Source organism: Trichosurus vulpecula, chromosome 1 (genome assembly GCF_011100635.1).
Source record: "Trichosurus vulpecula isolate mTriVul1 chromosome 1, mTriVul1.pri, whole genome shotgun sequence".
In the NCBI taxonomy this organism is placed as follows: domain Eukaryota; kingdom Metazoa; phylum Chordata; class Mammalia; order Diprotodontia; family Phalangeridae; genus Trichosurus; species Trichosurus vulpecula.
This window is the reverse complement of record NC_050573.1, coordinates 390,846,983-391,892,578: the sequence shown is the minus strand read 5'-3', so window position 1 is coordinate 391,892,578 and position 1,045,596 is coordinate 390,846,983. Positions and strand designations below refer to the sequence as shown.

General features: G+C 37.9%; 2 protein-coding genes and 1 non-coding gene across 6 annotated transcripts; 1 reads left to right on the top strand and 2 right to left on the bottom strand.

Annotated features, from left to right (window-relative positions):
* Positions 1-71,646: 71,646 nt before the first annotated feature.
* Positions 71,647-561,480, bottom strand: WDR7 (WD repeat domain 7). Of its 2 annotated transcripts, XM_036757317.1 has the most exons (28): positions 561,099-561,480; positions 537,471-537,642; positions 522,809-522,915; positions 519,557-519,635; positions 517,855-518,029; positions 516,156-516,232; positions 515,212-515,331; positions 512,751-512,896; positions 512,172-512,274; positions 508,404-508,545; positions 508,045-508,293; positions 506,750-506,970; positions 467,067-467,262; positions 450,335-450,549; positions 427,495-428,264; positions 426,071-426,159; positions 415,740-415,838; positions 413,033-413,151; positions 409,612-409,735; positions 354,970-355,083; positions 296,623-296,847; positions 217,884-218,070; positions 178,251-178,368; positions 174,511-174,660; positions 172,504-172,586; positions 155,345-155,444; positions 80,974-81,078; positions 71,647-74,543 (listed from the first exon to the last, which is right to left on the bottom strand). In XM_036757317.1, exons 2-28 carry the CDS (start codon positions 537,627-537,629, stop codon positions 74,340-74,342), a joined length of 4,476 nt encoding a protein of 1,491 aa, XP_036613212.1. In that variant the 5' UTR covers positions 537,630-537,642; positions 561,099-561,480; the 3' UTR covers positions 71,647-74,339. The 2 variants fall into 2 exon arrangements, with proteins under 2 accessions (XP_036613212.1, XP_036613221.1); XM_036757326.1 differs by lacking the exon at positions 415,740-415,838 and having other exon boundaries at positions 561,099-561,308.
* Positions 561,481-591,326: 29,846 nt separating this feature from the next.
* Positions 591,327-639,772, top strand: TXNL1 (thioredoxin like 1). 3 transcript variants are annotated; one of them, XM_036759468.1, is made up of 9 exons: positions 591,340-591,802; positions 607,124-607,220; positions 611,850-612,023; positions 626,200-626,322; positions 627,345-627,414; positions 629,080-629,252; positions 631,565-631,669; positions 636,466-636,509; positions 637,963-639,772. In XM_036759468.1, exons 1-8 carry the CDS (start codon positions 591,705-591,707, stop codon positions 636,502-636,504), a joined length of 879 nt encoding a protein of 292 aa, XP_036615363.1. In that variant the 5' UTR covers positions 591,340-591,704; the 3' UTR covers positions 636,505-636,509; positions 637,963-639,772. The 3 variants fall into 3 exon arrangements, with proteins under 3 accessions (XP_036615372.1, XP_036615363.1, XP_036615380.1); XM_036759477.1 differs by lacking the exon at positions 636,466-636,509 and having other exon boundaries at positions 591,327-591,802; XM_036759485.1 differs by lacking the exon at positions 637,963-639,772 and having other exon boundaries at positions 591,541-591,802; positions 635,465-636,509.
* A 154,327-nt stretch (positions 639,773-794,099) lies between these two features.
* LOC118835148 lies at positions 794,100-794,206 on the bottom strand. The gene has a single exon (XR_005009482.1). It is a non-coding gene; the product is annotated as a U6 spliceosomal RNA (small nuclear RNA).
* Positions 794,207-1,045,596: the final 251,390 nt, after the last annotated feature.

Genomic DNA, 1,045,596 nt, shown 5'->3' with positions numbered 1-1,045,596 from the left:
TCCTCATCTGTAAAATGGATAATTATGATACCTAATTATTAGAGTTGTTGTAAGGATCAAGTGAGGTATTTGTAAAGTGCTTAGCTAACTCTGAAGTTGTCCACAAATTCTACATTGCACTCAGTGTCCAGTAAACTCTCCAAATCTCCATAAACACTGCTGCCTAGCAATGATGACTTCTTCCATCCTGTACCTGAAGTTGGCTTTTTGACTCAAATGTAGAACTTTGCATTTGTGCTCACGATCTGATCTTTTTGGGTTCCTGAGCCCACTTTGTAGAGAATGCTCTTCCAGGGTTTTGGAGCAATGCTTCTGAGAAAGAACTACAGAGGCTTTCCTGGCTACTTGCTGTCTCTCCTGCCTATTAGGAGCTGTGTGATATGCTTCTTGTTTTTTAGAGTTGCAGTGTGTGTGTGTGTGTGTGTGTGTGTGCGTGTGTGTGTGCGTGAGTGAGTGAGTGATACTCTAAGGTAATGCCAGAAACATTGGACTTAGAGTCAGCTGGCCTAGAATCCAGTTGCACTGCTGCCACCCATTACCTATAGACCTTTGGGCAAATCACTACCCTCTTCTAATCCCCAGTTTCCTCATCGGTAAGATGGGGACAGTAATCCTTGCATTATCTTCCTCATAAGAAGATATTGTAAGAATACCATATATGTAAAGTGCTCATTAATTCTAAAGAACTACGTAAATGTGAGATTATTATTTCATGCCTTTCGTCTTTATGTTCTTTAGAGATTAGATAAAATCTTCTTGGGACAATTCTCTAACCTTCTCCATTCTGTTATGTTTAGTGTTGGGTGAACTTTTTTTAAGTGAATAAAATGATTGATTTTTTGGAATTCAGTAAAAGTATCGGGATACAGTTTCACCCTCTGTGGGCTCACTGAAAAGCCCCAGTTTACACTCACAGGCCCCTGGAACATTTGATAAAGAGCCTTAAAGAGAAGAGAATGGTATCAGATAAGGAGCCTTCCTTCCCACTTAGGATGGGTACTGGCTAGATTTCTTTCTCAAAAACCAAGCCTTAAACCCAACTCATTCTGGAGCTCACAGATTGGACAATAGCTCCCTGCCCTCCTAGCACAGATGGAATGTAAATACTAGATAGTAACTGCTTCACTTTTTGGCCAGGAACCCTGAGGGTCTTCTCCCGATTTGATTTTTTTTAGTTTGATTAAGGTTGCCAAGCCTTGATTAACTTCTTAAAGAGACCTATTCACTGAATGGGGTTACCTCACTCAAAGTGAGAACTTGAAAAGACCTTAGCCTGAAAGGGCCAGGGTCTCCCATTGCATCCTGGGCCATTTCCAGTCATCCTGGTGAATATCAGACCACCAGACCCAGATGCCTCTGGAGGAGAAAGTGATGCTGGTGACCTTGCACAGCCGTCCCTCACTTAAATCAAAGCCAACTACAAGTCATGTCATCATTTTCCTGATGTCATGGTCCTCTTCCAGAATGAAAGACAAACACAGAAAGGTAGAGCAGTAAACAGAGATTCTTTACGTCGCATAGAGACCATAGAGGGTACAAATTAGGGGAATGATAAGACAAAAAGATAATGAAGGTCATGAATAAAAGAGAGTGTAATAGTGGAAAGAACAGTGGATTTGGGGTCAGATGACACTTCCCTTGGCAAAATTACTTCAATTATCTAGAATTCAGTTTCTTCATCCATAAGACAGTAAAAACACCAGCATTGCTGGATGGGAAATTAGACTAGCCATTTTCTCAGACACTTTCTAGCTCTGATGTTCCAAGATTCCATGAGTAAAATAGACAAAAAGCACAAGAATTCCAAGATGACAGAGATATTGACATGGTTTTATTCAAGTACAATGTTAAATGACAGATAATACTGAAGGAAACAAATGCTAACCTATGAACACAGCTGTCAAGGATTGAGAAGAAGGGAGCATTAGTGAAGAATGGCCTGGTGTTTAGGATGGTGTGAAGCTGGACGTGACTGAACCATGTAAGATAGAGCTGTTTGCTTGTCTGATGTGCTGCCTATCAGTGTCGCTGGGGTGAGGCACAGAAAGCATTATTGAGATCACCCTAGACTAATCAGAGAAGCCAAGTGTTTTGTTCCCACATTAATGGCACCTGACACAGCCCTTGATATAACTTTGTCAAGGCAGGCTTCCTAGTCGGACCGAAATGCAAGTGAGAATATAGTTGATGCATGACCTACAAATCTGACATTTGTGGTTTGAATCATCCATAATACAGGTATTTGGTTCATATTCTTCTAGGTCTTTCCAGAAAGGCCACAGTTTATAATTACACTTCAAGTGAATCACCCTGGAACCTTTGATAGAGTCCTAAGGAGAAGAGAACGGAATCAGTATAAGGAAAGCTTCCTTCCCACTTAGCTTGGTCAGGGCATTAAGCTCAATGTAGAAGTTCTTTATGTCCTACAGAAACCATAGAGGGAACAAATTAGGAGAATAATAAGACAAGAAGAAGAATGGAGGGCATGAATAAAAGAGAATCAACTGTGGTGTAATGGAAAGAGCAGTGGACTTGGGGTCAGAAGACCTGAGTAAAAAACCCAAATCTGCCAACACTTCTCTTGGAAATATCGCTTCAATTATCTGGAACTTAGTTTCTTCAACTGCAAAATGGTGATGACAACTGTATTACTGACCTCCCAGAGTTGTTTTGAAAGTCAAAAGACAGAACACATGTAAAAGGCCATATAAATCATAAAATATGATTTTTTAAAATTACCTATTATCATCAGCACCATCCAGAATTCTAAGACAGATATGGTTGAGAAAAACAGCCAAAATTGATGCTTTACTCATTGCCCTCATGTACCTGCTCATTCTTTTCTAGAGTCATAGAAGCTTACATTTGGGAGGGACCTCAGAGTTCCTATTCTTACGCCATTCATGCCCTATCCCACTCCATCCACAATTCTTTTGTCTAATTTCCTGTTTCACTGAGTGTTCTGATGGCTTATTTTCTTGTTTTTGTATCTGCAGCATTTAACACAGTGCCTGGCACAACATAGGCATGCAATAAAATTTTCTTCCTTGGTCAAATACATGTAGTATCTCCTGAGTTGAATATTTCAAGTTCTTTGAAAGTAAGGCATCTAGCTCTCTCCCTTATGCATAGTTGGAGCCTGAGGAATGTTTATCAAATGGAATTTAATTCATAGAACATGGCAGAAATGCTTATCTAAAACAAACCTCACCTAGATAGCTGGACCCCTGGCTGGCAATCCTCCCTACTTGAGCACAGGCCTAACTGGGCTTCAAACTTCAGATAAAACAGGTTTGCTGCTAAAGCAAATCTTTTTTTTCCCTTCGTGCCCCCCCACCCCCTCACCCACCACCTCCTTTGTTCTTTTTCCCCTTATCCAAACCTGTGCTGCCCGTATTAACCTATTTAATGAAAGCAATTACTGAAAAGCCCTTTTAGTGTAGTTAAGACAGGTTAATGATCATCCTGCCACAATATGAGAGTATTCCAGAAGAAAAGTGGAAAGGATAAAAATGTAAAATGATCAATTTTTCCATTTTCCCATTCATTCATTTGTTCATTCATTCATCCATTCTGCAGCTCAATCTTCTAGCTAAGCACTCAGTTTGCGTGTAAAAGACCTTTCATTTTCCCATCCCCTTGTTCAAAATGTATTAGTACAAGGAGGAGAAATTTGGGAAGAAAATGAGTCTAAGTGAACAATGGGAGCATAAGCCAGTGGAGGAGAATAGGGAAAGAAAAATGTTTTTAAAAATGCCAGGAAAACTGGTAGAAATGGAATGGAAGGGGAAAGCTAGGGTACATAAAATGAGAAACAGAAATGGATTATGGAATAAACAAGAGAATGAGAAAATAGGGAGAAAGAAATAGAGACTTAAAAGAATAGGAAATAAATAGTGATGGGAAATTGCAAATGAATTTGAGAATGATGAGGTGAAATACTAAGTCCCTGGTGGTCTACTTGAGATTGCTCCTTATATCAGAGCTGAGAATCCTTGACAAGCACCTCTTCAATTCTATTGTCTCAAACTGGTACCTAGAAATCTTGGGCCTTGTGTTGGGTCTAATGACTTAGCCATTTACAAAAGGAGTTCTGAAACCAGTGGTGTCTATCAACAGGCATTTATTATATATGCCTGACACTCTGCCAAGGTGAGAACAGTCTAAGAGTTCTCACCCTAATGGACAAGACAGCATGCAAAGAACTATCTACAAACAAGATATACACAGGATAATTCGGATATAATCTCAGAGGGAAGACAATAATATTAAGGGAGGCCAGAAAGAAAAAAAAACTTCTTGCAGAAGATAGGATTTTACTTGATTCATGAAGGAAGCCGGGGAAGCTAGGAGGTAGACATGAGGAAGGAGAGCATTCCAGGCATGGAGGGACAGACAAGGAAAATGTCCTGAGTTCCTAGTGTCTTACACTAGGAACAACAAGGAGTCAAGTGTCACTGGATCATAGCAGACGTGGAGGGAAATCAAGTATGAGAAGACTGAAAAGACAACAAGGGGCCAGAGCCTTATGAAAGTTATAAAGAGCTTAAAGGCCAAACAGAGGATTTCCTATTTGATCCTAGATGTAGAAGGAAACCACTGGATCTGAGTGAATAGGAAGGTGACATGGTCAGACCTGAGCTTAAGGAAAATCACTTTGATCGCTAAGTTGAGCATGGATGTGAATAGGAAAAGATGAGGCAGGGAGATCACCCAGCAGCCTATTATATTGCAATAGTCCAGGTGTGAGGGGATGAGGACCTGGTGCAAGGTGGTGGCAGTACCAGAGGACTTACAATGTGCCAGGTTCTGGGGATACAAAGACAAAATTGGGGGCAGGGATTGAAAATGACATATCTCTATATAAAACATGTATATACATATATAATACATATAATGTATAAAAATAGATGGGAGTGGGGCACAGACCCATTGCTGTGGGAAACTCCTAGTTTTCCTCATTTGTCAAATGAAGGAGTTATGGTGCAATTTTAACAATAAATATATTTAAAGATAATATTTATTAAGCAATTTTTAAAAGAAATAAATGCCTGGGGGCAATTTGATCCCTTTCTCATTTTAACTTTTCTGTTGTAGAGCACAGTTTAGTCTGATTCTAGGCATAAAACTGTAGAATCAGAAAATATTAGAGCCAAGGGGGAACCTTAGAGATCACCTACTGTATTCTAACACCCCCATTTTACAGGAGAGGAAACTGAGGCCCTGAGAAGTTAAGGACTTACCCCTGGTTACATAATAAGTGTTAATAAGGTTAATTAATAAGGGTTAATAAGTGTCAGTGATACCTTCTGATTTATATGTTCAGTATACTGTAGTACACTGCCTCTTTTATTTTTAGTCATTAATTTGATTGTTCTTTATCCTAAGGGCTTGTATTCTTCCTCAGAAGAAAAAAAAACTGGGTATTTGTAGAGAAGCAACTTTCTTTCCCATTAGACCTGCACTGTGTCAATAATTCACAGGCCTTCTAGAGGGCAAAGTCAAAATTTTTACTCCTCTATATTATGGTTTAGTCCCTTGCTGATCATTCAACTCCAGGCCACATGATTGATTCTCTTTTCTTCAAGAAGTTGGTACCATCGAGACACTCATTCTTTCTCTAGGAGGCTGGGTCCTAAAATTGCCCAGGAGCTTGGCATTGTCTAGGAAATCCTTCCTCCTCTATTCAGGATGCTGGGTCTTGTGGCTCCCTTCTTTCCTAGGACCACATTGTCGAGTAACTCTATCATGACACCTTGCTGGTACCTCTTGGCATGAACAGGAGAGCACGTGAATGCAATGTGCCTCTTTAAGGCTGCTATTAGGGTTGTGGAAGGATAGGGGAGAGGGAGGACTACTGTTCAGATTAACTGGCTTTCCCTCCCTCCCACCATTCCAATGTACTCAGTTTGCTCTTGGTTCTCTGTCTTAGCACAGGTGCCCAGCACATAACAAGGGCTTGTCAACTTAGTCTCTAATCTATTTCAGGACCTCTAAGACCCTATCCTGGTGGAATAAACTTTATTCTGACTGTTTTTAAAGACCCAATTCAAAGGGATGGTGCCAATGACAATGGCCTGATTCAATCAAATTATTCCCAGACCCCAGATTTATCACTCACATTCGGTAAGATGCAAATATGTCAAGAATCCAGGTTCAGGAGATGTGCCAAACTCTCTCAACAAGGGACCAGTGGGTAGGTCCATACCTCCATGAGGAGATACAATCAAAGTCAGCCAAAAATGGCTTCCCTACCTATAATCTTATCAAGTAAGATCAGGTTACTAACTGGTCACCTCCTCTACAATGGAGATCTGAGATGCTACCAACTTGTCGTTCCCCAGATTTGATAAGCATGGAAATCTATTCCTTCATCCAAGTAATTGATAAATAGGTCAGATAAAAAATGTTACAGAAATTTGCTTTACATCCAACTTTGTTGGAATTCACACCACCTGCAAACCTCCCAATCACGTAGGGAGTGAACATAAATGAGCTGTTCCCAGAGGCCAATAGGATCTTAATGAAGGGTTACAGGGAATAAGCAAAATGGGTAGGAGAATTTCTGAGCAGATGCAGACGTTTATCTTCAGACTTCACAAGAAGTTCTCTCTACGCACAAACTTTCATCAGTCAGCTTCCATCTATCACATCTAGTCAGCTGAATTTTGAAATGTTAAATGGTTCAAGGCCATCAGAAGCCTCCAGAGGGCACAGGGGCTCTACATCCCTAACGAGGTAGAAAAGGCATTGGTAAGAAGCGTTTGTCCTGATTATATTTCACATTCATCTTTATTCGTCTTCTATATTCTCACTTCATTCATTAAAAGGTTGACTTGAAAGAGATTTGACATCCACAAAGCCTTTTGAGTCCCTCAGTCTTTGCTCTTTTAACAAAGAAAATACAAATGCAAAGCCCCAAAGCTAAGTCAGAAACATAGAACCTATTCATTTTGTTTCAAAATGTCTCCAGTGATCTCCACTTCGATTAACCTTGGATACTGCCTCAGTAATGACCGAATATCTGTATTCTTCGTCAGCACTGGGAATATGTAGGAGGGTGGGGAAGGGGGATAGAGACCATATACCGTAATGCATGGGTTATAACAAACCTCCCCCTCCACAGCGTTACTCTGTGGCTGAGGGTGGGGGCCCATGGAGTGAAAGTAGTGGGTGCCATTGGTAAAGGTAGATTCTCCTGGGACATCCTTGCTCCAGCTCTGTTGCTGACTATCAGCACCTGGGAACTGCCAAGTGAGTAAGGAGGGAAAGGCAAGAAACTGGGACCATCCTACAGCAAGGGGAAGAGCCAGCAGGCATAGATCTGATTCGGAATTAGATTGGTATTCAGAACCATGATGCCAGGACATTTGATTCAATTCAACAAACACTTATGTAGTGTCTCCTCTACATCAGACATGGTGCTAAGTACTAAGGATGAAAACACAAACATTAAACATATAATCTCTATTACAGACAACATGGACTACTCACCCATTCTTGTCCTGACTCTTCCACATCTATGCCTTTGCTCATGTTGTCCCACTTATCTGGAATAAACTCATCCGCCCCACCCCCCATCTCGTTCTGTTGAGATATTTTCCTTCTAACAAGACATAGCTACATAATTGCCACCTTTTCTTTAAGATCTCCCCAAATTCTCCTATCTCCTTCTCCCTAAAAAATGAAAAAGAGCTCTTCTTCCTCACATTCCTCGTAGCTCTTTGTCCACATCTTTTTGCACCTGGCACATTCTCCATTATATATGTTTATTTGCATACATCCTTTATCTTTCAGTACCCTTCCTCTTGAGACCACTCCCCCAAATGAATGCTTATACTTCCAGGTAAGGTCCCTAGAGAGGTAATGACCTTTAATTCTTTTTTTGAGGTTCTGTAGTCTGGATTTCTAGTACTGTAGCTCCAGAAACCCAACTAGAATATTATGCATTAACAATTGGTTAACCAGACTTTGTTAGCTTTTGGAAAAGGGATTTACTATTCCCTTAGTACAGCAAGAAGAGTTGCTGTATCCCTAGGGTTTAGGCTCACTCTCCCACTAATACATACAGAATCCACAGGCATTCAGTTAGAGTACAATGGCAATGAGGCACGTGGGTAGAGAACCCACATGACAAGGTGATACCTTTCAACTCCTGGTCCCAGATGTCCTTTTTTCCCCTTTGTAGAGTCCTCATGAAGTTTGCAGTGATAAATGAGTCATTCTGTTGCTCAGGGATCTGGCTCCTAGTAGGGCTAGGCTAGGCTATGCTCAATGGGCTGATCCATTGTAGGCCCAAACAGATCTGCTGGACCAGGCTGCTGCTGGGCCAGGTTCCTGTCCTAGACTAGGACACATCCAAGCTTCTCTGCTGTTGCTTCTCCTCCCTACTCAGCACAAGTGCCAGGGAAGATAACAGGAAAGATATTGCCCTGCAATCTCTGCAGACCTTGCAATGCTCACAACCTAACCCTAAGGTTACTGCCTGGGTACATCCATATCAAAGTTGCTGCTCCTTCACTTAATCAGGAAAGCAAACACAAGAGCCAGAGATAGGAATAAGTTCACAGTCAAAGGCCAAGTGAGAAAAGCCCAGTTCCCCGAGAGACAACTAAAGTAGTCCTGCCTTATCATACCCTCAAAGGAAAGAGACTGACATAGAGGCAGGCCACCCCCTTTGACTCAGCAACCCCTAAATCATCAGTTCTTTCAGCTCTGTAGTTAATTAGAAGGCTAGGTTATCAAACAGTAGCAGCCCCTCAGTCACATATGGCCCAAAGCAGGTTCTAGCTGAGTCTCAATGTGGTGACTTGGACTAAAGCCAGGAGGGTTTAGGTGGTGTGTGGTTTTCCATCTATGCAAGAAGGTCCATTTGTAAACTTGTACCTGTCCGTTTTTAGCTACTATTTACTGCAGCTATCAGTGAATGGCTACAGCTACATAGTGTGCCTAAGTTCACTCCTGCCCTGCATCCTCCCACTTCCTCTATAATTTCTCCCAGTTTCCCAACAGCCCAAATCTCAAGCTGTGCTGAGAAAGGCCAAGCTGTGGCCTCTGACAAGTGGGCAAGTGTCCTTTTCCCCAGCTCAGCTTTTGTTTGGCAGTTTTCTCTAGTGATATGGGGAAGAAGGAAAGATTCAATTGGCCACCACTCCCTCAGGCAGAGTGCGAAGGCCAGGGAAGGATGGATGATCAGGCTGCCCATTTTCCATTAGTATCCCTGGATCCATTGTCTGGGTTTACATCCTCAATTCATAAAGGTTTAAAAACTATGGGTTTCTGTCTTGCTTGTTGCACCTGTAACCTCCCCAACTTGTCTCTAGGGCCCTTGCATGTCATCGGGCAGGCTAGCAGCATAGGTAATGTAGCACTGCTGTAAAAGAGATGGGCGCTCAGGGAGTGAGGACATTAACCAGATGAACAAGTGCAAATCAATCAGCCTTTTCCTTTCAGGGACTCCAAGCAGTCTCCGCACTATGCAAGGAGCTTCTCTCCAGGAGCAAGAGAGGAGAAGTGGTTGGGTTTTGGGCAAAGACAACTGGGGAACAAGTGTGACCAGGCCCTCCAAGTAGAAAACAATCAGGTCACTCTCTTTCTCCCAAACTCCAGTCACACAAATCTATTGGGCAAATTCTATACCTTCAATGGGCCACTGCCTGGGGCAAGTTAATTTCTCAGAGCCTTTCACAGGGTAGGAGATGGGATGAAAAGCATCACAAAATGTGTACTGATCTCCCAGCGGGCCACCCCCCCAGCTGATCCCACCCATACTCCCCATCTCTTCATTGTTATCCCAGACAGAATGCCTGCTTCAATTCAACAAAGCTTATCAAGCATCCATTATGTGTCTGGCACTGCTCGGTAAGAACCTAAGAAGAATACCTAGCTCAGGTCCAAGGGAACAAATGGAGAATTCAGTGTAGTTCTCCTACCTCTGCTTAAACACATAGCAATCAAGGCTAACCAGCCACTGGAAGAATGACTAAAAGCCACAATTACCCAGGAAGAAAAAGGCAAAATGGACAAATCAAAGCTATTGCAGTATTTCCCATTCTCTCTGTATCAGTGTGTGTCTCTCTCCCTCTCCCTAACCCCCTCTATCAGGCTGTTTCTCCACTTCTTTTGTCCTTCTCTTGTCCCTGTCCATTGTCTCTCTCTATCTTTCTCTCTCTGTGTCTCTCTGTCTTTGTCTGCTTCTCTCTCTCTCTCTCTCTCTCTCTCTCTCTCTCTCTCTCTCTCTCTTTCTCTCTCTCTCTCTCACTCACTTTATCTCTCAGTCTGTCTCTCACTGTCTCTGTCTCTCTCTGTTTCTTTTTCATTCTTTGTCTCTCTCAGTCTGTCTCTGTATCTCTGTCTCTCTCTATGACTGTCTTTGTTTCTGTCTTTCTCAATCTCTGTCTGTCTCTGCCTCTCAGTGGCTCTGGCTTTGTCTGTCTCTCTGCTTCTATTTTTATCTCTCTCAGTCTCTGTCTCTGTATCTTTGTCTCTATGTCTAGCTCTTTTTTTCTGTCTTTCTAGGTCTCTGTCTCTGCATCTCACTGACTCTGTCTCTGTCTTTTCTCTCTATCTATCTCTGTCTCTCTGTTTCTATCTTTGTCTCTCTCAGCCTCTGTCTCTCACTGTCTCTCTGTCTCTCTTTTTCTTTCCCTCCTCCTTCCATCCTTCCCATTTCCATTTTTTGCTTCCATGCCACTCCACGAGCTTTTTTCTCACACACATCTACATGTGTCAGTAAATAGCTGGACTTGGGGGACTGAAGGGTTTTTAACCATGATTTATAGAATATTTTTTAAAAAACCAAATTTTCAATGTCCTTTCCATAAGAATCTTACAAAGCCAGAGTTCTATGGAAGATTCATATTTTTCCCCAGAAAAGAAGTAAAAAAAATGTGATTGAAAGCTCTTTAAGCTATATTTCCAGGGCACTCAATGAAACTCCAGAACTGCTCCAAGCCCCCTGCTCCCACCAGTGATGGCCCATCTGGCTCCCTTACTCCTGCAGCCCTCTAGCAAACCCAACATGAAGACTTCTCCTTACCTAGACTATGAGACTAATCCATCCTTTAGGGCAGAGGGACTCTAAGAACCCCTCTGGCAGCTGCTTTACCAGTTCAACATCCAGTTAGTCTTGCTACTGGTCCTGTTTGGGACCTTTGTGTTAAAGTCCCTGGGGACTGGGCTCTCTGCCTTAGACTCCAGTGTCTCATGGTGGGATTTATACCACATAACTCATTATCTAAAAGATGGCTTTCCTTTCGCAGAATGGCCAGATTCCATTCCTGAAGCTTACTGCCAGACCTTCCTGTTACTGCTTCTTTGGACCTCCCTCTGACCTTTCTGCTATTTCGACCTCTACTATTTGCCTGCCTTCCCAATAGCCGACTCTGTTCGGACTTTGTCTAATACTCCTACCCTTTCGTCCCCTTCTCCCTTGGACTTAGTCTGTAATTCCAAAGCTTTTTCCTGGGTCAGGGTCAAAGTCACAGAATCAAAAAATCTCAAAGCTAAATGGGAACTCAGAGACCATCCAGTGCAACTCCTATGTGAGTAAGTATACCTCAGAAAACAAACCTGACAAGTTATAATACCTTCCTAAAGCAGCATTGTAAGTACCTGGCCCTTTCTTTGCTGTTTACATAGCAGCATATGCCCATGCTTCATGGGCACATCTACAGGGACTTTTGTCCCTGAAAGCTCACTGGGAGAGCCTTGCATCTCTGCCCCCCACCCCTATGTGAGAGCTAGACAACATCTTTCTCCTCTCTTAAACCTATTCCTTTGACTTCCTGGATACTTGTCTCCCACATACACTTGTTGATTTTTCATATTTGAATGTTTCCCTTGTTTTTTTCCTTCCATTATGGGCCTCTATAGAGATTCACACTCTCCCAAGGCAACCTATACTGGCTTGAGATAGCTCCCCTAGAGTATCTTTCCTTATGTCATTCAAATTTACCTCTTTGCATCTTCTACTAGAATTCCTCTGCACTCAAGAAAAATAAAACAAGGCAGCTAGGTGGTATAGTAGATAGAGCACCAGCCCTGGGGTCAGGAGGACCTGATTTCAATTCTGACCTCAGATACTTACTAGTTGCATGACCCTGGGCAGGTTACTTAACCCTGGTTGCCTCCAAAAAAAAAAAAGGAAAGAAAAAACAAATTTAATTCCTCCCTCAAATGACAGCCCTTTACATACTTGAAGATAACTCTCAAGTCATATGCATCCCATCCCTTTTTCTTCAACAGGCTAAGTATTCATGATTCCTTCCAACAATGTTCATATGGCAAGACCTTGGGTCCTTCACTGTCCCCTGGATTCTCAGTAGTTGATTAGCTTTTAAAATGTCAGAGATCATTGAAAGGTCATCTGGTCCAACCCATTTTCATGCTCATTCTAGTACTACAGATCCCTGGCCATGCTTTTCCAGATTATCGCCAGGTATTATGGTTCTATTCTGGTTTTGCCTTCCCTGGTCTGGCCCTTCCCCTTGAGGTGAATACCCTAGTTGTGACAGCTTTTCATTTTCCCTCTTCTCACCCTGAATCATAGGCTCACATATAGAGAACAGAAAGTGACCTTAGAAGGCATATAGTCCATTTCTCTCATTTTACAGATGATGAAACTGAGGCATAAGGACATTAAGTAATTTGTCCAAAGTCACACAGGTAGTAATCCTTGGATGTGGGATTTGAACTCAAGTCTTCTGATTCCAGAGCCCCTGGACCATGAAAATAATGATAGCCCCTGGGACCCTAGAGAAAACTGGAAAGTCAGTGAAATCTCAATCTAAGGCTCTTCTCCCTTCATTTTAGGGTTCCCTTCTCTCTCCTCCAGCTCCCTCTGCTCTATCCCATGTTCCCTTCCTACAGAGGTCTTCTCTTTCCACTAATTGTCACAATGGAAAGCAAGACTTGCTAAGGGCACAACTTGCTTAAGCTATCACCCTCCTGGGGCACTACCTAGAGAGCTAAAGAAAACAGAAAAAGGCCTTCAAAACCTAAAGGAAAGGTTAGCAAATAGTGAAATTTCAGGCATTGTGGTGGGAAGTGAGGGAGAGCCTTTCTTTTTTGATAAGGCCCTTTGTGGACACCTCTATCATCACAATATATAAGCGACTGGGGTGTTTTTGTCTTTGTTTGCCTACTCCTAGGCTAGTCCTGGATAGCTAGATGATACAGAGGCCTGGAATCAGGAAGACTTCTCTTTCTGAGTTCAAAGCTGGCCTCAGATACTTAGTAATTGTGTGACCATGAGCAAGTCACTTAACTCTGTTTGTCTCAGTTTCCTTATATGAAAAATGAACTGAAGAAGGAAATGGCAAACCATTCCAGTATCTTTGCCAAGGAAAGGCCAAACAGGGTCAAGAAGAGTTGGACACAATTGAAGAAGAACTGAACAATAAGCCAGTCTGATAACTGGGGCATGGGTGTACAATTTGGTATACAATTTGCTACACAGATAAAATATTTCATCACCCCAAATACAACCAGCCAGGTGTGTAGAAATCCCAGTCACATCTAGAATGTGTGAAAGAAGCAAACATTTAATGTTTTTGTTTTGGTTTGATTTTTTTTGCAGTGTTTTGCTGAGCTTCAAGTGGGCCAACATGTGACAACAAGACAACGGCTTTATCCCTCCTTGTGGATTTCAACCCAGGAGGTTTGGGTTCAAATCCTGGTCCTGACAGTTTCCAAATGTGATACCATGGGCTAGTGGCTTCATCTCTTGATCCTTCTGTTTATGGGGTTGTCCTCCCTAATTACTACCTGTGTGGTCTCAAATGAGTTGCTTAAACTTCCTGGAATTCAGTCTCCTTGTTTTTAAAAATAAAGAAGTGTTTATGTATTATAAACTATGGAATGTCTTAGTACCCTAAATCCACTAACATTTTTCAGAGGGCTAACATGTGGAAAGGGATCAGAGATTTCGAGCTGGAAGGGATTACAAAGGCCCTCTGATCTAACCCCCTCACTTAACAAATTAGGAAATTGAGGCCCATAAAAGTTAAGCGAGTTACCCAAAGGACATACAGATAATAGGAGGCAGAGTCAGTATTTGAATCCAGGTCTTATATCTACAGAGCTCTTTCAAAGGTTCTTAAAACATCATAGAAGTCTGAATAATTATTATGATTATCCTTTATTATTAGGAACAGCATCATACTGCTCGAGGTCCAGAAAGGCCATGGTAAAGGTGTGAATAGGCAGTTTGCTTCCAGGACCAAGGTCAGCTCTCTTTGTTTGCTGTGATTTTTCTGTACCTGCAAAAAGCTGGCTCTGGCAGGGTGATGTTTGTGATATCTCTGGGAGAGCCTAGATTTATGCAGAAAGGAATACATGAAAGAGTAATGAGGAGGAAAGAACAGAGTGGATCTACCTTGAGAACAATCATTTAAAGCTTTCATGTTTGGGGACCAATTAATTATCCAAACCTACCCATTTGAGAAGGAGGATATTTAATCTCTCTTTTTCCCCTGGGTCTCTGCCCTTTGACCCTGGCTTCTTGACCTCTGCCCTCATACCTAGGCTGGCTCCCTGAGGATGGGTCTAAATATAGCACCATTGTTTTGTAAACAACAGCTCCCACAAAGCTGGGAGTGGGGGTAGTTTTTGGGTGGGGAGTGAAGCTGGTGACAAGCAGCAGTTTAAGCTAATGAAGCCACACGCTTTTCACGGGTGACATAACCTGAAGTGAAACAAAACGGGGTCTAGGAGTGGTTGGAAGCCAGCCACATTCCATTGGGTTCGGCCTCGTGACCCAAAATGATTTTTTTTAATCCCCAAGGTCTGAGAAATCTGCGTTTCCCTAACACCCCTAATAGTGTGAGAATCTTCTTCTGCTCTCTTACAAAAAAACAAGTGATTAGCAGTCCTTCCTTTTGCACTGAAGGTTGGAAAATAGGAAACAGATTTACAGCAGAGCACTGGGGATTTGGGATAGATGCAAGGGAAAAAATCCCGACTGTTAGTACCAAGAATGCTGGATTTGGAGTCCAGAAGACCTGGGTTTTAATACTGGCTCTGCTATATACTATTGGTATGACCTTGGACAAGGCACTTAAGCAACCTTGGCCTCTGTTTCCTCATCTGTAAAATGAAGGGGATGGGTGTACTAGATGGTCTCTAAAGCACCTTGAGGATAAATCTGACATCCTTAGTCTGTGGTCCCAGATCTAACAGCCTCCAAATTCTGTTCCACACAGCCCCTCGGTCCTTATAGAAACAGCACCAGGGGCCTTTAGTGACAGGAACTTGTCTCGTCTCTCTAGGCTGGTGCAGGAGAAATGGTTAATAACTGAGGAGCAGACAAGGGGACCTCTAGGATTCCTGGGAGAGCTGTGTAATAGAATTACCTCACAGTATTACCAGGTGACCTCACCAATGCAAACTATATATACTGGCAATCCATAGGTTCCCAACCTATTACAAGACAGGCAACTCTCAAAGAAAGACTCAAAGTGGCAGAATTATTGCTGATCTGCATTGGCACGGGGAGTTACCTCACCCTACACTAATGAAATCACAGGAACAGACTACACACTACATACAGAATCTATATATGATGTAGCTTATATATATTGTATTTGGTAATATAGTAGTATATTGTGTAATTATATAAGTAATAAACATAATATTCTATAAATAAGAAATTATTATAGAAAATATAATCAATAATATAATTAATATATAATTATATAATATAATAATGTAGATAACTAATTTTTGTAAGTGATCTATAACTACAGCCACAAAGAAAATTCCCAGTATGGGAATCCCTTTCACCAGTGTAGATTGCAACCCATCCATAATTATTCAAGCAAGTCCTAGGAAGTAGTCTGAGACATGCAGAAGTTTAATGACTTACCAAGGATCATTCAGCTAAGAAAATATCAGGAGTGGAATTCTAAAAAGGTGTGATTAGCCATCCTTCCTTATCTTACAGTCCTGAGTCTTCCAGACTCAGAGCCCAACACTCCACCTTACCATATTGCCTCTCTATATAACATACATGTGTGTGTGTATATGTGTGTGTGTACACAGAGTTAAGTGATATGGCAGGTAGAATGCCAGGCCTGGAGTCATGAAGACACCTTGTCCTGAGTTCAAATCTAGCCCCAGACACTTACTAGCTATGTGACCCTGGACAAGTCACTTAACCCTGTTTGCCTCAGTTTCCTCATCTGCAAAATGAGCTGGAGAAGGAAATGGCAAATTTTTTCAGTATCTTTGCCAAGAAAACCCCAAAAGGGGTCACAAAGAGTCAAATATAACTGAAAAACAACTAAACAACAAAAGGTATATTATGTGTATATATGTCAATAACCAAAATTTTTAATTGCAGCTACTTCTGAGCACTGCTTTGCCAATGATAAAAGTACCTCAATGTTCTCAATAAAGTGAGGAAATCTATCCACCAGGCCTCAGTCTGGTTGAGTATCTGTGATGCTTTCTGTCAGTCAGCCCAAGCCCTCACTGGGCTTGGAACATGGAAGATTCTTTACCTCAGAGGGCCATGGTCTCTTCAGTAGGGTTTCAAGCTGGAAGAGATTACAAAGACCCTCTAATCTAACTTAACAAATTAGGAAACTGAGGCCCATAAAAGTGAGTTACCTAAAGGACATACAGATAATAGGAGGCAGAGTCAGTATTGGAATCCAGGTCTAACCCTTTGGGTCTAATCCTTTCTAGGTCCAAGGATTAGACTTGCCTTCTCACCCAAGAGACATGAATCTTGTCATTTGGTTATATCTAAGCAAGCCCCCTTCTGCAGTACATTCAGAGACAAACCAAGCCGAAGAACCCAAGGACACTTGCACTTCCTAAAATTTCCATAATCCTTTCTCCAAAATGAAGTGTCATTACAACTGTAAACTTGTCAAATGAATGAACAGTCTCTTCTGAACTCTGTTTTTAAATACTCAGCTAATTTAATTATTCCATATGTCGATAGCTGCAGTTTTATGACGTGATGCAACAGAATAACACTATGCTCTGAAAAGCCCCTCCATCTCCAAATCAAACCTTAATTTTATGCTTCTCCAAATACTGTAATTGGGGGAAGTGCTAAGTATTTATGTCCAAAACACTTCTTTTTGATATCTTTCCAACCGATTACCATGATATCTAAAAAGCTGACCATCCCTGACCATGAGCAGATTTCATCATCAGAGATGAAAGGGATTTGATCGTAGCCCTGAAATTGTGTGCAAGGCATATGACAGGCAATCAGACTTAATTCATTTTTTTTCTTTAAGGAAAAAAAAAGCAATTCTTTCAAAACCAATAGTCATTTGGGGTCACAAAAATAACAATGCACTTCTGTCTCAAGACCTCAAAAAGATATGGGTATTCTCCACACAAAATCATTGTTCCCTACCCCCATACTGGGACCTTGATATAACAGAGTTAGGCTGTCAGGATGGTATTGTTCTGATCCCTCAATGCTGACATTAGAATGCAGTTATAAGGAGGGGTACATGGGTATTTTCAGTATTCCTTCTACACACCTCCAAACCATTACTTCATAATGACACCACAACATTCTGCAAAACAATAGCTCCAACTGGAGGGGGAGGAAGGTGAATAAATCTAACCTCTCCTTGGATATATCATGTGGACCAAACTAAATGGAGTTATTTGAATTTTCTACATTTTGACCAGGTATTCTGGTAATAGGGAAATATCACTCTAGTATCAGCAAAGTACTTTTCCAGGATTCTTGCATACCGTTCTCAGCCCTCCAGGAAAATGGGAACATGGGCACCTCCATTTGATAAAATAAGAACCTGAGGCTTAAAAAAATTTTTATAAGCCTAATATTTCTTGGGTCAATTAGCAAACCAAGAATTGCCAATGTTCTGTACTTGGAAGATCAGGGAATAGACAAATACTCCAAAAGGGAAATGGCAATACGTTGCTTGGGTTTAGAAAGGGTCAGTCTCCGACTGAGAAGCCAGGCCAAGTGGATATCAGGGCTTCTATGGAGCTCCAACATCCAAGAGATTGGGGGGAAAAAAGGAAAACTCAATGCCAGAACAGAGATTCAGGCTGAGGCATTAATCCTTAATAAAGAAGAAAGATCTGGGGAGTACAGATACCTCACTGAATCTATTCCCCCAAAGTTTAGTGTTGACCACTCCTCTTGCTCCCTAACTCTCTGGTCAGCCACTGACAGCTCCCACAGAATGCCAAATCACCATGAGGAGGCTGGACTGCCCCAAGGCAAGCAACCATACCCCACCTGCAATCCCCTAAGTCATTATTGGTCTCCCCCCAGAGAAACTCCAGGCTCTGCTTGACCTGGCATATAGCACAAGGTATATAACAGGAGCCTGTAAGTCAGTCAATACTCCATTCCAAGATCAGGAACACTACCACCTCATCCCCCATGACTCCCCAACCTGTGAGTATTGCTAATAAATACTGTGCATCATTTACAACCTGGTCCTTCTCTGTGTGCCTTTCTTTCTCTTGAGCTTCTATATATCATCTGAATCTAAATTCTCAACACTGAGTTAGGAAATCTTGCCTTAAGCTATGAGCTCTTGTCCAGGACTTGGCAGAGTCTTCTCAGCAACTGTACCTACTACTGTTCAAGAATTGCCTTAGAGAAAGAGAGCAAGGTCTGAGAAGGTGATACTTGTGACCCAACCTCAGAGGCTCTTTGCCTCAACACCAGAGCTGAGATTAAGGGACCCACCCCTGAACCTTGTACTCTTTGGACTCCCCCTCCCCAGCCAATAATATAAAAAGCTAAGGAAGTGTAATGCCTTGTTGAAGGGCCAAGTTTATGCCATGCTCTCCCACTGGACTCCAAAAAGGGATTCATACAATGGCCTTCTTGACAATCTGTCATCAGCAAGTGTTAGAAGCCAGGAAACCTGGGTCCTAGTTATGCTAGCTATGCTGCCAATCGACTGACTTTAGGCAAGTTATTTTTATTTCTTGAGCCTAAGATGAGGATGTTGGACTAAATGTCTACAATTTCACAATCCTAATATGGAGATATAGCATCTCTGTACTAGGCAGAGGTAAAAAAAAATCATCAAGCTTTATTGTTGGCAGATATTCTCATACAGCACCCTAATCACAACATAGCCCCCACTGATTTTATTTTTTTTAGCAGAATACTCAAAATAGATTTTGGGAATGGAGATAGGGTTAAATAAGATTTACAAGGAAGATTTAACCTAAAGTCAGATAGTTATCTGGAACCAGGAGCTTCAATTAGCACTAAGAAGTTAAAAGAGTGGACTTATTTAAGCCTGGGGTATTCTGCTAGGTTTTGTCAACTGCCATCTGCCCAGGTGTAGTAACTCATAGCCCTCAACTATTCTATAAAACACCTAAAAGTCTGTCAGGAAGAGGATTTCTAGCTAGGAAGCCTCTAGCAGATGGTAGTAGAGGGAGAACCAGCTATCCCTGAAGAAGATAGATTGCCGAAGCTCAGCAGATGGTATCAGAGAACATCATCTCAGCCACCCTGTATCACTGAAGAGGCACAAAGGAGACTATGCTCCCAGTGGAGGGTACATGTGTGGCATCCAACAGAGAATAGCAGAGAGGAATTCAATGACAACACAGGCATCTGTATGGTTAACATCAAAGGTGTGAGTTGGCCTAGTTACATATATGCTTTCATTATGCATATTCTGTCTGTATGAGTTCTTACCCACTGGTGGTGTGGCAATCTGGAGGAGAGGGAACCCTATATGTTCATGGGAGGAGGGGGGTGAAACACTTCTTTTGTCACTTTACTTTCCTCACAGTTTGATTAAATGTCTTTTTTCCCCAAAAAACTAATCTATCTTCTGGCTGTCTGGTAAAAATAAGAAAGTATATTATGGGGGCTCATGAGCCATGTGTTTTTTTCTACAAGATTCATGTTCATAAGAGCGTAAATTTGGAAGAACATGTAGTCCAACCCTTTTACTTTACAAGTGAAGAAATTGAGGCCTGGACAGGTGATAGGTAGTATAAAGCAGAACTAGGACTCAAACCCAGATCCTCTGACCCCAAATTTATTACACTGGAGGGAAAACTCTAAATTTTAGTTAGACATTAGTCAAAATAAAGATACATATTTTTCCATCCAAGTGCACAGGCTCCTTGAAATATATCCAAGTTAAGAATCCCTAGTTTAAGTGATTTCCTCTTAGTCACCTACCTGGCAGATGACAAAGGGATTCAAACCCAGATCTTTTTGACTTAAGTCCAACTCTCACAGCACTGAAGGAATGCTAATGCTGGAAAGATGAGCCTTTTTTTTTTTTCAGAAAGAAGCATGCAGCCATCAAAAGTTTGACAAAATTTCCTAAATGCAACCTAACCCAGTCTTCCTCTAATTCAAGGCCTAATTCATTGCTTGTCTACAAAGCATATCGAAGGATTACAAGCTGCTGGACCAGCTCTCTATATTCCGCCTACCTAACTGCATGGCAAATCTAGAAAGCTGCCATTCTTGATCCATTTCATTTTTCTTTTGTGGATAGTTAAGCTGACCTCCGAGTGAGGTTGGAGTTCATTTGGGAGAGGGAGACTCCTCCTCAGTGTTCTAGAGATTGATGAAATCAGTACCATGTCATCTGCAAACTGGAGCATCTGTAGAAACTGACAATCTACAGGGAATCCCTCTTCCATTTGAATGCCTATGATAGCCTTCGTGACAGAAGCAAACACCTTTGGTGAGCATATGTCTCCCTTCTTTCATGCTCCACTTCATAGTAATAATCAGAGGGTTGTCAAACAAAGTTATCTCTGTTATTTCAAGGAATCATGTATGATTTTGACATATGAATGAGAGACACCTTGTTGGAGGAAAGCCTTTATGGCATCATTTTGCGCAATCGAATCAAGTTGTTTTATATATGTGTGTGTGTGTATATATACATATATATATACACACACACATATATGTATATATATGTATATGTATGTGTATACACACACACACACACACATATATATAGTTACCAAACATTAAACTCAGTGGAACCTTGCATTCATGCATCTTTTAGTCAATTGTATGTGTATTAAGGAGGAATTCTGCTATAGAACATCATTTGCAAAAGGCTTCCCTTCTCTTACTTTCCTCTAGCATGCCCTTTATACATCTGTAAATGCTTCTCAGAAAGATTTTATAGAAATAGGAAAATAGGTCAGTAGTTATTGATATTTTCCCAGGAAACAGCCCAGGCACAGCCTATTTGAATTCTTTTTATTTTCCTCCATGGCTTGGAGTAAAACTGAAGATCACTCTTACTCTCTCTCATCAAGAATATCAGAATAGGGCAGGGGTGCAGACAGTAAGATTTAAGTGTAGAATCATGGTGGGCAATAGACTTTGTGAGGGAGGAGCCAAGATTAATCTAACATCAGGGTGTACTTGCTTGTATTCCTATTTCTTTCTTGTAGCTGGTTTCTCTCTATTCTTGAGATTCAATCCCTTTATCCTCCAGATCTGATTCAACTCAAGACTGGGAGATGAGCAGGAGATGGAGAAGCCACCCCACTGGAGGTTTTTTAGATACTAGATGCTATCACTAGGACCAGTGATGGAGGCCAGAAATCAAAGCAGCCTGGCAGAATATGGGGCTTGGTCTGGCAGCAACCACCAGCTAACCAAATGGCGAAAAGGTCAGAACATCTAGATCCCTAAAATTTTTCCCTCCTTACCTCCCTTGTTTCCTGTCCTTCAGAAGTGACCCCAGGTGGGTCCCAGACATGCAGGTTCTTTTTTTGTCTTCCCCATGACCTTCAGGTGGGGGGAGTAAAAATGGGGGTATATCAAATAATTCAAAACTGTCCTTTCAACACTCTGAAAGGGAAAACTAGGAAAAGCTTTGGGAAGCTATGTACTGAGTGGTCCAAGACAAGAGAAATGAGTGATTTTTTTTTTTAGAATTTTGCCATGTTTGATAATGTGATCATTGTCTGTGTGATCACGTAAATATACAAGACTGTGATTGAGAAGGAGAGATCTCAGAAGTAAGGGTGGGGCCAATGAGTCACAGAGATTGTCTTATAATTTTTAATCATTTGTAGCAGAATTCCATTTCCAAATTTCTAGAGTTCAGGAACAGAGCCAGCAAGGGCTTATTTCCTACCCAATCTGAAGCTTGATGGGTTTTCATGACATATATGGGCAGAGAAGTCTCCCCCACTACACAGTTGATTAATTAAAGTGACAACCTGTTTCCTGGGAGTGTGCAGAAAGTAGGGCTTGAACTGGGTGCAGGCTATTGTTACTTCTGCAGTATCTAGGGTATTACCTGGGAGACCCAAAGTCCCATCTCAGTTACCATTTTTCATTTATGATAATTCCTGGAATTCTCCTCAAGCATTTAGTATTTTCCTCTCCTTCAGATATCTTGAGAATTGATCCTTCATTGCCCTCAGAGTTATTTTGCCTCTAGCATGGTTCTCTTCTGTGTTTGTTTGTTCCAGTCCAGCTACTGCTCCCTCTTTGTTCTCTTTAGTGTAATTCCACTTCTTCTGCAGCCTCATGACAACATCTGACTCTGTTGTCATCAACACAATACAACACACCTGTTCCTTCCATCCCATTCCCACCAATGGTTCATACTCTCCTCATTTTGTGCCTTCTTTGGAGCATGAGCTTCCTCATTATCCTCCTTGCCTCTAGTGAAGCCTATGGAGCCCTTTTCAAAATAATGTTTTTAGATGCATAAAATAAAACACATAGGATTACAAAGGAATCCAAAGACTAGTGATAATAAATTGTAATTTTTCCCCATCCAAATTTCTAGATCCCCTGAAGCCTATCTATGGACCTTAAGTTAAGAATCCCTGCTCTAGGGATTCCTACCCCTAATCCACCCTATGCCCCATGATCAGATTAATTTTTCTAAAGTACATCTTTTATCACATGATGAAGTCTTATGCTCAGAAACCTTCAAGATTATCCACTGTATACAAGATAAAATCCACACTCTATAGACTGGCATTGAAGCTGCTCCTCAATCTGAACACAACCTACGTTTTCAGCCTTTTCAACTATCATCATCATCACCATCATCATCATCATCAGAATGTCTGGCACTTATATATGTTACCTCAATCAAAAAGAGCCCCTTGTTCTTGTCAAACTGGTCTACTTGTGTCTCCAGTTCCACTCATCTATACACATTCATACTCATACAACTTCAAACCTCAAATTAAATCCCACACATTTTTGTGATCTGATTGTCCTTCACTGTACCAACCCACAGCACTCTTTCTTTCCTCTGAACCCTCAATGACTCTCTGAAACTCATTAGGCACTTAACTATTTATTGCTTTGCATACCTATTCTTTTCAAATGTGTATGTCTTTTCTCCCCAGCTAGATTGTGATCTTCTTATGGGAAGAGCCCTTCTTGCACATCTTTGTACATCCTGTGGTAACTATCATTGGTAGGTTGTTCTTCATTTTCTAAGAGGACCAAAATGACATCACTATGTTAGAGACAAGTTACAACGCATCCAACTGTGGCTGATTAGACCAACACAAGCTCAGAATCCTCTACTACAGGTTGGCCACCAATAGTCCATCTGAACATTTGGGCTGGTTTCTCCAAATTTGTGCATCTTGCATTTCTTTTGAGCTACTTCAATTCTGCTTGGCTCATAGAGCACAGTGCTTTCTTTAATGCAGGCATGCCATGCTGGGCAGTCCTGTCCAGTGTCTCCCATGGCCCACAATCAATTCCAAAGTTCTTCAGAGAGACCTTGAGGGGATCCTTGTATGGCTTCTTCTAACCACCATGTTAAGTGCTGGCTTTGTGTGAGTTCTCCACAAAACAGTTTTTTAGGCAACCATAAATTTGGTATTCCAACAACATGGCCAGCCTATCATAAGGCCTTATCTAAAGTAGTTTCTCAATCAACATTTGTTGATTGTCGTTGGTTAGAACTCCAGTCTCCCATCCTTTAGTTCTAAGCTCTTTCAATCAAAACATTTAATCAATGAATCAATATAGATTTCGACCACAGCACATCTACTACTACCCTAGCAGAAGCATGCTCAATATAAAATAAGTCAGTCTTAGTTAACTAAGTGGCACCCCTGCTTGTATCTGACAGCCAGATAGATAAGACAGGCAGAGACAGAAAAGAGTTAAGGAACATAGTTAGCTGTGGGCTCTCACTTCTTTGTGATTTCTATTTAAATATATCCCCTTAGATTGACTTTAAAAAAAAAAAGGAGTTATGCAGACACATGTTACTCAGGAATGAGGATTTGAAGAAAAATGTCAAAATCAGAAAACTCCTTTAGCATGACTGATCACACACACACACACACACACACACACTACACAATTTAGAGAAGCTGAATGCAAGTTTAGCTGTATTTGTAGTCATTGTTATGTGCTCCAGTGAACCTATGGAGCAAGGATTTTTTCTGTGTGATCAACCTGCCTCAGGCTTCCCTGGGTAATGTTGCCTTCATGGAAATTCCACATCTGCGGCCAGTATTCCAGCCCACTGATGAGCAGGTGAGGCCATTCAGGAAACTGAAAAATAGAGAAAATGACACTGAAATTAGTCATCAGGATGGGGACAACTGAAGCCCTCCCTGGTTTCCAGTTTTCCATAGTAAACATTCCCCAGAGAATCCATGCGCCTGACCCTAAAGTTTCCCCATTTTCCAAGTCAATGCACTTGATGGGAACTCATCTTCTTACCCTCTCTTTGATTACATACCCTGTAGATATTTAGCTGGAGAACTGTTGCCAATTTAGGATTGGTTGAATTCATTTCTTCATTTCCACTTATGAGCTTATCAAAGAGATCGTGAGGGGCCTGGGCTTTTTTTGTTGTCCCTATTCTCTCCCAGTACTCCCTTCCCCCGAAACTGAAACTAGTCCTCCCAGTCCGACCTCTGTGAGGTTAATGACTACACACATATTCCTGTTTTATGTCCCCAGCCACTCTGATATTTTAAATTTGTGTTCGACAAACTTGGGACCATGGAATCATCGTCTAGGAAACAAAGCTTACTGCGAGCTTTTAAGTTGTTTTTTTTTCTCCCAATTTTAGCCAGCTAGTAAAAAATCAATACAGCCATGTTACCATCTGTAGGCCACCTGACAGCTTATGAATGATCAATGGGGCCTGCACCCAGACTGCAAGAAAGTCAGACTCTACAGTGACCAGCAGGGCCTAGGAACTGAGAAAGAGCATTTCTCTTGTGTTCATTCAAAAGCTTCCTTTCTTGTGGGGTTTCAGGGGAAAGGGAGGGGCAGCATCTCTGCTTTGGGGAGAGTACACCCAGAGTAAGGAATGTCCAACCAAAGGGCCAAAAAACGGTTGGGAGAATTTGAGGCCAGAGACACACAAATCCTTTGTTTCCTCAACAATTCGTCAAATGGGACAATATGCTATGGGGTGATTTGAATCTAATTCAAAGTGCAGTTGAACAGGAGGCAGGAGCGAGGGAGCTGGGGGCTCTGTGGTTCCATTCTGTGCCCCTGAGCCCCTGCACCACTTTTTGTTCATAGTGAATATAGGATTGATCTTAAGAGTCAGGAACACCTGAGTTCTAATCCTGCCTCACACACTTCCTAGTAATGTCACTTTAAACTGGTTACTTAACTTCTTAACTTCTCACCTCAGTTTCCATATCTATAAATTGAAGATGATAATGACACCAACTTCACAGGGTCATGAAGAGCAAATGAGATGATACATGTAAACTGTTTTGCAAAACTTATATAGATAAGTTTATATTATATAATATATAATTATATTATACTACATAGATGCTAGATATGATTATTTTCATCACCCAAAATAGAAATAGCCCAAAATGAGCGCCAATAGCAAGCTAAGCACAACATTCAGCTTCAGAATGCAAAGCCTCTAAAAGACCCGGCTCTTCTAATTTCACCAAATAAGAATGGTAATAGTTGGCATTCATTTAAGAGCTCTGAGGTTTGCAAAGCATTTCAGGCACAATATTTCACTCGGTCTTCTTAACAGCATGGTAAGGTAGGTGCTATCATTCTTCTTCTCATTTTACAAATGAGGAAACTGAGGCTCAGAAAAATGAAATGACTTCTCCGGAGTGACAGAGCTATTAAGTATCTGAGGCAAAATTGGAACCCAGGTCTAGCCGACTCCCAAGCGCAGAGCCCTATCCATGACAGCAGACTGACTCACAGAACATATCTGCTGACCGTGGAGCCACCTCCAAGGCTGCGGAGGACAGTTTGGGGCAGTCATAATCATTCCGGACATTATAATCAGCATTCTCGATTCCTTCAAGTTCGACTTGGAAAGTCATTCACTGAGATTCAGAAGACAGTCTAGCAATAGTACATGCACTCCATGTGAAGGAACCAAAACAAGGAAGGAGGAAACACAAACCAGGCTCCCACCCCCTCTCCACCCCACCCTCCCTGGCCTTTTCAAAGCTGCAGTCTGAACCATATTGTCACTCCCAAGCCAAGTTTGACTTCTAAAGAAATCTTTTCAAGATGTACAAAGCAGCAGAGCCCAGTGGAGCCATAAGCACTACCATCTGCCACACCAGGCCCTATCCCATAATCCCTCGTTCTGGCAAAGTACCTTTTAACGGAGTTGCCTGCTGTGCCCAGTGAAGAATGAGCATTAGGTAATGTAATGACCTACAAAGAGTGTGGTGCTGCTGCAGAGTACGCACCCCCCCACCCCCACCCCCACCCTTACCCTAGCCCTGGTTCCAGGCCCTTTGGCAATTCTAGCAGGCCTTTAGGGAGCCTTGGCACCCAAATGTTAATGTGGGAGGTGTTACCTGTGGGATACATTATGTGCATTATGTATGTCTACAAAGAATTGAATAACTGTTTTAGAAGCAAGAAAAAAGATGTAGCAACCTCTTTGAATGGCTCCTGGTTAAGCTGTCCTGTAGCCTCAGTCCAATGAGAGAGCTGTGTCTTTTCTACAGAAGGGAACAAAGATAGAACCCTGAGGGATTTCCATGTCTGGCTTCAGACCACAGAAGACTCACAATGTCTTTGGCTGCAGGGCCATACTATGTCCTTGCCTAACAACAATTCATCAAATTCGACATGGAAATACACGTATTTTTCTCTCTTCATAGGGGGCAAACATCATCCTTAGAGAAGTGTGCATAGTAGATAGAGAACTGACCTAGGTGTCCAGAAGACCTGGGTTCAAGTCCTGCCTCTTGACATATTCCCTCCATCAATCTACCAACCAAGGTAGCCTTGAAATTAAACAACAGTGCATTTTAATAGGGTACTTAATGCTCCAATAAGCAAGAAACTTCCCACAGTTTCATGGGGAGACCAAACACCTGGACCAACAACCTATGGCAAAGCCATTAAAACAGAAACTTTGGGCCAAAGTTGAAAATCTCAGTGCATTGAGCACTTCTTAAACTGTCTCTATCATGTATGTACTAGCTTCATCTGCTCATCATTTTAAGACAGTTAAATATTTATCCATTAAAAAGGGACATTATTTCACTTTTAAAAAAATTTAAAACAACAACAAATTCAAGAAAAATAAGTTTAAATTTAATTGTGGAAAATTTCAAAAGATTATGGCTATTCTTGTTTCAATTGTTTAAAAATTGCAACTTTTAGAAATCAACTTACTATGTTGAACTTTACAAAATGAATTAAGTTGAGAACTATAACAGATATTAATGTTACTTTTAACTGCCACAAAAAGATGAACATTGAGTTGACACCCTACGTTCAGATGCAGAAAGCAGCATGATGGATGATTCTGCTGTATCGTGAGCCTACACTCACTTAACAGGGACAGTGGCAGATCACACCTATATCCAAATCTGATATGTAAATTTAATTTTATGTGTGTATATCATGTTAAATGAATGCTACATTGCATACAATGCTAGAGCAAATTTCCAAATTTTGCTGACTTTGATTTAAATCTTATTTTCACTTTCAAAGGTGGATACATTTATGTAGGAGTTAAATTTTGAAAGAGCCAATAATTTTAGCAATTGCTTTGATTCCTGCTGAGAGATTCTCATATCTTCCCCCAAGGGAGTGTGTTCCAGAGTTTGTAAAGTGCTGCCCTCGAAAAATAACTAGAATGTGTTGGCTAAATACCCAGGAGGACAAAGACAAGAATCTCATAGGCTGAGCATTCTCAGTGATGTTTTGGTTGGACTAGCTGGCATCTGGTGATCTTTCCAGATCTGAAATTCTGAGATTCTATGAAGGAATGTATGTATGCATGGCTATATTCACTGGTAGAAGATGTGCCTTTATCAGTGAGATAATGGACCCATTACCACGGAGTAATTCACTAGTGTGTGGGGCATTGAGGTGAGTGGAAACTAGCTACTCCCCTGTGGGTGGCCCCCACCTTCTTTTGGGTAGAGTCACTCTTTCCCAACTCCTCCAATGCCTGTCCATCTTCTTGGGAGACTATGGTATTCCATGACTCACAACCATAAATTTGCCAGACATCTTTAATGAGGGAATGAAAAGGAAACAGGCAGCTTTTCACAAAGGATATCCTAGAACATAACACATCTTTATAGATATACAATTGACTGAAATATATAGAGAATACCAGATCCCAATGGGCCCCTTTTTTATTGACTACAGAAAAGCAGATTTGATTCAGTAGAGCAAAATGTCATTTTGCACATAGTAGGTACTTAACAAATGTTTGCTGAATTAAATTTCGGGTGGCCTTCTGCAATGCTGTCTTTAAGGGACAGAATCAACCATATATATGTAGAGTCTCCTGTGACATCTTGTGAAGTCAGTTGTGACCTCTTCAAATGCCAAATCTGGCATAGATTTCTCTGGATTGTAAATTTAAAATTGAATTAAGTATTGAATAACAGTATAGTGGATTATGAAGATTGAAAGACTTCTGATAACTCCCATATGGGAAGAACAGAAGCAGGGCAGCTGGTGACTTGTGCATGTGCTAACTCCATAATTAGAACCATGACAGACAGGATGGCATAATGGAAAGAATGCTGGCCTTGAAGTCAGGAAAGCTTGGATACTAATCCCAATTCATTCGGATATTTCTAAGTTGGGAAACCCTTAGTATCCCTTAATTTCTTAAGCTTCAAATTCCTAGTCTATAAAATAGGTATTTCCCAATAGGAGATATAAGGTTTATTAAGCACTTACTGTATGCACCGTGCATTGGGAATACAAAGAGAAGCAAAAAAGATGGTCTCTACCCTCAAGGAGCTTATGGGGGTCAAAGCTGCCAGGGAGATGGAACAGTCTAGAAAATGTCAAGCTGAGAATGAAGAAAGGTATCATGGCTAACGTTCCTGAAGAAATGATGATTCCAGTCAGGGACTCACAAATCAGGAGAACAGGTCCAAGGATAGAATCATTGTGAGGTAAGGGAGGCTATTGAGGAGATGGAAAAGTCTAGAAAACCCAGCCGGGAATGAAGGACAATAAAATGGGGATAATAATAGACCTTGCCTCACAGAATTGGGAAAGGAAGGTTGGGGTGATTCAAATGAGAGTATATATAAAGCACTTTGGGAAGCCCTATAGAAATGTCAGCTATTATTATCTTCTTATAGGACTGGAAGCAAAACTCAAGGCTCTCCATTTACATTAGGCAGCTAGGTGGCTCAGGGGATAGAGTGCCAGACCTGGAGGGAGGAAGAACTGAGTCCAAATCTGGCCTCAGATACTTACTAGCTGTGTGACCTTGGGCAAGTCACTTAACCTTTGTTTGCCTTGATCCTCTGGAGAAGGAAAGAGCAAAAACCACTTCAGTATCTTTGCCAAGAAATCCTACAGACAGTATGGTTCATGGGGTCATGAAGAGTCAGACATGACTGAACAACACCTAGGCCATTTATAAGACCAAAGAACATTGGTAAGGCTTGGAATCCCAAGATACCCTCTAGAGTCTGGGTGCTTGAGCTGTGATTCTGTTCATTCAAAAAGGCAACTGTAAAAAAAAATCCCTTAAAGATTTGTTGTGATACTCCAAATGCTAAAACTGGCCTTTATTGTTGTTGTTCTTTGGTCATTTCAGTCATCCAACTTTTTGTGACCCCATTTGGAGTTCTCTTGGCTAAGATACTGGAGTGGTTTGCCATTTCCTTCTCCAGCTCATTTTGCAGATGAGGAAACTGAGGCAAACAGGGTTAAGTGACCTGCCCAGGGTCTCACAACTAGTAAGTATCTGAGGTCAGATTTGAACTCAGGAAGATGAGTCTTCCTGACTCCAGGCCAAGCATTCTATCTACTATACCACCTAGCTGCCCAAAAGTGGCCTACTTTCAAATTTGACTATGGCTTAGTGATTGGCACAAAACAATTTCCACATATGGACTGTAATATTGAAGACCTAATTCAGCAAGAAGCATACTACATGGAGCAGGCACTGTCTTGTAATGATCTGCTGGGCTCTGGCTCAGGCATTCTTCTAACCCCAAAAGATTGTGTCCAGACCTCACCAGCATGCACTTTTCTCCTAGGATTGGAATTCAGGAGTGAAAGTCAGGAAAACTACCTGGAGCAAAAGCCAAAGTAAAGCTTGCCAGGAAGAAGGATGATGATGAGAAGAAAAGTTCAAAATGAAAAGCTAAAGCAAATCAGTGTGTTCTTTATTGATGTTATGGATTTAGAAAATAGGCATATAGGTATGGAAAAGATGCAATTTTGGAAATCAAAACTGATGAGGAGTCTCTAGGAAACCTTCCAATTTCACCAGCTACCCATTGTATCATTATCATTTGACTGATAGTTCCAGGTTGGACCTGTCCAGGGCTCACATCTTCATGTAGTCCTCCCATCCTTCCACATGTTGGGTATGGGCTCAGCGGCAACCTGAGCAATGACTTCTGATCAACTCAGATCTTGGTAAAGAGCCTCACTCAAATAAGGAGCGAAATAAGAGCAGAAGGCCCAGGACCAAACACTAAGTGGAGGCTGCCCTGTGCTTTGACAAATCCTTCCTTTTACATTCTGTCCACTGACTCTCCCAGCATTCTCATAATGAAGCTAGGTCAATCCCAAATGCCTGGAGTCTCACCCTACTTCCAATCATCCGATTCCCCAAAGATCCCAGCAGAAGTGCTCATGCCATCAGTTACCACTCCCTTCAGCAAAAATGCTTTCCAGATTCCAAGGGCTTCTTCCAGCTACAGACTAAGGGTACTGCCTGTGCTATCATTTCTTTCTCTGCCTATGGGACCCTCTTGGGTCTACTGACAAGAGTCACTTAAATTCTATGAAAAGGTTGGAAATATAATTCCCAAGTGAAACAGCACTTATTGTGTTCATTGGATTCTTTTGATTTTAATCACTTTGGAAGAGGATCAGAAAGAGCTGGAAGGGACCGTAAAGATCATCTAGTTAAACACTCCCGTTTTACAGATGATGAAACTGAGGAATTAAGGGCTCAACATCTCATAGGTAACATCAGAGGCAGGATTCAAACTCAGTCATTTGATTGCACTCTTTCTGCCATACCATGCTTAGAGTGGAGTCAATCTAAGAATGTGATTTGGGGGTTCAACTTGTAGTCAATGTTGTTGGTTCTGACCTCGTATCTCAGTCCCATCAACAACCAAGCCCTTGGATATTTCTTTGTAAATGATTTCCCTTCCTTAGGCCCCAGTTCTAGTCTTTGGTTTGTCCCATACACTGAGTCCTTGACTGAGTTTGTATCTTGTAGTGATCCAGTGCCTTCAGGAATGGGGTTCTGACTGGCAAAAAAAAAAATCTGAATCTTTCCAAGAACTGGTCTTCCACCCCTGAACCCAAGACCCTTGGCTGAGTCCCTGATCTAACTGTCATACTGCTGTTGTATTTGACCAACCCATTAAGACTACCATTTGTTTCCTTCCTACTTGCCTGAATCTTCTCCTAATTCCTAGGCCTCTTCTGATCACGTGCTTTGGTATCTGAGTCCTGCCCTAGTCGATATGGAATTTTTGAACACATTTATTCCATCAGGCTTTTGTAGAAGCAAATCATCACATCACGGTATGGCAGAGTTTGAGTCTCACCTCTGTGACTTGCTACCTGTGTAACCCTGAGCACTCAATTCCTCTGGGCTTTAGTTTTGCCATCTGTAAAATGAAAGGGCTTGACTAGCTGACCTTTAAGGTCCCTTCCTGCTCTCCCTAATCCTACCCCAATGTGATTAAATTCAAAAGAATCTGATAAACATAATAAATAAATTACTTGGGAATATTTCTAAAATATTTTTGAATCATCCTTAAATTAGGGGAAGGGAAGCATAGGTATTTCCCACATACTGATGAGAAAACTTCACTGCAGAACTCCAGGGTCCTGCCATAGGTGATCACAATGAGAAACAGTTGAACTGTGGAGAAAAGAAAGCAGCAGCTGCTACCATGACTCCAGGGAGGGCGCCAGTCTCTGTTCAATGCTGGAACTGACTGTTGCCAGCAGATAAAAGCAGGAAGGGGCAGTATTTTTTAGTTAGTGTCATATGGTCCATTATCTTGCTGTTTACAATGCTGGTTGACCTGGAAGAAGGAAAAGGAAGGAAGGAGGGAAGGAAGGAAGGAAGGAGGGAAGGAAGGAAGGAGGGAGGGAGGGAGGGAGGAAGGAAAGAAGGAAGGAAGGAAGAAAGAAAGGAAGGGAAGGAAGGAGGGAAGGAAGGAAGGAGAGAGGGAGGGAGGGAGGGAGGAAGGAAGGAAGGGAGGGAGGGAAGGAAGGAAGGAATGAAGGAAAGAAGGGAGGGAAGGAGGGAAGGAAGGAAGGAAGGAAGGAAAGAAGGAAGGGAGGGAGGGGAGAGGAAGGAAGGGAGGAAGGAAGGAGGGGAGGGAGGGAGGGAGGGAGAGAGGGAGGAAGGAAGGAAGGAAGGAAAGAAGGAAGGAAGGGAGGAAGGGAGGGAGGAAGGAAGGAAGAAGGAAGGAAGGAAGGAAGGGAGGAAGGAGGAGGAAGGAAGGAAGGAAGGCGTGGAAGGGAGGAAGGAAGGAAGGAAGGAAGGGAGGGAGGAGGAAGAAGGAAGGGAGTAATGGAGGAAGGAAGGGAGGAGGAAGAGGAGGAGGAGAAGGAAGGAAGGAAGGAAGGAGGAGGGAGGGAGAGAAGGAGGAAGGGAGGAAGGAGGAAGGGAGGAAAGGAAGGAAGGAATGAAAGAAAGAAGGAAGGGAGGGAGGGAGAGAGAGAGGGAGGGAGGGAAGGAGAGAAAGAAGGAAGGAAAGAACGGAGGAAGGAAGGAAGGAAGGAAGGAAGGAAGGAAGGAAGGAAGGAAGGAGGAAAGAAACAAAGAATCAAAGAAAGATGGATGAAACCTCTTTGTAGCAGAGAGTAGTGTGACTGGAAGAGTTTGGTGTTCCTGGATGGCTTTCATGTGTCTGTATTCTCCTGTAGTTTGTGTGTCCTTGAGGATGTGATAGAACTTGTTACCAGGTCTTGCACATAGACAACACTGAAGGGTTTGGTGGTGATGAGTCTGAGTCACTTGAACAGAGATAGTCACATCCTCAATGACACCCTCTGAATCTTTGCCTTGTCTCTCAGCTGTGACTGTATCCAAAAGCTCCAGGGCAGCAGAGTTGGAAGGGGACTTGAGAGCTGCCAAGTAGCCCCTCCATCTCCCCCCTCCCCTCCACTCTGTTTCTGTAGCTCCCCAGTGCTACAAAGCAACAAGATTGTATACTTTTAATGCTTCATTAAGCCCAATTGAGAGAGTTGATGAGAAACAGTTAGAGAAGAAAGTGAATGTTCCTTAACATGAAGTATGCAACCTTGTTCAGGCTGATTATTTGCCTGAGAACTCTCTAATTGGACATTTTGCACATATAATGGGGAAGGTTCCCTGCTCTCTGGTAGTCATGAGGTTTGGGAAAAAGACATTTGTTGAGGAGGGTAGATTTGTCAATTAAGCACTCACCGCCTGCTGCTGAGGCAATCATTATTCCCCCGAGGAGCGGCCCTCCCTCCCAGTCACACTAGGGCTCCACCATTGTCAGGTCCAGCCGAAAAGCTGGAAGATTAGTCACCGAGTCAGTTACATGTTGAACGTGTCTGAAAATGAGGGGAAATCGCCCAGGATTTGTGAGAACTACTTTCAGTTTAAACCTTTGATCAGCACTGAGATGAGGCTCCAGAGGATCAACTCCTTTTAAAAAAAAATAGTTTTAAGTGAATTTAGTTAATGGGAAATGAAGCACATTGACAGCCCTAGACTGCATGCAGCCTTTTCACTGAGCAGGTGCCTTGTGGGAAATAGGAAAGGAGGCTGACTCACACCAGCTACTAAAAATGGGTTTTAGTCACCTTCAGACAGCTGCTCCTCCAGGTACGATGGGGAAGGTCATTTCTTGTCACCTTCCCCATCTAACTCTCCTCTACTTACCTTAAGAGTAATGTGTCAGTGTTTGAGTGTGAGGAGATGATAGCCCTAGGCAGTAGATAGAAGCCTGGATTCAGAGTCAGGAGATATAAGGTCCCATTCAAGCTTTCTCAATAACTGGCTGTATGATGTTGGTTGTGTGGGTCACAGCACTTGACAGTATAATAGGGTTTAGCACAGGAGCAGTCCCCATCAGTTTGTTTGGCTGGTGAAACCTCTTCGTGTGAAGGAGACAGTGACAACATGGGACAGAAGTGCCTTGAAGTGACTATGATTCGTGGGTGGACATTCTCTAATGGTTTCTAGTTAACCTTCTGAATCTCAAAATTTCCTTATAAAATGGAGGAAGAGGAACAAGATGATTACTAAAGTCCCTTCCCCACCTTTTCTAACTGTGAAATCTATTATGGACCCACCAGCACCAAGGAACAATAGTTGAAATGGATTGGGGCAGCTAGGTGGTGCCATGAGTAGCGCACCGGCCCTGGAGTCAAGAGGACCTGAGTTCAAATTTGACCTCAGATACTTGACACATTTACTAGCTGTGTGACCTTGGGCAAGTCACTTAACCCCGATTGCTCTGCCTTCCCCCCTCCAAAAAAAATGGATTTAGGAAAGTCATACCAACTCTTATGCTTTTGGTCCTTTTGTGACTAAAGGAATACATGTGTGAGAGCACTGGCTGAAGTTTGGAATATAGGCTCTGACCATGTGAGAAAGAAAAGATGACTGCTATACATCAGGATAGCGGCCATGACCACATCCTTACTACTTGTTGTTCAGTCATTTCAGTCATGTCCCATTCTTTGTGACCCCACTTGGGGTTCTCCTGGCTAAGATACTGGAGTGATTTGTCATTTCCTTCTACAGCTCATTTTGCAGATGAGGAACTGAGGCAAACAGGATTAAGTGACTTGTCCAGGGTCACACAGCTATTAAGTGTCTGGGACCAGATTTGAACTTAGGAAGATGAGTCTTCCTGACTCCAGCTCCAGCACTCTATCTATTGTGTCACCTAGCTATCCTTACTAGACCCATACTCTAACCAGATGAACAGGGTAAGCATAGACATCTTAGGGCACTGTGTAATTTGGGTAACCCCAAATTCTCTTCCCCCATCAAAACCTTCTATTTGTGCTCAGGGATGGGCAGGAGGCTAATCAAAAATTAATAGATAGGACATGGGAATACCAGAAAAGATCTGCTTTACATGGGATCAAGATGTTGAGTGTCCGAATTCTTATAATGGAGGACAGACTCTTTAGAGAAGAGGTTTGACGTGCAAATACACCAAGGAAAAAGAACGTAGTGAATCCAATTCATTTAGGTGAAGGTGCTATCTGGTCTGCTACGAACAGGGGAGGCTGGAGAGAGCAGGGGGGAAAGGATCTGATACGGTGTCACTGAGGGAAGAGGAAGGGGGTAGAGAAAGGGCAATTCTGGGGTGCCAAAGACTAAGCTTTCCTTTCTTTACAATTTTGCCTTGGGCCAGCCCTGCGTATGAGCTAACTGACTAAAAATTCCAAACCAAGGGGGTAAGGAGATGGATTATAATGTTTAGGATTCATTCATTCATCCCACAAATACTTATTAAGCATATACTATGTGAAAGGCACTGTGTTATGCTCAGAAGAAAATATAGAGATCAGATGTGACATAGTCCCTGACCTTGTGGCCCTTATAGCATAATCAGAAGATAAACCACATACACAGAAAACTTCGATACAAAATCATACACAATATGAACTCACCAAGGTATAAAATAACATGCCACATGAGGGGTGAAGAGAGAAATAGCATTCTAACCTGGGAAATCAGGGATGTCTCCTTGGAGGAGTAGCATTTGAAACTGACTAGAGGAATTTCAGGAATGGAGTAGTCTTCCTTAGCACAAGGCCACACACTTAGCTGCACCAGAATATTGATATAGTCTTTAAAAAGCTCCCACTTTCTCTGTTAGCAGCCCCCCTCCTCTTACTCCCAGCCAATACACACACTAATGGGGGCCCATGCTCCACTACATGGTGGAGGAGGGGGAGAAGAAAAGAAAGCTGAATACCAATCAATCTTGGTTCCATTATTTCCAGGGACTACTTTGCTGGAATCCTGCCACTAAGGGGTTCTGAGTCCCATTTGGGCCTGAGATGAAGAAAGGCAGTTTTAGTGACTTCCTAATTCAACTAGAATCTGATTCATGTCTGAAAGTAAAAGCCATTTTCCACTGACCCGCCATTAGAGCCCACTTTTGTCTTTTTGGGGGTTTGATACACTGTCTTAGGGTTGGAATTCTGAAATGTCAATTGGTAAAAACCTGCACAGTCCAGAGGAAAACTATGAACAAGAGAAAACTAGCCTGACATTTTCTAGAAAGCAGGTTATGCTGAGCAGATTCCAAATTACATCTTCCATCCCACCCCATCCCCCAAGAGGTCAACATGCTAGACTTTGGGGGAATCTTGTCCCATAGAAATAGTCTGTGCCACGCTGGCCATCTTCAACAGTTTAGACGAGAGATAATCATAGGCATTGTTATTTCCTCCCCAAATGGTCTATCAGATCTACTGTTTATCATGTTTCTTCAACCAATCAGTGAATCAAAAGGTATTTATTAAATGCCTACTATATACTGGACACCATTCTAGGTGCTGGAGATACAAAGCCCAAAGTGAACCTGTTCCTGCTTTGAAGAAATTTCCATTTTCACAAGGAAAAAGTATACACATATCTAGGTATATATCACACACACACACATATATATATAAAATAGATACCTGATCACCTTGGAGAGAAGGCAGCTGGGGAGATCCGGTAAGCCTTCCTGCAGATCAGTGCACTTGAGTAAAGTTTTAAAGGTGTCCAGGGATTCTGTCTATCTATCTATCTATCTATCTATCTATTTATCTATGGGGGGAGGGGAGAAGTGGGAAGGGACATATAAGTCTTTCTTGTGGACCCAGAATGACCATAAGAAATGCATATAAATTTGTATTCTCAGGTCATCTTGCCAAGGGTGGGGGAGGGACTGACAGGCAGTGTCCAGACACAATGATGAAATTGCTATACTTAAGACCAATGGATGATACACCCTATCAGGTTCTAATTAGTGAATAATGGATCCAGTGAGGTGGTCGCATTATTCAAATTTTCATTACATATTTCTGTTGGGTTGGAACCAATAATCATATTTTCACGTAATTATAACTTCAAATAGTGCAAATCAGAATAATGCATTTTAGGGATTTGGTATTTGTACTAACTGGGTCCTAGCTCTACTGCACATGAGGCTGACTTTTTAAGGGGAAGCATAGTGGTTTGCATTTTTGCTCTGCTCACAGAGAGGGTTTCAGAGCTATGTAATTACAGCATTCCTCTATATAAATATGGCTGCCTGCCTTTCTAGCTATGGTTTGTGCATTTTTATAGCCATTTGTCTCCTACTTCTGTGTCCCCCTACCCTTGGATTTAACACACCTTTGTAATTCTCAGCTGAATTCCTCCGGCTTTTACCTCAGATTCTAACAAGAAAATAAACACCGCACTGAAAAGAAATTGGGGTGAGGAGGAAAGGGGAGGAAGAATGAGGATGCGGGAAAGAAGCCCAAGATGGAAATTTCAGCGTACAAGGCAAGTTTCCTTTCCCACAAGCCAGATGCAGATTTTAATCAATTCAATCAATGGGCAATGTTTGCTGGCCATAAAAATGGCCCAGAGGTTGCCGGGGACCTGCCCTAAGATGGATGACCAATGGCACTGGTGGGTCCAAAGGTCAAAGATGACTATCCCCTGGAAATGTAATCTATGACCAGGCCCTCCTTCTCCCCTCCCCCATCCCCAAGAGGCTCCAAGAAGCAAGGAATCACTCCCACCCCCTGTCTGCACTGGGGCTGCCTGAGAGAGAGCTGCTTGGCTCCTGCCCCTTCTCTACATTCTAAACTGCCCTCCTCCACACAGGAGCAGCATGGACAATCCTTGTAAAACACTAGGCCCCATTTTTCCAATATGTCATGGCAAATGACATTGGTGCCACCTGGGGGGGCTCAACAATACTTATTGTGCCAGCTCACTCCAGGCCTTCTTCATTCTCCTCCTTCTAATGGATGTCTAGAAACCAAGGGCTTAGGTGTCAGAAGCTACCCTGCTCAGAAGCTCTTCCACAAACACTGGTTTCCCAACAGAAATATAACTAGAAAATATTTCACCTGAGACAAAAGTGATTGAAAGGACAAAATTTGTACTGTCAGGTCTTTCTGAAAATGGAAAGGCACTGGGCAGCATTGACTTGCCAGAATAAAGGACTTGTTATACTTAAGGCCAAATGGATGATATTGCAAATGAGGTTTTTTGTTTTGTTTTGTTTTAAGTAAGTCATAGTGGCTACTGTAGACTACTAGTAGTTTTGCTACTCTAAAAGAGAAAGGATTCAGAGCTATGTAGTTACATGTAGGGCATTGGTGGGAGCCTACAGCCTCCAGGCCACATGTGGCCCTCTAAGTCCTCAGGTGTGGCCCTTTGACTGAATCCAAACTTCACAGAGCAAATCCCCTTAATAAAAGGATTTGTTCTGTAAAACTTGAACTGAGTCAAAAGGCTACACCCAAGGGCCTACAGGGCCACATGTGGCTTAGAGGCCACAGGTTCCCTACCTCTGAGTGGGGGGGGTAGGGCACATAGTCCTAGTAAGGATACAGTTTAGGGGATGTCCATTCCCCAGAGATTCAGAGAGTTGGCCCCTTTGGGTTGGGGGGAAGGCAAGAGAAGTGTATAAGTACTCTGAGTGCATTAATGGTGGAAAATAGTTTTGCCTCACAATGTTGAAGGCCAGTGGAGGATCAAGAGTCAAGGCACAGACATGGTGGTCACTTGGGGATGAAGAGACTGGAACCATTCTTCCATGTTAATTATGGATCTGTTCCCTGGGACCTCATAATAACAAGGACAATGCAGCCAAGATCTGCCCAAACAGTCTAGATTTTTTACTGCAAAAGAAATAGGTATATTTCCATGTCTCCTGTTTTGAGATTTGTAGCAAATGTATCCTCAAATGGAGAGAGAGAAAGGCCTTCCATTCAGGCCCATCACTTTATTCTCATTATGTACACTCAGATCTCTTATGCTTTGGGGACCCATACTGCTTTTCCAGGTATGAGTAAGGCTTTGCACCCTATGGACCTTTTTTCAGGGTGCAAAAGAACGTCTTTTTTCAGACTTTGGCTTGTGTTTCCTTGACCAAGAATTGCCTCTGGGAAGTATCAAGATATAGCTCAAGTCTAGGTCCCCATAGATATAGGTAAAAGGATCCCCAGGGTGAGCACTAAACAAAAGCATATATTGACTGTAGGCTAGCCTTTGCTCCACCTCCCAGGAAATGAAAAGAAAAAAAAGTGAAGGATTCACAGAAGCTCATAAATAATCAATACAGTTCTTTGAAGCAGCGAAAAGACCACTGGCTTTGAGTCAGACGATGTGTGTTCATATCTCAGTTCCTCTATTTATTACCTATGTGACCTTCAGCAAGTCACATATCCTCCCTGGGGCTCAGTTTCCTCATCTGTAAAATCTGGGAGATGATGGCCTTTAATATCTCTTCCAGCTCTAAGTCCATGAGCCTATTTTCTTTCCACTCTGGAGAACTCACACCCTTGGTCCTTAAAGCCCTCCAGGCTTATTGCATCACCTTATGTTTCCTTGACTGCCCTCAGAAAGGAAACAAACTTGGAGTTACTATCAGTGCATTGTTCAAACATTCTGGTGAGTACCACTTCATCCTAGAAACCCATACAGTTATACAACCTGATGTTACAATCAACCTGAGGGCTTTACCTTATCCCAGAAGGTAAACTTACTCGGGACCTATTAGCCCAGTTGGGTCTTCATTGTTCAAATAACTTGTGGTAATACTGGGAAGCAAAGTCCAGATGTTTAGCTCCCTTATATTTTGGCTTAGACTCCCAAGTTACTCCTCGGGTTTTAGTGGTCATATATGTAATCCTTTCCTGGCTTCAGGAGTCTAGCACTTCTCAGAAACTTCTCCTTTCTTCTCTAAGAACTTCTCTGGTTCTTCACATTGGGATAGCTAGATGTCCCAAAGCCAGTGCTGTCCAGGTATTTTCCTTTTTCATTTAAAGACTGGGTTTAGAGATTGTTCAGCCTAGGAACTCCCCCCTCTCTGGTCAGTAGTGTGTGTTTCAGGAATTTCCTGACTTGGCCATGTAGTTTCCTTCTTTGTGGCAGCCATCCTTCTGGCTGAGAGGTTATGCCATTGATCCTTCAAGGCTAACATCAGGAATGTGGGGTTGGAACTGAGGGCGCATGCAACTCCCACGTGCCTCTGTCCCGAGGCAGTAATTGATAGCTCTTGGGGAGGGGCTCCCTTAGGACCCAGGTCTATTCTGTGCACTCAGATTTGACCTTTGTAAAGGATACAGAAAGATAAACCCATGATTTTGTGAGAATCTTGGTGTCATTTAAGGTAGCCACTCTTCCTTCTTTTCAACTCTGGGTCCAATTGTCGTTCATTTCTTTGTCTGTTCTAGATATGCAGACCAGTGGGCAAGCTCTATAGGTTTTCCCTCTAAATGAATTGGCATTCTTTATTCACTTTATCTTTCCTGCCCAGGCCAAAACTCTGAGTGGTTACAGATCTCTTCTAGGAGGATCTGAAATGCTTTGGGGCTTAATGCAACCAGCAGAGTATCCTATAAAAACAAAGGCACCTGAAACCTCTCACTGAGTATAAAGAAACCTTTGCCAAACTAGACTCTGTGCTGCATCTCCACCACAGTGGTGATCACCTTTGGCAAGCAGAAATCTCATTGTTTTGTCTGATGTTTATGGCAGCAGAGAGTCAATGTAAAGGGTTATTTGTGTTGTTATGTTGTTATGGTTCAGGAAATTGGGAAAGGTTTTGATGTACAGATGAGAGATACCATATTAGAAAAGGGCTTTAAGGAAGCATTTTACATTACTCAGTCAAATGCTTTTCCATAAATTCATAAACAATATGCATAATAGGGTCTTACAGTCTCTACATCTTTCAGTCAGTTGTGAAACAATAACACTATAGTCCATTGTTGAAGGTTTGAAGGCCTGCTTGTACCCTACTAATACTCTGTTCAAATATGGCCTTGACTTTTCTATAGATGACGCAAATAAAAATTTTCTGTAGACATAAGCATAGATAGGAATAAGTTGGTAGTTATGAATATATTTGCAGTGTTCTTTTTTTTCAATTTATTTTAAGGTTGGGGTTTTTCCCATGCCTTTGATATTTTCTTCTCCTTCAGACAGGTTGCACATTGATCAACTAGGATGATTGTATCTCCTCTAGTATATGTATATTATATATATATGTACATATAGAATACACACATTTTGTGTATGTATATAAGTGTGTGTGTGTGTGTGTGTGTGTGTGTGTATAACCACCATTTTGGCTTTTTTCCCATCTTTGTTCCCTTTGGTTCCTACTTCTATAAGCACAATTGGTGCTGTGATATTAGGGTCTAAGTGTATTGGTTACAATGTCCTTGAGGGTGTAAACAGTTTGTAATAGTAGCTTTTACCCAAAGTCCTATGCCAATGTTTGATTATAGTGTGAAGGTGACCTTATGTTCTCACAGCTTATACTCCGGGGTCTTCTCCCATGCTGGAAGGGCTTGAGCTTGACCTCAGCTAGAGCCTGAATCTGCTTTCCAAGGACCAGCCCCGCTAGGTATAGTGAGTCTCATCATCCATACATTGGCCATTTTGCAAGGAACATCTCAGCCGTGGCAACACATAGAACACAAAAAAGAAATACAAAGTGGCTCTTTGTCCTGTGTAACCCCCTTCTGCTTCTGCAGTGACAGCAGCAGAAAGGCAGGAGATGGGGCAGAGGGTGCTGAGTATCACACACTTTAACTTCACTATTGGTACAAAAATGTGAGATCTTTCTCCAATGACCAATGACTGAAGATATTGCTGGAAGAGGAAAATCATAATAGTTATGGCATTCTTTCTCTAAATGAAACCAGAAGAAGGAAGATGTAGCTAAAAAGAAAGATGTCTCTAGAATACTCATTAGAGAAGCAAAGAAGGGAATTGGCAGAGTTAGTTTTATCATATATCCAAAAACAACAGGAAAACATTTCATGAGATATCTGATCATTTAGTCTGTCAGTGCTGGTGATAAAAATTGCATAATATTTATATCATGGAAATATTGTAACATATGTGCTAGTGTCAGTTGCAGAGGAGGAAGAGGTAGGAAAATTCTTGGAAGAGTTTGATTGGACCTTCCATACCAAATACCATACATTCCGATATTTGGTAACTTCAATCCAAAAGTGGGAAAAAAGTGAGATTGGTGAGAAATATCTAGGAGAGCATATTTCAGGGGAAAGGGATTGAGAGAAGCCAAAGATTTCCTGGCTATACTGCTGATTTACGCTTTTACATCATGAACAGTTTTGAGAAAAAGAATGGGTAGGTACTAAACATGGGAAGCACCAGATAGAATCACACAAAAAAAAAATTGAAACGGATTATATTTTAATAGACAGGAAAAGACTTGTTATTGATGTGAGAGTTATCCCTGAATCAGCTGTCTTGGCACATAGACTTACCAGGACAAAAATGAGATTTCATAAGAAGTAAGAAGAATAATGAGAAAAAGATGTGTGGGCCATTGAAGCAGCTCAATCCTGAACTATTTAAACAAGGAGTAAGCAGTGAGTAATGGGAAGCAGACATCAGAAATGACAACAACACCGATTACAAGAATTTTATATAGAAGTTTAACCACTGTAATCTATTGCTATAGCAAGAAGAACAAAAGAGCCTGGAAATCACCTTAGTCAGCACACATTTGACTTTCTGGCCAAGCAGAGGGAGATAGTAACACTGGTTTGAAATATAAAGTCATTTGTAAAATCTCACAAAGAAAAACGATGTAAGATTATGATCAGTATCATCCAATAAAACAGAGAGAAACCATGCAAGGTAAAACCAGAACAAGGAAAAGTTTGACAAGAGATTCAACTAAACAAGGTCATTTTAAGGACACAAGAATAAAAATGGAAGAGACAACAAATGGAAGAAAAATAGAAAAGACCCATAAGGATTACTATAATTCTCTGCCTAGACAAAAGATAATTTGTGGACTACATAGTGATAAGAGAGAGGTGTTCTCTTGCAACCACTGAGACATCTGTGCAATATTATTCCCTTCTTTAAATGTGAAGAGAAAAGGGGAAGAAGGAAGGGTCCAAAGCAATGTCTCTCTTCTTTCCCAATGCTTTATCTCTTTTGTTGATATCCATTCATTTCTTTAGGTAACTTGCTCTTTCCCAAGCCCAGATTCACTTCCCAGCCCATCATTGAATCATCTCATTCTCAGCCCCCACGCCTTCTCTTGTCTGGTTTGAACCATCTGGCACTGACTCCTCTGTATCTCCAAGCCACATCAGCCCCTCACTTCTTCACTTAGCTCACCTTCAAGTAATTTTTTCTTTCCCCATCTCTCCCCCCCAACCCGTCATGATAGACACACAATTTATTCTTTGTGTTGCATCTTTGGAGTTTTCATTCCCTGTAATTTTTACCATCTGCTGGGTTGCATTTAGAAAGTGATTGGGGACAGGCTGAATAAGATAAATACCACAGACAATGAAGTTGCATTATGTTTTAGCAAGGGCTGTCTCCCATCTTTTCATTGTTGTTTGCTCATTACTTGCTTAGAAAACTTATAAGCTAAAATTTGAGTGCCACATATCAATCTCATTTCACAAATCATTTCCATTTGGCTATTTAATGGTAGATGTGTCACCCGAAGATGCAGTATTTCCCAAAAGTCAGGGAACAAATAAATTATTACAGTTTAAAAATGAATCTATTTATTGATCCCTTTCTTTTATGCTATTAATGCTAATTGTTTTTCATGGTGCATGCATTTGGGATTCATCAAAATGAATTCTTAACGAATTTCCAAATGCAAAAATTTTTAATAGGATAACAAATAGATCCAAATCATCCAGGCATCCCTCAAGTGGCGGCTCCAAAGAACAGCCTGCAGATATTCAGAAGGTGTCAGCAGGGTACTCTGTAGCTTATGAGCAAGATGTAGGGTCCAGTGACTTAGCACACACTGCTGGGATGCCTGTCCTCACAGGTAATTGTATCCCACAAGGCCTGATGCTGCCAGTAAGCAGCACATATGCGAGTGGACATAGCAATAGAGGGTTGCTGCTCGTAATGGAAACTATGCCCTGCCTTCATTTTGCTGCTGAGACAAGCTTGGAAGAGAAATGGTAGTATATTGAGAGATAGAAGCAGTTGTACTAACTTAAAAAGAGTTGGTTTCCCCAATCCTTATGTGAAGGTTTTCTTTGTGTTTGCCAATCTAGAGGATCCACCAACTCAGTCAGATTCCAAAGAAGTGAGGGATTGTATGACTCTGAGAATACAACAGCTGTCTGCACAGAAATCTGCATAGACACAAGATTGCCAAGAGGAATGTATCTTTGATGTAAGAGTACTCATAGACTCAGTTGTCTGACACTCTTGTGAATATTCCCTGGCATTCTCACCCTGAGTCATGGAGGTATGGGCGGGTATAAGTGGTGCTACTATCACCAATAGGGCTTTCCACATTGAGCCTACATAAAGGTTATAAGTTCTGTGAAGTCAGGGACCATTTCTTATTCAACAAATCCAATTCAACAAACATGTTTTAAGCACCTACTATGTGCAAAGCAGTGCTCAGGATGCTGGTAGGATCTCCAAATTTAGATATGATATCATTCTTGCTCTCAAGGAGCTTATAGTCTAGTAGAGGTGGGGAGCAGGACAGACTACACCACAGATAACTGTAACACGCAATATTATTTAGTGCATACTCTTTTATATTCCCTGCAGAACTATAGTGTTATGCATAGGGAAAATGCTGAATTTTCAGTAATTTTTTAAAAGAGAAACTAAACTAAATTTATATAATAATACAAACTGTATGTTACAGTGCAATGGGAAAATAATTAATGATTATGAGTGGGATAGGATAAATATAGTAGAAAGAGCCCTGGGTTTAAAAGCAGAGGACTTGAATTCTAATCCCAGGTCTACCATTTAATACCTATGTGACCTTAGGCAAGTCACTTAGTCTCTATAAGCACTGGTTTCCTCATTTAAAAAATGAGTAAGTTGGACTAGATCAGAGGTGCTGAACTTGGGGTCTTCAGGCTTCTAGCTTCCAGCAAAACTCCTGAGTGTAGGTAATTGGGGAAAAAGCACAATACAACATAGTTTCTGGTTTTTTAATTCATACGCTTTCATAAGAATCTGTTTCTATTGGACTAAGTAACCTCTTCCAGACTTGAACCTATGATCCTAAATCAGAGCAAGCAACTTGGAGAAGGTGAATCTTGATCATGGATGTAAAGGAAGTGATGAGTATAGATGAATGGAGTTTAAGGAGGAAGGCATTCCAATCAGAGGGAACAGAGAATTCAGATGATCAGAATTGGCAACAAATGAGACAAATGAGGACTAGTCTGGTTTGAGCAGAAGGCCACAATAGGTTATTAATAAAAGATGGAGTTACTTCCAGTAGTTCAAAGCTATGCTTTAAATTAGACTATAATGCTCAGGGAGTTTATAGATCATGATAAGGGTGGGGGCAGGTTGAGGAGGGTGAATAATTCATGTCTATATGATGCTTTTGGAGTTTAGAAAGTGTCTTCTTCACAGTATCCTTGTTACCCTTATTATACCTATTTTACATATGAGGAAACTGAGACCCCAGTGAGGGGAAAAGAATTAGCTGAGGTGATCTAACAAGTCAATGGCAGAGCCAGGGCTAGATCCTAGATCTTTCCATTGTACTCCACTGCCTCCATTCTTCAGCCAATCAAGGTCTCCACCTCCCAGCTAAAATACTTCACCAAGTATCAATGGTCTTCCACCATTGTTCACTTCTCCTCGGGAAGTCTCAGTCCCAGGAGCTACCCTGCTAGGGCAGCTGTCTCTTTATTTCTCACCAGGCTGAAAACTGGGCTTCTCCATCATGCCCTGAGTAAGAATACCTTCCTTTCCCCTCCCCTCTTTTCAGCTCTCCCCCATTAGAATGTAAACTCTTTGAGGGCAGGGACTATCTTTCTTCTTGCTTCTTTTCCTAGCACTTTGCACTGTGCTTGCAACATAGTAAGCACTCCATAAATGCTCGTTAACTGACTTTCTGATTGTTACAGGCTGCACTGCTAGGTCAGCTGAACTGGGGGATTCTGGTAGGCTCGTACGCCCTCTCTTTTATCCCATACATCTGTCCTCCTCATACAAAGCTCTTCTGTTGCTCTCCAATCATGTCAAATATTGAAACATACTGGTGGGTGGTGAGGAGCCAGTCGATAAGCAAGTGCTGCCATCCCTACATTAGAATCTGCAGACCTAATGCAAAGAAGAGCTAGCCACAAAGCCCCTCGTGGAGTTTACAATCTAGCATGGGGAAAACCAGACTGCATTCCATCACTATTTACCAGTTTACAGTAAGTCCTCACTCATTGCCCTCTTTGTCATGGCATTGATTAGGCCATCTGCTGGGACCAGAAGCCCCAAAAGGAAGAAATGACTAAAGTAGATAGGGGATCTGCTCTGTCTTCTTTCTACTACCTTTCTTGTAAAATCCTCATTACAACCCACCTGGAACTAGCACATATGAAACATACATATACATATACACATACACATTATCTATCTATCTATCTATCTATCTATCTATCCACACATGCACACATATACAACCCACCTGGAACTAGCACATGTGAAATATACATACATACATACATACATACATATGTGTGTATACACATACACGTACACATACACATACACATACACATACACATACACATATACATATACATATACATATACATATACATATACATATACATATACATATACATATACATATACATATATCTCACATGTGCTAGTTCCAGGTGGGTTGTAACAAGGATTTGTGTGTGTGTGCGTGTGTATGTGTGTGTGTTTTACTTAAGTAATCAACCAATCAACAAGTCTGGACTGGTGATAGCTAACATAGAGAGCTTGAAGGCTTTCAAAGCAAATGAAGTTCTGAATGCCGTGGATAAGTTCATTTACCTTGGCAGTATACTTTCTAGGGATGTACACATTGATAATGAGGTTGACACACGCATTGCCAGAGCTAGCACAGTGTTTGGGAGGCTCTGAAGGAAAGTGTGGGAGAGAAGAGGTATGAGACTGACTACCAAACTGAAGGTCTACAGAGCTGTGGGGCTGACATCGTTGTTGGTGCATGTGACACCTGGACAGTCTACCAGAGCCGTGTCAGGAAACTGAATCACTTCCATTTGAATTGTCTTAGGAAGATTCTGAAGATCACCTGGCAGGATAAGGTACCAGATACTGAGGTCCTTTCTAAAACTAAACTGCCAAACATTCAAACTCTGCTGCAGAGAGTACAATTACGATGGGCTGGCCACATTGTTTAAATGCCAAATGTATGCTTGCCTAAAAGACTATTTTATCCAGAACTCACACAGGGCAAGCACTCCCATGGTGATCAGAAGAAGGGACACTCTCAAGGTCTGTCTTATGAACTTTGGAATTGATTGTGTGACATGGGCACAGGACTGCCCAGTATAGTGTACCCTCATCAGGGAATGTGCTGTGCTCTATGAGCAAAGCAGAATTCAAGTAGCTGGAAAGAAACAAGAGATATACACATTTAGAGAATCCACCCCAAATGCTCACATGGACTATTTATGCCAGACCTGTGGTAGAGCATTCCAAGCTCATATTGGTCTAAGGAGCCACAGTCAGACACATTGTTAATTTGTCTCTAACATAGTGATGTCATTTTGGTCCTCTTCCAAAACAAAGCCAAAACCAACCAACCAAGTGTCTGGGTTGGGATTCCAACCCTGATCTTTCTGACAACTGGTATGTGAACTGAAACTAGGGGGAGGTAAGATGGGAAGCTACCTAGGGTGTAGGATATGTAAAGTGAGGAAATTCTCAGCATTATTCTTTGTAGATGCAAACATTTCAAATGAGAAAATACTATTTCCCATTGTTAATATTTATCTTGTATTAAATCAAATCATATTTATTATATATATAAAATCAAATTATATATAATCAAATTAAATTAATATATAAGTGTGTGTGTGTATGTGTGTGTGTGTGTGTGTGTGTGTATACATGTATAACTTACAGTAAAGGACCAAAATCTTGGCTTGCAGGAACAGAGGAGGCAAAAATTTCCAAAGTAGCAGCTTTGGGGGTGGAGGTGAAGAAGCAAGATTATTCAACTTTGTTGAGGACACATTGGTGCCCTATCTTCATGCCTAGGAATATGCTCAGAGGGAGTCCCATTGATGAGGGTACAGTCTCTGGGAACCCCCTTGAACTCTCCTTGAATCTTCTCACTAGATCCGGCCTAGCCTGAGGCCATAAGCCTTTCCTTGTCACTAGGCCCAGATCTCTACCTGGCCTAGCCCAGCTGCTTTCCCACCCTTAAGCCTATCAAAATCCCATTCTCTTGTTTCCTGGAGTCTTGACCTATGGTCACCCCATCAAGATCCTCCTTAGACTCCTCAAGACCCTCCCTAAGCTCCTCCTCTAGTCACCCCAGACTACTTGACCACACCTCAATCCCTCCCACAGTCGTTCTGTATATACCATATTTCCCCATGTATAAGACACTCCCATGTATAAGATGCACCTCAATTTTGGGGCCTGAAATTCGAAAAAAAAAATGTATTACATAAAGTTATTAAACTCAAGTTTTATTCATCTGCTCATAGCGTTCAGGCATCTTTTGGGCAAGTCTGGTGTGTGTACACATGCTTAGTCCATTCCGTTTCATGAACCTGAAACACCAATTGTGTCCTCCTTTGAAATTACTACCTTCTTTTTCATCAGCAATTCTTCTTGCCTCATGCTGAACCATCTTTGTGGACACAGAAATTCCAATTGCCCTTTGCTCTTCAATCCATATCTTTGATTCCCTCTCTAAATCACGCCATTTTGCTGACTTGCCTCTCATGGCTTTCTTCTGCCGTGGTGTTTTCAGTAGGGTTTCTTATTCCCGTAGCCAGTCTCGGATTGTTTTCTCAGTTGGAGGAGAACCAAACTTACATTCAGCAGCACGATTTCCATTCACTTTTGCAAACTGGATCACTTTTAACTTGAATTCAGCACTGTACCAAAATCTTTTCTGAGCCATTTCTGAGCAGAACGTGGCAAAACATAACCTAATATACGGGTAACAAATGCGAAACAATGAGCATAAAGACAACAAGCATGAAAAAGCAGGAAATGCAAGTAAAAAATCTACAACCACCGTATAAGACGCACCCAGTTTTTAGACCCCCAATTTTTTTTTAAAAAGGGTGCGTCTTGTGCATGGGGAAATATGGTAAGTCTCATCTTGCCTCCATGAAGGCCCTCAGACTCAATCTAGCTCAGTAGGTTGAATCTGGCCCTCTTGTGAAAACAAGAGTCACAAAGGGTGGGATTTCTTAAGACAACCCATCATGGCAAATCCTTAATAAACTTTGTCTTTTTCCTTGGCTGAGAAGGCTTGAGTCGAATTCACTCAGCAGGAATCTGTGTGTCAGTGTTTTGGGGTCTCAAGCACCCCTCAAAACTTATGCTTCCCAACCATAATCATTTTTCTTTAACCTCATCACCATCCCTTCTTCCCCCCCAAGCTTCCTGCCTAAGGATCTGAACTCTCCATTTTTCTTTTGCTGTTCCTTAAATTCCAGAACTTACAGAATGAATCTGCAAATGATGCAAGAACCCAGGTGCAGTAGTACACAGTGAATGAGAGCCATTGCTCTCAGTAGGTGGAATGGAGAAACTTGGCCCTCTCCTGGGGAAATATATGACCAGAAAAGATAAACTATAGTAGAATGTCTTCTGTGGACCAGTCAAAAGAAAGGGCATCAAGTCCCTTTCTTTTCTTATACTATTTATACTCTACCACATTCATTATCACAGAAAATCTCTCCCTTCCTGACTCTCATCAGGAATCATATTCCCATTAAAGATAATAGACATTCATTAAGTCTTTGTTAAGGAGCCTTACAGATTTTACAAATATGGAAACTGAGGCCCAGAGAGGAGAAATGACCAGTCCAAATTTACACAGCAAATTAGTGACTGAATGTAGCAACAATCTTGCTAGCAGCTGCTGTAGGGGTGTAAGACCCTACAAGACCAGCAACAAGAGCTGCCAGCACAGGTTCTTTGATCTGCTTTTCTAAGGAAAGCAACTTTAAGGGGTTAACAATCTCAGTTTAATTAAACATACATATATCATTTACTTAGTTCAGGGGAAAAAATCAGCCCCCTGAACTTCAGAGCAAGTACAAACAGAAATTACAAACATCAACAGACAGACCTTGTCTGATTCAAATCACAATTCATAGTTACCAGAGAAGCACCAATATCTATCTATCTGGGTTACAAAGCCAGGGTGGGGTGGTGGGGAGGGGCGGGAGGAGGAGGTGGTGGGTTCAACGGCTTGCCCGGAGTCTCACTATCTACATTCCTTCAGTGAGTGTACCCCCAAAAGTCAAATACCAACCTCAGATCTTATATACCTGTCTCAAGGCCCTGGGGCAATTGAGGCTCACCATTTGGAGTGTGAGAAATCAGTGTGGGAAAGCTCCTACCACCAGCACCACATCATATACAATTCAAAGCCTCTTGATTGCCTCAGTGCTGAGAAATACTCCAAAACAAAGACAGTAAAAGGTTTCCCACCCATTTAAACAAAGGGGAGATTTGATAGTCTTAGCATCCCAAAAGGGAAGAACAGGGAAAAGTCTGATTGCCTTTAACACTGAGATGGGGATACAATCTAGTGCTTCTAATTCCTAGGCCTGGGGATTTTTCTTTCTCAACCTATGAGAGTTTGAAGTTAATAACAATAAAAAGGAAAAGGCTAAACTAAAATCTACCTGCTAGCCTGTAGGGGACAGGGATAGTATTCCCTTTGTAGAACCTGGGCAGCTGCAGGTGTTTAATCATTAATTAATCCATGAGCTTCTTGTTTGCATCGTCTAATAGGGTAGTGATCAGGCTCAGGAATCAAAGAACTTTGAAGATAATCTACTCCAAATACTTTATTTTATTGCTGAGGAAAATGAGGGAGGAACAGACTTGCCCAAGGTCATAGAAAGTTGCCAGCAGAGCTACTGTTACAATGCAGAGCCTTAGAGCCTTTTAAACAGATCATCCTCCTATACTCCTTCCCTCAAAAGAGTTTCCCTATGGTACTTGAAGGCAAGATCATAGCCCTGAACTATGTATGAGCTATAGCCCCAAACATAGGAACTCTGACTTCATCTCCAGAATAAGTTTTTTTTTTTTATATTGTGTAAAAGAAATCAACTCTTATATGAATTGGTGCAGGCTAAAACAAATAGAACAAGAAGAAAATAAAAACAAGTCTGAGGTCCCATCTCATGCCCAACAAATTTGTAATGATGACAAAAGATGAGACTAGTAAATGTGGGAAGGCTTATGGGAAAAGAGACACACTGGTGCATTGTTGGTGGAGCTGCAAATCAGTACAATCATTTGGGAAAACAATTTGGAATTATGCAAATAAAGTTACTAAAATGTCTATACTCTTAGACCCAGAGATTCCCCTATTATTCATATATACCCCCAAAGAGATGAATGATAAAAACAAAGTCTCAATATACACCAAAATACTTACAGCAGGACTTCTGGTGGTAGCAAAGAATTGGAAACAAATTAAATGCCTGTCAGTTGGGGAATGGCTAAACAAATTGTACACGAATGGAATGGAATATAACTGTTCTATAAGAACAACGAATAGGATGAATACAGAGATGCATATGACTTATGTGAACTGATGCAGAATGAAGTAAGCCAGCCAAGAAAAGAATATACTATGAATATACAACTATGAATATACAGGAAAAAAAATCACCACAAAACAATTTTGAAAGTGAATGTTTCAAAATGACAAAGATTAAGCATGGCCCCCAAAGAAGATACCTCCTTCTGAAGAGGTTAAAGGTTGAGAGGTGCTCGACACCCCAAAATATTGATGCACCGGGTCCTGCCAAAAGAATTCGACTCAAGCCTTCTCAGCCAAGGGAAAGGACAAAGTTTATTAGGGATTCACCATAATGGACTGTCTTAAGAAATCCCCACACCCCCCCTCCTTGTGACGCCTGTTTCCACAAGCGGGCCAGATTCAACCTACTGAATTAGATTGAATCTGAGCACCTTCATGGAGGCAAGATGGAGATTATATACACAAAGACTGCAGGAGGGATTGAGGGGTGGTCTGGGGTGACTAGAGGAGGGGTTTAGGGAGGGTCTTGAGGGGAAGTCTAAGGAGGAGCAGGTGAGGTCAGAGTCCAGGAACCAAGAGAATGGAATTAAGGGCAGGAAGTTCCTGAAGGCATGGATACTGATAATATCAAGGTTGGGAAGTAACTGAAGGCATGCATATCTATAGTTAACAATAGAGGGCAAGGTTTAGGCCTAATGATAATGTGAGGCTATAGTCTCTGAGGAAGGCCAGATCTAGTTGGAAGATTCAAGGACAGTTCAAGGGGGCTCCCAGAGACTGTATTCCAGATTCAAGGGGGTTCCCAGAGACTGTGCCCTCATCATTTCCACAACTTTGAAGAATTGGGAGATCCACATGTGTGGAATATTACAAATATTTTCAGATTTTTTTTGATGTATTGATTGACTTCTAATTGTTTTTTTTTTCTTTTTTTGATTTAAAATATTCTTAACTAAAGGACTCTCTGGGAAGGAAGAGGAGAAGGGATATAGGGGGAACTTCAATGGCACAAAACCAAAAGATGTTAATAAAAATTATTTTTAAAAAAACCCAGGAAAACTATTAGACAATTTCCACAAATATGTACAGGAAAATAATTTTGAAAGACTTATGCAATGACTAATCATAATTTTAGAGGATAATTATGAAGCATGCTTTCTGCCTCCTGGCGAAAAGGTGATGGACTTGAAGTACAGAATAAGAGATTTCAGCTATGGACAATAGAACTTGTTTTTTCTGCGCTGTCTCTCTATGTCTCTGTCTTTCTCTGTGTCTCTCTGTGTCTCTGACTGTCTCTGTCTCTGTCTCTGTCTGACTCTGCATCTCTCTCTCTCTTTGTTTCTGTCTGTCTGTCTCTCTCTTTCTTTCTCTCTCCATAAACATTCATACACATAACCATGTATACATATATACACATATATATTGGGCTTCTATTAGAGAAGGGGGTAAATTGGTGTTGAAAAAGAATCAATGAAACAAAAAAACCACAGAAGAAAACAAAAAGCTCAGAAAAGGATGCAAATGGGACAATTTGGTTGCTACTTTGTTAAATTTAGTATATACATTTTAAAACAAATTGTACATAATATAAATTTACAATTTCATAGACAATTCTTTTCTGGGGTTCTTTGTATATGGGAATATATGTGTATTGTGTTTGATTAATTTCCTTACAAAAAGAAACATCATTTTTAAGTTCACATGAACATTTACTTCTTATTTCACCCCTATATCTCCCAAGTGTTACTTCCTTCTGAAGTCTGAATACTTCCTTTAAAATGGAATAAATATATAAAGTGAACAATGGCAGAAATGTTGGCCTTATTTATTTTTTATATCCAATTAATTTTTTAATGTTTGACATGACTGGTCAGGCCTGATGCTTGAAAGCCACAGGATGGATAACAAGTCGCCACATCTGATGGGTCATTCCTATTGTCTGGCCTTTCTAAAAGAGGCAACATGACCTTTCCCAATGTGACCCAAAGCATGGGTACTATAGTTTTCCTTAGTAACAGGAGAACCAGCATGTAACCAAAGGTAGGCTTGTATAGTCATTACTACTTATTTCAGCAAGTTGTAAGCTTATAGTTGGACTTTTATTACAAGTTATATGTTCACAGAATACTAAATACACACACACAAATACACACACATATGTATACACATACACACATATTTACATAATCCCACCTACACCCAACCTACCATGTGAAATAGAAGCATTGTACTAGGAATCCAGAGATCTGGGTTTCAGTACTGTCCTAGCACTAATCAGCTATACAACTTTGGTTAAGTCACTTAACTCTCTCTGAGGCTCAATTTCATTTGCAAAACAAGAGTGATCTCTCCCCCTTCCAACTTCAAAAAGTGGTTTTATGGATGAAATTAGATGTCTCCCTGAGAGGTATATTCTATACAAGTGCGAGGTGATGCTTTAACATTTTTACATCAAAACTGGTTGGGTTCCAACTGGGCCACAGCTCTCACTAGCTCTGCAAACTCTTAATTAATTCAGTTATCTCAGAAACAAATTGCCTACCTCAAGGCTGTCCCGGGGCAATTGTGAAGCCCTGGGGCAAAGTAGACTTTGTTAAAACTAAACACCTGTCTCTTGGCGCTGACCTCGCTTGATTCTTAGTTCCTGAGGCTATTTGGATCCCTAGGTTCTGAGATTTATCACTACCAACTCTAAATTACCTTTCCACTTTCTTCTGTCACTGCCTTAGGTGTAGGGGGGCTGGCCCCACTGACTTCCATCTGCCATAAAGTGACTTCTCCTTGAGGCAGTTAGATTCTTGCTGCATTGGTGTGCTATAGGGTTCTCTGCTCAGCACTCTTCCCCTCTCTAGTACTTCACTTGGTGATCTCATCGGCTCCCACAGATTTAATTATCACCTCTATGGTGATTCTCAAATCTATCTTTCTTGCCCCAACATCTCTGCTCACTTCTAATCTCGCATCTCCAAAGACTTTTCAGACACTTCAAACTGGATGTCCAGTAGACATCTTAAACTCAGCATGTCCAAAACTGTACTCATTATCTTTCTGTTAACCCTCCCCCCACCTCCTGGCCTTATCTTTTCTGTTACTATAGTAAGCAACAGCATCTTTCCATCCCCAGGCTTGAAAACCTAGATGCCATCTTTAGCTTCTTGCTCTCTCATCCTCTGTATTCAATCTGTTGCCAAGACCTGTCACTTTCACCTTTGCAACGTCTCTGGAATACACCCCCTCTTTTCATCTCTGACACTGCCACCACTCAAGTGCAGGACCTCATTGCCTCATATTTGGGATATTATAATAGCCTCCTGGTGGGTCTACCTACCTCAAGTCTCTCCCCACTCCAATCCATCCTCCATTCAGACACCAAAGTCATTTTCCTAAAGTGAAGGACCAACCATGTCATCCCCCATTCCCCATTTGAAAACTCCACTAGTTTCCTATTGTCTCCAAGATAAATATAAAATGCTCTGTTTGGCATTCAAAGCCCTTTATAACCTAATCTCCTCCTACCTTTCCAGTCTTCTTACACCTTACTCTCGACCATGTGTCATCCAGTGACACTGGCCCCCTTCAATCAATCAACATTATCAAGCACCTACTATGTACAGGAACTGCCCAAGGCAAAGTGATGGAGGCATAAACAGAAACTGGGAGAATGTGGCTGGGGGTAGGTCAGAGTAAAGGGATCCCATCTCACTGTTGGGCATCACTGTGTGACTCCAATGCTGGAAGAAGGAAATTACTGCTGCCTGCTTATCTGGGCTGCCCTGGCTTGCTACAGGGTCACAACTCCATCCCTCATTAATGGAATGAATTTTTAGAGATTATGAGTTGAACCTCTAGGAGAGGAAAATGGAGATTACTAATCTGCTTTTGCAGATCTGTGTTGTAAGCAAAATGGGCTCTTAGCACTTAGTTCAACCAAGTGCCCTTGAAGAGTTTGGCTTTTGTTTCCTTTGAGTAATTCAGTGTATTTCATTGAGTCTTACTAAGTGCTAAGCCCCAGGCTCTAACCCCTATTAGGTGTTAACCTAACCTATGTGGATGTGAACCTCCCAGGGTCCTAAGGTGAGGTGCTAACTCAAGAGCCAATCATAGGAGCCTAAGTTCTGGTCATTCAGATGACGTTTGATGACATCTGAAATGCTATAAGAAGAGAAGACAGAGCCATTTGCTCAGGGCTCTCACTAGCTGTGATGCTGATGCAGAGATTCCGGGCAGCTGTAGTTAAAAGCCCTCCAGCTTGTAACCTGGATGGTGAGACTTTGTTAAATTCTGGTAACTATGTATTGGGATTTGAATCAGACAAGTTCTGTCTGTCGATGTTTGTACTTTGTTTGTATTTTACTCTGAAGTTCAGGGTGCTGGTTTTTTCCCCTGAACTAAGTGAATGATACTTGTATGCTGAATTAAAGTAAGCTTGTCAACCCCTTAATGATACTTGTATGCTGAATTAAAGTAAGCTTGTCAACCCCTTAATGATACTTGTATGCTGAATTAAAGTAAGCTTGTCAACCCCTTAACGTTGCTTTCCTTACTAAAGCAGATTGAAAGAACCTGTGCTTTTGCAGAGTGCTGGTAGCATTCTTGTTGTTGGGCTTGTGTTGGTCTTTCACCCCTACAACAGCTGCTAGCTGGATTGTTAAAACAAGATCAAACAAGGATATTTCTCAGTTTTTATTGCCAGAAAGGCTAATTCACAAATAGAATAAATTCTAGAGAGTGAGCAAAGGAGATCAGAGGGCTCTCTAACCTAGCTGATAAATAACCTTCTAGTCAAAGGAGCTAGTCTTTGTTTCTACCTTAGATCCCAAGTCTAACCTTTCAGCTCAGAATGTAAAGTTTCACTGTTCCAAGGTACATTTTTTCAGGTTGTGATGATAGTCTAAGTGGTGATGTTTTCAGAAGAGCAGAGGATGATCTGACACACTAAACAAAGCTAGGTCTCCATCCCTCCATCCCAGTGAAAGTACATTTTCTACACTCTACCTGGGTGGGGGGGGGGGAGGGGCGGGATGGGAATCAAAGAGTGGAATGGGGAAAATATCCTCACTCATCTTCTACATAAAATGCTCTCTAACACAATTTGTAGAGGAACAATTAGAGCTGTAGCTGAAATGAGATTGACTAAGGTTTTTGTTAATATCCAGAGAGCACCCATCATGACCTTGGAGTTGCTACATTGGGGTACTACCAGGCTCTCACTCCTTTCCTCTCCCAGTCTGTATCCACAACTCCACTGAATTCCTTAACATGAATTCAGAAAGCATTCCGAGTAGGAGCTATCCAGTGGAAAACAAAGGGTTTTGTTACATTTTAGCTTTTTCTCCAGTTCAGTTCTGTTTTATCTCTCTTAAAAAGTTTAAATTCTTTGCTTTCCTGTCAGCAGCACTACATCCTTTGTAAAAAGGCAACTGCTTTAAGTAGGTTTACTCTATAGGAAATATAAACATAGTTTAATGTTAGATGAAAACAGGTGTGGGGAAGAAGGGGACAATGGTTGATCTCCCATCACTAAGTAGCAAAGGTGGGGTTGATTTGAGAAAGAGAAGAATGAAGTCTTGCCCAGTCTCTGACCAAGCAGTTTGTGAAAGCCTGCTCATGGGATATTTCCATCATGCTGATTTAGGAGGTAGAAGGGAGAGAACATTTTTTGTAATAAAATAGACCAACATTAGCACTCCTTGGAAACTTATTTTTGAGACTGGGGGAGACCTGAAAACAAAGTACCAGAGGCTTCCTCAGCCCAGGGTAAAGAAAGATTTATGTGTGAAGATATGATAATATCAATCAATGAACATTTATTAAACACTTGCCATGTGCCAGGCACTGAGCTAAGCAAAAGACAGCCCTTCCCCTCAAGAAGCTTACAAATTAATGGGGGAGTCCACATGCAAACAAACAAATACAAAGCAAGCTATATATTGGATAAATAGGAAATAATTAACTGAGGGAAGGCACTGGAATTAGGAAGGGTTGGGGAAGGTTTTTCATAAAAGGTAGGATTTTAGTTGGTACTTAAAAGAAGCAAGATGTATGAAGTACAGGAATTAGATTTTTTTAAAAAGATCTTTCCTTTTAGTGATGTGGTAGGATGCTGCAACTCCCTCCCTCACTATTGGTACTCAAGTTTTTCTCTTCTTCTTTCCTATGTTGCCTTTAAAACGACTCCCCACTTTCTGTTTTTGGAATAGAACAGATGAAGGCTCAACTAGTCATAAAGAGTACGTGGGGGATGCAATTTAGCACAGCCACTCCTTTCCCCAGATCCCAACCCATGATGGGTCTCAGGGACAAGGAAGGCAAAATACTAATTTTGAAGTTAAGATCTGAGGAGTTGTTTGAGTGGGACAATAGGAGAGGTTGAAAAAGAGAGGGAGTGAGAACTGAAGAGCCAGAGTGGTGTTGAAGAGGTAAAAGGTTGAGGGGCGCTCGACACCCCGAAATATTGACAACCAGGTCCTGCCGAAAGAATTCGACTCAAGCCTTCTCAGCCAAGGGAAAAGACAAAGTTTATTAGGGATTCACCACAATGGGCTGTCTTAAGAAATCCCCCCCACCTTGTGACGCCTGTTTCCACAAGCGGGCCAGATTCAACCTACTGAATTAGATTGAATCTGAGCACCTTCATGGAGGCAAGATGGAGATTATATACACAAAGATTGTAGGAGAGATTGAGGGGTGGTCTCGGGTGACTAGAGGAGGGGTTTAGGGAGGGTCTTGAGGGGAAGTCCAAGGAGGGCAAGGTGAGGTAATGGGATTAAGGGTGGGAAGTAGCTGAACAACAAAGGGCGAGGCTAGGTAGAGATTTGGGCCTAAAGATAATGTGAGGCTTGTGGCCTTAGAGGAAGGCCAGATCCAGTTGGAAGATTCAAGGACAGTTCAAGGGGGCTCCCAGAGACTGTATTCCGGGTTCAAGGGGGTTCCCAGAGACTGTGTCCTCATCAGTGTTTGGCAAAGCTCTGAAAATTAGCAACTCCTTCCCAGACAGTGAAACCAACGATGATGCTCCCAACCATTCCCTCCAGCTTAAGAGAGCCAGTGACTCATTGAGTATCATCATTCAGGTCAATATGGCCTCTCTGATCTCTCCAGTAACTGTCACCTGCTTCCGTAGCTATTATTCCATAAACTGCCTCGAAAATCTGCCCTGGCCTTATCACCCTTCTCTCACTCTTTCAAAAAAAAAAAAGATTCTGTATCTTCCCAGAGAAGAAAGAGAAGAAATATTCATTGATTAGTTGAAACACAATAAATTTTAAGAGTATTCCTATCTCAGTGGTAAGGAAAATGTTTTTCTTTTAGAAACAGACACAATGTACTGGATTCTTGGATAAATTTTCTAGTTGATATATTTAAAGCAATTCAACTTCCTCCTGATCTGTCATTGATTTGAAATGGCTTTGTATAAAGATAGAGAGATGGACAACCTTAGGGTTAGGATGGGACCTGTGATTTCATTTTTATGGAAAATTCCCACATGAGGAAACTTCACCAAATCAGGTCCTTCTTTGCAATTACAGTCTTAGAGAATTTCCTAGAGCTGAAGTAGGCAAACTATAGCCCAAGGGGGGCCCACTTCCTGTTTTTTATAAGGCCAGCAAGCTAAGAATGATTTTTACATTTTATTTTTTTTTTTACATTTTTATCTTGTTTTTAATTTATGGGATAAAACAAGCATTTCTACAACATAGTATAATTTAAAAAAGATTTTACATGAAACTGCAAATCTATTATGTGCAACTTGCTATTCCATTTAAATATATAAACAAGTTATCATGCAAATTTCTTTCTTTTTTTTTTCCTTCCCTCCTTCCTCCCCATTCTAGACATGGCTACTAGTAGACACAAATATGTAAAATCATTCTATATATGCTTCTATTTATCAGTTCTTTCTCTGAATGCAGATAACATCTTCCTTCATATGTCCTTTGTAGTTAATTTGGGTATTTATAAGAGTCAAAATGACTTATTCACTCAAAGTCATTCTTAAAATAATGTTTCCGTTACTGTATAGAGTGTTCTCTTGGTTCTGCTCATTTCAATCTTCATTATAGTAGTATTCCGTCACAGCCATATACAACTTGTTCAGCTATTTCCCAATTAATGGGCACTTCAGCAATATTAAGTTCTTTGCTACCACAAAGAGAGCTAAATAAAATTTTATAGAATAAAACTATTTTACAACATTTATTTTACATTTTTTGACTGGTTGGGCCATACAAAAACAAGTGGCAGGTTGGATCGGGCCTTTTGGTCATAGTTTGCTGACCTCTGGCCTAGAGCACTGAGATGCAAAACGACTCGCCATCTAATATGTATATGATTTAGAACTTGAATCCAGGACTTTCTGACTTCAAGACTCTCTCTCTTTTGAATATACAATAGCTGCCTTTCATAGACCACCATATATACAGTGAAAAAACATAAACCTAGAGAGAAAGAGAGAAGTTTGGGAATGATAGTGATGATGTGTGGAACTATAGGAAGCTAGTGAGCTCCTCAAGAGAGTGTAAAGAGAGGAGAGAAGAGGGGCCAGGGCAGAGCCTTAAAGGACAACTATGTTTCTGGGCTGGGAGATGGATGATGAGTCTGCAAAAGTGACTGAGGAATATTCAGACAAATAGGAGGAATGGGTGAATGAATAAAAACAATGAAAAAAACATTTATTAAGAATATGCTATGTGCTAAGCCAGGATAAAAATGCAAAGGCAAAGATATTCCCTGTCCTCAAGGAACTTACATTCTAATAGGGGAGACAAAAGGAAGTAGTGACTTGGGAGGGAGGCTTTGGACTGCAAAATAGATTGAAACACTCTATGCAGGTACAAAGGCAGAATTGATTTGATCAGGGTTCATGGTTCCAGAACCAAGGTGAAGTGGTTGTTTAGATGATTTTTGAAGAAGTGCAGAGGAAGGTGTGAAGTGAAATATGTCAGAACTTTCCTGGAAGTGTTCTAGGTGAGGCAGTAGTGGAACCCCAGGTAAGCACTCTTCCAGAGCATTGTCTCTGGAATGGGTCACAAAGGAGATGGTGAGGAGGTAAGGAAAGAGAGAGAGCAGGCGAACCAAGAGAAAGCAGTGGCATGGAAGTCAAAGGAGGAGAGTCCAGAAGGACCTGACTGATAACATCAAAAGCTGCAGAGAGGGTTAAGGATGATAGCAACTAAGAAAAGACCATTAAGGATTAGTAGTTAGGAGGAGAGCCTGGTAACCTTGGAGGAAGCATTTTCAGGTGAGTGATCAACTAGGAAGCTAGATTGCCAGAGTGAGAAGTAAACAGGAAATAAGGAAATGGATTTTGTTGTTGTTTGTCCTTCATTCAGGAAGAGACCAGTGACTTCAGGAGGGTGGTTTCTTGATTCGCAAGTGAATTGGATTTAAGTGAGGCAGACAGACCCTTGCAAAGTTATCCTTCAGAGAGTGAATGTTCATCAAGGTCATAATTGAAGTCAAGGGAGAGAATGAAATTGCCAAAGAAAAGAATATAGAACAGGGGTTCTGAAACTGTGGTCCCTGGACCCCCAACAGGTGTGTGGATACATTTCAGGGTGTGTGTGAAGTTAGTGTTTCAACAATCGGGCTAGCAGCTGTTGTGGGGGTGAAAGACCAACACAAGCCCAATAAGAATGCTACCAGCATGCTGCAAAAGCCCAGGTTCTTTTGAGCTGCTTTAGTAAGGAAAGCAATGTTAAGGGGTTGACAAGCTTACTTTAATTCAGCATACAAATACCATTTGCTTAGTTTAGGGGAAAATACCAGCACCTTGAATTTTGGAGCAAAAACAAATTACAAACATCGACAGACAGACCAAATACAGTTCATAGTTACCAGAGTTTAACAAAGTCCCAACATCCAGGTTACGAGCAGGAGGGCTCTTAGCTACAGCTGCCCAGAGTCTCCGCATCAGCGCACCACCAAGAGTGAGAGCCCTGAGAAAATGGCTCTGTCTTCCCTTCTTATACTGTTTCAGACGTCATCAAACATCATCTGAATGACTAGAACTTAGGCTGCTATGATTGGCTCTGGAGTTAGCACCTCCCCTTAGGATACTGGGAGCTTCACACCCACATAGGTTTAGCACCTAACTGGGGTTTGGGCCTGGGGCTTAGCACCTAGTAAGACTCAAAGACACTTAATCATTTTAAAACAGTAAGAAAGTCCCAACTTAATTGACATTACAGTTAGGTGTGGAAAATTACATCCTTATTTCAATATACTTGTTTCGTATGTAATCCTATGCATTTTATTCTATATGTTTAAAAATATTATTCTGAGAAATTTTCTAGGCTTCAACAGATTGCCAAAAGAGCCCAATGCTACAAAAATAAACCTGGTATGGAGGGACAAGAGGAGAAGGCTGAATACAGAACCCTTACAGAACAACATTTAAGGGGTGGGAAACGAAAACCAGGATAGTACAGTGCTTTAATAATCAAGAGAGAGAGATTTCAAAGAAGGTGTTCTGGGCTAGCCTAACTTGGGCCAATCCTCTGGTAGTTTATGTTCAATATTCTAACAAAATGAGGCACTTACAAGTTCTTCAACAGTTAACAAAAGGAGATTTATGTAGCTATGGTGGTAGAAGGATATATAAGGATAGGCATTGAGGATACCCATGACATTAAATCCAGGGGCCAAGCTACTGAGAGACCCCTCCAGTTCCTTGTGGCTGTTTTGACTCAACTGATGAGTGACATCAGCAGTAGGAGCCCCTAGTTCCCTAGGCCAACCAAGTTGCAATCAATGTCTTACTACCATTTAAAGAAAAACTAGCCTATCCTGAATGGGGAATGTTGTGTTGTTGTTCGATTGTTTCAGTTGTGTCCAACTCTCCATGACCCCATTAGGGGTTTTCTTGGCAGAGATACTGGAGTGATTTGCTATTTTCTTTTCCAACTCATTTTTCAGATGAGGAAACTAAGGTAAACAGGGTTAAGTGACTTGCTAGGGTCATATAGGTACTAAGAGTCTGAGGCCAGATATGAACTCAAGGAGATTAGCCTGGCTCTCTATCCTCCTAGCTGACCCTAGAATGGGAGGTGGCGTGTGACAGGGGGAGATTAAGATATTGCTCATTCCACTGAGGGAATGGGAAATTAGAGGAAATTAGTGCCTAATTCCAATGGACAGATCAAGGATGTTGAGAAATTATTTTTCAAACCACAAACTATCTTCTCCATGATTTTCAGTACATAAATAGCAGGTGATCCAAAGGGTTATGGAAAGTTATGCAACCAGGAGGCAGCAGGTTTAATACCAACTTGGTGTAGGTGTAAAAGGCAGTGATCGCAATCTCCAATAGAAAGAGTGGCATAGTGCATAGAAACCCATCAATATCTATGTTGTCTTGCATCTTAATTTATTTTGCTAAGCATTTCCCAATTACATTTTAATATAGTTCTTCAGCACTCAGCAGTTTTAAGGGTCTTGAGGGCTGTGAATTTGACACCCCTGGTGTAAGGGACAGTCATTTAAGTTAGTGTATGATCAGAAGAGGAAGTGGATCCATCAGAGCAAGAAGTAAAAGATGGACAGCCCAAGTGCTTCAGTGACAGCCAAATCTAGAGGTGCATCTCTAGAGTTCTAAATGGGTTCTCTGCAGAGGCTTTGTAGAACATGAATAAGAACTGCACCATATGAGAAGTCATGGATGGGTTGTAATCTTCACTAAAGGAGAAACTATCGACATTGATGAGACTATAGACCTATCGAAGTTGGTGTTGCAGGGGACGTGCAGTCATATGTGGAAAAAATTTTGGCCCCAGGATGTAAGAAAACCACACTTAGGAATGCAACAAGCCTTTTAAAACCATATGTTTAAAGGAAACTCAATACCTTTATGATAAAATATTGATAACACTTAAAAATTCAGAGAAGAGGAATGCAAAGCAGCAACAGCTGTTTTTAAATTTGGCACAATGGCTGTAAGGTTTGAAGAAACACAATAGCTTAAGATGACAGAACTAAGAAATAATTGGTTTTCTTTAGGGCATCATTATGTAGCATATTGAACATAGCTGATATGGATTGTAAAGTCACTCAATTTTTATCAAATTTCATCTCCCTTCTCAGCTAAATATTCTAAATCAGATACTCTTCAATATTTCAAAAGATTCATGATCTCATTTTCTTTCATCAGTGCCTTACTATAATCTGTTGATGCCTTCATGGTCTTCAGGAGTTTCTGTGCCCCCCCCCCCCCAAATGGTGGACAACTTTTTAGCAATGAGCCTCTTTGAACCCAGGGTGATCTTTGGAAAACAAATCAATAATATCACATGGCCTATAATCTAAGATTTTTATTCCTCTCAGAACTTGTACTTTACTAGTACTTTGGAGAATTCGAACTTATTTTCACACCCCAATGAGGCCTTGGAATAGGACTTTGATAAGGACAACTGGACAAAATGAAACAATTCTCTTTGGTTACTAAGACTATTTCTTTGAATTTTATGGAACACAACTAATAATAACTAACATTTATATAGCACCTACTGTGTGTCAGGCACTGTGCTAAGGTAGGTGCTTATCCTTATTTTACAGATGAGGAAACTGAGGCAAACAGAATTTGTAACTTCATCAGTGTCCCAAAGCTAGTAAATGTTTGAGACCAAATTTGAACTCAGATCTTCCTGACTCCAGGTATACTGTGCCACCTAGCTACTTAATACTATTATTATATGTGATATTAATTATTATGTTTAATAATTATTTATTATATTTAACATTATTGTTTTATTAGATTTCTTTTTATCACATTTAATTATTATATTTATATTAAATATACTTTTAATTTAATTATTATATTTAATATTAATTTAGATTTATTAACAAGCTTGTGAATTAATGATTTTATTTCTTAGTGAATGTATCATTATAATTGTTGTTATTGTTGTTGTAGTTTTCCAGGAAAGCCAGGAATAAAGGTTAGGAGGGATAGCATTGCTGTAATCTTCTTTTTAGGGCCTGTTTGAGTTTGGGTTTTAGTCCTAGATTCACTACTAACTAGCTGTATAACTTGACCTCTCTGGATGTCAGGTTCCTCATCTATAAAATGAGATCTAACTAGATGATTTCCAAGACTCCGTTCAGCTGAAAGTGTACATGTTTCTATGGTAGACACACGTTCAGACAACTGAAGTGGTAGATGGCCCCTGTAATCACATTAGCACAACAGTTAGTGGAGGGCAAAGGCAATACAATAATGAGCTCTCCACGTCTTCTATGATTCTGAACCAAACATCCTGATGACTTTATTCTTTTCCACTCAACAACTCATGTGCTCACTTCAGCAAAGGTAAGGCAGCATTTCCTTCTCATGCTTTAGTCCCATTTTGGTGCCATGTTCCACTAAACATTCTCCTGTGATGCTTTATTAAGGTGGTGACCCCAGGCTCTTGCAGATTATGCCTACAGCATGCATGCATGCTCTGGTGCATCCTACCAGGTGGAAAAGGCTTCAAATGTGGGTCTGGAGATGGGCTTTGTGTGCCTATCAACTGGGAATTAGTCTAGTTAAATTCCATGGATCACACAGTCAGAAATTTTGCCACCAAGAATCGAAGTTTTCTGACCATAGTAATTCATCGAGAGACTTTGTCATGAAGGAGGTACCCACCATGAAATCATTGATCCTTTAAAGCAGGGATATCCAAAATATGGCCCATGGGCCACATGCAGCCCACAGTGTGATTTTATGTGGCCCACCTGTGGGTTTTAATTTTCACAAGCAAAAAAATAAAATCATAATTTGCATGGAATGTGTATTAGCTTTTTTAATTCCATCACTAATAAATAATCTCATTGATGTTAATTTTCTTTGATGTTTTTAAGCAGCATTACGGATAGAACATATCACATGGAATTTTCAATCTATCTGCGTGATGCATTCCATCTGTACGATGCAGACTAGTCAGTATGCACCTTCCTTTATACTGTTGTGTTGTTGCTTTGTTGTTTTGTGTTTGCTTTCGCGCTTCATGCCTTCGTCTGTCATATTGATGACGCGCATTCCCTCACTTTCTATTAGTGTACTATATTTCTTATTCTGGCTGTGGCCCTTGAATAATTATTTTATTTTAATGTGGCTCTAAGATAACCTAAGGTTGGACAGCCCTGCTTTAAAGTATGAAAGATGTCGAATCATTTTTAAGGACATAGAATGAAGTTTGATGATAGCAACACAAATGAAAAAGGCAAAGGAGCCAGAACAACCATAGAGATGCTATCTTTTGGGAGAGGTACTGGATCTATAACTCCACCAACACACGTAGCATAGAAATTTTAATTACTAAGTTATCAATTATAATTATTAAAATTATAATAGCTTCCAAAGAGAAGACAATAAACCAGGTATGGTGTGTATTATGTCTTAATAACTGTTTAAATGTGTATAGTTTCCATGTTTCCCTATGCATTAATACTCCTAAACCTCTTCCTTATCATCCCTATGACCTCTAATATATCCCTCACTCAGAGCTATCCCTTGTAATTACCTCTGCTTTGTCTATACTCTTTCTTCCCAGTCTTGATTCCTTGGTGAATCAGTTCAACTTTACGTTATTCTTTCCTCTCTTGTTCCCTGATTCTACAGCTCATCATGCTTTGCTGAAGACCAATCCCGAATTATTCCCAACATCTGTTGCTAAATGAAACTAGAGGAAATCATGAAACCATATTGATTGGGTCCTTTCTGAATGAATGCTAGCTAATCTCACCTGGGCCCTCACCACAGCAAGGCAATCCTGCTGTCACCTTAATGATTCCCTATCTGACTCACCAGAGAAGCTGTTCCAAACCTTCTATTTTCTTCTCAAGCCTCCCACGATACCTCCTTTGCCCACTCTCTGAGCCAAGGACCTTGCTTCATACTTCATTGGGAAAAAATGAGGCCATTGGATGAGAACCTTCTTTTCTTCACCTCCTTATCTCTTATCCTCTGACATTTTCCTCCATTATCTCCTTCATTACATTCTCTGATGAAGATGTGACTCTTCTGTCTGGATACTTTCTCATGATTGTCCCACTTCCTCTCTGATTGATCCTTCTCAATCTCCTTCACTGGTTCTTCATTCAAGATCATGCCCACCAACTGTGAGTGTCCTCAAAGGTTCTGCTCTATTTTCTCTTCTCTTTTCTCTTCATAGTGTCTCACAGGGCAAACCAGTCGAGCTAATGTTACAGGGGACCCTGAAGGGGAGACAGGAAACAGTATGTGCCAGGCAAGTAGAACCATCCCCATTGCTACCTTGACTACCAACTCTCCTTGGACCCTGATGGAGATAGTCCAGTGAAGAAACAAGGGAATAAAGATTTTTAGAACACCTAATATGTGCCAGGTGCTGCACTAAGTGCTTTTTACAATTAGTATCTCATTTGAACCTCACAACACGGCCAGGTAGATACTAATCACTATCCTTATTTTATGTTTCAGGAAATGGAGGCAAACAAAGGGTAAGGGACTTGCCCCAGGTCACACAGCTAGTGTCTGAGGCTGTATTTGAACTCAGGTCTTCCTGACTTTTAGGTCCAGTCCTCTAGCTACTCTGCCAGCACCTGTCTTTGAATCCAAGAACCTGGGGAACACCAATGTCCTCCAAACCACCAGACCTGCTTCCAGCACAGTCACAGTTGATGGGAGGAATCATCATGCAGAAGGGGCCCACCATCTTCATCACCATCGGTAACAACTGGTGACCAACGCCACCAATAGCAGACGAGAACAAGAGCCCAAGCAAAGGCAGATTGCCTGAAATCATTGCTCTTGCTTCCAGCCCAGGTTTCATGGCTATCACCTGGGGAGGCAGCTCCGGTGGAGCAGTAATGACTTGTCTTGTTATTCTTGCTCTCGCTCAAAACCTTAGATCTTCAAACTCAAGTCCAAACTGAGTATTAAATGAAATGAATTTAATAATCTTTAATGATCCATCTCCACCATCTTCCAGCCAACACACAAGGCAGGTAAGTTAGCCTAGATGAAGCAGCAATTCACACTGAGGGAGAGACAAGGGGCAGTGAGCACCAGAGAAATCGAACCACCACTGCTATCTTTCTTGCCATCTTGCTTTAGACCCTGATGTAACCCTTAACCCAGAAGGCAAGAATCCTTGGAATATCAGTGCTTCTGGCTCAGTATCTGTAGTTATCATTCTAGGAAGCAACCCATGGGGGATGCAGCATTTATAAATCGATATGACTTCATCAGTGGAAATTACATTAAAGAAGAGACATTAACATCTGCTTTGGTGCCCACCCTAAGGACTATGGGACCTTTCCATCTGACTTACACCTGAAATCTTCTATGTGTGTTGTCTCTCCCAACAGCATTGAGAACAGGGACTTTTTTAAACAATTCTCTTTGCATCCTCAATGCTTAGCACAGTTCTTTGCGTATAGTAAACATCTAATAAATGCTTCATTCATTCATTTGCTCGGTGATCATCTCATCATCTCTCATTGGTTTCAAATCTCTGTGTCCAGTCCCACATCACTAATTGCCTATTAGACATTTTGAACTAAATATCCTATGGATACATGACATATCAAAAACAGAACTCTATCTTTTCCCACAAAATCATCCCTCTTCCCACCTCTCAATTATTACTCAGAGCACCACCATCCTCCTCACCCAGGTTCTCACTCTCAGAGTTATTCTCAACTCCTTCCTCTCATTCACCCCACATATCCCAATAATTGCCAAATCTTTTCATTTCTTTACATCTCACATAATTCCCTTCTATTCATTCACACAGCTACCACCTTAGCTCAAGCCCTCATCACCTCACCTAGTTGATTGCAATAGCCTTCTAAATGGACTCCCTGCCTCAAGTCTCTTTCTATTCTGGACCATACAAATGCTGAAGTGCTTTTCCTGAAGCATAGGATTACAGCTCTACTCAACAGAACTCCCAAAACTCCCTATTACTGGTAGAATCAAATATACATTCCTTTTATATTTGAAACTTCATACAACCTGGGCCTTTTCTATCTCTCTAGTCTTTTAATACATTAGACACCTTTATACTCTCTGTGCTACAGTCATACTGGCCTATTGGCTATTTTCTTTCACATAATGCTCCACCTTCTATCTCCATGCTCTTGCCTGGAATGCTCTCCCTCCTAAACTCACCTTCTCAGAATTTCTAGTTTCCTTTAAGACTCAAGTCAAGTGCCAGTTCCTTAAGAAGGCTTTTCCCTCTAATGATACCTTCTATGTATCCTCAGCTCTTTGCACAGTCACTGGTACATAAGTTCTTAATAAATGCTTGATTGATCAATTACAAAATATAAGTTCCTCTGTGTTAGAGGTATTCTTTCAATAAGATGACTTGTAAAGTGCTTTGAAAATAAATGAGTTAGTGTGTGGAGGAAAAAAAATGAATTTAGTTAATAATTGTTCATCTCAAAGAAAACAAGGCATCAAAGCCATTTTTTTCCATTCAAAAATTATGGAGTGGACAAAGGATATCCTATCCGTGGCAGCCAGATTCTAGTGCTGAATTTGCTGCTTCATTGTGTATCCTGGCAGGGTATTCTTTCTCATCTGAAAAAAACCCCAAACCCAATACTTATCTCCTCTGAACATTGTGAAGGTTGGTAAATAGCTGTAATAAGTCTGGGACTTTTAAAAAAAAGATAAAAAGACATATTTTCATATTATTATTTGAATAATGATATTATTAATGTATGTTCTAGAAGAGAAACAAAGATGGTGTTGATCATGAGAAATAATCAGGGTTCCGGCAGCCTTGAGAATATAGGAGTAAGGTGTTAGAGATGCCTTTTCACACACTACATGTAAACAAAAATGAAAAGGATCTCAAATCATTTGACATGTCTATAGAATGAACAGACCTGATGCTGAGAACAGAACAAATTGTTTACCTCTCTAAAGATACAATAATTTTTATTAAAAAGGTACTGTGTTACAGAACTTGGGGAGATCTTGGGTAGCTTGAAAGGGTTAACTATAAAAGCAAATTCAAAACTGAACAACAAATTGTAAAACTTGAGCCCAAAATATGTTAATCGTTTAATATAAAAAAATTTGCCACAGTAAACACATCACAAGCTACAGCATTTGGTCGGACTTTCAGCAGCCCCCATTCACAGGGATTTATTTACAAAATGAAATGCCTACCAAAAACTGGCATCTACTACATTTGAGATTTGATGGAGGGGGATGGAGGCGGGGAAGAGCTAAGATCTGAAAAGCATGTAAAATTGGGCGCTCAGTTCATTTTAAGGGCAATTCCAAGCCAAAGCCATTCCGGGGTCTTTTTAGTCTGTAAACAGCAAAAAAGAACTGAGCATCTAATTTTTGAAGTTCTTCTGGCTTTTCTTTTTGACCTTTGGTATTTGTATGTATTGACGCTCTCTAAACCATTGTACAAAAACACCTTGAAGTGTCAAGCTTTAAAAATGAGTCTTCTTTTCTCTTTCTCCTGTGCAGCTTGGATTATCTTGGCCTTGTCAAAATACATTCTCTAGTTAGAGCTTGGAAATATTTCCCTCCTGGCTCCCAAGTATTGATTTTTCAACACTCAGTTCTGTCCGTCAGCTGAAGAGGTGAAAGGTGAAAGTTCATCTAGCACTGCTTGGCTTTACCTTCCTATTAATGTCATGCCCTTTCCACATTTGATCAGATTATGTGATCACCAATCATACAGGGCCGTTACTGCGCCTACTTTACCCATACAAAAGCATTTAAATCATCATTGGATGCTAAAACAATTCATGGTCCGGACACTCTAGGCATTTGAAGAGTCAAAGCTGTTGTCATCAGCTCCTTTTATGCTTATCTAATTGTCACAGAAAATTATACTGTTCCATAATGATTGACCCAATTCAAAATGTGCTATCTTCTTATATGAAAATTTAAAGAAAAGGATTCCATTTACTGCTTGTGCTATAAACCTCTGGAAGCAATAATGACCTATTTTGTTATTCTTGCTCTTGCTCAAAACCAATTATGCTCCTTTACCTCAGGGATTCGAATTCAAGTCCAAACTGAGTATTAAATGAAATGAATTTAATGATCTTAGCTCGCTCCCACAGGAGAGCAGCCCATGTTACCAAATCTAACAATGTATAATTTTGGTGCAATTAACAGGATACTTAGGAGCCCATGAAGGCAGCTAGGATGACAATGAGCACTACTGAGCTATGAGCCCAGGCCGTAGAGGGTACTGGCTTTTTGCCAGGGCAGCCTCTCTTCACCTTGTCCTGTCACTCTTCTAACAGCATCCAGGGAGGGAATTTTTTGAACAAAGTCTTGCCTTTCTTGAACACGCTTTTCTAGATTCATTGGGAAGTAAATAACTATTTGAATAAAGTATAGGTTTTATTTCGGTGGTAGAAAGCAAAAAAAAAAAAAAAGGCAATAAAATCAGCATAAAATGTCACTTGAAAAGGTGTAAGAAGAGTGAATAAAATAGCCAACCTAAATAGACAGTACAGGAAAGATGTTTTTCAGTACAATTCAGTTTTATTTCACACACATATGTACACAGGGACATTTAGTACACAGAGCATCTATTAAGTGGAATCTGGCAGACATTTCAGCTCATTTGTGACCCACGGCAACTTCAATCATCACAACATTTTCATACAGGTGTCCCATCATGTCATCTTTTGCTTGTAAACTGCCAATGAAGCCACAGATGTCTCTACATTTACAAGGACAAGTCCAAATACAGTACTAACAAATCAATAAAACACTAAAAGCTTACACTGGAGTGACAATACGAAGTTTACCACGGTGCTGAGAGATCTAAGCTGGAATGAAGTTTGGGACTGCGGCTGACAAAGTGCTGAAAAGGTTTGTGTTTAACTAATAGGCCAATTTTAGTTTAGTAGTTGGATATGTCTAACAGCTAACATCACTCCACTCCAGGGCTTGGTAACGAAACCTGCTCCTGGCCCACAGCTCTGATGGTCTGCTTGGACAGAGATTGTGAGAGATGGAAAGATGTTGCATTTTGACTCATGTAGCTTTCCCAATTTATTTAAAATCTTCTCTATGCCACAACTATATTTGGAAGAGATGAAAGGAGGTTGTTATCTTGTCCTGTTCCTTCTTGTGAAGTATTTAAATGGTTTGTTTAAAAGAAACATAAGCAGCTTACTCTTTTTAAGGTACACTTTTACAATATCATCCCCCCAAATTTTTGTACATGAGAACAAATTAATTCTCTTTTAGATTCAGAAAATAAACATGACCTGCTCCTTCCAAGAAGGACTCAGTGTTCATAGCTCAGGTAGCCTACTGGAAAACAAATCAAGTGTACCTTTTAGTTTTTCTTCATAGTTCTCTATCATCTAAATTGAGCACTACAATATATTTATCAAACAAAGTTTATGCTGTATAGTTCTTTACTTCTTCCTTGGAAACTACATATATAGTCTTTATAAATACAATATTCATGCATGTGGCATAAATTCACTTTAAAAAACATCCATACTACAGAATTTGACCACCAGGGAATACTACAGCTTTGCCACAGTTAGAAATAGTACACTTTACAGCAAGATGAGAGAAACATTCCTAATGGTCTTAATTCCTTTTTCTGTTCTTTAAAAACTCCCTTCAGTAAAACAACAGATGTGTTGCTCCTAGACTGTGATCCTACTTTTTTCATATATTACATAAACTCTCTCTTTGAAAAATCAATGCTTTTTAAATTTAGAAACAATCATTTGCTTTCTTCCTTTATTACCACTTTCGGTTTCTCTGAGTTCCATATTTTCTTTTTCTCTAATCATTTACTCATAGAACATTTTCTTTTTGTGAGTTTTCAGACAAAATGGCCACTATCCCCCTACCCCACAAATCCTTAAACCAACAAAACCATACATCAATGTTTGTTAGGAATAATTTATACAAAATATTATTTTAAGGATTTCTTTCATTACTGTGAACATGAACTAGCATAATTGGACAAATTGATATGTAGCAGAAAAAAATGAACACCTAAAGTTTATGTTGAAGAAGAAAAAAATCCTTCTTTGGATAAACATTCAAGCAAATTTACAGAAATACAAATCATTCAGCTTTCATATGTTTTTCAGAATTTTATGCCGTATTTGCTGATTACCTAGGATATTTTCATTTTGGCAGAGCTTTTGCAAAAACAAACAAAACCTCCTTCCTTACTCAATCAATGGTTTTTGAAGGCTGAATTCCACATTAGAATTATCAGCATGATAACTGACATGCCACAAATATAGTTTCCTACATTTTGATTTATACATCTGAAATAATACTGGGGGGAATAAGTTCTTTTTCAGAAAAAAAAATTTTCTCCAGTATATATACAGATAAGAATGACTTTCTTAGATTTTGTTTTTTATTGTGCAAAATTGAAGGTATTGTTATGTGGACTGGATACTTCTTTTATTTAGATCACAAGAAGCAATGGATTTAAAAAAAAACCCCAAACTATTTAATGAATAAGCCATTACTTGAACATTACGGAAGGACATGTGCCTAAAAGAGGCTGTTTTGTGTTGAATTTTTCTTCATTTACTTCCTCACTTCTCTCAAACCAGTTAGGATCCTTAAAAAGGAAGGTAACTGATAAGGCATAGGACACTGGACTGAGTAATCACCCAGTGATCACCTGAAGAAAGTACATGTAAATGTAGAAACTTTTTGGTAAATAGTAGTATGTGTTAAGAAACCCAGAGGAAAATTGTGTTCATAATTAGGACTGCCGTATTACCTCAACATCCAATATCGAAGCTACTAGATTCTACTGTATGTCAGAGCTTGGGCTTAAATTCCTGAAAATGCTGATCCAGTCAGGGAGTGCAATCACAGTGTTTATTGATTTTCCAGCTTCTGCTGCACCAAGCAACAAGAACCTTCCCAATAACTGCCTTCTTTTCCCTCCCACCAATGGCAGGGAAAAACCATCTGGTGACCAAATAACCACATACTATTGAGTTGGTATGTATGTGCCTTTGAATCCATACTTGGTACAAAGGGGATTCTGCCCTATAGAAAGAACCATGCACAACAGTTGCTATCTGGCTGATCCCACTGGATGACTTCTATAGGCACTGATGTGGGTAAATCCAATATGAGTAAGGATGGAGAAATAAAAGGCTTACAGAGAAGTTTAAAAACAAAAATTATAATAATAGAGACATTAATTCTAGACCATAAATCGATGCTCCTTTCCATCATGGGCCATAAGAATAACATTGCGATTCGAAGTCCAGATCAGCCGGGCCAATCTGAGTGCATTATGTGATCCAGGGGATGCAGGCTGGACAGGGGGCACCTGGTAAGTTTTAATACAACGAAGCTGGGGTGCTGAGTTCAGCATGCCAATACTTCCCAATAGTGAAGTATTCATCTGGAACAAGAAAGAGAAAATGACTTCATTATGTACCTTTAAAAATATTTTTCTTTAATTATGTCAAAATCTGTATTAAGTAGTATTCATTCAACTACCCCTTTTCAAAATGGGTATTCATCATCTTCAAATAGTTTACTTTCTTAAATCCTGAAGAACTTCATATATGACATCTGAAATAGTACTGATCATGTTTCTGTAAATTTGGGCGGGGGGGGGAAGGAAAACTTCTTCTTTGACATGATATTTATGGATTGAATTCCCTAATTGTCTGTTAATCTTTGATTAGGAACTCACCTGAACTATAGGTGCTGATATTATATATAAGAAAGACTTGCATTTGAAAACAACATATGTGCTTGAAAATATTTATCTTCTTGCTTGATATCAAAGCTAATACAATCCTACTTTAACATCCCATGGATGGATGGGAGATACTTTGCTATAAAAGAATCCACAAGGCAGTATGTTTTTCTACTGATTCCAATGCCTTTAAATTTTTTTTTTATTTTGTAATCAACAAACAATAAATACAATGAGGTCTTATACTTCCTAAAAGAAAAAACAAAACAAAAACAAAACCAACCAAACAAAAAACCACTGTCCAATTTTGTGAATTACGCTCTATAGGAACAAGGAAATGGTAAGATTGAAGAACAGAGTGGTAAGACGCTGACTTAGATCCCACAACATAACCCTTTCTTCTCTATGTCTTACTCAGTCTTTGGCTCTTGTCTTCCTTCAAATTAAACTGAGAGATCTTAATCAGCATTTCAGCACTGTTATCTATAGCTCATCTATGATTTCCATGTCAGATAAAGAAAACACTGGGCTTGAAAGCTTATTATGATGCATTTTACTAAGCAGTAAATCAAATTTGGGCACAATATTTGTTTAAAAAAAACCTTTTAACTTCTCTTATCGATCCATGAAAATTATTAAGGAAATGTTAAATTATGAATTATACATTTAGGACACATTATGAACAATTTAAAAAATTAAATTCAAAAAGTATGCTAGAATATAGTTATCTAAGCAATTGTAATCTAGCTAACTGAAGCTTCGACACACTTCTCTGAAGAGCTTTACTTTGGAGGTTATTCAATGCACTGTTGATCCTACGAACACCCTGAAAGTCAGAAAGGAAATCTCAGAAACGTGTTTCCCCCCACCCTTGTAATAACTTTTATTTCCAGTACTTCTCTTCAGTAAAATTTCCATCTCAATATATTAGGTTCTTGGGATTTGTATGGCCCAACTGCATATGTAAAATTTGACACATAAAACCTTGGCAAATCTTAGAACATTTAAGATGTGTTATTGCTGATAACATGTTCTGAATTCTGATCAGTACAAAACATAAGCCATTACTTTTTCCTGGCCCTTCTCAGCAGCAGAATGGTGTCAGAGAGCGTAAATCACCGCATCTCTAGCAGGGAGCATGCAAGCAGCACTGACATTTTCACAATTTAAATCATCTTGAGTAATAACCCTTTTAAGATGACTAATGTTACTGATTTTCCTGCATTAATAATAGTGCCGAATACAACACAGAGGTGAACAAAATCACTAGTGTATGAGGTCACATTTTAAAACCAAATGTATGGTTATGGTTAACTCTTTCTGCTAAAGTTAGTCTGACATTTAGCATATTTCAAACCAAATAGTGCCAAAGTCTTGATCCTCTCAATGTTTTAAGATTATTTTCAAAGACTTAATGAAATTAAAATTAAAAAATCAATCCCTCAATGCTTTCTGAAGATCCCCAAATAGTTTGTACAAGGACAACATTTCAAAGACCTTACAGTTATAAGAAGTAACCACACTTAATAACTCAATCCTCATTATAGCATGGCTCTGACCAAATGACCTAGAAAATTAATGGTTAAAAATTAGCCGACATTAAAAAGTTTATTGTATTTTTAAATATATAATTTTTAGTTGATAAAGACAAATTGCCTTTTTTCATGGATTTTCTATGAAAACACAAATACATGAAACTCATACTATGCTCATGAGTCCCATCAGTAGCCAAATGCTCTGGTACTTCCTTCTTTTTTTCCCTCCTCACCTCCAGGGTTAATCATGTAAGAGAAGTCCATAAAGGCTAGGGTGATATTATGACTAATGGTAGAAGGAAGGTAGGAGAGGAATTCTCTTTAGGGATGCCACAGAAAGTAAAAGATTTAAGAAATGCTCAGTATGGTTAACTGACTGGGTGCCTCTCATCAACTCATGGCATGACTTTAGTTGTTCCTTCAATGACTACTCTTCAGTGCTGCAAGAGAAATTCTGTAAGTCACAACTAAAACAATACGCTCAAATAAGCCAAAACTATGGAAATTCACTGAATTCCAGAGCTGGAAGGTACCTTAGAGAACACTCATGTTATAGTAACTAAAACATTTCACTCCTTTCAAATGTGGGATCAATTCAATAAGGGATGTATTTGGATTGATAGAGTTTTGTCGAAGAACCCAAGGTTTCAACCATTTTATTATTAAATTTCAAGATCTTTCTTGACCAACGGACTATATACTATGCCAAAATGCATAACTTCTCTGAGTGAACCAGTAAAGCTACAGGCTTATTTAAAATGGTGAGCTGAAGAGAAATTTTAATGGAAAAGTTCTACACATAATATAAAAGATACACATAATGTAAAATAATGGCTAATCTGAATATCACCAGCATTCAGCTTTGGAAACACATAGATACTAACACAAACAAACTCATAAACAAAAAACTCTCACCCTCACTACTATTGTTCCTTACCCAACCCTGTGGTAAATGGCCTGAGGCTCTGCTCAGGGTAGGAGAAGAGAGTTGCTATATTTCTGAAGACCATTCAAAAAGCTGAGATTTACTATGTGGATGGCTAAAAGTTAGTAATTATTATTTTCAGATTATACTCTAGATATCTCAGAAAGCAATGAAAGGCCATATCTTAGTTCTTTAATGCCCAATACATTGGGTAAGTTAATGGAATGTAAATTACCTATACATTTTATTCTTACTAGAGTAAGAAATAAAATGCGTAAATGATGAAAAAAAATGCCATTTTTGCTAGATTTCAACTTTTTTTCTTTTTTAAATCCTAGCCAGAGCTATAACAGCAAGTAACCAAGTAGACAAATTTCAATTTCATTTCCTTTCATTACGCTTGTCTGCTGATTAGTGGAGACATTTCTGAGTAGCAAAATATACAAAATGCAAGAAATACAAAATAATATTTTCAATATTAGTGCACTTCTGTATCTGTCCCCATATTTCTCTCTTACCCACACGTCTACGTCATTAAAACTAAATCCCTATCTAAACAAATCAGTAGGCCCTATTTGGAAGGATTTCTAGGATCTCACACAGCAATACATATAACACAGTTTTGGGGAATCTCCTCAAATAAAAGATCTTCGAGGTACTTATTGGCAAGTAGTTTTAATACATTTTCTAGGTAAAATGGAAATTCCTCTTAGTAGTGTTATTTCCTTCCATTTCCTTTGAAGCAAATGCCTGAAACTTTTATTTGGCTCTAATCTAAACATACGAGAAACAGGCTGCATGCTCATTTGAAAAATAAATACAATGTAGTCCAGTGGAAGTAGAATTAAACTTAGAGGCAAGGGAATTTGATTGCTGGAAGAAATGACTTCTCTGAACATTTACTGAATGTCATGTATATTAAAGTGCCAGACAGGACATGCTTATAATCTACCTGTAGACACTGGGCCGATCACAACTCTTTAGGTTTCCTCAGCTGTTACAGAAATGGGGGTGGGGGTGGGGCTAGGCTGAACCAGACAATCTGTATAGTCACTTACAATCTTAAGTCTATGATACTATGATGAGAGGTGCACACCCTCAAACATCCTAAACATGCTGTACACACAGCTCTTGGTATGATAGATTAGAAAGAGCACTTAAAGCTAGGCAGCTTCAGAACCTTGGGAAAGTGAGCTGCTCTGACTCCTGGTTTCCTCACCTGTGAAACAGGAATACTAACACCTGCATTACTTACTTCAGAAGCTTGTTGGGAAGAAAGTGTTTTGTAAATTGCAAAGAGAATATACATAATTTTTTCTTAGTATCTTCAAGTAAAGATCAGAAAATGAAAGCTAGGCTTCGACTGAGTGGAAAGAGCATATAAAAGAAGCTTTGGTCAGGGTTCAGGCTTTGTGCACCTAAAAACTCCCTTTGTAGGCCTTGGTAAATTAATATTTTAAGAAGGGTTCATTATGGAAATGTGAACTGGCATAAAGAACAGCCTCTGTTTTCTTTTAATGCCTGATATCTAAGAGAGGAAAAAAGAGGCACCATAGGAAAATTTATGTTAGGTTGATGGGAAGGAGGAAAGGGGAAGCATTTAAATGCCAACTACGAGCCAGGCACTGTGCTAAGTAAGTGCTTTACAAATATCTCATTTGAGCCTCACAAAAACCCTGTGAGGTAGGTGATATTATTATCTCCGTTCTACAGTCGAGGAAACTGAGGCAGACAGAGGCTAAGTACTTCCCCAGGGTCACAAAGTTAGTAAATTGTACGATTTTGGATTTGAAGGTCTGGTGCTTGATCTACTGTAACTCTTAGCTGGGCCTTAAAACACAGTATTAGGAGGTTAGGTCTAACCCTAATTTCATCATCGATGTGCTGTTCAGAAACAGATGAAAAGGAGAATAAATTTAAAAGAACCAATACACACAGACGTAAAGAGCAAGAGAAGAAGCAAGTCCATGTCAACGAGACACCACATGATACAATGGCAACAGTCCACATTCATAGAAAGATGTAAGGTCTATAGAACCCTTTACACACATGGTCTCAAGTTGATCTTCGTGAGCCGGTCAAGGACATTCTATTATTATCCTTGTTTTATGGATAAGCAGGACGTGGAGTCAGGAGACTTTTAGGTCCCAGCTCTGACACTTAATAGCTTTGCGAAGGTTTCTCTGTCTGTTTTCTCATCTATAAAATGGGTATGGTAATGCTTTATTATATATCTTACAGAGTTGTGAGGAAAGTTGATACAAATCTTGAAATGCTATTCTAATATAGTTATTACAATTATATAAACGGGGGGAAAACCATGGTCATTTTTGTGAAGAAATGAAGGGAGGGCTCTATGTTAGATACAAATGTCATTATAGTCCTTTTCCTTGCACCTCTTCAAACCTCTTCAAATATTACAAGAGGAGAAGAATATAAGATGAGGAGGAACAAAGTACAAATTGATAAAGTAAATAAAAATTTCGTAAGCATTAAACAGGAATAACATCAGTTGGTAAACTCTAAAAGGCATACTTCTTGCAAGAGTCCAGTTTAGGGCCAGCTCATGACCTCACTGTGGGATTTAAGCAGCATAAAAGAAGAGTACTGTGGCTATACACTGGGAAAAAATGAAGACTAGGTAATATCTTTAGGGAAAAGAATTTAATATAAGCTAATTAAGATACTAGAGGTATATTCTGGAAGCCAGGATAATGAGAAAATAAACTGGAAAACTGAATTAGATGAATGAAGAAAAAGTCTGTGACAGATTTGGAAGTTGTCATGCTTTAATAGTATGTTGTTAATTAAGCAATTTATCGTATCCATTTTACATTTTATTAGCTATTGATTTTTTAAAGCCATCATCAAGTTGTGTTCAGACCTTGTCTAAACTCTTTCTTTTTAACCTTTTAAGGCAATAAATAGACTCTTATAAAGTACCCTTGGATAACAGAAAAAAAAGTAAATGTGGAGAAGAATGACAAAAGTCTTAACTCCCTATGGGAGGGGCAGCTAATGCTTAAAAGTTAATAATTATCAATAGCAAAGGAGAAAGGCAACAGTTCCATTATCATTACCTGTGAAGGAAGGGTAGGATTTACTAAGGAAAGTAAAAAGAAGTTAAGATGCATAGAGACAGATAACTAAAACTTGTAAAATACCTCAGAGGTCAAAACCAAAATGTTGCAAAAGTTCATCTTAATCAAATGATAGACTAGGTAATTAAATGGCAAGCAAAGACTGTGAGATTTATGATAAATAGTTTTCATGGAAACTTATAAAGTCTAATATAAATCAACCACATTAGATTTATATCTAGATTTTTATTTTATTTATATATTTATATAATTTATTATATATATATAGTTATATAAATAATTATAATAAACTGTCATTTATATGTTATTTAGATTTAGATACCATCTTAGATATAATATAAATCTACCATGCTAGAGTTAACTAAGATACTTTGTGTAAAATACAACAATTTTTTAGCTTTTCTCTCCAATAACTCTCCTTAGTATAATCTTGTTGCTGACTAGAGTCTTGATTATTTTCTAAGTGGTTTCAATATTAGCTGACTTACATGTACTACAGGCTCAAAATTCATAAGACTATATGCTACATCACAGGATCAATTTATAGCAGTGGCAAATGTACTTACCTGCCAGAAGGAAATGTGACTATCAGAATTTGAGTAGGTGGCAAGATATCGTCCATCAGGAGCAAATGCCACAGCAGTTATTGGCCCCTTGTGTCCATGAATTGTCTAAAATTAAATTTCAAAAGTGTTAATGGTATTAATTTCTCAGATACACTATAATATTAGGTTATCTCATTTACACATATACATACAGATAAATATACAGAATGTTCAAAAGGTTATTTTTATGAACAGTAAACTTTGTTTAGTTGTTTTTTTTCTCTTTACATATTAACTTTCATATTTGTAGCTCTGAGATTAGCAGGCAGTTTCTTCACTGGTCTGTCAAAATGCCTTAGACCTTTTCTGCCAAATCTACCTGTGTCTTGGCTTTCTGGACAGTGGTGGGCTGCTTAAGTCTGGAAGTGTTGTTTCTGACCCAAACGTAAAAGAATCAATGAACTAACCTAGTACCCTTCTTTTAGTATCCCCTGCCTCCACTTTCTTCAGTGTCTTTGGTTAAACCATAGGGTTTTCCATTTTGGATCATTTTCAAAGACTCTGAATAAGAAGCTATTTTCATAATAATTAACTAGGTCATCTAATTCCTTTGCAAAAATTCTTTTAGTTCTAGTGAAATAACCTGACACTTATAATATATCAATTAATGCTCATGAGTAAAACATTTTAAATGAGTTATAATTAATGATAGCTAGTATAGTTAATAATAGTAAAGATGCTTATGTAGGGATCTAGGTACCTCATTAATTCCCAACCAAAAACAGCATACCAATTTTCTGAGAGTTACATAGCAAAAAAGTTGATAATTTTAAATAAACGCTATATTTTCATCTATTAAGTATGCATATGTATATATAAGACATGTATATATATATATACTATATATATACACCAGTACATACAAGTGTGTGTACATGTAGTTATATATAAGCACATATATTTATAACCAGTTAGCACAGCATAATGATGCATAAAATATGAAAATATAACATACCACATTTGAAATATACTATATGCCATATTATATACTTGTACAGCATATATAGTTACATATAAATATATCTACTTTATATATGTGTACGTATATATATATTATGATGAATACACATTCATATTGTAGTATTATTATGGAGGCTAGTAACTATATAAATGAACATTAAGAACAAATTAATAACCACAAATAACCAGACAAATAACCATGAACAGTGAAAATGAATTTGAATAAAACTTTGATTAAATAACTTCACTGAAAATATGATCAATACTTTTAACCCTAGTGGTTTTAATAATTACAGAAAGCAGTAGAGCAGCAAAAAAGGTAAGTACCACATTGTTTTAATCAAAGACAAGACTACAAATAAAACTTCTTGAAAATTTAAAAACCAACAATTATAGAAAATGTTAATTATATGATTATATTGCCTCCTTAAGGTGGTCCCATGTAATCTATTGTGAATCTGGAGCTTTAACAGCAAAATTAGACTGAATCTGTCATCTACCTTTACATATAAGAAATTCAGGAGGACTTCATTAAAATGTTTAAAATGATAGATGGAAGAGGGAAAGAAAAAAGAGTTTAAGAACTTTCCTAAAGTATCTTTGAATATTATTTTATTATGTCACTTGTTTTCAAGGTACAGTGGAAACAAAATTATACAAGGTACACATTTATTCCAAACATAGGAAACAGTCATTAAGAGGACTGTTACAACGGAATCTGAGTTATTTAATAAGTTGAGCACATTATCCAGTGGAGAAACAGGGAAAAAATACTGTAATCACATATCAGATTACAAGTCTGCCTACACACACAGTTCTGAGGAATGCCAATTATTTAGATGACAGCCTAGTATAATACAACTTGGTAACTGTCCATGGTACTACCACAGACATGGCTCACAAGATAGTGCTCACATTAAATACAACCTAAATAAAAACTCATAAAACACTATATACTTCTGAAAGTCACACAGATCTACCTTGTAAGAATGCAAATGCTTCCAGTTTGGAAGTTCTTGCTACTTTAAACTATTTGGTACATCTGGTGAGTCTGTTAAAATTTCAACCTAAGAGGTGCTTCAGCTCCCAGTGTAATGGAAATGTTGCTATTGTCTTTTGTTCAGAATCTCTGAACTTCTGAGATCTGTAAAGGCAGCATCTGAACTGACTTTCACCTCTATCTATATTCCTATATCAGGGATGCAGCTGTGCAAGGATCACAGGAGGCATATAAGTACTTTGTGATAGGACAAAATCCAGTGGTTTGGATCTTACATACTAGCTAGACTGTTAAGACCAGTACATGCTATTCAGAAAGGCCAAAATAAAAAGGAAGTTTGTTTGTTTTAACATGCAAATGAATATCATGCCTCAATACTGTATTTGGACAAAGATATTTCTGCCTTGTGAAGAAAGAAATGGAACATAAAGAAATTCATATAATTCAGGAAGTGCTGTTAAAAATAAATCAAACACTTATTCCTAGCAGGAAACTAAGTGTTCTGTTGTTAAGTATCTCTCTCTCTTAGAAAAGAAACTGAGAGACAGGACTGGTAATAAGAAATGCTTGCACTTACATAACACTTTTCAACAGACACATCCGACGTACTATGCAAAGAAAGGTGATTAATCCCATTTTACACAGAAGGAAACAGAGGCATATATTTGTTAGATGGCTTGTCCAATGTCAACATAAACTGTAACTGTCTCTTACAGACAAGACCATTTTCTTCAAAACTCCAACTCACATGACCTATCACTCCCTAGGGTGCTTGCCATTCAGCTTCCAAATGTCAAGATGGAGGATTAAAACTAAGAAGTAAGACTTTATTATATCTGCTTTGGGGGTTAAATAGTGTAAAAAGGAAGACATTTTATATTATGATAATTGATATCATATATTATTTTAAGTAATTATTAAGGAAAAAAAAACAATCCCTAAAGACTGTTTTTTTATTCAACAGTTACTATTTTAAAATTCCATGTAGAACAAAAATCCTGCTGTAATGAGTACTATAATACAATAAAAAGCTTTGCAAAAGCCACAGCCCTCACTTCAAATAATTTTTTATACTAAGAAAAACTAAAACCAAAAGAATCAGGATAGTCCCTATAAATTAAATTACTACAATGCAGAGTTGTTAACCAATGCTGGAAAGAAGATTTAGAATCTATAGAAAAATTAGAATCTTCAGAATTAAAGATTTTGCAGTTTTACTTTACATTCTATCAGAGCTCTCTCACAGTCAGTTCTTGGATAAGATAAAATAGTATGATTTGAAGGATGCAAAATGACTATGAGACCCCAAATATCTACTTCCATTGGTTCTAGCTAGTGCATGAAATCCCCAAAATTAGAGTTACTTTTCGGGGTTTATTCATTAAGCACCTATTATTTGCAAGGCTGTGAGAACACAATAAATAAAAATAATATGCTCTTCCCCTTTCATGTATCTCTCCCACCACACACAATACACACACAAACATAGACACAGACACAGAGACACACACAGACACACACACACACACACACACTCTTTGAGAATGAATGTTAGCAGAATACATACCACCTGCACAAGTACAACTTCCACAATTGGTTGTCAAACTCTAAGACCAAGACCATGAAAATGTATAAGTATGCATGGAAAAAGTCTTGGATTTGGAGTCTGAGAACCTGGCCTTATATCAAGGCTCTGCCACTTAATGCTTGTTTGACCTTGGGCAAGTAACTTAACCTTCCTCTCTGGGTCTTAGTTTGCAAAATGAGAGGGATAGAATGAATGAATTCAAAAGTCTCTTCCAGGTCTAAACTGATGATACTCTGATATTCCCTTAAAGGGTCTATAATCTAGAAGTAGGAAAAAAACCTATACACACAAACTATAACAGTTTATTTGAATTAAGTGCCTAGGAGAGGTCTAAACACAGTACTAAAAAAGATTGAAGAGAATGATTCCTTCTGGTTTAGAGTGGGGTGGGGCAAAGAATCAAGAAAGACTCCTGATGGTTCCTGAATTGGGTCTTGTACACTAACAGATTTTAACAAGTAAAGGTGGAGAGAGCAGAAAGAGAGGGAATTAATTTTAGACACAGAGGCACAAAAGAAAGAGAAGACTAAAACATCCTGATAAAATATAAAGTCTCTGCTAAAATACAAGTATTCCATCTACCAAGAGTAACAGCTTAACATATCACCCCTCATTATCACATTAGCAAATGGCAAAACACTAAGGGAATGAGACATGGACTTGGACTGGATTCTACAGTTTCTGAGGTCCCTTTCAGCTCCAATTCTATCATCCTAGGAACATGAGTACATTTTGATGAGGTCACAAGTTTGCCAATTCAATGCAATAAACATTTATTAAGGGCTTATTATGTGCCAGGTGCTGTGCTAAGTGTTGGGGATATAAATAAGAAAAAGCAAGACAGCCCCTTGCTTTCAAGGAGTGTACAATATAATGGGGGATGACAATACATAAAAGGAAGCACAAAGGGGTGGGGGAACCAAGGAGCACCAGTCACTGGGGCACAATGTTTCATGGAGTTAAAATCAAGCGGAGCTGCTGATAGAAAATTGAGAGGCCTAGAACTAATAAATAATGCACAGAACTAGTCCTGTTCTAAACAAATTGGTAAAAAACATATTTGCTCGAGACAGCATGGTGGAATGGATAAAGAGCTGGCCTTGGAGCCAAGAAAACCTGGGTTCAAGTCTTGCCTCTGACACATACCAACTGTGTGAACCACAGTGAACTGATGAACAGAGTGAACTGTGTTCTAAGCAACCCTCTATTCAATTCAATAAATATGTATTCAGTGCCTTTTATATGCCAGGCATCCTCCAAGACTTTAAATTGCAAACCGAGTGCCATCCTGCACTGGGAGGGGTTCAGAACCTTCTCATCTGGGAGTTCCTTATGCTAATGAAATCACAGGTCGTAATAGTAACTTAGGGAGCATGCCTAGAGGCATGTTTCCTTTGGCATTAGAGTCACTGAACACAAAAGGAATATATATTTATTATGCCATATCACAAAAGAAGTCAAATAATGAAAGGTAACTAAGGCTGCATGTCTTCATGACACCTCAACACAAAAGGCAACTTATTTCATGGTTAACTGGCATTGAGGGAACCAATGAAGGCAGAAAGAAGACAAAGACATCTTCCTGACTGACAACTGTGCTTGTTAGTCAAGGAAAAGGAAAACAATACTTTAAAGAAAAGGCATCTCAGTATGGTGGAAAAGTGAAAAATTAATTCACTCCTTTTCTTCCAAGTATCTGATGTTTTCAAGATTTTATTAGGTATGTACATTCACCTGAGGGTTTTCCCTTATGGTGAAATAAAATCTGTGACATAGTAAGCAATTTATAAAGATAATAGCAACACAGATAGATACAAGTCATATAAAAATATGGGTGGCTCCTAACACATCTATAGAGAGCCCAGGAGTAATAAACTCATCTACTTGTTCGAATTTCCTCAGTCTTACTGAACTCAGGGCTATCTAATCAGAGTAAAGAAAGTGATCTTTATAATACTTAGCATTTATTTAGCATTCTAAGGTTTGTAAAGTCTTTATATTATCTCATCTTAGTCATCTTAGAATCACAACAACCCTGGTAGTGGGTGCTATAATTATTCCCATTTTACAGATGAGGAAATGAGGCAAATAGGGGTTAAGTGACTTGGACATGGTACACAGCTAGTAAATATCTGAGGATAGATTTGAACTGAGATCTAGAACTGAGACTCTAGGACCAGCACTTAAACCACTGCACCACCTAGCTTCCTTAAAAAGATTATCTTTTCCATTCTACCAAGCACATTGAGCAGACAAAAATCTATGCTGTTTTCAAACATCTGAGAAGATTCTGTGACCACCCTTGAGATTCCTTTTCAATGGTGAACAAAATGAACTGTCAGGAAATTCTTCCTTCTATCAAATCTAAATCCACAAATGCTACCGTTTAAGCTATTGTCCTCTTTGTTATATCCTTAGAAGAAACGGAAAATAGCCAGGCACCAGTCTTCCTGATGAAAGCCTTTTGTAGCCATGCAGACTATCATTAACAAACCTTTCAACCTTTTATTTTCTGGGCCGAAAAATCCTAGTGATGATAACATTTTTTTCAAATGTCTTTTCCAATTGTGATAGTCCAGAAAACTCTTCTTTCTTTCTTTTTTTTTTAGACTATCTTCTCTTGTAGAAGGCTGTCTCTCCTCCCTCCCCATTCTTGCTCTTTTCTGAGAACTTCTATGCCTCACACTTGTATGGCCATCTCTGGCATCTCCTTGAGAGTGACATCAAAGATAGGAATTCAGATGGATACAGCTGAGGAGTCCCTTGCCTCCTGCCAATCCAACCCATGGCCCCTGCTTCTATCATAGCCTGCTCTGCTGTGGAGATAGCAAAGGACTTACAGATTCTGCTTCTGGACTAGGAGGAGCAAGTGAGACACTGGTGGAATTTGGGTGTGCTGACTGAGTGTAGCTTTTCATAAGACCATGACTGAATTTAATTTCCACCTGCTGTGGCCTGAAGGAAAATTTAAGAGCCAAAAATGGAAATGTATAACGGACACTGGGGGAAAAATTTTTATTGTTGCTACTTTAAACGGTGTTTTGATTTTTGTTTAAATTTCTTTCCTGCAACTCTTGATATTAAAGACAGTCACTTCAATATCTATGGTGATTTGACTATATGATTTATTTATTTCTTCAGTGAAGAGGGAACCACATTAAGAATTATAATCTCGGGGCAGCTAAGTGGCACAGTGAGTAGAACACTGGCCCCAGAGTCAGGAGGACCTGAGTTCAAATCTGAACTCAGACACTTGACACGTTTACCAGCTGTGTGACCTTGGGCAAGTCACTTAACCCCAATTGCCGTGCCTTCCCCCCTCAAAAAAAAGAATTATCATAATCTCAAATTTTGTTGTAATATAAATCTCAGTGATTCACAAGATTTACAAACTAGATTCAATAAAAGACACACTGAATTTGTAACTGTAGCTGAAATGTGCAGGTTTATACAAGTTTATACAAATACACACCACAGTCAGGTAAAAAAGAATATACCTAATTTCAAAGCAAAGGCAATAAATGAAAGGTATTGTAGGGTCAAGAGATTGAACTTCTACTGGAATATTTACTTACTGTATATCACATAGGAGATTTGCTGGCTTAAAGAAACCATTGTGTCTTTAATGTAATCACTATTGCCTAATGATAAGGAAAACTAAAAGGCCAATTAATTATAGAATTCAATATTTAGACCATCAAACTCTTTAGTACTTAACAAGCAATTAATATTTGTCAATGAAAAATGTTTTGGTAATAGAAAGGTGAAAATCAATAGCACTAGCACACTTGTTGCAGTCTTTATACTGATAATTTATCCAAATAACTGCAATCCTTAAGGGAACAAAACTGCTTTGATGTTTTAATTTATGTGCTTGCTCACAAATGTGGATCCTTTAAAACAGACATTCACTCTTTTTTGCCTGTTACTCAGAATATACTATTAAATGATGTTGTATTTAATTTGTAATTATAATAATTTCTGTATTCTTCTAGCAAATATCTTATTTTTTAAAAAAAATTCATTTCCTTCTATTTATGGCATTCAACATGCACTTCTGTAATACATTTTTTATTTATTAGGAAAATAAGCATATAATAAAATTGATGTGACTCAATCAGTCAACAATTCTCTTTTTTAGGCCTGAGTAATTAAAGGAAATTTTGTCACTTTCCTGAAGGTCACTTATGAGTCACTTAACTTTAGTAAAAAAAAAAAGGAATTTAAATTGAAGTATAATTTTATGAAAATCATTCCTATCCATATACAATCTGAGTATGAGAATTTTTGCATTATGTGTCCTTTTGTTCTGCAGTAACTTAATTTTTTATTAAAGATGAGTTTTTATATTGACAGTGAAACTGAGATAAATTTTAATTTTTTAAAAAAATTGGGTCATAAGGTCAGGGTGTGTGTGTGTGTGTGTGTGTGTGTGTGTGTGTGTGTGTGTATGTATTTGATATGTGTATTTATATGTATAGATATCTTTGAGATAATTTTATTGCCAGAATATGAATAATGTTTACATTACAGAAATGAGTACAATATTCACACAAAGATGGCACATACTAATATTTATATCTTTCCTTATGTCATACTCCAGCCAAACCTATTCTTTGTCCTTGTCATCCCCTCCAATCCTTCCATCCCTCATCACTCTCACAGGCCATTAAGGCTGCTCTGGGTATACCCTTCTACCTTCCTAATCTTCATACATCAGTGAACCAGTTCATCTCTATATTTTCTCAAATCCCAAATCCCTTGTCTTATCACCCATCACACCTTGTCAAACCACAAGTCTAGATTATTCCCACCATTTACCTTCTTGAATCCTACTCACATGCTGTCAAAAAGAACTGGAAGAAATCAATAAATAGTGTTGATTTGGTTCATTACAAATTTATGCTAATTAATTTCACTGGGCCTTCACTGCAGCAAGGCAACCTACTAATCCTTCCTAATTGATTCCCTATCCCATTTACCACAGAAGATATTCTAAACATTATCTCTTCTTTTCATTCCCTCCCCGCCTACCATGTCACTCCTTCCTTTCAACTGAGTAACTCACTTCATACATTATGAAAGAAAACTGTCTTCTCCCTTTTTCCTCATCTAGTATTCCTTTGACATCACTTTCCACTATCTCCATCACTCCAGTTTGATGGAAGGGGTGGCCCTTTTATTTGCCAAGGTCAAGCCTTCTACATGTACCCTTTACCCGATACTATCCCATCTTCCTTTGCAGACTGAAACCTTTGGTTGGCTCAGGGGACTAAAGGCTCAGACTGTTGATATCACTTGGTTGTCAGCTGAGTACAAAGCAATGGCTAATGGATTGCAACGTGCAACTCAGGCAAAGGAGCTCTGCTCAGCTAAGTGAACACGAGGTGTCCTCAAGGCTTATGTGTATGGCATCTCTTCCTCCTGCTAGGGCTGGTAACTGGTTATCTGGTTCATTCCCTACTGTCAATACCTCCCCCCCCCCAACTAAAAACCCTGACTAGATCCTGCCATATGTGCTAGCTATCATTTTATCTCTCTCCTTGACTTCTTTGCTAGAGTCCTTGAGAAAACTTCATCTATAATTATATAATATATATTATATTATATAATTATTCCACTTCCTCTCACTTGCTTCTAATATTGCTGAAATCTGTCTTCCAATTTTATCATTCAATTGAAACTACCCTCTTCAAAATGACCAATCATGGCCAAATCTAATGGCTTTTTTTCAGTCCTCTCCTGGACCTCTTGCAGTTTCTCACTGTTGACCACTTTTTCTTGTTGGAGTCTCTGCTCTATCCTGACTCTCCTATTTATCTGTCTAGCAGATCCTTCTCAGGCTCTTTTGTTGGTTCTTCATCCATGCCATCCCCAGTAACTGTTGGTGTCCCCTAAGGTCTTGTCCCAGGCTTTCTTCTCTTTTCCTCCCTACTATCTTGCCTGGCAATTTTATCAGCCCATCAGCTACTGAATGGGTTCAATTGTCATTTCTACATGTAGATGACTGCCAGATTTGAATATCCAGTCCCCATCTCTCTCCTTAGCTCCAGTTCCACACCATTAGTACCTACGGTCATCTGGATCTGGATGTACCTTAGGAATGTCAAACCCAACACATCTAAAATGTAATTAATTATTTTTCCCCACAAACCTGCCCACCCCTCATCTGAATTTCCTTGTTACTGTTGAGAGTACCGCTATCCCTCCAGTCTTCCAGGTTCCCACTTTTAGAATCATTCTCAACTCCTCATTGTCACACAATATATCCAGTCAGCTGCCAAATCTTAAAATTTCTTCTTTTATAATATCGTTTCTCTACTCACATAGCCACCACCCTAGCACAGGTGCTTATCAACTCTCACTGAGGCTATTGGAATAGCTTTTTAATTAGGATTCACTGCCTCAAGTTTCTGCATGAAAGTTTTTCCACACAGCTGTCAGTGATTTTTCTAGAGTAGATCTGATCTTATTTCTCCCACTCCCTACTCAATAAATTCCAATGGTTCCCTATTATTTGTAGGATCAAATATGAACTATTCTGTTTCACATTTAAATCTCTTCTTCACCTGGCCACTTCCTACCTTTCCACTCTTTTACCAACTTACTCCCCTTCACACACTATGATCCATTAACACTGGACTACATGCTTTTCTGCACACAGAATGCTACATCTCCTGACTTTGGGCCTTCCTGTTCTTAAAAGTATAGGAAACAGTAAGATGTTTCTATTGTGATACTGGCTATGTCCCACGCCTGGAATGTTCTCCTTTCTAACCTCAGTCTTTTGGAATCCTTCATTTCCTTTAAGGCTCAACTCAAGGTCTACTTCCCAAAGAACTTTCACAGTATCCATAGCTACTAGTACCTTCTCCTCTAAGGTTATCTTCTAACTATTCTTCACATATCATAGATAGATAGATAGATAGACAGATAGATAGAAAGATAGATGGATGGATAGATATAGTTTACAAATAAGTGTATATATCTTATTACTGATTTATGCAAATGTGGTTCCCTCCACTAGAATGTAAGCTCTTTGAAGGAAAGATTGATTTTGCTTCTTTTTAGCATAATGCCTGTCAAGAAGTGTCTGGTAAAAATTGCTGATTAATAAATAAACATATATATGAAAAATGAAAATAAAAATGACCTTACATATCTATTTTACTGTTTTATATTGCTATGTATTAAAAACTATGTTTTTAGTTTCAATGGAGAATACATACTATTTAACTTCTCCCTAGTTCTCTATAACACATAAAAAGATGGAAGCTGTGTTCAAACCATATTCCTTACAACAAAGGGTAGTTCTACTGTAATGAGAAAATCTCTTTCAAAAAGAAATACTGAAGCTTTTTTTTTAGGGGGGAAGGCAGGGCAATTGGGGTTAAGTGACTTGCCCAAGGTCATATAGCTAGTAAGTGTGTCAAGGGTCTGAGGCTGGATTTGAACTCAGGTCCTCCTGACTCCAGGGCCAGTGCTCTACTCACTGTGCCACCTAGCTGCCCCAGAAATACTGAATCTTAAGGAATGTGGTTGTTGGGTTTTTTTTTTTTTTGGTATCATTATAGTAGCAATTTTATTGCAAGAGTTTTCATTTAACAGTTGAATGAGATTAGTATTTAGATAGAGAATTGTACATTATAATGCTTAACGGCAGTACTACAGGAGTACTTAGGCTCACTGATTTTTAATTTATGATTTCTCAGGAATAAGAGTCTATAAATGCCTTAACAAAGACTAAATATTTTTAAAAATCCCAAACAGTTAAGTGTTGTTCTTAAAAGCATAGCAAACTTAGGATTTTTAAACTGATATACGCCAATTTCACAGTTAGGCTTTGGAGTCCAAAACACGGATACACCAAGGGCTCCATAGATTCAATGATTTAAAAAAAAACCGCTAGGACTGCAACTCTGGAAAATCATGAACTCAAAGAATAAATGAAGGATACATTTCCTTATTCTGTTAGGACAGAGCCTAGCCTGATGAAATTGCAGAGCACATCTTAGGTCCAAATAGATTTGTGTATGCTTTTTTTCCTGTTTAGGAAGGTAGGAAACTGTTTGGGATGGCTATGAATGAATATGAAGTTCCTCTTTTCTTTTGGCATTTGAAAATGTCCCCTCTTTAAATATGGGTATTTGTGGTTTCCTTTGTACTCTGAGTGATTCACATCACATCATACTGCAATCAGCATGTACTCTATCTTTATGCTTTGTGTTTGTGACAGATTCAGTGCCCTACAGTACTGCAGCACAAGCAGTTCCCAAATATACTCCCAAAGTTTGTTTGAAATTGGTTGTTTGTGGGCCAGCTAGGTGGCGCAGTGAGTACAGCACCAGCCCTGAAGTTAGGAGGACCTGAGTTCAAATGTGACCTCAGATACTTGACACACTTACTAGCTAAGTGATCTTGGGCAAGATTCTTAGCCCCAGTTGCCCTGCCTTCCCCCCTCAAAAACAAACAAACAAAAAAAGAAATTGGTTCTTTGGAATTTAGAACATATTGGTCCATAAAAACAAAGTTGTTCATTGTGGTCAGAAATTTAACTCAAAACATATCTGAAAACAGCACTATTTCAGCTAGATTTAGCCATTTACATTTTTACCTATGTGAAAATATGGTCCAATTTCTAAGAACCCAAGGAACATATCTCCCACCTCACTGACAGTAGGGTAGCACTACTGGGCATCATTAATTTAATTCTTTATATCTCTACATGTGTATAAGAGAAGGCATCTCTCTAGGCCAAGGGAATAGAATCAAATTAGTCTGGAAAGCCAGATTGTTGCAAGGTTTGGAGATCAGGCTAAGGAGTTTGGATTTTACTTGGAAGACAATTATTTGACCAGATTTGTTCTTTTTTAGCCAGATTTGTTCTTAAGGAAGATTAGTCTTCATTAGTTTAGGCCAACATTAACCAGTGCCTTACCAGGATGTTAGCAGTGGGGAAAGGGAGGTGTTGGATGCTTTGGAGGTAAAATGGACATAATTAGAAGGCTGGATATTTGAAATGGAGAAGCAAGAGTCAAAGATAAAAACCAAGATTTCAAACATGGAAGATCTGGTGAAAGGTATTACCACTGACAGAAAAAATGAAATCAGAATGAGGAGTAGGTTTCTTGAGAAAGATAATAAGCTTGGTTAATTTTGAAGTAATTTTTTATTTATTTTTTTTCAAGAAAGGAATAACTATAAAGTAGATTTTGAGGTTGTGACTGACTTATTTCTGAGGTTATACATACGTAATTTAATTCAAATAAAAGGTTGGATAAATTAATACACATATTTATTTGATTGAACATATCGTTGCCATACTTCAAAAGATGAGTGATTTCATTAGTGTGTGTGCCAACATAAATGATAACTCTGCCCATCCCTTAGAAGGATATTTTATAAGTGGTGGTGGCCAAAATATTCATTCCCTGGTTTTCTGGTTATGCTGTCCAGATTTAGGCAGGATGGTCTGTGGATAAACAGTCTATCACTTGGCCTATACTCAAAACACCAGCTTGGTGGGGTCGGTCAGAATTTGTGTTCCATAGGCATAGCCTGTGAGGCAGTAAGGTGGGGCAGTGGATGGAGAAATGGACTTGGAGTCAGGAAGACCTTAGCCAGTTATTAGCTTTGTCACCCTGAGGCAAGTCATTGACCATCTGTTTGCCTCAATATCCTCATCTGTTAAATGGGGATAATAATAGTCTCTGCCCCTCAGGATTGCTGTGAGAATCAAACGACATCATAACTGTAAAGTGCTGAGCACGGGGTCTGGCACATAATAAGGGGCACATGAATGTTAAGTATTATTAGCTCTGAGGTATGTGTTATGTTTATATGATTTTGCCTGGAAATTGTACGTGAAAAGGTAGTAACAGTCAATGCATACTGTGAGAGTGATAGTCAACAGCTACAATGATAACCGTATAGAGCTACCTCTAAATGAAGCTTCAAAAATTATAGAATCATACATTTAGAGATGGAAGGGATCTCAGAGGACTCCAACTGGGCCTTTAGCACAATGCTCTTACTTTTACACACGATAAATGTATAAGGAAAACTGGCACCTGAGGCCCAGGAACTTCAAGAGTATTGCCCAGCGTTATACAAGTAACAAGCAAGAGAGGCTTAGAATGCAGGTCCCTTTACTTTAAAACCATAGTGTCTTCCTCTAGAGCATGAAATTCTATTATTAAAGATACATAATGTTCCATATAATTTGATATGTTAAATGACATTAAGTAATGCTCCACATGCAAATACTTAATTATGTGACATCTAAGTACTGAGTTAAATTACAGTTATTTTAAAACCAGCAAAATGTAGTAGGGCCTTGAGTATTAGGCTAAACATTAAGAATAATTCTTGTATTTTCTGTTGCTGCTGTGTAATGATTCTAAATTACTTTAAAAGCTAAACTATTTGAATGTTTCAAATAACTAAAAAATGTTTTCAAATTAAAACTATGAGACCACATAGAATAGTCATCATTAAAGTGGAAAAGTTCAAATTGTGCTCATATGCTCATTTAAAAGGGGAAAAATATTTGTCCAGAATCTTACAAATTTTAAGATTCTGCTAAATCTTTCAAATGTAGCATGAGATCATGGTTATAAAGTCATTTCATTTAACTAAAACTATATAACAATTAGTGATTAATTTCATAGTTCTACAAAGTTTTATCAGGTATTACAATCATTTAGAATTAAAATGTGACTTGCATGAATCCCGTTAGCTGCATACAATAAAAGCATCAAATGACCTTGAACAGCAGCAGTGTATAAAAATACATTTATCACTGAAATGGCATGCTGGCTGTCAGTCAATATATGCTTCTCATTTGTTAGGAGGTTCTCCTGCTGTGATTCCCTCATTACAATTTGCTTTTACTTCCTGGGCAAATGACAACTAGAAAATGAGGCAGCTTCTTTCTTGACCAAACTTAATCCAGAAAAAATTAGATGACAGCTGCAGCCACTCAAGTGTTACAGGACATTTTACACATGTTTGTAAAATGTATAATTATATATTATAAATATTATATCACCAAATATGACAGCTAACAAACTCATCTTGCTGAGTCCACTTCATCAGTAGTAGGAGATGCATTTGCAATAAAATGCCTTTTTCTCTTAAAAAAAAAGTCCTGCTATCCCTCCCAGATAATTTTCTAACTGATAAAGAATATTTACATGCAAGGTATTTATAAACTTTAAATTTAGGGAAGCATTTAGTAAATACTTTTAAAAAACAATGTTATATTATCCCTATCTTCTGTCCCTAGTTCTGACAATGGTATTTTACTCTTAATGTACATTTATAAGTATGTATTTTCAAGGATGCAAGCAGACATTTATAAATAGACCACATGTGAGAAATTATAGTCAAGTTTAACATATTTAATATTTTCATTTTTCATGTCCATTTTTTTTGCTCTAGTTATTTCCAACCCTGGTTAGGAAATACTTCTAATTTCTCAATTTCACAAGTGATATTGTGAAATTTTAAAAAATCCTCAAATTAAAATTGTTCTCTTTATAATTTAAAAAACAAACATAGGCTATGAGGTGAAGAAAAAAGGAAATGAAAAACTGAACCACCAATGTGTAGCAACTCTAAGAAGAAACACTTCTAATTAACAGCCCACTTTTTGGACCTCTAAGCTGGTTATGTAATTTCTGGTGTGAATATGTCAATACGTTAGGGTTCTTATTCCAAACATTTTATTCAATATTAGTCCAAGGAAACAGAATGGAAATAATATGTTGAAAATAGTGAGTTATTCAAAAATTGATGTGTTCTGCCCAACCCCTCACCCCCCCTCCCCATTGCCTGGAATCACAGAAAATGCAGATGCAAATGGATAAGTACTTAAAGAATCCTCCGATCAAGATGGAGCTTTTCCTTCAGATAAGTTTTCTGATTCTTCATTCAGTCTCGATAGAGAGTGCTCCTACAACTTCCCTTGGGAAAGTAAACCACAACCTAACATGTCTCAATCAGAATACCTTTCCTGTAAGTTGGCTAAAAATACTCTTTTCCTAGAATTCTTGTCAATCATTTAGTCCTTTATGTCCATCTATACCTTAAGTAATATATTTTCTCTTTTGATAAAAATAAGTTTTTTTTCTTGATTTAGAATTTTCTGTTTCAAATCAATCAAGAAGTTGTATTATTCTTAATTTTTGTGCTTTCAAGATTTGCACCTGAAATTGTTCCAAAAGCAACATTTAATTTCAATTCTTAGTGCATGATATTAAAAAATCCCAGAATTACATACTTGAGAGTTTCAGAATTTGTGAATTAAAAGCCATTTACTAAGTATTTTCTATATGCCAAGCACTACCTGAGTATACAAAAAGAAAAAATGAGACCATTCCTGTTTTCAAGGAGTTCACACTCTATGTGATATAAACAACATATAAAAGAAAGTTCAGAGGCAGAGCAGATGACAATTTCTATCTGATGGAAATAGAATCTGATAGAAATAGTCTGCATCTTTTCACTGATATTCTAGCTTTTTACATGAATAAGTCAGAGGCAGGATTCTAGCTCCTACTTTATCTTAGCGACTTTTAATAGTCAAAATTCAGTTCAATAACTACTTAGATGCCTACTAGGTGCGAGGCAAATCCCATTCCAAATATGTAACTGCATAACAAAGAAAAAAATCAAGAATTATTAGACAATATCGATCCATCCAAAGAATATGCTATAATATCCATTAAAGCAGTACACAGCAAAAGGGCAAAGAAAACAAAACAGCAGTCTTCAACGGAAACGGAGAAATATCAATATTTCTTGTAGTCTCCTTAATTTACTCCTATCTTAAGATAGTACAGGGAATGAAACAATACAAAATCACTGAGATTAGAAACTGAAAATAAATATAGCATCATTCATTCAAATTCAAGCATATCAATGGGAGTTACTGACTTCTTTCCATGGGGACATGCTTCTTTTCTGCCCAGGTACTGTATTTCACCCATCTAGTTGGAAAGAGGGAACCCTTTCCTTTGAAAGGTTTTCCTGAAGTGCAGAACACTGTTTTGACACCTAAATTGATAAAATATCTGATGCTTTCTATATACTGAAGAGGTTCATCTTTGTTAGTATCAATATTTTTTTTTTATCTGCATTGCTGGCACAGTACCCTGGTAGCAGTAGGTGTTTAATAAATATTTGGTAAAATGAATATTTAGACCTCATTGAACAATTGCCACAGGAATTATAAAATTTGTGTTAGAGTATGGTTGTGCCTATTTTTCCTGACACTGGATGAAAAAATAATTTGAACACAATGTAAAGTTTCATTTGAATAAAAAAAGATAAGATATTAATTCATTTACAAGTTCTCCCATCTTTCACTCCTGCCAATTGTTTAATTTGTCTAGATTCTTTTAATTTAGGCATTTCCTTTCATTTTCATCTTTCTGACATTTGCAAACCTAAACTAAATGAGTTCAATTTATCACATTCAGGCAGAGAGACTGTTTTACCCTTAATGGAACTATATGCTTTTGAGTAAACAGTTCAAAACAGTACAATACTGGTATATTTTCTCTCTCTAACTGAATCAAATGTGGATCCAATTTACCAGCAATTTTTAAAAACTAATTTTTAATCAGCAATTTTCCCTTAATTATGTTTCCATATATATGTACATATATATACATATGTATGTATAATTTAAGTTAGTGGATATGTTAGCTTCCACTTTTCTAAGATGCTCATATAACTAAATTTTCTATATCAGTATATTCACGTTTCTAAAAAAAAATCCAAACAAAACCTCAAGAAATCTTTGTCAAGTGCTTCTTGAAATATATGTGGCACAAATCAAAAAATATTTTAAAGTGTAAAAGATCCTGAACTATGTTATTATTTGTCAAAAAATTTTAATACACAAACAATACCAACAATAGCACAGGATAGTTTAATTTTTAATGTAAAAATATACACTGTGCAATAACTGGTTTTTGTAAAGTATAAAGAATTAATCAGAGCTGAACTTAGAATAATGTCATATGATTGTTAATGTGGACAATAATTCTCAATTTTTTAAAAAGTATTTGGAACTCAAAATGTTTTTTTAAATGTATGTTAAAATTTGTCTTTACATGTAATTAGAAAAAATAAAATACTATTAAAAAGTATTTTACATGTTTTTAGGGGAGAAAAACCATGTAGCTAGTTTTGTTCTTTCATTCAGTTTGTTCTCTTTTTAAAACAAAACAAAAAATTGAAACCTGACGTGTGCAAGAAATAATGATATTGGTTCTACATCATATGGGTAGGAAGGACATCACTGTAACTAATTATCAATGTATAAAGCAAATTTGACTTTTTATTGATCAACAAGAACTAATTTTTCTTTTTAACATCCCTGTGTAGGAGACAAGATCCTTCTCACTTTTCAACAAAGTGGAGTAAGGAAGAGTGGAAGTTAAAAACCATTCACAGGACACAAGAGGCACTGGTTTCACAGCTGCCAAAGTAACATATGTCTTTCGAACTCAGTTCTGATCCTACTGGACTAGGCTTCACCAAACAACCTCTCCAGCATAAGGGGATCCCCCTACTTTCATCTTTAGAAAGATTTTACCCCTTATTGTATTCATCAGGACCTATAAAGAAAGCATCTTAAACTGAGTAGGTGTGGTGTCAAATATGCACGTCAGAAGCTAGAAGCACTTGACCTTTGGCTTTAAGATGCCCAGTGGAAGAGAGTCATGCATCTGTGCAGAAATCCCAAATGGCCAGCATTTTAAACAAAATCACTCACAGGTCCATGGGGGGAAGGAAAACTCAGAAAACTCAGGCTTCACTGCTTACACATTGGGGGTTTTCTTTTTCAAAATGTTCTTTTAAGAAACGCCCTGGGACCTCAGCATTATGCTTGTAGTATTGGGGAGTCTTGAGATGCTCAGAGATAGAAATGCTTTGTCCTCTGCTCCTGTTCTTGTTTCAAAAGAGAGGAGAAGCAGGGAGCAACACAATGATTAGAAGGGTGGCTTCTCTCCCCTCCCCCTATCTCTCTGCAAAGACAACAACATGGCTTCTCTAATACAATAAAAGAGGACCGAAAGTAAGCTATTTTTCTCCTCTGTCTCTCTCTGTCTCTCTGTCTCTCTCTCTCTCCCTCCCTCCCTCTGTCTTTCTGTCTCTCTCTCTCATACACACACACACACACACACACACACAAACACAAACACACACAAACACACATTTAATTGGGGAGGCTAAGCTCAAAGAAAGGGAAGTAGACAGAGAAAAAGGAAGAATAATTACTTTCTCCAATAATTTTGGGTCTTTCCTATATATAATATTTCATACTTCCAATGTCAGCAGCTAGACCTATCTATGTATACTAACCTACATGTACTCCCACACAGAAATTATTGTTCCCTTATGAATAAATTGGAATCTGAGGAATAATTCCACTATCTTGTACGTAGCATGCACCTTTTAATGTTTATTGAGTTTACTGAAGGACTGCTGCCACCTCACCTCGCCAAAAAAGAAAAAATTAAGTCATGTTATGTCACATACTACATTTTCATGGACTGAGACATTTTAAATGATCATTTTGCTTCCCTTCAATAAAGTTCTAATTTTTCATTCTGTTGTGAAAATGACTATTTTTTTTTTTTGCAGTCAGGAGTGCAAATTCTGGCAAATCTCATCAAGTTAAAAAATGTTTTTTGAAAAAGATGTCTCAATGGCCTTCTTTTCTTCCTTTTTTTCTTTTCTTTTTCTGCTATCATATCCTTACCACTCCTCTTTCCTGTCCTCATTGAAACAAGAAAAGAAAAGCAAAAGTCATGTAATAAATATGCATAGTCAAGCAAAATAAATTCTCACATTATGTATGTCCAAAAATGTATGTTTCATTCAACATATTACTCTCTTTCAAAAGGTGGGTAGCATTTTTCATCATAAGTACTCTGGAACTGTGATTGGTCATAATACTGATTAAAATTCTCAACTCTTTCAAAGTTGTCTTTCTTTATAACGCTATTACTATTGTATTATAAATTGCTCTCCTAGTTCTGCTCATTTTACTTGGTATCAATTCATACAATTCTTCCCAAATTTCTCTGTGCTCTTTGCTATATTTTATAATAATAATAATAGTATCACACTTTAAAGTTTGCAATGTAGTTTATATATGTTAACTCATTTGATACTCATAATAACCCTTTAAGGTAGGTGCTGTTGTTATCCCCATTTACAGGTGAGAAAACTGAGGTAGATAGCAGCTAAGTGACTTGCTCAGGTTCACAAAGCTAGTAAGTTTCTGAGACTGAATTTGACCCTGATCAGTTCTTCCTGACTCCAAGTCCATCGCTCTACCACTGCGCAAAGTAGAATAGCAGATTAGAACATTGTCACTGATATAGTATAACCGAATTTCATAAGGCATCTGACGAGGAGAAAGAAAAAATATACTTTTCCTTGGTTTGCAGAATTTCTAATTATTCTGTATTATTTTTTTGTTTCTCACATAAGTGAAATAGCTTTTGAACACTTTAGTTCTAATATGCTAATGTATCTGTGATCTCATTTATGTGGATATTCCCTCTAATGATGCAGTTTGCATCTTATTCTTGCTTGGTCACCATGCGCATCATGTGTTCATCGTTGCTCCTATCTTCTTGCGAATTCACCAGGGCAAAGAAGGGATAGAATCTGCCTAACGTGATAGGGGCATGCCTCTCATTCACTTGACATCATGTGGATATCAATAGTGAATGTGGGCTATTCAATGCTTTATTCCTCACTTTGCTACATGATTGGCTCATCTCTCTTTTTTCTTCCCCTTCCTTGCCCCATAACAATATAACAACAGTGAAAGAGTATCAGTGCTATAAAGGTGGCTCTGTGTTTAAGGACAACAGGGAGGTTATTAAGATAAAAGTATAAATTCCCAAAGGCAATCCTCCTCAATGCACTCCATTACTTCCCTGGCCCTGGACTAGTAAGTTTAACTCTTGTAAGTTTAACTCTTTATTCTGGAGGATCCGTTGGAAGAATTTATCATAACAGTAAGTTCCTAGATTAGCTTCTCAATTCCACAGCTGATATCCACAGTTTCAAGTCTAAGGAGGAATAGGCTGCCCCAGGCCTCCAGACTTGGCCCACAGGGAAATTCAAGAATAGATATAGCCTGTTCCACAAACACCTAAGTTTTGCCTCAGATGTTTACGAGTGTGATAAACATTTATCCCCCTACCCCCCATCTGCCACTACTGTGAGGTTATTGATCATATCATACTTAAAAACACTCTATGAGAGACCATGAAGAAGAAGGGATATTTTGTTTTTGAAAAGTAATTGCTTCCTCTGTGGCATGGTTCATTTTTAATGAGTTTGCTTTAAATCTAAATTTTTACATTCTATAGTTTCTTTCTAAAACATCTAGCAGAGTAAAGATACAACCATCATAAATAACTTTTATCATAAATGTGATGCTGTTTTTGGTTTAAAAATCTGAGTCTTTCTGCAGTGTGTGGGACAGACAGTCTAAGGAACTAGGCCATTTGGGAATAATTCTTGTCAAAACATGAATACATTTTGTCATGTACTTTTTTCCTAATCTCAAATGAATTAGCAAATGGTGAAACAATAAAAAAGAAAATAACAGCTGATCTTTTAAAGTTTTATATAACCACTGATAGGTTTTGTTTTAACACTTAAACAAGATTTAAGGTGTAAGGTGCTTGCAACCCTTTTCCCCTTACTTTCTTGTAGGGCAAGATAAATTTCTATGCCCCATTGCCTGTGTATCTTATTTTCTAGTTGCATGCGAAAACTTTTTTTTTTGTTTTTGAACATCTGTTTTTAAAACTTTGAGTTCTAAATTCTCTCCCCTCTTCCCTTCCCACCCACCCTCCCTAAGAAGTCAAGCAATTCAACATAGGCCACATGTGTATCATTATGTATAACCCTTCCACAATACTCATGTTGTGAAAGACTAACTATATTTTGCTCCTTCCCAACCCATCCCCCTTTATTGAATTTTCTTCCTTGACCCTGTTCCCTTTCCAAAGTGTTTGTTTTTGATTACCTCCACCCCCATCTGCCCTCCCCTCCATCATCCCCCCTTTTTTTTATCTTCTTCCCTCTTCTTTCCTGTGGGGTAAGATACACAATTAAGTATGTATGGTATTCCCTCCTCAGGCCAAATTTGATGAGAGCAAGATTCACTCATTCCCCCCTCACCTGCCCTCTCCCCTCCTCCCACAGAACTGCTTCCTCTTGCCACCTTTATTCGAGATAATCCACCCCATTCTATCTCTCCCTATCTCCCTCTCTCAATATATTCCTCTCTCATCCCTTAATTTGATTTTATTTCTTTTAGATATCTTCCCTTCATCTTCAACTCACCCTGTGTCCACTCTCTCTCTTTATATATATATATACACACACACACATATACATACATGCACATTCACTTATACACACACACACATACATACATACATATACATATATATATACATATATACATATATATGCATATTCCCTTCAGCTACCCTAATACTGAGGTCTCATGAATCATACATGTCATCTTTCCATGTAGGAATGTAAACAAAACAGCTCAACTTTAGTAAGTTCCTTGCAATTTCTTTTTCTTGTTCTTTTTCTTGATTACCTTTTCATGCTTCTCTTGATTCTTGTGTTTGAGAAAGCTTGAAAGTCCTCTATTTTATTGAAAATCCATATTTTGCCTTGGAGCATGATACTCAGTTTTGCTGGGTAGGTGATTCTAGGTTTTAATCCTAACTCCATTGACCTCCGGAATATCATATTCCAAGCCCTTCGATCTCTTAATGTAGAAGCTGCCAGATCTTGGATTATTCTGATTATGTTTCCACAAGACTCAAATTGTTTCTTTCTGGCTGCTTGCAGTATTTTCTCCTTGATCTGGGAGCTCTGGAATTTGGCGACAACATTCCTAGGAGATTTCTTTTTGGGATCTATTTGAGGTGATCGATGGATTCTTTCAATTTCAATTTTGCCCTGTGGCTCTAGAATATCAGGGCAGTTCTCCTTGATAATTTCTTGAAAGATGATATCTAGGCTCTTTTTTTGATCATGGCTTTCAGGTAGTCCAATAATTTTTAAATTCTTAAATTTTAAATTATCTCTCCTGGATCTATTTTCCAGGTCAGTGGTTTTTCCAATGAGATATCTGACATTGTCTTCCACTTTTTCATTTGTTCAGTTCTGTTTTATAATATCTTGATTTCTCATAAAGTCACTAGCTTCCACTTGCTCCAATCTAATTTTTAAGGTAGTATTTTCTTCAGTGGTCTTTTGGACCTCCTTTCCATTTGGCTAATTCTGCCTTTCAAGGCATTCTTCTCCTCATTGGCTTTTTGGAGCTCTTTTGCCATTTGAGTTAGTCTATTTTTTAAGGTGTTGTTTTCTTCAGTGTATTTTTCAGTATTTTTTTTTGGGTCTCTTTTAGCAAGTCATTGACTTGTTTTTCATGGTTTTCTCACATCCTTCTCATTTCTCTTCCCAATTTTCCCTCTACTTCTCTAACTTGCTTTTCCAAATCCTTTTTGAGCTCTTCCATGGCCTGAGACCAGTTCATGTTTTTCTTGGAGGCTTTTGGTGTAGAATAACAAAAGCAACTACCATGACTTTCAAATTTGTTTTATCTTAAAAAAAAAAGTCATGGAAAACCATAGTTTGAAATGAAATAAGCTAAAAATTTTTATATTGATGATGCTTAAGTGTCAAGAGAAATCCTACTTTATCGCCTCATCTATCATGATGTGATGTGATCTGGTACCTGAAGGTTATGTCATTAGAGCACAAGGTTTTCTGGGTCCTCCCAAGCTAGAAAGGTTTCCTACCAAGGCCCAGCAATGAACTGTCTTCTGTTCAATGATGAGCCTTGCTAAGTTTGTAGAGATTCATCTGATTCAGAGCACTGCTGACTAACAGATTCTGACACTTTTTTAGCCAACAACGGACAGACTGACAGGAATTGTGATTTGTACTAGTGGAGGGAGTGCCCAGAACAATGAAACTGTGGCTCCTTGAATGATTAATACATGACAAGAGAAGGTGAGCAGAAGTGACAGTCACTATAAAGCCTCTTACCAGCATAATTCCCTTAAGCCTTCTTATTATTTTCACTTTTCTTTTAGCTTTAGGAAGGTACTAGGTAGAATTTGGTTGCATTTAAAGCTGTCAGTGATAGCTCTATCTAGAGAAACAACTAAATTTTACTCCAAAAGTTAAAAATCCTCCTTCGGTAGGATTAGATATAAAGATAGATATTAGAAATAAAGCAAAGAGCTATATCTATCTCATATGGATGAACCGAACAAAAAGTGAACTGTGTGTTTTGGAAATACATTGATCAGACAAGCTAAATGGACATCAAAAAGGCTTTGAGACAATGATATCATTTAAAAACTTACTTAAAACCTTGGAGTGCACCAAGACCAAAGGGAAATAGCTTTTATATATACACTTCAATCACTCAGCCTATGAACCAGGGCAATACTGTCTTGAAAACCTGCTTTTTAAAGCCTTTCCCTCTTCATAGATCTAGAGCAAGAAAGGCCCTCAGAGGCTATCTCCTACAACCTTCTCTCTTCAGAGATAAAGAAATTGAATCCTGGGGATATATAGAGCATGGTTGCAGTGGGCTGGTTTCCCTTCTTTGCCACCTGAAGTATAAAAGGTTGGTGTGGAAGAAAGGAAGCTATGAGTGATTGGATGGCCTGATACAGGATCCTGGAACTCTGTAACTGTGGAATTACGAGGAAAACATAGGAAGCTCCCACTGACCTCCTTTGGTTAGCTTGATGGATACTTAAGAAACTTGACAGGGAAAGTAGAAAGATAATAAAATTAAGTATTCTGTGGCTCTTTTAATGGTTTTAGAAAAGTTGGATCACCACTGTAAGGAAAACGAAGATAAATTACCTTTGGGCATTTGGTAATAGGATACAGAAGTGAATGGGCTTTTGATTTTTAAGGACCATGCCTTGAAAGCAGGAGAGTGGCTCATGGATCTAACAGCACCTGTGAAAAGGGTAATGCTAATGGAGATGGGAACCGATAGGCTCAAGATGGGAAGCCTAATCTCTGACACAGAGGTTTCTCTGGAGAATGTTTCTACGCTCTGCTGAGATTAGGGCTATAAGGGAAGAGAATGGGAGCAGAAGTAAAGATGAAGACTGGGAACTGGTGTTGGTGGAGAGTCTTGGATTTATATTATTACTACCCTACCCACCCCCAGGCTATACCACCTCTCAGGAGTGACTTTTCACCACAGGAAATCAGAGGGCACCAAGGAAGTGAAGGTGATGGGTTGTCACATAAGTTCAACTACCAAGTTAATGAATCATTAGAGCAATGGACAAGAATGTGGTCTAATAAGGGCAGTGCAGAGTTCTTATCAGTTGAGAAGATCTATTAGCTTGCATATTTTACAGAGGATTTCTCTTACAAAGTCACTTGAAAATGGTTACAGGCCCAAGATAGGAAATTGCTCTCTGTGTTCCTTTCAGGTGGCTTAAATGAGGAGTTGACAAAACTGGGTTCATTAAAAATGAACTTCTTCTACTGGAAGGGAACTATTCCCTGATGGGGGACAGCAAGGGAAAGAGTAAAATTCTGTAAAGAAATGGGTTTGACAGGCTGAACATATGCCTCTAAATCACACTTCCCTTCCATTGTGACCAGTCCATTTTGAGTGCAATTACATTTTGCCATTTGGGTGGTACCCATCTGAGTTGTATCAGGATTTAGCTATGGGTACCTTGCCACCAAAGAGTGGGATGTGGTAGGATTAGCACCTGCTTTAGGGGTACAGGGCTAGTTTCCTTTTAACACAGGAAGGATTTCTTAGAATCATCATTGGTTTGGTCTATGGGGAATTGATTTTGGAAGTTTTAGCACAATTCTTAACTTCTTTTTTTGATCAAGCATGGCCAGTTGCTGTGGTGAATGTAGAGGTAGAGGAGAACAGCATTTTATATGAATCAGTATCCTTTTTAACATTGGGAATTACGTCCTTTTAAATAATTTTAAATAAAATTATGGCCCATGAGTGTCTCATTGCATTTAAATCCCAGACCTGAATCACTGGTCTGGCCTGAATTAGTTCTGGCCCAGAATATGAAGTGACTTGATTGAAGTTACACAGGTAACATGTTATCAGTCAGGATTTGAAATTGGGATCTCTGGTTGCAGAGCTAGTGGTCTTTCTAAAGTGTCACCCTACTTTCTTTTGCTTTTAATTTTCAATTTGGAAATTAACTACAATAGCATTCATTTAATATTGCTTTGCCCCACAAAATGCTCACTTAAGAAAACAAATCATTTTATTCAACTTCAAAATTAAATATGGGCTTTGATTTAGGGGTCTATGATATTTCCCAACCTGACCTTTTTGCTAGCAGGTTATCATTATAATACACAGCAATATTTCTGGAAAATAGTGAATAAACAAGTATTTTTATCTATTATTTGTGTATGCAATAAAAATTCAATCCCCAAAATGCGGAGATTAAAATGCTTGGACAAATGGTAGTTGTCAATGTCTAGCAGCATATTATCAGGCTCTTTAGAAATCAAGCTTTTATAACATAAGATCTAGCAGCTTCTACCTTAAGGGATCGAAGGGCTTGGAATATGATATTCCGGAGGTCAAAGGAGCTAGGATTAAAACCAAGAATCAACTACCCAGCAAACCTGAGTATAATACTTCAGGGCAAAATATGGATTTTCAATGAAACAGAGGACTTTCAAGCATTCTTGATGAAAAAACCAGAGCTGAATAGAAAAATGTGACTTTCAAATACAAGAATCAAGAGAAGCATGAAAAGGTAAACCAGAAAGACAAATCATAAGGGACTTATTAAAGTTGAACTATATTGTTTACATTACTACATGGAAAGATGATATTTGTAACTCATGAGACTGTTCTCAGTATTAGGGTAGTTACAGGGAATATACATATATATGTATACACATACATATATATGTGTATATATATATATATATACATGTGTATATATACATATATATATATAAAGAGGGCACAGGGTGAGGTGAATATGAAGGAATGATATTTTAAAAAATAAAATTAAGGGGTGAGAGAGGAATATATTGGGGGAAGGAGAAAGGGAGAGATAGAATGAGGTGAATTATTTCATGTAAAATTGGCAAGAAAAAGCTGTTATACTGGAAGGGAAGAGGGGGTAGGTGAAAGGGAATTAGTGAATCTTGCTGTCATCAGATTTGGCTTAAAGAGGGAATAGCTTACACACTCAATTGGGTATCTTACCCTACAGGAAAGTAGGGGGGAAGGGGCTAAGAGGGGGGTGATGATAGAAGGGAGGGCAGATTGGGGGAGGAGGTAGTCAAAAGCAAACACTTTTGAAAAGGGATAGGGTCAAGGGAGAAAACTGAATAAAGGGGGACAGGATAGGATGGAGGGAAATATATTCTTTCACAACATGACTATTATGGAAGTGTTTTACATAACAATACATGTATAACCTATATTGAATTGCTTGCCTTCTCAAGGAGGGTGGGTGGGGAGGGAAGAAGGGAGAGAAATTGGAACTCAAAGTTCTAAAAACAAATGTTAAAAAAAATTGTTTTTACATGCAACTAGGAAATAAGATATACAGGCAATGGGTTATAGAAATCTATTTTGCCCTACAAGAAAGTAAGGGGAAAAGGGTTGGGGGGATGGAGTGGGGTGATAGAAGGGAGGGCAGGCTGGGGAAAGTGGCAATCAGGATACATGCCATCTTGGAGGGTAGAGATGGGGAGAAAATTTGTAACTCAAAATCTTGTGGAAATCAATGTTGAAAACCAAAAATAAATTTAAAAAATAAAAAAAGAAATCAAGCTTTTTACTCCTGTAACCTGGAATTCTGGAAGCTTTAAAATTCACAAAAGCTATACTCATGTGATGTTTAGGGAAGGTTCAGAGTAAACTAGCTCGGCATACATTCTGAGCTTCTTAATATAACGATCATGGATACTCCAGATATTTAACTTAAGTGATGAGAACTCTTCTATTATTTTAAAATTGGATTCTGTTGATTAAAACTCACAGATTTAAAAAGTACAGTGGGAGATGGAGAGAGGGACTTGGGGATAATTTACAGAGAAAAATCCCTAAGACACAACCCAACCATTGTCAGCTACACAGGTAGACTATAAGAAACTATACTTAATGGGAAGAAAATTAGTCTGGCAACTGGAAGAAAAGAAGTCCTCATCCCAGAGAAACAGACATGCCATGAGGATAAAACCTCTTAAGTTTTTGAAGCATCTCAGTTGCTTCACTGTAGTATATAGGAGGTACAGAATACAATGAATGGATCATTTTGAAGAGTAATGGCTCAGCAGTAATAATTGTCTGCTTCTAAATTGTTCAATTTTTATCAACAAAAATGTAAGATAAGTGACACCCCAAGAAAGAACAGCCTGTCTCACCAAGTTCTTGCCATACAACTGACTGACCACAATTTATCTGTCTGATTCCTGCCAAATCTGTATACAGTAATCTGCAGATTATCCTGGAAGCTGCCTGATCACTTTACAGGAAAATATCATTCCTGTGAAATTGTTTCCTATAAAGAAGGGTGAACAAGAAAGGGAAAAAAAAACAACAACAAAAGCACTGTTCTTCCCTGGATAGCAGCTCCCTTTGACAGCTTGAACAAAAGTGCTTTACTAACACACTTAAGATGGAAGCATTCACAGAGTTAAAAGCTGGAAAAGGCTGATCCAGGGAAATAGTAGGTAAATGAGATACATTTCTGCATTCCTTCTCATGTAAATTCAATTTCTGAAGAGCCCACAGTTTTTTCTTCCCTTTATTCTAGACACTACGTCACACTTTTTATGATAATAACAATTTAAAATCATTGCACTGGATGATATGGTTTGAGAGATTAGTAAGCATGATAACTATTTTTTCCAGGCAAGCTAGGTGCATTATAACAAATGGCATCATTTATTCCTCTCCACACACACTTCCAAAAAGGAAAAGAAAAATGTTAAAATTGATAGTTGTTTCAAATTATGGTTACTTATATGATAAATTAATTTTAGATAGAAACTAAATTTAGAAAGAATTTAGAATAAAGAGAATTTTCCTTTCTAACTCTATTTTTCCTCACTAATTTTGACCGAACTTACCCAATTCTTGGAACTGGATCTAATTTCTTCATCTAAGAAATATTAAGTATTGCAATTATCTATCACACCAAATTATCTATGGAACATTTTTCATGTCTCTTCTGGAGTCAATTTACTAACCTACTAAAGACGCCTGTTTTGTGAATTTAACCATTAAAAAATTCTAGACATCTCTACATACATGCGAATATAAGATATGTACTAACTATGTTTTTAGGCTTTGGGAATGTTACTGACATTTAGCTTTGAATAGGGGACAGACAGGAGGTATAGGGGATTGTGGTAAGTAATTTTAGGAAATATAAAACTGTTAAGAATCATTAACTCAGGCCTCAAGGGCTTGAAACTTACTGAAAGCAGTATCACAAGTGATTTGTTGATATAGCCAGTTCATACAGAGGACATATGGTGAGCTTACTGGGCAGAAGGCCACTAGGCTGTCTAAGGAAGGATGAACCATTCCAGGTTGGAAAAAAATGGAGTGAGTTAATGTTTCTGTGCCAATCAGTACTGGCATGAGAGCCATGAGTGGCCACTGTACTTACAGCTTGAGCAAGATAGGGAGACAGAGTAGATAGGCAGGCAGGCAGGCAGGAAGGATGAAAAGAAGAAAAGAAGGAAAGAAGGAAGGAAGGAAAGAAAGAAAGAAAGAAGAAAGGAAGGAAGGAAGGTCCTGATAATCTTGATAATGACTTCACTTTCATTGCATATCACTGATTCACTAAACTAATGCTTCCTTTAATTTCTTAAGACTGAGCATATTAAGAATGGGGCAGGTTATCCTGGAAAACCATGGGATGATGAAGAAGAAGGAAGAGCTCTCTGACCTTAGCTTTGTGTCTGCTTTATATCACATTGTTTCTCATAATAATCTGTCTTTATTTGGAATGATTCTAGAAAGTCTTAGCTTCAACTCAGGCCTGTCTATCTGCTCAATTATTACCTCTGAGATCAGATCAAAATTCAGTGTGACCACTCAGCATTTTTTCTTTTTAATTCCACGGATAGTTAGAGCTTAATTTTAAATGCAGGTATCTGTTAAAACATATTCAGACTTCATTAAGGTAGTCTATATCACTTGGTTACCACTTTAATTTTGAGGATGGCATATAGAAATAAAAGGAGCTGTAGGAAGATTTGCAGAATCTATACCTTTGGCAGGCTCTTCCCACAGACCTAAATCACAAATATCTAAGCTATAAAGCACTGCAGCTATTCCCATAAAAAAGGCAGCCCACCCCACTCTCCCAGCTATCTATCATTCACTGGGATGCATTTTGCTATTGACACATGTCTAGCTTGGAACGATTCCTAGGTTAAAGGAGTGATTACAGAGGACCAACTGCCTTAATAGAGATAGGTAAGGGAATAAAGGAAGCTGTTATTTGGTTAACTGAATTATTCTTTTTCATTATAAAGGCTTTATAAAATTAAATAGTAGGGGCTCTAGGCTACTTTACACTGAGCAGATCCCATATCTTCAATTTTAATTGATTAATATGATTCATCACTAGAAGAAATTCAGATTAAGAAAATTAGTAAGCAATATTTATAATTTAAGTAGAGAAAATTAATATATCCTGAAAGATATGAATCGTCTGAATCTGTATGTAAGGTTAATTCTGCCATTAAATTACACATAAGCTTATGGAGGGCAATGTCTAACATAGTTAAAGTAAGTGAACAGAAAAAGACAAGGGCATTTTACCAGTTATTAGTTCTTATTATACAGCTTTGTGATTAAAAAAAAAAACTCCTGTACAAACTCACTCATACACACAGATGCACACAATCAATACCTGTATTATTTCCAGAAAACCAAATTTTTATATTCGAATATAATGCAGTTCACAGATACATGTGTTTTCCTCCTATATTCTAGTAGCATCCAGATTCCTTGCTTACAAAAACAGTGATGTCTGTGATTCAGTAACTGTCTGGTCAGGTGAACATTCTTTCCCTCTGCTAGACCTCTCCCACATACTCATCTTAACCTACCTCAATCCTACCTATGCACTGTCTATATACTACATTCCCCTTTCCCTTTTCCCTTCTAATGTACCATCCGTAGCCCCTCTGTTTTTAAATATTATTTTGATTTCTTTTCTGTTTTGACATCGCCTTCCTTCCCTCCCTCCCTCCTTCTTTCCTTCCTTTCTTTTCCTTCCTCTTGTATCTTCCTATCTTGCCCAAGCTGGAAGTACAGTGTCTACTCATAGCTCTGATGCCAAAACTAAAGCTTTAACTTGCTTTGTCTTTCCAACCTGGGCTGATTTGCCCTTTCTGAGATAGCCTGGAGGCCCTTTGCTCAGCAAGCTCACCACTAGACTTAGTGAGGACATCCAATCTGCTCTAGTATCACTACAGCTCAGAACTCTCAAGCTCAACTGATCCATCAGACTTAGCTCCACCCAAGTAACAGAGATCACAGGCACCACATTTATTTATAAAATATGTCCATTCTCTCTCTTCTATCCAGAGAATCATCTCTTGTAATAAAGATTTAAAAAGAAAATTCAGCAAAACCCAAACATCAATGGCTTCTGATAGTTACGTGCAATATTTCATACTCATAGTCCTGTATCTCTACAAAGAAGAGAGGAGGCCCATTTTCTCAGCCCCTTCTGGAGACAAGCTTGGTATGACTACAATAATGTAAATGGAAAGGATTAGTTTCTTTTTTCGTTCTTTCCATTTACATTATTGTAGTCATTGTATATATTGCTTTTTCGATTCTGCCTCTACTGTATCAGTTCATGTGTCTTCCCATGCTTTTCTGAATTCTTCACATTTCTTACTGTGCAGTAATATTCCATTACTTGTACATACCACAATTTTTTGAGTCCTTCTCTGACTGACAGGCATCTACATTGTTTCCGATTCTTTGCTAACACAAAAAGTGTTGCTATGGGTATTCTTTGGTGTATGTGAGACCTTTCTTTTTGTCTTTGACTTCTTGTGATATATTCCAACCTACAACACCTCTAGGTCAAAGTTACTGACATTTTAATCACTTTTTCTTTAAGCATAATTACATATTGCTTTCACCAACTCACAGCTCCACAATGGTATATTTTTGTGCCAGTTATTCTGCAGCTCCTCCAAAAGTCACTATTTGCAAACATTTGAATCTTTTGTTATCTTTGACAATGCTGGTTGTGAAGTGGAACCTCAGTTCTTTTGCTTTGCACGTATCTTAAATATTAGTGTTTTAGAGCAATGTTTCATATTATTAATAATTTAAAATTCTTTTAAGAATTGTTTGTTCATATTCTTTGACCACACTTATCCACTGGGGAATGGCTCTTGGTTTTATGTATCTGTATTAATTCAGTATACATATATGTATGTATATACGATATTAGACTCTTGCCAGACATATTTGATGCAAAAATTCCTGTTCTCTCCCCCACCAGTCTTCCTTTACCTTAGCTGCATTCATTGGGTGGGTGAGGAGGAGCTTTTCAATTTCCTGTAAGCTCTCTATTGTTAACAACTCCCACTTCATCCACCCACTCCTTTTAACCTATGTCTCATCATCTCACACTTTTTCCATCTTCTAGCACCCGTGAAACTTGGCTCCATATGGAAGAAACCATATCCTCACTCCAATACTGGCTGATTTTTTTTCTCATGTCTTTGTCACACATGGCCAAAAAGAGAATGCATACACCTTTTACTGTCTCTTCCAGACAATACTATTGGCACCATTACTCAGCAAACTTCTCCTCCCTTGAGGTTTCTTGATTCAAATACTTCCTATATTATCTATTGGCCTCTAAGGGTTCATTACTTAGCCCACAGACTTCCTCTCCTCTCCACCCCAATCACTGCATTCATACTCAGGTTACTGTACAACATATACATTAAAGTCCCCTCAAACACGCTGGTCTCCAAATTTATCAATGACCTACATATCTTTGCTCTACCTCAGCCAATCATAGGGGTGGCATTTTAGTAATCAGTCAAAAAACACTGATGAACAGCATGCTATGAATTAGGGACTGGGTTGGGTGCTCAGGGCACCTATAAGTAAACTACAAAATATGTGTAAAACAAATGCAAGATAATTTCAAGGGTGGGGAAGCAATAGTAACTATGGAGATGAGAAAAAGCTCCATGTACAAGGCTACACTTGAGCTGAGATTTCAAAGAATGGATTTGAAGAGTTGGAGCTGAGGCGCGATTGCATTTCTGGCATATGGGCCAGCCTGTGCAAAGGAATGTAAGTAGGAGACAATGCTATATTTAAGGAACAGTGAAAGGGAGTAACGTGTAATTAGTCTAGAAGTGTAGAATGAAGCCAGGTTGTGAAGAGCCTAAATGTCAGAAGAGATTATTTTTCATTCTAAAGACAACAGGATGTCTCTGAAACTATTTGAACAGGGGAGTGGTACAGTCAGACTTGTGCTTTAGGAATATCACTCTGGCATCTGTGTGGAGGATGGATTAAAGAAGAGAGTACAATTAGGAGGCTTTTGGCCATAATCCAGGTGAGGGTTGAGAAGGGCCTGGACTAAGACTATGAACCTTTAAGTAGAAAGAGAAAGAGGCAAGAGATATTCTAGAGTTAAAAGAAAAAAGCCTTGGCAATTGGTGGGATGTATACAGGGATGAGGTGAGAGAGAATGAAAGATGATTCATAAATTTAGGAGTAAGTTGACTGGAAAAATAGTGGTGTCATTGACAAAAATAGAGAAGTAAAGAAAGGAGGTGGTGTATTTTTGAGGAAACAGAATGAGTTCTGTTTTGGACATGGTGAGTTTGAAATGCCTATAGGACATCCAGTGGGAAATATCCAATAGGCAGTTGATGATGTGGGACTGGAACTCAGAAGAGACACTAAATAGGGCAGGATACATAGCAGTTAACTGCATAAAAATAATAATTGAATATACAGGGGAGACAAGATCACTAAGAGAATAAAGAAAAAGCAGAATACGGTTCAGGACAGGGCCTTGGGGTATAGCCCCAGCTGGGGGGCAGGACATGTACATGTCCAGCAAACTGGACTGAGGAGTGGTCAGATAGGTAGGATGAAAACAATAAAGAACAGTGTCATGAAAACCCAGTAAAAAGAAAGCATCCAGGAAGAGAGGGTTGTCAAGTATTGCAGCTCCTGTGTCAAATAGTGTAGTGAGGTTAAAAAACAAAAGAAGACTACGAAAAGGCCACTGGATATGACAATTGAGAGATTGCCTTTGGAGACTATAGTTTCGGTTGAGTGGCGTGATCAGAACAGAGGAGAGGGAGGGGAATGGGAGGCAACTAATATAGACAGGTTTTTCTAGGAATTTGGCTATGAAAAAGAGAAAAGCAAATGCAGATGTTTACAAGAAAATATGCAGTAAAAGAAACCATAGACTTAGTTATCTATGCATAAATGAGCCTCCAAGTAACTCTCCATTTTCTATCAGCAGCTCTGCTAGGTTTCAATCCATGGAACATCTAGCTTCACATGAAACCTCATCATCACACAAATTGACTCAGTTTTTGATACTCAACACCTTCTCAACTCCATCGCTTGTCTCTCCCCTCTGCTTAGAAGGCTGGAGGGTAAAGCAGTTTGTTTCTGGAAGAGGACCAAAGACATCAAATGGGTTATGTCTTGATTTGCAAGTCAACTGGATTTAAGTGGGGCACAGCTGTGCAAAGTCATCAGCCTCACTCTCTCCTCCAGTCACTGGAGTCCAATGGTAGGACATAGGTCAAGAGGACTGGCAATAGCCCCAAAGGTAAAGCAGTAAACTCCTCCCAAAGTCTTCCTTTATAGAGGGCTTAGAACTTTTCAAGTAACACTCCATTTTCCATGAACATTTAAGCCTAGTTGCAACTCCATGCAACATCATGCCCCAGAGCTGGGCACCTCCAGTAGCACTCCTGCCACCCCTACCTTTTATTTGTTGTTTTCCCTCATTAAACTGTAAGCTCTTTGACAGTAGAGACTTTCTTTCTTTTTCTTACTTTTACCCCCACTGCTTAGCACAGTGCCCAGCACATAGCAAGCACTTCATATTTACTGATTTGAAAATGCACCAAGTATATGTGACAAGGAAGATGAAACTAAAGGTCCTCATATCAAAGAGGAAAATTTACCCATAGGTATTGAAGGTATTCAAGCAGAGCCTAGATATGCCCACTTGTATGGTGTGATGTGGAGGAGATTCCTTTTCAGGTTGAGTTGAGCTAGATGGCTTTTTAGTTCCCTTTCAGCTTGGATTCTGTGATCTTTCCAGTCACCCAAGTCCACCCTTGATTCTTCCCTGTCCTACTCGCTTCTCTTCTCTCTCCATATGCAATCATGCCAGGCCTAGTCACTACTACTAACAACATCTCTCACAGATGTTCTTTTATTTCCAGCCACACCATCAGTGCTCTAGTTTAAGCACTCATTACCTTTTGTTTGGAATATTGCGATGATGTTCTAACTGGTTTCCCTGCTTCCACCTATCAAAGTAATCTAATTTACAAGTCTAACTATGTCACTCTTCTGCTAGCACATTTTCACTGGCTTCCTACTGATTCTAAGATAAAATACAAATTTTTCATATTGACATTTAAAACCCTCTACAACTTGACTCCTGTCTATCTTTTCAAACATTTCATATTATTCCCCTTCACACATTCAGTGCCTTAGCCAAGATGACATACTAGCTATTCCCCAAATTAGGCATCTCCTTTATCTTTCAACTTCATGCCTTGGCATAAAATGATGGTCCTCTTATGCTTGGAATGCACTCTTTGAAGTCTGTCTTTTGGAATTCATGGCTTCCTTTCAAGGCTTAGTTCAGGTGCTAACTCTTCTGTAGAATCTTTCGTGATCTTCCCAAGTCTTTAGGGGCTGACTCATTCCTCAAAATATCTTGTATTTACTCATCTGGGCACATTGGGAATCTCCTGAATAAAATGTTATATTTCATTTTTGTATCTGAATTCCTAAAACCCACCACCCCCACAGTGCATTTACTCAATAGTAGGTGCTTAATAAATGTTTGATTTCAACTGACACAGTTTTATTTCAAACTAAATAAAGACCAACAATCAAAGTTAATCTCATTAGAACAAAGATCAGCTTTACTATTTGCTGACTAGAAAAGCAAAGCAGTTGGAGTTTTCTGCTTTGTTGTCTCCTAAAAGCATACTGAACTTGGAGTTGGGGGCCCTGGGTCCAAATACTGTTTCTGCTTCCTACTTGTGAAGCAGCTGGTGGTGCAGTGGATAGAGTGCTGGGTCTGGAGTCAGGAAGATCTGAGTTCAAATCTGGCCTCAGACACTTACTAGTTGTGTGACCCCAGGCAAGTCACTTAGTCTTTTTTTTTTTGCCTTAGTTTTCTCAACTATAAAATGGAAATAATAGTAACTCTTACCTTGAAAGGCACTGTGAGGATCAAATTTGTAACAGTACTTAGCATAGTGCCTGGCACATAGAAGGCACTGCAGAGATGCTCATTCCTTTCCCTTTGGCAAGTCATTTAACTTTTTTGAGCCTCAGTTTCCTCATCTCTAAAATTAGGAGGTTGGACTAGATGACTAAGGTCCCCTTCAATTATGAATCTGAGTCTCTCATTCTAGAATACCTACCACTACTTTCCTCTTGTATTAAAGTTAATTATTTATTTTTCACTGAAAACTTTTTGAGGAGTATGACCTTGATTTTGTTCATCTCTATTTCCAAACGAATTTATTGTACCCTGGAAACACTTAGCAAATTTTCAATGAATTAATAAAATGAATTAATGAATTAAACTTTCCCCCTTTGCCCTATTCTGCTTATTGAAACCCTATATTTTAGGGCTCAGTTAAAATGCCCCCTCCCTTCTTCCATGAAATCTTTCCTGATGTTCCCAACCAGAAATGGCTCTCCCTTCTATTAAATTTCAGAACACCTTACTCAAAAAACCTTTTATTTACTTTTATTCACTTGTATTAAAGTTAACTGAGTTTACATCTTGACTCCTCTATTGCTTCTCTTTGAGAAGCATGGGCCATATCTTATTTATTTTTTTTAAAATGTATGCTACATGAGTTAATGACACTTTAGCTTATTTTCTTTCATTCATTTAACTGGTCAAAACTCATAAAAGATATTTATAAATATTCCCTCTCTATAGCCTTTACTAATTATGATAATTATGTAGTATAATAAATATGATACATAGAATTACATATGATATAACTATTCCCCAAATATCTCTGCTACTCATGAACACATTAGACCTCTTCTCAAACTTTCAAGGACTATTTATTTTCCTTTTTATACATTAAGGAAAATTGATTTCTATTGATATTTTTACTTTTGTAACACCTGTTTCCCCCTGTATTCCTTTCCATCCTCTTCTCAGAGGGATATCTGATTCAGCCAAGATCCTTTTTTAAAGAGTAAGAGGGGAAAAAATACAATTTTTTTCTATGTATACATCTATTTATTTTTTTATTAAGATTTTTTATTTTTATAGTTTACAACACTCAGTTCTGCATGATCCTGAGTTCCAGATTTTCTCCCCCCTCCTCCCAAGATGGCATGAAATCTCATATATCTTCTACATATAACTTTACATTGAACTTATTTACACAATAGTCAAGTTGTAAAGAAGAATTATTACCAATGGAATGAATCGTGAGAAAGAAGAAATAAAACAAAAACAAAAGAGAGAAAAAAAATAAAAGAAAAAAAAACAGAGCAAACAGTTTGCCTCAATCTGCATTCAGACTCCACAGTTCTTTCTCTGGATGTAGATATCTCTCTCCCTCATGAGTCCTTTGGAGTTGTCTTTGAACCTTGTATTGCTGAGAGGAGGTAAGTCTATAAAGGTTAGTCATCACAGAATCCATGTATCTGTGATTCTGTGGTTGTGTAAAATGTTCTCCTAGTTCTGCTCCATTCACTCAGCATTAAAAAATAGTAAAATTGATAACATTAACAATCACAATATATATACAATGTTCTACACCCGTGCCCAACTCCATCTCTGCAAAGGCATCGAGGGGTCTTTTCATAGCTCTTTGGTGTAATGCTTGTTTTTTATAATTGTGTAACATTCACTTTTAATTGTTTGATGGTGGTTGCTCTTTCCATTCACATTGTTGCAGTCATTGTGTATATTGTTTCATTCTGTATAAAAAGTTCATGTATCTTTTCACATTTCACTGTAGTCATCAGGACTTACAGGACAAGAATAATCCACTACATTTATGTATCACAATTTTAGATATTCCCCAATCAGTGGGCATCTACTTTGTTTCCAATATTTTGCTACTACATAAAGTCCTGCTATAAATCTTTTGATGTCTGTGGAATTCTCTTTTTATCAATGACATCTCTGGGATCCACTACTATGCCTAGTAATAGAATCACTAGATCAAAGGGTATGGACATTTTAGCCACTTGATTTGCACAATTCCAAACTGCTTTACAAAATGGTTGTACTATACGGGAATTTGTTTTGCATGACTATGAATACTAACTACAAGGTTTTTATTTTATTTTCTTGGGGAGGGAGGAGAAAGGCATGAAAAAATGCTTATTATAAAATTTTAATTTCACTTAAAAATTGGTTGTATTGATTTACAGCTTCACTAACTAGTGTCTTTCATTAGTGTCTTTCTTTCCATAACACCTCTAACACTGACTATCTGTATTTTTTGTCATCTTGATGAGTTTACTAAATGGGGTGTGTGTGTGTGTGTGTGTGTGTGTGTGTGTGTGTGTGTGTGTAACTTATGGGTTGCTCTGGTGTGTGTTTTACTGATTATTATTCTTCTGGTGTACAGGGATAAATGTAAAAGTCAAAAAACTTGACTGTAGGTGATTCGGATTACAGTGTAACTGGGAAATATTTAACAAAATAAAATTACGATACAGCATAGATAATGCTAGTTTGTAGCTTTCTAAGTCAACATGCTGTCCAATTTGAGTTTGATACCACTGCTTTGAAGCATCCTTTCATGTGGCTGTTAATAGTTTGCAATTGTTTTAAGAAGTCTTTGTTGTCAGAAGTATACCTATACATGCGGCTTTTTGAAATGAAAATTGTAAAAGAAAAAAGAACAGGAAAAAATACAGACTTTCACGTTTGAAGGAAAAAGTTGAGGCAAGGTAATTCTTATTACAGATCTAAGAAAGCCAAAGGGATTCTCTACCTGTGCTTCTGGTCCATGGATGTCTACCTACAGATCACTTAGCTATACTTTGACGAAAAGGTAGCAATGGTATGATGGTATTTCTATCTAAAATCTGGTTCCCTGCGATCGGAAAGCCCTCTAATTCCACGTTGTCATCAGTGGAACTCTAAAGGGAATTTCCTATGTCTTTATGCATACGAGCCTTGCTATTTTACTGGTTTTAATTTCAATAACATAAGCCTCAATGCAGGAATGTGCTAATTTAACTAAATATAATCAAATTTCACAACACTGGATATTCTAGCTGTATTCAAGAAACAAACTGATACAAGTCTGATAATTAATCAACAGGTGGTTTAATAATACAATTTTCTTTTTTGAAAGAGAATACTTTTACTATTTCATAGTTTATGTTTTATAATACCATATTACAAAAGATATCAACAGAACACCTTTTCCTGGGAATCAGAGATCAAGTACTGAATGGGCCATAGCAACCGAACTATCTGCCTAATTAGTTAAGATCTGTGGCAAAATATGTTGACCTCAAGATGATTCATCAAAAGGATCAGTCATGAAGTGCCAAAGGGGTGGGGAAGAGACATGAAGGGTAAAGGAAGAAAGAAGACAAAAGAGTTTCACAAAGTTGCTAAAGCTTGGATAGTATCCAAGGTTTAAGTAAAACTTAATGCCTTTTTCTAAGCTGCCTAAGCAATTTCTTATACAAGCCCAGCAGGTTTTGGTTCTATCAAACTATCCAAACATTCAAATATAAAAGTTCTATTTCACTCTATGAAATATAAAAATGGGAGTAAGAAATATGACATTTGTTATGTCTAGTTATAGTGTGTGTCATAAGCAGTTCTGCCATTTTTCATTAATAAAAGATCTTTTAGAAAAGTAATTTTGTCTGGCAAAATTCTTAATGTTTTCATGGGACTACAATATATGTTGAACACAACTGACTAGAATTCCTATTACCTGAAGATGACAAAAATTTAAGTCAGGGGAAGAGTTCTACCACAAGATATTAAAAATTCTTATATGAATAAAAGATACTATATCTGCACTCTAACCTCTTTTTCATCTCTTTTGAACACTGAAAGCAATTAGATCATAAAATGGGCTAATTACTTGAAAAATATTATTTTTTTAAACCACAGTCATCCATTTCCTAGTAATTGTTCAAGAAGAAAAGATGTATTTCCTAGTTTTTTATTTTTAGAACAAAAGGGTTATCTTAAATTCATGCTTAAAATATCTAAAAATTTGCAGTCTTAGTCTACTTTTTCTTAATGGTAGGACCACAAAGCCTATGCATAATTTCATTTTTCCTTTTGAATGTTAAAGTACTATCAGTTGGGGGAGATAAATAAAAGATAATCTTTTATGAAATATTTTCAATTGTCAAAAATATTTTCATGTCCAAACTGAAAAAAGAATTTAAAAATCCATCTGATCTTAGTGAATCCAAATTTTAGAGCTAGAAGGGTCCCTGAGAGATTGAGGTTTCTTCTTAGGCCTATGCTCTTTCTACATCATATTACTTACACTAAAAGAAATGTAACCAAAGATGGATGAAAAGGTCTCATTTCATGTTGATCTCTAAAAATTGCACATATGAAACAATTAAGAAAATTTAAATATAAAATTTATCTTTTTAACTAAAAAGGGAGTTGAGGATGTTAATGAGGGAAAATAAAGACAGTGGTAGTAGCATAACTAAAAGGAAACTAAGAGAACAAACAGGAGATCCAAGTTTCACTGCCTCTCCATATACCTACTAGCAGAATAATGACTATCAAGTCATAACATCTTGGAGCCTCAGTTTCTCCTTGGACAAGATGCTCCATCTCTCTATTCCATGTATTTTCATTGGTTGTTCCTTCATGCCTGCCATGCTTTCATTTCTTGTCTCCACCTCATAGATTCTTTCAAGTATCAGCTGAAATTCTACTTTCTTGTAAGTAGGCTTTCCTGATCCCCTTAGTGCTAATGCCTCACCTACTAGGGACTACCTCCTAAATTATCTTGTGTGTATCTTACTTGTACATAGTTGCTTGTGTGTTGTCTGTTCCATCAGGAGAACTCCTTGTGGGCAAGGACTATGAATCCCCAGTACTTAGTATGTGTCACATAGGAAGTACCTGATAAATATTTGTTTACTGATCTGTAAAATGGGGATAATTGTTGTATTACCAAACTCAGAAGGTTCTGATAAGGAATGTGCTTTGCAAACCTTAGAGTGTTATATAACTCTGGCTCCAAGGTACCTTTTAAGTCTTGTTTCACGCGACTCAATTTCATGCTCTCTAAATTACAGCCAAACTGGACTATCAATTGTTCCTGGTCTCATCCTGCCTCTGTACAATTATTCAGACTGTTCCCTAAGACTGAAACACACCTCCCAGTGAACTATTTCTCTTCCTTCAAGGCCATCACATCACATGTTAGGCTGTTTCTATACTTGTCAGAATGCATGTCACATCTCACCCCACTCCTACCTTTCAATGTAAGCTCCTTGAGGGCAGGAATTGAAAAGACCATTCTGAATGGCAACTCACTGGGGAGAATGTCTAATAAGGAATGTATGAAGGGTTTTAATAGAAGTTGTTTGGAAAGGCAGCTTGGAACCTGACTGGACAAGGTTTCAGGTGCTAGTCTAAGGACTCTGTATTCTGTCCTTGAGATGACAGGAAGCCACTGAAGATTTTTGAACAAGGAAATGGCATGATCAAACTTTAGGAAAATTATTCTGGCAACTGTAGAGCAGAAGTGTCAAACATGGAGCAGGTGGCCGGAACCAGATTAAACATAACTGGGAAATATTTAACAAAATACTGCTTAAAAAATAAACATAGATAACATTTCATTTTAAAAACTAAGTCAATATGTGGCCTGCTTGCATCCTTATGTACATTTTAATGGCTACTGTTTTCTATTGGCTCCTATTTTCTATTTGGGTTTGACACCACTGATGTAGAGGATAGAGAAGAAAGAGTAGAGGCATGGAGAACAATTAGGAGGTTATTGCAATATTCCGAGAAAGAAGTAATGTAGCCCTGACAAGGACAGTGAGCAGGTAAGCAGAGAGAAAGGGACAAATATCAGAGTTGTCGAAGCAAACTTGACGAGACTTGAACACTACTGAATATGAGGCTGAGAGAGAGGTAAGAGTCAAGGATATAAATATAAATAAGAGATGTAAACTCAGGTTTGTGTTCATGTAGAATATTTGAAAAAAATTATTGATGCCATTTTGAAAACACCCTAGTCATTTTCCCAGTATCTCCATTCCCCAAACTTCCTTTCTAACAAGGATGTTTTTCATCTGAAGACCTTGACAAACAACCACACCTCCCAGCATATGTAACACTGTTCTCACAATATCTTATCTCTTTCTACACAGAGGAGGAAAGTGCTTCGTCATCTTTTATCTGGGACAAAAATTCCATACCATAATTAATATCATAGTAAGTCAGAAGTCTACATACATATATAAAGGTAAAGTACTATCATGTTCTCTGGGTCAGACAACTGACACCAATTGACACAAAATGAGTTACATGGCTTTTCCAAAAGTAAGAAATTAGTTTTTTGGTGTTTTTGGTTTTTTTTTTACAAAAGTCCCAACTGTCAACAAAAAAAAAACAACAATCTTTCTGTTAAACAGGAGATTATATATACATCAGTAATGTCAAATTCAATAGAGATATCTTTAGGCCACAGATTGACTTGGAAAACCACAAATTAACATTATATATGTTTCATTTTATTTTCCTTTATTTTGTAAAACATTTCCCAATTACATCTGAATCTGATTCCAGCCAGCTTATGGGTGAGTTTGACATCTCTGGTCTACGTGGTCTACTCCCTTGAGTTCAGTGGAATTCTTATTGTTCCAGGACTCAGGGAATGAAATTCCATTACATATTCCAAAATTATCACACTGGACAGTATTATTCTATTGTGACAGCCTGACTGAAGTAATCATTTTTTCAAAGTATATTTTAAATTTAAGTATGACAATGTAATTTAAGCAAAAATCTTATATAAGTTAAAATTTTTGGTTTGTAACTATCAGTCCCAATAATCATTTTATCCCCATAATTATTTTATAAAACTAACAAAAGTTGTTTTGCATGGAAATGGTAATTCTACCTAAACTACAGTGGTATGGACATGCTGCAATGATATCAATGAACTGCAGTGTGGTGTGTTTATCATGAGATAATCACACCCCTAGAGGATTAGAAGCACTCAGCTGAACCTTGTGCCTCATAACACACTTGGGGTGTCATTATCTCATGATAACCATACTCCCTGTCAAGCCTTATTGCTTAATTAGGGGTTACGAAGGTGATAACAAGACTAAAAGAAATCGGATGAAGAGCACCTAAGATGAATGATACCTTAATCAACTTAAACCTTGTTGCAGAAAGAAACATAGTCAACACATGCATGCAAGAGTTATGCATTTTTTTAAAGGAATGGGTTAATAATTGATAAAGAGAAATCAAGATCCACATATCTTTGACTTTCATTTGCCAGGTGTCATAATTTCTTGTGATCAATAATTTAAATTGTGTTTTCATACAGTGTGTAAAATGCTCAAGAAATTAATGGCAACATGAAATTTAACTTTGACCTTAGATACCTCGCTCATACACGACAGTGATTCATCATAATCCAAATGTGGGATTTAAGTATTAAATCTGCAATGGATCTAATCAATAAGACCTATGCTATGTAAGACTTTAACAAACTAACCAGAATCCAAAGATGAAGCACCTGATTATTTCACTTCCTTTAAAAAAAAATAGAACTGAAAACTGGCAAATTTTAAATAAAAAGTACACAGTGAATACTTTGCAAAAACCATGCCCAAATACCTAATTTCAGTTCTTTTGTTCTATTTTATAAACAACTGCCATATTTGTGGCTAGAATACAGCTCCAGTTATGGTACACTTGGAACTGCTTTCCAATTCACTGTGAAACATCAATTATCGTTATCAAATAACAGTATCTCATCTCAGTCCATTATCAAGATGGAGTCTTATTTTAGCTGGACTGCAGCCCTATCTGTATATCAAGGCTGGCCGCAGTGGCAGAGAGTGAGTGAAAGGCTGTGAAATAATCAATAATAATCATCAAATTGTGGTCGAAAGGTTGTGAGGATGGAAGTTTTTGATGAAACCTCAACCTTTTTTTGTGCACAGATGATAAGGCTTAACCTTTGCAATACCTGATAACTATGACTCAGTTAGAGGCAGCCCTATACACTTTAAAGTGGTTCTGAACGTCCAAAGACAGCCTGAAATACTATGGTTTAAGTGGAATACAAACCTCATGCCATCAAACACCATCAGGTGGGAGGACTCAAAACCATTGTGAGCCTGGTTTATTGTAAACTTGCAACTCTACTCACAGAATTCAAAACCTGACCTGCTGTAGGTGTTAAATCTATACAAGTAAAGGTCAGACCCAAAAGAACAATGTTTGCATAACAATGGGTAAAGTGTATCCTGCTATTTTTCCCAGAGGTTATTGAACTGCTGCCTAAGCCTGTGTCTCTGGGAGTTGAACAAAGCCTGCACGAAATCCCTCCCTCCCCTCACCCTTCCCTACTAATAAACAGACCCAAGTCAACCTGAAATTTGGGAAAGTGTTGTTATTAAGAAAAACTCAAAGCTACTTCTGGAAGATTTCTTATACCACCACGTCTTCCTGACATGACATGTCATATGGACATAAGGTGAACGCAAGCTGGCTGCAGCACTGCTAAAACCAGCTTGGAGGATTTTCACTTGGGTTTTATTTTTCAGGCTGATGATGGAAACAAAGGAAGTCACTTGAAAATACCCAAAGGATAACACAGTTTTCCCTAAAAGTTACTGGCTTGGTTTTTGTGGGTTTTTTTTGGCAATATCCTGTATTATTATTATACAATGTCCATCAAACTCAACAAAAACCCACTTCAACTCTTAAAAAAAAACAGGATAGATTTAAGTCAGAATTCACTAATTACCACAAATGAAATGTGTTTTTGATGTCTTCATAAAAGTGTTTTCATAAACTTGTTGATTAAAAAAAGATATTAAAAACAGTATCCTCTCTCTACCTTGGTATCTTAAGTGGTCAAATGTATCATGGAATACAAGCAGAGTTAGGTTTTACATTTACCATTATTGAGTTACTGTTCATTTTAATAGCAAGCAGACTGAAATCATACCCCGAACTATAGCTCCATTTTCATGGCTTCACAAAGCTAGACATTTGCTAACAAATGGAAAGGTATTTTGAAAAAGATTTCCCCAAATCTGGGTTGACTGAATAAAATTTGAGCGTTAAAGAAAATTTCAAGGGTCTTCTGACTATTAAAAATATTTTTAAAAATCAACATAGGAAAATGTTGAACAAATAATAATGATCATATGTGAAACCCATATGCAATTTCTTCTTTGACACAGTCTTTGATACAAAAATGGTGGACTAATAGTACTAGCAAGGAACAAAATAAAGCACCTTTTTTGGAGGTTTATTAACTTTTGGAAGTCTACTGATTACCTTTTAGATAATAGTAGTAAAGTAGTATTAAATACTCAAGGAACCATTAAGAATTATGAGCATCTAATCCTTTTTTACTAATATGATAAATATATATTCTTGAGGGTCTTTGAGTTTCCTCCTAAGTTTGTGAAATGCTACATACTAACCATATAATCAACAAGCAAGTTACAAAAGAATTTTGAGTGCATTATGGTAGTGCCTGGGAAAATGAAAGAAAATATATTCTTTTTAAATTTAGAAGAATCCAATATTAATAAGAGTACTGAACTCCAGAGATATAAAACTAAAAGCTACAGAGGGAGGTAAGCCCATTTTTCATTATTTACATCTGCTAAAGAAAAAAATTCACCAAGGTAACTAAAAACATAAAATGGAAGGTTTTACATGATTTTGTCAGTACAGATTAATACACTTCAGAAGAGATGTAAAATAAAAATACATTCAGAATGCATTGGTTATAATAGATTCAGAACACAAAGCTGGTCAAATATGCTTAGCAATTTCGCAATAGAGAATCACTGTAGTGGATTCAAAATTGAGTTTTGAAAATTCATGCCACTGTTACAGGAAAAAAACCTAATAATATTTATACAGAAAATACCTTTAACTGGATTGTTTTTTTTAAAAATGTTACAATAAGAGTATAAAATTTCAGATGCAAGGCTACCAGCAAGATCTTTTTTTACTTTAGGAAAATAAAATTTTATTGTGTGGTGTGGAATCTTGCTATGCAGGGATCTACTAAAACAGCACACGACACACTCTTAAAATTGCTACAACACTTTACCCCACATACAATAAATGTTCTCCAGAAATGCTGCCGTTGTTCTGAGGCTACATCAGTTGGCTCCCAGAGCTGAGTAGCAATAAGATAGTATGTTTTATTATGAGTGTCATGGAGACGGTGTGAAAATCCAAAAGCCACAGGCAGTAAGCGGCAATGGGTCAATACTGCTCACAGAGACATTGTGTAGATAATCAACAACGAGGCCCTGGGTTCTCCATGCACTGCAAACAGCTGAAGGGCAAATCAATACAGCCAGGGGAAGGACACTGCCCTGCTCCACTCCCCACAATACACTATTACCACTTTAGGAAAAACACTCTAAAAATGAAATGAAATCAAACTTTCAGTGCAACTAACAATCAGCTATATAATGTAATTAAGTTCATCCTTCAATTAAAGCTCTTCAAATAGCATTTGGGAAAAAAAAAAACACACTCCAAGATGAAAGATGCTTTATAACTTAAAGTCTTTCTAAAATTGAAGGGGAAAAAAGATTGGCAAGAAAAATTGTTTTTACTCAGAATTACAAAAATATGGACGAGGACATAATTACTTTAGTGTAAAATGGGTGAGGAAGCTTCTTATTCATTTGGTGACATACTGTTTATAACGATAAAAATTAAGTTTATAAATGCAATAATTACAAGTAAGCATTTTAACTAAAGGAAGCTTTTCTTGTTTTAACTTTGAGATGTAATATTGTTAATAACTCATTGATTAGGTCCATTCTAGACATCAGAAAAAAATGAACAGGAAATAATATTGTACTAAATTAACAGAACAGTAAATTATATTTGTATTTCTATAATCACTAGGTTTCCAGAAAAGAAAGATAACACTAATGTATATTACTGGTTCTACGGGCAACATTTTATAGGCAGTATTTGTATCTGACACCTTGTTAAATATATGATGCTAATATTTCAAGTTTTTCAGTAAAAATTTATGGGTAGAAAATGTTGATTTATTATTTCTTGAGAAAAAGGTGATTCATCACATCCATCATTCTGTTAATCATAAGATGTTATTTCTAAGCTACTATGTAAAGCCATCTTTCTTGAAACAAGAGAAAACTGCTGGATGGAAAATTAATAGGAAAATTAAAATATTTATTTCTGTTTATTCAAAGTTAAGGCTTCTTTATGTTTCTAACAGAGTGAAACTGTGCATACATAGAGACAGGTCTGGCCTGTACACCCCACTAACAAAATCTCTATAGAAAGAAATGCAGTATCTCCCTATTGTTTACTATATCAAAAGAGAATGCAGCAAAAGACATTGCTATTGTGGAAATGTAAAATTACACCTAAGCGAACTCAAGGAAGGAAATGTTACCTAAAATATTTAGTGTAGTAATAGAGTGGCATTTTCTAGCTTTTAAATCAATAATAAGTATTTCAAGGTGATTAGGAAATTTGCACTATATCCTTTAATGCCTCAATAAAATGCTAACATGAAGTACTACAGAAAATGAGACTATAATTGGTCTGGTGATGTCCATTAAAAAAAAAACTATAAAGGGTCTGGATTCATAAGCAAATGGGTGATTGTAGTACTGTTAGGAGACTCTACGACTGGGAGTCAGTGTGTTTACAGTACATGGGTTTTTTTCTTTAGCTTAATTACAGGATTCCCGCTGAGTGGTAGAACTTGAAGCTAGATTTATCTGTGGCAGTAACTGAATACAACCCTCCCATTCTGAGCTACACGTTTATGAACTGGTAGGTTATGCAAAATGGTTTAAAACAATTTTCCATTTTTTTGCAAAGTTATATTTACATTATCTAGTTACTATGGCAACCAAATTGTTGCACTGTTGCTAGTCTTAAGGAAAAAAAAAACCTTTACAAAAGAAATACTAGCTTTTATAATGGTTTTAAGTTCTCTGAATAGAATACTCCCCCCTCCAAACAACTCATCATAAAAAATAATTTAAGTGGTTACAGTGAACAGTTTGAACATATGAATATATGCCGGTGTCAATGAAAACAGTTCAGGCTGAAATGTTAAGGAAGGGAAATATGAAGAAGGAAAGAGCAATATCCCTAATTCTCAAAGCAGACTGCTTACCCAAGGGACTTCTTATTGTCCCTTCATATCCAACTATATAACAGTATAGATTCTGTGCTGACCAACTTAATTCTGGACTTTCCACCTCTTTGTCAGATGTGGCTAAAATCAGCTTGTTCAAGTTCTTCCCTTGTTATGTGACATGATGCCCGATTTATTTGCATATTGTTCTCCTATTGGCTAAAGAATCTACTTAGAATCTATATGTTGTGAGAAAGAAGAGCCCAAATTAAAGTTGCTTGTTAATTTAGAAAACCAAGCATATTGAAAAATCACATCACTATGAATTGGGTTTTTTTTTGTTTATATGAGAAGAGAAAAAGGATAAGAATATGTTTATTACAATACATGTTAGCACATTTTTAATCCCTAAATTCTAATTCTATTTAGAGGTGGTGCTGTTTGGTGGGATTTTTAAAAGTCTCATAACTACATGATCAATCCAGGTGATTTAAAATCAATCCCAAAGCCAGACAAAGCCTGTTATAAACAGCTCTCCATTTGCTTTATTGAGAAGGTGAAAGATCAGACAGAAGCTCTTGCTTCAATGAGATATCTCTTCTATAAAAAAAATTACTCATTTCAACAATGTCATTAGAATTCCCTACCACTTTCTTAGTGGATATTCACAGTAGGAGGGCAGACTTCGTAGGATATGCTAAGTAGACATATGCCCATATTATCTATTGAAAAATAAGCACAAAATAGCTAAAAAACTGGAGACATCAATATCATCAATAACTCTTTCTAATTCAAAGAGAGAGCTATTATTGCCATGAAGTACACCAACTTTCATCATTCACCGAAAACAGTATCATTTTTGATCCTAACACCAGGGTCAACTATAATATCCAAATCAAATATTTCTTTCTTTAGGATAGTCAGAACATCATTCTTGTCAACTCCAAAATAATCTTCTGTTCCATTTGTGTGAAATCTGATGTCCCTTATGTGCTGCTGACAGTGTGCTGAGCAGGTTTAGGGGCATCCATGTGGCCTTGTGGATGGATTTCTGGACTTGGAGTCAGAAAAATCTGAGTTTTAATTCTGCTTTGAATATTTCCTAGTTGTGTGACTCTGGGGAAGTCATTTAATCACTCAGTTTCCTTCTTTGTAAAATGGGGATAATAGTAGTAATACCTACATGACAGGGTTGTTGTGAGGATCAAATGAGATCATATATGTAGAGGGCTTTGTAAACCTTAAGGCATTATAAAAAATGTTAACTATTATTATTAAGCAAAGTATAGCCAAGTTGGTGTAATATCAATTAAGTTGGGTGTCTTTGATTGAGTCTTACTAGGTGCTAAACCCTAGGCCCAAACCTCTATCTAGTAGGTGCTAAACCTATGTGGGTGTGAAGCCCTCAGGGTCCTAAGGGGAGCTGCTAAGACCAGAGCCAACAGTAGGAGCCTGAGTTCTGGTTGCTCAGATGACGACGTACGATGAGAGAACAGAGCTATTTGCAGAGGGCTCTCACTCTTGGAGGTGTGCTGATGTAGAGACTCTGGGCAGCTGTAGTTGAGAGCCCTTCAGCTTGTAAACCCAGATGATTGGGACTTTGTTAAACCTTGTTAACTATGCATTGAGATTTGAATCAGACAAGGTCTGTCTGTTGATATTTGTAATCTGGGTTTGCTCTGAAGTTCAGGGTGCTGGCTTTTTCCCCTGAACTAAGTGAATGATATTTGTATGCTAGATTAAAGTAAGATTGTTAATCCCTTAATGTTGCTTTCCTTAGTAAAGCAGATCAAAAGATCCTATGTTGGCAGCTATCCGTGTGCTGGTTGTCGGGGGTCTTACACCCCTACAGCAGCTGCTAGCAGACTGCTGCAACAGCTGGAAGTCCAAACTCTCAGTATGTATGTACCCCAGTAGGCTCTTCTCAACCCAGAAACAATTCTGGAGCTTCTGGATGCTGCTCAGGAATATTATCACAAATGATACGTGTTATTGGGGGCTCCATTTTGACTGACAGTAAACATGAGAGGTACATTCCAAGCCGTCCTTGTGGATCAGATCCCAGGCAAGAGAAAGGGAAAGAAAAGTCTGAGAATCCTCTAACTGACCGACTTTCTGAATTGGGAGAACCCAGGCTTCAAAACAGAGGTTCATCTAGTCTATCTTGATTTTTGACATGTGTTTCTAAGATGATTATGGAGCCTCTGGCATTAATCATGGTCAAAAGGGTGGGAGTTGTTGAGTCCTTGGAAACCTCTGTAGGAGGCAGTGGCCCAGGGCAAAGACTCTTAGTTGTTGTCTGATGTGGAGAGGGCACTATTGATGGCCACTGTAAAATATATTCTTGGATGTTATCTGATTATGGAGATGCTGACAAAAATGATTAAGTACTCTGATTAGGCTTAGGGTTTTAAAAATAGTGCTTTCCTATAAATGCAGAGCATGTTTACCTCCTGGAATTTTCATGAGATTCGTTAGTAGCCCCAGGATAGTAATAATAATGATAATAATATGATATTTATACAGTGCTTACTATTTGCCAGGCACTGTGCTAAGTGCTTTATAATTACTATCTCATCTGATCCTCACAACAATCCTGGGAGGTAGGTGCTCTTGTTATCCTCATTTTACAGATGAGAAAACTGAGGTAAACAGGATAAGTGATTCTCCCAGAGCCACACAGCTAGTAGGTGTCTGAGGCCAGATTTGAACAAGGGTCTTCCTGACTCCAGGCCTCACACTCTTTCCAGGAGAGCTGCCTACTCTCCCTAAAATCCAGAGCAGACACAAACATTCTCTTTCAAATATACTTGATCATAAAAAAAAAATTGGTTTCCTTTCAAAAACAAAGTCTTTGTACTGCATCTTACTATATGGACACTATATGGACAATAACCAAAATTTCCATTCAGAAAGGATTTTTAGAGGGGAGACCTGGGAGAAAAGCCCTTGATTACTTAACAAAACTACAAGTGATAGTTAACAAGAGATATGACTCTACATTTTATAATCTAAGTCGCTACATTGTACCATAAGTGATCTCACAAGGTTATTTTGAGGATCAAATGAGATTTTGTATTTTGTAAATCTTCCAGTGCTACATAAATGTTAGTTACACAATTCTAGATTGAATTCAAAGTTCTTCCCTTTATTTCTAGAATGCTAAATGGATGACGTTGGAGGAGATAAAATTGAGTTAGATGAGAAATGTGAAGTGAGCATTTACATGTCATGTGCTCCTGATATGGTCCATCAGCTAAACCACAATGACTCCTGAATTTATATAAAATGCACACCTAGGTCCTTGAAACATTTATATTTGGGATCACAAGTATAATCAAACAAAATTAGAAAATCTTAGAAGCAGAAAGAGACCCAGAGGGCACCTAGTCCAACTCAATAAAGGAGACAATTTTATGGAAGCTTAAAATTTCTGAAGAGTTTTCACATGTTACTTAACTTGTAAAGTTAACAACAAAAATGAAGAAGGAAGAATAGGTATCAATTCCAGTTTACAGATGGAGAAAGTGGGAGATTGTTTTCATCTCACCCTTCTATAACATTTGCAGTTTATAAGTCATTTAACACTCAACTGCATTATTATCTTTATCTGATGCATGGAGAAAGTCAAGTTCAGTGGTGAGTATGTGCAATTTACAGCTGGGAAAGGAATCCATGTCTTTTGGCTCTAAGGTGACTTACAGTGCCACAGGCAGGAAGTGGGTGGATCCAGAGTTACCCATTGTTCTTTTGACTCTTTTTCCAGAACTCATTCCACTAAATCAGATTTTGGGGGAAATTCAACAATACAAATGTTTGATGACTGATAAAAATGAAGTTTTCCGATGTTTCCCATACATCCTTGTATTTGGTATTCATCCCAGTGAGTGACAAACTACTGTGTGTCTAATTGCATGTTCGCTGTGACCTTCTCTTCCCTCCGCCTGTAGAGGAGGCTGTAATTTTACATCTTGATGTAGATGGCCACCAGGATTATAAAGGCCTGAATTATAGCTGTACACTTGTAGCTTTGTAACATTCAGCCTTAATTCATTTGTGACAATGCATTTACATAAATTACAGTAATCCTAGTTTAGGATCACACTCTGGGAGGAAAATTCAAGATACTGATTAGTGCTTCCTGCACATGAGGAAGCATTTAATCTAAGCCAGTGGCCTTTACCTTTAGGGTTCTATAGAAGGCTATATTTTGCTGCTACTTTTCCTCTGGGAAAAAAGGGCTATTTCCTTTACAATTCTCCACATCAATGGATAATTTGATCAAAACAACTTTGAGAAGTGACAAGACTGCTAAACTGGCAAACATAAATGAAACAGGAATTTTCAAAGGAATACTTTCAGGGGCAGTGGACAGAGTGCTAGGATTAGAGTTTGGAGGACATGGGATAAAATCCCACATTTGACATTTACTAGTTATGTGACCCTGGACAAGTCATAAGACCATACGATAAGTGCTAGAAGGGACTTAGTTCCACTACTTCATTTTAGAGATGAGGAAATTGAGGGCCACAGAGGGTAAATGACTTGCCCAAGGTCACACAAGTCATAAACACTGGAGAGGCAGCATTGGACCTCTGAGTCCTGAGCCAGTGTTCTTTCCACTGTATCCTACTTCCTTCTATTGATGCACATAAACTCTGAACTAATTCCTTTAATGCATCTTAGGTGATTCCCTGGGACTTATCTATTGAAGCATAGGCAGGTTGGGCCAAGACTTGTATTTTAGCTGCTTGACATCACAATCACAAAAGGGAAGAAGACTGATGCTTTAAAATAATAATACTATTATTGAACTTAGTAAAAAATGCTTTATTAGTCAGAGTTTCTTTATCAGAGTAAAGTAAAATGCCTTTTCACATTTTGATAATCATTAGACAATGGAGATCATTTATGCTGCCTACTTACTTCCGTATGACTTCACCTAACCAATTCCTAGGAAATTGTTTACTCAATCTTAGAAAATTCTAAAAAACAAGTCATCAGAAACTCCCTTGGTAACATGCTCTACAAGCTTTATATTCCAAGAATTTCTCTCTAATGTTTGCCTAGCTCAAGTTCTCCCTGTTAGAATTAAATTAATTTCTTCCTGAATTCTCCACAGAATATATTTAATTTCCCCTTTTACTTCATTATAATATTATCATACCCTTCTCATTTGGCATGTACCTATATTTATTTTATAGCATATTTTACATTCAGATGAATAGCACTTAAATATATAAAATGCTTGTGTGTATTTTTAAAGATCATATTGAGAATTTTTAATAGACAAATATCAATTAAACATTTATTATTTGAGGCTGAAGAAACAGACTCATAGAGTTAATCAAAAGTTATAACCTAAGGTGTGAGAAATATGGTCACCTAACTATTAAGTTTAAAATAGCAGAATTTACTCTCTAGGCCTCATATATTTATTTTCATTTGGAGCCCTTGGTAAAGATTTAATGTGCTATCTTGGCATAAACATTTTGAATTCTAGCACAAGATAAGACAAATTCAAGAAAAGAGGAGGAGGGTGGGAGGGAGGGAAGAAGGAAGGAAAGAGGGAAGGAGGGAAGGAAGGAAGGAAGGAGGGAAGGAAGGAAGAAAGGAAGGAAGGGACGGAGGGAAGGAAAGACAAAAGGAAGGAAGAGAAAGAGGAAGAAAGGGAAGTAGGAAGGAATTAAGCATTTATTAAGCATCTACTATGTTCCAGGAACTATGCTAAGTGCTTTACAAGTATTACCTCATTTGATCCTTAAAACAGTCCTGTGAAGTAGGTGCTATTATCTTCATTTAACAGTTGAAGAAACCAAGGCAGATGGTTACATGACTTGCCCAGCATTGCAGAGCTGTAAGTGTCTGAGGTCAGATTTAACAGATCTTCCTTACTCTAGGCACCTAGTTGCCTCTGATGTCAATCCACCAACAAACAGTTTCTAGTATGTGCTAAATCCCCTTTTATGAAGGGGATTTATTCTGTGAAGTTTGGATTCAAAGGGCCACACTTGAGGACCTAGAGGGCCACATGTAGCCTTGAGGCCAAAGGTTCTTCATCCCTCTGCTAGACAGTGGAGCTACAAATACATAAATCCAAACAGTCCTGATTCCCAAGTGACTAATAATATTCTACCTAGGAAGGCAACAGGTCTATAAATGAGTATATGCATGGTAGAGAAAAGGAAGACTATGAAAAAGGACTCAAATTATAAAATTAGCCTTTTAATGCTCTTCTCACACTGAGGTAGTGATATTTTCTTTTAAATAAAATGAATTTCTTTAAAAATTTTAATAAATTAAGTTTCACTATAATTTTGGAACTACGATAATTACACATATTGCTCCATTTGTTTTTTGGACTGGGAATAATTATTCTCTAAACAGAACTTCATTATTAACATAGGATACTTGTTAGGGAATTCCTTAACACTGTGCCAGGAGGCCATCCATTATTTCTGCCAACCATTAATCTTCTTATCACCCATGATGCTCTATTTCTGTCTGTTGTGCTCTTAGGATGGCAGAAACAACCCCTGCCATAAAACCTAGCACTAAAAAGAGCAGAAGGAAAATGATTCGAATGTCACTGTCTGACCAAGTGCTGTGGTCAATTCTTACTGCAATTTTTTGCAATCACCAGATAAGTGCCCCTGATGTATAAGCATTATAGACTTTTGTACTGTGGAAAGTGGGCCTGAAGCTTCAGCACTCTGTCTTAAAGCAACATCAATCTAACTGTCCATCAGGTCCCTAAGGTTCATTGCTACTCCTAACTAGGAGTAAAAAAGTCTTTTTAAAAAGTTGTTTTTAGAAGATTATGTTTTATGAGTTTCTATCGATTTAGATATGCCTGCTGTGGTTTTTGCTTCATTCTAGATATGAACTTTCTTTCATAAGTATTATTATAATTTATATAGTTTTTGCTACTTAAATGTACTAAAAAACATTTCCCTCCTTATTCTACTTTTGCAAAAATGCTAGTGACCTCCATCAGCATATTTAAAATTCCATACCAAAGACATGTTTGACCTATTAACACAAATGCTACATATCTTAGCACATATTTTTGTCCAAAACATATTTTAGGCAACAGAAAATGTAAAAACTCCATTGGATCATAGGAACCAAGTCATACTAATATAAGTATACTTTTGTAAACAAAAATCTATGTTTCAGTTTTAGCTTTTAATAATTTATGGCATAAGAACCTTGTCTGTTTGTCTTCTGGAATTAAACACTGTTTTTCCACTGAATGTTTGGGCATTTCCCAGTAATGTTTACCTAAAATTTACTGTATCTTGACTCATTCAAAGATTTATAGGAGGACATATTTGTAGTTTCAGAAGCAGAAATATTTATAGAATGCCTACTGTGTATAAGGCAATGTCCTATGTGATTAGGAGAATATTAAGAATGACCTATCCTATGATATTTTCTTCAAATAACCTGTTTCTAGAAATTAACTATTACATTTAAATACAGGTCAAATTAACGTTGAAGGTTAAAAAAAAGACCAAACCCAAGGAATGACCTCAGGTCCAGGCAGAATACAGATAGGTGAGCATTTTTCATTTTTGCTTTCATTAGAAAGAACCTAAAAACTATAGTACATCTTTCCAGTAGGAGGTTTAAGAGTTTGCTAATGGGATTGGGATATCATCTCTGGGACCATGGGATGTAAGGTGACCTATAATCATAAGCAAAGGTTAAAAATATTTATTTTGGTAGCAAAAGAAATGAAACACTAGGAGCTTTAATCTAATGATTTCTTTTCTCTTGCTTTCAAACATGCCCAGATTGTCCCCATCTTAAAATGAAAACAAAAAACAAACAACAAAAACAACTTTCCACTTGACCGCACTAAACCCTAAATGTACCATCTTATATATCTCCTCCTTTTCAAGTTCTCTTCTATTTACTCCTCTGTCACATGCTGTATTTGTCAATGGGAAGTCAGCTTCCTGAGGGCAAGGGCTGTTTATCTTTTTTATCTTTGTGACCCCAAGGTCCAGAACAGTTCCTTGCAGTTAATAAATATTTATTAAATTAAATTTGTGATCTATGCTGAGGAAGAATAGTAACCCACTGAAAAATTGTGCCCCCATTATCATCCAGGTGAAGCAGTTTAAGGGCTCCTTCCTACCTCCTCCCATGCCCTCCACACTGACGCCAAGTTTGGAGAATCTCAGAGTTGGAAGGGACATACTCCCAAAATGGAGACCTTTTAGTCAAACTCATAGCTATGTGATCCTAAGCAAATGATTTAACTTATTAATGCTCTAAGCAACTCTCTAAGAAGGGCAAAGAAAGGTACACACTGGCATTAGTAGAGTGAGTTTCCTTATCAAGTAGCTATCTATACCAATGAAATCATAGGTCCCGTCCCTATCTATAACTAAACAAGGATCCCTTCCATAATAAACTCAACAAGGTTATACCCAGAGGTTGTCTAGACTTTGCTTGGAGTCCCCTAACTAGTAAGGAGAAATCTACTACCTCCCAATGCAGCCCTTTCCAATTCAGGACAGTTCCAATTGTTAGGAAGCTTTTCCTTACATCAAGCTTATATCTGCCTCTTTGCAATTTCCATCCATTCTGCTCTTTGGATCAAGCAGGACAAGTTTACTGTCCTTCAAATACTTGAAGACAGATACAATGTTTCCCCAAAGTTTTCCCTTCTATAGTCTAAATATCACCACTCGTTTCAAGTGATTTTCATGTAGCAGGATTTCAAAGGAGCTCACCATTGCAGCCATCCTTACATAGATACTTTTCAGCTTCTTAATGTTCATCCTAAAATACCTTTTCCAGAACTGAACACAATATGCCAGATGTCATCAGAACAGAGCAGAGTACAGTGAGACTGTCACCTTCCTAGTCTTTGACATTCTGTCTCCCTTAATGCATTCTAAGATCACATTAACTTTTGGCTGCTGAATCAAACTGTTAATTCTTATTAAGTATGCAGGTGACTAATCACTAAGATCTTTTTTTTTCTTTTCAGAAGAACTGCTATCTTGTCATGCCCACTGTATCAAATAGTAGTGTGAAGTTGATTTTTGTAACTTAAGTGTAAGACTATATTTATTCTGATTAAATTTCAATTTAGATAATTCTGTCCAATGGTAGTGTCATTGACTGGAATACTGTCCTCAGAACTAGGAAGACCTGGGATCAAGTCTTGCCTTGGACATAGACTGACTGTGTGACCTTGGATGAGACTTTAGTGACTGTTAAGACTGTAAGTTACAGAAAAAGGAGCTGACCTATGTGGGGTAGTAGAAGTTTCCTCACTTGGGAGTTCTTTATATTTAGGAAATCAGAGGCTCAGTCCTCAATCTTACCTCAGTGTCCTAACCTATCAAAGTTTTTTGGCTTTGGAACCTATCCATCCTAATTTTGTGTCATATGCAAATTTAAGCATGGTATCCATATTTTTGTTCAAGTCATTAATAAAGATATTAAATAGCAAATGGCCAAGGACAGATTCCTGAATCATTCAAAGTACCAATAAGTAACTGCTGGAGTCAGCCATTCAATTAGTCTTAAATCTATCTACCTGTATCATTTCCTAGCTGATATCTCTATGTTTGGTCCACAAGCAAAACATGTGAGACTTTATCAAATGCTTTACTGAAGGTCTCAGTAATTTATATACATAGCATTCACTTTATTTCCACCAGTCTAGTAAGCTTGTCATGAATGAAAACAAAATTGATCTGGCAGCCTGCTGTTGAAGCAGATAGAGTGAAGAACCTAGCATCAGGAAAACCAGGGCTTAAATCCTGTTGCAGACACTGGACAAGTCACTTAAACTCTCTCTACCTCAGTTTCCTCAACTCTAACAAGGAGGTAATAACAGTACTTACTTCACAGGGTGGTTGTGAGAATCAGGTAAGTGAACACAAGTAAAGTGCTTGCAAGCCTTAAGATAGTACAATAAATGGAAGTCATGAATCCAGGAGCTTTTTGTGACCACTGTACCACCTTTTCTAGGTGTTTACTAACCTTCCTTTGAATAATACATTCTAAAGTTTTGCAAGGAATTGAAGACAAGGTCAGTAGCCTATGCTATGCTATGCTATGCAAACCAGGAAAGTGTTTTCCCTTTTTCAGTTCAGAGACACCTCTCTCATTTTCTCTGATCTGCAGTTTATCTGCTGTGAAGGGAAGCCAGATGGCTAAAATATATTAAGAACTTAATAAATTTTTTTATTCATTCATTCATGTACATTCCGTCTCGCTGATAGAATGTAAGCTCTCTGTCTGTATCCCCAGAACCTATCACAATGCCTCATACAAAATAGGTGCTTAAGAAATCCTTAGTTACTTGATCACCACTGTATATTATGCAAACTCATTTTCTCTGATGCATGGGTTTCAACTTAATTTTTTCTTGGTCTGGATCTTTGATTTCACTGGTATAGGGAACTTTCAGTAAAGAAAATCCTGCTACCAGTGCAAATCAGCAATTGTTCCACAGGTTATAAACTTAAAGCAGTAAGTGGGGCACTGGAAGGTCAAGTGGTTTTCCCAGGGTAACACAGCCAGTATCTGCCTAACTCTGAGAAAGGCTCTTAATCTATTTACCACGCCACACTGTATCTTAACTTATTGCTTCACATACTAAGCTCAAACTTCTGTCCTATTTATTGTATCACTGAAATGACACAATGCTGCCATAAGTAACATGGAAGAGCAGGCTTCCTTTCCTTGTAGTCCAAAGAATTCTGCACATACCTGAGGTCTGTATTCAAAGAAAATGTTAGTCCTTCATATAACTGTTCTACATATTTGCTGTTTGGGACATTCCTGGGGATATTAGTGTAGAGCTGTTGTTGAGAGGGTCCCTGAAGTTTTGCTTTAAAGTAGGAGTGGCTTTTTGATTGCATTGAAGCAAATGCCTTGCATACATTGAAGTTACCTAGGAATATCTTGTTCTCTCCTCTAAAGTAGTTACTTTATTATCGCATCATTTATCAATGAGTGAACAAAAATATTCATAGTTCCCAAAGATTTTCTCTAGTTTCTCAAAATGAAAAAAAAATCCTTGGGAGAGCCAAAACAACTACAAAAATGTAAATTTATCAAAGATGATTAGGTAACTTTAGAGGATATGTAATTACCAGCACAACTTAAAAGATGATAACATAAGTTTATATTTCCAGTATGCTGAAGTTCTTTCTGACAGACTGTCAAGTATCCTGCTTCACTCCTATAATATAGTTCCAAAGGAACAGAACTGGCTATCCTTTGTCTCTTTTGGAAGTTAATATTTTATTACAAAGGAGAAAGAATGCCCCTCTCCCTTAAAAAAAAAAGGCACGCTTTAGAGTTCTACCTCCTCCTACCCAGGACAAATGCTTATCCAAAAGATGCTGCCCCATTCAAAAGGAAAAGGAAAGACACGTGGATCCTACCTCCCCAGACCACTTCACATGTTTCTCTTCCCTCATCTCTGAGTATTAACACTCAAGGCTAGGTCACTATACCTCAGCTTCTCATAAGTGAGTGAAGTTTATATGGAAAATCCAATCTTGACTGACAGGGACTCACTACTCTATCTTCATTCCCCACCCCCTCCCCTCTCTTTGAGTATGTGTGTTCATACATGTGCATGTGTGTGTTTTGGTAAGGAAACAAACTTCACAGGGAGTTTCATTTTAACAAAAAAGAAGAAATTGAATTGGGCATTGGCCATAGCCTGGCAGATGTGGAGGTGAAAAAGGGTGATGAGTTTTTAGACCAGTTCAAAATCTAATCAAAATCAGACAGAAATAAAACTTAAAAAATCCTAATTTTGGAGTTACTCTGATAACTTTAAAGCTCCCTAGCTCTTCATGTAGCATAAAATCTTTCTGATTTATACAGAACTTGATTTTATAATGCAAGAAAACAAAGAGCAGATAAAGAATTCTGTTCTAAGAAATATCAAATTTGAAAGGAACAATAAAGGGATAAAACAAAGTGCGACACCACAGATAAAAAGAAGAGAATGTAATGTAATTAGCTACTTGGGAACTTAATCATGAATACAGAACAAAATGAGATCAGCTATCAAATAAAAAAGTAGAAATGAGTGTTAAAGCAATTAATTTTATTTTTCAAAATTCATCTCTAACCAAATGAGGAAAATAAAATCAGAGAATTAGAAAGTAATAAAATCCTTGGAAACCCAATAAAGAGAAAAAGGTAAAGGAAGACTGAAACATATGCAAATGGGTGAGGTTAAATCAACAGATTTACTATTTAGAGTACTGATTAATGAACACAAGATCAACTTAAAACTACTCAGAAACATGGAAAGTAGTGCACTTACAAAAACAAAAAAACCATGGCCATTAATCACACACTCATTAGTTTTATAAAACTGAAAGTTAAAAATCTCCATATTTATAGAATAGTTTAGGATGATAGAAGTATCCACCGAAAAAAATTCAGACTAGATTTATTGAAAGTTATTTTTGGCATTGGAGTAGAGGAGTAAAATGGAAGGAAGAAAGGATATGTCATAAAGGAGAGAGATATAAAATAAAAATTATCGTCACAAGTATGGTGTTTTACAGCTTATAAAATATCTGCATTTTACTGGAATTTTGCAACAATCCTGCAAGGCAGAGTTTACAGGTATTATCCCTGTATTTACATCAAAACCTCTTAATCACCATCCCCCAATTTCTCTTCCTCAACTTCAGTCTCTATAAAAGAGGGAGCCCTTCTCCTTACTAAGGCCAACCCTTTCAATTTATGTCTCTGTCCTGTCACTCTCAGCAGATTGTCCCCATAATCATCCCTTCTCTGTCTCCCTCTAATTTTTATTTTCTCTCTTTTTACTGGCTCTTGCCCTCTAACTTCAAATTGTTTGCATGTTGCAGTCTCTACCACCCTGAAGAAAGACTCATGTGACCCTACTATCCCTTCCCCCTATAGTCCCATCCCTGTCAACACCTAGAAAAATTCATTTATCTATATTCATTGCTTCTTCTTCCTTTTCTCTCACTCACTTCTCAACAATCTCCAAACTGACTTCATCACTCAATTAAAACTGTTCTCTCTAAAGTTACCGATGATCTCTTAATTGCTACATTCAACAGCTTTCTCTCAGTTCTCACCCTTCTTGACTTCTCTGGAGTATTTGACACTTTAGAGCACTCTCCTCTTCAATCCTTTCTGGGTTTGATGACATGGTTCTCTCTTGACTCACCAACCTGTCTGATCACTTCTGAGTCTCCTTTCCTGGCTCTTCATCTACCTCGTGCTCTATCAGGGGATGTTCCCAAGGCTCTGTTCTGGACCCTCTTTTATTGTGTCTCTTCTACACTTTCTCACTCAATAATCTCATCAGTTCTTCAGCAGCATAAAAACTAATGAGCATGTGATTGATGGCTTTCTGTTTGCTTTTTTCAAGTCCTGACTTTGACACATAATGGTTATGTGATCCTGGGAAGGATGCTTAACCTATCAGTGCTAGGTCAATACTGCTGGGGCATTAAACTCAAAGAGGAACCTGATCTCTGTGGGCCATATATTGATTTAGAAAACCACAAATGAACATTAGCTGTGTTTTGTTTGTTTTTATTTATTTTGTTAAATATTTTACCAATTACATTTTAATCTTGTTCTGGCAGGTTAACATCTCTACTCTAGTTAATTCTTGAAAGCTCTAAGTTACAGAAGTACTAAAACTATATTATTAGAGGGAGTTTCCTAATAAAATCACAGGTCCCATTCTTACCCTTTCTCTGAACCTTTTCATTTTCAGTTTAAAGCCCTTTTGTTAAGATCTATAAGATTCCAGGCAAATGAATTCTGACTGTGTTTCCATGCTTATAGTTTAAGCCGCCTTCCAGAAACCCAAATCTCATTCTCAGAAGTCATCTTTTTAACTAATTATTCACTTTTCAAATCTGTTTCTTTCTTCCAAAGTCCTTGTCTTCAATGGGCAGCAATAGTAGAAATACCACTTGCGATTGTAAAGCCTTATTTCTCTTACTTGTGGATCCACATCACTATCCTTTGAGGAGAAGTGGCTGCTTTCTCCTCAGAGATTCTAGTGCTCTCCTTCTTGGTAACAGGCTCATTCCCAATGTTTGGTGATCTTTCTCTTTCTCTGTATCACATTCTACTACTATTAAAACTTCCCATATGGGTCATTATTCCTTTCCTTCAGAAGCTTTTTCTTCTTTGTTTTCATACTGAAACCCTCTTTCCATTTGTGCTAATATAAACATTTTTCTCTTTCATAATCTGGTGAGTGAAATCTTTTTAGGTAGGAGACTAGCTTTGACAAAACACAGATAATGGTCTATTAGCCATGGAAGAAATATTAATATCACATACTCCATGCAGATCACTACAAAATTCTCCCTGATCTGTATGCTGGTTGGAAATGAGGTGATCATCATTTTGTTTGTCAGGCAAGTAGCTGCCCTGGAGAAAGCGCAAATCCTCACCATTACAAGTGAAACTCCATGATTTGGGACTGACTCAACAGTTACTTCTTGGACCTTAACTAGCCATTACAATACATTCTCACTCATTTCTCATGTCAGAACAGTTGCTAGTTACAACCAATTTCACCTCCAAACTGTGTGTACCACTTATCCCTTCCTTTTTCTCTTCCCATTGAACAACAATTATAATAGTTTACTAAAAGGTCCTCCCAATTCTAATCTCTCCACTCTACGATCCATCCTTCATACAGGTGCCATATTAATCTTCCATAAATAGATTTTTATATCCCCTTTGTGCTCAAAAATGTTCAGTGACTCCCTACTGCTTTACTGATAAAATTTAAATTCTTTTTTTCTGGCAACGAGAGCCCTTCATGATTTGGTACCACCCCACCTCTCCAGCTTTACCTTCTATTACTTTTCTCCATATACTCTATGCTGTTACTAAAGTGGACTGCTCTCTGAAGTGGAACACACTCTACATCCTCCAACCCTCTATGTGTTTTACACACTGTCCCTATGCCTTTCTCCTTTGCCTTCAAACAAGACTTTTAGTATGCTCATAGAATATTGTGCACTATAATTATTTGTGTTTGTCTCATTGCCACCGCTCATTTTAAATAAGCTCCATGAGGGAAAGAACCTTGCCTTATTTAAACTTTATATCTCCCCTAGCGCCTAGCAAGTGTCCTACACAGAGTGGGTGCTCATTCATTAAGCGTTTGTTAAATTAATTATGAGATGCATTTGCAAATAGAATAATCGAGTCCCAAAGGATGATTTGTGGGGAAAGGGAGTAGGATCACAATATCACTATGGAAGAGGGATTAGATTTATTTGCTTTTAGAAGAGAGTTCTAAAACCAATTTGTAGCAGCTATAAGAAGGCAGATTTCGGCTCCACAAAAGGAAGAATTTCTTAACAATTACAGCTTTCCCATAATGGAATGCTTCGTCTAATCGAAGATAATGCATAGCCTCTTGACACTGCAGGCCTTTTCAAGAAGTCTGATCACCTATCCATAAATGTTATAAAACGGATTTATACTTCAAGTAAAGAGTTGTCCTGTGTTGTTCCTTTCAGCTTTGTGATTCAATGATTACATCTACCCCATCAACCTCCTTCAATTAAACTTGCTTTTAACTTAAGAATTTAGTAGCATTCAAGAAAAAATAAAGATTTAATTTCAGTTTTGAATTTCAACATTATTCAGTTACAAGTATTACAACATATTGTCAATTATTTTAGGTTGCAAAAATAATGGATTTCAGTTGCATTGTGGGTTAAAAATATTTTTATGGGCTCATTTGGGAAACTATAATTATTTCTACTGGAAAATATATTCCTTGTCCCAAACATCTGATTCATAAATGAACTTTTATACGTTAAGGGATGTCTGTCCCCAGTTTCAAGAACTGTGCATTTATTTGTAGGCAGCTGCTCTCAGCTTCTCCTGGATGTAACTGCATTCTATTTGGATGTTCTCTCTAGAAAATAAAAAAGGCTAATTCAAATGGTATTTTTTAATAATTTCTCACTTTTTTTTAAGATCCCGATGCGCTCATCATTTACTGTGTCCTACAAAGTCCTTTCCAAATAACTTATTTCTAATTCCCTTGCACCAGTTGTCTACAGTGCTCACTACACCTCAATGAAAACAAACATTTTTTACTGAGCATCTAACAGGTGCAAGGCACTATGGGGGATACAGGCACCATCATCATAACTTTCATGTAAATGGTGTTTTCCTCCACGGAAGTCTAACTGCAATACCTCATTTGTGACATAGAGGTGACCCTGGCTTCTTGAAAATTACCTCAATAAAGTTTTAAGTTCTGAGAAACTGAAATGTCTAGGCCCAGCAGGCAACTATTTCTATTATCTGAGGTTCATTCTAAATTCAGAGAGGCTCATCATGAGAATGACTGGCTATGACAAGACAGTTTGTTGGGTGACTCATGAAACCTGTCTACCAGGGTAAAAAGAGATTATTTGTATAGACAGTGCTTATACAAACATTGATAAAATACTGTTTCAAGGATCTGTGATTTTAACATTTATAAACCTGCTCCCTCCCAAACAAAACCCCAAAACAAAATCTGTGAGACAGAGAGGACAAGTATATTTACCCCCATTTTACGTATGAAGAAATTTTGGCTTAGAGTACCTTGCTTAAGTCAGATAGCTAATAAACGTTGGAGCTAAGACTTGAATTCAGATCTTCTGAATAAAAATCTAGTTATATTTCCCCTATTCTATGCTTTCTTAAATGAAGGTATAACCTGGTTGAGGGTATTTGATTGCCTAAAAAAGTAATACAAGGCATTATTTAATAAATAAGTGGCACAGGCAATAAAGGTTACAGTGAATCAACGGCAGATAAAGAAACTGTAGACTAAAGTGGTCACAGAAGAATTCAGATAGTTTTGAAGAATATACTGAATATGGCTAGATGGATGGATGGGCAATCTATGCTGGGGTAACAGCATGAGTAAATTTGAGGTGATAAAGTACAAAAAAGTTGTACTTCTAGGATGGTGGACAGACAGAGGATCAGAGAACCATAGGATCATAAATCTAGAACTGGAAGGGCCCTTGGAGGTCACGAAAGCCAAAGGCCTCATTTTATATATGAGAAAACTAAGCCCCAGACGTATTAATTAACTTACTTAAGGTGGCAATGACAGTAAGTAGCAAGGTCAGGATGCTTGTAGAAGAACTAGAAGAAATAAAGAAGTGCATTGTGAGTAAAGAGGGCCTTAAATATCAAGTTGAGAAATTTGGATTTTACTCCATAAAAAAAAATCAATCAACAAGTATTTATTAAGTGTCTCCTACATATAAGGCATTGTACTAGGTGCTGGGGATATAATTACCAAGAATAAAACAACCTCTACTTGAAGAACCTCATGCTCTAATAGAAAGTACAACAAATACATATAAAAATATAAACAGCATAAATATAGAATTAATAAATACAAATATATACAAGGTAGTTTGGGAGGGAAAGCATCAGTATTTGGGAGATTAGGAAAGGTTTCATGAAGAGGATGGTGCTTGAGCTGCATCTTAAAGAGAGGGCTCCTATGAAATGGAAGTAAAGAGGGCATCATACATTCTAGGCATCTGGGAAGGGCAAAGGCAGAGAATGTCAGATGGAGAGCTGTGTGGCTGGATCACAGAATGTGGGAGGGAGAATAATGTTCAATGAGGCTGGAAAGCCAGATTGGGAAAGATGATATAGAGCTTCTGTCCTTAAGGAAAAACTGGTTTGGTATCACTGTATAGGACAAAATGGAGTGGTAAAACCTGAGGCAGGGAGATCAGTCAGGAATCTACTGTCAAAATTTAGGTAAGAGGGGACGATGGGATGGACTAAGGTGATAGCTACATGAATTAAGGAGAAGAGTTCAGATGGGAGAGATGTTGTGAAGATAGAAATGGCAAGATTTGGCAACTGACTGGATATGTGGGGTTAGTGATAGTGAAGTATGGAGGATAATGACAAGTTTACAAACCCAGGGAAAATTTTGAAATGGTGGTCACTTTAACAGAAACAGGCGAGTTGGGAAGAGTCTCAGAGGAAAGATAATGCATTGGGGACATGCCAAGTTTAAGATGGAGAGCCACTTTAAGTGCTTATTTAAGAAGTGATATGATCAAGCATTTAGGAAAATCAGTTGTGGTTGTGGTTTGTCCTTCCTTCTCAAAGAGGACCATGACATCAGCGAGATGATAACATGACTCGCAATTGACTTTGATTTGAGTGAGAGAGGGCTGTGCAAAGTCACCAGCCTCACTTTCTCCTTCAGAGCCATCTGGGTCCAGTGGCCAGATACTGATCAAGACACATAGATGCAGTGTGAAACCTTGGACCTTTTAAGCTTAGGTCTTTTCAGGTTCTCACTTTGAGTGAGGCAACACCCATTCAGTAAATACACCTGTTTAAGAAGTGAGTCAAGGGATGGTCCCGTTAATAAAAAAAAAAAAATCAAACAGGGAGGGGAAGACCCTCAGGGTTGCTGTTTATGTTATGCTGGGCAAGTCACTTAATCTCTAATCCCCTGCTCGCCCCCCTCCCTCCAACTAAGACTCTAAATTGCAAAGCAGGCACGCATTTTTACTGGAAGAGAAAGTTTCTCACCAGGAGTTCTCTATACCACTATTCCAGCCTTCTTCCTCCCCACCCCACCTGCAAATCAGATGGCAGCACAGGGAGTAAGGACTAAGTGTGGAGAAAATGTGAGCAAAGAAACCAGTGAGAAGTTGATTACACCTACAAATGAAGCAGTAAGTCTATGCATGAAACAATAAGAGTCTGAACCAGGGTGTGAGCCATGGAAAGAAAGGCTTTTCAGGTATGACTAAAGAAGAATCAAAGGGCTGATGTTAGGATGGTGACAAAAGAGCAGGAAGAGTCTAAGACCATCCTGAAGTTGCAAATCTAGGAGACTAAAACTCTAATCTAGAGTATATAGGGATTTTGAACCAAAAGGAAGCCAGGGTCCTGATGACAAGAAGACTCTCAGTCTTATGGCAATATAGAACTAGAATTAGAGCTAGAAGTCACCTGTAAGAACTTGATTTCTCCTCATGGATTATGTTTTAGTTTAGGGGTAGGAACCTGTGGCCTCAAAGCCACATGTGGCCCTCTAGGTCCTCAAGTATGGCCATTTGAATCCAAACTTAATAAAATGATTTGTTCTGTAAAACTTGGACTCAGTCAAAGGGCTGCACTTGAGAACCTAGGGGGCCACATGTGGCCTCTAGGCCTTAGGTTCCCCACCTCTATTTTAGCTGATATAAGAATTACTCATCATTTTGGGATAAATTTGGGGGACTGAAGAAAAGCTCTGGCTGTAGGTTTCTAGTGGTTGGGAATATCATGTATCAGAAATAAAGGCTCCCAGGAGAAAGGAAAGGGGGACTTGCAGCCTAAAACTTGAAACCCAAAATAACTTATTCTAATATCTTGCTTAAGAAAATACACTAAAAATTAAAAATATGAGCTTTTCTCACATTGCTACTAACTTTAGATAGATGATTAGCTAGTAGCCTGAGAGAATCTATCAATGCAGCCAGTGGTTATAAAAGGGAACTCATTTTTAAAGTATTGGAAAACCTGTAAGATAAGCTATTTTGGCAAGCGTGCCAAACCAGAGGCAAATGTTAGCAGTGGGAAGATTTTTACTGTAGATTTCTTCCCCACCCTCGTCCCACCCCAGGCTCTAAATATTTAAGACCATTAACTAGGCTGTCCATCTATACCTCTGGTTTTCAATACATACTTAAGAATGACAAAGAAGAGAAGAAATTTCACAGATTTTGGAAGCCATGTGCTTTTCAGGGACAAAAATAAACTCTGCAAACATCCTAAAGTAATAGGAGAAAAATGAGGTGAGAGGAGTAGTAGCCAAAGCCAGAGGCTGGGAAGCATGATTTGGCTTTTCTTATTGTACCCTCCACCAACCAATCTAAAAGGAAGGAAGGAGAAAGGGTTGACAAGATCTTCCCCTTAAAACCTGTCAGCCATGAAGTTATCTGCTTCACCTGGTCCACTGGCCTCTTTTTTCACACATCCCAGACTTAGCACTTTAATCATCAATAGCTTGCTTTTTGTAAAGAGAGGCATCTTTCTCAATTAGTCCCTCTCTCCCCTTTAACCTTAATGCTCCACCACCTCACGGTCTCTACCCTTCTAGAGAAACCCAAGCATCTGCTATTCTTTGTGTCTCCTAGATCCTCAACCCCTTCCCTCGACGAACTTTCCCCTGCCAACTGATAACCAATCAAATTGTTTAGAGTTACTCCAAAAACTTACCTTTGTTCAACAAGTCTTCTCTGATTCATCCAGTTCTACTTTGCTCGTTCCTTTAGTAAACATTTTGCAATTACACAAGTTATTTATTTTAACTACTTCTGGCTGTACAGGGGACTTTGCACTGAACACAGGTGCAAAAAGAACATAGAAAATTAAAGCAAGGCCAAGCAAAAAATGATAAGTTGTAAAAAGTGACATCTCAAAAAAGATGGTTGAAAGGGCTCAAGTCCAGAATGAGTTATGGCAAGCAAAATAGAGACTGCGTGCCCCCTTAAAGCTATATTGGTGATGACATATGCACCTTGAAAGATAATACAGAGGTGTCAGTCAGGGAGGACAACTATTTATGTCTTCGACCTAAGAATAATATTGTTTTATCAAGTAAAGTTGTTCCGTCTCAGTATGTAGCTTCCAAAGTGATATTCATAGAGTGGTGAGGGTGGAAAGAATTGCTTGTCTAGTCAGCTAGACGACCAAAGTCAACAACAACAATATTAATAATAACCAGCATTTGGGGAGTGCTTTAAGGTTTGCAAAGTGCTTTATAACTATTATCTCATCCTTACAACAGTCCTGAGAAGGAGATGCTATTATTACCCACCTCCCTGCCTTTACAGATGAGAAAACCGAGGCAAGTGGTGACTTGTCCAGTTACTCAGCTAATACATTTCTGTGGTCAAATTTGTATTCCCTGGGCCAATTATTGGGAACACCAGACTTGGATTCACCTCGGTATTCAATGTTTCAGAAAAGGAGAGGCATTAGAAGAAAATCAAGTTGGGAGGAAGAGCTGGACCTAACTAAAACTATAAAGGAAATTCATGCTTGGACTGACATAGTTTTAAAGGCATTATTCAGGGATTAATTCACAAGATATAGCACATAATAGCAACTTACATTTCTAGAGTTTTTTTTATGTTTTCCCACAATAACCCTAGGAAGCTGGCTAAGAATATTATTTTATAGGTGAAAAAGGTGAGGTTTTGAGGAGAATGGAAGACTCCAGAAGTGTTGAAAAAAGGTGACTGAAAAGTCATCGGTTTCTCCTGATCCACAAGTGAACTTTGTCATTTTTAGAGAGCCTTTATGAGAACAGTTTATGCATTTAATCAGCATTTTCTTGGGGGAAAATGAGAACAAAATGGGCAGACTGACATAAATGATTCTTAACACCAGACCATACATATTTACAGTTACACGACTAAATGAAAGCTATAGAGAATGTAAGATCTCATTGTGTTTACTGCTTGATTTTAAAAAAAAGTGCTTGATTTGGTAGGATAAAATCAGCTTACTTAAAGGCTCTCCTCCAACAAGGTGCTTCCCTTACATATGTTAGAACCATTCAAGATTCCTTACTAGATGAAATCGGAGAAATTACTCAGTGATCTTCTTGTTACCACAGGAGAAGGATAAAAGAGGGAGATGCCCAAGTGTTATGGAAGATGTATGACACAGTCAAAATAGAAGTTCCAGATACTCACGTATGCTGCTATGGGCCAACCGACAGCGCAATGCTTCAAACAGGCCTTCAAGCCTGGCTCTCTGACCCATGGCAAATCTTTATCTGTAAAATGAGTGGGTCCCTCTCGAAGATACGCAAGTCCCTGCCACCTCTAAACCAGCGATCTTATGATCTATGGAATGCACCGAAACATGAAAATACTACAGGATCTCTTCAATCAAATCTACAGCCGCCTTGAAGACAAGAGATTATTAACACACATGGGAAAGGCAAAGTAGATGAAGGATTCATGTTGCCCACATTTTGAAATGTTAACTGTATGGGCCTTACATCGAATTAGTTCATCAATACATACATCTTGGATACGGTCTATCTGCAGATAGACTAAGACACGGGTGGGGAACCTGTGGCTTGGAGGCCACATGTGGCCCTCTAGGTCCTTGGGTGTGACCTTTCGACTGAGTCCAAGTGAAGTTTGGATTCAGTCAAAGGGCTGCACTTAGAGACCTAGAGGGCCACATGTGGCCTTGAGGCTGTAGGTTCCCAACCCTTGGACTAAGACATAGGTCTAGAATTGAATACAAGGAAATCATTTTCAAAAACCCAAGTTTGCCACCAAAGTCCATACTTTTAACATCAACATTCTCTTGAACATTCTACAAAGCCATATTTGGATGTCTCATCACAGCAGGGAAGTAATCCTGGGCTTTCAAAGGCAATGCCACCAGAGCACAAGCTCTGGCCAGTTTTACGATGCTGGAAGACTTTTAAGTATAGACCTGGAAATAGACTGTTTGCTTTCCAAGGACAAACCTGACTAACATCACAAAGAATGAAAGTATCTACATTTTATAAGACAGGAAAAGCCTGAAAATTAATGTCATCCCTAAATTCGATATCTTTGTCCAGTCATAACACTGACTTATTGGACCATCAGGATTAATACAAAGAATAATTATGAGAAAAACATTTGGCATTCAATTGAAACAATTTAATCTTGAACTATTTAAACAAGAAACTGATAAGGAAAAATGAGTAATGGCAGCAGAAATGACACTGTCATTGATTATAACGATTTCATTGAAAAGTCACACTGATGTAAGTTAAATGGAAGCCAAAAGAGTCTAAAAATCATCTTAATCAGTACAAACTGGACTCACTTGCCAAACACAAAGAGATAGTGACCAAAGGCAACACTGGTTTAGAATATAAATGAGTTTGTAAACTCTTATGAAAAAAGAAGATGGATGATTATGAACAGGATTGTTTCACAAAGCAGCGGGTAAAACTAGTTTAAAGAAAGCCTAGAAAGAAATCCAGCTAAGCACAGTCATCCCAAGGGCATTAAAGGATGAAAATTTAAGAAGGATAAGAAAACAGAAGAAAATGAACAAGATGTATAAAAATTTATACTTGTGCATTGTATGTAAACACATGTACACATACAAACACAATATATACAAAGCATTTAGTAGGCATTCACGCCATTGCGCCAGGCAATGTGCTAAGTATTTTACAAATGTTATTTCATTTAATCCTCACAACAACCCTGGGAAGTAGGTATTATTATTATCTTCATTTTACAAATGAAGAAACTGAGGTAGAGACAGGTTAAATATCTTTTTCAGGGTCACAAAGTTAATAAACATCTGAGGCCAAATGTGAACTCTAATCTTACTGAGTCCAGGCCCAGCCCTTCTATTCATGGCACCACTGGAGCCATTACAGTTTAGTAAGCAGAGGGATAATGTGGTCGGATCTCTTGGATAGCTGAGTGAAAGATGAACTGAATTGAGCAGAGACTTGTGAGAGGCACACCCACCAGCAGGCTATTGCAATAGTCCAGGCACCGAGCGATGAGGTAGTATACAAGGGTGGTGGTATGTCAGAGGAAAGAAGGAAGCATATACAAGGTAAAATGGACAGGTCTTCCAAACAAATTGGATATGGAGAGTGACAGATGGGAGCCAAGAATGGTAACTAGGCTGTGTGCCTCAGTGACTAGGAAGATAGTAATGCCCTCAACAGCAGTAGGGAAGAGGAGAAAGATATTAACTTCAGTTTTGGACATATTTAGTTGAATGGGACACTAATAAGTTTAGAGGCCTTAACCTTTTTCTATTTACAGAGCCAGCCACCACCTGAATTTAAGCCCTTGTTGTCTCTTATCTAGATTACTTTAATAAACTTCTAATTAGATTCTCCAACTTGTTTCTCCCTACTTTAGTATATCCTTCAAATAACTACTAAAATGATTTTCATTAGACATAGTTCTTAACATGTTCTCACTCAATAAACTCCAACAGCTCTCTATTATTTCTAAGATTAAAAATAAATTCCTTCATTTGGAACTTAAAGCTCTTTACAATCTGGCCCCTCACTACCTTTACAGTATTTAAATATATTACTCCCTTTTATGTGCATATTCTATGACCTAGGATCTATGATCCAGTCACACCAGCTTACTTCCTATTCCTCATAAATGATGCTCAATCTCCTTATTTCCATGGGCTTATAATGGCTGAACTCATGACTAGGATGTTCTTATTCGCCTCTACTTATTACAAGGCCTGGATTTCTTTAAGACTCAGCTCAAAGCAACAGTTCTTACAGAATGACTTTTCTGGTTCCTCTAGATCAGGGGTTCAATTAATCTTTTTTGAGTCACAGTAAAGCCTACTGACTTCTCAGAATAATGTTTTTAAATGACTAAAATAAAATACATAGGATTTCAAAGGAAGCCAATCATATTGGAATATAGTTATCAAAATATTAAAAAAATAAGTGCACACATCCTAAGATGAGATCTTCTGCCTTAGAGGCTAGAGACTTCTCCTCTAAGGCTTTTTCCACCAGTATGTGTATTGTACATATTGATTTATGTTTACGTTGTCTCCTCCCTTTAGAAGGTTAGCTCCTTGAAGGCAGGTGTTGTTTTAGCTTTTTTCTTTGTATTTCCAGGGCTTAGAACAGGGCTAGGCATATCACTTAACATCTGATTTAATTCAACTACCTTTCCTTCTCTAGATGTTTAACTAACATTAGAGGTTTAATATCTTTAAAAACTAAATTTTAGGATTCTGCCAAGAACAAAAGTTGTTTACTAGTCCATAATTAATGGATTCCACTCTCTTCCATTTTTTGAAAACTTTTGCTCTTCACCTTATTAACATTGAAAAAGAGTACATAAACAACTACGACTTATAAACCCAACAGGTTCAGGGACTTTTTCAAGTCACTATAGGTAGTACATAGCAGTGAAAGGATTTGGACCTGAGTTTTCTGACTCCAAATCCAGTTCTCTTTCTACTACTTAAAATTTCTCTCAGAAAGAGTCTGTATTTTTTACCCCTGGGCATTTAAGTATAATTTAAAGGAGGTTTTTGAATAGAGACTTAAGGTAGTTTCATCACGGCAATATATAGCTTACTACAAAGGAACACAATCAATAGTCAAGATTGATGAGTGTTTTCAAAATTCATTTCTCAAGATCAGAAAATTTATGTAAACAAATCCAATAATTCATGATAGCCTAAGCAAATAATTTTAAAAAGCTCAACCAATTCTCTATTAAATTCATCTTTTAATTACCCTGTGTTCAAGCTAAATTTAGCAAACAATTCAAAATCTCAACTAATTGGGTAACAGTTCTGAATTTCTTAAGAGAAAATATATTCTCTTAAAATTTTTGAAAGAGCAAACATATATGTAATACACCACCATAAGTAATAATGTAAAGTGAAATCTAGGAAAGTGTGAATCAAAATGAAAAACTCATCACTGACACAAGCACAGGTAAGGTTAATTTTCATTCAGGCACAATAATAGATATTAAGTTTTAATTTCAAAATTCAAAGCAGATCACAATATATCTGGCTGAAAAGTCTAGAACTAGGTAATAACTTAGTTCTGCTAAGATCATATCTTAGTTAGCATTTGAAAAGTTATTTTTGTGAAGTCATATTATTATCAAAATTAAGCATCATAAATTGTTTTTACAGAGAAACTTGGCAAAATAAGCAACACAACTGAATCCTGCATAATGCCAGACAATTTTTTTTAAAAGATAAGGCTATTGCAGGATAGTCTGTGAGTAGTAACACCTTACTTTGGGTTCCTATTATTAACCCATCTATGGCAGCCCTTCAGTTCCAGTGAATGAAGACAGTAGGGCTCTATACTCTTAGAGTCCTTCATTAAACTATTGATCCTTTTAGTATTATCCATAATGTTCCAGCAGCTCAGCATGTCAAATGGAGCAGTGCTAGGCTCTCTTTGCTTTCAATAACTTCCACACTTTATGGAGAGGAAGTCACAATGATTTATTTACCTGACATTTTCCAGTCCGGATGTCGTACAGGGCCACTGAACCATGGCGAGCTCCAACTGCTATTCTGTGATTCCGTTCATAATAGCTGACCATGTAGAACCTGAATTGAACATTATAACAAGAAACAGGTGAGACTTGTCTTGCATGTAGAGAGGAATATTAACACATTTCAGTGATCAGTTCTAATAATGGTTTAAAAAACAAATACATGAATCCACTGCAATTAAGAATTAAGATATTTTTAATAACTTTTAAAATCAACTGAAATCTAACAAAACATTTATAATGAAGTAAATTTAGACAATTATTTTAAAGATGTGGGGTTTCAAACAGGTTGTTTTGAAACAAATCTCACAATTATTAAAATATTTGAATAATGAAAAATAAAAACAGGTGAGATACCAGATTATTAAATAAGAGGATAAAATCTTTTTATAGTAAATAACAATATCCACATATCTGAATTTGATCATGAATGGAAAGAATATTAAATCTTGAATTTTAGTCTCTCATTCTTTTATGATTATTTATACAGCAAAAATATTTTTATTGGATAGAATAACTAGAATAAAGTTGATGCCATGGCCATCATTGTCACATCTTTGAAAAAAATCAAACTTTGTAATAAAATAATATTTCATGTGTAATTTGAGTGGAGGAATCATGTAACTATAGACACTAGGCAGGTATAATTTTTATCCTTTCAGATGTGTAGAAGACCCTGGCTAGGTCAGATACGGTGTGGAATACCACAGTCACTGGTATTCTTCCAGTGGCTTATGAGACATTCAACGGAAGACTTCAGAATAGAAGGAAGGCATAGTGCCTCCCTCTTGGCCTCCCTAACTGTTGAGTTAGGCTCAAATCCTGGTTGGTGTTCAGTATTAGGCTAGCTTAGAATAGAAAGCTTAATTCTGACTAGTTCTACTAGTCCCCTTAACTAGTCAGTTTAACTGTTGAGCACCTGAATAATGTACAGATTTTAACCCTGTACCTTGTAAGTAAATAATGTTTGCCTAAGTAATGACTGCACGTGGAATTGTGCAGAGAGTTATAAATGCTCAGAGACTGGGGGCTTTCTATGGTAGAAAGACAATAGATAGTGGGTAACAGCTTGGGCAATTAGTAAGGAGAGGTTCCCTGGTCTAGGCATGGGCGAAATTTGAGTTCTGGAAACGGAAGGTTTCTTTTTTTTTTTTTCATAGGCTTGAATCAGATAAATTGACTTTTAAAATCTATCAACCTAAGTAAAAGTTATAATTTACAAAATTTTCCCATTTTTCTCATATTTACCATGTCATAAAAACAAATAACACAGCTAATGCTTTTGACTATAAAATGAAGCAATGTGGTATTAGTGGTCTTCATCACTTTTAAATGTTATTATATTTGTTAGCTATTTAGCTTTATATACAAATAAGCATTTTTTATTGTTTTTAGGTAGTTTTAGTGTCAAGTCAGAATTATTTATTTCACCTTTTGTTTACTCCTCTGCTCTCCTTGGATCTTAGGCCCATGTAAATTTTTGCTAATTTCCAAGACTAGATTAAATATTTCTATTCCTTAAACATATGATGGTAGCTTGCTTTGCTTATTTATTGTTCAAATGACTGGAGTAGGCAAAGGTGAAAAGAAGGATGATGGTAAGATGTCTGACTAAGGTTCGCGTTCCCATGCCAAATGATTTGCCAATGAGCCATATCCATTCATTGTCTATGTCAGATTTGCTTGGCTGGACATGATAGTCCATATGGTATGTTCATGAGTGACTTACATCAATGATGTTGTCCTTTTTTTTTAAGTTCATTCGCCTTTCTTTTTTTATTCTTCCTCCATCAACTTTCAATCTATTACACTACTTTAAATCAGAAGGTATTTTTAATATTTTCAAACATAATTTAGAAAAGTTTGATAATTTTTGTTATATCTTGATGACATTTAGCTACATTTGTGACAAAGTATTCTTTACCACCATATAACTAGTTGTACTCTATTGTGGTAACTCCAAAAATAAAACTAGCTGTTCTTTTGAAACTTAACACATCCATTTTGTGCATTACACTGAGTCCCAGAAAACTAAAGTGACAAGATGCATTTTGAAAATTTTACACAGACTTTAAAACTAAATTGTTAAAGTCATTTTGCAAAACATGATGTCAGTTACCTTTAAGAAAACAAACTAGTTAACTGCATTAATGTTGACCCAAACAGAATCTAGAATTTTCTCACATTATTTTTTTTAATACACTCTGGAAAAAATCTTATTCTGTCACATTACCTACAAACACCATTATGTGTGGCAAAAAGATCAAATTTATTCTTGGAATAAAATCTTAATCTTTATGAAATTTTTCTTTTACAGATCTATTTTTTTCATGCTTTGCAATTGACTGCAAGAATAATACAAGTGTATTTTTGGACAAAATCCTTAAAGAATATTAGACACTAAAGACCTTAAGGCATGCATTTGTATTTAAATCTCTAGCAAAATTTTCTACCTCTCCATCTGTTCTGAATTACTTTGTGTATTGTATGGTTTGTTACTATAGTTTAGCCTATCAGAGAATATATTACTTTGATGTCTATTCATAATCATCTGGTTGATAATAACGTTATGCAGATCAGCTTGGTATCTGCCTCCAACTGAATGTGGAAAGAGGAACAGGAGAAATAAAAAGACTTGAAGTGAAGAAGGAATTGTAAAGCAAGTCAGAGACTGAATGGGGGAAGGGAAACTTGAGAGAACTTGGAAAAAGATTAAGGGTGAAGAAACAGATAGATTTAATAAAAAAGAGAAAGATTAAACTGCACTCTATCCGGAGTCCAAGACCTGAATCTAGCCCTGCTACTTACGACCTGTGTGATCATGTGGAAATCATCTCACCTCTCTGGGCCTCAGTTTCCTCATCTATAAGGGAAAAAAGGTTGGACTAAAAGGCCTTTGAGATTCCTTCCAGCTCTAAATCTATGATTCTATGATCTAAGAAGGAAAAAAAAACAGGAAAAATGAAAGGACCAAAGAAGAAGCAGGAAGAGGATCATTCATAAAGATCACATGGTATCATAAAGTAAGAAGTTAGTCAAAGGGAGTCAGTTGTGACTATAAAGACATGAAGAGATGCTCTTTAAAGAGCCTGTCAGAATATTAATGGGGAACTAAAAGAATTAGAGTAACAACTCAGTCAACAAGCATTTATTAAGCACTTACTATGTGCTATTCACCATGGCAATATGAAGGACCCAAAAACAGTTTCCCACTTTCAAGAAGCTTACATTTTAATAAGAGAGATGACATGAATGTAAATACGTACATATAAGCTATAAACAAGAGCAGACTAAAGGTAATCTGAGGAACTGGAAAAGCTCCTGAAAAGAATGGGATTTCAGCTGAGTGTTGAAGGAAGCCAGGGAAACTAAGAGGTGGTGGTGAGGGACAGGGCATCACAGATATAAGAGAGAACCACTGCAAAGGTAGGAGCTGAAGCGACATGTCTGAGGAACTTCAAGAAGGCCAGAGTAGCTATACTGTAAAGTGCATGGAGGAAAATAAGATACATGATGACTGGAAAGGTAGGAAAGTGCCAAGCTCCTAATGAGCCTGAAATACCAAAGAGTTTATATTTGATCCTGGAGGTAGTTTGGAGCCACTGGAGAAGAGCTACTTTTTCATGTGAGACAAGGAAGAAGGAGACAGCAGGGGGAAGCATCTGAGGGATGTGAGATGAAGATGAGGAGATAAGAGGAAGCTCTTCCTGAATGGCCTCTATTTTTAAGGTACGGTTCTTAGCTGAGAGGGTGGTGAGAGATTTGAGGAAAGACTATCAATTAGGGAAATGTAAAAGGATTGTCTTGCTACACTGAGGGCTCAGTTGAGATTACTTAACATAAACCTGTAATGGACTCAGCAGAGATTTGTGATGTTCTCCAGTTCCATTCAGCAGCATGTAAGAGAGAAAAGGCAGGAGATAGTGGGTGAAATCCAAGATTGAGGCTTGGAAGGGCAAGATCTTTGGCAGGATAAGATGGCAAAGGGCTTGAAAAAAAAGTATAATATAGAGTTGAACTGGTTCATTAAGGGGTAAAGTCAGGAAATGAAAGAGAATATAGCCAGTTTGATGATAACCTAGGAATGGTAGGATGATAACCTAGAAAAGAAGTGAAGGGTAGGGAGCTGAAAGTCATGATGAGGGTGAAGAATAGGGTTAGGGGATGAAAGGCAGAGGGAGAGGAGGAATGATAACAGATTATGATCAGATACAGGCATTTCAGAGTTCATAAATATGAAATTGGAATACTTGTGGCTGATGGCAAGATCAAGGGGAGGACCATCTGTTCCCTCTGTAGTGGAGGTGAGGTGGAAGAGTAGGCCATAGCAAATGAGTGAGCCAAGGAATTATGATAGTAGAGTGTTTAAAGGAGTATCAGTATGTATGCTGAAGTCCTTTTATTTTGAGCACAGGAGTTAGAGAGAAGAGGAAGACTGTGAATTAGGCACTAAACTCATTAAGAAAGGACACTATCCTGGAGGCTGACAGGAAACAGGCATCAGAATCTTGATTGGATAATAAATATGGATTGAATGAACCTCAAAGGAGGAGAGGCTAACTATTGACGGTGGTAGAGGGAAAGCCTTGAAGTGGAAAGGATATTCCACCTCCTTCACTATAACCAATGAGTTGGACTATGAGTCAAAGTACAATCTGTGCTGGAAAGTAAAAAAAGAAAAACTGCTGAGATCAGAAAGAAATGTCCCCAGTTCAAACATTTATTGAGTGCCAATTACATACAGTATTCTTTCTAAAGGGCCCACAAGCTGTACAGAGCCTGGGTTAAGGGCTCAGAATGGTCAAATGTCTTCCCCCAAGTTAGTTAGCTATTAAGTATCAGAGCAGAGATACTTGCTATAACATTGGTAATCTATGTCTCCTAACTACAAATTGAATGAGTTTTCTACTCTATGGTATAGACTTTTGGTAATATGAAAGCATGGACACATTATTTAGTGACTGGATATTAATTGTGCTAAAAGATTCACTGTTCTTGAAAAAAAGTATACTTCACAGTATGTGAAATAATAATTGAGAAAACAATTAAAGTGGGTAAGAACCACCAAAAAAGCAAGGCAGAGATTACCATATTGGGTATTTCCCTGTTACAAATGTATTTTATATTCAGTCAAACAACTGCACATTTACTAGAAGCTATTTATACTGGCCCCATGAGCCAGGCTACATTAGCATGAAACTGACAGTTTTATAATGGAAGATACTTGATCATATCTTTACAAAATAGGAAAATTTATCTCAGCTGAAATGCAAAAAGGCCAATACAATTAGAATGACTAAATGTGTGAAATGAAAAGATGATTATGTTGTATGTACTAAATGATATACTGGAAAAAGTAGTATAGGGTTGACACAAATACTCTCTACATGTTCACTTTACAAAAATTTTGCCAATCAAGATACTGTAACATCTAACATCATAACTAAAAAAACAACCTGGGACATTATAATTCATTATCAAGCACTAAAATGAATCACCAGAGGGAGGGTTTGGAATATCTCACTTTCAATAAAGTTTTATGAAATATGGCATGTCCCATTAAAAGACAGTATGGTGGGCGGGGGGGAGACGGAGGAAAGGGGAAAGGAGGAAGAGGAGGAGGAGGAAGAAGAAAGAGAAAGAGAGAGGAAAATTAGCATTTATTAAATGCTTACTATATGCCAGCCATTGTGCTAAGAGCTGAGGATACAAATATAAGCAAAGAAGACTCTGCCCTCTAGGAGTTTATATTCTAAATAAGAAAAAACAATAGGTAAAGCATAAAGGAAGGCTTGAAAGGGTAAGGAGGGGACAGCTACAGAGGCATGGTCTAGAGATGATGTATATATAGTGTGAAGGCCTGGTTTGGTAAAAGAGAAGGTGAAAATTCACTTTCAGAGCCCAGCTTCCTAAGACAGAGTCCAAGGATCCAATGAGGGTGGGAATAGGTAGAGGAAGGAGAAAAGAGAATGAAGATAAAGCCTGGCTAGGATGCAGGCAGCACAGTGTGAAGATGGCTTGGTAACCATGGGGAGGTCATCTGAACTCTCTTTAGTCTCAATTTCTCCACCTGAAAAGTGGCATTTTGCAAAATGCTGTTATTAGCCACCTCATATACAAGTAAAATATTTTGTAAACCTAAAAACTTTTGTAAGTTTCAACGAATGAGTTATTATTTTTGCTGCCATCTAAGGTGGTTAGGACTGTTTTTCTCTAAAAGTAGTATGACAAATTAAATCAGAATTGTGAGTTAGTTTTAGACTCAATAATGTTTAAAGTAAAGCTTGCCAGTTGTCATATGCAAAAATCAAGCACCAGTGCCTCTTTGCAGTGTGGCTGTGACCCTAAAAGCTATGCCAGGAGAATGGAGGTTCTAATAGATTCTATCTAAGTCTAGAAGACTGTTGGCCACTGGGTGGTTAATTCTAACCCATATCTCATTTAATTAATTAATTCACTTATGCCAGCAATGGATTGATGGGCAGGCAGCAAATCTTGGTATAAAAAGATCATTCTCATGGTCTGAGACAGGTGACACTGTAGAAAACCCACTGAAGGAGCACTTGCACCTAGAGCCAGTGTCATGCCCATAGTAGCTTTTCAATAAAAACTCATTAAAATAAATAAATATTACATAACATTTAATAGCTGTTGATTTTCTTTTGATAAAATTTCCTTTTAGCACATTGTAGTAGATGTTCTCACAAAGAACAAGAGTTACCACCAGCTTGTCATAATGTCCAACGGAAACAATTTCTTGTTTCTAGGTGGAAACCCAAGCCAGTAAAAGTGTGATGCGCCTAGATCACAACAAAGATTATAATGAGATGTCAGACGAATTCCTGAGTAGGTAAGCGTGTAGGAAGAGATATCACCAAGTTAAATTGGTTTTGATAGGTAACATATCATTAATACTATAAATGTCACAGCTGAACAGCACAAAAAAGGTCACTATATAGGACATATTTCTGAAATAATTAAGAATGTAAATATAATTTAAACATAATTTCTAATTATGTGAGTTTTAGAGGAAACTGGCAAAGAACAAATAGTGTCTATCCTTTGGTAAAACTACTACCTTTAGCAAAACTACTACCCTCTTTATTCCTTACAGGATAAAAGAAAATATTCTTCCTGTTAAACAGTGAAATGGATTACTGGAGGAAGCTGTAGATTTTTTTACCTGGAGGTCTTTAATAATGAATGATTGTAATTTGTTGAGGTAATTTTTAGGTGGAGGAGGATGGGCAATATCATTCTGGGGCTCTAGCTGGCATTGTGATTCCATGAGTAACATATACAATTATTTATTATCAAAATCATTCTCTCATAAATGTAACATTAATTTAAGATTTCACAAGTTGAGGTGGAAAACTGTTTTAAATCCCATTAGTGTTACCATTCTCTATTGAGTAAGAACAAACCACAGGTTTGGACAAGATTTTTTAAAAAATGAGATCACACAGTTATTCTAAAGTAGACAGCATTCATTTCCTTACTGGATTTTAAGTGCCCATTTAGGTGAACAGAGCTGATTCAGCTTTTTGCTTGAAAAGCAGAATCAATCAGTCTGTCTACTTAATAACAAAGTTATAGAAAACACAAAATGTCCCTGAAAATACCTACTTTTAACTACTGCATAGGTTGTTTATATGCTACTCTATTCTTTCACATTTTCAGTTCAAAAGCATAAATATTTCTTTAGTTTTGATTTTTTATACCATATCTTCATGTTGCATTTCCAAGAAACTTCCAATCATGTATTTTTCATTATTCCTTTCAGCTGAGTTACACTAATATTTTAATGGAAACATCTGCTAATGTGCATTAAACTTTCTTTAGCGAGCACATGTGAATAATGATGAGTGTTTTACTGTAAAGCATATACTATATATGTAAAAAATACAGTGAGTCATTTTTTAAGCCACCAATAGCAGAGGTCAGCTAAAAGACAATGTGCACAAAACAGCTAAACTGCATGAGGACATTTTAAATTCCAATGGCAGTATGACTTCTGAAAATCCAGGTGATTTATCCCTTCCAAATCTTGGCAGATTAGATAAATCTATACTCTAGGTGATGGCTTATTATTGTTCACAAAATAGACAGCAGTCAAAAAATAAATGCTTACACAGTAGCACACACTTCATTGTCATATTCTTTATTCAACTCACACATGAGGAATGCTAAGTGCTCTACGAATACGGGGCTTTGAAAGGATGAGATGAAGATGTAACATGGTTTACGTTCCCTTAGTTAGATAAATGTTTAGCTGTAGTTTAATTATTAACATTCAGTCACTGGTACTACTTTATATAATTTAAAGATATCTCTATCACACAAATATGGGATATTAGATATATTTTACATCAAGTGATGATTTAAAATTGGGCCACATTGAAGTATAGATTCCAGACCAGTGCCTACAATAACGCTCACTGTATATATTTATCTTCCTGATTTCTGAGAAAACATTTTTTATTCTGACATTGAAAGTCTGTATCTTTTAATTGCTATAAAACACAGCTAAGTGCTAGGGTTGCTTTCTCCAAGGGCTGTTACATGTTACTGTAATACATATCCAGGTAACGAGCTAGTGTATGATTGAATTCCCTAAACGTTGAAATGCTCTTGTAGCCATAAAATACATTAGAGTAAACTTAGGAGCCAAACAATGTATGATATGGTCAGTAAAAAGAATGTATTTGTTTTTTTCAAGTGTTTCACAAAGAACTGAAATCACGTATAACAGACAAAACAATGAAAAATAATTTACCGGAATAATAAGTTTACTTTTACTTAAAAAACCAAATTTAGCTCTAAACCTAGCTATAAGTTTGTCTTTGCGTAAAAAAGATTTCTTTACTATCTTTTGAACAAAGACCATAGTAATGCCATGAAAAAGATTATGAACTTTTATGAATGAGGAATGTTTCTCTTGTGCTTTCAATTTCATAAATTTATACAGCTGAAGGGAAACTCTGAGATCATTTAATCCAATCTTCTTAGTGAATAGATAATGAAATGCTAGGTTCAGGAAACTTTTAAAACCATCTAAAAATATTAACTAGTTACTATTATGAACGTTTTTTCTGAACAGATATTGCAGATGATAATGAACTGCTTCCAGAATTTAATAGGAAGAGAAAAGCAGGCTGGCTCACATTTGGCAAACTGTGGATTATATTTAATGACCTCAAAGTTCTCAAAAAAAAAAAGAGGCAGTGTGGGACAGTGGACAGAGCAAGAAATATAAAATCAAAGGGTTCAAAATATACCTGAGACACTTAACTCTATGTCCTGAGGCAAGTCATAACCCAGAGAGGTTTACAGTTTCCTCAGTGATGTGAATACAACCTAGAAGACTCCCAAATCCTTTTTAGCTCTAAAGCTGTGAAACACAGATTGCCATGTATCCAAAGAATTCAAAATTCAGGTCACCTGAAGGACACTGTAGAGATAGATGCATGCTGGGTAAGTAGGCTGCAGCATATCACCAATGAAGACTCATGCAGAAGAAGTAGCACAAAATATATTATTAGAGATGTATAACTGGAAGAGGAGGAAGCTTGGTCATTAACCAAGAGTGTAGATTACTGATGGATAGCCTACATGCTCCAATGATACCCACACAATGAAAGGAGACTGCAAGCATCCTAAATGGATCCTAGGGACGATTTTCAGGAGAACATGGAAGACAGGCATCATACAGTATAAAAGATACAGATCCAGCAAATGATCAAAGCAAATACTATTTAACAGAATACTTAAAAGGAATTGCTGTTAAGTCATGTAAGAACCACCTATTAACTAAAACTTTTCATATGATTAAATAATAATTGACTGGACTCTATTATAATCCAGGCAGTATTTTTTAAACTGGTACATGATACTATTATGAGATCTTTGTCAGATGCCTCGTGAAATTGGAATATACTATATCCATGACAGTGATAGGTGGCATGGTGGTAGAGAACCGGATCTGGAGTCAGGAAGACCAAAATTCAAATTCATTCTCAGGAGCTTACTAGCTGTATGACCCTGGGCAAGTCACTTATCCTCTATCTGTATCAGTTTTCTCCTCTGTGAAATGGTGATAACAATAACACCCAGCTCCCAAGGTTATTGTGAGGATCAAATGAGATAATATTTGTGAAACACTCCTGAAAACATTAAAGTGCTCTGTAAATACTAGTTATTAATAAGCAGCGGTAAACCTAATCCTTGTTCTTAGTGAGCCTGTATTTGATCCTAGTGTTACTTAAGTTAAGTACCTAGTGGTACTTAACAATGTCAAATATAGAGAGAGATACAGAAGTACTGGGGAAAAGGCCAACAGAGCTGCCATCTAGGTTCTTTGGGAAGAGTAATTTCAGTGCTCATAAGGTACGAAAGTATCAAGTGTAGACAACTTTTCCCAGAAGTCTGGCAGTAAAAGATAAGCAAATAAGATTACTTAGTAGCAGGGTCAAAAAACTTTTTGGGAAGTTTTTTTTTCTTTAGGATAAAGAGATGCTAATTTGTTTATAAGAAGAAGGAAAGACTCTGGTACAAAAGGAGAGACAGAATATTTTTATGGGAAGAAGAAGGGCAAAGGAATTAATCCTTGAAAGAAAATAACGTACTCTGAAATGGGAATATCTTTTCTGAAATAATAAAAGGAGGAGGAGGAGGAAGAGGAGAAGGAGGAGATGAGGAGGAGGAGGAGGAAGAGAGCAATGAAAAGGAGAAAACTGGACAAAATGAGGCTAGAAAAGTCATTTTTAAATAGAAAGACTGAACTTGTTTTATGTAATTACAGAGGAAGACCAATGAGCAGAAGTTATGTGAAGCCTGATTTGAACTTGGAAGGAAGAACTCCTTAACCACAAGTTATCTGGATATAAAATTAATTGCCATAATAAGCAGACAGCCCACTATCATTGGATGTATACAATCAGAACTTGGATGATCGAGGGGCAGAGCCAAGGTGGCAACAGAAAGCAGGGACTCGAGTGAGCTCCCCACCAGGTCCCTCCGAACACCTATAAAAATGTCTCTGAACAAATTCTAGAACTGCAGAACCCATGAAATACCAGAGGGAAGCAGGGCTCCAGCCCAGGATAGCCTGGATGGTCACTGGGTAAGTTCTATCTCACAGAGCTGGGAGCAGAGCGGAGCAGAGCCCAACGTGAGCCACACCTGGACCAACCACACTGGGAGCTAGGTAGAACAGGCCCTAGCGCCCTGAATCAGTGAGCTGTGGCAGTTGCCAGACTTCTCAATCCACAAACACCAAAAACAACAGAGAAGGTTAGCGGGAAAAGCTGCTGGAACAGAGTGAAAGGAGTTCATGGTTCGGCCACCACCCTGTGGACAGCACAGGTGATGCAGCTCTGAGGCTGCTTACACAGCTACAGTTGCAGTTGCTTCCGGCCCCAGGCCCACCTGCTGGGAGGAATTCACTGGCGGATCTGAGCAGGAGTGCAGAGCCTGCTTAAGATCTGAGTCAGGTCAAGGTTGGCGGTCCTTGAGGGAGGAGGAGGACTGGTGTGGCAGAGCTGGCTGTGTAGAAAAAGCTCTGAGAACAACAGCACAGCCCCTCAAGCTTGGGACAAAGTACTCTACACTCTACAAGCAGTCATACCCCAAAGAAAAACTCAAGGGTCAAGTAAGTTGGCTGGGAACGTGAACAGGCAGTGAAAACGCACTCAGATTCAGACTCAGACTTTGGCTTCTTTCTTTGGCGACAAAGACCAAAACCAAGAAGTCAACAAAGTCAAAGAGCCTACATCAAAAGTCTCCAGGAAAAACAAAAAAAAAAAAAGCTCAAAAAGGATTTGGAAAAGCAAGTTAGAGAAGTAGAGGAAAAATTGGGAAGAGAAATGAGAATGATGTGAGAAAACCATGAAAAACAAGTCAATGACTTGCTAAAGGAGACCCCAAAAAATACTGAAGAAAATAACACCTTAAAAATAGACTAACTCAAATGGCAAAAGAGCTCCAAAAAGCCAATGAGGCAAAGAATGCCTTTTTAAAGGCAGAATTAGCCAAATGGGAAAGGAGGTCCAAAAGACCACTGAAGAAAATGCTACCTTAAGAATTAGATTAGAGCAAGTGGAAGCTAGTGACTTTATGAGAAATCAAGATATTATAATACAGAACCAAAGGAATGAAAAAATGGAAGACAATGTGAAATATCTCACTGGAAAAACAGCTGACTTGGAGAATAGATCAGGAGAGGTAATTTAAAAATTATTGGACTACGTGAAAGCCATGATCAAAAAAAGAGCCTAGATATCATCTTTCAAGAAATTATCAAGGAGAACTGCCCTGATATTGTAGAGCCAGAGGGTAAAATAGAAATCGAAAGAATCCACTGATCGCCACCTGAAAAAGATCCCAAAAAGAAAACTCCTAGGAATATTGTTGCCAAATTCCAGATCTCCCAGATCAAGGAGAAAATACTGCAAGCAGCCAGAAAGAAACAATTTGAGTATGGTGGAAACACAATCAGGATGATACAAGATCTAGAAGCTTCTACATAAAGGGATCAAAGCGCTTGGAATATGATATTCCAGAGGTCAATGGAGCTAGGATTAAAACCAAGAATCACCTACCCAAAAAAACTGAGTTTCACACTCCAAGACAAAATATGCACTTTCAATAAAATAGAGGACTTTCAAGCTTTCTCAGTGAAAAGACCAGAGCTGAATAGAAAATTTGACTTTCAAACAGAAGAATCAAGAGAAGCATGAAAAGGTAAACAAGAAAGAGAAATCATAAGGGACTAAAGTTGAACTGTTTTGTTGACACTCCAACATGGAAACATGATGTGTATAATTCATGAGACTTCAGTATTAGGGTAGCTGAAGGGAATATGCATATACATATACATAGACAGAGGGCACATGGTGAGTTGAATATGAAGAGATGAGATCTAAAAAAAAATCAAATTAAGGGATGAGAGAGGAATATATGGAGAGAGGGAGAAAGGGAGAGACAGAATGGGGTAAATTATCTCACATAAAAGTGAAAAAGCAGTTCTGTAGGAAGGGAAGAGGGGGCAGGTGAGGGGGAATGAGTGAATCTTGCTCTCATCAGATTTGACCTAAGGAGGGAATAACATACACACTCATTTGGGTTCAGTGAATTCTGTCCACAAGGGCAGTAACCAAAATCAGGTCAGAAGAAGACTAATTTGCTCCACCAGGCTGCCTGAAGTGTATTATGGGTTTCCCAGAGAATGACTGTGACAGGCATAGGTGGATGCACCAAGCTAGGCAGTGTCCCTCTGTTCTTTCTTGTGCTCTTTTATCTCAGGAGAATTGTTACTCACAGATTCACAAAACATCAGAGTTAGAAAGCCTATAAAGATTACTTTCTCCAACATGTTCATTTTGTTGACATGGAAATAGGGTTCCTTTTTCTTCACTCAAGGAGGGAAGTGACTTGCCTAGGGTCATATAGCAGTGGAAAAGCTAAAAGACTCAAGCTGTATAACTCATAGCTCACTGTTCTTCCCTCTAAGTCATGGTTTCTCCCTGACTCAGTTGCTGAGAGTCTCAGCAGCACATCAAGGGGAACAGAATTACACTGATACTGGTGATTTGGCATGCAGCTCCTAAATCAGAATGGCACACAAGACTCATTACATCAGGCTAACAAAGTTTTGTTTTACTTTGGTCTGTTAACACCTAAAAACAGGTCTTTAGCTTCCTCTGTGAAATCAGAAGGATGAACTAAATGATATTCAATGTCCTTTATTTATAGCTCTAAGACTCCAGCACTTCTCTGGGTTTCTATAAAAATGATTCAGTGAGCAAGCTGCTTATGCTTGCTGTTGCATAAAATAAAAGAAATGGAGATGGAAGACACCTCATGGGTCATCTAGGCCAATTTCTTCATTTCACAGATGAAGAAACTGAGGGCTAAAGAGGTTATATTTGTTCGAGGATGATACTGAAAGAATAGGGAGGGAATAATAATAATATTAAGGAACCATATTCATTGGCACTATTTTGAGAGCTATGAAACCTATACAAGAAATTAGCAGATAAAGTCCCTGCCCTTCATCTATGTAGTTAGGGAGATGAAATACAAATACAAACACACACACACCCCTAAAGTGATTCAGGAATACATTCAAGCCACATTTAGAAAGTAGGGAGGTAGTTTATGGCATGGCCTTGCATGCACAGTACCCCACACAAGCTCTCAATAGGTAACACTGAAATCTGAGAATGCTACAATCATACTGATCCTCTCAAGTCTCCTGTTTATTTTATCTTACTTTACTGGGGCGGGGGCGAGAGTGATGAGGTTTATAGCTTTGACAGTATACCACCTAGGGCATTAACTATATTATTAATATCACAGGAGCTACAATAAAATTTACTTAGAAATGTCTGTCCTTCAGATTGAAATAAACTACAGTGCCTTTTAGAAGATCATTAAGGAGACAACATGCTAGCATACATTTCAATGAGATTCTAGAAAAAGGAAATGGTAGCGATACTAAATGGCAGACACATCAAAATTATTTCACTCATTATTCTAAAGTAGTTAACATCATAATGTTATACTGTTATATTACAGATGATAACTATGTATGCTACCAAATTAACTCAGAAGAGAAAGCAATGTTGTTGCTTTGTCTTTTAAGAACAATATTTAATTCCCACATAACAATGAACATCTATTTGTCAAACAGATGAAAAGTCCTTGACAGTAGAAGCATTTTGTACAACTGGGTTCTGAGTCAGAGTATGTGTGCTGTATTCAATCTCAAGGGCATAGAAATCTAAGCAATTTTCTTGTATTATTAATGGAAGTCACTGTATTATTAATAATATGCCTGGAACTAAAATGTAAATTATTAGGACACATTTAAATCTATGTCTACAATACTTGATGTGTTTCTGATATTGTTTTACTGAAAAACCATGGAAAATGTCTTCGGGTATAAAAACCAGTCCATGAGGACTTACAGATGACAATACAGAGGCACCTTATTAAATAAATTTTCACCATGCACCAAATTAAACTAGGCACTATCTACAGTGAAAAAAGTATAGTAATTTGAATACTAAACAAGGCTACTTTGGAAGGTTTTAAATAAGAAACAAATGGAGTGATGAAATAGAGTTAATAATTATACAGATGATGTTCCTCAATTTGGGGATTATTCAAGCTTTCTCTTCTTTCTTTTCTGAGCTGCTCACCTTTTGGATATATCTCTGTTCACAGAACCTTTACTATAGCATACATAAGAAGTACAAATAAGAAGTACTAAAACTCAAGCACGTCAGTTTTAATTTTTATCATGAGCCTCAGTTATAAGGTTTGATGGAGAAATGAAGTGACAGCTCCTGGCCAGTGTTGTTTTGGAGTTATCTACAGATTTCAATTATTCATGCTACTCCTATTTTGTGTTACCATAGAGAGTCAAAGGCTGTTTTTGGTAACAGGATTATGCTGATGTCCAATTGTGTGATTTTTTTTTTCCTAAGAGCTACTCTAAAACAGCGGTTCTCAAACTTTTCCACAATAGTAGGACCCTTCAATTTAAACCAAACTTTGGCAGAACCTTTACAAAATTCTCTAAAGTTATCATTGTTAAAGTTAATTAACACAACATAAGGTTCACTAAAACAAACAACGTTAGGTGTTTCAAGGTTCCCTGAAGAACAGTTTGAGAATTAATGCTCTAAAATCATACATTTTTAATGGTCTGGATCAGAATGGTTTTACCCAGAAAATAAAAGGTAAGGAAGTGACAATAATTTTGATTACACTGCAATTAAAATATAAGCATATGATTTGAGCTCAGTGGTAGAAACCCAACACATTCCATGTCCAAATAACTGTGTTTAGTATAAGACTAACACACTATTACTAAATAGCTCAAAGCCTAATTTAAAAATCTTGTATAACCATTTTCCTATTCTCACTTAAGCTTTAGTTTATTTGGAAAATAGCCAATTTGGAAAACAAAAACTAAAAGCTTCCTTAAAAATTCACTAGCAACAATATAGTCTCATGTTCTTTGTACAAGGAACAAAACTGCTCCATTGTAACATTAAAGGCAAACTCATATTCTTATATTCTAATATACCTATGTATCACCTGTTATGTAGAAAATATGGAAAAATATTTTTAGACAGTACAAAACTACAATGGAAAAGCTGCCATTTCTTTTTAAATATTTCTCTTTAACTTCTTTGCTGCCATAAGCTAGACAGAACAGCAAACTAGAGGGACTAGGATGTGTGGGCAGCCAGAAAAAAGAAAGTTTAGGAGACATTGTTACAAAGTTAAGGTGTGAAACCCAATGATAATAAATGTACCCATGTGGTTGACACATTTTAGGATGGCAATACAACAAAATGTGTCCAACTAAAATTAAATGCCAATTTTGGGAGGTTTTAAATTAACCTCAATCTTGTTTAGCTTGGTGCCATTTCTACTGAAAACCTCTAGGTGGACAGGCTGTTCTTTCATAAATGGATCTAAAGGCAGCTTTAAAAGCAAAAACAAAACAAAACAAAACGAAAACCCAAACTAATGTTGACAGGTTCCTTTTTTAAATTAGGAAATTTGCTTCAGGTGGCTGTTTATGGCCATAAATTAACTATATATACATAGTTATTATAGGTACAGTTAATATATTCAACATAAGTCTTCTTTCAATGCAAACAGAAATAGGTTTTCTGACACAAAATAAGACTAAATATGATGGAATTAAAATACAAATGGCCTTGGTGCTGATTACTGCTTGACAATTTATATGTAGAATTCACTGGTAAAAAAAAATAGGTAGCAATCAGAACACTGGCAGAAGAGAATTTTTCATTTTACTAGGAATGTATTTAAGAAGTAGTTTTAAAAGTAGCCTGACACTACTTCTCTTTCAGGAATGTTTCTTTCTAGCTCCTGAGGAACAGATATCGAAGTATGGACACAGTCAATAGATAACCCTATTTTTTTCTATTAAAATCAAAATTCTAATTTAAAATATGTTAAATGTCATAATGTTCTAATTTCTAATTGGATTAGACTAATAAAACACAAAGTGCAAAAAACGATTACATGGCACATAATTTGCTTCACTACTTTATTAAAAATTTCTTTACCTGCAGATGGCTGGGAAACATTCTTGAAGCCCCTTCTTTTTAACTAAAGATCCTTCAAGACAGTACATTATAATGTCCATAACCTTTGGGAGGAAAAGTCACAGATCTGACATTATTTTTAAATAATTAATTTTTTTTTGCTTAACACATTTAATTCCTAATTTTTCCACTTTTTAGTTTTAATATTTATGATTTTTAAAAGTCTTTGAAATAGTTTGTTTTTATGTTACATTTACAATCACCCTAACAGTAAGAGGTAACAAAGTAAAACAAGTAAAAGTAACAGCAGTATCACTGATCTCATCTAAAGTACATCCAACATTCCACATAAGTACCACTCAAGATAAATTTCCTCATTGGTTGTATACAAAAATCTAAATGTTTCATTCTGTACCTTAAATCACATCTTTGTCACGGAAAGCATCAAGGTGGTCTAGAATCATGGATGCTTGCCGTATTGATCATAATTATTACAACCTTCAAAACTATTTGCCTTTACCATATTGCTGTTATTGTGCAAATTGTTCTCTTGGTACTGCTTATTTCCTTCTTCATCAGTTTATAAAAAGTCTTCAAAATTATTTATTTTTATAATCTTGATATTATAGTGTAAATTGATCTTCTGGTTCTGTTTACTGCTCTCTGAATCAGTTCATTTAAGTCTTTCCATGTCTCTTTGAAATCATCTATTTTCACATTTCTTATAGGACAATTGCATCACATTCGTACACTACAACAACTTATTCAACCACTGTTCAATTGGTGAGCATCCCCTTAGTTTCCAGTTTTTGTTTTGGCCACCATAAAAAAATGCTGTAAATATTTTTTATACATATAGAACTTCTTCCTCTTTCTTTGGTCTCTTTTGGGTATAGGAGCTAAGTCAAAGGGCAAGTACTGTTTAGTAACCTTCTGTGTACAGTTTTAAATTACTTTCCAGAATAGTTGTATCCATTAACAGGCACACAATAGTTCATCAATCAATAAAGCTGTTTTCCTACAGAAAAGTAATAGTAACATTTATAATTTTCCCTTTTTTTGTCACCTGTGCCAATCTTATGAGTGTGAAGCAGAATCTCAGTATTGCTTTATTTTGCATTTCTCTAATTCGTAGTGATTTGGAGCATTTTTTCATATGGTTATAGATGGCCTGGGCTTCTTCCCTTGAGAATTATCTGTTCATACTGGACCATTTATCAACTGCAGAATGGCTCTCATCCTTATAAATGTGAATCAATTTCTTATATATCATATCATATATGCATATAAATTCAGAGAAACTTGCAGTAAATATTTTTTCCCAATTGTTTTCCTAGTTTACAAAAATAGCTTGAAAAACTGGACAGTAGTACGTAAGAAATTAGATCAACACTTCACAGCTTATACAAAGATAAGCTCTACATGGCTATATAAAAGAAGCATCATAAATTAGAGAAACAGAGAAAATATTAACTACTAGATTTATAGGTAGAAGAAAAGTCCATGACCAAACAAGGGATAAAGAGAATCACAGAAGATAAAATGGCTTATTTTGATTATATAAAATTTAAAAGTTTTTGCAGAAGCAAATCCAGTAAAGCTAAGATTAAAGAGGAACCCATGTTCACTTTTGAGGTCAGTTACTTACAGACTGGTAGAAACAGCAGAAAGAGTTGTAATTTATGAACAGGTACTGTATTTGTTTTGTTTTATTTACAAAGAAGGATATACATGAGAAAATTGCATTGAAAAATTACTTTAGTCTAACTGTAGCCCATAAATGGAACTATAAATGGAAATTGTCAGTTACTTTGTTTAAACTAGAAATTTAAACAATAAAAAATCTGGAAACAAAAGGAAATTCAAACGACCACAACCACTTCCAGAAGTTGATATGAACTCTAAATATTACATATGTACATAAACTCTTTTCGAGATCCTAGAAGGAGAATGCAGTTAGCCACGTTATGTTGCTGCACTGGAATATCTGTTATCTTTTTTATTTACTGGCGGGAGTCATGATAATACCTCTACAAGAAGATCAACAACATCTGTGGGCATTTTTTCAATAAGTATTTCAATGACTCTCAGGATCTCCCCTTTGGCTCGAGCAAGAGCTGTAGTGTGGATATTCTGCTGGGACTGGGTGTTCGCTGCTAGAGCAGTGTGTCTGTGTACCTACGAAAAGAATGAGATAATATTATATTGGTCACTCTATTAATATTTCATTCAGTCTTATATTTCTATATAGGCTTTTGCCTATATATTATTAAACCTTTTGACAAAAAATCAGCAAATACATAATAAAAACATCTAGCATATAGAGCACTTTAAAATTTGCAAGGCACTTTACAAATATTATCTCATTTTATTCTCATAACAACTCTTGGAGGTAGACACTATTATTATTCCCATTTTACAGATAAGTAAACCGAGGTAGGTAGAGGGTAAGTGATTTGTCCAGAGTCCCAAAGCTAGTAAGTGTACAAGGAACACTTGCTAGATTTGGACTTAGGTATTCCTGACTTGACATTTTCTGTGCCACCTTGCTGCCTCTTTGGGTGAGGTAAGAAAGTATTTTAAAATTTACCTGATAAATTGCTAACTTCCATGGGATTATATGATTTACTAAGCAATATTAATAAAAACATTTTTTATGCCTACCATTTATAGGGCTTAAAACAGAACCAAGCATACAAGAAAAAAAACATCCAAAAACAATACAGATCGTCAGACAATGCTGAATACCTTCATTTTACCGTCTGTGTACATTTCACCAGAAAACAAATTGGTAAAAAACCTTTCTATGAATTAGTGACTTTATGAAATGTTATACACTTATAACACATTAATTTACATTACACATACAGTACATATATAGAGATATGTCAGCACATACTACACTATTTACATAGAAGAGGATTGAGTATAAGGTAGATCTGTCTTGGATTTTAGCCAGAGGTGCGTGGTTTTTTAAGGGCATGCCAAATTTAATATGAACTATAAGGAGGTATCAATATATTACATGTGTTTATTAAGGTTAAATGTAAAATAGAAGGTAATGGTGATATTAATCAGAAGACATTTAAGTAAAAGCAACAGCTTACTTTTGTACAGTACATTAAGAAGTATAAAGTGTTTTATCAGCAACAACCCTCACAGGGCACAGGGTATTAGAACAATAGTACAAGTGCTAGGACTCCCATTGTACAGATAAGGAAAGTGAAGCTCATAAAGGTTAACTGGCTTGTTCATAGTTACATAGTTGCAAAGCCAAGATTTAGATTCCATTCTTCTGATTTCAAATCCAGTGATTTTTCTACTATATACTACAATGTTTTTTTAAAAGCTGAATCTACCTCCTTGATGCCTCTTCCTATATGGCATATAGCACAGAAACCAAGGGAGGTAGGACAGAAAGGTAAATGAGAGAGAAAGAAATGCCACCACCTTCTGCAGGGTTCAGGAAGACTATGAGGTTCAGCACCTTCTGTGTTTTACGCAAACTGCATAAATCCATGCCTTTTATCTGTGCTACTTCTTCAAAAATCAGGAAAGAAATTGTTGGTGAACTTGGGTCAGAATGGACCACAGTTTACTTTGGAGGGGAGAAGGGTGCATGGAAAATAAATGGAGACAATGCAGTATACTGGAAAGATGAAACTGCAAACTGGAAACCTGGGTTTGGGGTGTTGCTCGAGCAGGGGCTTGTAAGCCACAAAGTCTTTGACCCTCAGTTTCCTTTTCTGTAAAATGGGCATAATATGAGCAGGGACTGTCTTTTACATTACTTTGTATCCCCAGCCTGGCACACAATAGGACTTAAATGCTTGTTGATTTGATTTTACACGCCACCTAACTCATAGTGTGGTTATGAAGAAAGTACTTGGTGAACCCTAGGGCCTTAATTATTAGCAATTAAGTAATTAGTAATTAAGGGACTTAATTATTCAAATGTAGAAATAACATTATAAATTGTAAAAACAAAATTGTAGGGGGAAATATTTGCCTGTTAGTTACATTTACATGTAAACAAGTTCATAGCAACATTTTTTTAGCTTAGATTAAAATGACTGAATCTGTCGCCTAAAAAGGGCTCAGTTACTTCATCTGTAAAATGAGACGATTGAACTAGATAACCTTGGAGCACTCTTGAAGCTCTAATAGGGGTAGGGTCACACAACAGATAAAGAGTACTGGGCCTAGGAGTCAGGAAGATTCATCTTTCTCAGTTCAAATCTGGACTCACTTACTAGCTGGGTGCCCCTGGGCAAGTCACTTAACCCTGTTTGCCTCAGTTTCCTCATCTGTAAGAATGACCTGGAGAAGAAAATGGCAAACCACTCCAGTACCTTTGTCAAGAAAACCCCAAAGGGGGTCACAAAAATGAAATGAATGAACAACAAATGAAGCTCTAATATTCTGTGATATTCATGGAAATGCATTTCCATTGCTGGCTTTGAAGTATATAAGCAAAAAAGTTTTGTAGGGTAGTGGTCAGGGAGCCACCCTCAAAAACCGAGAAGACCTGGGTTCAAGTCCACTTCTGATACATATCACTATATGACTCAGAAGAAGTCCTTCTGTTTAATAATGAGTTGCTTCTCTAAGCTACAGAGAAGGGGCTGATCTAAATTGGTAGAGGGAGTTTCCTTATCTTAGAATTCCCCCATACCAATGAAATCACAAGTCTTATCCCAGTCCTATACTGTTTTCCTCATCAGATGTGAGCTCTTTGAAGGCAGGGACTATCTTCTGCCTCTTTAGTATTCTCAGTTTGGCACAGTTTTGGCAATCAGAAGTTGCTTAATGTTTCATGATCTCATCACTCAGTGAGTGTTTAGGCTCATTCAAAAAATATTTACTGAGTTTCCATATAGAGATGGCCTTGGGGGTAGACCTGAGATCAAGATCTATGAATTCACAAGTCCATACTCCTGAGGGTACTTACTTAGTACTTACAAATCTATCTCTACTGTCTGAAAAGCAACTAAAAGTACATCACTAAGTCAGTAACATCATCTTAGCATATAGACAGCATCCTACTTATGAGACAGAATAAGACTATTTTTAGTATTCTGAATCTTGCCTTCCTTTCCCTTCCTCCCACACTGCAAAGAACCTATCAGACCTTTACTGGCCAATGTTGAGATCAGCTGATAGTCAACTCTTTAGTTTCAACCTATAGCAAAGAAAAACAGCAACTTCAATTATATTTCTGTTTACACATCTATTGCCAAGGCAAACCAGTTGATTTTAAATAGGCAATTCCATCTTAATTATAAGCAAATATCTGGTAAATAAGTTGTTTGTATTTCAATTTAACATAATTACTGAGCACATAAGTATATAGTATAAGTTATCATACTAGATTCTCAGGGGATACAAAGATGAACAATGCATAATCCTTTTTCATAAGGAAATTATAATCTACATTATTTGAATTTAAGAAGTCTTGAGTTTCATGCTAGGAAACCAGAACCAATAAAAAATGTTTGTTTTTTTAATCACTAATTTTGAAAATAACAATGTACACGAAGCGAAATAAATTAATCAGCTAGTATTTTTTTTTTCTGCAGTGGACATTAATTACTAGTTAGCCTTTAGTGTAAATGAGCTTATTCATTCATCCATATTAATTTCTCTCCTTTAGCAGTAATAGTTATTATTCTATAGGGTTTAAATTTCAACATTTAAGGACTGAATGTTAAAATCAAAGTATTCTTTTGGAAAAAGAGGCTCAGGGATTGCTCAAAAGCTCCTCTTACCTCCTTGGCAATAGTTGTGATAAAAGCGGGTGGTCTGGCAGTGGCAATGAGCGAGAGGGCATGTCTTGCAGAGCGGGCGGAGTCAGCTGCTGGACTCAGGGGCAGCCCCATTGTGATGCTAAATGAGGATCAGACAAAAGGGAAAAAAAGAAAAGCATTAGAAATATAGACTGAAAAGATTAGACACAGCTTATAATGTCAGTTCAAGGTCAATGGGAGCACTCAAACAGTTAGAATATAATGGACTGCCAACAATGAGCAGTGATTAGGAGTCAGGGTGTTCTAGCATCAAATACAAAATCAAATAATTAACCGTGAAGATTGAAAACAGTGTGTGCATCTGTCCAAACTGTTAAAAAAGCCTTGTTAACAAATTATCAAGCCCTAGTACTGAATAAATATCACAAAGCCTAGAATAAGTCAAGAAAGAATGTCCTGAAAAGTTTTTTTCTTTTACATTTTCCTTTATAAAGTCAAAGGGAATATGCATTCAAAAGTCAGGATTTGAGACACTAAAACCAAAGTTCTCTAAGCAGCGTTAATACCCAGATAAACATCACCAAAGAAATGAAAAGGACAAAACTATTTCTGTCATTTGTGATGTTGTGAGATTTTCTAAGTAAGACTGTCTTACCTAAGTACAATGCTTAAGCAACCTGCATTGTCGTTCTTGATCAAAATATATGAAATATTTGTGGCAATATATATGGCATATTAACTGATACTGACATTCTATAAAACAGAAAAGATCAGGCATAAGACATTTTAGATTGTGGATAAGGAAGGATGCACATTAAAATCAACATCTCCCAATAATGAAAAAATAAATATCAATAAATATGAAATAATGATGTGCCGAGTTTCACTGCACCCCTATTTCTCCCAGTCAGTTCTACTGAAGTCAAAGTTAAACATTTTCTTCTCTCTCTGTAACCCTTGCCAATCACAGTGGTAAAGATGTAAATCCAAACATGACGACTTCTGGCTAAAGTGTTAGACATTAGTACACATTAATCATAAAAGGAATTTTCTTACGTAATGAGATAGAATTTGTTTTCTAGCCTGTAATGTAAATTCACGTTTAAAAAACTATTAGAGATTAAAGGAAGAGTAAAGAATACTGTTAAAATGAGGCTTCACTTCTCAAGCAAATGATGCTCACTTTAAATTCTCAGATTATCAAAATCTGTTTCTCCCCAATTTATCTAAGTTTCAACATTTTAAACTTTGGTTGGTACCAGAAGCATAGCCATTATAAAGGTGCTCTTGAAAAAGAACCGTAATTTTATAATCTTTATTGAAAATGTACTTTTAAAAAATACATAAAACCACATACATTGTTCATAAGTAGTTTGCTTAACCTAATTAGCCTTCCAGATAAAGATATTTACATAAAACACTTACCATTTTACCCTTCAAACATTTAATGTTCAATTATCATTTAAAGTGGAAGAGAAAGGAATGAGAGAAAAATTGTGGAGGGAGAGACAAGTGCAACTGAGAAATGAAATAGTGAAAAAAAGGTGGTTTTTTTTCCCCATACAAAAGTATGCTTTTGATTGATTGACAAACGTTAGCCCATCCCAAAAAAGTTCCAAAGTAAAATAAATATTGCTGGTGACTCTCTGATCAGCTTCAGTTTGCTCAACTTTAAAAGACTTTTATAACCTGACCTAAAATTAGGTCAGACCTTTGGACAGCTTTCCTGGGCTTCACCAATTTTAACCCCAATTCAACAAGTAATGAGTGACTAATATAGAACTAGTACTGTGATTTGAGTGTTTTATTTGAATTAGCTTAAGCTATAGACTAGGACAGATCCATGTGCAAATGTAAATTTTTTAAAAATCACATTTCAAAATTAATAAAAATGTTTCTGAAATTAGTCATGCTAGCATTTCTGTCCATGAATGTCAATAAACAGGTCTTGAAAGCATTAATAAAGACAAAACACAAAAGAATAATTTAGTATATGGAATTTATAATGTGCCCAAATATATTTTAAGCCATAATAAATTTTTCCTAGGCTTCATTTGATGTGTTATATCTAATCCAAGACTCTTAAAGTATTTTGTATTTGGTCAGTATTCAACAAATACTTTATTTAAAATCTTGAAAATTTGTTTGATTCTTAACATCACAGAAGCTGATAATTTCTAACAAACTAAACAATTCATTATAATAAAAAGCCCTTTAAAACAGAGGATCTAAGCAATGCCACTTTGACAGATTTGAAATCTTCTCAAATTGGATAGCTCTGCACTGTTGCAGATCACAACCTACTCATGAATTCCATGATGAACTAGTGTCTAAGATGGTCCATAAATTCCCCATAAAGGATCTACCCAACATGTCTAAGGCATTTTTCTGGGTCTTCTCATATGTGGTGGACACCAAGACAGTTCTTGGACTGCCCACTTGGAACCTCCTTGGTACATGACTTTTACACCATGTACCTGGATGGGAGAAAAATTCATATCTTTATTTCACCTAATTTCTAACTGAAATTTAGCATCTCCTTCAATCAGGAATGTAGGCAACAAAACAAAACAGTATTAGTAGTACCTGTAACTTTGCTACTAAGAGAAATCAGGTATTTTTACAGAATAATACAGTCAAGAATGACTGGATGTTCAAACTGACATGTGTGGTGCCTTGTCAAAGATCACTCCACAGCTTCAGGTTCTTATGCAAGTTAAGTGAAAATAATCTTCAAATTTTTACAACCAGTATCTCTGATAAAGGCCTCATCTCTAAAATATACAGGGAAGTGAGTCAAATTTATAGGAATACAAGTCATTCCCCAACTGATAAATGGTCAAAGGAGATGAACAGGCAGTTTTTAGAGGAAAAAATTAAAGATATCTATAGGCATGTGAAAAAATGCTCTAAATCACTATTGATTAGAGAAATGCAAATCAAAACAACTCTTAGGTATCACATCTCTCCTGTCAGATTGGCTAACATGACAAAATGGGAAAATGATAATTGCTGGAAATGTGGCAAAATAGGAACACTGTGACATTGTTGGTGGAGTTGTTAACTGATCCAGCCATTGTGGATAGCATTTTGGAACTATGCCCAAAGGGCTATAAAAATAGGCATGCCCTTTGACCCAACAATACCACTTCTAGGGCTGTATCCCAAAGAGATCACACAAGTGGGAAAAGGACCCGTGTGTACAAAAATATTTATAGCAGCTCTTTTTATGATAGCAAAGAATTAGAAATCAAGGAGATGCCCATCAACTGGGAATGGCTAAACAAGTTGTGGTATATGAATGTAATGGAATACTATTGTGCTATAAGAAATAAGGAGCAGATGAATTCATAATAACCTGGAAAGACTTAACGTGATCTGATGCTGAGTGAGGGGAACAAAACCAGGAGAACATTATACACAATTACAGACACACAGTATCTGTGATGAATAACTCTGATAGACTTAGGTATTCTCAACAATATAAGGTTCAAAGTCAGCTTCAAAAGACTCATAACGGAAAAAGCTATCCACATCCAGAGGCAGAACTATGGAGTCTGAATGCAGATTGAGGCAAACTATTTGCTCTCTTTTTTCCTTCTTTTTTGGTTTTGTTTCTTCTTTCTCATGATTCACTCCATTAGTTCCATTAGTTATAACTCTTCTTTACATCCTGACTATTGTGTGTGGAGTTAGATGGACAAAACTTGGTAACTGGTAACTTAGATATGCAAAGGGAGTGTGGAAGACGGAAGAAATAAAGCAAGAGAATGGGGAAGTTTGGAGGACAGATGAATTTTGGGAGAAACTTATTGAATTCCATTTTGTACATGCTGAGTTTGAGATAAAGTAGATTCAAGGAGAGATAACCAGGAAAGAGTTGGTAATAAGAAACGGCATCAAGAAGAGAGATTAGGGCTGGACACATAGATTCTGGAGTCATCTACATAAAGATGATAATTGAGCCCATGGGAATTGAGATCACGAGAAAGAAAAGAGAGTCCAGGATAAGAGACTTAGGGGTTGCTCACATTTAGTAAGTAGACAGAAGAAAAGTGATCTAGAAAAGAAGCCTGAGTGGTCAGACAGATAAATGTACTGATTGAATAGTTTAATGAATGGCTTGTTCAGATGCAAACCCCAATATGAACAATATGCATTCTTTATCCATTTGCTTGTTCCTAAATGAACTACTATGACAGTCTCTCGAGTGTCTATGGGTCTTCTTGAAGAGGCCTCATATTTATAGGACACTAAAATAACAATATTCAGTCAAGTAACTGGATTTTCCTCCCTACTTTCCTATCATCAGTAACATGATCTTTTCTTCAGTCATTCAGGCTCTATATCTCATGGTGATTTCTTATAGTCACAGTCAACAGACACTTATTAAGCACCTATGTGCAGAGTATTCCAACACCTAGGTACTGAAAAATGGCTGCAACTGGGTACCAAGGCAGGAAACTTTGGGACAGGAAGAGATGCCAGAGATCTTCAGAGATCCCTAAATTAATGCAAGGTACAAGAATGGTTGCCATCTGTAAGCTCTGTTGCCCACTACTCAGTTCTGGGTCACATATCTAGGGTAGACTGAGGAAGGAAGCTGCACCAAGTGGTGGCAGAGAGGAGTGGGCCCTAGCTGTGTACTGAGAAACAATTTCAGAAACAACAGTAGCTGCATGGCTTTGATCTCTGGAAGAGACATTAGAGGTCATCTAGACCAAACAATTATTTTACATATGAGGAAACAGACCCAGAGCAGTCATTCAGGTAGTAAGTGGCAGAGGTGGGATTTGAACTCAGGACCCCTAGCCTCCAAATCTAGCACTTTTTTTTCCACTGCAAATGAGTATTATGAATGGCTAATTCAGACTGTGAATGGCATTCTAGAATGCTAGCTAGTCATATAACCCTCAAGTGGTCAGCACTGTCCCATTCCAACAATTTATTCTTTATTTTCACCTCAAGCTAGGCAGAGGACATAGAATCTCATTTATTTCTCTTTCCTAATCCAAAACTTGCCTATCTAAGAGGCAGCATAGTATCATGGATAGCTTGCTGGACTTGGAATCGCCAAGTTCAAATTCTACCTTAGACACCAAAACCTCTCTGAGTCCATTTCCTCATCTGAAAAATAAAGGACTTTGCCCTCTAAGATCACTTCCTTCTCTAAATCTATGATCTCATAAGCCTATGGTCTTTCAGGGCCCTGATAAAATCCAATTTCTCCAAAAAATCTTCTTTGATTACTTGCTTTCTACATTGAACCCTTGTTCACATTCTGAAACCCCATTCAAGCTAGCCCTCACTCATATACTGCTTCAGATTGTTACTTAAAAATTTTCCTTAATAAACTCTGTATCACTCATGGCAACTGGGCATAACTGTTTACAAAGAGTACTGATAAACTGGAGAGGGTCCAGAGGAGAACAAATAGGTTGGTAAAGGGCTTTGAGTTCATGTCACATGAGGACAGGTTGAAGAAATTACACATGCTTTACTCAGAAAAAAAAAAAAGACAAGGAAGATGACAATGATGATTCGGGGGAACATAAAGGCTGTCTTGAAGTATTTAAAGGAATGTCACACAAAAGAGGGCTATATTTGGTCTGTTTGGCTCCAGAGAGCAGAACCAAGGGTAATAGGTAAAGCTGCAAAGAGGCCAATATGGCTTGATGTTAGGAAAGATTTCCTAACAATTACAACTGCCCAAAAGTGAACTGTATTGTCTCAAGATAGTTTAGTTAGTATAGATAGCTTCACCTCAGTGAAGGTGTTCAAACAGAGGCTGGACAATTATCTGTAAGATATGTTATAGTGAGGATTCCTTTTATGTAGGGGTTGAATTAGAAAACTGCTGAGGTCCTCCTAGTTCTCAAAATCTATGATTCTATTAAACATTTTCATGCTTTTCTGAATTCTTCAATTAGATCTTCTAATATTTCATTACACTTGCTTACCATTCCTCAATTAATGGGACTCTACTTTGTTTCCAGCTATTTGCTATCATTTAAAAAAATGCTGCTGTGTATATTTTCATGCATATGGGACCTTTTCTTTAACTTCCCTGGGGTAAATGTTTAGCAATGGAATTTCAAAGTCAAAAGATATAGACATTCTAGGCACTTTTTTCATAATTCCAAATTACTTTCCAGGATTAAATTAAATTCACCATTCTATAGACAATGGACACACATATGCCATCCCTCCATCTTAAAGATGAAAAAACTCAATGAAACTCAAAACGGTTAAGTGACTTATAAAAAAATCGCAGAGTTAATGAGCAGCAGAACAAAGATAAATTTTTAAGTCCTTCTGGTGATCTTTTCAATATAGACTGTTGCCTCTTGCTTGATAGCTATTAAAGCTATTCCACTGGCGATATTAGGATTTCAGCATCACTTTTTTTGGATAGCTCCTAAACTCAAGATGATTCATCTACAAAAATGTAAGATTCTATAAATCCTAGCCTTTAATACAATGCTCCTTTACAGAATAACTGGATGTAGGAAATCAAAGGAGACATGGGCTGCATGTTCTGATATCTAGAAAGTTATCGAAAAATCTCTACATGCAACATCCGTCTTACCATCTATGGAGGAGCCCAGTACTGGACTGGGAGCTAGTAGACCTAGGTTCAAAATCTAACCATTTCTGGTTGAACTTGGGCAAGTTACTGAACCTTTCTTTCTTAAGTTTTTTATCTTTAAAAAAAGCTGCATTAGGTGATTTCTGAGGTCCTTTTTGAGTTTAAATCTCACAAGCCTAGGACTAAAATCTTTTAAATTATAGGACTCTTTGAACTGCTTGATTTTTTTAATGTCAGAATAAAGCTTAGTCTTGAATGAGCAAAGTTATCAGGCTATGTTTTGTTTATAAAAACACAATATAAAGGATGCAACAGAATAAAATTAGATACGCTCTTAGTGAACTCAGTGTGAACATATGTTGAATGGGCAAGAAAGAAAAGAAAACTGCTTTCATAAATTAATCATAGATAGAGCTGTAATTTTCCTAAGATTTTCTTCCCTTTTGTATGAAGAAATCTTCAAAACTGGATCATGACCAATTTTACACTCAAAATGAAAAACATAATAAACACAATATACATTCCAAATAAGAAATCTGTATAGAAAAAAGTCTCTCATTCACAATATGACGGCTAATTCTGTTCTATCCCTTTATCCATCTGTTTGAAAGTACTTTAAATGTTACATTTAAGAAAATTTCAGTTAAATATCACTATGCAAAACTGTCAGACTTTACCATCTGTCAAAATGAAATATGAAGCAAAAGAACAGAGTAAACACACATGTACATGAGTGGGTGCACGTACAGATGCACACACATTTTAGAACTTTCTCTGAAGAGATAAAAACAACTTAACTGAACAACAAAAACAGCACATCGAAAGCCAAAAAAAGATCCAATGGCATTCAAATATTATTGGAAATACAGAGTCAATATCAAGAAGAAAAAGCTTTGGTAGTTCTACTGCATTTCCCCCTCAAAAAAAAAGTCATCCATCAATTCCCTTCAGTTCTGTTGGTTACCTTTAAAACATTCTCTTTCTTTCATGCATGGTCCTTAATTTTGTAGGTCAATCAGCTGTTAGAGAATAGAACCAAATTTTATAGATTTGTCTGCTGATGAATTTGTTTTTGTTTTTTTCTTTCAGATTTTTAGAAATGGAAGATACAGTAAGAACATGATTTTAAAATATAAAGCTTCTGTTATCAACTAATTTCAATTCTATTTCATACAGACCATTATATAAAACCAAACCCCTTTAAGAGGCTTATCACATAGGGGGTTTATACCTAATTTACGATAGATACATAGGTTTCTGTCAGTGGGCTGTTTTCTTTTTTCCTTAAGGTTTAGTAAGGTATGACTCTTCTAGAAAAGCAACAGGCTTCTTATTCATTCATTAACATCACACAGCAGTGGTCATATGTGGACAGAGATTAACCACCTCCTGCAGCTGGGCCAGCTGCTCTGTATGGCCTCTTTCAGAGCAAAAGCTCTGCATGATAGAACAGGCACACTGAAGGCAAGATCACACACCAAAACAAAGACAAATGCAGGTCAAGCATTTCCAAAGCATCAGTGGTCTCCTGGTTCATCTGAAAACATTATTATTCTATTGTTTTACAACAATTTCACTTTTTCATATTTCATCAAGATGAAAAACCCAATTAACAAATAAAGATTTTAAAACAGGCAACACACGCAGCTATTTTCCTCATTTTTTCAGAGCATGGTCCATTCTGCCATTTGGAAATAACATGCTCTCAATTTTTACTAAACAATGTATCATGATGCAGTATATAGAGGGCTAGTCTTGGAGTCAGGAACACTGGGGATTCAAATCCTGCTTCTAAACCCATTAGCTGTGTCATCCTAGGCAAGTCACTGAACTGTTCAACGAGCCAGAGGGCTTTCTAATATTGTGTTTTATATATAAGATGCTGATTGGCATCGGTAGGAGAGTTTCTCAACTCACAATTCCTGACACTAATGAAATAATAGGTCCAGATTCCCCTCTCTGCCCCCATAATAAGCAAAAACAAAGTCTTAAAAATGAATTTACCTTCCAAAAGCCTTATTTTATTAAAATATACTTCTTATGCACTTACTGAGTGTAAGACACTATACTAGGTTCGGTAGGGGTACTTGGTGCTTTGAAAATAAGTTATTTAATATCTTAATAGTTGTATATGGCATAATTCCTTCTTTCTATGGTATAGTTTATATTTAAATGAGGATTTAATAGCGGCGTAGTGTTTTTCACTACTCCAAGAAACTACAGCGACACCAAAAAAATCATTCCTTTTAATGCCAATAATCTCATTCTTCTACTGCTACTCTGATGCCTCATTGTGGAGTGGAGGTGTCCATGGTTCTCCAAAGCTCTGCCACAGAAGCATAAAAGCAGGAAGGTCATACCACACTGAAATAGTTTTGTATGTGGGTCAAATGATGAACTGCAGTGTTACATATTTGAGAACTAGCCCTGCTAAGTTTGGAGAAACTCATTCATGGCCAGGTTGGCCACAGGGTGATTCATTTTTCAGTGAAACCAATTCTCAGAAAACATCTAGTATATGAGCTGTATCAGTGAATAAAGTATACACATCAATGAAATTATGGGTAGAAAAGCATGGTGAGCGTAAAGAGGCTAAAATATATTACTAATGATTACTTCTGCACCAAAAGTGATACAAGAGATCTTATGTAGGAAATGTCTCCTTGAAAAAGGAGGCAGGCCAGAAGGGAAAAAGTGGCAATATGTAGGGGTAACAGATGAAAAGCCAACTGGTACAATGGTATTCACAAACTTCTTTGTAAAGACCAGAGGAAGGTTCCCAGTTTATTATGTAGATTATCTAGGGGAGGATTAATGGGAAGACAAGGACAAAAGCTACACAGGATGAGAAAAGCATGGATTAGTTGTGATTTGTACTGATGGAAGAAATCCCACATCTCTGAGATCCTGGATCTATTTAGTGAAATATTTCATTCCTACTAAACCCAAAACCGTTTACATAAACTATTTTACGCTTTCATTTACACTTTCCTTTTTCTTATGAGCTTAATTAAAAAAAAAAACAAACCTAATTTAACACACAGAGAAAAGGGGGAGGCATTGTACACAGTTGCAAAATTATGTAGGTTTCTAAAAAGTATATAAAATATATATAAATACATATAAACATTATATATATGTATATATATAAATATAACAAGGGAATAACAAACTTTATTTGTTGTTTATGTCCTTTTCTGCATTTTGAAAAGCACTTTAATGTTTTATTGGTACTTTTTTTATTTCTCACATCTCTATGCCTACTAACTTAGCTCCACTTTCCCCAACTCCTCAAATGGAAGCTTTCCTTTGGAAGAAATAAATATAGTCAAGCAAAAGGAACGAACACATTGGCTATGTCTGAAAAGGTATGCTTCCTATTCTGTGCCTGCATTCTATCATGTCTCTGCCAAAAGGTGGGCATTGTCTTTAACATTAAGATTGACAATCGCTCTAATGAGAGTCTGTAAAGTCTTTCAAAATTGTTACTTAATGTTGTCAGAACTATATAAATTTTTCTTCTAGTTCTGCCCATTTTATCAGTTCATACATGTCTTCTCACATTCTCTAAATCAGTATTTGTCATTTCTTATGGTGCAGTAATATTCGATTACATTCATATACCACATTTTTCAGCCATTCTTCTTTTGTTATCTTTGCCAATCTGATATGTGCTAAATGGAACTTCAACTGTTTTTAATTTCTATTTCTCCTATTATTAGTGATTTGGAGCATCTCTTCAGATATTTGATAACTGCCTTATTCATATTCCTTGCCTACTAAACAGACTTCCTGGATCTGAAAACATTATACAAGTTTCCCACCCATGTGTTCTGGAATGTGACCCTATTTAATTCAGTATTTTGTGATTTAGATTCTTGTATGGTTATGTAATTACTTTATATGAATCAATCTTGTTTCTGAACCACACTCGAAGCTTCTTTAAGAGCAGGAACCAGTCATATACTAGTCCATCACCTCCTCATAATGCTTAGCATAATTCCACACAGGTATAAAGCAGTCAATAAAAAGTCATTAAATTTAACTATAAAAACCGTAAATGCCCCCCCAAAATAACATGAAGTTACTTTAATTGCCAACTCTTGTAAATAACTATAGATATGCATGTATTTTTTTTAGTGGAATTTGTGATTTCTTTAGAATCCTATCAGTGGAGGTCAGTATCTGCCCAGAAACTTATAGATTAAGACCTGAGTTACTGAAAGGTTAAGTTTGTTTGCCTAGGGTCATATAGCCAGTAAATGTCAGAGGCAAAACTTGGACCCAGGTGTTCTTTATTCTGAGGCTGCTACTCTCCCCACTATATCACATATTGTTCTAACTAATACAGCATCAGCACAGGACTGGGGCAATAGAAACCTCAAACTTTCACTCTCAAATACCTCCTAATCTTGGAAATCCTCGACTACTTCTAGCCTCCATGCCTTTTCACAGGTGTAGTGGGGAAAGCACTGGATTTAGAGTCAGAGGCACTGGGTTCCAATTATGCAATATATACACACACAGAGTGATTAAATATTTGCCTAAAACACAGGTATATGCACAACAGTCTTTCAAATATGGAAATGGAATTGTTGGTGACAGAAGGTATTTTTCATTTCATGAGATACTTGCCTTTATTGAAAAGTGAACTTTGTTTTCCTTCACTAGTCGGTGGCCTATCACATCTTAAGCCTTTTCTCATATAATATAAATGAAACTAAGATTGTAACAAGTAGTTGTTTTAATTCTATTATACTGTAGCACACAGAGGGCACAGTAAACACTGACTACAATAATGCTTTTAAAAATACTATTAATTTTTAAAATTCTGTTCTTTTAATTTTGAGTTCCAATTCTCTCCCTACTTCCAACCCCTACCCCACTCATTGAGAAGGCAAGAAAAAATATCAATTATATACGTAAAATCAAACAAAACATTTCCATATTAGCCATATTTCAAAAAAGCAAGGAAAAGAAAATGTGAATATTATACTTCAATTTATACTTAAGAGTTCGTCATTTCTCTCTGGAGGTAGACAACATTTTTCATCATGAGTCCTTTGGAACTGTCTGGGATCATTGCATTGATCAGAGTAATCCAGTCTTTCACAGTTGATCATCATTACAACATTGCTGGTATAGTGTGCAATGATGTGGTTCTTCTTGCTCATCAGTTTGCATATAGATTTTGCCATGTTGTTCTGAAACTATCCCCCTCATCATTTCTTATAGCACAAAAGTACTCCATGATAATCATATACCACAACTTGTTCATTCATTCCCCAACTGATGAGTATTCCCTCGATTTCTAATTCTTTGTCACCACAAAAAGAGCCGCTATAAATATTTTTGCACATATAGGTCCTTTTCCCTTTATCTCTTTTGGATTTAGATCTACTAGTAGTATTGCTGGGTTAAAGGGTATTCATAGTTTTATAGCCCTTTGGGCCTAGTTCCAAACTGTTTTCCACACTGGCTAGACCACTTCACTACTCATCAACAGTTCATTAGTGCACCTATTTTTCCCTCATTCCCCCCAATATCTGCCATTTCTTAGATGTGATGTGGTACCTCAGAGTTCTTTTAATCTGCATCTTTCTAATCAATAGTGATTTAGAGCAATACAACTAGACACCTTTGCCTTCTTTCTTTGAAAACTGCCTGTTTATATCCTTTGATCATTTATCAAATGGGCAATGACTTATATTTTTATAAATTTGACTCGGTTCTATACCTAGTATATATTTGAGAAATGAGATCTTTATCAGAGAAACTCGCTGTAAAAACTTTTGATATTACTTTATCATCTAGGGAAACTTTTAGCAAAATGTAGTTTTCCTGATTATACTTTTAATTAGTTTTATTTTCGCTTTTGCTTGGTCTGAGATTATGATTGCTACCCCTGCCTTTTTTTTAAGTTTAGCTTAAAATAATCGATTTTGCTCCAGCCCTTTGATTCTATGTGAATCTTTTTCTTTCGAGTCTGTCTCTTGTAAACAACATATAGTCAGATTCTGGTTTTTAATCCATTCTTCTATCCATTTCTGTTTTATGGATGAGGTCATTCCATTCACATTCATGGTTATGATCTCTAACTGTGCAGAGGACTTGGAATTTGATATTTCAGAAGTCAAAGCAGCTAGGATTACAACAAAGAATAACCTACCCAGCCAAACTAAATATAATCCTTCAGGGTGAAAAATGGATTATTATGTTTTTGCCTCTGTCTCATTCTTCTGTTTCTTCTTCTTCTTTCTCTTTTTATCTTGTTCCTCTTGAAAAGTCCATTTTACCTCTTAATCATTACTGATTACAGAAATGCAAATTAAAACAACTCTGAGATATTTTACACCTATCTTATTTGCTAAAATGACTGAAGGAAAAAATACCAAATGTTGGAGGGGGTGTCAAAAATGGGACATTAATACACTGTTGGTGGAACTGAGAACTGATCTAACTATATTAGAGAGTAATCCAGAATTATAACCAAAGAGTTATAAAACTATGTATGCCCTTTGACCCAGCAATACCACTATTAGGTCAGTTTCCCAAGGTGATCAGGGAAAAAGAAAAAGAACCTATATGTTCTAAAATATTTACAGCAGCTCTCTTTGTGGTGACAGAGCACTAGAAATTAAGGTAATGTCCATCAATTAGGGAATGGCTAAACACTTTGTAATACATGATTTGTAATATATAATATATGTAATATATGATAACATATTATTTATAAAACATGATTATAATTTTTAATATATGCTACAATATGTACTCTATGAGGAGGTGGCAGACTGGTGAGAGACTAGTTCCTGCTCTTAAGAAGTTTAGAGCGTGGTTCAGAATCCTATTGTTCTATAAGAAATGATGAGCTGGCTGATTTTAGAAAACATGAAGAGAATTTCATGAAATAATGAAAAGTGAAATAAGCAAAACCAAGAGAATGTTATATACAGTAACAGCAATAATTGTTTGAAGAACAATTTGAACAATCAAGTTATTCTGAGGTTTATAACTACTCAAATGAATTACAAAAGACCTATGATGGAAGATGCTTTCCACCACCAGAGAAAGAACTGATAAAAAGAAGTATGCATAGTATGCCTTTATATATATTTATAAATCTGTGTCAAATGGTGGCCTTCTCTAGTGAAGGAAGGGGAAGGAGGAAGAGAAACAAACAGTTCAGAACTTAAACAAAAATGAACAAAATTTAAAAAAAAAAAGTCTACTTTGCATGTAACTACTGCCTCCCTTAATCTTCCCTCCTTTTTATCACCCTTTCCACCACCACCACCACCACCTTTCTGTTATGCCCTTCCCCTTCCTATTTCCCTATTAGGTAAGTTATATTTCTTTATATGATTGAGTATATACATAGTCTTCTCTCTTTGAACAAATTCCAATGAATGTGAAGTTCAAGCATTGCTTACTACCCTCACACACACCCCTCATTTCCTCCTTCACTATAAAAGCTCATCCTTGCATGTCTCTAATGAGAGAAAAATCCCCCCTTCTACTTCTCCCGGTGCATCTCTCTTTCTCATCCATTAATGGTTTTTGGAGATTGTTGCAACATAATTGACTCACATCCATACCCTCTGTTTATGTAAACTCCTTTTAACTGCTCCAATAATGGTTAAGTTCTTAGGAGTTACATGCATCATCTTTCCACATAAGAATGTAGAGTTTAATTTTATTGAGACCCTTATGATTGCTCTTTTCATGTTTACTCTTTTATGTTTCTCTTGAGTCTTCTTTTTTGAATATCAAATTTTCAGCTCTGGTCTTTTCATCAGAAATGCTTCAACGTCGTCTATTTTATTAAACATCCATTTTTCCTCCTAAAGGGTTGTACTCAGTTTTCTGGGTAGGTTATTTTTGGTGTGTAAGTCTGGCTCTTTTGCCTTCTAGAATATCATATTCCAAGCTCTCTGCTCCTTTAATGTGGAAGCTGCTAAATCTGTGTCTCCATGATATTTGAATTGTTTCTTTCAGGCTTACTGAAATATTTTCTCCTTGACCTGGGAGCTATGACATTTGGCTATAATATTCCTGGGAGTTTTCAGTTTGGGGACCTCTTTCAATAGATGATTGGTGGATTCTTTCAATTTATATTTTACCCTCTAGATCTAAGATACTAGGGCAGTTTTCCTTGATAATTTCTTGAAATATGATATCTAGGCTCTTCCTTTGCTCATGGTTTTCAGGTAGTCCAATAATTCTTAAATTTTCTCTCCTTGGTCTATTTTTCATGTCAGTTGTTTTTCTGATGTGACATTTCACATTATCTTCTATTTGTTCCCCATTCTCTTGACTTTGTTTTATTGCTTCTTGATGTCTCATGGATCCATTAGCTTTCGCTTGCCCAATTTTAATTTTTTATAGAATTCTTTTCTTCAGTGAGATTTTGTACTTCCTTTTCCATTTTTGCCTTTTCTGCTTTTTAAGGAGTTCTTTTCTTCAGTGAATTTTTATGCCTCTTTTGCCATAGGCCAATTTTGGTTTTTAAGGTGTTATTTTCTTCAATATTTTTTTGTGCCTCTTTTACCAACCTACTAATTCTCTTTTCATAATTCTTTTATATCACTCTCATTTCTTCCCTAATTTTTCCTCTACCACTCATCTCTTTTCTTTAACTCTTCCAGCAATTCTTGTTGGGCTTCAGTCCAATTATCATTTTTCTCTTGGTTTTCCCTGCCACTGTAGTAACTTTTTATGATCAAATTCCTTTTTTCATTTGTTTGCTCATTTTAAAAAACCTATTTCTTGACTATGAACTCTATGTTAAAGCTGGGCTCTGTTTATCTGTGGTTCAGGGAGCACTGTGTCAAACTGTAGGCTTTTTTGTGCTGTTTTCAGAGCTAGTTCCAGGGCATTGCAAGTTTTGGTGCTTCTAAGGCAGTGTGATGTGGGGAGAGGTATAGTCACTGCCCTTCTGGCCTATGCTCTGGTCTTTAGCCAGGAAGGACCCCTGAGCATAAAAAGTTACTACAGCGGCAGGGAAAACCAAGACATAAACTCAGAAGAAGATAACAGTGTTAAAACAGTTACAAACAAAGCTTTAGAGAAAAATGATAATTGGATCCAAGACAAGTTTCTACTACAGTATCACAAACTTCTATTGCTAACCTCCTAAGTTTTCTTAGGCCAGAAAAAGTTTCTCACATTGACCTTTTGTTGGCTCTGCCAAATTTGATTTGAGATGTTGTTCTGAAGTTATTTGGAGGGGAGTATTAAGAGACTTCAGCTGGATTGCCTATAATTGGCCACCTTGGAAGTGCTGTATTGCATTGGCCAAGAATAACTCTTAAAAGTCACCAATGAAAACACTGTCTTATATTTAATGCCCTGCATTTAACCTTTTCAATGTAGAATGCAATCCTGCTGGTGATATGTAGAAAGAGCACTGCATCCATAAACAGTGATGTAGTGCAGCAGGAGCCAAGATTTAATGAAAAAAGCAGAATATGAAATATAATTTGAGAGAATTTAAGAGATGACATAGAGTAGGGGATAAATCATTGGATTTAGAGTCAGAGGACTTATATTTCCTGAGCATATGAGAATCATTTATAGTTCACAAAATTTCATAATTTAATTTAAAATCTTGGCTTTGCCATTAATTAATGTGAGACCTTGCGTAAGTCATTTAACCTTCTAAGTCTCAGTTTTCTCATTTGCAAAATGAAGGGTTTGTACTAGATGACCTCTTCAGTTCCTTCCAATTCTCATCTATAATCCTGTGGTTTTATTGTAACATAGCTTCTACTCAAGCCTGGAAGATTTTTTTGTGCTGCTACATATATGGAAGGAGACTTGCCATTCTGATTAACACAGAGAATTCTAAACACAATATTTTGTACCTGTATTAATGGACCTTTTGAATTATTCAAGAGACTCTTGGGATAAAAAGATAGAACACCACCACCACGACAACCACCACCACCACCACCACCATCATCATCATCATCATTAATTAAACATATATTATTATCTTGGGAAGAGAAAGTAAGACAGAGGACAATCCAGGCAGAGAGTAGGGAGAAAGGCTTTGGAATAGCAGAAATGCATAGAAAACCAGACTTGTCCCTGGACTTGCTTGAAACTCTAGAAATATTTAAAGACGTGAAGTTCTTTTGATGGATTCCTATCAAGGACCTGTTCATTTTATGAAGCACAAGGACAAGTACCTTAAGCTTCATTTCATGAAACTGAGATATTAATATTTTGTCAAATACTGATTCAATGAAAATATCAACATTTTGTTTAAATGAAAATGTTGATAGGACCTTTAGCAGTTACAATAATATTGCCTCTAATATTAAGAAGTATGATAGACATTTCTATTTTTTATTTGAACTAGAAAATGATTACATGATTAATAACTGAAAATTTCACTTGGAATCTAGAAGCCACTTTCTCTTTTATTCAATCATTATTTTCTAATGGCCCAAAGTTTCTCTTACGAATTTATCCTCTTATTATGTATAGGAAAAAAGATCCAATAAAAGAAAACGAAGATAAAAAAATTTATATTCAACAAAATCTAGAATTTTGTTCCTAGAGTTGTCTAACTGTTCTTTGTTACAAAGTTAAACCACTGAATATTTTCATTAAAAATTATTTACCAAAAAGAGAATTAAATTAGCTAACAATTTTTTTTCATTATGTGCAAGAAGGTACTTCCTAATTATTAAGATCAAGTCTTCAAAAGTAACACAAGAGATTAAGCAAGATTAGATCTGAAAGGATTTGCAAAGTCATATAAATAATTTAGTATGGAGGACCTTAACACTGGAAATTACCTTATTTTTTATTTGTTTGTGATTATATCTTTATCAGTCTGTAACATTAATAAGCTATAACTAGATTTCCTCTATAATCATCTAGATTCAAATGAAATGAAGATTATACAAACATTTTAACAAAAATCACTAGCATCATTAAATTCCTAGTAAATGCTTTAATTAATGTGGTGAAATGTTTAAAAAAAAAAGTAACCTGAAACAGTATTTCTGATGCAAAGGTAAGTAGCCACATAATCACTTTCCTTAAAATCAAAGCTTAATTAATTCCAAGTAAAATACTCTGTTAATCTTCATGGGAAGGTGATTCAGTAAGATTTGTAATAATGTGACATGGTGGTCTAACAGAAGAAGTCTGGGGCAAGTGGCGTTCAAGCTGAAGGCACTCAGCTATGAGATGCTACAGACCAAGGTAGCAAATCTGAGCTAAGACTTTTTTTTTTGGAACGAAGAAGAATGAGGCTAAAGAAAGAAATACAGCTTGTGTGTTTCTCAATAAACGTGAACTGAAATCTTAAAAAGCAAAGCCTGGCATAAAAGCTCTTTCATAAAACATGCTTAACATCACAGACAGAAGCAAGGCAGCTGTGCACTGTTATTGTATACATGGTAAATCAGGCACAAAAAAGGGACAGCCCAGCAGGGCAACAGAAGGGTAAGATGCACACTTAAACCCCTGTATGACGTTGTTGTTCCATCTCTTTCTATCTTGGTCCTTCCTGCAGTCAGTGCTATAGCTGTCATGGATGTAACAGGCCATTTTCAATCTAAATCTTGTTATGGATTAATAAGCAAACACTTTCTTGCTTATTATGCAATTTATCATGATGAAAATTACATTGGGCTCCTCAAGGCTACATGCTGATACATTCATTTATTCAGTGCTGTGTACAGAGATTCATACTAATCTTCATGACAGAAAAGGATGTAATAGCAAGATTAAAATTACCTATTGAAAAACCATAGTGTTTGCAAACACACTAACATGTAAATACAACATAAAAGTATCTTTGTGTTTATCAGGACAAAAACAAGATGTAAGTTTATTTTAAACAAATAATCAGACTGAATACTGTAACAATAAAAATACAGTTTACCAATTTTCCTCAGTGGAAACAGAATAAATCACTATTTAAATTTAGCTTAGAAATTAGGAAAAAATAAGATTTTTTTAATACTAGAAAAACGCTACAGTGACTCAAGATAATTGAAGGAGCCTATCAAATTATGACACAATATTGGGCACCTTTTTGGCGACTATGATAAAAGTAAAGGCATTTGGAGGGCAACTAGGCATATATTATGTATCTGGCACTACCAATTTTTAGAATCTGACAGGCTCATATCCATAAATCCCTTGAAATGCCAAGAAAATTCAAGGATTGCTATGCATAAAAGTACTACTCTGATTTTTCTTGCTCAAGACTACTCATTTTGGGGTTTGGAAAAGCTCTTGGCCTAAGCTGATTATTTTAGGAGCAGTTAAATTTGGTAAGGACAGGCAGGGCACTGTCCTAGATTTATATATGATAGTTCTCCATTATAAAACAGATCAACCTGGCCTTACTCAAGAGTCATAAGTTTTAGGAATATAGGCTGAAAATGTTTTGCATTTGAACAGTGAATATTGTCTTACTGTTCCTAACCATGTGGCAATTAGTCATAGGCTAGAAAGTTCCACAATTCCTGCAGGGTGCTGAAATATTAGAGGCTTGGGAAGCTAAGACAAAATTCTTATTTTAAAAAACATCTAATACTGATAAACGATTTTTAAAAAACCCAAGGATACAAATAATTCAATTTTAATCAACAGAGACAGTATGGTAGTATAGTATCCTCTCTGGACTACTTGCTCAATTCCCATTGGTACTCCCAGTCTGAGTCCACAGAGGGTAGTTACTCCTCCTGCTTTAGGGTTTTCTAGTATTGTGGCTCATGAGCACCCTACTTCCCACTGATTATCAATTGGTCATCCAGAAAGTCTGAGTGAATTAGATTTTAGAAGGGTTATTTACTAAAAAGGTATAACAAGGATTTGTTGTTGTTGAGTCATTTCAGTTGTGTCTGACTCTGTCATCCCATTTGGGGTTTTCTTGGCAGAGATACTAGAGTGGTTTGCCATTTACTTCTCCAGTTCATTTTACAAATAAGGAACTAATACAAATTTGGTTAAATGACTTGCCCAGAGTCACACAGCTAATAAGTATTTGAGGCTGGATCAGAACTCATGAAGATGATTTTTCTGATTCTAAGCCCACTATATGTATAGAAACATCTCACTAAACCAAGGACACATTCTCCCCCACATAAGATTTCTGGAAGAATGGGAGCAAACCTAGAAAACAGAAACCAACTAAAAGCATGCTTTGGGTAATGGGAAGCCCTTTACTCCCTTCACGGAGTTCTCATGAAATTCTTCTTCGATATAGATCTCTGCTGGGCTCCAAGGATCAGTGATTTTGTAGAAACCATAGCTATACTTTCCTTCAACCCAAAGAGGTCAATTTTTGGAGCAAGAGGCCACCTGTCTTCAGTGTGTCTACTTTTTCTGGGTGTATCTCTCAGCTCCTCATGCCTACAGACATCAGTAACTACTGTGCTGGGGACACTGAGAGCAACTCTATAGTATACTGATCCTGAATCCTGAGGCTGATGGCAGCTCCAGATCTTCTGGCCTTTCAAAATTCACAAAGTTATCACATGTTTGAGAGGAGAGAGGGAGTGCAATATTCCCTCCAGTATCACCCCTTCCTCTTGCTGGTCTTTTGTACAGATGCAAGAGATTGCTACCTGTACATATGCCCAAGGAGATGTCAGCCAACCCCAACATATTTCCAATATAAGAAAATTTATTCAATAGTGTGAGGCACTTCACTTCTCCAAAAATTATTAAGGTGTTCACACTTTTGACTGATTGATTCTACAACTTAATTAATAAGGAATTCTCATTGGATAAAGTATCGGGGCATAAACTAATATTAATTACATTAATTGTCCTTGGGGGATGTGAGGCACCCCTCTCACATTAGAATGGAAGAAGCCCTGACTGAAAAAATCAGATCTGACTTTTATTCCTGAACCTGCCGCTAACTAGTTATATGGCATTAGGCAAATCACTTAAGTGTGGCTTCATTTTCTTCATCTGTAATGAGGCGGCTTGGACTCTAAGGTCTCTTCATGCTCTAAAGTTTTTATGATTTTTTAGATAATGAATGCAACAAAAATATGAGGACGATAATAATTAAAAATACATTTCTATTTGTTTCTTTAATAGAAAATGAGAGGCAGCATGGCTCAGAGGACAGAGAGCTAGTCTTGGAGTCTAGAGGATCTGGGTTCAAGTCTAGCTTCAGACACATACTAATTGTGTGGCTTAGGACAAGTCCCTTAGCAGTGACCCAGGTGACATTCTAAGATTATGAAATCAGAGGTCCATTTACTATCCTCTATCCTACAATAAACAAGGTAGTTGAGAAAAGACATCAGCAATCTTGAATTTAAAATGATCAGAATTTATGTCTTTTGAAGCTTTTACTATAGTGACACAGTGGAAAGAGTACAGGAGAGTCAGAAGACCAGGCCTGGAGCCCTGGCTTGGCCGCTTACCAGTTGCACATGTCACTCGTCCTTAGTTCTGTCATCTCTAAGATGAGGTTTATAATACCTTGGGTATCTACCTTGGATCAAATGAAATACTGTGAAAGTGCACTGTACCTCTAAGTTATTACATAAATATAAGCTATTGTTACTATATTCCATTTCTGGTCATCTAAGAAATTGTAAATTATAACACGGAAAAAATTAGGTGGATACTGTACCAACAGATAATCAGCCTCAAAAGTCATTCAATCTAGCATTAAATGCTTTACTATTTTAAACAGAAACAAAATTTGAAACGAATGATTTCATTTGAGTCTTTTGCCTTTTCTCTTCCACATTATTTCTAAAAAGATCAAGAGAGGGAAAAGGAAGATTTCTTCATTACCACCTCCAGAAACTGCCAATGTCTACCTTGAGGTAAAGGCACATGGGATATACCTACTCATGAAGCCCATTGGCTAACTCTGGCCTTCCTTTTTTTTCCCCTCTCTAAGCACAGTTCTGAGACTAGCAAGAATACTTTTCTGGGGCAAGACACAAAAGTAGGAGGAGTAGTGGTGAAGTATCATATAGAAACAGGAGACCTGCTGTGCTCACTCAAATGGCCTAAGGGCAATTCGATGGTTCACAGATCAATTTCATTTCTGAACCTCTGCCTCCTATATGGAGGACTGGGAATTTCTGAGCCTTTCAAACCCATAAGGGAAATATTTGGACAATGCTAAGCTAGGGAGTCGCGTCCCAAGTAACTCCAAATTTTATAACGTCCTCTAGTATAGAGTTCCTGTCTTCCATTCTGAGGAAAGGAATTTCCTGAGAAAAATGTCTTTGGAGAGCAAAGAGGATCGCTCACACGGATCCTGCAGCTGGAGACAATGAAGAACTCTCTCAGACAGCGAAGGCCCTGGGGAATGGGACTCTGCCAGCCCAACAGCACCACAACTGTTTTCCTTTCCAAGAGAATCCAAGCCGTCAGACATTTCTAAGGTGTGGATGTGGAAGGCTGAGTTAGCAGATAGAAGAGTAAAAAGGAAAATGACATGTGGAAGAGGCTGTGAGAAAAAAAGATATCTTGTGGAAAAGGCTTTAAGAGATGCGAAGCTAGATAAACCACAGATTCATGACATCGGCCTGGTGGGTGGTGCTACTCGAATCCCCCAAATCCAGAAGCTTCGGCAAGATTTCTTCAATAGCAAGGAACTCAACAAAAGAATCAATCCTAATGAGGCTGTTGTCTGGAGATAAATCTGAGAATGTGTAGGACTTGCTGCAGTTGGATGTCACTCTTCTTTCCCTTAGAATTGAAACGGTTGGTGGAGTTATGACCCTTCTGACCAAATGTAATGCCACCATCCCCACCGAGCAGCCACAGACCTTTACCACCTATTCAGACAACCAGCCCGGTGTGCTTATATAGGTTTATGAAGGCGAGAAAGTAATGACAAAGGACAACAACCTGCTTGGCAAATCTGAGCTCACAGGAATTCCCTCAGCACCTAGAGGTGTTCCTCAGATTGAAGTAACATTTGACATTGATGTAAATGGCATCCTCAATGTTTCTGCTGTGGATAAGAGCATAGAAAAGGAGAACAAGATCACCATCATCAATGACAAAGGATGTCTAAGCAAAGAAGGCACTGAACGTATGGTCCAGGAGGCTGAGAAAGAGAAGCAGAGAGACAAGGCATCTTCTAAGAATTCTCTTGAATCTTAAGCTTTCAACATGAAGGCCACTGTAGAGGATGAAAAACTGCAGGGCAAAATTGGTGATGAAGACAAAGAGAAGATCCTTGACAAATGTAATGAAATAATCTACTGGCTGGATAAGAACCAGACTGCTGAGAAGGAAGAATTTGAGCATCAGCAGAAAGAATTGGAGAAGGTCTGCAACCCCATTATTACTGAGCTGTACCAGAGTGCAGGGTGCATGCCAGGAGGTACACTAAAGTAAAATTATGAACTGGTCCAACCATTCTGGAAAGCAATTCAGAACCATGTCCAAAAGCTATTAAACTGTGTATACCCTTTGACCTAGCAATACATTACTAGGGCTATATCCCAAGGAAATCAAAGGAAGGGGAAAACGATTAATATGTACAAAAAATATTTATAGCAGTTCCTTTTGTAGTAGCAAAGGACTGGAAATTGAGAGTATGCCCATCAATTGGGGAACAGCTGAACAAATTACAGTGTATGAATGTGAAGGAATATTACTGTGTTTTAAAAAAATGGTAAAGGTGATGGTTTCAGAAAAATCTGGAAAGATGTTTATGAACTGATGCAAAATGAAATGAACAGAACCAGGAGAACACTTTATACCGTAACAGCAATATCAGAAAGATAATCAGATTTGAAAGACGTAGTTGCTTATGGTCTTTAAAGTTTCTCTTTATGTACTTCTTTACCTTCATTTTTGGCATCCATCACTCCTCTGTATTTTGTACATTTTCTATAACAGAGTCATATGCCCTCACAAAAGGATTTCACTTAAGGTGTATGTTGTCATGATCCCTATAATTCTACCTGTATTTCTTGAGCAGTGGGCATCTCCTTTCCAAGTTATCACAAATATTCTCTATTAAAAAGTTGCACTACTGACCCCACATCTCATTTGACAAAAGCCAAACCATCTCCTAGGTATTATCCTTAGCAATACTGTACAGTAAGCAGAATATAACATACTCTTTAAAAGACAAGAAGTAAATTAGACCAAGTACTAATTTATTGCTGAGGGTTTTGATAAAATCCTTGTGAAGTTATAAACTAAAATTATATAGGTTGTAGATACAAGAAAAATAATCTATAAGTAACATTTAAAAGCAAGTTTATTCAAGTTTAGGACTATACACAGGACATAGCATATTCCTATTTCAGATTCCATGGCAAAGAAAAAGTGGCTACTATAAAGATGAATCTATGTTCTCTGACCATTGGAAGTTAACTCTGAAAAAAATTACACCACTCATTACCAACCATTTCTTAAAAAGGTACAGCTTAAGATGGGTTTTTTAAAGTTTAAACACTGTAAGGATTTTATGAAGCCTCATTATGGTAATTTTCTAAATCCATCTTTAACATAATTCAATATAATTATTGCATTTGAAAAAGATGCTTTTGCTCATTTTTACACAAAGGTATTCACACACACACATACACACACACACACACAGAGTTGATAAAACAGATAATGACTAAGAAGTCTAAACCTGACTTCTTGATTTCATTTTCCACTCCTCCTTCTACTTCCAACATATTTAATATTCCCTCTTTCCTCTAATTTCAAGCAGGCACAGGGTATTCCTAACCTTCAAGATCATTGTTTGGCCCCATAACCATCAAATATCTTATGTGGTATACACCCATCACCTCCACTTATTGACTATTCCTTTGAAACTATACCCTCAAGGGTGAACAAAGTCTATGGCTATTTGTCACTCTTTCCTTCTTGCTAGTACCTACTGACTAGTACCTCACTCTTGAAGCTATCTCCTTCCTAGGAATGTATTATAATATACTTTCCTGACTGCCAGGGCTTTTTCTTTAAACCTCAAAGACCAATTATTCACCAATTTCTCTCGATTCTTTCTTTGCAAGGTTTCTTAAATTAGTTCTTCCTTTTCCATACACAGCCCCCACCTAATACTCCAGGACCCCTCACTGCTTTCTCTCCCTTAGATGTTTTAAAGACATATCACAAATCCAGGGACGTTATGGTTCTTTATGGTTTTTCTGATGATTTTCAAAGATTTGGGGTTGTTTGTAGATTTTCCAGACATAAGAGAAATTCCAACAGAATAGTGGAAGCCATAATAAATAAAAGTATTAAAGCAGAATTATCTTTTGCTCTGCAATAAGGATAAAGCCAACTTTAAAATTCACTTTCTTACAAAAAAAAACCCACAACAATTATGTATGATCCAATATAAACTTTTTTCTTTAAAATAAATGGCTCATCAAAACAATTTATGATTAAATATTTGTTAAAATAATGTACACATAATATTCAATCATTTGTTTTTAGTAGAAAGGCACAGAGTAGTTCAGTTCAATTCTACAAGCATTTATTGTTTCGTATGTGCACAACACTGTGATAAATGTTTAAGATACAAAGACAAAAAACAAAACAGTCCCTGTTCTCAAGAAACTTGCATCTTACTGGAACTCAAAATTTACTTATTGGCTTCACCTTATCTGTAGCTAGAGTTCTCTGTCCCAAGAGGGATGCTACATAATATTTTTAAGCAAACTTTCTTAAGAAAATAGATGAATACTGTTAAGATTGCCAATTCTGTTAAGTCTGATGACTTAGCTTCATATTTTAGCACAACATCCAATGAATGAGTTAAAACCAGATTTCTCAGTACTCTTATCAATATTCATCATGGTAAAGGGATTATGTGGTCCTATGGCATTTTTATTTCTGGAACAGGCAAAGGTCCACTAAAGTGTCACTAATGCCTCTAAGTAGTTATGGAAACTGAGGTAAGTAACTGATTAAAAGTCGACATTTGACAGCTGGCATTTAGGAGAGTGAAGACATCTCTAGAATAAGCTGGAGCCAACACCTGTCTCTACAGCTGTTCCTCCACAGGAAGTAGGAAGTTTGTTTTATTTCAATTTGATGATAATTTTCTATTTCTTGTCCATTCTTATGCAACCAATTCATTTCTCTTCATGGCCAACTGGTGTCTGACTGCTTTTAATTCTGCTAATATTTTTCATAATAGTTACTGTCATTGTATACAGTATATATTTCTATTTGTTTTGTTTTGCAAAATAAAACCTACTATAAACATGGTATACTTACAGGGCGTGTGGTATAGAGCAAAGGTATAAAAATGTGAGATACTTAGAAGACTTTACTTATGCTCAGAATTTTCAAAAAGAAGAATTTTGGTTTTTATTTCTACAATCTGAACCGACAATATTTAGATTAAAATCAAACAAAGCTAAACATCACAAATAGTTATCCCAAGTTTGGTAATAACAAAGATGAAAGAAATCTGCTGGCAAATCTAATTTTGGTTTATCGAGTATGTTGTTTCCATATTTCTTGTTGTGCTAAATGTGTTTTGTCTAGCAGAATTCATTTCCTAACATAAACTGAAAAGCTGCCCAACTCTTTAGCTAAACAATATTAGGTGAGGTCAACAGTTTGAAATGTTATGAAGCTACCTAAAATATATCAAGTCATTTAGAGCTTTATCCTCTTTCATACACACATACACACAGAGAGTTTTCCAGCATATGTACATACATATGCATACATGTACATATGTATATACATACATACACATATAGTGTTTCCTTGTATCACTTCTGACCAACATGTGACTGTCTTATGCGAGTTCTCTGTAAAATACTCTTTTAGGCAAACATACATTTGGCATCCGAACAAGATGGCTAGCCCATTGGAGTTGTGATCTCTGCAGCAGAGTTTAAATGCTTGGCAGTTCAACTTGAGAAAGGACTTCATTTTCTGGTACCTTAACTTACTAGAGGGTCAGAAGAAATGGTACAAGGACACACTTAAGGTCGCTCTAAAGAACTGTGGAATCGATTGTGAGACCTGGAAGACACTGGCACAGGACAGCCCCACATGGCATGCCAATATCAAAGAAGGTGCTGTACTCTATGAACAAAGCACTACTGAAGTAGTTCAAAAGAAATGTGAGATGTGCAAATTTAGAGACATCTCCACTCCAAATGTTCATATGGACTATTTGTACCCAACGTGTGGTAGAGCATTCTGAGCTCTTATTGGTTTGATCAACCACTATACTTTGACCCTCACATAGTGATGTCATTTTGGTCCTCTTAGAGCACGAAGGAGCACACAGTATTTATTTCTAATAAATGTCATTTTATATGACATACCCATAGATTACATAAATTTTGTTAAATTACAAAAACATTTTCTGATGAAATAATTACTAAAATAAAATAGGTACAATATTGAGAATTAGTCTAACTAGCAACTAAACTACATTGCAGAAAGATACATATATCTTCTTGCGCAAAGCATACTTTCCTCTAATATTCTGTTGTGACTTGGGGGGAATAACCCTTCCAAGCCAGATCACCCTGTAGGCATTTAAAGGCTAAAATGCAAGAAGGATGATGATCAAACAATGGAAAAGATCTCCAAAGATTACAGTAACAAATTCTTCTCCCTCAAAGACAGCTGAGCCACTGAAAGAAGTAAAAATGCTACTAATAAAAACAAGGGGAAGAAAAGCAGTGAGACTAGCCCAAGTATAGACACAGGTATCACAATTTTGAGAATACAGAAAAAAAATTGATTCTCAAAATATATGAAAAGAAGCTGGATACTAAACATTTGAGAGAAAAAAAATCTGTGACCTTATCACTCCTTAAAGTGACAATATCAGAACTATGGTTCCATATACCTATTTTCCATGTTGACGAAATCTTTATAAAAATGTCTATGCATGCATCAAGGTATGATGACAGTATGAGAAGGTAATAGGCAGGCTTCTGTAAGCAATATTTTGGAAAACAATTTGGAATTGTGTGAGAAAAATGAGTAAAAAATTGCTCATAACCTGCTACCCAGCAATCCTACTACTAGACATGAATCCCAAAAAAGTCAAAGAGAAAGGCCTTGTGTTTACCAAAATATTCACAAAAGCACTTTTGATTACAGGGGGAAAAAAGGAAATGAAGATGATGCCAACTGATTGGGGAATGACTAGGAAAATTGTGATATGTGAACACAGTGGAATATATTGCAATGTAAGAAACTACAAAAATGAGGAATTTGGTGAAACATGGGAAGACATGTATGAAATGATGCAGACTGAAGTAAGCAGAATCAGAAGAACAATATACACAATGACAACAATAAGGCAAACGAAATCAGGAAAAAATGCAATGACCAAAACTGAATCCTAATGTTAGATGACAACAGATCCATGCATCGCAGATAAAGGCATAAATTTGCTATATTAGACAGTTTTGCTTGACCTTTTTTGTTAAAAGGGCTGCTGGTGGGGTGGGGACAGGGAAAAGATTATATAGTAAAATGATTTTGATGTAAAACACAAAAAGACACTGATAAAAATGTTAAAACCTCCATCTTCATACCACAAATTCCTTGCAATTCAGTCTACTAGAGAACACTGTTTTCCCCATATTCCTAATTCACAGGACTAGGCAAAGGGTTGGGAATCTTAACTATCTCCATTGCCACCTCCAGACGCTTCTATATCATCAAGACTCAGAGAAGTCTCTTTTTTCAACGCTTATATGATACACTTTTACTTACTCCCCTCTTCCCTACCTTGTTACTCTTACCTGCTGATCTCCAGGTCAGCCTCCTAACTTTATCACGGATTTTAGTGCCTTGCTCCCAAGTCTTCTGTTCTACAACAACTCCTGGACTACAAGTCATGTTGACAGCCCCTCTCACCAAATAATACCTCAAATCCAAAGAACTTTTTCTCCACCTCATTCCAGAGCATACCACATTGTTCTCATTTTAGAACTCATCATCTCTCAGCATTGTGTGGTGACTTCTGATATCTAATATTGTGAAATTCTATTTTCCAACTACAATTTCCTACCCTTTCAATTCTTTGACTCGCATACACACTAACCCTACTCTTTGTCCTTATCAAGACTTTTGGTTCTTTGAGCCATCTCTATTCTCTAAGTCACTTGCCTCCATATCAAAGCTTGACCCTATGGCCTACCATGTTAATGTAGCATAAACTAATGGAGTCTCTTGGACTCTGTAATCTGTTATTCCAATGAGTCTTCAACATGGGAGGGAGCCAATTTTTCTGCTCCTCTTGCTGCCAAGTGTTTCATGAGAAAACCACAAAAATGAACTGATTCTACCTACTACAACTTCATGTTACATGAACTCATCTGAGTAATCCCTACTCTGGCACTTTCTTTAGCCTTATGGATGCCTTATCTTAATCCAAAGTTACTGTTTCAACTTTTTTCTTTTGGAGAAATCTGTCCTTGTGAACTACAACATTGGCTCCCCTACTCTATTCTCAAATCACAATATCTTCACTCTCCATTCATCTTCTTCTCACTGGTGACAGAAGTGGTGACCCTCCTATGGATGAAGGCTAATCTTTCTACCTGAAAGCTTGATCTCATCCCATTTCCTCCCACTTTCTCCAGGATCTTGAGGTCATTCATTCTCTCATACAAACTCATTTAAGGTTTATAAAGCATTTCTCTCAAAACTTCCTTGGAGAACTAAGCTTTATTATTCTCACTGTAAAGATGGAGGCAGCTTACAGAGGTAAAAGGGCTTGTCCAATGATCATATAGCTAGTAAAAGGGAGAGATCTGACTGGAAATTAGGGCCAATGACTGTCATGTCATCCACTGATCTTTCTCCTACACTATATTGTATTTTTGGGGTGAAGGGTGTGTTCAGGGAGGACTGGTACCTCTGGTGTGATGGCTGCCGAGCCCTTTTCAGGGCTGCTTTCCACCTTTGGTGTTCACCTGTTCCACTCAACTCTCATCTGTGGCTCCAAGAAGCTATAGTGTGCACTACAATTTGAATTGTCTCAGGAAGATTCTGAAGACCACCTGGCAGGATAAGGTACCAGACAATGAGGCCCTTACTCGAACTAAACTGTCAAGCATCCAAACTCTTCTTCAGAGAGCGCAACTCTGATAGGCTGGCCATGTTGTTCAAATGCAAAATATACACTTGCCAAAAAGACTTTTTTTATGGAGAACTCAAACAGGGCAAGCATTCACATGGTGGTCAGAAGAAGCAATACAAGGACATTCTCAAGGTGTCCCCCAAGAACTCTGGAATTGATTGTGTGACATGGGAAACACTGGCACAGAACCACAAAGCATGGTGTGCCCACATTAGAGAAGGTGCTATGCTCTATGAGCAAAGTAGAATTGAAACAGCTCAAAGGAAACAGAGGATGCTCAAATGTAGAGTATCCACCCCAAATGTTCACATGGATTATTTGTGCCCGCCCTGTGGTAGAGCATTCCAAGCTCAACCACAGTCAGACACACTGAAACTTGACTCTAGCATAGTGATGTCATTTTGGTCCTCTTTGAGAACCAAGGACAACAACCAACCAAGCAACCACTGTATTTTCAGTCTTTCCTTCCCATCTTGCCTTCAAAAATGCTCAGGTCTCTCTAACATTTCAAAGTTCTCCTCTGACCTTTATAGTCCATTCAAATCGACAGATCTTTATTAAGCACTTCCCACACATAAAGTACTATGCAACCTTTCTCCCACCTTTCTACTTCCCCTTTACTACTAAACTTATTTTTTAAAAAAACTTACCATTATGCCGTATGAAACAATGAATATTATGAATTCCAAGAGGCACAGAAATACTTACAGGAAGTGATACAAATTAAAGCAAGTACAGCCACCACAAAATAACCAAAAACAAATATCACAATGTTACAAAGAACAGTCTTGGTCCCAAGGAAGAGATACAAAAAGGCACCTCTCTCTACTCTTTTGCAGACATGAGTGGTCCATATTTTTGATATATTAATCATTTATGATGGTTTTTTTTTTCTGTCTCATATCTTAGTTATATGGAATGGCTCTCTGGAATGAGGTGGGCGGGGGATACTGGGGACAATTTAGGCAATGTAGAAACAAGATATCCATAAAAACATATTTTTAAAAGTTACCTATACCAGATAATACCATTTCCACACTACTCTGATTTGCTGCTAAATCTATCTTCACACCAGAAATAATGTACATGTGTACATAAATGCATATATGGGTATGAATACATAAGTATGTGTGGATAGACTTGTATATATGTGTGTGAATACACGTATTTACATATGCATCTACACATGTACATTCACACAGCCCTCATCACTTCCAGCCAGGGCTACTGCAATAGCCTTCTATTGGATACTCTTTCTGCAAGTCTTTCTCCAGTGGAATTCAACCTCCACTTAGATGCCAAGGTAATTTTCCTGAAGTAAAGGTGTGAACATATCAACTCCCCTACTCAATATACTGGTGGCTACCTATTACCTCCAGCGTTAAATAGAAACTCCTCTATTTGGCATTTAAAGTCCTTCAAAACCTGTAACCTTCCTACTTTCCCTCCATTTACTCCACTGGCCTACTTACAGCTTTCTTGAAAAAGACAATCTTTGTGCCTTTGCTATGGTTGCCCCCCACAATTGGAATGCTTTCCTTCCTCACCCATAACTTTTAAGTTTCCAGGGCTTCCTTCAAGACTCAGCTCAAATCTCCCCCATTGCTGGTACCTTTCCCTTTCAGATTTCATTTATCTATTCCATGTTTATTTGTATGCTGCTATTAAGTTATATGTTATCTCCCCTATTTGAATATTCTCCTTGAGGGCATAGACCTTTTTGTGTGCTTTGTATCTCCAAGGCCCAGCATAGTGTTTGGCCCATAAGTACTTAATAAACATTTGCTAACTGACTCACACTCTCCTTCAAACTCCTTGTACTCAGTTTTTGCCCCTCATAACTCTGCTGAAATTGCTCTCTCAAATGTCATTGAATTATCCCCCAACTGTTAAATCCAGTGACCTTTTTTCAGTCCTTTTCACCCATGAATCATTGTACCTTTTAGCATTATCAACCTACCCTTCTCAAAAGGATACGTTCTCTTTTCTCAGCTTCAGAAATATCATGCTTTTGATTCTCCTATCTCCACTAATTCCTATGTCTCCTTTGCTAGTTCCTCTTTTTCAGGTTGACCTCGTAGTATGAATGTCCCCCAAGTGTCTAGCCTTGGTCATTTCCCTGTAACCACTTTCCCTTAATTTCATTCACTCCCATAGCTTCAACTACTACCTTTATTTAGGAGATTTCCATATCTATCTCTTTAAGCCAGACTATTCTTCTGAGCTCCAGATATTCAACTGTCCACACATCTTTACCTGGATGTACCACTAGCTCTTAAAAGGCAACATATCTATCCACAGGCAAGCTTATCATTCACATTAAACCTGCTCTTTCTTCTGACTTCACTACTTCTAAGGCTCCATTTTGTTCATCATCTTGGGATTTTCTTTAACCTTTCTATCTCCCTCAAATCTTAGTCAATGACCAATTATGTTACAAATTTCAGTTATGAATTTCACCTCCAAAAGACTTCTTATATCTGTTATGTCTCAATTCACAATGTCAATACCTTACTCAGTGCAGGCCCTTATTACCATGGGTCTGAACAACTATCATGGTCTTCTAACAGGCTTCCTCATCTCTCTTCCTCCTTTAATCCACCTCATATACTAATAGAATAATCTATCTTCAACATTTATTTGGTCAATATACTTCTAGGCTCAAAAATCTTCAGTGGTTCCATATTTCTACTGAGCAAAGTTCAAAATCTTTTACTTACTATTCAAAGGTCTACCACAGTCTGCCATAAATCAACTTTTCAGTCTCAAGTCACATCACAGTCTTCATGCACTTGATACTACAGCCAAAACAGACTGCTCTGTTCTTCCAAATGCTCTCCTGTCTCCTAGCCTTTTCTCAAGCTGTTTCTGATGACTGGAATGAATATCTCTCCCTACCAAATTTCTACCAATCCTTTAAAGTCTAATTCAAAGTCTAATTCCTTCCACAATGGCCCCTCCCACTCCTCCTCCTTTGTCTAGAGCTGCCCAGAGCTGATCCTCAAGCTTCATAAGGTACTTTATTTTGCAGCTCCCTGCACTTTTCATGTATCTATCCCAGTGCCTAACACTGGGGTTATTCTGCATACATTAAGTACATAAGTAATGGTTATTACTGTGGATGAAATATAATTTGAGTGCCAATCCCACTAGATGAGAAATTTGCTCACACATACACATATTTATTTGTTGAGCATCTACTAGGTTTTCTATGGAGATTAGACATGCTAAGGAGTGTGAGAGTTAAGGGCAGCCGAGGGCCCCGGGTCCTCAAGGAGCTTACAATTTAATTAAAATTGACTATATTCTAACCAATTATTGATTGAACAACATACAACAATATATGATGAAGTGCTAAATCACACAATATAGGAACTCTGAGAAGCGAAAGGCCACTGAGAATTAGAACAGTGAAGTACAAGTTTAGAGATAAAGTGGAGTTTGTTCTGGGTCTTAAAAGACAGGGAGGATTTGAATCCATGGAGAAGAGAGTGGGGAGTATGCCTAGCAAAGGGGATAACAGGAGCCTCAAGGAGGGCATGGCGTACGTTTAGGACACTAAAGAAAGAATTCTGACACTGAGACTACATGTAAGGAGGCTAGCAGAGGAATCCTAATTCTTTATTGGGCATTTTTATTTGTATATTTGGTGATGAATAGGAGTCCTACTTTTTTTTATTTTTTATTTTTTTTATTTTTTTTTAATTTATTTATTTAACATATTTGGTTTTCAGCATTGATTTTCACAACAGTTTGAATTACAAATTTTCTCCCCATTTCTACCCTCCCCCCCACTCCAAGATGGCATATAATCTGGTTGCCCTGTTCCCCAGTCAGCCTCCCCTCTATCACCCCCCTCCCCTCTCATCCCCTTTTCCCTTCCTTTCTTGTACGGCAAGATAAATTTCTACGCCCCATTGCCTGTGTATCTTATTTTTTAGTTGCATGCAAAAACTTTTTTTTTTTGTTTTTGAACATCTGTTTTTAAAACTTTGAGTTCCAAATTCTCTCCCCTCTTCCCTTCCCACCCACCCTCCCTAAGAAGTCGAGCACTTCAACCTAGGCCACGCATGTATCTTTATGTATAACCCTTCCACAATACTCATGTTGTGAAAGGCTAACTACATTTTGCTCCTTCCCAACCCATCCTGCTTTATTGAATTTTCTCCCTTGACCCTGTCCCCTTTCCAAAGTATTTGTTTTGATTACCTCCACCCCCATCTGCCCTCCCCTCCATCATCCACCCCCCTTTTATTTTTTTTTATCTTCCTCCCTCTTTTTTCCTGTGGGGTAAGATACCCAACTGAGTATGTATGCTATTCCCTCCTCAGGCCGAATCTGATGAGAGCAAGGTTCACTCATTCCCCCCTCACCTGCCCTCTCCCCTCCTCCCACAGAACTGCTTCCTCTTGCCACCTTTATGTGAGATAATCCACCCCATTCTATCTCTCCCTATCTCCCTCTCTCAGTATGTTGCTCTCTCATCCCTTAATTTCATTTTATTTCTTTTAGATATCTTCCCTTCATCTTCAACTCACCCTGTGTCTGTTCTCTTTTACATATATATATATGTGTGTGTGTGTGTGTATATATATGTATATACATATATAAAAGCACACACACATATATATACCTACATACACATGCATACATATACACATAGATACATACATACATACACATTCACCTATATATGTACATAAACATATATATATATATATATATATATATATATATATATATATATATATATATATATATATATATGCATATTCCCTTCAACTACCCTAATACTGAGGTCTCATGGATCATACACATCATCTTTCCACGTAGGAATGTAAACAAAACAGTTCAACTTTAGTAAGTCCCTTGCAATTTCCGTTTCTTGATTACCTTTTCATGCTTCTCTTGATTCTTGTGTTTGAAAGTCAAATTTTCTATTCAGTTCTGGTCTTTTCACTGAGAAAGCTTGAAAGTCCTCTATTTTATTGAAACTCCATATTTTGCCTTGGAACATGATACTCAGTTTTGCTGGGTAGGTGATTCTAGGTTTTAATCCTAGCTCCATTGACCTCCGGAATATCGCATTCCAAGCCCTTCGATCTCTTAATGTAGAAGCTGCCAGATCTTGGATTATTCTGATTAGGGTTTCCACAATACTCAAATTGTTTCTTTCTGGCTGCTTGTAAGTATTTTCTCCTTGATCTGGGAGCTCTGGAATTTGGCAACAATATTCCTAGGAGATTTCTTTTTGGGATCTATTTGATGGATTCTTTCAATTTCTATTTTGCCCTGTGGTTCTAGAATATCAGGGCAGTTCTCCTTGATAATTTCTTGAAAGATGGTATCTAGGCTCTTTTTTTGATCATGGCTTTCAGGTAGTCCAATAATTTTTAAATTATCTCTCCTGGATCTATTTTCCAGGTCAGTGGTTTTTCCAAGGAGATATTTCACATTGTCTTCCATTTTCTTCATTCCTTTGGTTCTGTTTTATAATATCTTGATTTCTCATAAAGTCACTAGCTTCCACTTGCTCCAATCTAATTTTTAAAGTAGCATTTTCTTCAGTGGTCTTTTGGACCTCCTTTTCCATTTGGCTAATTCTGCCTTTCAAGGCATTCTTCTCCTCATTGGCTTTTTGGAGCTCTTTTGCCATTTGAGTTAGTCTGTTTTTTAAGGTGTTGTTTTCTTCAGTGTATTTTTCAGTATTTTTTGGGTCTCCTTTAGCAAGTCATTGACTTGTTTTTCATGGTTTTCTCACATCCTTCTCATTTCTCTTCCCAATTTTTCCTCTACTTCTCTAACTTGTTTTTCCAACTCCTTTTTGAGCTCTTCCATGGCCTGGGACCAGTTCCTGTTTTTCTTGGAGGTTTCTGTTGTAGGCTCTTTGACTTTATTAATTTCTCCTGTCTGTATGTTTTGGTCTTCTTTGTCACCAAAGAAAGCATGCAAAGTCTGAGACTGAATCTCGGTGCGTTTTCGCTGCCTGGCCATATTCCCAGCCAACTAACTTGACCCTTGAGTTTTTCAGTGGGGTACGACTGCTTGTAGATTACAGAGTTCTATGTTCCACGTTTGGGGGGGAGGTGCCAGCTCTGCCACACCAGCACTGCTCCTTCCCCAACCCCCAACCCGAACTGGGCTTAGATCTTCGGCAGGCTGTGCACCCCTGCTCTGATCCGCCACTTAATTCCTCCCACCAGGTGGGCCTGGAGCCGGAAGTAACAACAGCTGTAGCTGCCCCACCTCCGCTGCCCCCAGGGCTGGAAGCCGAACAGCGAACTCCTTCCACTCCTGCAGCTTTTCCCACTAACCTTCTCCGCAGTCTTTGGTGTTTGTGGGTTGAGAAGTCTCATAACTGCCGCAGCTCACATATTCAGGGCTCTAGGGCCCCCTCTGCCCGGCTTCTGGTCTGGATGGTCCACGTCGCTCAGGCTGGGCTCTGCTCCACTCCGTTCCCAGCTCCCAGCTCCGAGCTCCTTGTGGGATAGACCTCACCCAGAGACCATCCAGGCTGTCCTGGGCTGGAGCCCTACTTCCCTCTGCTGTTTTGTGGGCTCAGCCGTTCTATAATTGGTTCAGAGCCATTTTTTATAAGTTTTTGGAGGGTCTCCGTACGGAGCTCACATTATTCCCTGCTTACCAGCTGCCATCTTGGCTCCGCCCCCCAGGAGTCCTACTTTTAAAACTGAAAAAGGAGACTGGATAATTCATTCAATTATTTGGTGGATTATCAATTCATTTCTTGCTCTGTAAAGTTATAAGACTTGATTTGGTGGCATTTTTCTAGTTTTTAATCAATCTTCTCAAAATTAATTTACTGAAAAAAAAATTAATTTACTGAGTACACACTATGTACCCTATACTGTATTAGGCATAACAGGCAGAAGATCCCCTCCCTCAAGAAAGTAACAATGCAATTTGCAAGCCCCTTAAAATTAGGATTAATATCAGAGAATAAAACTAGAAGGTAAAACATAAGTCAGCCATTTCTGTTACCTGTAGACAGTGTTGATTGTAAATAGTATGACTGGCAAATATGTAAACTATAAGCTAAAATAAGATTATTTCTACTACCATCTATTTCTTCTTCACCCCAGAAAATCAAGAGTTAATTGTACTTTCTACCTACATATTAGTTTTCAGTTTTTCATAAATATAATTTGAAAATCAATACTACGCAACGTAAAGAAATAGAAGACTGAAATGTTATACTTGGTATTCAAATGTATTTCCACATATTCTTCTATAATAAAGGATTAATGCTGCAGTCTACTTCCAACTATCCAGAAGGCATGCGACAATGCCTTGTAGAAGGAAACAGGGATTTATTCTAAAGTACAGATCCTTATAAAATTTATTTTTTGCACATAAAACACAGTGAACCACATTTTGAAACAGTGATTACAGTGAATACATTAACATTGCATATTTAACAGCAGCTCATTTTTAAAAGCCAATAAAATAGGTTAGGAATTAGACTCTACTTGCTAAAGCAAGTAAGGCTAAACACTACATATACTTATCACACTCAATACTAATCTGTCACTGCAGGATTATATAAAAGAAAAGACATTTTTGTCAAGATTATATCACTTAGCAGTTATGACACTATAACTAGCCAGTATAATGTTTAATATAACAACAAAACAAAACAAAACAAAAACCAAATGACTACAGAAACAAAACCAACATTTTTAATTTGCCCCCAAAAGATGCCAATTTTTAAGCTCAATCAGTAGGGTAAGGTGTTTGGAGAGGTAGTAGAGGGAAAATCCAAGGGAAATAAATTTAGGTCCTCCACATCCAGCCAATATACAAATCTTTTAACAATATACCAATGCTAAATGTTGAATAGAAACTGTAGAGCAATCAAGGTTTCTGGTATAAATACTTTCATCAATGTTAATAGGTCAACATTGTTCTTGCTTAGGTATCAAAGAGATTAAATTTCCTAAAGAGAATCTGAATTTCACTTGAGGATGATTTTCTATTTTTATTTAATGCTCAGATAAGTACAGCTGAACTAGAGGCTTGTTCTGATCTGATCTCAGTCCCTTTATGATTCTCTTGCTAATCCCACAGATCCTCACTTTGCTCTCTGTTATTAAATCCTAATGAATATAGCTCTATACCCTGTGGCTGTAGACTGAAGTGAGGGCAAAGGCAGGGGGAATAAAACACACTGAAAAAACAACAACAAAAAAGCAAATAAATCTGCATTTAATTTTTACCAGTGCCTAGTCCCCATCCTAAAAAGCTCTCACTAAGTCATCACAGCTCTATTCCCCAGGCTACGAAGGCAATTTTTTCTCATACATTTCATGCTTCTTGTCCCTGAAGGGAAGTCTGGACTTCAACCTCAAGCCCCACCACACCACCAGGAATGCCTCCAAGGGAAGCACAGCATTGAGAACTAAAACCAGTTTAGAAGGATCTCATTTTATACTTTCCCTCAAAAGAAACACTAAAAGAAGCCTGGATTTGGGGCTGAAAAGGACCTTAGATCATCCAGTACAACATGTCCATTTTACAAATAAGGAAACTGAGGCTTAAGAATATTTTAAAACCACAAACACACATCCATGTTTGCCAGAGACAGTAACTGAATCAAGATTTAGATGCACAATACCACTTTAATTGCAGTGTTTTTATTACTGATCCAATGTATCTCAGTTCTAGTATATTTGCATATTTAAATCTGCAATGTGTATATACCTGTTTTTTTTTCTTTATGGAGGGCACCTGCTAACTGAATTCTTGTCCAGAGATTATCTTTAAATTTAGGTAAAATATCTAACCTTCAGGAGGCTCAATTACTATATGTGCAAAATGAAGATGTGGGACTAGACAAAATTTGGTTTCCACCTAATTATAAAATTGTATGATTCCAAGATTGTGTTGCTGTGTTATAATAATGCTGGATTATCATCTTTCTCCTGCCTCCTAAATGTGATTTATTCCACAAGGCTCTGTCCTGGAATTCACCTTTTCTTTATACTCTTCCTTTTGGTGATATCATTATTTTCCCTTAGGTTCAGTTATCATTTGTATGGAGATGGTTTCCAAATCTAAATATCCAGTTCTCTCTTTTTTCTTTTTTTTGCAGGGGGGAAAGCAGGGCAATTGGGGTTAAGTGACTTGCCCAAGGTCACGCAGCTAGTAAATATCCAGTTCTAATGTCTCTTCTGAACTTTAATCTTGCATTATGAGCTGCCTGGTGCAGGACATCACCCAAATGTCCATAAGCATCTCAACTTCAACCTATCCTCGAACTCACTGTCTTTTCCCCATAAATCCATCTCTTGTCCAAATTTCCATAGTTTTATTGGGAATATCTATCTATTTAACCAGGCATCGAGGTTCATATCTTCAAAATCACCCTTCACCATTCCCTCTCTCATCAACTCCTCCTCTCATATCAAATGAATTGCTAAGTCATTTTTCCACCAGAATATCTATGACATCTCACAGGACTACCAGTCTAGTTCAAGATACCATCTTTTGCCTGGTTTACTGCAACAACCTCCTAACTGGCTGCCAAAATAATCTTCCTTAATTAAGTATAGGTCTTATCATATTACTTCCAATTTGGCTTCTAGATACCAATTCCAGAACCCTCATAGACTTCCTTCTTCCAAAACTGGAATTTTGTTTGTGGGGATTTTTTCTCAATCATAGTCAGTTTATAAAAGTTCTTTAGAATTAGTGATAGCATGGTATAGTAGGGTAAAGGGCTGGCCTCGTAGTTGCCTTGTAGTCAGGAAGACCTACGTTCAGGTGCAGCCTCAGTCAAAAACTAAGTGATTATGAATAAACAAGTCATGGAATTTCAGTGTTCCAGGCAATTCTCACATAAGTTGAAGACAATCTCCCTATAATGGTGAAGGGAGTTTCCACAAGGAGTTCCCTACATAGATGACATTACAAATCAAGATCATAATTTTTTTAAATATAATAAACAAATGAATAAAAATAACTGAAAATGGACACATACTTAGCAAGTTGCTTCTCAGCATCGGCACAGAGCTCAAGAAGGCCCATCAGGACAGCAGACACATCCATATATGGCTCCCATACTGTAAAACCTCGTCCAATTAGATCAATAGCAGTTCTTCGGATTGTGCTGTGTGGAGGGAGCTTAGGACTAGGTGGTTGTAGGAGAAGGAATGTCAATGCCTTGCCTAAAGTACAAAACAAAATGCAAAGGAATATATTAATTTTGCTTCTTAAGATTTTTTTCTGGGACAAGTTTTCAAATTGTATTTCATATATTAGATTGAATTAGACACCAATTCAGACTATAAAGAAGTAGTGTACTGTGACAATAAGATATGCTTCCAATTCACAGATAAGTAAATCACAAACCTGAAGCATCTTAATAAAATGACCAAAGTGGAAATTAATTCTCTCTATATGGACTACAGAAAAGTCATTATGTTAACTTATGTTTAATACTCCAAAAATATTTTAAATTGGACAACTAAAAACATTTCTGCCAAAAGCATAGTTACTCCCCTTAACAGGAGGTGGCATGGTATAGTGGAAAAGGCATTGGATTTGGAGGCAGAAGATCCAAATTCAAATTCTAGTACCTATGAGCTCCATGTGAACTTGGAGAGAAAACACTGGATAAAGTGCTGGACCTAAAGTCAAGAAGACTTGGTTTCAAATTCTCACATACTTACTAACTGTATGATTCTGGGCAAGTCACTTAATGAGGGGTTTAGGTACCTTATAGCTGGCACTATCCTAACTCCCTCCATCTCCAGGTTTCAAAATCAGAGAAGAAAAGTTCCACTATATGCCTTTTGTCTCTGATAGCAAGGTATTGTGAAAAGAGCACTATATATAGAGGCACGGTGGATAGAGCTTTGGACCAGTGGTCAGGAAGATCTCACTATATTTATACTCTAGATTTTTTTTTAAGTTCAGAAGGTATTTTGAAATCTATTAAGGGTCACTGACATATTATTGGAATTTCAAAGGTGGCCATCACCCAACGAAGAATCATCAAATGGGCCTTTTCATATTAGTCAGGTTGGTTGTGAGAATGACTGGTGATTGTCCTCATTATTCATTACTCATTACTTCGCCTTCTTCTTTCCTCCCCAGGAAGAAATGGAAACTGAACTAAGCCTGAAGGAAGAAATAGATTCTAAAGGGCCAAGTAAGGAAGTGAGAGTACACTGTAAGAATGGATGCATAGAGGCAAGGGGTGGAAAGCTGTCCATCTGGCCTGGAATAAAAACTAATAAAGACAGTACATAAGGTTTGAAAGGTAGGTTGGAAGCAGATTGTCAATCAATATGCAATTATTAAGTGTTTGCTAAGCACTAGGGCTAAAAAGGCAAAAATATAGTCCTAGCCCTTGAGGAGCTCCTATCCAAATGGGGGAGAGCACATGTAAATAAATAGGTACATATAAGAGATATACAGTATAGATGGAAGCTAATCTCACTTAAAGCACTTAAAGCTATCTTTCTGGGAGGGTGGCCATTTACTAAAACTTTGAAGGTCATTCAAAAGATTGTGAAAGACCTTAAATGCTAGTCTAAAGCATTTAGCTTTTATTGCAAAAGCAATAAATAGGGCAACATTAATATTTTTGAATATGGAAGTGATATGGTTACACCTGTACTTTAGGAAAGGTGTTTTTGATTGGGAAGGGCAGCAGTGTAGAGAGTGGCTTAGAAAAGGGAAAGACTGAAGGCAGTGAGACTAACAAGGAGGAAATTATAATAGTCTAGAACAGAGATGATAGTCCTTGATTAAAAAGAAGAGGAGAGAAGAGTTAGACTCAATAGGATGTGGCAAATGATTGGCTATGTAGTCGAGAAAAAGAAAGAACTACAGATGATTAGATCATAAAAGTGTGCATCTAGGAGGATGATGGGGCTCCTAAATAGCTATGGTAAGAGAATTAACATGGCAATTATTCACATAAAGAGACTTGTTTTCTTATCCATTGTGTATTCTATATGTTCAATTTATAAAAATTAAGAGAAAAAAGGATTTAAGTTGTCTCATATTTGAAATCATCTATATACATCTACCCACATTTATACATGTTATAACAAATGTAAATATGTATAATTATGGATGGATTTCTTAGGACATGTATTATTTTTTATGTTTCCATTAATATTACATAGTTTTATTTAGATACTGGTTAAGAACCCAACTGGAGTGCTTTCTAGGAGAGCGTTTTTGGTTTGTTTTTGAAGAAATGAATTCTTTGTTGTGTTGTTTGCCTTTCTTGGAAGGTATAAAGAAGTATACCCAGTCGTAAACAAACTCTCAACAGAATAACTAGCAACGTTCAGAAGCAAAAAGAAACAAAAACAATAACAAAAAAACCCTGATCTCATTCAAACTCCTTTGTGCTCCCTATATTATCCTTATCCTGAACAACTCATTCCACCTCTGGGATGGGGACTAAACTAGAAAACAGCAAAAATAGTTTCTCTTCATCACAGGTTGTTTCATCTCTAAAAACCATAGTATTTATACCCCACATCTTCACTCCCTACTTAACAGCTGCACTTAGCATGATAACAGTGAATACTATACACTACTGATATTCCCCTCCTTTTCCTCTTGGTCTCCAATTTCACATAAAGAAATGGACATGACAATGTTTAGAAAACATCTTGTTGCTCCTCTTGCAAAGCTTTGGGTAGCCAGGGCTCTTTTCCTTCTAACATCTTATGATCAGGGGCTTCCCTTTGCATTGTTATATTGACTACTACCTTCTTCTTCCTCCCACGGCAGTTTATCTTGCAATTCTTTCTCTAGTTCTTGTAAAGTGACATTTTTGTTTCTGTTTCCTCCACTGGTTTAGACTCTATGTCCTTCTTTTCTTCTAGAAGTGGTCACTCTTTCTTTTTCTTCAGTTTCCTCCATCAGTTTACACTCTGTGTCCTCCACTAGTTTGGACTCTGTGTCCTCTCTTGGTTTAGATCCATGTCCTCCTTTTCTTTCAGAATAATCTTTCTTGCTTTTGATTCTTTCTTCCACAGGTGACCCACTGTTTCCTCTTCTTTCATTTTGATCATTACTTTTCTTCCTGCAACATTTCATTCTCTGTTTCTAACTCTACTTCCAACTTTTCACTCTCAATTTTACATCCTCCAACAGCTTAGACCCAATCTTTTCCATTTCTTCCAGCTTTAATTTTCTCTCTTTTCTTTCTCTTTTACTGGCTTACTTATCACATTTTCCTCTTTTTTTTGGTGTGGATATTTTTGTTTTATCTTCCATCTTATTCTCATTCATGTCATCATTTTTCTGCTTAATATCTTCGGGCATTATTTCATCTTCCATGTTGCTATTCTAGTCTTCTACCCTTCTTTGCTTGAGCTTTAGTAGTCTTTTACTTGATGCCATCCTCTCTGATCTTATTTTATGCATTAAATAAGAGCATAACATGTTTTCGTCCATTCCTCAGTACATATATTCTTAATAGGATATCAGAAAGGGTTTTTACTTATCTGATCAATAAACTTATTGTTAATATTCTAAAATATAGTCATACATTTAAACAAAAAGTCACCTATACTAAACAAAAAGTTTTCATATTTTAACACTACAACAGTGCCTGGAAAATAGTAGGTACTTAAAAAACATTTTGTTTTGTATACAGAGTTGAAATGTTGGCAGTATTATCACAGGCAATTAAGAGATGTAAAAAGTGAAAACCTAAACAAACAATTTATCATTATAATTTTCTAAATAGCTTTTTAAAATTACAGGGGAACAAAGAGTCCTAACACCATTAGCATAACTATCATCTCTGAGAGTAACTCTGCTATTATCCAAAACTCTTTGGCAATCAAAATGGAAAAAACGAAACCTTATTTCAAATCCCTCTCTACTTCTTAAGTAACCATACAGACTTTAACTAAAGAGTTTTGTGATTGGTTGAAGAAAGGGATCAGAATTTTCATTAATCATCCTTCTTACCTCATCAGTAATCTTATTATTCAATTAGCAAGACCAACAAGCTTTGGTCACCCAGTCACTACACCCATGCTGTAGTGTTGGGTCATTAATCATCACTCAAAAATTTTACAGTATAGAAAATATGAATAGAGATAGCACATAATGCATTTACAAAGACAAAAATCTGTGTGATTTTAATCTCATTTCCATTTGTCAGTGGTAATTATTTTTATAAAGTAAATATTAAGATTACAACACAAAGAACAAGAACAAAGATAATATAGTCTCTCTGTGCTTTACAAAAAATAAACCAAGTAAATATTGTATTTAAGTTGCTAAAGCTTATCTTTGACATCTCCATAACCCAAAATACTATATTAAATAACAACTTTCAATCTTGATAAATAATTTTAAATGTTTAAATCTTAAATTCCATAAGCAGAAAATATTTAAATATACTTTTTCAACAAGCAAAACAGAATATGAAATCTGCCCTCTTATACAAAAATTATAAGTGTTCAACCTCAGAGTTTCTCTCAATGATGTCAGCAATGTTTAGTGACATACTGCAAAAACCACAAGACATGGAGTCTGAAGATCTAGGGCCTTGGACCATCAAGCCATTAAGCTTTGTGACCTTAAGAAAGTGTGAATCTCTCTGAGTCTGAGTTTTCACTTCTATAAAATAAAGCAGCCAAATTAAATGATCTCTAAAGCCTATCTAGTTCTAAATGCTGCGATTCTGTTAGGTCATTACTACTTATGTATGCATTGAGTCAATTATTTTTCTTTTTCGTAACTTTAAAGTAACAATCAGTGCTGAAAATGCTAAATGTATAGCAACAGGCTCCTCTACCTTTTATACTACATTTGTCCATTATGTCCATTTGTCTGATCAATCAGACTTCTTTGTGTTAAGATAAAGTATGAACATGTGAAAAAGTAAAATTGGTTACAAAGGCTAAATGAGAAGAAAGTATCTTTACATATTCAAGTGAGAACAAAAGGAAAATTTCAAAAGGAAAGCAATCAGCTGCAAACTGGAAATTAGTCAAACCAAGAAGAATCTGAAGAGAATCTAGCAAGGGATTTCCAAGCCAATAATAAAACAATTTGGTTTTCTATAATTTGCATACAGATATATACTTTTCTTAGTTACACTGTATCCTCAGTCTCTTTCTAACTTTGCAATCACATGACACTTTCTACCCCTGCACACACCTGGCTAACAGGGGCTTCCTTGCTCCACCTCTCACATGACATGCCATCTTCTATCTCTGCACCTCTGTATTAGCCATCCCCCATGCCTGGAAGGCCCTCTCTCTCTTTAGTTCTGCTTCCTGGATTCCTTCAAGTCTAAGCTGAAACCCGCCTTCTACAAAAGACTTTTTTTGGTCTCCCTTAATGATAGTTTATTCCCTCTGAGATTAACTCCAACTTATCCTGTATACATGGTTTTTGTATGTAACTGTTTGAAAATTGTCTCCCCCAATTTGAATGGCAGCTCCTTGAAGGCAGGGATTATTTTTATGTTTCTTTAGATCGCCAATGCTCACTATAATGCCTAACTCATAGCAGGTGCTTAGTAAATGTTTCTTGACTGAACGGGAGCCCCATAATTCCTATATTTTAAATGGTGGTCTAGAATTCTGAATCTCACTCTTGGACACCATCTTAACCAGACGTCTACTTCTGAATTATTCATCTATCTTGCAAAACCTTTAAAAGTAGGGATGAAAACAACAACTGTGTTCTTAAGTTCTTCAGGTTTTCTTGATTATATTAAACACTGTTTCAATGTAAAAATGCATTACTTCAAGAGGTGGATCCAAGATGTCAGAGTAAAGCCTGGGCCTTGCCTGAGCTCACACAAATTTCCTTTGAAACAACTTTAAACAATGCCTCAAAACAAATTCTGGAGTGGCAAAACCCACAAAAGGACAGGGTGAAACAATTTTCTATCCCAAGACAGCTTAGAAGGTTGGCAGGAAAGGTCTGTCACATTGGGCTGAGAGTGCAGTGCAGTTCAGTGCAGGCTGCAAGAGCACAGGCCATGCCGTAAGAAACCAGAATCAGACCTTTGGGCTGACTGAATCAATTGCAACAGTGGCTGCTTCTGTAGCTCTCAGGCCACAGACAATAAGGGGGTCGGCAACTAATCAGGAGATAAAAGGGGTCCCTGTACTGCCAATGGGTGCAAGACTCTGTTGCATTACTCAATACTTGGATCTGGATCACAGTCCCAGGGTGACAAGTTGCACTAATACACGAGAGTTTATGACCACATGGGGAGCAGGAATCCTGGTCACAATTCCAGGGAGAAAAAGAGTGCTTGTGGTCACTCACAAACCAGAGCACAGGCTAGGAGAGTAGTAAACACACCTTTCCTCAGAACACTAAAGAACTGAAGCTCACAGACCTCCAGAAGTAGCTTTGGATATAGCTGTACCAAAAAAATTTGAAGCTTAGGACAGTGAACCCTTCACCCTGGGAGCACAGCCTGACTTTAATATTAAGATAAAAGTCAAGAAATAGGCTGGAAAAAATGGGCAAATGATAAAAAAAAATTATCCTGAACATAGAAAGTTACCATGATGTAAGGAAAAATCAAAAAACAAACTCAGAGAAAGATAACAAAGTCAAAACTGCTACATCAAAAGCCTCAAAGAAAAATGTGAACTGGTTTCAAGCCCAAAAAGAATTCCTGGAAAACTGGGAAAAGAAATGACAGTGATGCAAGGAAATTATGGGGGCGGGGGAATCAACAGCTTGGCAAAGAAGGCACAAAGGAATACTAAAGAAAATAGCACCTTAAAAAACAGAATAGGCCAAATGGTAAAAGTGGCCCAAAAATCCAATGAAGGAAAGAATGCTTTAAATAGCAGAATTGGCCAAATGGGAAAAGATGTACAAAAATTCACTAAAGAAAAGAACTCCTTAAAATGTAAAACTGTACAAATGGAAAAGGAGATAAAAAAGCTCAATGAAGAAAATAATTCCTTAAAAATTAGAATTGGACAAGTGGAAGCTAATGACTCAATGAGACATCAAGAAGCAATAAAACCAAATCAAAAGAATGAAGAAACAGAAGAAAATGTAAAACAGATCTAGGAAAGAAAATCTAAGATTTACTGAACTACTCAAATGCCATGCCCAAAATATGAGCCTAGACATCATCTTTCAAGAAATTTTCAAGGAAAACTGCCCTGATATTCTAGAAACAGAGAGTAAAATAGAAATGGAAAGAATCCATCAATCACCTCCTGAAAGAGAGCCCAAAATAGAAACTCCAGGAATGTTACAGCCAAATTCTAGAGCTCCCAGGTCAAGGAGAAAATATCTCAAATAGACAGAAACAATTCATATATCATAGAACCACAGTCAGTATGACACAAGATTTAGCAGCTTCTACATTAAAGGATCAGAGAGCTTAGAATACAATATTCTGGAGGGCAAAGGTGCTAGGATTATAACTATGGATCACCTAACCAGCAAAATTAAGCACAATCCTTCAGGGGAGAAAAACGGACATTCAACAAAACAGGGTGCTTTCAAAAGCATTCCTGATGAAAAAACCAGAGCTAAATAGAAAATCTGACTTTCAAATATAACACTCAAGAGAAGCATAAAAAGGTAAATAGGAAAGAGAAATCATAAGGAATTCAATGAGGTTAAACTATTTATATTCCTATATGGGAAGGGGATACTTGTAAATCCTAAGAATTTTCTCACTATTAGGGGAGTTAGAAGAAGTATACATAGACAGAGGGCACAGGTGTGAGTTGAACATAATGGGATATCTAAGAAATAAAATTCAGGTGTGAGAATGAAGAATGCACTGGGAGAAGGGGGAAGGGAGAGGTAAAATGGTGTAAATTATCTCACGTAAAAGAGGCACAAAAGAGTTTTTATAATGGAGGCGAATCTGAAGGTGGTGGGCAGATGTGCTTGAACCTTACTCTCACTGGAATTGGTTTAAAGAGTGAATAACATACACTCTTAGTTAGCATAGAAATCTCTCTTACCCTACAGGAAAGTAGGAGGGGAAAAGGATTAGAAAAGAGGGGAGGCTGACAGAAGGAAGGGCAGACTGGGGGAAGGTGGTAGTCAGAAACAAGACACTTTTGAAGATGGACAGGGTGAAAGAAGAGAGAGAGTAGTAGTAAAAACAGGGCAGGGGGAATAGGATGAAGGGATATAAGGTTAGTAATCAAAACTGTGGGAAAAAATGTAGAGCAAGTATCTCTGAAAAAGGTCTCATTTTTCAAATATAAAGAGACCTGAGTCAAACTTATAAATATAAGAACCACTTGATAAATGGACAAAGTGATATGAAGAGGCAGTTTTCAGACAATGTAATCAAAGTTATCTATAGTCATATGAAAAACTGCTCTAAATAGCTACTGATTAAGGGAAATGCAAATTAAAACAACTCTGGGATACCACCCCAACCATCAGACTGGCTAATATGGTCAAAAAAGGGAAAATAACAAGTGTTAGAGAAGATATAAGGAAATCAAAACACTAAGTACTCTTTACTCTTCAAGCAGTTATACCCCAACGAAAAACTCAAGGGTCAAGTAAGTTGGCTGGGAACATGGCCAGGCAGCAAAAACAGACTCAGATTCAGTCTCAGACTTTGGAATCTTTCTTTGGTGAAAACAAGACCAAAACATACAGACAGAAGAAGTCAACAAAGTCAAAGAGCCTACATCAAAAGCCTCCAAGAAAAACATGAACTGGTCTCAGGCCATGGAAGAGCTCAAAAAGGATTTGGAAAAGCAAATTAGAGAAGTAGAGGAAAAATGGGCAAGAGAAATGAGAATGATGTGAAAAAACCATGAAAAACAAATCAATGACTTGCTAAAGGAGACCCCAAAAAATACTGAAAAAAATATTGAAGAAAACAACACCTTAAAAAACAGACTAACTCAAATGGCAAAAGAACTCCAAAAAGCCAATGAGGAGAAGAATGCCTTGAAAGGCAGAATTAGCCAAATGGAAAAGGAGGTCCAAAAGACTACTGAAGAAAATACTACCTTAAAAATTAGACTGGAGCAAGTGGAAGCTAGTGACTTGATGAGAAATCAAGATATTATAAAACAGAATCAAAGGAATGAAAAAGTAGAAGACTATGCGAAATATCTCATTGGAAAAACTACTGACCTAGAAAATAGATCCAGGAGAGATAATTTAAAAATGATTGGACTACCTGAAAGCCATGATCAAAAAAAGAGCCTAGATATCATCTTTCAAGAAATTATCAAGGAAAACTGCCCTCATATTCTAGAGTCAGAGGGTAAAATAGAAATTGAAAGAATCCACAGATCACCTCCTCAAAAAGATCCCAAAAAGAAAACTCCTAGGAATATTGTCGCCAAATTCCAGAGGTCCCAGGTCAAGGAGAAAATACTGCAAGCAGCGAGAAAGAAACAATTTGAGTACTGTGGAAAAACAATCAGGATAACACAGGATCTAGCAGCTTCCACATTAAGGGATCGAAGGGCTTGGAATATGATATTCCGGAGGTCAATGGAGCTAGGATTAAAACCAAGAATCACCTACCCAGCAAAACTGAGTATCATGTTCCAAGGCAAAATATGGATTTTCAATAAAATAGAGGACTTTCAAGCTTTCTCAGTGAAAAGACCAGAGCTGAATAGAAAATTTGACTTTCAAACACAAGAATCAAGAGAAGCATGAAAAGGTAAACAAGAAAGAGAAATCAATAAGGGACTTACTAAAGTTGAACTGTTTTGTTCACATTCCTAGGTGGAAAGATGACGTGTATGACTCATGAGACCTCAGTATCAGAGTAGCTGAAAGGAATATGCATATATATATATCTATATATCTATATATATATATATATATATATATATAGACAGAGGGCACAGGCTGAGTTGAATATGAAGGGATGATATCTAAAAAAATAAAATCAAATTAAGGGATAAGAGAGGAATATATTGAGAGACAGAGAAAGGGAGAGATAGAATGGGGTAAATTATCTCGCATAAAAGTGGCAAGAAAAAGAGGTTTTGGAGGAAGGGAAGAGCGGGCAGGTGAGGAGGAATGAGTAAATGTTGCTCTCATCGGATTTGACCTCAGGAGGGAATACCATGCACACTCAGTTGGGTATCTTACCCCACAGGAAAAAAGGAGGAAGAAGATAAAAAAGGGGGGATGATAGAAGGGAGGGCAGATAGGGGGAGGAGGTAATCAAAAACAAACACTTTCGAAAAGGGACAGGGTTGGGGCAACTAGGAGGCGCAGTGAGTACAGCACTGGCCCTGGAGGCAGGAGGACCTGAGTTCAAGTCTGACCTCAGACGCTTGACACATGTACTAGCTGTGAGACCTTGGGCAAGTCACTTAACCCCAATTGCCCTTCCCCAAAAAAAATCAAACAAACAAACAACAACAACAAAAAGGGGGGGGGGGGGGCAGCTAGGCAGCTCAGTGAGTAGAGCACCTGCCCTGGAGTCAGGAGGACCTGAGTTCAAATGTGACCTCAGACACTTGCCACACTTACCAGCTGTGTGACCTTGGGCAAGTCACTTAACCCCAATTACCCTGCTTTCCCCCCTCCAAAAAAAAAACCATTCGAAAAGGGACAGGGTCAAGGGAGAAAATTCAATAAAGGGGGATAGGTTAGGAAGGAGCAAAACATAGTTAGTCCTTCATAACATGAGTATTGTGGAAGGGTTTTACATAATGATATGCATGTGGCCTATGCTGAATTGTTTGCCTTCTTAAGAAGGGTGGGCGGGGAGGGAAGAGGGGAGAGAATTTGGAACTCAAAGTTTTAAAAACAGACGTTCAAAAACAAACAAAAAAAAAGTTTTTGCATGCAACTAGGAAATAAGATACACAGGCAATGGGGCATAGAAATTTAGCTTGCCCTATAAGAGAACAAGGGAAAGGGGGATGGGAGGGGAGCGGGGTGACAGAAGGGAGGGCTGACTAGGGAATGGGGCAACCAGAATATATGCCATCTTGGAGTGGGCAGGACGGTAGAAACGGGGAGAAAATTCATAATTCAAACTCTTGTGAAAATCAATGCTGAAAACTAAATACATTAAATAAATTACATTAGAAATAAAAAAAAAAACACTAATGCACTGTTGGTGGAGTTGAGAACTGATCCAACCATCTTGGAGAGCATTTTGGAACTATGCACAAAGGGCTATAAAACTGTGCATACCCAATGACCCAGCAATATCACTACTAGGTCTGTATCTCAAAGAGATAAAAGGAAAAGGACCTAAATGTACAAAAACATTTATACCAGATCTTTTAGTGTGACAAAGAATTGGAAATTGAGGGGATGTCCATCAACTGGGGAATGGCTGACCAACTTAAGGTATATGATTGTGATGGAATACTATTGTACTCTGATGAAATGATGAACAGGATGCTGCTCTCAGAACTAGAAAGATTTACATGAACTGATACAAAGTGAAGTGAGCAGAACCAGGAGAACAGTGTCCACAGTAACAATACTATAAAATGATCAACTGTAAATGACTTAGCTATTCTTAGAAATACAATGATCTAAGACAATACCAAAGGACTTACAATGAAAAATGCTATCCACCTCCAGAGAAAGAACTGATGGAGTCTAAATGCAAATCAAAACATACTTTTTAAACTTTCTTTTTCTTGTTTTGTATGTGTTTTCTTTCGCAACATGACTAATACGGAAATGTTTTGCACGACTACACAAGTATAACCTAGATCAACCACATCAAATTGCTTCCCTTCTTGACGAGAGGGCAAGGGAGGAAGGGAGGAAGACAATTTGGAACTCAAAATTTTAAAAAACAAATGTTAAAAATTGTTTTACATGTAATTGGGTGAAAAAAAAAACCTAAATTTTTAAAAATGTATTTTTCTAGGTTTCTTCTGGCAGGTTTCTTCTTCTTCTTACATTTGTGTCCATGCGAATCATCAGAAATGAGCAGTAGTTACTTGTTTTAACAAGTTTTGGGAGGTTCTCTGTTACATATTGAATGCACATTCCAGGATGACAGCAGACATAGAACACATTGTCAGGTTGACAAATAGCTGCTTCAGAATCCCTCAGCAAGGTATTACCAATCACTATTGCTCATCCATCTCTACTTCCTCTGATCCTCTCTGAATGACCTCTTATATGATGGTACCTGTGGATCCACAATACCATTCCTCACTAGAAAAGCAGCTGCTTCCTAACTGGAGGCTTTTGGGCAGAGCCTCATATTGATTACTGACCTCTAAGTACTTAGTGGTTCTTCTTCCCTTTTGTTCCTTTCATATTCTTCCATCTTTGACCTCCTCACACATGTCAGGATTCTCTTCTACATCTTTAGATTTTTTCTCTTCTTTGTTTTACATTAAAATTACTTCTTCTTCTAGTCTTTTTTTTTTTTAAAGGCACACAATTCTTTCCGATAACCTGGAGGACACAGAGGCTCTTCACCTTCTCTTCAAGAAGGGAGGCCAGCCTGCACTTTGAGCATGGACAACAAGTACTATGGGAGAAAGACAAATACTGAGCACCCCATTCTGTCACTGCAAAATTTGTGGCTAGTACATAATTTCAAGCAGTATTTTACAAAGCAATAGCTCAACTCCAATGACTATTTCATAAAAATATATTAGAGTGTATGCAAATCTTCTACTTTCATATGCAGGAAAAGTACATAGCAAATAAGCTGGGAAATTATTTAAAGAAAGCTCAAGAAATACATCTGCCTTCATGGACACATACATTCCTTATGCTGCTCACCACACTCAATTGTTGGAATGATATTTCGAAATGTCAAGAAATCTCCCACTTCCCTGTTTATTCTTTACTTCTAGGAAGTCGTACGAGCTGCAGAGAAAATCCTGTTGCTACCCTCTAAGGACCTTCTCTAAGAAACCAGCAGCAGTGGCTTTCAATCTAAGCGAATAGGGTTGCCTAGGGACATATCTTTGGTAAGTAATATTGCAAAGGTGAAGTAAAGTTTCCTAAGTACAATGTTTTATAGTATTTCAATCATTATTTTCCCTAAATGTACCTCACCATTGCTGTGTTCATTACAGGAAGGAGCAGTCTGGCAAGAGTAGAGACACTGCTGAATTCTAACAGTCTCTGTGGTGGGAGCTCTACAGGCAACTTACTCACTACTCTGACAATTTTTTCCTAAGAGCAAAAATAAACAATGGGTAAGTGGGAGATTTCTTGATATTTTCAATCATTCTCCTGACAAAGTAAAATAGAAAGCGTGGGGAAGGTAACCACTAGTCTCTCATATGCTGGTAGTGTTTTAACAATATGACAGAATAGGGAAAACCAGCAATAACCCATAAAAGATCTTTTGCCCTAGAATAGACTACATGTGTGGCTGTTGCTGCTCTGAGAGTGATTGACGCTTCACACAAAGGCTGCATGGTTGTACAGAAAATGCAGCTATCCCAAGCATTTACTCTTCCAAATCACATCTCCTTTTAAAAAATGGCTCCCACATGTTAAATTTTCTCATTCTATTTTGTTCCCTTATATTTCACACTACTAATTGAATCTGAGTAATTGACCATTTGCTCTGGCATCAAATAAGCAAAGCTTAGATAATCTAGTAAATGAAACTATAGTAGTGAATTCACTATTTAATGCTGACACCTAACATTCAACAAAACTAAGAAGATAACAAAGGCTATACAGGCTTTCAACTTTCCAAATTCCCTTTTGTACCTTTTGATATTTCAGCTGAGAGACAGTTTGTTAATGTTATTGTCATATGCAACAATCCAGGGTTAATACTTGGCTGTCTAAGCTTCATGCCTTTTTCAACATAATTATTTTTGACTGGTGTTAAGCAACTACATTTAAAAATTTGCTATTCATGAACACAAAATACGAATACCAGAGTAAAAAAGTTTAACAGATTAATTTATCTTGAACATAGCTACTAAATTAATCTTCCTAAGACACAGCTTTAGTTTTATCACTCCCTTGGTGAAATTTTTAAATGTGTCCCTATTATGTACAGAATAAAATCTAAACTCATTCATGTGGCATTTAGAGTTCTCCATCACCTGATCGCAACAAAGCTCTCAAAACTTATCTTTCACTATTGCCATCCCCACATCCTACCAACCTACTGGTCCATTCAAACTGCTCAATGCTTTCCCATTTCTATACCTTCAAAAATGCCATTACATCTCCCTGTTACATCCCCACTAACTACCTTGTCCTCACTAACTACCTTTTCAACTTCTCTCAGCCTATATAATTCCTTCCCATTCTTAAGATTCAGCACAAATTCTCCCTCTTTTCTTATAAAGCCCTTGATGGTCACTTTAGACTAAACTCTTCCTTTTTAGAACTCCTAAAACAATTACTTGATACAAAATTAATTCATAATAAGACATGTACTTCCTTATGAAATCAAATAATTTAACTTTTATACTTTTAAGTCTTCTCTCCATCTAAATTATTAGCAATTTGATGGCAGGAACATGTCATACATTTGTGTATCCCCCAAAAGTACTTATCAGAGTATGCACTCAGGAAATATTCATTTACTTGAAGAACAGTGAAGTATCATGACATAAGCAATTAGATTTAGCTTTATTCAATAAATTCCTTATTCTAAGATATGTCTAAAAGAAGAATATCCTCAGCTGAAATCTTTTAACCAGTGCATTTAAAAATGAACACAGCTTTTATATCACTAACTCCCAGTAAGAATGCCAAGGATCATGCTATATGACACAATTTGCTAGAGCATAAAGTTTAGCAAAACATGGTTAATATGTGCAATTTTTTGTAATATGTTCCCACCCTATAGCCAACTGTGATCTCAATGACCAGTTTGCAAATGATGAATCAGGACACACACACACACAGGCACAGGCACAGGCACAGACACACACACACTCCAAGAATTTTTAAACCTGTAAGATCCAAATTGGCTATAACTTTGTGGCTAGTACAGAAAAAAGAATCATGTTATACTATCAATACAGTTCATATTTAACTGTTTTGCAGGTTTATTTTTTTAACTGCAATAAAACAACTACCCAGTAAAATACCCTTTCCTGCCTTTAAGTCACTGTTTGTGTATTTTTTAATGTTTTACTGTAACAAAGAACAGCACTAGAAGAATATATTTTAAAATGCTTGACTGTAATAGGAAAACTGTAACAAAGACTAAAACTGAAGAAAAAATGAAATAAGAGTTGTGATATGAATAGCAATATGATCCAGAACACTAAAATGAAGAAAGGGAAATTAGACATAAGAGATATTTAAAAAGGCACAAATGTTTGATGTTCTGGCCAGAAGAGCCCCAAGGTAATCTTCATCTCATCAATCTAAAATTAGCTATTATCTTTGTATTTTTATCATTCATGATTGTTAATTTGCACATAGTCATGTCAGAAGGAAGAAGAGCAAGAACTGAGGTTTTGTGGTAACATAAACATAAATTCACCTTATAAGTAAACATTCCCTAAAGAGAAATATTACTCATATACATGTGAGTAATATGTATGTATGAAGAATATGTATATGAGGAATACATATATGAGCAGTAATTCACATTGAATAACTCATATGAGATATACTCATGAGTATATCTATTATTTTTATCAATAATTCAGGATGACTACTATAGAATAATGGCATAGGCAACTAGGTAGTGAAGTAGAGAGAATGCTGGTCCTGGAGTCAGGAAGATCTATGTTCAAATCTAGGCTCAGACATTTACTAGCAATGTAACATTTAATTCTCTGTGTACCTCAGCTTTTTCATCTGTAAAATGGACATATTAATGGCATCCACTTCCCAGGGAAGTTGTGAGAACAAAATTTGGTACTACATGTAAGACTGTTCATCAACCTTAAAGCACTATATAAATGTTAGTTGTAGTAACAGTAGCAGTAGCAGTAGCAGCAGCAGCAGCAGCAGCAGCAGCAGTAGTTGTTATATTCTGGACCAAAACTTGAGTTGGAATATCCCCACCAAGTAGTCACCCATTCTCCAACTGAATACTTCTAATGATGATGAGTCACTATTTAGGAAGGCAGACATCCTATTTTTAGAAAGTGCTTATCAATATAATTTCTTACTTCTACTGAAAAATGATCTGCCTCTTCATAACTTCAACCAAGTAACAAATAATTCTGATTTCTTTAACTACAGAGATGAAGTTGCATTCAGGGCAAACAATCCATAGCTTCCTAGACCAGGGTTTCCATAATCTCAAAATCTCTATTTCTCAGGACATAGGAAGATTAGAGAAGGGGAGTCTTTCAATGTTTGAAAACACAGCTAAGTTGTGTAGCTGGGACATGAGTTTCTGAAAGTTCACTCTTTCTGGTGTTGGATAGGCTTTATTAAATTTAACACCTGGCTCAAAGTTTGTATATGGGATGGGAAAAAAATTCCAAAAGTCAACTAATTTAGCCTCACATTAAAATTTCATTAACATGAAACAATTTGGCAATTGTGTGGCTAAATGTGTAGATTGAGGCTGGGGACAAAACCAGTAGAATGACAGTGCACAGGCAGAATCCAGGGAACCTCATCCCTATGGCTGTGGGTGGGAATGTAGGTTATTAACTAAGATTCCCCTTCATGCTAGTGCTTTCCCTCTTAGATTATCTTCAAATTCATCCTGTATTTTCTTATTTGTACAAAGTTGTTTGCATGTTGTCTCCCCCATTAGATTATGAACTCCTTGAGGGATCATTTTTGGTTTTTCTTTGCATCCGCAGCACTTTGTATGGTGCTTGGAACACAGCAGACACTTAACCAATGAGTGTTAACTGTCCAGGGGTCCAAATCCTACTCTTGCACACCATATTAACCAGCTGTTCATTTCTAAATTATGCCTCTTTATTTTGAAAGTCTTCAAGTAATAGTAAGGATGAAAACACCACCTGTGCTCTTAAAGTCTTCAATTTTGAGCCCAAGCTTTGATTACATTGAACATTTTTTTATAAATGCTTATTGACTTGACTTGATCTAGGACCTTTGTGTTCTATTATGCATAATGACTATCATATGATATGTGTAAGGAAGATAATGACAGTGATGATGGCTAAAGTATATATAACAAGTACAACTGCTGATATCCAATCTGAGTAGAGATAATAAAGAATTTTTAAAAATGAAAAGAAATACTAAATACTTGAAGTTGGTTTGGCATATAAAACTACTAATAATTAAAGCCATTAAGTGAACTGCTTAATACATATGCCTAAGTGCTATCCAATTCAATAATAATTATGTCTCAGATTAACTTTCTTACAAGCTTCTCAGAGAGAAAACTGGACACATATGTTCAATCTTCATAATCTGTTGCTATGAGCATATGCTGTAAACGTCTGCTCAAAACTTACAAAAATTAAATATATTGTTTGCAATGTGCCTCCATCAAAACTTTAATTACTCTTGAAATAACTCTCCTTTAGAAAAAATACTAATGGGTCATGAATCTGGTAAAGATCAGTAATCAGAAGGGATCTTTCACAAGTCACTTGAACAAGGTCCACTCTCTCAGCTCAATTTTCTCACTTATAAAAAATAGAAGATAAACTGGAATCTGTCATTCCTTTTTCATATCTAAAACTTTTATTTTATGATTTTGATAATGTTATTACTGTTAGGTAGAACATATAATTTTCTCAGTTTAGATTTCAGTATGGCTAGCTATAAGCTCATAAGCCTCATGGTAGCAATAAGATTCCTAATGCCTGTAAAGAAAATACTGAATATATGAAGGAAGAAATAGTAACTATCTATTCATGTAGCTGAAGTGAAAATAGAAAAAAGACACATTAAAAATAATGATAAAATAATTAATAGCTCAATTACAAAGAAATTCCTGTGGGATAATATATTATATGCACTTTAAAGCCAAATGAGTTTTATGATGATTTATGTTATTACAATAATGCCAAATGAATTAATAATGATTGGTCACTTATTTCCTGGTGTTGCCAAGTGAAGGAAGTCTTTTCCCACTCACTAGCATGTGTGTCACAGAGCAGCAATGACAGAAATCCACTGCATCACAGGAACAGTCTATCTGATAGAAAATAATTGGAAGGCAGGGCCTATTACAAGGAAATGGAATTATTTAAATGCAATCACTCTATTAAGTTAGATGTTTTGCTATCTATTAATACAATTCTTAGATATAGTTTTTCAAAATTTTCTATGGAATGAGATCCTAAAATTTTAAAGTTGTAAGGAACCTACCTCCAAGAGACAGATCACTTAATCATTTAGTCACACATTATTTTATGGATAAGGATAGTGAGGTCCAGAAAAATTAGTAACTTGTCTTAGATCACAAGGATAGGAAATGACAGTCAGAAGGAAAACTTAGGCTTTCTGAGTTCTATTCCAGCTCTCTTAGGGGCAGGAAGAAAGGGGAAACAAATAATATGACCAGCGGTTTAAGAACTCAGTATAATACAACCTAGTTAAATTAAGAAATCAGTTTAACAAACAAGTTTTTTAAACCTCATTAATCTGATACTAATTTACTCAATATAGTGTCTAGTTAAAAGTAATTAGATGTTTTTTGTCCTTTCACAGAAATTCTCTAGTACAAACATCATTAACTCAAAATATATACTTTTTGGTATCCTAAGTTCCAAATTCATAAGATTTTATTTTCTAGTGCACTTACTGGTTTTGATACAGTGTAATTATAAGCACTTTATTTCTATGGTGCTTGATTTATTCCTTTTAAAAATATTTCAAATTAAATACTGAAGAAATATCTTGCCTCCTCTAAAAATTAAACTTATGAAGTCTAAAAGAGGAAGTCACCTAACAAGCATTTTTTTTTAAGTGGCTAAGTGCTGATCACCCTTTCCCGGTGTCTTCCCTCTGAGACTATCCTCAATTTATCCTGTCTATAGCTTATCTTCCTCATTAGACTGTGAGCTCCTTGGGAGCAGGGACTATTTTTTTTTTACTTTCTTTGTATCTCCAGCACAGTGCCTGGCCAACTGACTGACATGAGAAGTCTGAGATCATAAGCAGATGTATTTTTTAATAAGGTAATTTATTTATTTTTAGTTTTCAACATTCACTTCCATAAGTTTTAAGTTTTCTCCCCCTCCCTCCCTGCCTCCTCCCCAAGATGGCATGCAATCCAATATAGGCTTTCACATACATTCCTATTAAACATATTTTCATATTAGTCATGTTGTATAGAGGAATTAGAATGAATGGGAGTAACCATGAGAAAGAAAAACAAAACAAAACAGAAAAAGAAAACAGTCTGCTTCAATCTGCATTCAGATTCCAAATTTCTTTTTCTGGATGTGGATGGCATTTTCCATCATGAGTCTTTTGGAATTGTTTTAGGTCCTTGCACTGCTGAGAAGAGCTAAGTCTATCAAAGTCAGTCATCACACACTGGGGCTGTTACTGTGTACAATGTTCTGGTTCTGCTCACTTCACTCAGCGTCAGTTCATATAAGTCTTTCCAGGTTTTTCTGAAGTCTGCCTGCTCATCGTTTCTTATAGCACAATTCCATTACATTCATATACAACAACTTCTTCAGCCATTCCCCAATAGATGGGCATCCCCTCTATTTCCAGTTCTTGGCCACCACAAAAAGAGCTGCTATAAATATTTTTGTTCATGTGGGTCCTTTTCCCATTTTTATGATCTCTTTGGGATACAGCCCTAGAAGTAGTATTGCTGGGTCAAAGGGTATGCAATTTTATAGCCCTTTGGGCATAGTTCCAAATAAGCAAATGTAGTCACTGGGAGTACATGGCATGAGTACACAGAAGCAAGACATGGAAAGCAGTTCATCTTGCCTATGGACAGAAAGTCTATGAAAGAGAGTATATAAAGTTGGAAAAGTAGATTGGAAGCAAACTGCTAGTCAAAACCAATTTACTGTTTGCCAGTCACTATTCTAAACACCAGGTATAGAAAGAAAGACAAAAATAGCCCTTACCCTCAAGGAGTTGGAATCCTTATGGAGAGATAACATGTAAATAACTAGGTACATATACAACATATTAAGTAGATAGAAGGCAATCTGAAAGGAGAAGGTGTTAGCAGATGGTGGAGGAAAGGCCTCCTATAGAAAGGGGGATTTGAACTGATTCTTGAAGGAAGCCAGGGAAACTAAAATGCAAAGTTGAGGAAGGAGGGCATTCTAGGCACTGGGAACAGCCAATGTCGAGGAATGGAGATAAGAGATAGAGTGTCATGTTTGATCAACAAGGAGGCCAGTACAGCTGAATTATAGAGCAGGTGGAAAGGAGTAAAGTGTAAGAAGACTGGAAAGGTAGGAAGTGACTGGGCTGTGAAGAGCTTCAAATTCTAAACTGTCCAGGAAAAACAAATACTTAGTCAATCTTAACCCAGGAGGAAAAACCTAGACTTCATGTATACATAACTATACATAACAGTCATGCTGGAAGAGCAAGGAAAGAAGTGTAGAAGGGATGAAAGAATAGACAAAAAGGTGGCCCTTCTCCCTGCCAAGGCAAATTTCTCTTTACTCAATCACGTCCAACTCTTTGAGACTCCATATGGGGTTTTCTTGGCAAAGATACTACAGTGGTTTGACATTTTCTTCAGCTCAATTTTCCAGATGAAGAACTGAGGCAAACAGGGTTAACTGACTTGCCCAGGGGCACACACCTACTAAGTGTATGAGCTCACATTTGAACTCTGGAAGATGACTGTTCCTGACTCTAGGCCGAACTCTTTATCCACGATACCACCTAGCTGCCCCTTCCATGATAATACTCATCATTTTCCCCCTACCTGACAGATCAATATTTCTCAGTCACTTTTAAGGATCATCATCCATGTTATTTCCCATATATATGAGTGGCCTCAAAGCTCCGCCCAGAGGCCTCTCCTCTTCTCTCTTTACATTCTATGGATGATCTTATCAGTTTACATGGATTTGAATACTACTCTATGCAGATGATTCCTATATCTGTATGTAAATCCTTCATCTATCTCTTGACTTCACCTGAATGTCCCACAGGTACTGTAAACCCAACATGTACAAAATAGAACTCTCTACCTAAAACTATCCTTCCTCCAAGCCTCTGTATTTCTGCCAAGGAACCATTATCCCTCTAGTCACCAAGAATGGGGACCTGAGAATCCTGTTTGGCTCCTGAATGTCACCTCTGCCTCATCCCACCATATAAATATTAATTGATGAGTCTTATCAAGTCTACTTCATCAAATCTGTCCCTTCTCTCTACTGAAACTGTAACCACTCTACCCCAGCCCCTTAGCACTTCCAATGCAATTGCCTTTAACTAATCTAAATACATTTGTTGTTTCGTCTCTACAATCCATCCTCCATGTGGCTGCTAAATTGATATTCCTAAAGTGTAAGTCTGACCAAGATACTTTTCTACCCAATCTGCTGTATAGCATTCAAAACCCTCCGTAGTATGACTTTAACTTATTCTTCCAGTCTAATTACACATTTCTCCCCTTTACATAAGCTACTGATAGTCAAACTTGACCAATGCTGTTCACCGTACATGACAATCTACCTCCTGCTTCTATGGCTTTGTAAAGCTTAATTCCCATGATTATAATTCTCTCCCTCTGCCAGGAGGCACAGCTAGCTCAGGGACCACCTTCCTGATTATTCTAGTTGTTAGCATCACTCGCCCTAAAAGCACTATGGATTATTTTGGATTTTTTTTTCTGTATTTACTTAGATGTGAGCAGACTGTATTCCTTTAGTACAGGGGTTCTTCACCAGGGGCCCATGAATCCCCAAGGAGTTAATGAATAGAGTACAAGGAGTCCACTGAATTTGGAAGGGAAAAATTACACTTTTCACTAGCGTCTAATGGAAATTTTACTTTTCCTTCAATTGAGAATATAGGCAACATATGCACTGAAAAGCAGTCGATAAATTGCTAAAGGGGTCCATGATACAAAAGAAGTTGAGTTCTCCTTCCCCAGTAGAATGTAAACTCCTGAAGGGCACGAACTGTTTCACCTGTGTATTTGTGTCCCACTATCTAGGAAGTTTCCTGGCACATAGTGAGCCTTTAATAAACATTTGTTGAATGAAAGACTGGTTAAAATCAATATGGAACATATGAGTTGATGAGATAACAAATGTAAAAACTTTACAAATCCTAAAGTATAGAAAAATTCCAGTTATTATTATTATTTACATTTTTGGAATTACAAACATGAATAATTCAATTAAACAAAAATTCACTAAGTCCCTATTCTTGGCAAGGTACTGTGAGTAGAACAGATAATGGTCTGAGTTGAATTCCCTACAGGTGGGTTTTAAGATGGTGCCAGTTAAATAATGAAGACAAAATAAAATATATAAAAAAAAAGATGGTGCCAGTTTAGGGACTAGATGACAAGTCCTCCGACTCTAAAGGAAAAAGCTAACACAATTCTTACTTTTGCAGTTTCGACCACTTTTACAACTTCCTTCAACTGTTGCTTCCTGTTTATTAGGGTCATTACTATCTAATGCTTGAATACGGACTTAGGGTCAATGGGTTCTCTAATCACTCAAGTCATGGGGCTATGGACAAAGTAGCTAGGAGTCAAACTTAAGACAGCGGGAAAAATGTACTCTAGGTGAATATTTTAAGACCATATAACTAGAATTTTAAAATCTATTAATATCTTAATATAAACCTTCATAAAATTATTAACTAAGAATTGTTTCTTAAAAGAATTTCTGCTTATTATGTTATGTTTTCTGTGTCAGAACAACTATTCAGATATAAAGTATCATATGATACATATTTATAAAGTTATATAACAAGAATAGGTAGCATTTATATAGTGCCTTATGGTTAGCAAAGCACTTTACACATCTCATTTGATAATATGGCATTTTTAAACATATTAAAATTTATACAACCAAATGAATATTATACCCTGAAAATACTGTCATTATTCAAAATATTTCAGAGGATTATAAAATGCTGGAACAAAAATGGAATTTTACAGATAAAGTCTGAAAGATCATATTTTATAGATGAGAAAACAAAGGTCAATCAATCAATCATTAAACATTTATTAAGCACCTACTATGTGCCAGGCACTGTGCTATGCACTGGGAACATAAAAAGATGGGGCAAAAAAAGAATAAAAAGATGTAAAAGCCAGTCCATGCCCTCAAACAGCTTACAATCTAATTAATAGTTAAGTGAGTTAAAGTCTACTTTGCTGAGTCATCACATCTTCTTTCAACAAATTCTCACCCTTTGAGGGTAAATGTTCCTAAAGTGAAGACCAGAAGTATGTGATGCCCCATCAGGAAATGTGTAAGCTCTTCACTGCATTGCATTTAAGATAAACATAAACTCCTTTGTGTAGTATTCAAAGCTCTTCATAACCTTTCTACCTTTCAAACTGTATTGGAGATTATTCCCCTTCACATACTCCACTACCCAGCCAAATGGGTCTTCTTGCTTTTCCTCATGACACCTCACACCTAAAATATACTTCCTCCTCACCTTTCTTCTTGGAATCACTGGTTTTCTTCAAAACTCTGCTCAGGTGAAACCTTTTCATAAATACTTTCTTCATCTCCTAGCCACTAATAAACTCCTCCCATCAGATTATGTTAATGTGTGTATTTTGTATGTACTGAACATCTTATTTCCCCTATTAGAATGGAAGCTCCTTGAGGACAGGGGCTGTTTTACTTTTGTCTTCATATTTCCAATATTTAGTACACTGTGTGGCACACAGTAGGTGCTTAATAAGTGTTTGCTGATTAATTAAGTTAACAATCAAGCTGGTTAATCACTTTTTGATAAAATTTACTGTGTGACTAAAAAGCCACAAAATTTTTTGCATAGTTTATTAATTGACTATGCACATAAATCAAAAAGGAATTCTACAAATATTTTGAATAATGTCAGTATCGTTGGAGTAAAGTCTGTGAAAATGACAATTTTGTAGGACAACATTCATTTGCTAAATAAGTTCAGCCAGTCTTATTTGGGGAGGTGGAGGGGGGGAAGAGAGAGACAGAGAGACAGACAGAGAGAGACAGAGAGAGAGACAGAGACAGAAACAAAGTGAAGAGTGCTCACCTAATTCCATACTTCATTGAATCTTTCATCCCACCAATGAAGGCACTCCCTCCACTCAAAGAAACTGGAGCCCATTTAGGCCATCTTATCTTTATTCCACAAAGTAATGTAGTAATGTGTCTTTCTCGTCCCATCAATCCTCAGATTGTGATCCACACAACATACAGGGGGCCCTCTTTCTAGATCTTGTGATACCAATGAAGGAATGCTCTTTCCCCATTAGTAATCCCATTCTATGCTCTCGCTATAGGACTACTTCCTTTTCAGGTCTCTCTGCTAGCATACTATACACCTGTTACTTCTGCTGCAAAATTCTGTCATTACTATATTATGGCCTACTCAACACTACATTATCTAATGTTAAGATCCTAAATTTATTTATAAGGTTTTAAGAGTACCACTTCTGAGAAAGGAGTGAGTAGCTAGAGATTTTAACCTCTTAAGGAAATTTGTGTCCTATTAAAATACTATAAGAAATAATTTACAAAACAGTTCTTAGTAGTCTTAAGTTTAAAGTAAGGAACTTACTTCTCAATAGAAAGATGATATCCAATTAATTTTACCTTCATAAACGGCCACTTGCCTATAGTAATTTAATTATTCCTGAAAATTAAGTGAAATTAAAGCAATGATATTTCTTGACAAAGACCACTTGCATTAACCACGAATGTGACAAGAACCTAAAAGGAAGTAAAAAATTTCATTTATAAGTTCATAATTGCTTCTTACTTCCTTTTTAAAAAAATTCAAACTTGGCTAATTAAGTTATTAGCTGCCATCAGATAAATGTCAAGCAATTATAACAAATATTTCATTGGAAAAAATTAAAAGTAATAAGAAAAGCGATTTGATTTTTAAAATAATAGCCACAGTAAAATAAGAAAGTAGTAACTGCCTTAGAAAAGCACTAGTAATTAACCCTTTATACACCTATATTTAAGGTCAGCAGTAATTTGTTCCTGATTAAAAAAAAAATCAAGTTATATATGATAAGCAGACTTGTGCTGCTTTTGATCAAAAATGATTACTATTATTAAAAACATTAGAAGATGGACAGATGGTTTGCAAGACATGTATCCTAAATAATACTTTTTCATGTATTTACTTTATTGAAGTTGAGTAAAGTAAGAAGGAAAAAAAGATAAGCAAACAAAAGTCATTCTGCTTCCCGTTTCTCAGTCTGGACATCTTTGTTTAAGCTTTGACTTGGCTTAAATGAACGAATTAATATTGACAAAAACATCAACTAAGCTAATGAGTTGTTAGTTAAGGCAATAAACATGTCACATTAGAGTCAGCGCAGTAAAGAGGTAATTAGCCCTGGAAAAGCTCCGCTGATTTGAACTGTTGAGATCCTTTGCTCTTAACCTTTGAGTCCATTATCTAATGCAGGACAAGAAGTGGCTATGCTAATGTGACTTCGCCAATACATATCAAGCCTTGCAATAGTAGCCAAAGCCTAAATTAACAGTTTTGCAATGATGCTACTGTTTTTCAAACTTACAATCTAGCTATTTACACATGGATAGATAAGCTTAAACCACACCTCCTTTTTAAATGGATGAAAAATTCAAATCCACATAAGGATAAAATAAAAAGGTGCATATCTAAAAATTACATTACACTAAAGCTTGAATGAAATATACTTAATAAAACATGAAAAATCCTCCTAAGCACAAAACACTCTCCCTTTCACGAAAAAGGTTGCTACAGTACTCCAAAGATCACGGTTATAAAAAATAATGTTAATAACTGACACTTCTATCACATTTTAAAATTTACAAGTGCTTTTCAATATTTCAATTGATACTATGATCAGCTCTTTGAGGATGAAACATAGATATTAAAATCAAACATAGAACAATAAAATGACTTGTCCATGGGCACACAACTGGTAAGTGTCAGAGGTAGGATTCAAACTCAGGATTCAATTGATGGCAGTTCCATACTACAATCTACTGCACCATATTGTTTTGTGCTAATGGATGCAAGCCCTGATGTACATAATCCAAAAGAGCAGATAATGTTCTCACATATGAAATAAGTGCACAGATGCTACGATGCTTTTCAAGTGTGTGAGCTTTTATCTATAGATTCATTTCATTTTTTTCAAAAAAAATTATTCTCTGCTCTCACATATTCTTTTTGGATTCTATCATTTTTTTTTTATTTTATCTTGGAATAAAAAACTCAAACTACATTTAGTTTACACCCAGGAAAAATGAGAAAAGAACACTGTGTAGAAATTCAGAAATATTGGCCCAGAGGCCATAAACATATGAAAAGAAATATTCATCAAATACGACAGTATTTATGAGATTTGACAAGTAACTCCCACATAGCTGAAAATAATATATCCAAATATCAACTAATTTTAATTCAATATAAATATTTCATAATATAAGCAAATCAGGAAATCAATGACTAAATATGAAAGTTGAATTTCATATGAAAAATGTCTGAATGTATATATGTATATGTGTGTGTGTGTGTATATATATACATATATGCATACATACATATAAAATTATCACTGCATTGTCTTCACTGAGAAGCCACAAGCAGAAAAGAGAAAAAAAAATAACATTTCAGAAGGAAGGCACTAAATCCCACAACAAATCTGTTTGTTTTTCTGGTGTCGAAATTCATACAAGCATTACTTAAAATATACTAAATATTTCAGTGATTAAAATGTATACTGACCTTCCTTTTATGTGTTTAAAAACTGTATACAATTTTCTTCCATAGAGGATGACTGAGAATTAATCAAGGGCAGTGTCACGTCCCCACCCCCCACCCGCCCGAATTTAAGCAAGTTGGATCACAGGCAAGGATAGATATGCAACCAACTTGCCCATGCAAGTGTGTATGTGTGTGCATGTGTACATGCGCATGCGCATGTATGTGTTAGAGGAGGAGAGACAATGGGACATTTACTATACAGTAAATCAATAAGTACTATCTTTTTCAGTCTGAGTAATTTCGAAAGGGACAGGAAGTAATTAACTGCCTCATGCCTTATTGGCCAGAGCACAGTTGTGATATTTTTTATTTCTCTCCTCTCATGAGAACTCAAATATCGCTCTTTTTTACTAAACATTGCAAATCTGCATAAACATCTAAGTGGCATAATTTTCACTTCTTTTTGGATTTAGAGCATAATTTATATTAAATAAGTCAAAAGTTATGTTTTTCTGTCAAATCAAATGATAGAAATAATACTGTATAAATGAGTACATTATTATATACATACATATTTTTCTGTTGGTCATATATATTTCTTTCTTCATCATATGGAATTTTTTAAATGACAAAAATGTCCTAATGATAAAAATTGTTTGCTACCTATGTGTTAAGAAAAAATAAAAATGTTAAAGTACTTTTCATAATATAAATTTTATTTTTAATATCATTCTACACAAAACTTTCAAACTTGAAACAAAATAGTTCCACAACTATTTTCTTTAACTAATTTATTCATGTATTAGATAGACAGACAGATATAGATGATGTAGTGGTTCCTTTTATTTCTTTTCTAAAAAATCTGGGTAAAATGCCTGTACTTTTAAAAAATATATTAAATAAAATACATATGAAATGTATTCAAATTGTTGCTTCAAAAGTGGCACAAAATAAAAGGTGATAGAAAAATTATACAAGTTAAAGGTTATAGAACTAAGTATATTTTTTGAAATTTCAAATGAGAAGACTATCATTTGTCATACTTAAGATGTCCTTTCCAAAGTTATTTTTAAGGTGAATATTTCATATTAAATATATCTCCTTGAGTTTTATCTAGGTAATCCTATACATTATAAATTGCCATCCTTATGATAAAATAATGGTTGAATATTTTGCATATGTGAAAGATGATGACCCAAGCTAGTGGAACAAAAGAGCTGGACTAAATTTACTTTATTAAGAGGAGCTATAGTATTCTGAAATCCAATAATAAAGCAAAGAAAAAAGGAAAATAAACAGAAATGTAACAACTGGTTTGTTAGCCTTTTCTGTCTAACTCTGGCCTAGTTAAACTGACCTAACAATGCTATTTTTCTTCCTCTCAAAATCTGCAGTGGGTGAATCAAATGTGAAAGCAAGATCAATTCTGTTCCAAGACAGTAAATGAGCTTTAGATCAGACTTGTTTCAATTTATGGAGAGAGCCCAACTATGCCACCTCAAATGCATGCTACTTGAGAGCATAAAACTATATTACAGAATCATGAAAAGGGAGAACAATAATTTCCCCTTCCTTTACCCATGCAAAAATTTTCTCATAATCTAGTAAATTGGGGCGGCGGGGGGGTGGCCCTTAGAGAGTTCTGTGGAGTGGTGAATCAATGGGGCCTGTGATCACATTCAGCAACTGTACTTAAAGTTTGCTAAAATTAATTTTTACATTTTAGGAGATTTTCAGAGTTCATGAGTGTTTAAATTTTCACATCTGATACAGCTATCTTGGAAAAATATAGAACCAGCTAGTACCTCAAAGCAGAAATACAAAAGCTGTTATGCTAGCAAATTATTACAATATAGTAATATTATGGTAGAGTTTCAGAAAATTCCTTTCTCACAATAAAGTTATGTAACTTCTATCTTTAGTATAATATAGATACCATCTAATAATGATAATTGGCACTTTTTTTCTATATAATTTCAATTTTCATGCAAATCTGGTCCTCAGCAACTCTATAGTCAAGAAGACTATATCCAAAGATGGAAATATGTACTAAAGACACAACAAAGTATGCTAATCTATCCTTTCTATATGTAATTAAATACTCCTGATCATCATCTGGAGATACATCACCTGTATTCCTTTCATTTCAATAATAAAGCCCTGAGAAATTTGTTGTTGGTCTTTGAAGACCAGCAAACACTGATAATGATCTCAAATACATATTTACACATAAAAAGAGACAAACTAGTGATTAAAATATTTCCATAATGTTTCTCAAAAAATATATATTTCCCCCCTTGCTTTTTCATTTTCCGGTTCATGTAAGAAAGTATCATTGGTCATTACTTTTGTGACATTTCTAAAGTCATGAAGGAATAAAAACTTTAAGTCAATTAATCTATTACAGAAAAATGACCAAATTTATTTTTAAATAAAATCACCTAAACTTCATACACTACATTTTCTAGGAGTTAAACGAAACAAATAAGAGATTTGGGGTCCTTATTAAAATACCATATGTGACATATACGGGAAAAAATTAGAATATGAAAACAGTTGACTGTTAAAATGTATATTACTACTAACCCAAAGTCACAGAGTTAATACAGAAATGAAGTGATCAGAGGAGGACACTAGGATGATTAGTTCAATAGCTGTAGTGTGAAGGATACTTTAGAAGAGACTAGATGACTATTTTAAATTCAGATAGAGGTAGTGAGCACCTAAGCCATAGTGGCTGCAGTGAGGTGGGAAGGAAAGAGATGAAGGTTACCAAGGCAGACCTGAGTGACTGCCCTTCCAGGCTTCAAGGCCATCCTTGCTAAACACTACATCACAGTAACTCTTAATTATTGTGTTTATTCTTTTCAAATTGTTTTCTATACTCATTATAAGATGTTCTTTGCTTCATTTGTAGATTATATAAGCCTCTGAGCTTGGAATTCCCATCTTTGGTACTCCATATGCATCTACTACTGAGATACTTTCCCAGAAAATTAGGGAAGGGAATCAAGAATGAAGCCTTTCCTGTTCACCTTAAATGACAGTGTTAGGTACTGTAAGACAAATACTGAATTAGATGAAAAGAATGAAAGAACACTGTCAATCTTCCCTACATAAATTTTAGCTCATTAGAGGAAAGGCCTGTTTCTTTCATTGTTTTTCACATATAATTCATCTATAATGCCACATAGTTAATAAATAATTGTTAAATAAAGAATATGTTCATAAAATTTATAGGCTGGCTCATATCTAAAATATACAGGGAACTGAGCCAAATTTTTATGAAGTCATTCCCCAGTTGAGAAATGGTCAAAGGATATGAATAGGCAGTTTTCAGAGGAAGAAGTTAAAGATATCTATACGCATATGAAAAAATGCTCTAAATCACTATTGATTAGAGAAATACAAATCAAAACATTTCTTAGGTACCACATCTCTCCTGTCAGATTGGCTAAAATGACAAAACAGGAAAATGATAAATGCTGGAGAGGATGTGGGAAAATTAGAACATTAATACATTGCTGGTGGAGTTGTGAACAGATCCAGTCATTTTGAAGAGCAATTTGGAACTATATCCAAAGGGCTATAAAAACGTCCATACCCTTTGACCCGGAAGTACCACATCTAGGGTTGTATCCCAAAGAGAACACACAAGTGGGAAAGGGACCGTACATACAAAAATATTTATAGCAGCTCTTTTTGTGGTAGCAAAGAACTGGAAATCAGGGGGATGCCCATCAATTGGGGAATGGCTAAACAAGTTGTGGTATATGAATGTAATGGAATACTACTATTGTGCTATAAGAAATAAGGAGCAGATGGACTTAATAATCTGGAAAGACCTACATGATTTGATGCTGAGTGAGTGGAGCAGAACCAGGAGAACATTGTACACAACCACATTCATACTGCTTCTGTCATGACTAACTTTGATAGACTTGGCTCTTCTCAGAAATACAAGGCTCAAAGACAGCTCCAAAAGACTCAGGATGGAAAGAGCTATCTACATCCAGAGAAAGAACTGGAGTCTGAATGCAGATTGAGGCAAACTATTTGCTCTCCTTTTTTTCTCTTCTTTTTTGGTTTTGTTTCTTCTTTCTCATGATTCATTCCATTGGTCATAATTCTTCTTTACAACTTGACTATTGTGTAAATAAGTTTAATGTAAAGGCATACATAGAACATATACTGGATTCCATACCATTTGGGGGGGAGGGGGAGAGAGAAGGCGAGGGGAAGAAAATCTGGAACTCAAAAACTTGTGGAACTGAGTGTTGTAAACTAAAAATAAAAAATCTAATAAAAAAAATTTAGAGGCTGGTTCCAAGTGAAAATTATAGGAAAAGAAACATAGTTCAAAACAATAAAACTCCCACCTCTCTAAGAGTGTGGTTACTGGCTGGCAAGATGCTTAGTACACTGCTAATCCCTGGCTAAGCTCCCATTCTAATTCACTGGTAGATCCCTTACTATGAAACTTACATTGTCTCTTCACAGAAACAGTAACTATGTCTGTCCAAGGAATCTTTACTCAACCATAATCCCCATGTTAGCATGGAGAAGCATCTAAAAGCTGAAATGCTGAAGAACCATGAAAAACATCATGATTCTCTTTACGTTGACAGAACACTTAACCAAAATATGTAGAAACCTACTAATTAATGTAATCTTTACATATGTCCAGCACATACACACAAACCAGTGTGTAATGCCTCAGAAGTCCTATTACAAGGCTTTCTCTGACTTCAATTTTCTTCACTCCCAAACCCGACCCTTTAGTTAACACTTTAACTTTATACTATTTTCTTCCCTTATATCCCTTGTCCTCAGTCCTATCATCACTGCTTATGTCTTGACAAATGCCAAACTTGGATTATCCCACCCACCTGCTCCCTTCACTCCTACTCAGGTGTTTTTTAAAAGGGCTAATGACAGTCAAGCAATCATAGTAACTGAGTCAATTATAAATTTCTGTTGTCTAATCTCAACTGGAGGGGCATAAAGGCAGAACAGAAAGAGCTGGCAAGAGATTCAAAAGTTGGGTTCTAGTCTTGGACACATGGGTGGCTATACAACATTGAGTAAGTCGCAACCTCTCAATGCCTACAGGAAACTGTTAATACCACAGAGAAGGTACCTTACGAGAATTGGTAAAGGGAGTTCCTCATAAAGAGTTCCCAATGCAAATGAAGTCATAGGTTTAGTTAAAAAAATCTCAAGTGAGTCCTCACTGTATCCAAGAGTCAAGTTAATCCTTTTTTGCTTCCCATACTACACTTCACCTCTTCCCTCATTTCTCATTAGATACCCACATCTTATACTTTACTGGTAAAACGGAGGCTATTCTTCATTTGCTCCCTCTTTTCTCACTATTTATATCTCAAATAACATTTACCATTGCTCCCCCTTCTTTCCTCCTTTATTCCAATCTGATGAAGAGGTGGCCATTCTTGCAAAAACCAACCACTGTACTGATAATCTTTGATCTCATTCCCTCCCTAAAGGCAGCTAGGCGGTACAGTTTATAGAGTGCTAGGTCTGGAGTCAAAAAACCTGAGTTCATATCTGGCCTCAGACTTGCTGCCTGTGTGACCCTAGACAAATCACTTAATCCCTGTCTCAGGTTCCTTAACTATAAAATGGGAGTAATAATAGCACCTAAATCCCAGGGTTGTTATAAGATCAATGAGATAATATTTGTAAAGCACTTAATACAATGCTTAGCACACAGTGGGTGCTTAATAAATTCTTATTCTATCTATCTTCTCAAACTGTCCATACAGCCATCTTTTCTTTTTACTCTTCAATACCTCCATAGTTAATTGTTCCTTCCCTGCTGGCTACAAACATTTGTCTCGCCATCCTTAAAAAAAAAAAAACGTACCTATCCTCATTGCTTTCATTTCCTCACCTCTCACTCCTTGGCTCCTTGCAGTAAGGCTTTAGAACTCATTATTCAACTAATACTATTGTCTCCAAAGTCGCCAAACTTTGTTGCCAAAGTTAATCCTTCTCTGATTGTACAATCTAACGATCTTTTCTCAGTTCTCATCCTTCTTGACCTCTCTGCAGCATGTGAACTTGCTGCCCATTCTGTCCTGCCCTGTCTCTACTCTCTGAGTTTTGTGGCAACCTGTCTTGGTTCTCTCTCTACTTGTCTGGCTGCATCTTCTCAGTGGTCTTTGCAGATCATCATCTATATTTCACCCTCTAACTGTGGGTTTTGAAGGAAAACAGGAAGCCAAAAGGCACAGAGAAGAAAAGAGAGTATTGCAAGCAGAAGGGAAAACCAGTGAAAAGGCAGAGTCAAATACAAGGCAACAAGAGAGGAGTAAAATGTAAGACTGGCAAAGCAGGAAGGGGTCAGGTTGTGAAGTGTTAAAATCTGAACACAGGAACATGTACTTGGTTCTAGAGGTAATAGAGAGCAACTAAATTTTATTAAATAGGAGATTGATATAGTCTGTCCTAAAATTAAGAAAGATGATTCTGAAAGGTGTTTGGAGGATGGATTGGAATGGGGAGAGACTTGAGACCAAAACAGTACTGTTCCTAACTTCCCTATTTCTGCCCAGGGCACCACCATCCTTCTAGTCATCCAGGTTCACAACCTCAGTCTTCTTTTACGTCATTGCTCTGACCCTTTTTGCCAAGTTTTGTTGATGCTACTCCCACATCTCTCTTTTCCAATGCCTTCTACTCAAAAAGCTACTACCCCAATTCAGGTCCTCATCCCCTCTTATCTGAAGTACTGCAATATCCTTCTAATTGGTCTTCCTGCCACAAGATGCTACTCCTCTCCAATCTATCCTTCACACAGCTGACAAAATGGTATTTCAAAGGCACAATTACGTCAATGTCATTTGTCCGTTCAAAAATCTCCCTGTTGTATCTAACATAAAATACAGGCTTCTCTATTTGACATTTAAATCCCTTCGCAATCTGGTTCCAACCAAACTCTTCAGGTTTATTATGCACTACTCTATAGTTCAGCCAAACAGGCCTTCTAGGATACTGCTCCTTGTATGTGACATTCCATCTCCTTTGTTGTCACCTTTGTCCAGGAGGTGGCCCTATGTCTCCCTCTCCCCCCACCCATGCTTGGAATGTTCTCATTCTTCACCTCCTTCAAAATGCAGCTCGAGTGCCACCACCTGTGACATCTGACAATGCCCCTAAGCTGCTAGTGCCTCACAATGGGAAATTACTTTTTATCTGCTTTGTATATAATTTTCAAATTTACTTTTATGTGCACATGCTGTTTCCTCTGATAGAATTCCTTTAAAAAGGGGGGCAATTTTGTTTTGTAGTGGCTGGAACACAGTAGGTGTTTAACAAATGCCTGATGGATTGATCATAGAGTAAAAGAAGTCATAAGTTCTGGAAGCCTACGCAAGTATTGGCAGATCCTACTAAACTGGAGAGATACAACACAGCTTGAACAATAGATAGGATCTCCTGTTTAAGAACTAGTCTATATTAAACAAATAAGGACTCATTACCAGTTTTGTTTTGTTTTGTTTTGTTTTGTTTTTGGCCATGAAACAGATAAAAATACAGAATGGCCTCAAATGTGTACGACCCTATTCCGTTTCTGCAGAAATGGTTCTGTGGCGGTAACAAAGTAAGGGATTCCAAGAAGCACACTGTTTGGAGAGTTTCCCTTTTTTCACAGGAAACAAACATTAATTATAGGTACTCAAGTGAAAATATGTTTAATATGAATGCATAAATAGGCCCTATGTCAGATTGCACACTATCTTGGGGAGGGGAGAGGAAAGGGAGAAAATTTAAAACTCAAAATCTTAAGGAAGTGAATGCTGAAAACTAAAAATAAATTAATCCATTATAAAAAAATTATAGGTACTCAAAATGTTAGATCTTTGTTCAATGGACAAAAAGATTAAATATATTAAATGAACTGAACCAATTTATCCTTATATTTCTCTATAAATAAAACTAGAAGACTTAAAAGAATTGGAGGCAAAATGAAAGAATGGCTCTTCTCAGGGAGACAAATAAGGAAGTGTTCCTTAAAGAATACAGATATGTTCCCCAATAGCTGAGTGGTCAAATGATATAAACAAACAGCCTCAAAAGAGGAACTGCAAACTATTAACAACCATGGGAAAGAATGCTCCAAATTACTAATAAGAGAAAGGCAAAGCAGGTGTGCTGCCATGATTGGTATTACAGTATGTACTTGAATCTTTAAATGGCTAAAGGTCAAAGTTATCATCAAATAAAAATAAGAATAAAGATGAGAAAATGAAACTGAAACACAATTGTAACTTCTCCAATGTAAATGAGTTATTAACCTTGAAATATGGGAAATAGATAAAAGTAAAGACACTGAATCTGATTATTGCTGCTTTTTTTAGCAATTTTAAAATTTTTTTACCGCTTATATGCATATGCTTACACACACACACACACACACACACACACATATATATATATATATATATATATATATATATATATATATATATATATATATATATATATATATATATAAATTCATACTCGTTTTTAAGCTTCTGTATTTTGCTTCTTTTCTTCCTAATTTCCACAAGATTTTGAGTTACAAATTTTCTCCCCATTTCTACCCTCCCCCCCATTCCAAGATGGCACATATTCTGACGCATTCCCCAGTCACCCCATTCCTCCCCCTCCCCTTTCCCATTACTTTCTTGTAGGGCAGGATAGATTTCTATGCCCCATTCCCTATATATCTTGTTTCTTAGCTGCATACAAAAGACAAGTTTTTTTTGAGCATCTGCTTTTAAAACGTTGAGTTCCAAATTTTCTCCCCTCTTCCCTTCCCACCCACCCTCCCTAGGAAGGCAAACAACTCAACATAGATCACACGTGTATCATTGTGTAAAACACGTCCACAATGCTCATGTTGTGAAAATCTAACTATATTTCCTTCCATCCTATCCTGTCCCTCTTTATTCAATTTTCTCCCTTTACCCTGTCCGTTTTCAAAAGTGTTTGCTTTTGATTACCTCCTCCCGCTATCTGCCCTCCCTTCTATCATTCCCCCTTTTTATCCCCTTCCCCTTACTTTCCTGTGGAATAAGACACCCAATTGAGTGTGTATGTTATTCCCTCCTCAAGCTGAATCTGATGACAGTAAGATTCACTCATTCCCCCTCGCCTGCCCCTCTTCCCTTCCAACAGAACTGCTTTTTCTTGCCACTGTTATGTGAGATAATTTACCCCATTCTATATCTCCCTTTGTCCCTCTCAATATATTCCTTTCTCACCCTTTAAATTTATTTCATTTTTTTAGATATCATCCCTTCACATTCAACTCACCCTGTGCCCTCTGTGTGTGTGTGTATATGTATGTATATGTGTGTGTGTATATATATATATGTATGTATATGTATATGTATATGTATATGTATATGTATATGTATATGTATATTCCCTTCAATTACCCTAATACTGAGAAAGGTCTCATATATTACACACATCATCTTTCCATGTAGGAATGTAAACAAAACAGTTCAACTTTAGTGAGTTCCTTATGATTTCTCTTTCTTGTTTACCTTTTCATGCTTCTCTTGATTCTTGTATTTGAAAGTCAAATTTTCCATTCAGTTCTGGTCTTTTCATTGAGAAAGCTTGAAAGTCCTCTATTTTATTGAAGATCTATATTTTGCATTGGAGCATTATACTGAGTTTTGCTGGGTAGGTGATTCTTGGTTTTAATCCTAGCTCCTTTGACCTCCAGAATATCATATTCCAATCCCTTCCATCCCTTAATGTAAAGCTGCTATATCTTGTGTTATTCTAATTGTATTTCCACAATATTCACATTGTTTCTTTCTGGCCGCCTGCAGTATTTTCTCCTTGATCTGGGAGCTCTGGAATTTGGTGACAATATTCCTAGGAGTTTTCTTTTTGGGATCTTTTTGAGGAGGTGATCGGTGGATTCTTTCAATTTCTATTTTACCCTCTGGTTCTAGAATATCAGGGTGGTTTTCCTTGATAATTTCTTGAAAGATGATATCTAGGCTCTTTTTTTGATCATGGCCTTCAGGTAGTCCAATAATTTTTAAATTATTTCTCCTGGATATATTTCTCCAGGTCAGTGGTTTTTCCAATGAGATATTTCATACTGTCTTCCATTTTTTTTCATTCCGTTGGTTCTGTTTTATAATATCTCGATTTCTCATAAAGTCACTAGCTTAAATTTTCTCCAATCTAATTTTTAAGGTGGTATTTTCCTCAGCAGTCTTCTGGACCTCCTTTTCCATTTGGCTAATTCTGCCTTTCAAGGCATTCTCCTCCTCATTGGCTTTTTGGAGCTTTTTGACATTTGGGTTAGTCTATTCTTTAAGGTGTTATTTTCCTCAGTATTTTTTTGGGTCTTCTTTAGCAAGTCATTGACTTATTTTTCATGGATTTCTTGCATCACTCTCATTTCTCTTCCCAATTTTTCCTCTATTTCTCTTACTTGCTTTTCCAAATCCTTTTTAAGCTTTGCCATGACCTGAGACCAATTCATATTTTTCTTGGAGGTTTTTGATGTAGGTTCTTTGACTTTGTTGACTTCTTCTAGCTGTATGTTTTGATCTTCTTTGTCACCAAAAAAAGAATCTAGAGTTTGAGTTTGAGTTTGTTTTCACTGCCTTTTCATGTTCCCAGCCAACTACTTGACGCTTGAGCTTTTTGTCAGGTATGGCCTGCTTGTAGAGTAGAGAGTTCTTTGTCCCAAGCTTTGGGGTCTAAGCACTGCTGTTTTCAGAGCTACTTCTACTCCTCTGTCACCCCAGGCTCTGTCACAGCAGCGCTCCTCTTCTCCCAAGAACCGCCAACCATGATCGCAATCCAGATCCAAGCAGGGCAAAGCAAGAGAATCTGCCTTTGTGCCCACAAAGTGCTCCTTGCACTCCCACTCTGATCTGCTGCTAGATTCCTCCCACCGTGTGAGCCAGGGACTTGGGAAGCAGCTGACACTGGACCTCTGGAAGCAGCCTCAGGAGCTTCCTGCTGCTGCCAACGCCACCACTGCCCCACCTCCACCACCCCCAGGGCTGGTGGCTGGACTGCTCTGTACTCGATCCCGCAGTTTCCCTCTAACCTGCTCTTTGGTGTTTGTGGGTTGAGATGTCTGGTAACTGCCACAGCTCACTGATTCATGGGCCCAAGGCCTGTTCCGTCTGGCTGACTCCCGGTCTGGTCTGTCCTGGTGCGGCCCATGCTGGGCTGCTCTCTGCTCCCAGCACCGTGCGAAAGACCCTTTCTGGCAACCATCCAGGCTCTTCTAGTAGCTGTTTTCAGAGCTACTTCTACACAGAAAGCTCTGCCACAGCAGCACTCCTCCTCCCCCAAGAACCACCAACCCGGCCCAGGATCCTGATCCAAGCAGGCTCTGCACTCCCGCTCTAAAACATGCTTAATTCCTCCCACCAGGTGGGCCTGGAGCCGGAAGCTACCACAGCTGGAGCTCTGGAAGCAGCCCCAGAGCTGCACCACTTCTGCGCCCCTGGGGCTGGAGCTGACAGCGCACACCCACTGGCCTCAAGCCCTTGCTCATCACTTTCCAGGAAGCTGGTTCTTGGGTCAGTCCTGCTCTTAGTAGCACCTGTTGCTTCAGCTTCTTCTGCTTCAGCTTCTGCTGGTTCTGCTTCTGCAGCTCCTCCTTCTCCTGCTTCCACCACGTCTGCCTCTATTGCTACTTTTAACAATAAATTAAGCCTGCCTAAAATAACTGCCTCATAGAACACCCACCCTAGAGTCAAGAGGACCTGAGTTCAAATTCAGTCTCAGACACTTGACACTTACTAGCTGTGTGACCCTGGGCAAGTCACTTAACCCTCCAAAAACAAACAATCGCCTCAGTTAAGAAGCTAAACCATCCCATAAACCACCTCAGTCTATAATTCCTTTATCCTTTTACCAAATACAGAGAAAAGGCAGCCAAGATCAACCTTGGTTTAGAGTACTTAAGAGTATAGTTAATTAGCAAAATATTAAAGAAGAAGTTAAATAAGATTATGAAAAGTACTGTCTCCAGAACAGGGATGAGTAGTAGAGGGAAAAGGAGCCTGCAGAAAGCTTAACATGACAGCAAACTAAAACAGGAGAGTACCACGAACATTTATAAATCACACTGAAGGATAACAAATTGATACAAAATGCAAGAATGCTTCAGTAGAGATCTACTGTCTTCATTGTTAACAGTGAAAACACCATATCTGACTTCTATTATCTCAGTTTCCAACAGGCCAGATAGAGGAAGAAGTAGAAAGAGCAGTCAAGAACATTGAGTCTGGAACAGAAGCTACGCATAACCAAACACATGGAAAGAATACATATCAAAGGGGCATTATATTAAGGACATCCAGGCTTCAGCTTTCAAAATAATGCCAAGTAGAGTCACAGTATTGGTAAAAGGCAACTAGGAAGACGAGGATAACTACTGACTCACAGGCCAGCCCTTCCATCTCTACAAAATTGATCAGAAGAGTCTGCAAAAGTAATATGTGAGATTTGCGTGACGAAAATAAGAGAAAAGAACAGGAAAGCTTCGCTGGGGACTATCTTCTGTAGGACACATGTTGGATTCCATTAAGATCCCAGAAGTTGGGGCATCTTATAATATAATCAAAGTTGAGTATAGAAAAAAGATTCTTACCTCAAGTGTAGGTCTAGCCTTTACCATTTCAGCAATACATTCTGACACCATAGTAATCTTGATAATAATGCTATTATGCTGACATACTGAGCTTATGATCCACTCTGACTCTTTGGTCTTCTCTTGTTTTACAATGCTAGTCATTTCCTATTTTGTATCTGTGTGGTTTGGTGATTACTTTGGGCTTTTTCCCACTGAATTTTGTTTTGAATGGCCATTGTGGTAATGTGTCTAGGTCAATTTGAATTTAATTTTTGTTTTCAAATATTTAACAATGCCTTCAAACTTAATAAACATAGCTCAAATGACATCAACTACTATGTCACTGCCATAGCTGACAAACATGGTAAAACAGTCAGTCCTTTCTCTAAGTTAATTTAACATAATAAGTCACTGATGGTTTACACATCTAATTTTGCCTCAAATTAATTACACAGTCACATTGAGTATTTATGTTTAATGCTACTATGACTAAAATTAAAAATATTTAAATCAAATTATCCCCCCAGGAAAAATTAGGTGAAAGAAGAATATTGTCCAGACTATATTATAAAGTTGGATGGACAGTCAACAGAATTGGTCCATGAGCACATGCATCTTGAGCGCATAATTAACTAAGGCTCAAATTGAATATAAGGAAAAAAAACAGGCTGAATTACCTCAGAGAAATAATGCAATACTTTTTATTAATCCAAGCTTTTCCCTGAAACAAAGAATACCATTTAAAGTCATCTAACATGTGTCTACATTTTCATGTCCACAAAAATGATTATGAGGTTGGTCTACGTACATGATGAGTGAGGGTTTCCTTGATGAAAATAAGTGAAGGAAACTGGGAGGCTTTTACTGACACTTCTTTATAAATCACATGTTTAACATCACAAAACTGACTGAGATATGGAATCATTACAAGATGTTTTGTGTTTATTACATATTATTAAAAAGGGGGACTCCCCCCATATAAGTTCCTTGAAAGCAGGAACTGGGTTTTTTTTGTCTTTTTATCCACAACAGGTAGCCATCTAAATAATTAGCAATGCCTGACTGACTGACATAACAGATACTATATAGTAATATTAAATGGCAATGAAGTGAGCAGGTCACCAAAAGGGCAAAAGAGAGACAAATGGTAAGGATATGTAGACTGCAGCATATTACTAATAACAAAGTACAAGAGTTAAGAAATAAGATCTCAACTATTCATGTCACTCTGCTACCCACATTATAGAGCATTGAGTTTCCAAGTATTAATTTAAAGACACATCACATAGGTTCATAAGGTGCAGATGAGTTGCAATCTGCAGAAACTACACACAAAATGAGATTATAGATACAATGAAGCAAATAATTTTGACAAAATTTTTCTGTTAATTATTATTAAAGTCATAAAGATATAGAAGAATCTTTTAAAATGACATCTAACTGTGTAACCAACCAAAGGTGAGTATAGAAAAAGTAGTAGTACCTAATTCTTAAATATCATCTCTCCTTTCACAGTAAAGATACAACCTATGGGCACCTACCAAAAGGCGAATAAAACAGAAAAGAGCCAAAGATGTAAAAACTATATTGAACCAACTCTGATTAGCTCGTACCTCATGGGAAAGGAGAAGAGTTGTGACTGACTAGCTATGTCTAACCTCTGAAACTAGAGAAGCATGGGAAAAACAAGAAAGACAAAAGATAAAAAAGAAGAAAAACAGAAATATGAGGGAAAAGAAAAAAAGCCAGAATAGATGAACAGCAGAAGCATCAGTAAACAGATGCATCCAACAGAGCAAGAAATATTCTTTAAAGGAGAAAAGAGGAAGGATTCTGAGAAGATGGAGGAGTAGATCAGAAAATTGCAAGCTCTCCAGATATACCCCACAAACAAGACGAAATAGTGCCTGAGGGCAAAAATAGAGCATTAAGAATAAACAAGAGTTGGGACAAAACAATGGTTCTCCTGGATCAATTGCAAAAGATCTGAAGAAAAATCGCAGGATGGAGGTTTGGTCCCTGTTAAGAGTAAACACCTCCAGGCCAGTTCCCCTGAAACAACAAGCAGCAAGCCCCAGGGCTAGTAGGTTAGGTCACAGCCTCAGTCCCAGCCACAGAAAATTTTACCTTCTAGGCAACATGGAGAGCCAGGCTCTTGAGTTGGGGAATATTGAGGGAACCTCTGCTGATAAAAACACCAGTCCCAGCTAAGCTGCTGAGGCCAGCTCTGGGTGAGAAGAAACCAGGACACCCCTCGTGAGTGCAGAAGCAGTGGGGCAGGACACTCTGGGCACTTACAGACTGCAGAATTCCTGATTTTGGTTCCAAGCTACAGGAGACTACTGAAGGAGGATCTGAGGCTAGAGGCACCATCCCTCATACTCCAGGACTGGTGGTGATTACAAAAAATAAGCTGCTACAAATTTTTTAAAAATGAGCAGGCAAAGGAAAAAGAATACAACCAGAGAAAGTTACTATGGGAATAGAGAAGACAGCCCCAGCCCTTGAAGACAACACAATCTAATGAGGAGATAATACGCAAACTACGTCCGAACACACTATATACAGGATAAATACAAACTGATCAAAAGCAAGAATGCATTAGAATTAAAAGAGATTGGTAAAGGCTTCCTGCAGAAGATGAGATTTTAGTTAGGATTTGAAGGAAGCCAAGAGGCCAAGATGAAGAGGGAAAGCATTACAGATATAGGGGACACTCAGTGAAAACTCCTGCAACCAAGAGATGGGGAGTCTTTTTCAAGGAAAGTCACAGAGGTCAGTGTCAATAAATCAAAGATTACTGGGGGGCAATGGAAGGCAGTGCAAGTATGGTGGGTGTGTTAAGGTAGACTAGAACGGTTGGGGGTGAGGGGACTAGGTTTTGAAAGGCTTTGAAGCAAATCACTTAAACTCTATCTCAGTATCTTCTTTTATAGACTGAGATAATAATAGCACCTACTCCCAAGAGTGATCTGAGGATAGAATGAATTAATATTTGTGAAGTACTTTGTAAACCTTACAATACTATAAAATGCTACCTGCTATTATCGTCATCGTTGTTACCGATTCTAAAAGAAACAAATTAATTCAAGATAACGATCTTCTTTCTTATAAATGTTATCTCACCAATTCAAACCTGTAGATCAAGGTGATATTTAGGATGTCAGCAGAGACTCCATGAGAAAGCTGATCCATTATGCAGGGACTAGTCAGGTGTTCATACCTATCATTACTGAGTTCAACTAAATATATAATAGATAAAATGACATAATAGATGGAAACTAGCCCACAGAACAAGTCTTATAATGGATGATCAAATGAACATGTTACAGGATGATTTCATGTCTGTAGCTTGGGAGTTGATTATGATTTATTAGCAAATTATTACAAGATAATGTTGCTCAGAGCAACATTATACAGACTATGACTGTACATGATTTTCTTGTTAAAACTTTAAACATTCAATTTGTAATGTTGTCTATGCCAAGAATTCTTGTAAAAGTCTAAAATTAAGGAGAATCTAGAAATACATATAAAATAGCCATAAAGATTTCTAAAACGCTTTTTTCTCCATCAATAACAATGGACTGACCGCAGGCCTCAGTGGGCTGAATTAGGAAGTAGAAAATGGCACTGAAGAAAACAAAGCTGGGAAGAGCAGCTAAACTAGACAAAATACGGAAAGGAGATCGATTCTAGTGGTGACATAATTTTGAGGGGAGTGAAAGATTGCTTATCAACATATATGGAAAAAAAAAGAGAGTACAGCAAAGAGGCAGAAAATAATTTCAGACATTATGGTTATAAAAATGACTCAGGAAATATTAATAATTACCAACCTTTATGTCTACATGTCCATTTCTATAAAATTGCCATGAGGATAATCTACACACATATCAAAGGCATCTTTAATATAAGGATGAGAGAAGGGAAGGGAGGCTTTCACAAATGATATTCTATAACAGACCACATCCACTGCTCACAGGATCAAATCTAAGCTCATCAGTATAGCATTCAAAGGCTTCTACAGTCTGAGAACTACTTATCTACCCAACCTAATACCCCTATACAAAAACTCAGGTATAACCACAAGGCATTTCTCTCTGTCCCCTAAACATGCCATCCATGTCACCACTGCTTGTTGCGTCCCACTATTAGAATGACTACCCCCTTATTCTCCTATCTATGACTTCTTTGATTGAATCATCCTTAAGTAATCCTACTCTCCTATCACCTATTATACCACTCATACAATGTTAAATTTAGAAGTGACTTCATAAGTTACATTGTCCAAATGCTAACTCATTACAGTTACAAGGAAGAAGAAAAAAGAACATTGTTCTTGCATGTATTGACTTTCAGGTCACTCAACATTAAAAATTACAATTACATAAATCAGCAATGGCATACAGACTCAGAAATGGTATTGCTGTAGCTAATTAGGAAAATAAGATTCCCTGGTAAATATGTGAACATAATAACCATGCAAAATTCCAAAATAATAATATATAGCACCTACTATGGGCTGAGGACTATGTTACGTTTTAAAATCATTCTTACATGATCCTCACAACAATCCTGGGAGGTAGGTGCAATTATCATCCCCATTTTATGCAAGAGGAAACTGAGGCAAACACAGGTTAAGTGAGTTGCTCAGGGTCAAACAGATCTGAGCATAAGTACTTGAGCGTAATTCCAAGTCCAATGCTCTGTCCACTGTGTAACCATCATTCCTAGTCATCAAAATATTAAAAAATAAAAGTTGAGAAACCCCAGTTAAAAAATCCCTAATTTAATCCAATGCCCTCATTTTGCAGATGATGAAACTGACACCCAGAAAAGTGACAACTTGCCCAAAGTCAAACAGAAAGAAAGCAGCAGAGCTGGAATAGGAACACAGGTCCTTAGATGATAAACCCAGGGTTCTTTCCACTATAACAGTATGAATGAACTTCCAAGACTTATATTCCAATCATTACATGAAACTTAATTCCCTTTGCTTCATGCTCAATATTTCAACATCCCTGAGAAGACACCAGTTTCTCCTTAAAGACCTCCAGAGATGAGAAATTCACCACTCCTGAGACAGCCCATTACTTTTTACTTTAGTTCTAATTGTTAGGAATTTCTCTTTTATATGAACTTCAAAGTATCTCCCACCCTGTAACTTCTACCACACTAGTCCTGGCTATCTCCTTGGGGGCAAACAGAATAAATCTGATCTCTCTTCTACTTGACAGCACTTCAGATATCTGAAGCTGTCAATCTCATCCCTTGAAGTCATCACCATATTTCAAACTTGGTGACAAGAGGTCTGGAATGATTGAGTGGGGAAATTCACCACAGAAATTCAACTGGAGAAACATTTAGGTGGGAAGGGAGTGACAGAAAATGGAAAGGGAGACAAGAGAATGAGTAGTCAGAAATAAAAGACCATAAAGGAGAAAAAGGAATCATGAGGAAAATGAGATCCTTGAAAAAGGTAAGAGATCTCCCATTTTCTCAGTAAAGGGGTAAAGTAATCTGCTGAAATTAGGTGTGAGCATGATACAAATTACCACTAATATGTAATAAGAAATCTAAATAAAAATTAATAAAAGGATTAGCATGCAACAGTGAGGGCCATACTCAGAACAAATAGTTTAAATAATTAAGTATCAATCCACAACTTTCCCCAACAGTGAGCACTCCAGAAGTAGGAATAGAAAAATAGAGATGTTAGAGATTGCTGAGGTTTATAGATTAAAAGAGACAGAACGGCAGTAGATCAAGGGACTGAAGGGGGAAATGGTGGAGTCATGTGAGCACATTGTTAAAATGGCTGTCAGTTGAGTCAAGACCAGATAGACAGGCAAGTAAAGCTAGAAGAGAGACTAATGATCAAGGAGAAAATAAGAAAATAGGGTCTAGAGGTCATGAAGAATGAAAAACACAGATATAATAGTATAAGAAAAGAGTAGAAGAGCAAGAGATTATGATGACAGGAATTTCACAGTCCAGGACCTTACAAGTGAGTAATGGTAAGTTCTCAAGTGTGGGTTTCCTGGAGGGGGCTTGACATAAAGATGGAGATAAAGGAGTTGAGAAGACTGAAGAATTCTAAGACCAGAGGAACAGAAGGATCATCAAATGGATAGTTAAGTCACTGATGGAGGAAAAGGATGAAGAAAGTACAACTGTAGGACAGTGACTGAAGTCATTGAGAAAGGGTAAAGAGTATGAAGTGTGATAAGAGATCAATAGATGACAGAGACTAGGACAGGGAAAGGACACAGAAGTAGAAGCAGGAAATTCAAAAGAAGAAATGTTATTTAGCAACAGTGGCAGAACAAGTGCATGAAAGAAAATAGACAGCAAGAAACATGCTAACTTCCCTTCCTGGCCCTCCTGCATATTGAAAAGGAAGACCCACAACTAAATATGGTTTTGAAGGCAATATTTAAATTACAAAACCAATATGGAATCTTTGTCAAGATTCTTCTAAACTAAATAATAATAACAAGCAAATTAAAATAGTTTCCAGATATTTTCTGATAAGGAAGACTTCTAGATTTCATTCATAAAAATCCTAGCTTTTTTCCTCTTGTGTTCTATATGGAAAATTCCTTTTCTTCCTTATATAAACATTCAAATTTATATAATCCTATCTCTTCGCAATATGTCCACTTGATTATGCTTAGGGATAGAGAGAGAAACTAAACCAAAGATTTCATTAGTATAGGAAACTTCTAGAGAGGGAAACGTTCTCCTCAAATGCATGTAAGTACCTTCTCTGCAACTTAAAATCTGAGGCCCAACTTGAATTCAGGTCTTCCTGTCTGTAAGGTATTATGATCCATAATACCATACTGCCTCTCATAATTATTATACTTACTCCATTCAAATCTAGTCACTGTATCCTATCAACTTATTTTTTTAAGTTGATAAAAAGAATTGGTTTTTTTCTTAACTTTCTTTTTTTTTTAATTTAATTTTTACCTCCCTTAATGGTGCAGGTCACAATCTATCCATACCTGCCCATCCTATGTAACTCTCCTCCATGTCCTTCCCTTTTGTCCTCTGAGAGGTCCTGATATGTGCTCAGGACCTTTCTTGCAATCAACTGAAATTGTGTGGATACCAATGAAGCATGTAGACCATTATTATCCCTCATACAAAGGAGGTTACTTTAAGATTATGTGACCAGTCAGAAATTTCTCTTATTACTTCCTTTATGCTACTTCTTCTGCACAATAGCTCCTTCGTAATGTGTTACAGCCCACTCACATCCACCAAGCACTTGTTTTCAGGATTCTAGGTCCTTACTCCTCACTGGAGGATCCAGACAACTCAGGCCCAGGGACCACTGGGTGATCCTTAATTCCAATTCTTCAGAGAAAAGTGTTTCGGCAGTCACAGAACAACATCTGAAGAATATTGGTTCCTTTGTATCAAGGAGGGAGTTAAGGTCATCAAAAGAATTGTGCAATTTCACCCAAATTAATCCAACTTAAACTCTTATTCCATTCTGGGCGTAACTCATTGTCCACCAACGAATCAATCCACAAATATTTACTAAGTACCTACTATGTGCCACATACTGTGCTAAGTACTGACTGATAGAAAAACAAAAGTGAGATATTCCTTGCCCTCAAGAAGCTTAAATCCAAATGGAGGAGATACCATGTATACATGCTTGTAAATACAGAAAATATTCAAAATGAATACAAAGTAAATTGGGGAGAGAAGGCACTAATAGAGAGGATCAGGAAAAGCTTTGTGTAGAAAGCAGTGTTAAGCTAAGTTCTGAAAGAAACCAATGATTCCAAGAGGCTGAAGTAAGGAGGGAGAGCATTCCAGGCATGGGCGATAGCCAAAACAAAGACACAAATGTCAGGAGATGGAGTATTATGGGTTGAGAATAGCAAGTAGGCTGATATGGCTGGACTGTAAAGAACACGTAGGAAGGTGAGGAAGGCTGGATGGTGCCAGACTGTGAGGGTCTTTAAATGCCAACAGAGGAGATTATATTCATAGGGTAGTGACTTGGTCAAATTTTCTTAATTTTTCATATACAGACAGGCCCAATTCACTTGAATAATTATGGATCTCATTTAAAAGCCTCTGTAATGTTTTGAAGCTTAATGCCATTAGCACATTATCATTAAATAGAAATAAGTGGAAGACTTCACCATGTAGAGACACTGTTTTCCACTTGGCTTCTTTACCATCTGTGACAGATCTCCTTCCATGACAGTGGTGAACATCTTTGGTGAAGAAGTTTCCCAATGTTAAGCCTCACCTGGTATGACAGGCTCATCTGTCTTTACTATCTTTTTGATCAATCTTAGAGATTCTTGAGAGAGAGAGCATTCTGGAGGAGAACCTTAAAGGTTGCATTTTACTCTATTAAATCAGATGAAATTTTAATAGCCAACACCATGAGATATTAAATTCTCTACAATTTTTAGTCAATTCTATTTTTGTAAAATGTGTTCTACTGTGGAATAACACTTTTGAAGATTCCCTGATATTACCATCATAAATTATGCCTTTGATCTATGTACTAACCATAAAAACAGCCGGCAGAAATGCAAAAATAGGTACATAGAAATAAAGAGAACCTTCCATAATATGATAAACAGTATCTATTTAAAATCATGAGTTAACATTATTGGTAATGAAAAAAGTCTAGAGGCCTTTCTAGTGAGATCACGGGTAAAGCAAAGATGTGCACTGGTCACCACTCTTCATCTAACATAGTTCTAGCAATGTTAACTATAACACACACAAAAAAAAGAAATTTAAGGAATAAGTGTAAGCAAAGGAGTAGAATTATCACTTTTTAAAGGTGATATGATTTAGAGAATTCTAGAGAATCAATTAAACATTAACTAAATCAATTACTTCAATAAATTAGTTAGGCTAGAAATAAATCCACAAAATCATCAGCCTTTCTGTATGTTGAATACAAAACCATGCAGAAAGAGAGGGAAACAGGAATTTTATTTAAAATAACCACAAAGTATACAAAATATTTGAGAATCTACTCACCATGATATATATAGAAATGATTTCAATACAACTATTAAAAATACTCTACTGAAATAAATGAGGATGAATAATTAGAGTGATATTAATTGCTGATGTCCGGGTCATGAGAATATTAGAATAAAGGGATGTTCCATACTCCCACTTCAATAATTAGAGAGGATCCAGACGTTGTTTGATCAAATCAATTAAACAAAATGATGAACTAAATTGTAAGCAAGAACTAGCCATCTCTATTGAATCAGTCAATTAATCAAAGGCATAAATAAACTAAGTACAATCAATCAATCACAAGGAGTGAACTGCTTTGAAGGCATTGCATGAAAGCAAATGATCACACAATAGTTTGTTAAAGAAAATCACTGTAAATCTTAAGCAAAAACAGCAAGTTGGCTCAGGATCCAGAATTTCAATATCAGAGAGGCAATGTATACTAATAGAAAGTATACTGTTTTTCCAAGTCAGAGGACCTGAGTTCAAATCCAGCTTTTGTCACTTACTATACCAATGTGTGACCTCAGGAAAGTCACTTCAACCCTTGGGGCCTCAGTTTCTTCACATATAAAATGAGAGGAGTTATTCAGAGGACCTCTAACATCCTTTCCAACTCTATATCCATGACCTTAGAAATAGCAGGAAAAGCCTCTGAGAGGGAACTATTTTGAGGGTTGGAAAGGAATGGGAAGGACACAGTCTATGTCTAAACCCTCTTCCCACCTACCACCAAAGGATAATCTACTTAGAAAGGTCAAAAGGTTTAGATTTTTTTGTTTGCAGCCTAGCAGTATCTTTAGAATAGTTGTGGCTGCTAACAATACCCAAAGAGGGTACTAAGGACAAACTAGCAACATTTTGGTTTTAGTCCTAGCTACTTTGACCTCTGGAATATCATATTCCAAACCCTCCAATCAACTGATGTAGAAGCTGCTAAATCTTGTGTTATCCTGATTGTGTTTCCACAATATCTGAATTCTTTCTGGCTGTTTGCAATATTTTCTCCTTTACCTGGGAACTCTGGAATTTGGCGACAATATTCCTAGGAGTTTTCCTTTTGGGATCTCTTTCAGGAGGTGATCAGGGGATTCTTTCAATTTCTATTTTACCCTCTGGTTCTAAAATATCAGGGTAGTTTTCCTTGATAATTTCTTGAAAGATGATGTCTAGGCTCTTTTTTTAAATCATGGCTTTCAATTAGTCCAACAATTTTTAAGTTATCTCTCCTGCATCTGTTCTCCAGGTCAGCTGATTTCCCAGTGAGATATTTCACATTGTCTTCTATTTTTTTCATTCTTTTGCTTCTGTTTTATAATTTCTTGATTTCTCATAAAGCCATTAGCTTACATTTGCTGCATTTTAATTTTTAAGGCATTATTTTCTTCAGTGAGCTTTTGACCCTCCTTTTCCATTTGGCCAATTCTGCTTTTTAGGGCATTCTTCTCCTCATTGCCTTTTTGCAGCTCTTTTACCATTTGGGTTAGTCTACTTTTTAAAGTGTTATTTTCTTCACTATTTTTCTGGGTCTCCTTTAGCAAGCTGTTGACTTGTTTTTCATGATTTTCTTGCATCACTCTCATTTCTCTTCCCAATTTTTCCTCTACTTCTCTTACTTGATTTCCCAAATCCTTTTTGAGCTCTTCCATGGCCTGAGACCAATTCATATTTTTCTTGGAGGCTTTGGATGCAGAACTTTGACTTTGTTGTCTTCTTCTGGCTGTATGTTTTGATCCTCCTTTTCACCAAAGTAGGATTCTATAGTCTGATTTTTTTCCCACTGTTTGCTCATTTTCCTAGCCAATTACTTGACTTTTTAGCTCTTTATTGAGGTGAAACTTTGCTTCCAGTGTGGATGGCATACTGTCCCAAGCTTCAGGGACTGTGTGTAGCTATTGTCAGGGACATTTCTAGAGACCTCTAAATTTTCAGTTCTTCCAAGGAGGTATGATCAAAGGAGAGGTTCTTATTCCTCTCTTGGCCTGTGCTCTGGTCTGTGAGTGACCACAAGCACTCTTTTCTGCCTTAGAACTGTAAGGATTCCCTCTCCATTGCCACCACAAACTCCACCATGCCAGTTGCTCCTCCTCACCCCACAACCACAAACCAGGGGTGTGACCCAGATCCAAGCACGGGCAAAGCAACAGAATCCTGCCTCAGTGCCAGCAAAGAGATTTCTGCAATCTCCCTCTGATCAGCCATTTGATCTCCCCCCACTGTCTATGGACTGAGCTCTAGAAACAGCTGCTGCCACCACCACTGCCACTGCTGCCATCACCTCTGCTGTTGCTGCCTTGGGGCTGTGCTCCTCTCTCACCCAGGTCCAACAGGTCTTTCCTACTGACCTTCTAAGTTGTCTTTGGCATTTGTGGGTTGAGAAGTCTGGAAACCACCACAGTTGCCAGTGATTCAGTCCCCTGAGGCCTGCTCCAGCCCATCTGTGCCTGCACAGCCCACACTGTGGTCTTTTCTCAGACTGGTGCAACAGACCTTTTCTGTTGACCTTCCAGGTTGTCTTGGGCTGGAACTTGTTTCACTCTGTATTTTATAGGTTCTGCTGCCCTAGAATTTGTTTAAAATCATTTTTACAGGTATTTGGAAGGGTTTAGGAGAGAGATCAAGCAAGTCCCGAATTTTACTCTGCAAACACTTTGGAAACGAAAATTTGGAACTTTACAAGGAATTGAGCAAAAAAGCTATAAATAAGGAAGTGAAAGAGTGGTATGAGTGATGTTTTAAAAAATGTTAATAAAATATTTTTTAAATGACTGAAGAAAGCAGAAGGAAGGGGACACAAATAAGCAAGGCAGTGTTGGCAGTACAAAATTTAATGCATTTCTATTTGGAACTTCTGTGACTTCTTGATCATGACCTGAGGAGGAAACTGCATCAATCTTGCAAGTTTTCAATAGCCTTGAGATTCCACCTCTTCCACCACTCCTTGCTCCTCTGACAAGGAGGATAGGAACTCCATTTAAAGAGGGAGCTCAGCTCAAAACATCTCCTTATTTCTCATGTGGCTGCACTACTTTGAGATTTCTCTGATTTTTCCACCATGCTCCCCCACCCCATTCCCTCACTTTCCAGAATTCTTTTGAACACAATCATCCCCCATTAGACTATAAGCTCCTTGAGGGCAGGAACGATGTTTTCATTTTTGTTTTTTCCTTTTTGTCCTTTTTTTGTATTTGTATCCCTAGCATTTTGCATAGCACCTGGCATAGAGTAGGTGTTTAATAAATGTATAGCTGACTGATAATCAAAATTCACAGTCATATAGTTTTTTTCTGTTCTTTGTATAAGAAAATGCTTTTATGTTTATATGTTTGTCAAAGTCATCATAAAAAAGGAAAAAAACTTTTTAAAAAAGAAAAATGGGCCTATGGGTCAGAAGTCAATGATATTCTTAGTCATTTTATTTCTGACAACAGTGTCCAAATATTTCCCATTTCCTCTTTCAAATTCACCAAGGAACAACTTTTTTTTTTGAGATTATAGATTTTACAGCAAGGAACAGATTATTATCCTCTTTTACCCACATCAGGAGGAAGAGATGGTGGTGCCTTCTTTTTCTCCCCACAAGTTCAGGTAATTTAAATAACTCAACATTATTTATTTTTGGCACTCCCTTTCCATTTATGTTCTCCTTTATTGATTTTATTCAGCTTTCTTTAACTTAAGAAAATCACTTTGAGAGCTGAATAGATGGACTGGGATGAGAAGAGACTTGAGGCAGGCAGATAATCCAGTAGACTGTTGCAATAATCTAGTTGTGAGGTAATAAGAGCCTGCACTGTAGTGGTACCAGGGTCAGAGGAAAGAAGGTGGAATATTCAAGAGATGTCATAAAGGTGAAAGCTACAGGATATGGGAGGTAAGAGACAGTGAGGAATCCAGGATAACTCCTAAGTTGGGAGCCTGCAGGACTGCGGACATGGTGCTGCCCTCTACAGAGATAGGAAAGGTAGGTGGGGGGTAGATTTTAGGGGGAAAGATAACAAGTTCTGTTTTGGATATATTGAGTTTAACATGTCTACTGGACATCTTATCTGAGATGTCTAAAAGGCAATCAAAGATACGAGACAGCAAAAAGACTGGGGCAAGACAGGAAGATTGAAGAACCATCAACATCTTCAGTTTTCTCATCTGTAAACCAAGACTAATAATAGCATCTACCTCCCCAGGTTATTGTGAGGATCAAATGAAACAATATTTGCAAAGTGCTTAGTACAGTGCCAGGTGCACAGTTATTATTATTGTTGACTTTGTTGTTGTTGTGATTTTCATTAGTTGATCCCTTCTAGCTCTAAAACCTATGATACTACTTCATCTCAAAATTCCCAGCAGTAAACTTTTAAGTCCTGAAATAAATACAGAAAATCCATGATTCTCTGATGAAAATATGACATTGTAGTCTGCAGTCACACTTGCTATTACAGAACAGAACTGACTCATTTTACATTGTTCCACATTACTATTTACATAAACACAGTTACTACTTCTTTGGTATGGAGCTTGGAACTTCTAAATTTAACTTCCTGGGTAATACCTAACAACTTTATAGCCAAATAGGCTCACATTCATGGAACACATATGACTAACTATATAACTGAAAGTTCTACATTTTGAAATGCACTAACTTTTCTTTTAGCATTTAAACTGAAAAAATGGGGGGTTGGAGCCAAGATGGCAGCTGGAAAGCTGGGACTAGCGTGAGCTCCCCGGGGGGTCAGGTCCCTCCAAAAACCTATTAAAAAATGGCTCTGAACCAATTCTAGAACTGCAGATCCCACAAAATAGCAGAGGGAAGCAGGGCTCCAGCCCAATACAGCCTGGATGGTTGCTGGGTGAGGTCTTTGACATGCACGGAGCTGGCAGCGGAGCAGAGCCCAGGGTGGGCGGTGCGGACCAGCCAGACCAGGAGCCGGGCTGAGCGTGCCCTAGCGCCCTGAATCAGTGAGCTGCAGCAGTTACCAGACTTCTCAACCCACAAACACCAAAGACAACAGAGAAGGTTAGTGGAAAAGCTGCTGGGGAGAAAGTGAAAGAAGGAGTTTGCGGTTTGGCTACTGCCCCGGTGGCAGCGGAGGTGGGGCAGCTACAGAACTAGAGCTTCAGTTGCTTCTGGCCCCAGGCCCACCTGGTGAGAGGAATTAAGTGGCAGATCAGAGCAGGAGTGAAGAGCCTGCTGAAGATCTAAGTCCACTCCTGGTTGGGGGTTCTTGGAGAAGGAGGAGTGCTGGGGTGGCAGAGCTCGCGCATCCCCCCCAAGCTTGGGACATAGAACTCTTTACTCTACAAGCAGTCATACCCCACTGAAAAACTCAAGGGTCAAGTAAGTCGGCTGGGAACATGGCCAGGCAGAGAAAATGCACCCAGATTCAGTCTCAGACTTTGGAATCTTTCTTTGGTGACAAAGAAGACCAAAACATACAGACAGAAGAAGTCAACAAAGTCAAAGAGCCTACATCAAAAACCTCCAAGAAAAACATGAACTGGTCTCAGGCCATGGAAGAGCTCAAAAAGGATTTGGAAAAGCAAATTAGAGAAGTAGAGGAAAAATTGGGAAGAGAAATGAGAAGGACACAAGAAAACCATGAAAAACAAGTCAATGACTTGCTAAAGGAGACCCAAAAAAATACTGAAAAATATACTGAAGAAAACAACACCTTAAAAAATAGACTAACTCAAATGGCAAAAGAGCTCCAAAAAGCAAATGAGGAGAAGAATGCCTTGAAAGGCAGAATTAGCCAAATGGAAAAGGAGGTCCAAAAGACCACTGAAGAAAATACTACCTTTAAAAATTAGATTGGAGCAAGTGGAGCTACTGACTTGATGAGAAATCAAGATATTATAAAACAGAACCAAAGGAATGAAAAAATGGAAGGCAATGTGAAATATCTCATTGGAAAAACCATTGACCTAGAAAATAGATCCAGGAGAGATAATTTAAAAATTATTGGACTACCTGAAAGCCATGATCAAAAAAAAGAGCCTAGATATCATCTTTCAAGAAATTATCAAGGAGCACTCCCCTGATATTCTAGAGCCACAGGGCAAAATAGAAATTGAAAGAATCCACCGATCGCCTCTTCAAAGACATCCCAAAAAGAAATCTCCTAGGAATATTGTCGCCAAATTCCAGAGTTCCCAGATCAAGGAGAAAATGCTGCAAGCTGCCAGAAAGAAACAATTTGAGTATTGTGGAAAAACAATCAGAATAACCCAAGATCTAGCAGCTTCTACATTAAGAGATCGAAGGGCTTGGAATGCGATATTCCGGAGGTCAATGGAGCTAGGATTAAAACCAAGAATCACCTACCCAGCAAAACTGAGTATCATGCTCCAAGGCAAAATATGGACTTTCAATAAAACAGAGGACTTTCAAGCTTTCTCAATGAAAAGACCAGAATTGAACAGAAAATTTGACTTTCAAACACAAGAATCAAGAAGTATGAAAAGGTAATCAAGAAAAAGAACAAGAAAAAGAAATTGCAAGGGACTCACTAAAGTTGAACTGTTTTGTTTACATTCCTACACGGAAAGATGATGTGTATGATTCATGGAACCTCAGTATTAGGGTAGCTGAAGGGAATATGCATATATATATATACACACACACACACACACACACACACACACACACACACATATGTTTATGTATATATATATATGTATACGTGAGTGTGTATGTATGTATATATGTATGTGTGTGTATATATATATATAGAGAGAGAGAGAGAGAGCGCGCGCGCACAGGGTGAGTCGAAGATGAAGGGAAGATATCTGAAAGAAATAAAATCAAATTAAGGGATGAGAGAGGAATATATTGAGAGAGGGAGATAGGGAGAGATAGAATGGGGTAAATTATCTCGCAGAAAAGGGGCAAGAAAAAGCAGTTCTGTAGGAAGAGAAGAGAAAGCAGGTGAGGAGGAATGAGTGAATCTTGCTCTCATCGGATTTGACTTGAGGAGGGAATACCATACATACTCAAATGGGTATCTTACTCCACAGGAAAGAAGGAGGAAGAAGATTAAAAAAAAGGGGGGGATGATAGAAGGCAGAGCAGATGGGGGTGGAGGTAATCAAAAACAAACACTTTTGAAAAGGGACAGGGTCAAGGGAGAAAATTCAATAAAGGGGGATAGATTAGGAAGAAGCAAAATATAGTTAGCCTTTCACAACATGAGTATTGTGGAAGGGCTATACATAATGATACGCATGTGGCCCATGTTGAATTGCTTGACTTCTTAGGGAGGGTGGCTAGGAAGGGAAGAGGGGAGAGAATTTGGAAATCAAAGTTTTAAAAACAAATGTTCAAAAACAACAACCAAAAAAAAAAAAAGTTTTTTCATGCAACTAGGAAATAAGATACACAGGCAATGGGGCATAGAAATTTATCTTGCCCTACAAGAGAAGAAGGGAAAGGGGGATGGGAGAGGAGTGGGGTGACAGATGGGAGGGCTGACTGGGGAACAGGGCAACCAGAATATATGCCATCTTGGAGTGGGGGGAGGGTAGAAATAGGGAGAAAATTTGTAATTCGAACTTTTGTGAAAATCAATGCTGAAAACTAAATATAATTAATAAATTTTAAAAAAAAAGAAATTATACCATCTGAAAACAAAAAAAAAGTGTTATTGTTCAAGGGTCTCTAGGTTTCCTTTGCCTTGCTACTCCCTGCCATATATCCTACTTACTTGTGTAAATGTCATAATTCCCTCAATAGACTGGAAGTTTTTTTTAGTGTAGGGATTATATAGTTTTTCATCTTTGTATCCCAGGCGTCTAACATGGTGTCTAGCACATAGTAGGGATTTAGTAAATGTTTTTTGTATTTTTGGATTCTAAGCCATCATTTTTCACTAGGAAATTAGTTGGCAGCAGCATGGATTTAAAGCGCTGAAGAAGTATTGGATGATGATGGTTTCCCAGTTACCTAAGTAAAGGTCTAGGAAAGATGAGATTTTGGTGAGGCTAGAATCAGTTCCAAGGGATTGAAGACAGTTGAGAGCGGGTTTTGAACTGAGCAGGCTACTTTTCAAACCTGTTCCTGACTATACAGTGTCTGCTCATTAACAAACCTTAGCTATCATTTCACCACAGTACATTGTATCACTATTATTGTATTTGCAGATTATATTATTATTATATTACTATTATTTGTCCTTTATATCTTTTGTTTCTTATTAACTTGTAAGCTTTGTGTGACTCAGTACCACAACTTGTTTATTCTTGTAGCTGTCTTGTCATCTGACAGGGTACCTTGACTATGGTGGAAACTCCCTGAATGATTTTGATCTGTTGGGAATAGCAGCACGCTTAAAGCCTGAAAGAGATTAGACCTGGTCTCATAGGAAGTTGCACCCATCCCTCAAGTATTACTGTCACCATTATACTTATAGATATAGTAATATTTAATATTTCTGTTTTCAAAACTTGTATCCAGTTAGCATAATTCATTTGCCCCCTTCACAGAAACATATATACATGAAGGTATAATTACTTAATAACACTCTCAGAGCATGTATTATGAAGTAAAGCTTAAACCATTGATGTGGACACTATAGTGCTGTGGATAATACAAGGAACATGAAGCATGTTATCCAATCAGTGTTTTATTGTTCAAGAAACATAATGCTGAACCCATATGTTGTCAACCATACTAATTAATTTAAAAAATGAATGCAATGTCTACTTTGGCTGGGCTAGTTTTTACAGGTATTTTCTTATTTTAAAAATATGCTGGTAGTATTTTTAAATGATAACATTAGTATTTTACTTTGTATAATTCATTTTTTCACTATATTTTTTTATTTAATATATTTAGTTTTCACCATTGATCTTCACAAGAGTTTGAATTACAAATTTTCTCCCCATTTCTACCCTCCCCCCCACTCCAAGATGGCATATATTCTGGTTGCCCTGTTCCCCAGTCAGCCCTCCCTTCTGTCACCCCACTCCTTTCCCATCCCCTTTTCCCTTCCTTTTTTGTAGGGCAAGATAAATTTCTATGCCCCATTGCCTGTGTATCTAATTTTCTAGTTGCATGCAAAAACTTTTTTTTTCAGGGTGCTAGGGCCTGTCCTGCCCGGCTCCTGGTCTGGTTGGTCCTGCTGCCTCCCACGCTGAGCTCTGCTTCCCTCCACTCCGTGCACCATAGACCTTATCCAGCGACCATCCAGGCTGTCCTGGGCTGGATCCCTGCTTCCCTCTGCTGTTTTGTGGGTTCTGCAGTTCTAGAATTTGTTCAGAGCCATTTTTATAGGTTTTTGGAGGGATGTGGTAGGGAGCTCACGCAAGTTTCTGCTTTCCAGCCACCATCTTGGCTCCACCCCTGGAAGTAACAATAACACTTTCAATGGGGAGGGAAAGTAGTATCCAAGAAGGCAACATGGATTAAGAAAGTGGCATCTGAGCTGCTCCCTGAAAGAAGAGAAGGAGTCTAACAGGTGGAGATATAGAAAGAGTGCATTCCAGGCAATAGGGACAGGTTACATGACAAAATAGGGGCTAGAATTGGCAGTAACAAGATGAAAGGAAAGCTAGTTGTTCGAATGGCTCCAACACAGAGCATGTGAACAGGAACAATGTGAAATAGAGCCAGAAAGGCAGGAAGAATTACACTATGAAGGGCTTTAAATGGCAGATAAAGGAACTTGTATTTTATTTGATAAGCAATAAGAAGCCACAGAAGGTTTTTGGGAAGAAGAATAACAGGGTCAAAACTATACCTTAGGAAGATGATTTTTGGCACTTGTGTTAAAGATGGACTGGTGAGCATGATAGGCTAAACGCAGGAAGACCAATTAAGAAGCTACTATAGTAGTTACATGAGAAAAGAGGAAGGGAAGGGGAAGAAAAAGAATAAGCATTTACATATATAGCGCTTACCAAGCTCCAGGCATTGTGCTAAACAGTTTTAACAAAAATTATCTCATTTGAACTTCACAACAATCTGTGAGGTGGGTGTTATGCCCATTTTGAAGTTGAAGACACTGAGCTAAATAGAGTTTAAGTGACTTCCCAGAGACAGATAGCAATTAATAGTCTGAGGCTGTATTTGAACTCAGGTCTTTCTAATTCCAGCCCCAGTACTCATCCACTACACCACTAGCTTTCCTCAGTGGGAGGGGATGATATCTTGAATTAGAATGGTAGCAATGTAAATAGAGAAGAAGATGAAGAGGACCGACATTATAGAAGCAGAGTCCATAGGATAAAACAACTGATTGAAAATGAGGGGTCTGAGACAGGAAGAAGTTAAGGATGACTCAGATTTCAAGTATGGGGGTGGGAGGGAAGGGGAAAGAAAGAATAAGCATTTATATAGTGTCCACTATGTGCCAGGCACTGTATTAAGCACTTTACAAATATCTCATTTGATCATCACAATAACCACATGAGGTAGGTACTGTTATTATCCACATTTTACAGATGAAGAAACTGAGACAAATAGAGGTTAAGTGACTTACCCACGGTCACACAGCTAGTAAGTGTCTGAGGCCAGAGTTGAACTCACAAAGATGAGTCTTCCTGACTTAAGGCCTGCACTCCATCCATTGTGCCACCTAGCTGTCCAGATCTGTAAAGTACTGAAGTTGGATTTGAACTGAAGTCTTCCTAACTCCTGCCCCAGGGCCTCTTCCATTAAGCCACTTAGTTACATAGATGCTGAATAAGAGAACGGTGGCACCATCAACAAAAATAAGGACATTGGGGATATGAGTAGGATTAAACATGTTGAATTTGAGGTGCTGGTGGGACAACCAGGTTGATACACACAAGGGGTTATAGATGCAAGACTGGAAAAAGCTCCCATTTTGTTTCTTATTTATTAGTGTTCACCAAGATCCATTCTCTTGCTATCACAAACTAATTCTGTGGCGAAAGGTAATTCAGAAATCTCAACATCCCATACTTCCAACCAGCCAGCATAAGAAACCCCACAGAGCCATGACACAGACCTACACCTACAGAGTTCAATGGAAAGATAGCTCACTTGCTTGCAATGGGATGATTACATGTGCCATTTGAATTGAATATTAAGAATAAGGAGGCAATTCATTGGGGCGAGTTAGGGAAGAGAAGCCCAAGCATTCTGGGTAAAACTGAATAATCTGTCTAGATTACAGACTATATGAAGGCAACAATGTAAAATATAGTTGAATATATAAAATGATGTTAAATTATAGAAGTTTTTGAATGCCAGGCTAAAGAGTTTCAACTTTATTCATCAATCAAAGGAGACTCATTGAAGTTTTTCATCAGAGCAATGACACACTAGAGCTTTGCATTACGGAAATTAATCTGACAATATTTTATAGAGTAAACTAAATGGGGATGAGCCTGAAGGCAGGCAGACCACTCAAGAAACTACTGGGACAATCTGGACAAAATCTAATTGGAATGTAGAACAGGGAAAAGCAGGGAACAGATTCAAGATATATCATAGAAAAATCAGTAAGACTTGGCGACTAGATACGATGAAGCAAGAAAATCATCAAAGATAACCCTGAGGTTTCAAGTACAAGAAAGAAGGGAGGAGCTTTTGTGGAGATTCATTTCTGACATTCTGAGTTTGAAATATTGGTGGTATAGGTGGAAATGGTTAGCAGGCAACGGGAAATGTGGGTCAGCCCCAGAGATATAAATTTGGCAGTCAGCTATATGGCAATGGAAGCTAAAGCCAAGGCAGAGAATATAGAGGAGACCAGAAGCTCAGAGACAGAGTTTAGGCGAATGCTTACGTTAAGGAAGATGAAGGAAAGGGAACAAGCATTAAGTGCCTACTATGAGCCAGGCACTGTGCTAAGCATTTCTCAAATACCTCATTTGATCCTCACAATAACCTTAGAAGGTTGGTGCTGTTACTATCCCCATTTTACAGTTAAAGAAAATGAGGCAGAGATTAAGTGATTTTCCCAGGGTCACAGAGATGGTAAGAATCTGAGGTCAGATTTGAATTCAGGTGTTCCTGATTCCAGGCTGAATATCTCCTTCCATTCCTCCAACATTCTCATTTTAACTTCTTTCCATCCAATCTCTGAGGTGGAAGGATCTCTATTCCTTGCTACAATTAACCCCTCCGTGTCTTTGATTCTAACACCTCAGTTTTCCACCAGGAACTTGTTGTAGCAATTATTGTTCCTTTCATTTTAACTAAAAACAAAGACTTACAACTTCTGACAGTTTTCTTTTTAAAGCACAAATACTTCCAAGTATATCTCCTGTATCTCCTCTGCCAAGAGATTTGCTTATCTTTAATCTCTCCACTTCTACAAACCCCTTCCCATCTGCATATAAATATGCATAAATCTTTCTAGCCCTAAGAAGAGTCTTATTTGACCTAGTAAACCCATCTAACTACCGTCTCATCTCTTTCACTCCACTGCCTAACTCCCTTATGAAGTTTTCTATACCCAATCACTTCAGTATCTCACCACATACACTTTCCCCATCCCCTTGCAATCTGCTTTCTACCTCTATTGAAACTGATTTCTCAGAGGTCTACATTTCCAAGATTTTATTTCAGTCATTTTCCTTGACATTTCTGCATCATATAATGCTTCGGACTGTCCCCTCTTTCCAGATAACTTTCTTTTCCCTCAGATTTAAAAGCACCACACTCTTCTGGTTCTACTTCTCTTAACCACTCGTCTCTCTTCTTGTCTTCTTCATGGTATCTTAAGGTAGGTGGTTTTCCAGATTCTCACTTGATCCTGTTTTCAACTATGACATCAACAAAGCTGGTTTCCTATCTCTAGAATTGATCTCTAGCAGGTTCCAGATCCATATTTCTATCAGTCACCTTCATTTTTATGTCTCATCAGCACCTCAAACACATATCCATAAATGGCTTTATTTCTCAAACCAAATCCTCTTTCTAGCTTCACTGTTTATATAAGCAGCGTCATTATTGATTCAAGTTTTCATGTTTGGAATGTTGGTAGTATCTTTCACTTTTCTTTCCCTCAACCTCTTATATTCATTCATCATTCATGATGATTCTACCTCTATAATGTCTTACTTCTCTCTTTTTATTTTTGCTTTTTTCTTGCTATCTCTAGCACTTAATACAGTGCTTGGCATACAGTAAGCATATAATAAATGCTTGTAGATTATGTAGGAAAGAGGGATGTGACTACCCACCTCACCATCATTTATATAGGCAGAGAAGGCCTAGAATGTAACTATGAGGTCTTAACAAGGTATACCCTTTCTCTTTTCTCAGGTATGAACACATCTCTGGTTGAGCCAACTGAAATAGGAAAAAGCAATTCTACATGCAAAGCATTATACTAAGGAAACTGGGATACAAATAAAAAAAGAGGAACAGTCCCTGCTTGTCTAGGAATTCACATTCAAATGGGAGAACATAACACAAGAAGGGAATGATATGATTGGCTGAGAAAACAAATGGGCCAATCCTCTGAGGGTCTTCAAGAAGCAGACCCTGAGCCTGAGATAGTCCAGGCTTAAAGCAGTTCAAGTCTGAGAACTGGAAGTAGTAGAGGAGACTCTTGTGCCTGTCCAAAAGGGCCTGGGAGAAGAGGTGTCCTGCCCCTCCACAGGCCAGTGGAAGACCATGAATCCTCTGAGGAGCAGACACATGCACTCTAGATCTAAAAGAGTAGAGAGAGACCATAACTCATGAGAGGAAACAACTTCAAGGAGTATGAGTCCTGACAAGCAAAAAGTAGAACTCAGGCTGCGGAAAGAAGCAAACCCTGGGAACACAGAGTGAAGAATTTATCAACAGAAAAAGGACTTCCTGACCCTGAAGTAGCAAGAATTGTGAGTTGTCTTTGCCACACAAGAATTCTAAATATATGCCTAACTACTAAGTCTGAGCCCTCTTCATGGTCACTATGTATATCTGTAGGAGAGAGTATTCCAGGGAACACACTGAGGAGACATGGGAGAAACACTATTTTTATTAGACCATCTGTCTCTTTTCTACCAAGTGCTCTGGCTACACCATCCTAGCAAATGCCTCTACTGACTGACCATTAATGGAAAACACAGCAGAGGAAGTTTACAAGACATAGTAATAGAACTTGTTGCTCAATCGTTTTTCAGCCATGTTTGACCCTTTTTGACCCCATTTGGGATTTTCTTGGCAGAAATATTGGAGTGGTTTGCCATTTCTTTCCCTAGCTCATTTGACAGACAAGGAAATGAAGGCAAACAGGGCTAGGTGACTTGCCCAGGGTCACAGAGCTAGTAAGTATCTGAGGTCATATCTGAACTCAGGTCTGACTCCAGGTTCACCGCCTGGGGGCCTATACTGGGTATAAGAGTGCAAACTGGGGCAAACAGCCCAGAGGAAGTGTTAAAATTGATTAAATTTATTCCTACCACAACCACTGCCATAACCTCCAAATAATAGCTCTCCACTTTTTCACAACTCTAAATAATCCTTCCTACTTCACCTGACCTATATTACTGTTTTGGTCATGTTATCCATCTGTTCAAAATGGCTGCCTGTTAAATAGTACTCTGAAGGGGTTGTGAAAAGACACTAATGTACTAATGGTAAAACCGTGAGCTGACTCAACATGTCCACAAAACAATGTGGAATTGTGTTAAGAAAGTTACTTAAATATCTACTCACTCTGATACAGAGATTATACTTCCCTAAGGAGGTGAACACTAAAAATAAAGATCCTATGTACAATAAAACATTTACAGTAGTAAAAACTCATCTGTAGATGAGGAAGTTGGACTCAATGGCCTGAAGTTACTTCCAACTCTAAATCAATCAATTAGGGAACAACTAAGCAAGTTAGAGTACATGAATGTGATAGAATATTACAATTAATTTGAAAAACATTTGGCTATTGCTAAGCTTTAAGAAAACAAGTATATGATATATCAGGAAGGGAAGACAATGTAAGCATGAAGAATGAGTATGTGGTGAGAAGGCAGAACACCATTTTGGCATCTTAACTTAAAAATTAGAACATCTATTATGTCCCAAGCATAGCTCATCGCAAAAGATCATCATAAAAAAACAAACTTCCTGTGTACAACAGTGTCTAACAGAACTGGTGACCTAAAGGCCCTCACAAAGGATATTTTGTTTTATAGCCTATAATTCAATCTAAGTAGTTACACATAATCTCTTTTGCTTCTTTTCCAAGAGTGATCTCCGATCAATGCCACAACTTTCTAAGATCACTCAACAATTCAGGTTCAAGATTTTGATGATTATTTCAAAAAGGCCCAACTCTTCCTTCCTTTACAAAATCTAAAAAAGAATATCACATCTCACATTTTGTGAGATATTGCCAAATTCATCCAATCCAATTTAATTTTATGGAATAATAGTCTTTGACAGAATTATGACAATTATTTACTAAGAGAGCTAGAGGAAGTAGTAATATATTATAAAAAACCTTTTAGTATGTGTACTAAATCAATTTAATTCAGATTCTTTTTCTTTATTTGTTATTAATCATTATTTCTATTCTATATGCATGGAAAGGAAGTGTTTAGATCATGAGCAGAAAACAAGTAAAAAACAGGTATTCGCAAAGAAAAACATTTACATTTTTCTGAAAGAAGTAACATTTTGAGGGTTTGTTCCTCAAACTAGCCATTTATCAACATGTCAACCTTACTCTTTTAGTGGAAATAAAATACCCATTTACCTTTTGAGGTTATAGGATTATCAGAAATTTTGACCACAATGAGCATTTATTTATTACACATAGGACTAATAAAATAATACCTGGTCAAAGACAGTTTCAGGTCAGTTGAATTTAGAATAAATTTATATCAATAAGGCTTTAAACAAATGCTAATAAATGAGAAACATCATGACATGATTTAAAGATGTAGCTTTACTTCAAGAGGTGAAAAGAATACAGCAAATCATTTGTAGCAATACTGAGAAGATCTAAAACACTAAATCAGAATGCTCCTCTTTTAACAAAGACTAAAAAAATGCAATCAAGAAAGTTGAAGGTAACATTTTGTTGTTAATGCTTTTCTGTAAAATAAAGAATAGAAGCAATTTAAAGTATGTAAATCTTTTTTTGGGGGTGGGGGTGGGGAAGGGCAATTGGGGTTAAGTGACTTGCCCAAGGTCACACAGCTAGTACATGTGTCAAGTGTCTGAAGCCAGTTTGTACTCAGGTCCTCCAGGGCCGATGCTCTACTCACTGCGCCACCTAGCTGCCCTGTAAATCTTTATTCTGATAAACCTCACCTTTTTTTTTTAGCTAATGACTCAGGGCTAGGGAGGAACTATTTATCAAACTGAATTGTAGATGAGAAAGAGTATGGTCTCATGGACACTACACAATATTGCTTCTTTGGAAATGTGGTTTCTATTCCAAACCACATTCTAGTATTTATTCTGTTCACTAAATGACACTTACAAATCTTCTCTGTGCTTTTGTTTCCCAATCTATAAATAACATCTTTACTAGACTTACCTGTATAGACAATGTAAAGCTTCTTAAGAGCACAAGAGCTTTCATAGAAACACAAAGAACTGTTCATTTGCAGTTCTTCTCTACTTGGGCATTTCATGATGAAAAGAGGGCAGAGATCACATTTATTACCAAAGTGATGAACATTACAAAAATGATAGTCAAAGAAAATACAAAAAAACAGGAGCACTTCAGAATGGAGCAATTAGCCCACTAGTATTTATATTCATTCTTAAAACAGGTGACAGAGAAAAAGTATCAGAAAACCCATCAGACTCTCATTTACTAGCATCAAATTTATTTACTAAACTCTTTAGTAAAAGTATTATCACTTATAAACAGACTTCAGTCACTAAGAAAATGGCCTTTACCAAGTTTAGTAATCTGCTAAGGCTACTCCATGGAAAACGTTTACTCATTATGCCTAAAGAGTAAAAGATGCTTGTCTGGTATTATTTGCTAAAGATTACTTAGTGAATAATGTTTAAAGCCATTGTAGGGGACACCTAAAACTTGACTTGGTTCAGAAAATACTTCTATCAAGTTAGGAAACAGTTTTTACTACAAACTCTTTAAGAGGATCCAAAGAAATCTTATTTCCCAGTTAAAATTATTTAAATTTTTTTTAAATTCAATTTTATTGTCCTTCCAAATTCTTTCCTTTTCCTCTCTCCTTTTCCTGTCCATTGAGAAGAGCAACAAAAAGAAAAATCAATATGGATATATGTAGTCATATAAAACAAATTTTCTCATTATCCCTGTCCAGAAAAAAAAAAGAAAACATACTTCAATATAATCTCTGACTCCATTAGCTCTCTATCTGGTGGTGGATTTAAGTACTTTAGAATTATGATTAATGATTGTGTTGATTAGAGTTACTAAGTCTTTCAAAGTTGATTGTCTTTATAATATTGCTATTATTGTGGAAATTGTTCTTTTGGTTCTGCTCACTTCACTTGGTACCAGTTCACGGAAGCTTCCCCAGGTTTTTCTGAAACCATCCCCTGCAGTATTTCTTATATCATAATATTAATCCATCACATTAATATACCATAATTTGTTTAAACATTGCCCAACCGATAGGCATTCCCTCAGCTTCCAATTCTTTGCCACTACAAAAGAAGCTACTATCAATATTTTTGTATATATGGTCCTTTCCTTCTTTCTTTGACATCTCTTTAGGGTACAGACCTAGTAGCAGTATCACTGGGTCAAAGTGGATGCACAATTTAAGAGCTTTTGGGGCACAGTTCACAGTTCCACCAACGATACACTGGTGAACCTGTTTTCCCACATCCCCTTCACTATTTGTTATTCTCCTTTTATTTTTTTGTCATCTTAGCCAAACTGATGAATGTGTGGTAGTACCTCAGATTTGTTTTAATTTGCATTTCTCTAATAATTAGTGATTTATAGCATTTTTTCATATGGCTATTGAGGGATTAGATTTCTTCCTCTGAAAACTGCCTATTTATTTCCTTTGAGTATTTATCAATTGGAAAATGGCTCTTATTTTTATAAAATTTGACTCAGATTGCTCTATACATCTTCAAGGGTGGGGAACCTGAGGCCTTGAGGCCACATGTGGTCCTCTAGGTCCTCATTGAATCCAAACTTCATAGAACAAATTTTCTCAATAAAAATATTTGCTCTATAAAACTTGGATTCACATAAAAAGGCCACATCCAGAAACATAGATGCCCACATGTGGCCTTGAGGCCTTAGGTTCCCCACCGCTGTGACTTAAACCTTTACCAGAGAAACTTCACGGAAAAGTTTCCCTCCTGCCTCCATACTCCATTTTCCTGCTTTTCCTTCTAAATTTAGCTGCACTGATTTTGTTTCTACAAGAATTTTATTGAAATTCTACATTTCACCTTCTATGAACCTCTATGTCTCTTGTTCATTATGAACTCTTTCTCTGTCCATAGACCTGACAGGTAACTTCTACACTCCACTAATTTGCTTATGATGTCATAATTTATGTCTAAATCACATACTCATTATCTTGGTATGCAGTGTTAGGATATTGGTCTGTATCTAGTTTCTGCCAGACTACTTTCCAGCTTTCCCAACAGTTTTTTACTGAATAATGAGTTCTTGCCCCCAAAGCTGGAATCTTTGACTCTATCAAACACTAGGTTTCTATGCTCATTTGCTTTTGTATAATGTGGATACAATCTGTTTCTCTGATAAACCTCTCTAAATCTTACCCAGTACTCAACTGTTTTGAAGATTAAAGATTTGTAGTATAGTTTGAGATCTGGTATTGCTAGATTCTCTTCTTCAATTTTTTTTTCTCAACTGATTCCATTGATAGTCTTGACCTTTTGTTTCTCCAGATGAATTTTATTATTTTTTCCAGCTTTCTAAAGTAAAAGGTTGGTATTTTGATATGGCAGTGAAAAAGTAAATTAATTTAGGGAGTATTCTCATTTGCATGCTATTGGCTTGGTCTACCCATAAGCAAATAATATTTCTCCAAATATTTCAATTTGCATTCATCTGGATAAGGAATATTTTGTAATTGTGTTCATACAGTTCCTCTGTATTTCCTGGCAGGTATACTTTCAAGTATTTTATACTATCCATGGTTATTTTAAGTGAAATTTCCTTTTCTATCTCTTCCTGTTGGGTTTTGTTGGTCACATATAGAAATGTTGATGATTTGGGTAGCTTTCCTATCCTGCAACTTTATTAAAGGTGTTGTTTTTGTTAGTTTTTTAGTTGACTCCCCAGGGTTCTCTATGTAAACCATTACACCACTTGCAAAAAGTGATAATTTTATTTCCTCTTTGCCCGTGCTTACTCCTTTAGGTCTTTTTTTTTGTTTGTTTTTGTCTTACTGCAACAGTCAGCATTTCTAATAAAATACTGAATAGTAATAGTGATAATAGCTGTTCTGGTTTCACCCCTGATCTAACTGCAAAGGTTTTTAGCTTAACCACATTACAGATAATGTTTGCTCTAATTATACTAAGTATACTAATTATAATTGTAAGGAAAGCTCTGCTCATCCCTATGCTTTCTAGTGTTTGAGTGTGTTTTTTTCTTAACAAGAATGTGTGCTGTATTTTGTCTAAAGCTTTATCTTTATTAAAATAATCATACTTAAAATCTAGAGAAAATGATAAAAGTTTTCTAAAAGCACTTCTGAAGCACACAGGAACATAATTATTCACAAATATATGTAAATGAGCAAGAGCTATTGTTTAGCTGACAGAATCCTATGGACTGATGATTACCTCAAAGATGACAGAGATCATTCTACACTAGAAAATTCTACAAAATGAAGATTTTTATTGGCAATACAAAACTAAAAGCTATCTCATCATTCTGTAGGCAGCAGTGTCAAGGATAACAGGAACAATGAAAACTGAATAAAACTGGCTAACACAATCTTTGGAAAGCTAGCACAGAGCCTGCCACCAAAATAACATCAATTTCCATTGAAAAAAATTTCTATAAAGCCACAGTATCATTTGAGCTCTTGTATGTCTTGGAGGTCTAAACTACCTTGGCTATTACCATTAGCAGGGTTTTTAAAAGTCATTTTAACAATTTCGCATAAATGGTCTACAATACATAAGAATAAGAGAACACTAACAAGCTTCTGAAATATAATGGGTATACAAGAAAAAATATTCATCATGATAGAAATCCATTGAGTTGGACATGTATGGAGAATGAATTATAACAGGATGCAGAAACAGCTGTTCTATGACAAGCTTATGTAGGGGAAACACAAGGAAGGGGAGCAGAAAACATGCTTTAAAAATGCACTGAAGCACAGTATGTAACATATGGCATAGCTACAGATTGCTAGGAATGAGCGAAGCAGAATAACCAGACTGGCAAACATCAATGAAGGCATGGAGTAGGCAACTTGGAAAAGCCAAAATGAAAACAGCAGCCTGTTTTGTAAAAAAATAAAACCCAAAAAACCCCAACTTTGCAAAGCAAAGAATAACCAATAACCCACACTGAAATTAACAACGATAATTACATTAAACATGCTATCAATTGGAGGATGGCTAAAAAATAGTGGTTTTGCAAAGGAAAATATTTTTGTATTAGAAGAAACGACAAATATGCGGAATTCAGAAAATGAAAGGATTATTTGTATGAACTGATACAGAATGAAATAAAAAGAACCAGGAGAATAATATGCAAAATGGCTACAATAAATTAAATGAAAATAAGACTAAAATGTAACTGAACTTTACAAAAAAGTAACTGAATTTTACGAATTAATTAATGATCAATCTTGGTTTTGAAAACTGATGATAAACCACATCTCCCTCCTCTCAGTAGAGAGGTGGGGGACCAGAGATGTAGTATATACATGCTGTCAGATTGCTGGCTTAATTTAAATTTGCTTAAATTAAATGGTTTTGCTTTCAGTGTTTTTTTCTTTATTATAAGAGAAGACTGGAAAATAAGAAAGAATGACCGTGGTTTAAAACAAAAGGTAACAAACAATAAAACTTTTTAAAAAATAAAATAACAAGATTCCACAGTTTCCTTCATTCCCCTTCTCTAATATTTTATAAATCCCAGTGTCTGAAGTACATTCATTACCAACTTAAATCTCTCAATCTGAAGATTAAGCCTATATCCTCCTAGTCTACCTTCTGTGGAATTAGGGAATGGTTATTTGCCAACATCTTTACAATAACCCTTCAGATATCTGAATGCAGGTATTAATATTTCATCTTCAACACAAATATAATTCAATGCAACTCATTAAGAATTTACTATGTCAGATGCTGAAGGAGATATAAATTTTACAAAGGAGAGAATCCCTGCCTTCAAGTAGCTTAAAGTAGCGGGATGGTAGAAGAACATAGATACTTATAATACCTACCATCCCATGCCTAAGAGAATCAGGAAACAAAATGCTATGTGGAGTTTGAAGAAGAAACCCTTTCTTACTACAAGAATCTAGAAAGTCTTCGTGAAAGATGTGTCATTTGAGGAGGCTTTAAAGAACAGGCATTCATTAGGCAAAGACAAGAGCGGAGAGCATTCCAAAAGTGAGACATAAGCTGGGAAAAGATGTAGAAATATAAGAAAATACCAAGTTGACAGAAACCGTTCAGTCTTCTGGAACATAGAGTAGATGGAGGGGAATAACGTGAGATAAGATTGAAAAGAGAAAGTGGCATCTGTAAGGCTCTGAATGCCAGACAAGAGAATCTGTACTTAACTCGGTAGAACAACAGGGAGTCACTGAAAATTTCTGAGCATCAGAGTGACATGAACACATGCATATGTATGGAAGATTACGCTGGCAATATTATATCCGATTTCTTCATTTGCATGATATTAAGCATTTCTAATTTTACAATCATTTAATTATAGCAGGGCAGGCAAGTTGACACCAAATAAAACACATAGAACAATATCACATTATTACAAAACACAAAAATAACAGAAATATAGGTTTCATAGAAAATGACTGTAGAAACGTAATTTAAAGGAGACTACTGCACCAATGACAGTAACTACCTTTGTGACCTCAGGGAAGTCATTTATCCATCCTGGATCTCAGTTTCCTAAACATGTAAAATGAAGGAGTTGGACTAGATGGCCTATGAAATACCTTCTAGCTCTAAATTTATGATGCTATGGACTAACCAGTGCTTAGTTAACTTTCACAGCAGCTAAAAATATCACCTGTTTAATGTAAGTTTAATAATTTCAACTAATATGAATTTTCCACCTTCTCCATGTGACAAATAGATTAGAAATCACTTTTATCACAATCTCTCTCATGACTGTCTTCTCTTCCTCTGTCTGGTAATATGTGTGTCTTGCTGGCTGGAGGGAAGAGACGGCCAGATTGTTTTTCCCCCTCAGTGTAACTATCTGTCAAAACCACAGAACTGAAAGTATCAGTAGCAGGACTTGAACTCTAATCCTGAGTCCAATGCTCTTTGCGCTATATCATCCTGTCTCACAATAGCTAAGTCAGGTGAATTCTATGGCACTAGATTTCCATGTTTATCGATAATCAAAGTACTAAGTTGTGAACTCCAATTTATATTATTTGTTGATTCTTTCACCTCTGTGGCTCACCATCTCTTTTCACTATTACTGCTGGGTCTAGCTCTACACGATGCTTTTAGCCCAGCAAAAACCAGTAGGGAAGATTCGAGGGGTTGGCAAGGTATAAAGGAAAGACCACTGGATTTGGAATCTAATGCCCTGAGTACAATTTCTGCCCCAAGAAGCAAATTACTTATATGGTCATGGCAAAGTTATTCAGCCTCTCTGGGCCTCAGTTTTCTCATCTGGAATGGTTCTAAATCTCATGATGCAGGCACTGTAACTACAGTTCAGGAAATAGGAAAGTAAACACATCTCTAGTTTCTACATCTGCAGAGTGAAGCTAGACTTGAAGGTCCTTTTTTAGTCTGAAAGCTTTAACTGCCCTGTCTGACCTCCCCAGACAAAAGAGAACATGATTCACTGCTCTAGAAGGCAAAAGTATTCTGAGGGTCCATGCATTTCAAATGTAGGATAGACAGCAGGAAGGGATCACTGAATAAGGAAAAGAGAGATTTCTTGCCAGCTTCTCACTGCATTTTGAATTGTGCCAATTATGGTGTCATCATTTTATCTCAAGAGTGATTTTGCGTGTCAAGACTCTATGCAAATATAAACATGAAAGTTTAACCACATAGTCAGTTAAGGATAAGTATTTAATTATGCATAGGTATTAATGCTCCTCTCCATTGTTGGGAATAAATGAGTTGACTGTATTATTAGATTTCAGAGAACAGCTAAACTCATCCATAGCTCTAACTACATTAATAATTAAAATCTATCAAATCTTATATCATTATTAATTATGATAATACTTATCCTACTCATAACAGTGTTGTAAAAATTATATTTAAATATATTAAGTTATTGTGAAAATAAAAACATTTTTCAAACTTGAAAAATACCTATTCCACTGGGAGAATGCTGGGAAAATGTTATTAAACTGGGCATGTGTGCATGCGCACACACACATACACACAAACATAGCAAGACTATACTAAGCAGGGATACAAAGAAGAAAGGGAAAAAAATCAGTTCCTACCCTGGAGGTGTTCACATTCTAATGGGAGCAACAATATGCAAACAACTATGTCCATGAGAGAGAGAGAGAGAGAGAGAGAGAGAATAGAAAGCAGTCCTATTGTACTGTAAGAAATGAGGAAAAAGATAGCTTCAGAAAACCTTGGGAAGACTTGTATGAACTGATGCAAAGTGAAGTGATAACCAGGAGAACAATTTATACAGTAACAGCAATACTGTAAGGATAATAAATTTTGAAAGACTTAGTAACTCTGATCAACACAATGATCAACCACAATTCTAAAGGACTTATGATGAAACATTCCAAAGAGAGAACTAATGGGCTCAGATCGCAGATTGAAGCATAATTTTTTTGCTTTCTTTTTCTTATTTTTTTTAAATTTGGAACATGGTTAATGTGGAAACATATCTCCAATGGGTTGTTTTTCTTGCCTTCTCAATGGGCAGGTGGAAGGAATTGAAAATAATAATCTCAGAGGGGAGGCATTACAAGCAGGTAAGGGGTTGTAAGAAAAGAGGTGGCTCAGGTACCAGAAAAGGTCTCCTGAAAATGATGGGATTTGAGTTGACTTTTGAAGGAAGCCAGGGAAACTAATAGAAAGATGTGAGGACGTAGAACATTCAAGGTATGGAGGACAGGAGAAAAGGCATGGAGGAGGGAAATGTCTCATGTGAGGTAAAGTAAGGAGGCCAGTGTTACTGAATCAAAGAGTGTGTGGAAAGGATTAAGTTCACTGGTCACTGGAATGTGAGCAGAGAAATGATGTGATCAGACCAGAATTTTAACACTTTGGCACTTGAGGAGAAGATAGATCGGATTGGGGAGAAACTAGACACAGGAAGACTAACCAGGTTATTCCAATCATCCAGGCACGAGGTGAAAAGATAATCAATTAGGTTTGAGACATACTAAGTTTGAGATGGCTATGAGAAATCTATAGTTTCAGATGTCCAAAGGCAGTTAGTGATGCAAAAATAGAGATCAGGAGAAGGATTACGGCGAGATATGTAGATACGAGAATCATCTTCATACTGATGAAAATTAAACCAATGAGAGCTGATGAGGGAGAACAGAAGACAGCTAGCTCAAAGAAGAGTCTGGAGAAATCTCTCATCCACAGTTAGCAGACATCATCTGAATAAAGAAATAGCAAAAGAGACTGAGAAAGAGAAGTAGCTAAATTTAAATTTTTGTTTTATAGCAAATTTAAAATTTGAGAGCAAATTTAAAATTGTTCCACTGCAATATAGTACTATCATGATTAAATTATAATTGGCAATATTGGAATAGGATTTCATTGGCCACAAATCTCACTGGGGAGGCCCAATAGTATTCTGGGACTTGATCTCTTTCACACACCCTTTTCTCTCTATTCATGTAGCCTGTATCTTAGTTGACAACCTCATAACCTCTCACTTGGGTGAGTTGGTGTCTGTGCAACTAGTCACTCTCCCACTCTTCAGTCCATCCTCCACACATCTGACAGATTAATACTCCTAAAAGAAAGATCCAGTTGTCATTCCCTGAATCAAAAATCTTCAGTAGTTCCCTACTGCCTCTAGAACATAATATAAAATCCATAGTCCTCTACATTCTGGTTCTCATTTACTTTTACAGTTGTATTTAACATTATTTTCCTTACCACTCTCTCTTCTAGTCATAATGAACAGCTAGCTGTTCCCCATACATAATATTCAATCTCCCATCTCTATGTCTTTGAAGAGGCAGTCCTCCACTTCCATGGTGCACTCCTTCCATAAGTCCACCTTGAAGAACTCTTCCTTCAAAGTATAACTCATGTTCCAACCCTGACACAAGGCCTTTCCTGCTTCTTTTGGTTTTTGTAGCATTTTTCTCTCTTGAAATTACTACATTATCTACTGAAAAAAGGCCAAGGTCTCTCACTGCATCTGGGGTCATCCTAGGCATCCTGACCTATGTCTTGCCACTGCACTCAATGACTCTGGAGGAAGGAGTGAGGCTAGTGACTTTGCACAGCTCTCCCTCACTCAAAAAAAATTCACTTACAAGTCAAGACATCACCTTCCTGATGTCATTGATCCTCTTCGAGAATGAAGGACAAACAACAACAACAACAACAAATATCTACTGATGTGTGTATATGTTGTATCTTTATACTAGAGTATAAGTTCCATGCGAGTAAGGACCATTTTTATTTTGGTCTCTGTATCCACTAGGTTTAGCATATAGCGAGTGCTTAATAAATGTTTACTAAATTATTAAATTGATATAGTCAGTACAATGCCATCCATAATTAGGAGCATTTTGGGCAGCAAGGGGCCAGGGTCCTAGGAAATCACTTTTTCCTTTGTAGACAAAGGGGAAACCTTTGGTATGCATGTCTTCACATTTCATGTTTCAACTGATGCTGAGCATGAGCAATAATTTCAACTTTTTCCTCAAAAAAGGATCCACCTTTTTAACTCTAATATTTACAACAGCGATGCTATAAGGCTATGAATAATGGCATTCTTTAATCTCTGATGAATCAAAAATTCTAATAATCCAAAGGCAAAATATATGTGGCCAGTACAACTGGCTGTTGCATATTACCAATTAGGATTTGCATATCAAAGGTAGGTCAAGAGATATCATTTAGTAAGTATCAGTATGAAAAAGGAAATGAAATAAAATACAGTGAGAATGAGGGATTAAAAATGGTAGGTGCCCATGTATCTGCTGTTAAAAGATCTAGGACTTCAATGCACTAGGTAGATTGTCTAAGGAGGATTTACAGGAGAATATAGCCAAGAATTATATGATATGAAAAGCTGTGTAAGCCCTGTTAGAAGGAGAACCAATACTGATAAAAATACAAATTCACTGAAATATTAATTCAATAAACACTTTTTAGTGCCTACTATGTGCCAGGTACTGCATGAAGTGCTAGGGATACAAAAGAGGCAAAAAATGGTCCCTGCTCTTAAGGAGCTTACAATCTAAAGACTACTATAAGAAGAATATAAAGGGCAGAGCCAAGATGGCTGCGTGAAAACAGAACCTTGCCAGAGGTCTCTCACAAGTTCTGACAGATACCTCTAAAAAAGTGAATCTGAGCAGATTCGAGAGAGTAAGAAGCCACTAGCAGACTGAGTGGGGCAAATTTCCAAGCCAGGAGAGTCCACAAAGTCGACAGGACAGATCTGTAGGCTGGGAGAACGCCCAAGAGCTGCGCCAGACCACACCAAAGTGGAAGCAGCTGTGGAAAACCAGCCAGCAATCCAGGCTGAGAGAAAGCTGGGTGCTCAAAACCAGCGAAGATCTGCAGGCCTCCCAACACAGGACTGGAGTGTGCTGAAGCAACAGGAGGCTAGAGCAAAGTGTCTGCGGCCGCAAGATATCCACTCCTGAGGCTTGCAGCCCAAAGGTTTGAAACTCGCTTTCCTGAACTTCTGAGAGTCATAATGTCCACGTAAATGGCTCTCATCCCTCCCTCCCCAACCCAGAGAGAATACCTTGGGAAAAACTCTGGAATACAGGAGTCAGAAGTGGGGCTCCAGTAGCCAAATAGTGGGAATTCCTGAGTTGCCGAAGGGTGGAGCGAGCAAGGGTCAACACCAGGATCCCAGATGTGCCTTTGTACAGCCAGTGGAAGTGGCAGACACCAGCACAGACAATGGCTGAGACCACTGGCGCTGGAGACCAGCCCTGGAGGAACAGGAGACTTCCAGCAGCCAGAGGACCCCTCCCTTACACCTCAGGAAACCTCAGGCCACAACACATACACCCAATAACTAGGCTCACAATTCCCAGAACAAGAAACTTGGGACAGAGCTCCCTGAGCCCCAAAAGCAGAAATCCACTGTAAAGCCAGGAAAAAAAGCTAACCAACACGAAGAAGAACATGAAAAAACCAAGGACCATTGATTCTTTTTATGGAGACAGGGAAGATCAAAATGCCAATTCAGAAGAGGACAGCATTGACACTATACCCACATCTGATACCTCAAAAGGGAATGTGAACTGGTCTCAAGCCCAAAAAGCATTCCTGGAAGAGCTTAAGGAGAATTTTAAAAACTAAATTAGGGAGATAAAAGAAAAAATAGAAAAAAAAAACCACTGATGAAATCAAATCTTTAAAAAGTAAAATTGGCAAAAGGGCTAAGGAGATTCAGAATCTAAATAGAGAAAATGATGCCCTGAAAGGTAAAATCAAGCAATTGGAAAAGGAGACTCAAAAGCAAAATGAAGACAGCAATGCATTAAATAGTAGAATTGAGCGAGTAGAAGCTAATGACTCTATGAGGCATCAAGAAGTAGTCAAACAAAATGCCAAGAATGAAAAAACAGAAGAAAACGTGAAATATCTGATTGGAAAAACAACTAACCTGGAAAATAGATCAAGGAGAGACAATTTAAGAATTATTGTTCTACCAGAAAGCTACAATGAAAAAAAGAACCTGGACAACATCTTCCAAGAAATTATTAAAGATACCTGCCCAGAGATCCTAGAACCAGAGGATAAAATAGTCATTGAAAGAATCCACCGATCACCCCCTGAAAGAGATCCAAGAAATATTATAGCCTAATGTCAGAATTATCAAGTCAAGGAGAAAATACTGCAAGCAGCCAAAAAGAAACAACTCAAATATCGTGGAACTACAATCAGGATCACACAGGATCTTTCAGCTTCTGCATTAAATGACAGGAGAAATTGGAATATGATATTCTGAATGGCAAAGGAGCTTGGACTATAACCAAGGATCAACTACCCAGCAAAACTGAGCATAATTTTTCAGGCAGGGAGTTGGACATTCAACGAAATAAGGGAATTCTAGACCTTCTAGACATGTTGATTCTGTGATGACTAACTTTGATAGACTTGGCTCTCCTCAGCAAGACAAGGCTCAAAGACAGCTCCAAAGGACTCATGATGGAGAGAGCTGGCTACATCCAGAGAAAGAACTACGGAATCTGAATGCAGACTGAGGCAAACTATTTGCTCTCTTTTTTTTTTCTCTTCTTTTTTGGTTTTGTTTCTTCTCTCTCATAATTCATTCCATTGGTAATAATTCTTCTTTGCAACTTGACTATTGTGTAAATAAGTTTAATGCAAAGGTTTATGTAGAATCTAGATCAGACTGCATGACGCTTTGGGGGAGGAGGGGAGAGAAGGGAAGAAAATTTGAAACTCAAGACCATGTAGAACGAAGTGTTGTAAACTAAAAATAAAATATCTAAGTAAAAAAAAAAAGAAGCATACAAGAAAACAGTATATTTACTTTTCGCTTATAAAACTCTTCTTAGAAGAGTTTATTCCTTGACAAGGGAGACTGAACAAACCGATATCTACACCCACCAACCCCCCCTTCCTTCCTTCCCATCCTAACTCAAAAAACAAATGCATTTAAGCAATTCTGCAACGGAGAACAGAATGGAACAATCTCAAAAGTCCCTTCCTTTTCAAAAATTCTTTTATTTTAGTTAAAGTATAAATTAATATACAACAGCAAAGAATATACCTAAAAGGTATTGGCAGGCATGGCTAGAAAGGAGAACAGTAGCTGAAGATAGGGTGGAATTAAGCATAGAAAAATTTGTAAAGGTATATTTTGAGTAAGGCTTTTATGAGTAAGAGGTGCAGATTTTGGCAAGAATGAAAAAAAAACATTCCATGATAGTGAGATTGGCAACAGAATCAATGAATTTAAAAAGCATTTATGAAACACTAGCTGTGTGTCTAGTACTAAGTGCTGGGGATACAATTACAAGAGCAAGATAGTCCCTGACCTCAAGGAGCTTATATTTTAACAGAAACCATATATAGGGTAGTGGAGGCCAGAAAGCAGTGTTTTTGTCTGGGTAGTAGCAGAAATAGTGAGAATAGTCCATGAGATACATGACATATCTTTTCCAAGAAGACTGTGAGATTTAATTTGGTTACTCCTCCCAGAGCAAGAGACAGGAAATTCACTGGAGTTGGGGAAATAAAGTAAATATAAGCATAACACTAGTTCCAGATCAGAATTCAGTATAAGGCGGCTCCATTATAGGCCTTACATAAAGACGTTAAGTGTGGCTAAAAAGACCTTAACTACAATGTGGTCTTAATTATATAGTAGCCTCCGAGAGTCGTGTGTGTGTGTGTGTGTGCGTGTGTGTACTACATGTAACTACTACAAGGACAACGTTTTAGGAACTCTTCTGTGTACTTTGACTATACAGCGCAGATTAAATAAAATCAAATTTGTTGGAATCTTTTTCAGAAATAATTTTAGCCAAAAAGTTGTGGACTGCAATGTAGACTAGACTTTGATGAAGTCTCAGTCTGATAATGTGGACCAGGAATGTGAACAAAGTGCAGAATCCAGAGCTGTTGTAAGAGAACCTTTCTTCTCAAAGGATCATAGACATAGATAAGAAGAGACCTAAGAGGCCACCTAGTTGAAGCCCTACATTTTGCAAACAAGGAGCCAGAGGTTCATTGAGGTAAAATATTTTGCTAATGGTCACACAGCTAATGAATGTCAGAGGTGATATTTGAACTTAAGGCTTTTTGACTCCAGGTCCTAAAATTTGATCCACTACAACATAATAATATGCCCAAGAATTACAAATGACTTTCCATTGAACTGACATTTAAATTTAGAATATAGGATTTTTTTAAAAACAAAAACTCATGTGATTTAATCACTACAATTTGCAAACCTGACATATAATGCTTTGGATATTTTCTTGCTTTAATGTAAATATGGTGGACAAAAAGCATAAGTTTATTTTTGTTTTGTTCTGTGCAGAGTAACCAAATATGATTTTATTGCCAAATGATATGCACTGAAAAACAATGACTATATTTAGGAAAGAAAAAAATACTTACAAGTATGCCTGGCTAATGAATAGTTGGATCCACCACTGGTCAAACCAAACCCTTCAGGAATTTGGCTTGAACTTCGAGGTCTTGTCAACAATTTTGGAGGCTCAATTTCTGCACCAAATTCAGCTCCTATCACTCCTAATAAAACAATAGCTGTAGCTTGTTTACGTCTTTCTTCATATGATGTAGATATTTTTTTCATTTGTGGGAGACCTGATGATAGGCAACCTGAAATCAGAAAGACACTGATGAGCATCAAAATACACACACAGAACACACACACAGAGACAGTAAAATCCAAAGATTTCTCCAATTCAAAACATTAAAAATAATAAATTCTATTTGAACTTTTATTTTGAATTTTCATGATTAGTTTCTCAAAAGTTTAACATATGATATATTCACACATGTTTTTATTTGTGTATATGAGTATAGCTCAATGATTTCAGCCATACTAGATTATACAAAGTATTCCAAAAGTCTAAGTGTGGTTTCAAAGTATTGAAACTGCACTCAAGTTTCTGGTAAACTCTATATAATAGGATCTGAATTTTTTAACGCAAAGGGGCTTTAAAGACTATCCGCTCTTGTGTCTCCATTTTACTGATGAAGAAGCTGAAGCTTAGAAAAATGTTATATAAGAGAAAAAGCCTAGAGAAATGTTATATGGGTATGTTCCACAAGGGGAATATTTTTTTCAAACATGGGTTGGACTTGATGGCCGCTGAAGTCCCTTCCCATTCTCAAAGTCTAATTCTTTGATATGCCCAGAGGCTGGGAAAATGATGGTGCTTCCTGGCTACAAAACCAGTTCAGTGTCCACGCCCTCTGACAATGACAAATGCAATAATGGAAACAGACATCTCATAAATATTCAGGGTTAATGTATGTAAAATAACATTAATTAAGAAGATGTGTTTATGTAAGGAAATTAAGGAATCGGAGAAGGGAAGCATGGTAGAAAATATTTCTATGAAGGTGAATGGAGGCAGGAACTGAAGCAATGCTGTAATTGGTGTATATATAACAGAGACCACCAGCCAAATCTATTGACCTTTTCTCAATCCTCATCTGTTTTGACTGCATGCCTTTGACACTGTTGACCACACTCTTCTCTAGGTTTTCATGACACTGTTCTTCCCTGGTTCTCCTCCTACCTATCAGACCTCTTCTTCCTTGCTGGATCTTTATATATATCATATTCACCTCTTCTGTTCTCTTCTCTCTATATGCTGTTTCACTTGGTGAACTCCTCAGGTCCCGCAGATTAAACTATTATCTCTATGCAGATGATTCTCTGATTCTCTGTAAACTGGAGTGACTGAGAAGAATGGTGATAGAGACAGGGAAGTTAAGAGAATGGACAGATTTAGGGGGGAAAAGATAATGAGTTCTTCTTTAGTTATGTTAGGTTTGACATGCCAATGGGATATCAATATCAGAGAGTAGGTAAGATTAGGCAAATAGTGTCAAAGGAAGAGATCTGAACCCATGATCTTGGACTCTATTCCCATTCCTCTTTCCATGATGTCCCACATATTGTCTTACAGAGATGACAGCTGAACTATGGAACCTAATGAGATCACTACAACAGAGAATGAAGAAGACAAGGGAGTCAAAAACAGAATCTTTGGATGTATGCACATATATATGGAGGGTAAAATACAGATGATAATCTTGCAAAGAATACTCAGAAGGACTGGTCAGGAAGTTAGAAGGAAATTTTAGAGAGAGCAAGGTGAGGAAAATTTAAAGAGAAGAGAATATTAAGGGGATGAGGTAGTATATAGTGTCAAATACTAAAACACGGTTAAGAAGAATGAGGACTTTCAAAAAGCCTTCGGATTTAACAATACAGAGGTCATCATTTGCCATAGTGAAAGCAGTTGCAGTTGATCCTTGGGAACTGGACCCACATTGTAAGAGGCAGAGAAGTGAGAGAGGAGAGGCAATGAATGTAGTTTTGGGTGTGAATATGATATAGGAAGTTAGCTTAAGGGAGTTGTATAAGCAAATGATTTAAGAAAAAAAGATGAATGAACAACAAAAAAAGCATTTACTAAACATCTCTGATGTGTCAGTCATTAATACAGGGGATATGCTAGGGATACAAATACAAAAGTGAGACAGTCCCTATGGGCAATGCACTGTCATGGCCTTCCACAGCAAGAAGTGGAAAAGGAGGTGGGGTAGGGGGCAGAGGGAAATACAAGAGCAGGACATTCTAGGAGGATGGATATAAAGCGTGATCCTTGTCTGACTAGATATAGTGCATTGGCCATGTTGCTTCCTTAAAATGCAAATATCAATCCAAATCTTATGCTCATGAAAAGAACTTTAAGAGTATAGTCATTATTATACTCATTGACCAGGATCTGTTGACAGGAGTAGTTGAAGTTAGAGTGCCTCTTTTGATCAAAACTTATTGTTTTCTAACTTGGCTATTTGCTTAGCCAACTAAACAAATCTAAATTCCAATGGAAACAGTAGGTGTCTATCTTAGATGACTTGAAATTAGAATCAGATCCCTTGGCTCTATTTCACATGTCTTAGATTCAGTGAAGATAATGAATTCAAAAGCCATAATGAAAGGTAAGAAATAAATGAGAGAAGACTGCTTTAAATCTCTATGACTAGAGGAAGAGAAAAGGAGACAAGTTGTTCTGTACTGTGGAAAACTAGGTGGTCAACAATAAACTCCGGCAATTTTTTTACTTGCTTCTATGACATTTGTTGTGCATTGGTAATATGATTTTTAAAAAGTCTAAATGTTAAAAAAAAGTCTAAATGTTAATTTCAAAAGGTTTCATGTAATAAATTTGTAAAAAATTGATAGAAATTCTACCAGCTTTGGTTATTAACTCTACCACAGTACATACAGAGAAGAAAGGGAATAAATTTGCTTTGAAAAATATCCAAATTCCTTCAGGAAGGATATTAAACAAATATTAAACAGTTTAAAGCTTCCTAAAATGTGTATAAATTCATATGATAATATATAACTTATATAGTAATATCTATACACATCATAATAATAAGCAGGCTATTCTGCTTATTTTGCTACAATGCTAAAATATTTTGTCAATTTGTAAATTCTAATATCAAGATAAATTTTATTATATTAAATATAATTTCTGGTCAAAAGCCAAAAGGAAAATGCTTAAAACAAGCTCTTAAAATTACATTACAAAATAACGTTTATTTGCTAATACTGTAACATGCATGTCTACTTTTATTGAATAAGTTTCTATTTTTTGTAATTAATAAAAAGAAAATACGACTGAAAAAAAGTATTACCATGTGTGCTTGGGGAGGGATTCACATCTACACACATATATTCCCAATCCATATAGTACTATCTATGGTAGTTGTGATGGTCATATGGCAACTAAAGGGGGAAAAAAAAAAACCTAAAAGCTTAACCATGCTAAGAAAAAAAAAATCGATAATCACTGCCTCCCTGGGAAGAAGGATGAAAATGGACCTTAACATCAGACGAAGTGATATTTACCAGTTTGATCATCTATATCACAGTGCATATACCTAATAATAGTTTTATGTCTACACATGAACACACACAAGGAGTAAGAGCTCTATTTATCTACATCTACACACATAGTGAGAATATTTTACTCTTTCCATAGTATCCTTGAAACAGGAAGCAAGCCTGGCTCCCCTCCCCCAGTCCCAGCAAGAAGCATGCTCCATAACAATAGTTCAAAGGAAAGCTCTAGTCGGCAGTTGCACTGATTGTTCTGTCAGCTGACCTCTGCAGAAGGGAATTGCTAACCACGGCCATGCTCCTTAGCTGACAAATGAATGATCGCAGCTCCATCTATTTTCACTATGGCTGCCTCTAGCCCAGGTGCTCAGACAGAGAGCCCGGTGTGACATCTTAGATCAAGATGAATTGGCACAAACTCCTGATCCAAGATTGTTTTATACCATTTAATTTAGTTTCTTCCCCTGCTTGGATGAGCACAGCTCTGGTTATGGATTTCTATTCTAATGTACTGAAGCAGGCACTGAAAGAAGCCAATGAAGCAGATGCTGGAGCAAGGGACTGCAGGGATACTGATCAATAGGCAAGGCATTGACCCCAGCAGTTCAGCCTCTGCAATGGCCACTGCTTAAAGAAAACACACCACACAAACACACACACACACACACACCCCCTGCTTCCAGTAGGAAATCAAACAACATGGACAGTTGATGAACTTTTTTCTCCTTGTTGGGCTTCCTTTTGTTTGACTACTACAATCATGTGTTAACTCTCTATAGATCCAGAAATTAAGAATTATAAGAGGTTTTAGTGACACCCTTTAAAACACAATCGGTTTAGATTTTACCCCTAACTTAACAGGAAGAATGACTGGTACCTTCTGCTAAGTGTTGAGAAAAGGAAATTTAAAAATTCATTCAAAAATTTTGAAGTAATTTCATAGTTATAATAGCAAAGATATGTATATGTATGTACATATACATACACATAAATTATCTATTACATTTATATGGGAGATTGCCCTAATGATCATAGTATTAACTTCTTTATGCTCCAACTACATGATATGCAATTTTTAATCAGTATCCAGGTCTGAAAAGGTAAGGACTCCTTATTCAAAGAAAGGAATTTCATGGCCAAAAAAGGACAGGAAAAAAAAAAGAACTATTGACTGACTATTTGATTAGCAACTCTGTATATGCAGCAAACATGCCAAACCTTACTCTAACAATGGTCCAATTTCTCTGTTTCTCAAAATAAAAAAAAAAATGAAACTACTGAGCAACTATTTCTTCTTGGGTTCATCTCAATGAAAATATTGGAAATGATGCAATTAATTGTAATGACTTCCCATAAGTAAACTGACAGCCAAATGGGAGATTCTGAAATTTTAAAAATGAAATAACATCTATAAAAGTAGTCTTCACTACAGTTTCATTTGTCTCATGAAAATCTGGTATTTTCTCACAGCAACGAGCCTCCATTTAATCATGCTAAAGGGTGACACAGAGATTCATTTTCTTGACAGGACGGTTGATCACCCTATCACAGTAAGAAAATTAATATCCTCCAATAGCCCTATGTGGAAAACAGAAGCTACACTGCACTGCTCAAAAAAGTAAATGTGTATGTTTTAAGTTACAAACAGGAAGAAATTTCTGGATTAAATACAAATGAAAAGTCAGATTTCTTCATTCTTGAGATAGAGAGAACAAAATGTGAAGCACGGATGCTCTATTAAATTAACTGCTATACATATTCTCCTTTCTTCAAAAGTATACTAGCTGTAATTTAGTATAATTGTCTTGACAGCCACACTAACAGGAATAAACACTTTGCTTACTGCTTAAATAGAATGTAGGTAAAATATTTGAGAAGTTTAAGCTATTTAAGGAGCTGTGAGATATTGATTACTTCATTTAAAAAGCAGTCAGAGAGTGCAACCATGAGGTCAAGATAAATTTAACAGTTTGGAGCACTTTACTAAATAACTCTAAAGATCATGTTAATTGGCTTTGCACCATTCCAAGGTAAAATTAATTTTATCCTAGCTTAAAATAAAAGGATTAAAAGACATATTAAGTTCTTCAGGTTTAACTAGAACAGGAATCAATGGAGTTGAATTAAGGCTAAAGGCAGTTTTATGAGAGATGGACTACCAGCAGATACTTTATACTTGCTATTAGGCATATATTGATGGTACTCTGTTATTGTATTAGGTATTAAAATCTGGGAGAAGTAGACACCAAGCCAATTTACTACCACTGGAATAACCTGTAAGAACAGGCATTATTTCTAATTCCCAAAACTCAGCTATTTTTATTTTGCTTTCTACATTCAGATCTATCAAGATAATTTTCATATCTGCTTTATGTTTTAATTTTTTAAATGCTGGTCATTTTAAATGCTTTGGCTTAAACTTCCTTTTAATTATGACTTACTCCAAAAGTATAATTATTTAATTAATATATCTCAAAGGAGAAAAAAAATTCTGATATTTTAGTATATCATTTTTAAGTCTGACATTTCTAATACATGAAAGAGTCATAGTGACAATATGAACAATTTCTCAGTTGACTCAAAGCAAAATTACATGATATTTAGAAGATGCTAAAACACCTAGCTGAATCAAGAGAATATAGGGCATTTTAATTTTTATTTAATTTACAGTGTTAAATAAAATGTTTAAGAATGTCATGAATTAAGAAATCATAACTGGATTAACTAGTAAGAAATGCCATTGGAAAAAAATACAAAATAGAATGAATACAATGCACATAAAGAAATAAGTATTAAAACATATTAACAATTACTGAAATTTGTCATACTTTGAGTAGATAAAAAATAGGCAAAAAAATCAGGGATCATTTTGCAGAAATGCCAACTCCATTTTACAAAATGATAATATAAAATACTTGTTATCACTCTAGAAAATACCATTAAATACATAGAGATGGACAGAATTTTAATTTATAAAATGGAAGGAATATTATTAGAAGTTCTTAATAATAAAATAGTAAATGGGGAGTTTAATTTATTAGGTCTGCTGGGTAGAATTAGAAAAATTAAGTTTTATTAAGCATGACAAGCATAAAGAGAATATAAATAAAAATTATGTCAGAGAAATAATTCTAAAATTACTATTCTGTATGCTGTGCATGCAGTAAGAATAGTCTCGGCAACAAATGTGGCACAAAGCTCTTCCAATGTTAGTCAATAAAAGTACAAAAGAATTCTCCCTGTTACAGATTCTGTATCTGATCAGCATTATATTCTTCCCAATTTCTTCTTCTCTCTATTTTTCTGTCCTAAACTTCGAAGACCACATCAAACACAACGTGTGGAGGGGGGGGTGCAGCAGTTTGAGGGGGCTATAGAAAGTATAAAAAGAGAAAATCTTAAAGAGAATAAAAGAATGTTAAATACAATTTTAGAAAAATAAAGACTGAGAAAGAAACTTGGCTAAGATAACAACAACAACAAAAAAAAGCTTTTACTAAATTCCTGGGCAAAGAGATATAAAGAGAATGAAACTGATCTGTAGAAATAATATTTTCAAAATTAATGGCTCTTCTAATCAAACTTCAAATGAGTTGCAACTCTGCTATACTACAACATAACATAGTATACCCCAGCATCTAACGGATTATTAATAATTTATTTATAAAATACAATAAGTAATTATATTAAGCCAATTCAATTGAAATATTTCCTATCAAGATATAGAAAATATTAAAATATTTAACTTGCAAATTTCAAAATATCCTCTCCAAATCAGCTGTGGCCACATTTTTTCTTTTAAAAGTTGTAAACAAAAAATGTCACCAAGATTCCAATCTTTTTCATATAACTATTATTAGTAAATGAAATAAATGTTAAACAAAGGAGAAAGATAAAGAAAATTCTCATCACTCTCCTATTTTTCAAACCCCCTTGAAGAAGTAAAAAGATTACCATTTAAATTATAAAGGCAAGTTAACAAAAACCTCATAATGGTGAATATTTTGGCACCAAAGTACTACAAAATGCTAGTTAAACCTCTCTGTCTCCCAGCTAGCCTCATCCTGCTTCAGTTACAAACTAAATCCCAAATCCCTTTAAAATGTATTGGTTAAAAACAGGAACCAGAGAAAAATGTGGCTGGGTCATCCTAGGATGAGAGACAAGTCAAACCAGATACTATCCTAATATCTAAGTCACAGTTTCTAATGCATATAAGATAGCATAATAAATTTATTTGCTTTTCCATAAATCTTTAAGTATTTAATATGAATATTATCTACCATTCCACTTTATTGCCTAAATCCTTAGGCACTAACCAGTGAACTGTCAAAATGGACATTTTACATTGGGGAGCTGCAATTAAATTTTGGCAATTCAACTCAACCAATATTTATTAAGTGTTTACCATGTGGAGGTACACTGCCTTGCATTGGAATGTGCGGAGAGGTAGTAATTATTTGGTCTAAAGAACATCTTTATGAAGGATAAGTTAGCTTGCATACTTGGAAATCACCACTTCTATGCTTATCTAATGTGAGTTACAATTTATGATGGAGAAATTCCAAAAATTCTGATTTCCTGGGATTAACTTCCTCTACATGTTTTAGGAGAAAAATGAACTTTTTATAGGAAAAAAAAGTCTGTGGAAGCACATACATAAGTATTTATGTATTCATTTTGCAAACATTCATAATATTACCTAAAAAGTACATTTTCAAAATTCCCTTGGCCTCCTCTCATATGTTGTCTTCTTCTTTTGAGAAGCGGACAACATGGAGTTTATCCCATTACATTAAAAATATATGCATAGCTGCTTTAAGAGATATCTATCATACATAGTATTGGTTTCTTCCTACAAACGGATTGAACAAATTGAACTTAATCCTTAAGTTTATCAAGCTTTGCTTCTTTTTTTTTTCCCAACATCCCCTTAAGGGATATAAACATACCATTAATTTGTATGCATGCATGGCAGCCCCCTGCTGGAACATAGCAGTTCTGCAAACAATTTATTTCTACTTAGTAACCTGCTGCTGATTTAGTTTATCTAGTTGGACTCTTTTAAAATAATACTTATTACAATTCCAAGCATATGTGAGGAAAATTACTGAATTCAATTCATAGGATGATAAAAAATGAAATATGTTGAAATATGGAATTTTTCCTTCAAAAAATGGTCACTACTATAAGATATTTGATAATTAACAGCTATAAATTTTAAGCTTTGAATCATTTATGTTTTTCATGTAATCCATGTTAGGATTATTCCTTTATTTTTCATATGTAAACTATGCTATTCTATGAATTTAAAGAACATTTCCTCTGTATTTAGTTTATTGAACATTCAGTAAAAGTAAATTTATTCAAAATTTAATGTAAAAATGTTACTGTTAAAATAATGGTTTTATTATAAACATAAAGGTTTTATTATAAATGTCATAAATCTCTTATACAGCATGGCTTTTTTCAAAATAAAGATTCAATTCTAGCTACAACTGTTACATTGGATGGATAGTTCCAGTTTTTAAAACTGTAAAAATTATAACATTAATATGAACATAATTAGCTCTCCTCTAAGTAAACAGGAAAAAAATGCGTTAACCATAAAAATATTTTAAGCGATCTTTGAAACAATTACGTAAAGGTGAAAACATCAGAAATCACTGAATATCTCTCACCATCACTGAACTGGTAAACACCCTTTCACAAAGGGCTAATCGTCACAAGCTATAATGCTAGATATTTGCAAATTCTAGGCATACATTGACACATGTTCTGTGTACTTTTTAACCATTAAGCATAATATCTGATTGTTAGCATAGAAACCTCTCAGGATTCCACATCGGTGTATTAGCAGAACTTAAATAAGTTGGTCTACATGTGATGGTTTTTATTTATAAAATGACATAACATGTACTGGGGTTATCTAAGAAGGGTTTCCACCTAGGTAATTATTTCTGTCAACTCAGGGCTATAACAAGTTCAAAATGAGAGGAATAACTGCCTCAGTGGACCTCAGAGGAGTTAGTAAGTATACCTGATCATTTATAAAATAAGCTTATTTCAACCAAGAAATGTAATTTGGACATAACAACAGAACTAATAAAAGTCCACAAAACCACTTTTTAAGCAGTGTTTCAAGCTTTGCTAAGAATGATATTTAAAATTCTAGAGAGTTTTTAGGTTTCCTTTTCTCTAGCTGAAAATCTGTTAGCAAAGCATTGTTTACAACTGAAAAGGATTCAGTAAGTCTCTCTGCCCCTCTTCCCCCAGATTCCTTCTTCCTGCTCCCCTCACAAAAAAAGGATTGGAGAAATGAAGACATTGGTTTTCATTTAGCAATCTGTGATTGACCAGAAACAATCAGTTCAAGAAAAAGGAATGTTTGCGGGAGTGACATTCTTTAAGAACTAATGGCTGGTTTTATAGCAGTGTGTTTACCTAGTAAATACTTGATTATTCAGAACATAAGTAGCCAATGTACGGATTATCTAAACCCACTGTTTCTTCCCTGTCCATCCAACTACTCACCTGTTGAATGTTTCATTGTTAATTACCACTTGTACAAGAAGATGGATAGAAGGGATATGAAATGAAGCTATCAATTACTGTAGCAGCTCTGACAAAAGTTTTGGAGGATGGCAAAGTTAAAATAAATATCTTAAGAAAAAAATTTTTATTGAATTTCTGATGTCACATAAACAGGCTAATTCTAGTCATGATTAGTCTAGATAAATAAAGTCTGGTCCTTTTTAGGGAGACTTTATACATTATAAAGAAGGTGGGAGGGGATGGGAGTGTTACAGAAAGTACAATGCAGGAGAACTATGGAGTTGCTAACTGCTTACACAGACTTCTTTAAAAGTCTGAGCAGATATTTTAAAACAGTGTAGATGGCAAGAGTGAGAAGAGGATCAGGATCAAAGCTAATAGTATGACCAAAGATATTAATGAATGCTTAAAGACCTTGGAGAGTTCTTTTTCGTTGTCATTCATAAACTAAAATAACTTAAAGATAAAAAGTACCCTCAATGTGTTATCAATGTGTTAAATGGTCTCAGACTGCAGAAAACAATACTCACATGTGAAAAATTTCAGTCTCAGTAATGAGACAGGATCATGCTCTGGGTAGAAACATTGTTTTCCTGATAATGTCAGTTCTTGATGGAATATATTCTATGACTAATTTGGTAAAATTTTATCTTTACTCAAATTTAAAGATTATTTATAGATTGTACATTTTAATATTTTCTGACTGGCTTATAGAAAATTGCTTTGAAGTCATGAGATAAATTAGCTCATAAGGAGTTTCTGAAGTGGTTTCAAAGCACTTATGGAAAGAGTGCTTCTCTTGGACTTTAGGGGAGAAGACAGGAGAAGGAGAATCAAGATTCAATGTGTACATAGCAACATACTCAGTTTTACAAATACCAATGATAAGTGATAAAAAGTTGGATTCAGTGTTAATAAATACCTAATATTTGGGGTTGGGTACAAGTCAAATAACTAGTCTGGTTGACTTTTTCACATAATTGATTGTTTTCTTAAGATAGATCGATTTACAAGTTATGCACATGAAGTTTCAAAGTTATCTCTCATGATCACTTCACCATTTTCATGACACACATAATATTGCAGGATAACTCTTATAATACTTAATCTGAAGATAGTTTTATCTGAAGTTTCATCCAATAATTTTATGGAATAGAGTGCTGATTTATTAATGAAAAGGATAAGACTGTTTGCTGAAGAAATCCAAGGGAAATAGAAGATGTATGTCTTCATAAGAACTGAAAACAAAAACACTAAGGAAACATTCCTCAGTGCAAAATTACTGCATTAAAAAAGGTCACAATTTCATTATGTGCTGAAAATGCAAAAATTAGAATTATCAAGAGTCAACTCTAACACATACATTCAATGTTTCTAACATATCACTTATTCATATTAGAAAAAATACGGGTAAACTGGAGTTTTCAAGTACTGAAAAATATTTATACATGGTAAGAAAATAAATGACATCCTTAACTTGAGAAAATCCAAATATGTGCAAGGTTAAAGTTCCAGGTGTAAATACCTAACTGGTAAATTATTTTAAAGCCATCATTAATTCTATACAAATACATTGTCCCACTCATTGTGGGGTCTTATTTATGCTATGCCTTCTTCTTCCCCTACTTCTAGTCTCTGTTTGCTCATCATATCACCAGTATCTGCTGAGAGCAATCACTATTAAAATCCCCATAAAAGTAAAGATTACCACAAAAATAAATGAAAAGGAAAAAAGAAATTACAAAGAAAACATAACTATCTTGTAGTTATACAAGGTAGCCCAGTGAATAGAGCACTTGGCTAGGAATTAAGAAGACTCATCTGCATGAGTTCAAATCTGGCCTCAAACGCTTACTAGCTGTGTGACGCTCTGCAATTTGCCTGTTTGCCTCAGTTTCCTCATCTGTAAAACGAGTTGGAAAAGGAAATGGCAAACCACTCCAGTATCTCTGCCAAGAAAACACCCCCAAAAAGGGTCATAAAGAGTCAGACACGACTGAAATAATTAAACAAAATCTTGTAGTATAACTTCAAAGTACTGCATTAGGCCTGTAATTTTATTTCATTTATTTGAACATTGAAATTGAGAGTACTCTGACTGGAAGTCTACTAGAGGGGATATGGTCACTTGTCAGTGAGATTGTAGAAGGGTTTCTCATTCAGGCATAGTTTGGCCTAAATGTTTTCTGAGGTTCTTTCCAAATCTGAGATTCTATGATCATCTAGATTAGTCATTTCAGTTCATCACAGTTATGTTCAGTTCAGTCAAACATGAGGACATTGGAGCTCAGAAATATGATATTATGAATCTAAAACCAGATAACTACTTGGTATCCAAGATAGATCTAGAACCTGAGTCTCCTGATTCACAATTCTCTTCACTATCCAGAGGCTCTTAGGTTGGGATTCATGAATTTTAACAAAAACCCAAAACTTGATAACTATTTCAATATAATTAGTTTCCTTTATAATCATATGCATTCTACTTTAGGAATATAAAAGTTACTCCAAGAAGGGTTCCACAGGGTTCAATAGATTGCCAAAGGCTCCATGACACAAAAATGGTCAAGGATCCTTGCACTATACCACTTTACCTCAATGCCTCATTTTTTTAAATTGTTAAGCTTTAAAGAGACAAGACAGAACTTTTTATCACTACCATTTAGCATTTGCCAACTTTTTTGCCCTTTTCTTTAAGGAGTGTCTGATTTTTATTTACAAAGTCTTGCATCATTTCAAAGAAGCTAAAGCCAGCAAAGTATCTAACTGGGCCACAATATATAATAGTATGCTTTTTGTTATGATATCAAATAATGTGCATTTGTTTCCTCTAGGACATCAAATGAAAATTATGGTAAATGCATTCTATAATGAATATTGTTTTTCAAAATGCCTAGATGAAACTAGGTAGCAATTTTTTCCATATATTGTCCATAAATATATAAAACAATAAAACAATGATAGTATGGATACAGTACTGATCATAAAAATGTCAATCAGTTAGAAGGCATTAAGATTATGTATTATTCAACACATTCATAAAATGACTTCTCAAAATAGAGACAACCATACATAGATAAAAGAAACTTGGCTTTACCAATAATAGTGAAAATTTGCAAACATAAAAAAACCTATCCCCCTCAATTTAGAGATGAAAATATAGGATCAAAGTAACAGTCCAATTCTTATATTTAATTCTGTTAACCCATATTAAGTAACCTGTAAATTATTTTTGTTCATATATACAGCATAAGCATCAAAAATAGAAATATCCAAATTTATGTGAAAGCAAAAACATTCCAAATAACTTACGACAATATCAAAATTCATTATCATCATATTGGGTAGCAAAGAGTAACAACAAGGGTTAAGACAATCCTTTTCTGCTGTATGCTGGCGCTATTCTAAGCCGATAGTGTGTTTAAATCCACACCAATGAAATCAATACAGGCCTGTTCTATTCAAGGTGAGACCAAATAAACCTGTCTGAAGCTTTGAGAAATAGGCTTTGCAGTATACTTTGAGTGCTAAATGCCTTTCAGGCCAAAGATCTGTCATTAAATAATCATTAGCCATCATTCACTCTTCCTAAAAAGCTTAACATCTAAACTTGTTTGGCATTCACTAAAGTATCACTATAGACCAGTAGATACTCATTAACACTTAGGGATGTTCATATCACTCTATTTAATAAAACAATGCTTTGTTATAAAAGAGATTAGAAAAATCTACTACCAATATTACATTAGCATGTTAGTAAAAAGCAGTGTATTCACTATGACTTTAAGACTGATGTGAATTTTGAGTGATGGGCAGTGTTTGAATTCATCTATATTTAAGATGGGCTATTTTAAACTGAATCCTTTCTATTGAGAAACTATGCATTTCTAACTGCTATTTTTTTGTTCAGTGCCCCATATCAGTAGGTCTAATAAACACAGAACCTTGGATTTGTCCATAAAAGTATCTCTTTTTTCAAAATTGCAAACTCTTCAATTTAGAATCTCATTTAATTTCAAGTACATTCCTGATAATGATGGACCACAACTGAATATACACAATGAGGCTCAGAAAAAACAAACAAAAATGCATAGACTTCTAGTATGTGAAATATTAAAAAGAAAATTGTAGAAATTAATATGATTTCATAGATACAAAAGGGTATATTTAAAATATTTGATAAATTTAACACTGTCTAGCATTATCTGTAGGAAGGCTAATTCTTAAATGCTCCTAAAACTAACCTTCCTTTTCCCACTAATATTTACGAAGTCATTTCTGAAAGACCTAACTTCGTTCTATAATTTTAACTACTAAAATAAAAATATATTGTTCTGCATGTTTGTAATCACATCTGCATTAATACAAATAATCACAAAGAAAATTACTTTTATCTCTTTAGTATAGATTTTAATGACAATAGTTTCATACATACTTAGTTGGTTACAAAATTAGGAAACCATCAAAACAGACTGAATATTTTTGAAATTTTAAATGAAAATATTCTCCATAAACATAAACTGAGACTAAACACACACCAATTTCCACTTATTATTGAACCATATATTAGTAACACTGATTTTCATTTTCTTAGTCAACATTCCTACATAAAAGTTTTGAATTTTAAAAGTAAATTATTATTTTGAATAGTTTGGCAACCACAGTCAAACCATTCACTTTATTCTAGACAGAACAAATTTGCAGGTCCCAAATTTGAAGATAATATATAATATATGTGTATATGTATGTGTACACACACATGTATACACACATACACACACACACACACACACACACACATATATATAGATATATAGATATACACACATACATAATTAAAGATTTATGAACTGTTTTCCCTCTAACAGTTTTGCTTTTTAGGTACTATAGGGATCTAGAGTGAATCTGTAAGAGTTACTCATTTTGCACTTTTAAACTATTCTCAAATGATATATTATAAACAAGACAATGATAACTTAATCATTAGAAAAATACAACATCTTTTGTAAAAAAGAGAGGAAAATTTTTAAAAAATCATTCTAAAACATAAGAGTAGTTTATACGGGGTCCCACTAAAGAGAGAAGGATTACAATTCACTGAGAAGAAAAAGAAGCATTGACCTTCTACAAAACATCTTTAACAGTTATATAAATATTGCTTTGAGGAAATAATAAATTATTTAGAAACCTTAAAATTTATAAACTAATGTATAATATCATGTTCAAACTTGAAAAATTATTACTATCAAGCCTGATTTTATAACAGAGAAACTCCTCTACTGAAGAAAATTCATAATTATGAAAATATATTAACATTTTCAAGATTCCAGATGAATTTCCTTTTCAAGTCTACAAAAAGGTACTCTGGCAAAAATGTTTCATCCCCTCAAAGAATGACCCACAATATCATGTAGTTTTCATGTAGAATGCATATTATTACATCTTACTGCAAAATCAAGGTATATCTATTTATCCAACCTCTCCTAAACTGTCAATAATTACGGCCTTATTTTTCATTACAATTATTCATTAAACAAAAATGAAAGCCTTATCATTCTTGCGGCTGAATTTAGCTTATTTTCTTTAAAGTAAAATTAAGAAATAAAATTTGAGTGGTATTCTCTGGACATATGAATAATTTTGCATATACTAAGTAACTGTGATTAAAAAACTAAAATGTTATTTCCCAATAACTTTTACATTTAAATGTTAGATTGCTTGTTAATATAAAAATATGATCAATAAGAGCAATTCATTCACAAGTGTCAAATCTCACTGGGTATAGGTAAAATTTCAATAAAACCAGTCTTCTTCTGGATTTTATATTTTGAAGTATGATTACTATTTTATTGAAAAGGAATTTAAGAGTAGCACACTACTTGAAATTACAGCCATTTTGAAACTGAGTTGCAACTTATCCTGATTCTTTATGAATAGACTAGGCTCTTATTGGAAATCAATTGGAAGGCAGGTAAAATTAGATAGCCATGGTTTGCCAGAAAATCAATAAGAGATATAGCAATATCAAAATCTGAGCCTTATGCTTTTTAAAAACTAAAATTCAGTTTTCCTGTGAGCAAATGTTGAAGTTCACAATGCTCTGGATATTTTCAAATACTGTTACATAATTCGAGAGATGTGACGCTAATAAAAAGTATAGATAAAAATGCATATGATTTTTTTTTAAAATTGTTAAGTCAGAAAAAAACATATTAAACCCTGATAATAAATAAATGCTTCCAAATAAATAATTAAAATAATCAAATTTCCCCCTAGAATCACATAATATATACTACAGACCATATTTTCTAAGTGAAGGGAAAACATTTCGAGAACAGTTCTGAAAATCTACAGCTGAATTAAAAATCTGAATATTTAAAATTAAGGGAGAAATAATGGACTCATTTAAACTGTACTATAATAATCATAAACTTAAACCAGACAAAGGAGGCCAACAGTAAAATTCATTCTCCTTTATAGTAAATGCATCCAGAAAAAAATATGAATTCCATAATGCTTAACCAAAAATGGTATATTTATACATATACCTAAAATATTTACACTAGTCCTAGATCAAAACCATCCTTACTTAAAAATAAAGTATATCATGAAGTTTCTAAGGCCTGCAAATTATGCCTAATGGTCACCAATAACTGAGTACTTCTAAGGATGAAGTTCCCATCTTCCTGAATTTTCCTTTCTTGTTGTAAACATATAGACTATTTATAATTTTTTTTTCACATCACATTTGCCTTACAGCCTACTGCATGTTTAGGACTAGGCAGAGCTTTGTATTTTTAGACAACAAGAATGTAAATAAAAGTGTATCCATCCCATTTATTCATTTAACATCCCTCACCCAAAAGCAACCTATGCATCTACATATGGTGCAATATTCATTTACACACACACACACACACACACACACACACACACACACTCTCTCTATAATATTCCCAAATTCTAATTGTTAGCTTTCAACAATAATTATCCTTCACGGGGAAGGCTACTAAGCATTCTTCCCTTTTTCTCATTAAATTCACCAAATAACTAGGTTTCATTTTCATATGTGCACAATCAATAGGATAAAACTTATTTTCTTTAAAAGACATTTAACCAATCTAAACTTATTCCCAGAATTACAATAAAAAAACCAAGATGTTCTTGAAATATTCTACCAACAAACATGTTCAAAACTGAAAGCCAAATACCATATTAGAACAAAAAATGAAACCACAAATAAGTAACAGAATTGTAGCAGGCCACACAGCATTGTGGAAGCTCAATACTAGACTGCTTCTGCAGCTGGAGGAACTCCAGAGAGAGTTAACCTGGTGTGATAAAAGACTTGACAAAGCAATTCTGACTGTGCAGCAATGCTAAGTTGTGGTCTGATACAAGAACAGGGGGCCCAATCGCCTGTCTTTCAACATGCGCAATTTACACATGGCTTTATCAATAGCCTTAGTGCTGAATACAGAACACACTCTATTTGGCTTTCAGTCAATTAAGCTTTAAGCTGTCAGCAAACAAGACTTTTAAGTTAATTTTGAATCACCACGAATCAAGTTGAAGGTTGTGAAAGGGCGGCTCACATGCCGGCATGAAAAAAGGCAGTTTAATTGCCTCTGAATAGCTATTATATGCTGCAATTGGCCTATTGAATCTTAGATGATCTATTTATTTATCAAAGTGCAACCAAGAAAGATTGGTAAAAGAATGAATAATAAGAACTTCACTTTCACAATTTTGCATAATAAGTAACTGAAGCTATGTTGAGGAAATACCGGAACCTAAATTTTTTAAAAATGAAACACTTAAATAAAATAAATGAAATAAGCTTTGAGGAAGAGTAAGGAAGAATGGAAAATTATCCAAACACAAAAAATACATGTTACATTTATATCAATAAATACATATATTTTCTATGAAATACTTTTTAGTTTTTTACATAGTTGACATTGTCTTTGAAATACACAATCTAATATATACATATATTCAAATTAATTTAAGATATGTGTGAAAGCTTAAAAAGCCATAACTTGAAAAGAATTTTGAAAATGAGTAATACAAAGCCAAAGAGATTTATGCTCAGAAAATTACTAAAAATACCTTACTTGCTATTTAAAATACACATGTAATTCTAATAAAGATTAAGACATCTGAGTAGTGTCCTGAGATATATTACAACGACATTAAAGGAGCTTTAATTGTATATCCAAATCATCTTTAACATCAGCTTTCAAAACCCTTTGGTTGGATAAAACCCTAATATGTTTCCTTCCTGAAATTATTTTCTCTCCAATTGCATGTGCTCTGCTTTATTATTGTAGGGTTACTCACAAGTGCTAGCTGCTCATATTGATTTTTTTATTAGAAAAGAGCATTGAAGCATTAGGTTGAGGGGGGAAAATGCACAGATTTTGTAAACAGATGTAAACATAGATCAAATTTAGGGCCTGCAAAACTGAACAATCTCTCTCCAGTTAATATAACTAACTGGTTCTTCATTTGCAGGAATTGCATGTTTTACTGGTAAAGAGTTCAAAATCAAATGTATTTACACATGAATTTCTAACTCATTTACATAGGGAAATTCATATCAACATTGACACTTAAAAATACTTCTACAAGTGCTCAAATACACAGAGTGTCATTACAAAACTGAGTATGTTGACGGAAAAACAGCTATTTGTAGTTTTCCCACACAAACATTTAGGTATCCTTAGAGGTTTTGACCTATCATTCTCTATTTCCAGTCAGCAGCTGTGATCTGGTTGTGAATCAGAACTGACTAGCATCATTCCAGTAACTGCTACACACTTAGGGACTTAAATTCAATGAAAGATTGTGGAAATCCTCTCGACTTTCCACTTCCCCATCCATTATAATAAAGTACTTCTCCTGTACTTTGTATTTGCAAAATGTCTGATAATCATTTACTAGTTATTCCTCACAAAAATCAATGTTATTAAAACTATAAATATGAAGACACCCAGGCAGAGAATATTTATACATCTTTGAAAAGAAACTCAACAAAGATAAATAATCAGTATTAAAGCCAGATTTTATCATGATAAAACACAGAGTAAAAACAGTGGATTGAGTGGACTCTTCATTATTAAGAGGAAGGGTTTACTAAGTACTGTTTGGCACATAATGGTGTGTTTAAAAGTGTTAAGATCAAGACAAACCCTACATTCCCTCAAGTTGGGTTGCAATCTAAGACAACACTCAAGTACAAATATACATAGCATATATAAATATTATATACCGGGTTACACGAGTACTGTAGGGGTACATTTTCTCCTCTCACACCTTGAGAAGATCAAATACAGGGCAGGGAAAACCCAGCATGATTTCCTCTTTTAAAACTGTTAAGAATATAAGCTCCTTGATGGCAGAGCCTGTTTTGGGCCTCTTTTTGTATCCCCAGTGCTTAGCACAGTGCAAAGCACATAGAAAGCACTTAATAAATATTTATTGAATTAAGATTATTTTAAAAAAACTTGTATTGCCAAGAGAGTCTACTTTAAGCAAAATATATTACTTTCTTAAAAAGAAAAAAAAGAATAAAATAACTGTAACTCATTATGACCATCCCTCCACTAAAATGCTACTGGGATGCTTCCCCATATTATGGATGTAATCACAAATTCTTAAAGGCTATTTGAGAAAAGTCCAAGATCTAGAAGGCTGAACTGAGCTGGGTTTCACTATGGGTCTAGCACCAGATCATGTCTGCTATCCGTGGAAAAACCTGGTTGAGTCTGTTGAAGCCGATTACTAGAAAGTTAGTCATCAGACTTTTTTTTTTCAGCACCAGGAATGTATTCACAGAGATCAATCATTAAGGCCTAGGACAGTTTCAACATGTATCAGTAAAAAAAGAAATCATATTAAGGACAAATCTATCATCCATAAATTTATCTAAAAGTTTTCCTGAAGCTACTAATATTTTCAGCTTTTCCCACAAGAAGATAAGTAAATTTAGTTCTTTTTTATTTGTTCTAAAGCTACTTTCTTTAAATACTATAGTAGTCACCAAGAAAATTCAATGTTCAATTCAGTGAAATTCAATATGAATTTTTTGATCTGCTCCTACACAAGGTCCTGTCACCTCTCATTAAATGACATGAAGAATAACCAAAAATAATAAAATTAATTTTCTAGCCTAAGAGGCCTACAATCTAGACTGGGAGTGGGAAGGTTAGAGGGACATTGGACAGAAAAATTATACATGTGCTATTAGTAAATATAACAAAGAAGACTACATAAATAAATGATAAAAGAACCCTGGCATTCCAAGATTTAGCTACTTTGAGATAATCACAGTACAATTCAAAAGATGCTACATTTGGAGTCATAAGATTCTAAGACACTGGTACATATTTCAGCATTTTCACTTAATACTCGTGACTTTGGCCAAATCATTTAATGTCTTTGTGCCTCAGTTTCTGACTCTGTAAAATGAGAAGGGCTGAACCAGATGACATCTAAGGCCTCATCCTGCTCTAAATCTATACTATGACTCAGGTTTCACCCACTTCTCAAAATCTCCTACTCAAGGTCATCTATCCTATTACACTTCAGCCTCTTACAATTTTACTTGCCTTTTCTAGAGATGTCTTCTGGCTCCATGCCTTTCTTTAACTATAATAATAAAACTACATCACTATTACATTCAGGAAAACTATTAACTTATACAATGGTAACATAATGGTTTTTCATTGATGATGATGATATCCAAAATTCTGCTGGCTTAAGCAACAGAATGAAGTCAGTCAGTGTTTTCAGGGTACAATCTACAAAAATCCCAAGAACCCTCTCCAGATGTAACTGAAAAGCAGGGTCTATAAGCTTAAGTATAATTTGTGTAATTTTTATTTGACTGCATTAATGACATCCACTCTCATGAATTTGTAAATATTCCTGTAGTTTATTTTCATTCATCCACTATTTTTCAGAGCTTAGAGTCATCTGTGGTCTTCCCAATAAAAATGCAAATCTGCTTCATGTTATTTCTCTGCTCAAAAATCTTTCCTGGTTTGCTTATGGCAAAAGAAATACAAGCAAAAGTCCTTAGCCTGATATTTCAGATTCTAGATCCAACCTTTCTTTCCACTTGAATTGTATAATACTCCATTTCATACACTCTACAGTCTCCAACCTAGTTCGGACCTGTTTTGTCTTTCAGCACATTATACCCTATCCCTAAAATGATCATTTCTCATATCTCTAGCAGTTAAAATCACTGGCTATACATTATCCTGAGCACAGAGGACACAAATATAAAACTGTTCTTGCCCTCAAGATGCTTACCTTCAATTGGGGGAAATATCATGTAAATAGTATATTAAGTAGCTTTAAAATATTTTCCCAGATGAGGAAGGGGGAAGAACTAATAGCTATAAAATATTCATTGAGGACTTTGAACTGAGCTCTTAAGGAAACAGGATTCTCAAAGGCATACATGAGATGAAAGAGCACTATAGGCACCAAGCAGCCTGTACAGAGGTACAGAGACAAATGAACAGCACAACGACAAATCTGATTGGAATTAAGGGGCCTGAAGGGACCTTATGTGTAATAACTTTGGAAAGGCAGGCTTGCAGGTAGATGGTAAAAATTTTAGCTGTTTTTGATACTACAGGCGAATGGGAACCACTGAAGCTTTTTGAGCAGAGAAGTAAGAGACGACTTCTCCTTCTTACTGGTGATAATTTAACACTAAATATCAGCCAGCTGTGTGAAGAATAAATTGGAGAGGGGAGATACGTGAGGGAAAATATATTCTAGGCAGGAGCTGAGCACCTGAACTAGGGTAGTGATCCTGGGTGATGGTCCTATCAGTGGAGAGAAAAGGACAGATGTGAGCTATGCTGCAGAGGTAAAGTCAAAGACTTAGTAACTAATTTAATATAGTTGATTGAGGTGGGGAGGGTGAAAAAGAGTAAAAAGTACAACATCATTCCCAAGTTACAGACCTAGGCAACAATGGTGCCCTTGACAGAAATATGGAAATTCAGAAGAAGATGGGTAGTGTTTGGGGGAAAAATAATGAGCTATGTTTTGGACATGCTGAATTAGAAATGCCAGTGGGCCATCCAGTTCTAAATGTTCAACTGGTATTTGGTGATGGAGACATCAGGAGAGCAGGGCAAGAGAAAGGCTGGACATACAGATCTTATTTTTACTCCTGTTCACTTCCAAGTACGGTCTTGAATGTGATCAAAATCATGCTTGTGGTATCTTCGGAAAAACCTAGGATCAATGTTTGCCTCTGCCGCTAATGGCATGACTACAGGCAAAAAATATGTACCTTTTCTTTTCTAAGCCTAATTTTCTTCCTCTCAAAAGGTACCAAAGATATCTGATCACCAAATTTAATGACATTCTCTCAACCATCAATCCCCTTGATTTCTCTACAGATGTAGACACTGTTAGGATTTCATAACATCACTCTCTCATTGTTCTCCGACCTCTCTAGCCATTTCTTCTCAGTTTCCTTTGCTGGCTCTTAATCTAAGTCCTGTCTGTTAATTGTGTTATGTTTCCCAAGACTGTTAATTGTGTTATGTTTCCCCAGACTGTTGTGGTTCTTTTTCTCTTCTTGCTCTATCCTATCTCTCTTGGTGATCCCATGAGCTTCCATGGATTCAATTACAGTTCTCGTTCTCTCTCTCTCTCTCTCTCTCTCTCTCTCTCTCTCTCTCTCTCTCTCTCTCTCTCCAGATGATTCTCAGATCTATTAATCCAGCCCTACCTTCTCTCCTAACTGCAGTCTGGCATTTCCAACTGACAACTGGACATCTTAAAGTGGATGTCCAAGGACATCTTAAACTCAATGCATCCAAAACAGAACTAATTTCCTTTCCTTCCCAAATCCTCCCCTGTCTATTACTCTTCTTCGTCCTTCATTTTCAAAAAGGAACAGTGACACCATAGGATGATGTCTTGACTTAAACGTGAACTGGAGTTAAGTAAGGCAGAGATGCACAAAGTCACCAGTCTTACTCTCTCTTCTAGAGTCACCAAAGACCCCTGGTAAGACAAAAGTCGAAGCGACTGGCAATGGCCAGGGATGCAGTGATGTATTTGATGTCTGATCAAGCTCTAAGCAGTCCACATCACCTGCCTCCACCACCCTCAACCTGGTTTAGTCCAAGATGGTTTTACTAGGGTATGTTCACTGTACCTGCTATAGCTTCTTGGAGCCGCAGTTGAGAGTTGAGTGGTAGGTGAACACCAAAGGTGGATGGGCAGCCCTGAAAAGGACTTGGCAAGCCCTCACTAGCCCTTCCTGAACACCCTAAGGGAGAAAGACGGAATGGCACTAATGATATTGGAGAATTCTGAATTCAAAACAGAATGTATTCAAAGGAAGAAACAAAACCAAGGGTTATATAAAGAGCATGTCAATTTTACCTAAATAAAAACCTAATAATTCTGTAAGAAAATTCATAAAGGATGACTTCATTGTTTATGAAAAAAGAAATTCACAACTATGTGATTTTAATATCCCGTTACAAATATGATGAATCCCAAAAAAATAGGTAAATTAGAAAAATTACAAAGCTGGAAACAGAACTGAACAAACTAAATCTGATTGTTCTCTGCAGAGGTCTAACTGCTATAATGTAGAGACAGAGCCAAGAATATGATTTTTCAAAAGCTCAGAGAAGTTACACAAAAATTGATCATGTGATGAATCGTGGGAAACAATAAACAAATAAAGAAAAACAGGACTCTCTAATCTTTGATATCATTGATGTGGATACTCACTCGAAAAGTATAGACTGCTATCCATCCTTGACTTCTAACCGTAAGCACATTTTTTGTCCCTGCCTTTTATGAATCCTCTAGAGGAAACCCTCCCAATATGCTGGAACTTTCCTTTAGATTCGGGTAGAAACCAGTGGAGCCTGTGGAACATCCACTGATTATTCTATACCCAAACTACCCAACTGGCCCCATTCTCCTCCTTTGATTGTATATTTCTCTAATAAGAGAGCATATGGAAATACAGGTTAAACTCCAATAGTATAATGATGTTACCTCTGTGTAATCATGTGAAAATTATGCTACTTCTGTGTAATTCTGAATTGGCAATAAATATGCTGTTGCTTCATTCTCAAAGAGGACCAATGTCTCTCCACTCGCCTTTCAGTGACCAACAATATTAATTCTTCACAGATTTCTGTATTAAATTAACCACAGTCATAAAGCATCATTGGAAGAAATCAGATGATTAATAGATGGGCCCTGGCTCCAAAGAGAAGTTTGTGGTTATTAAAAGAACTTAAGCAAATTTTACCAAAGACAATTCAGCCTGCTCTGCACCTATTGTTTAATTCTGGGCCCAACTATAATTCATCTGCAGTATCTATCTACAGTATCTGTCTAAGATATACATATTGATGGGCTAACTGTAGTGATTGTCCATCTAAGTGCAAATCATATTCTGAACATCATCAGCCATTTAGTTTTTCTGGGATGGGGAGTGAGGGGTAGTTAGATCAAATTTTTCTGAAGTGATTGTTGATCTAATTGAGGAATCATGTTAAATATTAAAAGGTATAATTATTCACTACCGTATCTGTAAACATCATCAATAGGTAATACTCTTTTAACGTGGATTCTGAGTTTTTGTTGTTGTTGTTGTTGAGTTGTTTTCAGTTGTGTCTGACTCTTCAGGACCCCATTTGGGATTTTCTTGGCAAAGATACTGGAGTGGTTTGCCATTTCCTTCTACAACTCATTTTACAGATAAAGAAACTGAGGCAAACAGGGTTAAGTGACTTGCCCAGGGTCCCACAGCTAGTAAGTGTCTGAGGACAGATTTGAACTCACAAAGATGAGTCCTGACTCTATGCCTGGTACTCTATCCACTGTACTACCTAGCTGCCTGGATTCTGAGCTAGCTATATCCAAAAAAGTAACAAACACTTTTGGTGAACATATGTCTCCCTATTTTGTACCTCATTTGATATCAATAATTAGAAGACCACATAAATTATCTGTTGTTACATCTTTCAATATGCAACAGAAACATCCTATCAGAGAAGAGGCCATAATGTCGGGGTTTGTTCTAATGAATCAGTCACTCAATCAATCAACAAGCTCAAGGGCTTACTGTACCAGGCACTGTGCTGAGCACCTGGTAATGTAAAGAAAAAAAGCAGTAACACACCTTACCCTCAAGGAACCTATATTCTAAGGGGACAGACAACATAAACAGATATAGGAATGTACAAGGCGTGTGTGTGTGTGTGTGTGTGTGTGTGTGTGTGTGAAGTAAATACAAGGTAACCTTAGAGGGGAAGGTACAAGCACCCAGGGATCCAGGAAAGGCTTCCTATAAAAGGTGGTGTTTGAATAGAGTCTTGAAGAAAACCAGGGATTATAAGAGGCTGAGATTATTCAAGGCTTGGGGACAACCCAGACAAAGATGGGACATGGATAGTCAGGACAAACATACGTAGGGAAATTTGACTAAACTGCAAAATATAGCAAGGATAATAAAGTATGATGAGACTGAAAAGGTAATCTGGGGCCAGGATGTGGAGCTCTTTAAATGCTAACCACAGGAGTTTATATTTGATCCTTGAGCTAATAGGAAGCAAGTGAAGCTTACTGAGGTGACAACAGTCATACTTTACAAAATCACTTTGGCAGTGCTATGATTGATGCATTAGAGCAAGAAAAGACTTGAGGCAGAGAGATGAATTAGATTGTCATTGCAGTAATCAAGGTGAGAAGTAATGATCTAGAGCAGTGCCTATTTAAGTACAGTGGTGATGAATACAGGACCTGTTGTGGAAATAGAAGGCATAAGACCTGGAAACTGATTAAAATATGGGAGGGGCAATAACTGAGGAGTCAAAGAAGACACTAAGGGAGTGAAGTTGGGTGATAGAAGGATAGTGGTACCTCTATAGTAATAGAGACGTTAGGGTGAGGCACGAGTTGGGGGTACAGGTCAGGGAGGGGGGAAAGAAGGGTGCAAGGTAATGAGTTCCATTTTGGTCATGCCAAGTTTGAGGTGCCTACAGAACACAAAGTTCAAAATGGCCAACAGGAAGTTCAAAACGAAGGACAATAGTTCCAAGATGAAGAAAGTATGGCATTGAAATGATTAACTACAGCATCAAATTAGGAAAGAAGGAGATAGTTGCTGGATTGTTGTTGCTTATCCTCTATTCCCAGAGAGGACCATGACATTTGGAAGGTGATGCCATGACTTGCAAGTGAATTGAATTTAAATGAGGCAGAGCTTGCAAAGTCACCTGTCTCACTTTCTCCTCTGCAGTCATCTGGATCCAGTAGCCAGATACAGACTGGAGATGAGGTGATGGAAAGGACTGAGGGAATACAGGGATTAGAGTTCACAGTAAGGATAAAGAATAGGTCTAGGTATAAGGAGGTATGGAAATGTTGAAAGATTAAGATCAGAGACAGAGAGATTTTAGAGTTCTTGATTATAGAAGCAGAATACTCATGTGTGATGGCAAGATCAAGGATATAACCATCCCTGTAAATGGCGGAGGTGGAATAGATCACAGGAGTTGTACAGGTTGAAGAAGTCAGAAGTTACAGTATTTGAAGTAACACATATGTTGAAGTCCCCTGATGTGAGAGCAAGAGTGGTGATGAAGGACAAAGAACCAGGCACTGAACTCAATGTCCTGGATGTCAATAGGCCAGGATCTGCACTGTGACAAATTTGAACAAAATGCACTTAAAATGAGTAGTATTTGCTGAGTAATAACATTAGAGTCTGGAAGTGAAAATAAGGAGCAAAGAATATTATAACACCCTGACTAGGTCCAGTGAGTTCAGTATGTGAGAGAAGATAAAAAGCAGTTGCTTAAAAGGATAGCCAGGGACATACTGTCACACTGGAAGAACAAAATCTCAATGAGTGCTAGAAGATAGAAGAAACAAGAGAAGAAGAAGTCTAAAATGAAAAGCAATTGGTTAAGTACAGATTGGAAATTCCAGAGAGCACGATGGAAAAGACAAACAAATCTGGAGTGGTACCATAGGAGTATCAGTATGTAAGGTTGGTTGAGGAGCATAGTAATGATGAAATGGCCAACAAGAGTTAGGGAGAGAAGAGTTTTGTTACTGGCAGTTGAGGTTTCAGTATCACTGGAATGGAGAAAGTAAAACAATGTAGAATTATGCCAGGAAATATTCCATTGGGAATGAACAGAAGCAGAGTATCAGTGAACCAAAGGCCTTCTGATGTGCCCCACGTGTCATCTGTTCCATAACTTAAAATGAGATAATATCTGCAAAGCACTTAGCACAGTATCTGGCATAGAATAAGTACTTAATGAATGTTTGGTCCTTTTCTTTCCCCTTATAATCTTAGGGCATTGCCTCAGGCACTGAAAGGTTAAGTGAGTTGCCTGTGGTCACAATGCCAGGATCTGGGACACAGAACTTAAATCAAGATCTTCATGATTGCCAGCTCTCTATCCACTACACAACACTCCCTCTGACTTCACACCATAACTCACAACAAACTCTAACTGAGTCAGTGATCTAATTTTTTTTTTTAAACAGGATAAAATGTAAGACTATTTGTCTAAAGTACAGAAAGGAAAGTGGCAGCTAGGTGCTAGAGTGGATAGAGTTCCAGGCCTGGAATCAGAAAGACATGAGTTCAAATCCAGCCTCAGACACACTAAATAGCTGTATGACCTTGAGCAAATCACTCAACCCTGTCTGCCTCAGTTTCCTCATCTACAAAATGAGGTGAAGAAGGAAATGGCAAACCACTCCAGTATCTTTACCAAGAAAACCCCGAATGGGGTCACAAAGAGTCGGACAAGATCGAAATGACAGAACAACAAAATACACAATTAAAGAAATTTGTATAATAAAAATATTAAAATATAAGAAAAACAGGGCAAAAATACTTGCAGTCATGTCAGGTAAAAAGGATCACATACAGAACCTATAAGGAAATAGTGACTCTAATGTTAATACACATTTCTCCATGGAACGGTAGTTATAAGATCAGACCCAAAAAGGGAATGTTTAGGTCATATAGTGTACAACCCCCTCATTTTGCAGAACAGAAAACTTCTGAGGTAGGGAGCTTGAGCAACTTGATCTTGGTTACATAATAAGCATTAGAAATGAAATATGAACCCAGGTTGATTGAGTCTAGAGGCAATATTCATCTTAATGTGAAGGTACAATTCACAAAAGAAGGAAATACAAATTATTTTTAAACAACACAATAAGATGCCCAGTCTTCTTAACAGTGAATTACAAATATTAAAAAAAAATCTTAATATACATCTCACAAAGTGACAAAGAGGAAAAAACGAAAAATAAAATACAATGTTGGTGGAAGTAGAAGAAACAAGCAATAAGGTATTATTGAGATTGTAAGATGGTACAAATGTTTTGAAAAGCAATGGAGGAATATGTAATAAGAATTTTAAAAAAATTAACATATCTTTCAATTCAATGAGTCCTGCTAAGACTTTAACCTCAAAAACATGCTAATATGGAAAAAAGGAGCTATCTGAACAAAGATATTCACAGCTGCACTACCTGTACCAGCAAAAAAAAAAAAAACAAAACTGGAAACAATCTACATGCTCCCCAAAGAGGACTACTGATTGAATTATGGCATACTGATGCAAGAGAAAAAGATGGTGCTATAAAAATAAATCACAAAAGGAACTATGAAAAGACCTATATGAAGTGATGCAAAGTTAAATCAGCAGAACCAGAACTATATACAAATTAGCTACAATCATTAAAACAAATTTGAAGGGAAGAAAATAAATCCCAAGGTAGCAAAGCAATATAAATCTGGAAGAAAACAGAGTAAAATAATTTTTCCATTTTAGTTTTTTGTTAATTCATTTGGTAATACTTTCATTAAATACTAAGGGTTTTGTGTAAATTTTTTCTCCTTGTAAACTTATTGATTATTTGTGTTGTTGACTGTTAAGTTCATAATATAAGAATTTTACAGATAAATTACACTAAAAATAGAATTTACATTTATACACAAGTTTCAAGTATGTGCACCTACATACATATATACATACAGAATTCACTGAAATTAAGTTTTAACCTGTGATTTAAATCATGAGTTAAATCAAGTCTACTCTCAATAAGGGTGGTGTAAAGTAGACAGGATGCGACAAGAAATATACTTGACCTACCCATAAAATATTCAGCAGAGAAACATTCATGCCCAAAAAGATCATTTCATTATTTTTAAAAGAACTAAAATAAATTGACTAAAGAGATAAAAAGGACATTCTGATATAATTCCACATACCTGTTTTTCTTCTAAAGATTGCGTAATATTAAAATATAGGAAAAGCTCAATTCTTTGAAACACAAAGAAGATTCCTGCTTGTAAATATTGTGTAACCTAAAACTCATTAATGTATATGTGGTTTTCTGATTCTCCATATATATGTATACTTAAAGTAGACATTATCACAATAGAAACTCCATTGGTTGGCAAAAATCCCACTCTGCAGGAATCCAGTATAATTGCACACAATGGAACTCCTCAGATCAATTTATCCCACCTCTGAATCATTATGTCTCTAAAAGAGGAAAGCAAATATAACGGGAAAAATTGGGTCTTAAAAATCAACACTAACTGAAATGATGATTTTAAGTCCTGCTTCCCTTACATACACAGTACTGTTTTTGCTGATATGACATTCGTTTCCATGGAAACCCTAGTCTTCAGCTGAGTTGTCGGAACTCTTCTAAGTTTTGCCTGTGGCTGCAGGCAAAGCTGCAGTTGCTACTTCCCATACCTTGAACTTTTTAACTAAAAATTGTTAATTTAAAGGTTAAGGACCTAAATGATATTTTCTAAATTATATATGAAATTAATAAGTACTTCAGCTTGCTTTGTTGTCTTTTCTAATCCTCATTCTCCTTAACTTTCCTTTTGTTTTCAGGAAAACACTATTAAAAGAAAAGGAGCCATCATCTTCAAAATGAACAGCAGCAATAACAACAAAACTAACATCACAAGGAAAACAAGTATTCCTATGTTGCTCAGGGAAAAAAAAAATGTACTTTTGGGGGAAAGGATGAAGTCACTTCAAGCATATATGGCAAGCCTTCTGAAATACTATTACTGCCAAAGGAAAAGGCTGGTTAGGTGAAGGCTATGGAGTTCATCAGTTTCACTATTAAAGGAGCTAAAAGGAAAGGGAACTTCCTTCCTTGAAATTGATGAACTGCTCTTCCAGTCTCCACAGGCAATAGCACTGCTACTAAAAAGCAGAGCCTCCAGTTGTCCAAGCAGCAGGTCAGAAATTGACAACCTCATGGCGGGATCATCAATTTCAAAGGAGACAAGTAAAAGGAGGGTAGAAGAAGGTAATGTTACTCCCTGGTCTCAGAGGCCATAGTTTTCTAATGACACACACAGATATGTCATTGTCCTTGTGTGCAAAAGAGAGATCTGACCAAGGACAATGATCTCCAAGGCTTTTTCCTTAAAAACTAAACTCTGTGAGACTAGGTTTATTCACTAAGTGAAACAATGAAAGCTGTTTAATGTACATGACACAAAGGATTTAAATTATATCTAAAAATCTTCAAATGAGAGGTATAAGCACATTAAAACAGCTTACAGACAAGCACAAAAAATTGCTGACAAATTCCTTTAAAACATAAATCAAAGCTCACAACTACATGCTGTTTTCATGCAACACTACAAGGCATCATTTGCCATACTTTCATTTGTTCCATACTACATTATACATCATATAACTTCATATAAATCTGGAAGAAGGCACAGAACAAAAGTATTCTTTTGTATGTTAGGTAAACCAAGCAGCTGGTCTTCTGAAATGATTCACTCCCAAGGCATCATATGACAATAACTGCTCTAACTTGATTCATAAAAGAAATTTAGTATTTAACCTTAAGTTAATAACTTCAAGACAGAAAGAGACAAGAGTATAGAAAATCAGCAGGTCTAAGAAAGAGAGGAAAAACTGCATGTTAATAGGAGAGAGCATAACTAGATGTTTGGATTTAACTCCCCGCAACATTTATTATGTCACTTACTTGGGACTAAGTACATTTATGTTTTTATTTATACATCTTATGTTCCCAACTAGACTATTAAGTTCTTTGAAGGCAGTAATCTAACAATAATCTAACAAAAGCCAACAAGAAGTAGGTATACAGTAAAAGTCTGATGATGATGATGATGATGACCATGATCATTATGATAAATACAATAAGAAGAGCCTAGGAAGGATGGATTATATACATATATATGTATACACACACATACATATATGTATGTATGTATGTATATGTATGTATTTGGGGAGAAAACAAAAATCTTGTGAAGGGAGCAAGACAGTAGTCTTGATATGCCACAAGAAAAAGGAGACAACGAGGAATACCAACATATATTAGAGATAATGTTCATCAACACATTAACATCTTGAGAACTGGATAATCAATATTCAAATGGAAAGGTACAACAGATCAGACTTTAACAAAATAAATTATTTTTTAAGAACAGAGGAAATTTTATACTTCAATACTGTTCAGCAAAATAAAACATAACTCATAACATATTTACATATTATGTTCCCTGTGGTGGATTTATGGGAGAATAAGGACAAGCTGCCCAGTATGAGAGAAGTATGTATATATGTACACGCAGGTGAGTTGTAGTCTACATTGTTGGAAAGAGGAGTCACTTGATAATATCATACATTTCAGAAGATGAAATATATACATTTATATGTTATATGTATGTCAGATATATGTATTCTAGAAATACATAAACATATTTAAAACAGATAAAATGGATCTCATTTTGGAGGCTTAGAAAAGTTTCAGGGCTCAACACAATCAGTATATCTTTGGCAAAAATAATGATCTCTATGGCAAATTCCTCTTTCATTTGATCTTTGCACAAGACATTGTTCAAATTCAATACACATTTATTAATCACCTACTATGTGCCCAGCACCGTGCTAAATGCTGGGATACAAAAAGAAGTAGAAAAAAAACCTAGCCCCTGCCCTCAAGAACCTTATAACATACTGGAGGAGACAACATGCAAACAAATACATACAAAGCAAGCCAGATACAAAATAATTAAGAAAAATGAAGAGAGGGGAGGCATTGGAAATAAGGGAGGGTAGGGAAAACGTCCAGTAGAAGGTAGGATTTTAGTTGAAATTTAAAAGAAGCCAGTGAGATCAACAGGCATAGTGGAGGAAGGAGAGCATCTCAGGCATAGGGGACAGCCAGAGAAAATGCCCAGAGCTGAGAGATAGGAGTGTCTTGTTGATGGAACAGCCAAGATCCAGTGTCACTGGATCTAAGAATACATGTCAGGGAGTAAGGTGTAAGAAGATTGGAAAGGTTGGAGGGAGCTTGGTATTTTGAATGCCAAATAGAGAATTTTATATTTGCTCTTGGAAGCAACAGGAAGCCACTAGAGTGTCTATCCATGAAAAATGGATAGCAAAGACATTTGACAAGACTATATCTCTGTCCTGCTCAACATTTGTAATCAGAGAGTCAAAAAAGCTACCTCTGTGGAATGATTTTAATAAATACAAAGAAGATAGATGATTAGAAAAGAGACTTTGAGACAGCACTTGCTCTAAGTAAGACCCACAATCAACCTAAAGAATCTGGCATAAATTAGCACACAAGAAAAGAAAAATAAATTACATTCATTTTCCACTCTGTGATATGCAGATGGATGAACAATTCACAGATCTGGTCCATCAGTTCATATACCTAGAGACAGACACAACAGAGAAATAATGGACTGGGTCCAGAATTGAATGCGAAAAAAGGATAATGCGCGGGATTGTTTTTGAAAAAATGTACGACTACTTTAATGACTAAGGTTTCTCTCTGAAAGTAAGACCCATCTTGTTAAGGATATTCTTCTAAGCATGCTATATGGCTGCCAACTCTGACATACTAGTCTCCAAAAAATTAGTATCATAAGTCACCGGAAGGGCAATAGTAGTTACAGTATGGTGTCATGTGTAGGCTGCCATGTATTTCCAATTTAGAATGGCAAAAGCTAAGTAGTGTTAAACGTACTATCAAAGAAATATGTGACTGTACAAGGAAGTAGGTTGATCATTTAAAATGAACAAGGATAAGCAATGGATTACCCATATACTGCTTTGGCACCCACATACTATCAGGGTCTAGATCTAGGGGAAGGAACACTTCTTAGAATACTGGGTAGATTCCCTAGAGAAGATTCACAAGAGGACACGGGGTGAAAGTGAACAGATAAAATGCCATCTTCAATTACTGGAGGTAGTATCCACATCAATGAAATAAGAAATCCAAAGCACATAGAGAATAAAATGAAAGAAAATGTTTTAACTGGGTAATAAAATCAAGCAGCTTTCTTTTATAACAGAATCTAATTCTTTTAAAAGTCAGAAATAGAGATAATCAATTGAATATTTCAACTGAGCATAAAAACTATCTACATGTTTTAGTTAGTATTATCTAACCTTAAGTCAGAGCCCACAAGTGCCTTATTTTTTCAGATTTCATAAATATTAATCTGTTACATTCTCAATATCAATGTTTTAATCATAACTTTTGTTTTACATTAAATGTGAATAATTTTAGCTCTTATAAGGCTAGGCCATAATGATAGGCAGAAGATAAATTTACAGAGAAAAAAGAAACAAAACATTTAGGCATAAAAGTAGAGACAAATAGTAAAAATTGCTTACAAAGTTCCCAAAATTGAGAAAACCCCAGGCATAATCTCTTCATCCATTTTATTCATTCAAAGATGTTACACTCAAGTTGACAACAACTTTTTAGTTCTGCCAGGAGCAAAAATTCAAGTTTCTGAGATTTGTGAGTCAAACTTAGTGAACAAATCAGCCATACTCAGTTCCTCAAATGAGGAACTCCAACAGAAAGCATGGTTGGGTCCTTCATTCTAAAAAGAAAATAAGAAGTCAACACCGGAAAGACAGAAAGATTAATGGTCAGCCACACTGTACCCAAACTCTCAGGAGAGATTAAGAGCTGCACCAGCAAAATAAAATAATTTCATCATTCTTTGTATGCTACCAGTCAAAGAATATCAAAGAAAGAATATAAATTTAGATTCAGAATTTATTGTAGTATAGAGAGATGATTAGTTCCATGAAGATTATTTTATAAAAATAGTGACTTCATTGATGTTAAATTAGATTTATAATAATAAATGGTTAGCGTCATTTATTGAGCTAGTAATATGAAAGTTTATTCTGCCCTCTCACCCCCTTTATTTTGAGGCTGGAAGTGCAGTGACCACTCACAGTTGAATTCCACACTGGCTACCATGGGAGCTCTGATTTGCTCAATTTGTCCAACCTGGACTGGTTCACCCCTCCTTAGCAGACTAATAATTTTCTGTTTCAGGAGGCTCACCATATTGGTGCTGAAATTTCTGCAGACATCTCATCACCTTGAGCCCTACAGTGGCTCAGAACTCCTGGACTTGAAATCAACGGCCTAAATTTCCCCAGCAAAAGTAATTACAAGTGTACATCACCATACCCAGAACTACTTTTTACCAGTCAAATTCTAATTAACAGATGTGAAATTATAGATGAATGTCAGCTTTGATTGTAGCCATACGTTGTTTTTTGATGTTTGAGTCTAACAACTATGGTAATTATATGTTAGTTTTCTTTTTGTTCCATTCTACAGAAAACTTGAACTTATGTAGAGTCCCCAAATGAATTTTTTTCTTATTCACTTCCAATTTTCACTTACTAATAAATTTCAAGGTTTCCTTTCAGGATCAAATGGAATATACTACTTTAAAATAGCTGCAGTAAAATGACATTTTTGAATAAGCTAATCAAAATTAGAGGTTATAAAACTTGTTTAAAATTTTATAACACCAAATTGTTAAATAGATTCAGCTTGTGACATTTTTACCTAAATTTGCTAGTGATTACAAACTGATGAGAAGCATTAATAAATCCAATAACATTTTTCTACACAGCCATTTTGAAATGTCAGCTATTGCTAATCAATAAACATTTTTGACTGGTCACAGTGGCTCACAAAGTGGTCATAATGGTTATTTTTATTGCCTTTTGCAAGGCATACTCATGCAAAACTAAACACAGGAGTACGATCCTCAATATCACTTACAAAAACAAATTACATTAGTTTATGGACAGGTGGAATTTAAAGGTGAAACACATGTGACTTTTTTTTTAATATTGACTCCAAAACTGAATAGTATCCTAACTGCACTGACATCTGTCATTCAAACATATGTTAACTAATAAACTTCTGACAAAGGACAAAACTGTTTATGCAAATTTACTAGGCGACATCTGTTTGAATGACAGATGTCCATATCTAAATACAGCTCTGGGCACTCATATTTGACTGCAAAGCACTTTCAGAATTTTTTGTTAAATTGTAAGAATTCACATAAGTAAGAATTAATACACTAATAAAAATGTTATGATCCTATTAAAATGCTAATAAAACATAATAGCCTCATTTAAAAAGGTAACAAATTATTGGAAGTTTAAGTTACGAGGTGAAATAAAATTCCCCCTTGACAAATTGGGGGCAACATCTTTATGAAAGTTTTTACTTAGCGGATTTATTTCAAAGAAATAAAAATTAGAAAAGCATTCATTTCCTTAAGGGAAAAAACACAAACTTTTTTGTAGTTAACATTATCTTCTGTGAAGATAACAATTACAATAAAAATGAGATGAAAAATGCAAGAAACAATGTATGTTTTCTTACTTTGCATCAGAAAGAACTAAAATCAGCTTCAGATAAAAAAAAATTAGTCATTTATCTGGTGGTTTTCTACACAATAGCCATTCAGGGATATGGTGGATGGTTTTTCAAGAAGTGATTAAACACAAATTAAAAGGTTCTTTGATCTCTGTATGACAGGCTGAGTTAAGGGAATCACATACCAAAATGTATGTTGACAGGTCCTGTGTAAGGTTCTCAGGTTTAGTCTAACCTACTTAAATGAAACACAGCAGGAACTTTGTCCAGGGCCTGGCTCGCTTGGCACCCTTATTGTCCTGAACAGTGGGTCATTGGCTTGTTTGTTGGGGGTAGCAGATGGTTTCATTTGTTGTGTACTCCCACTCTTCACCAAATTTTAGGTGGTTAGTTTGGCCAGAGATGAGAGGAAAGTAATACATGGTTGCACCTGTTGCTTTTACTGCAAAGAACACTAAGTCCAAAAGGAAAGACAGAGCAAGAAAAACCTGCTACATTTTAATTTCGATGCTCAACAAAACATACAAATAAGATGCCTATTGTATGAGATTATAAATTGTTTTCAATTAGTTGTCCTTTTAATTCTGATGTTATCTTTTATAATTATAATGACATTCTTTAAGTTAATTGTTCTAGATGTATTTGAAAGAAAGACAGTTGGCATAAGTATTTTTCAAACATGTGAAGGAGCCTAATGGAGATTAAAGATAAGATTTATTCAGTTATAGAAGGCAGAATTACATTCCAGGGGTATATTTAAAGGAAAACAGATTTAAGCTCAATATAAGGAAGAACAATTTTAATCAGACTTCCCATAAAGGTAGTGAGTTCCCCATCACTGGGAGGAAGTGCTTAAGCTCAGATTGGATAACCATTTGTCAGAGTTGACAACTTTTTTTTCGAACTCCAAAATTCTATGTTTCTGCATCACCTAACAAAAACTAGTTGTCTTAATACACTAACAGCTATGTGTAATAGCATTTTTCTCCCTACCTTTTATCACTCTTAATTTAACTATGTTTTATTGAAATGTTTCCTTCCTTAATTTAATGTTTTGATCTATATATTTTGTTATATTCTACATCTATTAAGTTTTGATTAGAACATTTTATTTTTTTTCTACAAAAAAAGAGGCCTCCAAACAAATAGAAACCATCCTAGGAAAAAAAAAACTTAAGAATATCAAATATATGGACCTGAAACTTTAAATTATTAATAGTGATGATATGTCTTTAAGAAATCTAAAGAAAATTACATTTTCAGAGGAACTAAGATTACAAAATAGAAGGAAGTAGAAAACCTGACCTCTTGCCAACTATTCCACAAGGATCTATAAAATGTATAAGCCAAGATTCTGATAGGGAAATCTATGAAAAAAAATCACAGTAAGTCATATTTCTAACACAAGTCAGGATAGAGAGGACAGAGTGGTGAGTGATCACTAGAAAATGAATCTGGTAGGATTTTGCCTGACCAAGCTTTTAAACCTGGACTTGAATGAAGAAGCCCTGTCTGCAACAATGAACCAGGGTAAGAAGAAGCCCAAATGGAGATCAGAGGGGCCTGACCCTGTGCAAGGAAGAGTTACAAGTGCCAACTGGTAGCTCTATTGCTCTCTATCCAAAGTGGGGTAACATATCCATGGAACACTAAAGAGAAAAGCCATATCCAGAGGCAGTGGTTTAAGGGGAGAAGCAATCACAGATCTTAGGATATGTAGTGAGCAAGGAACAAGTGAAAGAGCCATCAGTAGTACATGGCTCTGACCTCAAAAGTAGAGTGAGGTCTCAGATCCAGCCCCTACTTTAAGCTAAAGTCTACAATGCAACAGCCAGGGCATGAAGCCTAGAACAAAAGAGATCTGGCGATTCTGTTGCTCTGAACCCTCAGACTTTTCAAAGCTGCTGAGTCCAGCAAGAAGCTACTGCATGTCCAAACAAGAGCAAGCCTCACAAGTCAGGAACTTAGAGAACTCAAACCAGAAGGGCAGGTCTCACTTTGGCCTGGACAAAACTGCTTTTGGTGCACTGAGAGAGTACAGGTACCCAGACAGAAATATCCTTAATATTCTGGAATATAACACTCAATAGCCTTAGAAAGAGGTTCAAAGATGGCGGCTGGAAAGCAGGGACTTGTCTGAGCTCCCCACCAGGTCCCTCCAAAAACCTATAAAAAATGGCTCTGAACAAATTCTAGAGCTGCAGAACCCATGGAATAGCAGAGGGATTCAGGGCTCCAGCCCAGGACAGCCTGGATGGTTGCTGGGTAAAGTCTATTGCACGGAGCTGCAAGCAGAGCAGAACCCAGAGTGGGCTGTGCATGGACCAACCAAACAAGGAGCTGGGTGGAACAGGCCCTAGCGCCCTGAATCAGTGAGCTGTAGCAGTTACCAGACTTCTCAACCCACAAACACCAAAGACAACAGAGAAGGTTAGTGGGAAAAGCTGCTGGGACAGAGTGAAAGGAGTTCATGGTTCGGCCACCGCCTGGGGTTGGAGGGGGAGCACAGGAGGTGGTGCAGCAACAGAACTACAGCTGCAGGTGCTTCCTTCCCCAAGCCCACCTGGTGGGAGGAATTAAGTGGTGGATCAGAGCAGGAGTGCAGAGCCTGCTTAAGATCTGAGTCACAGTATAGGTTGGTGGTTCTTGGGGTAGGAGGAACACTGGTGTGGCAGAGCTGGCTGTGTAGAAATAGCTCTGAAAACAACAGCACAACCCCTCAAGCTTGGAACAAAGTACTCTCTACTCTACAAGAAGTCATACCCCCACGAAAAACTAAAGGGTCAAGGAGTTGTTTAGGAACATGGCCAGGCAGCAAAAATGGACTCAGATTCAGACTCACACTTTGGAGTCTTTCTTTGGTGACAAAGAAGACCAAAACATACAGCAAGAAGAAGTCAACAAAATCAAAGAGCCTACATCAAAAGCCTCCAAGAAGAACATGAACTAGTCCCAGGCCATGAAAGAGCTCAAAAAGGATCTGGAAACATAAGTTAGAGAAGTAGAGTTAAAAATGGGAAGAGAAATGAGACTGATGTGAGAAAACCATGAAAAACAATCAATGACTTGCTAAAGGAGACCCAAAAACATAATGAAGAAAATAACAGCTTAAAAACAGACTAAATCAAATGGCAAAAGAACTCCAAAAAGCCAATGAGGACAAGAATACCTTGAAAGGCAGAATTAGACAAATGGAAAAGGAGGTCCAAAAGACCACTGAAAAAAATACTACCTTAAAAATTAGATTGGAGCAAGTGGAAGCTAGTGACTTGATGAGAAATGAAGATATTATCAAACAGAACCAAAGGAATGAAAAAGTGGAAGACTATGTGAAATATCTCATTGAAAAAACCACTGACTGGGAAAATAGATCCAGGAAAGATAATTTAAAAATTATTGGACTACATGAAAGCCATGATCAAAAAAAGAGCCTAGATATCATCTTTCAAGAAATTATCAAGGAGAACTGCCCGCATATTCTAGAGCCAGAGAGTAAAATAGAAATTGAAAGAATCCACAGATCACCTCCTCAAAAAGATCCCAAAAAGAAAACTCCTAGGAATATTGTTGCCAAATTCCAGAGCTCCCAGATTAAGGAAAAAATACTGCAAGAAGCCAGAAACAAACAATTTGAGTATTGTGGAAACACAATCAGAATAACACAGGATCTAGCAGCTTCTACATTAAGGGATTGAAGGGCTTGGAATATGATATTCCAGAGGTCAATGGAGCTAGGATTAAAACCAAGAATCACCTACCCTGCAAAACTGAGTATCATGCTCCAGGCAAAATATGGACTTTCAATAAAAAAGAGGACTTTCAAGCTTTCTCGAAGAAAAGACCATAGCTGAATAGAAAATCTGACTTTCAAACACAAGAATCAAGAGAAGCATGAAAAGGTAAACAAGAGAAATCATAAGAGACTTACTAAAGTTGAACTGTTTTGTTTACATTCCTACATGGAAAGATGATGTATGTATTTCATGAGACCTTTCTCAGTATTAGGGTAACTGAAGGGAATACACATACATGTATATAGATGGAGGGCACAGGGAGAGTTGAATACGAAGGGATGATATCTAAAAAAAAAAAAAATCAAATTAAGGGATGAGAGAGGAATATACTGAGAAAGGGAGAAAGGGAGAGATAGAATGGGGTAAATTATCTCACAGAAAAGGGGCAAGACAAAGCACTTCTGTTGGGAGGGAAGAGGGAGCAGGTGAGGGAGAATGAGTGCATCTTGCTCTCACTGGATTTGACCTGAGGAGGGAATACCATACACACTCAATTGGGTATTTTACCCCACAGGAAAGAAGGAGGAAGGAGATAAAAAAGGGGGGACGATAGAAGGGAGGGCAGATAGGGGGAGGAAGTAATCAAAAGCAAACACTTTTGAAAAGGGACAGGGTCAAGAGAGTGTGACCAGAATGGCCTTTGTTTTCTTTGAGTGACTCAGTTTATCTCATTGAGCCTTGCTGGGTGCTGGGCCCCTGTTAAGGCTAACTCCGGGGAGGGCCTAGTTTACATGTCTGGGACAGCAGAGGCTTTTGGACCATGTGGGTTTGGGTCCGCCTCTGTTGGGTGTTGACCTGGTCTGCGTGGATGTGCTGCTTCTCTTCCGGGGCAGGAAGCCCAGAGACCCATGCCTGGGAGCAGAGAACTTCCTGTGTGACGATTCATGGGGCTGGCTGAGGGGAGGTGCTGACTCCAGAGCCACGCCCTATCAGGTGTTAACCTAGGGGAAGGGGCCAACTCAAGAACCAATCTGCCCTGGTCATTCAGGCGGCGCTTGATGATGTCAAAAACTCTATAAGAGGGGAGAAGACGGCTTGAAGACCCCTTTTTCCTTTTCGGTTGGAACAGCAGGGGTGGCGAGTGTGACTCTGAGCCAGCCCAAGTTCTCGGGCTGAACCTAGATGTTGGTAACTATGAATTGTATTGGGTCTGTCTGTTGATATTTGTAATTTGTTTGTATTTATTCTGAAGTTTAGGATGCTGGCTCTTTCCCCTGAACTAAATGAATGTTCTGAACTTCAGGGTGCTGGCTTTTCCCCTGAAGTAAGTGAATGAATCTGTATTTGGTCTGTCTGTTGATGCTTGTAATTTGTTTGTATTTGTTCTGAACTTCAGGGTGTTGGCTTTTTCCCCTGAACTAAATGAATGTTGTCTGTAGGCTCCCCTGAACTAACTAAATGCTGGATTAAAGAAAGCTGGTCAACCCCTTCACCATACTTTCCTTGTTTAAGAAGATAAAAAGAACCTGTCCTTTCCTGGCATGCCAGCAGCCTCCTGGGTGCTTGCTGTGGGAGGATCTCACACCCCCACAGAAGCTGCTAGCCGAATTGTTAAAACAGGGAGAAAATTGGATAAAGAGGGATAGGATAGGAAGAAGCAAAATATAGTTAGTCTTTTACAACATGAGTATTGTGGAAGGGTTTTGCATAATGATACACATGTGGCCTATGGTGAATTGCTTGCCTTCTTAGGGAGGGTGGGTGGGGAGGGAAGAGGGGAGAGAATTTGGAACTCAAAGTTTTAAAAACAGATGTTCAAAAAAAGTTTTTGCATGCAACTAGGAAATAAGATATACAGGCAATGTGGCATAAAAATCTATCTCACCCTACAAGAAAGTAAGGGAAAAGGGGATGGGGGGGAGTGGGGTGACAGAAGGGAGGGTTGACTAGGAAAAGGGGCAATCAGAATATATGCCATCTTGGAATGGGGGGAGGGTAGAAATGGGGAGAAAATCTGTAATTCAAACTCTTGTGAAAATTAATGCTGAAAACTAATAATATTAAATAAATATATAATGGGGGAAAAAAGAAAGAGGATCTAAGAGGACACAAAACAGGACCAAGTACATCTCAGACTTTCCCTGAAGAACACAGAATTTGGTCCTAAATCAAAGTCAGGAAGAAAGGCTGGAAGAATGAGGAATTTAAAAAAAAAATCATATGAAAGAGTTATTACAGTTAGTTCACTGCTGTGCTTCATTCTCGAAGATGACCAACTGATATCACTATGTTGTGAAGGTACAGCACAACTGACTGTGGTTGATTGAACCAATAAGAGTTCAGAAAGCTCTACCGCAGATAAGTCACAAATAGTGTACATGAACATTTGAGGTAGAGATGTCTTTAAATTTGTGCATCTCACATTTCTTTTGAGCTACTGCAATTCTGTTTTGCTCACAGAGCACAGCACCCTATTTGGTGGGACTGGGCAATCCTGTGCTAGTGTCTCCGAAGTCACATAATTGATTTCAAAGTTCTGCAGTGAGACCTTGAGGATGTCCTTCTATTGCTTTTTCTGACCACTAGGTAAGTGCCTGCCATGTATGAGTTGTCTATAAAATAGTCTTTTAGGCAAACATATGTTTGGTATTTGAGCAATATGGCAAGCCCACTGGAGCTGTGCTCTCTGCAGTAGAGTTTGAATGCCTGGCAGTTCAGCTCCAGAAAAGACCTCACTATCTGGTACTAGATATATGTTTTTCTGGCTGCCGTGAAAAGGAAGGCCATGAAGCTGGCATAGGTTTTGCAATCAAAACTAATCTATTCAACAAGCTTGTATGCCTAACAAAAGGAGGGAACCACACACTCATGACAATGTGATTGCCACTTGCAGGAAAGTGACATATCACCATCACCAGTGTATATGCTCCTACCATGAGAAACCTGATGAGGCCTAAGAAAAATTTTATGAAGACCTCTAGACTGCTGTCATGAATGTGCTGAAAAAGGACAAGCTTATAATTCTAGATAGCTTTAATGCAAGAGTAGGCACAGACTACCAGACATAGCAGGGAGTTCTTGGGAGGAATGGAGTCAGAAACATTAACAGTAATAGTCATTTACTACTGAAGACTCATGACTTTCTCATCACCAACACTGCCTTCTGTTTCACTACAGAGGAAAACAGCAGAGAAAGAGGAAGAGAATAAGAGATAAAATTGTCCCTGGAGCAAAATAAACTCCAATCAAAAGGGTTTAAAAAGGGGAAAAAAAAAAGGATGAGAACATGCAGTATAGCTCTGAGCAGGGAAAGAGAAGAGGGGAAAGGGGTCACAAGTAAATTGCATCAAATTTAGAGTCTTGATCCTCGCATTTCTTCTCTCTCACCACCCTTTTTTTAAAGGGGACAAGGCGCGGTGGGAGAACTCTAATCAAAACAATTCCAGAGGACTTACGATGAAACATGCTACCCTACTCCTAACAGAGAGAGCAGTGAGCTCAACTTTGTTATTCTAAGCAATGTTATTAAAAACAAAAACCTTTTGGCTTTAGCATTTTTACTAACATCAATTCATTTTGGCCTCATACTGTTATTATCAGGTCATGCCAAGTTTTGTATCTGATATATAGTTATGCATCCCTTCCTTTTTGCATATATACTTTTAAAATATGAACTCACAAGAAAACTCAATATGGAGCTTTCTCCACACATCTTGAGCCTAGGACTTTAGAGTCTATTCACAGGACCAACTTTTCACTCAAGCTTTAACATAAATTTTTGTAAAGTCTAAGATTCATTTGTAATAATGTCCAAAATTCACTTTCTATACTATTATAGACATCAAGCTAAGGTGACAACTTTCTCTCAAGATTCCCTTCACCAAACAGTTCTTCCACCTCGGTCAAAATTAATTCAAAGACTCACTTCAAAAGGAATAAAAATGGGGATCATAGACCAATGCTGAAATGCTTAGAATTTCAATAAAATATCACTAACTGATAGTCTGAGAAGTTGCCATACATGATTATTTGAACCAGGGAGAAGCAGAAGTTCACCTTCACACTACTTAGAAGGAAAGGGTTTGCTAATCAAATTAATAACAAATATTTTAGGAAGTAATATTCCAGTCACTAGCGATAATGGCAAACAATTAACTCTAACTACATACGATGCTTGCCTGCCAAAGTGAAATAAATTCTTACAAAAAAAAAAAACAGGATTACCATTGAAAGTATCTATCATTTCACTTGCAGTTGAACTGCTATCAACAGAATAGATATGTGCTTTGATAGGAGGTACCAATATAGTCTTTTGTATTTGAATTTTAAGAGTTTGTCTTTTATATTTCTCTTTATTTAAATCCTTAACTTAATTCCTTGTTTTAGTATTGTTTTTAATTACATCCTTTTATTTACACCTTTAAAGTGGTCCTATTGGGGCAGCTAGGTGGCGCAGTGAGTAGAGCACCAGTCCTGGAGTCAGAAGGACCCGAGTTCAAATGTGACCTCAGACACTTAACACACACTAGCTGTTGTGGCCCTGGGCAAGTAACTTAACCCCAATGCCCTGCCTTCCCCCCTCCAAAAAAAAAATAATGGAGTGGCCCTATTGTTAGTACCCTTTCCCTCCCTTCAAAAAACCTCTATTTTTGTTGTTAAAAGAGGGCAGGAAATTTTAAAAAGACCCTATGGTTTTCTCTATTTCAAACTAAGCACACTACTGATCAAATCACTTACTTTAATAGGAGAAAGAGGAAAGATTTCTCATTGTATTATCATTTTATATTTCCTGTGTCCTTCTGATGTACAGAAAAGCAACTTAACAATTTGCTGCATCTGAAAATACATGCTAACTTTTAATTCGATTTCAAATTACACAATAAAAACAAATGTGATTAGCAATGAATTTTAGTCCAAAAATAAATTTTAGGGTGTTTAAGTTAGATGACTAATTTAGTGATATGTCTCTTTAAAGTGAATATTTATACCTTTCCTGGATCTTAGTTTCCTTATCCGTAAAATGAACTGGTGCAAGAGCAAACATTACATATAGTGGAGAAAAGGTAAAGGTCTTTCCAATAAAATCAGGCCTTAACATACCAATTATCATCAATACTATTTAACAGTCCTAGGAATGGGACATTTTATAACAATAACATAAGGATAAGAAATTAAGGGAATAAAGAAGCAAAGTGGAAAAACTGTCACATTTGCTGACAGCATGATGATATACTTGGGAAACCCTACAGCCAGCAAAAAAAAAAAAATTGAAATGATTAAGAAATATAGCAAAGTATCAGGATATAAAATAAATTTGCATACATCATTAGAATTCCTATATAGTAACAACAAAGCCCAGCATAAAGAATTAGAAAGAGAAATTTCATTCAAAATAGTGAAGATATGAAATATTTAGGATTGTATCTACAAAGATACATGCAAGAGGTATGCAAATCAAATTATAAAACACTGCAAAAATAGACCTAAACAAAGAAATACTAATTAATCATAAGGAAGTAGAGTCAATATAAGGAAAATGACAATGTTACTTAATTTATTCATTGATGAACCAGTCAAAACACCAAAAGATAATTTTATACAGCTAGAAAAAATAACAATGAAATTCATTTGGAAAAATAAAAGGTCAAAAATCCCAAGGGTAATAATGAAAAAAAAAAGTAGAAAGGAAGAGGATCTTTAATTATTAGATTTCAAAATATGCTACAAAGGAGTAATTATTAAAAATTATTTGGCACTGGTTAAAGAAATAGAGAGGTTGATCAATGGAACAGATTAGGTATTCAATCAAGGAAATAGAGTAGCACAGTATTAAGAACAAACAAACAAAAGACCTAAGTTATTGGAGTAAGGATTCACTATTTCACAAAAAGTACTGGACAAAATGGAAAACAGTTAAGCAGAAATTGGGTACAGATCAATATCTCATGCCATATTATAAGATAAACTCTAAACGGATACATGACTTGGAAATGAAAGTTGATAACATAAGCAAATTAGAGGAACAAGGAATTACCTGTCAGATCAATGGATAGAGAAAAAGTTCATGAATAAACAAGTGATATAGAAGATCACAGAAAGTGAAACGGATTATTTTATTATATGAAAGTGAAATTTTTTTTCCATAAACAAATCCTATGTGATTGGAGGAAAATCTTTGCAATAAGTTTCTCTGATAAAAGGTATGCTATCTAAGATATAAACTGATTCAAATTATAAGACATAGAGCTATTCCCCAATTGATAAATGGTGAAAGGATCTAGACAGGTAGTTTTCAAAGGAAGAAATCCAAGCTACAGAGAATCATATCTTTAAAAATCTCTATATCACTAGAAATTAGAGAAATGCAAATTAAAACAATCTGAGGTTCTACCTCATATGCATCAGATTGGCAAAGATGACAGAAGAAGGAAATTACAGGAGTTGAAGGGGCTGTGGAAAAACAAGCACAATAATTGTTAATGAAGCTGCGATTTGTCCAGCCACTCTGGAAAGCAATTCATTAATAGACTGTGACCAAAACATTATTTAACTATGATCCTTTGGCCTATAAACCAAAGAGATCAAAGAAAAAACAAAAAGGATCCCTGTGTACAAAAATTTCATAACAGTAATTTTTCATAATAGCCAAAAACAGAAATCAAGAGGGTATTTGCCTGTTGGGAAACAGATAAAAACATGTTGTAAATTAATGTAATAGAATATTATTATGTGACGGAGCCAAGAGGGGAGCTGGAAAGCAGGGACTTGCGTGAGCTCCCCAGCAGGTGCCTCCAAAACCTATAAAATGGCTCTGAACAAATTCTAGAACTGCGAACCCACAATATATTAGAGGGAAGCAGGGCTCCAGCCCAGGACAGCCTGGATGGTCGCTGGGTGAGGTCTATGGCACATGGGCTGGAAGCGGAGGGGAGCAGAGCCCAGCGTGGCCGGCAGCAGGACCAACCAGACAAGGAGCCAGGCAGAACAGGCCCTAGCGACCTGAAACAGTGAGCTGTGGCAGTTACCAGACTTCTCAACCCACAAACACCAAAGACAACAGAGAAGGTTAGTGGAAAAGCTGCTGGGACAGAGTGAAAGGAATTCATGGTTCAGCCACCGCTGGGGTTGGGGGTGAGGGGAGGAAGGGGGAGGTGCAGTGGAGGTGGTGCAGCTACAGAACTATAGCTGCAGTTGCTTCCTGCCCCAGGCCCACCTGGTGGGAGGAATTAAGTGGCAGATCTGAGTGGGAGTGCAGAACCTGCTTAAGATCTGAGTGGAAGTCTGGGTTGGCAGTCCTTGACAGAGGAGTAGCGCTGGTGTGGCAGAGCTCGCTGTAAATAAATAGCTCTGAAATCAACAGTGCATCCCCTCAAGCTTGGAACAAAGTATTCTTTGCTCTACAAGCAGTCATACCCTGACAAAAAACTCAAGGGTCAAGTAAGTTGGCTGGGAACATGGCCAGACAGCGAAAACACACTCAGATCCAGTCTCAGACTTTGGAATCTTTCTTTGGTGACAAAGAAGATCAAAACATACAGCAAGAAGAAGTCAACAAAGTCAAAAAGCCTACATCAAAAGCCTCCAAGAAAAACATGAACTGGTCTCAGGCCATGGAAGAGCTCAAAAAGGATTTGGAAAAGCAAGTTAGAGAAGTAGAGGAAAAATTGGGAAGAGAAATGAGAATGATGCAAGAAAACCATGAAAAACAAGTCAATGACTTGCTAAAGGAGACCCAAAAACATACTGAAGAAAATACAGAAGAAAACAACACCTTAAAAAATAGACTAACTCAAACAGCAAAAGAGCTCCAAAAAGCCAATGAGGAGAAGAACGCCTTGAAAGGCAGAATTAGCCAAATGGAAAAGGAGGTCCAAAAGACCACTGAAGAAAATACTACTTTAAAAATTAGATTGGAGCAAGTGGAAGCTAGTGACTTGATGAGAAATCAAGATATTACCAAACAGAACCAAAGGAATGAAAAAGTGGAAGACTACATGAAATATCTCATTGGAAAAACCACTGACCTGGAAAATAGATCCAGGAGAGATAATTTAAAAATGATTGGACTATGTGAAAGCCATGATCAAAAAAAGAGCCTAGATATCATCTTTCAAGAAATTATCAAGGAGAACTGCCCTCATATTCTAGAGCCAGAGAGTAAAATAGAAATTGAAAGAATCCACAGATCGCCTCCTCAAAAAGATGCCAAAAAGAAAACTCCTAGGAATATTGTCACCAAATTCCAAGCTCACAGATCAAGGAGAAAATACTGCAAGCAGCCAGAAAGAAACAATTTGAGTATTGTGGAAACGCAATCAGAATAACACAAGATCTAGCAGCTTCTACATTAAAGTATCGAAGGGCTTGGAATACGATATTCCAGAGGTCAATGGAGCTAGCATTAAAACCAAGAATCACCTACCCAGCAAAACTGAGTATCATGTTCCAAGGCAAAATATGAACTTTCAATAAAACAGAGGACTTTCAAGCTTTCTCAGTGAAAAGACAAGAGCTGAATAGAAAATTTGACTTTCAAACACAAGAATCAAGAGAAGCATGAAAAGGTAAACAAGAAAGAGAAATCATAAGGGACTCACTAAAGTTGAAGTCTTTTGTTTACATTCCTACATGGCAAGATGATGTGTATGATTCATGAGACCTCAGTATTAGGGTAGCTGTGCGTGTGCATGTGTGTATCTATGTATGTATGTATGTGTGTGTATATATGTATACACACACACATATATATACATATATATGTATGTATGTATGTATACATACACACACACATATATATATACACAGACATAGACAGAGGGCACAGGGTGAGTTGAATATGAAGGGATGATATCTAAAAAAATAAAATCAAATTAAGGGATGAGAGAGGAATATATTGAGAGAGGGAGAAAGGGAGAGATAGAATGGGGTAAATTATCTCACATAAAAGTGCCAAGAAAAAGCAGTTCTGTAGGAAGGGAAGAGGGGGAAAGTGAGGGGGAATGAGTGAATCTTGCTCTCATCGGATTTGACCTGAGGAAGGAATACCATACACACTCAACTGGGTATCTTACCCCACAGGAAAGAAGGAGAAAGCAGATAAAAAAGGGGGGAACGATAGAAAGGAGGGCAGATAGGGGGAGGAGGCAATCAAAAACAAACACTTTTGAAAAGGGACAGGGTCAAGGGAGAAAACTGAATAAAGGGGGATAGGATAGGAAGGAGTGAAATATAGTTAGTCTTTCACAACATGAGTATTGTGGAAGGGTTTTACATAATGATATGCATGTGGCCTATGTTGAATAGCTTGCCTTCTTAGGGAGGGCTGGTAGGGAGGGAAGAGGGGAGAGAATTTGGAACTCAAAGTTTTAAAAACAGATGTTCAAAGACAAAAACAAGATTTTTTTTGCACGCATCTAGAAAGTAAGATACACAGGCAATGGGGTGTAGAAATTTATCTTGCCCTACAAGAAAGGAAGGGAAAAGGGGATGGGAGGGGAGTGGGTGACAGAAGGGAGGGCTGACTGGGGAATGGGGCAACCAGAATATATGCCATCTTGGAGTGGGCAGGAGGGTAGAAATGGGGAGAAAATTTGTAATTCAAACTTTTGTGAAAATCAATGCTGAAAACTAAATATAATAAACAAATTAAATAAATTTTAAAAGATAATCTTTGCTCTACATTTTTAGCGAAAGTGAAGTTTAAATATATTTTATCTCTTTACTTCATCTATTTAAATGTCTATTTTCTGTATGTTTTATGTATGTTTTGTGTACAAAATATATATGTATATATTTAATAAATAAATGTTAATTTTTAAAAAAAGAATATTATTATGCCATAAAATTGATTAAATGAGTGGTTTCAGCATAAACTGGGAAGAACTCTATGATCTGTATCAGAGGGAGATGAATAGAACCAGAATAATTTACATAATGATAATAACATCACAGAGAAAAGCAACTTTGAAAAAGATTAGAACATTAATACAATGGAAAACCAGGAGTCCAGAGTACTAAAAATGAATCAGGCCACTCACCTCATGCCAGAGAGGTGGACTAAAAATCTAGAATAAGATGCATATATTTGGGTATAACAATTGTGTGAATTTTTTTTTTTGCTAGACTATGGTTATGTACTATGAAGGTTTTGTGTTTTTTTTTCTTGTTTCCTTTTGGTGGAAATTTGTTTTGCTGGACTATTTACGTTTATTGTGAGGGTCTTATCCTTTGTTTTTGAAAGACATTGTGGACAATGAGAGAGAAAAAAACACAAGCTTACAAAAAATGTTTAAAAAAGAAAAAAAAAAGAAGCCATTGGACTATCTGGCCTCTGAGGTTTCTTCCACCTCTAAATTTATGAAAAATATGCAAAGCATCACACTGGCAATAAGTGTGTTTTTCCTAAAAATCTGTTTTTTCCAACCTTTATAACAAAGCTTATATAGGCAAAATAATCACCTCTAGATATGTGACACCTGTGAATTATAGAACATTGTCAATTAATTTTTGTGAATTACAACTTTTCTTAGTATGAACTAGATATAGATATTAATTGTAACAATAATTGTATAATTAAAGGTAATTCATGTGTATATACGTAAGAATAATGGTAATTCATTCTAATATATGAAGTATTGTCACAAAGCTCACAAAGGACTTAACTGAGTTAATTCTGAAGATTATTCTCTCAAAAATCATAAAGTCTATCCATGTAACACTGACCAAATTTTCTTCTCACAGCTTTAAACAAACATAAATATGGATGTTTCTGATTCCAATTTAACCTAGTTTCAGTTAGCAAAATAAGAAATCTAAACAATCAGATGCCTTCTTGAGCCTAAAATTGAATATAAATATCAAGATAACAAGCCTTATTTTAAAAATAAAAGGGAAATACATTCATGCTCCAGAATAATTATTTTGTTCATCTGTCTTTTAGAAAGACACAATGGATAGATTTTCTTTCTATTCTCTAAACTAAAAAACAAAAGTCCCAGTCCAGCATTATGAGAGGGCATACAGCCTGGGCATAGCCAGCTCATTTAGGGATTGCAGGAGGCAGGCAAGGCCTGAGCAAGGCAGTATCCTAGTCCACAAGTACAGAAAATATCACAACCCTAGCTTGGTTACTCCATCTATGACTGTGAATGACAAGGAACTATTAACTGCAATCCCAAGCTGGGCCTTTCCATCCAGGACCACAATCTAAAGCATAAGTGTTCTAGAACAAGACTTTTGGAATGGAAAGCACTAAGATTTCATAGCTTTTTGTAGACCTCTACTTTCACTCTGGGTCCTATTCTACGGGAGAAGGGTGATAATAAATCCAGCAATTGCATGACCAAGAAAAGCTTAAAAGAAACAATAAGGTAGGGATAATTCATCTAATATTCCTAACAGAGATTTAAGCCTTGAGCAAACCAAAGAAAACTACTAATAAAATGAATAAATGCTATGAGTTAAGAGAAGTTCAAGATTAACTGCCAGAAGAAAATAATTCCACATTGATTTTAAATATATCCAAATGGGGGGAAAAGAATGAACTGGCTACAATGATTCTAAAAGTGAATATTAAAAGAAATTAAATAAAATATAAAGTAACAGGCTAAAATGAAAATAAACTTCTTAGGGAAATACATGGAAGAATAAAGAGTTTACAACAAAAACTTGGTCTTGGTAGAAGAGAAAGGTCATATGTTCACCAGAGACTGAGGAAGAGAAATTGGGATGATATAAAGACAACAGGAGATGTAAAGAAGGGGATCATTGGGAGCTCATGGAGAATGGTCTCTATTTTCAAAGTAGGATATATTTATCTAGACAAACATTAGTTATTATGCCAGAAGCAAAAGAATACTCTAAAATATCATCTATACTAACATTGGAGGATGAAGATAATAGTAGTATTATGGCACGTAAAGTCTAAGTCACCTATAAGCATACTCATGGAATAGCAAAACATATTTTTACTGTGCATGTGTGTATATATACATACATATATTACACATTTAGTATAATATGTAATGAAATGCTAGCTGACATGAACTCTTAGACGTAGATTAAATGTTAAAAGATTAAATATTCCCATCCACGGGAAAAAATGGAAACCAGAAAGATAAAAATTCATCATTTTGAAGAAATATTTAATATTCAGTTGCAAAGTTGGCTTCCAGAGAGACGGTAATTAGAAATTTATGTTTTCTTTTCCTTTACTAAAATAGATCTGTGATTTCATTGACTCCAATGCAGATCACAACCCAGTCATGTGACTTCATGTGAAATACATGTAGTAAGCACCAACATTCAGCATTAATAATCAACATTCAAGTATATTATGCTGTTAAAATCAGAATGGTATAAATAGAAAATGTTATTAAATTGATCTTTTCTTATGCAAAAGAAAAAATATATAGAAAGATGAACTATCTGGAATGGAATATTTTATTTGCAAAACAACAAAAGTCACATTAGTTTATTTCTCTTAATGTCTCTTCTCATAAAAACCATATGACAAGTATGTCTAAGCTTTGTTAATCCATAATAATCCAATAGTGCCAACATAGTACAATACGGCATTTTTTTCAATAGATAACACCCCCAAGTTAAACACAAGAATAAGGAATTTAGAGTTGTAGATTAAAAGGCATATGAATTCAGTACTAATTCTCCAATAGCTAGTTAAAACAAGGTAAAAAAAAATAAAAATACTTAGTCATTGTTCAGGAGTTGCAGATACATGTGAATGTATTTGTTCTTGAAAGTGAACATAGGTTCAACAGATATAGGAAGCTTTTTGTGAATGCTGCTGTTATAGAAGCAGTACTCCTTTCTGTGTACAGAAGATCCAAATTTTTTCCTTCAGATATGACTTGTACTTTAGTAAAGGGCAAAAATCCCGTATCTTTTAGTCAGAAGGAATATATAAACGTTTTATGAGTTGAGCCTTCAGAAAAATGTAATGCGCACAAATCAATAGTTAGTATCAGCCTAAAAGTCCTTCAGCTATATCATTATATGCCAGAGATGGTGACATTCAGCATATAAAAAATGTTTAAGTTCTATTCTGTCATCACTTATTTTTAAAATTTAGACAGTATTCAAAAATTTTAAACATGTATGAAACATAAACATGAAATATCTGTTAGGAGTGGAAAAATATTTATATTTGTAGATTTTTCTTTGGGTTACAGTCCTTTAAAATCATATATTACAGAGCAACCACAAATGTGACAAAGAAAAAAATTTGTTTTGCAGAAGTTATAGTATAAATTAAAATAATTAGTAAATAAAAATAGCTCTCAAGTATATTACACTTAGCAGATTAAACTTCACTTTTACAGATGAGGAAACTGAGCCAGGTCAAATAACTTACCAAGGACACACAACAAAGAAAGTAGCAGGCCTATGGTCCAAACCTAGACTTTCTGTTTCCTAGTCAAAGTGATCATGCCATATCACCCTTGCTTTTAATGAATTTAAGGGTATGTATGTACGTGTGTCTGTATACATATACATGTACATGTGTATGTGTCTATATATATAATAAAGATAATGCTTAATTCATTTTGCGATCAGTAAAATAAAACTCTCCAAAATTAGTTTTTTTAATCAAAGCTGCTGGGCATGGTAGCATATATCTGTATCCCAGAAAGGTGACATGGATAGATTGCCCTGAGCTCACAAGTTCTGGAATACAGGAAGGTCAGTGCTGATTGGAAGGCCATATAAAAGTCCAGCAGCACTATGTGGCTCCTGGGGTGAGGCCCTTGGGGCACAAAGCCACCAACCTGCCTAAAGAGGATTCAAATGACCCATGTCAGCAAAAGAGAGAAGGTCAAAACCCTTGAGCCAATCAGTACAGGGACTGAGCTGGGGGTGGTCACTGAATTTCCCACCTGACCAAGGGAGGACATGGCCCAAATTCCCAACCCCTTAAAAAATTATATCAAAGCTGAGTTAAATAAGACCAAGAATGTTTACAATATTGTTTTGTTTGTAAGATCAAATAATTATGTATGTGATTTAGGAAACATCATGTAACTCCTCTCAACTGCAGGTTCCTCATCTGTAAAAGGAGAGATTTGGTTAGACAGACCCTTAAATCCAACACTGCTGGGATTGTATTACATATACAGGCACTTTTAACAAATCAATTTGGAAAAAAAAAAACAAAACTAGAAACTCGAGGATGCTGAGGTACCAGAAAATATATCAGAGGTATTTGTTAGACTTATTTTTTTCCAAACACCACAATAAACAGTATACATTGTATATAATCATTTGTACCCAATTCCTCCCTCATCATGCGAATGTTTCTATTATTGCTACAAATGATTATTTACTAACTCCCAAAACAATCTACCAAGAACTTAATGCCAAATTCATGAAGCTACATAATATTCAATATTATTCCATGTGGATTTTTAATGAATTTTTAAATGACACTAAAAAGTAAATAAAAAGGATACATGCAAACCAAGTTAAAAGCTTACATAAACAAAAAGAGTAGCTGAATAGCAAAAACAATAAAATAGAATTCTATCATTACTGTTGCTGTTAAGGCCATTCACTATTAAAAAAAAACAAGTTCTTTAAGAAGATGACAATACCTGAGGTAATTCCATTAAGAGAGAAAGCATGTCAAGTATTGCTATATAGTATTAGAAAAAAATTTTTTTTAAAATAGAAATATTTTGTTTCTTTGTATTCTGTATGAACATTCAACATTTTGTATCTATACTAAGTAGAATATCTTAATTCCTAAAAGTACTGGTGTGAAAATAATCATTTTTTAAAAATGTAACTAAAGTGTTCGGCAAACCTTAAGTTAGAAGATATATCTGTTGACCAATGCACATTGGCATTACTTTGCTGAACCGATCAATAGATATCTGCTTTAAAAAGAGACATACAAAAAAAAAACTGTACCATATTTTTTAAATGACAAGGTGAGGATTTAAACTGCCTCAATCAAGACTCAATTTTTTCTTTCTCCAGTTTTCCAGCTGTTCTCTTCAGTTAAGACTATTCATTTTAAATACATTTAATTGGATCCAATTGATCTTAGACTACATTTACACAGCCTTATCCATGTTTCTCTACCTTCGTAAGGCAACCATTTAGTAAGTAAAGGCTTAAAGCTCAGATTCAAGTTGGGCTACATAATATTTCAGAAGGCAACATTTCATTTCAAATACTCATTTTTTTTTAAAAGGCATATGGGTTTTTTTCTTTTAAATAGCTGTTCGGCCTGTAATATAGTACAGAAAATAATTGCATTTAAAAATTAAATAACTTGACAAAACTAATACTACAATGACAAATTACAATGAAAAAACTAAAACAATATGGCAGAGTATCCTAAAAACCATTTCAGGTTAGGATTTCATAACCATATAACAAAATAGTCCAAACCACTGGGACAATGTTACTAATCGTATACTTTATAAAGAAAAATTCAGATTCATTCTTATGTCACAAATGAGACAATGGGATGTATTTTCCCCAAAATGGGAAGAACCATTTTCCCTGAAAGTTTCAGTGCAAAACAACACAGAAGATTATTATGTCTCATATCATTTCCTCACATTGTGCCCACTATATTTTTCATAATATAATTTATATAGGCTTCCAGTCAATAAAAAGAAATATGGTTTTCTTTCAAACCCTTACAAAAATCTATACACAGCTCAATCACATTACACAATCTAAAGGCAACTTGAACTATCTGTAGATTATAGCATGTGAGTTGCTTTGACAATATGTTAAGGAGTCTCTTTTAGTTGTTTAAATTCTTTGGATTTTGAACATTCTCAACTCTAGTACTCATCACGTAAACTGGCATGAAAAGAACAAATCAATTAAAGCAAGCCAAATGACATATTTTTAATAAATGTTTGATTTATTTTCTTAAGGACTTACATGATGTATATTTTAAGATGAAAGAGCTTTCCCAAAATAGATTCCTTTTTAGATTCTTGGTTTTGTTATTATAAAATTAAAAATGTGATGGTATAGGTTAATACTACCAAGTAGCTCTAATAAAGTATATCCCCAAACTTTTATGTGTTGATTTACTTATGTTTTGGTACTAATATTTTTAAAAATCTAAATCAAAATAAATTGCTCTAACCCAAACCAAACATCTTTTTAATTAACCCTGTTTTCATGAAGTGAAATAAGATTTTCATAAAACATTTATCTATTGGGTTAAGAAGCAAGGAAGAGGAGGAATTAAGATATGCAAAAATACTGATAGTACAATAGGGAAAGTCATATAAGTACTGTAAAGAAAACTGAAAAAAAAGATTAACTTTATTTAGTAGCCACTTAATCAAATTCCACAAATACAAATTGCTAATAGTTTTCATTAATTGTTAGAATTTCTGAACGTTTCCATTTACTTTGGAATTAAACCATTTTTCACCAAATGATTATAACTAACATTAACATTAGTAAGAAGCAAAAAATCTATAGTCATCACAACCCACAAACTACTCTCACTTTTATTTGCAAAATTTGTAAATATGGCTAAAAACAGAACCATCTCAAGTTAGGCAATTAACTCGACATTTGCTGTATGTGGCTCAAATATTAAAGCTCTGTAATGAATCAGGCTTTGGGTTTGCAATTGTCACTAGGTTCCTTCAACTCTATTTCCAATGGAAAAATTTTAAATCCACTCAGGTGATAAAGGCTGTTAGGAGGTCCTCAGTGGAACTAAGATAATAATAGATTATAATAAGATAAGAACAGGTGACTCAACAGGTTACACTTTGACATTAACTCCTGGTTATATTTATATGTGTATGTTATATATACACTTAGCTTATTACACAGTGAACAACTTAGGTCCCAATTTTACTTTAATATATAATTACAATTTTGCCAATTCACAAATGAGAGTGTTTCTAAATCTCAAGACAATAATCTCTATTTAGTTTGTAGCTACTTGAGGCAAGGGACCATTTTTTGCCTTTCATTGTGCCCCTAATGTCAGTACAATACCCAGCATGCAAGTAAGAACTTAATAAATGCTTGTTGACAGACTTAGATTTTACTATGTACATAATTCCAAGTCACATATTTCATTTTAAAATTACTTATTTCTACGAAACTAATAACTGTTTTATAAGACTGTTTAACATCATAGAATCTTGCTAATATATTTAGATATTTATTTTTTAAGTTTCCATCAAAATGTTCATAAATCTTTCCATACCAGATAGAATGTTTATGTCATGTAACTCTTGCTTTAAGCATTCAAAGATTCTGCTGGAGAATAGCATGATCAACACTGGCCATTAGTCATGTCTCTATTAGGTGATTGTAGATTGGACTTTGGTTTGCCAATAAAGCTGCTGTGCACAGAGCATATTGCTATTTGTGATGCAGTTATTTTGCCTGATGTTTCAAAATGATACCATCATTCCAAACACACAAACAAAACAAAACAAAAAAAAAAACTTCCTCAGCTGTATCATACCAGATAAGTTATCTGATGTAGTTTCCTAGCTTTATACAGTTAGACGGTCTTGTGAAAAGTGTCCTTAAAACATTTCTGCTACATTCTTTACCTGTAATCACATCTATTCAGTTCATCACACTACTGTTGTTCATACAAACACTACTGGATCACTTCCATATATGACCTGCCTTGAGCTGAATTAAGGCAAACCACTCCTCTCATGGTGGAAAAAAAATACTAAGTAATGTGAATACTATCTTGCTATGTGACATTAAGTAACAATGATGAAACTTTTCAAGGTACATAACATAATATCAGGGGCAGTCACAAAGAAAAATAAATACTACCATCCAAAAGGCTTTCTCAGTTAGACTTGAAGTTGGGCTACACATCAGCATCACAGTCAGTTTCAGAAAGTGGAATATAATTCCCCACTGGTTTTTCTCTTTACCCAGTCTTCTTTTTTTTTTGGCTACTCATACTTTAATCCCATAGGAGTTATATATCTTCACCCAAAGTAACCTTTTTACAATTAGAGTGAAGTGAGGTGAAAGGTATGCATCAAGTCCCACAATTTCTTTCTCTAGTACATATTATATATATGTTTGTATGGCTTTCCAATATACAGGGCAGATAGGTGGTACAGTGGATAGATTGCTGGGCCTGGAGTCAGGAAGACTCATCTTCCCGAGTTCAAATCCAGCCTCAGACACATATTAGCTGTGTGACCCTGTGTAAGAGTCACTTAACCCTCTTTGCCTAAGTTCTTCATCTGTAAAAAGAACTGGAGAAGGAAATGGCAAACCACTCCAGTAACTTTACCAAAAAAAAAAAAAAAAACAACCCAAATGGGGTGATGAAGAGTTGGACATGATTGAAATGACTGAACAATAACAACTTACACTATAACATCTTGTTGACCTCTCCACCTATAGTCTCATAGCACCAACATCATCTTCTATGTCACTATTTCAAACACATCTAACTCTCCCATTGGCCTTTAGAAAATTAAGACCTTAATGGCTCTCTATCAACTAATTACAACTTCACTATCTGTGCTATCTTCTACTAAGCCATAAACAATTCTATTACACTTGTTTAAGAATGAGTATTCTTCATTCTTCCTTACCCTAAGGAATCCCAAATTCAGACAATTCCATTATTGTTTGAAATCTTCCTATAGCCTTTACATATCTCACAGTTTTATAATTCCTCTCATTTTGAATTATAACCAGGTGATTTTTTAAAAAGAATCGTGCATATCTTGATAAAAATTGTATCGTTGTCACAAATACCTGCTGTGATGTCATCATCAGCAAGATCATGCTCTTCTTCTTGGACTTTAGTTTCAGTCCCCAAGGCATCTGGACTGGCAGTTGCAGTCTGAATGGATTCTGCTGTCACTCCAGCTAAAATAAATGAGATAATAAAAACTGAGTTTAATAAAATGGAAGAATTGGGGGATGGGGGATTCCAAATCACGTGAATTTGTTTACAGCAATCAAACCATCAGAAAGGAAGATTAATATCCATTCACAGATACACAAGCCAATAAAAAATCTGCATGTATGCATACATGCACATTTTAAGAAAACTAAACTAATTTCCGCTAGAGTTGAGCATCATAAAAGAATGGGAAGATAAAGTATTATTGCGCCAATTTTGCAAATGAGGAAACTGAGGCTAAGGTTAAATGACTAATTTAGCTCTACAATTAATAAATGTTAAAGCCTGGACAGAAATACACTGCTAGCTACATTGCTAATTCCTTTCTTTTGCTAAAACAAACAAATGCTAAGATAAACCAGTTAGAAATGCCATAAGATATAAAGTCACACATTCTTATTATGTAGCAATTAATTAGCTTTAATGTAGATTACCTAAAGGAAGTTTTCTACAAAGGGGCCAAAATACAATTGCTACCTTAATCAATCAAGGAATATTTTTAAGTATCTACAATACTCAGCCCCTTTAACTGGACCCTTTGACTGCCAGGCAGGCATGGGCTCCAGACCTGCTTTGTAAATAAAGAGGTGGTTCACTCAACAAGGCTGCTCTCCCCATTTCCCACCAGCTTACAGCTTTTGGACTTCTGGGGAACTCTCCATCATGCACCTTCACTGATTACCTCCTCCCTTCAACCCCAGCTTCTCAGCTTTCTTTTATGTGCTGTCTTCCCATATTAGATAGCAAGCTCCTTGAAGGCAGGAACTATCTCTGTTTTTATTTGTACCCCCAGGGCTTAGTTGCCCAGGCTTACAATAAGTGCTTAATAAATATTTATTGACTGTTAGACCTAACTAGCACTGTGGATACAAAGACAAAATTGAAAGTGCCCCAGTTCTCAAGGAGATGACAATCTATCAGGGAATAACTATATATACAAATAAGGAGCATACCAAAAACAGACCACCACAACCATCATCCGCCCCCCAAAAAGTCTGGGAAACAATCTTCTACATGTTTAGACAGAGACAAGGGAAAGGTGGGCACAGGGATATTTCTGGCCAAGATGGATGCATAAATGGAGACAGCCTGCTCAGCTCCTCCAAAGAAAAATCTGAAATAAATATCTGATTCAAATAATAATCAAGAAATCAGATGAAGAAATATTAATTTTTTCCCATGGGTACAAGCATTTAACTCCTTACAAATTAATTAAGGACTTTTTTTTCTAAAACTCAAAAAGACATTCTCACATTACAAAGATATTAGGGCATGAGTATCTTGTTAGTTACATTAATTGGGGTGGGGATGATTTGATTCAATTTCCTTCAGCATTTCTAAGTCCAGTGGGGTGAGATTAATCCCCATGCTTTCAAATGAATTTCAGGTTTGGAAAAAATTTTAGAAAGGATGTTCCCTTGTCTTACCATGCCTCTGTCCTTTATCCCTAAAAAGTCACAAATTGGCAAAGGAAATGGAGGTAAAAGGATAGGATACACACATTACTAGATAATAAGCTATGTCCACATCAAGGCACAGGATTTTTAAAATTAATGGTAATTCATTGAAATATAAGTTCAAAACTCAGATTCATAACTCAATTTAACTAGTAAAAGCATTAACAAGAACTTGAGTACAATTAAGTGACATTGATAAAAAAGCTCCCTTTTCTCTCCCCCTCATATCACAACGCTCAGCTATCTTCTGCTACTCTCTCACTCTTCACCAACGTCTCCAACAACGAGGTGGCCCTTCTCCTTGCTGAAGCAAAGGTCTTTACATACGTACAAGTGATCCCATTCCATTCCATTTTCTCTAGCAGAGTGGCCCCTTTATGATCCTTGTACAGAAAGCCTTTCTTAATCCCTGTTCATTACAATGTCTTCCCTCTGTTGATAGATTTTGGGACTTGAAGGAAGCCAGAAAAGCCAAGAAGTAAAAGGGAGAGCATTCCAGGTATGGAGGATAGCCAGAGTAAATGCCCAGATGCTGGATGGAGTGTTTTGTTCATGAGACAGTAAGAAGGCCACTGTCACTGATCACAGTGTACAGGTGGGGCAGAGTGTGGGCAAGATGTTGAGAAAATTGGAAAGGGAGGGAGGGTCAGTTTTTCCTGACACAACTGACCAATAAAAAAAATCACCCCCAAAAAGGGTCTTTAAACACCAAACAAGATTTTGTATTTGATCCTGGAGGTGATGGGGAGCTACTGAAATTTGAGTAGGAAAGTGTACTTTAGGATTACTGGGTTCTTAAAGTTTGATTTAATTTAACCTTTTTCTCAGCACTTATGGTTATAAAGTTACTAAAGTCACTGTGAGTTACTAAGGCTTACCATACTCTATCTTAAGTATTGGGTATGTCTCTGATTTCAAATTAGGTATGCTCCACTTTGAGTTTAAAGGAATCATAGAGAAGGATGTAAATCCCAAAAGGGCAGCTCCCTTTTTCTAAACTACCACCCAAAACTTCCTTAATTTGTCCACAAGCAGGGAAGAAATGCAAGGTACAAATAAGCCCAGAATCACAAAAATTTTTGGCTTAGAACTTGAAATTCTATGTCTCAAATGTAACTTTCTTGCTGGCCTACCTACAATTTAATATCTGTTTGGTTCTCAAAGGCTTTCACTTCATATATTAATTTAAAGATTTAGGTTGTTAGAGATGGAAGGAATAAATATATACCCAACATTCACATCATTATTGCAAAAATAACAATGAAGGGAGAAGGGAAGAGAAGGGATTAAGCATTTATAGAGCCCCTACTAAGTGTCAGGCGCTGTGTTAAGTGCTTTGACAAATATTAACTCATTTGATCTTCACAATAAGGAAACTGAGGCAAACAAGCTAAATGACTTGCTTGGGGTCACTCAGACAGTAAACATATCTGAGGCCACATTTGAACCCAAGTCCTCCTGACTCCAGTTCCAGAGCTCTATTCACTTTGCCACCAGCTGCAACAACAGCGACAACAATGAAAGGCATGAACTGTGGCCAGTGATCATTATAGGCAATTATTACAGTGACTATTCACACCACAACCACTCTTCCAGCCTTCTAGCTTCATAACCAGAGCACTATCCTCAACACCTCACTTTCCCTCACATAATACATCTCATCACTTGCCAAATCTTACCCTTTCTACCTCTCTAACATCTCTCATATCTGTCCTTCTCTCTTCATTTACACAGTTACCACCTTAGTTTAGGTCAAGGATGGGGAACCTGAAGCCTTGAGGCCACACATGGCCCTCTAGGTCCTCAAGTGCAGCCCTTTGACTGAATTCAAGTTTTACAGAACAAATCCCCTTAATAAAAGGATTTGTTCTGTAAAACTTGGACTCAGTCAGAAGGCTGCACCCAACGACCTAGAAGGCCACATGTGGCCTCAAGGCCACAGGTTCCCTACTCCTGCTTTAGGTTTTCCTTACTCTTCATTTGGACTATTGTAATGGTCTTCTAATTGGTCTCACTTCCTCAACTCTCTCCCTACTCCAATCTACTCTGAATTACACAACTGTTATAGTAATTTTCCTTAAGTATGAATCTGGCTGTGTCACCTACTCAGAGAAGGATAAGAGGGAGGGAGGGAGGGAGAAGAGGAGGAAGGGAGGAAAGAAGAAAGGGCACTACCTATACACCAGGAACTGTACTAAGTACTAGAGATACAAAGACAAGCTAAAAGAAAGACAAAGCTTACACCCTAATGAGGGAAGAAAACACAAAATGGACTGGGGGTGGGGAGGGAGGGAGGGATTTGTCTAAGGCACATGGTTTTAAAGCCTGGAAGTGAGGATCAGAGCCAAAAGGTTAATGAATGCTGGCTAGCTTAGGCCTCTCCACAGAATTTAAGTTCCACGAGGAACTCACCACAGCGAAAAGGGGCCTGGAAGAAGGATATTTCAGGGTAAGAAGGCTACAAAGATGGTTGGATAATCCAGGGTGAGGAGCCCCTCCCCAGGTCTTCAAGGAAATTTCAGGGAAGTTAAGGAATGATTTGGAAGTTGGGAAGTCAGGAACAGAGTCCATTTCTACACTCTATGACACAGGCAAACTGACTTACTTTCTGTTCCCAACCATGGCATTCCATCTCCCATAACCTTCATACCTAGAATGTGCCCTCTCCTTACCTCAGGCTCAGAGATTCCCCTACTTCCTTCAAATTTCAGCTTAAGCACCAACTTCTACATGAACTTTTTCTGATTCACCCAACTCATACTATCCTTTCTATCTTCTATTTAACTACAGGGCATTTATTTTGTTTATCTATATAGTCAGTATTTCCTGATATATGTAAATGTTGTCTCCCTCAATAAAATTTCTTGAGAATAGGAATTTTTTTTTGTTTTTTCGTATTTGTATATCTAATATCAAACATAGTGTTTGGCCCACAGTAGGCCCTTAATGCTTACTGTTTGATTAATTTTTCATTTGAAGCCATAGAAGCTTGTGACTATGAAGCAAAGTTACGAACAACTGTCTGAAAAGAATGACTGTAAGCCAAATGATACTCTGTATGTACTTAGTAAGCATGCAAGGAGAAACGATTAAATATAAATCTGTCATCACTTAAAAATTCTTTTCATCTCACATAAACTAGCATCATTGTCAAACGCAAAAAAACAACTATAAAAGTATCTTTCCCTCACATCCAAACAAAAGAAAATATAAGTTCAAAACCTTGTGATTTCAAATGAAATTTTCTAGAAAATGAAATTCAAACATCCGTTTCCTGTTTCATTTCAATTCTGCTTTACAACTTTGTCTCACAATGTGGTTGAAGAGTTACCAAGAATACAAAATTTTCTCAGAATATGTATATTTCCTGTAGTATATACAGTCATTGTATTTTTAAAAGGAAGAAGAATGCAAAGTTTCTGTCCACTATATACTCTACTATAATTAACTGAGAGCCATATTATCAGAGGTAAAAAAAAAAACAACAGATCTCCAAATCTAAATAATAAAGTATTTGTCACTCCTAAGGTTGTTGACCCAAATTGAGAGACTGAAAGGATAAAATGAAAGGTAATGAGAAGAAACTAGAGTAGGGCACAAAAGTGAACCAATAACAATTACTAGCACGATTTCACAAAATGGGTTAGTAAGAAAGTAGTGGTAATCTTCTAAATAAATACTTTACTATGCACATTTTTAAGGTTTATGTTTTTATAAGATAAACAAGCTATCAAAATAATTTCATACAGTATTCTTTGACCAAGACACATTTGCCAGAATGTTTACTAAATAATCTGCAGACATAACTAACCAATTTATCCTACAAATGTTCAAGTAATTACATAGATAATGTAAATGAGCAGGGCCAGTTCTCAAGCACTGACAGAGCAGTAGACTAATCTGTATGACCTGAAGGCCTGTTCTGAAATATTTGCTTCACTGACCAGAGGAAAATATTAATAAAATGAAAAATACTGTATAAGATGCAGAAAAATACTCATCTTATAAAACAATTGATGTAATAATAAATTTATTGATAGTACTTTAAATTTAATCTTTGAATTCACTGTTGCTCTACCTCTCCCCACTAGAACCTCCAGAATCTGTGCCCCTATTCCCAGAGAAAGTTAATCTACTCATTTTTTGGAACTGGGGTTGAGCTGTTTTGATTGGTGACTGAATGAATGCAAAATCACCTATTGCAGGGGGCAGAGCCAAGATGGCGGCTGGAAAGCAGGGACTTGCGTGAGCTCCCCACCACATCCCTCCAAAAACCTATAAAAAATGGCTCTGAACAAACTCTAGAACTGCAGAACCCACAAAATAGCAGAGGGAAGCAGGGATCCAGCCCAGGACAGCCTGGATGGTCACTGGATGAGGTCTATTGCGCATGGAGCAGAGGGGAGCAGAGCTCAGCGTGGGCGGTAGCAGGACCAACCAGACAGGGAGCCAGGCAGAACAGGCCCTAGCACCCTGAATCAGTGAGCTGTGGCAGTTACTAGACTTCTCAACCCACAAACACCAAAGACAACAGAGAAGGTTAGTGGGAAAAGCTGCGGGGAACAGAGTTCGTGGTTCGGCCACCGCCCCAGCGCCAGCAGGGAAGATGCAGCTACAGAACTACAGCTGCAGTTACTTCCGGCCCCAGGCCCACGTGGTGGGAGGAATTAAGTGGCGGATCAGAGCAGGAGTGCAGAGACTGCTTAGGAAGTCCATGGATCTGAATCCACTCAAAACCCTACCTCCTGAGTCCCTACCTATAACTTCAACCAGAGAACATAATTAGCTCAAAGCAAAGACATTTAATGAAACAGCAGAATGAGGAAAGTTACAATAAAACATTCCCTGGGGCGCACTCTCCCATAAATACACAGGTCGTTAATGGAGAGGGAGGGTACACATAGTGATCACAAATAAGGATTCACATATAGGGATCATATGTGGCATATCTACAGATAGGCAACTCAGCACCCAACTCTGAAGGACCATTTATTTATGTCAGGTCCAGGCTGGTGGTTCTTGAGAAAGGAGGAGTGCTGGGGTGAAATAGCTGGCTGTATAGAAATAACTCTGAAATCAACAGCAAATCCCCTCAAGCTTGGAACAAAGTACTCTTTGCTCTACAAACAGTCATACCCTGACAAAAAACTCAAGGGTCAAGTAAGTTGGCTGGGAACATGGCCAGGCAGCGAAAACACACTCAGATCCAGTCTCAGACTTTGGAATCTTTCTTTGGTGACAAAGAAGACTAAAACATACAGCCTAAAGAAGTCAACAAAGTCAAAGAGCCTACATCAAAAGCCTCCAAGAAAAACATGAACTGGTCTCAGGCCATGGAAGAGCTCAAAAAAGATTTGGAAAAGCAAGTTAGAGAAGTAGGGGAAAAATTGGGAAGAGAAATGAGAATGATGCAAGAAAACCATGAAAAATAAGTCAATGACTTGCTAAAGGAGACCCAAAAAGAATATTGAAGAAAACAACACTTTAAAAAATAGACCAACTCAAATGGCAAAAGAGCTGCCTTGAAAGGCAGAATTAGCCAAATGGAAAAGGAGGTCCAAAAGACCACTGAAGAAAATACTACCTTAAAAATTAGATTGGAGCAAGTGCAAACTACTGACTTGATGAGAAATCAAGATATTATAAAACAGAACCAAAGGAATGAAAAAGTGGAAGACAATGTGAAATATCTCATTGGAAAAACCACTGACCTGGAAAATAGATCCAGGAGAGATAATTTAAAAATGATTGGACTATGTGAAAGCCATGATCAAAAAAAGAGCCTAGATATCATCTTTCAAGAAATTATCAAGAACTGCCCTCATATTCTAGAGCCAGAGAGTAAAACAGAAATTGAAAGAATCCACAGATCGCCTCCTCAAATAGATCCCAAAAATCAAACTCCTAGGAACATTGTCACCAAATTCCAGAGCTCCCAGGTCAAGAACAAAATACTGCAAGCAGCCAGAAAGAAACAATTTGAGTATTGTGGAAAAACAATCAGGATAACACAGGATCTGGGAGCTTCCACATTAAGGGATCGAAGGGCTTGGAATACAATATTCCAGGTCAATGGAGCTAGGATTAAAACCAAGAATCACCTACCCAGCAAAACTGAGTATCATGCTCCAAGGCAAAATATGGACTTTCAATAAAATAGAGGACTTTCAAGCTTTCTCAGCAAAAAGACCAGAGCTGAACAGAAAATCTGACTTTCAAACACAAGAATCAAGAGAAGCATGAAAAGGTAAACAAGAAAGAGAAATCATAAGGGACTTACTAAAGTTGAACTGTTTTGGTTACATTCTTACATGGAAAGATGATGTGTATGATTCATGAGACCTCAATATCATAGTAGCTGAAAAGAATATGCATATATATATGTGTGTGTGTGTGTGTGTGTGTGTTTGTGTGTGTGTGTATATATATGTATACACATATACATATATACAGAGGGCACAGGGTGAGTTGAATATGAAGTGATGATATCTAAAAAAATGAAATTAAGGGATAAGAGAGGAATATATTGAGAGAGGGAGAAAGGGAGAGATAGAATGGAGTAAATTATCTCGCAGAAAAGGGGCAAGAAAAAGCGGTTTCTCTAGGAAGGGAAGAGGGGGCAGGTGAGGGGGAATGAGTAAATCTTGCTCTCATCAGATTTGACCTGAGGAAGGAATACCATACACACTCAATTGGGTATCTTACCCCACAGGAAAGAAGAAGAAAGAAGATAAAAAAGGGGGGATCATAGAAGGGAGGGCAGATAGGGGCAGGAAGTAATCAAAAGCAAATACTTTTGAAAAGGGACAGGGTCAAGGGAGAAAATTGGATAAAGAGGGACAGGATAGGAAGGAGCAAAATATAGTTAGTCTTTCACAACATGAGTATTGTGGAAGGGTTTTACATAATGATATGCATGTGGCCTATGTTGAATTGTTTGCCTTCTTAGGGAGGGTGGGTGGGGAGAGAAGAGGGGAGAGAATTTGGACCTCAAAGTTTTAAAAAAAGACATTCAAAAACAACAACAGCAAAAAAAGTTTTTGCATGCAACTAGGAAATAAGATACACAGGCAATAGGGCATAGAAATTTATCTTGCCCTACAAGAGAAGAAGGGAAAGGGGGATGGGAGGGGAGTGGGGTGACAGATGGGAGGGCTGACTGGGGAACGGGGCAACCAGAATATATGCCATCTTGGAGTGGGCGAGAGGGTAGAAATGGGGAGAAAATTTGTAATTCAAACTTGTGAAAATCAATGCTGAAAACTAAATATATTAAATAAATTAAATTAAAAAAAAAAAACAATTTAAGTGGAAAGAGGAAAAAAAAATCACCTATTGCACTATACGCCCTCTATCACATCCCATCCAGCCATCTACTTAGACAAAGTTAGTTCATCTTGCCATATGCTTTGTTGCCACACAACAATAACCCCTTCTCCCACTGCCACCTCTTCCTCTGGATACAGTAATAAATAGCTTCTGGGAAAGGATACACGTGAAAACAGCACATCAACTGGCAGTCCTTTGGATTAATTCACCAATCCTGTGAATCCCCAGACCAAAACTTATTTCACCGACCATCACTCCCCTATAAGAATGTAACCTTCACCACAAGAGGATCACTGATATCTCTTAACCATGGAGACCTGATAGGAACCAAGGAGAGGCAACTTTAGATGGAGTGGATATTCAACAATAAAGGACCTATTTCTGGAGGTAAAGGGGAAGGATTATTGGCAAGAAGCCAAATAAGAAAAGATAAAAATTAGGTTGAAAATTAAAAATTCTCAAGGAAGGATTCAATAAAACTAACAAGTAGGAAATTTAGATTAAACAAGTGCAACTCTAAAAGAATAGGTTCCCTAAAGAAGAGACTGAAAGACTTGGAATGCAATAATGCCACAGTGTAATTCAAATTATTTGAATAAAGTGGAAAAACAGTATGACTGGAAGAATACATGAGACTTCTACAAATCAAAGACATTGCATTTAAAGCTAGGCTATAAGGAGATAAATAAAGAATTCTAGGTATTACAGAAAAAGAATGGAAAAGTCAGAATGCCACACTTAAGGAAAATTTGCTTAAGAAACATTAAAAGGTAGCAAAGAATAAATCAGGAAAATCTATAGAACGGTGATGGACACTTTTATTTAAAAGTTGTTTTATAGTTGAGAAATGATGAAGGGTTAAACTAGTGTGCTATCCGTATTCATGGAGAGAAGAAGATAGACATGAGAGATGTTGAGTGGGTATAATTTTTTTGGCAATTGGATTTGCATGTTGATAATGAAAAGTCAAGGAAGAATCTAAGATTATAATCCTCAGTGACTGGGAACATAGCAGTGGAAAGAAGCAGGGGGAGGGAAAGGATTCATTTCTGTTTTGTGGCATCAAGGTTGAAATATCTACAGGAAATTCAGTTCAGAAGATTAAATTGATTCTGTATCATTTCTTATTGATCCTATTTACAATTTTTAAAAAAATAAAGTTGTGATAAAATGTGAGAATTATAATGTTAAAAATTAAATATTGTAAGGAATCAAGGAAAAATCCTTTCACATACAAAATAAATTAATCCGAATAAAGTAAGACTACTTCTCATTTGTGAGAATCAATTGAAAATTAGAACAATATACCAAAAAGCAAGGTGAAAGTTCAGTTCATACCTCAAAATGACATCTTGCAAAAGTGAAATGAACCACCAGTGAAAATAATTGTATTTTCACTAGTCACACATTTAAGCAGAGATGAGAGGATGGATGGATGGATGGATGGAAGGGAGGGAGGGAGGGAGGCTGGGAGGCAGGGAGTGAAGAAAGGGAAAGAAGGGAAGGAAGGGAAGGGACAGAGGGGGAAAAGAGGCTTCATTTGGCATTTTGGACATTTATTCCTAGGCTCCAAAGTCAAACCATGCCACTTCAACTCAGCCTTCATCTCAACCTCTACCCCACTGGAAATCTGGACACTACCCAAAGAACCACCCAGGGTTTTTACAGATGAACTTATTTTAATAAGAACCAAGCCTTGGCCTCATTTCTTAGCCAGGTGCTCAAATCTTTGCCACTTTAATCAGCCTTCATTCCAATTCCTCCATGTTGAAAACTTGAACTCTACCCTAAGAACCATTATGGCACTGAAAGGTGAGCTTTAGCCTTATCTTGTCCAGGAACAAGCCTTCAACTCACTTCCCAGTTACCACCTTCCCTGGCACATATTAAGTGCTATGCATATGTTAGCCATTATTAATAACACGCCTTACCTCTGCCTTCATTCTCGAAGAGGACCATGACATCAAGGACATGATGACATGACTTGCAGTTGACTTTGACTTGAGTGAGGCAGGGCTGTGCAAGGTCACCAGCCTCACTTTCTTCTCCAGAGCCATCTGGTTCCAGTGGCCAGATTTTGATCAAGAGCACTGGAAATGCCCCGAGATGTGGTGGGAGACCTTGGCGCTTTTGAGTTAAGGTCTTTTCAGGTTCCCACTTTGAGTGAGGCAACCTATGAGCAGTCTGAGCTGCCTGAATGGGGACCCAGCTGACCAGTTCCATTTGGTCAACCCAGCTCATCCCATCCTCTCTTCTCCTCTCCTTTCTTCTCCCCTCTTCTCCCACCTGAGGGTGTTCTGCCCAAAGGATGGTAAATCTTGATGGCCTAAAGCTACCTAGTTAACTTGGGGTTTACTGGCTAGATTTTCTTCTCAAAGACCAAAGACCCAATTCACTCTGGATCTCATGAATTGGACAATAAGTCCCTGCACAAGTACCACTTAATGGTTATTTTGGGGGCTCTCCTGGCTCAGAGTGAATGTAAATAGTAACTGTTTCTATTTTGCCAGAAACCTTGAGGGTCTTCAACTTCCAGTTTGATTTTTTCTTTTTTTATTAAAGGGGTCATCCCTTGACTCACTTCTTAAAGAGGCCTATTCACTGAATCAGCATTACCTAACTCTAAGGGAGTACATGAGAAGGCCTTAGCCTAAAAGAGCCAGGGTTTCGCATTGCATCCTGGATCATCTCCAGTCCTCCTGATCGATATCTGGCCACTAGACCCAGATGGCTCTGGAGAAGAAAGTGAGGCTGGTGACTTTGCACAGCCCTCCCTCCCTCAAATCAAATTCAATTGCAAGTCATGTCATCATCTCCCTGATGTCATGGTCCTCTCTTTGAGAATGAAGGACAAACCACAAATTCTGCCTGGCTCCCTCACTTTAAAATCCCACCCCCTTTCCAACTTTGCTTTATGTGTTGCCTTCCCCCACTAGAATATAAATTCCCTCAGGAAAGGGACTGTCTTATTTGCTGGATTTGTATTCTTAGCACTTAGTACAGTTCCTAGCACACAATAAGTACATATCTATTTCGGGAGGACATCATCTCTGGGCAAATGCCCTAATACTCTTCTCACTAAGCGGGAGGGTAAACATTGGCTAAACATTTCAGAAAAGGAGGACATGGGTCCACAAAGAACGTTACATATCAGATAATCCTAATACTTCATAATAAAGCAGGAAGAACAAGGTAATAAACTTTGAGGCTTAATGAGAAAGAATGGATATGGTCTAGAAAATCCACTGTAGAGAATGTCTTACAACAAGAGCTAAATTTAATAAAATACTGTCATGTCACAATCAAGGCCTGGTCTGTGTTGATACACTCAGTACAGCTATCTGACTGTAACTAGGATATGTGAAGTGCCAATCATTTGCCAAACCATTCTTATGATCTCCAATTGTCAATCTGAAAATGCACAGTACATACATAATTAAATACATTTATAATCAAATTCTAATAATAAGAGGACCACTTTAATTTTGAACTCATGATCTAGGATCCTATGGATAAAGATTTCTAAATTCATAATTTGCTACTCCTAAAAATGTTATCTCTGATTTGAGGAGCAGACATTCTGTTACAGAATAAAAATCATACAGTAGCCAATTTTTTGGAAACACCTTGGTGACTTTCTACTTTTATTTCCTGTTGTATTTTATATATGACTCTTTTGGCATAAGGATAAATGTAGCAGGCAAAGAATGTAGCACTGACAGCTCTATCACTAAGAACTGATAACGTTCTAGCTTCAATAACTTATAAAACCAAGTTAAATAAACAAGTAATTATTTTAATTATTGGGGAAAATATTCAAATCATGTGACCTTCACCTCTAAAATATAAGAAAAGGGTGAGGAAAAATGAAGTAGAAATATGCAAGACAAGATAAAAATAGAATTGGCATTATTAAGGAGAATAAAGGAACAGTCTACTGGAAGAGCTCTAAGTTAAAAGTGAAATCTAATTTTCTGCCAGCTCTTTAATGCAGATAAAACATTTTGCTTCTTTGACTGACAGATTTATCATCAAGATTTTAATAAAAGCCATTTTTGAAAAGTCTTTGCCCTCAAGGAACTTATAGGTCACTAAGGAGAAACAATGTGTACACATTGTAACACAAAAACAAAGCATACAAAATAAATAATAAGTAATTTTGATCAGGGTGGGAGGAAGAAGCAGCTAGAGGAAACCATAACACTTAAGTTATTCTTTGTAGGGAAGTCAGAATGCTAAGAGTCAGAAGAGAGAACACAGGGCATTATGAGCAGAAGGGAAAACTGGTCCAAAAATGGCATGCTTTGAACAAGGACTAACAAGAAAGTTAATGTGGACAACAGAGTTTGAAAAGGAATAATGGACGATAAACTTGAGGAGGAAGGTTGAAAAAAGATTATGAAAGATTTTAAATACCTTAGTGGTATGTATTCTATCTTAGGAGCAATAGCATGGAGATGATAATTGAATACATGGGAACCGATGAGATCACCAAACGAAACACGATAGAATGACAAGAAAAGAGAGCACAGGACAGGTCCCTGTAGGACAATCACATTCAGCAGATGTGACCTAAATGAAGATGCAGTAAAGGAGATTGAGAAGGGGAAGTCAGATAAGTAGGAGGAGAACAAGGAAAAAGTAGTGTCACAAAAACTTAGAAGAGAATATCAAGGAAAAACAGGTGATCAACAGAATCAAAGGCTACAGAAAAGTCAAGAGGGATGAGGACTGATAAAAGGCCATTATATTTGGCAATCAAGAAGCTGTTAACTTTGAAGTTAGGAGTTTCAGTTAAGTGATGAGGTTGGAAGCCACCTGTTAAAAGCTAGATTTGAAGCCAGGATCTTCTTGTTTTCTAGCACAGTCTTCTATCTATTATGCTACTCTCTGTCTCCTTATCCTATACAACACTTGACATTTCCAGATGGTCATCTGTCCAGTACTAACTAGGCCTGACTCTGCTTGGATTCCAATAAAAGATAACATAGAGTATGCTATATAGCACAGAGTATCTTGTAACTCCACTATTTTTTTCTGCATTATTTTTTTCTAGAATCAAAACAGATTTTGACTCACTGGAACCCCCTTCAGGTTTTAAGCTGCCACTATTTCTCCTTGCTTATAGGCGCTTACCAAAACCCAGATATCCTGCAGGAAAAAGGACACAGGGTTATCCTCACTCCATACCTTCTTCTTCTCTCTGATAACAAATCTGCCTAGTAAGCCTTTAATGGCGATTTGCTATGAAACAATGCTGGGAGGCAGAAGTGGGGGGGGGGGATTGTGGGGGGGAGAACAGTGGAGTGATGGAGAAATTCATATTCAAAATGAACAAATGTTAACTACATTAACTCCACAATATATAAAGGTTTCACCAGTCTGATCTGGCATTTATTTACCTTTTGAATTGAATGAACATTTGCTTTCATGGGACAAATTGGTTGCATTTATTAGACAACAGATATAAATACACTTTATACAAAGGGTACTACTACATAATAATACAAAAGCATTACTGAACAGAAGTGAAACTCAAATACCTGTAGAGTCCCATTGCCCCCAAAGAAATCGAAATGAGTTGGTCATTATGTCAATAAACAATAAGATTTCCCAAGTCAAGTTTTATAACTTGGGAAAGAAGCAAACAGAAAACAGAGATGGAATAGAGAAGGATTACAGTTACTAGAGCCATGGAAAAACACTGTTATCTAAGAATCCAAAGGAATCTCTTTGTTGTTGTCATTTTCAGTAGCATCCAACTCTTCATTACACCAATTTTGGTTTTCTTGGCAAAGATACTAGAGTGGTTTGCCATTTCCTTCTCCAGCTCATTTTATACAAGAGGAAACTGAGGCAAATAGAGTTAAGTGACTTGCCCAAGGTCACACAGCTAGCAAATGTTTGAGGCTGGATTTGAACTCACAAAGATGAGTCTTCCTGGTACTTCAGGTCAAGTACTGTACCCACTGCACCACCTGGATGCTCCAAAAGAACCTCAATGATCATCTAATCTAATATGGCAATAGGACAGCATGAGCCAGGATGGGGCTAGAAGCAGAGATGAGAGAAAAGTATGGAAAAGTGCAATGAAAGTGCTCAGGGCTCTCCAATTTAGACATATCCTCTATATAAAAGGTCACTTGTGATTTTAAGCAACCTGGAAATATGAGTCCTTGCATATATGTAACTGTCGATTTGAAACACATTAATCCTGATTAACAATATTTAAAATATTCCTTCTTTAAATGGTTTCGTAGAGTCAAAATTTAGGAAAAGAAATCTGAAAACTAATTCAATAAGATAAAGATATCTCTCTGTAAATATTCCAATATAGTTCTCTTAAACATATTGAGACTGCAGATTATTTTTGTAGATATTTAACTTTATAATGGTTGATAATCTGAGTAGTATTAAATGATGTTAATTACCCAACAATTCTATGTTCTGAAATGACTCCAATTATACCTAATATACTTATGATAAAAATGCTATAGTTTAGCACGGCACTGCAATATGGAACAACATTTACATTCGTTACATTTTTATATTTTATTTCAATACTAGATGAAAATCACAAAAAAACTGACTTGAATTTATTTATCCCACAAGGAATAACTTGACAGGACTTCATAAAGAGGAAAATGTGCTGGCAGAATATTTATAAACATGAACAAAGAAATTATGTTTCTCGTTCTCATAGTAATATAGATTTCCACTGATATTGAAAAAACAGATCCAAATTTAAAGAACAGAAGGTAATTTCTTTCATGTGTTTCGCAGGACTGTAGTTTTCGGTGGTCCAATTAAAGCACAATAGAGGCAACAATTTGATATGAACATTTACTTGAATAAATTGGAATTTAACAATATAGAAGCTAGAGTGTGTTGAGCATCTATAGTTTATTTTCAGACAGAAGGTTTAAATTTATTGGAAGCAGATCTCTGCAGTGACTGACCAACACTGCCCTACATTCCCTGCAATCCTTATGACAGACAGACTGCCTGCCTCACATTAATTCACTTCACACCACTTCTATCGATCCACAGCCGGTTCCCTAGTCTCTTTGCACACATTGCCTGTCTGGCTGCCTACATCCACATCAGCACATACACACAAAGGCCAGAGAAAGATAACCTTTTGCTTTCCATTAAAGACACAGTATCCATTTTTTCCATCTGTAGTAACATCAGAAGTATAAAATATACTAGTACAGATGTTGCCTGGTAGAAAAATCTTCCTCTAAGAAATTTAATAACAATCTATCATTCAATCTATAAAGATTCCTATTGCAATATATTTAAAAGCAAAGTTACTTTATCCAAGACAACAAAGAAATTAAGGAAATTAAAGGCATACATAAAAATATCAGCAAAATACACCATTAAAAATACAAGTACATTTGTAATACTTAAGTATTTCTGAGTCTTTTTTTTTGAAAAGCACAGAAATTCTTTTCCTGACTGCATTATTGATTTAAAAAAAAAACCTTCTCTTCTTATGCAAAACACATTTATACATATTGCTGAATGCAACACTAGTCCAGAAACTACTGAAAGGGCACATAAGGAACAGGAATAAGGTTGGGAAGTATACCAAAGCCATAAAAAATTAATGTGAGAGTATAGTATAGCTTTATTTTTCCTCCAAAACACCTTGAAAATGATCCATGGTAAAAAAAAAAATCATACTTTTAATTCATAGCATGCACTTTTACACACAGTTTTGTCTGATTTGCAGGCAATCAGCTGACTCAACACCAATTTTGGTTTCAGAAGGCACAAATAAACAAAGATTTATCGTTCAGTCGACAAAGTGTTGTGAAATGAAGGCAAATCTATCTTGACACCAGCTCTAATTCATTTACTGTACTCAAGTGTAAACTTAGAATTATAACCTCCAACTGAGTTAGAAATCCAAATTATAAATACAAAGGTTTGTATGACTTACAACAGTACAAAGGAGGTTCCCCTCTTGGATACAAATATACCTTGGAAATTCTTCATAGGATTTTATTATTGCTCAGATTGCATAGGCAGAGATTACACTGTCAAGAGCGTATAAATACAGTACCTCTGGTGCATGTGAAATAAAAATTTTATACTTGGAAAAATGCACAAAACGTCCGAATACTGGATGAAACAAAAAAATCTTCCTTACAACATAATTAATCCATCTTAAGTCTATACCTGAATTTTCTACTAAACATTTCATTATGAATTTTGAACAAGTTATTTTCATTGCTGATGTGCAATACTTTTCTTTGTTTTTTGTTTTTTTGTTTTTCTTTTGGCAGGGCAATTGGGGTTAAGTGACTTGCCCAAGGTCATACAGCTAGTACATGTGTCAAGTGTCTGAGGCTGGATTTGAATTCAGATCCTCCTGACTCCAGGGCCGCTGCTCTACTCACTGTGCTACCTAGCTGCCCCAATACTTTTCTTAATAGTGATTTATTATTATTGCTCACAATAGCCACCAGTTCAATTTACTCAATTTATTCCACAAATTCTCTCTCTCCACCTATATGCATAGAGTTGTGTGAGTGTATGCGTATATTCAGATATGACACATACACATACAGAGATATATATTTTTCCCTTAGAAGTATACCCTGACACTATTGCTAACCAGTTCTGCAAAAACTACAACTTGAGGCAAAACAACATTACAAGGGGCAGTGAATTGCAAAAGATCAAGGTTATAAATAGGACAGTAAGCTGATCTATTCTCAGAGTAGTGAAAATTGGTCTGATTCAAGCAGTATGTTAGATCATCATCAACTACACCATGGGCATCTTAGGTAATAAAACAAAGTTACAGCAAGATTTCTTGACATTAGAATAGGAGATTGGTTAAAGTGTATGCAAATACACTTAAAGTGTATTTGGTTAAAGTGTACTGCAAAATGATAGGAGTTGTGGCAATGTTTTATCAAGCATACACAGAGAATCTGGCTTATAGAGAATGTTCAGAGATATTTCTTCCCTGGATTCATTATCTCTTTACCCCCTCCCAAACCCTCCTCCTCATCCTCTTCTGTCTTTCCCACTTTTGTGAAGAATAGCATTATCTTCTTAGTTACCTAGGTTCTCAACCTAGGTATTATCCTTAATTCCTCACTCTTACCTCCCATATTCATTCTGTTACTAAATCCTGCAGGTTCTACCTTCATAAAATCTCTCAAATGTGTCTCCTTCTCTCCTCTGACACTGCCATCACCCTTCTACAGGCCGTCATCACCTCATGTCTATATTGTTGCAGTAGCCTGTTAGTTTGTCTTCCTGAATCAAGTCTTTCCCAACTTCTGTACATCCTCCATTCAGCTGCCAAAGAGCTTCCTAAAAAGCGGGTCTGACCATGTCATACCCTATTCATTGAACTCCTGTGGCTCCTTTTTTACCTCCAGGATCAAATATAAATTCCTCTGTTTGGTATTCAAAGTCCTACATAACTTGGCCCCATCCTACCTTTCCAATCTTCTTACACCTTACACTCCCCTCACATACTTGGCAATTCAGCGACACTGTTCTCCCTGCTGTTCCTTAGACAAGGCACACTATCTTCTGGCTCCAGGCATTTTCACTGGCTGTTCTCCATGACTGGAATGCTCTTACTTGTCATCTCTGTCTGGCTTCCTTCAAGTCCCACTTGGATAAATAAAGTTCCTTCTCTAAGGTAACACAGTAAGTAGCAGATCTAAAATCTGAACCCAGGTTCTGTGATTCCAAATTTAGCCCCATGGCACAATACTACTTCCTTGCATGATTCCAGTCCATTTATCCTCTCTTATCTTATCTGACTCTTGCCCACCTTACTCCCTAGTTTTTCTAAAAAGGATGTATTCAAAGTGTTAGAGGCCTCCCTCTAGATATATTTACATTTTGTGGGTACCATAATAGGACTTGGGCTGATCATGGCTCAAGAGGAAACTTTCCTCTCTACTATGCCTCCTTTACAAAATGTAAATGTCCTGGACAAAGGTACAGATGTCCCTAGTCCTGGGTACACATGACCTTACCAATGAGGACTTTGTTTTGACTTTAAGTTGAGTTTATGAAACAGCAAATTTTCTTGTGAAGAGATATTTCTGGTAATCTTTTTATTGCATAAAGGATGTGCTTAATATTGGTGGGGTTTTTTTACATTAAAATTTTTTTCTGTGTCCTATCACGACATCTACTTTTATAAAGGTACAATATTACATAGAGGAGTGTGAAAATATGGATATGAATATTCCTTAATATTACCATTCAGAAGATATCTTAAGTCTTTCAGATCTAACTTTTCAAAAACTCAGTTCAAGTCCATATTTTCCTTTGTGTTTATCTTTCCTCTGACAGGAAAACATTAAAGTTTCCTATAATTATAACAGTGTTATCAATGACTTCTTACAATTCAGAATTATTTTTAATTTAAATTTCCATTATGAATTTAGATGTTGTCCCACTTGTTACAAGTAAGTTAAATGTAGACAGTTTTGTTTTCTATGGTACCTTTAAGCATCATATAGTTTCCCTATTTATTTTTCTTGACATCATGATATTTTTTTCCTAATAGCATAACTGCAACTACATTTTACTACTTTTTTGGAATAACTTAACACATAGTACAGGCAGCTAGGTGGCACAACAGATGGAATGCCAGGACTGGAGTCAGGAAGACTCATCTTCTTGAGTTCAAATCTGGTTTCAGACACTTACTAGCTGTGTGAGCTTGGGCAAGCCATTTAACCCTGTTTGCTTCAATTTCTTCATCTGTAAATGAGCTGGAAAAGGAAATGGCAAACCACTCCAATATTTCTACCAAGAAACTCCAAAGGGAGTCATGAAGAGTCAGACACAACTGAAAAATGACTCAACAACAACAATGCACGATACATTTTTCAATCGCATATCTTTTATTTTTGGATAGGGAATAGGGATAGTTAGTGACTGGATCTTTGTTTTTATTTATATAGGGAGTTCTTGATTTAGGAAAGCCCTTATACAATGTAGGCAGGCACCATCTCCCCAAACTATAGTTTTAGAGAGTTGTCTGGAGTACAAAGAGGTTATGTAACTTGCCAGAGAATTTAAGCGACTTTTCCAGGATAACTGAGCCAGTATGTGTCAGTAGTAGGACTTGAACCCAGTTCTTCTTGGTTTTAAGGCTAGCACTCTATCTCTCATCTCAGTCCTTCTTCTCTACTGCTTTTATCCTATTCTGCTACAGCTCTGTCTTGTTGAGAGATTTAAACAATGACTATGTCTTCTTTGCTGACTATATGGAAATACACCTCCAGCTCCCTCTGTCTCTTAGCTTTCCTCTCCTTAGTCACACAACTTCCTTCTGTATATATGATGTTAAAAGATATGGAAGGTGGTTTCTAACACACTGGGCTAACTCTTAAAGGATTTATGGGAGTACATGGACAAAAGTTACATGGAATGAAAAGATAATAGGTATACCACCAGAAGAGATCAGTGATATCTACTGAAGGCTATGACACATTTGGTATCCTCCATAATACAAAAGTTTTATCATTAAAACTGAAAGTTCTTCAGTTTTTCAGTTTAAAATCCTTCTGATCAGGTTATCATCAAGTCACAGATAAACCAAGTCCTACTGAGATATATTCTAAGTCTACTGTTCATAATATCTTAATGTCACAATCTGGAAAACTAAAATCTTGTTCAAGATTATCTATGCAATCCACATCAATTTGGAAAAATCACTCTGGTTTCAGTCTCATCAACTCAAAAATGAGATTTTGGGATATACATGATCTTTACTAACCAAAGTTCCCTTTAAATATTTCACTTCCTCTTCCACTGTTCTAATCTTCCAATAGGAAAATATGTTAACACCTTCTGTACTCCTAAGTCCTTAAGTTTCCTTCAAAGAATTTCATAGATCTAAATATGTTTTTATAGCTTAAGATCCCTTAAAAGTTAAAAAAAAAGGCATGGCTGTCCCACCAGGAGGCAGATCACTCAGTTCCCACATACCTATCCCAGAAATCACCTGAAATTCCCACCAGACAAGATATCCAACGAGAAACTATAATAAGTCACCTCTGCCACCCCAGTGCTAAACAAAAGAAAGGAACCAGAAGCCCACATGCAACAGGAAGAGGGACTGACAGCAAAGCCAGGACCAAAGCAGGCAAATAAACCAAGCCATGTAACAGTGCCAGTAAAAGGCCAGACACACATGTACCTATCTAATAGAACCAATACCAGGTCACACTCACATGTAGCTTATAAGAAGACACTGTGTTTGAAATAGCAAGAACAGAGGGTCAAAAAATATCCATAGAGAACAGAAAGCACCAGGTAAAGAACTATGAAGCTCCTGTGGGGGGGGGGGGGGGAGACAAGGACAAATATGGTACACAGCACTACTCAGACCTGGATAGCCTGGGGTACCAGGTTCTCAGAGGTCTCTAATACTCTCTCTTGAGTTGCCATAAGAGAACATGAAGATCCAGAGAAGGTGGAAGTCAGCACTGGAACCCAGAAGACCCAAAGGAAGACAAAGCCGGGCTAACCATGCAGCAGACAACTGCAAAGAGGCTGTGCAGCACTTCGTTATTCTTGAAAGAGTCTAGTATCTAGCTCAAGTCAGTTTTTCTTTCCAGAAGTCACTTGAGGCAAAGACCAAGGCTAGTGAAATGCCCAGTATGGGGAAAGGTTAAGATAACTTTAAAATCAAGCCCTTAGGGAAACTGACATCCAAGGGGAATATGCCTGAAAGTGAGCAATGGGGGAAACAGAAGCAACAGGAGCAGAGGCTCATAAGCTATGGTTATTTTGGTACCAAAAAAAAAGCCTAAAAACTGGAAAGCCTATGGATAAGCACAATAGTAAGAAAAGCAAAATGGCACAGAAATATTCCAGTAAAAGTCTGTGTATAAGATTAATGCTGGAATAAACTAATGATGAGAAAGTAAAGGCACCAAGTTACAGCTTGAAATTATATATTTTAAAGTTTGCCCTAATGTATTATTTTAAAATAATAATCTTCAACTCGATTTTCAACAGAAGGAGCATGGGAAAATCCAGTTTTCTCTGAAGGACATCAAGCTTCTCCCTAAAATAAAATCCCATCTTGTCAATACCACCATTTTTCCATTTGGTACTATATGGCTCTGAATCATGGAATACTACAACCTATGACAAAATGAAGTTGAAGATCATCCTAAAGGAAACAGAGTGGTACATTCTAGGCTTATGCAGGCTAGAACATATTACAAATGAGGAATTACTACCCAGGAAGACATGTAAAGAAAATCATCAGAGAAATGTATGATCAGAAAAACAGAAGGGCAATTCATGTAGCTAGACAACATTCATGCTCAACTGACATCTACAAATTGTTAAGAAAACACAGGAAAAGCTAACAGAATGTTGGCTGCCTAGTGTCCATGTCACAGATGTATAAGAGAACATGGACAAGAGCTGTATGGGAGAAACCCCAGCCACGTCCATGCCAGCCCAAGCCTGAGTGGTTGCAGGGCTCACCACAGCTGCAGCTGCAGCCACAGCCACACTCCATTTCCCCTTGACTCTGTCCTACCCTCCTTTCCAGAACCATACTATGGCCTGTGACATAAAAGATCTTCAAGTTGGCAATTAAAAAAAAATTACCTCCAACAAATCTACATTGTAAAAGATGGGAAAGAAACAGAATGGTAGGAGTAAGAAGGTGTAGGAAGTGGAGCCCAAGGAGCTAGCGTGCACATAGCGCTCTCTCTCTCTCTCTCTCTCTCTCTCTCTCTCTCTCTGCACATATGTGTATGTATATAATATCGGTATATGTGAATATACATCTGTATATATGTGTGTATGTATGCGTATATACACATACACACACATTAAACCTGGATTTCAATTCCATTCTTTGATTTGTTATATGAGTTGGGTAGGTTTTAAGGCAGGTTTTTGCTTTTTTGGGCTGGTATTTATTTTGCATCAACAGCACTGATAACTCTCAACAGGTAAATAAAAGCTTTCTACATTTATTTAACATTTATCACAGAAGAGAGCATCTGATACTATGAAATTATTCATTTTCTCCACATTAAAGAAAAATTCTATAAAAACTCATTAATACCTTCTGTAATTACTACTCTGAATTCCCACAAACATTTAGCTCCCATGTATGCCTAAGAATTAGCTATCTAAGAAAATGTGTCTATAGGGAATTACATGAATAAAAGCTCATTTTGCACCTTTAAAAAATAGAGTTTCAAGGGATAGAAAAGCACAGACGGGTTATAATGTATTATATTGACGGGAGTACCACAATTTAATAAACACATATGAAGTACCTATAATAGGAAGAGCAGTGTGCTAGGAATTAGAGCTACAAAGATGAAATAATGTTCAAGAGGTTACAATCTAGCAGAAAGTAAATAAGGGTAAACACATAAATTCCAGTCGTTCCTTATTGCATCCAGGATCAAATATAAAATCTGTTTCGCACTCGAAGTCCTGCTTAACCCGTCCTCCTCCTACTTTTCCGGGTTTCTTACACCTTACACCTATGCACTCTGTGATACAGTGACACTGGCTGCATTTCTCACATTAGAGACTCTATGTCCCTATTCTATACATTTTCACTGGTTGTCTCCCATGCCTGAAATGCTCTCCCTCAACTCCATCTTCTGCCTTCCCTGGCTTCCTTCGAGGCCCAGCTAAGATTCTACTTTCTACAAAAGCCTTTCCCGTTACCCCTTAATCTTAATGTCTTCCTTTTGTTGATTATCTCCAATTTATCCTGCATAAATCTAGTTCATACATGGCTGTTTGCATGTTGCCTCCCCTATTATATCTTAGGTTCCTTAAGAGCAAGGGTTGCTTTTTGCCTTTGATTTCTCTGTGTTTAGCACAATGTCTAGAACATAGCAGGTACTTAATAAATGTTTATTGACTGGCTGGAGTTTCAAGCTTCAAACTCCAGTCCTGTGCCCCAGCTGGCCTAACCAGTGTTTGCCTAAGTCTCCCACTTCATCTATGCCTAATTCAACTCATGCTTCTCTTCATTCCCTAACCACCATGCCAATACCCATATGCCTTCTCCCTTTCCCCAATTTATTTTCCCCCCATTCTGGAACCATAATCAAATCAATTCTGACACTACTCCTGAAAAAAGTTTATTAACCTCATCTCCTGTGGTTCCACTCACTATCTCTGTAATTTTCCAAAGAAGAATATGCCTCCCTGGCCACCACTCTCCTATACATGTTGATCTTACTATTAGAATGTAAGCTCCTTGAGAGTAGCTGCTCTCTGCTTTTGTATTTATATTCCCAGAACTTGGCAGAGAGAAAGTTCATAAGAAATAAATTTTCGTTGATTTATTCATTCATTCATACATGCAGGAAAGGAGTAGTCAAATATATAGAAAACAAAACCAGAGGTAGCAGTATTTTGTGTCTACAATGTCAAACACAGTAGAAAGGTCAAAATGACTGAGGACAGAGAATAAGGAGAAAAAAAAATACATGGCCTAGAAGCACCTCCAGACAGCAGATAGGTTTAAAAAAGACCCCTTGACTCCTCAGCCCCCATAAAGCTCTTCTAAACAAGGAACACATCCAGACAGAAAAGCTATATCCAGATAAAAGACTGAGTGTATGCCTCTATTCCATAATTGTTTGTTCCCCCCACCCTTCTTCATTCCTAACATTGACTAACAGCCTAAAAAATGTTATTTATTGTGACCAGTAGTTAAACTCTCCTTCTAGTTTCAGCTCAATATTTCCAGTTCTCCAAAGGTCATCATTTCTGCAATCTTATTTCACCCCACAGAAAAGGATCAGAGAATCACGGGCTTCAAAAAGAAGAAATCTTAGACATCAATGCAGTCCAAATCCTTCATTGTATAGATGCACAAACTGAGTCACACAGAAGTAAAGTGACTTACACAAAAAGAATACAAGCAGAAGAACCAGAATTCAAACCCAGATCCAGTGCTCTTCTCATTACTCCTCAGTATGCTTCCCTCTTCACATGTGCTTCTTCGAATTATTAGTTTATATTAAGATTCACTTCAGGTACAACTCTCAGGAAGTCTTTTCTGATCCCCCCTCTTTTGCAGTCTTCTCACCCTCTTTATATTATCTTAAATTTACTTATCTGTTTGCCTGCTGTGTCTACCTGGTAAAATATAAGTTCCTCAAGGGCAGGAATGTTTTTCTTTCTTCTTTTTTTTTTTTAAGATTTACAATCTAGCACAGTGCCTGGCACATAGTAGTACTTAATAAATGCTTACTGACTGACTCTAATAAACATTTACTGAATTGAATTCATATCCATATTAGATAATTAGCAAATAGATTCAACAAAAATCAATCTCTCTCTCTCTCTCTCTCTCTCTCTCTCTCACACACACACACACACACACACACCCCCACTCAACATTGCCAACTGCCTATTGGACTTCTTCATCATGATGTCCCATAAACTTATCAAATTCAACGGAACAAAAAATGTCTTAATCTTTCCTTATAAAGCCTTATCTCTCCCTCCTACTTCTTCCTAATTTCTCTATTTCTGCTACCACTATCCTTCCAATCACCCAGGTTTCCAAGCTCAGTTCATCTTCACTTTCCCTCACTTTTCAGTTACAATCAATTGTCAAATCCTGTCCAATCTATCCACACAAAACTTCTCAAATTGTTCCCCTTCTCTCCACTCGCTTGGCCATGACTAGTTCAGGCCCTCATTATCTCCTCACCCCGGGACTAATACAATAATCTCCTAATTGCTTTCCCTGCTTCCATTTTCTCCTTTCTTCAATTTTTCTTCCCCCCAGACACCAAATTAATAGTTCTAAAACATAGGCTTGAGTATGTCACCATTCTGCTCAAAAAACTTCATAGACTTCCTAATATTGTAAGGGAAAAAAATAGAGCCTCCTTTTATCTATCATTTACACTCCTTTACAATCTGACAACAACCTCTCTTTCCAGACCTATTTCTAATTAATTTCCCTTCCCCAGCTCATCCGCCATAAGCTCTGTCTTCCAGCCAGGTGGGTTTACATGCTATTCCCCATAGACAACATTCCACCTTTGCAATGCTCAGCTCCACTGCTACCTTCTATAGTAGGCTGTTTCTTGATGGCTCCAGCTGTTAGAATTCCCCATTCTCACCTTAAATTTGAACTATAAATGTACTTTCCATATTTTTGTTCACATATCTAGGTATATCAGTTGGCATAAAATTATGTTGTTTAGTTCAATATTATTCAAAATTAAAGTGTATTTTTAATACTCAGTAAATTTATTATTAATTTGTGAGTTCTCACATTATGGCAAGGGAGAGACCAAGGATATGGCATCATATGCACAGTATTCATGTTACTTATACAACCTTTTTTTTTTGTAATGAAAGCATCAATATAATTAGCTTCCAATTACTTCCTTAAAATACAAACTAACATTCATGTTTTAAGACACTAAATGAATACTTAAATAATAAAGATTTCTGATCAAAACAAGGAGGTAGTCGTATAAAATATATTCACTTTCACCTAGAAAAAATGACTAACTGCCATTAAACTGCAGAAGAAATTCACTTTCATATACTGCAATGAGTGTAACGCATTCATAGAAGCATGTCGTTATTCCACTACATTACACTGATTAAATCTCACAATTCATTGCAAAGACTATTCATATCCAGCCAATGCTTTAAAGGGGAGTGGAGAGCTGAATTAACTTATGGAACACCAATCATTGCCTATAGCAGAGCTTTTAAAGAATTAACTTATAAACAAAGTTATAAAAGAAATGAAGAATGACCAAGACAAGCAATATAACAGAAATCTATATATAATCAGGCAAGCTACACTGGTCATAAGAAAAACAAATATAAACTTGCAATGCGTCCCATTCCCAACCAGCAAAAATAATAAATAAAATTTAAAAAGTGGGTGTAGCAGCAGTCTCTCAGCTATTATCTGTGGGTAGCCTACAAAAGATGTAAGAGGCTGTGTGAAATAATGCATGGAGTGTTGGACTCAGAGATGAAGACCTGAATTCAAATCCTGCCTCGGACACTTAAAAACTGGGTGGTAGTAAGACAGTAATTTAACCCCCTACAGCTTCAGAGAAGTCTCAATGACTTTTCTAATAAGTAAACACATGGAACGACTTAGGAAAAAACAGCAAGTACAAACATAGTATAAATTCATTGCTTTATAAGAGCTCCAAATTATGACATAGCATGGCCTTAATAAATGCTTGTTGATTTGACAGAGCAGTATTTATTCTTACAAACATGCCAAATAATAAGACAGTCTATAATTTTGCAATATCCTTTTGCCTTCATTTCTTTTATCAACGAAAGAAAAAATCTAAAAAAAATTATTTTAAATTAATTTCATTTTATTCCCCCTGCCCGCAAAATCTCTAAAATAATTAGGTTTGTAGCTTCAAAGCACCTTAAACAGTAATGCATACAATAATGAAACAGAACAGTTCTGTCAGGTGAATAGATGGAAACTCTAGCTTTTCTACAAAACTGGAAAGTAGGAAAGCCAAAGAAGATCTATAATTTTTGGTCCAAATACTTCATACTTTTTCAGACATCAATAGCAAGGAACCTCACCAGCTTCCTCTCAGACATGAGGCTCATTCTATCTTTTGTTTTTGGAGCCTCATTCCTTAGCACAGTGCTTGATGCAATCACTTGTATTAACACTTGCCAATGGACTGATTAGGTGCAGCTAGGTGGCACAGTGGATAAGAGGGCTGGGCCTAGGATCGGGAAGAAGTGAGCTCAAGTTCAACTTCAGACACTTACTAGCTATGTGACCCTGGGCAAGCCACTTACCCTTGCTTGCCTCAGTTTCCTCATCTGTAAAATGAGCTAGAGAAGGAAATGAGAAATCACTCCAGTATCTTTCCCAAGAAAACTTTAAATGAGGTCACAATGAGTCAAATATGACTGAAAACGACTCAATAACAAAAAAAGCAACTGACTGATCCAACAACAAAGAAAATACCTAGTTTCATGAACAGTTCACCAGGGATAGACAAACTACATCCTAGAGTACTGAGAAGAATTGGTGCATGTAATTATTGAAACACCATCAGTGATTTTTGAAAGACAATGCTAGGAATAGTTGCTACTGAATTGGAGGACAAATGTCCTCTTTTCCAAGGAAAAAGGAATAATATGAACAACATAAAACACAGGCCCAAGATTGAGTCTTCAATTCCTGGCAAAGTTCTTAAAGTTATAGTTAGTGAGCTTTTAGAGAATGGAAATGGTAATCACTTAATCAGTATGCTTTAATAAACAGTAGGCCATCCAAGAATAACTCCATTTCCTTTTTTTTGTTTTATAGGGTTGCTGGTAGACTGGTAAAAACCCAGGATAATGGAGATATAGTTTACCAAAATTTTAGCAATGTATTTAAGAAAGTCTCTCTTGATATTTTCCATGTTATTCTTATGAAAAAGATGAAAGACTATGGGCTAGACAATAATATAATTAGGAAGATCTGTAACTGGTTGAATGGCCATACCCAAAACTGTAAGTCCACTAGTATTAGTCAAGTGGCTCAGAATCAATATTTGTTCTTGAGCTATTTTAACAGTTTTTCAATGACTTATATAAATACACAGCTGAAATGTTTATCAAAGGTAAAGTATCTACAAAGGTGGATGGAATATATTAAAAGAGAGATGAAAGAATCAGGATCCAAGTTTCTCAACATGTTAGGATGAATCTAATAAGGATCTTAAAGCTGAAATAAAAATATCAATTTCCAATTACAAAATGGAGCAAGCATAGGAAGAGAATGTTGTTGTTGTTCAGTCCTTTCAGTAGTATCTGACTCTTCATGATCCCGTTTGGGGTTTACGTGGCAAGGATATTAGGGTGATTTGCCATTTTCATCTTCAGCTCATTTTATAGATGAGGCAAACAGGGTTAAGTGACCTGTCTAGGGTCACAAAGTTATTAAGTATCTCAGGACAGATTCGAACTCATGAAGTTGAGTCTTCTTGACTCCAGGTCTGGCACTCTAAGCACCATGGCACCTAGTTGGCCCCAGCTAGAGAGTAGGTCACATTAAAAAGATCTGAGGATTTTAAAAGATTACAAGCCCCTTATGAGTCAAAAGGGTAATATGGGGGGTAGGGGCCGGCAGGGGAAGAAATGTATGCTTCAGCTACAGTACAAGAGGCACAGTGTCTAACACCATGGAAGTTCGAATTCTGCCATACACTATTAAGATCATATCTTGTATACTATGTTCAATTCTGGATGTCACATTGGTACTGACAAACCAGAAAAGATCTAGAAGAGGGTAACAAGGATAGTGAAGGGCCTGAGGATATAGGAAAATGGATAAAGCATTTATTAAGTATTATCATTAATAATTGATATTCAACTTCATTATTAATGATAATTTACTATTATATAACAATTACTTACGATGATTAATGGTGATAATAAAATAATAATAATTAAATACTATTAGTAAATATTTATTAAGTATATTATATGCCATGCACTATACTAAGCAGTAGAGATATAAATGCAAAAAACAAAACAGTCCCCAACCTCAAGGGATTAAAATGTGGAAAGATAACATATAAAGACATTGCTGGAAAGGAGCGAGGGGGTAGTGAAGAGATGGACATTAAGTGGTTTTGAGCCTTTGCCCTGATGAGATATTACAAAAGCTCACCATAAAAGAGGCCCAGATTCTAGGAGAAAAGAAAGCAAGAAGAGGAGAGCCCAAGAACAGAAAGTATGGTGTAAAAACAGCAGGAAAGCTCATGTCATATTAAAATTGGTTGAAAGAAATGAGAATGTTTACCTTGAAGAAGGGAATATTTAAGGTAAACATGATAATTGTCTTCAAACACTAAACAAGATGTCACATGGAAAAAAGAAAGATTAGATTTGTCCACTGGACCTAGAGCATAGCTTTTAGTTAAGAGCAATAAGTTAAAGTTAGAGGGAAGCAAATTTGTGACTGATACCAGGAAAATCTTAACCAGGGCTATCCAAAAGCAGGATGAACTGGGATGGGGAGGTGCACTAGAGGTTTTCAAGCAAAGACTGAAAGACCACTGGTTCAGGTAAGGGTTTTAACAGACAGGATCCGGTCCAAAAAAAACCCAAAAACAAAAACAAAACAAGAGAGCATCTGAGAAACCTTCCAACTCTAAGATTTTGTAATTCTACTCTTGGATAAAACTCTGCTGCCTCTAACCAATGTACTATGCACATTTACATTTTATGCCTTATTCCTTCCTTATGGTGGTTACAACAAGATGTTTTAAAAAAAAAAAGACGTATGTCTAGGTCTGAAAGCAACATTTTATGATGTTTTAGCCAAAGACAGTTTCATGGTGAAGAAAACTAACCTCCCTATAGTGTGCTCCTTATATATTTCAACTATAAACTCCTGATGCATGTATTCTACTTATTTTTCAACATAATTCCATACACACTATAGTGTCATGGGCATGGACAGTAAATAATAAATGAAGAGAGAGATGGAAAGGGAAAGGAAGAAGGAGAGGGGTATGAGAATGGCAGGTGGGGAGAGAGTCTGGACTTGTGATTTCATTGGTATAAATACTACCAAAGAAGGTTGGCACAATGCTTTTTAATGTCTCTGCAACTTACAGTCGTCCAGAGCACCGAGAGGTTAAGTGAAACGCCCAGGGTCACCCAGCCAATGTGTCTGAGGCTAGGCTTGAACTCAGTCTTGCTGGCTGCAAGGCCAGCTCTACCTTCTGCACCATTCTGCATCTCCTAATAAATGATGATAACAGAAATCAAATGCATGATAGACTTGCTATATGTCTCAACAGCCCTTTAAAAACAAAGGCCACAAAAAGAAAATTTTAACCCCCTTTTTTCACAAGTCACAGAATTAAATTTTTGGGTTCTACCTAAAATATGATTTTAGAAACTTTATTTTATTTTCTAGGGCATTAAAAACAAAAATAGAACTATTGAATTTACATAGACAACCATATCCATGGATAATTAATTCACTAAATCTAATGTTCGAATACAAACTGTCACTGAAGTTGATCATTGTTGATTATGGTAAATCTATTATAAGGAGTTGATTCAAACATATACTAATCTATATTCATATATTATCCAATTATAGTTATAAAAAAAAATAGGTCCTCCAAATTGACATTTGCTAATCCATGCTGCAAAATGTTATAAAAATAATATTTAGAAGCCAAAATTCTATATACAAAAATTACTTAGGTGTGTATTTTTACATGCAACTGTCAAAGAAGTTAAATCTTCATACATACGGGGGGGCGGAGCCAAGATGGCGGCTGGAAAGCAGGGACCAGCCTGAGCTCCCTGACGAGCCCCTCCAAAAACCTATAAAAAATGGCTCTGAACCAATTCTAGAACGGCAGAACCCACAGAACAGCAGAGGGAAGCAGGGCTCCAGCCCAGGACAGCCTGGATGGTCTCTGGGTGAGGTCTATCCCCCACGGAGCTGGGAGCTGGGAGCTGGGAACGGAGTGGAGCAGAGCCCAGCCTGAGCGGCGTGGACCAACAAGACCAGCAACCGGGCAGAGCATGCCCTAGCGCCCTGATTCAGTGAGCTGCGGCAGTTACGAGACTTCTCAACCCACAAACACCAAAGACTGCGGAGAAGGTTAGTGGGAAAAGCTGCGGGAGTAGAAGGAGTTCGAGTTCGGCTTCCAGCCCCGGGGGCAGCGGAGGTGGGGCAGCTACGGCTGCTGCTGCTTCCGGCTCCAGGCCCACCTGGTGGGAGGAATTAAGTGGCGGATCAGAGCAGGGGTGCACAGCCTGCCGAAGATCTGAGCCCAGTTGGGGTTGGGGGTCCTTGGGGAAGGAGCAGTGCTGGTGCGGCAGAGCTGGCACCTCCCCCTCAAACGCGGAACATAGAACTCGTCAGTCTACAAGCAGTCATACCCCACTGAAAAACTCAAAGGTCAAGTTAGTTGGCTGGGAATATGGCCAGGCAGCGAAAACGCACCGAGATTCAGTCTCAGACTCTGCATTCTTTCTTTGCTGACAAAGAAGACCAAAATATACAGACAGAAGAAATTAATAAAGTCAAAGAGCCTACAACAGAAACCTCCAAGAAAAACATGAACTGGTCCCAGGCCATGGAAGAGCTCAAAAAGGATTTGGAAAAGCAAGTTAGAGAAGTAGAGGAAAAATTGGGAAGAGAAATGAGAAGGATGCGAGAAAACCATGAAAAACAAGTCAATGACTTGCTAAAGGAGACCCAAAAAAATACTGAAAAATACACTGAAGAAAACAACACCTTAAAAAATAGATTAACTCAAATGGCAAAAGAGCTCCAAAAAGCCAATGAGGAGAAGAATGCCTTGAAAGGCAGAATTAGCCAAATGGAAAAGGAGGTCCAAAAGACCACTGAAGAAAATACTACTTTAAAAATTAGATTGGAGCAAGTGGAAGCTAGTGACTTTATGAGAAACCAGGATATTATAAAACAGAACCAAAGGAATGAAAAAATGGAAGACAATGTGAAATATCTCCTTGGAAAAACCACTGACCTGGAAAATAGATCCAGGAGAGATAATTTAAAAATAATTGGACTACCTGAAAGCCATGATCAAAAAAAGAGCCTAGATATCATCTTTCAAGAAATTATCAAGGAGAACTGCCCTGATATTCTAGAGCCACGGGGCAAAATAGAAATTGAAAGAATCCATCGATCGCCTCCTCAAATAGATCCAAAAAAGAAATCTCCTAGGAATATTGTCGCCAAATTCCAGAGCTCCCAGATCAAGGAGAAAATACTGCAAGCAGCCAGAAAGAAACAATTTGAGTATTGTGGAAACCCAATCAGAATAGCCCAGGATCTGGCAGCTTCTACATTAAGAGATTGAAGGGCTTGGAATGCGATATTCCGGAGGTCAATGGAGCTAGGATTAAAACCTAGAATCACCTACCCAGCAAAACTGAGTATCATGCTCCAAGGCAAAATATGGATTTTCAATAAAATAGAGCACTTTCAAGCTTTCTCAGTGAAAAGACCAGAACTGAATAGAAAATTTGACTTTCAAACATAAGAACCAAGAGAAGCATGAAAAGGTAATCAAGAAACAGAAATTGCAAGGGACTTGCTAAAGTTGAACTGTTTTGTTTACATTCCTACATGGAAAGAGGACATGGATGATTCATGAGACCTCAGTATTAGGGTAGCTGAAGGGAATATGCATATATATATATATATATATATATATATATATATATATATATATATATATATATACATAAGTTTATGTATATATATAAGTGAATGTGTATGTATGTATATATCTATGTGTATATATATGTGTGACACAGGGTGAGTTGAAGATGAAGGGAAGATATCTAAAAGAAATAAAATGAAATTAAGGGATGAGAGAGCATCATACTGAGAGAGGGAGATAGGGAGAGACAGAATGGGGTGGATTATCTCACATAAAGGTGGCAAGAGGAAGCAGTTTTGTGGGAGGAGGGGAGAGGGCAGGTGAGGGGGGAATGAGTGAACCTTGCGCTCATCGCTCATCAGATTTGGCCTGACGAGGGAATACCATACATACTCAGTTGTGTATCTTACCCCACAGGAAAGAAGAGGGAGGAAGATAAAAAAAAAAAATAAAAGGGGGGGGATGATGGAGGGGAGGGCAGATGGGGGTGGAGGTAATCAAAAACAAACACTTTGGAAAGGGGACAGGGCCAAGGGAGAAAATTCAATAAAGCGGGATGGGTTGGGAAGGAGCAAAAGGTAGTTAGTCTTTCACAACATGAGTATTGTGGAAGGGTTATACATAATGATACACATGTGGCCTAGGTTGAATTGCTCGACTTCTTAGGGAGGGTGGGTGGGAAGGGAAGAGGGGAGAGAATTTCGAACTCAAAGGTTTAAAATTAGATGTTCAAAAACAAAAAAAAAAGTTTTTGCATGCAATTAAAAAGTAAGATACACAGGCAATGGGGTGTAGAAATTTATCTTGCCCTACAAGAAAGGAAGGGAAAAGGGGATGAGAGGGGAGGGGGGTGATAGAGGGGAGGGCTGACTGGGGAACAGGGCAACCAGAATATACGCCATCTTGGAGTGGGGGGGGGGGGGGAGGGTAGAAATGGGGAGAAAATTTGTAATTCAAACTATTGTGAAAATCAATGCTGAAAACTAAATATGTCAAATAAATAAATTTAAATTAAAAAAATAAAAAAAATCTTCATATATACACAATACAATTGTAGATGAAATTAGATAGTATGTCAAAATATGGTGCAAATACATTACATGAATGTTTCAATACACGATTTTTCTGAAATATTTAACAACTTTTTAAAAATTATTGTAAAAGTTGTTTATAATATTATTTGATTTTAGCACATTTGAAGGCAGTAAAAATTATGAAAAAATACAGATTATATTTATGTCACTGACTACAGTCATAACTCAACAATCCTTTCATACCAAAAAGCAGAGTAGCCTTTATTTTTCATGGAAGTTCTTCAACAAGGACAGAGAAAGAATCTTGGGAGGTTAAGGGACAGGAAGTACATAGAGATTTCTGCAGAGTAACAGTCACTATGATAGCTCCATTCTTCCCTCTCCTGGGCAATCAGCAAGGTGCAAGGCCTCCAAGCATGCACCCATGAAATGGGATTGGAAAGGCAGCTAGCAACACTCTAACCATCTATCTTCATTTTGAAAAGCTTGTAGTCACTGCAGCATTACATTCAATAGCACTTTAAGAAAAATAATTCGCTCTTCAAAACTAAATGCTCATTTTAGATCTCTGTTAAATATATATTCTTCACCAAAACTTTTTAGATAAAGAGGACAAACATGACAAAAATCTGCAATTAGTTCCATTTCATTTTTTTTGTCCCTAGCTGTCGTTTGTCTTCAATTACAATTTCATCACCCTACCCTGCTGTTCTTAGGACCACATAAATAAGACACGTCATTAATCCCTTGGCAGAAAGTTATTGTTTGTTCTTCATTTCCAAAGAAGGCCAATGACATCACGGGGTGATGTCTTGTCTCGTGCATGAATTGGATTTAAGTAAGGCAGAATTACACAAAATTGTCAGCCTCGTTCTCTCTTCTAGACTCACTGAAATCCAGCAGCAAGAAAAAAAAGTAAAGACTACTGGCAATGACCCAGGATGCAGCAAATGACCTTGGTGCCTTCAATTTCTGACCAAGCTCTAAGCTCTCCACAGCACCTGCTTCAGCTGCCTTGATGGCCATTGAAACAAATTGTTCTCATCTGACAATTCCACCAGGGTAGACATCCCCCAACTCACGGACAGGTTGGAGGCCCATCAATTACCCTCAACCTGGTTTAGTCCATCCATCGGGATAGCTTTACCAGGGTGTGGCCGCTGTGCATACTACAACTTCTTAGAGCCACAGATGAGAGCTGGGTGAAGATGGAAACTAAAGGTAGGTAGCAGCCCTGAAAAGAACTCAGCAAGCCCTCACACCAGAAGTGTTAGTCCTTCCTGAATACTGCCCCCCCAAACCCCAGAAAACAGAGAAGAAAGTTTTCCTTATTTGTATAAATGTGTAGGAATGTTAAGGTGTGGTCAGCTCTCTACTTACTATGTCCATTCTTTACTTTTGCTGAATGGCTTAATAATATGTTTTATAGCTTGGGTATTAGGGAATATTGGAAATCAAATAATTGACTACTCCATCTACATAATTTAAGCATATTTCATATAATGCTTTGATTTTACTTTACATAATACAATTAGATTCCTTAAAAACAGCATGTAAATTCATACAAACTATTCCACTTAACAGAAATTTCTTGGCTTCTTCAAAAAGTTGTTATTTTCTAGCCTATAAACATTCTACCTTTTTCTGTTACTTAACTTACAAGAGAAATACAAATTAAACCATGATTATAGCATTGATACAAACTATAGGTACAATGTTTTTAATCCACAAGTAACCTACAAACCTACAATTGTAAATTTCATGTCTAAGACAACCAAAGAATGTCTCTAATGAGACAGATAAGTTTTAGAACAAATACAGAAAGTATGTATATAATCAAAACCATCAAAAAATACCGAGTACTGTTATAGATAATGGATTGGCATTTAACAGGCCTAAGGAAAGTAAATCAATCTCAATTTGTCTGAGATCAAACTACATGCTTAAACCCAATAAAATAAAACGATTTTAACAAAATATTCTTTATATTTGCACATTTTAGCTGTAAAATATTTCACTGAATTTGAAAACAGCACAATGAAATATCATACAAATATTAAAATACACAATAGATTTACATCAAAATCCAGTCTGATTTTAAAATGAGTAGCCAATTCAACAAATAGCTATGATAATGGTTACTACAGAAAAAAATTTAGATGAAAAGTATTAGTGTTTTGACTCAAAAAAAAAAGTATATAAGATTAGGCTTATGGCTAGCTCATGTTTAGAGTCTAATTTGACATATTTATCTCACAACTAGCAAATACTGGAACAAAATGTCCAAATAGGCATTGAAACATTACTTTTAGTAAACAGTCTATATGATTTTAAAAATGACATTTCTAAGTTCTTTCTCCCCAAAGCAAAAACAGAATAGTCAAAAGATTTCTATGACAGGGCTTTGTACTAATAAAAGAACATAAACCCACATATTACTCAGGAACATAATGAGAATAAAATTAGTAACATGATAACAATGTATTAACTCATAGTTACAATCAAAATTAGTTTTGTAAATATTCACTAATTATAGTTAAAATTTCAAAAGGTTATCAGTCCCACATTATGCATTGGAAAAAACACAAACACAGAGAACAGGACTCTGACAAATTACTAGTATCTGTATTACAACAAAGTAAATATATTTTTAAAAGCTTAGTAGACACTTGTTTCACTGCAAGTATTCGTGTGCTGTGTTTTGTAAAGCACTTTATTCCCATTAGCATTATAAAACCCTGTTCTTCAGCAAATCAGCAAGAGACTAATGGCACAAATCAATATCATACTCTTCATAGCAACTAATATTAGGCCATTTATTATAGCAAGGGCCACCAAAAGACCTACAGTTAAAGGTATATCAGACATTTCCATTTTGAACCCCATTCTTAGAGCTGTATAAAGAAGGCACCATAGGTTGGATGAGTTTTATCTTCATAAAATATACTTCATAGGGCTTAAATGCTTGAACTTCTTAAACTAAAGAAAGATAACAAAACTGAGTCATACATGAAGAAAAGGCAAGGAAAACTGACCACAAGGAAAACTGATTATGCCATCCAGGAGAGGGGCGAGAGGGCAGAAGTGGTGCTAAAAGCTGGGAAAATATTTGCCAGTGGCTCCAAAAGATTGAACAATTCTCTTCTGTGGGAAAGGGGGTAGGAGAGAGAAGTGGAGGAAAGGGAAATGATAGGGAAGCTTTGTAACTACAGGGCTAATCCAAAGAACAAGAAGACCTCCTATATTCCCCGAGGTGGAGAGACAGGAGAGATACCAAGACCAAAGACTCTTTAGTCCTAAAGTCCCTGAAATGTTCACAACTCCTAGGAGACTAATAGCAAAATCCCTTCCACTTTTCCATTTCTAGAAACTACAACACAATGAAGAAAAACAATGTGTGCTCCCTTCTTTGTACAACTGGAGATCAGACTTGCTACATCAACTTCCATACAAGACAGTTGTCACAGAGAAAGGACTTACAGCATCAAGTTGAGGAGGGGGGCACAAGCAGAGGTACTAACTTCTTATGTACAGCATCACATGTGGTGGGTACAGTTAGGCCCACCTAACACATCTTGATGAAGTATAATATACTAAGTACCTCCAGTAATGTTCTAAAAGTGAATTTGTCATTGAAATACTCTAATAACCCAGGTTATGACAGATTTGCAACAAATGGAGAAACCTAAAAGGATGTTGGAAGATGACCTACTCAAATTCATACTGCATAGAACAAAAGGATTTTATTAAATAGCTGTGAATGATAGGAGAGAAGTCCCATTGTTACTCCATTAGGGAAGGTGCCAAACCCAAATCAATAGAAGAGCTTAAAAGTATAAAATACATGACCAGTCTGGACTACTTAAAATTAAGTTCAATAGCTCTGTCTCTGGGAGTAAAGAAAAAAGCAAATCTCTTTTATTCCACTGAATCACCAGCACTTCAGCATCATACCTTTAGACAATAAACAAAATGCCTCAGCACACAAGCTGTTTTTGTTCATCACTCCAATCTTAAATTACTACTTCTCCTTATTAATCATACTGCAAAAATCACTGAAAAATTGTTTTGAAAGACTATTTAGAAATTTCTAAACGGTCTAGGAAAAACTGTCTTTCATATATATATATATATATATATATATGTATACGTATACGTATACGTATGTATGTATGTATGTATGTATATGCTTCAGTGAGTTGTAAATGTAGACTGCAAGAATTAGACTAATTAAAAAAACTGCCCTCCATTAAAAAAAATTTCTTCCTTCAAAAAATTAAAAAAAAATCAGAATAACCTATATTAGAGAATTACATTAATGCACTGCCTACCTAGAACTCAAGCAATAAGCAGGAAGCAAACTTAAATGGCCTCCCTGTTCCCAAAAGAGATGTTGCAAAGTCCATGCACTAAAGCTTATGAACATTACTTACTGGAAACCCCCAAGGCCCTCATATAGAACCTTGTGACTCACACAATTCTAAGATTTTGGTTGCCTGGTTTCACTGTGCACATTAAATCAGAAGCAATGAATTACAGACTACAATAAAAGAAAGGATAAAGGAAATCATATTACAATCAGAAAAAAAATCAAATTTAACAGCTAGGGAAGAAACAGAATAACTATAAGCAACAGACATAAGAATTTTTAAAACCACAAGTTCCTGATCCAACCATTCTGGAGAGCAATTTGGAACTACGCCCAAAGGGCTATAAAAATGTTCATACCCTTTGATCCAGCAATGCCACTACTAGGGTTGTATCCCAAAGAGATCACACAAGTGGGAAAAGGACCCATATGTACAAAAATATTTATAACAGCTCTTTTTGTAGTAGCAAAGAATTGGAAATCAAGGGGATGCTCATCAATTGGGGAATGGCTGAACAAATTGTGGTGTATGAAGGTAATGGAATACTGTTGTGCTATAACAAATGGGGATGATACAGACTTCATAATAACCTGGAAAAACCCACATGACATAATGCTGAGCAAGTGGAGCAGAACCAGGAGAACATTATACACAACCACAGATATATGGATTCTGTGATGACTAACCCTGATAGACTTTGCTCTTCTCAGCAATACAAGGTGCAAAGACAACTCCAAAGGACTCACGATGGAGAACACTATCTACATCCAAAGAAAGAACTATGGAGTCTGAATGCAGATTGAGGCACACTTTATGCTTGCCTTTTTTTCCCTTTTTTTTCTCTTCTGTTTTTGGGTTTGTTTTTTTTTTTTTTGGTTCTGTTCCTTCTTTCTCATGATTCATTCCATTGGTCATAATTCTCCTTTACAACTTGACTATTGTGTAAATAAGTTCAATGCAAAGTTTTATGTAGAAAATATATCAGATTCCATGCTGTCTTGGGGAGGGATGGGGGGGAGAAAATCTGGAACTCAAAATTATGTAGAACTGAGTGCTATAAACTAAAAATAAAAAATCTCAAAAAATAATAAAATAAAAAAACCCACAAGTTCCTCATCTGTAAAATGCATTTGTATTATTAATAACACTTTTAAACATTCTATAATTCTGGTAAAAAAAAATCTAGAGCCTTTTCATGCAGAAGGGCAATACATACACACTTCGGTAGCCAATGAGGACTGAAAACAATAACATAACTGACACTTATAATAATGACCCAGAATCATTAATAAAAGGTTAAAATATGGTCAACATACTATATTTAAGACAATAAAATACATTTCCACAAGTTTTCCATTAAAAATCACTTCACCCTTACCCTACATACTGATTCTCCCTCAAACACTATAAACACTCAGTTCCTCAACCTACTCACCTACCATGACCTTCTCCTCCACTCCATGTCAGCCACACACAAAGCTATTAAAAGTGAAAGTAATTTTTAAACATTATCACCTGTAAAGGATTAAACCTAAATCATTGTAGTAAACTAGACTAGCTTAAACTCCTAAAGTAAATTATCCCTCCCCCACCCCACTTAAGTCTTGATCTCTCCTCAAATTCTCCATTTCTGTTGGTGATACAGTCATCTTCCTAGCCATCTAGGTTCATAATGTAAGTGATCCTTAATACTTTCCACTCTCTGACACTGCCTCCCTCCCCCAATCTAAGTAGTTACCGAAACTTGCTACTGTCTTCCTCATTGCTCCCCCATCCACTATCACAATTTCAGATCCACTGGAACCATTTGGCTTGAGGCTTTCATTTCTGCTTACCCAGGATATTATAATAGTTATTAAGTTAATATAACTATCAGCCTATTCCCCTTCTCAATCAATGCATCCAACAGCTGAACAAGTAGTTTTAATGTACTATTTTACTTAATAGTTTTACTATCTGTATTACTCTCTTACTCAAAAAATGTCAATGTTGCCTCACTCTCTGAGATTAAAACATAAACTCCTGATCCTGGCATTCAGGACCTTCCAACATATACTTTCAGCCTTAATTCATAATATTCCTTTTTTATACACTTTACAATAAAGAAGCAGCATGAGGTAAAGGATAGAGTAATTAACTTGTAGTTAGGAAGGCCTTGGTTCAAATCCTGCCTCTAAGGATTACTAGAGGATCACAACCACAAGCTAATTACTGAAACTCTCAGAACCTCTCTTATCTCATCTACAGAACAGGAACAACAATAATATCTGTACTACCAACTTCCCAGGATTGCTGTGAAGGTCACACAAGAGGACAAACATAAAATACTTTCCTAACTTTAAAACTGCCTTTATTACTATGATTATATTCCCAGCACACTGGACCAAATTAGGCTCCCCTTACTCTCCGTTCTCATTCTACACACAGTTCACCACACTTAGAATAAAAGTCTTCCCAAAGTCTTGGCCTTTTTTCCACAGAAACACAATTAAGGCAGATATCGCCCAACAGATAAATGACTAAAGATATAAGGGAGCATTTCCCAAAAGAGTTGGAGATACCAATATGAATGATCATGTAAGCCATGCTACAAATAAATGTAAATTAAAATAATTATAAGTGTTACCACACACATTACAACTTGGCAAAGTTGTCCAACACACAGAAATAATATGTAGTAGAGGGCCTTGGGGAACACAGGCACACTATTGGTAAAGCTGTAAATTGATCACTGTGCTGTAAAACAATTTGGAACAATGCAAAAGAAATGATTAAATTGTTTGAATCAATGATCTCACTACAAGAGTCACACTACAGAAGTCAAAAATAGGGAGGTCCCATATAAATGAAAATCTTCACAGCAGCGTCTTGTAATAGCAAAGAATTGGAAACCAAGAAGGTTTCTTCCAAGGTAGGAGGGTGCCAGGAAACCAAATGGGTAACTACCTCTTAAGAAATGGCTGAAAAAACTGTGGTAGGTGAATGTAATGGAATATTACTATGCAGTTAGAAATAACAAATAAGAGGAATACAGAGAAACACATGAAATTTTACATGAAATGATGAAGACTGAAAAAGGCAGAACCAAAAGAACAAAATATGCAATTACTTAAATGGAAATGAATAACTGGGGGAAAAAACCACCAAAAGGGTCTCAAGAAAGAGGTAATGAAATATAAACCTTCCATCTCATGGTAGCTAAGTGAGGGACTACTAGACCAGAAGGTTTTATACATTTTATACATCTTCAAATGTCACTATATGAGTGCTGTTTGCTTCAATGTTTTTTTTTTAATTACAAAGGAAAATTCAAACTGGGGTAGGGGAAGAGGTATGCCCAGAAATGACTGTGATGTGAAAACAAAAGGATTCAGTAATTTTTTTTTTTTAATTCCCTTTTCCCTACACCATGTTGCATGGTCACCATTTCCCAATCATCTCAATGAAATGCTATCTTATCATCAGTCAACTCCTCCTACAGGAACTCCACCTCCTATCTTTTAAGTCCAGGCCTTTACCTCATCTGGTTCTGCTCCCAGGCTTACCCCTCCCACTTCCTGGCCACCTCCATTTCATCCCTCCCTCGCACCCCTGTCCCCCTAACTTCAAGCTCTAGATCTTAGAATCATAATCAAAAATATCATTCAAAGAAAGAACAAGTCTATCACCTGCACTATAACTCCAATCACCATTCCCTTTGACTGTCCGGTCTAAAATACTTTTTCCTGGGCAGTGCTCTCCTCTAGGCATTATCTTACCCTATTAGTATGTAAGTACCATAGAAACAGGGACTTTCTTACTTGCTTGTATTCTTATCTCTAGTGGAAGATGAGAATCCCCAGTGCTTAGTAGTGTCTGGCACAGAGTAGGTATTTGATATATGCTTTATCACTCACTCTCCTCAAGAAATTTCTGATGGTACTTTGCCAAGATCTTGCCTTCTCATAGAACCAAAGAAGAGAATGATGAAGAAAAGTTTGCATTTATATAGAACTTTGTGTTTTACAAAACACTTTCCTGATGAGAGGCAAGATGGTACAGTGGAAAGAATTCTGAATTTGGAGTCAGATGAACTGAGTTTAAATCCCATCTCTTACAACCTGGGGAACCTTAAGCCACATAACCTCTCTAAGACCTCAGTTTCTTCATTAATAAGTGGACTGGAAAAAGTATCTCCAAAATCCCTCTGAGATAAATCTATAATCCTGTGAATGCTTTGAGGTATATAATGCAAGAATCATTAGCCTTATATTACAGAAAATCAATCAACATTTATTTAGTGCCTACTATATGCCAGGCACTGTGCTAAGTATAAGGACCAGAGATGCAGAAAGAGACAAAAGACAGTCCTTCCCCTCAAGGAGCTTACAACCTAATGGAGGACAACATGAAAACAAATTTATACAATGTAAACCATATACAGAATAAGTAGAAAATAATTCACAGAGGGAAGTCACTACAATTAAAAGGTGTTAAAGAAGACTTCCTGTAGGAGGTAGGATTTTAGTTGGGACTTAAAGTCAGGGGTGTCAGTAGGCAGAGCTGAGGGCAGAAAGCATTCTAGGAATGGGGGAACATACAAAGAAAATGACCAGAGCTGAGAGAATAGCCAGGAGGCCAGTGTCACTGGATCAAAAGAGTAGGAGTGTAAGCTATAAGCCTGGAAAGGTGGAAGGGGGTTGGTTATCAAGAGGTTTGAATGACAAATAGCGTATTTTGCATTTGATCCTGGAGGAAATAGGGAGCCACTGAATGACTGGAAGGGAAACAGGGGCCCATGATGAGACTAGGACTTCACAAAAATCACTTAGTTGCTGAATGCAGGATGGAATAGAATGGGGGCAGACCCACTAGCAAGTTATTGCAAGACATAAGGTGATGAGAGCTATTCTAGAGTAGAGGCAATGTCAGAGGAGAAAAGGAGGTGTGTATGAGAGATGTTGCAAATGTGAAATTGACACGCCTTGGCAAAAGATGAGATTGGTGGGGGGCAGAGATAGTGAAGTGGTCTAAGATGACTCAGATTGCAAGAGTGAGTATTAGGAAGGTAATATTGCCATACAGAGTAATAGGGAAGCTAGGAGGATAGGATGACTTGGTGGAAAGATAATGAGCTCCATTTGGGATAATTGGAATTTAAGGTGTCTATTGGACATCCAGTTTGAGATGTTTGAAAATCAGCTGGAGATTTAAGTTGGAAGATCAGCAGAGTTCCAGGCAAGATACGTAGGTCTGAGAATCATCAGTATAAGTAATTAAATTCATGAGAGCTGATGAGATGACCAAGTAAAGTAGTAGAGAAGGAAAAGAGGGACCAGGACAGAACCCTGAGGGACACCTATGGTTAGAGAGTGTGATCTGGAGGAGGGTCCAGCAAAGGAGACAGAGGAGTGGTCAGAGAGTTAAGACAAGAACCAGAAGAGAGTGGTGTCTCAAAAACCCAGAAAGAAGAGAATATCAAGGAAGAGAAAGAGGTCAGCAGTGTCAAAAGCTGCAGAGAGGTGAAGGACAATGAGGATTCAGAAAAAGTCATTAACAATTTAAGTGGAATGAAAAGATTTGAAGCTGGACTGTAGGGGGTTAAGAAAAGAGTGAAAGGAGAGAAAGCGGAGGCACCTATTGCAGATGATCTTTTTGAAGAGTTTAGCTACAAAGGCAGAAAAAATAAAGGATGATAGTTAGCAGATCTGGAAGGATCAAGTAAGGATTTTTTTTTCAGGATGGGGAAGACATAGGCATGTTTGTAGGCTGTATGGGAATAAGCCTGTAAAGAGATGCAGACTGAAAATAAGTGAAAGAGTAGGGACAATTTGTTGGAGGAGATGGGATGAAATGGGATTGCTTGAAAAAGAAGAAGAGAATGCAATCTAAATCAAAAGGAAAGTAGAAAACTGGGGGGGAGGGGAGGATTTTGCAACCAGTATCTCTGATAAAGGCCTCGTTTCTCAAATATATAGAGAACTGAGTAAAACTTTTTAAAATACAAATCATTCCACAATTGAGAAATGGTCAAAGGACATGCACAGGCAGTTTTCAGAGAAAGAAATCAAAGCTATCTATAGTCACATGAAAAAAATGCTCTAAATCACTATTGATTAGAGAAATGCAAATTAAAACAACTATGAGGTACCACTTCACACTTATCAGATTGGCTAATAAGACAAAAAAGGAAAATGATAAATGTTGGAGGGTATGTGGGAAAACTGGGACAGTAAGGCACTGTTGGTGGAGTTGTGAACTGATCCAATCATTCTGGAGAGCAATTTGGAACTATACACAAAGGTCTATAAAACTATGCATACCCTTTGACCCCAGGAATGACTACTAGGTTTCTATCCCAAAGACACCAAAAGGGGAAGGTGGTAGGAAGGACCTATTTGAACAAAAATATCTATAGCAACTCTTTTTGTGGTGGCTAAGAATTGCAAATCGAAGGGATGCCAATCAACTGCGAAATGGCTAAAGAAGCTGTGGTACATATGACTGTGATGGAATATTATTGCGCTATAAGAAATAATGAGCAGGATGATTTCCAAAAAAACTGGAAAAACTTACATGAGCTGATACAAAGTGAAATGAGCAGAACCGTGAGAACATTGTACACAGTAATAGCAATACTGTATGATGAAGAACTGTGAACATCTTAGCTATTCTCAGTAATACAATTTATCCAAAATCCTAAAAGACAAACGATGAAGCGTACTATCCACCTCCAGAGAAAGAACTGATATTGTGTGAATACGAACTAAAGCATGCTATGTTTCACTTTCTTTCATTCTTTTTTTATTTGAGTCTTCTTGTACAAAATGACTAATAGGGAAATGTTTTACATGATTGCACATGTACGAACTATATCTGACTGCTTACTGTCTCATGGAGGGGGTAGAGACAGGAGGGAGGGGCAGAATTTGGAACTCAAAACTTTAAAAAAATGTTAAAAATTATTTTAACATGTAATTGGAGGGAAACATATGCATAGGTATATGTATGTAAATTTTTTAAGTAGGAGTTAGCCTTGGTAAAGAGTAAGTTCACTTGATCATATGGGACAGGGATAAAGGAAGAGATATTGGCAGAAGGTATCTGAGTGATAGGAGATTAGGAAGAGGGGAGGAGAGAGAGATTACATCAATGGCCTCAATTTTTTTCCCTTAAAATGTGAAGCAAGATTTTCAACTGAGAGACTGGGGATGGTAGGAGCCATGGAAGGTTTGAGGAGGGATGAAAAAGTTTAAAGAGCAGGATAATGAGTTGATAGTAGAATTCGCTAACAGCAATGAGTTGTGTCAACATAAATTTGCAGTTGATCTGGTCAATGCGGTTACATAATTTTCTCCATCTTTTTTCAGCAACACATGTGTATGAACAAAGGTAGCAAATGGTGGGAGTGATCCAAGGCTAAGTGGTCTCAACTAAGGCTTAGCTGGGCATAATTAACAATCTGACAAGGAGGCTAGTGATTTAAGAGAGGAGGATACTATAGAGTTGAATTGGTTCACCAAGGGATCAAGATGGGGATTAGAGGATTGAATGACTAGTGCAGGGGAGACACCATGGGAGAGAATTGAGGAATCAAGGCTTTGGAGGTCATGGTACAGATGAAAAGAAGGATGTTGTAATGGAGGGAGGGAGGTGAAAGAGGAAGGGGTGAAAAGCCAATAGGTATAGTTGGATAAGAGGATTTTGGAATTCTTAAACAGAGAGATGGTACTCACATCACATTTGTCGGTGATGGCAAGATCAATAATATGACCATTTCTGTATGTAGCTGAGGTGGGATGGAGAAGAAGGTAACAGTACATGAGTCAGTTGAGGAACTGAGTGATTACAGTGTTTGAGGAAGAATCAGTATGTAGGCAAAGTGAAATAATTTTTCCAAAAGGCAGGATGCAAAGTCAGTGCCTTTCAATATACCACAATGCCACTCCTTCCAGTCAATCACATTCTGCCATAAAAATAAATTATCATAGATCTTGCCATGCCACCCACATCAAACTAAACTTGTTCCAGAGCTTTGTATCCCTATACCCCAACACAGTAATTTGCACAGAGTAGGCCTTAAATCACCATTTAGCAAATAGACACTGCATAACCAAATTTTATTCTTCTTAAAAACAGGTAAAAGAAAAAGATTTGCTGCAGCCCTGGGCCTTGAAGACGACAAAGCTAAATTCCTTTCAGTAGTTCTTTTCTCTGTAAACATCCTTGCAAATATCTACCATCTAACTAATGTTCTGAGGTTCAAATTATTTTTGTCAACTAAAATAGATTTTTCCACTGCCAATTCTTATCATCTGTAGCATGTGTATGTGTATATGTATTCTATCTTTATTTTTGTCCATCCATATTAGTGCTCAGAATGACCATTACCTAAGAATCATCAAAAAAAATCATTTCAATTCCAAGTTAAACAGTTAAACAAGTAAGTAATACAGTGTGGCTTACTGAAATTCAATCCTGAACATTTACTGGATTGGTTTTCATTGAACAAAGAAATCTTGCTCTGTATTCAAGGAAGGGAGAAAGAAAAAAATAATCCTAACCCTAGTAACCTTAACACAAAGGAAGTTAAAAAGATAGACAACAAGAACAAAGGGCTATGCTTTCTGACATCAATATGTATTAAACATTATGCTGTATAAATATCCCAGATAAAGTAAAACATTGTTAGCACTGCATTGCTCATTACTGCAAAAAATCACAAATGCATGTTTACTAAAAGAAATCTTGATTTATATGATTTATATAATAAAAATGGTTTACATATATTTAGAACCAAAGGAAAGGAAAAGATTGCCCACGATGAACAGGGAAAATACAAAATATCAGAAACAATTATGTTTGTGGCCTCACACCTTCGCCAAGCATGACTGAAGGAAGGAAGGCACATGAGAGTGAATCATTAGTACTTACCTTATAGTAGCTCCCACACAGAATGAAAGGCAAAGGAAGCAGCAAAGCATGAACTAAAAAGTGACTAACTTCATTTCCTAAGAGGCTTTCTGAAAAGTTCTAATATGGAAAGTGTAATAAATATTTGAAATACTCAAAACTATGTTTTAAAAGAAAGGTCATATAGCATTATTCGTCTTCTAGCATACAGCATTCAAAATCTTTGTGAAACTAATAATAGTGTACATCTCAGTAGTAAACACATACTACACACATTCATACACATATAGTTAACTAACATAACTACTTCAGTGACAGTACAATAAATCATAAGATAAAAAACAGCTCTTTTAATCCTTTAAAGGCAACTTTGGGCACCATGCTCAATAATCATGATTCCTAAAACATTCAGTACAAATAAATTGGTCAATATATGATTATAACAGATATGAATAACTTTACTAAAACTACCATAGGATAAAAATGAATGAATGAATGAATGAATGAAAAAGCATTTATTGTTTACTGTGTTCAAAAAACTATGCTGAGCCCTGGAGATACAAATATAAAAGCAAGAGAGTCCCTACTCTCACTGAACTCACATTCTAACAGAGGGAGACAACATCAATAGGAAATTTCAGTTGCAAGTTAGATGGAAAGGCCCGATAGATAATTAGTCATCTTTAGCATCATTTCAATGAATAGAAACTGTATCTGTTTCTGATGCTGAACCACTTGGTGTTAAGAACTTTCTTTTCTTTGACTTCAATAGCCATGCTAGCTGGAGGGCTGCGATACAGTTGCAAGGTTATATCTCCACTAGGGTTGCTTGCCTGCACTAATACAGCTTAAAACTTCCCTAAGGCTTTTGAGACAACCTGTACTTAAGACTGAGCGTCGTCCTCCTCCAAGAGTCCTCTCTTTCCTGGCTAAACACCCCCAATTCCTCCCATCACTCTCATCTAGCATGAGCTCACGGACCTTCACCATCCTGATAGTCCTCCCCTGGACATTACCCAGCTTCTCCATGTCTGTCTTAAACTGCAGCACTAAGAATGAAACAATATTCCACAAGTGGCTGACATAACAGAAAAGGACTATTACCTCCCTCCTCATTTGTGCTCACTATGATTGTCTTCACAGAGAGCCGGACTGGATTCTCTTCCAGGCTTCCATATCACACTGCTGGCTAACATCTGATTACACCTCACTGGGACCCTGAGTTCTTTTTCATACAAACTGCCCAAATCTAACTATGCCCATCTCATCCTACACTTGTAGAACTTGGGTTATTTTTTTTTTTAACTAAGCATAAAACTTTACATTTTTCCCTACAAAAATCCATCTTCTAGCCTGTTGAGACCTTTCTGGATCCTGTCAGCCATTATGTTAGCTATCTCTCCCAGTTTTGTGTCATCTGCAAATTTGATGAGCAAGCTATATAAACCTTTATCCAAGTCATTGGGAAAAAAAGGTTTAAAAGCAAGGATCCTAGGGACTCTCCACTGGAAACTTGCCAAGTTAATAGTGAACAATTAATTATGTCTACTTTCTTGAGTCTAGCCATTTAACCAGCTGTAAATCCATCTAATTATATTAACATGCAGTCCATATCTTTCCATCTTTTCTATAATAAAAGTATGAGATCATCATCAAATACTTTGCTACAAGCCAGTCAAACTATATAGCATTTTCCTTACCTGCTAGTTTAATAACTGTTTTTAAAAGTATTCAATGACCTGATTTGATGAAACTATTACTGGCTCTTGATCACTGCTTCCCTTCCTAGTTTAGTTTTCCTTTTACAATTCACAAAGCCCTTTCTATGTTATCTCATTTAATCCTCACAATCTGTGAAGTAGATGTAATTATTATTATTATTCCCATTTTATATTTGAGGAAACTGAGACACAAGTTATGTGATTTGCCCCAGGCTACATAGCTGGTAAGTATCTGAAGCAAGATTTGAACTCTGGTCTTCTTGACTCTAAAGTCCAATGTTCAATCCACTGCACCATCTAGCTACATAGAGAATTGAAGCTCACTGGCTTATAATTTGAAGATTCTGTTCTCTTCCCCTTTTTCTGTAAATCAGGACATCTGCCCCTTCCCAGTCCCGTGGAACTTCTCATTCTCCACAGTCTTTTGATTATCACTTACAGTTCCTCAGCAACGAATTTACAATATTTTTGTGAATTCAAGTCACCTTATCCAGATCAACTACACTTAACAGTTCTTTCAGTACTTCAAGATGTAGTACATCTAGGCAAGGTGACTTGAATTCATGAAGAGCAGGTAGGTGCTTTCTTACTATCTTGCTCATTTATCTCAGGTATATCTCCCTGTTAGTCATTTTTGTTCTCTCATTTCAAATGCAAAGGTCATTCTCTTTGGCAGAAAAAAAAAATAAGTATTGAGCAGCTCAGTCTTTTGTATGTTGTAAGTTTCCCTCATCCTATTCATCCCAAGGAGCAATCCTACCCCAATTTCTCTGAATGGACGTTTTATTAAATGTACCTTTTTGCTCTCCTTAGCTTCCCTTGGCCTCAGCTTATTTTTACAGTCTCTTGCCACACTCATTCCTTGCTTTCATTACATATTTATCTTTTAAAAATTTAAGTCCATCCATAACACACTCTTTTAGACAATGCCCATTTTTTCTCCTCCTTGGAATTATTTCCCTTTGTGTCTCCAAAATTTAATTCTTGACATTTTTCATCCCTCCTAGGATAACTTCCCCTATAACATTTTAGTCTATGGGATCATATCAATTCTTCTTTTGAATCCTTTGAAATCTGCTTGCACAAAATCTGGAATGCCTATCATTCCTTTCCTTGCCTATTCCATTACAAGCTCTAAGAAGGATTGGTTATTTCCACCGAAGGTAATATCATTGCCACCATAGCAACCAGTATTCTCTTACCTCCACGTTTGGGAGAATCAGATCCAGTAGAGAATTTCCCCCTGTTGGTTCCTCCTCCTTTCAAAGGATGTAAATATCACTAAGTCAAGCCAAAAGTCATTAGCAGCCCTGCTTTTGGCAGAAAGACAGCTCTGGCAGATGTGTAGATAACTGAAATATACTCTGATAATAAAACCTACTATTTCTCCATTCAGTGATATTTACCCTAATGTTCTCTACTACATTTCCCCGATTTGGTCCCATCTTACTATATTGCACTTCCATGTCCATATTTGCTCTATCTCGATCTCCTTTAAATAGTGTATACTCATCAAGAGCTACAGTGAAGTCACAAATTTCATCCCACCTTATGGATTTCTTTATACTGATATTTACAAGGTCAAATTTGTCTCCTTTCATTAGGACATCTTATTCCCACTGCTTGTTGCCTAAACTTTGGGCATTTCTCTACCAACAGCTGAGGCCACAGGTAGAATAAAAAGCAAAAACTATGATCACAAAGAAATATGGAAAGACTTACATGAAGTGAGGTTAAGTGTGAGACACAGAACCAGAGCTACATATGGAATAAGTACAGCATGTAAAAACACAAAACAAAACAAAAAACCAAAGGCACCTTAGAAAGGGACACAGAACACCAAGGAACTATTTATTTTCTGTCATTTATTTGGGACTATGCGGTTATAGGAAAGAGGTTTTACCTAAGATACTATTCCATATTTTGTAAGGTTTTTTGTCTTTGTTGAAGACTGTTTATAATAAAAATTTTAAAACCCATAAGGACTTGATGAAACACAAGATAGAGACAATCCTAGTTCTCCTCACTTAGTAGAGGAAATGAGAAGAGATGGCTAAAGACCTGTATTTGGCCACAAATTATATTTAAAGGAGTATCTAAGCAACTATATTTTCCTTTGATCCCTAGTGTCATCCTCGTTGTTCACACTTACACTCCTGAGAATGGTCTGGGTATTGCCAGGAAAAAGAGAAAACTATCACTTGGTTACAGATTTCTAAAGTCCAATATTCCAAAGTCTCACATATCTTCTCACTAGTTGAGATTCTATTCCATTCAAAAACATCCATTAAGCATCTATTACATGTAAGATATTGTGTTAGATACCGAAGGTATGAAAATGAAAAGGAGCACAGTTCCTGCCCTCGAGGAGCTTAACAATCCTAATAGGGATGACATTTCGTATACACAAATATGGCTGATACAAGCCAGAATATAGAGGCAAAAGAGAGGTACAAAGTAAGGATCAAGGAAGGATTCATGGAGAAACCAACAACTTGGATAAAACTTGAAGAAAAAACAAGATTTCAATATACAGAGGTGAGGAAGGAATATGTTCCAGCAACAACTCACAAGTGCATGGGGCTCTCAGCTTTACCAAATGCTTTTCCCACCATAACTCCATGCAAAACGATCATTTTCTCCATTTTACAGGAAAGGAAACTGAGACTCAGGGAATGAATAATTTCCAAATGGTCTCACACTTAATGGATTTCAAAGTTCGAATCTAGTTTCAAGCAGAGCCTATGTAACTATAAGAAGTCAGGAAAGTACTAGACAAGATCATGAGGAAATTAGCAATTAAAAGCTGCTCAAACATCAAGTTTATAAAGGGATCTAGCGTGAAACAGTACAGGGAAGATAATAAGAAGTGAGAGACGCCACTATGATGAGAGCACACTTTATTATAGGCAATAGGGCCCTAAAGGATTCTGAGGAGGAGAGTGACACAGTCAGGTCTTGGGTCATGTTCTGGTAATACTTCCTTTCAGGGAAACAGTAAAGTTAAAAATCAGGGTTGTATGACCTTGGGCAAGTAACTAAACCACTTTAGTTCCTTTATCTATATAATAAATAGAATGAATAAGTAATCTCTGAGGTTCTTTCTAGCTCTAAAATTCTATAATTCTAAAACTGAAGAATGACATACAATATCTTTTAAAATTTGATGTAAAAGTTAAAATGGATCACCTAACCCCAAGACAATCATTTTAAGTAAGTCTGTCTTTGTTTTTTAATCCTTCATTAAATCATAGATCTTGTTATTGCCTTACCCCAGGCTCTCCACTCTGCAGGAGACAAATTCATGGGAGGGTATAAATTAGAGTAAGAGGTTCAAAAAATCTTGGCCTGTTAATGGTACAGTAGTGTCACTCACTACTATTTCTCGCCAACCCTACCATTATTCTTTCTGTATTAAAAAAAAAAACTAGACCTATTATCTTCCCTCTCATGAACTACATGCTACATCCAAGACACATTCCAAACACCTCCTGATATGACCCCATTTCCTTCAATGGGACTATTATACAGGGCGTTCCTAAAGTCTGGACACATAGGCAAAAATGTGTATCTTCAAGAAATGAATGAATTTTCAATATATTTCATATATTTTATTCAGTTGGAATATTAACAAATAACATCTTCAATATGATTTCCATCATTTGTGATGCAAAAGTTGATGCAAGATTGCAAGATTCACATGAACTCGATGTAATAACTCCACATTGCCATCAATTTTAGCACATTCACTATGTGTTTAATCAAGTGTGTTGCATCTGTGATTTTCACTGAGTACATCTTCTCCTTAAGCACACCCCAGAAAAAGAAGTCAAGGGGGCTAAGGTCCATTAATATTCCAAATATTTCAAAATATGCATTTTTGCCTATGTGTCCAGACTTTAGGGACACCCTGTACACCTAGACACAACATGTTCGTCATCAGTGATTTTACCCTCTCCCTCATCTTCCACGCACTATCAACTGCCAAGTCCTCCCAAGTCCACCTTCATATAATTCAAATCTCATAAGGTCTAGAAGGAACCTAGAACTCAACTGTTCCTACCCCCTCATTTTAGAGATAAGGAAATAGAGGCCCTTAAATGTTAAGCCACTTGTCTCAGGTTACTTATATAAGCAGCAAAACCAAAATTCAAACTTCAGCCCTCTAACTCCAAAAAAAGCACCCTTTCTATTTCTCAACATTGCTTACTTATCTCTTAAACCTATCCTTATCTTTTCTATTCTTACTAGCACCAAACTAGGCAGGTCCTCTTTGCACCAATCTAACCCAAAAACTATTTGTTAAGTGTCTGACTGGAATTGTGGTTGCTTAGTTACTGTGCTGATAAGAATGAAGAAAACATTAGTAATCTTGGAAAGAGCAATTTCACTTCAGTGATGGATTGGAAACCAGATTGCAAGGGATTAGGAAATTACTACTCCAATAGATTACTAACAGGTATTCTGGAATCCAGTCTGTCTTCCCTCTAATCCATTTTTCACACCACAATTAAAATTAACCCTATAGTACTCCTCTATTAAGACCTTCTGATGACTCCCTAAAGCCTACCAAACAAGACTCAAGTAATTTTACATAGTATTCAAAGTCTTCTATAATCTGGGGCTACCCTACCTTTGCACTCTTTTCTCCCATAACTCTCCTCTACTCTATTCCCCAAATATTATAACTTGCCATGCCTTAAACTGTTTCAAATACAGATTCAGCATCCCATCCTCACCTTCAAAATAATTTTCTAGGAAAACTCCACTTTGCCTCAAACAATTTATTCCCACTACCTTCTTGAACATACAGCTTAAAAAGTCTTCCCCAAGCAGACTTTCTCTAACTATAGCCCATGGTAACTACTCACTACTTTACCTCTCCTTTTTTATAGCTTGAGCTACCTTGTCTTGATTTAGTACTCTACTCCAATCTCCCTTTAACAAGTCAATATCTCTCATATTAAAATATAAGAACTTTCATATGTTTCAACAAAGTATTTAAATTTTTAAAAATTTAAAAGTATTTATTAAACTCCTACTATGTACTACTGTCCTAGGCCCTGGGACCAAGGTACTAAGAATGAAACAATATCTGTTCACAAAAACCTTGTCTTTCATACAATCCACAAATAAACAAAATACCTTCTCAATCCTCTATGAACAGAAAGTTTGCAATAATCTTCAGACAAATTAATTCAACTAGTGCTGAAATCTCATTTAATTATCCTATTGGTTTAGAAATTTCTCATTTTCTAGAGTAGTGATAGTATCCAATCTCTCTTATAATATAAACATGCATCAGTAAATGCTTTTAAAGGCCAAGTCAAGCAACAAAAAATGGCTGAGCTTCCTCATGAAGGAAGATTCTCCCTGACTTGCAGTGATATTTGCAGTGAAAAGCCTATTTGGGGCTTTTGATATTTTTCTGCTTATTATAAGCTTGTAATTTTTAATCAACTGAAAATTTTAGTGATAAAAAAAAAGAAAGAGAAAAACTTACGTGATATAACACTATCCATATACTGAGGTAAATAAGGAGCCCACGCATCAATTGTTTCTTTTCGTCCTCCTTGTTCAATCCTTCTCAATTCAGCCAACAGTAAAGCTTGAGCTGCTTCTCTTACCTAAAGTCAAACACAAGCAGAAAATCAGGATATATAAGCATGGTGTTAGGGGAATAGGGGAAGTCAAACTATATTTGATTAAGTTTATCACTGTACAAAAACATTTTATATTAATATGGCAAACTTAAGAATATAGTAGGCCAAATTATTTATACAAGGAAAAAACTTCCTACGTGGAATAATCAATAATAATAATCAATAAATATTAAGTGCCTATTAAGTGCCAGGCACTGGGCTAAGCTCTAGAAACACAAAAACAGACAAAAAACAGTCCCTGCCCTCAAGGTACTATACACATATACGTATACGTATACATACATGCATATATATGTATGTATATGTGTATATGTATGTATATATATAAAATATGCTAGTAAATAATCAGAAACTTTTTAATAAGGATTTCATGGAAAACAAAATTTAAATAATGAAGAAATTAACAACTGACAGCATACTTAATCAAATTAACTGACTCAAAATTTAAATTACAACTCTCCAATAGTTTTAAAGCACATGTCCTCATATTTCTCTGTTTTTGTTAATAAATACTATTTATTTACTTTTAGTATTTTGTTTAAATTTTGAGTTCCAAAGTCTCTCCCCCTCTCCATTCCCTCTCCCACCCACTGAGAGGGCAAGAAATGTGATAATCAATTATACATGTGAAATCATGCAAAATATATTTCCATTTTAGCCATGTTATTTTTTTTTCTAAAAGAAGAAAAATAAAGAAAGTGAAAATATTATGCTTCAATCTGAATTTAGAGTTCACTAGTTCTCTCCCTGGAGGGTGATATGATTCGTCATCATGAGTTCTTTGGAATTATCTTGGATCATTATAATAATCTCAATAGCTAAGTCATTCACAGTTGATCATTATACAATATTGCTATTACTGTGTACAATGTTCTTCTGATTCTCCTCACTTCATTTTGCATCAGTTTACATAAATCTTTCCAGGTTCTTCTGAAATCTTCCTACTCATCATTTCTTATAGCACAATAATATTCCATTACCATCATATACCACAACTTGTTAAGCTATGCCTCAATTGACAGACATCCCTTCAATTTCCAATTCTTTGCCACCACAAAAAGAGCTGCTATAAATATATATATACATATATATACATACACACACACACACACACATATATATATATACACACACACACATATATATACACATACACACACACACACACATACACACACACATATAGGTCCTATTTCTTTTTGGTTTTTTTTAATCTCTTTGGGATATAGACCTTGCAGTGGTATTGCTGGGTCAAAGGTATGCAGTCTTATAGCTCTTTGTGCATAGTTCCAAAGTGCTCTCTACAACAGTTGGATCAGGCACAACTCTACCAGCAGCAAAAATATTACTATCGCAATTCTTCTATATCCCCTCCAATATTTATCATTTTCCTTTTCTGTCATATTATCCAATTAAGTGTGAGGTGGTACCTCGGAATTGTTTTAATTTGCATTTCTCTAATCAAAGATGATTTAGAGCATTTTTTCATACGACTATACAGAGTTTTGATTTCTTCTTTTGAAAATTGCCTATTCGTATCCCTTGACCATTTTATCAATTGGGGAATGTCTTATATTTTTACAAATTTGACTCAGTTCCCTATAAATCTGAGAAATGAGGACTTGTCAAAGTAACTTGCTACAAAAACTTTTTCCCATTTTCCTGCATTCATTCTATATCTTGGTTGCACTGGTTTCATTTTTGCAAAAAACTTTTTAATTTAATGTAATCAAAATTATCCTTTTTTACTTCCTGTGGTCCTCTCTATCTCATTTGGTAATAAACTCTTCCCTTATTCAAAGTTTTTTGGTAGTTTGACTGTTATGGCACTGAATAAGTAAATTAATTTAGTTAAAATTGTCATTTTTTATTATCTTGGCTTGGCATGCTCACGAACAACGAATACTTCTCAAATTGTTTAGACCTCTTTATTTTTGTGAAAATTGTTTTGTAATTGTGTATATAGTTCCTGAGTTTGTGTTGGCAGGTAGACAACCAAATATTCTGGATTTTCTGCAGTTATTTTAAATGGAATTTCTCTTTCTATCTCTTCCTGCTGGACTTCGTTGGTAATATGTAGAAATGCTGATGAGGTTATGTGGATTCATTTTGCATCTTCAAATGTCTTCACATTTCAAGGAAAGCTCAAATGTTCATAAAAGTCATAAAAGATATTTTTAATTTTTATTATTTTAGCCTTAAGACATTTAGAAACTAGTAAAAATGCAAGACTTGTATTTATCTATATGATTTGCATCATCTTTAAGTATAATTAAATCTTTCTTTCCATCATAATAAAGAGTATATAAATTGTTTTTGTTCTTAACAGAAAAAGCATTTCTACTTCTGTGCCATCATAAATTGTTTCAAGAGTATGGTAAGAAACAATTAGAAAGCTACGAAATTTTTATTCCAATTTTCAGCATCAATTCTCTTTTGCAAAGCTACACATTTAACCATTATTTCTTTTGTTGCTTTTTTAACAAAGCTGTATTAATCATGTCGGAACAACTAAGCCATTTTTCCAGGAATCAATTTACTGTCTGCAAATCAAAAGATATAACTCAGTAGTATCTAAATAACAATTAAGCTGAAAGAGATTTCTGTCTCAATGGAATTTTTAAATGAATTCAAATATTTGTAAATCTGACAATAAAACTAAATACCTTTATGGAAAGGGGGAAAAAAAGGCTAAAACACATTCAGGACACTCCTTGGAAGTGGCAAGAGTATAAACTGCAACCTATGGTTTCTTTTCTCCTCCTACAGTATTCCTTGTACTGTACTATACTCTACTTTTACAAAAATATTTCTAAGCTCTTGCTGTTGGACCTTTTCAAACAATCTCTGACAACACGACCTCATCGACACAAAACAACACAAATCTTTTCCTAGAGTGCTGCAATCTGATTTGATTGTTTCATTGTTTAATATAAAGGAACCTTAAAAATTCAATGAAACCTATGCAATTTATCATCTATAGATCACAGATCAAGAGCTAGAAGGTAGCTCAGAGTTCATCAGCAGGGTTTGAGGTCAGGTCCCCCAGTACTAGTTTTGCTATATCATACAGATAAGGAAATTGCTGTAATTGCCATTTCCTATATCCCTCCACAAAGTAATTAGAGATACACAGAAGAGTTTAGAGAAATTATAACTTCACTGCCTCTTTAAGATCCCAGGATTGCCTCCATGCCAAAAACAGGCTTCAGAATAGCATTTTAGTAGGGACATTTCCTAATTGCATAACTTTAATATTACCTCTAGGCATCGATCTTGCCATCTACGAGCCAGCATTTCCAGAAGTGGAGGTCTAAATTTATCCAATCCCAATAGGTCTGGAAGCATAACACAATGCATAGCAGCTAATTGACTCCATCCTGTTGAAATATATTAAAGTGATATTAAAAATCTTTTCACTTTGAGCACCAAAGACCAAAATAGGTGTATTTTTAAGAAAATAAAAAATATATACAGGGTCACTGAAATGTTCTGTAATATGCATATTTTTCTAACATTAGAGACATTGTAAAGACATTAGAAATTCTGTTCAAAAATATATAAAATGTTTGTACGATATTCAAAAATCCTACAAAGTAACATTTGTTTATGATGCCTGTAAAGACTAATAAAATCCTAAGAAAACCAGCTATTTAAATGCCCAGATAAAATAATATACAGAATATGAAAACAAAAATGTAATTGTAGGTCACCACCGAAATGTAAAATATAAGTGAAATACCAAGTTAGCATGGAAAAAAACAGCTTAAAACCCATGATATACATATCCATTTGAAGCTGATTTCAAAGCGTTTAAAGGGCCTCCATGTAGCAATCAAAAAATGGGTGTGCATCAGTTTACATATAGCCACCTGTGTGACTCATCTATGGCAAAATGTACTTCATTCCTGCTGTGTCAGGAGTTCTTATTTAAGGTGCCTGACGGTCAGTCCTCTTTCTTAGACTACCAGATTCACAAGCCTTCAATAGTATTCATATTAGGAATGAGTAAACAGAGCACCAACTCTGGGAGGGAAAATGAACTCAAACATTTCGAAAACAAGTGCAATTTGAAAAATTTAAAATCCTAGTAAAAATTCTATGACCTGCAGTCAGTTCAAATTGGAGGAGGGAGAGAGCTATTATTTTTCAACATTCTAAGTTCACAAAATAGAGTGTTGTTATTTGAAAAGATGTATATGATGATCTACTAAAACATCAGCATTTTATGTGACTAAAATATACATAAATTATTCAATTTCATTTACATATTCTGTCATTGTAAACATTGCTAACTTAACTGTTTTAGGTTTTATGATTTAAAATAAGAGCACTATTTAAAGTCAGTGTCTTGAAATATCTCTAAAAGGGAAATTTTCACATTCCCACAAGAAGTCTTAAAAATAATTACGGATGTTTTGAAGCATAAACAATTTTTCCATAACCTGGAATGTTTCTGAAAAAAGTTCATGTTTGTAAATAAGAAACAATTATAAGTAAATTAATTAGGGACATATTCTCCCTTCTACTGAAGTATCTGACAAGTTACTTTTTTCAGTCAGATACAATCATCATTTATTAGTAAGAAAAAAAAATGAGAGGTATCTTGGAATACCTTATAGAAAGCTGGCCTTGAAGTCAGAAAGATCTGGGTTTAAACCCCACCCCTGGTACCTCCTGGCTAAGTGACTTTGGGCAAATCAATTACTACCCAGTGCCCCAGGCAATCCTCTAAGACTCTACATGGTATCATAGTTGCAGATCTCATCAGAAATTTCTAACAGCAAGGAAGTCATAAGGCCAGACCCCCCCTGCCCCCCAAAAAAGTGAGGAAAAAAATATGCTTAAATGTCAGAAAAACCTGTGGCCAGATCATTTGGGGGGAGGGGAAATCACACAATATTTTAACATGAGCACAATTTTCCAATTTTTCATCCTTCAAAACTCCAATTAATTTATTAATTGCTAGACATTATCACCACATCCTTGACAGCAATACCAAACCAAAAACAGATTCACACCCTTAAGCCCTCATCCTTTTGTTTTTATATGAACCATCCATTCAAGTCTTACAGATTGGGTAGTATTCCTTTGTTTCCAATTGAGTTACCTTTTACTAAAGGGTCCAAAATTACAGATAACATACATTGTGCAATCTGGTAAAGTTCTAGAACCATAAAGGAATGGCTCAATCAAAGCCTCATTGGGATTCTGAGGGTAGAAGGGTACAAATGATGTTTACCTGGCTCTTGAAGAAATAGTGTAGTTAACATATACAAATTATAAGAAAAAATATTTTGTCCTCTTCCTGCAACTAACCTACCTACTTTAGATTAAACTACATAAAAATAATAAAACCTGTAAATGGCCCTTTTGAAGCTTTGTAATGTTTCAAGTACAATATAATTATGAGCTATTATATCAGCTCCAAAAGAGAAGTAGAAAAGGGAATGAGTGACAACTAATCAGCACAAAATGGTAAGGGATTACAACCACTGATCTGAAGAATTTGAAAGAATGAATACAAAATTAAGAGACTATCCATATATCTCTCATTAGAAACACCAACCTATAACAAAAGCAAAGAGTGTCTATTTAGCTGGGTGATGAGACCACAAGTAAACAAATTTACTAATTCTAAAACCAGAGAACATGTGGCAAAGAAAAACACAAAACCAACTGTATCCACTTTCTCATATTGTTTCACACATAAATATAACATCTTTGTACTTCCACAGTAGAAATTCTTACTATAATTTGGCTTAAATAAGCCTTCAAGTAAGATTAAATTCATGACAATAACAACTATTAATACATATTAGCAAACAATGTTACAAAAAAAAGTAATGTGGGGATCCCAGAAATAAAGAAGATGAATGTGTAAATTAGATAAAAGAACCATGTCATACTAAGATAAAGCATAAGTTGAAAGAATAGAATAAGTTGTTAGAAACTTAAGAGAAAATACCTTCATTTACTAAGAAACAGGCATGTAAAGCAGGAGTAGGAGCAGGGTCAGAACCAGAGTGATCAGTGTCAGACCGAGCGGAAACGACAGGTGCAGCAGCTTGCAGAGGAAATAGAAGAAATAAAGAGGAGAGAAATTGAGGCACAGCTGTTTCTGAAAAAGTAGCTCAGTATTAGTGAAGAATGAAAAAAAATTAAATAGGCAAAAACCATGGTGAATGTAGAACTGAAAATGATTTTTAATCAGAAATGTAAGATTAAGAAGAATCAAACGGAAATCACAATTGTAAGGTCAAACTCCAAAACTAACTTTTAATATTTAACAATATACACAGTCAAAAACACTAACATTCTAAGTACCTCTAACCTTAATCAAGAAAAAACAATAAAATTTTCAAATAGCAAAAATGATACTGTGGTAGGAAAACAAAATGAAAATTTCATCTTACTCTAAAATATTCTTATTTCTCAAACATTTGAATTAAGCTGGAGAGGAACAACAGGATCTAGTTGTTTAGTGTAGGTAATGTGCTTTTGTAACAGCTTATTTCTTAACAGTTCAAAGTATCTTTAAATATCTAAAACCTATTTACTACAATGAATATATACCAATTTGCAAATATGAAGTATAGTTATACTAAGAAAATATTTACATAGCACTGTCTTCATTATATTTTCTTTTTTAAAACGTTCCTATTATATACAAATCAAGGCTTTAGAAACTAACTATTGGAAACTGTGTAATTCTTAATGTAAATCACAGGACAAAACAAATAACACATTTTATTTTACCACTAACAAGCCTTGACTAAAATTATCATATGAAAAGGGAAAAAGACCTTATGGCACACACATTCTATGACAGGGGTCAATGTTTAGATTTAGAGGTCACCATTTGACACTTCCTTCCTATGGAGAAATTACCATATGTCATGCACAAGCATCTTCAAATGAATCCCTTTCCTTTATTCTGTGGTTGAACTGAAGCAATAGGTTCAAGCTCCTGACCAGATTATGCATTGTCTTCTGACTGGTATGTTTGCTTTGCATGCAGTGAACTGCTTTTTGTCACCATGGGACATCTGCATGAAAACTACTTTGTCATAATTTCCACATGGATGCATCATAATGTCAACTCGGCACACACGTGTAAGGGACACAGCCTAACCAACAAAAGTCTGTCCAACACGAGAAAATTAAACTTAAGTGAGAAAATCTAAGGTTCATCTTACATAAGTGAAATTTAAAAGAAACTCTACCAAACAAAAGGGTGAAAACTTTTTTCTTTGACTTGTGGAATTTAAAGTGGTTTTGTCCCTCCTACAGAAAAACAAGGGCTGCCTTTAATCATATAATTGATAAAATCTAACTCTTCTTTCAAAGTGACATATTTATTCTAAAGACCGTATTTGTTCTTCAGACTCCTTCCTCCACATATCATGACGTAGCCTAAATCCAGTTACAATGAGCATCTCAAAGATGTACTTTGCTATGCACACAGAGAGCCGGAGCCCTGGCAGTGGCGGCAGGGGACTTAGCTTCCATGCCTTGGCTCTCCTTCCTCCCATGCCTCTGCTGCAGGAGGGGGCCAGGCAAGGGGCCCTGCCCTGATGCTACTCTTGTTGGCTCCCATGCACTTGGGACATTACATTATTTCATTAAGCAAAAGGAAAACTACTCGCTTTAGAAGCTAAGTAATACTAATTCTTTCTCCCTATGCCCCTAATTCACAAAGCATAATAAGAATAGGAGAGGAAGGAGTCTGGGAGTTGTTTTATGAAGATTAATTAAAACCCACACTAGCAACTATGTAAAATAGCATACTCATATTGAGACGTCCCTTTTCTATTAGGCATTCTATGTCCCTCAGAAAGGAACTTGGGTCATACTCGAGCCAAATTTAATTGCAAAATGAATATATCGTAAAAGGGTAATGGGCATTATATGTATCTGTAGTTACAAAAGAAAAGTTCACAGGACATTCTACAAAATCCATATTTATCTCATTCATTTCACAGAAGGAGCTGCTTAGGCCTTTTTGACAAATTTTCAGGTCATTATAGATCAAGAAAAAAATGTTATTAAAACAAAAAAAAATTTAAACATGCACTGGAATGAATTATGCTGTTTCAAGATAAGAAAGTTCTACATCACCTTAAAAAAATCTTCAGGCTGACTAACCAAGGTCATTTATGCAGTTAAATAACAAGGACAGGACTCAAACCTAGAACTTATGATTTAGACTACACAACTTAGTAAACATTTTTTCCCTAGAACTGAAAGAACACCATATCACAGATAAATGTCCTTCCTGAAAAGGGTTAGAATCTTGAGAAGGATGAAAAGCTACTTTATACCTTTGTGCTGGCTGAGGATCCAAACAGTATGATTATCCACATTTTGTCAGAACTGTCCTTTAAATTCTACTGTTAACTAGCTTCCAGAATATTACAGTTAAAAGGGACTAAAAATCATCCTGAATCACGTACTCATTTTACAGATGAGAAAACCAAAGCCTAGAGGAAGTGAAATGACTCACCGAAGGCCACACAGCAAATTCCCAGAAAAGGTGGGAACAAGAATCCAATTATTACTCCTTTAAAAAAAAAATCCTTGCCTTCCTCAAATTTTACTTTTACACGAAAAATCTCAAGTCCATACTAGATGGAAATATTTATGTGGATCACCTGTAATTTATTATACAAAATGTTTCAATACCTATGATTCTTTTCCTTTCAAACCAATCCATTTCAGTCTTTTTGGAGTGGAGAGGTTTGGATTTATTATAAACTTCATTTTTTCTTACTGGCATTGTATTGCAAATAAGTATGACCTAAATAGTATTTTTTAAAATATACATCTCAGCAAAAATGTACTCTATATATTGGTTGAAACACATCAGCCTAATAATCTATGACCAGTGACATCCATAATGTAAGCAAAATAAAATGAATGCAGAAAAAAATGAGAAATGCAAATTGTATCAGAGAAGCCAAGAAGCACTATTAATGAAGAAAAAGGTACTCGTCCATTTCCAGAATAGAAAAAAAACTGAGTTGACAGGGAGGAAGTCATCAGAAAATAAAATTTTTTAAAGTGATCCTTCCCAGCTTGGCATTTCAAAAATTTATAATAATGATTAATAATTTAAACAAAATCTGAACATGGCAACCATCTTGTTACTTGGAAATTATGGAGAGGGGGAGGGGGAAGAAAGCTAACCAGAAGCTAGGGGATTCTGTAAGAATCCTACTTATATATTATTTTCAATTTTCTGCAGTGGGCACGTCATTAGCAATGCTAATATGAAGGCAATATTTAACTATTTATACATTTCATTTTGCATGGAATGCCACCAGATTTGGTAGACGGACTTTCCACTGACCTTTGAAAAGAACATTAAGAATTAAGAAAAGACTATCAATTCTACTTCCAATTATTTTTTTTACTAATGCCTATCTTTCTGAACCAATGCTTTGAGTAAATGGCCTCTTGACTTCAGCATTTCGTTTAAACAATCAAGAGCTTCTATGTATTTTGCACATAGTAGGAACTTAAAGAAATGTTGGATAAATTTAATTTTCTGGTTCTTGGTACTTGCTGTTACAAAAATCAACTACAGCTAACTAAGCCTTCTTTAAAGAGTTAAATAGTAAAACTCCTTCACAAATTTCCCATTAAAAAGGCACTTGTAAATCCTAAGAAATAAGGATACTCCCAAAGGTTTCACTAATTTCAGAAAAAAAACATCGTTTACCACAAAAGTATAAATGACACAAAAGGATTACCTTGCCAAAGACGTTTCACCTTTCCCACAATACCACACTAAGCCTGTTCCCTCCCTTCACAATGAAGTCCAGCACTCTTAAAGAAACACAATTTCCCTAACCCTTAAGGGCTTCATTTGCCTCTATCCCCAGCTTTGACCTCATGAGCCACAACTTTAATGATTCACCAGCCATGGCAGAATCTCTCCTTCCTCCAACCTTCCACTGCTCATTCTCATCCCTGGGTAACCCTTGGAATCTGATTTCCCCATTCCTGGGCCTGAACACAGCTGGAGAAAGTCAAGAAAGGAAAGTCATGTTGTCCATAACAAATTTATAGTATATAACTCCAGTAGTTCACCCAATTACTATTTGACAATCTTTTTATCTTCTACTCTTATTAACTTCTTGTCTTATTTCATAGTAACTATTCCAAACGTTTTCTGCTCAGGCCCCCAAGATTTGAGTAGATCCCCCCTCCCCTTACATACAGTAAATGGCTTAACCTTTTACTTCGATAAGGACATTAAGGCCAACAGATGAGAGTTCTCTTCTATCCCCTTTTCCATAGCTCAAAATTTCTTTTCTACTCCTTTCTCTCCTTATCACAGAGAATACTGTGGAGTTAAGGTTGGTCCCTTATTCTTGCTTCCTCCAGGATCTGGCTCCAACAATTATCTCTTCTTGAATCTTCAATCTTTCCCTCTCTATTGATTTCTTCAGACATATAAATGAACTCAATTTTCCCTAAATGTAACAACAACAAAAAAGCCTTCCCTTACTTCTTTTACCCCATGCTGATACCATTACATCTCTTTTTTACTCTTTCAAATTTCTAGGAAAAGTTATCTACAGTCAATGTCTCCATTTTCCACCTACTCTGTCCTCACCCTCATGCGTTCTGAACTTGATTCCCATAAGAGATCAGAAATGACCTCTTAACAATGGCCTTTCCTCAGTCCACATACTGTTTGATCTATCTGTAGCATATAATATTGTTGATCACGTCCTTCGGCTAGATACTCTCTCCATTCTTGGCTTCAGATAGGAGAGGCACCACTGTCTCCCGGTTCTCTTCCTTCTTCTCTAAACTACTAATCCTCTCCCAACCCCTTAATGTGGGTGTTCTATTATTGGTTAGCTTCTCTCTCTATAGGAGAGGTTCTTAATCTTTTTCATGTCATGGACCCCTTTGGCAGTCTGATGAAGTCCATGGAACTCTTGACAAACATGAGAAAGATATAAAAATCTTGATTATGCACATTCTAAAGAGACATTAATGAGTTTCCTAGAGACGTAGGACCATCAGAGACAACAGGTTCATCAGAGTGAAAAGGAAAGTCGTAACTTAAACACTAACTTGAATGATGCCTAAGTTGGGCCTTTGCTATCACTAAACATTGACATGCCCACAGAAAGAGGAAATAGGAAGCTTTGGTATTCTACATGCCTTAATCTGAGTTTCTAGTGATTTTATACCATGTAATAAGTAAGAAGACATTTCCCCACTTATCATCAGAGTAGTTGAAGTCAAACCTGATTTTGAAAAATAGGGTATAGACTTCTTACTTAAAACGTTTAGGTTTGTATAATGCAATGGTAATATCCTTGTGGTTAAAGAAGTAGCATCAATATTCAAACATACTAAATCTTCATTTACAGCCTAATATCAAGCTTAGTATCAACCATCAGGCTTCATCATTAATATTGCTTAGTCCCAAATTCTGGGGTAATGCTGTATTGAATGATCAATTCTTATTCAATACAATCTATTAAGTATTTTCAACAAGATAGAATGATTTTAGGAAAACGGCAAGTTAGCTTTGTAAAGCACCAATAAAAGTTCTCTTTACATTTTGCTGGTCTAGGCCTACAGGAGCATAGTAATTAATAAACATAAAATTACATAAACCTAGATTTTTTTGTATGACAGATACACTCAGGACTAACGATCTACCTCATTCAGTTGTTATAGGAATCATATATATAAGTGAAAGTACATAAAAGATCTCTGAAAAAAAATGGGAAGCACTTAAAAATTTTAAGAGATCACCATTATGACAACATGAATCTGATTACCTGACATTTTAACATTCAATATCCTTGCCTCTTCACTGATGTTTTGTTAAAAAGAAAACAAAAAACAAAAAACTTCCAAGTAAACAATTAGCTGGTAAAATCTAATTCACTGTTTCTCATGAATTTAAATCAGCTTCTTCCACTTCTGAATATTTAGTTTTTGAAAAAGAGTCTTTACAATATAGAAGCCTTGTAATTAACATCCTTTTGCCATAAAGCTTCCTAGATTTGTTTATAGTGCAGTGAAGACTTATCTATATTATCTCTCATCTCAAAATTAAATTTAAGGACTATTAGCTTAGAAAATGCAGGCATTTCTCTTGTGTAGACCTTAAGGCAGCTTCCGCAACTAACTCTAGACCAATATATGTGAATTCCTAATGAACATTGATTCTATACAACTACTGGAATAACTGCAGATATATGGCTTTATGTGCACTACACCAAGGTGAATATGAGGAAAAGGAAATCATAAATCACAATGAAAACAGAGAGATGAACTGGATAGAGTAGAAAAATAAAGTTAAAGTGGCCTAACTGCTAAAGTAGAATCAGAGGACACTTCAAAAGCTCAATTCCATTTGAAAGAGCCCACTGCATTCCATAATGTCTGACCCATGTCACTTGAGACTGTGGATATCTGTGGACTTTGCTGCCAGAGACAAGGATCTGAGAGGCTAGTGGGTGTTTTACTGCGCAATGCTATCCAAATGGAAATTGCTGACCTTATTGCCTAAAATGAGTGCTCTAAAGAGTCTCAATTCTCAATGTCCTTCTCAGTGCTCTCAACACTCAATTCCTTGCCAAGGAGAAGCTGCATTAATGCCTCAGTGCTGAGCCATTTGCACCAACAGAAAGTGGACTGACTTGACCAGGTCAACCAACTCAACACCAGTAAGTTGGTGGCATGATTGATACAAAGTGAACATGTCACATACTACTGCTGAAGCACTCTCCAAAAATCTCCTACTGGTGCAGGAATGAAAAATAAGTTGAAGAAAAAAATATCTACTAGAAGAATTTTTTTATACTCTTTAACAGCAGTAATTCTGAGATGAGACTTTAAGCTAATTAAATGAAAGGCATTACATCCTACTATTCTTTTCTTGTGTATATTTCTTTAAAAGTATTTCAGTAAGATTTTAAAATGTAATGGGAAGACTGCTTGCCTCTTAAGGTGTCACTCTCTATGAGGGCTTCCTCCTAGAGATTAGTGATTCAAGCTTAAACTAAAAACATATCCTTACTAAATACTCAGGCTTTTTTTTTAATAGTAAGTTTGTGGGGATTTGGGCCTCTTTTTTGTTTAAAATTGAATAAATAAATCTTGAAGCTTAATCATAAAGTTTATGTATAAACTGAACCACTCTAACTGAATATGAGATAAAATAGAAAATTTCTCTCAAAAGTAGTATTTTCAATTTGGAGAGCTTGAACAAAATTGTCTGAAACAATACATGAAGAATAATTTTGCCCACTAGCCAAAAAATATTTCTCATAGAAGATGAAGGAAAGAAATATGTGTGACTACTTCGGGCTTGATTTTTTTTAATCTAATAGCTACTTCCACAAGTAAAAAGAAACTAAAGGATAAAGACAAATGGCCAACTATACGCAAGAAAAGGGTAAAAATTTAATGGACAATCCAACAAAAGAGCTCCACCCATGAATTTATTGGTTAACTTTTTCTCTCTGGATTATAAGATAAAAAAATCTGAATAAAACATTTCTAGGAAAAAAAACCCAGCGTCTGGTGCAAGTATTTCAAAAACCTATTATTTCATCAGTGTGGGGAGTTCTTTCACCTTCCCAGATCTCAACTCTTCTAAAACACACTAGATGGTCTTTGAAGTTTTGTGGCTAAAAAATGTACAGCTCTAAGGCAAATTTGGTTATAAGTCTCCTCCTAAACTTTTAACTAGTCTGTTCTTCAGATAAGTAACATACAGATGCGCCACTAGGCCTTTACACAAAGTCTTTCCAGTTTGAAAGAAAGTGTAAGAGCCTGTCATGCTGGCACAGCCTTGAAAAAGGAGGACTATTTCCACATCATGGTGAGGCTTCAAAGAACAGCTTCAGTGAAATGTACTACATAAAGTGCTGGACTTGGAGTCAGGAAGATCTGAGTTCTAATCCTTCCTTGGAAACTTCTTAACTGTGTTACCCTAGACAAGTCACTTCATTTCATCTCAAATTTGCCATCTGTAAAATGTCCATTAAAAATAGTACCTGCCTCACTGGGTGGTTGAGGATCAAATGACCTAACACACATAAAGCTCTGTGCAAATCTTACAGGGCTATATAAATAGTAGCTGTCACTAATCATTACTATTAGTGAATATGAAATTTCAAATACCTAAGATGGTAGTAAAATATCTACAAATTATTACTCTAGATGGGCGTTAGCTATTTCCAAGAGGCTTGCAGGCTTAAATCTATGACATTTCATCCCCAATCTAGAAAGCCAAACAGGAGCAATTTAAAGCAGTTTAAATTTTTTTTTTGAAACATAAAAGTTTCTTTTAATATACCAAAGAAAATAAAAGCTACACCAATTGCAATTAATTCTCAGTTATCTTGACAAAGATATAAAAGACTATAGAATCAAAATCAGCAGATAAACTAAAAGTAATTGAGAATTTTAGAACATTAAAACTGAAAAGAATCTTAGAAACCAATTAGATCCTACATCTTACATATCACACAAGTAACATGAAGCCCAAAGAGATAATGACTTATCCTAGGTCATCAAGCTTAGGACTTAAACCCAAAATTTCTGATTCACACTCAGCATTTTTTCCACTGCACTACCACTGCTATTTCATTTTGGGAGACAGCTGATGTTCTAGGATTTCAGAGTATATGTCAAACGTAATATAACTTCAAATATAAAGACAATGAAATCAACACTTGGTAGTAACAATTCTCTCTACCCAGTCAAGAGTTGAGTAATAAAAAGCTCAACTATTTACTACTCCCTACTCCAAATTGTAAACAGACAACACCACCTCTCAGATCAATAGGAACAACAATTCTAAGTATAACTGTTCCTTTTCCCTGCCCCCTCCCTTCTCTATCTCTCTCTAGTAGCTCATTTTTCAGACTTAGTTATGCCCTAGAGACCAACAACTACTTCATGAGAAAAAAAAAAAAGCATTTCCTGGTGGCTGAGTGAGGTGGAAGAAACTCAACTTTCTTTCCCTTCCAATTCCTGTTAGACAACAGCTACAGGCAGAAAACAAATAAATGATCACATCAACAGTGATCTCAATAAAAAGGAATGATCATTTTGAAAATAATTTAAAAGTGAAAAGTCCAATCAATGTACAATCTTGTCACTTCTTTATCCACAACATCTCTCACAGAACTCTCCTTCTTTCTACTCCCACAGCCACCACCCTAGATTAGGCCCTCCTCATCTCTCATCTAGACAAAAAAATCTCTCATTAGAGTCAAAGTCTCATAACTGTTCTCTGGATCTCAAGTCTCTCTCCACTCCAAATCATCCTCCACGCAACTGCCAAAGCAACTTTACTAACATCTAAGTATGTCATGTCACATGCCCCATATACAATAAATTCTATTAGCTCTCTATCACTTACAGGGTCAAATGTAAATTTCTCTGTTTGGAAATTAAACCTTTTCACAATCCAGCCCCTTCCTACCTTTCTGATCAAATCAGCAATATAGGCCCACTTGTTATTTCACAAATAGAATGCTTCATCTTCTATCACCATGCTTTTGCACTGACTGCTTTAGGTGCCTGGTATGGTTTTTCTCCTTGGGTCTAGGGCTATAAGATCTCTGTCCTCCTTTCAAAATCAGTTCACTAATCACCTTCTACTGGAGATTTTTCCTGCTTCACTCAGCCGCTACTGCCTTCTTCTCTAAGGTTACCCTCTGTCTACTGTGTATGTATTTGTATGTACCAGTATACTTAATTGTTATCTCCTCTATTAGAATGCAAACTCCTTAAGGGAAGGCTCTGTTTTTTTCTTCTTTGTAACCTCAATGCTTAGCAGAAGACAGGCACATAGTAAGTGCCTAATGAATCCTTGGTGATTGTTAATTCATAACACAGATAATCTGCCTGATGATGACAAAAGATTACTATAAAGAATGGAACTATGGATTTTAACATTTTAAAACACTGATAAAAAATAAACACAACCTTTAGGTTCCAGGTACACTTCCAATTCAGCCCTTGATATCACAAAGTTAAGGTGTTTCTGTTGTATGCGTATCAAGTCACAGACCATAAAATGACAAGTCTGAATGAGTTAGCCACTTGTCAATTACTATGTAAATCATATTTTTTAACTGATATCTTAATTACCCAAATTTTTATCTGGAATATAAAAACTTTCCTCTCCTTTTAACAATCAGAAACAAACTAAATTTTTTCATTATACATTATATTACCTACACTTCTTCAGTTTCAAAAGCTGAAATGTCAAATCAATTACATAATAAAATTCAACTTTACCTTGTTTAATCTGTCCTTGCACAACATTACTGGAAGTCGGAGGGGAACCCTTCATTTTAGAAAAGTCTGGGGTGCTTGGCCTAGGTGGCCTTTAAAAAAAACATATATATAATATAGTTAAACTTAATGGTAGTAAACAAGTTACATTTTAAATACTTATGGCATTTAAAAGAATGAACATATAGAATGTTCTCTAATTTACAATAATAAAAATTTAAATATAGTAAGCCACACACCCCCTCAAAATGCACCAAATGCTAACAAACTGCAATGGCATACAGAATATCTGCTTTGTCTGTAACCCTAAAACCTAGTCAAGATAACCCAAAAAATTGTCACTGATTATATAATACCAATCACAGGGCATATATGGGGGAAATATTTAAATATTTAAAAGTTCTTAAATCCCTGCCATCCAAGAGCATGGCTCTATTAAGATAGTACACTGCCAACCACAGTTTAAAAAAAAGAGAGAGAAAGAAGGGGTGGGGGGAAGAGATAAAGAGAGAGAGAGAGAGACAGAGGCATTGTGGCACAGTAAAAAGAGAGTTGTTTTCAGAGCCTGTAAGACATGGGTTCAAGCCTTACCTATCACACATAAAGGCTGTGTGACTCTGGGGAAGTCACTCAACCACTCAGGGCTTGAAGCAACCCTCTAAGCTAAAAGTTGCCAGCCTGCAGTGGTATGAAGTTTCCTTATCCTAGAGTTCCCTATATTCATGAAATCACAGGAAGTCCTTCAGCCATCAAATTAATAAAATGAAAAACGTAGATCAGCTTGCAGAGAGCAAAAGAACAAAAGCAGGGTTTAAGAAGTTGGGTTTTTCTTCATAATTGCATGAAAATATGAAGCTACAATTTAGTCTTAGTGTTCTGGTGGCATTGAAAGAGAGCTCCATTGCATAGAAAAAGCTTTTTTTCCCCAAAAGAGCTTTTAGAAGTCCTAAATAAATTCCTAATTATTGCACTAAAGCATTACTACACTTTACACAAAAATCTAAACCAAATCACTGAATAGACAAGGATATACAATAAGAGCAATCATGCTAACTAGATTTAGCATCCTGAATTGCATTTTAGTGGAAACATTTAGTAGGCAGGAATTCTACGGATAGTATTTAATCAAGAGCTGACCTTGAAATGTCACTATAAATAAAATCCACACCTAAAATCTACTCTCTTCCATATCAATCTCTTCCGTATCCATATGGCTGACTATTTTAGTTGGTACAACTTTATTCTATTTGCTCTTACAATTGAGGAAACAATACTATACCAAGAACACACTAAAAGAATTCTTTATGTACACGTCTCTGCATAGCATAGAAAACAAGAAGTACTCATCAGAGACAAAGTGGACCTTTTAAAAAAAGCACAAAATAAATTGCAACGAATGAAATTAAATCAATCAATCATTGTCACACCTGACAGGGCCCTTCTTCATATGATCACCAATAAAAGTTGCATTGGTCATACTCATTAAAGTATTTGCCAAAGATATAATAGACAGAAGGTGCTGAGTAGTGACAGCCCGGGATACTCCATAGGTTCCTTTTCCTACTCCCTCAGTAGCTGAGAGTTTTCTTTCCCCTTCTGGTTTTCCACAGGATGGCTTACATACAGGCTGGTTATGCCCAGGAAGCATCAATGACATGTGGCCTCCTCTTGACAGAAGACCAAAGGAGACTGTGCAGTGGGGTTTAAGCATTCCAAGGCGGTCAAGACAAACTTCATCTAGAACTTCGTTCAGACCCCAGGCATGAAGACAGGACATAAACAACTTTGCAGTATCCATCGTCAGGTTATACTCTAATAAAGTCAATGGCTTAGATTTGCTAGATCGGTACTCCGGATCACTTTCTTCTCTCTTCTGCCTCAGTATCACCTCATCCTCATCTTCATCATCAAGGAGATGCTCCTTTATGTTCTCTTTGATTGTTTCTTTGACTTGTTGGAAGAGTACGGCTGCTCTTTTGCCAGTCAGGAAAGAGCCCCCTTTGTCAGCACTGCCAGATGCTTTATGCAAACTCTCTGGGGAAATGAGGGCAGTGTTCGGCCTAGAGGCTTCTTCAGTCAGCAGCTGAATAATCAAAGCTTCCACATCGAAGAAGAGCACATGTATGTCCGGATCTGTTAGGTTAGTCTTTATTGCTTGAACCATCAGAGAATTATGAGAATACTTAGGTAAGTTTCCCTGCAATAAATATTTTTAAAAGACAGTTATAATTAAAGCATCTTTTCATGTCATTAATACATCAAATCAAACAAATATTTAAAATAAGAAATTTGAAAATACATTAGCTTATTTAGAAAACTGTAAATATATACCAACTTGCCCAATATTTGGTTACTAAGATGTAACAGACTTAGGAGATACAGAAAACGCTATGCTCAAACATAAGCTGAACACAAAGAAATTCCCAATTCCTATGAAGAAGGTGGCCAAGAATCAAATTCTTCAGAAAGTCCTTTATTATGAGTTGGAAAAAAAAAGAAACTAAAGTAATATATATGTGTATATATTTATATAAATACACACACACACATACACACACACAATGTTACCTCAAAATTTCTCTTAGTACTCATATCACTACAAGAAGTAACTTATTTGTACCCTACATATTGAGAAAATAGAAAAAGTATACTATAACTGTGTTCACACAACAAATCAGTCAAGAAAGTAACCAAGATTTTATGAATTTCATTCTTCTAATAAGCTAAATCAGTATTGAAAAAGAAATGATTTCTAGAATCTTAATTAATTTACCAAGAAACAACCTAAACTTAGTCTTCATCAATAATTACTTTCAGAAGTCAAGAAGAGATAAACCATCTGGCAGAGCTATTAAAGACGCATGAGGCATTCAAATAATTGTTGAACTAACTATACACATATAATGTAGGCATATACACAACAGCATATATAGGTCACAACTAAAGATCTATATCCTCTTGTTAACAAGCTGATTTTAGGTCAAGCATAGTGGCACATGCCTATAATCCCTGTTACTAGGGAGACTAAGGCTGGTGGATGGCTTGAACTCAGAAGTTCTGAACTTCAGTAAGGCCAAAGCCAATCAGGAATCTATATACAAGCTGACTGATACCAATATGTAGTGAGCCTTTAAGGGTACGAGAGCCTAGGAGCCCACCAGGCTGCCTAAGGAGAGACAAACTAGCCCAGATTAGAAATGGAGCAACACAAAGCATCTGTGCCAAGGGCAGGGAACCTGTGGCCTGAAGGCCACAAGTAGCCCTCTAGGTTCTCAAGTGTAGCCCTTTGTCTGATTGATTCAATCAAAGGGCCATAACTGGGGACCCAGAGGGCCATATGTGGCCTCGAGGCCACAGGTTCCCTGCCCCTGGTCTGTGTTAGTCAGTAGTGGGATCCAGACCCTAAGCGAGTCTATACCTCCAGCCTAGGCAAGCTGAGGAGACTCACTGACTCATTAATTCATTCATTCATCCAGTCAATCAGTCAGTCAGTCATCTAATCAGAAATGAACAAAATGAATAGATAAATGAAAAAGCAAATAAATGAAGATAAATAAAACAAGATGATCCTGACATTAGATAGACTAAAACATTTATTGCCAACATGAAGTTGAAAAGAAAAAAATGTATCTGCAGGTTGCAAGGGGTACAGGTTTTTTTTTTTTCCCAAAATTCAAAATTCTTTTCAGGGTAAAAGAATGAAAAGTATCTATATTGCTAAAGACTATTCATTTATAATAAAGAATCAAGAAATTCTCCCTAAAAACTACTGACAAAGCAGGAATGGCTCAGAAGGTGGAGGTTTATGGACAAAACAGTTGAAAACATAGGTATATATCTTCGGAATTGTTTGTTCCATGGAGTTCGATATAATGGGATTTTACTTATATAAGGAAAGAATGGTCAATGAATAAATGTTAAAATATCATCCACAATGCCAAAGTACATGCTACAAATAACAAAAGCCATACATTATGTAAAGTGATAGTTTAGAGACAAAGTAGTCAGCAGGTCACATTCCGAACATATTAGAATGACAATACTCTGACTGACATTGGCAAAGATAGCCTTCATACTAGAAATTAATGAGGAGGGAAGTGAAAAATGTGTCAGACTATGAGAAGAGGTATTTGTACTTAGTCATATGTCCATCATACGTTTCTGAATCTTATGAATTCAGGGAAGTTATTTTGCATCTCCAAAAACTACCCAGACCTATCTATCCAATACAGGCATTGCCTAATTTTAATGAAGACATTAGAAGCTTGGTTTTACCCCCATCACAGTGCTTGTTTATGAACAATCAATTGATTAATCAGCAATTTCGTAAGTGTTTACTACCCATCAGAAATAAGGAATAGCAATACACAAAGACAAAGAGACCCAGAAGACAACACATTCATAGACATATGCATACATAACATATACAAGATGAATACAAGCTAATTTTGGTAGGGAGAGTAGGAGAGAGAGTGAAGGGACTCAGGAAAAGGTTCATCAAAAAGGAGACACACAAGCTGATTCCTGAAATAAACCAAGGATTCTGAGAGGTTTTAGGGAAGAGGCACTGCAGTACAGGTCAGAGAGTCAGCTAATACAAAGGCACGGAGATGGGCTTTGTGTGTGGAACATAGCAATATGATTGGATCAAAGAGTGGGGTAAAGAGAGGCCAAGTTGTGAGAAAGACTGGGAACAAAATTTTAAAATCTTTTTAAATACTTTGATAAGAAATGGGAAATTTAAAAATCTGTTGATTTTAACTACAGATGCACAAATACATACACACTCACACAAATACACACACATACATACACACACACACACATACACACACATACACATACATACACAGTATATATCCTAAAAAAGATTTCTGCTATCAAATGAAACAAAAAATATGGAATTACTAAATTGTTTACTATGTTCTAAGAGAAAAAGACAAAAGAGATTTGCCATACCTGTTGAAGGGAGTAAGTGAAAATTATATCTCAATTAAAAGCTATAAGAAAATATGAAAGGACTATAATCTTAAAATTATTATTCCTCAATCAAGTATCAACTTCTTCATCCATATCCAGAAGCAGGTGCATGAATGTAATGCAACAAAAAGACTATGCAGTAACTGCATAAGTCTACATGAGGGCAAAATGTTGGTTGGTTAAAAATGCAGTAGAGTCCCCTTTTTTTTAAGTGGCTCATTACTACATGAATTTAGAGATACCTATTCTCTGAAATATAATTACACACACACAAAAGCTAACAAAACTCATTTCCCCAAGAGCACAGTTATTAAGTCTGTCATTTCCCATTCCTTCCACCCCATCAAACACCAATGTTATAAAGGTGTTCCACTATAGTTTAAATTTACTAAATGGCTAGTAAACAAGATTGTGATAATGGTAACAATTTTACTGTTTTATTATTTATTTCAATGTTGCTGCTTTAAAGCTCTTAGGTGTAATTCATTTTTTGGCATCACAATTTTAATAACTAGAATTTAAACATTACAAAATGCTGGCTGGTATTTTGTTGTTGTTGTTCAAGAAATGGAGAACCTATCAACTAAAAAACTAATTTGTTCAGAGATCTAGCTTATAATATGGAGAGCCTCTGCCAATTAGCATTATAACAGCAGCAAATTTCTATGCTATGACTACACATATTTGTAATGGGCTTTGTTTTTCTTGTGTTCTCAATGGGTGGAAGAAGGAAGGGGGAAGGAGACAAGTTGTAAGTGAAAATAAATTTAAAATGATTTTTTAAAAAAAGAAAAATTTCTATGCTAGAGCACCAACAGATTCAATATAACAAATAAAAAGAAAAAAAAGCTTTATGAGTCAGCTTTGAAACTATAAAGACACTAAGAAATCAAGTAAGAAGCATAAGTACAGGTATGTAATATAGCTACATATGTTTATCAATATATATAATATTATGATTAGTATGTGAAGTAAGGAAAAATACATAGTAAAGTAAAATATTTTAATAGACACAGCCTTATTTGTAAAGCAATTACTGACATATATACACATATATAATATACATTAAGGATTTTTTAAAATTTTCTTAAGTAGACAGCATAGAATTGATTTTATCATACTTTTTAAATACAAGAAATAAAAATAAAAATATTTTAGCTAATAGCATATGGCAAATACTTGTCAAAAAGATCCTACTTTTGTTGACACAGATAGGCAATATTAAATTTGAAAAGTAGTCATTAAAATAAGTTGGCATCTTCATAAACTATTCTGAAGATATTATTAAATTGTAATTGTACACCTAAATGAAGTACACATTCTCTCACAATCCTAAGGAATTTCCAAAATGTTATATTTCAATATTAATGGCTTTAAGTCAAAAACAAACAGGACTATCAAGAAAATGTACAACAGTAAAATAGGGATGGATATTTGGTGCCCTCTGCTGTTCTACTGCTGTTATTAAGAGTCACTAAGAATACATTTTTAAATGAATTCTTTCTATAAATGAACTTCAATTGGAACTGGATGTAATCAATTAATTCTCAAAACAAAACAGAGGCAAGATTTAGGCAGAATGCTAAAAGTAGGTATGATCTAATCATTGGAAAGATCATTTCATTTACTCTTTGGTTTTCATTAAGGGAAGCGGTTTTCACAAAAAGTCACTTCATGGCAGGGCATGGAGGTTTGTGGGCCACTCAGAGTCAGACAGACTTAAAGTCTTGCCTGTTACACTAGCTCTGAGAACATCAGCAAGTCACTTGGCCCTTCAGGGCCCCAAATAACTCTCTAAGATGATAAGTTTCAGAGGTGACAGTTTGTCAACCTGTATCAGTGGAAGTTTTCATATCAGGAGTTCCCCAAACAGATTCAGACTATTTTCCTACCAGAGACAAATATTAAATCAGCTGATGAATCAAAGAGTATTGTAAAAGGGATGCCTCAAGAGAAAGGGAGAGATAAAATAGGGTAAATTATCTTACATAAAAGAGGCAAGAAAAACCTGTTACAACAGAGGGGAAGAGGGGGGAGGTGAAAGGGAATGAGTCAACTTTACTCTCATTGGATTTGGCTTAAGGAGGGAATAACATACACACTCAATTGGGTATCTTAACCTACAGGAAAGTAGTGGGGAAGGGGATAAGGAGGAGGAATGATAGAAGGGAGGGCAGATTGGGGGAGGGGGTAGTCAGAAGCAAATACTTTTGAAAAGGGACAGGGTCAAAGGAGAAAATAGAATAAATGGGGGGGGAAGGACAGGATAGAGGGAAATACAGTTAGTCTTTCACAATATGACTATTATGGAAATGTTTTTCATAACTACACACGTATAACCTATATTGAATTGCTTGCCTTCTCAATGAGGGTGGATGGGGAGAGAAGAAGGGAGAGAATCTGGAACTCAAAGTTCTAAAAACAAATGTTAAAAATTGTTTTTATATGCACCTGAGAAATAAGATATACAGGCAATGGGGTATAGAAATCTATCGTGCCCTACAAGAAAGTAAGAGGGAAAGGGATAAGGGGGGCAGGAGTGGGGTGACAGAAGGGAGGGTAAGTGTTGAAGGGCTAAAATAGGGTGATGGCCATGTGAGTGAAAAGAAGGTGACTGAGGGCAAAATTTATGGAGGTAGAACCCATAAAACTTAGCAACTGACTAGATAAGGGAAAGGCACAGAGAAGAGCCAGAGTGATGTTGAGATTGTGAACCAGAGTGAATGGAAGGATGTTATGGTACTCCATAAGGAAAAAGCAAGCAATCATCTGGGGAAGTGGGGTAGATCATCAGATGTGTTTGAACATGTTGAATCTAAAACAACTATGAGACATCAAGGGAAAGATGACTAGCAAGATTCAACTGCATTCTAAGCCAACCAACATTTTTTTCCTCCTGTAGCACATTGTTGCTGTCCTTTTCGTTGCAATGGACTGTTGCTAATCATTGGTCTACTGATGAAGACATTGATACTTGATAGCGAATAATAATTTTAAAATCATACCTCTTTCATTTCCTTATAGCTTCTACTTGAACTATAATTTTCCATTACTACCTTCAATATATATGGCAATACTTTTATGTCACCATCTATTGTAAAATGAACAAATTAATTGTGTGGGATTGGAATTCAAGGGAGAAATTAGGATTGGATATAAATAGATTGGGTTAGGATATAACTAACTTGGCATAGGGTAAGAGCACTGGATTTACAGTTAGAGACCTTGGATTCAAATCCAAGCTCTGCCACTTACTGGCTCTTAAACAAAATACTTGGGCTCTCCAGGACTTAGTTCTGTCATCTATGAAATGACTAGATGATGTCTGAGGTTCCTATGAACTTCTGTTTGTGCCATTAGGCAAATAAATACCTTAGTCATTAGACTCCTCTATCTACCTCAAACTGATATTCTGAAAATACTGTGAACTTCTAAGAAAAAAAGAATTATAAAATTTCTAGGTAACATATATACTTTACTCTAATAACTGGTATGCCCACCCCCGGCTATGAAACAATTTCGTACTAGTTCTAATCAATCCAAAGTAACAGAACTAGAAACAAATAAGGTGATTGTGTAACAGAAAAAGGCAAATCAAATGTCTAGGAATTCATAGGATCATAAATCTAGAACTGACAGGGGCCTCAGTGGCTATCTAGCTTAAACCTCTAATTTTACAGATGAGAAGTTGAAGCTCGAGGAGATTCAATGAATTGTCTCTGGTCCCAGGGATATTAAGCATCAAAAATGGGATAGGAAACCAGGCCTTCTCATCATAGAACCAGTCTAAGTTCTCTTTGTTGAAGCCCCCTTCCTGGTGACTTCCCACCCCATCCCACAAATCTCAACGCTGGGTTTCAGAAACACTGTTCTGAGCTTTTCCCCATGCAAACTGTTTCCCTACTAAAGGCACTGAACAATGACCAGGTTCTAAAGGCCCTCTCCAAATTAAGTGAGGGATGCCTTACAACACAAATGCATCATTTCACAGCAGCAGTCCAAGCCATGCTGTCAAATGTCAATCTCTTTCGCTCCTCCTCCCTACACTCCCAATCAAAACTCCTACTTAGTGAGAATGATGTTGATGTGATTACAGGCAGCATACAGGACTGATAGGTTCAACCTTAACATAGGATGTTTATGTCTATAAGAAGAACTTATCTCCACTGATGAATGAATAGCGATGGTATCTGTGAACAGTAAGCCTTCTGAGATTTCTAACTAATTCCAGATTTTTACCCTCTTTTTCCTTATCCACATCTCTGAATATCTATCCCTCTCTTTCACTAGGAGTACCCAATCCTTCCTAAACTTATCCATTTCTACTGAGAGCATCACCATTCTCCCAGTCACCAGGGTTCATATCCCTGCTTTTTCCCTCTGCTTCACCTTCTATATCAAATCAGTTATACAAAGCGTTATCTATTCTCGATCTACATGTCTTGAATCCACCCACTTCTTCAATTACATTATCTATACCCTCGCTTAATCCTTCATAATCTCTCCTATTCATAAAACACTGATTTAACCATATTATTCCCTTACTCAAAAAGCTTTGTTGGCTTCCTACTGTCTCTAAGATAAAATATTAACTTCACATTCTGTCATTTAAAGTCTTCTCTAATCTTGCTTAAAATCTTACCATCTTGGGGAAGCTGGGTGGCACAATGGATAGAGTGCCTAGCCTGGAATCAGGAAGACTCATCTTTCCGAGTTCAAATCTGGCCTCGGACACTTATGAGTTATGTGACCCTGGGCAAGTCACTCAGCCTCTCCTCTGCAAAATGAGGTGAAGAAGGAAATAGCAAACCACTCCAGTGTCTTTTCCAAGAAAACTCCAAACAGGGTCACAGAAAAATAACTGACCAAACAACAACACAATCTTGCCATTATTTACATTTCCAGCTTTATTTCATGCTGTGAACTAGATGTGCATGACATTCTATTTCAACGCCTCTGCCCAGGTGATTCCCATGTCTGAAATCCATCTTCATCTCCACCTCAGGCAAATCCTAGCTTCTTCCGAAGCATGGCTCAGGTGCTACCTGTAACAAAAGGCCTTTCCAAACTCTCTAGTTGTTAGTGTTCTTTCCTTTCTGAAGTTATTTTGTATGTTCTGCTTGTGTACACACCATATCCCCAGGGAGAATGTAAGGCCCATAAAGGCAAGGATTTTTCTTTTGTCTTTGTGTTCCCAGCATTGAGAATAATTGTGCCTTCCACAAGCTAGACGTTTAATAACATATAAACTGTCTAAATCATTTCTTGATTTTCCTTGCAAGTGGTTCTCTGAACCACAAAAGACTCAGTAACAACAATTACCACAGTTGTTACATGAACAAAAGTGAAGATTGATAGAGTTAGATGGAAATATAAAAGATATCCTGTATGACATTCTACGATTCCCTTTTTGCAATAATCATAAACTACTGCCAGATTACCAAAAAAGCAAACAAAGTAACTAACCACAAGACAGAACATGAACTGTCACGAATCAGTTAATTTTTTTCAATTCCAATTTTACTGATTATTAACATTAAAAGGAAGGCTCACATTTACACAGCACCTTAAATAATTTACAAAATATTTACCCCAACAATCCTGGGTAGAAGGTAGTTTGAATATTGCTATTCACATTTTACAAATGAGAAACAAGACTCAAAGACACTAACACATGTGCTCAAGGTCATACATCCCGTAAATATATGTTCAAGGCACTAAGGACAGAAAGATGAGATAAGACACAGACGTTGACCTCAAGGAGTCTGTGATCCAGGAGGGTTAAGATAAATAGATAAGTATAATCCAAATTATAAATGCACAAGGAAGGTCTAAACATTGAGAAGGGAGAGAGAACTTCCATCTTGGGGAATACGAGAGCATAGGGAAGGTTTCCCTCAAAAAGGGGGAGATATTTGAACTGGTTCTTGAAGTACAAGTACAAAGAAAGAGATGGAGGAAGGAAAGGTCGAGACACAATTGGCAAAGGATGAGTATTTAAGCTTAGCAATAACAGCATGAGGGTGAATATGCAACAAAACAATAAAGACAGACCAATAATGTAGAATACTATGAATGACAAAGTAAGGAATTTATAATTTATTATGAAAGCAATGAGAAGTCACTGAAGATGTTTATTTCTTTTCATGTAATGGGAAGATGTGGTCAGATCTATTCATTAGACAGAAAAGTCTGGCTGCAATATGTAGAAAGGATTGAAATCACAAAAGAACAAAGTCAGGAAGACCAGATAAGGGGGAATAAGGGCCCAAACCAGGTTGGTGGCAGAAAAAAAAGCAAAGAACAAATACATAAAATACTGTCATGATAAAACCATTAAGACATAGCAAATGATTAAATGTAGAATGACACAAAAAAGTAAAAAATAATTCAAAATCTTCAACATCGAAGACTGGGAGAACTATGATATTAATAAAAGAAATAGGGAAGTTGAGAGAAGGAACCGTTTTAGAGCTGGGAAGATGATGAGTTTTGTCCAGATCAATATGCCTGTAGGACACTTCACTAGAGATACTGATGGACAATTGAAATTTTAAGAGAGAAGCTTAGGAAAGAGAGAGGGTTACTATAAAGCATGAAGATCATCTACACCGATGTGAGCACTGAAATTATGGGAGTAAATAAAGTCACTTGCAAAAGAAAAAGGAAGAGGGCAAAGTATGAAGGCTTGAGGGACAACTGCATTTAGAAGTCAGGTGGAAGAAGTGGAATTGATAAAGGAAACACAAGAATAAAAGTGATTAAAGAGGTAAGAGGACCACAACAATAGAGTTCAATGGGGTTCAAAGGAAGAGGGAGTATTAAGAAGGAAGAAGTGGCCAATAGTTTCTACTGCTACCAAAAGGACAAAGGGAAAAAAGACAGAAAAACAAAATTCAACAATAAGAAGGTTCTTCTAGACTTAAGAAAGAACAATGTGAAGAGAAGAGTGAAGATGGGATTCTCACTGAAGGCTATTAATAAGTTAATAGTGGAAGGGAAGATGGCACTTCCTAGAAGTTCAGTAAGGAAGGAGAAGAAAACAAGATGATATTTTCAAAAGACAGCAATGTCAAAAGAAAACTAATTTTTAGGACAGCAAAGAGAGGGAAAGAAGAAAAGAATAAAGAAAAAACGGCAACACACGAATATAAAATTCTTGTTCTTAGATATTGCTTTAAAAACTTCTCTGATTGGTGTTGGGGAAGAGAGAATGTCTTTCATAGGCATAGCTAAATTATTTAAATTTAAAAGATGTTAAACCATAAAGACCTCAAGTCCCACCAAACTCAGCACTAAATCCAAACAGCACTAACTCATGCAGTAAGCTTTGGTAAAGCCTTAAACAGGGAATTACATTATTTTTTAAATTAATGTTTCATATCTTAAAATGAATATACTAAAAATAATTATCTAATTCTTTTTAACTTTTGAGCTTGGACAACAAACAGTTTAGGAGAAAAAGAAAGATGTCCCCTCCACACTATATAATAATGCTTTACTTTTTTAGTGATTTAGAAGATATAAATTGCTCTTTTAAAAAAGAGAGAAACTCAATATTTGGTCACATATCTTATCAGAATCATCAATACATTTACACCTCAACCGAACTGTTGAGAAATAATTTTAAGTTCCCACATAAGAATGTGAAATATTATGCACAAAGCCTGGTGAAACCTGGTACTTGAAGAGTTACAGCCTTAAACCCTGCTAGGACTCCTCTTTTCTCAGAAAACTACCAGTTGATTTATCTGAGACAGAAAAGGAACTTTCTCTTTGACAATCTGTCATACACATTCTGAAGCATTTTAAATTTTTACCTAGGCATAGTGTATGTCTGATACTGCATTTCCAGGGGGAAATAAAATTTTTTAAATTAACATCATAATGAAACAAAGTAACCATTTTGCTACGGTTCATCTATGCACCTTAAGTCTAAATGCTCTTAATAATTTCTAAAAATCAGTTATATACTATCCATTTACAGCATGGTTTGAGATCATAAACTTGACAGTCAAGGTTACTACATGATAGAAAATGAGAGAAAAATATGTCAAAAACTTCAAAAGAAAAAAAAATTTCTTTAAGAAGTTCATCACAACAGTAATTATCTCCTACTCTAGCTCAAGGAATTCTGTCTGGCTAATAGCAATCCTTACAGTTAAATAATTTGATAATAGATGTAAATGCATACAAACAAGTATAGTTCATAGCACAATGCAGTAATTACTTCTAAATAAGAGAATGAGGTTAGTTATCATGGAGGAAATAAAATTTGAAATGGTCTTTGAAAGATGGTTAGAAATCTGATAGGCATAGATAAAGAGGAAGAACATTCCAAAGAGAGGAAACAAATGATAAAGGTACAAAGCACAGCATAATATAGGACTTGGAGCTAGAGGGACCAAGAATTACATGGTCTAACTTTCTTATTTTACTGATGAAAACCAGTCCAAAAGAGGATTACTGGTAATATCAAAAACAAAATTCAAGGCAAGGTCTTCTAACTCCAAACATAGCTCTCTTCCCATTAACCTAGAGTTCAGGGGATAAACATAAATAACATTATAGTGGTAGAAATGGCATGTGGGAAAGCAGTGTTTGAAAAAGTTAAACATCATGCAAGATTTCAAACCTGAGAGGATGCTGGTATCAGTAAAGGAAACTGGGAATTAAGAAAAGGGAACATAAGAAGAAGATAATTTCTGTTTGGGGCATCTTGATTGTGAAATGATAATGAAATATCTACATGTAAATATCCAACAAAGGGTCTTACAAAAAGAATCCGGGAGTAGAGATAAAGATTTGGAATTATCCACAGGAGAAAATGCTGACACCAAAACAGGAAGGGTTTAGAGAGAAGAGAAGATAAAAAACAGAAAACCTGCCATTTAGTGGGCAGGAGGAAAAAAAAATCAAGACAGTGAAGGAACAGTCAGAGAAGTAGGAAGAAAACCTAAAGATTACAGTACAATGAAAGCCAAAAGAAAGAGAAGTAAAAATTTGGTAGAGAAGTAAAAGATAAGAAAGACAAAAATTGTCATCTGCACCTCTAGCTATACCTAAAACATCATGACTGGTGTTTATAACAATGATTAAATTGTAAAGAAAATATTCAATTAATATTCCATATAGTCCAACAATTCAGATAAGCACACAATCCATTTCAGAAAGGTCATTCCTTAAAGGTTACAAATAGCCAAGGCTTTGCTATCTGACAGAAGCTGAGATAAAGCCATGGAACTGAGGAAATGTCTAGAAAGGTTAAGTATTTCCCAACCTTTTTCTCAAACCGGGAACCCTTCTACATAATCAAAAATTTCATGGACATCAAATATACAGTAGTTATAGTATAAAAATTTGTTTTAAAAATAGATAATGGCAAAAAGTTCTTATGAAGTAATTCTTTTAAATAAAGTCCTATTTTATTAATCATAGTAATGCTTTCATTCATTTAAAAAATAGAAGTAGATATATGTGTGAGACATTATATAAGTCATATGCCATACTTTGTTAGTGCTAAAGAAAGTGGTGTGCATAACCTCACAGGGTCTGGGCTCCACAATCTGAGAGACATAGATATAGAACATGGTCTCAGTTTCCTGACAAATGTCAACATTTGGGATAGAATCACACAACTTTGCCCTAATTTCTCCTCTTACTGTAATTCATCCTAACATAAAAGGAATTAAGTTAATTTGATAGAATTGCTAGTTCTCATAGCCACTACAGTTATTTTGGGAGCAAGAAAACTGTGATCAATAACTATATAATAGTATAGCTTCAAGATCTCTCAAGGCTCCTCATTGTTTTCTGGTGGTAAAGTCAACAAAAACTATCTTCACATGACTCAGACGCCATAAGACTTCTTTTCCAATTTTAGCCTTCTTCTTATGGTATCTTACAAATGGATGTTGAAGCTACAAGCGATTTAGTAAACCACTAAGAAGTTTTATATGTCAAGACAATGGCAGCCTATGAGCCTTTACATGTTCAAAGATCTGTTCTAAGCTATTAAGCCTTCCTGGATCTCCTTTTCCCCAGATAAAAGGGTTCTCTCTTTCTCCTCAAATTTATCCAGAGTACTTTGTCTAGATTGCTACTTTACCCCCATTACACACAAACTTGGATTATACATAGTTGCATATATGTAATTTTCCCCCAAATGAAAAAGAATTTTAAGAGTTTACCGTGATCCAAGCATTCAGCTAAGTACTAGAACACAAAGGCAAAAAAAAAATCCGTAGCCCATGTCCTCAGGAATTTCATATTCTAATGGGTGAAGACATGTAAACAACTATACACACATAAGACATATAATGAGGAAATAGAAGGTAATCTGAGAAGGGATGCTATTAGGAACTTGGCAGGAGTGAAAAGGACTGGAAAAGGCTTTCTACAGAAGGTACAATTTGAACTGCGTTTTGAAGGAAGTCAGAGAAACTAAGAGATAGCGGTGAGGAAGTAAAGCATCCCAGGTAAGGAGGACAGACATACAAAAGTGCTGATATGGAGAAGAGCCTGCCATGTTTGAGAAACTTCTGTATTTAGAGTACATGGAAGAGAGTAAAATATGAGAATACTGGAAAGGCAGGAAGGGGCCATGCTGTGGAGAGATCTAAATGCCAGACAAAAGTGTTTATATTTGATCCTAAAGATAACAGGGAGCTATTGGAGCTCCTTGAGAAGGAGAATGACATAGTCACAACTACATCTTCGAAAAATCAACTTTTTTGCAGGTGAGTGGATGATAGATTGAAGTGGGAAGAAGCTTCAGGTAGGGAGACCAGTTGGAAGGCAACTACAACAGTCAAGAGACAAGAAGAGCCTGAAGTAATAGACTGCAAACTATCTAAGGGCATGGACTATATTTTCTAACCCCAACAAGTAGCACAACGAATTTCACAAAGCATCTGCATAATTAAAGTTTGTGATATTGAACTTAATGATTTGGAAAATGGTTCTAGAAAACTTAAATCTGTATTTAAACAGATTAATAACATACTGAACAATCTACTATGTGCATACTATTTTCACATATGCTTACCATAGTTCTGAAGTATAGTATCAAACAGTTATTCTCACCGAAAGACATAAGCAGTCAGGTCACTTGAAAAGTCCAGTTTACTATCCACAAAGTCATACCCTCTGTTTTTTAATTGCCCCCCTATAAAAAACTCCCCTTTCTCTGGGAAATTAGAATTCTCAATTAAAATAATTTGAAGTGCTTGTGCTGATTTAATTTTGCAAAGAGAAGGCAGACAGGATGTTCTTACTAGGTAGGACTTGACTCCTAAATTGCTTTTTCCACACTAATCATACAGAGGACAAACCTACTGACCTTTTAGAATATAGCCCCTTCATCTTCCTGGTCTCTTTCCTAATGAAGCAATAAAGTGAGATATATAAGACAATGATAAGACATCCTGATGATTTTCCAATTTTGTCATTGCTTTTTCTTTCTTGATCTGAGTAACAAGAAAGGATTCTCATACCATAACAACGCTCCCGACCTCATCAACCCCATGCTTACCAAACTCCAGACACTGTGTGACCCTCCTCATAAGACTTCAGCATCTGACCTGAAATTCTCCTATTTATCCTAGACCCTGCCATTACCCTTAGTGTCTTCAAAATCCTAATTAATTATCTTTCTAATATACTAGTACTATAAGGCACTGTGCTCTGCTGGGGATACAAAAATTAAAAGCAGATCCTCTCCCTAAGGAACTCACAGTCTAAAGGATGTTACAAAACATATACAAATACATGAATAAAAAATAATTTGAAAGAGACAAGAGCACTAAAAATTGAGATCAGGAAAAGCTTCTCTTCAGAGGTGGTATGGTGGTACCTGAGCTGAGACATGAAGGAAGTTAATTATAATAAGGGGTAGAGATGTGCAGCCTAAGGCAAAGATAAAGACAGAACATTTAGGATGACAAATTTGTAAAGCAGCAAGGTTAACTTGGTTACAACATAGAAAGTGTGAAAAGAAGTAATGAGAACTAAGTCTGGAAAAGTAGGCTGGAGCCAAACTGTAAAGAATTTTAAATTCCAAATGCTTCAATTTGTATTTTATTTCCTAAGAGTCAATAGGGAGCTAAGGATTTTTGAGCAAGGTAATGACTTACTCAGGTTTGTGCTTTAAGAAGAAAAATTTAGCACCTGTGTGATGAATGGAAAAGGAGAAACTGAAAGCAATGAGACCCACTGCAATAGTCCAGGAAATACTGGTAAGGGCTTAAAATAGGATAGTGGGCTTGCGAGTGGCTAGAAAGGGATGAATCCAAGATATACTGTGCAAGAAATATCTATAAAACTTGTCAACTGATTAGATATGTAGTGAGAGAAAAGAATGAGTCAAACATGACGGAGGTTGAAGACCTAGATGAATGGAAAGATGATAATGCCAACAGAAACAGGAGAGCTTGGAAAAGGGGTGGGGCTTAAGGGGGAAAGATGAGCTCCAATTTGGATATGTTGAGTTTGAAATGTCAACAATATATCCAGGTAGGGATATTAAACAGACAATTAGCAATGTAGGACTGGAGTGCATTTCTATTTCATTTAAGGGACTTAAAAGCACAGCCATGCACTGGATAGACCACATCTTTAATTCATTCATTTAATAGTATACAGAATTCTGTGGTAGGCAATAGGGTAGATATACAGATTATGATAATACTCTGGGATCATCATTAGAAACTTCTCCAAATCCAAGATCCTTGACACTGTCATTCCTTTCTCCCATTCTTCTATCTCACCTATTCCACAATTCAGCAGCACCTCTCTGATTTTCCTTCTTTATCCAGGAAGTAAAACCAACCTTAGTAAACCCACTTCAATGGGCTCCAAGACTCTGGAAACCTGTCCCTCCTTTTTTTCCTGAGGTAGTTTGCCTTGCACATTGCCAGCCCAGGATTAACCCCATTGCTAGCTAGCTTTCTCAATTACTTTTTCTGGGCAGACAAGTACAGCTGGAGTCTTGAAACTGAACCAACTAATTCTCTACAAATTTAGAATCTTTAAACCAAAATGGAACCAAAATACTGCTCAACGATTCTTTATTCACCTAAATTGACTCCCTACTGTATTCTCCAGAACATTCCCTCCAAATCGTTTAAACTCTCAAATTCCTAATCATAACTTGTCCCCGCCCCCCCTTTCTCTGCAGGTAGCATAGATTCTTACTTTACTTAAAAAAAAAAAAGGTAACCTTCAGATATCTCCCTACTCAATTGAAAAGATCAATAGTATCAGATATGGATTGCCATAGCTCCCAAAATGCCTGTGTTGTCATTAATCCCTATTCACTTGTATCCTTAATTTCATTCTCTCCTAGCACCTGCAGGACCAAATTACAACAATTAGGTCCTCTCTTTCCTTAATCTTTGAACCTATCTATTCTATCCTGCTTCCTTCTCTTCTACCTAGAAAAAAAATTCAAATCGGCTCCCCCAAAAGAAAAAAACTCCCTCAACTCAGCTATGCCTTCCAAATCAGCTTTTCTCCTTCCATTTACCTCCAAGATTTTCTAAATGACAGTTTTATTAATGCTCTTTTTTTGCCTCATTGTAACTTTCTAATGACCTATATCTTTATTTGGATCTCTCTTCACAACAAATAAGTACATTCAAGCAAAATATAAATACACTGGCCATATATATACTTTATTCCACACCTATGGGGTATCATCTCTCTGCTGAGAGGCAGGAGGCATAGTTCACCAAAGTCCTCTGATTTCACATAGCATTCATAAGAGTTCTGAAGTCTTTAAATATTGTTTTTCTTCCCATTAGTGTTGTAATCATGGAAACTGTTCTAGCCCTGCTTATTTCACTCTGCATCAATTCATACAAGTCTTCCCAAGTTTCTCTGAATTCTTGATATTTGTCATTTTTTTGTAGCACAATAACACTCTATTACATTCATGAAACACAATTTGTTCAGCCATTCTCCCAGTAACTAAGGATCCACTTTCCTTCTATTTATTAACTGACTTAATCACTCTATGCCTCAGTTTCCTCAGTAATAATAATAACAGCTAACATTTATATAGCACCTGCTGTATGCTAGGCATTTTGCTAAGCACTTTTTGCTAATATTGTCCCATTTGATCCTCATAACAATCCTGTGAAGTGAGTGTTATTATTATCCTGATTTTACAGTTGAGGAAATCGAGGCAGAGGTTACATGACTTGCCCAAAGCCACAGTCCTAATAAATGTCTAAGGGCTAGATCTGAACTCAGATCTTTCTGACTCCAGGTCCAGTGCCTTAATCACTGTGCCATCAAGCTACCTAAAAGAGTACATAACAATATAAAAAATGCTACAAAATGGGGATAATAGCACCAATCTCAAAGATTGTTGTGAGGCTAAAATGAAATGATCTATATAAATAGCTATGCAGACTTAAAGCACTATCTATATACAAATGTCAGCTATTCATTCTCTCTCTCTCTCTCTCTCTCTCTCTCTCTTTCTCTCTCTCCCTCCCTCCCTCTCTCCCTTTTTCCCTTCTTTAATGATCCCATTATATCCTATTCCAATCTATACCCCTGTTAAGACTGGAAAGAGAGTGGGAAAAAGGGATTTTCTTGACTTCAAGGCTCCATTGGTATGATTCTCCTCCCCTTAGAGACTATGAACTACTCTGTGAGAGACATATTTTTCCAAACATCACAGATTGGAACTTGAAACATATTTTCTCCTAAAAACAAATATTTTTAAGTGACAGCTTCTCAGACCAGTGTAAAAGGTCTACTTAGCCCACAATACTGATGAAGGATTCAACACGTGCAACAGTATTATTTTATACTACTATGTTCTTCACTGTAAATAGACAAGAGCTTATGTAAACCGAGAGCTAAACCCAGAGACCTACCAGCCTAATAACTTTGAACCCCCTCTACAACACACCTATCAAGTGGTTATCCAACCTTTGCTTAAAGACATCCAGTGGGAGCGAATTCAGTGCCTCCCAAGGTTATCCATCACCTCTAAATGAGATAGCTCTAAAGGTCAGGAAGTTTTTCTTTATCCAAAGTCAAAATCTGCCTTTAAGTAACTCCAGCCTAGTTGCTTCTAGTTCTGCATTAGGAGCCATGAAAGAAAAAGGCTAATTCCATTTCATGTAATGATCCATCAAATAATTGAAAATATTTATAACATCCCCCACAAATCTCTAAACATTCCCATTTCCTTCAAGCAATCTTCACATTATATGATCTTTAGACCTTAGCCAATCCTGATTGCTCTGCCTAGGACAATATCTTGCTTTTAAATGTCTTTCTTAAAATGTGCTACCCGGAACTGAACACAATAATCCAGATGCAGTTTGCCTAGAGAAGAGAACAGTGAGAGAATCACTTTCCTAGTTCAAGACATTGATCTAAATAGTCTAATGAATCAATGATCACTCCTACAGAACACAAAGCTCCATGAAAATGGAATTTTTCATTTTTCTTTGCATTTCCCACAGCCTAGCACATATTACATGCCTAACAACATACTTGCTGAATAAAAAAACCAATGTTGACACTCTCTCCAATAATGCAGCTAAGACCCTTCCATGCTGCCTCATACTGGGTGACTTTTGACTATGTTCTCCCATAAATACAGGGCAGTCTGCTGTAGATCTTCTGCTAGAACTTAGTGATACTTCACACTCTTAAAAATCACTGCAAACATTTACTTGCTCTCCACACTTTCTTGAAGTGAGATCTTCATTCAATATCCTTCACATGAAAAGCTTTTCCCAGAGAACTTCTCTGGCAAACTGGTCATCAGGTCATATTCCAAAATATTTTAGCAAATTCTTCAAAGACCTTAATCAGTGGAAATACTTTCTCCAGGGATTATTTTCATGCTTTACCTTAGATAAAATTGTGTTTCATGAATGCAATAGAATATTATTGTGATACAAAAAAATGACAAATATGAAGAATTCAGAGAAACTTGGGAAGACTTGTATGAATTGATGCAGAGTGAAATAAGCAGAGCTAGAGCATTTTCTATGATTACAACATTAATGGGAAGAAAAACAATCATCTCCTATGTACCAAGCCCTATGAGGATATAAATCTCAGAGATTTACTCAGTGTGTAATCAGACAGCAAACACACAGTCTTTTGTCAGACCTGTACTAGAAGCACTTCTTTATATGATAGGGAAGAGTCTTCACAAAGCCAGAGTTACTTCTATGCCAGAGAAAGTCAGTGAAGTAGGACTTCAATGAAATATTTCAGATATTTATGAATGAAGTGAGGTGTTTTTAGCTTGCCTAGGATTCATATCACAATGTATTTCTACAGGAAAATTAATTCTAGATATCAAAATATTATCTTAAAATGAACTTGGAAAGACACAGTTCTTTTGTATGCCAGAGATCATAGAATGACCTCCTAGCTCTGTTTCTAGCTCTCAGGACTTTGCCACCAAATTCCACAGCTGGCCCCTTATCCTAGAACTTTACCCAGGACAGGACCTTTTCACCTTGGAACCTACCTCCACCTCTTCAGCCCCCTTTTCTCATTGGTGAATTTCCTCACTGGTGAATTGGTGCTTCCATTTGGGAAGAAACCAGGCCAACTATCCTTCATTCTCCTCCTAGTTCTGCTTTTGACACAAGGACTTGACCACCATGACCACTCACATGTACATTTCCTACCCTACCCTTTCTGGCTCTGTTTTGTGTGACTCCTCCTGTTTAAAATGTGGGCCCCTTGAGGGCAGAGAGTCTCTTTGATTGTATTTTTGTATCCTTACTGCTTACCACAGTGACTTGCACACAATAATCATTTAATAAAAACAATTTCTTGCCTTATCATTAGAAAGACTCATTCAATAAGAAAAATGTAAGTTTACAGTGCTGTCGTTGCATTTCAGTCATGTCCAATTTTTCCTGACCCAATTCAGGGTTTTCTTAGCAAAGATACCAGAGTGCTTTGCTATTTCCTTCTCTAGCTCACCTTACAAATGAGGAAATTGAGGCAAACAGAGTTGTGACTTACCCAGGGTCACACAGCTAGTAAGTATCTCAGGCCAGATTTGAACTCACCCAAAGATGAGCTCCAGCACTCTATCCACTGTGCTGCCTAAACTTGCAGTAAACAATGGTAATTCCATTTTTTAATCTATTATCTTCTGGTTAAAAAAAAAACTGGTGGCCAGGACATTATTTATTTGTCTTTTGTGTATAAAGTAACTATCTATATCCAAAGAGATTAACAACATTACTTACATAAAATATTCATGACTAACAGCTGAGAATTCTATTGCAATGAGTAAAAATCAGGTTATTAATGATATACAAAATGGATATGGACCTCCAATGATATTCATAATTTTATATTAGAAAACGCTGCATTTTGAAAAGAAACCCACCACACTAGTAGACTTTTGGTCATTTTTTTCAGATTAGGAATTCTGCTCTTATTTTTTGTACATTTTTTCCCAGGATCAGAAAACTAATGTCATCCAAAGGATGGCTCATTTCTGCAATTTCTCTAAGAAAGACGCATAATCTGAACACGAGCAAACAGTGAACAAAATCCCTAATGGTCCCTTCAGCATACATTTTTCATAAAGTGATTATCCTTTTGCAGCCTCAGCTTCTTAAGCCTTTTTCCCTTCCTATAATTGTTTTCCTGGTAGGCTAGGCAACAATTACCACTGTTACACAGGACTGAGTATGTTCACAAGCAATATATTTTACAATACATAAGTGTAGTGTCTCTGATATCTGGTGCTTTTATCACTAATTGCACTATAAAGTGTGCTATTAAAACTGGGACAAACAAGACTGTAAAAATCACATAATGGACCATGACTACCTATAAAAGACTTTTGTAAATGTTACTGTATAATTTTTTTTAACTTTCTGGTTGTATAATGATTTTTCTATATTTTTGTTTCCAGAGGATAACCTGAAGAAAGTTATTTATATTTGAAAATAAACATTATATGCCTGTCTTTCAACAAAATATCTCAAAGTTAAATATCAGAGAAAACTTAAAACAATGTCATATGTCCAAATCGATTACTATTATTAATGGTTTACAAACCATGTCACATATAAATCAGGGTTCCAATAGGCATCTGTGTGGCTCTTTCAAAGAAAATGCGGTTATGAGAAACTAGTTTAAGTTAGGGCTTCTTCCATACCCCTTAAGGATTAGGGATAAAGGAAAGAAAAATGATGCAGAAAAGGTTCAGACTTCTAAAATCCAAAAATCATGACAAAACATAATTGTCAAGTGTTTTACTTCAGGGAAACAGAACCGGCAACAAGGCATTACTACCAACTACTCCTGGAAATCCAAAATTACCTATGCTTCATATGTAGTCAACTCAATTTTTCCTGGGCTAAATTTTCAATTTGTGTATTACAATCCTTCTACTCATTTCACTGTTCACATTTCTTGCTCCAGAGGATAAGTAGCATATGGGGGAAAAAGTTATAAATTCAAGTCAGTTATTTTTGCTGCTTACTAACAGCACTGGTAAAAGGTTAAGAGAGGTGGAGATTTTAACTATTGACTCAAATGAGGTCTGGGGATTATCTCTAGATTTCAATTATCCATGCTATCCTTGTCCTTCATTCCCAAAGAAACAGCTGCACAGCAACTCTTGATAGAAAACAGTAAAAGTGCCACACAGCATATCTTACATAGTGAATACTGACTAAAAGCTATAGAACAAAAATTATAAAATTAATGAAAGACAATGTGATTTATACTTTTTATCTTGATTACAGGTATTATGTTAAGAAAATATTGAGTTGGGTTCCTTATAATGGAATGTAAAAAGTAAAATTCAAACAGACTTGGGGAAATTCAAGCATTTTCTTATGTTCTTAGGATTAATGGTCTTAATGAAAGCAAAATGTCAGACTTAAAACAAATGATTGGTAATTTACGAATTTGCTAAATGACATTCTCTCCTGAGGATAAATTAATTTAGATTTAAGCATTAGCCAAAATATGTTAAAATGAGAAATGTCACCTATTCTAAAATGCTACTACTGATATTAAAAAGTCATGTGCATTAGAATATTGAGAACCTACTTTGTAAGTAAGTGAAATGTAAGATTTCACAATAGTGTCTGAAATACACCTAAAAGAAAATAAATGTAGGATATGTAACCTATGATGAAACATAGAAAATGAGTTACCTTCACAATAGTTTTCATTAAGAAGTCTAAGACAAATGCCAAAAATATACTATAAATATATTACTAATTTGAGAACTAAGTAATTCATATATTCATAGATAAAACTTACTTTGTCAGATGCTTCAGAAGCCAAGAGGTTAGTGGCAAGGGTTTGTAGCTTGTGATGGGCCATATTTTTTAGAGCAGCAAGACTACGTCTTGTCATAGCCTGTTTTAAATTAATAGCTGGATGACTAAGAGAATCGACTGCAGCAGGAACTGCTTCATCACAAGCATTCAAAATTTCGACTGCTGTAATCCCCATCACACAACGATCCAGTGCACCTTAAAAAAAGGAACATTTTTAAGTGTATTGCATTATATCAAAACCTCGATTAATTTACTTAAAATGACATATGCTATATAAAAAATTTTAGTCTGCAACATAATCAGTGATTATCTCAAATATTACTCTGGACTTCCTGCCTCCATCAACTCTCTACTCCCATGTTCAAAATGATGGCATCATTTTCCCTAGGCACTTTCATAAGCTACTATTACCTCCCTTAAAGCCCTTGTGTGGAATACTTCAGCTATAGACAAGAGAAAAATCTTTACCAGGCTGCCACCACATTTCCTGCACAATTACCAAGGAAATTTACTACAATAATTCTATGTGCAGAGGATGGTGCTTGGTGTTGAAGGGCCTTCTCCTTCCAACCAAACAAACAAAAAGCAGTCCTTGGCCTCAATGTACATTACAATCTAGTTGCTAGATGCTCTCTTAAACCAATTATTCTATTCCCAACCTTTAAGCTTTCATCAGAGTTGATGTGTGTGGTTGGAAAATCTCCCCCTACAAACTATTTTCCTTCCATTGACACAACTCACAAAATCTCATTTGCTCCATAAAACCATCTTGAACTAGAAGATGGGTGGACAAATGTCTTTCTGGAGCCATTCTCATAGCAAAATTAACCATTCTCAAGATTCTGGCTAAATCCAGTCTATTTCTAAATGTGCTTATTTAAAAAAAGAAGAATATCTCAAAATACATATTTGCTTTTTTCATGTATATGCCCTGCTTTTAGCTGTCCATTCAATGTAATTCGATAAACATTCATTCAGCACATTCAAAGCATTGTGTTCAGACAATAGGGATCTAAATACCAAAAAATGACAGTCCTTCCCCAAAAAGAACTTATGTTCTATTGGGAGAGATACAAAATGTACTCACGGAAAGAGGGGTATGATGGACACAAATGAAAAATGCAGACAAATGGCTTTAGGAACATTTGAGGAAGGAAAAAACATTTTCACTAGGAGAGATTAAGGAAAGTTTGCAGATTTGTCTCCATTAGGCTACCAAAGAGTACTCTCCCATCAGGCAGAGAAACATTTAGCCAAATGCTACCCACAGAGAGATCTTCAGGTATCACTTTAGATGATGACAATGTAGGCATTCTTTCAAGACCATCTCAAAGCAAAACTGAGTGTTTCTGGGGCAAGGGAGAGTTATGAAAGGCACTATACAACGCTTGACCATTAACACAAAAGCATGTCTTCCGGTTGTTGCTGTTGTTGTTGTTCATCGTTTGTTCTCAAAGAGGACCAATGATATCATGGGGTGATGTATAGAATTGTGCAAGAATTGGACCTAAAGTGAAGCAGATCTTTACAAAGTCGTCAGCCTCACTGTCTCCTCCAGAATCATCAAAGTTCAGTGGCAAGACAAACGTCAAGATGACTGGCAGCATAACAGAAAAGAACGCTGGACCAAGACCTGGGTTTAAATACCAACTAGTACCATTTACTGCATGTAAGAGACCTTAGTCAACCTCTATGAGGTTCAATTCCTTCATTTATAAACAGATAATGCTTACAAAGCCTTCAAGTGAGATAATGTGAAAATATTTTGTAACCATAAAGCACTACATACAAAATAGTAACAATAAAAATAGTTTCCATCTATGTAGCACTTTAAGGTTTGCAAAGTACTTTATATATGTCATCTCATTTGGTACTCACAGCAACTATGTGAGGTAGATGTTATTATTATCCTCACTTAATAGATAAGGAAACTAAGCTTGACAAAGGTTAAGTCATCTGCCTTGGGTAACACAGAGAAGTGTCTCACAAAAAATTTGGACCCAGGTCTTCCTGACTCCAACTCCAGAGCTCTAGCTACTATACAACCTCAATTCCTCTAAAAGCAGTTGCAGAGTGTTAGATAAGACCAAAGATCCCAGTTACTAAGAGAAATGCTCACTACTTAGTACAGTGGAAAAAAGTTTGGCAGAAATTAGATGCAAACCAACATCTCAAACCATACACCAAGATAAACTACATAATGACACATTACATAAGACATAAAAAGTGGCATTATAAGCAAATTAGGAGGAAGAAATTATCTGTTTTACAACTACGGATAAGGGAAGATGATCAAACAAGGAAGAAAAAAAGATGACGTAAAATTTTAAAGGTTTTCTATGAACAAAATCAATGCAGTTAAAATTAGAATGGAAATAGGCAACTAAAAAAACCTTACAGTAAGTCCCTAAGTTAATCCTTTCCAAGATACCTAAGAAATTGTTCAACTTTATAAGAATGTGAGTCATTCCTCCAAAAGGCAAATTATCAAATCATATTAACAGGCAGTTTTCAAAAGAAAAAAATACAAGCTATCAATACCCATATAAAAAAATGCTCCAAACCACTAATAACTAGAGAAAAGTAAATTAAAGCATCTCTGAGATATCTCATCTCCATCAAATTGGCAACAATGACAAATAACGAAAAATGTCAAATGTTGGGAAGGGCTACGGAAAACAGGCACACTAAAGCACTATTGGCTATGAAATGGTTTAGCCATTTAGGAAAGCAATCTAGAACTATGCCCAAAAAGTCATAAAAGTGCATGTTCTTGGGCTTATAGCTCAAAGACAGCAAAGAAATAGGAAACTGACTCATATGCACAAAAATATTCACATCAGCTCTTTCATGATGGCTATCAACCAGAATCTGAGGGTGTGCCAATCAACTGGGGAATGACTGAGCAAGTTAGAGTATATGAATGTAAAGGAATAAAACTGTGCCAAAAATTATGATGTAATGGACAGTTTCAGAGAAAACTTGGAAGATATGTTATACATCGATACAAAGTGAAGTGAAAAGAACCAGGAGAATAAACATTCCAAACGACTCAACCCAATAATTTGCTATTCTTTGTGACAAAAGGGAGTAACAGAGTCCCGAGTCCCAATATTAGACTCCTCTTGTCACTTTCTCACATCATCTACCTATTTATCTAGATGAGTGCAACCCATGCTATGAATCTGACTTAAGGATCAGTATGGGATGCAATACTGGGAAAGAACCCATATTTACAAAAACACAGTATCACCTTTTGTTGCAGCAAAGAACTAGAGAGCAAGAATATCAATAAAAGAATAAATTATGGTATATGAATGTCATGAAATATTATTGAACTGTAACAAATAATGAAAGGAAATTACTCAAAGAAACATGGCAAGTCTTGTATGAAATGATGTAGAATGAAATGAACATCACCAGGAGTCAATTCAACATTTATTAAGGACCTACTACGGGCCAGGCATAGTACTAAGCACTTTTATATACTAACAGGAACAGTATAAAGGAAAACAACTTTGAAAGACTTTAGAACTCTTATCGATGCAATGACAAACCACAATTTCAAAAGACCAAAGATAACTCAAACTACTCACCTTCTAACAGAGAAGTGATAGAGTCTATCGGACTCAAAATGCGAAATGAGATATGTCTTTTCGGAGATAGGCAATGAGAAAATTTGCTTCACTTCATACTGAACTCATTATCTTTTCCTCTAAATTCTCCCTGTCTCCTCAAGGGTAACACCAACCTCCCAGGCTTGCAACCTAGCAGTCATCCTGGATTCCTCACTATCTCTTAGCCCCCATACCCAAGCTGCTGCCAAGACCTGTCTATCTCATCTTATGCAACATCTCTCAAATGCAACCCCTTCTCTCCTCTGACATTGCCAATACTCTAGTGCTGGCCCTCATCATCTCATTCCTGGACTATAGCCTGTCAATGGGTCTGCCTGCCTCAAGTGTCTCCTCACTCCAATTCATTTGCCATTCAGCCACTATAGGGATATTTCTAAAGCACAGGTCCTATCATGTTGTCCTTCCACTCAATAAACTCCAGTGGCTTCCTATTGCCTCCAGAATAAAATACAAAATCATCTATTTGATGTACAAAAACTTTTATAACTTTGCTCTATCTCAACCTTTTCGGTCTTACAGTTTATTCCTCATCATCTACCCTTCAATCCAATGACATTGGTCTCCCGGATATTCGACAAACAAGACACTCCATCTCGTCTTCAGATACTTTCACTGTCTATCCTCCATCCCTGGAACACTCTCTCCTCATTGCTACCTCCCTACTTCCTTGGGTTCCTTCAAATACCAACTAAAATCTCATCTTCTTCAGGTAGCCTTTACCATTCAGTCTTAATTCTCTCCGCTAATTATTTCCTAAGTATCTTTTACATAGCTTCTTTGTATATATTTGTTTGCTTGTTTTCTATCCATTAGTTTATAAGCTCCTTGAGGACAGAAAGCAGCTTTTGCATCCCAGCACTTAGCACAATGGCTAGGATAAATGCACTTAAATGTTTACTGACTGACTAGACTATGCATACTTGTTGCAAAGATTTTGGTGCTTTTTTTTAAATGAAAGAGAGAGTGGGTAGATAAATGTTATAAAGCAAAAGGAATACTTAAAAAACAATATAAGATGTAAAGCTTTAAAAAACGTCTCCTTTTTCTCTCTATAATATCTTGAACAATTCTTCATACACAGTAAAAGGTTAATCAATGCTGGTTGAATGAATATTTTGGAACTACCAGAGTCCAGTCACATATTTTCTTCTTAGTGTCCAACAAACATACCCACATACTCAAATGCTATGATTAGTTGCCTACAGATTGTCCCGTGTGTATGTGGGAGGCTATTAAACTATTTGGTAAGAGCTGATATAAAGTATTTGATGGATACTTTATCCTAAGACAAAGTAAGGGTAAATTATCATTGTACTTTTTATTCTTTTGATAATTCTAATTCAAGTCACTAAATATTTACAGAAAATAGTGAAGTTAACTGCCAATCTTAGGAGAATAATTGTCTGACTACACTAGATAAATTTCACTGAAAAAGACTACTTATCAGAATTTGAATTCCATTTTAAAACTGATATTCATGGATATGTTTTCCCCAGTTTACTTTTGTGAAAGAATAAAATTCCTTAGTAGGCCAACACTAAAGCTATACCTAAACTAGAGCCAGTATCACAAGAACAAATGATCCTTTCTCATTGTTACAAGGTCTGATTCAAATAGTCATAAGGTATTGTTTCATTGGGTCTGGAAATTTATGTCAAACATTCATTCTTAACCTAATTATCCAAAATAAACCTTTAATAGATTCAGGGCAATTATTTCCTAATGTAATCATTACAATCTTCACACCAAAAAAAAAAAAAAAACTCAGTACACCAAAAAAATTCCAATTATCTCAAATACAACTACCTTAGTCACAATTCACCTCCAGTTTTTGGTAAATTCTCTTATCACTCTAAAAAAAATATGATAGCATTATATGATAAGTATAAATCAAGTATCTGAATATGCATTAGGCAAAAAGTATTAGCATTATTATTCCTACTACCATAAAAAGCATCCCCATAGCACTTCGAAGTTTGCAAAAAACACTTTCATGTGTTATGTCTTGATCTACCTATCCTGCCCCAATCTCCAATTTCATATCCCCAGTGGCTTTTCAGACATCTCGAACTGGATGCCCAGTAGGCATCTTAAACTCAGTATGTTCCAAACAGAACTCATTGTCTTTACCCCTAAACATCCTCACCTCCCCCCTACCTTCCCTGTTACTATGGAGGGCAAAACCATCCTCTCAGTCCATCAGGTTCACAAGATTCACAACCTAGGACTCATCCTGGATTCCTCCATTTCTCTCACCACCCATATGCAAACTATTGCCAAAGTCTATCAATTTCGCCTTTGCAACATCTTTCAAATATATTCCCTTCTCTCCTCTGACACTGCCACCATTCTGGTGTAGGCTCTCATCACCTCACACTGCTGGGCTCCACACTAGTGGACTACTGTCTACTGATGCTAGGTCTACAGCTTCAAGTCTCTCCCCACTACATCCATCCTCCATTGAGCCACAGAAATGATTTTTCTAAAATGCAGATCCGATCATATCACCCCTGCTCCCATTCAATAAACTCTAGGGGCTCCCTATTGCCTCCAGAATCAAATACAAAATGCTCTGTTTGACATTCAAAGCCTTTCTTAACCTAGACTCCTTCTACCTTTCCAGTCTTCTTACACCTTACATGTGCCCTAACATGCACACTACTAGCTTCCTGTCTTATTCCACAAACAAGACACTCTCTCAGGGCTGGGCACTCTCTTTGGCTGTCCCTCATGCCTGGATCACTCCTCCTATTCTGCTCCAACTACTGACCTCCCTGGCTTACTTTAATGCTCGGTTAAAATCCAACTTTCAACAAAGAAGCCTTTCCAAACCCCTCTTAATCCTAGTGCATTCCCCTGGTTAGTTCCTATTTATGCTGTACATAGCTTGCCTTGTTTATATTTGTTTGCATGTCCTTTCCCCCATTAGATTGTAAGCTCCTTGAGGGCAGCGACTGTCTTTTGTCTCTTTTTTTATTCCTAGCCTTTGGAACAGGGTCTGGAACATAGAAGGCACTTAATAAATGTTGATCAATTGATAGGCTAATGTTCACAATAAGCCTGTGTGGTAGGTGCCATTATTATCCCCATTTTACAGATTAAAAAAATGAGGCAGAAAAAGTTTTAGTGATTTGTCTAGGGTCACACATTTAGAACCCATCTAAGTTGTCTACTCAAGACTTTCCTGACCTCCAAGCACTGTACCACCTTGCTGCCTTTTTAACAGTATCACAGAAAAAAAGACTATGAGATCCTATATTGATAGGGCAAAAATGAATTAAATTATGCTTGACATCCTGACAATTTACTTCCCACTATATTTAAAGAAAGAAAAAAAGCCTAATTATGGACATCAAAGGCAATAAAACCCATGATCACAGTTTTTTATGATCATAGGCTCAGAACGTTAAGGTTTAGGGATGGTTTAGTCCAATTCCATTATGCAGATCAGGAAATAATCAAAGACAAAACTATACCAAGCATAACAATTAGGAAAGAAAAAATAGAATGCCTTTCTTGGCTGAGCAACTCTCATTTATTAAGGGATTACTAAATTCTGGGAATATAAATACAACTAGAAAGAAAGACAGTTTCTGCCTTTATATTCAAACAGAAGAACATAAAGGGAGCTGGGGAAAAGGGTAGGAATTGCATAGCAAAATAAAGCATTAAGATACAGTAAAATGATAGCTGATGCCCAAACATCCACAAGTACTAGGTAACTAGAATAGTTCCTCTTCTAACCATAGTGATGACTTCGAGCATAAAGTCATCCCTCATTCAAAAAGCCCATGTGGACAAAAGTTCTAGCAGATCATATACCAAGCTGGAAAAGAATTTGTCACCTCAGGAACAACCTCACTAAATTAAGAGAAGACCTATCAGAGAGAGACCTGGCCACCAGATAATGAATTTTTTGGCCACAATAATTCATGAAATCACTTAGAGTGGCATGGAGAGACTGTGGTCTGTGTCGGTGGTAGGAGTATCTACATCTTTAAAATCACACATCCTTTGAAATATTGGAATAATAAACTGTAATGTTTCTCACTTAAAAAGCACTGTGTTGGATTTATTCCTATTAGTAGCATTTGGACCACTTGTCTGACTGACCACTTATCTATACGTTCAGGGGAAGGTAGTACTACTCTTAGATACAAAGAAGTTGCATATGTCTCAAAGGGAGAAAAAAATCTTTCAGAATTACAGAAGTTTACCAATGTACCAAACAACTCAACCTAATAATCCACCACTCCTTTTGAAGAAAGGGAGTAACAGACTCCAGAGTCCCAATATTAAACTCCTCATGTCACTTGCCCCACACTATCTATTTATCTTGATGAGCATAACCCATGTTATGAATCTGAATTAAGAATCAGTATGGGATGCAATATTGGGAAAGAACACATATTTTAAAAAAATTTAGCATCACCATTTGTTGTTGCAAAGAACTAGAACAAGAGGAGCATCCATTAAAGAACAGCTGAACAAATTATGGTATATGAATAAAATGAAATACTATTGAACTGTAACAAATTATGAAAGAATATGATTCAGAGAAACATGGCAAGTCTTATATGAAATTATGTGGAGTGAAATGAACAGGAGAACAATTTTCACTGTGACTAGAATACCACAAAAGAATGTGTTGAAAGCAAGCTCCATGGCACAGGAAACCACTAATAAAAGGGTAAGTAAAAAAAGTGTGAGAAGCTGGTTTTAGACTTTTTGCTATGACTCCAAAAATGGCAGAATAAGACACCCCACCCCAGATGTTGAGAGTCCACATCACTTCCCAGAACATACTGAGATGTGCCTCAAAACAATGCAACAAAATTACCTTGCAGACCCTTTCCTAGGTCCTAATCCATTTGTTTTACATAGGTTAAGCAGAAAGAAACATGGCTAGATATAATTCTGTGTTTTATACAACATGTAGAAGGTTATTAATGTTCAATGCTTTTTCTTAAATTTTGAATAATATAAATTGCCACTAAAATTAATCAAAAGGAGAGAACTAACTTGGGAAACACAATATAGGAGCAACAACACTATTACTCTTTCAAATCTGAAAATCTCTTCCAATTTCTGAGAAAAAAATTAAAAGAAAAAGCAAGATTTCATTTAAAATCTTTGTGATTTAAATAAAGTAACCACTAACGCTATCTACAATTCGGGGCCAAACCACACAAGAATTATATTACAACATCTGACATTTAAATGACCTTTTGGTTTTCAAGCAGATCTTCTTTTTGCACTCCATTTCCCCTGTCACACAATCTAAACTATTTTAGATGTAAGATGCTGAATCAGGTATAACCTAAAAACACATACTAAATCCAACAAACATTTGTACCCACTACAAATAGCTAATGTAGCTTTTTAAAATATATTATCAGGCACCAAAAATAAATATTTCAGATAATTCTTATAACATCAATTTTTATTTTATTTTAAAATCTCATTGTACATGCTGAAGAAGAAGGATTCAGTTCAGATAATCGACATGAAAAAATATAGATAATTCAACATCATCAAAAAAAGTCCAAGATACAAAGTTTGGAAATGATTTTAAAAATACATTGAGATCAAGAATTATTTCCCAATACAAAAATGGACAAAAAGTTATCACAAAGAAAAATTGCAAACTACAAATAATCATATGAAAAATGCTCCGAGTCATTAATTTTTAAAATGCACATTAAAACTACTCACTGCTCATATTTATGCTTCAAATCCAAACAGGTCAACAGAAAGACGCTTTATATGCAAAAATGTCCATAATAGTATTATTAATAGCAATTAACTGGAACAACATGGTGATGACCAGCTAGAAAGTTGGAGACACACTATTGAGAATCTCAGTTCAGGCTAAATTAGTATGTGGAATTTAGTATATAAGCAACATGGGAGTCTTGAATATTTAAAAACGGTGGAGTGACAAGATTAAATCACTATTTGGGAGAAATAACTCAGCAGAGTAAAGGACAGAATATAAAATAGATAGACTAGAGGCAGTAAGACCACTTGGGGTACTACTATGATAGTCTAGGTGGAACATGGATATATGGACCTTAACTAGAATGCCAGCAAGAGAATTGGAAAGGATGAATATGAGAAAAAAAATACAAAGGAAGAATCAATGGGAACTAGTGACTGACTCAACATGAGGGATAAGAGACAGGGACAGGAAAACAGCTAAGACAGCTGTATCTTCCATGTGCATAAAACCAAGAAATTATTCATCACAATTTTAAGTTAGATTGAAGATTGTCCAGGCCCTAGGCCAAACTTCTTCCTTAGCACCCTTTACCCAAAATATTTCACATTCTTCTAGAACTTCCCTTAACTGTTATCCTTATCTTTAAAATTAAGGGTAAATGACAAAGAATACATGAAAATAATTCAACGTCTTTTTATTTAAAAAAAAATGCAATTACACTCAATGCATTTCTCAATAAACACCACCAGAAAAAAAGGATACAATATGTGATAATAAACACTCAGTATTTCAAATGTGCCATTAACAATGAAAGGACTGAACTATAGCACCACCTCCTGTTTCTAGTGGGTAATTTCAGTTTTGAGGGGAAGAGCAACAATCAAATCATACAAGGGAAAGTTAGATAAATATAATTCATACACTAAACTGGTCCTCAGAGTCTGATGCATATGGCTTATGTTCACTTCAAATGTTTCAAGTTACTGAATCTTTCCTGTGAATACAATTTTCCAACACATATACCTCATTTACTCATTTGTACTTTCCCTCCATTAAATTTTTAAGATGCACTTATTTTCAGTTAAACTAACCCCAGCTTCAAGTAGATATAACTTTGCAGTAAATCTCTGACAAAAAGAGAAGTCTTTCAGATTTAAATAAAAAATGAATACCCTTATGTTCCTAACTCAATTTTGGAAGGTCTACATTTTTTTAAAAGGCAGGGCTAAAATAAGATGTTCTCTTTCACCACTTTCTATTACTTTTTCAGCAGTTTTTCAAGGAAACCTGAATTAGTAGTAAGACAAAGTATGCTATTATGGCCATATGTATATAGAAGTCATTATGTTAACAATATAGGAAGGGGTATAAAAATAAGCCAGTGAAAATACAGTTAACAGTGACAATTTTCATGAGACTTTCTATAAAGTTGACTTGGACTTAACAAGTTAATTTGAGTTTAACAAGTTAAAATGCAATAATTCTGCATAACGTAACCCATACATATATGCATACATATATACATATATGCCTACATGCAGAAATATATACATAAAAAGCTATTAAAGTTTAAACTGCACTGAGACCTTTGAAACATCATGAATATATCACTTGGCAGATGCTTTCATTCCAATGAGTGACAAAATATTGATTTTAAATATTTAAATTTAACAAAGAGGAAATTATACAACTTAAACTTCAAAGACAATTCTATTAACACTTATGAAATTCAGGCAAATTTAAAATGAAAGAATATATACAATTCCCTGAGCTGGATTCTACAACTTCAACATCCTTCCTTTTTTTTTTAATTTATTTATTAATATATATTTAGTATTCAGCATTGATTTTCACAAGAGTTTGAATTACAAATTTTCTCCCCATTTCTACCCTCCCCCCCCCTCCAAGATGGCGTGTATTCTGGTTGCCCTGTTCCCCAGTCAGCCCTCCCTTCTGTCACCCCACTCCCCTCCCATCCCCTTTTCCCTTCCTTTCTTGCAGGGCAAGATAAATTTCTACACCCCATTGCCTGTGTATCTTACTTTCTAGTTGCATGCAAAAACTTTTGCTTTTGTTTTTGAACATCTGTTTTTAAAACCTTGAGTTCCAAATTCTCTCCACTCTTCCCTTCCCACCCACCCTCCCTAAGAAGTCAAGCAATTCAACATAGGCCACATGTGTATCATTATGTATAACCCTTCCACAATACTTATGTTGTGAAAGACTGACTATATTTTGCTCCTTCCCAACCCATCCCCCTTTATTGAATTTTCTCCCTTGACCCTGTCCCCTTTCCAAAGTGTTTGTTTTTGATTACCTCCATCCCCATTTGCCCTCCCCTCCATCATCCCCCCCCCTTTTTTAATCTTTTTCCCTCTTCTTTCCTGTGGGGTAAGATACACAATTGAGTATGTATGGTATTCCCTCCTCAGGCCAAATTTGATGAGAGCAAGATTCACTCATTCCTCCCTCACCTGCCCTCTCCCCTCCTCCCACAAAACTGCTTCCTCTTGCCCCCTTTATGTGAGATAATCCACCCCATTCTATCTCTCCCTATCTCCCTCTCTCAATATATTCCTCTCTCATCCCTTAATTTGATTTTATTTCTTTTAGATATCTTCCCTTCATCTTCAACTCACCCAGTGCCCGCTCTCTCTCTATATATACATACATATACACATACATATATACATACCTACACACTCACATATACATATATATATACACACATAAACATATATATATATATACACACATATATATATATATATACACATATATATATATATATGCATATTCCCTTCAGCTACCCTAATACTGAGGTCTCATGAATCATACACGTCATCTTTCCATACTTTAGTAAGCCCCTTGGAATTTCTTTTTCTTGTTCTTTTTCTTGATTACCTTTTCATGCTTCTCTTGATTCTTGTGTTTGAAAGTCAAATTTTCTATTCAGTTCTGGTCTTTTCACTGACAAAGCTTGAGAGTCCTCTATTTTACTGAAAGTCCATATTTTGCCTTGGAGCATGATACTTAGTTTTGCTGGGTAGGGGATTTTTGGTTTTAATCCTAGCTCCATTGACCTCTGGAATATCGCATTCCAAGCCCTTCGATCTCTTAACATAGAAGCTGCCAGATCTTGTATTATTCTGATTGTGTTTCCACAACACTAAAATTGTTTCTTTCTGGCTGCTTGCAGTATTTTCTCCTTGATCTGGGAGCTCTGAAATTTGGCGACAATATTCCTAAGAGATTTCTTTTGCGGATCTATTTGAGGAGGCGATCAATGGATTCTTTCAATTTCTATTTTGCCCTGTGGCTCTAGAATATCAGGGCAGTTCTCCTTGATAATTTCTTGAAAGATGGTATCTAGGCTCTTTTTTTGATCATGGCTTTCAGGTAGTCCAATAATTTTTAAATTATCTCTCCTGGATCTATTTTCCAGGTCAGTGGTTTTTCCAATGAGATATTTCACATTGTCTTCCATTTTTTCATTCCTTTGGTTCTGTTTTATAATATCTTGATTTCTCATCAAGTCACTAGCTTCCACTTGCTCCAATCTAATTTTTAAGGTAGTATTTTCTTAAAAAAAAAAAAAGGTAGTATTTTCTTCAGTGGTCTTTTGGACCTCCTTTTCCATTTGGCTAATTCTGCCTTTCAAGGCATTCTTCTCCTCATTGGCTTTTTGGAGCTCTTTTGCCATTTGAGTTAGTCTACTTTTAAGGTGTTGTTTTCTTCAGTGTATTTTTCAGTATTTTTTTGGGTCTCCTTTAGCAAGTCATTGACTTGTTTTTCATGGTTTTCTCGCATCCTTCTCATTTCTCTTCCCAATTTTTCCTCTACTTCTCTAACTTGCTTTTCCAAATCCTTTTTGAGCTCTTCCATGGCCTGAGACCAGTTCATGTTTTTCTTGGAGTTTTTTGTTGTAGGCTCTTTAACTTTGTTAACTTCTTCTGTCTGTATGTTTTGGTCTTCTTTGTCACCAAAGAAAGAATCCAAAGTCTGAGTCTGAATCTGGGTGCGTTTTCACTGCCTGGCCATATTCCCAGCCAACTAACTTGACCCTTGAGTTTTTCAGCAGGGTATAACTGCTTGTAGAGTTTAGAGAACTATGTTCCATGCCTGGGAGGATGTGCTAGCTCTACCATACTAGCACTCCTCCTTCCCCAAGAACCCCCAACCCGGACTGGACTTCGATCTTCAGCAGGCTCTTCACTCCTGTTATGATCCACCACTTAATTCCTCCCACCACGTGGGCCTGGGGCCGGAAGCAACTGCAGCTGAACTTCTGTAGCTGCCCCACCTCTGCTGCCCCAGAGGTGGTGGCCAAACCTGAACTCCTTCCACTCCCGCAGCTTTTCCCACTAACCTCCACTGTCTTTGGTGTTTGTGGGTTGAGAAGTCTGGTAACTGCTGCAGCTCACTGATTCAGGGCGCTAGGGTGCACTCTGCCCAGCTCCTGGTCTGGTTAGTCTGTGACACTCAATTGGGCTCTCCTCTGCTCCGCTCCGCTCCCAGCTCCCAGCTGGGATAGACCTCACCCAGAGACCATCCAGGCCATCCTGTGCTGGAGCCCTGCTTCCCTCTGCTGTTTTGTGGGTTCTGCAGTTCTAGAATTGGTTCAGAGCCATTTTTTATAGGTTTTTGGAGGGACTCGGCTGGGAGCTCATGCTAGTCCCTGCTTTCCAGCTGCCATTTTGGCTCCACCCCTCTCAACATCCTTCTAAAAACAGGGACTGTGCCAGACTGAAATGGGTAATTAGGCAGGAAAAGTGAATAGATGGAAGGATCAAAATTCCCAAAGCACCAAGTATCTTAAGAGTGAATAGAAAAGGCACTGCTCCAAAAATCTCCAAATTCATCTATTAAGGGATATAAATGGTTTAATGAAAGGCATACTGAAATAATCACTAAATAGCCTTACCTAATGTATGCTAATACTGTTCTCCACTCTAAGAGATCCAGATTTGACCCTAGATCTGCATAAGTCAGGATCACGATGCTGACCACATGCAGCTTTAGAAGCAGACATATAAGCTATCTGCTATCCAGGCCAAAAGCAAGAAGGCAGGAAGCTCATCCGGCCAAGTGTAGTCCGTTACCAGGTGACTGGGACAATTTTCTAGGTACTTGAAAACATGAGGAATTAACTATGTATGCCCCTGTATCCTAATTTAATGACATTAGAGGTAACAAAAGATGACATGAGAATGAAGAAAAAAAGTTTTTGTCTTCTATATTATCAACCATAGGTGCACTGTATATTTAGTAGCCTTTGATTACTGTCATAAAAAGTAAAGCACTGGGGGGAAGTAAAATATTTTACATAACTAGAAAATAAAGTGCTTTTTTCCAAATGGTTTAAGCTAAAAACATCAATGTATTTCAAATAGGTATATATTACAGAAGAATAAACAATTAATAGGAGTACTTTGGGGCTGAAAGAACTTCATTGCTGAGCATGGCTATCCCAAATCAATAACAACAAAGGTCTAATACCTATTCAGAGTTTATGGAGACTTCAGACATCAAGCTTTGACTCAGTCTGATTTATCTTGCTTCATTTTTTATTTATTTAATAAATAAATACATTTAATAAATAAATAATGTCACAACCTTCAGATACTTACTCCCTAGAGTCTCTTATATTTCTATCTGGAAACACTGAACATCAGGGGGCAAAAAAGATAACATGAATCTGTTATTAATGCTGAAACACAAAACATAATTTTGTTTTTCCATTTTTACTTTGATTTTTAAATTCCCTAGCATACTTGCATACTGACTCGAATCTACAGTGACAGTCAAAACACAGTTGCAGATTACAATATTATATGCATATAATACTATATAGCACAATATTATGTAGCATATAACCTAAAGTGTAGCTCATTGTATAATGCATAATCACTGTATAAGGATTGTAACAGTAGCATTATCTAGGCTCCATGAAGTTTTGGATTAGTTGTTTCTTCCACCTACAAATATGCTAGAAAATCAGCTTTCAGTGATATTCAAATTTAAGCTCTTATTTACACTATTTTACATAGCTTAATAGGTTAAAAAGTACTTAATACATGTGGGGGAATGGTATTTCTTCCATTTTTTCATTAACTGAAATTGAACAAATTCTATAGAGGCAATACTCCAATTTACTTTAGAATACGTCAGCCGTAAATTCAATATGCTCGTTCTTCTATCTAAAAGGTTCTTATGTCTGTCATTACTGTCGTAAAAGCACCCTTTGATAACAATACACGAATAAGACTCTTTCATAATTAACTCTGCAGTTTTCACCAAAAATATCATCCTAATTATGAATAAACAACTATAAACAACCTCGATTTATTTTACTAAGCTTCTATTATGTGCAAAGGCACTAGAGAAGATAGTTCAGTCTAGCAGGGGTGATAAAACATGTGGACAAAAACAAATTAGAATATAATATGCACATAAAAGAAATATAATAGAATATGAAATTGATGGGGTGGTGGGAGTTCTAGAGAGGTGATGAGAATGCAGGTATAGAAAACAGCAAGATGAACAAACATTCAGATCCAGGATCATATGGGCTTTCAAAGACTTAGTACATTGAACCAATCTAAAAACACATATTGCTTAGTTCAAAATAAACATACTTTTTTCATAACAACATGAAACATCCTCATAAAATTTTTGACTCAAAGCATTGAATCTTTAAAAGTTAAATATCTTGTTATTTTTAAATATGCTTTCAGTAACCTAAAAACTCTATCTTCCACATATTTCTCAACCGGTCTCAATAACAACAATAAAAAAAAATTGCTTCCTTCTGGTCCCGAGACTCCCATAGCTCCCTAATCTTGATATACATAATATCTTGAACATACTTTGTATATGTCTTTGTCAAATGGTTACTAGTCTATTGTCTATGTTCTCTTCAGTATGCTTTCATCAGTATGGAAACCCTTAAAAGGCAACGACTATCCATATTATTCTTTGAAGCATAGTAAAATAGATGTATGTACACTTAATAAATACTTAGGTATTTATTACTATTATAATATCCTAAATCCTTCAGGCTAGAAGAGGCCTTCAAGTCATTTCATCAAACCCCCTTCTTTAGAGATGAGGAAACTGAGGCCCAGAGAAGTAAAGCAAATGATCTAAGGTCACCCAGACAGTGCTCAGGAGAGAGAGCTGGGAGGAAAAACCAGGCCCCAGACTTTGAGTCAAGTGCTCTTCCCACTCTACTATTCAGGCTCTCTTCTATGCTGATAATGAAACCATTCAGAAGTACTAATAGCTACCTTTTTTTTGGTCAAGTACACATAAATAATTTTCTATTCCATTTTTTTTCTACTTAATCTTACCAGTATCCATTTGCCAGACATACACAGAGCCATCCGAACAGCCAACCACTAGGTAATCATCTGAAGGCCTCCACTTTATTACTTGGATGGGAAAAAGGTGACGAGATGCCAACATGATACATTTTTTCTCTCTCAAACTCAGAAGTCCTACAGAATGGTCACTGGCTACAGAACAGATGCAGTGCTGCACTCTTGTCTGAAAAGGAAAATAAATCTTGATTATGTTTTAAAATAATGAAGAAGAATAATTATAATTTATTACTTGAAAGAAGAATTAATGGTGTAGTCACCATTGCTAAGTCATAATATTGATGGCAATGAAAAATTATTGCCTATATATTATACAAGTGCAATTGAACACTATGACATACTGAGGAAATTACTTAATATTAGGATTAAAAAGACATCTAATATTGCTCTTTCACCAAATAAATATTACTCTACTATATATGTACAGTTGAAGATGAAGAGGAAAAAACTATGTGTAATTGTGAGTCCATTCCAGACACCATTTTCCTTTTGCAACTTAACCTTTTGAATCTGTGTAGGAAATACAATCCAAACCCCATGCTTACAAATAATAAACGACACCATTTTTAAAGATTACCACTCCTTTTTCTGTTGCTGCTATTCTAAATAAGCCCAGGACTATATCAGATCATTTAAATCTATACTTCATTTTTAAAGGATGAGATTATCATTATGGCGGCTAGGAAACTAATAGTCACTCTGATTTTGGCAGACAGAAAACCCCAGCACATGTTAATATAATTGAAGTACCCTATCACTACAACAGCCTTACAATATTTCCCAAACTCCTTTCTTCTTTCTAGTTCTGCAGTTTCAAGGAATATTATTCAATTATAGTAGCCTTCCAGACAGGTAAATGTCTTCACCGAAGTTGAGCGAAGCAGCCACTGAGCAATAGGAACAGGGACCACCAAACTTCTCATGAAGAGAAGCAACTTGTTATTACCATAAAGCCTTTACATCACAAGAAGGTCTGTAGATGCCTGTTGGTGGTAGTGGTTCTAAATCAAAAAGCCATGAAGAGATATGTCAGTGCCACCCCCAACGACCCCATCCCACATGAAATTCGATGTGAATTAGCAATGCAGAAGTGCAAACATCTTCTGGCCACATTTTTCTGACCATAGAAAATAACTTTGGGTGAAAGGGAGGCAAGTGTAGTAACAACTGTGATTCCTTTTCAGGAGAGCTTCTATCTAGGTAATATTTGTCATTATTTATATAAACATGGCAACAACTTCAAGCAACACTGCCTGTTCCAAAGAGCTAATCAAGATTCTCAGTTTACAAAGTAAGAGATTTTTATTAACAATAGAATGTAGAAAGTAGTCACTGAACTCTACAACACAGGAAATATAATTAGTGATTATCGTGCAAAATGAATTAATGGATATAACAGTGTATTTTCATTACAAACACATCTGCACTGGCACTGTAGTGTGAAGAAATCTTATTGAGTCACTCCCTCTGCCTTAGAACTTAGATTCTTAAAAAGTTACCTGCCCTCACTGAGAAGTAAAGTAGTTGGCCTAGGGGGTGAGAAAGCTAGTGTATGTTAGAGACTGGACTGGAATTCAGGGCTTCCCAAATCTGAAGCTGGGCCCCATCTACTCTGTCCCACTGCCTCTCTCATAGTAAAGTAAAAAATAGTTCTATAAGTTCAGAAAACTAATATTTTTTTCTTATTAAAAGATGCCTTTCAAAAAAGATCATACAGCGTTTCTATAAATGAGTATTATATCTATTGATTTCATTTTCATTAACAAGCAATTAGACAAAATATAAACTGAGGTTTCTTCCTGTAAAAAAAAAATCAATAAAATCAATGTCTTCTTCAATGAGCTAAAAGATTATGGCTCTTTTATATTTGTTTTTAGCTAGCATGGAAAACATGGCTACATAATTAATAAACCACAATGCAAAGACAAACCAAAAAATATTTAAATCCTAACAATATTGTAATAAGGTATTTGGGAACAATTTTCTGTCAGAGCTTCAATTTTAATCATTTCACAATATACGACATAAATATTTTATATATTTTGCCATATGTACATAGCAAATACAAAACAAATGAGGAGATATTAATATTATAAGTGCTTTGTTCATCTATGTAGCAATTTTCAGTAATCATAAAATTGGTAGAATATTTTAAAACAAAAAAAGACAATCACTATTTTCTATTACACAACTTTTTGTGGCAGATTAGTTAACACATTTGATAAGCATTTTTAAATATTTGTTTTATATTAGAAAGCAATACTACTAATGGTCATCATTATCTAAGGATAGTGGCTAAGATGACCATTTCATTTACCCATAGTAATATCCTCTGAAGGATGCCAAACTAAGTTTTTAACCATAAAGAGGTTCATAAAAATTTAGGCTACATTGCTACTGTTCTAACATGGCAGATATTTAAGCAGCTGAATTTAAACAAATAGTTTTCCACTCCATTGAGACTGTGCAACAACTAATGAGAATTAGCATGTAATTATCCCTTCTTTTAAAAAAAAAAGTATAATACTCACAAGAAAAGAAAAAGAGAAATTGTATACAACTACTGTAAGCAATAAAGGACAGCTGTTGAGTTAATTTTAGCTTTACTATAAAAAGTAATAGTCTAGAGAGAACTAAAATAATCAAGAATGAAAATAAAGGATCAATAGTACTAATCCCAAGAAAACATAGATGGTTAGAAGTATTTAATGCATGAGAAAAGATTTGGTTCTCAGGTTTCAAATGTGGATTAAATAAATCTAATTTTTCTTTTCTCTAGAAACTTATACTCTTACCTGCATTGGGGGATGGGGAAAGCAGCCAAGAGAGAAAATATGACAATACAGTGAAAGTTCATAAATTTAGACTCCACTAATTAATTCTGGCCTGAGGCTTGCTATTATACACATTCCACAAACAAATTAACACTATAAATAGCAAGTCTTAAGCCTACTTAAAACATAAAAGTATAATAAACTGTTTTCAAGCATCATTAAAGCATCAATTTGAATTCAAAATTTATTGCAATGTTTGTTACATTCAAACAATGAATATCAGAATAACAACTATTCATTCAATTGTAATCAATGATAATTATTGTTATCATCAAGAGGCAGCATGCTATACTGGATAAAGAGATGCCCTGAGAATCAAGATGACTAGGATTTAAGTCCCATCTATGACATCCAGCCTATGTGGCACTAGGCAAGTCACTTAACCCCTCAATGCCTAATGCCACTTCTCTAGGCTTCTAGGTTGCTAAACAGATGTGGATCTGCAGTAGAAATGTGCCTCACTGGGAACACCTCACACCTCAGAAATTGCAAACCCAGTATAAAAGCTATGTATGTTCTTATTAATAGTTCAGTCATAAGAATATGAGCTGGAAGGATGCTCAGAAGCCAGTCTAGTCTGATCCCACTTATTTTACAGATGAGAAAACTGAAGCCCAGAAAGGGAAAATGCGGCCCAAGGTCACAGAGTTAGTATTAGAACCCAGGATGTCTTGGTTCCAAATCCAGTGCTCTTTTCACTACATCATAATGCCTCTCAACATAAACTCATCCTAAAATATCCCTTAAGACATTTAACCTCTTATCACCAGACCATATGGAAATGAAAATAATAAAACTGAACTTCTTGGAAAAGGTTCTATTACTTCATTTTTTCATTAAGACAGACTTTCCCCTAAACTGGGATAAACAAGTATTTGTTGGGCAAGAATTCAAAAAGTGTTGGTTGCTAATCACACCTTCACTCAGTGATCAGTTCTCTAAGTTGGTATACATAGAATAACTTCGACTTCCCTTTTCTGCCATTTTTAATATGCACAAAATACATATACCTAACCACTCTTTAACTTCAAGAGAGTTATGATAAAGTATCTATACCACACTCTGAAGTTCTTAGCAATAATTAGAAGATAATGCAACTAAGTAATACTAACCTGACTTAATTCTTGTTCCTAAAAACTTAACTGGATTCATGCCATAAGCCATGCTTTTTGTTGTTGTTGTATAATAAGGCATTATGGTAAATTAAATTTTTTAAAATAGAGTCAGGCTTTGTATACTTTGGAGTCTCAATGCAATAAAGCAGTTTTGCCTTCTTTTTTAAAGAAATTATTCCTAATGTTGGTTACAGTTGATCTATGCAGTTAACATCTAGCATAGTCATGAGCAGTAAGCTAGAGTTCCAAACTAAGCTAGGGAATTTCACTGATAAGCATTTATATGCCATCAACTGTGCTGAATTCTGAGGATGCAAAGACAAAAGAGAGGCCATGCCCTCAGGAAGTTTACATATTACTGGGGAAAACAGATACACATCTAAGTATAAGTAGGTACAAACTAATTTCAAGGAAGAGGGTACTAACAGCAGGGGGATGAGGCTGTCAAAAAAAATAATAACTTGCTTATGTAAGGAACTTGCAGTTCCTTATACAAGATGTTCCATCTACTCCATCCCCTCTCTCTGCACCTTTCAACTGGCTGGCTGCTAGTGCGTCTTCATCAAGGTTACTTTCCATCTACATTGTATTTATCTCCCCCATTAAAATGTAAGCTTTTTGAGGGTGGGGGCAGTTTCTGCTTTTTCTTTGTAATCCCAGCATTTAACATAGTGACGGGCATACAGTAAGCACTAATAAATGTTGACCAATTGATAGGAGGTGCTATTTAAACTAGAGACAAGAGTGGTAAAGGAATGCATTCTAGACATGGAAGCACAGCCTAGGCAAATACTGGAGATAGAAAACTGTATGGGAGGAACAGCTAAAGGATCAGTTAATACTAGAATGAAGTGTGTCAAGGGGAGTTATGTATATAGGAACAGGACAGGAAAGGTTGGCTGTAGTCAAACTACCAAACAGAAGAGTCTGCATCTGATTCTATAAATAACAGAAGGCCAACGGAGCTTACTGGGTAAGGGCACAACAGAGTCAGATCTGTTCTTTAGGAATGACTTTAACAGCTGTGTAGACCAGTGGCATCAAACTCAAATGGAAATAGATCCCAATGGGCCACATAATGACTTTAAAAATCACAAATTAACATTATCTATGTTGTATATTATATCTTTATTTTGTTAAGCATTTCCCAATTACATTTCAATCTGTTTTTGTAAGCCAGGGATTTGACACCTCTGGGGTAGAGGAAGAACTGGACAGGTTAAAGATTTGATAGAAGGAAGTCAATTAAGAACTCCAGGCAAGATGTAATAAGAACTTGAACTAGGGGGAGGGCTACGTAAATAGACAGAAGGGGACTGATTTTTAAAAAATGTTTGAGAACTATAATTGAAAAGATATGGTACCTCAGTGGTCATATGGGGTGAGCATGCATCAACAATGTTGTGTAGTTGTGATTCTGGGTGACTGGAAGGACAGCAGTAATCTTAACAGAACAAGGTAAGTAAGGAAGAATGCTATTGGGGGGAAAGACAAACTATTGTGGGCCATCGTAACAAATGAGCCAAAAAGGACACTGAAACAAATTAATGATCCCAGTATCATATAACCAGACTACTTATTATTTATCAAAGAACTCTAATGCTAAATTTAAAAATAGCTTCTTGTTGGATATGCCAGTAAATAATCCTCAAAGTACATTAGTGCTAAATAGCAAAATGCTACAAGCTATCACCAAATTATAGAGTCAGAAAATACCACCTAGGTCATTCGGTCTGACCTTTTGCATTTTACAAGACATCACTGTAAATCATTCCCAGAAACCTCTTATGTAACCTGTTCCAAAGTATCTTCCATGAATTATAGAAATTAGAGACAGTCCATTTCCTCAACTAACTCCTCTGGGAGTTGGTTTGTTCCTATCATAAGCCAACTTACTATTTTCTACTTTTTAAGTTTTCTATATTGTCCTACCCTTGATTTCCTTTTAATGCAACTCATTTTTACCCAAAGTAAATCTCTTTTCCATTTCTCAACATTCCATAAACACTTAACAATACTGCAATATGTGTGCTGCCTATAGCAACATTATAGGCATACCTTCTCCTAAGCTATAGGCATCATTAGCTAAGTAATAAATTAGCTTATTTCTTTCTCTCTTATCAATCCCACTATTCTCTTCATTTTTTGTCTTATACTTTCCAGAGATCCCTCTACACAAAATAATTGTCCAGTTAAATCATTTATTGCTTTATAATTTTCCACTTTAAGAGAACCAATTGTCTCTGTATATTAATTTTACATTCCTATTACCATAATAAAAAATAAAAGAAAGACTGCCCTAGAAATATATGGTTAAATATCCTTATGCCATTTTCCTCAAAGTAAGAAAATGTATTGATTCTTTAACACTTATTTTATAGCTCAATTTGACAAATATTTTTATTAAGCATAATCTATAAGCATGGCATTGTGTTCCTGTCAGAACAAGCAATGATCAGTGTTAGGAGAAGATAAACATAGAGAATCAAAAATAGTATTTTAGCTACTAGTTTTATGATTGCTCTTCATTATTATCTTTCCAAATAGCAAATAAAGAAATAACCTGAAATTTCACTTCTCTGTCCATTTCCCAATTGCTTCTTTACTATAACTATTGCCATGGACATGGGCTAGAGCAGGGGGGAATGAAAGGAAAAGGATGAATACAAAAGATCCTAAAACTGGATAATCCAACAAAGAACAATCAAGCTTTTATACACTAAAAGATAAAACACTAGGAAAAAAAAGTCTAGAAACTGAATAGCGTTCCCAGCCCTGAAGAAATAAGGGTTAGACAAATTTGGAAGAAAGATGTCACTCTTCTGCTGAACCAAAGAGTGGGGGGAAGTTTTTTTTAATGATTCATAAAAATACATTTAAAGACAGATTAAATGAAATAAATGTGCAAAATAATTAAGACAAATGCATAAATAAAAATAAATCTGAGTGTGATAGAGTACCATTATTACAGAGGAAAAGTCAATTCCTCTCTGTAAATACAATATATTAGGCTTTATTAGGTCATCAAAACATATTACAAACTTTATCCTGCAAATTTAATTGTGTCTATTATTTGCTCTATGTCTCTGAGTACTGACAGACTTTGCCTTTCCACTGGGAAATATGGAAATGTTTGCTGGAAATGTAAGTATGTTAATTTCTACCTTTTCAAATTAAAATTCCCTCATACAAGTAACCTATGGGCTACACATGGAATAAATCATATCATCAAAGAAATGTAAGATCAGAGTCACATGCCAAGAGATAACAAAAAGACAACCAATGTGCAATGTTGACATCAATAAAATGTAAAAAGATATAGAAGCAGTTTTCTAGTACATAAGCTAGATCTCTTATGGAGGAATAAGAATCAAACAGGGTTAAAAGACAAAGATGAAATCTGTACATTCTGTACTGATGCAGAGTATGCTCATATCAATGAGATCTCAGAGTCAGTGATATGTATAGCCTACACCTCAGGAATCTTAGGAAGAAAGTACTTTGCAAGCCCTAAAGTATTATGTAAATAAGGCAAATGCCATTATTATGAAGAGCTGACCTCATAACCACTACACATTCAGCAAATTGACAAAACTGACAAAAAAGGAAAATAAATGGTAAAAAGGGTTGCAGGAAAACAAACAGGCACATTAAGGCTAGTAGAATCATGAACTGGTGCAACCATTCTGGAGAGAAATTTGGAACTATACCCCAACAGTTACCAAACTGGACAAAATTTTATCACAACAATACCACTACCAAGCCCATGGCCCAAAGAGATTAAAAAAAAGAGGAAAAGGCCTTATTGTACAAAAATAATAGTTCTAGCAGCTCTTTTTGTAGTAGTAAAGATTGGAAACTACGTGGGTGCTGATAAACTGGGGAATACCTAAACAAATAACAGTATATGGATGTGATGAAATACTATTGTGGGATACGAAATAACAAAAGTGATAGGGTTAGGAAATGTGGGAAAAATTATATGAAGAGATACAAAATGAAGTGAGAAGAACCAGGAGAAAAATTAAAGAACAATGTAAAGACAAACAAATTTAAAAGACTTAAGACCACTGACTGACACAATGACCAACTACAATTCCAGAGGACTAATGAAGATTTATGTCACCCACCCCTTAAAGGGGGTGATAGATTAAAGATGTAGATTGACACATATATATTTGGACATGGGCAAGGTGAGAATTCACTTTGCTTGACTGCACATGTGTTACAAAGGTTTTGTTTTTCTTTTTTGATTTCAAATTGGGGTGGAAAGAGGAAGAGAAAATAAATGGTTGTTAATTGAAAAATGAAATTAAACTTAAAAAAAACCCTGTAAGGTTGAAAATCAAACACAGAAAATAGGCAAAGATGACAAAAGATACCAAATAATCATTGTTGGAGGGACCGTAGAAAATTAAGCATGGTAATATATTGTTATAGAAACTGTGGGTTGGTTTAAGCATGCTGAAAAGCAGTTTGGAATGATGTAAAGAAAGTGATTAATATGTCAATAGCCTTTGACACAGAAATCCCTCTACTAGGTATATACCCCCAAAGAGATCAATAATTTAAGTAATAATAATAATTTTTCAAAAGGTCTATTATATAGCAAAATATTTAGAGAAGCACTTTTTGTAGTAGCAAATACTTAGAAACAAAGCAGATAGCTACGAAATAGGGAACAGCTAGACAAATTGTGTTACATGAATATAATGGAATACTACTACATTTCAATAAACTATGAATCAATCGGGAAATATCTATCAAGTGCCTACTAAGCTCTAGGGCTTCAAACACAAATGTGAAACAATCCCAGTCTTCAAGTTTACATTCTCTTGGTGAAGACAACATGTACAAATATAAGTCTATGCAGAATACAATACAAAAAGAATACAATGTAGTTTGAGGAGGGAAGAAACAGACAGTGGGGGTAAGGGTAGGGAGTGGAAATCAGTAAAGATTTCAAGAAGAAGGGGGTATTATCTGAACTGAGTCTACAATGAATCAAGAAACTGTGGTAGGTAAATGTGAAAATATAGACAGCACTCCAATTATGAAAGATAGCCAGTACAAAGTAACAGAGATGGGAGACCAAGCACTGAGTAACAGTAAGAAGGTCCACCTGGTTAAACTGTAGCAGATGTGGAAGAGAGTAATACATATGAAGAGAGGAAGGTAAGAAGAGCTTCAAATGACAAACAGAGGAGTTTATATTTGATCCTAGAAGTAACTGGGAGCAATTGGAGTTTTTTGAGAGTTGGGTGACATGGTCAGTCTTGTGCTTTAGGAAAGCACCTTTCACAACTGTGCAGGTTGTTTGTGGTTTGTCTTTCATTCTCAAAGAGGACCATGACATCAGGGAGATGATGCCATGACTTGCAATTGAATTGGATTTGAGGGAGGGAGGCTGTGCAAAGTCACCAGCCTCACTCTCTCCTCAGGAGCCATCTGGGTCCAGTGGCCAGATATAGATCAGGATGACTGGAGATGGCCAGGATGCAGTGGGAGACCTTGGCTTTTTTAAGGTAAGATTTTTCCAAGTTCTCGCTGACTGAGGCAATGCCCATTCGGTAATTAAGTCAGAGGCTGGATTAAAGTGGGGAAAGACTTAAAGTAGGGAGGTCAAAAAAGAAGCTGCTACGTACTACAGGGATGTCAGAGGTGAGGAAGTGGTTGATAGTGTGAGTCTAAAGAAGGAGACATATATTAGAGATATGAGGTCAACTGAAATAACAAAATTAGGCAATAGACTGGCTATATAGAGCACTTAAGAGTAAGGAATTTAAGAGGACACCAAGGTAGTGAACCTAGACGACTAGGAGGATGGTGGTGCCCTCAATGGTTAATATTTATTTCAGGGGGAATTTTAGAAGAATGCAAATTCTACTCTTTATCTTTCTCTATTTTTTAAGTTCCCCTCACACCCAGCAAACTTTCAATTAACAAAGTCTAAAGTCAGGAATTAGGTTGGAAGACTGAGCAAACAGAAAAAGAAAAGAGTCCTACCTTAAAAAAGTTATTATGAAACAAGGATGTTCAATACTTAAAGTGAATGAAAATTGGAACATTGTTGCATTGCTGGTGGAGTTGCAAGCTGATCCAGCCATTTTGGAGGGCGGTGTGGAACTATGCCCAAAGGGCTATAGAAATGTTCATACCCTTTGACCCAGTAATACCACTTCTAGGGTTGTATCCCAAAGAAATCACGCAAGCGGGAAAAGGACCCATATGTACAAGAATATTTATAGCAGTTCTCTTTGTGGTAGCCAAGAATTGGAAAGCAAAGGGATGCCCATCAATTGGGGAATGGCTGAACAAGCTGTGGTATATGAAGGTGATGCAATACTATTGTGCCATAAGAAATGGGGATGATGCAGACTTCATAACAACCTGGAAAAACCTACACGACATAATGCTGAGTGAGCGGAGCAGAGCCAGGAGAACGTTGTGCACAGCCACAGATATGTGGATTCCGTGAGGACCAACCCTGACATACTGCGCTTCTCTCAGCAACCTAAAGGGGCAAGGACAACTCCAGGGGACTCACGATGGAGAATGCTATCTTCATTCAGAGAAAGAACTGCGAAGTTTGAATACAGACTGAGGCACACTACATGCTCGCCTTTTCTGCTTCTCTTTTGTTTTTGGTTTTGGGGATTTTTTTTTGTTTTTTTTTTTTTTTTTTGGTTCTGTTTCTTCTTTCTCATGATTCATTCCACTGGTCAAAATTCTTCTCCACGACTTGACTAGAGCATAAATTAATTCAATGCGAAGTTATACATGACAGTTATATGAGACTTCATGCCGTCTTGGGGAGGGAGGGGGGAGGGAGGGGAGAAAAACTGGAACTCAAAACTATGTAGAACCGTGTGTGGTAAACTAAAAATAAATAAAGGAAAAAAAAATATGCATTACATGCAAAAAAAAAAAAAAAAAAAAGTGAATGACTCCAAAACATCTACAAGCAACACCACAAAGAAAAACCCCACTTGTTCAAAAGTTTCAACTAGAATTGCTACAGATGAAGAGCTCCTAAAAAACTTTTAACCTGTTATTATAAATAAAATGGAAGCACTAGTGGAAAGAAGTAGAAAATAAATGAAAGCTCTGTAAGAAATAATAGAAGGAAGATTAATAGTTGGCACAAGAGGCATCAAAGAAAAAAGGAAAATAAAGAAGAACCCACAACTCAGCAGACAACAAAGTCCCTGAAAATTAGAATGGACCACAGAGAAGATAAGATGACTCTATAAGACAACAAGAAGTATTAAAAACAACTGAATGAAAAGACTGAAGTAAAGAGGAAAATGTAAGGTATTGCATAATAAAAACAAAAGACCTGGAAAACCAAAACTAGCACCTAGATATCACATCTCAAGAAATTATTTGTTTTTAAAAAATAGCCTAGATCTTTCAGAACTAGGGGACAAAGTCAAAATAGAAAAAATACACCAGTCATCTCTCTCTCTCAAAGTGAAAATTTCCAGAAAATTAATCTGGTCTCAAGATCAAAGAAAAAAATACCATAAGTAGTCAGAAAGAAACAATTCAAGTATTGAGGAGACCTCACACAAGATCCCACAGGATTTCACAAGCACCACCCTAGAGGAGCAGACAGCTTGGATTATGATCCTGCATAATACTCCCCTTTCAAATATTCTGAAATCCAAAGGCAATGGCTTCCTTGTCAGTCCTCAGACACAACTTCTCCCAACTCTGAGCATTTTCACTGGCTGTCCCCCTTGCTAGAACTCTCTCTCTCCCTCCTCATCTCTGCCTCCTAGCTTTCCTAACTGCTTCAAGTCTCAACAAAAGCCCCATTTTCTATAAGAAGCTTTTTCTAGCCTTCCTTAATCTCAGTACAATCCTTCTGAAACTATCCTCAATTTATTCTGTAAATTTCTTGTTTGTACATAGTTGTTTGCATGTTATCTGCCCCTATTATACTTATGAGTTCCTTGAAAGCATAGACTGTTTTTGGTTTGGTTTTATTTGGTTGGTGTGTTTTTTCCTTTGCACCTTCAGAGCTTAGTACTGCGTCTGGCACAGAGAAAGTGCTCACTAAATGCTAGTTGGCTGAATGACAAGAAGTCAAAGGATATAAACTTACAATGAATAACTTACCCAGTAACATTGAGTATAATCCTACATGAGTAAAAATGAACCTTTAATAAAACAAAGGACTTCTAAGCATTCCTGATGAAATGTCCATAGCTGTGTAGAAATTCTGAGTTACAAAGACAGGTGTCAAGGGAAATGTAAAAAGGGAAATATGAGCAAACAATCATAAGGAACTAAACAAGGATAAACTGCTTATATTTTAATTTGAGGAGATAATATATATGTGTCTTCTCAAAATCCTGTCTTCATGAGGTATTGTAGAGAGATTCAACTTAAAGAGTGTGGGAGTGGTTCCATCACACTTTGATGACCTTAAAAGAAGAATGGGGGCGGGGCTGGGAATGAATACCCAGGAAGTGGTGACGGGGAGGGAGGAAGAGAAAGGATGAAGAAAATTACTTGATATAATTAAGGTGCACAAGTAGATGTTTCCACAAACAAGGAGGAAGAGATAGGAAAGCAGAAGACAATTAAACTTCATCCTTATCTGAATTGCTCAAAGAAGAGAATAATACAAATACATACACGTACAGAAACAAGTTTCACTCAACAGGAAAACAGCAGGTAAAGGGAAGAAAGGGAAGGAGAAAATAAGAAGGGTAGATTAAGAGAGGGATTAGTCATAAACAAAACAAGCCTGAGAGAAATACAAAAATAATCGAAGCAGCTCTTTTTGCAGCAACAAAGAGTTAGAAATTGAGAGAGTGCCCACCAATTGGGAAATGGTTGTATGACCTATGGTAAATGAAACTGATGGGATGCTATTTTGCTTAAAGAAATAGTAAAGAGAATGGTTTCAGAAAACCTAGAAAGACATACGAACTGGCAAAGTAAAAAGAGCAAAACTAAGCCAACAATTTACCTGACAAAAACAATACTGTAAATACAAACAACTCTGAAAGACTTGGGCGTTCTGATGAACATAATGACCCATCCTGACAGCACAGTAGTAAGATAATGAAGCAGGCGCTCTACCTCCTGATTAGTAAAGAACTAAGAGCGCAGAATGAAACTTTTTTTTAAACATGTTCAGTGCAGGAATTTGTTTTGCCTTATTTTGTCTGTGATTTTGTTTGTTTTTGTTTTCTTTCTTTCTCAAGTTGCAAGGCAGGTCGGATAGGGGGTGGTTTGAGGAAGATTTTCAATGACTGAAAAAAATATTCAAAAAGGAAATGTCTACCAGTATGAGGATAACTAGGGAGTCTAATTTTCTTTAATCTGTACATCAAGAAGTGTTCAGTGGCCACATAGGAACTCAGATCTTCCTGACTCCAGGCTTGGCATTCTGTCCACTGAGCCAACTATAAGTCCCAAATAAGCATTACCCTTCAAAGTAATCAGCTTATAAAATTACATCTTATTTCAATAATATTAGGCTTGCTAAAAAAATTATGTTTGCAATTCTCTTTCTGGAACTTGCTCAATGCCTATTTATAAGACAAGAAATCTGATTAAGACTAGGAATAGTCAGCTTGATCTCCTATTTTACTCACTACATTGGGGTCCAAATGACTTTTGACTATTTCAAAAAATCAAATCTACCCTCAAAGGGCAGATCTGTCACCATCACAAACAGCCAAAAGAATGACAAAGCTCTAAAAATAATTCTACAAGATCAAAAAATACTTGTAGCAACAACATTTCTGGAATAATTTTACCAAAGGTGAGAATATTATTTTTCCTTTAAAATATAGATAGATAAATAGATAGATAGACAGACAGAGAGACAGACAGATCTCAGTGCTACTCCTTTTAGTTACAGATTATACATACAGTGGAAAAATGACCTGTGTCTTAGTTCAACGGATTCTTTCAGCCTCACCCTCACATACAGAAAATATTACGATATATGCTGAGTACAGCCAAAAACCATAATGAAGAATAAATCTGTGCTTCTGTGTATATTACCAAAGTTATTATTTGGCTTGAGACAGTGAGAACTGAGTAAAAATTCAGAGAGTAAATGAATACTATTTGCATTTCACAAGTACAACTGAATTTTACAAATCCCCCTTAACTGGAGTTATTGTTTAGTCATTTTTTTTCAGTCATATCCAATGCTTCATGACCCTTTTTGAGATTTTCTTGGCAAAGATACTGGAGTGGTTTGCTATTTCCTTCTCCAGCTCATTTTACAGGTGGGGAAACTGAGGCAAACGAGGTTAAGTGACTTGCCCAGTGTCACACAGCGAGAAGTAACTGAGGCTGGATTTGAACTCTGAAAGAAGAATTTTCCTAACTCCAGGACTAGCACTCTTATCCACTGTGCCACTAAGCTGGAAGTTAGATGAAATTCCCTTCTAAGATGATGATTCTGGATGAATAGGAAAAGGCTTTAATTAAACAATAAAGCTTCTTAAAAAAAAAAAACTAAAGAAAATCACAGCTCATAGATTCATAAGTGGAAAGTGCCTTGGAATCAGATAATCCATCCCCCTTAGACAAAGAGCCTAAATGACTTACTTAGAGTCACAAGCAGGGATGAGATTTGAACTAAGATCCTGACTCCAAATCCAGCCCTCTCTCCACTGTATCTGCTCCATGTTCTTTCCTCCTGTGGTCCATGTTAACATACATTGATATATACATCTCATTGTTACTATTACATTTCTGTCTCTTGGAGCAACCAAGATCTTGAACCTCCTAACTCAATCTTTATCCTTTTTTGGAGGAGGGCAGATACACATATTCACACACATCCAGTTGTGACCTGACATACCTGCATTTTCATAAACCCATGGAACCCTCTTCTAGATGTATATGTAGGTACAGTTAGTGAGCTTTAGTCATAACAACTATGCCCCTTGCCCTTTCCCCTCATCCTCCCTGCCTCCCAAAAAAGCTTGGGGAGAATAAATGAAAAGAAAAACTATTTTAAAACCAAAGAAGTCCCACCATCCTCCCTCCAATAGTAAGTATAGTATCGGGATAAAATATCTACTGAAACCATTACATTTTTAAACCTTTAATTGAATAAAACTATTATAGCAGTAAAAAAAATTATTTTTAATAATCTTTCATGCTAAACAAAGACTAAGAATAGCGTGAATGATTTAAATCCATACATCATTCCAAAACCACATCTTCAACACTTTAACATTTTCCACTAAACTTCTCAAAAGCCTCGAAAAAAGTACTAATGTATCACGTTGGCTTAGTACCCTCTTGGCAAGGGTAAATTCAATGCACTGAAACAGCTAGGTGGCAGGTGGCAAGCAGGAAATAGGGGCTGCACGAGGCCTGCACATCCCTCCAAGCCCCCAACTGCCTTGTCCATTCCTACTCCTGAACAATGAAGCAATACTTAAGGAAAACTTGAAACTATGCTGACTAAATCACACAAAAAAATTCACGTTACCTAAATCTCTGCTGGTCCCTCATGAAGGCAGAGCAAATTTTCCAGTGATGTCCAATTTGGTTTCTATTATACCACATATTAGCCATTCCAAACCTTCTACTCTCTCTTCAAAGCTATCCAATGGAAGCTCAAATACCTAAGCCCCACAGTGGAAGGACTTTACTAAGAAAACTCCTGAATTAACTTTTCTAAGAAGAACAAGACATTCTGGAATAAGCTCCCTCATCTATTGCCCTCTACCATGCTTCACACCTACATCTATGTCAACACCCATACCCTTCTCCTAACCTCTAGCCTCAAGGTGATTCTTTTTATCAAGTAACCCTTAAAGCAGAACACTTGATCTTATGTTCTCAAATCTCTATGACCTTGTTCCACTGATCAGTATCTCCCCAGATAACTGCAAACAAGTTCTAATTGGGTCATGGCTCAATGCAGCCACTAAACATATCTAAGGCACAAGGTTACTCCCTGGGGAGGGGGGGTGGGTAGGGCAGGGAACAAAACTTGAACAGCTTCCTACTGAACCTAAGATAAAATACTAATGCAAACACAAAGACATCAAACATCTCCCAGAAACAAAGGCTCTTTTTTTCATATCAATAGTCTATTATGTTATCAGGCTACAAGCCAAAAAATACAATCCTCTCTAAAGCAGTGAAAATTAATGTCACAAAGAATGCCATGAAGAGATGTGTAGCAGGTGTGAGCAGACTACAACATACAATCAGTAAGAACTGAACAGATGTAAAAGATGTTGTGAGGGAAATGCATTATAGGAAAAGGTGGCCTAGTAACAGGAAGAGGGTGAGAGAAGACAGAGAGACAACCGGAGTCGTCCTCTGCTATTCTAGTGAAAGGATATGTATGTACATAGGCAAAATGCTTAGCAAACAAGGCACTATAGAAAAGCTAGGGGTGATGATGATGGTAGTGATGATGATGATGATGCAGCAAAAGCAATGAAAGTCTTCAGCTCTTTGGCTAGAGCCTCTCTGGCAAACTTTCATGGAGACACGGAGGGAAGAAGGGAAGGAAATAAGTATTTATATAGCATTTACTTTGTGTCAGGCACTGAGCTAAGCACTTTTTACTAATATCATCTCATTTGATCCTCCAGACAACCCTGTTAGATAGGTACTATCCCCATGGAAATTGAGGCAAACAGAAGTTTAAGTGGCTTGCCTGGGGTCACACAGCTAGTAAGTGTCTGAGGCTGCATGTGAACTTTCGTTTTCCTGACTCCAGACCCTATTCTCTGGGCTACCAGATGGCTCATAAGAAAGATTCCTGCAAAATGTGTAAACTTTGATGAATTGGGATCTGCATCACAAAGGAGGGAATTTCTAAACAAATGAGATCACAGATCCATTTAAGGATTTAACTATCTTTTCTGAAAAGGAGTATGTATCAACCAACCAATCTTACAAAAACAAGTTATTACCACAAAAAAAATGCACAGGCAAAAGAGAAAGAATCCAACCATGGAAACCAATTACAGGAATAGAGATGACAAGAGTTCATCTTCAGAGGAGGATATTGAAGTAAAAAAACTTCCAAAGAGTAATGTCAAAAGGTCACCTCCCTAAAAAGAATTTATAGAAGATCTTTAAAAAGACTTTAAAAATCAAATGACAGAGATGGAGGAAAAACTAAAAAAAAAAAATAATAATCCAAGACAAACAAGAAGGTTATGAAAGGAAAGTCAACCAATTAGAAAAGGAGATCCAGAATCTTAAGGAGGAAAATGACATCTTGAAAATTAGAACTGGGCAAAGTGAAGCCAGTGAAATTATAAAAGATCAAGAAATAATTAAACAAACCATGAATAATGAAAAAATAGAAGAGAAAGTGAAACATCTTATAAGAAAAACAACAGATCTGGAGAACAGATCAGGAAGAGAAAATATAAAAATAATTGGACTAACTGAAAGCTATAATCAAAAAGAGAATCTTGATACAATAATACAAGAAATAATTAAAGAAAATTGTCCTGAAGCATTAGAAGAAGACAAGGAAGTAGAAATAGAAAACTTGAAAGACATCCTATGAGGAAAGCTCATAGGAATATCATAGTCAAATTTCCAAACCCCCAACTCAAGGATAAGATATTAAAAGCATTAAGATTAAAACAATTCAAATATGATGGTGCCACAGTTAGAATTACACAAGACCTAGCTGCAGAAACATTAAAGGACTGTAAGTCTTGGAACCCAATATATCTAAGAGCAAAAGACCTGGGGCTCCAGCCAAAAATATCATACTCTGCAAATTTAAGTATTATCTTGAATGAAAAAAAAATGGACATTTGATAAACTCTCAGACTTTCAAGACTTTGTTAAAAAAATCCTCAACTTAATAGAAGATTCGACATATAAGAACCAAGAGAAACATAAGGTACATACCAAAAACTGGCTACAAGGGATTCATAAGGACAGACTGTTTACCGTTCATATAATGTAAAAGGTAAAATGAATGTCTAAGATTCTTATTAATAATTGGTGAGCTCATAAGAAAAAAGGAGCTAAACCTGACTATGATATGAATTTTAAAAGTAAAACTATTTAGAAACAGCTAAAAAGAGTAACACTTTATACAAAAGAGGTGCAAGAGGAAGAAAGGATACAGATGAATTAGATGGGGGAGGAGAGCTAGTAGTTCTGATAACCTACTTTCAATCGGGAATGGGTTTAAGAGAGAACAATACATATATATTTAGAAGAGTATAAAAGTCTTCTAAATTTAGAAGAAATAAAATGGTAGGAGTATAGAGCGGGGGAGAGGACAAGGGAGGGATTTTTAGAGGGAAGAATGAGGGAATAGGTAAAAGGGGGTATAGAAAGGTGTTTAGATTCATGGGAATGGGAAGACAGGGGAGGGATTCTTCAAGGGGGGTAGGCAAGTAATAGGAAGGCAAGGTAGTTAGTAGGAGTGAAGTAGAGGAATCAGGAGGGATAGGAAACGAGATTTGCACAAATATAAAAACAAAGATCAGGAGTAGAGTATGTTTGGGAGAGTATATGTCTCTCTCTCTCTATATATATATATATATGTATATATATATATATATATGTATATGTACATGTATATATCTATAGCTTTAGAGAAACATATCCAAACGTTATTGTAGCCTTCGGGGTGGAGTGGAGGCAGGGAAAATAAAAAGAACAAAGTAAAAAAGTGCACAGCAGAGAACAAAAGAAAATTCACAAGGAAGCAAAGAAAAGATGGACAATTCTCAACCCAACATGCATTATTTATCATATGGGCTCTCTTGAAATGAAAATCTATGGTTATATATTTTGAATCCTCTCTTACGTTCTGCTATGCACATGACAAGCTTTTTTTTTCTTTCTTACTTTGTATTTAAGTTTCAATATTCAAGTTTATGATATGTTTTGTTCCTTTTCTCTATTCTGTATTTGTGTTATTGCCCTTGAGTCTAAAATAAAATGTTTAAAAAGGAAAAAAAAAAAACAATCAACAAACATTTATTAAGCACCTACTCTGCACCAGGCACTGTCAGTCAACAATCATTTGGTAAGTGCCCACTATGTACTAGGCATGGTTCTTGGCACCGGAGATACAAAAGCAAAAACAGTTCCTGCCTCAAAGAATTCATATTCTAATGGGAGAGATAACATGCAAACAACAATATATATGAGATAGCCCATAAGTCAATAAGCAATTATTAAGTACCTATTATGTGCCATGCACTGTGCTAAGTACTAAGCATATAGAGAAAGGCAAAAGTCTCTGCCCTCAAGGAACTCACAATCTAATGAGCAAGACAACATGTAAGCAACTATGTACAAACAGGCTATATACAGAATAATTAGGAAATAACCAACAGAAGAAAGGCATTAGCCTTGAAAGGGATTGAGAAAGGCTTTCTGTAGAAGGTCGTATTTTAGCTGAGACTTGAAGGAAGCCAGGGAAACCAGGAGATTGAGATAAGGAGGGAGACAGGCAACACCGTGAATGGGGTTTAAATGTCAAAGCATTTTATATTTGATAATGGAGGTAAGAGAGCCACTGGACTTTTAACAGGTATGGGGTGACTAGTCGGAACTAAGGGAGTAGCCCCTCTGAGCAAAGGCCATGGGTTAAATGCAAAAGACAATGGGAGAAATGGCAAGATTTGGAAACTGACTGGATATATATGCAGGGAGGGAGAAGGAGGGGGTGAATATAACACTAACCAACAAACATTAAATATTCTTTTAAATTATGGGAGGAAAGAAAATAAAGTATCCACAATGGCTTTTTTCACTTCAGTCACCAAGAAATGCTCATATCAAGAGTATCATACAAAAAATTATTATTCAATAGGATATGATTTTTAAAGTTGGAAGGAGGCTTTAGGGAGCTTGTCCAACATCTTCATTTTAGAGATGAAAAAACTGAGTCTGAGAGAGGAGAAATTATTTACCCAAGGTATCACAGGTTGTAAGTGGAAAAGCTGGGATCTGAACTCATCTTAAAATGCCAACACAAAGTTTTTTCCACTAAGCCATGCTTGTTTCATTGCATCTAACTTGAACTACTAGAATAACCTCTTCCTCTCTGTCCAACATCACAAGCCCTGGCCAGAGTAGTTTTTTCTAATGCACGACTCTAAAAAAATTACTTCACCGATAGAAAACTGTCAAGTGTTCCCTAGTGTTTCTCAAATAAAATTCTGGGACTACAATATCCTCATGTGCCTTCTGAATCAAAGACTGAAAAACTATGTTTAGTACTATCTTAAAGAGCTTTTTGTTATATTTTAATTATTTGAATTAATCCATGCGGTAGACTGTGGTGTTGTTCAGTCATTTCAGTCATGTCTGACTCTTTATAACCTCATTTGAGGCAAAGATACTGGAGTGGTTTGCCATTTCCTTCTCCAGCTTATTTTGTAGATGAGGAGCTGGGGCAAACAAGGTTAAGTGACCTGCCCAGGGTCACATGGACAGTAAGTGTCTGGATTTGAACTCAGGAAAATGAGTCTTCCTGCCTTGAGGCCCAGCGCTCTATACATCATACCACCTAGCTACCAGTGAGGGGGACGTGAATTACTAATTAATCAGAATATTTAATTAGTCTAAAAAATCCAAATAATTTTTAAAAATTTAAAAAATGGTTTATATTTTTAATAAAGTAATTCAAACTCCCAAACTATTCCTTCAAAAGGAAAAAAGGACCTTTAAACAATAAAAGTCTCTACAAAATAATCTTTAAGCAATCTTCATGCGTGCAACAGTAGAGTGGAAGAGAACTATATTTGCAATCACCTAACTTCTCTAGACCTCAGTTTCTTCAACTACAAAATAAAGAAGTTATGCTATATTTTCTCTAATGTTCTAAGCTAAAACATATACTATAGTAAATTAAAACATTAGAAATAATTAGTTCCATAAATTCAAAATTTGCACATTATGTTAAGTGAAGGCTATGCCCAAGGTAATGCAGATAGTATGTATCAGAAATATGACTTGAACCCAGGTCTTCCTGGCTTCCAGACCACCTCTCTATCAACTATTTGACTCTGCCTCTCATACTCAAAAGAAAAATACTTGACAGCTTGGAACTGATGAGGTGTTTGTACCTGGACCCTAAATTCTAACAGCCTCTGCTTGGGTGCCTGTGCCTGAACCCCAATTCCAAAGCACATCCAGTTCTCATAAACACATCTTGTTCCCAAAACATTCTATCCCAGGCTGTCTCTCTCTAGCCAAAGGGCAGCCAGCCCCAACTTATCTCTGCTTCTTCCTTTGTAAGCAGCTATGTGCAACTATAGATTGAATTCCAGATGCTGATAATTGACTGTACACTGAGTCACAACCATATTTACTATTCACTGACCTTTCTAACATGTATCTTAGAGATAGTATTTTGTCTAACAAGACACTAGATGAGAAAATATTCCCTTTAGCCCCGATCAAGAGTGAACTTAGTGACACTTCACAGTAAAGGCCACACCCCCCAGTAACTCCCCTGTGGGCTATTTCCTAGAGAACTCTGGGTAATATGCCTGCGCAGCAGATACTAAATGTACATGTTCCTTTAACAACTAACCACTCCTTGAACACACCCTAAGCCACTCCCTAATCCCACCCCCAAACACCTAACTGACATGCCCCCCCTTAATCCCCTATTAGCTCCTATAAAGATTCCCCCTGCACCTCTGTATGGTTACAGATTCCCTAAGAATTCTTGCCCGTTGAAAAGGCGTAATAAATCTTTGCCTCCTTGACTTAAAGAATGCTTGTGTCATCGAATTCATTCCAGGCGGCCCCTTCCTGGGAACTTTGCTTTGGGATCCCTCCATCCCTGGGTTTCTTCTCCGCCCCCTACAGAATGACTGAAGACAGCAGGATTAAATAGAAATTTGTTAATAAGAGAGTAGACATAGGCAGAAGGAGATTGAAACTTAAAGAGCAGGGAGACGTCAACATTTCTTTTTGACTGCCTGGTCATGGATAGGTGCTGTATTTGCCAACTACCCGACAATGAAAGAGCCTATGACATTACAAGATCCTGCAATAAAGAAGAAGCAATTGGATTTCTTACAGATGATATGTTGTAACAACAATGGGATCTGCTGCTACTGTGGCTGTGTAAGGCCAATAACATCAGCACACAGGAGGGCTGCTAGCACAAGTTCTTTGATCTGCTTTTCTAAGGAAAGCAACAATATCACTTTAATTAAACATACATATATCATTGACTTAGTTTAGGGGAAAAAGCCAGCACCATGAATTTAACAGAAATTACAAGCAGACATTTATAGCACAGGCTTCTACCTGTCTGTCCAAGCAATACATAAACAATTACCAAAGAGAGAAGCACCAACATCTGGATTTTCAAAGCTGGGGGGCTCCACGACAGCTACCCAAAGTCTTGTCTGGTCAGATCACATGACACTCTTCCAGTGAATGAGAGCCCCAAAACAAAACACCAACCTCAAATATTATATACCCTTCTCAGGGTCAGAGGGCTTCACAATCATAAGACTCAAACTGATATGAACTCGGCTTTCTTGTTTCTTAAGCAGGTCATCAAAGACTCTTGATTCAATCAAAGAAACAAAGGCAAGACTCATCAAAGGCACTTGATTACCTCAGTGCTGAGAAGCACTCAAACAAAAAACAACAAAAAGTCCCACTTGGCTGGCCATTACATTTGAAAGGCAAGACTCAAAGGTACTTGATTGCCTCAGTATTCCAAAAGAAAAAACAGTAAAAAAGTCTCACCCTTCTTACCATTACATGTGTATACTCAAGCACAAATTTGCAGACATTTTAAAAAGTAAAACATTCTTCTCCCTTTATATGGCTTTGATTTAAGTGTCACAATGCAGAAAGTGCTATACATGGAGTCAGGAAGACCTGAGTTCAAAACTGGTCAAAGAGACTTATTAGCTATGTGACTCTAGGCAAGTCATTTAATAACTGTCTGCCTCAATTTCCTCATCTGTAAAAGGAGGATGACAATAATAATAACTATCTCCCAGAGTTGTTTTGAGGATCAAATGAGCTATTTTTAAAGTGCTTTGTAAATCTTAGCTTTTATTATTATTACAGTTATTATTTTTAAAAGAAGTGGAAAAATGTCAACAAACCAAAATACATGCTTGTTTTCAATTTAATTATGAAAATATTAAAATCTGCTGGTATTGAAAAATTAATGACAAATTCATCACTGATTAGTATCGTTAAATTGTACTTTTCTTGTAACTATAAAATTTCTAGTGGAAAAGAGTTACAAATGATTTTTATTTAGATGTTATCAATCTTGTGAAAATAAACAATACTGTGTACCACACTATACATTTATAAAATTTACAAGATTAATTTACCAATAAATTTATTTATAAAATAAAAAGGCTTTATTTTTTAAAGAATAAAAGAGAAAATTGTTTTTCATTTAATACAGAACTAGAAAGAGGCATAAGTGACAAAGTGGGTAGGGAGCTAGGCTTGGAGTCAGTAAGACGTGGGTTCAAATGCCACCACACGCTTTTAGTGATGAGACCCTAGACAAGTCATTTTACTTCTTCCTGCCTCATGTAACTCTCTTCCTACAAAGAAATCACAGATTTTTTCCATGTTGGCTATGAAATTAGGTTTTGCATTGGAATGTCTGAAATAAGGCTCTAAAATCAATTGTGAAATCATTCCACTACGTAAAATTTAAACAGTCACTTTTAGAAAAGTGAATAATTGCCAAAGAAAGAAGAAAAAGGCTTCTAAATTCAAAAATATTTAGACTTACTTTTTTGTGGTAGCAAAGAATTGGAAACTAAAGGAATGAACATAAATTAAAAGTAATGGAATACTACTGTGCCATAAGAAACAATGAAGGTAAAAAAGAGAGGTTGAACAGGTTAGATGCAAAACATACACAAGTGAATAAACATAGCAACACAGTATTTGACAAACCCAAAAACCTTAGTTACTGGAGGGAAGGACTCACTATTTGACAAAAACTGCTGAGAAAATTGGATTGCAGTCTGGAGAAAACCAGGTTTAGAACTATACCTCACACTGTATGTCAAAATAGGATCCAAATGGACACATGACTTAGACATAGAAAGTCACATCACAAACAAATTAGAGTGGCAAGGAAGAAACTAGCTCTTTCAGATGTATGAATAGAGAAAGTTCATGACTAAACAAGGGATAGAAAGGAGTACCTGCCGCATAGTAAGCACTACATAAATGTCATTTATTATTATCACATGCAATAAAATGAACAGTTTTAATTATGTAAAAGTTTTTGCACAAATAAATCTAATGTAATAAAAATTGGAGCAAAACAGATAATTGGGGAAAAAACCTTTGCAGTGAGATTCTCTGATAATGGTCTCATTTCTAAGCTATCTAAGGAACAGATTTGAATTTATAAGGCTAAGAGACACCTCAATACATAAATGGTCAAAACTTATGAACTGGCAATTTTGAAAGGAAGAAATCCAGGCCATCAACAATCATAAAATGTTCTAAATCACTAAACATTAAAAAAAGTAAAGCAACTCTGAGGTTCCACTTCAGTGCTATTACACTGACAAAGATGACAAATGAGGAAAATGACAACTGCTGGAAGGACTGTGGGAAAATGGATATATTAGTGAACTACTGATGGAACTATGAATCAGTCCTATATTATTCCTCCAAACAAATCAAAGAAAGAGGAAAATTATCAATATGCAAAAATATATGTTTATCAGCTCTTGTAGTGGTCAAAAATTAGAAACAGAGGGAGTATGGCATTAGGGAATTGCTAAACAAATTGCAGTTTATAATTGGAATATTATCATGCCACAAAATGATGAAATGGACATTTCAGAAGAACAGCAAAGTATGAAGAACTAGAACAACATATACAAGGATATCAACACTATAGAGAGAAGCACCTTTAAAAGGATTCAGAATTCTAATCAATGTAATGATATACCACAAGTCCAAAATGAATGAAAATGAAACATGCTACTTACATGAAACAGAGGTGATGAACTTCAGATGATGAGACAGACATTTTCAGACATAACTAATGTAGGAATTTGTTTTGCCAGATTATTTAGTTATGTACTGAGGAATCTATTATTTTTTTTTAATTTGCTTAATTAGGGGAGGAAGGGTGTAGCAGGAGAGACAGATTAATTACAAATGCCTGTTACTTGGGGGGGGGGGGGGAAGGGGAGGAAGCTATAATTTTTTTCCAAAGAAATGGTGAAAGGAACAGTTTCAGAGAAACCTGGTAAGACTTATATGAACTGATACTGAGTGAAATGAGCAGAATTAGGAAAACAATATAATAACAATAATAATGTAAAGGCAAACAATTTTGAAAGACGTGGCTCGGATCAACTCAACAACCAACCAAGACTCTACAGGAATAATAATCACCTATGCCGCCCATTTCCTGACAGAAAGATGACGGATTTGGGGTGCAAACTGAATTGCATTTCTTTGGGCATGAAATGTTCAAGAACTTGTTTAACTATGCATATTTGCTACAAAGATTCTCTTTTTACTTTTATCCATGGGAAAAAGAAGGGAGGTTTTGAGACTTCTGTTAGTTTTTTTTTTAATTTTAAACTTAAAGGCAAGATCCCCATTTTAGAGATTTCAATATCAACTTTCCTCCCAGTAAGAGAAATGTATACATTGTTTAATGAAACACATCTATACAGTCCTTGCTTACTGGGTACTGTTTCTGACATTTCAGAATAAGATCAGAAGTTTTGCAAAGGCCTTCATGAGCCTAGGCTACGTGACAAGGGGATATCACATAAGCCAACAGAAGTAGGGAAAAAAAAAACCTTTAAAGCAAAAATCGAAAAAGTCAAAAAACAATATAGTATCAACAACTAAAATCTCAAGAAATGAAAAAAAAAGACTGAAAAGCAGAAAACAGATTTCTCCTCTGAGGAAATTACAAAAAGAAAAATGTGGAATAGTCAAAAATAAGCTGTCTCCCTCCACAGACATTCCATTTTGGCATGTGACATCAAAAGTCCAGGATATGGGCTCTTTGGGGAACCTCAACAAGTACATTCTATCTCCTCATCAGAACTCAGCTGTTGTATCCTTGAGGGCAGAAATAAATACAGCTGAATAAAAAATATAACTAAGGAATTATGTGTCTATATCAGGATCTATACTTGGTTGTCCATGCTAAGGAGAGATTAGCATCTTGACTCAGTGCAGGTACCTTAGGTGGCAGTAAATATTAATTCCACTCACAGTGGTAGAAATGTACATGGCATCTAACCTCCTCCTGTCACCTCCAAAATTACACACCGACTAGTATCACTAAAAGCCTGATCAGGATGAATTTATTAAGGTAGTGTACACAGCATATGATTTAGTCAAAAGTATATAATGTGGTTAGCTTTGAAATTTACAACAGAAGAGACATTTAAATACTAAGCAAACACTCAAATTGTCTTCTTAGCCCTTTTTCTCCTATCACTTAGATGTTTTGATCTTTAAGCATCTGAACTGCTTTAAAACTATTAAATCATTAATTTGCTGAATGTTCTTCTACTTGTAAAATATCATGGGTCATAGAGGTGGTTATCTTTACTTTAATCAATATTCTGTAACACTAGTTAAAAACAAAGAAGAAAGGCACCTCAAAAAATGTTTTCTTTTTCTTTTTTTTTTTTGGAGGGGGGAAGGCAGGGCAATTGGGGTTAAGTGACTCGCCCAAGGCCAGTGTGTCAAGTGCCTGAGGCCACATTTGAACTCAGGTCCTACTGACTCTGGGGCCTGTGCTCTACTCACTGCGCCACCTAGCTGCCCCGATATTCAGTTTTCTAATGGTTATTTGGTATACCACGTTCTTCTACACTGTTACGCTCCAAGGACACTCTCAAGGTCTCTCTCGAGAACTTTGGAATTGATTGTGTGACATGGGAGACATTGGTGCAAGACCACTCAGCACAGCATGTCCACCTCAGAGAAGGTGCTGTGCTCTATGAGCAAAGCAGAATTGAAACAGTTCAAAGGAAATGCAGGATGAGCAAGTTTGGAGTATCTAACCCAAATAATCACATGGACCATTTGTGCCCAACTTGTGGTACAGCATTCCGAGCTCTTATTGGCCTGATCAGCCATAGTTGGACACACTGAATCTTGACTCAAGTATAGTGATGTCATTTGCTCCCCTTCGAGAACAAAGGACAACAATCAACCAACCAACGCTGATGCACTAAACTGAAGCAAAAAAAAAAAAATCTATTTTCTTTTACATATACATACAAAATGACTTGGGGGGTCAGTCCAAACTATTCATTCTGGACTGTCAGGGGGTGTGAGAGGAGTGTTCTAGGTTGGGCCTGACTCTGGGCAGTCCTCTGGCAGTTGACATTCAGTGTTGGAAAAAAAATTAGAAATCTGAAGAACATTCAACAATTAACAAAAGGAGATTTACTTAGCCACACCAAAAAGATTTGAATGAGAATATTTTTATTGAGAGTCACTGAGGACACCTCAAGCTGATTCAACTAACAGAAGCTCTCTTGCCTTAGTTGACCATCATGATCCACCAACTAAACCACCAAGGGATACTAGGGATGCTCATGGCTACTGTTCTCAGGCAACCAGAAAGTTGGTGTCAATAGCCTGAAACTTCAGTCTCCTAAGTCAACCAAGACTCAAGGATGGCCTCAATATTCATTAGGGAAAAAAGAGCCTAGGTGTCATGAAGGAAGGAAATATTGCTCCTACCACAAGGGCATAGGAAAATGAAACTCGTTTCTCTTCAGGACCTAGAACACACATCATCATGGTCAAATTAATATAATCAGTCTCTACAACATAAGCATACATATATAATCCCTTTACACTTCAGAGGATACCTTATTTTACTTATGAAAGTATCCTCCTTCCTCCACCCCACCCTCGATCCCCCCACATTGAAGCAGCTGAAAACCCTTCCACAAGACTGTCTTCATGAGTTGAGATGGGCAAAAAAATGTCCCCACATGACTGCTGACTTTCGAGTGATGACCCTCTGAAGCTGGCTACACTGGTGGACAGATAAGAGGCACACAAGCCACTGCTTAGTTTCTCAAGGTAGGATTTCTAGGAGCCCACACTCCTTTGGAAAAATCTTGGAAAATCCAGTCACCTTTAACAAGTAGGTATTAAAAGTAGCACTTTGTTATAAATCTTGTAATTTTTTAAATTTACTTTAATCACTAATTACGAAAGTTAGAAAAGGCTGGTATAATAGAAAGAATATTGGAAGACCTGAATTCTATGCGTTGCTGTATCATTACCTAAATGTGACTGGGCAAGTCACCCCACTGCTTGGAACTTCACTTCCATTTGCTAAAACAGGAGTCTAAACATGATAATAATGAATCACTTTCATATGCTACTATGCAGGTTACAATGAACTTTCCTCACAATGACCCTGAAGTAGGTAATGCTTAGAATCACCATCTTATAGATCAAGAAACTGAACTTGGAAACCTGTGAGTGGTATATGCCATACCATTTACTATTTGGTAAATATCTGAGCAAAGACTTGAAATCAGGTCTTAAAAAAAAACTTCACCATTATCTCTAACATCCTTTCTAGCTCTAGAATTCTCTGACCTTTGAAAAATAAAATTTTTAAGATTATCATTTCATAAACCTTTAAAAAGAACCTGGGAAAGATAGCAATTGTTCTTCTCTAGTCTAAAGCGAGCTAGGGAAATAACTTAAAGAAACAATTTAAAAATGAGAAAGAAATTTTAGAAACCTGGACTTCAGACTGCATGAACACTGATGTAATGTATCAATCATGATCCAACTTAACATACACTACATTAAAAATAAAGAGAGAGAGAACTGCAGAACCCATGAAATAGCAGAGGGAAGCAGTGCTCCAGCCCAGGAAAGCCTGGATGGTCGCTGGGTAAGGTCTATCACATGGAGCTGGAAGCGCAGGTGGTGGAACTACAGCTGCAGTTGCTTCTGGACCCAGGCCCACCTGGTGGGAGGAATTAAGTGGCGGATCAGAGCGGGAGTGCAGAGATCTGAGTCAGGTCCTGCTTGGCAATTCTTGGGGGAGGACAAGAGCTGGCATGGCAGAGATTACTGTGTAGAAATAGTTCTGAAAACAACAGCATAGCTCCTCAAGCTTGGGACAAAGTACTCTCTACTCTATAAGCAGTCATACCCCGATGAAAAACTCAAGGGTCAAGTAGTTGTTTGGGAACATGGCCAGGCAGCGAAAACACACTCAAATTCAAACTCAGACTTTGGAATCTTTCTTTGGCAACAAAGAAGACCAAAACATACAGTCAGAAGAAGTCAACAAAGTCAAAGAGCCTACATCAAAAGCCTCCAAGAAAAACATGAACTGGTCTCAGGACATGGAAGAGCTCAAAAAGGATTTGGAAAAGCAAGTGAAAGAAGTAGAGGAAAAATTGGGAAGAGAAATGAGAGTGATGTGAGAAAATCATGAAAAACAAGTCAATGACTTGCTAAAGGACACCCAAAAAAATACTGAAGAAAACAACACCTTAAAAAATAGACTAACTCAAATGGCAAAAGAGCTCCAAAAAGCCAATGGGGAGAATGCCTTGAAAGGCAGAATTAGCCAAATGGAAAAGGAGGTCCAAAAGACCACTGGAGAAAATACTACCTTAAAAATTAGACTGGAGGGAGCCAAGATGGCCGCATGAAGGCAGCATCTTACTGGAGCTCTCTCACAAGGTCTGTCAGATTCCTATAAAAAAGTGAATTTGAGCAGATTTGAGAGAGTTAGAAACCGCGAGCAGTCTGCGTGGGGCAAATCTCCGAGCCGGGAGAGTCTGAAAGGCCGAAGGCACGAATCTGTAGGCTCAGAGAGTGCTCCGTGCGGAGCTGCTCCAGACCAAAGCAGAAGCGGCCGGCCGGGAAATCCACGTGAAAGACAGGCTGGGAGAAAGCTGGGCGCCCGAAACCGGCAGAGATCCCTGGGCCTCCCAACACAGGACGGCAGTCTGTGGAAGCAACGAGAGGCAGTGCAACACCACCAGCCGGCAAACACCAACTCCTGATGCTGGCAGCCCAGAAACTTGGTTTCTTGAACTTCCAGGAGACATAATAGCCTGGTAAACAGCTCTAATCCCTCCCCTCCCCACCCAGAGAACTCCTCAGGGGAAAAAAAAAAAAAGAACGCTGGAACTGAGCAGAAAGAAGTGGGGTTTCAGTGGTGAAATAGTAGAAGCTCATCAGTCCCAGAGGGGTAGACTCAGCAGGGGTCAACGCCAGGAGCCCAGACATAATCTTGCTCCCCCAGGGGAAGTGCCAGACATCAGCTCAAACAACAAACAGCTGAGACCATTGCTGAAAAGCAACACTGCTGGAGAGCACCCATAGGGAGTGAGAAGCCAGGGAGCCAGACCCCTCCCCCACACCTCAGGAAACTGAAGGCTATAATTCTAGACTCACAACCCCCAGAATAAGAAAGCTGGGACAGAGAGCCCTGAGGCCCAAAGGCAGAAATTCGTTGTAAAGCCAGGAAAAGGCAAACCAACAAACATGAAGAAGAACACAAAAAAACTGAGGACAATAGATTCTTTTTATGGAGACAGGCAGGATCAAAATACCAATATGGAAGAGGGCAGCAATGACACTGTAGATACATCAGATACCTCAAAAGGTAATATGAACTGGTCTCCAGCCCAAAAAGCATTGCTAGAAGAGCTAAAGGAGGATTTTAAAAACCAAATTAGGGAGGTAAAAGAAAACATGGAAAAAATGGAAAAGTCCCTAAAGAATAAGATTGGCGAAATGGCTACAGAGATTTAGAATCTAGAGAGAGAAAATGACACCGAGAGGCAAAATCAACCAATTGGAAAAGGAGACTCAAAAGCAAAATGAAAACACTAACTCATTAAAAATTAGAGTTGAGCAAGTGGAAGCTAATGAATCTATGAGGCACCAAGAAGTAGTAAAACAAAACGTAAAGAATGAAAAAATAGAAAAAAATGTGAAATATCTGATTGGCAAAACAACTGATCTGGAAAATAGATCCAGGAGAGACAATTTAAGAGTTATTGGTCTACCGGAAATCCACGATGGAAAAAAAAGAGCCTTGACAGTATCTTCGAAGAAATTATCAAAGACAACTAGAACCAGAGGGCAAAATAGTCATTGAAAGAATTCACCAATCACCCCCTGAAAGAGATGACAAACTGAAAACACCAAGAAATATTATAGCCAAATTTCAGAACTATAAACTAAAGGAGAAAATACTGCAAGCAGCCAAAAAGAAGCAATTCAAATATCGTGGAACTACAGTAAGGATCACACAGGATCTCTCAGCTTCCACATTAAAAGACATGAGAAATTGGAATACAATATTCTGAAGGGCAAAAGAGCTGGGACTACAACCAAGGGTCAACTACCCAGGAAAACTAAGCATAATTTTTCAGGCAAGGCGATGGGCATTCAATGAAATAAGGGAATTCCAGACCTTCCTGATGAAAAGGCCAGAACTCAATGGAAAATTTGATTTCCAAATACAAAACTCAAGAGAGACATAAAAAGGTAACCAGGGGGAAAAACCCCCACAAACCTTATTAACCAATAAGGGCAGGTTGTCTGTATCTTTATGTGGGATTATATCATCATATGTATATTTTATATATATACATACATATGTCAGTCTTGAGAATGGTACAGCTATTATGACAATCAAAAGGGATACACATAGATTGTGAATGCCTGTATAAATTAACTGATGTAAAGATAAAAAACATAAGTAAGAGATGTAAAGGGAGGGCTATGAGAAAAGAGGTAAGGAGGTAGCAGAAAAGGGTAAATAACACCAAATGAAGAGGCACAAAAACATATTATAGTAGAGGGAAAGAAGGGAGGGAGAAGAGCAGCATTTGAGCGTCACTGTCATCTGATCTGGTTCAAGAAGGGAATAACATACCCTGATAAGTTTAGAAATCTAACTTGACCTATGGGAAGTAGGAGGGGAAGGGGGGAACAAAGGGAGGGGGGGGATCAGAAGGGAGGGGAGAAGTAGCAAGTGGGAAATGGTAAGATAAGGGAGGGGAATAAAGAGGGAGGGTAAACTGAGGAAGGCGGCAGTCAAAAGCAAAACTTTGTTGAGGAGGAGAAGGGGAAAGGGAGAAATAAAAGCATAAACAGGGGGAAATAGGATGGAGAAAAAGACACAAAAAGAAATCATAACTCTGAACGTGAATGGGATGAACACTCTCATAAAACAGAAGCAGATAGCAGAATGGAATAAAAACCATAATCCTACAATATGCTGTTTACAAGAAACACATTTGAAACAGGGGGATACACACAGGGTAAAGGTAAAAGGCTGGAGTAAAATATATTGTGCCTCAGCTAAAGTAAAAAAAGTAGGTGTAGCAATCCTAATCTCAGACAAAGCAAAAGTAAAGATAGATTTAATTAAAAGAGATAAGGAAGGACATTATATCCCGCTAAAAGGAACCATAAACAATGAAGCAACATCATTGTTTAAAATATATGCACCAAGTGGTAAGGCATACAAATTCTTAGAGGAGAGGTTAAGTGAGTTACAGGAAGAAATAGACAGCAAAACTATAATATTGGGAGACCTCAACCTCCCCGTTTCTGAACTTGATAAATCTAACCTCAAAATAAATAAGAAAAAAGTTAAGGAGGTAAACAGAATTTTAGAAAAGGCAGATATGATAGACCTCTGCAGAAAACTGAAAGGGGATAAAAAGGAATATATTTTCTTCTCAGCGGTACATGGGACATACTCAAAAATTGACCATGTACTAGGACATAAAAACCTCACAATCCAGTGCCGAAAGGCAGAAGTAGTTGAAGCATCCTTTTCAGATCATGATGCAATAAGAATCATTTTTAATAAAGAACCACGGAAAAATAAGTTAAAAACTAATTGGAAACTAAATAATCTAATTCTAAAGAATGAGAGGGCCAAAGAACAAATCAGAGAAACAATTAATAACTTCATTCAAGAGAATGACAATAATGAAACAACATACCAAAACTTATGGGATGCAGCAAAAGCAGTTCTTAGGGGAAGTTTTATATCCCTAAATGCTTACATGAATAAAATAGGGGAAAAGGAGATAAATGATCTGGGCATACAGCTGAAAAAGCTAGAAAAAGAGCAAATTGAAAATCCCCAATTAAATACCAAATTAGAAATTCTGAGAATCAAAGGAGAGATTAATAAAATTGAAACCAAGAAAACTATTGAATTAATAAATAAAACAAAGAGCAGGTTTTATGAAAAAAACAAATAAAATTGATAAACCTTTGGTCAATTTAATCAAAAAAAAGAAAGAAGAAAATCAAATTACCAGTATCAAAAATGAAAAGGGTGAGCTCACCTCTAATGAAGAGGAAATCAAAACAATAATTAGGAATTATTTTGCCCAACTGTATGCCCATAAATTTGACAACCTTAGAGATATGGATGAATATCTACAAAAACATAAACTGCCCAGGTTAACAGAAAAGGAAGTAAAATTTCTAAATAACCTCATCTCAGAAAAAGAAATTGAGCATGCCATCAATGAACTCCCTAGGAAAAAATCTCCAGGGCCAGATGGTTTTACATCTGAATTCTATCAAACATTTAAAAAACAACTAATTCCAATACTTTGTAGACTATTTGGGAAAATAGGTGAAGAAGGAGTCCTACCAAATTCTTTTTATGACACAAATATGGTACTAATACCCAAACCAGGTAGAGTCAAAACAGAGAAAGAAAATTATAGACCAATTTCCCTAATGAATATTGATGCTAAAATTTTAAATAAAATATTAGCAAAAAGACTGCAGCAACTCATCCGAGAATAATACACTATGACCAGGTAGGATTTATTCCAGGAATGCAAGGCTGGTTCAATATTAGGAAAACTATTAGTACAATTGACCATATCAACAACAAAACTGGCAGAAACCATATGATCATCTCAATAGACACAGAAAAAGCCTTTGACAAAGTACAACACCCATTCCTGTTAAAAACACTAGAAAGCATAGGAATAAATGGAACCTTCCTGAAAAGTATAAATAGCATCTACCTAAAACCATCAACAAGCATTATTTGTAATGGGGATAAGCTAGATGCATTCCCAATAAGATCCAAGGGTGAAACAAGGATGTCCATTATCACCCCTACTATTCAATTTGGTACTAGAAACATTAGCTGTAGCAATAAGAGAAAAAAAAAGAAATTGAAGGAATTACATTAGGAAAAGAAGAAACTAAATTATCACTTTTTGCAGATGATATGATGATTTATTTAGAGAATCCTAGAGAATCAAGTAAAAAACTACTTGAAATAATAAACAACTTTAGCAAAGTTGCAGGATATAAAATAAACGCACATAAATCCTCAGCATTCCTATACATTACTGACAAAGCCTAACAACAAGAGACAGAAAGAGAAATTCCATTCAAAGTTACTGTAGACACTATAAAATATTTGGGAGTCTATTTGCCAAGACAAACCCAGGACCTATATGAACATAACTATGAAACACTTTTCACGCGAATGAAGTCAGATCTGAATAAATGGAAAAATATCAGTTGCTCATGGTTAGGTCGAGCTAATATAATAAAAATGACAATTTTACCTAAATTAATCTATCTATTCAGTGCCATACCAATCAAACTACCAAAAAATTATTTTATTGAGCTGGACAAAATTATAACAAAATTCATCTGGAAAAACAAGAGGTCTAGAATATCTAGGGTATTAATGAAAAAACATGCTAGAGAAGGTGGCCTAGCCATATCAGATATTAAACTGTACTACAGAGCAGCAGTCATCAAAACTACCTGGTACTGGCTAAGAAACAGAGGTGTGGATCAGTGGAATAGGATAGGAATACAAGATGGAGAAGTCAACAACTATAGCAATCTACTCTTTGATAAACCCAAAGAGGCCAGCTTCTGGGCTAATAATTCACTATTTCACAAAAACTGTTGGGAAAATTGGAAAATGGTAGGACAGAAACTGGGCATAGACCAATATCTTACACCATATACCAATATAAAGTCAAAATGGGTTCATGATTTAGGAGTAAAGGCTGATACTATAAGTAAGTTGGGAGAGCAAGGAATAGTTTACTTGTCAGATTTATGGAAAAGAAAAGAATTCATGACCCAACAAGAGATAGAAAGCATTACAAAATGCAAAATGGATAATTTTGATTATGTTAAATTGAAATGTTTTTGTACAAAAAAAAGCCAATGCAACAAAAATTAGAAGGGAAGCAGAAAATTGGGAGAAAATCTTTACAACTAGTATCTCTGATAAAGGCCTCATTTCTAAAATATACAGGGAACTGAGCCAAATATATAGGAATACAAGTCATTCTCCAATTGAGAAATGGTCAAAGGATATGAACAGGCAGTTTTCAGAGGAAGAAATTAAAGCTATCTATAGGCATATGAAAAAATGTTCTAAATCACTACTGATTAGAGAAATGCAAATCAAAACAACTCTTAGATACCACATCTCTCCTGTCAGGTTGGCTAAAATAACAAAACAGGAAAATGATAAATGCTGGAAAGGATGTGGGAAAATTGGAACATTGTTACATTGCTGGTGGAGTTGTGAGCTGATCCAGCCATTTTGGAGAGCAATTTGGAACTATGCCCAAAGGGCTATAAAAATGTTCATACCCTTTGACCCAGCAATACCACTTCTAGGGTTGTATCCCAAAGAAATCACACAAGCGGAAAAAGGACCCATATGTACAAGGATATTTATAGCGGCGCTTTTTGTGGTAGCCAAGAATTGGAAATCAAAGGGATGCCCATCAATTGGGGAACGGCTGAACAAGCTGTGGTATATGAAGGTAATGGAATACTATTGTGCCATAAGAAATGGGGATGATACAGACTTCATAACAACCTGGAAAAACCTACACGACATAATGCTGAGTGAGAGGAGCAGAGCCAGAAGAACACTGTACACAACCACAGATATGTGGATTCCATGAGGACCAACCCTGACAGACTTCGCTCCTCTCAGTAACACAAGGTGCAGGCAGAACTCCAAAGGACTCACAATGGAGAATGCTATCTACATCCAGACAAAGAACTATGAAATTTGAATGCAAATTGAGGCACACGTCATCCTTGCCTTTTTCCCTTCTCTTTTGTTTTTGTTTTTGGGTTGTTTTTTTTTGGTTCTGTTTCTTCTTTCTCATTATTCATTTCATTGGTCGTAATTCTTCTCCGCAACTTGACTCGTGTATAAATTAATTCAATGCGAAGTCATTCGTGGTAGTTATATGAGATTCCATGCCGTCTTGAGGAGGGAGGGGGGAGGGAGGGGAGAAAATCTGGAACTCAAAATTATGTAGAACCATCTGTTATAAACTAAAAATAAATTAAAAAAAATAAAAAAAAATTAGACTGGAGCAAGTGGAAGCTAGTGACTTTAGGAGAAATTAAGATATTATAAAACAGAACCAAAGGAATGAAAAATTGGGAAGACAATGTGAAATATCTCGTTGGAAAAACTGCTGATCTGGAAAATAGATCCAGGAGAGATAATTTAAAAATTACTGGACTACCTGAAAGCCATGATCAAAAAAAGAGCCTAGATACCATCTTTCAAGAAATTATCAAGGAGAACTGCCCTGATATTCTAGAGCCAGAGGGTAAAATAGAAATTGAAAGAATCCACAGATCGCCTCCTCAAAAAGATCCCAAAAAGAAAATTCCTAGCAATACTGTAGTCAAATTCCAGAGCTCCCAGATCAAGGAGAAAATACTACAAGGAGCCAGAAAGAAACAATTTGAGTATTGTGGGAACACAGTCAGGATAATACAAGATCTAGCAGCTTCTACATTAAGGGACTGAAGGGCTTGGAAAATGATATTCCGGAGGTCAATGGAGCTAGGATTAAAACCAAGAATCACCTACCCAGAAAAGCTGAGTATCATGCTCCAAGGCAAAATATAGGCTTTCAATAAAATAGAGAACTTTCAAGCTTTCTCAGTGAAAAGACCAGAGCTGAATAGAAAATTTGACTTTCAAACACAAGAATCAAGAGAAGCATGAAAAGAGTGAAGTGAGAAGAATCAAGAGAACATTGTACATAAAAACAGCAATATTATGAGAATGATCGAGTATGAAGGATTAACTACTCTGATCAAGACAATGATCCAAGACAAGTCCAAAGGACCCATGATAAAGAATACTATCCACCTTCAGAGATAGAAATGATGAAATGATGAATTCTGAGTGCAGATTGAAGCATACTTTTTTCACTTTCTTTGTTTTCCTTGGTGTGTGTGTGTGTGCGCGTGTATGTTCTTTTGCAACATGGCTAATATGGAAATATATTTCATATGACTTCATATGTATAATCAATATCATGTTTGCCATATCAAGAGGTGGTGATGAGGTTTAGACTGTGAGAGCACCCTTGAACTCCCCTTGAATGTTCCCACTAGATGAGGCTTTAGCCTGAGGCCATAAGCCTTTCATTATTGCTAGGCCCAAATCTCTAAGCTAGATTAGGCTTAACCTAGCCTAGCTCTCCATGGCCTAGCTAGTTCCCACCCTTGATCCTATCAAAGTGTCTATGCCTAAATCTGTTACCCTTAAACTAGCCTAGCCCTACATTGTCTGTTATCTCCAGGTGGCCTTCAGCTACTTCCCACCCTTAATCCCATTTTCTTGGTTCCTGGAGTCTGACCTCACCCCAGTCCCATCAAGCTTCTCCTTAAGAACCTCTCTTAACCCCTCCTCCCATCACCCCTCTTGCCTCCATGAAGGGGCTCAGGCCCACTTGTGAAAACGAGTGGCAACAATGGTGAGATTTCTTAAGACAACCCATTAAGGTGAATCTGTAATAAGCTTTGTTTTCCTTTGGCAATGAGAAGGCTTGAGTCAAATTCATTTGAGCAGGATCCGGAGTGTTGGTATTTTGGGGTCTTGAGCACCCCTAAAGAAACATATGGTTCCCTGACCTCAACAGTGGGGGCAGGACAAAGAGAGAGGGAGAGAATTTGGAACTCAAAATTTTTTAAAATGAATATTAAAATTTTTTTAATGTAATTGGAAGATATTTAACAAAACGAATAAAAAATATGTGTTTAAAAAGCAAAAAAAAAAAAAAAAAGATAAAAACCGGCAGTGGCACTATTACTACTGTACAACCCACTCTTCCACCCAGGAGGCAAGACTTCAGTTTCATATATATATACACATATGTGTGTGTCAATGTCACAGGGTGAGTTGAATACAAAGGGATGATATCTAAAAAAATAAAATCAAATTAAGGGATAAGGGATAAGAGAGGAATATATTGAGAGAGGAAGAAAGAGAGAGATAGAATGGGGTAAATTATCTCGCATAAAAGTGGCAAGAAAAAGCGGTTCTGTAGGAAGGGAAGAGGAGGTAGGTGAGTAGGAATCAGTAAATCTTGCTCACATCGGATTTGACCTGAGGAGGGAATACCATACACACTCAAGTGGGTATCTTACCCCACAGGAAAGAAGGAGGAAGAAGATAAAAAGGAGGGGACGATAGAAGGGAGGGCAGACAGGGGGAGGAGGTAATCAAAAACAAACACTTTCGAAAAGGGACAGGGTCAAGGGAGAAAATTCAATAAAGGGGGATAGGTTAGGAAGGAGCAAAACATAGTTAATCTTTCACAACATGAGTACTGTGGAAGGGATTTACATAATGATACACATGTGGCCTATGTTGAATTGCTTGACTTCTTAGGGAGGGTGGGTGGGAAGGGAAGAGTGGAGAGAATTTGGAACTCAAAGTTTTAAAGACAGACCTTCAAAAACAAAAAAAAAAAGGTTTTTGCATGCTACTAGGAAATAAGATACACAGGCAATGGGGTGTAGAAATTTACCTTGCCCTACAAGAGAAGGGAAAGGGGGATGGGAGGGGAAGTAGGGTGACAGAAGGGAGGGCTGACTGGGGAATGGGGCAACCAGAATATACGCCATCTTGGAGTGGGCGGGAGGGTAGAAATGGGGAGAAAATTCGTAATTCAAACTATTGTGAAAATCAATGCTGAAAACTAAATATATTAAATAAATTAAATTAAAAAAAAAAGACTGCAGTTTCACCTGACTTGCAATTTAAGCAGAGGTCCTAGTTGTAGATGACGTATGTTAGTATTTTCTAAAACATCCTAGTTTTGTTAACAAGCACAATGAACTTCTACTTCATACAGACCAAAGTCAAGGAAATCATAAAAACAGTCCTCAAGAGTTGCCTCTACTAATGTATACCTTAACAATATATGGGGGAGGGGAGAGAGGAGTTGCATAAAGGTCTTAGAAGTTAATGTGAATCCATGCAAAAATAAAGGTAAAGATAATGTTTTTTAAATATAATATAGCCTCAACAGAAAGCTAGATAAAGAAACAGGGAAGAGAAACAAGAAAGAGGTAACAGAAAAAGATCTAAAGATGATATAGACATACTGGGCTGTAAGGTATATGCTAACAAAATACACATGGTACTTCAACATTGTTAAAACTAAAATTCTTCATCCTATAGACTGATATACACAGTGGTAAATAAAAACTTGACTACTTTAAAAAGGACAACTAGATAATGCTTTTACATTCTTTAAAAATAATTTTTTTATTTCATGAACTTTTTCCTTAAATTAATCTGCAAATGAAAATTCATTTACTTGCCTTTAACAATATGATTCAGCACTATCTGTAACTCAAAATGACTGCCATGCTCTTAAAATCAACTTACACTACAGTTTTCAGGTGGAACAAGGAGTTGAGTAATCTCTCCACCATGCACACAGAAAATATGTTTCATTTCTCCAGAAAATATGTCCCAGATTATGACAGAAAAATCCACTCCTCCAGAGATCAAGTATCTTTGGTCGTAACGAGCTGAGACCTGATGAGGATATAGTAAACATGTAATTTTGTTCCGATGACCCCGAAGAGTTCTGTGAGGTGGCCAACCTGTAAATGAGATTTTGTTTTTAACATGAGGGAGAAATTCAGGTCTTTAAGTTTTTCAACAAAAAATAACACAAATTTATTTATACACACACACACACACGCACACACACACACATACACAAAATCCTAGTTTAAACTTATAAAGGATTATCATACCATAAGTCTTACTTTCTAAATTTAAATGATTCCAAGAAATTAAATGGTAGATTGTACATACATTAAGCTAAAATTCTTCATCTATTGCCCTTTTGTTGCACTAATTCAAACACTGATCAAATTAACAGAAACAAAAACAGTAAGTCAAGTCCATGCAACAAGCATTTATTAAGCACCTATCATGTGCCAGGCACTAGGCTAACACAAAGGCAAAAACAGCCCCTCCTCAAGGAGCTCACAGTCTAAAGGGAGAGACAAAAGACAAATAATTATGTACAAACATAGAGAGGATAAATTAGAGATAATCTCAGGGAAAAGACACTAGTATTAAGGGAGATGGGAAAATGCTCCTTGTGGAAGGTAGGAGTTTAACTGAGACTTAAGGAAATTAAGAGGCAGAGACGAGGAGAGAGAGAATTCCAGACATGGGGGATATCCAGTGAAAAGGCAGAAATCAAAAAATGCAATACTTTCTGCAGGAAATAGTAGGGAGACCATTGTCGCTTCTGGCCCACAGAGAAAAGTAAGATATAAGAAGTCTGGAAAGCAGGAAGGAGGACAGGCTCTGAAGAGTTTTAAAAGCCAAACTAAGGATTTTATGTTTGATCCCAGAGGTAACAGGGAGCAAATGGAGTTTATTAAAGGAGAGTTCACACGGTCAGATCTGGGCTTTAAGAAGATCAATTTGACAGAGGAGTGGAAGGTAGACTGCATCAAGGAGAGAACTGAGACAGAGAGACCAACCAGAAGGCTATTACAATGCTCCAGGAATGAGACAACAAAGGCAAGTCAGACATTTAATATTTTATAAATATCAACAGGACACAAAGCTTTACATTATGTCAACATATGTTTTTTAAAGAGGTATCTCTAATAATTCTTCTCAAAATAGAAGACTGCAAAATTTTATTTCAGTACCTCTCCGGAGCATGTGTTCCCCCTGTAGTAGCTGGACTATAGCAGTTTGTGTTGCCGGCACAATAATTATGCTTCCATCTTCACGGCCACAAACTAGTCGTCCATGGGATGGAATGTACACACTTGCTGTAACTTTCAAAGGTTCGCTGCTATTAGGAACCAAACTTAGTTGATCTATAATTCCAGCAGGACAAGGAGTGAGTTTACCAAAAGCCTCTTGTAAACAAATTGAAGTTGTTATTTCCAGTCCTAAAGGTGTTTTGTTTAAAAATAATAAAAAGAAAAAAGACAGTATTTGAACACATAAAAATATATCAAAAATACTTATTTGTGTTTTTTATTAGTTGAACTGCCACTACCTTCTGCAGCTTCCTGTTTTTCAAGTGTGTCTGGTACATTCCAAATACATAATCTTCCTGAAGAGTCTCCCTGAATAAGTAGCTTATGGAAGCAATCCCTACGTCCATAAAAGAATCGAGTAACAGGAGGGCAGATAAACAACTGTGAAAAAAAATACATATTCATTCAGATTTTTCAGCTATATGTTTAATGTATAATAAGGACACTTAAAACATCAGCAACATATGCTTCAGATGCAGATATTAATTATTTTTCTTTAGAGCCAGGAATACAAAATACATTATAGACAACGTATTTGTATCACTCTAAATGTTTAAAATGACATTTACATATAGTTTTAAAGGTTTGAAAAGTAATTTCTTCACAAAAACCTTGTAAGACAGGTAGTGCAAAAATACCAAAAAGGTATTATTAAGACAACTCTGCCCTAATAATATCTAAAGTTATGAATAATATTCAAATTAAGCACAAAATTCACTTTCTATGAATCACAAAATTTCTGAGGCAAAGTGTTTTGCAAATATTGATTAAGGAATGATCCTGACAGTTATTAGTGATTTTTCACATGGGTTCTTGACTCAAGACTATATTAATAAAAACTCTCCATTTTTAGATAATTACTGTGATGTAATCACAAAATTTTAAGACGGGGCCCATGATTTCATTGATGTAAGGAATTCCCAGATAAGCAATTCCTTCTATCAAAGCAGCTTAACACTTTAACTACAACTTATAAGGGTTACCCGAGACGTTAAATTCTTTGCCCAGGAGCACAATCCCACCATGCACCAGAGGCAGGATTTGAACCAAGGTCTTCCAAGTTCCAAGCCCAGCTCTCTCTCCACTATACTATGCTTTCTCTGATAAGAGATTTGGTACACCCCTAACTATAGAGATAAGAAAACTGTGTACCAGAGGGCTAAACTCACTTGCTTAGTGACTAGTCACAATTTGAACACAAACAGCAATCCTAAATAGACATTACTTCCACACTCCTATGAAGGTATATCAATAATAGCGTCACAATTATCTTTTCATATAGACATATATTCTATGTCACTGTAAAAATTTTGTCATATTAAATATCATATATTATGTGCATATATACACATGAAATATTGAACTTAGGCTAACATTTGCTTGCAATGTCATCATGATGAACAATGGTTTTTTTTGTCTTATTAGAAAAAAATGAATAAGGTTAGGCTCCTGCTAGAAAATGAGACACTAGTTCACAAAATCTTTGAAAAGTCAAGCACATCACTTCTTAATTAAATTTGGTATTTGTTAAATACATACTATGTACAAATTTTTGTGATAAGCACTGAGGGAAATATGAAGACTGAATAAGTAAATTCCCTTTCCTCCTGGACTTTATAAGTCAGTAATCATAAACAAAAAAAAAAACTTTCAACAAAAAACTATTAAAACTCATATGAAAACATAATTAAGCAAAGTTGATGGTAGTTGTTGCCTAAATCTCAAGCAAAACCAACTGAACCAATTGGCTTTTTTTACTTGAAATCTAACAGTCCCTAATGCTCTACCATTTTACGGAAATGTAAATAAGACAGCCAAAACTTCTTGCACCAAAAAGTCATTCAACAAAGTCAAAAATATTATTTACTCCAATATAAAAGCAACTGATTTTATGCCATTAAGTGCCTTAAAAATTGGGCCTAAATGAAATTTAACATAACTGGTAGGATGGAGAAAAGCCGTTGGCCGTTTAAAAATACCCAGGGTAATCGTTTTGTCACATTTTGTGACAGACACATTTTGTCACAGATAATAGCATTCTAATTTAACTGGAGATGAGAATACAAGTTAGAGAAAGGTGGCAAATTAAGTTGGCTAAATATAATAAGACCAGTTTATTAAGGAGGATCTTGATTACTTATGGTAAAACAAATTCCTCTCCTAAAGTATTTATGACAAATATTTTCTGCCTCACCACCACAGTGAACAATACAGGATGGAATTTTCAGAAGGAAACTGGCAGAAGATTAGACAAATAGCATTCCTACACTTTTTTTTAATTGTATCATTTAGTTTAAAGAGTACAGTCTTAGAACTTAATATTAAACAAATTTTGGTTGTAACAAATGTTTTTCGATTAAGATAAATTATTTTTATTCATGTTTTTAAGGCATAGTCAGCGAAAGCTCTGAGAGGATTCTTTTAAATGATAAACTATTAAGTAGCATCATCCTTCTAAATCTTTTACTATTCCTAAAATTACATGCTAAATAAATGTAAATTAGCTTCAGTATTAATTTCATCCAAAATTAGTTTGAATGTATAAGCAACATCCATAATTCCCTAAAGGTCTTTAGAAAATGATGTGTACTATTGTATATATTACTGTGGATACAAAGAGACTATGCAACTTTAGGCCCTATCAGACATGGAGAAGCCTAAACAGGAATATTTAAGACTCTTGAATGGTGTGAAGCCCAGTAGATGTAGTTAGAAGGAAGTTGAACAAATGAGAATGAAATTTGATCCTTCCCACAGCAAATTTGCCAAGAAGGGAAAATGAGAGCAAAACTTTCAGGAAGAAAATCATATGGTAGCCAGGTAGGTACCCAGGAGAAAATTATTACCAGAGACAACATGATAAAGATGATGACTTTCAGGAGAATAAAGGAAGTGACAGACATGGAAACATCAACTAGTGATTCTGCTTCCCTTTGTCTGTGCTTCTTGGCCCTGCCTACTCAGCCTCTGTTTCCTTTATGTTAAAGCTCTATCCACATGATTGAACACTCAGTACAATATGTACCTACATGAATATCACTGTTTTATATTGCAATATTACCTGAATTAATGTTTCATTTGACAAATTATTTGACCAAGTTAAAATATATAGAGCAGTAACAGGTCACATGATCAGGCAGGACAATTGAATTGGCAGAAGAATGCCATGGTAACCAAGATAGAGAAAATTATCCATGGAGTGATGCCAATGGTTTAAAGGCAAAGGACACAAAGGATTTGTCTTCAAGTAAAATGGAGGTCACAGAGAACAAATTGCTCCAAAGAGCTAACCCAGTGGAGTCCTATTTTACAGCTTTAAAGGCACCCATACTTTGGTTAAAGAGTCCAACGACTGATAAACATATATAATATACTGAGTGTTTGTTTCATCAGTCAATAAACATTTACAATGTGCCAGGCACTGTACAAAGTGCTGGGGATATACTAAAAGACAAAAACAGGGTCCCAGTTCTCAAAAGAGTTATATTCTAATGGAAGGACATGTAAAAAATTATACATAATAGATATAAGTTGTGCAAATGGAAAGCAACCTGTGCAGGAGGGTACTGAGGGTTGGGAAGGTGGAGACAAACTCAGGAAAGCTTCCTGTAGAAAGTGAAATTTGAGCTAAGTCTTGAAGGAAGCCAGAAGGTGAAGGTGATGAAAGAGGCCATTCAAGGCATGGAAGACAGACATCCAGCAAAAAGGCACAGAATAAGAAATTGGAGTAACCTTCAAGGAATAGCAAGAAGGCCAATTAGTCAATCAGGAAAGCCAATAATGGGCACATTATGATGGATAGGAGATATTACGAATAAAGCTTTCCCAAAAGGTAGGTAAATATAATCATCAAGATTGGATTTTATAGAACTTTATACTATCTTATAATGAACAAATCATTATGCTGGGCTAATAAAGGAATATAAACTTTGTATATATAATAATTTGTTTAATACAACTGCTTCAATGAATTTGTGTATGGCCACAGTGCTCAGAATGCATCTCACCTCTTTATCTTCTCTATCCAAGAGACCATACTGTACAGGAGGAATTAAATTTTCAACAGCCTTTCCAACATCACTGCGGAATGAATCACTAGCAGGCAGGCAACTGAGAATCAGAGAAAACACTATTTTCAATGAAAATTCATACTTTAAAACTTGTTTCTATCACATAGTTCCACACTATAAGGCTTTTTTCCACTGCTAAAATTCATATTTTCCTAACTTAATTGTAAATGTGAAAGTATTATATTGCTTAATTATAATATAAAATATCAAATGTAATTTAATGTATCGTACTTCAACAAAAAAATTTTAATGTCCTACCTGATATTTCTAATTGTAAGTTAAACTGAAACTTCATATTTTAATCTGCATAATTATGCTTTAAACTTATTTCACATTTTTAACCATATACTACATATTTTACAATATTTCAACCATGTACTACTTTAATTTTTCATTGCAAAAGTCAGTAAATTTCTTGAAATTTGAAACTGAAAATATTTAGTCTTCATCAACATTTCATGGTGATTCTAATGCCTAAACTTTTTCTTATATTGTAATTTATTATTTATTGAGTACCTGGCAGGTAGTTTGTAAATATAACTTTGTCCATTTTCTGTCCATATAATAACTTTATCTGCTGATATGAAGTCACCTCCTGTCCATGTTTGACCATTTTCACTGGGACCAGAACATAACAGGGAATAATCTCCAGCATCAAATACCTACATAAAAGCAGAGACAAGCTCAAAATTCTAAATTCATGTTACAATCTAAGTAAAAACAGTGACATCTCAGTTAAATCCTCTAGGAGCAAAGCTCCTCAATCAAAGTCAACCAGAAGTAGATGAGATAAAGATCAGGTGGCCTCAGCAATAATTAGTGGCAACAACATCTGAGTAAGAAGAGGCAGAAACACTAATCAAGAGTGCTTCACAACACTATCCTACAGGCTTGTTGCAGACGAGCAACAATCAGGGTTCAGCAGAAGAAAACTAAAGCTCCTAGAGTAGCACAGAGTTTATTCATCTGGAAGCATAAGAGGTACTGCCCAAAGTGTGTGTGGTCTCTGAATCAACAAATAGATGAAACCATCCAGGGGAGAGGTAAGCTTTTCCTTAATGAAATCTGGAAAGGCTGGAAACATCCAACTTGCCTCATCCAATGATTTGTTTATATCACCCCTGCAGTTAATATGCAGTTGAATCTGAAAAAATGAAATTTAATAGGGATAGATGTAAAGTCTTAGATTTATATTCAAGAAATCAACTTCATAAGTACAAAATGGCAAAGCACAGCTAGGCAGCAGGTTATCTCAAAAAGAGCTGAGGCTATTAGTGGACTGACACTGGACACAAGTCAAAGATATGATATAGGAGCAAAAAAAAAAAACCACAACCACCCAAAGTAATCCTAAGATATCAAGCTGCATTAAGTATAGTGTCCAAATAAAAAGGTGCTGTATTCTGGAGTTTTTTGTCAGGTTCTGGTTAATGCATTTTAGAAAGAACACTGATATGCTAAAGAATGTCTAATGGTGAAGGATATCAAGTCCATGCCATACGAATATCAATGAAGGAATTAAGTGTGTTTACCCTAAAGAGAAGGGTCAGGAAGTACATGAGGACTGTCTTCAAGTGTTGGAAAGACGATCACTTTCAAGACAGATTGAATTTATTGTATTTGTCAAGAGATAAAATAACGAATAAGGCACGGAAGTTGCAAAGCAGCATTTTTAGTCTTGATTTTGGAGGGCAAAACCGCCTAAGATTTAGAGTTATACCAAGGTAGAATAAGCTGCTTCAATACGTAGTGGGTTCCCCATACTGAAGGTCTTTGTGCAGAGATTCAATAACCCCTTGCTGGGTACATTGTGGACGGGGATTCTCTTTTAGGTCTGAGAATGGCCATTGAGGCCTGTTCCTATTCAAATTCTGGAGGTCTAGAATTCATCTGAAGACAACTAATCAAAAAGTTCAAGCTACAAACTGGCTGCAACTCTTCTTTCCAAATTTATTTGATAAAGTTCTCCTTTATACTATTTTCCAGGCAAATTACACACATGTGAAAACAGACAAGGGCTCAGAAGATAGCCTTGCACCCAAAATTCCTTAGGAACAAATACAACTCAGGAGAATACAAAATATGCAAGGGAAAAGACAGCAAGAAACACAAGACCTGGAGATCCTGCATCTCTGCCACAAAAAGTATCATTTGGCTCTTTATTCCTCCTTCCTCCCAAAGATATTCAGCTCTACCATTCTTGTTCCCACTATACAATAAAAACAGAAGAGCGCACAGCATCAGCTAAGCAGCCCTAATTCTCCCTGTTTTGATCTGCTAGCCTGAGGAGATCAAGCATAGTGGATTCATTCAAGCAAAAGGCATCATATTTTGTCTTCCCATCCGACCTTAGTCCAATTTCCCTTCGTTAGAGAGTTAACAACTACACTCCATTCTGTGATCTCAACATGCTATTTTCCAACTCCATGAATATTTTCTTCCATGCCCAGAAATGACCCCATGCCACTCTACTCATTTCTACCTATGGAAATCCTCCCCTACCCTCATGGCCTAGTTCAAGTATCAGCTCCTCAATGAGGCCTTCTTCATTCCCATATCCAGAAGTGACCCCTCATCTACCTCAAATGACTCATGTCACTCTATCTGATATCTCCTATTCACTTGTACTCTAAGCAGGATTATAATTATTTGTATACCTTTTTTTAAAAATTCTGCCTCTCCCCATTATGATATGAGCTCCTTACACAGCAAACACTTATTCAATCTTGGTTGAATTTGCCCTAAAACGAATAGAGAGCTCCACAGAGCACGATTCCAAATACCTCCTCCAAAGAGGAAGATTTGCTACTAAAAAATACGGAACATAAATTCAGATATGAGTACTAAAAGTCTTTTTTTAAAGTACTTAAAATAGTCTTTCTTAGAGTTATTCCTTAAGTTCAGAACTAAATGCCTAACAATATCTACATCATAAAATAAGATAAACCAGCTTTGTTACTTAACTGGGTAACCTTACCCTCCAATATTTGGAACACACAACCAAAAGTGACCTTTGGGTGAATGCACAGAAAGAAATGCTTTGGCAATTCTGACAATAAATTGGTTTGGATTCTTCTTCAAATATTGGCTCAGTATCCTGAAAAATATAAAAATAACTTGGTTACCCATGAAAACAATCACACAACCAAATAAAGTGAAGTGAAAGTGCAATTTGCTCTGTTCAGCAACTCAGTAGCAAACTACATTCCAAAGAAGCACAGTCACAATTGTTAAAGATAATCCCAACTGAGAGTACTGAAACAATGGAACACAGTCATGCTAGCCATGAAGAGAGGTAGAATCAAATTTATTAACTGCCTACTACGCAACACACATAATAGATACTAAGGACACAGAAACAAAAAAAAGAGTGAATTCTAATTCTTACCAAGCTATTATGCAAGCTCAGAAATACCTGATAATTCATGAAGTTTAGTGTTGTCTTTATTTTCTTTTTAATTAAGTCAAATTCCTTGGCTAGAAAGACTAGCACGAGTGTTGACAGTGCACAGATTTCTCCTGTCCACTAACAGAATGCAAATACACTAAGGCAAATGACTAGAAATATCTGTTTAGTTTCTGTTATTTCCTTCCCTCAAGTACGTAACCATCTTAGAAGTTATACTTAGAAGTTAACCTAGACGTTTACTCAGAAGTAAAAACCAACTATTTCCTCCCACAATGTACTTCTCTATCTCATATTCCAAGAAAGTTGAGCATTCCTTTAAAGAAAATTTTAAAATTTACTTATATAATTATTAGGGCATCATTCATTCTAAAATATTCAAGAGATTATAGAAAAAAATAGGTAGACAATCATAGTAAACACCAAAAAGAGGCCCAAAATGTTACTACAAAGAATTGAGTACAGTAAAAAGAAGCAATAAGGAGAAAACTGGAGAGATTGATCACCAATCTTACCTGGGTATCACTAACTTCAGATGTAACAATCCAAACCTTCAAGATTCCTGTTACTGAAACTGCTACAACAGTATCCTCTAAATAGGAAACAAAAGGATACAAACATATTACATTTTCTCCAATATCAACATTTTTTAATCATAATACAGTTATGAAGCCTAAGGAACTGCTTTTTGTCTACTGGCCAATGAGCTTCCATACAACTAAGGGAAACGAACTGTTCCTGTATTGATATATTCAACCTAACAGATATGTGCTAACCTAAGGTCATTGCCAGTGTAATGAATAATATTCTACACAAAGTCCAAACAAAAGACCCTGTTCATGATGTTCTCCAAATGCTTCAATTCACACATGACAACGTACAAACTCTATCACATCCCAAGGAACTACAAATCTTCTCAGCTTGATGAATAACAATGCAAAAGAGATTATCTTTTGAGTGTGAAAGAGACTGGACCTACAACTTCACTGGTACAGTGAATCCCTGGATAAGCAAACTCCTTTTATAATTGGAGGTCACCATTCTCTCTACAACTTAAGAGTTTTGGAGAATTACTTAGAGCACTAAGAGGTAAAGTGATTTCAGGTCACCCAGCTAATATGATTCAAAGGTGGGATTTGAACGCCGGTCTTCCTGGCTTTGAGACCAACTCTATCCACTCTGCCATGGCTGTATGTTAAGCCAAAAGGAAAGGAAAACACATTATCAAAACCATATCATGGAGCTGTATGAGTTCAGCTCATCTAATGAGTTCACTTTAAACAGGTAAGCTGAGCCAAAGTCAGAAAACACAAAGGCAGAATCTTGGGAATTTTGGTCTTTACACAGCAGCTGTTCTCAGTACTCCAGGATCTGATTTGGCAATACAGATTCTCCCTCTAGAACACAATCCTTCAAAAAGTTAATTATGAGGATGAGTATAAGAAGAAGAAGAAGACTTGAGAGTGATAACGATCTTCAAGAATTGCTATGGCCAGAAGCTACAACCAGATTACCACGATAACCATGTTATCGTAGTGAGTCTCTATAAAGTCAGCCAGAAGAGCTCCAAGCCAACAGTGAAGCACTGGGGAGAGAACATTGAAAAAAAAAAAGCTTATGGGGAACACCCTCAGGAATGAATATTACTGCATTCACCAGACACATCTAATCACCGAGCATTCCCCCTAATAGATATTTCTAGGTATTTTTTCCTCTGTGAACAGCAATAATTGTTTGCTCTTAAAATTAAAGTTAAATTTTGCTATTAATTGTTGTCCCAGCTAAAACAATGAGAGCACAACTTTGCCTTATAACTTTGTTGGTAACAACTCGACACTATACTAAATCTACCCTAATTTAAAACCTCCAAACCACACTCCAATAATATACAAATGGACCAATTATAAATAGTCATTCCTCCCAGATTCCATTCCTCCCCTCACCTTGGAAAGCCAAGGAGGCCAGGATCAGTACATGGACAATATTTAACAATCATCTTCCATAGGACAGGATTCAATATGTGAGTTAATTGGTAAACTGAAAGGGATTATTTGGATTACTGGCAGTAATATTCAGTTTCTAAATGCAAGAAAATCATGGAAATGGTTGTAAATGTAAAAGTAAAAGAAAGTACCAATCTCTGCAATGAAACTTGCTGAAAGGAGTAATTATTTCGATTACCTTTTTTAAAAAAATTTTAAAAAGTACACTGACCTTGTGTTCGGTGGGATCGAATAATACTCATAGAACTAATCCAGTCAGGAGATATCTTTGACGCTAAGGAGTAAAGAACCTCAAGGCTGGTGGCATCCACAACCAGAATTTCAGGGTAATGTCCATGGCATAGCAGTCTCCCCTCACGTTGATTCCCAACAGAGAACTGGTAGAACTAGTTTTATATTAAAAAAAAAATTACCTGTGATAAATTTGCTGTTCACTTAATATTTAAACTTATCAGATGCTTAGCTATAATGGTCTCTCATCAAAAGTCCAACTGCTGCAACTAAAGTTTTTAAATATGAGTTATTATAGAGTCTGCTAGAAGGGAACTCAGAGGCTAATTCAATCCCTTCATTTAACAGATGAGAATACCAAATACTAGGGAGACTAAGTGACTTGCTCACTATTACAAGGGCAGTGTCAGAGGCAGAATTTGAACCCAGGTCCTCTGGCTCCAGAGTCAGTGCATCCACTATGCCATGTCTCTCTAAAAGAAAATTTTTATTTGTTCGGTGCTAAAGATTCGTAACTTGTGCCCACAAATAGTGTTGCATCAAGGTGTCTATTAAATATTAATCTTTTTTCAACATTCAAGCATCAAAATATTTAAATGACAAAAATACGGTACAACAAAGACAATGTTCTCAGATATATAAACATATTCTAGGTGTAATAATCCAAGAATCTATTATAATAAATAATAAAGAAATGTCCTAAGCCTTTACATACACACACACACACACACACACACACACACACTCTCTCTCTCGATGAACAAAGTTGAAACTAGGTAAAAATGTTCATCTCCCTCAAATGTTAGAAAAAATTAATATGGGGCAGTATTTGGATTAAGTAAAAGGAAATTATGGCCTATAGTCTTAAAAGCATATCTACTCTTACATAAAATATTGCTGGATCATGGAAGAAAAAAATTTTTTAAAGAACAGAGGCCTATTCTACGGGAAAGAGTTACATTACAGTCAAAAATCCTACACATGTAGACTCTGGTCCCTGCACTTCAAATTTTTCCTTTTCTTAGTATTTTTGGGAGGAAATCAGGTGGGAAAAGTTGCCTAGGGCACTGAAAGTTTAAATAACTTGCCAAAGCCCACACAGCCAGTATGTTTCACAGACAAGATGGGAGTCTTTCTGACTCCAAGATATGCCCTCTGAAAATTCTGTATTTTAAAAAATAACATTTTTCCGCATCTTAAAGCCCCTTAGAAGTTAGTATCCTAACTTTCTATAATCTTTGTAATTCGCCTGTATATTAGTACGGCATACACATAGTGTGAAAACTGAAGAACAGTTTGACTCAGTAAGAAACAATACAAGGGATATAACTTAGACTTTTTTCATTCATTCATCTATCCATCAAACAAATACTAATTAAGTGTGTATTATAGGCAAAGAATTGTATTAAATGCAGAAAGGAAAGATGTCATGATAAAATACCTCTGCCTTTAAGTAGTTTATAAAATAGGGAGCTATAATGTGAACAAAAATTATTTAAAGCAAAATAGATAACAGCTTAAAAGAGGTAAAAAGTACCCTGGAAGCTGAGGGAGAGAGGAATCAGTGATGACTTTTAAGTTTGGGCATTTTAGGGAAGTCTTTTATAGAGGAAGTAGTGCATGAAACCACTTTAGCACACCTGTGCTTGCAGCCTGACAAATTAAAGAATTAAAATACTAACCTGTATGCCAGTATGTGTGCAAGCTAATTTCGTAAACTCAATACATCTGCCATCACTTACATCCCAAAGGCACATTTCTCTGTAAAATATAAAATACAAAATAAAAAACAAAAAGATCCACTCTGGCCAACTATTTAACTAGTGAGCTCTACAAAATCATATGAATGAAAATGTTCCCTCTGCCATTTAGTCCATCTATCCCAAGATTTTGCATCCTGCCATAAATTTCTTTTTTTTCCCAGATTCATCCTTTATCAATGAGCTTCTTTCCAGATGACCCTAAATTGTTATTTCTAATTAAAATTAAAAACAAGAAAAATTATTATATGTTTAAAAGAACTGAGGGTTACTCAACTCTGTCCCAGTGGTATAAATGTTAATGCCCTTAAACCTAACAAATTCCATTAAAGAAACTGGCTATTTTTATATTTATGTTTATACTTTATATATTTGTTGCCTCAAATTTACAACAGAAATTTTAGAATTTAATTGAACCATAATAACTTTGTTATATAAAAGTAACAGGCAAGCCTCATACAATACTCATATATTGAACATATGTATATAGAATTTATGCATAAGCACAGCTTCAAACCTGTCAGCACTGAAAAAAAAGCCATGAAATAGTCAATTGAAATGCATTCTATAGGACTGTTACAAATTAAATACAGTATTTCACACCTACTTCTATTTGCAGTTCTATTTCTTTTGAATAAATACCTTCCAAAAAGATGGTATCTTAAATAAAAACAAGACAAAGTAGGAGCTGGAAAATGCATTATTCTGAAAATACTTATAGAAAGAAAATTCAAATTTACTGTGAGGAAAACTTACTAACACAAACCAATGCCTATTTGAGTGAAATATGCATTACTGATGTTAACACCTGGCAAGGAGTACATTAAAAATGAAAATTATAGACCAATTTCCCCAATGAATAGAGAAAAAATGCTAAAATATTTGGAATACTTTTTTAATATTCTTCATGATAAGGTAGGATTTACACCAGACACAAAATGCTGGCTCAATTTTTCAACTGAAAAAAGCTATTAGCATAATAAGACAACAAATAAACAAATTAACAAAACCTCAAACAAGGCATATACCAACAGATGTGGGGGGTAAAACCTTTGATAAAATCCCACTTTCATTGATGATTTTATAAAAAGAATACAAAGCAAACCGTCCTCAAATACCCCCCCTCAAAAAGAGCTCTTTATTCAAGTATTTCAAAACAATATTTTTAACTAAAAAATTAAGTGACCAATAATACGAGAATAGTTAAATAAAATTTTGGGCCATGAATTGAATGGCCATGTAGCCCATTACTAGAGTGAAATTAAAACTGACAGGTGTAAGCAATACAAAGAAAACTGCAAATGCTATCATGAATAATTAAATTTTTAAAAAAGCAGAAATAGAATAGAATCTACCCAATAACCACTTGAGATAAAAATTAAAATGAATAGACAAAGGACATTGAAGGAGATTGAAGTAGGAGTGACTAAAAAGTTGTCTGATGTGTTATAATGCATTTTAAAATATACACCTATTACATAAGTTAAATTAGATATACTGATGTTCACTAAGTTTCCAAAAAAAATTTAGATGACTTTAAAGTATCATTAAAGCATATTGTAATGCAGGGTTATTGTTGTTTTTAAAATGTTACATAGACAAAGCTTCAATCATCTTTCACCCCTCTACCTTGGGAGGTAGGAAGGGGAAGAAAAACTTTGATTCTTTTCCATTCCAAGTGGAAAAGGTTGAGCAAAATAGGCAAGTGATTGGCTGGCTTCTAAACAACATGAGTGCAGAGGGGAACCAGAATTGAGAACCCTGGGCCTCACTGTCATCATCTCAAAGCTGCCATAAACTCTTGCTCCAGGGTCCTACCTACAGAATACTATCAAGTCATCTTTCTCGTCCTAGAGGTCTCTTCTCTTTTCTCACTTTGTGAAAGCATTCTGCTGGAGGATCTATGCCTGGGCACCAGGGAAGTCCTCTGACACTCTCTTGGACACCACAAAGACCCCAATGCTATTCTCAGAGAGCCAGGTACTTACCCAATAGGGTCTGAACCTCTAGGTTTTCCCAGGCTATAGGGTAGGGATGAGGAACCTGCGGCCTCAAAGCCACACAGATTCAGCCAAAGGACCACATGTGAGGACCTAGAAGGCCACATGTGTCCTCAAGGCCACAGATTCCCCACCCCTGCATAGGGTCTAAGGTTAGTTCAGGGTCCCCAGTATCCAAGAGACATCATAGAGAGTGATCTGGCTTCACAACCAGACAGAACCAGGCTCAAGTCCCATCTCTGACAAATACTGGCTGTGTAACCCTAGGCAAGTCACTTAGGCTCTCAATGCTTTAGACTAGAGGCATCAAACACATATAAACATATATGGTTTTCTAAGTCAATCTGAGGACCACAGGGATACTTATATACCTTTTTGAGGCCCTGTTTTGATTTGAGTTTGAAACCACTGCTCTAGACAACGCTAAGACCTTAAACTGCAAGAAAGGTGCCAATTTACCAAGAAGTCCCTATACTGATGAAAATACAGATCCAATGCACATTCCTATGCTGTAATGCAGGTATGTGTTTAGGTTTAATTTTGTACAAAATGCCCAGTTTCTAAAACACCATGTTCTAATAGATACTGCCTTCAATTGACAGAAAAGTAATGTCTCATCTTTTTTTTTTCTTTCTGGATCAATAAGGTGCCACTATGTTCAAATTCAAAGCTGCCCAGATGTTTGCCACTAATATTCAAGGACTTGAGTCAATGCAATTTCATGAACTACAAAAAGTATTTAAGAAACTCTATGAATTACTAATGGAACTACTAGCCAGTCTCTGGCCTCTTTCTTGGGGTATAAGTTCCTACATTGGGTTGGCATAACAATATGGCCTGAGACATGAATGTAATTAGTCAATGCACTTAAGCCAGCTTAAGGATAATTAAGGCTGAATGATTTGAAGCTTGTCTACTAAGAAAAGTCTTATGAAAATTAATCATTTTATAGGCTTTAGTGCCCAAAGTTTCTCACAGGAGAAGCAAAATAGAAAAGTAATTATAGACATAACAATTACTAGTTAAAGTCATTTCCTTGTACCTTAGAGACTACAATTCATATCTTCCTTTGCATTTGGCCTGCTTGTATAAAATCAAAAAAAAATAAGCCTTACTAACATATTGGTACACTGTTCAATCATAGTTCTGAGAAACTGAGTAAAAGAATACTCACCCACTTTCAGATGCACTCACTACATACTGCCGGTCACTAGAAGCACAAGCTTTGGACAAACAAGTAATTGAGGCTGTATGGCCAAACAAGAGAGCCCGAGGGTTAATCTAGGATTTAAAAAAAAATTAAAACATTTGTATATGAAGAAATATAGAAGAGCTAATCCCTTAAAAATGTTTAAAATGTTTAAACTATGAACACATCAACACATTTGGTTAAAATTATGGTTAATGCTGAAAGCTCCTTATGAGACAGAAAAAGGCTGATTTATGTTTGTAAAATCTATGTGTGACTAAATAGAGGAATATCAAAGCCAAAGAGATGCTGACCAGGGATCTCTCAAGTCACCTTCATGGTCTTAAATCAGCTTCTCAGTTTCATACACTTCCAGAAAAAAAAAAGAGTAGAAAAGGAGGAATTTTATAGTATTACATTCAAAAGAGTATAAAGAAAAACGTCAAGACAACATTGCAGTCATTAACTTTTTAAAAACATATACCCATCCACAAATCTAAATTTGACAGTTAAGTAAGAAACGTTATGTGACATGAGAGGGTTCAAAATGGCCTATGCTTATTCCACAAAGGCTTGGCTGTTCATGACTGTTATGACAACAGCTCCCTGTCATTAAAAAAAAGAAAAAGTTTTATAATAAGTGTAATGTTATTCTATTACCTATAGTCATACTCAAGAAGGCCAAAGACTTGATTAGACTGCATTTCTAATGCACTGGCAAGTTCTTCCAGTTCAATATGTGGCAAAAATGGGGGGAAAAAAGTACTAGCAAAGAGTTTAAGGGATGTGGCTTGTAAGTACAACATGAGAGATCTTGCTAGATTGATTAGCAGAGGTAGCACAAAGTGAAGCTCACAAACCAGATGATACTGAAGCACATGCATCAGTATAAACAAGAGTAAACCTATGTCAAAGAGAAGCAGGGATTTTTACCAGCTTCTGCTACCTAGTATAGCATAATGTCCAATGACGTCAGCATCAGATACAGTGGGGAAAGCACTAGAATAGGAATCCAGACATCTAAGTCCTTTGTTCTAGATCCTCCATTAAATAGTTCAATCCAAATGGGAAAGCCACTACATCTCTCTGGGCTTTAGTCTCAGGCCACAATCATTTATCAAACACCTACTGTGTGCTAAGTAGTGGGTATACAAAGACAGGCAAAAGATAGTGTCTACTATCCAGGACCACCATCTCAATCCATCTCAATAATATTACTACTATCAGTAATAATAACAATAACAACAATAAAGGGGGTAAAGGGAAGAAAGGTTAAGCTATATGTAATGCAAAGCAGGGTGGGACTTTCTGCTGTTTTTTGAGTGCTTCTCAGCACTAAGGCCATCTAGTGCCTTTGATTGAGTCTTGCCTTTGTTTCAATCAAGAGTCTGTGAATTGGGAGTCTTTGATGACCTAAGTCATAAGAAAGCCTAAGTCACATGAGTTTGAGTCACATGGTAGTGATGCCCTCCGTGGGCTGACCCTGAAGAAGTGTATATACACTCTAAGGTCAGCATTTTGCTTGGGGCTCACTCACTGTTAGAGTGTTCTATGATTTGACCAGACTAGACTCTGGGTAGCTGTTAAGAAGCCTCTCCCTTGCCCCTGTTTTGAAAAACCCAGATGTTAGTGCTTCTCTCTCTCTGGTAACTGTGTATGTATTGCTATGGTCACACAGAGAGAAGAAGTCTGTCTGTTGATTTGTGTTATTCTGCTCTGTCTATATAATTTCTGCTTGTAATTTCTGTTTGTCTTTTCTCTGAAGTTCAGGGTGCTGACTTTTTCCCCTGAACTAAGTGAATGACATATGTATGTTTAATTAAAGTGAGGTTGTAAACCCCTTAAAGTTGCTTTCCTTAGAAAAGCAGATCAAAGAACCTGTGCTAGTAGCCCTTCTGTGTGCTGACGTTATTGGTCTTACACAGACACAGTAGCAGCAAGTAGCATTACTGTTACACTATATGATCTCCAAGGTGCCTTACCTCTAAAACTCAATGAATTCCAAAAGGTGAGTGTAATGGGAGGCTCTCCAATAAATGACAGCTCTCCACCAATAGCAAACTATCAGTAAAACTCAAGATTCCCACAATGGTGGTAGTGTATACTCTTTTTAGGCTGTAAAACTGTTACTTGTCCAAAATGTCAAATGTAAATGATAATTGTTGCCAACCCAGTCACCAAAATCTCCCATTTGTTTTTCATTTTATAGGCAGCATAGTAGAGTGGATAGACAGCCAATCCAGGAAGACCTGAATTCAAGTCCCACTTGCTAATTAGGTGCTATAAGACTAAGGTGTAGAGAAGGTGCTGGCCTGCACTGGCAGGAGTTTTCTCTCCCTCATTTACCACCTGCCTACACTGCTTTCAGAGCTCTCTAACTTCAGTACCACACCCCAAGGGCAGGTACAGTTCCCTTTCCCCCTTACACCTCCCTTTTGTATACAGTAAGCTCCCTCAGGACAGGGATTGTCTTTCTTTTTTTCATCTTCATATTCTCAGCACTTAGAACAGGGCCTGGCTCAAGTTCAGTGTTTAACATTTACTGACTGACTGATTCCCCAAGCTTCCTATATCAGTGAAATCCCAAGTTTGGGCCCTATCTCTATTTTTACTTTTACATTAAACATTTCATTCATTTTCTAAGAATGTCATTTCAACACTACATAAATTTCTACTTATATCTGTAGGGCCTGAGCACTATGATTTCATTGTTACAGGAAATGTCAAAGAGTGAACACCCTGGAGGACTATATAATAGCACCTTCATAGCAACTTACCTTCAGAGAAAGTTGCCTGGAGGTAAAGCAGTTAAGTGATTTGCCCTCAAGTCATGCAGCCATTATGTAATGAGGTAGCACTTGAACCTAGGTCATCTTGGCTCAAAGCTTTCATTCTATCTACTACATCAATCTGTCTCTCACTTCTACTGTACAGATAAAGGCTGTGTGTTATTCCTTACCACTGAAAGAGTTAATTCCACATTAAAATCTTGGAGAAAAGGATAAGAATATAGAATCAAGGAAAAGGTAGACAAAAAGATAATTATAAAGAAAGGTTTGGAGTTATGAACTGATCCAACCGTACTGGAGAGCAATTTTCAACTATGTCCAAAGGGCTATAAAACTGTGCATACCCTTTGATCCAGTGATACCACTGCTAGGTCTCCATCCCAAAGACATCCCCCCCCAAAAAAGGGAAAGGACCTATTTGTACAAAAATATTTATAGCAGCTCTTTTTGTGGTGTCTAAGAACTGGAAATTGAAGGGATGCCCATCAACTGGAGAATAGCTAAACAAGCTGTGGTATATAATTATGATGCAATATTATTGCGCTATGAGAAATGACAAGCAGGATGATTTCAGAAAAACCTGAAAATACTTAATGAACTGACGCAAAGTGAAATGAGCAGAACCAGTAGAACGTTGTACACAGTAACAGCAATATCATACAGCGAAGAATTGCAAATGACTTAGCTATTCTCAGCAAAACAGTGATCCAAGACAATCCTAAAGGATTCATGATGAAGCATGCTGTCCTCCTCCAGAGGGAGAAGTGATACTGTCTGAATACAGACTGAAACATGCTAGTTTTCACTCTTTCTTTGATTCTTTTTTTAATTCGAGACTTCTTGTACAAAAAGACTAATATGGAAAGGTTTTACATGACTGCACATGTGTAAACTATATTGGATTGCTTACTGTATGGCAGGAGGGTGAGGGGAAGCAGGAGGGAAGGATAAAATTTGAAACTCAAAAACTTGAAAAAAAAATGTTTAAAAATCAATCAGAGAAAAAATAAAATATTCTAAAAAAATGCCAATTCAAAAAAGGTACATGAAAGATTATAACCTAAACCCCCTCATTTTACACTTAAAAAAACTGAAATCTAAATTCAGAATTGACTTGTGCAATATTACACAGCTAGTTCACAATAATCAAGAACTAGGGGGTATAACAACTCACTTTCACACGTTAAAGGTTTACAAAGTTCTTTCAATATCTTTCTACCAGGTAGATAGTAGTATTATGTACAAATGAGGAAAAAGAGGCAAAGAAATGAAGTCACAATGGAAGTTTTAAAAAAATATATAATAGCGGAGCCAAGATGACGGCTGGAAAGCAGGCACTAGCATGAGCTCCCTGCTGAGTCCCTCCAAAAACCTATAAAAAAATGGCTCTGAACCAATTCTAGAACTGCAGAACCCACAAAACAGCAGAGGGAAGCAGGGCTCCAGCCCAGGACAGCCTGGATGGTCTCTGGGTGAGGTCTATTCCACATGGAGCTGGGAGCGGAGCAGAGCCCAGCGTGAGCGGCGAGGACCAACCAGACCAGGAGCCGGGTGGAACAGGCCCTAGCACCCTGAATCAGTGAGCTGCGGGAGTTACCAGACTTCTCAACCCACAAACACCAAAGACAATAGAGAAGGTTAGTGGGAAAAGCTGCGGGAGTTCGCAGTTCGGGGCAGGGGAGGTGGGGCAGCTACAGCTGCAGTTGCTTCCGGCCCCAGGCCCGCCTGGTGGGAGGAATTAAGTGGCAGATCAGAGCAGGAGTGCACAGCCTGCTGAAGATCTAAGCCCAGTCCAGGTTGGGGGTTCTTGGGGAAGGAGGAGGGCTGGTGTGGCAGAGCTGGCGCATCCCCCCCAAACGTGGAACATAGAACTCTTTAGTCTACAAGCAGTCATACCCTGCTGAAAAACTCAAGGGTCAAGCTAGTTGGTTGGGAATATGGCCAGGCAGCGAAAACCCACCCAGATTCAGTCTCAGACTTTGGATTCTTTCTTTGGTGACAAAGAAGACCAAAACATACAGCCTAAAGAAGACAACAAAGTCATAGAGCCTACAACAAAAGCCTCCAAGAAAAACATGAACTGGTCCCAGGCCATGGAAGAGCTCAAAAAGGAGTTGGAAAAGCAAGTTAGAGAAGTAGAGGAAAAATTGGGAAGAGAAATGAGAAGGATGTGAGAAAACCATGAAAAACAAGTCAATGACTTGCTAAAGGAGACCCCCAAAAATACTGAAAAATACACTGAAGAAAACAACACCTTAAAAAAGAGACTAACTCAAATGGCAAAAGAGCTCCAAAAAGCCAATGAGGAGAAGAATGCCTTGAAAGGCAGAATTAGCCAAATGGAAAAGGAGGTCCAACGGACCACTGAAGAAAATACTACCTTAAAAATTAGAATGGAGTAAGTGGAAGCTAGTGACTTTATAAGAAATCAAGATATTATAAAACAGAACCAAAGGAATGAAAAAATGGAAGACAATGTGAAATATCTCATTGGAAAAACCACTGACCTGTTAAACAGATCCAGGAGAGATAATTTAAAAATTATTGGACTACCTGAAAGCCATGATCAAAAAAAGAGCCTAGATATCATCTTTCAAGAAATTATCAAGGAGAACTGCTCTGATATTCTAGAGCCACAGGGCAAAATAGAAATTGAAAGAATCCACCGATCACCTCCTCAAATAGATCCCAAAAAGAAATCTCCTAGGAATATTGTCGCCAAATTCCAGAGCTCCCAGATCAAGGAGAAAATACTGCAAGCTGCCAGAAAGAAACAATTTGAGTGTTGTGGAAACACAATCAGAATAATACAAGATCTGGGAGCCTCTACATTAAGAGACTGAAGGGCTTGGAATACGATATTCCGGAGGTCAATGGAGCTAGGATTAAAACCTAGAATCATCTACCCAGCAAAACTGAGTATCATGCTCCAAGGCAAAATATGGACTTTCAATAAAACAGAGGACTTTCAAGCTTTCTCAGTGAAAAGACCAGAGCTGAATAGAAAATTTGACTTTCAAACACAAGAATCAAGAGAAGCATGAAAAGGTAATCAAGAAAAAGAACAAGAAAAAGAAATTGCAAGGGGCTTACTAAAGTTGAACTGTTTTGTTTACATTCCTACATGGAAAGATGACGTGTATCATTCATGAGACCTTAGTATTAGGGTAGCTGAAGGGAATATGCATATATATATATGTGTGTGTGTGTGTGTGTGTGTGTGTGTGTATATATATATATATATATATATACACACACATGTATATATATACATATATAAGTGAATGTGTATGTATGCATATATATGTGTGTATATAGAGAGAGAGGTGATGAAGATGAAGGGAAGATATCTAAAAGAAATAAAATCAAATTAAGGGATGGGAGAGGAATATATTGAGAGAGGGAGATAGGGAAAGATAGAATGGGGTGGATTATCTTGCATAACGGTGGCAAGAGGAAGCAGTTCTGTGGGAGGAGGGGAGAGGGCAGGTGAGGGGGGAATGAGTGAATCTTGCTCTCATCAAATTTGGCCTGAGGAGGGAATACCATACATACGCAATTGGGTATTTACCCCACAGGAAAGAAGAGGGAAGAAGATAAAAAAAAAAGGGGGGGATAATGGAGGGGAGGGCAGATAGGGGTGGAGGTAATCAAAAACAAACACTTTGGAAAGCGGACAGGGTCAAGGGAGAAAATTCAACAAAAGGGGATGGGTTAGGAAGGAGCAAAATATAGTTAGTCTTTCACAACATGAGTATTGTGGAAGGGTTATACATAATGATACACATGTGGCCTATGTTGAATTGCTTGACTTCTTAGGGAGGGTGGGTGGGAAGGGAAGAGGGGAGAGAATTTGGAACTCAAAGTTTTAAAAACAGATGTTCAAAAACAAAAAAAAAAAAGTTTTTGCATGCAACTGGAAAATAAGATACACAGGCAATGGAGCGTAGAAATGTATCTTGCCCTGCAAGAAAGGAAGGGAAAAGGGGATGGGAGGGGACCTGCCAAGATATTGGTGCCAAGAGTCTAACTCAAGTCAGAGCCATGATGTACTCAGGGGAGATGAAATTTGAGAAGAGGACATCATCTGCTCAGGTGGAAGGAGGTGTCCATGGACTCCATTTGTATGAGAAGCGGCTCTTCTGAGAAGTGGCCTTGTTTGCTTTTACTGCCTTTCACCTCTCCCTCTCTAGGTTTTTCAATAAAAAGCTGGATATAGTGGAAAAAAAATATATATATATATATATAATATAAAGCAGCCAGAACACTCAATATTCCCCAAAAGGAAAAAAGCCTGAAATATGGCCAACATCTTCCCTAATGAATGTTAACTCAATTCTAAGCATCATATACAAACACACAAAATAAAACCCCCTTTCTAGATAAATGTAGATGCTCTCTGTTCCATCAATCCTGGCTCCAAAGTCTCTTTTGAGCTACAGAGTTTACTTACTGCATGTGAGACAGCAGTATGTTACCAGGACCTTCTTGTGCCAACGCAGAGGAAGTAAGTAGTATTTGAAGCAGTGCAGTATCAAAGACTTGGTCATGACCCATTATTAGCTATGTGTGTCCCTGTGCCAGTCATCTCTCCTGAGATCAGTTTCTTAATAGTAAAATGAGGTTAAAAATATATGTAAAATTTGCCTTACTTGATTGTTAGGAGAAACCAATGAAATAATGTATATAAAGCACTTCAAAAACATTTGAACACCATATAAATGTCATTTTTTAAATTATGCTGATATAAATCAAATATCTTGAGGATCTGTCTACTACTACTTTTGAACTGCTTTACTGCTGTAACAAAAACTCTTAAATAAAGATTACTGATACTGATGTAGAGTGTCAACTCACTACAAACTCAAAATGAATCAACAGTATGGCATGAATGCTATAGATACCAACAAATACAATGTTACACTTCATTTTTTAAAAAAGTGCAGTACTGAAATTAGAGTTAAGAATCCCAATGTACATTGCATTAGGCAATTCATAAGGAATGGATAAAGGAACTAGGTATATTTAACCTCAGAAAGAGAAAATTTTATCAGGGGATAACTGTACTCAAATATCAGAAAAGTTGGGATTAATAATAGTTGAGATTTATATAGCACTTTAAAGTTCGTCATCTTTTCTTTTCCCTCTATATTACCTCACTTGGAAATCTCATCATCTCTATGCAGATGATACCTAGACCTAATATCTCTTGAGCTCCAATCGTGCAATACCAATTGACTTTTGGACATCTCAAATTGGATGTCTCATAGACAACTCAAATTCAACATATCCTAAACATAACTCTTTTTCTTTTCCCTCCCCCAAACACCCACCTCTACCCAATATTCATTCCTATCAAGGACACCACCATTCTCCAAGTCACCCTGGCTCACAATCTCAGTATCCCTAATACCTGTAACAATGTTACTTGCAGCTACTGTGGCTGTGAAAACATACATATGTCATTCACTTAGTTCAGGGGAAAAAGTCAGCACCCTGAACTTCAGAGAAAAGACAAACAGAAATTACAAGCAGAAATTACATAAACAGAGCAAATAACACAAATCAGCAGATAGAGCTTCTGTCTGTCCATAGCAATACATACATACATACTTACCTGAGAAAGACACACCAACACCTGGGTTTTCAAAGCCGGGGGGGGGGTTCCTTAATGGCTATCCAAAGTCTCCACACAACACTCTTCCAATGAGTGACCCCCCCCCCCCAGCAAAATACTAACCTTGCAGTATATATACACTTCTTCAGGGTCAGCCCACAGAGGGTGTCACAACCATGTAACTCAAACTCAATTGCAGGTCATCAAAGACTCTCGATTCAAACGAAGGCAAGTCTCTATCAAAGGCACTTCATTACCTTAGTGCTGAAAACAACTAGAACTCCAAAAGAAAAAAGGGCAAAACAAAAAGCCCCACTTTGCTTGCCATTACAATACCTCATTAGCACTAACCCCACACAGTCAATTCATGGCCAAATCTTGTCATTTCTACCTTGAGATCTCCCTTGTAAGTCTCCTTCTCCCCTCAGCTGTCAAAATGGTTTTTCCTAAAGTACAGGTTTCACCCCTGTACTCACATTCCATTGATTCCCTATTACCTTCAAGATAAAATATAAAATCTTCTACCTGGCATTTAAAGACCTTCACAACCAGACCCGTTCCTACTTTTCCATTCTTAACTTGACTCACCTTCAGGTACTCTATAACCCAGGTAAACCATGCTATTTGCTGTTCCTCACAACTCCCATCTCTGAGTCTTTCACTTAATATTTCCCATGCCTGGAATACTGTTCCTCCTCACCTCCCACCACTCATAATCTAGCTTCCTTCGAGAATCAGTTTGGCAGGCCTTTCCCAGGCCCACTCCTTCCCTCTAAGATTACTTTCCATTGGTTCTGCCTGAACTTTGTATGAAGATAGTTATTTGCAAGTTGTCTCCCTATTAGAATGCAAACCCTTCCAGGCAGGGATGATGCTTTTTGCCTTTTTTTGTTCTCCAGCATTTACCACAATGTCTGGCACATAGTAAGTGAATAATGAGTGTTTATTGACTGACTTTACATACTTGGCATCATTTGAGCCTCATTGTCATTGTGTATGGCCTTCATTCTCGAAGAGGACCATGACATCAGGGGGATGGTGACATGACTTGCAGTTGACTTTGATTTGAATGAGGGAGGTCTGTGCAAGGTCACCAGTCTCACTTTCTCCTCCAAAGCCATCTGGGTCCAGTGGTCAGATGTGGATCAGGAGGACTGGAGATGGCCCAGGATGCAATGGGAGACTCTGGCCCTTTTAGGCTAAGATCTTTTTAGGTTCTCACTTTGAGTCAGGTAACGGCCATTCAGTGAATAGGCCTCTTTAAGAGGTGAGTCAAGGGATGGCCCCTTTAATCAAAAAAAAAAAATCAAACTGGGAGGGGAAGACCCTCAGGGTTGCTGGCCAAAAGAGAAACAGGAGGGCCCAAAACATAGCCATAGGGTGATATAGACCTGTAAGAACCCTTAGAAGTCATCTATTCCAACAACTTTGTTTTACAGATGAGGAAATGAGGCTCAAAGTGACTTGCCCAAGGTCACGTAGGCAGTAAATCAACAGAGACAGAACACAGAATCTGTAGCTTCAAATCCAGAGATCTTTCCAATATAGCATCACTGACAATGAAATTTAAATTAAGTCAGAAAAAAACTAAAACTATACTTTAAAAATCATTCTAGCATTCATGATTAGATCATAAAAACTAAAGAATTCTACTTAAATTACATTTTTGGTAGAAAAAAAATCAACTTGAGCCTCACAACACCCTTGTGAGATAGATGCTATTATTATCCTCATTATATAGATGAGAAAATTGAGGTTCAGGGAGGATAAGTGACTTGCCTAAAGTCATACAGCAAATAAATGTCTAAGGCAGAAGTCAAACTCCAGGTCCATAGCTCTACTCATTATGCCTTGCTCAGACCTAGGAACAATGTATACAAACTAAAGAAAGACAAATTTAAATTCAATATAAAAAAGGCCATCTAATTAGAAACAACAATGTGATGGGCTGCCTCAAAAGAAAAAGGGAAGGAAATAAGCATTTATTAAGTATCTACTATGTGCCAGACACAGTACTAAGTACTTTACAAATATTTCCTCACTTGATCCTCACAACAATCCTAAGATAGGTGATATTATCATCCCCATTTTACAGCAGAGGAAACTTAGGTAGAAGAGAGGTTAAGTGACTGGCCCAGGGTTACACAGCTATTTAGTGTCTGAGGCTGAATTTGAACTCAGGTTTTCCTGACTCCAGGCCCAGTGTTCTATCTGTCATGCCACCTCATTACATAAACATCCTTTCAATGAAAATAGTAACCACCTGCTAAGAACAATTTAAATAAGACTCATATATTGGGTAAAGGCAGGACTAGCTCTTCATGTCCTTTTCAACTCTTAAATCATATGATTTCCAATCACACGAATAATGAAATTATTCTTTACAGTGATCAACTGGCAGTAACTGGAAACCATGAGTATACAGTAATAAATTTAGCAAACCAAATCTCAACCTCTCTGTTACCATGGAAACAAAAAGTCAGCTGACTCATATAAGAAAAGCTTTTAAAAAGTTAATATTTTAATGTTTTTCATAGTTTCCATATATGACTTCTAAAACCTGTAAATGGAAACTAAGCTGCACTTTAGTCAGATGAGCAATAAAAGGATCCAGAAAAGTTAAACTATATAACCACTAAATAGCAAATCAAGGAAGGATAATTGTAGTAAATTGAAAATCCCTAAATATGCACTAGATCACAGGGTCAACATAAACAACTGAAAAGTAAAAGTTTTAACATCTTCCATGAAGTAGGTGGAAATCGGCTCCTCTGTCTCCTTTCATAGAAATGGCTTATTCAGGGCTTAGAGATGGGGAGAAATTAAAAAGCTCAGAGGAAAAACAAATAAAAATAGTGTCTATGGTCATTAAATGGCATACATGAAATGTACACGAAAACTATCACAAATTACATGAAATATACACAAAAACTATCACAAAATGATCTCTTCACTTACACATAATGATTCCCACCAATATTATCTTTAAATGTCAAAAACCACAATTAAAAAATTACATCTATCTGGCCACCAATGTGACCAAGAATGAAAAGAAAATGGGAAAAACAGAAGAGTGGCAACAGAGGTGATGGCTAACACTGCACATATGACACTTCCTTTCTAAAGTGTTAACAGTACCACCCTAGGTGCTGACGAAACTGTGAGTACTGCTGCTACCTCTGTAATGACATTTTAAGCCACCAAAATGATGACTGTCATGAACTTAGACCCAGTTTTTGTAAGACCATAGGCCAAAGGAGTGCAATATATAAGAATTTAAATGTCATAGATCTATCTTTGAATTCTTGCAAACTAGTAACAGATGAGAATAGCAATAACAATATTAAGAATGTTGGGGAGGAGAAGTGTCTTGGTCTTTCATGGAGAGATCTATTTTTACCTCTTACCTAATTTTTATATGCAAAATACAATAAAAATACATACTTAATCTTCTCTAGAGTAAACAACTCCATTTGTGTTAACAGCTTCCCAAGGAACTGGTTTTCCATACATTTAAAACATTTTGGTTTTCCCTGGACTCTCCTTTTTCATCCAAAACTAAATACAATGTTCTAATTACAAAATCTGACTAATGGGCCATATAAACAAAGAGGACAGATGTAGGTCTTAAAAGTCATATGCCTTTCCCTCCATTTCAGTAAGTCATTAATCCCTCTCTTCAACAACACTGCATTGCTGATTCACAGGCAGCTCCTGACCTCATAGGATCATCTAACTATGCTTTCTTACCTTGGCACAATCTTTCCACATTTGATATCGGCATTTTGCTTCTTAATATCTTAATAGGAGCACCTTTTTGATCTATGGGATCATTTTTTCCAATCTGTCAAGATCTCTTGAAATTTTATTCATGTCTTCCTAATAGATAACCTCAACTCTGTTTCTTTATTATCATCAGAGATTTTGATAAGCATAACATTGATTTCTAGCTTATCATCTCATATACAACAGAACCGATTATATTATCATCTATTATCATCCTACACTGTCGGTGAAACCCTGATAACCAAAACTTCAGGTGTGACCTTTAAGATCATTTTCTGCCCACCTAATAATGGCATGAAGTGTGATGATATAACAATTATACAAATATTTATCCATATCATACATCTCACATATACATGATTATGTTGGGAAGAAAAGTTGCAGTTATTTTTAATGTAGCAGAATTTATCCAAACGAGACTTTTTCCCCTTCAAATCATGTCATTACGAGAAAATATATTAATACTAATGATACTGTCATTGAGCAAAAATTGTTTCAAAATTCTCTTTTGGAACTGCCTTCAGAGCTTGCATCACATTTTTCTGAATACCTTCATGGCAGCAAATCTTCTGAAAGTGGATTTGATTTTTGAAAATAGCCAAGAATCATTTGGAGCCAAGTCTAATGAATAAGATAAGTGATCAAGCTGAAAAATATGATTTTTGTTCAATTCCACTTCACAGAATGCATACTATGAGCTAGAGCATTATCATTGTGCAAGGCTATTCTTTTATCATCATACAGATTCTCTCAAGTACCTCACCATAGGTCCAAATGATGGCTTGACCTTGTGAATTCTATGTGAACTATGCCAGGCTGGTATGAAAAAGAAATCAACACTGACTTCACTTGTAATTTTGGCATGTAGATTTTCTATCTCACAGATGCTGCAATTTTCCACTGCAGACTTAGCAACTAGTTTTAAGGCCATATGGGAAATACCATGTTGCCTCACTAGTGACCATTTGTCAATTTCAATTTAACTCAAGCCATCATTCTTGAAATTTTCTTTTTGAATAAACCAAATCTTTAAAATCGTAGGCCTTAGAACTAAAAGAAACCTTAAAAATTGAGTTCAACATCCTCATTTTACAAATGAAGAAATAAAGGTCCAAAGAGGGATCCTTCTCAGTCTTAAATCATATGAAACAGGTAAAAAGGGCAAAGCCAGAATGTAAATTCAAATCCTCTAATTCTAAATCTAGTGCTCTTTCCTCTAAACCACAATGCTTCACTTCCAACATTTTCATCAGTCCTATGAATGCTTCATAAATTATGATGTACATCTTTTTTAATTCTTTAAAATTTTTGTTTTCTAATTTGTTAAAAATTCTTACTCAGGTCTTTACTTCATCTGTATGCAGTATCATTTGCAAATTGGTATGACTTCACATAAAACTGCACGTTGGTTTTTTTTTATTCTAAATAAGTTACTCATTTCTGTGTTTACACAACAAATATATTTCTGCAATTCCCCACAGCTGCTAGCACAAGACTCACCAACCTTAAAAATACAGCTGCAGCAAGTTGACATGTAGCATACCTGTACCATGACCACCTTCACAAGCCACAAAAAAGGGTCTCATCACTTTATCAGAGTCACACATCACATAATCAAATTCATGTTCACAATAAAGAAATTTTTAAAATAAAACCATATTTTCCTAACTTTCCAGTGAGGTCATGCAGACTCAAATAAATGTCCTCTTATTTGTGGCTAGTCATTTATCACTGAAGGAATTTGTTAACTCATTTCTTTTGCTTCTATAGAATACTGTTAATTGACTGCCTGATCATTCAGGCTAACTAGAAATTAAGGTGATTGGACTATAACCCTAATTATCCTTTTTATTTGTTTTTACAGAGACATCATTTCATTTTACTTTTTTTAAGTAGTAAAATTTCAATCATTTGTGGAGAAGGCAGAAATTCTGATTCTCAATTTAATCCATAATTTTCAAGTACTTTTTTAGTGAAAATTTAATAAAAGCAGCTAATGAATCTCAAAAGTTACTGTAAGTTCATCTCCACAATACAGTAAAAGGCTCATGATCATTGAAAAAGCCAAAAGGTAGGCAGCAGAATGGTTAAAGTGTCAGATCCACCGACTTGATAAAAAGATATTTTTGTACTATAATAGCTTAATATCCTTCATTCAGCTTTTTTCTATGATCTAATCTCACATTTGGCTGATAAATATGGAATCAGATGGTCTTCAATTAAGATCTAGCACAGAAAAAACAAAACAGAAATGTCAACTATATTTAAGCAACTTCCAGGTTATCCTTTATTCCAAAGCACTTTTGCATGGAGGGTGAAGAAATAATGATTTATGATACATTTTCTAAATTAGTAGTAGTACCAACTGTTATTGTTTTTTATAACGAAAAAAAATGCCATCTGAAAAGGAGATAGCTATGTCTAAAAGACACAAGTGGTTATTTTGTATACTTACTTCCAGTTCTAGGGAAAGATCCCAGAGGCATATTTGTCCATCATGACATCCTGTTACAATTGTAGCCCCATCATCCATTAAAAGCACAGCTGAGATGCAGTGTGTCGGTGCTTTACGACCCCAAAGAACAATTGGTAGAACAAGGCTGTTTCCTGCCATTTTGCTTTCACACCTGGAAATTTCATACAGATAATTTTAAGTATTTATTGCAAAAAAAGATTCCACTAGAAGATCCCCACATATTTACGTTTTAATGACAAAGCCCAGCACACAATCACACAGTTTGAAAATCACCACTTCACCCTACTAGCAAAATTTGGCCAAATGTTTACTCCTGTATAGACACAATTCTTCATATACAACTTTAGTCTCATTTGCTTTACTCAATGACTAAACAAGTAAATCAACTCTCTCTAGATAATGATTACTCTCAAGACAACTGATTATTATTTTATATACAGAGACTAGATAAAGAAACATATGAGTTCTCTTAATAGAAGGACACAATACTATATGTATATTGTCAAATGCATTTCTACATCTAAGTTTTGGCTTAAATGTTTTTCTTTGTTACAAGGGACAGTACAATGTGGGGGAGAGAAGGGAATGCTGGTATTTTTTTTCTGCCCCATCTTCATGCAAGAACAAAAGGAATCAAGAAACTATATTTTTAAAAATAAATTTTAAAAAGTATTTTGCTTAGTTTGTTTCATTGGTTTGTTGATGACATTGTGTTCCCTAATGGAAATGCAAAAGCATTCAGAAGAGTTTGGCCTAACTGCCTAAACATGAAAAACCAAGTAGCTAAAGAATATCTGTTGTGTGATTTGATATGTAGTTGGACAAGGTGGTTCATCATTGTATATACAGCCCCTGCAAATTGTCACCAAAATCAGCACTAAGGGTAGGATGGGTTGTTCTTGAAATTTGTTCATTGCTTTTAAGAACCTCAAGTTCCTAACTGAAACAAAGGTCAATAAGTATTCTTGTAAAGAATGGGGCTTTGCCACAAAAAGAGAACAGTACACTCAGTACCTAGTTCTTTCCTATTTAGTGAATGCCACTGGGATCAGAGCCTAAATGCAGCTGCTGCATCCAGAGAGCAGTTACACTTAGAGAGTTCCAGCCAGGAATCTCAGGAGGAGTCAGAGCCTGGGACCAAACATCTCATCCAGGGCTGTTACTGGGCAGAACCTTCAACTAGCAGAGTGTCAGTTCAAGAGAGAAGTGAGGGGATATAAATTGAAGACCACCAGCATCCCTGCTCAGCTATGGTACATAGCACTATAGAAGTGACAAGAAAACTTAGATCCTAGGCTCAGTAGCATTCTGCAAGATACCATTCCTTCCTCAATGTCCCAGACCAATAATGTGAAAGGGAACAGGGCCAAGAAACTATTCTCAATCAGGATTGCTGGCTACCTACTCCAGGCTGTGCACTGAGAGCACAGCATGGCTTCTTACAGGCCCTCCAGTCTTACCCTGGGTTCAGCATTGCATAGCCAAGATAAGTTTAAAACAAAGAATAAATGAAGACCTTTGCCCATCATCTGTAGCAGAAAGGCTTAAAACATAATTAAGAAAAAATTCCTAATACGATGAAAAAATACATTGCTTATTAACAGAATTTTAAGGTAAAATTCTATAAGGTATATCTGTTGGCAGCAAGAAAGGAATCAGTAGATAAGGAGAAACTGACAAAGAGGGAAAAGGATAACTATTAGGATAATCTCTTAAAAGAAGAAAAGGGTTTTTTATTAAATAAGTAAAATGAAAACATAGGCAAAACAAGTAGTAACTTCAATAAAATAGCAAGATGTAAAAGAAACACAAAAATTATTAAGTTTTCTGCATAATACTAACAAAACGTAGCAAGAGGAGATAAAAAAGGAAATTTCATTCAAAATACCTACAGACTGCATAAAGTTTAAGGATAAAAATAGAACAAGGCCACTAAATAGAAGAAAATGGAAAATACTGATTTAAAAAAATACACAACAATTTTCTCCAACAAGGACAGTGGTACTACCATATTTGGATCCTAACATCACAGTCCCAAATGTGTTTATATAAAGGAAGAAGAAATGGAACTTAAAAGAAGATAGGGAAAGCAACAAGACTAGACCGATGACATATAGAAGTGATTTGTGCCAGAAGAAATTATAATGGTACTGAGTGACCAATGTACAAGGTATGTGAAAAAGAAGGTACCAAAGATAGGAAAAAATGCTAGCACCTAATTAATACCCCGCTCTACACAAAGGCAACCCAAAGAATGTTAATAACTACTTAACCTATATGCATTTATTCACTCATCAATATATAGACAACTTTCTGAAAATTATCTAAAAGGTACTCATAGGGAATAAGCAGGCTTTCATAAATGATACTCAATAATGAACCACATTTTTACCACTGCATAATCAACTAATTCATAGATAACAGAGATTCCTTTGTTTATTACTTGTTAATTACGAAAATAAGCATTTGATTTGAAAGAACAATTGACCAATAGGCTATTTCACTACTTCAAAATGATTCAAGATTCCTTTAAGGATAGAAAAATAGAAATATATGTGCTCAATGACCCTCCAATCAAAAGTCAACAAAGCAAAAAACACAAAAATAGATGCCTGCCAGAGATGTTTCCCACTGTGAAGAAGGAGATCCAAATTGAAAAGGAATTCATTTTTCACAGAGAGGTCCTCTAGTTACTTGTCTGTCAATGACAATTTACTGATTACATCAAGCTCCAGAACACAGAGGAGCCTCCTGAAAGATAGGTGTAATCATTCAAAAGAGTTTGGCTTAACCATCCATACAGAAAGGACAAAATGGATGGAATGTCAATTGCCAAGAACATGCATTTTGCATGGACAACTTCTATAGCTGTTTTGTGAAATACATACACACACACACACACACACACACACACACACATATATATATATAGATGGGGTTGGGGAGGGAGAAGGAGTGGGAGAAGAAGGAGATGGAGTGGGGAGAGAGAGAGAGAGAACTGGGACATGTAGTACAGACAACAAGCTGGGCCAAGACTTGAAAAAGAGAAGGAATAGAGACTAGATGGCCTTTGGAAACTGCTAAGCTCCATAACTGTCCCCAAGCTTCTAAGGACCAACTTTTTAACAGAAACATTCTATCAATATTGCTAGGTGGCACAAGACATGTAAAACAACAGTCTCAAAAGAATTAAAAATGAATATCATATAGGCAGCAACAGAAGGTTGCACAGTTGTTATGAGTTGCCCATAACCTATAACCAATGAGGAACTCTGATGTGGAACAGACATAAAAAATGTCATCAATGAAACACATGAGAAGAAGAAAAGGGTTGGTCACATGACAAGTGATGACGAGTAGACAACCAGAGTGCTCCACTGGCATCTTCACATCTGGAGAAAAAGAGGAAAGCCTCCAGCATGCTATGGTGAAATTATGAGAGGCCATGGAAAAGAATGAGCAGGCAGAAAAGAACTGTGATCTGCAACAATGCAGGGAACTTCTGAATCAATGAGATAACAAATCCATTACAGTATCCACAAAAACATACTCAGGATTTATGTGAGCACAACTAAAACCACTCTTTACAGAAGAGTAAGATTTAAACAACTGAGGAGATATGAATTTTTCATGGCTGGACATGCCAATATAATAAAACTATATTACTACCTCAAATTATTTTACAGATTTAATGTCATACCAAACTACCAAGGGATTTCTTTATAGACCTAGTTCAAACAATACAATTTATCTGGAGGCACAAAAGGTCAAGAATCTCAAAGGATTGTTTTAAAACAGGAATAAAGGGGACCTTACATTGCTAGACCTTAAACAATACCATAAAGCAATAATTATCTAAACTATTTGGTACTTGTTTAAAAGGTTTTTTTTTTTTTTAATGAATCATGTTATATAAGTAAGATCTAGAATCAATCAAACATTGTGGTATAGTCTTTGACAAATCTTAGGATGTCAGTTCTTGAGGTAAGGGCTTCCAATTCAACAAAATCTTCTGGGCTAACTGAAAAGCAGAGACAGAGAGCCCTCATAGTTAAGAAAGGGTGGACTGAAGTCCCTCCTCCAATTTATACTGCCTGGTTAGAACCTTTGGTAGGAAATTTAACCTCCGAGTACCAGAATCAACTCTCTAAAATTATACATTTCAAAGCAGATATCTAGTCCAAAACAAAAAATGAAAACACCTCAAACCAGAAAGTAATATGACAGACATTAGGTTCAGAACAATTTCTTATACCGTACACCACAGTGCCATGAGGACACATTGTTTAAATATATAGGATTACATCATTTAAAAAATTACAGTATAAAGGAAGGTAGTACTTAATAAATTATTTTATTATTTATTTATTAAATGATTATTTAACTAAATTATATGTAAGAATGATGATTAAAAATAAAAGATAATTTCAATTACATAAAATTTAAAAGTTTTTGCATAGACAAAACAAATACAGATAGAATAAGACGCATTTAATTAGGAAAAATTCTGGCAAGAAATGTCTCTGATAAAATCATAATATCCAAAATATATCAGCTATAAGAATAAAAGCTGTTCCCAAATAAGTATTCAAATGATACAGAAAAGCAATCCACAAAAGAACAGAGTCAGTCAGTAAACATTTAAATGTTTACTACATTCCAGGTACTGTGTCCAGCAAAAACAGCCCCTGACCTAAAGGAGCTTACATTCTAGCCAAGAGACAACATATAAATAATTAGGATACATATGGGGTAGCATAAAAGTAAAACCAGAGGGGAAGGCTCTAGAAGCTGGGGAGAGAGGAGGAGAAAGGAGAAAGAAAAGCCTACTCTAGAAGGTAGGGTTTTAGCTATCTTGAAGGAAGCCAGGGACTCTTCAGATGCAAAGAATTCAAGGCAAAAAGGAATAGTCAGTACAAAGGCGCTCTACAGCCTGAGTAGGTGGAGTGGAATAAAGTATAAGAAGACTTTGAAAATAGAAAGAGGCCAAGCTGTGAAAGACCTTAAATGCAAAAAAAAAAAAAAAAAACAAACATTAGGGGGCCAGTACAGTTAAACGAATAGGGGCATTGATTTGGTGAGACCTATATGTGGGGAAAATCACTTTGACATCTGTGTGTTGGATGGATTAAAGTGGGTAAACACCAGAATTGAGAAGACAAATTAGATGGCTCTTTTAATAGTTCAAGTGAGAAGTGATGGACAATTGAACTAGGATAGTGGCTGTCCGAGTAAAAATCCAGCAGCATGTACAAGGGATGTTGTGAAGGCAGAGAAAACAAGATTTGGCAACTAATTAGATATGTGAAATAAGTTTGAATAAAGATATAAGTATAATACAGAAGTCGTGATAGAAGAATGGTGGAACCCTAAGCAATAGTAAAGAAGTTTTGAACAGGAGAAAATATTGAGGGGAGAAGTAATCAGTTGTCTTTTGGAAATGTTGAGCTTGAAATGGCTAGAGAACTTCCGATTCAAGATGTCCAAAAGGCATTTGGTGACTAGAGACTATATCTCAAGAGAGAAGTTAGGGCTAGACATACAGAGCTAGGAATCATCTGCAAAGATTAGATAACTGAACCCATAGGAGCTGATGAGATTACCAAGTGAGAAAGCATAATGGACTTGACAGGGATGAAAATCTGAGAAACGAAACTGAGAAGCGTGATCATAGTCAAAAAAAAACAAAGAAGAGAGAATCTCCAAAATGAGATGATCAACAGTGTCAAATATTGCAGGGGTCAAGAAGCATAAAGACTGGGAAAAAGTCACTAGTTTTGGCAATTAGGAAATCACTGGAAAGGAAATACAATGACCTAGACATAAAAAGTTTTATCATAAACAAAATAGAGCAGCAAGAGAAGAAATACCTTTCACAGCCATTAGAAGGGGTGAATCAAAAAGGAAAGAGACAGGTTTATAAAAGATAAAATGGACAATTTTGATTTTATAAAATTAAAAAGGTTATGTACAAACAAAGCTAATGGACTTAAAATTAGAAGGGAAACTATTAACTGGGGGAAGGAAGGGCCAAATCTCCAGAACAAGTTTCTGTGATAAAATTCTCATATTCAGGATATGTAAGAGATTGATTTAAGTTTATAAGAACAAGAACGATTCTCCATTAGATAAATGGTTGAAGTATACAATCAAGCAGGCAAAGGAAGAAATTCAAGCTATAAACAATCATAGAAAAAATACTCTAAATCATCAATAATTACAATGATATATCATACTGATCAGAGAGGCAAACATGACAAAAAAAGGAAAATAACAAACATCATTTTGCGTGGAAACAAGCACACTAATCATTGTTAGCAGAGACATTGGCTAGACTGATTCCAGACATTCAATAAAAGAAATCAGAACTATATTAAAAAATATCTAAACAGTGCACATATGTACTTTGACCAGAGATACCACTACTAGGCCTACACCCTCAGAGATTAAAAAAAAAATGAGAAAAGGATCTAATATGTACAAAAATATTTATAGCAATTTAAAATTTAGGGGCTTCCCATCAACTGGGGAATGGCTGCACAAATTATAGGATATAAAAGTAACAAAATATTGTTTTTCTTTAAGAAATGATTATCAATCAACAAGTATTTATTAAGCACTTACCATGTGTCAGACACTACACTAAGCAAGGGAGATACAAATACAATGAAAGAAACTCAAAGTCCTGACTCAAAATGCTTACATTCTAAGAGGGTAGACACTAAGGTCATATAAAAGTATATGCAGTAACTTCACATGTATAATTGATATCAAATTGTTTGCCTCCTCAAGGAGGGGAGAGGGGCATGAGGGAGGAAGAGAATTTGGAACTCAAAATTTTTTTTAATTATTGTTGAAAAAATTTTACAAGTAGTTGGGGAATATTCAACAAAATAAATAAAAATACGCTAAAAATAAAAAGTATATGTAGTAAAGAGAAAGTTAATATAAATATGTTTTATATATTATATATGTGCATTATACACACACACACACACACACACATGGAAATTAAATACATGTAGCTTGGGAGAAAAGTACTAGTAGCTGAGGGTGGGAGGAAAAGGGAAATTAGGAAAGGCTTGATGCAAAGATGGTGCGTAAGATGTATCTCAAATGAAGAGAGGAACTCTATGGAGGTAGAGGTAAGGAGGAAATGCATTCCATGGGGTGATCAGTGCAAAGACACTGAGATAAGAAATGGAGTATTATGAGTGAGGAATAGAAAGAAGGCCAATTTGTCTGCAAGGCAGAATGAAGAAAGAGGAATATAAAAGGGCCGGTTTTTGAGAAATCTTACTAGACTAGTATGAACTAATACAGAGTAGTATGAGAAGAACAAGGGGAACAATTTATAGAGTAACAACATTGTACAAATAAAAACAACTCTGAAAGACTCAAGATCAATACAATGACCAATGACAGTTCTAGAACACCAATGGTGAAACATGTTATTCAACTCCTGACTGGATACTTATGGGTTAAAAATGCAGAATAAGACATATATTTACAGAGGGGACCAATATAGGAATTTGTTTTACTTGACTATACATATTTGTTGCAAAAGATTTATTTTGCTAAGTTCCCTCCACCAACAGGAACAGGGAGAGAGGAAATGATGGAAAGAATGCCAGAGGCAAAAAAGGAAGAGGAAAAGAGGAAGGGAAGGAAGGAAAGGGAGGGAGGGAGGGCACAGGATCTTTTAAGCATTTTTTTAAATACACAGAGGAGAAGGACAGAAGGAAAAGACAAGAAAGACAACTTTGAAAGTTAAATGTTGAATTTATTATCTATTTGAAGGTAAGAGCAAGTTGTAAATACTAGATTCAGTTCCATGTAAAATGCTTTTTTTTTTGTTATACTTTGTATATGGAAATGTTAATTTTATATACCGTTATTTTCAAAATAAACTTTTTAATTAAAATGTCCTTTTAAAAAAAAGATTACTGTTAACTTTGAAAAAGGCAGTTTAAATGAATGATGAAGTTGAAGAGAGCGAAAGGAGAGGAAATGAAAACAAAATATAAACAGACTTTTCAAGGTTGGCAAAGAAGGGGATGAGAGATATAGGAAGATAGCAAGCAGGGAAGGTAGGACTAAGGGAGGGGTTTAAAGATAGAAGTCATAGTGGTATTTACAGATAGCAAGGAGAGACTAAAGATTCCAGAGACTGTATAGATGACAGTGAGGGCAATTTGTTGGGGGGTAAAAAAGGAAGTGATACAAACAAAGGTTCATGTAGAAGAGTAAGCCTTGGCAAGAAAAAAGGTCAACTCATTATCAAAGACTGGAACAGAAAAGGAGATAGTAAAAGATGATGTCAAATGGATATGAGAATCATATAGAGGGAAAGAGGGACCTCTCAATTTTTTTAATTAAATTATGAGGCAAGGTCCTGAGAGTGAGAGAGAGTGCTATGGGAGTCACAAGAAGAAATAAGACAGTTGGTAATAGTTACTTTAGCGATTAGAACAGAGAATCAATAAGGAAGGAGTACAAGCATTGACTTGTGGCAGTAGGAGACTAGTTGAGATTAGATAACACAAAACTGTAGTGAATCTAATCAAGGAAGATGTGTGAGTTCCTCCAGCTCTATTCAGTAGCACACTAATAGGAGTGAAGAAGGTGGACAGTGGAAATTACCTAAGGTTGGAGTTTGATAGAGTTTAACAGGTGACAGGATAAGGTGGGGGGGGGGAAGGAATTTCAGAGTAAATGGTGGTACAGAGTTGAACTGGTTCATTAAGGAGTTGAGATTGGAAAGGAAGGAGACTACAGCTAGTGTAGGGGCAATGGCCTGGGAAAATACTGAGGTATGAAGGGACTGGAGATCATGGTAAGGATGAAGAACAGTACTAGGAGTTGTAAGATATAGAGAAAGATGGAGTGATAAAGGATTATAATCACACAAAGGATTTTCGAGCTTGTTAACGTGAAAGTGGAACATCTGTGGGTCATGGCAAGCTAAGGATATGACCATTTCTCTATATAGCTGAATGTTCCAAATCTCTAATGAGAGAAATAAAAATTAAAATAACTGGTTTTAATTCACATTGGTCAGATTGCAAAAGACGACAGAAAATGTAAATGGTAAATGTTGAAAGCAGTATAGGAAGACAGACATACTAATAAATGTCAGTAGACCTTTTATTTGGTATCTCTCTATTCTGGAAAACAATTTGGAATAAAAACCCCAAAGTCATTCAACGATACATGCCTTCTGACTCAATGATAGCACTGCTAGGCATATACATCCAGTTCAAAGACAGAGGAGAGAGGTTTCACATTTACAAAAATATTTATAACAACATTTTTCAGAGAAGTAGAAACCAAGTGATGTCTGCGGAATGGCTGACAAGATTGTTCTATGTGGTACAATAGCATATTATTGTGCCAAAAAACGATGAAAAATTAAAAATTCCAAGAAATTTTGAGATGGCTTATATGAACTGAGAGAATGAAGTGGCAGCCACAATAGGACCATAATAATAAAAAGGAAAATGGCACTAAAAACCTTCAGAACTCTGATTAATGCATTATTCAATCAAAATTTCAAATGTAATGGTGAAGCATGCTTCCTACTTTCTGGCAGAAAGGTAGGTAAGTAGACATACAGAACTAAGCATATGTTTTTAGACAGAGCTAATGTGTTAAGTTATTTTGCTTGACTTACAAGGTAGTATTCTGTTGTGAGGCTAGGAAGAGTCACTGGAAAGTAATAGTGGTTTAAAAAAGCAAAACATTAAAACATATATCTCTCCAGTGATATTATAAGGCAGAAACTTCCAAAAATTTAAGTTGCAGGTCACTCAAAGGGCTAGGAAGAAGCACACAGAGGCATGAGTAGTAGCATATTATTAATGAAATGTTGTACAGGAAAAGTAGTTTAAAGGGTTTTATCAGAGAAGTATATGACCAGAAAAGGAAGCAAGAATACGATAGGGAGAACAGTTAGTGTTATTAAAGGCAATACAAAAATTCATTATAGAGGCAGCCTGGTGGCACAGTGGCTAGAGCACTGGGCCTGAAGTCAGGAAGATCTGAGTTCAAATATGGCCTCAGACACTTATTAGCTGTGTGACCCCATCATTTAACCTCTGTTTGCCTCAGTTTCCTCAACTACAAAATGCAGGCAATAACAACTTACCTCAAAAGGTTGTTACGAGAATTAAATAAGATAATAATTGTAAAGGTGCTTGGCACATAGTAGGTGTTAATATCAATGTTTATTCCCTTCTCTTTCAAGTGATCTAGAAGGTCCACAACAAAGATGGATTCTCTGTGAAAGACTTTTTTTTAGGCCATATTGCTGCCTATATGGCTACCAGTTACATGGAAGTACAGGAATACCTCATTCAACATCATTCACTGTCTCTGTGATTAATTATTAAAAAAAAAAGTAGCAATTAGTTCTAAAGAAACAATGTTAACAATTTGATTCCTGATATTACAATGGAGTTATTTGACATTGATCATAATGTATTGACAATATTATTAGAAAATGTCACTAGGTAGGACACTATTATGCAGGATTTCTCCATACAGCACCATTAATATTCACATAATATGTGAACTCTAGATAAACAAAGTTACTGGTGTCCATGCACTCCAGTTATATCTACACAATTTGAAGGGAATGAGAAATCCCTGAGTATACTAAGTTTATGTCCTATGATAAACATGGGAGAGTACGAATGGGCCAGGATATATACCACTAGAAGAAGAATTCATGACAAGAGCATCACAGAGGCATCAGAATATTGGAGTAAGGCAGGGCCCATTGCTCAAATGACTTGGAAAGTTTGGGCTGTTCTTTAGATATTCTAAAGTATATTAGTAAGGCAATTAAGACACTTTTTTCTATATCCAGGAAACTAGAAATCAAGCTGACACTGTGGATCTACTTTCAGTAACAACTAGTCTCAAAAAAAAAAAAAGATACTGGAATCCAAAACAAAGAAACTCAAATGTCTTTAATAAAACAATAATAAAAAAATTAAGCTTCTAAAAAATTATCAAATTTAAAAGTTTTTAAAAACATATATATTTTTCCATTTCAATTAATCATTAATGTCAATACTTACAATCTAAAAGAACTATTTCCTTGAGCTCCAGAACTAAGAAATACTATTTCGCAAAACTGGAGTTACTATCAGAAAAATGTATAATAGTAATACTTTTAAAGAGAAAAAGAAGACTGCACAATACTTGTAGTTAATGATGTAATATATTTCTGACTGTAGAATACCGTGAACATGCTTTTCCATCTCATTCAAGCATTAAGAGAGATCAAAAAGTTATCCCTGGCTACATTAATCAATCAAAAAATACTTCCTCTTGTCACAGACTCCAAAATATATTTCTCTGCCATGAATAAGTGAATTCTATTTTAACATGAGTAGTGATCATTGAAGAATTTTTTTAAGCTCTTTCATTTCCTATGATGATCTGGCATATGAAGCTAGATAAGGAAAAGGCTGCTATCAAGAGGAAACAAAGAAGTAATAAAGAAAAGTTGGTAGGATAGGTAGTGTGGAAGAAAGAATGAGAAATCAGATTTTAAAAAGCAGTCAGCTTCTACTTGAAGGAATGAAAGCATGATCACAAAGGATTCCTATGCCCCAGGAAATTGCAACTGGTCCTTAACCCAAGATGAAGGTAGTACCATTTTTATTCTGTACTAACAATCTCTAAATTCTACTAATTTGTTCACTCCTCACACGGCAAGAAACAATCAATATTTATGAACATGTGCATATTGTCACCATTAACAGGACTTAGAAAAGGATGTTTCAGGGAATGAAAGAGAGACGACCACACCCTAAAGTGGCACTTGACCTAATGGTTACTATTTCTTACAGGAGGCCAGGAAAGAGGTTAGGGCTGGATAAGTACATTTGAAAATTATCAGCATAGAGATGATAATTAAATCCATGAGAGCAAGTGCCATGGAATTAATTTTCCTTAAGCATAAATCTAACCATGTGACTCCCCTACTCAATCAACTTCAGTGGCTTCTTATAACCTCTAGGACAAAATATAAATTCCTCTGTTTAGCTTTTAAAATCCTACACAACAGATCTTTACAGCCTCATTGGACATTACTCTCCCTCCCACTCTCTGCAATCCAATCAAGATGGCCTTCTCTCTATTCTGCATTCATGAAACTCCATCTCTCTCTTTCTCAATGCCTTTTTACTGACTGTCTCACAAACCTGGCATACACTCCCTCCTTATTTCTGATTCAGAGTCCAACTCTCCATTAAGATGCAGCTTAGGACCCACCTTCTCACCTGATCCCCCTCAGATGCCAGTGCCCACCCTCCCAAACTACCTTGTTCTTAGCCTATATGCTGGCTTTATATTTACGGTGTATATATTTTATGTGTACTTGTTGTGTCCCCCAATATAAGTTTCATGCTAGCAGAGATCATTTCATTATTTGTACTTGTACCAAGAGAGTTTAGCACAGTGCCTGAAACATAGCAGGTGCTCAATAAATAATTGTTGACTGATCGACACATAAATTTGTTAAGAGCAATGCAAAGTGCAAGACAAAGGTGGTTAAGACTGTATTACCTAGGTCTTGAAATGTTATAATTTATGACAAACTAACCAGGAAATTTCATGATTAAACATCTTACTTTCAGAAATAAGAGACAGAATCAGCATATGAAAGGAATTTAGAGGTTACTGTAACCTTCCAAACTATACAATAATCTCCTTTATAATCTAGACAAAATGGTCATCCAGACTCAACCTGAATATTTCATCACTTCATAAGGCAATTCATTACACTGTTAGAAAGTCCTAGTTAATAAAAACGCCTTCCTTTAATTGAGCCATAATTCCAAGCAATGATTCCAGTAGTAATCTCTCAAAGTATATATAACAAATCTACTTCTTCCATATAACTTCAAATATCTGAAGATCAATATGTCATAGGGGCTAGAGGTGGAAGAGATGCTAGATGCTCAACTAGTTCAGCTCCCTTCCACACTTTAATAAGCAAACTGGGAATTACCCAGATTAATTGACTGGCTCAAGGTCACAGAGAGAATATCCAAGCTCTCTAACTCCAAACTGAGCACCCTGCCCACAACAGCAATGTTCTCTCTCAAGTCTTCTCTTCTCCAGGCTAAATAATACCCAGTCCTTTGAGTGTTCCTCAATGAAATGGTTCTCAATCCCCTTCAACATCCTGGTTGCCTTCCTCTTAATCTGAAATGAACCCAAAACTGAACCCACTATATTTTGTACTTCTCTTACCAGTGCAGCAGAAAGGGGAAACTATTTCTGTTAATGAAGCCTACAATTACAGTACCATTAACTTTTTAGCAGCCACATAAAACTGTTGACTACTGAGCTTCTTAAAAACAAACAATGAAAATATATCCTAGTAACCAGAATGGCCTTTGTTTTCTTTGAATGACTCAGCTTACCTCATTGAGCTTTCTTGGACACTGGGGCTTGCTCTTCTGGGGCAGGAAGCCCAGCGACCATGCCAGGAATCAGAGAACTTCCTGTGTGATGAGTCATGGGGCTGGCTGAGGGGAGGTGTGTTAACCTGGTCTACGCTAGGGGGAGGGGCCAAGTCAAGAACCAATCGGCCCTGGTCATTCAGGCGGCACTTGATGATGTCAAAAACTCTATAAGAGGGGAGAGGATAGCTTGAAGACCCCTTTTCCTTTTCCAGTTGGAGCCAGAGACGCCTACAGCCAAAGCTGAGCTGCAGGTAGCACAGCTGACCCACGTGGAGCGAGGAGTGCTGAGCCAGGACTGGAGGCCAGTGGGTAATCTTCTTACCGTAGAGGGGAAGCATGTATATGATTTTGCCTTATACTATCTCGCTTCTCTGTGGCCTCCTGGTTACCCTTGTGAGGCAGACTTATTGGGCCTGGAAGCTTTTGATGAAAATATCAAAATGGGAACACTGGTTTGTGGGCTTGTTACTGTAGAGTGTAAATACATGCTTTAGTTCTCCTGCCTTCTGCCTAGAGAATTCCTTATATCCTGCGGTTCCGAACCTTTCAGGCACATATGAGATTCCCTTTGAAATCATAAATTCTGCCTTCCTAATATAATCCTGAAAGGCTACAGAAAGAATAAAGACAAGCACACCAATGAACTGTTGGGAGTTATGAACTGAGTTAACCATCCAGAAAATGTGCAGAATTTTATTTGAAGTCACCAAATTAAGTTTTGGCCCAGTGATACCACTGACTATACACAAATTGAAGGTAGAGAAAAGGTCCCATATGTTAAAAACAACAAAAAAACCTCAAGGCAGGATTTTTCATGGTAGCAAGAAACAGAAATGAAATGAGTGTCCATAAAATGGGGAGTGGTTGAACAAATTGTGATATATGAACGTAATGAAATATTGAGCTATAAAAAACAACAAATAATTCAGAGAAACCTGACAAGTATTATATGAAGCAATGCAAAGTGAAATAAGCAGAAACAAGAAGAATTTACACAAATATCCCCAATTATGTAAAAGAAAACAATTCTGAAAACCCCCAGAACTCTAATTAAAGCAAAAACCAACTCTGACTCCAGAAGACTACAGTAAAATATTCTCCCCTTTACCTGTCAGAGAAGTGGCACACCAAAAGCAGGAAATAAGGTTGTTAAATATGGCCAATGTATGTGTTTCTTTTGCTTACTACTCTGCCACTAGGAGAAGAGTTTTATTGGGAAGAAACAACGAGGTTTTCCAGGTTTTTTTTAAATGCATCGATAAAACTATATCTATCTATCTATCTATCTATATATGTATATATATTAATATATGTGTGTATATATATATGTATATATAATACACACACACACACACACACACACACACACACATATACACACACAGTTGGGTTTCTACACCTGAGTTTGGAGCTTTACAATGATCTTTATTTGATTAATTTTATTTTTAATTATCCTCGTTACCCAGGTCTCCCCAATCCTTAAAATTACTTTACTGATCCTACCATAACCTCAACCTACTGTCTGCTCTCTACCCTTTTTCTGGCAAACCTCTGGAAAAAGTTAGTCTCTCTTCACTACCTCTACTTCCTTATCAATTGTACTTAATCCTCTGCAATTTGCTTTCCATTTCTACCCCTCTACTGAAACTATGCTTTCCAAGGTCTAAAATGAGTTCTCAACTGCAAAATCCAATGGTCATTTTTCACTGCGGCTACCTGCCCCTCTACAGATTTATCAAAAATCCCTCCCCCTCTTCAATCACCTTCCCTCACTTGGCTTCCCTAATAGCTCTCTCTTCTGGTTCTTCTCCTACCATTCTGACTGCTTCTTTTCAGAAGCCATGTCATAGACAGTGCCTGGAACATGCATATCCACAAAGCTCTTCTTGTCTTCTATTTCTATACCTTCTCACTTTGATGAGCTTAGCTCCCACTGTTTCATTTAACCCCTTTACACAGATGTATCCCAAATCTATGTATTCAGCCTCAATTTCTCTCCTGAACTACTGCTGACACAATTATCTGATATAGTTCTGAAAATGAGAATTATAGCAACAAGGCAAAAAAAATAACGGAATAAGGATAAGCAAAGAAGAAAGAAAATTGGTGTTGCTTGTAGACAAGAAGATGTTGTTTATTCTTTGTTCTCTAAGAGGACTATAACATCAAGGAAGTGATGTTATGACGTGCAAGTGAACTGGATTTAAGTGAGGGAGGGCTGTGCAAAGTCACCAGCCTCACCTTCTCCTCCGGAAGAACCCCAAAGATCCAACTAAAAGTAAATTAAAATAATGACTTCAGTAAATAACAAGATACAAAAGAAACCCACAAAAATCTTTCTACATATTACCAACAAAACCCAGCAGGAAGAGATAGAAAAAGAAATACTACTCAAAATAACTATTAAAAAAATCTGGGTGTCCAGCTCCAACACAAGAGTTATAATAACTACAAAACATTCTTTACAAAATTCAAAACAGATTAAAATAAGTGGAGTGATATTGATAGCTCATGGTTGGAAAATGTCAACATGATAGAAATGACAATACTACCTAAATTAATCTATGGATTCCATGTCATACCAAACTGCTAAAAGGTTACTTCATAGAACTAAATAGCAAAATTCATCTGGAAGAACAAAAGATCAAAAAGAAATATGTTTTTTAAAGAATAAAATGCAAATCCTTAGATTGGCCTTTAGGATCTTCCTACAAACTGGTTCCAGTCTACATATTCTGTCTTATTCCAGCCTTACTCCCCCTTCACCTTCACAAAGTTCCACCTACCAGCCGGTCTCCAAGCTTTTCTCAGTGCCCAGAATGTGCTCCCTCATCATCTCCACCAGCTGAAAAGACTGGAAAGGCAGGAAAGGGCCAGGCTGAAAAGGGTTTTTAAAATCAAGAGAGGTTTTGTATTGATTCCTGGAGGTAAAAAGGATACACTGGAATTTAGTGAATGGGGACAATGGGGGGGGGGAGCTCGAACTTGACTAGACCCGTGCTTTAAAAAGATCAATTTGACAGCAGAGTGGGCTAGAATGGTGATATACTAATGCAAGGAGACCAACCAGTAGGCAACTGCAACAGTCCAGGCAAGAGGTAATGAGGGCCTATATCAGGATGGTGGTAGTGTCAGAAGAAAAAAGGTGACATATATAAGAAGTACTGCAAACATAGAATCAATAGGACTTGGCAATTGATTAGATGGGGGAGGGGGAAGGTAATGGGGAGGATCAGAGAGAATGAGATGAAGATGATACCCTATGATGCAACCTAGACAACTAGGGGAAAGCAAAGGTAACATTTATTAAGCACCTACTATGTGGCAGGCCCTGTGTGCTAAATTCTTTAGAAATATAACCTCATTTAATATGAGAAGATGGTAGTGCCTGAAATAGAGAAGTTAGGAAAAAGGGAAGATTATGGGGTGGGGATGGGGGAATAATTAATTCAGTTTTGAACAGACTTTCCAATTGTCTACTTGACTGTAATTTATTCTCTACAAGAATGACAAATTAATGTTCCTGAAACATTGTTTTTCAGCATATCATAAACAAAGCATATCCAAAATCCCCAATTTTATCTATCTCAAAAAGTATGAGAGGTAGGATTGATATGTGTATGTATACAGAGACTTTGTAAAGATAAATTTGTGTTGAATAGCAAATCCTCCCCAGACAATACTGCAACAACAGAATCTACATAGGGTATCAGGGGAAGCAAGACAGGGAAAGTAATGGATAAAAAAGTGAGCAAGGCAGCGGTAACCACAGGATTGAGAATCTTTATCTACTAAAGGGTGTACACATGTAATTATCTGTTAATTACATTATGCTTCAATTACAATAACTAATTGATATGGTCCAGTGAGCATTCGGGAAAACAAACACTTTTAAGCACCTATGTCCGCGGCATTGTGGATACAATTGTGGAGTATACCTTGGAGAAAGGCGAGACAGGATACTAGGAAACCATTTAGACAGTTACTGAAACAGTCCAGGCAAGAGGTGATACAGGGTTGAATTAAGGTGTTGACTACAAAGGGCACACATACCCGGTGACATTGTAGGTAGCTGACATAACGTCAACTGAGAGTCTATGAGAGGAATGGAGGGGAAAATGAAGAGTTAAAAATGACCCTGAGATTAATCTGAGTTAACTGGAAAGAAAATTAGTATGAAACAGTATGAGAACTAAAAGACGCTGTTTGATTTGGGAATTTAGAGATTATTGATAACCTTGGAAAACACAGTTTCATTTAAACAGTGGAAGCAGAACCTAGACTACAAGGAGCTAAGAGTCAGTTGGGTGTAAGAAAATAAAGGCAAGGAGCATATTAGACAGCTTTTGTAGTTTAGCATAACACCAAGCAGCAGTCAGTTACAGAAAGGTAGTAATGAATAGGTGAGTGGGCCCTACTGGATTTTTGTTCATGTATGCTAGCTAATTTGGTACATTTTTTATTCAAAAACTTCAGGATGAACTTTATTAAAGTTAGGCATATTCGGCTTATGGTAGATGCCCAAGGTCTAAGGGAAAGAACCAAGAAAAGGTGAAAGAGAAAAGGAGGAAGGACTGAAATCAATTGTGGACAGGCAGAGGAAGGAAATTTAGGGAAGCTACCCTAGACAGGGTGCCAAAAAGGAGATGAATTCAAGAGACCACAGAGCCCAGGAATAAACTGCAAAGATGAAGAGACTGAGATTCAAAGGAATTAAATTTTTTTTGTCCAATATATTTAGATGAATGGCCCAGGGTTACACATCCAGAGCTAGAAGGTAACAGAGCCAAAATGAAATCCAGATTTCAAGTCCAGTGCTCATCCATTATACCAGGATGGATATCTGAGCCTCAGAACAGAAGACAGAATGTTTTAGAAAGAAACTCAGCATGAGTTGTTATGTGGCACTGCCTACTTAGAATTAATCAACCTGTATAGAGTGTGGAACCCTGGATTTCCGATAATATAGCATACCTTTTTTGTACTATAAAAATCTAAGCATATAATCACATAATGGCAAGAACTATGGAGAAGAGCCACAGGACAGTTTAATGAGAACACACTTTACCTTTCTGGATACTGGACGTAGCAACTGCCAATTTAGCAGTAGTTGACCAGACAACTCTTTATTGCTCACCAGCTGTGTCCCTTGGATGTATCCGTACCATCATCATCCTTTCCCCTTTTCTTTCCCCCCTTCCCACCAGGAAAAATTCATCAATCAGGAAACTCATCATCTCATCATGAAAACTGCACTAGCTTTGATACCCACACCTCATCAGCACCCTCTGACTGAAGGGCTGGAAGGCAGAGCAAAAAACTCTTCCCAAAGCCTTCATTTAAAGAGGGCTCAGAAGCCCAGCCAGCTCTTCATTTCCCAATAGCCGCCCTCCTTTGATTAGACTCCAGCATCATCACTCCCTCCCACCTGGGGTGGGGGGTACCCCACAATCTTTTCAGCTTCTTTGTATGCTGTCTTCCCCCCATTTGATTGTAAGCTCCTTGAGGGCAAGGACCATCTTCCTTTTTTCTCTTATTGGTACCCCTAGTACTTAGCACAGCACCTGGCACATACTAGATGCTTGATAAATATATATTGTATCATGTTATATTATATATAGATGGCTCCAGAAAGCCTCTTGTGCCTGGAGGGATCCTTGGCACTTTCATTACTTATCACACTGCTGCTAAAGAAAGCAACTGAATAAATTAATCTACAAGCAACTGAGCAACCCAGCCTCTCCCCACTACAAAAGCTCGCACAATCAGCTTACCTCTTCCCTGGCCTAGGCTGACCAACCCAATTCCCTCAGGAACCACAAATTCTACATTTTTTTCAAGTCCCTGTTCAAGTCATATTTCCTATATGTACTCGTCCCTAATTACTGCTGTCCATCCACAGTAAGCTTTTTTTCTGAATTCCTACAGAATTTCTCCTCTCTATAAATCTAGCACATCATTATAACAAAGACTAAAAGTAGGCAGTAGGAAAGAAGAAAATTCAGGCAGCTTGCGAACAGGTAAAATGTGTTCCAAAAGTTCATTTTTAAGTCAATTGTTTGGAACTTAAGAATGCCTTTTCCTATCTCAAGAAATGCACATCTAATCTAATATTTTGCTGACAACATCCTCCAGATACAAATGCTTTTCTCCTTAGTTAACAAAAAAATACAGAATTCATTAAAAGTACATATTCATTATCATCATTTTGGATTCTAAATCACTCCCTACAATGCAGGGGTGAGGAGTGGGGGGGAACGGCTGTATATTCTTTCAATACAATATTAATACATACATATGGTCACTTAAAGGGCCAAGATTTTCTTTGACCTTGGCCAATACTCTTCTCCCTACATATAGATATATGTGTGTACATAGACATATATATAATCCTTTTTTTAAAAAGTTAAAACATTAAAAAAAAGTTAGCCAATGGTCAATGTACATATGAAGGGAAAGCTCTGAATAAATGAGTTCCAATTACATTTCTAGTCCTAGGAAAAATAAAATAAAATGTCCTGCTTTGATTAAAACCACCAATAAATGAAAATTCACCTTGAATTCACAGGTCTTGAATTTCAACAGGGGTCAAAGTTTATTCAAAAATTTTCTATGCCTATAATTAGTACATAATGCTTATCAAAGGCACAAAAAAAACAAATTTTCTAGTTAGCATCCACTATAACTTCCTTTATCCAAACTGTGAGATTAATCTTTTAAAAAAAATGGCATTTTATATAGTGCATGAGAGTTTGCAGTGCAACTTGAATACCTTGTTATGTGAACCTTCCAACACCCCTGTAAAGGAGGTACCACAGATATTAGTATTCCATTTTACAGATGAGGAAACAAGCTGGGAGAAGTTTAAATGCCTTGCCCATGATCACCCAGTTCCTCAATCTTGGATCCAGGATTTAGAAGCAGGGCTTCCACACTCCAAAGTCAGGCTCTCCACTGAGCCACAGCTTGCTCAGGGCTAACATACTAATCAGCTGATGTCAATCACTGATCAGATAACCAGTAATGTTATAAGTAATGGCAGATGACCTGATTGAGGCCTCTTAACCTATCCAAATCATGTTGGTTCTACTTGGTTAAGTGATTTTGTGGTCAGAACTACTCTTTCATTTTCCCAACTCACAGGAGACTTTTCATGTCTCTATGTCTATGTGGTATGAATTCTAAACAAAACAGCGAAGGAAACAATTAAATGAAGAGCAAGAGTGCTTCCTACTAGCACAATCTACCAAGTTGCTGACCAGTCATAAGCACTAGTCATCCACAAACACATACAGATAACACAAACTATTAGCAAAGATAGAATTATTATAACAAGTTTGAAGACCACAAGAATTAGGATGCTTAAATTAAGATAAATTGGTAATCAGCAAGGAATTTAAGGTACTTTAGACAGTTTGTTACCTATAAGACCTCCACAAAGCAACCCTCAGCTTTTCACAATTCTTTTCTACATAGCCTTAATCAGTGTCCCATTACTTACTTACAGGCACCACTAACCCAAGCAAATACTCTTTACTGTATAATGTACGTGAAAATGTCACACTAGAAATAATTCATATTTACACAGTACTTTAAAGTTTCCAAGGCACTTTCTTAACAGCTATGTGGTAAATACTGCAAGTACGAGTTTCATTTCAAAAGTAAAAAAATGGATATCTCGGGGAGATTAGTGCCTTATCCAAGTTCATGAGGCTGGCTGAGATGTCCAAGTCCTCCGAGTCTAAAGTCAGTGTTCCTGAAATAACATGATAATGTCTCATAATAATATCTGTCCTACAAAGACCAAATAAGAGGCTGGATTCAAAAGAGCTTTAAAAAAGGAACTAACGAAAATCTTGGGCAACATTAACTCCATGCTCTAAACTGGCTAACCAACTTTAACAAAAATACAACATACAAGTCAAGTAATAAATATAATCATAAAGTAATTCTGAAGTTCTAGGTATAAACTGTACATGCAAAATAATTTTCCCACACTCTATATATATAGGCCTATCTTGCCTGTACTGAAAATTTAAAATGGTTTAAGATGACATAAAGTACTAACCTCCTTTTTTAAGAAGGGCCAATATCACCCCACAACCTTTTACAGCCACCTCTGTTAAATCTGTGTCCATGGCATACATATGAAGAATGGTTCATACACATAGCATGTTGGCATGAAGTGGGAATTCAATTTGGAAGGAGATCTAGGTTCAAATTTCCATTAAGCTAACTAACTTGGTGATCAAATGGAAATTACTTAACCCTTGTGGTATCAGTCTCCTTATACTTAAAACAAGGTGGTTTGTATCAGATGATCCTAAAGATCCCTTCTGGTTCTAAATCCTACACTTCCTAACCAAAATAAAGTTTTAAGAGGCAGCTAGGTAGTGCAGTGAGTAGAACACTGGCCCTGGAGTCAGGAGGACCTGAGTTCAAATGTGACCTCAGACACTTGACACACTTACTAGCTGTGTGACCTTGGGCAAGTCACTTAACCCCAATTGCCCTGCCTTCCCCCCTCCAAAATACCAAAAAAAAAAAAGTTTTAAAAGGAAATTGAAAGAAATTAGTCCCTCTCTATCCCTGGATACTAGGCAATATCAAACAAGTATAGTGGTAGTAAGCAAAGGATGTTTTCTTTCAATGTTCTCAACCCCAAAGCAAGCATACATGAAACTTAAGTAAGGTGTCAAAAAGCATCACTAATTTTGCTCCTAGTTCGTTTCAATGCATCTATGCATTACAGCAGTCTATAAATACATGAACAGACTTTAAAAATTGATTTAGAGAAGAATTATGTTGCAATAAATATCTCTAAATATCTATTTAGGTCAGTATTTTTTTCAATTTGCTGCAATTTGCTAAAAATTCCTTCACTTTAACAAATATTCAGCTTCTAATAATGAATGGATTTTCAATATATACTTCGATGGACTACTTAAAAATGTACTTCTATATTCACACTGTGACTGAGTAGCTTATGAAAACACTAAAAAAAACTATGTAAAAATTTTTTCAGATGTCTCACAATGGATTTTAGTGAGTGTAATCCTAAGTCCACAAATATAATTTAAGTAAGTAAACTCTGGATCCTCCTCACATAGAAGAGCACAGGCTGTCACTACCACTGACTAAACCCAAATTCAACAGTCACAGGATCACAGATTTACAGCTAGAAAGAAACTAAAAGACCATCTCAAATAACCCTTTCATTTTAAAAATGAGGAAATTGAGGCACAGAGAGGTAAAGTGACTCCAGATCCACTCTTTTCCCGCACTCTACCAAGTCGCGAAACTCTAGGTGTACAATTATCCTACCATACCCTCTATGATGGACCAGCAAGCTGCACCTTTGCCCTAGGAACTACTGCAAAGCAAGTGACAGAAATAAACTATAAGGTAAAAATCCAAAGTTAAAAAACCCAAGGTTATACAGCACTGGTCCTTGAATAAAAACTTCAGAAACCTAAGGTCTATCAGCAAGTGAAAGAGTGATGGCAGATGTAACCTCGGTTGGGCTATGAGGCCAAGACTGACAAACATCTCAAATATGAAACTCTGGAAAGCATCTTAATCTTGGCAGAGGAGATCTCAAAGATCCATCCTTAGGTGAGCCCAAACCAACAACAGGCAACTAAGACTTAATACCCCAGACAAGGCAGCACTGCCCCAAGGCACCATCCAGTTAGTTGCTATAGGAATGTCCTCCCCCTCCTCCCATCACAACCAGCAGCATCAACACCTGGAATCCGAAAACCACTGCAAGGTATCAAAGGACAACCGCGCACCGTCTAGTCCCCAGAGACAAACGTGGCACTCGCCAAGAAAGGAAGCCACGCGACCCCCTGACAAGACTCTTTCATGTTCTTTGAACTGAAGGGGCCCCGGGATGCCTGGCACAGTGCTTGGCTAGTGGCCTGAAACCACCTGGCAAAAGCTGCAATGGGGGGTTGGGGGAGGCGAGGAGGGGGGAAGGAGGGCACGCTGGGAGGTGGTGACAGCTGGCAGCTGCTCCCAGATGGAAAAGGACTTCTGACCTCTAACCTCTGACCCACCCAGGTCAGCAGAGCCATCCCATCCCGTGGCAGCTCCTGGAAATACCCCGAAGCTGCTTTACCTTCCTAAGCCTCAGCTCACGTCGCGTGGTCTGCCCGATCCCCGCCGCCGATCCCCTGGGAAATGAGAGAAGCGAGAGAACGCTGGAGCTAAAAGATGCGCGGGCGGGGCCGGAGGGCTCCGGCTCCTGCCCCGCCGAGGTCCTCGAGCGCCCGCCCGGCTGGAGGCGGCTGTGACCGTGGCTGCTGCTGCCGCTGCCACCGCCGCCGCCGCCGCAGTAAATCAGCTGACAGCGGCCCCAACTGCCTCACCGCGACTGTCGCAAAAAAAGGGGGTAAAAAAATACCCACAGCTTCCCCACGCCCAGAGACACAGTCCGGGTCTGATCGACGGCTGCGGGAGCCAGCAGGGTTGCCATAGAAATGGAGCGGAAGAGGACTTCCTTCCTCCCCTTAACCCCCGCCCCCTTCTCTTTCGGGTGTCTCTCTAGCTCCAGCGCCCCCTCCCTCCTTCGAGTCTCTCAAGCCGCGAGACTCTGGGCAGAAGAGACCGCTGCTGCCATCTTTGTTGTGGGAAGGTGAGCTCTAGGTCCTTAACTGGATTCCCGAGGATAGTGAAAGCGGAAGGGGCGGGCCTGGGGCTGAATGAGAGGCGGACCCTCAGGCGGGGCTTCCGCTGTCTTGGAGCGTGAGCATCGAGGCGTGGACCTCGGGGGTTCCCTAGGGCTTTTTCCCCCGTAGTTCGTTTTGCCTTGTTTGGTCTCTCGTTCGTCCGGGCCCAAGAAATTGTTCCCTCATAAATGCCCCCCAGCGGCATCAAGCTGCGGCCTGTCAGTCAAAGAGCATTTATAAGCTTAGAGCTTAATGCCGTGCTCAGCGCGGAGGATACTGAGAAAAATAAAAACTCGGTTCCTGCGCTCCAGGAGCTCACTGTCTAATTGGGGAGAAAATGTGCAAACAACTAGGTTTAAGTATTCGATGGAAGGTATTTTGAGAGGGAAGGCATTAGCAGCTGGGAGGGGCTGGAAAATGTGCCCGGAACAGTAGGAGACAGCGTTTCAGAGGTGGGAACAGCCAGGGCAAAGGCAAGATGTCAGAAGAGGGTAATGGAAGAGAATCAGTCATAGGTCTGGAGCTGGAAGGCACCTCGGAGGTCATCTAATGCAACTCTTTCATTTTTACAGATGAAACAACCTCAAGGTCAAGAATTCTGAACTTCTGACTATAGCCTCCTACCATTTTATCTCTACCTAAGGGTAGGCCTGTTCATCTTAATCTTATGAGACTTCCTTACCCTTCACCCCCCAGTGCTCTCTTAAGCTCTGGCTTCACCTTCCTCCCGTACCAAACTTACACCATTAAAACCATGCATTGCCCTCTTCTCACATTTCTCACCCTCTTGTGCATCTTATGGTTTGCCAACCCTCAAATCTGATATCCCCTTCTTATTCACTTGCTGCAGAACTTTGCTGGAAGTCCGACTTGTCTAATTGACAGAGACTGTTGGAAACCTCTTCTCAACCTGTCCCACTACCTCTCACCCCTACCTTACCCTCTCAGCAAATCACTTTTTATACTTTACTGAGAAAACAGATGGCATTCACTTTGAACTCCCTCTTCTCCTTTATTCTTTTTTCTTTATTCTCATTTATTCTTCTTTGTTCTTGACAACATCTTTCATTCTCTTCTGATAAAGAGATATCCAATGTCTCCAACAGCCACCCAGCTACTTGTACCCTAAATCCCATCCCCCGCCCCCAGCAGATTGCTTCCAAGGTCATCCTCTCTTCCCAGTTTTCAATCTCTCCCTCTCTTCTTACCTGCTATACCTACAAATAGCCAGTGTCTCCCTAATCCTTTAAAAAAATCCTCATTTGACCTTACTTTAAGCTCTCATCCTATATCTCTTTTTCACAGCCAAACTTTTTGAAAAGCTCATTGCTTCCGTTTTTTCCTTCTTCTTAACCTCATGTAATCTGAAGAGATTACTTAACTGAAACTGCTCTCTCCAGAATTAAGTGTGATTAACTGATCGCCACATCCAAAGACCTTTTCTCAGTCATCTTCCTTGCCTTCTCTATAGTATCTGACACATTCTTTGGGATTTTTCGACAGTTTTGTCTTCCTGTCAACCTGTTCCTTTTCAGTTTGTTTTGCCTCACCTTCTCTGATATCACTGTCTGCTCCCCATCCTCCTTTTCTCCCATTTAAGCTCTTTTCCCACCCCACCAATTTGCATATTAGATGTTTCCAAATTAACAGGTCCAAAATAAGACTCATCTTTTCCAGGAAACCTATTCCTAGTTGATTTTTGTCAATGAGGCCAATGATGCAGGTTCAAAGCCTTGGAGTCATCTTTAACTCTCTTCTCTTCCTTACCCCCGTATACCCAGTCAGCAGCCAAGTGAGTGCAAAAGCACTGCCTGTCTTCTGTACGTCCTTCTTCCTCATCTTCACCTCTTAGAATACCTAGCTTCATTCAAAGTTGAACAGAAGTATACACAAATTACCTTGAATTTACTATTTACTTATTACCCCACAGTAAGCTCCTTGAAGCAAGGACTTTTTCATTTTTATCTTTGTAACCACAGCTCCTGGTATAGTTCCTGGTTCTTAAAAAAAAAAAATCACACCCATGATTTCTTCAGTTCGGGGACTTCCAAGGGGAAGTTCCTCTGTTAATGAAGATCAGCACCCTCTCTGCAATTTATAGTCTTAAGAAAATTGCCTGGAGACACCAAAAGTCACCATACTTGCTCAAAGACATAGACAATAGGTGTTAGAGGACCCAGGTTCTGAGGCTACCTGCCTCATTATTCTACCCTGCCACTCCTATGGCACATAGTAGGCAATTATAAATTGATTGTTGATTGATTGAGTCACTGATTTGCCCAAGCTTACATAAGTAGTAGGCATTAGAAGGATTTAAAACTAGGTTCTCTTGACTTAGGAGCAGATGCTCTTTCAACTATACCTGACTATCTTTTGTTTGACATAAACAAAATATTTTAGCTACATCATGGATATGTTTTGAGTATACTTAATTGCCAAAGAATTTTGTATTACATTTATGCAATTTAATACTTGCTGCCCCAGACCATACTCTCACCCCATTGAGATTCAGCAAATTTTCTTCAGTATAGGTAGGGAGGCATCATAGAAAACAGTTGGCACCAAAGGACTGAGATGTGAATCTCAGCTCTGCTACTTAACTACCTGTGTGAGCTTGGACAAATCTCTTAATTGCTCTGGATCTCAGTTTCTTTATATATAAAATGAAAGAATTGGGGTGTCAGTGTTCCTGTGAGCACTACACCTGCTCTCCTGGGGAGTGTAATAAAATGCCTTGCTCTGCAAAAAAAAAAAAAAAAAAATGAAAGAATTGGACTAAATAATCTCTCAAGATCCTTCCAGCTCTAAATGCTCTGAATAGCTTTTATGGGACACTTGGTTTGTGTTGAATATGTGCTGGGGTCGAGGATACAAAGACAAAACAATACAGTACTTACCCTCAGGGAGCTAAAGTTCAAATAAAAATCCATGTGTGGTCTCTCTGTGTGGTCTTGGCCAAGTCACTTACCTCTATGGAACTCAATTTCTTCAAATGTAAAAAGAGAAGGTTGAACTAAATGATGTCTATGGGCCTTCTAGCTATATTACACACTTTTGGAGCTGTGATTGTGGAAATACATGTCATGTCCCTATTTGACTACAATCAATGAAATGGCCACAGTTAACACTGTTAAAATTTGTTGTTGCAGAAACACGTTCTCCTTCATTCTGTTCTGATCCACCCAAGTATAGGTTTGTATCTCACTCTAAGGTACAGGACTGTCCCAGACACCTATGGTTTACACTTAGAGTGAAGGAAACTTGTAGTCCTCATTACACAAATATCTATAATATATAAAACTATCTCTGCATTACAGAGGCTATGTGAGGTGACTATGTGATAGTAAATTTGTTCTATTTGGGGGTTTCATGGGGACTTTTGGATAAAAAGAGAAAGAAACTTTTCTGTCCATTTTCCCTGACATTTAGCAGCAAATGATCTCAAATGAGTTAATTTTGTGCTAAGCCAGTGGCCTCATCAAAAAAGAAAAAGTACAGCTCATCTATAAACCATATATCCTAATCTCTTTTACAACCAACAGAACTCGCAGGGACTGGAGACAGGGGATACTGTGGTTTTCCTACTCTGTTTCTTTGGTCAGATCTCCATCAGCTGTTAGGGACATGCATGATCTAGAGTAGCAAACAAACTAATGAGGGTGGAAGCAACAAAGGTGGTTTTTTTAACTTTCCCCCTATATAGAGAAAAGGTTTCATCTATGACATGTTAGTGATAGTTCATCAGTTTTATGCACTTCTTTGGTCTACTTCAATTTACTCAATAAATGTGGGGAAGTGACTGATGGATACTAAGTGTTATCTGTCACCTCAGCACCCAGATCTACATGCCTGGGGATCTTTAAGCATTATAACTGGCAAAAGAGGGAGGAAGGAAAGGAAGGAGAACAAATCTGACTTGTCCAATGACTAATTTTACAAATTTATTGCTCTGTCTATTGTCTGCTAGGGCCTACTTTCAAGGCCTTGTCTGGGGTTTGTGAAATATTTATGAAAATTTCCCAGTGCCCAGTGGCCAGGGGCTTCCTCCTCTCCACATATGGCCCACTAAAGCCCACTGGTAATTTGGATAAGGGGCTTCATGGCTTAGTGAATGCAAGTTAGCAAATGATGTTTTTAAAAGTGTCATTTAGTTTGTTCGTGCCCAGAATTTCTGACTTGATTCTTAATTTCCCCAAGCGAGTCTCCAGACTAGCTTTAAAGTATGCTACCTATATGGATGCTATAAGCAGAGGTTTCAGTATCTTACAAATTGAGGTATCTGGCATTAATGAACAAGTGAGACTGGAATAGGCCACTGGAACATAATTAGCATTACCATCATTCATGGAGAAGGTGTAATTGAAGTTGAACTTTAAAAGATGGGTAAGAGTTCAAAAGATAAAAATAAGTAAAGAGGATATTCTGGAGTTAAGAAGTAGGGAACAGAGTACAGAGACAAGGCATGTTTGGAGCACAGAATAATCTAGTTTGGCTAACAGACTAGATGAATAGGAGTTATATGAGTAAAGACTGAAAAGTTAGAGTGACATCAGTGTGTGGAAAGCCTGAATTTTGCTCAGGAATAACAAAAGCTTACATGTATACAGCTCCTTAAGGTTTATAAAGTGCTTTTTTTTTTTTAACAATGGCCCTGTGACATTGGTAGTTGAAATCTTATCCCAAGTTTTACGAATAATGAAACAGGCTTGTACAGTTTAAATTTATCTGCCTACCGTCACACATCTAGTAAATATGGGAGCCAGAACTTGAACCCAAGTCTTCTGACTTCAAGACCAGTAATCTAATTGTACATCATTCAGACAGTTAGGCAATAATAATGAGCTAGTGAAGTTTTTTAACAGAACGTTGACCAGAACTGTGCAATAAAGATTATTCTGACAGTAATTTGAAGTATGCGTTAGATGGAAAGATCATAGGCCAAAAGACCTAATAAGAGACTATTATAACAGTCTTGGGAGTAGTCATAAGGACCCATAGTGGGGTAGCAGTAGAAATATGAAGATATCATAAATGAGATGTTGAAGTTGAATTTGACTAACTTAGTAACTGATGAGATACTTGGTATGGAAGAAGAAAGAATGAAAAATAACGATATTGTTTCAAACTGAGTGAATTTCTGGTGTCACTAACAGAAATGGTCAAATCAAGAGGAAAAGCGGGATATGGAGAAAGATAGTAAGGTTTAGAACTGAAAGGACTTTTGATTAGTAGAGGCCATAGTTCAACCCCTTTATTTTAAAAACAAGGAAACTGAAGCTTTCGAGGGACTAGCAGGCCATCCACATGAAAATGCCCTGTAGGCAGTTGGAATATGCAGGTGTGGAACTAAAACTAGAAGACAGGGTAAGAGATATAGATTAATCTCCATAATAGCAGCAGTCGAAGTCATGGATGTACATGAAATTTCCAAGGGAGAGAATGTAGAGAGTGAAGAGGATAGGATCGAAAGAAAACCATGAGATTCCACCCATGTTAAGGAGTACAGAAAAGGGCAAAGAGCCAGCAAAGAAAATAAAGAAGAAACCCGTCAGAGAGTAGGAAGGAGAACCAGGAGCATGTCGTGTCCTTGAAGTCAAAATAAGAAAGAATATACTTTAGTAAGAAATTTCTTACTGTGTCAGAAGTTACAGGAATAAAAAAGGCCACTAAAACATGAATCAGGAATCATTGGTAACCTTTGAGAGTAATTTCAATAGAGTTGGAAGCCAGATTCCCAGGGTTAAGGGGAGAGTAGGTGGTGATGAAGTAAAGACATTTGTTACAGACAGCTTTTTCAAGAAGTCTAGCAGTGAAGGGAAGGAAAGGGATGGAATGGTAGACAGATGGTAAAGAAGAGTCAAAGGAAGGCTTTTTTTAAGGACTGGGGAGATTCAAACAGCCTTGCAGGCAGATGGAAAGCAACTGAGAGCAAGAGATTAAAAATGCCTGAAGGAAAGGAAATTGCTCTACTAAGGACCTAAAGAAGGTGAGCTTGCTATTTTTAAAAGCCCAGTTTATCCATTGGTAAAGAAAGCAAATACCCCCTCACTTATTTGCTCCAAAAGCTGAGTTGTTCAAATATCATATTTTATTTGGACATTCTTGTATTTGTTTTGAATATTTATACTGTACCGTATGATTCATTTATTTAAATTTTTCTTGCTAGTTATCTTTAAGTTGTAATAGTCTGAGTTTCTAGTTGTTGCCTGTATATTAAGAATGGAAATTTTATAGACAGGTCAGGAATTCACTTCTTCATGTGCTACCCGCACACACATAGTCTGAACTTCCCCCTTAGTCTTTTTGAGGCTAGGATAAATCCTTTTCATTGACCCATCCAACTCCCATCATGCCCCAGCAACAAGTACCTAGGCAAAGTAAAAGACCTTGAAGCTTTGATGAACCTCAGAGAGGTACTTAAAAACATTGAAGGAAAGAAACTAAGGTAAAGCTAGCCTTTACCATGCATTCTTGCTGGCATAGCAAAGATCCTTCTGAGGCTTATACTTTTAACAAAAAGAATACATGCGTGAATGAAAAAGGTATACTCCTATGAGGAATTCCTTTAACCCTGAGGAGCATGACCTAAATAATTTTGCAGTGTGTATTGTCAACCAGCTGAAGCCCACCCCTCAAAATGCAAAGGAGTCCAATCTGGGTTGAAAGAAGAAAATTTTTATTAGGAGGCAAATCAGACACAAGTGCTCAGACCCCCAGTACAAAGTACAAAGAAGCCCACAGCCCAGGAGAGGCAGGAGAGATTTATACTTAAAAACGACAAAGGAGAAGTTCAGGAAATAGTTGGGGAAAAGAATGCATAATCTTTCCTAAGAACAGGTGAAAATAGAAGCAGGATGTTTTACAGGAACAGTTGACTGCAAGGCTGGACCATTTTGGAGTGGCATAGCTCAGCAAGATCAGCCATCCAACACCAGCAAAGGCATCTGGGAGTGAGCAAGAATTTGGCTCACTTCAGGCTCCCGATTGGATCCTTTCAGCAAACAGGCTTACTCTGTGTCCAGTGCATCTACCTGGTAAGGTAACTAATAGAAAACAGATATATTAATCTCAGGGCTACTTCCATATTCCTCCCCTTTCAGTCAAGGTGGCCACCCATTCCACTGCTGACCAAGCAGGCATGATCTGTTGCTATCCTGTGTGGTTTCCCCTTGCACAGATCTAACAAGATGTGAGGTTGCCATTTTTCCTAGGGCTTGAAGTAGACTCTTGAGAGGGTTTTGGTTTCCTTCCCCTCCCTTAGCAATGGGAAAAGCAGAAAGGAAGAGGAAAAAAAAAATAAAAGGGAGCCATAACAAATTTGCAGAATCCACTAACAAAAGAAAATCCAAAGTGATTGTTTGGTGGTCAGGGGTACCATATTCTCAACCCATGTCCAGAGTCCTGGGGGGAGCAGTTTCTTTGAGATGTCATCTCACGGCATTTGAAGTGGACCTTGAGGCCCTCACCAGGTTTGGTAGTCCGCTTGGGGACTGGATCCTTCTTCAGATGATCCAGGAATCCATTCCCTCAAATTTGGCAGCTGTGGGAGTACTCAAAAGGACCTGGTAGGGGCCCTTAGATTAAAGGGGAGAGTGAACAGGTACAATTCCCTGAATTCAGAAAAGGAGGTATCCCCCTACCCAAATATCCGTAACATGGAAACCATAACCAATTGACCAGTATTAGGCAAGTTTTCTGATAAGACATATGGGTTGCTTGAGATCTACAAATGTGAGAAAACTCCTTGCATCAATCTTTGGATCTGACTTTCTTGTCAACATAGTATATAGGTCGTTGGTAAAGGGTCTCTAAAGAGCACATAGAGATGGCCCAGTTTCCCAGCCATGCAGGGCTAGGTTCAAACAATGTGATAATGTTTTCTCCCAATTCCCACAATTGAATAAAGTTTTCTCACAAAATAGAAGTTGGACTAGACCCACAAATGAATATATACTAAGCCAGTTCCAAGATCGACTCACAAGATGGAGTCACTGTGATTCACTCAATCTCATCATTAACTACTAGCTGTCCTAATCCCCTTAATTCACTCAATTCTACCTTTTTGCTTTCTGAGGAAGTGGGCAACCCACTACTTCCATGGATCATTTATGTATAAGTCAAATCTATAAGGTTTTTCATAAATTCATAATCATAATTATATTGTCAGGTTACAGATCAAACTAGTTAGAGCGCTCACAATGGGCTAGTTTCGAAAAGGGAGATTCACATGGCGTCAAGGTAACTAAGAAAACTTAAACATAAACATCATGAAATGTAAGACCGAAGCAACACAATAATTATCATCAATGTAATTATCATCAAGTCTTTTTGTATCCTACTAACCCATTCTCAGTGTCCATTTAATGAGCACATTTTGAGTCCCAGACATCTATGAAGTTATCTGGTCCCTAGTTATCTTCTCTTGGACCATAGGCTTTATTCTCAGGACAGCTCTGAAGGGGGCGCTGCTCCTTTGGTTCCAAATCTAGAAGTTAGGAGATAATTGTGCTAGTAACAGGACTTAATACAATTTAGTACAATCACTTAAATTTGGTTCTCCTATCTTGAAACTTCAGAGAATTTTGGTTTATATACCATTTGCTTTTTCTGTCCTTACCTAAATCCTATACCTGATGTAATAATCTTTTTAAAAAAGAATTTATGAGCTACATTTGTATTTCTTAGCCAGCACCAGATAGGTTTGATAATTATTGCATTATGATGTAGTTTAAGATCTAATACTGCTAAACCTTCTTTCATTACATTTTTATTAGTTCCTTTGATTCTCTTGACTTTTTGTTCTTCATTTTTATTATATTGGCCCTGCCTACCCATGAACAATTTAGATTTCTCCAATTATTTAAATTTGATACAGTTCTTGGGTTTGTTTTGGCAAGTATACTCCCAGGTGTTTTATACTGTCTAGAGTTATTTTAAGTGGGATATCTCTCACTATCTCTTCTTGCAGGGTTTCATTTGTGATATATAGGAATGCTGATGATTTATATGGATTTCCTTTCTATCCTGCAAAAATGATTGTTTCAACTAACTTTTTAGTTGAGTCTTTGGGATTTTCCAAATATCTCATCATATCATCTGCAAAAAGAGATAGTTTTATCTCTTTCCCTATTTTGATTCCTTCTAATTTCTTTTTCTTCTCTTATTGCTATTGCTAGGATTTCCAATACAATATTAAATAATATTGGTGACAGTGGGAATCCTTGTTTCACATCTGGTCTTGCTAGGAAGGCTTCTAACTTGTCCCCATTACAAATAATGTTTGCTGATGGTCTTAGATAAATACTTTTTTTAAAAATTTAAGGAAAAACCCATTTTTACCTATCATTTTCAAATAGAAATGAGTATTATTTTTTATCAAAAGCTTTTCTATATCTATTAATGTAATCATAATTTTTTCTTTTATTATTGTTATAAATTATGTTAATAGTTTTCCATATGCCAAACCATCCCTGCATTCCTGGTATGAATCCCACTTGGTCATAATGTATAATCATTGTATTATATTGTTGTAATCTTTTAGCAAGTATTTTATCTAGGATTTTTGCATCCATATTCGTTAATGAAATTGGTCTATAATTATCTTTTTTTGTTTTTACTCTTTCTGGTTTTAGGTATCAGTATTATATTTGTTTATAAAAAGAGTTTGGTAGGATCCCTTTTTTGCTTAGTATTCCAAATAATTTCTTTAATGTTGGAATTAGTTGATCTTTAAATGTTTGATATGAAATGGCTATTCTCTTTCATTCTGTATTGGTCCACCTAGTTACACATTTGTATACTGTCTAATGGCATAGGAAATGACCATACTATCTATAGTTGAAGTTTCTGGTTTGTCACAAGGGTGTACAGGATTAGGAGAGGAACACTGTAGAGCCATGCTGTGCTTCAGCATTACTGGTGCATTAGGCTGAGCTGTCTAAGAAGGTATTTAACATGAACCCTCCTTCCCCCCATTATTTCTGTTTTACCAATCAGTTCCTCCTTATTGGTCAAAATAAAGTTCAAAATCTCAGTGGCTCTTGACACTTCTCTTTGAAGAATGGCATAATCATTGGAGCAAGTCATATGTACTTTTAGCAGAGAAAGCACTCTACTAGATCTGTAGCTAGTTGAACTTCACTATTCTATTAAGTCTCTGTACCAGGTTTGTGACCTGTTTCTTGAACTAATTATCTATGTCTTCCTGACCAGGTGGTTTGTTGTATATACTGTGGAAGTACCCCTGAGATTAATATGTCTGTTTTCTATGCTTTCTTACCAGGCAGATGCATGGGACACAGAGTAAGCCTGTTTGCTGAAAGGATCCAATCAGGAGCCTGCAGTGAGCCAAATTCTTGCTCACTCCCAGATGCCTTTGCTGGTGTTGGATGGCTAACCTTGCTGAACTATGCCACCTCAAAATGGTCCAGTCTTGCAGTCAATTGTTCCTGTTAAACATCCTGCTTCTATGTCCACCTGTTCTTGGGAAAGATTGTGAATTCTTTTCCCCAACTCCTTCCTGAACTTCCCCTTTGTGGTTTTTCAAGTATAAATCTCTCCTGCCTCCCCTGGGCTGTGGGCTCCTTTGTACCTGGTACTGAGGCTCTCTGCTCTAGTGTCTGATTTTCCTCCTAATAAAACTTTTCTACTTTCAACCCAGCTTGGACGCTTCTGCATTTTGAAGGGTGTACTTCACCTGGTTGACATTTCTGGTGTCAGAAGTGAGATACTTCATGATAAGGGGTTTCTTCGAGACCACTGAGGGGAGTGATCCCTTTGATGTCCAGCCTGCCATCTTCCCCTCCGGAGTCCCAAGTGCCTCCCTGCTTGAATCCTGAAACTCCCATGTGTTTCAGTTGGATTCTTTTATTAGGAGGAAAAGGGATTTGGATACCCCAGTAGTGCCAGGGTGGGTAAAGGCCTGGCAGAGGTAATGTTAATTAATGACTGAGGCTACAAAGTCTCAGGGGTTTGTGGCCACAGGGTGGTGATTCCAGCATGGGCACCACAGGGAGGGCACCTCACTGTCGGGGAACCAGTGAAGACCCCATGGGTGGGGGCTAGTGAAAACCTGTAGGTCAAGACTGACATGTCCCAGGTTTTACAGTTTAGTCAGGAACTTAAAAGCTCCAGTTTTTGATTCAGGTAGTCTACATTACTTGGCAAAAAAAGCAGAAACTTCCAGAATAAAGTAAGATCTTGGCCAAGTTCTTGTGGGTAACCAAACTTCCCAAGATACTGAAGCTATTCCCCCTAAGGGCTGGTCATATGTCTCTACCTTACGGACTCAAAACCTGCAGGTATCTAACTAATGGGCAGAAATTGACCCAAGACAACCCCCATCACTGTTAGCCAACATGTGGTTCTTTTGAAGGGGATAAAAAAATTACCTTAAGAAATGTTTTCATGAAGCCAGAAAGAAAATTAAATAGCCTCAGTGGGATGCTTTTAGTAAATGGCTACTTGAAACCACCAAATAAGAAGACTTTTGTAACCTCGATTCCTTTAAGGAAACTTTAAATAGAATTTAGAAGAATAGGGATAAGGCAGAAGACAGGATTTGTACCCTTCAGAATGATAGTCGGAATTGTACTGCTCAATTAAAACAGTAAATCATGGATTTGCATTGGTGTAGGATCAAGTCACCTCTCCCAGAAAAGATTTAGCCACCTTTCCCTTGGAAAGATTCATCTTCTTCACTCTGAGGATAAGGAAGGACACGGAGAGGTCCTTCAAGCCACAGTCCCAATATATCAGTTCCCTTTTAAAATCAAGGAGCCTGGAGTCAATATTCTGACATTACTATAAGTTGAATTATCTGACTTATGAAATAAATTTGTAAGAAATTTAACTGGTAATTTGTGTTGGTTCTAATTTGACTCTTAACATTATTACAAATTAAAGAAATTAAAACGAGTCACTGAAAAATTTTATTCTGGTCAGATGAACTTTTGGTTTTGCTAGGCAACTTTAAGTGATGGCTTCTGCCCACCTTCCCCTAAAAGGAGTTTCTTTATATTCGCATGTGTTTGTGTTATAGTTTTGTCTGTACTTGTATTTTTGTAAAATGTAGGTAAATCTTTGTCTTGTGTTCTGTCTGTGTCGTTTGTAGATTCTGTTACCTTGAATGAAGGAAAAACACTAGCAGTAGAAGAAAAGTTTCAGTTTATTTAGAGTTCATTACTTCAAGAGTTAGAGACAGAAGTAGAGGAAAACCATCTTATGAAAGGAAATCCCTCAGGGCAGGAGGGGAGAAGGGGATTTTCTTTCCTTTCCCCCCTCCCCTTTCCATTGACTATGTTATCAAGACTTGACCAGGGGACACACGCATCAAGGATAGATACATACAGAGATAGGAAAAAGCTTCAAGGACTGTGGCCTTCATAACAGAGAAGAATGCTGGCTAAGTACCAGAAGTTATGGGTGACTTCTCATAGCACAAATGCCAGTGGCTTTCACAGTGGTTTTTTGTTACAGGATGACCATGGTACCCTTTGATCTGCTGGACTGGGGTTTATCTAAGGAACTGAATAGGTGCTTTGGTCTCTTCCTGTGGGAAATGTAATCTGGACCCTTGCTGCAGAATATCTATCTTGTTGAGATGATGCAGCAGCTCCTGCTTGGTCATCAGGGATGAAACTTGGATGGAAGACAATTGATCTCAGATTGAAGGGGAGATGGCCAGGTAGAATAGAAGAGGAACTGAGTGAGTAGAAACAGATTGATCTTTCTTTTATGACTCTTCTAGCACTTCTCCCTTGGACTTCCAGGAGAGGCAACTCCTCCCACCTCCAGCAGCAATGACAGCTATAAACTCAGTCCAGTGAGAATAAGTTTTTCCCTAGGTAAGCCTGAATCCTTGGCCACATTCTTTTGCTTTCTGTTGTTTTCCCTGGTCAGAGGTGAATGACAAGGAGTCATAAGAATTGGAGGTTTCCATTCTGAGTAGTAACTTTGTGAGTTCAAAAGATCAAGCAAGAGTTGCTGAGATGAGCACTGGCTGCTTAATAGAAGGTATTTCTTGAAATAGCAACACTTCCTAGGGAGTCACCTGAGCAGTATTGCAGCTGAAAGGTCTAAGAGAGGCTAAGCTATGCGCTGGTTGGTCAAGAGATTTACACCTTGTAAAGTTCAGAATACAGATCAGAAATTAAAGTGAAATATCTATTTCAGCAGTCCCACAAAGCTTTCTTTACCTTTCAGGAGAGTATAATGTATTAGTATAATAATGTGTTACTGTTTTATGTTTCCATATTGGTTAATATTTGCATATCAGGGTTTTTGGTATGTTTGAATAGTAGAAGAAATAAAGTATTGCCCAGTACATGATACCCATATTGTAGATTGAGTGTGTTTTCTAGAAGGGACACGATTACCTACTTTTGAGGGAGCCCTTAAACATGAATCTTACCTAAACTATATTTTAAAGATTTCCTTGGAGTTACTTCAGTACAGGGTCAGTGAGCTAGAGACAAAGAAGCCTGACCCACTTTGGGCCCCCATGGGACCTATAGAACCCCATGGACCTGAATCTGGTCCATGTGGGTTCAGAACCCATTTTGGGAAAGAGGACCCTAGGCCATGAGACTCATTTTGCCCTGAAAAAAGAACCTTAACGGGTTATCATTCTCCCTTTACCAACCTGTTCTCCTAATGTCTCTATTTTTATCAAGGGCACCATCATTCTTTTTGACACTCAGGTTTGCATACACAGAGTCAGCTTCAACTCTTCATTTTCAATTTCCCTCATAACTAATCAGTTGCCAAGTCATGTCATTTCTTCCTCATCAACACAGATATCATTTGTCTCCTAATGAGAATAAGGTCTCATTTAAAAGATTCTGTTCTTCATGTATTTCCCAGAATTATTCTTTCTCTTTAAAAATCATGTTTACAAATAGCCAAATCATTAAAAAAAATTATAAAAATCATTTTAAAAAAGAGAAAACAAAAATAGGTGCCTTTCACAACTTTTACCAGGGGGAAAATTCTTAAACAAGGCACAGATGGGACATAAAAGATAAAATAAGCAATTTTTAGTACATAATTTAAAAAAAATACATGGACAACTAGTAAAAGAGTGGGAAAATATTTGTGTCAAAATTACTAATAAAACGTCTGACATCCAAAGTACAGCGGGAATTGACATGAACAAACATTTATTAAGTTTCTACTACATTCCAGGTACTGTACCAAGTGCTAAGGCTATAAATACAAAATTTCAGACAGTGTCTGCCTTCCAGTAGCTTAATTCTACTAGATAGACATAATATGTTCACCTGTGAGCGAATCCAAGATATATGTAAAATAAATGCTGTGAAGTAGAGGAGGCCCTAACAAATAGGAGGATCAGGACAGGCATCTGAAGGTAGCAACTGAGCTAATCTTGAAGGAATCTAGGAATCCCAAGAGGTAGAGTTAAAAAGAATGAGCATTCAAGACATGACAGGATAGTCTGTATAAAAGCAAATAAGCAAGAGATGGAGTGTCATATAAGAGAAACAGTAAACACACAAATTTGGTTGAAATAAGAAAGAATAGTATTTAGTCAATCTAAAAAAGATGGATTATTAACAGATCTGTTGTTTAGGAACAGATGGGTGCTGCTGGATGACTTCTTGCAGAGGATGTTGGAAAAAAGCAGCTAAGGAGTTGGGCTAGACAACCTCTAAGGCACCTTCAATACTGGCAAATTTTGGAGTTTCAATTATTTTTCTATTCTCCCATGAAGATCATGGAATTTGTTTGCATAAGGGGGTAGAGGAGAGACTGGCCAATGATCCCAGTCCTTTTGCAAATATGCAGAATATTCTGCTGATGTGTTCCTCACATGGACTTCATGGGGAGGTATTTTTCCCAGCCTGCTTACCATGTGGAGAACAGCCTTTCAACTGGTTGCTAATCTCAACCTGCGAATGCTTGCAAAAGACATTAACTTAGTGATTCGGTTCTCTTTACTCCCTAGTTCTAATCCAGGAAGAAAAAACATGCTTTATGCCTCTGGGTGAGGAAAGAGGCCTCAAGCCTTAATCTTCTCACCTGGACCCACATGTGGGTTTGAATATGGGCCTCTGTTCTTTGCTTCTTTGTGTTTGTTCTTTCTTGCTGTTAGGTGGAGTACTGGACTAGAACCAGGAGTGGGGAACCTGCAGCTTCCAGTCCACATATGGCCTTCTAGGTCCTCAAATGTGGTCCTTTGACTGAATCCAAACTTCACAGAACAAATCCCCTTAATAAAAGAGTTTGTTGTGTAAAACTTGGACTCAGTCAAAAGGCCACACCCAAAGACCTAGAAGTCTACATGTGGCCATGAGGCTGCAGGTTTCCTACCCCTGGACTAGACAATGACCCTGTGAGCCTCAAAAGATCAAGAAGGTGAAAGTGAGTCATCAGTGGTTTTGGAGCTGATGTCCATGCTGCCAGATTTTGTGTACTGCTGAGCCTGGTAAGAAGCAAAGTCCTGAACAATCTGCTTGACCCAAACTTTCTTCCAGTTTCATGCCAACTGCAATTTTATAAACATGCCATCTATGCCCCTTATCCAAATCATTGAAAAAAATGTTAAACAGCATGGAGCCAAGCTTTTATCCTTGAGGGCATACTACTCATACATCAGACCAACCTTTTTATTTCTCTCTGATTGATTCTCTATCCACTCCCCTTAGTGGTTGTTCTAAACTTTCTTTTCTTTCCCATTGCTTCCCACACAACTTCCTCAACCCATCTTCTCAACTGAGGACCTCATCTCTTACCAACAATATTGAGATTATTCAATGTGAGCTTCCTCTTCTACTCTATTCCATATAATAATCCCCCCAAGATCATCTTCTTGTTGCCAATATCTGATAAAAAGGTGGCTCTTCTACTCACCAGAGCCAACCCTTTACACATATTCTTGATGTCACCTTTCCCATCTTCTGTAGCCAGTTGCCCCCCCAATCATCCTCCTCTACTCTTCAATCTCTATTTTTGCTGCCAACAAACATGACCAAGTCTCCCATATACTTTGGAAATCCTCACTAGAACTAATTTGTCTTCTCTTCTCAACCAAATTCCTAGAGAAAAAAGCCATCTATATTCATTAGTTCTTCACTTCTGACTTCATCACTCAACAGAATCTACTCTCTTCAAAGTTATCACTGATTTCATAATGGCTAAATATGATGACTTTTTCTCAGTCCTCATCCTTCATAACCCTACGTAGCATTTAACATTGTTGACCACATTCTCCTCTTGCATACACTCATCTTTCGGGTTTTCATGACACAGTTCTCTCTTGGTTTTCCTCTGACTTTCCTCTGACCCTGGAATTTCCATTAGCTCCTGAGGTCTCCTCCTTCTGGAACATTCTTCTCCCATGTCAGTCCTGTTGTCCCGTTGGTAAGTTCTTTCCAGGGCCTCCATTTTGGGGACAGGCCCAGGTCAACCATGCTTTATTCTATTCCTGCCTGGGCTTCTGACTCTCTGGGCTTCACCACCATGATCCCTTATGGATACCTTCTACTCCCCCCATCTTCCAGATTCCTTTTTATATATTGTCTTCCTCCATTCGAAAGCTGGTTCTGGGATTACTGCTTCCTTTTCTAATGTTTATTAGCCATCTCTAATATGTAGCCCACCTTTTAGAGACCATTCAAAGGGGCTTGCACATGAAGCAAGGGAAATAGGAGCAGGGTTACCTATGGGGGCAGACCTTTTCCAGTGCTTTTAAAACTCTGAGTAGTGTAGACTTTTAAACTGTCCCAAGTACTTTAGAAACAAGATTTGGCCATTGATTGGGCATGTGGGATGAGATTGGGGAGTTGAGGATAAGTGAGGTTGTAAAGTTAGATGATTAGAAGGATAGTGGTGGCCTGGTAATAGGGAAGTTAGAAGAGGAGTAGATTTGGTAAGAAATATTGTTTTGAACATTTTAATTTTGAAATAACTGTAAGGGCAAGCAAAGTGGGACTTTTTGTTTTCTTTTGTTTTGGAGTACTTCTCAGCACTAAAGCCTTTGATTGAGTCTTGCCTTTGTTTGCAGGAAGGCCCACAGCCTTTCGCTAGTTAGGTCATGAGAGGTGTGAAACCCTCAAGACGTGTTGAACCCTCAAGAGGTGTGAACAACTCTGACCCTGAAAAAGCATATATATACTCTGAGGTTAGCATTTTGCTTGGGGTTCACTCATTGGAAGAGTGTTGGTGTGGAGACTCTGGGTAGCTGTAAAGGAGCCCCCCAGCTTTGAAAATCCAGTTGTTGGTGTTTCTCACTCTGGTAACTATGTATATAAAGCTTTGATCAGATAGCAAGAGAAGCCTGTCTGTTGATTTGTGTTATTTGCTCTGTTTATATTTTCTCTGTTAGTAATTTCTGTTTGTATTTGCTCTGAAGTTCTGGGTGCTGACTTTTACCCCTAAACGAAGTGAATGATATATGCATGTTTAATTAAAGTAATATTGTTAACCCCTTAAAGTTGTTTTCCTTAGAAAATCAGATCAAAGAACCTGCATTAGTAGCCCTCCTGTGTGCTGGTGTTATTGACCTTACACCTCCACAGCAGCTGCAAGCAGCATTATTATTACAATAACCTTCTGCACATTCAATGTGGAAGGTCCAATGGGCAGCTGGTAATGTAGGACTGGCACTGAGGAGAGAGACAAGATGATAACTGAAACTCTGAGAGCTGTGAAGGTAACTAAGCAAGAGTACAGAAGGAAAAGCTAGATCCCAGGACAGAATACTGGTACATTTCCATAGTTAGTGGGTGTGGCATAGAAGATGAATCAGCAAAAGGAGACTGAAAAGGAGTGATCAGTACCACTAGGAGGCATATAGGCTGAAGAAATCAAAGCTGGGGAAAAGGATATGTGTGTAGACATACACACACACACACACACACACACACACACACACACATATACACATATATGGCTGGCAATATTGTCCATAAATGTGTGTGTGTGTACACACACACACACACACACACTCTCACACATATTTGTGTGTGTGTATATATACATATATATACACAAATATACATACATATATATTTTATATATATATATATATGTATATTTAGGATCATAGCTTTAGAGTTGAAAGCGACCTCAGAAATCATCTAATATAATTCGTACACTTTACAATTGAGGAAATTAAGGCCCAAAGAGGTTAAATAACTTGCCCAAGGTCACATAGGCAATAAGAATCAGAAGCAGGTTATGAATCTGTGTTCTCTGATTTCAGAACCAATTTTTTTTTCAACTGTACAAAACTACCTCCCTTATTTACATAGCAGTACTTTTGCTGTAGCAAAGAGCTGGAAATGGTAGATATCTATCAAAGAATAGCTGGACAAATTGTAGTATAGAAATATAATGGAATATTAAAGTGCTTTGTATATTGGAATGTTCACATTTGTTGATGTTTATTAAGTTCATAATAAATTAGAAAATGGAGGAAAAAAAAGGTGACCCAGGAGATACTTAATATCAGGTGAGGCTAAAAAAGGCTGCCCTCCTCCTGCCTGGGCTTTGTTGCCTCATGATTGGTTACCAAAGTAACTCTTGCTAAATGCCACTGTTGCTAGTGCCTATGTCTCTCACATGTCCTTATCACAGGTAACACACCTGGGGAGCAATAGAGTCGTAGAAAGAGGAAGAAACAGAGCATCCCTAAACCATGCCCACATTTGTTACTGTCTTCAACTGGCAGAACAAGAAAATACATTGAAGGCTTATGGGCTCTCCATAGCGCCACAGCTGTTCTTATATTCCCTTAAGATTTCTCTCTTCTCTCTTCTAATTATCAGTAAGGGTACAAAGGTCAGCTGAAAGAATTACTCTTTTTCTGGCAACCATGACCTTATGTTATCAGTTGCTTTGCTCTCCCTGGCATGTCAAGGTTTGCAAAGTGCTTTGTGTACGTTATCTCATTTGGTCCTCATAGCAACTCTGTGATCATTTGAATTGTGATCACTGTGTGTTTTGGCAGGCGTGAAAGGTGCTTGGAGCTGTGGCCCTAAAAAATACTTAATAATAATAGATGACATTTATAAAGTACTTTTAGATTTATAAAAGGCTTTACATATCTGACCTTACACCCCAGTTAGATGGATATTATACAGATATTGTCAGTCAGGGAGAAAGAGGTAGACCAGTAAACAATACTCCAACAAACACTAAGCAGAGTCAGGGCCCACTGTAGGTTCTTTCAGCAGGCTCTGTAGACAGCAAAAATGTGGGTCCTGGATGAAAGAAATAGAAAACACTCTCTCTGCTTCATCCCTCCTAAACTTCCTTCTTACCCCAAACTCTGGTCACTTGAATGCCCCTTGTGGCTGTCATTGGATCACAAGAGCACACATGGAGAGCTGGAAGGAAGCTTAGAGGTTACCTAGTCCAACCCTCTCGTTTCACAGATGAGCAAATGGAGGGTAAAGAAAGGTTCAGTAACTCACCCACCATTGTTTCTGCCTTCACTTTCTTCCCAGATTTGATACTGTAGTTAACAATTTCAGCTTTGTACTGGGATGCATATATTTCTACTGTCCTTAAGTCTCTTTGACTCCTTGCCCTATCCCAGCTCATGCAACAACGGGCCACAACCATCCTTCCAGTCGTCATTTGAAACCTCAGAATCATCCTCAACTCTTCATCTTCTTTCACCACCACCCACTTATCAATCAGATGCCAAGTCTCATCTGTTATGTAGTTTCACATCACTTATATTTCTCCCTTTCTTTGCACTTACATAGCCACTATTCTTGTTCAGACCTTCATTATTTCTTACCAAGAATATTGTAATAACATCTTCATTTTCCTTCCTGCTTCCTGTGTTTCCTACTCCAATTCAACCTCTCTGCGCAATGGCCCAAATCATCTTCCAAAAGCACAGGTCCAACCATGTCACTCTCCTGCTTAAGAAGTATTAATGTCTCCCTGATGCCATCAGAATAAAACACAATGTTCTCAGCTTGGAATTTAAAGTCCTTCACTACTTGGCTCCAGACTATCTTTCATATTTATGGTACATTATTCCCCTTCCCACACTCTACATTCCAGCTCCACTGGCCTATTTGCTGTTCTTTAAACTCAACATTTCATCTCCCATTTTGTGCTTCCATGCCTTTTGGAAATCTGTCTCCCATGTCTAGAATGTATTCCTTCGGGGGGCGGAGCCAAGATGGCTGCATGAAGGCAGCGTCTTACTGGAGCTCTCTCACAAGGTCTGTCAGATTCCTATAAAAAAGTGCATTTAAGCAGATTTGAGAGAGTCAGAAACCGTGAGCAGTCTGCGTGGGGCAAATTTCCGAGCCGGGAGAGTCTGAAAGGCCGGAGGAACCTGCAGGCTCGGAGAGTGCTCGGTGCGGAGCTGCTCCAGACCAAGGCGGAAGCGGCTGGCCGGGAAATCCACGTGGGAGACGGGCTGGGAGAAAGCTGGGCGCCCAAAACCGGCAGAGATCCCCAGGACTCCCAACACAGGACGGCAGTCTGGGGAAGCGACGAGAGGCAGCTCAACGCCACCAGCCGTGAAAACACCCAGTCCTGACGCTTGCAAAACCCAGGAACTCGGCTTCTTGAACTTCCGGAAGACTCAATGGCCAGGTAAACGGCTCTAATCCCTCCCCCCCTCACCCAGAGAATTCCTTGGGAAAAAAAAAAAGAGAATTGAAACAGAGGAGAGAGTAGAGGGGCCTCACAGGACAAATACTAGAAGCTTATTAGTCCCAGAGGGGTAGAGTGGCAGGGGTTAACACCGGGAGCCCAGACGTAATCTTGCTCCCCCAGGGGAAGTGCCAGACATCAGCTCAAACAACAAACAGCTGAGACCATTGCTGAAAAGCAAGTGCTGGAGAGCACCCACAGGGAGTGAGACGCCAGGGAGCCAGACCCCTTCCCCACACCTCAGGAAACTGAAGGTCATAATTCTAGACTCACAACCCCCAGAATAAGAAAGCTGGGACAGAGAGCCCAAAGATAGAAATTCGTTGTAACGCCAGGAAAAGGGAAAATAACAAACATGAAGAAGAATACAAAAAAACCGAGGACAATAGATTCTTTTTATGGAGACAGGCAGGATCAAAATATCGATATGAAGGACGGCAATGACACGGTAGATACATCAGATACCTCAAAAGCTAATATGAACTGGTCTCCAGCCCAAAAAGCACTGCTGGAAGAGCTAAAGGAGGATTTTAAAAACCAAATTAGGGAGCTAAAAGAAAATATGGAAAAAAGGGAGAAAAAATCCACTGATGAAATCAAGTCCCTAAAGAATAAGATTGGCGAAATGGCTACGGAGATTCAGAATCTAGAGAGAGAAAAGGACACCCTGAGAGGTGAAATCAACCAATTGAAAATGGAGGCTCAAAAGCAAAATGTAAACACTAACTCATTTAAAATTAGACTTGAGCAAGTGGAAGCTAATGAATCTATGAGGCATCAAGAAGTAATAAAACAAAACGTAAAGAATGAAAAAATAGAAAAAAATGTGAAATATCTGATTGGCAAAACAACTGACCTGGAAAATAGATCCAGGAGAGACAATTTGAGAGTTATTGGTCTACCGGAAATCCACGATGAAAAAAGGAGCCTTGACAGTATCTTCGAAGAAATTATCAAAGACAACTGCCCAGAGGTCCTAGAACCAGAGGGCAAAATAGTCATTGAAAGAATTCACCGATCACCCCCTGAAAGAGATCCCAAACTGAAAACACCAAGAAATATTATAGCCAAATTTCAGAGCTATAAACTCAAGGAGAAAATACTGCAAGCAGCGAAAAAGAAGCAATTCAAATATCGTGGAACTAGAATGTATTCCTTCTTTACCTCTGCCTCTTAGCATTATTAGCCTCCTTCAGGGATCAGCTAAGGTTCTGAGAGACAGACAGACAGGTGGATAGAAAGACAGAAACAGACAAAGACTGAAGGAGATTGAGAAAAACAACACTGCAAAAGCAATAAGCCTCTGCTTATTACTCACCCATTGTGAGTACTTTCAGCAAGTTCTAAAGAGATGACAAAAGAGACACACAAGCCTTTCCCAAATCTCATAGTTGTTAGTATTCTCTCCCTCCTCGAATAATTTTATATTTACTTATCTGGGTAAATGTTATATTCCCTAAGTAGGATATAAACTAATGGAGGGCAGACCCTATGTTTTAGGAGTCTTTGCTACTCTGATCTCTCATCATTTAGATCTCTGAAAGTATAATTCCTTTTGGTGACATAAGTACATAACTTTTTTTTTTTCCCGTTTTTAATCTGCACCTGTGACTTCATCATTTTCTAGTGTAGAAACTTCCTGTACTGGTGCAGATTAACAGCTCATTTGTAACTTAGAGTTTTAGAGAGTTGCTTGGCGATACTAGCAGGCTGACTAGCCCACGAACATATAGCCAAGTGTCAGAAGCAGGATTTAGAATCATAAGATCATAGATTTTGAGTTGAAAAAGACTTTAGAAATCATTTTGTTGACCTCTCTCATTTTTACAGATGAAGAAACTGAAGCTAGCAAGGTTAAATGATTTGCCAGAGGACGTACAGCTAGCAAGCCAAAGCCAGAACGCAACGCTGACTCTAAAACCAAGTCTCTCTATTTTACCATACTTCTTTCTATTCCAAGGCCAGCCTTCTACTATACCATAATATCCCTCAGCATTTCATTATAAATTCTGGTAACACCTTGGGACCTTCTCATCCATATGCTCCCCCCTCCTAGCTACCCCTAAAAAGCTATCCCAGTGTATCCACTTAAAACCATAGCCTGTGAGCTTTTATTCATGTGATTACTTTTACTAGCTCAACCAGAGGGCACATTAGTTAAAAGCAGCAAACATTTAATCAACAATGCAAAATAAGTGACATGAAAGTTCTAAACATGCACCCATGCACACCAGAGGAGAAAAGGTCACTTTTGGGGGGATATGAGTGACCAGTAAACAAATGTAATTGTGGCTTATTATTTATTAAGTGCTTACTATGTACCAGGAACTATGTTAAGGGCTGGCGATACAAAGAAAGGCAAAAAAATAGTCCTTATTCCCAAGGAGTTCACAGTTTAATGGAGGCAACAACATGCAAACAACTATGTACAAGCAAGATATATAGAGGATAAATTGATATTCAACAGAGAAAAGGCACTAACATTAAGGGGAATTGGGAAAGGCTTCTGTAGAAGGTAGGGTTTTAGCTGGGACTTGAAGGAAGCCAGAGAAGACAGGAGGGAAAGAGAAGAAAGGAGGGAATTCCAGGAATGGAGAATAGCTAGTGAAAATACACAGATGAAGTATCTTATGGGAAGAACAGCAGGGAGGTCAATGTCACTGGAATATGTGGAAAGGAGTAGGTATAAGAAGACCAAGAAGACCAAGTTATGAAGGACTTTAAAAACCAAACAGTGGATGTTATATTTGATCATGGCGGTAATTGAGAACCATTGGAATTTATTGAGTCAGATGAAGTGGTCAGACTTGTACTTAAGGAAGATCGCTTTGACAGCTGATGGCCTGGAACAGGGAGATACTTGAGGCAAGAAGACCAACCAGAAGGTCTATGGCAGTATTCCAGGAATGAGGTGATGAGGGCCTGTGCCAGGGTGGTGGTAGTGTCAGAGGAGAGAACAGGTATATATAAGAGGAAAATTGACAGGACTTGGCGACTCAATGATTGTATAGGGGGTATGAGCCTGAGAAGTTGAGGGTAATGCCTGGGTTGCAAGCCTGAGTGACCGGGAGGAAAGTGGTACCCTTGAAAGTCTCTGGGAAGTTAGGAATAGAGGAGGGTCTTGGGGGGAAAGATAATTAATTCAGTTTTGAATATGCCTAGAAGCCAAACTAGAAATCATCTAGTTTGAGACATTTAATAAGTAGTTGGAGTTGTAAGACTGGAGATCAGAAGATAGTTTATTTGTGTGGGGATAATAATCGGACCCATAGGAGCTGTTGAGATCACTAAGTTAAATAGTATAGAGAGAAGAAAGAAGAGGAGCCAGGACAGAGCTTGGGGGACAGCCTTGAAGGAAGACCTAGCAAAGGAGACTGAGAAAGAGTAATCAAACAATAGGAAAAACAGGAGAGACCAATGTGATGAAAACCTAGAGAGAAGAGAGTATCAAAAAGAGGGTGACTGATAGTGTCAAAAGCTGCAGAGCTGTTAAGAAGGGTGAAGGTTCAGCAAAGGCCATTAGACTCTGCAGTTAAGAGATCATTCTAATGATGTGATCACACTATCCTATGTGATGGTTGTATCTGCTGAGTTTCTCTCGCTTTTTAAAAACTGTTTCCTACCAAGAATCCCTACAGCTGCAGCTGCTCTCTGCTGCCATCTTCTGGTCTTTACTTGGAATGGGGCAACTGCTAAAGTCTTGGCTCTGAAAGGCTTCAGGATATGAGACGTTTTGAGATAAAGACCCCAGCAAATGTCATCTAAGCAGCTAGCTAGGAAAGCCCTGAGGTGTTTAAGACAATCTTTTGAACTCATTTTTTTCTGGATGTTGCTCCACCGTTTTTGGACTAAATTTTTATTTGACTTAGGGTGAGATTACTTTCCACCCTCATACTTTTTCTCAGTTCTTATCTTTTTTGGACCCCTCTGGAACAGGTGACACTGTTGGCCACCCTCTCCTTCTAGATATTCTTTTCATTCTCCTGCTGCCCACCTGGCTACTCCCTAGGCTCCTTTTTTGGATCATCATGCGTGTCCCTCCCTCTAACAATGGGTATATTTCCAAGGCCCAATCCTGTGTTCTTTTCTCTTTACAAGCTCTCTCTGTGACCTCATAACTCCCATGGGCGCAATTATTATCTCTGTGCAGAGAGGTCGCCATATCTAGCCCTAGTTTCTCTCTTGAGTTCCTAGTTTTGTATCACCAGTTGCCTATCGGACATTTCCAATTGTGTTTACCAAAAGCATCTCAAACTCAAAACATCCAAAACAGAACTCATTACCCTTTCTCCCACATCCAGCCCCCTTTCCCAACATCTTTATTTCTTTTGAGGGTCCTGCCAAGCTCCAGTCACAAAAGTTCATAACCTCAGAGTCATCCTCAACCTTTCACTGTAGCTTTGTCCTCCTTATCTCCATAGCCATTCAGTTGTGAAGTTTTGTCACTTCAGGCTCCATGACATCTCTCTCATCTGACCCTCTCTTTCCACTCACATAGTGCTTACCTTATTTCAAGCTCTCATCTGTTCTATTGCAACAGCAAGTAGCAACAAACAGGTAGCTAAGTGGTGCAGTGGGTAGAGCCCTGGCCCCAGTATCAGGAGGACCCGAGATCCAATCCAGCCTTAGACTTGTACTAGCTGTGTGACAAGTCACTTAACCTCAGCTTCCTCAATTATAAACTGGGGATAAAAACAGCCTTGTTGTGAAGACCAAAGGAGGTAATATTTATAAATGGCTTAGCCTAGTGCCTGGCATGAAGTAGGTCCTATATAAATGTTTATTCCCTTTCATTACTCAAGAAGGCAAGTTTGGCTGTATCGAAGAGTGCAGGAGGGGTGTGATGTATGATAAACTGCAACAGTAGGTTGGGACCCCATTGTGAAGAACTTTAAATGACAAACAGAGGAGTTTATGTTTGACCCTACAGACAATAAATAGGGAGTCACTGAAGTGTAATGAGTAGGAGAACGATGTGGTTTGGAGAGGTGAAAGACTTGAAGCAGGGTGACCAATTAGAAATCTATTTGAACGATCCCGAGAAGTTTATTGAGTGTGTGGGGTGGGGGAGGGGTGGCATGGTTATACTTACACTTAAGGAAAATCATTTTGGCACTATGTGGAGGATAGTTTGGATAAGGGAAAGGCTTGAGGTAGGGAGACCAAATAGAAGACTGATCACAACTGAACGGATGAGGTAATACTAGGGTGGTAGCTGTGTGTGAAATGAATGACAGATCTATTAGGTGCCAAGCCCTAGGGATACAAGAAGAAAAGTCCCTGCTTTCAAGGAGTTTGCTGCTGAAGGATGAAACTAGGGTAGAAGCTGTGGGAGTAGAGAGAAGGGGGGAGATTCAAGAGATGGTGTAGAAGGAGAAGGAAGACAGGGCTGCTGATTGCATAGGTGAATGAGTGAGCATGAAGAGTTGAGGATGATGCTGAAGTCACAAACCTGTGTAACTGGAGGGATGGTGATGTCCTCAGAAATAGCTATGTTTAAAAGAGGGATGGACTTGCAAATCATCGGTGACTGTTCATCCTGTGTGACTCACTCTGTTCCTTCAAAACAAAAGGCTGGGGTGGGGCTCTCACTCCCTGGCCACTGCTCCAGATCCCAGGGCCAGCACAGTACAACAAGTACAACCGGGGAGGGAAGAGATGTTATCCTGTCCGGGGTGTCCAGATTGGTTAACAGCCCCAGATACTGATGTTTGGCATAGAAGGGGGACAGTTTATATATTGTTTGGAGAGGGAGAGGTGAGAAGGAGCTGGATGATAATAAGCTACAAACAGTTCTTGCTTTACATAATTTGATATTATATGAATTCCACTCCCTGGAGGGCAGACCCTGATCCAGCTATGGCTCTGGGTCCAACTCCTGGTAGGGGCAGAACATTTCTGCCCTGTGCCAGAGGTCCTTTGCTTCAGGCACCTAAGTGGCTCAGACTTAAAGGAGGGAAAAAGCGCAGGCACTGAAGCTGCTATGGCTGTGGGGCACCAGGCCGCTGAGGGGGTGGGACCACAAAAAGCCCCTTGAGGGGAGAGTGAGGTCTGTGGAAGGGTCCATTTACATTAAGAGGGAACTGTCTGTAATAGGAACTTCCTCCTTTTCCCTTTGCAATATGCCTTTCCATCTTTCACACATTGTCAACCCTCCATCCTGATCCTGGGTTATTCCTGTCATCTCCCTTCTCTGCTCTTACTCTTACCCTGGGACAATAAATCCACTCATTTTTGGAACTGCCCTAAGCCCCAACCAAACCATGCTTCCTATTCCATACAGCTGTCCACCTTGGCCATTTTGTCCTGACCCTGACGCACTTCTCTCCACCTGGAGCTGCATTCTTCAGACTGGACTTCTAGAATGTCTCAGGGGAGCTAATTTACTCAGTTTTGAAACTCCTACCCTAGGGCTAAGTGAGTACTAACTCTACTGGTGAGTACAAACTCGCCTAGTCCATTATATTTACCTGGCCCCCAACCAGACCATGTCTCACATCCCATCCACCTGCAGCATTTCAACATCTGGCCTGCAGACTCACTGCCCCTCCCCCAATCAGCTGTCATTCCACTTTGACTGCAAGTCAAATGGAAAGGTCCCATGATCCTTAAAGTGTAGCAACAAAGCAGATGGTAATACTTCTTCATTAACGATGGGAGATGAAGAGAGAGAAACAAGATATAGCAATTGATTAGATATATGGGGTAAGGGTGGAGAGTTGATGATGCACTAAGGCTTTGAACCAGGATCATTGGAAGGATGGCGCTGCCCTAGGCAGCATTAGTTCAGAAGAGGGGTGGGCTTTTGGGAAAAGATGATGAGTTCTGTTTTAAGCCTTCTGAGAGTGAGATACTTATAAGATGTCTAATTCAAAGTGACTGATTTTATGGTAAACAGGAAAGATATTCTTTTAGTGGCTTTTACTCAATACAAGTGCTAGTATTAGTTATTAGTAGGCTGTTCAGGGGTAGAAGAGAATCTTTTGGAATAGCAAGAAATTTCAAAGTATATAGGAATTACTTGTATGATGTGGGAAAAGGATTTAGTCACTGGGCACAGAGTTCCCAGTTCTTTAAGGAACCTGACTTGCAGATGTCTTTAGTTTCAGTTACCTATGCCACCTTTCCCTGCCAGTAAAATTCTGCAGATCCAAAGGCATAAATAAGGATAAAGACTGATCCTGTGATTTCACTGACACAGGCAACTCCAGGGTGAAGAGACTCTTTCTACCAATGTAAGTGGATACATCCTCGGAAATGATAATCTTGCCTTGAGCAGGCTTCTTAAACTTTTTCCACTTGCCACCCCTTTCCACGTTTAGGCAGCGTTCGTTGACATTGTGTGGCATGACGGCACACGCCATGCTTTGTGTTCAGAACCAAGGCTGCAGTGAAGTTCCAGGATGCAACATGGGCAAGAGCTGCCAGATATGCCTCAGACTCATTATGCATTTGATTTTGAATTAATTTTTGAATCATTTCTTGTCCAGAAACCTTTTACTGTTGCCAAATTTTTCATGAGCCTATATGAGGTCTCAACCCACAGTTTAAGAAATGCTGGTCTAGAGCACAGGAAAGTCAGTGATTTGCCTTCTATATGTCTACCTGTCTATGTACCTGTCTGTGTGTCTGTCTGTCTATCTATCTATCTATCTATCTATCTATCTTATCTATCGTATCAGCTTAGAGCTCAAAGCCCAGCTCTCTGTCCATTATCTCAAGCTGCTCCTATGTTTTAAGACCCTTAATGCCAGCAATAAAGGCTCCTAGACTCAGTTTAGATTAGTATATGGAAAAGTGGCTTCCAGCAAGAAAAACAGGTATTCCCGCTATTTACAAAGTCTATCTATAAATCAACAATCATTTCCTGCTTGCCTACCATGTGTCAAGCACCATGCTGTAATAGCAATAGTAACTTGCATTTGTATTGAGTTTTAAGGTTTACAAACTGCTTTCCATATGTAACGCCTGATTGAGTGATCATCAGTCAAATTTTATTAAGCACCTAATAGGTGTCAGGTATTGTGCTAAGAAGTAGGAAACAAGTACAAAGTATGAAACAAACCCCTACTTGCAATTAACATTCATTCTAATGGGGAAAGCCAAGTACATGTAAAATGCATGTACAGTACTGTGTGTATATGTATATATATGCATATATGTACATAATCTCCATATACACAGTATAATACAAATGTATACAAAGTGGTTAAATAGAAGGTCTTTGTTTGAGAAAGTGTCCTGACATTGTGGGGTAGGGGGACGGACAAGAAAGATTTCAAGCAAAAGATAGTGTCTGAGCTACTTTTTAAAGGAAGATAGGTACTCTAAGAGGTGACGGTAAGGAGGGAGTACATAAATAATTAATAATGACAGCATTTAGATGGCATTTTGAGGTTAGCAAAACACTTCAGGTATACTGTGTATTCGGTCCTCTCAGCCACCTGGTTATTGTTCCAACTCTTCCTGACCCCATTTCGGGTTTTCTTGGCAAAGATATTGGAGTGGTTTGCCATTTCCTTCTCCTGCTCATTTTATAAATGAGGAAACTGAGGCAAACAAGGTCAAGTGACGTAACTGTCTGAGGCTGGATTTGAACTCAGGTTGAGACCCAGCGCTCTATCTACTGTGCTAACTGGCAGCCTTAACGTGGTGTGTGTTGTGGTTGTTATCTTCATTTCGCAGATGAGGCAAAATTAAGACTGAGAGGTTAAGTAACTCTTGTCCAAGTTCGCCAGCTAGTACGTGTCCAGGAAGCACTTCAATTTGTCTTCCTGCTGTACGGCGTATAAACACTGAGTCACTACCTGGGCATCGATCTCTAATTGGAGCCTTCAGTACAAGTCAAGGGCATGTGACTCGCCCACCTCCCAATCAGTACGAACTTTGAAGTGGAAAGAACACCTGACCAAACTACAGTACTCTGCGCTTGCGCAGCTCAACACCCGGTGGGCGGGGAGTTTGAGGGCAAGGACGTAAGTAGTGCAGGTAGAGAAAGGCTCTTCCCTTTCTGGAGAGGAATCAGAGGGCGTCGCGGAAATGACGCACAGAGAGCGGGCGCGTATTACCGCGACGGGCGGCCGGTCGCGCCTACCCGAGCGCGGGGAGGGGAGGGGACGAGGAGAGGTGGAGTGAAGTCTTCTGTCCCGCGCAGTGGCTGCTGGGTGCCCCCACGCCTTCTTTTCCTCGCTTCTCCCCGCCCCCCCCACCCCCCCTTTCCGCCTCCCCCGCCCCCCGCCCCGGCCGCCAGCCCCATTCTGTCCCTGGCGTGACTCGGCACGTCGGCCGCGGTGAGGAGAATCCGCCGCGGCGTCAGCGCGTCTTCGTCCCCGCTTCCCCGGGGCGTCCTCCCTCCTCGGTCCGGAAGCCGGTGGTGCTGCGGCCTCGGCTCCCTGCAGGCCCCTCCCGCGACCATGGTGGGAGTAAAGGTGGTCGGGACGGACCCGGATTTCCAGCCGGAGCTGAGCGGCGCGGGCTCCAGACTCGCCGTGGTCAAGTTCACCATGAGAGGGTGAGGCCCCGGCCCGGCTCCCGGGCCTTGGGCCTCCCGCTAGGCCTTAGCCCTCCCCCCCTCCCCGGGTCCTGAGCCCTCCTCCCGGAGCCGCGACTCTGCGACCACGCCGCGCCTGCCGGTGGCCCCGGCCCGGTCTCCGTGGTCCCCGGGTCCAGGAGGGCTGTCACCCGGGACTGTGCTGCGCCCAGGCCGCGCTCCCCTTCACCCGGCCTGGGGCTAGCCGCGTAATCGCCCACAGGCGGGGAAGTCCTCGGGTTCTTTCCCTCGAGGTTTAGGGCCGGCTTAGGTCCAGGGTTCTCTAAACTCGGTTTTTAAATATATATATATATATATATATATATTTTGATAGCTTAATTGTGCTATAATTGATCCCCTTTGCAATATTTGAAAACATCCCGGTAAGAGATTTATAGACTTAAATAAACTCAACAGGGTCCATGACCCACAAAAAAAAAAAAAGATTCGGGGTATTTGGGAGTTTGCTTGGTGATATATTTTATTTATGGACCTTTTTTGAAACATCCGGGAAAGGAGTTCACTAAACTCTTAACTCTCAAAAGAGTCTGAGGCACGAACAACACAAAAGATTCAGGGCAGTTAGGAGTTTTATAGATGGTGTATTTTATTTATTGACCTTACATGTGTGCATGATTTACTGTAAATTTAATCAAGTTGTGTGTTCGTATACTGTAAAATCGGCATAGTGTTAATCTTTTTTCTAGGCCCCAAATACCCCTAGTTTTCGAATATCTGCTCCAAAGGGATAGCTACCTAGGGAAATGTAAACTAATGGTTATTGTTTCACTAGTGTACCTTAGGATATTTAGATCTTGTTGCATAAGATTCAAATTCTAGCGTACGGTATCTATTTCTAAGAGGACCGTGTGGCTAAAACAGTAATAGGAATGGGGGATCTTTAGCAAAGAAATTCTTTAGGGAACAAGGATATTGTTTTAATCAAAGAATTTACCGATTATTTTTCACCCCTAAGTCAGTTAATTGTTGTCTGAATTGTTTAGTGTAGATTTGGTGACTTTTTACACACATACTAAATGGACTGACCAAATCTTTTAGGTCCCTTCTAGCTCTAAATCCATGATCCTTGGAAGAAAGCTTTCTGGCAAAATTGACTGAAGTAAAACTTTATATTAAACACCATTTCCCCATTCTATCCTGTTAAAACAGGAAATAGATTTCTAATAGTAATGGGTCTTGGAGTGTAGACTGCTTTTGGAGGAAGGTGGGGGATAAGTCAAGTTGAAGTAGAGACTTCTGCCCGCTACAGCTAGGTGGCAGAGCTGGCAAGCAAGCAATAAATTGAGTGTCAAGTTTGCTGAGGTGCAATTTTATCCTTAAAGCATTAATGAAACAAGAGTCGAATTTCATACACATTACTTCAAGGACAGTAACCACAACATGTGGTAACTGAGTTTTCCAGCAACATACTTTGTCAGGTTTCTTGCAATATTCCATAAAACTGAAATTTGAGCATGTAGTACCTGCATGTTTAAGAGATCCGATCTTCATAACATTTGGTTAAGACAGGAGTGAGATTGTTATTTTTTAAAAAGGAACTAATTTTTTGTTTCATCGATACCCTAAGTTCTTTCTCAGTTTGTGAGAAGAATACAGTGGAAAGTATACTGACTCTAGAGACAGAGGACCTAGGTTCAAATCCCATCTCTGTCCCTGTGAGACCTTGGGGGAAGTCATTTAATCTCCTGAATCACCAGTTTCCTAGTCTATAAAATGGGAGAGTTGGGCCCCATGGTCTCCAAGCAGAGGCTCTTCTCTGATGTTTTTGGACTTGTCTTATAAAAATATTTTGACAACTTTAAATATAATTGGTTTCATTTGTAATCATGCATTTTATTTTGTGCATTTGAAAACATTCTGAGAAGGGGTCCATAGGCTTCACCAGATTGCCCAAGGGGTCTATGACACACAAAAAAGGTTAAGAATTCCTGCTGTAAATCTGTGATTCTCCATTTTTGCCCAGTAAAGGAGAAAAGGAAATGATAGATGGCCAGTAAATCCTTTTTGATTACAGAGAAATTTTTTCTACTTAGGGAATATTTCTTCAATAGAAATCTTGTGCCATAAAGTTTTGAAATAAATCCAGTAGAATATAAGCACTTTGGGGGAAGAAACTTTTTTTTAAATATATCTGTAGCCTCAGCCTTGAACAATGCTTTTGCCCATAGGCAGTTAAATTGTTTAAATTGAATATTGCATATATTGACCAGTGAATTTAATAGCATTACATTATTCATTTACGTCCAATACATTATTTACTGTCTAGTTTAATTTGGTGCATGGAATTTAGATCTTTTCTGAAAACTCAGGTTAACGACAAATTTGATGAATTAATTTAGAGATGTTTTTAGTTCAGAAATCTACCTAGTAGGAAAGCCTTGATGATATTCATAAACATGATTAGAGTTAGTTGTTTGAATACTTTTAACGGAGAATCACAAAATCTCCAATTTGGAGGTTTTGTGATTCTGTTTTAAAAGCTTTCAAACTTTTAACAGCCATTTGTTCCAACCTATCACTTTGCAGGAGTAAAAATCCCTCTCCCACTTCTCCAACAAGGGGTTATTCATCCTTCACTTAAAATGAAGGGAAACTGATGTCCTCTTGCAACAACTCGTTTTACATTTAGGTAGTCCTAAATATTAGTTTTTCCTTATATAGAAACCTGCCTCTGCAACTCACCTATCAATCCTATTGCTGCCCTGTAGGACCAGGCAGAAAAATTTACCTCAGCAATTCAGTAATCATTTATTAAGGTTTACTGTGAGGCTACAAAGGTAAAAACAGTCTCTGCCGTCAAGGATCTTACATTCCATAGGTACACAAATAAAACCCAGTTTGGAGGTGGAAAGGAGACCACAAAATAACTGGGAGAATCAGGAAATATGGAGATGGCCTTTAAAACTGAAACTTGAAGAGATTCTAAAAGGTGGAGATGAGGGAGAGCATTCCAGGTTAGGGTAACAGCTGGGACAGGCTCAGAGGCAGCATATAAAATGTGTTTGAGGAGGTCATGAACACCAAAGAAGTCAAACTCAAGGTTGAGCGCTCAAACTGCAAAACTCCCAAGTATAGCCAGAACCTGATTCAACACAGGTAGTGTTAACTTATGGTCTTCCAAATCATCATGCAGCCCCAGGGATCCCTTTCTATTTGAGTTTGATAGTATAGACAATTCCCTTGTTGGTCCTTTCATTTCTTGCCTATTACTAAGGCAATATCAGAAAATATTAGCTATCCATCCTTTGGCTGAGGGTTCACTAGTCTATATTATTGAAGCTCTTCATCACTACATTCAAATAAAGGAGCAATTATTAAGCACCGGACAGTGCTAAGCTGCTGGGGATTATAAATTCAAAGAACCTCCTTTCTGAAAAAGCTTACATTCTGTCATAAACTCAAAGTAGGGAGTTGAGGACACTAGCAGTAGGGGGAATCAGGAGAGGTTTCATGTAAATGGTAGTCTTTGAGGTTCATTTAAGGAAGAGGGGAATTCTGTGAGGCCTAGGTCAGGGGGAGTGCACGTTAAGCGTATGAGATAGCTACGCTGCAGAATGTGGGGAGACAAGAATATAATGAAGCTGGAAGGATAGTTTGGGACCAAATTGTGAAGTACCTTAAAAGCCAAACGAGTTAAGATTTGATTCTAGAGGCAATAGGGAGCCTCTAGGATTTATTGAGTACAAGAGTAACATGGTCAGAGTTAAATTGAAGGAAAATCACTTTGGCAGAGACTTAATTAGGCTATTGCAAAAACCTAGATGGGAGGTAATGAGAACCAGAACTAAGGTGGTAGCTCTGAATAGAGAAGGTAACAGAATTGAGAGATGAAGTAGATATAGTTTAAGCACAGTTTGTCAACTGATTATATTAAGTTGTTGAGTCTTTTCAGTTGTGTCCAAGTCTTTGTGACCCCATTTGGGGTTTTCTTGGCAAAGATAGATTCGAGTGGTTTGCCATGTCCTTCTTCATCTTATTTTACCGATGAGGAACTGAAGCAAACAAGGTTAAGTGACTTGCCCAATGTCTGAGGTCACATTTGAACTCGGGTCTTCCTGACTCTGGCCCTGGCACTTTGCCACCCAGCTGCCTTGATTGGATAAGAGGGATGAGGAAAAATGAGGAATCAAAGATAGCAGAACTTGGAAGAATGATGACATCCTCTATAGAAATAGGGAGATGTAGAAGGGGGTGGGTTAGGGAGGATAGCAGTGATAAACCACCTGTTTATTCAGTTTCTTGCTTAAGTCTTCATGATCTTTAATCATCTAGAGTCTTTCTAGTGGTAACATTTGTGTCCATGTGTTGTGTCTGTGCGACTCTCTGGAAGTAGAGAGTAGTCATCAACTTTAACAAGTCTTTGGAGATCCTCTGCCACATTCTAGAAAAATACTCTAGGAAAATAGCAGGCCTTTTTATTTTCGGAGTGACAAAAAAATGCCTTGGTAACCTTCAGCAAGGTCTTACCATCCACCCATTATCTCTTCTGACTGGTAGATTTTTCACCTAGGAGTGCTTGTGTCTCTATGTCATCATTTCTTTGGAAGACAAGAATCTCCTTCCTCATCTCTGTATAGAATGTCATCTGTTGGTTAGCTCTAAATGTTCACTGGTCTATCCGTTTTTTGGCCTTAGTCACAGTCTTTAAATCTTCTGAAAGAGATTGATTCCCTACTTTGTCTTTAGATCCTTGTTTTTAAATTGAAGGACTCCTGACCCCCTCCCTTCCCTTTTCTCATACAAATGTTTATAATGTGTTATTTTTGTTTCTTTGTTTCTTTAAAAAAAGAACATCTAAGATTACCTTTCCTTCATAGTTCAGATTTGGGCCTTTAGTCTGGCAAAGGAAGATTAGATAAGATACTGTTACCTCCTATCCCAACTCCTCTTTACTCCTTTGCATAAGGAGCGCTTTGAATGGCCCTGTTTCTGCAGTCTAGAAAAGTTGAAAGGAGAGAAAATAAAGGCAGAAAGGACATGGAACATATGTTGACTTACCTTTTCCACTTAACCTTGTTAGGATACTTCCTGTTCATCCTTTAATTTAACTCCCTCTTATTGGGCAAAAATAAAGTGTGAGAGATTCTTGATTAGAGAAACTTCTAATGGTGGTGATATTGCCAGTTCAAAGCATGAAAAAGTTGGTTTATTTCTGAGAGTGCCTATATTTGAAAAATAGCTGCCACCAACGTTTTGTTAGGAATGAGTGAAATTTGATTTCATTTCTGGAGTAGGGTGTTTTGTACAAATGAAAATCCAGTTAAAATGTGGATTCTACTTGAATAAGAGTAGTAGTTATTAGAGCTTTCTAAAGTTATGATTTTTAAAAATTTTGAAGGGGCCTAGTTTAATATGGTAGTTAATTTTACTAAAAGATATTTTATGTAGTTTCTATTTATGTTTAAGTTTAAAATATTTTCTCTACCTGCTTCCATACTCCTTTACAAGAAAAGAGGGGAAAAAACTCCTCACAAATATATATATATCTCCCCCACGTTGTCCGTGTCCAAAAAATTCCTCAATCTCTACCCTCTGTCCATTACCTTTGTGTAAGGAAGTAGGTAGCATGCTTCACCATGGAGCTTTTGGAATCATGGTTGGTCATTACGTGATCAAAGTTCTTCAGTCTTTTTTAAAGTTGTTATAGTACAAACTGTTCTGGTTCTGCTCCTTAATTCTGTATCAGCTTGTACAGTTTCTCTGAAACTAACCTGTTCATCTTTTTTTAGAGCACAGTGGTGTTCCTTTACATTCATGTATTTGGATTTAAAAATTTTTTTAATTTAACCTAAATTAACAGAAAACCTTTGCTTTGAGGACTTTCAGTTAGAATAAGGATGAATTTTTTTTTTTAAGTATTCTGATTTATAAAAATCAGTGGACTAGAAGTTGGCTAGGTATTGTATAGGCCCCAGGGATAGATGAAAGATGAAAGAAGAAAGATGAGAGAGGCCTTGATCTTAAGGGTGTTTGAGTTTAAGTTCTGGCTCTGCCTCAGTTTGCTGTGGAACATTAGAAATCAACTTGACTTTAGTTTCCTGTTCAGTAAATGTGAGTAATCCTTGTTAGAGGATCACCAAGAATAAGAAAAAGTTTTAAAACCTCATCAACTTAAAGTCTGTGTAAATGTAAGCTATTGTTATTATCCCTATGGTTTTGGGATACTGATAAACTATTTCCTTTACTTTTATTTTTGTTCAGGATCTATGATTGCATTGATACTGAGAACTCTCAGTGAGGTATTGTCTTCTTCGAAGTTACAGTTTTAGCTGCCCCTAGAGATTGCCCTGGGTCAGAGGTGGGGATTGAGTTTAGTTGCTTATTCTTTGTTATCTTGGGCAAGCCATTGCCAGGGCCTTAGTCTCTTCATCAGGTCTTTCTGATTCAGGCCTAGCTTTACACACCAACCTCTTTCTACCTGGCTTTGTGACTCAGTGTCTCTCTGTCTTTGTCTCTTTCTCTCTGCATTTCTGGCTCTTTCTGTCTTTCTCCATTTCTCTCTCTCTCTCTCTCACACACACACACACACACACCCCCACATACCACACACACACCCCCAGACTAGTTGTGGTAATATTTTTTTTCTTATTGCTTTTCTCCATACCTGTTATTTTATTTGGTGTAGGGAGCAGCCTAGTTTTCCTCCTACTAATGTAGAATATTTGATATTCTCTTAAGTGATAGTGTTAAGGAGTTGTCTGGGATACTGAGAGGTTAAGTGATTTACTTAGGCTCACAGAGCCATTCACCGTCTCTAAGACTGTATAAGTTCTAGAGAAGGTGCTGACCTGTACTGAGGGGCAGGAGTTTCTTATGCTTAAAATCACAGCCCCTGTCTTTATCCCTGTTAAAATGTAAATTTTGATTCTTCTCAGATTGATATATTCCATGGTTTGTCCCAGCACCTGGAGTAAATTAGTATAAAAAAGATACACTTTATATATCTATATCAATCTATCTATCTATATCTATATGTGTATTTTAAATTTTCAATATTCACTTTTATAATATAGGATTTTGAGTTTTAAATTTTCTTCCTCCCCCCCACCCCTGTGTGCAATCTGATATAGGCCATACTTGTACAATCATATTACACATATTTCCACATTAGTCATGTTGTAAAGAGGAATTAAAACCAAAGGAAAAAAAGCATGAGAAAGACCCCCCCCCCCCAAAAAAAGGAAAAATAGTATGCTTTGATCTTCATTCAGACTCCATAGTTTTTTCTATAAATGTGGATAGTATTTTCCATCATGAGTCTTTTGGAATTGTCTTAGATCATTGCATTATCAAGAAGAGCTAAGACTGTCAGAGTTGGTCATCACAAAATGTTGCTGTGTACAATGCTGTCCTGGTTTTGGTCACTTCGGTTAGCATCAGTTCATGCAAGTCTTTCCAGGTTTTTCTGAGTCCAGCTGCTCATTGTTTCTTATAGTACAATAGTATTCCATTGCATTCATATACCACAGCTTGTTCAACCATCCCCCCAGTTGATGGGCATTCTCTCAATTTCCAGTTCTTGGCCACCACAAAGAGAGCTGTGATAAATATTTTTTTGTATATGTGGGTCTGTTTCCTGTTTTTATGAGCTTTTTGGGATACAGACCTAGAAGTGGTATTGTTGGATGCACAGTTTAATAGCCCTTTGGGCATAGTTCCAAATTACTCTCCAGAATGACTGGATCAGTTCACAACTCCAATAACAATCTATTAATATTCCAATTTTCCCACATCTTCTCCCACATTTATCATTTTCCTGTTTTTTCATGTTAGCCAATCTGATAAGTGTGATGTGATACTTCAGAGTTGTTTAATTTGCATTTATCTAATCAATAGTGATTTAGAGCATTTTTTCATATGCCTATATTTAGCTTTAATTTCTTCATCTGAAACTACCTGTTCATATCCTTTGACCATTTAAAAAATGGACTTTTTGAACAGAAAATCTTTGTGCTGCGTAATTTCCACCTACAATTGACCAATTGCTGTTTGTTATACAGAATGTCTCCTGACTCAGTGCATTTTCACTAGTGTCCCCTTCACTCTGCCTTTGGGATTCCCTAACCCTTAAGCCTTAGTTGAAACCCTACCGTATAAGGGAGACCTTTTCCCATTCCCTTTGCCCCCATCCTCTCCCCCAGTGCCTTCTCTCTGAGATTGCCTTCCATTTACACTGTATATACCTTATATATGCATAGTTATTTACACGTTGTCTGCCCCATTAAGAGTATGAACTTCTTAGGATCATGTTTTTTTTTCCCTATTGGGAATCACTTGATAAATGGTCTTAAGGAAATGAACGTACAATTTTCAAGGGAAGGTACTCAGACTATGTATAGTCAAATGAAGTAAGCTCCAAATAAATATTGTTTAGAAAATTGTAAATTAAAGCAGTTCTTATGTTTTACCTCACACTCATCAGAGGGGCAAAGGTGACATTTAAGGAAAGTGGTAAATATTGGAGCAGCTGTGAGAAAATAGGCACACCAGTGCACTGTTGTTGGACTTGTGTATGGGTACAACCATTCTAAAAAACAAGTTGGAATTGTACACAAAAGTTGCTAAACGGTGTGTGTCTTTTGACCCAGCTGTGTCACTGCTGTCTTTAAAACTGGAGGATGTACAGTCATTGAGGAATGGCTGATTGGTATATGAATGTGATGGAATACTATTGTTCCATAACAAATGAGGAAACAGATGATTTCAAGGAGATACATAAAGACTTAAAGGAAATGCTGCAGAGTGAAGTAAGCAGAACCAGAAGAACAATTTGTATTCTAACATCATATGTTATAAAAAAAAAATTAAGGACTTTTATTAACTGATAAATGAAATGGGCAGAACTAGAACAGTTAATATAAGTTTCTATAATGTAACAACTGTGAAGACAATTTTGAAAGCTGCAAGAATTATAGTACAATGACCATTTATGATTTCAGGGGACTAATGACAAAGCTTGCTTTCTATTCTAGAGACTTAGCTGATGGGTTTTGGCTGCAGAATGAGATATTTTTGTATACAGACAATAAGGGAGTTTGTTTTGCTTGACTATACATACTTGTTTACAAGAAATATATTTTTCTGTGTTCCCTCCCTTCCTCAATGGGATGAGAGATGAGAGGAGAGAGAGGGAGGGAAAAAGAGAGAAAGATCTCTGTTAATTTTTTTTTTTTAAATAGAGTTAGGGCAGGGGGTGCTTCAGATGTGAAATGTTGCCTGCGCTTTCTGATGAGGTCGCTATAATTAGTTGTATTACTTTGTTATAATAGACCTCAGTGAGAGTAATCTATAAACAAAACATCAATAAAACAGAAAGTAAATAGATTTGAAGAATTTATGTAATGTGTCCAAGGTTACATACATAGTAAGTTAAGGAGCTAAGGTTTGAACCTAGGTCTTCAGACGCTCCAGAGCACCTTTTAGTGTTTATAAAGGAATCCTTGTTGCTTTAGGACCAATAATTTAGTCTTACCTGCCATTAACAGTAAATTGCTGTTTCTAATTTTTTTAAAATTCGGTTTTCAGTCTCAAATTTTCTTTCCCTCCCCTCCCCATTTGAGAAAACAAGAAAACCAAAACTCATTATAAATATGTGTAGTCAAGCAAACATTCACACATTGGCCATGTAAAAAAAAAAATGCTTCAGTCTATACTGGATCCATCACCTCACTATCAGGAGGTAGGTAGCATGTTTCCTCATGAGTCCTCTGGAACTGTTGGGTTCCATTATATTGATCAGAGTTCCTTCAAAGTTTGTCCTTACTATATTGTCATTGTATAAATTGTTCTTCTGGTTCCTCTTATTTTATTTTGCATCACTTAAGTCTGCTCAGATTTTTCTAAATCATTGAGAGGAATGATTTATTGTACCCCTGTTTTACCCCAGTTAGTATTAGTTTAGTGTGATTCCATTAGGGGTAAGTGATTATAGTGATATGCTTATCCGTTAATATACATTTAGTCTAGTCAACTAATGCTAATATGGGAATTATACAAATTAATACGTATTTTACATATATAGAGAGATTAGGTAAGATAGATTCTTTCTTATAATAGACCCCTAACTTTGAACTACAGGCCATGAGTTCTCTGTTCAACAACCTGTTAAAAGTTCCAAGGTTCACTTGCCAAACCACAAGAATGCTCACTAGGAGACCTCCCCGCCTCTTTTGCTTAATCACCTTGACTATTTCTCATTGTGGGATGTTTTGAAGTGATATGGAAAGTCCCCTAACTTATTTTTGTGCCTCTCTTGCCCAACATGAAGAGGGTCCAGTCTTATGACCACTTAGTTGCTCATCCTCTGACCACTCATGCTGATGCATCATTTCTGGCCTTCCTGGTGTGTCAAAATCAAGGTCTATCTGGCACTATAAAATTATCACAAGGAAGAGGGGCCATGGACCCTTTAATAAATTGCTATTGTCTCGGAGCTCTGCCTCAGTTTCTTTTTTGTAAATTGGACAGTTTTGGACCCCATACCATTCTCGTCATAATTTCTTACATTATCGTTAAATATGTGACTTTGATGGCTCCATGATCTTGTTGATATTCCCTTTAATAAAACTGATTGCAACTCATCCAAAAATTTTGATCTATATCTTCTTATTCATGTCTCGTATATTTGTTTTATGGAGGGCCTTGTTATTAGGCTCTGGAGGCCTTCATCTAGGTGTTCTAACATTTCTTGAGTATTTCAAAGTATAGCTCTCTGTCTCTCTGTTACTCGTAGTTGAATATAACTACTCTACCTTGTTGTCCAAGCTTACATGTCCTTGTTATCTTTTACATTCTGTCTTATTTGCAAGTCATTGTTGGCAGTATGCTGTGGCCTACTTGCATCCAAGATCCATCTCTCCATTGCTCTCTTCAATTATAGTATATATATTACTGTCCAATTTATTTTTATTGCCAGATCACTATGGAAAGAAGATGAGTTGGTAAATAATTTTTGCTTATTTGTACACAGAATTAAAATATGTATATTAGAGCTTAAGATTAAATTAAAATAATGAAAAACAGTATGCAAACATGAGAATTAGAATTAACTTCATCCTACAATTGTTAGGGTAAATCATTTTGTTGGAAAAGAGCTAAATATGGTTTAGTACAAAACTGGACCATGAGAGAAAGGAGACAAAGGTTTTAGTCCTGACTACTACTTTTAACATGGTCAAATCATGTAAACTCTTTGGCCCTCCTGCTTTCTTTATTCTGAAATGAAGGGCTTAGACTTGTTTATAACTAAGGCTCTTCCCATCTAGGGATTTCTAACTTGTCAAGTAGAAGAAAATTGACTAAAGCAGTTGGGGTTAGAAAATGCAATATTGAAGTTCAAACATACTCACAATCACAATGTTTTAAATCCTGAAATGATTTTTATATTCACCCCCATCCCCTTCTTCTCCTCTTACTTTCCTGTATTTCTATACCAATTGAGTGTGTATATTATTTCCTGTTTGAGCTAATTCTAATGAAATTAAGGTTCGCTCACTCTCCCTCACCTCCTCCTACACTGTTAAAAGCTTTTTCTTGCCTCTTTTATATGAGATGATTTACCCCATTCTACCCCTCCCTTTCCTCCAGTGCATTCCTCTTTCTTACCTTTTAATTTTTTTTTTAGAATATCATCTCTTCATATTCAACTCATACCTGTGCCCTCTATTATATACTTTGCTAACTGCCCTAATAATAAGAAAGTTTTTATGAGTTACAAGTACCATCTTCCCATGTAGGAATGTAAGAGTTTAACCTTATTAAAGTCTCTTATGATTTCCCTTTGCTGTTTACCTTTTTATGCTTCTCTTAAGTCTTGTATTTGAAAGTCAGATTTTCTTTTCAACTCTGGTCTTTTCATCAAGAATGCTAGAAAGTCCTCTTTTATTGAATATCTATTTTTTCCCCCTGAAGGATTATATTCAGTTTTGCTGGGTAGGTGATTCTTGGTTGTAATCCTAACTCCTTTGCTCTCTGGCATATTATATTCCAAGCCTCTGATGCTTTAATGTAGAAGCTGCTAAATCTTGTGTTATCCTGACTGGCTCCTTGATACTTCAGTTTCTGGCTGCTTGCAGTATTCTCTCCTTGACCTGAAAGCTCTGGAATTTGGCTATGATATTTCTGAGAGTTCATTTTGGTATCTAAAGAGAACGGTGGATTCTTTCAATTTCTATTTTACCCTCTGGTTCTAGAATACCAGGACAGTTTTCCTTGATAATTTCTTTTTTTTTTCCCTTGATAATTTCATGAAAGATGATATCTAGGCTCTTTTTTTGATTGTGGCTTTCAGCTAGTCCAATGATTTTTAAATTATCTCTCCTGGATCCATTTTCCAGGTCAGTTGTTTTTCTAGTAAGATAGTTCATATTATCTTATATTTTTTCATTCTTTTGGGTTTTTTAATTGGTTCTTGAATTCTCATAAAGTCATTAGCTTCCATTTGCTCAATTCTAATTTTTAATAATTTTTTTTAAGTGAGCTTCTGTACCTCCCTTTCCATTTGTCCAATTCCGCTTTTTAAGGAGTTTTTTTTTCTTTCGGGAATTTTTGTGCCTTTTTTTCCATTTGGCCAGTTCTGCTTTTCAAAACGTTCTTCTCATTGGCTTTTTATACCTCTTTTATTTGGCTCAGTCTGTTTTTTAAGGTGTTATTTTCTTTAATAATTTTTTGTATCTCCTTTACCCAGCTGTTGACTCTTTTTTCATGATTTTCTTGCATCACTCTCATTTCTCTTCCCAGTTTTACTTGATTTAAAAAAAAAACAAAACTTTTTTGAGCTCTTCCATGGCCTGAGACCAATTCATATTTTTCTTGGAGGCTTTGGATATTGAAACTTTGACTTTATTGTATTCTTCTGAGTGTGTGTTTCGATCTTCCTTGTCACCATAGTAACTTCGAATGGTCAGAATTTTGTTGTTGTTTGTTCATTTTTCCAGTCTATTTCTTGACTTTTACCTTTGTTAAAGTGGGGCTCTGCTTCCAGGGTCTTTGAGGGCACCGTCTGAAGCTTGTAAGTTCTTAGTTCTTCCAGGGTGGAATGATCTAAAGAGAGGTGCATTTATTACTCTCCTGGCCTGTGCTTTGGTCTGTGAATGACCACATGCACTGTTTTCTGCCCTGGAACTGTGAGGAGGGTTCCTGCTGTACTGTGGCTGTAAGCTCTGATGTGCTAGTGCTTCTCCTCACCCTGACACTGCCACCCAGATCTGAGTATGGGCAGAACAACAGCCCTGCCCCCAGTGCCAGCAAAGCGACCTCTGTAATTTCCTTCTCATCAGTTCAGTCCCATTACCATCTGTGGGCTAAGAGCTCCACAAGTAGCTGCTGCTGATTCAGTAGCTCCCAAAGCCTTTTCTCCTGGTTTGCTGGGATGGCCTGTGCTGGACTGTGCTCCACTTTCACCCAGATGTGACAGACCTTTCCTGCTGACCTTCTAAGTTGTCTGTGGCTGGAAAATTATTGTATCCTGTCTTTTTGTAGATTCTGCTGCTTCAGGAATTGTTTTATGGCATTATTTAAAGGTGTTCAAAGGGATTTTGGGGAGAGCTCAGGTGAGTCGCTGCCTTTTCTCCACCACCTTGGCTCTGCCCTAAATACAAGCGATTTACGTGTTATTTAAGGCCTCCTACAGTTTGGCTCTAATCTACCTTTCCAGACTAACTTTATTCCTCTTAAAACAGTTTCAGCCAAATTAGACTACTGGCTAGCTATTCCCAATTTTGCCTTGATGTGTTCAGTTTCTCTATATTTGTGCAGACTGTTTTTTATGCCTAGAATGTATTCTTCCTTTATCTCCATTAGCTAAAGTATTTTTCTTCCTTTGAGGCTTAGCTTGGGTAATAGCTCTTCCTTTATGATAAAGTCTTGCTTTATGATTCCCTCCTTTTCTAAAACCCCCCTCCTCAGCTAAAAGGGTTCACTGCTTCCTCAACTTTTCCTAGAGTATTGGAATCTCCCATACTCCTATAGTATCTACTTGTATTATACTCATTTGTGCATGTGTTGTGTTCCTCTTAGTAGATTATAAGCTACTTGAGGTTGAATTTTGGCATTTTTTTTTCTTTCTTTCCTCAGTGTCTAGCATAGTGCCTTACAAATAGTAGATGCTTAATAGAAGTTTGTTAAATTGATGTATCTGGGGGAAATCAGGGAAAGCTTAATGGATATAATTGTGCTTTGAAGATTTGGAGAGGTGAAACTCTTAAATTTGAGGTAATAATACCATTACTTAGTTAATATACTTAAGTCAGATTTTTTTGTTGTTAAGTCATTTCAGTCATGTCCGACTCTTTGTGATGCCGTTTATTGTTTTCTTGGCAAAGATACTTTAGTGGTATGTCATTTCCTTCTCTAGCTCATTTTGTATGTGAGAAACTGAGACAAACAGGGTTAAGTGACTTGCCATGGATCACACAGCTACTAAGTGTTAGAGGCCAGATATGAATTCAGGAAGATGAGTCTTTCTGACTGTAGGCCTGGCACTGTATTTCTTTAGAAGGGACATGCTAATGTTAAAGTTTTAATAGGAAACAAATTTGTGAGGTACACTGAATTATTATCACCAAATGCCTTCCATATTTAGTATTTCATGTGTGGGATGGATTTAAGTTAATCAACAAGCATTCTGTTCTCCAAATTTAGTACACTATTAAAAAATTGAGTGTTGGCTAACATTGACATTAACCAGTCACATATAGCTATCAGCAGATTTTTTTGTTGTTGCATTTCAGGTCCTATCTAAGTCAGAAATTTAACATGCAAAAGTTGAAAATTTAGTTTAGATTTTGTTGGAATTTTGGATTAACAAGATCTAATGAAAATGTTATTTAAAATGAATGGAGAATAACTTAAAATTTTATGAACTTTAGAATTCACAAAATGTTTTCTTCACTGTACCCTTGTGCAAGTGTATGTATTACCTACATCTTGCAGATAACATCTGGCCCTAAGATAGCTATAAAGTTTGCAAAGTGCTTTGCATGCACTCTCTCATTTGAGCATCACAACACCCCTGTGAACTAAGTGATAAAAGTATTTTCCAGGTGAGGAAACAGGGTTAGAGAGCAATTTGCCCATAACCAGTTACCTGATAATTGTCAGAGCCAGCATATTACATGTCCTCTGACTTCAGCTGAAATACTTTGTCCACAGCACCATGTTGTCTCTTTTTACCTCTTACAGCTTGAGTAAAAATTAAAGGATTCATTTTAAGTTAGTTTTTATTTTAGTTTTTAGCTAAAATTCTAAGTTCTTGTCAGCTATATTTTCTTTATTTTTAAACAGTTGTGGACCATGTTTACGGATAGCACCTGCTTTCAATGCTCTGAGCAATAAGTATCCACAGGCAGTTTTTTTGGAAGTGGATGTACATCAGTGCCAGGTAAGTAGGAGTCTGTGGTTCTTTTTAGTTTCTCTGGGGAATCACTTTGATATCCAGCTGTATTCTCATTATCCTTCACACTTTACTTTTTCATGATATATATTTTTTTGAAGATGGATGGAACTGTTGGAACTAATATTACCTAGTCAAGTACAAAGCCTGTAAATATAGCCACGTTATTAAACAAAGTTAGTCTTCATAAGCTGTGTTCAGAAGTATCAAGTTTTGGTTCTTTTAATTTTGTAGCTTTTGCTCTAATAACTGTTTTTGAAACTTATTAGTGATTATTCTTAGGATAATTTGCAGAAGAGCAATGATATTTAAAAAAAAACCTGAGATATTATCTGCCAAAGCCTAAGGAACATATGTGGCTAGATCAGCAGAAATATTAGAGGAGTCTCCCGTTAGGATTGTTTTTTATTGAACCGATAACTTTCCTATGTATCTGTGAAGCAAAGAGATTGGTTAAAAGATTGGTTAACTAAGAGATTGGTTGTTCATTGAGTCACTATATATTTGTAGCTGATTAGCTAAACTGAACATGATAGACCTAAATGCTTACATGACTTATGCATTTGTATTTATAAGAAACAATACTGAGGGGAAATCCTCTTTGAAAATACTAAAATGAGGACCCCTTACTCCTAAAAATAAATTTCAGTTTTTAAATTGAAGTATAGATCTATAGCTTCTGGTGGTACAAAAAGCTAGTATTGTCTTATGCTTTGTGTACATTCCTATATAGGAAAATTTGATTTGTTTTTAGGGTGAATGAAAAGAAAAACAATACTGTATTTGTTCAGTACTCTTTCTAGGTCTACTTTTTGTTATCACTATAGGTTTTTGACCCTTAACATTTCATGTCTTAGAAATGACATTTTTAGAGGGGTGGAGCCAAGATGGCGGCAGGAAAGCAGGGACTTGCTTAAGCTCCCCCCCAAATCCCTCTGAACACTTGTGAAAAATGGCTCTGAACAAATTCTAGAGCTGAGGAACCCACAAAATAGCAGAGGGAAACAGATCTCCAGGCCAGGAGAGCCTGCATGGCCTCCAGGAAGGGTCTGTCACATTGTGCTGAGAGGGGAGGGCAGCCCAGCGTGGGCCATGCTGGGACAGACCAGACCTGGAGTCAGCCAGCTGGCACAGGCCTTGGGGCCATGAAACAGTGAGCTGTGGCAGTTACCAGACTTGTCAACCCACAAACACCAAAGAGCAGGTTAGGGGGAAACTGCGGGATCTAGTTCAGAGGGGTCCGGCTGCCAGCTCTGGGGGTGGAGGAGGTCATGCAGCGGTGGCTGTAGCAGCAGCAGGAAGCTCTTGAGGCTGCCTCCAGAGCGCCAGTGGCTTCCCAAGTCCCTGACTCACATGGTGGGAGGAATCTAGCAGCAGATCAGAGTGGAAATGCAAGGAGCGCTTTGTGGGTATAAAGGCAGATTCTCTTTCTGTGCCCTGCTTGAATCTGAATTGTGGTCCTGGTTGGCAATTCTTGGGAGAGGAGGAGCACTGCTGTGACAGAGCCTGGGGTGACGGTGGGGTAGAAGTAGCTCTGAAAACAGCAATGCTTGTACCCTAAAGCTTGGGACAAAGTACTCTCTACTCTATAAGCAGTCATACCCTGACAAAAAGCTCAAAGAGCAAGTAGTTGGCTGGGAACGTGAACAGGCAGCTAAATCCTTTTTTTGGTGACAAAAGATCAAATCATACAGCCAGAAGAAGTCAACAAAGTCAAAGAGCCTACATCAAAAGCCTCCAAGAAAGATATGAATTGGGTTCAGGCCATGGAAGAGCTCAAAAAGCATTTGGAAAAGCAAGTAAGAGAAGTGGAGGAAAAACTGGAAAGAGATACGAGAGTGATACAAGAAAACCATGAAAAACAAGTCAATGACTTGCTAAAAGAGACCCAAAAAAAACACTGAAGAAAATAACACCTTAAAGAATAGACTAACCCAAATATCAAAAGAGCTCCAAAAAGCCAATGAGGAGGAGAATGCCTTGAAAGGCAGAATTAGTCAAATGGAAAAGGAGGTCCAAAAGACCGTTGAAGAAAATACCACCTTAAAAATTAGATTGGAGCAAGTGGAAGCTAGTAGCTTTATGAAAAACCAAGATATTATAAAACAGAGAACCAAAGGAATGAAAAAGTGGAAGACAATGTGAAATATCTGATTGGAAAAATGACCTGGAGAATCAATCCAGGAGAGATAATTTTAAAATTATTGGACTATCTGAAAGTCATGATCAAAAAAAGAGCCTAGACATCATCTCTCAAGAAATTATCAAGGAAAACTGCCCTGATATTCTAGAGCCAGAGGGTAAAATAGACATTGAAAGAATCCACCAATCGCATCTTGAAAAAGATCCCCCCCCCCAAAAAAAAACCACCTAGGAATATTGTTGCCAAATTCCAGAGTTTCCAGGTCAAGGAGAAAATACTGCAAGCTGCCAGAAAGAAACAATTTGAATATTGTGGAAAAACAATCAGAATAGCACAATATCTAGCAGCTTCTACATTAAGGGATTGAAGGGCTTGGAATATGATATTCTGGAGGTCAAAGGAGCTAGGATTAAAACCAAGAATCGTCTACCCAGCAAAGCTGAGTATAATGCTCCAAGGCAAAATATGGATTTTCAGTGAAATAGAGGACTTTCAAGCTTTCTCAATGAAAAGACCACAGCTGAATAGAAAATTTGACTTTCAAATACAAGAATCAAGAGGAAGCATGAAAAGGAAAACAAGAAAGAGAATTCATAAGGGACTTAGTAAAGTTGAACTGTTTACGTTCTTACATGGAAAGTTAATGTGTGTAATTCAGGAGACCTTTCTCAGTATTAGGGGAGTTGAAAGGAATATATAGACAGAGGACACAGGATGAGTTGAATATGAAGGGATGATATCTAAAAAAATGAAATAAATTGAAAGGGTGAGAGATGAGTATATTGAGAGAGGGAGAAAAGGAGAGATAGAATGGGGTAAATTATCTCACATAAAAGTGGCAAGAAAAAGCAGTTCTGTTGGAAGGGAAGAGGGGGCAGGTGAAGGGGAATGAGTGAATCTTACTGTCATCGGATTCAACTTAAGAGGGAATAACACACACACTCAATTGGGTATCTTATCCCACAGGAAAGTAAGGGGAAGGGGATTTAAAAAAAAGGGATGATAGAAGGGAGGGCAGATGGGGGAGGAGGTAATCAAAAGCAAAACATATTTGAAAAGAGACAGGGGCAAGGGAGAAAATTGAATAAAGGGGGGACAGGATAGGATGGAAGGAAATACAGTTAGCTTTTCACAACATGAGCATTGTGGAAGTGTTTTGCATTATGACACATGTGTGATCTATGTTGAATTGCTTGCCTTCCTAGGGAGGGTGGGAGAGAATTTGGAATTCAAAGTTTTAAAAGCAAATCCTTTAAACAAATTAAAAAAAATTTTTTTTTTGCATGCAGCTGGGAAACAAGATATATAGGGAATGGGACATAGAAATCTATCCTGCCCTACAAGAAAGTAAAGGGAAAAGGGGATGGTGCGGCTGGGGTGAAAGAGGGAATGACTGACTGGGGAATGAGGCAATCAGAATATATGCCATCTTGGAATGGGGAGGAGGGTAGAAATGGGGAGAAAATTTGTAACTCAAAATCTTGTGGAAATCAATGTTGAAAACTAAAATATTAAATAAAATATATACAGAAAATAAAAGAAATAACATTTTTAATAAGCTTAATTCTCAGATAAAACTTTTAAAAGTATTTTTAGTCGATCCTTTCATTTCTATTTTACAAATGATACATTATAATGACTCATGTTCATCTTACTTAAATATGCTATCAGATATCATGAAATCTCAAGATGATTATCTTTTTCTAGCTTCATTTGCTGATAATGGTTTTCTTGCTATAAACGGTCCATCCATGCCAACTGGTGTTATACATTTTGTTAGTTACTATTAGCCCTTTTCCTTCTAATCTACGTAGATTGCTAAGTTTTATCTGATTATTTTCCAGTGTTGCTTTTTGACCAAAGTGTGCTACATAAGGTAACTGGCTAGCATCTTTTGCTGTAAAATAAAAGATTCTCCTTACAGAGTTAACTTAGTAGAGTCAGACTAGTCAGTTAGTTAAAAGAGCATGTTTCAATATTTATAGATGTGGATGTTCTCACTAACAATGTGGATCACAACAAATTTATATTCTTCAGTGATATCAACTTTGTTTGAGATATGTCTCATGTTCTTGTGTAAATCATTCTTCATGCTCAGGGATTTTCTCTCGTTTTCTAGCTGTCATTTGGGAACTAATGTGCCATGTGATCTTAACACCTGCCATGTAGTCATTCCCAGTGCCTAAAATACGGATATGCCTTTAACCTTGTTTGAAGAGATAGCAGCAATGATGTATGGGGCTGTGGGAAACTCTTTACTTTGGCCTTTCTTAAGAACAAGCCTCATCTCAGGCAACATTTAGTTTTAAATTGTCTATTGGGATAAGGACATTTAATGAAGTCTAATCTTTTGTATACATGTTTTTAGTTCTTGCTAATTAAGCTTTTTGCACTTATAAAGAAGGTAATATGAATACTGAGTATTTTTTAGGATTTCTTTTAATTCATAACACTGTCTAACTTGTGAATTCTAGGGAACAGCTGCCACCAACAATATATCAGCAACACCCACATTTCTCTTTTTTCGAAACAAAGTGCGAATCGACCAGTATCAAGGAGCAGATGCTGTGGGATTAGAAGAAAAAATTAAGCAACACTTAGAAAACGACCCTGGAAACAACGAAGACACGGATATCCCCAAAGGCTATGTATGTAGTTATGAAAAAAATCATACTATTATAATAGTTCAAGGTAGAAATGCGTAGTTTGTTTAAAATTAACTTTTTAAAATTAAATTCATTTTCTTTCAGTGAAGCATTTTGAAAGTAAATTCATTTTTGGTGAGGTAACCATTTTTCTTGCTGAGTTGTTGGATTTTATGTCATTTGTTTTATTGCTGCTTTAAAGTATTGTTTTAATACCCATTTTTCTTTAACACTTGTTTTATGCATATTTTTTCATGATAAGTGAAGAAATATGCCTTGGAAAATAAATGTTCCCACTTCTTGACAGTTGTGTAAAATAACATGTAAATTTTAATGTGCAACCATTACATACTGAACTACTTGGACTGCTATTTTCCTCCTGAAATTTTTCTCTCTTTTTAAATGTTTTCCCTTTTCTTTTTCTCATATCATTTTAAACAGAGGAAATCTAGCTATTCTTTAGTTCTAGACCTAATTGGAAGGGCAAAGCAGTTGATCAGCACCTAATAGTCACAATACCCTTTAAGTATTAGATATAAAATTTGATACTTAATCAGTCGGTCAGTACATGTGCCAGGCAGATAAAGGTTTCTCAAAGTCTGACAAAATTAAAAAATGAAAATAACAAATTATAGCATGTAACTTAGAATGCTTCGTCTTTACCTAATTTCACTCATCTGGCACGGAAGTGAGTACTAATTTTCTTTTAATACATTTCTTAATAGTGTTCTTATGGATTCTGAACTACATTAACTTTAATGCTTTGAATTGCTATATTTACTATTAATTTTTCATTGCTTTTGTTACAAATTTTGCATTATTGCTACATCAGAATTAAAATATTAATTTAAAATAAAAATATCAATTTAGAACTGATGATTACAGTTAAGGCTAATAACTGTAGGTAAATGCTTAATAAGCAAAAACTGTGTTTATGTTAAAGATTTTTTGTTGTTGTTTTAAAATACCCTAAGTAATGAATGTGTGCTTTCTCCCATATTACAATTCATATTTGTTTAAAACAAAACATGTACTATTATTGTAAATTTGTATAGTGTCTGGTTTGGAATGCATGGTATAAATCAGGGTTGTGACACCTTTTGGAAAATTTTGGAAAGCATTTTAATTGTAAACTGTTGTTTACATCTGTTATTTCTCTTCCTTTATTACTAAGGGTGTTTGCATGAAAAAGTCTTATGAGCTCCACAGTCCTGCTGCTTAGCCACAGGGATACTTCCTTACACATCAGCTAATTGTGATATCAGTGTTTTGACTTCAGGTAGGAAATAAGCAGGAAAAAATGAAGTTTTAAGAATTAGAGATTTTATTTTCATGCAAATGTTATGGATAAAATGTGAAAAGCCTTTAAAAATGTTTTCATTTTTTTCCATGAGGTGTCATTCTCATATATATATATACTTGAATAATTTGGGCCAGTAGGGTAATCTTGCAACCAAGAGCTACATTTACTCTGCCAACACAAATGTAACAGACCTAATGAGATAACAGTTACTAAGAAAAATATGTATGTTAAAAAAAATTAAGCACATATGTAACAAATGCTGAAGATTAATGAAATATCTATTTAAGAGGCTCTAGATTCCTAGGAGCAATGATTTTCTTTTTTTTTGGCGGGAGGAGGCAGGGCAATTGGGGTTAAATGACTTGCCCAAGGTCACACAGCTACTAAGTGTGTTAAGCGTCTGAGGCTGGATTTGAACTCAGGTCCTCCTTATTCCAGGGCCAGTACTCTACTCACTGCACCACCTAGCTGCCCCATTAGCAATGATTTTCATCTCAAATCTTAACAGTTCTTAAAGCTTTCCCAACTTTATGGTATGTTAGGAAATTTCCCACAACTTCTCAAACAAAATAATTTGAATTAACTTTTAAAAATCCCATATGATAGTTTTAGAGGAATTGGAGTATTTTAAGTCTAACAAAAGATGAAAAAGAAAAACACACTATAAAAGATAAAAAAAATTTACCTAGAAGAATTTAGTGTATCGGTGTCCCTCCCTACCCTTTCCCCAAAAAAGGTGATTCATTCATTGGCAGTATTTAAGACTGCCCTTTCCTTTGCCTGATGCCTCTGTGTTTTGGAGACTGAGTGGTTGTTGTTCAGTCTGAGTGGTTATTGTTGTTCAGTCATTTTTTTAGTCATATCTGACTCGTGACCCCAATTTGGGATTTTCTTAGCAAAGACACTTGAGTGGTTTGCCATTTCCTTCTCCAGCTCATTTTACAGATGAGGAAACTAAGGCAACCAGGGTGAAGTGACTTTCCCAGGGTCACACAGCTAATAAGCATCCGAGACTAGATTTGAATGCAGGAAGATGAGTGTTCCTGACTCCAGGCCCAGTGCTCTGTACACTGCTTTATAGTTAACAAAGTACTTTCTACAGTATATCCTTATTTTTACAGATGGAGAGATTGAGTTTAAGTTGTTCAAGGTCATATAGATAATAACACAGGATTTGAACTTGAGTCTTCTGTTAAGTGGAGTACTCTTGCTTCTATTCTATACTAGTGGTGTCAAACTCAAATAGAAACTGATTCCTGTGGTAATATATTGACTTAGAAAACCACTAATTAACATTGTCTATGTTGTATTGTATTTTTATTTATTTTGTTAAACATTTCCCAATTATATTTTAATCTGGTTCAGACAGCAGGAATTTTGTAGCCACTTACAACTCAGCTGGGAGTTTGACACTTTTGTTTTATGTCATATTGCCTTTCTGACATCACAACGAATTGGGACATCGTAGTTCTCCTTAATGATTTCTGGCATCCCTGGCTTCTGAGGGATTTTATGGTTTGATAGGATGATTTAAATTCAGTATGCCTTTGAATATGTCCCAGCCTTTGAGGAACTTGAGTCTGGGTGTTATATTTCCTCCTAAAATAGAAGTTCAGATCCGTAACATTGACTTAAATGTATCACTGCAGTAGAGAGATTGACTGCTCTAACGCTATTCAAAAGCCCAATCCATTTATCAGGTATATAGTATAGCTAGTTGAGTTTAAGTACATAGGATGCCTGCTGTTTGGGCATTTGGCAAAACTTACTTTAGCACATAGGAAAAATATTGTCTGGCTATTAACCTGTGAAAAATGTCAGACTTCTTTTTGGAACACATAGAGACCATTTAAAAATAGGAGTAAAGTTGATTTCTTAAATATCACATCACCTAATTCAGGTAGCATTATGTTAATAACTAAGTCAGCCAATCTACTATTGTAGATTGTGGATGCCATTAGGAAAGGAAGCATAATGTACTTTAGAAAGTCCTGGAAACACAAAATTAATAAGAGCAAGATTCTTTTTCCATGTCCATGTTCTAGTTCTGGCTCTGACTTATATTGGTCATGTAATAAGTCAAACATTTGAGTCTCAGATTCCTCATATATAAAATGGGAAGGATAATACCTAATCTCCTTGCCTCAAAGATTATTGTTAATGTTCAAAGGAGATATCTTTGAAAATGCTAAAGATTTATAATATTGCTGGTTTTGTTGTGCTTCCACACATAAAGTGCTATGTCAGAAACAAAAATTATAATAAATAAATGCCAAATGATAAATACAAAGTGTTCCAGAAGTTTTAAGCTTCAGAAGCTTAAAAGCTGCACTAAGACTTCTGGGTCACCTTGTATACTTGACAGCTGTAATAATAACTAAACACATATAAGTGGGAAATTGCTTTAACACCCTCAGAAATGTCATTGTAAGTGATATTCCCTAGGACAGCTTTTCAGAAAAGAGATTTTATCTTTCTCTGTTATAAGTATTTTTAAAATCCATCCTTAAGTTTTAAGACTTAAAATGACAAAACCCCCTAAAATATAATTAGCAATAAGACATGTACTTATGGCATGAATGTTTGCTTTTGTACTATGACATATTAGACTAAGTTGTGAGTTTCACAAATATTCTTAAGTGCAGTAACATCTTTTGTGTAAATATCACTTTGTCAAAGCTTAAAATTCACAGCTAAATATGGGGTGTATCTATTATTGAAGTGCTGATGAATTTACATGAAGTTTGGCTAATATTTTCGTTGGTATCTTTACTCAGTGTGACTTTATGTATGTATGTAAGTGATGAATTAAAAAAAAAAAACCCAGCATCCTAGAGTGTGAGCTTGTGGTCTGTGATGAATTTTTGGCTCTCTTATTAACTAATGGTGTAACTTTGGACAAGTTACATGAATTTTTGATATGTCTCCTATGATGTAAATCTTTTCCCCTACTTATAAAGATATTTTAGAACAAAATAGGATAGCTGGTCTAAAATTATTTGGGGGAGTTGAACACATTTTTCATATATATATTTATTTATTTATTAGTGTTCATATAATGTAATAGGAATCACTTTCTGTAAATTGGAGGAAATTGATCATTTCTTTACATGTAGTAGCTGCAGATTTCTACTTGCTTTGCAGATGTTTTCTGGATTTCATTAGCCATCCCTCATAATATTTTAAATAGTGTATCTTGATTTTGAATCATATAGCAGCTTGTATAAAATAGTCTTAATCTTAAATGGACAACTTTGTCATATACCTTATTTAAAAAGTAGTGCTATTTGATGGCTTTAAAGCTCTAGGGTTTTTCTTCCTGTCTCCTTTTCCTTCAGTTTTGGCGTCAAGAATGTGATTAAGGAGAGTTCTTTTGGACCGGTAATAATGGCTGTAAGATCTGAACCAGGAAGAACTGTACCATGTACCTTGTTTTGTTGCAGAGAACATTGGTCTTCTTACCAATTGGTGGTTCAAAAAAAAACTCCTAAAACCTTTTTTCTACCTGTTCTTTTGAGTAAACATAAATGAAGACTTTTATTTAGAATGCTTGCTGCAAATTAAGTACTATTAATAACCCCTGTTTTTTTTTTAATAACTGAGATACTGATGTACTGGGAAAATGGTTTCTAAATGTTGAGGATGCAGAACTTAATTTTGTTGTTATTCATTCCTAGAGACCTAACCTTTAATAAATGATTTTAGTGGAATGTAGAACTTGTTAGAAGATGCTTAATATAAAATCTTTCTCCTGACAGTATTTTGAAGTAGATACTTCTTTGGAACTCTGAGATTTCATTGACTATAGCTTAATGCACCTATACAAGAATATTGTTAGGAAACTTATAGTAATATAAATGACTATAAACATTATGAGGAAAAACTTTTTTTTTTTTTTTACTGTTCCCTCAAATAGTGTAACTCCTCAAATCTACTCAGTTCCCATGAGTTACTGTTTCTGAAAAAGAAATGAACTTAGCTTATTACTTCTAATGAAAATTTGGTTTTTAATTCATTTTATCAAAAAGTGGTTTTTTTGCAGTATTAGAGAGAATGTTATTACTTTGCCATGTTTTTGACATATGAGTAAATATTTATAAATATAGAAAAACTTTATTCTTAGCTCTTTATGATTATGGAATCTTATGTTAGAAAGAACTAAAGAGACCCAGTCCAACTCACAACTGAATTTCCCTTTAGGACAAATGATCTGATGGGGAATTAACCAGTCTCTGAGGTGCTCTGTGTCACTTTTGGATAGCTCTAATTTGTTTGAAAGTTTTTCCTTCTGAGCTGAGATTGACCTTTATCCACTACTCCTAGTTCTATATTCTACAACCATGCAAAGCAAGTATGATCCCTTTTTCTTCCATGAGTCAGGTCTTCAGATGCTTAAAGAGGTACCATGTCCATACACAAGTGTTTCCTAAGTCTTTTCCAAGCTTGACATCTCCAGTTTTTTAAACTATGTTTAGTGTGGCATAGTTCCCTTTTCGCATCCTAGTTGTCCTCCTTTGGATGTACTCCATTCCTTCCTAAAATGTGGCACACAGAACTGAATATTGCTTCTCTTAATGGAGCTCAATAACATGCTACTATTTTGGGAGTCATATCACAGAGTCAACTTGACCATTAGATTTTAGGTCTTTTATGGTGTTTTTTGTTTTTACAGGGTATCCCCAAAGTCTGGACACATGGGCAGAAATGCATATTTTCAAGAAATGAAATGTTTGAAATTTTCAACCACATTTTTTTAATTGGAATATTAACAAATAACATGTTCAGCTTCAAATAACATCATGATTTCATATTCATATTCCAAGAGTGGATGTGCTAAAATTGATGGCAGTGTGGAGTTACTGAGTTATTGCATCGAGTTCACGTGAATCTTGGAAAGCACATCAACCTTTGCATCACAAATGATGGAAATCATATTGGAGATGTTAATATTCCAATTAAATAAAATGTTGAAAATTTCAGTCATTTCATTTCTTGAAAATATGCTTTTTTGCCTGTGTCCAGACTTTAGGAATACCCTGTACACCATTTTTGCATTTTATCTTTCCTTCCACCCCTCCCAGAGAGCCATCCCTTATAAAATGAATAAAAGAGGAAAAAAGGAAAACAAACAATTTAAAAAATTAACCAGCATATCAGTGTAACATTAAGTGTAGTGTTCTATACCCACAGTCCCCCCTACCTTTCCAAAGAAAGCAGAGGGAGGATCTGTTTACTTCTCGTATCTTCTTTGGGGTAAGACTTGGTTGCTATAACTTTGCAGCATTGTTCTTACTGTTTTGTTGTACTGTTCATGTAAATTGTTGTGGGTGTTATGTATATTTTTTTCTTGTCTGTGCTTAACTTCACTCTGAATTAATTTTTGTAAATCCATCTTTTTTTTAAATTCATAATATGCATCATTTCTTATGACATAGTAATATTCCATCACATATTCCTATGCCATAATTTATTTATCCAATTTCCATTTGGTAGCCATTTTCTTTATTTCCTGTCTTGCTGCAACAGAAAGTGCTTCTATAAATAGGTTGGTGCATATGGTGCTTTTCCTTTTTGATAATCCTCCTGGGGCCTTACTTCTAAGGAAGGCAGTGGAATCTCAGGGGCTAAGGCTATGGAGATTTTAGTAATTTTTTTTTTTTATTTGCTTAATTCCATATTTTTTTCCAGAGTGGTTGGATCACTTCACAGTATGTCTTCCTCCCTCAGTGAGCTCAATCTAACTTGATTTTTCTTTCTACTCTTACCCCTATCTTTATACCAGGGAATTTCAACATATATATTGCTGCTCCCTCAAATAGCCTAATTCTGTTCAGTTCCCATGATCTGTTCTTCACTTCCACCCCACACAGAGATGGTCATTCTCTTGTTCTTGTCATTGTTCAAAATGTTCTATGTCTGTGTCTATTAATGCTGAAATCCCTTATAGGATCATTATCTTTTATCATTACACTTTTTCATATGCCTTAGAGCCCCAGTGCTGTTATTTATCCTCTCTCCATTCCCCTCCATTCCTCAGTGGTTTTGTTGTTGTTTTTTGCAGGCCATCACCCTTTTATTTAATTTACTTTTTCTTTTTTAAATTTTGTTTTATTTTTTGTTACATTTTGAGTCCTGAGCCGTCTCCCTCCCTCCCAGCCCTGAACTAGAGAAGGCCAACATTTGTCACAGATATGTGAAACCATACAATACATACTTCCATATATCATTTCTTTCTCTAGAAGTGAATAACATCTCCCTTAATAGGGCCTTTGTAGTTGATTTGAATATTTATATTACTCAGAATAGCTCAGCAATTCACAAATACTCTTTGAACAGTATTGTTGTTACTGTGTATAATGTTCTCTTGGTTCTACTCCTTTCACTCTTCATTATTTCATTTTAAGTCTTTCCATGTTTTCCTGGAATCAATCTGCCCATCTTTTCTTATAGCACTGTCTTACAGATAGTAGTATCCTTTCACAATCATATACCGTAATTTATTCAGCCATTCCTTAATTGATGGGCATCCCCTCAATTTCTAGTTCTTTGCCACCCCAAAGAATGCCGCTATAAACATTTTAAAACATAGATTCTTCTCCTTTTTCCCTGATCACCTTGAGAAACAGACCTAATAGTGGTATTACTGTATCAAAGGTATACATAGTTTTACATCTCTTTTGGTATAATTCCAGATTGCTCTTGAGAGTGGTTGGATCAGTTCACAGTTCCATCAGTAGTGTATTAGCATCCTAATTTTTCCATATTCCCTTCCAACATTTGTCATTTTGCCCTTCTGTCATTTTAGCCAATCTCATTGGTGTGAGATGGTAACTCTCAAAGTTGTTTTAATTTGTATTTCTTTAATCAGTAATGGTGTAGAGCATTTTTTCACCTGACTGTAGATTTGATTTCTTCTTCTAAAAACTGCCTGTTCATATCTTTTGACCATTTATCAATTGAGGAATGATGCATATTCTTACAAATTTGACAAAATTCTGTAGATATTTGAGATGAGATCTTTAAGAAACTGTCTATAAATTTTATCCCCCCAGTTTTCTGTTTTCCTTCTAATCTTGGCTACATTGATTTTATTTCAATAAAACCTTTTTAATTTAATGTAATTCACTTTGAGGCATTATTTTAAGTTAGTTGGAGGAACCTAGTAATTTCCTGTCTTAGTCTACCATCTTCCCACAATTCCCTCTGCCATCACCCTTTTCTGACTATTCTCTCCTCTTTTTCTTATCTCTACCCTTTGGTGAATCAAATCAGTATATATTAATGTTGAATCCCCTGACCTCTTTGAAATTACCAGTTATGCTTTGTCAAAACCTAACCTTGGATCACTCCCACCATTCACCTTATTTGCTTCTATTCACTAGCTGCTGAATGGAACTAGAGAAAAATCACAGAACTTTTGATTAGGTCCACCGCAGATTTATTACATCGTGTCATCTGGGTACTCACTGCAATAAGGCAGTGGCAGTCTTTTGACACATCCCTAATTGATTCTTTTTTCTACTTGCCAGAGAAACTGTTTCAAACCTTTTTTCAACTTCCCCACCCTCTAAACTGAGGAATTCTCATATTTCATCAAAAAATTTATGCCACTCATTTTTTCTATTTTCCTTCACTTATGCCATGTCGCCATCTTCTGCCACCATCTCCTCCATCTCTTCTGTCTGAAGAGGTGGTCTTTCCAATCTCACTCACTCCCTTATAAAGGTTAGTGCCCCCTTTACCATTTCTACTCTAATCTTTAGTCTTTTTCTTTCTCAAATCCTTTCCCTACTGCCGGTAAGCACAACCATATCTCCCTCATCCTTAAAAACAATGACAAAAACCCTTAATCCAGTCATCCCCATAGCTCATAGTTCAGTATCTCTATTCACCTTTTTGGCTAAACTCCTTGAGAAAGCCACCTTCACCAGGAGCCTCTGCTTCTCCTGTCAACACTGTATTTTGGTTGGTGAACCAGTTCATTCCATTGGAACTGCCCTTTCTAAAATTATTCTTGACCAGATTGTCAAATCTTTTTAAAAAGCTTTTTTTCCCACTTAACAGTATTTTATTTTTCCCAATTACATATAAAGATAGTTTTCAACATTTACTTTTATAAGATTTTGAGTTCCAAATTTTTTTCTCTCCCTTCCCGAAGATGGCAAGCAGTCTGATATAGTCTGTACATGTACAATCATATAAAGCATATTTCCACATTAGTCATGTGTGAAAGAAGAATCAGAACAAAAGTGGAAAACCATGAAAAAGAAAAAACAAACAAAATAAGGAGAAAATAATATGCTTTGATCTTCATTCAGACTCTACAATTCTTTTTCTGGATGCAGTTTGCATTTTCCATCACGGTGTTTCAGAATTGTCTTAGATCATTGTATGACTGAGAAAAGCAGTCTAACAAAGTTGATCATCGAAAATTGTTGCTGTTACTGTTTGCAATGTTCTCCTGGTTCTGTTCACTTCACTCAGCATCAGTTCATGTAATTCTTTCCAGGTTTTTTCTGAAATCTGCCTGTTCATCATTTCTTATAGCACAATAGTATTCCATTACATTCGTATACCACAACTTGTTCAGCCACTCCCCATTTGATGGGTATTCCCTCAATTTCTAATTCTTGGCCACCACAAAAATAGCTGCCATAAATATTTTTGTAAATGTGGGTCTTTTCCCCCTTTTTATGATTTCTTTGGCCTATAGACCTAGTGGTTGTATTGCTGGATCAGAGAGTATGTACAGTTTTATAGCCCTTTGGGTATAGTTCCAAATTACTCTCCAGAATAGTTGGATCAGTTCACAGCTCCACCAACCATGCATTAGTGTTCCAGTTTTCCCACATCTTCCCCAGCATTTATCATTTTCCTTTTTTGTTATAATATCCAATCAGATACGTATGTAGTGATATATCAGTTGTTTTAATTTGCATTTCTCTAATCAATACTTATTTAGAGCCATATTGACAAATCTTAAGGCCTTTTCTCAATCTTCTTCCTTTTTGACCTCTCTGCAGCCTTTTACACTTTACACTTTTGATAACTGTCTTTGTCCTGTAGATTTAGGATATTAGGAAGCCATGAGTAGATACTGTGTAGGTCCTGGAGTCAGGAAGACTTGAGTGTGCATCCTGCCTCAGAGACTTTTTGCTGTGTGACCTTGGGCAAGTCATTTAGCCTCTCTTAGTTTGTTTCATTCTCTGTGAAATGAGGATAATGATAGTACCTCCCTCACAGAGTTGTTCTGAGTATGTAAACACTTTGATTATTCTTTCTCAGTCTCCTTTAGTAGATGTTCACATGTTTCACCCCTGTTAATAGTGGGGTTCCATCCTAAACCCTCTTTTCACTCTGTACTATCTTGTTTGGTATTCACATCAGCTTCCTTAAATTATTGTCTATTTGTAGAGGATTCCCTGAACTATATTTCCAGCTCTTGTTTCTCCCCAGAGCCCCAATCATCAGCTGCCTTTCAGATATCTCAAAAATAATACCATTACCCACCGTGTTCTGTGTCTATATCTATGAAAACTGAAATCCTTAAACTCAACACATCCAAAAAAACTCATTGTCTTTACTCCCAAACCCACCCTTATTCCCAGCTTAACTATTCCCATTTTTCTAGTCACCCAGGCTCACAACTCTGTGTACACACCACCTAATCAATTTACCTTTACATAGGTCCTCTTCTCTTCGTACAGGTGCCACCCTAGTTCAGGCTCATATCCCCTTTTGCCTAAACTTGGTAGTCTACTAATTTTTCTCCCTGTCTCATGTCTCTACTTTGATTTATATTCCCCTCATCTGCTTTTCTCAAGGTGCAGGTCTGGCCATATTGGCATACTACTTGTCAACTCTAGGGCCCTCCGTTACTTTTAGAAGCAAAAGTCTTCTGCCATTAAACCCCTTTACAACCTTTCCAGTCTTCCTGCTCTCTACCTTTCTACACACACTCTATAATTTGGGTCTACTTGTTCTTTGAACCAGTATACTCCATCCTTATCTCTGCCTCTTGGCTTCTTTCAAGACTCTGCTGAAATTCCGCTTTCTGCAAGGGGCTTTACCTGGGTCCTCCCATTCCTCAGTGCCTTCATTCTGAAATTACTTTCCAGTTACTCTGTACGTATCTGGTATATATGTAGTTGTTTACATTTTGTCTCTCCCATCAGAAAATAAGAGATCCTTTCATGTAAAGACAGTGTTTTTGCCTTTCTTTGTATTCCTAATGTATTTAACTTTTTTGTGTTCCTAATATTTAACACAGTGCCTAGAATGTAATAAATGCTTGATACTTGTTCACTGCTTGCTGAACCCTCCCAACATTGATCGTTCCATTTTTTTGGTCATTTTTGTAAATTCCTGGGTGTAAGATAAAACCTCGGGTTTGTTTCGATTAGCATATTTCTTAGTAATAGAGGTTGGATGTTTTCTTTCACATGATGATTAATAGTTTCCAGTTCTTGGGAGATTTTTAAAGCTCTTTTGACTATTTATTGGGAAATAAATATGCTTTTGGTAGTATATATTTTTATTAGTGTCCTGTATATCAAGTTATCAGAAATAACTTGATACAAAGTCCCTTCCCCCTTTACTTTCCTTATACTTGCTGTGTTAAATTTCTCTATACAAAAGCTTTTCAGTTTCAAGTAATCATAATTATTTTTTTAATTGCCTCTGTTCCTTGTCGATTAAGAGTTCAACCCTAAGTCATAGCTGTAAGAAATATTCAGTCTGCTTTTAATTTTTTAATATCATCTTTCATATTTGTGTCATGTATTCATTTTGAATTTTGTTATGAAATGTGATATAAGATGTCTTAAATCTCATTTTTGCCAGACTGCTTACCAGTTTTCTGAGCATTTCTAGCAAAATAAGGAGTACTTTCCTAAAGAATTTGGGAGTTTACTGAACACTAGGATTATTGAATTCTGTTATTTCTTTTTTTTCCTTATCTAGTCTATTTTCTTTACCAATACCAAATATTTTTGATGATTACTGTTTTATGGAAGTGCTATTTTCCCCTTTATTTCTACTTTCTTTCATTAGCTTTTTTGTTCCTCTAAATTTTGTTATTATTCTGACTAACTTTCAAGTATCTCTTTGACAGTTTGATATGGCACTAATTCAGCGAATTAATTTTGGTAGTATTGTCATTTTTATTGTATTGACCCGGCTCAGCTACGAGCATCAAATAGAAGTTGTTTATTTAAAATGTGTTTTGTATTTGTAGCTCAATAGATAGGATAAGTATTGAATGTACTTTGGTAGATTGTCTTAGATATTTTTTGCATTCTGTAGCTATTTTCAGTGGAACTTTCCTTTCTATTTTTGCCTCCTGGATTTTGTAATTACTGTCTAGAAATAGTGTTGATTTTTGTGGGTTTATTTTGTGCCCTGCAACTTTACTAATGCTATACTGTCTTAATTTCTTTATAGATTCCTTAGGATTTTTTCAGTAAACTATTATGACATCAGCAAGCATAGTTTTGCCTTTGCTAATCTTTATGCCTTTTGACTTCTTTCTCTTATTGCTATTGCTAGCATTTTAAAAAAATAATTTATTTGTAGTTTTCAACATTCACTTTTTAAAAATTTTTAAAATTTTCCCCCCTTCCCTGTCCTCCCCACTCCCCAAGATAACGAGCAATCTGATATAGGCTCTACTTATACATGCATATTAAACATACTTTCACATTAGTCATGATGTAAAGAAGAATTAGAACCAATGGGAGAAACCATGAGAAAGAAGGAAAAAAAAGAAAAGGAGAGCAAATAGTATCCTTCCATCTGCATTCAGACTCCAGAGTTTTGTATCTGGATGTGGATTATTGCTAGCATTTCTAAAACTGTTTCAAATAATAGCAGAGAAAGGACCATTTTTGGTTTATTCCTATATTTATTGGGAAAGCCTCTAGTGTTTACCACTTTAGGTCTTTTTCACGGGAAATTTTGTTTCATCATTTCCTCAAACTACACTTGTGAAGTTGATCTTTTTGAATGACATTATAATACACTTATCTGTATTATACTTGATCCTGTTAAATTCGACTCATTCTATTCTGTTGTGATTCCATGGCTATAAAAAAAGAAGGGAAAAAAGAAATAGGATTTTTAAAGATCCTATGTAGCTCTTAAATTTTCATTGCCACTCTAGTCTACTAGAACTGAGTTTGAGAAATGTGGTTAAATCATTAACAATCTGTCGACTAGTGAGTTGTTTTCAAATAAATTTATTATTGAGTGGGCTAAGCCTTTAGACCAGGGGTGGGGAGCCTGTGGCCTCAAGGCCACATGTGGCTTTCTAGGTCCTTGGGTGCCTGCCTTTAGGCTGAGTCTAAGTTGTATAGAACAGATCCTTTTATTAAGGAGATTTGTTCTGTGAAGTTTGGATTTAGAGGACCACACTTGAGGACGTAGATGGCCATATGTGACCTCGAGGTTGCAGGTTCCCCACCCTGCTTTCGACTTTAATTCTTACTGCTCTGTGGTCAAGGTAAATAAATAGTACTCAGTATAAGTAGGAAATGTTTCTTTTTTTTTTTTCCTATAGTTGAAGATGGTTTTGTTTTGCAGATTTAAGTGATGTACTTGTCACTTTTTAAAGTATCAAGTTATTTTAATATCGTAGTAGTACTTAGCCATTTTGGTTTTGATATATGGTTGGGGTACTTGAGTGGTATCTGGTGATGAATAGTAGGTTTCAATCGATAATTAAGATGGGGGAAGAGTGTAAGGATTATTACAAATGATATATACATTTCTTTTAGAAACTAATAAATGAGAAGAATTGCAATAATTATTTTTTCCAAATTTTTAAGGTATTGGTATTAGATCTTTTCCCTAAAATTTTAATTTAATTTTTTTCCCCAGATGGATTTAATGCCCTTTATTAACAAAGCTGGATGTGAATGTCTTAATGAAAGTGATGAGCATGGATTTGATAACTGTTTACGCAAAGACCCTTCCTTCTTGGAATCTGACTGTGATGAACAGGTATTTAATGTTTCACTCAAAATTTGGAAGCAATATTAAGTGTTGAGGAGTCTGTGAGTAGAAATTTGATGAGCATTTTAGAGCTAAGAAAAGGATACATGCTCTTAGCAATCCAGGCTCAAATACCTCTTCCCTTACATCATAAAACAGTCAGACAATTAGCTTTCCATTCATTTTGCTCCTGGAAAACTTATCAGGAGTAGCATTTTACCTTCTGAGATTCTGGTCAAAGAAAGCACTTTTTAAAAAAAATGTTTATTCACATCTTTTATTTTTGTATCATCTAAAGTTCCTCTTTCTTTCCCTTGCTGGAGTTAATCCCTCATAACAAGGAATAAAAAGAGAAAAAAAAATTCAGGATAACTAACAGTTTGAAAAAATGTGACACGATTTGTATGAGTTCATAAAAGACTTCTCATATTTCTGAGTTACGTTCATGTTTTCTTATGGTGAGATATATTTCATTACATTCATATGCCATAATTTATTCAGCTGTTCCCCCTAATTGATTGGGCACATATCTCATTTTCAGATTTTTTGCAACCACAAGAAAGTGTTTCTCTAAATATTTTAGTATGTAGAGGACCTGTCTCTGACTTTGACCTTCTTGGTTTACATGCTTAGTATTGGGATGGTCAAATGATTTATGAACAGTTGAGACATTTTTTTTGTATAATATAAAAATATTTTTCAAAATAATTAATTTGCAATTCCACCAATAATATGTAAGTGTTCCTGTCTTCCCACATTGCTTGCATTGTGAATTATATACATATTTTCCTGCCTTTATTTTACTTTGAGGGGTATTAGGTGAAAAATGAAATGTTTTATTCTACATTTCTCTTATTTCCAACCTACTTTGGGAATTGAGAGATTTTTAATGTGAAAGTATGCACACCTATAATAGTAATTTCTTTTGGCCAGTCTTTGATGATATTTAATGTGAATTGAAGTGCTGGGCTTTTTTTTTCCTGTCACTGCTTAAACTTTTCATGATGATGAAACTTATATTTTCTTCACAGCTGCTTATTACTGTGGCTTTCAATCAGCCTGTTAAGCTTTATTCCATGAAATTTCAAGGGCCAGATAATGGTGAGTAAATATAGCCCTTCTTTTGACTGTTAGCTTTAAAATTTTTGCAGTTATTCATTTTTTTTTTTATTTTTTGGCCAAGAAGAATTACATGGGTGTGAAGAGTGTTTGACATCTTTAATGATATGAACTGAAGAGATCGATTTACTACTCACTACAGAAGCTTTATTTTGCATTCAGAATTCTAGTATTGATTTTAAATCCTGAGGTGGCACATCTACCATAGTGGAATTGGATAAAAAATTGGTTCAGTCTAAAAATAAACTTTAAACACATTTTTCATGATTTAATGTTATAAAGTTTTGATAGGTCATTAAGTGTTGAAATCAGGTTTCATTGTTTTAACAATACCCTGTTTTCTTGAGCTAATCTTTTCTTGTGCTCCCCAGTGCCTACCACAATGCTCTGCAATAGTATACATTTTAAATGGATGTTTGTTGAATGAATTCTACTTCTTGAAATGAAGAGGTAGTTAATTTGAGTATAAATTTTTAGCATGGGAGTTTATGGTAGGTGCAGATTAATCTATTTATAGGGAGATGGTATTTTCTTTAAAGAAATGGGAATATTTTAAAATTGGGGGTTACAAAAGGGAAATATATTTAAAGTTAAATATCATTATTTTAAAGACTGTATCCAACACATGAAGATGCTAGGTTTTTTTTTTTTTAACTTTACTTGTCTTTTGGAGCCTTTGATGGTAGGTTCTCTTCCTTCTCAATGATTTGAAAGACCAAGTTGGAAGTGAAGTCTGTGGACTCCTTAGGATTCCAGATAGGCCTAATTTTAGCTTTGGAAACCCAGGTTATTAGAGGTAACATTTTCTTAATCAGCATGGCAACATATTTTGAAACCTTATTATAGATTAGCTGAATAGCACATATTTAAGACTTTGCAATAACAAGAAATAATTACTTGTTTTGAGATTATTAGATATTAAAGTTATGAGGGGAAAAAAGGAAATTTTGACTATCATATAATTCCAGAATTTGAAGGGTTCAACCTTTTTGAGCAAATAAATAATTTCTCAATTCTGAGTAGAAAGCTAAGTGATGTTTTAAAAAAAAGTTGATTGAGTTTCAAGTTATTCTCCAAATGCCAACTTATATTTTCCCCTCTTTTTACATATTTTGTCTAGTTACCAAACTACCATGTGAAATTGGTTTATAAATTTAAAGCACTTATTTTAAAAATGCCGTAGAAAATTTTTTTCAAGACAGACATTGCTTTCCTGCTTTTGGGACCTTGATTACTTCATTTTATTTTCCTAGGCATTAGTTTCCTTATCTATAAAATGGTGTTGGATTAGATCTCCAAAGTCCTTTTTTAGTTCTAAAGTTTATGACCCTTAAGAATCACTTATCAGTCAAGTTCCTGATTCTTCCCCTCCCTCCAAATTTGATTTAGAAATAGGGATTTTAGTATGCCCTGAAAGTTAGGGCAAATTATTAATGTTAATATTCCATGGAAAATATCCGCAAAACTAAATTTGGTAACTTTTTACTCATCTCAATGTGATTTCAAGGCTTTCTTGCTCATATAGCCCCACTTATATCACTTTTTAAATCTTAAGATCTGAATAATTATTGGATATTAGCAGACTAGATTTCCCTAAAAAGGTCCTCTCTGGAGGTTTTAAAAATTCGTTTTTTTTTTTTTTTGTAGGTCAGGGTCCTAAGTATATAAAAATCTTTATCAATCTACCCCGGTCTATGGATTTTGAAGAGGCAGAAAGAAGTGAACCAACTCAAGCCCTGGAACTAACACAAGATGATATTAAAGAAGATGGTATTGTCCAACTTCGTTATGTTAAATTCCAAAATGTTAACAGTGTAACTGTAAGTAATATTTCATGAAAGCATCAAAAAGATTTGTTAATGACAGTTCATTTTTAAATATAGTAATTGATTCTAAAATCACTTATGTAACTAGCCATTCACATTTAGTGGCTTCCATTCTTATATATGCTAGGCTAATTTAATTTTTCTCTTCTAAACTTGTGAATTCCTCCCCCACCCTCAAGATTGAGGCAGTACTGGTTGGGGGAAAAATTATGGACTAACCAGTTTTTCATGTTTTGAAGTCTCATAAAATACATGTGAAAAATGTTGGTTTAACTTGAATCAACCTTTTTAAAATGTAAATTATTTTTTAAAGATAAGTTCTTTTAAATTTCTGTGTAGCTATAGAAGGCAGAAGTAGGGCTAGTGGGTATAAATTACAGCGAGCCTGATATAAAACTTTAACAATTAGAGCTCTCTATTTAGAGATGTGCTACCTTATTAAGTAGTGAGCTTTCCATGATTGGAGATTCCCTCTAGAGATTGATCTCTTATCAACAATGTTGCAGAGGCAGGCTTGATACCAATAGACTTTGAAAAGAGTGCAAATAATCCTGGACTTAATACATATAAAATAGGTAGCTAGGTGGTGCAATGGATAGAGCCCCTGGGCCTGGAGTCAGGAAGAGTTGAATTAAAATCCTGCCTTAGGCACTTAACTAGCTATGTGACCCTTTGGCAAGTCACATAACCTTGTTTGCTTGTTTCTTCAACTGTCAAATGGGAAGAATAGTCATAACACCTACCTCTTAGGGTTGTTGTGAGGATCATATGTGAAGTACTTATTAGCACTTAGGAAGTGTTTGGCACATAGTAGGCCCTGTATAAATGCTAGCTGCTGCTACTACTACTACTACCACCACCACCACCACCACCACCACCGCTACTACCACTACTATCATTTTCTAGCCACCTGGGCAAGTCACCTAAAGAAATCTGCTTGATTTTCAGTTTTGTTATCTATAGTACTTTATGGTTATATATAAGAAAAATTGGATAACTAGATAAGAGAAAGAAACAAATGGAAGTAAATATAAACCTAACATAATTTTAAATGTGAATGAATTAAATAATTCCATATAGTGAAAGAGAGTGCCAGATTGGATAAGAAAAAAGACCTCACAATCTGTTGCTTATCAGAAACACACGTAAAAAACAAAGACATACATAAAAATAAAGGGCTATGACAAAATTTACTGTGGATCAAGTGAATCGTCCAGAAAAGCAGGCGTTGGAATCATCAAAGCAAAAACAAAAAATTCACAACAGTTAAATGTAAGCCTTTCAGGAGAAGGGAGGTCCTTTGTTGGACTGGAGTTGGACCTCCCTCCAAGGTCTTATTAACCTCTAAATTCTATGATATATTCTTGCCCACAATAGAGACAGTTGTTATCATCAGTACCTGCGTGTGGCAGAGGATATGTGAGGAGACTATCATTGCCCAAGATGCTTTAGGATGAGATTTCTGATTTCTTACCTCTTTTTATTTAATACAGTGTATAGTTGTTAGACGAAATTTTGTGGAGGAAGTAGAGAGTGTATGGAAGAGGTCTTCAGTGACTTCCACATGTGAGTGATATGGCTTCTATAGTTTTCTGGCTGTTTTTGCCCTTTGGGACATAAGCTTCCTGGTATAAAGTGAGAAAGGAATCTAAAGTAACAAAATAAGACTGGTTTTGTCCTATCAGTTAATATACTATTTTTCAAGTAATGATTTTTTTCTAAATGTCTTAAAGAGTTTAAACATGAGGTAGCCTAGGATTTAGAATAAGAAGACCTGGGATCCTTTCTGAGGCATTGGAAGAGTTATATTTTTAATCAGTTAAATTCAACAAGCATTTAAGCACCTACTATATGCCAGGCCTCACTGAAATTCCTGAACAGCACAGATATGCCAGGCACTGTGTTAGGTGCTGTAGATACAAAGACAAAGATGAAAATGGCCCCTGCCTTCAAAGGGAGATTGCATTCTACATGAACCTTTCAACAATGTGTTCTGAAGACATCAAAAATTCTGCCATTCCATCAATAGTTATGTTTCCTTATTAAGTCATAAGACTTGGGTAAGAAGAACTAAGTGAATGAAAGCCATGGTATAGAGAGGCCCTTGAAAGGTACAGTCATAGGAACACATTCTTTAAATTTCATTTCTGTTCTTTAATTCCATTTACTTTTACACGTAATGCAATTTAGATGTAACTTCAAGGAAATTATTTAGTAAATATAAAAAAAATCTAACTTGTTGCATGTTCATCAAAAATTCATTGGTAAATGTAGATATCAAAAACTCTTTTTCTTCTTTATTTTAGTTATTTGTTCAGTCCAATCAAGGTGAAGAAGAAACAACAAGAATTTCGTATTTTACATTTATTGGTACTCCAGTTCAAGCCACAAATATGAATGACTTCAAACGAGTAAGTTTGCTCTAAATAACAATTTCCTAGAGGAAATGTAAAGCCTAAAGATTATTCTTTAAAGAAAATGTATACACATTTATTTTGTTACTGTTAAGTGATAAAATCAGATCTTCCATGCTGGAACAATGTGAAATTTGAGTTTCCACATAGGGATTCAAGTTATATTATCAAATAAGATGTTTCCTCTCATCAGCTAAAAGGCACCTTACTAGATTTAGTAGCTGTATCTTTAACATCTCATTTTTTTTGATACACTGGATGTTAGCTAATGGCACTTTAGACCAGTTACAGGGGAAATGATAGAAAGGTGACGGGCATTAAAATTGCTAGCATTTGGAGCTTAAAGGAGTTGGAATAAATGAAATATTTGACTGCCAAGTAAGATTTTGATTATTGTTTTATTTGAAGATATATTTTAAAAACAAAGCAGTTTGAAGTATTTGCTGTACAGAAATATTGCATTTCCAAAAGAAAGGTGAACTGACTGTATTTCATAAGATGGAACTTTATAATCTGATTTTCAAATATTATAGTATTTATTCTTAATATAAAAAGACAACTTCTGTTTTAATATCAACTGATCTTTATTGAGAATTCAATATATGTGGTAGCTTTGGGGACCTAGGGTTTGATACTTAAATAGAAGTTTTTTCTAGGAGTGACATCTTCCCAAACTGGAGCACACACACATCACTCTATCATAAAAAACCTGTTCATTATTAATACCAGTAGGCCAGTAACTAGTTTAAATTTAGGATTCGAGAAGCATGGAAACTGGTCATCACCAGAAGTATCATAAAATTGAAATTCATCTATTCAATCAAAAACATTTATTAAGTACCTATCATGTGCCAGGCCCTGGCACTACAAATACAAACATGAGACATTCTTTGGCATTAAGGAGCATATCTGTTCATAGATTTAAATATTTAGGGCATATACAAAATAAATACATGTAACTTGGGTGGGTGCTAGAAAGGGGGGGTGCTAGCAACCAGGAATCAATCAAGCTGTCTGGAAGGGAGGAGGTGAGCTGAGCTTTGAAGGGACTGGTTCCAAAGAATCAGGTGGTTAGGAAGCCAGTCAGTTCAGGAGTGGGGGGTGCTCATATCCTGTACTGTAAATGGTTTTATTGAATCACATGTTCTTCATAAAACTGAAAATATTGATAAATATCTCAGCTGGGTTTGGGTGGAAAGCCATGGGATACTAGAAAGAGTGCCAAACTTGAGTTCAGAGGGCTCGGATTCAAATCTGAGCTCTCTCTTGAGGCAAGTCATTTACCTGCCTGGACCTGATTTTTATCTGAAAAATGAGGTTTGCATTAGATGAATCTATAAGTCTATGATAAATCAAATTCCCAAGTATTGTCATAGCTCAAAGTGTGATTAACTTTCTGGAACTATTTTATCATCTCAAACAGAAATAAATGTATGCCTAGATATGTTGAATAAAATGAAGGGTCAAAAAATAACTGTACCCAGTGGGGGAAATTTTGGTGTGAGCAAAGAAACCCAAACAAACCAGTTCTCAGTTGACTGCTTTTAAGTTAAATGGCACTTTGTTTAAATATGTTTTAGCTGTGCTATGCCTCATCTAGAGTACTCCAATGCACCCTGTTCTCCTAAAGTCCTTGCTTATAATCTCTTTGCCAGTTATTAATAACCTTGTAAAAGACTTATGTTTGTGTTTGTTTTTCTAATTTTCTGACTCTCACCCCATGTAATTGTTTCTCATCCTTCACCACAATTTATACTAACAATTGACTTCAAAAAAATATTTTTATATATTCACACATAAATTTCATATATACCTTTTACCTTTCTTCTCCCATCTGTCCATACTCATTTTCCTTACTTGTATTTATTACATTCATATTTTCCTGGTCTTTATCCATTTACTTTCATTGTCTCTCATATCTAGTCTAGTCACCTTTATTTTCACTTGACAAATCAATATTGTTCTCTTTTTTTAAAACAAATTCAGGACCTGCCTCCTTCAGGATGGCCAAAAAGTGTTACAAGTATACTATCCTTGACTTGTGTGTCTGTTTATTTTAGTACTCTGCTATAATTTATCTCATTAATTTGTTTAATGTTCTTGTTATTTAAATTGTTTTATACTCTTCACACTTTTTTCTTACATTTTACCTCTCCATTCCTGTTCTTTTAGTATAGCATGTTGAGCTAGTAAGAATTGACTATGTATTTGAACTTAGTAAATATTACGTGTACTTTTTTTTCCTTTTGGAGGCCTATATTAATTTCTTTCTTATTGTAGTCACTTTGTTTTTTTTAGCAAAGATTTTTCAGTGGTATATATAATATCAGTTCAGTTGGTTGAAAGCAAAAAATCAGTCAAAAAGTAGGGATTTTATGACACTTGTTTTGATTTTTTTCTTTAGAATTGATAATTGCCATTCTGTATGAAACTCAACACCTACTCTTTACGTAACTATTTAACTAGTGGACATAAAAATGAAATCTAAAACACATTTCCTGTTAGCTAAAAGAATTTCTGGTCTAATTAGGGATGCAGAGGTATAAATACGTAGAAAGTTAAATAAGACATTTGGAAAGTTACCCAACCAATGGTAATGAAAGAAATGTCACAAAGGTACCATAAGATTGATATGGAGACCAGTCAGTAGTAGCAAGGCAAACAGTGCTGTAAGTTCAGAAGAGAAAGATTCTTTGGGAAGCCTTCATGGCAAGGTAATGGGACTTCAGCTAAGTCATTTAGTTGTGATTGGAGGGAGGCCATATCATTCATTCAACAAATAGTTGTGTGCTTGCAAAGCATTGGAGGTGATACCCAAGCAGCAGCCCCTGCCCCATGGGCTTTTATAAATTGGAATAAATGGCATGAGCAAAGGCATTGGATCAGGAAAGCATGAGGCTTGCTGACAAGGCCAGAAGTATAACATTCTTTTCCTTTTCTTGTTTACTCAGTCCAAATTTAAATGGGCTTATTAATAAAACTTTTTTTCAGGTCAAGTTAAAATTAACCTAAGCAGTTCTGTTCAGTATAGTGAAGAAATATTTGATGTGTGTAGTGAAGCAAATAGCAGTGAATATTTTGTTTTAACACTTTTGAAGAGCAGAAAATAGAATCTTTTAGCTTTATTATCTTTGGGGTGGGGGAGAGAGTTGGCTCATTGTATTGCTAACATATCTTTAAGGTGACTGAAGTTCTGGTAATTCTAAAGGATGCATATTTGAAAGTGAATAGAATTTTTTACTTTAGAACTCTTCTTCCCCCCCCCCCATGCCATCACGCGATTTCTTAGGCTACATAAGAGTTGATTAAAGTAAGTGGGTAAAATTACCATTATTGATTACAAATTGGATTGTTGCAATAGTCATTACAATTAGTTTTTAGTGTGTCTCCAGAGAGGCGGGATCATTTTATGAATTTTAACTTGAGGGAAAAATAAAATATAAAATCTCCAGTGTAATATAGTATGACAAGCTTGGGGTTTAAAATCTGGGGAAGCAGAGTGGGGGTTTTTTGGTACTAAAATATGCTATTTATATAGATTGCTTTGTTTTGCTACTTTTTATTAAAACCAAAAATTGTAATTGTCTTTAAATGAGCAAAAAATAGGTATTTCAAAATGAGCAAAGATGTAGGTGCTTCTTCTATCTCTATTTCTATGTGGGAATGACACTCATATAAAAAGCCAAGCAGGTTTTTATTACTGTAATGAAGCTATACTTCCCCTTATTCTCTAAATTGGCCACTCACATTTGCCAGCTATTTTTGTAACACTTTTGTCTGTTTATTTTTCAGCTGATTAATCCAACTCAAATGAACTAAAAACACAGAAGATTTTTTTAAATGAAGTAATATAAAGATTGATCTTGTCCCACTCTACTCCCCTCCTTGCTTCTCTGCTCATCTAGCACCTGTCTGCTCTCACCCTTTCCACAGTATCACCATTGCTGGTGCAAGAGCCTTCTCTACAGCTCCTATCATCTGGATCAGCCTTCTTGTATCCATATTTCATCAACCATCTCTCTTCAATTCCCACCTTAGTCATTTTTCTCACTTGGGCTATTAATTTTGTTTTCTTTACAACTAAGTGCTTTTATTTATTCACCATACCGTATGTCTTATACTGCTTTCTGTTAATTTTTAATTTTCTGCTGTTTTGTACTTAATTTCATAAAGCATTTTTAAGAAGTTGTACTTTGAATAGCAATTTGAAGTACAATTCTACTTAATTTTTACATTCACTAAATTAATGTGATATGAAATAATCAGTCCTGAAGGCTGCTTAAGTTTTTTATCATGTATTCTTTTGTTGGTTCCATTTAGCAAATTAAATATTGCTTAACCCATGATAGCATTTTCAGGTTCTTTTGTATTCACAAGATGTTTTGGGTAGGCTTTGAGGGTTGGAGAAGGGTCTGGGGTAGAGGGTGCAAGCTGCCTCATTTCTGATTTATTTTGTATCCTGATAGAGTAGAAGGCTTTTAAGAGGTAGTTATTTCTTTTTTGTTTTTGATATAATATATGTTTGTTTTAAACTTAAAGAATTTATATTAAAGATGTCCTGTATGTCAGCATAACAGGAACAGGGTCAGATGGTAGGATAAGGGTAGATATTAAAATAAAAGGCAATCTGAATTTTTTCCAAAAAACTAAATATTTAGCACCCAGTATTGATGTATCCTAGATGCTGTTAGTCAGTGGAGTGGTATATGGGCTCAGAGAAGAAGAAAAAACTCTTAGGACTTGGGGGTGGGAAATCCAAATGTACTGGTATGCTTAATTTCTTTTTTTTACAGAGAATACACATTGGCAAGTTGAGAGGTATCAACCTGTGAAACCAGTATGCAGATTTGTATCTTCACTGTTACACATCTGCTAACATTTTAATATTTAATGTATCAATGAAGTTTTTTTTGTTTTGTTTGCGTAATCCAAGAGCTCACTGTTGTGCTTGTTGCCACAATAATACAAGTAAAGAATAAGTGCTTTAATCATTTGTTTAAATCATCTCTTGATCAAATTTAATCTCTTTCATTGCCCCTGATAGTTCTTAAACACTCTTTACTTCTTTCCCCATTCCCTATTCTTAAAACTCTGTATGCTACTATTAGTTTTTAAAGTTTCTTGATGTAGTTCTTTCTGGAATTAAAAGTCCAGTTTTGTTAGTCATTAGAATAATTTCCCCTTTATTGGAGAAAAACCTGCACTGAGAGTCTTAGAATGCTAGAACTAAGAAGAGATCTTAGAGATCATCTGGTCTGTCCCCTAAACCTATAAATGACCTTTGAAACAGTAGATGGCATTCTGAACTTAGTTCCTCATTATGTTAGGCTGAGCCATATTCTTTACCTTTTAGGTTTGTCATATATGGGGTATCTCAAAAGTCTTAATGCAGCTTTAAGCTTTTAAAGCTTAATGTGATAAGAAATAAAGTTAAAGTTTAATAGCTTAAAACTGCCCTAAGATTTTTGTGACAGCCTGTATATTGGTGACTTGGCATGAATGTTGCATGATATCGTCAGGAGACAGTTTGTAAGTGGTGAATTTTAGTGCATTTTATATTTACCTATTTCTGCTGTTAAAATGCAGTTTCTTTGATTGTAGACTTTTAGGATTAAGTGCCATTAGGATGTAAATGTTATATTTTAATTCAAAAATGGACTTCTAGATCTTTTGTAGAAACAAGGTTTTACTTACATTTTTAGAACTTTATATTTTTATTGAAGCCAGTATGCCAGATCCAACTGAAAACAACTAAATCTAGTAGAAAACAGTAAATTAAGGAAAATAGCATCTCTCCCTGTTGCAGAAATTAGTTGTTTTTGATTGTCTTTTTATTGCATGTTTGTACATTAAAGAAGAAATTTAGAACCCTGTAAACAGCATGAAGAGATGGATTTAGCGTACTGTTCACTTCAAATTTTTTTCAATGGGCATTTAATTAAAATTTTTTTCATAGTGTGGAAACTACGTTCTGCTTCACTTATATAGGAGCTTTTTGTTTTGTTAACTTTTCTAAATTGTCAACTTTGCTTGGAAAACTGTGTGGAAAAGCCAGAAAAAGTCCGCATGTGTTCCATTTATTCCTTGGCAGTCTTGGGAACTTAGTGACTGGGGGGGCAGGTCACAGTTTGCTCCATCACTGAAAACAGATTGCATGCCAAAAAGATGCAGTGATAAAAATTAATACTTTTTTTGGGGGGTGGGGAGGAAGGTTTGTTTTATTTGTATTTTTAAAATAGCACATTTCCAAATCAAAATATGCATTCAGAGTTACTTTTCTTTCTTTCTAGGTAGTTGGTAAGAAAGGAGAAAGCCATTAAGATGCAGAAGACACTGGAAAGACCTTATTGCAATCAAAATGGATCTTCACTTTATCTACGGCTCCTGGATAATTGCTTGACCCTAGCCAGAGACTGTCAATGTTTCCTTTAATGCCATTACCAATAAATCATTGCTTTTGTTCAGATGGTTTCACTAGTGTTTCTATTGTAATCTTGATACATGTATTTGTAAATAAAAGTCATTACTTTTGCCAAATTTAATTTTTGTCATTTTAAGTATGTAAGAATTTTTACTTTCCATTAGTTTTGAAATTTTCTGGCTTCTGATTTTAGGAGACTTAATATATCCAGTGTTATACTGGCAGACAGTTGACTTTCTAAAGTGGAGAAACTGTCATAATTAAGGGTTATCTGTTTTTGAGAAAGTACCGGTTTAATACAATAAAAATTTGAAATGCAAGGGACTGGTAAGAATGGATTTTGAAGTGCCCATGTTTGTATTATGTAATATTTTTATTAAAGAACAGTTGGTTATCTAGGGAAATAGGAATTTTACATGATCTTTTGAATAGACTTAAGATTCAACTATCTACAAATGTTACCTGCAAACTATTAGATAACAGGACTGAAAATTCCTGGGTCTAATCATTTACCACACCAAGATTTTTATGCCTTCTGAATCATTTGTGAGTCACCATTTCATTTGTTGTGGCTATATGGACGTTAATCATTAGGTAAAAATATAGTACTTGAAATTAAAAGTCTTTTAGTGTCATTAAATAAAGTTATTTCTATTATTTCCTTCATTTAACAAATATTCGTTGTGTTCACTGCCTAAATACACAATACGGATATAGAAATGATGGTTCAGGGGTAAAATACCAAAGGAAGGAAGAGTATGCCTGGAATAGTGAAATATGTATATCCACTTAAAGGATGCTTCAAAAACAATTTGGAGAACTTGGGCAGGTTATCTCTGAGGAACCAAAGTTTGATGTCATCTTGAGCTGTAATCTTAAAGCATTGGTAAATTTACTTTAAAAATATCCCTGAGTATTTTTAAAATTGAATGACTATATAAGAATACACATGACACATGTAGTTGTATAGTTAAAATAATTGAGTAATATCAATCTGGTTTTTGGGGATATGTGTCTAGGAACAGAGTAGAGATTCTGTTTTGTATAGAAATAGGTTTAACTTTGGCTTTGGGAGATTAATATGTTTAAATATATAGCTTTCTGGGTGTAAGTCGTGCAGAAAGCCTAACATTTATTTCATGAAACACATGTACCAGTAGAAATTTCTCATTTTTATGTACTGTTGCACATTAAATGGACTATAGTGATGCCTTTATTTCTTATGTACTTCTTAGCTATGTTGCCTTGGGTGAAGTAGAGGCAGAGAGCCAAGAGATAAAAGGCATATAAGATTATATGTAGAGAATCTCCAATGAATCACTTCTGAAGTTTAGGACAAGGTGAATATTAAGAGCTACTTCTGTTACAGTTCTGTACACAACTACCTTTTTGGGCGATTGTTAAAGTGCCTCATCTTACATATTGCTGACCTCATACTATTTATACTTGACTATTTGATAACCCAGTGATAGTGATTTTTCATATTTGTAAAGGATTGGACATCAGACCTATATTGTTTATGTAACTTTTCTATAACTTAATTGGTTACAATATACAAATCTTCCATAATACAAATTGTAAATAGTTTTAAATGAATGTTTATAGGTAACTGTAAAATGTTTCACTTAATGAGGAGTTTTAATACTACGAATAAACATGTCTTCTTGACATAACTTAAAGTATCAAGCTGAAATCCTGATGTTTTCTCATACTAAGAGAGTAAAATCTAAAGGACATTTGGAACTGCCTATAGAAATAAAAACTGCCTTGGGAAAATACAGCTATAATCATTTTAACTAAAGCTCATTTGAACAACTTGCCCATTAAATGGAAAATTCAAAGTTAGGCGTAGAACTAAATTTTTAGTTAGGAATAGTGAAACCTCTAGCATTTGGGAAAACTTGATATTCTTTCATTAGGTTTTGATGTTATGGCTCAATAAATTGGTTTTTTACATTTGATTCATCTTTTCTAATTTAAAATAAATTCTGTCTGGGTTCTGACTGACAACCTACACTTCTCCCAGGTGACATATGTCTTGTCTTGGGTCCTTAGTCTGAAGAGTATATCACTTCTCAGTAAGAGTATGCTGTGTAACGTACACAGTCACAATGTAAGTAACTGTGCCTACCAAGTGCACTGATTAGTTCCTGCCTTTGTGGAACTTAAGACTGCACTTTCATTACTGCTACCATAAACCTGATACTAGAACTTGAACGTTGATAACATGTGGACAGGAATGTTATATAGTTGTCACTTGTCCATTGATAATATGAGCTAAACATTGAAAATGAGTTATTTAAAACTTGAATATTCCTGTGTTATCTTTAAAGTGGAAAAAAATGCATTTCTACATGCTGTTTGGTGTTGAGAACAGGGAGCTGGGCTAGGTTTCTGATGTAATCCTCTGATCCCTAATGATCACATTTGAAGAATATTTAAAGAGGTTTTATTGCTGTCTAAGTTGCAGTCAATGGATAATTAAAATTTATATGACATCTGCCTTGGCAGTTCCTTTTGGAGAGAACATTTTACCTATTAGAACTATCCATTTATTAAATTATATAGTAGAAACAGCAAAATTTGTTAGGAAATCTCACTCACTGGTACCGAGGAAAAACCTTGAAGGAATAAGAAATTTTTTTTAACTGAAGTTTACAATTATGAGATGAAAAGTTAATATTGCATGTAGAATTATTTGTCATCAGAGATTGAAGAGCAGTTTCCCCAAACTTTTTCTGTCTGCTGTGTGTGTAGGAACCACTTATAATGTAATAGCTGAGTTATACCATAAGTATTCAATACCTACTTCCCCGGACTACAGAGGTGCTGGGAAAATTGTGTTGAGGACAAGATGATTTCTAATTGAAATTCCATGATTCAAAGTCATTTGTATTTGTAAATCAAATGGAAATCCCCACCACTTTGAAGGGACTGTGAGGATGGGACAAGCAAGGGAACCAGGATAAACGTGTGTGCCCTTCAGAAGGGTGGCTTCAGAAGGGTATACATAGAATGAGACACTTCCTTCTCTGAGGGGCGAAAATAGTAATTGACACTAACATAACATTTTCAGGTTTGCAATATTTTACCTATATTATCTCACTTGAGATAAGACATCACAAATATCTAATACAATATGAAAATACATTAAGGGAAGTACAATTCTGTTAATTCAGAAAAGGGAAAGAAAGCCTAGTTTCTAATCCCAGCTTTGTTAGTGATTAGTTGTGTGAGCTCGGCCTATCTACAATAGGTGCTTCCACTTTTTCTCTTCTCACTTTGTTCTTAACCTCTAATAATCCAGCTTCTGACCTAATTATTCCACTGAAACTGCTCTTTCCAAAGTTATCAATGATTTCTTAAATGCCAAATCCAATGTCCTTTTTTCTATCCTCATCCTCTTTGACCGCTCTGCAACTTTTAACACAGTTGATCACCATCTTCTCCTTGATACCCTCTTTCTTGTTTGTTGGGACACCACTCTCTCCTAGTTCTCCTTCTTCCTGTTAGATCCTCCTCCATCTACTTTGCTGGATCTCATCCATATCAAACCATCTAACTGAAAGTATCTAACAGGTTTCTCTTCTGAGCCCTTGTTACTTCTCCCTTTATACTCCTTTTATATCACTTGGCCAACCCTTCAGCTCCCATGGATTTAATGAACATCTCTATGCTAATGATTCTCAAATCTACCTCTCCTTTCCCAACCTCTCTGCTGACCTCCAATCTCACATCTCCAATTGCCTTTCAGACATCATAAACTCAACACATCCTAAAATGAACTCATTATCATTTAAACTCTCCCTCTTTTCCTAACTTCCCTATTACTGTCCAGGGCAACACCAACCTCTTAGTCCCCCAGGCTCACATTTTAGGTGTCATCCTTGATTCCTTAGTATCCCTCTGAATGATAAATCATCATATATACATATATATTCCTCCAGGCCCTGCACATCCTCTGCATGAACCTTTGGGCTCTCCTGCTTGGAGATTTGATAAGTCTTGAGCAAAGAATGACAAACCTCTGGATGCTCCTACTTGGAGATGTGATAAGCCTTGATAAAGGATAATAGACATTCTTGAGGTTGAACATTTGGAGAAACTGCCATTCTGGGGGCCTAGCCAGCTCCTACAAATAACATCTCACAAGACCCCATTGTGAGGGTTGGCTCCCCTCCCAACGGGAACATCCGGGGTAGTTGACAGCGAGCTTTCTTCAAGGCCCTATTTAAGTCTCCACGTGGGTGAGTCACATTGGAATCTCACCCATGGAGAGGACGCTCTGCCTGGGACCCTCCCATTTGCGACCCTGATAAGCTGTACCCTGAGATTCCCCAGCTTGAAAACTCAGGTGTCAGAGTTCCCCCTAATGGTGATGTATTCTGTTGTCTATCTGTGTCTTTGTTGCTTTTTCTGTGTTAGTTGTATTATTAGGAATTGTTAGTAATTGTTGTTGTAAATCCAATATAATATATCCTCTGTCTTTTAATAAAAAGCATTATTCCGTTGGAAGTATGTCTTATTGCAGGTGCGAATGTGAACCTAACTAAGCTTAATTGCACACCCTCACCCCCCTATCAAATTTGTTGCCAAAGCTTGTTGATGTCATCTGTACTTGAGCAAAATTAAGTAAGGCCAAGATTTGTACCACCCTAAGTGGAAACAATCCTTTGCCAACTCACCCACTCCATCAATCAGTCAGCCAATAAACATTTATTAAGCACTTAAAATGTGCTACACACTGTGCTAAGTGCTGGGGATACAAAAGCTCCTCAAGGAACTTACAGTTTTTTTTTCTGTTTTTTTCCCTTTTTTTTTTTTTGGCAAGGCAATTGGGGTTGAGTGACTTGCCCAAGGTCACACAGCTAGTACGTGTGTCAAGTGTCTGAGACTGGATTTGAACTCAGGTCCTACTAGGAACTTACAGTTTTAAGGTGGCAGAAGACAACACACAAAAGAAAGCTGAAAAACTGAAAGGTGGGGTGATGTGAGGAAGAGGGGAGGTAATGTACCTGACCAAGGGACATTGATGGAAACATCAGAGAATTCTCAAAGTAGTGCAATCGGGTGAGAAATGAGATATTCTGAGCTGAGCTCCTTCCTTAAGTGGAGGTTTTAGAATTCATGGCTTCACCTTCCAATAAGAGAGACAGATGGGAGTGATGAGGTGGAATACCAAGGCTGTTGGGATCAAATGCATAAAAAAGTCCTAGAAGAAAACTGAATTATTTGTTTCTGACTCACATGGACTGAGATTTTGAGATCTCATTTTTGGAGACCATATGTTAATCACTGATGAAAATTAGTTAATTAATGAAAATTTCATGCATGCTCACAAACACAATACACATAAAAAGCAGTCTATTCAATGTATGGCACAATGGCAATAAGTGTTATTATTTTTTAAAAGCTGAATTTGGATGTTCCTTTCAATACCACTATATTATCAGTTATCTTAGCTTTTCAGTTTTATGAAATTATAGGACAGAAGATATAGCACAGAACTTATTCTGCTGGACTTTTCTCCTTCCCAAGTGTTACTATCCACAGTTCCCTGTTGGAGATATCTCAGTTGCTTTTTGGTGAAGATCTTTATTCATACTATTGGGTTTCACAACTCTGCTGCAACTTGTCTTTAATTTTCCAGCTATCTTCAGGCTCGCTTAACATCACATCCACCATCTACTGGGGATGTTGTATTTAGTAAACTTTTCCCTCACTACTCTTTTAGACTCTCCTGGGATTTTTAGCTGAGCTGCTATCTTCAGGGCCATCTGCTACTCTGTTCTCCAACTATTCCTGGAAGTAACATGATTATCTACAAAAGAGAAAATGTTTCACTATAGAGAAGGCTGCATCTGTGGTTGGTCAGCCCTCTCAACCAGTGGCTAAGAAACTTTTCCCCTTGGCTGTGCTGCATGAAAAGAAAACCAAGGCTGAGGCTAAGATCAAGTCAGCTATTTGAATTGTTTTTAGAACTATTATGTTTAATTCTTTTCTGAACTCTTCTGTTAACTACCATTTTCCCCCCTATTGACTCCCTTGAGTCTCTTAGCTTAATGGTCACCTAGTATGATCGAAAACCCATTTTAATACTTGGATTTTATCATTATCTCCCTGGATAGGCCAATCTGCTCTGGACTTTGCTTTCTTAAATGGAAAAAGAACTGAAAGATTACTGCTTTAGCTTCCCCCTATCATTCTCCTCTGTTATATGCAAGAAGCATATGTGCTAGCTTGAGAAGGCTGAAAATGCTGGTGACATCTGTCTAAACATCTCCCACTCCACATAATATAAGGCAGAGAGTGATAGGACAAAGGAGGTATCCAGACAAAATCCTCCCACAATATTTGAGGTAGGAAAATCAGTCAACTATCATTCATTAAGCATCTAATATATGCCTGACACTCTGCTAAGTGCTTGGGATGCAAATAAAGGCAAAAAACCCAAATAAACCCCCAAACCAAAAAACAGTCCCTGCTTTCAAGGAGCTCAAAGTCTAATGGGGAAGACAATGGGCAAACAATTATGTACAAATGAGATATGTATGTATGTATGTATGTATGTATATGTATATATGTAATAGATGCATATATTATTGTGTTGTTGTTGTGTTTGTCTTTTGTTCTCGAAGAGGTCCATGCCCTCAGGGAAATGATGACATGGCTTGCAGTTGACTTTGATTTGACTGAGGGAGGGCTGTTCAAGGTCACCAGCCTCACTTTCTCCTCCAGAGCCATCTGGGTCCAGTGGCCTGATATTCACCAGGACAACTGGGGATGGCCCAGGATGCATTGGGAGACCCTGGCCCTTTCAGGCTGAGGTCTTTACAGGTTCTCACTTTGAGTCAGGTAATGCACATTCAGTGAATAGCCCTCTTTAAGAAGTTAATCAAGATTGGCTCTTTTAATCAAAACTCAAAAAAAAAAAATCAAACTGGGAGGGGAAGACCCTAGGGTTCCTGGCCAAAAGAGAAACAGTTACATCTAGGAAGGTAGACTGGAGCCAAATTGTGGAGGGCACTAAATGTCAAACAGAGGAGTTTATATTTAATTTTAAAAGTGGGGTTAGAGCCTCTAGAGCTTCTTGAGCATGGATTAGAGTTAAAGTGGTGAGAACATGTCATTTCTATTTTCATAAAAACATGTATGTCCCCTCCTTTTCACTGACACAGGGTGTTACCTCACTCTAAGTGAGTACCTGAAAAGGCCTTAGCCTAAAAGGGCCAGAGTCTTCCATTGCATCCTGGGTCATCTCCAGTTATCCTGATGAATATCTGGTCATTAGATCCAGATGGCTCTGGAGGATAAAGTGAGGCTGGTGACCCTTCCTCACTCAAATCAAAGTCAACTACAAGTCACACCATCATTTCTCTGATGCCATGGTCCTCTTTGAAAACAAAGGACAAATACAACAACAACAATTTACATCACTCTGTACTAGGAGAGCCGGGACCCATTGTCCAATCTATGAGCTCCAGAGTAAATTGGGCATTTATTATACACATAGGATAAATGGAGGGTGGGGGAGATAATCTCAAAGAGACTGCATTAAGATTAAGGAGAACTCAGAAAGGCGTCTTGCAGAAGATAGAACATTATCTGAGACTTGAAGGAAGACAGAGAAGCTAGGAGGCAAAAATGAGGAGGGAGAGAATTCCAGATGGGTGAAAACCACTCAATCCAAAGACTGACCATTGTATTCCAGGAACAACAAGTGGGCCAATGTTACTGGATCTCAGAGTGCACAGAGGAGAGTAAGACGTGAGAAGACTGAAAAGATAGGAAGGGACCAGTTTATGGAAATAATAGGGAGCCATTGGAGTTTACTGAACAGAAGGTGTGACGTAGAGCTACACTTTAAGAAGATCAATTTGACAGCTGAGCGTAAAATGGATTGGAGTGGAGAGAGAACTGTATATAAGGAGAGCCCAGAGTGTCAGAGCAGCAGAATTGAGAAGCATAATTGAGGAACAGACACCAAGAAGACATTGAAGCAGCAAACATCAAGAGGGCATTGAGAGAGCCAGTGTGGAGAGAGACAGCAGAGCAGAGAGTACAGATAACAGAGTTGTGGAGATCAAAGAGCTGAGAATGTACAGCATCGAGAGAACTGAGAATCCAGAGAATCCAGGAGACTACAAGGACTCTGAGAACTGCAAGGGCTTTCAGAACTGTGGGAGAGGACACAGGCAAGCAGACAGTTAGGATTCATGAGTGACTGTTTGTGGGAAGGCCCTAGCAGGGGGGGGAAGGTTACAGAATGACTTGGTTCCTATAATACTGTGTTATAATTTCCTTGTTGCTATACTGAGGTGGGCTTACTGGTTTTGGAATATAAATTACTGATATATTGAATTGGGGTTATTGGTCTTAGGATTGGATCCTCTGGAGTCTAAATAAATGTTATACTTCCTCTGCCTTCTACCTAGAGAGTTTTTCATACTCCGTGATTCCGATCCACACATGTTCATGGTCACCCTTGAGGTCATGAATCTTGCCCTACTGATACGTTGTGGTTGTCTGGAACCAAACTCAAAATATCTTCAAGGTATGTCTTGAGGTAATAAGGGCACCAAGGTGGTTATAGTATCATTGGATTGAGGAGCCATATATGAGAGGTGTGAGAATGGTAGGAAAAAAACAATGATTGGATATGGTGGGGGGGGGGCGGGAGGAGAGATAAAGTAAGGAGTCAAGGATAACATTTAGGTTGTGAGCCTAGGTGACTGGGAAGATTTGTTGTTTGTTGTTGTTTTATTGTTTTTCCTTCATTTTCAAAGAGGACCAATGACATCACAGGGTCATATCTTGACCTGTGTGTGAGTTGGATTTAAGTGAGACTGGGAAGATAGTAGCACTCTCAATAGTAATCGGGAAGTTAAGAGGAAGAGAGGGTTTTGGGGAAAAGATGATGAGTTGACTTTTGGACATGTTGAGTTTCAGATGTCTATGTGACATCCAGTTTGAGGAGGCTAAAAAGCAATGGAGATATGAGACTGGATATTGGGAGAGATTAGGAGTGGACAAGCAGATGTGAGAGTCATCTGCACGAGGATGATAACTGACATTGTCGGAACTGGTAAACTCTTCAAGTTAAATAGTATACAGGGAGAAGAGAAGAGGGCACAGGATAGAGCCCTGGGGGACCCCCATTGTTAGCAGGTGTGACATAGATGAAGATCCAGCAAAATATTGGAGAAGGAGAGGTCAGATAGTTAGGAGGATAACCAGAAAAGAGTGGTGTCCTGAAAACCAGACAAATTGGCAAAAATGAAACGAGATATTGGAAGCCATATGAGAAAAAGATACACTGATGCATTGTTGATGGAGCTGTGTGAATTTCCAAATGTTCTGAATTTCAATTTGGTATTCTGTAATAAAAATAAACTAAATTATCCATACTCTTTGGTCCTCAACTTACACTACTTGGGCATATACCCTGATGAAGTCAAAAGTAGAAACAAAAGTCCAATATATACCAAAATATTCTCAACAGCGTCCTTAGTGGTAAATAAAGAACTGGAAACTAGGCAGGAGCCAATCTATCAGGGAATGCCTAAAAACATATAATGTATGAATATAACAGAACAGTATTGTCTAATAAGAAATGATGAGTTTGAAGAATTCTGAGAAACGTGGGAAGATTTGCATAAGAGATGCAGAATGAAATAAACAAAGAGAAAAATATACATAATGACTGAAATAATGTAAATGAAAAGATCATTAAAAGAATTCTGAACTTTAAGTAACGGAAGAACTAATTGAAATCCAAGTGAAGAAAAAATGGTCCATATCTTTTCCCTTATACCAGAGAGGTGGGGGATTACTAGTACAGAATACTGTATACATTTTCATGTGTATCATGCGGTTTTGTTTATTTTTCTTTGTCTCCAAGGAGGATTCAATCTGGAGGGTGGGATGAGAGTAGGAAATGACTGTAAGGTAAAGACAAAAGACATTCATCAATTTTGTGTGTGTGCGTGTGTGTGTGTGTGTGTGTGTGTGTGTGTGTGTGTGTGTATTTAACTATGAAGGAGACCTGACTGTCTTCTTGAGCAGTGGAAAAGGAGCCACTAGACAGGGAAAGATTGCAGACGGGAGATGGAGGGGATGACTGATGGGAGCTTTTGAAGGAGATCATAGGATCATAGATTTAGAGCTCGGAAGAGACCTCAGAGAGAGGTCTAGATCAACTAGATCATCTAGATCAACTTCCTCCTTTTTTTTTTCAAACACATGAAAAAACTAAAGCCAAGAGTGGTTAGCGACTTTCCCAGGGTCCCATAAAGGGCAGAGCCAGGATTTAAATGTAGGCGTTTTGACTTTTAAGACAGAACTATTTCACCACAGGATCAACGCATAAGTAAAGGCACAGGAGGAAAACATGAGTAAAGAGGCAGGGAAGAAGGAAAGGAAAGGAACAAGCATTTTAAAAGTACCCACTATGTGCCAGGCACCTTGCTAAGTGCTTTACAAGTATTACCCCATTTGACCCTGACAACAACCTTGGGAGGTGCCTTTATTATCTCCATTTTACATTTGAGTAAACTGAGTTAAGGCAGCTAGAAGTTAGGTGACTTGCCCAGGGTCACACAGCTTGTAAGTGAGGCAGGATTTAAACTCAGATCTTACTGACTTCAGGCCCAGAATCCTACCCACTGGGCCACCTAACTGCCCCTAAAGTTTGAAGTATGCCCACATTCCTCTAGTGTAGGGTCCCGTAGTCCTTACCTGCTCCTCCGGTATGCTCTTGGTCAGGGACCAGTCTGGCCCAGGCTCCCTGGGGTCACAAATCAGGGCCTCAGTGTTAAGCCAGCCTTGCTGTTGGTCTCACTCTGACTTATCACTTTTTTTTAAAGTAACTGGACTCATTCCATTCTAAGTTACCACTTTGAAATTGAAGTTCCTTTACCTAAGACCCTTTACATTAGTTCCCTGTTCCATAACAATTCCTCCAGGCCGAGTCCTGCCTTGATGGCCCTTGTCTTTCTGTCTTTCCTCTGAATCATGTGAATGGGTCCTAGCAATATGTTGCCACATCTCCCTTATTCAACCACCTGCCTCCCTAGACCTGTGCTCGAGGCCCGCTGCCGGGATCCCTTTTCTTGGTTCTGGCCGCCTTAGATACCCACTTGTGGCCCTTGCTGGGCTTCCTTTATGTTGTCCCCTTGCTTGTGTGTCTGCTTCATATTGCCTATTGTTAATTTCTGGCCCTGTTCTGATAGCTCTGTCAGAAATCTCTAACCCATCCCCCTGAGCCATCTCTTGTGCCACCTGCCATGGCCTGGGTCTTGGTGCTGATAGACAAAGGGCTCAAACCTATCAAAATTCTTAGCTGTCCTACCACACAAACTCTTCAACTACTACTACCACTGAATCCACTAATATCCTCCCATTATATAAAGGCATATGTTCACACCTCCCACTCTCATTCAGGTAAGACTTTTAAAAATATCTTTTTAAAGATTTGTTTTTGTTCTTCCTCCACATTCATCTTGTCCTTAGGTCTGCAGACAGATTCTCTTTGGTTCCAGCAAAATACAACCAACTGTTGGGTCTGGGCTAGTATCCATTAATGCTAATTTTCACGACTATATTTTTGCTTACCAAGGTATCAATTCGTACTGTAGGTCAACCCTTTTAAAAATGAACTTTTACTTCTTGGGTGTTCCTATCCTTATGAAGCAAGACAAAAACCGAGGTGACTTTCTCCATCCTTCCAAGGAGTCCCTTAGATAACCACTGTCACAGTTCTGATTTTAACGATGCCTTTCAGTGAGAATTGGAGTCTGCCAACTCAAGCCAGAAATGGCCTCAAAGGCCTCAAAGTCCCTGCTGATTCACTGCTGACTCGGGTAAGAAAGCTATCATCTGATTCACCAGGGCTACTTCCTGTTACCCCTTGGAGCCCTGACAAGAAATGACCTTGTTCAGCCCTGCTTAGCTTTTGAGATTTAATGGGCTTACAGCAACACATGGGAAGGAGATTAAGTCTATTTTTAAAACATATAAAAATGCAACCCTTCCCAAGGCCCCTGCAGTGACTACGTGGAACAATACAAATATACATACAAATGCAATGTATATGTAATTGTGTCTAATTAACTTCATCTATAACTGTAGAGCTATGTGTGAAGTCTTTAAGACTTGTCAGTTTCTCTGCCTGTGAAATTTATCTGTTTCTAATTGTGAATAGCAATACATTCAAGGTTGTCCATAAATGGTGCAAGTTTCTCAGAGACCTCAGTCAGAACTTAAAATAATCATAGGATCTTGGAATCTCAGAGTTGGAAGGAGACCTCAGAAGTTGTCTTTTTTAACATGACTCTCAACAGAAAGATACCTCAGATGGAAGAGCTTCAGAGAGGAGCCCCCAGGACCTACTGAGGCACCTCATTTCCCTTTCTCACATCCCTAATTGTGGGGAAGTTTTTCTTCCTGTCCAACTCAAATCTGCCTTTGTGAAGCTCCCCTTGTTCTTATTTTTAGCCTCTGGAGCCAAGTTAGACTAGTTTTAGCCCCTCTTCTGCATGATAGTCTTTTATATATGTGAGAGCAGTTCTTCTCCCTCCCTCCCTCCTCGAGTCTTCTCCAGGGTAAACCCACCCTGGCCCTTCAATTAAATTCTCGTATCAGGGAGTTCCATCCCCTCACTATCCTAAGTGTCTTCTTCTAGATTTTACTCCATTTATGGATTATAAAGGACATTTAAAAAATGTGGCACCCAGAACTGAACATGGTGCTACAGATTAAGTTGGATCAGGTCAGAGAACAGTAAACTATTACCTTCCCATCTTTTGGATACCATGCTTCTCTTAATACAGCCTAACCTTTTATTGCCTTCCTTTGTTGCCACATCATGCCGTTGATTCATATTGATCTTTCAGCCCAATAAAACTTCCAGGTCCATTGTCCACAAAGCTATATGGGATTGTTTAGCCACGTCATACTTGTGCTGTTGACTGTTTGACCTTTATAACAGTGCAAGTGTCTAGTTTTCCCTTTTAAAATTCTATGCAAGATTTTTGCTGTTCAATATTTTCAGAAAGAATGGTTAGCCATTACTGCTTGTCTTAAGTGGCCAGGGGGGAAGGGAGGGCTTTATTTTTTGGCATATAGGGAGAAATTTAGTCTGATTTGTTTAAACATAAAGAGAGATGCAGCAAAAGCCAATAAAACAGATCTCAATCACATCATAACTTAATTTTTAAAAAATGCACTATTTAAAATAGGAATCATTAAATAGAAATGAATTTTCTTCAGGGGTAGACAGATAACTTTAACTTTTCCAAACTTCACCACTAGATGTCATGAGGCACCCAGTTAAATAAATTTGTAGTCCTACTGAGTACTATACTTTGGAGAATTCTTTCCAAATTCTTCATAGATTTGGAGATTAAGTTGGAAGGGGCCAGGAGAAGAGAGAAAGGAGAGAGAGTTTGACTTTGGCTTTGTCACATTTCGTCAGAATATTTATTATGTATTAATTTTAAGTAAACTTTAAAAATACTACTAGGCAATATGACAAGCTATGCTTGTATGATTGAAGAACACCAAAATATCATAATATTTGATATAAATCTATACAAGGAATTTCAGCATGACAATTATAGTCAAGATGAACCCTCCCCCCACCCATATTTATGGCAGCATGCCATTAAATCTGAAAAGTTTACTATTGGGAAAAATTAAGATCTCACTTGAGTTAGGGATTTAATTTGGACTTAAAGTTACCCTGACATCAGAGAGTTTTTGTCCATATGACAGGGTCAATAAGAGGAACAGAATGAGTAAGGAGTCAGTGGAATATCTTGAAGACCAGATGGTGAGAATTTGGATTTCAATTTTGAGATCCATGAATAAAAAGAAGGCAGATTTCAACTAAAAAAAAAAGAACTTTCTAATATTTTGGGTTGCCTCAAAAGTAGGTAGTCTCAGTTGGTAGTGAACTCCCTATCACTGAAAGTATTCAAATAGAATAATAATTGTAGCTTACATTTACATAATGCTTAAGGTTTGCAAAGCCCTTTACATTTATTATCTCATTTGATTCTTACAACATCATGAAATAGGCACTACTGGAGCAGTGCATAGAGCCCCAGGGCCTGGAGTCAAGAGGACTTATCTTCCTGAGTTCATATCTGGCCTCAGAAACTTACTAGCTGTGTGTCACTGACTTCTGTTTGCCTCAGCTTTCTCAGTCTGTAAAATGAGCTGGAGAAGGAAATAGAAACCAGTATCTTTGCCAAGAAAGAAAACCTCAAATGGAGTCATGAAGAGTCAACATGACTGAACAACAAAAATTTTACAGACAAGGACACTGAGACTCAGTGTCCTACAGCTGTTAAGTGTCTGAGGCAAAATTTGAAATCATGTCTTCCTGAGTCAAAGTTAAGGACTCTATCCACTGTTTTGCCTCCTAGGCCACTAATAGAAGTTAGATACCATTGGTCAAGTGGGTCATTGCAGAGATTTAGGCAGTATGTGACAATTGCTGTGATCTCTGAAGTTCCATGGTAAGTTTTTATTAGTCCACTTGTGATTGTTAATGTCATTCAATATCCAGGAAAGGTTCAAAAGCAGAATTATGATAATTTCTCTGGATAAACACACATTAAGCCAAATGCCATACTTAACCAAGGAGGAGCGACATTCATGTAATCACTACAGGAAAGCGGTGGGAGTGGTGATTGACATGTACACACACTAGGCAAAATTACGAAGTAGTCATAGCTAGTGGCTGATGTTCCTAATCTCCCTTTCCACCCTTCCCACTGCCTTCTCTTCCTTCATCCCACTACCATGCTGCCAGAGCCCTCTTTCACATTTAGATATAAATGACTGTTCCTGGTACTATATATGAAAGCCATAATTAAACTAAAGGGATAAAGCTCTGACCAAAATTTCAGGCACTGGGAAGTGAGAAAGAATTAGACTGTCAGATTTTCCTTAGTGACCCCGACAACTGCCCGCTCTGGCCATGAGCATGACTGACCCTGTATGCATAGCATTTCTGCTTGAATGATTATGAAAAGGGGATATATTCCCAATCTCTTAATAACTTAAAGAGGAATTATCTGTAAGGAACTATTAGATATTACTAAATTTACACTCCTCGAGTAAGATAGGACTTTATTGTAGCACATCATTATTATGTAGATTTGGATGTATTGTGTATCAAATAATGTCTGTGGAACATTATCACATATAGTAAAAAACTGAGATAATATGACTAGTTTTTAAGTCTGTTCATTCACAGGAATATAAAAGAACAGCACTATAAATAGAAATTTTTCAACCTGGGGCCAGTGAGTCAGGATTCACTTGGGACATAACCTGACCGGAAGTCCCATCATGGGACACTAAAATATCCTTAGGCTGCTAGAGAACTAGCCACTTCTGGAAGGCAGCATAGCTAAGAGAAGGGCTGAAACCAGGGGTGTAGCCACTAGGGGGAAGAAGCGTACCTTGGGACACCTTGAGGTTCCTGGGCTGACAAACAGGAGAAAATCGGCTATAGTATAAAGTTGCCCTGTTGCCCGTAGAGTCTGGGTGGGTAGGAGGAAAGCTGTTAGAACTCTAAATTTTCTGCCTTGGGACAGTGGTCTGATGACCCCACCCAACCCAGTTATCACTGTAAAGGGATATTGAATTGTCACAGATTTTGCATATTTCCATACTCAGGCTATTCTTTGATGTTTAGGACAAGAAATAAAATACTTTGTGTTTCATTATCCCACAGGCAAAGCGCCTACCTCACCAGGGCAGGTGCTTGAAATTTTTATTTATTCAGATCTAAATCTTCCTTGGGACCCGCGAAATGCATTTGGGTGATACCCTGTGAAGGGTAGGGGTAAGAGTCTGTGGCCATCAGCTAACTGGTTCCTAATGGGATCAGACTCTTGATCTTGACCTCATGAGGTCATTGGGACAGTGGTTAAAACATTGCGTTTAAGTGCTTTAGATACGAATAATTCCACTAAGTAATTGTGGAAGAGTTAATATTTAAGTGATAAAGAATGTTGTTGTCTGGATGAGAGAAGCTACCTGGCTATTTTATTTCAAAGATGTTACCATGCCAATGGAGACTTGTCAGCCTAACCGGTGCACCGTGTCCAGCACCCACCTAGCTTTGAGGTAATAGTGGTGTAATTTCACAATGTGTTGGAACAGCTGCCCTGCCTTTACATCCTGAAGAACCCTTGATGCTGTCATGTGGCCTACTTTTATAACTCTTGGGCCTTGCCATCTGTACTACTGCTGAATACTCAGGACCTCCAGGCCTTGCTAACTACCCTGCTGCTGAAATTTCTTTCATGTGTCATCTCTCCTAATTCAGCTGCGAGCTCCTTAAGAGCAAGGATTATCTTGCTTTTACTCTTTTAAAAATTGACCCAATACTTAGCACAGTGCTTGGTGCATAGTAAGCACTTAATAAATGATTTTTCATTCATTCCTTCATACAAACACAGATGCAACAATGTACAGCAGATATTGTACATTTGATCTAAGAATCAGATTCTAAAAATGGGTTCTCTTTTGACTCTGTGACTAATTTATTGTGTGACTTCACACAAGTCACCTAATTTTTCCTTCCATTCACTGGATATCCTGACTGACCTAACTCATAGGGGTATTTCTAGGATACAATTACCTGAGATGTCAAAATATTTGAAAAACTGTGTTAAGGGGACTATGCACATTCAATTTGCTTCAATTAAACATTTATTGCACACCTAACACAAACAAGGTATTATTAAGGATGGAGATGATATTCCATTGGTCTAAGATTCATGCCAAGCTCAGTTATTCTCTAACATTTTAGTCTTGTACTGTTAAAAAAAGGGAACCATCCCACCCAACCAAGAGCTTTGGTTTATGTGGATTATATCTATTAATATTTACCATATTAGAAATTAAAACACCTTAGTATTATTATGAAAGTACTTTTGACCTTCTGGACCCCCTGAAAGGAACCCCCAGGTATCCTCAGATCACCCTGTAAGAACTGTTGCTCTAGCTGAAGAAATCTAGGATAGAAAAAAAGTTTTGGAGGCTTAAGAGAAAGCTCAGATAAAAAGGGAACTGAAAGGGAGGGAAGAGCTTGTTTATCTCAATGCACTAAACTGCAGAGAAGCAACAGGTAAAACCAAAATAATAAGAGAATTCTTCCCAGAAAAAAGGGGAAAATGAGGTGCAGGGTTGCCTGGACCACTATAGGTAAGTGCAACAGAAATGGTAGATAGAGAATATCCTTTCTCCAAAGCTTCAAATGCCAAATAATTGAGAAGAGTCTTTTCGGTCATCTGGTATCAAACAAACCCAAGACAAAAGCGAATTCTAGGTTATAAGATGATGAGATCTATCTTCTCTTTCTTTTACTTATTGATTTCATTTTCAGTCTGTATTATACCACTTTATACTCTGTGAGAAGGGAGTATGAGCTAGTAATAGAATCAACTGATCTGGGTTCAAATGCCAGTTCCAATACTTCCTACATGTGTGACATTGGACAGATCCTGTGCTTCTGGGCTTCAGTTTCTTGGTCTGTAAAATGAGAATAATATCAGTCATGCTACTTTACCCTCCTCTATTTTTATGAGGATAAGTGATTTGTAAACTGTAAAACATAGTACAAAGATACTATGTGATACAGGGAGATTTTTCTGTTTCTCTCTTTCATCTTCTCAACTAAATTCTAAGTACCTGCAGAGTAAGGATCATATTTTACTTTTATAGTCAATCCTCAACATTCCTGTTTTTAACTTTCAGGACTTCAAGCATTCATGTGATCTTATTAGCAACTTCCTTTTCACTTTTGAGTTGGCAGCTGGGGACATTCATGGCTCTGTGCAGTAGAGGAAAAAAGAGAGGTGCGATGCATGCAAGTTTGTGGAGCGGCCGTTATCCTACTAGGCATGTCAGCGGTCTTGTTCACCCTACCATTGTAGAGTACAGAGATCTTCATGCATTTAGTCCTAGTAACCTCTCCCTTGGTTTTCAGAGGGCAGCCAAAAGTATTGTCTGAAATAATGTTTTTTAAATTGAGATGTTAGCACAAAAGGTCACAGAATTCTAGGGAATTACTGGCAAGAAAAAATATTTTACATGTTACCAATTTTATTTTGTGTACAGTATTCTATGGATTATTTTATAGTTACTGAGTTAGGAAAAGTGCTTATTATCAGAATTAATGCTTTCTTGTAAAGAATTGTGTGCAGAAAAGTGCATTTTCAGCAATAACTAGTGAAAAGTTATAGTTTTTGGTGGTTGCGGGAACCCAATCATCTGTTTCCATAGGTTCAGTGTATCATCATTCATGTTTTTGACATTTGTGTTGTTTTCTAGGAACCTTATCCCCTTGAAAGTTGAGGACTGACTGTATTTTTAATCTCTCAGTTTCTACTACATTACCAGGTGTACAGTAGGTATTCAGTATGTATTTATTTAGTTGGTTAAAGAGCAGTTTCAATTGTAGAAGTCACTAGAAACTAGACTGAAAACAAAACCAGGTGAACTTTCTAGAAGACTAGAAGTCTTAAAGTTTGTCTTTTAAGGAGAGAGGAGCATTGGTTGAACTCTTAGGCCCCTTCCAGCTCTAAATCATACGATCTCATGATCCTTTGATTGGAAGCATAGCTGGTGAAGGACAAAGGGAGGCCAGCAAAGACTTACAAAAGGGGGAGCTAATGGTGGTGATCTTGAGTATCTGGGAAGCTGTTGCTTGGCTCTTATTTGTACATCTAAGTAGATTAAGGAAACATTTCTACATTTAAACACAAACCACATGTTAGCATGTTAATTCTGCTTAGCAAAGTCCCACATGTTTGAAAAAGGGAAGCTATTTATTTTCTAAAATTGGAACCTGGTGAAAAAGACTTGATAACTTCCCTCCCCCACCCCCAACTTGTAAGATGCTACTACAGGTATGGTGAAACCACTGCATTTGGGAGGGCCCCCCCCGCAAATGCTTGAGGCTTGATGAAAAGAAGAGCAACTTTTCAGAAAACTAAGATGTTTCCTTCCCCTCTGTGGCAGGATCATAGTTACTTGGAAAACTTTCACAAAGCCTTAAGTGCTGTTTCATTGTCTTAGAAAATGCATTTGCCATAAGGTGTAGCTGGGAAGCTTGAATTCACAGCAGGCAATCACCAAAATAAAATAGGAAAGCAGATCAGGGAGTTTGGAAGAGGATTCTTATTCAGACTTAGCAATCCATGGATAAAAAGGAAGGCAGATTTTAACTCAACACAAGGAAGAAGAGTTACCAGATAAGATCCCCTCCAATTTAGGTTTATGATTTTGTCATTCTGTGACAATGCCTATGCTGTTCTATTCAGTAGTTTTTCAGTTGTGTCTGACTCTTCATGATTCTATTATGGATTTTCTTGCCAAAGACACAGGGGTAGTTATTTCCTTCTCAAGCTCATTTTATAGATGAAGAAACTGAGGCAAACAGGGCTAAGTGACTTGCCTGGGACTAGTAAGTGTTTGAGGCCAGATTTGAACTCAGGAAAATGAGTCTTCCTAACTCCAGGTCCTGAACTCTGTGTACTGTGCCACTTAGCTGCCCTGATAATGACTATTTTTTTCAAAGGGCTGTAGAAAAATGTTATTGCAAAATGCCCGAGTATTCTTTTTTCTTTGTTGAAGGGGGAAGGCCACGGTCGATATCTAAAGAGTATATTCTTCTTGATTAGAACAGCAGAGAAAAAGGTATCTGATGTGATCAGCTTTGCTGTATCCAAAGTGGGGTCTTTCAATTCTAGTGGGAGGCCGAAATAATTCAGGTACATTTTATGCTTTGGGAAACTTAGCATAAGTCTAACATTTGCTAGATTGATTTTCTATTTCTATCCCCTTCATCTTTATTTACTTTTTTCGTTGAAAACAGTAAAAAACCAGAATGATCTCATTCTATTTTGTAACAGCAGAGTGCGTATATTTATACAAATAGAACCCTGTTATAATGCTGCGTCTGTAGAAAAGAAAATTGTCTGTGTGATAGGCCAACAGTTTTTTGTTACCTGTTTATTCTTCAGAATTCCATTTTGACAGACATAATTTGATCCCATCTATGTACATTAGTACCTGTCATGACATTCTGATGCTTTGAAAGATCCAAAGTTTCATAGGTGAGGGACAGTCCTTCCACTGATGCAGATTGCTATCCCTTTCCTTTTCATAAGTTGTCAGCTGAAAAATATGTCAAGTTGTGGTCAGTCTGGTGGCAATTGGGCTCTGTTGTGCTTTGCAAGGTGAATCCTTGTATGGCACACATAGAGGCCATCACCAGGTCAATCCTTGACATGTTTTCAGCTTGGGAAGACTTAGCAAAGTTTGTGCTCTATTGTTCTAGTATTTAAGAAATCCAGGGTTGCCCTCAGGCAATGATGAGGAGGAACTGGAATAGTACTTTGGTGGAAGATCATAATAAGAAGTCACACAATAATGGGATTCTACTATTTTAATTATTATCTGTATATTTGTGAAAATTTATGTCTTTCCAGTCTTCATTCTTAGATCCCTCCCCCCCCTTCTCTTCTACATACCAAACAGTCCCTATGGTGGCAGAAAAAAGACAAGAGATTCTAGTCCAAAGAGGAGAGGAACAAAGATCCTGATCCTATTGGTTCTCCTTAAATTTATTTTTTCTTGTTGCAAATCACTGTCTGCACCTTGGGCATTTACACTCTATACTCTGCACTAGCTTTTAATTTACTTTCAAGTGCAGTTCAAGGTGTGGATATTGATCTATAAACCCCTGATGGTTGGTCCCTGGGTAGTGAGCTACATCTCTTTGTGTAGCATTGCGACAGCTGAGGTCAATCAGAACGCTGGGCTAACAATCCCGAGATTTAAATACCATGAAAAGGTGTCCTTGATAAAGAAAGGGCCCTCAGTTTAGGAACCTACTTCCCTGGTTGGTTTGCCTAAGATAGGATTACAAGGCCTGCTTTCGTAGTCAAGTCTCCCTCCTGACTCAGGGAGCTTCTCAATTTTGTGGAATAATGTTTGCTTTGGGTAGTCTAAGGCATTGATTTCTGTCCATATATTCATAACTTTGTATTGATACATAAAACTGGCCTCAACAAAATGTAACTAGAGTCGGTAGCTGCCTACATGATGTGATTTCAGAGGTTCTTGTATAGATCGGGAAATCGAGTCCCAAAGAAGTCAGCTGATTTGGCAAAGATTGTACGCATGATAAATGACAAGGCCAGCCTTTGAACTTGAGCCCTGTGATTCCAAGTTCAGGGCTCATTCCACCGAGCTGAGTCCTAAGTTATCATCATCCACCTGCTCATTGAATGCCTAAAATTTCATGTGGGAACTTCATTCCTTTAGTGTAAAAAGACTTTATGCCTGTTAAAATGAGGATCTTCCTGGGAAAGGTAGTACTTTCTGCTGCCATCATTTATTTACATTTTAGTTGTATAAGTTGTAAATCCTTTCTTGAGTGAAGATTTTAAGAGGGAGAGGAGAAGAGAAATCATGCTGGTACTGGGTACCTAAAAGAGAAGGGAAGGGTCTTGTTTGAGGGGAGGAAAAAATCTGTGAAAATTGCCACCTTCACTATTTTACCTAGGACTGCCACAGCATTTTGCTTGCCTAAGATATATAGTAAAATGTATAGAGAAATAGCAAAAATTTAAAACTGGGTGAATGGCAAAAAAAAAAAGAGCTGAAAAGCATTAAGCTGGGGAATTTTTTAAAAGAGTTAAACACATGTAGATTAATGACTGTTAATAATGAGGAAAAGAATGCATTGCATGAGATTTAGTGTGAGTGAAACTTGGTGGGGAATCATTCATTTATTGCCTTTGTTTTACTGTTTACTAGGGATTCTCAAAGGCTAGCTTTCCCCTATCACAAGAGAAAGAGAAAAGCTGTATTGAAAATTCAACCAATAGCTCTACAGGTAACATTGCAGCAGAGACATAAGGAAATGGTTTCCTGTTGTGGAGTGGGACAATTGTCTTAGAGGGAAGCTGCATGACTAGTGGACAAAGCTGGGCCTCTGAATTGGGAATCGGGCATTCTAATCGGGACCTTCCCACCCACTTCCCCAAACCCAGGGTGACTTTCTCACTTTCTCAGTGGTTGTTTCCACTCCTCTAACACAGGAATGATAATAATGGTCAGCTGCCCCCTCGGGCTCACTTTGAGTGACTTTGGTTGATGACAGGATTGCCCTTTATGTTTTTAACGTGCCACCCAGGAGTAGCTTTGCTCAATGAAACCCTCTCCCTCCCTGTCTGCCTCTCCCATGGAGCAACCTTTAATGGCTCTTCACAAAATCAATTCTGTTCACAAACTTGCTCATGGAATCATAGGGAACTTGGAGATTTAAGTTCTCAAGCTGAAGTTACACAATAGGCGATTGCCAAATGTGAATGTTATAGGAATGAGATTTAACATGCTGAACGCAGTCTTATGCTGGATAATAATGGAACTGAGGAATGTGCAGCTGTTTGTATTGGATGTGAGCAGTACCAGTCCTTGGAGAGCGGAAAATGGCAGGAACTGCCTCTAACTATTGTAATCTACAAGATTATCCCATTAATCATATTTGTCTCTGGGAGTACCTTAGTTCTAACTCTAAGTGTTGTTTTTCCCTTGACACATCACATGCAAGAAAGCCTCTAATTGAAAACATTGTGGGGACAAAATTCAAAATGCTCCTAAGTACACATTGAGCCTTAGCTGTCAATACAGGTGAAATAAGTACAGATCTGACAAGACTATTTGGAGTTTTGGTCTACTTTAACCCTCTCTTCTCCACCCAGACAAGTAATAAATTTTCATTCATTCAGAGCACTTCAGAGAATCATCAGATTTAGAACAGGAAAGGTGTTTTAGGGTCATCTGTTCTAGTTCCCTGATTATATAGATAAGGAAACTGGGACCCAGAGAGTTTAAGCAACTGCTTAAAAGTCACACAGCTGGTGAAAGGTAGGATTCAAACTCAGGTCCAACGGTTGTTCTATTTCCACTGCATAATACTGCCCTACTTCAATAGAATGTCCAAGATTTCCACCACCCAATACACATTCAGGCTTTGAATCAGAGGAGATGGCTAAGTCTTCCAGGCTTTTGGTCAGTGAGACCTGAAGCACCTTTCTCTTTTGCTTGGTTCCTTCCCTCACTCCCTTCTATTCTCTTCTAGATTTAGATGGGATGATGGGAGTCATAGGATAGTCAAACGCTGGGGAGGGCTTTTCCCTTAAGGGGAAAAAAGCCCACAGATTCCTTTAGGAATGGGGATAATGGATTTTATTAATGGCATAGTATCAATAAACACTAGACCAGTTATAGCAGTATCTTGTAACACAAGCAGCTTCCTTTTCAACAGCTGTTGTGACTTTTCCTGCTGTTTCTGGAGGTGCCCCTACTGAGAAGCTGTGCAAATTTTAGGGAATGTGTGTTTTTTTCTTAATCTGTAACTCTAGCTGCATAAGAATATGATACCATGCAATACTAGAAATATACCAAGAGTAGAGAAATGTATACACATACCACATATATGCATCTCTCTGTATTATTTGTATATTAGATGTCCTATGTAGATTAATATAGGTTCTGTTTCTTTACATGTGGTTGCTAAAGATCAAATGCTGGCAGTAGGGAAGAACAATTAGTGAATTCATAAGTAATCTATTGATTCTTCAAACAAAGGAGATAGTTGTTTGTGTAATGGATTCTGCCTTGATTAAAGGCAAAAGTGACCATTAACATATGGAAATGTGCCAGTATTTGACAAGGAAGTTTGCACTTCTTTAATTTCATATTTCACACTAAGGAGTTAAGTTTAGTAAGCACTTTCACATAGAAACACTGCTGATCAAAAAATTTAAACTGTATTTGAACAGTTAGCTTTTTGGAATTGAAATGTAAAAGTATAGTATTAAAAGACTGTGATTAATTTGTTCATAAGTTTTCCTTTTTTTAAAAATCAGACCAGTGATTTCAATGGTGTCAGGAGCTCTCTACCAAAACAGGCTGAGACCTTCTTTGCAATCCTATAGTCTTAATAAAAGTCACCAGTTATATAGTGCTTACTATGTGTCAGGCACTGTGAGGAATGGCTTTACAATTATTTTCTCATTTGACCCTTACAACAGGCCTGAAAAGTAGGTGCTATTATTATCATCACTTTACAGGGGAGGGAACTGAGGTGAATGGGGTTAAGTGACTTGCCCAGAGTCACATAGCTAGTAAGAGTCTCAGGTTGAATTTGAACTCAGGCCTTCCTGACACTCAGAGGAGCAGTCTCTACTGCACCACAGTTACCGGGGGGCACTAAGAACTTAAGTGACTTTCCCAAGGTCACATAGCCAATATGTGTCAGAGTTATGACTTGAACCTGATTCCAAGACCGGCCTACCTTCTATAGCCTCACTACCTCTCTAACTCATATGTAATGCCGTGTTTTCCTACTATTGACATTATCTTGTATCTAATCTTTCCTTAGAATATTAATTGCATAGGTACGCAGTTAACTGGTGTCAATATTTCACATTTCAACAGATTTCTCTGTTTCTCAGGTGTTTTGCTATGTTTTTGGTTTGATTTTTCTCTTCTGTGATAGTGTTGTCCATAATCAATATCATAGGGATTTGAGAAAGCATGCATACATATCGATACACAGCGCTATATATAGATATACATAGCACTACATATGATACACATTTCTACATACATACTTCTATATGAACATGTGCATATACACATAAAACACATCTATATGTACATTTACTTGAACCTCTAAACATACATCCACACTTATTTCAACTCTTTTAACATTTCAATGATTTATTATTTTATATGTGAGGTATGTAGCCTCTTATTCTTTCAATACTTAACATTGTAACAGCCTCCTAAATGGCCTTCCTACTTCCGGTCCCTACCTTTTCCAATCCGTCCTCCACATAACCACCAAAAAAAAATCTTCCTAAGGCAAAGTTCTGATTATGTCACTACTTGGCTAACACCCTGGCCTGTCCTCCTTCCCTTCCCCCAAATTAAACAAACAAGCAGATTTGTGTAGCTCCCTACTGCCTTTAGGATAAAATGTAAATACTTCAATCTGATGTTGAAGGTCCTCCACAGTTTGGCTCCAGTATACCTTTCCCTCCTAATTTCCCATTAGACTCTTCAGTGTGTCCAAATGTGGCCTCAGACACTTACTAGCTGGTGACCCTGGGCAAGTCACTTAACCCTGTTTGCCTCAGTTTCCTCATCTGTAAAATGAGCTGGAGAAGGAAATAGCAAACCACTCTGGTATCTTTTCTAAGCAAACCCCAAATGGAGTCACAAAGAGTTGGACATGACTGATATGACTGAACTCACGAAGATCATCTGCTAAGGTCTGAGGATCTGTCATCTGCCCCAGTGGAGGGGATCCTCACACCAGTGATAACCATTAAAAAAAATCAAGGTTTACATTATCTGGAAACTAAAACCATAGAAGTGGTTTGTCCAAGGTCATGTCAATATTTTGTGTCAGAGCTAGAACTAGAACCTGGATATTTGCAGTTGTGAAATGAAATGTATGAAAGAAGCTAAAACTGTATTCATAAAGTGTTCCTCTAGCTACATCCTCATAAGCTGTAAACTGAGGCATACAATTACTAGGGAGAAGCAGAGTTTCTAAGGAAGAGCTCATGCTTTCTTAGATTTATATTGCTTTCTTAGGAGTTCTCTTAACTGTCAGATACAGTGGACTTATTTCAGTCTTCATTCTTGATTTCTCTACAGCATTTGATGCTAAGGTGCCAGAGAAATTTGGGTCTGGTTTAGCAAATACGTCTCAGGTTATCAGGTCCCCAGGGCCTAAGTAAATACATAGTTGGTACCAGTTTCTTTCCTCATCCCAAGGTGATGGGGGATGATATATGTTAAAATATTCTTTTTTCTTCAATTAATGAAAAGTTCAGCTGCTTGACAACGGGCTATGTTTTTCATGTGTATATTCTGGGACAAGATATTAGAGGGTAGAAGGCCTTTACTTTTTACCGGCTATCTAGGAGCAACTGTATTTGGGAGTGTGTGTGTATGAGAATCAATATTTGAATCACATCACCTCAGTCATGATTTTGTTGTTGTTCAGGTGGTTTTCAGTTGTGTCAGACTTTTTGTGACCCTATTTGGGATTTTCTTTACAAAGATAATGGAGTGGTTTGCCATTTCCTTTTCCAGCTCATTTTACAGATGAGGAAACTGAGTTATGTGACTTGCTTAGGGTCACTCAGCTAGTATTTGAGATCAGATTTGAACTCACAAAGATGAGTCTTCTTGATTTTAGTCTTGGTGCTCTATCCACTGTGCCATCTAGCTGCCCTGAGCTATGATACTTCTGCCTCAGCTCCAAATTGCTCAGGAAGTCCCTGGATTGCTAACAAATACATTGAATGTACTTGTAGATCACTTTCAGTTTAGAGAATTTGGACATCTCAATTCATATTACTCTTATAACAGCCCTAGAATTGGTAGCACAGATATTATCATCCCTTTTTGACAGATTGTGAAACTGGAGCATATAGAAGAAACTGGTATAAACTTACCTAAGGTCTCTTTGGACTAGGATTAGAATCCAGGTCTTTTGCCTCTCAATTATGTGGTTTTACCACCCATCGTACTCTTAGGTTTCTCTATGATTTAGGTAATTGATCAACCCATATTTATTTTGCATCTACTTGGTACAAAGGGTTCTCATTAGATTGGTTAAAGGATACATTAAGAAGGTGACCTATTTTAGGAGAACTGGATTTGGAGTCTGAAGGCCTGTGTTTAATTTCTGTTCCTCTGTCTTATGATTATGTGACTACACTCAGGTCACACGATCTCCTTGGGCTTCACAGTTTCTTCATTTGTAAAATAGAGATAGTGATACTGGTGTTATTTATTCCAGAGAGTTGTGGAGAGAATAAATGAAGTTGTTCACAAACTTTAAAGTGCCATTCAAATGTTAATTATCATTGTGAGTAGGGAGGACATAAATACTACTTTAAATTCACTAACTTTAAATTCATGACTAGATCTTTAGAATTCTCTGCATCAAGAATTTATGATTTCATCAGCATGAATATTCCTTCTGCAGGGATGGATCACAACTTTTAGGCCTTAGTAATAACTGGGCTTTGGAAGTTTCTGTGCTCAAAAAGTTCATCATTCTGTGGCCAACCTGGTGGATGGTCCTTAGATAACGGGTGCATGGACTAGAGGTTTATTTGAATAATAAAAAGGAAATAGTCTGGATTTTCCATCCAAGCTAAGGTCCTACTCCACCCAAGTCCTGCTGTGATGCCTCTTCATGGTGAGGTGTTGACTGTGGGTTCTTCAAGGCTGTGACAATGGAGGGCAAGCTCTAGAAGATCCTACCAAGATGGAAAGGCTATTTGAGAAAAGGTCCAGTGAGATGTCTAGCATTCAAGGACCAGTCCAACTGAGTTCAGAAGGACTCAGTATCAGAAGGTTGGCCTCAAAGTATTGATTTTTTTTCCTTGCAGCAAATCCAAACTAACTACCAAGGTATGGATAGGGTTTTGATTTGAACTACTAGAGGGGATAATTCACAGTAAAAATGAATATTTGAGAGAAAGTGCAGTTGTATACTTAGATTTGGTCACTGGGTTAGCCTCTTGTATGAGGGGAGGACCTAAAAAGAATGCAGGCATCAAGAGTCAGGAGACACCTGGATTCAAATTCCAGACTATTTTTATTATATGTTTCATTAACAGTGAGCATATCAGGAATCTGAGTTTCAGTTTTTTCAATCCTCAGAATGGGGCTAAAATGACATTTATATTACCTCATAGAGCTGTTGGAAGAAAAGAAATTTGTAGAACCTGAAATAAATTCTGTGGGCATAGAATAATAGATCTAGAAGGAACCCAGAGGCCATTTAGTCCAACCCTTTCATTTTACAGTTGAGGGAGGGTAAGTGACACTTCCTTAGTTAAAATATAATATAAAATAATATACATATAATAACAATATGATAATATAATTTAAAAAATAATTAAAATAAAATATTTGTGAATAGGAATTCTTTTATTCTTTTGTACTTTCTGTAGTACTTAGTATGTAGTAGCCACCTAATAAATGATTGTTGATTGAATGACACCCAAAGAATAAGTATGAAATAGGATTTGAACCCAGGTCATCTGATTCCAAAGGCAATGTTCTTTCCATCCTGCCTTATTGTCCCCTTGAAAGTCTTCCCATGGGATTGTCCAATTCCTGTTCAGCATTATGCATGGGATTAAACCAATCCTTTGTTTTCTGATGTCTTTCTTGCAGTGCTTGGCCAATTGTCCTCTTTTCTCAGCTGTCATCCTTGGTGTTGCCAGCTGTTCAAGGTCACACAGATAGTTGGATAGATTTGGGGTATGGAATTCCACCATTTTATAATCCCAGTTCATTCCTTGATTCTCTAGTGGCTATGATTTTTTTAATGGGACAAATATCATCTTTTTTTTCTCCTAGTGATAAATGGCATCCTATAAACCTACTGTTTTTCCCTGAAAAAGATTTATTCTAGCTGATTAGTGCCTCATCAATTTAAACTTTCTTTTTCTAGTCATCCACTATGTTATATGGCAGGTATATGACTAGAAGCACCTGTAGATTTCAGTATTTTTGTCTCTTGTTTATTTTTACTCTATGTAACTTGAGTAGTCAATGATTCTAGGCTCTCCTAGAAGGATTGCTAACTACCCTACCAAAAAAATAGGCTGTCATTATAATGTCATTATAATTCAAACAGTATGAGAGAAAAGTATGACATGTAGATTTTCCCAAGATCTTTTTTTAAAAAATGTCTATATACTTTATTTGTTTGTTTGTTTTTTTGGCAGGGCAATTGGGGTTAAGTGACTTGCCCAAGGTCACACAGCTAGTGTCAAGTGTCTGAGGTCGGATTTGAACTCAGGTCTTCCTGACTCCAGGGCTGGTGCTTTACTCACTGCACCACCTAGCTGCCCCTTTCCAAGATCTTAATTCTCTTTTCATATCTTTATTCTCTAGCTCTTACTTCTTTTCCTAATTTTTTCTTCTATTGCTCTCATTTAGTTTTTAAAAGCTTTTGTTAAGTTCTTTTTTTATACAGACTCTTGCTTTAATTCTTTTAGGAATTCTTGTGGGCTTGTGTCAAAGCAATACTTTTCTTTGAGGCTTTGCTTGTATATTTTTTTGAGTCATTCTCTTCTTTGTGTGTTTTGAGCTTCCCTGTTACCATAATATCTCTTTATGGTTGGGCTATTTTTTTTGCTCATTCTTTAAGCCTAATTCTTGACTTTCAACTCTAAGTTGGTGCTAGGCTCTGTACACTTCTGGGGTGGGGGGTAGGGATGTCTGGCATGAATTTCTGTCTTCTTATATTCTTCTGCTGCTTTCACAGTTCCATTTGGGAGCCTGCAGTGCTCCCAAAGTGGTGTGATGTGGAGGGAGGTCTGTCTGCTCACTGTTCTCCTGGTCTGAGTTCTGAAAGTTGAGGAGAGACCTAATACTTACCCATGTTGAAAATTTCAGTAGAGTACTGCTGGACTCAGCTATTATCAGCCCAATGGCAGATTCTGCAAGTTCAAAGAGATTGAACTGCTGTCTTCCCTTAGGGAGCTGGGGCCAATGCTCAAGATTGCTCTGGATCTGTGACCTGAAACTGGGTAGTAGGAGACAGAACCACCAGATGGCCACTGTTCCTGCACCCTTGCTTGCTCAAGGATCCCCTGGGATCTCTTTTTGCCGTGAAACTTCCTGCTCCGGTGTTCTTTCTCAGCCCTCTTTTAGTCTCTAGGTATTGGAATACTCCTTGTCACCCACTCCTGGCCAGATCTCATCCCCAGTATTTGCAGAACACTCTGTCTGTTTTTGGCTTTCTGGTTCAGAATTCTGTCTGGTGCATTTGCGAGATCTTTGTCCAGGAGTGGGAGTAGTTGAGCTAGATGCTAATATTTCCTTCTCAATCAGCTACCTTGACTCTGCCTGTGGCACAGTGAATATAGAGCTATCCTCAGAATCTAAAAAGCCTGGGTTTAAATTCTGCCTCTGACATATACTAGATTTGGGACTCTGGGCAAATTGCTTAATCTCTTAGCACCCCAGGCAACTCTCTAAGGCTATCATCTGTGGTGAATAGAGAGAGTTTTCATAGCAATAAAACCATAGATTTTGTTCCCTCTACCAAATAATCCGTGTAGCATAGTGGGGAAAAATATACTAGGACTGAAGAGACTTGGACTCTGTTCCTAGCTCTGCCATTAACTTCTGTGATTTGGGGCAAATATTTTACCTCACTGGCACCTATTTTCTTCTCTGTTTCATATATATATATATAATATATTTATACACACACAGAGACATATACATGTATATATATACACACATACACACATACATACAACAGACATGTAAATACACATGTAAATAAATGTGTATGTATATACACAATACAATACATATATAAAATTTCATATATACAAATGTGTATGTGTATATGTGTATGTATAAATTTGGGGGTGAGGCAGATTTTGTAGGTCTAGGGTAGAGGTCTTCAAAGTTACATCTATGAGTCTCTAGGGGACAATGGTATGAGTCTAAAGAGTGATGAATCAGTCTGAGGGTGAGAAGATAGCTTCCATTTCATCTTTTCATGACAATAGAATTATATCATTTCCTTTACCCACTGTCCCTCAACATTTTCTTTCTCAGCCCCTCCCTACCACTGGGTTGTCTTAGGCTTTGGTTCTTTAGGGAAGTTATAGCCTAATACAAGTCAGGCATCCAGCAGGTCCACAGACAATATTTTTCTCCCTCTCTCCCACCGCCAATATCACCATGCCATGTCTCTAAGATCATCTCATGGCTATGGCAGATGCCCCTAAGAGGGCTGACCCGTGTTGTAGCCAGCAGCCAGTGAGTAAGACCCTCCTGCCTCTGATTCCCTTTTCCTTTTGGTTGGGACAGAATGAGTAACACTGGATGAGCAGACATGGATGTACTGCAATGTGCAACACAACTCACTACATTATCCTCCTCCTCTTCCCCACCAAAATCCTTCTTCTAGTTTTCATTTTGTCTGTCTAGTTGTAACAACAATGCTACTAGCCACAACTGTGGCTGTGTAAGGCCAATAACACCAGCACACAGGAGGGCTCCTAGCACAGGTTTTTTGATCTGCTTTTCTAAGGAAAGCAACTTTAAGGGGTTTACAATCTCACTTTAATTAAACATACATATATCATCCACTTAGTTCAGGGGAAAAAGTCAGCACCCTGAACTTCAGAGAAAATGTGAACAGAAATTACAGGCAGGAATTACTAGCAGAGAAAAATAACACAAATCAACCGACAGGCTTCTATCTGACCATAGGAATACATACAGTTACCAGAGGGCAAAGCACCAACATCTGGGTTTTCAAAGCTGGAGGGCTCCTTAACAATGGCTACCCAGAGTCTCATCTAGTCAAATCACATGACACTGTTCCAGAGAGTGAGCCCCCAGCAAAATGCTAACCTCAGAGTTTATATACACTTCTTCAGGGTCAGAGGGTATCACAACCATGTGACTGAAACCCATGTGACCTAGGCCTTCCCATGACTTAAGCAGGTCATCAAAGATTCCTAATTCAATCAAAAACTTTTGATTGAAACAAAAGCAAGACTCAAAGGCACTAGTTTTACTAAAAAGTAGGTAAACTTTTTTGCTGTCTTTTGTTTTGGTGTACTTCTCAGCACAAAGACAGGACTCAAAGGCACATAATTTTACTAAAAAGTAGGTAAAAAGGAGCATCAATACATTGTTTTATATTGCTTTAGTGCTGAGAAGCACTCCAAAACAAAAGACAATAAAAAAGTCCCACTTTGCTTGCCATTACAGTAGTGTAGCTTTATTCTTCCAGTCACCCAGGCTTGCAACTTAGATGTTAGCCTTGACTCCTCACTCTTACTCACACCACATGTCTTGTCATTTCTTCATTCATGGCTTCTTTCCCATTTAATCTCCCTCTTTCTACACACGGTAATCACCTCTGTTTAGGTTCTTGTTGCCTCTTGTTTGGACTATTGCATTAGCTTCCTAATTTGTCTTCTAGCTTCAAGTCTTTCTGTCTTCCAGTCTATCCACCATAGAGCTGCCAAAGTGATATTCCTAAAGCTCAGGTCTGATCATGTCACCCCCACTCAGTTAACTCTAGTGGTTCCCTATGGATTGTAGGGTCAAATATTTTTTCTCATGTTTATCTTATTATTTTAAATTTTTATTTTTTGTGTAAACTTTATAATATACATAGTTATTAGTACGGGTATATAGTTTACAAATAAGTAAATGTACACATATTGGGGGTTTGTGCTTATTTTTTTTTTTTTTTACTGCTAGTGGTGTGAGATAAAAAAAAAAGTTTGGAGACTCCTGTTATAGGGATCTCACAAAGAAGAAATTTCCTTGGAATTAATGTAAATTGGTCCCTGCTCTGCAACATATAGTCATAGATAATTGCCGGGGGCATTGGGCAATAAAGGGACTTATCCATGGTAACACAGCCCATACATGTTAGAGGCAGGAGTAGCAGAGTGATGTACTCCATTTTCTACCCATTTTCACACTAGAAGGTTTTCCATCCTAAGTCTTTATTCATTCACATAAACTTGTTAAATGCCTATTTTGTGCAAGAGATAGTGCAGAAAGCCAGAGATACAATAAAAATAATTTAATAAAACAAAGTTTAATAATTTAAAATATGATTTAATAAAATAAAATGTGATAATAAATTTTAATAAAAGGAAGAAGAGATTTTTAACAACTGGGAGGATCAGGGAAGACTTCATAGAAGAGACAATACCTGAGCTTAGCCTTCAAGGATGAGAAGGTTTCTGAGAGGTAGAGATAATGAGGGAGTATATTTCAGATATAGGAGATATTTCTCCCAGAATTCATGGAGATAGGAGATGGAATGCCAAATATGAGGAACAATTAGTAAACTAGTTTGACTTGAATACAGAGTGTGTGAAGACATGTAATGTGAAATCAGACTGGAATGGTAGATGTGGACGGCAGTAAAAAGTGGGGAGTTTATAGTTTATCTTAGAGGCAATAGGAAGCCGCTGAAAACTTTGACACATTCGCAGAGAGGAGTGACATGGTCAGACTTGTACCTCCAGAAGGTTATTAGCGTGATTGTGTGAGTTATACATTGGAGAGGAGGAGAAAATAGAAGCAAGGAGACCAACTAGAAGGAAATTTCAGGAGTCTAGAGATGAAGGAATAAGGCCCTAATAAGAGATAAGAGTTGGCTAGAAGAGGGGAAGGCTGGTTTTGGGGACAAGGGGAAGATATTGAGGTTTCTCTATTCTTCTCATTTACTTTGGTGGCCTGGTGTTTCTTTGTCCTTGATTATCACAGAAAGAGGCTCAGTTACTTTGACTTTCTTGGGTCTCAAGTTTTGAAAAGTGACCAGTGAGCAGTAACTACACTATCTAATCTTTTCTTGAGGTCATCAGTTAAAAAAAAAACTCTTAGAAATGCAGTCTCTAATTTATATTGTCTCCTCTAAACTTTCAGCCTTTTCCAGCAATTGCCGTTTCTAGGAATCATTTAACAAGATGAATTATCAAAGTGTGATCAAATCAAAGCAGAAAGTATTCATTATGAATCTACCGTCCTGGTCCATGTCTAGACCTTATGTCTTTCCCCCTCCACCGCCTCAAATCTGGCTTTTATACAACGAATGTGATCTTTAATTAGTTTCATTTTTCAGCTTATGTTTGTCTATGCATAAAAAAGTTTCCTTTTTACATTTTCCTATAGAAAGAAAAACAGGAAAAGGGGAATGCCTAAGAAACTACGAATCTCTACTATGTATAATGTATTTCTCTTGTGGGTATATTTTGAATTTAACCTGGTAGTTACAACACTGCCCTGTTTTTGTCTACATCTTTCTTCTGAACTTCCTTCTTTACTCTTCTGTTTATTTTCTTAAACAACATATTGATGCTCTTTTTTATCTACTTTTTAGTAAAACTATTAATATTCTACATTCTTCCCACCCCTGATGCCATCCAAAAAAGTCCTTCCTTGGAATAGATAAGTATAATCATGTAAAAAAATCCCACAGATTGTGTAACTGAAAATATAGGTCCATTCTGCACCTCTAATTCATTACCTGTCTGCCAGAGGTGGGAAGCATGCTTCATATTGTGATGGGACATTATAGTTCTTAAGTCTTTCCCAATTGTTTTCCTTTACAATGTTGAAGTTGTTATAAATTGTTCTCCTGTTTCTGCTTATCTCACCTGATATCAGGTCAAACAAATTGTCCCAGTATTTTGGGCATATATACGTATATGTATACGTATATATATATATACACATATATATGCAATATATAATATATATAAATACAGATTTTTTTCTTGTGTATAATATATACATACATATATAAATATAAATTTTTTCTCTTTCAAAAATAACTTGTTTGCTAGGTATGGAGGTGCATGCCTGCATTCCTGATATTGGGGAGGCTGAGGCTGGTAGATCACTTGAGCTCAGGAGTTCTAAACTACAGTAAGGCTAAAGCTGAGTAGTTGTCTTCATTACACCCAGCACCACTGTGGGAGCGGTCAACTCAAGGCTTCTGTGTTAATCAGCAGTGGAACTGGGAATGACTACTGTACTTCCAGCCTGAATGATATAGGGAGATCCAATCTTAAAAAAATCTTATTTTGGGGGTGCAGCCTACATTTGTGGGTGACATATTCAGATCAGTACAATACTAAGTAGAAGTGCTGTGATTTCTTGCTTGTTCCTGCAGTATAGTACCCATACCAATAGGGCCAAGGAAAGCAAGGACAAATATCTCCTCCAACTCATTAACCCAATCTGTTAATAAACAGCAACATCGATGCATTTGATTTTCCTTTCTTCTCCTCTCTGCTTCCCATGCAGCATAGGCTCTAATTCCAACTGAAGGCCCAGAAAAGCTGGTCAGTGACCCAAGGTAGAGAGCAATTAGATGGGGAGAAGGAGAATCCAATGGATAGTCCAATGACTGGATGATCCTTAGCCTCTGAATGAGTGTTAACTATACCAACCCAGTAGAGAAATAGGTGACATCTCTCTCCTGGCTGCTTCAACAGGACCACTGATCCTTAGCCCAGCTCCAGTTTGCACAGAGCGTTCTGTATTCTAGTCATCATTTCTCGCTGACTCAGTAACTTTCCTACTCCTTTCAAGTGGATCAGGAAGCAATTTTGAAACATCTTATATATTTAACCAGTCTGCCCAAGCATAGAGTATGATGTATATAGAAAGTGTGGGTAATAGTAGAAAATTCCTGGTAGGTATATTTTTGAGTCTCCTGGAAATAATTGGGGGAAATGCCCCAGTCAAAAATGCTTGTCTCAATAATGGTCTTAAAATCCTGCCATTCCTGCTTTTATTGAGTCATAAACAATATATTTTCAGCTTGAACCATCTTCAGGGAGCAATCATGGCTACCTAAGCCACCTTCCCATTCGGAGGAAACTCAATTACTCCTGCATACATTAGATGCAGGTGAGCTGAAGTGGTGCGAGCTTGCAGCCCTCACATTGCCCTCCACAGTCCTTAGGCACCGCTCAGGTGTGGGCTGCAATTTTGAAGATATGGCCATTTTGGATACATGCAAGAAAGGAAGGATGCTGCATTAGGGAAACTGACCCCTGGATCTTTTAATTTATATTTCTTTTACAGGTGGGTAAGCAGGGCTTTAGAGGGTTTCAATGATTTGCCCAAGGTCACAACATGAGTGAATACTTAGAGAAGAAAGGGGTCTCAAGAGAGTTGTGACTTTCTATTCCTTATTTAACCCATTTTGCTGAAAATGACTAAATCAAAATCATGCATTGATGACCTTTCTCAAGTTTTAGTTGAATGAATGAATGAGTGAAAACAATTTAGTTAGTGCCAGTGTGCTAAGTGTTGAGATACAGGAGAAAGTTAACTTCTGCCCTCAAGGAGCATACGTTCTAATAAGGAGAGATTTTATACACACATATTTCTATCTATCTATCTATCTATCTATCTATCTATCTATCTATCTATCTATCTATGTTTATAATATTATGAACACAAATGTATGTCATATATAGGTTTATATATGGGTTATATATCTCTAAATCTCCATGTGTGTGTGTGTGTATGTTTGGGAGGATAGCCAGAGGAAGTCATAAGAATGGTGAACTGGTCCACAGGGCGAAATGCACATGCCCTTTCCTGAAACAATGATATTTGATGATGTGATTTTCCTCCTATTCTTTGAAGTAAAGGGAAGAAACAAAATGTACACCCTTTAGTAACATTAACACAGCTACTGTCATATGTTACTGAATGTGGGTATATTCCTATTCAAATAGCACCATTATTTCTTTATGTAACAAGGCTGTATCGATGTGTGTGGCTTGAAGGGAGGCAAGAATAGCTATCTCTAGCATGTCTTCCTCCCACCAATTCTCTAAGAGAGACTTCAGTTCCTGCTAGGAGGAGAAGCAAGAGGTTGGGGCTAGAGCCTGATACTTTGATATTCTTACAGAGAGCAGGTACGGGGCTCCTGCTTCCTTAATTATTAATCTAGGGCATGTAATTTTTAGTTTCAAACTAAACTTCCGATCACTGTTTCTTAATGGGGAAGAAGAGCCCCAGACTTTATATCCAAGACCTTACTCCCTTCCCACCAAATATCAGTTCTAACATGATCACACATAGCAAGTTGCCAAAAAAACCCCAAACAAACCCCCAAAACAATTTATCCAAGTCAATAGTAAAACAGAACTTAGGGAAAGTAAACAGGAGAATATGTACCATACGGTACAGATTGAAGGAACTCTCCCTTTGGGAGTGAAGTAATGGGGCTGGGGGGAGAGGGAGAGGGAAGGGGGAGAGAGAGGGATGGGGAGAGGAGAGGCAGAGAGAGAGAGAGAGAGAGAGAGAGAGAGAGAGTGAGAGAGAGAGAGTGAAAGAGAGAGAGAGAGAGAGAGAGAGAGAGAGAGAGAGAGAGAGAGAGAGAGAGAGAGAGCCAGGCAGATCTCACCCAAAGGGGTAGCAAGCTGTGGATAGGGACATGATGGAGACTGCTAGTTCCTCTAATGCCAATTTCTTCCCAGAGCCTCCTCCCTGTCCCACATTGGTGACCTGAAGAGAGAGTGGCATTACCCATCTTCTCTCTAGAAACTATAAGTATGAAGAACTGAAGTGGGAGAAGAGTGATAGACCAATTCCACCCTATCCCTCATAAAAGTCCAGGCAATGATCTCTACCATCGAGGAGAAAGCCCCATAGTAAAGGGCTTTGAGGCTTGGGTTACATTTATTTCATTTATTTAATACTAACTTAGTAACTCAATTTTGAGAAGAGAAATAAATCAAAGACAAATTTAAGATGTGGAGACTTGGAGACTAGTTTCATGGATGAGAATAGGGAAGTCCAGATGGGAATCCTCATTTTGGTAAATAAGGCTTTTTTATATCTATCTCATAGTTAAGGACTGAATGCCACTAATGTCCACAGCTGGGAAATAATTAGCGAATTCAAGAATTGTATTTTTGTTTATATTTCATTTCTCAGACTGTTTCCTTAAGAGGTTGCTGACCATTGGTAAATGAAATTGTGATTACATGTCACAAGTACATTTGATTTTCACAAGTTTTCACATTCCACCCTAAGTTACAGGTTCATCAAATATTTTCTTATTCTAATGATACCCTTGATAATCACTGAAGGGCTGGATTAAGCAAATAGTTGGCCCTGAGGATAGAAGTGTAAACAAAAGCCCAATTAATAATTTTTTTTGTCATTCTTTCTTGGTGTAGACATTAAATGGATTTACCATTAACATATGAATTCTGATGTGCCAAATGCACATAGTCCTAAAAGACTATTTTATGGAGAACTCACAGAAGGCAAGCTCTCACATGGAATCAGAAGTGATATAGGACATTACCAAAGTCTCTCGGAAGAACTTTGGTATCAATTGTGAGACATGGGAGACACTGGCACAGGACTGTCCAGCATGGTATGCTCACATCAAAGAAGGCATTGTGCTCTGCAAAGCAGAATTGCAGTAGCTCAAAAGAAACATGAGATGTGTAAATTTAGAGACATTTCCATCCCAAATGTTCATATAGTTATTTGTGCCCTACCTGTGGTAGAGCCTTGCTAGCTCATATTGGTCTGATCAGCCACAGTCAGACACACTGTACATTGACCTTGACATTGTGATGTCATTTTGGTCCTCTTCCCATGTGAAGGACAACAACAATAGACTCTCTTATCCATGTCCTTTGATTAAATTCCTGAAGGAACAAAGATCTCAAGGCCTAAAGTCCAGAGTTTTGAGTTTCCTCATGGCACATGGGTTTCCCATTTATGTGCCTCCCCACTAAATTTTTGCAAGCAGCTAGGTGGTGCCATAGTGCTAAGAGTACAGGGTTTGGATTCAGGAAAACCCATCTTCCTGAGTTCAAATCTGACCTCCGACACTTATTAGCTGTGTGACCCTAGGTAAATCACTCAACCATGTTTGCCTCAGTTTCCTCATCTATAAAATGAGCTGTAGAAGGAAATGGCAAACCACTCCAGTATCTTTGCCAATAAAATTCCAAATGGAGTCATGAAGAGTCAGACACAACTGAACAACAACATACTAAATCTCTAATAAGTATGTGCTCACTTGTGAGTCTTGCTTCACAGTATGTACTGGGGAGAGAGTGTGACCCAGATTCCCGGATGACCTGTGAGGTTTTGACTATTTCTGTTTTTTTTCTACTGAGTAACTATTATATTTTGGTTGTTCCTGCTCTGGTCTTCCATTGGTTAAAAGTACATTTAGCTGCCTCACAATAGTCTAGCAACCTATTATTTTATTCGGATAATTCAGAATCTAGGCCTTTGGTTTTCTCCCCTTACTTCCCCTTGCTCCTATTCACTCTCAGTTTCTTTCCTTGTTAGTATGTCATATTCATGATGAGAAAGGCCTGGGAAGGGGTGGGGGTTAAAAATCAATGTCAGTTATTGGTTACTCTCTGAAACTCTTTTAAAAGTTTGATGTGGGAGGTGGTTGAAACCAACATATAAATAAGGGGAGTCTGTGGGTTTCATTTATTCAGGCGCATCCTGTTTGTAATTACTTGAGATTACTGAAAGTTGGCTGGACTTTTGAAAGGATTTATAGGGTTTTAAAAAATAAAGGTAAAGGGAGAGGAAATTTGGCAAGATTTCCCTCCTTCCTTCTACACCCTCCTTTACTCTCCTTTTCTCTCCCCTCCCCCTAGGCAACATCTTGTTTTTTTGTTTCATGGGATTTTGTTGCCTCCATTTTCAAGGCTAAAAGAAAAAATAAAACTGAGCTCTGATGTTAATCAGGTCTCATAAATTACAGGACACACAAATGCATTAAGCAGCAGCATTTGTGTGGGGGAAAGATTCAATATTTGTCTTTGGTTGTTTGGGATTTCAATGTTTGAAGTTATAGCGTGTGCTGTTGTAAACCTCGTTCTGATTTTAAACAGCAGCATCCTAAGATGAATGATCAGGAATTAAGACGTTTTGTCTTAATTTAATTTTTATTCCCTTCTAGAAAAAAAATGCTCAACATAACATAAGCTGGGCCCACTCAAATCAGGGCCATGCATATGTTACTCGTTCTGTCAGGCTCACAACCAATTGGAGTGTTAGCTATTTATAAATTCAAGGTTGACGGAAACCATCTTACCACAGAACTCCTTCTTTAATAAAAGAAGATCCACTGGTAGGTGTTGGTAGCAAATGTTTAACAAGTGTTTCCGGCCCTGAAATATGGAGAAGGAGGGGAACCGTATGGCAGCAGCAAGAGAGGCAAGAGAATGCACAATGAAAAGTCTGCAAAGAAAAGAAGATGTTAGAGTCAGAGTCCATATGGAGATGAATGTGTCACTTGGGCTGTTGGGCCTGAAGAGAGCCCAAACTTCAAGGTGAGGAAAGAACCTCAGAAACAGAAACACCAGCTGCTGGGCCACACGCCTTGGCCTTACTTCTATCATTTAGTCTCATCCACTGGCCTGACCGGGTCCACCTTGCACCCTGGGGAACAAGTTCCAGAGATTACTTGAAGAAAACCTGTGTAACCTCATCACATCATGGAGAAGTGTAACGTAGACTATGGTGTTTTTTTTATCTCTGCTGCTGATCCTTTTCTGAAGTATTATGAGGGGTCGTTCTCCACTTATATCCTGCTCTGATGTCTCAGGGTGTTTTGAAAGGAACCCTGGGTTCTCAAAAGTTTTGTTAGAGGGTAACACTCTCTGGCAGGTTCTACCCAACCGGAAGGCTTAAAATGTGGACTCAGAAATAGATGGTGAATCTGTCATTTGACTTCCAGCCTAGCTGAATTTAGAGAAGTTTATCTCTATAAAGCAGACCATAGGGTAATAATTTTTTTATGTCAAAATGACTCATGAGAAGTACTGTCTATTAAGATCTAGAGGTATTGTGATGTTCATTGATGGAGAAAAATACCCACACTGATGAAATAATGCATCTTTCCAAATACTTAAGCATTAAGGGAATAGTCATAGGAAAATAGATACCAAAAATACATCTCAGACTTGCAAGATAATCTTTTGCAAAGAAACATTAAGGGACAGAATACTGAGCTTCATGGTAGTCAGGGGGAGGGAAGAAACACCAGATTTGAGTTCTTAGAGGGTCTCATATTGCACTTACAAAGACAGTTCACATTGGTGTTACAAGTTACATTTTTTTTTTACTGGTATAAAAGAACGTGGGATACAGAGTTCACCTAACACTTGGTGCCTTGGTTCATTGCAGTGAGCTCACTCCCACATCACTCTAGATACTTCTGGAAAACCCATTGCAAAAAAAGAAGGAAAGAAAAGAAAAACATCAACTTAAGTTGATTGTTTGGTGTATATTTTCTTTATAACAAAAACAGGCACAACTTAATTTAAACAACCTGTTTCCTTTTTTGCCTGTATATCCGTACCATCTAAGCATATAGTGCCTTGCACATAGAAGGTGTTTAAAGAGTACTTGCTGAATGAATGTGAAAATCAAGATTAATAAAAGGATAAACTAAAGAGCAACTACGTGGCTCAGTGAATAGAGTGCTAGGCCTGGAGTCAGGAAGAACTGAGTTCAATTTTGGCCTCAGAGACTTACTGGATACATGACCTTGGGCAAGTCACTTAACCTTGTTGTCCTTAGTTTCCTCATCTGTAAAATGAGCTGGAGAAGGAAATGGCATACTACTCCATTTCTTTGCCAAGAAAACCTCAAATGGGGGCACAAAGAGTCAAATATGATTGAACAACAATAAGAGGATAAATTATTTGTTTTACAAAGTGTTTATCCCCTCTACTAAAGAACTTGAGTTAAGATGCCTAGGAAAGTTATTTTGAGCCTTGAGATTTAATTTATTATTTGTAAATTTATAATTTATAAAATTTAATTTATAAAATGTTTTATTTACATAAAATTTTTCACAATCATGCATATTGCTTAAACTGAGATATGCTTAGAATCACTTTCCTCCCTTCAAAGAGGAGAAAGAGAAAACAAAAGAAAAATTCATATTCTCAAAGAAGTGGCTGCAGTGGGGAGAAGAGATGATGGAATGTATTATGGTGAGTTAGAAATTCTGTTTATAGAGAAATAACCCCTTCAGTCACTGTAAGGAGTCATTCTATTCTATGATCTATTATTCTCCATGGCTGACTAGAGCCCAGATATTATCTAATTATGCGGAGGAACTAAAGAGGGATGGAAGAACTTTGAGGTAGGGATAGAGAAAACAGCAGCAGGAAAAGCTATTTAGAGGATTCACTAGGTGATCACAAAAAAATGAAGGAATGACATGGGACAGATACTATTGGCTTTCTGGAAAATGATAGAGGAAAGCCATGTTAATTTGCTCAAACTAGGAGGAAAGTTGTTCTACTCAAGTCTCTCTGGTGCTTCATTGAAACTTGGATATAATGCTAGGTGTTAGAAGCTGAGTTCAATGTTTGGCAGAACCTATCCAGCTAAAAAGGTTTTGAGTATGGGCCTGGCAACAGACTGCAGTTGTTACCTGTGGACAAATCTATCTAAGCATGAAAAGTGCCATCACCAGCAGGTCAACCAACAAGTGGTGAATTTTTTGGCTGTGGAAGTTATATTGGCTTGAGTTAGGATTTCACAGGTGAATAAGGCCCCATACAAAGAATCAGTTTAAAGCAAAAGTAATCATACTTAAAAGTGATAGTGATAAGAAAGAACATTTCCAGGCAAATGATATCGATTATATATCGCTAGATGTTTTAGGAGCCACTGCAATGTGGAAGAAAAGGCATTGCTTCTGCTTTCAGAGGACCTGGATTCAAATATCCACCCTCTGATGCTTACTACCTATGTGACCTTGGGTAGGTCACTAGCCTACCTTGGCGGTCTCAATTTCCTTTTCTGTAAATTGAGGTGGTGGGACTATAGAGGCCCTTCTAGTTCAAGATCTATGACGCTATGGTTTAACAGGAATATGGCACAGCCTGCCAGTGCCCTCGCATCCAAGATATGTGATATTTATTTTCTGGGTGTGTTCCTCATAAACATCTTATGCAAAGACTGAAGAACTCCCCGCTCCCATCCCCCTTTAAGGGGACATCTGTAACTTAAACAACTGTTGGACAAAGGTGGTTGTCATTTGGACAAAGGAGATTACTGCCCAGACACTGGGTAAGGGTTTTCCTGCTTGGGACATAACAAGTCAGGTGTGAGGCCTGCTTAGGTTAAGCTCATTTTTTCCTGCTCCAGATGATCTTTCCTAGGGTGATACTTATAACCTTATTCCACTCCCAGAACAGAAAGCTTGGGGTTTTAGCCCATCCCAGCAATCCACAAAATGGACAAAATCATTAAATGTTCAGTATTCTTGTGTGGTCCCCTTCTGCTTCCACAGCAATGGTGTTGTATTGTGAGAAAAGGATACAGAATCTGCTAAGAATTACATAGTTCATAGCACACACACAAACATTGATTTAACTGTTACTATTCTTAATGGGTGATCTTTGTCTAAAGGCCAGCAAGTTGACACACCATTAAAAGAATTGAAACACATCTACATTGACAATCTCAGTGTAAATGAAACCAGATGACGTAAAGAAACTACAGCTAATTGATGGTGAAGGATGGTTTGCTTGGAAAGGCAAATAAGGAGTTGGTGGAATGAGTTTTGTCATGCATCTGAAATCATGAAAAGACATCATTTCACAGGATACTTTATCATCCTGCTTTGCTGTGATCATGATAAACTTAAATCAAAAGCATGCCATGAAGATACTTGCAGCTTATGTGGCAGCATCCATTAACAGAATGAAGAATGAATGAAGTTTTCTGAATGACTTAACAAGGTCCTCCATACCAAGTCAACATATGCTTTGCTACTCAGTGACTATAATGTGAAAAGAGACATAAGAAAGAGAGTAAAAACTATGATGGAAAATGGTCAAGATTAAGAAATGAAAGATTATAGACTATTCAGAAGCCTCACACTTATACACAATGAATTCTTTATTCAAGAAGAGAGTCAGAAGCCATTGGATGTAGTGAGCACCAAACAACCATGGGCTCATGGTCTTCCTCTCTAATAACATCCTCAGAAAGTTCAATATTCCTAATGATGACCCTTCTAATAAGCTAACCACAAAATTCTTCAATCTTCTCAATCAACCAGAAAGTATTTATTAAGTATCTACTATGTGCACACAACTCCAGTGAACTTTTCTATTGCACTTTAGCAAGACATCAAGATGGTTACACCTTAGACTTTGCCATCTTTCAGAAATGCCATCAGTTTTAAGAACTAGAACTTTTCCACTCTTCCCCATATTCTTTTGCCTTTACTATTATCTTTAGTCCATTGACAATTTTCTTAGTCTGAGTGCCTCACACTGACACTGCTTGCCTCCATGCTCAGCCTTGACACCATAGTCTATCTCTTTTTTGTTTCGCTAGCCATTACCTTAGAATTACTTGTCCCCCTGACCTTCTGTCATTATGAATCTGTGAATCCTATCCATAGGTAAACCTTACTATCTTAGTTATCTTTTCCTTTTAAACTGATGAGCATCGATGAACTCACATGAATGAGTTATTAGGCTTACTACAAGTCAATGATGGATAGCCTCAGTTGGTTCCTTACTGTTGCTTGACAATCATTCTACCCTATTCTAATTATTGACCTATCTCATTACAGGGATGCATTATGTGAATTGGCAGGGATTATTCCAAACCTTTCACCCTTATTCAGATCTCCAACTACGTCCCAGTCTTTTACGCTTTCAACAAATGCCTTACTTTTCTGCTTAACTAAGAAAATGAAGGCCATATGAGGTGGGAGAGAACCGGACCAAGAGCATAGGTAGCAGAAATTTTCGATGGAAAAAGGAGAGAGTAGGGGAGGTTATTAGGACATTTTAAGGTATGGATAAAGGAGAAGTGGGAGCTCACATCTGCTGTAGCCTGTCCAATTAGTCCATCAATACATGGTTCATGGATAAGTGCTGTAGATGGACAGTGAACTGAACCCAGAATTAAGTAGTAAAAGGAAATTGAGCTGAATCACTTTTGAGGATTTGTACAGTTCTTTAAAATGACTCTAAGCTGCTCACTGTTGCAAAAGCTATGTCTTTAGCATCTATATTTGCCTGGTGCTCCTACATGATAACTGAAAATGAAATGCAGATATTTTAGAAGAATTAAAATTACAATAACCCATGGGGAATGGAAAGATACATGGTGGATGGAAATGGAATACAAAGCATTTTTGATTATGTATATGACCGGAAAGGTATGTGGTCTGGTTACATAGAAAGTGAGAATGACAATAATAATAGTTCACATTTCTACTTTAAGGTTTACAAATCACTTTTTTTTTCACCACAAGAGTTGTGAGGTAGCTAAGGCAAGCGTTGTTAAAGCAAAGTTAAACAATATGAAGTGACTTATTTGTTATCACATGGTTAATAACTGTTAGAGCCCAGGCTAACAGATGGGCAGCCCAAATGGCATATTTTATAAATTAAAAGAACTAGAGAAAGGCCTCTAGGATGCTGGTTGGATTCTCTTTATGGGAATTTATGAGAATCTGTGAGAATCACAAAGGATGAAAAGTAATGGAGAGGTTGTGCTCTGTGTTGGTGAAAGGTATACTTATACCAAAATCATGGACCACCAGTGTACTTATAGTACCCAGAAAGGGAGATCTATCTGGTAGAGAAAAGTCTGAACCATAGAATTAAAATTTTTTTATTACTTTTAGAAATTTACATTACTGCTAAAAGACTTGGGCTAGATATCTTGGAGAATCTCTTAAGTGACTTAGCAAATGAACAAGAGACATTTGAAATGAGTTCATCCACTTCGAAACAACTGCTATGTTGGCATCATAGTGTTTCAGTGTGGATTTTCATTCTAAAGTAGGATTAAATCATTCTCATTTATACTATTAATTTGTTTAGCAAACATTTCCCTCTACTCCATTGGGCACCTCATAGTGGCCAATGTTCCCTTGTGATGACAAATGAAAATTAGTTGAATCTTAAATAACTATGTACAGTGTGGTTTTAAGGTGGTTTTAAGGACTATTGGTTCTACAAACTAGAAAAATGCCACATCTCACTAACCTGTATCTGGGCGTTAAATTACTTTGGAAGTTATTAACAAAAGAACTATTTTTGGAGCTTTTGTCAGTGGGCAATTTGTTTCAAAATGGTGGACAGTCACAAATCAAACCAAAGAGGTTCATTAATGCCTTTTAGAAATGTGAAGTCCTGTCCTTTTGAGATACCACCCTTTCATAATGAGCAGTTTGTTACTGAGTTAAGTCTAATCAGAGTTCTAAGAGCGAAACGATAGATTTCGGGCTTGTACAAGCTAAGTATGAAGCTGGAAGTGGTGGATGAACACTCCTTTTGCTGTTGAGGAATAAATCTAGCTGAGCAGAGGAACAATTTGGAAGCAGTGAATCAGAGAAGGCATCCAGAGGATCAATTCTGAGGCTTACTGCTTACTGAGGTGTTAATCAGGCACAGTGCAGATCAATTTAACTTAGCAATTGAAGCATCCATTCAACACAAGAAGCCACATTCATCATGGAACTTTTATGGATGATTCCTGACACTGAAAGAGGACATAGAAGATTGCAATTCCATGATTATGAGCTATGCCAATCACATGTGTTTTCCTCCCTCATGTGCCTTCTTGGCAGTTTTCTGTAAGTGTATGCCCACATTTTCCCACAGATTTTGAGTATGTTGGTGGGAGAGTGTGATCCAGGTTTATGTGTAGATTGTGACACATTTATTATTTCTGCATTTGCTCTAAAACATGAATACACATGATATAGTTATTACTTTTGTCTTATTGCTAAGTAAATGGTTATATTTAAGATTTAAAAGTGTCATTATTGTGAGTGGCTGATTTGTTTAATTGGAAACACATCAGTAGGGACTCAAGAGCTAGAGTGGTGAGTAGGGGTAATGTATTTCTCTCACAACAGGGAGGACCTGTAGAAAATTAGAGTATAACTGGTGGTGGTCCTTATCTGGGAAATTAGACGTGCCAGTGTGAGAGCGTATTGGAGTGAGGGAGCTAGCCTAGAAAGGGAGTAGGTGTCTGTACATCAAATGTGAGAGGTGTAAGGTGCTACAGTATGAGTGGTTACCCCATGCATCCATTATAATAGCATGCCACATGTGGCTAAAATAAATCAACTTCTAAAGTGATTGGGGGCAGACAGAAAAATGAGAAATGCCGAATTTTTGTTTGAGTGTATTTCATGTAGTCAGGTGATGAAAAATAAACTCATTAAATTTTGCCCTGCAAAAAAAAATACATAACCAAGTCATCAAGTCACCATGAGGCAGAAATACAAAATAAAATCACATTACAGACTGATATTTTTGTTGCAAGCTGCCATAGGGGAGAGAATCCTAGTCTTTAGTATGTCCTGAACTTTCAGGGTAGATTCCTTGTAAATTAGATGCAGAATGATATGTCAGTATTTGCAAATACATAAACATTTGTGTTCCCTTAGATGGATGAGATGAGAAACAATGGGAAGAGATGGGAATGGGAGGAGGGAAAGGATGTGACTGGAAAGAGTGAGTAGAAATAACCCCAAATTTTGCATGCTCAGTAAAGATGTTAAGCAGAATGATTTTTAAAAGCAACTTTTCCAGATAATAAAACTCTTTTAGATTACTGGAGGTGGGGTGTTGTTGTCTTTTGTATTTTATAACAGCAATGGGGGTGGAAGAATTAAGTTCTTTTCCATAATACCTAACTTACTCCAGGTGGGGCTAAACAAACCTTGGGTTATCTAAACTTGTCATTAGAACATTGAAATACCAACTCATAACAGCTAATGACTGGGTATCACTGAGAAAGTCTGTTCCAATGGAGTTGCCATGGTAAGAATCTTCAGATTAGGAATTGTGCTTTGATATCTGTACAGGATATTTTGACTGGGCTATAAGGAACAGATGGGGGAAAATGTGGTTGTTTTCCTTGAGCAATCCTGAATTAACATCATAGACATTAAAGATGGGAAAGGCTGGTGCTGCCCATTGCCAAGTGGAACATCTGGGTCCACATGCAGTTTTTCATACCCACCTGGGAGCCACTACTGCCCTGGGCGAGGGGTATTCTAATAGGTAATCTCAATGTCTTTCTCTGTTGGTCCTTCTAGTAATAGACCTTCTGGAGCTTGGTTCAGCCTTGTTATGAAGTGTCCCAAGTGAAGTCATTCCAACCTTTAATGGCTCTCTTGATCTGGAAGATTCAATTCAGTGAACATTTATAGAAGGTCTGTCATGAGCCCAGAGCTGTTCACCCCTATTAGAAATGCTTAACCCTTACCTTTTTCTCTGAAATCTATACTTTTCTTGCCCTTGTATTTAATTTCTTTGATGAATGAATGTCCCTGATCTGTGCTGTCTTCTCTGGTGAACTGATGTGTGACGGTGATAACAGATCAAAGATTTAAAGCTGGAAGGGAACTCAAAGGTCATCTAGTCCAACCACCTCATTTTACCTGTAAGGAAACTGAGTCCAAGGAAGTTTAAGTGACTTGCTCAAGGTCACATAGGTAACAAGATGCTTTTGAAATTGATTTGTACATATTTCTACTAGCAAAGATTTGATAAATTGTGTTATCTTTGGAAAAACAGAAAAGTACATAGATGTGGACATAATAGAAACCAGCACTAAATGAAAGCGGATCATAACACCATATAATTAGAGTTTGTCTATAAGTTTGTTTAGTACAGCTCCCTCATTTTACAAATGAAGAAACTGAAGCCAAATTAAAAAGATGAATCTAGTTGGCAAAGACAGTAGTCACTGAGAAGCAGCATGGCATGGTGGATAAGGAGCTGGCTTAAAAGCCAGGAAGACCCCAGTTCAATTCTCACTTTTGATACCTACTGGCTATAGGATCTTGGGCAAGTCACTTAACTTTTCACTGCTCTCAGACTTGGAGTTAGGAAGGCCTGGGTTCAAGTCCTATCTCTGACAAATCTGGCTGTGTGGTTGGGGGCAAATCACTCATCCTTTTGGTACTATGATCAACTCTTTAAGGCTTTAAGATATGGATGAGTTGCTTATCTGCATCAGTGTAGGGATTTTCCATACTGGGAGCTGCTCACACTAATGACTCACATATCTGGACCATAAAAAAAAAAAACCAAACCCATTAGAACTAATTTGTATTACTCTGGCCACTACTTGGTAGGTGAATAGTGTGCTATTTAGTTAAAAAGAAGTTGTCCTGGGCTTAAAAACCAAATTGTCCATGGATAATCCATCAAATGGGTAATTAAGGATTCTCCATGTTGCAGTTGTTCCTGTTTAGTGTTTGTTTCTGCAGTGTGCCATGTGAGCATGGCCTATGAGACACAGCCCCTGCTCTCAGAGGGTGATGGGAGCACAGACCAGGCACACAGTGCCTGCATTTAATCTAATACACCACAAGGGCAATTAGGGCATCAAGAGCCTGTCATTTGTCACAATTGTTTATTTTAAACAGCTTTAATCCTTTACTTTATAAAATTATTCATGTGGAGTGTAATGTGGAACTCTGGCTGAGGAGTTATCAGAAGGAAACATGGCATCCTCTAATTAGGCTGCTTTTGAAAAGAACAAAAATGGGAATTATAGGGTGAGGCAGAAGAGTGAGCTCTCATGGACATTGTAGTTGGGGTTTCTTGACACGTTTGTTCACAACAGAACAGATCATGTGCTTTCACTGCCCTGGCTTACAGGAGGCTTCAGTCACAGTAGTTCCACGGAGCTTGGAGCAGCCTTTTGGGCTATCTCCATGGTCAGAACCATGTAGTATCAGGGCTGGCAAGGACCTGGGAGCTTGAAAATCTGAGCTCCTCATTGTATTGCCGAGGAAGCTGAACTCTAGGGACAGGAAGGACTTTCTTTGAGTCACATAGTGAGGACTGGAGTCCAGTTCTCTTGATTTTCAGTCCGAGGCTCTTTTCACCACACTGTGCTTTGCCTAGCCACTACTCTATGAGTGTATTATAGGGCCTGCAACATTTGGCCCAACAGGTCATTTAAAAAAAATTTAATTTAATTTTTTTAATCAGCAAAAATTTACCTTTTCTTCCCCATCTCCAGTTCCCCTTCCAATTGAGAAAGAAAGAAAAACAAAATATTTATTACAAATATATATGTATATATATATATGTGTATATATATATATATATATATACACATATATATGTGTGTGTATATATATATATATAGTCAAGCAAAATGAAATCCCACTTTGGCTATGTTAAAAAAAAGTTGAAGTCTATATTCCGAGTCCCACATCTCTCTATTAGAAGGTGGCTGACCCATTTCAGTATTAGTCCTCTGGAATTGCAGTTGGTCATCACACTGAACAAAGTTCATGATTCTTTCAGAGTTGTTTTTGTGATATTTTTGTCATGGTATAATTTTTTTCTCCTTGTTCTGCACACTTCACTCTGTGTCAGTTCATACAAGTCTTCCCAAGTTTCGAAACCATTTCTTTCTCCCTTTTTTATAACATGATAGTATTCCATCATATTTATTCACAATATTTTTTTTGAGGGGGGAAGGCAAGGCATTTGGGGTTATATGACTTGCCCAAGGTCACACAGCTAGTAAGTGTGTCAAATGTCTGAGGCTGGATTTGAACTCAGGTCCTCCTGACTCCAGGGCTGGTGTTCTACTCACTGTGCCACCTAGCTGCCCCTATATACAATGTTTTGTTTGACCATTTGGCAATTAATGAGAACTTCTCAGATTCTAATTCTTTGGCACCCCCAAAAGCTCCGATGTAAATATTTTTGTACTTCATTAGTTATGATATGTTTTGCTTAGTACTAATCCCTGTCTTAATCTGACCTCCCTCTTATTCAGAGATATGCTGGAGCTAGATTGTGAGAGCTGATTGTTCTGTTTTCAGTGTGAGCTTTTATACCTTGAAAAGCAGCAAAAGTTACACATCAGGGCTTGATTTATTATTTTGCTGATTGCCTGGACTTGTGGTGGCAAAAATATTAATAATGCTGAATAAATTTAAGAGTATGCTCAAGTGTACATTCCCCACTGGATAGCTGGTTGTTAAACATGTACTAATATACTCCTGCTCTTATTCTCCTCTCTCTTTTCTTCCTTTTTTTTTCCTCTGTTGAGTGGAATGCATTTCTGCATCCAGCTACGTATGTGTGTGCATTCTTCCTTTCTTTGATCAGACCAGGTGAGAGTAAGGTTCAAGTGTTAGTGGCTCCCTTACACTTTCCTCCTTGTTTGTAGAGACTTCTACACCCTGAGCCTTCCTCCCCTTTCCTCCACTATCGTTTCCCTTCCTTCCTCCCTTTTCATTCTGCTTTTATGAACAAGACATAATAGAACTACCTTGAGGACGATGTACATATATTCCCAGTGCGTCGCTTGGAGTCCAGCACATACTAGCAGCTTAAGGCACGTTGTTGTTGTTTAGTCATTTCAGTTGTGTCTGACTCTTCCTGACCCCATTTGGGGTTTTCTTGGCAGAGATACTGGAGTGGTTTGCTATTTCCTTCTCCAGCTCATTTTATATATGAGGAGACTGAGGCAAATAGGGTTAAGTGACTTGCTCTGGTCAAACAGCTAGTAAGTGTCTGAGGCCACATTTGAACTCAGATCTTCCTTACTCTAGGCCTAAGTCTCTATCCACTGGGCTACTTAGCTGTCCCTAGCTTAAGGCATAGTTGTTGTTTAATTGATCGGTGGAAATTTAATTTCTCTGACTTCTGGAGAAACATAATGAGAATGGTGGTCAGGGTGGGAGTTTATTACCGACATATAAAACAGTTAAAGGAAAAGAAGACTGGATTATTTTAGCATAATGCAAAGCTAGTTTTAGTGTTTATCCAGGGCAGGGGCTGTTTATGCCAGCTTAAATACTCCTGGGGCTGTAGAATGAAGCTCCTACCTTCCTTTTGAACAGGACCAGATATTGAGATTCAAGACAGCTTACTGACCAGGCTGCCAGCAACCAAACTCAGGCTGGATAAAGTTATCATCTTCAAAACACCCTTAAAACTAGTCTTCTGACCTTTCCTACGAAGTCATCCTGCGCACTGCTCCTCTGATTATCTTATTAAATTTTTTTATCTTGTTCAACAGTTTTCAATTGCTCTCCATTGAGTATTGGAAAAATGACCAAACTTTACAACCTGGAATTTGAAGTCTGTTGTCGTCTAATCTCAACCTACCTTTCCTATGTCATATACTGATGTTTCCTGATGTTAACCTTTTGATTGTTTTGGTAGGATTTATCCACTGTCTCACGAACATGCCCTATGCAGGACAGATGTCACACCTTTGCTTGTGCTATTTCCTCCATCTTGGAATAGCCCCGTCCCAGCACTGATTTTTTACCTCTTTTTTTACCTTTTTAACTCTGGATCCTACTCATTTTCAAGGCCCTGAGTTAGTTTCCCCAGGGCCATAAAGTCCTTCCTGATTCCATCAACTTCAAATAATCACTTCCTCCTCTGAATTGATGCCACTCACCTGGTACTGAATCAGATTCTACTTTGTATGTTATTTAATTTTTCATATGTTCTACTCTGTCTCCTGAAACTAGGTTCTAGGTTGATTGAGGACAGGAATAACATAATTGTTCATCCTTGTATTCGCAGCACCTAGCACTGTGCTGTCAGGTACAGTAGTTACTTAATAAATGTTTATTGAATGGAAATGAATACTATTGTAAATTTATATGTCTCTAATCATGGATGTGGTTTACAGTTAAAGAGTGCGTACATTATTTCATTCCATAAATATAACAACACTGTAAGATTGGTAGGGAAGACTAATCAATCATTTCTTTCAACTTTTTTCCCCTCTAATCTATTGCATTGATTTTAATTCTTTTTGACTTGAACCTACTAGGTTCTATGAGTACTATAGTGCTCTAACCAATACTATAGGTACTAGGTGTTATAACCAGAAGGCTATAGTAGGTTGTCTTTGCTTCACTTTCTGATATTGTTCTTTAAAAGTGCTGTTTTAGACTGATGTTACCTTTTTTTGAAAATGAAGTGAAGTAAAATTAACATTGTTTTGAGATGTCTCAGAGACCCTCATTTTATAACCTTATTTCTCTCCACCCAGTTACCCATAAATGGTGACAGCTTAGAGGTATTATAAAATCAGCCATGGGAATAACATAATCTATTGACAGTCAAAAGATGTGGGAGTCATTATGACAAGCAAAGCTAAAGGTGAATCTGAGTCTTTTGTCTCATTTGAATTACTAGCAATGAATTAAGAAGTGATTTGATTGTGAGGGTGAGATTTTTCTAAAGGGCATTTAAAAGTGTTCAGGTGAGTACTATACTTGGGTCACATTCATTTTTCTACTTTCATCCCTCAATGTTCCCTCAATGGCCACTTATTAACCTGACTCATTCTTGACAGTGCTTAGCCCTGGATACCCACCGCACAGTTGGGGTTCTGCTGCCGCTGCTGTTCTGAGTAACCTTTACAAACAAGTCATTCTTGGTAGATGAGTCATTTAATCATAGCCTGTTTGGATCCCCCCACCAAGTAACTGTCCATGGAGATGAGGTGATAGGGCTGTGCTGTGTATGTCAAGAAGAAAAGCGGGGAGCAGCTTCCCTCGCTCATCAAGAAAGTTACTCCTGTGCTGCCATCTGGCAGCAGAAATTACTTCTCCAAAATTGCTAGTATAAGTTAATGGGGCCTACCACACAAATAACTGGCATACCAGCCATAACCTCTAGTGATTGGTTTCTCTTTGCCCTGGCACAAAGGCAGAAATATATAGACTGGATATGTTATCAGAATTTTGTGCTTAGTCTTTCTTTTATATTTTCATTGGAGAAGTACCTGAAAGGACCTTGCATTCTGTAACATGATACCCTTCTCATGCTCCATTCTTTGTATTATGTGATTTTAGCTAGGGAAGTGGATAATGTACCCAGGCATCAAGCAGTGGAACAGATCACAATGAGCTTGAAAATGGCCAGGCTTTATGTGAGTGCTTGCTAAAAGCGTGTCTGTTTTTAAATTGATGACTTCGGTTTTCTTCATTATTTTTCCTTCTTTGTCTCACTCATTGGACCATTGGGAGGTGATAATTAAAATATTCATGTAGTCAAAAATATTTCTTGAATAAATGAATGTAAGAATGATATTTGATATTGTCAGCATTTATTGAGAGCTCCAAATTCATACAGCAATTTTAGATAGCAGAAAGTTGTAGACTTGGAACTGTCTTTAAAGACTTGATTATCTAAATTAGATGAATACTCTTCTGCCCAACCACAGAGAAGGAAAGGGACAGGACCACTGGAAGATTTCTCATACATAAAACAAGGGGGTTGAGTTGAATGATTTCTAATGTGCCTTTCAGTTCTAATAATCTCTGATTCTGTGAGAGACAAAAACAGTGGTGACTATTCCCATTCACATTGTGGATATTGGCCATCTTTTCCTAGGAAAGTGCTTGAGAAATGAAAAGATTGGCTACTAAATAGGGAAAGGACAATACTTACATGGGGACAAAATCTCCTCTTGTAGGATTGTAGCAGAACAGATATTGTTAAGGATGAAGAGAAAAGTGTGGTCAGAAGTGAATGGCCAGGAGACTCAGACTTGGGGGCTGGCATGAATAATTGCCCACACAAAATCATGAAGTAGCTCCCCATTTTGGAAACTTACTTGTCAGTGCAAACGATAGTGAATGATCTAGTCTTCAGATCCATTGGTTTTTAAGCTGAAGTAGATGGTTAACTACTCAAGGAAAGGGACTCCCATCTCATGTTTCCATGTATCTCCCATTGTGTTTAATGCCTTATACATACAGGTACCCAATAAATGCTTGTTTAATGAAAAAAAAATTAACTACTCTCTTTGGAAATCCTGATTTCTCTTATGCCCTTCTCTAGCTCAGAGAACATTGCTCATCTCTGTCTTCAATATTTCAGTGGCTCTGTGATGTAACCAGTTTGTTCCTCCTCTGGGGCAGATCACAATCCATGTGGCTCTGTGCCATCCTTATCAATATTTGGATGTTTCTAACTCTCTTTAGGCTTCTTTGATTCATCTTGGTCAAGATGACCTATGAGTTTCCTTATATATATATTTTGCAATTCCTTGATCTTATTCTATTTAACAATGACAATAACAACAACTAATCTTTTCTTGATTCCGTTGGATAAGACTCCAAAAAAGAACTCAGAGGTAAATGATGTGGCCAGAAAGACTTCTTAGTTGCCTAAGTCGGAGGTGCAGCTGAAACCTTGGGGGTCCTCATTTTTGATGTTGAAAAGTTCCTGCTTAATTAAGTATGAATTCAGAAAGTTGTAAGAGATTTTCTGAACGAGTCCCCAGAAAAGGAGGATTTTTGTTCATGTGAAGATTGAATTTCCATGTTTCACTCTGCAGGGGACTAGATCCTGTCACCACATGTAGCAGAACAAATAGAAATGGATCCTTGCAATCAGAAGTCAAAGATAGAACCCAAAAACCATGTAGGAAAATTGGGAAAAACTTTATGACCCAACTGTCTAATTGTTATAATGAACAGGGTACAAATGGTCCTTAAAATTTTTACATCTGTTTTCCTAAGAACCAGCCTTCGTTATCCTGTAGTCATTAATTTAAATTTTAAACAGGCAAAGACAAGATTATCAAACTCATGAGTAAAGACCAGATGTTTTCAAAATTATGTCTTATGTGGGAGTGTATGCTACCCTTTCTTAAAGCTGTTTCTTTGGTTTCTTCCATTAACCTAAGAGTTTCTAAGAGGACCTAAGCAAAGGAGAAGTCGATGGTGAAGATTTATATTTATAGTCCTTGATGAACTGAATACATTTACAAGCTGCATTTTGAAATCATAATGATCTAATGTGGAGCAATCAGAATTCCAAAATCATCTAATCAAGAATGACATCAGAGGCGAAAAAATCTCTCGATGGAGTAGGTATAATTCCCACTATAAATCTTCGATTTACAGCAGATGTTCTAATTCAGGGGATTCAAGAAAAGAACTTTAGAGCTAAGTTGTCCAGGAGATAGTTATTTAGAAAGGAAAGCCAACATAAAACTTTGTTTACTTAAAGAAAAAAAAAGGTCATTCTTAATCTCTGTCCTCATTGCCCAGATCGTAACCATATCATCTTAGCCAACAAACAGCTTAAGATCTTGCCTTCCTGAATATCAAGAGAGTTGGACGGCTAAATAAATCTAAAGGGATAGGAGGCTGCTTGAAAAGAAGGGTAATCAAAGAGTGATACAAGGGCTGCCTGTTCTCTAATTTCTAATGTCCTTCCTTCTGTGGTAAATTCCTTTTCCTGTTCTCTCCTGCAGCCCTCTTTGTGGGGCCTGACAACAGAAATGAACATCAGCAAGCCCTCAAAGCTTGTCAATTCCAGCGAGGAGTTATTCTGATTCATCGATCAAGGAAGTCATAGAGATCCAGAAATGCTAGGGCTGTGCGTCATGCTTCAACCTAATGTCTTCTCAGTTGGCACACTGATGAGGCACGGCCTCCTGGGGAGGGGGGGGTGGGTGGCGGTGGCCAAGTTATGGATGTGGCCCATGTTATCGCTGTGTTTGGGCCCTGCCCCCTGATCTAGAAGCAGAACTGTCAGTGCCAAAGGTCTGTTGTTCTTAACAGTTTACTTGGTCTTGTCAGAAGCCACATTTATTCTTTACTGTTTTCTTATTGCTTTTAAAATAAATATTTACAGATTTATTGCATACTTATTTTCCAAATGGATAGACATTTTTAGAAATGACATTTCTGAAAGTGCAGAAGCTATCTGGCACATCTACAGTGTAGCATACCATGTGTTTTCTGACAAGAGCCTCATCAAAACTGTCTCCGGAGTTTATCTGATGAAACTCCATTGCGGTGTGTTGTATCAAGTTTATGGCCCCGACCCTCTCCTCTTTGCTTTTTATTTTTACATCTGACACAGGGAAAATGGCAAGTTAAAAAAAAAAAAGATTTCCAGCAAACTGATCTGTAGAAGCCACAGGAACTCCTCAGAACTATGGAGAAGGATACTGTCTTCAACCGCTTCCCTTCTCTTGGAGACAGTCTCTTTTCAATTACATTTTCAGTCATCCTCTCCTTACTGTCAAGGAAATGGCTTAAAAGTTGAATGCCAGGGAGATGCATAGAAAAGCAACATGAAAAGCAGAAAAGTTTGTATTGTGGAGTCAATTCCACCGTAAAGATGCTGCTGACACGTCGACAAAGTCATTTGAGGTCTATACCTCAATATCAAAATATGAAAAGACAATAATAATAGTTGCTGTTTTTAAAATAAGAAAGGCCCCCTGGCATGTTGGGTGTAGACTTTATGCTAGATTTATGGGAAGATGTAGACAAGAGTTGAATGGAATGGGCAGCCATTGCGGTGGGGGGTGGTTTGCCATCTGATTTATTGGGGCAGGATGAGGGCAGTATTGAAATAATGCCTGAAAGCCCATAGATGAAGGGAGCTACATCAAATGAGTGTTCCGTAGTGGGAAAGTCGCTGGAATTGGATGTAGAAGACATGATTTCAAATCCTGGTTGCATTATTAAATGCCTTTGTGGCTTTACCAAGTTACTTCTTCTCTCTAGGCCTTAGTTTCTTCATCTGTGAAATAAGCGGATTAGACTCTGTGGCTTCTGAGGTCCTTTCCAGCTCTAAGTTTGTCATTCTATGGTAGCTGTTGATGACTAGAGACGTAATATGAAGCTGTCATTTCACCAATTATTTATCTGGCGAACTGAAGAAATTTTTTAAAGCTCATTGGAAAGGGAGATAGGGTGACACAGTGTATAGCACTGGGCTTGGAATCAGGAAGACTCATCTTCCTGAGTTCAAATCTAGCATCAGATACTTACTAGCCATGTAGTCCTGGGAAAGCCACTTAACCCTATTTGCCTCAGTTTCCTCATCTGTAAAATGAGCTGGAGAAGGAAAGACAAACCACTCTAGTATCTTTGCCAAGAAAACTCCAAATGGGGTCACAAAGAGTTGGACATGACTGAAATGATTAAACAACAGACAACACCAGTCTCATAGAAATAAATGTTCCAGTAGCCCTTTGCAGTGTTGGCCAAAGCCACTGCCATAGGATCATAGATTTGCAGCTAGAAGGGTCCTGTTGGAAAGAACTCATTACCAGATGTATACACTCTGGAGGTCCTGGTGGAGTTTATGGCAAAAATGTGACCTGTCCATAGCTGTCAGTTTTTGACTTCACATTGGCTCCCTGGCTTCTGACCACTTGCCAGATTTCTTGGTTCCCCTTGTACGTGGTAGAACATGTGTTGGTCTTAGAGGGAATGGTGTAGAATCACATAGCATGTCTAGTTTCAATATACTTTCTAAATAGGGACCATTTGTCTCTATAAATTAGAATTCCACCAATTTGGAATTTGGTCTAACTTGTCCCTGGAGCAGGTGGATGTTGCTTTGCAGATCCTTTCTTCATATTGAAAATTAGTAGGTTAAATAAGATTGCTGGGAGAATATATTTAAACCTTAAGAGAACCAATTGTTTTCAAGTGCCCAAAGCATTTTAGAAGCATCTATTCATACACAAAACATATGATATATTAATTATATAATTATATATGCTAATTGCTTAATTCTTAACTGTTTGTTAAAGCAAGTCCCTTATTGATTTTTACTAGGTAACAATTCTGAAGCCTAGTTTAAGTATATTATCTGAAAGTGTTGAAATGGAATTTTTAGAAGTATTCTACATTTCTGATTGATCTCCTAATTAGTCTGAATTAGGAAAGATTGTAGTTTAAGTGGGTTTTGTGATATAGAAATGTGATGAGCTCATTAGAAAGCTAGAAATTAAAGTTATTGCTAAATTAGATGCACTTTCCCTATTTCCTTCCCATATTTTTTGGGCACATTTCAAAAACTTAGACCCTCTCCTAGTAGCATAATAATGAGAATAGCTCATGATACAAGATTTATTCTTCATCCAAGACAATCTCCAGATGTGAAGTCATGGGGTTCAGAACTGGGAGAGATCTTGGACATCATCATTTCATAGATGAGGAAACTGAGACTCGGGGAAATTTAGTGAGTTGCCCAAGGTCACCCAGGTAGTTGAACAGCAGGGCTGGGATTCGAACCTGGTGAGTGTATCACTTTCCCCCATGCTTCTCTGGTTCCCTTGATAGAGTCCTGAGACCTGAAGCTAAGATCCTGGACCCATATATCTTGGCCTAGCTATTACTGTGAACTTGAGAGGAGTTTCAGGAGATGGTGGAAGGAGGAGGGGTCCCCTAGGAGCATTTAACAATTTTACTTTCATTGTCACTTTGTTCAATAAACTGTATTGCCATGGTATGTTTAGTGCCTAGATCTTGTGCCTATGGGGATTGTTTGTGCATCATTCAGAAGAGAATTTATATATAGGTCATAGATCTTCTATGTTTAATATATTTGAACAATATTTTATATAATCTAGTTTAAATTTTTAATCAGTTCAATATGGGTTTTAAACTTCTCAGAACCATGTATATGCAAGAGAGACTCTGATGAGACGACTTAGCTGGTGGCTTGACAAAGTATTGAAATAGAATGTTGAGTAGAGTCAAGATGTGTGATCATCTAATAACAGGAGAAGCAGCAGTGGTAAAATGACACCTCTGAACCCAGAGATTCTGGGTTCAAACCTAGTTCTTCTACTTGCTACCTGTGTGTCCTTGGTAAAGTCACTTTATCTCTTTGAGTCTCAGTTTCCTCGTCTGTAGAATGAGAAGCAGAGTAGCATGATGGATAAAGTTTTGGGCTTTTAGACTAGATGATCCCCAAGGTCCCTTCTAGTTCTGAAGCCTATCAAAAAGACCTCATCTAAAAATCTATGAGTGGGGCAGCTAGGTAGTGCCATAATGGACAGAGTGCTGGGCCTGGAGTCAAGAAGACTCATCTTCCTGAGTTCAAATCTGGCCTCAGATACTTTCTAGCTGTGTGACCTTGGGTAAGTCACTTAACTCTGCTGCAGTTTTGTCTTCTGTAAAATGAGCTGGAGAAGGAAATGGCAAACCACTCCATTATCTCTGCCAAGAAAACCCCAAACAGGATCACAAAGAGTCAGGCAGGACTGAAATGCCTGTATGACAGCAAAAAGTCTATGACTCTCTGGAAGTTATCTTGAGGCTGATGACTAAATCTTATATCACTTGCTGTTATTGTATTACTTGAAAATTCCTTCTAGTTCTAAATACATGATCAATTTTTTTGGGGAGGGGATCACAATCTTCATAGAATTCATATACCTAAAGGAAGTTTATCACAACCAGAGTAGTTACTTTGGGAAGTCATGCCCTTAGTCCAAAGAAGCTATCACGTTTTAAAATCTTTTGAGAATCCCTCTCCACAATGACTTTCTACTTATGTTCACTAGGGCAAGCTTTTGGGTAGGTGAGTGATAGCTTTATTTAAGGCACTGTCTCCATTCAGACCTCTGGTCTGAATTTTTAGATAGCAATGCAGGCCCAAGAGAACTCTAAATCATTTAAAAATTCATTTTCCTTGACTAGAAGCTCATTAAACATTGGAATGGGAGGGAGTATGGTGTAGGGAGTTGAGTGAGGTTCTGGAATCTACTCTGAGTGCCCTGAAAAATATGAGATAATTTGAGAGTAGGGACTGTATTTTGCCTTTCTTTGTATTCCTGGCACTTAGAACAGGACTGCGACATGGTAAACACCTAATAAGTGCTCATTGACCAACTAACTGATGGTGTATTCTTATTTGAAGGAGGTATAGATAACCTCCCTGACAGTCCTTATAGTACTGTAATTTTATGAAGGTGAAAGAAACGTCATACTTAACTCCTTGGTCACAAAGGCTAGAAATAATGGAATATTGCTGTGTTTTTCTGTTTAGAGACTGAAGGATCTAAAACCTGATGAACTAGATGACCTCTAAAGTCCCTTCCTTCTGTCTTAAGATCTTTAATTTTAGGACTAGCTAAGGGTAATGAAATGAATGATAGGACTAAGACTCCCTCCTCCCTCAGTTCCCAACCCCATTATCACTTTGAGTTTACATTCTTAACTAATACATTGGAAAAAAGGAATCTTGACTTTGGTAGTTTCTTTCCGAGAACATGTCATCCCTGTAGGATTCTTTGATGGCCAAGGTTCCTGTTCATATTCAGCTTTTATAAGCACTCCTGTAGCTCAACACTAACTTACAGTAGAGATTTTGGCAGCTTTTGTTTTCTTAAGAAGCTGGCCGCTATCGAAATGTAGGACTGGAGAGAACAGAAGTGATGTTGGTTTAGCTCCAACAAAGCAGTCAAGTGTAACTAATACTGTATTATTAACACTGGGTGAAATTTTCAACTTTCAGTATCTTGATGAAACATAGACAATAAAAATTGCTCAGTGACTTTTTCTAACCTTTCCAACCTGTATTTTACTCCCCAAGACCACCATCCACTTTTCATTCGCAGACAATAAACCAGAGAGTGCAAAAGTATGCCGCTCACGAGGAAAGATGGCTTTTTCTCTAAACTCAACAGCTACATGAGATTGCTTTGCCAAATTTAACTCTCTCTTCTTATAAATGCCCAGGTACAAAAATGTAGTTATAATGAGTGATTGGAATGGTAGCTGGGGCCCCTTGGGAGAGAGGAACGGTAAGGGAGATATGTTTTTGTTTTTAAAAACAAAAACAAAACCACCCCCACCCCCAAAATGCATTGAGCTGGTCATATCCTTGAGTGTGATAAGAAAATATTTCATTGCAATGCAGTTGTTATTTCATTAATCTAATTGCTTTTGAAATGTTCTATTTTTCAGAAATACAGTAGAAATAAAACCATGCGATATATTAAAATCACAGGAGTTTCAGTCATGTCGCATTGGAAAGAGTTTTGTTCTCTAGCATTTAATTTCTTTAGGAATGTGCCAGGAAGGTGGTAAGACTTTTGCAAAGCATGTAGTCAGGAGTTTTGCAGGTGGGGTCAAAGAGAACATTTCCTTGGACTATTAAAAAAAAAGAATATCCTGCTGATACTTCACATCTATCATTTTGGGTAAATTTCAGTTTTTAGCGAAAGCCCAGGCTAGCCCCAGGCAAAACTGTGATGCTTAGCTAGGTGCCCTTTCACCTTTCCTTTATGTGATTCTGAGTCCTCTTTCAGGGTGCCATTGTGATATCTTAACTGAAGCCTGTCTTTTCTGCATCTCCCCAAGTTTTGGGCTCTACTTGTTGAAGCTTTTATCAATCACTGAGCAAGCATTTATGTTAGAATCTCCATTTCCAAAGAATAAAGTGCCCTCTCCTCCAGTGTAAGTTGATCACCTGAAATCTCAGCATCATGAAGAATAACTCAGGTTTGGATACCGTCCATCTTCTCAAGTCATCTTCAGTTGCCTCTTCCTTTTGAACATAGGGCTGGAGAGCAGAGCATTAGCCTTCTCCCACGACCTTCCTTTATGGAGGGCTCACAGCCTGCTTGGTAACTCCATGCTCCTTCAGCAGTTCTGCTTGGCTTTCACACCCCCTTTCCCCTTTCAGTTTCCTTTGTATGCTGTCTTCCCTCATTAGACTGCAAGTCCTTGAGCTCAGGGCCGTCTCTTTTTAAAATTTGTACCCCCGGCATTTAGCATGACATCTGGCACATGGAAGATGTTTAATAAATGTTTATTGAGTTGAATTGAAAATTTATTGATCACCTTCTGTGCCAGGTGATGAAGATACAAAGGAAAAAAGGAGACAATCTCTTCCCTCAAGGAATTTACCTTCTGCTGGGGCAAGAACATGTGTATGTATATTTAAGTATATATAAAATCTGTCAAGTAATCACTCAACATTTATTAAGTGCCTATTATGTTCCAGGCACTGTGCTAAGCACTAAGAATACACAAAGAGGCAAATTTTAGTCCATGACCTCAAGAAGCTTACACTCTAATGGGGGAGAAAGCATGCAAACAAATATATACAAATCAAGGTATATATATAGGATAAATAGGGGATGATTAATAGAGAGACAGCTCTGGAATTAAGAGGGATAGTGGAAGGCTTCCTATAGAAAGTGGGGCTTAGTTGGGACCTAAAAGAAGTCAGAGAGGTCAGTAGTTAGTGTGGAGAAGAGAGAGTGTTCCAGGCATGGAGGACAGTAAGAGAAAGTGCCAGGAGCTGAAGGCTGGAGTGTCTTGTTTGTAGAACAGCCAGGAAGCCAGTGTCACTGTATTCAGCTGAAGAATATGTGTTGTGGATAAGGTCTAAGAAGACTGGACAGTTAGGAACGGTCTAGGTTATGGAGGGCTTTGAATGCCAAACAGAACACTTTGCATTTGGTCCTGGTGGCAACGGGAAGCCACTGGAGTTTACTGAATAGATATGTACAAAGAAAGACAAGATAAATTTTTTGTTTTGGTGAGGGCAAGGAGGAAGAGGCACTAGCTGCTGGGAGATGAAGAGAGGCCTTGTGTGAGAAGATGGTGCTTGATCTGAACTTTGAAGGAAGCTAGGCATTCTAAGAAACAGAGGCCTTATGACTAGTCATATGACTCAAACTCAGGCCTTCTGACTTCAAGGCCAGCGTTCTTTCTACCAGCAGTCATTGCTTTCATTTAATTCATTCAACAAGTATTCAAGTAGCCACTATGTGTGAAGTAGCATGCTAGGTGCCAGGAGAAATATAATGACAAAAAATGACCAAGTACTTGTCTCTAAGAAGGTTACAACTTATCAGGGATATAAAACACATGTACAAATAACTACTCGAAAAGTGCGTAAGAGAGGTACAATCGACTAAGATTTTAGGAGACAGAAAAACAACTTTTTAATAATAACTAACATTTACGTAGTGTTTACCAGGGACTGTGCTAAGGACATTATATTTATTATTTAGTTTGAACCTCATAACGACTCTGGGGGACAGGTATTATTATTATTTCCCTTTTATAGTTGAGGAAACTGAGGCAAACAGTTTAACAGGTTAAGTGACTTACCCAAGGTCCCGCAGCTAATAAGTGTCTGAGTCCAGATTTGAATTCAGGGCTTCCTGGCTCCAGGCACAACCCTCCATCCACTGAGCCACCTACTTGCCCTTTCATTGGGAAAATCAATTTTATCTAGGAAGTATCCTTCGATCTGCACTTGAAGGATAGGTTTCAACAGGAAAGGATGGAGTGGGAAAACCAGGGCATTTTGGGCACAGAGAATAGCATGGCAGGAAACTAGTCTAGTTTGGACAAAGTATAGAATATTTGATGAGGACTTCTGTGGAGGCAAGACCAGAAAAGCTGTAAACAGACTGGGGTGGGGATTCTGACTGTAAGGTGAAGGAGTTTGGAATTTATTCGGCAGACAATGGGGAGCAATGGAAGAATTTTGTAGGGATGAATGTGTTGAAGAGTAGTAGAGTGCTGTACACTGAGGAGGTTAATTTGACAACAGTGTATAAGATTAATAGGGTGTGGCAGAGAAAAGGCAAAGAGGCCTAGTAGTCTTAAGGATGGTGAACTAGAGCAGTGGCCATAACGATTTAAGAAGAGGACGGATGCAATAGATATTTCAGAGACAGACCCAACAGGATCTGGTAACTGATTGGATGTGGCACTGTGGGAGATACAAGAAAAGTGGAAGACCTATTCCCTGTCATCGAGGAGCTTACATCTAGCTGGGAAAGACAAGCACAACACATAGGAAAGAACTAGAGATCTATTTACTGGTAATTTCATGGTACTGACAACTTGCCATAGTAACTATGAGAAAGGAGAAATCAAGGCAGGTTCTTTCTACTTCTCATCAAAATGTACTTGTACAAAGTGACAATTGTTGATTTCTGATAAATTAATTCACACTGAAACATTAATGGTTGATAATAATTTAATATTTTATTCTACCTAGGGTCACTTGCATTTAAAAATGGTATTCCTAAAGTTGAAGTACCTTAACCCTAAGGAATAACTCTCAAATAGTGGTGATTGCAGATACCATTGACAGACTAGTTAGGGAGACATTTTTTGAGGAGAGGCATCTTACGGCAGTGCCCCTAAAATATCAACCCATATGTGACAGGTGATGTCCCATGTCAGTCTAGGACAAAGTATGGAAAGGTGCAGTTGATTGACTTAAATATTTTCATGATAGTTATTAATCACTGTATCTCTAAATATATTTCCTTCAGGCTAAGGTTACTACTGCATTTCCTCCTGCCCACCCCTTGGACATTTAAGGGCAAATCAAACTTCATAGATCTTCCATCTGTGCACTCAAAATAAATGAAATACAACGAAAGTCCAAATCCAACAATAAAATACTGAATTCTTCATCACTCCTTCTTTTGCTTCTCTTTTAGAATCATTACTATTTGTTGGATGCCTACTGTTAGACACCGTACAATTGTCTCTTCCTTAGCTCTCAGTATAGTCCTTGTAGTTCAAGCCCTCACATCAGGAACTGTTATTCTGAGGATGGCCAGTGGTTTAAAAAATTTAATCACGTGATTGACAACTCTGCAAAGTAGCAACACACATGGCTCTGTTCCTTCTGCTCTTAGATAAGCACAATTTTAATTTCCAGGAGAAAGTGATTAGGTGATAAATAGCAAAGTATTCTGCTGGGGGGGAGGCAGGGTCATTATTTTTTGATTTGTTTCTTGGAAGAATTTTCTTTGCCTTACTAAATTCCAAGCTCCGTGAGTGCAGGGATCTTATCTTATTGATCTCTGCATTCCTCCAAGAGAATAATTGACAGAGTGTTGGACAGAGTAGTCATTGAACTTAAATTTATCTCTTCATAATGGCTCTAAATTGTGGATGAAAAACAATATAATCTGTGATGTGATGGGTACTAAAACACGATCGTTTACTGAAAGATAGACAATGTATATAAGTCAGTTAAACTAGTTGTTTCTTTTCTACTGTATCTCCCATGATCCATTGGCTAGTGGTTGGGACCAAAGTATCCAGGCCAATGCAATACATATTACAGAATCTGATGAGAGAAGCTGTTTCTAAAGGGAATTGGGGATGATGTAAATATAATATTTGTCTTAAGTACCAAGTGCTTAAGCTGACGTAATATCAGACATTAGGGCCCCCAGTTTACCCATAGCCCAGAAGGGGGAGGGAAATCAATTTAGTGTACTAATTCAATGGAGACAACAATCCAATTGCTTATGGTTGGAATAACATATCTTTTTCCCCCCAGTGTGGTTAGTGAGGACAATCTCTTTTCAACGATCATGAAAATCTGTAATGTTCTGAGGCTCCATGCAATTAGCACAATATTTTTGGTGAACAGAATCATCAAAAGGATCTCCATATCTATAGAGAATCCCACTTTCTTTTGGATTTTGGGTAGGACATCCACTAAGACAGTGAACAGAAGAATACCACTCTTGTGACCACTGCTGCTGCCTCTATTGGGCTCTACTATTGATGGTGTGTTATTGGTAGGTTGTTGGTGGGTTATCTAATAGCTCTGATTCATCTACTGAATTCATGTAGGTGCTTGGTCATTCCCATCTTGGAATACTCATTCATGTAACATCAGAAAAGGATAAATACAAAATAAATAGTCCTGCATGGTTGGAAATAGGCTCCCAAAGTTTCACATGTTAGATTGGAGCCAGGCAGGGAAAATTTGTACATACTCTATGGATATAACCCACCAGGAATGGCAAATCCAAGCATGCTCTAACACTAGGCCCTCATATCTTGTCACACAATATTTCTTAGAATGGAGCAACACAGGTTCAGTCACTGAAATAAGGAAAGAAGGAATATATGTGTTTGTATGTTAGGGCAAGATTGGGTTAAGATTATTTCAATAAAACAAGTAGATCAGTATTTTGTGTGGGTTTTTAAAAAGGTAACTTATTAATAATAGCTGGAGGGGAAAATATATATGCACATATTCAGTTCATTAACATTTAACATTAAAATTCATATATATGTATATATTCACATATATGTACATATACATGAATTTTAACCTTAAATGTTAATGAACTGATTGCATCTGTAAAATGAAAGATTTACAGAATGGATTGAAAAACAACCCAGGAATTTGCTACATTTAAGAAACTTAATTAAAATATAAAGACATGTACTTAGTTCCTCTTGGACTTTATTATTGCTATATAGAAATCCCGAACATTTTTTGAAGCTCATTCTGTAAAGTTATCTCAATTGGTTTATTTGTTGATTCTCTGGGGTTTTCTGAGTAAGTTATGTCAGCAAATTGAAATCATTTTATTTTCTCTGAAATAGTTTTGTCTGGTTTATGCTTCTGCCTTTAATTTCTTTCTTTTTTGCTATCACTATCATTTTTGGAGCTATGTAAAACAACAATGGGGGAAGGGGCATCTTTGTTTTACTTCCATATATATTGGGAATGTTTGAAAATAGTAAATGATATAGCTTTGATTTTGATATTCTTTCTATAATTTTAAAAATGGCTCCTCTATATGTATATTTTGTAGGTTTTTAAGGTCAATGAGAGTTATATTTTATCAAAGGTATTTCTGTACTTGTTGAAATAATCATGTGATTTGGAATGTTGTTGTTTTTAATATGATTAAAAATGTACATTGTTTTCCTCATGTTGAACCATATTTCTATCTTTCCTATAAATACAACTTGATTGTTGTGGAAACTTTTTTGTACATATTACTGTAGTCTTTTTGCTAGGGTTTTATTTTTAAAATTTGAGTTGCTATTCATTAGTGATATTGACCTATAGTTCTCTTTCTTTGCTTCATTCTTCCCTGAGTTTAGGTATTAGGATGTGATTTGTTTCATAAAAGGAATTTGGTGGAGACATGATGAACTAAAGTGAGTTATTACAATAAAATTTTATTATGCTTTAACTGAATCTAAAAAACAGGACCTAAAATTATGATTTTGGATAAGACAATAGTAAAACGAGGTGCTGTCAAGAGAGACAAGTGAGGGAAACTACATTATATACTCAAAGGCACCATGGATAATAAACTATCTTAATATCAAATATGTATATGCCAAATTATGGAGAAAGATAACTTATGAAGAAAGCTAATTGAAATACTAAAATGTCTGGAAAGTAAGGCAATTATTGCACTAACATTAAAAAAAGCGTGACAAGTCTAGAAGAAAGACAAACAAGAAAGAAATTACATATTTGTGTGTGTAGACAACTCTCAGTGTCAGTCCATGAGTTCATTTCCATGGAAAAGAGTATAACTGTAGACAGAGTAATTCTAATTTTCAGCCAAATAGAGTATTTGGATTGATATTTAAGAGGACACAAAGTGTTGCTTTGTCTATTAATAGGCACATTGTGAATTTTTAAATCGTATGTGATATATTTCAGATGAACAAGTTATAAAATAGCTCCTGACAGTTAAGAAGCTATCAAATTGACAATTGGTGGGGAAAGGCAGCAGGAATATTTTGCAACCCACAGTTCCAAGGAACTGAGAAACACTTAAATACTTATAGAAACATAGGGAAAATAATTTTATTTATGGAATTTCACAAAGTGCAAATCTAACCAAGAAGAACAATATTTTCTTTTTCTTTTTAAATAAATGTTCTACAATGAAAAGTAGAACAAAACAAAGAGAACCATACAGGAAATTGTGAATTTTTATTACATAATTTGTTTTTACAAAGTATATATTATATTTAACAAGGTAGCAAACCATCTGAACTTTTTTGCTTTCTTCTGTGTATTTTTTATGTTTCACTGATGAAAAATAACATATGCCCCTTTATCCAAGATTGTGCAAAGACAAGTTCCTATTACATACCTGGGGGAAGAAGGTATAAAAACACAAATAAGAGGAAATGACATCTGCATCTTGTGATTGAGGAAGGAGAGCCTGGAATGAAAGAGGAAGATTTTGGTCAAATACAAAGTTGAGGAAGAGATCAAAATAATAGAGGAAACTGCTAAGCAGGAAGGGAGCTCTGAAGACAAAGATAATTTGGAGAGATAGGCAGAGGATGGCAAAGGAGGTTCATTAGGCAATGTTGGGAAGGTAAGGAAAGGCCAAGGAACATAGAATCGTGAAGAGCAGCATTTATGCCAAAACTTGACTTTTCAGTTTCTTGAAATGCAATGTAAACATATCTGACAAGCAGCAAAATGAATGAGATCCAGGCCATGAGACCCATCTCTATGTGGGCTACATAGCTTTCCTTTGTTTCATAGTCATATAGGATGCTTCTGATTCTGGCCAGTTATCTTGCAAATGCACGTCATTAGCCACATGCAGAACTGAGTGAGAGAATGTGAATGGCTCAGTGCAAATCTATCCTTCCTCCTGGAAACAATTCAAAGGGCAGGCCCTCCTAACGATGGGTCAATAAGTCATCTCCGTTCTATAAAAGGCACTACATTTTGACATGAACGTTCGGCAGATGTTAAACACTAGTATCATTTATCCACTTATGTCATTGATTCAACAGTCATTTTTTCCTTCCTCTTTGCCAGTATTCCTGAGTGGATTGATGAATGGGAAAAGGGTATTATATTTCTATTCATGTCTTCCTTAAGCACATTTAACATTTACTGTAATTTGCTGCTTAAAGAGTATCTGTCTAATTTTATTCTTACTAAAAAAATGTTTCACATTTTTGTTTTCTGTCCAGTTGTATCTGAATATACATATTTAATTCCTCTCTGATATCTACTTCACATTCTTTGACAGTTCTCCTGGCTCTCTCCTTCTTCATCTGGGGAAGAAGTCATTACTCTCCCCAGAGAGGAAGCCTATTGGTAATCTGTAGCATACCACATGAGGAAAAGAAGCAGAGATGTCATTGTGAGGCTGGGCGTAATTCTTTGCAAATTAAAAAAATGCACCTAAAATCTTGTTTTATGTAAGATTCCGTGTAATACAGTGTAAGAATAATAAAGATTATTGTTTTATAACCCCACACAGGTCTAGTTCTTTTACCTTGCATCATGTTAGGAGTTTTTATAGCCATCTTAAAGACTTTGTTATCTTTGGCAGAAGCCTGGTGGCTTGGCTCAGCAAGCAGGCAGTAACAATGATATCAGTTCCTTTTTTTTCCCCTGGAATACCATGTTACCTAGAATACATGAGAATCTGGCAGAGGGTTACGTTTTCTTCCCCTGTATCCCTTTCACACCATCTGTTTGGGTGTGCTAGAATCCACTGGAATGTCTTTACAAGGTGTCAAAACTCCAGGAACTCCACTCTATTTGGCAGCTGAAAGAGAAAGGATAAAGTTATCATGGGAGTCAGAGAGAAGAGAGAATCCTGGGGCTAGTCTGTCACAATTACAAAAGAGACAATTTGCAGTATGTTAGAATCCAGTGTTGGTGTGACTTTCTTGTAGATATATTTCTGATGGAAGACTAAGGAATGGATGCCATGGAGGTACCCTTGATCCTCAATGAAGGAAACTCCATGTAAAGCTACAAAGTATTTCACAACCATTCACATGCTTGTCCAAGATCCTTTAAAAATGGCAACTCTAAGATGGGCAGTAGGAAAATAGGATTTGGTCCAAGGAAGCAGCTGGTTTCAATGAGCTGTATTTGTGTGGATGGCCAGAGGACCATTCTACCTTGGAGTCACCTCAGGTCAGCATCTCAAGGCAGATTTCCCACTTTAGTCAATCAGAGTTTAGGACAGCACTACTGTTCCCACCAAACCCGTTTAAAAGATGCCCTGGGAACATGCAACTTGAATTTAATCTGTAGAGTTCTATGGGAAAGTATAGATTGGCTTATGACTGTGTTTGTTTACAAGTTCATGGAGGAACGTGCCCCTCAGATTCAATTTCTTATATCTGTAAATTTAAGATTGATATGCTAGGGAAAGCACAATATTTACTAAAAGTAATATCACAATGCAGTTTATCTATTTAAAAAATGCTATGAAACACTTAGAGTCTATAAAACACAAAATCTTAATATTGCTTCAGGATTTCCCTCATTTAAAATATATATCAAACCATTGTCTGATTGAAACTAAACATAGTTAAACATATATAGATATAAATTATATAATTTACATTTATTATCCTTAATCCAGGTACACATGCAAACACATTTGTATATATAAATTATGTATGAAATACTCATAGTTAAAATTTATGTGGCTATATTTGAAGCTGTGACATCAGAGATAGGCTTAAAACATGTTTAATTACATTACCAGTTTGTATAATCAGAGTTAGAGCTACTGATAGATTTTGCTGACAAGAATTATGGAAAACAGAAGCTAATTCAGGACTGTACTATTACAGATATCACAGGGGAAGAAAGTCTGAAAAGTAGATCCTCACATACTTTATTTTCTGTGGGAATTTTATTCTGAAAAAAACAAACACATTTCCCAAATAGACAAATTGTGGGGAAAACTTCAGTCGCAAGTGGCGATAACTTTAAAACTATGACATTCCTTCATGCTATTTTGTTTTTAACTATAACATTTATTCATTTTCTTTGGCATTTTAAAGAAAATACCAGCTTATGGAAAAATAGACTTTCATCCATTAGATATTGGCACATGATGAAAAAGGCATTTAGGGGTCAGTGTGGTTTTTAAAAATTCTATACCGCCCACAACACTTTCTCTGCTGGTACTGAGGCTTTTTCAATCACTAAAACTTTGGTGTTAATGTTTCCTCCAGGTCACATATTTAAAAGTTATTTAGACTGCACTTTTAAAAGGTGCAAGCAGTTGAGCAATCCTCCAAAAATATTTGCCAATGATAGCTTGGAAATATTTTCCAATGGAAAGAAAGGTTTTTAACTTTATAATTAAAAATGTGGATATATTGTTTTATGTACTTCTGTGTAAATGCATACACAAATATGTAAGTCATTATATACATATATGCCACACTTGTGATTTCATCAACATAGGGAGGCCTTGAATAAGGAAACTTCCTCTGCCAACTCAGATTGGCAGCAGCTTTGCAACTTATCTTTATAGAGAGTTTTCTGGGGGGAATTGAGAGAATAAATCACATACACACATATATGCCCAAAATATATACATATATAGATGTCTGTTCACACACTATTATATCCTGGTGGGTGGCCATTTTTAAGATGCCTCCAAACCAAGTATATTTGTATAAATAAATTCACTTTTTGAAGGAACATGATTATTCTAGTAGAAATATATAAACATAGATAAGTAAATGCATCTAAAGTGATGTTCAGTAAATTAACAACATTGCTACCTGAAAAGACTCATGTGGGTAGCATTCAAGAATTTCAGAAGCAATATTGGTTAGGTATTGCAAAGGCTGAAAAGGAAATGCTGATTCATGCACGTTCATTTCTACAATCTGGCTGCAGAATTTGTTCATTTATTCATTCACCTTCTTTTTGTAACCCCTGTTCCTTTCCCCACAAATGACAAAGAGATCAGAAGTTATATGGAACCTAATCATATCGCCAAGACTTATAACATTTAAGTTAGCAGATAGATATACTTCTAGCCTGGTACCACTTCTCTCTGAAGAGAGCAGAGTGACCTCTGGCCCCCAATCTCCTGCTTCCCTTCCTGGCAGGAATAAAAATTTCCCTTGGAAAAGGGTGGGGGGAGAAAAGGCTAGAAATGTCTATTCTGCCTTTCTTCAAGCCACATGACAGTGTCCTTGCCATATATGGGCCCTCCCTACATGTGGGGCTCACCCATTCCTCTTTTTGCTGTATGTGGAGCATCACTACACATATACGGCTCACTTTTCCTTATACTTTTATAGTCAATATAATTGACAGTATCTGTGAAAGACAAGGTCCAAGTTTGCTCTTCTACCTCATGACTTTGTCCTATGCTTATCTCTTAATCCTACTTGGATCAGAAACTCTTCCCCACTGGATCCTCAATTCATACAGTTCCCTGAGAAGGCCATATAGTAGCATAGCCTTTTCTCACTTTAACCAAATCCACCTTCATCTGACCAGGTTCTTTCTATCTCTAGCTTCTAGCTTTTGTTCTCTCCAGCTTCTCTTTTAAAGATCAAGTCCAAAAATATGGCCCAGGTATATTAACTGGCCATCAGCTAACCAATTATTTTCAATGTGATGGCCAAGGGACAACTTAGGACAAAGCAAGAAACTCATACATTATCAACGATTTTCCTTGTCAAGAGAATATCATATCTTGTTAAGGAGATATCATCAGTGCCAGTTTGAAGTTCTCATCGATGAGGGCAATGAGGATCTAGGGGAAATGTCTGGGCATACCTACTATATATAAGACTACATATACATTTGTGGAATTAAAAATTGTATCATATAACTTAGATTTGGGAGGATATCAAAGATTGTCTAATGAGTCCATAACCTTCATTTTACAGATGAGAAAACAGAGAGGAGAAGACATTGTTTCAACGTCACAATGGTGGTAAGTAAGATTGTTGGGATTTGAACCTGGGTTATGTGATGACAAGGTCAGTTTCTACTGTACCTAGACTGACTGAAGAAGTAATATTGCAGATGGAAAGATTAGAATGAAGGGGTGGCAAGGGGTGGGTGAGTAGGTGGCCTAGAACTGCTCTGAAATAAACCCCCAAAATCAGAGATGTGGGGATAGTGAAAGGAAACTAGAGGAAGATTTTTGAGACTGGTGCAGACAGAACTCAATCATATTAGCACAAAAAGATGACCAAGTAGGTCATCTTCAAAAACACAGGAAAACTTTGTGTGTATGTGTGAGTACACATACATACACATATATACACCATTACCTTATTCATAAAAATAACACAGTTATAGTGTAAATTTTTCTTTTTTCTTTTTTTTAAATGGACCAACCTACAAAAAGATAGGGATTTATGGAAAAATTTTGACTCATTTTTCCAAGTTAGTTGAAATAAGAGCTTCCATTGATATTGTTGCCAACTTCTAAATTAGTCTATAATGCCCATATTCTTTTGATTCATATTCTGGCAGTTAAAGCTCTTTATAAAAGATTACTAGCAAGTTCTATTTTGTTTTATTTCTGATTATATTATAAATGATGAATGCCAATGTAGTTGTGCGTATTTAAATGGATAGGAGTAGGATGTGGATCTACCCAGAGATATTTTCTTAAAATGTAATAATTGGTACTAGATAATATAGTCAAGGAAATTAGAAATTGCTTTGTAAAGCTGCACAGAGGAATAGTAAGTATTTTACATTTTCTGCCCACCTACCACATTTTTTCACTTTTTTCTTTTGAAAAATGACCTGGACAGGAAACCTAACAGCTGCTTGGAGTATGCTCTTTAAAAGTGGGAATGGTGCTAGTAAGTAGTATCAGAGACATAGCATGTGCTGAGCTAGAGAGACAAATCACCACAGACCAGCTCCATAGTGTTGTTAGTCATATCTGGACCTGTTGTCCTGGTTGTCTCCCTTGTTAGAGACCCAAGAGACAGCCCCAGAAAAATACACATTGGACATGCTTTTGGTAGCTTAGTGGATAAAGTTTTGGGCCTGGAGTCAGGAGGACCTGAGTACGAATCTAGCCTCAGAACCTATTAGCTGTGTGACCCTGGGAAAGTCACTTCACCTCTTTTTGCCCAGCTTTTCTCAACTATAAAATAGGGATCATAATAGCACCTACCCCACAGGGTTGTTGTGAGGATCAAATGAGATAATATTTTTAAAGCGCTTAGCACATAGTTCTTGACATATAGTAGACATTTAATAAATGCTTGTTCTTTTCCCTCTAATAACGTGTCTCATACCTGAAACCTTTTTTCCCCCCTTACTTATACAGCTACATCTTCAATTCAAGCCCTCAATTACTTCTCACTTGAATATCCTAATCTATCTGTTTCCAGTATTTTCCCCTCTAATCCATCCTTCATATAGCACCCAAACTAATAATCTAAGATATTGGTCTGGTCATCAAACTTCTTTACTCAAGAAATGTTAATGGCTTCCTGTTAATTGCAGGATGCAATATAAAGTCTTCAGCATTGCATTTAAAGCCTGGAATATATTTTAACTTCACCCCAGCCGCTCAGAATTGTGAATTTTCTTCAAGATTTGGCTCAGGTGACTTGAGTACCCCTTACATGAAGCTTGCTCCCTGCTTACATTTGTGCTTGTTCCCTCCTAAGCTTAGTTCTTACTTCTCTGTGTACATGCCATAGTCCTCCAGCAAAATGGAGGCTCCTTGAGAGGAGATGCTGTTTTGTTTTGGTCTTGGTATCCCCAGCGACTGGCACAGTGACTTGTACATGTTTAATGTATGCATGTTGAACTACACTGAACTGGCAGGCTTCCTTGAATTGGAGGTATACCAGTAAGATGCAATAACATTCAGAAAAGACCTTTTATGATTTTACATCTGTACAATTATCGAGACTGGTCCACGGAGAACCATCCATCATCTGGTTACTCTTCTCTGCTTACATGTGCTGGTCAATCGTAGGCCAGGCTCTAATGGAAATGCTGATGCCCTCTCATGTAGTAGCTGAACCTGCACTCTTTTGTCTCTGCAGTGCAGCTGTGCCAAAAGAAGGGGCAGGATAGTATTTCAATGGTCTTCTGGAAGAAAGAAATGCTGAAGCCATGCTGACAAAACAAAGGGAAAAGTTGAAATTTGAAAATAATTCAAGCCCCCAAGCTGATCTTTTACTGAAGTATCTCTCCACTTCAGGGGATGTTTTGAGTGAAATTATTCACTTCAACTATTTAGAAGGAATGAGATTCTTTGGCTCCCACTCCTCTTTATCCTCTCTTTAAAAAACATTTATGAAGCACCTTTATGCCTATAATATTTCATTAGATACTATATGGACTCCTTGGGAATATATAGTGAAATTGAGAACTGCTTAACATGTCATCTTGAATTTCCTGTGTAGATTCACTCCAACCATCTTTCTCTTCAAAGAGTTTTGTTGGGTTTCTTAGGTGACCAACCCAAATACAACTGTTTAGTGTCCCAGGGCAAATGAGTCAACTCAGGGACATGCTGATTTTAGTACTCCCCAAATTTCTGTAATCAAAATAATGCAGACTTATTAAAAAGTTTTATACACATATATATACATACATATACCCACATATGTATGTCTGTACATACATACATATATACACATATACATATACATGCATACATACATATATACATACATGTATACTATATATAAATATACATGCACATATACATATACACATTATATAAATACACATATAAATACATACACACATATATATGCCTATACATACAAACACACATACATGTGCATATACTATGTATCTCTCAAAGATAGTTGGGAGGGAAAATGGAGAGTCTTATGGTAGATAAAGTTTCTGAATTCACTCAAAAGATATTTGATTTAGTGGAAATTGATCCATACTCTTTGGAGTCCAGAAAGATCTGTCTTCATATCCTGCCTGTACTATTTACTAACTGAGGGACTTTGGGCAGAATCCCAACACAGGTTTAGAGATTTCCAAGCAAGGGGTTGAAAGCTTGCATTCTACCTCCCACTAGCCACTTATTAGCTGTGTTACCCTGGACAAGACACTTCATCTCTCTCAGCCTCAATTTCCTCATCTGTAGAATGGGGATAATAATAGTCCCTATTTCACAGGTTTGTTAGGATAAAATGAGGTGATATTTATAAAGCACCTTTCAGACCTTGAAGCACTATGTAAACGCTAGCTGTTATTATTGTTGTTGTTAGAATGGTAATTATTACTAGGTTAATAATAGTAATATTTAATACTATAATAATATATCATTAATAATTAGAGTAATAACATAAATAATTATTATGCTCACAATAGGAGGAGGCGTCATGTCTTCTACCCCTCAATCTTCACTTAAAAAGATGTACTTTTCGGGGAGCATTATTGTGAGTAACTATTCTTACTTGGGTTGTACATTTCCTCTCTCATAAGATGATACCTCCTAGTATAGAGCTCTGTATCAATACATTGCCACTCCATTCTCTAAGAAAGCATCTCTCTAACCTTATGAAGTTATTTTATACTATTGTTATTTTTTTAAATTAAAAAAACCCAATATTGTCATTCTTATGGTATTATATTCCATAGTAGTTGTTCGGTCTTTCAGCAAAGTCCAAATTCATGACCCCATGGACTATGTCAATGAAGTTATTTTTGGCAAGGATCTGGAGTGGTTTTCCATTTCCTTCTTCAGGGTGACCCTATTTTACCGATGAGGAACTGAGGAAAATTGAGGTTAAGTGACTTGCCTAGGGTCACACAGCTAAAGTTTCTGAATCCTAGTTTGAATTCAGATCTTTCTGACTCCAGGCCCAGTACTCCATCTACTGTGCCACCTAGCTGTCCTTTTGGTATGCTTTAATCAATTAGCATGGAGCTAATTGACTTTTGAGGCTCTTTTCAACTCTCAAATTCTGTGAAAAAAATTTTTTTTCTTAGATCTTTGACATCATTAGCATAGGGAGCCCGCAGGTAAGTGAAATCCCTTTAATAATGAAGACTGGCAACAGTACTGCATCTTTGAGATTTGTGTGGAGCACTGAGAGGTTCAGGGACTTAAGCCATACAACCAATATGCCTGAGGGCTGAGATTTGAACCCAGGTCATCCAGGCTCCAAGGCTAGGTCTCTCTATACTCCACCATGCTGCCTCTCCTTAGGAAGAAAAATAAAAGCATAGGATAAAAGGAGAAGAAAAGAACCACACAGATATAGTGACCTGACTCTTCAAGTCTGCAATTACACTCTGGGCCTCTGTCCCTCATATAAAAATTCAGGTAAACCCTGGTTATTGTCACAATCATAAATAGTAGAAATGAGACTTATAATTATGCCTTCCTAACTGACAGCTCACCTTGATTTCTCACCATGCTGCTACTGGCACTGAAGTGTCTCATTGCTTTATGGTAGCCTAGAATGTAATGTAATAGAACAATGTTTCACAGGCGATCCTGCCCAATCAGGCCAGGTAACAGGGCACTAGGCTGTCATTTTCATCATGAGGAAATAGGTCTTTTGGTGTAATTTTCTTCCAGTAATTAGTCTCTCTGTGATTTTTAGACTGCGTGTCATGTTGTGAATGCAACATGTTCGACAGCATTCCTGCCGAGGAAATATCTTCTATGATGGGTAAGCAAATACCATCTTTCATTAAAAACATCAGAAAAATCTCATCTGAAACTTCTGAACAGTCAGGGGGAGGAAAACTCCTAATGACAACAAAAAGCCCACTTATGCCATGAGCCACATGACTGGGTCTTGAAATACAGTATGACATGTTGGTTTTCAATTCATGCCTTTGACCCATGGGATGGTTCTGTCTTTTTAAAAAACTTGGTGATAACTTATCTTCTTTACCAGATAATGTTATCTATAGAAGGTCTGACATATTACTGTTTGTCCTTTGGGGAGGTGATGCCATGACATGCAAGTGAATTGTATTTAAGTGAGGGAGGGCTGGGCAAAGTCACAGCCTCACTTTTTCCTCCAGAGCCATCTGGGCCCAGTGGCCAGATGTAGATCAGGACAACTGGAGATGACAAAGGATGCATTGGGTGACCTTGAACTTTTCAAGCTAAGGTCTTTAACAGGTTGTTGTTTGTCCTTCATTCTCAAAGAGGACCATGACATCAGGGAGGTGATGCCATGACATGCTAGTGAATTTGATTTAAGTGAGGGAGGGCTATGCAAAGTCTTAACCAGAGTTTCTATTTGATTTCTTTAAGGAATAGTGTTAGTGAGAGGCACCATTATGTAGGGGATGGAGACATTTTTGGATTTGCAGTAAGAAGACCTGAATTTAAGTTCCCCTTCTAACCCTTGTGAACTTCATGACTATGGAAGCCGCTTCATCCCTCCGAGCCTCAGGCAACTCTCTAGGAACTGTCTACTAAGGCTGGGGCCTTCATTGTCCCTAACTGATAAAATTATGGTTTCATGGTGTTATCAATGATGTTATTCTGATAAGTTGTACTTCTCTTCCTTTGGTAAAGTAAGGTGTAAGTAGATAGGGACCCCTTGTTTTACTTCTAGAAAATGGCCCATTATTGGAAGAAAACAAATTGATGAACTTTACAAATTAGACACATTCTGGATGTTAACAACCATTGAAGGCATGGAGCTTTAATACCTACATTTAACACCTACAACTCCCCTGATTTTATTGAGGAAAAAATAGAGGACCAACCCTACATGTGAGCACCCAGTGACAGATGGCAAGCTTCAAGTTGGATTAAGCCAATATAAATGGAGAATAAATCATCTGCAAATTACATAGATGCAGGCAATTCTCAGCCAGGCCCAGATTCACTCATGAAATGGACTAATGTGGTTCCTTTGTCTACTCTCACTGGTTAATTGCCATCCTTCTCCCTTCTTTTAGGGTTGAGTAGAGCTAGGCACGTGGAGAAAGAAGGGAAATGCTTAATACCCAATTTAGCCAATTACAGAAAACTAGATTAGTTGCAAGTTCTCTATTTATGCAGGAAAGTGATTGACACAGTCATAGAGAGAGGTTCTTCTTGGGCAAGATTATGGCTTCTTGGTATCAGCAGTCACAGAAAGCTCTGAACCTTCACTGGACTGTATAGCAACCTTTAAAGTATTTGAAGGATTGTAATGTGGAAGAAGGGTTGAACTAATTCTGTTTGGCCCCAGAGGGGGGTCAAACCAGAAGCAGTCAGTGCAATTTAGAAAGAAGAAAACTTTGGCTTGATGTCAGGAAAAACTTCATAATAATTGGAACTGTCCAAGATTGGAATAGGCTATCTCCAGAGATGACTAGATTCCAGGAGAGGCCCTATAACCACTTATTGGGTATGTCATAGTTGGCATTTCTTTCACGTATGGGTTGAACTAGAGGCTATTTCCCCTTAATATAAGGATTTGTTCTGTGAAGTTTGGATTCAGTCAAAAGGCTGCACTTGAGGACCTATGGAGCCATATGTGGCCTTGAGGCCACAGCTTCTCCACTCCTGAACTAGACAATTGCTGGGATTCCTTCCAGTTCTCAAATTCTGTGAGTTTTGTAATTCTGAGACTTATCATTAAATGAATACTTACATGTTATGAGTGGCATTTAAAAATGAGTGCCATGGTATAGTGGCTAAGTAGCTGGCCTTAGAGTTAGAAATACTTGGGTTTGAGTTCCATCTTTAATACATACTATCTATATGACCAGCTGCCTTGTTGCCCAGACCAGAAAGCATTCACCAGTGGACTTAATCTTTTCACACCCAAAGCAACTGCCCTGGGACTCCTGCTTACCTCGATTGTCTACAACATCTAGGCCTGAATCCAGCTATGCTTGACTCTCTAGCCATCGTCTTATCAAATGTCTTGCCACCAAGATATTTTGCACCCTTCCTTTTCTTCTCTTTATTTTCCCCACCTCCTCCTCCCTCTCTCTTGTGCCTTCCAATTCTTGAACCATAATCATATCAGCTATATTATTCCTCCTGGAAGTGGTATGTCAATCTATTCCCCCACTCCCCTTTTACCCTTTGGATCTGTTCACTATTCTTGCAACTTTCCTGCCCCTCCCTGGCACAATTTCCCTTTAGGAGTTGGCTCCTTTTATTAGAATCAAAGTTCTTTAAGGGCAGGGGCTATCTTCACTTTTGCATTTTGTATTTTGGTGAAGTTGAGGGGCAGCTGGTCCTAGAGATTCCACTTGCATTGAGTGAATCTTTTTTTCTTCCAAATGAGATAAAGGGTATAAGGTGCTAATAAAATCATTAACTATTATAAATATTGCTATCTCAGCAATCCTTTTATTCACTTTTTGTCAAACTTTCCCCATATGTTCTAGCCTCCAACTTCTCCACACTTTCTTCAGTCACATTAAATGACCTCACCTTCAATTTTAATGAAAAAAAATAGCCGTCTGGTTCAATCTCAATTCCCTTCTTCACCTCAAAATGTCATTCTCTCTACTTTCTCTTCTATTTTTTCTGTCTTAATCCTCTGTGTCTTATATCCTTTCTATTTCAGAACTATGTTATCCCTTTCCAAAGCTAATCCACTCAGTTGACCAATTATCCCATCTTCTCTTCCTTCTTCAATGACTTTGTTTCATCAATCAACCCTTCTTTAGCCTACCTCTCAATTGCCAAATACAATGGCCTTCTTTTAGTTTTCAGTCTCCTCATGCTGTCTACTAAATGAAGGCTCTTCTGTCTCTTTTTAACACCCCCTATCCCCAAAAGAAAGTTGGCATTTCTCAAGTTTCCCCCTTTAACCCTCTTCTTTCTTTTCACTCTTTTCCACGAAAGTGATATTATCCACTGACATGGCTTGTCACCTCAATGCAGATGACTCCCAAATTCGTATCTCTAATCCCCACTTTTCTTTTAAGCCTTAATTATACATTTCCACTCATTCTCTGAACCTAGGATTTGGAGATGGAAGGTAGCTTAGAGGTCATCTAATCCAGTTTCCTCATTTTATATTTCTAATTGGAGGTCCCACTGGCAACTCAAACTCAACATATCTAGAAGTCAGGTCCTCCTCCTAACTTCCCTATTTCTATGAATAGTTTCACCAGAAATCTAAGCTTGAACCTGTGGAGTTATCTATGCCTCTTCCCCTTTCCTCAAATTCCATGCCCCCCATATCAAAATAATTTCCACACCCTATCAATTATTCCTTTGGAGTATTTCCCCCAGTCATCCCTTTTATAATCCCATTGCTTATACCCCAGTTTTGTCTTTTATCAGTCTTGTGCTTTGGAATATTACAGTTGTCTCTAAAATGTATTCTTTGCCTCTATTTCCTTTCCTTTCTAATCCATCCTTAACATTAAAGCTAGATTACCTTATGGTGAGATAGAAAAGGCAGTGGACTTGTGAATCAGAAGACCTGGATTCAAAATCTAGCTCAACCATTTACAACCTATGTGACCTTGGACCAGTCACTTAACCTCTCTGGGCCTCAGTTCTCTCACTTGTGTTTAGTACCTGGGATACTCCCATCTAGCATATAGGGCTCATAGAAAAGTTACTCTTAGATTCAAAGTACTGCATAGGTCGGTATCCACCTAAAAAACTCCACAGCTTATGAGCCATCACTAAAATGTTTACATTTACTAGTCATCCAAAGGACACAATTCAAAGTAAAGACATAATGAAATAGGATAATAAGAAAAGTAGCAATAGAGCATTTCCTCCTAAATCTAGGAAAGACTTTCCCATAAATATGCCCATCATTAGTGGGAAGAGAAGACATAGTTAGGGAGTGTGTATGGAGAGGCTCACACATCAGAAAAATGTGGGGTCAAGCATAGGCATGGAGATGCATCCTAAACCTATGAATCTGCAGGTTCCATAATGTCATTTGGAGAAGTCATTAGGCCTGCTCTTTCCCCATTTTCCATGGTATGCAGTCTTTGCCGGAGTTGTTTCCTGCTTTTCTTATGTGGTTGTTCTTTGATGTGCTCCGCTGGTCCTGTGCTTGCTTGCCAGGGTTTTTTGGAATATAAAGCTAGCTAAGTAGTGACTGCAAGCATTGTCTACTTTTTTTTTTGGAATGGTCACTTCCCGCTCATTGAGGGTGACGTTTTTGTCCCAAATACCTGCCTGATTTAGGATTAAAAAGTCCTTGTAATCCTCATTTAAAGCCAAATGGTTACCCCTGATAAACATTTTAGGGGCTTCTGTTTCAACAAACCACCAGAAAATTTCTAAGTCTGAGACCCTCTAATTTTCTTAATCTCAAGATTTTTTTTTGTGCATGGTCCTATGAAATGAATGGGAAGGAAAAAGTAAAAGGAACAAAGCCCACTTTGTGAAGTCACTTAGAGGCATCCCCCTCTACCTCAATTCTTTATTTTGCTTTTTTGCCTTTATTATGTATATAGTTAACAAGAAAACTCTCTGGGTTTTGAGAAGAGCCCCATGTATAAAGGAAATGTGCGGGTTGGACAATCTAATCTACAAGTTATAGTCTAGTTAGAAAGTTATGATCCTATCATTTCATTAAACAAGTCCAGTCAGTTCTCAACATACACTGTTTAAGTTTCTCTACTTCAATCATTTGCTAGTAACCTCATTCTCACTTTTGGGTTGGCAATTATGCGCATTCAAGACTATGCCCAGTAGAGATACTAGCAGCTAGTATCCTACTGGGCACTTCACTGGTCTTGTTCCCTCTGCTGCTATAAAGAACTCCTTATACATTTGTTTCATATTTTCATTATTTGCCTTTAAAACATAAGCTTTGTGTTGCAATTATGCTCCCAAAGCATAGTACAAGTCCTTTGGGCTCTAAATAAAGTTGTTAGATAAACATTGTGCAATACAACACCCTTATACCATCATCTGACTTAGCAGAAGATAAGATTCAGGTTAAAAAATGTGTTAGTTTTAAGAATTTTATTTGCTATACAGTATTTATGATACTAGAAATTTGATGTGCTATGAAAAGTGAGTTTTGTCTGAAATCAATGTTTTTTTAAAAATTGAGATATTAGCATAAAAAGTCATAGAAGTCTAGGGAATTACTAGTGACCAAAAATGTTTTGCATGTTACCAATTTTATTTCATGTACTGCATTTTACATATTATTTCATGACTACTGTGTTAGGAAAAGTGCATGTTATCAGAATTAATATTTTGTCATAAAGAATTACATGAAGAAAAGTGTATTTTCAGCAATTTCTAGTGAAAGATTACAGTTTTTGGTGGTCACAAGAACCCCCACTTATTTCCACATAGATTCAATGTATCAACATTTGCATTTTGTGCCATTTTAGGAATGTTACCTTCACAAAAGTTGAGGATGACTATTCTTCACAGAATCTCAGAGTTGGAAGGGACCTTAGTGGGGCCTACCCAGATTAATACAAAGCATCAGAAGAGAGATGCATCTATATGGCCATAAGAGATCAGAAGAAGTATAAGTCTGTGAAATAAAGGTAGGATTTCAATAGTCAAGGTTGGAGGATGAAGCAAATATTGAAAGCCAAGCGATGTAAGTGTAGCTTGCCCTGGAGGAAGAGTCAGTAGGCTTGTTTTGCTGGAGTATAAAGTAAGTAGCACAAGGGAGTACAAGGAGAAAGGCCTGGGAGTTAGACATGGAAGACCATGAATGATGGGGTAAGGAGCTTAGACATGATTAGGTAGACAATAGAGAACAACTAAAGATTTGTAAGCAGCACTTCAGGAAAATTAATCTGCCACTGGTATTTAGGATTTATTAGGGAAAGGATAGCCTGGAGACAGAGACATTAAGTAGGAGTCTACCGCAATTGTAATTCAGATAAGAAATCCAGAATCTGATCTAGAGAGGTGGTTCCTTGGTTGTTGTCCATCATTTTTGAAGAGGACCAAAACAACATCACTATGATAGAGTCATGTTACAGTGTGTCTGACTGTGGCTGATCAGACCAAAATGTGGTACAAACAGTCCATGTGAACATTTGGGGTGGATTCTCTAAATTTCTCATCTTGCATTTTTTTTTGAGCTACTTCAGTTCTGCTTTGCTCATAGAGCATAGCACCTTCTTTAATGAGGACACACCATGCAGTGGTCTGTCTCAGTGTGTTGGTAACCAAAAATGGGCTCCTTAGCACTTAGTCAACAAGTGCCCTTGACTAGTTTGGCTTTTTCCCCTGAACTGAATGCTGTTTGTATGTTGGACTGGAGTAAGCTTGTTGGCCCCTTCACCTTGCTTCCCTTGCTTAAGCTGATCAAAAGAACCTGTACTTTTCTGGTCAACCCCTTCACCTTGCTTAAGCAGATTGAAAGAACCTGTGCTTTCCCTGGCATACCTTACACCCCCGCAGAAGCTGGATGGTTAAAAACAGCTTCTGTTGGAGCCAGAGGCTGCTACACCCACAGCCACAGCCACAGCCACAGCCACAGCCGAAGCCGAAGCAGGAGCTGCTGGTAGCAGAGCTGACCTACGGGAGGAAGCTGAACAAGAACTTGAGGCCAGTGGGTAATCTTTTTACCATAGAGGGGGAAGCATGATTTTGCTTTACACCATCATGCTTCTCTGTAGCCTCCTGGTTACTCTTGTGCGGCATACTTATTGGGCCTGGAAGCTTTTGATCAATATGTCAAAGTGGGGATGCTGGTTCATGGGTTGGTTACTGTGGAGCTTAAATGTATGCTTTGATTCTTCTGCCTCCTACTTTGAGAGTTTCTTATATCCAGCGGTTCCGAACCTTTCAGACATATATATGATCCTCTTTGAGATTATAAACTCTGCCCTCCTAATACATTTGGCGACGAGGATGGGATCGCTAGGTATAAGATCTCTATTTAGAAGCAGAAGAACTTTAGAGGAAGAGATGAATATCCCAGGGTGGGAGGATCCATTTTATTCCTCCCTAGCAAAAGAATTGGCTAAAAAAGCTGGATCCTGTGAAAACTGGGAACCAAAGCTACAGAGAGGAGATCCTAGGGATTTGGAAAGGTGTTTACAAGAAGTTGGGATTCAGTCAGGGGCATCACTATCTAGTCAAAGCTGGATAGTGTTATCAGCCTACCGGCTAGTATATGAAAGATCGAGATTAAGTGAAAGAGATGGGGGCACTCCTACCCCATGGCAAGAAGGGGAATCTCAGATAGCAGGAGAACAAACTGACTCAAATGAGAACTTTTCTATTAATGTGGCTAGGAGCAACAGGAGACCAAATAAGCCAAGAGTCCATTCCAACCCAGCCCAGAAAGAGCCTGACTGCCTGCTTCGTCCTTGCCATGATGGCAGGGGAAGTGAGTGGGGGGAAAATGAGACAACGTTAGGGGCTGAGGCACAAAACACTACTAGGGTTCAGGACGTCCCTCACACAGAGAATGGGAGATGGCTAAATGATCAGACAAGGGCTCGACCCATACAAAGGAGGAAGACAGAAACCCGAGGTGAAGATTCAGTTACAAGGGAAATTCAGGAAGATTTCTCACCGCAAGAGGTCACAGATATTTTGAGTAGATTCAGCCAAAGAATAGGAGAACCATTAATATCTTGGATGGTAAGATTCAGTGATCAAGGGGCCAGTGGAATATCAGTAGATAGGACAGACTGTATGAGATTCATAGGTATCAGCCATGATCCTCTAGTTCAACAAGCTTTTAGGGAACATCATCAGCAAGGAGATGGTGATAGCAGGACTACTCTGTTGGCATTAGCTGCTGTGGGATGCAATAAGAGATATGCTACTGATTCTATGTGGCCCACTGAGCACAGATCCTGGTATTCACTTAGAGATTGTATCATGAGACTAAAGGAGGAGGTAATGAAGACTGCTATCATGATAGGAACTGCAGACAAATATTACAATGATCCAATGGGACTGCCTCATAGGAATTTAATAATTAGGACAGCTCCCCCTGCTTATAAACAACTAATTTTGAATTTATTACTTGGGGAAGTAGGGAGCCGTCTTACAACAGTGATAAATAAGATTTTACAGTTACATGACTTAGGTGACTGGGGAAGGGATAGATCTCCTCAAGAGAGAAGGGTGAATAACCAGCAAACTTGGCACCAAAAGAGAGTAACAAGGAAAAAAATGTTTACTGCTCTATTGAGAGCAGGGGTAGGTTTTGAAATGATAGATGGCATTCCAGCCAATGAATTGTACAGAATGTACCAAAATAAAGAACTTGATAACAGGAGAGATAGGGAAATAAGAACTGCTCCTGCAAATGCTACAGATGTTGAACCTTCATACCCAAGTGAATCACATGAAAGGGAATACTAGGGAACAGGCTGAGCCCCAGTCCAAATTAAGGAAATACACAGGCTGGATTGCACGACCTCACATTAACTTGACCATATATTGGAAAAATGGGTCAAGTACGGTAACTGAGGCATTAATAGATACTGGGGCCAAGGCCACCCTTATTTATGGAAATCCAGACAAGTTCAGCCATGGAACTCCTATTACCATTACAGGACTAGGAGGGACTGAAATATCAGCCAGGCAAGTTAAATTAATGATGAAAACTGGACAGTTGCCCAAGAAAGAATATAGTGTGGTTATTGTGCCTATTCCCGAATACATCATTGGAATAGACATATGGAAGGGTATGACCTTAAATTTACCCGAAGAGAAATACCAATTTGCTGTGAGGAAAATGGGCATTAATGCAGTCTTAGTGGGGAAAATCAAGATGGATCCAATCACTTTGCCCGAACCTTCTAAAATAATTACTTTGAGGCAATATCGTGTGCCAGGTGGGCAAGATGAAATTGCCAACACTATAAGAGAATGTGTTGAGGCAGGAGTGTTAGTCCCTACAACTACTCAATGGAACAACCCTGTCTGGCCAGTCCGAAAGTCAGATGGGACATGGAGGATGACAGTAGATTATAGACAGCTGAACAAAGTGACTCCACCCTTGTATGCTGCTGTTCCAGACATGGTTACTTTAATAGAGAGAATACAAAAACATGAAGGGACTTGGTATGCAGTTATTGATTTAGCCAATGCCTTCTTTACGATTCCAATAGACCCCAAGCAATGGAACCAGTTTGCTTTTACTTGGCAAGGCCGATAGTATACATTTACACGCCTGCCGCAAGGATATATTCATAGCCCAACTATTTGCCACAGGATTGTAGCTGAACATTTGGATGAAATAAAGTTACCTAGTGTACAGCTTACACATTACATAGATGACATCATGATACAGGGAAAGAATATAAAGGAAGTGGAGGAGAGTTTAGCATTATTAATTGACCATATGAAAAGCAAAGGATGGGAAATCAACCCCGCGAAGGTTCAAGGGCCAGCTCAAACTGTAAAATTCTTGGGAATACAGTGGAATAGAGGACTGCAAGAAATTCTCCCACAAGCTCGACAAAAAATCCAGGATTTTCTCACTCCTACCAATAAGAAAGAGGCCCAAAAGTTCATAGGGCTATTTGGTTATTGGAGACACCACATCCCACATTTGGGACAGATTTTAAAACCCTTGTATAAAGTCACCAGAAAGAAATATGAATTTGATTGGGGACTTGAACAAAGTAGAGCTTTTGAGGAAGCAAAGGCTGCTATCCAATTAGCTCTGGACTTATGGCCTATGCAAAATGGGCCAGTGGAGTTACAAGTGACTGTACAAGATGACTATGCAAATTGGAGTCTGTGGCAAAAACAACAAAGCTGAAGTGTACCTTTAGACTTTTGGTCAAGGAAACTGCCCTCATCTGGAGTGCAGTATACACCTTTTGAGAAGCAGCTGTTAGCTGCATATTGGGCTTTAGTAGAAACTGAGCAACTAACTCTGGGTCATGAAGTGGTATTAAGGCCTGGAATTCCAATTATGACTTGGGTAATGAGTACCCCAGCTTCTCACAGAATTGGACATGCACAAGAGGCAAGCATAATCAAATGGAAGTGGTATATTCAGAATAGGTCCAGAGCAGGCAAAAATGGAGTTTCTGCTCTACATGAATCTGTGGTGAACATTGATACTGAGAGGAATGAAAAGCCCCTTGAATCTAAGCAACAGATGGTACCATCCTCAGTGAAATGGAATAATGGATATGACGGACTAAATGAAGAACAGAAGAAACATGCTTGGTTTACTGACAGGACAGCAAAATATTTAGGACAGAAGAGACATTGGAAAGCAGTAGCCTATAACCCCTGTACAAAGCGAACTCTGGAAAGTTCTGGGATAGGTGGAAGTAGCCAATATGCTGAACTGATGGCAGTGCATCAGGCCATCAGAGCAGAGAAAGAAGGACAGTGTCATATATTTACTGACTCGTGGGCGGTAGCTAATGGATTAGCTACGTGGATGCCTATATGGAAGAATCAGAATTGGGAGATTCATGGCAAACAAGTTTGGGGTAAAGAGTTATGGGAAAATATATGGGACATGTCTTTGGTTACAGATCTGTCAGTTTTTCATGTTGATGCTCACGCGACCCTGACCACACCAGAACGTGAGTACAATGCACATGCGGATCGACTAGCAAAGATTGCTACTGAATGTATTGTCCCTACTCCGACTCCAACTGATGACCCAGCCTTAGCAAGATGGGTCCACCAGACCGCCGGCCATTTAGGGGTCCAGGCCACCCATTGATGGGCACAGGATTGAGGTATCAGTATCTCTCATGCATTGTTAAAACAAATAACAGAGGAGTGTTGTATATGCCAATTAGAAAAAGAACGAACTCTTCCTAGGATAGTTACTGGAGAAATAGCAAGGGGAAAAGTTCCAGCCCAAATTTGGCAGATAGATTATATTGGCCCACTACCCCAGGATAAAGGATGTATATGTGTGTTGACACCTATTCAGGTGTACTAGTGGCTTGTCCTTATAAGGATGCAACTCAGAAAAACACCTGTAAAACTCTAGATATTGTAAGTTTATATTATGGAACCCCAATGCAGATTCAAAGTGACAATGGGTCACATTTCAAGGGCAAAGAAGTGAAAAGATATTGTGTGTTGAATAATATAGAATGGATATATCATATTCCTTATTACCCACAAGCATCTGGGCTAATTGAAAGAATGAATGGATTGTTGAAAGAACAGCTGAGAAAATTAAGCTCTAATAATTCGTATCGACATTGGAAGGATAATTTGTCTATTGCCTTGCCTAATTTGAATAATAGGCCTTTAGGGGGGAGTACACCTCTAGCCAGAATGATGACCCCAAATCTGCAGATTAGAGAACAGCAAACATGTGAGATCCAAAACATTGAATTTTGGACTGTGAGGGAAGATGTCCCACTACCAAGTCCAGGAACACCTGGTTCAGCAGGATATGATTTACATTGTATAGAGAATTTTAGGTTGAATAGGAAAGAGATAAGAAAAACCCCTACTGGAGTATGTATGAGAATCCCCAAGAATAATTTTGGACGGATATTACCTAAACCAGGATTAGCAACTCAAGGAATACATGTATTGGCTGGAGTGATAGATTCTAATTATCAAAAAGAAATTGTTGTGACACTCCAGAATTTGGGTGAAAAACCTGTACAATTTTGTAGAAATGATAGGATAGTTTAAGTGATTATCATCCCCTGTGAAAAAATACCCTTTGTGAAAACTGACCCTCCTCCCAAAATAACTACTAGAGGGGCAAAAGGGGCTTGCTCCATTGATAGAATAAAGTCGGGAGATAAGGTATGGTAAAACAGAAGCCAGATGATATTCCAAAGGCTGCAGAAGTTATAGCCCATGGGAAGGACAACACTGTAACAGTTGTCTATTCAGGGGAAAATAATTACCAAATCGTACCCCTGAACCATATATTTTACCATGAATAGGGTTATAATAATAGATTCACGGACTCCACAGGTATGGCTGATGCTGGTAAATGCCATAAGCCACTCAGAGGGAAGGTGACCTTGTGTGATTAACGGATGAAAACTTGTACATCTGGGGAAAGGCTGGGAGGACAATCCTAGTCTCTACCTAGGATGGGATGCTCTTAGTTTAGTTTTCCCATTGTGTTTCCTTGTACATCTGGGGAAAGGCTGAGAGGACAATCTTAGTCTCTATCTAGGGTGAGATCCTCTTGGCTTCCTCATTATGTTCCTTTTGAAAAGAAACATTTCCCACCTGAGTTTGGCTCTGATGTTGGATCTTTGCATAACTGAAATCTCGACCAAACTTGAGATGATTTTATTTGAAGGGTAATAGTCCATACTTGCCTACTCTTTTTGTCCTTTGTTTTGGCTAACGTTGTTGCTAGTTCTGTTTCCTTTAGGCTTAAGCACCCTGCACTTTCTGGTGGCTGCCTAAGCATATAGCATTCTTGGAATTCCTGCCAGCGTGTTAAAGAACTGACCTCTGGAATGGGACTTTTTGGGGCAGGGACACCTCTACATCCAATTTCAGCAAGAAGAAGCTATGGAAAATGAGACCTTCACCCTTTACCCCAAGATTTTGAGCCCCAATCGTTCGAGGGGGGTGGGAATGATGATAATGTTCTATGTACTTATTTTGTGTTATCCTTGCTATGTTGTTTTGTTGTTATGATATTATTGATCCTATGTAATGAATACAAGGATCTAGGGGTGGACATTTGAATTATTAATAATTATTTTGGGGATGATTGATTGAAGAGATTATCTTGCTGGGACCTAGGGGTGGATCACATTTGAATCGTAAACCAATGTTTAGGAATGTCACCAAATGATATGTTTTGCTTTATTATGAATGATATGTTTTAGTTTCCTTTGTAATTGGATCACAATGTATGTTCTAGGATACATGGCTGATTAGATTATGTATCCTATAACAAGGGGTGGAGTGTGTTGGTAACCAAAAATGGGCTCCTTAGCACTTAGTCAACAAGTGCCCTTGACTAGTTTGGCTTTTTCCCTTGAACTGAATGCTGTTTGTATGTTGGACTGGAGTAAGCTTGTTGGCCCCTTCACCTTGCTTCCCTTGCTTAAGCTGATCAAAAGAACCTGTACTTTCCTGGTCAACCCCTTCACCTTGCTTAAGCAGATTGAAAGAACCTGTGCTTTCCCTGGCGTACCTTACACCCCCCCGCAGAAGCCGGATGGTTAAAAACAGCTTCTGTTGGAGCCAGAGGCTGCTACACGCACAGCCACAGCCACAGCCACAGGCGAAGCTGAAGCAGGAGCTGCTGGTAGCAGAGCTGACCTACGGGAGGAAGCTGAACAAGGACTTGAGGCCAGTGGGTAATCTTTTTACCATAGAGGGGGAAGCATGATTTTGCTTTACACCATCATGCTTCTCTGTAGCCTCCTGGTTACTCTTGTGCGGCATACTTATTGGGCCTGGAAGTTGTTGATCAATACGTCAAAGTGGGGATGCTGGTTCATGGGTTGGTTACTGTGGAGCCTAAATATATGCTTTGATTCTTCTGCCTCCTACTTTGAGAGTTTCTTATATCCAGCGGTTCCGAACCTTTCAGACATATATATGATCCTCTTTGAGATTATAAACTCTGCCCTCCTAATACACTCAGTGACTCCCATGTTGTGCAATCAATTTCAGAGTTCTTAAGAGAGACCTTGAGAATGTCCTTGTATCACTGCTTCTGACTACCATGTGAGTGCTTGCCTTGTGTGAGTTCTGCATAAAATAGTCTTTTTGGCAAGCATATGTTTTGCATTTGAACAATGTGGCCAAACCATTGGAGTTGCACTCTCTGAAATAGTTTAAATGCTTGGCAGTTTAGTTTGAGAAAGAACTTCAGTGTCTGGTCCCTTATCCTGCCAGGCGATTGGAATCTGTCAGAATCTTCTTAAGACAGTTAAAGACTATACCTGCTGCTTTGTCATTTGCCTTTTTCCACAACTAGGTAAAAATGGTAAAGTGATATGGGTGATGTCTTTTGATTCGTGTGTAAATTGGATTTAAATGAGGCAGAGTTGCATGAAATCATTGGCCTCACTCTTTCTTCCAGAGCCACCACAGTCCAGTGGCAGTCCAGGACAGAAGTAAGATGACTAGTGATGGCTTGAGATGTAGTGAATAACCTTGACATCGTCGATGTCTAACCAAGCTCTGAGCACTCCACAGTGCCTGCTCATCTAATTATTCCACATACTTCACATACTTGGTAGACACCCCCCTAACTCACTGGTGGGTTTGAGTCCTTTGGTTACCTTAAACTAGTTTAGCCTATTTGCCAAAATGGTTTACCATGGTGTGCCCACTGTACATGCTACAGCTTCTTGGAGACATAGGCGAGAGTTAGGTGGATCAGGTAGACACCAAAGGTGGAAAACAGCCTTGAAAGGTCTTGGCAGTCCTCACACCAGAGGTATTAGTCTTCCCTGAACATACCCTATACCTCATGGGAGGTGGTAGCAGTAATTGAAAGGGTAGCTAGGTGGCACAGTGGATAGAATGCTGGGCCTAGAAATACTTATCTTCCATAGTTCAAATCTGGCCTCAGACACTAACTGTATGATCCTGAGCAAGTCACTTAACCCTGTTTGCCTCAGTTTCCTCATCTATAAAATAAGCTGGAGAAGGAAAATTGCAAACCACTCCAGTATCTTTGCCAAGAAAACTCCAAATGTGGTCATGAAGAGTCAGACATGACTAAAAGGTCTGAACAACAACAAAGTAAAAATAGAAAGAAGAAGATGGGTGTTAGATTAGAAAATGATTACAGATATCTTTGTTGTGACTAAGAACTGGATGGAGAGATCTGTACAGACTGGTTTCCAAGGAGGTTGCAAGAAAGTTATGCTGCCTTGGCTCCTGCTACTATGATACCCCCTTCTTTCTCCTACAATTGCCCCCATAATCTGAAGGATAAATAGGGAAAAAGAATGGCAGGGTTGTCTGATAACAATTGATGCTGGGGTGGGGGATTTTTTTAAAAGACTAAGTCAAATATGAAAGGAGAGAGTTAGGGGAATGATACTCTGCTAAGGAACCTTATGTGTCTCCTCTCTGGCTCCTGGCTTGGACTTGGCAGTGGATGCTACAGGGCAGAGATGCAAATTACAGGAGTCCCTGCAAAATGCAGGGAAGCAAGAAGCAAATATGGCAGCCTCTGGGCTACAAGACTGATAGAGTCTATATGTGTAGTCCAGTTCTTTCTCTAGGACAGATCTTTGGGTTGCTCAGAGTTCTAGAGCCATTGTATCACTGGACAGTCAGGTTCAGTAATGCAAGACACTGACCTATTCTGGATGTTTTTTTCCATGAGGAGAAAGGAAAAAACCTAGAACGCAGTAGGCACTTGATAAATGTTTATTGACTGACTCCAATAATCTCATGCAATCCAATAAACAGTAAGTGCCTACTATGTTCCTAGCCCTGTGCTAAGGACTGGGCATACAATTAATAAAACGAAAAATAGTCACTGCCCTCAAAGAGCTTCCAATTTAAAGAGAGAGAGAGACAATGCACGAAAGGAGGCAGAAAAGTGGGGATGGGTGGGATGGGACATCATGGGGTATCTTGTGCTGGGGAGTTGAAACTAGGCAGTGTGGCAGAAGCAAAGTGGAGTGAACTGTGGGTTCAGTTTCTGCCTTCAATAAAGGAAGGCATTGGGAGGAGTTTGGTTCTCTAACTTCCAGCCCTTTAAACAGTGGGGAGGCTGAGAAAGGTGATGCCAATCACTGTTTGAGTTAGCAGCTTGGTGATATGATTAGAAGTGATGAGTTTAACCTGGGAGGAACATCTTGTTCAGTGGAGTTGAAACCAGGCAAGGTAGCAGATACAGAATGAACTGGGGGGAACTGAGAGCTATTGTCTTGGAGCGTTAGTGTTGACTTGTTCTACTTTATTTCTAATATTTTGATTGGAGTTTTATACAATCGATAAGTATTAGTATCAGATATTAGTATCAGAAATACAGCAGAGAGGAAAAAGAGTTTTTATAGTAGAATGGGAGTTGTGAGTCATGATTTGATTGGATAATCCATCCATTAGTATAAGCAGTTGGGACAGCTTCCCCTTTCCCAGAATGAGCGAAGTCAAAGGGAAAGTAGAGCTGGACTGATACTCCAGAGTGCCCTCTGGTATTGGGTGGTACACATAGCATTTGGGGTGAGAGCTTGATTTGACAGCCCAGACTCAGAGGATTTGACACTGGTCAACCTCCTTCTCCCTACTCCACCTAAGATCAATACCAAGAGAATTCTAAAGTAGAAGGATGATACACTGTAACCAGAGACCCTTCAAGAGGAAAGTTGAATATTAAGTATGGTTTCTTTTTGTGGGGGGGGGGGGGATAATTAAGCACATTTACTAACAATAAATATTTAAACATGTTCCTACTAGATTAGAATGGTTTATCCCAAGAATATGCTAGTAAATATTTAACAACCAGCTCTCTGAACAAAAAAGCAGGCATGATGTTTAATATGAATTACTAACATTTTCTCAAGTCTGGACAATCAACAAAACAATAAATCAAGCTCTGATCTGTAGCTTTTGCCCATTTCTGAGATGTATATGTTTGCACCGAAAATTTGACAATGGGCTCCCTCAAGCTAGTTTAAGCTGATCTGAGCATACGCTTGGATTATCCCCTCCATATAGCTTTCCCCTGTTGATCTGAGTAATGAAGATGGCTTTTCTCTGTTCTACCCTTTATGGGTCTGAGATTCTGAAGGTTACTTCATCTGTCTTCTCACCCATGAAAATACTTACCTATTGTTTGTTATATTAATTATAAGTTTCTTAGTCAAAAAAGTTTTACTGTTCAAATTGTTCACTTGTGTATGTTCCAAACTTTGAATTGTGTCATAGTGACGGGATATTTTTTTCTGATTCCAGGGAGACATGTAGAGAGATATGAGTTTAGGATTATAGAGCTAGAAGGAACCTTAGAGATCATACATAGAGTATAATCCTGACTTAGAGAAACAAAATGATGATACTAAGTGGCACTAAGCATTAAATTCAATGCTTCTTCCATTTCATTCCACCTTTTTGGGTTTGAAGGGAAAATTCCTATGACTTAGAACCATAAATAGAAATTTTTGTGTCTGGGGTAAGGTGGGGGCAGGGTGAGTTGGGGACCTAGAGTGTGGCCCTGTGAGCTCAGGGAGGAGACTGATGGTGGCTGAAGGTAGGTAGGCCTTGGAGAGAGAGTAGCTCCTTTAAGGTGTGGTGATTGGTGATTGTGTGGAGGGAGGGAGTGGGCTGAAGGATGGTACAATTTGTGCTTTTTAAATTCTGGTGCTTTGAGGCTAAACCCCAGTGGTTCTTCTGATCCACTACATAGGGGGCAGGGACTGTATCCATGGTTTCAGCTCCTGGTGAGGACATACTCTCTACCAATGCAGGATGGTATTTTCTCTGAAACTTAAAGCATTGGAGTTGCATAGAATTCTGAGATGGTTACATGCCCTGTCCAGGTTATGTGACTTAATCAGCATCTGTCAGAGGCTGCATTTGAACCTACAGCCTCCTGATTTTGAGGCCAGCTTTTCAGCCATTAAGGGCAGGTAGATGGTGCAGTGGATAGAGAGCTGGGCCTGAAGTCAGGAAGAGACATCTTTGTGAGTTCAAATCCAGCCTCAGACACTAGCTGTATGACCCTGGGCAGGCCACTTAATCCTGATTGCCTCAGTTTCCTCTTTTGTAAGATGAACTGGAGAAGGAAATGGCAAACTACTCCGATATCTTTGTCAAGAAACTCCCAATGGGGTCATGCAGAGTTGGACATGACTGAACAACAAACAATAACTCTATCCATTACTCCACACTGCCTTTCTAATTTGCATATAGTTTTATGGAAGTTTCTAAACAGATGTTGTTTCTCTTTTGACAGAATGTAAGCTCCTAGAGGGTAGGAACTATTTAGATTTTGCCTTCGAATTTTCAGGGTATAGAACAGTGCCTGCAACACGGTAGGTGCTTAATGCTTATTGATTAATTGCTCGATTCAATAATGGTGATGAGAACCTTAGTGTTACATATGTATATATAAATGTATTTGCATGTACATCTACATGTATATCCATCTTATATATGACAGCCATTCGTATGTGATATGGATGTATGTCTCTGGAATTTGGTCCATACCTCTCGATTTCCACCTTGAGGAGAGCACAAGGACCATGACTGGGCTCTATTCCTTGCCTCCCTCATCCATCTCCAAGAAATATATTGGGCTAGAATTACATCTATCCACCACATGGCAAATATCTGTCTAGTACAGAGACACAAAGTTGAGGATAAGAGACACTGTCTCTGATTGCTCTTAACGATCTTACACTTGACAACCTAACCCCTTTCCACCAAATGTTTGTTATACTAAAAACCACCACAAATAGCAAACAGTGAGTAAATCCATTTATCCAAGCAAAACGGGGAACAGAAATCACAGAGGTTATAAGATTAGAATATACCAAAGGATACATGAGGTGAATGAACTTTCAGCTTGGAGCAAGATAAGATCTCATATCAAACAAGGGAAGAGTGAATCATCTCACTGAGGGCAGGTCCATTCTCAGCAGTCTCTAGCACTTTAAGCAAGTCCAGTAATATGTAGTCTTTTTTTTTTTTTTTGGAGGGGGGAAGGCAGGGTGATTGGGGTTAAGTGACTTGCCCAAGGTTACACAGCTAGTAAGTGTGTCAAGTGTCTGAGGCTGGATTTGAACTCAGGTCCTCCTGACTCCTGGGCCGGTGCTCTACTCACTGTGCTGCCTAGCTGTCCCCCAAGTCCAGTAATATGATGGAGATTTTGGTTTCCCATTCATGTCCACTATTCCAAAATCTTCCTCTCTCTTCTGCTTCCCTAGAGCTTCTTTTTCCATGTGTTTCTCTTGAAGTATGTCTGAAACCAACTCAGCAAGTCTTTCATTCTGGTGTGCAGCATCATGCTAAGCATTCTCCCTGCCAATTCCTTCCTCTACATATGGACCACAGGACTATCTATTGAGGCAACACCCAAGGGAGTTTTACACTGGAAATGACTGATGCAAAAAGCATAAAAGGTGTAATTAAAACAATTAAAAAAAAAGACATAATGGTGTTGGACTAGACTTTCAAGTTCTCCTGATTTCCTCCCAAATTTCAAAATGAAAGTTTCCTTCCTTTAGTTTAAGCCAAATAAAGTTTTTTTCTCTAATTAGAAAGCAAATATCCCTGGAAACCTCGGGGAGAGATTTAAACACTGGCTCTTTCAGACGTCACAGAATCAGCTGCTGTACATCAACACATTGCTTACCATACTCTGTTTCATTTATCTCCCCAAGTTGATCATAAACTCTCTGAAGGCAGGAGGTATTGTTCTCTGGGAGAAGAATTTCATTAAACCTTTTTCATCCATTATGCTTCAGTGTCAATGGATTTGTCAAATTATTTTCAGAGATTTTGCTGGTGAGAAGTGGAAGGGAACATGTGCATAGTCAATTATTAGTGGGGGTGCTGATAAAGGGAGAGGATGAGTATAGAAAGGAGCAGTGGGGAAAAAAGATGAAGTTCACAATTTTTGTTAAGGGTTGGGCATCTGTGAAGGCCTCTTTGAAGAAGCATCAAACTCAAAGCCAGATACATATCTTTTTAAAAATTGCAATTAGATGCTGCTGTCCTTGATAGTTCATCATCTGAGCTTGCTGACAGGAGGGAACAGATGCTATTCGAGGCTCATGCTGTCAGGGAAGTTGCTGAACAATTTGGGCTTGATGGATGCCACTCTCTAACTGATTTTTCCATATAGTGAACTTTAGACATGGCAGGGATAGGGGAGGTCTCTTATCTATCTTCTCTTCAATCTTGGCGACTGGTGCAGCTCTGGAGTTTAGCTGAGGGTGAGGGAGGCTTTTCAGATAAGTGCTTATGTTCAAGAAGATCTCTGAGCAGATTTGCTGTCAACATTGATTCCCCAGTCCTGGAGGTTCAGCTCTATTAGTTATCAGTCAATGTGATGAGGTCTCTGTTATGTGCTTTGGGGAAGAGTCTGAGTTTCCCCTCTCCAGCTCCAAGCCCTCTCCCTTCTTTGAGATGAGCAGTTCCCTTTTTGGAAAATATTTAATAGCTGTCCCCTCTTCCCTTTTTAATGGCCTGTGGGAAAGAGCTTCTATTCCCAGGGTTGCCTTATGTTGATCTTGTGGGAGTGAGCAGGCTGACACTGAGATTTCCTGGATGTAGGGAAGTCTCTGGTGAAGCAGTGCCGACCAGTGAATCCTCTGCAATTTATAGTCCTAGAGTGAGGGGGTCTTGACCAGGGATAGTTTCACTAACCTTTGGTTTCCTTATGTATTTTATTTTTTGCATTAAATTTTTTTTTCCCTGAGGAGTGATCCATAGGATTCAACGGACTTCCAAAGAAGTCTACATACAAAAAAGGTTAACAACTCTTGTTCTAGGGGTTGCTTAGGGCACAGATTGGACACATGACTTGACCATGACAGTACAAATATAGTTAGTGTTTGTCCAAAGTAGGACTTGAACCCAATTCCTCCTGACTTCAAGACTCACTCTTTATCTCTCATATCATTATACCTTCAGGATGGCTTTAGGGGATAGTAGAATACAATACACTAGGTTCTCTGGCTATTTGCACATAGTAAATATCCAAAGCATGTTTCTCTACAAAACAAATAAGCCAATAGAGAGGTAGAGGTTGGAGATTAGAGAGAGAGAAGAGATGATAGTAGAGGCAATCTGTTGGAGAAGACAGAAGGGATCAAGGACTCATGAAGAGGGTTAGCTTTGTCAAGGGGAAGGGCCTGAACTTCCTCAGAGATGGAGTAAAAGAGAAGGTAGTGGCGGATGGCATCCCAGTGTTATGGAAGGACCTGAAGGGGGGATTGCAAGTCCGAGATCAACTTTGCTCATAAATAGATGAAGTAACTGCTTATGTGGTATGATTGGAGAGGAACTGAAAGGTATTGCCTTAGCACCTGTCCCTAGATCTCCCCCACAAAATCTGTCAGAGGACCAGAAATCCCCCCACAAAGATTTTTTTCCTTTGGGTTCATACATTGATATCTTTAGGAATCCTGTTTTAAAATTCACAGAACAAGGGTAGGTAGGCTAGAGGGGATAGAGGCAATTCATTTAGACATTAATACCTCAGTGTAAGGTTTTTAGGGACTCTTATAAGCAAATCATGTTAATTGTGTGCCCATGTCAAGACACTGAGACAGTCGGTAATGGGACTGAAATCCTCATGACTTTAACTCCACATTACTGTATGTTAATACTGAAAAGCACATCTGGGACCTAGACCATTCTACCTACCATCATCAACTCCCATCTACTACTGATACTATGCCTGGAATCATTCACCCAGTCACTAGCAATCCCTTGTCCTTTCTCACTCTCTCAGTTTCAGGGCTACTAGTGAGAGAGAGTGCTGGGCCTGGAGTCAGTAATACCTACGTTTGAATTGGGCCTCAGTCACTTACTAACTGTGTGACCTTGAGCAAGCCTCTTAATCTGTTTGCCTCTGTTTCTTTAGTTGTAGAATGTGGGTAATAATAGCACTTTCCTCACAGGGTAGTTGTAAAGATCAAATGAGAGTCTATTTTTAAAGTGCTTGGTACAGTGCCTGGCACATAGTAGGTATTAAGTGAATGCTTATTCCCTTCTGCTATAAGAGTAAACTGCCCCCTTCCTGAGCCCCTGTTCCCGGGTCTCTCTGGTGACCCTGCATCCATCCCAGGCCATTTCTTCTGTTTTTGACTGTATCTTCTCTCACAGCCTCTGACACTTTGTTACCAGAGGGAGAGATGGGCCATCTCCAGTTGTCCCGGATATCTGGCTGATAAGGGTACAGTCTCTGGGAACCCCCTTGAACTCTCTTTGAATCTTCCCACTAGATCTGGCCTTTGCCTAAGGCCATAAGCCTTTCATTATCTAGGCCCAAATCTCTACCTGGCCTGGCCCTCTATTATCCAGCTGCTTCCCACCCATGATCCTATCAAAATTTCACTTTCTGGTTTCCTGGAGTCTTGACCGCTAGTCACCCCAGTCCCATTGGGATCGTCCTTGGATTCCTCCTCCCTAAGCCCCTCCTCTAGTCACCCCAGACTACTTGACCACCCCTCAATCCCTTCCACAATCTTTCTGTACATAATCTCCATCTTGCCTCCATGAAGGCTCTCAGATTCAATCTAGCTCAGATAGATTGAATCTGGCCCACTTGTGAAAACAAGCATCACAAATGGTAAGATTTTTTAAGACAACCCAATATGGCAAATCCTTAATAAACTTTGTCTTTTTCCTTGGCTGAGAAGGCTTGAGTCGAATTCATTCGGCAGGACCCGGTGAGTCGGTGCTTGTGGTCTCGAGCACCTCTAAAAACTTACGGTTCCATACCTCACCATTTTTCTTAAACCTCATCATGGCCACTGGACCCAGATGGCTCTGGAGGAGAAAGTGAGGCTGGTGGCTTTGCATAGCCTTCCCTCACTCAAATCAGATTCAATTGCAAGTCATGTCATCTCCTTGATGTCATAGCCCTCTTCAAGAATGAAGGACAAACCACAACCACACACACAACCAGAGGGAGAATTAGAATTCTCTTTGTGCCTGTAGCAACAATCTTGCTAGCAGCTACTGTGGCTGTGTAAAATAAACAACAACCAGCACAGAAGGCTGCTAACATAGGTTCTTTGATCTGCTTTTCTAAGGAAAGCAACTTTAAGGGGTTTACAATCTCAGTTCAATCAAACATACATATATCATCCACTTAGTTCAGGGGGAAAAGATCAGCCCCCAGAATTTCAAGGCAAATACAAACAGGAATTAAAAACATCAACAGATAAACCTTGTGGGATTCAAATCACAATACATAGTTACCAGAGAAGAACCAATGAGTCTGGGTTACAAAGCTGGGGGGCAGTTACAGCTTGCCCTGAGTCTCAACACTTCTTCCATGAGTGTGCCCCCCAAAACGCCAAGCTCCCTTCAATTATATCCTATTTGGAGCCCTGAGGACTCTGATCTCACCCAGGCTGGGTGTGTGAAAGTTCCCCATCCCTAGTGTCACATCATATACAATTCAATGACTCTCAATTGTCTTAATGCTGAGAAAATCCCACTTTATCTGCCCCATTCAAACAAAGGCCAGAATCATTAAAGGCACTTAAGAGAAGAGCAGCAAAAAGTCCCACCTTAATTACCATTACAGTGCCCAGAGTCACATCTGGGCTCTTCTTCTGCTGCCATTACCCAACAATTTTTCCTCTTTTGAGGTTCACCCTACCCAAATTTATCACCCAATCCAGATCCTGGTAACTGTTATCTGTTGGCACCTTAGACATTCTAAATCTTTTCTCAGTAAGTAAGTGCTTGGCTCATAGTCTTCCTCTCTATCATAAATCTCTTACATTTACCACAGGGTTTCAATATACATTCAAACATCTCAGTTTCTCAGTCTACTTAATTCTAATGACCTACTCCTCTTCTTCACCTCTGCTATTCACAGGGATTGTCACATTCTTCATCTTTCCATTATCCACAAATATTATAATTCAAGAACTCTGGAATTCCTTTGTCTGATTCAAATTCCTATTACAGTAGTCCCTCAACATTTGTGGGGGTGCTTAGGGATGCAGGACCCTTGTGACTGAAAAACAATGAATAGCTCTAGACCTTACTTCAAATCTTTATTTTTGATAATTCTGATCATGTTTATTTAACACAAAAAAAACAAGTAAAATGACAGACTGCATCCATAAAAAAGATGCAGTTTCTATCCATGAGAGATTGTTATCTCGTGCATTATGCAGAGTCTTCACAGCCACTGGTGTAGCTGCTGCAAATGCTACATGGATTTTCTTCTACAAAAAAGGACAAGATACAGCAATCACTGTGGGAGAAAATCATTTGACTGAGTCTGGTCAGTAGAGAGACAAAGAGGAGGAGTTCCCAAAGAGAGCTTGTAACCCCTTTTTCTTTACTTCACTGAAACTTTTAAATAAAATTTAACTATTAATAATAAATGTATGTATATTTATGATAGTAAATGATAAAATAGATTTAATGATATACACTATGTATTTATAACTTAATTTTTTTTAGTTTTCTTTATATACATGTGTTATCTGAGATTTTCTGTAGTATGCCACAAATTTCCAAAAATTCCCATTTAATTATCAATGGCCAATCCTTGAATAAATATCCAAAATCATGAATGTGAAGCCTGTGAATGTCAAGGGATGACTGTATTTCATCTTTCCTTTTGCCTTTGTCTCCCTAAATCATTCTTAATCTTTAGCACAACCTCTACTCCTCCCAACCCTCAGTACTTACCCTTTTCTTTCACCTTTTCTTCCTTTCATAGTCTCTACTTTTTAGTTCAGTGGTGTCAAACTCAAATAGAAATGGTGGCCACTGATCCATACATATGGATTCCTGAAGGCCATGTATTGATTTAGTTTTAAAATGTAATATTACCTATATTTTATTGTATTTCATTTATTTTGTTAGATATTTCCCAATTACATTTTAATCTGGTCTGGCTGCAATTAAGAGTATTTGGGCTGCTTCTTTAGTTAACCAGAGCAACTCTATACTAAGCCTCTATTCCAAAATCTCTTGTCCTATTGCCACTTATGCCATATCAAATCCCAAACTCTTATTAACCTTTATTATTTCCACTACTTTTCTTCTCTGTTTCTACAACATGCTATTGTACAGAAATAGAAGGCAAGCAATCACATTTGCTGCAGGCACTAGAATTTATGTAATCTAACCTTAATTAGGCCCCTAATTTATCAAGGTAATCCTTTAACTCCTCACTATGATTCTCTGGGCAGTTAGATGGCACACTTGATAGAGCATAGTGGATAGAATACCAACCTTGGATTCATGAGGACCTGAGTTCAAATCTGGCTTCAGACACTTACTAGCTGGGTGACCCTAGGCAAGTCATTTGTCTCAATTTCCTCATCTCTAAAATGAGCTGGAGAAGGAAATGGCAAACTACTCCAGTATCTTTGCCAAGAAAACTCCAAAACATCAATATGTCTCAAAGAATTGAAACAACTGAACAACAATTGATTGTTTATTCTATTGTAAGGGGAGGATTTGGTCCCCCATAATCGATCTAGTTACAGAAAGGAAAGAACAAATAACAGCTAAGAAGGTGTTGATGTCTTAACAGGGCATTAACCCTCAGTGGTCCTTTTGCAAAGGTGTATTCTGTTTCAAAATTAAAGAAAGCTCGGCTACTGTTGAACAGTCTGTCAGTCAATAAAAATTTATTAAGCATCTACTATATGCCAGGCACTACGCTAAGCACTGCAGATACAAAGAAAGGTAAAAGACGACCCCTACTTTCAAGGGTATAACAGTCTAATGGGGGAGATGACATGCAAACAACTATGAACAAACAAGCTATACATAGGATAAACTGGATAGAACCAATAGATGGAAAGCATTGGAATTAAGGGGTATTGGGAAAAGCTTCCTGTAGAGGTGTGATTTTAGCTGGGGTATGAAGGAATTCAGGGAAGCCAAGAAGTGTGGAGATGAGGAGGGAGAGCATTCCAGGAATGGGTAACAGCTAGTACAAATGCCTGGAGTTGAGAGATGGTGTGTTTTGTCTGAAAAACAGCAAGCAGGTCAGTGTCACCGGATTGCAGAATATGTGGAGGAGTGTAAGGTATAAGAAAACTGGAAAGGTATTGGGGCCTGGTTAAGAAGGGTTTTAAATGCCGAATGGAGGATTCATACTTGATGTTGGAGGTTATAGAGAGTCACTGGAATTTGTTAAGTAAGGGATGTGACCCAGTCTTATCAGCCACATCCCTGAGGGCCATTAAAATGCTGAGCTGCTACCTCTGAGACGGTTCAATCCTGGAGACTGAAGTGGAGCAGGAACCTTGCCCTTGAGTCTCTCACTACTTCAGTTCATCCTCCATGGGAGGCATGGGATAGTCAGAGAAAATACCTGGAGTTGAGAGATGGAATGTCTTGTTCAAGGCAAATCAAAGAGGCCAGTGTCCCTGGACTTTGTGTGGGAGGGGGAGTGTTAGGTATAAGAAGACTGGAAAGGTGAGGCATGGTATGAAGGCCTTTAAAAACCAAATATTATTTTATGTGTTCCTGGAGATGACAGGGAGCCACTGTAATTTATTGAGGTGAAGGGGTGACATGGTCAGACCTACTCTTTAGAAATGTCACTTTAACAGATAGACTGGGGTAGGGAGGCAGTGGCAGGCATCTACCAACAGGCTATTTCAATAGTTTAGGCACGAAGTGATGAAGGCCAGCATCTGGGTGGTGTAGAGAAGGGGGGCATACATGGGAGATATTATCAAGGTAAAATCAACAGACCTTGGAGGCAGATTTGATATGAGGGGAAAAGAGAAAATGAGGAGGCAAATTTGAGAGCCTGCTGGACTGGAAAGAAAGCAGTGCCCTCAACAATAATTGAGAAATTTGGAAGAGATGGAGATTTTGGAGGAAAGATAATGAATTCAGTTTTGGACATGTTGAGTTTAAAGATGTCTACAAGATATCCAGCTCGAGGTGTCCAAAAGGCAGTTGGAAATGTGAGACTAGAGGTCAGCTTGGAGGTTAGGTTAGAAAATTGATTTGAGAATCATTAGCACAGAGATGATAATTGAATCCACCAGGTATAATGAGATCACATGTGAAATAGTCTAGGAGGAGAAGAGGGCCTAGGATAGAGCTGTGAGACTCTTACAGTTAAAGGTTTTAACTTGGATGAAGAACCAGCAAAAATGACTGAAAAAGAGCAAGCAGATAACTGAGAGGAGAACCAGGAGAGAGTTATGAGGGTAAAAAGAGTAACCAGGAAAAGAGGGTGATAGACTGTATTAAAGGCTACAGAGCAGTCAAGAAGGATGAGGATTGGGAATTGGCAACCCAACTTCATTGTCAACTGTGTTAAAAAGCTGTTTTAATGTGAACTTGTATTTCGAGATGAGTAAAACAAAGCTGTATCTTGAGAGTCCTAGTCCCAAGAAGGAACTTGGGATCTTCCAGTACTATTAGTTGTGAACGAAAAACAGCCTCTTGCTTTCTTTGGCTATATTTGTGTTATAGGTCTTGGAATATTCCGTTTAATTCTGTTAGGGATATTTTTACAGTGTGTGATTGCTTAGAGGCAGTATGGTATAGGGAATAGAGTTCTGAGCTTGGAGGCATGGAAATATGTTTAGACCCTGCCCATGACACTCACTAGCTCTGCGACCCTGGACAAATCACATTCACTGGGACTTAATAATTCATAGAAAGTTGCAGTTGGTAAAAGGAGTTCCCATACCGGGGATTTCGTGTGCTGATGAAATCATATATTCCATTTTTACCTATGAGATTATGTGGTCAGCCACATTACAAGAACATGAAAAACATTAGGAGTTGAGTAGAAAGTTCTTACTATCCCTTACTTTGGTGTTACAGATTCTGGTCCTAGAATAATAGTAATAACTTACATTAATAGAAACATTTTAAGGCTTATGAATCACCTCTTCAATAAATATTTCTAAGCTACCATATGTAAGTTACAGTGTTAGATAAAGATAGTTTCTGTCCTCAAGAAGCTTACAATTTATATTCCTTACAAGAACCCTGTGAGATAGATAGTGCAAGTGTATTTTACAGACAAAAAAATTAAGGTTCAGAGAGTACCAAGAATAAAGGGATAGAGGGAAAGGCCTTGGAGTTGCTAGAAGATAATAGCAGTCCCTATGTCTGTTATTGTTCTAATAGATGATACTAGTAAGGGGGACTGCTATTAGTCAAACTATTGAAAATACCCATGTAGAATCAACATGTGCTTTCCACTCAAAATGCTCTAAGTGCTTATTACATGGTGGCTGCACAGGCAGTAAGGAGGTGTAGCCTTAGATTTTCAGGTTAGGTTTTAGGAGCATTTTGGGAGGAAATGAGAGCATTTACTTCAATTAGGAGAAAGTTCCAGATGGTAGGTGAGAGAAAAACTTGAAAATGGGAGGAGCATCCTAAATGAATAAAATTGGGAACAGTGGGAGGAATGTTGAAAAGGACATGTTTCCTTCACTTTTGAAGGTAGATTTATTTAGATTTAATGAAAAGTAGATGCAAAAGCTGAAATGAGGATTTGAACCAGTTCAGAATGACCAGAGGGAAAGAGAATCTTGGCAGCCGCAGGATGTTGTATTTACTCAAGTTGAGAAACCTAGAAGGAGGAGAGGCCATCTGGACAACAGTTATACTTGTCAAATCAAGAAGTGACCAAAACACATGCTGGTGTCTCATCACTGGGAAAAGAGAAGGTTAGTGAAATCCTCTGAGATGAACAGTGAGTCTGACAATACAGGCAAAGGGAAAGAAGACATTTAGAAATGAGTTAACCTAGGGAGTGAAAGGATGGGACACCAGTGGTGATTTTAAGAAGGTGGACAAGGGGCAGTGATTGGGGCATAAAGGGGAGGCAAATAACATCGCTACACCTGTTTGCTATTGTTCCCCCTTTTTACTTCATTTTTGAAGAACAGAACCTAAAAACGTGAATTAATTCTCTCTTAATACTCAGCACTACCCAGACACTGACTAAAAAGCCTTTGACTATATTTTGCAAACAACCCCATTAAAAATGTCAAATTCTTTGAGTTCTTTTTTTAAAAAAATTGGGGAAAATCCTACAATTCGAAAAAAAGGATAAGAAATCATTATTTCTTATTTTATGTCTGTGTGTCTGTATGTGTAGAAATGTGGATGTGAAATAATCAAGTAATAATAAATCATGGCATTATCCTGGAGGATTCACTAAAGTTTTCATAGAGTCTAATTTTGGGAGTACAGTGATAAGCTTTTAAACATGGAAAATTTCACCTATATGGTGAGAAGACAGGTAGCAAAAGATAAGGTGGATCAGAGAGTCAAGACAAAAGGGGTGGTTTGCACAAGTGGGTTTGAAGAGCCAGATGTGGAAAACACAGGTTCCAAAATATTTGAAGAACTATATAGGAAAAGGAAACCACCTTTAGGAAAGAGAAATAGAACAGAAACCTTTGAGGGACACTAATAATTCAGAGGGAGGAAAGGCAAAGAATAAAACTATTACAAATATTACAGGGTAGATGACAAAGCTCTAGGAGTAAAATAGTATTCTTTGCGGAAAAAAAGAATACTATTGAGATGAGTGTGGTATAACGGATAGAGGGCTGCTCTTAAAGTCGGGAAGAGCTGCATCTCCAGGTCGCATCTCTGGCGCATACTAGCTATATGACCAAGAACAAGTCTCCAGCCTTCTCAGTGTTGCCGTCAGCTTCTTTAAGATTACAAATTATAAACAAGTTGCTGATCTCAGAAGGACTTTTCACTTGGGAGTTTCCCACATATCTGAAACCACAGGTCTGGATTTTTAAAAATGGTAAATAGTAAGCATGGAATGATTTCTCCTTAACCTTCAGCACTGCTTAGACACAGGCTAAAGTACTGTGTCCACAACTTGCCAGATGTGGAGAGCTTAGAGAGGGTTAAGAGAAGAGCCTCAAAGATGATTAAAGTGACGGAAAATAGGACCTATGTGGAAAGGTTAGAGGAATTTATAATTTCGCCTGCAAAAGAGAAAGCTGAGGGAAGACTTTAATAACTATCTTCAAACATATGAAGATTTATTAAACAGAAGATGGTGACCAGCTATTATCTATCTCCACTGAGCAAACTATGCATTGGTGGCGTATATCTTTGGCTGAGTCCTGGGTTCTGCTTGACAATCCTTCTTTACTATTATTGAATCCCAGTGTACTTTCCCACAGTGAGTGTTTGAAACCTTTTTCTCCCTCCTCTTGCCTTCAGTGAACCCCCAAACCAACATTTATAAGCAGATCATTTGGACTTCTACCCCATTGAAAAGAGTGAAGTGATGTAATGTGAACTCTCCCTTCTGATTTCCAAACACTCTTAGCAGAACCATCTACTCTGTCTTTTTATCCTCTTGGCCATAGAAAATGAGATGTGGCTATTACTCATCAAGGCTAACCACTCCACCCAATTCCCTTCAGGACCATCCCATTCTCTCATGCATCTTTAGTCTTTCCTCTTCATTGGCTTCTTTCCATGTGCCTTTGGGTGTGCTCAGTCCTCCCCATTCCTAAAAAAAAATCCTTCCTTTGATCCTTATACCTACTCCAGCCATCAGTGTATATGTCTCTTTCCTTTTACTTTCAAACATCTTGAAAACATTATCTCCATTCAATAGCTCTGATTCCTTGATACCCACTCTCTCCTCAGTGCCTTGCAATCTAGCTCCTGACGTCATACTCTACTGGAACTATTGTCTCAAATGTTTCTAATAACTAATCCAATGACCTTTCTTTGGTCGTACTGCTCCTTGAATTCTCCAAATATTTGACACTATACCACCACTACTGACCCCTGCATTGGGGAGCAGATTACAGTCCAGATGAATAACGTTGAAGTTTGCTTTGAGTTCTGATCACGTGTGTGCGATGTTTATGAGAAAGATGTTGTGATTCCCTGATTGAGATGGTATGTTCAGAGCTTCCTGACTCCTCAGAAGTAAAGGCTCTCTCAATTCAACGGTGGATGTAAAGCTTTGATTCAGGCAGTAGAGCCCTGTCTGTTGGTCTTTATTTCTCTTTGTATTTTTTTCTATGTAATTAAAGAAGATCATTGATGCCTTTTTAGTAGCTTTCCTTAGTAAAGCAGATCTAACAACCTGCACTAGCAGCCATCCTGGGCATACCAGTGTGGTTGCTGCTACACTGTGATCCCACCAAGCTGGGCTATACTGTATGACTTCCAAACACTCTGTGCTTTTTTGCTTTTGTGTGTTCACTAACTCTATTCTCCCGTGTCTGAGATGCCCTTCTTTCCCTTCTCCTCTTCAGCTGTTAAGGTCCTACCATAAAGGATTTAAAGGTTGACTCAAGAACCATCTTCTCCCTGGGAACTTCTCTGATGCCCTGGTAATGACAGGTAACGAATCTTCCATCGAGCTCTGTTTTTCACCTCTCTAATTCTTGGCATATTATGGCTTGCCTCCTTACTAAATTTTAAGCTCCATGAAGGCAGGCACTATCTTTCATCTTACCTTTGTATATTCCCCAGCCCAGAGTACTACGCTTGGTGGACAATGAATATTTGTGGAATGAATGAATAAAAGGAAACAACAAAGAAAAGCAGACTGTGAACAAGGCTACTTAAATTCTGTGCCAACATTGTGGAGCCATTGGTGAGTATCTTGTTAGATTGCAAAGACATTCTGATTGAATGGCAAAGAGCTTTATGGGTAAGACAAGAGTTGGTGATGGAGTGGGGAAAGTGGGGAATGTAGGGGGTTCAGATCCCTGAAATGGTTATTTAGGTCTGAAGTTTCCTGGGCTTACTTAAAATATATCAAAATATACTTATGATACAGGTGGTTGAGTGTGGTGTGGTAGCAGGAGATCTAGACTGACTCCTGTTTGTTTTGATCAGGAAGTGTCCAAGGGAGTCAGTTAGATTGAGTGGTACAAAGAATAGGAAAGCAAACAAGAGAGAAAACCAGTATTGTGTGGTGATGAAAAACTGGAAACTGCTTATCATCTGGGCATTTGGTGAGGCTGCCCATCAACTGGAGAATGGCTAGACAAATTGTGGGCTATGAATGTTATGAAATACTACTGTGCTGTAACAATAGAGATAGATATTTTCAAAGAGACATGCAAAGACTTGTATGAACTGATACAGAATGATATAAACAAAACCAGAAGAACAGTTTATATAATAACATCAATAATATAAAAATGAAGAATTTTGAAAACTTGTATAAAATGATTAAGAATGAAATGAGTAGAACCAAAATAATTTATATAATAAAAACACTGTAAATCCAAACAACTTTGAAAATTGTAAGAACTGTGACCAACACAATGACCATCCATGATTCTACAGGACAAATGATGAAGCATTCTGTTCATCTCCTGACAGAGTGGTGTTGAACTCAAGATGCAGAATGAGAAAAATATTTTTTGAACATGGACAATGAAGAAGGATTTTTGCTTGACAGTGTATATTTGTTACAAGGAATTTTTCTCAATGGGGTTGAGTGTTGGAAGGAGAGAAGATAGATTTTAATTAATTAAAAAAATTTAATAAGAGAAAAAAAACCTAGAGTTGAATATGAATATAATTCTGTGAATGTGTTTAGATGGGAGTAAAGTGACAATATCCAGCCTTGTCACACTCCTCTTCCAATCTTAAACCAATCAGTTGCTTCATATTCAATTTTAACTGTTGCTTCTTGGTCCACGTACAGATTCCTCAGTAGACAAGTGAGATGATCTATGTCTTTGAGAACTTGCCATATTTTATTGCGAGTCACACAGTCAAAGGCTTAGTGTAGTCAACAAAGCAGAAATAGATTTTTTTTTCTGGAACCCCCTTGCTTTCTCCATAATCCAAAAAAATGTTGGCAATTTGGTCTCTAGTTCCTCTGACTCTATGAAAACCAGCCTGCTCTTCTGGTAATTCTAAGTTCACATATTGCTGAAGTCTAGACTGCAGAATCTTAAGCATAACCTTGCTGGTCTATGAAATGAGCACAATTGTCACCTTATATATTTAACTTATATACAGAGTACATCATGCAAAATGCTAAAATGGATGAATCAAAAGCCAGAATCAAGACTGCAGGGAGAAATACTAACAATCTCAGATATGCAAATGATACCACTTTGGTGGTAGAAAGTGAATAAGAATTAAGAAGCATCTTGATGAGAGTGAAAGAGGAGAGTGTAAAAGCTGGTTTGAAGCTTAACATAAAAATCAAAACAAAACCAAAAACGAATATCTTGGCAACTGGCTCCATCACTTCCTAGCAAATAGAGAGAAAAAATGGAGGCAGTGTCAGATTTTATTTTCTTGGGCTCAAAGACCACTTCAGAGAGTGACTGTAGTCATAAAGTTAAAAGATGCTTGCTCCTTGGCAGAAAAGCGATGGCAATTCTGGACAGCATACTAAAAAGCAGAGACATCACCTTGCTGACAAAGGTCCATGGAGTCAAAGCTATGGTTTTTCCAATAGCAATGTATGGACATGAGCATTAGACTATAAGGAAATCTGAGTGCTGTGGAACTGATGCTTTTAAATTGTGGTGGTGAACACTTTTGAGAGTCCCTTGGAAAGCAAAGAGATCTAACCAGTCAATATTTAAAGTAATTTAGATTATTTACTGGAAGGTTAAACACTGAAACTGAAGCTTAAAAAAGAAGATGGAACTCTTGAAAAAGACCCTGATATTGGGAAAGATTGAAGGCAAAAGGAAAAGGGCATGGCAGAGGATGAGATGGATAGATAGTGTCATGGAAGCAACAGATATGAGCTTGGACAGACTTCAGGAGACAGTGGAGGCTAGAAAGGTTTGGTGTGCTGTGGTCCATGAGGTTAGGAAGAATCAGATACGATTAAACGATTGAACAAAAACAACTCGAATTGTCAGGGTATGTGAATTGTGGTGGTGGTGGTAGTGTGTGTGTGTGTGTGTGTGCGCGCGCATATCTAGAAAATGGAGAGCCCAGGAAGGTTGTGTTCACTCTTAGAGAGTAAGGGTCATGAATTTTGATTTATGGAAAAAAGAAAGAATGAATGCTTAAGAAAAGCAGAGGGTGGCATACCCAGCCTCTAAATTGAGACTCCAGATTGTTTGTCTGAGATTCTAGGAGAAACATATCAGACCTTGAATATCTGGATGGTACATTTTATTTTCTCACACTGGTCATGTTAGGGGGAGGGAGCTTGTTTAAATGGTCATAGAGCTTGGAGTGGCATCCGTTACAATGATCATTGTGTATGTCACACAAGTCAATACCAAAATAATTCCCATGGACGTGATTCTCTAACACATGTTCCAAAAATTTCATGAATTTAGAAATTTTTATCTTTAGTGAGAGTGTATATTAGCAGATTGTATTCAAGTGAGACTCTCGTAGGTTTTTCTGTGGAAACAAGAGAGCAAATTTATGAAGTATACAGAAATAAAATATATATTGATCATACTGGAGAACTTTTAATTCAGACAAATGTGCAAATTATTGTTCATCAAAATGGGAATCTGATAACTACTTTGTATGAAGAAGTTTTAACAACTTCTAAGAGTAATACAATAGTCAGGCACAAAAGATATGAATGTAGACACAAAAGGGAGATGAATAAAGCTAGGGGATATGTACCAATATATATACATAGATATATACATATACGTATATATATAACACATATATACACACATACACCTATATATGTATGACACAGATATACACATACATACGTACATTTAGCCTTCTATGTATATAACACATACATGGTCTTTATACATCTAAACTTTTCTATGTGTAAAAATACATATATAAATATGTATATATAAGCTATATATACATATTTTTATATATACATATAGGTATATATAGATAAATACATATTTGTATAAACTGGTTTAGTATGAGATAAGTAGAATCAAGAGAACAATTTATATAGTAAAAACATTATAAATCTAAGCAACTTTGAAAACTATAAGAACTCTGACCAACACAATGACCATCCATGATTTCAGAGGACAAATGATGAAGCATTCTGTCCATCTCCTGATAGAGAGGTGTTAGACTTAGGGCGCAGAATGAGAGGTGTAATATTTGCACATGGCCCAATGAGAGAGTTTGTCTATATGAGGGAAAAAGGGAGTAATAACACACTCACATGTGCACACATAGAAAATTGTGTACCAAAGAAGAAATTGAAAGTGTCAGGGAAATTATCTTTGGGTTGATAGTAGAGAACAGTAGAGACCTTGTTTTTAGGGGTCCATTGGACCAATTTTTATACGTCTGGTTAGCTAGAAAGATCAAAGGGGGTTTTGAATATCTCAGCCATCAGAAGAAAATGAGAGAGATCCAACAAAGAAGGCAACCAGGATAAGGAGGTGACAGAGAGATAGATAAGGATGCATGAATGCAAGAAGGGACATGACAGAGAGGGTGAGACCCCTACAAAATAAAGGAATAGAGGGTAAATCCTTCTGATTGTGCCTGCAAGCCTACTTTCAGGCAATGAGAGAGCCAAATGCCTTGTGAGTTCTTCATTAAACCCCAAGCCAAAAACCACAACATTAGCTTTTCCAAAACAACAAAAAGTAGAAAACCCTGTTTCACTCTTTCTGTTTCACTCTCTTTGCATATAATCCATCTACTATATCAAATGTATTTGATATTAATATGTTAAATATATAATTTATTTATTATTATACATGTATGTATTACATATATGTCTATATATTTTCAAAATAGAAAAACATAGATATCATTGGTATTCCTCTTACCATAGTTGGGATGTATGAGAAATGTCCTGTGTTATTGTAGAACTATTCCAGCTTGGTCTTGCAAAAATTTGTTTCCATTTTCCAAAAGCAGGTTATGGAGCTTCACAAAAATCCTTAAAGAGCAATTATGAATTCAATTCAAGAACCAGAAGAATTTGGTAAGGGAGAGAGAGAATGATAGAGACACAGAAATAAAGAGACTAAGAGACTGAGACAGAATCAGAGAGAGATAGAGAGAATCATATTGTGGATATATTATGTGAAGTATGTTCCACTAGATTCTGATGTAGATCTCATAGTGTGATCTTGGATAACTTTGATCTTAGCTTCTTTCCTCTTGTTTTAATCAAGTGTAGTGTTTGGTTTGAGAATTGTTGATTTAAGCAGTGTGCGTATATACAAATGCAACCCAAGGAGCACAATAATCAGGTCTGTGGCTAAAGAAGCCAGAATTATCTCTCTCAAGGCAGGAAAACAATGGAATCTTCAGAGAAATTCTACTACCACATTTGTAAGGCTTCTTTTCGAATCTATCCTGCTTCTCCTAGGTGTCCACTTGGAAACAATTCGATAGCTGGATGATTCACTCAGGTCCATTACTGTGGCTTAAGTATGTCTTTCCTAAGCATTCTATGAACCAGTAAGTATGTAATACTTTGGTTAGATACAAGAAGGAATTTACGGATGGTGAGAGCAGTTTGATCCTGGAATGGGGCACACAAAGGAAGTAGTATTTTTGTTGAGCTGTTTTAAATGTGAAATGGCATGTTTAGTATACCAGTAGAAAGAGTAAATATACTTACCTGTCTTGGAAGAGGTAAAGGAGGTGCTTTAAAAATTGTTCTTTCTTTTCTTGTCCTGGCTAAGTTGGGAAGGTGAAGAACCATGATGCTATTTTTAGGAAGGAAGTACTTAAAATAAATGAGTTCCGCTCATTGAGAATTGGTAATTGCCAGAAATCTCTAAAGGGATCCTGTTTATGCAGGGTCTCTGGAAGAATTGAAGAACTCTAAAAGCTCATAAATATGTGAACTTTCCATGAAGTATCAGTATATATTTGATAGAGACTTGCTCCTCTAAACAAAACCTGTCAAGACATTGATGGGTTCTCAGCTCCTGTGGGTTATTAATGGTGGGCATGCTTCAGAAGCTTTCCTAGGCCTAGGAAGGGCACAAATGCTAGTGTTTTGAGGGAAAACATGTATCTGATTATATTTTTCAGATATCTTAAATTTAATACTCCTTTTTATCTTTTATATCTTACCATTATCACCAATGGATCTTTTGATTTTTTTATGTACGGTATATATTTTTGGATTTGTTACATAGTTATTTTATGATTATTTCTATTAATATTATTATTTTCATAATTTTCATCTGTTTATAAATCAACACACATATATATTTAGTGCCTGTTATTATCCAGAACCATGTTAGAGCAATACTATAGAACTATATGACATAGTTCCTTATAACCCTTACAAAAGAAATGTACAAATTCTCTCTATGGAATCCAGATTAATGCACATGAAATGATAATGGCATAATGAAGGACAACTTATAGTTACTAAATTGTAAAGAGTAGAGTATAGATTCAGAGATGAGAGAGATTATCTGTGTCTAGAGCAGCCTGGAAAGACTACTTCAGTCATCACAATGACATTACATAATTTGTCATGTGTATTCGAGATATCTATCATTATCCTTCAATATTTCAATAGATACTTTTGCTTATTGATATGAATGCTCATTCTGCTAATCAGCCTTCTATATCTCAGTATATGATCTTCATAAGTTGCTATGGCCCCAAATAGTCATCTGGTACTCTAGACTATTATAGAATCATAGGATTTCAGAGTTGGAAGGAACATGGAATGGTCTTATCCAGCTTATACCTGAAGAAAAATCCACTCTATATCATATTCAACAAACGATCATCTACCCATTCCTTGAAGACTTACAGTGATGGAGAACCTACTACCTTCCAAAATGATCTGTTCCACTTTTGATAGCTTGAATTATTTAGAAGTTTTATGTTATAACAAGCACAAATTTGCCTCTTTGTAAATTCTTTTTCTGAACGGCAGAGTAAGTCTAATTCATTTCTCACATGGCAAACCACCAAAAACTTGAGAGTAGTCCCCCTAATTATTCGAAACACCCCCAGTTCCTCCAACCTATTTTCATAACATGAACTATCCTGATTGTCTCCCTCTAAGTCAGGGTCAGAAAACTACAGCCAGAAACCTGTTTTTGTATTTCCAGGGAGTTAAGGATGGTTTTTACATTTTAAAATACAATAAAACTAGGCTGCTGACTGAATTTGGCCCTTAGGGCCATAATTTACTTACCCCTGCTTTATATACTCTTCAACTTATCAGTATCCTTCCCAAAGTTGCCCAGAAATAAAAATAATACTTCAGATATAGTCTGACTGAGGCAGGGTCCAATGGGATTCCCACCTCTCCGGTCCTGGACACTTGCTTCTTTGAACATTCTCTGAATGCAGTGTATGACTGCATTAGTTCTTGGCTACCATGTGACACTGTAGACTTAAATTGAACTTGCAGTCCAGTAAAACAACTGTAACTTTTTCTGTCCAACAGCTATTCATTTTTCCTCTCCATTTTATACTCGTGAAATGATATTTTGAACCCAAATGTAAGACTTCATATTTATCCCTATTAAATTTCATGTTTTAGTAGGGCAGCTCAAAGAGGTTTGTTGCTGACTATACATACATAAGAAGGGTAGGCTTTTGGAACAAAGGATTCAAATGGAGGAAGCTGCATTTCCCTAGTCTGATGACAAGGTTTATGAAAGGCCTGGTTTCTTAAAAGAGCTGAAGTTTAGGATCTGGGCCCAAAGCTAAAAGAGAGATGACAAAGTCCAAGTCACTTCTTATGGAAATAAGGTAGCACCTTTGCTGAGGGATGCAGCTGGAAATCTCTGAGTGTAGCACGAAGAAAAGCCTGAGAGAGGAAAAGAGAAACTGGGTGTGGAAGAGGTAACTCCATCAGAGGAGTCTTAGAGAAGTCAAAGACTTCTTTCTAAAAATGCTCTCTTCGGCATTTAAAGTCCTTTGCAATCTGATCCCTTCCTAATGGAAGGCTGCAGTTGAAACCACCCTGTCCTATTTTTAGCTTGGTATAAAATGTGGTAAAAAATATATTTCAATCATTCAATCAATCCAAAAACCTTAGACTAATTTGGAAAAGTTATTTGAGGAAGTAAAATGATGTTAGATAAGAGGTCTGTTCCAATCCACTGAGGGATTGGGGAACGTTTCCAGAAATTGTAGCTGTGGCTTTTTAGCATACCAAGAAGGAATCACCTGGGGGGTGGGTTGGGGTGTGAAGGAGTGATTCCAGTTCAATCAGGTCTCCTTCCACTTCTTTGACCAGAGGACCTTCCAACCTCAAAGGATCTGATGGATGTCTCATAGGAGCCCAGATCAACTGATGGTAGGGTCTGCCAAGGACAGACTGGACTTAAGGTCTACAGGGATGTAACAGCAAGCACTCTAGCATACCCAGGATGGCCTGCTAGCACAGGTTCTTTAATCTGCTTTTCTAGAAAAGACTGCTCAAAAAGGGGTTAACAATGCTACTCTTAATTACATTCACTAGTTCAGGGGAAGGGTCAGCACCCCGAAGATCAGAGAAAATACAAGCAGAGAAATTAGCATAAAGACCAACAGACAGAGCTTTGACTACCTGAATCAAAATATTGCTATATACTTTACATACACCACTGGATCGAGAGAGCCTTTACACCAGAGCATGGGGGGTGGGGCTGGACATATGGCTACTCAGAGTCTTGACCAGGAAATCAAAAGATCCTTCTCCTAAGTGAACCCCCAAAGCAAAATATCAAATCAGAGTATACATACACTTCTCAGAGCCAGAAGGCATCACAACCCTGGTGACTCAGTGCCTAATTAGAATTTAGCAAAAGGTGTGAAAGCCTACCTATAGGCAAGCCTCACCTAAGCAAGCTTCCCTCCCCCAATGGGCTCTGTGACTCGAGATGTATCACAGCTATGAGCTGGGCCAGAACTCAGAGCAGGTCACATAAATCTATTAATGGACGGGGAAGATCTTCCTATCCCATTAACATGACAAGGGAGTCCAGCAAAGAAACTACACCATGCCCAAGGTGAACTTTTTGAGCACTCCATGAATAGGAGAGAGGCCTTCCAAGCCACAACGATTTACTTATTTGTCATATGTGCTAAGTTTGAACCCCGTTTCCCTTGGCCTCCATATATACTTGTGAGAAAGTGTTACAGACCGTGGGGTGGAAGGAGATGGATTTTGCTTTTTTGACTAAATATTTTTACTGTAGCACCTTAATAAATATCCTTTTCTTAAAGTTATGTAAGGCTACCTGACTAAATGATTCTCAACTGATAATCTTATGGGGAAACATACTAGTGATGGGTGAGCTGATGGCTTTAGAGAATATCCCCTCAGGGTTAATCCTACAACCCTAAGGAAGAGATATAGCCAGCTTAGTTTTGGGAACCTACTCACCTGTGAACATGTCAGAGCTGGGATAAAGAAGCCCCAGAGCTTACATGGGTCATGCTACCTTCCTAGTCTTATACTCTACTACCCTTCTATACTCTATGACTGTAACAACAATGTTACTATCAGGTTCTGTGGAGGTATAAGACCAACAGCACCAGCACACCAGAGGGCTGCTAGTATAGGTTCTTTGATCAGCTTTTCTAAGGAAAGACACTTTAAAGGGTTTACAATCTCACTTTAATTAAACATACCTACATTATTCACTTAGTTCACGGGAAAAAGTCAGCACCCCAAACTTCAGAGAAGACACAAACAGAAATTACAAGCAGAAATTATATAAACAGAGCAAATAACGCAAATCAGCAGACAGGGCTTCTAACCGTCTGTCCATAGCAATACACACATAGTTACCAGAGAGAGAAGCACCAACATCTGGGTTTTCAAAGCTGAGAGGCTCCTTAATGGCTACTCAGAGTCTTATCTAGTCAAATCACACCAATACTCTTCCAGTGAGTGAGCCCCCAGCAAAATGCTAACCTCAGCATATATATACACTTCTTCAGGGTTAGCCCACAGAGGGTGTCACAACCATGTGACTTGAACTCACGTGGCTTAGGCTTTCTTGCGACTTAAGCAGGTCATCAAAGACTTGATTCAAACAACGGCAAGGCTCAATCAAAGGCACTTGATTACCTTAGTGCTGAAAATGCTCTCCAACAGAAAAAACATCAGGAAGTCCCACTTTGCTTGTCATTACAATGACCCACTACACAGACTATTTAAACACTATGCTACATCTTCTGACTCTATACCTTGTTACTTTCTCCCATTCCTAGATATATTAGGAAGGCAGAATTTATGATTTCAAAGAGAATCTCATATGTGCCTAAAAGGTCCGGAACCGCAGGATATAAGGAATTCTCTAGGCAGAAGGCAGGAGAACTAAAGCATGTATTTACACTACACAATAACAAGCCTACAAACCAGCATCCCCATTTTGATATTTTCATCAAAAGCTTCCAGGCCCAATAAGTCCGCCTTATAAGGGTAACCAAAAGGCCACAGAGAAGCGAGATGGTATAAGGCAAAATCGTATACATGCTTCCCCTCTATGGTAAGAAGATTACCCACTAGTCTCTAGTCAGCTCTGCTACCGGCAGCTCAGCTTTGGCTGTAGGTGTCTCTGGCTCCAACCAGAAAAGGAAAGGAGGATCTTCAAGCTGTCCTCTCCCCTCTTATAGAGTTTTTGACATCATCAAGCGCCGCCTGAACGACCAGGGCTGATTGGTTCTTGACTTGGCCCCTCCCCCAGCGTAGACCACATTAACACACCTCCCCTCAGCCAGCGCCACGACTCATCACACAGGAAGCTCTGGTCCTGCCCCGGAAGAGCAAGCCCCAGCGTCCAGGGAAGCTCAACGAGGCGAGCTGAGTCATTCAAAGAAAACAAAGTCCATTCTGGCTACACTAGAATTCTCTCCCTCCTCACCACCTCTTGGCTTCCTTGGCATCCTTCAAGACTTAGCTTAAATCCTACCTTATGCAGCAGACCTTTTTTATTTCTTCCCTCCCACTGCTAGTGCTTTCCCTCTAAGGTTATCTTTCATATGCCCTGTATATATCTGGTAAGTACATAATAATATACATGTAGAGGGTGGGAGTGGTATTTTTGCCTCTTTTTGTAGCCCCACTGTACTTAGCACAGTGCCTGGCACATAGTAAGTAATTAATAAATGCTTATTGATTGATAATGATGACCCAACATGTGAATCAGATGTAGGCCTAGGAAGAACAGCATGATGACATCACCAAAAATATCAGAGGCTGTGCATTATTATAAGCATGAGTTTTTCCTCTATAGATGTATCCTGGACACAGGTGTCCCATAAGGTGTTAGCTTGTGTAATCTCTATATGTTTTAATTCTTTCCATTAACTGTGTGTGTATTTGTGGGGAAGTACTCCATGCTTATAGGAGGAATGATCTATTATTGTTTTTCTTAGAATGTTATTTCATTAAATGCCTTTCAAAATTGCATTCTTTGGCTAATTAGTAAGTGTAGATGGATCAAAAGAGGCTCCTAACTTACGGTTTCAAGTGGCTGTAGACCTACTGAGTACTTTGAACTCGGTCTAGCTTTTCTGGGAGAGTCACTTATGAAGGAAATGCCCCTTGGTGCTGCATTGTAGGAACTCCTTCAGGATTTCCATTGTAGTTGGAGCTTTAGTGTTGCCAAAATCCACTGGCTAATTTTGTTTTTAGACTGTGATTGGACAGCAGTTTTCTAACATTTTTTTTAAGGTCAAAGCAGTTGCTTTAAGAAAACTTTTGAATGGTGGTGTATCTAAGCATGGATATTTGTTGCATTGCTGTGAACACTGTGAGAATGATTTAAGCTAAAATGAGTACCATATCTGTCCGAGACTTGGAATACCGGTGTACGATGATAAACTTAGCTCCTCGCAGGGAGACAAGAACACTGAGATTGCTGCTGGATGCCAGGGATAGTTTGGGGAGATTGAGGGACTTTCTGAAACATACAAGGGGGTTACACATGACACTCTCTGTGTTATTGGAACTGTCTAAATGAGGGTCGCTGTCCAGTGTCCAAGTTGAGGAGAATAATTGGAAATTGATTACTATTGCCTCCCACCTTCCCCCACAGATATAGAAATGTAGCTCAAGATTTTCTTGAAAAGGGAAAGATTTTTTGAGCACAGCATGAATAACACATATAGGAGGTCAGTATCAAAGAAATCTAATGATGGTGAGTAGGCTGAGCTTCTTATTACAAGTTAAGGAGCTTCTCTGGAGAATATCTATTCCTTGATTGATTGACTTTGGAATTTGGTTAAAGAGAGAAAACTAGCCAGTAAGAAATAGGTGCTGCCCCGACAAGAAGCCCAGGGGCAGATTCAGGAGCAAACAATGCCCAGGGAGAGCCCTGAGACATCAGAGGACATCAGAGTCATGCAGGTTCGGGGATGCAACTTATTCCTATGACATGCGCCTTGGCTGCACACATTCTCTATATGCATCCTTTGTCTCATTAATGGTGTGTACATTTGTGGGAGAAAATGCTGAAGACTTATGGGGGAAATGTTCTATTACTACTTTTCTTACTATGCTTGTTCATTAAATATTTTTGCTTTGAACTTGTGTCCTTCCCCTGATTAGTAAAAATAAATATATAATGAGCTGTAGTTTTAAGTGGCTATAGATTCAGAGTATCTTGAAACTGGGATAGCTTTTCTGGCTGTGTTAAAATTCTGTTTTGTTCTGGTTTCCCTGAGCACCCACTGCTTCCTAAACAGTATAGTAAGTTTGTAAGTAGCAATAGTCAGAAATAAGATTGCAAAAAAGAATCTGAAATTATGCAAAAACTGTCCTAAAGATCAAAGGGTGCATATTTTTTTCTCTCTGAACTTTCTGTTTCAAAAAATTAAAATTCATTCTTTTTAATTGTGAGTTCCAAATTCTCTCCCTCCCTCCTGCTCATTGAGAAAGCAAGTAATATGTAAATTATACATATGAAGTTGTGCAAAATATCTTTCTATAGTATCTATGTTGCAAAAAAAATAAAGGGCAAGAAACATAATGAAAGTAAAAAAAGTATGCTTCAATCTGCACTCAAAGTTCATCAGTTCTCTCTCTGGAGGTGGATGGCATTTTTCATCACAAGTCCTTTGGAATTGTATCATTGTATTGATCAGTGTAGCTAAGTCTCTCACAATATTGCAATGCAATATTGCTATTACTGTATACAATGCTGTTCTGGTTCTGCTCACTTCACTTTGCATCAGTTCATATAAGTCTTCTCAGGTTTTCTGAAATCATCCTGCTCATCATTTCTTACAGCAGTATAGTATTCCATCAAAATTATATGCCACACCTCATGAACCATTTGCCAATTGATGGGAATCCCCTCAATTTCCAATTCTTTGCCACTACAAAAAGAGGACTAGAAATATTTTTGTACATATACATCAAAGGAGCATAATTTACAAATTATTTTACATGTTAACCAGAAATCACATCCTGCTAATAAAGGTGCTGAATCAGGGAAAGCTACCTAGATTTTGCTGGCAGGGTCTTTTGGTCCTATGATACGAAAATCCCAGATAAATTCTAGAGCTCCACTGTAAAGACCAGCTGATCACCAAATAGTTCTGATAATTTTGAGATGATATGGATCTGTTAACTTTAAAGTTTTGCTGACAACTTCAAAATGATTTGGATATGTTAATGAATTAATTCAGAGGTGGCACAGATAAGAGGTGGTTTGTTCTTCCCCAAAACTTTATAAAAATGGGATCTTAACTCTTGTGTACCCCCTTTCCCCCCTGCCCTAAAGACTTTTTCATCTCCTATGGGTCCATTCTGCTCTAGTGCTCCCAGCCTCAATCTGTAGTTATATAAGTGACTCTTCCTCACACTGTTTGCTTTCAGCAACCCATCCCCTGTCCCCACGCCATCTGCCTCTGGACCCCTTTCACTGCTTGTCTTTGGTACTTTCTGTACTGTTCGCTCCCATATCCTCTGTGCCTAAGTGTGATTGCCACCCTATTTCCTGCTGTCATCATGACCTTCCTAGTGAGAACCCAAAGATATGAGTGTGCCTGCCCTCATTTCATAATTTCATAAATTAATGATCAATTCACAGATGAATGAGTGGTATGTGTTTCCAGTTGCTACATTATTAGAATTCGGCCAATGTTCTAGATTGTTGAGATCATTTTAATCCTGACTTTGTCATTCCCTGTGTTAGCTATCCCTCTCATGTTTGTGTCATTTGCTAATTTGATGAGTATGCCACTTATACCTTCATTCAATTCGTTAACAAAGATTTCAGCACAGAGTCAAGCCAAGATTCCTGGGGCACTCTACTGGTGATCATTTGACATCAAATGTTTGGTGACTACTTTTTAAATGACACAAAATTTCAAAGAATAAACATGGGTACAAAGAACACCTATAAGAAGACACCCTCACCCCACTTCTAGCACATGCCACATATTTTTAAACTTTTTGTGCATTAAGCAGTTTTATGGATTTTTATCTTTTTAAAAAATATATAACTTGTTATAAGGTTTGGCTCTCTAGGAATGGGATTGGGGTGGGATACTGGGGAAAATTTTGGTGATGTAAGCCCCCCCTCCTAGAATAGCAATAAAGCATATTTTATAAAATAGTGTGAGAAGCTTTTTGAAATGCTTAACTAAGATCTAGGTAAATTATGTCTGTGACATTTCCCTGATCTGCCAGCTGACTACCCTTAAAAAATGAAATAACATTAGTCTGGCATTCCATGTTCTTGATGAACCCATGATGGTTCTTTGTCTTACTTCCCTTTCTAAATTTTTACTAATAATCCATTTAAAATATGCATCAATTAGAACTATGATGGACTCAAGGGGGATGGGGACCTCTCTCCTACTGAAGTGGTCTTTCTCAGTTCTGAAACTGGATATATGCAAAAATGGGTTCAGTCTTAGAGGAACCTAGTCTTTAAAAGAGGAGTTTGGCTCTTTCCCCTAAACACTCTGGTTCTTTATGGTCTCAAACAGTAGCCCTGGAAAAATTACTTAAGTTTTTGGGTCATGTCTAGGGTTTTCCCTAGATGGGGAATAGAAAAGTGTTCAATGTATAATGTGAATCAGGTATGAGATAGTTGTTTATTTCTTTTACACAAAATAAATGCTTGACACACATATCCAGAATACCCAGAAATGTGAGTTGACAGAGAAACAAGGAGCTTCAACTCATATAATATTCTTATGAGATATTAAGACTTAGACATTAGAACATGAAGCAGTTTGTAGGACTGCTGAATTGGAATTTCACATTTCATCTTGGCTCTGCACTGTCCAAATAATTCCCTCCAGGTCTATGTCTTCTGGTCAGTCTCATCCTCTTGTTGATAGTCATCCTCTCCAACTTGAATACTCTTCCAACTGCCAATCTTCTCTGAGGAAAGGACATAGGAATTTCAGTCTCTTGAACTCATTAGACTACTTCCAATGTTGGAAATGTTAGTTTCAGGATCACTGTTCAGTCACCTGTACTCAGGAGAGAAACACGGAGAAGAAAAAGTAGCCAGGTCTCTTCTAGTTTTAGCTTCCATGTGCTTGCAGATACCATGCTGCTATGGTGGAGGGAGAGATACTATTTCTCTCCTAACCCCTCACAGAAAATCTAGCAATAGGGAGCTTCTTGTCACATTGAAGGGTCAAAAGATGAGAGCTGGAACCTGTCTCTCAATTTTAACTGATATGGTACCCTACCCACTTACCTCTTTCCTAGAATGAGGGAAGAACTGAGGAACCACTCAGGGTTTGTTGCAACATACCAAAGCATTGGATCCTTTCAACACAGAGACACATGTTTCCTTAGACATAGCTAGGGCACAATGTCAGTGCTCCATGGAATGTTCCACAGTGAGGGAGTATGGGTGGGCAGGAGGTTGCTATTTGTCTCTCCCATTACAAATACATTCTAGGTTTTTTCCTAAGAATCAGAGTCAAATTCTATTCTCTTCAATTAAAAAAAATCATCATGTTTTCTGTTCTTCCATTCTGTGGTATCTTTCCTCTCCTTCATGGCCTGTCCAAGTTTCTTGACAATGACTCAGAAATCACATTTGCCATTTCATTTAGTGCCCTTTGATGAAGTTCATCTGGGCCAGGTAACTTTAATTTATCAAAAACAGTTGGTGGGATCTTATCCTATCCTTATTTGTCTTGGATATCAACTGCTTAATATATTTCCAGTCCAAAGACAATTCTCCTTGCCAGAGAAGAAAGAATTGAAAATAGCTGTGTACCTTTATCTTCTCTTAAGTCATCAGTTGTGAATCATCATTCCACTCACCCTGAGCAGAAATGCTATCCCTTTGTTGATCTTTCCTTTTCCTCCCAAGGAGTCACCCCCTTTCTCCCTCCTCCTTTTTTTTTGCTGTCTATAGATTTCTTCATCAGCCTTCAGCTCTGTCGGTTTGGTACTCTTACCAAATTCTGTTCTATTAAGACCATACCACACTCTTAAAAAATTCTATTAATTCTATTGACATACCACACTCTTAAAAAATTAACCTTCTATTACTTGTCCTCACTACTATCTTCTGTACATGATTTAAAAAAATCTATGTTTGATTTCTTTGGATCTATTTTAGTTTCTTAGGGCAATTTTCCCTCCTATTGTTCCTCCTCACTGGAAATTTTCCTAGGGATCATCATTATTTTGTTCTGGAGACCTTCCCATTCATTCATGGCTGGCTTTTTTAAAATAGAATTTGGCATACGGACTGATCTTTTCTCTGATCTCTATTATCAATATCTAGAATGCATGTGAGGCTTTTTTCCAATTTTTCTCTCCTCTATCATATTCTAGGACGGAGTGTCAGTTTCTTCCAAAGTTTCCCTCATAGCATCTCCACATACATTTCAAAACTTCTCGGAAGATGGAAATTATCATTAGAGCAAGTGAAGAAATTATTAGCTGCTTTGCATAGAAAGTTTCAGCAGATATCTGGATAATCAAGTTCTTCATTACTATGATCTTACACCTCTGCACCAGGCTTGTGATTTTGTTTTCAAATTCCTTATCTGTTTATTCTTTTTTCTGAACAAGTAGTTTGTAACACACTCTAATGACCGTATTGTTTCTATTTCTGCCTCTGATATTCTTCACCCAAATTCTCTCCAATTATTTCCTCTTTTGATCCCCTTTCTTTTTTACATGACATCTTAAAATAAAATGCTGCTTCACCCCTCTTTTATTTTTCTATTTCTTTAGAATAAGATATCCTTCCAAGTCACATCCCAATCATCAGTCACACCTCACTTAGACAAAATGATACCTTTTGTGATCAAATTTATCTCCTTGGATTAGGATCTCTCATTCATCTTGCTTGTTAGTCATATTTCAAGATTTTATGTATATTCACCCAAGAACATGGGTTTTTGTTACTGATTCCTTTCTTGGATTTTGTCCCTAGTGAACTTTTGACTTTTTCTATTGTCATTCTTCCTGTATTTTAGTTATACTCTGGTTCCTAGCTTAGAGAATATTTATAGGTAAATTTCCCTTTTGTCTCCTTCACTTTAGAGCTGGTTTGATTAGATTTGCAAGATTATAGGCAAATTCATTATTTGCATTTGTCGTGCACACTCCATCTCTGGCCAAGAGACTGTCATTCCTATAATTTAAGCCATGGTTCAGAAATCTAAATTCCCTTCTCATATACCATCTTTTTAATGAGCTGTTTTCACTTCCCAAATCTGCCTTCTTTTTAAAATCTCTTGCCTTAGATGAGAATCAGTGATGAAAACTACCTCTGTCCCCAAGGTCTCAAATTTCTTGTCTAAGATTTTGCAATGTTTAGCAATACTTTTTTAAAAAAGATTTCTTTCTTTATATTCATATAGCTCATCATAGTGAATGAATGGATCAAAAGGCATTCATTAAGATAGCTAGCTAAAGCATTATTAAATACTTGCTTTGTGCCAGGCATTTTACTAAGCTCTGGTTATGCAAAAACAAGAACACAAGACAGTCCCTATTCTCCAGGAGCTTACATTCTAGTAGGGGAATGCAAAACATAAAGCGGAGCTTGGGAAGAGGAAGGAGTATTTTAGACAAAGAAGTCAGAGTGAATGATGTGGGAGTCATGGGGCAACTGATGAACATGTCCTCACCAGGAATGACAGTGTTGATTTGATTCCTGTCCTTACAGCTAGATTTGAAAAGCAAGTGGAAGAAATAGGAGGTTGTTATAAGATAGCCAGGCATGGAGATGACCTGGGAGTGGCATGTTAGATCTGAGACAGGGCAAGATAGGAAAGGCCTCATCAATCAGAGTGCAATATCGCAATGATGGGACCTTCAGTGCTGGGTTGTGGTGGAGACTAGAGCATGAGCAACATGGAATGAAGGTTCAGAAGTGGGTGGTAGTCATATAGTTGGTCAAGTCTTGGGAGCTTCTCTTTCATGCCTTAGATGCATGCCCTGGGGAGATGCCAGACCTCATCAGGATTATTTGGTTAACAAACAGTTGTCTCAATTCTCCTCAGTGGGGAGTCCCTAATTACTATTGCTTATCTCTTCTTTCTTTCACTCTCATTGGATGACAGTAGTTATGGAGCCACATTTTAGTTCCTTGGGAACAAGCAGCTTCCCCAGTGGTTCTTCTCTTAGATGGCATAGTGGGTAGTACACTGGAAGTGCAGTCAAGAAGACCTGAGTTCGAATTCTGCCTCAGGCTCTTACTGGCAGTGTGATCCTGGGCGAGTCAGCCCAAGTTTCTTCATTTGTAAAATGGGAATATTAACAGCACCTACCTCACTGGGTGGTTGGGAGCATCAGATGAGATCATATATGTAAAGAGCTTTGTAAACCTTAAAGCTTTGTAAAAATGTGAGCTATCAGTTCTTCTACATTGTGTTTTCCCACTATTCAACCTCCTAAGTGGGTCAGGATTTCCCTTTACTCCTTTGTTGGCACAGTGAGTCCTCTTCTCTCCTTCTTCTTTCTGGCTGATGACCTGGAGAATGGAGTGAAGGTCTTTAAGTCCCTTGACCTTCTAAGATGGAGATCAGCTAGCACTTTGAAGAAAGATAGCAGGACATTGGTGGTAGCTGTAAATAGAAACATTGGCTACCATATACGTCATTGTAAATTTCCTTCTTCTCTGTACTCGCTGGAAATGAGATCCTTGGTCCTCTTAGTTCTTAATAATCCATCCCTTCTCCCCAGTGTATTCCATGGTCTAATTCTAGCCAAAATGGACTTATTCCTGTTCCTCAGAAGCGACCCTTGGTCTCCCATCTCAGTGCCTCTGCCTCTGGATGTCCTTCATGCTTGGAATTTATTCCATCCTTCCTGCTGTCTCTCAGATTCTTTGGTTTCAATAAAAGTTCAGTTCAAGTGTTACCTGTGGCCATTTCTACACCCTCCCCTCCAACTATTAGTGTTTCCCCCTTCCCCGCTATTACCTTGTGTGTAGTTTGTAGATACTTCAAGTATGTGGGCAGTTAGGTGGCTTAGTGGGTAGAGTGCTGGGCCTGGAGTTAGGGTCATCTTCTTGAGTTTAAATCTGGCCTCCAACACTTACTTGCTGTGTGACCCTTGGCAAATCACTTAACCTGGTTTGCCTCAGTTTCCTTCATCTTTAAAAAAAGCTGGAGAAAGGAACCACTTGTATCTCTGCCAAGGAAAATCCCAAATCGGGTCACAAAGAATCAGATATGACTGAAAAACAACTAGAATTTACATACATGCTGTCTTCCCTGGGAGAATGTAAATGCCCTGAGGGCAGAGAATGTTTCACTTTTGTCACTGTGTCCTCATCACCTAGCTCAGTGCTAAACAGATGTTCAGGGTAGGTGATTAATGGATACTTTTTGATTGATTGAATGGCTAAACAGATGTTGTGACTTGAAATCAGCTTTTATTCTTTTTGGACAAGGTAAACACCTGGCAAAAAACTAGGAGTCAAAGTGCCCTAAGCCATTTTCTTCTCCATCAGGCCGTGACCCCCAGGAGCCAGTCTATTCAGGGCACCTCCCTCTGTTCATTGTACTGGTGTCTGGCTCACATTTAGTTACCTCTGCATGCTGATAGGTTGGGGAACTGTGCTGCCAGAAATGGAGGACATCCTTCTCTGCTGCCATCGCATCTCTGAATTAGTGTTATATCTCCATGCATTGCTTCTGTCTTGTGTCAGGCCCACAAGTCAAGGTATCTGACTTCAGTCCATCTCTGCCAAGATACTAAGCATCTCATGGACTGATTTTTTTTTTTTGAGTAATAGAAGAGGTCATTCTTTGCCTCATTTCTTACCTAACCTTAATTACCGAATGGGTGTTGTCTCAGTTAAACTGAGATCCGTTAAAGATCTTAACTTGAAAAGGCCAAGGTCTCCCACTGCATCTGGAGCCATCTCCAGTCAATCTGATATTTATCTTGCCACTGGACCCAGGTGACTCTAGAGGAGAAAGTGAGGCTGGCAACTTTGCGCAGCCCTGCCTCACTTAAATCCAATCTACTTGCAAGTCATGGCATGACCTTTCTGATATTAGCATCTCATGCAGAGAAGGTGAACAAAGCTATTCTGAAACACCAAAGTACTATTACAGTGCTTAAATACTGCTCTTTATAGAAATTTTTTACTAAGCCAGTCAGCTATATCAATCAGTTCTGCTGCATTATTTGTTTTGTCAAATAGCAGAATGTCTGGTCTGTTTGCCCGGATTTATCAGCCTGTAATTATGGCTCTATCCCAGAACAGCTTGTTGCAGTTATTATAATGCATTTTTAGGTACTGTGCTAATTGCTGGTGTGTGATCTTAGCAACCGTATTATACCTGTTGGTATAATCCACAGCAGCTAAGGTGGTATGGGTTCCAATGATAGTAAGAACGGTAGCAGTTATAATAATAGGTTACAGTGGTATAGGTAACCTCTACTTTCAGACACAATGGTGCTGGTGATTTTGTCTTCTAGGGCATCACCAAGAGCACAACACTGGCTGCACATTTGCTGACTGTGTGCGCCCTGTTTGTTTACCAGCAGGGACCTTTAAGTGAGAGGACAAAAGCATCGAGAAGTGAAATGTAGATTTTATTAGGCAGTTTTAAATATGTGGAGGGGCAAAATATGAAAGAGCTTGCTGCAGTGGATAGAGTCCTGGGCTTGGAGGTAGGAAGACTTGCGTTCCAATCTGATCTTAGATGCTTACTAGCTGTGTGAGCCCGGGTAAATCACATAACTTCTGTTTGCCTCAGTTTCCTCATCTATAAAATGGAGATGATAGGAATAGCACCTCCCTCCCAGGGTTGTTATGAAGATCAAATGGGATAATAACTTTGGAGCACTTAGCACATTGCCTGGCACATAATAAGAACCATATAGATATTAGTTTAAGAAAGAACAGGAGCTACACAGTTATGAGGTCTTGAGGTTTCCTAAGCATTTTCATAGACATGATTTTGTTTGTTTCTCACAACCCTAACTTTATTATCATTAGCTTTACTTTACAGATTAAGACAACGAAACCCACTGAAACTATCCCTTAAGACCATATGATGGTGGGTCCAGGTCCCCTGACTCCTCACCAAATGACAGTGTTTTAGGGTTTGTAGAATCTATAGATAGAGCGTTTAATCAAACCCTTTCATTTTATAGACATGGGAAAGCCCGGAGAAGTTACTGACTTCCCTAAAGCTAATTAATGGCAGAGTCAGGAAAGGCATTGGGTTTAGATAGAGAACTGCTGTTCAAATCCTCGCTCCTCCACCTAGATGTGTGATGAGAAACAAATTGTTTTACCTTTCTGGATCTCAGTTTCTTCCTTCATGAAATAAGTGGATTGGGCTCGATAATCTCCAGTTTTCCTTCCTACTATAAACCTCTGGTCTTATGGCTCAAATTTAGTCTCCTCAGTTTAAGTTCATTGCCCTTTCTAGCACACCGTACTGGCTTTCTCATCTTCCTAACACTCCCAGGGTCTGTCCCCACCCCTAGCCAAATTTCCATAGTTTTAGTCGAAATTATTAGTATTACCATTTCTGGCCTCCAGCATATTGAGCCTAGGGAGTTTTCATGGAAAAGCACGGTCAAGAATCACACAGGATCTGAAGATTTTCTTCCTGAATTGAATAGATGTGGTCTGACCAGGGCAGAGCACAGAAAGACTGTCCCCTTCCTTGCCCTGAACATTATGGCTCCCAATATAGCCTGTTGTTATGTGACAGATACACATTATCAGGCATCATCTCAAGGCTGGGACTTGAAATCTTTTCAGTTTGCTAGGGCCTAGCAGGGGCCTAGTGGTGCAGTGGAGAGAGTGTTGGTCCTAGAGTCAGGAAGACTCATCTTTGTGAGTTCAAATCTGGCCTCAAATATTTACTAGTTGTGTGACCCTGAGCAAGTCCCTTAACCCTGTTTGCCTCAGTTTCTTCATCTGTTGAATGGGCTCAAAAAGGAAATGGCAAACCACTCCAGTATCTTTGCCAAGAAAACCCCAGATGGGGTCATGAAGAGTTGGACATGATTGAAACGACTAAACAACGAGAGGGCCTAGCAGAGCTTGTGCTCAGCCGGCATCATCTTCAAGAGCACAGTGTCATCGTCATACCACTATGTAGCCCTGGTGTTAGTGGAACTCTCATTTAAATAGCAGCTAAATTTAAAAAATTATGATGAAATGTGTGGCACTTTGCAAAATATAATAATTTATTTTACACTTGGTTAAGTGACTTGCCCAAGATCACGTAGCTATGTAAGTATCAGATCTGGAACTCAAACCCATGTTCTTTGACTCTAAGTCAACTTCTCTTTGAGTTAGACCATTTTCTCTACCATGAGAACCTAATGTGGAGCTAGAAGATGAAAAAGAAATAGATTCAGAAACTATTGCCTCCCGCACACTGAAAATATGATTATGATACTAATAACAATAACAGCTAATATTGATATGGCACCTATAATGTTCCAGGCACTGGGCTAGATGCTTTACAAATATGTCATTCACTCTCACAACGACTCTGAGAGGTAGGCACTATAATTATCCCCATTTTACAGATGAGGAAACTGAGGCAAATAGCGATTAAGTGACTTGTTCAGGGTCACAAAGCTAGTATCTAAGGCAGATTTGAACTCAGGTCTTTCTGGCCCAGGGCTCTAAGCCACTTTGCTACCTATGTCAAATGTTCCTAATTTCATAAAAAAAAGGCTAACACCTAACTGTAATCATGTAATAGAGCTTCTGCAGAACTCTAGTTGTCCATAGTGCTCCATAGCCATGAGTACTGAACTGATCTAGTCTTGTCCTCAGAGAGCAGACACAATCTGTTACCAGGTCCATATGCAAACCCTTTGCTTGGAAGGACATGCTAGGATTTTCTGGCATAGCTTTTGAGAACCTAGTGTCACTTTCAGAACCATAAATATGAATTTTTGCTCCTGCTATAAGTATCTCTCTCCCTCTTGGCAGAAAACATCTTATATTTCACTGAGAAAAATGAAGTCATTTGTCCCTCTTCCACCCACCTCTACACCACAAATTTCTTCTCTTTGTCTATTTGTGTGAAATCTGCATCTCATTTTTTTCTTGTCTTCTCTGAAAATTTGTCCCTTTTATTGATTTTTCTCTTTCCCTAATTTTTTATCTTTCCTTATCTTTTGGCTCCTTTCCAAATGCTTATGAAACTACTCAGATCTCGCCTATCCTTAAAAATTTTCTCTTGATCCTACCTTCTCCCCAAGTTATTATAACACACAATTACACCCTTTCCTAGTGAATACTGTCTTTTCTCATCCTCTCCACTTCCTCACCTACAATTCACTCCTCTACTCCTTAAAATTTGGCTTCTTATTTCATTGCTCAACTGAAACTACTTTTGCCATCTTTATTAATGATGTTTTAATTTGATAAATTCAATGATCTGGGCTAATACTGATTCAGCTCAGTCCCCTGGTAGTTTGTGTTCAATATTGGAAGAAAATTAGACACACAGGTGATTCGACAGTTAACAAGAGAAGATGTAATTAGACATCGAAAGAGAAGGATTTTCAAGAAGCAAATGTGTTGAGAACATCTTGAGTTGATTCAGCTGAGTGAAGCTCCCTTTCCAAAGCTGCCCATTGGTTTCCACCAATCAAACATTAGAGAGAGCACCTGAAGCTCCTTGTGACTGTTTGGTAGTTAGGGGACAAGGAAATTGTCAGTAGACCAAGTCCCCTGAGCTAATCAAGACACAAGGATGATTTCAATACACTGTAAGGAAATACTAGTTCAACTTGCATGGGCCAGGGCTTAGGATGTTGCTTCCACCATAAATGGCCTTTTCTCATTCCTCATCCTTTTTGACTTTACTGTAACATTTGATATTGTTCACCACTCCCATCTCCCAGACCCCCTCTCTTCTCTCTGTTTTTGTTCTCCTCCCACCTGTCTGACTGCTCCTTTCAGTATCCTTCACTGGATCATCATCCATCCCACATGCCCTAACTGTGGGTGTATCCCAAGGCTCTGTCCTGTGCCAACTTCTCCCTTCTTTGTCTCATTAGCTCTCGTGGGTGAAACCATCATTTCTATGCAAATGACAAATTTATATATCTAGCTGGAGCTACGTATCTAGTTTATCTAGTTATATATCTAGCTGTGAACTACAGTTCATCACAACAGCATACTGGACATTTCTACCTGGATATTTCACAGAAATCCCAAACTCAACATTTCCAAAATAGAATTTATTATCTTCGTTTCCTCCTCCCAAACCCACCCTTCTTTCTAACTTTTCTATTTCTGTAGAGGGCATCACCATCCTTATAGTCAACCAGATTCACAAACTTGGAGTCATCTGTTCTCTCATCCTACATAAGTCAGAAGTTACCAAGTCTTGTGGATTCTATCTTTACAATACCTTTCATAACTGTCTCCTTATCAGTGTTGAATTGGCCAACCCCCTGGATCAGGCCCTCATCACTTTTCACCCGGCCTCTCGCAGCAGCTGCCAAGGTCGCCATCTTTCCTCCCCTCTCCAATGCACCCTCTAGACTGCTGCCAAATAGATATTTTTAAACACAGGTCACATCAGCTCACAAAGCTCCAGTGATATCTCTGATTCTTAGGCATTTAACATCCTTTGCTAACTAGGTCCAGGCTACCTTTCTAGGCATGTTGCCCGTTACTTTCCTTCACACATTCTATGTTCCATCCTATTTACTATTCCTTGTATATACATTCCATTACTGTTGCTTTTGCACAGTCTGTCTCCATATGTGGAATACATTCCCTCCTTAAATCTAACCTTTAGAGGTCCCTAGCTTTCTTCAAAGCAGCCCTCAGGTATCGCCTTCTAAATGTGGGCTTTCCTGAGCCCGCATCTGCTCAATTATTATTTCTCATTCCATCTTTTAAAAATTATTTTATTTTTAATTTATGGGATAAAATAAGCATTTCCATAACACAGTATAATGATAATAATAAAAAATTGTACATGGAACTGCAAATCTATTATGTGTAACTTGCTATTCCATTCACATATATAGAAAAGTTATCATGTAAATTTCTTTTTTAGAAATTTCTTCCCCTCACCCTGGAAATGGCTACCATTAGACACAAATATGTGTGCGTATATATATGTATGTGTATATGTATGCATATACACATACATATACGCACATATGTGCAAGATCATTCCATACATACTTCTATTTATCAGTTCTTTCTCTGGATGCAGATAGCATCTTCCTTCATATGTCCTTTGTAGTGAATTCGTATATGTATACCAGTCAAAATGACTTAGTTGCCCAAAGTCATTCTTAATATTGCTCTTATTGTATACAATGTTCTCTTGGTTCTGCTCATGCCCTCTTGATATTAAAATTTCTTGATATTACTTTTTGTTATTTTATATAAGAGGCAGCAAAGTATAGTGGCCAAAGACCTGGACTCCAAGCCAGGAAAACCTAGGTTCAAATCCTTCCTCTGACACATACTGGTTTTGTCATGCTGGGCAAGGAACTTAATTTCTCAGTGCTCCAGGCAGCTCTCTAAGGCTCTCAGTGGCTGACCTGAACTCGGGAGTTTCCTCACCAGGGAGGGTGTTTCTTGTATCAGTGCAGTGAAATCATAGGTTCAATCTCCACCTTCTTTTGTACTTACTTGGGTACAAAGTACCTTCCCCACAGGGTGGAGGGATTGCTTCAGTTTTGTCTTGGTGTCTCTAGAACCTGGCACACAGTAGGCATTTAGTAAATGCTGGCTGATTACGACAAATAAACCACATCTGGGGCAAACTTTAAAATGAACACTTTAATTTAAACAGTTGGGGAGGAGGCATGTCTATAGGGGACACTAGAGACAGTAACCCTGGAACCTCAGCGTATGGCTACTGACAGCGACTCCTTCAGGTGAGGTGGGTTATGGGGAATGGGGTGGAGTATGCGAAGAGTTCTCTCCAGCCTCTTATAGCTTCCTATTTTAATTAATTACTTATACAGAGTGGCATAGTAGATAGAGAGTTGACTCTGAATTTGGTAAGACCTGGGTTTAACACATACTGGCTGTATGACCCTGGGAAAGTCATTTATCCTTTCAGTGATTCAGGCAACTATTGGAAACCATAAGTGGCAGAAAAGGCAGTAGCCTACTTATCAGAAGTAGTTTTCTCTTCCAGGAAAAAAAATAAATAACTGACAATAAATAATAAATAAATAATAACTCCTGGAATCACATCATTTCAGCGATGAAATCACAGGTCTGGCCTTCATCCTTTACCCTAATTTTTCCCTTTTAGCCCTGTTGTTTCTATGCTGCTCAAAGGCTGGAAGTGCTTTGTAAATTCAGTCTCTTTCCCTTCTCCCCACCCCAAGCCTTATTTATTTCACCCCAGTTTTGGCTTTGGTCACCTTCACACTATTATGAGACATTGGAGTAGGCTGACAGTGATTCTAGAAACACAATTAAGAAAAAAATCCTCTGATTTAGAGAGGAAGTCTTTTGCCATGGGTTAGTCTGTTAAAACATAACAACTCCCTTCCCGCCTTCCCCCCTCCACCCCCAACATAGACCCAGGATTATCGCTTTAAAGCCTGATTACCAGTACCTTTCCTTAATCCTCTGGGAGAAAGCAGATTTTAGAAGAAGGATTTGTGACAGAGATCAAATATCAGACGATGGATTGATTTTTTTTTTTATTGTTGTTTGCCCTTTCCAGCTATTGTAATAAGGTTTCTGGTGCTGGAGCAGAATTTAGTCATTTGGACCCCTGGGGTTAAGGATCCAGGCATGTCCTTGCTGCTGCAGATTATTCTGGGATCAGTGCTAACAATGGTGGTGATAAGGGGGAGTATGGTGAAATTAAGGGCCTTGTCACCAAGTGGCTCATTTCTCCCCTGCTGAGAAATAGGCTGTCTTAGAGGGCAAGCAGACCCAAATAGGACTCCATCCATGACTCAGAGCTCCTGTTGCCCTTGCTGTGCAATGGTTCTCATCTGCCCACTGAAGTGTTTCCACTAGCCACTATGCATGAGAATCGGGTCCCCTTGGTGGATAAGCTCCATACTCCCATGAAAAGTCCATTAGATATTGCTAAGCAACACTTCCCGAGATGCCTTCCGCTTGCTGCTGTTCTCCTTGGGCTCTTCCCACATGCACTTTGACATTTGTCTCTAAAGTGTAACAAATAACAAGATTGTTTTCTATCTCGATGCATCAGTGCAAACTGGAGTTGTCGTGGGAGAGCGTGCCTAAGCCCCCGCAAAGAGTGAGCGGAGGATCCCGGGACCCCTGGCGGGTACACATATTATGCTGGCGAGCCTCGGATCAGAACCCTATATTTTCAAAGATGAGTCAAAAAATTATTATTTTTTTTCCACATTAGAAACGTCAAGCTGATCAAAGAAACAAACACTTTTAATGAAACATATGTGGGATACTTAGAAGGAGAAGATTTACAATGCATCTGCTGTGAAACCAGAAGGCTTATGGAAAGTGTGAAGTAGGAGGAGAAAGATAACTGGGGTATGATGCCAGAGGAGACATGGCCTAAATATTAAACAGAAGGAGAAATAATTTCCATCTATAAAATCACTATTCATTTCTGTATCTAATATAAATCAATAATATACAACTATCATATCTCCACATAACTGCAATCAATCTTTTCCTGCTTTCATCACAAAATTGTAGGCTTTGATCTTGGGAAAGGAAATTAAATTCAGCCATTTGAATGTCAGGTTGTCACTGTCACTTCAAAACACCAACCCCCATTTTCCCCCCAATTTCACTATCCTTTCTTCACTTCTTTATTTGATAAAGATGGCATAAGATATACAGCAAAAGCAGATCTTTGAAGAGTTAATATTCACGAAAGGCAGGAGTTGTCGTTTTTTTTTAAAAGACTTAACGATTTCCAACAACTTTGGGTCTGCAAGGAAATGTTGGCTAAAAATTGAGTGATCTGTTTCCTTACGAATGATCAAGCCTTTGAAAGACTATGATCACATGCGCTCAGTGTGAGACAAAAGCATTTCAAATTTTGTGAAAGTAGGTCCAGTCTTTTGTTTTCACTAGGTGTTAAAATTAAAGATTATAAGATTGTCAGATCTGAAGGGCCATCTAGTCCACTCCCATCCCCTCCTCCGTTTCACAGATGAGGAAACTGAAACCTCGAGAGTGGAAGTATGGCCCAAGGTCATACAAGTAATAAGTGTCCTAGGTGAGATTTGAACTGCTTTCACTCCAGAACTAGTTCTCTTTCTACTCTACTAGGCTGCTTTCAAGATGAATTATAACCTGGTATTGAGGCATGATATTAAATTTCTTTTTGTCACATAGTATGATTAGTAAACTTTATATCCTAATTTCCATCTGTAAAGCTTCTTAACAAGAATTCTTTTGAATTAGCAAACAAACAACCACTTGTCTACTGCCCAGCTCACAATTACAGTGAGGTCTTCCCTTTCTGCATGTTCACATTTCCTATTTCTCCCTTATTTCCTGAAGGGGTAGGGAGGGCCAGGCAGAAAAATAGATCCTCATTCCACCCCTCCCACACCCAATTTGGCTCTCTCCCAACTTTTCCCTTCTCATACTTACTCTCAATTGTATCCCTAGATGTAAAGTCCTCAACTTTTTTCCACAGGGATCTCCACTTTTCATTTCACCAAAGTCTTTAAGGTGCCAGGACAAATGGGCTTCTGACCAGGGAAGTCAGTGACGACAATACAAAGCAGCTGACTTAGTAAAGAAGTGTGTGTGTGTGTGTGTGTGTGTGTGTGTGTGTGTGTATTATGTTTAGTCAAATGTGAGGAAGTGATTGGGAAGGATATTGTGGTGGTGACTGTTCAGAGCCAAAGGGAGCTCCTATGGCAGAATCTGCCAGTTCCTTTGTTGAATGGTAATTAGGCTTCAAGTTTAACCAGAGTCATAGTGGAAGGATCCTGAGGGTGTGAACTGTGTTTTGTTTATGTTTTTATACCCTGCAGTACCTAACTCAGTGTTCACAGACACAAAGGAAAGACTCAGAGTTTGTTGGCCATGAGGGATTTAGACTACACTATTCCTAAGGTTTCTTTTGTCTCTAAATTCTACGATTGCACGTTTCTCCAATGTTTGTACTTTGTATAGACCTCTTTTTAAACCCTCCTTTATATCACTGACTTGTTTGCTCCTTGGGACCCTGTCTTTTCTTACCTTTGCATCCCTCGTGACCATCTAGCACATAGTAGGTACCTAATTAGTGCTTGTTGAATTTGAATGAATGAATGATTTGACCAAGGCAAAGAAGGATAACTGGAGTAATCTATAGAGCCCCCACTGTGTACATCTTTATGTTTCTGGTCTCTGTCTCTTCCTATTCCATTTATTTTTTTGAATCTTTTTTTTTGGGTGGGGGAAAGCAGGATAATTGGGGTTAAGAGACTCACCCAAAGTCACACAGCTAGTAAGTGTGTCAAGTGTCTGAGGCTGGATTTGAACTCAGGTCCACCTGACTCCAGGGCTGGTGCTCCACTGACTGTGCCACCTAGCTGCCCCTATATGTTTCTCTTTTTTTTGAATTTTTTTTTTACTATTTCATTTAAACATCTGAAATAGATTATTTGGAGGGAACTTAGTGTGATGCATTGAAAAGAGCACAGGTTCCGGTGTTAGACAACTTGAGCTCAGATTCCACCTCTGATGCTCACTTGCCTCCTCTGACCTTCCAGTTAAATTCTTCACTTCCCTGGGTCTCACCAGGAAAATAAGGAAGATGGACTAGCTGACCCCTGAATGAGTTCCTTTTCTAGCTCTAAATCTGTGATGCTGTCGTCACAGCTCCCCTCCCCCAAACCTCGCCCTTCTCCCATTCCCCCTCCCCTCCCACCCCGTTTAAATGTTCTGGATAAATAACTTGTTCATATCCTGCAAAGGCAGGGATCGACACAAACGAAAGCTGTGCTTCGAAAGCCCACTTTCTTCTGGATCATCAGCCTAAGAGTGTAAATTCAATTTAGAGACCTTCTCTTTGGCCAGTGCTGCTGTTTAGGCAGAATTTTCCCTCCGGCTTATTTTGGGCCTTTATACTCTTCCAACTGTTTGGTGGCTAATTTTCTTATGCAAATATAGTAACTAACAGTATTGAGTTTTTGTGTGTCTGTGTGTGTGCTAGGAGTGTAAGAGGGAGTATTTTTTGAAATGGTAGACATGGAGTGCTTTGTTCTGTTCCATCTTTAAAGAGATCATCTTGAGATTATAGGAAGAAATGTTTGATTCAACCCTGCAGGCTTTGGAATGGAGACAAGTTTCCATTTGCTGCCCTTTGGGCATTTTTCTCACCACCCAGGCTTGAGATCTCTTAAGTCCAAAATTCTCCCTTAAAAAAATTTTAATTGAATTGGTTCGCTATTTAAAAACACTCTTACTTCCAAATGATCCTCCACTTTGCCCCCTTCCTCATATACACATAGAAAAGTTTCTTTTTAAATACATAAGCACAGTTAAGCAGGGCAGCTAGGTGGCACAGTAGATAGAGTGCTAGGCCCAGAGTCCGAGTCAGAAAGACTCATCTACCCAGGTTCAAATATGGCCTCAGACACTTACTAGCTGTGTGACCCTGGGTAAGTCACTTAATCCTGCTTGCCTCGGTTTCCTCATCTCTATAATGAGCTGGAGAAGGAAATGGCACACCACTTCTGTATCTTTGCCCTCTCCCAAAAGGGGTCATGATGAGTTGAACATGACTGAAATGACTGAACAACAGCAACAGTTAAGCAAGTTAAATCATTGGCCATTCCTGAAAATACAGTCTGTACTCCGCAGCCACAGTCCACCACTTTTCTGTAGAGAAATGTAATGCTGCTTTCCTGTGAGTTTTTTGAAGTCATGTTATTGATCAAAGCTCTGAAGTCTATCAGTGTTGTTTTCCTTTTCATTATCGTGGTTGTGTAAATTGTTCTCCTGATTCTGCTTATTTCATTCAACCTCAATTCATATAAAATCTTCCCGGGTTTCTCAGAATTCTTCGTATTGAAAATTTCTTAAGATGTAATAATATTCCATTCCATTAGCACATTGCTGTTTGTTTAGCCATCCTCAACTCAATAGATTTTGATTTTCCTTCTAGTTATTTGCAATGCTTCTAAACTCTACCACAAGGAAGCAATTATCAAAACTATTTACTACTGATTAAAATAGAAAATCAATCAATGGAACAGATTAGGTAAGCATTACCCAGAAGCAATTGAACATGGTAGCCTAGTGTTTCAGATAGTGTTTAGTTCACTTCATGGTGATTAAGGAAGCTGAGGCAGACAGAGATTAAAAGACTTGCCCACATTAACATAGCTAGTGTCTGAGGTTGGCAAGGGGGGTGGGGCAGGGCATATCTACCCAATCTAAGTGCTACAATATCCTTGTTAAATATGTCTATTATGTTAGGGCTAAGTTAACCTCCTTTTGTTGAATGTTCAACGACATATGAGTGACTTATATCACCCCAACATCAACTTGAACTCAAGCCTTCCTGACACTAGGCTCAGCCTCTGTATTCACTGCATTTTTGTTGTTTCTATTCAGTCTTTTCAGCCTTTGTGACCCCATTTGGGGTTTTCTTGGCAAAGATATTGGAATGGTTTGCCATTTCCTTCTCCAGCTCACTTTATGGATGAGGAAACTGGGGCAAACAGGTTAAGTGACTTACCCAAGGTCACGCAGCTAGTAAGTGTCTGAGTCCAGATTTGAACTTGGGAAGATGAGTCTTTCTAACTCTGGGTCTGGCACTCTATCTACTGTACCACTTAGGTGCCCATCCACTGCATTACCATCACTGTCTAATCAGCCAGTCTTGCATCTAACTGTTGCAATGTTATAAGTGTGTGTTCATTGCCATGTCTGTGGCTAATGGTGAGTCATTCTTGCAAATAAAATAAATATTAATAGATTTATATGCACAGTATATTTTATACAAAGCATATGAATGGTGTTCCAGAGAATAACAAGCTTTGGAAGCAAAATAAGTTCTTAAATTGGCAATGTTGACATGTGATTCTTTGTAGTACTGTCAACCTTGTTGGGGGATCTGAATGTTACGTTATTTGAATACTTTCCAATAATGTTTGCTGGCAGTTGCCAGTGTTTGAATATTCACTATAGGCTACAGTTCTTTGTAAATACTTAATAGTTCTCATTTCTTAACCACTTTTTTTTTTTTTAGATATCCACAATAATGAGTAAAGAATAGAAGAATGTTGGAAATATTTTAAGAAAGATAAAGGAAATCAGCTCATTGCCAAGTATTGTTTAAATCAGCCATAAGATAATGTTTCATAAAGACAATAAATCATTCATTTATTACATCATTTTTATATAAAATCTCTGAAACTTTTATTATATAACCTAATCATAGTAAAATTATTCATTGTTTATTATTATAGTCACCATATTCTGATGCATAAGATGTTTCAAAAATACAGAATTACAATTTAGGATTTTGAGAATTCCTTAGAATTCCTAATTCTTATTCCTAAACTCCATAGATGAATATCTGTTGCAAACTTGGAAACAATAGGTTAGATTTTTTTTTTCTGAAAGGCAACAAAGCTGAGACTTGATTGGCTGGGGTGGACAAGGTTTAAATCATGCCCCCTTTGACTCAACTTCCTGGTAGCTTATGTCTATATTGATTTGGCTTCCTGGTTACCTAAGGACTGAGACCTTCAGAACTGGAGGATATCCTGAGACTACACCCTGCCCTGCTTACCAGGCATGATTCCATATGGAGACAGGGGGGCGGGGCAGGGCATATCTACCCAATCTAAGTGCTACAATATCCTTGTTAAATATGTCTATTATGTTAGGGCTAAGTTAACCTCCTTTTGTTGAATGTTCAACGACATATGAGTGACTTATATCACCCCAACATCAAGCCTGAACTAACAATGTCATGGAGTCAGGCTTGCCCCAATCAGAGATCTTCTATAATCCAGTATCAAACTCTCTTTTTAGTATCATCTCTCACTTTGTCCCTTGCTTTAGTCAGAATGGTCTTTCTACTGTTTTCTAAACACATCATATTTGTTGAAGCCTTAAAACCTTTGTTTTCCTTTTTTCTTCTCCCCTGAACAGGGAAGTGTGTGTGGCCTTTGACAAGTTACATCACCCCTATGGGGGGCATAGAGAGTGTCTTCTCATTCTCATCTGCAAAATGAAGGGTTTGCATGTTCTTTTTCCATAGCTGAGAGGGCTTCTTCTTGTATTACAGGGCTCAAGGTCAGAGACCACGGCAAAATGGTGGGGGCAGAGGTCCTGAAAAGGAAAAAGAAGAGGATTATGAACAAAGGTGGTATTCAAGGGGCAATGATGAAGAGGTTCTAGTTCTAGTTCTAGGTTTTCTTGTCTTTTGGGGGAATGGGGGTGGGCTTGGGAGGGTGTAAAGACTAGTTTGAGGGCATGTAGGCAGTCTGTGGATTGACTGAATTGTAATAAGTACTGATAGCAGGTTCTTCAGAGCTGCAGGAGTAGATGGGCCACCAACAGGTGACTTCATAGGCCCTGGATATGTAGTTGGTGAGGGCTTTACCTAGCCTATGTTTCCATCCATTCTGGGATGTCCTGATGCCTCTCACACTCACTGCCTAGAAGACCTTAGATAAGCCCACCTCCCTGGGCCCTAGTTTCCTATGTGTAAAATAAGGGGGTTCAACTAAAATGCCTCTGAGGTCTCTTTCATTTCTAACTCTATGATCCTATGATAGCATGGAGAATGTGGGTTCATTCCTTTGGGAGTTGGTATGAGAAAAGCAGAGGCTCTTTGAGCAAGTAATGAATATGAGTGCCCATTGATGACTTTACATCTGGAAGCTTGAGATGCCACCAGAAGCATTCATTGTACAAACTCAATAGCGTTGCCTGCTGCAAAGGCTAATTTTAATGTGGCCAATCATTCCCAGCTGCCTTCTGCTTCTACTTTCACTGTCCCCTTGATTTTTACCCAATACAGCTCTGAACACAGGCTATTTGATCTTACAATCCTTCATTAGATAAAATGGAAACATGAACCCCTGCGTGGAATACTTCCCCTTAGACAGAAATATAACTCTGTTAACAGTTCAGGAAGAGCCTGTCCTCCTTCTTGGTTTCTTTGAAGGCATCTGCATGTGGCTCCATGTCACTGAAATGACACCTATAGATTATAGGTCATTAGGATCTTCTCAGTATTGTGGACAATTGCTTTTCTTTCTGAGTGGTTCCTGTTGAGCACCAGAGTCTCCCCTTATGTCCTACTTCTGAGCCTCCAAATTCTGGGAAAGTACTTTTTAAAAAGGTACAAGTACCATAATTATACATAACAATACAAGGTATTTTTTAAAAGTAACTTTTTTCCATGCTCCTCTAAAATGGGTCTGCCTTGAGCCTTGCTATGCACCTTCTCAGGATCTGCTTTGTTTGTAGTGGTTATGGGGCAATTAGGTGGTGCAATGGCTAGATTGCTGGGCTTGGAGTCAGGGAGACTTAAGTTCAAATGCGACCTCAGATACTCAATAGCTGCGTGACCCTGGGCAAGTCACCTAATCTCCACCTGCCTCAGTTTCCTCATATGTAAAATGAGGCTAATAATAGCACCTACCTCTTAGTTTTGTTGTGAAGATAAAGTGAGATAATTTTTGTAAAGTCCTTTGCAAATCTTCAAGCTGTATATAAGTGCTAGGTATGTGTACATATTTACATGTGTATCTATGTATGCATGTATACGCATGCACACACATGTATATATGCATGTGCACATATGTATATATGCACACACATACACATATCTATTCACCATATTCTGATCCTGGTTACATATATGCACAGTATATATACATACATACATGCATACACATATGCATAATGTATGTGTGTGTGTATATCATATCAACCAAAAACACCATCCTTCCCAAATTCAAATATCTTGGGACGAGAAAGGGCAAAGACCCCTCTCATTTTACAGATGTTCAAACTGATACTCCCAGCAGAAGTGACTTGCTCAAAGTCGCACACAGGGAAAAGAACAGACTGGGGCTTGAACTCAGATCTCTTGACCCCAATTCAGTGGGCTTCCCATTGCACTAGGATGCTTCCCTAGTAACTTCTTCTAGCTTGCCTTTTCTTCTTTCCTTCTCATTTACCCCTAGTTGGTCATAGACAATATTAGATCTTTTGAGATTTTCACTAAAGTACTCCTTCCTTCCTTCCCAACCTGTTTTAAGTGCTAGATTACAGGGCCAGGTGTTTGACCCTGGCCTATAGGAAGGAACTCAGGAATTCATTTGAAATGAATATTAGTTTTTCTGAAGAGGAAGGAAACTAGGTTGTCACAGAACTTCATGTAGAGAGATCATCTGAAGTGTGAAAAGCATAAATGTTAAATGTGATCAGGACAAAGTGGTATTTTAGGTGGCAAGGAGTGGTTATCTGTGGGGCTGGTGTGTCTCTGTCTCTCTCCCACCCAAACTTTCATCACCACACAAGATGCTGACAAGAAACAGTCAGAAGATATCTGGGTATACCCCCAAATGGGGAGAAGTGCCACTCTAGTCCACATGTCCAGAAATAATATCCCCCAAATTCTGCATGTTGTATGAGAACCCGGCAGGGGATATCGCAAATACTCTAAGTAATGAGATTTTACCCATTATATATGGAATACGTTCCAAGGAGGTCTCACTAAAGAGTTGTATTCAGGGCACGTGCTATGAGATTATAGGATAATAGATCACAGAACTAGACCTAGAAGGGACCTCAGAAGCCATCTAGTCCAATTCCCTCAGGTATGGAAACCAAGGTCCTGAGAGGCTACGGAAATAGTGATCTTCAGAGATGAGACTTCAACCCAGGACCTTTCAGTCCAAATCCAGCATTTTCCCCACTGCACTAGGCTGAATCTCCTTGCATGTAAAACCTCTCCAAAATAAGGTGATGCCCCCCTTTATCATCTGGAACTTGGGATGGACCTACCTTATGTTGATTTTTGCCCTGCAGTGAGTTAGTTCATTTCCTTTCAGTGGTCACATTTTTGAAGTCTTTTTAATATTTCTAAACTTTCAAGAAGGATCTAGGATTGATGCCCTAAACCAGTGACTCAAGGAGAAACAGTAAAGCCCTGTCATGTATTTCTAAGTTGGAGACACCGAGAGCACAAAAATAAGACACCATGTTACTCTGATGAAGAAAGGAGCTATGGATGGGGAGGAAAAAACATAACCAAATATAACTCCACATTAAGAAGAGCAGAAAAACAAACATCCTCCCGAGTTTGACAATCAACAAGAATAAGGCATGAGTTCATCTGGCCCCAAAAGGATAGAAGAAGGATAGAATCATTAGGGCTGCTAATTTAAAAATTAAGAAGTTCGATTCTCATTTTCATGCAGAGGGCCTTGCGTGAACAAATCTTCCTGGAGTAAAGCTATGCCCCTAAAGTGGGGTTTCCTGTAGAGATGAAGCAGCTGCACCTTTGATGACTCCATGGATATTAGCAAAACACTCGCTAAATATAGAAGAATGTCAACAAGTCATAAATAAGGGAGCATGAGTGGGAAACTCCGCACAAAAGGTGAGTGGGCAAGAACAAAGAGATGCTTTTCTGCTCAGGCAATTATCATGTGCAGCGTCCAAAGCATTAGTCACCGAGTCATTTAAAAGCACAAATGCCAAACAAGAATAAAAGTCACTGTGCAGGAAACTGTCTCATATTGGGGTAATGGAAGCAAATGACGGCATAAATCTATTTCTAGAGCTTAGAGTAGAATGAAGGCCTAATGTTGGAACCAAGCCTGATGATGGCACAAGAAAAAAAAATACAAAGAGGGAATGAGCTTTGCAGAACTGTCCCAGGCCAGGTGACGTCTAGTGGAGGAGATGGGAGGACAACTGAGTTGTTTAGGGGTCCTCCTTACTGTCTCACCTCTCACTTTTTGTAGATATTGGAAATCGCATTTCTTCTCCTTGATATCTCCCTTCTTGTTCAAATGTTTATTTTTACAATGTTTCCAGCTTTCTTGTTTTGCTTTGAAAGTATATGAAATAGTGAGACCAAAACTTTAGACCTTTTCAAATCCTGCCCCACCCATCCCCTCCACTTTGCCATTGCCTACCCTACTAAAAATTATCTTGTACCTTCATTTTATCTATATCCAAATTCCATATCTATATGTACATATCTATCTCCAAATTTCATATCTATCTATTTACGTATATCCATATCTACAAGTCATCCCCCTCCCCCAGACAATGTTAAATCCCTGAAGGCAGACACATTTTTGTCTTTCTAATTCCAGCACCTAGAATAGTGCCTGGCACGTAATAGATGCTGAATAAATATTTGTTGATTGATTGATTTAGGAAACACTTCTGAGATTCACAAGCAACTCTATGGTTTATGTATTTAAGCACCATCTCTTTTACAAATGGGGAAACTGAGACTCAGAGGAATGGAATTATCATTATTATTACCATTAACTTTTCAAGAGAGAGATTAACAGTAACAATAGAATTCAAATGAATATCTATTAAGTGTCTACAATGTATCAAGTCCTATAAAAGATACAAAGTTTAGATATTAATTTTAGAAATACTTCCTGTCCTCAATGAGCTTATGGGGATTAGACACAAATACAGGAAGATAAAGTATGTAAGAGAGACAGAGACCTTTGCCAGGACCTGGCTAAGACTACTACCTTATTTCTTCCCATCCAGTGTTTCTAGTAACTTCTGGAGGCTTCTTGGAGTTTCATCTGGGCCATTTACTTGGCTCTGGCCCTATTATATGGAGGGGCACGCCAGCATTTGAAAAGAGTTGCTGGTGTCTTTTCACAACCTCAGAAATACTCAGTGGGAGGTACCGATGGTGTACACAATGGTACATGGCTGCACTCTGAGGTGAGAGATAGATGAAAGGAATTCACTTGCCTTAACTCCACTGTATTGAAGGACTGGAGGCCTTCCATTGGGATGAGGAGTTAGTGAATTCTCAAAACTGCCTGAGAGACCCTTTTGAGGGCTTTCTGGATAAAGATGGTCAGCTTATCCAGCCACGTAGCTGAAGACATCCTGACTTGACTGAGGCATGAAGTTGCAGTGCCCTCACTCTAAAAAGGCGTAATAATGCATCCTTCAGATAGGAGAAGTAACTCTAACAGCAGCAGCTGGTACAGGGCAGAGCCTCAGTGGATAGCTTCTAAGAAGTGGGAAGAGCAGTGATCTAGCAATGATGATGTGTCAGAGAGCAGAGGGGAACTCCAACAGATGACATCCAGGGCAGGGGGAAGTAACAGAAAAGGGCAACTTCAATAGCTATTCGTAGCAGGGCAGTAGCAGAGTGGCCCTCTACAGCTTCATTGGAAGTGGATGTAGGGTAGAGACAAGAAGCTTCAGAATCTCTGAGTGATGCCAGGCATCTGCGTTAGGCAGAATGATGCAGATTCAGAGAGGTGTAGTTTCAAAAAAAATTAAATTAGATTCATTTTTGAATGAACAAAATTTTATTTTCTTCACTGTCACTCTGCTCTGCCCCACACTAGGGATAGAGGTGGAGAGAGGAAGGGGAACAAACCTTGTAATCAATATGCACAGTCAAAAACCCCAAACTTCTGCATTGCCCATATCAAAAAGTACGTCTCATTCTGCAGTTTGAATTTATCATCTCCCTTCAGGAGGTAGGTAGAATATTTCATCATTGATCTCCTGGAATTGTAGTTGGTTCTTACATTGATCAGGGACTCAAGTCTTCCAAAGTTCTCTAACCTTACAATGTTGTAATTGCATTAATTTTTCTCCAGGTTCTGCATTAGTTCCTATAAGTATTCCTATAAGTATTCCCAGGTTTCTCTGAAATTCTCCTTGTTGTAATTTTTAAAGTGGCAGAATAGTAACAGAAATAATTTCCTGCCATTATAGAAGGTAAACATTATAAAGATTGAATCTGTTATTCACCTTAAGGTGGGAGCTTCCTGAGACTTTGTTCCCTTCCCCAACAACATACGATACTGTGAGCAGTGGTACCCATTTGTGTATGGGACTTTAGTTCAGAGAATGATTCTTTTCTTTGCTTTTCCCCTTGCTATTTATTTCACTGTTCTGTCTACTACATTACCTTGCTTTTCGATTAATACAGGGTGTTTCTAAAGTCTGGACACATAGGCAAAATTGCATATTTTCAAGAAATGAAGTGATTGAAATTTTCAACAACATTTTATTTAATTGGAATATTAACAAATAACATCTTCAACTTCAAATAGCATCATATGATATCATATTCATATTCCAAGAGTAAATGTGCTAAAATAAATTGGTGGCAATGTGGAGTTACTGAGTTACTGCACTGAGTTCACGTGAATCTTGCAAAGTACATCAACCTTTGCATCACAAATGTTGGAAATCACATTGAAGATGTTATTTGTTAATATTCCAATTAAATAAAATGTTGTTTAAATTTTCAATCGTTTCATTTCTTGAAAATATGCATTTTTGCCTGTGTGTTCAGACTTTAGGAACACCCTGTAGTTGCTGCCTGTTCTGTTGGTATAGAAGAATGCACTGGATGGGGACATGAACCAGCTTTGGCTCCTACAATGAATCCAATTGATCATGAGATTCCAGAGTTGAATAGGATGCCATTTACGTATACAATATTACTTGATATATGCATTAAAAATTATAGAACAAGGTGCTATGTTAAGGTCTAAAATCAACTAAGAAAAGGAAGAAAGTTTTCTTGGAGGTGGTGGCATTTGAATTAGGTTTTAACCAGAATGTGCTGCTGAATGTTTAACAACTGACTCTCTGAAAAAAAAAAATACTTGACACACTTTAAAGTTTAGCTCCAGCACATACTGGTTTCTTACAATGGATTAAAGAGGTAAAGAGAATGAGGGAAGGCATTACAGGCAGATGGCCTGCCCTGAGCAGCATAGCTCAATGCATGGGTAGGAGCAGAGATACAGTTTGGCTTGAGCACTGAGTACATGTAGACATATGTTCATAAAAGTAGAGTGATGCCAGTTTGGGGACTGTCTTGAATACCAAGAAGAGGAGTTTGAATTTACCTCAGGAGGAAATGAAGAGTCGCAAAGAATTTTCCTGAGAGTAAGTGATGTGTCCAGATTTACGTGTAAGAAAAATGATTCTGGTGGCAGTGAAATATGAAGGATGGATTATATAGGGGCAGAAGTGAAAGGCTAGAAGGCTAATAGAGAGGTCATTATAATAGTAATAGGAAGGTATGATGAAAACTTGTCCTAGAAGGTTATCCTTGAGAACAGAGAGGAGGAGACAGATTCAGAGATTTAGGTGATGATGAGGTAGAGATGGAATTCACAGATTTTGGTAATTGATTGGTAAGGAGAAGGAAAGCCAAGGACAAGTCTAGTTATGGCCATGGGAGCCTGAGTAAATGGTGGTGCCTTAGACAAAAACAGAGAAGTCGGAAGGAGGAGCAGGTTTGGGTGGGGGAGATGAGGAGGTCAGTTTTGAATATTTTGAAATTGAAATGCTGCTGAGTCATAAGGGGCATCAGTTGATCAATCAATCAACAAACCTCTATTAAGTGCTAGTGTGTGCCAGGCGCTATGCTAGGCTCTGAGGATACAAGGACAAAAGTAAAAATAGTCCTGACGTTAAGAGAACCTACAGTCTAACTGGGGAAGACAAAATGCACATATGTGAGTGTGCAAAATACAGATGAAATAGTCACAAAGTAATTTCGAGGGGAAGGTACTAGTAGATGAAGAGGATCAGGAAAGGCCTCATGTAGGAAGTAGTGCTTGAGATGAACCTTGAAGGAAACTAGGAATGCTGAGAGACAGAGGATGAGGGAATGTGGTTCATGCAGAGGGGACAACAGCCTGGACAAAGGAATGGAGATGGGGTATAGGGTGCTGAGTTCGAGGAACAGCAAGAAAGCCAGTTTGTCTGGATCACAGTAGAGACAAGTAATGTGCAATAAAGCTGGAAAGGAAGGTTGGGACCAAGTTGTAAAAGGACTTAAATGACAAGCAGAGGAGTTTATACAGGATATTCCAAAAGTCTTGGTGCAGTTTTAATATATGCAGTTTTTATAGCTTATAGTAACTCTGTATTTGATTCTAGAGGTAATGGGGAGCCACTGGACTTTATGGAGTAGGACGATGATATGGTCAGATTTATATCTTAGGAAAATCGCTTTGCAGCCATAGGGAGGATAGATTGGGGTGGGGAGGTGGCACTTAAGGCAAGGTGATGAATTAGGAGTCTATGGCGGTAGTCCAGGTAAGAGGTGATAAGGGCCTGAATTAGGGTGGTGGACATGTGAGTAGAAAGAAGGAAATGAATACAAAGGCTCTTGTGAAGGTAGAAATAACAAGAGCTATGGGGGATGAGTGATAGTGGAGAGTTGAGGATCTCACTGAGGTTTTGAATCTGAGTGACTGGAAGGATGGTACCTTAAAAGACAGACAGCAAAATTCACGAGAAGGTTGTGGTTAGAGGGAAAAGTATTAAGTTCAGTTTTTAACATGTAGAGTTTGAGCTAGCTATGGGACATCCTGTCCAATGTTTCTAGAAGGTATGTGATGATGCAGGGTTGTAGTTTAAGACATGTGCTAGAAATATAGATCTGGGGGGCTCCAGCACAGGAGTGATAACTATACCCATGTGATCAGGTGAGAGAATAGAAGAGGGCCTAGGACAGAGTTTTGGGTCATACTTACAGTTAGGAGGCATGTTGTGGATAATGAGCCACCAAAGGAGAGTGAGGAGCAGTCAGACAGGTAGGAGGAGAACCAGGAAGAAGTAGTGTTACAAAAACTGAGAGTCAAGTGGAGGAGAGTGATTGACAGTGTCAAGTGTATAGAGAGGTAAAGAAGGAGAAAGATTGAGTTGGTTACTTTGCAAATGTCCTAGAGTCAACTGAAGACACAGGTCTAAAGCTTAGAGACGAAGTTAGAACTAGTAGTTGAAATCAGGAGCGAATGAGATTGTCAATGGAGAGAGTATAGGTGGAGAAGAAAAGAGGGCTAACAATAGATCCTTGGAGAATATTCCCATGAGTGTTTTGGAAGAAGATGAGGAGCCATGATAGGAAACAGAAAAAGAGAGGCTGGAAAGGGAGGAGAAAGACCAGGAGAACACAGTATCTTGTAAGCCAAGAGAATAGAGAATATTCAGTATGAAAGCCCCTGCTCCTTCATAATTTTTGAGAAGGATAATGCAGACATTTTTCCGCACACAAAGATTCAGCTACTGCCAGAATCAGGAAGAGGTGATCCCATGTGATGTCTGCAGCTGTGGCTTGCAGGTCAATGCCATTCTCTGTAACTCAGTCTCAGTAGGGACCACGTTGTTTTGGTTCAATTGAGCTCAACGTCTCCCTATGGATAGGCATGTAGCATCAGTTTTTATTCTGCTTTGGAGTTTTGGTGCAGTGTTTTCCTCCTCTTGCAGTGTTTTCCATAGGCAATCCTCCTTTCAGAAGTCTCCCAGAAGCCAGGGGCTTTTGTTAGCCATCCCTCTTGCCTTCAGAAAAGCTGAGTTGCAATCCTCTCATGTCTCCAGGTCAAAGCAATTCTCCAGTAAAAACCTTTTATTCTAAACTCATCCCTTTGGGGTCCTCTAAACTAGATTTGGGGCCCAAGGTTTTTCTGAGGGAGGATTTTTCAAATGTCACCGATCCTGGGGGAGAAGTTGAGGGCAGGACTGGTGGGCGTCTCACAAGCCAGCGTATTGCAGACCATCTGTAGCTCCAATGCATGGCTGGTAAACAAGCACAAGGGATCACAGACACAGACTTACAAAATTGTTCTAGAGAAATCTCATTAATTGGGGCTAATTGGCAGGGGCAGCACCTATTGTTTACACCCTACATTTGACAATTGGATGCAGCCTTGAATTTTTACTTTTCTTTTTTTTCCTGAGTATGTTTAGTCTCCTCTACTAGATGGTCATAGAAGCTGCCTGAGGGCAGGGAGCATGCCTTGGACTTCTTCACAGTCTGTCTTAATTCAGAGTATAATATTTAGAGCACTACTGATGGATTGGACTAGTGAAAAGTTCACATTAGAGAATATTTCCTGAGAAGTGAGATGTCATTACTCCGAAATACATGCAAATGAGGCTAATCAAATATTGCCTTGTAGAGATTGTTAAAGGATTTTTTTGGGGGGTGGTGGTGGTGGGTGGGATCAGGAGGATGGATTGGACTTGTGATTTCATTGTGTGGCACATAGTGTTATATCTTAATGAGGCATACCTCCAGCCTCCCAGCAGATTGAATCTTTGAATCCTGTTTAAATCATTTTATTGCCAGGCAGGATGGTAAGTAATTCCAGCTACCTGCAAGCTGAAACTGGCAAATCTCTTGAGCTCAGGAATTCTGAGTTTCAGTGGACTACACAGATCTGGCGTCCATACTAAGTTTGGTATCAATATGGTGAGTCCCCTGGGAGGAGGTGCTGGGGGATGGACACCAGGCTGCCCAAGGAGCAGCAAATCAGTCCAGATTGGAAGAGAGCAAATGGAGAATGTCACAGCTCCTGTGCTGATCAGCAGAGGGATCAAACCTATGAGTAGTCCCTGCACTTCTAGACTGAGTGAGATGCTGAGACGCAGTCTTTTAAAAATCATTCTGTTAATGCACCTTTCATGCTTAGCATTCCTATCTCTTTGTAGCAATAAACTGTATGTCACATACCTAATTCATGTTTGTTCATTAAATATCATTTATTAAAAAACTGGTTCCATTTTTAGGGGAAACCCTAGACTAGAAAAAAATAGAATTGTCACTAGTGTAGAGGGGGTGGGGTGGTGAGACAGTGGATGTGAGAGAGGAGAGCCCAATCACCTGAGAAGGGGTCAGGGTCCCTAGAACTGAACTTGGGCAAATGTGATGACAGGTAAAGGACAGAGATTGTTTAAACCTAGGTTTTCTACCTCCAAATCTAATGCTATTTCCACTACATAAGGTTGTATAGCAGGGGGTGGGGAGGTGTTTCTTGATCAGGTACTGGTGGGACAAGGTAATCTCTGAGCTTCCTTACAACTCTGAGTTTCTATGATTCTAAGACTCTTGTTCTAGTGAGTTTGGGATTCTAAGTTAACCTAAATGGAGAAGTAACTTTCTTAACATAGAGGGCTCTAGATGACTCATATCAATTGCATTTGACTGAAACAAAAGTAGAAATGATGGGGTGCCTCTTAGAATTCTCTATTGGTCTTCTGTGGCATCTCAAGTTTATCAGGAAATTAACTTAGACTAAGTAAAACGGTGACGTGTCACACACCCAAGAAGTGTGAAGCAATTTGAAAAAATATTTTAAATCTGCCATGGATTTGTAAATTAATGCAGGCCTCACTGTGCTTCAATTTCCATTTCTAAACGGCTTCATTTGCATGCAAAGAGTGGGCAATTTTTGTGTGTGTGAAAATTTAGCCTTAAGAAATGAAAATCAAAAACTCAGCAACTTGAAAAGAGCTGTTAGGCATAGAAATTGTTTAATCGGTTTCCAGCAGGGCCAATGGTGTTGGCATTTTCAAATACCAGATTGGTCTGGCATCCTAGGGGAAAAAAAACCCTCAGCTCAGAAAAAGTAGCCTAGGAAAGCCACCATCCAAAAAGTGGTGAAAAGCTATATCTGAGGTATGACAAATGCTAATGGAATGGCTCCTGTCATGGAGAGAGAACCCTCAAGTGCGAAATGAACAAATGTGATCAGTTTCTATCTGTCCCACTACACCCCACATCAGTGGTGTAAACATAGGCCTTACCAATGCTGTAGATGGTGAGAACCTTTCATCACTGTGGGGGGGCGGGGGTGGGGGTGCGTAGGGGGTGGAGAGCTGTCCGTGAAGGTCATCATGCTTCGGGTAAGGCGGCACCATGATGCACTTTCTCTGTAATCAAGAGAAAGAACCCACACATATATTCTCTAGCAATGTCAAGTTCCAAATTTTAGACTGATAATTCATGGGTCTTTAAAATGACAGGTTTAAACTGAAGATTGGTCCTATTATCCATTCAACCCTGTGAAGTATTTGAGAAGTGCATTTAAATTTTTATGGTTCCCTTTTGCCATTAGAGCTGACACCCAGATTGAGATACTGAATTTTGCTGGAAATGCTTGTTATTGTCCTTGACAAAGAACCTAAATAAATAGTCTAAGCATTACCCACTGGTGTTATAGGATCACAAATGGAAAAGGGATCTTAGGGTCTGTGTAGTCCAACCCCCTAATTTTACAGATAAGGAAACCAAGGCATGGGGAATTTAAATGACTTCACCAAGATCACATAGGCAGTATCAGAAATAGGAACTGAACCCATCGTCTCAGATCCCAGAGTCCTAGTTCTTCCCATCATGCCACAGTACCTTGTGGAAAGTTATTCTCCACCCCTCTCCCGCCAGGTACATTGGGTCTACATTTAGTGCTCTTTCAGCAGGAATTTGCTAGCCTACTCCTTTACCCTTCTCAGAACAGATCTACTGAATCAAAAGGTCTGGATACCAACAAATCTAATTTAGCCTTTGCCAATCTTTTTCTTCTCAATTACAATGCGAGAAGAACCAGATCAGGGAACCCCCTGTTTTGTCTGCTATTATTTTATAGCACATGGGCCAGACATTTTGCACATACTTAATTCTGTCTCCTTGTGAATAAAACAAGAAAATGAAGATTCAGGAATCCTGACTTTTATTTGGAGGTCCACAGTTTGAATTTGGGTGGCAATCAATGTGAAAATAGCATGACTTCACGTTTGGAATGTCTTCTTTTCTGTGCTATGGCTAAAAGGGAGCAATCCTTATGGCTTTATTCTTTTAGAGAAGGGTTTGGGGTTGATATCCTTCTCTTAATCCATGAAAATAAAGAGAGGAATGACTCTAGCATGTTGGGTGGACCCCCTGGGGCAAATTTATGGATAGAAGTCCCACGGAATAGGCAGGCATGGATGGGTTGCCCTCTGATTCACTGGAGAGAAGATCCACATTAATGAGGTCATACTTCCATTGGAGTACTACAGTATTAGAGTTCTGAACTAATAGACCCCTTGGCACATGAGAGGCATTCATATTTTTTTCTCATTGAACATTGATAAAGTGGCACCATTTAAGAAACTGGAGATTTTCAGGAAAGGGGATTGATGTAAGAATCTGATGCAGAGGTCCTGTAGTAGGATTTCTTTTTTTTTTAGTAGGATTTCAATCTAATAGAATCAATCAACAAATATTTCAGAAGCCCCTACTAGGTGCTTGATGAAGCCCTGCAATTGCATTTGTAGACAGATGGAAGCACAGAATATTATGAATGATATTAGAGTTTGTCAGTCAAGAAGTATTTATTAAACGCCTACTATGTCGCAGGTACTCTGCTAAGTGCTAGTAATATGAAGAAAGGCAAAAGATAGTAACTTTAGACAGTTAGAGGTCTTCAAAAGCTGAACAGGTTGCCTTGCATAGTAATGACTTTCTCATCTTTGGAACTCTTTAAGTAGAGCTTGTATGGCAATCTATGGGGATATTGGAGAGGGGGTGCAGACTTCAGTTGTTCACATCTGAGTCCCATAACAATGCCAGGATTCTGTGATTTTATGACTTTTTTTGGTTTGTTGAAAGGAAGCAGTTCAATGCTAAGTAGTTTCTTGGGGAACTGTTTTGTTCTATTGACATAGGGAGGTTATACCAGATTGAGGTGTGGTAGTCTATGATGATGTAATAGGGTATGGAGGATTGGGTTTTTCTTTAATATTTATCAGCATCTTATTGGGCATTAGGTTAGTGCCTGCAAATCTATGACATAAATGAACATTTTTTCAAATTTCTTGGGTGAGTGGCACATTGATTACCATTTTGTACAAAGCTATTTTACTAATAAAATTTATGTGTAACAGAAAAATCATCAGTGTCCTTGTGGTTCAATTTCCTTATTTGAATTAGTAATATCAATATTCTAGGAAGCTGTGTGGTGTAGTGGCAAGTGGGCTAGATAGAAGTCAAGGGACCTGGGTTCAAATCCTATCTCTGCCACTTACCACCTTGGGCAAGTCATTTGATCTTTTTTTGTTTTAGTTTCTTTATCTGTAAAATAAAGAACCTGGGTGATTTCTTCCATTTCTTTTTTTTTAAATTTTTATTTTTTTTATGGTTTTTTTTGTTTGTTTTTTTGGAGGGGAGAAGGCAGGGCAATTGGAGTCAAGTGACTTGCCCAAGGTCACACAGCTAGTAAGTGTGTCAAGTGTCTGAGGCCAGATTTGAACTCAGGTTGTCCTGACTCCAGGGCTGGTGCTCCACTCACTGTGCCACCTAGCCGCCCCAGAAAATATGGAACACTTCACGAATTTGCGTGTCATCCTTGCTCAGGGGCCATGCTAATCTTCTCTGTATCGTTCCAATTTTAGTATATGTGCTGCCGAAGCAAGCACGATTTCTTCCATTTCTATTTTTATTTTTTTTATTTTATTTAAATTTATTTATTTAACATATTTGGTTTTCAGCATTGATTTTCACAACAGTTTGAACTACAAATTTTCTCCCCATTTCTACCCTCCCCTCCACTCCAAGATGGCATATATTCTGGTTGCCCTGTTCCCCAGTCAGCCCTCCCCTCTATCACCCCCCTCCTCTCTCATCCCCTTTTCCCTTCCTTTCTTGTAGGACAAGATAAATTTCTACGCCCCATTGCCTGTGTATCTTATTTTTTAGTTGCATGCAAAAACTTTTTTTTTGTTTTTGAACATCTGTTTTTAAAACTTTGAGTTCCAAATTCTCTCACTTCTTCCCTTCCTACCCACCCTCCCTAAGAAGTTGAGCACTTCAACCTAGGCCACGCATGTATCATTATGTATAACCCATCCACAATATTCATATTGTGAAAGGCTCACTACATTTTGCTCCTTCCCAACCCATCCCGCTTTATTGAATTTTCTCCCTTGACCATGTCCCCTTTCCAAAGTGTTTGTTTTGATTACCTCCACCCCCATCTGCCCTCCCCTCCATCATCCCCCCCCTTTTATTTTTTTTTATCTTCCTCCCTCTTCTTTCCTGTGGGGTAAGATACCCAACTGAGTATGTATGGTATTCCCTGCTCAGGCCAAATCTGATGAGAGCAAGGTTCACTCATTCCCCCCTCACCTGCCCTCTCCCCTCCTCCCACAGAACTGCTTCCTCTTGCCACCTTTATGTGAGATGATCCACCCCATTCTATCTCTCCCTATCTCCCTCTCTCAGTATGTTGCTCTCTCATCCCTTAATTTCATTTTATTTCTTTTAGATATCTTCCCTTCATCTTCAACTCACCCTGTGTCTGCTCTCTCTCTTTTACATACATACATACATATATATATATAAACACACATATATATACATACATACATACACATGCATACATATACACATAGATACATACATACATACACATTCACTTATATACATACATAAACATATATATATGCATATTCCCTTCAACTACCCTAATACTGAGGTCTCATGAATCATACACATCATCTTTCCATGTAGGAATGTAAACAAAACAGTTCAACTTCAGTAAGTCCCTTGCAATTTCCATTTCTTGATTACCTTTTCATGCTTCTCTTGATTCTTGTGTTTGAAAGTCAAATTTTCTATTCAGTTCTGGTCTTTTCATTGAGAAAGCTTGAAAGTCCTCTATTTTATTGAAACTCCATATTTTGCCTTGGAACATGATACTCAGTTTTGCTGGGTAGGTGATTCTAGGTTTTAATCCTAGCTCCATTGACCTCTGGAATATCGCATTCCAAGCCCTTCGATCTCTTAATGTAGAAGCTGCCAGATCTTGGGTTATTCTGATTGGGTTTCCACAATACTCAAATTGTTTCTTTCTGGCTGCTTGCAGTATTTTCTCCTTGATCTGGGAGTTCTGGAATTTGGCGACAATATTCCTAGGAGATTTCTTTTTGGGATCTATTTGAGGAGGTGATCGATGGATTCTTTCAATTTCTATTTTGCCCTGTGGCTCTAGAATATCAGGGCAGTTCTCCTTGATAATTTCTTGAAAGATGGTATCTAGGCTCTTTTTTTGATCATGGCTTTCAGGTAGTCCAATCATTTTAAAATTATCTCTCCTGGATCTATTTTCCAGGTCAGTGGTTTTACCAAGGAGATATTTCACATTGTCTTCCACTTTTTCATTCCTTTGGTTCTGTTTTATAATATCCTGATTTCTCATAAAGTCACTAGCTTCCACTTGCTCTAATCTAATTTTTAAAGTAGTAATTTCTTCAGTGGTCTTTTGGACCTCCTTTTCCATTTGGCTAATTCTGCCTTTCAAGGCATTCTTCTCCTCATTGGCTTTTTGGAGCTCTTTTGCCATTTGAGTTAGTCTGTTTTTTAAGGTGTTGTTTTCTTCAGTGTATTTTTCAGTATTTTTTTGGGTCTCCTTTAGCTAGTCATTGACTTGTTTTTCATGGTTTTCTCGCATCCTTCTCATTTCTCTTCCCAATTTTTCCTCTACTTCTCTAACTTGCTTTTCCAACTCCTTTTTGAGCTCTTCCATGGCCTGGGACCAGTTCATGTTTTTCTTGGAGGTTTCTGTTGTAGGCTCTTTGACTTTATTAATTTCTTCTGTCTGTATGTTTTGGTCTTCTTTGTCAACAAAGAAAGAATGCAAAGTCTGAGACTGAATCTCGGTGCGTTTTCGCTGCCTGGCCATATTCCCAGCCAACTAACTTGACCCTTGAGTTTTTCAGTGGGGTATGACTGCTTGTAGATTACAGAGTTCTATGTTCCACATTTGGGGGGGAGGTGCCAGCTCTGCCACACCAGCACTGCTCCTTCCCCAAGAGCCCCCAACCCGAACTGGGCTTAGATCTTCGGCAGGCTGTGCACCTCTGCTCTGATCCGCCACTTAATTCCTCCCACCAGGTGGGCCTGGAGCCGGAAGTAACAACAGCTGTAGCTGCCCCACCTCCGCTGCCCCCCGGGGCTGGAAGTCGAACCGCGAACTCCTTCCACTCCCGCAGCTTTTCCCACTAACCTTCTCAGCAGTCTTTGGTGTTTGTGTGTTGAGAAGTCTCGTAACTGCCGCATCTCACTGAATCAGGGCGCTAGGGCCCCCTCCGCCCGGCTTCTGGTCTGGATCGTCCACGCCGCTCAGGCTGGGCTCTGCTCCACTCCGTTCCCAGCTCCCAGCTCCGAGCTCCGTGTGGGATAGACCTCACCCAGAGACCATCTAGGCTGTCCTGGGCTGGAGCCCTGCTTCCCTCTGCTGTTTTGTGGGTTCTGCTGTTCTAGAATTGGTTCAGAGCCATTTTTTATAAGTTTTTGGAGGGTCTCGGTACGGAGCTCACACTATTCCCTGCTTACCAGCTGCCATCTTGGCTCCGCCCCCCGATTTCTTCCATTTCTAATAAGATTTCTTCTATTTCTAAATTTGTGACTCTGTTCAAGTCAAGTCAATAAGCATTATTTATTAAGTACCTACTACATGACAGACAGTGCTCTAGGCTAGATTAATAGGTAGCAAATATTTTAAGAGCTTTGAAATGCTGCCAATTGAAAAGTAGAAACCTTCCTACAATGAAATTTGCTGTATTGTGCGTGGATACAATGTAAAACTGGCTATTTTCCCCTTACAACCAGAAGTTAAAGCATTATACTTGGACTCTCAAGAGAATGGCTTCTGGGAGTGATGGTAGCCTAGAGAAAGGGCAGTGACTTGTCCAGGGTCATACAAGTAGTAAATTATATAGTCAGGATTTGAACCTGGGTTCTCTAATTCAGGGGAGCTGTATGTCACCCACCATCTCACACCTTGGCTTGGGAGTTCTACTGTATTATTGAAACAAGCAGTCAAAATCGGCTGGATTCTGTTTCACAACACAGAAAGTTAGGATCTTTGACGAAGACTGACCAGGAGTCAGGAGTCCTGGCTTAGTCACTTCTAGCTCTGTGACCTTGGGCAAGACCTTGGGTCTGCACCTCAGACTTCTCATCTATCAGATGGGGTGGGGCAGAAAAGGGACTGCATGATCTCATACATTCATTTTGATCTGAAATTCAACTGGGGCTTCGATCTAGCTCTGTCGCTCAGGGTTTTATTTTATATCTAGTGCTCAGAATAGGACATTCTGAAAGATCCTCAGTTAACTTTGTACTTATCCAGTTTCTTCAATAAAAACAAGGCAAGTGCATAATTAGCATTTTAACAATAAATAAATTAGAACTTGAGATCCCTACAACAATATACAATGCTAGGAGAAGAACACAGAATGCATTCTAAAAATAAAGGCAAAACTGTAAACATACTCTCCATTCTCTTTCTGGAAATTAAAAAAAAACATACTAACAGTTTTATGACAAAGGAAGAATTATGGGAAAGGAAGTGAATACAGTTTAGCTATTCTTCCTTACTAAAGGAGAGTAGTTTGCTCTTTGAAGCGGGTAAGGGAAAACTTGTAACCAATACAACTCTACAATGCTTGATTACTATTTCTACTTGAGGGGAAAAAATGGAAAATGGAAAACTGATGCTAGGGGATTTTTATAAAAAGCTGTAACCTATGAAGACTAAGTAGGCATTTGCAAAACACTGTTCCAATCAGCAGAATTGTTTCCTTAAGAAAATGTGGCTGATGCATCCACTACCCTGCCCTGGCACAGCCTACAAGTTAATCTTGCTTCCTGTGGGACATGGAATGGTTAAAAAAAACTTCAGGGAGGCTGTCATTCCCCTCAAAACCCTCAGTATCATCCCAGAATAATCACCTTCAAATTTTACAACATACATTTTCTGTAGCCCAGTGGTCTTCAAGTAATTTTTACTTACAGCACAGTTTTTCTCTCTTCTGTGAAGAACTGGGGTCTGCTATAGAAGAGCTGGAAAACTGCAACATGAACTATGATTTATACAATTTGTAAGAGACTCATGCACATGAATTTGGTTCCAATTGGAAGTTTCATGCCATTCACAGCATACTCAGAGAAAACTCCTGGTGCATGATCATGCCCCAGCACACCCTTCGGATGTACACTGTTAGAATTAATTAATTGAAGTCCCAGGAGTAGGGATGAGGGTACATGTGAAGAGTTTTTTGGACAGAAAATATATGAGAGAGGAATGGAGATGCTTTGAGTATTTAGAATTGTCTGGGATTTTCCTTCCTCTCCTCTCTGTCTCTGTCTGTCTCTGTCAATGTATCCTCTCTCTCTTTCTGTCTGTCTATTTCTGTCTCTCTTCTCTCTGTCAGAGTCTGTCTCTCTTTGTTTCTCCTTTCCTCTCTTTCTCCTTTTTCTCTCTTTGCCACTGTCTCTCATCTCCCTATCTGTCTTGGTCTCTTTTTGTATTTTTCCTCTGTCTCTCTCTCTCTGTGTCTCTGTTTTTCTCCTCTCTGTTCTTCCCTTTCTCTCTGTCTGTCAGTATCTGTCTCTTTCTTTCTCCTTTCTGTCTTTCTGTGTCACTATCTTTCATCTCCTCATCTCTGTCTCTATCTTTCTTTGTCTTTTCTGTCTGCCTCTGTCTCTGTCTGTCTCTCTCCTCTCTGTCTCTGTTCTTCTCTTTCTCTGTCTGTCTCTCATCCCAACCCCAATTTTACACATGCTCATTTTCCTAACTCTTTACAATTCTGGAAGCCAACCATACCTTTGCTTTTTCTTGTGATAATGTATAGGTGCAAGCCCTCACCTTTAACTTGCGAGGGTAGTGGTTCCAGAGTCAGACAATCTGGGTTCATGTCCTACTTTTGTCACTTAGCAACCGTGTGACCTTGGCCACATCACTTAACTTCCTTGGGCCTCACTTTCCTCGTTTGTAAAATAAAGGAAATTGTACTAGATGGCCTTTGAAGTGCCTTCCACCTTTAAAAAATTTAGTTTTTTGTTGCCCAAGACTAGTGCAGTCAGTAGGCTTTTAAAGTAGCTACCATTTATGTAAACCTTAATGTTTGTAAAGCACTTTACACATATTTTCTCATTTGAATTTCACAAGGACTCTGTGAGATAGGTGCTACAGGGATTATTATCCACATCAGGAAACTGAAGCTTGGAGAAGTTAATTGACTTGTCCAGGGTCATTCAACTGATTGTATCAGAAGCAGGATTCATGGCCTGATCTGCCCCACTCCAGATCTCAGCACCCTTACTACCATGCCTGCTGCCTCTTTGGAACAATAATTTCAGATAATTTTCACACATCTTCATAAAGTGAAACAATGTATATCCTTCATTTCTTCCTTTATAGGAAAAAAGAAAATTTCATAAAATGGAAGCATGATTAGTGTGGGATGAATGACTAGGATTTTACTCCAGGGCACCTAAATTGGAGAGGGAGACACTCTTCTTCAAGTCAACAAACATTTATTAAGTGCTTGCTATATGGCAGTCACTTTGTGTTGAGTGCTTGGGATACAAAGAAATGCAAAACCCAAACCCAAACCTGAACCAAAGCCAATCCCTTTTCTCAGTCCTTCAGCTCATTATTCCTGCACCCCCTAGTCCCCTGAGTAGTTTGAACACACCTCATTGCCACCCTGGACTCCTGTTGTCCAGGTGCTTCTAAGACTTGAGTTCTCCTGCTACCATTCCTTCCCCAAACACTAGCCTACTCATGGGGTTCAGAATTTGGGAGTAAGGGGTTGTTGTTCTACACCCCAGATTCTCTGGAGGATGAAGTGTCTCTTTTCTTGATTTGATTTCATTCCACTGGACTTACCGTCTACTTTGCCCCTGTTGTGCTGCTGGTCCTTTGGAAACCTTTCACCTGTGACACTCAAGATCACCTGTGAGAGTAATTTGTGCCACCTGAAGTGTGCTTTCCCTAACTCAGCTGGGGCTCTCCGCTTGTTGACAGCTTCTTCCGCATAGAGACATAAGGTCCTGGACACAGATATCTATTTTTCAGGTTGACAACAGGTCTTCTATTTCATTGATCTTGGAGCAAGTTTTCTTTACACCTCTTCAGGCAAAGTGGCTCGAGTCATTGAGATATTTGAAAGATTTTTTAATGTGGGTGACCAAGGATTCATGTATTGTGTGTTGTGTGTGTGTGTGTTGTGTGTGTGTGTGTGTGTGTGTGTGTGTATTTGGGTGAATTTCCTTGCAATGTCTGGGTTTGGGGTAAATACAATAATTACATTTGCCCTGTGCTGAAATTGCTCCTTATGTGTTTTTTTTCTTTTTCCATTGCGAGGAGTTTTAGAAATCTGATTTGCTCAATGGAGACACAGGGAAGGAAATTTGTGGATGTTAGCTAAATCACTATGACTTGTTAAAATATGGACTTTGATCTAAAAAACTGGGGGGAAATTAATGGGAAAAAAATACTTTCCCATGGCAAAAATGATACAGGAGTCAATGAGCTGGCCATGAGAATTGGGGAGGACATGAAGGGCATGTCCTGGCTAGTGCTCATTAAAGATGAAATGGATCTAAAGAGAAGAAGAAAGCAGATGAGCTGAAAAAAAGCAAAGGAGTGGTATTTCCATAGGGCTTCGCAACAAGCACTTTGCATTTGGAATAGGATCAGAGAATGTTCAAGCTGGAAAAGACCTTAGAGATCAACTCTTTCCTTTTACAGAAAGAGATCTAAGGCCCAAAGAGGCTAAATAATTTATCCAAGGTTATCCAGCTTGCCAGTGGCAAGGCTAGGACCAGAATCTTGGTATTGGACACCCCGCTCCAGTCCCCCCTCCCAATTCCTGTCCTTCCATCCCCACCCCCATGCTGGGCATTTTCCACCACAACATATTGTGTCTGGTTAAACTTTGGTCTTTTCTGCTTTCCATAACTTTGCTGGGAAATTAAAAAGGGTCGGGGGGAGGGGAGAAAAGAAGCCAGATGGAAAAATAGCAGAATAAAGACAATTGGAACAATTGCAAGGAAAGGAACTTTGTGCTATCAGCACCTGTGTAAGGATCTGAATCTTAGTAAATACTGACTAAGTGATCAATCAGCCGATCAATAAACACTTATTTATTAGTTGTCTCCTATGTGTTGGGCAGCAAAGGTCATAGTTTTTATTTACAGATCATGTTATTGTGTGGACTTCCTTTCCTGAAAATGATCCTAACCTACTGGGCATACCCACCCAGTTCATTCCCACTCAATACGCCAAACTTATCATTTTCAGTTCTTAGCCATGCTAGTGCGGAAGAGAAACAGGTCCCAATAAAGCCAACATTTCACCCATTTATTACAGCTACTTCTTTAGGGACCTGGGCTCTAGTCTCAGCACCTCTTCAGACTGTTCAGATCAACCATCCTTCTGAGAAGGCAGCATGGGGCAGAGGACTGAGCCCTGTACTCAAGGGTGTGCTGGAGGCAGCTCCTACTGGCTCAGTTTATTAACATTCTTGAATTTTCAATGTGTATATTTAGGCTTCTGGAATGAGCAAATATAACAAATTAGGGCTTGATGTATTTTTTTTTTTTTGCTGATGTTAAGAAAGTGATGGAGAAAATGATGATACAGATGAAATTTAAAAGTGTATACTTTTATTTTTTCAGGGAGCTGGTTATTATACATCCACCTGTACTCTCCTGCCTGGACTAAAAGACAGAGTAGACCTGGGTTCTAGACTCTCACTCTGTGAGCTTGAAAAAAATCACTTCTTTGGGAGCCTCAGTTTCCTCTTCTGTAAAATAAGGGATAATAATAAGGACCTGAATGATCTCTAAGGTTCTTTTTTGCTCTAAAATTCCATATTGCATGGTGCTGTTGACTTCCCTGGGTTTGAATCCTTGTTCCACCTTTTGCTTTCCCTTTGGCCTTTCAGAACTTCTCATCAAAAATGAAAGTTGACAATTATAATAATTAAATCTGTGTGTATGCACATGTATATATTCACGTTGATTACTGTTATCTAAAAGAGTCCTACATTACCTCTCAGGATCCATTCTCTTATTATAGTATTTCCCTTTCATTGCTGGCAGTCATTGTTAATTAATTTTCAAGTTTGTTGGGATCCTGGTGATTACATATATTCAGTAATAGAAATGTAAATGTATTACTCTTACATGATTTGTATGCAATCAGTGATTTATACAATGATGGGGCCAAATTATATTCGAATTAGCTCCCTTTCCATTGTTACCAATGCATATGTTTATGATAATAGTACACTCTTTCTATATTTCTCATGTAAAGTATTTTGGGCCACTTTCTTCTTTGGGGATTAAACACAATGCCAGCAGTACATCTGAATACCTGTTGAAGGGAGCAGAGCAATAGGCCCCTGAGACATTCTGGGTCTTTTTGCTTCCAGATCAATGGAACTGCGAGAACCTTGCAAGAGACATGATGAATCACTAGAGAGAAGGAAAAATATGGAAAACCTCCACCAGTGGAAACCAGATTTCCTTTGTAAAATGACAATCATACCAATCCATTTCTACCTGATGTGGTAGTGTGTTGCCTTCTCATTTGGGAGGGGGGTGGATGCATCTGCAAATCCTACAGATCAGACTGATGGCTCCCTTTGTCTCCTTTCCAAATTGGAGCCATGGAAACCAGCTCCTTGGGATGATGTGCCCTGCCTTTAGATGACTTGCTTTCCAGCAAATGTTTTAAAAAAAAATCATAGCAAGGACACACTGATCCTGTCAGAATTAACTCGCTGGTTTTTGGGATAGCTTTCCAGATATTAGAATGTTAGAGCAAGAAGGGATCCTAAGCTTTAGAGCTGGCAGAAGGGTCTTAGCAGCCATCAAATCCAGTCCCCTCATTTTACTGAGAGCATTGAATCCTAACCCTCATTGGTGAATATTATTGCTGTTCATTTGGAAAAGAACAATAGCAGCTCTGTAGCAATTCTACCACCTTGAAACAAATACTAGGAAAACTCCAGAGACTAGCAACAGAACTTAGATGGTAGAGGTGGATGTAGAGATTTCTCTGAATGCTTTTAGGTGTATCATGGGCTTTTTTCCCCCTTTTTTGGTTTGGAGTGGGAGAGGATTGTGTTGATCATTTGGAGATTTCAAATAGATACCTATATAAAACCTCCTAGATGGAACAGTCATTAGAATGTTGGGCCTAGAGTCAGGAAAACCTGAGTTCAAATCTGTCCTCAGATACTTATTAGCTTTGTGATCCTGGGCAATTCACTTAACCCTGTTTGCCTCAGTTTCCTCATCTGTATAGTAAGCTAGAGAAGGAAACGGCAAACCACTCCAGTATCTTTGCCAAGAAAACCCCTAGTTTAGTCCTTTATGCATTTAACTCACTTGGATAACTGGATAACATTCTACTTAGTGCTTCTGCCTCCAGTCTCTCCTCTTCCTGATTCAACCTCCAGACCGCCACCAAAAAATCTTGCTAAGATGGGCTCAGGTCTGTCTATGGTATTTCTCTGCTCCAAAATTCCCTGTTGTCTTTAGGATAGAATAAACTTAGCTTGCCAATTAAGGGCTTCTTCACTCTGACTCCAACTGGCCTTTTAAGCTGCATTTCACATTCCTCCCTTCATGAATTCTACTTTCCTTGGAATACATTTGCTCCTTCATCCTCCCAACCTTTCAGGATCCTCTTCTTCCTTCAGATCTCACCCCAGAAGCTACAAATTCTGGGAAGCCTTTCTTGATTCCTGCAGCTATTATTGCTGTCTCTCTCTAAGTATTCTTTGAGTACTTTGATCTTTCCTTTGCCCTTTGCACTCTATAGCTTGTCTTTTATTTATTTGTGCAAGTGTTCCATCCTTCCTGGTCCAAAGAAAAAATATTTGTATTTTTTGTTTTTCTATGCCTTGCACGTAGTTCATGTTTTATAGATATCCCTTGAGCTTCATTGGGTGCTGAGGAGAGACAAATATAAATGGCAAACGTTGCCCTCGTGGAGCTTCTCATCTAGAAGATCTCTATGTATTGCAGAAATAAGTATCAACCATTTTCCAAATCTCAATTCAGATTTGGTCCAATCAGCCCAGAATCCCAGTTGTATCAGTTCTCTGCTGACTGGGAATTCTGGGAGAAATTACAAGGAAAATGACTCCCATGAAATCAGTGTCTCCAGAATGCTAGAAAAACACAGGACTTTAATCAAAATCACATTGGGTGGGAAGGCACCATCCAGCATGAATTCTGCTATGCTGGGTCCAATTTCCTTTTAACAAGCTAAGTATTACCATGGCACTTAGTTTCAAAATGTTTTCAAATCAGTCATTACTAAAAACACCCTTCATTCTTAAGTCAGTGCCATGAGCACCCCACTATATGCATCTCCTGCTATATATAATTCCATGTGCTATCTGAATACTTAGTGAAATGTCCATTGAATTGAATAGGATAAAAAAGCTAAGGTGATTTTTAAATTGCTTGTGCCAAGACAAAGAATGAGGTTAGAATGGCATGTTCTGTAGTTAGGCCATTAAGATATTGGGCCAGGGACTTGTTTCCTTTATTCTGACTTCGAGAAAGACAGGAGCAACAGTGAGTTCTGAGGTTGCCCAAGGGCATCTAGTTAAGTTGCATAATAATGAGAGTATCAAAAGACTTACCTTCATGTGGCCTTGTGTCATTAGCTTCCAAAAACTATTTGACAGGGTCTCTAACCTCTATGTGGGCACACCCTCAATTCTGCCAAGGGAAATAGAATGGGTCTTGGAAGGCAGTATCAGGCAGGCAGCAACAGCTGTGCCTGCGGGCACTCAGATCATTACTGACCAGTTCTCTTTTGGAATTCTATGCTCCTTGAAACCCTCCAGCATGTTGTCAACAAAGACTTGGACACATGATGTAGCCAAGGGAACACAAACAGGACAAGCCTCTAGACTCCTTTTCTGGGTGAGTAACAGCAGGGCACAGAGACAAAAGGAAAGGCACCTGGTCCATTGCCACTGCCTATTTTTGCTGCATGGTGATTTCTTCCCTACTTTTCTCACTGCCTCTTAATCTCATTCTGCTTTGGTAGAATTATGGAGCTAATCTGAGAAGCACTAGTCATCTTCTGTGGCACTGCTTTAAATTAGTTCAGTACTATTCAAATGAACAGTTATGAAGTACCTACTATGTGTAGATCACCATGCTATCTATAAATATAGATATAGTAAATTCTTAACTTGCAAGGGGTTAGTGTTCTTAGAAAACAGTGAGATAGTAAAAAATGAAAATGATGATACATTGAACCTATGGGAAATAGGGAGTTAGATTTCCGTGACCACCAAAACCTATAATCTTTCTCTAGAGACTGCTGAAAATATACTTTTCTGCATACAATTCTTTATAATAAAGCATTTGTTCTATAATACTATAATACTTTTCCATAAAATATAGTACACAAAATAAAATTGGTAACATACAAAACATTTTTTCTTGCTAGTATTCCCTAGAATTCAGTGACTTTTTGTGTCAATATCTCAATAAAAAAGAAATGTTGATTTCAGACAATGTTCGCTTTTCCTAACATGAATTTACAATACCATACTGTACAGCAAATAAAATTCTTACAACCAAAATACTTTTTAAGCTGAATCTTACCTTCCTCTGTGTCAGATGACCCTGTGAGGGTGTTATACTGTATACTATACTGCTGTAAACTTCTCTATCTTGGCTGCCCTTTGAAAACCCAGGGAAAGGTGGCTGGGTCTTTAGTCTCTCAGTCCAGTTGGCCAGCACTTAAGTATGGTCAGTTCCATATGCCCCAGTCTCCAGTCCCTTTTAATGCCACTAGCAGTCCTGGAAGCATAGCCAGTGCTTACCAAGAACTTCCCAGGGATGGCTCCTCCATTTCCTAGCTGAGCACCTCAGGCCATGGAACTATGTTTTTCCCCTCCTTCAGTCCCTCTGCACACAGAAGAGTTTGTCTCCAGGCTGACCTGGGAGGATCCCAAGAAGGCAGTCAAGTTTTACCCCTAGCACCTTCCCCATTTGGTCAGAAGACATTGAGGGGACATCACCTCTGCCTCTGATATTCTCTCTACTATGTATAGCTTGCCCACGTGAAAGTGAAAATGAATTAACTAATAAAATCATGAGAATGCTTGAAGTTGGAAAAGTTAAACCTGTGAATGTTGAAGATTGACTGTAATATTACAGAAAGGAAAATGTAAAGCCTCAATTCACTATCAATCATACTTTCCAAATCTCAACTCGGATTTGACCTAATCAAATGCAGAAGCTCTATTGGGACCATGCTTTTCTCTTGAGATGAGCAGCTTGATTTTCTTTGCCTTTTCTTTATTGCTTTTGAGTTGGGTAATACCTTTTAGAGCACCAAGACAGGCCATTGATAAACACTAAGCAAGCAGTAACCTCTGGTAAACTGTAAAATGTTCTTTGTTGAATTTGCATAACTGCATTTTGGGCAGCAATTGTGATTTCTTCCTGTAAATTTGGGACAGTATAAGACCTGTGTCATGTGGATTTTTCTGAGATTCTTTGATGCTAGTCACTGAAGAAGGCATTAAAAAAGGACAGTGCTTAAAGTCTACCTAGGAACTCAGAGAAATTATCCAGGATGGGGAATACGGACATTGAGTTAAAAAAAGCATCCTAGCTGATTTACTAAGTGCAAGAAAATGTTTCAACCAAGGGGAGGAATGCAGTCTTTCCTTGGATGAACCTTCTTCCTTGCCCATGCTCAACTAGCTTTCTAGAAAAGCACATAGAAGCTTGGGGTGCATTTGGTCTTGCTTTCAGGGATATATGATAAAGAGGTCACTTCCCTTCCCTTCAGAACATGCACAATGTTCCCTGCCTAGTTTCAATCCAACCCATGAAGGCTGGATGAGGCTTCTTCAGGCCATGAGGGACTAAGAAGCTGGTATTATGGAGTGATGAAAAAACTTTTCATTGGTTGGAGAAATGGAATAACTGATGATTCATGAAAAGCTGATCTAGAATTGACTGTGCAATATAAAAAGTTCTAGTCAAACTGTCTTTCACTTTTTTCCCTGGCAGCTTTTGGGTAGAAGAGACTAATGAGAGCTTCTAGGTGGGAGAGAAACAGGCTGATCTAGTGCCCACCAGGCTCACATGTGGCTTTGAATGCATGGCACTTCTGTTTCTGTTGTAATTCTTCTTTTCTTATCTTTGGTGAATGAGGTATTCTAAGATGGGATGGGTGAGACCAATAGATCCACCAGAGCCTTCTGAGCCTTCACTTTTTTTTTTTTTGTTTTAAAAAAAATTTTTTTATTTTTAGTCTTCAACATTTAGTTCCACAGGTTTTGGGGTTCCGAATTTTTTTCTCCCTCCCTCCCCTCCCCCCCACAAGATGACATGTAATCCAATGTAGGTTCTATATTTATCTTCACATTGAACTTATTTACATAATAGTCCAGTTGCAAAGAAGAATTACAACCAGTGGAATGAATCATGAGAAAGCAGCAATGAAACCAAAAAAGAAGAAAAAAAAAAGAGAGCAAATAGTTTGCCTCCATCTGCATTCAGACTCCATAATTCTTTCTCCGGATGCGCATAGCCTTTTCCATCATGAGCCTTTTGGGGCTGTCATTGAACCTTGCATTGACGAGAGGAGTCAAGGCTATCAAAGTTAGTCCTTATAGATACTGTGTGTATATAATCTTGTATATTGATCTCCTGATTCTGCTCCCCTCACTTATCACCAATTCATATATGTCATTCCAGGTTGTAATGAACTCTGTTTGTTCCTCATTTCTTATGGCACAATAGTATTCCATCACATTCATACACCACAACTTCTTCAGCCATTCCCCAATTGATGGGCATCCCCTTGATTTCCAATTCTTTGTGAGGCTTCACTTCCAACTGAAGTTCCCGAGCCAGTGGTCTCAGCAGTCAGGTCTGGTGAGGGGCCAGCACAGTATCTGAGAGACCTTCTTGACCTAATCTGATAATGGATTGACCTGTCTGCTGAGACACCATGTCTTGGAAGAAGTTCAGTACAGTTGAGCAAGGGGGCAACATGTCTATTGTACTAGACTAGACCAAGGTAAACTTGGTGGGGACACATTGAAGGGAGAAAAAGACTCCTAGGTCAGGAATCCTAAGGTGTGTCTTGCCCCGTGTATTCTCTATGCATATGCCATATAGTAGAATACTTTAAGTCAGAACCTATTCTCCAAAGGTACCTTGTGTGTATCTGTAAGGGGAGAGCATACCCTTCGTTTGGGAGGATTTTTTTTTGATAACTACTGTTCTTACCGTATCTTCTCTGTAAATTTGATGCCAGTCAGTTTATTTATAGTGGAGAGCATGCTGGATAGGGGTTTATGAGAAGCAGGTTTAGGAATCCAAGCCCCTCAGAGTTACTTGATGATCAAACCCTGATGGGAGAAGCCAGTCAAATGCCTTCTGGGCATCTGGCCATCATCAGTTTGAGTAGGAGTTGAGAAAGCAGCTTAAATGGGGGTGCCACATGTAAAATAAGAGTTGGACTAGATAAACCCTGAGATTCCTTCTAGTTCTATAACTATGAGCAGATGATCTAAGACTAGAATTCAAGTCATCTGACTACAAATCCAAGGCTTTCCCCAGTAAATTACCTGCCTATACTCTAGCAATGATTACTTTAGTAGCCAAATTGTACTTTTTACACTAACAAGGGCTTTTGGGATAAGGTTAAAGTGTATTTGCCTAGAGTCAGATATGTAAGCAATAAGGTCAAAGCAAAGTATTGCCTGGAGTCTTGTAAATCTATTCAAAAGGATTTTAAAGTGAAAAATGGAATAAGACAATATTGACCTCATTAAGGAAGATCAGGTAGACAAAGGAAGAAAAATAGCAGAAAAGGACTAATAGTTCATGAGAAAATATTCAAAAAGAGAGGCAGCAACAAAATTCATGACCTCCAATTTCATATGCAAATTTACAAAGTGTAGGTAATAAACAGAGTGAAGGAAAGATCATAATGGAAAAAGTCAACTTTTACTTCATAGGAATTATTGAGATTTGGTGGGATGAGTTTGATGCCTGACATGTAGCTCTGGAAGAGTATATATTATTCAAAAGGGATAGAATAAACAAAAGGGGGTGGATAGTACATCAATTAGATATAAACATGAAGAAATCCAAGCAACCAAGGGTGAAACACAGTGGAGAACATTTGGGCTAGAATCAATGGAAAGAGAAACAGAAATAACGTGGTTTTGGGACTATGCTACAGATTGACTAGACAGGAGCGGGGTTTAGATGAGAATTTTGGGATGCAGATTAAAAATACTTAATATGGTACCATAGGTGTTTTGTGGAGGGGGAGGGGGACTTCAATTACCTAGCTGTATGAAGGAACTTTATTTCAAAAGTACAAGGTCCAATAAATCTGTGATTTTGTTGATGATAATTTCTTTTTTTTCAGAAGGTGGAGAAAACAAACAAGAGTATGATTTTGTGTGTTTTATTGCTTTCTTTGGTTCTTATGTCACAATCCTTTCCCCTCTATGCTAATACTCCTCTCCCTGAAATGAACTCTAACTTATAACAAAGAAAAATATTTAAGTAAAAGAAAAAGATTAAGTAACATCAGCTGACACAGGAACCATGTGTGACAGCCTATATTATGTTCCACATCCATAGACCCTCACCTCTCCAAGAAGAGGTGTGTTTCATTATTGGTTCTTTAAGACCAAGATTATTCATCATAATTTATCAGAGTAGAACTGGAATTTTGGACCCGATTCTAACCAAAAAGGTTAGAACTGGTTGCTGAAGAAAAAATGAAGAAAATATTAAGATTGGGGTGGTGGTGGTGGTGGGGAGTGATCAACATACTGTTTGCAATAGAAAAAGAGAGGAAATAGGAAAGCCAGGCATAGTTTGTTATGCACCATAGATTTCAATGGATTCAGAAAAATCGTGGCTAGGATATTAGGCTCTGCTATTTTCTAGAGGAAATTAGCTTAACACATAGGAAAAATGTCAAGAATTAAATTATGATGACTCAAACATAAGTGAATCTAATGAGGAGAGAAAGAGAAAGTTGCCTAAAGAGACCAATGTGGTTGCAAAGGGAACTCATCAACCGACTCAGATTGAAAAAAGGATGTGTACTGCATGGAGCATATAGAGAGTAGCTAAGTGGTATGGATGAGATTATGGAAGAAGTGAGAAGGTTTTTCTTCAAATTTTATTTTGCTTTTGCTTTCAAGGAGTTTAACTTTTGTCCTGAAAAGTAGAGAGCAAAATTTAAGGTCCATAAGGACATGATCAGAGAAAAGCTATCTGTCCTTAGTGAGTCCAGATCACCAACCCCTGCTGAACTGACAGATCTGGTGGCTGTGATTGCTAAGTTATGGGGGTGATCTTGGAAAGATCTTGCAGAATGATGTAAGAAGACTACAGAAAAGTTAATATTCCAATTTTCAAAAAAGAGGAGAAAATGAAACTTGCAAATGAAAGACTGGTGAGCTTGATCTGGGGGCTTTAGGGGAAAGTTTAACATAAATCAATGTGTCACATAAATCAAAGGTTTTTGAGGACACAATATTGACCTTGTAGGTCAGAAGTGTCTAATGCCACCTGCAAAACTCTGGGAATGTGATGTGACATAGTGGACAGTAGACTTAATGTTTATGTTATCCTTGCTTGCATTAAAGGAGTCCGGAATGGGTCCAGACCAAAGAAAGTGATGTATTGTGCTTTGGTCAGGCCACACCTACAGTTCATTAGTTGGTCTGGGTACCACACATTTCAGAAAGATAAGAACAAGCTGTAGGATATCCAGAAGAGGGCAGCCAGTAAAAGGAATGAAGAATATGTCATATGAGGATCAGCTGAAGGAATTGGTTCTGCTTGGCCTAGAGAAGACCTGGGGGTATTGGGAGGGAAAAGGGGCACATAGGTGGTACAGTGGATAGAATGCCAGGCCTGAAATCAGGAAGACTCATCTTGCTGAGTTCAAATCTGGCCTCAGACACTTACTAGTTATGTGACCCTGGGCAAGTCATTTAACCTGTTTTTGCTTCAGTTTCTTCTTTGCCAAGAAAACCCCAAATGGGGTCACAAAGAATTGGATATGACTGAATAAGAGCAAAGTAGGAGGCAATGATGGTTTGTTTTAAAAAATATGGAGGGATGTCCTTAGAGGGATTAAATTTATTTTGGTTGAGAAAGGATGAGTGAAAGTTGCAAAGAGGTGAATTTAAACTTAATATGAAGAAAATTTCATAATATTCTTTTCTGAAGTTGGAATGTGTTGTGACTGGACAGGTGGAGAATGCTTCCTCACTGGAGGTGTTTAGCAGAGGCTGGATAATCACTTATTGAAAATGTTGGTTGTGATTGTGAAGGAATATCATTGTGCTATAAGAAGTAACAAGCAGAATGATTTCAGAAAAACCTGGAAAGACTTATATGAACTGATGCAAAGTGAAGTGAACAGAACCAGGAGAATGTTGTACACAGTAACAACTATCTTGTATCATGAAGAATTGTGAATGACTTAGCTATTCTCAGCAATACAATGATCCAAGACAATGATCCTGAAGGATCCAAGATGAAGCATGCTATTTGCCTCCAGAGAAAGAATTGATATTATTTGAATATAGACTGAAGCATGCTATTTTTCACTTTCTTTCTTTTATTATTTTTCTTTTATTTGAGTCTTCTTGCAGAAAATGACTAATATGGAAATGTTTTTACATGATTACAATGTGTAACCTATATCTGATTGCCTACCATGTAGGGGAGGAAGGGAGGGAGGGACAAAATTTGGAACTCAAAATTAAAAAAAAAGGTTAAAAATAGTTTTAACATGTAATTGGGGAAAATATATTAAATTAGAAAGTAAAAAAAGAAACTGTTATAGAAGAGGCTCCTTTTGAATTATGTGACTTGTGAGGTCCCTTCTTACTTTGTAATACTGGGATTCTCTAAAGATTGAGAAGTACTTCTGAAAGGGGTGGCTGCCATCGAAAAGAAGTTTGAATATCAGCTGGGTGGACAAGGTTGTTGAAGACACATCATTGACGTTGTAGGCCAGAGGTGTCTAATCTGACCTGCAAAATTTCATGAGTGCAGCCTGAAGCAGATTAAAATGTAATTAAGAAGTATTTAACAAATAAAAATGATAGAACATTTTGTTATTGTTCAGTCATTTCAGTCAGGCATACTCTCTGTGACCCTATTTGGGGTTTTCTTGGCAAAGATACTGGAGTGAGTTGCCATTTCCATCTCCAGCTCATTTTGCAGGTGAGGAAACTGAGGCAAACAGGGATAAGTGACTTGCCCAGGGTCAAACTGAGTGTCTGAGGCCAGAGGAAGATGAGTCTTCTTGACTCCAGGCCAAGCATTCTATACCATGTCACCTAGCTGCCTGTAATAGTAATTAAAGTGGGACTTTTTGCTTTTGTTTTTTTAAGTGCCTTTAATGATTCTGGCCTTTGTTTGAATGGGGCAGATAAAGTGGGATCTTTTTGTCTTGGTTATTTCTTAGCACAGAGACAATTGGGAGTCATTGATTTGTATATAATGTGATACTGGGGATGGAGAACCATCCCACACCCAGCCTGGGTGAGGCCAGAGCCCTCAGGGCTCTGAACAGGATATAATTGAGGATAGCTTGGCGTTTTATTTTTCGGGGCACACTCATGGAACAAGTATTGAGACTCTGGGTAAGCTGCAACTGCCCCCCCCCCCCCCCAGCTTTACAACTCAGATGTTGATTCTTCTCTGGTAACTGTCTGTGGTGATTTGAATCAGACAAGGTCTGCCCTTTGACGTTCGTAATTTGTTTGTATTTGCTCTGAAGTTCAGGATGCTGACTTTTTTCCCTGAACTAAGTGAATAATATTTGTGTGTTGGTTTGAAATAAGATTGTTAACCCCTTAATGCTACTTTCCTTTGTAAAGGCGATCAAAAGAACCTGTGCTGGCAGCATTCTGGGTGCTGGTTATTGGTGGGTCTTACACCCCCACACCAGCTGCTAGCAAGATTGTTACTACACTGCCCCACAATAGAACGTAGATAATGTTAATTTGTAGTTTTCTAGATCAACTTGTGGCTCCCTAGGATTCATTTGTATTTGAGTTGACACAGCTATGTAGGTCATTCTTAAACATGTGAACAACAGTATAAAAACCAGTAATGATTTTGAATATGAAAGATGTTGTAGTGAAAAAGCTATTGGATCTGAAGTCAGGCTAGGTTCAAATCCTGACTGTTTCCTGAGGCCATGCAGAATAAATCTCATCCCTTTTCCAGGTGATAACTCTTCAAATACCTGAGGAAATCTCTCTTTTTCTATCCTTCTGCCTCTCTTGCTCTCCTTACCCTTCCCCACATTTGCCCCTCGGGCCTTCAGTTTGTCCTCTTTAAGATGAAGGGGTTGAATTAGCTGACTAAGTTTCCTACCAGCTCGACGTCTACAGGGTGTTCCTGAAGTCCGGACACATAAGCAAAAATGCATATTTTCAAGAAATGAAATGAATGAAATTTTCAAAAACATTTTATTTAATTGGAATGTTAACAAATAACATCTTCAATATGATTTCCATCATTTGTGATGCAAAGGTTGATGCAAAGTATACATTTTTGTCTATGTGTGCAGACTTTAGGGATACCCTGTATAATGTGATGAATAAACCTCAAGCAGCTAGGAGCCATTGTCTGAGAGTGGGAGTGAGCTCACAACAATGTGTGAAGGAAACATTTACCCTGCGCTCTTGAGGTGCTAGAAGGTTTATACGTCCTAGTTCAACAATATATTTTTTTTAAGTAGCTGAAACTGAGTAACCTCTGTTATCCACTGTGACCTGAGAATGAAGTGTTTTAGTTAATTATTTACCTTTCATAGAATGTTATATATAACCAATAATTATTAAGGGATTTAAGCTAAAACTAGATAGAAAACAATTCTCCTTTTCATGATTCAGAAGGCACTCTAGGTTCTCATAGAGTAATCATCACGGACATCGGTGGCTATTTTATTGATAAAGACAATTAAGATAGATTTCATAAAATTTAGAGTTGAAAAGAACCTTAAAGTTCATGCAGTCTAATTCTCCTATTTCATAGATGAGAAAATAGAACCCTAGCAGGTTGAAATGGTTTTTCCCAAGATCATACAACTATTTACTGAGAAGTCTGGGCTTTTAACTGTGCTTTTTTTAAAAATAGAAAACAAAAGATATCAAAATAACATGAGTATTACCATATGCACATAAAGGTGGAGAAATTATTTGCCATGGGACATTCAGTTAGTCAGCATTATTTATTAAGCACCAGCTGCTGTGTAAAGTATAGCACTAGATACCATGAAGAATTGCAAAGAAAAAAAAAGACATTGTCCTTTTCCTAAAGGAACATATAATCTGAAAAGGGAGCAAATAAAAGGCAAGTGAGAGAAAAAGAAATTAAAAAGAACAAATGTTATCTCTTTTCCCCAAACCTGAAACCAAAGTAAAACAAAAATGAAAACAGCAGGTTCATATTAACATACATATAACATTATAAATACATGTTTATACAGGTGCTAAAAGGATTGCTCTTCATAGTAAAAAAAATGGAGGGAAGCATAGTGGACAATATTTAGCACGTGGTAGCTACTTAATAATTGCTTGTTGATTGATATTTGGGTAAAGAACAAAGCAAGAAGAAACAAAAGATATCTTGGTGGGACTATGCTTCAGGCTATCATGGCAGCTTGAGGAAATGGATGATGAAGACATTTTTAAAAAGAAATTTTTAATGCTCTCTTCTTTTTACTGGCTTCTTATGTTTATCCTTTCTTGCAGCACAATGTTATTCCAAACACTTAGGTAACACAATTTGTTTAGCCATTCCACAATAGGTAGATAGACAGGTTGTTCCTAGTTGTTTGCTGTGACAAAGAGTGAACCTATAAATATTTTAGTGTATATAGGAATTTTCTTCAGGACAAATTTTATGGACATTTCAGTTACTTTGCATTATTTCATAATGGTTATATTTTCCATAATTATTATGCCAATTCAAAGCTCTACTAATAATGCTCTAGCATGCCTGTCTTTCCACAATCTCTCCAACACAGATCATTCTGATTTTTTGTTAACAATGATATTTTAACTCAGATTACAAAGCTAGTCCAGAGATGGTGTATAACTATGATGAGGAACTTCGACTATCCAGACACCTACTGAGAATCCTTGAAGACAAGCTGAGAAATTCAGGCTATAGTTAGCCAATAATTTAATCTTTTAGAAGGTAGAAGGAAGGGAAGAGAGCAAATGCTAGTAGGGAATTCATTCCCACCAAATGTGGAATTCATTCCCACTAAGTAAGCAAGAACTGGTTCCTGAAGCAAAAAATGGTGGCAACTTTGGGAATTAGTGACTATATGATCATCAAGGATCACTCTTGCCAAACTAACCTCCTTTCCATTTGTGACAGGGTTACTGGGCTGATAGATTAGGCTAATGCTGTAGATATAGCTTACTTAAATTTTTTTTTTAAATGCAATTTATTTATTTAACATATTTGGTTTTCAGCATTGATTTTCACAACATTTTGAATTACAAATTTTCTCCCCATTTCTACCCTCCCCCCCACTCCAAGATGGCTTATATTCTGGTTGCCCTGTTCCCCAGTCAGCCCTCCCCTCTATCACCCCCCGTCCCCTCTCATCCCCTTTTCCCTTCCTTTCTTGTAGGGCAAGATAAATTTCTACGCCCCATTGCCTGTGTATCTTATTTTTTAGTTGCATACAAAAACTTTTTTGTTTTTGAACATCTGATTTTAAAACTTTGAGTTCCAAATTCTCTTCCCTCTTCCCTTCCCACCCACCCTCCCTAAGAAGTTGAGCAATTCAACCTAGGCCACGCATGTATTATTATGTATAACCCTTCCACAATACTCATGTTGTGAAAGGCTAACTACATTTTGCTCCTTCCCAACCCATCCCGCTTTATTGAATTTTCTCCCTTGACCCTGTCCCATTTCCAAAGTGTTTGTTTTGATTACCTCCACCCCCATCTGCCCTCCCCTCCATCATCCCCACCCCCCACCTTTTATTTATTTATTTTTTATCTTCCTCCCTCTTCTTTCCTGTGGGGTAAGATACCCAACTGAGTATGTATGGTATTCCCCCTCAGGCCAAATCTGATGAGAGCAAGGTTCACTCATTCCCCCCTCACCTGCCCTCTCCCTTCCTCCCATAGAACTGCTTCCTCTTGCCACCTTTATGCGAGATAATCCACCCCATTCTATCTCTCCCTATCTCCCTCTCTCAGTATGTTACTCTCTCATCCCTTTATTTCATTTTATTTCTTTTAGATATCTTCCCTTCATCTTCAGCTCACCCTGTGTCTGCTCTCTCTCTTTTACATATATATATATATATATATACATAAACACACATATATATATATACACATACATACGCATACACATAGATATATACATACATACACATTCACTTATATATATACATAAACATATATATACACATACACACACATAAATATATATATATATGTACATATATATATATATATATATATATATATATATATATGCATATTCCCTTCAACTACCCTAATACTGAGGTCTCATGAATCATATTCATCATCTTTCCATGTAGGAATGTAAACAAAACAGTTCAACTTTAGTAAGTCCCTTGCAATTTCCGTTTCTTGATTACCTTTTCATGCTTCTCTTGATTCTTGTGTTTGAAAGTCAAATTTTCTATTCAGTTCTGGTCTTTTCACTGAGAAAGCTTGAAAGTCCTCTATTTTATTGAAACTCCATATTTTGCCTTGGAACATGATACTCAGTTTTGCTGGGTAGGTGATTCTAGGTTTTAATCCTAGCTCCATTGACCTCCGGAATATCGCATTCCAAGCCCTTCGATCTCTTAATGTAGAAGCTGCCAGATCTTGGGTTATTCTGATTGGGTTTCCACAATACTCAAATTGTTTCTTTCTGGCTGCTTCAGTATTTTCTCCTTGATCTGGGAGCTCTGGAATTTGGCAACAATATTCCTAGGAGATTTCTTTTTGGGATCTATTTGAGGAGGCGATCGATGGATTCTTTCAATTTCTATTTTGCCCTGTGGCTCTAGAATATCAGGGCAGTTCTCCTTGATAATTTCCTGAAAGATGGTATCTAGGCTCTTTTTTTGATCATGGCTTTCAGGTAGTCCAATAATTTTTAAATTATCTCTCCTGGATCTATTTTCCAGGTCAGTGGTTTTACCAAGGAGATATTTCACATTGTCTTCCATTTTTTCATTCCTCTGGTTCTGTTTCATAATATCCTGATTTCTCATAAAGTCACTAGCTTCCACTTGCTCCAATCTAATTTTTAAAGTAGTATTTTCTTCAGTGGTCTTTTGGACCTCCTTTTCCATTTGGCTAATTCTGCCTTTCAAGGCATTCTTCTCCTCATTGGCTTTTTGGAGCTCTTTTGCCATTTGAGTTAGTCTGTTTTTTAAGGTGTTGTTTTCTTCAGTGTATTTTTCAGTATTTTTTTGGGTCTCCTTTAGCAAGTCATTGACTTGTTTTTCATGGTTTTCTCGCATCCTTCTCATTTCTCTTCCCAATTTTTCCTCTACTTCTCTAACTTGCTTTTCCAAATCCTTTTTGAGTTCTTCTATGGCCTGGGGCCAGTTCATGTTTTTCTTGGAGGCTTTGGTTGTAGGCTCTATGACTTTGTTGTCTTCTTTAGGCTGTATGTTTTGGTCTTCTTTGTCACCAAAGAAAGAATCCAAAGTCTGAGACTGAATCTGGGCGTGTTTTCACTGCCTGGCCATATTCCCAACCAACTGACTTGACCCTTGAGTTTTTCAGTGGGGTATGACTGCTTGTAGACTAACGAGTTCTATGTTCTACGTTTGGGGGGGAGGTGCCAGCTCTGTCAGAGCCGCACTCCTCCTTCCCCAAGGACCCCCAGTCCAGACTGGGCTTAGATCTTCAGCAGGCTGTTGCACTCCTGCTCTGATCCGCCACTTAATTCCTCCCACCAGGTGGGCCTGGAGCGGGAAGTAACAACAGCTGTAGCTGCCCCACCTCCGCTGCCCCAGGGGCTGGAAGCCGAACCGAGAACTCCTTCCACTCCCGCAGCTTTTCCCACTAACCTTCTCCACAGTCTTTGGTGTTTGTGGGTCGAGGGGTCTGGTAACTGCCGCAGCTCACATATTCAGGGCGCTAGGGCCCCCTCCGCCCGGCTTCTGGTCTGGATCGTCCACGCCGCTCAGGCTGGGCTCTGCTCCACTCCGTTCCCAGCTCCCAGCTCCGTGTGGAATAGACCTCACCCAGAGACCATCCAGGCTGTCCTGGGCTGGAGCCCTGCTTCCCTCTGCTGTTCTGTGGGTTCTGCCGTTCTAGAATTGGTTCAGAGCCATTTTTATAGGTTTTTGGAGGGACTCGGGTACGGAGCTCACTCTAGTCCGTGCTTACCAGCTGCCATCTTGGCTCCGCCCCCTATCAGCTTACTTAAATTTTAGCCAAGCCTTTGACAAAGTCTCTCCCACTCTTCTTTTGAGAAAAAGATGGGAGGGATTTGGATTAGACAATAGTACAGCTAGATGAATTTGGAACTAGTTGGACTAATGGGTCAACTCAGAAAGGCATGTCCAGTGGAATGTCTCAGGAACCTGTGATTGGCCTTGTCCTTTTTTTTTTTTAACATTTTTACAAATAGCTTAGACAAAGGCATAGATGACCTGTTTACCAAATTTCCAAATGACACAGAGCTGAAAGGGATACAGCTAACACATTGGACGACAGAATTAGGATCCAAAAAGATCTCGACTGGCTAGCTTATAGAACTAAATCTAACAAGATAATACTTGATAGAGATAAGTGTAAAGTTTTAGATTAAAAAAAAATCAGTTTTAGAAATACAAGACACACGAGGTACAGACAGAGAATGGTTCCTCTGAAAATGATTTGGAGACACTAGTGGTCTATAATGTGATGTGACAGCCAAAAAAAAAATGAATGCTATCTTAGATTGAATTGGGAAAGGCATAGGACTATGGCAGTTGATCATTCTCTTGTACTCTGACTCGGTTAGACTATATTTGGAGCATTGTGTTTAGCTATGAGTGCCACATTTTAGGATGACCGTGGATAACTTGGGGAGCATCCCCAGAGAAGGACTGCTAGGATGATAAAAGACCTTATGGTTACGGCCCATAAGGATTATCCAAAGGGACTAGGATGATTAACTTGAAGAAGAGGAGACTGGGGTAGGTGATATGAGAGCTATCTTCAAGTATTTGAAAGGTTGTCACCTGTATGGGGGATTAAATTTGTTCTGATGACCTCAAGGGGAAAAATTAGGAGTGATAGGTGGAAATTCCAAGTAGGTTAATGGGAGCTACCCTAAAGTGAAATGCGTTGAGTTGAGATGTGGTGGGTCCCCTTACTGGATATTTTCAAACAAAGGCTGATTTACTACTTATCAGGTATGTTGCAGAAATAATGCTTATTTAGGTAAGCACTGTACTAAATGCTCCCTGAGGTGCCTCTCAATGTTGAGATTCTGTAACTTTGTGATTTTAGAGTTCTTAGCAGAAAAGGAAAAATCGAGGCATAATCATATGTGTATGCAAGATTTTAGGGGATCAATTTAAGAGTTGATAGACAGCATAAACTATCCCATGCCTTGATAATCTCAAAGGGAAACTGGCTCAAGAGGCTTGAGAGTCTCTCAAGACTGAAATTATTTTGACACAGCCCCAAATGACTTATGTGAAGGAGAACTCCAGGCCAGCACACGTTGTTCATCAATGATCTCAGATTAAAATAGGGCACGTACAAGAGATGGAAGTGAGGAGAGTTTGTTGAAAAACACTAAAGAACGATATACTTTTGTAAGAATAGTGTCAGGAAAGCTCAAGTTCTGTATGAGTTGAGGGTTGTGATAAATTCTAAGGACAACAAAAAAGGACCTTTGAAGCTTGATGGGGGATGAGGGAAAGATCAGGAAAAGGTTAGGACTTTTGCCTGAGGTATATGGGGTAATGATAATGGACAATGGGAGGGAGATACATAGATCTACTTTACTTCTATCTTGCTCCTATTTTCCTCTGCCAAGGACAACGATTTTCAGATTGGGGAAGATGGAACAAAAATAATTAACAGGGACTTGGGCCAAGATAAATGGTCCCTCAGTGAGTTCAGAGCAAGTAGCTCAAAGCATATAATAATGGTAAATTCCAGGCATCTAGGCGGCTCAGTGGATAGAGTGTCAGGAAGAACTGAGTGCAAATCTGATCTTAGACACTTACTAGCTGTGTGACCCTGGGCAAGTCACTTTACCTCTGCTTGCCTCATTTTCCTCAACTGTAAAATAGTGATAATAACAGAACTTACCCCAAAGGTTATTATGAGGATCAAATATTTGTAAAATGCTTAGCACAGTGCCTGGCACATTGTAAGTGTTTTAAATAGGCTTCTTCCATTCTTCCCACCTGCCTCCACCCCAACAATTCCAGAACAAGAGATTATTAAAAGGATGGATCACATGCAGTTGAAATGGAAAGAGGTGATTGCAAAAAGCCAGAATGGGTTCATTAAGAATAATTATATTTAGACTTACCTCATTGCCTTTTATTATAGGATGATTAGGCTAGTAGATCAGAGAAATGGCATGAACATAGTATGTCTCTTTAGCACAGTATTTTACAAAGTCTCTCACCATAGTCTTTTAAACAAAATGCAGGGATGCAGACCAGGGATTTGGTAAACTATAGCCCAAGGGCCAAATCCTTTCCCCCTCTCCTTTTTTGCACCACCTTGGCACGAAGAATGGTTTTTCACATTTTAAAATAAATTGTATTTAAAAATGTAAAAAGACATTCTTAGTGTTGTCCAAAAACAGGCTGCTGGCCATAGAATTAGTTTGATTAAAAGGTAGTTGACTAACTGTACACAGAGTATAGAATAATGGACTGTGTCATCTAGAAGTCTTTGTCCTTTGCTCAGTTGTATTTAATATTTTTATTAGTGATTTGTATGGAACACATGTTGAATTTGTGGCTGACAAAGCTGGCATGGAAAGGATTATTGGAGGATAAAAGTGGTACCCTGAAATATCTTGCCAGGTTAGAAGAACAGACCAAAGCCAATAAAATGAAATTTGCTAGAGATAGACCTTGTGAGGAGTAGAGAAAATGTACCATCCTCTCTATTTTGCAAAGGTGGTGAGCTGTAGGTGTGGGATATTGCACATACTGTCAGACACAGTTGAAATGTTTGTTGGGTTTATCGAACTGCTTTGACTTTCCCTACTTTTAAAATCTTTCTTACAAGGATGGCTCATTGTGTAAGAGATGGAGGAAAAGTATGTTTGGAAATGAAGGTGATGTTGAAAAAAAAAGATACCAATAAAAACGATTTAAAAAATGTGATAGGGATAAATGTGAAGTTCTGCGCTAATACAGGACTGGTAGGAATGATGTGACTATAATGCAATATATATGTATATGTATATATATACGCACACAATACACATGTATACACATACATAAATATACACACGTGTGTGTACACACATATATACACAATAACATGTGTATATACAATATACACCCATGTACATATGTTTAGACATATATGTGTGTCTATGTATATATCCCTTGTTTCAGGGGATTAGTCAGAGGGGTTGATTAGCTCTGGTCTGTGAGTGAAATCCGGCCTGAAGCCTGCTTTTGTACAACTCATGAGCAAAAAAAATGGATTTTTACATTCTAAAATGCAATAAAACTTTATTAAAAAATGTAAAATAATTCTTAGGTTGTGGGCTATACAAAAGTGGGTGGTGGGCTGGATTGGGCCTGCTGCCTGTAGTTTGCCAACCCCTGGGCTAGAAGTTGAGAGAGACAGCAATGTGTCCTTGTGAGAGACTTGTGCTGTGGAAGCCAAAAAATGCTAAAATCATCTTAGCCTTCACTAAAAGGAGTCTACTATCCAGAATGAGGTAAGTGATAGTCTTGCCATTTGCTTCCCTGGCCATATCACACTTGGAGAATTGTGTTCAGTTTTGCGTGCTGCATTTTAGTTATGAATAGTGTAAGTTGGTATGGTCCAGGGAAGTTAATTAAGTAGGTGAGGAAATCTTGCCATCCGAGAATTGGTACGCTCATGATTTGGGTAAGGGCAGTGATGCATTGGAACCAGTTCATAATGACTCAGAGAAGTCAAATTGTTAAGTTTTCAGTGTATTACAGTCTCAGAAACTGGTAAATACTATAAATCAGGACTTGATTTATTTTGTTGATTGTCTAGACCTAAAGTGATGAACAAAATATTGGTAATGCATTAAAAGTGTGTCATGGGTACATTTTATCCCCTGTCTCCAACTACCTCCAAGATTCATTTGTTAAATATACCAGTGCACCCCTGGATCAAGATAGATTGGCCTTTCCACATCTGTGATATAGGTGTTAAAGGTTATGGATTTTGCTTTCAAATGCATATTGAACATACAGAGACTATACTTTTCTTATTTCTTATGATGAGAAAAAAACACATAGTATTACACATAGACACATCTATATGTTTTCAATTAGATTGTCAGCTTCTTGAAGTCAGGGACTCTGTTTTGTATAATTTCATATCCTGTACAGAGCCCAGCTCTATGCCTTCTACATAGCAACACAAATGTGTATTGAGTAAACGAATGATCATGGCATTCCCAGTACCTCGTTAAATGTCTTCCCTTATTGACATATCTACTTACATGCCTTTTCCAGTAGGTTTCTTTTTTCTGTCTTTCTTTTTTTTCTCTTTTCTTTTTTGCTGCCCATCCTTCTAACCTCTCAAGGTCCCTTCATATTACTTCTCTGTCCTTGAGGGTGTTTACAACATCTCCTGATTTAGTCTCATTTGCAAATTTAATTAACATGCTATTTACCCCTCTTCCGGATCATTAATGAAGATATTAAATAAGACCAGATCAAACATCAATCCCTGTAGCACCCCTCTAGCTCCTTCTCCCCTCCCCCATCCATGCATGGCATTTTCTCACAGCTCTATAGCTGCTTACTGTCACTTTTCTGCTTTCGGGTCCTTCAAGCCATTTATTGGTCCTTGTCTCTAATCGTGCCCAAGATAATCTGAGTGAATTTATCAAAGAACAGTTAATGAGACAGTGTGTTAAATGTGGCACTCTAATCAAGCCGTATTAGCTGCATTTCCTTTGCCCAACTAATTTTTCAATTCTAACAGCAAGTCGCTTCATGAACAAGCATCCAAACAAATCATAATAAGGCTCTGCATTGATGGACTGCTTTTTTTCTCAAAATAATTCTAGAGATATTATCTTATTTTATGTTTATAGCATCCTTTTGAGGAAAGTAGGACAAAGCATTATTATTATTGCTATTAGTATTATTATGAAGCAATTGGGGTTAAGTGACTTGCCCAGGGTCACACAGTAAGTTATCAAGTGTATGAGGCTGGATTTGAATTCAGGTCCTCCTGATTCCCGGGCCAGTGCTCTGTCTGCTGTGCCACCCAGCTACCCCCAGGACAAAGTATTATTAACTCAATTTCACAGATAGGTAAATTGTGGTAATGATGGGTTAAATGTAAGAACATAGAAGCACATCTTGAAGGTAGATCCAGGGCTGTAGTCAGAGTCTCTAGACTTTCCACTATGTTAATCTGATTCCATACAGCCTAGCTTCCTATAGAGATACCATTTCACACTCTAATGTAAGCAATCAGAAAAGCCATATGATATACTAGACAGAGTACTGGATTTGGAGTAAAGAAGGCAGGTTAAAAAGCTTGCTTCTGACACTTACTGGCTGTGTGATCCTGGGCAGGTCACTTAACCTGAGTCCAGGGCAATTTGTCAGGCCTCAAAGTCACAGATAAGTTCTGATCTGAGTTGATGATGAGAACTCCAATATCAACAAAAATCGTAGGTTCCCCACCCGGCCCCAGGTTGCTTTATCCTAGATAAGTGGTTGTACCTCAGACAATTTGTTAAGACATGAAGGGACTCACATCCAACCAATGTGATTTGAGTCCAACGGCTTGAGTCATAGCATGTTAATACTGCAAACAAGAGACTTGAGAGATCATTTAGTCCAGCCCCTCATTCTGTCGATGAGGAAGCTGAGACCTGGAAAGGCTTAGTGGCTTGCCCAAGACACACGGCTATTTAGTGCAAGATCCGAGACAGTGACCTTGCTCTTCTGATTCCTCCTCCACCAGCCTCTTTCCTATACCACCCTTCTGCTGTAAATTCAGAAAAGTCAAAAAACAAGATCTTGTTTTGGACATGTACTTTCCATGGCTTAAGTTAGTAGCTGTAAGGACTCAGAACCTCAGCACTGGAAGGGTCCTCAGCTATGCTCAGCCTCCCACCTCCTGAAGGAATACCACTGATAACATCCCTAACAGGTGGTTGGTCATCCAGCTTTTCCTTCAACACCCCTGGCCATGGGAAATCCATAATAATCCAATCCGTTTTCGGACAATTCTATTAGGAAGTAAGTCTGCCTCAGCAGAATGAGACATCCCTAAAGGCAGGGACTGCTTTTGCCTTTGTATGACTAGTGCTTAGCACAGTGCTTGACATACAGTAAGTGCTTAATAAATGCTTGTTGACTGACTACCTATCTGAAACTTCCAGCCATTGTACCTCATTCTACTCTCAGGGGCCAAGCAGAACAATTTTATTCTCCTTTTCACATGATGGACTTTCAAACGTTTGAAGATAGCCATTATGTCTCCACAAAGCCTTCTCTTCTCAAGGCTAAACACTTTTAGTTGTATGACATTTTCCGTATCGTTCACCATTCTGATCATCCTTTTCTGAGAGATTCTTTACCTTGTCAATGATCCTCTTGAAATACATCAACCCAAACTGAATATGATACCCCAGATGTGATCTGACTAGTACCGAGTACAATCAGGCTATTGTCTTCCTTGATCTGGACACTATTCCTCTATTGATGCAGCCTAAGATTGTGTTAGGTCTTTTGGTAGCCATATCACATTGGTGATTCATACTGAACTTACTGTCCACCAAAAACCTAAAGTCATTTTCACAACTACTGCTAACTTAGGTCTCCCTCACTCTGTATTTGTGTAGTTAATTTTTAAAAACCTTTATTAGGATGATCAAGCAAGTTCATTGTCAACAAGTGTTCATTAAACACCTGCTGTGTGCCCACATACTGTTCTGAATAAACTTCTGAGTGGAGGAGGAAGGAGGAGACAATACCAACATCAGTATTCAGACCAATTCTGTAAATCTGTTTACATGACAAAGATTGTTGGGTTGGTGGGAGTGAGAATACCTAGTCACCTTTCTCTGTTTCCTGAGTTGGTCCAGGAGTAGGACACTTCAGTCTGGCATTCTTAAAAGAGCCTTCACTAGATCCTACCATCCCCTTTGCTGATAATTCTGTCTCTGCTTAGCCAAACTCTTAGAAAATATTGTCTATTCTCATTACTGCTAAGCACCTCTTACTTCTAAACACTTCATTCACTCTCTGGCTTTCAACTTCCTTGCTCCGCTAAAATACCCTCTCCAAAGTTGCTAGCAATCTTTTTAATGGCCAAATATAATGGGCTTTTCTCAGTCCTCATCCTTCTTGACCTCTGTGTAGCATTTGGCGCAGTTAACTACCCTCTCTTCCTGGATCTTCTCTCCTCTCTGGGTTTTCGTGGTATTCCTATATCCTGATTTTCCTTCTACTTTGGCTTCTGCTCAGTCTCCCTTACACTCTCTAACTGAAGGTATGAACAAGTCTCTGTCTTGGGTCCTCTTATCTCCCTACATTCTCTCTCTTAGTGATGTCATCAGATCCCATGGGTATAGTTATCATCACTATGCAGATGACTTTTTTTGTTTGTTTTTTTTTTTTGGCAGGGCAATTCGGGTTAAGTGACTTGCCCAAGGTCACACGGCTAGTACATGTGTCAAGTGTCTGAGGCTGGATTTGAACTCAGGTCCTCCTGACTACTCATGCGCCACCTAGCCGCCCGCAGATGACTCTTAATGTCAGCCCAATCCTAGACTTTCTCTTGAGCTCCAATTCTGTATCACCAACTGTGTTTTGGACATTTCAAACTAGATGACTTATGGAAATATCAAGCTCAAATTATTAAAATCTAATCCGTTATTTTTCTCTAAATCATCCCTTTTGCCGAAATTCCCTATTTTTGTCAAGGATACCAACCACTCTTCCAGTCTCCTAGGTTTATAACCTTGACTTTATCCTTGATTCCTTATTCTTTTTCCCCCTGAGTATCCAATCAATCATCAAATCTTGATGTTTCTACTTCAATAATACCACTCACACATGTTCCCTTCTCTCCACTCACACAGCTAGAGCCTTAGTTCAGGGTCTCGTCATCTTTTGCCTGGACTCTTTGCCATAGGTCTCCCTGTCTTAAGCACACATCTGACCATGTTCCTCATTTACTCAATAAAGTCCAGTAGTTCTCTATTGTCTTTAAGATAAAATATAAATTTCTCTGTTGCCTTTTAAATCTGGGCCCAACCTATCCCTTCAGCCTCATTAGGTATTACTTCCCTTCCCTCACTTCTCTGGAATATATTCCCTTTTCATCTCTGCCTCATTCACTTCCGTTAAGATTGAGCTGAAGCACCACCTATTATTACCTGAAGCCTTCCTTGACTCCCCAACCGCTAGTGCCCTTTCTCTCTAACTGCTGTGTATTCATTTCATTTTGTATATATTTTCTATGTATGCATTCATTCTATCCATTAGATGGTAAGCTCCTCGAAGTCAGGAACTGTTTCTCATTTGTCTTTGTGTCTCCAACATCTAACATAGTGCCTGGTACATAGTAGCATGGCCTTTATAGAAGCTTATTAATTGACTAATTGACTGAGCATCATAGGGTGCCCATTGTCCTGGAGTTCTCACCTCCTAGTTAGCAGGTTCTTACTTGTCTAGAGCAAGAGTAACCCACTGATAATTTGCTTTCATCAATATGATAAGTTGCTTCCACAGTTATAGGTCCTATCCCTTTTACCTCTGTCTTCAAACCACTTTGACCCAAGTCATTAAAAATCAGACATTCTGACAGGAGGGTTAGTGGAAAAAGCACTGAATTTGGTGTCAGAGGACCCACGTTTGGTGCTATTACTAACTGTGTGTGGGCTTTCTAGCTCTCAATCCTATGACCCTAGGTTTGTTGAAGGAGGATTGTGGGTTGCACAACAGTTTCAAACCAGAAATACAGCAGTAATCCTCTTTCTTAGTCACTCTTGCACTGAAGTGAGCAGAGGTCAAAGGTTACAAGCAGCTTAGACAACTTTTCTAGCACTAACATTCCTAGTCTCCTCATCACAAGTTGACATTACCGCTTTCTCATGGCAGGCATGCATAGTAAGCCTTGTTTGTTCTCCTTTCCCTCTGCTTTTGCCAATTCTGCTGACCTTGTAGACAGTTGTTTTCCTTTCTGTTCCTGCCTGGTTTTGCAAAACATTCCCGTATCTCTGCCACTTACAAGGCCTCTTATTTGTTGTTTTCTCGATCATTAATTCTTTTGACTATGTGATATATTAGAGGTTCTCTACTTTTTTTTTCTTTTCTGCCAAAGGAAGCAAGCTGTTTGCAGAGAAAGTTATTACTGAGAAGTCTGTACTCATTCAAGGGCCAGGGTTTGTGTGGGAAAGGGAGAGGGGGACACCCTGTGGACTGTAGCTTGCCTTTAAACCAGGTCAATCTTGGTTTTCTAGACCTTTTCTATTTCAGATTTTTTTTTAAACTCCTGGGTAAAGTTCTATCTACCTTATACAGTATGCCTGCATGGACTTTCTCATGGGTAAATCCTCTACAGAGAGCAGATCAAATCTATTATCATGCTCCAAGCCCCTGCTAAGAAGGGAACATGCTGCTATAAGAAGGTATGTAGGCATTTGAAGTAAGTGAAGGAAGGGAATGGTAGGAGGACATTGTTTGAGTTTTCACTGCTTTGCCGGTTGAATGGATCTGATATTTCTTCTATGTTGATATCTCCAATGTTGCATAACCTCCTTGCCTTCTTATCCTGTGGAGCTACTGTTTATGTCTTCCACTAAATCCTTCAATGGGAGTACACATCATGTACTAGGGGCCTGGCATGGTATAGTGGGAAGAGCAGATTTGGGATCAAAAGACTTGGCTCAAGTCTTGGTTTGTCTTGGCTCAACTGTTGACTACCTGTGGGTCCTTGGGCAAGCCACTTCTTTCTCTGGGCCTCAGTTTCCTCATCTTAAAAAGGGGGTAGGGTGGATGGAATAGATATCTTCTGAGATCCCTTCCAGTTCCAAATGTGGTATCCTATGAATTTCTGATCTTACATGACAACAAGTGGAACACATGAGCTGTCTGTCCATCAGTTGTACCTTACTCTCACTACATGACCAACCCCCTTCCTTTTCTGTTTCTGTATCTTCCTGGCAAAATCTTTTAAACTGCTTCTGTGCAATAATTCTTCATTAGTAATGCCCAACAGCCTACTCACTTCCATTGCATATATCTCCACTGACATTTATGCTAACTAAAACTTTAATTTTTTTCAGAGATTGGGGTGTTCCATGGTGGTGAGTGGAAAGAAGGTAAAGAATGTGTATGAAATATGAGCACATAAAATAGTTTTAATGATATCAAGTGACTAAGTAGTGAACCTCAGGGAGCAAAGAGATGGCAAGACAGAGACAGTGGAAGAGAGAAAAAGAAAGCTGGATGATTGCACAGACAGCAGAGAATATGTAAGGGGAGAGAACATTACCTCAGATCAGCTCTATGGTCTTAAGGAATTTATTTCTTACCTTTGGTTTCAGTTTTTTCATCTGCAAATTAAAGGATTGGTCTAGAAGGGTTCCGAGGTCCCTCCTAGCTCTATATCCTAGAATCGTAAGACTTATTGTTCAGTCCTTTTTCAGTCATGTCCAACTCTTTGAGACCCCACTTGGGGCTTTCCTGGCAAAGATACTGGAGTGGTTTGCATTTCCTTCTCTAGCTCATTATACAAATGAGGAAATTGAGACAAACAGGGTTAAATGACTTGCCCAGGGTCCCATAGCTTGTAAGTATCTAAAGACAGATTTGAACTCAGGAAGATGAGTCTTCCTGTCTCCAGGCCTGGCACTCTATCCACTGTATCACCTAGCTACCCTGAATGTATGACTAGATTGCCTCCAGGATAAATTCTAGCCTTAAGGTTCTTTGGGAAGAGGATGAATGAGTACAACGTATAAAGACATGAAATAAGGGAAGGCTCAGAGTGGCAACTGGACTGGCAAACGAGCTCCGGAATGACATGAAGAACTTTGAAGTGTTCACACACTAGAAACAGAGTTTCTCTTTCTCTCTGTCTCTGTCTCTGTCTTCTTTTTCCAAAATTTGCAAATAAGACCCATGGGGGGGGGGGAGCTAGAAAAAATGGATTATTTGGCCTAGAAAATAAAGTCTTCATGATTGATTTCCAAGTTTATAGGGATGGTAAAAAACTGATTTATTTTTTATTTAAAACATTAAAAAAAATTCCACTGAGGAATTAGATGGAGAAAATGGCCCCCAACTGCAGCATGAAGAATTTGGGTTTGATCAGAGAAAGTAACTCACATCAGGAAGATTATTGGGTGGGTTACTGAGAGGTGTTATAGTTTTTTCTATGGATTAAAAATAATCGGAATCCTATCATCCCCTGGAGGATTTAGGCAATATTAGTAAAAGGATAAGATGCTTTTTAATGGTCCCTCACATCTTTGTGATTCTATCAAGATATGGTCCTGAGATTTATGAAAGAAAAAAGGAAGAAACAACTATAGCCAATATGTACCAATTAAAAACATAGAAAAAGTAGTAAGTTCATTTGTCCTTAACAGGTTTCTTGAATTGTCTTTCTATCTCTTTGCTTTTCACTCTTCTTTGCTTTGTTTCTCTATTGATCAGTATAATTCTACAAATAACTACTTGGATTTAAAGCACATTGGGCTCAGAGTTGAGGGACCTGGTTTCTAGCCCAGACTTTGCACAGTGTGACTTTGGATAAGTCACTTCCACTCTCTGGAATTCATTCTCTTTTTCTGTAAAATCATGAGGTTAAATCAGAATCTTTACATTCAGATGGCACATATTAATCCTTTAGTTCAACCTCCCCACTTTAAAGATGTGGCAATTAAAGCCCAAAGAGATTAATTGATTAGCTGCCCTTGGTTTTACAATTATAAATGGTGCCCAAGATTTGAACTTGGGTATTCTGCCTCTAAATCCAGTGGTATTTCTTTTATACTAATCATTGTTAAAGGTCCCTTCCACTTCTACCTTTCTCTGATCCTGTTGTATTATTATTTTTTTTCTCCCCGGCATCTCCTTTTGTTGAGGTCTCTGGTATTGTAACCTCTATTAACACCAACTGGAATTATCCCAGTGTGTTCGATGGAAAACAGAATTCTTGAGGCGCCAAATACCATATGGCTGATGTTAATCAATGTGACTTACTTCATTAATTTTAAATATAAATTTGGATTAAGAAAGATAAGCCAGCAGAAATTACTTATTTAGGAAAATGTGTATATCCTAAGAATCTGTGCTCATACTTTAACCCCGCCCCACCATTACCCTGAAAACCTCATAGACCCACATCTTCTATAAAGCACACATGGAATCTCTTAAATTACATTTGTATCAAGTTAACTTGGGTGGTCGAAGTGACATCAAGCACGCAGAAAGGGTTCCCGTCAAAAGCTAATTTAAGAAAGTTGTTAGGGCATCTACAATAGAAGCAACCTGTGCACTTGCTGTCAATGTGTTTTCTTTTAAAGAAACTTGCTCTTTCCTGCCCATGCTGAAAACATTGACATCTCTCGGAGAGCAAAGCCCTAACATCTTCATGGGTGGTACCAAATGGCACGCCATGTTTCACCATGTGGGAAAAGACAGTTTTTCTTTGTTTTGGTTTTATCCAAATCGCATAATGATTAAATACTGTCAAATATGAGTAATACATGTATGTTAAAACAGAGAAGAGCTCACGTCTTATTATTACTACCATTGTTTCATTCTGCAGACCAACAGGGGACCGGTGATGGAATTGTTCATTAGGAGATGAATGATGTGTCTAGAAAATGTTGTTTGTCTCGTTGCTTCTTCGAATCTCCAAGGGACCAAGTTGTGAGAATGAAGGCATAAAGAGCACTAGGCAGCTTGCAAGTGATGCCGTGCTGTTCTCATGGAAGGGGACAGTGGGGAAAGAAAACAACAGACAGCGTGGGAGCAGTGTGATGGAGTATGTATTTGTATAGGGAAAAAAAATTCACATCTCAGCAGGGAGAGACACCTATTTTGCCTCCAGAAAGGCTAATGACTCTTCTCTCAGCTTGAATTTACACGAATGCTTATTAAAAAAAAATTACAGACTTTGCTTCTTCTTGATGAACTTCAAAGATCTTAGAAATTCAGTTCAGTCTGGTAAAACACCCAGCTCATGGACTGGATGCCATTTTACCCCATTCCAACTCTTTAGTCTGGCTATAGATTTGGATTGGAAATCTCGGAAGCCCAAACCAACTCAAGCAGCCTTTAGCAATGGCTTTTCCTAAGTCCACTGGCAATAAGAAAAGAACATTTTTTTTCATCTTCCCTTTGGGGGAAATTTTTCCTCATGGAAGTAGGAATCCCACCCTCTGTCCATTTCATTCTTTCACCCCCTCTCCCCCATTATGTGGATTAGGAGTTCTTGTAAGTATGCTCTTCATTGACTGCCCTTCAAAATGCAGAGATTTTTTTTCTTAGGCTACCAAGGCTCTTCTTCAGTGTCGTGTAAATCAGTTACAGTGTTTTTACTCCATCCCATCTCCCTCACAGTATCATAACATTCCATAATAGTACTGGGAAGTAAATTATAAACTTAGTCATGATTAATTCCAGAATTTTAATGAATTTACATCATTTGCTATATAACCAGAGAATGCATATAAATAGAATGGCTTAGGTATGGCAATCAATCAGGAAACAACTATTTATTGAGAATCTACTAAAAACTGTTAGTGGACTCTTATAAGGCATGCTGAAGTCATGATAAAACCCTGTGGACTTTATCTGGCTGAATATTCGATTGGTCCTGGGTGAATATCTATGAATGGTGAGGAGGGGAGTAGTCATATAAAGATATGGGCACAACCTCTCTGCGACTCATACTGATCTCCCCCCAGGATAGGGGCAGCCAATTCTCTCCCCCATCACCTGTTTGACTATCGGATTTAATATTAAATCATTGGGTCAGTAGTAAGAAAAAAAATCAAAGTACAGTGGAGAGGAGTTAGAATGTTCGAATTTGTGACTTGGTCCTGCCATTTACTGAGTGTCAATGAGAAAATCACCTAACCTTCCTGCACCTCAATTTTCTAGTCTGTAAAAAGGGGATAAGAAATACTATCTTGTAGGCCTATTGTGAGAAAAGTACTATATAAAGGTGAGCTAATTGTTTAAAAACAGAGGCTGTAAGAACAAACCATACTGAATGAGCTGGTAACTCGGAGTCAAAGTTACGCACTGTATCAAAATAAGATTAAAAGAGGCGATAGTAGTGGAGTGATGCAAGACCAGGCTGACCTCTGGAGTCCAGGGCACTGAGAATTGTCCTGCAGGTGTTCCTCTTGTCCCTCCACACTCTGACTTCATCCTCAAATAGTTGGGTAATTTACTTCTGTGGATGCTGGAAAAGAAGCTAGATTAAAAAAAAAAACAACCCTGTAATTTAGGATATAATCCATTGCAAACTAACTATGAATCTAGGGCAGTCTTTACAATAGAGAGATGGAAATGCTTGCAGGGACAGGAAACAAAGTGGGAAAGAAACGTTTTAAACAACAAAGAGCAATGAACACATCCTTGCTACAGGAAAGTAAGGGCTCCAATAATACCCATGCATGTTGATAGAAGACAAAATCAAATTAAGGAACAGGGATGGGTCAGGATAACTTGCTTTTTCTTCTTGTCTTCTATGCAGGGTGGGGTATGACCCAGAGGAGCTCTCCCTTTCCCTTGCTCTCCATGGGAGGACTCCCTTACATAGGTTCTTGTTGTCTTGGAGTTCTTGGAGGTTTGGAGATACATCTTCTGTCCAACCAGTTGTCTCAGTGCACTTGCTCCACCAGCAATGGTTTAAGGGACCCCAGGAAGGCTCGTCATCATTACTTTTTCCCATTGTTTCAGAGTCATTTCATTGCTTTTTTCTGTGTATTTTCTACCTCTCATGGTCCTTGGGCTTGTCCAAACCTCGCTCTTCTTCCCTCCCCCACACACTTTGGAGAATATGTATCTCTGCCTGATTTGTAGTATGTGACTTACAATTTGAAGTTACTAAAGCCAAGTTCCTCATGCAAAGTAGATAACTGATTGAGCTAATTTCGCATTTTTGATGAACAATGATTTGCATATTTGTCTTTGAACTAAAATTTCTCCAAAGCAATCAATGTATATTTGAATTCAGTATGCTTGATAAATATACACCTCTGTTTTCAAGGGGTGACCTGAGTTCAGAACATGAGTGAATGTGATCATCATTTCAGTGGGCACAATCTGTCAAGATGAACTATTTTCAGTGACTAAAACAGAACAAAAATAAAACGAAATTGTTAAGATTTTTAGTATGTGTGCAAGAAAATCCCTTGTCCATAGAAGAAGGCTCAGCAACAGCTTGTGATATGTTAGGATCATAATATCAAAGATCTTAGAGCTAGAAGAGTGATTGTTCTGCTGGTCAGCCCACACTTAGAGTATTTCATACCATTTTGGGTGCCTCAAACTAGGGAAAGAAATGGACAAGCTGAAGCACATTCAGAGAAGGTCGAACAAGGTGATTAAAACAAATGAAACAGTATCATCAAGGATCATTTGAAGGAACTGAGGCTTTTTAGGCTACAGAAAGACAAGACTTAAGGAAGACTGATCACTGTAAAGATGGAAGGGATGTCATGTGTAAGGAGTAAAAGACTTGTTTTTGGTCCTAGAGGGACTTAAACCTATTTTTTTTTTCTTGACTGTACAGTGATCTTTATTTAAAAAAATAAAAGTACTGATCTGTTTTCATTTTCTTAAAACAATTTTATTGGTGCCTTTGGTCTTTAAATCAACTTTGTCTACTGTACTAATAGCTATAATTTTCTTGCTATTGGTGGCATACATTTCTAGAACTATGTCAAATAACCGTGGGGAAAGAGGAAATTCCTGCCTGACTCCTGTATTTACTAAGATTCTTTTTTCCCCAATGTGTTTTCCCATTTTAGATAATTCTAGATTTTGACTCTGGAATCATAAAAATATTATTATAGAATGAGGAGGTTGTAGATTTTGAGCTGGAAGAGACCTTAGAGTCACAGAGTCCAACCCATTTTTATAGATGAGGAAACTGAGGCACAAAGATATTGGTCACACAGATAGCAAAGGTTTTTTTTTATTGATCCCAATAAATATAGAATAAGGCAGGGATTTCCTTTTCTACCACTGTTATTTGACATTGTTCTGGAAATGTATGTCACCAAATAGAATGATAGGCAAAAACAAATAGTAGATGGGATTTGAATCCAGGGCCTGCTGATTCCAAGTCCAGTGCTCTTTCACCTATTTCACAATATCCTTTCATCATATTAAAAATTACCCTGCCATGCCTATTTCCTAATAACAAATTCATGTTTCCCTTTGTCAAAGACTTTTTCTGTATCTACTGATAGAACGTAGTTTGTTTTTAATATGATTATTTATTTTATGTTACTTATATTTTCCTCCTGCTGAACTATATTTGCATCCCTGGTATAAATATGACTTGATCATAGTGACTAATTTTTTGGACATATTGTTTCGCCAGGATTTTGTTGAACGTTTTGGGATCAAAATTCATTAGTGATCTTTCAAATATTTCATGCTACCTTTTACAACTTCCTGCCCCATGGGCACTTATAATAACTTGATAAATGAAAGTTGACAGTCAGGCTTAGTGTTGGACAGTATTGGATAAAGTAGAAATTGCGCAAAATGGAAATTTTTTGAATGAATGTACTGGACCATCAGGGACTGATACTTTAAAAATAAACATGAGAAAGCTAGTCCTGGATCTGACAATAAGGGAAATGAATTTAGGCTGTACTCTAGTTATCGAGTCAAGGGCATCCATGTTCTGCCCTCTGGCTTTGCTCACCATCCCAATGACTTCTTAGAATAAATACCTTCCAGTGGCCACCACTCCTCTCAATGTATTGTTTATTTCTATTATAACATAAACTCCTCAAGGGCAGATATTATCACACTTCTGTATTTGTATCCAAAATACTTAGCATAGTGTCAATCTGGCACATAGTAAGCCCTTCATAAATGTTTTTTCATGCATTTATTAGGCAAGTCAGATAGTGTGCTGTCGAAAGAACACTAGATTTCAAGATGAGAGGGCCTAGGTTCAAATTTCCACTCTGCTATTTTCTACCTGTGTGATCTTGGGCATGTTCTCTGGGCCTTAGTTTGCTTAACTCTAAAATCAGAGATTTGAACCAGATTTTTTAGATAGCTGCCAACTCTATCCCATACTCACTAGGTCCCATGACCACTCTGGGCTACAGGATCTAAATATGTAAAAATAGATGGGGGGAGGTGCTGATTATATGGTCTCAAGGGTTTCTTTCAGTTCTAACATTTAAGGCTTTTATGATTTCATTCCTTTTTATTCTAGTTACCCTTTTTAAAAGATAAATACAAGACATTCATTTATAGAATGAGTCCCCTTACTTTCTCTAATCCTACCCCCTTTGAATAGTTTCTTTCTAATGAATATTAAATAGTCTATTGACAGAAAGGAATAGTGAAGATATGGACTAGAGAATTATAGGACTAGGCTAAGAGAGAAAGATGCTTTCCTAGAACTCAATAGTTCCAACTGAAGTCAATTATATTAGTATTAAAATGGAACCAAGTGAAACCTAATTTGCTTACAATGCTTTCTTCTGACCAAACTCTTCCCAGAATTCCTATTCAATTCCATATTTGCCTTTTGTAGATTCTGGAATAAATCTGATATCTTCCTTGAAGAAACACACATGTCATATACGTTCTGAAAAACACAAATGCAAATACAATGAAACCCACTTATATTGAACCCACTTATATTGAATCCCAGCATATAGCAATCAAATTGGAAAGTCCAGGCCTATTACTTGTACACGTAATATTTCCAAAGTATATCAAATTCCATCCTATATCAAATTTTCACTCTGGTCCCTTGAAATTCAATATAAGCAAGTTTCACTGTATTTGAAATGGACATGATGCAATATAATGCATTTTTCAATGAATAGAATTCTTGGTAATTCAATTTATGGTTGCAGAACTTCTTAAAGGGTAACTCTCACCTCGTAGGGGCCTCAGATGAGGGTTCAGTTCTGCAGCCCTTTCTCAGGAAACATTGAGGTCGACTTGGAAGACTTGAGACAGAATGGGAATGATTTTGGTGATATCCCAAATGATAACGCCACTGTCAAGTCAAGTTCAAAGGATGATGGATACAGAAGAATGAGCAAAGTTCTTATCTTAGGTCTATAACATACAGTCATTTTCACAGGCACATGGGGGTGACTTTTGTGACTCATTCTATTCAATCCTTTGATGTACAAAGTCGAAACTAAGTTTCTTTCCCTCCCTCCATCATTTGTGGTTCCCTTCTATAATGCTGTACTCTGTTTGTTTGCCTTCTCTGATTACTTTCTTTTAAGATTCCTTTGGGACCTTGATTTCTCTACTCCTGTTGGTTTCATTGCAATTCTCTCTCTCTCTCTCATACACACACACACACATACACACACACACACATGCTTACACATGTATGCACACTGTGTATCACGTACAAATCACTCACACGATTAAATAAAATATACTGCTATAACCTGTGTTCATTCTCCCATGAGTAATAAACTGGGCCTGGTTTAAAAATGATTTGCACTTGGCAATGGTCCTTTTATGTTTAAGAAATTCTATCCAAAATCTTGGAAAACCTGCATTAAGAATAGTTCCTCATACGGCTCTGTCAATCTTTTCTGCACCTGTTAGCATGTTTAGGAAATGGCTTCTTATAATTCACTCATCTTATTGCAAGAGGAAAAAAAATTCACAAAAGTAATTCCGATTATTCAAATTGTTTTGTAAAACATAAAATTAAGAACACATCCTATAATAAGCACTAATAAACTTAGCAACTAGATATAAATAAAATATAGGTTATTAAAGTACTGTAATATGACGGGAAAGAGCTTATAGGCTCATGTAATTATCTTTGCTGAATGTAAACAGTTGCTCAGATAGTTTTAACTATTTTTAGTGCCTGAAATATCTAAGCTTTCCGGGCTATGCCAAAGGGAATGATACTGCCTCCATCATTACAGCTCTTGCTTCTTAAGTCCCCCATGCATAATAAACCTATGAACTCTATTAGTTGTAATCAATACGAGTATAGGCACATAAAGGCCTTTGCTCGCCTCTCTCACTGCTTCAGACTAGAAGCCAAAATGACTATGACGCCAAGTCCCCTGCAAGGAATCAGGTACGTCATTTTTCATTTGAAAAGAAGTCCTCTCCAATAATGGAAATCCTGAGAAAGGTTATTACAATAATAAATGAGTTGGCAGGGTGATTTGTGCTCGAAACAAATGTACCTCCTGATGGAAGCCTCTTTAATTCCTTATAAATCTTGGACTTATTGGCCAGAATATGACTCCTTGAATCAGTCAGCCAAAGGCCCGCGGAACTGTGGGTTCATGTGGCTCATTTCTTGTTGTCCAAACAGCTGTTCTTGATAGTCCTCCCTGCAGGTATCTGTTTGGGGATTAGTAATGCTTCACATGGTCGTACATCACAAGAAATGGATGTGTAATTACATTAAACATGCTTCATCTCCTTGGGCTCACTCATCCTTAATCATGGGGATTGATGCCACTCAATGACCTTTTTCTGAAGATAGTTTTGCTTTTTATAATAATAATAATAGTAAGATAGTAATATAAGAATATGAACATAATAATGGCACTAGCCATTTACACAGCACTTTTAAATTTTCAAAAATCCTTTTGTAATATTTCCCTCCCCAACCCAACCCCCTATTTAATGTGGCTGCTTGGTTTGTCCCAAGTGTGCCTGGGTGAGTTTATCTCCCTGGGTGTAACTAAGTGAGAAGATTCTCCCTGGTTCCTACCATGTAAGTAGAAGCAGGTGCAGATCCCTGTGTCCTGGTGTGGTCTGGGTGTGGGGTCGAATCTCTAGGTAATATACCTAGAAATGCAGAATCTTTGACCTTCAAATGGCTTTGAATTTTGAGAGAATGAATTGCTTTTAGCCCCTGAAGAAAGAGACTCAGTAGATCTCAAGACCATTAATGGATTTTTATAATTTTATTGAGTAAAACTATAGTCATTGACAGGAAACTTCTCAGCAATAGTTTTGAAATATAATTTTGTTAACTGATTTGTGGACTTTCTCATCTTTGGTTCTGGGAATTGAATTTTAAGAAGGACATTGGCAGATTACAGAGTATATGTAGAGGAGCGGGACTAGTGTAAGGATAAATCTGGAAATCGTGTCCTGGGAGGAACAGCTAAAGGGAGTGGGGATATGTAGCTTGGAGAAGAGATAACATAGGGAGAATGCAATTGATAGCTTTTCAAATACCTGAAGGAGTGAAATATAGAAGATAGATTTGACTTATTCTGAGAGAAGAACTAGGAGTAATCATGGAAGTACAGTGCATCAGATTTTAATTCAATGTAAAGAAGAGTTTTCTAGTACTCTGAGCTTTCCAAAAATAGATGCTATTATAAGGTAATGAGATCTTCATAGCTCTGGGTTCAAGCAGAGTCTTGAGAACTAGCCAGTCACAATGGAGAAGAAGGGGTGCCAACATGGAGTAGGAAGGTAGACTAAATGACCTTCAAAGTCTTTTCTAGAATGATCGTTCTATGACACATACAACATTTGACTTTCAAATTTTCTTTGTTGGTTCTGATACTAGTATACTTTCTTTAACCCTTGGGGAGCTTTGGAGCAAACTGTCACACTTTCACATATAACATCTGATTTTATTTTAATATTGATAAGAATAGCTATTATTTATATAACACTTTAAGGTTTGCAAAGCACTTTACACATGTTACAACAACCCCATGAAGTAGGTGCTATTATTATACTTTTTTTTTTACCCTGGGCGAGTCACTTAATTTATGTTTTCCTCATTTTTCTCATCTGTAAAATGGGGATAGTACTAGCACCTACTATCTATGTAATCTATGTAATAGTACCTACTCTTCATGGTGGTTGTATCAAATGAGATAATATGGTGCTTAGCACCAAGCCTGGCACATGTGGGTACTATATAAATGTTAACTATTATTAACTATTGTTTTAAAGATAAGGAAGCTGAGGCTAAGAGAGTTTAAGTGATTTGTCCAAAATAGCTATTAGCTATTAAATGGATGAGGCAAGTCTTCCCAGGTCTTCTTGGTTCCAAATCCAGAGCTCTATCCACTGAACTGCTTGGGTGCCTTTGTTTTCACAACAATCCATGAGATTAGTAGGGAAGATATCATCATTCTCCTTTTACACGTGAGGGAACTAAGGTCCAGAGGGGTGGCATTACTCAGTTGCCCACATTCAAGTTAAAGGCAGAACTAGGACTGGAACATGGTTCTTCTGACTCTTAGACCTGTTCTTTGCCAACTAATGAGAACACGCTGGACTCCCAACGAAACCACGGGATGGAAGAGATTTAGAAATTGGCTAGTCCATTCCTCCAGCACCCTTTGGCACCTGTTTGATGGACAATGAAGCAGGCCTAGAAAAAGGAAGTTACTTGTCTGAGGTCACACAGGTATTAAATAGCTGAGACAAGATTTAAACCCTAATCTCCTAACTCCTAACAGAGGACTTCCCAGATGCTGCCTCTCTTAGCTCCTTCTTTCAGCATTGTTCAAGATAAGTTCCTTTGTTCAAAAGTGAAAAAATGAATGATTCTTTTCCTCCCACTTAAAAAAAAATCACTAATATCCTCTGGCTCTTCTTAGGGTACCCTATGACTTCACCACACTGATTAAAAATAGCATCTGTTTATTTATCTCAACATCTTTTCTTATTGTTGTTTTCATTGTTTGTCCTTTGTTCTTGAAGAGGACAATGACATCATGGAGATGATGCCACGATAAGCAAGTGAATTGGATTTAAGTGAGGGAGGGCTGTGCAAACTCACCAGCCTTACTTTCTCCTCCAGAGCCATCTGGGTCCAGTGGTCAGATACAAATCAGAATGTTTGGAGATGGCCCCAAATGTGGTGGAAGACCTTGGTCTTTTAAAGCTAAGGTCTTTAGCAGGCCTCAGTTTGACTAAGGTAACACCCATTCAGTGATTAAGGCTAGGTAAAAAAAGTGAGGCAAAGAATGGTCTCTTTAACCTAGTCCAGAAAAAAAAAATCAAGCTGGTACTCAAATTCCCTCGGGGTCTCTGGCCAAAAGAGAAACAATTCCTATTTACATTCACTCCGATATAAACACTAAATCTAGAACTCGACTTAGAGGGGTTTCCAAGTATTGTAGCATTTCTCTAAGTCAGGGCTGTCCAACCTTAGGTTTTTATTGAAACAATTGACAACATATTTTGATTTGCCATTTTAGAGAGAGCTCTGCAGGTAGCTCTGCTTTGGTTACTAAAGCATTTATGTAAATTTCTATGCTTGTAGGCAGGTCACATAAATCACACTGTAGGCAGCATGCAGCCTGTGGGCTGGATTTTGGACAGCACTGCTCTAAGTGATCAGAACTGTGCAAAGATTTATTGTATCTAAATTTATTTTTTATTTTTGGGAGGCAATTGGGGTTAAGCGATTTGTCCAAGGTCACACAGGTAGTTAAGTATCGAGTGTCTGAGGCTGCATTTGAACTCAGATCCTCCCAACTCCAGGGCTGGTGCTCCATCTACTGTAGCACCTAGCTGCCCCTATTCTATCTAAATTTGATGAGGAGCACAAGAAGAGTCAATACTATGGGACAATTTGGAGCATGGCACCTGAATCACACAGCAAGCGAACTCGAAAATAGCTCTTCATAGTGTTAACTAAACAGAAATATTCAACTAACAGTCACTTAAATCTGAAGGATTAAATTTTTTGTAGAGCGAAAAAAAATAGTTCTTATAAGACTTTTTTCAATAATTAAAGGCTCTCCGCAATTAGGCTAAGATATCATGTAAAAGTCACAAATTTTTCCTCGCCGTTTCTGGTTATGGAGTGAAACACAATATTTTACCTCAGTAAGGATCAGAGCTGCACCCATGAAGGTTTTTAATTCAACAGAAAACTGGCTAATGCCTCTTTCTGAAATGGAAAGAGAGACTATCACAAAGCTAACTTCTTGGAGATGGAAAATAATATCCTTCTTCAGAAGAGAAATGGATAAATTGTTAAGAAGATCAACTTGTGAGTTTCCTGGAAAATTGTGTAATCTAAGGAAAATGGCTGAGACAACTTCAGCAGCATTTGGTAGAAATTGGAATATAGTCAAAGGTGGTTGAATGGAGGAAATTAGAGGAAACTGAAGAGAAAGCCATGCATTTAATATAATCCAGTTCTGGAGGATTAGGTCTGACGGTAACTATATCTTTTTATACAGCAATCAGCCAGATACCAAATATCTTCAGGGGATAATGAAGTGCAGAACGTCATGGCTTTTTTTCAATAAGAAATTGAAGAATCAAGGCATCTTGCCTCCCAGTTGAAGGACAAGGGTGGAATTTAATTCAGCAATGTAAAAATGTTATTTTTTATTCTTGGAAGTGTTCCAAGAAGGAAGAAATCAGAGTGTTAAAAGGGGGAAGGGAAGAGACTTATAAATACCTTGTTTTGGCTCTTTTTTTATATTACCATTTCAAAAATAGTGTCAGAGGACATTTCCATGGAGGGCCTGTTAGATATATGTTTTTTTCAAAGAGCCAAAACAATCATAGATATATTACTTAAAGATCTTGTGTGGTGCTTTTTGTTATTCAAAAAGCTCTTTTCAGCTTTTAACCCATTCCATATTTAAGAAACATGCAAAGCTGTAGTTTTATTCTTGTATAGGCTAATAACAGAAAATATCTTACATTGTTATAAGCCCTAACTCCTACTGGTCATCTTATACATGCCATATATCAGAATTCAGCATGAGAGTGTGGATGGCTCAATGTAAGACAACCCCATTGGAAAAAAAAAATTGAAAGCACATGTTCTGCTGACAGTGGATCATCTTTGTAAATGGAGCATTGCACATTTTCTATATTACAGACAAAGATGAAAAATGAAGGACTGTTTAATTGACTCACAGTAACTCAGATGACAACATTACAACTGGAATTCAGAATCCTTAGTCTGTGTAAACTAGTGGATTATAAGGTCATTTGTTTCAAGGATGATAGATAAGAAAAAAAAATGTTTGATGAAGTGTTTCCTTTGGTTCTTGCCAAGATCCACAGGCATACCTGCCTCAAATTCTGTTTAGTCTCTTTTTTGAACTATGTCTTTCCTAATGATATTTTGCTAACCAGGAATTCCCTCTCTCCCTTCCTCCCCCATTTCTCTCCATGCAGCCAAAGTTCCTGTCCTTTAAGGCTCACTTCGAGTATATTGAACTCCATGAAATCTTTCCAAATTGTTCCAGCCCACAGTAATCTACTTTTTTTCCTAAATTCATCATACTTATTGTTTATGCACTCATGTCAAACTCAAATAGAAATGGAACCCTTTGGGCTGCATATTAACTTAGAAAACCACAAATTAACATTATATTGCATTGTATTTCTATTAATTTTGTCAAACATTTCCCAATTACATTTCAATCTGGTTTGGGCCACACTCAGAAATGTGGCCATTGCTGAGGGATGGCCACAGGAATGGCCATTGCTGCCTGTGGACCTCAAGTTTGACACCACTAAATGATATATAGGGAACTGATACAGGGAATCCCCATGAGTCAAATCCTACCAATGGAGGCAGCTAAGTGGTGCAGCAGAAAGAGTGTTGTACCTGGAGTCTGGAAGACCTGGGTTCGAGTCCAGCCTTGGACACCAGCTGTGTGAGCCTGGGCAAGTCACTTAACTACCGTTTGCTTCAGTTTCCTCAACTGCAAAATGGGGATAATAACAAAACCTAGCTCATGGGGTTGTTGTGAGGATCAACTGAGATAATTAATATCCGTACGGCATTTAGCACAGTACCTGGCACATGATGGTGTTGTGTAGGTGCTCGTCCCCAGTGCAAGGTAGAAGGAATGGAACCTATGGTTTTGTAGAGTTTGCTAGAGCACTGAGGGCCCAAGTATGAAAGAATGAATGAATGAAAAAACATTTATTAAGCACTTCCAATGTTTTGGCATTGTGGGGATACACATATGAAAGCAAAGGCAGTCATTGACTTACATTCTAATGAGGGGGATAATGCGTATGGGGGAATGATGGTCAGTGAGGAGCCCTTTGGTCCAGAAGGTAACTGGGATGATGAATGGGGCTAGAGAGGAGAAGGTTGGCATTCCCATTCAGAGCATAATCTGAACAGTCTTGGCAGTATGGATTTGATAATGGTACATGGTTCCAATACTGTGATGGTGGTGGTGGTGGGGTAGGTAGAGTGGGAAAGAATCCGCACTGACTGTGTCTAGGCTATGGTTGAGAAAGTGAACAGAGAGGAGGGAGGGATTGAAGTGAGGTGTTGGTGTTCTGGGGGAGGCAGTTGCTGTTCTGCAGAGGGAGGCCCCAGAGTGGAAATTCCACTATGACATAATCTCTGGTGTTGGTGTCAAGGCTTATTAAAGGAAGTTCTGAAGGAGGAACTGGAAGAGGAGGGAGTTAAGTGAGTTACCCAGGGTCATAAGCCAATGTGTGTCAGAGATGGAAACTGAATCCACATCTTTCTAGCTATGAGGCCAGCTCTCTATCCACTACATTTGGCTTCCTCACTTGTCTAGACCACACTCAGTTGGTGATTTGTCATGTATTTCCTTGTAACTTATAGTGTTGCTTAACTTTTTGTATATTTTTATCTAGCTTCCCTAACTAGATCATGATGTACTTCAGGACAGGAAACAAGTGGTCATATTTCTCTTTGTTTCCCTTCCTGTCACTTGCTCGTAGGAGGCACTCAATACATATTTGTTGACTGATGCCACTAAATGCCACATTTCTGGATTTGTGTCCTCGATAATAGAGCTTCTCAGATGCTATTATTTCCTATAATGCACAAAGACAAATCCTTACCACATTTTCCAAGGGGTACCATATGTGTTAACTTATTGAATATTGTGACATTTAAAACATTTGAGAGCCATGGTTTCTGAGTAATAAATAATTTTATTAATAATGCTAGCATTTATTAACAAATGGGTCAGTGAGACTCTTGATTGCCAAAGACCAGTTATGGTGGTGGCTCACAGTTTATACGTCCTTGGAAAAGTAGGTGTCCCTGAGGGCGGCAATCAACTCTGATTGGCTAACGACTAATGAGAGAATGAATATACTAATGACAGTTGGGCTTATTCCAATGAGGGTCTTGAGGGACTTGATACTGAGCACCCAAATCTTGGTCAAGGAGACTTACCAATTTCTATATTACCTGTCCGATAAAAAGGAGAATCCACATTTTCCCAGACAGGTCTGAGTAAACACAATGAGCAGGAATCCATCCATGTGCTTAAACTTAGAATTTCTTTATTGTGTTTGATTAGATCTTAGCCTGGGAAAGTCTTTTTCCAAGATTATCCACTCTGGTTGATTTCTGGATGAGGAAGTAGAAAGTGGAAAAACCTTGGTCCTAATTCAATAATTAGTTATTAAATACAAGAGAGAAATACTAATTTCTCTCAATATTTACCACGGAGGAAAATATCACAGTTTTCCTGTTGTTGAATTGTTTCTGATTCTTCATGACCCCTTGGACCATATCACAGCAGTACTGTCCATGGGGTTTTCTTGGCAAAGATACTGGAGTGGTTTCCCATTTCCTTCTCTAGGGGATCAAGGCAAATAGAAAACTAAGGCAAACAGGGTTAAGTGACTTGTCCAGGGTCACATAGCTAGTAAGTGTCTGGAGCTGGATTTGAACTCACATCTTCCTGACTCCAGGCCCAGTGCTCTATCTGCTGCACCACTTAGCTGCCTTTCAAATATTTTTTTGTAAATTAATCCTCAAAACATATGATGGCACAGGGCAGGAGACCCATGATCATTTCATTTTCATAGGTGACAACTTGAAAGTTCTGAAACAAACACAGTCATTCCAATGCAATCTTAACACAAAATATATTTATTAAACTTCTATCACCAGAGGCAGCATGGCCTAGATAGAGAGACTTGGAGTCAGCAAGACTTGGGTTCAAGCACCATTTCCAACATATACTGCTGAGTAACCCTGGGCAAGTCACTTAACCTTCTAGTGCTGAAGGCAACTCTAAGACTCCAAGGTGCAGAATAACTGGTGAGTTTCCTCCCTAGAAGTTCCCTATGCCAATGAAATCACAGGTGCATAAAAAAATGCAAGACCCTGGGCATACAAACAAAAAAACCCTCTCTCCTCAGTGAGCTTACATTCTACTGTGTGGGTATGAATTCAGAGAGGGAGAAAGGCTGCATGGTAAGGTTTTGATTATAGCCTGGTATAGGTGGCACAGTGGATAGAATGTTGGGCTTGGAGTCAGGAAGATTCTTCTTCCCAAGTTCAAATCAGGCCTCAGACACTTACTAGCTGTGTGACTCTGGGCAAGTCACTTAACCTTGTTTGCCTCAGTTTCTTCATCTGTAAAAATGGGCTTCTTCCTGAGTTCAAAACTTTAACATCTTTGCCAAGAAAACTCCAAAAGAGGTCACAAAGAGTTGGACTCAAATGAAAAGCAGCATTTCACTTTTATGATCTCTCATCATTCCATCTAATGAGCACACCAAAGTTGTGCCCTCTTATGGTCCTCATTTTAAGTGGCAGCATCCCATGTAGTGGAGAGAAAAATAAACCCACTGAATCTGGATTTAGAGGACCTGGGTTGAATCCTGACCCTCTTATTTATTCCATCTACCTAGTACTAATATAACCCTTTAAGATTTGCAAAGAGATTTTTTGTGTGTTATTTTATTCTAACAACCCTATGAGGTAGGGTTATAGTTTTTTTTTAAACAGATGTAGAAACTGAAACAAACAGTGTTTAAGTGGCATGCCCACAGCAAGTGTCTGAGGCCAAATCTGAACTCAGGTCTTCCTTACTCCAGGCCCAGATCTCCATCCACTCTGCCACCTAACAGGTGTCAAAGTGGATAGAACAACTGACTTGGAAATCCTGCATCAGATACTTATTAGATGTGTGACCCTGGGCAAGTACTTAACCTCTATCTATCTCAATTTTCTCAATTGTAAAATAGGGATCATTATAGCACCTCCCTCTCAGCGTTGTTGTGAGGATCAGAAGAAATAATATTTGTAAAGCACTTCGTATAGTGCAGACACAGAGAGTACACAGAAGTACAGACTTAAAAAAAGAGGCAGAAGGAGCATATATAGTAGGCACTGAATAAATACTTGTTTCCTTCCTTCCTTAGCCAAGGAATCCATTTTACCTCTGGACCACAGTGTCCTCAAAATTAAAAAAAATTAGTATTCCATCAGGTGATCTCTGACTTTTCTTCCAGCCCTAAAACAATGGGCCCATGAGATAACTGAGCACACATCCTACAAAATGACTCTAGGCTATTTTAGTTTCAAGAGGCAAAGTGATTTAGTAGACAGAAGGCTGACTTCAACGTCAGGAAGACCCAGGTTCAAGGCTACCTCTCACACACACTGGCCTTGGAACTCTGGTGAAATCTTGTTAACCTCTTGGCTCCTCAGGCATCTATCCAAGCCCGAGATGCATGGGTAGGGGGAATTTCCACACTGTTCATGAAATCACAAGTCTGCACTTAAAATGTTTCAGATTTTTAGTGGTAGTCTCAGCTCCAAATCTAAGAACCTCCTTAGAATTGGAAGGAGTTTAGAAATCAGCTAATCTGAACTCTCTTCTGAAGCATCAGTCTCTTCTTGAAGAGGGATTTATCAGGAAGGGATCAGAAATCGGTGAAAAGCAAAAACGGAACCCAAAGGGACCCCTGGTAAATGCCAAACAACAGGAAAACAATACGAAGGAGCCACTGTAGCTGCATTCTCTTATTGAACTCATTCTAAGCAACAGCATCATGTAGGAGTAGAAAGAATGCTAAATTCCGAGTTAGGGGACCCAGCTGCTTGCTGCTTACTACCTCTAGGATAAAAGGCAAATGCCTCGGCTTGATATTCAAACCTTCCATAATCTGACTCTAGTCTCTCATTCCATACTTATTGCAAATTACTCTCCTTCATGCACTTCTCGTTCCAGCTGAACCAGCCCATGTGCTATTCTCCACATTTCGTATTCAGTCTCCCACCTTCATGCCTGGAACATAAGCCCTATCCCCATCTGCTACTTAGAAGCCTTACCTTCCTTTAAGCCTCAATTGGAGTGCCGCCTGCTAAGAAAGTCTTACCCAGTTCCCCTGGTTGTTAGTGCTCTGCACATCTCCCCAAATTGTCTCGTATCCATTTACCTACTGGCAGTTAGGTGTTGCAAAGGATAGAGCTCCAGGCCTGGAGTCTGAAAGACCTGAATTCAAATTTGACTTCAGACACTTACTATCTGTGTGACCCTGGACAAGTCACTTGTTTGCCTCAGTTTCCTCATCTGTAAAATGAGCTGGAGAAGAAAATGCCAAATTGCTTCAGAATCTTTGCCAAGAAAAACCCCGGATGGGGTCACAAAGATATGAACATTTGTCCGTTAACTTTTGAAAATTCCCTCAGAAGAATGTAACCTCCTGGAGGGCAGAGATGACTTTTAACTTTTTGCCTTTAGGGCCTAGTGTTCTACCTTGCATCTAGTAAATGCTTCTTGCATTTCTGTGGGACCTAGGACAAATCGCTTGACCTCTCTGGGCCTCATCCATATCCAAAAATGATTACACGTAAATGTCTTCTAATTAATTAATTAGACTTCCCACTTTCCTGCTACTTCCTTTTAAACCTGTAATTTCTGTGACTTTTTTTTTTTAATCCCAGGGTATGAGATGTGTTCAAGAAAGGGCAATTCTTTTTCAGAGGGCTTTTATTCCTTTATGTCATTCCACCACTATAGAATGGATGAAAAATCACTTCATTTTTCCCTATAAAGGAAACCTAGAACCATCATTTTAGAGCACAGTTTTTAGATACTCAAGTAACCTCTTTTTGATCAGCTTCCTTGTCTGTAAAATGGGGAACAATAGTAGCTACCTGTTGTGGCGCTAAAACGACATACTCTTGCTAAAGCACTTTGCCAACCTGACAGTGCCAGAACCGTTTAGAACTAGCTAGAACTGAAAGAAGACAAAGGGTATCTAGCTTAACTCTTTCAGTTCTTAGGTCAGAAAGCAGAAGTCCAGAAAGGTAAAGTGGCTGAGTGTTGTTATTTTATTATTTGTTATTTCAGGAGAGATAAACTATAATCCAGACTCCCCTTACTTCCAAGTTGTGTTCAGTCTCTGCATTAAACCCTGGATGCCTCGGATTCCTTTCTCTGGGGCTAAAATCAAGAGGGATGGGAGTCCTCTTAAATTTTAGTTGTTGCTGGAGTGTTCTGGCCAGAACAGGTATTACATAGGAGACAAACACTGTTTTGCCTTGGATACCTGCGTCTTAGTTGGGAGAGCTCTAAAAGGGGGAAGGGGTGACTATCACTGTCAATGGAATTGGGTTTCTGTGGCTGGATCCTAGTAAGAGTCAGGTGGCAAGGTGGTGCAGTGAATAGAATGTTGGAGTCAAGATGACCTCAGTTCAAGTCCTGCCTCATACACTCCCTGTGTGACCCTGCGATACTCATGTAACCTCTCCTTGCCTCAATTTTCTCATCTATAACATGAGAATAGTAATAATAGTACCCACCTCTTTAAAGGTAAAGTACCTGGATTTTATTCCTATCTTAACAAAAGTCAGACAAGTATAAGGTTAGGGGTGAATTGAGTCAACCTCCCAACCCCAGTTACAGTAACTAACAATATATTCTTTTTTTTTTTGGAGGAGGGAAGGCAGGGTAGTTGGGGTTAAGTGACTTGCCCAAGGTCACACAGCTACTGAGTGTATCAAGTATCTGAGGTCGGATTTGAACTCAGGTCCGCCTGACTCCAGGGCTGGTACTCTACTCACTGTGCCACCTAGATGTCCCACTAACAATATATTCTAACCATGATACTTTCATCAGATAAGAAGACGAAGTATCTATTGAATGAATTCACAAACCAATCAAAGGCATTAAATTAATGTATGGCTTGAGCATCTTCTATAAAGTAGAAAATTGGTCTGGAACCCAGCAATGCTGTGTCTGGCAGCTTAGAGGAGAGATTAGTTCCAGCCAAGTCCCTGAGAAGCAATTGCTTGTTGGGAGGTGGGGAGCAGATTGGAGTTGGGCCTCTGCCTCTTGCCCCACCCCCTTGACCAGATGACAACCTTGTGAACTTTGGAGTCTCAGAATATTTGAGCTTTTCATTCATGTCCTAGCATTGTTCCCAGAACACTGAATTTTAGGATCCACATCAGAATCAAAGGACAAACAGGAACACTGAGGAAAGGCAGCTTCAAGACTTCATGGGGAATTCAGCCCAAGAGGAAACTTCTTGAGGACTCTATGAAGGGGAGAAAAGGACTTCCGTGGGTTGTTACCTTTGCACAGCATATGCTTTAAAGCTGCTTACACTCCCCAACCCCCTGAATCTGTATGCACAGGTGGGAAAGTATCACAGACTTTTGAGGGGGATGTTTTACACTAACTGTTCTTACTGTATCCCCTTAGTAAATAATCCTTTCTAAAAGCTAATTAGGTCTAGCTGACTAATTGATGCCACCTGCTAATCAATAGTGGAAGCACACTGGCGGGGGCTTGTGTGAGTTTTCTGTCATTGTTGTTGCTGAGTCATTTTCAGTTGTGGCTGATTCTTTGTGACCCCATTTGGGGTTTTCTCGGTAGACATACTGCAGTGGTTTGCCATTTCCTTCTCTAGCTCGTTTTATAGACGAGGAAACAGAGGAAAACAGGGTAAAGTGACTTGATCAGAGTCACATGGCTAGTAAGTGTCTGAGGCCAGATTTGAACTCAGGAAGAGAAGTTTTCCTGAGTCCAGGCCCAGTGCTCTATCCCCTGTGCTACCAAACCAGAAACACCACTCCTTCTCCCTTGCAAGCCATCAGGGTCCCCTAAAATCCAGAGGGAAAAAGTAGCAGCCTTGCTCTGGGGACCTTGCCTGCTAGTGCTAATGGAAGTTGGAAAAATAGCTTAAGAGCATGTGCTAGTCAGGTAAATAGCAGAATTTGTATTCAAATTCGGGTCCTCTGACTTTAAATCCAGTGCTATTTTCATGATGCCATGTGCCTCTTTGCATCACACCACCTGTGCAGTAGAGACTGGGATTCTGAGTAAGTCCAAGTTAAATTCGTCCTTCTAGTCTCCTAGACCCACAACTTTGTTGTCATTCTCCACTCCTTACTCTTCCACACCCGAAGTGAGGGGTGATCAGTTAATCTTATAGATTCTACCACCCACTAGCTCTCACATCTGTTTCCTTCTCTATGCTTGCCTGGCTACCACCATGGGTACTGCATAGAGGGTGGGTCCACCCAGCCTGTAATCTAGGGACTACCCAGAACAACCTTAGTTTTAGCCCTCATTACGTCTGGCCCGGACTATTGCAATAGCTTCCTAATTGGTCTCCCTAAATTCAAGGTTTTCCCTTCTCTAATTCATCCCCTATCTAGCTATTAAGTGATATTGCTTTAGGAATAAAAGCATAGGCCCTTGCTGAAATAATATACAAAGGATCCTCAGTCATTTAAAATCCACCACGACTCTTCCAGGCTTATAACAGGATACTTTCCTTCATACATACTGTGTTCCACTTCTTTTTGTTTGTTTGTTTTTTGGAGGGGGGAAGGCAGGGGTTAAGTGACTTGCCCAAGGTCATACAGCAAGTAAATGTGTCAAGTATCTGAGAGGTTGCATTTGAACTCAGGTCCTCCTGACTTCAGAGCCAGTGCTCTACTCACTGCACCACCTAGCTGGCCCTATGATCCACTTCTTAACAGAACTAAACCTTTTACTGTTCCTTACACTCTACAATCCACCTTCCATTGCTCTGCTCTTGCACAGGCTCTCTTTCGTGACTGGAACATACTCCCTTATAACCTCTTAAAATCTGTAGTTTTCTTCAAAACAGTTCAAACACCACTTTATGAAGCCTTGCCTAATCCTACCATCCCTGGTGCTTACTCTTCCTCCCAAGTACTCTGTATTTCTTTTGAATTTATTTTATCCATTCTTATGTACGTACATTTTGTCTTCTGTAGAATGTAAGACCCTCGAGGGTAGGGATTTTTACATTGTCTTTGTACCCCTTGCTGGACCAGGCAGACCACCTCGTTCTCTCATTGACTAGACCTATCCTGCAGACAAGAACCAGCATCTCTCTCAGCCGGAGAGATATAGCCCAAACTCAAGGAACTGCCTCCTGTCCGTTAGGTATTCAGAAAGACCTCATCATGCCAAGGACAGGCACAGATACAGATGCAGATCTGAACCTCTCATACCCACTTAACTGTATTCTACCTTCACGTGCAAATATAGCCCAGGATCTGATCACCTGCTGGCTCCCTCCCTTTCCTGCTGTGCCACTTTGGATAAATCATTCCCATTTGGCAGTAGGGGTGGCTTGTAGGGGCTTCTTGGCATTCTTCTAAATCAGGAGTTTCTCTGCTATATTGCGTATGGTCCATTATTGATCTTAGTCAATTCTATTTAGATTTATGTATTTTGGAAATACATTGACTTTAAATAATTGACTTTAAAAAGCACAATGCCTGGCTGCTTAGTAAATGCTTGTTGATTGATATAATTATATTTATTATAGATGTGTATGTTGTGGGAGTGGGTGGGAGCTGGGTGCAATTAAAATATATTTGTCTTAGATCTCTGTGCAGTATATCTTCCCCCTCTCCGCACCCCCCCCACCTCCTACCCTACCCACCCCCTTCACTTCAACTCAATTTCATTCAAAGTATTCCAGCAAGCATTTAAAAAAGTACATATTATGCACAGGTAGTAGGTGGTAGGCTTACTATTGTAGGTCTTGGGGTGGGTGGTGAGTAGAAAGACAACAAAAAGCAAGCTAGGCCCTCATGTGTGATCTAGGGGGAAAACAAGCATTGATATATAAATTGAAAATATATACAAGTGAATTTCAACAACTGGAGGTGGGACAGGGTGAACAAAATCAAAGATTCATAGCTTCAAAGGACTTTAGATTAGAGGGTATTAAGTCTAAACCCCTCATTTTTTTATAGGTGAAAAAACAGAAGCCCAGAGAGGTTCAATGACTTGCCCAAAGTCACACAGCTATGAAGTATCTAGGGCATATTTGATCCCAGGTCTTTAGGTCCATTTTCCTATCTACTATATTACACTGCCTGTCAGAAAAGGTTAGTGTAGGAGGTGGCACTTGAGCCGAACAGGATACAAATGTCTGGGTATGGTGGCCCATGGCAAATTAAGGCAACTGACTGAGCACCAGATTCATAGTTGGAAGGACCTGTGTTCAAATCCCACTTCTGCTACCTGTGTGGCCTTAGACAAGACACTTCACTTGGAGGACATGCGTTCAAATCCCACTTCTGCTATGTGCGTGGCCTTAGATGAGACTCTTCACTTTTCCGGGCCTCACTCTCCTATTCTGTAACATAACATACATAACATGTATGATCCTATGACTTCTAAGTTTCCTTCCATCTCTAAATCTATGAACCTCTGCTCTGACTGGACCATGAACTTATAGACTCAGCTGATATGGCTGCTCCAAGAATAAATCCCTATGCCTTGACTTTAAAGTTTCCTCCCTCTCTGCCAACCAACATATGGATCTGCCTTCTGACCTAACCATAGCCTAAAAAATCCAGTCTGAGTCTTAACTCTCTCCCAATAATATGTCTCTTTGTGGTCAATGAACCTAAGTGAAAAATGCATCCTCCTAGCCATGTATTTATTAAATCTCTGGTAGCATAAAAGCCTCATTTCAGAGTAATGCTCAGAATGAATTGCTTCCATGATTGTATCGTTAGAATGCACATGGAGGACTTCCTCATTCTGCATTCTAAGAGGACAATGTATCTTGGGGAGCATTAAGGATGCAAATTCAAACCATCAGGGCAATCAGCAAGAGACAGCTCAGACATGTGCAGGAGTCAAGCTAAAGACTTTATTCCAAGCCTCCCCTTAGGAGGAAGGCCTCCAGTAGCACCTGGCCCCAGATCCTGTCCCCGTGTGATCCTGGGCGGGTCACTTAACGTTTTTGTGGCTCAATTTCCTTATCTTCAAAATGAAATGTTGGACTTGGTGGCCCCTAAGGTACACCTAAGTTATGATACTACAAAAACAGGGGCCTCCCTTTTCTGGTCTGTGTAAGCTTTGAGTCAGAACTCCATGGCAACCCTCAGCAATGCTTCCTCGTGCTTGGGAGTTTACATAAATAAGAAGGGTATTTTCACAAGGTTCCGGGGCTCTGAACTTTGTCATCAGTCACCACCTTCAGAGCAAAGAAAATGAATGGTGCCGCTGCACTCAGTCCAGCACCCTCATCATTCTCCCTGCTCTACCCTTGGGAAGTTGCCTTTTTATCTTGCCCGAGATCTGCTCCCAGAGACAATGGCGAATCATTCTCAATTCGGTTTGGCCTTGCTCCTGTGAGAGAAATTACTCTTCCCTGGGCAGTGTGGAAAATTATAGAAGTGATTAAAAGCCTCCCCTTTCTTCCCTCTCTGTCACTGGATCTTTTTTTGTTGTTGTTGTTCCATGGATTGGTCAGAAAGAACTTGTCATCGTAGTCACAGAACTGTCTTGTCCCCAACTCCTAAGACTAGCTGCTGATTTGCTATTCCTTAGTCCATGAGCGTTACTTCACCTTATTGTATCAGCTACAAACTTAGACAGATTCAGAATTAGGGCAGCTGAGACGTTAGCTTGGATAGCATTAAGGAAGCCTATGTGAGAAATTCCTTCAATGTAGTGATACTTAGATGCAATGTTTTTTGTTGATGTTGTCGTCTGTCTCTTTGTGACCCCATTTGGGGAAGATGCTAGAGTGGTTTGCCGTTCCCTTCTCTAGCTCATTTTACAGATGAAGAAATGATTTAGGCAAACGGAGTTAAGTGACTTACCCAGGGTCACATGGCTAGAAAGTGTCTGAAGTTGGATTGGAACTCGTCTTCCTGACTCCAGGCCCGGCACTCTCTCCATTACATCACCTAGCTGCCCTGAAAGATCCTAACATCATATAGATCTAGGGCAAGAAGGGACCTCAGTGGACCTCTAGATCAGCTGTCTCATTTTAAGATGAGGAAACTGAAGCCTGGGGATACTAGGGCCTTGCTCAAGGTTATACAGGTAGTAAGGAAAGAGGCAAGATTCAAACGCAGGTCTTTTGACTGGAGCCAGAGGTCTTTCTACTATTTCAGTGCTATCACCTTCACAGGACTCATGAACCTTAAGGGAGCACACAAATGTGATTGATTATCATTATTAATATTCTTACTAGTTACTGATAATAGTAATAATTCTAATTTTTCCATACCATTCAGAAAGGCATGTGATAAAGTAGATAGAAGACTGGCCTGGAGACCAGAGAAATCTGGATTCAAGTCTTGTCGATGACACATAGGAGTTATATGTGTCCATGGGTAAGTCATTTAACTTTTCAGTCCCCAAGGTAACTCTCTAAGGGTACATGACCTACAAATGAGTTACCTGCGATTCAGAAAAGAACACTTGCCAAGCAACATTGGTAGAGGACTTTCTGTATCAGAAGTTCCCTGCAACAAAATCATAGGTCTAGCACTCTCATCCCCTTTGTGCCCAAACCACTATACAACGTACCCCATTCAGATGTCACCATGTATTGTTTATGGAGATAGCTGAGTGACTGTGTTATTATGAAAAGGAAGCATCTTGGTGTGGGAGGCTGGGAGTCAGGGAACTGTTCTGGTCCAGGTCCTACAGCTAGCTAGCTCTGTGACCTTTGTTGTTGTTGAGTTATTTCCATCATGTTTGACTCTTTGCGATCCCATTTGGGGTGTTCTTGGCAAAAATACTGGAGTGGTTTGCCATTCCCTTCTCCAGCTCATTTTACAGATGAGGAAACTGAGGCAAACAGGGTTAAGTGACTTGCCCAGGGTCACACAGCCAGTAAGCGTCTGAGGCCAGATTTGAACTCAGGAAGATGACTCTTCCTGACTCCAGACCCAGCACTCTGTCCACTGAGCCATCTTGTGTGACCTTGAGTAAAGTCATTTTACCTCTTTTGGAGTTTTCTGATTTGTAAAATGTAGAGGGTGAACTATAAAAGCTCGAAGTTCTCAGGATCTCTTATCATAGGAACACTCTCCTAGGGTGCAAAATGCTGATAAGGGTGCTGACGTTTCTTTCTTTCTTTGGCTGCCATGTCCACCATTTGTGTGCTATTATTATTCTGTTGTGGGAAAAGATTTAATTCAACTCCAAGAACAGTTATTAAATGCTTACTATGTGTCAGGCATGGTGCTAGGTGTTAGAAATACAATGACAAAAACAGGATAATGCTTGTCCTCAAGGGGTTTATGTTATGCATCTACCAAAATACTTTTTCTCATTTTCTTTTTTTATGTTTTATTATCTTAATTTTTAAATGATCAAGAATTCTTTTTTTCTTCTTTCTACCTCCCCCCACTCATTGAAACAAAAAAAAATGAAGGAAGGAAGGAAGAAAGAAATATGAAGCTCCTGTGTCATGTAAGCAGTTATGCAAAACTTATTCTGACAATGGCAATGTCCAAAAATGCGTATCTTTTTCTGCAGGTTAGTCCATCATCAATCTGTCATGAGGTGGACAGTGCTCTTCTTATAACACCTTTGCAATTATGCTTAGTCAGAATGTCATTGATCAGGGTTCTTAAGTCTTTAAAAAATTGCTGTTTTTTAAAAAAAACATTGACTTTCTAGAAATTATTGTCAAATTCTGTTCACTCCTCTCTGCATCAGTTTGAGTTTTCACATCTCTTTGAAACCACCATTTTTTTCATTTCTTATAGCACAATAGTATTCCATTCCATTAATAATATAATAATATATTTTTCTTTCAAACCAAGTGCCTGAAGTAGGTTAGAGTTTAGGTGGAGAAAAAAACTTGTGAGAAGGACAAGTAACTGGAGTTGACTGGTGTAGAAGAGAGGGAAAATGAGAGCAATGAGAAAGAAGACTTTGGAATTTCGAGGAGCAGAGGAATGAGGAGGGTTGCAGAAATTAAATTTATTTCAGTCTTACAAGCTCCTACCATGATGCACTTACCTACTAAGCACTAACAGGATACAAAGACAAAAATCAAAGCTTTATCTATCCTACATACAACTCGATCAATGTCTTGATGAGAAATATCTTTGCCAATTTGATTGAAATTTCTTCAGCCATTTGTGTTTGTTTTGTTTAAGCCAGTACCTACGGAGCTAGGCCTAATTTGTTTTAAGTCAAAGTTCAGGGTTGGAATTCCATTCATACAATCCTAATTCATAATAAAAGCCCACCTATTGAAATAGTAAGATTTTGTGAATGAGAGAAAGAAATCAGAAGAAAGAATAAGAAAAACAAGTGAAAAAAAAACTTCAGCTGTTTTAGGACCTTTCAAAGAATAAATCCTTCCCAAAAATATACAGAAAAAACACAAAAAGAATTCAAGAATAACTTAACACAAACAAGAAAATGATTTTGGTACTACTTTGTTAAATTTAATATATAACCAAAAAAACTACATGTAAGGGAAATTTGTAGTTTCCTAGATAATCCTTTTTTATCCTTCATTGCATATGGAAATGTATGTTGAGGATAAAATTCACAATAAAAATAAAATTTAAAATAAAAAATCCATTACATGAAGGTGGTGTTAGACAAAGGAACTTCGCCTACATGAAGAAAATAGGAGAGCAAGCTGTTTCCAACAGAGTGGTGCCTTGGTAGTGGAAGATGAGACAGAGGAAGATGGTTGGCTTCCTAGTAATATGGCAGTTCTGTGGCTTGTTCTTAAGTCAGAAACAGCAATTTATTTAGTTGGTTAACAAACAATTATTGAGTCTCTTTTCGTTTTTGGGGGTAAGCCAAAGTGGTCCTTAAGGAAAGTACAATTAAATTGGAAGACAAAAAATATCCACAAGAAATAACTTGAGAACAGTTGTACAGCAAAATATTAACAAGTACAAAACAATCCATTATACCCCTTGCTGAGGAGATGCAGGATAAAGGAATGCTGAGAGTTGGGATAGGACTAATCAGGGTCAGCTTCCTGGGGCTGATGTGTTTTGAGATGCAGTCTTGAGAGACATATCGCATACAACATAACAGGTGTCATACCTATAGCCCTGGTCTAGCAAGTGATGTCTTAGGGATGGCAAATAAATGGCCATAATTAGGAAATACAAGTCATATTATGGGATGAAAGAGAGTTAAGATTAGAGTGTTAGAGGCTTAGGTTGAACTTTGGGAGGTCTTTGAATCCAAGGTATAAGAATTTGGGTTTGATACAAGAGATTATAAAGAGAAATTGTTGACTGTTGAGTAGGGAATGATATGATTAGGTGGAAAAATAAGAGAGAAAATTAAGAAGGAAGTAAAAAAGAGTAGAAAGCAAGAGAATAAACACTCCAGTTGGAATTTTTTCTAGCTTGCTGGAGCAATGAGGAATGGATTGATTGAGCCTGAATAAAATACATTTTTTTTTTGTTCTGGCAAACCCATACAGTGATTTGTCACTAAACAGAAGACAGATTCAATATAGCAATTATAGATTATAGTCCTTGAGATCATCAGTTTAGAGATGGAAAGAACATCAGAGGTCATCCAGTCTAACCTTCTGATTTTACAAACTGAGGCCTAGAAATCAATGGTGGCTTGCCCAAATTCAAGCAGTTAGTAAATGGCAGAGATTTGAACCCAGGTCTTCTAACTCCAGAGTCAGTACTCTTTCCAATGTAACATGCTTCTTCTGAAATAAGTCACAGAGTGAGGAGTGCATGGTGCTAAGAATATAGAAGGTATTCAATGGACAGCCTCACTTATGTTTGTGCCAACTTAGAATAGGAAGGTCATTCTTTGTTCCCTATAGACTTACCAGTTTCTAGACTCTACTTTTCTTGATGATTAGCTACCATTTAACTAATCTCTATTCCTTTCCTTGTATTTTTCACCAATGTAACCATAGAGTGCTTCTGGAATGTAGTTTGTGTGAGAAAATGCCTTGTAACACAAACGTTTGTGGCATAAGCATTCTGATATCTTTTTAAAACTTGTACTTGGAAATGGCTTCATAGCCTGGCATTTTCAGGGAATGGGAGAGCAAGTAGCCTCATTATTGATAAATATTTTAAAACACGTGGTATTTACCCAGAAGGCCCCAGTGGCTCAATATGCCTCCTGCAGAAATGGCATGTAATAAAAAACCCTGGAATGAAATTTCAGAGGAAAAAAGGATACTGCACTTAAACAAAAATTCAATAAAAGAAATGTTAGGAAATCCCCAAAGCATTCCAACCAAGTTATGGATTAATTGCTTGGCACGTTTCCTTTTTTAATTCCAAGCTGCCTTTTTGTTATCTGAGTAAACATAGCATCTAGAAGGAATCGACTCTAGCCAACAACCACAGCCTATTAACATCATGACTGATAATGATGATAATTCCACAAGGCTTTGACAAAGTCCACAAATAAGCAGTATTTGACCAGCAGAGATGGTGTTGGGAAGGAAGAAGAAAATAATCTTGTTCTCCTTTTTGGCAGAAGAAAGAGGAAAGTCAGCTGATGGAGGAGGGCCTGTCTTTTTCCCCATCTTCACAGTCTTCCATAAAAGATCTAAGGATGCCTGTGAAGATGTTGAGAAGAATGAACTTGGAAGCAGTACAATGTGGGCCATGAACAGCCTGAGAAATTCTGCCTGAGGTCCTGATCCTGTAACCTGAATAGAAGCTCTAATGCCAGTGGATATCAAGCCAGGAGAGGGTTGTAAAATTATAAAATGGGTAGTTATCATGTTTGTTCATGTGTTAAGGAAAATGTTTTGTTTTGGGTTTGTTTTTTTTTTTTTGGCAGGGCAATTGGGGTTAAGTGACTTGCCCAAGGTCATACAGCTAACAAGTGTGTCAAGCGTCTGAGGCTGGATTTGAATTCAGGTCCTCCTGACTCTACTCACTGTGCCACCGAGCTGCTCCAGAAAATGTCTTCATTAGAGATCATTTTAGTTATGTAATGCAGCTCTTCTTCTTTCCTCCTTTCCCCCACCAATTTTCTCCACACTTCTAGAGAGCAGGTATGGGGCCTTGTGTATTCCTTACAGAGAAGCTCTTTGAAAGTTAAATGACTATCATTTATAAACGTGTCCTTTTGGATGAAACTTTAGTTTAAAAAATGACCATGACAAATAGGGTCAAAAATGAATCACAACTAAAAGATGGGGTTCTAAACTCCTGGCAATGCCCTTTGAATGTATTAGTATTCTGGCTACTTCCCAACACTATGTAAGGGTTGTTGTTTGTTCTTTGTTTCTGAAGAGGAGCAATGAGTGATGTCATGACTTGGGCATGAATTGGATTGAAGTGAGGCAGAGTCGTGCAAAGTTGTCAGCCTCACTCAGACTTCCTGAGTCATTGAAGTCCAAGATTCTCTGATGGAATGATTCTGGTAAGAACAAGATGTCTTCCTGCCTCATGACCACCGTCTCTTGAGGGTTGTAGTATATTAAGAACCCATTGACAAGCTCTTCAGCTTCCAGACTTTGGACAATGCCCTACATCTTTTAAAATTCTAACTTTTTCTAACTATGATAGAGAAGCAACATAGCAACTCATCATGATTTCTGCCAGTGTGAGGGGGAGGAGTGCTTATTGTAGCTCATAGCCAACCTATGAAGTGCCCCATATCACAGGGCCAGGAAATAGGGCCTTGACCTGAAGCCAGACTCCAAGTGCAGTGGTCTTTCCATTACCCCGTAATAAAATAATAGCAATATTTATGTAAGACCTTTAAGTTTTGTAAAGTGCTTTACATAATTTATCTTCTTTGATATTCACAGCAACCCTGCAAAATAATTGCCATTATTATCTGCATTTTTACAGATAGAGACGCTGAGGCCGAGAAAGGTTAAATGATTTACTTGCCCAGGGCACACAGCTAGTATGGGTTTGAATCAAGATTTGAACTCAGATCTTCCAGATTTTGAGGCCTGCCCTCTAACCACTATGTCATTTAGCTTCCTGCAAACATCTTTTGTGGTTGTGAGCAAGTTATTTAATTGTGCTGATAACATGGATGTGGTTTTAAGTACTAAAAAGACCTTAGAGATAATCTACTCCAACCCCTTCATTTTATAGATAAGGAAACAGGCCTAGGGAGGTTTAATAACATGCCTGAGTGAAGTGGCATAAATTACAGTAGGTCATTAGAGAGATGGAGTCCACAGCTCTCAAGGCTACTGTCTTAGTCTCAGTTTCCTGATCTCTAAAACAGGCATAGTAATACTTGTGCCTTTCAGGATTGTTGTGGGGACCAAACGAGACAAACGAGATAACTGATGTGAAGAGTTCTGTGTTTCTACAAACTCTCTCCCCTATTAGAGTGTGACCTCCTTGAGAGGAGGGACTGTGGATTTTGATTTTTCTTTGTATCCCCAGTGCTCACCACAGTGTCGGGCACAAAGTAAGCACTAAATAAATGCTTATTGACTGATTTTGTCAGTATTGTTTATTATTATTAATAAATAATTAGTTAATTAATAGTATAATGAGGCAATTGACTAATCACAATTAGTTAAATATTATTTTAGTTAATAATTAGTTAATTTGACTTTTCAAGAAAGGGTTTGGAATGATATTAAAATTCTGGATTGTATCCCTCTCTTATATTGACTGATTTCCCACTAATGCAGATACACAGAGATTTGAGTGGTTTTATGGGCTGAAACAATGACGGCTGATCAAAGAGTGTTTATTGGTATAGTGGAAAGAGAAATGTTTCTGGAGTCTGAAGATCTGGGTTCAAATCCTCTATCTCATGCTTACTACTTATGTGGTCTTGGGAAAGTCCCTTAATATCCACGGAGGTTAGTTTTTTCATTAGAAAGTGAGGGGAGTGGACTAGAGGTGTTCTGAGGACACTTCCAGCTTCAATTCTATGATCCTGTTGTCAAGATTATGACAAGATGCCTAGCCTGAAGATCTAATCCATCAGCACATGTATCTTGTACAGTCACCAGTGATGGACAGTGACCTGGGCCTAGAATTGAGCAGGAGGAAGCCAAATTGCCTTTGGGAAATTGAATAGTACTTTGCATGACCCCAAGTTTCTCCCTTAAACAAGAAGATATCTTTTTACATGAATTGTTCCAGTAAACTAAATCACTAAATATCACTGTCTCTGAAGCAATATTAAAGTTTCAAGTCCCTCATAAAACAAAGCAGAGATGCATGGTGGGGACAACAGGCCGTATCATATTCCTAAGGAAGAATTGCCCTGGTTTAAAAAAAAGTACATTATTTGAGGGATGAAGCATCATAAAAGGGCAAAGGATCATTAGTGATGACCCAAAGGCTCCATTAATAACCACACAGTGTCAAGAGAGTTAGAGGAAGATTCCAAGCACTTAGATGGACCCACAGTGGAAGATTTATGGAAGTACCTGGACAAAAATAGCACAGGATCAGGAAACAAAGATACACTTAGATTTGCTTTATTGGCCTCTCTGTTTCTTCTCTCTCTCTCTCTCTCTCTCTCTCTCTCTCTCTCTCTCTCTCTCTCCCTCTCTCTCCCTCTCTCTCTCTCGATTCTGGGCATTTTCACTAGCTGTTCCCCATTCATGGAGTGCTTTTCCGCTCATCTGTACCTCCTGGCTTCCTCTTACCTTCTACAGGAAGTCTTTCCTGATCTTCCTTCTTGGTAGTACCTTGCCTTGGTAGGTTGTTTATGCTTGCATGTTATCTCCCTCTTTAGATCTGAAGATCCTCTGGGGCAGGGACTGTCTTTTACCTTTCTTTGTATCTCCAGGGCTTAGCACATTGTCGTTGCTGTCATTCAGCCTTCTGTCTTCAGTTGTGTCTGACTGTGACCCTGTGGATCACAGCATGTCGATATCGTCTACAGGGTTTTCTTGGCAAAGATACTGAGTGGTTTACCATTTCCTTGTGCAATGGATTAAAGAAAAAGAGGCTAAGTCACTTACCCAAGGTCACACAGCTAGGAAATGTCTGTGAACTTATTTGAACCCAGGTCTTTCTGATTCCAGACTCAGCTCCATCCACTGAACCACCTAGCTGTCTCCCTAGCATATAGTAGCTGCTTAATAAATGTTTATTGACTGAATGACTCACTTTGATAAGATTATTGAGCCATCAAAATACCAAAGTCAATATAGAATTAAATCAAAGGATGCTGATTTGGGATTATAAAACTGCACATGAATTTGAAAAAAATCAGTCAGTATTTAAGAGCTTAAAGTAACCTTACAAATATTTTTAACCCACTCATTTTACAGATGAGAAAAATGAAACCTGAGGTGTTAATTAAGCAATCTTGCCCAGGGTTACGTGGCTAATTAGTGGCAAAGTTGGTTCTAGAACCCAACTCTAAGGAAAGGACCTATTATAACCTATGCAGGCAGCCAGATATCAAAGAAATCTCATTATTCTAAAGAAATGCAATTGCTTATTTGTATATAACGGCCTTAGGGACAAATTTCCACTCTTGGAACTATCATCATCTAGTCATCTCTATAATCATTTTATCTTCATAATCCCTCACATTTATGAAGTCCTGTTAGGTTTGCAAAGCACTTTAAGTGTATCATCTCACTGGATCCTCACAACAAACAGTGAGGTAGGTGTTATTATTAGCTCCATCTTACAGATGAGGAAACTGAGGTGGAAGGAGGCTGAGTGACTTGTCTAAAATCACATAGCTAGTATTTTAGGCAGAATTCAATTTTAGGTCTTTGTGACTCCAAGCACAATGTTTTATCTATTCTTCCATCTTGTTAACATCATCATCATTATCATTTTTTTCCCCTATATCCAGGGTTAGTGTTATGATTCAAGTTAATTTTTTGGGGGGAAATGTAATTGAGTTCTGTGGGATGGACAAACACATTGTTTTATTTTCTTTGAAGAGAAGCATCCCAAATTCACAACGTTTGCTTGTCCACCCATTCTACTATTATCTGTTGGTTGAGTACCTATTGAGACCTAGGTGCTAGAAACTTTCCTAGGCATTGTAAAGTATATAAAGATGAAAAAGATCATGTCTTTGAGATCTTACAGTTTTGTTAAGACTCAAGAAATGCCTCCTAAGCTAAAGCACAAGAAAATGTGTGACATGACATGAGTGTGTTTAAACAAAGTACTTTGTGGGGTTAAAGGAGGAAGAGATGCTGGTTTATGTGGAGGGTCAGGGTTAGGCTTCATGGAGAAATGAGAGAAGAGATTTCACCTGGCTGAAAGCTCCCTACGGTCTCCTTTTCTTCCCTTGGACTCCTCTTCACCTATTCCCTTCTCTCCATCTCTTCTTTTTTTTCTTCCTCTTTTCTTCCTTTTCCCTTTCCCAGAATCCCTTTTCTTTCAGTGTGTGGTATGTTTTCCCTCCCATCCAGGCCCACCTAGCTCAACTGTTCTTGTTACACCCCTACCTGTTATAGAGGTGATGTTTGCGAGTTAGAAGATCTGGATCCCACTTCTAGCACCATCACTTACCACTATGTAACACTGGGCAAGTGACTTAACTTCCGTAAGTCTCACTTCCCTTAGTTGAAAGTTGAACTGGATAACAATATTTACACCGTCTCCTCATGGCTGTGTCTAGTATTTTCATGGCCCAGGTAGGTTAGTCAGTTGTGCCCTGCTCATCCTGTGCACGCTTTGGGGCTGTTTTTGGTTTTTTTTTTGGAGGGGGGAAGGCAGGGCAATTGGGGTTAAGTGACTTACTCAAGGTCACACAGCTAGTAAGTGTCAAGTGTCTGAGGTTGGATGTGAAGTCACATCCCCCTGACTCCAGGGCCGGTGCTCTACTCACTTCACCACCTAGCTGCCTCTTTTTTTTTGTTATTATCATGCCAAATTTAATATGATTTTTTAAAAAAGATAATGTTAACAGAAATCCAGTTTCACATGTGACCCTCTTTTGAATTGTTTCCTGTATATTGAAATGTTCAGCACTTAACACCAGTTGCCCTGCCTTCCCCCCTCCAAAAAAAAAAAGGTTCATGTTTGTTGATGTTTGCTAAGGTCATCAGGTTTGGTAATAAAAAATAAAAATTTTAAAAAGAAGCCATCAGGAAAAACTACTGTATATAACAAAAGAAATCAGACTAATTTAAAAAAAATCCTCATACTGAAAGCAAAATGGCATCCTGAAAAGATTATTGGTTTTGGATTCACATTATCTCAATTTGAATCAGAATTCTGTTACTTACTATGTGAGGTCTTTAAGGAAGTTACTTAACTTCTTTGGGCCTCATTTTCTCATCTCCAAAATGAGATAGTTAGAGGCAATAATCTATAAAGTCTCTTCTATCTTTAAATTCTATGATCTCATTGTAAAAAGCTTTCAGGCATAGATTTTCAAGATATCTCAAAATGGTGCTTGAGAACTGCCTAACAGGTATTCATTCTTCTTTATTTTGTTTTGTTTTGTTTTATTTTATTTCATTTTTATTTAATATATTTAGTTTTCAGCACTGATTTTCACAAGAGTTTGAATTACAAATTTTCTCCCCATTTCTATCCCCCCCCCCACTCCAAGATGGTGTATATTCTGGTTGCCCCGTTCCCCAGTCAGCCCTCCCTTCTGTCACCCCACTCCCCTCCCATCCCCTTTTCCCTTTCTTTCTTGTAGGGCAAGATAAATTTCTACGCCCCATTGCTTGTGTATCTTATTTTGTAGTTGCATGCAAAAACTTTATTTTTTTGTTTTTGAACATCTGTTTTTAAAACTTTGAGTTCCAAATTCTCTTCCCTATGCCCTTCCCACATACCCTCCCTAAGAAGTCAAGCAATTCAACATAGGCCACATGAGTATCATTATGTATAACCCTTCCACAATACTTATGTTGTGAAAGACTCACTATATTTTGCTCCATCCTAACCTATCCCCCTTTATTGATTTTCTCCCTTGACCCTGTCCCCTTTCGAAAGTGTTTGTTTTTGATTACCTCCACCTCCATCTGCCCTCCCTTCTATCATCCCCCCCTTTTTATCTTCTTCTTCCTCCTTTTTTCCTGTGGGGTAAGTTACCCAATTGAGTATGTATGGTATTCCCTCCTCAGGTCAAATCTGATGAGAGCAAGATTCACTCATTCCCCCTCACCTGACTTCTCTTCCCTTCCTACAGAACTGCTTTTTCTTGCCACTTTTATGCGAGATAATTTACCCCACTCTATCTCTCCCTATCTCCCTCTCTCAATATATTCCTCTCTCATCCCTTAATTTGATTTTATTTCTTTTAGATATCTTCCCTTCATCTTCAACTCACCCTGTGCCTGCTCTCTCTCTGTATATATATACACATACATATATACATACATACTCACATGTACATATATATACATAAACATATATATATATATATATATGCATATTCCCTTCAGCTACCCTAATACTGAGGTCTCATGAATCATACACATCATCTTTCCATGTAGGAATGTCAACAAAACAGTTCAACTTTAGTAAGTCCCTTGCCATTTCTTTTTCTTGTTCTTTTTCTTGATTACCTTTTCATGCTTCTCTTGATTCTTGTGCTTGAAAGTCAAATTTTCTATTCAGCTCTGGTCTTTTCACTGAGAAAGCTTGAAAGTCCTCTATTTTATTGAAAATCCATATTTTGCCTTGGAGCATGATACTCAGTTTTGCTGGGTAGGTGATTCTTGGTTTTCATCCTAGCTCCATTGACCTCTGGAATATCATATTCCAAGCCCTTCAATCTTTTAATGTAGAAGCTGCTAGATCTTGGATTATTCTGATTATGTTTCCACAATACTCAAATTATTTCTTTCTGGCTGCTTGCAGTATTTTCTCCTTGATCTGGGAGCTCTGGAATTTGGCGACAATATTCCTAGGAGATTTCTTTTTGGGATCTTTTTGAGGAGGTGATTGGTGGATTCTTTCAATTTCTATTTTGCCCTGTGGCTCTAGAATATCAGGGCAGTTCTCCTTGATAATGTCTTGAAAGATGATATCTAGGCTCTTTTTTTGATCATGGCTTTCAGGTAGTCCAATAATTTTTAAATTATCTCTCCTGGATCTATTTTCCAGGTCAGTGGTTTCTCCAATGAGATATTTTACATTGTCTTCCATTTTTTCATTCCTTTGGTTCTGTTTTATAATATCTTGATTTCTCATCAAGTCAGTAGCTTCCACTTGCTCCAATTTAATTTTTAAGGTAGTATTTTCTTCAGTAGTCTTTTGGACCTCCTTTTCCATTTGGCTAATTCTGCCTTTCAAGGCATTCTTCTCCTCATTGGCTTTTTGGAGCTCTTTTGCCATTTGGGTTAGTCTATTTTTTAAGGTGTTGTTTTCTTCAGTGTACTTTTCAGTATTTTTTTGGGTCTCCTTTAGCTAGTCATTGACTTGTTTTTCATGGTTTTCTCGCATCCTTCTCATTTCTCTTCCCAATTTTTCCTTTACTTCTCTAACTTGCTTTTCCAAATCTTTTTTGAGCTGTTCCATGGCCTGAGACCAGTTCATGTTTTTCTTGGAGGCTTTTGTTGCAGGCTCTTTGACTTTGTTGACTTCTTCTGGCTGTATGTTTTGGTCTTCTTTGTCACCAAAGTAAGATTCCAAAGTCTGAGACTGAATCTGGGTGCGTTTTCGCTGCCTGGCCATATTCCCAACCAATTATCTTGACCCTTGAGTTTTTCAGCAGGGTATGACTGCTTGTAGACGGAAGAGTTCTATGTTCCAAGCTTGGGGGGATGTGCCAGCTGTGCCACACCAGCACTCCTCCTTCCCCAAGAACCCCCAAACTGGACTGGACTTAGATCTTCAGCAGGCTGTGCACTCCTGCTCTGATCCGCCACTTAATTCCTCCCACTAGGTGGACCTGGGGCAGCAAGCAACTGCAGCTGTATTTCTGTAGCTGCCCCACCTCCGCTGCCCCCGGGGCGGTAGCCGAACCATGAACTCCTTCCACTCCCGTAGCTTTTCCCACTAACCTTCTCTGTTGTCTTTGGTGTTTGTGGGTTGAGAAGTCTGGTAACTGCTGCAGCTCACTGATTCAGGGCGCTCACCTAGCTGCCTCTTTAGGGCACTTTTGAAGAAAGCATTTTGCAAATCTTAGGGTACTCTAGGAATGTGAGATTTTTCTGTACAGGGGAGATACAGGGGAGGCATCCTCTACAGAACACTGTTAAAGAGGGCATTTAATTAGAATTATTAGCGACATTATTGCAAGAACATATTGGTTCTGGCAATGCTTTACTAGTCACACCTGTATAAAGGATCTCTATATATTTGGCTCAAAGGGATCATTGTTTGAAGATGCTTTGTCATACCTGAAAGCAATGTAATTAGTAATAAAAATGACATTTTTAAAAAATCTAGCATTTAGATTTTAATCCCCTTTCATTAATTCACATGCTTGTAACCTAATCCACGAGCCTGTTTTGTTTAGAAAACAGAGTGTATGGTCATAATGAAATATGCAACAGTAACTGCTCCCCTAAATTGTCCCTGTGTAAAACAGTATTAAAGTTGAGTCAGGGCAGCAGGATCTGAGCCTGCCAAGGAAATCTAGGTTCTTGGGTTCCTTATTATCTTTGTGACCTTGGGTAAATCTCTCAACCTAGGACTAAAAAGCTTCCAAGCTCCCTTTTAGCTTTAAGTCTATGATCTTATTGTTGTGTTGTTGTGTATTGTTGTGTTTGTCCTTTGTTTTCGAAGAGGACCATGGTATCAGGGAAATGATGACATGACTTGTAGTTGACTTTGATTTGAGTGAGGGAGGGCTGTGTGAGGTCACCAGCCTCGCTTTCTCCTCCAGAGTCATCTGGATCTAGTGACCAGATATCCATCAGGATGACTGGAGATAATCCAGGATGCAATGGGAGACTCTGGCCATTTTAGGCTCAGGCCTTTGATGAACTATTTTTCTTTGGAACAGCAACCCTGAGGATCTTCCCCTCCCAACTTGATTTTTTTTCTTTTTAATTAAAGGGGCCATCCCTTGACTCACTTCTTAAAGAGGCCTATTCACTGAATGGGTATTACCTTACTCTAAGTAAGTACATGATCCTATACATAAGAACAAAAAGAGAGCTCAGGTTAGTCCAACCTGGGTCTGATCAATGATCCCTTATAGAATGTTGCCCTAGAAGGGTCTTCCACTTTCCATTTGAAGACCTCCAGCAAAGTGGAACCATTGCTTATGGAGGCAATCTAATTCACTGTTAAGAAAGTTTTGGTTGTCAGGAAGCTTTCCTTACATCAACCCTAAATCTGAAAGCAGCTTCCACCCATCCCTTCTGGTTTTGTTCCCTAGAGTCAAGTAGAATGAGACAAGCCTCTTTTTAATGTGAAGAGAATCATGTCCCCTCTAAGTCTTTTCTTCTCCGACAATTTCTAGCTTTTTCAACGTGTCCCCCAGTCTGTTCACCATTTCTAGTGGTTGTTTGCTGAACTTGCTCTCACTTGCCTATGTCTTCCTCAAAGGTGGTGCCCAGAACTGGACACAGTTCCAAATTCACCTCAGTGTGAGAGACTGCCAAATGTTTTTCTGAAGTGCAAATTTACTTGATTTACAGCATCCTTCTGAGCCTGTCAAAGTAAATGTAAGGTTAGTATGTTAAAAAAAGGGAAAAGTAAACAAGGTTAGTATGGCACAACAAATTCTTTATGATATCTTATTGGCTTTTATTGATTACTGGTACTATTTCATATGCTCACAAACCATCTCCTTAATACCATATTGTAGGCCTTTTCCAGGAATAGAAATTTCTTGTTGATTTTATGGTTTGCAGACTCTACCCTGTTACATTTTTTGAAAACTGAGCACCATATGTTCTTTTGCAGTGCTATGGTATGTCCCTCTGTTCTCCATGAACTTTCAGAGATTACCAGTTGTGGCAGACTTATCAGTCATGTCTGCCCCATTTGGTGTTCTAGAATGTGGCTTATCTAGAGAAGCTTCATTGTATAGCAGACAAGGAGGTAGCCTTTGAGTAAGAAAGGCTCAGGTTCAGATTCTGCTTTGGGTCCTTAATAGCTTCATAACTCTGGTCAAGTTGTGTGACTGCTATGTGCTTCAGTTTCCTCTCTTGAAAAATGGGTGGATTGCACAGGAAGATCTTGAATGAATGAATGAATGAAATATTTAATAAGTACTCACTATGTGCAAAGCACTATTGCTGAATTCTGGGGATACAAATATAAAAGTAAGAGCCCCTGCTTTAATCAGGGATAGAATGCATATGGAAGATTTCAGCTGTAAGTCAGATGGAAAAGTCCCATGGTTCTTAGGGTATAGTGGGAAAGCAGATGGTAAGGCTTCTTCTATAATGTCATTCTTTCATATCACTATTTCCCAGGCTCTTGGGTCCAGGGTCCTATACTGTTGCCATCAGAAGAGAATCATGTCCCCTCTAAGTCTTTTCTTCTCCTACAATTTCTAGGTTTTTCAATGTGTCCCCCAGTCTGTTCACCATTTCTAGTGGTTGTTTGCTGAACTTGCTCTCGCTTGCCTATGTCTGATGGTGGTCAAGGTGGTGATGGTCTAATGTCTCATGTCCTTTTCAGCTCTAAATCTATCATCCTGACCACTTAATCTCATTAGGGCAGCCAGGTGCTGTCTAAAATACTCTTGTTTTTTTGAATTCCTACTCTCTGTGAACCATTTCTTTTTAATCCTCCTGAGACTGAAGATTTATCTCTTTGGAAGAGAAAATATGTGCAAAATAGAAATAGGGGAGTTCATCTTGTTCAATGTCATCTATTATCATTATCCCATTCACTCAGAGCAGCAGTTCTATACTTTCTCTGCTCCTCTGTTTGCCTTCAATACCACAAAAATTCCTCATTGGTTGTTTTTAGTCTTTATCATTAGCCACAGCTCCTTGTTTTCTTTGGCAATGCTGGCAGAGTTCTTCTAGGACGATGTTCCTGTTTTGTATTCACCCTCAGTAACTCACCCTTGCTTTCATCTTCTCTAAATCTTGTCTCTACAAAATATCCGTAGATGAGTTCCTTGCCATTCTACGTCAGTCTCTTTAGCCAGCTCCTCCTCATCACAATTATTTCTCCTTGTTCTTTCAGAATTTTATAGTATTGTAGGAAATCATAGATTTGGATCTGGAAGAGTCCAACCCCAAAGAAACGGAGGCACAGAAAAGTCAGGTGGCTTGTCCAAGGTCCCATAGCTAGTGTTTCTGAGGATGGATTTGAACTTTCTACAATACCATACTATATCTGTTTCATTCTTGAGAGCTTTTCACCTCTCATAGGATGACTTCTCCTGTAAGGTATTAGGGTATTGGATTTTATCTATCCTTTCTCTGAACCCTTTGAAATTTGATCTCCCCAAATCTAGTGTGCACACTCTGAAGCACCAGGCTCTGCCTGGTTTTTCTCTCCTTTGCTATGACAAACTCTCTGATACAGTTGTTTGTCCCAGCCTCCCCCTCCCTCCTATTCCTATTGGTTTTTACTTCAGTTACCAATTTGCCCTTCCTTCTTTGTTGACCGGAATCATGTCCAAAGCAGAAGTTACCTTTATAACTTTCTCTACCTTCTGAAGGACAAATTTTCATGAAGACAAGTCACACATGTATCAAGTGCTTTACTTTTGCCACAGTGAATGTGACAGAAAAGTGCCCAGAAAGCCAAAGACCTCTATCACTGCACAATGGGCCAACTTGATCATGTTTCTCCAACTCTTCATCTAAATCACTTCATTTCTCTAAGTCTTAATTTCCTCCTCACCAAATGCTGTTAAAGACCTTAGCTTGAAAAGGCCAAGGTCTCCCACTGCGTGCAGGGCCATCTCCAGTTCTCCTGATCTATATCTGGCCACTGGATCCAGATGGCTTGGGAGGAGAAAGTGAGCCTGGTGACTTTGCACAGCCCTTCCTCACTGAATTCACTTGCCTGCAGTGGCACTACCTCCCTGATTTCATGCTCCTCTAGGAGAATGAAGGACAAACAACAACAACATCCTCATCTGAAAAGTGGGGACATAGTGCTTACACTTAAGGACTGCATGGATTGGGTAGTGGCTAGAAGGCTTGCCTTGGAGGAGAAAAGACTTCTTCTGACATGTACAGGATGTATTACCATGGACAGGTCTCATCACACCCAAGCACCCCAAGTAACTCTCTAAGACAACATGTTACAGAACAACTTGTGAAGAGTTATCTGCTTCTTTGAAATCATAAAATCATGGAATTTGAGTTGTAAAGGACTTCCCAGGTCATCCACTCCAATGCTTTCATTTTATAGGTGGGCAGCCAAGACTTGTAGACATTAAGTAACTTGCCCAAGGTCACAGAAGTAGCAAGCATCAGAGCCACAATTTTAACTCAAGACCTTCTACTCTAAATTAGTACTCTTTCCACTTTCCCTCCACATGGTTTCCACACAGGGAGTTGTTTCCACTTGTGAAATTATCAGGCTGAACCACTACCACAGCAATATTATGAGGATCAAGTGATAAAATGCCTGCAAAGCATTCTGGATCTATCTCTATAAACGTAAGCTATTATCATGACTGCAATACGCTGTCATGATCTAGGTTTAAGAAATGAGGACAGTTACCATAGAAGTATTGTGAGTAGATGGAGGCAGAGTCCTGGATTAGGAAAGAAACTTGATTTTCTTTTTCCCGTGTAGTCTGTTTCATCTGTAACTGCTTACACATCTCATAAAACAAGCAGGCATGCATGCCAATTAGTACATTAAATCCCAGGGAAATTGCAGGCTGGAACCTGTGTCACTTGACTCTGCTCTAGTCAAATGCTCTGCCCATTGAGCTAACTTGAGGAAGCCTGCAGAGACTCCTGATATTAGCCGCAATTTATTACATAATGGACTGTTAAGCTCATAAATTTCAAGTGCTCTTATTGAGGAAGCAAGATTCACACTTTTAAAAAAACCTCAAGTGCATTTTTCACTTTCTCCTTTGGTGGTTAAGAGAAAATTCATGATTGAAATAGACCAAGACAATCAGTCAGCTCTTCAATGCAGTCAAAAGAGGATGTAAAGGCAGGCATGAAAGTCTGAAAATGAGAACCTCATGTCTGGGCAGTCATTCATTTCATTTTAGGTTCTTTTTCCTCCTTCCCATGCCAGTTCTTTCCCCCCACCCCTAGCTCCATAGAAAATGTCATAATTATTTACTGTGGCTCCAAACAGGACCTCCCTCAAATTCATTTTCCAAGGTTGAATATCCATAACTGAATAGTTGTTACTTTAGCTTAGCTAAAGAAAGTGGAATCAGGGGGCTTTCCTAAATTACCCTCACACAGAAGCCGAGGAAACTGAGTAAAGAAAGGGACCAGAGGTGGTTGTGTTAACTTTCTTACGAGGCAGAAAGCTTGATTGTTTTTGGATTTCAGACTGGGAAATGGAATCCTTTGGTGAAGACAAATTTAGCACATGGAATTAGAAGGGGGAATGTGATGGCCTCTTTGCATATAAGTTCAGACATTTAGCAATGTAATAGTCTCTAACTTTAAAACCTCAGATGTCGTTCCACACACAAGTGGTAAGACCTCAAAAATGAGTAATTATCAGCAGCATATGTATGCAATAAGAGAAGCATTAGCTGAAAATAGATATATTTATAGTGCTGGCAAGAGAGGCAACATTAATGGACTGCAGAAAGGAGCCAATGTAACATTTACTCTGTATTTTCAGAAGGATTCAAAGAAGATCCTAGAAATTTAAACCCTCTTAGCTTTACTCTGGGAGTCAAGACAGTGAACACACTAATCAGAAGCAGAATGAGGGATATGTATATATAAATATATATGTATTTATATACATATACACACTATATATGTATATATACACAATTATACCATAGATATATCTCAAAGTGAAATTGTATATGTATACATATATTATATATATATCATGATGTATTGTACTAAAACCACAATGTTATTTATATACGTATATATAATTGCATGTATATGCATATATAATTTTGTATGTATGCATATGTAATTATATATATCCTAGTATATGTAATTAAATCAGTGTGTTTATATCTCTGTTATGTATACGTATATGTATATATACACATATGTGTCTATATGTGATTTATTACAATTACCCAGTCTAATTTGATAAGTGGAGGGAATCTTTTGACTAATGCCCAGGACAGCGCTTTGGGTACAACAAATAGAAGCTATAGTTTTGACATGAACTACATGTTTAATGGGAAACTGCTTGTCTGAGGTTCTTTACAAAGCTTTGAGTATAGTAAAGGGTGGATTCTAAAGGCAGGAGTTACAGGAATGGCTGAACAATAGACTTTCCTGTGTCCTTATAAACGTGCCTGTTACCAGAATACATTAAAAAAATTGTCTATGCATTTAATGAGTGTCTAGCTCATTAAACAGCTTCATTATTGAAATCATTTCTCCAGACTTTCTGAGCTTGGGATGCTTGTTCTGCTAGAAACTATATGAAACAAATTCACTGTATGACCTTGGGCACATCTCTTTATCTCTCTGGCCTCTGTTTCCACATTTGTTAAATGAAGAGGTTAGATGGGATGACCTCCAATGTCCCTTTCAAGTGTCACTATTATGCTTCTTTGATCTGGTGAACTGAAAGTTCACATCTACAAGAAGGTTATCATAAGAAATGGACATTGCTGATTCCCAACCTTTTTTGGAATTGTAGCCTCAGTTACTGATAATTTTATTTTATTTTTTTTAACATTTCCTACTGTACCCAGGCCTTTTGGTCCCTGAAACATACTGCTGAGTTGTTTTTTTTTAATGATCAAAATAAGTTTAATTTGTTTTACAAATTTTTTAAGAGAATTTTTATATACTCCTTAAGGTAATGGGCAACACTTTTGGATGTCACAGGACCAAATTTGAGCCACCCTCTTCTATAGATAAGAATCATGAAAGTCACCAAGAAGAACATATGAGTATATGTTTTTAAAAATCCATGCTAAAATGGTGGGAGGATAAAGGAATTCAAACATGCATGGGCCCAAGAAGGTGACCTAATTTTATCCTATGCAACATTTTATATAAAGTTAAATGGAGAAATGAGTTATTCTAATAAATCAGATACCAAAACATCTTTGTTTGAAATATCTAGACAGTTAAGACAAAAGTATTTTTTCTCTTAGATCCTGAATTATCTAGATATTTGCCACAATTCTATATTTTGTTTTCTGTGTGTAGATCCAGACACAGCTAATTGACTCTAATGTGAAACTTAATGAATTTTTCACTCCTCAAAGAGAAATGGTTTAGTATCTTTTTGGTGGGAGGAAGGATGTAACAAATAATAAGATCATTAAAACATATGGCTTCCAGCCCAGGTTACAAAGCTTGGAAAATATTATGGAGTAACTGAGACATCCTCATCCTATTTAAAGGTCCTGCTGGCCCTGTTTTAAATTTAACCTCAGTCTCTGACTGAAAGATCATATTTCCTCAGCCATCTCTTCCATGCATTTATTCTCTGCATCTTGTTTTCTCCTTCCATGTGCTCTGAGGAGTTCTATAATTTGGCTTTCATTCCATGATTCCTTGTACTTCCCATAACGTCATAAACGTCTCCAAGGGCAAACCTTGTCCCAATCAGTTTAGCCTGAGTAAACGGGTTGTTTTCTTTTAACTGGAGGACAACTCTTATTATCTTGCTTGGGGGTTTGGGAGAAGAATGCAAACATGTTTCTGTTAGGGCATATGGTTCTCTCCCAAGGACCAGAATGATCCACATGGACAAAACTTAGGCCGACATCCAACTCACTGCAGAGGGGCTTGTGTTATTCATCTTCTGAAAGAGAATTGCCTCAGAGGGTGCTACTACAATCTGAGTTTTATAGGACCCTTCAGGGCAATAGTGCTTAGTCTCTTCAAAATAGAAAATTTTGTGACATTACTAGGAAGGACTTTCTAGCCTCCATCTGGCTTTCTTCTTCTTCTTCTTAAGCTGAGGAAGTCGGCAGGCTCTGGTGAAGTGATATGGTGGCCAACAGAAAGACTCAGAAGGATTTAACACATTTCACAAGCTTCCGTTCGTAAAAGGACACAGTGTATTATGATTTAAAGGGGGGTGTTGGTGGTGGTGGAGAGGACTGTTTAAGTGAGTTGGCTAGGGGAGAGTGCTAAGGAAGGTGAGGACATTGGTTTCCAGTCCCAGATGGGTGTTTTTCTAGTCAGAAGGTTGTTCTCTGGCCACAGATTGAACTTTTAACCCTGACCGGTTATCTCAATGTATTTGAATGGAAAGAGTCCTAGATTTGTAATTAGAGGCTCCAAGGTTGTACTGCAGCTTTGCCGTTTGTCGGCTGTGTGATTTTAGGCAAGTAACTTTAACACAGGGCTTCTTGATGTGCGTGTGTGCGTGCGTGCGTGTGTGTGTGTTGGATCCCTCTGGCAATCTGGTGAAACCTATGGACTCCTTCTCAGAATAATGCTTTTAAGTGCATAAAATAAAATACATAGTATTACAAAGGAAATCAATTGTACTGAAATAGTTATCAAAAAGCTTAAAACTGTCCTGGGACATTTGGGATACCCTGTATAAAAAAAGACACAAACAAATCAAGAAAAAAACTCCAAACAATTATAACAACAACCAACCAACCAAGTTCTCAGAACCCAGGTTAAGACCCCTGCATGAAAGGCTTCAGTTTTCTTTGAAAAATGAGAGGGTTGGACTGGATGACCTCTAAGGTACCTTCCAACTTTAAATCTATGATCCCGTGACCCTACATGGAAGGCACTGTGCTTGGCTCTAGAGGGGAGCACAAAGAGAGATAAGTTGCTTTACCTATTTAATCAATGTCTGTTGAGTTGGATTGAGTAAAACAGACCCTTTTCTCAAAGATCTTACAATCTGATGGGGGAGAAGCTCATACATACAGGTGTCTAGGATGCAAGGGAAAGTGAGATAAGTGAAAAGCAGAAGCCCAGGCAAAGTGCTAATAAAAAAACTAGGGAGGAGGAGAGATCACTTTTAGCTGGTGGAGGGACAGGCAGGACTAAGGTTCAAAGGATATTTCATGGAGTAAGCAGCTCCTCGTACATTGAATTAGAGCAGTTATAGAAAGAGCTGGAAATTAAGATGTTTGAGGCTTGAAGAAAGGGAGGGACTTGAACAGATGCATATCTTACTCAGCATCTTGAGTCCATCATCTCTCTGTTAGGAAATGGGCAGCCTGCTTCATTATGAGAAGTCTGGAATCATGGTGGGTCATTGCATTGATGAGAATTCTTAAATCTTTCAGAGTTGTTCATTTTTACAATGTTGTTTTTGTATATATTGTTCTGATTGTGCTCATTTCTCCCCCTTTAGTTTATACGTCTTCCCAGGTTTCTCTAAAACTGTTCCTTTTCATCATTGCTTATGGCACTATCTTCTGAGTAAAGCAGAAGACCAAAGAGCATCATTGCTCAAAAGGGAAAAAAGAATAAATTAATCAGCATTTATTAAGCTGTTTCTAGGTGCCAGACACTGTGCTAAGCGCTGGGTATACAAACAAAAAGCAAAAAAAGATCTTGCCCTCAAAAAACTTATGTTGCACAAAGGGAAACAGCAAGGACATAAATAGATATTTGTAGGATGCTGTAAATGCAAGCGGGGTGGGACTTTTTGTTGTCTTTTGTTTTGGAGTGCTTCTCAGCACTTAAGGCAATCAACTGCCTTTGAGTCTTGCCTTTATTTGAATCAAGAGTCAGTGACTGGACATATTATGTGGTGCTAGTGAATAAAGATCTTTTCCACACCCTTTTGCTAATTAGATGCTAAGCCTCAGGTCTACACACTTTTGCTAAGTAGCCGCTAAGCCCTTGGGCCCTAAACAGGGTACATATGCTATGAGGTTGACATTTTACTTTGGGGGCATGCTCATTGGAAGAGTGTTGGTGTAGACTCTGGGTAGCTGTCAAGGGGTGGGTGGGGCACGCAACTTTGTTAACTCAGATGTTGGTACTTCTTTCTCTGGTAACTGTATATATATTGCTATGATCAGATAGATAGAAGCCTGTCTGCTGATTGCTTTTTATTTGCTCTGTTTATATAATTTCTGCTTGTAATGTCATTTGTGTTTTCTCTGAAGTTTAGGGTGCTGACTTTTTCACCTGAACTAAGTGAATGATATATTTATGTTTAATTAAAGTGAGATTGTTAACCCCTTAAAGTTTCTTTCTTTAGAAAAACAGATCAAAGAACCTGTGTTAGCCCCCCTGCTGTGTGCTGGTGTTATTGGTCTTACATAGCCACGTAGTGGCAAGTAGCATTGTTGTTACAGATGCATACAGAGTAGATACAAAGTGATCTCTGAGAAGAAAGCACTTTCAGCTTAAAGGAAGGGAAAGACATTGGGCAGAAGATGGCATTTGTCTTGCAGAAACCAGGAATTCCAAGAGGTGGGGGTAGGAAAGGCGAGTAAATCAGATATGAGGACAGCTAGTACAAAGGCATGGAGGTGGGAAATGTGTCATGGATGACAGAAAGCAAATTGGCCTGTATGGTTGCATTGTCATAGAGGACATGGAAGGGAATAATATGTAAGAATCTAACAATCAATCAGTAAGTCTTTATTAAGTGCCAGGGATACAAAAAGAAGCAAAAGATGGTCTCTGCCTTCAAGAAGCTTACAGTCTAATGGGGGAGACAACATACAAGCAACTATATACAAAGCAACCTATATACAGGATAAATAGGAAATAATTAAAAGATGGAAGGTGCTAAGAATTAAGAAGGCTTGAGGAAAGCTTCCAGTAAATAAAAGGGAACTGGACAGAAGGAGAGGGGTCCTTTTGTGAGGAGACACATGCCAGATAGAGGTATTTGTATGGAGCTGAATCCCTGAAAATTCTTCTACACTGAAAAAGTAGGTAAAAGGTGATATGCTGCTGACAGGGGAGTTGGTAATATCATCTTAGAGTTTTAATGATAACATAATAGAGGCAGAAAATGTATCAATTAACTACTGAATCTCATGAGGATTGTCCATTCAGACCAAATACCTTTGTTTGAATCATTCAAAGATTATAAATGCTAGCTGTTATTATTCAACTTTATTATGTGGAAGAGACCCAATTCAACAGATATTGAGCAGGCCTTCATTCAGTTTTATTCCAGAGAATCACAGAATCTCAGAGGTCAAAAGCCATCCAGTTCAACCAGAGCAGAAGTACCCTCTGCAATATCCTTGAGTAGTCACCTTGAAGAACTCTGGTGAACTCCCCACCTCCCAAGGGAGCCCACTATCCTTTTTGATAACTGTTTATTATTAGGAGATTTTTCCTCACATCTTAATACTTTAAGGCTCTATGATTTTATCAGTGTGGGTATTCCTTCCATTAACACAAATTGCAAACCCTCTATGACTTAGGCAGTCCTAAAGAATTGTTGTGGCCAAAAGCTAAAGAAAAACAAAAGCACCCCCCATTCCCAACCAACCAACCAAACAAACCAAACCAAAACAAACCAAACCAAAACAAAACTTTGTTGTTGATCTGTCAATGGGCTTCTCTAAACTTACCTGCATTAGTTCTTTAGTGACAGATGTACTGATTTCTGCCCACATAGAATGAAATGTCTACAGGCTGATTTGGAAAAGAGGTTAATTTCTTACTAAGAACAGTAGTATTCAAGAGAAACAGAACTTAACCCTTTCATTGAGGTAAAGGATGCTTTATTCTTTGCTGATTATGCATATTGAATGGTGATTCATTTTTTAAAAAAAATTAAATATTTCAACTGAGAGTAAGAGAAAAGGCAGACAAAAGAAACAATTCCAGGTCCTTTCGATTTATTCATTTCCTCCATAAATTAAGGGATGTCCAGATCGGCAATGTCCAGAGTTAAGCCAATTCATTCTCCTCTGGCAGGATTTTTATTTGTCTTCCTCAGCAGAAAAGTCCTCTTCCAATGGAAGGAACCATCGGATAGAAGGGAATTTGAAAAATTGACCTAAACTAACAAGGCTTAAGGGAATTAAGGGCCTAGAATTTCTTCTTTGGCCGTAGACTGGATTGTTTCTTTCTAACAAATCACAGGATGAATGATTCTTTTTGAATTATTCTTGGCCCTGTTCTCCAACCTGGCCTTCTTTCCTCCAGCAAACTTATTTCAAAGAAATCACAGAACCATCGAATTTTAGAGCTGGGAGAAACCTTGGAGATCATTTAGGTGAACTCTCATTTTTCAGATGAGGAAACTGAGGTGTAGAGAGACTAATGGACTTGCTCAAAGTCATCTAGGTAGTTAATGGAGGAAGCCCAGGGACTTTATCTCTGTGGGACTCAGTTTTGTCATCTGTATAATGAGGGGGTTGGACTAGATTCCCATAAGGTCCTCTCTTTCTCCAAATCCATGATTTTTTTTATAGTCCTGACTTTTAGTTCAGTGATTTTTCCGTTTTCACACATTGCCTCAAATGAATAACACATTTTCACATCAAAGTTTTCAAGAGGAAAAGTGTTTGAGATTTCCTACATCGTTCTCTTAATTAATGTAGCACCCCTTCTGAGTTCACTCTTCCAACCCCAACTTTCTCTTGTTTGGTCCCCAGAGGGTGGCTCCTAGTTTTCTTTTTGGGGTTCTAGGGGATAATACTGAGGGGCTGTGGCTTCTATATTGGTTTCTGGTGAATGATTAGTGGCTCACTCATGAGCTCACCCATCCTGGGTGTTTCCCCACATTATTTGACCAGTTAACATCTCCCTCGAAAGAATGCAAAACATCAATTAAATTTTAAAAAGGCATATTTACTGAGAAAGTATAACAAGGAACAAAGTACAAAAACATCCCTCCTTCCAGCAGGTGGTATGTGCTACCCTCCTTATTCAGTTCTTAGGGAGAGTGGACACAAATTTAAAGTGGCTGCTATAAAACATTAGCAGTGGATAGAGTGCTAGGCTTGTCAGGAAGACTGACACTTAGTACCTGTGTGACCTTGGGCAAGTCACTTAATCCTATTTGCCTCAGTTTCCTCATCTGTAAAATGAGCTGGAAAAGGAAATGGTAAACCATCCCAGTATCTTTGCTAAGAAAACCCCAAATGAGGTGATAGTGAGATATGACTGAAATACAACAAATGAAACGTTCCCTTTCCCCTCAGTCGAGAAAGGAGAGATGCTTCCTGACCCTGAAAGTGATTTTTTCCAGAAAACCAAGGTACAACTGCAAGTAAACCAAGTTCACTTGGTCAGTTGACCAAAGTCACTTCTGGGTGTGGTGTGGATGAATTAGTTCCTTGCTCAGCTGGGTTGGTTCCTTGCTGGTCTCCGTCAGGAAGTTGCTTCTCAGGATTGGTTGTTCACTTAATTAGTCATCTTTTGCCATTGAAATTTGGCAACTAAAGATGTCTAAAGGTCAATGTCATTTTGCAATTAGATCATATTGGTGTTAGTTAAACAACCTCCTGGGTATGTAAGGAAGAAAAACAAAAGTCCTATATGTACCTTCTAATTCCTGATATTCTCCTCCCTAATAGGCCCACACCTGGTTGGAGGAGAGATTGCATTGTAACTGGAAGCAAACTATAATGTTGCTATTGGTTAATGTTTCTCAGTCATGTCTGAATCCGTGACCCCATTTGGGGTTTTCTTGGCAAAGATAGTGGAATAGTTTGCCATTTCCTTCTCCAACTCATTTTATAGATGAGGAAACTGAGGCAAATAGGGGTAAATGACTTGCCCAGGGTCACATGGCTAGTATGTGTCTGAGACTGGATTTGAACTCATGTCTTCCTGACTTTAGCCGCCTCACTCTATCCACTGTACCATTTAGCTTCCTCTAAATAGTGGATATACAAGCTGACAAAGCCATGCCACCATAGGAAATGGAAATTTAGTAGCCAACAGTTGAGGCCTGCAAGGTGGGAGTTTCTGTGACAGTCTTTCCTAGAGCATACTGCGTTAATCAAGCATTGAGGGAGGGGTCCTGGAATGCCAAATCCAAAGGAACAGCCAGGGGCAGAAACTAAATATGAGTCAGGTCAAATGAGGTGAGATGTTAAGAAAAACAGACAAAGTAGAGTGGGACAGGCAATAGGAGAACCAGCACACAAGAGCCAAGAGTTGAGAAGCACAAAGAAGACAGAAGTAGACAAAGTTCTGTGGGTCATAGGGGAGACAAGTTGATGAGTGAAGAGGAATGCCTTCTTTTTGACAAAGAAATGGGGCATGCTGGTTACACTAGCCCTTGTATCCTAAAATAGACACTCTATTGTAAATTAAGAACAAGACAGAGGCTCATTCGTTATCCCTTTTAATTTGTATAAAATGTCCTCTATTTAGAATTCTAATATTCCATCACCATTTCTGGGACATTCTAGCAACTTTGGGAAGTCAAAGACACACTAAACTTAGCCCGATCAGCTATTGTAGCTTTCTGACTTTTAAAAAATGATTTGTCAAAGAATGACTCTTAATAAAACAAAAGAACAGACAGTCTTCAAATAGATGGGCTGGCTTCAGAGAGGGAGAAAGTGGAAGCATTAAAATCTCTCATCAGATGTTCTGAAAAATCATTTCAGTTGCTAGAGAAAAAAAAGAAACAAAATTTTATTTTGAAGGATGTGTTCCAAGAACTTCCCCTTTGATTTTTTTTAAACCATCTGTCATGTTTGTTACATTCCAGTCTTGAAGTAAATAGATTTTAAGAGTGTGTGGCGGCCATTTAAGCTTTTCCCCAGAAGAACACTAGCAGTCAGTGCCCTTTTTCTGTTATTCAGTCATTTTTTTCGGTTGTGTCTGACTCTTTGTGACCCCATTTTGGGGTTTTCTTGGCAGAGATACTAGAGTGGTTTTCCGTTTCCTTCTCCAGCTCATTTTACAGATGAAGAAACTGAGGCAAACAGGGTTAAGTGACTTGCTCAGGGTCACACAGCTAGTAAATGTGTGAGGCATAATTTGAACTCAGAAGACTTATCTGCATCCGGGCCTGGTGCTCTATCCACTGTGCCACCTGGCTGCCCTTTTGGTATGCTTTAATCAAGAGCATTTGGGAAAAAAAGAATCCTTTTGCTTGAAATGGGATTTGGTTGCTGTCCAGGAGTACATCACTTGGGTCTTTTGTTCGATGTCTCTAAAACCTGTGCTTTTCCTTGGGATAACTACTGCTTGCTTTGCAGAAAGTGGAGGAGGAATGGGGCTGAGATACAGGATACACAGATTCTAGGCCTGATCGACATCTTGTTGGAGTGAGAGAAGTGGATTAACTTCCCATCGTCTCAGTTTGACAACCCATAAACTCGACTATATTTTTCCGAAGGTGAGCTGTGGGGAGTAGGACTCCATGTTGCCAGGAATAGAGAAGCATGTGGTTGCCATCCACATGTGTCTGCTTAACCTCATGATGCCATTTTAACTTCATTACTTATTCACACCTTGAGGATTTTTTATCTTTTTTCCAGATAGTTTTTTCAGGGGCTTTCAGTTGGAAACTTTATTGGAGAATTTCTTTGAAAGTTGGTGCTATATTGTTATAGAAATGCCAAAGGGACAGAAGAGACATGAACTAGGAGAATTTTCCTCCCACAAGAAAACTAAATTGTTGATTGACACAAGGAATCTCTTGAAGATCAATAGTTGCCTCAGTGCAGACAAGAAAGCTGGAATGTGAGAATCTCATTATGATTCCAAAAACATTCTAGGTAAATGGTAAATTCTGTAATATGCTCAAAATAATAGTGTGGTGATGACTGACAAAGTGTGACCTGGTATACACAGATGAATAACTCTACAAAAGCTCTGAGCTGATTAGACGTTGTAATATCCCTAGGCTATTTTAAGAATAATTTAATTGGGATATATTGGGCTAACTTTATCCCACATGTATACAGATTCCATCGAAATCGACAGTAGCTACACTGTGAGGAGAGAGGAGGATAATTTAATAATAATGATAATGACTTAATAATAATGATACAAGAATAATAAATATCTCCCATTTATATAGCTTTAAAGGTTTGCAAAGTGTATTCCTCATAACTCACAACAGGAAGTAAACTGTGTACACATTATTAGCCCCATTTTACAGATGAGGATTCTATTTGGGTAGTATTTAAAAATATCAGGATTTACTTAACATGTAACAAAAATTTAAAAATTAATGTAGACAGAATAAATAACACAACCCTTTGGGATACTGAAAGGCTTTCTCCATAGCCGAAGGAAAAAAGGCACCACCTTGTGGGCAAGTGATATTACTCATCTGGTCTCCTTAAATACTGTTAACTGGCAAGTCCCAAGATTTTAAGTTCATCCATTTAGAGCTGGAAGGCATCTTCAAAGTCACTTAGTCCTACTCATTTCATTTTACATTTGAGAAAACTGGGGTCCAGAGAGATGAAAGATTAAAGGCCACACAGACAGTAAGTGGCAGCCCTCTGATTCCTGGGTCAGTGAGTCAGTGCAGTGGATAAGGTGTTGGCTCTGGAGTGTATGACCCTCGGCAAGTCACTTAACCCTGTTTGCCTCGGTTTCCTCATGTATAAAATGAGCTAGTATCTTTGCCAAGAAAGCCCCAAATGAGGTCATGAAGAGTCAGACATGACTGAAACCACTGAACCTCTGGTTCCAAATATAACACTCTTTGTACCAGGTAGATGTATGTATTAGTGACCAGATCCTTAGACGAACAGTATGTAAAATACTCACCACAGAAAATGAAATGTTGAATTACCTGGCCTCGTAGGTGTTTGTCTGGGTCTCATCTCTTCAAATGGGCTCTAAACTGTGTGAGATTAGAGACTTGATCTTACCTTAGATTTTCCCTCACAGTGCTGGCACATAGTATGCACTCAGCAAGATAATTGATGAATGAATGAAATTTTAAAAAATATTTAAACTTTAAATTGCACAATTGTAATTCATTGTGCTTGGAGATCTGAGAGTATTCATAAATAAGAGAAAAGTAATTCAAGTATTTGGAGAAATACTTTACAGAAGGGGTCTTTTAGTTGGGAGTTATATCATTTATTGATAAGTAATGGAAAATGTAATTCAGAAAGAATGCTACCTCCTCCCCCATCCCTACTCCCTCCCATTGGCTCAAGAGTAGGACTAGGAAGCTAGGTTTGCTTTGCGTCTGCAAAGACATATAATTTCAGAGCTGTTTGACATGGTAAGTTAACATTTTCTAGCAAAAGGCAAGAGATAGCTTATGTCAGTGACAGATCTACTCTGGTTCAGGCAGGTTTTTCCAAAACAGTCTTCTGTGCAGGCTTCAGATTTTCAAAATGCTTTCAATTGAGTGATGTTGTTGCAAAAATATTTGCTTCCAAATCAGTGTGCCGTAGAAAACAGAAGGGCTCAGTCCCCACTGCTGTGCGTTACAGGCTGGGCTTTAAAGAGGAATGAGGAGTGCAGTAGCAGCAGCCCATTCCAATGGTGTTTTCCCACTGCTGGGAAAGCCACACACTGAATGTAGAAAACAGGATGTCATTGCCTCAGTTAATTTTCTTAGGGGTTTAGGATTTCAAATCGCACTTGAGAACACCAAAGCTTGTGTGAGCCATTGACAGATTGATAGCCTGAGCTGTGATTTGTAATACGGTGGTGAACATCTTGAGATATTTATGTCATGACTGAGGTAAGATTGGAAAAAATACATTTGCTTATTTGGGCACACTTTTTTCAATAGTGTGCTTTCTATTAGTTTGGGAGGACTGCTCAGCCCAACAGATTGACAGTAAGTCATGGCTTTCCCTCCTCCTCCAAGGCACACTAGAACCGATGTGTTTATTTTCCTGGGGACTCATGACACCAGCTGGGAACCTCTAGAGTCTTCAGAGCTTTGCAACCCAGCCTAAGCCCCAAAAGAATCCTGATTAGATGATTTTCTGAGGAGAATTCTGGGAAGATGACTTTGACATAGGAAGCACTAAAGGGGCATCTCTAGTGGACACCCTGGACAGAGGGCTATTGAGGCCTGACTCAGGGCTCTCAGGACATTTAAGCATGAGACGTACAGAAAAAATTCAAAGATTTTCACTTAAGGAGTTTTGGTTCTCTCTCATAAGATTCTTCCAGAGAGAGGCAACCTTCACTGTGTCCTATTTCCCTTTGTCCTAGAGAAGTACTATCACATACATATACAGTACAGTATAGCCCAGGGTAGGAGAAAGCAAGAAATGGAAGTTATTTCTTTTCCACTACTCCCTTTAGAGAGTTGATAAATTGGGGCAGCTAAGGTGGCACAACGGATAGAGCACCAGCCCTGGAGTCAGGAGGAGCTGAGTTCAAATCCGACCTCAGACACTTACTAGCTGTGTGACTCTGGGTAAGTCACTTAACCCCATTGCCTCCAAAACAACAAGAACAAAAGAAAATCGATAGACCCAAGGTCACTGTTTTCAAATGTTTGTCTTTCAACATGTATATCCCTAAAGCTGTGACTACATCAGTCCTCTGTCTGCTCAGGAAGTTTCAGTGACTTGCATTGACTCTAGGCATTTAAAGGCCTTCACAAGCTGGCTCCAGCTCATCTTTCCAGGGTAATGGTGCATTTTCCCCTTCATGCTCCTAGACAAACTGGACTATTTGATACTCAGGGGAGTTCAATATTATGCCTCTATTTTTTTTTTCCTTTTTTGCACGAGTTGTGGCTCCCGGGCCTGGAATGTTATCTCTCCTCAGCTTCAAGTCTTGGAACTTCTCACTGCCTTTAAGGACCAGTTCATTTCTTTCATGAGGGTTTTCCTGATTTTCCCAAATATTAGTGCCCTTTCTTAGAGTCGCTTTGCATTTATTTTGCACATAATTTGTTTTTACTTATCTGTGAACTCGTAGCCCACATCCACTAAAAAGTAAGTGCCTTGAAGTCAAAGACTGTCCCCTTATCCTGTGCCCAGGGCCTAGAATTTCTTTGTTCAGTCTTTCAGTCATGTCCGACTCTTTGTGACCCTGTGGACCATCACACATCAATGTTGTTCATTGAGTTTTCTTGGCAAAGATACTGGAGTGGTTTGTTATTTCCTTCTCCACTGGATTAAGGCAAACAGAGGTTAAGTGACTTGCCCAGGGTCACACTGCTAGTAAGTGTCTGAAGCCGGATTTGAACTCAAGGCTTCTTGACTCCAACCAAGCGCTCTATCCACTGAGCCACCTAACTGCCTCCAGGGCCTAGAAAAGTGACTGGCATAGTGAAGGCATGAAATAAATGCTTATTGGTTATGCATTACAGTGGAAAAGGCACTGGTTCTTGAGTCAGAGAACCAGGATTCAAATGCTGCCTTTGATGCTTATGATCTCTGTGACCTTAGGAAAGTCAGTCTCCCTGGAATCCAGTTTCCTTTACTGTAAAGTGTTAAGTTAGATAGCCTCTGAAGTCTCTTCCTGGATCTAGCTCTGGATCTATGATTCTTTTGTTCTTTAGTCATTTCGGTTGTGTCCAACTTTTTATGACCCCATTTGGGGTTTTCTTGACAAAGATACTGGAGTGGTTTGCCATTTCCTTCTCCAGCTCATTTTACAGATGAGGAAACTGAGGCAAACAGAGTTAAGTGACTTGCCCAGGGTCACACAGGTAGTAAGTGTCTGAAGGATTTGAACTCAGATTCTCCTGACTCCAGGGCTGGTACTCTATTTACTGTATCACCTAACTGCCCATCTATAATTCTTTGATTTTATTTTCTATTATAGGAAACATATACACATATTATTTATATAGTTTATCTTTTTAAAAAGACTTTCTAAAAGGCCTTGTTTATTTGGTTTGTAAACAACATTAAAAGTAAGGCCAGGTAGCTCTCTGTCAAGAGGCTTTTTCATTGTGTGAAACTGACTTGGCATGACTAATTAGCTCTGGAAGACAAAGCTTTTGGTCTGGAAAACTCTCCTCAGAAGCAAATGTTTGGAAATATATTTGAAAAGAAAAGGGGGTGTTAATAGGGCTCCCCAGACCAGGGGAAGATTACAAAACTTATTTTGCTTGTCCCCCTCCTTTTTACATGCTACTTTTTTCCCTTCATGGAACAAGCTCTTTTGTCACCCTTTGGCACTTTGTACCTTTGCAATATGTCCTTCCTACTTCTCAAAACCTGCTTTTAGGAAAAAAAACTGAAATTCCTGATTCGCACTAATGACTAGATGACTGATAGTTTGAAACTTATTTCTTCCAGAGATATTTGTATTAAGAAAGGATCAAAGCTAACAAAATGAGGCCTATAAGTGTGGAATTCCAGGCATCAGCCAATATGGAGGAACTTCAGGAAGGGTTTTCCCAGAGTCCTTAGCATGAATGACACCATTTCTGGCTCTCTCTACTCATAAAGCTGCCCCTGTGACTTATAACACAGCCATTTGTTTCCCTTTATTTCCTTCCAGTTTCTGCATCTGGTAACTGGAAGACCAGGTCTGAATGCCTCAGGTGAAAGGCCAGATCAAAGCAAGGCAGAATCAAGGCAATTATTGGGGTGGCTCAGGGAAAAGCCCTGAAAGATTGGAAAATCCCAACCATTTCATGTTTTTATGACTCTGTAATTTTACAATTTGACTGTAGAAAAACAACAACAGGTGAGTTGAAAGATTAACTAGTTGGACACACCACCAAATGGTTCCATTTAAGTCTGACTTTTCCCTTTGGGATCCTTTGCAGATACACTCAGTCTCTAAAGCTTAGGATCTGTTGACAGACGCATCCCATGTCCTACTTAATACCTCTGCCCAGCCTATAATTTAGACTATGTAATGAGTATTATTTACGAAAGCTGGCAGCATGTTTGGCACTCTACAAAACACAGAACAAGACACAGAGCTCCCCTCCCATCGAGTTTGGGATATGCCAACCCCTAATCCTCTTTCTTAACCCCTGACCACCTGTAGTGCCTTTGATTGGGTTTGTGACCTGGAATGCTTCCTTAACCAAATTGTAGCTTTCTGCCTTGTTGAATTGGGGATTGTGGGCACCCACCTACATCTTGCAGCCTCCTGGATCAGCCTATTTCAAAGAACGGCTTTGTGTCTTTTGAAGCAGGCAACTAGGGAGTGGAGGGACCTGTGGTTTCCTTGACAATATCTCCACCACACCTTTCCTAATGAGCCTGTATAAAGAGAAAGGCAGGCCCCTGAACATGAGCTTTTGTTTGGAATTTTCTATGTCACAAGTCCATTTTCTACCAGGCCACACCCATTTTACAGCTGCTTAAACTGAAAGGGGTAAGGGTGAGGATGAGGATGAGAACAGAGAATATAGAAGGGCATCAGAGAAGAGAGACTGAGATAAGGCATTTACAGAGAACTAGTGGTTTTCAGATAATGAAAGGATAAAATATAAAAAAGAAAAAAAAGACCCTATCCTTACAGCAGTACAAAAATGTCATTTCAATACATTATTTCTTATTACCTGGGTACTTCAAAGAGTATTGCTCTCAGAAGTATGGATTTTTTATTGCCAACAGGTAACCCCCAGTTGAGAATCAGCAGACGCTCTATTGCACTGAGCTCCTTCAGAAACGAGTAGATAGCCTTTCCTCAGAAGCCAGGGAGGTGCCAGCCACTAGCATTTGTTGGCAATAAGATCTGCCTCAAGAAAATGTAACTTCTGAAATCAAAGGGCTGTTGGGTGAACCAGATGTCCCAGGTATTAAAGGGAACCTATTGGAAAGGAGAAGGGGTGAGCTTTCTAAAGTTCTGAGGTTTTTCATTTCCACATGCATAACCACCTTTTCTGGGAACCATGTTTAGCCTGGGGACCACAACAAGCATATTTGGTTAAACTAGAGAATGTTACAGCTCCTCCCTTTTCATTTAACCTGTGGCTAGGCACCTATATTCAGCTTTCCCATTAAAGTCTTTCATAGGCATTGGGGTCTTTCAGATCTGCTTTCCTTAAAGGGACAATGTTTATAAAACTGTGTAATAAATGGGTATGTAGCAAGATGTGTGCACATGTTTTAGGAATGGATTGAGATGACCTTTAATGATGAGGCCTAGCTTCTTGATGCCATATAGGAAAAATCAGATTTTAGAGACTTTTGCTAAAAAAGGGGCAGGTTCCAGTGTTACCTCTTTTAGGTAGGAATGTTCTTTATTGGAATGTTATCTTTTGGCATGTTACCTAAAAAAAATCTTTACGGATGCCAGATCTGATTTGCCTGGTCAGCTAGGGATCCTTTGTCAAGTTTTTGGGGGGCAAGGCACAGTCACATAACTTTCAATTCAACAAACATTTATTAGAGCTACTCCTACCAACCTTTTTTCTTTTTCTTTTTTAATATAAATTTGAGAGGTTTCAGCAAACATGAACAGCTGCATATAGAAAAAGATTATTCATGAAACTGCACATTTCTGTTATGTATATAGATTGTTTCATTTTAAAAGTATGTATTGCATTTAATGGGACAGATAGGTGGTAGAGTGGCTATAGTGCTGGGGTCTGGAATCAGGAAGACTCATCTTTCTGAGTTCGAGTCTGGCTTCAGACATTTGCTAGCTGTGTGACCGTGGGCAAATCACTTAAAGCTGTTTACTTCAGTTCCTCATCTGTCAAATGAGCTGGAGAAGGAAATGGCCAACCACTCCAGTATCTTTGCCAAGAAAACCCCAAATGGGGTTGTGAAGAGTCAGACATGACTGAAACGAATGAACAACAACAAATTACATAATGTGCAATGCTGTCACTGTAACATGTTATATTCCCCAAGTAGAATGTGACCTCTTTGAGGGCAGGGACTGTTTCGGTTTTATCTTTGTGCCAACAGTACCCTGATCTACAGGAATCTTTAACATACAAGAAGCTGTATGAGGCATCAGGGATACAAAGATAAAGCCCAAATACTCCCTGACCTCCAGGAGTTCGCATTCTACTTGGGGATGCAGCATGAGAAAATAATTAGAGTTCTGAACTGTCAGTCAGAAACACAAGCTTGAATTCTCTCTCAGACACTTACGAATTGTATCAACCTGGCTGGTCACTTAACTCAGCCTCAGTTTTCCTCACTTGTAAAAGGTAGGGGTTGGCTTCCATGACCTCTAACACCCCTTCTAATTATAGATCATTTATAATATGACTGGAATAGTCTAGGATTCCAGAGGATACTAAAGAGGAATTAGAAAGGGTGTAAAAAGAAATACAATATAATTTTTAGGGGTAGGGGAGAATGCTAAGGGACAGGGGGAGAAGCAGGAAATGTTTCACATATTTCTTTGTCTCTTATTTGAAAGGCACAGTATATATCAAGACAAAAACATTACTTCTTGTTTTCTCGTACCTTTTTTTTCTTTACCAGACCTGCGAATTCACTGGTAGAAGGAGCTTCTGATGCAGGAAGGATATCAGTTGTTGTTCAGTTGTGTCTGATTCTTTGTGAGCCATTTGGGATTTTCTTGGCAAAGATCCTGGAGTGGTGTGCCATTTCCTTCTCGTTTTAGAGATGAAGAAACTGAGTCAAAGAGGGTTTAGTAACTTGCTCAGTCATACAGCTAGCAAGTATCTGAGGACAGATTTCCTTAATGAAAAAACCCTCACACCTGAAGGGCAAATTATAGTCTTAGGGAGATCAGAACTTTGATCAGCGTAGTCATCAATCTTGACTTTAGAAGCATGTGGCTTTCCCCCTCAAGGCAGAATGGTTGTGGAATATAGGTAATTAACCAGACATACATTATTAGATGATGCTAATATGTTGGTTTAAGAAGGTAGGTGAAACAGTAGCTAGAATACTGGGCATGGAATCAGGAAGACTCATCTTCATGAGTTCAAATCTGGCCTCAGACATTTACTAGCTCTGTGACCCTGGGTGAGTCACTTAAAGCTGGTTATCTTAGCTCCTCATCCGTAAAATGAGCTGGAGAAGAAAATGGCAAGTGTTTTTGCAAAGAAAACCCCAAAACAGGGTCACAAAGAGTCAGATGCAATTGAAACAACTCAGTAACAATATGTTGGTTTGTATTGTTTGTTTCTCTCTCTCTCTCTATCTATCTATCTATCTATCTATCTATCTATCTATCTATCTACCTATCTGTCCATCTATCCATCTATCCATCCATCCATCTATCTATCTATCTATCTATCTATCTATCTATCTATCTATCTATCTATCTATCTATCTATCTATCCATCTATCTATCCATCTATCTATCCATCTATCCATATATCTATCCATCTATCCATCCATCTATCCATCTATCCATCTATCTATCTATCTATCTATCTATCTATCTATCTATCTATCCATCTATCTATCCATCCATCCATCTATCTATCTATCTATCTATCTATCTATCTATCTATCTATCTATGCTATGAAGCATTGGTTCATGGACAATAGAACTTTAGAGCTGGAGGAGATAATTTCGTTCTACCCCACTTATTTTATAGATGAGAGTTTTAGAGGCCAGAGGTGTCAAGTGACTTACACTAGGCCTTAAATTAATTAATGATGAAGCTGGGATAGGAACTATGATCATTTTTGATGCTCACTACTATACTTGTTTCCCTGAATCTATATTTATTCTCATTTAGCATTTTGATTTGTAGCTATCTAAGGTGCTTATATAATATTGTGTATTATAGCTATCTGTATTGATGTCTTTGCTCCCACTGGATTGTAAGCTCTTTAAGGCCAAGGATTGTGCTCAAGCTAGACTTCCTGTATCCCAAACCCTGAGCACAGTGGTTTATACACAATAGGTGCTCAACAAATATTTGTCATATTTGCATTTGGACACTATATGCTTCCCATTCTCATTCTGCTGATAACTAGCTGTGTGACCTTAGGAAAGTTAACTTCTTTGAACCTCAATTTCCTCATCTGTAAAAGGAAGGGATCTTAGACTAGAGATGATCCCTACATTCCTTCCAGCTCTAAAATTCTATGAATCTAATTACCACAGACAGCAAATAGGCCTGGAAGATGCGCACTAACAACTCTGGAGAATTCATTAACCTCTAGTTGCAGTTCAAGTTCTTTCAGGCTAACCTACTTAAATGGTATGAGAGTGTGTGACTTGGCTCTTCCTTTGATTATTACTTCTGTAAAATATTCCAGGTGAATTGATTTGTTTGGTTATTTGGAGCGTTTATTCTGTAACTGTGACAGTCCTTGGAAGACTTAATGCTCATTACCCAATGGATGTGTGAGCCCATTGATTAGGAAGTCTCCTCTAGTGATGTGGATTGTAATCATTCATGCTTGCTGGCCCTGTGAGATTCTTGTCTGTGTCCTCTTGTTAGTGAACCCTAGGGGATCCACCCCAACATGCTGGAGGCCTTTTTAGCTTTTGTCCTCCCATGTTCTTGTCTGCCCATTTCTTCCTACCATACATATTTTTTGATGATATCTTTTATTCTTGAAAGACACATTGAGAAAGATAAAGAGAGAGAAGGTAAACAAACCATAGAATTCCCATGAACCCACCCAAGGGTATGTGGGTAAATGTTTAACAATAGGCTCTCTGAAAACATATGACCTAGTTTTAAGTTTAATCAACATTATTAACATTTTTCTCCACTGTTAATCCACAAAATAAATAAATCATTGTTAGGTCTAGACAACAAAATAATAAATAAAATCATAAGTGATTTCAAAGTGTTTGTTGATTTCTGAGGTATAAGCGCTCACACTGAAAATTTAACAAATGGTTTTCAGGAGTTGGTATGAGTTGGCCTTTTGTTATTGTTGTTGTTGAGTTGTTTTGGTTGTGTCCGACTCTTTGTGACTCCACTGGAGTGGTTTTCCATTTCCTTCTCCAGCTCATTTTAGAGATGAAGAAACTGAGGCAAACAGGGCTAAGTGACTTGCCCAGGGTCACATGGCTATCAGGTGTCTGAAGCTAAATTTCATCTCATGAAGATGAGTCTTCTTGATTCCAAGCCCAGTGCTCTATCCTCTGTGCCACCTAGATGCCAAACTGCCTCTAGTACATCCCTGAACTCTGACCAACTTCACTCAATAGACCTATGGTTATGTCTAGAAATCCATTTAGCTAGCATCATGTTGGTGTGGCATCCTAATCTGATGTTTCATGGTTGTGTGGGAATGACCTTGGGTTCTTGAAAATGACGCCAGTCGGACACAAGATCTGGCAGGCCATATCATGTTATATAGGCCTGGAGATGAAGACTAATCTATAGATTAGAAAGTAGACCGCAGGGTGATAAATATTGTTGCCAAAAGAACTCTCAAAGCCTATCTCCTAAGACATGACGAGGGCTTGTGGATCAGCATTGGTAGAGGAAATACCTACACCAGTAAAATCATAAATACTTCATCTATTGAAGAATAAATATGTGTGTTCATGAACACTCACATGTTTGTGTGTGCCCATATGTATGTTTAAATAAATACATCAGGAAAAGTCTTCCAAATATCAACCAAGTAAAAACTTTTGCAAAGGAAAACATGGCCAATTTTAATAATTCTCCATCCAAATGATTAGCTGTTCCCTCTCTTCCTTTGGCTATTGCTACGTTGTTTCATGCTGACTTTTCCAACATGAATGGTTTTTGGGCAATCATCAGTTTTTCATAGCTTAACCCTTAGAGATGAAATCCTTTACCTTCTTCTCCGTGTGGTTAAGTGAAACAGTCTGCCAAGACTGATGAACAGCCCATCAGCTATACATGGCAATTCACAAAAAGACTATAGAAAAGATTACAAACATCTATAGTGTTAGTTACAGGAACATTACCCATACAGCATGTAATCCTATCCAAACCTTCCTACAACAGTTTCACAGTGCGCCAGAATTTTTAGGATAGTTTCTATTTTCATCCCATGATCCCATGTAATACATAGTCTTGGCATTTCTTATCACTACCAACCATGCATTTCTCATTTTTAAAAAATGTTTGTTCCAAATTTCAATACTATGCCTTCTTTTTGCCTTAGACCAAAAGCCTATCACACGTTCTCATCATTTTAATTAAACTCGGGCCAATCCAGGGCAAATGTTTGATTTTGACTCAAAAGGTGCATGCAAATCACAAATTCTATTCGATTCCGAATGGAAATGCTTTCTGCAGCACCCTTTCAGCATGTGGAATTAAACAGTCTGCCAAATTTATGATTGCATATTGCTCAAGAAGGGCCCTGCTGATTCACAAATAGAAAAGCAAACCCATGTTAATTCAACAAACAAACATCATGCTTCCATAGTTTTAAGATCCTCCATAGAAAAGAAGGTTTAAACCCAGAGTATCAGAGCCCTGACTTTATCCTTGAGAGAAGTGAGTACAACCAGTCTAACTGGCCACAGATGTGGGAACCAGTGATCCCTGGAAAATTACACACAATATCGTGAAATTTTGAGCATTTATGCTTCTTCTATTCCTTACATTTTGCCTGATCTTAGGCAAAGAAATTCATCCTTTTCCTTGCCTTTAAAACAGGGGAAAGACTAAGGATTTATGACTGTTGCAAGTTTTTCAGAGCTTGTTGGATCAATTAGTGTCCTCGAAGGTCTTTCACAGCAGGTGCTAATGGAATCTGCTAACCAGTGAGCTAACCTACTGATGGAGAAGAGTTTAAGTAAATATCAGTAATGGGGAATTGTTTGGGATGGTGTGAACACCAGCACCCTGTTAGCTCAGGTTTGATGGTAGGACAAAATGAAGCACTTATAAGTTATGAATAGTAAACAAAAGAAAGTCAACTTCACCCTAACACAGCAAGGATATGCAACAAGTATATAGAGTGGCCCTTACCCTCATAGTCCCCTTGTCTCTATGTGGAAACACCAGCAGCGTAGGGAATTGTGACTCACAGGATCTTCAGAAATCCACCCACTTGGAGAGACCCTGACTGTATGAATGGAACTCTTTAAGCTCTTAGGTGGCCAGGAAGCCACCAAGGGAGGTAGGAGTTAATCAAATCCTAGAGAGAACTTTGTGGCCTTTTAAAGGAAACTAATCTCTATTTGGGAGAAGCAGAAGAACCCTGGTCTGATCACAAGAATGCTTCGAAGAAAAATTTGTCATTTGAGAGCCAGGGTGATGAAATGGCTGAAATGTTGGACCTGTAATTAGCAAAGTTGCCATTTCAAATCCTGCTCCAGATACTTATAGCTATATTGGACAAATCATTTCATCTCTCAGTCTTACTTTACTCATCTATAATATAGGCATAAAATACTTTGTAGCATCTATCTCATCAGGTATACTTGTACTCTGTAATTGCCTGCTGTTACACAATTACGTTGTATAATTGATAAATTAGATTATTTCAAATCCCTTTCAGGTGATTTTTTTCCCTTAGTATCTTAAGCGCTTAAAAAAAACAAAACACAAAACTGTAGCTTCTTCAAACTTATGTGAAATTTGGCACATAATTAAGCTTTCAGAGAAATAATAACTCTAATAATAGAAAAAATGATAGCACCTATCTCAGAAGATTGTTACAAGGATCAAATGAGATAATATTTGTTTTTAGAAAAGGGCTTAGCACAGTGTATGGTATATAGTAGACAATACTATATAAATGCTTATTCCCTCCCCCTGCAATGAGTACCTCTAGAAGTATGCAGAAGATAAATGCAAACAAATGCAGAATAGTAAAATACAAGGTTGTTGCAAGGGAGGGCACTAGTAGTTGGAGAATCAGGAAAGGCTTCGTGTAGAAGATGGAGTCTGCATTGCATCTTGAAGGAACAGAGGGATTCTAAGAGGAAGAAGGGAAAAGGGAGAGCATTGAAGGCATTAGAGACAGCTAGTGCAGAGGTATGGAGACTAGAGATTGAGTGCCATGAGAACAACAGAGGGACCAGTCTGGCTAGACTGCAGAGTAATGGGGTGGGGGGAGAGTTTCCAAAGAACATGGCAAAATAGATTAGGGCCTGGTTGTGAAGGCCTTTAAAACTAAACAGAAAAGTTTTAATTTTATCCTAGAGGCAATAGGTAGCAACTGGAGTTTATTGAGTAGGGAGGTGACATCTGTGCTTAGGGTAAATCATTTTGGCAATAGTGTGCAGTATGGTTGAAATGAGGATCGATTTAAAGAAGGCAATCAATTAGGAGATTATTGGAATAATCTAGGGGAGAGGTAATAAGGACCTGAAATAAGGTGGCAGTTGTGTGAGCACAGAGAATGGTTTAGATGTGAGAGGTGTTGTGGAGGTAGAAATTGTAAGATTTGGCAACTCCTGGGATATAGGAAGTGTAATCATAAGAGGAGTAGAGGGCAGTGCTGAGATGATGAACCTTGGAGTCTGGAAGGATGGGGGTGCCTTTAACAGAAATTAGGAGGTTTGTAAGAGGGGACTGTTTAGAGGGAAAGGCAATGAGTTTGGTTTTTGATGTGTTGAATTTGAGATATTTCTGGGGTATCTAGTTTGAAATGTCCAGTAGGCAATTGAATCAGGATTGAAGCTCAGAAAAGGGATTGAAGCTGGTTGTATAGATCTTTCAGCCATCTACTTAGGTATGATCATTAAACCATAGGAACTGATGAGTTCATTAAGAGAGAGAGTGCTGTAAAGCTGGAAGAAAAGAGGGCCTAGGCTAGAACTTGGGGGAATACTAACAATTAGTGGACATGACATGGATAGAGAGCCAAAAAAGGAGACCGAGGAGAGGTCAGACAGGCAGGAGGAGACCTAGAAAAGAGTATTGCCATGAAAACCCAGAGGGAATAACATATACGGGAGAAGTGGCTGGTCAACAGTGTCAAATGCAGCAGATAGGTCAAGACAGGTGAGGATTAAGGAAAGATCATAAGATTTGGCAGTAAGATCATGGGCAACTTTTGAGAGAGCCATTGCAGTTGAATGATGGTGTCTGAAGCCAGATTGCAAAATTTGGAGGTGGATTGAGACTGGAGGATGAGGGGTAGATGAAGTGGGGGTTTGGGAAGGTGAGGGGAGAAAATAAGGTAGCAGGGATAGCATAAAAAGAGAGGCTGAGAAAGAAAATAGTAAAAGTAAGAAGGGCAGAAATCCACAAATAGTAGTTATAAATTTGAACGTAAATGGGATGTTTATAGCAGCTCTTTTTGTGGTGGCAAAGACCTGGAAATTGCAGGCACACCCATCAATTGGGGAATGGCTGAACAAGTTGTGGTATATGATTGTGATGGAGTACTGCTGTGCTACAAGACACGATGAGCTCAATGATCTTAGAGAAACATGGAAAGACTTACCCTGAATAATGAAGAGCAAAATGAGCAGAACCAAGACAACATTGTATACAGCAACAGCAATGTTGTTTTAAGAACGACTGAGTAAATAAATCATTCTGACTAATATAAATACACAAATTGAAAATAAAGGAAAGTACTTTAAGAAAGTCTGAGGGATGAAAGAGGAGAAAGAGTAGAGGCATTGAGTATAGATACCTTTTCTAGGAGTTTGGATGAAAGATGGAGGGGAGATATAGCTTGAGAGGGTGATAGGACCTAGGAAGGGTTTTTAAGGTTGGAGATGTGGCCACTCTTAAAGGAAGCAGGGGAAGAAGCAGTAGATAGGGAGGGATTAAAAATTCCAGGGAGAAAGGGAATGATTAAGGTTGCAGTCTACTAGAGAAATGGGAGGGAATGGGATCAAGTGCACACGTAGAGGGGTTTTCAAGGAACAGGGCTAGATCATTGTCACAGGCGAGGGGAAGAGAGACAAAGATCCTGTAAAGGGGTTTTGTGATTAACAGAACGGTAGAAGAGGGACCTTATGTTGAGTGGTCTCCATTTTCTGAGCAAAGTAAGAATTGAGGCCTTCATTTGAGAGAGGTGGGAAGGGAGAGGCATGGGAGACTTAAGGAGGAAAGAGATGGTTTGCACTAGCTTCTATGGAGGAGAGAGATAAGGAATTATTTAGAGAGGAATGGAGTAAAATAATTCCTTTGCTGCAGTGAGGTCCCAGTTTGAATTAGAATACATGAAATTAGGTGAGAAAGGAAAATCTCGGAGGTATAAAGAGGAGCAATGGAAAAGCTCATACCACAAAGCTTATGACATTGTGCTTTGGGCCACAGCAAGGTAGAGGATTAGGGTCTTCAGCATGGGAACTCTCCCTAGGTTAAGGTGTTGGGGTAAGCACTCAGAAAACGAGAGAGAGGGCATAATGTCAAGGATGGATTATGGATCAGAAAGTCCAAATTGGTTTAAAATTAAGCAAGCACTGACTCAAACTGACACTAGGTTTCTATAAACTTTCTTTTGGCTCTGCTACACTCTACAAGTATTATGTTGTTGTCCAACTCTTCATCACCCCATTTGGGGTTTTCTTGATGAAGATATTGGATTGGTTTGCCATTTCCTTCTCCGATTCATTTTACAGATGAAAAACTGAGGCAAACAGGGTTAAGTGACTTGTCCAAGGTCACAAAGCTAGTAAGTGCCAGAGACTAGATTTGAACTCAGAAAGATGTGTCTTCCTGACTCCAGGCTGGGCACTCTAATTCATCTAGCTGCTTTTAATAACAAGTATTATACATCCCACCATCTCTGTCATGTTCTTGAACGTCCTTAATGAAAAGACTTAAATTGCCATACACCTGTATTACCACACTGACTGGTATACTTGTGATGGGGGTTAGTCAAAGCAGTCCTGCTGATCTGTTACTCTGTGACACTTCCCCTGGCACCAGAGCCTGTGGCTTCCATAAGAGGGACACAGAAACATGCCTCATGTTCTGTCCCCTTGGAAAATGCCACAAGTCTTGCTTGTCTTCATTACAAAATGAAGTGACCCCTTTCTGAAGCACTGCTTTGAATCATAGACCGTTCTAGCTGGAAGGAACTTTAAAACTCATTTTGTCCCACTCCATTATCTAATTGATGAGGAAAGGGAAGCCTAGAGAGGGAGAAGTGACTTGCCTAAGGTAACCACACAGCTAGTAAGTGGCAGGCCAGGGCTTGAACCCAGGTCCCTTGATTCACAGTCCAGCATTCCTTCCATTAGCTACAATGCTTTGTGTTGGGTGCTGGTGGTGATTGTGAAATCCCAAATTATTTAAGCATTTAGTGGGACATACTCAGGTAGTAAGAGAATCATAAAACTGAGATTCACTCATGCAACATGAAGAATATATTTCAACTTATATAATTATTATTATTCATATTTCACAGTTCTGTAGTGGCTTAATATTGACAACGCACCTTTCTCCCTGTAAATTGTACACATGCCATTTCCCCCATTTTAGGGATGAGAAAACTGAGGCTCAGAGAGCTGAAATGATTTTTTTTGGTATTGCACAGTGAGAGAACAGTGAGAGAATTTGTAATTATCAACGCAATTCTGTTTCCATTTTACCGTGCTGCCAAGGAATGTTTGATGGGTCCATGTAATCAATAAAATGACTTTGTGCTAAAAACCAAACCAAACTACAACAAAATTGACCTTTAAATAATATTGTTATTTTAATGCAAAGTAAATCCAGTGTCTTGGTGCCGGGGTATGGTGGCAAGTGTGCTAGATTTGGAGTTGGAGCACCTGGGTGCAAATCCTCACTCTAACTGTTAATAGTTGTGTTACATTGCGGGGGGGGGGGGGGGGGAGGGGGCGGGTTTAGCAACTTCTCTGTGCTTTGATTTCTTTATCAGTAAAGGATTGGATCTGATGACCTCTAAGGTCCATTCTAGCTCTATATCTATGATTATATGGCACACTATCCAGTTCAATGCTATTTGATGTCCAAAGCCTATGATCTGATATAACCGAAATCTTGATTTTCAAAGGCTGAATATGCACATTGCAAATGATCCTTGCAAACCATGCTTTTCAAATTATTCTCATTACTGAGCACAGTAGGTGAAAAGGTCCTGTATCAGCACAATTCGATGTGATGGGTTTACTATTATGGTACTTCTCCGTGAAGCTTACAACGCAGGAGGAGGCCTTTTAAACAAAAAACAAAGAATTATCTCTCCCAGGCTTAGCTTAGGCTCATCCATATGAAATATGATGCTGTCCATCTCCATTAGGGAAAAGTGAAGAATTCTGAATGGGGGAATACATTTCTTGTAAGACACAGTATAGTATAACATTAAGGAACGCTGTCCTTACAAATTGACGAAGATTATAAAAGAAGAGAATAGTCAATGTTGGAGGCATTGTGGAAAGGTGAGCAAAGAAATGCACAATTGATGGAACTGGAAATTGGTCCTTCCATTCTGGAGCTGTATTTATGTAAAGAAAGTGACTAAACTGTCCATATTCATCTACCCAGAGATTCTACTGCTAGCCATCTAACTCAAGGAGGTCAGTGACAAAGGCAAAGATTTCATAGACACCAAAATATAGTTAGCAGCACTTTTTCGGTAGCAAAGAACTAGAAACAAAGTAGAAGGAAGCCTATCAACTAGGGAATATGATGATTAGAGAGAAGAGGAAGACAGATGGACTGATGCACAGTAAAGTTAGCAGAATCAGGAAAATAACATACATCTGAATGGAAATGAATAACAAAACAATCACAACTAAACTCTTTGAATTTATAATGATCACAGTTGATCCTCAAGAAGACGTAGGCACCTCCTCTGATTTCTTTCCAAAGGTAGGGAGATTGTAGGTGTAGAAAATTATATTTAATGTCATTTTGGGGGTCTTTTTGTTAGTTTTGTTGAATTCTTTTTGGCCATCTCTTGTTTTCGCTGTTGTTGTTATTGTTGATGGGGATGGCTCTCTGGGTGGAGAAAGGAAGTGAGTTATATTGGGAAATATGTTGGGAAATATTCTGAGATGTGAGCTCCTTGAGGGTAGAGATTGGGGTTTTTTTTGCCCCTTTCTGTATCCCCAGTGCTTAGCACAGTACCAAGCATGTACTAGGCACTTAATAAATGTCTGACGATTTCAAATATATTTGCATAGGTTTTTATTTGTTTATCATGTGCTCTAAGAATGTCTCTCAGTCTTCTTTCTTTTTAGTGAGAAAGTACCCTATATTTGTTAATATTATATAGATATTTACTAGTGTACTTTCCAAATCTGTTAAGATTTATTTTACAGGTCTAAAAGTATACCTTAAGACAAGTACTATGTAAGTATTAATTGCTTTAAACACGTTCTTCCCATTGAGCTTTGATTTCAGAATATTTATGTCTCTTAACACATTCATCCCCAGTTTCCTCCTTGACATCTTCATGCTCAATGTGTCGCATCTAGAGAACAAGGTATTTGTAGGTAATCTATTGGTTCACTGTGACCTCAGGATTATTATTTGGAATTGCAAATGCTCCAAATATCAGAGATATCTGTAATCAAATAGGGTTAGTGACTGGATCTGTGAATTCACTGGTATATAGAACTCTCACAGAAGGTGACTGTTTTTACCAGGGCAAATTAGCACATCGTCTACAAACTAATACTCTCAGAAAGTTCCCCGGAGCATTGACAAATGAAATGATTTGCCCCGGATCATGCAGTCAGTGTGCATCAGAAATGAGATTTGAACCCAGGTTTTTCTGGCTCTAAGGCCAATTCTCTATTCACTCTGCCATTTTCTGAAGCACAGTGTCTTATACAGAACATTGACCTAGATATCTATTGACATGGATTCTAGTTCCTGTTTTTCTGATAACTGGTTGTGTGATCTTAGGTCAGTCATTTAACTTCTCTCTGAGGCAATTCTGAGTCCATAAGATGAGATCATTGGATTAGATGGTTCGTAGGCCCATTTCAGCTCTGAAATCCTACAATTAATTAAATGACTATGCCTTGGATCCAGGAAGACCTGGATTCAAGAATCTCTTCTGAGACACAACGGCTGTGTGATTCTGGGCAAGTTACCCTCTCAATGCTCTAGGCACCTCTAAGATGATGAGGAGCAGAAAAGGTGCTGACCTGGATTAATGGATGTCTCCTCATCTGGAAGTCTAATATATCAATTAAATCATATTTCTGGTTTCTATCTTTGACCCTATACAATTCTAGCCTGCATTTGTCATTGGGATCTATGCAAATTCAGAAGAAAGAGGAAGATTGACAGTATTTTGAGTGGATGCTTGGGACAAATTTACAGTGGGGCATGGACAAAAGCTGGGTAGAAATGCATAGGTTGCAATCTGCATCATTGGAAGTTCACATATCCAGTACAGTATGAAAATTATTTAGAATTATTCAGGTTTGTCAGGATCATGCAAGGAAGTGGGACTAGGTGACACTCTGAGGTTGACCAGTAAGCCAGAGTCAAGTGGCCAAGAAGATACCATCATATATGTGCAGCCTATTTTTTTTTAAGTTTCTCAAACATTCTCTACCTTGCTGCTGAGGTCTCTGGCCCTATTTCAGGATCTGATTCAAAAGTCAAAATTTCCCTACTCTTCCTGACTCTTGTCTCTGGTGGTTTTGACCTTGGCTTGATGACCTGATCGCATCCTATGTTTCTGACCTAATAGCTTGACCCAGTCTCCTGTTTCTGATCTCCACTCTTGTTAAGCTTGTCAGCTCCTCTGACTCTCTTAAACTTGGTTCGATTTCTTGCCCCTTCCTAGTAATCTAATCTAACTCAATTCCTTCTTTTGTCCTTTTGCTTCAAGTTGGAGTTGGTGCTTTTTGCCTTTAATTCCTGATTAACCTCACCATAGTGCCTCAGCAGGCAGGCCCTGCATCTCTCCTACTGCACCCTTCTAGGACTGGGATAATTCTGGCCTAAATGTACCTAGTTGTCTTGTTCACTTGATTTTTAAAGCATCTGGTGCCTTTCTCCCAGTACCTTGAGTCAGGTCAATAATTGTTACTTCTCTATCAGTACCAACAAAGGATCAGAGTGAGAGAGGGATAATCTGGCCTGAAACCTCTAGAACCAGAAATAATCACTTCTACAGTCTCTCTTTATTCTCAGTGAACTGCAAGACAAATAAATCTCTGATGGGCCTATCCTGAGGGTGGCATTGAATTGGGTGGCAATCTCCCTTATGGCTGTATGTATATATGAACTGTGTTACAGAGAGAGTCACAATTGGAAACCACAATCCTTGTGTTTCTACATCTTTGGCTCAGACCAAAGGCTGCTTGTTTAACCTTCATCCTAATGCTTGTCGGAAACTGAGTTGCTTCCTCACACATGTTTTCCCCTCAGATTGTTGATGTTGGGCTGTATCCTATATGATAACAAAATTCCAGACTTCTTGGTCATTGGTTTGCATGCAGCTGTGGCTGGTTGAATTTCACAGAAATCACCATCTGCCATCTGTTTTTTGTCCCTCTCCCCAGTGAATGAGGGGTTTTTCATTTCTAGAAGGACAGGAATTTTATCCCTTAAACTTCTACTGTTTCTTCTGGTCTACACCAGTTGTCATCAGGCAGGTGTCTAATAAAGGGCTATGTACTCCGTGGGTGTTAGATAAATGTTTGCTGACTACCTAGCAGATGGATAGTCTTTGTGTAATACTTAGAAAAGAGGCCTAAGAGTAAATAGGATTTGGGAAAACCCTTAGGAGTTGGTCCAGAATTTGGTTTACCCAAATCAAAAGTATGACCTTGACCATTTAGCTGAATCTGGGATTTTGAGTGTATGGAAGGTGGGTCAGTTTGGCATGTTTCATGAGGACTTTCTCTGGTTGCAAGGTGATGAGAGAGTCTAAGTGAATAAGGGAATTCCAGGAAACCGAATGGCATTTTCAAAGCCTGCTTGGAGTGTAGGTAGCAGGACCAGCTGGCGTAAGGATATGCTGGATACTTGAGTTAACTGTTGCAATCTGTGCTCTCCTCAATGGTCACCTTTTCCTCAGATCCAGTCCCTCAAGACTAAGGAACGGAGGATCTAGGAGCAGCTGGGCCTAGGTAGTGGTGTCAGTCCTTGGCATTGCTCCACCGGGATGTGGACAAGCAGGGTATATGTCTAGTCTCTGGGATTAAAAGTGTCCTTGGAAATGAGAGTTTTGCCTTATCATAAATGGGAAGGTTTGTGACTAAAGAAAGAGAGACTTTTTATTTTTTTTCTACCTTTCATACCACAGTTATCTTTCTTGGTCTATGGAAGAATCATAATATTCCTTTATGCCCTGATCTGCGTTCCAAAAGCAGAGAAGCCAGTATCTTAAAGGAAAGATACGATTTAAGGAAATGGGAAGGTGACCCTCAGGCCCTTCCTTCCCCAATTTGCTTCATGGTTTTAGGAAGTCCAATGTATCCCAAACTATTTCTCTTTGACTTCTTTTCCAAGTTGTTTGTTTTTGATAGTAGATACCTTATATTTTCTTCTAGTTTTTCAATTTTTTATTTGATTCTAATCTTGATTGTTGGCTCAATGATGTCATAGAGTCCTGTTTGCTCCATACTAATTCTAGTTTTCATTCTTTCCTCCAGAACTCTTATTTTGCTTATAAATCTATTTTTACTCTGTTGCTTCATTTATTTCAGGTTTTCTTGTAGTAGTTGTAGCCAAGCCATTTTTTTTTCTCCTTCTGAGGCTCTGTTTGGACCATACTGTTTCTTTATAATTTTATGTGTCTTCTTTTTACTCATATCTCCTGCTTCAATTTCTGGCTTATAACTTCGTTGTAATTAACTCTCCACTTTTCATTGGCAGCTCTGCTTGTCTTGAACTCCACTGACCATAATGTCCTTGTGGCTGGTACCATCCAGTGCCACTGCCTCCCACTCACCTCTGATTTCCAGTTTCCTCATGTACTGTCTTCCCCTTTAGATTGTGAGCTCCTTGAGAATAGGGGCTGTCTTTCTTTTTCTTATTTGTATCCCCAACTCTTAGCACAGTACCTGGCACATACTAGGCACTTAAATGTATATATTATTGTATTGTATTGTATTGTGTATTGTATTGTATTCTTTGTGTCAGGCCAGGTTGTGTCTTGTTCTGTACTCTTGGATGGAGTGGCCCTGTTTGGTCCTGACCTCAATTTCCTGGGCTCCTGTTGCTGGCTTCCACTGCCCCTGTTGGAGGCCCTAGCTTAAAAACACTAGCAGGTAATAGATCCCCTTGGGCTGTTGTGGGTCGGAGCGTTGCAGTTTTTGGGGACCTCACTAGCATCTCTGGTCCTGGTGCTATGATTTACTGACTCCTCTAGAGTTTTTTTTTGCCATCTTTTCCCAGGTTCCTTCCTCCTGGTAACTGATGCCATTGGAACTACAAGTACCTTTGGACCTTCTCCGCTAAGAGTGCTAGTAGATTTCCTGCTTGTGTTCCTGAGTTTATGCTGGTTTCCTTAAGTGGGTGAATGAGGGGAGACCTTTCCTAACACCTGCAGCTTTCTGGATATCTTTTTGGGCAGTCATTATCTGGATGAAGGTGCTTCTGTTTTTCTCTTTGGTTTTGTTCATTATTACATTTGGTGCCCTTTTAAAGTTTTTTTTCCCTAGAGAATATTTGAGAGAGCTTTGTACCATTTTATTTGGAAATCCCTTTTATGTTAGTTTAATACATAATTGTGATGTATCCTGAAAGATAAAGTCTTGGCGTGGTCCTGAAAATCTTTCAAAGAATCCACCTTATCTATATTTGTAGCTATGTATGTCTATATAAAGAAAACTAGCTGATTAAATCATTAGCTTGGGGTTTTTGACTTTGTAAATGGACCACTCTTACATGGGTTGTTGTATCTGTGTTGGGGAGTAATTGGCCAATGAGAGAGCTTAAAAGAAAAACAGCAATCCCCAAAAGACCATACAAAACCCTGCAACCTCCAACCACATTCTCTGGATTATCGTTTATTGGGAAACTGATTTAATGTTGGGAGAATACGTAGGGGATGCTCTTAAAGTACCACAGAAAAAAAATGGTGCCATCTTTTAGCTATTTTCCATAGCCAGGAGCACCATGGCGATATTTACTCTATGGTAAATAGCAGTTGCAGTAACAATGATAAGCCTTCTGGGCAGACATGTTTTGGTGAGGTAACTTTGAATGACTCTCTTATTCAGCTCAAATGCTTTCTTGCATGATGTGCAAAGGAGAGTAAAATAAAGCCCTAGAATGTGGTTAGAGACTGAAACAGAATAAACAGACCAAAAAATATTGAAGCAAAATGTGATGCATGAACTGGACTTACATCTGGTGTACATACATATACACGGCTTCTCTGTGCTAGAAACCATTATGGACCATTTGGGGTGATCAAAAAATTGCTGCCCAGGTGCAGCAGTTTATATTTTGAAAATGAAATAAATCTAGTGGATACTGTGGACTAAGAAGTTGCAAAACCTTATTAGAGAAATAAATCTGTTTTGAGTTAGAGGAGTGAAAAAACCCTAACAAATTATGGGAGTAGAAGTGTTGCAAAACTCAATACATTCATGTTTATTCAATAATCACACACATGTTCCATTAAGAAATACAGAAAAAAATGTGCAATAAATATTGACTCTCACAGCAAAATGTAGAAGTATGTGTGCAATGAATATTGAATCCATTTCAAGATGGTCTGAAGGAAAAAAAAAACTTTGAGACATTTAGCCAGGTTCAAAAACAGAGAAATCTGGGCTCATTAACAGTCTGTAGAGCTCCTCATGCAGTGCTATCTTTTCTAGCAATGACCCATTTATTCTTTACATGTAGAACACTCATTTGCGTGATATAAGGGGCTTTGGTCCTTTGGTTCTCCTGCTATGTAATCCCTCCTCAAACTTAGGACTCAAATGTGGAAATGGAACTATTCTTATGTGGGCAGTGAATATTTGTAGACTGAGCTTTTCCTTTATTTTAATTCAATTTGATTTAATTCCATTTCTTTTCATTTTAATTCAACTCAATTTAACAACTACTCCTCAAGCTTGGCACTGTACTAGGAACTAGGTATACAAAGATTAAAAAAAAACAATGCAATTTCTGTCTTCAAGGAACTTATATGATGTGGCTATGGATAGAATATGGAGTCTAGAATCAGGGAGACGAGTTCTAATCTGACATCAGACAGTTATTGGTTTTGTGATTCTTGGCCAGTCACTTAAACCTCTGTTTGCCTCAGTTTCCTCATATGTAAAATGATAATAGCTAATAAACAGTAAAAATAGCTAATAAATAATAATGACACCTGCCCTCCAGGATCGTTATGAGGATGAAATGAGATAGTATTTATAAAGAGAGCTCAGTATAGTGCCTGGTACATAGAGGTCCTATATAAATGCTCATTTCCTTCCCCTTTCCTCATATTAGTTTAACATATTATAATCTAATAGGGGTGCTATGACATATGTGGAAATAAGTATAATTCAAGGCAGTAGAAATACGTATAATCCAACACAGGATGTGACAAGTACAGAGGAGAGCTCCAGATAAAGTTTTCTAATAAGTTTGAGGCATGTCAGTCAAGGCAGAGTGAGAGTTGTAGGGAATGATTGCACGGAGAGTCGGGAGACTTGGTTTAAGTAAGGGCTGGCTTTGTCATTTATTAGCCATGTGACCTTGGGCCATTTACTTTGCTGCTCTGAGCCTCAGTTTCCTTATCTAGTCTGAGTCTAGATGTGGGATCTAATGGAGAGGCAGCATGGTCTGGGGGAAGAGCCTATAGTCAAAAGACTCAGGAAGTAGGAGAGAGGGTGGGGTTCCTGTTCTGACACTTATTAGCCATGTGACCACGAGCAAGTCATTTTATCTTTCTGGTCCTCAGTTTCTTTATGTGTAAAATAAGGGCTTGACTAGATGACCTCCGAGGTCCCTTCTGCCTCTAAATCTACAAGCCTCAGATGGGTTCATAGCAGGAATGTGATGCACAGATCCTTGTGTACTCAACTCCTTACTCCCTAGCACCTCAAACAAGGTGAAATCAAATTAAAGGGAACCTTGAGAAAGAAAATAAATCATCAAAGGACGCCCTGAAGGGAATGAATAGTACAGACCCCTCAATGACTTGGTGATGGTAGAGGGAATATGAGGGCTCACTGTGTATATATGGGCAGCAGCTGAAGTGGAGGAGAGGGAAGAAATATTTACATTTATGGTGCTTACTATGTGCCAGGCACATTGGGAGATAGATGCTATTATCATCCTCATTTTATAGATGAGGGAATTGAGACAGACAGAGGTTAAGTGACTTTCCCAGGGTCACAAAGCTAGTAAGTTTCTGAGGTTGGATTTGAACTCAGGTCTTCATAACTTGAGACCTGGTGATCTTCTATCCACAGTGTTCCCTTGCTGAAGAGCAGTTCCTCTTAGAAAGGTTGCCTTCCTGAGTCACTGACCAGATATAAGTTACATGAAATTCCACCACTTTTGGCTTCCCCAGTACCTGTCACAGTCCTCTACTTAAAGAAAGATGCTCAATCAATATTGCTTAAATGAAATCTGCTGTCCCAGGCCTGGGGACCTCGCTCTGATTTGCTTTGTACTAGGAATGACTCTGCAGAAGCTGGAGCTTCAGCCTGGGCTAAGGCACTCGTTTTGAGGTCCCTGGTGAGACCCACGAGTCACAACCACCACCTCCTGAAACTCACTTAACCTCTTGTTCATTCCCCTGCTGTGCTAAGCTTCAGCTTGCACTCCCACTGCTTTGTCAAGAGCTCCCCATCTTCCCATCAGCTCTGTGGGGCAGAAAGCAATAACAGAAATGGGCCCCAGGTTTAGTAGCTACATATGTAAAATGGGGACGTGCTCATTTGCCCTCAACACTGTAAGATCATATAATGATGACAAGAAAATTGCTTTGAGATCCACAGGCAAGGAAACAATCCTATTAGTGGTGTTTAAGTGGTGTCACTATTTACCCATGCAGGAACCATTGAAAACCTTTGATCCCGAACTGACTAAACTAATCGGGGATTGAATCTGGGGAGGTTTTGGTGCCAAGACCACAGCACATTAGTGGGATAGGCAGAATGGTGGAACATCCTGCTGACTGACATAACACAATCTGAGTGTAATGGCAGCTTTGGTGCAATGGAATGAGCACAAAATGTAGGGACAGGAGAATGGAGTTGGAGTCTCAGTTCTGTTTGTTAGGATCTTTGGGAAGTAGACAAGCCACAGATTTCTTGGTCTCCTCATTTGTAAAGTAACATCTTTTTCAGGTTGGAAGTCCTATTCACTCTCTCAGTCTCTCCCTCTCCTAGCTTTCTTCCACACAGCTACCAAAGGGCATAGGTATGACCATTTCATTCTCTGCCTCAAGACCCTCTAATGGCTCACTCTTGCCTCTAGGATCAAATAAAAACTCCTCTGTTTGGCATTTAAAGTCCTTCATAATCTGGATCAAATTTATTTCTGTAGGAAGGTTAAGCATTCTTCCCCTTCACACGCTCTGTGGGTCCAGCCAAAGTGGCCTCTATTGTCTAGACAAATTGACCCATTCCTGTTCCTCATGCATGATGCTGCATCTCCCACCCCCACGTCTTTAAGCATGTTGCCTGCCATGCCAAGAATGTCTTCCCTCCTTATTCCATCTCTAGAATCCCTAGATTCCTTCAAAATCAGGAGCTTCAAAACTTCTTAGAAGATACTTTTTCTGATTCTACCAGCTACTTGTGACTCCTGGCCAAATCCTACTGTATTTACCTTGTACAGATTCTGCACATACTTGCATGTGTATTTTTTTGTTCCCCTGATAGAATGCAGGAACTTTGGATTTGTTTCTGCTTTTTCTTCATATCTCTATCTCAGTCCCTGGCTCATAGTAGTGGCTTAATAAATATTTGTTCATTAGTTGATAAATCCCAATAGCATCTCAGAGGTGGAGGGGACCTGAGAAGTAATCTAGCCCAGCACATTCCTGAACATGAAGCCAAATGTCTTCCACAAAGTCTCCAGTGGTGTAGGTCCTACTGATATAAGCCTTCTTTCTACCTCACCCACCCCCTACTTCTCTGTGGATAGTTTCTTTCTCTCCACTTTCCTCTGTCACAACAAAGGCTCCAGGGGCTGACTTGTTTAATCCCTTCCAGCTGCTGCCATTCATTGCTTTTGACCAGGCTCTCTCTTCATTGGACCTGGCCCCCACTGGGAGCTGGGAACACAGTCTCACAGTTTCTTCTCTACCATCCTGTTTCTGAAGCAAGTCCACAGCCTGTGTAGCTTTTCTAAGGAATTTTTAGTCCAACTGAGTGTATACAAGGGTAAAAATAACAAACGCGGGGAAATGTACAAAGTGACAAGGAATCTTAAAGGTCTCCCAGTTGGAGTTATCCCTGGAGTGCACTGGAATGTAAATAGGGTTCATTTTGAACTCTTCCAGTTCTCTTGGCTTCTTCACTAATTCTTCCTCTTCATTCTTGTTTTAAGAGAAGACTTCAGTAGGCTACATCTACCCTCTCTATCAATAATTTATTACTGAGTTTGGTTCTCATGGGTCTACCTACAATGATCCCACCTAGTCTCATTATGTGGACCCTGTAGAGTCCTCTCCTCTCCTCTCCTCTCCTTTCCCCTCCCCTCTTTTCTTTCCTCTTTGCTTTCCTCTTTCCTTTCCCAGTATGGTAATTGAGAGAGAGAGAGAGAGAGAGAGAGAGAGAGAGAGAGAGAGAGAGAGAGAGAGAGAGAGAGAACACACTAGAGTTAGATAACCTGAGTTCACATGCCACCATTTATTTTCTATGTGACCTTGGGCAGGTACTTCGCCTCCCTAGGTCCCAGCTTCTTCATCTGTAAAATAAGGGGATTGGACTAATTGGCCTCTGAGAGCTCTTCCAACTCCTGATCTATGATGTTACATCTCAGAGGAAACTCCAGACCGTATCACAATATGGCTTTACTTATGAAAGTTATTTTAGTACATTCCCTGATAGCTCAAGTGGAGCAGAATTCATAAAGTAAATCTATAGGAGATGGGGAGAGTCCTATAATATACACGAAGGCAAATTGATATGGATTTCTGATACAGCTACAGATTCCATTGCCTGAATCAACAAGGTGGCTGAGCACCACCGCCCCGCCCCCCCCTCCCCCCCCCCCCCCCCCCCCCCCCGCCACTTATGTGGCCATATAGTAAATATTTAGCAAAGTCTAAGAAAAGAAACTCCTGGAATTTAGTTCTCTCTTTCACTTCTCTCCCCTACATCCAAATCTAACTTTCTACAGGGGTGCCTCTTAATTCGGGGATAGTGGGGTCCATCCCCATCAGTGTGATGTCACTGGTGAACTGGCTATTCACTTTCTCAGTTGCCCCACTTGGCCCCTAGCAGAGATTTCATTAGGACTGCTGCTGCTTGTGTGTGTTGGATTGTTAAGAGTTTATCTTATGTATGTGTTGTAGTCTCCCCTCCCCCCAAATCTAAGGTCCTTGAGGTTCAGGGACTGTTTCGTTAATATCTTTGTATCCCCAGTGCCAGACACTACTTAAAAATGCTTGTTGGATTGAACTGAATCCCACCTCTATGCAGATTACTGAGATGCCACCCCCTTCCTATAATGCCACCCCTTCCTTAGCCAATAAATGCCTGTGATGGCGTTAGCAATTCTTGGAGGAGTAGTTAGTTCACTTTCCTAGTTCTCAAATCCATCTATTTATTCATTTAATTAGTATGTATGGAGCACCTACTATGTGCATAGATAACACCATGTAGCAATGGGAAGATACAAGGAAGTTTAGCCCCCAAAGAAACTGTATCCTGTTTGAGGAACCAAACAGTACACAGAAGTTACATAGTGACTATTAAGTGTTACTGGGTGGTACATCATTAAACACCAGAGACAGAGTACACTATAAATACGATGTGCTTAGAAGATAAACACACTTAGGCAAGGATATCTTCATGGAAGGAATGAAATTTTAGCTGGGGAGTATTTGGGCATTTAGAGAAACAGAAGCTAGGGAACTCCAGGTGGAGAGATTGGCCTGTACAAAGGCATGCATCTAGTTAGGGAGGGACTGAAATGAAAACCGTTATAAAAAAAGTGCTGAATGTCTGTTTTTAATGAAGGGAGAGGTGTTTCCAGCCACCGTGAAACTCTGAGGTATTAATGAGATTTTACAGAGCACCATATTTGCACCTGCAAGAGGAAAGTCTCTCTTCACCCCCTCCTCACCTCCTCTGTGGGAAGGAAATATTAGCTACAATGCTGCATTTGAGGCTAGGGAAGGACAGAAGCAAGCCCATGGTTAGGAAGGTATAGGTAATGAAAAGAGAAGCTTGTGCTGTGAAAAAGCTTGTGAACAGGAATCTTCCCTTTCTTACTTCTGCCCCTTCACAGGAAACCTCAGAGTCTTCATCTTCCCCTCTTTGGGTTTAAGATGCATAATTTGATTCTTAAATGTTACCTTATGATCTTTAGTATGGCTCCCCAGGTGGATAATATGCTCCCTGAGTGCACGAATTTAATCTTATTCTTTGTATCACCAAAGACATGCATCACATAAGTCACTTTGCTATGATGCTTGTTAAAAAAAAAGAAAACATGAATTTATTCCGATGCCATTGATTTATTAGGAAACAATTTCAATTTTGAGTTTACTTATGCAAGATTTCAGCAGGGAAAAACAGAAACCTGTACCTACCTGAATTGAGCACAACACGCGCGTGTGTGCGCGCACACACACACACATATACACACACATATACATACACACACACACAAACACACAAACACACACACACACAGGCAAATACCTCCAAAATGTGGCAGCATCCTCAATTCACTGCATATGTTATTTGGCAAGCTTGGATGGATAATACCACTTCACAATAAATCATAAGCTGCAACCTTTCCCACGTCTACTTCCGTAAGCACACTTAAGATCTTTTTCAAGGTAAAGGGACATATTTATTGTATGTTGTCTGGTGAAGTAGGAGGTGTGGGCAGAGAAGGGCTGGTCCAAATCCACAAAGTCCACCTTCCCATTTTCTTTCCTGGCCCTGGCCACAGCTTCTCAGAGTTGCTGCCCATTGAGGTTGCCCCTTACCATAACGTAGCTTCACAAGGCTGGTTACCCCTTAGGCCAAGCAGCAGGTTCAGGCTGCTGCCACTGGCACTAGTGCTATTTATTGTAATATCTATGTATTTCTTAACCATTTAACAAGTATAAAACTGTGCTACTGTTTACAAAATTAGGTTTCTGTCTTTTCTTTTTATGTCACTGATGAAGTTTTTGAGTTGTACACTTACCCTCTTTTTTCTCCACTAGTCTTGTGGTTTTTGTTGTACAATTTTGCATAGAGAGGTGATGCTTAGGAACACATATCTTGAATTTTAGCAGAATTGACTGTACCTGATAACAATGGGTCATTTATTCATCTCACACCGCAGTGCTCATAAGTATCCTCCCTCAAAAAAAAGCCTCCATGAAAATAATTTGCCAGCATCTGTTCAAAAGGATAAAGAAGTAGAGAACTTCCATGAGGAATATGATGTCTTTCCTAATTAAATCAATGTGTGTTTTGGTATTGTGAGACTTCAATGCAAAGTTGTGTATAAGTAAGGATGGTGGGAAAATGTTTGGAAAATATGGTTCAGGAATAAGGAATGGGAGACACTCAAGCTTTGTAGACTAAACGGAAACTTTACATTTATATGCTGTGAGTCCCTGTGTTGGCAACCAAAAATGGGCTCCTTAGCACTTAGTCAACAAGTACCCTTGACTAGTTTGGCTTTTTCCCCTGAACTGAATGCTGTTTGTATGTTGGACTGGAGTGAGCTTGTCGGCCCCTTCACCTTGCTTCCCTTGCTTAAGCTGATGGAAAGAACCTGTGCTTTCCCGGTCAACCCCTTCACCTTGCTTAAGCTGATGGAAAGAACCTGTGCTTTCCTGGTCAACCCCTTCACCTTGCTTAAGCAGATTGAAAGAACCTGTGCTTTCCCTGGCGTACCTTACACCCCCTCAGAAGCTGGATGGTTAAAAGCAGCTCCCGTTGGAGCCAGAGGCTGCCACAGCCACAGCCACAGCCACAGCCACAGCCACAGCCACAGCCACAGCCACAGCCACAGCCACAGCCACAGCCACAGCCACAGCCACAGCCGAAGCAGGAGCTGCCAGTAGCAGAGCTGACCTACGGGAGGAAGCTGAACAAAGACTTCAGGCCGGTGGGTAATCTTTTTACCATAGAGGGGGAAGCATGATTTTGCTTTACGCAATCATGCTTCTCTGTAGCCTCCTGGTTACTCTTTCAAGGAGTACTTATTGGGCCTGGAAGCTTTTGATCAATATATCAAAATGGGGTTGCTGGTTCATGGGTTGGTTACTGTGGAGCGTAAATATATGTTTTGATTCTTCTGCCTTCTACTTTGAGAGTTTCTTATATCCGGCGGTTCCGAACCTTTCAGACATGTTTATGATCCTCTTTGAGATTATAAACTCTGCCCTCCTAATACAGTCCCCCTCCCATTTTTCAAAAGGTAAGAGGGCACTGAGTATTGCAAACATCACATGACATCAGAAAATATAAAATTGATTATATTTTAATAGATAGAAAATCACAAGTTACTGATGTGTACAGACTGTTACAGCACAGGTCAAAAACAAAGAGAAGAATAAAAATGAGGAAAAAAATTTTTTGTGCAATTAAAGCAACTCTAACCTCACCTATTTTGATGATTCTTGGTTGCTAAGAGATGGGAAATGGATGGAAGAAAAGACATCAACACTCATTACGAGATTTTCATGTAGAAGTGGCTAGTACAAATCAAATGATGCAGTCAGATGAAAGGGCCCAAAAAGACCTTGGTCAGCAGTACAACCTTGCTCGAGACACAGCAGCAAAGGGTAACACTTGTTTGGAATAGAAATTAATTTCCCAAATTTTATAGTAAAAGATGGTGGAAGATAATCAGTATTTCCTTGAAAAATAATAAAAACCATAGGATACCAATCAAACTACCAAAAATTATTTTATAGAGCTAGAAAAAATAATAAAATCAATCTGGAAGAACAAAAGGTTCAGAATATCAAGGAAATTAATGGAAAGAAATGATAGGGAAGGGGGCCTAGCCATACCAGATATTAAACTGTATTATGAAGCAGCAGTCATCAAAACTACTTGGTGCTGCCTAAGAAATAGAGTGGTGGATCAGTGGAATAGATTAGGTACACAAGACACAGTAGTCGATGACTATAGTAATCTATTGTTTATTAAACCCAAAGGCCCCAGCTTCTGGGATAAGAACTCAATATTTGACAAAAACTGCTGGGAAAACTGGAAAATAGTATGGTAGAAACTGGGTATAGACCAATATCTTACTCTGTATACCAAAATAAAGTTAAAATGGGCACATGGTTTAGATATAAAGGCTGATACTAGAAGCAAACTGGGAGAGCAAGGAATATTTTACCTGGCAGAATGGAAGAATTTATGATCAAACAAGAGAGAGAACTTTATGAAATAAAAAGCAGTGGAAAGGAAAAAAAGGTCAAAGAGAACTTGGTGACAGATAATACTAAGCAAAATCATCTTGATGATTTATAAGGATGCAACAGGAAGCACAAGAAAGTTATGAAAGATGGAAAAGATAGTGCTAGAAAGACTTTTTTATGCTGAGCTATTTTGACTATCATGGATAATGTAGGTACCACATAGGTATAAAATCTAAAGTTTACTAGATGTTTGAGGCTGAATAAGGCACTTAACCTCACTAAGTCTCAAGTTTCCTCATCTGTAATATGGGAATAACAGCAGTACCTACCTGTAAGGAGAGACAATATATGTAAAATGCTGGCTATTATAGTCCTATTTGTGCTTTTAGATGAAGTGGAAATGGCATCGATGAAAACAAAGAAGGAAAAATCAACTCGACTAAACCAAGTCCAGTCCATGCCTGAACAGGAATCCTCATAACAACACATTCAACAAGTGGTCGTCCGGCCTTTGGATGCTGACCATCAGTGAGGGAAAATCCATTACCATGAGAGACGATCTGCTACATTTTTGGACAGGAAGTTTTTCCTTATAGGTAGCCTAAATCAGCTTATACGTGGCCATTACCTGTTGCTCCTGGTTTTGTCTTCTAGAGCCAAGCAAAATGTATAACAATATTTGAAATAATTAAAGAAAACTGCCACGTCTCAATTCTGCAGGATAAACATTTCCAGTTGTTTCAACTGATTAGTGTAGAGCCCTTTACCATCTTGGTCACCTCTTATCAATATCTTTCCTCTTTCACAGGAGACTACTTGTCAAGTTGCCATTAAGCAATTAAAGCTTTTTTTTTTTTTTTTTAGATTCAGTAATCATTCCTTTAATACTACATTATAGATCTTTTCTGGGAATTGAAGCCAACTTTACTGGCCCATAATTTGCAGACTCCTTTTATTCAAAAAAATAAAAAAGGATAACATTTGTCCTTCTACAGGCCTATAGTACCTCTCCTGTTCTCCATGACTTTTCAAAGATCATTGACAGTGACTCTTCAGTCTCGTCTGCCAGTTCTTTCAGTACCTAATGATGTAGTTTATTTGATCCAGGTGACTTGAACGCATCAAGAACAACTGGGTCCTTTCTAACTTATCTTGCATATCAACTCCCTATTTGCCTATTAGGCTGTTACATTATGTCAGTGAGATTATGTATATTCTGATCAAATGATACACCATATGTAAAGTGCTGTGCAGGCAAGGGTGTGTTGGTAAATGTTTAATAACCTGCACTCTAAAAAAAAAAGTACTAATGGCACACTTTTAAGTTTAATTTGTATTATTAACATTTTCTCCATCACTTTCTTTAGTCTAGACAATCAAAAAAACAATAAATCAAGCCCTGACTTGTAGAGTTTGCCAATTTCTGAGGTGTAAATATTCACACTGAAAATTTAACAACTGACTCTCATTTGTTTGAGCTGGCTACAGAGCACCCCTGTGTGCAAGCCTTAAAACACTCCATGTGAGTGTTACCTGTCATTATCACCACTATCACCATCACCATCATTTAGACACTCAGTGAGAATCTGTAGTAGTGCCAGGATGTAAATACACGTACATTAAAAAAGAAAGAGACCAGCTCTGTTCTCTCTGTCATTTAGAAAATCATTCCTGGTCTTTCTAATACTTTCACTTGGAGTTATCTTAGGGGCATTTCAATATTACATAAAAATCAAGAGGTTCATACAGATGTTTCTATTCAGATAGACCAACCACCTTCCAAAGGAGATTTTGTAGTCTGCATTTCAGTCTTGTAAACAAAATTTCTTTTTAAATATAGCTAATTATAGATTGCCGGCTATGAAAGATATAAGCAGTAGATATTATGTTTAATATTTCCTTATACAAAAGGGAAAAATCACAAATTCTTTTAATTGTATCTTTAATAACAAAAAGAACATATCCATTATCCAAGATATATTGCTTTTTATGGGGTTTTACATACCAGTATCTTCTCTGTTATGCTCACAACATAAATTATTGGGGACTAATTAAGCAAAATTGCAGTACAATAACTAATGAAATCTAGATTCTTAACAAAACCCTAATTATATTTGCACATCGTTTAGAATTCACCTTTAATAATGTGAAAGATCTTTGCCTCCCTCCCCCCCCACCCCCAGCATATCTCAGAAAATCTTGTCTTTAGGATATTTGTTGACTATTCTTGGGTTTTTGTTAATTTTGATAGTCTGAACTAATACAAATGAAGTGGTCTCACATAACCAGAAACTAACTTAGAACCTGAGTTCCAGGAGCAGAAGTTGCAAGAAAAAGGAACCTGGAGAGCTGAATTCCTTAAATAGTTGTTGGATGAGTGACATTTTAAAGAGGAGGAAATGGGAAGGGAGTAGTACATCCTTGTCTAGATACAAATTTTCCATGTCAAAAAGAAATATGTGTCATGAATGATAGTTTTACCCATGAATTAACTTCATACTTCTTTTTTTCCTGAGTCCTAAGCTATGTATTCTCTTTTCCTCTCCCTGCCCTTTCCTCTCCTCCCCTCCCCTTCTCTTCCTTTATATTTTTTCTCCAAGAGCCCTGACATTAAACAGTTGGCCCTTTTGCAGCATCGAAGTGGAACAATGGAAAGAATGATGTTTTGGGAGTCAGAAAATTTGAGTTCAAATGCTGCCAATGGCCACTAGTACCCATATGACCTTGAGCAAGTCTTTTTTCCTCATCTGCAAAATTGGGGGATTGGACTGGAGGGTCTCAAAGGTTTCTTCCATTTTTGAATCTGTGATCCTATGATCCACTTTCTCTATTTGAATTGAGTCATCAATGCTTTATTTACCAGGGAGTTCAGCAGTCTTGGATGATTTAAACTTCAGTGACTAGACTTTGTCTCCTTTGTTTACTCCTCTTTCTTCCCCTATCTTGATAATTGTGAGCATTCCCCAGGGCTTATTCTTTGGCTTTCTAATAATAATAATAGTAACAATAATAAAATAATAATTTTATGGCATCTATTATGTGCCAGGCACTGTGCTAAGTCCTTATGAGGTAGGTGATGTTATTATCCCCACTTTACAGTTGAGGAAACTGAGGCAAATAGAAGTTAACTGACTTGGCTAAGGTCAAAAAGCTACTAAGTGTCTGATGCTGCATTTGAACCTAGGTCTTCCTTACTCCATGACCAGTGTTCTAACCACTGTGCCATTGAGCTTCTCATTGTAATGGTAAGCAAGGTGGGACTTTTTGTTGTCTTTTGCTTTGGAGTGCTTCTCAGCACTAAGGCAATCAAATGCCTTTGATTGAGTCTTGCCTTTGTTTGTAGGAAGGTCCACACCCTTTTGCTAGTTAGGTCACTAGCAGTGTGAAACCCTCAAGAGGTGTGAAACCCTTGAGGTGTGAAGCACTCTGACCCTGAAGAAGTGTATATATGTACTCTGAGGTTAGCATTTTGTTTTGGGCTCACTCATTGGAAGTGTTGGTGACTCTGGGTAGCCATTAAGGAGCGCCCCCCCCCCCCCCCGGCTTTGAAAACCCAGATGTTGATGCTTCTCTCTCTGGTAACTGTATGTATTGCTATAGTTAGATGGTTGGAAGCCAGTCTACTGGTTTGTGTTTATTTGCTCTGTTTATATAACGTATGCTGTTTGTACACTCTCTGAAGTTCAGGGTACTGGCTTTTTCCCTGAACTAAGTGAATGATATATTTATGTTTAATTAAAGTGAGATCATAAACCCCTTAAAGTTGCTTTCCTTAGAAAAGCAGATCAAAGAACCTGTGCTAACAGTCATCCTGTGTACTGGTGTTATTGGCCGTATACCTCCACAGCAGCTGTAAGCAGCATTGTTGTTACACTCATCAACTTATCTGTTTCTGTGTTGTTTTAACTTGGTAAAATTAATCTGTCCAACAGGTCTGATGATCTTAGTGCTTCATGATATAATAGATTAGACTTGAAGTTAGCAGACTTCAGTGAGAATCCCAGATAGCTGTGTGGTTATAAATGAGCTACTTAAACTCACTGAATATTAATTCCTAATCTATAAAATGGAGATAACACTTGCACCACCCAGGTCAAAAATTTGTTGTGATAAAAGCAGTTATAAACTTTAAAATAAGCTACTATCAATATTGCTAATTCTGACTTCTCACCCATAAGGCTTGCATTTCTAAATGCCCATATTAGTGGTGTGATGTGATGGATTTTGATCTGAACTTGGGGAGGGAGGAGAGGAGTCAGAAGACCTAGGTTCCAATTCCTGTTTTGCCATTTACTAGCTGTGTAACCTTAAGCAAGTCACTTACCTTCTCTGTCATAGGTGTGCTCTAGGGATCAGTTCAGTCATCTTTCAAATGCTGAGAATAATCTCTAAGGTACCTTCTACTTCTAAATTTATAATCTCATGAACCTCAGTTTCCTCAGGGGATAACCTTTGCATTACTTACTTCTCAGGGCTGTTTTAAGAGATGTGTTTTGTTAACTGTTTAGCATTACCTACATAACGGTTATCATTATTACCAGATATCCACTTGGCTGATCCCATCTCATTTTTAATTGAACATGTCTCAAAATGAACATAACACTCTCCCTCAATCTCTGGCTCTTTCTCTTAACCTTCCTATTTTTGGAAATGGCACCACCATTCCCCCAGGCACTCTCAATAAAAACTTGGGAATCTCTGAATTTTTTCTCCTTTACTCGTATTCATTTAGTCACTAAGTCTTGTAAATCCTCCCTTTAAAATTTTTTTAATCTAGTCCCCTTGTCACTGCCTCAGTTCACTCATTTATCACATTACCATTGCAATGCTACTGGCTTCAGATTATTCTCTCTGATTCCAGTCTCTTTTCCCCTCCACTGCATCCTACTCTCAGCCACGTCATGTGGACTTCATCAGTCACTCCTCAGCTCAAAAACCTCTGATGGATTTCTCTTGCCTAGGAAAAAATCCAAAGCCATCAGTTTTGTTTTCAGCACTCTCAGTAAATTTGGTCCAGTTCTATCTCTTTTGCCTTATTTCCTACCAGTCCCCCAACACATCCCTTACTCAAACAAGATAGGTCTCCTCACTTGCCCTCACATGTGCCATATTGATCTGTAGCTCTAAGGTTTTGTGTATGCTATCCTCCCTACACAGAATAAGCTTTCCCCTTTATTCCAGGCTTCATCCTACACTGCTTCCATCATATCATTCCCTATTACAAAGCTATAAGTGACTCCTCTTTTGCATGCTGTGTTAAATCTAAACTCCTCTGCTTGGATTTTATGATTCTCCCATGATCTTGCCCCTTATAAGTGATCCAAGCATAGGACTGTCTTGTCTCTTTATCTGGTCCTGAGGATGTGCCATGCTCATTGTGGATTCATATCCTTTTTTCCCTCAATAATTCTCTCTCTCTCTCTCTCTCTCCCTCTCTCTCTCTCTCTCTCTCTCTCTCTCTCTCTCTCTCTCTCTCACACACACACACACACAGGAATGGCCTTTTGTGAATACTCTCTAAACTTTAGCCATTTAAGATTCATATCAAGCCCTTCCTTTTCCTCAGTTCCTCAGTTCATTTATAAATTCTATTACCAACATGAATGTTTTCCTCCCCACCCCTCCACCGAAATTCTAAAGGACTTGTCATTTATACTACAAGGTAACATGGCATAGGAGAAAAAGCATTAGATTTGGAGTCAGATGGCCTGGGTTCAAATCCTGTCTATGCCACTTATTAGCAAATCAATTCTGCCTTCTCAGCCTCATTACTGTCAGCTGTCAAGTGAAGAGATTGGCTTAGATGATTTCCAAGTCTTTCCCAGCTCTAAATTCCATACATTTTCTTCTACAATTTCCATATGATTTATAAAATTATGTGGTATTGAACAATAGTGGTGGTGATAATGAGGTAGCAGAAATGTGTTAACTCTACGGCACCACCTCATGATCTAGGCATTGGAGTGTTGCTCTGCAAAGAATAAAAAGGAGAAGCTGGCAGTTGCCAACATGGAATGGAAAGAGTGGTATGCAGAATCCTCCTGGGATCTCATGACAAACAGAGTGACTCGTGGAAGCTGGCAAATGTCCTGGGTGTACCGGATGTAATTCATTAGGGAATGAGGCAATGGGCAAATCACAAATCAAGGATAATGAGTAACAGAAGAAGTACTGTCATGTCTCAGATCCAATGGTATAGCTGCCTAGAGATAGAAAACTCAATGGAATGAGCCAATGATCCACTTGTGTGGATGGAAATAGAGATAGTAAATACAATATCACCAATTCCAGTATTTAATGGCTCTATACTCTCTTCCTACGGAGGCATAGTGGATCTAAGTGATATGTAAGTTGCAACATTATTGTAAGAAGTTTCCATTCTGAGAGTATTATCCATACATGAGATTTTATCTACTACAAGATAGAGAATGATAAGGATGGTGATGGCAGTGATGATGCCAGTGATAGTGGTTATGGTTGGGAAGTGATGGTGATGCTGGAAGGGACAGCTGTCTTGGGGATGAAATGTAGCTGAAGCCCTTTGGGGAACAGAGACAATACTGTTTGAACTGAAAGAAGAAAGTAGAAATAAAAAGCACCAGTCATCTTTCTGTGGCTGAAGTGCTGTGGCTGGGGGTGGGATACTGAAGGATTGGAGTAGTTTCCTGGCCAATTTAGGCAAAAGTTGAGAAAAGTAGTTGAAATGTACTGCAAATAGATAAGGAAACACCACTCTCCTTAGCCTTCACACTTTGCATTCCTCCAATTCAAATTTCCACTATTTACTTGGGGCTATTACTATAATGCTCCCTATTCCTACCTACAAACCACCCCTAATCTTCAGGTATTCTCTCTTTGGTGGTGGTGGTGGTGGTGGTGGTGGTGGGGAGGTTGGGGGAGGATTTTCTATGTGAATAGGAGATACTATGACTTTAAATCAAGAACTATTCCTTTACCTGTTGTACACATGAGAGAGACTCATGTGCAAAGCATAGGGCTTTCTGCTGTCCTTTTTCATTTCTCTTAGCAAAGCTTTTTTGATAACCATGTACTTACTGCCTTAAGTAATGACTTATAGAAGTCAAGAATAACTTTAAAAAGTAATAAAAAAGAAAAACTAATTAAGACTTTAAGTAAAAAGGAAATGCCTTTGATCTTCTACTAACAGGGAAAAGGTCAAAGGGCTTCAATTCAAAAGACTTCAGTTAGCATTTGTTGTTTAGTCATTTTTTTAGCTGTGTTTGATCTTCATGACCCCTTTTGGGTTTTGTTGGCAATGATATTGGAATGGCTTGCCATTTTCTTCTCCAGCTAGTTTTATAGATGAGGAAATTGAGGCAAACAGGGTTAAGTAACTTGTTCAGGGTCACACAGCTAGTAAGTGTCAGAGGCCAGATTTGAACTCAGGTAGAGGAGTCTTCCTGACTCCAGGCTCACATTCTATCCACTGTGCCACCTAGCTGTTCATTAGCACTTACTAAGTTTCTACTATGTGCCAGGCAATGTACTATGTGATAGGGATACAAAGCCAAAAATAACAAGAGTCCCTGACCTCAAGAAGTGACATCAAATGATGATGTCAGGAACCTCTACATTTCTCATTTTTGATCCCACTGAAGAGTTCCAAGTTATGAAGTTTGGCATGGACTTGTGGCTAAGCCTTGGGAACTACCTGCAAAGTGATCCTCTCCTTACTTTCCAGCTGTTTCAGTGGCATCAGGAAATATTGCTGCACCATAGAAACAGCTGGAATCCGGGTTCAGTGTTTAGTGGCAGCCATAGTTGAGTTAATAATGATGTTGTTAATCTGGGGCCAAGTGGAGTAGATGCAACTCTGAGCAAGATTTGTGAAGCTGTAACTAAGAGAGAGTAAACATAAAAGAAAAATAGCTAATGAATGATGTTTTTACCTGGTGGCTTAAAAAAGTTGTTTTCTCAGGCTGTGTGTAGATACAAAAACTGATGATGACAAGTGAAGATAGTCGAAAAAGAAAGAAAAAACAAATGAAAACTGTTGAATTTAGTAATTCAACTACATTTGGGTATGTGTGTATAATAGAGGTGTTGTCCTGTAATCTTATTGGATAAGGAACTCCTGGATGGTGAAACTCTTTCTACCAATGACCTCCTCTACAAATGTAGATGGGTTAAACTAGGTTGAGGGTAACCAACAGGTCTAAAACCTGTCTGTGAGTTAGGGGGATGTCTATTCCAAGCATGTGAAGATTTCCTTTGGCAGAATGGGTGGATTAGAACAATTTATTCCAACAGCCACGAAGGCAGCTGAAGCAGGTGCTGTAGAGTGCTTAGAGATTGGTCAGACATTGAAGATGCCATGGCCATCTACTGCATGCTGGACCATTGCCAGTCATCTTTACTTTTGCCCTGCCATGACCAAGGACATGCCTGTCCTTTGATGACTCTGGAAAAGAGAGTGAGGCTGATGACTTTGTGCAACTCTGCCTCACTTCAATCCAATTCACACACAAGTTATGCTGTCACCCCATGATGTCGTTGGTCCTCTTTGAAAATAAAGACCAATCAACAGTATCTTAGAGAGTCACCTAGAACACTGAGAGGTTAGGTAACTTCTCCAGTGTTACACAGGTGGTATTTATCAGAAGCAGGACTTGAACATAGGTCTTTCTGACTTCATAGCCAGCTCTCCACTCACTATACCATATCGCTTCTATGCCTCTGTGTTGATGAATACCCAGTTTTGTTTAATTTTTTTCTATTTAGTTGGTAGAATTATGTAAGCTTTGGTTCATTGGGTCTATAGCCATAGTTCTCTGCCTTTCTAGCACAGATAAAACCCCTGTCCAAATGAGAAATATCTTACCCCCTGTGGACAGGAAATACCTCTTCCACTCACTCTTCTCTGACCATTAAGATTAACCTCCAGAGTCCTTGGCTGGGACAAAGACACTGTTGTCCCTAGTGGCTTAGGGAATGGAAGTGAATTAAGAGTCCCAGGATCGTTTGTAACCATGAGGGAACTGGTAGTAAGTCAGAATGTAATTACTCAGACTGGAAAATCGCCAAGACACTGGGGATGACACCTGTGTGTTTGCAAATGTGAGAGAGGACGTGCAGGTCAGAACTGTGCACAATCAGATAAGACACTGAAGGGTTTTACATGGTGCATATGGGACATTTTCTGCACTCTGTGGTTAATAAAATATTCCTAGTAGCTCCCCAAGGTCCTTTTTATAATCATTTCAAGTCTAAAAGTTGGGCAGTTCTCTTGACACCCTTCTTGAATAGACTGAAGCTAAATCATAAGTTCAGAAAGGGTTCCTTGCATCAAGGCTAAGACAACTGAACATAATGTTGGAAGATTGACTGGGACACAATACACCCAGAGTATCAGAGATGAAAGAAATGTCATAGATCATCCAGCTCCAAGCCTTTATCCCCAAATGAAGAAATTTAGGTTTCTGGTAGCTTAAGTGACTGCCTCAAGGTTACACAATCAGTATGGTTTAGAACAGTGGTATCAAGCTTAAATAGAAATGGGGACTTCTATTCCATACATAAAAATCCCTGAGGGGAGGATGTTGACTCTGTTTTAAAATGTAATGTTATTACATTTTATTGTATTTTCATTTAGCTTTGTTAAATATCTTCCAATGACATTTCAATCTGCTTCTGGCCACACTCATGTTTGACCCCTCTGGTCTAGGACATAGCCTGAACCAGAAGCCTGGATTTCTCAGTTCTAGGCTTTGTTCTTTCCACCCCAAATCATGCTGACTCCCTGTTACTTTTCCATATCAGTGGAATACCAAGACTGGAAGTAGAAAATTATTCAAACAGATATATCATGACTAAAGATCATAGTTACCTTTTTAGTGAAAAAAGCTGCTAGGAAGTAGAGAGTGTTAAGAGTCACAGCATTTTAGATGATCTATGAACTTTAACTTGGTTGTTTATACTCTAAATGTGAGAGCCTTGTACCATGATTAATAACTGGACACACTGATAGAGGTGCTGACAAATCAAGCCTGACTTTCTCATTACAAATGGCTCCAGAAGAAAGAAAGAAGTTATAGGTAAGTGGAAGGATGGCTCACAAGTACTCCTTAGAGAGATACAGAAAAGAATTGGCACGATTGGTTTTTGATCACATGCCCAAAGGCAATAAGAAACACTTTGAGGTCATGATAAGTATTTGAAAAAAGATGACCATGAAAATAATTACAGTTTATGCAGCAACATTGGTTATAGAGGATGAAGAGGTAGAGAAAGTCTATGAATAATTCAGTAATAGAGACTATATCAACAATTACTGGACTATATGTCTACTTTCATGTGTGTGTATGTGTATATGTACTACATACCAGTATGTATATATTCCTTATGAAACTAATCTATGTACAGATTTAGGGCATTCTCAATAAGGATATTGGTAGGGAACAACAACACGGTGCTGTACTCTATGAGCAAAACAGAATTCAAAAGAAATGCAAGATGTGCAAATTTGGAGAATCCACCCTAAATGTTCACATGGGCTATTTGTGGCTGACCTGTGGCAGAGCATTCCAAACTTATATTGGTCTGATGAGCCACAGGTGGACACACTGTAGCTTGACTCTGACATAGTGATGTCATTTTAGTCCTCTTAGAGAATGAAGGACAGCAACTATTGGTAGGGAACAAGCACGCTTGCACAAGCAAATCTCCAAAATAGACTACATATTCATAATTTTGCCATTGACTGAAAGATATAGTGTGAAATTCCACTCTCATTATTTTTTGATTATGAAAAATAATTTAACTTGGTAAAGCAAAATTCCGCCTTAGCAGATCTGTTCCAACAAAGTATCTTCTCTCCACACATCAAAAGGATTTAGTACTTTTTGAAAGGTAGAACAATAGAAATAACTCTCTGATCAAAAGAGTGATGAAACTGGGAGATGTTTTGGTATTCATGGAGGAGATCTAGAGCAGTCTAATGCGAAGAGGCATTCCCTATTGATAATGAGTTCTTCTATACTGCTGTTTGCAGATGCTTGGGATAGACTCTCCTAACTCACTAATGGGTTTCAGGCTTATTGGATACTCTCAATCTGGTTTAGCCCATCTACCTAGTGGGTTTTATCAGGGCATGGTTGCTGCACATGTTATAGCTTCTTGGAGCCAAAGGGAGAAATTGAATGAAAAGATGGACACCAAAGGTGGATGAGCAACCCCAAAAAGGGTTAGGCAGCCCTCGCACCAGAGGTGCTAGTCCTCCCTGAACACCCCATGGTAGAGAAAATCCAGAGAGTCAGGAGGACAGCCTGGAGAGGAATGAATTAAGCTACCAGGATTGTCCTTATCTCTAAAAGAAGAAATAGAACACAGATTCTTGATTTTGCTTATTGTTCTTACTGTAGTTTTAACTATCAGTAAAAAGTATGAGTCTATTCAGTGAGGGAGAGTAGAGAGATAGGGATAGTGAAGTAAGAGTTTGTTACTTTTTGACTGAGGCTGAGAATTGTGACCCTCATCTCGGTGTAGAAATGAAGTAATTGACTGGCTTTGTTACTACTACCATAGCATTCTCAGCTTAAAATAAATAATTTAGTACTTATTGAAGGCACATATGATGTCTTATTCATCTTTTTATCATATGCAGCACATAGCACTTTTTTTGTATACCTTGCATATAGAAAGTATTCAATAAATGTTTATTAAACAAAGGGTGGATAAATTCTATGGAATCACAGATTCTATTGGATTGTGTAAGGAAGAGGAAATATCCCTGCCATTTTTTTGCTGATTCTAAAAATCAGATTATCCATTGTTTCTGTCTGTCTGTCTATCTATCTATCTATCTATCTATATATTTATCTATCTATTATCTATCAATCAATCATCTATCAATCTACCTATCATCTACCTATCCACCTTTCTGTCACATATCGACCTAGCTACCTATCTGTCATCTATCTTCCATCTATCAATCAATTAATCTATCTATAATCTATCAAATCTACCTACTATCTATCTTCTATCTGTTTATCTAACTATCTGTGCAATATAGGCAATAGAAGAGAAACTATAGGTCATATTTCACTTCCTGACCTTCCCTCTACCTTCTTCTGATTTTACAGATCATTCATTCATTCATTCATCCAGTGAATATTTAAGTGGCTACTGTGTACTGAGCACTGTTCTAGGTTCTAGGGACATAAAGATAAGAATGAAATAATCCCTACCTTTATATTGTATTGGCGAACAACATTACACAGACATAATACATTATATTACACAGATACATAACGTTACACAGATAGTAAGTGCTTAGTAAATGCTTCATCACTCATCCTTCCTCCATAAAAAGTGAATACAAAGTAATTTTGGGGTGGGAGAATGTAGTAATGGCCCATCATTAAGATAGACAATTTCTGCTTGCATAATGGTAGGACAATATTCAGTTGAATTATAAACAGTTTTCTTTGAGATTTTCCTTGTTCTCTAATAGATTTGCAACTATTATCTACTGATAAAGTGGTTGCCTCCCATCTTTACTTTAACCAATCCCTGTCTAGTGCCTGGGACACCTGAATTACTCCAGATGCTCCTCATATATGACTTGAAGTTTGCCACCTTCTCTCTTCCTGTTCTGACTCGGTGGGATAATTCAATTTAGCTTAGCCATTAATTTATTAATTTCCCATTATGTATAGAGGACTTATGTATAAGATCTGGGGAAGAGATGGAAGGGGCCTTAGAAATCATCTAACCCAACCCCATCATTTAACAGATGAAGAAATTAAAGCCTAGGGTTGTGAAATGACTCAGAGAATAAAGACTGAAAAAAGGCTATTGGATTTAGCAATTAGGAGATCATTGCTGATCTTTGAGAAAGCAATTTTATTAATAAAGTGATGGCTGTAGGAACCACATTGCAAGAGGTGGAGGAGAGAGAAAGTGATAAGTCGTCAAGCATAGAATTTTTTTCCCAAGAGGTCTGACTCTGAAGGGGAGGAGAGAGATGGGATTGTAGCAGAATTGGGAAAAAGGCTCATGGAAAAGCATTTTTTAGGATTAGGGAACCTTAAGCCCATTTACAAACAGATAGGAAAGAATTATTATACAGATACTGATTGATGATGCATGAGAGATAAAAGGGATGATTGCTAGATTAGAGTCCTGGAGGAGGCAAGAAGGATTGGGATCACAGGATTAAGAAACAGTGTAATATGGTGGGAAGAATACAAGACTTGGAGTCAGGAGACGTAGGTTTGAATAAAGGCTCTAATAAGTACTAGCCATCCTACCATGGATAAGATCCTTTACTTCTTGGGGTCATACACATACATACATTCATATATACATACATTCACATGCACATATACTACACTAAGACTTTTGGCATACTGTGTGGCACGCGCATGTGAATGAACACATGTATGCTCATACAGATACCGCCAGATCCCGATTAGTATGAATGATGAATTCCCTGAAGTGGTCATACATATTTTAATTCAAACTATTCAAAGTTATAATTACATAAAATATGGTAATTGGTTCCAGCCCAATAGAAATGTGTAGTGTAAATTCAAATAATGTGACCACTTAAGAGGATTCATTATTCACACTAATTGTGACCTAGCTATGTATATACACATTTGTCTAAATCATCTCTCTTGTCTCTCCTCTCTCTCTCTCTCTCTCTCTCTCTCTCTCTCTCTCTCTCTCTCTCTCTCTCTCTCTCTCTCTCTGATTTCATCAGTAGAGGGAACTCCTAGTGTAAAAATTCTTTATACCAGATATAGATTAGCAAACTTAAGCATTGCCTAGGATACTGAGATATTAAGTGACTTGCCTGTTGTCATACCATTATAGTAGTATGAGTAAGAGCAAGGGATTGAACTCAGGGCTTTGTTATTCTGGTTCATCCCTCAAGCCACCATGCTCTGTATATTATAACACACGGCAATGCTTATATTTCTGCCACAAGTGAGTGACTATTATCTGTGTCTTAAATTTAGGTGGATCCCACTCCTGGAGAAAAAGATGATGGAACTCGAAGAATTCCTTTCCATATTCCAATTTGCTAGGGACAATGAAATATCCTTAAACCAAAATGAGGCTTCAGTGGGGGAAAATGGATCAGAAATGGAACAGGGGATTTGATTCTTGTCAGGATATTGAAGAGTGGAAAAGTGTAAGAGAAAGAAGGTGTAATTACCCAGACATCTGCTGGAGCTCCTTTGCCAAAAGGGGGGCAGTCAATAACAATGAGAGAAGCCTTTAGTAATAATTTAATTATTTAAAAATTAAAGGAACAAAATAGGGTAAATTCTATCCTGGATGTGATTTTTACTGGTTGCTATGGTGGAAATGATGGGAAGCTTGGGAAGAAGTTACCATTCCTTCCTTGAATTTGTGACAAATGGAGGAAATCTGGGAATAGTATGGCACTCAGTATAGGGGAAACAAATTTCAAAGGGTTTAGAGGAAAGATAGGTAGCATCCTGTGGCCTAGAATCCTATAGAAGATATCAGCCTTGAAAGGATGGGAGATGTGCAAGAAAGAAATTAAAATACAAAGGGGAAAATCTCAATGAGAAGGGAAAATGGCCTATTTCTGAAGAGATTTCTGGGAAGCACAGGAAATTAACTAACCAGCTAAGATTTAAGAAAGAAATGTTCAGAAAACCAGGTAACAGAGGATGAATATGTGAGTGTTTGAATTATGGACAATCGAAGAAGAGATAGGAGTGCTGCTTGGAGTAGATGGAATGATGATAACTGAGAGATAATTGAGAGCAGAGAGAAGACAGAACTGTTCAGCTCTCCTTTTGATTTACTTTTTTTGACCAAGAATGATCTTTGACCCAGAAATGATGGAACAAAAATAATTACCATGGAGTTGATACCTATTGTAATTATAGACATAAAAAAAGAGGATCTAGGTGCTGTAATAGTAATTAAGGTGGGACTTTTTGCTGTTCTCCTCTTAAATGCCTTTAATGATTTTAGCCTTTGTTTGAATGAGGCAGATAAAGTGGGATCTTTTTGACTTGGTTATTTCTCAGCACAGAGACAATTGGGAGTTATTGATTTGTATATGATGTGATAGTGGGGATGGGGAACTATCCCACACCCAGCCTGGGTGAGGTCAGAACCCTCAGGGCTCTGAACAGGATATAGTTGAGGACAGCTTGGTGTTTGATTTTTGGGGGCACACTCATGGAAGGAGTGTTGAGATTCTGGGAAAGCTGCAAACTGCCCCCAGCTTTGCAACCCAGAAGTTGGCACTGGTAACTATGTATTGTGATTTGAATCAGACAAGGTCTGTCTGTTGATGTTTGTATTTGCCTTGAAGTTCGGGGGGCTGATCTTTTCCCCTTGAACTGTGAATGATATTTGTATGTTTGATTAAACTGAGATTGTTAACCCCTTAAAGTTACTTTCCTTAGTAAAGCAGATCAAGGAACCTGTATTGGCAGCTTTCTAGGTGCTGGTTTTTGGTGGATCTTACATCCCCACAGAAGCTGCTAGTAAGATTGTTACAACAGGTGCTCATGATGATTTCAGGTTATCTGACCCAGATGAACTTCATCCTTAGATACTGAAATAACTGGAAGATCCGTGTCTGGTGAACTACTGTCAGTGATCACAGAAAGACATCAGAAAATAGGATTAGTGCCACAAGATTTAAGAAGACCAAATATTTTCAAAAAAGGGAAGAGAACAGAGCCTTTAAACTGTTATCTGGAATTAAATTCTGGGGTAAATGCTCTAAAAATAGTCAGCATCTAAAAAGGGAATAGTGATTTGAAAGAACTAACATGACTTCATGAAGAGCAAGTCCTGCCAGATTCACCTTGTTTCCTTTATTAATGAGACTTAACTAGCAGATAAGAGGAATTTTGTGGTTATAATTTCATTAATTTTTGGAAAGCTTTTGATAAAGTATCTCATACCATTCTCCTGGAGGACATGGAGAGTTGTGGATTAGATAATACAAATAGATAAATTCAAAACTGGTCAGATGACCAGATACAAAGAGAAATTGTTAATGATTCAGTGTTAACATGGCAGGATAGGTCTTCAGTGGACTCCCCCCTCCCCACACACACCCTCTTCCTCCTGAAAATCTATGCATTCTCCTATGTTGTTGAACATTTTTTATCTGTGATTGGGAGGGCATAGATCATGCTCACCAAATCTGCAGAAGACAGTGAGGAATAGCTAACACATTGGATAACAGAGTCAAGCTCCAAAAGTATCTTGAAAAGCTAGAGCATTGGGCTAAATCTAAAAAGAGGAAATTAGTCTGTTGATCTCTTGGCATTCCTTGCAGCCCTACAATTCTGTGTGAACAACAACTATGTGAATACAAAATAGAATGGAAGCCTGGTCTGAATTAATCAATATCTAAATTGTGGAAGATTTCTTTTTAGAATTTACCATTTATTTATTTTTAACATTTTTAAAAAAATTATCAGTTCCAAATTCTTTCCCTCCCAGCCCACCCCCACCCACTGAGAAGGCAAACAAAATGATATAAACTACAAATGTGAAATCATGCAAAACATATTTCCATATTATCCATATTGTAAAAAAAGAAAAAAACCTAAAGAAAAAATTATACTTCAATTTGCACTCAGAGTTCATCAGTTCTCTCTCTGGATGTGGATAGCATTTTTTAAAATCATGAGTCTTGGAATTATCTTGGATTATTGTATTGATTAGAGTAGCCAAGTCTTTCACTGTTGATCATCATTACAATATTGCTGTTACTGGGCACAATGATCTCCTGGTTCATTTTACTTCATTTTGCATCAGTTCATAAAGGTCTAGCCACATGTTTTTTTCCGCCTGAAAACGTGTAATGGCAAAGTGGGACTTTTTGTTGTCTTTTGTTTTGGAGTGCTTCTCAGCACTAAGGCAATCAGGTGCCTTTGACTGAGTCTTACCTTTGTTTGTAGGAAGGCCCATACCTTTTTGCTAGTTAGGTCATGAGAGGTGTGAAGCCCTGGAGAGGTACGAAGCCCTCGAGCCCTGAAAAAAAAGGGTATATATGCTCTGAAGTTAGCATTTTGCTTGGGGCTCACTCATTGGAAGACAGTTCCTGTGATTTCACCAGAAGAGACTCTGGGTAGCTAAGGAGCCCCCCTTGGCTTTGAAAACCCAGATGTTGGTGCTTCTCTCTCTGGTAACTGTGTTTGTATTGCTATGGTCAGACAGATAGGAGCCTGTCTGTTGATTTGTGTTATTTTGCTCTGTTTACAATTCCCTCTTGTAATTTCTGTTTGTATTTGCTCTGAAGTTCAGAGCGCTGACTTTTCCCCCTGAAGTAAGTGAAGGATATATGTATGTTTGATTAAAGTGAGATTATAAACCTCTTTAAGTTTCTTTCCTTAGAAAAGCAGATCAAAGAATCTGTGCTAGCAGCCCTCCTGTGTGCTGGTGTTACTGGCCTTACACAGACACAGTAGCTGCAAAAAGCATTGTTATTACAAACCATCACCCTCATCATTTCTTATAGCACAATAGTATTCCACTACAATCATGTGCCACAACTTTTTCAGCCATTCCCCAATTGACGAACATCCCCTTAATTTCTAATTATTTGCCACCGCAAAAGAGCTGCTATCAATGTTTCTGTATGTATAGGTCTTTTTCCTTTCCCTTTTTTGTTTAAATTTTGTTAGGAAACAGACCTAGTAGTCATATTGCTGAGTCAAAGTCACAGTTTTATAGCTCATGGTTGGATGAGTTCACAACTCCACCAACAGTTTATTAATGTACCTATTTTTCCTCATCCCCTCCAGCATTTGTCATTTCCTTGAGGTGTGGAATTGTACCTCAGAGTTGTTTTAATTTACATTTCTCTAATCAATAGTGTTTTAAAGCACTTTTTCATATGATTATGGAAAACTTTGATTTATTCTTCTGAAAACTGCCAATTCATATCCTTTGACAATCACTCAATTGGGTTATGTGTCTGATTTTTATAAATTTGACTCAGTCCCATATAAATGTATGTGTGGGTAACATATGTGTGTATGTGTATGTATATACATATGAGAAATGAGACCTTTATTAGAGAAGTTTGCTATAGAAATTTTTGATATTACTTCATTGTCTGTGGTGCCTTTTAAGCATAATGTGGTCTCCCTGATTACCTCTTTTACTTAGGTCTATTTTTCCTTATGCTTTGTCTGAGATCATGATTGCTACCCCTGCCTTTTTATCTTGAGCTGAAATATAATAGATTCTGCTCCAGCCCTTTATTTTAACACTATGCGTGTCTTTTTATTTTAAGTATTATCTTTTATAAACAACATATTATTGGATTCTGGTTTCTAATCCATTCTGCTATCTGCTTCCTTTTTATGGGTGAGCTCATTCCATTCACATTTACAGTTATGATTACTGGGTATTTCCATCCACCCTATTTTCTTCTGTTTAGCCTTTTCTCTGTCTCTCTGTCTCTTTATCCTGTCCCTCCTCAAAAGTCTGTTTTGCTTCTGATCACTGCCTCCCTTAATCTACCTTCCTTTTTTATCATCTCCCCTTCATATTCCTCATCACCTTCCTCTCCTATTTCCCTGTTGAGTAAGAGAGATTTCTATACCCAACTGAGTGTGTATATATATGCATATATATGTATACACACAATATACACACATATACATATATACATATTTATTACATCTTTGAATGATTCCAACTTCAGTTTCAATGAGGTTCAAGAATTGCCCACCTCTCCCATTTCCCCTTCCAATATAAAAGCTCTTCCTTACATGCCTCTTTTATGTGAGAAAAATTTCCCTGTTCTACATCTCCCTTTCCCTTTCTCCTAGTGCATCGGTCTTTCTCACTGCTTCTTTTTTTTTAGGTCATTCCTACATAATTGACTCATAGTCATGCCTTCTGTGTATGAAGACTCCTTCTGACTGCTCTAATAATGATAAAGTTCTTAGGAGTTACATATAACATCTTCCCATATAAAAATGTAAACAATTTAATTTTGTTGAATTTCTTATGATTCCTCTTTCATACTTACCTTTTTATCCTTCTCTTGAGTCTTGTGTTTAAATGTCAAATTTTCTATTCATTGCTGATCTTTTCATCAGGAACGCTTGATAATCCTCTAGTTCATATGCCCGTTTATACCCATTCCCTCCCCCCACCCAAGGATTATACTCAGTTTTGCTGGGTAGGTTATTCTTGATTATAATCCTAGCTCTTTTGCTTTCTTGAATATCTTATTCCAAGCTCTCTGCTCCATTAACATGGAAGCTGCTAAATCTTGTGTGATCTTGACTAAGTCTCCATGATATGGAATGGTTTCTTTCTGGCTTATTGCATTATTTTATCCTTGATCTGGTAACTTTAGAATTTGACTATAATATTCAGGTGGGGAGGGTTTAATTTTGGGATCTCTTTCAGGAAGTAATTGGTGGATTCTTTCCATTTCTATTTTACTCTCTGGATCTAAGATATCAGGACAGTTTTCCTTGATAATTTCTTGAAATATTGATGTCCGGGCCCTTTTTTTTGATGGTGGCATTCAGGCAGTCCAATAATTCTTAAATTATCTCTCCTTAATATGTTTTCCATGTCAGTTGCTTTTCTGATGAGATAGTTTAAGCTTTCCCCCTATTTTTCTTTATTTTCACTTTGTTCTATTGTTTCTTAATATCTCACAGAGTCATTAGCTTCTACCTGCCCAATTCTAATTTCTAAGGAATTATTTTCTTCAGTGAGCTTTTGTACCTCCTTTTCTGTTTCAGCAATTCTGCTTTTTAAGGCGTTCTTTTCTTCAGTGAATTTTTGTGCCTTTTTTTAAACCTTTAGGTTTCTTCTTCTTCTTCTTCTTCTTCTTCTTCTTCTTCTTCTTCTTCTCCTTCTCCTTCTCCTTCTCCTTCTCCTTCTCCTTCTCCTTCTCCTTCTCCTTCTCCTTCTCCTTCTCCTTCTCCTTCTCCTTCTCCTTCTCCTTCTCCTTCTCCTTCTCCTTCTCCTTCTCCTTTTTCTTCTTCTCCTCCTCCTCCTCCTCCTCCTCCTCCTTTTCCTTTTCTCTTTCTCCTCCTCCTCCTCCTTCTGATGATGATGATGATTTTCTTCAGCATTTTTGGTGCCTCTTTTACCAGGCTGTTAATTCTTTTTCATAATTTTCTTGCATCACTTTCATTTCTTTTCCAATTTTTCCTCAACTCCTTGTGTCTCTTCTTTAACTCTTCCAAGAATTCTTGTTGGACTTGGGTCCAATTAGCATTTTTCTTTGAGAATCTGCTTGTAGCTGTTTTCACATTGTTGTTTTCTTCTGAGTTTATCTTCTTGATATTCCCTCATGCTGTAGTAGCTTTTATGGTCAATTCTTTGTGTTGCTGTTTTTGTTTCCTCACTTTCCTAGCCTATTTCTTGACTTTGAACTTTAGGGTTAGGCTCTGCTCACTTTGGGGTGGGGAGGAACTGTCTCAAACTTTAGGCTTTTTCATGCTGCTATTTTTTCAGAGCTAGTTCTTGGAGTCTTTCAGTTTTCAGTGATCCAGGTGTGGTCACTACTTTCCTGGTCTGTGCTCTGTTGTTTACCTAGGAAAGGTCCCTGCTCCCTTGTAGACACAAGCATTGGTGCTCCTCTTAGCCCTGGAATTGTGACTGGTTCCCCTGCTCTCCTGTACCCACAAGGACTAGGGCTCCTCTCTGCTGTGGAATTGTGAACAGGGCCCTTATTCTCTTGTGGCTGACCACAACTACTACTCTCTACCCTGGAACTGTGACTGCATATGAGCAACAGAGTTGCCAGAGCATCAAGTCCCACACCCAGTGCCAGCAAAGGGTCCCCTGTAATCTCTTTCTGATCAGTTGTCTGACCCCCTAACTGTCTCTGGGCTGAGAGCTTTCATAGCTCCTGCTGCTGCTACTGCTGTCACAGTCAGGGTCACCTCTAAAACCCACCACTGGTGCTGCTGCATGTGTTCTAGTATGACCCATGCCTTGGTATCACAGACTTCTCCTGTCAACCTCTCAAGTTTTCTTAGGCTGAAAAAAATATCCCACTTTGACATATTGTTGACTCTTTTGCTCCAAAATTTGATTTGAAGAGTTATTTTAAAGTTGTTTGGAAGGGAATGTTGGGAGACTTCAGCTGGATTGCTGCCTGTACTGAGCCATATTGGCTCTGCCCCCAATTGTGGAAGATTTTTAAAGAACTGTAGTTATATTCTCCTCAAGGATACAAAAATACAATTTTTCAGTCAATCAAGCACTGAGTTATCAATAAAGCATTGATTTATGAAAAATTGTTTATCACTGGTACCATGCTTTTATGAAAAATGAATACTTCTGTCTTGAAAACAGTTTATTCTTTGATACTTCAATACCTCGAGGAACTATGGCTTCACTGGTATGGGGACTCAATCTCCTGATGCAGCTCACAGCCCCTTAAACCCCAGTATAAAGTCTGTGTGATTTGCTCTGACAGTAAGACTTATCACCCTGTGGCCAACAGGTGGTGGAGAGGCTTTTTGAACTTAGGTAATATAATGACATACATTAGAGGTGGTATTGTATAGTAGGTAGAGAGCTGGCCTTAGAGTCAGGAAGACCTAGGTTCAACTTGTGTCTCTAACACACTGTGGCTTTGTGACTGCTCTAGGCAATCTGCCAAAGGAACTATAAGTTGCAGAGAAGGTGCTGACCTGTTCTGTTAGAGAGAATAATTTCATCTCGGAAGCCACAAATCCAGTCTTGATGCCTATGCTCAAAATCTTTCCAGACATAGCTTCCATGTCCTTTGGAAACCTAGAGTCAACTCCATGCCCCAATTAGGTACCAGAAAGGAATTTTTATGGAGGAGGACTTTTATTCTTTTAAGCATTGTAGGATCACTATGACCAATATAAGCTTACTTATTTTGTTAATTTTCATAAAAAACTCATTTTCATAGATACATGAGATCATAAATTTTGAATTAGTTGAATCTGAATTAATAAAGTTTTATTGGGGGGGCGGAGCCAAGATGGCAGCTGGTAAGCAGGGAATAGCGTGAGCTCTGTACCGAGTCCCTACAAAAACCTATAAAAAATGGCTCTGAATCAATCCTAGAACAGCAGAACCCACAAAACAGCAGAGGGAAGCAGGGCTCCAGCCCAGGACAGCCTGGATGGTCTCTGGGTGAGGTCTATCCCACAAGGAGCTGGGAGCTGGGAGCTGGGAATGGAGTGGAGCGGAGCCCAGCCTGAGCGGCGTGGACGATCCAGACCAGAAGCCGGGTGGAGGGGGCCCTAGCGCCCTGAATCAGTGAGCTGTGGCAGTTACCAGACTCCTCAACCCACAAACACCAAAGACTGCTGAGAAGGTTAGTGGGAAAAGCTGCAGGAGTGGAAGGAGTTCGCGGTTCAGCTTCCGGCCCCAGGGGCAGCGGAGGTGGGGCAGACAAGGCTGTTGTTACTTCCGGTCCCAGGCCCACCTGGTGGGAGGAATTAAGTGGCGGATCAGAGCAGGAGTGCACAGCCTGCTGAAGATCTAAGCCCAGTCCGGGTTGGGGGTTGGGGAAGGAGCAGTGCTGGCGTGGCAGAGCTGGCACCTCCCCCCCAAACGTGGAACATAGAACTCTCTAGTCTACAAGCAGTCATAACCCACTGAAAAACTCAAAGGTCAAGTTAGTTGGCTGGGAATATGGCCAGGCAGTGAAAACGCACCAAGATTCAGTCTCAGACTTTGGAGAGATAATTTAAAAATTATTGGACTACCTGAAAGCCATGATCAAAAAAAGAGCCTAGATATCATCTTTCAAGAAATTATCAAGGAGAACTGCCCTGATATTCTAGAGCCACAGGGCAAAATAGAAATTGAAAGAATCCATCGATCGCCTCCTCAAATAGATCCCAAAAAGAAATCTCCCAGGAATATTGTCGCCAAATTCCAGAGATCCCAGATCAAGGAGAAAATACTGCAAGCAGCCAGAAAGAAACAATTTGAGTATTGTGGAAACCCAATTAGAATAACCCAAGATCTGGCAGCCTCTACATTAAGAGATCAAAGGGCTTGGAATACGATATTCCGGAGGTCAATGGAGCTAGGATTAAAACCTAGAATCACCTACCCAGCAAAACTGAGTATCATGTTCCAAGGCAAAATATGGATTTTCAATAAAATAGAGGACTTTCAAGCTTTCTCAGTGAAAAGACCAGAGCTGAATAGAAAATTTGACTTTCAAACACAAGAATCAAGAGAAGCATGAAAAGGTAATCAAGAAAAAGAACAAGAAAAGGAAATTGCAAGGAACTTACTAAAGGTGAACTGTTTTGTTGACACTCCTACATGGAAAGATGACAAGTATGATTCATGAGACCTCAGTATTAGGGTAGCTGAAGAGAATATGCATACATATATGTTTATGTATATATATATGGGTGAATGTGTATGTATGTATATATCTATGTGTGTATATATATATATATATATATATATATATATATATATATATATATATATTGAGAGAGAGAGAGAGAGAGAGAGAGAGAGAGAGAGAGAGAGAGAGAGAGAGAGAGAGAGCAGACACAGGGTGAGTTGAAGATGAAGGGAAGATATCTAAAAGAAATAAAATCAAATTAAGGGATGAGAGAGGAACATACTTAGAGAGGGAGATAAGGAGAGATAGAATGGGGTGGATTATCTCTCATAAAGGTGGTAAGAGGAAGCAGTTCTGTGGGAGGAGGGGAGAGGGCAGGTGGGGGGGGAATGAGTGAACATTGCTCTCATCAGATTTTGCCTAAGGAGGGAATACCATACATACCCAATTGGGAATCTTACCCCATAGGAAAGAAGAGGGAAGAAGATAAAAAAAATGGGGGGGATGATGGAGGGGAGGGCTGATGGGGGTGGAGGTAGTCAAAAACAAACACTTTTGAAAGGGGACAGGGTCAAGGGAGAAAATTTAATAAAGGGGGATGGGTTGGGAAGGAGCAAAACATAGTAAGTCTTTCACAACATGAGTATGGTGGAAGGGTTATACATAATGATACACATGTGGCTTATGTTGAATTGCTTGACTTCTTAGGGAGGGTGGGTGGGAAGGGAAGAGGGGAGAGAATTTGGAACTCAAAGTTTTAAAAACAGATGTTCAAAAACAAAAAAAAAATGTTTTTACATGCAACTAGAAAATAAGATACACAGGCAATGGGGTGTAGAAATTTATCTTGCCCTACAAGAAAGGAAGGGAAAAGGAGATGGGAGGGGAGTGCTGACTGGGGAACAGGGCAACCAGAATATATGCCATCTTGGAGTGGGGGGAGGGTAGTAATGGGGAGAAAGTTTGTAATTCAAAGTCTTGTGAAAATCAATGTTGAAAACTAAATATGTTAAATAAATAAAAAAAAGAAAAAAAAGAAAAAAAAAGTAAAAAAAAGATAAAAAAATAAAGTTTTATTGTACACTATATGTGTATATATATCTACACTTACATGGGTCTATAGTCTAAGCAGTGTTGGCACTCCTTCCTCTGGTCAGGCCAAAAGTCTTTCAGGCCTTTTCATATTACACAAATAATTCCAGGTTTTTTTATGTAATAGGTGTGCCTAGGGGAGCCTGCCAAACCTGAGACATGGAAAAGTGAGAGTCTACATTGGTCCAGGGGTTGAAATGATGTAAGAATCTGCTACTATTTGAATCTTGGTGGAGAAAGAAGCATGGAGAGAGAAGGGAACATGAGATAATGAGATGGGTTCCTTGGCATGTTTCTGGCTAGCTGCTAGTCCAGACTGAGAGGCCTAGGCTGGTTATGCATTGTGTGTATTTGCATACATGGCATTTACTGGTTTAAAGGACAACCCAGAAAAGAGGCTCAACGACATAAGTAAAAGGTCTGTGAGTTGATAAATTTTCTTCTCGAAGCAGTGGGAAGATGAGGCCTGAATTGAAAGGACCCAGATTTTGTCCCTGGATTTCCTTGTTTGAGACAGACCTGTAGACTGGTTAGAGCTATCTAAGTCTGGGAAAAGCTGTGGGCTTGTAATCCTTGTGGTAACTGTACAATATGGTTGACTTTATTCCTTTTGCTTCCATGAATATGAGTAAAGAGTCAAAGACAGGTGAACCATACTTACTACATCGACTCTATTATGCCATGTTCATGCGATTGAGATCCTAGGAATCTCAGTTGCAAAAGAAGGAAGAGAATCTCAGGAGATAGGGGCTGATCCGAGAGACTAAGTGTACAGATCCATTTATCCCCAGACTCAAGAGGAAAGCCCTGTCACCCACAGAAGGGGGCACAGCTAGGTAACAGAGGTAGCCAGATCTCTGAGAACCATAGAGTATCTACTGAGTGGTCTCTGTATTGGGTGAAGCACACAAGCTTCAGAGTGAGCATGGGATTGCCAATATCTGTTCCTTATTGTTGAATGGTATTAGGCAGCTGGGCAGCAGCTCCCTTGGTCAGCTTAAACTGAATTCTTTCAGATAGTATTCCCTAAATGCCATGGAGGTTTTCATCTGGTGCTCTTAACAGCTTACAGGTATCAGGTGGCCTCATGGTCTGTAATTTCTCATTCTTATTAAATATGATTGGCTCACTATTTTTTCTGGTATGTATGTATGACAACAACAGTCCACTGCTTGGAGCAATGACTAGACCACTGCAACATCTCCTTCACTGAGAAGAATCTGTCTCAGCTTCATGCCTAGACTCATGGATTAGACTCCGTAGGTGGGAGAGCATGGCTTTCCAAAATAAGGATTAGGCTCTTTGTGCTCTTTGTCTCTTTATACCCCAACCTGGGAGACACTGGGAAAATTACTTAAAGCTTAGGTTTTAAATTATGTCTAGGACAGGGGTGAGGAAGCTGAGACATTGAGGCCACATGTCACCCTCTAGGACCTCAAGTGTGGCCCTTTGACTGAATCCAAACTGTACAGAACAAATTCCCTTAATAAAAGGATTCGTTCTGTAAAACTTGGACTCAGTCAAAAGGCCGCATCCAAGGACCTAGAAGGCCACATGTGGTCTTGAGGCCGAAGGTTCCTCACCCCTGGGAGAGTCTCCTCAAAGGGGAAAATAGAAAGATACTCAATGTATAAGGTAAATCAGGTATGGGATGATTAATTTGTCTATGCAACCAAAGTGCTTAACACACACAGGGCTGTATGCTGGAACCAGCTCTACATTGTCTCTCAAGGGCAGATTGTTAAATTTTCAGTGTAAGCATTTGTACCTCATTAATTAGCAAACATTATAAATAAGGGCTTGATGTACTTCTTATTGATTTGTCAAGATTAAAGAAAGGGATGGAGAAAATATGAACAATCAGATTAAAATGAAAACTGTGTCATGTATACATTTCTCCCACCCCCTGAGAGCCAGTTGTTAAACATTTGCCAGCACTCCATAGCACAAAACCCACAAGTTTCATTGGCAGAAAACCTTAAAGAGGCAACAACAGTCACATAACTACCATTATAATCTCTCAGGAGGTTACTACTTAAAATAAAGACATGATGCAGTTTGCAGAGCTGCTGAAGAAGAATTTTATATTTTACCTCCACTCTGTTTTGTTCAAACATTCCTTCCAGGTCCATGTCTTCTGGCAAACCAAGCCAGGGTTTGAACTTGTCTCCTTTGGTTGTTGTGTTCTTTTCCAGAAGTGTTGTGAGGGAGGTAGGGGACACCTCGTATTACATATCCAACACTAACCGAAGAACCTAGAAACTTTAAGGTCTTAGGCCTACCACTCTTGACACATCAATTTCTCAGGTCTCTGTGTGGTCACTCAAAGCAGAAAAGACTGGCAGAGGCATCAAGGTCCAGGCCCAGCTTGCCTAACAGAGCCTCTGCTCCCAATGATCTATGGGAGTATCTGTCTTACTGAGAGGTCAGGAAAGGCCAACGGTCCCTAATGGGGAGTCCCAGAGTTACGTAATGCCACTTTAGAGAGTCAATGGGAGAGACTGAGCTGGAAACTGACTTAGCACCCTGGTCCCACTTTCCTTCCTCCTCCTGACCCCCATCTCACAGGTGCTTGACTAAGGGAAAACCCAGGTTTTTTTGTGTCACACCAAAGCGCCAGGTACTTTAGCACTGAGCCACACGTGTCCTTGGAAGTTGCATGAGGGTACACTCTATAAGACAGCTTCTGCAGGCCCATCGGTACATGGGGTTCAACCCTGTTCCTCATGTCTTATTAATGCCTTTTATGACACTTCTGAAATTAAAAAAAATAATTTTCAGCATGCATTTGTAAGAGGGACTAGAAAAAGTAATTCTCTTTGGAGTGACTGATATGTCCCTCGGACAGAAATAGAGCTTGAGGTTTTCTAAGTTCTTTGAATCCTATAGTTCTATGCCAGGTCATATAACCTCAGCCTAGCACTCTAGGCAAGTTCCACTGATATCATGGTGGGCTGGCATTCAAGATGACATCATAGAGGTAAAGCTTGATCATAAGACTCCCAGTCACTAATCCCTCCTTATCTCCCATGGAAAAGTACAAACTTCCTGGGCAGAGTAATGGGCAAATATTGGCAACCTTTCTGCATTTCTCATTTTAGTGAACAAAAAAGCAGTTCACAGTGCTCCCCTTCTCTACCTTCCTCCCTCCACTCCCACCCCAAAAATTTATATGAAGAAGAGATGTTTGTAATCAGAAGCAAGAGAAAACTTATGTGATCTGATTTCCAGGTTTGTAATTTCCTGCATAATTTCTCAGAAATTTCTAAAGTTATTACAGTCTGCTTTAGCAAACAGTCAGTGTTATGTAAAGACCTGAGACTTCCTCTACCTTTTCCCTCCCTCTCCAACACACACACACACACACACACACACACACACACACACACACACACACACACACAGAGACTCTTTTACAATCTGGCTTGATTGACTGAGTGGCCCCGAGCTTTGTAGATGTGCCTGCCCTCATCTCTGTCTCAAACCTTAAGGGACATGCAACAGGGTGAGATTTTAATATGATCATGGCATTACCATGTGGTCTATCAACCATCATTGGCAGCATTTGAGAGAGCCTTGAAGGGGTTTTAATTGGCAAAAGCTTTAGCAAAATTTGCAAATTAGAGATCTGCCGGCTGATGTTATGACAATGTCTAAACACTATCAGTGTCATTTTAAAATGATCTTTTGTCAATACAACACTCTTTTTAATTAGCCCAGAAAATGTGGGTCCTGATAGGAAATGGCACATAGTTTCAGTAGAGTTGTTTCTAGGTTTGTGGGGTGGTTGGCCTATTGTTAAATACTGCTTCAAATTTCACTTAGAAAAATAAGAAGAAATGTAGCTACTGAAGTGATCTATCCTAGGTCCAATTTGGATATGCAGTCTAAGGTCAAGGCCTTCTCTGAAATATGATCCTAAAAAAGAGACCAAGGAAATTAGATTGAATTAATATTCCCCAGAATATTATTGAATAGGCTGAATGATTAATCTGTGGATTTAAGCTGGAGAAGTCCTTTAGGGTGTCTATCAGAATGTTGTTGTAGAAAAAGCCTTCTGCTCAGAACCAGGAGAGCTGGGTTCTAGGTACAGCCTTAATTGTCATGGCAACTTTGAGAAATAATTTAGTATTTTGCGTGCAAAACATTTTCATATACATTATTTCATTTGCACTTGTAACCAAGAAGTAAACTGGGCATGCACTATCATATTGTATTTCATTCATTATATATTATGTTTTATTGGGGGAAAATAATGACACACAGGCTCAGAGTGGCTCAGTGACTTATCCAAAACCACACATCTAATAAATAAAACCAATGATAGAAAACAAGATTCTGATGCTATCAGGAACACAAAGGCTCATGATAAGATGAGGTGAGTAATGAATGCTAAGGGCAACAAAAAAGAAATATTTACATATGATGTATGCAGTGGGAAGATCAAAAAGGAATTGACTGCTTGGAGGAGGATAGAAAAATGATAATGGATCACAGAGAGAAAGCAGAATGAGTGAATACACTTTTCTCTTCCTTCCTTCCTTCCTTCCTTCCTTCCTTGCTTCCTTCCTTCCTTCCTTGCTTCCTTCCTTCCTTCCTTTCTCTCTCTTCCTCCTCCTCTTCCTCCTCCATTTTCTTCTCCTTTTTTCTCCTTCTTGAGAGGGATTTGAAACCTAAGATAAATGAGTAGTTGGTAAGAGAGAACCTAGCTATTCTTGGTAAGTTTAAGTCACAAGGCTATAGACCCAGGAAGTGAAATAAATTGTTTATTGATTATTGAATGGCTTTTAGTGATCTGAGAAAAGTTGTAGAGGAGAGGAAAGTTCCTGAAAGATTAGAAACAAACAAATGTCCTGATTTTCGAAAGGTGATGAATTCTTTAAATTATAAGGTCATAGGACCAAAACTGGAAAACACTTGAAATGTCATCTCGTCTGATGCTCTCAGACCTGGTAAGGAAACTAGGTGAAATTATAATATTACTGTAAGATTGCTTCAATTAGATCTTTGACCCTCAACATAGGAAGACCCCAACATCCACAATGGAAAAACCAAATGGAGAAATAGCCTGTTATATAGGCCATGATAGAATTGCATGGGTAGCCCTTTGCGCTAGTACATCGGTATATATCTTGCATAGGCACTGCAGATGGATAATACACTAAGCCAAGAATTCAGTAGGAGGAAGGGAACAGGTGAAATTATATTTGGAAAACTGTGGAGCTCTTTTAGTGATCCCAAGCTGTTTCCTGACCAAAACAGGTAAATAATTCCCTACTCCCCCCCAACCCCAACACAATACTTTCAATACTAATATTATCCTAGTGGTGCTATATAGCTATGGTCATGAAACACAATAGTCTCCAAAGAAACAAAATTCCAGGTGACCCAAAGGAGACTGCAGCATATAATGCACATATGCAGCAATAATTTGCACGTGGGAAGTAGTATAAAATAAATAATTCAAGAAATGTATGATTAGAAAAGGAAGTGGGCTGGTAGATTAGAACAAGTCATAGCAGATAGATTAGACAATCTGAGTGCTACAGTGGAACATTAAAACATAACAAGGAAAACCTCCAGTTTTTTTGGGTAGATATTCTATGGAGGACTTATTGGGAGAATTTAGACAAGAATCCTACAGAATAATAAGGCATAAATGAGTTGTCATCTGTACCAATGATGTAATAATGATGGCCCACAGAATGTTTTACTACTGAAGTATTCCCAAAGTCGGGATGGTTTCTGGGGAGTCATCACAAAGAGCAATGATCATGGAGAGTCAGTGCCTTTTCATACAGAGCAAGTCATGCCCCACTGACTCCAGTTTCCTTTTCTTACAGGCTTAGTTTACTGATAGATTGGAAGAATACCATACACCTGAATTTCAGAAAGTCATTAGACCAGAATTTTTTTACCTATTTTCTGTTATGGGTCACTTGAACAGTCTGATGAAGTCTAATGGACCTTGTTTCAGAACAATGCTTTTAAATGTATGAATAAAATAAGTAGGATTACAAAACAAACCAATTTTATTGAGATATATCTATCAAAATGTTAAAAAGACAAGTTTATGAACCTCAGGTTAAGAACACCTACACTAGACAAAATCTCTCACAACATTTTTGTGGACAAAAGGAAAGAATATGACATCAGTCAATCAACAAGCATATATTTACTACACACCTACTCTGTGCAAGGGACTGAGCTTATTGCTGGGAATGCAAACATAAAAATGGAGTTGAAACAATCCCGATTCTCTAGGAGTAGGGTTTTATATTTTATCAGGGAGAAAACTTTTACATATACAAGTATATATCAAATAAATACATACAGAATGAACACAACATAGTCAATAAATACCTATCAATAAGGTCACCTAGATGGTGCAGTGGATAGAGTACTGGGCCTAGAATTAGGAAGATGACTCTGTGAGTTCACACCTGGCCTCCGACATTAACTAGCTGTGTGACCCTGGGCAAGTCACTTAACCCTGTTTGCCTTAGTTTTGTCATCTACAAAATGAGCTGGAGAAGAAAATGGCAAACCGCTCCAGAGTCTTTGTAAAGTTTCCTTGTAAAGAAAACCCCAAATGGGGTCATGAAGAGTAGGACATGGCTTAAAAAGAACTGAACAACAAGAAGAAACTTGTTAATCACCTTCAATATGCCAGGCACTGTACTAAGCTCTGGAACAAATACAGATAATAAATAATATAACAAATACATACAATAAATATAACATACAAATATATGATATATATATATAATAAATGCATATAATAAAAGGTAGTTAAATAAAAGGTAGTTAGGATGGCAAGGAATTAGCACTTGAGGGGTTGGGCTTCTTTAGGAAAAAGGCTTCTTATAGAAGGCTATGAGATGGTTGATAGGAAGATCACTCAGAGAGCGATAATTAATGCATACATGGCAACCTAATGCTGTAGGATTAGGATTGACCTATGATCTGATTAGTGTGGGTACTTAGTGCTAGAAGGTAGAAGATATTTTAGATCTCTTCATTTTATAAATGATGAAATTGAGACCCAGAGAGGTGACTTGCCCAATGTCACACACAATAAAGTGGCAGATCCTCTGATGCAAACCCTAATGTTCTTTCTACTACATCACATTGCTTCCTGAGCCCCAGGGATCTGTACTTAGTCCCGTTCAGTTCCACTTCATAATCAATTAATCAGATGAAGGTATGGACAGAGTGTTGATTAAGTTTGCTGTTGTCAAGAAGCTGAGATGGATAGCTAATACACTGGACAATGGAATATGGCTTCTAAAAGATCTTGACATTCTAGAATAATGAGCCAAATCCATAAGATGAAATTTAATAGGAATAAATGTAAAGTCCGACACTTGGATCCAAAAAGAAAACCAACTTCAGAAGTGCAGGGTGGGGAAAATATGTTTAGAAAGCAGTTCGTATTAAAAAATACTGCAAGTGTTAGCTAACTGCTAGGTCAATATGAGCCAGTTATGTGATGTGGTAACCAAAAGAGCTAAGGCAAACTAAGGCAACAATCACAGAAGCAGAAATTATATAGTATGACTCTCCTGGCCTGGTCAGACAGTACCTGGAATGTTGGATTTAGGTCCTAGTGCTACATTTTAGGAAGTATATTGATAAGCTGGAGAACATCCATAGGAAAGAAACCAGGAGGATGAGAGAACCAGAAAAGAATTCCCAGAATGATCCATTCTGGGGACTGACCTTTTTTGGTTCAAATAAAAGAAGATGTGAGGGAGGAGATGGCATAAAAATGATTCCTGGGTATTTAAGGGACTGCCATGTAGAAAAGATATGGACTTTTTCTTCTCAAGTCCATATGTTAGAACTAGGAGTAATGAATGAAGGTTGCAAAGAATGGATTTTAACTTGACATAAGGGAAAGCCTAACAATTAAAACTATCCCAACATGGGAAGGATGCCCTATAAGGTGGCGAACTCCCCATCAGTGGAGGTTTCTAGGTGTTTTGGATAATGGAGCTGGTGTGACAAAGTTAGAATCAGGTGAATTGGATTAGATAATCTCTGAGATCCCCCTCGACTCTGGGATGACATGATTCTACAATGCAGTGGTCTTCTCTGATCCTCAGTTGCTTCATTTGTGAAGTAATTGGCTGTATATGATAACTTCTAAGTTCCCTTATAATACTGAATCTTTTGATTCTGTGAATCTGGCTGTCCTTAGCCATGGGCTATGCCAAACAAAGGGGTGTGTTTTGTTGCTGCTTACATTGGTGTGAAACCAAGAATGCCATCCTCTGGAGGGTGCCAAATGGATCCATTGCTTACTGATGATATGCCTACATAATATATTTATACACATATGTGTATATAGTAATACATATATGTGTATTTATATATGTGTATATGATACATGCACATAATATATATGTATGTGTGTGGGTATATGACATATACATATATGTGGATGTATATGTATATATATAAAACACAAATATTTTATACATGCATATATGTATATCTGTGTTTAGATGTAGATGGATGTATGAATATCATAGCATATTAGCTCCAATCCCTAGACCATTTGTCCTGGCTCGCCAGACTGGCACTGAGCCGGGCATGACAACCCTTCTCTCTCACTCACTCACTCACAGAAGTAGATGGTGCCAGCCAAAAAGAAAACCACCTTCTTCTGCTCCAGATACATTGGCAAGCCACTCGGGTGCTCAACACCCTGTGGGTGCTCAATCACTGTTTACTGACTGGCTGCCTGACTGACAGAAGCAGAGCTGTCCCTCCTTTACTCTTTCATAGGATAGCAGGAGAGGGGTCAATTCATTTGAATGTGAAGTAAATATGAGATTCTGAACAAAATCTTGGCTCTGACCAAGTGTGCTAAAAATGCATCAAGGAACATTTTTTTTTCTGGTATGAATTTCTGCCCCAAAGCATGAAATTCAACTCAAATTCTGCTCAGACTGTGGGACAGCATGCCAGACGGCTGTTAAAATGGGCCTCTTGCATTGCCTATTTCCTTTTAAAAATAATCTCTGACCTATCCACCTGGACTTCTGATGGCAGGCTTTCCCTTCACTCTCAACTTTTCTCCTGCCTTGCTAACTAGAAGAAAACTGTATTTAAATTGCAGAATGTCCCTATCCATGACCTGCTAACATAGTGGAAGGATTGCAAGAATTACTGAATGATGGCGTTCAAAGGGACCTTAGGGGTTATCATGATACAGTGGAAAGATAGTTCCATCTGGCATCAGAAAACCAAGCTTCAAATCCTGGCTCTTCTTCTTACTACTTGTGTGATCTTAAGCAAGTTATAGACCTCTTTGGGCCTCAATTTTCTCTACTATAAAATGTACAGGTTTCTAAGTGATTTCCAGTTCTAAATCTGGGTCTCAGTGTCTTAATTTGTGAAGTAACTAAGTTCTCCGTATATTCAGATGAGAATACTAAAACTTATTCAGAGTTACACAGTGATTTAATAATGAACCTGGTATTAGAACCCAGGATTCTTGGGTTCAGGTCAGATGATTGCTTGATTGAACTGTAATAGAATTGAAAAGAAGACAGAGTTAGGATTTTGGGGATCTTACTTTTTCTGTTTTCTACAGTTCCAAAGCCTTTTTATACTTGTAAGATTTTAGAGCTAGAGATAATTTTACTGCATCCCCTCACTTTATAAACAAGTGGCGATGTGACTTGCATGTTGTTCTCCCCCTCCCTCTGCCCCCTAGAGACCCATTGGACTGTGAGCTCCTTGAGAGCAAGGACTGGTTTTTGTTTTTCTTTCTATTCCCACAAGGTTTAGCAAAATGCCTGAAACATAGTAGGTGCTTAATAAATGCTTGTGGACTCAACTTAGGTAGTAAATAGAAGAAAGAAGATTCAAACCTAGTTATGTTATTTCCAAATATCTATTATCCATGCACAGCATCAGAGCTGCTTTCACCTGAGGCTAAGAAACACTGGCTTTGTGGTAATACTTGCATTTAATAAAGTGCTATCATTTTTTCAACATTAAGCTATACTGTCTGCAGAGGGTCTCAGTGCCATATTCTCCTATGCTTTTTTTTGTGGTCACCTTTGGCTAACTCTAATACCATGGAGCAGTGTTGGCTTTACACATAGCCATGGTAGGTTTGTTGCTAAGTGTTATGATTTGAGGGTGTATGAAAGTCCCTCTGCTCTAAAATATCCTTTTATCACATCCATCAGAGTGCTAGAATTTCTATCATCAGAAATATATTTCTTGACATTGAGACACTGAATTCAATGAAAATAACCCTAAGAGAAATAAAAAATATGACTCACTATTACCTTAGCAAGGATTAGCACGATAGTATAGGTTCCTTGAAGGCAGGGACTTTTTCATTTTTGTCTTTGTATCCCAAGCACCTAAAACAATGATTGGTACATAATAGGAGTGAGATAGAGCTTTAATTAAGGGCTTACTATGTGCCATACCCTGTGCTAAGTGCTGGGGATACAAATATAAGTGATAGTTTCTGTGCTCAAGCAACCTTTATTCTAATGGGGCAGGGAAGAAGACAACACAGGAAAGGGAGCTGGAAAGGCAGGAAGAGAGGGAGGGGAAAAAGGAGAAAAAGGAGTCTGGAGAGAATCCAAGCATGGGTGAGGTGAAGCATGACTGGGATCCTTCTTAAAATGGTGGTCCAAGGGAAGAAATCTCCATCAGTAGAGGAGAGTTTCAAAATAGAGGTTTCTCCAAGAGTGGCAATAGAGCAAGCAAGAAGAAGGAGGAGGAAAAGGAAAAGAAAGAGGAGAAAAAGAAAGAGGAGGAGGAAGAAGAGGAAGAAGAGAAGGAAAGGAGGAGGAGAAAGAGGAAGAGGAAAAGAAGAAAAAGGAGGAGGAGGAAGAGACAGAGAGAGACAGAGAGACAGAGACAGAGACACAGAGACACACACGGGGAGAGAGAGACAGAGAGAGAGAGAGAGAGAAAGAGAGAGAGATCATCCTTGACTGATTGATTTTTAAGGTCACTAGATCATAGAAATCATCTAGTCAAACCTTCTCACTTTGTGGATAAGGAGACTTAGGCCCAAAACTATGTGGTAAATTAACAGCATAGCTAGGGCTCACATCCAAGCCTTCTGACTTCCTAGACCTACTCCACCAAAGCATAGTGAAGAGTTGGATGGAAGGTGATATTAAAAAAAAAACCATAACCAAACACATTTAGATGGAGGGGGAGTGATAGAAGAAACTGGAGAGAGAGATTGGGAATATGGGTTGGCACTCTCAGAGAGGGCAGATGGGGTGTCACAGTGAAGTGAGTCATATGGTCATTGGGCACTTGGGGTGAGCAACCAAAGAATGGGAGGGTAACATTGGGGAAATGGAAGGAAGGAAGAAAAATTCTATGATTTTGCTTGAGGTTGAATTTGATTAACAGTCAAGGTGTCATTCAGGTCTGAAATATGATGGCGCATTATGCAAGGCCACAGTATGAAGCTACTTTCTATTGAAAAAGGAAGATTGTGGGAGAGGGTTCTGGGAAGATGGCAGAGTAGGTCAGAAAATTTCAAGCTCTCAAGATTTTCCTCCACAAAAGAGATAAAATAGTGCCTCTGGGCAAACATAGAGTGCTGAAACAATTAAGAGTAGGGGCAGAACAGAGGTTCTCCTGGGACAATTAGAGAAGATTGGAAGAAAAATCCCAGGACTAGATTTCCTCCCTGTGAAGAGTAAACACCTCCAGGGTAGGTCTGCTTAAATAGCAAGCAGCAAACCCTAGGGTTACTTGGGCCTGAAGGGTGCCTCCTCCACCACAGGAATTTTTACCCCCCAGGACAGTGAGGGGAGTTGGGTGTCTGACCTGGGGAAGATGTGGGGAAGCTCTGCTGACAAGGAACGCCAGACCCAGCTATGCTGTGGAGAGTGGAAGGGATGAGAAGGAATCAGCACACGCCCGATGAGTGCAGAAGTGGGGCAGGGATGCCATTAGCTGTGGGCACAAACTGGAGGTCTTGATTTGAGTTCAGGATCAGAGGGCAGAATTGAAGAGGATCAGAGGCACCATTCCCCATACCCCAGGACTAGATGTGATTATAAAAACTAAATTACTACATAAAAAATGCACAGGCAAAGAAGAAAGAATCCAACCATAGAGAGCTACTATGGGAATAGAGAAGACCAGGGTTCATCTTAAGAGGAGGATATTGAAGCAAAGAAATCTTCTTCTACCCCAAAAAATAATGTTAAATGGTCACATGCCCAAGAAGAATTCCTTGAAGAACTTAAAAAAAACTTTAAAAAATTGAATGAGAGAGATAGAGGAAAAATTGAAAAGAAAAATAAGAATAATGCAAGAAAAACAAGAAGATTATGACAAGAAAGTCAACCAATTAGAAAAGGAGATCCAGAATCTTAAGGAAGAAAATGACTCCTTGAAAATCAGAATTGGGCAATGGAAGCCCACAAAGTTGTAAGAGATGAAGAAATAAAAAAAATATAAAGAATGAAAATATAGAAGAGAATGTGAAACATCTCATAAGAAAAATAAAGGATCTAGAGAACAGAGCAACAAGAGAAAACATAAGAATAATTGCACTACCTGAAACTTCTGCTCACAAAAAGAATCTTGATGTAATAATGCAAGAAATAATTAAAGAAAATTGTCCTGAAGCATTAGAACAAGAGGGGAAAGTGGAAACAGAAAAAATCTACCCATTATCACCTGAAAGAGATCCTAAGAGGAAAACTCACAGAAACATTATAGTTAAATTCTGAAACCCCCAGGTTAAGGACAAAATGTTATGAGCCACAGGAAAAAAAAAACAATTTACATGTGATGGTACCACAGAATCACACAAGACCTAGCTTTGGCAACACTAAAAGATCACAGGTCTTGGAACACTATATATCAAAAAGTAAAAGAACTGGACCTCTGGCTGAAAATGTCATACCTAGCAAAGCTCAGCATAATTCTGAATGAAAAAAAATGGACATTTGATCAACAGTCAGACTTTCAGGACTTTGTTAAAAAAACAAACAAACAAACCCTGAATGCAATAGAAGATTTGACATACAAGAGCCAAGAGAAATATAAGGTATATACCAATGACCAATTATAAGGACTAAATAGGGATAGAATGTTTACCTTTTATGTATGGAAAGTCTAAAACCTATGTCTAAGATTGTTAGTAGTAATCAAGTAGCTCGTAAGAAAGATTGGGGTAGACCTGAGTATGATATGATTTCAAAAAGTAAAACCATTCAAGAACAGCTAAATAAGTAATTATCTTATATAAATGAGGTCCAAGAGGAAGAAGCAATACAGAGGAATTAGATGGGGGAGGGGGATTTTTTAGTTCTGGAAATTTACTTTCATTGGGAATGGGTTTAAGAGTGGAAAACACATATACATCTAGAAGGATGTAAAAGTCTTCTAAATTTAGAAAGAAATAAAACTCCAAGGAGATAGGGAGGGGGGAGAAGATAAAGGAGGGATCTTTAGAGCGGAGGGTAAGGGCATGGGTTAAAAGGGGGATATAGAAGGGTGTTTAGCTTTAGGGGAATGGGAGGATAAGGGAGGGAGCTTTAGAGTGGAGGGGGACAGAATAAGTCAAAGGGATGTACAAAAGGATGTTTAGATGTAGGGGAATGGGAGGATAAGGGAGGGATTGCTAGAGTGGGGGTAGGTTAAGTAATAGGAGGGCACGATAGCAGGTAGAAGCAAAGTAGAGGAGTTGGGAGAGATAGGAAAAAAGAGATATGCACAAACATAAAAGCAAGATTAGGAGTAGAATCCCTTAGGGAAAGTATATGTTTGCAGATGTATGTATGTATATACGTATATGTATATACGTATACCTGTATCTATATATCAATACTTATATATAAATATATCCATGTATATCCATTGTAGCCTTGAGGAGGAAGGGGGAAAAAAGAACAAAGTAAAAAGCATACAGCAGGGAACTACAGAAAACCTACAAAGAAGCAAAGAAAAGAGGGACAGCTTTCAACATAATGTACAGTACTTAATTTATAGGCTTTTTTGAAATGATAAGTTATTGCTATACATTCTGAATCCTCTCCTATGTTCTGCTCTGCACATGACTTTTTCTTTTTTCATTTTATATTTAAGTTTAATATTTAAGTTCATAATGTTTCTTTTTCTTTTCTTATTTTGTATTTGTCTAAAATAAATAAATAATAAAAATAAAAAATAAAATAATAAAATTAAAGCCCATGTGAAATGGACCCATGGTAGAACAGAAAAGGTATTGAGTTTAGAGGCTGGGTTCAAATCCCAGCTTTTTCTTTACTACCAGGTGACTTTGGGCATGTTATTTTTCCTCCTTGAATCACAGTAAATTGAAGAGGTTGGACTGGCTTTTCTCAAAGTTCCTTTGCCAGTTCTAAATCTAGGATCTCTGAGCAAAAAGAAATGTCTATTCCACCAAATAGAGCCTCAAGGAAAGATAATCTGAGACAGTTGTGTCTTTACAGTTTAAATCAATTTTTTTAAAATAGATTCATTTTGTTTTTGTCATTGTAGCCTAAGAGTGAAAAGATATTGTTCAGATCATATTCTTTTTATTAAGATAATAGAAATAGCTGGAGAAAAGTTATTTGAACTGTTTCATCTAACAAATCAGATCCCCATCATAGCATTCTGATGCTTTGGTCACTGGTTAGCCTGAATCTACCTGAAAACAATCTATTCAGCATCCTCTGAGGACCCATTTACAGTTAAACAATTTCTGTCCTCAAGAGGACAGTAGGGGAATGTATGTATTCCCTTCCCCCCCCAAAAAAAAGTTAGCAAGAAAGTGACCTTTTGTTAATTGAATCTGGTTTTCCCAACTTTCCAGGGTTGATGTTAAGTTCCACTGAGTGTCTGGCCCTTAGTAGGCGCTTTAAAAATGCTTGTTTCCATCCTTGTTTGCTTCTACCTCCCTTCTTGATTTAGACTATTGTGATAATAGTGTTAAGGTCCTGGATTCATGTTCTTTGTGGGACAGCTAGCCTGATTCAGTTCTCTGGCCATGGCTTGCCCACTTGCAGATACATTTCATGGGTCACGTGAAAGAGTGTAGCTGTACCAAAAAATAATAGTATATATCTCTATTTTGTTTTAAGGTTTACAGAACGCTTTCTCTACAACTCTGAGAAAGCTAGTAGTACATGAATCATTAATCCCATTTTACAGGTAAGGAAACTGTAGCTCCACATCATGAGGTGGAAGGTGTTCGATCTATTTCCAACCCGAGTCTCCTGATGCCTTGGTGTACTGGGGCATACCTGGCCCAGGTCTTGTGTATGTAATGCTCATGGTCTTATATGTTTGTGTTGGGTTCCCTATGTAGCTTCACTATCAGATCATTAGCAGAGACATTTGGTGCAAAGATTTTATTCCCCAATTGACCACTTCCTTTATTATCCTAGTTATTTTAATTTTGTTCCAGCAAAAGCCTTTCAATTTCATGTAGCCGAAGTTACCTAGGAAAATAGCTTTCTTATCAAGGATTAGCAATAATAGTTAAAACATCATTATACTATAATAATAGCTCCCATTTATAGAATTGCTAGTATCTTTATAGCACTTTAAGATTTGCAAAATACTTTAAAAATGTTACATCATTTGGTTCTCACTATAACCCTGTGAGGTAGGTGCTGCTTTATTGCCCTCATCTTACAAATGAAGAAACTGAAATAGACAGAGGTAAAGTGACTTGTCCAGGGCCACACAGCTGGAAACTCAGCTCTTCCTGACTCCAGGTTCAGCTCTCTATTTACTTCATCATCTAGCTGCTGATGTATTATAGAAAACTTTATAGCTTTTAAAGAGCTTTCCTCACAACTCTGAGAGTTGAGTTGCTTGAGTATTATTATCTCTGTTTTACAAACAGGGAAACAGAGGCTTAGAGAGGTTGGGATTTACTATATAGCTAATGTTTGAATAATCAAGGATGGGAACCCAAGGACTTGATTCTAAGACCTCCACTCTTCCCACTGCTCATTAACACCGGAATTGTTAATCACAATAGTGCCAATATGTAGGGTGGAGGGTGTGTTCAGGGAAGACCAGTACCTCTGCTGAGACTTTTTGAGGGCTGTTTTTCACCTTTAGTGTCCACCTGATCCACCTCTCACCTTTGGCTCCAAGAAGCTGTGGCCACAATGGCCACACCCTGGTAAACTTTTTTGGCAGACAGGCTAAACCAGGTTGAGAGGAATCAAGAGGTCTCAAACCCATTGGTGAGTTAGGGCGGTGTTTACCCCAAGTGTATAAACACTTCCCCTGGTGGAATGGGCATATAAGAACAGTTTGTTCCAATGGCCATGAAGGCAGCTGAAACAGGTGATGTGGGACGCTTAGAGCTTGGTTAGACATCAAAGACACCAAGGTCATCCAATGCATCTGGAGCCATCACCACTCATCTTGACTCTGTCCTGCCACTGGACCATGATGACTTTGGAAGAGAGCAAGACTGACGACTGTGTGCAATTCTGCCTCATTTATATCCCATTTATGTACAAATCAAAAGATATCACCTATACCATTTTACCATCTATCTCAAAGTCCTGTGGCAACAGGCAAGTGACAAAGGAGCAGGTGCAGATACATTAGGAGCTATAGTCACAATTCTGCACACAGGAGGCCCAGGCTGTAGGGTTGTCTTTTCACGTGAAGCAGCGGTGGGATTCGGCAGCCGCCGGGTGTCTGAGCAGCCTTTTAAGGATTGCACCGATCACTTCCTGGTGTGAGGAAGGGGCTAGAAAAGGGGTTCTAAAAATTGTCTGGTTACTCAACCCTGGCCTCGTTACTGTAGTAGGTGGGGATCCTACCCTGTGGGCAAAACACAAAAGATATACAAAAACTTCTGCAAAAATGATTCCACTAACCATCAGTACATGGAATGTGCACACACTTATAGACAACACAAAATCCAGTAAACTTGAAGGACTAATAGCTCTTGTTGTGAGAGAACTCAGCAGGTATCATATCCAAATAGAAGCCCTGAGTGAAACAAGGCTGGCAAATGAAGGCCAGGTTACTGAAATTGAAGCTGGATACATATTTTTCTGGAGTGGCCATAGTAAAGGGGGCCTTTGTGAAGTTGACATAGGCTTTATAATCAAAACTGATCTAGTCAACAAACTTGTATGCCTACCAAAAGGAGTGAATGGCAGGCTCATGATAATGGGATTGTCACTTGCAGGAAAATGCTATGCCGCCATCATCAGTGCCATGAAAAACCCTGATGAGGTCAAAGAAAAATTTTGTGAAGACATGGAGATTTTCATTATCAATGTACCAAAAGAGGACAAGTTTATAATTCTGGGTGACTTTAATGCTACAGTTGGCTCAGACTACCAGACATGACAGGGAGTCCTTGGAAGGAATGGAGTTGGAAACAGCAACAGCAATGGTCACTTACTACTAAAGACTTGTGCATCTCATGACCTTCTCATCACCAACACTGTCTTCCATTTGCCTAAATGCAATAAAACTTTGCGGATGCACCCTTGCAGCAAACATTGGCATTTAGTAGACTATGTGATTGTAAGGAGAAGAGACAGACAGGATGTGAGAGTGATGAAGACAATGTGTGGTATAAAATGCTGGACTGATCATGGACTTATCCTTTCTAACCTAAATATTTGCATTCAACAAACCTGAGGCAAAATGACTTTCAGAAGAATTCACATCAACAGATTAGAGAGCTTCTCTGAAAGGGAGCAGTTTGTTGCTAACTTGGAGGGAAAGTTGAGCCAACACACTTTTGGTGAGAGTGGAGCAGAAAAGGAGTGGGCAGCTTTCAGAGATTTGGTGTACAGCACTGCATTTGCTCATCTGGGTCAGAACACTCACAAACATCAAGACTGTTTTGATGAAAATGATGGGGAAATTCAGAAGCTGTTAAATGAAAAATGAGAACTCCACAGGGTTTACCAGCAGGATAATTCATCCACTTCTAAGAAGACATGATTTAATTTCTTCAAAAGGATTCTTGGCTCAGCAAGAAGGCAGATGAAATTCAGTCTTATGCTGATAGTAACAATCCAAAGTGCTTTTATGATGCCCTGAAGGCTATTTATGGGCCAAAAACCTATGGTGCATCTCACCTACTCAGTGCTGATGGAACTACATTGATTAGTGATAAGGACATGATCCTGAAGGGATGGGCTAAATAATTCCATAGTGTTCGCAACAGACTGTCATCAATCAGTGCTGAAGCCATTGACTGTTTACCTCAGGTTGAAGTCAATCCCTCCTTAGCTGAAGTTCCAACTGAAGAAGAGGTTTTGAATGCCGTTAGGCTCCTTTTGTGTGGCAAGGCACCTGGTGCTGATTCTATTCCAGCTGAGATTTACAAGGTCAGGGGTCCATTGCTCGTACAAAAGCTGACTGAAATTTTCCAGGTTATATGGCAAGAGGAGCACAACTGAGATGGGCTGGCCATGTTGTTTGAATGCCAAATGAAAGCTTGCCAAAAAGACTGTTTTATGGAGAACTCACACAGTGCAAGTGCTCACATGGTAGTCAGAAGATGTGATACAAGAACACTCTCAAGGTCTCTCTTAAGAAATTTGGAATTATGTGACATGGGAGACACTGGTACAGGACCACCCAGCATGGCCTGCCCTTATCAGAGAAGGTGCTATGAGCAAAGCAAAATTGAAGTAGCTCAAAAGAAGCATGAGATATGCAAATTTAGAGAATCCACCCCAAATGTTCACCTGGACTATTTGTGCCTGACCTGTGGTAGAGCATTCTGAGCTCATATTGGCCTGATCAGCCATAATCAGATGCATTGTAACTTGACTCTAACGTAATGATGTCGTTTTGGTCTTCTTTGAGAACGAAGGACAACAACCATTCATCCATCTATCAAAATGGTGGGGTTTTTTTAAACTTGGAAAAGTAATGGCTGTTGATTCCTGTGCTCAGTCCTATCTCATAAAGTAGAGTATCCGAAGATTATGGGCATACTGTGCTTCAGCATGAATTTGAGTAAAGTTTCTGAATTCTTTCATCTTCTTAAGTGAGTTTCTGCATTGTGAGATATACCTGGGCATGTGCTCCAGGTAGGCTGCTGCATGGATGGTGGAATGTGTTTGCCTTCACTGATTTTAGGTACATCTCTTGCTCTTTGGCTTGCCTCTGCTTAGGACATGCCCTTTTACAAGGGATTGCACCTGCACCAACACTTGTCATCACAAACCCAGACTTTTGTAGGCACAGCTGCTAGGCTTCTCTTTGAAAATTGGCCTCTTGATTTCAAACTTCAAAGATTCTCAGTCTTATACCCATAAGTATTTTTTACCCCCAAACACTGGTTCTCATAACAAGCCTAAGTGGATCTGGATTTTATCTCCTTCCTCAGAATGATTTGCAGTTTGGTGACATGAGTATACTTGGAAACATAGGGGGTGACTGGGGAGGGGGTGGTGAGGCAGGGACCAGGCCTGGCTCCTGTAACCAGCAGTACCGCACAATCTAATTTGTCAAGGTTGGAAGCAGACTTACTGAAAGCCTTGACCCACGTTTCTTATGCCAGAGAGTTAGTAGAAAATACTAAAGGGAAAAGTGGAGCCTAGGGAACGATGCAAACTAAAATGTGGCACAAACCAAACTTAAGTCAGCCATCCTTCAGTAATTCCTGCTCTGCATTTATGGGAAAGTCTGTCTGTTTCCCATTGCAATAGAGCTATAAAGTGTCCTTTAAAAACTACACAGAGCCTTGTCTTGCTTCATGCAGGGCATTTGCCAGCGCTGGCTTCTTAATAAGTGCCTAAAATTTGGATGAAAGAGTATACATAGGAACAGGAGCCTTTTTCTGAGCATGAAAGGCCTCTGTACTTGCAGAATAGGGGCTGGCTGGGGTTCAAGCACAGATATGCACTACAGGGCTCTTGATGCCTTCCTACTCAAAAAGCAGTGTTGTGAGACAGCCCTGGAAATGAGGGACTTACAGTGAAGGTCTGCCTAAATTTTTATCCCATTACCCAATCACATATCAATCAAACTTGGCCTCGATGAACAGCTCAACTCAGACGACTCCTTAGTTTCTGTAGGATTCTGTAAATTACTTCCGAATTCCAATGGATATGCCACGAAGACTTCTTTTCTTTGTTTCCCATGTCTCCCACAGCCATCCTCACTTTACCCCTGAAAATGATCTGCTTCCCTCAAACAATTGTTTCTTTCTTATATCCTCTCTGTTTCCTTCCTTTGCTTTTTCTGAAAGATCAAGGCTACCCCCATACCTTGACCTCTACAATCTACTTTCCTTTCTCCTTGCCCCTCCTGTCCCTATGAGTTTCCCATGATTTTTTTCTTTCCCTTTTATTTTTAGCCTCCAAACACTGGCTATCAGTATGGCATGGAGAACTGAGGGGATGATGCTGGAGAGCTGGGGCAACATGGAAGCACAGAGTCTGGAGAAGGTGCCCTAGAGTTCATCCAGTCCAAATGGTGACTGAACAATAATCCCTTCCACAATCACCTTAACAAATGATGTTCCAACCTCCACTTGAAGGTTGAACAGTAAGGGGAAATCTACTGTCTCCTAAGACAGCCTATTCTGTTTTTGTACAGCTTTAATAAGAAGAAATTTTTCTATATATTGAGATGCAATCTTTATCTCTGCAGCTTCTGCTTTTTGTGCCAAATTCTGCTCACTGGTGCCAAGCAAAATAAATCTTCTCTCTCTTCCACATGGCAGCCCTTGAAATGTAATTCAATTCAACAAATGTTTATTAAGTCCCTGCCATAAACTGAACACTTTACTAGGCTCTGGGGGAAATATAAGTTTAGGTAAAGCCCCGTTCCTGCCTTCATGGAGTTTATGGTTTAGCACTGGATCAGTAGTAGACCTTCCAACCCTCCCAGCTGTCTTTTCTCCAGGTTAAATCAACTTAATTTCTTCTACTGTCTTAGCATTAGCAAGATTCAAGTCATCTCACCATCTTTCTCTACCTTATCCGGATATGCCCTGGCTTGACAATATCCTTTTTAAAATGTGGAACCTAGAACTGAGCTTAGAACCCCAGTGTGTCTAGGACCTTCCTTATTCTGGTTATGGTCTTTCTATTAATATGATTCAGAATTTATATCCCTAAGGAGACAATTTAAGCTTTTTTGAATTTGTACTTGATGTACTTTTAAAGATAATTTAACTTGTGTACAAATAGATATATGTGCTGGAAGGGTTAGGAGAATGAAGGAGTAATTTACTGTGTTATTTGTGCTAGGAGCTGGCCCTGTTTTAGGATAGTTAGTCTCAGGCTTGTAATCCCCTAATCCAGGGATGGGGAACCTGTGGCCTCAAGGCCACATGTGGCCCTCTAGGTCCTCAAGTGTGGCCCTTTGACTGAATCCAAACTTCACAGAACAAAGCCACTTAATAAAAGGATTTGTTCTGAAAAACTTGGATTTGGTCAAAAGGCCACACCCAAGGACCTAGAAGGCCACATGTGGTCTTGAGGCCACAGGTTCCCCACCCCTCCCTAACCAATGCTGCTGTACGTAATTTGATTTGGTCCACTGGGATCTTCCCTATCTTCTGTCAAACAGAGATCAGTGAAGATGTGAATGACGTGGGTTTAATCTTATTCATCCATTTATAAACCAGGCACCAGTCTTTCCCATTGTTGGCATTTAATGGATCATAATCAAGTCATCTGGCACCCATGATGAAAAATTGAGTGCCTTCTTATGGAATTATTTTCAAACAATTGTATTTATTTGAAAATTGGGGTGGCAAAATCTAAGGCTAGCCCTAGGTATAATTATGAAATAAGCAAAGTTTTTCATAGGATCATAGATTTAGAGCTAAAGTGATCCTTCAATATGGGGGAAGGGAGGATGCTGTATTTGTTGTCAAGTCCAAGTACTTCATTTTACAGATCAGGAAAGTGAGGCACAGAGATAAGTGATTTGCCCAAGGTCACAAAGGTAATGAACGGAATCTGAACCCAAGTCTTCCGATTCTAAATCTAGCATTCTTATTTATCCCTCCATCCCTTTCATCATCCTTTGCTGTTGGCAGTACTCTGTCCTTTTTCCTAAGATCCCAGTGCTCTCATATTGGCTCTTTGTTGCTCAGGGTCACTGGCTCTGGTATTGTATTGAGCCCTGTCTCTCACAAGATGTCAGATCCATTCTTTTCTTTCTGCCCCTATCTTGTTTCTCATTCTGCAATGACTGCTCTAATCTAGTTGTCATGTTGGCAAAGCTGACAAACTTGTTTATTACCTAAGGTTTAAGAAATAGAGATGATTTCATGTGTTACCTCAACAAGGACATTTATATTTTAATGAAAGAATATTCCTTAATTCCTCAAATGAATGAATCTTTAGGGGTGGATCTGCAATCTTTAGAGATAAGCAAGTGGGAGAGAAAAACTGGAGGGAGGGGAACACTTTCTGGATCTCCTTAAATCACACCATTAAGAAAATTACCTCTTCTGCGTATGTGTGGGAATAAATGTGGCCAAGGTTCCTCCTCTCTCCACGAAAATAAGGTGAACGATTCAATGAAGACCGCAGTAGAGAAGCTTTGGACAAAATGATTCATATAGGATATTGGATTTTTGAAGGAAAATTTTTGATAAATTCAAAGAAATCAGTCCAGATTGGAATTTAGTTATATAAACAAAGTTTCGTGAATGATGTTCTTGTTTTCCTACAGCAAGCCTTAATACTTTAAAAAAAATCTACAGAGACAGGATGAAAGTCTGAGGGGGTAATATAAGCGCCTAGAATAATCCTGAGAAGAAATGACCCTCCTTTTTGATTGAAGAAGCTCAAAATAAGGTCTGGATATTGAAGGACAGAAGGGTTAATGAGACCTGGCAAAGATCAGAGAAAAAACCATCTACAGAAGCAGAACTGGGATTACTGGTCCCTGGTCTCCTCTTTTATTTCTCCATAAAATTGAACCTTTCCAATGGTATTCAACATTTATGCCAGATAACATGGTCTGGCTTCCCAACTTCTACCTACTGTTACTCATCAACTCCTTTGTTGGGGCATGAATAGGGATGGAAATAGTTCGGGACTATTCACCAGAAAACTGCCTCACAGACTTATAAAGCATTAGGGTTGAAAGTTACCTGAGAGGTCATCTAGTTTAACTCCTTCAGGATGCCCTGAGGAAACCAAGACTTAGAGAACTGTTTGCCAAAGGTCACACAGCTACTTAGTGGTAAATCCAAGACTAGAACCCAGTTGTTCTGACTCCTATCAATATTATTTTCATTATACCATAGCACCCTCCCTGGACATCTCTTATTCCCTAGGGTGATGTTGGAAGAGATCTTAGTGTTAGAATACTGCCGTCAGAGAATGATATCATAGGGTTAGAGATCTAGAACTAAAGGAACTTCGTAAGTCCATTTGGTAAAATTCATTTTGCAAATGATGAAACTGAGGTCCAAGAAGGTTGAGTAACTAACCCAAGATCACACTGTAAGTAAAGGTTAGAAAAGGCCCATGTTGCAATTTAATCATTCAATCAACCCACATGTTTATTAAGTATTTACCATATTTGATATACTATTCTTGGCATAATAAAAGAAACAATAAAATACAAGACCATATCTAATGGAGTTTAGCTGGGGAGATAATATATGCAATGTGATAAGATAAATAATAATACAGAGAAATAAATGGAAAGTCTCAAGTGAAGGTAAAAACAATAAAAGCCATAGGAGTTTAGAGGCGGGAGAGATCTATCAGGAAAGACTTGTCAGGGGTTCTATTGAGCTAGGCACTGAAGGACAGGCAGAATTGATTAGATCCATTTCCATTTGGTGGCCTAAAAAGATACTGCTATTTTTTGCCAAGATCCTCTTGTTCTCTAACTTCCTGCACAGGTTTAGCCGAAGCACTGGAAGACTATGGCTTAGGACTGAAAAATTACATACACTCACTTTCCCCATAGTGAAATAGTGATCTCTCTAATTATGGCAGGCCTGCATTTCATCAGCCAACGGCAAGTTCCCATAAGTGCGACGCACCTTGTTAGATGGCTTCTGTTTTCTGCTAATTACTCTACGAAATCAAGCACAGATTGTGACACAATTAGATTCTGCCTTTTACATTATTTCCTTAAAACATTCTTGACGAGAAGAAATCTCTAATTGAGGAATCTAATTTTTTTTTCCTCTCTTTGTAGCTGAAGAGACCCCTTAGCATCCGATTTTCTGCTTTGGAAATTGTCATTTCTATTGCAAACCTTAGAGAATTCAATTTAAAAAAAATGAGTAGAAATAGGATATTAATAATACCAGGGTGAGAAGAACCCCGTAAAACTGTTTTTTTTAAACCCTCTAGAATGGATTTTTTTTTTTAAAGTTCAGGTTTCACATTTCAAAGTTTTATCAAACATTTTCCACCCATAATTTAAACCATTGTTTTCCAAGGGAAATTTAATAAGAACTGCCATGTGTTTCTGCTTAATTTTGGAAGGCTATGCTATGCAGTAAAGATTCTCATTTGAAAATAATTCCTGTCCTTATTCTGGAACTGCCAGGGGAATAAAATAAAAAAAGCCTGTTATAGCTTTTGAGTTTATGTTTTGCCCAAAGCCAAGCAGAGCTGCAAGATCAAAAGTTTGGAGTTCAGTTCTAAAATGAGAACCCCCTTTCTTGGACAGGGTTGCTTGGTCAGTAGAGAGCTTGGATCCTCTGCCCACTCCAGGTTTGCTAGTAATTGGCTCAAATGTGGGGCTAGCCTCATCCCCCGTGGCCCCCATGGGTCCCTAGGCCTGGGAAGCAGATCCTACAGAGATGGAGCAAGCATGATATTTTTAGAGCACATGTGCATAGGAGCCCCTCATGCATGCCACGGTTTGCATCTGGCCCCTCAGAGTCAGGGTGGGAGAGGAACACAGCACTTATGCTTGCTTTCTGCTCGGCTCATCTTTAGCCAGAACTATTTGTCAACATGACATATTCATCCACTAATGTTTAAGGATGGGCAAACTGGGTCATGTTTTCTATTCTCTAACAATCTTTCTTTCTCACTTTTTAAAATACACATAGGAGTTTAATTCTTTTTGGCTGCCCCAAAGCCCTTCCACCCTTGGCATTGATTTTTAATACTACGAGCTTCTCATATATTATTATTTCCATGTAAATCCTCTGGATAACAATTTTAAAGGGAAGTAGTATGTTAGAATGCCCCAGGAACCCCTTTCCTCAGCTTCTCTTCTCCATCCATTCAAGATGCTGCAGCTTGTCATGAATGAACCAAACTAGTGGGCCCAATGGCCCCCTCCAAAGTCAGGAATGATGAATATCAGATGGGTGCTTGAATTGGACCCAAAGTCTTCCCCCTTACTTAATGGCTCCCTTCCTACTTTTCCCCACCTCAAGTGAACAGGCCAGCACATCTCCCTCTACCTTCTTCCCACCTAGGAGATGACCCAGGATTTTGGGAGGCACAAAAATGACAGGCCAGTTCAAGACTTTCCTAATTAGATGAGATCTGTTGGCATTCTGTTAATAGCAAATGGTGCTGAGTTCCTTCTTTGACATGCCACTGGTGCTCTTGAGACTTCCTGTTTGCTATTGCTCCCTTGGCAGAGGTTCAAAGCCAAGAGCAGAAAGGCAGCTGTCTATTTTCAATCCCAGTGAGCTCCTCAGCACTTCTCAATTTCACATGAACTGTTTTTGTACAGAGCCTTGGTTTTATAATGGTTCTCCTAACTTTGCAGTCCTCAATACACACTCTTGTGCAATCGATAATGGGAAAAACAGGTGAACTGCTAAGTTTCACTCAAGCTGTCCACTTAGCTATTTTTACCCTCTGTAAGTTGAATCAGCTCTCGCTGTCTTCTTTTCCTGTAACAGAAGGAGATCAACTGCCTCTGAACAACAGGGAACAGGAGAAGCCTGCTCTTTCCCCTGTAAGCAGTTTGCCTAATTCCTGTGAAGTTATTTTATGTTATATGATCTCAGTGGGAATAGGTTTCTTTCCCTCAGATCAAACTTGAGAGGGAGATCTTAGAAGCCACACCCAGCCTGATAAAGATAATCCAATTATTCATTTTGATTATATTCAGTAAGCTTGCCTAAGGGACCAGAACACCAGGGTTCAAGTCCCGTCTTGGACACTTATTGGTTTTGTGACTCTGGCCAAGTTGTCTAACGTCTAAGGATACTACTCAGACTCTTCAAGGTTGGAAGTGGCAGGGAAGGTGCTGATCTACTTGGGAGAAACATTTTTCTTACCCGGAATTCTTTGTAAAGAATCAATGAAAATCACAGGTCTGGTTAAAAAAATGTATTAAGTGCCTACTATGTGCCAGGCATGATACTGGAGATAAAAGGACAAAAATAATAAAATACTATGTTCTCCTAAGGAGCTTGCAGGGAAACACTTTGTTTAACAACACACACAGGTGAGCAAAGCCAAGATACACCTAAAGTAATAGTGGGAGGAGGACACTAGTAAACAGGGAACTGAGAAAAAGAAGGTGTTGCTTGAGCTGAGCCTAGAAAGATTCCAGGGATTCAAAACTTCTTTAGATATTGCCACAGGTAGTCCTAAACGACAGTTGTGCATGTTGAAGAGTTTCTTTCAACCATGCTCTGACTCTTGAATTTCCAGTGATAAAAGCTGCTTCAGGCATTGAGAGGAGGACAAATCCACAAGGGAGAAGATCACTGGAGCTTCATATCCTATGTGGAATGAATATCCCCCGGGGAGAGCCTGCCCCACCATGGATGGCTGCTAAGCAAGCCCAGCATCAAATAGAAACCCTCCTAAATTTTGGGTGTTTTCAGAAACTCCAGTGTCCAGGGTCCTGCCTGGAGGGTTTCAATTGCAAGGATGGGAGGGTTACTGGCTGCTCTGTAGAAGATGACTTTGTGTAGTTTTCATTGTGACAAAGTGGTACTATGGAGCTGGTGATTTCTCACAATACCAGGTGCATTGCAGATTGGTGTGTGGGTTTTTGTGAATTGGCTGCATATAAATGAGGAACATTTAAATAAAAAGGGGATCTAGAAACTTTCAGGAGTTTTTGGCTCTTATTTATAGCTACACAAATAAGCACAATGCTTATTTCCCTTACCTTATGAATTAACATCACAGCATTCTTTTGGAAATACTTAAAACAGATTCACGTGCCTTGATTATATTAGAATGGAATATACTGTCTGGATAGAGAAACAGATTGTTTTTTTTTTTTAATTTGAGGTCCTGGAAGCATGGGGACAAAGAAGGAAGGAAGCTGGAATGACTGAGAGACCAAATATGCCAGAAGGAATTGAGGAGGACGTTCCAGGCAAAGGAGAATGAATGGGAGAGGTGGCTGGTCCTAAATGAGTGATCACTCTTCAGGTCTACCATGTGTACTGTCACACATGTCACAGTCACACCCAGCCTGCCTAGGATGTCTTCCCCTCTCTGCTTTGCCCAAACTCATCCCTTCTTTCCTTCAGCTCATTCAAGACTCACCTCCTTCAGGGTCTTTTCAAATTGGTTCCATCTGCCTCCAGTCATGCTAAGTATAGTATCTGTAGCTGCCTTGAGAGGCACAGCTCAGGGATATACATCAACTCTCTTCTCTCCCACCCATCCATTTCTGATGCTTCCTACATCTTAGATGACTTCTTACCTCCTGGGATTGCTATGAGGAAAACCACTTCATAAAATGCAAATCCTCTAAATCCTGGTCATTGTTATTATAATGAAAAATATTCTAGTTCCCATTTCTACATAAACCTGTGTTTGTTCTGTCTCAATCAATCACTCAAACAGTCAACAATCACTTATGAAGCACTTACTATGTGCCGAGATCCACGTTAAGCTCTGAGGATAGAAATAAAATGCTAAAAACATTCTCAGGAGCTTAATTTCTCATGGGGGAAGCAACATGTACTGAGCAGTTACTAACAAGATACACACAGAGTAGATGTAATGTGACTTCACAGGGTAAGGCAGCTAAGCTCAGAGGACTAAGAACGGTCTCCTACAGAAGGTAGGATTTGAGGTGGGTCTTAAAAGAAGCTGAGAGGTCAAGATAAGCAGGGAGAGGACGTCAGGCATTGGATGCTTCCATCTCCCCTCTTGTATAGGATTACACAGAAAGCAGGTGTTCTTCTCTAGTGGTTCCTTTGTGGAGTATTTATCCCTGGTAGCCTGGCATAGGGCATGGGGAGCTGGCCTCAGAACCAGAGAGATTCTAGGTTCAGGTCTTGTCTTTTATCATACTGACTGTGTGATCCTGGGGCAAATTGCTTATCCTCTCACTCTCAGCTAACTCTCCAAGACTATCCATTGCTTAATAGTTGCTCATCTATGTTGGTACAGGGAGTTTCCTCACCAGATACTCCCTAAATCAAAGGAATTATAGGTCTGGACAAACACCAAACCTGTCTACTCAGATGCCTCCCTTCCCATATATATCTTATGGATAGGGCTTGTCAGGATCACTCATTAGTGATACACTGAGTCACTGAGTATACACCGCCTTGTATTGGGAGCTATCTTTCCATGTCCATTCCATTATACTCTTAGTCTTCTTTGGGGAAGGGGCCAAAGTATTGTTCTTCATGTCCCTCATAGAGTTTAATATAATCTCTTGTACTGAGGATCATAGCTTTTGTTTTAGAAGAGACCTTAGGGTCACATAGACCAATTCCTCATCAAATAGAAAAGGAAACTGAGGCTCAAAGGTAGCACAGGAAGCAAATTGCAGTCCGGATTTAGGCACAGGTCTATATCCAGCATTCTATCCCCTGTGCCACAGTTGCCTTTCTAATACATGCTATAGAAATATTTGCTTGATTGATACCCACAGAGCTTACTGGACCACTAGGCACAGTCAGTAACTGTCTTTGTTTTCTGGGAGCAAGCTTTTGGGGGTGAAGGCAGTGGAATCATTCTTTTTCATGATTTATTTAAATTAGAATCAGAGTTAACAATGTCCCTTGTCTGAAACGGAGGCTTGCTTGTAAGGTGTTATACACATTAACAGATTATCTATTTTTTTAATAGATGTGGCAACGTTTAGCAGCATCTAAAATCAGAGGCTGGGTGTTAATTGTAGACAAAAATCTCTTCATATCAAAACAGGTCTAATGTTAATTAAGTCAGAATGAAAATAGGGCTATTTGATATGGCAAAGTGACAGCAAGTCTGATTGTGCATGTGTGTGCATGTGTTTGTGTATCTGGTAGGGAGAGGATAGAGGTGGGAAGACAAGTATTTGAATTCAAAGAGACAAAAGTGCAGGAAACAGAGTCCTAGAACCAAGATTGTGATCGAATGGGCATCTTTTGGGCCAGCTCCAAGGGGGATCTGCTTGTGCGGCCCTGGAAGGTTTTCAGGTACTCACGGGAAGGGCCCTATCCCATTTGCTGACTTGTTCTTTTATTCCTTTGTATCTGGGTTTCTAAAGAATAGACTTGATTTTCATTAGCCAGAATCATCTTTTTGAGATTATCCAAATACAATAAAAGAAAATTGTGCTTTTCAAAGTCAGCTTTAGTGAGTAGGGACTGTTATTATTGTTGTTCTTTTCTTTATTGCTTTCTGGTCCTGAAAAGGAATTAAAATCAATTGTAACCCCAAAAGGAAGGTCTGGGTCATTATTTCTAATTTCCTAGTGGGAAACCAGAAGTGGAGAACAGTTCCAGTGACTCACCCAAACTCACACCGTCTGCTTGGGGCTCTACAGCCAAAGCTAATGGGATTAGAGGGAAGCAATCATCTTGAGAGATCAAGTTAGAAAAAAACAACAGCTTTGGATTGAATTATTTTATAATTGTCTCCATTCTTCCCTCCATGAAGGCCACAAAGATCTGGATCTTGTGGAATCTGGAGCAAGTTATTTTAGTTTCTATCTCTTTTGTTTCATCTGTGAAATGGGGATGGATATTATGTTTTTTCTCTTTTCTTTAAATTTTTTCTTTTTTAAAAAAGATTCTTTTAAATTAATAAACAGTTTATCTCCTTTCTACCTCATTTTCCTTTACCCCCTCCCCATGGGAAAAAAATCCTTGTAACAATTATGCATAGTCAAGCTAAATAAGTTTTGGTATTAGCCTAGTAATGTGTTTTCTATACTCATCAGGCGAAAAGTAGTTAGGGTTAAGAACATGTAGACTATGAAGAGACTTGTCTTCTTGGCTTGTAAGGTGGTGAAGTGGATAGGGTGCTGGGCCTGGAGTCAGGAGGACCAGAATTCAAATTTGGCCTGAGATAATCACTAGCTGTGTGACCCCGGGGAAATCACTTAACCCTGTTTGCCTCAGTTTCCTCATTTGTAAAATGAACTGAAAAAGAAAATGTCAAAGCATTCTAGCGTCTTAGCCAAGATAAACCCCAAATGGGGTCACAAAGAGTCAGATGCGACTACTTGACAAAAACGACAGCAAAATTCCTGTGGATGATGAGCGGGGTCAGGAAAATCCTGGGAATGGTTTAGTATTTGGTCAAGCAGCGGCCAGTGAAATTGTTATATTTGATCTAGCAATGGAAACAGTGACATGGCACTTCAGCAGGGATGAATTTCTTCCTGTTTGCTCAAAGAGCTTGATATTTTTCTAAGATATTTTTCTTGGGAGAATATCAGCAATCTGGTCCCTTGTAGAACCAACCAGGGTCAACATTCATTTGTCATAGAGAAAGCTCCTCCATGCAAAGCATCAACCATCAACGTGTGATTTCCCATGTCTGCTGGGCTCCTTCCCTCCATTTCTTTATAAACCGCATTCTCTCCAATTGATAGTGGGGTATTTAGGGGAGGGGGACTAGAAACCTTCACTGCCTTTTTCCTTTGACTGCTATGTCGTCCTCATCCCAGATCTGCCATCTGATCTGGGTGAAGTTGGTAAAATCATTTAAACTCTTGGGACCTCATTTCCTAGCACTCCCTACTTCACAGGGATGTTTGGATGAACAGGTTCACAGAACGTAAGGGATAGAGGGAAACTTGGCAAGGGCTAGCTTCTTTTTCCAGATCTAGAAAGCCAGATTGGTTAAAGCAACTTGTTCACACAGTGAATTAATGGGAGAGCCAAGATAAAAACCTGATCTCACTTCCATTCCATTGTTCTTTTCACTTTCGTGGAGGTGCTTTGAGCACTTAAAACTTCCATACAAATATAAGGGAAGAATTCTGATTAGGCATCTTTTTTTGGGTAGTTGAATAGTTCTATAAAGTACCTCGGATACATTTTGGTTGATTGTCTCTTTCATATCCCAAGGTATGCTGGGAAAACAAACCAAACCTTTGCCCAATCTCGTTCCTTGCAAATAGCAGCTAACATCTGTACTGTGCTCTCGAGTTTGCAAAGTACTTCACATCTATTATCTCATTTGAGCCTCGCAACAACTGTGTGAAAAAATAAATACTGTAGGTAATGTTATACTCATTTTACGGCAGAGGAAACTGAGGTTCAGAGACTCACACAGCTACCAAGTCTCAGAGATAAGTTTTTAAATGTACATCCTCCTTACTTTAGGTCCAGCAGCCTGTTCACTGTGCCAGGCTGGGGGTTTGGAAAGTTGACTCACTTTGGGACTGTGAAGTTTATGGATGCCAGATTTCTGAAGAGTCTAGTGCTCAAAGGAAAACTTATCTGAGATACTGTTTTGTACTTCAATTTTTTTGTCTTTTAGATGTGTCTGTTCACAATTCCCAGGGCATCTTTTGGGGTTTGGGCTTAATATTTATGCAGAGGCAAGGTTAATTTTATGCACTTAAACAGAATGCATATTAAGGAGTTGTGTGATTGGGTGAGTAAAGGTACAGTATCAGGATCCATGTTTCCTTTTACACACACCGCTCTGAGGGATGCTCCTGAGTCTGAAAAACTGTGGGTGATCCAAGCTCTTAATTGCTTGAGCGCTCCCCATACCAGGATAGTTAAGTGACCAAGAATAGAAAAAAAATGTAATCACTGAGGCAACAGTGCAGACTTGTTCATTAGATTTCTGTATATTTCATAATAATAATGATGATGATTGCTAGACTTTATGTCACACTTTAACATTTAAAAAGCACTTTAAATATTTTATCTCATTTGATTTTCATAATAACCCTCTGAAACAGGTGTTTTTGTGATGCCTATTTTATATACAAGGAAAATGAGACAGAGTATAGTTAAGTCACTTGCCCAGCTAGTGCCTGTCTGAGGCTGGATTGGAACTTGCATCTTCTTGAATTCAAGTCCACTCTATTCACTTCACCTTTAGAAATATTCCATTTGCTACATTCCACTGTAATGTAATGAAAATGTAATACTTTCAGGGGGCAACTAGGTGGCACAATGAGTAGAGCATGGGCCCTGGAGTCAGGAGGACCTGAGTTCAAATGTGACCTCATACACTTCACACACCTAGTAGCTGTGTGACCTTGGGCAAGTCACTTAACCCCCAACAGCCTTGCCTTCCCCCCTCAAAAAAAAAAGAAAATGTAATGCTTTCTGTTTTAAAGGAGTCTTTGAATAACATAGATGGCAGTAAATTCTCAATAGGTAATTGAAAACAAAATATCACTTCCGTACAGTGCTATGAGAGAACTTTGAACATCTGTGTATTATGTTGGGCAGCCAGGTAGCACAGTAGACAGAACATCCGGCCTGGAATAAGAAAGACTCATCTTCCTCAGTTCAAATCTAGCCCTAGACACATTAACTCTGTGACCTTGGGCAAGTCACTTAACCCCGTTTGCCTCAATTTCCTCATCTGTAAAATGAGCTGGAGAAGGAAATGACAAACCACTCCAGTATCTTTGCCAAGAAAACCCTAAATTGGGACGCAAAGAGTCAGACATGACTGAAAATACTTAAACAACAATAACATAAATACCAACCTGGAACCTGAATTACAGCAACCTGCCACTTTAAAGAATATTTCTATGGATGATAGATAAAAAAGACACTGTTCCAGAAAGGAAGAAACTAGGGAGCAATTACATGATGTGGCTTAATTTCAGCTGACTCAGTCTTCACTTGCTCAGTGAACAAGGTTAAAATGTAAGATATAGGGGATAAAGTCAGGAGCACAGAAGTCCTCTGTGACCTTAAGTCCCTCATGATTTTGGGCCTTCATAGCCAGTATATGGGAAATGGGTGTAATTCTATTCATAAGCTACCTGCTTACCTGAGGTCTGCTGTGAGGTTGCTTCCTTGTGCTGAAGTCTTTTATTAATTAGTAAAAGAGGCAAGTTGGACTGGATGACCTCTAAGATCATTTATAGTTTCAAAATTGTATTATTCTCTTATTCTGCACTGTAAATCTTCTCTGGAGAATGAGACAATGATTGATTGAGGCTAACATGATATTTAAGCTTTTTGGAACTCTGTTTCAAGTGGATCATATGTTATTTTGAGGGTAGAAATGAAGTTTTCCTAAGTTATGGTAGGTTAACATTTATGCTTTGCTCTTTAAAGGATCTAAAATTTCCAAGGATTCAAATGACCCATTTGAAAAAAAAAATCACTCACACACAGATTGGTGATTGTGGCAAGTCTAGAGAGTAACAAAAGATTTAGTGTATGTTTTGTGAAGATGTGAAGTAATATGGTCTGACCCAAATTAGACTTTCATTTTCTGTGTTTCTTAAAGGGGGTTTATGCATTGGATAGGGAGATGGGCTAAAAGAACTCTAAGATTTCTTCTAATTCTGAGATTCAATGATCCTGTGACTTTCAGGGTGGCATGATCTCAAATTATTTGTCATTTGTTCATTTCCTTAGTGGTCTCTGGTTTAAACTGAGATTTTTGCTTTTGGGAGGGTAAGGAAGGACAGTGACCAATTGTTCCCAGAAAATTTGCTAGTGGCCTGGCATCATAAGAGTTTTCCCTTTCAGGGAACTGAACCAAATTTATAAAAATAAGAGCCATTCCCCAACTGATAAATGGTCAAAGGATGTTAACAGGCAGTTTTCAGAAGGAGAAATCAAAGCTATCTTCAGTTACATGGAAAACTGCTCAAAATCACTACTGATTAGAGAAATTCAAAGGAAAGCAATTGAGATACCACCTCATAGCTATCAGATTGACTAACATGAGAGAAAAGGAAAATGACAAATGCTGGAGGGAAGTGGAAAAATTGAGAAACTAATATATTGTTGGTAGAATTGTGAAGCAGTCTAACCATCCTGGAGAATAATTTGAAACTACACCCAAAGGGCTATAAAACTGGGCATACCCTTTGACTCAGCAATACCTCTTCTAGGTCTGTATCCCAAAGAAATCAAAAAGGGAAAAGGGCCTATTTGTGCAAAAATATTTTTAGCAGCTTTTATTTTGTGGTGGCAAAGAATTGAAATTGAGGGGAATGTCCCTCAACTGTGGAATGGCTGAACAGGTTGTGGTATATGATTGTGATGCAATACTATTGTGCTATAAGTAATGATGGGCAGGATAATTTAAGAAAAAAAACCTAGGAAGACTTATATGAATTCATGCAAAGTGAAGTGAGCAGAACCAGAACATTGTAGACAGTAACGGCAACGTTATAATGATAGTCAACTGTGAAAGACTTAGCTATTCTGATCGAGACAATGAACCAAGACAATTCCAAAGGACCCATGATAAAAAATGCTATCCACCTCCAGAGAAAGAACTGACGAACTCTGAAGTAGATTGAAGGCTACTTTTTTTACCTTCCATTTTTTATTATTTAATTTTGTTTTGTTTTGTTTTGCAACATAGCTAATATGGAAGTATGTTTTGATGAACTTTGAAATAATAGATATCAAATTGCTTGCCTTTTCAAAAAAGGGGGCGGGGCAAAAAGGAGGGAGAGAATTTGGAACTCAAAATTTCAAAAATTAGTGTTAAATTTTTTTACATGTAATTGGGAAATGCTTAACGAAATAAATAAAAATAAAAAAAAATTTTACTTTCTGGACACCCTGCTTCTCACTCTTTCCATCAGTGGTACCTGAGGTCAATAGTGGGTGGGTGTGAATTGGGAGCAGAGTAGAAGTTTGGCCATTTAAATCACAGCATTTCTCCCCAATTTAATCCTTACTATAAATTCAGACATTGAAATATAACAATGGCTTAATAACAAATCTTCTGGGAACAAAGCCTCTATTAGCCCAGGCACAGAGAGGTTTAGAGGATGTTCCAACCTTCTCAGGATTGGGTTAGTTATGGCAGGGGCCATGAAGGGATAAACCAGTGCTTTTAGGTTCAGTCTTTTTCTAAGTGGGCTGAAGGCCTGGCTGACCTGCAGGCTGCACACCTACCCTCACAAGGTCTAAGCACCTGGGAATATAGGCACTCTCTGAGCTGTGGCCACGTGTCACTTCTAGATCACTGGATGAAGGACTGCGCAAGAGTGAGAGACACTGTCGCTACCTTCATCCCTCGCTCCCTGCCCCCTCCTCCAGTGATCTATAAGAGAGAGATTCTAGACAACTTATCTGTCTGACAATTTACAAATGGACCCATTTTCTGGCTAATCTCTTCTAAAACCTCTATATCCCTTTTATGTCATTTCTTTATCATTTACTAGATTATAAACAACTTGAAGCTGCGGAATGTATCTTCTAAATTCTTTTTAATGCCCCATTATGCCTACTGCAGTGTTCTAGTACAGTCGTTACTGTTTAAAAATTTTATTCTGAGTCACCCTATGAATAATCAACTGTCTTGGGGAACTTTGGTCTCCCTGCCCTATTCTAGGCAAGCCTTCCTCATCAATTAGTGATATAAAATTATTTTCCTTACAAATCTCCTGAAGACCAGAATTAAAAGCAAACATGGGAAATACAGGAAGAGGAGGAAGCCCCTTCAGTCAAAGGCAGTTCTCAGGCCTTATATTTTGGGAGCACTTTGTTCAGGAGCATAAGATTTCTGAGCTCTCTTCTGAACTGGAGGGAGTTTTGCTTTGAATCCGCCAGGGAGACAGCAAAGAGAGCCCTGAACTTTAAAATGATGACAGGGCACATCTTTTACAGTTTTCCCATAGCCTTAAACCCTTACCAACCCACTCTTATTGACAAATGAGAGGGCCAGGGCCAAATTAATTATTTTGGCACTATTATCATACAGACCAATTCAGAACATTTATTTTAAGCCGAATATTAAACCTATTTATTTTCTCTTCTAACTCTCAAGCTTTTTCTTCATAGCAACATTGTTAAAGCCCTTTGCTCTAGAAATTGTTCAAGTTATTTCCATATGCAGAGGAGGGAATATACTAAGGTAGCAGAGAAAGGATAGCAGGCATTGAAGAAAATATGCACTTTCCCATTTTACAGAATGTATTTTTGTAAAGATGAAACAGGAGAAATTCTAAGTCCAAGCTTTAGTTTGTGGTTTTCTCAAGAATCCCTAATAATTTCCTTTAAGAAGTTGGCTGATGTATTCAGTCATTCTGGCTGCGGCGCCCCTTTCCAGATTTATGACACATTACTTCCCTTTATATTCTCTGCGTTTCAGGGAAACTGATGTGCTTGCTGTTCTCCAGACTCTGAGCTCTGTTTCCCAACTCTGAGACTATGTATTCTGTCTCCTGGAATTGGAGGACACTCCCTCCTTATCTTCGTTTCACATTCCTAGTTTCCTTCAAGGTTCAGCTATGAGGTATCTCCTAGGGAAACCTTTCTTGAGCCCTTTAGTTGTGAGTATCCTCTCCTTCCTCCTCAAATAATCATTTGTCTGTATAATAATCACAATAATAACAACTATCATTCATGTAACATTGACTAACGCTAGGCATATGTGTATATGCACACACACGTACACACACGCATGATCATGCAACCACACAGATATGTGCAACAATACTCATACATATGTATATATGCACACAACCATAATATGCATAAACACACATGTGATTGTGCAATATGTATATATACTGTACCTATGCAATGTAGATTTATGCAATTATACATATTTTCATTCAGTGCATTGATGTGGATATGTATGATTTACACATGCATATGTAAATGCGTATATTTATATGTACATACATAAATATAGCTGTGTATGCTTGCATGCACATATGCATGTGTATATACATGTACATGTGCACATATACCTATGTACATTTACATGTCTATATGTGTATGTTTGTTAATGTATCTCCCAAGTAGAATTTAAGTTCCTGGAGGCCAGGAAGAGATCTGTTATGATTTGTCTTTGCATCTCCAGTGTCTGGCATGGTGCTTTGCAAGGTTTCTTCCATATAGGAAGTGCTTAATAAATGTTCATTAGAATGGATTCAGTCAAATCAACAAAGTGGACGATTTCTTTCTTCATTTTGAGAGTGAACCTTTGTCTTCAAACCCTGGGCCAACTGTAAGAGAGGTGTTGAGGAAATAAGATTAATACTAGATTTTTTTTGTGTGTATGTATATATGTGTATATATGTATATGTTTGTATATGTGTATATATATATATATATATATATGTATGTATGTATATATGTAACAAAGCTCAAAAGGTGAGAACTTAAAAAAACCTGAAGTTTTAACTCAAGCAAAATAGTTCACTCTTTGTTCACTTTTCTTTCCTTTTTTGTCCATTCCAAGACTCAGGGTCAACACACTAACCTACTCCTGTTTTTTCCTTTTCTCAAATGACTCAAACAACATGTAACGGTTCTTTCCACCCCCTTGCTGCTCCCCCCACCTCCACTTCATTATAAGGTTCCCTCTGTTCCCATTTTCTCTTTCTTCATTGTGAGCAGCTGTGCTCTTTTCTGGGCAATGTGATTACAGCAAATTAGCTGTAAAATAAAGCAGCACTTTTTTTTAGGGAGTTGTAGAAAAAAAGGTGGCTAAGGGAACAGTAATACAGGGATTATCTTACAGTAATCAAGTGTGGACAAGGAGCAAATGAGGAGAAGAACTATTGCTTATGGAGCTGGTCCCAATCATCCTGGCAGGGTGGTAGAGCCCACTTTTTTCCCTTCACAGCTCTGGCGATCTTTGCCTTGATGTTTCGGACATGAAGCTTTCTTGGGTTGAACCAGAGTCTCTGAACCATCAGTTGTCCCCTTCTTGAAGCTGCTTTCTGAATGAAGTGCCAATCTGAGGGGAAGGTGCTTTATATGCCGGATATGATTGTAGTAACTAAGCTGTTGGCTTTGCTTTTCACATTTTGCTTTAAAAAAAAAGTGTTTCCTGATGAATGTTTTCTTCTTCAGTCAGAAATGTCAGACTGTCATCAAAACAGGATTTGGCACATAGTAGGGATTTAAAAGAGATTCATAGAAGTGAATTCGATTAGAAAAGAATAAAATTCTAAAATGTTTTCAGAATGAAAAAGGACAAACAAAAATAGATCTGGAAGATTAAAAAAATAGGAAGTCTAGGAAGAGAAAGGAGGTTTCACTCTAAATTATTCTCATATTACAGTTTATAAGGCACTTTCATCATGACCACTATGTCTTCTGTTATTACTTAATTATTGTACAGAGGAAAGAGTGCTGGTTTGGGGGTCAGAGGACCTCTGTTCAGGTCCCAGATCTGTCACTTACTACCTGTTTGACCTTGGACATCTGTAAGAGGAGAAGGTTCGACTAGTTCCATGGTGTCAGACTCAAATAGAAATGGGGGCATAAGGATCCCTTTGGGCCACATATTGACTCAATTTGAAAACACAATATATCTCTGTTTATTGTATTCTTATTTATTTTGTTAAGTATTTCCCAATCCCATTTTAATCTGGTTAGGGTCACACTTGAGAGTGTTGCGGGCTGTGGTCTGTGACCTCTGAGGTCACTTCTATCTTTAAATCTATGATCACATGATCACATAGTCTGTGGTCTTATGCTCCCCAAGAGATTGCATGGTAAAGTCTCATTTTAAGTGAAGTCATTAAGTATTGAGGCCACATCATATGGTGAAATGAAGACTGAACTGTCAGAGTTGGGAGGGAGACCCTAAGGACACCTTGCCTCCCTGGGCTTCTTTCCTCATCTGTAAAATGCTGAGGTTTGGATTAGATGATCCCCAAGCTCTCTTCCGGATATGAAGCTCTAGGAGTCTGTGATTGTTATTACTGAGTACTTACTCTGCCTAGCACTGTTTTAGGCACTGTAGGGATGTAGACAAAGTATAATAGCTGCTAACCCTCACATAGTATTTTATAGTTTGATTTTATAGTTCTATATTTTTGTAGTTTGTAGTCTCTCTTTCTCCCCATATATACAAGCATATATACACATATAAATATATAAATACACACACTATATATATATATTTACATATAGTAGTCTTTTTGAACCTTGCAGCAACCCTATAAGATAGATAGCATAGGTAGTATTTAGTTCCTATTTTACAGATTAAGGAACTGAGTCACAGAGAGGTTACATGGCCTAATGTGGAGCAGGTACCAAGCCCTGGTCCTCTAACTTCATAACCAGGGTTTTTGCCATTGAACCATAGCTGCTGTGAAGGCATTTGTTTTGTGTTTTGGGGTAGAGGTTAGTGAGAGGTTTGAGTCAAACTTGCCTCCTTACTGCTTCCTGTACACAATTTCCAGCTCTTATCTTGGTACCTTTTCAGAGGCTCTTCCTTATGAAAGGAATACACTCCTTCATTCCTTTCATAAAATCCCCAAATCCTAAAGCTCCTTCAACATTCAGCTACATGAAGCTGTGCCTCCTACATGAAGCCTGCCCCGATCTCTCCACTTGTTAGTATAGGGGAACTGTGGGGCTATTTCCCACCACGTGGTGACTCATTGTAGAGATCAAGTGTGCCCTTGGTCCTCCCATTCTTTTGCCCTTAGGAACAGGGAGCTGAGGTGCTATGTGGCTAGCACTCTCTTGGCTGGGAATCTAACAGTAGCAAGATGCAACTCAGACAGGGAGTGACAGAAAGACAGCATCCTTCTTAACCATGGTGCCATGGCAGTCCTGCCTGTGTAACAGCTGGTGCCAAGGGCCTCAATGGATAGATTTTTATTCATTTTAAATCTTGGAGGGTCCACTAGATCTTTCTGCATTCCCATCATCTGAAGAACTCTTTATTTAGCTCTAGTGTCGAAAGCTTTTTTGTTGAGTTGTTTCAGTCCTGTTCAACTCTTCGTAATTCCATTTGGGGTTTTCTTGGCAAAGATCCTGGAGAGGTTTGCCTCTTCCTTCTCCAGCTCATTTTACAGATGATGAAACTGAGGCAAGCAGGGTTAAGTTGCTTGCCCAGGGTTCACACAACTAGTGTCTGAGGCCAGATTTGAACTCATGAAGATGAGTCTTTCTGACTCCAGGGCCCAGCACTCTGTGCACTATGGCGTCACCTCGCTGCCCAGAGTCGAAAGCTACTCCTTGCTTACCAACTTGAACTGGCATGGCTTCAGCAGTAATCAGAGACAGGTTCCTCTAGGGGCTACCTATGTCTTTTCTGTTACAATTCAATGGATAAACAATAACTAGTCGAGTTTCTGCCTGGGTCTCTGCTGGACACTGCCACTTCTCTGCCCCTTCGTGTAGAAGACCTTGGGGGTTGGAGGGTTCTGGAGGTCTGTGAGTGATGCGGCGGCAGCAGCAGCGGCAGCGTCCACTTGCGAGACTGCTATTGCTGGTGCTATGGAGAGGACGAATCACATTTATAGAGCACTTGAAGGCCTACAAAATGGTTTTCTCAAAACAGTTCCATGAAGTGGGGCCTCATTTTTCAGAGGGGGAAAGAAATTCAGAAAGACTAAAGTGATTTGCCTACCCTCACAAAGCTAGAAGGCCTCAGGAGTCCTGAGTCCGAGTTCAGTGTTCTTTCTTCAGCACCACAAGGCTCTCACTGGAACATCATTTTAAGAGCCAATTTCAAATCTGAAACCTATGCTCCTATGAGCCTATGCTCTTTAGGTGAGATGGGGTGTGGGGTAGCTGAAAGAGTATAGGCCTTAATTTGAGAAGAACTGAGTTGGAATAGTGGCTCAGCCACTTATTAGCTTTGTGGTAATGGGCAAATCACTCAGCCTTTTTGTGGCTTTGTTGTCTCATTTGTAAATTGGGGATAGCGATACTCATGTTACCTACCGATACCAAGTAATTTACTTGCATTTCATAGGAACATAGAAACGGAGTTAGAAGGGCCCTTCCAAGGTTATCTTATTAAACCCTCTCATTTTACGGATGAAGAAATTGAGCTTAACGGACTTGCCCAGCGCCACGCAGGTGGCAAAAGCTGAGGCTTGAGCCAGGCTCATCCCAGAATTCCAAATCCAGTGAATTTTCCACAGCATCATGCTTCCTCCCATGCCTGCAACCTCACAGGACTAGGGGTGAGGAAAGCACTCTTGAAATGAGCTGGATTTGTTTAAATACAGAGAATTCTACATCTCTCCCTGGGAACTTCCGGGATTTATAGGGTAATAATAAAAGGAAAGAATGCTATGAATCTCTTTACCTAGGTCCATAAAAAAATTTATTTTTCTTTCTTCTTGAAGAAACATTTGTCAATTTTAGGGCACCTAGGTGACACAGTAGATATGATACTAAGCCTGGAGTTAGGAAGACCTGAGTTCAAATTCAGTTTCAGACACTTAATAGTTATATGATGCCAGGCAAGTCACCTAAACTCTATCTGCCTCAGTTTCTTCAATTGTAAAATGACGATAATAATAGCACCTACCTCCCAGAGTTGTTGTGTGAATAAAGTGAGATAATATTTATGAAGCACTTAGTAAAATGCCTAGCACATGTAGATCCTTAAAAAATCATTTTTGCTTCCTCCCTATCTCCCTCCTTCCCTCCCTCCCTTCTTCCCTCCCTTCCTCCCTTCTTTCCTTCCTTCCTTCCTTCCTTCCTTCCTTCCTTCCTTCCTTCCTTCCTTCCTTCCTTCCTTCCTTCTTCCCTTCCGTCCTTTTTCTCTTTTGGAAGGAAAGATCCATTATGTCCCATGGATGTTTTGAAGATTTTTTAGCTCCCCTAATTATTTAGAAATATTTAAATTTGCAAAGCCCCTTGTCCCCAAACCCATTTACTAAAGATAATAGCATCACAATTCAGTGCACCTGCAGATAAAGCATCAGGAGAGGGTTAGAAAGAGTAGAAAGTCTCTCTCTGGAGACATCTGTTCTATAAAGTATTGTGAGTAATGGCCAGGGCATAGTACGGGAGAAACATCTGCTTGGTTCCCAGCAAACCATTGTGAAGAAGGCCAGGTAGAAGCAGGAAAATGGGAGAAGAGTAAGGGAGCAACCAAAGCTGGGGTTTGGGGGAACACAGTGGCGGGAGCTGGACTGCCCAGCCCATCTCCCTTCATTCTTTCCCTTACCACAAGGAATGGAAGTGGCACTGGGATAGGTGAGATAGCACACAGGCAGATTGTCCACCAGATGGTACAATCTTCTATTTAAGAAATATTTGAAAGGGCAACAAAATACAGCAGAAACCATCCGACAGTCCACATGGCTAATGCAGCATTCGCCAAAATGACTGCAGTGGTGGTGTTGGGGGGTGAGAAGCAGGAAACAATGATGGGAGACCCTCAAATGGTGCAGCTTGGACTGGCTCCAAGATACCAGGGCAAGTCTGCATGGCTCCAGACCTTGAGTCTTAGGTCTAGAGCTGGAAGGGACCTTAGAGGGTATTTGTCCAGCCCCCTCATTTTACAGAAGAGGAAAGGTGAAGTAATTTTCCTAGCATCACAGAAGCAGGAGGTTGGAGAGCCAGGATTTGGATCTAGGTCCTTCGACTGGTCTGATTTCCAGCTCCATGATTTTTCTGTCTATCATAGTATGTGGCCTCTTTAAGAAATCGGATGCTTCTTTTGTCATGGTTGCCATTATTTCTCACCAGTCATCACACTGAAAAGCAGCCTGAGGAACTATTTCTGGGGTCAGGAAGTCTGGTTTCTAGGTCTAGCTCTGACACTTGTTAGCTATGTAAGCTTGCACACAATTTCTCAGACCTTTAGTTTCCTCACCCGGAAAATGGGAATAATGATACTTTCACTGTTTCTTTGAAAACCAAAAGGTTTGACGTCAATGTAAGCTATCTCCCTATGCTTCCAGCTTGATATAGTAGGAAGAGGGCTAGATTTGAAGTCAGGAGAGCTGGGTTTGAATCCCAGCTTTGATACTTGATACCCTTGCAGCCTTGGGAAAGTGACTTCAACTCACCAGGTCAAGGAAGATTAGCTATGAAATGAGGGGGTTTGGACTGGATGACTTCCAAGGCCTTTTCTAGTTCTATGATAGTATCTTTCTCCAACATCCACATGAGCTTGATGGGCTCCCCAGGCTTGATTGTGTTCACGGTTTCTCCATTTTCTTTATCTCTCTGGAGATATAAGGGGAGAGCAGAAATCAGATGAGAGCAGTCAGGATAGTGCAAGATCCTGAGTCCAAGTAATATGCAGATCATTGGAAAGAAATGGGGATATTTAGCCAGGAGAAGAGAAAATTCAGAAAAGTCATGGCTGTAATTCAGATACTGAGAGGGTCATCACATAGAAAAGGGATGACATTTGCTCTGTTTGATTTCAGGGACAGAGCCAGTAACAGTGGGTGAAAATTGCAAAAAAGAAAATTGAGGCTTGATTAAAAAAAATTCCAACAATTAGGGCCATACAAAAGTTGAATCTGTCCCAAGAGGTGGTGAGTTTCCCCTCACTGGAGTCTTTGAGCTGAGTCCAAATGACCACTATTTGGGTCTCTGGCAGTGGAGATTCTTTCCTAGGCATGGATCAGACCTCCAAGGTCCCTTCCAACTCTGAGATTCTCTGATTTTGTGATTTTTATTCTTAACTTGTTGAGAGAGTCAGTATTTGAACCCAAGTCCTCTGGCTTCAAGTCCAGTACAATTTCTGTTGGATCATACTGTTATGGCTGCTAACTGCCTCCTAAGAAGTTAGGCCCCTACAGGTGGATGACTTATGTCCACTTCCTGATAATTCATACCTGGTTATGTCTCAAATCTGGCCTCAGACACTTAGTAGCTCTGTGATCCTGAGCAAGTCACAACCTTGTTTGCCTCACTTTCTTCATCTGTAAAATGGGGTGGAGAAGCAAATGGCAAACCATTACAGTATCACTGCCAAGAAAACTCCAGGTGGGGTCATGAAAAGTCAGACACGACTGAAATGACTGAACAACAAATGTCTCACTATTCATTTTGGTTCACTCAGGAGAGGATTCTGAGAAGGTTGCATAGGTCCTCAGCATCTTCTTTCTCTAGGTGACCTTTGAAAAGTGACTGGGATTGTCTTGGAACTGGTGTCCTTGTCAAAAGGAAAAATAAAAAGCATCTTGGCCTATGAAATTACAGCTTTTGACATGGGATGTGGATTCCTACCTAGGATGTAAAAGGGTATCTCTTTAATTGGTGAGAAAAGGATTTTTAGTTCTTTTTTACTTTTTAAACAAGCATTTAATTAGCTTCTCTCAAGAATTAATTTTATTATTATTATTTTTTATAAATGTGATCTCATTAGTCATCACAAGTTGTCTATGAAGGAAGAGTCATTTCCTGTTCCCCAAAAGAAAAATGGAGAACTGATGAGTGAAAAAATTTTGGTGAGGTAACTTAGCAGCAATCCTGTAGTCCTGTTACAAAAAGTGCCTCAACTGCTTACTCAGAAATGAGGGTCCAGCATTCATATCTTGAGAATCATAGGATTTATGGCTGGACGATACCTTCTAGCTCATCTAGTCCATCTAGATAGGGAAACTGAGACCCAGAGACATGAAGGGACTTAACCAGTGCCACTCGGCTAGGTGTTTGTACTTTTAACCTTTGTGTTGTTTAAACAACATGAGAAAGCATTGACATCCTCTCCCTCTCTTGTTTTCCACCCCCTAATATCTCTAGCCTTGGATGGGCCCATTTAGGTTTAGCCATTCTGGAGAAATATTTGGGTGGGTTTTATCTGAATGTGCCCAGCCTCAAGAACAATGCAGCACAGTTGGGCCCTTGATTCAAATTAGGAGACTGTATTAGGATTTAAAAAAGAAATGATAGTTAACCTTTTACTAAATTCACTAAAAGTAATAATACTAAATAATTCAACACCTAATTTGGGAGGTGGGTCCATATCTATGAGTTCATCAGCATTGCTAAGTCATAGCATGGAACCTCCCTTCTCCAATGTGGATTGGTAATTCATCAGTAATTTATACTCTTAGAGAATTACCTGGGGGATTGAAAAGTTAAATGACTTGCTCAGGGTCACGCAGCTGGTAAATTCCAAGGTTTTCCTAACTCTAAGCTCTGCCCTCTATTCATTATACCACACTATTTCTCAATTAGTAAGGTCCTATAGGACATTTTACATATGATTCGCTTACCAAAAACATCTTTACAAGATGGCTCTTCGGGGGCACATTGTGTAAGATGAGGTGCATTTTTACGAGTCAGTAACAAGTTCAGACAGTAACAGTGTGGATTCCACAATTCTATTTAGGCATTTGGTTTCTTTGATTCATTTTCATCCCAAATCTTCCAATTTGGATAGAGATTTAACCAAACATTAGGTTGGAAGGGGAAGGGAACATGCATCTCTAGCACCTAGAACAGTGCTTGGCACATAATGAGTATTTAATAAATGCTTTTTGATTGACCGACTGACAGCTGGGAGCCTGGAGAAGCTGCCCAGTTAATTGACATAAACTGTTATTTGAGGTTCTTGGCCAAGTAAATCTAGGTATTGTCAGGATGATGGCTCTACCTTTTGATTTAAAAGTAGCTGACGGATGTGAAATTCCACAGCTGGATTCTGGACAATCAAGGAATCAGAAAGGTGGACAACTCTAAAGGGGCCTTCCTTCTGTGAATACAGCATCGTGTTCTCTATATTTTCCAGTGAGATACCACAATCACAAACTCAAAGAATCTTCAAGTTGGGAAAGACCTTGGACGTCATCTAGTCTAACCCTTATGTGAAGCATGAATCTTTTCACTCTTTCAAGGTCTTGCATTCCCTGCGGACTCACAAAGCATTACTGCTGTCTCCTGTTTGATAAAGTATCTTTACACACGTACTTTCATATCTCTGGGTCTCTAGACACCATCATGAGAGTTAAGGTCGGAGATGAAGGTCAGGGTGGCGATTTCAAAATCAAGGGAAGGCTGTTTACCACAATGAATCCTCAATCCTACGGTTTGTTTTGCCATTAGGCTGACAAGTTTCAATTTGCTGAACTTCCGAACACCTTCACAGATAGTTGAGTGCCTGTTTTGCCCAAGTCAGGCAAGGAAAGAGGAGAGGTTGGTTGGCCTTGGATAAGGTTTATCTGTGCCCCACTTTTTATTCCTTGGCTCTCACAACAGTCAAGCTTTCATTAACATTGACCAGATGCCCAGAAATCACCTAGTGAGTTCCTTTTATAAATTCAAAACAAACAAGTAAATATAAAATATGTGGAAAAGATTACAAATTTAGTCTGTCTGGATGGCATTTAAAATGGATATAGCATGATTTTTTAATGTACTGTTTCAAATGTCATGACAGCTGTCCAACTCTGTAATTTTAAAATATATTTTATGTTATCACATACATTTGCTATACACTCTATCAAATACATGAGTAATATGGGAAAACAAATATGTTTGCTACCAGGGCTGACTCACGCCTCCCTTGGATGCCAGAGACTGACTCCTTAGAGCACCAAATACATACCATTGGCAGCTTCAAAGGGGGGTTTTTAGGCTTCAGTTCTTCTAGAGGATTGTACAGCTGTACCGGTCCATTAATGACTGGCAATTTGGATGGAGGAAAACGAATCACAGAAGCTGGATGGAATCATGGGTTTTGACTTTCACAGAAGAAAGGGAAGGTCTATGTTTGCTCAAAATAAATGAGTCTAGAGCAGGGGTTCTTAATCCAAGGTCCACAGACCTAAGAGATGTCACTGGATAGGTTTCAGAGGTCGGTGAACTTGGATGGGAAAACATTACATCTTTGTTTTCACTAACCTTTAACTGAAATTCAGTATTTCCTTCAATTTTTTAAAAACATTATTCTGAGACAGATTCCATAGACTTCACCCGACTGTCAGAGAGGTCTGAGATACGCAGAAAGGTTAAAAACCTTTCGACTAGAAGAAGTTACAGAGAACAAAATACAAAGTTTATGTACGTGTTGAGGAATGTAGAGAAAGGTAATGATCAGTATAGAAAGTAGTTCAATAGGGAAGGTTTCTGGGAGGAAGTGCTGTTATCTTCAAAGGTTTAGAGAAGAGAGAACCATAAAAGTTGATTTGAAGTCACCCTGGAGTTCTCCTCAGAAGGGGCCATGCTTGCCAGAAACTTGAACTGGTTAGACTGCTCATCTCCGTTCTGCCTACTGTATTCTTTCTGTATAAGAAATTCCACCTGAAATTGCAATTAATGTCATGCCTGATCAGCTGGCAAGCAGGGATGGCTAACAGCCACCTCAATTATTCAGAACTAATTTCAGGCATCTGATGAGCCAGTGAAAAATCCAGCCTGGCTGTGTAGGGACAAAGGTATGATTATCGGTCAGTAAGCGAAAGAAGATCAAGCAAAAGTCACCAGATAGGAGAATCAGTATTAAGGGTCAGAGACAGACAACCCATAGTTAGGAGTGGGAACCAAGAGGACCCAGAGCATTATTCAAGTTGGAGAACTTGGAGTAGGTAGAGCCAGAGAAATGATCAACGGCTACAGACAGGATTGATCAATTAGGAGAGGTAGAACAAGCTCCAGGAATTCTCTCGGAAAGTGAAAAGTCAATAAATATGAGACTGGAATTTATATCCTGGTTCCAGAGCACTGGATTTAATTTTAGGAATACCTGGTTCAAATCCCACCTCAGATTCTTGAGTATGTGACCTCAAAGGCTAAGATTCTTCATCTATAAAATGGGGATAATAATGGCACCCATTTAACAGCATAGGGATTGTTATATGAAATTAGCGTATATATAAGGTACTTTTCAAGACTTGATATATAAATGTGGTTTTTGCTATTATTATTATATTATGCTCATCTTTTTCAATGAAATTCAGATAAAAAATGGTCCTGGGATAACTCGCTTTCCTGTTACTATTCTTTTATACTTAATGCTCTTGCACGTATAGATAAAATAACAGCTTTTTGTAATTCGACAACACTATTGAGATGACAACTTATCTTCTGTAGGCTAACTAAAAACCTCCTCAGTATAACTTCAGCAGGAGACAAGATGATGAGGATGATAAGTACCGCATCCTATTCCCACATTATTTTGGTTTTTAATTCCGGGTCTCTCTATTTGTAGGTTGGACATTATTTGCTATGGTGACAGCTATAAACAATGTTGTTTTTTTTTTAAATAAGTTTTTATTGATGCCTTTTCCTTTTTTACATCACCATAGTTTTCCTCACTATCCCTCTCCTCATTCCACAGTCATCTCATATAACAAACAGTATTTTTAAAGACAAAAAGGAAATACTAGCATAACTGATCAATTCATCAAAAAAGTCTAAAAATATGTGCAATGTGCAATACTTGTGGAATTCTTACCTCTGCGAAGGGATGCAGTGGGCATGTCTTCTCATATTTTTTCTTTCAAATCATGCCTTGTTCTTTATAATTTTGCATCATTCACTGTGTATGTATGTACGTACGTGTATGTGTATGTGTATGTGTACATGAGAGAGAGAGAGAGAGAGAGAGAGAGAGAGAGAGAGAGAGACTGAGAAAGAAACTATTGTTAAATATTTACAGTTAAGTGTTTTGTCTGGGCCATTGTGGGTTCAGTCCATGATACTGGTCTTGTTCCAGTATAAGTTATTTGTTGGACTCACAAACATATTTTTGAGGTTTGCATTCGTAGTATGGATATTTGTGACCCATTTGGTTGTGAACAGTAGTGACCTTATGATCTATCATTTGAACCACCAATTTATATCTTGCTTATGCTTCCATTGTACCAGACTTCTTTCTATCGTATCAGATGACCAGAGATGTCCTATGTCCTCATTTTTTGTATGTTCACTCTTATCTCTGATTTTTTTGCTTCTCAAGATTCTGTAGTAAAATTTGCTGATTGAAATTGAATTTTTTATTTTGTCCTTTGTCTCCTTGTATACTTTCAGTTATTGACTAAGGTAATCTCGAATTTCTTATATATTTTAGTACTCCAGATTCCAGTGTGCATGTTTTTTGTTGTTGCTGCCTGTTCATTTGGGTAATATGTTGTTCAAATTTTCTACTTCACTTAGCAGCTAGATCTTCCAGTAGAAAGCATGATGGTGCTGATAATGGTGATGATGACAGTGATTGAGAGTCAGTCTAGTGAATAGAGCTGGCCTTAGAGTCAGGATGACTGGCTCAATTCCCACATCCATACAAACTGGCAACCTTTTTTTTAACCTTCCAGTGCTCTCAGGCAATTCAGCAAGTCTGGAATCTTTTCTTAGACACTGTTTAAGAAGAGATTCTGAGCAGCTGATAATCTGTATTGGTAATATAAATTTCATCACTGGGAGTTTTTTATACCAATAAGATCCCAGGTATGGTAGCAAAAGAAACAAAAATTGTTGTGATTATCGTCATTATCATCACCACCATCATCATCTTCATCTGTGTAACCTTGGCAAAGTCATTCCATTTCTTGGAGCCTCATTTTTCTCATTTGTAAAATGTAAGTATGAGGCTAGGTGATCTCTGATGTCTTTTTCACCTCTAGTAGTCTCTAACTTGGGCAGTTAGGTGGCACAGAGGATAGAGCAATGGGTTTAGAAAGAGGAAGACTTATTTACATGAGTTCAAATCCAGCCTTAGGCACTTACTAACTGTGTGACCCTGGGCAAGTCACTGAACCCTGTTTGCCTCAGTTTCCTCATCTGTAAAATGATCTGGAAAAGGAAATGGCAAACCACTCCAGTATCTCTGCTGAGAATACTCCAAATGGGGTCACAGAGAGGGATTAAACAACAACAACAAAGTGTATAATCTAAGTCAGTGGTTCTCAAATGTTTTGGTCTCATGATCCCTTTACATGTTTAAAAATTACTGAGGATCCCCAAAAGCTTTTGTTTATATGGGTTATATCTATCAATATTTACCATATAAAAATTAAAACAAACATTTTCAAAATATTAATTGATTTAAAATCACAATAATAAACACATTACATTTTAACATAAATTTTTAATGAAAAATAACTTTATTTTCCAAAACAAAAAAAATTTAGTGAGAAGAGTAGGATTGCTTTACATATTTTTACAAATCTCTTTAATGACTGGCTTAGTAGAAGACAGCTGGATTCTCATATCTGCTTCTACATTCAATCTGTTGCACTATGTTGTTTGGGTTAAAGTATATGAAGAAAATCTGGCCTAACATAGATATGTAGTTGGAAAAAAGAGGAGTATTTTAATAGGCAAATAACATCTTAGTATTATTAGGAAAATAATTTTGACCTAGCATAACCCCTCTTGAGTCTCCAAGACCCCTAGAGGGCTGCAGACCACACTTTGAGAACTGCTGATCTAAGTGATACAGAAAGAGAAGAGAAAGGAAAAAGACAAAAAAGAAAAATGTACTAAATAGAGAAGGAAGAAAATGGAGTTTAGTCTGGGAGGGGAGGGGATTTATCATCCAGGGACATTCTGGAAGAACAATTCCAATTAAGAGGAAAGTGGAGTTTTTCTGAAGAGACTAGTGTGAGTGCACAGGGAACTCACCAACCAAGTGAAGTTAAAAAAATCATAATTGTAGAGAATTTGAAAGCAAGAACATATCAAACTCTTATAAAATTGTTAAGAATGTTGAAGCCCAGAGTGAGCTGAGCCTGGCCAGGGAAGCAAAGGAAGATTGGACTTTTTAAAAAAACTATATTGAGAAGAAAGGAGGGTCAAAGAAAGGGTTAAGACCTTTGCTTTCATTGAATGGGGTAGTGACAACTCACAATAGAGCTGGTCAAATTTTATTTTGCTTGTTTTCTTTGGCAAGGTGAATGACCTTTGCACTGGAAATAAAAGAACAAAAATGACTGAAACAGAGTTGATACCAAGAATAAATAAGGAGAGAGTAAGAGAAAACTTAGCTTTTAATGAATTCAGGTCACCTAGTACAGACACATTACATCCTTAGATCCCGGAAGAATGGGCAGATGTCCATTGACAGATTGCTGAGTCACTATTAATAATATTAGAAAGATCATGAAAAAATGAGAGAACTACTACAAGCATGGAGAAGAAATGTTTTCCTGATTTTCAGAAATGGGGACAGAATAGAATTGGCAAATTATAGGTCAATGAGCATAACTTCAATTCCCAATAAAATCCATTAAAGAGATGGTTGGTAAACATTTAAAAAGGGAAACAGTGATTATAAAGTGTTTCATCAAGAGCAGATCCTACCAGAATCATCTTGTTTCCTTTTTTGACAGAATTACTAAACTAGTAGATGAAGAGAATGCTATAGATGTCGTTTATCTATGTTTTAGCAAAACCTTTGATAAATTAAACTCATACCACACTTGTGAAGAAGATGGAGAGATATGGACCAGACAATGATACAATGAAATGGATTAAGAACCAGTTGAATGGCTGGACTCAAAGAATAGTGTCCACTATTCATGTTAACAGGACAGGAGATCCACAGGAATATGAGCTGGCTCTTGTGCTATTTAATATTTTTATCAATGACATGGAACAAGGAATAGAAGGTACATTCATCACTTGGAGAGATAACTAATATACTGGTTAAGAGAGTCAGGATCCAAAGATATTTTGAGAGCAAAGCATTAGGCAGAATGTAATAGGATTGTGTTCAGTAGAGATCAATGTAAAGCCTTATACTTGGTTGCAAAAATTAAATTTACCAGTACAAGATGGGTTAGAAATAGCTAGAAAGAAGTTTGCCTGAATAAAAACTGGGTGTTAAGGTAGGCTACAAACTTAATGAGTCAACGGTGTGATGTGGTAGCCAAGAAAAGTTGACGAAAAATACTAGCTAACATGTATGTAGAGATAGAAGATTTTCAAAAGGTGTACTCTTGTTTGATCCCCAATAATCCTGTGAGATAGGTATGATTTTTCATCCTCATTTTACAGATAAGAAAACAGAGACTGAGAGGAGATAAGTGGCTTTCATAGTATCACACTTCTAGTAAGCATCTGGGGAGGATTCCAACTCAGGTGCTCTATATGCTACTCTTCCTAGCTGCTTAATGAAAACATAAGCTGCAATATGAGAAGCATAGCCTCTAGTAAAAGGAATGTAATAATCTTACTATACTGTGCCCTCATAAGATGTCATCTGGAGTATTGGGTTTAGTTCTGGATGCCTCAGTAGAAGAAATCCATCACTAAGTTGTAGAGCATCCAGAGGAGGGCCTTGAATTTCATATCCTACGAGAATCAGTTGAAGTCGTCTGGAAGATTTAGCCTGAAAAAGACAAAGCTCAGTGGGGACTTGATAGCTATCTTTAGGTAGCTAAAAGACTGGGGTGTGGAGAAGGGATTCTATTTATTTCTCTTGGCCCCAAAGCAGAATCAGGAGCAGTTGGTGGAAAATGAAGATTCTGATTCAGGCTTGGTGTCAGAAAAAGTCCTCTAACAATTAGAGTTATCCAAAAACACTTACCTGAGTGATTCATGCATTCCTCCTCTTGGAGGTCTTGTAGTAGAGACTAGACAACTATGTATGAGATATATATCAGATAATGATCTCTTTCATGTAAGGGTTGGAATAGCTAGAAACTGGGATCCTTCAAACAGTCTAATTCTTTGCTTCTATTTTGGAAGAGGGGTAGGAAGTTGAAATCCAGGGCTGTACTCAGAAAGAGATGTGAGAGGAGTCACTGAAAGAGCTGGACAAAATTGTGAAGTGGAAGAAGTTAAACTTTCTAATCTTCTCACCTGCACTCAACTTCACTTTCTCCTCTTCTGGTATCCTTTTCCTGGTGCCTATTTTGTGTCTCATTGTTTTAAACCAAGGGTGCTAACCCTTTTTTGTCTCATCAACCTCATTTGCAAAATGTGGACCCTTCTCGGAATAAAGATGTTAAATAATTAATCAAAGCATATACTAAATTTCAGTTAGAGGTTAGAAAAAATAAAGATGATTTTTTTTTCTCCTTTCATGTCCATGGTTCCCCTGAAATCTCTCTGGGTCTATGGTCTCCATGTTAAGAGCCCCTGCTCTAGGATCTTACTGTCATCTGCTGTCAACTAAGGTGTTAGAACTCATAGTGTTTAATCCCTCTTAGTGGTATTTATTCCAAAGCCTTAATGTCCCAAAGGACAGAACTGTAATGATAGAGTGGGTTGCTATTTGCCTTCAGGAGGCCACGCTTGACACCCTTTCAGGTCATACCCCATACAGTAGGTGGAGCTGACACGGGGTGATCAGGCTCAGCCAAACAGTTAACTCGTGACCCTGTTGGGGATCTGAGCCCTTGAACAGAGAGGGCTTGTCTTGGTTCTTGCTATTGCCTTCACTTTTACAAGCTCCAATATTCATTAAGAAGGGTGAGAGAGAAAAGAGAAAGAACAATAGAGTTCTTAATTGGATCCCTGAAAGAGATACTGCATTTCCACTGATTAAGGCAATTAAAAGGTGCGGACGCTGCTGCTCAAAAGCTGACATCTTCAGGTGTCTCATAACAAAAATTAATACCACTACTAGCTGTGCCACCTAGTCATGCTGTAAAGTAAATTAATTACTGCAACCAAACTCATAATAACAGTTCAGGCAGAGTTGTAGCAATCTTGTGGTTTACCATCAGAGACTGAGCTGAGACTTTTGCCTCTCTGCTACCCATGAGCGCAGCCCAGCAATTGCTGACTGTAACATTTCTATTGTATGGTTTATGCTAAATATGCATATCTTAATTGCATTAGTCAAAATAATTAGCTAATATATTTTTGCATAATGACGAGGTAAGCAAATATCACCATAGCTCAGTGGTTCTTGCATGAGTAAATTTGGAAAATTAATAGACTCCCAATTTCCTAATTATCTGTCTTTTATTCCATGCTCAAACAAAGAAATGCTACCGCACACTCCTGGGCATCATGTAATTTAGTTTGCACCTTGAAAATTTTAAAGCACCTGTGTTTGTTGTTTTTTCCCCCCATCTTCTTCCCTTTTTGCGGTAAAAGGATATAAAAATATTGCTTCTTCTTCTCACCACCCTTGGATTAAAATGATTCAAAATAAGCTGTAGATTGATACATTTTAATTTATATATACAATTGGGTTATGGATCACAAGACATTTTTATGTCCCTAGCAGGTATAATTAAATTAAAACAATTACCAAAATTTTTTCCAAAGAGACAATATAAAGTAGGCACTGGGGTTCTAAGATGCATGCTAATTGTCATTGTATTACATGAGCCCCCACACCAAATCTACTAATCCACAATGTTTCCTCTCCTCCCCTGCCCTTTTCTCTTCTCTCCTCTCCCCTTTCCTCCTCTCCCCTTTCATCCCTTCTCCCCTCCCCTCTCTTCTGCTTTCCTCTTCTCCCCTCTCTCCCTCCCCTTCTCTCTTCTCCCCTCTCTTCCTCTTCCCTCTCGTCTCCTCCTCTGCCCTCCCCTTTCTTCCCCTCCCCCGCTGTCTTCTCCCTTCCCCTCCTTTCCTCTCCTTTCCTCTCTTGTCCTCCTATCTTTTCTTTTCTCCTCTCCTCCCTTCTCTCCCTTCCTGTCTCCCTCTGTACTCCCTTTTCCTCTCTTCTTTCCTTCTTTCCCTTCTTCCTCCCATTCTATTCTATTCTACTTCATTTATTTTATTTTATTTTATTTTACTAGCCCCCAGTTTCCTCAAACTGTTCCCATATTTAGCAGTAGTGCAGCAATGATGATTCTTCTGTCTCGTAGCACCACGATGCCCCAGAAGGACAGTATGACCAGTGGTAGAGTGGGAGCTCCCCGGCTACTAGTTGGACTTCTTTTTAGTTGAGCATAGTTTTGTTCAGGTCTGGAATTTGTGGGCCCACACCAATTTGCAAAACAGTTATGTGCCGCCTCCTGATTTAATAGAACCTGACCATTCTCTTTAACAGTGTCAATTGTTTCCCACTCGGCTTGTGGAGGTATGTCCTTAGCATGCTAATCTAGTGTGTAGAGAGAACAGAAATCTGCCCAAGAGGACATCTTAGCAATATGGTAGAATACTCTAAAGAGCTTGAAAACATTCCCGCTTCAATACTTTCAATGGCAGATTTCGGGCCACCACTTAAAAGGAAGAGTGTGCTGGGGCTCGAAGCCCACCACATCTGGATGAAATCCTCATGCTAGACCCAAAGCCATCAGTCTAACAATAGGCAAGACATTTAAGAAAGAAAGCAGCTGGGTGAGGATTTCCCTTAAGTTTCCAAAGAGTCTTTAGATTTCCTTTGGCTTATGGAAAAGCAATCGGGAACCTGATAAGCAAAAAGATCTTCATTGGATGTCACTTTGTCTAGAAACAAGCTCTGATGGAATCAGTTCCCTCTGCAGGTGTGTGACTCGTTAGGATTCCATCCCTGAGACCACTTGGGCTGCCTGTCAGAGACAGAGCTCCATTTGGGTATCTGGAGCAGGTAGCAGCTGTATGCCGTAACATCATCAGGTATCACATTAACTTCCACGCTCTCATACAAATTGCCAGCAACTAACTATAAAGGGAGAGAATGTAAAGCTTGACAAGAAGCTCAGTTCATTTTAACTTGTACGTGTGAGTGGAACAGCCTTTAATTAAGATGGGCGAAGAGATGAAGAAGCACTAAATAGAGTGCAGGAGGCCATGAAGGTATATTGTCATTGGCTATGGAACAATAGCAGGTACGAGAGAAATAAATCTGGAATTCTAGAGGTGAGCCTCCAGTTCAGTAATGGGGCTGGCTATCCAGGAAGGAAGGGGAAGCTGGACCATGGTAAAGAAGCAAGAAATTAAAATAAGGACAGTTTTTTAAAAAAAGCTGGCAGTGAGGAAGGGGAGAGAAGAGGGGAGTCAAATGGAAGATCATTAAAGGGAGAACCAGGACCTATGGTCTTTTGTGGAAAAGTAAAATAATAATGCCTTAACATTGTCAGATTTCAGCAAGGCATTTGGCAAACTCTATCACAGTGTCATTAGAGATAATATGGAGAGGTGAACTGGATTACCATACAGGTAGGGGATTTCAGTACTAAATAAGTGAAATTTAACCTATAGGTGGCACAGCACATAGAGTGCTGGGCCTAGAGTCAGGAAGAAGAGTTCAAATCTGGCCTCAGACACTTATTAGCTATGTGACTGTGGCAAGTCACTTAATCCTGTTTGCCTCAGTTTCCTCATTGGAGGAGATGGAAAAGGAAATGGCAAACCACTCCAGTATCTTTGCCAAGGAAATGGGATCACAAAGAGTTGGCCATGACTGAAAAATGACTGAACAACAACCTGGAGGGAAATCTCTAGCACAGTAATTTAGACCTCTAGGGATTTAGACATAGCAGATATGTGGATTTGTTTTCCTATACTTATTTGGTTTTTTAAAGACCTCTCTCTCTCTCTCTCTTTCTCTCTCTCCCTCCCCCTCTCTTCCTCTCCCTCCACCCCCCTCTCTCTCTCTTTCTTTCTCCCTCCCTCTCTCTCCCCCCTCCCTATCAGTCTATCTCACACATCTATTACTTATTTCTCATATCTATCTGTCTATCTATCTATCTATCTATCTATCTATCTATCTATCTATCTATCTATCTCCTTAATGTAAGAACCTATTATTTACACTGACCCCTTGAGAAAGGAAGGGTGAGCTTATGGTTTCCATTTGACAGATGATGTATTAACAATAACAGTTCATAGTATCATAGATGTAGAGCCAGAAGGTACCTCTGAGTCCATCTAGCCAAATCCCCTTTATTTTGCAGATGAAAAAGCTGAGGCCTAGAGATGTCAATTGACTTGTTCAAAGTCACAAACATAGCACATGGCAGGGCCAAGATTTGAAAGCCAGTTCTCTGCATCTAACTCCTGGACATTTTCCGCTGTGCTACATTCTCTTCCACTAGAGGACGTTTCAAGGTTTACATAGCTTTTTCTTTTGCATAAATCCTATGAGGTAGGTAGTACAAGTTTCATGATCCTTAGGTAAAAACTAAGTCTTAGAGAGTTTAAATATCTTGTCCAGGGTTACACAGCGAGTGCATAGCATAATGGTATCTAGATCCCAAAGAGAGCTAGATGTTGAAGCTAGACTTGAGTTCAAATTCAGCCTCAGGAACTCACTAGCTGGGCAAGCCATTTAACTTCTGTCTGCCTTAGTTTCCTTAGCTATAAAACAGGAATGATGATAGCACCTATTTTCCAGGGTTGTTGTGAAGATCAGATGAGATAATATATGTAAAGCACACATCACAGTGCTTGGCACATAGTATGTGCTTAATAAATGTTCCTTCCTTCCTGCCTTCCTTCTTTCCTTCTTTCTGACTCTTAGTCCAGAATAATTTGCATTAAACCATATTTTCTCTCTACTATCAAAGGAAAAAGTAGGACAAAGATGTTAATATGATGGAATAATTTGAACTGGTGGGTAAACATAGTAAAAATATAGGCTGAGTTGAGAGAAGGATGGCCAGGATGAAAGGCTAGGAAAAAGAGAGGAAAGAATGGCAGAGAACTGAAAACAATCAACATCTCTCTTCTCCCTGCCTCCACTTTTTACTTACTTCTCATTCCAGAGTGCACAGCCCTCTCTTTCAGTTTCTGGATAGCTCCTGATGCCAATGTGCCAGGGTTACATCAGGATCGGAGAGGGTGTTAGGAAAGGAGTACAGTAGGGATGTGGGGGGTGGGTTTTTTTTCCTGGGGCTAAAACAGAGAAAAAGGAACAGGGATAGTTACTTCCCTTTTCTTTTCCCCATACCTGTTCTACCTCCACAATAGTGAAATCTCTTTTCTACCTTCAGTCAATTAATCACTAAATGAATCAATCAAATTTCCAGAGAGAAGTAAGTCTTTCTGCCTGGAGTTGAAGGTTAGTCTAGTGAGGGGGAGGGTAATTAGAAAAATAAATTGAGTACAAACCATAAAAGGTCTATGAGGTTAAGGATTTCAGCAAATGGGAGCCATTTATAGAGGGGTAGTAAGGAGGGAATATCTAGCCTGCCTCATCATTTAGGGGACCAAAGAGAAACATTTCATTTGTGAGACACCCTGTGATAAGAAAATGCCTGGTTTTAGCTGAAAATATATCACCTAAGAGCCTGAAAACAAGCAGTTCCTGATGAAAAGACTATGATATAGTGTTTCTTATTTGGTGCCCTGTTCAGTAGTCTCTCTCGTATTCCAAATCATGACCAGAAGTCACCATGGCAGAGTTTTCTTCACTTTCAGGATGACCTGAGACAGTGTCCCCTGCTGATGAATAGCTCTGATTTCAGATTGCCTTTCCTCTTCTATAATTTCTAGGATTCTTTCTGGCTTAGGTTATCTGACGTATAAGCCCCATTGAAAGTAGATTTCATGGTATACCATACTAACAAAAATTGTTCCACAGTCCCTTTCCTATCAACCTTTTTTTTTTGTCTGCTGAAGAGGAGGATGGTTTTTCTCTTGCAGACAAAAGTCTTTGAATGTCTTTAGTTTCTTTTTATTTATTTGCTCTGCAAAAATCTGGGGACAGTAAATGTACTCATTTAACAGATTTTTTATTGCCTCGGTTATTCTTTTAACTGGCCTTCAAAGTATTATTTATTACAATACAATTATTAGAGCATTGAATAAAGTCAGGAACCTGTCAGCATTTTCATTATAAATCCCAAATTTCAGGGGCCATGCTGTGAGTTTGGCAAAACAATTCTGTCTAGGGGAAGCTTGGACAATTCTCAAGACTGCATTCCTAACATAAGACCTCTGTTCCCACTGCAGCTTTAGCGGGATATGGTATTTTTAATTCAGGCCCCAATTCTTTCACAGTGTTAGCCTGGGCTGTTAAACAGCTGCTGTGTTTAGCTACAGATGTGAGTGTGCTTTATGGAAGTGATCGCTCTGTATGTGAGTGCACGCCCATAAGCACATATGCATATATTTTAAATACCTATTGATGCAATTTTGACATGGAAACATTTGCAGGCAAATTAAGGAAAGACAAAGTTCAATTTTCCATGATAATATCCACTTGGCCATGCTGTATCTCCTGCACATTTTACATTGTGCCCTCCCTCCTCACCTCTACCTCATAGCACCTTTAAGGCTCAGCTTTAGTGTCCCCTTTTATTAGAAACATTTCTGGATTCTCCCAATTGAGTCTTCCTCCTCAAAAAAACAAGCAAAAAACCCCAAACTCATTTAATTTATTCCATATATATTTTGTTTCTACTAACTTCATGTCCATGTTGCTCCCTCACTCCTCTCCATTTTGGGATGTAAACTCCTTGAAGGCAGGGACCATCTCATTTTCACTTTTAGATCTCTATCACCTAGTATAATGTCCCACATGTAGTATACACTTAATAAATATGTGATGAATCAAATAGATACTTAATAGCACAAGCTTAGGGGGAAATAATATTCCTTGACTAAGCTGGCTAAATTAACACCCTTCCAAGGATTTTCTGACTTTCAGGGTCTTCATTTGTCAAACTTAGTCTCACTGACATATAGCCCCTGCACTTAAGTTTTAGAAACTGAAAAGAAGGGGCAAAAACCTTAAAACCCAAGGAAAGGAATTTCTTTTAGCCTAGTCAATATTCCACATGGAGATATATTCAATACTTCCTTTACTTCATAATCTTTATCCAAATGGAAGCTAAAAGCAGCAAAGGAAATAAATGTTCCTCATCTTGTGCTCCACACTTATTGTTTAAACCTTCAAAACTTCAAAAATATGAAACCATTTTTCTTTGGAATTGGCTTTCTTTCCTTTCCTTAATGAGGACTACAATCCTGCCAAATTTGAAGTTCACAGCTTCAGTCATTTTTGAGTTTTTGAAACACAGATAAAACATCTTGGAGTTTTTTTAATGACCAAAAATGTGCAATTTTCCCTACCTAGGTGTATGTTCTACTCACAAATATATCATAGCTATTTGTGGTTAGTTGAGACAGCCAGATAAGCTCTTCTGTTTGCAAAGTACAGTGTACCACAGAAGGCTTTGGCATTCTTATCCTATATTATATTCCAGTTATCTCCCAATTTGATTCCCTTTCATGACCACATTTTCTGGTTGGAGGGGTTTGTCAACAGTTGTTGATGAGTTGGAAGAAGCTGGCCAGGGAGTTAGTGGACTGACTCCTTAACTGGCTGCCACCAGGGCCCTGCTTTTTAATAGCATTGCTTATTAGGTTTTTGCCTTCCCTTTTTCAGCTTCCAAAATCCTCTGAGAGATGCCAGATAATAAGAGACAAATTGTGCAAATTAAATGTCAGGAAGTGGAGCATTAGTAAGTGAGCTTTTTGCCATGTATGGTACTGCTGAGTCCCCTCTCCCCAAGCCAAATACTCCTTCGAATTGGAGGAGGTTTGATGGATTGGGTTTTTTAAAAGTTAAAACATGACAGATGCTTATTTTCATTTTTTTTTGTTCATCTGGTGAAACCAGAAGGGGCCCCGAAGAAGTCATTAATGTCCACTGTGCAAAGGCTATAGGAGATAGTATGGAGAGAGGACTGTAAAAGCAGTGTTGTTCTCCATATGTATCCTAGGCACTTCCTTATGTTCAGGATACATGGATAAGAGAGGGAATCTGTTATAATTAACTATATGATACATATGGTGGACTAGAAAGTTTACTCCTTGGAGACTAGTTTAGTTACAAAATCAAACAAACAATGAACACAGAGTCAACTAACAATCAATCTCCCACGTGTTGTCAAGGAGCTTGGTGGCTTATGGTTAACACCAAGTCAGGAAATGTGCATATCTTAATCCAGATTCCTCATTTTCTGGGTCAGAAGATACAGTGAAAAGAGGAGTGACCTTGGAGGCAGAAGATCTGAGTTTGAGTCCCACTTTGGCTATTTACTACCTATGGGCCTCACATCCAAATCTGAAAAATAAGGAAAGGGCTCATAGGATCATAGGTTTAGAGCAGGAAGGAACCACCCCATCCCATTTCACAGATGAGAAAGCTTGAAGACTAGAGAGGAGAAGTAACTTGCTTGAGGTTACTAAAGGAGTAAATAGAAAACAAAGGATTTCAATCCAGATCTAAAACCTATCTACTTTTCCTTAGAGATCTAACTTAATTCCATGTTCTGCTGAAGAAGTAAAAACAAAACAAAACAAAACAACAATTTATAATCAATCAATCAATGAACATTTAAGTGCCTGTTGTGTGCCAGGCATTATGTTGGGCACTGATTATACAAGTACAAAAAGTAGAAAATATTTCAAGAGTACTGAAGCCACTAATATCATCGCTTTATGCAAAATCACTAGAAAGCACATGCTTTCCTCAACAGAAGACCATGTCCTTGTGGCCAACTGAGAATCATCAATCAAAACTACTATTTTTAGCTACAACTCCCTAAGTACCAGTAAAGGATATATTGTTTGAACTCCATACCATTTCTATGGATTCAAACACTACTTCTCAGGTAAATACTGGCTAGATAGAGTAAAGAAGGCATGAGTTTGAATTCTGCCTGAAACATTCACTGTGTGACCCTGGGCAATTTACTGCTGCCTTAGTTTTCTCATCTGTAAAGTGGGGATAATAATAGTAGCTTCCTCAGAGAGTTGTTGTCAGGATCCAATTAATTAACATATGTGAAACATTTTGAAAACCTTAAAACACCATGTAAATGCTCATTATCATTATGATTAATATCACTGTTATTATTAGCTTAGAGCAATTTTTTCCGATGATTTAAGATAGTCTAAGTTATCACTAGTCTGTCTCACTTATCACAGAGATCATTTCACCTAGTCATTTACCTTTACCAATCCAATGCCCGTAGTATCTGCTTACAGGTCATAGGTATTATGATCAGTGGCACAGAATTTCAGACACCTGTATGCCATTGAACTTGGGTGTGTGAATTCCTTTTTAGCATTATTTTTCATCCTGTTCAACATATCTGGAACTATGCTGGACGTCTTCTCAGGGTAATTCCGACTAGGATTCCTTTAAGAACAATTCTGGGAAATGCTATCTTCCTGTCTGATAGACAAATACACAACTATTAGAATGTCTTTTTTTTTTTTGCTCCAGTTGCAACAAAAAGTAGAGTCCAAGTTATTTGAAACTGCTAAATAAACATGATAATTAACTGCTTCCCCTCCACCCCCTTCCTCCAGGTCTGTAACTTCATAGATCTAGTTAAGTCCCTCTGTCATTTATTTACAGCTGTAGAGACCTTCTCGGGACAGTGAGAGAAGTCAGATGACCTACCCAGCATCACAGAGCCTGGCTGTGTCAGAGGCCAGATGACTCCTGGTTTTCCTGGTTCCAGGTCAACCTTCTTTCCCTGTTTTCTATCCTCAGTGCCACACTGCTTCTGTCATGTTATATAGGCTTGGAAACTCATTCTAACTGTTCTGTTTGGAATTTTATGACTTACTCTGTTTTTGTTGTTCATCTGTTTCAGTTGTGTCTAACTCTTTGTGTCCCCGTTTGGGGCTTTCTTGGCAAAGATATTAGAATGGTTTGCCATTTACTTCCCCATCTCATTTTATAGATAAGGAAACTGAGGCAGACAGGGTTAAGTGACTTGTCCAGGGTCACACAGCTATTAAATATCTGAGGTTGGATTTCAACTCAGGTCTTCCTTACTCCAGGTCTGGTGATCTATCTACTACATCACCTAGCTGCCTCTAAATTACTAATATTAGGTTGATTTTTGTGGACTAAGTCATTGATGGGCTATAATTTAGGAAGCATTTATTGCTAGGGGGATGTAACTTTAATTAATAACAGTAATAATATCCAGCATTTATATGGCTTTTTATGGTTTGTAAAGCACTTTACATATTTGATCTTCCATTTTACAGATGTAGAAAGTGAGGTTATGTCAGGTTAAATGACTTACTCGCCTAGTAAGCATTTGAGGCAGGATTGGATGCAGGACCCGATGACTCCAAGTCCAGAACTCTACTATACATACCATTTAGCTGCCACATGCATCCATTAGCAGCACGACGAACTTTCCCTCACTGTGGAGAGAACATTCTGTTCTAACTTGTTCTGCGTATATGGCATTCTTTCCCTCTTGTAATCATGTTTTGAAGGGGGATTCTAGTAAACCACTCCCATGAGGAGGGTGCCAGAGGATTACCTCATTCTGAGAAAGCAGAAGTGAAGGGAGACAGCAGCTGGTCCAGGGAAAGATGCCCGTGTCTGTCAATGAACTGAGAGCAACGCAAGTCCTGGAAAGAAGAAATTGGTAGAAGGTCCACCAAGGGGCATAAGCTGGGACAAGAAAATCAAATTCTGAGGTTGGAGGTTAACCTAAGACAGGGGACACGTGAGAGAGGCCTAGTCCCATGGTGTTAACACACTTGCAGTCCTAGATCAGGCCTCATAATTAGCCTTTCCACCTCAAGTCAATCCTCTTTCTAATTTAGCCTCTACCTCTTAGACTCCCATTCCTCCCTTCTTCCCTCTTTCCTTTCCTCCTTCCTTATCACGCTCCCTCCTTCCTTCTTCCTTTCCTTCCTCCTCCCTCCCTCCCTTCTTCCTTCCTTCCTGCCTTCCTTCATTCCTTCCTTCCTTTCTCCCTCCCTTTCTTCCATCCTCCCTTCCTCCCTCCACTATATGCCAAGGGATCTTCTGGGTGCCATATTAGGATGATGACATTGTCAAGTATGAGTTTGGTCTGAACTGGGAGACCTGAACACTAGTAATTTCCTAACCCAGATGACTTGGCACCATCCACCAGCTTCTTTATTTGGAGTGATCAGCCATGGATTTCTCCACCAGCATCTCAATATCATGCTTGGTTGTCATAGAACTCTGGAGGATAGGAGCCTCTATCAACTCTTTTTTCCCCAGACTGTGGCAAGCAAATTCCTGTTCCCTTATTTCTGTGATTTGGAGTTGCTATCTACTACAGCAAAAATCCCTTTCCTCCAACATTTTTCAATGTATTCTCATGTCTATCTACCCCTGTCATATCTTCCCACAGACCATATCATTCATTGTACCCTATGGAACCACCGTGCTATTGTTAACAAACTCTTCTTTATCTTAGCTCTCACTACTTCTCTTTCTTCTAACTCTTCTAATTCCTGATCTTTTGGAACTAAAGGAGACTTTATTCAGTATGAAAGATGCTGCATCCTTGGCCACCCGTTCCATTACTGCACTCTCTTCTCTAAATCACTGATCCATTGGGACAGGCAGAGGAATAGGCCCACTCCTTATTCCCCACTACCACATTTGGCTGTCTCTTTGCCATGATTACCAGCAACCTCTCCACCTGAGGTTTGCTCCCTTCATCTATACTGTGCAGTCTGGATCCCTGTAGAAGCCTGTTGGTAGGTTGAGCTCTTCTTTTTTTCAAGGAGTTCAGTAACTGGCTCTCAGATGTCCTTTCAGTTCCTCAAAACGGCCTTCACTGCCAGAAGGTGATTCTTTTATTTTTCCCTGATTGGTTATCACACTCCTCAGAGTGGGTATGCAAAACATTCTCTTCTCTCCTTAGGCCTCCAACAATACCACCTCCTTCTTCTCTCTGTAGAGGAGCTCATCCTCTACTGAGAAGACAGTGGCCAATTGTCATGAGCTCCCCTCTATTCCTCTCTTCTTTATATAAACATTTTTCTATATCTGTAGTTCTTAGACATGAGACACTCCACCCCATCCAGGGTCTTTGATTAGATTTCAGGGATGGGATCAGAATTACATTTTTTTCCACTAATCACTAACTGAAATTCAGTATTTCCTTCAATTATGTGTAGACAATAACCATTTTACTAAGAAGGGGCCCATAGGCTTCTCCAGAATGACAAAGGGCTCTGAGACACAAAACAGGCTAAGAACCCGTCCTCTACTTTGTCTCTCACTCTCTTCTGTACTTCTCTTTGTCAAGGCCAAACCTTTGACCTCATTCCCCCTTGTCTTCTCTGGGGTCTTGACAATCCAGTCCTCTCTCTTCTTCAATGCCTCTTTAGTGGTTCTTTCCTTGACACCTACAAACACACTAAGGTCTCCCACAATCTTAAAATATGGTCAATTAACCTTAGTATTCCCTGTGAGATCATATTTGCCAAGTGCCTGGCCTATAGTGGGTACCTAATAAACATTTGTTCCCCTCCCTTCTCTTTCATAGCTAAAAGAACAGAAAAAGTTATTTATGTTCTGTTCCTCGCCTCCCACTGTCCAACCCCTTGCAGTCCAGGGTTCAACCCTGTTAATTCTAATGAGAATGCTTTGTCCAAAGTTATTAAGAACTTCTTAACTATGAAACCTAATTCCTTTTTCTCAGTCCCCGTTTCACTTGACATTTGTAGTTTTTGACATTGTTGACTATGTTCTTAGATACTCTCTCTTCACTTTTTTTTTTTATCACATTCTTCTTTATTGGTTTGCCTCCTACCTGTCTGATTACTCCTCAGTATCACTGGATGGTCCATTATCCACCTTCAATCCACTAAACATAGTCATTTTCTAATGATCAGTTCTGGGCCCTATTCTCATCTATCTCTGCAGATCTCTGAATAGACAACTCCCAAATGTATCTAGCATTCCATTCATCCTAATCTCTCATGTGCTCTAGTAGCTTGTCTCCAACTGCCTGGAATAGACCACTGTACTTGGATATTCCATTGGCATCTTCAACTTAATATGGTCAAAATGAAATCCATTATCTCCTGCCCCAACCCCACCCCTCTTCCAAACTTCCCTATTTCTACTGAGGGTATTACTCTGGTTTGAGCCACCCAGGTTCCATCCATCCTCAGGGTTACCCTGGCTTCCTTCCTTTCCCTCACCACCTCTATATAATCAGAGGCCAAGTCTCATAGATTCTACCTCCACAGTATCTCTTCTATCTGTTCTCCTCTCCACTCACAGGGCCACTAACCAAGGTCAAGCCTTTATTGCTCCTAATTAGTGTCCCTGCCCCAGATCACTCTCTCTCTCTTTTTTTTCAATCCGTTCTCTACACAGTTGATGCATGTGGCTGGGTATTCCTAATGCACAGGTCTGACCGTATTGTTACTCTGCTCAGGAAGCTCCCTATTATTTCTATGATAAGCAAGGAAGGAAACTATGTGCCAGGGACTATGTTAGGCCATTTATAACTATTATCTCATTTGATTCTCACAATAACCCTGGGAGGTAGGCATTATTATCATCCCTATTTTATAGTTAAGAACAAAGCTAGTAAGTATCTGAGGCTAGATTCAAACTCAGGTATCCAAGATATAGGCTCAGAGTTCTGTCCACCACCCCACCTAGCTTCCTCAGTTTAAGTTCAAAAGCCCTTCACATCCTCACTACCCCTAATATTTCCAGACTTATTTGATATTATTGACCCTCATACTGTCTTGCAGTGGCCTAGTAGGTGTTTATCAGGTTCAACATACCATCTCCCAACTCTGTTCGTTTTCATAAGTGAAGTGCCGTTTTTGTGTGCCTGGAATGCATTCTTCACTTCGCCTTGCTACCTGCAGGACTCAGATCACCTATCGCTGTACAAATGGAGCCTTTCTTGTACAACCTACTCCTTCCCCCCCACCCCAGTTGCTAGTATTCTTTCTTCATGCTTTCTTATATTTACTTAAGTAGCACTTGAGACCCCACACCTCTAATGTGTGTATACACATATGTAGGCCTTGGAGAAATTACCCCCAGTTAAGCAAACAGTGTGGGTTTGAACTTCCCCTGCAAAGCCTTAGCTCATGAGCTCCTACTTATGTGTTTACTTTTACCAGCTGGTCAGAGGCAGGACAATTAGATAAAAAATAAAAGACACAATAAAATGACATAGGAAATACAGTGACATAAAATCCCCTTCTGCACAAACTGAACCTACCCACTTACAAGATACTATATCACCAGCCATGGAAGGGTCTTCTATGCTTAGAACAGATTGTTGTTGTTCATTGTTGTTGAAAATGACGATCCTTAGAACAAGTGTGATCAGGGAAGGCAAATGGATGTACATGCAGGGTCAGGGCAGGGGCACATGGCAGGAACCCATATGTAGCCAGGGTACATGCATGGAAAGCCCAGACAAAGACATTATATATGGCCAGGGCACATTCACGTAAATAGCAACTCACCCATTTAATTCTAAAGAACAGTTTATCTTCTCTGCTGATATCCTTGCACTGTGCTTGGTTTTTACTTGGTTATATGTCCCTTTTCTCTGTGGCCAGGCAGGTTTTCTTTCTTGGGCGCTATAGTTCTACTGGATGAATTGTTGCTGCTAGGTGTCTCTGATCTTCACTCACATTGTCTTTGCTGGGTTTTTCTATGGACTGAACTGTTTTCTTCTATCATTTATTAATCTACAACTCTTCAGGAGTCTCTGCTAACTCTCTGTTTCTATTTTCTGGTATTTTTAGTCAGAAGATATAACTATCTTCAAGGCCACTAACAAATCCTGACTCTGACACTTATTGTGTGGCTTTGGGCAGGTCATTATGTATTTATGGGCTTTGGTTTTTTTTTAAATTTATAAAATGAGGAAGTTGGACTAGATGGCCTTTGAAATCCCTTTTAGTTGTTCTGAATTTCAGCTCCTATGGTCCAGTGATTTTGCTAAGATGTTGTAACCAGAAAGCCTCTTCCTGATAAGGAGCTCTTAGTTGTGAACTGCCCAACCTAGTCAGATAAACAACAAATGTCAACCAGAGGCTTAGTTTAAGTCTATACTTTTTACTTCCTATATCTGATGCTGGTTTAAATTCTATGACCCCAAACAACGATCTGACTTAAGGTTAGAAAATTCTTTGGAACTGTTGATGGACCTCCAATGTGTATATTATGTTTCACAAAAAACAGTTGAGTATTCTCTCTTCCATCCCACAGCAAAGACATGAGAAGAAAATGTAGTCCAGGCATGGAGGAAGGCCATCATATTAGAGTGCTGTGGGTGAGGAATAGAGAAAAGGCCATTTGCTTAGATTGGGTTTGGAAAGTGGGGTTTGGAAAGGGAGAAATATATAATCAAGCTGGAAAGATAGATTGGGAGCACATTGGAAAAGGCTTTTAATACCAAACAGAGTAGTTGATGCTCTAGCCTTAAAACAATAGGAAATCATAGGAGCTTACTGAGTAGACGAGTAATGTGGCCATATGTACGCTTAAGGAAAATTACTCTGACAGCTGTAGGTTACTAACCTGAGAGATGGGAAGAACAGTGTTGCCTTTGACAGAAATAGAGAAGGTAGTGGAAGAAATTATTTTTTGGGAAAGAAAATGAATTCTGTTTTGAATATCTTGAGTCTGAGACATCTCTGGGACATTCCATTTTAAATATCCAATAGTTAGTGATGCAGTTAACATTCTGCCCTGACATATCTCCATATGTATATGTTATATTTTCTTGTAGGTATCATAAGGGCAGAGACTTTTTCATTTGTGTATTCATATCACAGCATCTTTCATAATACATTACACATGGTAGATGATTAGTAAATGCTTTTAAAAGTTGAGTTGAATTAAATGTTTTTTTCTCCAGTGCTTAAATCATAAAATACTTTAAATGGAACACATTTAAAGGACTGTGCCCTGAATTTCAGGGGATGGGATATGAAATGAAAAGCTTGCATCCTCTGCCATGGGCATGCTGGGTAACAATAAATGTAGACCAAGAAAAGAGGTGACAGAAAGAAACCAGTTGGGGTTGCCAATAAGTCAAGCCTTAGGTCATAATCAGAACTACAAGAGACCTCAGAAGCTATCTAATACAATTGCCTCATTTTACAAGGGGGAAAACTGAGACCCAGGGAGATTAAGTGATTAGCCCAATGTCACACAGCTAATGAAAGTCAACGGTGGGCTTTGAACTCTGGTCTTGAGGCTTCCTAGGTGCTGTCACTCCATTGTGGTACATAGCTTCCCCTCTTGTCAATAAATATTCCATTCTATTGATCTTATAGATCAAATAATGACCCTATTTCTGAAACACTATAAAACAAACAGAATAAAAACTTTCTTCAGGCTATAGGTACTGTTTTCAGTGGTTGGAAAATATAGTTATCCACTGGGTTCATGATACCACAACAAACAACCATTAATAAATTTGTAACAATTCTTTTGCCAAGTTAAACAGCTAATACCTAGAAAATAGCTGGTGGAAGGAATAAAAATTGTAAATTCTGATAGGAGGGAGAGCAGAGGAATCTGTTAATTTGGTTGCCATAGTTGGGGGGGTACGTGGGTAGTCTTCGAAGGTATCTTGAAGACACCGAGATGATTTGTTGAGAGAGGAGGAGTAGGGTGGCAAGGATGGACTTGCTCATTTGTCCAGAGCCAACACTGCCCTGAATCCAGCATTCCTTTGAGCCATGTGGTTGGGTAAGTTACTTACTCATGCTCTGCCTCACTATCTTCAGCTTGCTCACTGGTCAATAGGAATTAGAGCAGACCTGTCCCCACCCCTTTGGAGCTAGGGAGCATGACATGGAAAATATCTCCAAAGTCCTTTGATCTTTTTCCAAGAGATTTTATATGAACAGCAGGTATATTTCTATATATTTATGGAGCACAAATTTGCTCATTTCCACCTGATTGGGATTAGTAATTTCCTTTAGATTCCTTTGATCTCTCTTAAGCATCTGAGTTCCTTGGCCAGGGTTCTGCCGTGCCCCTTTCCTTGCCTATCCATTTTTCACTCATACTGTGATTTCCTCTCCATGTCTGGAATTTGTACAATAATAATGCCTTTCCAGGTGAATCAGACTCTGAAAGAAAAAAGAAAAAAAGCAGGCAAGCAAGAGAGAAAGCATGGCTAATGACCATGGAGGGTTTAACCCATATTTAGCGTCTCCTTTTCAGTAACTGATGAAGCTTATGGAGTAGATGAACCAGCTGGTATTAGTAAAAGTGTGAAGATCTGTGATGGGGGAGGGGGCAGGAGGGGCTGTGGGTGTATTTCAAAGTCTGTTGGATGCAAATGGTTTAATTTCCTTTGTTAATCTGCTCTCCATGTCTGCAATGATTTAAGAGAGGTTCTTTCCTCTTCTCCAACACAGTGAGAGAAGGATGCTTGTATTGTGGGCTGCACTAGATTGTAGACATTTTAAATACTGTATAGTTAATTTGCATTTGGGAAACATATTAAGGAAGCTTATAAAGTGGCAGAGCAGGAGGAGCTGGGAAGTCTGCTCTCACAGTTTGGGTGCATGGGTGTGAGGATGGGAGAGGTCATGGGGAATCCAGGGAGAAGGGTAGAATGTCAGCTTCTTGAAGGCAGGGGTGTTTTGTGCTTGTCTTTTGTGTGCCTAGCACATTGCTTTGGCCAGAGTAGGTGATTATCAAAAGAATTTTTTGAAAGAATGGCAGAAAGACTTGAGATTTCATTTCATTTCCCAATGAGGAAATTTCCTCTACCAATATGCACAATGGTATTTGCTCTGCCCCTTATGGTTTTGGAGGGTGACTTGGGGTCTCTGAGAGGTCAAGTGATTTGCCCAGTGTCAAGCAATCACCATGTGGCAAAGCCAGTCCTTGAACCCATGTCTCCTGGTCTCAGAAGCAGTCTCTCTATCCACTATAAGATAATAAAGGGAATTCCTGCATCATGAGATCACATATCCATTGAATCACTGGAGTAAAGATAATCATCCCCACTGGATCAGTCTTGGAAAAGTCTGAGAATCAAATGAAATAATGTTTATGGAAGTATTTTGAAAACTGTAAAGTGCTATGCAAATGAAACAACAATGAACATCTATTATACTTTATTATTGTTTACGTGTGTACTGAGAATGGGGCTAGGTACAATTTTGACTGGAAAGTGCCTGTCCTCATGGAAACTGCCCTCTAGTAGAGGGATAAGACACCAACAGAGAGAACTCTAAGAAACAATATGAAATGATGAATACAATATAGTTAAAAACATGTGTTCTGTTATGTCTCAGGGGAATTGACCAAAGGCATCACAAAGGAGGTTACATGGATTTTAAAGCAGAATTCAACAAACAATGAGAGGGCAAGGAAAGGCATTCCAAGCGCAGAGAAAAGAATGTGTATGGAGGTGAGAAAGGGCAGCAGGAGCTTAGAGGCCAGAGGTCAGCTCACTTTGTCCGGAGCACAGAATGTGTCAAAGGAAGTAGTGTAGGAGAAAATTGAAGAGGAATGGTGGCATCTATGCAATTCATTCTAATTTTGGACAGCTTCAGATGTTTTCTTTATATCAAACCTTAACCTGCTTTGCTGTGATTTATACCCAGTGCTCCTAGTTCAGCCTTCTTAGACTAAGTTCAATGCCTCCTCAATGCTAACCCTTCAGATACCTGAAGGCTGCTGTCATGTCCCCTTTAAACCTCTCTTCTGCAGAATCAGCATCCACAGTGCCTTGGAGAGACCCTAGTTAGCAACTTGAGGCCAGGAACCATATCATTTTCATTGTGTCTCCAGTGCCCAGCATAGTGTCTTCCATATGGTAGATGCTTAATAAGTGCTTGTTGAGTTGAACTGAAGAGGGCATATTCCTCATTCATCTTACCATCCTATTCCACCCTCTTCTAAATGAGTCCCAATTTGTCTAGCTCTTTCCTAGAATGTGATGTCTGGACTCAAACACAATATTACCTATATTCCAGGTCTGGTGTGACCAAGACCAAGTGTGATGGAGCTGGTGCTTCCTTCTTTCTGTATTCTATGCTTTTCTCTAGGACAGCTTTTTTGGTTGCCAAGTCATGTTGTTGACTCATTGAACATACAGTCCCCAAGGTCTTTTTCATAGGTACTGTGATCAAGCCTCACAGCCCTCATCCTATACTTTTTTTGAGCTAAAATATAGCATTTAAAATTTATCCTCATTAATTTTATCTTACTTGATTCAATTTGCCATTCTTGACTACTTAGATCCTGATCTTACGTGTGCCATAGGTATTCCTGACCGCAAACATCAGCTCAAACTTTTATCAGGTCAATGGCACAATGGAGAGAGTCAGGATAAATCTAAGTTCATGACCTTTCTCAGACACTTACTAGTTGTGTGACTCTGCCAATTACTTGATCTTACTCTGACTCAGTTTCCTCATCTGTTAAATGAATATAAAAATGGCGCCTACTTCACGAAGGTGTCGTGAAAATCAAGTGAGATAACAAACATATATAAAGTGCCTTGCCAACCTTAAAGCACTATAGAAATGTTTGCTACTGACATTATCAACTTGTCCCAGGGTCCTTGGCAATGGGGAACCTAGGACTAGAATTCCCCTAACCTAGAATAGATATCACTGACCAGACATGTTCCTTGCCCTTTGATACCAGCTTCTAACTGAGTGTGTTCTCTGAGATACCATCTGTTGATAGATAATCTGGTTCTAGATCTCAAGCAACAAAAACATAATCACACGCTCCCTATAGCATTCATGAATAATATTAAAACAAAAAGTATACACTGATACATGTGCTAACTGGCTTCACTGGGAGCCAAAATTCATGGTTATTAGCTCTGGTCCCTGAGAGGCAAAGCAGGCTACATAGTAATTAGTACTAGTAAAACTAGCCCTGTTTCAACCATCAAATGATATTTTTCATTTCCCTACTTATCTAAGTTTTATCTTTTTTTTCAATGCCCAGGTCAAGTCTCTTGGATTTAAAGGGGAAGGGTTCAAATCATGTCTCTAGGTGTAAGTAGCATAAGAATTAGTGGTAGCAGCGCTTTATACGCAGGAAGGCAACAGGAGCTGAAGCCTTCAGATGCACCAGCTTAAGAGAAGCAGACCCCAGGGTGCTTTTGAATGTACCAATCATGAGAAAGCTAGATAAAGATATATGTACAGAGGTTGATACTCATACTTTGTGCATTTGTCTATAGACATCTGGGGCCATGGGTTTTATTGCTGCCTCATTCTTTTTAGATAATGTCTCTCATGAAATAGTGGTCCTTTCTTTTGCTATTTTTCTCTCTACATTTATGCTTTCTCTGCTATGGTACCAGGCTTATCAGATCTTTGTGGGTAATTTTCTCCCTTCCCTTTTTGGTTAGTCAAGCCTTCTTTATTAGATTCACATGACATCTAGACAAATATATTTTTATCAGTTCTTGTTAGGTACATTCTACCTTCGATCAGAGATCCATTATTCTTCTATTTTAAGCAAATACCCAGAAATCTATATCCTGTATTCTTAGTCATCTATTCACTATCTGAATCTAGCTTTTTCTCTTGCATCACCTTCAACTCCCTCTACTGATGGAAACTCCATCTATGTTCCCAAGATCACCAAACTGTTTCCCCACCTGTAGTTTCTCATCTATGCAGCCCATTCTCTACACAGCTGCTGGAACAAGCTTTCTAAAATGCCACTACGTACACATAGCTCCTTCCTCGAAATATTCTCCTATTAGTTCTCATTTTCTGTAGGATCAAGCCTAAGTGGCTTAGTCTTGCATTTCAATCCTTCCACAATGTTGCCATCATGTAACTTTCCAATCTCATCTTCTGCTTCTCCTTTGCATAAACTCTCTTCAGGAGTCAATTGATCTTCATGACTTTTTTTTTTTGCCCCAAGCCTCTGTTCATACTTGTCTTCCTAACTGTGATGTTCTTTATTTCCCTACTTATTTAAGTTTTATCTTTCTTTCAATGCCCAGGTCAAGTCTCTTAGATTTAGAGGAGAAGGGTTCAAATGATGCCTCTAGAACTTGCTAGTTGTTTGACCAACGTATGTATGTATGTGTCTGACTTTTCATGACCCCATTTGGAATTTTCTTGGCAAAGACATTGGAGTGGCTTGCCATTTCCTTCTCTGGCTCATTTTATGGTTGAGGAAACTGAAGCAAACAGGGTTAAGTGACTTGACCAGGGTCACAAAACGAGTAAGTGTCTGAGGATGGATTTGAACTCAAGTCCTCCTGACTCCAGGCCCTGTGTTCTGTCTACTGTGCCACCTAGTTGCCATACATACACACACACACACACACACACACACACACACACACACACATACATAATTTCATCATTGGGGATGTGTATGATAAGAAAAGTAGTCAAATCATGTATCAAGAGCGAAAGATAACAGATTGGTAGATGGAGTGTTATATTTGTACCTCTGAGGTAGTGAGACATCCAGAGAATGGCCTCCAATGTGTTGTGTGGCCCTCTAAGGGAAGATTTATTAAAAGTCAAGGATAAACATTATGGAGGAATTACGATACATGCCAGAAGAGGAAGTGTCCATAAAGGACACCTGTCTTCCCAACTACATTGCAAAGGAAGGTAGGGACCAGATTTATGCTTCTTTGTATATCCATTAGCACCTGACAGTACTCTTTAAATAGCGGACATTGGATAATTGTTTATTTACTGCAAACCACTTGAGTATCTTTGCCAAAAACCGCCCACCCCTTCAAAGGGGGTCATGAAGAGTTGGTCATGACTGAAAATGACTGAACAACAACAACAAACGTCCTTCACAAGTTAGCTCAAGCACTATGTCCTACTTGATATCTTTCCTGATCCGTTTACATGATGGTGTCCTTCCTCTCAGAACTATCTAATTCATTTTGTTTATATTCTGTTTATAAATTTTGTTTATACACATATATGTTGTCTCCCCATTAGAATTTAAGTTCCTTGAGGGCAAGGACCATTTTGTCTTTTCATCACTAGCACCTAGCAGAGAACCTGGCACACAGAAGGTGATTCATAAATATTGATTGGTTGAATTATACTTCCCGACAAAGACTGAGGTAGCCAATAAATCCTGAGGTGATCCTGGAGGGAATCTTCTTTAGAATCACTGTTGTGTGGCTTTTGAGTGATTGAATAAACCACTAGATGTTCCAGAGAGGTTCAGGAGGACTAATGCCTGTTGATGGCTGTTACAATTGCATTGTGTAGGTCAAATACTGCAGGACTTCAGGGGATCCATGATCTCACTGATGTAGGTGATCCATCTAAGGATGTAGATCACTAGCCATCCACCTAATTCTTCTTTTGTGGTAGTCTTGTCCACGTGTTCCTACATTCATCTATATGGGCTCCACTCACCATGCCGGGGATCTTCGTCCAACAGTATGTACTGGAACAAGTTCTAAGAAAAAAGTCCTACAAACAGCAACTCTTAGTAACGTATACATTCCAAGCAATGTGTCAGTTACGTAGAGTTTTTATTTGTGGGATATTTCTTAGAAATTGTGCCAATATATACTGTTAGCTGTCTCCAGCTGGAAGGGATCTCTTTCCCCTCCAAGTTTATGTGGCTTATACCTCTCTATTTTACTTTCTTATTCAATTGGGAGAAACAGCATGGCATAGTGGGTAGATTGGAAGTGAAGAAAGTCTGGATTCTCATTCCCCTTCTGTTGGGGGAGCTAGGAGCAAATCACTAAGTGCCTTTGAACCTCAGTTTTTCTCATCTCCAAAACAGAGATAATAATATCTGTAGTCTCTAAAACATAGGTTTGTCACAAGGTTTAAATAAGTCAACATATGTAAAGTGGAAGGAAATGGCAAACCATTCCTATATCTTTGCCATGAAAACCCCAAATGGGATCACGAAGGGTTGGACACAAGTGAAAGCAACTGAACAACATATGTAAAGTGCTTTGCAACCTGAATGTAAATGCCAATTATTATCATCATTATTAGCATTACAGTTATTTATAGTGAGGTCTTAACTACTCTGTTAGATTGTAAGCTCCTTGAGGGCATGAGATGGGTCTTTTTCCTTGTAGGCTGTGCTGCAGTTAAAACACAGTGCCTTGCCTATAGTAGGTGATTGGTTGATATGCCAACCAGAGGGAGATATGACAAGCAGAAGGGAATGTTACAGTACTCCTGAGGGATAGCACTCACCTTTCCCCTCCCTGTTTCCCAGCAGCCAAAGCAATTTGCACTGAGGTCAGTCTTTTCTGGAGGAACAAATGGTATTTTGCTAATAAAATGTCTTTTTATGTTTCAGAGTTGTCTGCCACATACCCCCTTTTTGGGTCCCCTACCCCCAATGCCTGAATTGAAAATTGTCCTGTCAGCAATATCACAAACATGATTTCTTTATCAAAGGTCATTACCAATTATTTTGTAAAGAACTGTCGCTTCAGTAATTACCTGATTTTATCTTTTTTATGGAGGTCATTTATATTTCATTATTGTCATGTTATGGCCTATCTGCCTAGAAAGAGGCATATATTAAAACCAGCAACGTTGCCTTAGTCACAGAATTATTGCCCTATATTTCATTTGTCGTTTTATCTACTGTTCTGGAGAAGATCATAGCTGGTTAGTTAAAGTGCTGTATAAATGAACACAGAAAGGTATAGACAACATATGGAGGGCATCCTCCTCAGTCATTCTTCTTATTCTCCTCCTTTCTTTTTAAACAGTAATGGAAGGTAATCTCTCTCTGAGATATTAATTTTGATTCAACTCAACAAATTTATTAAGTAGCTACTACATTCAAGCCCACCGGGGTATAATTCTTACCTTAAGGAGCTTCCAGTCTAATGGAAGTGGTGGTGGTGGTAGTGGTAGGGATAAAACATTTATATAAGTAACTTGGACAAAAGATAGGATTCTACAGAGGCAAAGGAGTGGCATGCAAAGGCTGTGAGATATTTGAGGAGAGAGAGAAAGAAACTGACTTGGTTTTTAACAGTAATGTTTATTCTTGTGAGTGTGTCAGGGATTGGAGTTACTGAACTGAAACTTGGAGAAGAAAACCCTCTTCCCAGTTATAGGAATGGAGAATAAACACTTGTTCCTATAGTCAAAGCCATGCCTAGGAGATGTAACAAGCTGTTTTGAAATGCCTGCTGGAACTTGGAGAGTATTAGATCAGTGAGACAATGGGAAAAGTAGGAACTGTATGTGGACCTATTTTCCCTAAAATATTCGAGTTTCCATTTCTTTTGTCCTTCAAAGGATTTCTTGCCTTGAATTTGGTGTAGAAGATGGATGGAAAGAGGGGAGCCACATGTTTTATGGGCCATTCCAGACACAGAGAGGGATCAGCTCCTCAGACTGGCCTTTTGGAGCGTGATCCCTGTGAGTCAGACATAGAACGGAGATGTATTCTGGGGTGCATGGACTGGCAACTTATGGGAGCTGTATTAGCTGAAGGGACAGAGGGAGGATGCATTTTTCATTCCCACAACATTTCTTTGTCCCAGGAGATTGAGGCCCCAAACTCCAAAAAGATGCTCAAGACTTAACTCTAGCCTCTAATTCTTTTATCACCTGGAAAGGTTTTCTATTTCAGAAACTAGTTGGGAGGATGGAGGGGAGGGGCATGATTCATTTGTACACTTTGCAGAGTAGCTCCTAAGAAGATTCATTTTTTGTTTTATTTTCTTTCAGAATAAAAATATATGTTGATATGGTTTGTATTGTTGGTAGAATTATATGAAATGAGTCAGGTGGAGTGAAGTGAATTTCCAAGGCATATTGGGGAGAGCCATAATTCTCATAATTTGGGATGATATGACATTTTATTTTTTCTCATTTGCACTTTTAATCCAGTTAGTGAGGGGAACTAAATGTGCTCATCCTTGGGGCAAAAGGTCAAATGTAGGTCTGAGCATTAAGATTAGAGAGACTTTGAGACCTCACCTTGGCTGGTGGCTTGAGTAGAGCAACACTTGGTGGACAAATTAGATGTTACATTCCCTTTATACTTAATTGTATGGCAGCCCACTTCATTGTAGTTTGCAAAAAAGCAAGAGAATGAGTCAAGTGTGGTTGGCCATAACAACATAGCATCATGGAGTATACAACTTGAATCACAAAACACCTATCACAAAAGAATTGGCAGATGAATGACAGAATGTTCTTACCTTCCTCATGCCCCTTCATTCTAATATCTGCTTCACTAGATTGCCACAGTGTCAGACATTCTCACTAATTAAATCATGCCTTTAGGTTAAGCCTTCTGTCTCTAGAAGTTCTCTGTTAAAATAACTTTGTTACTTGGAATTAATAACAGAGATTTCTCTAATTAGTACTAATTAACATATTTGCATTGATTGGTTTATCTGGGTATTATAGGACTAGACCACAAGAAGCTAAGTTTTGATAATAGAAGGAAAGGGTAGAGAAAGTTCTAGAACATTGGTTATTGTGTGGGAAGGAACAGGTCTAGATGAATGTGAAAGTCTTAGCAGTAGGGGACCCTGTAGAGTTAACTATGCAAAGGATATGGTGCTGTCTTGAATACCATCTGATGAAAACCAGGAAAAGCAATGATGTATGTATATACGTATATGGTTGTTTGATGATCAACAACGTTATCATAATGATAATGATAATAATAACTGATATTTGTGTAATATTTTAAGTTTTGCAAAACACTTTGTAAACATGATCTCATTTGAGCCTCACAAGCAATTCAATGTGGTAAGTACTACAAGTATTATTATCCTCATTTTTAGAAAAGTGAAGCTGAGATAAATTAATAACTTTTTCATTATCACACAACAAGTAAATGTTGGAAGTAGGATTTGAACTCAGGTCTCCCTCACTCCAAGACAAGTAGTCTATACAGTAAGCTATTTTGATGTAAAAAAAAGCATGACGAGCAGAAAGAAATATTGAATGAATAGGACATGGATTTGATTTTCATCTCTATGCAAATGACTTGCAGATACATGTATCCAGTTCTAATCTCTCTTCTCAGCTCCAGACTTGTGTCACCAACTACTCTTCAAATATCTCAATTTGGATGTCTGGGAGGCATCTCAAATTCAACATGCCCAAAATAGAACTCTTTATCTCCCCCACCCTAATCTACCCTTGTTGCCAAATTTGCCATTATTGGGAAGAATACCACTATCCTCCTAGTCACCTATACTCATAATCTTGGTGCCTTCCTCAACCTTCACTGGAACTCACTCCCCATACCCAATCTGTTATCAAATCCTGTTTTTTCTATCTTCAAAACATCATTTCTATATGTCCCCTTCTTTCTACTCACAGAACCACCACCATAGTACAGGCCTTCATCGCCTCATGCCTGGACTGTTGCCATAACCTTCTCATTGGGCTCCTGGAGTCTCTCCCCACTCAAATCCATCTTCCTTTCAGTTGCCAAAATTATTGTGCTACTTCTAGGTCTGTATCCCGAAGAGATCATGAAAATGGGAAAAGGACCCACATATACAAAAATATGTAGAGCAGCTCTTTTTGTGGTGGCAGAGAATTGGAAATTGAGGGGATGTCCATCAATTTGGGAATGGCTGAACAAGTTGTGGTATGTGAATGTAACAGAATAATATTGTGCTATGAGAAATGATGAGCAGGTGGAATTCAGAAAAACCTGGAAAAGACTTATGTGAACTGCTGCTGATTGAAATGAGCAGAACCAGGAAGAACATTATACACAGTAACAGCCACATTGTGAGATGACTGACTTTGATATATCCTTGCATTGCTAAGAAGAGCTAAGTCTAAGACAACTCCAAAAGGCTTGCAACGGAAGATGCTGTCCATATGCAGAGAAAGAACTTTGGAGTCTGAATGCAGATGGAAGCATTCCATTTTCTCTCCTTTTCTTTTGTTGTTTTGTTTCTTCTTTCTCATGGTTCCTCCCATTAGTTCTAATTCTTCTTTACATTATGACTAACGTGAAAATATGTTTAATGTGAATTTATAAGTAGGGCCTATATCAGATTGCATGCTGTCTTGGGGAGGGGGGAGGAGAGGGAAGGGAAGGAAATTTAAAACTCAAAATCTTATGGAAGTGAATGTTGAAAACTAAAAATAAATAAATTATATTAAAAATGATTGTGTTAAAATCTAGACCTGATTATGTCACCCCTCTACTCAATAAGCTCCAGTGGCTTCCTATTACCTACAGGGTAAAATTTAATGTTCTCTGTTTCACTTTTAAATCCTCCATAACTTGATCCCTTCCTACCTTTCTAGTCTTCTTATATCTTACCACCTCTCACATACTCTGTGATCCATAAACACTGGCCTCCTTGCTGTTCCTTGCACTGGATGCTCCATCATTTCTTGACTCTGACCATTTTCACTTTCTGTCCACCATTCCTAGAACTCTTTCCCTCTTCAAATTTGCCTCCTAACTTCACTATCTTTCTTCAAGTCTCAGCTAAAATTATATGTTCTCCAATAAGCCTTTCCCTCCAATCATGCTTAATGGTAATACCCTCTTTATATCAACTCCAATTCATCTTGTCTACATCTTGTTTATACGTAGCTGTTATCATATTTTCTCCCCCATTAGCCTGTGAACCCCTTGAGAGCAATGACTATTGTTCACCTTTCTTTGTGTCTGCAGTGGTTAGTACAGTCCCTGGAACACAGCAGGCACTTAATAGGTACTTGTTGACTGACTGACTCTTGCATCTAATTCTCTTCACTACCTGTCCCCTTACTACCTTTCCAGTCTTCCCAGACTTTACTACTTCCCTTCCATGCAATCTATAAACCACCTACAATGACTTTGCTGTTCCTTACACAAGACATTCCACCTTTCAACTCAATGCACTGTCCTCCTTGCCTGGAATGCTCTCTCTCTCTTCCCCTGGTTTCCTTCAAGATTCGGTTAAAATATCACCCTTTGCAGGTGGGATTTCTTCACCCTTCGTACCCTTCCCCCAGCCCAATGCCTTGCTTTCTAAGATTGCCTCCTATTTAGAACATATATATACATATATATATATATTTACATATAAATTCTTTACTTGTTATCTCTCCTGTTAGAATGTGAGCTCCTGGAGGGCAGGGACTGTGTTTTTGCCTTTCTTCCTATAACAGGTGCTTAGCACCTGGAAAATAGTGCTATTAGCTTGGCAAATAATAAGCATCTGGTAAATACTTGTTGACTGACTGACTGACTGACATATCTGAGGTGAGAAAACAAAGGCATTCAAAATTCCCCAGGGAGATTTGAGAAGGAATCTTGGTGAGAGAAATTCCTAAAGGGAACATTTTCTTCCTGAACATCTGAGGGATGGGGCTAACACTTCTTCTGTGCATGTTCTTCCTTTTCTCCCCTCCACTATGACTGAAACTGAGAAAGTACAGTAATACTTTGAGCACATAATAAACATCTCTGGGAGAGGTGGGAGGATGGGCAGAAACAGGAAGGAGATGAAGGAAAATCAATTGCTCTGTGCTGACAACTTCTGCATGTAATAACAATATTCTGTCACGATGCATTAGCGGCTCTTCACAATTGTGTGTGTTTTTGCTAACAGGCTGTAAAAGTGTAATCATATGAGCACTGAATACATTGTATTCGTGGGAATGATTCCCACCAATGTGGGCTTTATTATGGCCCTATAGTGCATAATGTGTTGCTTACTGAAGCGAGACGTATCATTTTGCTATAAGAATATTTATTATTTATTTGTTTGTTTGCTGCCTCATTCTCTTCAAAGGTGCCTGCCAGGGATAGGTTGCTGGATTCCCATGGTTGGCAGAGTGGGGTGGGAGGCCATTATCTCTAGCTCATCCCCCCTCTTCTACCCTGTTCCCAAGCACTGCAGCTGACCCTGAAGTTTGGATGAGAAATCACCTTGAGCGTCAACTTACAACACATCTGAGACAAGGAACAGCTCTGCTCGGGTTCCTAAATAGCATTTGTAAAAGTAATGTGACGGTGGAGAGGACGCAACTGCTTTCCAACAAGGGCAAGGACCTGGAAGCTAGTTAAAGACTGAGAAGAGAGTATCCCAAAGAAAAATATATTAAATGTATAGGGACAAAGTATACTTTTACATCAAAGCTTCGATGGGAGAACAGGTCCAGAGTATCACTACCACCTCCATCACCATCTCCTCACATTTACACGGCACGTTAAAGTTTACAAAGTGATTCCTTCATAACTCAAAAAGTCAGATGGACCTGGTTTCCTCAAATGATATACAGATCATAGCCCATCCAAGCCCACTCATTCTATATGACTCTTACCCATTTCTTCCCAAAAGTTCACCACATGGGTTCTACCCAACCTACTGGAAGCCCTTTTTAATTCTTCTTGACATGAGGGGCTCTGTTCCTCTGCTTGTCACCTGCCAGTCTCACCACATGCTCAGCCTATCTCTGTCAAGTAGGCAAGGCTAGGTATTATTATTACCTATTTTATTGGTGAAAAAAGTAGAGGTAAGATGACTTGTCCACATTCACATAGGTAGCGAGTTCAGTAGAATGTGTAATTTTTGCTATTAGGAAAGATCTTCCTTCATGCCCATCTGGTCTCTATTTGGATTTAAGACTTCTGGGAATCGGGAGAGGGCTGAGATAGGGTACCCACAACTGAAAATGAAAGGAATGTTGTGAATTATCACACTGAAACTGAGACTGGATTGTTTGATGGGGGTTCAAGCTACTGCCACAATGCCTCGAGGTGTGAAACCAATGAAGGACAATGATACTGGATCACCATGCAGTATAACATGAAAGAGAGACTGAGAAGTGAGGATCACTGTGCTGGTTAGAGAACTTTCTCTGCTGCTGCCTCTGTCTGTCTTTTTCTCTCTCTCTGTCTCATTTGTGTCTATCTCTACCTGTCCTGCTTTCTCCTAGTCGGAACCTAGAAGGGCATTAGTCAGTGTAGGAGGGCAGGGATTTTCTGTCATTAGGACACACTTCCTAAACTACCTTCAGCCACAGCATAAATCTTTTATCATTAGATTGTAAACTCCTCCATTAGACTAAGTTCCTTGAGGGCAGGAAATTTCTTTTGCCTCCTTTAGTATCCCTAGCACTTAGCACAGTGCTTGGCTCAGAACAGGCACTTAATAAATATTGATTGATTGATTGACCTATGCAAGGGACCTAATGATCCCTCCTATTAGCCAAATGTGCTATGCTTTATACATGGGGAGCAAAACTTGCATTTCAAAGTTAACACAGCCAGGGCAAGGAAAATTTCATTTTTGTATCCCCAGCACCTAGCACTGTGTGTATATCACACATAGTGTTGGAGGTACTGGAATTCTAATCCAGATCTTCCACCTCTAAATCAAGGATTCTTTCTTTTAAGCCAGGTCTATAGCATATAGAGGGACATCTGAGAAAGAAAACATGGTACCAAAGAAACGTACCATCTATTGGCCACTACAAGGTGAGACCCTTTTCTGCCTACCTGATTATCCTAGCCCAAGAGTACTCTCTGTCTCCGTCTCTTTCTCTTTCTCTCTCTGTCTCTCTCTGTTAACCACGAGGCCATGTGATAAAATGAATAGATTCCTGAACTGAGGGTCAGTAAGACTTGGGTTTGAATCCCAACTCTGACAGTTATTATTAGCTATGTGACCTTGGGTAAGCCACTTTCTTTCACTAAGCTTCAATACCTTCATCTATAAAATGGGGATAATCATGTTTGTACTGAGGAGTGGCTTGTTGCAGCCTTTAGAGTGCTGGCTGTGTAGTCAGAAAGGTCCTAGTTCAAATTTCACCTTTGACACATACTAGCTTTGTAACCCTGAGCAAGACATGTTGTTGCACAGTTGTGTCCAACTCTTCCTGACCCCATTTGGGGTTTTCTTGACAAAGATACTAGAGTGCTTTGCCATTTCTTTCTCCAGCTCACTTTACAGATGAGGAAACTGGGGCAAACAGAGTTAAGTGACTTGCCCAGCATCACACAGCTAATAAGTATCTGAGGCTGGATTTGAACTTATGGAGATGAGTCTTCCTGATTCCAAAGCCAGTGCTCTATCCAGCTATAAAAGAGTTATTGATCTGAGGTGTTAGTGAGAATTTCCACACCTGGGGTTTCCTACATGAATGAAATCACAGGAAGGAGGTACTGCCATCTTGCTAGTTATTCTTTCACATATCTATGCCTTGGGCAGGATGGCCCATTGCATCCACAAAACAATAGCAAATTCTTTTTAACTCCTTCATATACCCCAGACCCCTCTATGGAGCACTCACTAAATGCTTTCATTGATTTCAGCTTGCTACCCAATTAAAACTGACATCAAGGGCTTATTCTCCTGCTAGCAATTTTTCACTAAGCAGGCAGGCGTTTTATAGACTGGTATGAATTGGATTATCTGAGAGGGCTAATGATTTTGCTTAGGTTGGTTTTTCTGTCAAGGTAACACCAATACTTCTTGTTTAGAGAGTAGTTTCACAACCTTAACTCATTGGATGTTCATAACAACCTTGTCAGGCAGGGTTCCCCTTTAGCTCCATTTTGCAGAGGAGCACAGTGAGACTCAGTGAGGTAAATAACTTCACCAAAATCACAGAAGTAGTAAGTAGCAGGACTGGGCCTTGAACCCAGGCATCCGGATTCCAAGTTCGTTGACCTTTCCACAATACCATTCCACATGATAACCTAATGGTGCATCCAATTATTTCCATTTAGTCATATTGGTCAGAAGGATATTTATCCACCATTGGTATTAGGGACAAAAGAAAGACAAATATTGAAACTCAAATATCCCTGTTACTGGCTATGCTTATTAAACACATCTAATGTGCTAACAATTCCCAATGAAAGCAATAGCCATCAGTTAAAAAATACCACTGAATTAAGATGGGATGTGTCAATGCTGTAATGACTTATTTGCTGATGATTGACTGGTCCTCTCTGAGATAGACAGCGAATAGGCTTGTGTCCTAAAGATAGTCTTTCTTCTAGGTGCTTAAGATTGAAGCTCGCACAGGTTTTGGTCACACCATTATTATTTAATTGTTTTCTTTTCTATTAGTTTTTGAGAGTGCATCTCAGCACTATCCATCTAAATTACACAGGAAACTGACCTTAATTTTCATCTTGCTTGTTTTTGGAATAAATATTCCACCAAGGACCCAGATGTGGAGCTTCTCCTATCCAGGGATTGACTCAGAAAAATTAGAACAGTGGATTGAGTGAACATAGGAAAGATAAGGCAAACTTTTTCTAGCTGGGCTTTTTAAATACCAACCAATTAAAATGCTTAGTGGCGATATTAGTCATGCTTGGATTCAGACTCAGGTTCCACAGTTAAATTTTCAGTGCATTAATCCAAAGAGCTATTCCATCCCTCAGGACATTATAATTTACTTTAAAGAAATTAAAAGTGGGCTATAGTTAGTATGCTTTAAATTCCCCATCTCCAGTTGTTCCATATCCATTTATACGGCCCTACATTTGTTCAGCAGCCATGTCTCCTGTATTAGATTTCTTCTCATCCTGAAACCTTCCAACATGAGGCCATTTGCATTGACTGAAAAGGAGCACCTGCCAGTCCCTGTCAAGGATACTAAGGAAGAATGAAACAGTGTCTGCTCCCCCAGGGAGGGTATAGTCTAGTTGGGAAAGTAAGATATAAACACATTAAAAAGTTAAAAATAATGAAGAGATGAATAGCATTCAATTTAATAAGCCAAGATATAGCACACAGCTATGCACCATTACCTGCCAAGTGCATGGTCCAGTGCTATAGGAAGAGGGAATGTGATTAGAGCCAGCAGGGAATGCTTACAAAAGAGGGAGGAAAAATCCATAAGATATGTTATGGGGATGGGGAGGTAATGAGTTAAACTAGTTTTGGCTAGATTAGGAGATTCTAGAAGATATATGGCTCAGTCCATTTTGGTCATTTTGGGACTTAGGGAGTTTCCCCCCAAAGAATCATATTAATCATTGATGCTTAAAGCAATAGGCTTTAATAAGTTCATTTAAACTCACACAAAGGTGACCATGAACTACAAAGCAAATGGTGGGAGTCAATCAGGATACAAGCTGTTAGAAGGGGATCAACAATGGTTCCGCATGGGACTACCCTTAGACTTACTACTCCAAGATTTTTGCCTTCCTAACCCCAAAACCAGGGTAGCTCATTGAAGCAAGTAAGGGCCATGGCTTTTATAGGAAGAGATAGGTTCATTTTCAGGCAAATCTGATTGGTTTCCCATCTCTTATGTCACAGGCAGGGAGATACAAGGGATTGGATAATGACCTCAATGTCTCAGTGACAACAAACATGTGGCACAAAAGTTCACAGCATGGAAAATTACAGCGACAGGTATTTAAGTGTCTGTACAGAACAGATCTGCCACAGAGATACTGGGCCCCAAATAATACCAAGAAAGTTTTTTCTTCCTCCCTCCCTCCTCTCTCTCTCTCTCTCTCTCTCTCTCTCTCTCTCTCTCTCTCTCTCTCTCTCTCTTCCTCTCCCTCTCCCCCTTTCTGTCTTCCCTTTCTCTTCTCTCGTTTTCTCCCTCCCTCTCTCCCTTTTTCTTTGTTTCTATCACAAAGGATTATCATGAAAAGAGGCCAGAAACAAGAGGTTGAAATGAGATTGTAGAGGGTCTGAAATGCTAGCCTAAGGATCATGGAATTATAATACAGGCAATAATAGGGCAGCAGAATTTCAGAGCAGCACATTAGAGTAGGTGTTACCTGCCTTTAATTTCTTAATGCATTCTAAAACAGAACTCATTATCTTTCCCTGAAAAATTCTTCCTAATTCCCCTATTTCTGTCAAGGGAACCATCATCCTTCCATTCACATAGTTTCACAATCTTATAGTCATTCTGGACTTTTCACTTTTCTTTAAACTCAATATCCATTCAGTTTCTCAGCCTCATTAATTCTAGCTTTATAACATCACTTGAATCTGTTCCACCTCCTTTTTTTATACTACCAAAGGCTGCCATCCAAGTGTAAGCCCTCACCCCCTCTCACCTGGGGACTGAAATAGTCTCTTAGTATATTCCTTTTCCCAAGTCTCATCTGTTTCACATCCATCCTCCACACTGCTACCAACATAATATTCCCTAACCATATTCCACATCACTCTAATGCTCAAGAAAGTCCACTGGCTCCCTATTGCCTCTAGGATAAACTACAAACTCCTAGTTATTTCAAGTCCTTCACAATTTGGCTCCAGCCTATCTTTTCCTAGGCTTACTCTACATTTCTTACCTTCACACAGTCTATGTTCCAACCAAATTGGCCTCCTTGTTTTTGATACATATTATATTTCCTATCTCAGTCAATAAACGTTTATTAAGTGCCTACTATGTGCCAGGCACTGTGCTAAGCACTATGGATATGAAGAAAATCAAAAGACAGTTCCAGCCCTCAAGGTGCTCACGGTCTAGTGGGGGAAGACAACACATTTTTAAAAAAATTCTGAAAAGGTAAGGAAGGCTATCTAGTGGAGGAGTATGATAGAGACCTATATCTGGGCAGGAGATGATGATGTGGCTGTGTGGGGTCCCCTCTTTAAATGTGGAGTATTTGGGAAGTGTTTTCTGTTCACCCTCTCCAATCAGAGGGAGGAAGGAGTCCCAGGGCAAAAGGTACTGAGGAGGACTGTCAGAGTTGATTTAATCTTTCTGGAAGATGAATTACTAGAGACAATGGTGAGGTCCAGGAGATCAGCCCAGTGGGTAACAGTCTCTGCACTTTCACACAGGTTGTCTCCCATGCCTGGATGTACATCCTCCTCTTTTTGTTGTTCAGTTGTTTCCATCATGTCTGCCTCTTTGCGACCCCATTTGGTGTTTTCTTGGCAAAGATACTGGCATGGTTTGCCATTTCCTTCTCCAGCCCATTTCACAGATGAGGAAACTAAGGCAAACAGGGTTAAGTGATTTGCCCAGAGTTGCACACAGCTAGCAAGTGTCTGAGGTCACACATCTGAACTCAAGAAGAGGAGTTTTCCTGACTCTGGGCCCTGTGATCTATGCACAGAGCCACTTAGCTGCCCACATGCTCCTTACATCTGCCTTTTATGATTCCTTGCTTCCTTCAAGACTCAAGTCAAATACAGACTCTCCTCCTTGAGGTCTTTCCTGATCTGAACAGCTGTTAGTGCCTGAACCAGTCCTGGGCAATGACTTAGAAGCACAGACTGCCTCATCGATGTCTTCATATGTGCAATGCCTGGCATATAGTAGGAGCTTAATAATGTTTGTTGAATCAGTGGAGTAGAGTAATTCAACATGAGCTGGGTTGTTGTGGAAGTTTACTCCTATAGGAAACTCACCCTCCTTCCAATCTTTACTGGATTTTGTTTTAAAGTCACATTATCAAACTTCCAATAAGCCCAACTCCAATGCTTCCTTGTAGCATGGGAGCAAAGGCTACACCAGCCAATAAGCTAGGAAAGCTTCAAGTCTGGAACCAGGGACAGACTGCCTATAGTTCAAGGACCAGCACAACTGTTTGGAATAGCTCCTCCCCAGAGTTTGCCAGCAGGCTAAAACAACTCACCAAACTCTGCTAAGGTGTGGGCAGGTTTCCTTCGGTATTGGCAGAGGGACTTCTCGTATGGATGAACTAGAGATCCTTAAAGTTTTGGGGTAATAGCTATCCAGAAGGGAGCTGAAATCTAAATAGTGCTTCAGTTGGATTTTTATTTGGGATTCAATGGAACACTTGATGCTCAAGAGAAGTCACCTGTGGAAAAGTGTGTAGCAGGTGTGTGATTGTTCACAAAAGCATTACCCACCTTTTAGGCCAATTAACCAAATGCCAGATCCAAGCACTCTGGGTCATCACCTTTGGGGAATTCTCATGGAATGGGGCTGAGTTCCTTGAGGATAGAGACTATTCATTTGTTTTTGTTTTTATGTCACTGAACAATTAATAAATGCTTGTCAAATTACTGTTGAATTGACTTATAGACATTCAATGGGTGGAGAAGTGGTAAGAAGAAGGTATGCATGGTAACCCTTCCAGTTAATGACAAATCAAGAGGGCATACTAGAGACAAGCTAGTTCTGTAATGGGCCTGTCTTGATGTTATTATTTATGTTTCCCTGTAGAGGTAACAGCAGTATTTTAATAATCTACATAACATTTAATTATAATTCAGTTACCTGATGCAAGTAATTTCAGTGCCCTTTAATATACCAAATCTCTAGTGTGAAATATCTAACTAATAAGAGATGACAGGTGGTTGTTATTCTGTAAACCTCACTGTCTTTCACTGGTACAGCCTCCTGAAAGGTAAACAAGTCATTCTCCAATCTGAGAGATTCCCCAAGTGGTACTCTGGGGAAATCCACATATTGAGTTCCTGAATGCTGCACTAATGGTAAGATATCTGGCATGAAGACAGAGGTCACTGGAGATCACAGGTTGGGAGGCATTTGAGCTTAGCATCTAATTACCCAGGGGTATAGGTTTGGGGAGTTAGGATGTGGCTTTGATGGGGTCAGTGTTTCCCGATTAATTCTAGCATTGGCCTGTTTTGTGTCCAAAAACTTTGCTATGGAGTCTCATAGCCAAGCAAGTTAAATTATCAAGTAAAATCGTGAAATCAACAATCATTTATTAAGCGTCTACTGTGGTCCTGGCACTGTTGTTGTTGTTTGCATTCATTCTCAAAGAGGACCTATGACATTGTGAGTATGATGAGTTGAGATCTGAGTTGGGATCCATGAGTTGGATTTGAGTGAGGTAGGGCTGTGCAAAATCATCATCCCTGCTCTCTCCTCCAGAGTCATCAGATTCCAGTGGCCAGACAAAGGTCAGGACGACTGGTGATGGCCCCTGGCACTGTGCTGGGGACCTAATGAAGGCAGAAAACAGCCCCTGCTCTCAAGGAGCTAAGTCTAATGTGGGTTAAACTATTCAAACAACTATGTGCAACCAAGAGAAAGACAGGACAATTTGGAGAACATCTCAGAGGGGAAGTTAAGGGGTACCAGGAAAGGCTTCTTAACGAAGGTTAGATTTCAGCTGGGATTTAAAGGAATCCAGGAAAGCCAGGAAGTAGAGATAAGGAGAGTTTTAGTTATGAGGGACAGCCAGTGAAAAAGCACAGAGTCCAAAGAGGGGCTGTCATGAGATGAACAGTAAGGAGGTCACTGATTCACAGAGTATGTGGAGGGTAGTAAGGCATAAGAAAGGCTGCTGGGTGGCACCATAGTGCATGGAGTGCCAGGCCTGGAGTCAGGAAGACTATTCTTCCTGAGTTCAAATCCAGCCTCAGACCCTTGTTAGTTGTGTTATCCTTGTTAAGACATTTAACTCTGTTTGCCTCAGTTTCTTCATATGTAAAATGAGCTGGAGAAGAAAATGGCAGACCGCTTCAATATCTCTGCTAAGAAAACCCCAAATGGGGTCATGAAGAATCAGACACAATGGAAACAACTGAACAACAACAAAAGATATGAGAAGACTAGAAACATAGGAAGTGGCCATGTTACAAAAAAGTTCGGATGACAAAAAGAGGATTTTATGTGATCCTGGAGGAGATAGGGAGACACTGGAGTATTTGGAATAGGCTGTGACATAGTCATATTGAAGAAGTTCAAACAGAAAGCTGAATGGAGGATGGACTGGAGTGAAGAGAGACTGGAGGCAGGCAAAGCAACCTGAAGGCTATTGCAATGGCCCAGGTGTGAAATAATGAGGACCTGCAGTAGGGTGGTAGCTATGTAAGGGGAGAGAAGGGGATGTATTTGAGAGATAGTGTGAAGTCAAAAATGATAAGACTTGGCAAAAAACATGTGATATGAATGAGAACGAGGAGGTAAGAATGATATTGAAGTTGTGAGTTTGATGCCCTCATTAATATAGATCACAATGCCTCTATGTCTTAGTAGAGAGTTGTAGGAGTTGCTATGGACAAACTAATTTGTCACTTGGTGCCCAGCTTTTTGATAGTGACCTTGACTCCAAGTTCAGACTTCTACCCACTTCACCACCTAATTGCCTGGTATGGTGTTGTTATTAACTTGGTTATCAGGGAAGGTTTCCCAGAAGTGGTGAAATTTTGGTGTTTGAATTAGGCTTTAAAGTGCTGGTTTTAACAAGCAAATTAGGGAGGAAGAAGCTAGCACTAGGGAAAAGTGTAAGAAAAGGCAGGAGAGTATATGTAGTGTGTTCTAGGGGCAGATGATAGCACTGTTTGGCGGGAGCATAGAGTACAATAAGAGATAGGACTGGAAAGGCAGTGCAATGCCCATTTATACAGGCTGCTCTAGCACAGAAGTTTGATCTTTACACTACAGAGAACAGGGAGCCACTGAAGAGTGTTGAGTAGAGAGTAACATGATCAGAAATGTTATTCTGGTAGTAGTATGAAAGATAGTTTGCACAGTGGAGAGAAAAGCATCAGAACAACCTCTAAAAAAGATACAGAAATTGTAGAGGTGGGTGTTAATGAGAACTTTGTACTAGAGTATGGGAGAAAAAAGGAAAGGGCAGATTGGGAAATGTATTGGAAACCCATTGTTTATAAGAACTAAGAGAAAGGAATCACTGATACTCTTGAGGTTATAAACATTGAAATCTTATTGAATGATGATGACAGAAATAATGAATTCAAAAGGAGAGTCAAGTTTGGAGGGAAAGAGAATGAGCTGAATCTTGTCTGCACTTAGATTTGGATCTTCAGAGAAGGCAGGATCAGATAGTTGGAATGATGGAATGGACAAGACCATCAAAGGTGAATAGAGTAGACAGAGAAGAGAACAGGGCCAAGAAAAGACCCTTGGCAAACATCCACACTAAAGGTTGGGAGGATGATGAGGACCCACTGAAGGATACACCAAAGGAGTGGATAGAAATGTCCCTCTCTCCCCCCTCTCTCCCTCCCTTCTTCTTCTCTCTTCTCTCTTTCCCTCTCATTGAGTTACTTTATCTTTATTTATTTATTTGAGTATACATTATCATTGGAATAAAATGCAAGCTCCCAGAGGGCAAAGACCATTTATTGTCTTTGTATCCAGTGCATGGCACAGAGTAGCCATTTATCAAATGTTTGCCTGAATTGAATTGAATCTTGGGAGAGCAGCTGTAGTAGGATATTTATTGAGAAGAGTCCTGGAGAAAGTAAGCAGTGAGAGCTGGAGACTTTAGGCATAGACAACTTTTTCAGGAAGCATAGTATAGAGAATTGAGAGAGGGGATGGTGACTTAGGATAGAGGGACCAAAGAAGGCTTAATTTAATTGAATTTTTTTAGGATTGAGTATTTTCGTATGCAGATGGGATGGAGTCAGTGGCAAGGGGGCAGACATAGATAACAAGTATTTTCTTGAGATCATACTAAGGGCTAAGCACTTCATGAATGTTATCTCATTTGGTCCTCACAGCAACCCTGGGAGGTAGGTGCCATTATTATCCCTATTTTACCCAGTAGGAAAACGAGGCAAAAAGTGGTTAAATGACTTGTGTGGATGGTCAAAATCTAGCAAATGTATTAGGTCAGAGGTGAACTCAGGCCTTCCTAACTCCAAATCCAGGGCTTTATCCAGTATACCACCTAATTGCTTCAGAGGATAGGTACATAAAAGGGAAAGGTGACTGACAGAGTAAGGCCGTACTGAGTACAGGAGGAAATGGAATGGGAACATGAGCACAGGAAGTGAGATTAGCTTTAGTGAGCAGTACGGATGCCTCTTGTATAACCAGAAGGAGAGAAAAGAGAGTGGGTCATGCAACTGAGAATTTAAACTGAGAGTTCAAGTTGTATTGCTTCAGTTTCCCAAGTGCAATAAGAGGCTAGCTTACCTTTTATAAGTATGTTTTTTGCAATAGAACTTAAGATGAGAGGAAAGGAGAGAAAGTTTTATAAAATTGCTGTGGGGAATGGGATTAGGGCTTGATAAATGAAGGACTATTGAGGAGAGGCCAGGACCCAGAAGAAGTACCATGAATTTGTAGTATGTGAAATTAGCTCTTAATTGGGTGACTTTCTCCAGCAAAGTTCAACAGCCCTGAAATTGGCTGCTGGGCGTTACTCAAGGCTGCGAATTATAGGTTGGAAATGGAAGATCAGAAAGCAAGAGAATGACTTTTTAATGGGAATAACTAGACAGCATTAAAGAACATCCCATGAGGGGGTTAGTAGATTATTCTTTTTTCAGTATTTTTGGGGTCTTGCATTAAAAGACCACATGGTGTAGCCTCCATATTAGGAGGAGAGATTTGGGTTTGGGTTGTAGTGGAAACCATAGAAAACTAAAGTGGATAAAGTAAATTCTTTGGCCGGGGCCCCTCAAAGAAAGAAAGTTTGTCTAGTCCTGAATGCCATTCCTCCTTCACTTATCCAAATGTTCTTAAGCTTCAGAGTCTGACTCAAATTTAACAGTCTTGCTGAAGCCTTTCCTGGTTTCTGTGGACTGCAGTCACCTCATCTTCCTTTCAACCAATAGTACTTTTCTATACATTTGTCATGCATGTGTGTGCCGTATTGTTATAGCTTTCATATTATTACTTAAACTTCCATGAAGACACCACAAGATTTGAAGCTTCTTGAGGACAAGGTTCATGTATTATATTTCTTCATATTCTTACCCCCCTTTCTTCACTCACCGCCAACCACACTGCTCTATATAATAGGTACTTAGTACACTTTTGCCAAAGGCACAAATGGAAGGGTTAAAAGCCAAGGGAACCTTATCACTGTTCCAATGTCCAAGCAGGTCCTAGAATCTTACTTCTAGAGAACTGCAGGGAGTGATAGGCATGCCTTGTTAGTCCCTTGAGGGACTGAAGCTCTCATAGCTTCTAGTGGCTTTGGAACGTGGAAAAATCCATGATTTTGGAATCAGAGGACTTTGATTCAAATTCTGCCTTGGCCACTAACTGACTCCCTGTGTGGCGATGGTGTTGTCCAAGCATGTCTGATTTTTCGTGATCCCATTTCGGGTTTCCTTGGCAAAGATACTGGAATGGTTTGCCACTTCCTTCTCCAGCTCATTTTACAGATGAGGAAACTGTGGCAAATAGGGTTAAGTGACTCACCCAGGGTTACACATCCAGTGTCTGAGGTCAGGTTTGAACACAGGTCTTCCTAACTCCAGGCCAATCAGTCTATCTGCTGTGCCACCTAGGTGCCCCCACTCCCTATGTAATATTGGACAAATATTAGACAAATGGCTTTCAGAGCCTCAGTTTCCTTAAATAACCAACTTCTTTTTTTAACTAATTTATTTTTTTTATTTTTATTTTTAGTTTACAACACACGGTTCTACATAATTTTGAGTTCCAGATTTTCTCCCCTCCCTCCCCAAGATGGCATGGAATCTTATATAACTACCATGTATAACTTCGCATTGAATTAATTTATACACTAGTCAAGTTGTGGAGAAGAATTATGACCAATGGAATGAATCATGAGAAAGAAGAGACAGAACCAAAAAAAAATACCCAAAAACAAAAACAAAAGAGAAGAAAAAAAGGTGAGCATGTAGTATGCCTCAATCTGCATTCAAACTTCACAGTTCTTTCTCTGGATGTAGATAGCATTCTCCATCATGAATCCCTTGGAGTTGTCCTTGCACCTTGTGCTTCTGAGAAGAGCGAAATCTGTCAGGGTTGGTCCTCACGGAATCCATATGTCTGTGGTTGTGTACAGTGTTCTCCTGGCTCTGCTCCGCTCACTCAGCAAAATAACCAACTTCTAAAGTATCTTCCTGCTTGACAATTATGATCTGATGACTGTGGCCCATCAGATTCTACTGAACCTCTCTGCTCCCTGGGAACTGAAGTACAGCCTCTTCCTCCTCCCTTCTCATTGACCACCTGCCGGTTGGCTTTCACTAGCACACGGGTGTCACTGACTCACCTTCATTCTGGGTGAAAGAAAGGGTGTAGCAAAAAGCTCTAGGATCCTCACCTTGTGCCAGACATGCTAACAAAACTGGCAGGGTGGAAATGAGTTGAGAACTAATGCAAACATGTTTGTGAGTACAGAGGGCTGAGAAAATGGCACTTTTCATTCCGGGTGGGAAGGGGGAGCCTGCTGTTTCTCCTGACCCTGGGACAGAGTTGCTGGAGTAATGATGCAGAAGCTGTCAATCACAGTGTGTGGTGGGGGAGGGGGCCTCTAGGGGGAAAAAATCCACACACATGCAAAACAGCCCCCAACAACCATCCAAAAAGGCAACAAGGGAAATCAGTGGCTCACATTCTAGACCTGACATATGCCAGAGGATGTTGAAGAAGCAAAAGGCACAGAGGAGTGAAGCTGTGAGTGTGAACAGAAGACAGAGGCACACACATGTTTACAGGGAAGGGGGTGGTCATGACGAAGGCAGCTGAGGCAGAAGTGAGCTGGAGAAAGCAGGCTGACAACTTGACAACACAAACAGCAGCGAAGGACAGAGTGTGAGAGAAACCTCAAAAGCAAATGGGGTCTGACTCTCTGTTACCCATAGAATCCTTTATTTGGGGGTTCAGAGTCCCACACTACTTTTCTAGGCTCATCTCCCATTATTGTAACTTTGAGAACCTTCCAGTTCAGCCAAAAAGGTCAATCCATGGTCTCTAGAAAACATTTTACATTTTTCTACTTTGGTACCTATTCATTATGGAATCATTTAGGTGGCAAAGTGGACAGACCTCTGCACTGGGAATCAGGAAGACTCATCTTCCCGAGTTCAAATCTGGCCTCAGACATTTACTAGGCTGTGTGACCCTGAGCAAATCACTAAACCCTATTTGCCTCAGTTTCCTTATCTGTAAAATTATCTGGAGAAGGAAATGGCAAACCACTTCAATGCCTTTATCAAGAAAACCCCAAATGGGGTCACAAAGAGTTGGACACAACTGAAGCAACTGAGCAACAACAAATGGGTTAGAGAATTCAGGTGAGGTTATATGGAAGCAATGGGGCCTTGAAGAATTGGCAAGAGATAAATGAAGAAGACATTCCCGACAATGGAAATGAAATCTGATAACCAATCCACATTCATAGTAGTTTTGCTGATGGTGGATTGCCTCATTAAACTCCTGGTCTTCCCTTCACCCCCCAAAAAAGAACCATGTTAGTTGCTGCTAGAAATGTTTCTCAATTTTTGAATTCAACTAATGTCCAGAGATCATAGGATTTTGGAATCAGAAGGGAATTTAAAGAAGATCTAGTCCAACCTCATTTTATAGATGAGGAAACTGAGGCTCAGTGAGATTAAGTGACTTGGCACTACTATAAAAATCTTGTTTCCTTCTTGAGAGATCCCAACTTCAACTAAATTCATTTGCAGAGCAGAAATGATTGAGGCTTTCCCCAGCTTTCTTTGAAGTCACTTTGGTTATATGCAACAAGCATTTATTTAGTATCTACCATATGTAAGGCACTGTGCTGGGCCTTGGGGCTATAAACCTTGTCCGGCACAGATCTTGCTCTCAAGGGGCTTCTAATCTAATGGGGGAGGGGAGAAGACATGTGTACATCTCTCTAGTAACATCTATAGACAAAGGAGAGTATGGTAAGTACAAAGAAGGCCTTTAAGAAGACTATTACGAGATTTTGAGATGGGGAAGATCACTTAGATATTTCCTAGGAAAGAGGTACATCAATCCCAAAGATCTTTATTACATTCTTATAGTATGTGATATTTAAAGTTTTATAATAACTTAATATTTATTAGTTTCCTGCCATAGACAATAGACTATATTTCTTTATTTCTTTACTCATTTACTTATTTTAAGCATTCATTTAAAAAGATTTTCAGTTCTAAATTCTTTCCTTCCCTCCATCCCCTCCCCCACCCCTTGAGAAAGCAAGCATACTTATACATGTGAAATAGTGCAAAACACACAGTGGACTATACATGGTGCCAGAGAATATATAAAATATAGGTAAAATACAATTGCTATGCTCATAAAGATTGCATTCTAGTAGTAGGAACTCTCAATAAAATTAAAAGGAGGGACTTCCAGGTCATGTGAGCAATAAAACAGAGGACTAGATAATTTCTCTGATCCCCATGACCTCTCAAACCTCTCCAAAACAGAAATTATTTGCCTAAGATAAAGCAGATTCAGCTGTCTCCATTCATTGGCTAGGACATCTAGAAATAGCTTTACTTTTAAAAGTAGGACCTGAGCTCATTTACCACTCCTCCCCCTACTTTCTACTCCCCTACTCTTCTGCATCAAGGCTGCAGTGGCACGGCCAAGGATACAATGCAGACTTACAACAAAAACCATCTCCACATGCTGTTTCTTCCCTTCTTCTCTCTTTCCAGTGTTGGGGAGACCCCCAGCTTCAGGCTCTGGAAATTTGCCCTGTCTATGACAGATAACTAGATGGTCAGAGTTCCTAAAGAGGAAAAGCCATCCAAAAGCTACAACCCTGTAGCAACAGTGCTGCAAAGCTCTGAACCACTGGGTTCCAGGCCAAAGAATTAAGGAATAGAAGAAAAGGGACAGGGCACTAGGACAAAACACTGTGTATGTGTGTGGGGTGCTGTGTACCACTCCTATCCAGAGGGAAAGAGCACAGCATTTAGCTGGAGCTAGTTCTGACCACCCAAAAGTCAAATGGGGAAGAGGCCTAGGTTGGTGAACTGGGAATTGCTGAGAGTAGGAGACTGAGATACTTCATGGTCCAGTCCCTGAAGAAACCATAACCAGAAGAGAAGGAGCCAGAAAGTGAGTGACAGAAAATAAAGGGAACACAAAGACAGAAATTACCAAAGATTTCAGGAAGAAGAAAACTCAAAGACCTTGAACACAAACAGATAAAACAGGAAAAAAAGGAACAAACAGAAGGAAATATGGCCTGCACATCTAGTAAACAAATTTAGGCATCTATGAATAAATATTGTAACACAAAAGAAAGTGATCTAATACTTGATGAGATAAGTGCAGAATTTAAGGAGAACATAGAACCATTACATACTGTTCCAGAGTGGTTCAAAATAGAATTATGACAGCAGAATTTGTGACCTACATAGCACAAATAATGGGCAGAACAGAAAAACTTGAATCTGCAATGGCAAGCCTAACCAAAGAAACAAAAGAGAGAATAATAGATTGGGAAGGCAAATACACAGAAATGAAGGACAATCAAAAAGAAGAGAAGCAAAAAGAAAACAAAACCAAAAACTAATATTCAAAGAAAACATGCTCACTTTGCAAGCAAGATACACTGATTTCAAAGACAAGATCTGTACAGACAATCTAAGGATCATGGGTCTCCCCAAAGAACATGACAGGGCAAAAATTTTAATATCATAATTAATGAAATAGTAGAAGATAACTGCCCAGGACTTCTGAACATAGAATATGAAATTACAATTGAAAGAATTCGTAGATCACCTCCAGAAAAAACAAAACAACAAGAACACAACCACAACAAACCAAGGCTACAAACTACAAGATGAATAGTAGTTAAAATTAACAATCCAACTTGTAAACAAGTTCTGCAAGTGACCAGGAGAAAGACCTTCAAATACAAAGGAAAGGACATATGAATAAGGTAAGACTATTTTGCATCCACTAGAAAATGTAGGCAGGAATGGAATAATGTATTCTGAAAAGAAACGGCCTATTTGTAGGCATCCAGCCTACAAATCTGAGCTTAACTCTACAGGAAAAAAAGGATGAATGTTCAACAAAAAAAAAAGAGTTTGGAACATTTTTAGAAAGAAAACCAGAACTGAAGGGATTATTTGCTTCTCAAACACATCAAACAAGAGAAACTCAGGAAGAGCAAAAGTGGCAACAGAGACCAGTAAGAGACTTCATTCTAAATGTACACAAGGAGATGAAGGTGAAGGCAGAAATCTGGTAGAGGAAACAGTGAAGAGGCATATAAGGCGAATTATGGACAGAACCTGGTGATGTCTTACAGGTGAATCAATTTTTTTTGTGAGGGATTGCAAAACAGGAAAGGACATGAAAAAGGAGAGGGGAACAGGATGATAGAGAGGAGTGTGTGAAATATGTGGTCAAATCAAGGACTTGCAAAGAAAAAAGGTGACCTCTGTGGTCTCAGAAAGAGAAGAGCCTATAGGGGAGTAGATGAGGAGGAGCAAGGAAGGATTAAAAAGGAAGAGGTAAGAAAGAAAGTTTTACCTTGGTGGTGGGAGGAGGTTCCATTGATAAATGCTCCTATTGGTGAAGAGAGAGGGTCTGTGAAGGGAGATGAGGTTCTTACATAGGTATGGCCTAGTGCTCAAAAAAGTCCACAAATCCAACATTGGAAAGGGGAAAATTGGGACCCTAAGGAAAAACTGGCACCTGAAGAAGTAGAAAGGCATTGACCCAGGAAAGAAATTTTGAGGCAAATGTGGGAAAGAAAAGCTAACCAGGAAGGGGCATAGATTAGTGATGGACTGCATAATCAGAAGAGGAAAATTCTTTACCATCAGGGAATGTATTCTCCCATACCTACAATGTTATGGGAATGAGGCACAATGGAACAGGGGAATCCCTCGGGCAAGTCCTACAAGCAGTTACTGAAAGTACTTAGAGGGGGGAATGAATACCTTGGAAACTTTGATTGCATGAGGAATACAGAGAAAGGAGAGAGACCAGATAATTATAGGGGTCATGAATCAGAGAGAGTATAGAGTAGATAGAAAGAGAATGGATGATAAAGAGAGAATTTTTTTGGAAGGGGGTACAAAAAACAAAATTTAAAAACAAGGAATAGGACTAATTGAAAAGGAGGAATGGTAAAGAGAATCTACTTGACTAAGATGAAAAAAAAAGAGGTAAGGGGGGAGAATTATATAACCAGATAAAATCAGGATAATAGAAGTAATTAATAACCAGCACACTGAAAGGAATGGCATAACAAATGAAAAGAGGGGATTAGGGATGAGGGGAAGAGAGTGAGTCAGAACAGGGTCACCTTAAAAAAAATTAAAGAAAAGTAACTGAAGGAACATAATACTGTGATTATAACAGAAGGGGGAAAATCATAATTTGAAAAGAATCTTCAATATTAGAGACATATGGAGGAAAATATAAACCTATTTCATAACTTTAAATATAAAGAGATTAAACAAGCCAATAACATGAAAAAGAATGACAGATTAGATAAAAAATCCAAACCCTACAATCTGTTGCTTATAAGAAATATGTTTAAAAAACAAAGACATTTACAAAATAAATCTGAGGGGATAGAAAAAATTTACTACACAATAAGTGAATCTGAAAAAAATAGGAATTATGATCATGTTATCTGACAAAGCAAAAATAAACATTAAAAAAGGGAGAGGAGATAAATGAGGAAAATTGTATTTGTATATATGTGTGTATCCATGTGTCTATATATGTATATGTATATATGTGTATACACACACGTGTGTATAAATATATGCATACATATGTATATTAGGGAACAAGACAATATCAGTAATAAACTTATATTCTCCTAATTCCTAACCATCCAAATTCATAAAGGAAATATTACCTGAGCTTGAAGAACACCTAGATAGTAACACAATAATGATAGAAGACTTCAAAATCCCTCTGCCAATTCTGGATAAGTATAACAGAAAGATAAAAACAAAATATGGAACTGAATAAATTTCTGGAGAAATTAGAGTGAAGACTTACGGTATTTTCTAAACGAGATAACAAAAGAATGTACATATTTCTCAACCCTGCATGGAACTTTTGCAAAAAAAACTGACCATATAATAGGGCACAAAGATATTACAAACAAATGTGAAAAGGTAGAAACAGTCAACATGTCCTTTACAGATCATTATGCAAGAAATTGATTCAGGGACTATAAAGAAAATATTCATACCCCAAAGAAGACTTAACCATGAAATCTTAAATAACGAGTCAAAGAGTAAATCATAGAAACAAACAATAACTATGTAAAAGAAACTTATAATGATGAAATAACATGCCAAATTTCTGAGATGCAGCTGTATCATTTCTCAAGGAAAAATCATACCCTTACAAACATACATTAACAAAATAGAAAAAGAGAGAATTAATGAATTGAATAGTCATATAAAAAACCTACAAAACCAACAAATAAAGAAAACTAAGCACAAAAAGATTAAAAATTAGAGGGGAAATAGATAAAATGGAAACAAAAAAAAACAACTTCATAGAAATGATAAAACTAAAAGTCATAGCTAATCTGATTAAAAAAAAGAGACCAGAAAATCGAATCAATAAGATGCTCAGTGAGCTAGGTGAAATTACAGGAAAACCTGAAGAAACACAAAGAATACTCAGAACATAATATGCATTGTTATATGCTAACAGAACTGAGAATACAAAAGAAATATAGGAATAGCTTCAAAAATATAAAATACCCAAACTGTCAGATCAGATAGAGATCTTAAATAACTCAACCTCAGAAATGAAATAGATTTAGCTATAAAGGAACTACAAAAGAATAAACCTTCTGGTCCTGACAGATTCACAGTGGAATTCTATCAAACTTTAAAAGAATGGTTAGTACCCATATTTTACAAATTCTTCTCAAAAATTGAGAAAGCACCCTACCAGAATCCTTAGGCAAATATAGTCCTAATACCTAAACCAGGGAAAGACAAAAGACAGAAAGAAAAAGTATAGGACAATATCATTAATGAACATTGCCTCAAAAATTGTAAACAAGATCCTATCAGTTTATAATGATTTCTCCAAGATTTATATTTCTCCAATCATTATAATCAAGTTGGATTTATACTAGGGATGCAAGGATGGTTCAACATTAAAAAATTGACATAAATAATCATAATAAAAACCAAGACATCCAAAACACGATCATCTCAATATACAAAAAAAAAGCCTTTGACAAAGTAAACACTCTTTCATGCTAAAAACCTTGCAAGGTGTAGGTATTGAGGGTCCTTTTTTAATATTTTTAAAAAAGCATCTATCTAAAAACAAAGGCAAGCATCATATGTAATAGGGATACACTAGACCCTTTTCTAATAAAGATGGGAGTGAAGCAAAGAGTTGCTCACTCTCCCTACTACTTTTTAATATAGTTATGGAAATGCTAGCAATAACAGTACCTATAAGACAACATAAAGAAATTAAAGGAACAAAGATAGGTAAATAGATGAAATTATCCATTTTTGCTGGTTATGTGATGGTTTGATTGAATATCCTAGGGAATCAGCAAATATATTGAGACAGTTAATTGCTTCAGCAAAGCTGTAAGTTACAAAATAAATCCTCAAAAATCAACAATCAAGAAGTAGAGATGAAGAAGGAATAGCACTTACAGATCACAAATTATATTATGAAGTAGCAGTCACCAAAACCGTCTGCTTATGGCTAAAGGGTAGAGAGAAAAATCAGTGTAAAAAGGCTAGAAAAGTAAGAATCAGGAGCAGTGGAACTTAATAAACCAGTTCTTGATACAGGAGAAAATATAAATTATCTAATGAAAACTCTTGATAAAAACTTCTAGGAAAACTGGAAAAATTCTGAAAATAATTAGGCTAAGAGCCTTAGACCAACATCTTAAACCACATTCCACAATACATTCTAAATGGATTTATAACCCTAATATTAAAGAGCATATTATAAAAAAATTAGAAGACACACACATAATATACTTCACAGCTATGAGTAGAGATATATTTTTAGCCAAACAAGAAATAGAGGTAATTACAAAAGAAAAAAAATAGTTTGATTACTTGAAACTGCAAAGTTTCTGCATGTACAACATTAATGAATTTAGGATAAGAAGGGAAGTAGTCAAATGAGGAAAATTTTGTTCAAATTTCTCTCATAAAGATTCAGTATCCAAGATAAATAAACTATATTTCAATATATAAGTATTATATATTGAATTCACACACCTATAGCTCAATGGTTGCCTTGGAGTATAAATGTACTAGTGGAATATTCATCTATCCACCCATCCATCCATCCATCCATCCACCCATATATACATCCATATATACATACACACACATACAATCTTTCTATATGTGGAGTCTATATATGGGATATATATGTATATATGTACATGTATATGTTCACACACACACACACACATATATATATACTCACATACACACACACAGAGCCATTTCTCAATAAATAAATGGACAAGGGATATTAGCAAATAGTTTTTATAAGAACTGCACAACATCCACAACCACATGAGAAATATTACACATCACTAATAACAAGAGAAATTAAAATGAAAACAACCCTGAAGTTTCACCCCACGTCCTACAAATTGGCAAAAATTACTCAAAAATGGTAACAAGGATTGTGGAAGAATAGTTATACCGGGGGTGGGGAATATGTAGCCTCAAGACCACATGTGGCCTTCTAGGTCCTTGGGTGTGGCCTTTTGACTGAGTCCAAGTTTTAGAGAACAAATCCTTTCATTAAGGGGATTTATTCTGTGAAGTTTAGATTCAGTCAAAGGGCTGCAATTGGGTACCTAGAAAGCTACATGTGACCTTGAGGCTGCAGGTTCCCTACCCCTGAGACATACTAATATATTGTTGGTGGAACTGTGAAATGGTACAGCCATTTTGGCAAGCAATTTGGAATTACGCAAATAAAGTGATTAAAATGTCCATAACCTTTTAACCAGATACTCCCTCATGGGCTTATAACCTAAAGAAACCTTTGATAAAAAGGTAGTCCTCATATATACTAAAATATTTATAGCAGCATTTTTTTTCAGATTGCAGCTGTCTCTTTTCTTACTTTTTCCCCCATGCAAAATAAATTTCTTTATCAGCAATGTTGCAAAAAAAATGCAAGAAAAAACAAAGTGTAAAGCAATATGCTTCAATCTGCACTCAGAGTTCATCAGTTGTGCCTCTGGAGGGGAATAGCATTTTACATCAGTTGTCCTTTGGAATTGTTTTGAATCACTATATTGATCAGAGTATTTAAGTCTTTCCCAGCTAATCATCAATACAGAATTGCTGTTGCTTTGCATAATGTTCTTCTGGTTCTGCAAACTTTACTTGCATCAGTTCCTCTAAGTCTTTTTTTCCAAAACCATTCCTCTTGTAATTTCTTATAGCACAAGAGTATTTCTTCACAATCATATATCACAACTTGTTCAGCCATCCTCTGGTTTATGGGCATCCCATCAGTTTCCAGTTCTTTGATGCCACAAAAAGAACTGTTATAAATATTTTTGTATTATATGGGCCTTTTCCCCATTTCTTTGATCTCTTTGTGATACAGACCTATGGAAGTGGCATTGCTGGGTCAAAGGGTACGTAGTTTTACAGCTCTTCGGGTATAATTCCAAATTGTTTTCTAGAATGGTTGGACTAGTTCATAACTATCAACAATGCATTGGTGAGTTAATTTTTCTACATCCCCTCCAGCGTTTGTCATTTTCCTTTTCTGTCTCGTTAGTCAGTCTGATAGCTGTGAGGTGGTACCTCAGGGTTGTTTTAGTTTGCATTTCTCTAATCAATAGTGATTTAGAACACTATTCATGAGACTATTGATAGCTTTTGTCTTCTTCTGAAAGCTGCTTCTTCATATCATTTGAGCATATATTTTTTGGGGAATGGTTCTTTTTTACATTTAAATTTGGTTCAGATCCCTATATATTTGAGAAATGAGGCCTTTATCAGACACGCTTATTATAAAATTTCACCCCCACCTTTTTCTCCAAGTTTTACTTCATTGGTTTTATTTATGGAAAACCTTTTTCATTTCATGTAATCAAAATTATCCATTTTACCTTCTGATATCTTCTCTAGCTCTTGTTGCATCATAAATTCTTTTCTTATCCATAGATCTCACAGGTAAATTTTTCTGTGCTCTCCTAATTTGCATAAGATATAACCTTTTATGTTGAAATTATGTATCCATTTTTGACCTTATTTGGTATATTATGTAAATTGTTGGTTTATGCCTAGTTTTTGCCAAACTTATTTCCAGTTTTCCCAGCAGGCTTTCGTCAGATACTGAGTTCTTACTCACCAAACTTGAATTTTTGGGTTTATTCAACACTAGATTATTATGGTCATTTACTACTACATATTGAATACCTAATATAGTCCACTAATCAACCACTCTATATCTTCACCAGTACCAAATTGTTTTGACTATTATTGTTTTGTAATATAGTTTGAAATATGGTACTGCTGGCCTACCTTCCTTCACTTTCTTTTTATTGACTCCTCGATATTGGTATAACACTGAATAAATAATTTAGGTAGAATTGTTATTTTTATTCTATTGCTTCAGCCTACCCATGAGCAATTAATATTTCTCCAGTTCTTTAGATGTAACTTTATTTGTCTGAAAGAGTGTTTTGTAATTATATTCATATAGTTCCTAAGCATGTTTTGAGAGGTATAATCCCAATATTTTATACCGTCTGCAGTTATTTTAAATTTAAATTTAAATATTTAAATCAAATTCTTAATATCTTTTCCCACTGGGTTTTGTTGGTAACATTTAGAAATGCTGATGAATTATGTGGATGTATTTTGTATCCTGTAACTTTCCTAAAGTTGTTAATTATTTCAGCTAGTGCTTTGCTTGATTCTCTAGGGTTCTCTATGCATGCCATATCATCTTTGAAGAGTGATAATTTCATTTTATCATTTCCTATTCTTATTAAGTTTCTTATGATTTGTCTTTCATGTTTAGCTTTTTACACATCTCAAGTCTTGTGTTTGAATGTCAGATTTTCTGTTAAGCTTTGTTTTTTTTTCCACTTGGAATGCTTGAAAGTCCTCTATTTCATTAGTATCCATTTTTTTTCTCCTGAAAGATTACACTCATTT

Excerpts from the sequence above, each read along its gene's own strand:
- TXNL1 (XM_036759468.1), top strand. The coding sequence starts at position 591,705 with ATGGTGGGAGTAAAGGTGGTCGGGACGGACCCGGATTTCCAGCCGGAG. Across the intron at positions 626,323-627,344 it reads AATCTGACTGTGATGAACAG|CTGCTTATTACTGTGGCTTT; the intron begins GTATTTAATGTT and ends TTTTCTTCACAG. Across the intron at positions 629,253-631,564 it reads AAAATGTTAACAGTGTAACT|TTATTTGTTCAGTCCAATCA; the intron begins GTAAGTAATATT and ends TCTTTATTTTAG.
- WDR7 (XM_036757317.1), bottom strand. The coding sequence starts at position 537,629 with ATGGCAGGAAACAGCCTTGTTCTACCAATTGTTCTTTGGGGTCGTAAA. Across the intron at positions 413,152-415,739 it reads CTGTTTCTTAGTAAATGAAG|GATGGAGTCAATTAGCTGCT; the intron begins GTATTTTCTCTT and ends ATATTTCAACAG. Across the intron at positions 409,736-413,032 it reads GGCAAGATCGATGCCTAGAG|GTAAGAGAAGCAGCTCAAGC; the intron begins GTAATATTAAAG and ends GTTTGACTTTAG.